The sequence below is a fragment of the Schistocerca piceifrons genome, chromosome 2 (assembly GCF_021461385.2).
Source record: "Schistocerca piceifrons isolate TAMUIC-IGC-003096 chromosome 2, iqSchPice1.1, whole genome shotgun sequence".
Lineage (NCBI taxonomy): Eukaryota > Metazoa > Arthropoda > Insecta > Orthoptera > Acrididae > Schistocerca > Schistocerca piceifrons.
The window spans coordinates 366,195,135-367,348,567 of NC_060139.1; the positions used below are offsets into that span (position 1 = coordinate 366,195,135).

General features: G+C 43.0%; 5 non-coding genes and 2 pseudogenes across 5 annotated transcripts; 3 read left to right on the forward strand and 4 right to left on the reverse strand.

The window, feature by feature from the left end:
• Nucleotides 1-128,597: 128,597 nt before the first annotated feature.
• Nucleotides 128,598-128,715, reverse strand: LOC124778801 (annotated as a pseudogene).
• A 219,200-nt stretch (nt 128,716-347,915) lies between these two features.
• On the reverse strand, nt 347,916-347,989 carry Trnat-ugu. Its single transcript has one exon. It is a non-coding gene; the product is annotated as a tRNA-Thr (tRNA).
• Nucleotides 347,990-431,751: 83,762 nt separating this feature from the next.
• LOC124778379 lies at nt 431,752-431,869 on the reverse strand (annotated as a pseudogene).
• Nucleotides 431,870-731,646: 299,777 nt separating this feature from the next.
• Trnat-ugu lies at nt 731,647-731,720 on the forward strand. Its single transcript has one exon. It is a non-coding gene; the product is annotated as a tRNA-Thr (tRNA).
• A 328-nt stretch (nt 731,721-732,048) lies between these two features.
• Nucleotides 732,049-732,122, forward strand: Trnat-ugu. Its single transcript has one exon. It is a non-coding gene; the product is annotated as a tRNA-Thr (tRNA).
• A 327-nt stretch (nt 732,123-732,449) lies between these two features.
• Nucleotides 732,450-732,524, forward strand: Trnat-ugu. The gene has a single exon. It is a non-coding gene; the product is annotated as a tRNA-Thr (tRNA).
• A 362,781-nt stretch (nt 732,525-1,095,305) lies between these two features.
• Trnat-ugu lies at nt 1,095,306-1,095,379 on the reverse strand. The gene has a single exon. It is a non-coding gene; the product is annotated as a tRNA-Thr (tRNA).
• Nucleotides 1,095,380-1,153,433: the final 58,054 nt, after the last annotated feature.

The following is a 1,153,433-nucleotide window of genomic DNA, read 5'->3' on the forward strand; positions in this document are numbered from 1 at the left end:
ATATTCGTTTGACCTATGGCAGCGCCATCTAGCGGGCCAACCATAGCGCCATCTGGTTTCCCTCTTCAAGCTAGACAAGTTTCGTTCTTTCTAGTATTTTTTTCGTTTGACGCTTATTTTGTGAGATATTTGGTCAGGTCACGATCAATGGACCACCCTGTATACATTGTTAATGAAAAGCATGTTCCAAACAGAACTGCATGCAAACAAATTTTTACTCATAAGCATTGTACTATTCAAACTATTACCGTACCATTTTAAAAAATGTTCATGATTGAAGTCGTATTTTCAATCTTCTCATGTAACTTTACTCTTGTATGGACACACTAAATTAATTTTGCATACACGCGCTAGTTTTTCCACTTGGTGGTTGTCGCTTTATTCTCAGTCGCAGAATCTTATGAAGGCAGTGGCCGAAACGTGTCAGATCGGATAAAAATCTGAAAGTATTCCGGGCGGGAATAATTTAATTAAAGTGAGAAAATATCGTAAAATCATACCAGGAAATTTTTCCGTCATCAATAAGTACACTGGCGGCTATCAAAATTACAAACCGCGAAGATAACATGCGCATATGTGGTATGGACATGAAATCTACAACTCTCTTGAGTACGCAGATAATTTGCATATCACCGTAAGCACTCGAATTAAGTAGGAGTGTCGCTATTTACAGCCTCTCTGTAAGCAGAGACTTACATAGATGGTCTCTCATTTAGAAACCCTATTCGAATTACGGTTCTTTTGTAAGAAGATAGTATAACCATCGTGTAAGAAGGAGAAGTATTTTCCAGCAACTGCTAGAATTCGCTAGCAGCATGACTGCTCATGCGAATAAGAAATCGATGGGTTTGTGATAGACCTTACTCCATGCCATGCAGGATTTGAGTAGTCCCCTGCGCTTGGCGCCCGAGAGAATAGTCATATTACTTACTGGCCGGATACCCAGACGTGCTGATGCGACCGCTTCCACAACGGAGAGCGAATCCGCACGGCGGATTAACGACGATGCGTCGTTGTGCCTACTAGCCTTGATGTCGCTTTTAGGCAGTTTCCCACACCCCAATAGTTGAATACCAGGCTGGTTTCCCCGTTCCACCTCGGCTATGCGCTACGCAAGCATTTAGAACACTTTCACACACTTGCACACAGAATTGGCCGGATACCCAGACGTGCTGATGCGACCGCTTCCACAACGGAGAGATATCGAACCCGCATTGCGGGTTAACGACGATGCGTCGTTGTGCCTACTAGCTTTGATGTGGCTTTTAGGCAGTTTCCCACACCTCAATAGTTGAATACCAGGCTGGTTTCCACGTTCCACCTCGGCTATACGCTACGCAAACATTTAGAACACTTTCACACCCTTGCACACAGAATTTGCTCTACACGCAGACAGACTGGGTACACTAGTTTTGTTCAGGGGTTTGAATAGGAGAATGCTGCTTTCGTTGTTTGGTCTTCTTAGGGTACCAGAGGTTTCTGCCTGAAACCATTTTTTTAAGTACCAGTGCCTTTGCATGAAACCACCGATGCTTTCGCAAGACAGAGACGTCTAGTGGTAGAGTGAAGTACTACTACGAATATAGTCACAGTGTTCGAATCAACATTCGGCGCGGAGGTTGTGCTACGTGATTCTAGGGTATAATGATTTGTGATTTTTTTTAGTGATCGTATTAAGGAGGTCATTTACAGTGGAATAAGTACATATAAGGCTACTGTAATGTGAATTTGGGGTTGTACTACTGCTTTTATGAGCGTTGTGCAACGTGTGCTTATTATATCAATTAATTAAATTTTAGGCCCACTTTTGCTTGTTATTTAGAACTATAATTTGTTTTAGGCATTATGAATTCATGAAAGTTTCGAGATGAGGGATTGTGTTTAGTAAAAATGCGAAATTTCTTCCAAATACCTCTCATGATATGACTGGTGGTTGAAAATTGAATGTCCAGAGGTCCTGAAGTGAAACTATCTCCTTAAAAAATTGGTTCTTAACTTTTTGCCACTCTCTTATCGTATTCGTTGCTTATTATGATAATAAAGATTAATTTGGGGAAAAATTTTAAATGATATTCCAAACTTAAACCACTTCCATAAAATAATTGATTGTTTACTGTTTGCCAATGTCTTCCTGTATTTGTTACTTACTATGATGATAAAAGTCAATTTTGTGAAAAATTTTAATTTTTTAAAAATAATATTGGTTCACAAAGGATTAAACTCTCATACAGAATCAGGACATATATTTGCTTCGTGGTGCAGGATCGTCCACCGACATCACTTACCTTGAGTCAGGAAACGAATTTGTTTGCAGGAAGACAAGTATCCACACGGAGGATGGAACATCATGTAGAGCAAAAATTGGTTCTAATGGCTCTAAGCACTATGGGACTTAACATCTGAGGTCATCAGTCCCCTAGACTTAGAACTACTTAAACGTAACTAACCTAAGGACATCACACACATCCATGCCCGAGGCAAGATTCTAACCTACGGCCGTAGCAGTAGCACGGTTCCAGACTGAAGTGTCTAGAACCGTTCGGCCACAGCGGCCGGCTCATGTAGAGCACTATAGATCCTTTGCACAGCAATGATAATTACTGCTGAGGAAAACGAACATTGGCACATTGCCATTCTGAAAATGGCAGTTACAAAGCTACGTTTCGAAACAGAGTGAACATGAAAAATACTGCAAGCTTTCAACCAGCTTTTCACGTGAGAGAAAGCATTTTGGCTTACAAATAGCCGGGCATGTGGCCGAGCGGTTCTGGGCGCTTCAGTCTGGAACCGCGCGACCACTACGTCGCAGGTTAGAATCCTGCCTCGGGCACGGATGTGTGTGATGTCCTTAGATTAGTTAGGTTTAAGTAGTTCTATGTTCTAGGGGACTGATGGCGTCAGCTGTTATGTCCCATAGTGCTCAGAGCCATTTGAACCATCTGAGCTTACAAATAATGAATGAGACGCATATCTGACGCCAACTTGAAGATGCCTTGTAGGTAAGACGAAACGCGTCTTGGGTGCAAAAGTAAAATAAATAAAAAATATGTGCAACGTGCAAAATGCGTCTTTCTTTTAAACTACAGCAATTTATATACAGCTGCTGCAAAAATGGCCACCACAAGAGATATGTTAAAATTTCTTTCTGGAGTTACTGTGTTAATAAACAGCAGTTTAATTTTACAGACAGAAGAGAATTGGTGGAAGTAGAAGGAACGAAGTAATGCATTAGTCTCCCACCAACAAATGGGTTACGTTATCACTTTTAAGAAAACGAATCGCTTAGTATTTCTGCTTTCCCATCTGTTTCCTAGTAAGCCTTCATAATTTCATTTGAGACATCTTATCCCACAAATGAATTAAAAACAGTTCTTGAGGATATTTTTGTTCTGTCATTTCAACTACAAAAATGTGTGATTATTTTCACCAGATGCATTTCGACTTATTGAGGTGAAGCATCATCAGTGGTCTATAATTATGTTTTTTACATTTGATTTGCTTTAAGATCGAAAAACAATTCATTAAGAATTTGTTGATTTGTACTTAAGGTGATTTTCGCTTGATTTCTCGTTTACGTCGGGAACTGTGGTCTGCTAGCACGTTGTTGATGGTTTCCTGCATCAGAGACTGCTGATTTTGGTTCAATTTTTAGTTTTTCTGCAGCACTATGCATTTCTTATGTTTTTCACGGCACACTTTTACATACACAACTATTTTCTGTTTGTTTTTGTACTTCTAAGTGTGTGTTGAGGTTTGTGCTTTGTCGTATTGCCAACATAACCTTTCCACTACTTTGTCTTTGACCTAGAACCTTGTTTCCCTTTCCTTTTGTATTAGATTATTGTATGGTGTAATTCTATTTAATTATGTTCCAGTGTATTTTTATATTGTGTAAGAGCAGGGAAGGAGTAGTGATGGAGGGTTTTTTGGGTTGGGGGAGGGAGAAACCATGATGAGTGGACGTAAGTGTATAGTAGTGTGATGGAGTGAGTTAGAGGAGAAGGGTGAGGTAAAAGACAAACTAGTGTGTGAATAACATATAATAAAAGAAGGAAATTTTAGATTTTAACATTGTCTTCTTTCGTGGAATGAAACAATTTTGGTGTCACAATATTATTTCAAGAGATAGATCAATAATATTTTACTTTGTAATGGCGATATAGGGTAATATACGGGAGGGCGCGCTAATCGCCGTCTCCTGACATTATACGTTATATTATGATGCTAGATTGTTTTTTATAAAAAAACTGTTAACATTTCTCATAAAGTAAAATTATTATTTCCTAGTTATAAAAATGTTATCAATAAATGACAGTGGGTGAGGTAGCATCATAGCAAACTAACAGCTAGCCTACTAAAGTGTCCTATTGACCACTAAATATTATATTAGTTAGTTTGATTGAGTCGTTCAAGTGAAACAGTACACACATAGGCTGCCATATCAATGAGCCTATTTGTTCCTAACTGTTTAACTTTCCTGTAAGAAGTAGTTCGTTCCTTTTGACACAATACTGTATGACAATAACAGTTGCGTTTAATGACAAGGTAAATCTATAATCATGTACGTACGTGAAATACGAACATGCATAATGTACATAAACATTTTCTGTACGATACGTACTTCATAATTTTTGGCGTATGGAACGGGTGAATCAGTTCTAAAACGGTAACCATAGCAACTGAGACGAACAAAATAAAAATTTATCCAATTTTCTCATTGTGGTTAGTGTTAAATACGTACTTGGCCAAGTCGTAACACGAAAACTAGAGAATACCTTATCTGTAAGTTTAACAGGAAATTCACAAATTTAGAATGCAGACCGTGCCGGCTGACCTCTTTATTTGCACCAAACAAAGTTTTTATTTCATTTAAGTGTCCATCCCCGGTAGCTGAGTGGTCAGCGTGGCAGGATGTCAATCCTAAGGGCCCGTATTCGATTCCCGGCTGGGCCGGAGATTTTCTCCGCTGTCCTAATCATCATCATTTCATCCCCATCGACGCGCAAATCGCCGAAGTGGCGTCAAATCGAAAGACTTGCACCCGGCGATCGGTCTACCAGACGGGAGGACCTGATCACACGACATTTCATTTAAGTGCACACTTTTACGAATGTGCTCATCACTTGACATTTTTGACCAAACAGTCACTGAATTCTGAGCTAAGGATCTAAAGAGAATCCTCAGAATCAAACGGCCTGAGCTGCCTAACACTGCACTTTCTTACGTAAATCTGCCGAAAATTTCTCTTACGAATTCTAACAACAGGTTGACCCTGGATAAACTACATAGAATACAACATCCTTGATTGTGACAGTTTCATCAACATCGATAAATTAGACAAGTATGACAATCTGAGATTAAGTCACACACACAGAATGTGACACTCGCCAAGAAAATTCTGAAGTAGGAAGCAAAATTCGTCCCTTTGACGACGAGGCCATGAAAGATGGAGCAAATCAATGGTGTCCTTTCCAAAACAAGCATCCAGACATTTGAATTAAGAGAAAAAAACCTTAATCCGGTTTTTGGGACGGGCATTTCAGTCTCTGCGCTTTTGAACAGGAGTGCAATGTTTTAACACACCGTCATTTCATTCGAAAAGAAAATGCTGTGTTTCAGAGCAGCTTTTATGAAAAACTACTACAGACCTCAATGAGTAGTAATTATTGCGGGAATTTATTATCTACTGGCAAGTAATAAAGTCATTAATCATTAAGTGACAGCATGACGTCACAGATCAATTACACTACTGGCCATTAAAATTGCTACACCAAGAAGAAATGCAGATGATAAACGGGTATTCATTGGACAAACATATTATACCAGAACTGACATGCGATTACATTTTCGCGCAATTTTGGTGCATACATCCTGAGAAATCAGTACCCACAACAACCACTTCTGGCCGTAATAACGGTCTTGATACGCCTGGGCTTTGAGTCAAACAGAGCTTGGATGGCGTGTACAGGTACAGCTGCTCATGCAGCTTCAACACGATACCACAGTTCTTCAAGAGTAGTGACTGGCGTATTGTGACGAGCCAGTTGCTCGGCCACCATTGACCAGACGTTTTCAATTGGTGAGAGATCTGGAGAATGTGCTGGCCAGGGCAGCAGTCGAATATTTTCTGTATCCAGAAAGGCCCGTACAGGACCTGCAACATGCGGTCGTGCATTATCCTGCTGAAATGTAGGATTTCGCAGGGATCGAATGAAGGGTAAAGTCACGGGTCGTAACACATCTGAAATGTAGCGTCTACTGTTCAAACTGCTGTCAATGTGAACAACAGGTGACCGAGACGTGTAACCAATGGCACCCCATACCATCACGCTAGGTGATACGCCAGTATGGGGATGACGAATACACTTCCAATGTGCGTTCACCGCGATGTCGCCAAACACGGATACAATCAATCATGATGCTGTAAACAGAACCTTAGTTCATCCGAAAAAATGACGTTTTGCCATTCGTGCACCCAGGTTCGTCGTTGACTACACCATCGCAGCGCTCCTGTCTGCTATGCAGCGTCAAGGGTAACCGCAGCCATGGCCTCCGAGCTAATAATCCATGCTGCTGCAAACGTCGTCGAACTGTTCGTGCAGATGGTTGTTGTTTTGCAAACATCCCCATCTGTTGACTCAGGAATCGAGACGTGGCTGGTCGATCCGTTACAGCTATGCGGATAAGATGCCTGTCATCTCGACGGCTAGTGATACGAGGCCGTTGGGATCCAGCACGGCGTTCCGTATTACCCTCCTGAACCCACCGATTCCATATTCTGCTAACAGTCATTGGATCCCGTCAACGCGAGCAGCAATGTCGCGATACGATAAACCGCAATCGCGATAGGCTACAATCCGACCTTTATCAAAGTCGGAAACGTGATGGTACGCATTGCTCCTCCTTACACGAGGCATCACAACAACGTTTCACCAGGCAACGCCGGTCAACTGCTGTTTGTGTATGAGAAATGGGTTGGAAACTTTCCTCATGTCAGCACGTTGTAGGTGTCGTCACCGGCGCCACCCTTGTATGAATGATCTGAAAAGCTAATCATTTGCACATCACAGCATCTTCTTCCTGTCAGTTAAATTTGGCGTCTGTCACACGTCATCTTCGTGGTGTAGCAATTTTAATGGCCAGTAGTGTATTAGGTCTACAACTTTGCTTCCGCCGTTTGGCAGTAGACGGCAGTAGCGGCAAGTGTGGTTCAGGTGGTTGGACATAGGTGTAATACAATAAGCTTAGGACCTGTAAACGCAGTACCATAAAAATATTAGTCAATTTGTGATTGCATCATAAGGTTATTCTCAATTAAGTACGTCAACTTACGTACCCATTTCTCGCCATTTGCGGGAAGTTTTAATTTTCCGCTTTAACATGAAGAAATCTGCCGCTGTGTCTCTTAAAATTCTATGTAAGACCAATGGTGAGGGAACTATTATTGGAAGAACGTGCAGATGATGTTTTCAACGCCGGGCCGGCCGGTGTGGCCGTGCGGTTCTAGGCGCTTCAGTTTGGAACCGCGTGACCGCTACGGTCGCAGGTTCGAATCCTGCCACGGGCATGGATGTGTGTGATGTCCTTAGTTAGGTTTAAGTAGTTCTAAGTTCTAGGGGACTGATGACCTCAGATGTTGAGTCCCATAGTGCTCAGAGCCATTTGAACCATTTTTTCAACGCCTTAAGAAAGGTGATTTTGATGTCGAAGACCGACATGTCGGTGGAACATAGAACGTTTTCGTAGCTACTGAAACAGACGAAGACAGTCACAGGTCATGCGTTCGAGCCCAGCACTGAAACACAAACGGCCACAATACAGCGATGGACACGTAAAGGTAATTTTGCAACAGGTCAGTGCTCGACCGCATGTCTCAAAACCTGTCAAAATATGCATGGAATCGTTGAAATGAGAAGTCGTATCCCTACCGACGTATTCTCCATACGTTGCTCTCTCCGACTACCACCTTTTTCGTTCAGTGGCACACAGTCTGGCTGACCAGCACTTCCGATCACATGAACAAGTGAAAAATTGAATCGATTCATGGATCCCCACAAAAGACGCCCAGTTCTTGCACCATGGAATTCATATGCTACCGAAACATGGGAGAATGTAGTGGCCAGCGATGGTAAATACTATGAATCATAATTTTTGTGTAAGTTTTTCACAATAAAGCCCCGAACTTCGAAAAAAACGTCGGAAGCAAAGTTGTAGACCTAGTATTAATTTACTATGGCGAGATTACTTTTTATTTTCGCCAATTCTGATGAAGTGGACGTGCACAACCTCAAACTGCCCATGATACCGAAACTAGGGTAGTGGATCGGTCTTTATTTGATCGACAGCGAAATTAATGACAAAACAATCGTTATTAAGCCCTGCACCCTAGTGAAAGAGTGTAGGCTGTTTTCAATAACTTGCCAGCAACCATAAAAAGCTTGATAACCAATGAAATTCAGTTTAAGAGAAGCCTAAAGGATTTATTGGTGCCCAAGTCCTTCTACTCCATTGATGAATTTCTCAGTAGAACCATATTATATATAGTTCTTACCATTTCTGTGCAGTGATGTGTTCATTGTAAATAAGTATTTTTTTAATTTTAAATTCAGTGCATTAATGTGATCTTAGCAAATGAGTGTTTGTAAAATGATTCTTTCATATAATGTTCATTAAAAAAATAACGATCATTCCACTTAGGACCTGTGGAATGTACATAAGCTTATTTGTTTCAGTTGTAAATATTTGTCATGTATTATTGTTTTTCTAACATGTTCTACATCCTAGAGGACCCCCTCACTACAGATCAATTGGAATGAAAGTAAATCTAATCTAATCTAATAGCCGCAACCATTGAGTTCGTCTTCGAACTAACGCATTCGGCTCTTCCTTCGTACTGGCCGCTACTGATATTGTCCTCACTTCACGCTTTACGTTGCCTGCTTGGTGGCTTCTGGTTGTGTAGAGTTAAATTGCGCTGTAACTTGCTCATATAAAGGCATATATTAGAAAGTGGAAAGTACAGTTTTGAAAAGTATTACTCCTAATGAAAGACCCTTCATTATTCTGTGTTCTCTATTGTGGGATTCATTCCCCAAATGGATAGTTGAAGCCACACTGCTGTTGTTCAGGTGAGGGTTATAAAAAAATAGACACGTGTTTTGAAGATTTTTAATCGAATAAAACGGAGAACTTAAAACAATAAAAGGTGACTATTCTACACTGAACAGCCAAAGAAACGGGCACACTTGCCTAATATCGTGTAGGGCCCCGGCGAGCACGAAGAAGTGCCGCAACGGGACGTGGCATAGATTCGACGAATGTCTGAAGTAGTGCTGGAGGGAACTGACACCATGAATCCCGCAGGACTGTCCATAAATCCGTAAATCAGAACAGCACATTGCAAGGCTTTACAGATGTGACCAATAATGTTCATGTCTGGAGAGTTTGGTGGCCAGCAGAAGTGTTTAAACTTAGAAGAGTGTTCGTGGTGCCACTCAATAGCAATTCTGGGTGTCGTATTGTCCTGCTGCAATTGCCCAAGTCCGCCGGAATGCACGATGGACATAAATGGATGCAGGTGATCAGACAGGATGTTTACGTACGTGTGACCTGTCAGAATCGTATCTACACATATCAGGAGTCCCATATCACTCAAACTACACACGCCCCACACCACTACAGACCCTCCAGCAGCTTGAACAGACCCCTGCTGACATGCAGGGTCCATGGAGTCATGAGCTTGTCTCCATACCCGTACACGTCCATTGGCTCGATACAATTTGAAACGAGACTCGTCCTACCAGTCCAATCGTCAACAGTCCTATGTCGGTGTTGACGGGCCCATATGAGGCGTAAAGCTTTGTTTCGTGCTGTCATCAAGGGTACACGAGTGGGCCTTCGGCTCCGAAAGTCGATATCGATGATGTTTCGTTGAATGGTTCGCACGCTGACAGTTGTTGATGGTCCAGCATTGAAATCTGCAGCAATTTGCGGAAGGTTTGTATATCTGTCATGCTGAACGATTCTCTTTAGTCGTCGTTGGTCCCGTTCTTGAAAGATATTTTTAGGCCGCAGCGATGTCGGCGATTTGATGTTTCACCGGATTCTTGATAATCACGGTACACTTGTGAAATGGTCGTACGGAAAAAAAACCCACTTCACCGCTATCTTGGAGATGCTGTGTCCCATGGCTCGTAAGCCGTCTATAACATCACGTTCAAACTCACGTAAATCTTGATAACCCGCCATTGTGGCAGCAGTAACCGATCTAACAACTGCGCCCAACACTTGTTGCCTTATATACGCGTTGCCAACCGCAGCGCCGTATTCTTATTTATTTATTTATTGATTTATTTAACCTGCCTGTTTACATATCTCTGCACTTGAATACGCATACCTATTCCAGTTTCTTCGGCGTTTCAGTGTACATGGTGCTACTACTAAAAAAACACAGAAGGCGATGAGGCGGCTCGTGCTATGGTGTAAGATGACAATGCTGATTCCGAGAACTCCTTGGATTTGAGCTACAGCAGTTGTCGTAAGGATAGGAAGGGAGGATGGAGATGAGTGGCAACACGGAACGATTGATAAGGCTGGGAGCACGGGAGACGATGCTGTGGAGCCGGGAAGTGTCTGATGAGTGTGGAAAGGCACTGGGAAAGGCGAAGGTGGAGCTTATCGCGATTAGGTGGAGGTTATCGCGATTAGCAGGCTGCTGGGGTACTAGAACCTTGATCTCACGAGAAGACTTGGTTAGTAAACATGGAGGCTAGGCTAGTTTGTGGTCAAGGATTTCAGTCTTGGAACAGTTCCACGGGTTTCAGTGGGTGAGTCCGCCTGTTAGTGTCAGCTTTAGCCTCGAAACGAGTGTGTTATTTGTCTGACTGCTCGCTGGTGTGTGGCAGGTATCTGCCGCGCGGTCGCCTGCCGACATGGGAAAGCACATAAATTCGAGAAGCAGGGCGGCGGCAGTGCGTGCGACCGGATGCAGCAGCGCCGTACAATGCAAGGATAGCAACCTGATCGCGCCGCAGGCTTGCGGTCTGTGCTCTTCTCTCCTCCGGACGGCCGCAGCACCGTGAGACAGCCGGGACGCCTGCTTTCGCACCTCGCCAGCTTCTTCGCCGATTACCGATCTTACCTCTGCGAGCACGTATCGGATACCGTACAACTAGTACCCGTCGGGGCACAGTGGTTTGAAGCTACATCCTCCACGTATTTGGTTGGTGCATAAGTTCGTAGCGGTTTTGTTCTGCATGTTGCTATTCTAGTTGCTACTTGTTTATTTACTGACTGTCATTTTTTATTTGTAGTTCACTGTTGCTGTAAGTGTTCATATATTGTCATTCTGTCATTTGGAGATAGAGAGTGGAGCTTTGGTGGCTCGTAAATGTGTAAGTAGGCTGTTGAGGTTTTTATGTTGGTAACGTCACGTAGCGCTCTGTATGAAAATCACTGGCTGTGCTGTGTGCAGTCTGTGGCTCGTTGGCATTGTTGGAATATTCGCTATTGTAGTGTTGGGCAGTTGGATGTGAACAGCGCGTAGCGTTGCACAGTTGGAGGTGAGCCGCTAGTAGTGGTGAATGTGGGGCGAGAGATGGCGGAGTTTTGAGAGCGGATGATCTGGGCGTGTGTCCATCAGAGAGAGTAAATTTGTGAGACTGGATTTCTTTTGAACACTATTAAGGTAAATACACTGTTTGTTCCCTATCAAAATCTTTCATTTGCTAACTATGCCTATCAGTAGTTAGTGCCTTCAGTAGATTCTTTTATTTAGGTGGCAGAATTGGCGTTGCTATATTGCAGTAGTTCGAGCAACGAAGATTTTTGTGAAGTAAGTGATTCATGAAAGGTATAGGTCATTGTTAGTCAGGACCATTGTTTTGTAGGGATTATTAAAAATCAGATTGCGTTGGACTAAAAATATTGCGTTTCAGTTTAATGATGATCAGAATAAGTAAAGAGAGAAATGTCTGAGTACGTTCAGTTTTGCTCAGCTGTTTGAAAATAAAATAACGTAAGGGGTTTACCAGCACAGTAATTCATAAATTTTTCCAAGGGGACGTTTCTAATGGAGTGAAAAGTGGAGAAATCGGAACATTTTCCACACGTTTTTCTGTTTGAGTTCAATAAGGGGGTAACAGCAGCGGACGCAACCAGAAACATTTGCGCCGTGTATGGGGATAATGCCACTGGACAATGCACGATAAGAAAATTGTTTTGTTAGTGACTCTCCACGCTCAGGAAGACCTTCGACGTTTAATGAAGTCACTAATCGATAATGATCCCCTACAGTGTACTCCAGAACTGGCAAATATGGTGAACTGTGATCGCCGGCCGCGGTGACCTAGAGGTTCTAGGCGCTTCAGTCCGGAACTTGCGCGACTGCTACGGTCGCAGGTTCGAATCCTCCCTAGGGCATGGATGTGTGTGATGTCCTTAGGTTAGTTAGGTTTAAGTAGTTCCAAGTTCTATGGGACAGATGACCTCAGATGTTAAATCCCATAGTACTCAGAGCCTTTTGAACCATTTTTGAACGGTGATCATTACACCATCGCGCGACATCTGCGTGCAATGGGGAATGTTAAAAAATCGGGTGTATGGGTACGCATGCTCAAGCCAAAATCACAAAATTCAGTGCGTAGCTGCTTATATGTGTATTTCTGCTTTCTCGTCAACAATTGGCTCGTGAGCAACTCCGACCATTTCTATCCTGTATCGATATTGGTGACGAGGAATGGTGTCTTTATACTAACGTAAGCAGAATAGTGGACTGGTTGAGTAAAGGAATGGCTGAGTACAAAAAAAGCAGCAACTCGCCGTGCAAAGACCTGCGCGCATCCAAAACAGATACTGTAATGCATTTGGTGGAACAGCGACGGTGTGGTGTACTAAAATTTCTTCTCCGAGGTGTAACCATCACTGCTGACATTTACTGTAAACAACTGAGACGTCTTGCAGACGCAGTCCCAGAACAACAACCAGGAACACTACATGACGTATGATACTCCGCAATAACGCTCTCCCGCGTTCTGCTAGACTGACAAAAAGAGCTGTACAGAACTTGGGTTGGTAATTCATTCTGCACCCACGTTATTCACCTCATCATGCGCCCTCAGATTTTCTCCTTTTCCGCTCTCTATCGAGAAACCTTCAAAGGAACCCCCTTTCCTGATGAAAATGCGCTCCGAAGACGGTTCGCCTTTAAGCCGCCTGATTCCTACAGTTGTGGAATCGAAAAGTTACTCCTGTTGTAAATACTGAAGGCAATATATTATTGATGACTAATGTTTCTGTTGTGTGTATCTGCTGTCTTTATTAAACTTACGCAAAAACACTACCAACTTACGTAGCAACCCAATTTTACATGGTTAATGTCAGTAGCTCAAGTGCAAGTACATAAACTCACCATCTGGACTCAACGAAGACATACTTCACACTTGTGCTTTTTTACAGATCACCTATTAAGGGACATGACTCAAATGGAAAATTATAGTACAAAGAGAGAGAACAGGGCTGGCACAAGCGTGTCTGATGTTTACAAAACGTGACTACTGTTACACATGAGCAGCAGTTTTAAGAAGGGAACATTTTAAGAGTTTAATTAGGTAATGCAATTGTGCAATTCAGGGCCGAATACCTTTTTGAAACCCGAGGATGGTCACATTCATTATTAAAATAACGAAGTACAGCTGTGCATTATACGATTCATACACATCTACATGAATACCCTTGTAATCACGCTTAAGTACCGGCGGAAGGTTCATTGAACCACGTTCATAATAATACCCTATTATTCCACAGCGCTTGGAAAAAGCGAACACCTACTGCATATCTTTCCGTGTGATCTCTGATCTCTCTTATTTTGTTATGATGATCTTTTCTTCCTACATATGTCGCTGTCAACAAAATATTTTCGCATTCAGAACAGAATATCGGGAGAACATCTCGCTGCAACAACAAAGGCCTCTGTTTCAATGATGTCCACCCCAAATTGCGTATCATGTCCGTGACACTCTCTCCTCTATTTCTCTGTAATACAAAACGTGCCGCTTTTTTTAACTTTCTCGATGTACTCCGTCAACCATATCTGGTAAGGATCCGACGCCGCGCAGCAGTACTCCAAAAGAGGACGGACAAGCGTAGTGTAGGCAGTCTGTTTAGTAGATCTGCCAGTCTTTGGTTCGCCTTCTCCACAACATTTTCTACGCGTTCTTTTCAAATTTAAGTCGTCTGTAATTGTAATTCTTGCGTATTTAGTTGAATTTACGGCCTTTAGATTTGATCGAATCATCGTGCAATCGTAGTTTAACAGATTCCTTTTCACACTCATATGGATGTCCTCACACTTTTCATTATTTAGGATCAACTGCCAATTTTCGCACCATACAGATATCTATTCTAAATCGTTTCGCAATTTGTTTTGATCTTCTGATGACTGTACTAGAAGATACACGACGGCATCATCTGCATACAACCTAAGACGGCTGTCCAGATTGTCTCCTTAATCATTTTATAGATAATGAACAAAAGAGGGCCAATAACACTACCCTGGGCAACGCCAGAAATCACTTCTGTTTTACTCGATGACTTTCCGTCAGTTACTACGAACTGTGACGTCTCTGAAAGAAAATCACTAATCCAGTCGCATAATTTGCTCGATATTCCATAAGCAAGCAATCTGATTACAAGCAGCTTGTGAGGTATACTGTCAAAAGCCTTCTGGGAATCTAGAAACACGGAATCAATTTGAAATCCCTTGTCAATTCCACTCAACACTTCGTGTGAGTAAATAACGATATTTTCTAAACCCGTGTTGACTGTGTGTCAATAGACCGTTCTCTTCGAGATAATTCATAATGATCGATCACAATATATGTTCCTAAATCCTGCCGCATATCGATGTTAGTGATATGGGTCTGCCTTTTATGAATATTGGTGTGACCTGTGAAAGTTAAACATTGCATCGTCATACTCTGAAGGGAACCTAACCGGTATACAGTCAGAACCGGAAGACCTGCTTTTATTAAGCTGCTTCTAGTACGGGGATATACATTTCTAAGTTACTCAGTTTGGCAGCTGTTCTTGACTCGGATTCTGGAATTTTTACTTCGTCTTCTTCGATGATGGGATTTCGGAAGGATGCGTTTAATTACTCAGCTTTAACAGCACATAGTATTTTCACTGCTATCGCGCAGAGAAGGCATTGATTGGGTCTTGCCGCTAGCATACTTTACATATAACCAGAATCTCTTTGGATTTTCTGCCAAGTCTCGAGGAAAAGTTTCGTTGTGGTAACTACTATAGAACATATCGCATTGAATTCTGCGCTAAATTTCCAGCTACTGTAAAAGATGGCCAGTCTAAGGGAGTTTGCGTTTGTTTCAATTTTACATGCTTTTTCCGTTGTTTCTGCAAGGGTGTCCTGACTTGGTTTCTGCATCAAGGGGGATTAGCTCCGTCGTTTATTGATTTATTTGGTATGAAACTCTCAATTGCTACCGATACTACTCCTTCGAATTCAAGTCATATGTGGTCTACACTTGCTTTGTTGATTCGGAGGGAGTGGAGATCGTTCTCAGGACGGCGTCAAACTAAATTTTATCTGCTTTTTTGAATAGGTATATTTTTCGTTTAGTTTTAGAGGATTTGGGAGTTACGGTATTCAGTATCACTACAACAACGCTGCGTTTACTAATCCCTGTATCCGTTTTATTGCTTGTTATTAGCTCAAGATTATTTGGCGCAAAGGGGTGTTCTCAAAACCGTTTACTATTCGAGTGGGCTCATTAACTAATTGCTCGAAACAATTTTCAGAGAATGCTTTTAGCACAATGTCGGATGATATTTTATGCATACCTCCAGATTTAAATATGTATTTTCGCCAACATATCGAGGGTAAATTAACATCACCATCAACTATGAGTCGGCTACGTGACTGAAATTAGACTCAAGTTTCGTTTTGAACCTTTCAGCAATTGTACATCTGAGTTGGGAGGTAGCTAAAAGGATCCAATTATTATTTTATTCCGGTTGCCAAGAATGACTTCTACCCTTACTATCTCCAAGGAACTATGTACTTCAATGTCGCTACAAGATAAACTACTTCTAGCAGCAATGAACAAGCCTCTGTCAATTGTATTTAGCCTATCCTTTCTGAACACCGTTATGTCCTTCGCAAAAATTTCGGCTGAACTTATCTCCAGCTTTAGCCGCCTATAACGATTTGAGCATCATTGCTTTGTATTAGCACTTGGAGATAGGGTACTTTCCCACCAAAGCTACGACAATTTTCAACTGTTACACCGATGATTCCTAGATCTGAGTTCTTCCTGCGTTCGACCTGCGCCCTATGAGACTGAAGCTCTTTTTGTGTTTCTTCGAGACCCTCTAAACTAAAAAACCGCACAGTCCACAACACACAGCCTCTGCTACCTGCGTAGCCACCTCCTGCATGTAATGGACTTCTGACCTATTTAGCATAACCCGAAACCCCACTACCCTATGGCGCAGATCGAGGAATCTGCAGTCTACAAGGTCGCAGAGCCACCTGAGCGTCTGATTCAGACCCTCCACTCGGGTCTGTACTACAGATCCTTAGTCGGTCCAGTCCACTATGCAGCAATGCAGCAAATGGTGAGGTCTGCTTTCATCTCACATGCAAGACTGACTGCATTTACCATTTATGATAGCCGTTCGAAACCTGAGAGTATCTCTTCCGATCCAAAGCGACACTCATCATTGGTACTGACATGAGCCACCACCGGCAGTTCGCTACACCCTCTGTTCTTCATGGCATCCGGAAGGACCCATTCCACGTCTGGAATGGCTCCACACAGTATGACAACGGAGTGAATATTTGGTTTCTTCCCTTCCTTGGCACTTCCCTAAGGGGACCAATAACGCATATAACATTGGAGCTCCCTACTGTCAATAATCCCACCTACTGTGTCTGCCCGGATCTTGCAGGCTGAGAGGTTTCCTCTAAAACAGGACAAGCGACTGCATCTGGCACAGAGACATTGTCAGTCACAGGCAGCACCTGGAACCTCCTAGGGAATTCTTTCGCAGCCTGCAATGCCCCGAGTCGTCTTCCCACCTCCACCAAGGATGAAGGGTCAATTACAGTGCGAGCAGTAACTGGGCTGGCCACTGGAGCGGATCGATCGGGGGACTCGTGCATCATGCTTTTTCCGTTGGACACCACGGCCGACCCATATCAGTGCCGCCCATCCACTGCAGCCTGAGGCTGTGAAACTGAATCCAACACAGCGTGAAGCTGGAACTGATGGATAGAGGTGGGTTGCAGGGTAGTGACTTTTCATGCCACATTACACTCTCGGGAATAATTGAATGTGCCATCAATGTGGCAGCATTCCAAGTCACAAGTCACATGCACTGGGGACTTTTATATTTGTTCATGTGCAAAACATGGCTGCGAGTGCGTTTTTGTTATCAAATGCAAACAGGATCAAAAATCTTTATCAAACTATAGGTGTTGCTCTGAACTAGCGACACCTGTAAATCGGCCTTAGGTCGAAGGTATGAGGTGAGAGAGGGGAGGAAACTGTCCTAATACCGTTTCAGGTGAATGCCGGACTGCTTTCTCTTACAGATCAAATAGACTTGGTTCCACAACATGGATGAACTAGGGTACGTCCATAACAAGATCTGTGTCGACTAGCTATTATACTCTATTTTTGATTCCTTCTTGACTTTCCGAACACGGCCCCTCACCTTACAGTCTGGTCATCCAGATACGAGTGCTCCTTGATTTCAGACGAAACTAGTACGGTTTCTCCAACAAGCCGTCTATCGGATTCCATATATGTGCCAGTTAGAGGTTCGGGCTCTCTATATAGCTTAGTCGACAGATGAAAAAATCAGAAAAACTTAGGCCTCGTCACAACAGCTATTATCCTTCAGGTCAGAGCCTATCTATCAAGCCCAGAACTGGAAATCACAAGCACCGTGAATAGGACACATTTTGAGTATTCAGGATTCATATCGAATGGAAACTTCATTAATTCAGCATGCTATCAGGTGGTGCAGCCGGTGCTTTTATTTAAGTTTTTTTCGTTTTCTACTTCAAGGAGCGGAAAAGAACGTCCAAGATCCGGACAACTAATGAGTGGCGGTCCTGTTTAGGGAATAATCACACTAGCTTATAGTGGAGCACATGGGGGGTCCCAATTGGGGATAAATGGGAGAGGCATACCAGCTCTGGCATTCACTTTGCAACCAAGAGAAACAGTACAAGAGTCTTGGTCGGAATGCGGAATCTGAACCACATTAATTTATTTCTGGGACATTGTCTTTCGTTGAGAACGTTGTTCCAGCCAAAAATTAAAAGGTTTTGTACGTGAAAACTGTATGTATGTTGTAGGGGAGACCAGGGCAGAATGGACTACCGAGGCAGAAGGGTCCAAGCCGTCTAATTTTGTCTAGAGGGGCTAGGTTGCGCTCAGACTGACAGGTGTTTAACACACCAGTGTCTGTTACGGTTTAGTAAGCTTGCAACTGTTGCCGCCCGCGAGTTGTGTCGTCTGCCTATAAAAATGAGCGAATTCACTGTTGTATTATAATTTTCTGGATCATTTCCAACTAAGGTAAGTCTTTCATATTTTTTCTTCACAGTTGTGGTGTGCGTACTGTAAGACCTTCGGTACACACACCATCAGATTATTTGACTTGTCGCTCTAACGAAGTAGGCGAGTGTCAGCAATATGTCTCGTGGTCTTATCGTGGCGTGTTTATCTTCTGCCGTTAGGTTCAAAATGGTTCAAATGGCTCTGAGCACTATGGGACTCAACTGCTGAGGTCATTAGTCCCCTAGAACTTAGAACTAGTTAAACCTAACTAACCTAAGGACATCACAAACATCCATGCCCGAGGCAGGATTCGAACCTGCGACCATAGCGGTCTTGCGGTTCCAGACAGCAGCGCCTTTAACCGCACGGCCACTTCGGCCGGCTGCCATTAGTCAGACGATAGAAACGCCACTTGCACGCTTAGAGTAGCAGATTGACGGTGACCAGCTTTAAACAGAACTTGATTAATTTTCACAAATATTTATTAAAATAATAAAAAGCATAGAAATTACTTATCTTGGTTCTGGATGCTGTTTACAATTGACAATCTGAAGTTCCTTTGGTCTTGGTACGTTAACAATATTCTCACATATCTCTGATACTTGACAAAGTGTCTATTCATTTATCTTCATAGCTATGTACAGGAATATGATAATCTTATTAGGCGCAGACTGAAACTTGACTATCGACTGGTACAGACTAATGCAGACTTACTAACCGGAGGTCCGTACACTTGTTATAATACCTCGCGCGTTCAGGTATCACTGCACGAGTGTGATCCGCGAGGAGAAAAGGTTCTACGTTAGCAGCAATCTCATTGGCTGCGTTACATATTAATACGCGGATCGGCGGAAGCAGAATTTGGTCTGTCTCTAAGACAGCGCCATCTCGTAGTGCGGAGACGGACGAGCGCTGCGCCTGCGCTGTTGTGTTTAGCGGGGCGCGCTCTATTGGGAACGTTGTGTACGCGGAGACTACGCGGAACTATGCACACAACAACAGTCAACATTTAGGAACTTAAATCAGCTAACTTCGTATAGAACGCAGTTGTAAAAAATGTTTGAAGTGGTAACCGAATACACTGATAAATCAAAACTTTACGACCACTGCCCCCCGCGACGTTGGATCCCGGCTTATGGCGTTGCGGGCACATGACGCGCTAACAAAAGTATGTAACCGGAGCAGATACAGACGGAGGATCACTCTAGCGAAGATATGGGCTGCAAATCGGGAGATGCGTTGAGATAAGCGACTCTGACAAAAGGCATGTTATTATTACGCAAAGCCTGTGAACGAGTACCTCGCAAACGGCGAAGATGGTGGAATGTTCACGTGCTGCTGTCGTGACCATCTGCGGAAAGAGGTAGAAGGACAGTGAAACTACCACTAGGCGCTTAATTGTTGGACGTCTATCACCCTTCACAGGACTTCAGATTAGGAGGCTTGCCTGCTCTGAAAAGTAGGATAAATGGTGATCTGTCGTATCTCTGCCGAAAGAGCACAATGCTGGTGCACTTGCAAGTATTTCGAACCACACCTGTTGTCGTACATTTTTGAACATGGAGCTCCGCAGCAGACCACCCCAACGTGTTCACGTGTTGATTCAACGACGTCGTCAATTACGATTGCAGTGGGCGCGGAACCATCGGGAGCAGGCCGCTGTGGCCGAGCGGTTCTAGGCGCTTCAGTCTTGAACCACGCGACCGCTGCGGTCGCAGGTGCGAATGGATGTGTGTGATGTACTTAGGTTAGTTCTGTTTAAGTAGTTCTAAGTTCTAGGGGACTGATGACCTCAGATGTTAAGTCCCATAGTGCTCAAAGCCAGTTGAACCATTTGACCATCGGGATTCGACGGTCTATCAATGGAAACGTGTCGGCTCTTCAGGTGAATCACGTTTTTGATGCACTAAGTCGATGGTTGTCTCCACAAACGGCGTCACCGAGGTGAACAGCGGCTCGAAACGTGGAGCGCGCAACGGACGCAGGCTGGTGGGAGCAGTATTATGCTTTGGGAAACATTCTCCTGCGCTCGCGTGGGACCTGTGGTAATAATCGAAGGCACGCGGGCAGCTGCGAACCACTTTCATCGCCTTCTTGCTTGATGTCTTCCCTGACGGCAATGTCATTTTTCAGCGGTATTATTGTCCGTGTCTCGGAATCAGAACCGTGCTACGGTGGTTTGAGCAGCATTATACTGAACTCACGTTGATGTCTCGACGACCAGATTCGCCTGATGTAAATGTTATGGAAACCATCTGGATCACTATACGGCGCCATCGCCGCGTATGTAAATCAGCAGCCCGTTATTTACGCTTATTACGTAACCTGTGCGTAGACATCTAATGCTACATACTTCCAGAAATATACCAACAAACTTTCGGGTCCCTGATATGTAGAATCAGTACTGTATTTCGGACGAAAGACAGACAAACAAGTTATTAAGCAGGAGGTCATGATGTTTTAACTCATCAGTGCATTTTTTTTTCAGTAGATCTGCCTTTGGGGCGAAATGGTCTACTGGTATAACCCGTTCGTCCCTTATTGCCTTTTATTCTTCATTTGACGAATTCTACCGCTTGGCTTTTCTTTCACGTTTGCAGATAATACGGCATTACGTAAAGAAAACTGAGAGACAGAGCAGGTCCACGAAAAGCATGGAACAAGCTGTTGAATCGCTAATTAATAAAACGGTGATCCACAAAGATACATGGAAACCATTTTTCGTGCATTTTACTGATTCAAAATGATACGTAAAAATGAAAAAGGACAATTCCCTGTCAACGACCGACAAAACCTGCGAAATATTTCAGTGTGTTTTCAATTAGGAGCAAGAGTTAGAACGTGTCAAATAAGTAAAGGATCTGCAACGGTGACGTTTTGGCATGACTATGAAAGAATTGCGTAGATTAGAGTATCAACTGGTAGAAGGAAACGGATATCCGCACCCATTCCACAACGAAACGAAAATGGCTAGAGAAATTTTGTGTTGGGATGTTTGGCTCACCATCCTGACTTAACATTCAGAAAGCAGTTCAAGCAGTGGGCTCATAATTCGTGTACTGACATTGGTATGGGGGCGAGGAAACGCTCGTTACTTTTAAGAAGTGTAATCGAAGGAAATAAAATAAATAAATAAAAAATAGAGTCCATTCCATCGCCTGTAAGGGGTGGAACGGATTTAAAGACCCTTATTTAGTTTACTGATGTAACTAACGAAATATATTATTTTATGTTATCTTCATTTGCAAATTTTATTCCAAAAATATTTGAACAAACGTTTCCTAATTTTTCTGAAATTTTTTGCATATCTGACACCTCCAAAATTTGCTACAAACGTTAGATGGGACGTTCCGTCTCGGTCTCCCCTATGTGTGTGTGTGTGTGTGTGTGTGTGTGTGTGTGTGTGTATTACCGCACGACTGCACGGAGTGAAATGTTGTGCTTGATAAAATATGTGCTGAAGTATATCATCAGAAAAACTATGACGGCAAGAAGACATGAATCCATGAACAAAGTCCCATCTCCGCTTATGAATGGTCGTTAGACCGTTCCTCTGAAAGTTTCTGTAATAGGAACAGAAAGTATGAAATGCTGCTAATTTAAGACACTCTTAAATAAAGTTTTTTCACAAGTTTTCGGCGGTAAAATGTACCTTTATGCGAAACAGTGAAGACGACGTACTCGTAAAACAAAAATATTAAATAAAAAATGAAGCAGGAAGATGAATCTACGTCGTAACAGAATGTTTTCAAGACGGTTGCCTCCCAGGGGCTTGCACGAGTAACCTGTAGCTTAATGCGGAATATTTATGACTTTTGCTCCCTTCAAACAAGAGAGACCATGCAACTGAAAAACAAACTGTTTCACCGACTCACTAGTTATAGCTGGCATAAACAATAAAACAGACTGAGTTAGGAGAAGGTGATGCAGCGGGCTCTCAAATTCCGTACGACTCTGATGTGTGTAAGCTAACTAATCAAAAAGTCGCTTCGGAATACTTCTAACTATAATGAATGATTACGAAAGCGCTGATAGTCGAAACTAATATCTAATGATAAAGATATTGGATCTGTTTATGGAATTGTAGTAAAATGTAATATAATACGCATATGCCTCAGGTACTGAGGCAGATTTAAAACTTGTTGTTGTTGTGGTCTTCAGTCCTGAGACTGGTTTGATGCAGCTCTCCATGCTACTCTATCCTGTGCAAGCTTTTTCATCTCCCAGTACCTACTGCAACCTACATCCTTCTGAATCTGCTTAGTGTATTCATCTCTTGGTCTCCCTCTACGATTTTTACCCTCCACGCTGCCCTCCAATACTAAATTGGTGATCCCTTGATGCCTCAGAACATGTCCTACCAACCGATCCCTTCTTCTGGTCAAGTTGTGCCACAAACTTCTCTTCTCCCCAATCCTATTCAATACTTCCTCATTAGTTATGTGATCTACCCATCTAATCTTCAGCATTCTTCTGTAGCACCACATTTCGAAAGCTTCTATTCTCTTCTTGTCCAAACTATTTATCGTCCATGTTTCACTTCCATACATGGCTACACTCCATACGAATACTTTCAGAAATGACTTCCTGACACTTAAATCTATACTGGATGTTAACAAATTTCTCTTCTTCAGAAACGCTTTCCTTGCCATTGCCAGCCTACATTTTATATCCTCTCTACTTCGACCATCATCAGTTATTTTGCTCCCCAAATAGCAAAACTCCTTTACTACTTTAAGTGCCTCATTTCCTAATCTAATTCCCTCAGCATCACCCGACTTAATTAGACTACATTCCATTATCCTTGTTTTGCTTTTGTTGATGTTCATCTTATATCCTCCTTTCAAGACACTGTCCATTCCATTCAACTGCTCTTCCAAGTCCTTTGCTGTCTCTGACAGAATTACAATGTCATCGGCGAACCTCAAAGTTTTTATTTCTTCTCCATGAATTTTAATACCTACTCCAAATTTTTCTTTTGTTTCCTTTACTGCTTGCTCAATATACAGATTGAACAACATCGGGGAGAGGCTACAACCCTGTCTCACTCCCTTCCCAACCACTGCTTCCCTTTCATGTCCCTCGACTCTTATAACTGCCATCTGGTTTCTGTACAAATTGTAAATAGCCTTTCGCTCCCTGTATTTTACCCCTGACACCTTTAGAATTTGAAAGAGAGTATTCCAGTCAACATTGTCAAAAGCTTTCTCTAAGTCTACAAATGCTAGAAACGTAGGTTTGCCTTTCCTTAATCTTTCTTCTAAGATAAGTCGTAAGGTCAGTATTGCCTCACGTGTTCCAGTGTTTCTACGGAATCCAAACTGATCTTCCCCGAGGTTGGCTTCTACTAGTTTTTCCATTCGTCTGTAAAGAATTCGTGTTAGTATTTTGCAGCTGTGACTTATTAAGCTGATAGTTCGGTAATTTTCACATCTGTCAACACCTGCTTTCTTTGGGATTGGAATTATTATATTCTTCTTGAAGTCTGTGGGTATTTCGCCTGTTTCATACATCTTGCTCACCAGATGGTAGAGTTTTGTCAGGACTGGCTCTCCCACGGCCGTCAGTAGTTCCAATGGAATATTGTCTACTCCGGGGGCCTTGTTTCGACTCAGGTCTTTCAGTGCTCTGTCAAACTCTTCACGCAGTATCATATCTCCCATTTCATCTTCATCTACATCCTCTTCCATTTCCATAATATTGTCCTCAAGTACATCGCCCTTGTATAGACCCTCTATATACTCCTTCCACCTTTCTGCTTTCCCTTCTTTGCTTAGAACTGGGTTTCCATCTGAGGTCTTGATATTCATACAAGTCGTTCTCTTATCTCCAAAGGTCTCTTTAATTTTCCTGTAGGCGGTATCTATCTTACCCCTAGTGAGATAGGCCTCTACATCCTTACATTTGTCCTCTAGCCATCCCTGCTTAGCCATTTTGCACTTCCTGTCGATCTCATTTTTGAGACGTTTGTATTCCTTTTTGCCTGTTTCACTTACTGCATTTTTATATTTTCTCCTTTCATCAATTAAATTCAATATTTCTTCTGTTACCCAAGGATTTCTACTAGCCCTCGTCTTTTTACCTACTTAATCCTCTGCTGCCTTCACTACTTCATCCCTCAAAGCTACCCATTCTTCTTCTACTGTATTTATTTCCCCCATTCCTGTCAATTGCTCCCTTATGCTCTCCCTGAATCTCTGTACAACCTCTGGTTCTTTTAGTTTATCCAGGTCCCATCTCCTTAAATTCCCACCTTTTTGCAGTTTCTTCAGTTTTAATCTACAGGTCATAACCAATAGATTGTGGTCAGAGTCCACATCTGCCCCTGGAAATGCCTTACAATTTAAAACCTGGTTCCTAAATCTCTGTCTTACCATTATATAATCTATCTGATACCTTTTAGTATCGCCAGGGTTCTTCCATGTATACAACCTTCTTTCATGATTCTTAAACCAAGTGTTAGTTATGATTATGTTGTGCTCTGTGCAAAATTCGACCAGGCGGCTTCCTCTTTCATTTCTGTCCCCCAATCCATATTCACCTACTATGTTTCCTTCTCTCCCTTTTCCTACACTCGAATTCCAGTCACCCATGACTATTAAATTTTCATCTCCCTTCACAATCTGAATAATTTCTTTTATTTCATCATACATTTCTTCAATTTCTTCGTCATCTGCAGAGCTAGTTGGCAAATAAACTTGTACTACTGTAGTAGGCGTGGGCTTCGTATCTATCTTGGCCACAATAATGCGTTCACTATGCTGTTTGTAGTAGCTTACCCGCATTCCTATTTTCCTATTCATTATTAAACCTACTCCTGCATTACCCCTATTTGATTTTGTGTTTATAACCCTGTAGTCACCTGACCAGAAGTCTTGTTCCTCCTGCCACCGAACTTCACTAATTCCCACTATATCTAACTTCAACCTATCCATTTCCCTTTTTAAATTTTCTAACCTACCTGCCCGATTAAGGGATCTGACATTCCACGCTCCGATCCGTAGAACGCCAGTTTTCTTTCTCCTGATAACGACATCCTCTTGAGTGGTCCCCGCCCGGAGATCCGAATGGGGGACTATTTTACCTCCGGAATATTTTACCCAAGAGGACGCCATCATCATGTAATCATACAGTAAAGCTGCATGCCCTCGGGAAGAATTACGGCTGTAGTTTCCCCTTGCTTTCAGCCGTTCGCAGTACCAGCACAGCAAGGCCGTTTTGGTTATTGTTACAAGGCCAGATCAGTCAATCATCCAGACTGTTGCCCTTGCAACTACTGAAAAGGCTGCTGCCCCTCTTCAGGAACCACACGTTTGTCTGGCCTCTCAACAGATACTCCTCCGTTGTGGTTGCACCTACGGTACGGCTATCTGTATCGCTGAGGCACGCAAGCCTCCCCACCAACGGCAAGGTCCATGGTTCATGGACTAGTTTTTCTCCATCCCTTAAAAAAACTTCACAGTGGGTGTCTTGTTAGGGGGGATGACTAGCACCTCCGGTAGAAAATACACATCGAAGAATGTGACTTTACCACAGCCTTAGGTGTGTTATTCGGATGATATATTCTTACTTTTCAGTGTATTACACGCTTCAAGTTTAGTTTCGAAGATGTGGATAGGTGCTTGTCGCTAGTTGATGGGCGCGACTGGACTGCCTACGAAAGACATGGTTCATAGATTCGAGTCCCGCCCGGCGGAAAACCTCAGCTTATGTCAAATGTTTTATCTAAGTGCAGGAAGACATGAAGAGAACTGATGATTGGTACAGAGACTGACAGTCAACGTAAAAAAATGTAACATATTACGTATACATAGGGGAAGTTACACCAAAAGTAACAAATTGTCGGAAACAGTTAAGTACCGTATTAAGGAATACCATCGGGAACGGCCTTAAGTGGAATGACCACATAAAACAATTACGAGTAGAAGGAAAAGCCTCTTGCTGCTCCTTATCTATATAAACGATCACTGCACCCGAGTGTTACGACGTGCGATCCGTGGAATTGTTGGATCACTTCACAATAAGCAGTTTTAATTTATACAATTCTGAGAAATCAATGAATTATTGATCTAGAACCGTTGCAGATATTTTTAAATGGGAAAGGTCTTACAAAATGGTTCAAATGGCTCTGAGCACTATGCGACTTAACTTCTGAGGTCATCAGTCGCTAGAACTTAGAACTAATTAAACCTAACTAACCTAAGGACATCACACACATCCATGCCCGAGGCAGGATTCGAACCTGCGACCGTAGCGATCACGCGGTTCCAGACTGAAGCGCCTTTAACCGCACGGCCACACCGGCCGGCAAAGGTCTTACACACTGGGGTCGTGGTCAAGAGGTAAAGTTAATGTACTGGACGCCCTCACGTACAGATTTGTATGGATGCACAAAATCAATTGCAGATATGGGTCAAAGAGTGTCTAGCTTTATTAACAGAACTACGTCCAGTATGGCTCACGTCACCGTTGCAGATATTTTTAAATGGGAAAGGTCTTACACACTGGGGTCGTGGTCAAGAGGTAAAGTTAATGTACTGGACGCCCTCACGTACAGATTTGTATGGATGCACAAAATCGATTGCAGATATGGGTCGAAGAGTGTCTAGCTTTATTAACAGAACTACGTCCAGTGTGGCTCACGTAACTGAAGTACTGAGACCAGACCGGTGCATGATGAAGCAGCATAGTTATTCTTCGATATTTTCACACTTCGTATATTTTTTACTGTCAACAATATTGCTAGAATTGGAAACATATTTGGTCCTACAAAATGCAACATTCGATAGTGGGACGAAAGTCGGTCTCTAAAGATCACAGAATTTTCAAAAACATTAACTTAAATATATCGTAAGCTCTAAAGCACTGTACAAGAAACCTCGTTTACGGAAAATAATCAAAAACGTTTAAAAATGGATTGAATGTAAGAGCGGCAAAGGTGATTTAATGCGATAGTTAACTGAGAAAAGAGTTTTGTGGCAGAAACCAATTCTAAAAAGAGTACTTTCTTAGCTTAGTTTTTTAGTCTTTCTTGAAGAAGCAAGATTTTACTTTTTTTCCCGAGAAGCAAGATTTAACCAAGTTTTTAAGAAGCAAAACAGATTGAAGAGACGTTCCAAGAATAAATAAAACTTCTTATATATTTGTCAAAATCAAGAAAATTAGTTTCTGGGGAAAGCAATGTCGTACAAAGTCCACCCTCAGGTCATTGTCAACTTCCCTGAAACTGAATTTCAATCGCACTTCTTTCGAGATGTTTTGATCTCTGGCAAGAGTATGATAGCTGTCGTTGTATATGTGTTTGATCTAGGGAGAAGACTATTTTTCTCCTGTGTTTTTATCTCGTGAAGTGTGTTAGAATATTACTCTCATCTGGAGAATGTGACGATATAAAAGCTAGAAACATGTATACCCGCACTCTAACGACGAAGTTTCGGGGGTTGTTCAGCTATATCTTCCAAGTATTTTGTTATAAGGGACTCGTCTTCATTTATTTATTACAGAATAATTGTACTTCGTTTCATTTCTCATCCTTATTTACATTTGTGTCAGTACTGCACTGAAAATATCTGCACATCAGTGCGAATGTTGACGGTATGTGTTGCATGTTTTGTTTGGGAACACACTTAGTTCTTCACGTTTACATACAGTTTACATTCCAAGAAATGCGATTAACCGCTCCTATCGTTACCCCGTCACATTCACAAAAAGGATTATTTCGGATACATGTTCGGTGAAGATGACTGGGGAATGATTCGTCATAAAATCTCATGCGAATTGTGGTGTTTACAAACGTTTTATTTGCCTTAGTTGTGTGGAACCAGGGCTTCGAGGAAATGTTTGACTGTATTTGTCCGTAATGTTTTCTCTTACTGCGTATCGATGACTGATTTTCGTCTTCCCATTGGAGCCTTGTTCTTCTACGAGGGGACTTCAAAAGTAAGTTGCATATTATTATGACTAAGTAACTTTTACTAAATGCTGCACTACACTTCGGAGCGACACAGATACATGATGCTATTTTTCAACATAGTCACCAAGTCTCTGCAAACGACGGTTGGGACGCTCTACCAGTCTATTAGTTCCACGACGATAGATCTCCAGTCCTTGGCCATGGAGTCGTGCGAGAACTACTGCGTGAACGTCGTCATCGTTCGAAAATCTATTTCCTACCAAATGTTTTTTCTTCTTGTCGAAAAGATGGAAATCGCAGAGTATGAGTTCTGGACTACCCGATCAGCATCGCCCACGTCTATGCGGCCCTCGTCAAGTTGTTGGCATCGTTTCAGTACTGCTGTACACGACATTTCTTTTGGTCAATGCACCGCGAGAATTTGACGGTGAATCTGTGTAAAACTTAGACGTTTTTTCCCACAGAAATCCTTGCGTCCCACGTAATTCAACTTTTTGGAGGACATTTCCAGTTGCCGCGCCATTTAAATCGCACACTATGCTGCCTGTGCTGTCCGTAACGCTGTAGAGCTATGTCTGCAGGAAACCCGTAACATGTACGCTCCCCTGACAATCCGCCGCTCTTGTCGCGCAGTGGTATTAGCGTGGGACGACACGTGTAATCACTCTCTGAAATCCCTACGTATACAAGTTAGACTTGAGGTCTGTGGCGATAGTAAAATGTTTTCAAATGTGCAGCTTTGGGCGGCCATCTTCGCTGACTCATCGACTATTTCATTATATATTTAACATTTGCGTGACACTTGATCCACATAAATTTTACTTTATTTCAGAGATTTTCATGTTCCTTTGTGGCTTTCATGACAGTCATTACAAGCAAATTAGTTTTATTGAAACGCAATTAATAGTGGTATATTGAAAAACAAACATCTTCCTTCCCATAGCGGATCAGAGGGAGTTCTTACAGCATTTAGACTAGCCGAGGAGACAAAAGAACGCCCTAGTTTTTGTAGAATATCATATCTGGGTGCAATATCCGAAAACATTGGCAGACTTATGACCTCTAAAAATATTATTCCGGATATTTTACATTTTCGGATCTAGGCAGAAAACTCAGGCACAAGGAAAAAGCTGTGGTAAATAAATATAATGAAGTGGATATATACTGCATTACATGCAATGATTGTCCTAAGCAATATATAGTACAGACCTGTAGATCATTTCGAATAAGATTTCAGGAACACCTTAACTTAAATAACGCACGAGCAGCATTAGCAGCGCACTTACACGAAGAGGTGCACAGCATCACAAGACCTTTAGAAAATTTAAAAATACTTCATAAAAAAGCTATATTTTGAATATAGTAGATGAAGTAGAAACTTTCAGATTTAAAAACGAAAACGCACAGTTCACGTTGAGTAACCAATTTGAATTAAAGCACCATAGCATTCTTGCTAATTTTGATTTTTTGTATGATCAGGCATTAGCACGTAATAAAATTCTGTATTATTCTTGTTTGTAAAGGTAGCGACCCAGCGCTCCTAATCATGAATGTATGACGCCACACTGCCCAATGAATAGCTTCCGTTCCACCAACCAGCTAGTCTCTCCTTGTCGTTCGTGACTGCCTCTTTTACTTGCCCTGCATCGAGCTGCCCTCGTCATAGCGGTAAGAGACTGCCACCTGATACTTTCCACACAGTATTTTGCATAATGCCGCGACTAATCATGTTATCAGTGCCTTTTTTTGTCACCAATCATGCCCCAGTGTACATAAAGTCTGAGAACGCTTTCAATTATTTATTGCACAAGGATCAAACATTGTACAGATATCATGAATGTGTCATTTTGAAGAGAAACCATGAAAGTTTATTTCATGTATATCGCCACAGCGTAGTTTGGTAATTTGCCGATAGTCGGCGCTAGTCGCAAACATGGCGAGTTCAATTGCGGAGCGAGCTTTCTGTGTGTTGGGTTCGGCAAAAAAAAGTTCGCTGCTGCTGTTCAACGGGTGTTTAGAACCAAGTACGGTAGGAAGCCACCAACAAGGAAGGCCATTTACCACTGGCACAACAAAATCGTTACGACGAATCTCTTGTGCCCAGCAAACAGAAGCGGACGTCCCTGTGTGAGTCAAGTGAATGTGAAGCGAGACATTCATAAGGAGTCCAAAGAAATCGGGGCATCGTGCATCCCATTAACTCGAAATGGCTCCAATGACAGTGTGGAAAGACCTGCGACAGAAGCTGTCTATGAAACCATTCATATTGGAGCTAGTGCAGAAGCTCAATGACGACGCCGGCCGCGGTGGTCTCGCGGTTCTAGGCGCGCAGTCCGGAACCGTGCGACAGCTACGGTCGCAGGTTCGAATCCTGCCTCGGGCATGGATGTGTGTGATGTCCTTAGGTTAGTTAGGTTTAAGTAGTTCTAAGTTCTAGGGGACTGATGACCACAGCTGTTAAGTCCCATAGTGCTCAGAGCCATTTTTCAATGACGACGACAAAGACAAGCGTTTTGAGGTTTTTTCGCAGTTGCAACAATTGAATGTGTATGGGGATGGCATTGTTGATCGCTTAATTTTTAGTGACGAAGCCACTTTTCACATTAATAGACATAATTGTCGAATCTGGGGTACAAAGCATCCACACGAATGCAGTGATTTTGAGCGTGATTCTCCAAAGGTAAATGGTTTTTGCGCCTTGTCACGTCGAAAACTGTACGAGCCATACTTCTTCACCGAGAGCACTGTCACTGGATATTCCGGCTTGGACATGTTGCAGCAATAGTTGATGCCTCAAATGCAATCGAACTCTCCGTTCATCTTTCAGCAGGATGGGGCTCCACCCCAATTTCATCGTGAAGTTCGTGGGTACCTGAACACGGAGCTGTCGCATCGATGGTTCGGCCGCGCTACAGAAGGGGACAGCTGTTTCATGAAATGGCCTCCCCGATCACCAGATCTCACTCCTTGTGACTTTTTTATGTGGGGATACATTAAAGATCTGGTGTACGTACCGCCTCCACCACGTGATGTAGCAGAGCTCTGGGAGAGAATAAGGGAAGCAACTGCCACAGTTGACGATGCCATGCTAGGACGGGTATGGCAAGAATTAGACTACCGTATTGACATCAGTCAGATCACTCATGGTTCGCATATCGAATGTTTGTAAAAAAAACTTTCAGAGTTTCTCTTCAAAATACAATATGTATGACATCTGTACAATGTTTAGTTCTTGTGCAATAAATAATTGAAAGTGTTCCCGGACTTAATGTACACCCTGTATATGTGTTTCTTTTCAGAAGCAGGTAAATTTAAAGAATGGAGCACGTCTTATTTACCTTTCGTTAGCCATAGCATTGACGATATTCGCTCAAAAGCAAATTTTGACTAGAAGGCCATGATCTTTTAACGTTGTGAGTATATTTTAGACATTCCTTCATTCATTTTAATACCCATAAAATGTGGTGACAATGTACTTTACGTTTAACCATGCAAGTTGCACCTGATGATGCAGATTGATGCTGCAAAACCGGTTGTGTTTTAATAAACAACAATTTTACCAGCTGTTAGCGGAGTTCTTCCTAAAATCGTAGTTTTATTGAGAATAGCTGATGTCTACACATATTAGAGCAAGCTTCTACAATCCATTCAAATAATTTTTTCTCTGTGAGATTTTGCAAGTCATTTAAAGCTGCAAGTACAGCTGTGGCTTCTGCAGAAAAAAACCAGAAGTTCTACTGTAACAGGTCCTTGGCCTCAGGAACGTGCGATCTACTCCGCCACTAACCACGGTTTTCGAGATGGTAGTATATATAACAAAATATTTCAGGAAATTATCGGCAATCCAAGTTTTTACTAATTTCTCTACTCTGGCAAATGTATTTGAAAGTATCTAATTATACGGCTAGTCGGAACTAGGATATGTTGTCGTTTTTCGGAGATTAAGTAAAATATCCTTTACATCTATGAAACTAAACGTATCTCTTATTTTTGTGCAGTGTTTTTTCTCTATGTAATCGTTAATCACTGAGGCAATACGTTGCGTTTCTGTTTCAGAGGGTGGCCAACTGTAGAAAGTCATTTCAGGAAGAATGTGTCTGTAATTAATTTCCATCGTAAGTCATTCCTGCAGCTTCCCGTACCGCTACATTTGTTGGTGTGGGAGGCATAGTTCCTAGGCAAGTCCTGATGCAGCTATAACGGATTTTTTCTACTTTCGAAACAGATTTCCTGTTGGCTGTGCAGAACAGCATAGTCGATTTTAGATCTTGTGAGACTCCGATATATCAATTGCAGAATACCGTGGTCCGCTCCACACCATATTCTTGTGAGCGAGCGGAACGGGTTGAGGCAACGTTGGAACTTCTCTACAGAATATAGAATATTAGAGGTGTCAATCCATTATCACTCCTAGAAATTTAGTCTGCTCCTTCACTGAAAGAACGTGCTCGTTTAATCTCGTGCGAGTTAGTGCATGTGGGATCCTTCGCCTGCCAAAGTTAACGATAGTTGCCCTGAGAAATGAAAGTAGTAAGCTTTTAGATGACAGTCAGGTATTTGACCGGCACGTTGCTCAACTCATTACTATCCTCATTTCTTGGCGAAGAGTTGGTCGATATATGCCTCGTGTAAATGCTCACAGGATCTAATAGTAGAACGACACAACAACACTATTCTGGCCTGTTGCCGCAGCGAAGATAAGCACGTCGCAGTATATGTGCGTTTAAGGATTGTTGCATTACTCTATATTTTGTGTATACGTTTTAGTTATTGAATATTGCAAGCTTTCTCCATGATGGGAACGTGCGAGGACGTGCAGAAAAGTAATGCCTCCGAATCATGTGTCTGAAAACCTCGGAAGATTTTTAAATAAAACAACGTTATTAACACAATACATCTTTATTCTTCATGCCTATATATTTGTCAACATAGTCACCCTGGCGATGAACACATTTCTCCCAATGAGAGGCCAGTTTGTTCATATCGTCACTAGAGAATGTTTGACTATCTTGACGGGCCCAGACCTCATCTCTGCTTGCATCGCTTCATCACTATCAAAATGAAGTCTTCGAATGTGTTTTCAAGTTTTGGAAACACATGAAAATGGGGGCTAAGTTGGGCCTATATGGAGGGTGATCGATGGCGGTGAACGCAAGGCGCCGGTTTGTCGCAGATCCCGTAGTGCTCGTGTGTGGTCTGGCGCCGGCCAGAGTGGCCGAGTGGTTCTAGGCGCTACAGTCTGGAACGGCACGACCGCTACGGTCGCAGATTCGGATCCTCCCTCGGGCATGGATTTATGTGATGTCCTTAGGTTAGGTAGGTTTAAGTAGTTCTAAGTACTAGGGAACTGATGACCTCAGAAGTTAAGTCCCATAGTGCTCAGAGCCATTTTTTTGTTGTTGTCTGGCATTATCATGGGAATGGTTTCTCCATGTGCGAACGATCTCTTCAGATTCGTAACTCTGTTACAGCAAGGTGTTTCTGACACAGCGACGTAGTTACTTACACTCCGCCATGTTACACGCTACAATTCGGAGCTCTCTAGCCGCAGAGGACTGCAACCACGTAGACATGAAGAATAAAGATGTGGAATGTTAATAATGTTCGTTTTATACGTAAAACTTTAAGAATTTTCACATTAATATTTTGGAGGAATAATTTTTCAGTATGCCCTTGTATTTTCACAGAAATGACGGCAACTGGGATAAAGCACCGAATAACTCATAATCAGGTCTTTAGCCTGTAGGTAAGCTATCAGAGATCACGAGTCCCTTATACATACCGTCTTAGAAAATATCACTGAACAATCTGCGAAACTTTATCGATAGAGTTCTGGTTCTTTACTAGCAACAATTTACGTTACACGTCCAGTAGCTTCTTCATCTTTACATTATCTAAAAAATATATTTGATGAGTAAAACGAAACAAAAATATAGATGCATCAGCTCAAAATCTGTCTTCTGTTACTCTGTAGATCTTCTGCTTCTTGACAGTCCCTTTATACACAAGTAGATGCAACCATTTGTAACATCGGTTGCATTTCAGGTACTAATCCATTCACCGAATCACTTAGACCAACTGTGCACACATCCCAGTCTTGGACAGCTTCAGTAATATCGTTCAGACTATGTCGTAGTGGTAGGAAGTTTACAATCTCAATGATATCAGGTGTTATCTGTGTTAAGCTGAGTCGACTAGAACGGAGGACGAGGTCATCCATGGCCTTTTTGGTCTATTTACCTCGCAATTGAGCCGACATACTTCAGACCAACATCGTAAGATTGAAACACAAAGGCAGAGCTAGAATTTTAACCCCGTAAGTACCAGTTACAAGTGCAGCGCGATAACTCCTACTACACCAACGCGATCTAGTGACTGTTGTACCGCAACGATGGGCTCACGAAGTCGCCGCATAGCGGTCTTGAGTTGCTTTCTTTTACAGTCAGGGAGATGCCCGAGGTGGATGCCTCACACTCAGGTCAACGGCAGGTGGTCTCGTTGCCCCTCCACGATCTTAGACAGACGTCTTAATACGATGTAGGAATATCGGAGTCAGAGGGTTAACACACACTAAGTGCGCCGTCAGCATCCCGCTGGCGTGTCTCTTCGCACAGCACGGCACAATCTGCACCCCTTCTCCCCTCCCTAACCCCCCCCCCTCACCCACTTAACGACTGCCTTGTCATGACCCACTCTGCGGCAGCGGGCTCCGCAAACGACCCATGAACGCCAAAAGCCAGCTCGTTTCCAAGATGTCAGCTGGTCCTTGGGGTTCTGCCTACCTCTCAGTACCACATCACCCTCTCTCTTATCTCGGTATTGCTGCTCGCATAGTTTATGCAAAGACAGTACTGGTCATTCGGGGTCATCTTCTCAGGGTGAACTTTTTATTTCCATTTCTTTTAATAACACTTCACACTTACTCAATTGGTACAATATTTTTAGCACGTTACTGAGTTCGTTATTTCTATGTTCTGTGGATCATACAAGGGCGTGCTGAAAAATAATGCCTCCGAATTTTTTGTTCTGTTCTCCATATCGGCTGAAGTATCACATACCATGCATATTTTACCCTGTCGACTTTCCTGCCTCGTTGACGCAAGTTGCAACCTTCTGTCGCTAAAGGGCTCCAAATTGTAGCGTGTAACATGGCGTTGTGTAACGTAACAATGACGGTGCGTAAGAAAGAGCGAGCTGTCATCGAGTTTCTGGCCGTCCACATAAGGAACACCCTCTCGTTCCGCGCGGCAGTGCCGAAGCACACACGAGCACTACGACTTCTGCAACAGTCCGACTCTTTGACCTCACTGTCATCGATCATCCTCCATACCGACCAGGCCCCATCCGATTTTCATCTGTTTTCATAACTTAAACGACACCTTCGAGGGTTTCGCTTTTGCGAAATTAGTATTTAATTTAGGGGTGACTAAACTCTTCAACAAGAACAACAAACAAGAGGATTAGCGTTGCCACAACTTTACAAATAGCCTCTAGTCCCCTAATGTTACATCAATGCCCATTCCCAACTGGCTGTGGTTGATTGGCTACTGGAGATGGGTGTCTTCCATAACGGCTTACACTACATTACTGATTTATGTAATTTATTAATATCAATTCACTGAAAAACAAGTCTTAAAGCACTTCATAGAGAGGCTGGTTAAGTAACTGTTCCTTTGATTAGTCGGGTAATAAATTCTCAAAATGGTTCAAATGGCTCTGAGCACTATGGGACTTAACTACTGAGGTCATCAGTCCCCTAGAACTTAGAACTACTTAAACCTAACTAACCTAAGGACATCACACACATCCATGCCCGGGGCAGGATTCGAACCTGCGATCGTAGCGGTCACGCGGTTCCAAACTGACGCGCTTAGAACCGCACGGCCACACCGGCCGGCAATAAATTCTCACGCCGGCCAATGTGGCCGAGTGGTTCTAAGCGCGTCAGTTTGGAACCGCGCGAACGCTACGGTCGCAAGTTCGAATCCTGCCTCGGGCATGGATCTGTGTGATGTCCTTAGGTTAGTTAGATTTAAGTAGTTCTAAGTTCTAGGGGACTGATGACCTCAGATGTTAAGTCCAATAGTGCTCAGAGCCATTTGAACCAATAAATTCTCAACCAATAACAGTAGCAAACAACATCACTTCCAAATAAAAACTTACAGAATCGTAATGGTGGAAAAGTACCTTACAAACTTCAAAACTCACTTTCACTTAACACGCAGATATAAAAACATATCCAAAACTCACAGTTAGCATATTTGTCAAATTCCAGTATTTATAACCCGCTGATCTACAGCGCAGAACTGATAATTTCAAATCTGTCCAATGAGTAATCGTGGCAACAGAAAATTATCTTCACAAATAAGAAATATAATAACTTTATGATAACGTCCATCCGACATTGGCCACACTTTTGCACAATCGTAAATTTAGTTGGAAAGTGAAAGTTACTGCTCAATCTCCACACAGTGTTGTAAACTAACACCGCAGAAGTCACTGAAGGCTAATACACGTACCGTATTCCACTGCTTTCTTCTCCAATATCATGACCTCCTTATTGTGGACGAACATGCTATAGCACGGCGTGTTCAGATTGGGCCCACGTAGTCTTGTTTATCTGCCGTGGCAAAACACCCACAGCCTCGGGCATGGATGTGTGTGATGTTCTTAGGTTAGTTAGGTTTAATTAGTTCTAAGTTCTAGGCGACTGATGAGCTCAGAAGTGAAGTCGCATAGTGCTCAGAGCCATTTGAACCATTTTGAATCACAGCAGCGTTGAATTCCCAAGCGTGTCGATTTCACCATCAGTTCATTACCATAGAGTGCCAAAATTATTAATGCACAATTCGGACCATCCGCACCCCAACACTCTGCCGTTCTGTCCTCCTCGCTCGGTACTCTCCAACTCTCCTCTCCTCGTCGCCAGAGGGCCTCTCCCCGCCAACTCGGCGCCCCAGTATCTCTGGCGAGGCCAATATCGACCTTAACACTCGCGGCCGGAACACAATCGTGTCGAAAATCGGCACACAGTTTGAAAGTAATGAAGTGGTGCAGGCAGAAGTGAGGTTGTGGCTCCGTCAACAAAGTCAGACATTTTACAGTGGCGGTATCGACAAATTGATCTCTCGATGGGAGAAATGTGTTCGTCGCCAGAGTTACTACATTAAGAAATAAATATGTAGACATTGTAATGGGACACCTTCCTCTAACATTAACTTTTTTTTAAATAGAAATAACGGATACCATGTATACTCTCGAATCTGTTACAGGTCAACATTCTCAATTGTTTAACTGAATTAACTTCATATGATTTTGTATACGATGTGTTGCTAAGAGCTAAAATATGTAAATAGAAATTAATGTGTTACAATCGTTATGAACTAACAGTTAAAATTACTCTTCTTTTAAAAATATTTGAAATTTCCATTTTTTTTGGCACGTTTAAAATTCATATTATTAACTGTACAATCTAACGCTAATCATTAAATTTATTTCTTGAATCATTCATAAAATAATGTGTCTTAGTAATGGTTCTTAATTTGTCAAGAATGCTTGTAAACTCTTTGGAATATTGTGAATACCGCAGAATGTAAGTAGTTGTGGGCATACCTCAGATGGAAGTAGACGTTTTTCTAAGTTTGTCAACCACAATGTAATTTGTGGTACGATAGAAGTGAAAATTGTAAAGTCGGTGTGATTTAGAAGAATGGTATAAAATAAAAAGATATTCATAGCAACAGGCAGTTATTCAATTATCAGGAACCCGTAAAATCAAAATTTTCAGCCGCAAGAAAGCACCTATTGGAGCCAACAACAACAAGAGAAAATGAAGATAAGTGAAAAGTTCTTCTTGTGTATATCTTACGCCTCCTGAAGCTTTTGAAACTTTTATAGACAGAGAATTTCAATAGTGATGTGTGGGTGGGTAAGACTGCAACATGAAGAATAAAGATCTAGCGTCTTAATAACATTTGTTTTATTCAAAAAGCTTTACGAGTTTTCATGTGCATAATTCGAAGGCATTACTTTTCAGCACGCCCTCGTGCTTACGGCAAACACAATGATGTGGATGCCGAACAAATAAGATTTTTTCCGCCAAAATACGGCTACATGCCCGCCAGTTAAAAAATTGGACTTTCACTTACATCTTCAGTTTTAATATAATTTAATAAACAGTACTTCTTTATTTAGTTTGTGGCGAAACTATGGAAAACTGACACATGGGAAACAGAAAAACTTATAGATATTATAACTTACAGTACGTCCAGGCTATCTCAGGAACTAGTGTAGGGATTTTGATACTACTTTCACTAATATATAGAATGATTCACGATGAAGGTTTGTGTATAAAAACTATTATCGCTAAGTAATGATGAGTATGTAATAGATGTAGTGTTATCTGCCCCGCTTAGAATGACATCTCGTGGCAATGATGGGAGATACGTGCTGGTCAGCTACAGAGGAGACGGTATCTGGCGGTAGAAGCAGTAAACAGCCGCCCCAACGCCAGAGAGCAGTGAAGCTTGACTAGTATCTATGTTGGGGTTGGGTTGTTTTGGGGAAGAAGACCAGACAGCGAGGTCATCGGTCTCAACGGATTAGGGAAGGAGGAAGTCGGCCGTGCCCTTTGAAAGGAACCATCCCGGCATTTGCCTGGAGCGATTTAGGGAAATCACGGAAAACCTAAATCAGGATGGCCGGACGCGGGATTGAACCGTCGTCCTCCCGAATGCGAGTCCAGTGTCTAACAACTGCGCCATCTCGCTCGGTGCTAGTATCTATGTCTCAGCTGGTGGTCTAGTAGTTAACTGGCTGGAGTCCCAAATGACGTGGGATCGAATCCTGGTTGGATCACGGATCTTTCACTCTGCATTTCAACTTAGCATTCAGTTCACAATGATGTGGAGGTTCTCCAGAAACGGCACATGGTTCTGATTCCACGTTAAACGGTAGGTCGCCTTTTCACAGTTGGATAATTAGTGGTTAGGGACACACAAGTTGCAGAAAAACGTACTCCAGCCCACTCACCCACACGAAATTTTTATTACGAGAACCTGTACACCATCTTCTTCTCCTGCACGTATTGTAAATTAATGTCCCCCGCCGCATTTTTCTGTCTGAATGCAAAGCATGTTGTAGGGATTTTGATACCGTTTGCACTTGTGTATACAATTTATTACCGCTATGTCAGACAAGAGGTCCGGCAGCAGGAACTTATTGCTACCCTTGCGAAGCCGGGGCTGGTTGCCAATGGGTTACAAAGCAAACATTAACAAAATAACATAAAACTATAGCAAGTGCACTTTTAGAGATGTTATTAATTTCACAGTTCCACCAAATTCTATGTCCAGGGAGCTTAATCAAGCAATAGCTTTAGCAGCGGCCTTCAAGATGTTGTTCCAGTCTCCTTCATCTGCTCTTACTTACTATTCACGAATGCTTTTGTGAACTGCTTGGTCCATAACACTACAGTCATATTCAGCGCTGTGTGCGATCCCCCACTTGTAAAGGGACGCTTTGCATTTTGCAGGCCTCCAACTGACGCCGCTGATATGGTTTCAGGTTTCTCTTGATATCTCCGTGCCTCTAGGGGGTACTACTGTGTTAAGCTGGCTCGCCAGATCTTGTCCTGTTAAAACTCCAGCGATCTTCCACGTGGCAGGGAGCACGCTAGTAGAAACTGCTGCTATCCCAAACAGGTTTTGTTGACGGAAACGAAGCATGTGGAAAGTTAGAGAGAACGTCGTTGATAGAGAGTCGCTAGGAAATGCTCTTCTGTATACCTTATACTATTCTCGGTCCACTGCCTGTTGTCTGAGATCTGGTCGTGCTAAATTGTGGTATAACTGTGCTCAGCAGAAGCTTGTATTAAGTTTTAAGTCACCGAACATGCTAAATAAGGCAAGTGCACACAGATCTTATTTATTTAGAGATTAATCTATGGAGTACTAGGAACTATCAAACAAAATTATTTAAATTTGTTGCTAATATTAATTTCATTGTGTTAGATGGGATTGTGAAAAATCATTATGTTTTCTTATTGACTAAGAGAAATGTTATGAGTAATATTTGTGAATGCTACTATTATTATCGAATTGTCATATCCTTATGGAATTTGTGGGTCTCCGTTGCTGCGACCACTTGGTTTGTTATTCTCAAAGGTAGTATCAGCAAAAAATCACAATCATCAATTTTTTTAAAATTCTAAAGTATATGATATGTAGATTGTAACAAAGGAAGATTAAAATAGTTTTAAACTGATACTGCGATAAGCTTCATGCTTATACTCAAGACAATACCTTTCTTGGATTATTTACTTTCGAACTTAGTTAACTTGTACATCAAGAATCTAAGAATGTACGACTGAGATGTGGTGTCTAGGCGGCGTTAAAGAGAGATAATGTATGTTACTCACCTGTAGGCCTTGAACAACCGAGCGTTTGTTTTGAAAATTTCGTCTTTGTGCGTAAAAACGCAGTAAATCAGCGCACTGTGCAAGTCATACCATTACGTTACGTTCGAGTGGAGTTACATGTGTAAAACAGGGTAGTAATGTATTTTCTGTGAGAAAAGAGAAGAAGAGAGAGAGAGTGACGGGGTAGCGTGATTGTTCTTATATTGATAAACAGTGTGTTATTTTTTTTGGGGGGGGGGGGGGGGGGGAGTGTTCATTCATTACATTTTCGCCTGAAGTTAGCGTAGCGCCTTTTGTATATAGTAGTGTTCTTTAACATTGGCTATTACTGTGTTTCGGAATGTGTAGATATATTTCTTTTTTTATGTTCTTTTCCTGGCGGACTTCTAGTAAATATTCCGCGAAGGCAGAGTGTGAGCTGTCACTTTGAAGAGCTTTCATACGTTACGTGTACGTGGTTCTAAAATTCATGCAACTTTGGCCTGCATATCACGACTGGCAAGTGTGGGAGAGTTGGTATATTTCCGCACTGCCGATTATGTGCCTGGGTGATCGTTGTTGTCAAAGGTAGTATCAGCGAAAACCACCATCATGAAAGTTTTTTTAAATTCTAAAAGATATGGAATGTAAGTTGCAACAAAAGCAAATTAAGTTTGTTCTAAAATGGTATTGCCATAAATTTCATGCTTAAACTCAAGACAGTACCTTTCTTCTATTGCTCACTTGTTACAGCGTTAATGACACGTCGTCTTTCCCTAAATAGCATGTCATTCGTAACACGATCGCTTGTTGTTATTAAAATTTACTTTCGAACTCAGTTAACTTGTATATTAAGAATCTAAGAATTTACGAGTGAAATGTGTTGTCCTGGCGAGGCTAAAGAGAGACAACATATGTCACTGCCTGACAGCTTTGATACCTTTCACTATTACGTCATGGTTAAGTTTTTCTTGTTATGTCTGTTTTTTATTCTTTATAATTATTAATGTGTTCAATTATTAATGTGCGTACTTCTGAAGTTTGGTAGATGTTCTGTTCAGATTGTGCAGTACTTGTGTGAAACTAGCATATTTAGATGTTTTACGTGACTGCTGCATGTTTTTTTGTAGGTAGGAATTCTAGTATTATTTGTTATTTGTTATAACTATGAGGGGTATGAAATACAGTTTCATGTTTCCTTCAGTTTCCATGGTAAAGCACACGAGTGGGTGAAAGTGTGTTGATGTTGCGTAGCTTTTCTATCCTGATATATGTTTAATCCACGAGAGCAATTAAGTCATTTACATATCTGTACCTGTGTGTGATGCCGCCTGACAAAAAAGAAAAAAAACATGAAGCAGCACCAAGTGGAGAAGATATGTGACGTTATTTTAGTGATTACTATATCGAGTCAAATTTAGAAACAATCTGGCAGATGAACCTACTTATCGAGACAATTTTGCAACACCTCTGCCGTAGATTCATATACTGAATCGGTTAGGAAGAGAATCAAAAACCGTCGTGACGTCTTCTATAGACAAGCTAGCCGACAAGTGTTGTAACTGGTTCCTGATACCCTAGTTACTGGCAGTGGGACACAGTTGACGTCCGAGTGGATCCCGCACATTCTATCGTGAGCAGATCTTGGAATCGTACTGGCTACGGGAGTACCTCAACATCACCCAGTGTCACGTGTGAATGAGCACTGTCGTGTTGAAGAATGACACTACGATGTCACATGAAGACGCAGGATATCGGTGACATACCGTTGTGCTGTCAGTGGTCCCTCAGTCATTACCAACCATGATCAGAAGTCATATCCGATGGCTCCCTAAACCACTACGCCAGGAAGTAACACCGCTGAGCCGGCCGGGGTGGTCTAGCGTTTCTATGCGCTCAGTCCGGAACTGCGCAACTGCTACGGCCGAAGGTTCGAATCCTGCCTCGGGCATGGATGTGTGTGATGTCCTTAGGTTAGTTAGGTTTAAGTAGTTCTAAGTTCTAGGGGACTGATGACCACAGATGTTAAGTCCCATAGTGCTCAGAGCCATTTGAACCATTTGAACACCGCTGAGCCTCTCCAAAATATATGGAGAATTGGACCTCTCCCACGGTTGCCGTCATACTCGTCGACGACAGTCATCAGAGGCAGTGCAGAACCACGAACCGTCACTGAACACAATACAACGCCATTCATCAGAAGTCAATGCTTCCCTGTCATGGCTCCACTCCCAAACGTGGAGATAACGGCAGCCTATACATTCTTTGTTGTTGGTCTCCAACCAATGGTGGAGCATGACACACAATATTGCGGGAGTCAGTTACTTGTTCTTGAATGGCAGTTTGAAAATGTTGAGTGGCTACGATGTGCTTGGTGCACAATACGGCGATCCTTCTCTGTAGTAGTCAAAGGTGTTCGACCGAAATCTTGATGACGAGTATGCGTGACGTCACGTTCCCATGTAGTTCAATACGCGGGCACTGTCACACCCAGGAGCCCAACTAATCTGGATGTCTCAGGAGCGGACCAACCAATAAAATGAAGACCCGCTTTCAAAGTATATCAGGTGCTGACAGCATGATCCCACAGAAGTCTGTGGCATCTCTGTATGCTTCTCGATGCTCACGCCTCTTATACAGGATGTTCAGTTTAATGGAAGACCTTGAATTATCTCGAAAACTACACATCGGATCAAAAAAAGTTATAGTTCCAATTTGTTTGCCTCGAAGGAAAACATCCAACGATGCCACACTCGACTTCCTACCCCACCCTATGCGTCGGTGGCTGGAGGGAACTTTGAAATCTTCAATGGGAACCTCCGCTTTTCATTACAGATTACGATTCTACAGCAAAAATATACGAAGCGTTTTACTATTTTCCGATGAGTCTACATTGTATGTTAACCGGCATAACGTGCATCGCTGGAGTCTAGACAATCCCCACGGGTTACGGCAAGTTGAGCATGAACGTCCTTGATCGTTTATCGCGGAGTGTGGCATCATGGAGAACAAACCCATTGGTCCGGTTACGCAACTGAAGCATGGGAGGTACTAGACCGTGTTTACACTGGTAGGTGGATCGGCATAGGCGGTCCTATTAATTGGCCTGCTAGGTCGCCGTATTTGACTTCGCCACATTTCTTTCTGTGTGGACATTTAAAAGATAAGGTGTTCCAGCAAGAGCCAACAGGCAGTGAAGACACCAGAAACGCCTGTGCTGACATTCTCACGGATATGCTTTTGTACAGTGTCCTCTTACTTTAAAAGCGGATCACAAAGTGTACTGAAGTTTGTGGTACTACTTTTGAACACTTATTCTAATTGGAAAAGTAGGGTAGTATTTGCCTCGAGCCACAGCCACAGTGGCGAGTCGAGTTCAAAAATGGCTCTGAGCACTATGGGACTCAACATCTTAGGTCATAAGTCCCCTAGAACTTAGAACTACTTAAACCTAACTAACCTAAGGACATGACACACACCCATGCCCGAGGCAGGATTCGAACCTGCGACCGTAGCAGTCCCGCGATTCCGGACTGCAGCGCCAGAACCGCTAGACCACCGCGGCCGGCGCGAGTCGAGTAGTCCACTATTCGAATAGTCGGAGGAATACTACGCTGAGAATGGAGTTTCCAATTTGAAGTTATGAAAAACTGGCCTGTACTACCCTCGCAGCATGGAGGTGGGGTCACACGTGCCATTCAAGGGTCATTGAGTAGTATATGGTAAATCACGATTGTGTACCTACTTCAGCGCCATCTCCGGCGGAACGAAGAAAATGCTTCAGACTAAACGTATGTAGATTTTGCCGTAGAATCGTAATGTGCAATAAAAAACGAGGGTTCTCACTGACGATTTCAAAGTTGTCCCCCACCACCCACCGCGGGTTGGGATGGGCGGTCGAGTGTGGTACCTTGGATGTTACCCTCCGCGATAGACCAACTGGAATTATAACGTTCTTTGATCCAATGTGTAGTCTTCGAGATATATCAATGTCTTCAGTTAAAATGAAGACCTTGTATACCCTAACAGGTCCGGTAACAATATTAAACACTAATGGAATCTAGTGGCCATTCCAGCTGTCACAGAGACTTACACCTCTAATCACTTACGTACCCGCTGATGGAGTGTACCTGTATGAAGCTACTTTGATTTCCGACCTTGTCTTCCGGGTGCTTCTTTATTTTTGTCAGGCATTTTTTGTAACTGCATTCAATAGCTCTTGAGAAGACAGTTACAGTGATATAGCGTTTGTTAATGTTTCCGTTGAAAACTGTCGTAAAAGAATTCGAAAAATATCCTAGAATTTGACGGCACAGTGGCCGGAATCGGCATTAGTGGTACAAACACCATCAAGCAGAGCTCTCGTGCTGCGTCAGAATGTCAACACATTTGCCTGTTTACTTGTCTACACTGCAAACCGCTCGTTTCTGCTTCAACATTCGATGCGTTCAGATATGTACACGAATGAGGAGAAGTTAGATGTACTACTTTGATATGGTGAATTAAAGAAAAAAAGAAATACCATAAAAACACTACAGTGGTACAAGGCTATCCATCTGGATCGCCAATGACCGATGCGCCAGGCGGTTGAACGAATTATTAAGACGCTAGTGCTGACAGGCTGATTGAACGTCAAAAAGAGGAAAAGACAGAAGACTGCAACTGACAGAGAACACGAAGAAGTTCTTCTGGTTACGACGCTAATGAATCTGCACAGTGGTACGAACCACATTGCCAAGGAATGTGGAATCAGCCAGACGAGTGCCATCCGCATCCTGCATCGACAGAATTTCTATTTCTATCATATGTCACTACATCAGGCACTCGACGACTTTGACTTCAAACGTTGTACAGCATTTTGTCGGTTTGCTTCTCAGCAGCTGAGCGATGACCCTACTTTTTCCAACGTGTGTTTTTTACCGATGAAGCAACTTTCACTAACCACGCTAAAGTAAATTTGAGTAACATGCACTTCGGGGCGGCCGAAAACCTGTACTAGCTTTGACAGGTGCAACATTCAGCGGCCGTGGAGCGTAAACTTATGGTGTGGCATCATTGAAAGTTGCATCGTGGGACCTTATTTCATCCCAGGCGTTCTAAATGGATATTCGTACACACACTTTGACGAACATTCTGCCGGTTCTTCTAGAGGTGATAGGCCAGTACTGGATATTCGAGAGTGTACGTGGTTGTAACACGAGAGTTGTCCCGGTCATTCATCCCATGTTGCAACGCAAATACTGAATGAGAACTTTCCTGGACGTTGGATAGGACAAATGGCCTCCGAGGTCCCCGGTTTGACTCCTCTCGATTTCTTTCTCTGGGGAGCACTCAAAGATGCAGTCTATGAAGAAGCCGCATCTACGCCAGACAGTATATGTTGTCGAATCGCCAGTTCATGCTCTACTGTATCATCCACTGCAGTTATATTTGTTCATCGTTCTCTCGAACGGCGATTGCAAATGTGTCTTTCGCTTCAAAGTCAACAGTTTGAACACATGCTTAAATAAAGGACAAAGTAATTGTTTTAAGACACGAAATAGAGTGAATGATACATACAGGGTTATTACAAATGATTGAAGCGATTTCACAGCTCTACAATAACTTTATTATTTGAGATATTTTCACAATGCTTTGCAAACACATACAAAAACTCAAAAAGTGTTTTTAGGCATTCACAAATGTTCGATATGTGCCCCTTTAGTGATTCGGCAGACATCAAGCCGATAATCAAGTTCCTCCACACTCGGCGCAGCATGTCCCCATCAATGAGTTCGAAAGCATTGTTGATGCGAGCTCGCAGTTCTGGCACGTTTCTTGGTAGAGGGGGTTTAAACACTGAATCTTTCACATCACTATGCGTGAAACTTGCCCGCACGCGTTCAACCGTTTCTTCGCTCACTGCAGGCCGACCCGTTGATTTCCCCTTACAGAGGCATCCAGAAGCTTTAAACTGCGCATACCATCGCCGAATGGAGTTAGCAGTTGGTGGATCTTTGTTGAACTTCGTCCTGAAGTGTCGTTGCACTGTTATGACTGCTTGATGTGAGTGCATTTCAAGCACGACATACGCTTTCTCGGCTCCTTGTCGCCATTTTGTCTCACTGCGCTCTCGAGCGCTCTGGCGGCAGAAACCTGAAGTGCGGCTTCAGCCGAACAAAACTTTATGAGTTTTTCTACGTATCTGTAGTGTGTCGTGACCATATGTCAACGAATGGAGCGCAAGTGAATTTATGAAATCGCTTCAATCATTTGTAATAGCCCTGTATATTTGTATATAAGTTATATGTTTCTCGGTTGAGTAGTAGCTCCAAGCACATATTTAAAGAGCAAGCCATTAATGCTTATTTTCACTTGAGCAGCAGGCTCTCAGGTGTGCGGACTCGTGTAAGCAAAATGGTTATTCTATACCTACGGGTGACGTTCACTAGCAGCCCAGGTACGGCCATGCAGAAATCATTAGTTCATAAAGTTTGTGGCGTGTTTGTGTGCGACACAGAGAAAAAACAGTAACACGTTGGTGTTTGTACATATTAAGAGACCACATATAAAAATATCTTCATTTATACCCATTACACCCTGAATAAAGGTATGGAAGGATACAAATACAGCCGGCCGTGGCGGCCGAACGGTTCTAGGCGCTACAGTCTGGAACCGCGCGACCGCTACGGTCGCAGGTTCGAATCCTCCTCGGGCATGGGTGTGTGTGATGTCCAAAGGTTAGTTAGGTTTAAGTAATTCTAAGTTCTAGAGGACTGATGACCTCAGAAGTTAAGTCCCATAGTGCTCAGAGTCATTTGCACCATACAAATACAGCTGATATTTTTACGTCCTTGAAATTACTAATTTAAGAGTAACGAAATCATCCTAATGAAAAAAGGCGCCCTTTTCGTGGTTAGTTAACGTGGATTACAGATCATCGAGAAAGCTGGATTAATGCTTTTAAAGTTTAAAGCTTAGGAAAACTGCACTTTATTACTGCTGATCTTCATTACTGTCTAATCACAGTCGTTCAGGTGCTTTGCTTAAAATTTGTGCGACACAATTTGGGTACAATGCAATATTCACTACTTCAACGTTCTTTTGATTTATCGCCTCGGAGTACAGAGGAGGCGCTGGGGTGAGGTAATGAAATTTCGTTACGTACCACAGGGAACATTCATCCAGATGACAGAGCGGATCAATGGAGCCGAATTTGGCCGCCTGCGGTCGATTCACTGCACTGCGCGCCGTTTTAATTTCCCTCTGTGTAATGAAATCGTCGTCTACTGCTGCGAGAAACGTGCGTCATTTTATTCTGTTACACAGATGATCTGGTGAGGACAAAGGGCCATTCACGTTAGTCGTTATCGTCACCACAAATTTTCGATTTCTACCCATTCCATCCCCTCGTTTCATTAGACCTACCGCTATGTTCAAAAATACCGTTGACTTTTCTCTCATATTTTCCCCATTATTGATCTCGGTGAACTTCGATGCTGTCATCCAATTTAAGTCTGTTTCAGGAGACCGCATTCGCCCGCAAGTATCTTTACGAAAGTAGATAGTGGTTTCTGAGCTCTTTCGAAATAGAATAAATTAAATTTTACAATTGTACAAGGAGACACACATATCGCAAGCATACGTGATGTAAGGATCGAAAATCATAGTTAACTGGAGTGATGCAGTCAATGTTATAAACATTTTGCCACATTTTAATCTCTGCAGAAGAATATACCGCGAAATACACATACTACTAAAAAGCTGCTTCGGATGAAACATGTCGTTAAAGAATTTTCATTCTACACTGAAACGCCAAAGAAATCGGTATAGGCATGCATATTCAAATACAGAGACCTCTAAACTGGCAGAATACGGCGCTGCTGTAGGTAACGCCTACATAAGACAACAAGTGTCTGGCGCAGTTTTAGATCGGTTACTGCTGCAGTGGCTGGTTATCAGATTTAAGTGAGTTTGAACGTGGTGTTATAGTCGGAGAACGAGCGATGCGACACAGCACCTCAGAGGTAGCGATGAAGTGGGTGTTTTCCCGAACGACCATTTCACGCGTGTACCGCGAATGAGGAATACGGTAAAACATTAAATCTCCGACATTACTGCGGCCGGAAAAAGATTCTGCCAGAAAGGGACCAACGACGACTGAAGAGAATCGTTCAACGTGACAGAAGTGCAACCCTTCCGCAAATTGCCGTAGATTTCAATGCTGGGTTCATCAACAGCGTGTGAACCATTCAACGAAACATCATCGATATGGGCTTTCAGAGCCGAAGTCCTGCTCGTGTACCCTTGATGACTGCACTACACAAAGCTTTAGGCCTCGCCTGGACCCATCAATACCGACATTCCAATGTTGATGTCTGGAAACATGTTGCCTGGTCGGACGAGTCTCGTTTTAAATTATATCGAGCGGATGGGCGCGTATGGGTATGGAGACAACCTCATGAATCCGTGGACCCTGCATGTCAGCGACTGCTCAAGGTAATGGAGGCTCTGTAATGGTGTGGACTGTGAGCAGTTAGCGTAATATGGGACCCCTGATACAGAATTGCTACAGAGATGCTCCAGAAACACTCTTCTGAGCTTAAACACTTCCACTGGCCACAAAACTCTGCAGACATGAACATTGTTGAGCATATCTGGGATGCCTTGCAACGTGCTGTTCAGAAGAGATCTCCACCCCCTCGTACTCTTATGGATTTATGGACAGCCCTGCAGGATTCATGGTATCAATTCCCTCCATCACTACTTCAGATATTAGTCGAGTCCATGCCACGTCATGTTGCGGCACTTCTGCGTACACAATATTAGGCAGCTATACTAGTTTCTTTGGCTCTTCCGTGTAGAAGGGTGTGCAGTCGGTGAAAATCGGATCAATTTATTTTCAGCAATAATGATAGTCCTCCACTTTTTATTTCGTATCTGGTTCAGCGCTAAAACCTTTCGACTGAAAGTCGTTTCCTCTGCTATACACACTACAATGCCTGGTCAAAGCAAAGAACTGTGATGAAGTTCATACAAGGGTTCTCTTATGTCCCCAGAAAAATCGAAATTTTGAACAATCTTGAAACATTTAATATGCAGACGAAGCTTAACAAACCCAAGAAAAATCCACCTTCATCATGGGCACATGAGGTGCAACGTCTGCTAGCCGAACCTTAACAAAGTGCACGTCGCATAACGGTGATACCAACGGCGAGAGCATTGAAATATTGTAACTCCATAAAAGTCAGTTTCTGTGGATTCCTGTTGTATGTAAAATTAATGCTTGCAATTAAAACTACAATTCCCAGTTAATAATTACTGTATTATTTTATGGCTAGAGAAGATGATAATCAGACGAAAATATCAACGGAGGCAAAGATAAGACACTACAAATAGATAGCAAAGAATGTGTTATTATTTGTGGCTGAGACTTAAGGCGAGAGATACATTCTTAAGCTGAACTGGGTGCAAAAGTGAAAGGTGAGATTTTGAATACAATATTGTGGCGTTTATGCCATATCCCTGCCCTCGTTGATTATATTTCTGTTGTTATGTTTTAATGCACACTATAGGAAGATTTTGCTACGGAAGGCTAGCAGCCGGCCGCGGTGGCCGAGCGGTTCTAGGCGCTTCAGTCCCGAACCGCGCGACTGCTACGGTCGCAGGTTCGAATCCTGCCTCGGGCATGGATGTGTGTGATCTCCTTACGTTAGTTAGGTTTAAGTAGTTCTAAGTTCTAGGGGACTGATGGCCGCAGATGTTAAGTCCCACAGTTGTCAGAGCCATTTGAACTATTTTTTTGAAGGCTAGCGAGTGGGTAGGTGTATAAAATCTGATCTCGCGTAGAAAACAGAACAGTTTGTTGAAAAATTGCCTCGGGTGAAGTACTTGTGCAATGTTGTGTTAATCCAAGGCAGTCTACGGTCGGTTTTCGAGGTGGAAAAACGCAATGTAGGGTGTGAATTGCAACTACACGTAATGAGGGAATCAGTTGTTAAAGTTGCCTCGGAAACGTATTTGTGCGATCTCATGTTAATGCTAAGATTGTGTGAAGAACTGTTGTGATGCGGTGCTTGGGAACTAATGATTAATGAACCGGAACCTTGTTATGAATATTAACGATAGACTGGCTCTAGAAACCGTGTTACTAATTTTGCGATTGGTGAAATGAAAAGTAAAATTAGTTGGCCACCTGAAATTTTGCAATTCTTATTATTCTTAGCGTTTAAACCTATCCGCTTGTCACATTATTACGCGCAGTTGATGGCACAAGCTTTACAGCTCGCGACCGACGGAGAAGAAATCAATTGGGGCAACATCTACGAGACGCCAGGTAAGCAACTTGGCTTCAATTCAGTTACGAGAAGTAGTGGTTGGACGCACTAGACTTTCATCTGTAAATCAAACGTAGCATCGCTGTGCGTTCCCGTGTACATATTGCGGCATACGACATATTGAACACTCATTCCTCTGTCTCCTGTCATAGTGTTACACTTGGCATTGCTTGTGTGGGAAAAATGATTTTAAACAGCGGCTAATTTAAATAGGATGCATTTAAACGCCCACTATTGTGTTACACTTGGCATCCCTGTGCGTGGATACGCGATTAAAGTGGTTAACTACATTTCGAACAAGTGTTCCTGTAGGTCTCACATTATAGTGTTACACTGTCTGTAATGATCAGAATAGAGATTGTGTTCAAGGCGAAAGGAAACTCAGGAATCATAGAGGTCAGGAAAACTGGTACGAGATGAACTTGATGCGGTTGAGGAGGACAACCAACGAATACTCCGGAAATTAATATGCGAGACTATTATGCAGAAAAAGATTAAAGCTTTTTTTGTTGCTACTGGAAGCCGTTGATAAGCAACCTTCAATTGGAACCGTGTCCTACGTTATCTGTTTGATTATGCTGAGTGTATCTCCCATTTTCTGTGGTGCTTTGACAAATAGCCTCTTTGCAATCTTATTTTCACAAAGTGTTGCTGGAGTCAGTCCAAACAAATACTGCTCACCAAGTCTTTCATGCGACACCGAGCGTCGGTTTGTTTTCCGTTACTTACAAAATGATTTTACAGTGAAATTCTACGTTCCCTTTCGACAAATCGGTCCCAAATTAGTGCAGTGTGGTATTGGCCTTTAACAGTTACACAGAAATGGAGAATCTATAAGAAAATAGTGTAAGAGGTCCATGACTAAGAAATTTATTGCTAGCGCACTCGAGCAGATGTAACTTCGATGGATTGTTCACGCGGTGCCTGCGATATGTAAGCTACAACAGAATCGCAGAACAGAGGAGCAGTGTCGGCAGCAGCAGTAGTAGTAGGTCGCAATCAGGCGGTTGGGTCAGGTCGCTCGTAGATGGTTCAAATGGCTCTGAGCACTATGGGACTTAACATCTGTGGTCATCAGTCCCCTAGAACTTAGAACTAACCTAAGGACATCACACACATCCATGCCCGAGGCAGGATTCGAAACTGCGACCGTAGCAGTCGCGCGGTTCCGGACTGAGCGCCTAGAACCGCTAGACCACCGCGGCCGGCTCGCTCTTAGAGAGCAGTTGTCTAGTTGTATAGCTCACAGAGAGCACTTATGTCCTGTATGGAATTACCAAGGCCGGTCGTGGAGAACGATGGCGGTGCCTGAGCGATGTAGTGTAAGGTAAAAGCAAAAATTACTATTATTTACTGCCGCGCGCATATGCAATTTGCAACAACTCATTTTGTACTATTGTTATATCAAAGTCACATGTAAATATTTTTCAATAATTTTTCAATAATAATCTTTCTTATAAAGATAACTTTTGACAGCCATTCATCTGAATTTAAAGTTTTTACTAATTTCTTCCCTCGATCTAGAAGTTTCATATCAGTGTACACTGCACTGCAGAGTGAAAATCTCATTCTGGAAACATCCCCCAGGTTGTGGCTAAGCCATGCCTCCGCAATATCCTTTCTTTCAGGAGTGCTAGTTCTGCAAGGTTCGCAGGAGAGCTTCTGCAAAGTTTGGAAGGTAGGAGACGAGGTACTGGCAGAAGTAAAGCTGTGAGGACAGGGCGTGAGTTGTGCTTGAGTAGCTCAATTGCCCGCTAAAGGCAAAGGTCCCGAGTTCGAGTCTCGATCCGGCACACAGTTTTAATCTGCCAGGAAGTTTCTCCTATCCATGTCATGCCAATTACCGTAAATAAAACCAGTTGTTTTTCATACATAACAAAACCTAGTGGCCAGCATTACACTGGGATGTGCCAGAAAAATTTCTTTTAAGAGCAGATATATACGCGTTATCCGGCGACTTCACTGAGGTATGAATCTTCAGTTTATTCAGAACGACTTTTCAGGGCCATGACGCAGCATTGCTTGTTCAAATTGTTCAAATGTGTGTTAAATCTTATGGGACTTAACTGCTAAGGTCATCAGTCCCTAAGCTTACACACTACTTAACCTAAATTATCCTAAGGACAAAGACACACACACCCATGCCCGAGGGAGGACTCGAACCTCCGCCGGGACCAGCCGCGCGGTAGCGTTGCTTGAAGTCTAGATTTATCAAAATGGTTCAAATGGCTCTGAATACTATGGGACCTAATTTCTGAGGCCATCAGTCCCCTAGAACTTAGAACTACTTAAACCTAACTAACCTAAGGACATCACACACATCCATGCCCGAGGCAGGATTCGAACCTGTGACCGTAGCGGTCACATGGATCCAGACAGTAGCGCCTAGAACCGCTCGGCCATTCTGGCCGGCCTAGATTTGTCAGTTCGGATTCACAGTCAGTTACTTATTGAAAGGTTATATATGAGTCACATTTTTATCGAGAGGCTAGTCACATTTTTATTGCGAGGTTACGGAAATAATCTGTTGGGAGGTTACAATAGCACAGGGTAGACCAGCGTGGGGAGAGCTACGTGAGACCCGTCTCATACTGAAGAGCACCTCAACAGCGTCAACAACGGAGGAATACAACAGAAATTTATCCCTCTCTCCACCCGTAAACGGAATTAAACTGGTTAACGTTGGCTGGGGTTTATGGAGCGTATTAAGTAGAGGTAGACGGCAGATAACCGTTCCACGCCGCGTCTACCATGAGAGATACCTAGATCACACTTAAAGAAACGAAATGACGGCAGACAGGCGGCAATCTGGAACATACTCTCCCGATGAGACGTATAGCGCTTCATCACGATGCCATCTCACCAGGCCGTATGTCGACGAGAGCGGCTCAAAACATGCTGCCAAACATGATGTTCTAAGAACTGACGGTTACTGTCAGGCGGCTGTTGAAACCGTCCTTGCCTTGCACTCCTACCTAAGATCCCCGCCTCCCTTTGGATAATGGGCTACACACAAGCGCCCGGCCGCCTCCTTCGCATTACCAGCCGGACGTAAAAAGGCGAGCGAGGCACGGGGCACGGGGCACGTGATGTCCCTCGTGCGTTCGTGGCCGCCTCGTTGGCACACAATCACGCGCCCACCCGGCCTGCGCAGCAACGTGACCGGCGGCTGCAGCGGCCGCTGCAGAGCTCGTTCACAATGAGCCGCTCACCTGAAGACAGAGCGTCGTTGCCGAAACGTCCTTCTTCCATAATCAGAGTATTTATAATATCTCTGGACAAGATTCAGAACGCAAGTTATCGCCTTACTTTCACTTATAGTACCTCCTTTTAATTGCTAATATCGGAAGACGTTTACTTTCTCTGCGATTTATACACTACTGGTCATTGAAATTGCTATACCAACAAGAAATGCAGATGATAAACGGGTATTCATTGGGCAAATATATTATACCAGAACTGACATGTGATTACATTTTCGCGCAATTTGGGTGCATAGATCCTGAGAAACCAGTACCCAGAACAACCACCTCTGGCCGTAATAACGGCCTTGATACGCCTGGGCATTGAGTCAAACAGAGCTTGCATGGCGTGCATAGGTAAAGCTGCCCATACAGCTTCAACACGATACCACAGTTCATCAAGAGCAGTGACTGGTGTTTTGTGACGAGCCAGTTGCTCGGCCACCATTGACCAGACGTTTTCAATTGGTGAGAGATCTGGAGAATGTGCTGGCCAGGGAAGCAGTCTAACATTTTCTGTATCCAGGAAGGCCTGTACAGGACCTGCAAAGTGCGGTCGTGCATTATCCAGCTGAAATGTAGGGTTTCGCAGGGATCGAATGCAGGGTAGAGATAAGGGTCGTAACACATGTGAAATGTAACGTCCACTGTTCAAAGTGCCGTCAATTCCAAGAGGTGACCGAGACGTGTAACCAATGGCACCCCATACCATCACGCTGGGTGATACGCCAGTATGGCGATGACGAATACACGCTTCCAATGTGCATTCACCGCGATGTCGCCGAACACGGATGCGAACTTAATGATGCTGTGAACAGAACCTGGATTCATCCGAAAAAATGAAGTTTTGCCATTCGTGCACCCAGGTTCGTCGTTGAGTACACCATCGCAGGCGCTCCTCTCTGTGATGCAGCGTCAAGGGTAACCGCAGCCATGGTCTCCGAGCTGATGGTCCATGCTGCTGCAAACGTCGTCGAACTGCTCATGCAGGTGGTTGTTGTCTTGCAAACGTCCCCATCTGTTGACTCAGGGATCGACACGTGGCTGCACGATCCGTTACAGCCATGCGGATAAGATGCCTGTCATGTCGACTGCTAGTGATACGAGGCCGTTGGGATCCAACACGGCGTTCCGTATTACCCTCCTGAACCCATCGATTCCATATTCTGCTAACAGTCATTGGATCTCGCCCAACGCGAGCAGCAATGTCGCGATACGATAAACCGCAATCGCGATAGGCTACAATCCGACCTTTATCAAAGTCGGAATCGTGAGGGTACGCATTTCTCCTCCTTACACGAGGCATCACAACAACGTTTCACCAGGCAACGCCGGTCAACTGCTGTTTGTGTATGAGAAATCGGTTGGAAACTTTTCCTCATGTCAGCACGTTGTAGGTGTCGCCACCGGTGCCAACTTTGTGTGAATGCTCTGGAAAGCTAATCATTTGCATATTACAGCATCTTCTTTCTGTCGGTTAAATTTCGCGTCTGTAGCACATAATCTTCGTGGTGTAGCAATTTCAATGGCCAGTAGTGTATATGCAGAATGAAGCGACGAATGAAGGTTTGTGCCAAGGCCGGAATTCGAACCCGAATCTTCTGCTAACGAGGCAGAAGTGCTGACCACTACGCCACCCTGACCATAGCGGCTTTGCACACCTGCACGACTACCCTAGCACGCCTCGCACCTCAATCCTAATTCGCATTCACAATTTTTGATACAAACTTTCATTCGTCGCTTCAGCCTGTGTACATACATCATAAATAGACGTTTGACACTTGAAAACGTCTCTGGAACCATACAGTCTCATATGATCATTTTTTCTGCCTTCGTTGGTATGACTGATACAATATTGATTTAAGTATCCGGACACCTGTTAGCGGACGTTAATGTGGGGTGTGCCCACCTTTTGCCTTCGTGACTCCGTTTGTAATGACATCTAAGTCGACCGACATTATATCCGCTAACCCTTCCTTTTTCGTTTTGCCTGTATGATGACTTGAACTCTGAAAGGGTCACTTTCAATGAAGTGTCTCAATCCGGAATGAAACTTTCACCATGGAGTGGAGTGTGTGCTGGTATGTAACACAGTTTTAATCTGCCAGGAAGTTTCATATCAGCGCTGCAGAGTGAAAGTTCCATTCTGGAACCATCCCCCAGGTCGTGGCTAAGCCACGTCTCCGCAATATTCTTTCTTCCAGAAGTGCTAGTTTTGCAGGGTTCGCAGGGGAGCTTCTGCAAAGTTTGTAAGGCAAGAGCCGAGGTACAGCTGTGAGGAGGTGTCGCGAGTCGTGCTTGGGTAGCTCAGTTGGTAGAACACTTGCCAGCGAAAGGCCAAGTTCCCGCGTTCGAGTCTCGGTCCGGCACACAGCTTTTAATCTGCCAGGTAGTTTCAAGTGTCTCAATATCGGTAGAAAGATAGCACGCCATTCTTCCTAAAGACCCTAAAGTTAGAGACTGGGGTCTGGATAGCAGTCTACTTCCTAACTCACCACAAAAGGGTTCCATTGGGTTCAGGTCGGGACTCTGGGCAGGCCAGTCTATTTCAGCAATATTATTGTTTCCAAACCATTGCCTCATAGATGCGAGTTTATGAGATAGTGCACTGTCACGCTGATACAACAGTCATCGTCCTCGAACTGTTTCTCTGCTGTGCACAGTACACGGTGTGTTCATATCCTTCTGACTTTTTATGGAATCTTAGGGTAAGAAAAGTAGATGGAGAACTCAGAAAAATGGGCTACCACAAGGCAGCGTGCTTGCGCGCTATTATTCAACATCTATATCAACGATGAACCTATCCCTGAAGGAACTCGAAGCTTTATTTATGCTGATGATTGCGATATCACTACTCAGCCTGATTGTTTTGAGACAGTAGAAGATACGCTATCAAAATCTTTGGAAGAATTCACTGTTTACTATCATCGGAATTACTTGAAACCTATCTTGCGAAGACTCAGACCAGCGCTTTCCACCTGAAGAATAAACAGGCAAATAGATCCTTAAATATATCATGGGGAGGCATCGCACTAGAACATAATCCTACTCCCAAATTTCTTGGATGAACTCTCGATCGCGCGCTAACATATAAAAAGCATTGCCTAAACATCAAACAGAAAGTGGCAGCCAGAAATAACACAGTGCGAAAACTGACAGGTACATCATGGGGTGCTAATTCATGCACTGTGAGCTCAAACGCGCTTGCTCTATGTTATTCCACTGCTGAATATGCATGCTCGGTATGGTACAAGTCCAGTCTTGTCAGGAACGTATATGTGGCTCTAAACGAGTCTTGCCGAATTATCACGGGTTGCTGAAGACCCACTACTGTGGACAAGCTCCACTGCCTCGCTGGCATAGCTCCTCCTGAAATCAGACGTGAGGTAGCTGCGAGGTATGAGAAAAGTAAGGCCACAACGAAGGAAGCCCATCCACTATATGGACATCAGCCCGCACATCCTAAGCTGAAATCAAGAAAGAGCTTCTCGACAACTACCGAGAATCCACATGCGGCAAGGATCTCACGATGGCGAGAGAAAAGTCGGTATTTGGGAGAATGGATGGCTCCAAAGGAAGAACTTACCCCTGGACATTGGGAGAAGTGGTCAATATGGAGGTCTCTCGATAGATTATGATCAAACACAACGAGATGCAAGACCAATCTGGGGTTTCTCTGTGGACTCAGTTCTTTGCCAGTGTGACTAACAGCCATTTCCTTCAGTGTTCCTCATCATCAACCACCCGCACCATGCAAGACCTTATGAGAGCTACCTGAAGTGTCCAATTTTTGGTCGTCTTCTGTGTGAAATTATGTCAACACTTTATAAATCCTTGCGATCGAGCGCTTTCTTAAGTGCAATTATGGAACTACATCTTAAACACGGAAAACACCTCCATACTATATCACTATCTCCTCTGCTCTTCAGTTTGGACACTACACAAGATGGCAGGTAACTTTCTCCAGACATTCGCCAAACCAAAATACTTCTGTATGACTGCCACGGGGTACAGCGTGATTCATGATTCAGAGTCAGTCGTTTCCAGCCACCCACTGGCCAGTGGCCTTGTTCCTACACACCCTCAAGTGTCGCTTAACACTGATTACGCAAATGGTTCAAATGGCTCTGAGCACTATGGGACTTAACTTCTGAGATCATTGGTCCCCTAGAACTTAGAACTACTTAAACCTAACTAACCTAAGGACAGGACACACATCCATGCCCGAGGCAGGACTCGAACCTGCGACCGTAGCGGTCGCGCGGTTCCAGACTGAAGCGCCTAGAACCGCTCGGCCACCCTGGCCGGCGATTGCGCAGATGTGTAGCTTGTGAGATGTTTGACGACTGTTTCCCATTCTTCTTCACTCGTCAATCAAAGTCGTGGTGCCATCTGGACTGCTGGCAATACTTTGGAACTCACGAGCTATTCTCCCCGCAACCTTCAGTTTTTTACCACCCTGCACGATGCTTGACTACCCCAGTCAGTCAGTATAAGAGGTTTGCCTGGTCTTGATTATTCCTTCTCGTTTGCACTTCACAATCAAATCAACACCAGTCGGCGTGGGCAGTTTAGAATGGTTTAAATGTCCCTAACGGATTGGTTTCTTAGGAGACATCCAATGACTAGTCCACGTTCGAAGTCACTGACGGCCTCCCAAACAACCTATCCTGCTTTTGCAACACAATAGCCCCCGCTTCCTTTTATACTGGTGGCTCGCCTCTCGTAACATCCGCATTACAAGGGATTGTCCGGATACTTTTCATCAGAAAGTACAAATTTTCGATACTGAAAATTTCACCATTGCAAAAAGAAGTTACTACGTCGGCATTGTCGTGGCGAAAGCAGCTTCAGCTCTTTCTCGTTGTGTCCTTAACAAACTATAGTGTGTATCAAAAAGAATCATCCGATTTCGCACGTCTACATGTCTGACACTATGACTTTTATTTTTTGATGAACGGGAAACTCAAAAAGTTTTTTTTTCATACTTTTTCATAGGTGTTCAATAAGCCCTCCTTGAGATGTACGGCATATGTCAGTATCGTATTCAGATTGTTCCCACATTGCAGCCAGCATGTCTTGATTCCCAGCTTCCACAGCTGCTCTTATGCGATGTCTCACTTCATTCATTGTTGTTGGTAACTGAGGCACATAAACTGGGTCTTTTGTAAACCCCCACAAGAAATAATCACGTTCAGTCACGTACGGTAACCTTGGAGGCTAGTAACGGTAATGCTGAATCATTTGTTCCAGTCCGACCGATCCATCGTTCAGTAATCCTTTGATTTAAAAATTTCCGCACTTCCAGATTCCAATGTGGCGGTGCCCCATCCTGTTGGTAAATGAAGCCATTCGAATCTGTGTCCAGCTGTGGAAAAAGTTCTAAGTACATCGAGATATGTGCTTCCTGTAACAGAGTTCTCGACAAAGAAAAATGGACCATACACCTTTTCCCGTGAGACTGCACAAAACACATTAAATTTTGGAGACTCTCTCTCAAGTTGTACAACTGCATGTGGTTGTTCCGTATCCCATATTCTCACATAATGACGGCTCACCTTTCCGTTTAAATGGAATGTTGCCTTGCCACCAACCACTAAGCGTGGAAGAAAACTATCATCCTCGATCTTGCCAAGAACGAAATTACAGAACTCCACACATTGTTTATCATCTTCACGAAGAGCTTGCAGTAGCTGAATTTAGTATGGTTTCATGTGTAAACGTCGACGCAATACACGCCAGACGGACAACTGTCTAGCTCCACGGCAAACGAATTTCTACGGCCTCCTTGTGAAACTATGGTGGATGCGTTTGACGTGTGTGTCAGGCACTCGGGGACGTTCCGGCAATTTGCCTTTACACAAACAACCTGTTTCTCGGAATTGTTCATGCCATCATCTAATGCTCCGTGCTGTAGGAAGATCCACACCATACCTAGTGCGAAAGTCACGCTGAACAGTTATTACTAACTCCCACTGCGCAAAACGTTTAACACAAAACGCTTTCTGTTGTCGCGACACCGTTTTTACTAGAACTAAAGTGGGCGCACACTGCTCCAAGCTAGTGGGGACCACGTAAGACTCGAGAGTTCGCTCTTTCCAACAATACGTTGTTCACGCACATTGCTCAAATAAAATAATAGTTATGCTTTTTAAAAAACAAAGATGATTCTTAACAGCGTGGAAAAACGTTACAGCATGGTAAAATACAAATGTGTAACTGCCACGTTACTGCATGGTAAAATACAAATGTGCAACTGCCAGCTTAAAGCAAGTGACGTCATTACGCCAGCTGGCGTCACAGTTTCATTGACTTCTAACCTAAGCAGCTCAACATGTGGCCTAGTTTTCTTTATCTTTTTTTTCTTCTTTGTCTTGAGTCATCAGTCTTCTGACTGGTTTGATGCGGCCTGCCAGAACTCTTCTCCTGTGCCAACCTCTTCATCTCAGAGTACCACTTGCAACCCACGTCCTCAGTTATTTACTGGATGTATTCCAATCTCTCTCTTCCTCCACAATTTTTCCCTTCTACAACTCCCTCTAGTGCCATGGGAGCCATTCCCTGATGTCTTAACATATGTCCTATCATCCTGTCCCTTCTTCTTGTCAGTGTTTCCCAGATATTCATTTCCTTTCCGATTCTGCACAGAACCTCCTCATTCCTCATCTTATCAATCCACGTAATTTTCAGCATTCATCTTTAGCGCCACATCTCAAATGCTTCGATTTTTTTCTATTCCGGTTTTCCCACAGTCGGTGTTTCACTACCATACAATGCTGTGCTCCAAACGTACATCCTCAGAAATTTCTTCCTCGAATTAAGGTATACATTTGATACTAGTAGACTTCTGTTGGCCAGGAGTGCCCTTTTTGCCATTGCTAGTCTGCTTTTGATGTCCTCCTTGCCCCGTCCGTCACTGGTTATTTTGCTGCCTAGGTAGTAGAGTTCCTCAACTTCGTCTACTTCATGACCATCAATCCTGATGTTAAGTTCCTCGCTGTTCTCGTTTCTGCAACTTCTCATTACCTTCATCTTTATTCGATTAACTCTCAATCCATATTCTGCAGTCATTAGACAGTTCATTCCATTCAGCAGATAATGCAGTTCTTCTTCACTTAGGATAGTAACGTCACAAGCGAATCGTATCTTTGATATCTTTTCACAATGAATTTTGATTCCACTCCAGAACCTTTCTATTATTTCCATCATTGCTTCTTCGATGCACAGAATGAACAGTAGAGGCGAAAGACTGCACACCTGTCTTACATCATTTTTAATCCGACCTGTAAAAAGCGTTTGACAATGTAAAATGGTGCAAAATGTTCGAAATTCTGAGAAAAATACAAGTAAGCTATAAGGAGGGACGGGTAACACACTATGTGATCAAGAGTATCCGGACACCTGGCTGAAAATGACTTACAGGTTCGTGGCGCCATCCATCGGTATTGCTGGCATTCAATGTGGTGTTGGCCCACCCTTACCCTCGATGACAGCTTCCACTCTCGCAGGCATACGTTCAATCAGGTGCTGCAAGGTTTCTTGGGGAACGGCAGCCCATTCTTCACGGAGTGCTGCACTGAGGAGAGGTATCGATGTTGGTCGGTGAGGCCTGGCACGAAGCCGGCGTTCCAAAATATCCCAAAGTTGTTCTATAGGATTCAGGCCAGGAATCTATGCAGGTCAGTCCATTACAGGGAAGTTAGTGTCGTGTAACCACTTCGCCACAGGCCGTGCATTATGAACAGATCCTCAATCGTGTTGAAAGATGCAATCGCCATCCCCGAATTGCTCTTCAAGGGTGGGAAGCAAGAAGGTACTTAAAACATCAATGTAGGCCTGTGCTGTGATAGTGCCACGCAGAACAGCAAGGGGTGCAAGCTCCCTCCATGAAAAACACGACCACATCATAACACCACCGCCTCCGATTTTTACTGTTACCACTAACACGCTGGCAAATGACGTTCACCGATCATTCACCATACTCACACCCTGCCATCGGATCGCCACATTGTGTGCCGTGATTCGTCACTCCACACAACGTTTTTCCACTGTCCAATCGTCCGACTTTTACGCTCCTTACACCAAGCGAGGCGTCGTTTGGCATTTACCGACGTGATGTGTGGCTTATGAGCAGCCACTCGACCATGAAATCAAAGTTTCCTCACCCTCTGCCTAACTGTCATAGCACTTGCAGGGGATCCTGATGCAGTTTGGAATTCCTGTGTGATGGTCTACAGATATCTGCCTATTACACATTACGACCCTCTTCAACTGTCGCCGGTTTCTATCAGTCAACAGACGAGGTCGGCCCGTACGCTTTTGTGCTGTACGTGTCCCTTCAAGATTCCACTTCACTATCACATCGGAAACAGTGGACCTAGTGATGTTTAGGAGTGTGGAAATCTCGCGTACAGACGTATGAGACAAGTGACACCCAGTCACCTGACCACGTTCGAAGCCCGTGAGTTCCGCGGAGCGCCCCATTCTGCTCTCTGACCATGTCTAATGACTACTGAGGTCGCTGATATGGAGTACCTGGCAGTAGGTAGCAGTACAATGCACCTAATATGAAAACCGTATGTTTTTGGGGTTGTCCGGCTACTTTTGATCACATAGTGTATTACCCGTCCCTCCTTATAGCTTACTTGTATTTTTCTCAGAATTTCGAACATCTTGCAGCATTTTACATTGTCAAACGCTTTTTACAAGTCGACAAATCCTATGAACGCGTGTTCATTTTTCTTTAGTCTTGCTTCCATTATCAACAGCAACGTCAGACTTGCCTCTCGGTGTCTTTACCTTTATTAAAGCCAAACTGATGGCCATCTAACACACCCTCAATTTTCTTTTCTAGTCTTCTGTATGTTACTCCTGTAACCAACTTGGATGAATGAGCTGTTACGCTAATTGTGCGATAATTCTCGCACTTGTCGGCTCTTCCAGCCTTCGGAATTGTGTGGATGATATTTTTACGAAAGTGAGATGGCATGTCGCTAAACCCACACATTGTACACGTTAATGTGAATAGTCGTTCTCTCAACACTTCCCCCAATGATTTTAGAAATTCTGATGGAATATTATCTGTCCCTTCTGCCTTATTTAATTTTAAGTTCTCCAAAGCTATCTTAAATTCCGACTCTAATACTGGATTCCCTATCTCTCCTATATCGACTCCTGTTTCTTCTTCCATTTCATCAGACAAATCTTCCCCCTCATAGTGGCCTTCAGTGTACTCTTTCCACCTATCCGCTCTCTCCTCTGCATTTAACAACGCAATTCCCGATGCACTCTTAATGTTACCACCTTTGCTTTTAACTTCAGCCCAGGTTGTTTTGACTTTCCTACTGCTCAGTGACTCCTTCCGACAGTCAGTTCCTTTTTGATTTCTTCACATTTTTAATGTATCTATTTCGTCTTAGCTTCCCTGCGCTTGCTGTTTATTTCATTACTGAGCCACTTGTACTTCAGTGTTCCTGAATTTCCTTGAACGTTTGTGTGCTGTCTTCTTCCATCGATCAACTGAAGTATTTCCGCTGTTACCAATGGCTTTTTCGCAGTTAACTTCTTTGCCATACGTTTTTCTTTCCATCTTATGTGATTGCCCTTTTTAGGCACGTCCATTCCTCTTTAACTGTACTGCCTACGGGGCTATTCTTTATTGCTGTATCTACAGCCTTAGAGGACTTCAAGTGTATCTCGCCATTCCTCAGTACTTTCGTATCCCACTTCTATGGGTATTGATTCTTCCCGACTAATCTCTTAAACTTCATCACTACTACATTGTGATATGAGTCTATATCTGCTCCTGGATATACTTACATTAAAATCCAGAATCTGATATCGGAGTCTCTGCCTGACCATGATGTAATCGAACTGAAATCTTCCCGTGTCAGTTAAACATAGTATTCGCTATTACTAGCTGAAATTCTCCTGTAACCCTTTCTTCTACTCCTTCCCCTACAACTTCATTCCAGTCCCCATGAGTATTAGATTTTCGTATCCCTTTAAGTACTGTATTACTCTTTCAGTATCTTCATATATTTCTCTCTCTCTTCGTCTTCAGCTTGCAATGTCGGCACATGTACAGATGTGCTGGTTTGCTGAACAACCGTATCACTAAAATTTCTCAGTAACACACTCTCTGCCCTACCTTCCTATTCATAACGAATCCTACTCCCGTTATATCATCTTTAGCTGTTGTTGATATTACTCTATACTCATCTGACCAGAAATCCTTGTCTTCTTTCCATTAAACTTCACTGACCCCACTATATACATAGACTGTGCCTTCGCTTTTCATTTTCAGATTTTCTAGCTTCCCTACCACCTCCAAGCTTCTGACACTCCACGGCGCGACTCGTACAACGTTATCCTTTCGTTGGTTATTCATGCCTTTTTTCATGGTCACTTCCCCCTTGGCAGTTCCCTCCCGGAGATAATAATGGGGAACTGTTCCGAAATCTTTTACCAATAGAGAGATCATCATGATACTTTTTCAATTACACGCTACATGTCTTGTGCATATGCGATATGTTGTTTTAATGCAGTGGTTTCCATTGCCTTCTTCATCCTCATGCCGGTGATCATTGCTGATTCTTCCGCCATTGGGGACAATGACCCACCGCAAGGAAAAGAGAGTGCCTTGAACCTCTGTGCACTCCTCCGCCCTCTTTGACGACGCTGTTGGCAGAATGAGGGTGACCTCTTATGCCGGAAGTCTTCGGCCGCCAATGCTGCTTATTAATCAAAATTTAAGCGTGGCGGATTTCGAACCGTGCACGTTTTGATTGCTGATCGAAGACGCTACCCCTGCAATGTGGCCTCAGCAGATTTAGTAAACCATGTTCCAAACCCTGCCACAGCTGAACAATGCGAATTGCTCGTCAGGAAACGAACTCGGTACCTTGTATCAGCAGTCAGTAGTCACGATCTGGAGAAAAATCGAATTCCAGGCTGAGGTTGGAATAGTGGCTTCGATATTATTTTGTTGTTTTCGACAGTCTAAATTCTTTGCAGGGAATCTTAAATTCACATACAGTACCGACTCCACTTCAAAAGACGCTGGTCGCTGCCAGGAGTAGCTTTCATACTGTCTGCGGCAAAGAAAAACTGTTGCCATCTACGTGAAATCGAGTAATAACAATAAAGTAGAAGAGGACGCTGAAAGATCGTGACATAAGAGGGTAGTGAGGCGGGGGGGGGGGGGGGGAGGGGGGGAGATGGAACTGGGAAACAACCAACAAACAAGCATAAAGTACTTAACTAAGGAAAAAGTTCTCAGTTCACCGCAAATAAATTAGACACTGGGCTACGATTTTCACGTTCAGCAACAAAAGTATGTTCTAGATAGTAAAACGGAAGACAGAGGGCTGAAAGTAAAAAGAAAAATATCTGAACCAGACCATAAAAACGTTCATCGAAGCAGCAAAGGAAAAAATTCGGCAACAGACTACAATAAAATATACTAGTACAGATATTAATGTCGCATGCGTATGGAGTGACCATGAAATCCCTCACCGAACATACCTGTTTTCTTCTCTGTGGTTCTTCTAAATCACTTCACGAAATACCGACAAGACCACGACCTATTACAAACCGCACTCAACCCTAGCCGATTTCGAGTTTCTTCTCCAATGATCTCGATGTTGACGGTATGGTAGACCTTCCCTTGCCTCCATAAGAGTGTTGAAACTCAGAACAAATAATAACAGTCTGTGATTATATCGTTTCATCCCTTGTATCTACCACTGATTCGAAGAACTGCCTGTTACCTGTGGTTCATGTTTCCCAGGCCCTCAATACAAACCTTCAAGTTAACAACTACCTGTAAACGAAGCTAGTTGCAGTCATATGAAAAAAGGGATGCTCAGGTTACGGCACGGAGAAAGTGGGACGGCAGAAAGTCTGCACTCGCAGACGCTTCATAAAGCATTCATTGGCGTCTTGCAGCCCTCTCATATGCTGGCACTCTTCGTTGCCTCGTAACACTCACGAAATTTCACACGGCTGTACACGATTACATGCTGGTAATGGACAGACGCAATAAAGCAGTCGACAATTTGTTTCGACGGAGCGTAATTGTTCGATCGTCTGGTAATAGCTGATCGCAAATGGTTACCTTTCACCACAAGGGTAGCACACAATTCAAACGACAGATGTTCTAACAAGATACAACTTACGTTACATGGTAAATTACTTCCAATTCGGACTTATCTTTAGTATGTAATTTTCTCAAAGATACAAACAAGACATGCGTGAAACGTATGACGCGCCATGGTGCAATCGTTAACTCACTGGATTCGTCTCGGAAAGAATGAAGCTGAATTCCTGACAGGCCACACTGATTTAGCTTTGGCGTTGATTTCTTAAATTATTGTAGCGCGGGGTAGCCGCGCGCACTGAGCCGTCTTGTCACGGTCCGCGCGGCTCTCCATGTCGGTGGTTCGTGTCCTCCCTCCGGCATGGCTAGGTGTGTTGTCTTTAGTGTAAGTTAGTTTAAGTTAGATTATGTAGTGCGTAAGCTTAGGGACCGTTGGTCTAAGCAGTTTGGCCCCGTAAGACCTTACCACAAATTTCCAAACTTTTTCTTAAATTACACTACTGGCCATTAAAATTGCTACACCACGAAGATGATGTGCTACAGACGCGAAATTTAACCGACAGGAAGAAGATGCTGTGATATGCAAATGATTAGCATTTCAGAGCATTCACACAAGGTTGTCGCTGGTGGCTACATTTACAACGTGCTGACATGAGGAAAGCTTCCAATCGATTTCTTATACACAAACAGTAGTTGACCGGCGTTGACTGGTGAAACGTTGTTGTGATGCCTTGTGTAAGGAGGAGAAATGCGTACCATCGCGTTTCCGACTTTGATAAAGGTCGGACTGTAGCCTATCGCGATTGCGGTTTATCGTATCGCGACATTGCTACTCGCGTTGGTCGAGATCCAATGACTGTTAGCAGAATATGGAATCGGTGGGTTCAGGAGGGTATTACGGAACGCCGTGCTGGATCCCAACGGCCTCGTATCACTAGCAATCGAGATGACAGGCATCTTATCCGCATGGCTGTAACGGATCGTGTAGCCACGTCTCGATCCCTGAGTCAACAGATGTGGACGTTTGCAAGACAAAAACGATCTGCACGAACCATGGCTGCGGTTACCCTTGACGCTGCATCACAGACAGCAGCGCCTGCGATTGTGTTCTCAACGACGAACCTGGGTGCACGAATGGCAAAACGTCATTTTTCGGATGAATCCAGGTTCTGTTTACAGAATCATGATGGTCGCATCCGTGTTTGGCGACATCGCGGTGAACGCACATTGGAAGCATGTATTCGTCATCGCCATACTGGCGTTATCACCCGGCGTGATGGTATGGGGAGCCATTGGTTACACGTCTCGGTCACCTCTTGTTCGCACTGACGGCACTTTGAACAGTTGACGTTGCATTTCAGATGTTTTACGACCCGTGGCTCCACCCTTCATTCGATCCCTGCGAAACCCTACATTTCAGCAGGATAATGCACGACCGCATGTTGCAGGCCTTTCTGGATACAGAAAATGTTCGACTGCTGCCCTGGCCAGCACATTCTCCAGATCTCTCACCTATTGAAAACGTCTGGTCAGTGGTGGCCGAGCAACTGGCTTGTCACAATACGCCAGTCACTACCCTTGATGAACTGTGGTATCGTGTTGAAGCCGCATGGGCAGCTGCACCTGTACACGCCATCCAAGCTCTGTTTGACTCAATGCTCAGGCGTTTCAAGGCCGCTATTAAGGCCAGAAGTGGTTGTTCTGGGTACTGATTTCTCAGAATCTATGCACTCAAATTACGTCAGTTCTAGTATAATACATTTGTCCAATCAATACCCGTTTATCATCTGCATTTCTTTGTGGTGTAGCAATTTTGATGGCCAGTAGAATATTTAAAGTAAATAATAAAAAGGTTCCTTTTCGGAATATTACGGCAGCTTGTCTTTCACGTTATTGTCTTTCTGTGCTAACGCTAAATCTCTGACATCTTTGCTGTCAATGTGTCGTTAAACTTCAAAGACCTTTAGCCGTTTAAAATGACATATATACTCTTAGAGAATGAATAATGAGTACGTACAATGCATATGTGCTGATTGAACTTTGTGACATGTTCGAAAGAACAGACACCATTTTGATCCTGGAGCCACTATGAATCAAGACACAAAGGAATTAAAGACAATGGCCGGTAGTGGACTTTGATTTATATCAATGAGGAAAGCTGAAAATTTGTGCCAGACTGGGATTCGAATCTGGGTCGCCTGCTTACTGGACAGGTGTACCGACTGCTGCGCTGTCCAGACACAATGGTCGCCACAAAACCTGCACGGTTTATCCTAGAATGCCTCCTATCAGAATCAAATTGTCAACTTAAACCACGCAATACTGATATAGTGTCTCTGCCTTATTTCTCGTGGCATCTCGTCGGTTCTCGTAGGTGTTCGAGCTTGGTGTGTATCTGCATTAAAGAGATCATTGGCTGGCATCGCCGTAGTTATATGCGTGGTGTCCGTTCTTTCGAACATGTCCAAAGCAAATTGAAAACTTTTGCTAACAGGGATTCGAACCCAGGTCTCTTGCTCACCAGGCAGATGAGCTGCCCACCACGCTAACTGGACACAGTGGTCACCATAACCTAACGGACTACCTTAGCACGCCTCCCGTCAGGACCAAATACTCCCCTTAAACCACACACTACTAATGTGGAGCCACTGCTCATTACACTCGTGTCCGAGGCTGAGCGTGAGAACAATGAGGAGATACAAACACTGTAATTGCAGACAGAACTTCTTTTATTGTATTAGTTTAGTCAGCATCGTGGATGGGAACTCAGGCACAATTCGCGAAACTATCGTTCTGTGAGGGCGTGGATAACCCAAATATTGGACATGAGGTGTCTACTGTGCAAGAGTGTTGGCTCAGGAGCGCCAAGGAAGATTTCCATACTAGCCAGCATTGTGCCGTACAGTAGTTATATACAAAATCACATCTGCATTTACGTATCAGATGAACAATCAGTACTTATCGCACAGCGAATGCAGAGCAAATCAGGACCAATGTTCCAACCTGGGCCTCACCTAAAACTGTGTGTTGAAGGTGGTTTTCGTTCGTTAGATATCCTCTCACGTTTCCCACAGTATAGAGCACCGGGACACACAAACAGGGGTTGGGAGAGGAGGGGAGGCGAATGTCGCTAATTTAGTACATACAACTCAGTGGATATTCTCCCATGCTGTCACGGATGGGTGCGTGCGAGAGCAGTCTCGACCAATGTGCAGCAACGACAGGAGTGTAGAAGGCAGCAATATACGGGGCATTTTTCGAGCATCACGGCGTGGGGAACCTTCCGCTACAATGACTACACACCTGTGGTGTTTATTGAGTGAACAATGGACAGGGCAGTATAAAAGAAATGTTCAAATGTGTGTGAAATCTTATGGGACTTAACTGCTAAGGTCATCAGTCCTAAGCTTACACACTACTTAACCTAAAGTATCCTACGGACAAAGACACACACCCATGCCCGAGGGAGGACTCGAACCTCCGCCGGGACCAGCCGCACAGTCCATGACGACAGGACAGTATACATCAAGCACCAGGTCATTCTGTAGCTGTTCTTCCAATAGAATAATACCTGTGGAAGTAGGCTACTTCTCCCATTGTCCAACGCGCTGTCCAGAATGTTCAGATCCCACAGCGAGCACGATAAACGCAACTATATCTTATTAAGCATATGTGGGGCGTGACAAGATGATGTCCTGTCTAGTCTACATTTACGAGACTCTGCAACCACGTCGTATAAATCGGATACGTTATATTCCTCCATCTCTCCTTTCTAGTTCCATTCTACATCTACATCCATTACTATATCCACACCCACATCTAAACTCTGCAAAACATCTTGCAGTGTGTGACAGAGGGTACTTGCGGTAGCTGATACCTTACCCTTCTATCCTTGCTTTATTTTCGACTGCCCTACTGAGGTAGTCAACATGACTCTGTGCGAGGTAGAACTTCTCACATATTCACGTCATGGTCATTTCGTAAGATGTATATGGAAGAACATACATGTAGTCTAACTCTTCTCAGAACTTTTAGTCTCCAAATTTTAATACTAAATTGCTCCATGACACACAACGCCTGTGTTGTAGAGTCTACCAGTGGAGTTTGATGAAACTCCCCTTAACGTGCTTGCACTTACTGAACGAAGTCCAACAAAACGATCCCAGTTCTTTGGAGTTCCTCTAGCTATTCCTTTAATCACGTCTGGCAACGGTCTAAAACAAGCGAGCAATGCTGAAGAATCAGTCAAACGACGATTTTGGAAGCTTCATATTTCGAAAGTGAACTGCATTTCACTAGGATCCTTCCAATGTATTAAGCCTAAAATATATCTCTTTTACAATCAGTTTTACATGATGGTTCAACTTCAACCCACTCGCGGCTGATCCTTCAACATATTTTGCTGTTATTGCTGTTTCTACTGATTTATACTCAATAGTGCAATCAAACATTAATGGGCACTTCGGCCCATTTATGCCCAGTATCTTACATTTCACTGCATTATCTCTTCAAGAACATCTGTGCTTTTGTTAGAGGTCATTAATATGGGCGTGTCCATCCTTCACCTTTGTTGTTGTTGTTGTGGTCTTCAGTCCTGAGACTGGTTTGATGCAGCTCTCCATGCTACCCTATCCTGTGCAAGCTTCTTCACCTCCCAGTACCTACTGCAACCCACCTCCTTCTGAATCTGCTTAGTGTATTCATCTCTTGGTCTCCCTCTACGATTTTTACCCTCCACGCTGCCCTCCAATGCTAAATTTGTGATCCCTTGATGCCTCAGAACATGTCCTACTGACCGGTCCCTTCTTTTTTTCAAGTTGTGCCACATACTCCTCTTCTCCCCAGTTCTATTCAATACTTCATCATTAGTTATGTGATCTACCCATCTAATCTTCAGCATTCTTCTGTAGCACCACATTTCGAAAGCTTCTATTCTCTTCTTGTCCAAACTATTCATTGTCCATGTTCCACTTCCATACATGGCTACACTCCATACAAATACTTTCAGAAACGACTTCCTGACACTTAAATCTATACTCGATGTTAACAAATTTCTCTTCTTCAGAAACGCTTTCCTTTCCATTGACAGTCTACATTTTATATCTTCTCTACTTCGACCATCATCAGTTATTTTGCTCCCCAAATAGCAAAACTCCTTTACTACTTTAAGTGTCTCATTTGCTAATCTAATTCCCTCAGCATCACCCGACTTAATTCGACCTTCGACCACATTCCATTATCCTCGTTTTGCTTTTGTTGATGTTCATCTTATATCCTCCTTTCAAGACACTGTCCATTCCGTTCAACTGCTCTTCCAAGTCCTTTGCTGTCTCTGATAGAATTACAATGTCATCGGCGAACCTCAAAGTTTTTATTTCTTCTCCATGGATTTTAATACCTACTCCGAATTTTTCTTTTGTTTCCTTTACTGCTTGCTCAATATACAGATTGAATAACATCGGGGAGAGGCTACAACCCTGTCTCACTCCTTTCCCAACCACTGCTTCCCTTTTATGCCCCTCGACTCTTATAACTGCCATCTGGTTTCTGTACAAATTGTAAATAGCCTTTCGCTCCCTGTATTTTACCCCTGCCGCCTTTAGAATTTGAAAGAGAGTATTCCAGTCAACATTGTCAAAAGCTTTCTCTAAGTCTACAAATGCTAGAAATGTAGGTTTGCCTTTCCTTAATCTTTCTTCTAAGATAAGTCGTAAGGTCAGTATTGCCTCACGTGTTCCAACATTTCTACGGAAACGTATTTTGCAGCTGTGACTTATTAAACTGATAATGACGGCTTGAACTGTGATGGAGAGACTTTTGTTGAACAGTATGAATGTCTGTGGAGGAATGACAGACCATTCTTGCTGAAGAGCGGAAACCACTGAAGGTAGTGATGTCGGACGCCAGGGTCTGGTGCGAAGGTGTTCCAATGGATTCGACTCTCGACAGGCCTGTCCATTTCAGAAATTTTACTGTCCAGAAACAACTGACTCACAGCTGCTGCTTTACGATAGGCTACATTATCATGCTGTTACAATCATCGTCACCGAGACGTTCTTGCTCTGTACACAACGTTGTAAAATGCTTTCTTATCCATCTGCATTTATCTTTTTCTTAAGCGCAACAACGGGACATACGATATCCATGAAAAACACCCCCTTACCGTAACACTACCTATTCGTTGCTTCACTGTTGGTACTAATCTGATGGCAGGTAACGTTTTCTATGCAATCGCCAGACCAAATCTTTCCATCGGATTGTTGCAGGGTGTAAGGTGATTTATTGTACCAAATCACTTATTTCCAGTCATCCACTGTCCACAGTATAGCTAGCACCATGAATGAGCGTAGGGAGTTAAAAAGAATGGGGTGCGATGGTCGACGAACTCCTCAAAAGCCACACTTTCCTGCAGGAAATTCTAAGCGACGAATTTACAGCACCTCAATCGTCGCTTAGAATTTCCTGCAGAAAAGCTCATCGACCATCCGACCCCATTCGTTTTCACTCCCTACTCACACACATGGTCCTAGCGGGACAGGTCGTAGCACTTCGAACTCACGAGTATTTCCTTCCGCTGAACGCGATTTTTAACGAACAGCCTCCGAAATGCTCAACGATCTCTGTCCCTTGGCTTAGCTGTAGCTGTTACTTCGTGTTTCCACTTTACAATCACTTCACCAACAGTCGACTTCCGAGGGTTATGAGGATTGAAATGTCAATAATGCATTTGTTAATCAGATGACGTCCAATCACTAGTCCAGATTTGAACTCACAGAGCTGTCCTGACTGAACATTCTGCTGCCGGTGCAGCTCTACTGACAACACAGTTATAGCCGGTCCCTGTGACCGAGCGGTTCTAGGCGCTTCAGTCCGGAACCGCGCTGTTGCTACAGTCGAAGGTTAGAATCCTGCCTCGGACGTGGTGTGTGTGATGTCCTTAGGTTAGTTAGGTTTAAGTAGTTCTAAGTCTAGGGGACTGATGACATCAGATGTTAAGTCCCATAGTGCTTAGAGCCGTTTAAACCATTTGAACAAAGTTATATTGGCGAGTCCAGCCCTCGTGATATCTAGTGGTAAATTCCGTATTACGTAGGGGCGTCTGGATACTTTTGCTCACATAGTGTATCTTGAGTGTTAACTGCCAGTCTTTGCACGAATTATTGATCCCCTTTTGCTCGTCTGACATTTCGCTATTGTCTTCTGGCGTCGTAATCTTCTACACATATTACAATTTTAGTTCCCACTGTTTGTTTGTACTTATATATAATGGCCCATCTCAGGAACTTTTGATTCGATTTTCACTAACAGGTAACCGATTCACTGGGTATATTTGTATATATCACTACATATTACAAACAAGTCGTCCGACTATCGATACTTAGCGCTCCCCTTCGAAGTCAGGACGTATCGCTAGTCCTATATACAAAAGTATCGTCTGCAGACGGGTTCACTGAGGGCCATTATCTAACAGATACATGTCGTGCAGAGTAACGGCCTTATAGACATTCTATTGGAGTACTCCTGAAGACGCATTTATATCTAATGATTCCGTTCAGTAAAGAGAGACGTGTTGCATTCTAACTTCTAGAAATTGATGAATCCAGTCATAAAGCTGGTCCTATATTCCGTGATACGTTGCCAGCAGCATCTCTTAGCCAGCTGCCTTGATAAGAGAATTAGCACGGAAAACCGACCTCGAAGAAGACACTCGTTGCTTCTATGATCACCTCTTTGTACGGATCTATTGCAGCTAGTCTACACTTCCAAGGCTCATGAAATTTTTATTCAAGTCCATACCCCATAGGTGAATTAACATAAGACAGTGATTACATATTGTGTTTAATCACAGTAATATATGCATAAAACTTTATTAGCATAGAACCATTACTTCATTTCTCTATAGTATTTAAATATGTTCATGGCACATAGGCTATTTTTCTAAAACCGATGCTTCAGTAAGGGCTGTTTTCGGTTATTGGTTAGATATTGTGTCGAGGGTGGAGGAGGCGCCCGACCAATACTGCAGATCATGCGAGAATTGTTCATTGTGGTTACGTTTTAAACTGATAATATGTGTGTTCGTGTGGTGGAATCTGGGAAGTAGTCTTCAATTGGAAACTTCCTGGCAGATCAAAGCTGCGTGCCGGGCCGCACACGAACCTGGGACCTTTGCCTTTCGTGGACAAATGTTTCAACGACTCAGGTATTCAAACCTGACTCACGACCCTCCCTCACAGCTTTACTTCCACTGGTATCTCATCTCCTACCGTCCAGTCACTCGATCACCTGCCAGCTAAATGCAAATGTCCCAGGTTCGAAATCCGATCCGGCACACAGTCTTAATCCGCCAGGAAGTTTCAAGTCAGAGCGCACTCCACTGCATAGTGCAAATTCATTCTGGAAATCTTCCCTTTGTATCCATGGATGTCGAAAACGACTCTCGGATTGACCAGTGTACCATACCAACTTCCATCGCTGAAAATATAACTGTATACTGAAGTTTTTAATATATCTCACAAATACGTGTTCTGCGCATTATTTTGTACGAGCACGACGTTCGTCTTACATTCATCTCATTTATTAGCCACACTTTTGTCAACCTGGTGTTGGCCATAGTTCGTACTCAATCACATCTATGTTAGTCTTCAAAAATATAATCATATGTCACAAATATGGAGGAACGAAGCAGATGTAGTCGTATATCAACTACGTCTGTGAATAGCTGCGAGACAGCAAGATCGAAAGAAAGCTGTAGTAGCAGCAACGCGTTATGCCAGACACAACATATTAAAAATGAAAAGAAATTTCAGGTAAGCACTCATTTGGAATAGAGAGTGCTGATGAATTCGGAAGGATTTATGGTGAATTTGAATGTTCTTCTGCTACGGACAGTGAAGAACAACCGAAGCCGAAAAGCTGTAAGCATATATCACGGCTAGACATTAAATATAATTCCCGTCTAGTAGAACTGCGAGTAAGCGCAACAAAAGAAAGTGTTTAATACAATTAGGGTTTTATTACCAGTCATTATTCAAAGGCGATACATACTTGTTGCAATTAACAGTGACATAATCTCTTTCCATGTGAGAAAGTGTGTTTTATCTACAATCGTCAATTATACCCACGGATCTGGATCTTAAGTAACAAATGATTCCAAGAAAAAAATTCAGTTAGTCTGCGTCACGGTTCCGGTATTGATTTCCCGCCCAAGACTCGGAACGAACAAAGGGTCACGAACTTGCTCTAACAGAAGGAAACCGTGAACACGCAAAGTGGACCGTAACTCGAAATCCCAGCTGCTTAGAGTTCTCATCAGTTCTTTTTAAATCGGCATCAACATTACTCATTTATGAAAGATACGAATTCGATACGACGTGTATCATGTGTCGCAGTATACGTTAATGTTCAACAACTTGTCTTCTAGTGTCTACACTGAATCTGTAGTTTATTCTGTTATTTTCTTTATTGTGACCAACCACAGCTTATTTACTGCAGATAAACAGTGGCATGTTCACAATGATTCCACTGACTGCAAAATGGTTCACATGGCTCTGAGCACTATGCGACTTAACTTCTAAGGTCATCAGTCGCCTAGAACTTAGAACTAATTAAACCTGACTAACCTAAGGACATCACACACATCCATGCCCGAGGTAGGATTCGAACCTGCGACCGTAGCGGTCGCTCGGTTCCAGACTGTAGCGCCTAGAACCGCACGGCCACTCCGGCCGGCCCACTGACTGCAAAAAATACGTGTACAGCAAAAGGGAAACGTAACACCGCCTGAGAGTGTGAGCTAAACTCTCAAGAGTAAACACATCAGTAGCCGTAATTACTTACTACCAGTTTATTTTATTTCTCACGATACGTCCTGGTGGCTCCCCTTCGTCTCAGGTGAAAAGTACGAGATTCAGTCAATCAGCGTCAGTAGAAAAACTTGAAGTTCTACAGGATAATCACACAGCAGGTAGCGGACAAACCTAGACTTACCAACGGCGCAGTGTACATCAGGGTTGAGAAGGTGACCTGAAATCCAAGACTGCCACTTAACAGTGGATGATACGAGAGGAATCACAATCCAATGCACTGCAGTCACAGTGTTCAAAATTCACTGGATGGTATCTACTTTGGCAGATGTCACAGGTAACAGCCAAAGGCCAACTCTACGGTGTACGGTGTGCTAATTCCATCCCCCCCCCCCCCCCCTCCGAGCACGAGCACTGAGTTATAACTGTGGGACCACGTAAAACAATTAGTTTACCCAACAGACATTCTGATTACCGGAAATCTGTACCGACTTGTCATGAAAGCATGCGGGACCATTTGGCAGCGACTGGGGTTGCGTCAGATGGTCCGGTAGTCCATGTATGGACGAATGTATGCGTCTGCAGAACGAAACAGGTTGTTGACATGAGTACTGTGTAGAATGTTTTTCACTTACAACTAAAAACGATGGATTTTAGATCATACGTTTATATGGACTTCTATTTTGATATTTTGGTTATGAGCAATCTCTCTCTCTGTCTGTCTCTCTCTCTCTCACATCGCCACATTGACACCCCCCCTCCCCCGTCCCCCTAGGGCATCCGGGCATCCCTTGTTTCCAAAAATATCTGTGATACGTTCCTTCCTGTTTCTTCGCCGTCGTTAATATTATAATCAGAGCAGTAAATTTTTTATACGGCACTATTTTGGTACATGTGTTATACTACTGTCGTGTATTGAGAGATGTAACATCGTACAAACAGGAAAGTTAAAATAGTGATGAAACGAACACACAAACTTAAAATGAAAAAACATAGAAAATAAATCCAACTTCGCACTCATCTCATACAAGAGCGTCTCATGGTACACAATATTGAAAACAACCTATGCATCGTTCCTACAATGATGGAAGGGTACCATATGGACATACAGGGTTTTCGGATATTCCCGTTACAAACGTCTAGGACTTGTAGAGGAGAGTGAGTACATAATATTCTGAATAGGAATCCATGTCTCGAAATGTACCGTTTTCGTGCTATAGCCGTTTGAAAACACTTTTGCTAGCTAGATTTGTAACAGGGTAGTCATGGTGGGAGATGCTTTTGTCGGACTAGTTGATGTCGTTTGACATCTACCCTGCCACTCTCACTTGGTTGGAGCCTTATTCACGTGTCTTTGAGTGTGAGAGGTGGTTTGGAGTAATGGCGGTAGTTCAAAAATGATTCTGAGCACAATGGGACTTAACTGCTGAGTTCATGAGTCCCCTAGGACTTGGAACTACTTAAACCTAACTAATCTAAAGACATCACACACATCCATGCCCGAGGCAGGATTCGAACCTGCGACCGTATCGGTCGCGCGGTTCCACACTGTAGCGCCTAGAACCGCTCGGCTAGCCCGGCCGGCAATGGAGGTGGTATGGATGTAGTTGTTGGTCATCCAGACCATACCAAACGGTGCGCAAATGCTTGTGTACTCGTTCACGGATTCTCTTCAACATGATGCAGTGCGGCCTCTTCCATTTCGGTTGAGCGGGGTCTCCATGGAGCACCACGGTCGCGCCTGCTGATGATAAAGTTACCCGTTTCTCGAAGCCATTGCGTAACTGTGGCGAAAAGGGTACGCTGTGGAGCTGAACGCGTGCATAACGATTTTGATAATGACGACGTGAAGCTCTTTTATTACCGTGAGCTTAGCCATACGGAAGGATTATGTCGGTGTATTCTCCAATTGTGTACTCAGTCATGGTGCTCTAACGCTCACAGACAAGTGAATGAGGCTCGAACAAGGCCAGAGAGGTAGGGTAGACGTCAAATGACGCCAGCTGATCCGACGGAAGCACCTCACACCATGACTACCCTGCTGCAAACCTTCCTATCAAATATGTTTCCAAACGACTGTAGCACGGAAACAGTACGTTTCTGGACAGAGGTTCCTATTCAATATTATGTACTCATTACCCTCTACAAGTCCTAGAAGTTTGTAATGGGAATTTCAGAACACTTTGCGTAAACAGAAATTTAGTCCCACCAGAAAAATGCAAATATTAGACGGTCAGTGAGCAATGCACACTTAAACCCACCAGTTTCTTGGACATCTGTCGCCCGATATTGATAACTCCTTTAAAGTTACTCAGAAAATTCGTAACTGTACTCACATGTTCTTAAACAAGCTCTGTAAGCTGTCCACGATGCGTCCAAGCTACACTAATGACACTAACCACTAACGACCTCTGCTGTTCCCTGTGGTTCAACATGCCAAGGGACGTAATTCTAAACTCGACTTGGATGCCGAGAGCTTAGCTTTTTATTTGCAAAAGACAAATTGGGGTCTCGAATATGTCAAAACGCAAATCGTCTTAAACGCAAAGACTACTACTCTTCTATGTATTCCATATTTTCATTTATCAATACTCTATACTAACAAGAAAACGGTAAAACCATCGTGTCTGTCTGTTTCCCTGTTTGAAGACGCTAATCTCCAAGAGTACTGACGAATTTTCACGGGGCTTTCAGAGACAACTTGAGCGCAGCTTGGAGCAACGAGGCTTTGTTCCATCAAAATCGGATGACGGAAAAAAATTGTGATTTAAAGTTTTATCTAAAACCGTCGTGCATCTCTGTCTGTTTGAAACGCTAATCTCCAAAAGTGCTAGACCAACTTTCGTGGTGTTTTCACAGATAACTTGAGCTTAGATTGGGGCAACAAACAGGCTCCATTTAATTAAAATCAGAGATATTGTAAATGGGAACTTTAACGCGACATATTGGAAACACAATTATTCCTTGACGTTTGAAATGTGTCATATTTGTGAAAATGCACTTATTGATTGGTACGTTCTACATAATATGACTGAACATAATGAATACAATGCTTACACAATCCTTAACGTGTTTAATCCATGCTTCCAATGTAATACTGTTAAATGCCGATGTAAATCTGTCTCTTACGTTTTCACGACTAAACTGCTGAACCGATTTCGATGAATTTGATGTGAAGATCGCCTGAACACCGAGTATATTAAAAAATTAATTAAAGAAATAAATCGATCCGTAAGAGAGTGAAGTGGGGGTCATAATAGCTTTTTTGCATCATTTAACATAAACGATTTAAACAGTTATTAAATTTGTTACATAACGCCCACTTTGTATGAGGTATAGTTACTGCCATAGCACGATGCGTAGATGCGCGCTATTGCCTCTGCCGCTCCGCACGCACGCTCCGCTCGGCGTGCTTTGGGGGAAGTGGAGTGGACGGCGGGGTAAGAAAGGGGGGGGGGGGGCGGGGGCGAGGATGCCAATTCCACAGGCAGACACGTGAAGGCAGCTTATATTATTGCACGTAGAACAACTTATTGACTCAACCTCACCCATCATAACGTCCGCCCCCGGTAGCTGAGTGGTCAGCGCGACAGAATGTCACTCTTAAGGGCTCGGGTTCGATTCCCTGCTGAGTCGGAGATTTTCTCCGCTCAAGGACTGGGTGTTGTGTTATCCTAATCAGCATCATTTCATCCCCATCGACGCGGAAGTCGCCAAAGTGGCGTCAAATTGAAAGACTTGCACCCGGCGAACGGTCTACCCGACGAGAGACCCTAGTCACACGGCAATATATTTATACCTATCATAACAAAACTATTACATCTACACTTACAAACATAGTCCGCAAGCTACCCCACGTGCGCTGTGGAGGGTAAACTGTACCACTACGTTTCCCTTACTGTTCCACTTGCGCAGAGAGCGAGAGAAAAACGACCATCTATATGCCTCCGTATGAGCTCTAGTTTCTCGCATCTTATCTTCGTAGTCCCTACACGAAATGTATGTTGGCGGCAGTAGGAGCGTTCTGCAATCAGCTTCAAATGCAGGTTCTCGGAACTTACTCAGTAGTGCACTTCGAAATGTATGTCTTCTTCCCTTCAGGGATTCCCACTTGAGTTCCCGAAGCATGTCTATAAGACTTGCAGGCTGATCGAACTTACGAGTAACAAATCTAGCAGCTGCTTCGATGTCTTATTTCGATCCGACCTGGTGAAGATCCCACACACTCGAGCAGTACTCAAAAATAGGTCACATTAGCGTCCTATAGCCAGTATCCTTTACAGAGGAACCATGAAACTTCTTAATTAAATTTTTACTTCAGCTGAAATAACTGGGAAGGTGAAATTTCTAAATTTAATTTTGAAACTGCTGAGTGAAATTGAATGCAAGTGAACCTGCTTAAACTGCTGAGTGAAACTGAACGTACTGTCACTTTGCTTATCTTTATCATTTCATATCTGACCTACAGAATTACTCCTGACAAATACAACTCAGATGCAGTCTGACTGCTCAAATAATTAACACAAAAGAATTGCTCTGAATTTGAAGAAATTCTAACAGTAACCCATACATTTCATGAGACACTTACCTCAAAAAAAAAATCTTCACTACACCAACTACAGCGATACAGCAAGCACCAGTACAGCCAAGTAAATAAAAGATTCTGACTACTGTAGGCTCTAACTACTAATAGGTATCTAGTTAGCAAAGGAAAGATTTTGTTGCAAAGCAAACAACGTATTTAGGAAATTTTACCTTAATAATGTGACATCCAGTCCGAAAAATTATATAATCGTCCGTGACATCCAGTTCCAATAATCATGAACAAAATTAAATTTCCATGACGGACACACGTCCAGATCGTCCGCTTGCGCTAACACTTGAGACCTCTAACCCCCATCACTGCTAACTGTGAACTTCCAACCTCCAACACTGCTGGCTGTTCACTCCCAAATTCCATCACTGCTGACTATTCACCTCCAGAACCTGCTAGTCCGACCAGCCACACAGAGTCTCTTACAGAGGACGCACAGCGCTGTCAGAGTTGTTAATGCAGTCCATCTCGCTGCCAACATATAAACGGGCTACTTACAACCACACCTCCCTAAAATTCTCCAAATAAACAGAAATCAGCCATTCGCCTTCCCTTCCAAAATCCCTACATGCATGTTCCACTTCATATCGCTCGCAACATTAGACCCAGATATTTAAACGACGTGACTGTGTCAATCAGGACATTACTAATACAGTATCTGAACATTACGGGTTTGTTTTTCCTATTCATCCGCATTAACTCACATTTTTCTACATTTAGAGTCAGCTGCCATTCATCACACCGACTAGAAATTTTGTCTGCGTCATCTTGTATCATCCTACTGTCACTGATGTTGGACACATTCCTGTACACCACAGAACCATCAGCGAACAACCACAGATTGCTGCCCTCTCTGTCCTACCACACCCCTGATATTACCCTGTCTCCATGAACGCTCGCCGTCGAGGACAAAGTACTGTGTTCTATTACTTAAGAAGTCTTTGAGCCAGTCACATATCTGGAAGCCTATTCCATATGCTCGTACCTTCGTTAACAGTCCGCAATGGGGTACCGAGTCGAATGCTTTTCGGAAATCTAGAAACATGGACTCTGCCTGTTGTCCTTCATCCATAATTCACAGTATATCATGTGAAATAAATAGCAAGCTGGGTTTCGTACGAGCGATACTTTCTAAAGCATTCGTGGATTAATGTGCGATTATAGCTAGTAGTGTAACAAATCATATAGCTTGAGAAGCCCTTATTTCTCACTATATCATTGCGCATGTAATATTTTAAATCCACCTGACTTCTACTTTTATTTGATCGTTGCTTCTCTGCGGCATAATGTAATATGTATACTCTGCCTGTAATAGGCTGAAACTGGTAGTCGACTAAATAAATTTCTACACAGCAAATGGAACGGTTTTCATTAATTCCTGAACTGTGTATTACCATCCCTCTAGCACTCAAAATCAGATCCACACTTTCTCAAAACAGTTTTAGTCTGATTTTTGGAATATATGTCGTCACATGGTTAAAAAAAAAGATCGACAAGTCAGATCATATAAGTGTTTGTAATACATTACAGACATAGCCAAAAGTTTCCAGTGGCAGCCTATTTAGTGATACCAGCTAGCAAACAGGTGGAGAAATAAATTATCATTGCCAGTATTTGATAGAAGAGATGATTTTGCAAAATTTCTAATCAACAGGTTTTGCGTCAGTTACCATGGCTAAATCTAGATCAGTGACAATATTGATAGCTATCTGTGCGCGGTCCCTATAGAGAGGAACAAACTATACTCCGACACTGTGTTTTTTCTTTTCTCCTAATTATCATTATCACCATCATGACAACCTCACTACATTCTACACTCATCTACCATTCACTCGCACCTATTAGTTCACATGTAAGAAACTTTACGCACAATCCTTCGAAATAACTTCTGCTAGAAAGGTGAGAATCACGTCATAAGACTCAAGAAGAAACAACAATAAAAAAGTTGCCAAGATAAATCAAATACTTTGGGTTAGTTAGAGGTATTTTAGAGGTAATAAATTCTGAAAACTGTAAAACAGTAATGTTCGCGTTTAAAAAACCTAATTCATTAAAAGCAATTTAAGCGTTCTGATTATTAGTAACTGAAAAAAAAGCTGCTGGAAATACATTTTCCACAATATGCCAAGCTGTGCATTCATGCACATTTATGATCAATAATTACATATGTGATGGAACCTGCGGCTATGAAAAATCAGAGAGAACAGACAAAAAAGCAATATTAAACCGTGCTGGACATTTTTGGAAACATTACACGTGGTACACCTTAAATTATATAATGCTTAAAGCTCTGTCAATTGTCACTTTTGGTTTCATTATTATTTATCAAAAATGTATGTGTGTGTATACCATCATTAGGAAACATATTTTTCGTTAGGTAGCTTGTGAAATCATGTTACTAAGCGAGATGGAGCAGCGGTTAGCACACTGGAATCGCATTCGGGAGGACGACGGTTCAAACCCGCGTCGGGCGATCCAAATTTAGGTTTTCCGTGTTTCCCCCAATTGCTCCAGGCAAATGCTTTGAAAGGGGATGATCGATTTCCTTCCTCATCCTTGACACCATCCGAGCTTCTGCTCCCTCTCTGATGGTCTCTATGTTGATGCGACGTTAAACCCAATTTTCCTTCCTTTTCGAAAGCATATTTACGCGTATATAACAGGCAAATCGTATTTTACGCTGTTGTTCTAACAGCGCACTGAAAAAAACGCGAGTATGTTTAAAAACTCCAGCGCTAACAGAAAAGTGGAAAAAGAAAAATGTTTTCTACTTCGTGTGAACAGTGCCGAAAATTTTGAGAGGTGGTGAGAAATACGTGGCCAATTAATGTGGGTTCGGAAAAGCATACTCACTGGGATTCAAACACTTGATTATAGAAGGGGCTGAGATTTTCGTTGTTGTGGATATGCACACATTCGTTGCACTGATGACTTGTCAACAGAGTGTTCTAATGTCTATCTCTATCACAGTAGTTTATGTGCACGTTTGTCTGAGAATTAGGTGATCTGCAGTCAGTCATGTGATTCGATTTGAGTTGTACTATTATTTCATACGTGTTACTGTGTGTTATTACATGGCAAATTACACGCATGTCTGGGTATGTTTCGTTACGTCTTACCTGCTTACACAGATTACTACAATTTTGTGTTTGCTGTTATTGTGTTGCCTGTACGTAAGAATAGTTCAGTGCATACTCTTCTTCTTTTCGCCATTTGTTAGCAATGGAAGATTACTACTTCACAAGTCATATGGTGGATATCGTCTAATGTCGTTTAACAAATGGAAAAACCTGATAGGGCCTGCGCTCTACGTTTAAAATATCCACAATGCAGAGAACCTCCTGCCGTGCTGTCAGGCTGACTTTTCCAGCGTGTTACGGGGACAGATTCTGTAGCACTCCGAAAGGTAAACAATGGAAGGCCTCGCTTTTACTGAACACCTGAGACGGGGGAACGAACGCTGCACTCAGTGGATGGAAATCTTGGAATGACGACATTTCACAGCAGCGCAATTCTCGTGTCAAAATGCGCGGCTCCTTATGCCGAACAGCAGAAGAATGTATTGGCATGAATGGTCGTTAGGTTGAGTACCCAATACAAACGAGTGTTCAGATCTAAGATAGTATGCGTTTTCGAATAAATGAATACTGGACCTGTTTTTCTTGTTTAAATGAGTAAGACCACATCCCAAAATTTTCGACGCTTTTTTAATATGCATGCAGAACAAACTGTAATAATTACAGCCGAAGTAATTGTCAGCTTTTGAGCCTGTCCCGCTATAGTAGTGGTTGCCAACGACCGGTAGTCAACCATATTTGCTAACTATTTTTATTTTTATTCTGTGGTCTGATGTCGTTACTGCAACGTCAGTCTGTTAATAGTGTAAAGATTGTCTTGCACGAAGGTATATTTTAACTATTTGTGTAACGTGTTTTCGTGTCGAATACGACCAACAAACTTGACATTTGTCTAAACAAGAGTGCAAACAGCAAAAAATCGTACTTATACAGGCTGGTATATGTCACCAACACTGTCTAGAGCTGGCTACCTATTTCACAATCTAGCGCGCTCCTTGTTACGCAGTAGGGGCAGGTAAATGTGTTTGTGAACATATTTGCATTTGGGATGTAATTCCTTGTCGTGTTAACAGTATGACAGACATTTTTCCTATTTTAAATGACCCTCGACGAATAGAACAGCTTCGATCAACGGAATAAGAAACGACGACTGTCTCATTTTGGAAGACAGCCTCCGAAAGCGCCGTCACAGATGCAAGCGAAACGAACAATGATTTTGTTTATGGCAGGAATTTTATATCAGTGTTACAGCGATCAGACTGCATAAATACTATCATTTTTCGTCGTAAATCCTATTTGCAAATCATAAAGGCTGATTCTGTAAGGGTACTTTCTGATAATGTTGAACAGAGTAACAACTAGAGAATAATATTTATGTAGCAACAACAGGTTGAAGTATTTTTATTTTAGTACATAATAACTCTAATGAGAAATGGTCATGTGTATAGTGTTGTGCGTTAGGATTTGACACGTTGAAAAGCGAGTACGCCAGGTGTGAACAAGGTTAGTGAGGGTGAAACAGCAAACAAAATCTTCTCCTTGTACCAGAGGACAATGAAGTCCATTAGGACACTCAATGTGGTACTGAGCGAAATTCTAAGCAGACGATGACTTGCACTGTTGCAATTGTAAAGGTAGCGGAAAGCACAAGTTTCTGTTCAGAGCCGCTGAGAAGCATATGTATTTGATTCGAATTGACAGGAGGTCACAAATATGTCGTTTCTTTAGTAATTACTCACCACGGAAACCAGAAAGCGGTCTTCTACTGCCAGAATATTACAATAATTTTGCTGATCTGAATGACAGTTTGCAAGTAGATTGGTCAGAGCCAATGCCAGAAGTAAGAGTCTTTTCCTTTATTCAGAAAAGGAAATATTATTTGAGAGTGATGGCAAAATAGCCGATGAGATGTGCATTTTATTTTTGTGTTTACTATTTGTCGCAGGTAGAACTATGACATGGGCGTTTGGTCGTCTTCAACAGGTAAGACAAACGCTCAGTAGAAAATCTTGGTGCCTACTGTAATTGAAAGAGCGAAATAAATATTCATCTATTTTTTCAAAGAGAATAAGATGTGTTTTATGCGCTATTCGTAGCACAAGAATAGGCGAATATCTGGGCGGAGTCAAGTATCGAAACGAAGGGAAATAGCTTTTGGAGTTATCTGGCAGTGTCAAATACATTTAAATCAAAACATCTTGACATATTCGTGCTTTTAATTCACCCCCAGGAAGCGAAACTTTTGTAGCCATTACATGTATGCTCTTCAGCCAAATGATATTATATGTTGTTTGCTGTGGCAGACGAATCTTCTGGATTTCAGGCACAGGATCAAAGATTTCAGCCTATACGTTCCGAGATGCAGGAGTGCCAACGCCTTGCACCTAAGAGAGCTCACTGCGCTGGGTAGTAGGGTTAGCTCGAAAAATAAGGACGAATGTGTCAAGGTGCCAGGTAAGTCTAAAGCTATTCTATTCTTTTAAATATTCGACTTTTTGCGCTATGATAGGAGTATTTTTCACTCTCATTCCCAACTTTTACTCCTCCACAATTTTGACGTTAGAGCACCATAGCTCACAACCGATGGAGAGTTTTGTTGACTAGAGCAACGACTAATAGGGTCTAGGTTTCTTTAAATTGTTTTTGCAATCATATTGAATATACCATTGCAACAAATAAAGCTTTCATGAAACAATACGATGAGCATTAATTACATATATGTATTTAAACCGATCCACACAAGTTTGAAACATAGAAACGGTGTGCGTGAAAGAAACTCACGAAAAACGTTTTTTTTCGCGTAAAATCCGAATGAAGGTAGATTTATGAAAGTGAATTTTCAATATTATCGTAAGAACGTTTTTTTTATTTATTTGATTCACTTAAACTGTTCCCGTGCACACAATTCACATAACAATGAATTGTGCTACGTTTAGCTCAATTTTAAACCATCGTATCTCGGCAAGGGATAAAGATTATTTGATAAAAGAATTTCGTTTTGACCTTATCCATTTATTTCTCTTCGCGCAAAGTTTGGATCAATTCGTACAAGTTTAATGTTTAGGACTGGCGCGCTTCAAAAACCAAACAGACAAACGTGTTTCCTGCACTTACTTGCACGTAAAATCCAAACGCTGTGCTTACAAATTTCAGCCCAGTTAAAATCTTTTGCAAAAGGAATTAATCGATTCGCACAATTTGCCTGTATGCCAGCTCCGGTTCGTCGATCAAATCTTGCTAATATACTGTAACATAGTTACCCTAAGACAGATGTTCGAATCGCATACAAATGGCCGCTGGTCCGGGCTAAACCGAAAACCTTTTATCCCATGCTTTTTAGCTCAAATAGGAACCGAGCTCTAATAATCCCCCCCCCCCTTCTTTCCAGAACCGCGATTCTGCGTTTTTCACGCATATTTGTTAGCGTTTCCGTGCAAATGCTGGACTGGAAATCTCCTTTTAAAAGCTCACAGCTGGGACTCCGTCTGCCACATTAAGAGCTCGCTTGGTGTTTGACTGAAAGGTTCCAGTCTTTTCAGTGGGTCATTACTCGATATGCGCGTCCTCCCTTTAGATGTTGGGAGTAAAAAATATTAAAGAATTGGATCATTATTAGAACAGTCCGCTCTAGCAGGGGCGGGTAGTGAAAAGCATTAAAAATTATGTCTCTTGATGAAATACTGAAATTATACAGTATGTTACGTCCTGGGTAAATGTTCTGTCTTAAGCAGGTATTAAGCAGATATTAATTAAATTTGTGATCCCAAGCAATCAATATTTTAATTAGTGGAGCTGTATCTGTCACAGCCCGGCCGACTTTAGCAACTCGCTGAAATCAGATTGTCAGCTTCCTAATCAGATTCTCTCCACACGAAACGATAACTATATACTCGATTCAACGGCAACCCTTCTAGTTACGATTAAAACCCATAGCGGCGAAATTTAATGTAGTCCAACTTACGTAAATACCCCATTAGACTGAGTGACGTCACACAACTTCGCAGTAATGTTGGATCTGAGCACACCATACATTCAAAAACCGTAACAACTTAAATCACACACAACAGCCTTACAGGTTCGTCAGCTGACCCACAAAACGAAGAATTAAAATTTGCTTTGTGAGGATTGCACCTACCTCCCATAAAGATATCTTGTATGTGCCTTTTTCAAGTCTCAAGAGTTAGTGATGATGATGATGATGTTTGGTTTGCGCTGTCATCAGCGCCGGTACAAACACCCAGTTTTTGACACCAACTTTTTTACACAGTCCAATGTAGCCACTGTCACAAATGATAATGATGATGAAAAAATGATGAGGACAACACAAACACCCAGTCTCCGGGCAGAGAAAATCCAGAGCACGGCCGGGAACTGATCCAGGGACCATGTGATCCAGACACAGCAACGCTAGCCAGTAGACCAGGAGCTGCGAGCTCAAGAGTTAGTCTTGGCTAAGACATTACTAATTAAAAAAAAGTTCTTAGTTCATCCGTAGCAGTTTCGTGTCTTCATTGCAATCTAGCACACAGAGAAACAGACGTACGATACTTCATTCATGCTGACGATTGTTTACATATGGTTGCTCCGTCACAAACGCACAGAACAAAAACAATAAGGACAAGAAACGTTACTGCTCCCCACTTAGCTTCAAAATTTACAAATTTTGCTTGTCTGTTTGTGTGTGTGTGTGTGTGTGTGTGTGTGTGTGTGTGTGTGTGTGTGTGTGTGTCTATGTGTGTGTGAGGGAGAAGAGGAGTCCTAGCGACAAAAAATTACTGGGACGGGCAAAAATATGGACACACCAAAAACACAAGACTTTTTCAGGAGAGCTTCTGTAAAGTTTGGAAGGTAGGAGACGAGGTACTGGCAGATGTAAAGCTGTGAGGACGGGGTGTGAGCCGTGCTTGGGTAGCTCAGTTGGTAGCCGGCACGGTAGCTCAGCGTGTTCGGTCAGAGAGCCGGTTGGCCTCTGTAATAAAAAACTGAGTGGAACGATCAACCACCGAACTTGAACAGGCTGCCTTGCGACGTCCGCAACGACCGAACACAACGATCAATAACGAACAAAATGAAAAAAAAAAGTAGTTGGTAGAGCACTTGCCCGCGAAAGGCAAAGGTCCCGAGTTCGAGTCTCGGTCCGGCACACAGTTTTAATCCGCCAGGAAGTTTCACAACATATTTTCATGCCTAATTTGGAGTAGGAAAGCTGTCAGTATACAGAAAAGCTGCCAGGTCTTGTATGTTTTCAAGAGGATCTTATACCACACTTTCTGCAAAATAGTGGCAAGTTCAGATAACGATGATAGACGTGGACAGCGATCACTGGCCCTTCTCTGCAAAGCAGACTACAAACGCCCAATGATATAGAGATCTGGTGGCTGTATTGCCCAGGGTACATGCCGAAATTCATCCTAGTCCTCACGAGAACAAGATGAACAAGGGTACTGTCGTCTTGGAACACAGCATCATTACTAGGGAACAAACACTGTACCACGGGATGGACCTGATCATCCAAAATGGTCATATAATCCTTTGCAGTAATGTGATCTTGCACAACAACCGTGGAGTTCATTAAATGCCATGATATAGCTATCCAAATGATCAACGTTTCATTCTTGGGACGTAAACTCGGCCAGAAGTTGGAAACAGTGTGAAACAAGACTCATCCGATCAAACGAAAATCTTCTATTGTTCCATTGTCCAAGTTTTATGGCTTTGGTCTAACATTTTCCTGTTACGGGCATTTGCATCACTGATGTATGATTTTTGAATTTCAGCTCACCTTACAGTTCCCAGCTTATGGAGCCCCCTGCGTGCTGTTTTGCTGCTGACTGATTTCGCGAGTGGGATATTCAGTTCCTGGGTGACTTTTGCAGCTATCGTCCTCTTATTTTTCATAACAGTCCTCTTCAATGACCGTTTGTCATGACCACTAAACACACACTTTCGTCAGCATTGTGACTTAGCGGATGATGTACACAGACAGCAAAAAATCTCAACACCATGAAGGAGTTGTACTACATTAAAGAAAGTTGGTAGGCGTGTTTCTACAACTGAAAGATGAAGCCTATTCAAATTTCGCGCCAGTTGCATAAAATCGGCGGTAGTAGCGCCACTGCTAGGATGCGCTATAACGGTTGTGATCGTTAGTTACCTTTGAGATTCGACGTGGTGAGTTGATGTCATTCAAAAATTCCTTTAAGGCGACAAAAACGCCATTATCAATACCTCACTCAGTTTGAACGACGTCGTGCTCTAGGGCTAGCTGTATACTCCTTCTACGATACTGCAAAAAGACTGGGCAGGAATGCAACCAGGTACATGATTGCTGACAGCGATGGTCACGAGAACGTACAAATGGCTCTGAGCACTGTGTGACTTAACATCTGAGGTCATCAGTCCCCTAGAACTTAGAACTACTTAAACCTAACTAACCTAGGGACATCACACACATCCATGCCCGAGGCAGAATTCGAACCTGAGACCGCAGCAGTCGAGCGGTTGCGGACTGAAATGCCTAGAACCGCTCGGCTACAGCGGCCGGCCGAGAACGTGCAGTCTCGGGCTCCAGACGGACACGTGGCACTACGGAGAGACCCGGCCGTTGCGTTCGGCGTATGGCTCTGGCGTATCGTACTGCATCTGCGGCAGAAATCTGATCAATAATTGGTTCCACGGCGGCGCAATGAACTGTTGCAAATCGGTTACTTCAAGGACAGCCCCGAGCCAGATGCCCAGTAGCGTGCATTTCACTTATCGCAAACCATCGCTATTTGTGACTTTACTGGTGTCAAGTGGCAGCTGAATGGACGGCAGGGTGCAAGTCTGTTGTTTTTTCTGATGAACGCTGTTTCTGCTTTGTGCCAGTGATCACCGTATGTTGGCTAGGAAGCCAGTTGAGAGCCTGTAACCAACCTGTCTGCTTGCTAGAACCACTGGACCTACACCTGGAGTTATGGTCTGAGGCGCGATTTGGTACGATCTGATTGCTAGAAACGCTGGACTTACACCTGGAGTTTGTAAGTAGGCTGATTAGGTTATTGTGTTGGTAACGCCATGTAGCGCTCTATATGAAAATCACTGACTGTGCTGTGTGCAGTCTGTGGCTGGTTTCCATTGTTGGAATAGTCGCTATTGTAGTGATGGGCAGTTGGCTGTTAACAGCGCGTAGCGTTGCGCAGTTGGAGGTGAGCCGCCAGCAGTGGTGGATGTGGGGAGAGAGATGGCGGAGTTTTGAGAGCGGATGATCTGGACGTGTGTCCATCAGAGAGAGTAAATTTGTAATACTGGATATCATGAACAGTGGCGCTCGCTGTATTGCAGCAGTTCGAGTAACGAACATTTTTGTGAGGTAAGTGATTCATGAAAGGTATAGGTAATTGTTAGTCAGGGCCGTTCTTTTGTAGGGATTTTTCAAAGTCAGATTCCGTGGCGCTAAAAATATTGTGTGTCAGTTTAAGCACAGTCATTTATAATTTTTCTAAGGGAACGTTTCAAGTTACGGTCTCAGAGGCGATTTGGTATGACAGCAGGAGCACTCCAGTGGTTATCCCACTGCAAATTTGTACGTCAATCTGGTGATTCGAGCTGTTGTGCTGCCATACATGAACAGTGTTCCAGGTGATGTTTTCCAGCAGGATAACGCTCGTCCACATACCGCTGTTCCCAACCCAACACGCTCTACACAGTGACGACATATTCCCTTGGCGTGCTCGACCACCAGATTTTTCTCCAGTGGAGCAGATGTGCAGCATCATCGGACGACAACTCCAGCGTCATCCAAAAACAGCTTAACCGTCCCAGTATTGACAGACCAAGTGCAACAGGCATGGAACTCCAACCCGCAAACTGAGATGCGGCACATGTACCTGCAACACAAAGCATGCACGTTTGCATGCTTGCATTCAGCGTTCTGGCGGTTACACAGTTATTAACGTAAGAGCATTTCACACGTACAATGGCTTATCTCGCGATTGCATTAAGCTGTAATCTTGCAACGTTAATCACTTAAATATATTTCCTAGACAAATGCATTCTCAAAATTTCGTTACTCTACAATAATTATTTTTTGGTGGCGCGATCCTGTGGGTATGCTATGAACCTTCGACACGGTGCTTCTTTAAACACCAAACACTGTGCCTCTCTTGGTCACGGAAGCAGCCACTAGACGAGCGCCAACAATTTACCCACTTTTGAATTCGCTTAGGGCCTGCCGCTGTGGCCAAGCGGTTCTAGTAACTACAGTCTGGAACCGCGCGACCCCTACGGTCGCAGGTTCGAATCTTGCCTCGGGCATGGATGTGTGTGATGTCCTTAGGTTCGTTAGGTTTAATTAGTTCTCAGTTAGGGGACTGATGACCTCAGATGTTAAGTCCCATAGTGTTCAGGGCCATTTGAACAATTTTTTTTTAATTCACTTTGCTCCAACGTAATGCACTCGCAACTTTACAGAACACGGAAGACACTTGCAACGTGCCGAGAACACTCTTCAGGCGCCGTTCTTGGTCAAATACAGCAATTCAACATGCCGGTTTGGCTAGCATCTGCATTTATGCTCAAGCACACGTTTCTCGCGTTTTTCCATGTTTTTATCCAACCCCTGTACATATGTACAAAATGTATCAAAGCTATCAGACGTAACAGATGTAGCTGCTGTGAGAAGTGCGTTATGAGTGGCGCCAATTCCTCGATGTGACGTGACGTCGCCGCTGGCGGCGAGCACACCACGCACGCCAGTTGCTACACGCCTCACTCTGTACGGTGTGCAGGTCGACTCCGTAAGTAGGTGACCCACTGACAGAGTTGCGTAACGGTCCCTCACTTCCCACAAGCGCTGTCTGCGCTGTCATTACGGATATCAGAGCGAGAAAATAAATCTGTAATGATAGCTCAAGAGGCGACCCTACAGCCAGAATAACCTTGCGCGAAACAAACGCTCACTGTGAACGTAATTTTCAATTAGTGTAAGGAGCTTTAGGACTTACTCAACCACGCAACTCCGTTCTGTTCCCACCGCAGACGTGGGTAGAGTCTCAGAGTCTCTGATGAAATAGTGGCACTGATTTTTATCACGTATCGAGAGGTATCATGCTCAGTTAAAGTGACCTAACACATTAACATTGTGTACTGTTTAAGAGAAACAAATAGCACCTAGACGCACAGCCGCACGGGACACACAGATACTCCACGACCACATTACGACTCCACTGGTTTCTATACTGTGTTCTCAACACTAACGCTGACCAGTACTGTTATTAATCGCTTCTGTAGCCGAGGTTTCCCCCACACACTAAGTACGGTGGCTCTCGTTCCAAAAGCCTCCCGTTCAAATCTCGTTCGTAGAAGAAAACTAAGGGTATGTGGGTGATGTGAACAGCTACTGATCAGAAAACGCCGCTGCTCTATTTTAAATCCCAAACTTCCGGCAGTTTCTGACGATTTCAGATCACGTTAAAGAGTAATCTGTTCGCCGGATTGTTTAATGATATTTGAAGATACTACGCAATACAGTGGGGCTATCTTTCCCGACTTCCATGCATTACTTTCATAATCATCCACAATAACACCAACACAGCATTTCACTGTACAATCATTCAACTTAGTTACAGAAACGATACAGCCAACCATTTCACATTTCACTTTCCGGGGAATGCTCAGGCCGACCACCATAATTAGGGGTTTACGAGGAAATCAATTCGGCATTCCCATCCTGCTTACGTATTTCACCTTTAATAATTATACAAAGAACAATATTTTCTCTAAAAGGAAAGACGTCGCAGAAATTTCTATTATATGAGTGGAAAAATATAACATTAGAAAGTGCGACCATGATAACTTTGTAAATAACTGAAGAAACCCACAGTTTCTCTTGTTTGTGTAAACATGTAACTTGTTGGGTGTTAACTTAATATTTGTAAGGAAAAACTGAGCCACTTGCTTAGTTCTAGTATCAAGCAATAGAAACACTATTAAGGTCAGCAGTAGTTTATTCAGGTGGAAAATACTCCGATATTGAAACTGTTGCCCTTCTACAAAGGAGACTGTGTACTAAATAAATCACGCGATATATCCGAGGAAACTGAATCAGCAGAAACTGTATCTTATAGAGTAAATGGGAGATACCTGTGCTGAAAATCACTACGGAATGACAGCTATTTTCTTCTTGCATTAAACTGTTCATTAACATAAACTGGATGAGGGCAGAGTGAACACTTGTTTTCTCTTAGAGAGATTGACCCAAGAACTGAAGTGTTTCGCAAGCAAGCAAGATCAGAGCTTGAGGAAGTCCGTAACCTGTCATTTACAGCGAAAAGCAATATGTGGTAGTAATAAGACAAAGTAGGTATCACCTGCAGTGCCTTCAGATGACTGTCAAAATAAAGCTGTAGAACTCTGTAGAGTTACCCGAGTCGTCACTCAGATCTGCCTCCCTCTTCAGACTAAAATGAGGTAAAAAAGAGCACAAAAAAGAAAGCATATTCATAACGTGTAGGACTAGTCATGCAAAAACGAGAAATACCTTGTATGATGAACAGAGCTGTAGCAGTACTTTTCTCTGCGAAAGATGAGTCCCACTGGTAACCTGGTGGTGTCATATGCCAGATGGTGGTGGTGGTAAGGTCCTATGGAAGCAAACTGCTGAGGTCATCGGTCCCTAGGCTTACACACTTCTTAATGTAACCTAAACTAACTTACGCTAAGGACAACACACAAACCATGCCCAAGGAAGGACTCGAACCTTCGACGGGGTGAGCCGCGCAAACCGTGGCAAAGCACCCCGAGACCGCGTGGCTACCCCGCGTGGCTCATACCGCAGAAAAACAATGTGTAACCACTTATAAGGTACTTTAACTTTACAATAGATTTCTTACGTCAGCTATCGCGTGTCTTGTTGCGTTCTAATACATAGTTTATACCGATAAATTTCGTAACTAATAATACTGCAGAGTAAAAATGTGTCCCTGAAATGTAAAACACCTCTAGAACGTCCGGTAAACGAACCGACGCATAAATGGCAATGTCGAGAAGCGCCACGTGGTGTCGAATGGACATGGTGAAGCAGACTTTTCCGGTGTAGCTAGTCAAACTCAACTCATGTTAAGACTGTTCCATAGTTCAATGAAATCGCACATGAACATAAAACTTTCTTGTACATTTTCATTTCATGAATTTCTCGCCGGCCGCGGTGGTCGTGCGGTTCTAGGCGCTCCAGTCCGGAGCCGCGCTGCTGCTACGGTCGCAGGTTCGAATCCTGCCTCAGGCATGGATGTGTGTGATGTCCTTAGGTTAGTTAGGTTTAAGTAGTTCTAAGTCCTAGGGGACTGATGACCACAGCAGTTGAGTCCTATAGTGCTCAGAGCCATTTGAATTTCTCCTGGGTGTGTAATTTGCTCGTAATAAGGTAAAAACTCGATGTCTCGGCTACCACTGCAGGCAGCTATCGTAAGAAGTACATGAAACGTTGGTAGTTTTATCGTATAATGATGCCGCCAGACAACACGAAGAATCTTATAGAAATCGACTTCGACAGTGAAAACCTTGGGTCATAGGTATGTTATTGACTTGTGTCGCACAATCTGATTGACGAGTATGAATACAACATGTCAGATGTATGTGATTAAAAGCTTGCAGGGAGATGGTGTAAACGTACACGCAGCAGGGATCTATCTTGTGTAACAGGAAACGCTAGTGATTCCCCAAGCACTGTCCATGAGGAACGGTCAGACGAAATGGAAACGTGCCAGCAGTCGGCGAAATTTTAACATGTGACCGAGTTAGGAGGAGCTCAGTCTCCAGGAAATGCGTCAGCCATACCGGAACATTGCGATTCCTACAATGATGTTCGTGTGGAACCAATCCATGGAGCATCGTGTGCAGCAGTGAACCGGTAGCAGGCTAGCGATAAAACTACAGTGCGGGATGACCACCAACTTGTCCACATGGCCATAACGGGTTACCGAACGAGGTGACAGTGGTTAGCACGTTGGACTAGCATTCAGGAGGACGACGGTTCAAAGCCGCGTCCGGCCATCCTGATTTAGTTTTTCCGTGATTTTTCTAAATCGCTTCAGGCAAACGCCGGGGACGTTTCTCTGAAAGGGTACTGCCGATTTTCTTCACCATACTTTTCTAATCCAAGCTTGTTCTCTGTCTATAATGACATCATCGTCGATGGGACATTAAAGACTTATCTCTTCCGTAACGGGCTGTGTACTGATTCGTTCAAAAAAGTCGATGGTTGGATGCTGTATGCAGCTGGCTTGATTGGTGGCGTACATGTCATTAAGCAGGCATCCATGGTTCCGAAACCACAACAGGCATGCCATCGATGCCGCCCTGAATGGTAAAATGTTGTGTCCTCTGACGGTTCCTGTTTCAACTTGCCCCGCCGTCCTTGGTATCTACATATCAGACACTAACGTAGAGACCGCAAACTATCAGACTTCGTTGTGTTTCAAACTGCATGTGGGTAGCAAAAGTTTAAGCTTTATGTTTCTTGTGTTAATGATAGCAGCTATTGTCTCCATCACTATAAAATGTAACACTACACTGCAAGGATATCCTTACTTATAGCTTGTATCTGAACTGTGACATGGCTTCGACAGTTGAGTAACGCCGAAACTGCAATTGTAGAATAAAAACTTCTACAGCCGTATGTGGAAAATCACGTTGTTTAAAAGCTTCACAGAAAAAGGTACACCCACTCACTAAGGAGAATCATTTCCGGAAACACTCTCCGCGTTCAGACCACGAGTCGTCTACCGGGACCATCCGACCGCCGTGTCGTCCTCAGGGAGTATGCGGATAGGAGGGGCGAGGGGTCAGCACACCGCTCTCCCGGTCGTTATGATGGTATTCTCGACCGAAGCCGCTACTATTCTGTCGAGTAGCTCCTCAATTGGCATCACGAGGCTGAGTGCACCCCGAAAAATGGCAACAGCGCATGGCGGCCTGGATGGTCACCCATCTAACTGCCGACCACGCCCGACAGCACTTAACGTCGGTGATCTCACGGAAACCGGTGTAACCACTGCGACAAGGCCATTGCCCATTTCCGGAAACACGACTTGCGAAAAAACTTTAAATCCGGTCTGTCAGCGGAAATACTGTTGTCTAATAAACAAAATTATTGTTTCCATAGTAAAATGTATAAATTTCGCTCAGCTATATAAAACTCGTGATGAAATCACAAGTCCCACAACGCGTTTCGAGAACAGTCCCTCACCTTTAGATAACATATACAGGAAATCTTTTTAAACGAGATACACAGCAGTAAAACAGTTAGAGTGAACAGTGTCTGCTTTCTCGAAGCTTTCATGGCAAACCGAACATTCCATCTTATTTCGGACGTGCTTCCGGGACAGCAGTATCGGAAGCAGTAATATTGTTGTCCCGTCCCGAGCGCATGCTCAAAATATAAGTCTAGGGGACTGATGACCTCAGCTGTTAAGTTCCATAGTGCTCAGAGCCATTTTGCATACCTTAGGAGCTATGAGCACTTGTTCACCATAGCAATTGCGAAACGGATGTCTTCTACTAAAGAAATGCTTATAGCTTTTAAGTTAAGCATATTAGAACCCATGTTCGCTGGATATTTTTCTCTTGTGTTTTTCCATATTACCCGCTCTCAAAAAACGAGAAGCAAAGAACTTGGTGCAGGCGAGATGTCTTTCACAGTTTCGAAGGTGAACGAATCTTCGTAGCTCTTATGTATTTTAGAGCAAATGTGTACTAGACTTTTTTTCTTGTTTTGGTCCATTTTTACCACCTCTGAAAGTTAGTATGTGGAGTTCTGGTGCAACCTGTATTTCTCCGACACCACTGAACCCACAAACTTATTTCTATCCCCACATCGTCTTCTTCCATCTGTGACACAACCAACGTCAATCTCGCTTTCTGCTGCCTGTTTACTGGGAAACGTTGGTCTGCGCCCGTAAGTATTAGTGTGTGTGTGTGTGTGTGTGTGTGTGTGTGTGTGTGTGTGTGAAATCTTATGGGACTTAACTGCTAGGGTCATCAGTCCCTAAGCTTACACACTAATTAACCTAAATGATCCTAAGGCCAAACACACACACACCCATGCCCGAGGGAGGACTCGAACCTCCGCCGGGACCAGTCGCACAGTCCATGACTGCAGCGCCCTTGACCGCTCGGCTAATCCCGCGAGGCTAAGTATTTGTGAGGCTAGTGAATAGTTCACTGAGCTTGGCCGCGAATTAACAAAGTGTCACCGATATTCACGTGCGTTTTACACAACTGTAGAGTTGTGGTACATCGATTCTTTCGCAAATCTACATCTACATCCATACTCCGCAAGCCACCTGACGGTGTGTGGCGGAGGGTACCTTGAGTACCTCTATCGGTTCTACCTTCTATTCCAGTCTCGTATTGTTCGTGGAAAGAAGGATTGTCGGTATGCCTCTGTGTGGGCTCTAATTTCTCTGATTTTATCCTCATGGTCTCTTCGCGAGATATACGTAGGAGGGAGCAATATACCGCTTGACTCTTCGGTGAAGGTATGTTCTCGAAACTTCAACAAAAGCCCGTACCGAGCTACTGAGCGTCTCTCCTGCAGAGTCTTCCACTGGAGTTTATCTATCATCTCCGTAAGGCTTTCGCGATTACTAAATGATCCTGTAACGAAGCCCGCTGGTCTCCGTTGGATCTTCTCTATCTCTTCTATCAACCATATCTGGTACGGATCCCACACTGCTGAGCAGTATTCAAGCAGTGGGCGAACAAGTGTACTGTAACCTACTTCCTTTGTTTTCGGATTGCATTTCCTTAGGATTCTTCCAATGAATCTCAGTCTGGCATCTGCTTTACCAACGATCAACTTTATATGATCATTCCATTTCAAATCACTCCTAATGCCTACTCCCAGATAATTTATGGAATTAACTGCTTCCAGTTGCTGACCTGCTATATTGTAGCTAAATGATAAGGGATCTATCTTTCTATGTATTCGCAGCACATTACACTTGTCTACATTGAGATTCAGTTGCCATTCCCTGTACCATGCGTCAATTCGCTGCAGGTCCTCCTGCATTTCAGTCAATTTTCCATTGTTACAACCTCTCGATATACCACAGCATCATCCGCAAAAAGCCTCAGTGAAGTTCCGATGTCATCCACAAGGTCATTTATGTATATTGCGAATAGCTACGGTCCTACGACACTCCCCTGCGGCACACCTGAAATCACTCTTACTTCTGAAGACTTCTCTCCATTGAGAATGACATGCTGCGTTCTGTTATCTAGGAACTCTTCAATCCAATCACACAATTAGTCTGATAGTCCATATGCTCTTACTTTGTTCATTAAACGACTGTGGGGAACTGTATCGAACGCCTTGCGAAAGTCAAGAAACACGGCATCTACCTGGGAACCCGTGTCTATGGCCCTCTGAGTCTCGTGGACGAATAGCGCGAGCTGGGTTTCACACGACCGTCTTTTTCGAAACCCATACTGATTCCTACAGAGTAGATTTCTAGTCTCCAGAAAAATCATTATACTCGAACATAATACGTGTTCCAAAATTCTACAACTGATCGACGTTAGAGATATAGCTCTATAGTTCTGCACATCTGTTCGATAGAGCTACCAGTTTACATAACAGACATCTTAATCTCTTCCTTAGTATTGTGTAGAAATACTTTCAGCTCTTCAAGCGATACGAATTTCTTCCCTTTCTAAAGTGTATGTAATATCTGGTTATTTGGATCTAGTTTGGTTAGTGGACGTCCAATTCATGAACATGGGTGGCTGCCCCAGACCCATTGAAAGTGTATGGGCTGAAGATACCTCAGTGTTCATTATACAATGAGGGGAGAAAAGTCATGAGATGGCGATACGCACTTATACAGATGGCGGTAGTATCGCGTACACGAGGTATAAAAGGACAGTGCGTTGGCGGAGCTCTCATTTATACTCAAGTGATTCGTGTGAAAAGGTTTCCCCCGTGATTATGAAGCACGATGGGAATTAACAGACTGTGAACACGAAATTTTAGTTGGAGATAGGCATATGTGACCTTCCTTTTCGGAAATAATAAGCGAATTTAATTTTCGCAGATCCACAGCGTCAAGAATATACCTACAACACCAAATTTAGGGTATTACCTCTCACCAGAGGCAACGCTGTGGCCGATGGCCTTTAATTAATGACCGAGGGCAGCGGCGTTTGCGTATAGTTGTCAGTGCTAACACACAAGCAACACTGCGTGAAATAAGAGCAGAAATACACTCCTGGAAATTGAAATAAGAACACCGTGAATTCATTGTCCCAGGAAGGGGAAACTTTATTGACACATTCCTGGGGGTCAGATACATCACATGATCACACTGACAGAACCACAGGCACATAGACACAGGCAACAGAGCATGCACAATGTCGGCACTAGTACAGTGTATATCCACGTTTCGCAGCAATGCAGGCTGCTATTCTCCCATGGAGACGATCGTAGAGATGCTGGATGTAGTCCTGTGGTACGGCTTGCCATGACATTTCCACCTGGCGCCTCAGTTGGGCCAGCGTTCGTGCTGGACGTGCAGACCGCGTGAGACGACGCTTCATCCAGTCCCAAACATGCTCAATGGGGGACAGATCCGGAGATCTTGCTGGCCAGGGTAGTTGACTTACACCTTCTAGAGCACGTTGGGTGGCACGGGATACATGCGGACGTGCATTGTCCTGTTGGAACAGCAAGTTGCCTTGCCGGTCTAGGAATGGTAGAACGATGGGTTCGATGACGGTTTGGATGTACCGTGCACTATTCAGTGTCCCCTCGACGATCACCAGTGGTGTACGGCCAGTGTAGGAGATCGCTCCCCACACCATGATGCCGGGTGTTGGCCCTGTGTGCCTCGGTCGTATGCAGTACTGATTGTGGCGCTCACCTGCACGGCGCCAAACACGCATACGACCATCATTGGCACCACGGCAGAAGCGACTCTCATCGCTGAAGACGACACGTCTCCATTCGTCCCTCCATTCACGCCTGTCGCGACACCACTGGAGGCGGGCTGCACGATGTTGGGGCGTGAGCGGAAGACGGCCTAACGGTGTGCGGGACCGTAGCCCAGCTTCATAGAGACGGTTGCGAATGGTCCTCGCCGATACCCCAGGAGCAACAGTGTCCCTAATTTGCTGGAAGTGGCGGTGCGGTCCCCTACGGCACTGCGTAGGATCCTACGGTCTTGGCGTGCATCCGTGCGTCGCTGCGGTGCGGTCCCAGGTCGACGGGCACGTGCACCTTCCGCCGACCACTGGCGACAACATCGATGTACTGTGGAGACCTCACGCCCCACGTGTTGAGCAATTCGGCGGTACGTCCACCCAGCCTCCCGCATGCCCACTATACGCCCTCGCTCAAAGTCCGTCAACTGCACATACGGTTCACGTCCACGCTGTCACGGCATGCTACCAGTGTTAAAGACTGCGATGGAGCTCCGTATGCCACGGCAAACTGGCTGACACTGACGGCGGCGGTGCACAAATGCTGCGCAGCTATCGCCATTCGACGGCCAACACCGCGGTTCCTGGTGTGTCCGCTGTGCCGTACGTGTGATCATTGCTTGTACAGCCCTCTCGCAGTGTCCGGAGCAAGTATGGTGGGTCTGACACACCGGTGTCAATGTGTTCTTTTTTCCATTTCCAGGAGTGTAGATGTAACACGCACGACGAACGTATCGGTTAGAATAGTGCGGCGAAATTTGGCGTTAATGGGCTCTGGCAGCAAACCACCGGCTTCATTGCCTTTGCTAACAACACATCATCGCCTGCATCGCCTCTCCTGGGCTCGTGACCATATCGCTTGGACACTAGATGACTCGGCTCCCCCCCGTCGGTGGTTCGAGTCCTCCCTCGGGCATGTGTGTGTGTGTGTGTGTGTGTGTGTGTGTGTGTGTTGTCCATAGTGTAACTTAGTTTAAGTTAGATTAAGTAGTGTGTAGGCTTAGGAACCGATGACATCTACAGTTTGGTCCCATAAGACCTTACCACACACACACACACACACACACACACACACACACACACACACACACGCTAGCAGACTGGAAACCCGTAGCCTGGGAAGGTGAATTCCAATTTCATTCGGTAATAGCTGATGGTAGGGTTACAGTGTGGCACAGACCCCAGAAAGCCTTGGACCCAAGTTGTCAACAAGGCACTGCATAAGTTGGTGCAGGCTCTGTAATGGTATGGGCTGTGTATTTACATGGAATGGACTCGGTCGTCTGGTCTAATTGAATCTGTCAATGACTAGCAATGGTTTTGTTCGGCTACATGTACTTCATCTTCCCAAACGACAATGGAATTTTTATGGAAGACAGTGCGCCATGTCATCGGGTCACAATGTTACATCTACATCTACATTTATACTCCACAAGCCACCCAACGGTGTGTGGCGGAGGGCACTTTACGTGCCACTGTCATTACCTCCCTTTCCTGTTCCAGTCACGTATGGTTGCGGGAAGAACGACTACCAGAAAGCCTCCGTGCGCGCTCGAATCTCTCTAATTTTACATTCGTGATCTCCTCTGGAGGTATAAGTAGGGGGAAGCAATATATTACATACTTCATCCAGAAACGCACCCTCTCGAAACCTGGACAGCAAGCTACACCGCGATGCAGAGCGCCTCTCTTGCAGAGTCTGCCACTTGAGTTTGTTAAACATTTCCGTAACGCTATCACGCTTACCAAATAACCCTGTGACGAAATGCGCCGCTCTTCTTTGGATCTTCTCTATCTCCTCTGTCAGCCCGACCTGGTACGGATCCCATACTGATGAGCAATACTCGAACGAGTGTTTTGTAAGCCACCTCCTTTATTGACGGACTATATTTTCTAAGGACTCTCCCAATGCCTGCAGAATGTGTGATAGCGATAGGTTTGAAGTACATTTTGGACAATTCCAAGGAATTAATTGGCTTCCTAGATTATCCGACACGAATCCCATCGAATATTTATGGGACATAATCGAGAGGTCAATTCGTGCACAAAACCTGCACCGGCAACACTTCCGTCGTTGTCGACGGCTATAGAGACTGCATGACTCAATATTTCTACAGGAGACTTCTAAAGATTTACTGATTCCATGCGACGCCGGGCAAAAAGAGGTCCGGCACGATATTAGGAGGTATCCCACGACATCACCACAGTGCGTAGTAATTTACTCACCTGCACAGTGCATTGGTGGCTCGTGTGTGTCACAACGCGGATCAAAATTTGCCAATAAAATCGTAACAGACACACGGTATGCTAGCCAATGGACGAAGACAATATGCACAAGGGAACAAGCGTGTGGTGCACAAGGAAACAAGTCTGTGGTTTCATCGATGCCTGCAGAATGTGAAGATGACTGAACGGAAAGTAAAATGGAGACTGTTTAGTCCGACGGTTTCACTTTTTTACGTTTTTAAAATGCTGTTCGTTTCCACAGATTCTTGCTTATTTCAGGTAAAGATTCAATTTTGTTCTCGAAACCCGTCGTGTTATTTGTGTTTTCATTACTAATTGTGTATGGCTGGGCAATATTTTAAGATTTCACTAATATTTATGACTACTACCTTGCCTCCAACTAAAATGGAAAATATTAGGGGTGTTCAAAAGAAAAGGTACGGAACAACATCATGAGAATAATCGAAGTTTTTTAACAAGTAATCACCAGAGGCCCGAGGAAAACTATTCCACTGTCTCACGAGCAAGATTCTTCTGCCAGAATTCATGTGGCTGAGACAGGAGCCAGTCCTCCATTGTTTCCTTCAATTCGTCGTCAGTGCTTCCCTTTGAGATGTTTCTTTACCGACTCAAACGCATGGAAGTCGCAGGACGACATGCCTGGGCTGTAGAGCGGGTGACCAAGTGACTCTGACTTGAATTTAGCCATTAGACTTTGTGTGACTTGGACACGTGTGAACGCGCGTTATCATGGATCAGAATCTCCCCCTCCATTAGCAGCCCAGGGATTTGCTCTTGATGGACATGAATAGGCTGCGGAGTGTCTCATAGTACATGTAGTGGTTTGTCCGTTACGGGGAATTCGATGAGTGATGGACTTCAGACGTCATAAACGGCGGTAGCATCATCTTGCCTGCTGAGGGTAAAGCTTCGAATTTTGAACGGGCACTACGTTATCACAAAGCGGAATATGCAGATTTCAGTGGTTTGGTTGTTACGACGTTTCGTACCTTTCCATTTGAACACACCTTACAGAAACACCACAGGAGAAACGATTGACAGAAAACAAATCTTCACAACTTGTCCCTACTTAGGCACAGCATCAGAAAAAGTACTTGCTTGTTTAGGAATATCCCACAACAACGTAAATTTCCCAGCCGTTAACAAACTTCGCCACTACCTGCCTTACACAGAAGATATCAACACTGCCATAACAAAAACGTAGAGGAATATACACTGAAGAGCCAAAGAAAGTGGTACACCTGGCTAATATCGTGTAGGGCCCCCGCGAGCACGCAAAAGTGCCGCAACACGACGTGGAATGGACTCGAATAATGTATGAAGTAGTGCTGGAAGCAACTGACACCGTGAATGCTGCAGGGCTGTCCATAAATCTGTAAGAGTACAAGGCGGTGCAGATCTCTTCTGATTAGCACGTAGCAAGGTATCCCAGATACGCTCAATAATGTTTATGTCTGGGGAGTTTGGTGGCCAGCAGACGTGTTTAAACTCAGAGGAGTGTTCCTGGAGCCACTCTGTAGCAATTGTGGACGTGTAGGAGGTCGCATTGTCCTGCTGGGAATGCCCGTCGGAATGCACAGTGGACATGAACAGAAGCAGGTGATCAGACAAAATGCTTACGTATGTGTCACCTGTCAGAGTCGTATCTACCCGTATCAGGAGTCCCATATCACTCCAACTACAGACGCCCCACACCATTATAGAGCGTCCACCAGTTTGAACAGCCCCCTGCTGACATACACGATCCACGGATTCATGAGGTTGTCTCCGTGACCGAACACGTTCATCCACTCGATACAATTTGAAACGAGACTCGTCCGACCAGGCAACATGTTTCCAGCTATCAACAGTCCAATGTCGGTGCTGACGTGCCCAGGCGAGACGTAAAGCTGCAGTCGTCAAGATTCCATGAGTTGGGCTTCGGCTCGGAAAGCCCATATCGATGTTTCGTTGAATGGTTCACACGATGACACTTGCTGATGGCCCAGCGTTTAAATCTGCAGCAATGTGCGGAAGGTCTGCACTTCTGTCACATTGAACGATTCTCTTCAGTCGTCTTTGGCCCCATTCTTGCAGGATCTTTTTCCGGCTGCAGCGATGTCGGAGATTTGATGTTTTACGGATTCCTGATATTCACGGTAGACTCGTGGAATGGTCGTATAGGAAAATCCCCACTTCATCGCTACCTTGGAGATGCTCTGTCCCATCGCTCGTGCGCCGCCTATAACACCACGTTCAAATTCACTTAAATCTGGATAACAAATGGTTCAAATGGCTCTAAGCACTAAAGGACTTAACCTGTGAGGTCATCAGTCCCCTAGAATTAGAAGTCCTTAAACCTAACTAACCTAAGGACACCACACACATCCATGCCGGAGGCAGGCTAAATGGCTCTGAGCACTATGGGAGTTAACTTCCGAGGTCATCAGTCCCCTAGAACTTAGGACTACTTAAACCTAACTAACCTAAGGATATCACACACACCCATGCCCGAGACAGGATACGAAACCTACGACCGTAGCGGTCGCGCGGTTCCAGACTGTAGCGCCTAGAGCCGCTCGGCCACCCCGGCCGGCCCGGAGGCAGGATTCGAACCTGCGACCCTCCTTTCTTTACAGGTGAAACAAGAAGAACTTTCTATACACGTGACAAAGAGCACACTGATGCTTTCAGTCTCAACCATTGCAACAAATTCACAGTAGCTAACCATATGTACATGAAAGGGCACAAAGTAAATGACATCCACGACAGTCTAATTGTATTTCGCGCAGAACATAACGGAAGAAAATTTATTTGATTAGAACAACAGAAACACCGTTACAGGATGAAACATTTCGTGGAAATACGTTAATGAACAACCTAATTATAACAGCCACAATTTTATCAGCAGTTTATAAAATTTATTTTTTCATAATGAAAATATAATGAACAGTTATAACCATTCTACGACATACAGTTACAACTGTTATCTGCAAAAAAATTCGTTTTGGAAATAACGCTTCTGTATAGACAAAAACATAACATTTTCGTATCATCTTAGAAACAACAATATACGAATATAAATAAAAATGTAACATCTTTGGACTTATATACTCTTTGACTGGTTTAAATTATATGCGAATCAACTGTGAAACTAGAAGTGTTTTTATGTACATAAATACGCCGATATACGCTGTACCTCAGAATTATAAAACAATAAGTAATTCTCTTTTTTGCCTTAGTTTTGTAGAACTTGTAGTTGAAATACTAGACATTGTATAACCTTCTATTAAGAGGATCAGTAGTAGCATGTTTTAAAAAAAAATTGTGTAAACTGATGAAGCAACTCAAGATGTCGTGTATTGATATTTAAATAACGATAAGTGACTGAAGGCACTTTTGTTTCTTATTTACGAAAGTAATATAGTCACGGCAACAATACAAAAGCAATGGCTAAAATTAAAATGGATAATTCTAAACTATTTCTACTGTCGTAGACTGTGAACAACCATTTCATTTTCTGTGTCAATATATATTCTAGGTTCTTTTCCTTTATTGTTGTGTCATCCCCGTCGTCCTATATGGGTAGGGATACAAATCGCCACTCTTCAGCCACAAAACAGTAAAAAATTTAAAACGGGCATGAAACTGGGCCTGGAGGTTGTAAAAAATGAACGTTTAACACACTATAAAGACAGATAGTCAATTGCATAAGTTGAAACAGAAAATGCTCATTTGTTGATTAATTAAAATATAGACGTAGGTGAAGGGGAAATGAATGTTTCACATAGTATAGAAGACAGCTGGACAAATGCATAAGTTAAAACATAAAAAGCCGATATGTTGACTGATTAAAATAGATGAGTGAAGTGGTGAGTTTGTGTAGACTGGCAGGGTTAGGGGTATCATGGGACGTAGCATTCAGGGTACAATGTACAAGGGTGAGTGTGTGTGTGTGTGTGTGTGTGTGTGTGTGTGTGTGTGTGTGTGTGGGCGAATGTTTGGAAGAGAGATCTGGAAGAGTAAAGAAGGGTGTACTTCCGGTACAAGCCTTAGGATGTGGGTAGAGAGGAGTGGAAAGGAAGGGAGCCCGGACAAGGAGAGAAGGGTATCTGTTAATATATACATTTAAAAAAATTGAAGTCATCCACCGCGATTTCTGTCTGTGAGTTAAGATTAACCTCAGGACCTTATGTTTTCACTAAAAGAGAGATAGCTTTGACGAGGAAGGTCTGTTTATGCGATTTACAACCGCTAAGTAATGGCAGCAGTGAAATACATGTATTGTTATGTGTCTCATTTTTAACTGGCGTTTGGAGTGCCATTTCGTTGCAATGATGGGAGCTGCGAGCTGGTCAGCAATAGAGCAAACGTTATCATTCGGGAAACGCAGTAAACAACCGCCAAAACTCCACAGAGCAGCGAAGCATTTTGATCTATGGGAAAGAGCGTGCATGGAAACCAAAAGGTCACGGAATTGAACACTAGGCAGACGACGGATGTTTAAGTCTGCCTTTTAACCTAACATTTACGTCTCCAAGATGTGAAGGTCCGATAGAAGAGACACGTGGTTCGTCCCCTTTTTCCATTTGGATAACTGGAGTAAATTACGAACAAGAAAGTAACATTTAACTTGAAAATTCATCTATCAGAAGTAGTTTCAATATGCTATAACGCTGTAAACAATACTGTTGCAACTAATGAAAAATTAAACCTTATTGGGTTCAGTCATACTGACAGGTGCCTCAAATGTGGGTGAGACACAGGTGTAGATGTTGCAGGCAGTTCATGAACTGAAAATGGGTCACGAAAAGATCAGCGATACTCATAAACAGCTCGGAAACCAGTTACAATACCGACACACTCCTCTGACCTGACTCGAAGGACTAGCCAAAAACGAAAACCCACACTATGATGTGGTTGCTTGGACATTGTGTGAAATTAATCATTAACAGAAATGAGGACTACAACAACTACATATTACATGGAAACAGTGTATTTGCAAAGGAAACTGTTCCCAATCGTAAAAAAAGGACAAATATTACCAATATTATTTGAAAAACATGGAACTGAATGATTTATAAAAGGAACTCCACCATTATTGTTGAAATTCATGTGAAGGCTTTTTAAAGAAAAAATATTTTACTTGTATATTTCAACTTCATTTTTTGTGAAGAAAGTAAATGTGGAAAAATTGTTACAAATTCACAAAGTATTTAGGTTGTTTTATGCAAGAAAGAAGAGAAAAGCACTTTCTTTTACAGCAACTATTGGTTCTGGCGCTGCAGTCTGGAACCGCGAGCCCGCTACGGTCGCAGGTTCGAATCCTGCCTCGGGCATGGTTGTGTGTGATGTCCTTAGGTTAGTTAGGTTTAACTAGTTCTAAGTTATAGGGGACTACTGACCTCAGCAGTTGAGTCCCATAGTGCTCAGAGCCATTTTTTGAACAGCAACTATTAATGTGGATAAAAACAAATTTTCGTTCAGTACAGGCAGAGAAAACTACTGTTTTACAGTTGCAGAGACCTTCAGTGCTAGTTAATCTAGGGAACAGTAATTTATTTTACGCCAAGAGGTAAGTCTGCTCTTTTGTGTTCGTATGATAATTAACCAAGTTGACTGACCTTGTCATTCCTTTAATGCAGCTTAATAATCTCGCCAGAGAAGGCATTAAGTGAAGAGCACAAGCAAGGGCTGAAAGGGAGGTATGAGACCCAAAGTGACAATAAAATAAAATAGAAACTGCAAAGCACGTGCCTGAGAACTTAACAGTCGCGGGATTGAATCCCAAGTGAACCACGGATGTTTCACTCTGCCTTTTAGTGTAACATGCATAGCTCAATGAAGTGGAGATCCGCCAGAAACGATACTGTTTCGGATTCCACGTTAATCTGTAGGGCATGGAGACGCAAGTTACCGAAGTGGCGTCAAATTGGAAGAACTCCACCAGAGCACTGAGCCACAGGAAATTTTATTACCAGAATTCACACATCTATTTATATCTTTACTTATTTTTTGCTTGTGCCGTTTTTCCCGCGGATACGCAGGGTCGGCATGGTTAATCGGATGCGGCCGTACCTGTTATCCACACTACCAAGAGAAATTGCGTAATTTATGAAGGGCGATCAAAAAGTTTCGGTTTGAGGGTGTTGCTGTAACGTATGGCCGGCCTGAGTGGCTGAGCGGTTCTAGGCGCTTCAGTATGGAACCGCGCGGCCGCTACGGTCGCAGGTTCGAATCCTGCCTCGGGCAAGGATATGTGTGATGTCCTTAGGTATCGTATCGCGACATTGCTGCTCGCGTTGGTGGAGATCCAATGCCTGTTAGCAGAATATGGAATCGGTGGGTTCAGGAGGGTAATACGGAACGCCGTGCTGGATCCAAACGGCCTCGTATCACTAGCGGTCGAGATAACAGGCATCTTATCCGCATGGCTGTAACGGATCGTGCAGCCACGTCTCGATCCCTGAGTCAACAGATGGGGACGTTTGCAAGACAACAACCATCTGCACGAACAGTTCGACGACGTTTGCAGCAGCATGGACTATCAGCTCGGAGACCATGGCTGCGGTTACCCTTGACGCTGCATCACAGACAGGAGCGCCTGCGATGGTGTACTCAACGACGAACCTGGGTGCACGAATGGCAAAACGTCATTTTTTCGGGTGAATCCAGGTTCTGTTTACAGCATAATGATGGTCGTATCCGTGTTTGGCGACATCGTGGTAAACGCACATTGGAAGCGTGTATTCGTCATCGCCATACTGGCGTATCACCCGACGTGATGGTATGGGGTGCCATTGGTTACACGTCTCGGTCAGCTCTTGTTCGCATTGACGGCACTTTGAACACTGGACGCTACATTTCAGATGTGTTACGACCCGTGGCCCTACCCTTCATTCGATCCCTGCGAAACCCCACATTTCAGCAGGATAATGTACGACCGCATGTTGCAGGTCCTGTACGGGCCTTTCTGGATACAGAAAATGTTCGACTTCTGTCCTGGCCAGCACATTCTCCAGATCTCTCACCAATTGAAAACGTCTGGTCAATGGTGGCCGAGCAACAATACGACAGTCACTACTCTTGATGAATTGTGGTATCGTGTTGAAGCTGCATGGGCAGCTGTACCTGTACAAGCCATCCAAGCTCTGTTTGACTCAATGACCAGGCGTATCAAGGCCGTTATTACGGCCAGGGGTGGTTGTTCAGGATACTGATTTCTCAGGGTATATGCACCCAAATTGCGTGAAAATGTAATCACATGTCAGTTCTAGTATAATATATTTGTCCAATGAATACCCGTTTATCATCTGCATTTCTTCTCGGCGTAGCAGTTTTAATTTGCCAGTAGTGCAGTTAGGCCAAGACGCGTCTCTGGTGTAGTAATCGATGAAATAAAACTACAGACGCCTCAGATCCTCGTGAGTAGTACAAGGACGGTGTAATTATACAGAGACCGTGAGATGAGGGGGAGGCGAGGACGGGCTGGCGTTCTGCCTACAGCTTTTTCGAGACGGCCGAGAGTCAACGTCCGGCGCCGCCAGCTGCCACCGGAAGCGCTGGCAGAGTCACGCGAGCCGCACGTGACGGCGGCGGTCACGCTGCGGCTGCACAGACCTCAGGCCTAGGCCACGCTCTGCCCTGGGATCGGCCGCCACGATCGGCCTTCTGGTATTTGACTTTGAGATGCGGCGGAGCCGGCGCACATGCAAATGCACCCGGCGAGAGATAGAAAGAGAGGGAGAGAGAGAGAGAGAGACAAGCAGCGCCGCGCTAGCGACGACCAACGCGACGCGACGCGACGGCCAAGACTAATCGCCGGGTCAGGACGACGGCCCCGGCGCCCTGCAGCCCATCCATCCCTGTCGCCGAGTGTGCTCACCACCAGGGGCCACGGGGCGTGCGCCACCTTCCACTGCAGCCAGCCACTGTCACAGCGCTGACAAGTGTCAACCTGTTATCCACACTACCAAGAGAAACTGCGTAATTTATGAAGGGCGATCAAAAAGTTTCGTTTGGACGGCGTTGCTGCAGCGTGTGTGCGACGTAGCGCCACTACGGCGCGCTTATATAAGGACCCACATGTAGGCAAGGGACGAGTGCGGCATTCGTATCTTTCCTAAGTGCGTGCGGTAAATGCGGAAACGTGAACTGTGACGCCGTTATTACGAAATGTGTCCAAACAGGACCAACGTGCTCTTATTCTTTTCCTGGCTGCCGAAGGAAAAACAATCGGAGAATGAAGAGTGTGTATGGGGCAGCAAGTCTGTTGAAGAACGGCGTGGTGGAATGGTGCGCTGTTGATTCATGATAGTGCACCTCTCCATATCGTAAATGTCGCGTTATGACATCTCAAGCGAGATACACTCGAGCACACACCCTATACTACTGATCGATACCCATGCGATTATTTCGCCTTTGGTTCATTAAGAAAGGTCTTCAAGGTTCAAAGACCCCTCTCGGAGAAGGATGTCCAGCACGCAATGAGAGACTTCTTCACGCAGGAGGACACGGTGTTTTACCAAACGGCTATCTTCAACTTGTTTTTTGTCTTTTCTTTTGAAACCTCCCTATATCTACATCATACCCCGCAAGCTACCTAATGGTGTGTGGCGGAGGGTACTTTCTGAACCACTATCTGATCCCTCCAACCCAGTTCCACTAGTGAATAGTGCGCGGGAAGAATGATTGTCGGTAAGCCTCTGTATTTACTGTAATTTCTCGAATTTTCTCCTCGTGGTCAGTACGCGAGATGTATGTGGGGGGAAGTAATATGTTGGCTGACTTCTCCTGAGAAGTGCTGTCCCGAAATTTCAATAGTAACTTCCTCTGTGATGCGCAACGCCTCTCTTGTAACGTCTGCTAGTGGAGTTTGTTCAGCATCTCCGTAACGCTCTCTCGCCAGCTAAACTATCCCGTGACGCAGCTCTTCGTTGGATCTTCTCTATTTCCTTTATGTCCTGCCTGGCCGGCCGCGGTGGTCCAGCGGTTCTAGGCGCGCAGTCCGGAACCGCGCGACTGCTACGGTCGCAGGTTCGAATCCTGCCTCGGGCATGGATGTGTGTGATGTCCTTAGGTTAGTTAGGTTTAAGTAGTTCTATGTTCTAGGGGACTGATGACCATAGATGTTAAGTCCCATAGTGCTCAGAGCCAGCCAGTCCTGCCTGATAGGGATCCCAGATAGATGAACAATACTCAAGAATCGGGCGAACAAGCGCCTTATAAGCCACTTCTTTCGTGGATGAGTTGCATTTCCTTAAGATTCTCCCGATGAATCTGAGTCTGGTGTCTGCTATTCCCACTATCAGTTTTATATGGTCATTCCACTCAAGGTCGCTCTGGATAGTTACGCCCGGATATTTTACGGCAGACGCTGTCTACAGCTGTTTGTCATCTATAGTGTAACTGTACAGTAGTGGGTTTATTTTCCTATGAATGCACAATATGTTACATTTATTTACGTTCATGGTCAACTGCCAGAGTCTGCACCTTTAATCAGTTCTCTGCAGGTTATTCCGCAAATTCTTACTATCTTCTGGCGTTGTTACTTTGGCGTAGACAACTGCATCATCTGCGAATAGCCTTAAAGAGCATCCCGCACTTTCTTCTAGACCATTTATATACACTGTAAACGGAAGCGGTCCTATCACACTGTCCTGTGGTACTCCGGATATTGACAAACTGCCTATTGGCTTCTGTCTCAGGTTGTTCGGCCGACGTTCATCTAATGATTTTTCTGACGTTTCGTCAGCACGAGTGGCTGGCATTGTCAAAGCTTCACCCTCCATTGCCGGTGGTGAACTGGAGGCGAGCTCGCGGCCGCAGACTATATGTACCTGGCGCGCCAACGTCCGAGGGCTTCTCCGCGGTCATGTCCGGTGCGGTTCTCCTCTTGCTACCTGCGATGGTCGTTCGCTGCAGCACGGGCAGCCAGGATCCGTTTACCTTAAGGCTTTCCTCTTTCTTGTTGAAACTGTTCGCGTGTTTTTGGATTTCTACAGCTTCTCTGAACAAGCGCGTGTGATAGTGCTTCTCTACAGCCAGAACTTCCGTGTCGGCGAATTTTATTACGTGGTCGGTCTCATTCAGTGCGTGCTCTGCCACGGCCGATTTCTCCACCTGCCCCAACCTGCAATGTCGCTTATGCTCTTTGATCCTGGTGTTAATTGATCGTCCAGTCATTCCGACATAAACTTTTCCGCATGTGCATGGTATACGGTATATTCCCGACATTGCAAGTGGGTCTCTTTTCTCCTTCGCCGATCTAAGACACTCTTTGATCTTCCTTGTCAGTTTGAAAATCGTCTTTACGCCGTGTTTGCGCAATATACGGCCGATTCTGTCCGTCACTCTGGGAATGTATGGCAGAAAGGCCGTGCCAGACATTTCTTTTTCTGGTTCCTTACTTCGCCGAGTGTTTGGCTCTGCTACACTTCTAATGTAACAATTTTGTACTCCGGATATTACATTTGCAACTGTCGGTTTAGTTCCGTTAAGATCGACATGTTGAGCTCTATCTGCAAAAAAGTCTTGAATCCAGTCGCAAGTCTGCTCCGATACTCCGTAAGCTCATGTTTTTTTCATTAAACGGAAATGCGGGACGGTGTAAAATGTCTTACTGAGATCAAGGAACACAGCACCAAACTGAGTGCCGTTGTCTACTGTGGTGTGGATCTCGCTGAGGAACAGAGCGAGCTGAGTTTCGCAGGATCTCTGTTTGCGGAATCCATGTAGATTTTTATAGAGGAGATGTTCATTTTCCAGAAACGTCATAAAATGTTCAGATGTGTGTGAATTCCTAAGGGACCAAACTGCTGAGGTCATCGGTCCCTAGACTTACACACTACTTAATCTAACTTGAACTAACTTATGCTAAGAACAACACACACACCCATGTCCGATAGAGGACTCGAACCTCTGGCGGGAGGGGCCGCACAATCCGTAACATGGCGCCTTAAACCGCGCGACCACTCCGCGCGGCCCAGAAACGTCATAATTGTTGAGCATAAAACGTGTCCCATAAATCTACAACAGACAGACGTCAACGATATAGTTCTATAATTGTGTGGCTGTGTCTTACGGCCTTCCTTAAAAACGGGAATGATCTGCGCTTTTTCCAGACGTTAGCTACTTTTCGTTGCTCAAGCGATCTACGATAAACTACTGCTAGAAGGGGAGCAAGTTCTTCCGCATTATCTTTATTGAATCTTAAAGGTATCTCATCTAGTCGTGACGCCTTTCCACTACTAAACGATTGTAGCTGCTTTTCAGTTCCACGCTCGGTTATCTCGGTATCTGCCATTTCGACGTTCGTACGACGATTTAAACGAGGGACAGTGTTACGATCTTCCGTGGCGAAAGAACTTCGGGAAACCGAATTCAGTATTTCGGCCCTCTCTCTGTTATCTTCCGTTTCGGTGCCGGTGTGGTCGCTGAGAGAATGAATAGATGATTTTGAGCCACTTACTGATTTTACATACGACCAAAATCTCTTGGGGTTTTTACTCAGGTCGTTTGACAACGTCGTACGTTCAAAACCATTGAACGTTTCTCTCATTGCTCTCCTTACGCTCATTTTCGTTTCGTTCAGCTTTTGCTTGTCAGCTACGTTTTTACCTCTCTTGAATCTGAGATGAAGTGCTCTTTGCTTACGTAGTGCTTTTCTAACACGGCTATTAAACCATGGTGGATCTTTCTCATCCCTTAAAACATACTTGTCTAGTGCATATTGAACGACGCCTTTGAATTTTTACATTTGTTCTCCACATCTTCGTCCTCATCACCGAATATTTGATGCTGACTGTAGAGATATTCTGAAATTTGTGTCCTGTCACCCTTGCTGAGCAAATACATCTTCCTACCTTTCTTAATATTCCTTGTCTTTTTGTGCCTTTTATGTCTGTTTTCTCTGTCTTTGCCTGTCTGTTGTTCCCACCTCCTCTACATCCTTCTTAACTTCTACAAGAGCTCCTGAGGAATTTTGTGAATGGTCTCAGAAAATAAAGAATGGATCTAAATCTTGGTGTGGAAAAAGACGATCTATATCGTCTTAATCTTAGATTTTGTAAGCCGACTTCCTTTTGGGAGTCTGTGTAAACAACGGACACCGTGCCGCTGCCTGTTACTTGGTGTCAGGATTGTACTTGTAGCACCAGGTCTCATCTCGTGTAATGATGCTGACAACCAACCACGGATCTTGGATCGCCTCCACAAGAAGCGTTTGCTGACAGTTTCCAACAGCTTTACAACCGAAGTCAGAAATACGTTGTACCTAATGGTGACTACTTTGAAAGCCATTAAAAGTATTTTGTTTCTGATTCTTCTTTCCTTTATTATCTGAAGCTATTCACTGAACTTTTCAGACTCACCTTGTATAAATCATGACCTATGACTTCGAATTTTTGTCAAAGAAGTTGATTTCTCTTTGGTCAGTCTCTTGCAGTCCTTCGCTTTCTCATTGTATCTATTATATTCTCGGTTTATTCATACTCTTTCTTGTTGCTTCTCAATTTCCAAATCACATTTTGGTACTTCCGGCCCAAAATTTTTCAAATTATTCTTCTTTATTTCTGCTCCCAGCTATTTAACTGTGTTTATGGGGGGGCATTCTTAGGCCTATGACCCTCGGCTTTAATCACCACGCAGGAATGCCCCAATTTTGTATTGTAAATGTCGTGTGACTAGTGACTCGAGTCGGGTAGACCGTTCGCCGGGTGCAAGTCTTTCAATGTGACGCCACTTCGGCGACTTGCGCGTCGATGGGGATGAAATGATGATGATTAGGACAACACAACACCCAGTCCCTGAACGGAGAAAAATCTCCGACCCAGTCGGGAATCGAACCCGTGCCCTTACTATGAACATTCTGTCACGCTGACCACTCAGCTGCCGGGGAGGACAATTTTGTATTAATAGATAAAGAGCGTCTTATTTTATGTGGTCTTTATTAAATGGAATGCCATTTACATTTTCCTGGATCTGTTTATCTTACCTGCTTTGTTCAGAGCATTTGGCTCAATTATATCTCCCAAGTGTTTAAATTCTGAAACTTTGTTTATAGTCTCATATTTTGATTCCATATATTTTGGTGCATCACTAGCCCCCACGAAGCTAAGCAGTCAGTATCAACGTTCTACCTCCTTCATCCAAGCTGGACTTTATTGATTCCTTGCTCTTCAGTTCTTTTTCTCCATTCTTGTAATGCTTTCTACGAAATGAAGTTTCATAATAATGGGCCATACTTTCCCTCTGTCTCAAGCCTGTTTTAATTTCGATAGCTTTTGATATTTCACCTAAAAATTACACTTTCGAAATTGTATTAGTCAAGTTTGCTTATTGTTTTATCGTCAGATCCAAGTTCTTCTAGGAAGCTGAATAGTATATATCCATCGAAGGAATCATAGACATTTTTAAAATCAGCAAACTACACATAAATATTTTGCGCTAGAAGTTTGTTATTACATTTTTTTCATGGTTTCCTGGGCCACATGGGAGGCAGAACTACTCAAACGTGAGGCGAGTCACTACACAGATCACGGAAACTGTAATTTAAGAAACATTAAATACAAGCATTTTAGTTTAGGATTTGCCGTGAATGTTATTTATTACAATTGAAACTACAAGTGTACTGCTACCAGTGAGAGTTTATTTCATTTCCGACAAGCATTTCACAGGTATAAACCTGCACGACCAGGGTGTCAATTACTAAGCTCTGTATGTGTTGTGTGTACGATTTTGAGGTAACCCGTGGAGCTTTCTAGTAGGAGAGGAAAAAAACAAAACACTAATTTAGTATAAGTGTCAAAATGTTGTGGAGGGCTTTAACTACAAAGATGAACAAATATAAAAACAACTATCTCCAGTGGCCATAGACTGTTTCATGTCGTGTTTACATCATACACACATTGTATACAGTGAAGTGAGTAAAGCTGGCGTATTATATGGTAATAACTGGAGAAAACGGGTAAAACAACAATGTTACCAACAGTGGTGCAGCTTTAAACCTCTAGAGTAACTAGTTTTGTTAAAGTAAATTGTGACTGGTTGTAGTAAATCAATAAATAAAATAAAAACAACACAACATAACATTATATATACATTACGTCTACATCTACATCCATACTCTAAAAACCAATGTAAAGTTCATGGTAGCAGGTCTTTCCCTACTGCACCACATACTCGTAATGGATTTCCTTCCCAAATGAAGGCAACAATTTTCCAAATACGCTATATTTATTTAGATTTATTCTTCGTACCACCATCTATTTCGGCTTTCTAAGGTGCGCAGTGAATTTGTAAATCGTGATACGTCTTCCTTCCTTCCGCGTCCCCCAGCCTCGTCGAACACTGCTATCGTGCTAGTGCTTGGCTAGGGGGTATGGTCGGCGGTATATGTAACGCATTTAGCGCCACTCTGAGGTTTGACGGGGCCGTACGAGACGGAGAACATAGTCTCAATCAGCGTAGCATTCCGCTCTTTCTCTTTGGCATTGCAAAGTGGAAGTCAGCTGACGCACAGACAATACTGGGAACCCTTCTCCAAGCTGCTACACCAAGGAGCTGCCTACGGGAATGCCCAACGGTCAGTGCGGGGCTTGACCACTTTGTGGAGAGGCTGGTGTCTTTTGCCGGGTATGAGAACTGTGATTACAGTGGAGCTGTGAAAAGGGAGTTTTGCAGTACCTACGTCCTATAGCAGCCGACGGCTGCAGGTTGGTGATTAATTGACCCCTTATAGTATACAGTGCAAACTACAATTGGTGCTCTGAGTGTACTAGTTAACAAGTAGTAATACGCACCGACAGTCTGTTATTGTAGTATTATGGTTGTTGCGTGACGGCACGTTGGGCATTCGAATGCGTTCTCAAAAGGCGAGAGCCATTTTTATTTCGTGAACTGCATACCGTGAGCATTAGTGATTTCTACGTTTTATTTTAAAGAAGGTTATATTACTTTTATTACGCTGTGAGCGTGACTGATTGGGTTTATTTCATTTGCACAAAGAAAGTTACCTTGTTACTTTCCTCTATGCGTGTGTTTCATTTACATGTTTCACTGTACTGAATATTGAACTGAGATACACACGTGGGTAATCCTGAGGATATTTGACAGTAGACGGTGGTAGTGAGTGGTTGGTGATGGGAGTAGTTCTAGAACAATGTTTAGGTGCATGGTATGATACTCATCTTAATTAAAGCAGAGGGTTCTCTTAGTGTCCTGTGCTTCCTGCAGAAGCCATGGGCGACGTATTCTGACAATAATGTTTGTTGGAGATCTAACATTTGACGCTCTGGTCCATAGAACGCTAGTTTTGTTTCTCCTGATAAAGACGTCTTACTGAGTAGTTCCCCGCTGTAGATCAGATGGGGGACTATTTTATTTCAGGAATATTTTACCCTAAAGGATGCTACTCATCATTTAACCATACAGTATAGCTGCATGACCTCGGCAAAAATTAAAGCTATATTTTCTCTTGCTTTCAACCTTCGCAGTACCAGCTCAGCAAAGCCGTTTTGGTTGATGTTACAAGGCCAGATCAGTCAATCATCCATTGCAGCTACTGAAAAAGCTTCTACCCTCTTCAGGAACCACATGTTTGTCTGGTCTCAACAGATATCCCTCCGTTGTGGTTGCATCTACGTTACGGCTATCTGTATAGCTGAGGCACGCAAGCCATCCCACCAACGGCAAGATCCGTGGTTCATGGGGAAATAGGAATGTGGTTAAGCTACCATGAACAGCCTGGTGAACGCATTATCATAGCCAAAATGGACACCAACCCCACACCTCAGAAGTACAAGTTTATATGCCAACTAGCTCCGCAGATGATGAAGAGATCAAAGAAATGTATGATGGGATAAAAGAAATTATTCAGATAGTCTACGGAGACGAATATTTAATTCTGATGGGGGACTGGAAATCGATAGTAGGAAAAGGAAGATAAGGAAAAGCAGTAGGTGAATATGGACTGGGAACGGAGTGAAAAAGGAAGCCGCCTGGTACAAATTTCAACAGAACATAATTTAACCATCGCTAACACTTGGTTTAAGGGTAATGAAAGAAGGTTGTGTACGTCGAAGAGACCTGGAGACACTAGAAGGTTGCTGGCTAATTACATGGTAGTAAGACAGAGATTTCGGAACTAGATTTTACACTGTAAGAGCAAGATGTATGAGACAGGTGAAACACTTTCAGAGTTCATCCCAAAGAAAGCAGGTGTTGACGGGGGTGAAAACTGCAGAAATATTAGTTTAATAAGTCATGGTTCCAAAATACTAACATGAATTCTTTAGAAAGAAATGGAAAAACGTAGAAGCCGATCTCGGGAAGATCAGTTTGGATTCCATAGAATTGTAAGAACACGCGAGGCAATACTGAAGATAGGTCAAAGAAAGGTAAACCTACGTTTCTAACATTTGTAGGCTTAGAAGAAGCTTTTGTTAATGTTGGCTGGAATACTCTCTTTCAAATTCCGACGGCGGCAGGGGTAAAATACATTGAGCGAAAGGTTATTTACAATTTGTACAGAAACCAGATGACAGTTACAAGAGTCGTGGGACATCAAAGGGAAGCAGTGGCTGAAAAGAGAGTGACACATAGTTGTAACCTATCCCGGATGTTATTCAATCTGTATACTAAGAAAGCAGTAAAGGAAATAAAAAAAATATTTGGAGTAGGAATTTAAATCCACGGAGAGGAAATAAAAGCTTTGAGGTTTGCCAACGAGATTGTAATTCTGTCATAGACAGGAAAGGACCTGGAGGCACAGCTGAACCGAATGGACAGTGTCTTGAGAGGAGGATATTAAATGAAAAGCAACGAAATCAAAACGAGGAAAATAGAATGTAGTCGAATTAAATCAGGCGATGCAGAGGGAATTAGATTACTTAAAGTAGTAAATGAGTTTTCCTAATTGGCGAGTAAAATAACTGATGGTGGTCAAAGTACAGAGGATATAAAATATAGACCGGTTATTGCAAGGAAAACGTCTCTGAAGAAGAGAAATTTGTTAACATCGAGTATAGATTTAAGTGTCAGGAAGTCGTTTCTGAAAGTATTTGTATGGAGTGTAGTCATGTATGGAAGTGAAACATGGACGATAAATAGTTTGGACAAGAAGAGAATAGAAGCTTTCGAAATGTGGTGCTACAGAAAAATGCTGAAGATTAGATGGGTAGATCATATAACTAATGAGAAGGTACTGAATAGAATCGGGGAGAAGCGGACACGTTCTGAAACATGAAGGGATCACCAATTTAGTATTGCAGCGAAGCGTGGAGGGTAAAAATCGTAGAGGGAGACCAAGGGATGAATAACTTAGCAGATTTAGAAGGATGTAGGTTGCAGTAGTTGTTCGGAGATGAAGAGGAGTGTTGCACAGGATAGTGTAGCATGGAGAGCTGCATCAAACCAGCTCTGGACTGAACCACAACAACAAGAGATTTCCGGAGGCATATGTGGATCCTGACCACGTTTTGTTGGTTATGAGGTGAAGATTAAAACTAAAAAAATTTGCAAAAATGTAGGATATTTAGCTGAAAGCACCAGAGGTTTCCCAGAGTTTCAGAGGAGCACTAGAAACGACTGACTGAATCAGGGGAAAGGAATACACTGCAAGCCGAATGGATAGCTTTGAGACATGAAATAATGAAGGCAGCAGAGCATCATATTGGTAGACAGACAAAACCTAGTAAAATTACATGGGTATAACAGGAGATACTGAATTTAATTCATAAAGGGAGAAGTCCGCCCCGATAGCTGAGTGGTCAGCGTGACGGATTGCCGTCCTAAGGGCCCGAGTTCGATTCCCGGCTGGGTCGGGGATTTTCTCCGCTCAGGGACTGGGTGTTGTGTTGTCTTTATCATCATTTCATCTCCATCCGGAGCGCAGGTTGCCCAATGTGGCGTCGAATGTAATGAGACCTGCACCAAGGCGGCCGGGCCTGCCCCGCAAGGGTCGTCCCGGCCAATGACGCCAAACGCTCATTTTCAAAAAGGGAGAACATATAAAAATGCCGCAAACGAAGCAGGTAAAATGGAAAACAGACATCTACAATATGGTTAAGCAGGAATGACTAGCGGCCAAATTCAAGGCTATACAACCATGGATTATTACGGAAAAGGCAGAGAGATGCTGCCTCTAGGACAATTAAAGAGACATTTGGAGAAAAGAGAAGCAGCTGTATGAATATCAAGAGGTCAGATGGAAAATCAGTCTTAAGCAATGAAGGGAAAGCTGGGAGATGGAAGGAGTGTATAGAGGGTTTACGCAAAGGAGATTAACTGAAGGTAATATTATAGAAATTGAAGAGGAAGTAGATCAAGATGAGATGAGAGGTATACTGCGAGAAGAATTTGACAGAGCAATGAAAGACACCAGACGAAACGAAGCCCCAGGGCTAGACTATAGTCCGACTTCTGATAGCCTTGAGAGAGGCATGAAGCACAAAATTCTTTCACATGGTGGACACGATGTATGAGACAGACGAAATACCCTCAGACTTCAAGAAGAATACAATAATTTTAAACCCAAAGAAAGCAAGCGCTGACAAATGTGAATTCTACCGACCTATCATTTTCATCAGTCATGGTTGCAAAATACTAACACGAATTTTGTACAGAAGAACGGAAAACTGATAGAAGCCAACCTTGGAGAAGACTACTTTGGATTACGGAGAAATGGAAGAATACGTAAGGCAATACTGACCCTAGGACTTACGTATCTTAGAAGATAAGTCATGGAAAGGCAGATCTACGTTTCTAGCACTTGCAGACTTAGAGAAATCTTTTGACAAGGTTGCCTAAAATTCTCTTCTTGAAATTCTGAAGGTAGCAGGGGTAAAATACAGGGAGCGAAAGACTATTTGCAACTCATACAGAAACCAGGAGGCAGATAAAAGAGTCGAAAGCCATGAAAGGGAAGCAGTGGTTGAGAAGGGAGTGAGGCAGGGTTGTAGCCTATCCCCGAGGTTGTTCAATCTGTACGAGGTGCGACAATAAAGTAATGAGACTGATTTTCTTTGTAAGATGTGGCAACCCTGCAGGCTCGCGTAGGCATAATGTCTTTGACCTTGGTCTATCAGCTGCTTCTAGTGCAAGCGGCACATCGATGCAACTGCTCAGTATTTAGTTAGCTTGCTTGCAATAGTAACATTGTCACTACGAGATCGTCCCTTTCAAAAGCCATTTTGGTCTTCTATCAGGAGGGCGTCGGCTGCCTTTCTCTTTGTGCCGTTAATAATGCTTGAACAGAGTTAGTAGGTTAATTCTTCTATTTTTCTCGCAAACATTTCTTCTTCCTATTTTGTGGAGCGATATCACCTCCTCTGTCTCTCCTCATTCAGGTACCAGCCACGTCTTACAGAATCATTTAAGAGGTGTACACGCGTTAGCTGTAACTTCAGTCGTCCATATTTAAGGAGTTATAATCTATTGCATCAGACCCTGCAGCTTTGCTGTTTTTCATCTGCTTCGCAACCCCATGTATCTCATCTGATGTGATGTCATCTGCGTGATATACAAACTAGTTCCTTTCATCCTCTGAAATTCCTATTTCTTCCTCTTTGTACCTTATTTTCAACTCTTCCGTATGTTATTCTTATCAGCACGTCGGACGCATGAGACGTTAAGCTGGTTGGCTAAATGTTTGATCAGTACATAAACACAAGGTCCAACCTTTTACATAATGGAACTGCATTTTTGTTAATTATTATAGCGAACATCACTAACGAATTTCTGACAGTAAAATTGCTAACAAAACGAGTAGAAAAGGAGAACTACCATCTACAAATCCCTACAAACACACAAGCGGTTACGGGGATAGTCTACGGAGGGGAACGCAGGGTTTTCAGGTTATGCGACCAGTACCACGACTAGACCCTCTAGAATGGTGATACTTTCTTTTATTATACTATCTATCCTCTACATCAGTCTATTTGGGTGCTGCTGTGTAATATATTACGGAAAGTGCTTGTTACCGCCAATTCCACAATAAGCTCATACTTTACGTAGATATCGGAAAAGAGTGGTGTGGCCAACAAGTACTGTATGCTAGTGTTACAAAGTTTTCGACGGCACTCACTGTGTGTCTTTGGCAAAACTGCGAGGCCACAGATGCAATACAGTCGAAAATTGCATGACAACCACTGGCCTGGTACTTCAAAACACACGCGCAGCAACAAATACCAGAGCTCCTAACTGAACAAGTTACCAATCAGAGGGTTCATCGCAGTATTTTCATCAGCTCGGGTTTAATAAACCATGCCCGATACGAACGTTTCAGAATATGGTGGGAACGACCAGCAATATTCGTGACATAAAACGCAACAGGACTGCTCAGAGTATTTGCCGTTCTATTGGGAACTGAAAATATACAGGACCCTTGTCAATACTGAGAAAATGTCAGACTGTGTGCAGTGCCGCACTGCGATGCGCTCTATATCCTTTCAGGAATGCGAGTGAGCCGTGATGCGAAATTTGTGGAAAGCTCTTTATTGATCAGCCGCCAGCCAGGAGTAAAATCTGAAGTATTCGGGTTTCAGTCTAGGCGTCCGTATTCTCTGGCAGGTGAACGTTAGCACAGTCCCCGATGTAATGAACTATCGATGTTACCGACTTCATACACTTTATTAATTACGTCAGCCCTGCGGTAAACTGCAGTCGTGCGCTTCGCTATTAAACGTTCTTTGCTGTCGTCGAGCTCACAGAAAGATCACGAACTTCTAAGAGTGACATCTGTCAGCTTACAAACTTTTTACCATGTTTCGTAAGGCGCCCTTTGAAGCCTGGTGTAGGAGAAGAATCCTAAGAATTCCATGGACTGATAGAATGACCAGCGAATAAGTATTCAACAACATAGGAGAGAAAAACTGCCGCAGAACGGAGAGACCGACTGTCTGGAAACCTATACAGAATTGACCACTTATTGTGAAAATAATGGAAGGAAAAATGCATTCGAACAATGCACGAACAAGAACATGACACCGGGCAGACAAAGCAAGATGTGGGATTAACAACGTAATCTGAACGGAAGAGACTTGCGGAAGATAAGGTAAATGGAATAAAATGGATGAGGAACAAAAAAAATCAGTCTGAAATCAACAAATAATTCATTTTGTAATCGAAACAAATATCTCTTAACAGCAAAATGACCCAGACTTGCTACATTGGCGAAACTATTGTAAATGAGCATTGTTCTTCAGTTATAGAGCTGACGGCAAAGGTCCATTATTTTGTCCACACTCATTCTGTAAAGGTTACAAAAATCCAAATTCTGTGCCTACTATGACAAATATACTGTAATAGCGTAGTTTCGTATTCAAGTAGGGATGAGAGACGTTTGCCAATTCTGAAAGCAGTTCGTCGTCATTAATCGACAGGCTAATTCCAATCAGCGCAGCCCTTGATTTTTCAGTTTATTAAACGTGTAACTTTTACTATTGTATTAACAACAGCTTCCGGAGAGCAGATACTAATTTTGTACTGAACAACAAACTGAACTTGACAGTACCGACAATTGCTGTTTATTGAGCGGATACTATAATTACGATTATTTAATTTGTGAGGATCCTATATCCTTATACATCCAAGTTGTGGATTTTTGATACCACATTTTTATTTTATCTTTTCAGTTTGCATCTCTGGTGAGTGGGCCGACATTTCTCGCAGATCTCTGACTGACACTAATGTTGTGTGGGTCGACAGTGTTGCGTGCGGCTGGTGAGGGAGTTGCGGCAATGTAACAGTTTAGAACAGTACGAGTCTGTAATCGGAGTGTCGAATGAAATAACAATGATTACTCGCATGTCAACTGAATTTTATAAATATGTTCTAATTTGCAACAATCTTTACTGTGAGGGGATGTTCGAGTGCATCACTCACTCAAAAAATGGTCCACTCATGTCCGATCCTAAATAAAAAGGGTCACAATAATTAATGGCATGTTGAGTCACGATCGTTCGCTGTGATGGGGAAAGAATAAACACGACGCTATTCAGCTTCTAATAGAGACGGATTGTATCATAAACTTCTCCACATTTTTCTTTTGTACTTCACATTGCCGGCCGTTGTGGCCGAGCGGTTCTAAGCGCTACAGTCTGGAGCCGTGCGACCGCTACGGTCGCAGGTTCGAATCCTGCCTCGGGCATGGATGTGTGTGATGTCCTTAGGTTAGTTAGGTTTAAGTAGTTCTAAGTTCTAGGGGACTGATGACCTCAGAAGTTAAGTCCCATAGTGCTCAGAGCCATTTTTGAACTTCACATTATTCTGCAAACACTTCCAAATGAACTGCTTTCTTCTCTAGTATAGCTTCTTAACGAAATTATAAACCAGAGATGCATATACCATATTGCAGGAGAGAAACACAGTCAACTTGTTTTAGTTGTTTTTAGCTGTTTACAGGTAGAAGGTTTCCTTTTCTGCGTGATTCTTCTTTTTTCAGATATTGTCAAATAAAATTTACAGTGCAAATAACAAGCAAGATATGAACGAGACTGCACGACAGATCACACTACGACTTCAATATCTCTGTTTTTAGCTTCAAACAGAAAATATTTATCTAACCTTCAAAGTCAGCAAGACGTTCTGTGTTTATTAATTCTTTTGGGAATTGGAAATCTCCGTGACAGTAAGAAGGAAAAAGTAATGCCCTCCGCGATATTCCTGTCGATTTCTGTCATTGGTATGTTTCTTTGTGAGAAAAAATGGATATTTCTTTGGCTACTTGCGGTTACCATTGTGCCGCCTGAAGCGGTGATCCGTTGTTCGCTACATAGTACCATATGAGTTTTTTCTGTGGTCGAAAAGTCTCGAACGCATCCACTCACACCCCTGACGCTAAATGACAAGCTGCTCGCATAAATACAAACCTGACACGGGAGACGACCAAGTGGCGTTATATCAAAAGACTATACCAGGCTGGGTGCCTCGGTAACGTCTTCATCTCCTTCGAGAAGGAAAAATAAAAAATAAAAAATAAAAATAAAAATAAAAAAGATATACAACGTTCGTCCGCAACTTAAAATCTATGGAAAAATATTTAAATTTTATCTCTAATAAATGTAATTATGATTTAATAAAGCAACTTGTGATTTAATTAAACGTCGTAGTTGGATGACATTACTTGGCACCAAGTACTAAACAGTTTATTGACTGCATTTCGTGAGACGATCGTAGTCTACAGGTACTTTGGTATTGTTAACATCCAGATTTCACCGAGTTGTATCTTCAACATGACAAATTGTCCTTTGAAAATCTTCTTTAATAAAAAGTCATTGATGCTAGCACATTATACAACGTAAAATATGCCACAATCACTAATAATTTTATATTGCTAATAACTTCACATTGCTGTAACATTACAGCATAAAACTACGATACAGACATTAAGCGCTTTATTTACTTCGTAAGTTTGTTGACTTTTGCGGTTTAGCAAACATTACTTCGAAAGTGTCAAACGGCTCTGCAACCAGAGAGTAAGGAATGTTGAAACCCTTCAGCCCACTATCAAAATATTCTGATACTGACGTCATCATCACGCTTCGAAAAAAAGTCTATTGTTTCTTTGCAGTAAATAACATGTAGTGGTAATCGTAACAGGCTGGTTTTGTATCGGAGGAGGCTTGTCTTGGACGAGAATAACTGATATTTCGCACTTGGTCTGTGAACTCAAATGAAAATCAGCTTCTTGGAACAGAATTCAAATATCACAAGAGTTCGAGTTGTTTTCTGTCAAACGTTCTACTAGTAAATCTAGATCTACATCGATATGCTGCAACCCACTGTCAGACGCATGGCAGAAGCTACTTTCCAAGGTACCAGTCACTGGGGCTTCTTCACGTTCCATTCACGTATGGAACACGGCAGAATAACTGCTTAAACCCCTCTGTGCGCACTGTAATTTTTTTGATCTTGTTTTAGCGATCGCTACGGAAGAAATACTTAGAGGGTTTTAGCATATTCCTAGATCCGTCAACTGAAGTCCGTCCTTGAAACTTTGTAAGTAGGCTTTCACTACATTGTTTGCTTCTATCTTCAACCATTTGTCATTTATTTTTATTTTTATCTTTATTTTATTTTATTTCATTTTATTTTTCACTGTCTCCGTGACTCTCGGCCACGGTTCAAACAAACGTGTGACCATTCGTGCTGCCATTTCTTGTATACGTTCAGTAGTCCTCGTTAGCCCTCTTTTGTGCGGGTGTCAGAGATTTTCACAATATTATAGGATGAGAAGCACTTTTATAAACTGAACGACTCCAGTCGTGACGCATTGATACTGTAGTCATAGGGTAATACGTTTCCTCGCTTTCTAAAGTGCAAAAATATACATTCCTGAACATTTAAACCAAGTTGAAAATCTATGCACCACTGAAACCTTAGCAACGCCTGACTAAATATTTCCGCAGCTTTCGCCACAGATTACAGGCAACTGCAATATCTGTGAAAATTCTAAGTTTACTATTAATTATGTTTGCAAGGTCGTTCCGTGCTACGTGGCTTAAGTGTACATTTCAGCATGCTTGTCGGTTACGATACAGTGTTATGTGAATTACTGGCGTGCGACGTGAAAAGCTTCCACACGATAACTCAGTATAAGATACAAAGTGTGACTGGCTTAACACTATGGCGTTGTCTTTCGACCAACGCTGGGTGCTTGAACACGTTCTGACGCCTTGTACCACCTAATATAACTCTATAACAATCCGACGGCATCAACATTTGGTCAGTAGATACGGTATCTCAGAAAAAAAGTGTATCCGCCAACACGATGCTCAGAGGTGTGAAATTGTATCCATCCCGATACGTCTCCGCTAGTTTATTCGGCCACTGTTTTCACCTTATGCAAGATTTCAAGAAAAATTGTATAAAGACACAGAGGATGTGGCACCTTCAATCGAGTAGCCCTCTATTACCCTCTCCGTGGCTTTCAACTGTCGTGATGCGACATGCCACGTAACTGGGAGGGCCTGTATGCCTGCATGATTCCACTCTACTGGCAGGCGTTGGGTCCAATGTCTTGCTGCATCAGTAACCTGCCGATCATCCACTTAACTGCTTCCAGCAGAGTGCATCGTACATTGGGCCAAACAGTTGCTCTTTACAGTCTTCCGTTAGGAGGCGAGGAACCCAGCATGCATACACCTTTGGGTACCCCAACTGGTTGACGAGTATGTCAAGCACTCCGTCTTCAGACCACAAGTGGCCCATCGGGACCATCCGACCGTCGTGTCATCCTCAGGTGAGGATGCGGATAGGAGGGACGTGTGGTCAGCACACCGCTCTCCCGGTCGTTATGATGGTTTTATTTGACCGGAGCCGCAACTGTTCAGTCAAGTAGCTCCTCAATTGGATTCGCGAGGCTGAGTGCACCCCGAAAAATGGCAACAGCGCATGGCGGCCTGGATGGTCACCCATCCAGGTGCCAGCCACACCCGACAGCGCTTAACTTCGGTGATCTCACGGGAACCGGTGTATCCACTGCGGCAAGGCCGTTGCCCGACGAGTATGTCAGCATTACCTAATAAAGACGTCCAGGTGAGCAGCTTGTGTTCGATTGTGATCCGTCGGTCTCCTCGAATGAATGTGTCCGCGCTTTCCGACACTGCACTAGTCACAGTTGTGTGCACCGGCCAGTACGCGGGTCACTGGACAGGTCTGCGCGACCTTGATGCATGATTGCGGCGCCTCGCCCAACGACTCACCGTGCTTTTGTTCACTGCCAAGTCACCGTACACATTCAGCAAGCACATATGAAAATCTGCGATATTCTGATTTTCCTCTAAAGAAACGTAATGACAGGTCTCTGCTTGCAACGCATTTCCATTACAGACGTTATTTTGGAGATTCGGTATAGCGCCATCATCTATCGGAACTTCATGAAATTATAGGGGTTGAAGCGGGAAAATTCCATGATATCTTACAGCAAACTCCGCCTTGTTTCAACTGAAGATAGCCGAGAAAAAAAATTGTTGCTTTACTTATTGAAACACAGTCTCAATTTTCAGAAATTCTGTTCTTTCTATTGCCTATCTTCATATTATATTTTCTCCATGTCGGTTATTGTGTTATTTCGCTGCCCAAATAGCAGAACTAATTTATTACCTTCAGTGTCTCACTTCTATATCCAATTCCCTCTGCAGGGCCTCATTGAATTAGGTTGTATTTCATTACCCTAGTTTTAATATTGTTGATTTTCATTTAATAATTTCATTCGAAGACACTATCCAATCCGTATCACTGCTATTCCAAGTCCTTTGCCTTTCCTAACAGAATTAAAATATTTTGTACAATGCCCTTTCCAGAGCTATGTGTGGGTGCGAAAAGTTAACAATGAAGGTGACATGAATGAAAAAGTTATAAGCTTTTGAAATGAAGCCCTACAGGATATTGTTGAAGATCGGAAGGGTCGAGAAGGGAATGAGGACATTCTGCAAAGAGTCAACCAGAGAAATTCCTGACAAAGACCATAATGAATCAAAGATATAGAGTGATTGTGTAAATATTGCATCATTTGTTTCTCGGGACATTAGAAAGATAGAATTGCAGGGGTAAACCTAGATTGGAGAATATAAGACAGATGTTTGATAATGTAAGATACAGCAGGTGTTAAAAGAAAGCAATCCAAAACTGCAAAAATGCATCAACCCCATTTAACGGACTGTGGCCAGGGATGGAACAACAACAACAACATCAAGAACAACAACAACAGCAAGTGTCTAGGTATGAATTTTACGAAGCGCACTTCATATAGTCTTGTACGAGAATGGGATGGCACTGCAAATAAAAGCGATTACTTTTTACATTTTACAGAGATCGGTAATCAAGAAAGTCCACCTAATTTATAAAGCATTTGCTGACAGTCTTACATTCGACTTTTAGAGAGTTGTAAAACAATAGCTACGTCTGAAAGAAATCTGTGCACGTAGCAGAGTGATCACTGTATCTGCTGCATAGCATAGCTAGCACCTTAGTAAAGGCAGAAATATGTTCCATTACCTATAGCTCCTCTTGTAACGAGTTTAGTTGATTTTACATAGCTACGTGATCCACAGGTGACATTCACAATAATCATTACGATATGGAACGTACAACTGAACAAAACTCGAATCTTTAATGGAGATTAAAACGGTGTGGCGGATTGTGACTTGAATCTGATGTGTTCACGCAACAAATTTAAGTGACTATATTCATGTCATTTACAGGTTTTTAGTTGACGACTCATTTCTATTCAAGAATTCAGTTGCCGAATACAGGAAACAGTCGAAGAGAAACAACGTTAATCTATATTTGAAATTACTATTGTTTCCTGTTAAACGCCTTATGTCGGTAGAGAACGAAAGAGTGTTACAGAAGGCTGTTTCACTGTTGTGCGTGCCCAAATTATATTTATTAGATTAGTGCAGATTTTTTCTAATATTTGTTAGCGAATATCTCTATTACTCTCAAACTGAAATGCAATTTTGACAACGAATCTGCCGGCCGCGGTGGCCGAGCGGTTCTAAGCGCTTCAGTCCGGAACCACGCTGCTGCCACGGTCGCAGGTTAGAATCCTGCCTCGGGCATGGATGTGTGTGATGTCCTTAGGTTAGTTAGGTTTAAGTAGTTCTAAGTTCTAGGGGACTGATGACCTCAGATGTAAAGTCCCATAGAGCTCAGAGCCATTTGAACAACGAATCTCATAAGGGAATAAATGTACACGCAGCATAGAGCTAATATTTCTCTGCTGCTTACGTAGGCTCTTTCGAGGATACAGTTATAATGAGGAATCAAAATTTTGGCATAAACTGTTCTTATTTATTTTACAATTTCTTATGTTTGCATTGTTTTGTACCGTTGCTGTACGGCAGCACGATGTAACTACTGCGTGTCACTTTTTTCAATCATTTCCTAAAATAAGAAGTTTCAGAGCACATGTGGTTAATCGAAAGAAATAAAATTATTCTAATAGTTGACTCTAAAATTTCGTCGAAGATTCTTGTGAGGATGTTCTGATTATTCTAGCAACATGTGTAGTGACAGCTTACCTCGATTGTTCTCACCATTGGAAGAAGTGCGTAAATCACAATAACGTGGAACAGCCACCGTGAGAACCTTACCTGAAAACGTAAAGAAATATGCATTTTAGTCAGAAAAAAACCCGTACTTTTTAGAAAAATTATTATAGGCTACAAATAAATAAAGCAGTCCATACAGAGAATAAGTAATACAAAAGTAAAAGTTTTACAGATACAGTAAAATCATATTATTTGTTTTCATCGGTAATTTGCGACCACCTAATTATTCTTATCTCCCGAACAAAAATTTTTTAGTATTTACGTGCGCATAGCAAACTACAGCGCATACAAGCCTTCACGTGTGAACACTGAACACAGTGCCTCAAATTATGTGAGCCACCCTCTTTTGGTTCCCACGATTTCTTTCTGAAAGAAAAATAGCACATAGCTAATGTCAACCAAATGAAACTAGGTCTAGGAGCAAGTATATCTGAGAATTCAAATTAACACGAAGATATTTTTAAATAACACAATTATTGATTTAGTGTACAGAAATAACAAATAAGAATAAATCTGACTGAGCGCAGGTGAAAGAAATAAAATGGTCATATGTAGAAAAGACGAAGCTTTTTTCAAAAATAGGAAACCCAAAAACTAGATTACAAAGTTGGAACCTGGTCTTAGCTGAAGAACACGGAAATATGGAAACGTATAAACAGACGCAATTACACAAAGGTAGTGACTCTGGAGATTTTGTTTTTTGTTTTCGCTCCACTTATGATAAACAGTCACAAGTTTCAGAGGGTCTACTACGTTCTGTGTTGAACAATCGTTTTTTTTCTTCAAATTTTTTTGTAAAATTTAAGGTTAGTTCCGCCAGAGGAAAAACATGTATCTTTTTTTTAATGAGGAAATGATGCGTGTTTTGCATGCTAAATCCTGCATCTTTTGTGACTGTCTCGAAGGAACATGTCACATTTCGGAGCACTACAATGGCCTACTATTTCCAAAGGTACCACGCTTAATAAAGGATTGTGGTGTCAAGCGATCCTTTGGAATGATAAGTAGTTTACTTGCGTATCTTTGAGTTTTTACGTCGTAATGAGTACTGCATGAGGTCTGGAGATTACAACCAGAAGATGATGACACATCGTCACGATATTTCGGCTGATAAGCAAACATCCATTTTCAAGAGAGCTCTACAACTAGAAACTGCTTGTGCACGTCGATAAACTTATGCCAAATATTTGTCGCGGTGGAGCATGCACGTAAGTCATGGGCGTCGGATTTAGTGCTATCTGTCGAATGTCGCTCCGGCTGAGGCGCTCTGGTGCACGCGTAATGGCTGTATTGCATGGATGCTCTCTGTTGAATTGCGGGACTGCAGAGACAGAATTTTGTGGTCAAACAGGTGAAATTAACTTCACATTGAGCGTGAAATTGTGTCTCTTCGGAGAAACTGTAAAAAAAGTTGAAAGCTGCCATCATGAATAACAAAATCTTTGGCTTAATGTAAATCCGCAAATTCCTTAATAATGTGTTTTTTGCAACTAGGGAGCAGAGGAACAGCAACACAGCCTTGACAACATTTTTAATCATCCTTCATTACTAGATAGGCATTCTGTTAGTAAAAGGGTGAATGGTCTTTCAGACCATGATGCACAAACTATAACACTAAAAGGCTTTTGTATTCAAATAAATGTCACATATAATTACCAACTATGTAGGAAATTAATCCAACAGCAATAGAGAGATTTTTAAACCTCGCCAAGGAACAAGAGTGGCAGGATGTTTATAGTGCCAGTAACATAGATGACGAATATAATGCTTTCCTTAACACATTTCTCATGCTCTTTGAGAGTTGCTTTCCATTAGAACGTTCTAAACGGGGTACTATCAGTAAAAGGCAGCCTGGGTGGCTGACTAGTGGGATAAGGATATCATGTAGAACAAAGTGGGAATTATATCAAAATGTTAGAAGGAGCCACAATCAAGCTACAATAGCCCATTACAAACAATACTGTAAGGTGCATAAAAATGTTATTAGGAAGGCAAAGAGTATGTAATATGCAAATAGAATAGCTAATTCACAGGATAAAATTAAAACCATATGGTCAATTGTGAAGGAAATATCTGGTCAGCAGCACAAAGTTGACTATATAAAGTCAGTTCGTAGTAAAAATATTCCTGTTACTCATAAATCAGATATATGTACAGTGTTTAACAATCATTTTCTGACCATTACTGGTGAATTAAATAAAAATTTAGTTTCTACAGGGAATTATACAACTCTCTTGGCAAATGCCTTTCCGAAATTTATGTCTGAAATACTTCTCTGTGATACAGACAAGGGGGAGATTGAGTCAATAATTAATCACTGAAGACTAAGGACTCTCGTGTATATGATGGAGTGCCTAGCAGAATATTAAAGTACTGTGCTGCACATGCTAGCCCTGTATTTAGCCACATTTGTATTTTTTCCTTTAGGAATGGTCAGTTTCCTGAACGTTTAAAGTGCTCAGTAGTAAGGCCGATTTATAAAAAGGGGGAAAGGGATACTGTAGACAATTTTAGGCCTATTTCTATGCCATCAGTGTTTGCTAAAGTTATTGAAAAGGCTGTGCATGTAAGGATAATTGATCATTTTATATCACACAATTTGCTATCAGATGTACAGTTCTGCCTTAGAAGTCGTTTAACAACTGAAAATGCTATATTCTCTTTTCTCTGTGAGGTACTGGATGGGTTAATCAAAACGTTTCGATCGCTAAGCATATTTTTTGATTTAACTAAACCGTTTGATTGAGTTGATTACAAAATATTGCTCCAGAAGTTGGACCATTATGGAATAGTGGGAGTAGCTCACAATTTGTTCACCTCTTACTTTAGCAACAGCCATCAAAAGGTCATTATTCACAGTGTTGAGAATGGCTGTGATGTGGGGTCTGAGTGGGGTACAGTCAAGTGGGAGGTGTCCAAGGGATCAGTCTTGGGGCCACTCCTGTTCCTTATTTATATAAATGATATGCCTTCTAGTATTACTCGTAACTAGAAAATATTTCTGTTTGCTGATGACACTAGCTTGGTAGTAAAGGATGTTGTGTGTTAGATTGTCTCGATTTCAAATAGTGCAGTTCATACATAAGTTAATGGCGGGTAGAGAATAAACTAACGCTAAATCACAGTCAGACTCAGTTTTTTACAGTTTCTAACACACAATTCAAAGAAACCTGACGTTTTAATTTTACAGAATGGGCATATGATTAGTGAAACTGAACAGTTCAAATTTCTAAGTGTTCCGATTGACAGTAAACTGTCGTGGAAAGCCCACGTTCAGGATCTTGTTCAAAGACATAATGCTGGCATTTTTATTATTCGAACGGTATCTGAAGTGAGTGATCGTTCGACACGAAAATTAGGTTACTTGGTTTACTTTCATTCTGTTATGTCGTATGACATTATATTTTGGGGTAACTCTTCTCATTCTAAAAGGATACAAACAAATGCTTTCAGGTAAAACTTCCTAATTCTTTGCTTTACGTACGATTTCAGCAAATCTCTGTTTTTCAGAAACGCTTTTCCTTTTACTGACAGTGTACATTCTACATCCTCTCTGCGCTGGTCATTGTCTGTCTTTGATGCCCAAATAGCAAAACTCGTCTACCACTTTCAGTACCTCATTTCATATTTCAATTCTCTTTGTCTTTTTTGGTTTAGTTGTACCACCCTTCTTTTACTTTTATTGACACTTACCTTAGAACCTCGCTGCTAGACATTGCCTGTTCTGTTCAGCTGATCTTCGAAGTGTCTTACCGTCTCTGACTCAACGTACTATCTAAGAACAGTGAAGTGTGGAGACATGAAACGAGAACGGTCATAGAGGTTTAATTGTGGATAAATGACAACTGTCTCGTACGGAACTGCATAAGAAATTGCATCTTTCTTACGAAAGAGATTTCTTAAAGTTTTCACCTCCCATATTGAAATATCGTTGAAGTGCCTGGGGTCCATAATTACATATATGATCGAAATAACACAGGATATCGAGAGTATAAGTATGAGGCGTGTTTTTTTAAGTAAGTGCCGTTTTGAAATTAAAAAAGACGTGCTAAGATATCTCAATAATTTTATTTTTATATGAAAGCCTGTACCATAATCTACTTTTGCACATAATTTCCGTCAATATTGAGGCACTTGTCATAACGTTGAACCAGTTTTTGAATACCCTCCTCATAGAAGTCTGCCGCCTGACTTGTTAACCACTGCATCACCACTGTTTTGACTTCGTCATCGTCTTGAAGACGCTAGCCGCCCAGGCGTTTGTTCAAGGTAGCAACTGATGGGAGTCACTGGGCGCAAGAGCAGGGCTGTACGGAGGATGATCTAGAGTTTCCCATCGAAAAGATGTGATGAGATCTTTGGTCTGATTCGCCACATGCGGACGGGCACTGTCTTGCAGCAAAACGATGCCCTTGCTCAACTTGTCACGTCTTTTGTTCTGAATTGAACGGCGCAGATTGTGCAATGTATTACAGAAAGCTGTTGCATTGATTGTGTCATTACGAGGCAGACATTCCACAAGCAATACTCCTTTTCTGTCCCAAAAAACTGTGCACACGATTTTCCGGGCAGAAATTGTTTGCTTAAACTTCACTTTTCAGGGTGAATCTGAATGTCGCCATTCCATGGAGTGTTGCTTTTATTATGGAGTGACGTAGGCTACCCTTGTTTCATCGCCCGTAACAATTTGGCTTAAGAAATCATCACCGTCGTTGTGGTACCGCTCAAGGGAAGCCAATGCACTGTCTAAACGTTTGGTTTTGTGCACATCCGTCAACGTGCGCACAATTTTCGGTAATTCAAGTGCTCGGTCACAATGCCATACAAAACACTACGAGAAACATTAGGAAAGTCATCCCGCAAGGAGGAAATCGTAAAGCGTCTGTTTTCTCTCACGTTATTGTCCACTTCCTGCACCAAACTTTCATTAACGACCGAAGGACGCCAACTCCGTTGTTCATCATGCACATTTGTGCGGCCATCTTTAAATGCTCTCACCCACTTTCTTACCATTACGTCACATAATGTTTTCTCCGTAAGCTGCACAGATCTTACGATGAATATCGATCGATTTTAGGCCTTCAGCACTATGAAATCTTATAACAGCCCGTACTTCACAGTCGGCGGGACTCACGATTATCGGAGACATCTTAAACGCTCAGTACACAACGTAAACAAGGAATAATCATACTGTAATGGCATCAGTGCGTAGACAAAAGATGTTGGTACCAAGTTCGGATGCGCAGAACGCCGACCGCAGCCGCGGTGTAGCAAAACGGTACTTACTTAAAAAACACGCCTCGTAAAAGAAAATTTGCGTAGTCACCCACTTCTTCGAATCGAGGAAGAGACTAATAAAACACTGAATAATGTTAAATGACAGACGTCCGCAGAAAGATGATTAATATCTCGCGAACAGTTCCATTAAAAAAAATCAGGGATACATTCTGAGGTCGGAAATCTATGAGCATTATTCAGAGAGCTGCATATCGCCCCCGGAGGGATGGCTAACGTAACATTACAGTAATAAGCGCACTCACAGACATGAAAGCAGCCATTATTCCAATAGGAAGAATTCTCAATACAGAGTGATAAAAAGTATCTTCTCCCCCGCAGATTGCAGAGATTGTCTCGAAGCATATCATTTAGATTCTGAGCACAGGAGTAACTACAAGGATTCCGTCCTTGAGTTGAAGTGAATTAACGGAACCACTCCACTAGTCATCCGCATAAGCGCCTGCATAGCGGGCGGAACGTGAGACGGCAGAGGTTCGATCTTTGGTGTGGGGTTGGCAGTTGACCCTCAACACAAACATACGTAAAATATTAATCGAAAATAGGCGGAAATACACGGCTGCCGAACAATCACTGCAAGTAGTGATGTACAGGGTGGTTATAATTAAACTTTCACTACATGAGCCAGTGTGGACAGAGAATTTTTTACCGTACGGATACCAAACTTTATTGGAATCATGTTAAGACTGGGACTTGTGTTGTTAGTAGTAGTAGTAGTGTCATGACTTGCCGTTAGACGCCGGTACTGAAACGGCGGCGTAAGTTTGAAACCGAGAATCGGTGTGCGTTAGAGCTGCAGGCAGTCAAGAGGAATCTGGAGGAGGTGGGCGTAGGGCTTTACTCGTAAAGCTGTTTTGCCGAAACAGTAGCAATAGTGCTACTGCTCTTCGCGAGTATAGACATATTAATGGAATACCGAGAGGTCCTCCTACCACACCTGGGTTGAAGAACACGTGTAGGAAGTCCGACTTAAGAGGTGATTTGGGAATTGCTCATGGAAAAGTCCGACGGGCAATTGCGCCGCAAATTGTTGAAAAAGTTACTGTTTCCATGGCTGAGAATGTTGAAGGCAATGTGTGATCTTCAAGCAGCACACAAGCTGTGTAACGAAAGCCGAGCTATCCATGGTACACCTTTCGAAAAACTGCAAACAATATTTATTGTGGAATGGCATCTTTAGAGCGGGTTCAGGGTGTCGCGAATGCCGATGATCGTCACACGAACAACGTTTGTAACATGGAACCTAAACATAGTATACAATTAACAAATGTTAACCTCTCATTTGGAAATTAAAATGTGTTTCTTTCAATGGTTTATTCGATATTTCTCTTTCGTATGTCCTTACAAACGTTTCCACAAAGGTACACTGTCCTACTATCATTCGTTTTTCGTAAGGGCCCTGTCAATTGCGGAAAGTGTAATTATAGCCACTCCGAACATTACATGGCTGACGATATGCGTACGGATGGACTTGAAATAAAATGACCACATAAAACCCACTGCAGGAAAAGCAGACGCCAGACAGATTCACTGGAAGAATCGACAGCAACTGTAGTCCCTCCACGAAGGAGGTAGCTTACAAAAGCTACGATCACCCTCGTCAGTCTGGGACCCGTGCCAGATGAGAGTGAAAGTTGAAAAAGATAATATCCAAAGATGAGCAGTTCGTTTGTTCACATGTTCGTTTAGCAAGAAAGCGTCACGGAGACATGCAGTTCCAGAAAATTGTTCAAATGCCTCTGAGCACTATGGGACATAACTTCTGAGGTCATCAGTCCCCTAGAACTTAGAACTACTTAAACCTAACTAACCTAAGGACATCACACACAGCCATGTCCGAGGTAGGATTTGAATCTGCGACCGTAGCGGTCGCGCGGTTCCCGACTGTAGCGCCTAGAACCGCTCAGCCAACCCGGCCGGCCGTGCAGTTCCAGTGGCAATCGTTATAAGAGAGACGTTGTGTGTCACAGTCTGGTTTAATGTTAAAATTCGGAGCTCGTACGTTGCTAGAAGAGTGAAACGATGTAATGCTTCCTCCTACGTGTATCTCGCGAGAAGACCATGAAAGTAAATTTAAGGGGCTCCGGAAAGGCTCAAAATCATGAAAAGTTCAGTTTTTACTTTTTGCGTTTTCTGAATCTGCAGACTATTACCTTTTAATAGATATATAATTTATTCAATTCCGAAGACTACAACTATTTTTAAATTTTTTTTGAAATGTGTTCTACATGGGCGTGACCCACTGTGGCGCTGTTAAACTGCTGTCAAATGGTGTTATTATTAACGTCCGTGTTCATCAGGTACATTTTAGTGATGTGAGATAAAGTATGTGTTGTGGCTAACCTGTGATGGTTCAATATATATCGCTGGTGTGATTGTCGATTGTTTCATGTTTATTTACTCTGTCGTTATCTCGAAAATATTCGTAATTAATTCTGTTTCTTGAGTCTCTGTTTTGTTGAAGTATAATAATGAGTAAAAGTAAAGTTATTAGAAATCCTCTGAAGGCTTTTAAGAAAAGGAGAAATGTTGGAAAGCCAAAGGTATGTGTTATTACTGTAAACAATAAAGACGATAACCAAGTGAGTGAACCTAACCTCTCAAGTACACCTGCCCATAGCAGTCAAAGTGGGAAAGAAAATACTTCACAGAAGAAGCTTGGTTCAATGAGTGAAAACTATGAATGTTTTATGGGCGAATCGGATGTGAATGAAATATTTGATATGTCGGTTCTCAAAGGAATTTTTTCAAACTGTGTAAGATGTATTCATTGTAGTGAAGTTGGTCTGGAACTGTCCATAATAAAGCACGTAGGACTTGCTAGTGAAATACAACTGAAATGTGATAAGTGTTCATACATGACCACCTTTTGGAACAGTGTTGCAGTAACTGCAACTGAAGGAAATGGTAGCAAAATCTACGAACACAACAACGAGCGATGCTTGCTTTAGACAAGGAACGCCTTCGGGCTGCAGACAGGTCTGTAAAGAGTCTAGAAATACAAGCAAGAGTAAACAGGAGGAGGAACAAGAGGAAGCTGGAGGAGGAGTTTGCAGAGGATGAAGATAATCCATCCTATGGACCTGGAATGCACTACAAAGTTAATCCAATCTTTGTCGCTCGATTCCCAAAACTTTTACTTTCTCATACTAATTACACGTTTTCTAAGGATCTTCCAAACATATTTGTTTCAAACTTTCAGTAAATGTTACACAGTACCTTCTGCACAATTTAACACAGCCTTTTTCCAAAAAACTGTATATTCTTGAATATATAAATAAAAAATTGCAAAAAAATGTTGTGAATTTTCATTACAATTGAAAAAAAATCATCTTTAATAACTGAACTAAAATTTTGTAAAATCCTTGTGTTAAGTTGTAGCCCATATTCCAATAAATAATCTGTAAAAAGTTCAACTTCCTACCTCAAATACTTTGTGAGGAAAGATGTAATTTATAAGCGTTATTTTAACATTGCAAGTATAGGGCGTTCCGGAGCCCCTTAAGACGTTCGAGCTCATGCAGTCGCTTATCACCAGTCGTTGTTCTCTCGCATAATTCGCGGCTGAAACATGAAAGAGAGGAAGTGACAGAGTGGTGGACAAAGTACTCTACGCCACACATACGGGGTATAAAGGTAGTTGTAGATGTACATGTAGAACATAAACTTCATTTACTAATTTGAAAACGAAGGCTTTCCGGACATGAAGAACTCGGCTGTAAACAGTGGCAAGGGACAGTTGATGAGAAACAGAGTTACTGCACGTAAAACATGGGAAATTATGTGCTTAAATAATATAAGTTAATAGTCCCAGCTACCTGGCAGCTGTATTTCAAATTTCTGATTCGCTCTAATGGCAGCTTTGGCAGGATGTGTGCTTGTAAACAGTGGTGAGTGCCAGAAAGCATGATAACCAGCAGTAGTTAGGCATGCACTGGTCGTGTCACGAAAGTACTTTTCAGGGACGATTTGTACGAATCTGAGAAATTTGTGGATAACTACGAGTCAGATAAAGATCCTGCAATCATATTAAAGTGAAATTTATCCAAGCCAGTAAACGATGTTAATTCGCATCTCGCACCATTGTTCACGTGATTTTACGACACAGGGTGACGATACAAATATTAAGGGCCATCCTTAACATAATTTACGTGATATAGTAGGGTGCTTTGTAAAATTAATTTTATATTCTGCCTAATCACAAATTAATCTTTGAGGTTATTCACTTTATTATCGTAAAAATTGTTAATGCAAATCTTAGTACCAAACACAGAAACAATTCGAACCTTTTAAATTTACATTCTTGGGATGTTTAGCAATAAAGCTTTGCTGGGAACTAAACTGTGATAAGTCCATGCTAACTCTTATTAAGTGCACTCAGTTTGCAAATAATTAATGTTAAAGACTCGCTGACGAATTTTTAAGAGAAAAATTTTGGGGAGAATTTATCATTTTAAAAATATGTTGTTACTATAGACATCAGATTGGCGCGTAAGTTCGTAGCGTTTTTCCATAAGTTTAATAAACACAACGGATACACATAACAGAGATTTTAGTCATCAGTAATATATTCTCTTTCACTATTTACAACAGTCTGCCAACACTGCGGTAATTTTTCGATTCGCCGATTGTAGAAAGCACGTGGTTTCAAGGTGAAGAACTCTTCGACCATGTTCAGAGCGCATTTTCATTCGGTAGGGAAGTTCCTTGAAGGTCGTTCGATAGAGAGCGGAGAAGGTGAAAATCTGAGGGCGCAGGACCAGGTGAATGAGGTCGGTGCGAAATGACTTCCCAACCAGTATCCTGTATTTTTGTTAATATCACAAAACGTGGGCGGGTGTTGTCATGGTGTAGCATCACTTCACGCGTTCTTCCTAATCGTTGTTCTTGAATTTGCGTCTGCAAGAAGTATCAGTTGTTGACAGTGTATGTTAGCACTGATTGTTACACGTAGGGGGAGCAACTTGTAACATTACCTTTTGCGGTCGCGCGCACGTCTATGTACGTGGAATTGCTGCTTTGTTTGGGCTCGACTATTCTTTTCTCTTCTTTATGTTAGCATAAAGATACCATTCCTCATCCACAGTAACAATACAGGATACGAATTCTCGACGCTGTTCGCTAGCCAATTGATGACAAGGAAGCAGAGATGCACATATGAACACCTACTGATATTTGTGATTTTGGCTCAGAGCATACGGTACACAAACACCCAATTTTTGAACCTTCCCCATTGTATGCAAATGTTGCATGATGATGGAATGATTTCAGTTGATCACATTTGCCAGTTCTCCACTACAATTGCGTGGATCGTTGTGAATTAATACAAACGTCAAAAAAAAAGTTTAGCATCACCCCAGTTGCCAGAAGTCCTGAAGATAGGCGTTGACTGTGGATATTGTATCACATACACAGCCCCTTTGATTGCTGAGAGATGTCACTGAACCCGCCCAAAGGTGCAAACAACCATGCATGAGCAGCGCCTATTAGACGGAGGTAGTCCGACAGCCGATCAGTTCCAGTCATTCCACCAGTAAGTAGGCACATGGCTCTTGTTGTCTGTAGTTCAACCTCACCTAGACGGTCAATAGCGCGTTTCGATCGCGTTCGCATTGTTACTTTGTGGCAGTAAGGGGTCTCAACAAGGTAAGTGTCCGGGCGCCTCAGAGTGAACCAAAGCGATGTTGTTCCGACAGAGAGACACGAATTGTCGATGAAATGCCTCGCTAAGGCCGCCAAAGAGCTACTGCGGCAGTGGATGATCGCTACCTACGGATTATGGCTCGGAGGAACCCTGACAGCACGTCACCAGGTTGAATAATGCTTTTCGTGCAGCTACAGGATATCGTATTACGACTCAAACTGTGCGCTATAGGCTGCATGATGCGCAACTTCACTCCCGACATCCATGGCGGGTCCATCTTTGCAACCACGACACCACGCAGCGCGGTACAGATGGGCCCGACAACATGCCGAATGGAACGCTCAGGATTGGCATAACGTTCTCTTCACCTATGAATGTCGCATATGCCTTTAATCAGACAATCGTCGAAGACGTGTTTGAAGTCAACCCGAACAGTCTCCACGCCTTAGACACACTGTCCAGTGAGTGCAGCAAGGTGGAGGTTCCCTGCTGTTTTGGGGTGGCATTGTGTGGGGCCGACGTACGCCGCTGGTGGTCATGGAAGTCGCCGTAACGGCTGTACGATACGTGAACGCCATCCTCCGACCAATAGTGCAACCATATCGGCAGCATACTGGAGAGGCATTCATCTTCATGGACGACAATTCGCACCTCCATCGTGCACATCTTGTGAATGATTTCCTTCAGGATAACGACGTCGCTCGACTAGAGTGGCCAGCATGTTCTCCACACATGAATCCTATCGAACATGCCTGGGATGGATTGAAAAGAGCTGTTTATGGATGACGTCACCAACCAACCACTCTGAGAGATCTACGCCGAATCGCCGTTGAGGAGTGGGACAGTCTGGACCAACAGTGCCTTGATGAACTTGTGGATAGTATGCCACGACGAATACAGGCATGTATCAATGCAAGAGGACGCTCTACTGGGTATTAGAGGCACCGGTGTGTACAGCAATCTGGACCACTACCTCTTAAGGTCTCGCTGTATAGTGGTACAATATGCAATGTGTGGTTCTCATGACCCAATAAAAAGGGCAGAAATGACATTTATGTTGACCTATACTCCAATTTTCTTTAAGGGTTCCGGAACTCTCGGAACCGGGGTAATGCAAAACTTTTTTTGATGTGTGCATGTTTAAACGATATTCATCAAACCCCAGAAACCCTCGTGAACGTGAGAGTCATTAATGTCAAAACGATCCTCCTTAAAACAAGAAAATCATTTTCTTGCCGTGCTCTATCCAGTGGCATTATCCCCATACATGGCTCAGATGTTTCTTGCTGCCTCCGCTGCTGTAACCCCTCTATTGAACTCAAACAGAAAAATATATCATAAATATTCCGCTTTCTCCATTTGGCACTTCATTTCTAGCGTCCACACCTCCACTCACTAACTTCAAGTGACAAAATGACAACATGTAAACTCAAACAGTAACATTTAATTACAAATAAATACGACACTTAATTAATAAACCCGTAATAACCGGAAGACCAACATGCAAAACAAAAGCGCTACGAACTTATACACCAAGCTAATATACGTATGAAAACAGTGACTTATCCGAATAAAAAAAATCACACTGCATGTATCTGAAGTATCTTATTAATGAGATTTTATCGAAACTTCACAATTTCTCGAGACAGCGAACATGTCCCTTACCATTGTTACTGCAAGGTCTTGAAGGAAGATTTCTGGTACTAATGTGAGGTGCTCCACACCTGTGTAAAACTCTGCACTGCAAGCAGTATTTTCTTTTGTCCAACATACAATCGCGCCACAGGGCATCGCAAAAGTTAGCCTCAGTTTCTGTAATGACATATTGCGAGTTCTCTTTAGCAGGAAGTCTCACACTGTGCACGAGTAATAGACGGCAATGTCAATGGGTTTTTCTGTCTCGCATCTCGCAGCTTCCTACAGTCTCATTACTTTCACTGCGCCGCCTTGAGGGCAGCTGCCGGGAGAGAAAGACGTCTGCTCCAGTTACAGCGGTTGTAAAAGGAAGCAGCCTTACTTTCTTTGGTGCTAGGCCTAATAATAGGTTGGTATTCACGTTCGAGACCGTACTCAATATTCTGAGTGCTCTTTAAAAATTTTGCTAGATACTTTCACACTGTCTTTGACTGACGTTAATCGGCGAGTAAATAATATTCCACTGCTGCATAAAGAGCAAATAATATTGTACCGTAGTCTATTTCTCGGGTTCGTTGCGTCTTATTCCGTAGCTTAACGATATTTCTATGGCCTATCTACTACATTGTATGAGCCGACGTAGCGCCTTGCGGGGACTTAATTCAGCTTTTAATCACAGGAGCATGCAGCAGCGCAGTCCTTTGCCACTGCGCATGCGCGGATGACGTTTCAGTTCCTGGCAGCGGAGACTTTGAGCGTCGCCTGTACCCAACGCTGCCGCCTGCCGCGCATGCGTAATTCCTGGTCATTGCCTGAAAAATTTCGACGTCACCGCGAGGTTATCACGAGTCGCACCTTGTAGCAGAGGCGACTAGGGATGTTGACAAAATATTAATATTTTTTGCACTGGGGATTGGTGGCAATATGAATAGAACAACAAGATCTCCAATGTGATGAAATAGCACACGAGTTGCGTTAAAAAACTATTCTTTACGCAACTAGTGTGTTATTTCTTCACATCGGCGCTCTTTAAAAACAGTTGCTTAAAATGGTGAACAAAAATCTAAATAACAAGCAAGATTGATCTCTGTGGTGGGCGGAGATGTGTGAGGGAAATGCTGACGCAATCGGCGCTCGGCGCTACTAACAGAAACTGCAGTGTTTTAACTTCATCGCTCAGTTTTGATACTACAACTTCCAGGTCGCTGGCGTTTGCAGAAATTAAAAAATAGGGCAGCCGAAGCGAAGAGTTCCGGATAATTCCGATATGGGACGAAACCGAACGACGGACCCATCTGACAACTTTTATTATACCACTTACAAGCAGTTATCATTGTGGTTATCGCCAAGTGTTAACAAGCATCGCTTTCCTTTCAGTTCTTGACCGAAGGGGGCTTCTTGAAGTAGAGAATATCTATCTAATAGTAAAATCAATTATAGAACATACAGCTCTAAAGCCGGCAGTATATTTACAATGTGCAGCCGATATTTTTATAAGCCGGTACTTCGATATCCTTCACGTCGTTACCGATGTACCATTAAACCTAAACATAGTTCAATATATCGAGGGCAGTTATGATCATTTTTAAATATCGATATATCGGATGCGTGATATTTTTAAAAATATCAACATTCATAGCGATGACAGCAACTACCACCACCTGAAGATATCCAACATATGTTTCGACGAAATATTTCGAGATTTGCACAATATTATCCGACAGTGAACCCCGGAAGTTTGGTTGCAACAGATTCGCCATGAAAGCCTGAAAAGTCACACACATAAAACTATGTTGACGCATCTCTGTATAACAGCAAGACTGACTGGCTCTGTCCGCTACAACTGGAACAGCCAAAGAACCGGTTACCTCATGGAAGTTGGCAACAAAAGACTCATAAACAAATCCAACAATACAGGGCGAGTCACTAACTATTGGCACCAAGAATAACTACGAAAGTATGACAGGAGCTGAAAAGTTTGTGGGACGAAAGTTGCATGGGACAACGGAGGCCATAATATGACGCTGGTTATTTGATTCTGGGTGGGGTCGCGTCAGAGATATGAAGGTCAACTTCGTTTTTTTAATTGGGATGCTATAGTTTGGTGCTTATTTTCTGATAGCGGCTATCCAGACAAATCGAATGATGTGCGACAGAAAGGTCTTTGAAGGTCAACGAAGGTCACAAAAGTGGCGTGAACGTCCATTTACAGATGGTGTTCGAAGTGATGACCATTGGTATCAATCCATTGATGCCATCCTCTTATCATGGATTGAGTGGTATTCCTTATCTCATCGGCACTTATCGAAACACATGCTCTGACAATTTCTAAGAAGAGTGGAAGGATTTACAAGGGAATATCATTAATGAAATGAGAATATAAGAAAAGATTTACGAATATATAACCTAGACGAAGAAGTAAAGGAAAATGGCAGAAAATCGAAGGCCGGCCGCGGTGGCCGTGCGGTTCTAGCGCTGCAGTCCAGAACCGCGGGGCTGCTACGGTCGCAGGTTCGAATCCTGCCTCGGGCATGAATGTGTGTGATGTCCTTAGGTTAGTTAGGTTTAAGTAGTTCTAAGTTCTAGGGGACTGATGACCTAAGATGTTAAGTCCCATAGTGCTCAGAGCCAGAAAATCGAAGGACCAAGTAGGCCGTATTGGCGGAGAAACATTCTCGGCGAAGGCTTTCAGTTACAGACGCACTAAAGGAAGAAATGTCAGAAACCAAACCAGGCTATAGCAGGTAATTTGCCTCACACATGAAATGAAGAAGAAGAAGAAGACGTTATCCACATATCTATCATATGTTCATGGTTTGGTGAAGGAATAGGCATTCAGTAATAATCTATTATAATCGACTGTAATATTCAGCTGCAATAGTGACATCGAATAATAGTATATGGGTTGGTCAGTCGATGAAATACCGTTATTTTGTAAGGATTCAGGCTGAGTCCCCGAGCGAGGTGGTTAGCACACTGGACTCGCATTCGGGAAGACGACGGTTCAATCCCAAGTCCGGCCATCCTGATTTGGGTTTTCCGTGATTTCCCTAAATCTCTCCAGGCAAATGCCGGGATGGTTCCTTCGAAAGGGACGGCCGACTTCCTTCCCCGTCCTACCCTAATTCGATGAGACCGATGACCTCGCTGTTTGGTCTCCTTCCTCAAACAACCAAATCCACATCAGGCTGAGTCTATGAGCAGATGATACTGATACATTAATCTGAAATGGTAAATCATGCAAAGATTTTCTCATAGTTCTTTTCAACACTGCTTCTCACACGTGCGGTTTAATTCTCGGATTGCCGGCCGATGTGGCTGAGCGGTTCTAGGCGCTTCAGTCTGGAACCGCGCGACAGCTACGGTGGCAGGTTCGAATCCTGACTCGGGCATGGATGTGTATGATGTCCTTAGGTTAGTTAGGTTTAAGTAGTTCTAAGTTCTAGGGGACTGATGAAATCAGATGTTAAGTCCCATAGTGCTCAGAGCTATTTAATTCTCGGTTAAAACCCGTACGCCATCTGTCATGCTGTTCGACCAACGGAACGCTGCCTATCTAGAGAGGGAATGGGTTGTAAATCGAGGTACTGTCTCTTTATTTTTCCTTTTTTTTAAAAAGAAAGAAAAAAACTTGGCCTCTGCAACATTTCCATCTTCGGCACAGGAGTTGTATGTGTGGCTGGCGCTGTTTGGTGACTATATTATTTATGATGCCAGCAGACTCTAATCCGCAATGCAGGTTTTAGTCACATGATTTGGGTATCAGCGTACAAATAGGCACGCTTCGAGGTTCGGACAAAGGCATAGACTCTTCCTCAAGATAGCTGAAAAACTCGCAGCAAGAGCAAATGTTGGTGTCCCGGATGCACTTAAAAATGATGCAACATCATAATTACTGATTCGAATCAGCAGCCACTGTCCATTTACCAACTGAAGAGGCTCAAATGGCTCTGAGCGCTATGGGACTTAACTTCTGAGGTCATCAGTCCCCTAGAACTTAGAACTACTTAAACCTAACTAACCTAAGGACATCACACACATCCATGCCCGAGGCAGGATTCGAACCTGCAACTGTAGCGGTCGCGCGGTTCCAGACTGAAGCGCTTAGAACCGCTCGGCCACTCCGGCCGGCAACTCAAGAGGCAATTTACACAGATGCACTACCTACGACAAACGTCTGAACACTGTGGTGCAACACAATATGGCAAAGCGAGAGAGCTACGACTATGGTCCAAGTATGCGGGTTGACAGGCGACTCGGAACTGAGCCGGCCGTCCCTTCGGAACAACGAGGTGGACTCGCCCTGCTTTCACAGCGAGAATGCGTTTCTGTGACGGTGCCGCGTTATTTTGCACAAGCTGCATAGGTGAAGTATCTGGAGTGGTACAGCCGAGTGAGGTAGCGCAGCGGGAAGACAGTGGACTTCTTTGAAAAGGAAAATCTTGACATCTTTTCCCATCATCATCCAATTCGAACTTGGTTTCCATCTCTAATGACTCGTCGTCGATTGGATGTTAAACCCTAATTTTCCTTCCTTCTCTTTTTGGGGATGGGGGTGGGGAGGGGTAGGTATGAGTGCTGACCTTCGTAAGTTTGCGTCTTATTAAGTCATGATTCCAAGAGCACGTTTGCTGCCTGCAGACCGAGTAACTTCCCCCTTAGCACGAAATAAGCTGCTATAGTGATTAACCCCAAATGCAAACATGGGCGGGAGAATCTCGATGTGTAGTATTCGTGGGAGCGCAGTCGGACTCTCTGCGGTGCAGATCTCGCGCACCGTTGTCGTGCGTAGCGCGGAGTAGGAAAGGAAAAGCGGAAAGGCGAGAGGCGTCCCGTGTTCCGCAGAGCAGCGCCGGCAGGCAATTTGAGGCCACGCGGATTTCATTATTCGGAAGCAGCGAGCAGCTAGCTGCCTGCGGTCCCGTGCAGTTCCTGGCCGCTGTTCCACTTTCTCCCCCTGCACCGCACCACCGCTTTCTCCGCGCCCGCCCAGACACCGCCGGCCGTATTAAAATCAACTTCTTACACAGTGGCGTAATTAAGGCGCATCCATTAGGGCAAAGAGGCAAGTCACTGAGGGGGACGCTCTGTAGCGCCGGCAACTTAGGTGTGGTACGAACGCTGAGACACGCATTTGTGTCATTTAGAAAGTAAGTTTGCACGGGACTGTGACCAGAAGGGAAAGGTAGATTTTCATTCCGGTTAGCGCTCCTGTCGCACCGCATTTATGAAATTACTACTATTTCCACGGGCGACTATGATCAGTTGGGAGGAAAATGAACTTCAATCTCAACCAACCACGCCTGAAATATTTACTTATTTTCACAAAGAACGTTATGAGTTTTCTCAGGCTCACCTTCAGCTAGGCCACGCAGATTTTGAATACACTAATCCGCAAAAAATAAGGACGATCCTGATAAAGTAACGTAATTCACTGAAGCACCAAAGGAACTGGTATACGCATGCGTATTCAAATACAGATAAATGTAAAGAGGCAGAATACGGCGCCGCGGTCGGTAACGCCGGTTTAAGACAACACGAGTCTGGCGCAGTTGTTGAATCGGTTACTGCTGCTACAATGGCAGATTATCAAGATTTAAGTGAGTTTCAACGTTGTGTTACAGTCGGTGCACCAGCGATGGGACACAGCATCTCCAAGGTAGCGATGAGTGGGGATTTTTCCGTACGACCATATCACAAGTGTACCGTGAATATCAGGAATCCGGTAAAAAATCAAATCTCCGATATGGTGCGGCCAGAAAAAGAAAATCAAAATGGTTAAAATGGCTCTAAGCACTATGGGACTCAACATCTGAGATCATCAGTCCCCTAGAACTACTTAAACCTAATTAGCATAAGGACATCACACACATCCATGCCCGAGGCAGGATTCGAACCTGCGACCGTAGCGGTCGCGCGGTTCCAGACTGAAGCGGCTAGAACCGCTCGGCCATACCGGCCGGCGCCAGAAAAAGATCCTTCAACAACGGGACAAAAGACGACTGTAGACTATCGTTCAACGTGCTCAGAAATGCAACACTTCCGCAAATTAGTGCATATTTCAAAGCTGGGCCATCAACAAGTGTCAGACGCTTCGCCTGGGCCCGTCAACACCGAAAATGGTCTGTTGATGACTGGAAACATGTTGCCTGTTCGGATGAGTTTCGAATTGCATGGAACGGATGGAAGTTTACGGGTATGGAGACAACGACATGAATACATGGACCCGTGCATGTCAGTAGGCTCTGAGCACTGTGGGACTTAACTTCTTTGGCCATCAGTCCCCTAGGACTTAGAACTACTTAAACCTAACTAACGTAAGGACATCACACACATCCATGCCCGAGGCAGGATTCGAACCTGCGACCGTAGCGGTCGCGCGGTTCCAGACTGTAGCGCCTAGAACCGCTCGACGACTCAGGCCGGCGCATGTCAGTAGGGGACTGATCAAGCTGGTGGTGGATCTGTAATGGTGGGGACCGTGTGCAGTTGGAGTGATACTTCTAGGTACGACTGTGACAGGTGACACGTGCGTAAGCATCCTGTCTGATCACCTGCATCGATTCATGTCTATTATGCATTCCGACGGACTTGGGCAGTTTCCAGGAGTACAATGCGACACCCCATAAGTTCAGAATTGCTACAGAGTGGCTCCAGGAACACTCTTCTGATTTTAAACACTTCCGCTGGCCGCCAAACTCCCCAGACATGAACATTATTGAGCTTATGTGGGATGCCTTGCAACATGCTGATCACAATAGATCTCCACCTCCTGGTACTCTTACGGATTTATGGACAGCCCTGCAGGATTCACGGTGTCAGTTATCTCCAGCACTACTTCAGACATTAGTCGAGTCCATGCCACATCGTGTTGCGGCACTCCTGCGTGCTCGCGGTCTTGGGTCGGGTTGTTTGGGAGAAGAGAGCAAACAGCGAGGTCATCGGTCTCATTGGATTAGGGAGGGATGGGGAAGGAAGTCGGCCGTGTCCTATCGAAGGAACCATCCCGGCATTTTCCTGGAGTGATTTAGGGAAATCACGGAAAAGCTAAATCAGGATGGCCGGACGCGGGATTGAACCGTCGTCCTCTCGAATGCGAGTCCAGTGTGATCGCTGGGGCCCTACAGGATATTAGGTAGATGTACCATTTTCTTTGGCTCTTCAGTGTATATTAATTACCTGGTGAAAATGAATGAAAGTGTGGGAGCACGCAGCTAGATGTCCCCCAGTCGTGCACAGAAAGTTGGATAGCGCCAGAATGGGGCTGGTCCAGAACGCGGAACGGCAAACGACGACGTGTGTCAATCAGCGGGCAGCTACGGTACAACATGGCCCGGTGACAACATTTAGATGACTTCACACGGGTGTGAATCGACGGGAAACTGAAAGAAGGACGAAGTGTGACGAGTGTAACCCAGATGTTTGGTATTGTTGACAGCACTTTTTCACGTGCAAGGGGAGCGCTCAGAAACCACAGGTACTGCTGCTTATAGGAGAGGACGTGGTCGACCACGCTGAACTACAGCAGCAGATGACTGCTACATCCTCCAACAAGCAAGAAGGCACTCACGTCAAACAGCGGGTGTAATTTCAACAACATTTGACAGGACTGCAAGGCATGCAGTTTTACGCTCCACAGTGGCATGGCGACAGCTTGGCTATCAGCACGTTCTGTTCCGTTGACACCCGCACATCGGCGGCGGGGATAGCAGTGGTGCCAAGGACATAGGGTCTCGACCAACAAGGAGTGCGGTCGTGTGCTCCTCTCGAATGAGAGCACGTGCAGTCTAAGCAGCGATTCTGGACGTATGCCGATATGGTGAGAGATGGGAACATGTAACGCACCAAGGAACATTGTCGAACATGATCGTTTTGGTGGACTGGTGTTATGGCGTAGGGAGGCGTAATGGTGGATGGCCATTCTGACCTCTGAATACACTACAGGCCATTAAAATTGCTACACTAAGAAGAAATGCAGATGATAAACGGGTATTCATTGGACAAATGTATTATACTAGAACTGACATGTGATTACATTTTCACGCAATTTAGGTGCATAGATCCGGAGAAATCAGTACCCAGAACAACCACCTCTGGTCGTAATAACGGCCTTGATACGCCTGGGCATTGAGTCTAACAGAGCTTGAATTGCGTGTTCAGGTACAGCTGCCCATGCAGCTTCAGCACGATACCACAGTTCATCAACAGTAGTGACTGGTGTATTGTGTCGAGCCATTTGCTCGGCCACCATTGACCAGACGTTTTCAGTTGGTGAGAGATCTAGACAATGCGCTGGCCAGGACAGCAGTCGAACATTTTCTGTATCCAGAAAGGCCCGTACAGGACTTGCAACATGCGGTTGTGCATTATCCTGCTGAAATGTAGGGTTTCGAAGGGATCGAATGAAGGGTAGAGCCACGGGTCGTAACACATCTGAAATGTAACGTCCACTGTTCAAAGTGCCGTCAATGCGAACAAGAGGTGACCGAGACCTGTAACCAACGGCCAATGGCACCCCATACCATCACGCCGGGTCATACGCCAGTATGGCTATGACGAATACGCGCTTCCAATGTGCGTCCACCGCGACGTCGCCAAACACTTATGCGACCATCATGATGCTGTAAACAGAACCTGGATTCATCCGTAAAAATGAAGTTTTGCCAGTCCTGAACCCAAGTTCGCCGTTTGGTACATCATCGCGCTGCTGTCTGTGATGCAGCGTCAAGGGTAACCGCAGCCACGGTCTCCGAGCTGATAGTCCATGCTGCTGCAAACGTCGTCTAACTGTTCGTGCAGATGGTTGTTGTCTTGCAAACGTCCCCATCTGTTAACTCAGGGATCGAGACGTGGCTGCACGATCTGTTACAGCAATGCGGATAAGATGCCCGTCATATCGACTGCTAGTGATACGAGGCCTTTGGGATTCAGCACGGCGTTCCGTATTTCCCTGAACGCACCGATTCCATATTCTGCTAACAGTCATTGCATCTCGACCAACGTGAGCAGCAATGTCGCGATACGATAAACCGCAATCGCGATAGGCTGCAATCGGACCTTTATCAAAGTCGGAAACGTGATGGTACGCATTGCTCCTCCTTACACGAGGCATCACAACAACGTTTCACCAGGTAACGCCGGTCAACTGCTGTTTGTGTATGAGAAATCTGTTGGATACTTTCCTCACGTCAGCACGTTGTAGGTGTCGCCACCGGCGCCAACCTTGTGTGAATGCTCTGAAAAGCTAATCATTTGCATATCACAGCATCTTCTTACTCTCGGTTAAATTTCGCGTCTGTAGCACGCCATCTTCGTGGTGTAGCCATTTTTAATGGCCAGTAGTGTATGTGGAAACGGTGTACTCACCAGTCAGCGTATTATGAAACTGTGCTCCTTCGCCACGTGCGTCTTTTCAGGCGAGCATTCGTCCCTGATTTCATTCTCGCGGATGATGATACGGTCACGCATTATCATTCATAAAAATAAAGTCAGGGCAGAATGAACGCCTGGAAAGGCATGAAGGAGTACAGAACAAGTGGAGACACTTTTGTAACGAGAAGATATTCGGCAAATGGTTGAAATGGTTCACATGGCTCTGAGCGCTATGGGTCTTAACGTCTGAGGTCATCAGTCCCCTAGTACTTAGTACTTAAACCTAACTAACCTAAGAACAGCACACACACCCATGCCCGAGGCAGGATTCGAACCTGCGGCCGCAGCAGTCGCGCAGTACCGGATTGAAGCGCCTAAAACCGCTCGGCCACCACGGCCTTCCGGCAAATGGACTGGCCTGCCCGTTTCCCTGACTTAAATCCCAACGAGCAAGTGTGGGATGCTTGGGGAAACGTACTGCGGCACGTCCACATGATCCAACATTGTCAGCCCCGCTGGTGGAAGACTGGAACGTCTTGCCACAAGAACGTCTTACCGATCTCGTGGCCAGCGTGGAAGCGCGTTGTACGAGGGGCGTTTGAAAAGTCCGTGCAAAGTCCGAGACGTGCACCACCGCCGCGTATTGAGGTCATGTTTCCTTAGTAGCATCTTTGTAAAGGACGCGCACCAAGTTTCAGCCATATTGGTCTATTTCTTTGTGTTTGGCACTCTTGTGAATAAGGGAAGTCGAGTGACTGTCAAAAAATGAACGAACAAGGTTTTCGTGTGGTGATTAAATATTACTTTATCAAAGGCAAAACGTCTCAGAAGACGAAAGAGAAGCTTTATAAACATTACGGTGACTCTGCACCTTCGATTAGAACCGTTTATAAGTGGTTTAAAAATTTTCAGAGTGCCCATATGGGCAACAAGTGAGGCTGAACGTTCTGGTCGCCCTGTGGAGGTTACGACTCCAAAAATCATTGATAAAATCCATGATATGGTGATGGATGACAGAAGAGTTAAGGTGCGTGAAATTGCTAGTGCTGTAGGCATCTCGAATGAACGGGTACATAATATTTTGCATAAACATGAGAAAGCTATCCACAAGATGGGTTCCGCGATTGCTCACGCTTGACCAAAAACGGAATCGTGTGAAGTGTTGCTAGGATGGTTTGCAGCTGTTCAGGAAGAATCTGCAGGACTTTAAGCGTCGTTTCTACACTGTGAATGAAACATGGATACATTACTGTAATCCTGTGACCAAACAACAATCTAAACAATGGGTCACCAAGGGGAGAATCTGCACCAAAAGAAGGCGAAGACCAGTGCTTCGGCCGGAAAGGTTATGGCGACTGTCTTTTGAGATTCGCAAGGGATAATCCACATTGACTATCTGGAAAAGGGTAAAACTATTACGGGCACATGTTATTCATCGTTATTGGACCGTTTGAAAACCGAGCTGCAAGAAAAACGCCGGCGACTGGACCGCAAAAAAGCCCTTTTCCACCACGACAATGCACCAGCACACACCTCAGCAGTTGTGGTAGCAAAATTATTGGAAATAGGATTCCAGCTCGTTTCACATCCGCCTATTCGCCAGATTTGGCTCCCGCGAACTGCTATTTGTTTGGCAATTTGTAGAAATGGCGGGACAAAGATTTTTTTCAAACGAGGAGGTGATCGCAGCAACTAATAGCTATTTTGCAAACTAGGACAATTCCTATTATTCGGAAGGGATATATAAATTAGAGCAGCGTTGGAAGAAGTGTATAAGTCTAAAAGGAGACCATGTCGAAAAATAAAAATGGTTTACTCCAAACTCGTAAGTAGTTTTTATTTTTGCACGGACTTTTCAAACGCCCCTCGTAGAGCATGCATTGCCACACGTGGTGATCACACGCCCTATTAGAAACCATGTCTCGCCTTTTGTAAAGTCCAGGGGACTATGATAAACAGCGGTTGCTTCAGCGTAATTATAGTCTTTGATTAAAACTGTAATTTCCTGTTCATTCCAACGCGCAGTTCTTTCAGTTACCTTCTGCACTATACTGTAGCAATACTTCCTATGTATGGACCTAGTTTCATCGAGCTATGTTTCTTGGCCGTGACGCATCATGCGAAAGTACTTTGGCTCTGAGCACTATGGGACTTAACTTCTAAGGTCATCAGTCCCCTAGAACTTAGAATTACTTAAACCTAACCTAAGGACATCACACACATCCATGCCCGAGACAGGATTCGAACCTGCGACCGTAGCGGTCGCGCGCTGCCAGACTGTAGCGCCTATAACCGCTCGACCACCCAGGCCGGCGAAAGTACTTTTGTCCTTAAGTTTTGCAGAGCGGTGTAACTTTGCCAGGGACTCTGAACAGAAAGAAAAGGTACATTTCACTCTGGCTGGCGCCACAGATGCAACATATTTACGAAATTACAACTCTTTTGAAGCGACTGTAACAGTATGACAGACCTGGAGGAAAAAAACATTCATCTGCAAAAAGACAGTTTCAAAACAGTTATTTATTTTCAGAAACTAGTTTTCGAGATTTTTCACGCTTAAAAACCAGTTTCATTAAATAAAAAAATACTTCAAAAGTGACTGGTCATGGTTGTCCATATTTTACTTAATATACAGACAAGATTAAAATATATTCTCCATCGATATCAGCATATATGGCGAAAACGTCGATCATGAGAAATTGCTTCTTCCTGCTTCTCACATGATGTGCTAAGTCCCATAGACAAAGGTTTATCTTCATTCCGAGTTTCTGGAGCTTTAGAGAAGATGGTCAGAGACTTTAGTGAAACTAATGCGCAAGGGATTCCAGTGCAGCAGGTTGACATTATTAAACATGCCTATGCAGATGATGTAGCATTAATCAGTAGTTCCAGAACGGAACTAATCATAATGAGAAAAAGTTATCAAAAATCGCTGAGAAAACAAGATTAAGTGTGTGTGAAGAAAAGACAGAATATCTAATAATAAGTGAGAAAATCCAAAGAGATGCACCTGTGGCTGTAGATGGATTCACTTTAAAGAATGTTGACCACTTCATGTACCTAGGGAGTCTTTTTAAAAGCAACAACAGAACGGATATGGAAACAGATGCCCGTCAAGCAATAGCATACAAAACACTTTTTAGTTTTATTAAAATCTTAAAGAAAAGATCCGTTAGTACCATCCTGAAAATCCGTTTATATCATTCGACTATTGTACCCGTAACATACGATTTTGAAGCACTAATATTTAGAAAGAAAGATGAAGAAAAATAGTTAATATTCGAAAGAGAAATGCTAAGAAAATTTTTGGATAGATATATGATGAAAACAACATGGAATGGGGAATAAGAAAAAATGAGAAGTAAGAGAGCTGTAGAAACACTGTACATCGCCGAAGTGCTAAAGAAGAGAAGGTTGAACTAGGCGGGCCTTACAGCAAAAAGATGGGAAAATAAACAACCTAAAATAGCATTCGGCAGGACAATATATGGAATGAAAGTGAGAGGTAGCGCAGAATTAGGTGGCTAGATAACATCAGGGAGGGCACAACTAAGATGAACATCAACACCGAATGGACAAACACTGCACTCGACAGAAAGATATGGAGGACGCTCTTAGAGCAGGCCTATGTTCGATGAGGCTCTTGCCACATGTAAAGTAAAACTGGTATAACAGAAAAGAAACAAAGATGGAAGGCTAACCAGACTCAATTATGATTTAACTCGGGGGTCAATAAAAGTGGACAGTTCTCGTTTTCAGAGCGTCGCTTTAACTGTACACAGTCGAAGAGTGTCGGGCTGACGCAGAGGGCAATGTACGCACATCATCATCACAACGTCTGAAACTTGCAGCGCTCAGCTATATTTTGCGTCGTACTCACACAGGGATGACACAGCAAGTGCGGGTTGCTCTTCGGTCTTCACTACTGCTAATGACGAAAAGGAAAGCTGCTATATTCCTCCATTAGTTGAAACATGAGTACGCTATCAGACAGCATGTTCAGCAAAAAATGCAAATCAAGAAGACCTTGCTATACGACATACTAAAATCAGTTTTTCATCAAATGCCTTAAGAATAACACTCTTAAAGGACTGTATTTGAAGCATGATTCCTTATACTATACAGTTCACCAAAAGCGAAGTTTTGGTGCAGTAACAATAAAGAAGGAAGATTACGACAGTTAAGCTGCATCTGCATACATATTCCACTAGCGATCATATGGTGCATGGCAGAGAGTATCTCATACCCATGCTAGTTATTCCCTTTGCTGTCCCAACAGAAAATGGAGCGACGGTCTCATACTCTCGTGCGATCCCTGATTTCTGTTACCCTGTCTTCGCTGCACTGCGCGACATGTACGCTGGTGGCGTTAGAATTGTGTTGCAGTCTGTCACAAATGACGGTTGGCTAAATTTTCTCAATAGCGATTCGTGAAGAGAACATATTCTCCCCTACAGGAATTTCCATTTAAGATCACGGACATTTCTGGAATATTCTTTTACTGATCGAACCTACCAATAACAAATGTAGCAACCTGTCTCTGAATTGCTTCGATGTCTTCCTTTAATATACTAGGTGGGCAGTTCTCAAGAATAAGTCGAACAAGTGTTCTGAACGTGGTCGCCTTTATTCATGAGCTACACTTTCCTAGAGCTCTCTTATTAAACAATAGTCGACCATTCACCTTCCCTACTAGCGTCCTAACGTGTTGGTGCGACCTAGATAGTTAATCTATGTGATTGCGTCAAGTAGCATGTCCCTAATGTTGTTGTCAAAAATCGCAAAATTGTTTGTTTTTTTTTCTACTCGTCTGCGTTAACTTCCATTTTTATGCACATGGAGCAAGCTGCCATTCATCACACCAAACTTTTCCTCGTCGTTTATCTATAAAGCGGAATTACTGAGAAGAAAAAAAAAATTATTAGGAAAATTGTAAACTTCATTTGAAATTTATTCATATACAAAATATTGAAAATTCTCTTTCAAAACTTGTACTTCTTGTAACGAGTCCTTGTTTGTTGTTGTGGTCTTCAGTCCGATGACTGGTTTGATGCAGCTCTCCAAGGTACTATATCCTGTGCAAACCTCTTCATCTCCGAGTAACTCCTGCAACCTACATCCTTCTGAATCTGCTTACCGTATTCATCTCTTGCTCTCCTTATATGATTTTTACCCCCCATACTTCCTTCCAGTACTAAATTGATGATCCCTTGATGTCTCAGAAAGTGTCCTATCAACAGATCCCTCCTTCTAGTCAGGTTATGCCGCACATTTATTTTCTCTCTTATTGTTCAGAACCTCCTCTTTAGTTACGTCATCTACTTATCTGATCTTCATCATTTTTCTGTAGGACATTATTTCAAAAGCTTCTATTCTCTTCTTGAGTAACGTGTTTATTGTCCATGTTTCACTTCCATACATGACTACACTCCATACAAATACTTTCAGAAATGGCTTCCTGACACTTCACTCTATTTTCGATGTTAACAAACTTCTCTTCTTCAGATAAGCTTTTCTGGCCATTGCTGGTCTACATTTTATATCCTCTTTTTCGCCATCGTCAGTTATTTTCCTACCCAAATAGTGAAACTCATATACTGTTTTAAGTGTCTCGTTCCCTAATCTAATTCCTCAGTATCACCATATTTAATTCGACTAAATTCCATTCACTTTGTTTTGCTTTTGTTGCTGTTAATCTTATATCCTCCTTAAAAGGAGGTCCATTCTATTCAACTGCTCTTCCAAGCCCTTTGCTGTCTCTGACAGAATTATGTCATCGGCAAACCTCAGAGCTTTTATTTCTTCTCCCTGGACTTTAATTCCTACACCAGATTTTCCTTTGGTTCTCATTTCTGCTTTCTCAGTGTGCATATTGAATAACATCGATGATGGGCTACAACCCTGTCTCACTCCCTTCTCAACCCCTGCTTCCCTTTCATGGTCTTCTACTCTTGTAACTACCATGTGGTTTCCGTAAAAGTTGTAAATAGGCTTTCGCTCCCTGTATTTTACCACTGATACTTAACAGAATTTCAAACACAGTGTAGTGTTGGCAGAAGAGCCAATACTGTTTTTCTAGAGGAGGCCGAAATGCACGCGTTTAATTACACGCTGACTGGCGTGAGGTCTGGAACAGGACAATATCTTGAGAACTGCAAATAAAGTACGTAGATGAGGTAATACTTAACGTTAATCCACAATTGTAGACCATCTCTCGTTACGGTACATGCTTCATAATATTAATTATCAATTGAATACGGCGCCTTGCTAGGTCGTAGCAAATGTAGCTGAAAGCTATGCTAACTATCGTCTCGGCAAATGAGAGCGTATTTGTCAGTGAACCATTGCTATGAACGTCGGCTGTACAACTGAGGCGAGTGCTAGAACGTCTCTCTAGACCTGCCGTGTGGTGGCGCTCGGTCTGCGATCACTGACAGTGGCGACACGCGGGTCCGACGTATACTAATGGACCGCGGCCGATTTAAAGGCTACCACCTAGCAAGTGTGGTGTCTGGCGGTGACACCACACACAGTATTCCAGTCAACATTTTCAAAAGCTTTTTCTAAGTCTACAAGTGCTATAAACGTAGGTTGGCCTTCCCTTATCCTGTCTTCGAAAAGAAGAAGTAGGGCCAGTACTGCCTCACGTCTTCCTACATTTCTCCGGAATCTAAACTGATCTTACACGAGATCGTCTTCTACCCGTTTTTCCATTCATCTGTAAAAAATTCATGTTAGTGTTTTGCAACCATGACTTATGAAATTGATAGTTCGGTAATATTCACACCTGTCACCAGCTGCTTTCTTTGGAACTGGAATTATTACATTCTTCTTGAAGTCTGAGGATATTTCGCCTGTATCACACATCTTGCACGCCAGGTGAATTAGTTTGTCATGGCTGGCTCTCCCATGGCTGTCGTCTATGACGGAATGACGTAATATCGTCTACTCCTTCCGTCTTGTTTCGACTTAGATCTTTGAATGCTACGTCAAATTCTTCTCGCAGTATCACATGTCCTACGTCATCTTCATCCTCTTCCATTTTCATAATACTACCCTGAAGTACTGTATATGTCCCTTGTATAGACCCTCTATACACTCCTGCCAGCTATCAAGTTCCCCTTGTTTGCTTAGGACTCGTTTTCCAACTGAGATTTTAATATTCATGAGGCTGCTTCGCTTTTCTCCAAAGGTCTCTTTTATTTTTCTGTAAGTAGTATCTGTCTTTCCCATAGTGAAATGTGCTTCTAAATCCTTAACATGTCTTTTCTGTCCATTCTTGTTTCACGGCTACTACGCCTTTAATAAGAATGCCTTGACGCTGCACAACTGACTGGCGAACAGTCGCACCACAGATTCAAACATTGATGTTGTCCACTTAGAGAGCCGCTATACAGAAAGAGGGTGGCCAATGCTCTTTAGACCATAGATAATATACAGAGGTGGTCGTCCTTTTTTCCCAGAATTAGCACGGGAAATATTGTCGCCTGTTGACTATCGTAAGGCAAGCATTTGAAACACGTTACCAAAGCAGAAATTTCTGGGTTGTTGTTAGTATCTGGCTACTATACATTTAATTTGGAGTAAGTTAAGTGTGGCGTTATGCAGTGTATTAGCAATTTATTATAACGTTCTGGAAGAAATACGAATCGATGAGGGAAAAAAAAGAGTTTCATTATATTATTTTATAACCTCTGTAATAATTTCAGTTTCCTGCTCGAATATTCATTGTTGAAGGCATTAGCCTCTAAGCTTTACATAGTATTCTGCTTCCCAGTTAATGTTTTAAATGATATCATTGTGGATCTGCAAACTAAGTCTTATACGGGAAAGATGGAGAAGACATTATTCTGTAATGATGTTGGGAAACTGTAAAGAATGAAAGCATGATAAAACAGTTTCACGTTAGCTGATTTTCGAGAACTAAAGTTTAGTTACTACAGACATTCGCAGTTTCATGAGATTGCTAACTTGTCATTTCAACTCGCAAAAGGCAATTCAAATAAAAGTAGAAAAAAAGATGGTGATAGCGAGAGTCGTACTGCCGACAACAAGATTTATGATTATGGTCGGGATTCCATGTAGAACTTATTAAAGGACATCATACTCGCCGTAGCGTTTAGTTATTTCGCAATTGCAATTTCGGGCTTTGGGTCATTTTCAAGTGGTACTGCAATAGATTTTACTCCAGAACATAGCAGACTATAAAATGCTCCAACTTGTATACATGTCATCGTCAAAAACAAGCCTTTTTACTGTAGAAGTACAGTAACATTAGATGAGTGCGAAGCTCTGTACGTCATGTTAGAACTCTGATTTATAGTGAATTACGAGAATGATGTCAACAGTGCTGACATTTCTCGTAATTCACATAATTTCACGGCACGTAGAGCTTCGCATTCATCTGATATTACTGTGTTTTCACTATGGTAAGACTTATTTTTGACGATGAAATGTGTACATGAAGGAGGATTTTACAGTCTGACATGTGCTGAAGAGCAACTTGAAAATGGACCAAAGGCTGAAACTGTAATTTTGAAATAAATAGTTTCTACAGTCGACGACGAATGTGAAGTCCTTTAAGAAACACGATTTATATTGTTGAATTCTATTTACTGAATTACAAGCGACATTGCGACAGACGGGCAGAATGTTTTGTGTATAATAATGATTAGAAATTTTCGACGACGGTTATTCTTCCCTCTCTGGAGGTGATAAGCTACAGACTGAATTTGTAGTTTTTCAACAGTCTCCAAAACAATCATCCAACTCCAAAAAGCACTGCGAACATAGGAATGGAGAGAGTTGCGGAAAAAAAAGGCGTAGAAATCGATCAGCGGATCACATGCTATTTCACCTGTGTCCTCTCTCTGTCTGTCTCTCTACCTCTCTCTCTCTCTCTCTCTCTCTCTCTCTCTGTGTGTGTGTGTGTATACGTATACAGGCGCTCTATCATCCACTACTCGTGCAGCGCGCTCGTGCGTCTTTGTCCCAGTACAGTGAAGGTGAAATATTTACAATGGCAGAAAACGTATGAAGACTTTACAAAATATCTGATTGGTTCTTATAAATAACTTTACTTAATCATGAGGAAAATGTCTGTTCATAAATTTCTGTGCAAACCTGTATCCTGTTTCAACAGTAAGCGTGGAAAAGGTGAAAGCGTACCGTATGAAACAAGCATTCAAGATGTCTGAGTGCGCTTATTCAAAGAGGTTGAAATGGAAATGCCATATTACTGACTCGAGGAACTTTTGCTCCAAGTGTGGTATCTGTTGTTGGTGATCAAAGCGTTACGTCACTTCGGTTTCAATCATTAATGTCGAAACGGTATTCCAAAGCAGAGATAAAAAAGTTACTTGATATGCCGTATATGTACTGGACATGATGATTCCCGTTACTAAACGCTCTCTTTCGGTTTTTAAAATAAAAAAGGCTCAACGGTATAAATTGTATACATATAGCATGACACACGATGTCCAAAAAATCCATGCGTACCTCTAATGATCCGCCATTGACATTTTTACGTATTCTATCATTTTTTACACATGTAGCCACAATCTGAAACTCTTGGAGACTGTGGTGTATTTGTTTATTTAAGAACTCTTACTGTAATAATAAAAACTGTGTTGTCCTAGAACTGAAGAAATTATAAATTTAAGATCCGCAGCACACATGCAACTGTATGTCAGCGCTCAGGTCCACATCGTTAAGTGTACGTTTTTCAATAGCGTTTTCCCTTTATTTTATTTCGTGACCAGCGAACCCTGCAATTCTTGGCACCTTAAATATGTATGGGCGGCTAGTGTAAGTTCTAACCTGGGGTATCTCTGGGAAGTGTGTCAGGACGCAAATTTCAGCTCCTCGTTGCGACTTCGCCCACTTTGAAGATATGAAACTCGAAATCATAATAAATTACATAGAATATGAATGAAAAGACTCCTTTGTTTTCATTTTTTGTTTTTTTTGTTTTTTAGGTTTTATGAAATTATTTGCACATAATATAATCACAAAACTTGAGAATGTACAACATTTTTCGTTTTTTAGGCTCAGTGTAGTAAGAGTATGAATTAGTTTTCTGAACTACCAGTTCCTCAGAGGGCAACATGCACACTACTTAAAAAAATTCTCTGATCGTTAATCTGTTCCACAGAATTTGAATAAATGACCATGAGCCTTGTTTATTGACACGTGCATTCATCCCAAATAATCAGTTTTACATCTTGTTGTACATACAGTCGCTGTTTAAAAATTATACAGCCTATGTCCTATTTCCTATGTACACGAATTTCACTATTTGCGAGCAAGGTGCCAGCACTCTGATCCTAAATGATGACCCTTCTGTATTGTTACTGCAAATAAAACCTTGATTCGTTTAAAGTGAATGGGTAAACAGGTTGGGATCCTTCGCATACGGGGTATAAGAGAGATATCTCCACCTGCTGGACCTGTGAGGATAGTAGTTTCAATGACATTATTTCGCACAGGTTTGGAACATTACAAAATTTCGGACGCTTCGGACTGTGTTGTACTATACTAATCATAAGCCGATAAGCCATAAATACAAATTTTCTAGTATACTAGTTTTCAGTTAAAACTGATTGCGAAGATGAAAGCACAACAGCATATTGTTGTGTATACAATTTTCTTTAATCATATATACGAAAAAATAATATCTTATAGCCGGCCGCGGTGGTCTAGCGGTTCTAGGCGCTCAATCCGGAACCGCGGGACTGCTACGATCGCAGGTTCGAATCCTGCCTCGGGCATGGATGTGTGTGATGTTCTTAGGTTAGTTAGGTTTAACTAGTTCTAAGTTCTAGGGGACTCATGACCACAGATGTTAAGTCCCATAGTGCTCAGAGCCAATATCTTATATCGGAGAAACAATTTGTACACACTAACACAAAAAAGAAAAAGAATGGGACGGAAATCAGAAGATGTGATTTATATGTACAGGTAAACAAATTATTACAGTTTTAGAAAAATTGGATTATTTATTCAATACAAAGAGCTTCACGAGTTGGGGAAGTCAGTAACGCGGTGGTCCACCTTTGGTCCTTAAGCAAGCAGTCATTCAACTTCACACTGACAGGGTTGTTGGATGTCCACCAGGGGAACATTGTGTCATATTATGTCCCATTGACACGTCAGATGGTCAAAACCCCGAATTGGTAGAGGGCCCTGTTCTAAGTTGTGGACAGATTCAACGACCTTACTGGCCGAGGTACGGTTAGACAAGCACGAAGACAAACAGTAGAAACTCTCGCCTTGTGCGGGCATTATCTTGCTGAAATGTAATCCCAGGATGGGTTGCCGTGAAAGGTAGCAAAATGGGGCGTAGAATATCATCGACGTACCACTGCGCTGCAAGGGTGCCACAAATGACAACCAAAAGGATCCTTCTACGAAAAGAAATGGCAACACAGACCATCACCCTTGGTTGTCGGGTCTTTAGGTTGGTATCCCATCACTGTCTGAGGAATCTACAGACACGTCTGGGGCCTGGAATCACATTGACTGGAGTAAAATTATCTTCAGTGATGCGTCCCGCTTCGAGCAGCCCCGATGACCAGTGAAGTAATCATTTTCCAGTGTCTACAAAAATCACATCTGCCGATTTCCCTCCCATTTGGATGATTCTTTCGTGGTTTTTCCTTTTTTTTTCATCGTTGTTTGGAAAAATGTCCATGCATTCGTCTATTAGAGTATCGTGTAAAATCTGAAGTTAAGCGGTCAAGAAGTTTTCGAGATGTTTGCTAATAATTTTCCTCTTTAGATAGTAATATAGATGTCCGTTGTTAACACCGAAAATGCAGATAAAATACCTTCTTCACTATCCAAAATTTTTCACCTTTTAATATCTGTTGATAACTTGTACTGTACTTCTAATTCTGAATCTGTAAGCTTTATTACAGAAATTATATTTAATACGTAATGGATGTAATAGTGTATTTATTTGTGAATGTACGAGGGCAGTTCAATAAGTAATGCAACACATTTTTTTTCTGAGACAGGGTTGTTTTATTCAGCATTGAAATACACCAGGTTATTCCCCAATCTTTTAGCTACACAACACTATTTTTCAACGTAATCTCCATTCAATGCTATGGCCTTACACCACCTTGAAATGAGGGCCTGTATGCCTGCACAGTACCATTCCACTGGTCGATGTCGAAGCCAACGTCGTACTGCATCAATAACTTCTTCATCATCCGCGTAGTGCCTCCCACGGATTGCGTCTTTCATTGGGCCAAACATATGGAAATCCGACGGTGCGAGATCGGGGCTGTAGGGTGCATGAGGAAGAACAGTCCACTGAAGTTTCATGAGCTCCTCTCGGGTGCGAAGACTTGTGTGAGGTCTTGCGTTGTCATGAAGAAGGACAAGTTCGTTCAGATTTTTGTGCCTACGAACACGCTGAAGTCGTTTCTTCAATTTCTGAAGAGTAGCACAATACACTTCAGAGTTGATCGTTTAACCATGGGGAAGAACATCGAACAGAATAACCCCTTCAGCGTCCCAGAAGACTGTAACCATGACTTTACCGGCTGAGGGTATGGCTTTAAACTTTTTCTTGGTAGGGGAGTGGGTGTGGCGCCACTCCATTGATTGCCGTTTTGTTTCAGGTTCGAAGTGATGAACCCATGTTTCATCGCCTGTAACAATCTTTGACAAGAAATTGTCACCCTCAGCCACATGATGAGCAAGCAATTCCGCACAGATGGTTCTCCTTTGCTCTTTATGGTGTTCGGTTAGACAACGAGGGACCCAGCGGGAATAAACCTTTGAATATCCCAACTGGTGAACAATTGTGACAGCACTACCAACAGAGATGTCAAGTTGAGCACTGAGTTGTTTGATGGTGATCCGTCGATCATCTCGAACGAGTGTGTTCGCACGCTCCGCCATTGCAGGAGTCACAGCTGTGCACGGCCGGCCCGCACGCGGGAGATCAGACAGTCTTGCTTGACCTTGCGGCGATGATGACACACGCTTTGCCCAACGACTCACCGTGCTTTTGTCCACTGCCAGATCACCCTAGACATTCTGCAAGCGCCTATGAATATCTGAGATGCCCTGGTTTTCCGCCAAAAGAATCTCGATCACTGCCCGTTGTTTGCAACGCACATCCGTTACAGACGCCATTTCAACAGCTCCGTACAGCACTGCCACCTGTCGGAAGTCAATGAAACTATACGAAACGAAGCGGGAATGTTTGAAAATATTCCACAAGAAATTTCCGGTTTTTTCAACCAAAATTGGCCGAGAAAAAAAAAAGTGTTACATTACTTATTGAACTGCCCTCGTATATAACTGATTTAATTATAATGTAAATGTAGTAAATTGCTAGAGTAATAGCCAATGGAACTTCATGTTAATGTATCGATAGCAACGACGAAATGGCCGTAGCTGTGCCGTTGTTTATGTTTGCGTATGGAGAGTCTCTGTCGCGCTGCGAGCAGAGAGGAAGCAGAGCAGCTTGAATCATGAAAGAGTGCAGAAGTGTTTGTTGGGCGCTCCCGCTGACGCGGTGTGCAGCTATAATCGCGCCATTGTAGGCTCACCTACTTCGTTAATCCACGAGTATTGAGAGCACGATAGAAGTGAACAGGCGGAGGAAGCTGCAATTCCAACTATTGCCTGTCCCATAACTATCGGTGGCTCTGGAAACGACTAGTGGTTCTCAACCAGCAGCAGTAAAAGCAGCAGTTCAGCATTATCGTCGGCTACATTCTTCGTCGTCCGCGCAGCTACAGCATCGTAAGACTGTTAACTGAGGAGTGTAACTGATATTGCATAGGCATTACCCAGTGGCATTCCTTTCATAGACTCTGACTAACTTTCTTGAATAATACCCTGCAGTAGTTAACACTTTTACGGCCCCTGTGTTGTCATTGTCCTCAGACATTGTTACCAAGCGCACTCCCTTTTCTTTCCATTCAGTCACCAAGTGTCGTAAAAATATGCAAATTGATTAACTATTTAGTGCCAGTTTTGTTTGTTTGCTAATGACGGGTTTCAGTCTAAATTTTGCTGCCTCAGTAACTGTTCATTCTTGTACTGCACAATAGAGGCTTAACGGATTTGCAGTTTTGACTATTAACTTCACTCACTTAAAGTGATGTAAAACCTCACTGGCAAAACTAATAATTGCACGGTTTACGAGGGTGCAATTCCTTTTATTCTGTATTTAACTTAGCTTACGTATTTTGTTGATCTTATGTTAAAAGTAAAATCAGTTGCTCATTTGCTTAAAGCAAATTCAATTCAATCTTCCAATAATTAAACTGCTTGCCTTTTTCCAAATTTATCATTACGTTACACTGAGGTTACTAAAAAATCATTTTTTTATCTAACAGAGTTTCAGTTACCATTAGTCACTTATTTAACCTGAAACGTCATTTAAATTTGCCTTCAAAATTTCGTATTTCAGATTAAGTAAGTGCAAACTCAGTATTTTCTGATGCATTTATTTCCTCATGGACTGCTGTGTTGTGGGAAAGCATGACAGTCTTCTGTTGCCACACCAGTGATTATTTGCTTAATTTTCTTTTCCATTACCTTTCTTAAGATTCTGGATATTCATTGCGCTAGTGGGCTGTCAACCGCTTAATTATCCTTTTTTTTTTGCTAATCAGTATTTTTTTGTATTAAATTTTACGTCTTACCCTTTTCCCCCTGTGTGGTTCGCCAGCGACAGGACTAAATTCACCCATTTCAAAATTATTATCAGTATTTAGATTAGGTTTAGAACAGATTCTTCCTTCAGAAGGATCTGTTGTATACTTTCCTCCTACTAACCAGTATTACTTTCCTTTGGTAGCGATAGCCTTACTGATTGCAAAATTTCATTAGGCATGCGCGATCACGGTCATTTACATCGCAGTCCAGTACGCCAATTGGGAAAGGGGAGGTTACACCGTCTGAATGTTTATTATCGAGTCAAATTTTAAATGAAATCGGCCAAGAAGTTTTAGAGGTTTTTGCTAGTAACTTTTCCCCTAGTAAATAGTAAATACTGGAAGATAGCATACCGCAGTTGTGTTGTAGAAAGAGCACAAGAAACAATGGCAGTGTGATAGAAAGGAAGGGACACAGTGGCAGTGGAACATAGTTGGCAGTAATAGAATAGTGGTAGGGAAACAGTGAAGGAGACCCTGCCAGGAGATGAGAAATAAAGAGAAAGTGGAAGTGAGTGAGAATCAGTGATAATGAGAGAGTATGTCAGTGACAACGAGGTAGAGAGAAATAGTGATGATGAGAGGAGACAACAGTAACAGGAGGGAACGAAAGAGATATTAGCAGTAAGGGAGAGCAAGAGAGAGCCAATGACAGTGAGTGGAGACTGTAGTAGTAGGACAAAACTAATAGACTCTGGCTGTGACACCGGAGACAATGAGACACAACGAGATAATGACACTGAGCTGGGCTGTATGAGTGAGTGAGAAAGGGCAGTTGGGAGTGGATGGTATAAGCGACTTACAAGCGTGGACTACTGAGTGTGAGTAAGTAGCAGTTAGGGGAGTTTGGTCGGGAAAATTTTTAAGGGTGCTGAGCATGGTAAAATGAGGCAGTTGGTACCCTACTTTTCAGTCAGTCTTTTACGTAAACAAGAAGAGATTCCCATTTTTAGTTGCCTATCGGGGCATTTTTCCGCTGGTATATTAGTATAGATTTAGCGCTGGAGGACACGTGGAGTACACCCCGTTGCTTCATCTTCAACTACATTTAATCGATTGTTATTTCACAGATATCACAATGAAAAAGGTAAAACAGCGATCATTTTCAAAATTGTTGTCAATATTTCTTTACACGAGGAGTGCTTTAGAAAGAATTGGTCAAAATTTTAAAGGGAGTTTTCCACACCAGACTTACATGTACATGTGAAGTCTGGGAATGATTCGATTTTCGTTGCTTTTAGTAGCAAAATTTTAGTAGAACATTTTAAGTTATGCTTGTGTCAAAGCGAGAGGACAGACATGAGCAACTATTGTAATTTCGCAAACGTGAGTAATGGCGTGCCGCTGCAAAACAATAGCTCAATATTAATCGCAGAATAAGGAGTGGCCTTACATTAAAGATTCCTGACAATTTGGACTGGTTTGGTTGGCAGAGTAAGGAGTGGCCTTACATTGGAGTTTTCTGACACTTTGGACAGGTTTGATTCCGCGAGAGAGAACTGTATGTTATAACTAGCTCGATTTCCACTAACGAGTGGCCCTACATTAGAGATAACTAGCTCGATTTTCAAAACTGAACACTGAGACCTGAGTAATTAATACTTAACCACATATTATACGATAAGGCTAACAATACTCTCAAGAATATCTCTGTCGGTCCATTGTGGCCAGGGGACATCGGCTGGTACGTACTTTTCAGTAGAATAAACTTTACCAACAGCCGTACACTTTAAGATATTTTATTTTGTTTCGAACGCAACAAATTTCGGCAATTCATTTGGTCATCTTCAGGCCCCATACGCTTTTTTTTAATCAATGAGCTTATTGTATAGCACCATAAAGCTGAATATCGTGAATCCCTATCGTTGTGCAGCTGACTCATACAAAAGCTCATTGATTAAAAAAAACGTATGGGGCTTGAAGATGACCAAACGAATTGCCGAAATTGGTTGCGTTCGAAACAAAATAAAATATCTTAAAGTGTACGGCTGTTGGTAAAGTTTATTGTACTGAAAAATACTCTCAAGAGGTTAACATCGCATAAAAATGGATAGAGGCAGTTTGATACGTTTTGTAATCTGGTGTGGAAGTGCAATTAGCAAAGGTTAACGTTGCATAAAAGCTATTAAGGACATTTATAACTCACTTAGTTAAAATACATACAACGTTTGGAAAGTTGGATTGTTTTGAAAATTAGCCTTATGCAAACACAATTTATTTGTATATTTACCCAGATATGTTTCGACACCTATGTGTCATCTTGTGTGAGTCAAATTTTTATTTGTTAAGATCGCATCGCTAAATGAACTGCATTATTATACATCGGTTATTTGTACCATTTTTCGTGTGAGTATGGAGTCAGAAGTGTTTGTTCAGATCACGTTTCGTCAAATTTTGCGAAAGCCCATGTGAGGTGACTAGCGAGCGAAAATTTTTGAAAAACTGTGTGGAAACAGTACACTGAGTAGCAGTTGATCGAAGCATCAACCAGAGACACGTAACAGGACAAGAGAAAAAAGTTACATTCTGTCAAAGAAGCGACGGAAAAGGGCACAAAAACGATGTATAATAATGCAGTTCACTTAGCGATGTAGTTTTAAGAAATAAAAATTTGACCCAAAGAAGATGACACATAGGTGTCAAAATATGTCTGGGTCCATATAAAAATAAATTGTGTTTACTGAAGGCTGATTTTCAAAATAACCAATTTTTGAATTGCAAACACGGAAAAACATCAAGACGAGCTTCAAATCTTAGTAAAATGAGTCTCTTTTGGAAAGTTGTAATTTTTTATCAGTAGATTTTAATACTAGTAGTTTCACTTAGCCATCTCATCGAAATCCATGAAAAAAAGAAAAAAAGTAACAAAAATAAGGAAAGCTTAGGCGTTCTAGTATTACGATTCACAGGGAAAGTACAGCGTTCACGTGTCGCACAACAGGCCAAGTGTTCCTTCCTCCACACGTGAGCCTCACCAAATTACGTAACTACAAAGGAACTTGGCATTTAATACGCACATTTAAAACTTGAAAAAAAAATAACAAAATGCAAATCTTTCATATAGACTCTTCCTAGGGGCCCCGGTTCGATTCCCGGCTGGGTCGGGGATTTTCTCCGCTCAGGGACTAGGTGTTGTGTTGTCTTCATCATCATTTTATGCCCATCCGGCGCGCAGGTCACCCAATGTGGCATCGAACGTAATAAGACCTGCACCAACCCCGTAAGAGGCCTCCCGGCCAATGATGCCAAACGCTCATTTCCATTTCCATATACAGGGTGTTACAAAAAGGGACGGCCAAACTTTCAGGAAACATTCCTCACACACAAATAAAGAAAAGATGTTATGTGGACATGTGTCCGGAAACGCTTAATTTCCATGTTAGAGGTCATTTTAGTTTCGTCAGTATGTACTGTACTTCCTCGATTCACCGCCAGTTGGCCCAATTGAAGAAAAGTAATGTTGACTTCGGTGCTTGTGTCGGCATGCAACTCATTGCTCTACAGTACTAGCATCAAGCACATCAGTACGTAGCATCAATAGGTTAGTGTTCATCACGAACGTGGTTTTGCAGTCAGTGCAATGTTTACGAATGCGGAGTTGGCAGATGCCCATTTGATGTATGGATTAGCACGGGGCAATAACCGTGGCGCGGTACGATTGTATCGAGACAGATTTCCAGAACGAAGGTGTCCCGACAGGAAGACTTTCGAAGCAATTGATCGGCGTCTTACGGAGCACGGTACATTCCAGCCTATGACTCGCGACTGGGGAAGACCTAGAACGACGAGGACACCTGCAATGGACGAGGCAATGCTTCGTGCAGTTGACGATAACCCTAATGTCAGCGTCAGAGAAGTTGCTGCTGTACAAGGTAACGTTCGTTGACCACGTCACTGTATGGAGAGTGCTACGGGAGAACCAGTTGTTTCCGTACCATGTACAGCGTGTGCAGGCAGTATCAGCAGCTGATTGGCCTCCACGGGTACACTTTTGCGAATGGTTCATCCAACAACGTGTCAATCCTCATTTCAGTGCAAATGTTCTCTTTACGCATGAGGCTTAATTTCAACGTGATCACATTGTAAATTTTCACAATCAACATGTGTAGGCTGACGAGAATCCGCACGCAATTGTGCAATCACGTCATCAACACAGATTTTCTGTGAACGTTTGGGCAGGCATTGTTGATGATGTCTTGATTGGGCCCCATGTTCTTCCACCTACGCTCAATAGAGCACGTTATCATGATTTCATACGGGATACTCTACCTGTGCTGCTAGAACATGTGCCTTTACAAGAACGACACAACATATGGTTCATGCACGATGGAGCTCCTCCACATTTCAATCGAAGTGTTCGTACGCTTCTCAACAACAGATTCGGATGGATTGGTAGAGGCGGACCAATTCCATGGCCTCCACGCTCTCCTGACCTCAACCCGCTTGACATTCATTTATGGGGGCTTTTGAAAGCTCTTGTCTACGCAACCCCGGTACCAAATGTAGAGACTCTTCGTGCTCGTATTGTGGACGGCTGTGATACAATACGCCATTCTCCAGGGCTGCATCAGCGCATCAGGGATTCCATGCGACGGAGGGTGGATGCATGTATCCTCGCTAACGGAGGACATTGTGAACATTTTCTATAACAAAGTGTTTGAAGTCACGCTGGTACGTTCTGTTGCTGTGTGTTTACATTCCATGATTAATGTGATTTGAAGAGAAGTAATAAAATGAGCTCCAACATGGAAAGTAAGCGTTTCCGGACACATGTCCACATAACAGCTTTCCTTTCTTTGTGTGTGAGGACTGTTTCCTGAAAGTTTGGCCGTACCTTTTTGTAACACCCTGTAGACTCTACAAGGAACAATCTAATGTCTATGTCTAATGGAGGTATAATTAAGAGTACGGAGCTAAGGAACCGGGTCAATACATGCTACATCTTTTATCGTATTCTGTTTATACACCAAACAGTGGTTTATGCTCCTACATATTAATAATTTCAAAAAAATAAATACATTTTTTCTTGTAAGGCAGACAAGAGTTTACAAAAGCATTAAATGGGTACTCTTTGCCACGCAAGAGTACTCGTCCGTTCTGTCAAGACTTCATGTAAGAAACTCATCAGCAGTGGTCACAAAGATTACGTTTCATACCTTTACAACCCGCCGCACAGTCTTCGAGCCACCATTATCTACATTAGTCACACTGTATCAAGTCATTATCAAAATTATATTCGCACACTGACAAATGCTTTTCTTCTGCTTCTTCTTCTCTGTTGCATAGTCTGTTTTCTAAGAAGCGGCTCCTCCGTTGCTTGCGTCTGCTGGCAATTCTTTGTCGTTGGTGCTAGCCAGTCGGGTCATGGGCAGTGAGAATTGTTGAATGTAATAATTTCTTTTGGCGGAAAATATAAACTGATTAATTTTGTTTCTGATATGTCGAGCGCAGGATTAACTATTATTTGCCAATGGTCACCGTCATGTTTTACCCGCATATGTCGCGACCTAATAGCTGTCTGTGAATGAAACAAAATAGTAACTAACTTCACTTAATAAGTGTAGGAAATCACAGACGAGCAATCTCATTGGCTGCCCGCATCTGACTCAGCATTCGTCGTGTTCACGTCCAGTCATTCATCACGCGAAGAGCGTTACGTAACTGCAGAGTAGCAGACGCCGGAAGTGCTCTTTTACTGACCCTGTTTTCTTTCTCTCTATTACCTTCGGTTTTCCTTCTCCACCTTGCCCTACTGTTTCTGTACGAGAACATTCTTAACCGGCGATGAGCAGAGTATTTGCAATTTTTTTTTCCCTCCGCTTCTTTCTGTCAACTGAAGCAGTTTTTACAGAGCAAATGTCAGAAACAGACGTCTGTGCAACGCTTGCACAACTTAATTCTAGGGTTTCCATATAAAGTCAAGGCCAGACCATCGTCACCACTCGTGTTACTATCTTCGAGGATCTGAACTGCAATTTCGTGTCCTGCGAGAAGAGTAAAATCCTCTGTTGGATAAAAATTACGACTGTGTGGGCATGTTCCGGTTATGATTTGGATAAGCTGAACAAACCAGAGGTTGCTGAGAATCTGAGAGAGTATTAGGCGTCGACTGACTGAAACATGTATAAGGAGCACAATGGGAGACAAATGGGTAGCGTTGAGAGATGAAACACTGAAGGTTGCAGAGGATCTAATACGCAAAACAACAAATCCAGTAGGTCTTGGATAGCGCAGGAAATATTTATTCTAACTAATAAAAGGAGAAAATATATAAATGCTGCAAATGTAGCAGGCAGTATTATTGCACTTTGTGGGCAAGAGACAGGCGAAATTCCCTGAGAGTTCCATTATAATGTAATAATTCCAATTCCAAATAACGGGGTTGTTGACAAGGGTAAATAACACCCTACCATCATTTTAATAAGTAATTATTGCAAAATACTGTCACGAATTATTTGCAGAAGAGTAGGAAAGCTGGTGAACCGACCTCAGGGGAGATTAGCTTTGGTTCTAGAGAAGTGAAGGAAGAAACGAAGCAATATTGACCCTTCTACTTATCCTGGAAGATACGTTACACAGAGGCAAACTCCCGGTTAGAGGATCTGTAGATTTACGGGAAGTCTTTGACAGTGTTGACTGGAAGAAGCGTACTGAAATTCTGAAGATAGTAGGGATAAGAAATCGGGAGCGAAAGGTACAGGTACCATTTGTAGTGAAACTAGATTGCATTTATAAGAGTCAAAGAACTTGAAAGAGAAACACTGGTTGAGGAGAGAGTGAAACAAGGTTGTAGCCCATCTCGAATGTTACTCAGTCTGTACAATGAGCAAGCAGAAAAGCAAACCAAGCAGAGGTTTGGAGAGGGAATTAAAGTTCAGGTAGAAGAAATGAAATTTTGAGTATTGCCGATGACACTATAACGTCAGAGACAGCGAGGGAGTTAGAAGAGTAGTTGAACGGAAGTGCCTTGAATGTGTCTTTTAAGACGAACAACAAAAAAAGTAAAACAAAGGGGATGGAATGTAGTAGAGTTAAATCAAAGCGGTGCTGCACGAATTAGATTCTAAAATGAGATACTAAATGTAGTAATTAGTTTTCTTGTGAAAGGGCAGCAAAATAACTGATGGTGGCCAAAACAGAGACGATATAAAACGTGCATTGACTATAGCGCGGAAAATATTTCTGAAAACAAGGAATTTGCGAACATCTAGAATAAAATTACATGTTAGGATGTATTTTCTGTATGTAGTTCTTTGGAGTATAGCCGTTTACGGAAGTGAAACGAGGGCTAATGGCAGTTCAGAGAGGAAGAGAACAAAGAAATTTTGAAATGATTTGCTATGGAAAACTGCTGAAGATTAGGTGAGCTGATCGACTAACTAATTAAAAGGTACAGAATTGAAACGGGGAAGAAATAAATTTATAGCCCAATTTGACTAAAAGGAGCAATAGGTTGACAGGTCACTTCCACAGTAATGAAGTAATCGTCATTTTGGTAATGGAGGGAGACGTGGAGGGCTGCGGCTACAAATTGGGTAGGGAGACGAAGAGATGAATACATAAGCGGATTCAAACGGATGTATGTTGCAGCAGCTATTCTGAGATGAAATGGCTTACTTACGTTACAGCAACAAGGAGAGCTGCATGAAACCGGTCTTCAGAAGGAAGGCCACAACAGCAACCTTCTGGTCATTTGAAATGTTTTGGTTGCCTACTCTACTCTTGCTGTCCGGCAGTGGACACTTCTGAATAAACCTCCACTGTGCTGAGTACTAATGCCCGGAAGTTTGTTTACTGATAACTGTATTCATGGGTGTCCGCAGAAATTTATGCAAGAGAGGGCAAGACTCTGAAATTACCGTTTCTGATATAAAAAAACTTGAGAAATCCCTGTCGATTACTAACAAAAATAATGAGAAAATATGCCACCCATCAATCCTCCTAAAAAAGGAGAAACAGAAAACAGTCTCTATTAAAAACGCTCATTCAACTTATGCCACCTATAACACTGTCTGCTTACAAAAGAAATCTCATCATGTTAATGGATTTATTGCATTATTTTCGTATCTTTTATTTTTTAATGTTGACTAGCATAATTATAGTTTAATAAAATGGCAACTCCACAATAACTGTGTTCGTACAGTGTTTGTGTACTACACTGTAATGTCACATGCACGCATGTCTGAAAGAACAGACACTGTTTGACGATTCTCAGTTGTTGTAAGTATTACGAAAAGGATTCGAAATTTGCGAATACGTTTTGATGTCAGCTGTACATTTTATTAGTGAGACATGAAGATTTGTGCTGGACCAGCACTCGAATCCGAATTTATCGTTTATAGCGAGCGGGATAAAATGACGACAATGAAAATTTGTCTCTACCTGTGCGAGAATCACAAGTGTGAGCTTAGGGAATATGGACAACATGACATACGGACGTTTGGGTCGGTCCGGGAGGCGAGCTTGCATAGCAAAAATGATTAATTTGATCACTCGCGCTGAGCGGGAAATCCGGTTTCGAATTCCAGTCTGGCACAAATTTTCACATATCACTAAGAAAATGTACAGCTGAAGTCAAAACGTATTTGTAGTTTGAGAATCCATTGACTAGTAATTAATAGAATGTGTTTGGAAGATACATATTTGAGATATAATATAAGGAACGAAAGTGCGGGAGCATGTTGCCAGAAACTGAGCGTCACATGGAGCGAGGTCATCATGACTATTGCGTCAAATGTGGCCCGCTCGGCAAAGCGTGGCGCTTGAAGGAACGGGAAAGACAACGTGTGTCTGACAGCGAGCAGTTAACGGTGCACTTGGTTAGTGTTCTTAAGTTCAACGTAGTTCACCCCGGCAGCTGAGTGGCGCCAGCATGGTAGCTCAGCGTGTTCGGTCAGAGGGTTAGCTGCCCTCTGTAATAAAAAAACTCAGTTAACCGATCAACGACGAACTTAAACGGGTGTCTTTCGACGTCCGCTCCGAGCAGATGCAACGAAAAGAAAAAAAGTAGTCGTCAGCGCGACAGAATGTCATGCCAAAGGGCCCAGGTTCGATTCTTCGATTCCAATTTGGGTCGGAGATTTTCTGCGCTCAAGCACTGGGTGTTGTGTTGTCCTAATCATCATCATCTCATCCTCATCGATTCGCAAGTCGCCGAAGTGGTGTCAACTCAAAAGACTTGCGCCAGGCTAACGGTCTACCCACCGGGAGGCCCTAGCCACACGGCATTTCATTTCAGTACAACGTAGACCGGAGACTACATTCGGATGACTACACACGGGGAAGAGTCATCTGGAAACTGGAAGAAATGTGACGAGTGTAGCCCAGGTGAGTGGTATTGGTCACACCATTGCTTCACGTGTATGAGCAGCTTTCCGAACCACTGGACGTGCTCGACCACGGTCAGCTACATCAGCAGATGACGTTACATTGTGGAACAGGCAATGACGGACCCATCTCCAACGGCGGATGCAACTGACAACAAATTTAACAGGACTGCAAGGCACGCAGTGTCACGCTCCACGGTGGACGATAGGTGCATGGAGGGGGGAGGGGGGGGGATGATCGGCACCGTTTGCGATGGTGCTAGGGCTAAGGCACAGGGACTGGGTTCTGGAAGTACCCTGATATGGCGAGAGGTAGTAATACGTAAGGCACCCAGGAACGTTGTCGAACACGATCGTTTTTGTGGTTCAGGTGTTATGGTGTGGAGGGGCATAATGTTGCACGGGCGTACTGACCTCCAAATCTTTGAGCGTGGCACATTCTCCAGTCAAAGTTATTGTCATACTGTATTCCTTCCCCATGTGTGTCTCATGAGAGGTGCAGTCGGCCCTGAGTTCATTGTTACGGATAGTTGGCGAATGAATTGGAACATGTGTGAGCTGCGTTTGGGAGACATAATGTACACTCATGCTCATAAATTAAGGATAATACTGATACTTAGTGAAACAACGCTTTGTTGGGCGGTTTGCGAGTTTAAATCACCTCGTGGTATGACTATGTGGTGCATTTGACCTACGGTCGTCGCACGGTGGCGCTGGCAGCAGTCCACATACGCAGAGGTGTGTTGGTGCATGTCAGAGTACGATGCACCGAGTAAGTGTGCAGACGTTTTCAGACGTGCTAATGGTGACTGTGCTGAAAATGGCTCAAAGAACACATATTGATGACGTTGTAAGGGGTAGAATACTAGGGCGACTGGAGGCTGGTCAAACACATCAGGTTGTAGCACAGGTCCTCCGTGTGCCACAAATTGTGATCTCTCGATTATAGCAACGATTCCAGTAGACAGGAAACGTGTCCAGGCGCTACAGTATGGGACGTCCACAGTGTACAACACCACAAGAAGACCGATATGTCACCATCAGTGACCGCAGACTGCAACGGCGTACTGCAGGCAGCCTTGCTCGGGACCTTACCGCAGCCACTGGAACAGCTGTCTGCAGACACACAGTCTACAGATGACCGAACTGGCGTGAACCAGGAACCGGATACCAACCCCTTAATGTCCTTGAAAGGGACCTGTATGGAGGTCGTGGTTTGATGGTGTGGGGTGGGATTATGATTGGTGCACGTACACCCCTGCATGTGGTTGACAGAGGAACTGCAACAGGTCAGGTGTATCGGGACGTCATTTTGCACAGGTATGTCCGCATTTTCAGGGCTGCAGTGGGTCGCACCTTCCTCCTGATGGATGATAACGCACGGCCCCACTGAGCTGCCATCGTGGAGGAGTACGTTGAAAGAGAAGATGTCAGGCGAATGGAGTCGCCTGCCTGTTCTCTACACCTAAACCCCATTGAGCACGTCTAGGATGCTCTCGGTCGACGTATCGCTCCACGTCTTCAAAGCCCTATGACACTTCAGGAGCTCCGACAGGGACTGGTGCAAGAATGGGAGGCTGTACCCCAGCAGCTGCTCGAACACCTGATCCAGAGTATGCCAACCCGTTGTGCGGCCTGTGTACGTGTGCATGGTGATCATATCCTATATGGATGTCGGGGTACATGCGCAGGATACAGCGTCGTTTTGTGGCACATGTGTTTCGGGACAGTTTTCTCAACTTTTCCCCAAAACTGTGAACTTACGGACCTATGTCGTGTGTGTTCCCTATGTACCTATGCTACTAGCGCCAGTTTTGTGCAGTGCCCCGTTGTGTAGCACAACATTCTGCAATTATCCTTAATTTCCGAGCATGAGTGTAGTACGTCCACATGGACCAATCACCATCCAGCAGCTGTGAACCACGTTAGTGTGAAACGTCCCCTTTGAAAAATTTATGAATTACTGTGCTGATAAACCTCTATGTTAATTGATTTTCAAACAGCTGAGCAGAACTAAACGTATTCAGACATTACTCTCTTTACTTATTCTGATCAACACTAAACTGACACACAATATTTGTAACGTAACCCAATCTGACTTTCAAAAATCCCTACAAAAGAATGGCCCTGACTAACAATAACCTACACCTTTCATGAATCACTTACCTCACAAAAACCTTCGACATCCAGTCTTACAAATTTACTGTCTCTGATGGACACACGTCCAGATTATCCGCTCTCAAAACTCCGCCATCTCTCTCCTCACATCCACCACTGCTGGCGGCTCACCTCCAACTGCGCAACGCTACGCGCTGTTCACATCCAGCTGCCCAACACTACAATGGCGAATATTCCAACAATGCCAAACAGCCACAGACTGCCCACAGCACAGCCAGTGATTTTCATACAGAGCGCTACGTGGCGTTACCAATATAGAAACCTAAACAGCCTACTTACAAGTGCAGGAATGGAGCGCCCCACCACAAGAAATCCTTACCAACCTTGTGGCGAATATGGCAGCACGTAGCAGAGCATGCGTGGCCGTACGTGGGATCATATTCCCTGTAATGTCCAGGGGACCATCATAAACCACTGTGGCGTCATTGTAATTATTGGCTTTCAAGAAAAGTGTCATTTCGGTTCTCTAAATGCGTATTGCTTTCAGTTACCTTCCGTACTATGCACAGCAGTGTATTAAGGCTATATCAGGTTTTCTTCCGTTCCACTGACGGACGGAGAATGGGAGAATGACTCTTTGTACTGCTTGGTATGATGCGTTGTCTGCCTAATTTTATCTGCGCGATCGGTACGTAAGGGCGAAAGAATATACGTGCATTCTCTGATTAAAAGTGTCCGAGCAGCCCTACGTAATGCGGTTCTGGCCACTAGATGTGCGACAGACGGACGAGCCAGTATAAAAGGAGGCGGGGAATACTGAGTTGTCAGCACAATGCTGCAGCGACCACGTCGGACGACTACAACGGCTACAGAACCGGATCCTGCGGCTGGCACTTCACCTGTCTCGGGAATTCCCGTCAGCCGACCTCAACCGGGTCTCAAACGTACCTACTGTCCGTGATAGGTTCCGCCAGGCTGCACGGATCTTCTATGAGAAGTCCGCTCAGTCCACAAATCCGCTCCTCCGAGCACTGGGTCACCGGGTGCAGCGACTTAACGCAACCAGATGGCCCCATCTGCTTCGCGACCAGTAAGTCGCAAATGCGTCCAGAAGACACCGTCCCAGCCGATTGCTAGGACATCATCATGCAGTCAGGACAACGTACGAACACTCGCCGCCTTGGAGGAATAGCTCTCCCGCTTGGAGTCCATCGAACAAGAGGATCCCACATGTCCCTGTCATGAAACGTAGAGCGAGAGTGAGTTGTCAGCAGAGACTGCACTAAGTTCCCTCTCTAGATTGTCGCACAGATGACAAAATGGTAGATATCGAAATAGACGACAAAAGGATAGAGAAACAATTCAAATCGCTCAAAAGAGGAAAGGCCGCTGGATCTGATGGGATACCAGTTCGATTTTACACAGAGTACGCGAAGGAACTTGCCCCCCTTCTTGCAGCTGTGTACTGTAGGTCTCTAGAAAAGCGTAGCGTTCCAAAGGATTGGAAAAGGGCACAGGTCATCCCCGTTTTTAAGAAGGGACGTCGAACAGATGTGCAGAACTATAGACCTATATCTCTGTCGATCAGTTGCAGAATTTTGGAACACGTATTATGTTCGAGTACAATGACTTTTCCGGAGACCAGAAATCTACTCTGTAGGAATCAGCATGGGTTTCGAAAAATAAGATCGTGTGAAACCCAGCTCGCGCTATTCGTCCACGAGACTCAGAGGGCCATAGATGGCGTGTTTCTTGACTTCCGCAAGGCGTTCGATACAGTTCCCCACAGTCGTCTAATGAACAAAGTAACAGCATATGGACTATCAGACCAATTGTGTGATTGGATTGAAGAGTTCCTAGATAACAGAACGCAGCATGTCATTCTCAATGGAGAGCAGTCTTCCGAAGTAAGAGTAATTTCAGGTGTGCCGCAGGGGAGTGTCGTAGGACCGTTGCTATTCGCATTATATATAAATTACCTTGTGGATAACATCGGAAGATCACTGAGGCTTTTTGCGGATGATGCTGTGGTATATCGAGAGGTTGTAACAATGGAAAATTGTACTGAAATGCAGGAGGAACTGCAACGAATTGGCACATGGTGCAGGGAATGGCAATTGAATCTCAATGTAGACAAGTGTAATGTGCTGCGAATACATAGAAAGATAGATCCCTTATCATTTAGCTACAATATAGCAGGTCAGCAACTGGAAGCAGTTAATTCCATAAATTATCTTGGAGTAGGCATCAGGAGTGATTTAAAATGGAATGATCATATAAAGTTGATCGTCGGTAAAGCAGATGCCAGACTGAGATTCATTGGAAGAGTCCTAAGGAAATGCAATCCGAAAACAAAGGAAGTAGGTTACAGTACACTTGTTCGCCCACTGCTTGAATATTGCTCACCAGTGTGGGATCCGTACCAGATAGGGTTGATAGAGGAGATAGAGAAGATCCAACAGAGAGCAGCGCGCTTCGTTACAGGATTATTTGGTAATCGCGAAAGCGTTACGGAGATGATAGATAAACTCCAGTGCAAGACTTTGCAGGAGAGACGCTCAGTAGCTCGGTACGGGCTTTTGTTGAAGTTTCGAGAACATACCTTCACCGAGGAGTCAAGCAGTATATTCCTCCCTCCTACGTATATCTCGCGAAGAGACCATGAGGATAAAATTAGAGATATTAGAGCCCACACAGAAGCATACCGACAATCTTTCGTTCGACGAACAATACGAGACTGGAATAGAAGGGAGAACCGATAGAGGTACTCAAAGTACCCTCCGCCACACACCGCCAGGTGGCTTGCGGAGTATGGATGTAGATGTAGATGTAGAGGCAGTAACAGCAGAATGGGTCAATCAAGAGAGCTCTTTGAGTGTCAACGTGGACTAGTCGTAAGAGATCACCTGACCAACAAATCTCTACCAGGTGCGTTTGAACCTTCCTAAAGCTACCCGTGTCGACTGTTTGTGATATGACTGTGAAGTGGGAACGCGAAAGAGCAAGCACAGCTAAAACAAGACCAGGCACAGCTGATGTGCTGACGTCAGGGACCGTCCAGCATTGCGAACGGTGGTTGTAACAGATCGTATGAAGTCATCGGAAGACATCACTCGTTAATTTCAAAGTGCTACCAGCAGTCCGGCTGTGCGTAGGGAGTGACAAAGAATGGGGTACAACGGTAGAGCAGCTCCTCGCAAATCACACATTTCTGTAGTGGGGGTGTGAGGGGGTGGGGGGAGGGTTGTTTGGGGTAAGGGACAAAACAGCGAGGTCATCGGTCTCTTCGGATTAGGGAAGGACGGGGAACGAAGTCGACCGTGCCCTTTCGAAGGAACCATCCCGGCAGTTCCCTGGAGCGATGTAGGAAAATCACGGAAAGCCTAAATCAGGATGACCCGACGCGGGACTGAACCGTCGTCCTCCCGAATGCGAGTTCAATGTGCTAACCACTGCGCCATTTCGCTCTGTCATTTATGTAGTCAAGTGCTAAATTGCCTGGAGAACGTTAACTGCCAGCATGTTTAGAGCCATCAGCGAAGTACGGAGGAGGTGGTGTTACGTATAGGCGCACTTTTCATGGTAAAAGGGAGTGGTCCAGTTTCTGCGATTAAAATAACACTAAATGCAGAAGGATATGAACACATTTTACTGTACAGAAACAGTTCCGAGGCAATGATTGGATCAGCACGACAATGCACCCTTTCATAAAGCAACATCTGTGAGGTAATGGTTTGTGGGCAGTAACATTCCTCAAATGGCCCTGCACTGAGTCAAGTCCTTAACCATATGGACGACTTTTAGGATGAGTTAGAACGTCGATTTCGCTCCAGACATCAGCGTACAACATGAATTCTTCTCTGGATCAGGCTCTTCTACATCTACATCTACATGGATACTCTGCAAATCACATTTAAGTGCCTGGCAGAGGGTTCATCGAACCACCTTCACAATTCTCTATTATTCCAATCTCGTATAGCGCGCGAACAGAATGAACACCAATATCTTTCCGTACGAGCTCTGATTTCCCTTATTTTATCGTGGTGATCGTTTCTTTCTATGTAGGTCGGTGTCAACAAAATATTTTCGCATTCGGAGGAGAAAGTTGGTGATTGGAATTTCGTGAGAAGATTCCGTCGCAACGAAAATCGCCTTTCTTTTAATGATTCCCAGCTCAAATCCTGTATCATTTCTGTGACACTCTTTCCCATATTTCACGATAATACAAAACGTGCTGCCTTTCTTTGAACTTTTTCGATGTACTCTGTCAGTCGTATCTGGTAAGGATCCCACACCGCGCAGCAGTATTCTAAAAGAGGACGGACAAGCGTAGTGTAGTCAGTCTCTTGAGGAACAGTGGGCTGTCATTCTCCACGGACATTCCGACACCTCACTGAAAGTGTTCCCAGTAGAGTTCAGGTCGTGATAAACACGAAAGGTGGACGCCCCTTTCTAATGTCCCCTAACAGGTATCCGGATATTTTTGATCAGATAGTGTAGATTTCGAAGCGAGAGACGGTTCTCGAACTTTCTTGAGCAGCCTCTCGCGAGATACATGGCATCTTTTTTCGAGTGTCTCTTACGAGTATTCAAAATTTCTGCTACACTCAGTCATAGAAAAAATTCCCCTTCTGCACTTATATCACTTCACCAATCAGAGTTTCTCTTGCCCTCTGTGCTTTCTTCAGCGTTATCCGGGCGACTCGGTTCTCACCGATTCGCCAGTGCGCGGGTACGGTATCTCATTAACGCTCATTAAAATTCTTTTCACAGCGCGCGATCGGTTTGCAGCGCTACTACTGCCAGCGACGCAGTCGCGATCGGCGGTACTTTTCTCGAATCGTTCAGCTGGATTAAGTACAGGCAGCGTCTGCAAAAGATGGAGCAGCTGTAGAAAGCCACGCAACAGGAAGTGTCTGAGAAAGCGGGGAGCTAGAGACTTTAATGTCAAATAACTCTCCCCTCTATTTAACAAATCACAGTTTAGTTCGACGCCTGTACAGCCTGCATCGTATGTGATTTAAATCCGTGCTGCAAAACCAGCGGCCTCCGATGCTGCCAGATACTGTCTGTGGAGAGAAATCGTTCGTTAGTCATTCATAATGGACGGAATATTACGCTCATTTGGACATGATTTGTAAATGGGGATACTGGACAACTACGTCTCGCACATGTCGAGTCCTTTCTTCGGATAATCTCCATCGTTAATAACTCTGTGGTATAAACACCTTATTTCCGAAGCCCGTTGTCTGAGTCGTTTGTAAAGGAGTTATGTCGCCTGTTGAAGTGTAACACTGAAAATCTACCCCGTACTTTTCATACGATTACATCAATTATGGAAGTTTATAAGAGGCTATCACACCGATTTTTATGCCCTTAAATGTTAACACTTTATATTAAATGCGAAGCTTATGCTAATAAACGTAATCTGGTTGAGATTATTTCAAGTTTGGGAGTCGCAAGTACTTTCGTAAACCGTAACGGAATAATAAAAAGAGGGGCTAACGAGATATAGCCAAGACAAAACTGAAGCTCTTGCAGTTACTACTAAGCGCGTAAAAGGAACAGATGGAAAGCATTTTTTTATTTTCTTTATTCATTTTATATTTCTTTCGCAATCTGTTCCGTATATCAACTAATAAGACGAAAGGCCTGAACTTGTGCTGCAGCAGAATATATTGCTATGTCTCCGTCTTCACTGGGACATGTCTCGAAGTTCACCAGTAGCACGAGCATAGCTCTTTAGCCGAAAATTTTATTTAATAAATCTCCACTATCTGGATAAGGACAGTAATTTCCCCGCAGGTTTTCAATGCAGTTGAAATTGAGGCCGTACATTTCGAGAACGCGGTTCTTAAACGAACTCGTGTAGAGACGTGGATGGTTAAATCGAACAAGTACCATTTGGGTGATAATAAACTACCAAAACACAAATTATGTCCAAACGTACTATAATGACCAGTATTTGAGCACACGGTATTTCACCTGTAAATACGATTCAGCCGACCATGTGTGTTTATATTACCGTCCGATACGATGTTGTTGTTGTTGTGGTCTTCAGTCCTGAGACTGGTTTGATGCAGCTCTCCATGCTACTGTATTCTTTGCAAGCTTCTTCATCTCCCAGTACCTACTGCAACCTACATCCTTCTGAATCTGCTTAGTGTACTCATCTCTTGGTCTCCCTCTACGATTTTTACCCTCCACACTACCCTCCAATACTAAATTGGTGATCCCTTGATGCCTCAGAACATGTCCTACCGACCGATCCCTTCTTCTGGTCAAGTTGTGCCACAGACTTCTCTTCTCCCCAATCCTATTCAATACTTCCTCATTAGTTATTTGATCTACCCATCTAATCTTCAGCATTCTTCTGTAGCACCACATTTCGGAGGCTTCTATTCTCTTCTTGTCCAAACTATTTATTGTCCATGTTTCACTTCCTTACATGGCTACACTCCATACAAATACTTTCAGAAATGACTTCCTGACACTTAAATCTATACTCGATGTTAACAAATTTCTCTTCTTCATAAACGCTTTCCTTGCCATTGCCAATCTACATTTTATATCCTCTCTACTTGGACCATCAACAGTTATTTTGCTCCCCAAATAGCAAAACTCCTTTACTACTTTAAGTGTCTCATTTCCTAATCTAATTCCCTCAGCATCACCCGACTTAATTCGACTACATTTCATTTTATCCTCGTTTTGCTTTTGTTGATGTTCATCTTACATCCTCCTTTCAAGACACTGTCCATTCCATTCAACTGCTCTTCCAAGTCCTTTGCTGTCTCTGACAGAATTACAATGTCATCGGCGAACCTCAAAGTTTTTATTTCTTCTCCATGGATTTTAATACCTACTCCGAACTTTTCTTTTGTTTCCTTCACTGCTTGCTCAATATACAGATTGAATAACATCAGGGAGAGGCCACAACCCTGTCTGACTCCATTCCCAACCACTGCTTCTCTTTCATGTCCCTCGACTCTTATAACTGCCATCTGGTTGCTGTACAAATTGTAAATAGCCATTCGCTCCCTGTATTTTACCCCTGCCACCTTTAGAATTTGAAAGAGAGTATTCCAGTCAACATTGTCAAAAGCTTTCTCTAAGTCTACAAATGCTAGAAACGTAGGTTTGCCTTTCCTTAATCTTTCTTCTATGATAAGTCGTAAGGTCAGTATTGCCTCACGTGTTCCAGTATTTCTACGGAATCCAAACTGATATTCCCCGAGGTCGGCTTCTACTAGTTTTTCCATTCGTCTGTAAAGAATTCGTGTTAGTATTTTGCAGCTGTGGCTTATTAAACTGATTGTTCGTCCGATACGATAGGCAACAGCAATACGCCACGTATTAGCGTAAATACCTGAGACGTTATTTTACGAGTCTAAGAGCCATAAGAAAAGCCACTTGAAACTTTGGAAGACTGAATAAAAATGGGACATTCATCCACTCGTGATAAAAAAAAAATCGTCTAGATGAAACCGAGCTAATTGTTGGATGTTTTTACCGGCCATCCGACTGTGCTGCGACAGTTCTGGAGTCATTAAAAGAATGTCTACGGTCAGTAGCGCGTAAATGCCCAGATCATCCATTACTAGTTGGAGGCGCAATTAATCTACCGAGTATAGACTGGGATGTCTGTGAATTCGTTGTAGGGGGCAGAGACAATCATGTGAAGTACTTTTGAAAGCGTTTTCTGAAAACTGCCTCAAGTAATTACTTCGCTAGGCCCACACGCAATGGGAATATCTTAGACCTTGTAGCTACAAATAGGCCGGACCTTATCGATAGCATCACGGGGATTAGCCATCATTATAGCAACTATGGTTATGAAAGTTAATAAATCAGTTAAGAAGTCTAGCAGAGTTTTTCAGCTAGAGAGAGCAGATAAGCAGTTGTTAGCATCGCTCGTAGACAGTGAAATGACATAGCTTAGTTCCAGTAAGAAGGATGTAGAGGAATTATGGATAAAGTTTAAGCAAATTGTAAATCGTATTCTATAGAATTATGCGCCTAATAAGTGGGTTAAGGACGGAAGAGACCAAACATTGTTTAATAGCGAGGTTTGGAAAATGCTGATGAAGCCGAGGCTGTTGCACTCTAGGTCAACGAGAAAGGTTAGTAGAGATTTGTATCTATTTGAAAAGATCTATGAGCGAAGCATACAACTACTACCACCGTCGTACCTTACCAAACGATCTAGCAAAGAAATCGAGAAAATTCTAGCCCTCTGCAAAATCGGTAAGTGCGTCTAGGGCTACCACCTGGTCACTTGTTGATTACTCTGGTGTAGTAGTAGAAGAAAGCAAATCGAAAGCCAATATTTTAAATTTCACGTTGAAGAAACAGTTCACGCAGGAGAACTGTACAACCATAAAGTCGTTTGACCATCCAGCGGACTCCCGTATGGACGACACAATAATAAACACCCCTGGCGTAGAGAAACAACTGAAGGTGGTGAAAACAAATAAATCACCAGGTCCGGATGGAATCCCAGTTCAATTTTTTGAAGAGTACTTCACGGCAGTAGCCCCTTAATTAGCTTGCATTTAACGTGAATCTCTCGCCCAACGTTAAATCCCAAGCGACTGGGAAAAAAGCGCAGGTGACTCATGTGAACAGGAAGAGCAAATGAAGGGATCCGCAAAATTACAGACCACTATCCGTAGCACCGGTTTGCTGCAGAATCTTTGAACACACACTCACTTCGAGTATAATGTATTTTCTTGAAACCAGCAGCTTATGTCTACGAATCAGCATGGTTTTAGAAAGCATCGCTCTTGCAAAACTCAGCTTGCACTTTTCCCACAGATTGTGCTGAGAACTACGTACGATGGGCAACTATCAGGTTCCATATTTCTACATTCGCGGAAAGCTATTGACACGGTGCCCCATTGAAAACCGTTAAAGAAGGTATGGGCATATGGAACAGGTTCACAGATATGTGAGTGACTCGAAGACTTCTTAACTTATAGAATCCAGTACGTTGTCCTCGACGGCGGGTGTTCATCAGAGACCAGAGTATCGCCAGGAGTGTCCCAGGGAAGTGTGGCAGCCCTCTATTATTCTCTATATACGAGTACATAAATAATTTGGTTAGTAGTACAAGTTTATATGCCAACTAGCTCTGTAGATGATGAAGAAATTGATGAAATGTATGATGAAATAAAATAAATTACTCGGATAGTGAAGGGAGACGAAAATTTAATAGTCATGGGTGACTGGAATTCAACAGTAGGAAAAGGAAGAGAAGGAAACGTTGTAGGTGAATATGGATTAGGGCTAAGAAATGAAAGAGGAAGCCGCCTGGTAGAATTTTGCACAGAGCATAACTTAGTCATAGCTAACACTTGGTTCAAGAATCATGATAGAGGGTTGTATACATGGAAGAACCCTGGAGATACTAGAAGGGTCAGATAGATTATATTATGGTAAGACAGAGATTTAGGAACCAGGTTTTAAATTGTAAGACATTTCCAGGGGCAGATGTGGACTCTGACCACAATCTATCGCTTATGAACTGTAGATTAAAACTGAAGAAACTGCAAAAAGGTGGGAATTTAAGGAGATGGGACCTGGATAAACTGAAAGAACCAGAGGTTGTGCAGAGTTTCAGGGAGAGCATATGGGAACAATTGACAGGAATGGGGGAAAGAAATACAGTAGAAGAAGAATGGGTAGCTTTGAGGGATGAAATAGTGAAGGCAGCAGAAGATCATGTAGGTAAAAAGACGAGGGCTAGTAGAAACCCTTGGGTAACAGAAGAGATACTGAATTTAATTGATGAAATGAGAAAATACAAAAATGCAGTAAGTGAAGCAGGCAAAAAGGAATACAAACGTCTCAAAAATGAGATCGACAGGAAGTACTAAATGGCTAAGCAGGGATGGCTAGAGGACAAATGTAAGGATGTAGAGGTTTATCTCACGAGGGTAAGATAGATACTGCCTACAGGAAAATTAGAGAGACCTTTGGAGAAAAGAGCACCACTTGCATGAATATCAAGAGCTCAGATGGAAACCCAGTTCTAAGCAAAGAAGAGAAAGCAGAAAGGTGGAAGGAGTGTATAGAGGGTCTATACTGGGGCGATGTTCTTGACGACAATATTATGGAAATGGAAGAGGAGGTAGATGAAGATGAAATGGGAGATATGATACTGCGTGAAGAGTTTGATAGAACACTGAAAGACCTAAGTCGAAACAAGGGCCTGGGAGTAGACAACATTCCATTAGAACTACTGACAGCCTTAGGAGAGCCAGTCCTGACAAAACTCTACCATCACGTGAGCAAGATGTATGAGACAGGTAAAATTCCCTCAGACTTCAAGAAGAATATAATAATTCCAATCCCAAAGAAAGCAGGTGTTGACAGATGTGAAAATTACCGAACTATCAGTTTAATAACTCACAGCTGCAAAATACTAACGCGAATTCTGTACAGACGAATGGAGAAACTGGTAGAAGCCGACCTCGGGGAAGATCAGTTTGCATTCCGTAGAAATACTGGAACACGTGAGGCAATACTGACCTTACGACTTATCTTAGAAGAAAGATTAAGGAAAGGCAAACCTACGTTTCTAGCATTTGTAGACATAGAGAAAGCTTTTGACAATGTTGACTGGAATACTCTCTTTCAAATTCTAAAGGTGGCAGGGGTAAAATACAGGGAGCAAAAGGCTATTTACAATTTGTACAGAAACCAGATGGCAGTTATAAGAGTCGAGGGACATGAAAGGGAAGCAGTGCTTGGGAAGGGAGTGAGACAGGTTTGTAGCCTCTCCTCGATGCTATTCAATCTGTATATTGAGCAAGCAGTAAAGGAAACAAAAGAAAAGTTTGGAGTCGGTATTAAAATCAATGGAGAAGAAATAAAAACTTTAAGGTTCGCCGATGACATTGTAATTCTGTCAGAGGCAGCAAAGGACTTGGAAGAGCAATTGAACGGAATGGACAGTGTCTTGAAAGGAGGGTATAAGATGAACATCAACAAAAGCAAAACGAGGATAATGGAATGTAGTCGAATTAAGTCGTGTGATGCCTTGGGAATTAGATTAGGAAATGAGACACTTAAAGTAGTAAAGGAGTTTTGCTATTTGGGGAGCAAAATAACTGATGATGGTCGAAGTAGAGAGGATATAAAATGTAGACTGGCAATGGCAAGGAAAGCGTTTATGAAGAAGAGAAATTTGTTAATATCGAGTATAGATTTAAGTGTCAGGAAGTCGTTTCTGAAAATATTTGTATGGAGTGTAGCAGTGTATGGAAGTGAAACAATGACGATAAACAGTTTAGACATGACGAGAATAGCTTTCGAAATGTGGTGCTACAAAAGAATGCTGAAAATTAGATGGGTAGATCACGTAACTAATGAGGAGGCATTAAAAAGAATTGGGGAGAAGAGGAGTTTGTGGCACAACTTGACTAGAAGAAGGGATCGGGTGGTAGGACATGTTCTGAGGCATCAAGGGATCACCAATTTAGTACTGGAGGGCAACGTGGAGGGTAAAAATCGTAGAGGGAGACCAAGAGATGAATACACTAAACAGATTCAGAAGGATGTAGGTTGCAGTAGGTACTGGGAGATGAAGAAGCTTGCACAAGATAGAGTAGCACGGAGAGCTGCATCAAACCTGTCTCAGGACTGAAGACCACAACAACAACAACAACAAATAATTTGGCGTACATTGTGGACAGCAATCTGCTGTTGTTTGCTGGTGATGCTGTGATGTATGGTAAGGTGTCGAAGTTGAGTAACTGTAGGAGGATGCAAGATAACTTTAACAAAATTTCTAGTTGATGTGATGGATGGGAGCTAGCTCCAAATGTTGAAAAATGTAAGTTAATGCGGACGAGCAGGAAAAGGAAACGGGTAACGTTCGTATATAGCAATAGTATTGTCCTCCTTGGCACAGTCACATCGTTTAAATATCTTTAAAGCGATATGAAATAGAACGAGCTTGTGAGGATTATGGTAGGAAAGGTGAATGGTCAACTTCGGTTTATTGGCAGAGTTTCAGGAAACTGTGGTTCATTTGTAAAGCAGACCGCGTATAGGACGCTATGGCAACCCATTCTTGAGTACTGTTCGAGTGTTTGGTATCCGTACCAGGTCCGATTAAAGGAAGACATCGAAACAATTCAGAGACTGGCTGCTAGATTTCTTATTGGTATGTTCGAACAACATGCAAGTGTTACGGAGATTCTTTGGGAGTCTCTGGGGGCAAGGCAACATTCTATTCGAGGAACACTATTGAGAAAATTTAGAGCACCGGCATTTCAAGCTGACTGCAGAATGATTCTGATGCGTCCAACATACATTTCGATTAAGGAACACGAAAATAAGATGAGAGAAATTAGGGCTAGTACGGAGGCATACATACGGTCGTTTTTCCCTCGTTCTGTTTGTAAGCGGAACAGGAAAGGATATGACCAGTAGTGCAACGGGGTGTCCTCCACCACGCGCCGTAAGGCGGATTGCGGAGTATCGATGTAGATGCAGATACAGTTGTGGAAGACGTTGATTCCGACGCCCACCAGAAGAGTGGTATCCTGTGGGCCCACAGGCCCTTCCAGTAAGGTAGATAAGGTATTTGCATTGAACGGAGATTAAGTTGAAAAATACCGTGTGGTAGCCACAAGTCTGGGGAATTATATGATGTACTGAAATCCTGAAAAAAAACAACCTGCTTACAAAAAAAATGTGTTGAGTTACTCATTGAATGTCCCTCGTAGAGAAATGATCTGGCAGACAGTGTGAGCAACGGTCTGCAGCTGTTTGCTGATGATGCTGCTGTGTACGTGAAGGTATCGTCGTTGAGTGACTGTAGGAGTATAGAAAATGACGTAGACAAAATTTCTAGTTGATGTGATGATGTACATGAGTAGGAAAAACAAACCCGCAATGTTCGAATATTGGTGTAGTATTTGTTGTGTCCTCCTCGACACAATGACATCGATTAAATACACTACTGGCCATTAAAATTGCTACACCAAGAAGAAATGCAGATGATAAACGGGTATTCATTGGACAAATATATTTTACTAGAACTGACGGTTCTTAAACGAACTCGTGTGGAGACGTGGAAGGTTAAATCGAACAAGTACCATTTGGGTGATAATAAACTACCAAAACACAAATTATGCGCAAACGTACTATAACGACCAGTATTTGAGCACACGGTATTTCACCTGTAAATACGATTCAGCCGACCATGTGTGTTTATATAACCATCCGATACGATGGCAACAGCAATACGCCACGTATTAGCGTAAATACCTGAGACGTTATTTTACGAGTATAAGAGCTATTAAGAAAAGCCACTTGAAACTTTGGAAGACGGAATAAAAATGGGATATTCATCCACTCGTGATAAAAAAAATGGTTCAAATGGCTCTGAGCGCTATGGGACTTAACATCTGAGGGCATCAGTCCCCTAGAACGTAGAACTACTTAACCCTAACTAGCCTAAGGAGATCACACACATCCATGCCTGAGGCAGGATTCGAACCTGTGACCGTAGCAGTCGCGCGGTTCTGGACTGAAGCGCCTAGAAGCACTCGGCCACCGCGGCGAACTCTCGTGATCACAAGACAGGGTATCTGTTCTACTAAGAAGAGCAGCACATTATCATCAAGGCAGAAGTCGGAAGAGAAGAGCATCTTTTTGTCTGCCGTCCACGAAGCCTCGCGAACCAAATCTGCCGTCAAGACAAAACTTAAGTATCTACCCAGATGTGTACTACACTAGCAGATAGATAGGTGACTACTGTGACCTTCGAAACAAAAAAGGGTCAAACGCTGAGGGCACGAAAAGGCGCAATGGCTGGTGCCTTTCAACATCTCCGAAATTATTCCGAGTTTTAAGCGCCCCAGAACCGAGCGACGGATCGCAGCGATCTGTCGCATGCGTTATCGCTGAAACTGATCGCTCGACTCGACCGCGACACACACGGGCGATCTGCCAAGCAGTCTCGATTAGTGTCACGAACTCCACTGTGTCGAGAAGTTCTGCTGTCGATAATGAATAGCAATGTTTAGCAGCAGTGGCAGTTGATTTCTCGTATCCCCATGAGTACTTGTAAAACATCATTCTTTTTTTTTTAAAAAAAAAGGAATTGCGATTTATTAAACTTGTTTTCAAACACTTTTATCGGGAACTGTGGATTTCTCTCCAGTATATATTACATTTTTACTGACGTCAAGCAGATAGTGTACGTCTTTCCAGTGTGCTAATACAATTCATTTTTCATTTATTACTTCTCAATTCCTTCTTCATTTATTGGTCTTATTGCTTAACTGCAAGTATTTTCAAAATTTGTTTTGCAATCTTAGTGTTTAAAAATTCTGTCCATAGCAACAGTGCTGATTACCATAGCTCTTGTTATGAACTATATGACGGGAATTATATAATATAAAACGACAAGGGGCTCAATATTTAATTTAAGTGAACATTTAGATTAAGATTTCCACGTTACATTACGGTACGCGATCCTGTTTAGAAGTTAAAAACTTCAATAACAAGTGTCATTGTTTCATAAATAATTCAAAATCAGATGGAGCCCTGTTTATTGTGACTATTACTTCCCATCAACTCTAATTTCACAGTATATGCTTCGAATAGACAACCACTACAGAATCGGGGAGTGAATTTTATGCCATGCGTCCCTCGTGTGTTCGGCCATTTACGCTGAATGGGCACCTCTGATGTCGAAGCACAGAACAGTCGTTTATCTGCTGATTCCTGTCACCTGTGTGGCCCGACATATTGCAGTTAGACAAAATGATTTCCACTTATTTCTGCTTGTAAGCATTAACTATAATTGTATCTGAAGCTGAAGCAGAACACTTTCCGAACAGCACAAGACTGCAATTTTTCATTAGCTGACTCCCACATAAATATTTCCTTTTTGTCACATGAACTAAGAATTTTATAATCTCTCTTGTTGTCTTAATGCTTCAGATGGTAACAGAAAATTATAACAAACCTATTATTTTAAACTTGAGACGCATTGGCTGTGTATATGCCCATGGAAATGACAGTAATTTTGCCACACAGTTCCCGAAATCAATTATCTATCACCTTGTATGTGAATATCTGTTCTCAAAATATCCCCCACACACTCAGAAGCGATTATCTGCCTGAAAGTATGATGTTTAATATACTGTCGATAGAAATACATTCTGATATACACCGTATGTGCCTCTACGACACAGAGTGGCAACGTAAATGCTTTTACACAACTCATAATTTCAGGTATCACTTTACACTGAGAATTGGGTGGCCTTTGATATGTTAATATCATTTTCTTCTTTTCATAGTTCATTCGTAATTTTTTACATCAGTATAGGCATGGCTGAGCAAACAATTTCAACTTCGTTCAAGAGGCGGCTACATTGTTTGGGGCACTTGAGTTTACAAATTACACAGACTTACCACGGATTTTGCAAATATCTATAGCTATACATATTAGTAAATTGAATCCCCCGACGTGTTTTTCTGTCTGTGAGTGAAATTATTTTAATACGGTTTTCACTAATAGGTAGACTTATTCGTGAGAAAGGTTTGTGTGTGTAAATTATTACCGCTATGCCAGACAAGTCATCCGGCCGTAGATAATTGGTACTATCCGTGCCAAGCCGGCACGCGCCACTAGTAGTATCTAATTTATCGATTTCTTCCGCATATCATGCTAATCTTTTGCCTGACAATGGGATTAAATAGCGTAGTATAACTGAAAATAAAGCAAGCTAAATTTTGTGAACAGCCTAGGATTATCCGCATAGTACTCTAGGTTTGAAATCATATTGCGAAACTGTCACAATTATTGGTGCTAGTTTCAAAAAGTTCATTTTGTCTTTCCTCCAGAAATCTGTAACATCCAATGTAATACATTCATGTGGGTACAGGAAGGAAAAGTATTTGGTTTTAATTTCTTGTGATGTTGCGCTCCTTGCCTGACTCCAGGATAGTGGCCATAAGATACGGGACGTTTTGTCCAGCAAGCTCAGACAGCTGCAGATCGGCACCGAGTTTAGGTATAAATCACTAGAGCTTTAGCACTATTGTGTCATGTTGTTCTACTGTCGTGTCAGGTATTACGTACCTCCAGAGACGGACAGTGTTGTACCCTTGACGACGTTCTGGTAGTGAAATGATTAGTAGTGGTACAGGGTATCCTCCGCCATGCACCATACGGTGGCTTGCGGAATATGTATGTACATGTGGCAGTCGCCACGTGCATGGAGGCTTAATTAAAATGCAATAATTTTAGTAGCTGTATGTCCGGTTACGAAGTCTCGTAACCGGTTGGCCCTGAGTAGTATTAGTACACAATCCGACTGCATAGAATAACAATAAAGAATGAAAGGAAATTTCCGTTAACACAATTGATTAATTAAGTCCCCAGCAACTATAAAAGCTACGAAACAACAAAGCACAAGTGTAACTGTTCTGTGTGTGGAAGTGTAATTCAACGTACACGTATCTGGCACGGTTCTTCCTCAATACGACAAGATATTTTAAACACCATTTACAATGAAGTAATTAAAAAACCAGAAATACTATAATTGCACATAGAAACCAGAATTACAGTCTAATAAATGAACACAAACCAGATGCTTTGTTGACTGAACCTGTGACCAAGAGGCATTATTATTTAGGAAATTTGAAATAAAAAATTTTTTGTTACCTTCATATAATATTTGACGAAAAATACACTGTGATCATTGCAACATCCCCAATCGAACAGCATCTGCTGTCTCGCCCAACAGAACAACAGCACACGACATGCCCTCAACTAGTACTGCTATCGACATCCTCTCAGCACTGCCCACGGCAACCTCTGAACTACTACTGCCCCAGTGGAGGCGGCGGAATAATACTCTTTGGCGCAATCTCTGGCGCTGTAACTCAGTGTAGCCACCTTTCAACTCTGGACAGATCAGATCATTTCAGGAATTTTGCTTTCCAAAAACCATTGTCACAGATCCTTTATGACAGAGTACACTGCAGTTACAGTCATTGCCGCAATCTGTTCCTCTACTGTACGAAGTACACAACTGGGCAAAATGTGTTCATATGCTTCATCATTAAGCGTTATCTAAGAGGAATAAGGGGACCACACCATAACAATGAAGAACATCCCCCCCCCCGCCGTAACACCACTTTCTCCATCCATACTTCACTTGATGGAAAGCAATCTTCTCCAGCATTTGCCGAACCCAAACTCTTCCACCGGATTACCACAGTGTATACCATAAGTCATCAAACCACTTCTTGCTTCCAGTCATCAACTGTCAACTGGATTCGCTCTTAGGCTACACCATTGTAGCAGCACCACCGTTTAGCATACAGAAAGATAGTTTTGTGTGATATTCTGAGCACAAGTTACAGCCCGGTGTGGGCCGGATTGCAGTGAGTTACACATACCAACAGTTGCGAAGTAGAATAGAGGCCACAGGGCCATCAAATTGCTGAAAGAGTATAAGTGGCTGGTTTGCATGTCGCAAGTTGCAGGCAGAAGGGGCCCACTGGCCAACCTAACGTGTTATGGATACGTGACGTGAAGTGGCGTGCTTGGCAAAACAGAGGCACACAGCCGAGTATAAATAGGTGCCATTTTCTAATGAGATTCATTCAAATGTGGCAGCTCTGCTGGATGGCGGGGTGTGACACACAACCGGCTACACACAGCAGCAGATGGGGCGCCAGCATTCCAGTCCACGGCAGGTCGTTGGTTCGACCCCATGAGGCCAAAACGGGGTCCGTAGCCAGCCAGCCAGTGGTGGCCCACTCCGAGGCTCACTACTGCGAGCAGTCGGCCTGGCTTCCTACACACACTAGAGGCATCCCGAGGCGAGGGACGCAAATTCAGACTTTGGATCACAGGCGCTTGTCGTCCCACGGTCTCAGCCATGCCGGCGAGAAGAAGCAGTGGCTGGTCGCCTGCAGCTCACACCAGGCAGTGCTGAGGTGGCAAGGATGCAGACCACTGAGCCAACTGTAGGCGCATCCTGACGCCATCACTATTCCATGGCTGTCCAAGGCCGGCACGACACAGTATTGTGTTGCACAGGCTGCTGGGGTGCTTCCTCAACATTGTGGGGCCCCATGATGCAGACCAAGAGGAGCGAGGGCACTGTAGCTAGAAACAATAAACCACTTAGAAAATTCTCACTGAGTTTTAATACAGTGCCTTCTACCTCTTCCCACTGCACCACATTAACCATCGCTTAGCGTTCACTACAGAAATGTGTGGCTTATGAGCAGCCGCTCAATCACTGTACCCCATTATTTTTAACTCCCTATGCACAGTTATTGTGATAGCTGTACTGCTGGTAGCACTTTGGAACTAACTCGTGATTCCTTCCGCTGATTTCATGTGATTTTTAACACCACCTCCCCCTTTCCCCGTCACTGCAGTGCTCGATGGCTCCGGACTGTCAGGACGTGAGATGTGCCTGGTCGTGTTTAAGCTGTGGTTATTTCATCTCGTTTCCACTTTACAACCATGTCAACAACAGTCGACTTGACAGCTTTAGAAGGCTGCAATGTCTGTGATGGATTTGTTACTCAGGTGACATCCAATGACTAGCCGACGCTCGAAGTTAGTGAACTCTCCTGACCGACCTGTTCTGCTGATACTCTTCTCTACTGACAACACAGTAATCCCAACCTCCTTTTATACTGGCGGGACCTCCTCTCGTGTTCTAGTTGTCAGTTCCACATTACGTAAGAGGGTCTGGATACTTTCGATCAGTTATTGTATCTTCCAAGACGATGATTCTTCATGTGATACGGTTGGGCAGCATCCATTTCAAACGAATAAGTATGAAGTGATACGTCTTCCATGGGCTTCGCAAACGCCGGATGCTATCGAGACATTGTGATCTGAAATGGGAAAACAGCTGCGGTTCTGTTACTCTCCTCCAGGAGGCACACAGGGAAATGAAACTCCTTACAAGAACTGGCATAAAATCCTACTCTGCACCATTTCGGATTTATATGCATCGATCACCAGGGTGATTCTAGCAGCCTCTTGGTGCCAAAGTTGTACCTAGTCTGTTTTATGGGACATATAGATTAGTTCGTCCAATCTCTGTACAACCGCAGACATTAAAACCTCTTCAAATTGTGATCCACAGCTTCGATATGTTGTATAAAGGATGATCTTCATACCATACAAAGCTGCTATTAAATGAGAATTTATTCTGGATAGGAGGCTTACGAACTCGAACGGGTACCGTGGCTACGTGGGCTGTACCACCTTAAACTCTAAATTTAGCCCGTCGACGGTGTTATGTCCAAATTGGTCAGCAAAATAAAATATATTTTAGGGGTATAAAAAATGTTTTTCGTGTAAAACGTAGTTACGACACATTTTGGACGACACCCAAGAACTGCAGATGAGGAGAATAATGTTGCGTCAGCGAAGAGCTCATGACCAATGAATCTACGGTACCAGAATAACACACTTTGGGTGTGTTTGGGGGGGGGGGGGAGGGAGAGAGGGGGGGGGGAGGAGGATTGACAACATAATCTACTGCGATGAAAATTTACATGCACTTCCAAAACATAATGCCAGAGAACCAGAGAAACATTATGAGAAACAGTCGCTGCAAAGTTCTTGGACAGTCAATTTTAGAACGCATTTTTATTTAAATTTCGAATTTTTAAATGTTTACATCCCGTACCCTCATCTTGTTATGTCACTAGTGAAAGACAAACTGCCTATTGGCTTCTGTCTCGGGTTCTTCGGCCGAAGGACCCGAGATAGAAGCCAGTAGGCAGTTTGTCAACAAGTGGGCCACGAAAGCCTTAACAATTTTGTATCACTGGTGCATAACCGACAAGCGAATATCAAATATGAATATCTCATCACCAAGTCCTCTCTCTCGCCCTCAGAGATTCCCCACTCAGTGGCTTTCGTTTTGCTCTCAGAGGCCTCTGGTAGCAGGCGAGGCAACTTTCTTAAATCTTCTTACATTAACTTTCACTGCCGCTGTCCCTGTCGGTAGCGAGTAATTGGATTCGTGACTACGTGCAGGCAGATGCAGGCCAATCGCTATTGACGGCAATTGGTTGTGTCAAATTTACGCAATACTGTCTCCACTATCGAATGGAATTGTTTGCATAATGCAATTCAAATATGGTAGCAGCGACTTTCGCTGAAGTTTTGTAAGCAGGTCAAGCCTATGTCAGGACGGTCTATCTTCTGAAATCAGATAGTCTCGTTAAGCAGAAAGGGCACTTGAGTCAGACGCAGAAGAATACTTATCGTATTCACACAACTAGTGCAAAAAATGTAACCGAGCGGGTTATATAAATCGCAAGTATCGAAGCAACACATCAACATACGTGTCAAATGTTATGCATCATTACATAATGAACCTGTCATCACTTGCATATCTTTTCTTTCCTTTTGCTAGGGCCACATAAGGATCAAGCGTCAGTTTCATTTTCTTCTAATATGAGGTTTTCTTTGCCCCTAATGCGCTTTCGTCTCTTCACTGTGGCTTTTTTTCTTACATTTGTTCAGTTCACATCTGCCTGTTACAGCTTATACCTTGGAATCTCTCTAATTTTAATACATTCCTTCCGAAAATTTTTATTTCCGCTGCTTATTTTTTGTGTTTTATATTCCTAAGTCTTCTGAAATCTCTTTTTTAAATCTTTTTTATTCAGTTTGGGTCTACATTCTAGTTCCAGAGACATTCTAGGAGGGGCATTCAATAAATAATGCAACACATTCTTTCAGGACCAATTTCGAATTAAAAAGTCCGCAATTTGTTGTGGTACATCGTGCAATATTCCTGATTCAACCACTGTGGATTCATGGCGTTCCGATAGGTGGCGACGTCATACGCAGCCTTCAAAGTGGCATCTGTTACGGAGGTGCGTCCCAGCAGAGAGCTGTCATTGACTTTCTTTGAGCGGAAAACCAGAGCATCGCAGACATTCATAGGGGCTAGCAGAATGGCTACGGAGGCCTGGCAGTCAACAATAGTACGGTGAGTCACTGGCGGAGGCGTCTGTCACATCGCAACAACGTTCCCGTACACCTGTCCGACTGCGGCCGGCCGCAAACAGTTGTGCCTCTTGACTCTTGCAGTGTTGGAACGTGCGGACACTCTCATTCGAGGTAATCAACGGGTCACAATCGAACACCTTACTACTCAACTGGACGTCTCTGTCTGTAGCGGTGACACACTCGTCCACAAGATGGGTTCTTCGCCGCCTAACAAAAGACCACAAGGAACAACGAAGGGACCGTCTGTGCGGAATTGCTTGCGCGTTATGAGGCTGGTCGTGACAATTTTTTGTCGAACATCCTCACATTCGATGAAGGGTTATCACTTCGAACGGAAAACCAAACGGCAATCCATGGAGTGGCGCCCTCTCAACTGTTAAAATCATAGCGATGTTCGTCTGGGGCTCTAAAGGGCTTATGCTATTTTATGTGCTACCCCATGGTGCAACAATAAACTGTGAAGATAGTAACTGTTCTCAAAAGAATAGATACCACTGATGACCGTGCAGCTTCTCTAGAATAAATGATAATTGATTGAAACCCTCAGCAGCCGACGGTGTTGTTGATATACCTCGATGGGGACATAAAAATGGTTCAAATGGCTCTGAGCACTATGGGACTTAACATCTGAGGTCATCAGTCCCCTGGAACTTAGAACTACTTAAACCTAACTAGCCTAAGGACGTCACACACATCCATGCCCGAGGCAGGATTCGAACCTGCGATCGTAGCGGTAGCGCGGTTCCAGACTGAAGCGCCTAGAACCTCTCGGCCACATCGACTTGCTCGATGGGAACAACTGAAAATGTGTGCCCCGACCGGGACTCGAACCCGGGATCTCCTGCTTACATGGCAGACGGTCTATTCATCTAAGCCACCGAGGACACAGATGAATAGCTGCACAGTCATCAATGGTATCTGTTCTTTAGATAATAGTTACTATCTTCATACAGGGTGTTTCAAAAATGACCGGTATATTTGAAACGGCAATAAAAACTAAACGAGCAGCGATAGAAATACACCGTTTGTTGCAATATGCTTGGGACAACAGTACATTTTCAGGCAGACAAACTTTCGAAATTACAGTAGTTACAATTTTCAACAACAGATGGCGCTGCGGTCTGGGAAACTCTATAGTACGATATTTTCCACATATCCACCATACGTAGCAATAATATGGCGTAGTCTCTGAATGAAATTACCCGAAACCTTTGACAACGTGTCTGGCGGAATGGCTTCACATGCAGATGAGATGTACTGCTTCAGCTGTTCAATTGTTTCTGGATTCTGGCGGTACACCTGGTCTTTCAACTGTCCCCACAGAAAGAAGTGACAGGGGTTCATGTCTGGCGAATAGGGAGGCCAATCCACGCCGCCTCCTGTATGTTTCGGATAGCCCAAAGCAATCACACGATCATCGAAATATTCATTCGGGAAATTAAAGACGTCGGCCGTGCGATGTGGCCGGGCACCATCTAGGTGTTCGCAGTATCGTCTAAGGCAGTTTGTACCGCCACAAATTCACGAAGAATGTCCAGATAGCGTGATGCAGTAATCGTTTCGGATCTGAAAAATGGGCCAATGATTCCTTTGGAAGAAATGGCGGCCCAGACCAGTACTTTTTGAGGATGCAGGGACGATGGGACTGCAACATGGGGCTTTTCGGTTCCCCATATGCGCCAGTTCTGTTTATTGACGAAGCCGTCCAGGTAAAAATAAGCTTCGTCAGTAAACCAAATGCTGCCCACATGCATATCGCCGTCATCAATCCTGTGCACTATATCGTTAGCGAATGTCTCTCGTGCAGCAACGGTAGCGGCGCTGAGGGGTTGCCGCGTTTGAATTTTGTATGGATAGAGGTGTAAACTCTGGCGCATGAGACGATACGTGGACGTTGGCGTCATTTGGACCGCAGCTGCAACACGGCGAACGGAAACCCGAGGCCGCTGTTGGATCACCTGCTGCACTAGCTGCGCGTTGCCCTCTGTGGTTGCCGTACGCGGTCGCTCTACCTTTCCAGCACGTTCATCCGTCACGTTCCCAGTCCGTTGAAATTTTTCAAACAGATCCTTTATTGTATCGCTTTTCGGTCCTTTGGTTACATTAAACCTCCGTTGAAAACTTCGTCTTGTTGCAACAACACTGTGTTCTAGGCGGTGGATTTCCAACACCAAAAAAATCCTCTGTTCTAAGGAATAAACCATGTTGTCTACAGCACACTTGCACGTTGTGAACAGCACACGCTTACAGCAGAAAGACGACGTACAGAATGGCGCACCCACAGACTGCGTTGTCTTCTATATCTTTCACATCACTTGCAGCGCCATCTGTTGTTGAAAATCGTAACTACTGTAATTTCGAAAGTTTGTCCGCCTGAAAATGTACTGTTGTCCCAAGCATATTGCAACAAACGGTGTATTTCTATCGCTGCTCGTTTAGTTTTTATTGCCGTTTCAAATATACCGGTCATTTTTGAAACACCTTGTATATAGTAAATGGCTACCCGGCCATTGACTTTCGTCTGTAAGAATGCGCACAGGTTGTCCGAACTCTTACGGGAATCGTCACCTTAGTTGGCGCGATGTGGATGGGCAAATATCTATCAGGAACATCACGTATGTAATTGTGAACAGTCGGGAATGTGGGTCTCACGGGAAGCGTGCAAGGGATAAGTTCCTGCAGTCGCACTATTCGTCTGAATCCTCTGTGGCTCATGCTGGCACGGTAACTCAGTCTGTTCGGTCAGAGGGTTAGCTGCCCTCTGTAATAAAAAAAACTGAGTTCATCGATCAACAACGAACTTAAACGGATGTCTTACGACGTCCGCCCCGAGCAAATGGAACGAACGAAACCGAACAAAATGAGATTTAAAAGAAAAAAAAAGGATGGATAGAGTGTCTGCCATGTAAGCAGGGGATCCCGGGTTCGAGTCCCGGTCGGGGCACATATTTTCAGCTGTCCCCATCGAGGTACATCAGCAACACCTGTTGGCAGCTGAGGGTATCAATCAATTATCATTTAAACTGTGAAGTGTATTGTGCTACCCTGGGTAAACGTAAGAAATGACTTCAGCGTGTTCGTCACCAAAACGTTGCAAACTAACTGCTCCTTCCCCGTGGCAACACAAGAACTCACATAACTCTGCGCACACGAGAAGAGCTCACAAAACTCCACGGACTGTTCTTCCACATCCTCGCTGTTTGGCCCAATGAAGGATGCATTACCCGGAACGCGGTATTTGGATGATGGGGAGGTTATTGTTGAAACAAGACGTTGGCTCCGACGACGACCAGAAGAGTTATATCAAGCGCGCATACAGGCTCTCCTGGCAAGGAGGCGTAAAGCCATCGAATTGAACGGAGATTATATTGAGAAATAAGGTTTTGTACCCAAAGGAGTTGGGAATAATATCGTGTATCCTGGATAAAAGAAACCTGCTTTCAGAAAAAAAGTGTTTCATTACTTACTGAACGCCACTCGTATGTACGCGGGTGAGTCAAATGAAAACTTTAAATATTTTTTAAAATATTTTTATTGCGCAGAATTGGTACAAAGCTGTATCACTTTTCAACATAATCTCCCTCACACTCAATGCAAGTCCTCCAGCGCTTAGAAAGTGCATAGAAGTGCATACATTTCTTTAGAAAAAAAATCTTTTGCTAGTCTGCACAACCACTCACGAACCGCGCGGCGTACCTCTTCATCAGAACGGAACTTCTCTCCTCCAACTGCGTCTTTCGGTGGTCCAAAAATATGGAAATCACTTGGTGATGAAGAATGGCGCCATTCCTTGCTCGCTCTCTTCGTTTCCGGTTGGTGGAAGTGAAGCCAGGTTTCGTCCCCAGTAACGATTCTTGCAAGGAAGCCATCAGCTTCTCGTTCAAAGCACCGAAGAAGTTCTTCACAAGCATCAACACGTCGTTCTCTCATTTCAGGAGTCAGCTGCCGTGGCACCCATCTTGCAGACACTTTGTGAAACTGTAGTACATCATGCACAATGTGGTGTACTGACCCATGACTAGTCTGTAAACATACTGCAATGTCATTCAGTGTCACTCGGCGATTTTCCTCTACTATGGCTTCAACTGCTGCAATGCTCTGTGGAGTCACAACTCATTGTGCCTGACCTGGACGAGGAGCATCTTCCACTGAAGTCACACCATTTGCGAACTTCCTACTCCATTTGTAGACTTGCTGCTGTGACAAACACGCATCACCGTACTGAACCTTAATTCGTCGATACATTTCAATAGGTTTCACACATTCACTACGCAAAAACCGAGTAACAGAACGCTGTTCTTCCCTGGTGCAAGTCGCAAGTGGGGCGGCCATCTTTATATTGATACTGCGATGGTATGTGTGCATCTGCACTATGCTGCCACCTATAGGCCATTCTGCACGTTGTTTGTAGCACGCTTACCAACTTACAGGATAACGGCGCGAAATTTCGAGTTGTTATTACAAATTTAAGGTTTTCGTTTGACTCACCCTCGTAAATTTTTATTTCCACCATTGCAATTTCGGCCTTAGGCCATTATCAAGTGCAGATGTTTTGGCTTTAAGCCATGTCAACTTTATACTCGCTGACACATTTATATATCGTTGTCATTTGCTGTTATATAGATTCGTAACGATGCTAACAGCCAATGATAACGACATATAAATGTGTCAGCGTGTATAAAGTTGACGTGGCTTAAAGCCAAAACATCTGCACTTGATAATGGCCTAACGCCGAAATTGCAATAGTGTAAATAAAAATTTTAAGTCACTACCGTAAACATGATGTCGTTCAAAAAAATTTACATGACTATGAATCCCAATTATGAAAAGTTAATGCCGTCTATCTGTTCAAGACATTGGCAGTACTTCAGAGTTTGTTGGATTTCCAGGCATTTCCAGTCATCCGCGAATGGCAGATAGTTAACATTGTTTTCTTCTTCCTAGCATTATTCGTGATACTTGATATTCCTCTAATTTTCAGGTCCAACTTCGTACTGTTTATTCCAATATACAGTTGAAGAGGATTTGAGATGGCGTGATATTCCGTTGTGATCGTTGTGTTTGGACAGGATCTTTCTGAATGAAAGTTCCTGTACCTCAGAATGTATTATGGAAACTATAGTGTACAAGGTGCACATATCACCCAAAAATCGCACTGTTATCATTCGATGACGCAATCATAGTTGGATGATGTTTTACGATTTTCGTAAAGACTTAAGAAGAATGGCGTGAATCCTTTCGTTCAATTACTGGTAATCAACCTTCTTCATAAATGACTACTTACGTTTAGTTTTGGAAATTCGGAAATTTGTGGTAAGGACTATGAGACCAAACTGCTGAGGTCATCGGTCTCTAGGCTTACACACTACTTAACCTAATTTAAACTAACTTACGCTGAGGACAACACACACACCGATGCCCGAGGGAGGACTCGAACCTCCGACGGGGGAAGCCGCGCGAACCGTGGCAAGGCGTCCTAGTCCGCACGGCTAACCCGCGCAGCTTTAGTTTCCCAAGTTTAGTCGCAATCGTATTTACGTCAGAGATGAATTTCGCAAACGCTGACCACATCGATTGTTGTACCAAGAATACTTCGACACTGTTTGCGTCATGACTGAAGAATATCGGTAAGTGATTTACAGTGAAACAGAGGCATTCTGAGGCATGTCGAAGACTACAGTACATTCGATTTTGGGTGAACATTTAATTGTGAGAAAGATCCGTCGAGATGAACCCCGCACAGTTTGGAGGAAGCTTGGGGATAGGATCGTGTTAACTGGTGGAACGAAATACTCAAAAAAATCGACCAGGGAAATTTAGATTCGTTGTACAGCGTCGTAATAGGAGACGAAACTTGAAATATATTTGTACGAGCCGGAAGTGGGGCAGCACTCTGCTGCTTGTGTGTTCCAAGACGAGCCAAAATCAACAAAAGTAGTTGCCGCCGCGACCTTAATTGGCACCTTCCAGCTGGGGCCTGCTGCAGGCTAACATCAGTCGAACCTGGGCTCCTTCGAGGCGGTCTTGGTTTCGCGGCACGCGCTGGGATGCCTCCTGCATCCAACACACTGCGGTCTGCTTGCTGCTACTCTAGGGAATTCGACTCGCCATTCTCTGCCGTTGTCCGTTTGACTGAAAACTCCAGTCTGTTGTTCGGAGAAGTAGCCTATACTAGCTTAGAAAGGAAGGCAAGCACACAAGTTCGCATTTATAATCGAGGACTCCCGGCATTGCCGACTACATAAGCAACTGTTGGGCATGACGATGTTATATATCAATACTATGACGAAACAGTTACCTGTGAATATTGTTCAGTTTATACATTCTTTTATGTTGATGAATATGTATATATGTGTATATGTATGTATGTATGCATGAATGTATGTAAATGTATGTATGAATGTGTATGTATGTAGATGCGTGAATGTAAACTGACGGAGAAAGTCACAACATCAACAAAGAGTTGTACGACATAAACAGAACTTGGTAGGCGTGTTGCTACGAGGCGTGTTTTTTAAGTAAGGTCCGCTTGGACATAAGTACACAACGAAAGGTTATTTCAAAAAACTAAATTTATTTTCAGAAAGTACATTCTTCATTCTATTTTTCGACATAGTTGCCAAGTTTGTTCAAACACGTATCATACCGCTCAACCAATTTTAAAATACCCTCTTCATAAAAACTTTCAGCCTGCTCCGATAGCCAAGAGTTCACGGCCGTTTTCACGTCGTCGTCATCACTGTAACAGCTGCCACTGAGGTGTTGTTTTAGGTGGAGGAACAGATGGTAATCGCTCGGCGCAAGATCAGGACTGTAGGTGGGCGGTCTAGAACATCCCAGCCAAAACTGTCCAATAAATGGCAGGTCTGACCTGCAGTGTGAGGTCTTTCATTGTCATGGAGAAGGACAATTCCCTTTGTCTGCATGCCGCGTCTTTTGTTTTGAATTGCTCTGCGTAGCTTTCTCAGGGTTTGGCAGTATGCTTCTGCATCGATAGTGGTTCCTCGTATCATGAAGTCGACCAACAAAACATCATGCCTATCCCAAAACACCGAGCCTTGATTTTGCTCTGGGACAGAGTATGTTTGGCCTTCACCTTTACAGGCGAGTGTGTGTGTCTCCATTCCATGCTCTGTTGCTTCGATTCGGGCGTGATATGCGAAACCCATGTTTCGTCTCCAGTTACGATGTGACTCAAGAAGCCACCACCTTCTTTGTGATAACGAGTCAAGAACTTCATCGCACACTCAAATTTTTGGTTTTTGTGGTCCTCTGTTAGGAGTTTCGGGACCCAATGGGAGCACAGTTTCTTTAACTGTAGGTGTTCAGAAACAATCTTCTAAAGCACTGATCTCGACACTTCAGGAAATACGGTTGAGACACCTGTTGTTGTGAAGCGCCTGTTCTCACGAATCCTCGCTTCAACTGAAGCCACCAAATCGACTGTAATCAAAGAAGGGCGACCGGAGTGGTCCTCATCATGGACTTTGTCACGGGCATCTTTGAATTCTCGTACCCACTTACTCACTTTGCTTTCACTCATAGCAGTATCACCGTACACTTTACAAACCTGTCCATGAATTTCTGCAGCGGACAGGCTCCATGCTGACAAAAACCGTAACACTGAGCGAACCTCACACGCGGCGGGAGAGTTGATAGTCTTAAACATTTTGAAAGCACAGAACAGAACCGTACAGGTTAGCTACAGAGCTGAAACTGAGCACAGTTGTTCCCGAGGCATGCTGGTACACGACGCACGCGCTCGTTGCGATATGCGCGCAAACTACTTACAAAACACGCCTCGTACATCAGAAAGATGATGCCTACAGAAATTTCGGGCTAGTTGCTTTAGATGAAGGCTTTCAGAGTCATGACTGTCAGTTGCCTTTGAAATTGGACCTGGTGAATTGATGTTAATCAAGAATGCCTTTAAGACAACAAAGACGCCATTATCAACACCTCACTGAGCTTGAACTAGGGAGTACGGGAAGCTGGATATTCCTTCTGCAAAATTGCAGAAAGGCTTGGCAGGAATGTAGCCGCTAAACATGATTATTGGCAGTGGTGGTCACAGGAACGTATGCTCGCAAGAGACCGGGCTGCGAATGGGCACTCAGCTTCTGTGCTCACTCAAGACCAGTCTCACACCCCTGCACGCACCAGTGGGATGGAACGAGTCGGCGATTCGGAAGCGACCGCAACTCCACAGTTCTCAGACTCGTCATACTCGAGCGATTGTAGCGGGAAGGAAGGAAGGAAGGAAGCCCGTACAGCACTGACGTGACAGCGACGCCTTGAGTCCTGAGGTATGCAACCCTCAACATCAGACTCATACTTGCTCCGTTCCTGAATCTCCACTGCACTCGCACCTTAGACTGCCTGCAAGACTCCTACCCCAGCAGTCTCATGTATCCATGCAGACTCTGAGGCTCTGACACCGCTCCTTTGCAGTGGCGTCTCTCAGTCCTGTCGTCCTTGCACTAACGGTAATTTCATGCTGGGTGCTCGAAGCTTGAAATAACCCTTCCAGACATGCTGACAGACTGAAAAGTGCCCACAAACCACTTGGTACCATTCACGACTGGTGAGTGAATTCTTATGTTTGTTTGCTTTTGTCTATATTAAACATGTGGTTCTATGTAACTATTTCTTGTGGCACAAAGGTTTTTGATAAATGTGTCTCTGCTCGAAATAAACGTAAACAATGTTAGGTGGTGCAAAAATGCTTTGAGGAGTTTACAATCAAGTTATCTCTAAAGACACCGTAAAAGAATACAAGACAGTATTGCAAAATTCGAGATTGTATCTCTCATGGTGGAACAGATTTCCACAGGCTGCATGCAGTGTGGCTTCAAAGCCCAAAAATACATTTATTATATTCATCCTATAGTTTATACTACTCAGGCAAATTCTTGTTTACAGAAAATATTACTCATCAACATCTCATGCCAAACGCTCTTCTGTATGTTGAACATGTTCCATCGTTTTCCGAGAATAGATTAGTAACATTATATTTTATTCCGACATTTCCATTGAAATCTTATAGCCTCGACAATGTAAAACTGATGGAACATTTTCACCCGCAAAGCTCCAAGAAAATCAGATAACAAACGTGAGTAAATTCACCAGCATCAGATTATCTAGTCGTTGCTTAGAATTCCGTATCACAAATAGTAATGTACGGCAATGGTCCCTTACTTAGCTTGTATTTATCGCAAATCTCTCGCTCGTTACAACGTCCCAAACGAATTGAAAAAAGCGCTGATGACTCCTGTATATAAGAAGGGTAAAAGAATGGACCTGCAAAATTGCACATCAATATCCTTAATATTGGTTTGATGCAGAATTCTTGAACATATTCTCAGTTCGAATACAATAAATTTCCTTGAGACGGGAAAGCTTCTATCCACGAATCAGCACTGTTTTAGGAAGCGTCGCTTATACGAAATACAGCTAGCCCTTTTCTCACACGTTACACTGTGTCTGACACGCTGCCCCACTGCAGATTGTTACGACGGTACGAGCAAACGGAATACATTCCCAGCTATGTGAGTGGCTCGAAGACTTCTTAAGTAACAGAACCCAGTATGTTGTCCTCGACGGCGATCTTTCATCAGGGACAAGGATATCATCACGAGTGCCCCAGAGAAGTGTGATAGGACCGCTGTTATTGCAATGCAACACATTTTCTCTCTCCCAGTTTCGGTTGAAAAATGCGGAATTAGTTGTACGACATCGTGGAATATTCCCGCTTCAACCCCTATAGTTTCATGAAATTCTGATAGGTGGCGGCGCTGCAGGTAGCCTCCAAAATGGCGTTTGTAACGAAGGTGCGCCCCAAGCAGAGGGCTGTCACTGAGTTTCTTTTGGCGGAAAACCAGAACATCGCAGATATCCACAGGCACTTGCAGAATGTCTACGGAGACTTGGCAGTGAACAAAAGCACGATGAGTTGTTGGGATAGGCGTCTGTCACCATCAGAACAAGTTCGCACAAAGCTCTCTGATATTCCGCGCGCTAGTCGACCGCACACAGCTGCGACTCCTGCAATGTTGGAACTGCGGACACTCTCATTCGAGGTGATCGATGTACCACAGTCAGACACCTCGCTGTTGAACTGGGCGTCTTTGTGTTTATTGCTGACACACCTGCCCACCGGTTGGGGTACTCACAGGTGTGTGCCTGCTGTGTTCCTCGCCGGCTAATAGAAGAGCATGAAGAGCAACGAAAGACCATCTGTGCGGAATTGCTTGCGCGTTACAAAATTGACCGTGACAATTTTTTTGTCTAACATCGTCACAGGTGATGAAACATGGTTTTATCACTTTGAACCGGAAACAAAACGACAATCCATCCATCCTCCGAAGAAAAAGTTTAAAGCTGCACCGTCAGCCGGTACAGTCACGGCGACCGTCTTCTGGGAGTCTACAGAGGTTATTCTGCTTGATCTCCTCCCTCGAGGTGCAACGATTAACACTGAGGCGTACCTCAGGAAATTGAAGAAACGACTTCAGCGTATTCGTCGCCAAAAAAATGCAAACGAACTTCTCCTTCTCCATGACAATTCGAGGCCCCACACAAGTACGAGCATTCGAAAGGAGCTCACAAAACTTGATTGGACTCTTCTTCCTCATCCACACTGAAGCCCGGATCTCGTATTTTCAGACTTCCCTCTGTTTCGTCAAATGAAGGACTGATGCACCCCGCTGGAAACAGTGCACGGATGATGGGGAGGTTATTGACGCAGCATGTATATTTACCATATTTCGTGTGTGTTTTTCTGTTTAACAGGTTTAATCTCGCATTTTTGTAAGTGTAAATTCATTCAGTCTGTAGCATAGCAGTTGTTCTTTTTTTGTTTTGAAGACAAACGTCCGTTCGTTTAGTAAGCCAGCCAGTGATGTTCCAGCTCCTCCTGTCTTTTCTTCGTAGTATATTTATTAAATTTCGTGCATGTTTCCGTTTAAGAGAGGTACGCCTGTATTTTGTTTTGTTATAGTTAGGGGTACGGTACCATACATTCGAATAATTGTCCTACTTCCATCTGTTACGTGCGTTATCACGCTCCCATTATCATTTGTCGATTTGAGTGGGAGAATTATATGCAGATGCATAGAGATCGGTTTCACCAACGTTAAGCTATAGACATTATTTATTTGGGAGTCCTTTTTGCTCAAGAAAAAACATGAGCTACCTTACCACCAATGTTACAATACCAACGATTAACTCATAAGATGAATGTCCAGATCTGAAAGCCAGAAAAGTTCTACAGTTATTAAAAGTACAAACTAATAATTGATTCCAGTTGACGGCGTGTCTCGAAAGTCGCTGGACATAGAAAAGACGGAACATAGATGGGATGTCGTCGTAGGTCACAGGAGTACAGAAACTGGTTTCCGGTAACGAACAGCAGTAGCGTGACTTGTACAAAGACACCCCTCGCCCTCATAGGAACGACGTACATTATCAATGACATGACGAATGACTCCCGTTTTGCGTGCCAAACGGGAACAGACACGCTATGTTGTGTCTAGTTCTAATTATCCTGACTGATCGATGTAATTATGTAGGGAGTCAACCAACTTTCCTGTGCCTCCTACTGTAGACATCTCGACCTCTCCTTGCAATATATGCCTTCGAGTTATCGCTTTACTTACTTCAGCTATTCAGTCTTATGTTTATAGGGCTATTTTTGTGAAGGTTCTTCGAGTTTTGGCGAATGAAGGAAATTAGACTCATTTTGCAAATGCTGTTGCTCCTAACACATTTGATCTTTATTGCATTCAGAATTATAGTCAATACACGAATGCCGCGGTATGGTAAGAGCACTGAAATTCGCGGGAGGAGAACACGACATACTAACTCATTTTTTACACTTTCTTCTACAGCAACATCTATCTCTTCATGTAAAAATGGCTTATTTAAGTGAGTGACCGATTTTTAAATTTTGTTGGATTCGTAGGTGTCTAAGGTAACGGTCACGCACCTGTCGCGCTAGCCTGTTACTGTTCTGTTAACCTCCAACAACTTGACTCAATTACAGGCATCATTATAGGTGACGAAATGAATAAATGTCCTTAACACAAGCTGGGTACTTTTCACTAATTAAAATACTTATTCAACACCTAATCGCTACTGTGAGTGCAACGACAGATGGATTCGCGAGCTCGATCGAGAATGCACTAACTCGGGCTCACCACCATTCTGTTAACAGTTAAATTCGAAAAGTCGTTTGTAAATGTCTTTTGAGATTCCACGAACCTATGTAGACATGTTATAAGTCCAAACACGAAGCTGCTTTTAAGGTTTAAAGTCCACGATCCTATGTAGAAGCTGGAATTCCAAAACCAGTGATCAGTGTTGTAAATGTACATCAGTCGAAATGTGGTGCCGAATATATAAAATATGGGCTGTTGAACAGCGGAAGCACGTTATTTGGTCAGATGAGTCTTGTTTCACACTGCTTCCAACTCCTGGTCGAGTGTACGATCCAAGAGCGATACATGTCATGTCGTGGTATTCAGTGGGCCGCATGGTTACTCTGCAAGATCACATAGCTGCCAAAGATTAAACAATCGTTTTAGCTGACCAGGTCCATGCTGTGGTACAACGTATCTTCCCAGATGGTGATGCTGTATTCCTGGGAAACAGGGTCCTATTTACACAGCTCGTGTCGTCCAGGAGTAGAATTTTGAGCACGAGGATGAAGTGTCGCATCTCCCTTGGCACCGCACTCACGTGATCGGTATACATCTCAATCATTGTTGCTTGAAATTGCCACTATTTTGCAGGAAGAATGGTATGACACTCAACTGAAAACCATATATGACACACATTTATCCATTCTGAGAAGACTGGAAGCTGTTCTGAGTGCCAATGGTTTCCCTACAGAGTTTTGGGCATGGTAACGTATTAAGTTTTCGATGTTACCGTATTTGTGTTCCCTCTCTACACCTGTGGCATAGGTTTGCTGTTGAGATACTTTATAGTTATTTGAGTTGCCGCGTCAGTTGTTCGTGATATTTAGAGCCGAAATTTTAATAGGCAGCTGAATGTGCTGAGGGTTATCTCGTTTAGGGCTTAGATTATTGTGTTTGTGAAACATAAATGGGATGTGGACAGCCACTAGAAATCACACCCTGGACAGCCGATGGGCCACACCGCTAGCCAACAAATCCGGTTAGCATATCCGATTCGAGTGGGACTTACGCTCCGTTTCTAAAGCTCATTACACTATCCGAGATAGCAAAATTAGCAGTAACTACGCTGAAACGATTCTGTATAGCGTTCTGTTTACTACGAGTACATCGTCTGTGGCAGAGGTTTTAAAGAATAGACGAAACTTTAGAGAGTGGCAATGTTTCGAAATGTGAAGGGGGACAATCACACAAGCTAACTTGCAGGTATGCAAGACTGACTTGTTGATAAGATACTGAGATACTGTAATCGGTCCACTAAACACAGGTAAGACTCATCTGGAGTATTACTCCAACGCGTGACTTTCCTATGTCAGATTAACAGAGGAAATAGAGCGTATACCAAGAAGGAAGCCGCGAATGGTAATAGTTTCCTTGAATGAAAATTGAAAAACGTCAGACTCTTTACAAAAGATGTGTCGTGGCAATGCATGCCGCAGATATCTGCTAAGAATATTGCCGGAGCCAGATTTCAGAGCGGAAACGGCGATTGTTATTTAGCTCCAATGAAACGGTTCCGAAGAGAAAATTATGTTAACGGCAGGCAACCCACACTGTGGCGTACAAGCAACCATTGTTCCCTCATTGCAGCCAAGAGGGAGGCACCTTATAAATATAATACAATAAAAGCATTGTATATTCAACAGTAGCAAAGAACATAAAAATACAGTACGGTAATCGACAGTACTGCGTGGGAGCAACAACAGCCACTAACTGTTTCAAAAATGAGTCAAAATTTCTTTTATACCTGCATTTTTATTTCTCCTTAGTGTAGAAACAGTTGCTTGTGTTAAACGTTTCTGCAACTGTACCTTTTGTTTACGTCTTTCTTCATTTCCTCCCCTTAATCTCATTTGTGGATGGGTTATATTATTTCTAGGGTTCGGTACCTCAATTGGTAAAAACATGATCCTCATACTGTCGCTTTGTTGTCCGTCTGTCTCTCCGTCTGTTAGTATCTCTGTTTTTCAGAAACAGGTAGAGGTATCTAATTGAAACTTGTGTCAAATACTAAGGTGTACCCCGTCACGAAAACTGACAACGGCCGTGAGAGCTGAGTGCTGACCACCTGCCCCTCATTATCCGCGGTCGGTATCGTTGGGCCTCCGAGGTCTGTTCGGAAGGAGTTTAGTATTAGTACTAAGGTGTACGGTCCCTTGTTGGTGTAAAAACTCTAAGCTTCTGATTCAATGCAATAAAAAAAACGGCCGTTGATGTCACATATTTTGCTACTCGCAAACTCACTTACCAAAATATGTAGATGATCTATGTTATGTGAAGATAAATTAATACGTCATTAAGTTTGTACGGAATTCTCGGAGCCTTATCCTACTCGCACTTGTCCGGTTTTGTTAGTATTATTTCCTTTTTCTTGCAACTTTCTTGTTCACATAGCGTGGACTATTTGCTGGTACAGTCTTAACTTAAGAAAGAGACTGTTCAAGTACACTATGTGATTAAAAGTATCCGCACACCTGGCTGAAAATGACTAACAAGTACGTGGTGCCCTCCATCGGTAATGCTAGAATTAGCCTTGATGACAGCTTCCACTCTCGCAAACATACTTTCAGTCAGGTGCTGCAAGGTTTTTTGGGGAATGGTAGCCCATTCTTCACGGAGTGCTGCACTGAGGAGAGGTATCAATGGCGGTTGGTTAAGCCTGGCACGAAGTCGGCCTTTCAAAACACCCCAAATGTGTCGTATAGGATTCAGGTCAGGACTCTGCGCAGGTCAGTCCAGTACAGCGATGTTATTGTCGTGTAACAACTCCGCCACATGCCGTGCATTGTGAACAGGTGCTCGATCGTGTTGAAAGATTCTATCGCCATCCCCGAATTGCTCTTCAACAGTGGGAAGCAAGAAGGTTCTTAAAACATGAATGGAGGCCTATTCTGTGATAGTGTCACGCAAAACAACAAGGGGTTGGAGCCCCCTCCATGAAAAACACGACCACACCATAACACCACCGCCTCTGAATTTTACTGAAGGCACTACACATGCTAGGAGATGACGTTCACCGGAAATAAGCCATACCCACACCCTGCCATCGGATCGCCACATTCCGTACCGTGATTCGTCACTCCACACAACGTGTTTCGACTGTTCAATAGTCCAATGTTTACGCTCCTTACACCAAGTGAGGTGTCGTTTGGCATTTATCGGCGCGATGTGTGGCTTATGAGCAGCCGATCGACCATGAAATCGAAATTTTCTCACCTCCCGCCTAACTGTTATAGTACTTGCAGTGGATCCTGATGCAGTTTGGAATTCCTGTGTGATGGACTGGTTAGATGTCTGCCGTCTTCAATTGTCGGCGGTCTCTGTCAGTCAACAGACGAGGTCGGCCTGTACGGTTTTTTTGCTGTACGTGTCCCTTCACGTTTCCACTTCACTGTCACATCGGAAACAGTTGACCAAGGGCTGTTTAGGACTGTGGAAATCACGCGTAAATACTTTTGACACAAGTGACACCCAATCACATGACCGCGTTCAAAGTCCGTGAGTTCCGCGGAGCGCCCCATTCTGCTCTCTGACGATATCTAATGACTACTTACGTCGTTGATATGGAGTACCGGCAGTATGTGGCAGCACACTGCACCTAATATGACAAACGTATGATTTTGGGGGTATCCGGATACATTTGATCACATAGTGTATGTTCGTCGGTCAATGATGTTTAGTCAATGATTTTGTTTCTCGTGTGCATTTATGTATAAATTGTGTCCGTGTGGTAAACGAATACATACATACACCACAAATAGTGATATAACAACGCTTTCATTTATCGTCATAGATGTACTTAGTTTTATTTCGAGTTCTATGTCTTACTCATCGCCGCGCGGGGTTAGCCTAGCGGTCTCAGGCGCTGCAGTCATGGACTGTGCGGCTGGTCCCGGCGGAAGTTCAAGTCCTCACTCGGGCATGGGTGCGTGTGTTTGTCCTTAGGATAATTTAAGTTAAGTAGCGTGTACGCTTAGGGACTGATGACCTTAGCAGTTAAGTCCTATAAGATTTAACACACATTTGAACATTTTTTGAATCTTACTCATCTCCGCACTATTCTTGGACAACACACCGTCGTGACTCGCCTTTCCATTGACCACCTTTTCTTCTCACAAAAATTATCTCCTCTACTTCTTGTTGCTGTGGGAAGTTAACTATACTCGGATGCCATAGCACATAATATGCCAGTCCCTCCTCTCTTCCCCGAATGTGAAATAATATGACTGCAGGGACCTACATTCCAAGAAGACACTTGGTCAGTGGGCAGCTCCTCAGCACTGACAATAAAATTCTAAGAAGTGAGTATTCGAGTGCTCAGAACGACAGTTCTGTCCGCAACATCTGCTGCATCTCAAGTCACATGATTCTGGGAAGGCGAGTTTAGGCCGTATGGAGCTTAGCGTATTATGAGTGTTATTACTTCGCTGCTATAGACAGATTACCTTCAGAAGTACCGTGAAACTTTGTATATATGTTTTACTGATATTTTAACAGTTTGATATCGGGAACTGAAGTGGGCTTAAATATGTGAAGAGCAATGGTTTTGTGGTTTTTCGGCACAATATCGTAGATCAAATCCCATTTTATTTTCGTTTTTTTCAAGTGGATAAGAAGTGATAGCCAACAATATTTTTTTACGTTTTTGTTGCTCTTATTCATATTGTCGAGTCTCTGTTCCAATTAAATATATCACAATGAGATTGTAGAAGGCGCCGAAGTGTCACAAAAAACAACACATTTGGAACTATGAAATTGTAACAGTAAATACGCTAAGCGATTTGCACCACCTGCTTGTCCATTATTACTTTCAATTTTTCATTATTTACTCTTCTGCTTTTTATAGACAAGTAAAATATCTATAACATTTTTTAGCCTTCTCATTAGAAAAGTAAAACCATACACTAGGTGCGAAAAACTAAAAATACGATAAATGCTAGAATTATGGAATTTAAGTGAGAGGTTTTCTATTGCACCTGATTCATTTTGTCGAATCTGTTCTGATCAATTACTTTAGAATGTGATTGTGTAGGAAGCTGTCTCACGCAGAAATACTTAGATACCCACAAGGACTTGAGGACCTGCATATGTTGGAGGAAATTAATAATACTATAATGCATAAACTGTATCTGCGTATGAACATAGCACCAGTAGGTATATACTGACGACACTTTACTCAAACTTGCAAATTTATCTGCGGTCGCGGTGGTCTAGCGGTTCTAGGCGCTCAGTCGGGAACCGCGCGTCTACTACGGTCGCAGGTTCGAATCCTGCCTCGGGCATGGATGTGTGTGATGTCCTTAGGTTAGTTAGGTTTAAGTAGTTCTAAGTTCTAGGGGACTGATGACCACAGATGTTTAGTCCCATAGGGCTCAGAGCCATTTGAACCATTTTTTTGCAAATTTATCTGTTTTGTAAACACACGATCACAAAATCGTAGAAATTATTTCTACAATTCAAGACTTTATAATAACGTATCTCGATATTTTTCATACACATAAAGTGTCTCATATCAATACGACGTTTACAGTTTTCCATTTGTTGTACATACCTGTGAAAAGTAACTGGTCCTTCTTTCACGTACTTGTATTTACAGTCGTAAGAACGACAATACCGCACCGTATCTGTTACTAAAACTCAAACTCCAGAAACGTACACAAAACAAGGCGAATACATTTAATATTAAATTCGCCCGTTTCCGTAAATTGTAGACAAACAACGTCTTTCCAAAATCACTTGACTAGCTCGGTATGATGTTGAGAAGATGTTCACTCCATATATATGCATATTCTACTGTCCCCAGTCGATCCCGAAGATTGTGCTTCCACCTCGTGGATGCATGGTATCGCTGCCCGATAGTAGGCGGGCGAGTGGTGCCAGCGGAAGCTAACGTACGTACGTGGGCGGGCTCGAGAGTGTCTGCCTTGTGCTTCAGCTGAAGTGGTAACCAGTTTTGAACGCTTTTGTTTTGAGTGGATCAAGTCGTACTAGACCCGATGTGGTGGGAGGTCTGTACTGGGGCACAGTGTCCTGTGTGTCCATTAACATTTTGAACTTTAGATGGCGCCGGCTGGCATAGGCGCGGTGTGGCGTTTCGTTCACGGTTCAAAGTTAAAGGAGGTTGGTGGACTGAATTTGGATAAATGGAGGCGTCTGCTAAATCCTGTCAACACGGTTGTGGGTTACTCACAGTAGTTGAATAATTGGCTCATGGAACCTATTAGTGGAGGATCTACAGCGATGCATTAAGAAAACGAAATTCGTGTCCATACTGTTGCAAACTGTTGTGTAACTCTGATCTTAGGCGGCTAGTGTTGGCGTCCAGGGAGGGCAGGTAGTTGGTTGCTTCCGCAGCCAGAATCATTTGTTGAATGCAGTGTCGTAGCGATTTAATTTTATTTCTGTGGTCCTTTCCTGATTAACTAAATGTTTCTTTTTGTGTGTTTCCTCTTTACTTTAAGTATTTGGTTGTACTTGTGATTAACTGAAGTTAGTAAGTAATCTCAGTAGAGTAATGTAATCAATATACAACGTAAGGTGATTCTAAAGCTTAAAGGCCGGCCGAAGTGGCCGTGCGGTTAAAGGCGCTGCAGTCTGGAACCGCAAGACCGCTACGGTCGCTGGTTCGAATCCTGCCTCGGGCATGGATGTTTGTGATGTCCTTAGGTTAGTTAGGTTTAACTAGTTCTAAGATCTAGGGGACTAATGACCTCAGCAGTTGAGTCCCATAGTGCTCAGAGCCATTTTAAAGCTTAAAGTAATTGGACCACAGACCAGGCAGAAGCTGTTACTACACATCGATAGTCCACATTCACTCTTCACGAGTACTCTGTCGATGTCGTTAGGTGAACATGAGAAAACGTACGGGTCTGCTGCGGAGCCCCGTGTTCCACTGTCTGCACTGGATGGACTGGCCCGAACCACTTCTGCCTGCACCACCATTTTACTGTGGCGTTGGATCTGCCACAGATATGTCAACATCCTTCTTTACTGAAAGGGCAAGCCTCCTCCACGTTCTGTGATGAAACTTCCATGTCCACCGCCTTGTGGCCTACTTGGGCTTTCACCATCCATCATCCACTTTGTATAGATGCTTGAGATAGTAGCACGCGAACAGCGGATCGTCTTCGGCGAATACGAGGCGCTCCCAAGCGCCGAGCCGGCCGGTGTGGCCGAGCGGTTCTAGGCACTTCAGTCTGGAACCGCGCGACCGCTACGGTCGCAGGTTCGAATCCTGTCTCGGGCATGGCTGTGTGTGATGTCCTTAGGTTAGTTAGGTTTAAGTAGTTCTAAGTTCTAGGGGACTGATGACCTTAGCAGTTAAGTCCCATAGTGCTCAGAGCCATTTGAACCATTTCAACCCAAGCGCCGAGCCATAAGAATCTGCCCTTTGCCAAATATTATGTCAGTCAAGTTCGACATTTGCGTTCCCTACCGTTGCTGGAACGATTCCCCATTCGTCACTGCTCCGGTTGAGAACTTTCGTAGCCGCGTGACGTGCCTAGTGTCGCCGGGGTCATTCAGTCTCGCGCTGGGCCGTGTTCATTTTGTTTTGCCTCATCTGTGTATCTGTACAACAGAACAAACGTCGATGGTACGTTCTGTTTGCATCGTATGGAAGCTATTTTATTCCACCCACTCACAGTAATTGCTGTTGACAGCAGTTACACCTTTTACACTCTTCGTTCAAATAGCTCTGAGCACTATGGGACTTAACATCTGATGTTATCAGTCCCCTAGAACTTAGAACTACTTAAACCTAGCTAACCTAAGGCAGGATTCGAACCTGCGACCGCAGAGGTCACGCGGTTCCAGACTCAAGCGCCTAGAACCGCACGGCCACACTGGCCGGCTCTTAATTATACCCAGAACAAGAACATGTCCTCCCTTCTGAGACGCATCCAGTTTGTGTACCAATTAATAATTGAGTTTTGGCAACGACTTCCAGACAACTATGAAATTTTGAGGAGAATTTCACTTCTTTCAGTGTCCAAAGCTCTTCGTGTCGTTAAAGAGTCATTGATTCCTCTCCTTGAATCGTGTAATATCGATCCTGGCACATTAACAAAAACTGATTTTCAACGACGAAATTCAGCTCTTGTCAAATGGCTCATAACAGACGCTGTTAATTTCTGGTGTGAAGTGCTTCAACACAGAGATGCAGTTGACGTAAACCCACTTCACGAATTGGCAACTTTTGTGCTGTCACGACTAAACGAAAGTGGAAAGAGTTCTTAACCAGATGAACATTGTTAAAACTAAAGCGAGGAATGAAATGAAATCCGAAATGATGAATTCGCGAAGGAAGAAACGATGTTGACACAATAATGAACTGCCAATGGAAGTGCTGACGCAGGTAGGGACTCTCGACTTTGTAACATAGGCAGTCACAGCCGTTGAAATTCATGGTGACTTGAAAGTGAATGAAACCGCAGACAGCTGTTAACTGATCGTTTACTGGCCCGACCGGTTTCGCTGCGTTAAAGCAGCGTATTCGGCTGTAAAGTGGTGTCACATAAATTAGCACATGGAGATGCCCCCAACGTTCTTAGTCAGAGAATCCACTAATGCTTTACCCTTACTACTACTCATTACAGTTGCCGCAACCCCTGCACTATTCCGCCCAATGTTTCGCTGATTTTTATTCGTTGAGCACTCCCCCTCTTCATGGGGTTGGATTCTCTGACTACGAACGTTGGGGTGTCTGCATGTGCTAATTTACGGACACCACTTACACCTGAAGATGTTGCTTCAATGCAGCGAAACCCATCGTGCCTTTGCATTGCTTCATTAAATAACTAAGCTGGCCCTTGAGGAGCCTTAAACTTTCATGGTTTAAAGAACAATGCTCATTAACAAAACTACATCAGTGTGTATGAGAAAAAGTAAGTATTCTTATCATTAACTGTTAGTTAAGTGAAGCACATCAAACTATAACTCTTTAAATAACAAATGTGCTTTCATAAGCAGTCTTTTGACTTACTCAATTGGCTGTGCAAATGACAACACAACGCTTAATTCAAGTTCAGTCACTTTCTCATAATAAATTAGGACATTCACCTGGTCCATTTACAGAGTGCTAAATATAAACAATTTAGTGAAAGGCTGGTTGCACTGGTGGCGCAATTTGCAGTGGCTATTAACCTGACGGCGATGCATTCATGGCAGTACTGTTGACCTCGCCCTCTTATTGATCTTCTTGACATCGAAATTATATTTTTATAGGGCCAAAAACCATGCCATTGTAATAGTATCACCAAATTCGGCGTTCAAGTCCCGTAAATGCTGCCCTTAAGCTCTTCTGGCCTTAAAACACCATGAATATGAGCCACTATGATCCTCTGCTGCTAGCGAGGCGTTAACCACAGCACTGTTCAGCCCAGATTTCTTACTCGTCACGAAGGACGACATGCCACTTGAGCGCCAACCACACCTTTTCCACTCCGCCAGGCTACTTCCGTAGCTACTTCCTTAAATCTTTTACACTCAACCCTACATTCCCTAATTATGGACCAAGTCATTTATAGTACATTTCATAACAATCATTCTAGTAGTTATTTAAATTAACAAGCATGACTTAAACAACACCGTTCAAAAATTCACGTAACTGGAACTTGTACACATAATCAAAGAATTTACATGACAGATGCAATATTATGTGAATGGAAGGAAATAGCCCAAGACAGGGACAGATGGCGAAAATACGTTGCTGCGGTAATGGACTCTCGAGTCCGGTACGACCAGTGAGTAAGTAAGTAAGATACAATATTATATATAAACAATACTACAAATTGAGACAGAAATATCGATGCAGATACAAAATAGGGCAAAAGTATGTGATACAAACAGAACGGTGTATATTGTTTGCCTTTGCAAATACAAAAAAGCACTAGAAATCTTCAGAAACCAGTCTCCTGCAGATTATCACAAAATGGCAGTTTCAAGAAGCACACATTTCAAAATTTCATATGAAAATCCTGAAAAAGCTGTAAATAATTTAATCGAAATTGAGAAACTGAAAATGACTGACTCAAACAGAGAGCGGCTGATTCCTGTAGTAAAGACGGTCATATTATGTGGTCGAGAAAACATACCGTTAAGAGGCCACCGAGATGATGGTACACAGAGTGATGAAATCAGCCAAGGAAAATTTCGAGCACTTTTAAAATTTCCCATGGACTCAGGTAATTCGTCTCTACAAAAGCGTTACAGACAGCACCAAAAATGCTACATATCTGAGCAAAACAAGTCAGAATCAGGTGATTGATTGTTGACATTCTGTCATTATGAAAAAGGTACTAGACAAAGTCAAAGAAGCAAAATATTATGCTGTCCTTGGCGACGAAACAACGGAGGCCAGTGGCAGAGAACAACTCAGTGTATGTATCAGGTATCTGAATTTACAAGAAAGCACAATAGTTGAAGACTTCATATGCTTTCTGTCTGCAACTGACATGACTGGTGCTGCATTAAGCGATCAGATCGTTCAAGAATTAAATCAAGTCCGCTTACAGGTTAAGAATTTGAGAGGTCAAGGTTATGATGGAGGCGCCAACATGTTTAGAAAGTTCAGTGGCGTACAAACCCGAATAAAGCAGTTCCAACCGCTAGCGACGCATATGCACTGTGCAGCACGTAATCTAAACCTAGCTATCGCGAGGGGCTGCAGCTTGCTTACTATTCGCAGTATTATGGAGTTGTAAGTCGTGTTACCAATTTTGTGCGCGATTCAGCAAAAAAATTGGAACTTATCAAGTGAGCTATCATTGAAAAACAGCCAGAGGCGAAAACAAATTCTTAGTGATGCACGCTGGCTGATGCAGTCCTTCAGTTCAAAGAGCTCTTTGACTTTACCGTACAGTTCCTTGAAGAAATGCACAGAACTTCTCCGTCATCGGAAAGTGGAAGTTTTCTGGCTTCTATTGAACGATATGACTTTGTCCTAACTTTGACGATAATCGCCACTGCTTTGAAATTACTATTTGGCTTTCACAGCAACTTCAGGCTGTTGCATTATATCTCAACCTTTGCTATGAGACGGTCAACAGTATAATAAGAACTCTGGAACGATACAGAGAAACGAAATATGAAGAAATTTTCCAAGAGGCGTGTCATATTGTAGAACCTTTGGACATCCCAGTGCAGGCACCCAGAATCGTCAAACGTTCTGCTAATCGCTCAAATATAGAAGCACCTGATGCTGGAGAATGCTATGAAATAGACCTTTAATACATACACACACTTTTTGCTTGATGCAGCTTTTCTTTCTTCTTTGTTCTTTCTAGTTCGAGAATAATGTCACGTCGTGTTTTGTTCCAGATTGAATGTATTCCTTCCTTTCATCGGTTTTGTATTGGGACAGTTAAGGAGTCGCTTTTCGAAAGCAGAACACTCTTCAATTCTCGATTTGTTCACCCTTATACCAAGTGCCATCCTAAAAACAGAAAATCTGAACTCTTTAGTGCAAGCTGTACGTATTTGCAGTAGCGACTTGCCTCATCCTATCTCGTTATCGGGAGAAATAACTCTTTGGCAGGAGCTCTGGAGAGACGGAGAACCGACCCCCCCCCCCCCCACACACACACACAAACAGCAGCAGAGGCACACCATCAAGAGACAAATGAATTTTTCCCTAATTTTTACAAATTCGCGCCACAGTACCGGTATCTGCTTGTAATGTGGAGCGTAGCATCTCTTCGCTTAAACTGATAAAATCGTACCTTCATACGACAATGGCGGATAACAGGTTGAATGATTTGGGTGCCTACAACCTGTCGAAGTCATTGAAGAATTTGCAAAGCGTTATCCGAGGAGACTTGCTATGCGTTAAACGAGAAAAATAAAATTATGTGCGCTTTTTAGTATATTAATGTTTACCTTGAGAAAAGCCTACGCTCAGTTGGGTCAAGCCCCTCCCAAAACAAAATCCTGGTTCAGCCAATGAGTGTAGCCATGTATGGAAGTGAAACATGGGCGATAAACAGTTTAGATAAAAAGAGAATAGTAGATTTAGACATGTGGTGCTACAGAAGAATGCTGAACATTAGATGGGTCGATCACATAAGTAATAAAGAAGTACTGAATAGAATTGGGGTGACAGGATATATATGACAGAATTTTTACCCAAAGGAAGGGATCAGTTGATATGATACATTCTGAGACATTAAGGGTTCACAAATTTAGTACTGGAGGGAAGAGGGTGGGTGGGGGGGGGGGGGGTAAAAAATCATAGAGGGAGACCAACAGATGGACGCAGCAAGCGTATTCAGAAATATGTGGGTTGCAGTTGTTCAGTTGTTATTCTGAGACGAATAAGCTCACACAGGATAGAGTAACATGGAGAGCTGCATCAAACCCTTTCGTATTGAAAACAACAACAACATACTTTACAAAGCATGGAAATCATTGTTGAAGAGGACTGTGAGAAATTGAGAACATTGAGCCGTGTTACCCAAATCAAGGATCGTGATATCTAGATTGTCGGTTTCAAGTTTTTTGCACTGCACGTTGTTTAACCTTTTCACGTTTGACGATTACAAAGCCTGGAATTGTTTCCAAGTGGTTTACGCTTAATCAGGCACATGGGAAGATGGCTAGACTTCCAGTGCTTTGACTACGACGATCAACTTCCATAGAATATTACAATCGGCTCCGATCTCTTGAAGGCATAATTTCATACAGAGGAAATCGTTAAGCTATATCATAAATTAATAGAAATAGATCTGGAGTGAGAAGAAAAATATTTACGATTTTTCTGGCGTATTTTACACAGACTGTTGTCTCTCTCAGCCAGAAGAGCCGTTGAAGTTGCAACGGTACTAACTAACCCATAGGGTTAGGGAAGGATGGGAAAGGAAGTCGGCCTTCTCTTTCAGAGGAAGAATCCCGGCATTTGCCTGAAGCAATTTAGGGAAATCACGGTTAACCTAAATCAGGATGGCCAGACGGTGTTTGAACCGCCGTCCTGAATGCAAGTCCAATGTGCTAACCACTGCGCCACATCGCTCGGTTCTCACCTGACGGGCGTAGATTTAAGTAACGTGCCCACTGCAGGGTTAGAGGCTGTGAGAGGGGGAAATTTATCATTATTTGTTTCCAGTACTGACAACTCACGGTCGTGCGCGACTCGTACCGATCAGCTGCTACTGTATAAATTTTGACACGGGAGCAACACTGATTCGTGAAAGCGAATTACAGAGTCGGTCATCTTCAGTGCAGTAAATTTTTGTAGCAGGGAACGTAACATTAAAGTAAGACACTGAGTAGGTGAGAAATGACTAGCCGGCCGCAGTGGCCGTGCGGTTCTAGGCGCTACAGTCTGGAGCCGCGTGACCGCTACAGTCGCAGGTTCGAATCCTGCCTCGGGCATGGCTGTGTGTGATGTCCTTAGGTTAGTTAGGTTTAAGTAGTTCTAAGTTCTAGGGGACTGATGACCACAGCAGTTAAGTCCCATAGTGCTCAGAGCCATTTGAACCATTTGAAGAAATGACTTTCAGGACATTTGGCAAACATTTTTGATGGTTTCTTATATTGCATATATATAATGCATATAATTACTGTTATTAATCAATTAATCATCCGTTCACACAGACAACGCAAGACCATTTCGTCAGGCAATTACCGTGCCGCAACTTTGCGGTTGCTGAGGATGGCGGCACTCTGAAACACGGAACAGTCGGCAAGAAGGGTTCCGACTGGTGGGTGACCCCTTTTAACGATCTGTGCTTCAGGGACAGCGGCCAACTTCTCGCGCCCTTGCTGTAGCCAGTCTGATCAATAAGATCAGTATGTATACAGCACGAGGTGCCACCTCGCAATGTCGGTTTTAGCTCTTGAGCAGAAACGTTTGACGATCACTGCCCTAGGGCGATTAACCGATGCTCAGTATGATCAATTAACGGATCAGAATCAAAAGCAGCCTCACTAAAAGGCTCCCAAGTTCTACACATACAGGTACAACGTCTCTCTGTTCGTCATGCAGCATTCAAATGTCGCGTCTTCAAATATGTTCAAATGTGTGTGAAATCTTATGGGACTTAACTGCTAAGGTCGTCAGTCCCTAAGCTTACAGACTACTTAACCAAAATTATCCTAAGGACAAATACACACACCCATGCCCGAGGGAGGACTCGAGCCTCCCCCGGGACCAGACGCACAGTCCATGACTGCAGCGCATCAGACCGCTCGGCTAAACAAGCGCGCCTGTCTTCCAACATCTCAGCTGAAGACACGCATGATGCTCAGAGAGTAAGAAGCGACGGGATTGTGACTGTTCTAATTAGGACTGTTGATATTTTTAAAAATGTCAAGAAATCGTATATCGATATACAGAAAGTATCATTAACGGGAATCGATAAATCGAGAAAAATATTCGAAGTATAGATACATCGACGGAAAAAATAGCGACGCACAGGCCTATAAAACTACTGGTTGCATATTGTAAATACACTGCCTGTTTTAGATATAGATATTTAAGAATTGATTTATTACTAGACATTCTGTACATCAACAAACAAGCAGCATGCTTTTTTCCCTTAGAGCAAGAATTGAAAGGAAAATGATGCACGTTCTCGCTTGGCGACAACAACTTTGCAAGCAGTGGTAACTGCATGTAAGTGGCACAACGAAAGGTGTCTGATGGGTCCGTCGTTCGGTTTCGTCACGTACAGTATTTTTCCGGAACACTTCATTTCGACTTTCCTGGTTTTTGATTTCTGCAAATGCGCCTATTGCGTCAGAATTTACCGTCCCAGTACCCCCCCCCCCCCCCCCCAACTTCCCAACCGCCCCTCCCCAACCCTCCTCCAACCCCAACCCACCACCTTCGTGTAGACCAGTCTTGTCATTTAGACTTTTGCTCATCATTTTCACCAACTGTTTTTGAAGGATGCCGATGTGAAGAAATAGCACATTACTTGCGTTGAAAATTGCACCACCTATACTTGATGCACCCAGTCAGAGAGAATGACTGGACGTGTTGAAAATTCAAAACCTGGTAAGACACCTTAACACAGTGAAATTGAAGTTATTTTCTACCACAATTTCAAAAGAACAATTTCAAATATTTACCGGAAATTGCGGAAGAAGTATAATATAAAATAAACATATTGGCGCTCGATATTGGCCTTTCAGTATAGTTTATCGGTATATGGGAGAAAAAGTATGTGGCATACGTATATCGATACTTTTTTGGACAAATGTCAATATATTGATATTTTATCAACAGCCCTACTTCTAATGTACAGTCATGCTCAGAAGTATCCGAACGACCTGAATGGCATTTCGCATGATTCGAATGCAACCGGCATAACGCAGCTGTCTAGCATGTCCTCTAATCGCTCCTTGGTACAGTCGTATGACTATTGAAAATGGTTCCAACAAGTCACCACTAAAAAACACTGCTCTGAATCGCAGTACTCAAGATGTAAAGTAATACCACGATGCTACAAATATCAGGGACCACCTTATCACAGATAAGACTGACCTTAAGGCTTGTAAGTTCACATTTATTACAATAAATGACATACCTGAAATGTTACCACTCTCATTATTACGTCAGTTAGGTAATGCACGTAGTAAGTTCGTTGTATTAATGATTTCCTCTTCAAAGCAACATACCATACTTATTATTTAACACAAAATAACATTAAAAATTTAAGTTATTCACAAGCAGCTAGTTGAAAATATGTATGAACTTCAAATGACACGACGAACCGTCTCGTTCTGCATATGGATTCAAACCCAGGTCATGCAGACTAAGCAAAGATTTCGTAACTGACGGAAACTAACGGTCATTCCTGATTAGGCATACAGAGAGTGATATATCTCGATTTTAGACAGTATCAGTTAGCAAATATCAACTCTAAATTACATAACGCAAACGTATTTAACAGACGCGAATTCCTGCCCAGCATCTATTATCCCTACTAACGAACTACGAGAGATGTTACGTACTGCTTCTTCACAAGTAACTTACTTCAAATGCCGTGAGGTAAAGCTTTGTGTTGGACAGGTATTCGAACCTAGAACCTAATAGGATTGATATCGAAGCACAGTCAACTGTGACATATCGGATTTCGCGGCAGTAGCTAGATGTTTTAACTGAAGTGACGAGACGAAACATTAATTTTTTTCCTTCACAGGACCTCAACCCGGCACCTACCGCAGTTATATTCTAGAGAAAACGAACGTTAAATATGGGTTTGTTGCACCAGCAGGGACATGTGAGCATGTTTGAACTAGAAATAATATGACGAAGAGTTTAGTGCTCGCTGGGAATAGGGCCCCACACATATCGTTGTTGACTACACACAAAGAGACGTCAGCTACCGAATTTTTCACCAGCGACTGCTCGGAATAACATCTTCAACTTATAGTCATCTCGCAAATAGTTCTGTGCCTCAATGGGAATTAAAATCGTCGATTATCGTTAGTGTTGACAACGAATGAAAATACATTAAAAATCAAAATTATTATCCTCCAGCAGATAGGTGTTCTCATGCTAGAGCTTAATAATACATAATGAAATCTTTAGTGCCAGGCCAGGATTCGAACCCATTCAAGTGTAATATGTTGAGATGTTGAGGAATCTGCAGTTTTGAACAAACAACAAATTGTAACCGAGCTGTATTGTCACGAAGGAATCAAATTCCGCGTTAAGGGCGGTCTGAGTTGCATTCTCAGTTCAGAATCAATTTTATCGACATACAGAAGCTCAGATAAAAGATGGAATAAGTGTCCTGTGACCATACATAGCGTTTGTTTCTTCACTAGAAATAAATAACTAGTATAAGAAAGGTTTCTACATGTCGCCACTTCAGACTTTATTGTAGTTCAACCTAACGTCTACTTAGTAGAGAAGGAATTACATCTTTTTCACTTGGTGTAGCTTGAAGAGAATGGAATCTGTCCCTCCCTATCTAAAATCCTTGAGAGGAGTGGGAATCGAACCCAGACCATAGGTATAAGAACCTACCATCAGTCCAACAAACCACCAAATCCTCTTCTCGCTGACTCATTTTTCTATCGTAACGCCGCTGCGCCACACTGGATGAGAATTCTGACACACAGGCTCCCTGTAGTAATTTGCAGTATGTTCAGTAAATTCATTTACTTGGTTGACCGAATCACCATGAACTAGCTACCTCGGCTACCCAGTGCATACATTCGACTCTATTTTGTAACCACCGAAATAAAATCACGTAACTGCCACCTACACAGAACTGCCAACAGTTTAGGATGCAGAAATTTAAATAGGAAGAGTTCCTTTCCACTTGAGCTATTCTACTGCGCTATCTGTTTGTAGAAAACGTCGTTCAGTGCAAAAGAAAAGCTGTAACTGTTTGTCTCTCAGAAGTCAAGACCCGGCCATATGCATTATCTCACAGCGCTGTGGAATGCAGAAGTTCTGGAAGAATTGTCGTTCAGCTCTGGAGTTGTGGTAGCTACGTGTCAGCTAGTAGTCTAATGGGAAGTGTCGCGCAATGTAGCTAAGATGTCGCGAGTTCGAATACATTCACTGCTACATTTTTTAAAACGCAATTCTGCTGTCTGCCTAAGTTACCAATCTAATGCAACTTTGAACACAATTCCCTTCACTTCTCAACCCAAAGTAGTCGCATGTGGAAAAAGGGCTAACTTCTGCGACATTGCATTCTTCTCAGGTTTAATAGACAGCCAGGCAGCAGATGCATCTCCAAGATGTGTAGGGAGAGCGCATCGTGCCATAACATGTCAGAAAAGTATTTTCTACAATTGCTGTCGTGTGGTAGTGGCATTTTATTCTCCTTCAAACCTTGTTTGACAGCTTTAACTCAGAACAAGTTTTCTACATGCATGTAATCAATGAACTTCATGTGCATTGTCAGACTGTTACAAATAACATCAGAGAATTCGCATATATCGTTGATGATTAATTTCTCTCTCATGTTTACTATTGTTTTAACAACACTAAAGGAAACTTTACGAAAATCGTGCACTGTCTTATAAGAAATGAAATAAAACTACCCACGATAACCTTACGACGAAAGTCTGGTTTAATAAAACTGAGTATCTGTACACAAACGTGTCTCTATCGACATAAATTAGTAAAATACTACTCAGATTTTGATTGGGTCTGTGTTTAATTGGTATGCTGCGTCATACTTAAGAGGTATGCAAATGTGGCATTTCATAAGTGTAGTTATGTATTCCGAGAAACCAAAAATTTGCTTGTCGGCAGCGGAAAGAGGCGTTACCTGTTGTGCAGCATTGTAAGTTTTTCACCATTGCACTATGAGTGGAAAGTATTTTATTGTGATTTCCTTATTGATGTTTGATCTGACTGCTTATAGCTCTTTCACAGAAGTGATTAAAATGTTACAGTCAGTAAAACTGGAACTGCGAACTATAATAGACGCTTTTTCATAGGTCAGGACGTTACCCCAGTGCTGACGAAGAGGCAGGTGTCTCAGCGTCCTCACACGAGGCCAGTAATGGCTATGACTCGTAAACCGCTAGTTAAAGGACGAGATTAGTTGCCATTTCCACCTGCAACGACTTTCCTGGGCTGAAAACCGTAAATTTACAATCTTTTGTTACACCTCAAGCGCTAATAATGCAGATTATTCAATGGACGCCTGTGAATGAATTTCTTAGTATTGAGTACACTTACGAAAGAAATATAAATCCAACTGAGAGTTACTGATTTATGATGCTTAGTGTGCAGCCAGTTCTGAGTATTATTAGTTACTACGCTCCAATCCCTAAACCTAGTTACAGAAATGGGAATCAGACGCATTAGGTATTCCAGGCCGTAGCAGCCGCGACTTGCAGACACCAGTTATGGTCACTTCCCAGCCCGCTGTAGGATCACATCGGTTCGTCTTCTTCCTGCTGGTACTGTAACTGAGATTTGGCAACAAGGCAACGTATGTTTGGCAACTCTGTGATCGACAAGTTACTTCCTGGTGTGCACGGAATTAAGCCTCAAAGTTCACTTGATTTTACCTGTCATTTCCATTGAATAATTTGAGTTATTATCGCTTGAGGTGTAACAAAAGATTGTAAATTTATAGTTTTCAGCCCAGGAAAGTCGTTGCAGATGGAAATGGCAACTAATCTCGTCCTTTAAATAGAGGTTTACGAGCTATAGCCACTACTGGCCTTGTATGAGGAAGCTGAGACACCTCCATCTTCGCCAGCACTGGGTAACGTCCTGACCTGTGAAAAAGAATCTGTTATGGTTCGCGCTTCCAGTCTTACAGATTGTAACATTATAATCACTTCTGTGAAGGAGCTAAAGCAGTCAGATCAAATATCAATAAGGAAATCACAATAAAATACTTTCCACTCATAGTGCAATTGTGAAAAACTTACAATGCTGCACAACAGGTAACGCCTCTTTCCGCTGCCGACAAGCAAATTTTTGGTTTCTCGGAATACATAACTACACTTATGAAATGCCACATTTGCATACCTCTTAAGTATGACGCAGCATACCAATTAAACACAGACCCAATCAAAATCTGAGTAGTATTTTACTAATTTATGTCGATAGAGACACGTTTGTGTACAGATACTCAGTTTTATTAAAACAGACTTTCGTCGTAAGGTTATCGTGGGTAGTTTTATTTCATTTCTTATAAGACAGTGCACGATTTTCGTAAAGTTTCCTTTAGTGTTGTTAAAACAATAGTAAACATGAGAGAGAAATTAATCATCAACGATATATGCGAATTCTCTGATGTTATTTGTAACAGTCTGACAATGCACATGAAGTTTACTGATTACATGCATGTAGAAAACTTGTTCTGAGTTAAAGCTGTCAAACAAGGTTTGAAGGAGAATAAAATGCCACTACCACACGACAGCAATTGTAGAAAATACTTTTCTGACATATTATGGCACGATGCGCTCTCCCTACACATCTTGGAGTTGCATCTGCTGCCTGGCTGTCTATTAAACCTGAGAAGAATGCATTGTCGCAGAAGTTAGCCCTTTTTCCACATGCGACTACTTTGGGTTGAGAAGTGAAGGGAATTGTGTTCAAAGTTGCATTAGATTGGTAACTTAGGCAGACAGCAGAATTGCGTTTTAAAAAATGTAGCAGTGAATGTATTCGAACTCGCGACATCTTAGCTACATTGCGCGACACTTCCCATTAGACTACTAGCTGACACGTAGCTACCACAACTCCAGAGCTGAACGACAATTCTTCCAGAACTTCTGCGTTCCACAGCGCTGTGAGATAATGCATATGGCCGGGTCTTGACATCTGAGAGACAAACAGTTACAGCTTTTCTTTTGCACTGAACGACGTTTTCTACAAACAGATAGCGCAGTAGAATAGCTCAAGTGGAAAGGAACTCTTCCTATTTAAATTTCTGCATCCTAAACTGTTGGCAGTTCTGTGTAGGTGGCAGTTACGTGATTTTATTTCGGTGGTTTCAAAATAGAGTCGAATGTATGCACTGGGTAGCCGAGGTAGCTAGTTCATGGTGATTCGGTCAACCAAGTAAATGAATTTACTGAACATACTGCAAATTACTACAGGGAGCCTGTGTGTCAGAATTCTCATCCAGTGTGGCGCAGCGGCGTTACGATAGAAAAATGAGTCAGCGAGAAGAGGATTTGGTGGTCTGTTGGACTGATGGTAGGTTCTTATACCTATGGTCTGGGTTCGATTCCCACTCCTCTCAATGATTTTAGATAGGGAGGGACAGATTCCATTCTCTTCAAGCTACACCAAGTGAAAAAGATGTAATTCCTTCTCTACTAAGTAGACGTTAGGTTGAACTACAATAAAGTCTGGAGTTGCGACATGTAGAAACCTTTCTTATACTAGTTATTTATTTCTAGTGAAGAAACAAACGCTATGTATGGTCACAGGACACTTATTCCATCTTTTATCTGAGCTTCTGTATGTCGATAAAATTAATTCTGAACTGGGAATGCAACTCAGACCGCCCTTAACGCGGAATTTGATCCCTTCGTGACAATACAGCTCGGCTACAATTTGTTGCTTGTTCAAAACTGCAGATTCCTCAACATCTCCACATATTACGCTTGAATGGTTTCGAATCCTGGCCTGGCACTAAAGATTTCATTATGTATTATTAAGCTCTAGCATGAGAACACCTATCTGCTGGAGGATAATAATCTTGATTTTTAATGTATTTTCATTCGTTGTCAACACTAACGATAATCGACGATTTTAATTCCCATTGAGGCACAGAACTATTTGCGAGATGACTATAAGTTGAAGATGTTATTCCGAGCAGTCGCTGGTGAAAAATTCGGTAGCTGACGTCTCTTTGTGTGTAGTCAACAACGATATGTGTGGGGCCCTATTCCCAGCGAGCACTAAACTCTTCGTCATATTATTTCTAGTTCAAACATGCTCACATGTCCCTGCTGGTGCAACAAACCCATATTTAACGTTCGTTTTCTCTAGAATATAACTGCGGTAGGTGCCGGGTTGAGGTCCTGTGAAGGAAAAAAATTAATGTTTCGTCTCGTCACTTCAGTTAAAACATCTAGCTACTGCCGCGAAATCCGATATGTCACAGTTGACTGTGCTTCGATATCAATCCTATTAGGTTCTGGGTTCGAATCCCTGTCCAACACAAAGCTTTACCTCACGGCATTTGAAGTAAGTTACTTGTGAAGAAGCAGTATGTAACATCTCTCGTAGTTCGTTAGTAGGGACAATAGATGCTGGGCAGGAATTCGCGTCTGTTAAATACGTTTGCGTTATGTAATTTAGAGTTGATATTTGCTAACTGATACTGTCTAAAATCGAGGTATATCACTCTCTGTATGCCTAATCAGGAATGACCGTTAGTTTCCGTCAGTCACGAAATCTTTGCTTAGTCTGCATGACCTGGGTTTGAATCCATATGCAGAACGAGACGGTTCGTCGTGTCATTTGAAGTTCATACATATTTTCAACTAGCTGCTTGTGAATAACTTAAATTTTTAATGTTATTTTGTGTTAAATAATAAGTATGGTATGTTACTTTGAAGAGGAAATCATTAATACGACGAACTTACTACGTGCATTACCTAACTGACGTAATAATGAGAGTGGTAACATTTCAGGTATGTCATTTATTGTAATAAATGTGAACTTACAAGCCTTAAGGTCAGTCTTATCTGTGATAAGGTGGTCCCTGATATTTGTAGCATCGTGGTATTACTTTACATCTTGAGTACTGCGATTCAGAGCAGTGTTTTTTAGTGGTGACTTGTTGGAACCATTTTCAATAGTCATACGACTGTACCAAGGAGCGATTAGAGGACATGCTAGACAGCTGCGTTATGCCGGTTGCATGCGAATCAGGCGAAATGCCATTCAGGTCGTTCGGATACTTTTGAGCACGACTGTACCTCTGGCTCGGAAGGCCGCTTCACGTTCTGTATCTAAGTTCCGGTAGATCTGATATTGCAGAGAGGTTTTCTGGGGTGGGAAACTCTAGCTCCCTTAGAACTAACGCGCTAAATCAGATTTAAGTTTGCGAGGCACACTCTAATATTTTCAAATACGGTTGTCGGACGTACCGAGGAATTTATTGCCGTTACTGCACAATATTCTGTTGTAAAAACTTTCCAACTTTCCCAGATGGTTTGGTAGTTCTTTTTAAAACCGCGGACATGACTGAACATTGGATTCGCAGTGTCACCGATTAATGTAAAAAACGATACTTTGTGATTTCGGCGCAAGAGTCTCGTATGTCTCGCATATTCCGTATTGGACTTGTTTCGCTTTATATTTTCTAATGTAACATGTGTTCTTCCTCAGTGTTCAAGCTGTCTTTCTATCAAATTACATAAAAAAGATTCAGCGGTTTGGTGGTCAAAACGTAACAGGCAAAGTTACTTTTCCATTTAAAATATTAGTATGTATCTTTTATTAGGGACATACGGATTATGAGCAAGCAGTATAGGAAACAAAAGAAAAATCAGGAGCAGGAATTAAAATCCATGGAGGAGAAATAAAAACTTTGAGGTTCGCCGATGACATTGTAATTCTGTCAGAGACAGAAAAGGACCTGTAAGAGCAGCTGAACGGAATGGATAGTGTCTTGAAAGGAGAATATAAGATGAACATCAACAAAAGCAAAACGAGGATAATGGAATGTAGTCGAATTAAATCGGGTGATGCTGCGGGAATTAGGTTAGGAAATGAGACGCTTAAAGTAGTAAATGAGTTTTGCTATTTGGGTAGAAAAATAACTGATGATGGTCGAAGTAGAGAGGATATAAAATATAGACTGGCAATGGCAAGGAAAGCGTTTCTGAAGAAGAGAAATTTGTTAACATCGGATATAGATTTAAGTGTCAGGAAGTCGTTTCTGAAAGTATTTGTATGGAGTGTAGCCATGTATGGAAGTGAAACGTGGACGATAAATAGTTTAGACAAGAAGAGGATACAAGCTTTCGAATTGTGGTGCTACAGAATAATGCTGAGGATTAGATGGGTAGATCACGTAACTAATGAGGAGGTATTGAGTAGAATTGGAGAGAAGAGAAATTCGTGGCACAGCTTGACTAGAAGAAGGGATCGGTTGGTAGGGCATATTCTTAGGCATCAAGGGATCACCAATTTAGTATTGGAGGGCAGCGTGGAGGGTAAAAATCGTAGAGGGAGACCAACAGATGAATACACTAAACAGATTCAGAAGGATGTAGATTGCAGTAGGTACTGGGAGATGAAGCTTGCACAGGATAGAGTAGCATGGAGAGCTGCATCAAACCAGTCTCTGGAGTGAAGACCACAACAACATCATGGCTGCGAATTGTACAAACGTCGTATTGATCAAGTGGACTCGTAGTTTGTAGAACACATCAGTCATTAAAAGCATTTTCATAGATATGATGAAGTTCCAAAGTCAAAGAGTAAATAGCTGTATCAAAGAATAAATATTATTCCTAATACGCTACATATTCTTCAAATCGATAACTATCTTGTGCTACACACTTTCTAAAGAATCCTATATTCTACTTCTCCTCAAGACACATCGTTCATCTCGTTCCTAACGTACCTGGCAATCTTTTAAAAAGAGTACTTGTACACTTGGCACAGAGGACATATAAGAACTTTTTATCGAGATTTGAATAAAGCAATCATGCTTACCAAAACCGATAATCTACAGTAAAAGTTGTTTACAAGCGATCTTGGCTAAGAAGGTCACCTTTTCTCAAGTAAATGGAGTTTATTTTGACGAAAAGTGTAGATACCAATAGAGTCTATGTTCGGAAATAAATAATTATCATGCGAAAATAGATCATGTACATAAATCGATAAGCGCTTATCATTACTTTTTTACCGAAAAAATTGTGAATCAGTCTCCGTAGGCTTGTGATAAATTTAGTCACCACTATACTTGAATTATTGCAATGACTGCCAGCTCATGCTGCCGAGAGGATACAGCAGTGCTTTTAAAGGCGCAAAGGGTAGAGTTTAATGTCTCATGAATATCGAGGTCCTAAGAGATTAAAAGTATATCAAATGGGTAAGGATGGAGAAGGGAATAGGGTCTGACCTTATTGAAAGAACTGAAGCGGTTTAAGGTAACCATGAAATTCAGATCTGGCTGCACGGACGTCACTTAGACTCCCGCTGCTTCCCTAATGAAAGTACAGTTTCCCACCACTGCTCCTTCAGTTTCTATAATAAGCTACTACGGCATTAGCATTAGTGAAAGTACTTGGTCCGAAAGCAAATTTCAGGGACGTTGCTTTATATTACAGAGATGTAATAGTCAGACGCACGGGTGTGGCTGAAACCATATCCTGCGGTTTACTCAATTCGCGACGCGGCGGCTCGCGTTTTACGTCGCATTCAAAGCAATTTCGCGACGGAGCGACGCGGGCGGCGTGCGCGCTCGGCCACTCAGGAGCGCTTTCGCCCCCTCCCCCTGCTCCCTTTCCCACCAACGGGTCGGGGCTTCCCCTGCCGCCGGTATCGACTTCGGCGGCGGCGGCGGCGGCGGCGGCGCCGGTCGCGGAAGCCGTATCGCTGTGCGTGCGACGGACTTGGCGCGTACTTTGCGTGACTCCGTCCCATTCCGAGTGTTTGTTATTCCTGCCGTTACACACCACGCCAGGGTTAAGTTGCCAGTGGAATGAAATACTTTGTTACTTATTGTATTACTGTTGCGACTTCGAGTCCAACTTCTTCACAATTACCGTCGTACATTTCCAGAAAGAGGGAGTGGGGATCTGGTTTATGCTCTATTTCATACTTTCGGGCTTCGCAGCGGTTCGGGTTCTAGTATCCCTTTTCTTTTATTCTCCTCATTATATCTTCCCATCGTCTTTTTCTCTGATGTCTCGAAGGAACTTCGTTATCTGAGTCAGCCAGCTTTTTTATTTCACCCTCTTTCGGCATTATCAAGCATCATCATAAAATGATAGCGTTCACTTGTCATCATTTCACGACTCAAACAGCAGTGTACTATGTATCACTCAAAGCGTCCCGTTTCTCCGTCTGATGGTGTAATATCCCACATTCAGAAATACCGTGTTCTATAAGTAGAGGAAAAAAGTGCAGTGCATTATATGTTCTCGATGTAGAACCTCGTATCTGTGAGTGTATGACATTACACCATTCTATGGTAATGTGAGACTCTGTTACATGCTGATACCCCGTCATTGCTATAAGTTTCGAGACTGTACTGAAAAAATTAGAGAAAAGCTAAGATAGTGGTTTTGTTGCTTCCATTTCTTACATATATGCCTGCCCCCCCCCCCCCCCTCCCCATTTTAGTACAACGTACAGAATGTTGCTACAACCATGTTAAACTATCAGAAAAGTCCTTTTTTGGGATACTGTTTAACTTGCGCGTCATATTCGCACTTTGTTCCTGGCGAACCGTTAGAGACCAATTACGCAGTCTGCTGTCTCGTGGTAGGTTCATACTGACATCACCAACTCTCGTCAGCTGTGATAATTTTTACCAGAAAAGAGTAGTCCACGTTTTGCATTTCAGTCAGTTCGTGGCAGGCATCCTTGAGGTCTTTTTTTTCCCCCCACTGCTAACAACTGACTGGAGGAATGCAGTTGTTAGCTCAAGCTGCCACCGTAGTTACTGCGCTGACGTCGCTTATACGCAAGGAATAAAATTAGTCTCCGAACTTTTTGGGGGCATGATGCACATTCCACAGAGCTCAGTGGAACATAATATGCGAACAAACAGACGCTTATAACATAATTTTTGTGGGCTGTTGCCTGATAGTGGCCAAGCTGATTAAATCAGTTAGTTGTGAATGATATAAAGCGCCTGTTCCAAACGTTGGAAGATACTTTATTTCAAGAAATTTAATACACTTGTGGACCAGAGCAAAAAAGATTATTCTTCAGTACCTGTCCAGTGTTTTCTTCGTCTCAAAAATGAAGCAGAGCGTTAGCAAGTACAGAGGGAAGCTTGTCATGTACTTTATTTAGTATGAATATAGATGATATTATACAGGCAGTCGAAGCTTCCCTCAATTTTAGGTGATAATGAGCTGAATGTGACACCGTGTTTTACGATTTTGTGTTTTATCTTACCTTCTGCCTAAGCACTTTGGCCGAAACTTTCAGTATGTTAGAGGTAGATTGGTTCATCTAGTTTTTCTTTTCGTGATCCGCCAATCTTCTTTTCTGGACTTGTCTCTCAGTGGCTGTCCAGATCTGATATCATTGTTTTTAATGATCCGCCTTGACTGACTTGCTCCATTGTACCATTCGAAGGAGTCGTGTGTGTTCATGTAAGAAAGAGTACAAGGGAGCGAACGTGGTCTTATGTTGTATTTTAGGCTGTCCTCATTTTGTGTGCTGTAGGCCCATTTGTCTCATACAGTCAACACAGGGGCGTTGATGACTGCCATGTTGAGCGCCCTAAAGATGCAACAATAACAACAATAACAGCAACGAAGCAAGAAATCAACATGGATTAATATTAACCATAGAGAAAAATAGTATGGACATAATGTTTCTTGCATAGGACCTAATTACTGTGCTACAAATGGCGGTAGATGACGCTCAATTCATAGTCATGCGGTTAAATGAAATAATCAAACGTAAATACAGCTCAGCGATTAGGCTGGTTCCGACTGGCCGACTGTCCCTACAAGACAGCAAGAGGAGCGATCTATGATCGTGGTACATGTGATCAGCATGTCGCCTGTTCCTCCAGCCGTTATTGTCAATAGATGAATCTTGATGGCGCCCCTGCTTCTCTAATCAAGCAGCTCCTCAGTTAGCCACACGAGGCTGAATGGACCGCACCCAGACATCCTTTCCTCAGAAAAAACTAGGAGGTAATGGGAATCGGACCCGGATCTTTCCGCACCCAAGGTAGCAACGCTACCAATCCGGCTTTTGAAGCGGGTCTTATATGAAATACGTCGAAACTGCAATTAAAAAATAAAGAAATTTAATTGTGTTTGTGATCTATGTTGCTGATCAGTGTGAAGTACAAAACCAAGTAGTACGCAGTGTGACTGCAGTGCCATTTAAATGCGGCGAGGTTGCAGGTTCCACTTCCTCGCTCTCATTCAGTGTGTCATGGTGGTGGGAGAAATGCGTAGCTAGGCTGAGCGCTATGGCGCTCATGCCATGAGATACATACATACATACATACATTACTCCTTGCTCCATAGATCATGAATACGACATTTCGTAATGATGTTGAATGTGTCACTTTAACGTAAGTTTTCTTTACACAAAATAATTAAGTAATTAATTAATTTTTTATTACAGTTACTGCTTCGTATCTAAGAATTCATCTATTGAGTAAAAGGAGTTGTCATTCAGAAATTCTTTTAATTTTCTTTTAAATGTTGGTTGGTTATCTGTCAGACTTTTAATACTATTTGGCAAATGACCAAAGATTTTTGTGGCAGCATAATTCACCCAAAGTGACATTTAATCCAGAATAGTGAATCTCGTCCTTTCTTCTAGTGTTGTAGCTATGCACTTCGCTGTTATTTTTTAATTGGGATGGGTTATAAATGAAAAATTTCATAAGTGAATATATGTATTGCTAAGTTACTGTGAATATCCAGAGTTCCTTAAATAAATGTCTGCAAGGTGATCTTGGGTGGGCTCCAGTTATTATTCTGACTACACGCTTTTGTGCAATTAATACTTTCTCTCTTAATGACGAATTGCCGCAAAATATGACGCCATATCAAAGAAATGAATGAAAATAGGCATAGTAGGCTAATTTACTGATATGTTTATCACCAAAATTTGCAATAACCCTAATAGTATAAGTAGCTGAACCTAACCGTTTCAGCAGCTCATCGATGTGTTTCTTCCAATTCAATTTCTCATCAATGCGCACACCCAGAAATTTTGAGTATTCTACCTTAGCAACAGACTTCAGGTCATACCCTATATTTATCAATGGCGTTACGCCATTTACTGTACAGAATGGTATAAACTGTTTTTCCTCAAACTTTAGTGAGAGCCCATTTGCAGAGAAACACTAAATAATTTTCTGAAAGACATGATTTGCAATTTCCTCAGCTGATTCTTGATTCTTGAGTGTGATTACTACACTTTTATCATCAGCAAAAAGAACTAACTTTGCATCTTCATGAATATAGAGTGGCAAGTCGTTAATGTATATTAAGAACAATAAGGGCCCCAAGACTGAACCCTGTGGGACACCATTCTTGATACCTCACCAGTTAGAGGACTCTGCTGGTTTTTGTAGACTATCTGTACTGTTAATTTCAACCTTCTGCATTCTTCCAGTTAAGTATGAATTAAACCATTTGTGCACTGTCCCACTCATACCACAATACTTAACCTTATCTAGAAGAATTTCATGATTCACACAATCAAAAGCCTTTGAGAGATCACGAAATATCCCAATAGGTGATGTTCGGTTATTCATTGCATTTAATATTTGATCAGTGGGAGAATGTATAGCATTTTCTGTTGAAAAGCCTTTCTGAAAACCAAACTAACATTTTGTTAGTACTTCATTTTTACAAACATATGATGTTACTCTTGAATACATTACCTTTTCAAGAATTTTGGATGAAGTTTCGGTTCATTCAGAACCATCTTCAGATCTGATATTTCAGTTACAGGAGTAACCCATCCAAATCCAGCAACTTCCACATTTGACATAGCATGTGAAAGTTGCTGGATTTGGACGAGTTACTCCTGTAACTGAAATATTAGATCTGAAGATGGTTCTGAATGAACCGAAACCGGTCATACGAATAAAAAAAAATCGCAATCAAGACGGATTTTAAGTAACATTATAAAATCACTGATTGCTGTTATCCCATAAGACATTATGTCTGTTTTTGCAAAGTTGTCAGAAGTGAGATTGGCTACAGGCCGTTTTCTGCACCACCCATGTACTACACTATGTTGATATACTCAACTGCAGAGTACTGTGTATCTGTCTGGCTTAATAGTCCGCATGTGGAAAATTCGATTTAATGAATTCATCTCATTGTTAGTGGATTAATAGGATCCACTCTCACATACTGGCTAGCTACGTTGAGTCACATTCCCCTCCTGATATCAGACGCGAGAGTGTGCTACTACTTTGTTACACTCCTTTACGCCCACGATGCTGGTACAGATGTGTGGAAGATATGTTGCCCATATGGTCTCATGGTGAAACGGAGCTACTGTACTTAAGCTTCACAAATATTTGAATAAAATGCAAAGGAAGATACAGCTCACATTCGAGGAGGAGAAGAATGGTGCAATTACATTCCCGGATGTGGAAGTCTCAGGACAACGGATGGCACACTAGGACCCGGACTATACCAGAAGCCTACACGTAATACGAATAGGTATTTGCACAGACAATCCAACCAGCACCCAGCGCAGAGGAAGTCGAGTTATCTATTTCTTGCCAATACATGCGCAGTGCCTAACGATGCTCGAACGTAACACAAGAACTCAAAAGGCTGCGAAAAGCGTTTGTGGCCAGTGGCTACAACCACAAATCGATCCAGACAGCAATTGCAACAAATAAAAGGAAGCGTGATAGGCAAGAATGTCCATACGGCACGTTCACTTTACCGCTAACAAATGTGACAAACATATAGCGTCGCCAGTGTATTCTCGCAGAGCGTTGCTGAAAATATTTTCCTTTCATCACCAACCAGAAGAGCTTTCACTAATTATAGTCTGTATCTTTATAGCCTTGACAGAAACTCCTATGAGGAACTGCAACTTCGGTGCTTGAGCGGCGATTAGAAATTCATAGTCCCTCACAAACAATTGTAGCATTCTTTCCACCCTCTCGTCAGAAATGCAGGATCATCCTGGACTGTTACCGTTGCATAAACTTCCTTTCTCTTCAAATAGATAATACCAATTGAAAATGTTTTCGGCAACGGCGGGTCAACCTCAAGACGCGGTCAATAGACATGCTATGCCATACAAATACACAAGGTATGCCATAACTGCTTTTTTCCACAAAATTTATCCTATTCTAGACAGCAACTAAATTGATTTCAGTTTCCCTTTACAAAACATTTTTAAATCATTTACTAAGACAAAAAAATGAGTAACGTTCCCATTGCATTAATAATTACTTCTGAGCTGCTTTCCTGGATATTATTTCGAGACAAACAGGACAATGACAGGTGGATTTTCATTGTAGTACCTTAATCCTTGTCATTAACAGGCGGGGTCTTACGATTATTCGCCAGTGTGCGGTGTCCATAATGCGGCCCTTAGGGCAGCTTAAAAGCCTGGCACTCCTTTTGAGACTGAACCCGAGAATAGACGTGTAGGTTATGAACCTGGTTTCCGCCGCGCCATAAACTGAACATGATCAATTAATTACGCAATCTGACTACTAGTATAAAATTCAGGAGATGGTAAAACTTTAGCAAAGCTCAACAAAAGCGGGTATTTCTCGAAAGTAACACACACAAAATTTACATTTGATCATTGACTGCAAACATCTTACTACGCTACCTCAAATTGTCATGAATTGTGTCTTATAGGCTCAATTTGAGCAAGACAAGTGTGTTTGTCATTTGTGACCTGTACTGCCTAATAATCTGAAATGCTGTGCGCTTGTCTGATAGAACGAATAATTTCTGAAGACGCCGTGTCAGCTGCCGACTGTCTCGGAGTACTGCATTTACATCGTTTTCCCTGCAATACTGTAAAGTTCTTACGGAAGATAATTTCAAGTGCTGATTATTTATACATCGTAGCGCCTAAACACAAAGTAGCGTAAATGAACAGATCACGTGTTTACTGAAGCCTATCTTAAGTATTCACATATGGAGGTATCGTACACGTGGTGGAATTCGTGAACGAAGGAAGAGATTCAAGATAATAAGTTCTCAAAGACCAAATGCATGATACCTGCAGTATACCTTTGGAAGGAGCAATATACATCAGGTCAATAGTCACGGACAGGCACAAGTATCAGATCAAATCGTTCAGTGCCCTCATCGAAGCATCACAGCGCAAGAATATTCAAAAATAATATTACAGACTTTCGAAAGATGAACTTTCGAGGAGAGAAGCTGTCATTTGAATTTATGGTTGGTTACCTAAGAAACGGATACCGATCACCACGTGTTCTGATGAGATCAAAACCGAGAAAAAAAGACGTAACATTTTCCACGGCAAGTTCGGAGCCAAAATGCAAAAAGGACAGAACTCTCCATAATGCCAACGCACACGTGATTTACAATAGCGTGAATACCACCAGAATGTTCACCGCTTGGTGTAATCTCATCTTACAATTAGTGCTGAAAGTTGTCGATGGAATGTACCCATCTCGAAAGCACAAAACAAGTGGCTAAATCACGTATGTTCGATGTGCTGGCAGGAATCACAGTGCTCTTAATTAAACCGCACGAGACGCCCCACTGAAAAGTTCGTGTCCAGCGCTCCTACTGGCCAGCGCCGCTCAAAGCTTTTGCGTCTCCACAAGAATACCTGCCGAATCCTATTGCAAAGACGCACCGCTCCAGCAGATACTGTTCGCTAGTGGAAGATCGTCTTTGACGTGTCAAGTGATTTCAGCGTGGCATTCGAGTGCCAAGGTCTTACCTTGTGAACCTAGTCTTCTGCACTAAGTACTTTAATTTTACTTGTAATTTCTAACTTTTTTTCAGAGATATTTTGTGAAAGATTTGCATTCAAACCTTCTAATGTTGCTTGAAATTTGTGACATGTTAAAAGGAATTAGTACGTCGAAACCCTAATGATAAGTTGAATTTGCTGTTAAATGCTTCCCGTCGTGTTTCATACGCGGCTAGAAACAGTGCGCAACACATCTGTGCAGAGCTCCCTCGGATTTTCCCTGTGGTTTTAATTTCGCGACCGATTGGAGGTTGGAATAAAACCAGCTTTCGTACGTCCAGTGGCTCTGCTTCGTAGTCACTCACTGTCCTTCAGTTGAGTGATTTCCCTACGGACGATGAAGTGCCTCACAGCACGATTTATAGTAAAATTTTCAAAAGTGAGCGTTACGATCCACCTCCCTTCTGCCCTGGCATTCTGCAAAATTCGCTGCGGCTGTTGTCGTATGTTTGATTGGTCAATTGAGATCTGTTGTCCCATCAACTGAATTATTTATACGAGCAAACATAGTAGTCCTTTGTAACATCTTCTTCTGACATGCTAAAAGAAGTACACCCTCATCAAAAATGTTCATTCTACAAGCATTCCATTTCTGAGCAATGCTTAATTGTTGGCTTTCCCGAAATATGTGTCTTCTTGGAGCCCAAATCTTCATATCTTCGTCCTCAGGCCCGTGTATTGTGCATTAGCATTCACCCCGCAGGTCAACATGGCGCTGTCCAGAATGCCACTTCGGGCCCTCCTGGAACGTCATAGTCTGACAATCAGCTTCTTACTTTTCTTCGAGATAAACATAAAAGACTATAGACATGCAAATAATGTGTTTATCATAAAGTGTATGGCGTACAAGAAAAATTGAAACACCGCGAGAAAGGCATGCTTGAACGTAAATGCCGATGCTGGGCAAGCCTACAGGTTGCGATGCTGCATTTAACCACGAATAGCAACTGTGCAGTGTCCTCAGTAAGTTGCAAGTGTCAGTCGTGTTGTGAGCAAAGGGAATTCGAACGTGAGCATATTGTTGATGTTCATATGGAAGCAGAAGTGATAAGTGTTTCAAGACCCACCGTATCGAAAATTTATACGCATTCAGGGGATGCGGAAAAGCATCATCCGCAAAAATCAAAACGCGGATGGAAGAGCGTGTTGACTGATCATGACAGACGGTCATTGAAGAGGGTTGTCAAGAAAAATAAGAGGACGACAGCTGCTAAAGCCACTGAAGGACTGCGCCGCACACGCGAACTTGACAGCACTAAAAGAATACGAAGGTAACTCCATAACCAGTGAGCAGAAATACCAAAACCACTCATGAGTGATGAAAATGCCAGTAACAGGTAAACGTGGTGCCAAAACCATTACACATCGACTGTGGTGCAATGGAAGTATGTCATATGGTCGGATAAGTCTTGTCTCACACCGTTGCCATTTTCCTGCCGAGAATTACTCCGACCAGTGAAACATGGCGAGGGTTATATGATGATTTGGGCAGCCATATAGCGGTATTCCATGGGCCTCATGTTTACTCTGCAAGACTGTATTACTTGCAAGAATATGTGACCATTTTGGCATATCGAGTCCATCCCATGATATAATTCTCTGTGTGCCAAGACATCAGAGCTCCTGTTCACACAGCTCGCATCATCGAGTACAGGTTTCGCCAGCACGAGGGGTGCGCTACACAAAGCAAGCGGCTACTCGGGTAGCTGAGTACTTGGGGGAAGGTTTTTCAGGTTAGGCAGCGAGGGAAGTCAAACGGCGTACAGAATAAAGACACCGCGACTGTCATAACTTTAGCAGTAAACTATCGAAATATTCGTAATAAAATTCCCGAATTTATTGCCCTCGAGGAAAGGTCTCGCTCTCAAATTATTCTTGGAACCGAGAGCTGGCTTGAAACCTGAAGTGGAAAGCTCAGATATTTAGCGAGTCGTGGAATGTATATCGGCTTTACAGCTCAAAGACCAAAGGAGAGGGAGTGCTCATAACAGTTGACAAAAATACTGTCTCCAGTAAGGTGTAAGTTGAGTATGACAGTGAAATTATCTGGTAGCGTGTAACAGGTGTAGATGAGACCAAGTTAATTGTTGGATGTTTCTACCGGTCACCCTGCTTTACTGTGACAGTTCTAGAGTCATTCAAACAAAGTCTACGGTCAGTGGCGGGTAAATACCCAGAAGATGCAATACTAGTTGGAGGCGACTTTAACCTGCCGAATATAGACTCGGATGTCTATGGAGTCATTGCAGGGGGTACAGACGGACAGTCACGCGAAATACTTTTGAACACGGTTTCTGAAAATTGTCTTGAGCAGCTAGCTCGGCAGCCTACACGCAATGGAAACACTTTAGACCTTGTAGCTACAAATGGGCAGGACCTCATCGACAATGTCAGAATAGAAACGGAGATTAGCGATCATGATGTCATTGTAGCAACTATGATTATGAAATTTAATAAGTCAGTCAACAAGGCTAGGAGAGTGTTTCTGCTAGATAGAGCACATAATCAGTTATTAACATCTCACTTAGACACTGTATTGGCATCATTTAGTTTCAGTAAGATGGATCTAGAGGAATTATGGGCAAAGTTTAAGCAGATTTTAGACAGTGATCTGGAGAGTTATGTGCCTAGTAAGTGGATAAAGAATGGAAAAAACGCCGCGTTGGGTAGCCGCGCGGTCTAGGGCGTCTTGCGTGGCTCTCTACCCGTCGGAGGTTCGAGTCCTCCCTCGGTCATGGGTACGTGTATTGTCCTTAGCGTAAGGTAGTTTGAGTTATATTAAATAATGTATAAGCTTAGGGACCGATGATCTCAGCAGTTTGGTGCCATAAGACCTTACCACAAATTTCCAATGGAAAAGAGCCACAATGGTTTAATGACGAAATTCAGCGCATGCTGAGGAAGCAGAGTCTGTTACACTCTCGGTTCAAAAGGGAACGCATAAATGACGACAGACGAAGGTTAGCAGAGATTCGTGGGTCCGTAAAAAGAGCTATGCGCGAAGCATACCGCAACTACCATCGTCACAACTTAGCAACAGGTCTGGCAGAGAACTCGAGAAAATTCTGGTCGTATGTAGAATCGCTAAGGGGATCTAAGGCTTCCATTCAGTCCCTTGATGACCAATCTGGTGTGGCAGTTGAAGATAGCAAAACGAAAGCCGAAGTTTTAAATTTCCCGTTCAAAAAATCATTCAAACAGGAGAATCGTACAAATTTACCGTCCTTTGACCACTGGACAGACTCCCGTATGGACGACATAGTAATAAGCATACCTGGCATAGAGAAACTAATAAGAGATCTGAAAGTAAATAAATCACCATGTCCGGATGGAATCCCAAGTCGATTTTGCAGAGTTCTCTACGTCACTGGCCCCTTACCTAGTTCGCATTTATCGTGAATCGCTCGCCCAGCACAGAGTCGTGAGCGACTGGAAGAAAGCGCAGGTGACTCCGATATATCAGAAGGGTAAAAGAACCGACCCGGAAAATTACAGACCAATATCCCTAACTTCTGTATGCTGCAGAATCCTTGAATATTTTCTCAGTTCGAATATAACAAACTTTCTCGAGACTGAGAAGGTTCGCAGGAGAGCTTCTGTAAAGTTTAGAAGGTAAGAGACGAGGTACTGGCAGAAGTAAAGCTGTGAGGACGAGGCGTGAGTCGTGCTTGGGTAGCGCAGACGGTGCAGCACCTGCCCGCGAAAGGCAAAGGCCCCGAGTTCGAGTCTCGGTCTGGCACACACTTTTAATCTCCCAGGAAGTTTCGATGGTACGATACTTAGAAGATTCCCGTTCCAAGATATAATTTTCAAGCATTAACAGTCTCCTTTAAGGCATAATATAATAGCAATTCTGCCAATAGAATGTTGTGGTACCACTTCTTATGGATCTATATAGGGTTCTAAAATGTTTCGACTTTTTCTTGTTATCCTGAACGACTGCTCTCATGCCTTTTAATTCTAGGATGACGCATAAAATTTGTGTAAGAAATGTAGCTAAAACGACAGTACTTCTCTACGGCGTGAGGAAACGTAAAATACATAATAATTAAAGACGAGTGAAAAAAAGCATTAAATAGATTTACTCAGCAATGCGAAACATAGAGAAAAACGAAAATATCTGACGCTAATGACGATTTCATTTCTTTTGAAGCTTATCTGACAGTGTAATTGAGTGTTATTTCGTTATTTACAATTAATTCGAAAACCTCTGCCAGACTGAAATGTGTTTACGCAAACCACATCACTATTTCAAACGTGCTGTAATGCCTCACGCAGTTTGTTTGGACACGCACTACTCTCACGAAGAACAAGCTTGGAGCCAGCAAATAGCACAGAATTCAGTTGCATTTTTTGTGGCGTGATATCAACAAACAACAAATATGAATGGTGGGCTCCATGTGGTTCCCAAGTCGTGCAGCGACCGTAAACCATAAAATTACCAAATATGCAGCAACCAGTCGCAAAATCATGTTTTATTTATTCACTTTTGCAAATCGATTTCAACTGATTAACAGCCATCATCGGTGCTTTCAACCAATATGTGTCCTGAGTAGTAATACTGTCTTAAGCAGAGGTCAAACATGAAGTCATGTTAAGCAGAAGTCAAACATAAAGTCATGTTTGACCACTGCTTAAGACACTATTACTACTCAGGGCACATACTGGTTGAAAGCACCGATGATGGCTGTTAATCAGTTGAAATCGAATTGCAAAAGTGAATAAATAAAACATGATTTTGCGACTGGTTGCTGCATATTTCGTAACAACAAATATGTTTGTTTTCCATGTAAATATCAATATCGAAAAAAAGACTATGTGGGCGCTATTTGTAACAAAGAATTTACTGTAAATGGAGTAGATTAGTGTGACAATGAGAATATATTCAGTTTCGAAACCCAAACTACGGTACTTGTTCCAAGGAAACAACAGCTTATTCTGTTACCATGCTCTTTCTACACTGAAGAGCAAAGAAACTCGTACACCTGCCTAATATCGTGTAGGATCCCCGCGAGCACGCAGAAATGCCGCAATACGACGTGACATGGACTCTACTAGATATGCTCAATAATGTTCGTATCTGGGGAGTTTGGTGCCTATCGGAAGTGTTTAAACTCAGAAGAGCGTTCCTGTAGCAATTCTGTAGCAATTCTGGACATGTGGGGCGTCCTGCTGGAATTGCTCAAGTTGGTCGTAATGGACAATGGACATGAATGGATGCAGGTGATCAAACATGGTGCTTACGTACGAGTCACCTATCACAGTCGTATCTAGACGTATCATGGGTCCCATATCAATCCAACTGCACAGGTCCCACACTATTACAGAGCCTCCACCAGCTTCAACGGTCCCCTGCTGACATGCAGGGTCCATGGATTCATGAAGCTGTCTCCATACGCGTACACGTCCATCCGCTCGATACAATTTCAAACAAGACTCGGCTGACCAGGCAACATGTTTCCAGACATCAACAGTCCAATGTCGGTGTTGACGGGCGCAGGCGAGACATAAAGCTTTGTGTCGTTGAGTCATGAAGGGTACACGAGTGGGCCTTCTGCCCCGAAAGCCAATATCGATGATGTTTCGTTGAGTGGTTCGGACGCTGACACTTGTTGATGGCCCAGCATTGATATCTGCAGCAATTTGCGGAAGGGTTGCACTTCTGTCTCGCTCAACGATTCTCTTCAGTCGTCGTTGGTCCCGTTCTTGCAGGATCATTTTCCGGCCGCAGAGATGTCGGAGATTTGATGTTTTGCCGGATTCCTGATATTCACGGTACACTCTTGAAATGGTCGTACGGGAAAATTTCCACTTCTTCGCTACCTCGGAGATGCTGCGTCCTATTGCTTATGCGCCGACTGTAACACCACGTTCAAATTCACTTTAATCTTGATAACCTGCCTTTGTAGCAGCAGTAGTCGATCTAAGAACTGCGCCAGACACTTGTTGTCTTATATAGCCTGAGAATAAGGTAGATTGGAAAAAAATAAATAACTGCTATGAACCGTGGCACTACTCAATTATTTAGAAAATAAAGAATTACAGTCTCACCACCAACAGCTATTTAAAGGAAATAGAAAGCCCGGGATCACTAGTGATGGACAAACTTGTAATTTGACTCAAAACAGATTTTATTATAAACTTCAATTCGGACATTTGCCCTCTTACTGATGCGATATACAAATCGTCACTTTAACTGAATTACACAATGACGAATAAGAATCATATTTTGCGTCCGCAACCAAAATTATATATAGTAGGCACGGTCAAATAATCAATCATAAATAATCGTTCTTGTTTAACCATATCTCAAAAGACTAGTAACACTATACACTTCCAATCCAAAGTTACACAGCCACATAATACCACAACTTCATTAAAAAACCAAGATCTTAAAGCTTAATAAAACTGAACTGCCCACATAAAAGGTCCACCGTGAAACATGCTTATACTAAAAATTCAAAGTGTGCCAACCAAGGTCGCAAAACTGGCACACATGAAAAATAACAAGTTGCACATTAAAGATACACAAATGATTAAGATAAGTGTTAAATAAGAATGGGTAGTAATAACTCAACCAGTAAAATGACTTACAGAAACGCTAATATTAACAAAGTGACCTCACTTAATTAACGGACATAATGACTCAGAATGATTCCCAAATTGCACTCAACTTTAGAGAACAGCGTTAAGGCCCACAGCAGTATTTGGAGACAATAACGGTACGGCCGGCAGGCAACACGAGCGTTCACTCCCCACGGCTTGTGCGCAGGCTCACTAGCAGGCGGTATATATTTATATATAGTCTGACCGGCCTCACAATCAGCGGACCTGACCAGAATCCATAACCGCACCGACCCAAGGAAACGAGCAGACTTAACAAATAGCCGGCAGCACAAATAGTTTGCAATGAAAACAAGGTCAAATCACAACCACACTGGAATATAATAAGCATGCCCCCAAATCCTTATGGAGCAATACTCTAACATTACCCGTCTCCCAGTAAATTAGCAGGAAACTTCCAGATCACTTCCAGTTGCCTTACGGCACTTTCAATATTAAATAAACATTCCAAATCCTGCTGTGATAAGTGATTAAACCATTAACCCTGCGGCTGCCGGGCGCGTACGCAACCGCAACCAGTCCCAAAGCGGTCAATATGTCCTAAAACAAGTCAAAATTTGCATGAAAACCACTTAAAATACACACTCCACAGATTTCCTTAAAATAGCCACTGTGGAACCAAGTTCAGAACCATCTCCGGCAGCTACCAATGCCACAATAAGTTTCAACAATCTTCTTAGCTAAACACAGAATACAAGTCATACGTAACTTGGAGCTTGCAGATTATGAGCTGGGAAGCTGTTCAGCGTGAGACGACGAACCCACCACAATTCTGCACGTCAAGGCGCCCAATGATCGGCACCGTACATCGGGCGCGACAAGAGACAGGGGCGGTGAGCACGGCGAGGCCCACGCACCACGGTTAGGGACGCAGGCTTGTTTTCAACACAAGGTGGCTCGTCACACGTTCACCCGGAAAACCGCCGGGGGGAACGGTCAGAGATAGCAAGACAGCCGAATATCGATATCAGCGATGCAAGTAGAACACCCTACAGCCAGTTGCCACGGCTCATGCTAATTACTTCGACTCTAATCGCCATAACTGTCAACACACTTATCCCACTGTGAGACAAGACGGTCAGTGCTTTCGGGTAAAATCTTTGCGGTTGCCTACGACGAGGTGCACGCTTGGGTACAGCCAATTTCCACAAGCAACAGCAAACATTTTTCCCTGTAAAAATTTACCACCATGTCTCACAATGGGATAAATGTATTAACAGTTACGGCGATTAATTTTGAAATAATAGACAGTTTGCTTAATTTTTTCTCATCTGTCTCGTTTTCATTTAACCGCCCCGTTTATTAGGAAAGCACTGGGTAACGATGGCAGCGAAGAAGAATCTGAGGAGCGAACACTCCAGTCTGGATTTATCTGATACTATTTCTCTTTGAAAAGAGTCAGCTACATACCAAAACCGGAATTACTTCTTTCTCTTCCTTACGTTTGACACTCACCCATAGCAACAGACACGTGAGTACACTGTATTACTCATGCTCTCTTCACAGTCATCGCTTGACACGATCAAGAAACGCATGATACACTTTGTAACAAGTAGGAGAAAGGTACAGTTAAACCATTGCAACCTACATCTTGCTTAGGACAGAAATACTGAGTCATCAATGCTCCCAGTGTTCGGTTCTGAGTATAAGCTTTTGATTCACTCCCTGTAGCGTGGCTTTCTTTCATCTTACCCATCTCACAAATGTATTTACAACTGTACCTAATATACCTCATTTTTAATCTCTTACTTTTGCGTTGCCCTCTGTGCCTGATCGTAAGTTTTCAGTTTTTTTTTCAAAATTCTGTCATTTGAAATCTAGTTTTACTCACATCTACACTACGTATGTCGGATGACTATAGTTCCATCATCATAGAAGTTTGTGGGCAAAAAAGTAACAGTTTGGTTTAGCCGAGCGGTCTAACGCAAGGCCTTCCGGAGCGGGTAGAAGCGCCTGGTCCCCGGCTCGAATCAGCCCGGCGGACTTGTGTCGAGGTCCGGTGAGCCGGCCAGTCTGTGGATGATTTTTAGGCGGTTTTCCATCTGCCTCGGCGAATGGGGGCTGATTCCCCTTATTCCGCCTCAGCTACACTATGTCGGCGATTGCTGCGCAAACAAGTTCTCCACGTACGCGTATGGCACCATTACTCTACCACGCAAACATAGGGGTTACACTCGTCTGGTGTGAGATGTTCTCTGGGGGGTCTACCGGGGGCTGAACCGCGCAATAACCCTGGGTTCGGTGTGGGGTGGCGGACGGGTGAAGTGACAATGCGGCTGCGGCGGGGTCGGAGCCTCTCCGTCGTTTCTAGGTCCACGGTTCACATTCAACAGTTTGGTTTTGAAGATAAGTTTTATCTACAGGGTGGCGCACGAAATGTGTTACCATTTTGTTTTTGAATATAAAATTTATTGTCAATAAAATCTGAAAGGAAGATATACTAAAATGAAGAGTCGTCCATGGAGATTTGTTCTACCTCAGCACATGCTCAATATGTCCACCATTTCGTTTCCTAACTTCCTTCAAACGAACACTGAAGTTAGTAATTACCGTACGGCACATGTCTTCCGTAATTTCACTGCAAGCTTGAAGAATAAGTCTTCTGAGCTCCATTAAACCACGTGGACGTTTCGGGAAATTTTTTTCCTTTAGGTACCCCCAAAGAAAAAAGTCACATGGACTGAGGTCTGGATTATTGGGGGGCCAATGTTCTCCGTCATTGAAGCGACCAGGAAACCTGAGTGAAATGATCCGCATGTCGAAATGCTCGTGTAAAAACTCCAACACAGTGTTTGCAGTATGTTGCCTTGCTCCATCTTGCATGAACCACTGCGTGTTGAAGGGCAAGGCAGTAGCAAGAAGCTGTGGAATGAAGCTATTGCGAAGCATGCTGAAATAAGGCTCGCTGTTCACAGTTTCTTCAAAGAAAAAGGGTCCAATAGGTCCGTGACTGGAAATTGCTGCCCACGCTGTAATCCTCGGAGAATAATGTTGTCGTTCATGAAACACTTGTGGGTTTTCAGTGGCCCAAAAGCGTACATTTTGTTTGTTAACCACACCGTCTAAATGAAAATGCGCCTCGTCTGAAAACCAAACGTTGTTAAGAGTTTCTTCCCTATCCTCCGCCCACTGAACAAACAGTAGTCTCTGCTGCTTGTGTTCTTCAGTGAGCTTTTGTGCACAGGTCATCTTGTATGGGTACATATGGAGGAAACTTTTAAGAAAGCGTTTAACGGAGCGTCTGGATATTCCCAGTTGCACTGCTGCCTTTCTACACGATTTCCCGGGACTTCTCTGTACAGTAACTCGTACCGCTTCAATATTCTCCGGCGAACAAACAGGCTTACGCCGAGGTCTCTTCGCTTCCAATACTGTTCCTTCCTGTACAAATTTATCGTACAACCTGAGGATGGTCATCTTGCAAGGGACCCATCGTGTGTTAAACTGTTGTCGAAAACGCCTCTGAGTCACAACAAGGCTTTTCGTTTCATGAAAAAGTAACAAAATTGCCGATCGTTGCTCTGTCGTCAATCTTCCATTGTCTTCCATTGCTGCTTACTAGTCTCCTAGCGGCAGTATCGTGAATTACACGTCATTTCGTAACTCATTTGTTTTTCCGAGCTCTGCTGGTACTGCTGTAGAGATCCCAGCGGGATATCTAATGTGCGTCGTAAATTGTGAAAGAAACAATTGGTAACACACTTCATGCGCCACCCTGTATATACTGACGAAAGCTGCATCAACGATTCACTCGTAAGTCGCACAATTCCCATAAATTACGGTGGTTTGTAGCCACGGAGCGGGTGACTGGAAACGTCGTGGTTGTGATACATCCGATGCAGATCAGACGTATTTGGTGGCTAAGATATCAACGTGAGTGTTCTGTTACGTTCTACAATTCACTGTAGCACGATTATGACCTTGTGACAGCACAGGTATCCTGCTGGGGGACGCCATCAGCGTCGGGGAAGCTATCAAGCAAGGAGAGATCAAGACGGTCTGCAATGTAGTGCCGCTTCACAGTCATGCAGTAAGAGTTAGAAGTCTTTAGCAAAAGTAATAACAAATAATGGGAAAGCCACTGTAGAGCATTCTGTTAGTAGCCGCGAGCTGTTAGTCGACAGTGTGGTAATATGGGGACCACAATGACAGACGTGCAGAGGATTGCGAGGCAAGGGCAACCGAGCTTAGCAGTAAACTGCACTGCGCAGAAGTAACCATGTAACAGGCGGGAGGATAGCACCACACCAGTGCTAGTCTCTCGTTACGGGTGACATGACTAGATGCCTCGTGTCAGTGAAAAAAATGCGTGCCAGATGCACATCAGTAAATATGCATTTTGAGGCAAGGGGTAACTTCTTGTAGCTGAAAACCAGTTGCACGACCGTGACACCAGAGCTACACCTCACAGGACAAATGGCCACTGCCAGCGATGGGTCCGAGACCGGACTGTGCCAGCCGCCAGCACTAAGTCCTTCACGACTTGACGTCACAGACCTGCCGACTATTGTCCGTGCCTACTGCCGCCGACGCTGTGTTCCTTGTGTTCCTAGTGGGACTTGGCGCCACAGTACCATCTGCCGTACGACTCTTGCCACAGGGTAGCGTCTTGTAGCCCACATACAGCCATCTTCAGACGCCATCCATATGACGTGGGTGAAGCGAGGGGCCGCGAGGGCTCCACGACACCGAAGAAAGCAGCATGCAGCAGATGTCAACAGTCGTGACCTCTGAAGGCTGACGACCTACCGTGGGCCTTCCGTCACCATCGCAAGATACCGACTCAGCAGCCAGGCTGGAAACCACCGCCGATATGTCAGCGCCGGCCAAGGACAACAGAGAGAGGCGTGTTTGCCTCACTACATTATCTGCTGCAGGTGAAAAAGCCTTTCTTAACTGTGAACAGTTTTTACACTGGCACCACCGGCACACCACTCACCCTACGACCTCTTCAGCAATAATGCTCATGAAGTCCGCAGCTGTCATGTGCCTTCGATTATTACACAGGTCCCAAAGAAGCTCAAGATTAGATTAGATTAATTATTCATTCCATAGATCCACAAAAGAGGGGACCCTCCTGGGTGTGGAACATGTCAGATAAACACATTACAAAAATGTAATTAGAAAAACTTGAGTTTCATTAATTTCAATGATCCTCAGTCAATAAACAGTAAAATTATGTACATGAATTAAAATTAAACTTATAATATTTACAGGTTTAATACTTACATCTGCTTTCATTAAATCCATCATTCACACAGTAGCTAGTTACCTGGGTATTACAACCAAGTACTGTAAAAAATTAAAGTAAATTATTCATTTCAATGATCCTCAGTTAAGAACAGTCAAATTATGTACAAGGTTTAAAATTAAACTTCCACTATTTTCAGACTTAAGACTTACATCTGCTTCCCATATATCCATCATTCAAACAGTAGGTAGTTACTTGGCTGTTACAACTAAGTATTGTCAAAAATTAAAGTGTAACAAATTTTCATTAAAACGGTCTGGTGCACTTGTTGAGAAATTCATGGATGGAATAGAAGGAGTTCGCCACCAAAAATTCTTTTAAATCATGTTTAAATTGTGCCTTGTCTGAAACTGAACTCTTAATGGTTGCTGGTATGTTATTGAAAATACGCGTTGCTGAATACTGGACTCTTTTCTGGGCAAGAGTAAGTGATTTTAAATCTTTGTGTATATTTTTCTTATTCCTAGCATTGATACTGTGTACTAAGCAGTTAGTTGGGAAAAAAGATGTATTATTTACAACAAACTTCATTAAGGAATAAATATACTGAGAAGCTGTGGTTAGTATGCCCAATTCTTTGAATAGATTTCGACGTGATGTTCTTGGATTTGCACTACACATTACTCTTATTACGCGCTACTGTACTCTAAACATTTTTCCTCGGCTTGTGGAGTTACCCCAAAATATGATACCATATGACATAATGGAGTGAAAATAAACAAAATATACCAGTTTTTTATCTTTATATCTCCTATATCTGACGTCATTCGCATTGCAAACACAGACTTGTTTAGGCACTTTAGCAGTTCGTTAGTATGTCGCTCTCAACTGAATTTATTATCAAGTTGTAATCCCAAGAATTTTACGCTCTGAACTTCTCCTATTTCCATGTCATCATATTTTATACACACGCTAGAAGGAAATCTCTTCGAAGTTCTGAACTGCATATAGTGGGTCATTTCAAAGTTTAATGGCAGTGAATTCGGCTATGAACCACTTAATGTCAGTAAAAATTTGATTACCTGCCCTTTTAAATTTATATTTGATTTACTAATATCCCACACTAGCCAGCTTCCGTGGAGCAGTATTTCTTTCCAGCAGCCGTTTGTTCGGACGTCGCCGTTTCGGACACGTTCACCTACGTATTCTAACAAGAAACGCAATTCATCTGACTAGGCGTCACGTTCCCACTGATTCAAAATCCGATCTCGATGATGCCCCGCACACTGCAATCGTAATTGGCAATGTCGTTATGTCAACATACGAACATGTAAGAGTCGTCGGTTGCAAGCCCTTACACTGAACAATATGCGCTTAATGGTGAGCTCTGGAAGACATGTGCCTGCACCAGGACTGATGTCTGTCGTCAGATCTGCCACAGATCGCTGCCTACCGTAGCACTCGAACAGTTGACCAGCTTCGCATTTTCCGAGATCCTCGTTATCAAGTGCGGGATAACAACAGTCTGCACTTCGTCAAAGTAGCTTGCACCAATGGATATCCCCATTTGCGGACAGTATTGTCGCTAGAACGATTCCCCATACGTGACTACCCTACTTACGTATTTTGATCACAGCATCACGAGCCTGTAACGCTGTCGGACTGCATTGAATCTTGCACCTGCAGTGGTCATAATGTTTGGCTCATCATTGTATCACAACTGAACTTCTCTTATACACAGTCCAGTGACATTAATGTGATCACTGCCTATAATCGTCGTCAACGTACAGTAACCACTCACAAACGGCAGGTAGAGGGCATATATAGTGCCCTCATTGTCATAATGCGGAAACTGGATCATTTGTCTGACGTCCAAACGGGCATGACCATCGGCTTTCGGGCTGAAGGTATTACCGAAACGGCAAACTTTTCACATGCCGCCGTGGTTAAAGCATACCGCACATGGCAAAATGGCGCCCTCCAATACCGGCTTCAAGACAACTGTGGTGCACCATGGGCCATAGATGACTGTGGTGAACAACGGCTGTGAAGCTGTGTACGAGTGTACAAATATGCTACTGTTGGGCAACTGACCTCTCAGACGAACCAAGGGGCTACCAACAGTATCTCCTCAACGACCATTCAGCGGAAGTTGCTGTGTGTAGGACTCTGCAGACGATGCCTGGTTCATGCACTCATGCTGCTGTTTATTGGTGAAGAATACCGAAATTTGCACGCCAGTATCGTAACTGGACGTGAAATAAGTGCCCTTTTCAGATGACAAATTCCCACTGGCGTACACGGCGTGAAACGTCTGAAAGCAAAAACCCTGCAACAATCGTCAGAAGGGTCCAGGCTGGAGAAGAGAGCATTAGAGTTTGGGGAATGTTTTGGGGCATTCCCTGGATGATCTCGTCATTCTGGAAGGCGCAGTGAATCAACACAAGTATGCATCTATCTTTACGGGCCATGTTCACCCCTACATGCTGTTTGTTTTTCCTCGACACAGTGGCATCTACCAGTAGAACAATGCAACGTGTCACCCAGCTCGCAGTGTACGTGCGCGATTCGCAGAGCACCAGGTTAGGTTTAGTGCTCAAGCCCCGGCCACCGAGCTCACCCGGATTTAAAACCAGTTTAGAATCTGTGGGACCACGTTGATCGGCCTGTTTATCAATGAAACCTAGCGCAACTAGCCATGGACTGGAGTAGGCTCTCCTTCACACCCCTGTCGGTACGTTTCAGAAATCAGTGATACTCTTTCTGCATGTCACGAAGCCGTCCGTGCTGCAGATTGTGGTCGATCAGGCTTGTGACAGGTGGCTGGGTAGTTTATATGTCTAACTGTTAGTAGTAATTAGTGGCGTCGTGTTACTTGGATCTAATATCCATAAGCCTAAAGCTGCATTTGATCTCCGAATTTGGCTGCTTAAACGGATGCATCAGCCAATCACAGCTGCGTGCAGTTGGGTCGTGTTAGTTCCACGTCCTCTGCTGGCGTGTGTACGAGGTGCGACAGTAAAGTAATGAGACTGATTTTCTTTGCAAGATGTGGCAACCCTGCAGGCTTGGATAGGCACAATATCTTTGACCTTGGTCTATAAGCTGCTTCTGGTCCAAGCGGCACATCGATGCAACTGCTCAGTCGCGAGCTGTGCTGTAATAAGTTAACATGTGTTTGTCTCTCTCGTCACAGAAATGGAACCGCGTAATATTACGCAACGGTATGCCATTTCCTTTTGCATTAAATTGGGTGAAAATGCGACGACAACTTACGGTAAGCTTCAGAAGGCTTTTGGAGAGGAGGTTATGTCAAGAGCTCAAGTTTTTCGTTGACATAAAATGTTTAGTGAAGGCAGAACGAATGTTGAAGATGAAGACCGCATTGGACGACCATCAACCTCACGGACGGATGTCAACTTTGCCAGGGTGCGTAAACTCGTACGATCTGATCGAAGATTATTCGTGAAAATGATTACAGAAGAACTGAACATCAATCGAGAAACGATTCGTCTAATAATAACTGAAGATCTCGGTATGAGAAAGATTCGTGCAAAATGGTCCCCAAAAATCTCACACCACAACAACGAGAAACACGGAAAAATGTGGCAGCCAATCTGATAGAGCAAAAGGAAATCAATTCAGAATTGTTGAGCCGTGTTATCACTGGTGATGAAAGTTGTTTTTTTTTTCAGTACGATCCAGAGACAAAACGCCAAAGTTCGCAATTGTGCTCAAAGGGATCACCCATACCAAAAAAAGCTCGCATGTCGAAGTCAAAAGTGAAATGCATGCTTGTGTGCTTCTTTGAGTACAAGGGAATTGTTCATAAAGAGTAGGTGCCTCCTGGACAAACAGTTAACCAAAATTAGCACAAAAAAAGTTTAGAGAGACTTCTTAAGAGAGTTCTTCGTGTCCGTGCCAACATTGCTGATAACTGGATTTTGCATTACGATAATGCGCCATCCCATAGTGCTCTGTCAGTACAGCAATTTTTAAACTCAAAACAAATTTCAGTACTAACACAGCCACCTTATTCACCAGATATCGCTCCGTGAAACTTTTTTCTATTTCCAAGAGTCAAAACGGCGGTCAAGGGACACCATTTTCAAACAACACAAAATGTCCAAAAAGCTGTGACGAGGATCTTGGAGGATATTACAGAAGATGAGTTCCAGAAATGTTACCATCAATGGTAGAGGCGCTGGAAAATTGTGTGCTATCAGAAGGGAACTACTTTGAAGGAGACAACACTAAACTTGACTAAAACGATAAGCAACATTTTTTTCACGTAAGTTTCATTACTTTATTGTCCCACCTCGTATGTAGCGCTCCTCATGGGAGAAAGAGAGCGACGGAACGGCGGCGTCGCATGGCTGCGCGCTAGCGGGAGACTTAACAGCGGCGTCCGTCGAACAACTGTGAGCTGCTCACGGCACGCCGACATCGGTAGACGGGGATACTGGCGATACCGCAGCATCACCAGCATCAAAGCTGTAGTACTCGTTTACGAAAGATCAACAGGTTCCAGTCTCTCACACGCAATGCTCGTTCAGTACTTCGTACTGCAGGTAAAATTCATATTACGCCATTAACTGCTAATCTCAAGGTACTCGGTATAAGGTCTTGTATCTTTCTCCTTTCTATATCTATACATATTCTAAATTAAAATCCCCCACCGTGGTTTCTGTCTGTATGTTTAGGATATTCTCATTAACCACTGAAAGGATTTTGATATGGCTTTCAATAATAGATAGACTGATTCACAAGGATGGTTTGTGTGTATAATTTATAAATATGTTGTGAAAACTGGCTGAACTACGATGAATTGCGACCCCCTGCCATTGTTTTCTGTCTGTATGTGAAGGCTAAACTCAGGAACTACTCAAGCGATGAAATTTCCTAGAAAATTATAACTATGTACGGGACCGGGACTCGAACTCGGGGCCCCCCAGGGGCTCAGCATTCATTTGCTGAGTACGGGCTTGGCGACCCCGGGGTCCTGAGCTGGGGACTGGTCAGCGCCGCCAGTCTCCTGTCACCGTAACCCCCAGACATGCTTCAGCGACCACCGTATGGCGCTGCGGTGGAATGTTGTGTGCTACGGGGAATGGTAATCTTGGCTTGACCGCCTGGATTGCGAGGAAGGCCAACCTCTATAAAAACCCCTCAATCTTACGGTGTGCTCCGCGCCTATGAGATGCATGGCTGTTGGGGTGGAACAGTCGCAAGCGGGCAACCTCTGGGGCACCTGCCGCACCCCAGTTGTATAAGGCTTACTCAGGCACGCGGGGCTCTGTCTGAGCGGATCTTTAGTTCCCTAGCTGCTCGTGGAACCGCAATGGACCCTTCGACCTCTACGTTTCCTCCTACCAGTGGATTGGATGGGCCACTGGTAGGAAAACACACCCCATCGAAAAAGCGACTTCGTGCTGCGAGTCCTCCAGCTCCTGGTGTTGCTAGAGATTTATCAGACTGTCGTAACAGAGCACATGCTGCTACTCAGAATGTGTTTTTGATTATTAAACGGAAGGAGGGTAGCTTTGAGAGGGTTTCTCCCTTTTACATGCACAAGGGTCTTGAGGGTATTGCAGGAACACTGAAATCTGTGAAGCGACTGCGCAATGGGACTCTGTTAGTTCTAGTTCCCGTCAAGTCGCTTCTCTTCAGAAAGCAACCTGTCTCGGAGAGTACGTTGTCGAGACCGAGCTCCACTCCACTTTGAATTATAGTAAGGGTGTTGTGACATGTAGGGACTTGGTGGATATCTCCACAGAAGAGTTAAAATCTGAGTGGGCTGACGAAGGTATTGTTGACGTGCAGCATATTATGAAACGAGTCGCTGGGGACCTCGTCAAATCCGACTCGTTTATTCTCACGTTCAGTTGCCCGAGACTCCCAGAGCATGTTAAAGCAGGGTTCTTACGTTTGCCAGTACGACCATATTTCCCCAACCCAATGCGCTGTTTTACATGTCAGCGCTTTGGGCATACTACGTTGGGGTGCACTGGGATAGCCACTTGCGGTAAATGTGGTCAGCCTGCCCATGAACGAGCCGATTGTTCATCGCCTGTGAAGTGCGTGAATTGCTCTGGGGGTCACCCTGTCTGGAGCCGGGTCTGCCCCATCTATCTTGAAGAACGGAAGATACAGGAGATCAAAACATCTAAGCGTATCCCCTATGGTGAGGCCAAGAAGCTCTTTAAGGCCATGCAACCCCTGTGTTTACGACATCTTTCGCTTCCGCTCTGAAAAAACCGGTACAAATGGCCACTGTTGCTACGCAAACGGAGGTTGCTAGTGTTAGCACTAATACCTGCGTTTGCCAGTGCACTTGTGCTGCTGCGGTTGTTTTGAAACCTGCGGCTCTCTCCGCAACGTCGGACAAGGCCGTGGTTGCTGACATTGGGGTACTTCCTGCCTCTTCCCATATGGCGCCTTCTGCCCAGGCGAGTAAAGCTCCAACTGCTGACAAGGCTCTACATTCTAAGCCCCCCAAGACAAAGACGCCGAAGGTGAAGGTTTTGCCACCTGAGGAGACTGGTCAGGGTCGGTCCGATGACGAGGCCATCGTACTGTCTGACATCTCCCGTGGGTCGTCATCGGAGCTGATGGACATTGATGTCGACCGGGGGCGATCTTCTCGCCCCAGGAATAAATCTCCGGCCAGTACGGGCTCTCCTCCAAAACACAGAGGCAGGGTGAAAGTTCAGCCACCCTGATCACTGGCTCCCATATTACAGTGGAACCTGAATGGGTTCAGGGCGCATGTGGCCGAATTACAACTACTTGTACGAGAGTACCCTTTGTGCTTATGTCTCCAGGAGACACATTTTCGGGCCACTGATGCTCCTTCTTTACGGGGCTATACCGTATATCGGAAAGATGATCTGACAGGGGAAAGGGCAAAGGGTGGTGTTGCGGTTTTTGTCCGAGACATGCACCCGTCATCTGAGCTCCCTCTCGTTACAGACTTGCAAGCAGTTGCAGTTGACATTCTTGTGGGTCGGAGGCTCACAGTCTGTTCACTTTACTTACTACCTCAGAATGCGATAGACTCTGAGGCTCTCGCAGACCTTATTAGCCAACTCCCCCGCCCATTTCTTCTTCTGGGGGACTTCAATTCTCATAATGTCTTATGGGGCTCTTCGACTACTTGCCCCAGGGGTCGCATTCTGGAAAGCCTCATGATGTCTGAAGAACTGTGCATCCTCAACTCTGGTGCTCCCACTCATTTATGTGCTGCTTCTGGGTCGTCCATCAGCTATTGACCTTTCCTTTTGCTCTCCAGCACTCGTGGATTCTGCTCTGTGGGAGGTTGCTGCTGACCTCCATTCTAGTGACCACTTCCCCCTTTGGATTCGCCTCCTGCCGCCCCGGTGGCACCTCTGCCGAGCTGACTGGTCACTTTTCAGCCAACTGGCTGTTTTGGAACACCGTGCCAGCGTCCACGAATGGGTAGACCATGTTACAGCCGTGATCTCCCATGCTGCTGAATTGCCAATCCCACGGTCATCCGGTCATCCCAAGAGGCGTCCTGTCCCTTGGTGGACTACTGAGTGCCGCTCAGCCATCCGAGCCCGCCGTGCAGCTCTGCGCCGCTTCAAGTGCCGTCCCTCGGCTGACAATCTTGCGGCCTTTCGGGTGGCAAGGGCCAAAGCGCGGCGAGTGATTAAAGAGAGCAAACGACGGTCATGGCAATCGTTCTTGAACTCCATCTCCCGCTTCACTAGTTCTACGAAAGTATGGGAAGCCATCAGGAGGATTTCCGGGAAACTCGGCCAGCTGCCTGTCACGGCATTGCTGCATCAGGGAAGTCTTCTCACGGCGCCGAGAGACATTGCCCAGACACTGGCCATGCATTTTGCGGCATCTACCGCCACTATTAACTGTGATCCAGATTTCTGCCGCTACCGCACTGCCATCGAGAGGGGTCACTTGGACTTCCGGTATCCAAATTCTGAACCCTACAACTGCCCCTTCACAATGTGGGAACTGGATTCGGCGCTGTCTGTGGCTCATGATACTGCGCCTGGTCATGATCAAATCCGGTACAGCATGCTGCAGCACTTGTTACTGCCTTCCAAGGAAGTTCTCCTGAATTGTTTTAATATGATATTGTTATCTGGCACGTACCCTGACTCGTGGAGGGAGGCGATTTTGATTCCCCTCCTCAAACCGGGGAAGGACCGAACGCATCCCAGTAGTTATCGGAGTATTGCTTTGACGAGCTGTGTCGGGAAGACATTGGAACGCATGGTCAACCGTCGCCTGGTTTGGCTGCTCGAGACCAGGCAGCTCCTTAGCCCCTCTCAGTGTGGCTTTCGGAGATGTCGTTCCACTATCGACAACTTGACCCTGCTTGAGGCAGCCATCCAGCAGGCCTTCCTACGTAACCAGCATTGTTTAGGTGTATTCTTTGATATTAATAAGGCGTATGACACTACTTGGCGCCGCCTTATCCTCAGTCAACTCCATTAGTGGGGCTTTCGTGGCCGTCTCCCCATCTTCATTCGGTCCTTTCTTTCCCACCGCCTCTTTCGATATCGGGTTGGTACTGTGCTTTCTGATTTGTACGTGCAGGAGAATGGTGTTCCTCAGGGAAGCGTTTTAAGTGTCACCCTCTTTGCCATCGCCAATAACAGTATCGCGTCCACTATCCGGAGTCCTGCCCAATGCTCCTTGTTTGAGGACGATTTTGCTGTTTTCTGTTCTTCCTCTAGTCTTGTCACTGCTAGTCGGCAGTTGCAGCTTACGATAAAGCGATTAGAGGCATGGACTGCGAAGACGGGTTTTACCTTTTCTGCAGACAAATGTGTGTGTGTTCATTTTAATCGTTCTCGACGTCTTTTTACCTCCCCTAAATTGCGTCTGAGGGACACCATTCTTCCTTTTAACGACACTGTGAGGTTCCTGGGCCTCACTTTTGATTCCAAGTTGTCGTTGTTGCCTCACCTTAAAGACCTCAAGGTGCGGGCCCTGAAGGCACTGAATATTTTGAAGTGTCTGAGCCATCGGTCCTGGGGAGCAGATCGGGCACGTCTGCTGCAATTTTATAGGGCTTTCGTCCGATCGCGTCTTGACTATGGTTGCACCGTGTATGGGTCAGCAAGGCCTTCATATCTGAAGATTCTTGACGCAGTACACCATGAGGGTATCAGGCTGGCCACTGGTGCCTTCCGTACTAGGCCCATCCCCAGCCTGTGTGCTGAGGCAGGGGAACCGCCGCTCGCCATCCGGCGGAAACTCCTCATGGTGCGACGGGTATGTCAATTCCTTGCCTGTCCTACCTCCCCTGCGTACCCTACCGTTGCCCGACCGCCTATGGAACGTCTCTTTTCCAGTCGTCCCAGGGCAACGAGACCATTTGGGATTCGTGCCAAGCATTTGCTTGCGTCCCTTGGTGTGGAGCGTGTGGCCCCCCAACGACTGGGTTTTACCCGTCTCCCTCCCTGGTTGTTCCAAAGGCCCAGCGTCCTTTTACACTTGTCGGAGTACCGGAGGAGCTGCACTCCTGTGTTTGTTTTTACCTCCTTATTTTCCGATATTTTACACCAGCATCCGGACCATGTACCAATATTTACGGATGGCTCTAAACAGTGGGACTCTGTTGGTTGTGCTGTTGTTTTCCCTGATCGAGTAGTCAAGTTACGGCTTCCTGCGGCGTTTACCATCTTTGATGCCGAATTGTTTGCGATCCTGCGGGCATTGGAGCAGATGAGATGTGTTCCCAGTCGTAAGTTCTGTTCTGACTCCCTGAGTGCCCTTCAGACCATTCAACACTTGTACCCAGCGGATACGGTCGTCCAGAACATCCATGATGCCCTACTCCACCTGCAACGGCAGGGGAAGGAGGTTTCTTTATGCTGGGTGCCGGGGCACGTGGGTATTAGGGGAAACGAACTGGCGGATGTGGCTGCCAAAGATGCATGTTCCTTCCCTCACGTTGTTGAATGTGCCGTCCCCCTCCATGCTGTTACCTCCCTCCTGCGTTTTCGTGTTATGCGTCAATGGGAAGAGGAGTGGCTGGCAGTCGGTGAAAATAAGCTGCGTCTGGTCAAGGCCACCACGCGGCCATGGCGTACGTCCTACCAGTCATGTAGGCTGGCTGAGGATCTCCTCACTCGCCTCCGCATCGGGCACAGTCCCTTCACACATGGTTTTTTACTCCGACGGGAAGATCCTCCAATCTGCAGTGCTTGTGGCGTCCAGATTACCGTCCGCCACATTTTACTTGACTTTTATTCTCTGACCAGAGGGCGGTGGTTTCTTTGCCACCGGATTTGCCTTCTATTTTGCAAGACGACGCAACGTCTGTGGTTAAGGTTTTATGATTTTGTGTCCTGTCCAATTTGTTGCCTCGGATTTTAGGGAGAGGGTTTTAATGTGCTGCTGGATGACTGGCTCACCGTGATTTTAGGTAAGAGGTCCGCCAGTCACGAATACCTCCTTGTTTCCCTTCGGTTTCTGTCCTCCTTCCTTGTGTTTCCTTTTCTTTTTTAGTGCATTCCTTCTCCTCTTGTTTTGCCTCTGTCTGTGAGGATTTGGAACTGCGTCAGGTCTGTGTCTTTTAGCTGTTCCCCTTGTTCGCTATCCGTCTTAGTCCCTTCACTGCATGTGTTCCTGTTTTTATGCGTTTGGGCGCTGATGACTCCGCTGTTTAGCGCCCGTAAACCTCAAACACACACACACACACACACACACACACACACACACACGAACTCGGGAGCTTTGCCTTTCGCGGGCAAGGGCTCTACCGACTGAGCTACCCAAGCACTACTGACGACCCCTCCTCACAGCTTTACTTCCGCCAGTACCTCATCTCCTATCTTCCAAACTTCACAGAAGCTCTCCTGCGAAACTTCCTTCCAGGTGTCCTGCAAGTTACGCAGGAAAGCTTCTGCAGATGAAGCACTGGCGGAAGTTAAGCGGTGAAAATGGGTCATGAGTCGTGCTTGGGTAGCTCAGTCAGTAGAGCACTTGCCCGCGAAAGGCAAAGCTCCCGAGTTCGAGTCTCGCTCCGGCACACAGCTGTAATTGGCAAGGAAGTTACATATCAGCGAACAATCCGCCGCGGAGTGAAATTTTCATTCTGCTCTAAAGTGATTTTGATGCGGTTTTCACCAATAGATGTACTGATTCACAAGGAAGGTTTGCGTGTTTTATTTACTACCGATATGCCAGACAAGTCACCCCTTGTGAAACGAGGGCGGATTGCTAGTAGTCTGTACAATTTTGGGATATCCTGTCGATCGATACCTAACCGACTGCTACGGTTCTTCTTCATTCAGGTTACCATAGCCAAAAACCTACTGAATGAATGCATCATTTTTTCCACTCAGGCTGTTTTCCGTTTAAACTTTTCTTTCTTTTCACAACCAGTTCCGACCTTTTACGCCTTTCAGGGCATTGTGTTTCCATTCTGTAGCGGCCCTGTAGTGTGCTTCACACACAAATAATTGCTGGGGCAATGGCTTAAAAAGCCAAAACGGGTTTAGAAGAGAAAAAAACTAAATATGTAACAGCTTGAGTGGAAAGATGCCGCACTTGTTTACAATAGTGTTGAGTTAACAGTAAAATCCATCTTTCCCTTTAGATTTTTATATTTTCCTTAGCTACGAATCTGGGTGTCGCACCATAGGCTCTTCTGGTTGGATTTCTAACAAATGAAATAGTGCATCAACCAAGTTTCACATATTTTCTCGAAAAGTTGCTGCTGGTTCTCTCAGCGTTTATATTGAAAAAGCAAGTGTTTTTCATACGTCTGACGCAGTCTACCTTTTAGTGGTGCACTTGTAAATGGGATCTTAAGAAATGTGGAAAGGTACCAAAAATACCTTTTGCAAAGTGCCAGTGAAGACGTAAACGAAATATTCTGTTAGGGTCTGTGACATGTTGAGGTTACCGGCCTCCGTAGCCGGCGTATCTAAAACCGTCGGCACGCGGGACGAGTTAGCTAACGTTGACGTGGTGCTCTGCCAGTTTTGTGACGTCAGTTCCTGCTATTTTTCGTTGAAGAGCCATTTCGTCACGCGAAACATAAAAGGAGTTCTACGATATTCCGGGAACGAGCCACGTAATGTAGAACCACTGGGAATCAAGAACGCTTCCTGCATCACAAGCAGAAATCAAGACGCCGTACTGTATTTCTAGTGCTCAGTAGAAGCCCATATTCGGTGGGTTTTGTGTTATACGTTACAACCTACGAATATACGCTGTTTCTAAGCAGCAGCACATTGAATGTCACGAGAACGAACCGTTATTGATACGATTTGTTTTAATAAAATGAAGGGAAACGTCACATAGTTGGTTAAAGAACTTAGGTTTCCAGTTATTTTCGCGTTATAATTCGCGTGTTATGAGGGTAAGTCGTTTTGTGGCAACGACCCATTGAAGATTCATGGGAACGTTTCTTTCTTCTTAGGACTTGATATCATTAAATTTCGATAACGCTTCGGCGATTAAAGCCTTTAGAAAATCATAACATTAAAATACGCGTCCGATAAAAAAGGGGATTCATTATAGCGTAGTTGGGTGAGGCGACACTAGAGTTTCATGCGAAATTACTAGAAATAATTTCTGAAATATTTAATTTTATGTACATAAAAGTGCATTCTATGTCAGAAGTGGCAACGGCCTTGCCGCAGTGAATACACCGGTTCCCGTCAGATCACCGCAGTTAAGCGCTGTCGGGCGTGGCCGGCACTAGGAGGGGTGAACATCCGGGCCGCCATTAGCTGTTGCCATTTTTCGGGATGCACTCAGCCTCGTGATGCCAATTGAGGAGCTACTCTGCCGAATAGTATCGGCTCCGGTCAAAGAAAACCATCATAACGACCGGGAGAGCGGTGTGCTGACCACACGCCACTCCTATCCGTATCCTCATCTGAGGATGACACGGCTGTCGGATGGTCCCGATGGGCCACTTGTGGTGTGAAGGCGGAGTGCTATGTCTGGAATGAGTTTGTTCGATTTGGTAAACTTTTGTAAGCTGATCTCTTTTCTGAGTGGACGTATAACTTTCGTTTTTGTCTTATTATACTTTCACGGGTATTGAAGTTTTTATTTAAGCATACCACAGTCTGAACAACATGACTAGCACATGGTCACGACAGGAGATATGCCTTTTAATAGAATTAACGTAGCAGCTCCACGCGCGTCTGTTTCGTGTATAAATTGTATGGTTTTCGAGTCAAATAAAGCCGGCAACTGCCGACAACCAACTCGTCCTGTGTGTAGTCAGCGCTGTGTCTTGAGTCGTTGGATATCTCGCCTGCATGCACATCGATGTTAGCTGTTTCGTCCCGTCTGGTGACGGCTTAAGGCACGCCTGTGCGGTGGAACTTGACTCGGAGGTACGCTGGTTCGTATCTTGGTGGTGGACGAAATTTTCACTGTCATTATTTGGTCGGCTATTGGAGGACGGATGACGGCGTAAGGTTCCTGATTATCAGTGTCCATCATTAAACTTGAAACCTCTCTGCAGTGTCTCACGAAGACAGGCCGTGTGCTGCTGTTTTTCAAATGGCTCTGAGCACTATGGTCATCAGTCCCCTAGAACTTAGAACTACTTAAACCTAACTAACCTAAGGACATCACACACAGCCATGCCCGAGGCAGGATTCGAACCTGCGGCCGTAGTGGTCGCGCGGTTCCAGACTGAAGCGCCTAGAACCGCTCGGTCACACCGGCCGGCTGTGCTGCTGTTGATGGCGATCCGTTCGTGGGCGGGAATGTTAAGCTCAGCGCTCTCCTTGATGCTACTGAAGAGGAGTAAGCTATGTTTCATCCTCTCCTTTCCCCATCATCATACAACACAAGCATAAAACTACATTACACATTCATCCATTACACCCACCTACACTGCACAAATACCCCTACGAGGCAACTCACTTGTGTCCGCAACGGAAGAAGCCTATGTGCAAACTTTCCGACAGGCAGCTGTCCCGTGGGCTATCACGCCCACAATACAAAACGACTTTTACATTTTTACATTTCACGGATGTGGCTTGGTTCAAATGGCTCTGAGCACTATGGGACTTAACATCTGAGGTCATCAGTCCCCTAGAACTTAGCACTACTTAAACCTAACTAACCTAAGGACATCACACACATCCATGCCCGAAGCAGGATGCGAACCTGCGACCGTAGCGGTCGCACGGTTCCGGACTGTAGCGCCTAGAACCGCTGAGGCCATTCCTGCCGGCTTTCACGGATGTCTCACCACTCAACTTCGACCCACTTAACGAGGCCTGTCCTAGAACCGGCAGACCAACCTGTTGATTCGAGGTAGCATATTAGTCACGCAATTACAACACTAGAAGTGTCAAAATTACGACTGTAACACAGAAGTGAATAGTTCAAGTTGGCGGAGGGGTTACTTTAAATTCGTCGTGGAAACGCATTTGAGGCGAGGTGGATGCTAATTCTCCCAGGATCGGGCCAAGAAAGACGAAGGAGTGCCGATATTTCAGGGACGAGGAGCTGCGGCCTAGATGGACTCAAGTGGGGGTAAAGAAGCCGTCGCGGTGCGGGCGAGCTGGCGGTGATCTGTGCCAGGTCCGATCCGAAGACAGCGAGCGTGATTAAATCCCTCTCCCCTTCCCCTCACCCACAACCCTCGAAGCGGCTGCCGCTGCCACAGCTCCGCACAGCGCCGAGTGGCGAGGATCGGGCGGCCCTCAGATCGATGAGGTACGGTACACACAAAGGACGTCGCAACCGCAGTCAGTTTGCCGGCAGCGGAGATCCAGCCAGCCTCCGGCGGAGGCGGGAGCGGCACGCGGGGGTGGGCAAACGCGAGGGCCGGCTGATTGGCAGCGAGGCGCGCCGCCGCTGCAGGGAGCTCATATTTTCCTCGCTGCCGACGGCAGATATGAGACATGTCGTACCTCTAAATCTCTACAAATCGTATCTGTCAACCAGCTCTCCATATCTAAAGCCTGAAGAACTCTTCAAAGAAACAGCCTTTTTTCAGTCTATTGTTTCCGTCCCAAAGGTCCGTGGATATTGTGCTTTATTACATCTACAGCTACAGAGTGACGCAAATGAAAGTGTCACGGGCGGGTCGATACGACTGCACGTGAATTGTCGTAGCATTAACGCAGGAGGAAAAGACCTACAGTTGCTTCCACAAGGATGAGGCAACTGCTCATACAGCCGGCCGAACCTTGGAGCACATTTACATAATCTTCACGCCTGAAAAGAGTTGTTAGCAGAGATCGGTATGGTCGCGACCCTAGTGGGCGACACAGGTCACCTGATCTGTCAGCGTGCGTTTGATTTGTGTGGGGAGCCCTCATGTCTAAGGAGTATCGCAACAACACTCAAGGCTTACAAGAACTGAAGTTGGACATTTCGAACGAGACTGTAGCAATTCCAGCAGTCAAGCCTCGATCCGCCTGCAGCAGCTTGCTGATTAGGGCCCAAAAGTGGCTGGCTCTGAGCACTATGCGACTTAACTTCTGGGGTCATCAGTCGCCTAGAACTTAGAACTAATTAAACCTAAGTAACCTAAGGACATCACACACATACATGCCCGAGGCAGGATTCGAACCTCCGACCGTAGCGGTCGCTCGGCTCCAGTCTGTAGCGCCTAGAACCGCACGGCCACTCCGGCCGGCACCCAAAATTGCCAAGAGGTGAACGGTGGTCACGTTTAACATCTGCTATAGTCATGTTACTACTGTATTACCTTTCCTCTGCCGTACCCTGTACATCTGTACTCTGCAAGCCTACTAAAATATAATACAGGGGGACACTTTATGTGCGATACCAGCAGAACCACTGCCCGTTTCCTCAGGGCTTTCTGAGACTGGCAGTCTAATGAAGCAACATTTGGATTAGGGTGACTACGGCTGAGGTTCTCAGAGATATCCTTATACTATAAAAGCGGATGATGGCATAGCTGTTTGAAATTAACAGAGTTCGACAACTACTCACCCTTAAAATTGCTACACCACGAAGATGACGTGCTACAGACGCGAAATTTAACCGACAGGAAGAAGATGCTGTGATATGCAAATGATTAGCTTTTCAGAGCATTCACACAAGGTTGGCGCCGGTGCCGACACCTTCAACGTGATGACATGAGGAAAGTTTCCAACCGATTTCTCATACACAAACAGCAGTTGACCGGGGATGCCTGGTGAAACGTTGTTGTGATGCCTCGTGTAAGGAGGAGCAATGCGTATCATCACGTTTCCGACTTTGATAAAGGTCGGATTGTAGCCTATCGCGATTACGGCTTATCGTATCGCGACATTGCTGCTCGCGTTGGTCGACATCCAGTGACTGTTAGCAGAATATGGAATCGATGGGTTCAGGACGGTAATACGGAACGCCGTGCTGGATCCCAACGGTCTCGTATCACTAGCAGTCGAGATGACAGGCATCTTATCCGCATGGCTGTAACGGATCGTGCAGCGACGTCTCGATCCCTGAGTCAACAGATGGGGACGTTTGCAAGACAACCACCATCTTCACGAACAGTTCGACGACGCTTGCAGCAGCATGGACTATCAGCTCGGAGACCATGGCTGCGGTTACCCTTGCGCTGCATCACAGACAGGAGTGCCTGCCATGATGTACTCGACGACGAACCTGGGTGCACGAATGGCATAACGTAATTTTTTCCGATGAATCCAGGTTCTGTTTACAGCATCATGATGGTCGTATCTGTGTTTGGCGACATTGTGGTGAACGCACATTGGAAGCGTGTATTCGTCATCGCCATAGTGGCGTATCACCCGGCGGATAGTATGGAGTGCCACTGGTTACACGTCTCGGTCACCTCTTGTTCGCATTGACGGCGCTTTGAACAGTGGACGTTACATTTCGGATGTGTTACGATCCGTGGCTCTACCCTTCATTCGATCTCCACGAAACCCTACATTTCAGCACGATAATGCACGACCGCATGTTGTAGGTCCTATACGGGCCTTTCTGCATACAGAAAACGTTCGACTGCTGCCCTGGCCAGCATATTCTCCAGATCTCTCACCAATTGAAAACGTCTGGTCAATGATGCCGAGCAACTGGCTCATCACAATACGCCAGTCACTACTCTTGATGAACTGTGGTATCGTGTTGAAGATGCATGGGCAGCTGTACGTGTACACGCCATCCAAGCTCTGTTTGACTCAATGCCCAGGCGTATCAAGGCTGTTATTACGGCCAGAGGTGGTTGTTCTGGGTACTGATTTCTCAGTATCTATGCACCCAAATTACGTGAAAATGTAATCACATGTCAGTTCTAGTATAATATATTTGTCCAATGAATACCGGTTTATCATCTGCATTTCTTGGTGTAGCAATTTTAATGGCCAGTATATATATATATATATATATGGAGAAGGTTTTTATGCTATCCCCTTTACTGTAAGTTGCCATTAGAAGGGGCTGCAGCACATCAACTTCTATACCGTTTAACTGTTCGCCATGAATATTGGCACCTTCTTAACAGAAAGACAGAAAGAATTATGCACCACGAAGGAATTACCCGAATGGGACGCAAATCGGTAGGTGTGATCTACATGTACATACAATCAACTGATTTCAGTTTCAGACAGATTGGTTGGTTTATTGAAGAGAAAGAGGTTCACAAAAATGGTTCAAATGGCTCTGAGCACTATGGGACTTAACTGCTGTGGTCATCAGTCCCCTAGAACTTAGAACTACTTAAACCTAACTAACCTAAGGACATCACACACATCCATGCCCGAGGCAGGATTCGAACCGGCGACCGTAGCAGCCGCGCGGTTCCGGACTGCGCGCCTAGAACCGCTAGACCACCGCGGCCGGCAAAGAGGTTCACAAATTGAACAAGTAAGTAACGTACTGCTTCACATGTGGCCTTTACGCCAGCAGTTAGTCGGCTTGGTATTGATTGATAGAGCTGTTGAATGTTCCCCTGAGCCACAAAGTGCCAATTTATGTCCAATTTGCGGGTCAGATCGCCAAAATCCCGAGCTCGTTGGAAGGCCCTGTCCATACTATTCCAAACGTCCTCAATTGGGGAAAGATCCGGCGACCTTGCTGGCCAAGGTAGGGTTTGGCAGGCACGAAGACAAGCAATAGAAACTCTCGCTGTGTGCGGGCGGGTATCGTCTTCCTGAAAAGGAAGCGTATGGTGGCTTGACACGAGGAGCACAAAAATGGGCGTAGAATATCGTATGATTGCCACAGGGGCTTTCCTGCGAAATGAAATGACACCCTAGAATATAACTCCTGATTGTTGGGCCGTATGGCGGGCGACACTGTGGTTGGTATTCCACAGCTGTCTGGGGTGCCTCCAGACACATCTCTTGGTTAGAATCTCATTCACTGGGGTATAACTATCTTCAGTGATGAATTCCGCTTCAAATGGTTCAAACGCCTCTAAGCACTATGGGACACCTGAGGTCATCAGTCCCCTAGAACTTAGAACCACTTAAACCTAACTAACCTAAGGACATCACACACATCCATGCCCGAGGCAGGATTCGAACCGGCGACATTAGTAGCAGCGCTGTTCTGGACTGGAGCGCCTGGAACCGCTCGGCCACAGCAGCTGGCTAATTCCGCTTCGAAATGAGCCCTGATGACCAGCGAAGTAATGCCTGGAGAAATCAGTTGGTTACCAAACTGACTGTCGCCCGCCATACGTCCCGACAAACAGGAGTAATGGTCTCGGGTGCCATTGTTTTTCGTAGCAGAGCTCCTTCGGTTGTCTGTTGAATCTGTCGCCTTTGTATTCTTTGATCTTAGTTTGTCTTTGTATGGCACTTGCTAGATGCTCCGAAAGAGATACACTTAAGATAAAAAAGGAAGCGATGAGCTGTAGCAGTGGTGCTGTTAGATGAGTGAGATGTGACTGTCATTTTTTTTTAAGTCAATGGAAAGAGAGAAGTCTGCAGCGTGTCTTGAGAAAGACAGAACGGGAACGCTTTTATCGCTCTTCCTATTGTAACAGTATTATTAATAAGACTGGATTTTGGGTTAATATAAAGAGCTGTAAATGAATTACAGTGCTTGTCTATTTATTTCACAGAAAATTCATCTCACCGCATCAAAATATAAATATCTTTCAGTAGACGACACGGTCAACAATTAGCAATTTCTACGCCGAATCTATTTAAGACGACCAAGTCAGCAGAAAGGAGAGGAAAAATTTCCCAGTGAGATGAAAACAGAACTAAGAAAATTTACTATTAAATTTCATAGAAACTCTCATATACGTTTGATTGCGTCTGTTCGGCAGCCAGCGTAAAGGTATTTCATTAACTTCCATTTATGACTTCACATTTAAAAATCATAAATCATTTCCATTTCTAAAACTCTAATTCATTTTCTAGACAGCAAATAGTAAAAGAAGTAGAATATAATATGTCGTCTGATATTAAAATGAAAGTGGCCAGTGCATTGAATCATGAGGCAGAAGCCGGCCGCGGTGGCCGTGCGGTTCTAGGCGCTGCAGTCCGGAACCGCGGGACTGCTACGGTCGCAGGTTCGAATCCTGCCTCGGGCATGGATGTGTGTGATGTCCTTAGGTTAGTTAGGTTTAAGTGGTTCTAAGTTCTAGGGGACTGATGACTTAAGATGTTAAGTCCCATAGTGCTCAGAGCCATTTGAACCATTTGAACCATGAGACAGAATCATCAGATAGAAATATTAAAAGAGCTCAAGTATGAACCGACGAAATCCTTGAATTATCAATAATGGAATCGACCGGTCTGTTTCTAATAAAGCAAGTCTATTTTTTACCAGCTTTGATTTGAGTGACGAGTTCTTTAAGACAGATCTTCGCAGTGACAAAAATTGAGGAGTTCACCGCAGCTTGCAAAATAACGATACTAAACACCCCAACACATAGCACATGCAGTACTTTCTCGTACGTCTATTTATTAATTTTTTTGCTAAACCCATCTAAAGTATTTCTCAAGCTATGTAAGTATTGTAGGGCAACGGCCTTGCCGCAGTCGATACACCGGTTCCCGTGAGATCACCGAAGTTAAGCGCTGTCGGGCTTGGTCGGCACTTGGATGGGTGGCCATTTTTCGGGGTTCACTCAGCCTCGTGATGTCAGTGAGGAACTACTCGACCGAATACTAGCGGCTGCGGTCAAGAATACCATCTTACGACCGGGAGAGCGGTGTGCTGACCCCACGCCCCTCCTATCTGCATCCTCCACCGAGGATGACACGGCGGTCGGATGGTCCCGGTAGGCCACTCGTGGCCTGAAGACGGAGTGCTTTTTTATGTAAGTATTGTAGAGTCATTTCTTGTTATGCCTTTTTTTCACTTACATTTGTTGTAATAGTGTCGTGTAGAATTACGTCAAAGAAGTTGTAAAATATTATGTAGAATCGCACCCTGGTTAAGACTGAATCATGGATGACGTGGAAGGCCGGCAGGTTAGCGTCCGCGTCAGAAGCTCAGTATTCAAATGGCTCTGAGCACTATGGGACTCAACTGCTGAGGTCATTAGTCCCCTAGAACTTAGAACTAGTTAAACCTAACTAACCTAAGGACATCACAAACATCCATGCCCGAGGCAGGATTCGAACCTGCGACCGTAGCGGTCTTGCGGTTCCAGACTGCAGCGCCTTTAACCGCACGGCCACTTCGGCCGGCCGCTCAGTATTCAGTGTGCGCACGCGGAAAGTGGTCGAACCGACAGTGCAGCGTGCTCTAAGAAAACGATGGCTATTCTGCGCTGTAAGGTGAGAAGAATATTGCAGCAGATAAAATGCGGATGCTTTCTGCTTTCATCGGCAACTATACGCCTCAAAAGCAGGTTTTATATCACGTAGAGTGCTAGAGCCGTGCATAACGGTGTGCACAGAGAAAAAGAAAATGCAAAAGGTTTGTGTTTGTGTAATATGAAGCCATACATCTGAGCGACTTTGAATTTAGCACAAAATTCATCAACCTCGAACACTGAAAGTTCTAAACACTGTATATGTTACTTTTGTAACATGATGTAGATTCATGGTTGCGCCAAAATTGAATAATATAGAGAATGAAACGGTAAATGTTCCTTGGTAATTAAAGACTACCCTGATATTTAAATCCCAATGAGTAATTTCGTGTGTGTGATTAACGTTCTTCAAATATTTGTGTCGTTGATGTTACTGAATCAATTTGATTACCAGAGCTGCTTCAAAGTTACGAAAGCAAATGTGCATTGTTAAAGGGGCTACGTTGTAACGTGCTGTTAGGATAGACTTAAGTTTTAAACAACCATAAGTTATACACATCATTAAAATTATTGAATTGCGAAGTTTCTGTGCCAACACGATTATGACATATATTGATAGCAAGTAAAGTAACTTTTACTTAATTAAATTTCAGTTAAATGAAACTGTGGTTAAGTACGTATAACGTTGCTGTTTACGAGAGTAACAAAATGTAGTAGTTTCATTTTATTTCGAAGTTCTTGCAACCTGAAAAATACACACACCTTTGAGATTGACAGTAAATGCAGTAGGTTACTTTCCTTTGAAGTCATGTAACTAAACAAGTAAACACTGCACACATTCCTAATCTTAGTAGTAATGGAAATGTTGTTCGTTGCTTTCTTAAAGTTCATACAACGCTACAGTACTAAAGCGACCACAGATTTACTGTTAAAAGCTATAATAAATCAAATTTTACGTTAAATTCAGTACCATGAAGAGAGATATGTATATTTTTGACCACGATTTACTAGAATCGATGTATTAATTTTGTTCTTGTTTTATACGAAACAAAGAAAGTTCTTAGAGTCCTACTTACTTCACACTATGTCTTCTGTCTAGATGCATGTAAGACCGCCGTTTTTGTAGCCTAAGTTAATTATGAATAATAACCTTGCTGTTGAGTTACAATGACTTCCTGTTTATGGAATATGAATCTTAAATATTACTCGTGGTCTGCAGAACTTTCTTACGTGTTTCAGCAACTTAATTCCGCTGGAAAACGTAATTTCAGAGACGTGACGATTACTCGCCATCAGCGTGCTATTACCTGCATACCTGCACCCTTTCTCTTAGAACCTGCAGTCTGAATTGTTTGTTAGACGAGCTCCGATTATTGTTGCTGTGGACTGCATTTTAACACGGTCAACCATCATCCAACTGAACACTCCCCTACAGCGGTATCTGTGCCTGGTTTCATCATAACGGGAAAAATAATGGCAACAACGCACAGGATCAGCTTCAGTGTGGAGTTTTTCAATTCTTATTTTAACTGTAAACTAAACATCATAGTTTTCGCTCCCATTATAGATTTTGCGATTCATCCGATCTCAGAACAATTAGTAAACTGTAAATTTGTGGTAAGGTCTTATGGGACCAAATTGCTGAGATCGTCGGACCCTAAACTTACACACTAACTTAAGCTGACTTACGCTAGGGAGGACACACACACCCATGCCCGAGGGAGGACTCGAACGTCCGACGGGGGCAGCCACGCGGACCGTGACAAGACGTCCTAGGCCGCGCGGCTACCTCGCGAGGCAACAGTTAGTATTCTGACGCATAATGTAATCTAGTATTCCATATTTATTTTCATTTGATTTGCGGAATTAAAAAAGTAACAAAGCAAATGAACTGTTTATAACTTTATTTCTCAGTTAACTTCATATAGTTTTTTTGAAGCACTTGTAAGTTTATTTTTATTAATAACAAAATTGTTTTGACTTACATCACGAAGTTCAAATAGTTTGAACACTACATATACACGTAGTTTTCAAGTGTTGAGTACAGAATAGATCTACAGCTTTAAAGTCAATGCATACAAACAGTACTCTGATTCCAATAGAGTTAAATTTTCAACAAGAAGCTTTCATGGTTTATAAACTTTTAGGTGGCTTCTATAATGTTAAGTTCTAGAATCTGTCCTAGCGCCATGTACTGCACTCCCGCAAACTGTGCTGATGGAGAATAATAAGCAGGTAGGAAGTGACGTTGCCCCGCGGAATTAGCCGAGCGGTCTCATGCGTTGCAGTCATGGACTGTGCGGCTGGTCCCGGCGGAGGTTCGAGTCCTCCATCGGGCATGGGTGTGTGTGTTTGTCCATAGGATAATTTAGGTTAAGTAGTGTTTAAGCTTAGGGACTGATGACCTTAGCAGTTAAGTCCCATAAGATTTCACATATATTTTTTGAAGTGACGTTCTTCAGTAACGGCCATAGTTCTGTGTATTGCCATTATGTCTTCGAATACCGATTGCCTTTTATGTTAACTTATGTGACTGTGTAGAAACACTAGAATTGTTTAAGTGAGTAAAAGATTAGCTAGTGCGCTAAAACTAAAGTAGATGACTAGTGTTACTTTCTTAAGTAAAGTTACTTCATTAAAGCAAATTTATAAGTCGACCATTTATCTGCTTAAATGGAAGTAATTAATCAGTTCAATCAACTGCACTGTACTAATAACCTTGGTTGCTATTGTCACTAAAAGTGCAAAGAACAGTCAGAAGTGAGTCTAGTGTAGATATTGTCATTGGAAGCTAAGTAGTTAAAAGCAGTTAGAAGTGAGGTCGTTAGACTAGTCGTTGTGGTAATAGGACGACGTTAAACGAAGAGAGGTCGTTGCACTTGATTCTGAGTGACAATACTAAGTCATACAATTTCGAATATCTTAAATACTTAGGAAAGAGGGCGTGTAGGGCCATCAGCCACTTTACACGTAGTCAGTAAACTGGAAGTTGGAAAAGATCCAGCAGAAAAAGGGGTCAAGCTGAGGGGAGACTACAACAAATCATTCACAAAAAACTAGAAAGAGAAGCAGTATTTGTTTCAAATTGTATCCGAGTACCGCCGAAAATTTTCTGGGCGTAAAAAGGAGACTTCATCAAAGAAAAAGGATTAATAAAATCATTTGATTTCATGGTCATACTTTTTCCAGTAACATTGTTCGTCGTAGTATTACACAGGGTGTTTCCGTAAGATCGTGCTAAAATTTAATAGGACATAGAGGATACTCCACAGAACAATTTGAGGTGAGGAACCTACCGTCGGAGAAGCCAGGTTATGGAGATAACAGGAATAAAAGCAAATCACTGTGCACTTTTTTATTTATGTTAGTTAACTGCAAATACCATCATTGACACAATGAACATACGATTTGTATTATACCTTACAAAATGTGCCGTGAAACTGACGGTCATCAACGTCGATGCAAGCACGACATCAGCGAACAAGATTCTGTCGCACCCTGTCAAACAAATGGTTCAAATGGCTCTGAGCACTATGGGACTTAACATCTGAGGTCATCAGTCCCCTAGAACATAGAATTACTTAAACTTTACTAACCTAAGGACATCACACACATCCATGCCCGAGGTAGGATTCGAACCTGCGACCGTAGCGGTCGCGCGGTTCCAGACTGAAGCGCCTAGAACCGCTCGGCCACACTGGCTGGCCCTGTCAAACATCACTTGTGTGTTTCGAATCACATCACAGGCAGCTACAATTCTCGTTACCAATTACATCTCCGTATCCACTGGGGTGTCATACACAAGTGACTTTAGATATTCCTATAGGAAATGATCAAGTGGACTCCGGTCAGGTGACCGCGTAGGTCATGGAAAAGGACTTCCCTTCCAAACCAATCACCGGTATTGGTTCACCGTGTTGCGCTGTATCTCTCTGAACAACACTGATCATGAATGGGTCCGTCGTTGATTCATAGCACTTTCTGTCACTGGGCAGTATAAATACAATACAACGGAGCCACCTTTTGAACGACTACAGTAAACAAAACCTGCATCATGAATTCCTGGTAATCAGGCGCGAGCCGGCCAGAGTGGCCGACCGATTCTAGGCGCTAAAGTCTGGAACCGCGCCACCACTACGGTCACAGGTTCGAATCCAACCTCGGGCATGGATGTATGTCATGTCCTTAGGTTACTTAGGTTTAAGTAGTACCAAGTTCTAGGGGACTGAAGACCTCAGAAGTTAAGTCCCATAGTGCTCAGAGCCATTTTTGAATCAGGCGCGACCTCCTTATTTCCTTGCAGGAAATAAAGAATGTAGATGTAAATAAACTTCACAGTACGTGTGAAGTTGTACGCACGCTAGAAGCGGTAGACAAGTTTACTTCCATATCTCCCACTCCAGGTTACATATCTCAAATTGTTCAATGGAACTTTCTCTCTGTCCTGTTACGTTTTTTCACACTCTTACGGGAGTTGAAATAAACTACTTCAGTGTAATAGTTTTTACTGAGATAAAAAAATAAATCAGACTTTTGGGACATTAGAATGTGACAGTGACAAGATGTTGAACTTAATGGGGACGTGAGGGCACGCATACTCGCCGCCAGGGTTCTGGTGGGCCGCGGCTGTCTACCACAACCACTTCGTAGTATCTTCACATCTGCGCCTGCCATTCGAGAACAAGGAGTGATGCACTACCTACAACGTGCTGTATCATCCCGCATCCCTGATCGAAGACTAGCAGCAGACGTATTATACAATTACCGTATTGTGCGTTGACTGCTGTTAACACCAGAATAGAAACGGCTGTTGACTGCCGATGAATGGCGTTGAATTGTGTTCAGCGATGAATCGTTATCCTGAGCTACCCTGGATGACCACGGTTCGTGAATATGGCGGTGATATGGGCGTGGTCACGTTGTGCCAGTGTTTCGGAGAACCACAGCTGTGCTGCTCCTGGTAACACGATGAGGGGAACAGTCGGGTATGACATAAGGTCACGGTTGGTAGCGACTAAATGAACTGTGACAGCACAATGGTACCTCACGGTCCTCCTGCTTCCTCTCATGCAACAGAATCGTTGGTCAATTTTTCAACTGGGCAATGTTCTTCCACACATGGTAGGTGTGTCTATTAACTGTCTACTTGATGTTGAGGTAGTCCCACGACCAGTGAGATCGCCAGACATGTCCACAATAGAGAATGTGTGGGACCAGCTCGGCTGTCAACTCCGTCCCACTGCCAGCATCGATGATATCAAGGACCGGTTAAAAACGTTGTAGGTCAGTTTGATACAATTTGTTTATGACACGGCAAGTGGTCAGCTATGGCCTTACAATAGGAACCATCCCAGCATTTGTCTGAAGTGATTTAGCGAAACCATGGAAAACCTAAACCATGATGAATTGATGAAGATTGGAGCCTGCACCCTCCCAAATACAGGGCCACTCTGTTTAAAACAGTGATATCTAATTCTATTTGTCCCTAATGTAGAACACTGTTTTATAAGTAAGTTATTTAATAATGAAAGAAGCTAATGCTACACTGTTAATTTCTCATTCCTAGTCACTGCATTTTAGTGGCGTCACTGTCATTGTGCTTGCGAGTGCAAACGTCATCGCTGTCTCAGGCACAGTGTCGGTCGACCCCTTCCAGATGTAACACGTGCAGTGACTACTAGAGCATAATGAGACATTGCAGAATTTTCGTACAGTTACTTGAAAGTAGTCTAAGATTGAAAATGTATAGCAGTACACAAATAAAGAAAAAATGACAGCTGCACGCAGTATCAAATCATTCAAACAATTTGTCGCAGTCCTAAGCTCAATGTAGATCAAAAATTGAATATAGGTAACTTATTACTTATATAAAAATACTTTAGGAGTAAGGGACTCCTATTAACTACAGGGGCGGTGGTGAGAAGGGGAAGGGATGACATGTAAAATTATTCTAAAAGTAACGATTGCTGTTTTTGTCTAGCATTTAATTGACTAGGATTTTTGTAAAAATAAGAAGGTCAATCTCTTATTTATATTGTTCATTATATCAACTAGTTTACGAGAACGAGCTCTGCAGCGATCCAGTAATTTCATCAGCGTATTTATGATGGTTCAAATGGCTCTGAGCACTATGGGACTTAACATCTGAGGTCATCAGTCCCCTAGAACTTAGAACTACTTAAACCTAACTAACCTAAGGACACCACACACACCCGAGGCAGGATTCGAACCTGCGACCGTAGCGGTCGCGCGGTTCCAGACTGTAGCGCCTAGAACCGCTCGGACACTCCTGCCGGCCCGTATCTATGAGACAAAGAACATGAGCGCTTTCTTCAGCATATTTCGCAGCCAAAGATCATGCACACTACACAGCTGAATACCATAGATGCATTTAATGTCCTCTCTGGAAACTATAGTCAGTTACAGATAGAAACACATGTTTCATGTATACCAACATGTTATATATAGGGAGTTCCATTTATCTGATGACCGCCTGCCCGGGGTTTTGCAGGCCTGCCACGGAAGCTGCGTCTGTCGGTCAATGGGTCTCACGGGACAGCACTATGGTTCCCTGTTTTTGAGGGTTTTAGCCTGAAGGCCTTACAGATATACGCGCCTTGTCCGCTAGTGTCATTCGAGCACTGAAACAGGCATCAGATGTAACAGTGAAGTTTGCGAATGCAATGGCGAGAGCGAACTATTCAAAGCAGAAACGAATGTTTATTTACGATACGTATGTGTGTACAAAGTCCGCCCCTACTGTTCGGAGATCGTTTGAAAGAAGTTTCCAGATGTTCGACTTCCGAGACGTGATGCAGTTCACAAATTAGTGAATAAATTTCGTTAAACCGGAAGAGTTCAAGAGAAGAAGCTAAACGACGACGTATAGTGCTCACAGAAGCTCGTCTCGATGACATTGCATACCGCCTGAAAAATTCCCCTAAAAAATCTCTTCGACGTCTTTCGCAGCAAACACAAATATCGTGTACCTCTGTACAAAGAGGTGCTAAGCTGCTTGGACTAAGTCCCTATAAAGTATCAGTGGTACAAGAACATCGAACTGGTGATCATGTGCATAAGGTTACGTTTTGTGAATGAGTTTAAAAACAAGTGCACGACGGTAAGATGGATCCTTACCTCATTCTGTTTTCAGACGGGGCTTGGTTCCATTTACGCAAGTATGTTAATTCCCAAAACAGTCCACATTCCCATCCGCTGTGGCCGAGGGTTCCAGGCACTTCAGTCGGGAATTGCGCTGCTGCTACGGTCGCAGATTCGAATCCTGCCTCGGGCATGGATGTGTGTGATTCCCTTAGGTTAGTTAGGTTTAAGTCGTTCCAAGTCTAGGGGACTGATGACCTCAGATGTTAAGTCCCGTAGTGCTTAGAGCCATCTGAACAAGTTGAGCTGTCCACATTGGAGCGCAGATACACCTGTTGAGCTTCATGAACAACCTCTTCATGATAAGAAAATAGGGGTGTGGTGCGCAGTTAGTGGTGACAGAATAATACGCCCAATTTTTTTAATGACACATTTACAAATGAAAAATATGTCCAAAACTTTTGCGATCTGGCCCGCCAGAAGTCCTGTTTTCAGTCCGTGCGGTTTTAATTTCTGGGGTGCACTGAAGGATAAAATGTACACAACAAATCCTCACACGACAGAAGAACTCAAGGGTAATATCCTGGAATCAAAATTCAATATCTCAGAGAGAATTACATCGTGCGAATAATAATTTCTTGAGTAGATGGCAGAAACGAGTGAAAAATAATGGCAGTGAGTTGCAGAATCTCCTTGCGTGACATGGGTGAGCACAAAATTTATTTGCTTATATTTTAAGTGCAATCACGTCGTACCGCAGCCGTACACGGGCGATACAGATCTAATCGCCGGACAACGGAGCGCTCGGTAGCCGGTCTCAACTGCGCCGCCCAGATGGTCGTCAGATAAACACCCGGCGTTTACAGGGTGGTCCATTGATCGTGACCGGGCTAAATATCTCACCAAATAAGGGTCAAACGAAAAAACTACAACGAACGAAACTTGTCTAGCTTGAAGGGGGAAATCAGATGGCGCTATAGTTGGACCGCTAGATGGCGCTGCCACAGTTCAAACGGATATCAACTGCGATTTTTTAAAATAGGAACCCCCATTTTTTTTACATATTCGTATAGTACGTAAAGAAATATGAATGTTTTAGTTGGAGCACTTTTTTCGCTTTGTGATAGATGGCGCTGTAATAGTCACAAACGGCGGACAACGGAGCGCTCGGTAGCCGGTCTCAACTGCGCCGCCCAGTTGGTCGTCAGATAAACACCCGGCGTTTACAGGGTGGTCCATTGATCGTGACCGGGCTAAATATCTCACCAAATAAGGGTCAAACGAAAAAACTACAACGAACGAAACTTGTCTAGCTTGAAGGGGGAAATCAGATGGCGCTATAGTTGGACCGCTAGATGGCGCTGCCATAGTTCAAACGGATATCAACTGCAATTTTTTAAAATAGGAACCCCCATTTTTTTACATATTCGTGTAGTACGTAAAGAAATATGAATGTTTTAGTTGGAGCACTTTTTTCGCTTTGTGATAGATGGCGCTGTAATAGTCACAAACGTATAAGTACATGGTATCCCGTAACATTCCGCCAGTGTGGACGGTATTTGCTTCGTGATGCATTACCCGTGTTAAAATGGACCGTTTACCAATTTCGGAGACGGTCGATATCGTGTTGATGCATGGCTATTGTGATCAAAATGCCCAACGGGCGTCTGCTATGTATGTTGCTCGGTATCCTGGACGACATCATCCAAGTGTCCAGACCGTTCGCCGGATACTTACGTTATTTAAGGAAAAAGGAAGTGTTCAGCCACATGGGAAACGTCAACCACGACCTGCAGCAAATGATGATGCCCAAGTAGGTGTTTTAGCTGCTGTTGTGGCTGATCCGCACATCAGTAGCAGACAAATTGGACGAGAATCGGGAATTTCAAAAACGTCGGTATTGAGATGTTGAGAACGCTACATCAACATCGATTGCACCCGTGCCATATTTCTATGCAGCAGGAATTGCATGGCAACGACTTTGAACGTCGTTTACGGTTCTGCCACTGGGCACAAGAGAAATTACGGGACCATGACAGATGTTTTGCACGCGTTCTATTTAGCGACGAAGCGTCTTTCACCAACAGCGGTAACGTAAACAGGCATAATATGCACTACTGGGCAACGGAAAATCCAAGACGGCTGCGACAAGTGGACCATCAGCGACCTTGGCGGGTTAATGTATGGTGCGGCATTTTGGGAGGAAGGCTAATTGCCCCCATTTTATCGATGGCAATCTAAATGGTGCAATGTATGCTGATTTCCTACGTAATGTTCTACCGATGTTACTACAAGATGTTTCACTGCATGACAGAATGGCGATGTATTCCAACATGATGGATACCCGGCACATAGCTCGCGTGCGGTTGAAGCGGTAATGAATAGCATATTTCATGACAGATGGATTAGTCGTCGAAGCACCATACCATGGCCCGTACGTTCAACGGATCTGACGTCCCGGATTTACTTTTCTGGGGAAAGTTGAAGGATATTTGCTATCGTGATCCACCGACAACGCCTGACAACATGCGTCAAAGCATTGTCAATGCATGTGCGAACATTACAGAAGGCGAACTACTCGCTGTTGAGAGGAATGTCATTACATGTATTGCCCAATGCATTGAGGTTGACGGACACCATTTTGAGCATTTATTGCGTTAATGTGGTGTTTATAGGTAATCACGCTGTAACAGAATGCGTTGTCAGAAATGATAAGTTCACAAAGGTACATGTATCACACTGGAACAACCGAAATAAAATGTTCAAACGTTCTGTATTTTAATTTAAAAAAGCTACCTCTTACCAACTGTTCGTCTAAAATTGTGAGCCATATGTTTGTGACTATTACGGCGCCATGTATCACAAAGCGAAAAAAGTGGTCCAACTACAAGATTCATATTTCTTTCCGCAGCCTACTACACGAATATGTAATAAAAATGGGCGTTCCTATTAGAAAAACCCAGTTAATATCCGTTTGACCTATGGCAGCGCCATCTAGCGGGCCAACCATAGCGCCATCTGGTTTCCCCCTTCAAGCTAGACAAGTTTCGTTCTTTGTAGTTTTTTCGTTTGACGCTTGTTTCGTGAGATATTTGGCACGGTCACGGTCAATGGACCCCCCATATATATATATATATATATATATATATATATATATATATATATATATATATATATATATATATATATTGTGTGTGTGTGTGTGTGTGAGTGTGTGTGTGTGTGTGTGTGTGTGTGTGTGAGATGTGCCATATCTGTTCGTGGAAGAATCTGGGTGAAAATCTGGTACTGGATCGTTAAGTCCCTTATCCGGCCTCTGCTAGAATAAGAAACGGTTTACCGCGTAATGTCACGGACACACACGCGACACATTTTGTAGGAGCTAGAGAGAGGCTGAGCGAGTCCAGAGCAGGGTCCCCTAACGCTGTACCTCCGTCTGAATTCGCAGTCGTCGCGCATCACCAGGTCGCCGCCGTCTCTCTCTTGCGGGACTGTTTCCGGGGAACGGCGGACGACTGTAGAGCGAACGCGCTGGCGCCAATAAACTACAAAATTCAGGCGCCTGATCGTGAATTCGCCGCCTTAGATCCACAAACTCACCACATCCACTCTCAGCCGGCGAATCGCTTCATAGAAGTAAGCTTATTTTTAGGATTCAGCAGAATCTGATTTGTGAACCTCAAGAACTCGAGATGCCGTACACATACACATAGTTATAAATTATGTTCTTACGTATAAGAGGCCGTCAAAAAGACGGAAAGCAGTAAGTAAATTGCTTATTATTTTAAAAGTAATAGCCATAACTGTTAACACATTTATCCCACTGAGAGACACGACGGTCAATGCCTTTAAGGAAAAACGTTTGCATTTGCCTACGGTACCATGATTGTATCTCAACATGCAGTTCTTCGTCCGAAGCAAATAACGCTTACGAAGGTCTTTCTTCAGGCCTCATAAAATATGGATATTGCATGGGGAGAGATCTGGCCTGTATGGAGGATGTGTAAGGACTCCCGAGTGAAATTTCTGTAGCGTACTCGAAACAAACTTGGCAACATGTGCATTATCATACAACAGAAAGATACCATCTGTTAATATTCCCGGACGTTTGGATTTGATGGCACGCTTTTTGCAAAGAGTCCACGTACGGCTGTTCGTTAACTGTGGCACTTAGTTCTAGAAAGAGAATGAGCATTGGGCTCTTGTAGTAAAAAAAAAAAAAAAAAAAAAAAAAATCATCATGATTTTGCCGGAGCAGGTGCGCCTGTCTCGCTGGCGTTCCTCTCTCATTTTCATTGGACTGCCCCTTTTATGTCAGTGACAAAAATAGAACTGGCCTGGAAAAAAATTTTATGCACCTTAAGATAGGCAACCCAAGTTACATTATACGCTCTGCCCTCTTATATTGCGACACACTGACATGCACATTTCACAGAGTCCTAAATGGTTTCGACTAGCCAGTGGTCATCTTCAGACTGTGAATAAAAAATGATCGGCCCTTTCTTCTTGCTTCTCTGCTGACAACACAACTTTCCCCGCGCCCTTTAATACTGGTTGGTCCATCTGTCGTGGCATGTTGTGTTCCTGAGGCCAGCATTGCTAGCTCGCTAAGTAAAAGCATTGCCCGCAAAAGGTAGGTTCCGGGTTCGAATCTCAGTGCAGCACGCATTGTGGAATTTTCAGAACAGTTCACATTCCGCTGTAGAGTGAAATATTCACTGTGGAAACAACAGGCATATCCCTCGTGACGTTCTTAAAAACATTTCAGGGCAAGTAAAGAATATCGCAGCATATTCTCAATGCAAACGACACTGCAACAGCCGCTACATGACGCCTAGCGTTTTGGCGATTTTAGCTGGTAACGCCGGCGCAGCGCGGAGAGTACTGCAGGAAGGATTATTTCCCAGCGGGTGAAGTCTGCTGCGCGCCGTTAATACTTGATGCGGCCGCTGCAGACTCCGCCGTCCGTCGCTGCCAGGCCGGTTCAGCGCCCGACAGCCCAAGGCGAACCAAGTCTGCCAGGGCTCGCCACACTGCGGCGCTGCAGCCAGGCCGCCGAAATGTCCGCAGCACGGCAGAGCCTGGCTGTCCCCGGGGATAAAACAAGGTACTGGACATGCTTGTCTGCAGATATTACCCACTCATGAATAACAAGAAACGTAGAAAAGCTTTCGCCAATAGTTTCCGAGAGATATTTACAGATACGAAAGCTGTCCAAACGTGATAACTCCTTCGGCTGTACTTATACAGATTTCTCATAGGACTACTAACCGGCGTTCTCATCAAATGGTTCAAATGGCTAAGCACTATGGGGCTTAACATCTGAGGTCATCAGTCCCCTAGACCTTAGAACTACTTTAACCTAACTAACCTAAGAACATAACACACATCCATGCCCGAGGAAGGATTCTAACATGCGACCGTAGCGGTCGCGCGGTTCCAGACTGGAGCGCCTAGAACCGCTCCACCATCTTCCATACCTACAACGCCTTCACCCGATTTATCCTATCTCGTGCCTACATCATCTGGATATTTGCCCTACAAAAAGTCGAACACATCTTCCAAATACTAGAACTTCATGCGTTCCTCCTGACTTCTCACATCCGACTATCCCCCCTCCCCGGCATTAGACACTCAAATTTAGTTTATTTTCTTCTCTGTACTTAAACACGAAACACGAGATCCTACAATTTTTGAAATACTGACACCAACTATCCAGTAACAGTGCATTTACAATGAACAGCTAAAGCATCGCGACCACTTCCCTGAGAGAGACGCAATGCCGCGTGGAAGCGGTATTGTCGCGTGACGCCGTAAGCCAAAAATGGTTCAAATGGCTCTGAGCACTATGGGACTTAACACTGAGGTCATCAGTCCCCTTGACCTTAGAACTACTTTAACCTAACTAACCTAAGGACATCACACACATCCATGCCCGAGGCAGGATTCGAACCTGCGACCGTAGCAGACGTGCGGTTCCCTACTGAAACGCCTAGAACCGCTCAGCCACCTCGGCCGGCGACATCGTAAGCCAACTATGTAAGCAGCGTAGAATTTTGAAATTTGTGGTACGGTCTTATGGGACCAAACTGCTGAGGTCATCGGTCTCTAAGCTTACGCACTTCTTAATCTAACCTAAACTAACTTACTCTAAGAACAACGCACACACCCATGTTCAAGGGAGGAATCGAACCTCCTACGGGGGAGCCGCGCGGAACGTGACAAGACGCCATAGACCGCGCGGCTAACCCGCGCGGCAAGCAGCGTAGACACAAATGGAGGAGAAACTTTCTAGCGGCGATTCTGGCCGCAGATGGGGAAATCTGACATAAGCAATTTTGACGAAGGGCAGGTGTTTAAGGTACCGGCGTCTGGGAAAAGGGATCTCGCAAACGGCGGAGGTGGTCGGCTGCCCGCGCACTGTTCCCATGAGAATCTATTGAAAGTGACTGAAGGCCTGTAAAACCGAACGTAAGCGGAACATCTCATCACAGAACATGGAGGTCTCAGGATTGTCAAGTCCGTAAAGCAGGATAGAGGGCGATCTGTATCAGGTCTGACGGCAGAGTACAATGCTGGTGCAGAAACAAGTGTTTTGGAGCATACCATAGACCGAACTTTTTCGACGTGGACATCCGCTGCAGACGGCCCGTATATTTTCGCGCGTTGTCCAAACGACAAAGTCAATTACGACTGCAGTGGGGCAGGAAACATTTATATTCGACCCTGGATCAATGGAAACTTGTGGCCTCATGGATCGGATGATTCACAGTTCTTGTTACACCAGGTTGATCGTCGTTCCCGTATGCGGCATACTCCAGGCGAATGGCTACTCGAAACATGCTCCGCGTCACGATCACAGGCCGATGGGGGCAATATTATGATGTGAGGTACAGCTAGTTAGGCTTTCGTGAGACCTGTGGGTTCGATTATTGCTGCTACCATTTTTTTTATTTTTTTTTCATTTTGTTTTATTCCTCGCAGTGTTACATGATTGATTATAAAATTGCAATATATTTAAACAGTTCATTGTATATATGAAAAATTAATACTCAATTTAGTTATGATTACTTCCCTTGTACGTCAAAAGGCTAAGGCCACCAGACTGTAGAAACATGGGTAGAAGTTTGAATGAGTTGCCACTGTATACTACGAACATATAACAGCTATTCTACGACACAAGACCTGAAAATGTGCGTTCCATGGCCAACAACAATAGCTAGTGAACACAACCTCTTGTACCATGATTTAGTGGCACACAACACAGTTAAAGTCGCACTCCGCTAAGTAGTTCGTGCCGGTGCTGGTGATGCGTTCCCGCCATGGCGGAAGGCTTATGCAAGATCAAAGCAGCCGAGTGTAGAGTCACGGCGAGACGTCGAGAGCCCTTGAGTGACAGCCGAAGGGGGTCTGGTGGGTGAGAGCAAAGCGACCACAACTTGGAGCCAGCGGCGGAAACTGAAGGCAGCAGCTGCAGGACAACACTTAAGAGTGCAACATCGGACCATGGAGCGCGCGGTACCTGGTGTGTCTTCGTCCTGAAGTGGCTGATTCCTAGATTTGGTCAGCAAGCAGCAGGACCACCTGGTCACGGAGCCTATGCCTTCGGAGATTGGTCACGGTGGGCAAGTTGACACAACAAGGGAGTGGTCCTGTATGAAAGGAACATGGGCTGGACAGTGTTGTGCCGCAGCTTGGCAGTTGGTCAGACTGCAGCGGAGACGTGGAGTTTGGTAGCGTGCGCCTGGGAAGACGAGTGGCAGTTGGCTGCGGGCAGCCTGTGAAAGCTGCACCGTATGTTTGGAGCTCGGGGCAGTGCTGTCATCTTTGGAAGAGTCAGTCAGTTTGTGGATAGCCACCGAGAAAGATTAAATAAGGAAGCAACAGAAACAGTAGTGTTGACTGTACAGGTAGAGCTACAAGTTTGCATGACTGACAGTGGAACAGCCTGGTGTTGAGGCCAGGCCTGAGCTAACGGGCTAGTTGGAACTTGCTATAAACACGCATATATTGTTTCCTGGTCCGAGTGCGTAGATTGTGCCTGTCGTCTTGGCGCCAGTGAGGATGATGATGGCTGTACATAAGCGAATATTAACCCGTAGAGTGTTCGCTTTGAACGGCGGTGCACAAGAAGAATGCGGTGCTGGTGGTGCTCTACAGGAACATCAGTTGTGCAGTCCCCTGTGGTCCGGCTGTGAATTACATTTAAGATAATGTAGCAGCTGTAGGGTTGAGTGTTTTCCTGTTTGATACTGTCTTGATGGCAGTGCCACTGCAAAGTCAAGTTGTGTTTGCCTGAAATATGTTGCATTTATGCAAGGTTTTACGTTCAATTAGATTCAATGTACGTGCTCTTGTGTCATTCTCAAGCCATGTTTAACAGGTTAACTTTTCTTATATTTAGTCTGTTGGCTAGTGTTTTTGCATTTAATGAAGCAGTTTATCCTTCCCCATATATCAGCATCATGTACGCCTTTTCCTGTGCCGTTTGAATTTATTCTTTCTTATTATGTTCAGTTCTGATTTGTAGAATTAGCCTCAGCTTTTGGATGCGTTCTATCATCTCTCATTATAGTGTATTTAGAAAATAGTGCCTTGAGCTTATGACCATCAGCCTTGTTTCATTATTGTTCTTCTCCAATTTGTTAATTTACATTGTGCTCTCCTACTATTCTTATAGCAACTTTTATTTAAAATATCAAGATTTTTGCCAAGTTGATCTATAATGTAAGACACGCTTTTCGTATTTCGTTTCTTGGCAAGGAGTGCAAGTAATGTTTCCTCATTTTGCTCAAGATGGTTCAAATGGCTCTGAGTACTATGGGACTTAACATCTGAAGTCATCAGTCCCATAGAACTTAGAACTAATTAAACCTAACTAACCTAAGGACATCACACACATCCATGCCCGAGTCAGGATTCGAATCTGCGACCGTAGCAGTCGCGCGGTTCCGGACTTAAGCGCCTAGAACCGGTGGGCCACATCGGCCCGCCCTCATTTTGTTATTTAAGCTGATACGATCTGAATAGCTGAGCTATGTTAATAATAAATAATATGTAATTTAATGAGCATTTATGCCACAACAATCTCCAGTCATTTTACCACTCCGAAAATTTCCTGCGGTATACAACTTAGGTATCCTGAGGAGCATGCAACAACTACATGATAATCGGCAGGGGCAACGAGAGGGATGTGTCAACACAGATAGTATGCAGCCATCTCCACGTATTCAGTTTGGTTGCTAAGCACCCATTACAAAGAACAGTACAAACCCCTAACACACGAAGAAGACTGGTATAGGAATGCTTGCAGTGGAACCTGGATCAACGGTGACGGGTTCTCTTCGCCGACGAATGCAGCATATACGTCTGACGCTGGATGAATGTGGTACCAGAGTGTAAAGGCAGCCTGGTGCCAATGCACATCCCAAGCATGCAGTCCCTCGGGTTCAGCAGAGCAGAGGGCTAGCTACATCAACATACCAGTGTCGGACATCTCTCATTGCTATCAAGGGTAGTTTGAGGTATGTGCTGTACTGGGACAGGATTTTTTCAGCTGGAATTACCGGAGCTATTTTGTGTAAATTTTCACGTATCTCGGTGTTTGCAAGGGAGTTGGATGTATCCATATTCTTTCCAGTTATTAACCTTCCTTTCTCCTACCTGAAGTTTCGTTGAACATTTTGCACATGATCAGAAGAAATAATTAGATAATTCCCAAACAGTTAGTCATCAAGGATTCTTATGTTCAATTAAAAATAATGTATGAATATCTAAGGCGTCTTGTCAAGTTCCGTGCGGCTCCTCCCGTCGGTGGTTCGAGTCTTCCCTCGAGCAAAGGTGTGTGTGTGTGTGTGTGTGTGTGTGTGTGTGTGTGTGTGTTGTCTTTACCGTAAGTTAGTTTAAGTTAGATTAAGTAGTGCTTAAGCTTAGGGACCGATGACCTCAGCAGTTTGGCCCCATTAGACCTTACCGCAAATTTGCAAAAAAATTTCTACTTTTTAATGTACCAAAAATGATTATTACAGTTTTCATTTTAATATCAATGTAATATCTTTCAACGTTATCTTTGATACGTCATTGTCTTTGATAGTAGATTGAAGCCAAATTTGGCAGAGAGAGATGTTCTCAGTTGTGGTTAAATCACTGCCTGTGTTGACAACGGAACGGACTTGTAACAAACAGTTCGTGCTGTTAATGTATCTGTTTCAAGATTCTGCCAAGTTATATGCGAAGATTTGTTTTATGGGTATGACAGCAAAGTTCGTAATAAAAAATGTAGAATTTTGGGAAAAATATTTCAATGATTTCATTGCAATCCCGAAGCTCATTATTAAAATACCTCAATGGAATTTCGTTGCCTATAGATACTGACGCAGCAAAAAAGATAAATAATTTTTCATTTCTTTGCTTCCTGGCACGTCGACTACGGTATTATGTATTTCATTCCAATAAATGTGTTCATCACTTATAAGTGATGTAATTTTTCATTCTTCAGATGACGTCTGTAATTATTATCCAACGGCAGGCGGGTGTTTAGAGTGTCCACCGATGTAAGGAGGCACGAATCAACTCAGTCTAATAGCCTGCCGTATCTGATCTGCTGACATGAACCCAACTGAGTAGTTCTCGGGTCCAGTTGAAACTTGCAGAGTTTCCTCGTATGAGTCCCATTTACACGCTGGATGACCTCACAACGGCAGCTTTCACATACATGCAGACGAATCAAAAGTTCTCTTAGCGGTTTATACTGCGTTGTTACCTAGTGATGTAACACAATTGTGTTCCCAGCGGTACTGGAAGGAAAGTATGCTGGCACCAAAGGAGAATTTTATACATTACTACCTAGCGCCTGCTGCTTCGCTGGCGTAGATTGTACAGTCTGCATAGATACCTTGGTTTTTGTTTTTCTTTAATCGAATTTTTGTGTTGCAGCACCTTCTAAACTTTTCCAGCTAATTAAGTCCATAGAAGCAAGGTCTTTTCCGAATGTACTTCTGACCAAAAAGCGATTCTGGTAGTTGGAGATGGAGATTTTTGTTACTCCTGCCTTTCCAGTTCTTGTGGTGATATTACCATAGCAACTTTCATCCCCTAACACATGCTTCTTTAGTTCTAACCGACAAGTGAAATACCAGTTTTTATATATTTACTTAAAAATGTTTCAGTACAACGAAATATTTTCTTAACAGTTTTCAACCGCTATTTCACCCTCTTAGAAGTTGACTATCTAAAAACACTCAAACACGTATGTTTTTATTTCTAACCGAAAAGTGAAATACCAATTTTCATAGATGTAGTTCTAAAATGCTTTAGTAGTTCTATCTTCAAAATAGAAAAAAGCACTCCTACTATTTTACTCCCTTCGCTGTCACATTTCCAAAAATACTGATAGACACATTTTTTATTTCTGACTGATATACAAAATACCAATTTTCGTAGTTTTAGCTTCAAAATTGCCTTAAAAGACACATATTTTTAAAACGCCGTTCATCTCCTACTTCACCTTATTAGGAGAAGAGTTTCGAACAATCTCCTCTTAAACAATGCCTGCAGTATGAGATCAGAATCCCCTCGAAATGTCAAGGCCCTATGCTCAGCGGTCAGGGCTGGGCGATGATGAGTCAGTGGATCACCCTCTCAGGTGCTGAATTGCCAGAAACACTGTAACACGTATTTCCTTATTTGTGATCGAGAAGCCAAAAATAAATGTTCATATATTTAGCTGTAAAACTGCTTTCATAATGAAATATTTCCATAAATACTTTCTCCTCTATTTCATCCCTTAAGGGGTCCAACGTCCAAAAACACTCAAACACTCGTCTTTTTATTTCTAACCGAGAAGTCAAATAAAAAAATTTCAAAGATGTAGCTTTCAAGTGCTTTTGTAGCTGGTTAATAATGATTTATTTTCAATAAGTCTTACTCCCACTATTTTATCCCCTCAGTGATTTAACTTCCAGAAATGCTGAAACATGTATTTCTTTATTTCCGACCGAGGAACCAAACACCAGTTTTCAGAATTCTATCCTGAAAACATCCTCAATAGCGACATATTTCAAGAAAATTTTCGTCTACTATTTCACCACCTGGTTGCGAAAAATTGCGAAAAATCTGTTCTTAAACAAAGCCTACATTATATGAACAACACTCTCTCCAAATTTCAATTTTCTGTCCTTAGTTAGTCAGGACATTTCCTTTTATATACGGAGATTACAACATTGTAAGGTAAAAAAAATCACAGGCACCTGTTTCTGACAACAGTCGTAGATGACGAGGCCGACGTAACCACCGCAATTGCAAGTATAAACCTCACATTCAGAAGGTCAATTAATTTTCTTGGCAAGAGGGAATGGAGGTAACTTGATTCCTCATGAGGAGTGCATAATGTCCTACTCCTCTTACATGCTTTTCTACAGTATATTGCAAGGGGTGACCATTACCGACGGCAGACAGTACATTTTCTGCGTCCCGAGAAGTGACTCGTCCGTGAGAAGAAACTGCCGACGTGTTGCTCGCCGTGACCCGGCAAAGTCATGGACAACTTGTCTGAACAGCTACAGCAGAATGTCATTGTTAACCGTCGTTATGTGAGCCGCGTTAGCTTTATAAGCGATTAAGAGAAACGGCAACGCATGTGACTTTTTGCAAACAGCAATCTTTTAGTCCTTGGTTCGTTAGATTTTTACTTCTCTCTAAGTGTGAGACATATTTCTGTCGTACCTTACACGTGAACTACAATACGCTAATATTTCCATCGTCACTGTGAGCCCACTCGCTTCTGCCCATCATCCTCTGCATTTCGCTACAAATAACAGACTTCTTACTCTTCTAAGATTCGCTGCAGCCGTTCCCGCGTTTGTGACGATTCACTGAATACGAATCTAGGGTGGTAGTTGTAATTCCGGTCCCGCCGTTTAGATTTAGTTCTCCGGATTTCAAATGGTTCAAATGGCTCTGAGCACTATGCGACTTAACTTTTGAGGTCATCAGTCGCCTAGAACTACTTAAACCTAACTAACCTAAGGACATCACACACGTCCATGCCCGGGGCAGGATTCGAACCTGCGACTGTAGCGGTCGCGCGGTTTCAGACTGTAGCGCCTAGAACCGCTCGGCCACTACGGCCGGCTTTCCGGATTTCCCCACATCACTCGACGTGAATATCAGGCTGGCACCTTGGAAAAGTCCATGGGGGTTCTCCCACCCTCCCATGTGAAATAAGAGGCTGTGTTTTATCTTTAATGACCTCGCCGCTGCAAGAATGAAAAACCTTGATATTGTGTCTTGAACATGTCCGTTCTGGGCTGTACTCATATTCCGAAGGCGTAGGTGTTCCGCACTGGAAGTTACATTCTGTACACAACACAATATAATGACTTCGTAATGACGGAGGCCCGGTATAGACCTTTGACTAGACACCGTCAGATACTGTTGTGGTTAACGGAATCAGAGATGAAAGATGAATCTTATAAAGGACAAGACAAACGAGGATATTGAGTAATTCTAGGAAAAAGGGATCGCCACGGACTGCAGCTCCTAATAGAAATATTGTTACTATTTACAGCCTTTTTCCTTAGTTGCTACTTCAATTATTACCAGGCACGGCAATGTGTAAACAAACGTTTGGATTGATATAAATAGTTTCCTATATATTTAAAACGATGCAGGCCCCAGGAAGAGGAATGCTAGCCACAGTCTTTCATCCACTTTCTCGCAAGATGCTTCCTTTCAAACCATATAGTAGAGCTGACACATCCGTTGCGAACTATTATTGGTTGATACACTCTCCTACACTTTCGACTAATGTAGCCTGGCACATGAATTCACAGCCCCATATGAGACTGATGCGTCTGGGAAAAACACATTTCGACAGCGGTGGAAAACATATCTTGAAATTGTTTCTTTTTCAGTTACACAGTTAATTTACTTTTATTTCTGATAGATATTATATACTCCAATAGAATTCTGTAATTAAATCAATGAAAGAAAGTGAAGATATAATAACTTATTCAAAACTGACCATTCAGCGTTATATGGGACAGAAATTTGAACTAATGCGTGTGCAGCCATCTTCTCTGCTTTGTTGTGGAGAACTTTATTTATTTATTTGTGATTGCCACACAGAGGTGGATAAACTGCATATCAGATGCTTCAAACTGAGCATTTTTTTCTGTTACTCGCAGCAATGCGTAAGATCTGTCGGCATAAATGGATGCTTAATAAACCAATCAATTAATTCCAGCGAGTTGCACCTGACCAACAATAAGTACACTATAGTACACTACTGGCCCTTAAAATTGCTACACCACGAAGATGACGTGCTACAGACGCGAAATTTGACCGACAGGAAGAAGATGCTGTGATATGCAAATGATTAGCTTTTCAGAGCATTCACACAAGGTTGGTGCTGGTGGCGACAGCTACAACTTGCTGACATGAGGAAAAGTTTCCAACCGATTTCTCATACACAAACAGCAGTTGACCGGCGTTGCCTGGTGAAACGTTATTGTGATGCCTCGTGTAAGGAGGAGAAATGCGTACCATCACGTTTACGACTTTGATAAAGGTCGGATGTAGCCTATCGCGATTGCGGTTTATCGTACCGCGACATTGCTGCTCGCGTTGGTCGGGATCCAATGACACTTAGCAGAATATGGAATTGGTGGGTTCAGGAGAGAAATACGAAACGCCGTGCTGGATCCCAACGGCCTCGTATCACTAGCAATCGAGATGACAGGCATCTTATCCGTATGGCTGTAACGGATCGTGCAGCCACGTCTCGGTCCCTGAGTCAACAGATTGGGACGTTTGCAAGACAACAACCATCTGCACGAACAGTTCGTCGACGTTTGGAGCAGCATGGACTATCAGCTCGGATACCATGGCTGCGGTTACCCTTGACGCTGTATCACAGACAGGAGCGTCTGCCATGGTGTACTCAACGACGGACCTGGGTGCACGAATGCCAAAACGTCATTTTTTCGAATGAATCCAGGGCCTGTTCACAGCATCATGATGGTCGCATCCGTGTTTGCCAACATCGCGGTGAACGCACATTGGAAGCGTGTATACGTCATCGCCATACTGGCGTATCACCAGGCGTGATGGTATGGGGTGCCATTGGTTACACGTCTCGGTCACCTCTTGTTAGCTTTGACGGCACTTTGAACAGTGGACGTTACATTTCAGATGTGTTTACGGCCCGTGACTCTACCCTTCATTCGATCCCTGCGAAACCCTACATTTCAGCAGGATAATGCACGACCGCATATTGCAGGTCTTGTACGGGCCTTTCTGGATACAGAAAATGTTCAACTCCTGCCCTGGCCAGCACATTCTCCAGATATCGCACCAATTGAAAACGTCTGGTCAATGGTGGCCGAGCAACTGGCTCGTCACAATACGCCAGTCACTACTCTTGATGAACTGTAGTATCGTGTTGAAGCTGCATGGGCAGCTGTACATGTACACACCATCCTGCTCTGTCTGACTCAATGCCCAGGCGTATCAAGGCCGTTATTACGGCCAGAAGTGGTTGTTCTGGGTACTGATTTCTCAGGATCTATGCATCTAAATTTCGTGAAAATGTAATCACATATCAGTTCTAGTATAATATATTTGTCCACTGAATACCTGTTCATCATCTGCATTTCTTCTTGGTGCAGCAATTTTAATGTCCCGTGGTGTATGTGTAACGAAAGACGCAGCAGACCCTCTTGAATCTCACCAAACAGTAAAAAAGAAATACTGTATCAGTACTGGTCAGTGAGTAGAAATGCACCACTAAGTAATGGTTTGAAACTTATAAAGATCGTAAAATTAGAGAGCACAGCAGAAATATGTAGAAGACGGAATTGTCCACAGGTGTAAGCAGAGTGCAGCGTGCTCCTGGGGTATATTTCTGGACCCTAATGACTACAGCCCGCGTCACTGTGTGTGGTCTAAACGGCGCTAACGACGCAGGGATGAGCGGGCCGAGATAAGGGTGCTCCCCCCACAACCGGGTAAGGTAAGGTAAGGTAAGCGCTTTGGCGCGATACACGCCCGCTCCCTGCCTCTGTCGAAAGTACGCTTCTGGCTGAGGACGTCTGCAGAAGAGGCTCCCACGCGAGTTATTCAAAGACTGGTTACGTTCGTTTTTTGCGGATCAGTTTCGAGGACTGCTTTCAATTTAGTGAGAACTGCCATCAGGTTTAAATCATTTCCGAGTGACAATCTCTTTTTTTTTCTTTTTTTTCCCTCTGTAGATCAGCGGTTACCAAACTTTTCTGTGCAAGAGCCAATACTGACATCGTTGAGCGGCACTTAGGGCAGCATATGTATCGATGTTGTTGTTATTTGATAATCTACGTAAATTATCATGTTATGAGCCTGTAATAGGCTGGCTATAGCAATGGCGCGATACGCTGGCTGCCGACCGCCAACTACTGATCGTTAAAAGTCAGCACGTTCGGTACATGATTTTGTTCTCAGCTGTAGTTTTGCAGCTGCAGAATATTTCGGTAAAGACAAAAAGTCAGTCGTCAGCAGAACAAGGAAACGTTTATTTAGTTCACTTTAACGATTTCTGCATTTTAAACTGTCATCTTCAGAAATAAAATAGGTTCAAATCGTTACTAAGCTAACGTCAAAATAACAACTGTACGGTTGTGACCTTTGTAGCAGAATCAATAAAACAGTGTAATATCGCTAAAAATATGTCGAGTGCAATGACTGGCAAACTATTACCTATTGCAGTCTGGTGGTTGACTTTTGCCACACATACTATGCACGATGTGGAACTTGACAGTTAACTGTTTGAGCCTATTTTGCTTCTGAAGATGACAGTTTAAACTGTAGAAATCGGCAAAATGAACCAAATAAAGGTTTTCTTGTACTGCTGACGACTGACTTTTCACCTTGTAACCTCCCAACAATAAAAATAAGTGTAACCTCCCAACAGAAAAATTCCGTGACCTACCAATAATGCAAGTGACTAACCTCGTAATAAAAAAATGTGATTACATATATATATATATATATATATATATATAAATATATAATCACATTTTTTATATATATATATATATATATATATATATATAACCTTTCAATAATTGACTGTGAATTTAAACTGGTAAATTTGGACGTCAGCAGTGCTGCGTCATGGCCCTGAAAGATCATACTGAATAAACTAAAAATTCTTACCTCAATAAGGTCGCCGGATAACGCATATATAAGCCTATCTGCTCCTATAAGAAATTTTTCTGGCGCAGCCCAGTGCAGTGCTGGCCGATAGAGTTGTAATGTATAAAAGGAAACAACAGATTTTTCTTTACAATAATCGGGATGACCATGGATTGGAGAAATTAGTAAATTCTTAAACTTGAGATGATTGATTGTCAAAAGTTAATTTTTATAAGAAAGTTTATTATTAAGAGATTTTTTTAAAAAAAAATTTCATGCGACTTGATATAACAATAGTACATATGCGCGAGGCTGCTTTTACCTCATACTACATCGCTCAGGCACCGCCATCGTTCCCCACGACAGGCCCAGCCAACTCCATACACACGACTGCTAACTACAACTCACTACTACAGCTACTGATACTGCTCTCTGGCCTGAGTTCTCTCATAGCTTACATATCGCAGGCAGCTCGTGAGCAATCCATCAAAATTACATTTGCTCGAGTGTGCTACCAATAAATTCCCTTGTCATGGACCTCGTACAACCTTTATTGAAACCTTCGAAGCACTTCATGTCCACTGTTGTCGCTGCAAATTGCTGCCAGTATCAGCGACCCCAAAGTTGTGGTTAGAACTAGGACGGCTGATATTTTTAAAAATATCGGGTATCCGATATATCGATATTTAAAAAGGTGCTATTTTAGGCCCTCGACATATCGAACAATTGTTTTGACATACGATATATGGACCTAAATAATAAAGACGTACTTGCCAAAAACATATCGTCTGCGCATTTCAGGATACTGCCAGTATTAGAGCTGTATATTTAAGTAATGATTTATTATTAGATATTCTGCACATCAACAAGGTAGCAGCTTGCCTATCCCTCTTAGAGCAAGAATTGAAAAGAAAGCGATGCACGTTCACGCTTGACGATAACCACTTTGTTAACAATGATAACTGCATGTACCTATAGGTAGCATAATAAAAGGTATCCGATGGGCCCATCGTTCGGTTTCGTCACATATGAGATTTATTCGGAACACTTCATGTCAACTTCCCTATTTTTTTTTTCATTTCTGGCAACACCAGTGACCTACAGTTGTAGTGACAGAACTGCATGGTGAAGCTAAACGTTGCATTTTCTGTTGGCAGCGCCGAGAGCCATTACGTCAGCATTTCCCCCCACACGTCTCCGCCCACCGCAGAGACCAATCTTGTCATTTAGATTTTTGTTCATTGTTTTCAGCAACTGTTTCTGAAGAATGCCGATGTGAACAAACAGCACGCTAGTTGCGATAAAAATTGTTTTTTAACGCCACAGGTGTGCTATTTCTTCACATCGCAAATCTCGCTATTCCATTCTCACCGCCACCCCCAAGTGCAATCTGACTTCTTTTGTGCGACATATACCTGCTTCACACAGTCAAAATGGAAGACTGGACGTGATGAAAACTCAGTAAGCAGTAAGACTCGTTCACACAGTGAAAGTAAAATTGTGTTCTACTACAGTTTTGAACAACAACTTCAGATATTTACCGAAAATTGTGAAAAAATATAATGTGAAATAAAAATATCGGCTCTCGATATGGTCATTTTGATATCGATACATCAGGGAAAAATGCCGTAGACGTAAGTCGACACACTTTGGAGAAAGCATCGATACATCGAAATTACGCTATTTTATCTATAGCCCTAGCAGAACACTGAATTCGCATTCGGGAGGACGGCGTTTCAAATCCCCGCCCAGCAATTCATATTTATGTTTCTCGTGATTGCCCTAAATCACATAAGGCAAACTGCAGGGATGGTTCCTTCAAAAAGGGCAGCGCCGAAACCTTACCCTTCCTTCCTTCGTCCGAGCTTGTGCTCCAGCCTTGGGACGTTAAAATCTAATCTTCCTTCCTTTAATTTAAGGCACGATCACGTAAATGTTTACTAAATGTTTTGAATGCCATTTTTCTTTTATTTATTTAATTTAATATTCCTTGCTATAAATATGTACCGCATCTGAAAGTGAAGCGCTCTATAATATGCATTCACGAATCCACTTTACTTCGGTATGAAAATTTATACCATAGTAGCTGATAAGTACAAGTCGCGCACGCTGAAAGATAAACAGTAGCACACACCCTTCTCACATCGTCTAACCCCAGAGTGGCAGCGCTACTTAACCCTCCGCCTCTATGGTAAGCAGCTAAGTTTACTTTGCTCATGACCAAATTCACCAAAGTCAATTAAAATTAAGGACACCTTAAAGTATTACTGTCTCTGTAAGTGGTTTAGTTTATCACTCACCAGGGAAGCTACGCTCTTAAAAACCTCTTAACTTTAGTTGACTTTTTGGATTCGGTTCTTAATTTTTAGATGTATGTTGTTATAAATATACGGCTGAGAACCGCAGATCCCATAAATACTTGGTTCGGGCCGCACGCTGCCCGCGGCCCACAGTTTGACGACCACCACTCTAGGTGAACGGGACTACGGAAAAAGATGCATAAACTACTGAAGAGATTCTATACATACATGCTTGAGCGTGCTGTAGCATCACAGTGACAAAGAGACCAGTGTAATCGCCTCACCTGACATTGGATGTTGACATATCTCTCATCACGGAACGGTACATCGAAGAAATTATACTGTAAGATGTAATGCACTAAACCACCGGTACGGGTACATTCTTCTATTCCCCCTCGCATGGACTAAAACAACCTCCAATGTAATCTTGAGGAATTTCATGCCATGACTCAAACAAGTGCTTGTAACTCAAGAAGATCGCTGGTATGAAATTATACGTCAGGGATCTGTACATTCATCAAGGCACCTGCAATGCAAAATCCGGTGAGGTCTGCGTTAACTTGCTGGAATATTCCATTGGTACCCTGGTTATCAGGGATATGACAATAGGGTTTACCATTCTTGCTACATTTTGACGAGAATTCTGTCTTCCTTAGACAACTACCAAGTTTTACTGTCTCCACTCGCTCTCAACACCAAGGTACCAGGAGTGGGAGAGATACTCGATCCGAGAATTGCTGCTTCCATTGACTTTTCAGCAGCACGTCCACGGACAGTTTGGCTTCCATCTGACAGTCACTAACACTCAATGTCCCAGCTCACTCTCTCGCTACACCATGCAAGTCTCCGTTGGCTATGGTGCAGTCTCGACGGTAAAAGACGCTTGGCAACTCGAGATCTCTACCTAGCAATCGGTTCCCAACTGTCCTTGTCGACACTCTAGTTATATCCTCTACCAGGATTTCAGGCTGTTATCCGTCTGTTCGTCAGAGGCAGTTGAACAATCCTACTAACTTCTAGTAGTGTAGTCGGTCTAGGAGGACTCGTCTCTATTCCCCTCTCCACACTGTTTTCCTGAGTTCATCTCGTCACCATTCCTTCTAAAGACTTTGCACTAAGAGTAACTAACTGTCTGTGTGATCTGTCGATGTGATATTCCTTTATGTCAGTGATATATCGTTTCACATGCACGTCCTGCGGGTACGCTGTGTTGAATAGTTCCATTAATGTTAGGTACACTAGGAAGGAATATGATGTGAGTAGCATTTTTGGGGTGTAATGTTGTAACCCGTATGCTGTGTTGAATAGTTCCATTAGTGTTAGGTGCACTATGAAGGAATATGATGTGAGTAGCATTTTTCGGGTGTAATGTTATAACCTAGTTGTGTTAGTTTGTACGGAATTCTGTCACCTTTGGAATCCAGCACGACGAGTTCTGCTTTGCAGTGCCTTAGACAACTATTCCGGACTCAAGGCTCTCACCTCTTTGCCCTGTCGCACAATGTAAACACTCAGCATTCTTCATATAGTTGGAGAAAGAAATCAGCAGGCATTATCAAAACGCCAAGGTCGTCACCGGATGCCAACCAGCAAATAAGTGAACCATGATCAAGAAAACACTAAATTTTATTACTATAACCAGACCCCGCTTTCAATCGTGTTCTTGTTGTTGTTGTTGTTGTTGTGGTCTTCAACCCGAAGACTCTTTTGATGCAACTCTCCTCTGCAAACGTTTACATCCCCGAATAACTACTGCAACCTACATCCTTTTGGATCTGCTTACTGTATTTATCTCTCCTTCTCAAAAATGTTCAAATGGCTCTGAGCACTATGGGACTCAACTGCTGAGGTCATTAGTCCCCTAGAACTTAGAACTAGTTAAACCTAACTAACCTAAGGACATCACAAACATCCATGCCCGAGGCAGGATTGGAACCTGCGACCGTAGCGGTCTTGCGGTTCCAGACTGCAGCGTCTTTAACCGCACGGCCACTTCAGCCGGCTATCTCTCCTTCTCCCTCTATTATTTTTACCCTACACAGTTCTCCAGTCAGTTGTAAACTGGTGATCCCTTGTTGTCTTAGAATGTGTCCTATTAAAGGATACCTTCTTCTAGGTAGGCTGTGCAACAATTCTTTTTCTTCCCAATGCTATTCAGTACCTTCTGATTAGTTACGTGATTACCGATCTAATCTCCAGCATTGACTGTAGCACCAAATTTCAAAAGCTTCTATTCTCTCCTTGTCTGAACTGTTTACCGTCCATGTTTCACTTTCATACATGGCTACACTTAGTGCAAATATAGCCAGAAAAAACTTCCCGACACTTAAATTTATGTTTAATGTTAACAAGTTTGTCTTTTTCAGTAACTCTTTCCATTGTCAGTCTGCATTTCATATCCTCTCTACTTCGGCTAAATATCAAATTTCTGTCCAAATAACAAAACTCATCTACCACTTTAAGCGTCTCGTTTCCTAATCTGATTCCTTCAGACTCCTGATTTATTTCGACTACATTCCATTATCCATGTTTTGCTGTTCTTGACGTTCGTCTTATATTATCCTTCCAAGACACTGTCCGTTCCAGTCAGCTGCTGTTCTAAGTCCTTTGCTGTCTCTGAAAAATTTGCAACGTCATCGGCAAACTTCAGAGTGCTTATTTCTTCTCCCTGGACTTTAATTCCTACTCCAAATTTTCCCTTGGTTTCCTTCACTGCTCTCAATGTACAGGTTGAATAACATCGGGGATAGGCTTCAAACACTGACTCACCCCATTTTCAACCATTGCTTCCCTTCCTTGCCCCCCAACTCTTCTTTTTGCCTTCTGGTTCCTGTACAAGCTGTAAATAGTCTTTCGCTTCCTGTATTTTGTCCCTGCTACCTTCAGAATTTCGAAGAGAATATTCCAATTAACACTATCAAGAGCTTTATCAAAGTCCTCAAATGTTATAAACATAGGTTTATTTTTCTTTAACCTATCTTCTACGATAAGTCGCCTTCTACCGGTTTTTCCGTTCTTCGGCAAAGAATTCGTGTTAGTATTTTGCAGCCATGATTTAATAAACTGGTAGTTCGATGATATTCACATCTGTCACCACCTGCTTTCTTTGGAATTGGAATTATTACATTCTTCTTGAAGCCTGAGGATATTTCGCCTGTCTCACACTTCTTGCACACCAGATGGATTAGTGCTGTCATGGTTGGCTCTCCCAAGGCAGTCAGTAACTCTGACGGAATGATGGAATACCGTCTACTCCCACGGTCTTGTTTCGATTTCGGTCTTTCAACGCTACGTCTTCTCGCGGTATTATATCTCCCATCCCATATTCATCTACGTCCTCTTCCATCTCTATAATATTCCGCTGAAGTTCATCTCCCAGGGATGGGTCCACTGTATACTCCTTCCACCTTCCAACTTTCTCTTCTTTGCTTGGTACTGGTTTTCCATCTGAGCTCTTGATATTCATACAGTTGCTTCTCCTTTCTCCGAAGGCCTCTTTAATTTTCCTGTACGCGGTATCTATCTGTCCCCTAGTGAAATATGCTTCTAAACCCTTACATTTGTCCTCTGCCTATTCCTGCTTAGCCATTGTGCACTTGCTGTTAATCTCATTTTTTAGATGTGTATATTGGCTTACGATTGCTTCATTTGCTGCATTTTTATATTTTTTTTTCATTTCATCAATTAAATTCACTATCTCCTGTGTTATACAAAGATTTCTCCCCGTTTCACTAAGTCGTTCCTTATACTTCCTCACAAACTCTCAACAACGTCTGATTCTGGCTTATCCAGGTCCCATCTAATTAATTTCCTACATTTTTGCAATTTCTTTAGTTTTAATCTACAGTTAATACCAATAAATTGTGGTCAGAGTCCATTTCCGGACCTGCAAATGTCTTATGTGTAAAATATGGTTCCGAAATCTCTGTCTGTGAAGTATATGATCACCCTGAAACCTTCCGGAATCTCCATCTCTTCTACATATAAAACCTTCTTTGGTGATTCTTAAACCAATTGTTAACGATGATTCAATTATGGTCTTTGCAAAATTCCACAAGGCGGGTTCCCCTTTCACTTCTTCCCCCCAGTCCGTATTCACCTACTATTTTTGCTTGTCTTCCTTTGCCTAACATCCACTTCCTATCCTCCATCACAGCTCACTTTTCGTCTTCCTTAACTATCTGAATAATGTACTATCCGTAGTACATTTTTTCAATCTCTTCACCATTTGCCGAAGCAGTTGGCATATAAACTGGTACTACTGTGGTTAGCATGCGTTCAGTACCCTGCTCCTAGTAGCTTACCCATATTTCTATTTTCTTATTCATTATTAACCATAATCCTGCATTACACCTATTTGACTTTGTATTTACAACCTTGTGTTCATTAGGCCAGAAGTCTTGTTCTTCCCACCACTGTACTTCCTATCTAACTTCAACCTGTTCATTTCCATTTTTAAGTTTTCTGACCTACCTGCGCAATTAAAGTCTCTAATAGCCCCCGCTCCGATCCGTATAACACCAGTTTTGTTTCTTCTGATGACGAAAATCTCCTGAGTAATCCCCGCCCGGAGAACTAAGTGGGTCTATTTTACCACCGGAATGGTTCAAATGGCTCTGAGCACTATGGGACTTAACATCTGAGGTCATCAGTCCCCTAGAACTTAGAACTACTTAAGCCTAACTAACCCAAGGACATCACACACATCCATGCCCGAGGCAGGATTCGGATCTGCGACCGTAGCGGTCGCGCGGTTCCAGACTGAAGCGCCTAGGACCGCTCGGCCACACTGGCCGGCACCACCGGAATGTTTTATCAATTTAACCATATAGTAGAGCTGCATTCCCTCGGGCAAAACTTTGGCTGTAGTTTCCCCTTGCTTTCAACTGTTCATAGTACCAGCACAACAAGGGCGTTTTGGTTGATTTTACGAGGCCAGCTCAGTGAATCACCCAGACTGTTGCCTCTGCAACTACTGAAAATGCTGCTGCCCCTCTTCAGGAACCACACGCTTGTCTGGCCTCTTAACAGATACCCCGACGTTGTGGTTGCACCTGCGGTACGGCCATGTATGTCGATGAGGCACGCAAGCCACCCCACCAAGAACAAGGTCTATGGTTCATGGAGGGGAAACAATTAAAATGCTACACTAGCCATTCAAGAGGCATGACCACTATGTTGATAATTTAAAACAGCTATGTCATTGAATGGATGTCAAGAAGCGCAAGTTCAGTCCTACACTAATCCATTGCTCCAAAATAACTATGTCAGGCTGGATGCTTGAGAGGGAGACACAACGCCAGACGATCCAAGTAATGCATATGCAACATCTGACCAATGTCGCAAATCACTACCTCGGAACTGTCGCTGATATAGTCTGCTCCCAAGAGCCCAATAGCATGTGTTTCTCGAACTCGCTCCCCTTTATGCAGGTTAACATAGCCCTACTGACTTGACGTGGGACAGACCCCCTTTGCGTAAATATACTGAATGTAATACCCCTTTTTATAGAAAAGTGAACACACACAATTCAAATACCAGGCCACTATTTGGCCATTTTGTATTTGGGAAGTTACTAGTTTATTTTCTGGCGTACAAGGAGAGAGCATTGGCCGACGGACGCTATTCTCAAGCAATGCGAGGCGTCTTTGCTAGCAAGAGCGTCAACAAGTCGCCTGCTTACACCGTCATACAAAGCCCTACTGTCTCTCTCACCACCCAGGTCCAGACTGGCCATTTGAATTTTTGCACAGCGACCGTCATTGAACTATCTCTTTACCCTGCTGGTTCGTTATATTGCAACACCCTATAGTCATCAATGTACTCACATCATGTCCTCTCTCTCTCTCTCTCTCTCTTTCTCTCTCTCCGTTGTGTGGCGGCTCGCCATAGGGCGCAAGTCCTTTTAGTCGTCACTATTTAGGCGACATCTGTCTCGGGGATGGTGAAACGAAAATGAGAACAACGTAACGCCCAGTTCCCAAGCGGTGAAATCTTCGACCCGGCCGCAAATCGAACCTGTGCCCCTCTGTGGGCATCCAGCCACGCTGACACCGAAACTACCTAGATGGACTCACACCATGCTGCAGCTGTAGAGGCGGCTTTTTTCTGCACTGAAAATTCGCTCACAAAAAGATGGAATTTTAATCAACGTATCCCATCGGTATGGAAATACTGGTGTAACACTTTGCTAGCGTACGGGCAAGGTGTTCATGACACAGCACATTCCATTTTCGTCAGTGTACCTTAGTTATCTTTATTTTCATTTCGTTTGAAACAAATGTACAAGGCTACTGAAAATGACTCATTCATTTTCGAAGTTCTATGTTTTTCAAAGTATTACACAGCGAAGTTGCAGCATTAGAAAACTGTAGCGAAATGCAGGAAGATCTGCAGCGGATAGGCACTTGGTGCAGGGAGTGGCAACTGTCCCTTAACATAGACAAATGTAATGTATTGCGAATACATAGAAAGAAAGATCCTTTATTGTATGATTATATGATAGCGGAACAAACACTGGTAGCAGTTACTTCTGTAAAATATCTGGGAGTATGCGTGCGGAACGATTTGAAGTGGAATGATCATATAAAATTAATTGTTGGTAAGGCGGGTACCAGGTTGAGATTCATTGGGAGAGTGCTTAGAAAATGTAGTCCATCAACAAAGGAGGTAGCTTACAAAACACTCGTTCGACCTATACTGGAATATTGCTCATCAGTGTGGGATCCATACCAGATCGGTTTGACGGAGGAGATAGAGAAGATCCAAAGAAGAGCGGCGCGTTTCGTCACAGGGTTATTTGGTAGCCGTGATAGCGTTACGGAGATGTTCAATAAACTCAAGTGGCAGACTCTGCAAGAGAGGCGCTCTGCATCGCGGTGTAGCTTGCTCGCCAGGTTTCGAGAGGGTGCGTTTCTAGATGAGGTATCGAATATATTGCTTCCCCCTACCTATACCTCCCGAGGAGATCACGAATGTAAAATTAAAGAGATTAGAGGGCGCACGGAGGCTTTCAGACAGTCGTTCTTCCCGCGAACCATACGCGACTGGAACAGGAAAGGGAGGTACTGACAGTGGCACGTAAAGTGCCCTCCGCCACACACCGTTGGGTGGCTTGCGGAGTATAAATGTAGATGTAGATTTAGAACGCATGACTAGATGTGCCAAGTCACCGACTTTGCATTGTAACCATCAGCTAGCATTACTAGAGCAGGGCCTTGATAAAATGGCGATAAAGCAAGAAAAGACTTTGTAGGGAATCTTTTACACTGATATTTTGTAGTTGTGATCGTTTCCTCAGCTGACTGCTAGTTACGAGGATTTCGTCTCCCAAAAATCCATTCCCACCCTGACATCACTAGGGAGCATCGAGGTTCGTCGCTAACTAGTGAAGTATAGTGGTGAAGATGATGTGGGCTTGTTCCCTCGACCAGCCTGAGTATCGCCTTGTGATTTTTGCCTTTGAGGATACATTAAGCACCGTGTTTACACATTCCCACTGCAAAGAGCCCAGGAACAGTTGAGAGAACGCACCAAAGCTGCTGGGATGACCACTGGCAGGATGTTCCTACATAAAGTGTGGAACGAACTAGGCTACAGCACGGAAGTGCGTTGTGTGACCAGAGGGGCAATCATAGAACTTTTGTAGAGTGAAACTTGCAAACTTGTTGAAGTACGATTTCATATACTTGTACACGCAATGCGCTGTGTCGTCCGAACAAGACACAGCCAGGGAAAAAGCACCACAGGCGCAAAGAAGCGAGCTGGTGCCAGTGCCGTAGAGATTCGCCACTTGTGCGAGTTCCACCAGCGCCACGATCGACGCTGAGGATGAAGATATCGACTTCGCCTCAGCCAATTGCCGGTCGAGTACAATCCGACAATTACCGGACGACAACGGACAGAAGCCTACTCGGGAGATAGAAGAGGAGCTCCCGCGCACTTGGATATAGATCATCGTCCAATGCTGACTTGGATAGGGAACGTCGTTCAGTGAACTCTTATAAGAGAACAAAAATTTTTCGTAAATTGCATTTTCTATGTACTGTGAAGTTTAACTACGATTCTTTGCCCTTAGCCATTGAGGCCCTCTTTTGTGCTATACGAGTATTACAAGCAGTGTTGCACACTTCATTATTCAACTAGTCACAGATATCAGTAAACCTTTTCAACAGCCGGCAGGGGTGCCCGTGCGGTTCTAGGCGCTACAGTCCGGAACCGCGCTGCTGTTACGGTCGCAGGTTCAAGTCCTGCCTTGGGCATGGATATGTGTGATGCCCTTAGGTTAGTTAGGTGTAAGTAGTTCCAAGTTCTAGGGAACTGATGACTTCAGAAGTTAAGTCCCATAGTGCTCAGAGCCATTTCAACACATTTGTGTGCCTTTGTTACTAATTTGTTGTAGAACCTTCGTTCTCCTATCCTGTTACCTGACCCTGCGGCACAGCTGTATAATAGTGGCAGGCAGAAATTGTCTTAGCGATGTACTGCACCAGAGGCCATTTCACGAACTCACAAACTCGGCCTACCTAACAATAGTGGCAACTCGGCCTTCACAGTAGTAGCAACTCGGCCTTTACAAAACTGGCGACAAGGCTTTACAAAACAATACTCTGGAAAATACAGAGTTTTTAAAACGTTTATAGTAGCCCTTTATTACCAGATAAGTTTTAGAAAAAATCCTGTCAGCTAGACTGACGTCTACTCATACTCAGACAAATACACATCGCGTCGGAGTCATGACTGGACCCTCTGTTACATCACGAGTTTGCTCCGCAGGGTCATCGCGGTCAACTACCTCATAACCCGTCCACCTTCCCGTTCTCTCCTTTTAAACCCTCCGACTCTGTCTCGGCGAGTCTTCCAGTTCTCCTATTTTCAGCACCGGTTCAGCACGCCCATACTGTATTCTGGCAACGAGCTATTCGTTTGATGGCATAACCGTTATGCGGTGCGGCCGCACGCTGCTCTGCCCCCTTCGGTTCGTGCCGACATGATCAGTCTTCGTTTTGTTCGTGGAGTGCGCTCGCATCTGGGAGTGCACTTTGCGATATAAAGGGGAGGCAGGAGTGTACGGAGGGTCAGAGGACCGCGCTGTGAGAGGAGCGCGAGAATTCCCGCAACGGACGGACGGCGCCGGCCGTCGCACACAGATAAAAGCGGCCAGGCTCGACTCGGCTCGCCTCCGTTACTTTGCAGGGTCGCGCGCTCAGCGTTCCGAGACGGCGGCCGTCTGTCCACCGCTGCAGGGCACGGAGCGGCGAGGCGCAAGCCGGCCGGCGCCGGACACAGACTGGTGTCTCTTTGTAGGAACTGTATACAGGCAATGAAGCCCTCCCACAAACAAATTATTCCCATGTGCTTTACAGATATGCCACTGGTAAGCTCAAGATTCAGGGCAGTGGAATACGAGGGACGTTCAATAACCAATGCAACAAATTTCTTCTCGGCCAGTTTTGGTCGAAAAAATGCGGAATTCGCTGTGGGAAATCGTGCAATACACCCACTGCAGCCCCTGTAATTTCAAGAAGTTCCGATAAGTGGCGGCGCTATAGGTATCTCTAACGGAGCTGTGTTCCAAGCAGAGAACTGTCATTGAATTTCTTTTGATGCAAAACCAGAGCATCGCAGATTTTCATAGGCGCTTGCAGAATGTCTAGGGAGATTCGGCAGTGAACAAAAGCACGGCGAGTCGTTGGGCGAAGGCCTCGCATCATGGAAAGAAGTTCGTGCAAACGTGTCCGATCTCCCACCTGCCAGCACGCTACATACAGCTGTGACTCCTGCTTGTTGTAACGTGTGGACACTCTCATTTGACGTGATCGACGGATCACAACCGAACACCTCGCTGCACAACTGGACGTCTCTGTTGTTAGCGCTGACACACTCGTCTGAAAAACTTCATTCCTCTTCCACACTACAGACCGGATTTCGCACCTTCCGAATTCCATCTGTTTAGCCCAATGAAGGATACACTCTGCGGTAAGTAGTACATGGATGATGGGAAGGTTATTGATGCAGCAAAACATTGGCTCCTATATCAACCAGTAGTCTGGTATAAACCAGGTATACGAGGTGCGACAATAAAGTGATGAGACTGATTTTCTTTGCAAGATGTGGCAACTCTGCAGGCCTGCGTAGGCACAATATCTTTGACTTTGGTCTATAAGCTGCTTCTAGTCCAAGCAGCACATCGATGCAATTGCTCAGTCGTGAGTTGTGCTGTGATAAGTTAACACGTGTTTGTGTCTCTCGTCATGGAAATGGAACCGCATAATATTGCGCAACAGTATGTCATTTCTTTTTGCGTTAAATTGGGTGAAAACGCAACGACAACTTACGGTAAACTTCAGAAGGCTTTTGGAGAGGAGTTTATGTCAAGAGCTCAAGTTTTTCGTCGACATAAAATGTCTAGTGAAGGCAGAACGAATGTTGAGGATGAAGACCGCATTGGACGACCATCAACCTCACGGACTGAAGTCAACTTGGCCAGGACGCGTGAACTCGTACGATCTGAACGATGATTATCCGTGAAAATGACTGCAGAAGAACTGAACATCAATCAAGAAACGGTTTGTCTAGTAATAACTGAAGGTCTTGGTATGAGAAAGATTTGTGCAAAAATGGTCCCCAAAAACTTCGCACCACAACAGCGACCAACACGGAAAAATATGGCAGCTGATCTGTTAGAGCAAACGGAAATCAATCCAGAATTGTTGATCAGTGTTATCACTGGTGACGAAAGTGGGTTTTTTCAGTACGATCCAGAGACAAAACGCCAAAGTTCGCAATGGTGCTCAAAGGGATCACCCAGACCAAAAAAAGCTCGCATGTCAAAGTCAAAAGTGAAATGCATGCTTGTGTGCTTCTTTGAGTCCAAGGGAATTGTTCATAAAGAGTGGGTGCCTCCAGGACAGACAGTTAACAAATATTACAACAAAGAAGTTTTAGAAATACTTCGTAATTTCTTCGTGTCCGTGCCAACATTGCTGATGATTGGATTCTGCATCACGATAATGCGCTATCCCATACTGCTCTGTCAGTAGAGCAATTTTTAACCTCAAAACAAACTTCAGTACTACCACAGCCACCTTATTCGCCAGATATCGCTCTGTGTGACTTTTTTCTATTTCCAAGAGTCAAAACAGCGGTCAAGGGACACCATTCTCAAACAACGCAAGATGACCAAAAAGCTGTGATGAGGGTCTTGGAGGATATTACAGAAGATGAGTTCCAGAAATGTTACCATCAATGGCAGAAGCGCTGGAAAAAGTGTGTACAATCAGAAGGGAACTAATTTGAATGAGACAACACTAAACATGACTAAAACGGTAAGCAAAAGTTTGTTTTCACATCAGTCTCAATACTTTATTGTCGCACCTCTTACACCCCTCCCAGCAACGTTGCGTAAGGCCGTCGCATTGAAAGGAGATTATACTGAACAACAGGCTTTGTAACCAAAAGATTGGGGAATAATATGGAGCATGTAATCCTGAATAAAAGTAACCTGCTTTCAGAAAAAAATGTGTTGCATTACTTATAGAACGCCCCTCGCATTGCTTTGAAATAAGATAAATAAACTGTTCAAAAGAATTTAGGGGAAACGCTATAAATGTCTGGTATGTTAAATCTATTTTGGTCCAGGTGGTACCAGTGGTCTTATTACAACCCAACGTGAAGACTGATATCTGGCCGACTTTGCGCTGAGGCGTCGTACGGATATCACCAGAACACTGAGAGATGATCTCAGAAGGGCCACTGGAGCCGCTGTGTCCGATCAGACTGTAATGAACAGGTTACGAGAAAGGACCTTACGAACCAGACGTCCTGTCCGAGTACCCCGTTTGGTACTACCACTTCTTGCAGTTCGCCTTCAGTTCTGCCGTTCCCATGTCAAATGGCAACTTCGTCGTTGTTGTTCACAGACCAGTTCAGATATCCTCTGACACAAGGTTATCGCGATGATCGTGTGTGGAGCCCGTGTTGAGCGGTACCTGCCAAATGTTGTCCAGGAAATCGACAGATTTACAAGACAATATCGCGTTTGGGGAGGCTTCATTGCTGACAGCCATACAGGTCTTGTCCTTGTCTATGTTCTCCTCACCACCAGCTAGAATGTCGAACAGATCTTGTTGGACCATGTGGCGTCTGCTGCATACGGTGGTGGCCCTCGGTTCCTTCTAATGCTAGGGCTTACGTGGCAGGCGTCACTAGGGATGTCTAGCTAAGTTTGGACGTTGACCGTGCGTTTGGGGGACACGCTTGACAGACGTCCTGCTTCACCACAGACTCTCCAAGACCGCTCATAGTCTCTCAATAAAGACTGGAACAGATATTACAGGGTGAACTCCATAGACTCACACAGAGCATGTCATGTAGGTGTGAGGCCGATAAACGCTCACGGAGGACGTAAACGTTATAGAAGCCCTCAAAGTCCAATGAAAAGCACAGGATGAATGATTGATTCCACTTTTTTTTCGACACCTCTTAGACACATCAGTTCTTTTTATGTAAACAATCCAGGATGCAATGATGTTTTCTCGTGTACTTAGTTTATGAAAGATAAAGGTATAATTTGGTAACGTACCCAGCTCCCAATTGTGGCCCAATGTAGAAGGGCAGACGCCCAAACTCATGTTACCCCAATTTTTTTGAGCAACATATTCAAAGATAATCCCATTTTTATCGTTCGAAATGTAATTTGTTTCTGACATTGATTAATCCTCTTTGAAATTCTGAAGGTAAGAGACATACACTATTTGATCAAAAGTGTCCGAAACCCAATTAGTGGACATTGATATAGAACAGGTACACCCTTCGCATTTATGATGGCTTGAGCTCTAAACGGGACACTTTCAGTGAGGTGTGTGGATGGCTGTGGGCGAATGGCAGCCCATTATTCCTCATGATACGAAGCCAGAGAAGGTATGGTTACAGATTTCTGGAGCTGTGTTATAGGTGAAGAGTTGTTATGGGGTGAAGAGTTGTATGGATTCCTTTGATAGGTCAGCACAGCACTACACAAAGGAAGCAGCTAATCGGGTAGCAGAGTACTTGTGGAGTACACAAATCAAATCGTGTACGAAGTAAAGACACTTCGACTGTCACTATTTTGCAGTACGTTGTCGAAGTATTTGTAATAAATTTCCTGAACTTATTGCTCTCCGGGAAAGCTGTCGCGCTCAAATTATTCTCGGAATCGAGACCTTGCTGAAACCCGAAGTAGAAAGCACCAAGGTCGAAATTGAGTATGACCGTAAGCTTATCTGGACGCGAGTAGCAGACCAAGGTAAAATCAAGTTAATTGTTACTTTTTTTTTTATCGACCACCCGATTCTGCTGCATCAGTTTTAGAGTCATTCAAAGAAAGCCTACGCTCGGTAACGCGGAAATACCCAGAGCATGCAGTATTACTTAGAGGCGATTTGAATCTGCCATGTATATCGTGGTACGTCTATGGATTCGCTGCAGGTAGTACGGACAGACAGTCTTGCGAAGCAGTTTTGAACATATACTGTCACATTATACAAGTGATGTGTTACGACAGTAAAAGGAACCTGTGACCACTGGAGGCAGTGCCACAAGGTCCTTCAAAAAATCGTGACACAACACACACACACAAATGTCGTACTAACTAATCTAAATCCACCCAATTATGGAGGTTTAAACCTTTGAAACGCGCCGTGGAAATAAATAAAACAGTGACTGGTAATAATAAACTTGTTGTTTCATTTAATGTCAATAATAGTCACGGTAAAGCCTAACCAAAATTTTTCGCATTTAAAGTGATTGATGTACTTTCAAAAAAGAACGTACACATGTCGACAGGCCAAAGTTAGCAGAAATTCTTTCGTCCATAAGAAGCATACAACTTCCATAGTCGTACGTTAGCGAAAATTATTACCGAGAACTTGAGAAAATTCTGGCCATAATTAACATCACTAAGTGGGTCGAAGGCTTCTATCCAGTCACTCGTCGACCAGACTGGGGTCGCAACGGAAGACAGCAAAAGGAGGACTGATGTTTTAAATTTTACATTTAAGAAATCATCCGCAAAGGAGAATCATACAAATAAACCGTCGTTAGACGTCGCACAGACTCCCGTATGCACGACATTGTAATAGGCATCCCTGGGGTAGAGAAGCAACTGAATGAGTTGGATACAAATAAGCTGCCAGGTCTAGAATTCGGTTTTATAGATAGTGGTCTGCGGCCATGGCCCCTTACTTAGCTTGCATTTACCGCAAATCCGTCGTCCAGCGCAAATGCCAAGCGACTGGAAAAAGGGTGCAGGTGACATCTGTACGTAAGAAAGGTAAAAGAACGGACCTACGTAAGGACAGACCAATATTCTGAACATTGGTTTGCTGCAGAATTCTTGAGCACATTCTGCATTCGAACGTGGAAAATATCCTTGAGGTGGAAAAACTTTTGTCCCCAAATCAACACGGATTAGAAAACATCGCTCGTGCGAAACCTAGCTTCCCCTTTTCTCATATCATATTCTACAAAAAAAAAAGGATGGAAAGCAGCAGGCAGATTAAATGTTCTTAGATTTCCGGAAAGCGTTTGACACGGTATCCCACTGCAGCCTGTTAACGGATGTCCGAACAATCGGATTAGGACCACAGATATTTGAGCGACCCTAGTACGTTGTCCTCGACGGCAAGTGTTCATCAGAGACAAGGATTTTGACAGGAGTGCCCCAGGGAGTTATGGTAGGACCGCTATTACTCTGTTTGTACACAAATGATCTGATGGGCTGAGTGAGGAGCAACTTGCGGCTGTGTGCTGATGGCGTTGTGGTGTACGGAAAGGTGTCGCCATTGAGTGATTGTAGCTGTAGGAGGATGCAAGATGACAGACATAACTTCTAGTTGGTGTGATAAATGGCAGCTAGCTCTAAATGTAGAAAAATATAAATTAATGCGGATGAGTAGGAAAAACATACGCATAATATTCGAATACAGCGTTGGTAGAGTGCTGCTTGACACAGTAACACCGATTGTAGAGATAAGCGTAACGATGCAGCGCGATATGAAATGGGCCGTACCGGTTCGTTATAATTAAACTGATTGTGTTCTGAGTGTATACGTCGCGAGAGGCTGAAACATCATAGGCATGTTCATTAGTGAATAGTTCCACTTCCTGCCACCAGTTTAAAATATGGCGCTGTAATTAGTCAGAATGTGAAATGCTTCCTGTTTAGACGTGATTATACTGTTTGTCGCTTGGTGACCTGTGTTTATTTCTTCTGTGAAGTGGCTGTTGGTGTAAAGCATTAAGAAGATTGAAGTTTTCCGTACGAAATGGAATGGCTGTTGAGAAGAAATACCGTGCATGTTGATAAAGTTGTTTAATGAGAATGGCACGATAGTAGCGCTGCAATACTGGAATATCGCTGACAGAAACAGCTGCGAGGAGTCCCCATGTCAATATAAATGGGCTAAACAATACGATCAAGAAATTTGAAGAAACAGGCGAATTAGTTGGTGCAGCAGGAAGAGGGTGGCGACCAGTCCCATGTCAATTGTTGTTAAAGTTTCTATAGCTATAGCCGACAGTGCATTAAATTCTGCACCCAGTGCTCGAGCTGGGTCACGGCATTTGTTTCTCCCATGGTCGTTTAAAACAATATGCGGCGCATTTTGCACTTGTATCCTTACAAGATTCAAAATGAGCACCAAATGAAGCCCCAAGATAGACTACAACGCCATGATTTTGCCCTTCGTTTTTTGACACACATGTAAATAGATGACATGTAGCTGGGGAATACCTTTTGGACGGGAAAGGCACATTTTACTCTGCACGATGACGTGAATGATGATGATGGTTTGAGGGGCGCTCCACTGCGCGATCATCAGCTCCCGTACAAAGTCCCAATTTTTAGGCAGTCCAATCTAGCCACCATCACGAATGATGATGATGATGATGACGATCAAATGATGAGGACAACACAAACACCCAGTCCCCGGGCAGAGAAAGTCCCCAACCCAGCCAGGAATCGAACCTGGGACCCCGTGATCCAGAGGCAGCAACTCTAGCCACTAGAACACGAGCTGTGATTGATGACGTGAACGCACAGTACTGTATCATATGGGGTCTATTTAGCCAAATGTTGTTCAGGAATATCCACGGTACTTAGTTTAGTTGACTGTGTGGTGTGGTTTCACAAGCGCCTTCATTCTCGGTCCGTCTTTCTTCAAGTATATGAACCCTACTTGCCTATTAAGTGTACACTGACTTCTGCGCATTATAAAGATCTCTTTGTGCAACACTTGATTCCAACTTTACAGGACCGCAACTGTGTCCACACCACCATTTTCATGCAAGATGGGCGACACTACGTGTTGTTACCAGGCGAAAAATTCCCTTTGAGAATCCTTCGGTAACGACAGCATCATCTCTAGGCAGTTTCAAGATGTGTGACCTTCCAGATCCCCCGATGTAAATACATGTGACTTCTGGTTGTGGGGATACCTGAAATATCATCTCAATTAGGGATATGCCGTGACTGTTACTGACGTGAAGGGTAGCATACGACAACATATCACTCTAATTACACCGGACATGCTGGGAGCAACTGTTAACCATATCATGTTACGGGTGAAGCATGTTGCTGAGTCAGGAAACAATACTGAACACACGTAACTTGTGAGCATATCCCAACAAATGTGCCAGAGCCACCGTTATAATGTGTTTGTCTATTCGTCCCCTTTTCTTGCGTCCACACAACATTCTGACTGCTTACAGCGCCATATTTTCACCTTATGGCAGAACGTGGAACTATTATTTTTTCAGCATACTCCGTGCGCTCTATTATTTCTATCAGCATACTTCGCGATCGCACCTTGTAATGAACACAGCTACGATGTTTCAGCATCCTGCGATTTATACAGCCCGCACGGCAGTACTCGAAACACTGTCAGTTTTATTAAAACCATCCGGTATGTAAGCGTTGCAGATACGAATCGTGAATCATTCTAGCGACGATGTGAGCCGAAAATGAGAAAATACGCTTGCGTCAACGACGTTTACGAAGGGAAAATCGTTATAGCTCGGCGGTTGGGGAAGAGCGTCGGCAAAACTGGTCGGACGTTCGCTTATTACTGTCGTAAGCATATATGTGAAGTGGCTGTAAGCTGCGAAACCACGAGTGGACGGCAAGGTATTAAACGTCCGCGCCTTATTACACACTGCAGAGGTCACAGATTTCACCGTTCAGTAAAACAGGGGCAGCCAGTCATGTGTGTCAGGTCTCACGACAGAGTACAACCATGGTGAACACACAAGCGTCTTGGAACACGCTGCACATTCTTGAACATGAAGCGCCACAGTAGATTACTTGTATGTTCCCATGTTGCCCCCATCAATTATGATTGCAGTGGGCATAGGACTGGACTGCCAGTTAATAGAGACGAGTCGCCTGGTCAGATTAATCACGTTTCTTGCTACACCAGATGGTCGATGGTCAGATACGCTGCCATCCAAGCGAAAGGTTCCTCGAAATATGCACCAAGCCACGCAGGCAGGCCGGTGGGGACAATATTAGATTTTGGAGAAGGTTCACCTCGCTTCACTGAAATCTGTAACACTAATTTAAGGCGCCACGAGAGCTGTGGACATTACTGCGGCCACCTGCAGCAGTTCCAGCTTGATATCTTCCCTGCTGGCGATGGCATCTTAAAGCATGGTAACCGTCAGTGTCACAAGGTCAGAATCGTGCTACAGTTGTTTGGAGAACATGATACTGAACTCACGTTGATGTCGTCATCACTAAATTCGCGTCTTAATCCGATGGAACACAGCTGGGACGACATCGCGCACTTGCTCCACATCCACAAACCAACGACTCGTAACTTACGGGGATTGCATGACACGTCAATTGACATCTGGTATCAGATGCGTCCGAAAAACTACCAAGGACTTGTCGAATCAATACCACGCAGAATCGCTGTTGCACTGCGTTGCAAAGGTGGCCAACACGCTATGAATCATGTGGTCATAATGTTTTCATTCATCAGTGTGTGTGTGTGTGTGTGTGTGTGTGTGTGTGTGTGCGTGTGTGGTCAAAGGAATGGCTCGTCATCGCGCAACGCTCCATTGATCAGCTCAGCTCGACACGACAGCGTCTTGCAAAACGAAGCCTTCCTCCTCGGTATTGCCTTTGGCCTGACATTAAATCGACGGATTCGTCTGCACCTCATCTCAAAACATTCTGCTTTGGCGCCTTCAGTGTTTCTATCTGGACACTGAACTCTGCTCTGCACTTCTCAGTGAGAATGATGTCAAATGTAGGATATGTAAATATAAAAAAAGTTGCATAATTTGCTTACTTTCATTTTATTATGTAATACGGGATCTGGGGTAACTCATCAAACCGATCAAAAGTTTTTAGGGTGCAAAAGCGTGTGATAAGAATCATTTGTGGTGTAAATTCAACAACATCATGTAGAAACCTGTTCAACGAACTTGCTGTTCTAACCACTGCTTCTCAGTATATTTATTCCTTAATAAAATTTGTCGCAAGTAATATATCTCTATTTCCAACAAATACCTCAGTGCATAGTATCAATACTAGGAATAAGCAATAATGTACACAAAGACCTAAAGTCACTTATCTTGGTCCAAAAATGGGGCCAATATTTAGGAACACACATATTAAATAAATTTCCAGCAATCAGTAAAAACTTGGTTTCAGATAAAGCACGATTTAAACAGAGTTTGAAAGACTTTTCATAAGCAATTCCTTCTACTCTATAAATGAATATCTTAACAGAAACTGTCAAGCCAGTTTAAGTAAAAATGTCTGTTGGATTTCAGTTTTAACAGCACTTTGTCACAACAGTCAAGATTAGGTTTTTTTTGTATGATAATTTTATTAATAGTGCATATCAACGTTTCATTCTGACAGCGTGTTAATTCTGTAAATATTAGCTGTTCCAGTTTACCGCATTGTATTCACCCATTTCGATAATCTCCTGACAAATTATCAGGATAGTAAGTACTATATTGCATTACACAGTCTATTCCCATTAATGTGGCTAATGCCTGTGTTAGACGTCAGCGTGCAATTATAATTATTATTCTCGTGTCAGAAACATACAAGTACATATACAGACATTTTACACAGTTATGATTAAATTACTTCTGACAAAAAACTTGGCCACTTCCAGTGCATTTTCTGTTGCTTGTTGAAGATCATCTTCTGTACAAGGGACTGGAAACAATCGACACCGAAGCATGTGCCGAACTGTCTGCTCTTCTCCACAGTCACACCTAATATCATTTGGATCAGTGTATTCCTTTCTTGCCAGGTTAACTTCTGATCTACCAATTCCGGATCTCAGTCTATTCAGGGACTTCCAAGTTGTCCATTCCCCATTATTGCCTGGAAGTAAAGCTTTAACAACTCTTATCCAACCTGGGGGAAGGTAGGTCGTAGCCCTCCATAGTTGTAACCTAGGTTTCTTAGCAGTGCTTCTAAATTCCTTTGATGTCCTAAGGAAACTCTTCGTTGACTTCAGTCGTGCGGATGCAGTTCATGCCCATACAGAGGATGGGTAATTTCCTGTTCCACTGCCATTGTTTCCTTGTTCGCAGCTATCTCTCTTCGAACAGGTGGTGGTGCTATTCCTGTGAGGTGGTAAAGCCATTCGACTGGAGTGGATTTCAAGCAACCTGTTATAATCCTGCAGGCTTCGTTAAGAGCTAAATCCAGCTGTATGAGATGAACTATACCAAACAGGACAGGCATACCCTGCCGCAGAATAGCATAGTGCCATTGCAGATGTTAGGGTTGTTTCAGGTTGACTACCCCACTGTGAACCGGCCAGTTCCCGTAGGAGATTGTTCCTGCTGAAAACTTTCGACTTGCATTTCACGCAGTGCTTCTTGAAAGTGAGAGATCAGTCACTCCTAGGTATTTAGGAGTCTCATAGTTTTCCAGTTTCACCCCCGACCACACTATTTTCAACTTGCGAATAGCTGCCTTATTTCTCAAATGAAAAGCACACACTTGGGTCTCTGAAGGGTTTGGTTTAAGCTGGTTTGTGTTGTAGTTTAACCACTGTGTGCAATAACCACTCACAGACGGCAGGTGGCAGCACTATAATTGGAGGGTACATAAAGCGTGTGGGAGGGGAGAGGGACGTGGAAACAGTGCAGTCGCTGTCGTAATGCGGAAACGGAGTGATTTATCTGACGTCCGAAACGGAAATATCATTGGTTTTCGTGCCAAGGGTGGAAGTTTCAGTAAGCTGTTCGCGTGCCCCGTAGCTAAAGTATACCGTGCATGGCAAAATGGTGCTAACCAAACCCTGCACTGAGATAACTGTGATGACAGGGGAGAACCACAGTAGCGGAGATGGGTACGGGCGAACAGATGTGCAACTATTGAGCAACTGATCGCCAGATGAACCAAGGATACCAACAGTATCTCTTCAACGACAATTCAGCGAACACTACTGCGTTTGGGGCCCTGCAGCAGGCGCATAGTTCACTGACCATGCTTGCTGCTGTTCATCGATGTCAAAGGTCTGAAACTGCACCCGTATACCAAAACTGGACGTCCACTGAGTAAAGACAGGTGGCGTTTTCTGATGAATCATGTTTCATGCTCAGTCGGCATGAAATGTCTGAAAGCAAACATCGAACAACAATCGTCGGAAGGGTGCAGCCCGGAGGAGGAAGCGTTATGGTCTGGCGAATGTTTTCGTGATGTCGTCATGCTAGAAGGCACAATGGGTCAACACAAGTATGCATCTAGCCCTCGGGACCATGTCCACCCTTACATGCAGTTTGTTTTTCCTCGGCACGATAGCATCTACCAGGAGGGCAATGCAACGTCTCACACAGCTCGCGGCGTACGTGAGTGGTTCTAAGAACATCAGGATGAGTTTACCGTACTTCCCTGGCCACCAGACACCCCGGATTTAAACACAATTGAGAATCTGTGAGACCATCTCGGTCGGACTGTTCGGGACGTGGATACCCAGTCGAGAAACGTAGCGCAGCACTGCAGTCAGCATGGCTCCACATCCGTGTCGGTACCTTCCATATCTTCACTGACACTCATCCTGCACATTTGGTAGCGGTGCGCGCTGCAAAAGGTGGTTATTCAGGCTTTTGACGGGTGGTCACATTAGTGGAGCTGGACAGTGTAATATTTTCCTTCAAGTATATATCTACTACCAGATGTTGAATGTTTCCATAATGTGCCCAGATTTAAGCCATTGTAACGTTTGCTTCACGTCCATAGTTTCACGTTACCACTGGTTATGTTTATCTTTAGCGTAAAGTCAAAATATTTGTGCAAATGCTGGAACCAGTATCGTAGAGGGCCTATTCTGCAGAATGCAGACAATAACGGAGGTGAAAGTGGTAGGTATCAATGGCAAGTGAAGAATTTTAAGGCTGGCCGGTGTGGCCGTGCGTTTCTAGGCGCTACAGTCTGGAACCGCGCGACCGCTACGGTCGCAGGTTCGAATCCTGCCTCGGGCATGGATGCGTGTGATGTCCTTAGGTTAGTTAGGTTTAAGTAGTTCTAAGTTCTAGGGGACTGATGACCTCAGAGTGCTCAGAGCCATTTGAACCATTTTTCTTTTTTGAAGAATTTTATTTCTGTTAACGGTAAATGGAGATCACATTCTTTAACGAGATCAACAAAACCTGTGCCGTGCACGTAGACAGCGATACGCCAACAGACGCTGCTAGGATGTCCCTAGAGCGTACCAGAGTTCACACCAGTCTGAACAGTCAATTCGGCGAGAATCCAAATGTACCGACAGTGGTTCGTCCAAGCAAGTAATCACATACACAGGAGTAACAAAGAAACCACTTACACAGGAAGCGATAGGACACTTAAAAAGCCTCCAGGAAGTTTCCAAAGGACTAGTATCAGAAAGCTCAGTCACTGAATACAAGGGAAGTGGACTACTTCATAAATGCACTAGAGAAAGTCATCGACCCCTAAACTAGTAATGAAGAATGGCACTACAACCTATGCTACACAGTAAAGTTTTTTAAACTGTTTGCAATTCTAGGGCCTGCCGATGTGGCCGTGCGGTTCTAGGCGCTTCAGTCTGGAACCTCGTGACCGCTACGGTCGCAGGTTCGAATTCTGCCTCAGGCATGGATGTGTGTGTTGTCCTTAGGTTAGTTAGGTTTAAGTAGTTCTAAGTTCTAGGGGACTGATGACCACAGATGTTAAGTGATCGGAGCCATTTGAACCATTTTTTGCAATTCTAGCCAATAGTAAAATAGACGTTTCCATCTCTTTCTGTCCCGCCAGAGGTTCGAATGGCGTCAGAAATCAGGAGGAACAGAGCACCGCGCCTTAAGCGGAGCAGTTGGAAGAGCATTTTTGAGGGGCAATATAAGTTTAACTAGCTCAGCTGTTAACGTCAGTTACAGATGTCTACACAATACTGTGTCTATATACTCACACCGAAACAAAGGCAAAATATCCATGTAAATGTAGGTCAAAAATACTTCGTGTTCTATTTGTTACTGAAATTATGAATTTCTAAAATCAGAAACTCAAACATTTGTTCAAAATATCTTCTGTATACTCCTACAAACACACGCATTTCCACACCTATGAAACCCGTTACATAAATTGCACAGCAACAACAGTTTCATGTGTTGGTTGGAGTCGGAGGAAGAAATTTATTCAGAACATTCTTCTACAGTTGCTACATGACATACCCTGCAGTTAGGATGACGTATATGGGACCCCAGTACAGCCATGTGACATTGTTCGAGATGTCCTGAACTGCATGCTCCTGAAGCAATAGGATTACGTTGCGGAGATGCTTCAAGAAAATTAATGGAAGCCTGTGAAACCATTCGACACCGAACAGGGGTGTCTAGAAGTGTGCGGCAATCCATAATTCAACCAGTGCTTCCATGTGCAGAAGCAATCGTAAAGCACTTTGTTTGTTTGTTACTTCTCCAATAACAAATTTGTTTCAGACCTAGGTTAGTAAGAAATCTTTTGTGTGTTTTGTTCCGAGAAATCCGCACGTAAATTGTACAAAAGCATGTCAGATACACCTTGTAATTACAGGGCCTTTAATGATATAGAAATATTGTTTTGGGCGCGTGACAGTACAAAAAGCAGGCGACTATTCTGTTGTGTCGTCAAAGCTCGTAACGCTTTTTGGTGCTGAAATATTAGAGCAACTACCATTTCTTTTCAGTAGAACTATCCACAATTTTAACAATACGACGAACTATCGAAAAGAGCAGTAGAGTAATATGATGCTTGTTATGGTCCACAGTGAAACGTTTCACAAAGAGGTGGACAATGTGTTAAAAATGAAGATCACAACTGACGGCACAAAACCTGCTTTGTAATGTAAACTAAACAGTAGGACTTCATTTTCAAATTAACCGCGTTGTGTGTCTTTTTCTTTTTTTTGCAAATTATCAATTCAAACTTTAAATGGTTTCCTGTCACTACACTCCTCTCCCAAGAACACTCGAATCCCATTAAGAAAGTAAGCAGGTGCAACAAATTTGAGACCAGTATTATTAAAGCATTAATTTATTAAGACATGTAAAATAACAACAGCTACTTGCGGAAATAAGAGCGTTTGAAAGTAACCTCATCAGTCCTGAGCATAGTTTCTACTAACTAAAAGTTTATATCAATCGTCACCGCATTGTTCTGAGCCAACTCTATCGTGTGCAAGTCCCTTCATCTCCGAATAATTAAACAGCCTATATCCTTGTGAATCTGCTTACGGTATTCCTCTCTTGGTCTCCCTCTACTATTTTTACCCCTGACACTTCCGTTCAGTACTAAGTTGGTGATCCCTTGATGCCTCAGAAGGTGTCCTATCAATCGATCCTTTCTTCTAGTCAGGTTGTACCACAAACTCCTGTTGTTGTTGTTGTTGTTGTTGTTGTTGTTGTTGTGGTCTTCAGTCCTGAGCCTAGTCTGATGCACCTCTCCACGCTGCCCTATCCTGTGCAAGCTTCTTCATCTCCCAATACGTACTGCAGCCTACATCCATCTGAATCTGCTTAGTGTATTCATCTCTTGGTCTCCCTCTACGATTTTTACCCTCCACGCTGCCCTCCAGTACCAAATTTGTGATCCTTTGATGCCTCAGAACATGTCCTACCAACCGATCCCTTCTTATAGTCAAGTTGTGCCACAAACTCCTCTTCTCCCCAATCCTGCTCAGTACCTCCTCATTAGTTTTGTGATCTACCTATCAAATCGTCAGCATTCTTCTATAGCATCACATTTCGAAAGCGTCTATTCTATTCTTGTCCAAACTAGTTATAGTCCATGTTTCACTTCCATACATGGCTACACTCCATACATATACTTTCAGAAACGACTTCCTGACACTTAAATCTATACTCGACGTTAACAAATTTCTCTTCTTCAGGAACGCTTTTATTGCCAGTGCCAATCTACATTTTATATCCTCTCTACTTCGACCATCATCAGTTATTTTGCACCCCAGATAGCAAAAGTAGTTTAGTACTTTAAGTGTCTCATTTCCTAATATAATCCGCTCAAAATCACCCGACTTAGTTCAACAACATTCCATTATCCTTGTTTTGCTTTTGTTGATGTTCATCTTATATCCTCCTTTTAAGACATTGTCCATTCCGTTCAACTGCTCTTCCAAGTCCTTTGCTGTCTCTGACAGAATTGCAATGTCATCGGCGAACGGTAAAGTTTTTATTTCTTCTACATGGATTTTAATACCTACTCCGAATTTTTCTTTTGTTTCCTTTACTGCTTGCTCAATATACAGATTGAACAACATCTGGGAGAGGCTACAACCCTGTCTCACTCCCTTCCCAACCACTGCTTCCCTTTCATGTCCCTCGACTCTTATAAATGCCATCTGGTTTCTGTACAAATTGTAAATAGCCTTTCGCTCCCTGTATTTTACTCGTGCCACCGTCAGAATTTGAAAGAGAGTATTCCAGTCAACATTGTCAAAAGCTTTCTCTAAGTCTACAAATGCTAGAAATGTAGGTTTGCCTTTTCTTAATCTAACTTCTAAAAGAAGTCGTAGGGTCAGTATTGCCTCACGTGTTCCAACATTTCTACGGAATCCAAACTGATCTTCCCCGAGGTCGGCTTCTACCAGTTTTTCCATTCGTCTGTAAAGAATTCTCGTTAGTACTTGGCATCCATGACTTATTAAACTGATTGTTCGGTAATTTTCACGTCTGTCAGCCCCTGCTTTCTTTGGGATTGGAATTATTATATTCTTCTTGAAGTCTGAGGGTATTTCGCCTGTCTCATACATTTTGCTCACCAGATGGTAGAGTTTTGTCAGGACTGGCTCTCCCGGCTGTCAGTAGTTCTAATGGAATGTTGTCTACTCCCGGGGCCTTGTTTCGACTCAGTTCTTTCAGTGCTCTGTCAAACTCTTCAAGCAGTATCATATCTCCCATTTCATCTTCATCTTCATCCTCTTCCATTTCCATAATATTATCCTCAAGTACATCGCCCTTGTATAGACCCTCTATATACTCCTTCCACCTTTCTGCTTTCCCTTCTTTGCTTAGAACTGGGTTTCCATCTGAGCTCTTGATATTCATGCAAGTGGCTCTCTTTTCTCCAAAGGTCTCTTTAATTTTCCTGTAGGCAGTATCTATCTTACCCCTAGTAAGATAAGCCTCTACATCCTTGCATTTGTCCTCTAACCATCCCTGCTTAGCCATTTTGCACTTCCTGTCGATCTCATTTTTGAGATGTTTTTATTCCTTTTTGCCTGCTTCATTTACTGCATTTTTCTCCTTCCATCAATTAAATTCAATATTTCTTCTGTTACCCAAGGATTTCTACTAGCCCTCGTCTTTTTACCTACTTGATCCTCTGCTGCCTTCACTTCTTCATCCCTCAAAGCTACCCATTCGTCTTCTACTGCATTTCTTTCCCCCATTCTTGTCAATTGCTCCATTATGCTCTCCCTGAAACTCTGTACAACCTCTGATTTAGTCAGTTTATCCAGGTCCCATCTCCTTAAATTCCCACCTTTTTGCAGTTTCTTCAGTTTTAATCTACAGTTCATAACCAATAGATTGTGGTCAGAGTCCACATTTGCCCCTGGAAATGTCTTACAATTTAAAACCTGGTTCCTAAATCTCTGTCTTACCATTATATAATCTCTCTGATACCTTTTAGTATCTCCAGGATTCTTCCATGTATACAACCTTCTTTTATGATTCTTGAACCAAGTGTTAGCTATGATTAAGTTATGCTCTGTGCAAAATTCCACCAGGCGGCTTCCTCTTTCATTTCTTACCCCCAATCCATATTCACCTACTGCGTTTCCTTCTCTCCCTTTTTCTACTACCGAATTCCAGTCACCCATGACTATTAAATTTTCGTCTCCCTTCACTATCTGAATAATTTCTTTTATTTCATCATACATTTCTTCAATTTCTTCGTCATCTGCAGAGCTAGTTGGCATATAGACTTGTACTACTGTCGTAGACGTGGGCTTCGTGTCTATCTTGGCCACAACAATGCGTTCCTTTTCTTGCAAATTCTGTTCAGTACCTCCTTATAAGTTACATGATCCTCCCGTATAATATTCAGCATTCTTCTATAGCACCACATTTCAAAAGCTTCTATTTCTTTTAGTCTAATCTATTTATCGTCCATGTTTCAATTCCATACATGTCTACACTCCATATAGATACTTTCAAAACAGGCTTCGTAAAACTTGAATCTATAATCGTTTTTAACAAATTTCTCTTCTTCAGAAACGCTTTTGTTGCCATTGCCAGCCTACATTTTATATCTTCTCTACTTCGGCTTTCGTCAATTATTTTGCTTCCCAAATAGCAAAATTCATCTACTACCTTGGTGTTTCGTTTGCTAATCTAATTCCCTCAGCCTCGCCTGCTTTAACTCGACTGCATTCCAGTATCATTGTTTTGTTTCTGTTGATGTTAATTTAATATCATCCTTTTAAGTCACTGTCCATTACGTTCAACGAATAGTCGTTGTGCATCACGAAGAAGTTTACTATTGAAATTTCGAGTGAGTACTTTCCGGGAAGAGTCGAACAACATATTATTTCCTCCCAAATACATCTCGCCAAATTACTACGACAAGAAAATTCGAGAAATTAGAACTCTAGTGGAACAAGGAAGGAGCTATCTGTTAGTAATACAAAAAGTACTCTTTGCCACACACCGTTAGGTGCCTTGCGGAGTGTTGATGTAAATATAGAACGTCTTACTTCAGGGCTCCAAAAATATGGAAACTGAATCGGGAGGTGAGTGGACTATATGGAGGATGCGAAGGGCTTTCCAGCAAAACTATCACTGCGTCGTCGAAACAAGCTTGAGTACTTGCGGCGGGTTAGTAAGGAAGTTTTTGTTTCCATTGTCGTTAGTAGAGTAAGGCACTAAGTTTTATTTGCGATAATACAAGTAGAGATATACAAGGTGGTCCACTGATCGTGACCGGGCCAAATATGTCACGAAATAAGCGTCAAAAGAAAAAACTACAAAGAACGAAATTTGTATAGCTTGAAGGGGGAAACCAGATGGCCCGCTAGATGGCGCTCCCATAGGTCAAACGGATATCAACTGCGGTTTTTTAAATAGGAACGCCCATTTTTTATTACATATCGTGTAGTACGTAAGGAAATATGAATGATTTAGTTGGACCACTTTTTTCGCTTTGTGATAGACGGCACTGTAATAGTCACAAACGTATAAGTACGTAGTATCACGTAACGGTATTTGCTTCGTGATACATTACCCCTGTTAAAATCGACCGTTTACCAATTGCGGAAAAGGTCGACATCCTGTTGATGTATGGCTGTTGTAATCAAAATGCCCAACGGGCGTGTGCTATGTATGCTGCTCGGTATCCTGGACGACATCATCCAAGTGTCCGGACCGTTCGCCGGATAGTTACGTTATTTACGGAAACAAGAAGTGTTCAGCCACATGTGAAACGTCAACCACGACTTGCAACAAATGATGATGCCCAAGTAGGTGTTTTAGCTGCTGTCGCGGCTAATCCGCACATCACTAGCAGATAAATTGCGCGAGAATCGGGAATCTCAAAAACGTCGGTGTTGAGAATGCTACATCAACATCGATTGCACCCGTACCATATTCCTATGCACCAGGAATTGCATGGCGACGACTCTGAGCGTCGTGTACAGCTCTGCCAATGGGCACAAGAGAAATTATGGGACGATGACAGATTTTTTGCACGCGTTCTATTTAGCAACGAAGCGTCATTCACCAACAGTGGTAACGTAAACCGGCATAATATGCACTATTGGGCAACAGAAAATCCACGATGGTTGCGACAAGTGGAACATGATCGACCTTGGCGGGTTAATGTATGGTGCGGCATTATGCATGACTCCTATTTCATCGATGGCAATCTAAATGGTGCAATGTATGCTGATTTCCTACGTAATGTTCTAGCGGTGTTACTACAAGATGTTTCACTGCATGACAGAATGGCGATGCACTTCCAATACGATGGATGTCCGGCACATAGCTCGCGTGCGGTTGAAGCGGTATTGAATAGCATATTTCGTGACAGGTGGATTGGTCGTCAAAGCACCATGGCCCGCACGTTCACCGGATCTGACGTCCCCAGATTTCTTTCTGTGGGGAAAGTTGAAGGATATTTGTTATCGTGATCCACCGACGACGCCTGACAACATACGTCTGCGCATTGTCAGTGCATGTGCGAATATTACGGAGGGCGAACTACTCGCTGTTGAGAGGAATGTCGTTACACGTATTGCCAAATGCATTGAGGTTGACGGACATAATTTTGAGCATTTATTGCATTAATGTGGTATTTACAGGTAATCACAAAGGTACATGTATGACACTGGAACAACCGAAATAAAATGTTCAAACGTAAATACGTTCTGTATTTTAATTTAAAAAACCTACCTGTTACCAACTGTTCGTCTAAAATTGTGAGGCCGGCCGCGGTGGTCTAGCGGTTCTAGGCGCTCAGTCCGGAACCGCGCGACTGCTACGGTCGCAGGTTCGAATCCTGCCTTGGGCATGGATGTGTGTGATGTCCTTAGGTTAGTTAGGTTTAAGTAGTTCTAAGTTCTAGGGGACTGATGACCACAGATGTTAAGTTCCACAGTGCTCAGAGCCATTTGAACCATTTTAAAATTGTGAGCCATATGTTTGTGTGACTATTACAGCGCCATCTGTCACAAAGTGAAAAAAGTGGTCCAACTAAAACCTTCATATTTCTTTATGTACTACACGAATATGTAATAAAAATGGGGGTTCCTATTTTAAAAACCGCAGTTGATATCCGTTCGACCTATGGCAGCGGCATCTAGCGGGCCAACGATACCGCTATCTGGTTTCCCCCTTCAAGCTAGACGAGTTTCGTTCTTTGTGGTTTTTTTCGTTTGATGCTTATTTCGTGACATATTTGGCCCGGTCACGATCAATGGACCACCCTGTACAGCGGTAATTAATATCGCTGTAGTAAAAAAAAAAGTTTCCCATTTCTTTCAAATTCTTTTGCAAGAGAATAACAAAATTAAATTTAAGAAAAAACATCTCTCAGTATTGATTTCCTTTTCTTACAATACTCCATTTCTGGGATCAGCTGTTGAAAGGTTTACTGTAGAATGCCGTGCCTCGTTGATGGAGGAACGGCAACTTCGTTAATGGATTTTTCTGTTTTGCATCTGGTGTACATCGCTGATATTTCAGATGAAGTACGAAGTGGCGTATATGAGGCAACAGTTACCTGTAAATTACCTGTAAATACCACATTAATGCAATAAATGCTCAAAATGATGTTCGTCAACCTCAATGAATTTGGCAATATGTGTAAGGAGAGGTGTTGAATACGATGACATTTTTCCAATCTTCTATTCCAACTTAGGAAATTTTAATAACTATTTGAGATGAATGAGTGTGAGACATTATGCTCGTAATACATATGGAGATCTTGCACGTCTACATTGACAACAATGTTTTGTCTGTTCATTTCTCCAACTTTTTTTCCTATTTTTGAAACCCAAAAGATCTCCTTCCATTACAAAGTTGTTTTATTGATAAAAACAAAAGCTTTCGTGAGCTCTACTTACTACACGAACTGTGCATCAACTAAATGTAGGAGATCCTGATGAAAGGCGCTTGGGATGGCAGATGGAAGGACTTCTTGGTACAAAGGCCATGCTCCATCTTATCCGTGTATGGATATTTGATGAAATTTTTCCATGATTTGGCACTTGGGACAAGTCTAGGGACGTCAAATAGAGTAGCTAGAACACAATACAAATGAAACCATACTTTATTAAAGAAATGATATTTCCCCTCTTCATGTATGCGGGTGGCAAAAAAACCGTTGTTTGACAGTTTATTTGTTGTTTCACACGAGAGATGCAGAACAAGGGTGCACTGTATTCGTAGTTTGTTCGTCATCATGCACTTTCGCTAACGCCTGCCCAAAGCATAGTTCGTATATTGGAAAAAGTACCATCTGACGATACAAATCAGCTGTTCTGTAGCTATCAACGCAGAAACATGTAAGCATCAAAAGCGCCCGCTCTATGAATTAGGTCAATCTGTTGGTTTGTTTGGAACGCATAGGTCGTCATTATAGAGGCTATCCTCAACGTCGTTTTAGCTCTGTGGTTTTTAGAAGCTGGGTTATATTTCCGATCTACGAGTTTGTGGTGAAGAACGCAGGGCAGCTTTGGTGACGACGTCGGTGTGACAGAACGCAAAGCCGCGGAAGTCGCAGCGCTGCACAGTGATTAAACTGCACTCCTTTGTGCCGCCAGCGCTGGGCCCCATTTACGGTTAGGTTCTCGGCGGGCGCTCTCATACCGGACATGAATATTGCAGCGGCGCGAGGCGCGCTATCGATTATGTCCGACAGTCCGATGGTCGCCGACTAGGTCGATCGCTCTGTCGAACGTAGCTAGCCGCTGAAGCGCTACAGTCTCGAACATGAATTTTTTTTCTTGAGCTGTCCATTCTGTGTATCGTTTAGCCCTTGTTTAAAGTCTAGCGACTCTGCCACAGAACAAGCAGATTCTGTGTTGCATCAGTCACCCCTGCGTTTTCACAGCAGCGCCAGCTTTATCTCAGACCACTTAACTGACATTATCCAGGCTGGAAAGGCATTAGTCAAATGGTTCAAATGGTTCTGAGCACTATGGGACTTAACATCGGAGGTCATCAGTCCCCTAGAACTTAGAACTACTTAAACCTAACTAACCTAAGAACATCACACACATCCATGCCCGAGGCAGGATTCGAACCTGCGACCGTAGCGGTCGCGCGGTTCCGGACTGAAGCGCCTAGTACCGCTCGGCCACCGCGGCCGGCAAAGGCATTAGTCCTACATGTCGTGCCTCCATTAAATCTTCCACCCCGAAAGTTTTTAGCCACTGTTCTCACCTAGACATATAGTGCTGTGACATTCCTTGTCCAAAAATAACTAATTCATAACTCGTTTCTACGTCTCATCGCATCCATGTCATTTTCGTACGTTTTGCTATGTCCTCAGTCCAGCTTCCATTACGTCCTATCTCTTGGAATCCAGCAAAGAACTTTCTTAGTCCCATTCCCCTGGCTACATGTGCTGTCCATTTAATTTTCCTGTACCCTAAACTGTTTTGCGTTTCCTATCTCTCCCAGTAATATCCCACATGCATCGGTATTGATCTTTGAAAAAACCTACGTCTTTGAATGGTTTTCGCACTGAAAATCCATGTGTCAGCAACGGTTATACACACTGACTGTAAATTTTGAGTTACAAAGACATTGGAAGTATCGTTTTAAAAACCCTACTTAGTTTACTACAACAACTACAGGCTATTTTTACTCTTATGTTTATTTATTCTTGTCCATTCAGTCATTGTCTTCAACTGACAAACGTAAAACAACTCATCCACTGCTTCTTAGACAGCACTGTTAAATCGTACTATTTTCTTTTGTATATTCTGGCAAAACATTATTTTCATCTTATCCTAATTGATATTGAACTTGCTCCATTAAGGTATTCCGTTCGTCGTTGCTTATCTGCACTAGAAGCAAAGAGGGCATTGATTTATATCGACTGAAAATTGCTTGATATATGTATTAAAATTAAGGAAAACCTCGCCAAACTCATCAAGAAAAAATCTGAAAGCAGAACAGTATGAAGTTGGACTGTATGCTAGCTCGTTCTACTGTAAGTAGCCTGTTTGCATGTTGGCAGCGAACAGACTGCGTTAATATTGGATAGAGAAGTGTATGGACACGTTTTTCTTACAAGGGAACCTCCCCATCGCACCCCCCTCAGATTTAGTTATAAGTTGGCACAGTGGATAGGCCTTGAAAAACTGGACACAGATCAATCGAGAAAACAGGAAGAAGCTGTGTGGAACTATGAAAAAAAGAAGCAAAATATACGAACTGAGTAGTCCATGCGCAACATAAGCAACATTAAGGATATTGTGAGTTCAGGAGCGCCGTGGTCCCGTGGTTAGCGTGAGCAGCTCGTAAGGGAGAAGTCCTTGGTTCAAGTCTTCCATCGGGTGAAAATTTTACTTTCTTTATTCTCGCAAAGTTATGATCCGTCCGTTCGTTCATTGACGTCTCTGTTCACTGTAATAAGTTTAGTGTCTGTGTTTTGCCACCGCACCGCAAAACCGTGCGATTAGTAGAAGAAAGGACGTGCCTCTCCAGTGGGCACCGAAAACATTTGCTCGCAAGGTCGTACGTCAACCGATTCCTCCACAGGACAACACGTCTGATATATTCTATACGACACTGGTGACGGCATGTGCGTCACCAGACAGGAATATGTTGTCGACCCATCTAACTTGTACACTTGGCGAATGGGTAAAAAGATTCTTCTACCTTGCCGATTTAGGTTTTCTTGTGGATGTGATAATCACTCCCAAAAAAGTGATGAAAACATAGGAGTTTGTCACATGAACTGCAACAAATGACTGCAACAGTTTCACAGTCGCACAGTTTTCCCTGTGCTCTGTCAAAACATATGTTTCTAACGTTTTCAAATTTTTCCGTGTGTGGACCGTCAAATCCTGCATGTGTCCAAGCAAATCGGAACATGTCCTGGAATTTTGGAGAGCGAAGTTGATTATGTTTGAGTGCCTTAACTTTGATAATAGTCTGAAAATAAAAAGTTTTTCACACGAGGGAGGCTTGAACCAGAGACCTTTCGTTTCGCAGCTGCTCACGCTAACCACGGGACCACGGCGCTTGAGAGTTTACAGAGCCCTTGATGCTCCCTATCTTGCTCATGGACTACTCAGTTTGTATATTTTGCTTATTTTTTTCATAGTTCCACACAACTTCTTCCTTTTTTCTCGATTGACCTGTGTTCAGTTTTTCAAGGCCTATCCACTGTGCCAACTTGTAATTAAATCTGAGGGGGGTGCGATGGGGAGGTTCCCTTGTTAGTGTAGACGGTGTGTTGGTAGAACATGCATTGTAAAGTGACACGCAAGGAAATGTAAAATGAGGATGGATGTTGTTGGTAATGTTTGGGTTGTGGAATTATTGACAACTATATAATTTTTAGAACTAGATATCATATGAATAAGGAAAAATTTTCTAAATACATTGTTTGCTCTTCAACAAAGTCTTTCTTTTGCTATCCATATGCCTCCTAGCAGTTAGAGTCTATAGTAGTTAGAATCTTTTTATTTAGCTGGCTGTAGTGGGGTACAAATTGACGATTGGTCGCTCACAGTTCGCCACAAGAATGCGAAATAACAGAACAAAATCTTGCAAATACAGTAGATTCAGGTTTTGCATCAGTACACTTTTCTCAATTAAGTCAAGACACACTCTCTGCTCTTCAAAATACGAATACTACCGGTGCAAACGCACTGACGAAAAACACAACTGAACGTGTTTCAGTCACTAACGCATTATTATTGCAATTAATGCAAAAAATTGATCAAACAGACCAAAAGTTAGACACAATGAAACAAAATCAGAAACAAACACAGCAACAACTTCAAAAGTTAGACACGCTTGAAAAAGAACGCGTAAAGACTTAACCACTGAGACACACAAAATCGAATCGAAATATCGAAACATATCTGAAGAAGGAAAAACCCAAATTTGTGAGCATTTTCAGCCTATTTTTTCGCGACATGAAGACACGTTACAGAACCATGAAGGAGCAATATAAGAACAGCAGACCGTTGTACACGAAAATCACGACACCTTGCTGGCTAAAATTGGCTCTGTTGCATCTATCGATACGGTTGCGCAACTTGTAAAAAATCAAGAAAACTTAAAGGACACAGTAGATACGATTACGACACAAATGTAGCCTCTAAAACTCGGCTCAGAAAAACTCACGGAGGAAATCAACACATTATCGGAAAAAGTAGCCGAACTTTCGAATAGGTTAACAAATTAATCTACAAAGGTAGATGATAATTTGAATGATACAAGACCGGTAGCCTTTATTGACACAGAGGAGTACGAGAAAATTAGGAAATTTAAACATAGTAAGAAACAAATTAATACGCAACACAAAAGAGAAATACGGGAAGTACAAGATCAGTTGGTACAGGTCAAACTATGTCTTTACATTTTTTCATTTAAACATTGACCTACAGAATTTTCCCTGACAGAGACAACTCAAGCTTAACCTATTCATTTATTACCCACAATATACAAGCCCAAAGCAATCTGGCTGCTATACAGCGACAACATGACTTCCAATAATTAACACAAAAGAATGGCCCTGAATTGCAAGAAATCCTAACAATAATAAAAAATCCAAAAAATATGAAACTATTTCCAACTCTGTTAATTGCCTAAACTCGTTTCAATCACGAACTACATTTTTTTTTCTAAGTCGCTTACCTCACAGAAAATCTTCATAACACGAACAACAGCAAGCAGCAAAAACAGCCAGCTAAATAAAAATATTCTAACTACTATAGGCTCGAACTACTAGGAGGCATATGGTTAGCAAAATAAAGATTTTGTTGGAGAGCAAACAATGTGTTTAAAAAAATTTACCTTATTCATGTGACATCCAGTTCTAAAAATTAAATAGTTGTCAATAATTCCATAACCCAAACATTACCAACAACATCTATCCACATTTTACATTTCCTTGTGTCTCACTTAATAATGCATGTCCTATTAACACAGAGTCTCCATTAAGAAAAACATGTCCACACACTTCTCTATCCACTCGCTAACTGCTAGTCCGTCCAACCATAGAATCTCTTGCCGAGGGCGCAGAGAGCTGTCAGCGATATTAACACAGTCTACGAGTATAGCGCTGCCAACATACAAACAGGCTAGTTACACTACATCCACTAACACTGCTAAAAGGGTTTATGAGTCTCGAAATATAGTCCCCATAAAATATATTATAGTTCTTCGAGCAGCTACTTAAATCCGTGTGCTACCTGTCGTCGAATGTACATGTAATAAATGCGAGTTAAATCACACTTACACCTTATTTATTAGGCACAATGCGTTTTGACGTCATCATCAGATTCTCTTAGCTCGCACTTCACGGTTGTTCTGCGAAACAATAACCCGGATGGTTCACAATACAGTGTTACAGGAGGCTAGACACCAAATCTGAGGCACTTCCACAGACAGATCACATTACAAGATCTACTTATAAAACCTCAGTGATTCGGAAATCTGCAATTGCCCGCAACGTATACACCAAGAACTGCGGTATGAAAGAGATTGTCGGCCGTTTCACTGTTTCACACATAGAAATTAATGGAAGAAGTTTTGGCTTTCCCTTTGATGATCACCTTACAAAACAGACTTCCACAGTCCCAGATAACTTAAAAATTTGTGTGAAATACTTTTGCCAGTCTGTGTAATAATCAGTTGCAGCAGCCAGCTTCTCTGAAATTTCATAAAATAGGAACTTTTTCTTTTGCCTGTCAGTGAAGAATGAAAATGCTTCCGTGTGTGTAGTGTACCTAACAAAAGATGAAACTGTTTCCAAGCTGAAGAATGGTAGAGCGCTACAATGCTTTACTAGGCATGATTCTGCTGGTACGCTTTTGAGTTCCTCCGAATTCGGCGCCAGTAATAAGCAGAACTACGGTTCAACGTGGATTTCAAACCATAGCGCAGCTTGCCATTTTTCACTTACGCAAAGCATTGATAGAGATGAAAAGACCGACAAGTGACCTTGGACCGATAGAAAACTGAACTCTGAAGATTTCAATTCGGAGTGTGAAACTTAGCCAGCGAACAACTTTCTAAGTTTGTATGCGATGCTTACAAGTCATGCCTTTTACGTTAGTGGAGTACACATGAAATGTATTTTATGGTACTTGGTAGGTTGAATAAGCCAACGTTTCCACCTTTGGATTTATGTCGTACCCTATGTGCTCTAAACGTTGTGCTATGTTATCAAAAATTTCCCTGCACACTTGTTATCCTCTTCCGTGCCCCTCGTCCCCCCTCCCCCCCAAATAAATGTGATAATCACTTGTTTAAATATTCTCACAGTCTGTTGAATTTTACCTTCTATATCCATTTCATTTCTATCATTTTTCTGCAGGCCTACAGCGGATTTCAGTTTCATCTAATATATATTATTCCATGTCTCTCACTGAACATTCCTAGTCTGTATAGCTCTGAATGTAATTAGACGATATTTTGTTCGCATTTTATCTGAATAAGCATTGTAAACTTTTTCATTTATTTTACATTCTGTTTCAACATACTCGTAGTTCATCACAGAGTGTCTACCACAGGCAACAGTAATTCTCTATTACTCTCTAAAACTACTGCCTTTTATTTTCATGCTCATATTTTCACTTTAATCCTTACACATCACCATATTCTGGGCCACCACAACAGGCTAGTATTTAGTGTTACATAACTAACTTTAAACGATACGCAGCACGACGCTGTGCAGGATACATTAGTAGAATAATTTAATTTGACTCATTAACAAAATTAAACTAATTTTAAAAGTTACATAAAATTAGCACATGTTTACACCGAATAAGAAATGTAGAATATCTGCCACCTGCTTTTTCCATTGGCACTCTGTGTTTCTGTACAACCCTTTTTTTATAACGAAACTTGCCATAAGTTCTGTAAACCTATATCATCAAAATATTTAGTATTCCCTGTTCTACTCCGTTACTAGCCATGTCATATACACAAAGCGTCTACAACAGCTTACCATTGCGAAGACAAGACACTCGAATTATATGTTCTTTGAAGACATATTTCGGCACAATATTGACACCCTGATGACGCTATTTCCCCTGTTTTGAATAAATCTGTAGATTGTGGTCTTTGAGCCAATTTAAATAACTCACTCTCCCAGTATATCTCCTGCAGTAGTAAACTTCGGTATCCTCAACTAATAATCTGTAGCTTATTACAAAATGTAAAAGATAAAATCCAGCAATCATCAATCTGAAAATCATTAGCGGTCTTCTAAAGGCACCTGTGCTACTAGATAAAACGTCTTCTGTGCTTTTCTGACGTCTATGGTGGGTATTAGCACGGTGGAGAACTGAATGAATAATGTGAAAAGATTGTAGACAAGAATCTATCGAGGCTAGTAAGCTATTACGATGCAGCCTTGTGAATTAGGACGTATACTAAAATATTGTCTGCCTATTGCGACTGGTCCACTCACATGTTTTAACGCAGATGTGCTTATGACCGGGATGTGCGTCACGAAGCTTAAACGCTCATCGAGATACATGCTGTCAATGTCTGACTTGTTTCTGCCTTCGCTCTTGCAAGGCCTTGCAGATAGAGTGTAAAAAAGAGATCCGTCAGCACCAGCTGACACAGACTGCCACATACACGACATAATATGGATTTAACTGATAAAACAACTCACTGTACCTTAACGGAATACATTTAAGTGAAAGTAAAAAAGCAGTCATATTGTTTTCCTCGAGGGGTATGAGTTGGGCAAAAAGTTGTGGCAACACGGTTGTAATTCACACAAGACTATCTCGGTCAAATCTCCCACAGAGGTGGAAGGCGGCGCACATCGTCTGCGGATGCATTTCTGTCGATGTCTCGCAAGAACCGCCTTATTGCACGGATGATTTCGTCTCTTGTGTTGTAGTGTGTGACACGAAGAGGTGCCTCCATTTTGACCTACAGTACGTAATCGCATGGACCCATATCGGGTGAATACGGTGGATGTTCTGTTATCTCCCACCCCCATGTACGAAGTAGCTTCTGTACAGAGTTCACCATGGGGCAGCGTGCATTGTCATGGAGGATGATGAGATGCAGTGCCATAAGGAAACATTGTTGTGAGCTCTGACATGTACCGCTTCAGTCTTGATCCATGCACGTTGTTCGTGTTTCGTAAACATACTGTTAGGGCGCCTCAACTGATTTCCCGCACTTTCAGACCGTACATCCAGCAACCGACCCAAACGCAGCCGTCGCCGCTCACCGCACTAGGAGAGGTCCATTAATTATGTGAGCTCAAAATGGGCCGGGGGCGGGGGGGGGGGGGGGGGGGGGGAGGACTTCCGGCAAAATCTCACCAAATCACGTTTGAAATGGGAGGGGGACGTCAATGAGGAGCTCACGTCAACATTTTGATTCAGAGAATATACATTCCTATAAACGATAACATTTTGTTTTATAAAATTAATCCCGAGCATAGACAGTATTAAAGTCCCCACCAGCCTTTATGGCCTCTCTGAATTGAAACGAATGCTTCACAGATGTGCATGCTAGGGGGTCCCCAATTTGAAACAAGTGTCGCACAAGTGTCAGATTTTACTCGAGGAGTTCACTGCCGGGCCGGTCGAAATCGCAGCGTGATATTCTGCAACGCATATAAAGCCGCTGTTATTGTGTTCAGTATCAATTTGTATCAGAAGTTTTATAATGTGTATGTTAAGCGGCAGACCGACAAGTCGAAACACACGTCCGAGGAAGAAGTTAATCGTTTGTAGATGGAATCTAAGCTGATATTTACCGACAAGTTGCACAACACGGATCATTTGAGGCCAGTGAAGACATCTTGTGCTCCGATCTAAAGTCACTGAGTGGCTACTTTCGCAAATGGAGACTGCAGCAAAACCCGAACAAGACGGAATCATCATGCATCCACCTTTTCAACCACTCAGCAGGAAGAGACCTCCATGCTATCTTTGAAGGGAAACACCTTAAGCACCTTAAGCATAACAAAAACTCCAAATAAGTAGGAGCTGCAATGGACACGACACTCTCTTACAAGGAGCACCTGGCAAGGACTGCAGGCAAAATGAGGACAAGAAACGACATCAACCATAAATCGTGCGCTACTTGGGGCTCCACAGCAGACACACTCCGCACATCAGCAATTGGCCTTGTCTATTTATGGCAGAATACTGGGCTCCAGTATGTATTAATACCCCTTACACAAACAGAATTGATATGGTATTACAGGACACCGTGCGCATCACAAGCGGCACAATGAAATCTACCCTTACCATATAGCTGCCAACCCTGAGCCATATACCACCATCAGAGATACGGCGAAAAAAATGCTCTCCTCGGAGAATGCAGCAAGTTAATTAATAACTCTCAGCTGACCTGGATAGCAGGAGACTTAAATCGAGAAAACCATCGCTACTCTCTGCGAAAGAGATGACAACCTCGAACTTAGACATCTACACTCGCTGGAAACAACACTGGCGAAAATTCTGCCCAACAAAATGCCAATGCTTCATAATAAATTAGAAGCTGCTCAGCTTCAGTCAGTCACGCAAAGTGTGGTTCAAAAATGGCTCTGAGCACTATGGGACTTAACATCTGTGGTCATCAGTCCCCTAGAACTTAGAACTACTTAAACCTAACTAACCTAAGGACATGACACACATCCATGCTCGAGGCAGGATTCGAACCTGCGACCGTAGCAGTCGCGCGGTTCCGGACTGTGCGCCTAGAACCGCTAGACCACCGCGGCCGGCACGCAAAGTGTGGACAACTGTAAATTGCATACGTACTGGCCACGGAAGAAGTGCTGACACCCTCTACAAATGGGGAAAGATACCAACTTGTGACTAGGGTACTGAAAAAGAAACAACCCAGCACGTAGTAGAAGAATGCTACTGTGTTTGTGTGAAATCTTATGGGACTTAACTGCTAAGGTCATCAGTCCCTAAGCTTACACACTACTTAACCTAAAGTATCCTAAGGACAAACACACACATCCACGCGCGAGGGAGGATTCGAATCTCCGCCGGGACCAGTAGAAGAATGCCCCGTTCGAGTTTACAAGGGATCCTTCATCGGCTTCCTAGCTGCAACAGAGGAGGCTATCGATTACATGCAGTGTCTGGATGTGAGCTTGTAATTAAATTGTATACAAAGCGCATAAGTATAGGGATGTACGCCATGCGATGAATGAATAAATCTTACTATTAGTGGGTTCCTTAACTTCTTTTCTTGTACGTTACTGTTTATTTTTCAAGAAGTCCACTTGAGGCCAATAATGACTCTTTAATGTTCATGGAGTTTTAACTAGACGAAACAGAAAGTACGTTGAATTCAATTACAAATAGTTCCCTTTCCATACACAGCCATGTGCTGCTCCCGCTCGTGTCAGGAACTCTCTGCAGCTCCCCCTTCATTTTCAGCCTTGAATTGCTCCTCAAATCCTTTCCCCATTTCCACTCCACTCTCACCCCCTGCGACGATGTCGTTCCGCCTTCTGACAGTCCTGTCGTGCCGAATATTCATAATGTTCATTTACATGATAATAGGAAACGCAAGGACGCAGGAGGTGAAATCCACGCTGATTTTTTAATGGTATAATGGCGCCAAAGAGCAGCGTAAATTCGAGGACACTCGACGAGTTGGACTCTGAAAGGAAAAAGACATCCATGTATTATGATTCAGCAGCAGTAGGAGCAAGTTTCGAAGCGAGAAAAGGCGCTCGGACGATATCAATCAATGCTTCCAGCATATCTAGTGTAAAAACGATAATGTATTTAACAATGAGATGAAAACATAAAAGAAACTGTGAATAAATCTTAAAATTTGATAAATAAGTAATATAAAGACGAAATAATATAGGAAAGAACATCACAGAAGCGCACAACAGTGGATGAAAGGACAACACTGAAAGAATTGTCATTACAGATTTTCCCTTTAAAAACAATTAATTCCGTGGTAGCCCAAACACAAAGTGTCTTTGTTGCAAATTGAGAAACCTGGCAGTGCTATGACATTACACATAAGTAAAGCTAAAGCTCAAATAACTTACGGGAATGCAGCAGTGTGATATCATCGACAATCGGCGACATTTCGACAGGTGCACACTCTGTTATTTTCAATGCAGTTTCTATGGTCAATAACAACACGGAGTTCCTGAAATGCACTTAAAGCTACTGGAATAGTTTTATTAAGGAAACTGTTTAGATTATTAAAAATGGAGACTGAGGTTTTTGCTTAAATTCTGTGTGGGATCCTACTCTCTGCCTGGTCTAACAACAGAGGGACGGAGTTAATGGCCGCGCGGGATTAGCCGAGCGGTCTGGGGCGCTGCAGTCATGGACTGTGCGGCTGGTCACGACGTAGGTTCGACTCTTCCCTCAGGCATGGGTGTGTGTGTTTGTCCTTAGGATAATTTAGGTTCAGTAGTGTGTAAGCTTAGGGACTGATGACCTTGGCAGTTAAGTCCCATAAGATTTCACTCACTCACTCACTCACACACACACACACACACACACACACACACGCGGAGTTAATGGTACCTCATCCGTTGGTTATTAATATTCACTATCGATAACTTGAGACGTTGGTCATCTTTGATTCCATAATGGCGCTAGTATTGTGTGTGTGTGTGTGTGTGTGTGTGTGTGTGTGTGTGTGTGTGTGTGTGTGTGCGCGCGCGCGTGTTATCTTTCCGCGTGTGCTCTGCATACTGAGGTTTCAAAATTCCTTGCCTAGCTCACTGTTGTTGCACTTGTGCCTTGAAAATGACAGGTTGTGCACCGGTCGAAATATCGAAGATTATAGAAGATGTCACCTGGTTGCTTTCCCGTAAGTTATTCGAACATTTTATACGCCGAGAGAAACTAAAGTTTCACAGATGTAGAGCTGTCATCAGATCCTGTAGGTTGATCTGAAATTTGGAAATTTGTGGTAAGGTCTTATAGGATCAAACTGCTGAGGTCATCGGTACCTAAACTTATACACTACTTGCTCTAACTTAAACTAACTTACGCTATAGGCAACACACACACACCCATGCCCGAGGAAGGACTCGAACCTCCGACGGGGTGAGCCGCGCGAACCGTGACGTGACGCCCCAGACTGAGCGGCTAACTCGCGAGGCTAGGTTGATTTGAACACCACGGTTCTTTGACTGGCACACCGTTGTCGTCTCCGACTTTTGAGCTGATGTACCCAGGCAGTTTTAGAGTTTTTGTCGGACGTACAGTTTAATATGGACACCTAACTACGATGAAAACCGATCGAGGTGGAGCAGTCGTTAGCACGCTGGACTCGCATTGGGGAGGACGACGTTCAAACTCACGTAAGGCCATCCTGATTTAGGTTTTCCGTGATTTCCCTAAATCGCTTCAGGCAAATGCCGGGATTGTTCCTTTGAAAGGGCACAGTCAATTTCCTTCGCCATTCTTCTCTAATCCGATGGGACTGATGACTTCGCTGTTTGGTCCTCTCCCGCAAATCAACCAACCAACCAATCACGATGAAATAAGGCATTTTAACATTAGTAAAAAACTGCTAGAAGTGAAAGAACTGATAGGTGACATGTAAAGAATGTAGCCATGACAGAGGCTCGAACCCGACACTCTTGTATCCGTAAATTTGCATCTTACCAGTGAGTCAAATAAAACTGTACATTGTTTATCCGAAAGAACAGACGCCACAGATGTATGTAGTAATATCTATGAGCACAGACGGCTCATGGTAATTTCAGTGCGCACGGACACGACAAGTGAACTCATGCGGCATTAAGCCAAAAGCTATGAGCGGAAGGGTTAATAGACAGTAGGCGCTAGTAGTGTGTGCCAAGTTGAGAGTTAGTGTTGGAATGGAAGCGTGTCTGGACAGCAGAGGCAATTAAGACGACCGCTCGTGCAGAGCGGGAAATCAGAGCTCGAGTCCCGACCAGGCACAACTTTTCAACTGTCACCGTTGAATTTATTTCAGTGCCCAATTGCGGCCGATGTCTTCCTTTCTCTTAAAATCATAGGATTTGTCGAAGGCGCTAGGTAGAATACGGTCTGAATTGGAAAAGACATTCCGTGTGTTAGAACTGAAAATGTTAAGAGTGTGAGTTCCACTCTCCTGCGCTGGCTGGGCTAAGGAGGGATAGTAATTCGCTATGAATCTGATAAATAATATAAACAGAGAATGTGGTAACAATGTCCAGTTTCAAGATATTCACTTGTCATGGAGTTTCTTCTACCACTAATGGGGTTGTTAAACAATACTGACAGATATTGTCATTGGGCACCAGAATGAGATTTTCACTCTGCAGCGGAGGGTGCTCTGATATGAAACTTCCTGGTAGATTAAAACTGTGTGCCGGACCGAGACTCGAACTCGGGACCTTTGCCTTTCGCGGGCAAGTGCTCTACCAACTGAGCTACCCAAGCACGACTCACGCCCCATCCTCACAGCTTGCCCGCGAAAGGCAAAGGTCCCGAGTTCGGGTCTCGGTCCGGCACACAGTTTTAATCTGCCAGGAAGTTTCATTGTCATTGGGCAGTTGTAGCACAGTAACTAGTTGTTTACGACTGTAGTAATTATTGCTGCTTTGAACCTTCTGGTGTTCGTACCCTTAGCTGAGTGGTCAGCGCGTCTAAGTGCCATGCAGCGGGCCAGGGTTCGGTTCCCTACCGGGTCGGAGTTTTTCCCCGTTCTGAGACTGGGATGTACTGTGCTCATCATCATGATCGTAGACACGCAAGTCGCCCAGAGTGGCGTCCACTGAGAAGACTTTTAACTCGGCAGCCGAACTTCTCCACATGGGGACTCTCGGGCATCAATACCATACGTTCGCTTCATTTCACACCCTCGGGTTCAACAATTCTAACAGTTCGTCTGAATTTGCGCTGTGAGAGACAATCAGAGAAGGTGGAAATATTATATTCGAAACAGATACATTTTAGATTCCACATTTTTTTTTAGTTGACCATCTTCTGCGTATTTACAATGAAATGAACACCGTTAGCTGCTTACAGGCGTTGACATACGTCAACGGGGACAGATGGAAATGTGTGCCCCGACCGGGACTCGATCCCGGGATCTCCTGCTTACATGGCAGACGCTCTATCCATCTGAGCCACCGAGGACACAGAGGATAGCGCGAATACAGGGATTTTTCTCTGGCACGCCTCCTGCGAAACCCACATTCTCAACGTATTGTCCCGCACTACATTCGTAGTGCCCCCGCCCATTACACACATTACTCGCTCGCGTTGCCGATTCCCGTAAGAGTTTGGGCACTGTTTCTGCATTCGCACAGAAGAAGAAGATGGTCAAGTGGCCGGTGAGCATTAACTATATATATACTAAGATGGTATCTGTTCTTTCGGACATGGATGTGTGTGGTGTCCTTAGGTTAGGTAGCTTTAACTTGTTCGAAGTTATAGGGGACTGATGACCTCAGAAGTTAAGTCCCATAGCGCTCAGAGCCATTTGAACCATTTTGACCAGTTAAGGCTCACCGGCCACTTAGCCATCTTCTTCTTCTGTGCGAATGCATAAACAGTGCCCAAACTCTTACGGGAATCGGCAACGTGCGGCGAGTAATGAGTGTAATGGGCGGGGGCACTACGAATGTAGTGCGGGACCATGCATTGAGAATGTGGGTTTCGCAGGAGGCGTGTCAGAGATAAATACCTGCAGTCGCGCTACCCTCTGTGTCATCGGTGGCTCAGATGGATAGGGCGTCTGCCATGCAAGCAGGAGATCCCGGGTTCGAGTCACGGTCGGGGCACACATTTTCATCTCTCCCCGTTGACGTATGTCAACGCCTGTAAGCAGCTAAGAATGTTCATTTCATTGTAATTTCATTCTAACGAGCTGCATGGTAATCGTATTCCTCAAGTTTTGACAAACTGAATTTTTTCATAACGCGAGATCTCAATACTGCCGCTTCTTCACTGAATGTGCGTCCGTAAATGGGTAACTAGTACACTTGCCGGAAAACGATAGATTCTTGCGTCTTTTCCCAGTGAGAACTTGGATTTTCAAGTAATTATATCGGGAGATTCACATCTCTCCTGTTTTGCATAATTTAAGAATGGAAAATTATGTTGCTGCGATTTTGGACCGAAATCTGAGGGGAGAGATCTGTTAAGCGGTAATCGTAATACCACCCATTTAAATAACGCCCAACATTTTGGCTCACGTCGGTAATTGTTACTTTACAGTCGTTTATTCAGAGACGTAGTTGATAGACACTTATGACCCAAAACATTAAGACGATTTGATTAATAGCGTGTTGATACACATACGGAAAGTAATAGCAGCCAATCTGCATGGCATGGATTGCCTAAGTCCTACGTTGGTTTCCGGAGGTATGTGGCAACAGATGTCTACGCACAGGCCAAGTAACTGCCGTAAATTACGAGCCGGTGGCTGGTGAGCGTGCAGCTGGCGTCCTACGTGTGTTCCATTAGTTTCAGATCAGGCGAATTTGTTGACTAACACATCAAGGTGAGTTCACGATCATGCTCCTCAATACACTGTAGCATGATTCCGGCATTCTGCAAAGTCGTGAGAAGCTACACGTCTCGTAATAACGCTCACGTAGTCCATAGCTATTACGGTGCGTTAGATTACTACCACAGATCGCATGACAGTCCAGGCTGATGTCCCCCGTAGCATAATACCGAGTCCACCGACCTGTATCCGAGGCGCGGTGCAAATCTCGAGCATCTCTTCACCTGGATGATGGCGTACCAGGACAAATAACATGATTAATCTGACAAGGTGACATGTTTACATTGATCTGCGGTCCAATCTCGATGACTCCGTGCTCACCGCAGTCATAAATGACGTGACATTGGATCGACACGGAAGGACGTAGGGGGTCGTCTGCTGCGGAAACCCATGTTCAACAATGTGCCTGCTCCAGCATTATACTCTGCCATCAGATCTACCATAGATCGCAGCCTACCCTGCTTTGCAGCGAACAGCCGACCAGATTCGTCTTTTCCGAGATGGTCGTTCGCAGGCGACGGGCCGTAACGAGCTGCCCTTTGTCAGAGTCGCTTTTGTCAGTGGATCTCCCCATCTGCGGGCCGTATAGTCGCTAGAATAATCCCCGATTCCTCTTCGTTCCTTTTATATATTTCTCTCACCGCGTCGCGTGCCTGCAACATGAACCCAGTCTCGCAGTACCAGTGGTCAAAATGGTTTGGCTCATCCGTGTATATAAACATGTTATCATTACCAGAAACAGAAACGCCTAAAAATCAATGGTAAATGCTTAAAAAGCACAATTAAAGGTCATAAATAGTCGTCCATTAACACCAATTGGTTATAATTAAAGCGCAGCCACACACGCAGGTTCAGGGAGGACTGTAATTATCGTATGTCAGCGAAACTTGCTAAATATTCTAATGGCTTAATGCGGAACCGATTTACGCAGGAAAAAAATTAGTTCCAGGTTTGGCCACTGGGTGCAATCTGGGCTGTGAATGCAAGAAAGACGCTTAGAGATTTTCCATGTGTCATGGATTAGGAAAGATAGGTAGGCAGGAACGGTCAAACAAGCGAGAAAGGCATAATGCTGATTTTATAATTAACCGCAGCCTATACAGTTTGTTCAGCACGAGCACCAGAGACATCGATGACACGCTGCATCCGTAAAACGATAAGATCAACTGTTGCTCGCAGCAGTTCCAGTAAAACCTGAACAATGTGTTCCTGTATACTGGCCTTCAGATCAGGTAGAGACCGGAAGTGCCTCTGGTAAACGTGTTCTTTTAGATATCCCCAGAGCCAAATGTCCCATGTAGTCAAATGGTTCAAATGGCTCTGAGCACTATGGCACTTAACATCTGAGGTCATCAGTCCCCTAGAACTTAGAACTACTTAATCCTAACTAACCGAAGGACATCACACACAGCCATGCCCGAGGCAGGATTCGAACCTGTCACCTTAGCGGTCACGCGGTTCCAGACTGAATCGCCTAGAACCGCTCGGCCACTCCGGCCGCCCACATGGAGTCAGATCAAGTAATCTTGCAGGCCATGCATCTGGGAAACGTCTGGAGGTAACACGTTTGTGTGATGTCGCATTAAGCATGTCTTTCACTAGGTGACGCATATTAGGTGTTGCTTCACGTTTCATGAAAACAATAGTTGTCACACGGGTACACTCTTGCGAAGCAGGAATCACATGCTGCACAAGGAAGTATCGATGACGTGCAGAGAACGTGGTACGCTAGACATGCCCTCTGGCTATATTCTCTTCAAAGAATAACGGACCGAGAATCAAAGTGCTTATGAATCTGCACCACACACTCGCATATGGCGAGTATAACGGCTTTTCATGCACAACATGCGCTTTAACAATGCCCTAAATTCGTTAGTTCCATGTACTCACTGCACCCTTCAGCGTAAAATGTACCTAGTCACGCCATAGAATATTGCCCAGCCGCATGTCATCAACATGGAACTGTGTCAGAAACCGAAGAGCAAATTCAGAGCCGGTTGATGTGGTCGAACTGTTCTAGGGGCTTCAGTCTGGAACCGCGCGACCGCTACGGTCGCAGGTTCGAATCCTGCCTCGGGCATGAATGTGTGTGATGTCCTTAGGTTAGTTAGGTTTAAGTAGTTTTAAGTTCTAGGGGACTCATGACCTCAGATGCTAAGTCCCATAGTGCTCAGAGCCATTTGAACCATTTTCTAACACTACCCAGGGCATTTGTTGCATGGTCACTCCAGAGCCGTTTCTAGGTGTTTTGCAGTCCCAGACGACGATTGAAAAACGATGCCCCTTCTTTTTTTACTATCCTCTAAAAACCAAAGCTAAACTCCTCCCGAACAGGCCATGGAGGCCCAACGGTACCGACCGGCCGCCGTGTCATCCTCAGCCCATAGGCGTCACTGGATGCGGATATGGTGTGACATATGGTCAGCACACCGCTCTCCCGGCCATATGTCAGTTTCCGAGACCGCAGCCGCTACTTCTCAATCAAGTAACTCCTCTGTTTCCCTCACAAGGGCTGAGTGCACCCCGCTTGCCAACAGCGCTCGGCAGACCGGATGCTCACCCATCCAAGTGCTAGCACAGCCCGACAGCGCGTAACTTCGGTGATCTGACGGGAACCGGTGTCACCACTGCGGCAAGGCCGTTGGCCTTTTTACTATCCTCCGTCTCCCGAATATCTCTCCCTCCCTCTCCCTACCACCACCAGCATTCAATGGCACAGCAATGCGAATCTCCTATATTTTTAACCATTAAACTACGATGAGCAAATGTCCTTGTTGTCTTAATTTTCGTGTTTGACCTCAATTCCTTTAAAACTGAATGATGACAACAAATTTCCGCAATTTCTTTTTTTTTTCCTCAATTTTGAAATTTTGAAAATAACTGAAATAGGAAGAATGAGCGGAACACTTTAAACCAGAGTTCAACTGAATTTATTAGTGCAGCCATATTTGGCATCAATTACTTATTTAATTTAATTGAAAGAAAATGGACTAATAAAGGTGTGGAACTGTCTTCCGGTGAGAATGAATTTTTCCTTGAATTTAGAAATTACGCTCTACCGATGGGACACATGCCGACGCATCGAACTAGGTCGTTTCTACAATGTTATAACAGACGGTGAATTTTATTGAAAGGTGACTAATCAATCGACAACTTCCTCAAATTTTTGGATGACACGGCAAACTCATTTGCAACTTCATCATGAAACACAACATTAATGTTATTAATAACATCTTTTTCGGTGTTAAAGACTTCGAATGCTTCTAAGAGTCCTTGTGCTAATAGCGTACGAGGCCTGTATTTGTACGCTGTAAAGCATAAAATTTCCTTTCGCGCGTTTCTTTTGTAGATGCAACAATCAGAAAACCGCAGTATGTTACATAGAGATCCCAGTATGCACTAATATGTAAATTACACAGACACAACAGCTTGCAAGCACAAAGAACACATTTTCTACAATTATATCCCACCGATAAACAAGTCATCACAGTCTCTTACTGATTATTACTTGCGTGTACGTCAAAATGGTTCAAATGGCTCTGAACACTATGGGACTCAACGGCTGTGGTCATAAGTCCCCTAGAACTTAGAACTACTTAAACCTAACTAACCTAAGGACATCACACACATCCATGCCCGAGGCAGGATTCGAATCTGCTACCGTAGCGGTCGTGCGGTTCCAGACTGTAGCGCCTTTAACCGCTCGGCCACTCCGGCCGGCTGCGTGTACGTTACATTTGAAGAAAACGACACCTAATTTGTTTGAGAAAGACCAATGTATTTCTTTTCTCGTGATGAGGGTTTCAGACACTCAGCGAGAGACTTACAGACACCAACTGATTTTTATGTTTGAGTGTGATGAACTGACCTTCTTTTACTCCTTTTAGATACGTCGAAAGAGAAGTTGAGGGTATGTGATGGATTACCCACAGGAATTAAAGTAGAACTGAAAACATCAGCAGAACCACTCAAAGCAACTGACGCTTGTCTGATGATCTGCAGAGACAAAAACAAATAGAGGGACTGAGGGAGGTATGGTATTAAGTCGCAACATGGCCACAAGACAGCGCACTTGAACCGCTCCAGTGCTCGACAGTGATGAATCAATCACATCAAATGAATTCGCAATTGCGAATAGGGAGTACCATCAGCTGTAGAATGAAATGACGACACTGAAAATTTGTGCCTGACTGGGACTCGAACACAGATTCGCCGTATATCGCAAACGGTCGCGTTATCATTTGGCTATCCGTGCACGACTCACGACCACACCCAAACTTCCATATGTCGTCAACCACGCGTCTACGACATGTACTCCTGCATCCATTGTGTATATTCCCGTACATATCAGACGTTGTACATGGAAGCCCTTTGCCCGATATCGGCAGATAAATACGATATTGCAGTTCCTGTGTTATTTTGATGCATAGTTGACGACATATGAAAGTTTTAGTCTGGACGTGCTCGTTCACGGATGGTCAAATGGCAAGGCGCCCGAATGCAATAAGCGGGAAATCCGCGTTCGAGTACCGGTCCGGCAGAAGTTTTCACTGTCGTCGTCCCATTCCACAGCTGAAGGTAGTCATTCGCAGTTGTGAATTCATTTGATGTGTTTCTTAACGGCTGTGGTCGCCGCAGTGTCTGTTCCTTTGGACTCTCCATCGTAATCAGAATAAGAGAGGCACTGCAATATCGTACTCGTATCGAGATGGTTCAAATGGCTCTGAGCACTATGGCACTTAACATCTATGGTCATCAGTCCCCTAGAACTTAGAACAACTTAAACCTAACTAACCTAAGGACATCATACAACACCCAGTCATCACGAGGCAGAGAAAATCCCTGACCCCGCCTGGAATCGAACCCGGGAACCCGGGCGCGGGAAGCGAGAACGCTACCGCACGACCACGATCTGCGGACGTATCGAGATGAATCTACGTCATGTTTGTTTCAGTTCCGTACTCAGTAGCGACTGTTTTAGTTTTGAGGTAGGTAGAAGCAGTGTGTTTACTTTCGTCAAAGTAAGTAAATACTTATTAAGTACCTGTTCCGCATCCTTTGGAAAAAATTGCGATGTTTTAATTTATACTCTTTTTCGTCTTTTCTCCTCATTCGCTGATTTTTTTCGCTGTTTGATTTAAAATCAATTTCTTCCGCCCTTTGCCGCCCCTAAAATGTTGCCGCCCTAGGCGGCCGCCTAGTCTTGCCTAATGGTAGAAACGGCATTGGTTGAGTTACAGCAACAATCAGTATCTTCCACCGAGATCGGACATCTTTCTCTTCCAGGTGCGTCACCAAGCTCACCCGTGTTTCCGAATTTCATTATTTTCTTCTTTATACCATTTAATGACATCGAGCGTCTCCTGAGACATTTCAGTCGGCAACACTCTCTCAGTGCAGCACTGTAATTACTGCCGTTCTCATAAAAGAGTTTCACCAACAATGGACGGTCTCTCTTCGCAACAGCCATACTGTTCACTCATGTTATGGCTTGTCAATTGATAGCATGGATCTCATATTGTCATACAGAGAGTGTACAGCGCCAGATTTGCATCTGGTGGCCCCAATTGAAACTAATTTTTCCCAGCGTAAATCGGTTGCGCATTAAGGCATTTGCATGTCTACGAAGTTTCGCTGCCATACGATAACTGCAGCCCATACTGGACCTCCTTTAGAAGCTGCACTCTAATAATAGCCACCCCGTTCGACACAGCAAATAGTTTCATAGATTTAATTTTATCCATGTTTTGCAGCTTAAAACGTGACTCTATTCAAAACATTGGAGGTATGAATTAAACAACGCCTTCAGTCAAAACGTTTTCGTGTTTTATCAACTACACGATGCATTTCGGACCGAGGGCCTAACGGCAGGTGTAATTTGTCTTAATACATGTTTTATTTCTTCTCCTGAATGAGGTGAAATGCATATTCCTGTCACGAAAATGTTTAATGTTAGGTTATGAATTTCGTAAGTCGACTGCGGAAAATACGTGCAAAAAAAAAAAAATGCAAATGTGTGTGAAATCTTATGGGACTTAACTGCTAAGGTTATCAGACCATAATTTTACACACTACTTAACCTAAATTATCCTAAGCACAAACACACACACCGATGCCCGAGGGAGGACTCGAACCTCCGCCGGGACGAACCGCACAGTCCATGACTGCAGCGCCTCGACCGTTCGGCTAATCCCGCGCGGCAAATACGTGTAAAATAGTGGAAAATGAACAGCGTAGACTTACCACATAATCCAAGGAAAGCATTTTTAACGTTTTAGTACCGGCAAACATTCTACTCTCCGTCGTTTTAGTTCATGTGACTTCATTCAAGCTGTACATTGGCACACACATGTTTATAAACACTTCACAGACGCTTTGTACATGGTGTTGTCAAAGATGAGTTTATTCGTAGTGCTAAAGATATAACTATTAAACAATTGACATATGCAAGAAATAACTTTAGAATAGGTCTTTAAAATTACTGAAATAACTATGGCTTTCGAAATCTGTTTGCTCATTTAACATAGATTCTAGTTTTTTGATTTTGTGGAGGTATATCTCCAGTTGTTCTAACACATATAGGGTCTCACCATTGGCTTCATTGCATAGTATTACCAAATTGTTTTCTAGACTGTTGATGACATGTTTGGTTTCCAACATATGTTGTGCATTGACTGATGTTTCGAAATTCTTGAGCCTGAAAGCATTTACAAATGGTTCAAATGGCTCTGAGCACTATCGGACTTAAAATCTGAGGTCATCAGTCCCCTAGAACTTAGAACTACTTAAACCTAACTGACCTACGGACATCACACACATCCATACCCGAGGCAGGATTCGAACCTGCGACCGTAGCGTTCGCGCGGTTCCAGACTGATGCGCTCGGCCACACCGGCCGGCAAAAGCATTTACATTTTCTTGAAAACGGGTCTTGAAGTTTCTGCCTGTTTTCCGGCCGGCTGGGGTGGCCGAGCGGTTCTAGGTGCTACGGTCTGGAACCGCGCGACCGCTACGGTCGCAGGTTCGAATCCTGCCTCGGGCATGGATATGTGTGATTCCTTAGGATAGTTAGGTTTAAGTAGTTCTAAGTTCTAAGGGACTGATGACCTCAGAAGTTACGTCCCATAGTGCTCAGAGCCATTTGAACCATTTTGAACCTGTTTTCGCCGCGCGGGATTAGCCGTGCGGTTTAGGGCGCTGCAGTCACTGATTGTGCGGCTTGTCCCGGCGGAGGTTCGAGTCCTCCCTCGGGCATGGGTGTGTGTTAGGTTAAGTAGTGTGTAAGCTTAGGGACTGATGACCTTAGCAGTTAAGTCCCATAAGACTTCACACACATTTGAACATTTGAACCTGTTTCTCGAACATAGTAGGCAGGACAACTGGGGCATGATACTTTGTACACTCCGCTGTTGTTGTATGTTTGTGTATTAGACTTTACGTTATGGATGAGCAGGTTTCCTAACTTATTATTGGCTGAGAATGCAGCTGTCACATTTGTTTTTCTGAGACTGGAATTTCACCTCATTCAGGAGAAGAAATAAAACATTTATTAAGACAAATTACACCTTACGATGGACCCACAGGGTCCGAAATGCATCGTGTAGTTAATAAAACACGAACAAGTTGTGACTGAAGGCGTTGTTTAATTCATACCTCAAAAGTTTCATAGATGTTTGAGCACGCTTCATTTTGCGTCGAAGTAATGTAGGTGTCCTTTTGAAATCGCAATAGTGACGTTAACTCGACGAGGAATGATACGTCCATGTGGACGACCAGCGGACGGTGTGAGTTCGAAGTGCTGTCCGGCCACACGTGCGGCGCTGCGTGCGCTGCAGGTGGGATGTCTGGCGCACCCGCATGGTGGCAGCCAGACACGCGCACCTGTCGCTCACCTTGCCCCATTCCGGTCGCGGTCCCTGCAAGCCTCGCAGCCCGCAGCCACGCTGAGGTGGCGCCTGTCTGCAGCATGTGGAGTACACTGCCCGCCACTGAAACTACAGCGACACCAAGGAGGCGCGCAACGTTTGTCACACTGACAGGAAGTGTACTACGTGGTTGGATATGCAAATGGTTAGCATTTCAGGATAACCCTATAAACTAAGAAAGAGTAACGACGTCCACATTCCATGTGTAAGGTAAGATTTCAAAGGGGGTTTCTCGTTCATGAATCGCATACGAATGATGTTTTGCTTGTGGCGAAGATTCTGTTGTGGTGCATGTAAAAGGTATAAAAGCTTTCCAGCGCATATCGGAACTCGACAGCAACAGATTCGCGGTCTATCGAGACTGCGATTTATTGTGTCACGCTTTTGCTGCTCGCGATGCTCGGGATACCACAACTCTCATACGAATATAGGATTTGTGACATGAAAGGGAAGCAGTGGTTGGGAAGGGAGTGAGACAGGGTTGCAGCCCCTTCCAGATGCTATTCAATCTGTATATTGAGCAAGCAGTAAAGGAAACAAAAGAAAAATTCGGAGTAGGAATTAAAATCCGTGGAGAAGAAATAAAAACTTTGAGGTTCGCCGATGACATTGTAATTCTGTCAGAGACAGCAAAGGACTTGGAAGAGCAGTTGAACGGAATGGACAGTGTCTTGAAAGGAGGGTATAAGATGAACATCAACAAAAGCAAAACGAGGATAATGGAATGTAGTCGAATTAAGTCGGGTAATGCTGAGGGAATTAGATTAGGTAATGAGACACTTAAAGTAGTAGATGAGTTTTGCTATTTGGCGAGCAAAATAACTGATGATGGTCGAAGTAGAGAGGATATAAAATGTAGACTGGCGATGGCAAGGAAAGCGTTCCTGAAGAACAGAAATTTGTTAACATCGAGTATAGATTTAAGTGTCAGGAAGTCGTTTCTGAAAGTATTTGTATGGAGTGTAGCCATTTATGGAAGTGAATCATGGACGATAAATAGTTTAGACAAGAAGAGAATAGAAGCTTTCGAAATGTGGTGCTACAGAAGAATGCTGAAGATTAGATGGGTAGATCACATAACTAATGAGGAGGTATTGAATAGAATTGGGGAGAAGAGGAGTTTGTGGCACAACTTGACTAGAAGAAGGGATCGGTTGGTAGGACATGTTCTGAGGCATCAAGGGATCACCAATTTAGTACTGGAGGGCAGCGTTGGGAGTAAAAATCGTAGAGAGAGACCAAGAGATAAACACACTAAGCAGATTCAGAAGGATGTAGGTTGCACTACGTACTGGGAGATGAAGAAGCCTGCACAGGATAGATTAGCATGGAGAGCTGCATCAAACCAGTCTCAGGACTAAAGACCACAACAACAACAATAGGGTAGCACCCAGTTAAGGAATATTTTAGGGAATTTGTTTAAAAAATTTATTTCAAAGGCTTAGTGAAATCTTTACAAGTTAGGCAGTTCTGTCCAGTTAAAGCTGCTGACAAGAGACGCCCTGAGACCTCTGCTGAAACTGCTGGCGAATTCACGCCATTGGTTTTAGCCAATAGCGTGCGTGGGATACAGGTCACGTGTGTGGTCGCTGGAGTGTTCTGCGCTGCGGAACACAGTTGCCTCTCTCGCTTGTAATCCAGACCTCGAGCAGAACAGTCGTCTTTTCGGAAGGCACAGCCTCTGGCTTCACCGGCCACCAACATAAGTTAACGTGAACCGCTTGCCCTTCCGTTGCCCATTTCAATTAATTGTTCGACGTCCCAGACTGGCCTAAACCTGGTAACTTCTGACCCTAGGCTCGCCCCTTGTACACCGTATATTGAAATATATCCTCTTTATTGTACCTAATTTTCTGTTTTGTCATTTAACGGCAGCCCTGGATGCCCACTCTAAAATCCTGACATACTGTCGTCACGAGGCATGTATAACAACCTTCTCCCCCCTTCCCTGCCCTTATACATTACCATTGGTGGCCAGAAGTGGGATCATATACATTAACAGTACTATGTATTCAGGAGGGCTATATATCGCGTGGTTATAATTAAACTTTCCCTATTTAGCAAATTATAACACAGAAACTAATTACCGTACGAGAACCAAACTTGGTATCATTAATGTCGAGAGTATCGGGTACATGATTTCCATGCGTCACAGCGCAACTGTCCAGTTCCAGCTGTGGCCACCAGGTGCTGTGATCAGACATCGTGATTCGTAGTCTCACACACCTGACCAGTTGCACTGCACTTATTGACGTGTCACCAACAGCTTGACAAAAAAAAAAAAAAAAAAAAAGAAAAGAAAAGGTAGCAGGGCGTTATTGGTGAAGCTCTGTTATCAAAACAACAGTAATTCTGCAGCTGCACTTCGAGAATATCGCCTGCTGAAAGGATTACGGAAGGGTCCTCTTTCTCCACCTGCTGTGCGGAGCATGATGAAGAACTTCGAATCAACAGGACAACAGGGCATCGCTCCGGGGAGAGGCCGACGACCGATTGCACCAGGTGGTTGATGAAATCGCTGTGGCTGTGGCAGACAACGCTGCGCGCAATTCCCGATCGTCAGGCAGTGCGCATGCTGTGTCACGACAGTTGAACATCCCGTGGCCCACTGTAAGGAACGTGCTTCGAACCATCCTCGAAAGATATCCGTACGAGATCCGTAGCATACAACAGCTTGCACCACAGGACATACAAGGACGTGTTGACTTCGCTCTCCACTTTCTCGCAAGGATTGAAGTTGACGAGGGCTGGCCCGGATCATCCTATGGACAGACGATGCTCATTTTTCTCTGACCGGTGAGGAGAACACACAGAATTGCCGAGTGTGGAGATCTTCACCACCAGCCACAGTGCATGGAGTTCCTCTGTATGGTGAACGTGTCACCGTATGGTGTGGCTTCAAGGCTATATTCATCACTGGCCCATTCTTTTTTTGAACATGTTGGCTCTCAAGAACCAAAGACGAGCAGTGTGACTGGCCAGCGTTACTGCGATATGCTCCGCCAGCACGTCATACCCGCGCTGCAGGAGAGAGACGCATTGAACTCAAAAGTCTTCATGCGAGATGGGGCCCCACCGCACACCGCTCGTGAAGTTCATTTGCTTCTCCGAAACGCATTTGGAAACGATCAAATTACCAGCCGATCGTTTCCAAGTGCTTGGCCGGTACGATCATCTGATCTCACTCCCTCTTATTTTTGGTTGTGGGGCTGCCTGAAGGACAGGGTTTAGCAGGGTAACATTCACACATGTGCTGATCTCGAGCGCAGAATATAAAGAGAAGTAGCCTGCATACGTACGGACATGCTTCGTTCTGCTGTATAGAACGCAATCCTGCACTTCGTCTCTTCTGGACACTGATAGGCGCCATATTGAGCCCATTTTGTAACAGTAATGTTACCCGTAGGTAATGGTATGATGTACCGTAGCAGCACATTAGAAGTGTTTCAATTGAATTGATTCTCCATTATTTCTCTTCTCCATGTCCTTGACATTAATTCTACCAAGTCTGGTACTCGTATGACAGTTAGTTTCCGTGCTACAACGTGTTAAAAAGGGAAAGGTTAATTATAACCACCCGGTACAACGCGATAGAGGATCTCAACGACCCCACGTGACTAGCACCAAGGCGATAGACATATCGGTCACTCTGCTTTTGTCAAGCCTTACACCGTACACGAAGCTGGCAGCAGTCAGTACGGCAAGCACTAGGATGAGGTCAGCTCAGCGCTATATTTACAAAACACAACTTCCGCACTGGAACCTCGGCGCTGGAGACTTCTTTTATTGCTTGTGTCACCAGAACGTATTCGACTGAGTGGCTTTCTGGTAGTCACCTCTCTTATGTGGCCATAAGGGAGTACTGCTTCATACATAATCTGTCTTCCCAGATACAATATTCTAAAAAGCTACGTCTATAGTCTCCTGCTGGTGTTGAGAATGTCTCTGTTCTTTTAAGGAAACCGTTTCTGGCCAATACCAGCAGGAGGATTTCCAGCCATAGATGAAACTTAATGCTCTTTCAAATGGACATAGATCACTTGCGTTGATACTAATTTCGTACATATGACGATAGTGGTCCCCCGCAAATTGTCGCTTCCGTTCGCACGATATCGTCCTTATAATATATTGACTGAACCTGTTTGAAAGACGGTGGAAGGGCTACAAACACACAAAAACAAAAATCGCTAGAAGAAAGTCAAAATAAGAATTAGTCAGACTGTTACCGTGATGCATATAAAACGATTCCGTTTGATCACAGGATTGCAAAAGTGAAACTGTATTTTATCCAAACAAACTCTTACAAGAGTTATCGATGTTTTAAGTAATTAATAGTAATTATGAGATTGCTTTTTAAGGGGAGACTCCACACTAAAACTTCAGTTGCTTTCTTTTTTTTTAAAAAAAAAATTATGACTATTTCACATCTTTGAAATGTTTACTCTCGTGTTCAAAACTATTTGCTTTTATTCGAATTACAAGTACGTCTGAGAAATATTTGAAATACAGACTGATGGAGGGGCCGTGACATACAGACAGCTGCCAAAGTTGTCAAGACGGTACCTGTCTATCAGATACCTGCACCTGATGCACTGCTTGCAAGATGCACTGATGACAAGATACAAATTGCAAATGAAAGTTCGCACAATCTTATTTCGTTCAAGAATGCCAAAAAAGGATACTTAGGGTCTTGTAAAAGTTGTTTTTCAGATCGGTATGATGTCTGAAGACTGAAGAAAGCAGGAGGCCCAGCAGTCCTTGATCATCCTTCCAGAAGATCTGCTTATCTAGAAAGCAGTGACTGATCAAATAGTCCACAAGTTCCTGAGTGGAGAAAGATAATTTGAAGAGAAACTGCTAGTCTGGTCTTGAAATTACAACAAAAAGTCTTACAGGAGGAAGAAGGAAAAGAATATGGTGCTGGTGAATTTTAGTGGGTGTATGTATTGTACTAGCATTCATTATTTAAAAAAAAATTAAATTCCATTTTCCCGTAAGTTTGTTTTACTAAGTTTAGGTCACAATTTTTTATCCTAAATATTAACCAGCCTCAATGAAACTTGGGTAAGAAGTAGTCATGAGATATTTGCATACTTCTATGCATTAATATTACTGAAAATATAGTTTTTCTATTTCGTTATCTCATTTACGAATTGACAATTAAATAAAATTTAAGTTTGAAACTTGAAACAAATACTAAAAGCAAGTTAATAACATCTCTCATTAAATTATGCAAAGAACTGTTGAACTATGTCTTGTGAACGCACCTAAAGAACATAGAATGAGAAAATTGAGTTAGCAGTAGCAAAAGTTGACTTTCAAAAGAACCATTAAAATCATATTAAAAATGCAAAACTCAAAAACCAATGAGGTTCTGGCTTTCAAAGCTTGGGTGTTACTAATCTTCGCGTGACGGACATAATTTTAAAATTCTTTCAAATCGGAAAAGTAGAAGAGAAGTCAAGTTATTTTGTTTCCCCTTAAGGGAAACGAGATACCAAAATGAAGGTATTTCGATCCTGCGATTCTAAAAGCTTCTTTAAAAAAATGTATGAAAAATATTATGATAGTGCCTAAGTTTGTAGCGTTTTTCCATAAGTTTCATAAACACAACATATACATAAAATAGAAAATTAAGTCATCAATAATACATTCTCCTTCCCTATTTACAACGGTCTGACAACGCTAGGGTAACTTTTCGATTCCGCAGCTGTAGAAATCACTCGGTGATGATGTGAAGAGCTCATCGAGCCATTTCGGAGCGCATTTTCATCCCCAAAGAGTTTCATGAAGGTCGTTCTGTAGAGATCGGAAAAGGTGCAAATATGAGGGCACAAGATCAGGTTAATAAGGTGGGTGCAGAATGACTTCCCAAGTCAATTCCTGTATAGTGTTTTTTGTCAGTCTATCAGAATACAGGCAGGGTTTATCGTGAAAGCATCATATAACGCAGTCTCCCTGGTCGTTATTCCTGAGTCGTGTCCTTAAGATGTCTCAGTTGTTGACAATACATGTCAGCAGTGATGGTTACACCTCAAGGAAGCAATTCGTAGTACATCACACCGTCGCTGTTCCACCAGATGCGTAACGTTATCTTTTGTGAAGGTCTCTGTATGGGAAATTGCTGCTTTGTTTGGGCTAAACCATTTCTTTCTTTTCCTCATGTTAGCATAAAGACACCATTTCTCGTAACCAGTAACGATACAGGATAGAAATGGTCGGTGTTGTTTGCGAGCCAATTGATGACGAGCAAGCAGAGATGCCCGTGTGGCCACCTGCTGATTTTTGTGATTTTGGCTGAGAGCGTGCTGTATCCACACAGCCGATTTTTGAGCCTTCAACAGCTGCCAGGGGTGTCGCACGATATGGTAATGATCACAGTTCATCACATCTGCCAGTTATCGGGTACACTGGCGTGGATCACCATGGATTAAGACGCTTCAAAGATCTTCATCAGACTCCGGAAGTCTTCCTGAACTTGGAGTGTCAATAATGTCAAAACGATCCTCCTCAAAAAGAAAAAACCAGTTTCTTTCCGTGCTTGTCCAGCGGTATTACCCACATACACGGCGCAAATGTTTCTGGCTGTGTCCGATGCTGTCACCCCTCTGCTAAACTCAAACAGAAGAGTAAGTCGCAAATCTTCCTATTTCTCGACTTGACACTACATTTTGTAGCGCCCATAGCTCCATCCCCTAGCTGTGATAGACAAAATGACAATACGTAAACACAAATAGCGACACTGTGTCGGTCGATGAATAAATCCTTAGCAACCGGAATACCAATATGCAAGACAAAAACGCTACGAACTTATGCACCAACCTAACAGTATGAGCAGTGTTCTCATACGAGGCTTTGCAAGATTAGTTGATGGGAGCCACCCCTCTCAAAACCTGTTACGTCACAGCGTATAAGAAGTGGTTTCGACTTCTCGTACATATTAGTGAAACTGGGGATAATTTCTAACAAAGAAACTTATACGAAAAATTCAACCACACAAAGAAAGTTGACGAACTAAATACATAAAAAATGATCGATACGGAAAGGGTCGGATAATTTAAAAGCATTTTATGTAGTGGCCGAAAATGTCCGTTGTATTACATCAGAACCAACTTTTATAACGCAGAACTTCAGGTTAGAGCTTCAAAACACACATCTGAGGCAATCGATTGGGAATATATCGAAAGGTCGCAATCGATCTCGATTTTATGAAAAGAGTGTCGAGATCAATAGAATTAAATAAAGCTCTTTCCAATCAGTGTTGCTGCAGTCTTTACTCCGAAGACAGGTGTGATGTATGTCTCCGCACTGTCTTCATCTCTACGTAACTGTTGTACCCTAACTTACATTCTCGTAAATTTGCTTGCTGAAGTCAATCTTCTGTCCCTTTCTACAATTTTATCACCCGTCACTCCCTCGCGGGCTTCGCTCCATTACGAAATTAACTGTTCCTCAATCCTCAGCAAGTCTTTCACAAATCGATTCGTTCTTTTGGTTAAGTTGTGCTATACATTTCGTTTCTGTCACATACGATTCGGTACCTCTTAAGTAGTTATCTGATATACAGTACTTAATTTAATATTCAGCATTCTCTTGAATCTTCGATTTTCACATGATTCTATTCTCGTGTTGTCTGAAGTCCGTATTCTCCACTTTTCACTGTCGTGTAAGCACGAAGAGGACCAGAATATGAACTGAACATAAACCGAAGGAAGGCAAAAGTGATGAGCAGTAGCTGAAATAAAATTAACGATAAACTTAATATCAAAATTTGGAACCATGAAGTAGATGAAGTGAAGGAATTCTGCTACCCTGGAAGGAAAATAACACATCATAGACGAAGCAAGGGAGACATAAAAAGCAGATTACCACAAGCAATTAGCGCATTCTTGTTTAAGAGAACTCTGCCATTGTTAAACTTTGGACTCACGAATAAATTTCTAAAAATACACACATCAAAAAAAGTTTTGCATCATCTCGGTTCCGAGAGTTCCGGAACCTGTACGGAAAATTGAAATAGAGATCAACATAAACATCATTTCCGCCCTTTTTATTGCTCATGAAAACCACACATTACATGTTGTACCACCATTCAGCGAGACCTTCAGAAGTGGTGATCCAGATTGCTGTACACACCGGTACCCCTAATACCCAGTAGCACGTACTGTTGCATTGATGCATGCCTGTAATCGTCGTGGCATACTATCCACAAGTTCATCAAAGCACTGTTGGTCCAGATTGCCCCACTCGTCAACGGCGATTCGGCGTAGATCTCTCAAAGTTGTTGGTGGGTCATGTCGTCCATAAACATCAATTCCAGGCATGTTCGATAGGGTTCACGTCTGGAGAACATGCTGGACACTCTTGTCGAGCGATGTCGTTGTCCTGAAGGAAGTCATTCACAAGATGTGCACTATGGGAGCGCGAATTGTCTTTCTTGAACACGAATGCCTCGCCAATATGCTGCCTATATGGTTGCACAATCGGTCGGAGGATGGCATTCACGTATCGTACAGCCGTTACGGCACCTTCCATGACCACCAGCGGCGTACGTCGGCCCCACGTAATGCCGCTCCAAAACATCAGGGAATCTCCACCTTGGTGCACTCGTTGGGCAGTGTGTCTAAGGTGTTCAGCCTGACCGGATTGCCTCCAGACACGTCTCTGACGATTGTCTGGTTGAAGGCATATGCTACACTCATCGGTAAAGAGAACGTGATGCCAATGCTGAACGGCCCAGGCGGCATATTTCTGGGTTCATCTGTACCGCGCTGCATGGTGTCGTGATTGCAAAGATGGACCTCGCCATGGACGCCGGTGTGAAGTTGCGTATCATGCAGCCTAATGCGCACAGTCTGAGTTGTAGAACGAAAAACATTATTCAACATGGTGGCGTTGCTGTCAGGGTTCCTCTGAGCCATAACCCGTAGGTAACGGTCATCCAACGGTCATCCACTGCAGTGGTAGCCTTTGGGCGGCCTGAGCGAGGCTTTTCATCGACAGTTCCTGTCTCTCTGTATCTCCTCCATGTCCGAACAACATCGTTTTGTTTCACTCCGAGACGCCTGGACACTTCCCTTGTTGAGAGCCCTTCCTGGCACAAAGTAACAATGCGGACGTGATCGAACGGCGGTTCTGATCGTCTAGGCATGGTTGAACTACAGACAACACGAGCTGTGTACCTCCTTCTTGGTGGAATGACTGGAACTGATCGGCTGTCGGACCCCCTTCGTCTAGTAGGCGCTGCTCATGCATGGTTGTTTACATCTTTGGGCGGGTTTAGTGACATATCTGAACAGTCAAACGGACTGTGTCTCTGATGCAATATCCACGGTCAACTTCTATCTTCAGGAGTTCTGGGAACCGGCGCGATGAAAAACTTTTTTTTATGTGTGTATAAGTTTCGAGCACCGCACTGTATGATAGTGAATCCTGGACTGTGGGACAACCAGAAAGGAAGACAATCGAAGCGTTTCAGATGTGGTGCTACGGAATAATGTTTAAAATTACGTAGACTAACAAGGTGAGGAAAAAGAAGGTTCTCATCAGAACAGCGGAATGGGCGAAGAAAGGAACATATCTTTTGAAAGCAGTGGCAAGAAGAAGGGATGTATGATAGGACATGTGGTAAGAGATCAGGAATAACTTCCACGGTATTAGGGGGAGCTGAAGAAGGCAAAAACTGTAGGATGCAAGTGCTACTCTGAGATGAACAAGATGGTACAAGATTGGTGGCGAGCAGTATCAAAATAGTCAGAAGGAAAAGACGCTCTAACTCTTAAATTTAAATGCAGTGTTAAACATTTTTATTTTTTCTGAAATACTTTCCTTGCTGAAACTAACTGGCAGATTAGAACTATGTGCTGGACCGACACTAAGACCTAAAACCTTTGCCTTTCAAGGGCAAATGCTCTACCTACCATCCAAACTTCACAGAAGCTTTCTTGCTATCTTGTGGTACTAGCATTCCTGGCAGAAACGATACTGAGGAGAAATGGCTTAGCCACAGCCTAGAGTATTGTTTCCAGTATGAATTCACTCTGCGACGGAGCGTGCGCTGGTATGAAACTTTCTGATTAGTCGCGTAAGGTGCGCGGGAGAATTCCTGTGAAATTTGGAAGGTATTAGATGAGATACTAGTGGGTGGTCAAGCTGTGAGGGGTGGTCGTGAATCGCGCTTGGATAGCTCAGTCGGTAGAGCACTTGCCCGCGAAAGGCAAAGGTCCCACGTTCGACTCCCGGTCCAACACACAATTTCAATCTACCAGGAAGTTTCAAATTTCACACTCCGCGGCAGAGTGGAAATTCATTCTGGAAACTTTTCTTGTTATGGACAGTCTGTATTTTATATCTTTCCTACTTCGGCCATCGTCAGTTACATACGTACCAGATCTTACTGACAGACTTTTACCGTATTACATATCCTCAATAAACAGACTCGCAACTCGATCGCCTTCCCACACAAAGGTGGAAGGCTTAGTACACCTTCAGGTCGTTCATCGCTATTGATGTATCGAAATGACCGCCCTATGGCACGAATGATGTCTTCTCTTGTGTTGTAGAGCGACCCACGAAGAGGTTCCTCCATTTTGACGATAATGTCGTACCGAGAGAGGCGGCACGGTAGTTAGTACATTGGACTCGCATTCGGGAGGACGGCGGTTCAAACCCGCATCCGGCCATACTGATTTAGGTTCTCTGTGATTTCCCCAAATCGCTTCAGGCACATGCTGGGGACGTTCCTTTGAAAGGGCACGGCCTATTTCCTTCCCAATCCTTCCCTAATCTGAGTTCGTCATTCGTCTCTAATGACATTGTTGACGGCACTTTAAACACTTATACAATACTGGCCACGGTTCTAGGAGCTACAGTTTGGAATCGCGAGACCGCTAAGGTCGCAGGTTCGAATGCTGCCTCGGGCATGGATATGTGTGATGTCCTTAGGTTAGTTACGTTTAAGTAGTTATAAGTTCTAGGGGACTGATGACCACAGCAGTTAAGTCCCATAGTGCTCAGAGCCATTTTTGAACTACTGGTCATTAAAAGTGCTACACCACGAATATGAAGTGCTACAGAAGCGAAATTTAACCGACAGAAAGAAGATACTGTGATATGCAAATGATTAACTTTTCTGAGCATTCACACAAGGTTGGCGCCGGTGGCGACACCTACAACGTGCAGACATCAGGAAAGTTTCCAACCGATTTCTCATACACAAACAGCAGTGGACCGGCATTGCCAGGTGTGGTGCCTCTTGTAAGAAGGAGAAATGCGTACCATCACGTTTCCGACATTGATAAAGGTCGGATTGTAGCCTATCGCGATTGCGGTTTATCGTATCGCGACATTGCTGCTCGCGTTGGTCGAGATCCAATGACTGTTAGCAGAATATGGAATCGGTGGATTCAGGATGGTAATACGGAACGCCGTGCTGGATCCCAACGGCCTCGTATCACTAGCTGTCGAGATGACAGGCATCTTATCCGCATGGCTGTAACAGATCGTGCAGCCACGCCTCGATACCTGAGTCAACAGATGGGGACGTTTGCAAGACAACACCATCTGCACGAACAGTTCGACGACGTTTGCAAGAGCATGTACTATCAGCTCGGAGACCATGGCAGCGGTTACCCTTGACGCTGCATCACACACAGGAGTGCCTGCGATGGTGTACTCAACGACGAATCTGGGTGCACGAATGGCAAAACGTCATTTTTTAGGATGAATCAAGGTTCTGTTTACAGGATCATGATGGTCGCATCCGTGTTTGGCGACATCGCGTTGAACGCACACTGGAAGCGTGTATTCGTCATCGCCATACTGGCGTATCACGCGGCGTAATGGTATGGGGTGCCACTGGTTACACGTCTCGGTCACCTCTTGTTCGCACTGACGGCACTTTGAACAGTGGACGTTACATTTCAGATGTTTTACGACCCGTGGCTCTACCCTTCATTCGATCCGTGCGAATCCCTACATTTCAGCAGGACAATGCACGACCGCGTGTTGCAGGTCCTGTACGGGCCTTTCTGGATACAGAAAATGTTCGACTGCTCCCCTGGCCAGCACATTCTCCAGATCTCTCACCAACTGAAAACGTCTGGTCAATGGTGGCCGAGCAACTGGCTCGTCACAATACGCCAGTCACTACTCTTGATAAACTGTGGTGTCATGTTGAAGCTGCTTGGGTAGCTGTACCTGTACACTCCATCCAAGCTCTGTTTGACTCAATGTCCAGGCATATCAAGACCGTTATTACGGCCAGAGGTACTGATTTCTCAGGATCTATGCACCCAAAATGCGTAAAAATGTAATCACATGTCAGTTCTAGTATAATATATTTGTCCAATGAATATCCGTTTATCATCTGCATTTCTTCTTGGTGCAGCAATTTTAATGGCCAGTAATGTATCCTCCTCCTCCTCCTTCTTAGGGTGCTTGAGCTGGCCTCCTGCACTTCCAGACAGTGCACATTGCAGCTGACTAAAACACAGCCGTCACCGCTCACTGCACTTCTTCACTTACCTGCTGCTATCAGCTACAGACTGCTCGCGCGTCGTTTGACGCACATCCTTAATGATGCGACATTGTTGACCCTACTTTTTTATCCAACACAAGTATTTTTCTGTCCAAATAGCAAAATTTATTTTCTACACTTAGTGTCCCATTTCCTAACCTAATTCCCGCAGCAGCACTCTTCTTTTACTGTTGTTCCATTATAATATGCAAATAGGATTCTCCAGTGCTGAATGCCTTTGACCCAGAAGGGCACAGAGGTAACATAATCACAGCAAGCAGACGCAGTGTCATCTGTTGCTTGCTGACTCCCCGTCCCCCTAGGACCCGGGCTGTGATCTGTGTACCTCCAGCGCCTCCTCCCCACTGCCCAAGGGACGCTTTCCCCAGCACGGCGGAGCGTGCAGGGCCAGGCGCCGCCACCATTAGGGACCAGAGCGACGTGCGGTGCCCAGATTACCTATCTGTTGCCCTACTCCTGCCTCTGCTCCGGCTTTCAGTGCTATCGCGTCGTCAGCCGCGCCTGCAACACGCATGCGCTGGCCCGCCCGGGTAGTCGCTTTTGTTGTAGTTGCTGCCGAAATCGTTAATCACCCCTCCGGATACTCCGTGCAGGAATTACCTTCTGCTCTCAACGTGCTGTTGCAACGCTCTTCCTTCTTTTGTGATTGAAGTTGTTCAGAAATGTGTGTGAAATGTTATGGGACTTAACTGCTAAGGTCATCAGTCCCTAAGCTTACACACTACTTAACCTAAATTATCCTAAGGACAACACACACAGCCATGCCCGAGGGAGGACTCGAACCTCCGCCGGTACCAGCCGCACAGTCCATGACTGCAGGTAACTGAAGTATTCCAAGTAGTTTCTACTTTGCCAACAATTGTGTGCGTTTAGACGATCGGTGATTCCAAAGTACTCTCAGCGAACAATATTCAACTATAGCTACACGACTACTCTGCAGTTCACACGTAAGTGCGTAGCAGAGGTTTCTTCGAACCACCTTTAGTCCATATCTCTACTGTTCCATTCTCTAACAGCCCGTGGCGAAAATAATCAGTTAAATCTTTCTGTACCAGCTTTGATTTATCTTACTTTATTATGGTGATCATTTCCTCGTATATAGATTGGCGACAGTAAAATATTTTCACGTTCACATGAGAAAGTTGATGACCGAAATTTAGTCAGGAGATGTCGTCGCAACGAAAAACACCTTTCTACATCTAATTTATACTCCGCAAGCCACACAACGATGTGTGTCGGAGGGCACTTTACGTGCCACTGTCATTACCTCCCTTTCCTGTTCCAGTCGCGTATGGTTCCCGGGAAGAACGACTGCCGGAATGCCTCCGTGCGCGCTCGAATCTCTCTAATTTTACTTTCGTGCTCTCCTCGGGTGGTATAAGTAGGGGGAAGCAATATATTCGATACCTCATCCAGAAACGCACCCTCTCGAAACCTAGACAGCAAGCTACACCGCGATGCAGAGCGCCTCTCTTGCAGAGTCTGCCACTTGAGTTTGCTAAACATCTCCGTAACGCTATCACGCATACCATATGACCTTGTGACAAAACGCGCCGCTCATCATTGGATCTTCTCTATCTCCTCTGTCAACCCGACCTGGTACGGATCCCACACTGATGAGCAATACTCAAGTATAGGTCGAACGAGTGTTTTGTAAGCCACCTCCTTTGTTGATGGATTACATTTTCTAAGGACTCTCCCAATGAATCTCAACCTGGCACCCGCCTTACCAACAATTAATTTTATATGATCATTCCACTTCAAATCGTTCCGTATGCATACTCCCAGATATTTTACAGAAGTAACTGCTACCAGTGTTTGTTCCGCTATCATATAATCATACAATAAAGGATCCTTCGTTCTATGTATTCGCAATACATTACATTTGTCTATGTTAAGGGTCAGTTACCACTCTCTGCACCAAGTGCCTATACGCTGCAGATATTGGTGTCAATGATTGCTATCCAAACTCGCTTATCATATCCGTATCACTCTATCCCACATTTTGCGATAATATAAAACGAGCTGCCCTTCTCTGAACTTTTTCAAAGTCCTTCGGAAATCATGTCTGGTAAGCATCCCATACAGCACAGCAGTACTCTAGCAGAAGACGGACAAACGTAGTGTAGGCAGTCTCTTTGGCAGACCCACTACATCTTCTAAGTGTTCCAGCCGGCCGGGATGGCCGAGCGGTTCTAGGCGCTACAGTCTGGCACCGCGAGACCGCTACGGTCGCAGGTTCGAATCTTGCCTCGGGCATGGATGTGGGTGATGTCCTTAGGTTAGTTAGATTTAAGTAGCTCTAAGTTCTAGGGGACTGATGACCTCATAAGTTAAGTCCCATAGTGCTCAGAGCCATTTTCTAAGTGTTCTGTCAATAAAATGTAGTCCATGGTTTTCCTTCCATACAATATTATCTGTGAGATCGTCCCAGCTTAAGTTGTTCGTAATTGTAATTCTTAGGTATTTAGTTCAACTGACAGCCTTTTATATTTGTGTGGTTTATCGTGTAATCGAAATTTAACGGATTTCTGTTTGTACTCATGTGGATGACATCGCACTTTTCCTTATTGAGAGAGAAATGCCAGTTTTCTCACCTTTCAAGCATCGTGTCTAAGTCATTTTGCAATTCATTTTGATCTTTTGATGACTTAACTAGATGGTAAGTGACAGCATTATCTGCAAGCAATCTAAGAGGGCTGCTCAGATTATCTCCTAAATCATATATGTAGATTAGGAATAGCAAGAGGCTACAGCACTTCCTTGGAAAACGTGAGTTATCTCTGCTGTTTTACTCGATGATTTGCAATCAGTTACTACGTACTGTGACGTCTCTGAGAGGAAGTCATTAGGGAGGTAGAGGAGCAGGAGATTAGTGTTTAACGTCCCGTCGACAACGAGGGCATTAGAGACGGAGCAGAAGCTCAGATGAGGGTAGGGGAGGGATGATCAAAATGGTTCAAATGGCTCTGAGCACTATGGGACTCAACTGCTGTGGTCATCAGTCCCCTAGAACTTGGAACTAATTAAACCTAACTAACCTAAGGACATCACACACATCCATGTCCGAAGCAGGATTCGAACCTGCGACCGTAGCAGCAGCGCGGCTCCGGACTGGAGCGCCTAGAACCGCACGACCACCGCGGCCGGCGGGAGGGAAGAAATCGGCTGTGCCCTTTTCAAAGAAATCGTCCGAGCAGGGAATCACGGATCCATTTGCACAACTGAAGCGATGCTCCAGAGGCACGCAGTTTGATTAGAAGTCTCTTGTGAGGAACGATATCAAAAGCCTTCTGGAAATCTAGAATTGTGGACACCACTTATTACTTCGTACAAATAAAAAGCTAGTCATGTTTCACAAGATTGATATTTTCTGAATCCGTGTTGACTTCGTGTCAATAGGCCGTTACCTTCGAGGTAACTTATGGTGTTTGAACATAGTATATGTTCAAAAACCTTACTGCTGGCCGACGTTATCCATATAGGTCTGTAGTTCAACGGATTACACCTATTTCCTTTCTTGAATATTGGTGTGACCTGCGCAACTTCCCTGTCTTTTGGGACGGATCACGCGTCGAGTGTATACGAGCATTTGTCTTACGGGATTTGAACCTCCATCATCACGATTGCATATCTAGCGTTATAACCACTCCCCCAGTTCGCTCGTGAGAAACCCCGTCAGTCCAAAAAGTTTCGAAACGGGATTAAGAGAAAACAGATAAAAATTAAGATCCTGTTTTTAATGCTCCATCTGTTCTGCACAGTCTTCCCGTACTTGAGTACAACTCACAGAACATTCGAACGGCCATGTAAAATTGTTATAAAAGTCCTTCTTCGGGACGTTGTTCAACTCGGTAGTGAAATTCGCACCGTATTCGGTCTTTCAGTCTTTTGTATTAAGTCGTACTGATAATACCAAGTCTCGTCATCCGTGACGATCTTTTTTTTTTTCAGGAAAGAACCATCCGCGTTTTTCAATCACGCTGCGGTAGGCGTCAACAAGTAATTGTTATTGTGCGGTTGTCAATGTGCGCGGGACAATCTTTGTACAAACTTTTCTCTTCTTCGAAACATTCAGGAAATGTCTTGAATACCTAATTTAGAGGTGTGTAGGTATTTGCTTCATCACGATTTGTGACATAATAACTCTGGCACACTACGGTCGCACGTCCTCTACATAACACTGCCTGCTCGCAACTGACTGGCCGAACGCACATTTGTTGTTTACAGTTCTTACTGTCAGCTGCTACCATTGCCACTGCGATGACGTCGCTTACATGCCAGGAATAAAATCAGTTCAGGAACTTTTTGGACGGACTGTGTAACACGTAGAAAAGGACCCTTGAGTATGTATTGTACCTGTTCTTTGTTTCTCTTATGTTACATGATGCTAAGAGCGGGCTCTTCAGTTACAATTAATGCGGTAACTTTGAAGGTGTAGAAATAAATAGGTTAATATTATGCACAGAAAAAGGAGAACTGATAGAAGATGACTCTAAGGTTTTTGTCTGATACTTTGGTTGTTACTGGGATGAGGTACCATTTAACGTTGCACTTCGGAGTCGCACTACCTGGAGAAATGTCCATATCATTATAGCGACTCGTACAAACGAAGACGAAAAGTAGGTATTAATGCCAAGATTCATTGGCGACTTTAGTTGCGTCAAACAGATATGAGGTGTTAGGCAAATGCGTTTGTGAAGCGATGGGAGAAAAGCAATCTGCGAATTGTATCACAGATATTACGAAAAAAAAATTGTGACTGAAGACAAATTCAGATTAGGGCTGCTGTGTAATTTTAAGAAGGAAGATATTTTATTTGAGCTTTATAAGTGACCAGGACAAGACAGCATTTGTGGGTGGCTGCATATCGTTCGCTAATGGCACACACTTAGCCTACAGAAAGGAAACTTTATGACAAAGCGTAAATGTTCACCAGCTTCACAAAGGTTTCAGAATTACCAGTGGAGTAGCAACATGGTTGGCATACTAGAAAACAGCCGTGTGAACTCCCAATGATTGCGATTTCGTATCGCTAACGGAGCAGTACACAGTCCGAACTAAGCACCCGGCGCCGCGAGAGACTCTCGTATTATTCAGAGGCATCGCTTCTCGGTGGTAACAGTGATTCTTATCAACCACCCACGCCCCCCCCCCCCCCAGCCACCCAAAAAATTGCTCTTCTCCCCGCCTCATATTTCTTTTAAAAATAGTAAGTTTTACACTTCTTCCACATACTTCTTACTTATGTCTGCTGCCAAGACATTAACTTTATCGGACACAGACAACGTCATGACCAGATGGAAACTGTTGAAGGACGATTACGATGTCAGATGACGCACATAAAGATTCTACAGAATTCAAGACATGGAAAGATGTAAAATGAATGTTAGTTTTTGTTTCTATTCACCCTCTTTTTACTGCTAGTAGTAATTTCTTTTAATTCATCAGTCTCTTCGAGTGATTCACAGCCGAATTCTCTAAAGAGCTGTCGTTGTTGTCGTGGTCTTGAGTCCAGTGACTGATTTGATGCAGCTCTCCGTGCTACTCTATCCTGTGTAAGCTTCATCTCCCAGTACCTACTGCAACCTACATTCTTCTGAATCTGCTTAGTGTATTCATCTCTTGGTCTCCCTCTACGATTTTTACCCTCCACGCTGCCCTCCAATACTAAATTGGTGATCCCTTAATGCCTCAGAACATGTCCTACGAACCTATCCCTTCTTCTAGTCAAGTTGTGCCACAAACTCCTCTTCTCCCCAATTCTATTCAATACCTCCTCATTAGTTATGTGATCTACCCACCTAATCTTCAACATTCTTCTATAGCACCATATTTCGAAAGAGCTGTCAATCAGTTTATAATTATTCTTACGTCTACATTTATATTCTGCAAGGGCAATGTTGATCCTACGAGCTTCTCCTTCCCTTCCCTGTTTCCTTCGCGAATGGAACCTGGGAAGAATGTCAACAAATCCCCGCATGACACCTAATTTCCCTGATTTTCTCATCATAGTCATTCAGAGAGACGTTTTTGGGAGTTGCCCGCCTCTTTTGAAACATAATTAGTGCTCTTAAAATTTGAGATGGAAACTTTTACGTGATTTACAACGCCTCTTTGTAGCGGCTGCCACTGCACTTCATCCAGCATCTCTGAAACGCTTTGACGCCGACTAAACGATCCCTCGACAAAACGTGCCGCTCTTCGTTGGATCCCCTCAGTCTCTTCTATGAATCCAACTTGGTAAAGGTGCTATACAGATGATCAATACTTTACAATCGGTCTTATAGATGTTTTGTAAGCCACTTCTTTCGTGAATAGATGACATTTCCTAAAGAGTCTTGCTACGAATTTCAGCGAGGCATCTCCCTTTCCTACAATTATCATTCCACGTTAGGTGGCTCCGGGTGGTTACATTGTGAGTTTTGTGGTAGCCACTGTTTCCAGTGATTATTCGCCGATAACATAATCTAACAACAGCGGATTTCTTCGCCTTTTTATGCGGTTTACGTTAAGATCAATAGCCAGTCCGTCCGCCAGTTGTCAATCCTCTCTGCTGGCCCCCTTGCCTTTCGTCAGACTCCTGGCGTTGCTACTTCTATAAATCTGAAGGCTGTAAATTCAGCTAAATGCTTAGGGATTACAATTGCAAAGAACCTAAATTGGAACGATCACGTAGATAATATTGTCGGTAGAACAAACCAAAGACTGCGATTCATTGGCAGAACACTTAGAAGGTGCAACAGGTCTGTCAAAGAGACTGCTTATACTACGCTTGTCCGCCTTATTCTGGAGTATTGCTGTGAGGTGTGGGATCCGCGGCAGGTGGGACTGACGAATGACATCGGAAAAGTACAAAGAAGGGCAGCTCGTTTTGCATTAACGCGAAATAGGGGAGATAGTGTCACAGACATGATACGTGAAATGGAGTGGCAATCATTAAAACAAAGGCGTTTTTCGTTGCGACGGGATCTTACCATGAAATTTCAATCACCAGTTTTCTCCTCCGATTACGAAAACATTCTGCTGGCACCCACCTACCTAGGGAGAAACGATCATCACGATAAAATAAGAGAAATCAGGGCTCGCACAGAAAAATTTAAGTGATCGTTTCTCCCGCGTGCCGTTCGAGAGTGGAACGGTAGAGAGACAGCTTGAAGGTGGTTCATTGAACCTTCTGCCAGGCACTTTATTGTGAATAGCAGAGTAATCACGTAGATGTAGATGTAGATTACAGCTTCGTCCGCGAATAGCTTCACTAGATCATTTACATAAATATTAAACGGTGACAGTCCTATAACTCGCTCGTCTCTATAACTCGCTACACCAGAAACTACTTGTACACCTTTCAGTTTTCTTCCGTTAAGTACGACGTACTGCGTTCTGTTTGGAAGGATGTCCGAATCCAAACACAAATCTTGTCAGATGCTTGGTCAACTCGGATGCTGTTCACTAAACCACGGAGCGGAAATGTATCGAAAACTTTCAGGAAGTCGAGGAGCACCGCATCAACATGAACGCCTTTCAACACGGCGCTCTGGATCTGATACAAGAACAGAGCGTGCTTTCACAAGGTCCGAGCTTGCGGAAAAAAAGTTGTTTTATAGAGAAGATTCAGTCTCCAAAATGGTCACAATGCCTGACCATAAAACATGTACCAATATTCTGCAACATTCCGATGTTATATCTTTGTTAACTAAGGAAAAAAGAAAGAAAAAGAAAATGATTTAGAATGGTCTTGTTCAGATAACGAGACGGTTTTCCCAATATAAAGTACAAACGTAATTGGGTATTACTTCCTGGAGCTTCATAGTCTTTCCCCCTGTATATTTCATCTTTTGCGTCACACAAAAACTAAGGCAATTACTGTGACTTACAGGCGACAAGCAAGGAGCCGACACAGCGGTCAAAAAATTGAAACATTAAGGCCGTGAGCTGATTCAGAAGCGCGGGCGCTGTCTGCTGCGCTGCATCGCAAATCCACTGCGCGTCCCCCAAACAACTCGGCGACCCCCGCGAGAGGGGTCCTCACCCTCAGACTGCCGGCCGCCGTCTTTCATGTAAGTGCGAGACTCTGCGAGGGGCGCGGCCGTGTTGGGGGGAGGCTGGCGAATCACCCAGTCCGCAGTCGATACGTCGCTCGACCTGACCAGGAGAAGATCAAGCACGCCAAAAAACTGTGTTGGATGTAGAAATGGTGCAGCACACTGTGAAGCAAAGCGGGCGTTGTACGCCACTGGTGCAGTGCGGTGACAACTAACAGACAGCGTGCAGTACAGGGTGATTCAAAAAGAATACCACAACTTTAAAAATGTGTATTTAATGAAAGAAACATAATATAACCTTCTGTTATACATCATTACAAAGAGTATTTAAAAAGGTTTTTTTCACTCAAAAACAAGTTCAGAGATGTTCAATATGGCCCCCTCCAGACACTCGAGCAATATCAACCCGATACTCCAACTCGTTCCACACTCTCTGTAGCATATCAGGCGTAACAGTTTGGATAGCTGCTGTTATTTCTCGTTTCATATCATCAATGGTGGCTGGGAGAGGTGGCCGAAACACCATATCCTTAACATACCCCCATAAGAAAAAATCGCAGGGGGTAAGATCAGGGCTTCTTGGAGGCCAGTGATGAAGTGCTCTGTCACGGGCTGCCTGGCGGCCGATCCATCGCCTCGGGTAGTTGACGTTCAGGTAGTTACGGACAGATAAGTGCCAATGTGGTGGCGCTCCATCCTGCTGAAATATGAATTGTTGTGCTTCTTGTTCGAGCTGAGGGAACAGCCAATTCTCTAACATCTCCAGATACTGTAGCCCAGTTACCTTCGAAGAAAAAGGGACCAAAAACTTTATTGGCTGAAATGGCACAGAAAACGTTCACCTTAGGCGAGTCACGTTCATACTGAGTCGTTTCCCGCGGATTCTCAGTGCCCCATATACAGACATTGTGACGGTTGACTTTCCCGTTAGTGTGGAAAGTTGCTTCATCACTAAACACAATCTTTGAAACGAAAGATTCATCTGTTTTCATTTGAGCAAGGATAAAATCACAGAAATCGATTCTTTTAATCTTATCAGCTGCAGACAGTGCTTGAACCAATTACAGACGATAAGGTTTCATAACTAACCTTTTTCGTAGGACTCTCCATACAGTTGATTGTGGAATTTGCAGCTCTCTGCTAGCTCTGCGAGTCGATTTTCCTTGGCTGCGAACAAATGCTTGCTGGATGCGTGCTACATTTTCATCACTCGTTCTCTGCCGTCCAGAACTTTTCCCTTTGCACAAACACCCATCCTCTGTAAACTGTTTATACCAACGTTTAATACACCACCTATCAGGAGGTTTAACACCATACTTCGTTCGAAATGCACGCTGAACAACTGTCGTCGATTCACTTCTGCCGTACTCAATAACACAAAAAGCTTTCTGTTGAGCGGTCGCCATCTTAGCATCAACTGACGCTGATGCCTAATCAACAGCGCCTCAAGCGAACAAATGTACAACTAAATGAAACTTTATAGCTCCCTTAATTCGCCGACAGATAGTGCTTAGCTCTGCCTTTTGTCGTTGCAGAGTTTTAAATTCCTACAGTTGTGGTATTCTTTTTGAATCACCCTGTATATTCTGAAAATGACTTCACAAGACAGACAGAAAAATTACGCCTCCAGCCATTACAATTGCAGCAGCGTGAAGCCGGTACGTAACAAACATCAAACTGGCGAATCTCGGATACGCAAACGATTAGGATTTCGGCGCAAACGTACAAAATGGGCACGAGTATCACTATTTAGATTCTGTATACAAAGAAAGATTACGCAGCGGTTCTCATTCAGAAAAGGCATTTTAATGTTAGTTGTTGCTGAGAACATCGTGTTATGCTTCGTGTAAGAAGGGAAAGAAATAAGTGAGGAAGATTAGAGTTTGACATCCCATCGACATTAGAGAAAGAGAACAAGCTCGGTTTATTTCAAGGACAGGGAAGGAAATCTGCAGCGCCCTTTCATACTGTAGAAACCACCCCGGCGTTTGCCTGGAGCGATTTAGGGAAATCACGGAAAACCTAACCAAGATGTTAGGATGCGGATCTGAGCACAAGTCCTCCAGAATGCGACTTGAGTGTGCTAACAACTGCACCACCTCGCTCGGTGTGTAAGGCACAACTCTCTCTGAGGCAACACGTTGCAATAAATATAGCGCGACGTGACGTTTATAGTGCGACACTCGTGTTACCAATGATTGAGACAGTGCGTGACAAGAAACGCTTTGCGACTCGCGATACAAGAAACAAGACAGCGCGAATCACGTTTCTCGTATACGAGGGTCACTCCAAAAGAAATGCATACAATTTAAAAAAAAAAAAAGTTTTCATTCTGCATGTGAGAAAGTTTTACAGTGTGTAGATATATCTCACTTGTTTTCAAACTTAGTTCAACCTGTTCCCGTGAGTGGCGCCGTCACAGCATGTCTTCTAGATGGCTGCTACACTTGACGTTCGTCAGAAGCAAGATGCTGTCATAGAATTCCTGTGCCGTGAAAACGAGGCAGTGGGAAACATGCGCCAGAGGTTGAAAAAGGTGTTAGAGATGTTGCTGTCGATAACAGTACAGTTAGTCGGTGGGCAAGCGGGTTACGTGATGAAAGCGGGCACGGCAATATTGAGGATTGTCCTCGCAGCGGCAGGCCTCGTACTGCACACACTCCAGACAATGTGCAGACGGTTAACGAATTGGTGACTGCTGACAGACGCATCACACTGAACGAATTGTCACGCTACGTTGGGATAAGGAAAGGAAGTGTTTGCAGAATACTGAAAGTGTTGACGTTAAAAAAGGTTTGCGCCAGGTGGGTTCCCAGGATGTTGACAGTGGCTCACAAAGAAACAAGAAAAACTGTATGCAGCGAACTTTTGGAACAGTACGAGAATGGTGGAGATAAATTTCTTGGAAGAATTGTGACAGTTGATGAAACATGGCTACATCATTTTTCACCAGAGACGAAGAGACAATCAATGGAGTGGAATCATGCAAATTCATCCAAGGAAAAAAAATTCAAAACCACACCTTCTGCTGGAAACGTTACTGGTACGGTGTTTTTCGATTCCGAAGGACTCTTACTTGTGGACATCATGCCAAATTGAACCACCATAACTTCTGATGCATACGTGACGACACTGAAGAAACTTCAAGCTCGATTGAGTGGTGTTCGACCACATCGGTAAAAGCAGGATGTTTTGCTGTTGCACGGCCACTTGTCATTCAATAAACAATGGAAGCGATCAAAAAAACACGGATGGACAACACTGAAACACCCGCCTTACAGTCCTGACCTGGCTCCATGTGACTATCATCTCTTTGGGAAACTGAAAGACTCTCTTCGTGGAACAATGTTTGAAGATGATGACTCCTTTGTGCACGCTGCCAAACAGTGGCTCCAACAGGTTTGTCCAGAATTTTACCGTGCGGGTATACAGGCGCTGGTTCCAAGATGGCGTAAGGCAGTTGAGAGGGATGGAAATTATGTGGAGAAATGAAAATATTGTTGCCAAAGGATGTATCTACCCACTGTAAAACTTTCAAACACGTAGAATAAAAGATGGATTTTTTAAAAAATAGTGTGCATTTATTTTGGAGTGACCCTCGTAGTTTCAGTTGGAATCCTGAGATCTTATGAAGAGTACGTTATTATTTGAACCTTGAAAAAGAGAAAAAAAACAATAAGGAGTACTGGGTGCACGCGTACAATCGTACGTCTTCGGCTTGAAATCTCACTGACTGGAGCACAGCTGTCTTCAGTGATGGCTCTCGCTTCGAACTGAACCCCGATGACCAGCGAAGACAAGTCTGAAGACGTCCCGGACAACAGTGGGATGTTGTTGTTGTCTTCAGTCCTGAGACTGGTTTGATGCAGTTCTCCATGCTACTCTATCCTATGCAAGCTTCTTCATCTCCCAGTACTTACTGCAACCTACATCCTCCTTAATCTGCTTAGTGTATTCATCTCTTGGTCTCCCTCTACGATTTTTACACTCCACGCTACCCTCAAATGCTAAATTTGTGATCCCTTGATGCCTCAGAACATGTCCTACCAACCGGTCCCTTCTTCTTGTCAAGTTGTGCCACAAACTCCTCTCCTCCCCAATTCTATTCAATATCTCCTCATTACTTATGTGATAGACCCATCTAATCTTCAGAATTCTTCTGTAGCACCACATTTCGAAAGCTTCTATTCTCTTCTTGTCCAAACTATTTATCGTCCATGTTTCACTTCCATACATGACTACACTCCATACAAATACTTTCAGAAACGACTTCCTGACACTTAAATCAATACTCGATGTTAACAAATTTCTATTCTTCAGAAAGGCTTTCCTTGCCATTGCCAGTCTACATTTTATATCCTCTCTGCTTCGACCATCATCAGTTATTTTGCTCCCCAAATAGCAAAACTCCTTTACTACTTTAAGTGTCTCATTTCCTAATCTAATTCCCTCAGCATTACCTGACTTAATTCGCCTACATTCCATTATCCTCGTTTTGCTTTTGTTGATGTTAATCTTATATCCTCCTTTAAAGACACTATCCATTCCATTCAACTGCTCTTCCAAGTCCTTTGCTGTCTCTGACAGAATTACAATGTCATCAGCGAACCTCAAAGTTTTTATTTCTTCTCCATGGATTTTAATACCTAGTCCGAATTTTTCTTTTGTTTCCTTTACTGCTTGCTAAATATACAGATTGAATAACATCGAGGACGGGCTACAACCCTGTCTCACTCCCTTCCCAACCGCTGCTTCTCTTTCATGCCCCTCGACTCTTATAACTGCCATCTGGTTTCTGTACAAATTGTAAATAGCCTTTCGCTCCCTGTATTTTACCCCTGCCATCTTTAGAATTTGAAAGAGAGTATTCCAGTCAACATTGTCGAAAGCTTTCTTTAAGTCTACAAATCCTAGAAACGTAGGTTTGCCTTCCCTTAATCTATTTTCTAAGATGAGTCGTAGGGTCAGTATTGCCTCACGTGTTCCAACATTTCTACGGAATCCAAACTGATCTTCCCCGAGGTCGGCTTCTACCAGTTTTTCCATTCGTCTGTAAAGAATTCGCGTTAGTATTTTGCAGCAGTGGGACACCAACCTGATTATCGCCAGCCATACGGCCAGACAACCAGGTGTGAAGACCTGGGGTGCCATTTCATTTCGTAGCAGCAACCCATTGGTTGTCAACAGCAGCACTCTTACAGCACAGCGGTACCTCGACGATATTGTACGCCCTATTGCCGCCGTTCATAGGAAGCCATTCTGGGCTTACATTTCAGCAACATAATGCCTGTCCAACATTGCGAGAGTGTTTGGTGCTTTTCTTCATACTTGCCAAATCATACCTTCACCAGCAAGATCGCCAACTGAGAGTGTTTGAATCACTATGGGCAGGATCCTCCAGCCAGCTCGAGTTTTCAGTCTGGAACAGCGTGACCGCTACTGTCGCAGGTTCGAATCCTGCCTCGGGCAGGGATGTGTGTGATGTCCTTAGGTTAGTTAGATTTAAGTAGTTCTAAGTTCTAGGGAACTGATGACCTCAAATGTTTAGTCCCCTAGTGCTCAGAGCCATTTGAACCATTTTTTAAACCAACTCGAGTTTTGATGATCTAACTTGCCAGCACAATATCCGTCAGGACGACACTCATCAACTCTAACAATCAACGTCACGCCGAATAACTGCTTGCATAAAGGTCAGAGGTTGACCAACACGTTACTGACTTGCCCAATTTGGGAAGCTGTTTCTCTTGAATGATTTTTCTGAAATTGTAAGCATTTGTTTGTCTGCATATTTGTACCACATGTACCGATTGCAGTCCCATTTGGATAATTTATTAGTGATTCGTCGCTTTTTTTCTTTTAGATTGCATTTCGGCTGTGGTTCCTGGTGAGGTATCCAAAACGAACACAAATTCCACGAATTTTACAGAATGAGTCTAGACAGTTGGCACTATTTGGAGCAACTAACATTTGTCACACAAATTTTGGAATTAGTATTTTTCCTGCTGAGAAGTTGGTGAAAGTGAGCGAATGATGTTAAAAATCCAGCATGAAAAGTTTATTCCTTGTAAGACTACATAGCATCGTATTTTATTCAATGTGGTACATATGGTTACAAATTAATAAAGCTATGATAGTATTTCCACAACTTTTCAGTTTCAAAAAAGTCGTATGTGATTCATCTTGCGGAGTATTCAGAAAAAATGCTGGATTTGAAGTGAAATCAGTCACCGTAGATGGCGCAGCAGTGGCTGGTGAACGCTACGAATTGGCAGAAAATGTGAAGAAATGAAAGCTCATGGTGTTAAACTAGAAAATGGAAATTTGTGGTCATCGGTCCCTAATCTTACACACTATTTAATCTAACTTACGCTAAGGACGACACAAAAACCCATGCCCGAGGAAGGACTCGAACCTAGGACGGGGACAGCCGCGCGGACCATGACAAGACGCCCTAGACCGCGCGGCTGTTAAACAAGAACCTGACATGTCTTTGTCTGTTTCGTCCAGCTACTCTTTCTCTTTCGGAAGTAGCAGTAATTTAGCTTTCAGATCTCTTTTACGCCTATGACACAGTTTCCCGAAATCACGGACCACAGACTGGAAAAAAATCCAATCAGTATCATTAGTTCATGATTCCTGGTGTGTTTTCAATTCGCTAAGTTTCTCACTTCCATCTTTGGCTTTTATCGGCAGCATACCAAAAAGACACACTTGAAGCAGCTCCATACTACACATCGCCGGCCATAGAACACGGCAGCAGCCTCGCACGTGGTGCCTAGTTGCTACCTTCGTCGTGGACAACTTTCAATATATCTCACGTATTTTCTCAAGAATGGAAAGAGCTATCTCTCTCCTTCCAATGCTGAAAACAATTTCGATTCGTTAGCTCTATTTTGTACATAGCAATGTGTGACCCAAAGCCCATCAAATGTAATTGGCCATCACCTACATTCTTCAATCAAAACTTCTCAAAACAGGCCTGGAGGTTTATTTATTTGCGAAGAATCACTTTACCTTTGCTCAATAGCGGAAAGAAAAGCAGTTGATCATCGAACTCTGATGTGGGACTATAAGACCCAATTTTTTTTTTCGCCGAATGTTTTCCCTAGAATCAAATGAGAATGCCTGCATATTGGAGAACGCATGTGGATCTAAACACCGTGGTTTTTAATTTTTTACGCAAAAAGTACAAATTTCACTGAGAAACTAAATGGAGAGACGGATATAGCTTTGCTAAGTTTTCATATAACAATTATTTTTGAGGTACTTCTGATGACTCAAAATTTGTACCTTACGATACAGTTACGTGCAGCACCCAGTACTCCCTGTTGCACTGGACGATAGAATAGAGCAGAGTTTTCAAATCTGTGTTCTGTGGAACACTGATTTTCCACAGGGAGTGAATGAAAAATTGCTGCTAACATGGCGGCTTTCCCATATATTTTTCTTATATATTTAAATTTTATTATGATTTCTGTGTTGTTAGTTATGACTTCAAACAGAATTATCACCGAATAAAACGTGTTTTTCTGATTTTTTTTTTTTGAAATTTCATTAATTTAATTAATCTTCAAAATAAATAGGTACCAGCATTTTCCAGGTAAAAGTTTGGAAACTCTTGCAGTAGAGATACGTGACGATGTGGTGTCACGGTCGTCCCAGTGTAAGTTAAATTGCTCCACCAATGTAGGTTGCTTCTGCGTCGTTGCGCAGGGCGCATAGCCTATGGTCTCGCATATTGTATGACCTCAGTGAGAACTGCGCCTAAGAAGGAGGACTCGTTGGAATTCGACAGCTGCAGGATGGTTGGTGGTTTATCGAGATTGAAGTTTACCGCACCACGATACTGACGCTCGCATTGGTCAGTATTCTGCGAATTCCATGCGAACATGCAATCAGTGGATTCAGAAGGACCACACTCAACGTCATGCAGGTAAGACATAATGACCGCACAGCCGTGCAGGATCACACAGCCACATCACGTACGCTGACTTAGGAAACTTAGGAAATGGGCTTGTTTGCAACAACACAAGTATCCACACGGACAGCGCGATGACGTCTAAACTTCCAAGCATGTCACTCTCTGTTGTGGCTTCCCTAGAGCTGACAGCAGAGAGAGAAAAAAATGGTTCAAATGGCTCTGAGAACTATGGGACTTAACATCTGTGGCCATCAGTCCCCTAGAACTTAGAACTACTTAAACCTAACTAACATAAGGACATCACACATATCCATGCCCGAGGCAGGATTCGAACCTGCGACCGTAGCGTTCACGCGGTTCCAGACTGAAGCGCCTAGAACTGCTCGGCCGCAGCGGCTGGCCCTCTTAGTTCTGATTATAAATAATTAACCATACCTTCGTAAACTTGAGCTATGTTATATGATTTCATTGAATTATTTTATTTCATAAATACACTCGTGAAGGTACGGTACTAGTACTACGTGCTCTCGTACTATGTATTTTGTTGTAATATGACGGTAGATGTCCGATTATCCTACGGCCAACGGATTCTCTTAGTTGAGGCAGGTGTTTACACAAACGCGGCGGCTCCGTTACACCCCACTAGCAATCATATCTCATCTGAATGTTCAAATGAACTGAGCTGAATGAAGTACGAGGATGAGTCAGAAAGTAATGCCTCCTATGTTTTTTTTTCTTTTTTTTTTTTTTCTATCTCTCGAGAATTTCAAATACGACTACGTAGATTGAAAACCACAACATTGACGATTATTCACGACTTTTCAGTATAATCTCCCTCCGTTACCACATCTTTGGTCCATCTTTTACCAGGGGCGTGCATTCCAGTGACAAACGGTCCTGCATCCAAAGAAATTGACACACGGACGTTTTCGCGGCCTCATTTTCAAACTGAATACCACGATGACCTTCTTTTAGCCACCCGAACAGATGAAAGTCTGATGTGCCATGTCAGGACTGTACGGGGGATGAGACAAGAGTTCCCATCCAATTTTCACAATCTCTTTAGTGATGTGACGACTGATGTGTGGTCTTGCACTGCCATGCAAAAGAGGAAGATACGCCAAAGCTTTTATTGGGCGTACTCTCTGAAGACGTGCTCTAAGCTTTTTGAGGGTTCTGATGTATTGGACAGAATTTATTGTTCATCCCTGCTCCAAAAACATGTCATAGACTTGCTGAATGTTGTGTGAAGTCAGTGCAGTCACCGAACTACCGCTCTGAGTTTCGTCAGCCAACGGTATTTGCCGTTCACCTTCGTTACAGCGACGAACACATTGTCCAACATTGCTGATACGCACTATTGCATCAGCGTACACGTTTTCCTGTCTTTCATGAGTGTGAACGGGCGTTTCATCCGCTGCATTTAAGAATTCTGTCACAGAATGCTGTCTTATACAAACATACATCTCGACCGTTTTGCAAGCGACTGCAGTACCGGCATGTGTTGACGCAGGAAGTTACTACTGCAGAAGGATTGGAAAAGAAACTTTGTGGAATAGCACCAAAGTCAAAATTTTCAATTATCAAACTTTATTTAAGTATGAAAAATAGGAGGCATTACTTTTTGACTGACCCTCGTAGAATACATTCTCTCAACAGACACGAAGAATTTCTCCTTTGTCGGTGTTCCACATACAAGAATGTGGCAGACATTGTGCATGCATGGCCTCTATTCTCGCCGTTTACGATGGATTTGGCACCTTCGAGGAGGTCGTGAAGATAAATGGTTGGAATTTTTTTGTTGGCTAATTGCAAATCGCCGAGAAATAGCATTGATACTATTTAGGTGATGAAGCCACTTCCGGTATCAGTAACACTCGTAACTTACACCCTACACGAAGGTGCTTTTGTTGAGTCACATTTTCAAGAACGCCTTTCTGTAAATGTGTGGTGTGCTATGACAGATAATCAGCTGATGGGCCCGTTATGTTACCACATCGTTTCACAGGGCCAGGTTACGTAAAATTTCTCAAAAACTAGCTCGCAACATTATTGGAACGCGTTCATTTGGCTACAAGGATTGTTATTTTCTTCCAGCATGTTGGAGCCCCTATAGTTTCCAGCCGTCAGGTGACATCGTCTAAAATGAACGGTCTGCGAAAGGCGGATGGGCAGAATTGGTCACGTTTCTTGGGCACCAGGATCCCTGGACGTTTACATTTTTGCCCGTTTCGATGGTTGAAAGGAAAGGCTACAAAGAAAAGGCAGACACAAGACACGAATTGACCGTTCGGATTATGAATAGTGCTATCCTCATAAAAGAACGCCAAGACGATCTCAAAAGAGCTACACGTAGCGTTGTCAGGATATTTCGAAAGTGCTCTGAAGGTGAGTTGGAATATTTGAAAATCTTAACACCCTCTGGGAGTATTTGTTTGGTTTTCCAACAGCTGTATAACCACTAAAAATTTGGACACATGTTATATGTAATGTCTTATTGGAAATTACTCTATACTGTCACCTCCAAAATATTTACTATTTCTCCTAAAACACCCTATATACTAGTATTTATACACGAAAATAAATCTCAAATCGAAACGCAGTCTGAAAATGTACACCACTAGACGAGAGAAGGATGTTCCATAGTTAAAAATCTAAGTATTATGTCCACGAAAGGAAAGGATATTTCGATTTACATGTTTAAATTTATGGTAGCTTGACAAACAACTTAAACCATTGATAATGGTGATTACAACAATGCTAACCTCATTTGTCTAGAAAAGTTGATCCATTCGTCTGGCTGTCATTCTTCAGAGAAATCAGAGACAATCTAAATCCAAACTGAATGATAGGGTTTCCGCTTTCGTATGTCCAAGGTTGTGACTGTCTCTAGTTTGGAAACAGAATTACGTTTCCGCTACAGCGATTAAAATGACTTTGCTATGTTCTCCTTGTACAATTAATTTGTAATTGAAGACACAACTAGCGAACCCTTGGCCTTGGGGAACAGGCAACATCTGAGTGATGGATTACCTTTCTGCTCGACTCGTTCATCTATGTCAGAAAGTTATATTAATCTAATAATGATGGTAACCTAACATCAACGTGATAGGCTGCCGCTGACTTTGCAGCAGTTGCTAACAACAGTTTTTTTCAAACAAATACAGATGGTGTTTCGACCGATTTGATGCTCTACTCCATCTTTTCCTGTTTTATGCTAATCTTTTAGTCCGTATGTAACTACTACACCCAACACCCAATATCATTTATTTTGGTTATTCTAGCCTTTAACTGCTCTCCTATTTTTCCCTCCATTACTCCTTCCAGGTCGGCCGATGTGGCCGAGCGGTTCTAGGCGCTTCCGGAACCGCGCTGCTGCCACGGTCGCAGGTTCGAATCCTGCCTCGGGTATGGATGTGTGTGATGTCCTTGGGTTAGTTAGGTTTAAGTAGTTCTAAGTCTAGGGGACTGATGACCTCAGATGTTAAGTCGCATACTGCTTAGAGCCATTTGAACCATTTTTGAACTCCTTCCAGTCAAGTTAACTATACCTGGTTACCATAGTAGATACCCCATTAACAAGTCCCTTCTTCTCGTAACGATTTTCCTCAGACTTATTTCCTCACATATTCTCTTTAGTACTTCTTCAATTCTTATTTGACCTGTCCAGTTAATTTACGACATTCTTCGACAGGACCACGTTTCGTGCTTCGAGATTGTTCTTCCTGGCATTTTCAACGTCCAAACGATGTTCGATAGCCGCTTGAGTGGCATCAGTATCGTATTGTCAGTGGGACTGGGAAAAATTATACCTTACGAGAATTCTTTAGGGAGTTCCGCAGACTTACCCTCAGGCCTGTTATTGTTCTTCCCTGTACGTGGGCAGTATTTCGTCAGTTCTGAAATCCAACAAATACGTTTCTAACGTTGATGATCGGCTGTATCCAACTGAAGGATATAAAGTTCGCTCTTATGCGCACTTTACTCACATCAGTATCCAGTTGGGCAAGTGATTAAAGGTGGAACAACAGCATTTATGTCGTTATCGGGAAGGCTGATGCCACACTTAGATTCCCCGAAATAATTTTAAGCAAGGTACTTACACAATATCTTCTCCTGACTCATCGTATGGTGACTTCTTAGGCTAATTAAACGCTGCTCTGTACGCACAGTTTTGACGTAAGAGGCAGTATCACAGTGTTTCAAAGCCAAACTTTAAGACTGTGTTCAATTATATATTTTTACACTTACGGATGTATTCAGACTCGATACCTCCGCCTAGGGAAACTCAGCCTCCAGAATTTAGTGTGTAAAAACTAGAATCTAGACTCTGCCAAAGACTCGCTGATGGTTTCGTTTAATAGGAGGGGTTTAAGTTTCACTAGGAAGGTGCTTTGTAGAAAAAAATCAAGATTGATGTAGAGTAGGAACGATCATAAAATGTTACGACCATAGAAATATATCTGGGCTACACACTAAAGTGCCCCCTAAGTTCATCTTCCCTCATTTCCGCAAGGTTTAGCTCCTATCTTCCGAGCAGGCAGCGCAAACCACAAAAGAATTAATGCCCAATCTCGATGTTATCACTGGTAAGCAAGTCGAGAAACTCCTCTCCCCACACAATTCTAAATGCCATTTATCTTTCCATTGTACTTGGAACAGATACTTCCGCCAACTCTTGTATTGCTAAAGTACGTTAGGCACGGGTACTGAATATTGTTGACAAAAAAAATGGTTCAAATAGCTCTGAGCACTATGGGACTTAACATCTGAGGTCATCAGTCCCCTAGAACTGAGAACTACCTAAATCTAACTAACCTAAGGATATCACACACATCCATGCCCGAGGCAGGATTCGAACATGCGACCGTAGCGGTCGCCCAGTTCCAGACTGTAGCGCCTAGAACCGCTCGGCCACTTCGGCCGGCTATTGCTGACAGAATAACATGAACAGCTCTTTGCAATAAGTCCGTTAAATCGGTCTATCATCCATATTTTACGTTGAACGCTGTTTGAGTAACACACATTGCGTCTTCTTAACTTACTCAACGGCCTGTAACTTCCTCACAACTTATTTTCATACGCCTAACACGTAGATATCAATACAATATCTGTCTGACCTGCCATATGTGCTGCCTGCAAATGTTCATAGGACCAAAATGTTTCGGAACTACTTGACTACTGCTGGAAACAGTAACCACTGTAAATTATTTAGGAGTAACTAGCCGGTACGACCGTCAGTGGAATGACCACATAAGACAAATAGTAGGAAATATCCAAGACAGGTTCATTGGAGTAATCATAAGGCAATTTAATTCTTCCACTAAAAAATTTGCTTACAAGGCGCTTGTTCGACAAATTGGTGAGTACCGTTCAGCACCAGAGGACCGTTACCAGGTAGGACTGATCGAAAGAATAGATTAGATCCAACGAAGAGCTGCCATTTCGTCACCGGATCATTTAGTAGGCGCGAGAGCGTCACTGAGATGCCCAAGAAACTCCACTGGCACTGGTTGAAGCGAATGAACCACCATTAAAGTTTCGACGATTGTTCCTCTGCAGGCAAGACCTCCTGCGACTATTTCGACGAATATGAGCCCTTTTACGAAAAAAATCCTGGGATTAACATCCTGCGGACTGACATGAGAGAACATTTTGCTGAAGAAAATATTTATCATACTTTTGCCCTCACAACTACTGTACTTATGATCTGGCACATAAATGGAATCAGTGCTTAACTGAACTACCGTTCTTTGAAGAAGAATCACTCATTGTGATTAAAAAAACACTAATGAGAGAGATTCTTCAATACAAGCAAACGAGCATAAACGCCCTTAATGATCTTGATTCTGTTTTGCAAGCGTTGTCTATTTGTCCTAGATTTGACTATCCTACTTTGCACACGTTGTAAAAAGTATTTGTTTATCTGCATCTATTGCTACAGTAGAAAGAAGTTTTTCAACATTGCGGCGTACAAGGACATGGCTGAGGTTGACAATGAAAGAGGATCGACTTAATGGTTTAACTTTGGTGAACGCTCACCCTGACATCGATTTTCCTATTGACGATGCAATTAACAAATTTGCCAGGAAGGATAAGCGCATAGAATTCATCATTTAAGGAAGGGAACCACAACTGTAACTTTTTTATACCATTAAATGGCATTGTACTGTATATGTGTAGAATGAGTTTAAATAAAACTTTCTTAAACTTTGCATGTGTCTTGATTATTTTTTATTACGGTAAAAGTGAAAGTAGCTCAAGACGTATTTAGCGTCCACTTCATGAAGTTTTTCTGTATCTGCCACTGACTCGACTGCAGTAGTGTTTTGTAGTAAAGAATAAATGTATTAAAACTTCATGCATAATGTGGCGTTTTTTTACCCATCTCTGTATTTATGACGTCATATCACTTGTACAGTGTGTTGTACAGTGACATGCTTTTATCGGTACACTCAGCAGCATATGTAGATATTGTCTGCGAAATATGTTGCGAACAGGGTTATTAGCGAAGATGTACTGAATTTAAACGTCATGCATGATGTGGCAGATTTTAACGCATTTCATTGTTTATAACGTCACATCTTCTCAACTATGGTAGGTAGGTGGTTCTTGACCCCAGAGCGATTGTCACCTGATAGTAAGAGCTATGTGTACCAAGCAGTGTTGGAATAGGTCAAATAGTTTAGGAGGAGATGTGGAACATAGACACATCCATTTTTATAATATGTATTGATGTCATTAGATTCATGTATTAAAAATACAGTACATTTATCTGAACATTAATGTTTCAATAATGGGCCTTACTGCCCGGGAGGGGGGGGGGGGGGGGGAGGGGGGGGAGGGGGAGCGTGTGTGCCCTAATAATTTTTGAGATGCTGTTTTAATTTGCTCATTCTTGGATGACCAAAAAAAACACTGTTGGGCAAATACATCCAAACTTAACAAACTGCACATACTAAAAGCTCTTTTGCAGTAAGAATTAATGGTATGTTGGATTTACTAACATGCCAGCAAATCAAGTCTAGTTATGTTTTCACTAAGTATGTAGTATGCCAGTTTTAATGAACTGTGTTGGTATGACTACGAATGATAAAGGAGCGGCCTAGACAAGAGCGACTCTGATTTTGCCGGACGTTTGTAGGAGGGCTGGCCGGGAAGCAGACGGCTGACAACTGAACGTCACGCGACAAATCACTTACAGTCCGCTGTTGGTATAATAATATTTTTTTTAAGGAAAAGGAATGATGCTAAGTAAATGTTTATTACAAAATGTAAAATGTATTCCAGTTTACTCAGTTTTACCACTAAAATGCAGTATAACATAGATTATAGTACTTTACTAATTGTCTTTTAAACTGATCTAAATATAGCAAATAGCCTATTATGTTCTATGCATATTATTTTTCCTTGATTTTTCCCTACAAAAATGTTTAGGGTGTAATACATAATAATCATACAAACACTGTCGATTAATTTAAACGTTAAAATCATATAACTTTTTGTACTCAGTAATCCCAAATTACACTTTAATCAAGGCTTTAATTGGGAGACGTTAAGAGTTTCAAGTGCCATTGAAATGTATGGTCTGAGAGATCCAAGATGCTGCAGAAAGTGGTTTTAGATCTTGATTTTTGTAACTTTTTTCGAAGGGATCTTCCGTTTAGATACCCTAGTGATCTCTACCCTGACTATTGAGCTGTCGCTCCCACCCTCCTTCCCCCCACCCCACTTCCTCAGTAGTTTAGTTTTGCCATAAGAGAGACTGTTTTCGACTACTGAGGCTGAACATCGAGTATTAGATCGGTGACGAATAAGAAATGCTGATTGTTGTCGTGACAGCATGGGTGGTGGATTGACGTTCGTGTGTGAGGCCACGGTTAAAACATTTAAAGTAATATGTGCACCGCATCGATGTGAACTGCAGACAGACAATGATTACTACTGAATAATCTGTGGACTACGCTTTGTGCTTTTATTCGTGGATGACCTAACACAGTTTTCGCGTGAGCAATGGATGCAAACAGGTAAAACAATGCGTGTACACGATATCGGATTTGAAATTACGAGGGCGGTGCTTCGACGTGACCAAGCTTTGAACTGTGTCGTGTCTCTCAAAGAACAGATCAGTTTCGTTCGTGCCACGGAGCATGACAACCACAGACAAATATAGCTACTCTGTAAATACACGTGCTACAATTACATTATCCATGGAGTATGATAACGAACAGACAAATAAACTCTGGAAATACGTCAGTGCCACGTGCCACAAAGTGTGCACTTTGTGGAAATGGAATCCCACATCAAGCTCCAGGCGACACATGCGACAGAACAGGAGACCTATCATTAGCAACAACAGATGTATAACGGATCTTTAAACGTTATTTTCGGAGCAGAATCATCAAATACCAACTTCGAGCCATAAATTTAGTATTTGCCCCGCATGCCTCTGTAATCTGAAATCCTAGTCACACATGCACTCACTCTTGTGAAGAGGACACATCTGTGAACCACCCTTCTACGGCCTGCGCGCGACTATATAATAAGTGTGTTATTTGTGGATTGTTTCGTCGCTTCTTGGTAGAAAACTTCCATATTTAAGGTTGAATAACGCGTACACTTGTTTTGCTCTACTGATTTTTGTTTATTTCAAACTAGTTTTAGGCTTACTGCACCATCTTCCGGAAACAACTGACAAGCGTTTGAAAGGGACACTAGTTGCTGGGTAACCAAACATTATAACCAAAGATACAATCGACTTACATAGTATGTTATGGATGAAACTCGTTTCTTAACGTTGAAATTATACTTCACCCAATGGACGATATTAAGCACAACAAATAATTAAACTACGCAATATTATAGGTTAAATGGTTATAATGCTAAAGTTTGTGAGGTCTTGACGCTGGCTGAGGAACTGTTAAACTGAGCATGCTTCTTTCATGTTGTGCAACAAACATGTTTAATATTTTAAATAACATTTTATGCGAGGGGCAACATTAAAAGCTGTACGTGGTTAAAATACACAATATTACAGTATTACGAGTCATGTTGTTGAAGTTTGTGGAGTAAGCAAGGCAAGAAATAGGATATTCTACTGTGTTTTAATTTCGTGTAGCAAAAAACTAAATCTGTCAGAAGCACTTAAGGTAAACAAACATTTAGCTCAAACTGCCCAGCTGGTTCTAAGTGATCAATTATGGCTGAGCACATTCCCACTTTTAAGCTTCACGTAATGCTCTCAACTAGCTACATATCCACCACAAATTAAAGCACAATAAAATGTTCTATTCCTTACTTTGCTTACCACACAAGCTTCAACAACGTAAGTTGAAATAATGTAATATTGCGTGTCTTAATCATGAACTGCGTTTAATATTGCCCATTGTATAAAATGTAATTTACAATTTAAAACATGTTTGTTGCACAACAAAAGCTACTATTGCTCAAGAGACAGTTCTCAAAAACTATGGCATCATAGCTCTATTACCTGTAATACTGTAGGACTGTGGTTTTTAATTATTGTGTATAACATTGTCCATTGCCGGAAGTCTAATTTACAGTTTCTCAGTCAATGTCAGAACCCCACAAACTTTAGTATTATAAGGATTTAACCTGTAATATTGTGCAGTTTAATTATTTATTGTGCTTAATATTGTCCATTGTGTAAAATATAGTTTCAACGTTAAGAAACCAGTCTGACGCACAACACTCCACGCAGGTCGCTAGTATCTTTGTTTATAATGTTTGGTTATCTAAGAGCTGGTGTCCCTTTCAGCCGCTAGCCAGTTGTTTCATAGAGATGATCCAATAAGACGAGAACCAGTTTGAAATGAACAAAAATCAGTAGAACAAAAACAGTGTGCTTGTTATTTAACCATAAAAATAATAAATGTGCTTCGTTCTGAATCGCTGAGAACTGCAGCAGACGCTTCATCGGAATCTGACTGCACGTGTACACGTGTTTTGCCTCTTTGTTAATAATATTACGTGAATTGCATGTATTGGGAACGTCAGTGTATTTATAGTGACTAGGTGCATTTCTGGATGGGTGCATACCTGTTATTCAACATCACTGCTACTATGTGCTTGTGACAACTGCATTTAATTTAAGATGATTAATTTTTTTTTTTTTGTCTTGCGCTCCATGCTTGAGTAAAGGCACTGGGTGAATATATGAGTACCGTTCTATTGATTTAGAGTGATATTAATTTCATTTTTTGACCCTATTATTTGTTTGTTTCGCAGTCGATGTGTTTTAAAGAGACAGTCAAGGTGCCATTAATGGTTTTATAAGCACTTGCCAATTAGGACACTGTACAGGGTAAGATATCTGAATTCCAGTTACTCACCTGGAGCAGTCGTGTTAACAATGGAGTAGAATCACTATGGAAAGGAACTTATGTCTGGAAATTTAGCGATTGCGTGCTTCGGGAACGAACATCCATTTTCCCTTATCTGTTAGGTGAAGGAGCGGTGACAGATCACTCTGATTCTAATAAGTACGAATTTGTAACAAGTAATTTAATGTGGCTGGGAAGTCTTTCACGACGGAGTTCTTGCACAAAATGTTTTCGGATTCTTATACGGTGTCCGACATCAGTACTTAGAAAGGAGACAAGGGAGCTACTGAAGAACACTGACCTCTCTGACGAACTTCTAAAGAACTTAAGGCCAAGAGCACCTAAGTGACCTGGTTTGTATAGTCTGCCTAAAATACACAAGGATGGCGTTGCACTGAGGCCGACTGTTAGTGCTGTTGGTTCTCCTACACACATACCAGGTGGCAAAGTACATAACTAAATTAGTGGCACCCATAGTCGGCCAATGTACATATCACACTAAGAACTCACAATGTTTGTTGGTGTCATGAAGCAGTTGAGGACAGGCCTGAGTGAAGCCATGCTCAGCATTGACGTGCTCTCCCTGTTTACCAAGGTACCAGTGGAAGGCACTGCCGTGTAAATTTGAAATTATTTCGGCACACTTTGACGATCGTTTACTTTTTGTACAGTCTATATTATTATGAAATGACTGAAGGAACAGCCATGGGTTCATCGCTGTTACTATGCATAGCTAAGTTTTTCATGAAATATTTTGAACAAAAGCATTCAACCGTCCATCCTGCTTCTTCTAATATGCTCAGAATACATTTCTAATCTGGCCCCATGGCAGTGAGGTACCGCACCAATTTGTTGACCATTTGAGCTGTATACATCCTAACATAAGATTCACAGTGGAGGTAGAGGAGGTCAGGAAGTTACCTTTCCTAGATGTGATGGTCGATTTGGCCTTTCTGTGCACAGAAAACCGCCACATAGTGACTGTACCTCGATGGGCATAGCTTTCACCACCCACCTCAGAGCAGAGTAATGCTGAACACTTTAGTACACAGAGCCAGGATTATTTTGAACAAGGACTAACAATCTGACAGTGGTGTTTAGAAGGAACAGAATTCTGTCCGTGACATCACGTCAACGCTCTTAAGGAAACCAAGTAAAGACGCCGCTCAAAGAGGCCAAAAGGGCCAACAAAGAACGTGGCTTCCATTCTGCTGTATAACAACTGGTAAGATGGACAGAGACCTAATCAGGCAAGGAATCAGATCATCTTCTGGCCATCCGGGAAAATTACAGAAATGTTACGATCTGTTAAAGAGAATTTCGGCTTGAGAGTACAGGCGATTTATAATGTTCCTTCCGAGTGCGGAAAAAGTTATGTTAGCCTGTCCGTAGAGACTGCTGCTGATCGCTGCGCAGAGCATCACCGTCAAGGTAATTACACGCATTTAGAACAAATCAGCAATGGCCGAGCACAGAGTATTAAATAACCAGAAGAATTTGAATAAACGACAATACTTGCTCAAACATCGACCTATTAGGATTCGAAGCAGTTGAAGTTACACTGTGTAAAAACAACTTCGATAGAGACACCGGCTACGCATTTAGCAATGCATGGAAACGTGCACTTGATAAAGAAAGAGTACAGAGAAAGATTCTCTCAGTTTACCGCCTTCTGCGAGGAACGGCGCTGCTAGCAACGCTGGATAGAGAGCGCAAACAAAATATATGGACGCACAGGGCGCAACCTCAGTACGAGCCTTTTCCGTTATGTGATCACGACGTAATCCAGCCAGTCAGGTGCCATCTTCTAAGTACAAAAGTAGGACCTTGCCAGTTTCACGACACTCAGACTTAGCCCTCGACGACAATCTACATCTACATAGAGGGTTCATGAAACCACCTTAGCAACAATCCTTTATTATTCCAAACTCGAAGAGCGCGCGGGAGAAGACGAACAGCTATATCTTTACGTACGAGCTCTGATTTCCTTTATTTTATATGATGATAGTTTCTGCCTTTGTGCGTCGACGTCAACAAAATATTTTCGCATTCGGAGGAGAAATTTAGCGACTGAAACGTCGTGAGAAGCTTCCGCCGGGACGAAACACATCTTTGTTTTAATGGTGTCCACCGCAAATCCTGTATCACGTCAGTGACACTCTCTCCCTTATTTCACGTTAATACAAAATGTTTCTGCTATTCTCTGAACCCTCTCGATGTACCCCGTTAATTCTATCTGCTAAAGACCCCACATGGCACAGCAGTACTCCAGAAGTTGACGGACAGGCGTAGTGTAGGCAGTCTCTTTTGTAGAACTGTTACATTTTTTAAGTGTTCTGCCAATAAAATGCAGACTTTGGTTTGCCTTCTCCACATCATTTTCTGTTCTTTCCAATTTAAATTGTTCGTAATTGTAATTCCTAGGTATTTAGTTGAATTTACGGCCTTTAGATTTGACTGATTTATCGTGTAACCAAAGTTTCACGAATTCATTTAAGCACTCACATGGATGACCTCACATTTTTCATTATTTAGGGTCAATTGCCAATTTCTGCATTATTCTGCTGTCTTTTCTAAATTGTTTTGAAGTTTGGTTTGATCTTCTGATGAGTGTACTAGACAATAAGCGACAGCACCATTTGCTAACAACCTAAGCGGGCTGCTCAGATGGTCTCCTAAATCGTTTCTATAGATAAGGAACATAAGACGATCTGTAAGACCACCTTGGGGAACGCCAGAAATCACTTCTGTTTTACTCGCTGTCTTCGTCAGTTACAACGAACTGTGGCCTCTCTGAAAGAAAATCACGAATGCACTCACATGACTGAGGCGATATTCCATGAGAACGCAATTTCACTACAAGGCGCTTGTGTGGTACAGTGTCAAAATAAATTTGAAATCTCTTTCTCAATGACACTCGACAATTCGTTTGTGTAAAGAGCTAGTAGTGTTTCACAAGAACGATTTTTTCTAAATCTGTGTTGACTATGTGTCAATAGACCGTTCTCCTTGAGATAATTCATAACATTCGAGCACAATATATGTTCTAAAATCCGGCTGCATATTGACGTTAAAGTCATGTGCCTGTAATTAAGTGGATTACCCCTACTACCTTTCTTGAAAACTGATGTGACCTATGCAACTTTCCAGTCTTTGGTACGGATCATTCGTGGAGCGAGCGGTTGTATATAATCATTGAGGAAGTCTTCAAAAGCTTGGGATTTTATACGAGTTTGACGCGGCAAGTAAACGAAGAACTTTTTATGCAGTAAAGTAGTACGCCAAAAAGACACAGTACTACGGGACAGATCCAATGTGTAACACTCTCTCGTTACATTCTACACTTAGCGTCTCTCCTTTCAATGGTAGTCCGTATGCTGCCATCACATGAATTATACGTTTAAAAATGTAATAGCTGCAAGAGTCACAGCGAATTACCATCGCTCTTCCACCCAACAAGCAGCTTAAAAGTGGACTACGTTATTTTACACACTTGTTCCTAAAATATGGAATCTGGACGTTTCCGTCAATGAAATCCTATTCAAAATAATGTCTGAGGTCCGCTCTACAGTTTCCGAAAGTGTGTAATGGGTGATAAGAAACAGCCAGTGCAATTGTTATCTTAGAAAATTTGTATAACGCAAAACAAATTGGTCAACTGCATATCGATACCTGACTTTGTTTTTACAGGAAAATCGTGACAACAAGTACTGAAATGGAACCATCTCCACGCAGACTGTTTTCACACAGTACTGCATTCGTATGCCGCACCTGCAAGGTTTTGCGACATTTATCAAGACGCAGTCCCACACTTTCAGAGTTTAGTTCCCCATGGTACTTCAGTCGGTTTTCTGGAGTAATTCACGTATTGTTTTTCTCTGTGATCCGTCGTTTTAGACACGACAACGATAAAGGGTGTCCATTCGATCCGTACTGAATTAATCGTGGTAATTCCAGTGATAAAAGAAGGAAAATCACATGAAGATAGATTTAGTATTTAGAGACAATGGACTAGCTTGATTGGGAGAGGATGGAAGTGCACTTCAGACGTGGCTATTCACGTGAAGTGATAATATGGAAATCGTGAAAACTCTACAGGGTGTTACAAAAAGGCACGGCCATACTTTCAGGAAACATTCCTCACACACTAATAAAGAAAAGATGTTATGTGGACATGTGTCCGGAAACGCTTAATTTCCATGTTAGATCTCATTTTAGTTTCGTCCACCTACGCTCAATGGAGCACGTTATTATGATTTCATGCGGGATACTCTGCCTGTGCTGCTAGAACATGTGCCTTTACAAGTACGACACAACATGTGGTTCATGCACGATGGAACTCCTGCACATTTCAGTCGAAGTGTTCGTACGCTTTTCAACAACAGATTCGGTGACCGATGGATTGGTAGAGGCGGACCAATTCCATGGCCTCCACGCTTTCCTGACCTCAACCCTCTTGACTTTCATTTATTGGGGCATTTGAAAGCTCTTGTCTACGCAACCCCGGTACCAAATGTAGAGACTCTTCGTGCTCGTATTGTGGACGGCTGTGATACAATACGCCATTCTCCAGGGCTGCATCAGCGCATCAGGGGTTCCATGCGACGGAGGGTGGGTGCATGTATCCCCGCTAACGGAGGACATTTTGAACATTTCCTGTAACAAAGTGTTTGAAGTCACGCTGGCACGTTCTGTTGCTGTGTGTTCGCTAACGGAGGACATTTTGAACATTTCCTGTAACAAAGTGTTTGAAGTCACGCTGGTACGTTCTGTTGCTGTGTGTTTCCATTCTATGATTAATGTGATTTGAAGAGAAGTAATAAAATGAGCTCTAACATGGAAAGTAAGCGTTTCCGGACACATGTTCACATAACATATTTTCTTTCTTTGTGTGTGAGGAATGTTTCCTGAAAGTTTGGCCGTACCTTTTTGTAACACCCTGTATATTCGGAGGGTCAGAAAGGGTTTGGTATTTTACTGATCCAACGACTTACAATTACCCATTGTTCCATCCGCTTTGACTCAGCGTCATGAGGACCGGATTTTAAACTACCCTTCCATGAAATGATAGCTCAACATTACTTCACGGCACGACTCCTATAAAACCAGGGCAGTTCGTTCTGCGCCAATGGACAACATCTACAGCTACATCAATACTCCCCAAGCCACTTGGCGATATGCGGGAGGGTATGTCTGGTACCACTAACTGACCTCCTCTTCCCTGTTCCATTCGCGCCTGGCGTCTGGGAAGAATGATTGTCGGGTAGCCTTTGTATTAGCTCTAATTTCTCGAATTTTCTAGTCGTGGTCACTACGCGATATGTATGTGGGAGGAACTAATGTTGTCCGACTCTTCCCGGAAAGTACTCTTTCGAAATCTCAGTGGTAAATCTCTCTGCAGTGCACAACGCCTCTCTCCTAGAGCCTGCCATTGGTGTTTGTTGAACATCTATGTAGCGCTCTGGCGCCGACCAAACGAACCCGTAACGAAATGCACCGCCCTTCGTAGGATCTTCTATCAGTGGTGCCCGGTAAGGGTCCAGATGTATGTACGATACTCAAGAATTGGTCGAACAAGTAGCACATAAGTCACTTCTTTGGTGGATGGGTTACATCAAAGCGTAGAGGCACAGGGATACTTTCAATGTATCTCAGTATGGCGTCTGCTTTTCCTACTGTTTGTTTTATAAGGTTATAACGCTTAAGATACCACTGGATTCTCAATCTTAGGCACTTTACGGTAGATGCCGTTTCGAGAAATTTATCATCCATAGTGTAGTTGATCGGTAGTGTAATTCTTTTTCTACACAAGCACAATGTGTTACATTTATTAACGATCAGGCACAACTGCCAGAGCATGCTCCATTCATCAATCCTCTGTGGGTCATTCAGCAAATCGATTCTGTTTTCCGGCGTTATTACTTTCATGTAGAGAAACACATCACCTGCAAAAGTTTTAAATAGCTTCCGAAGCTTTCTACTAGCTCATTTACATAAATTCACATGGAGTGTTGAGTGCTATTGACAAGGGATTTCAGATCGATTCTGTATTTCTGGATTTCCGGAAGGCTTTTGACACTGTACCACACAAGCGGCTCGTAGTGAAATTGCATGCTTATGGAATATCGTCTCAGTTATGTGACTGGATCTGGGATTTCCTGTCAGAGAGGTCACAGTTCGTAGTAAGTGACGGAAAGTCATCGAGTAAAACAGAAGTGATTTCTGGCGTTCCCCAAGGTAGTGTTATAGGCCTTTTGCTGTTCCTTATCTATACAAACGATTTGGGGGACAATCTGAGCAGCCGTCTTCGGTTGTTTGCAGATGACGCTGTCGTTTATCGACTAATAAAGTCATCAGAAGATCAAAACAAACTGCAAAACGATTTAGAAAAGATACCTGAATCGTGCGAAAAGTGGCAGTTGATCCTAAATAACGAAAATTGTGAGGTCATCCACATGAGTGCCAAAAGGAACTCGTTAAACGTCGGTTACACTATAAATCAGTCTAATCTAAAAGCCTTAAATTCAACTAAATACCTAGGCAATACAATTACGAACAACTTAAATTGGAAGGAACACATAGAAAATGTTGTGGGGAAGGCTAACAAAAGACTGCGTTTTATTGGCAGGACACTTAGAAAACGTAACAGACCTACTAAGGAGACTGCCTACACTACGCTTGTTCGTCCTATTTTAGAATACTGCTGCGCGGTGTGGGATCCTTACCAGATAGTAATGACAGAGTACATCGAAAAAGTTCAAAGAAAGGCAGCACGTTTTGTATTATCGCGAAATATGGGAGAGAGCGTCACAGAAATGATACAGGATTTGGGCTGGAAATCATTAAAAGAAAGGCGTTTTTCGTTGCGACGGAATCTTCTTATCAAATTCCAATCGCCAACTTTCTCCTCCGACCTACATAGAGAGGAACGATCACCACAATAAAATAAGGGAAATGAGAGCTAGTACGGAAAGATGTAGGGGTTCATTCTTTCCGCATGCTACACGAGATTGGAATAATAGAGAACTGTGATGGTGGTTCGATGAACCCCCTGCCAGGCACTTAAATGTGATTTCCAGAGTATCCATGTAGATGTAGATTGTAAACAGTAGCGGTCCTATCACAGTGCTTCGGCGTACTCCGGAAATTGTCTTTTAAATCTACAGGTTTTGTTTCATTCAAAGTGTTGAGTTCTATCTGCAAGTAAGTCTTGAGTCCAGTCGCAAATCTGATACAATACTCGGTGAGCTCACATTTTTTTCACTAACAGAGAGTGCGGGACTGTGTCAAATGCATTTCTGAAGTCAAAATGTCCAAATGTGGGTGAAACCTTATGGGAATTAACTGCTAAGGTCATCAGTCCCTAAGCTTACACATTACTTAACCTAAATTATCCTAAGGATAAACACACACACCCATGCCCGAGGGAGGACTCGAACCTCCGCCGGGACCAATTTCTGAAGTCAAGGAACACGGCATCAACCTGAGTACCGTTGTCTAGAGCGCTACGAATATGAAGGAGAGACAGAGCGAGCTGCGTTTCGTAGGATCTCTGTTTGCGGAATACGCTGTTTTGGAACGGCAAATCAATTGCATCTTCGTATAACAATTCCTCAAATGATATGTCTCTAATCCTACTTCTGCACTCAAGTGTCTCAACAGGTACAAATCTCGGTGTTTGGGTATCTTCCAAAACTAGACACTCTGAGATTAAAAAGCCGTTGCCGAGCGTATGCAGAACTTCAGGAGTGGGCCAGACGCTGCGTAGTCTGTGTTGCGTAGCAGATGTGGGAATTTGAGATCAGGAGCCCGACACTCTGGAACATTGTCTCAGACGGGACGCTAGTGAATTGCCGTGCATTTCGTGCGGAGCTGGCACCGTCCGGCAGAAACAGAGCGGCACAGCGCCGTGGAACCGGGCCAGGCCCACATCTGCGGCCGGCGCCCGTTACTCGGCACGGTTAGCAGGCGCGCGGGGGCGGGCCGGGGGGCGGCGCACAGCCTCCAGAAGCGTCCGCGGAATGCGGGGCAGCGCGGAAGCACTGTGCGGAGCAACTCGGGACACACCGGGCCTCAAGTGTTTACACGTGTAACTGAGGATTTTTCATGCACAGTCCCCCGCTTTTGGTCTCGCGGTAGCGTTCTAGCTTCCCGAACACAGGGTCCCAGGTTCGATTCCCGGCGGGGTTAGGGATTTTCCCCTGTCTCGAGATGAGTGGGTGGTGTTGTGTCGTCTTCGTCATCATCATTCATCCCCATTACGCTCGGAAGAAGGCAACGGCAAACAACCTCCACTAGGACCTTGCCTAGTACGGTGGTGTGGGTGTCCGGCAACGTTCCCCTAAGCTCTGTGAAGGAGTATGGGACTTCATCATCATCATTTCATGTACACCTTTTTTTCTCTGTCAGTCTCTTGACTAGTTTCAAGCTGCCCGCCCCGAATTACAAGGTGACTTGGACAGGATTTGTGATTGGTGTAAAGAATGGCAGCTAACTTTAAATATAGATAAATGTAAATTAATGAAGATGAATAGGAAAAATAATCCTGTAATGTTTGAATACTCCATTAGTAGTGCAGCGCTTGACACAGTCACGTCGATTAAATGTTTGAGCGTAACATTGCAGAGCGATATGAAGTGGGACAAGCGTGTAATGGGAGTTGTGGGGAAGGCGGATAGTCGTCTTCGGTTCATTGGCAGAATCTTAGGAAGATGTGGTTCATCTGTAAAGGAGACCGCTTATAAAACGACCTATTCTTGAGTACTGCTCGAGCGTTTGGGATCCCTATCAGGTCGGATTGAGGGAGGACATAGAAGCAATTCAGAGGCGGGCTGCTAGATTTGTTACTGGTAGGTTTGATCATCGCGCGAGTGTTACGGAAATGCTTCAGGAACTCGGGTGGGAGTCTCTAGAGGAAAGGAGGCGTTCTTTTTGTGAATCGCTATTGACGAAATTTAGAGAACCAGCATTTGAGGCTGACTACAGTACAATTTTACTGCCGCCAACTTACATTTCGAGGAAAGACCACAAAGATAAGATAAGAGAGATTAGGGCTCGTACAGAGGCACATAGGCAGTCATTTTTCCCTCGTTCTGTTTCGGAGTGGAACAGGGAGAGAAGATGCTAGTTGTGGTACGAGGTACCCTCCGCCACGCACCGTATGGTGGATTGCGGAGTATGTATGTAGATGTAGATGCAGAATTTCTCTCCTGTCGCAACCTCTTCATTTCAGAGCAGCGCTTGAAACGTACGTCTTCAATCATCTGCCGGATGTATTTCAATCTCTGTCTTGCTCTATCGTTTTTACGCTCTACAGTTCCCTCTAGAACCATGGAAGTTACTCCCTCATGTCTTAACGTGTGCCCCACCATCCTGTACCTTCTTCTTGTCACTGTTTTCCATATATTACGTTCCTCGCAAATTCCCCGGAGAACCCCCTCATTCCTTCCCTTATCAGTCAACCTAATTTTCAACATTCTGCTGTAACAATACATCTCAAGTGCTTCGATTCTCTTCTTTTATGGTTTTCCCACAATAAATGTTTCACTAACAAACAATACTGCGCTCTAAATGTACATTCTCAGAAATTTATTCCTCCAGTAAGGCCTATGATATTGGTAGACTTCTCTTGGGCAGGAATGCCGTTTTTGCAACAGCTATTCTGCTTTTTACGTCCTCCTTGCTCTGTTCGTCATGGGTTATTTTGATGCCTAAGTAGGAGAATTCCTTAACTTCATCTGCTTCGTGATCACCAACTCTGATGTTAAGTGTGTTGCTATTCTCGTTTCTGCAACTTCTCATTGCTGTTGTCTTTCTTCGATTTACTCTCAGTCCATATTTTGTACTCACTAGTCGATTCATCCATTCAGCAGATCCTGTAATTCTTCTTTACTTCCACTGAGGATAGCAATGTCATCAGTGAATCTTATCATTGCCATGCTTTCACCCTGAATTTTAATTCCACTTTTGAACCTTTCTTTTATTTCGTGATTGCTTCTTCAATGTATAGATCGAATAGTATGGGCGAAAGACTACATCCCTGACTCACGCCTTTTTTAATCCGAGCACTTCTTCCGTGGTCTTCCACTCTTACTGTTGCCTCTTGCCTCTTGTACATATTGCATACCACACTTCTGTCCCTACAACTTATCGCTATTTTGTCTCAGTATTGCGTGTTGTATACATTTGTCCAGGAAGTGGAAAAAATATGGGGACACCGAAAACACGAGACATTACCATATCTAACACGGTGTATGAAAACAGTTGCAACTCAAAGCAGCTTCCAATCGTCTTAATGGATAGATGCAGGCCCTCTATGGTTTTCAAGGGAGTCTTACACTATTCTCCCTGCAAAATAGTCGCAATTTCACTTAACGACGATAGAGCTGGATAGCGATCACGCACCCTTCTCTCCAAAGTAGACTGCAAAGTTTCGATAACACTGCGATCTCGTGACTGTGGTGCTCAGGGGAGGCGCGATAGCTCATCCTCGTATTCACAAAACCAGTCCTCGGTGATGCAGGCAGTGTCAACAAGGCTCCTCTCGCCTTGCAATACACCATCACTATTGGGAAACAAATATTGTACCATGGGAGTTAGTTAGTTCTGATTTGATCCATTATAAATGATTTCTGAAAGCCTGCGACTCTGAAAAAAAAAAATAGGATTGTTTATAAATAAATCTTCTGCTACCAGTCACAATTTTTCTTTATTTTACTTTCGCACGACGCGTTTCAGGAAATGATTCCCATTTTCAAGTGCGTTTTATGTGTGTATTAAGCCATTTCTATTGATGTTGTCAATGTGTGAGAGTCTGCTTCATTTCGTTGACTTTTATTGTAATATATAAGAACCACGCGATTTTTTAGTTGATTATTGATTCTTTTGGTGAAGTTAGTGGCGAAATTTAGAAGAATTTGTACCCACAGTTTTCTAATGGTCCATTTGTACGGAGTCTCACACACACTTAACATCACACACAACTTGTTGCACACTTTACACATCGAAAATATAGAAACAAAATAGTTACAAAGATCTTCTAACAGGTAGTCCACAGAGATAACATTATAGGTCTTCCATAGATTATGTTACTCTTTTGTACCGAAGTTATATATCCTAACAATTTGGCCCATAAATTACTTATGTCGATTTTACAGTTGTGCTTATTTCTATGTTTTACCATTTTTATTTAAGTATACTATCGAAAAATCTGAAGAAATTCACAGATTCACTTTTTCGTTAAATATTTTATCTTCATATTTTCTGTAAAGTGAATATATATCCAGTTCTTGTAGCAAACCCATTTTATGTCGTTTATTTAGTCGGCGGAGTACTTTGACATTTTGCTCTGTTTTTCCAAATGGATGTCCTGTATTATGTATGTGTGTTGCTTTTGCTGACGATGTGTGTTTGTTGTGTGTGTAGACTTTAATGTGCTCTGTGAACCTGGTGTTGAAATTTCGGCCTGTCTGTTCTAGGTAGAACATGGAGAATGTTACCTTGTATGTTCCACAGTCTGAATATGGATCATGATTACACGTTATGTTATGTATTAGTTTTTGCTGTAGTTTATTAGATGTAGAAAATCCAATTTTTACTCTGTGATTTTTGAAAATATTTGCAATCCTCAGTGCTTATAAACAAATCTATAGTTAGTTAGTTAGTTAGTTAGTCCGTTAGTTACGTGTTCCACTGATCACTCTCACGGTAACGGTTACGATGTGTCACGTGTCAAGTGCATAAGAAGTGCAACATGAATCTAGGTTATTCTTTTTCTCCTGATCAGCTAAAATGGTCACATAATCCTTGATAGTAATTCGATCTTGCAGACTAATCAGGTTGTCCATGGAATAACACGATGTGGCTCCCCAAATCAGCAGCAACCCTCCGTTACGTTTCACTCTTACTACGTAAACTCGGCTGTAAGTTGGAAAAATGTGCGACAAGACTCATCCGACCAAGTGACTTTCTACCATAGCTCCATAATCCAGGTTTTATGCTTCGGTATCACGTTTTCCTGTTACGGACATTTGCGTTGCTGATGAGTGGTTTTGGAATTCCAAGTCGTCCTGCAATTCCATACCTATGGAACTCTCTTCGTGTTGTTTTGGTGTGACAAGATTCGTGAGTGCGAAATTCAGTTCTGCAATCACTTTTGCAGCTGTCGTCCTCTTATTTTTCTCTGCAATTGTCTTCAACGTCGGTCCTCCACTATCACGCAATACACATTTTCGTCCGCGGATTCGCTCCAGGCAAATGCCGGGATGGTTCCTTTGAAAGGGCACGTCCGACTTCCTTCCCCGTCCTTCCCTAATCCGATGAGACCGATGACTTCGCTGTTTGGTCTCTTCCCCCAAACAATCCAATCCAATCCGTCCGTGGATGATGTTTTTTCCACTTTCCCCGTATGCGGTATAAATCTTCGATACGATAGATCTTGAAACACCGAAGACCTCGGCTGCCTTGAGTATGAGAGGGTCCTCCACGCGAGCACCAACCATTTGACAACGTTCGAATTCATTACCTTCGACATAATGTGCTCACAACTACCCAGAACACTGTTATGACACTAGCGACGTACTGAGGACACTGCGCAGGTACCGTTGGCGGGCGAATGCAACAGTGCAACATGGAGACGTGGCTAGCACCTGCATTTATGTTAAAAAATGGTTCAAATGGCTCTCAGCACTATGGGACTTAACATCTATGGTCATCAGTCCCCTAGAACTTAGAACTACTTAAACCTAACTAACCTAAGGACATCACACAACAACCAGTCATCACGAGACAGAGAAAATACCTGACCCCGCCGGGAATCGAACCCGGGAACCCGGACGTGGGAAGCGAGAACGCTACCGCACGACCACCAGCTGCGGACTGCAATTATGGTCAATCAAGCACTTCTTGCGGTGATTCCTTATTTTTGCCTAATCCAGATGTACCTGTAGGTATGACGAGAAAAAGATAGAAGAGATTAAGGCGCATATAGAGGTGTTTCGACAGAGATTTTTCGTATCTCAGTACACGAAAGGAACATGAAAGAATGCTGCTAATAATGGCATGATGTACACTCCGACGAGCATTGTACAGCGGCCTGCATAACATGTAGACTGATGAGCCATATCATTGTGACCACCTGTATAATACACTATTGGCCATTAAATTGCTACACAACGAAGATGACGTGCTACAGACGCGAAATTTAACCTACAGGAAGAAGATGCTGTGATATGCGAATGATTAGCTTTTCAGAGCATTCACACAAGGTTGGCGCCGGTGGCGACACCTACAACGTGCTGACATCAGGAAAGTTTCCAACCGATTCAAATGGTTCAAATGGATTTCATCACTATGGGACTTAACTTCTGAGGTCATCAGTCCCAGAGAACTTAGAAGTACTTAAATTTAACTAACCTAAAGACATCACACACATCCATGCCCGAGGCAGGATTCGAACCTGCGACCGTAGCGGTCGCGCGGTTCGGAGCTGTAGCGCCTAGAATTCCTCGGCCACACCGGCCGGCTCCAACCAATTTCTCATACACAAACAGCAGTTGACCGGCGTTCCCTGGTGAAACGTTCTTGTGGTGCCTCGTGTAAGGAGGAGAAATGCGTACCATCACGTTTCCGACTTCCATAAAGCTCGGACTGTAGCCTATCGCGATTGCGGTTTATCGTATCGCGAAATTGCTGCTCGCGTTGGTCTAGATTCAATCACTGTTAGCAGAATATGGAATCAGTGGGTTCAGGAGAGTAATACGGAACCCCGTGCTGGATCCCAACGGCCTCATATCACTAGCAGTCGAGATTACAGGCATGTTATCCGCCTGGCTGTAACGGATCGTGCAGCCACATCTCGATCCCTGAGTCAACAGATGTGGACGTTTGCAACAAAACAACCATCTGCACGAACAGTTCGACGACGTTTGCAGCAACATGGACTATCAGCTCGGAGACCATGGTTGCGGTTACCCTTGACGCTGCATCATAGACAGGAGCGCCTGCGATGGTGTACTCAACGACGAACCTGGGTGCACGAATGGCAAAACGTAATTTTTTCGGATGAATCCAGGTTCTGTTTACATCATCATGATGGTCGCATCCGTGTTTGGCGACATCGCGGTGAACGCACACAGGAAGCGTGTATTCGTCACCGCCATACTGGCGTATCACCTTGCCTGATGGTATGGAGTGCCATTGGTTACACGTCTCGGTCACCTCTTGTTCATATTGACGGCACTTTGAACAGTGGACGTTACATTTCAGATGTTTTACGTCCCATGGCTCTACCCTTCATTCGATCCCTGCGAAACCCTACATTTCAGCAGGATAATGCACGACCGCATGTTGCAAGTCCTGTACAGGCCTTTCTGGATACAGAAAATGTTCGACTTCTGCCCTGGCCGGCACATTCTCCAGATCTCTCAACAACTGAAAGCGTCTGGTCAATGGTGGCCGAGCAACTGGCTCGTCACAATACGCCAGTCACTACTCTTGATGAACTGTGGTATCTTGTTGGAGCTGCATGGGCAACTGTACCCGTACACCATATCCAAACTCTGTTTGACTCAATGCCCAGGCGTATCAAGACCGTTATTACGGCCAGAGGTGGTTGTTCTGGGTAGTGATTTCTCAGGATCTATGCACCCAAAGTGCGTGAAAATGTAATCACATGTCAGTTCTAGTATAATATATTTGTCCAATGAATACTCGTTTATCATCTACATTTCTTGTTGGTGTAGCAATTTTAATGGGCAGTAGTGTAGCTTGTTTCTCCGTCTTTGGAATCAAGTTTATAGGTAAGTTTGTGGTATGTGGTATTAAATGTCTACGCACATGTGACGTAATTGGCGTAGGCCGCCGATTTGCATAAGTGGTGATGGCACCCAAAGCGATCTCATGAGACTTACATCAGGGGAGTTTGGTCGCCTGAGTTCACAATAATGCCCCTCAAACTACCGTAGCACAATTGTCTACAAGACATGGATAATTATCCTTCTGAAAGATGACATCACCGCTGGCCGGAGTGGCCGAGCGGTTCTAGGCGCTACAGTCTGGAACCGCGCGACCGCTACGGTTGCAAGTTCGAATCCTGCCTCGGGAATGGACGTATGTGATGCACTTAGGTTAGTTAGGTTTAAGTAGTTCTAAGTTCTAGGGGACTGATGGCCTCAGTAGTTGATCCCCTTAGTGCTCAGAGCCATTTGAACCATTTTTGATGACATTGCCGTTGGGGAAGACATCTAGCATGAAGGGATGCAAGTGGTTCCAGCTGTCACTGTGTCTTCAATTAATACCACAGGTCTCATGCAAGCACAGGAGAAAGTTCCTCATAGCGTAATACTGCTCCCACCAGCCTGTGTCCGTGGCGCGCTCCACCTTTCGGGCCGCCGTTCACCTCGATGACGGCTTTAGTGGAGAGACCATCGACCTAGTGTAGCAAAAACGTGATGCACTCGAAGAGCCGACACGTTTACACTGATCAACCGTCGAATCCTGATGGTGCCGTGCCCACTGCAGTCGTAATTGGCGATGTCGTTGGATCAATATGTGAACACATAGGCGTGGTCTGCTGCGGAGATCGATGTTCAACAATGTATGGTGGACGGTTTAAACATCCCCTTTGAAGAATTAATGAATTACTGTGCTGATAAACCTCTTACGTTATTTGATTTTCAAACAGCTGAGCAAAACTGAACGTACTCAGACATTACTCTCTTTACTTATCGTGATCAACACTAAACTGACACACAATATTTTTAGCGCAACGCAATCTGACTTTCAAAAATCCCTACAAAATAATGGCCCTGACTAACAATAACCTATACCTTTCATGAATCACTTACCTCATAAAAATCTTCGTTACTCGAACTACTGCAATACAGCGAGCGCCAGTCCCGCAGGTAAATAAAAGATTCTAACTACTGAAGGCACTAACTACTGATAGGCATAGTTAGCAAATGAAAGATTTTGATAGAGAACAAACAATGTATTTACCTTAATAGTGTTGAAAAATCATAGTATACATAGCAGTTCATGACATCCAGTCTTACAAATTTACTCTTTGTGGCGTACAAACGTCCAGGTCGTCCGCTCTTAAAATTCTGCCATCTGTCTCCTCACATCCACCACTGCTGGCGGCTCACCTCCAACTGCGCAACGCTACGCGCTGTTCACATCCAACTGCCCAACACTACAATAGCGAATATTCCAACAATGCAAATCAGCCACAGAATGCACACAGCACAGTCAGTGATTCTCATACAGAGCGCTACGTGGCGTTACCAACATAAAAACCTAAACAGCCTACTTACACGGTGTGCTGCGAAACTGTTGTGTGTGCATCACATTGTGCTCTTTCGACAGAGATGCCACAGATCACCATCTCTCCTACTTTAGAGAGCAGCCAAGGCTTCGAACCCTACGTTCTGTGAAGAGTCGTGGACGTCCAACCATTCAGCGGTTTTTGGTAGTTTTACTGTCCTTCTACCTCTATCCGTAGTTGCTCACGACAGTAGTACGTGAACCTTCGACCAGCTTCGGGGTTTCCGAGATACTCTTTCACAGGTCTGTGTAATAATAATCTACCCTTTCTCAAAGTCGCTTATCTCAATGGATTTCCTAATTTCCAGCCAGTATTTTCGCTAAGGTGATCCCTGTCCGTGTCTGCTACGCTTGAATACTTCCGTTACGTCACGTGCCCGCAACACCACCAGTTGGCGTCTAGCGTAGCGGTGGGTAGTGGCCATAATGCTTTGGCTTATTAGTGTATGTAGATGTAGATTTATCTATGAAAGTACCGTGGACGATTGTAAAGAAAGTTTTCAATAGACCATCAGAAATTTTCTTCTTGGGTTGCATCTTTTCCTTCTCCAACAGCAGCACAAATTCTTTTGTATTCTGATCGTCTGATCAGCAGTTATACAAATTCACTACTCTGTTATCAATGATTTGTCTCAGAATGCACCTGTCATTATGGATGAATATAAAGTGTAATTGTTGACGACCTACCTACACATGGTTCGTCCTCGATGCTGCAAACGCTTTGCTAACTTATGAATCCACAGAAATTTATTACTTCATAAACTAAGAAATACTTACTATGAATCAGTGCAGAGGTTTGTAGACGAATTCTATCAATGCGCGTTGGCAGTGTAGAGTGTCACGTTGGTCATCCATGCTGGCTTACCTGAAACAACAAGAAATAAAAGTTAGTTACGTATCAGATAACAAAGAGCCAGAGCCCGTATCTAACATATTTAATTTTTATAGTGACGCCATTACTGAGCCACAGTGATTTGTCGATAGTCGAGAAAATTGTCGTCATCGCGTAACAAAATGTTGTGATGCGCTAGTTAAATTACTCGAAAAAAAATAGCGTCAGTATATAAATTATTACAAAGAAATGTATCTGAAGTTTACATATTTCAGTTAATATTTCTATTGATGCTCATCGGTTTGAAGACAGAACTAAATACAGTTTCTAGAAAACAATAAGTTACTATAACACTGAGTCAACAAAAGAATTGTGTATAAAGTGTATGTGTATCGCTGAACATAAATACGAAGTACTTATCAAATAATTGAACCATATATTTATAAAAAGAATGTTTTTATATCGTCATCTGTATTAGTGCCTTTGCATCAGATTTACTGTTTAAGATTTCAGTACAAGCAGAATAGCCAATTGTTCTAAATCCAACAAGCGTGGAAAAGAGCGTAAAACTTTCATGTGTCTCTGTCATTAGATCCGTTGAACATATGTCTAACTGTGATATATGTGTGATCCATAATCTCTCACATGATGCATCTACCTTTATGGATCAGTGTGATGATTGATGTGTCTTCGGTGAGTATGCATACAGGATGGTTTAAATCGGGACAGTCTCATACAGGGTGTTCGGAAATTCCGGTCACAAATTTCTAAGTCTTGTCAAGGGGAGTGAGTAGATAATATTTTGAAATGGATCCCGTGAGTAGTGTGGCTATCTCCATATGAGGACAGTCTGCATTGTTGCCATATTTAGTCAAGATGGCGGTGGTAGATGTGGCAATATCGCACTGATGACGTTACCAGATGACACCATGGGTTTTCCCTGCATCCCCTCCCCCTCGCCTCTCCCCACCCTCCTCCCCTCTACCACATCCACTCCTTCCCCATCTGAGAATTGACAGGAAATGCTCAGTCCATGCTGAGCTGTTGCTGTGACAGGATCGCTTTATTTCATAACTTTTTTGGGATTTGTAAGTGTTATTCTGTTGGAAGAAATTTCCAATACCACTCGAAATTTGCAGGAGAAGCTCAAGGAGGTGCGAGTACTGCACTGTACAACAACTACATGTCTTAATCATGTAAATTCACAGCTACAGAACATGTCTAAAAATAATAATAGCCACAGATACAGACACAATAATATATTGTAAAAAAATGGTAACAAAAACCTCACCTACAAAGATCCAAACAAACTGTAAAAATTGGTAGCAAAAACATCATACTGTGAAAAACAATACGAGAAACATCGCCTAAGCTCCACCAACAAAGACCTTGATAACAGTATGCCAACACTGCGAACATGTTCCACAAATGGAAATACTTGCACCATCTGTTAACAGTTTTGATCAGACGTATGGTGCTAGAAAACACTGTTACTGCACTATACTGAGCGCTGGGACCCTGATAGCTCTGCAAATGTGTAAGCTTCAGCACTGAGTGCTTCATGAGCATATCCACCTACATCCATTCACAGCTGTGTGTCATTCCGTGGAAGTAACTCGCCCTGCACTCACCACCTGAGACTGCACACTTGCTTTATCTGGCAGTGACACGAAGAACTAATGCATTCAACTACACTTGTTATTAATAAAATTTTCTCGGATTTCCAGCTGCGTCAGGTAGTTAAAATCCCACGAGGAAGGTCGTGGGATGTTAACCACCTGACGCGGCTGGAAACCCGAGAAAATTTTATTAATTCATATCGCCGCGAAACCATGCATTCATACATACACTTGCTATGTTTAGAACAATTCACCACTGATGAGTACATAGAATTACAAAAGTATTCCATGGTATACCTGTTACAAATTTTGCTCTTAGCACAGAATAAACCCTTCGTTTTTGTGATACGTCCTTCCGAGAGGCACAGAATACCAGCACGAATTTCTTGCATTTCAACGTAGACGTTTCTCCTTCTCGTGCTGACGTCCTTGAGCGCAAGTGTGTTTAATATTAACGTCTGAGCAGCTTCCTTAAATTGCATTTCGCTTGAAATTTTATCTCGAGGCCGTCCGCCGCAATCTGTGCAGAGTGGGGGCGGCGCGCTGACACCGGATTAAAACGGATTTGAGCCCAGACGGCGTCCGCCCCCGATCTCCGCGCTGTGTACTCGCGCTGCGGCCGGGGGCGGCAAGACATGGGCAGCGTGGAGGCGTGGCTGCTCCTGCTACAAGAGATGTGGTTGTCAACACCAGTGTCCAGGGTTGGCTTCTGGTTGGTATTTCAGTTTATTACTGCCCCCCGGCCACGTCCAAAGTAATTTGCTGTAATAGTCACACTAACGTACCACAGAGGTCTAGGATTTTAACAATAATAACAATTTATTTATTTATTCGGATCAAAATCAAACAGTATAAATAAAAATTTTGTTACCTAGCAGTACTGCAAAACTTACATTTCCCCAAAATAAGCAAACTGTGTGCCCAACAGCAAAATGGCTGGCGGTAGATTACTGACCCTCATGGTAGCACCGACTGAATGACGATCAAAAAATATTCTCGATCACGACTCTACTGTTTTTTTTTTTTGTTTTTTTTTTTATTAGAAAAAAGGCTCAATGCTGTTGCCAATGCGATGGACCAGAACACCGCTTATTTCAAGAACAAATGGGGGAACACTACAGGAATTTCAATCTTGGGATACAAAACGCACCCTAAAAAAAAGATTAGGTTGGTTAATGGTATGGAACAGTGTTCCACTGATTGGTCTTTTTCTTCCCGTCATGCACGGTGGCGGGGCAATTCGGTTCGGTTGGTTACACTAAATTTTACAGCGAAAGCAGCGGATCTTTCTACTCTTGTCGGATGGCATCTCAGGGTCTCATCCTTTCATGTCCAAACATAATAGGCAAAAATGTCGTGCTCAGTTATTCTCGGAGGATGGCAGTGGTGGCATGGTGTCTTCCTTTCAGGACAGGTTCTGCCAACAAAAGCACAAAGCAGGCCTCAGCCTTAGTTCCACAAAACTTATTGGCAGTTGGAACCAGCATATACATGTACAGAAAAAGAGAACAGCAATTTTCCCAATTTTCTCGACAAGAAGGTGATTTAGTGTACTGCTCAGACATTTCCGGTCTGATGAATGAATTTGGTATTGAACATAAAAAGGAAGACTGGAGGTAGTTTATCGATTCATCCAAAACTAGTTTAAAAGCTGTTTTATTACACAATGGTAACATGCGTGCATCTATACTTGTTGGACATTCCGTACATATGAAGGAAAGCTATGAAAACCTAGAAATAGTGTTAAATAAAATAGGCTATTCTGCTCATGGTTGGATGATATGTGGCGGTCTGAAAGTAACATGCATGCTGCTTGGTCGGCAAGGTGGCTTTACCAAATTTCAATGTTTCTTGTGTGAACGCGACAGTAGGGCTAGGGATCAACACTGGTGCAGAAAGAACTGGCCTGTGAGAGATTCTTTGAAACCTGTTGATAAGAACATTCTACTCAAAAACCTTGTAGATTAAAAAAAAAACGACTCCTACCATCTTTACATATGAAGTTAGGCCTAATGAAACAGTTTATAAAGGCTTTGCCTAAAGAAGGACCATGTTTTAAGTATCTCTGCCAAAAGTTCCCACACCTTTCCGAAGTTAAACTAAAAGCAGGTGTCTTTGTCAGACCTGACATAAGAAAATTGATGTTAACTTTGAATCTACATGACCTTAAATGAGAAAGAAGCATGGGTACCATTCAAGCAAGTCGTTACAATATTCTTAGGACATGAAAAAGACCCAGAATATGTTTCTATTATATTAAAGAAGTTTAAAACTTTAGGATGTTTAATGAGCCTGAACGTTCACTTTATGAACTGTCACCTTGATTACTACCAGGACAATATGGGAGATCTTAGTGAGGAGTAAGGAGAGCGTTTTCAACATGACATTAAAGTGATTGAAAAACGCTACCAAGGCCGCTGGAACACCAACATCATGGGGGACTACTGTTGGTCACTTCACCGACAAGTTCAGCAAGCGACTCATCGTAGAAAAAGCTACACAAGAAGCTTCAAAGAAAAAAAGAGAAAGAAAATACAAACCAATTCCAGCTGACAAGTGAAACCTCTATTAACACGTATCATTGTTTTAAGTAGCTTACTGTAAATACAAACCATGCTTATGTTGTAACAAAGTATTTCATTAATTTACCCGTTTACCGTACAGGATAGAATTTTTATACTATATAGTAAAAACCATATTGCTCAAAAACTATGGGTGATACAGAAAAACTAATGCTACATTTGGATTCAGCTCATAAAAATCTATAAACATCAGCTATCAAAGTAAAAAACAATTCAAAAAAAATTTTCGTTAGCCTGTGTAATTTAGTTTGTTGGAAGCTATATGCACCTGCTTACTGCCGATGTGCTTGTCTGTAAGAACGTAGCTGTAGCGAACTGCCGGAAACCTGTGGAGCATTGATAAATGGAACAGGGACTGCAGTTGACGTTTAACGTCAATAAATGCAATATACTGTGCGTAAATAGGCGAATAAAGCTACTACTGTACAATTACTCCAGTGGTGACAAATCGCTGAACACAATAACTACAATAAATTACTTAGGATTAACCATCTAGTGCGACCTAAAGTGGAATGGCCCCATAAAATAAATTTTAGGTAAGGCATATGTAAGGCTTAGATGCACAGAAAAAAGTTTGAGGAAAAGTAATTTATCGACGAAAGACGTGCCTTATAAAACAATTGTTCGGCCAATTCTTGAATATTACTAGTCAGTACTGAATCAGTACCAGGTTGAATTTATAAGAGAGACAGAAGATCCAACGAAGAGCGGCACGTTTCGTTACGGGATCGGTTAGTCAGCACGAGAGCCTTACGGAGACGCTCAAGAGCTCTATTGGCTGACGCTAAAAATGAGGAGCTATGCATCACAGAATTGTTTAGTTTTGAAATTCTGAGAGAGTGCAGTTGTTGCTTGTTACCTAATCTTCAATATTGAGAGTTGTGATCCAGAATTATGTTTGAAATCAATACACTGGTTCGTTTGTCATGTGATTCTAGCTGGGACAGTCCGTATTCCTACCATGAGGGGGCAGTATGTGCAGTCCATAGCAGTTTTATCACCTGTAAACAATGCAGTACTTGTAATTTGTGTCATTACGAGAAATGTCTTACTTCAAGATGGATCTGACAACAATAATGTACAACTAGAGTCTCCGTATAGTCACTCTATTGGAGCAAGGAATGAGACAGGTGGAACGTGGGAGCGAATGTCGGTGTGACAGAAAGTTGTTTTTCTATAATCTGGAACAAGCACGTAGCGACAACACCAGTTGAGGCTCGTCACAGAAATACACGGAAGAAAACAGAAGGTGTTGAGGACCGATAACTGCGTACAACAACAAGGAAAAATCCTCAGTGCAGTGCTACACGTCTATGGTGGCAATTCCAAACAGTCACAGGAGTGCAGGCGACAACACAGACGATGTGAAATAGGCTCCACTAGGCTCCTCCTCTAAATAGGTTCTGACAGGAGGCTCATTTTGTATGGGTACGAAATCACTGTTTTTGGACTAGGCACAAAAGGGACACAACGCTCTTTTCTGATGAGACCCGCATCAGTCTCCACCCTAACTGAATTTTAGACTAGTACCCTTATCAAGGCGGTTCAGTCATGTTCTCTGAAGAAGTCATGTGTGGCCGAAGGACACTCCTTACAGCAATAGAAGTGAGAGTGACTGATGTGAAGTATCGGGACGACATCGTCGTACGCATTGCGGCTCTGTTTGGTGAAAACGTTGGAGCGGGATTCACGTTGATGGACGACAGTCCACGCTCTCATCATCACAATCTTTTGAACACTTTCCAAGTCGAGCGGAGAACCCGTCGGACGGAATAGCCTCCATATTCTCCAGATCTCAGCTGAACTGATGACGACTGGGCCATGCTACAACGAGCGATTTGCAATCGTCCTGTCCCACCAGAGATGTTAACGGGCATAGTAGAGGCTGCTGTGGAGCAATGGGACAATATCCAACGGGCTTATCTGGACAACCTGCTAAGGAGTAGGTCTAACCTCCTTCAAAAGTGTCTCCAATTAAGAGGATGTCCTACTGGTTCATAAGCAATGTGTTATGCATGATGACAGTGAGAAGAAACTGTAGTGTTTGTAGTGGAATATTTTTTATGTTTATCTACTGGAAATCTGTTTGACTTCATTGTTTTTTTATGACTTTACCTGTCGCAACACAATCAGTTTAGGTTTCTATTATATCAAGTATTGAAAATGAAACAATATGCGGCATTTATTTTGACCACTGTATTACTTCCTGCTGGAATCTCTCGTGAAAACGATAAAATCCGAGATATTAAGAGGTAACACGGAGGTATATCGACACCCATTGTTCACTCGCTCCATTCGCGAATGGAACAGTGAAGGGGGGATCAGTCAGTGATGTAAGCTTTCTATAAAATTTTGTCTATAAATGAAAGTAGTGATTTTTAAAAATTTTCCCCTCGTGTCGTGTGTGCTTTAGATACCGTATTCAACTGCTGACTAATACTGACTATGGTTGGCCCTATGCCACACGTGTGAACAGTGTTGTGGGGCCAGACTTTAAACTTAGTGAAATACATAATCAGAAATAATGAAAACTAACTAATTAAACGCCAGAAGTAACTGATTGTGCAGTCAATGAAAACCATTGCCGGCGTTGCGGCCGAGCGATTCTAGGTGTTTCAGTCCTAAACCGCGCTGCTGCTACGGTCGCAGGTTCGAATCCTGCATCGGGTATGGATGTGTGTGATGTCTTTAGATTAGTTAGGTTTCAGTAGTTGTTAGGGGACTGATGACCTCAGATGTTAAGTCCCATAGTGCTTAGAGCCATTGAACCATTTGAAAACTATTTAAATTAAACTCAGTACCGAAGTACTTTATGAAAGTCGTCTGACATGATGCACTATTTCTCACTTGAAATGTGCACAAAAATAAAATACTGCTCTACTGTTTGAAATTACCTACATTTTTCACTGTAAATTAAACTGCTTGACTAGCACAACACTTGATAATTCTGACTATGAACTAGAACGTTAAAAATGCTTTCCTTGGATAATGTGGTAAGTTTACACTGTTCATTTTCCACAGTTTTGCACCAATTTTCCGCGTTCGACTTACAAAATTCATAACCTAACATTAAACCTTTTCCTGACCGGAATATGCACTTCACCTCATTCAGGAGAAGAAATAAAACATGTATTAAGACAAATTACACCTGACGAAGGACCCACATCATGTAGCTAATAAAACACGAAAAAATTGTGACTGAAGGCGTTGTTTAATTCATACCTCCAATGACTATGCCCTGTTTCCTCATTAGAGTGCAAAACGATATCTGCCCTGAAATAAAAGTAAATTACCTCATGAGCAGCAAGCCGTTTAGTGTCTGGTGTTCTGACGTTCTCGAAAGCAAATAGAAAAAAAACACTAAGGCCGCTCACTACAAAATTTTTTGTTTGTTTGTCAGGAACAGTCTTTGGCTACGTGTAGCGTAAGGTGCAATGCATACACGAAATCCAAACTGTATCTGCATTAACAATGATGGAGGAGGGTTTTACTTTAAAGAATGTCGTTCTTGTAAAATTAAGCTCTGATTATCGTCAAAAAGGACTGTACAACATAAGAAGATCCTAACAGCTACGAAATTCTCTCAATACAAAAATTGCAGACATTACAATCAATTGGGTTACTTGTGGTATAAAGAAAACAAAGAGATCAAATTGACACTAACCATGAATGTTATTATAGTTACCTGAGAGACGAAGATTTCCTTCAATTTACAGTTCTGGCAGACAAACATTTCGTTCTTGCGCATACATTAGTTACCTTGAAAAATTTCTCCAAAAATTTTTTTCGTCAATAGAGTCAATAACACACATTTCCAAACAATTTTTCATCTCCACAATAAAGTATTCCAGATAATTTCTTTCAGATTCACAAATATCGAAACTCCTTCTCGAAAACCTCAATAGCTCGTTACTACGCCTCAAATAAGAACGCCCAGCGTTACACAACTGCCAGCAGAGCAAGCGAACCATAGATTACATTAAACACAGTCAGGGATCTTATTTACTACTCGTGCAGCGCGATCAATCGCCTTTGTCTCAATACAGTAAAGATGAATTATTTGCAATGGCAAAAAACGTATGAAAACCTTACAGTGGTACCAGACGTTCCCTCTGACACACACTGTAATGTGGCTCTCGGAGTATAGATGTAGATGTAGAACAACCTGTGATATTTTGTTGGTTTAGTTTGAGATCACCCCTTATGTTCACAATCGATTTTACTGTCTTATTAGACAGATACGCAATTAGAAGAACCTCAATTTAAAACACCGCTAAGTTATTCCTTAACGTCGGATTGACAGAAACGACAATCTTGAAAGATTCGTAGCTGAAAAACGCAGTCTGTTGCTTGACGCGGTGCTATAACGAAAGCTCCCTAGGAGCATCATAATCTTGAGAAATATGCGCACATTCTTCCGGCGCCAAAGTTTCCCCCGGGCTCTAAGGAGCAGCCCGGCAGCGGCCGCGGAGTACGGATCAAGAGGGCAAGGAAAGAGTTTTAGAGTCCCATCTCCATTTCTGCGGACGGCGTGGGCGGACGTGGCGGTGTGTGCAGATGAGATCGGCCGCTCGGCTCCGCAGCCCCCAGACCCGCACCGGCCGGAAGGAATAAGGAAGCGCCCGCAACAATGGCCGCCGCCCAATATGGCGGGCTTAGGGGCGCGCGCCGCGCCGTCCGGCAAGTAATAAAAGTTTTACTCCGGCCGCGCGCCGCTTCCATAACACTCAAAATTCCCGGCAGGCGCTGCGCGGCGCGTGGGGCGTGTAAGATACGGCGTAAACCATTGCGCCGGCCCGAGGTTTACGTCGTCGGTTGGACGACAGCCGAGCCGTCCAGTTGCCTCCATCACCTGGACCACGAGGACGGGCACTGGCCAGCCACACTTAGCTCGCTCCAATACTTTTCAACTGCCGTTCTAACACTATTGCAATAATCTATATTAATTCATGGCTCCGTCATCCATCCTCAGTTGCTGACTGCCGATATAACAGATTCCAAGGCAACAAAAATTTCATTTTCAGTATTTCATGTAATTATCGACCGAATTTAAAAATATAGAATGGTGTCGCAATCAACTCGTTAAGAGAATGAGATTTCCACTCTGCAGCGGAGTGTGCGTTGATATGAAACTTCCTGGCAGATTAAAACTGTGTGCCGGACCGAGACTCGAACTCGTTTGGTCTAGGCGGACGTCATAAGACATCCGTTCAAGTTGATCGTTGATTCCTTTACTAAGTTTTTTTTTTTATTACAGAGGGCGAGCTACCGTGTCGGCGACCATCTGAGCTATCCAAGCATGACTCATGCCCTGTCCTCACAGCTTTACTTCCGCCAGTACCTCGTCACCCACCTTTCAAACTTTACAGACGCTCTCTTGCGAACCTTGTAGAAATAGTAAAGCTGTGAGGACGGAGCCTGAGTCGTGCCTGGATAGCTCAAATGGTAGAGCACTTGCCCGCGGAAGGCAAACGTCCCGAGTCTCGGTCCGGCATACAGTTTTAATCTGCCAGGAAGTTTCAACTCGTTAACAGGTACACACTGAGGTGACGAAAGTCATAGCATACCTTTTAATTTTGTGTCGGACGTCCTTTTTCCCGGTGTAGTGGAGCATGCCGACGTGTAATGGACTGAACAAGTCGCTCGAAATCCCCTGCAGAAATATTGAGCCATGCTGCCTCTATAGCTGACCATAACTGCCAAAATGTGGCCGGCACAGGTTTTTGTGCGCGAAATGACCTCTCGATTATGTCCCATAAACGTTCGATGCTATTCATGTGGGCCACGTGGGTAGCCAACTCATTCGCTCGAGGTGTCTAGAATGTTCTTCAAACCAACGGCGAAAAATTGTGGCCCAGTGACTTGGCGCATTGTCATCAATAAATATTCCATAGTTGTTTGGGAACATAAAGTCCATGAATAGCTGCGAATGGTCTTGGATGGTTCAAATGGCTCTGGGCACTATGGGACTTAACTGCTGTGGTCATCAGTCCCTTAGAACTTAGAACCATAGCGGTCGCGCGGTTCCAGACAGTAGCGCCTAGAACCACTCGACCACTCCGGCCGGCGCGAATGGTCTCCAAGTAGCCTAACACACTAACTGTTTCCAGTCAATTATTGGTTCAGTTTGAGGAGAGGACCCAGTCCATTCCAAGTAAACACAGACCACACCATTATGGAGACACCACCACCCTGTACTGTACTTCGTCGATAACTTGGTTCCATGGTTTCCTAGTTTCTGCGGCATACTCGAACCCTACCATCAGCTCTTACCAACTGAAATCGGGAATCATCTGACCAGAGCACGGTTTTCCAGGTGTCTAGGGTCCAACTGATATGGTCACGAGCCCTAGAGAAGCACTGCAGGTGAAGTCGTGCTGTTAGCAAAGCTATTCTCACTGGTCATCTGTCGCCATAACCCACCGACGTCAGATTTCTCTGCACTGTCCTAACCGATTCGTCTCACGTTGATTTCTGCGGCTATTTCAAGCGTTGTTGCTTGTCTGTTAGCACTGACAACTCTACGCAAACGCCACTGCTCTCGGTCGTTAAATGGAGGCCGGCCATTGTGTAGTCTGTGGCCAGAGGTTATGCCTGAAATTTGGTATTCTCAGCACGTTCTTGTCACTCTGGATCTCGGAATATTGAATTCCTAACGATATCCGAAATGAAATGCTCCATGCTTCTAGCTCCAACTACAATTCCGCGTTCAAAGTCTGGCCGTAATCACCAATCAACCTAATCACATGAGTATCCTGAGTGCAAATGACAGCTCGGCCACTGCACTACCCTTTTATATCTTGTGTATGCTATACTACCGCCACCTGCATACGTGCATAAAGCTACCACACCACTCTGTCACCTCACTGTAATCGTAAGTTAAACGTTTAATTGTAATAAGACAAGTACGAGGGGAGTTCAGTAAGTGATGCAACACTTTTCTTCTGTGTGAAAGTTGGTTTTATTCAGGATTCCAACAAACGATATTATTCCCCAATCTTTTGTCTACAAAATCCTTTTTTTTTTCGACATCATTTTTGTGATGATGAACACGCTGTAGCCGTTTCTTCAATTTCCTGAGGGTAACACAATACACTTTGGAGTTGATCGTTGCACCACAATGACGAACATCAAACAGAATAATCCCTTCAGAGACCCAGATGATAGTCGTCATGACTTTACTGGCTGAAAGTGCGGCTTTGAACTTTTTCTTTGGAGGAGGGGTGGCGTAGCGCCACTCAGTGGATTTCCGTTTTGTTTCTGGTTCGAAGTGATGAGGCCATGTTTCATCACCTGTGACGATGTTCGACAAGAGAAGGTCACTGTCAGCCTCGTAAAGTGCAAGTAGTTCCGCACAGATGGTCTTTTGTTGTTCTTTATGGTCCTCTGGGAGCCGGCGAGAAACGCAGTGGGCATACAACTCTGAGTATTCCATGTGGTGGACAACAGAGACGTCCAGATGTGCAGCGAGGTTTTTGACTGATCCGTTGATCACCTCGAATGAAAGAGCTCGCAGGTTCCAACATTGCAAGAATCACAGCTGTGTGCTTCTGTCCAGCACACGGGAGATTGGACAGGTCTCCGCGACATTGTTGCTGTAATGACAGACGCCTTGCCCAACGACTCATCGTGCTTTTGTTTACTGCCAGAACTTTGTCGACATTCTGCAAGCACCTATGAATATCTGCGACGCTCTGGTTTTACGCGGAAAGAAACTCAATGACAGCTCTGTGGTTGGATTGCATCTCTGCGCAAACCACGGTGAGTTGCGCAGCAGAGAGAAGTTAGCATAGTACCACGTGTTACGCTTTCTTGCCATTGCACTCACCCAGTCGACGATAATTCTGTCTGGTGTAAAAGGTTGGCGAGATCGAGCGAACAGCACTAATTCGGCCCTGTTCGGTTCGCATACGCTGGTGCTCGCTGGTGTTCCGCTGGTTGTCTGTATTTCGCTTTTGTTGCTGATGCGACTTGCGTGGCGGTGACGTGGTGCGAAGAGAATGTAATGTATGTGATGGACGAATTTGAGACACCATCGGTCCTTGTGGGATTCAAACAATCAACAGTACGACTGCTGTAGTAAAAGAAATATAAACGTAAGCTCCGTCCGTAGCATCTGGCAGGCCGATCACTACAGACCGACCGCCGCGTCATCCTCTGGTAAAGGCGTCATTGTATGCGGTATGGAGGGCGTATGGTCAGCACATCGGTCTCCCCGCCACTGCCAATTTTCGTGACCTGGAGCCGCTACTACATAGTCACGTAGCTCCTCAGTTTGTACCCCGATGCTGTGTGAACGCCAATACAGCCCTCCAGCCAAGGGAAAACCCCCCAGCAGTGCCAGGAATCGAACCCGGTGCAGTAAGTAGTCGGTCGCACTAGCCATTCTGTTACGGAGGCAATGTATGACTAGTAGAAAATTCTCAAAGTTCTCAAAGGTGGGGATACGTGAAAAACGATAACTTTATTACGTGTCTCCATCAGGCGGGATCGAAGTGAATAAGAAAAAGCTTTGTATTTATTTTCATTAAAAAGGAACAGAACAATAGATTTACTTGAAAGAAAGCATGTACGATTTTTTATCTGTTATGCTGATTAATAATAAACATACAGGGTGGTCAGAAGAGTCTGAAAACGTTGTAAGGGTATTGGAGGGGAGGTTGCACTGAGAAAAAAACTGTTAAGAAAAACTATTCGATACGTTCGAGCCAAGTGTTGGCTGATCAGCTCCACACCGTGTTAACGTTTCCTCCGCAGCGATGATGCTGTGCTCCAAGACGACAGGGCTCCCTATTCACACAGCTCACATTACCCAAGACTGCTTCTATGAGCCCTGGCCCCTCACTGATCCTCTGTGCTCTCCTTTGAGAGAAGGGCGCGCGATCGCTATCCAACTCCATCGTCGTTACCTGAAATTACCACTATTAGCACGCAGAATGGCACAGGAGTCCCTTGAAGACCATGCAGGACATGTGTTTATCCATTTCGATCTGACTGGAAGCAGTTTAGAATGCCAACGGGTTTTTAAACGCCGTGTTAGGCATAGTGACGTGTATTTGGTGTTTTCATACTTTTGTCCAACCCTACAGATTGTTACACCCAGTCTGAGGTTACAATTAATATATTCTACCAGGACATAAAAAAATGTTAGAAATATGGAACAATGTATTGTAACATGTAAAACTGTAAAATGTAGGACCTGCTTTTTAAAAAGGCAACAAGTCTTTCATTATAAAATAAATGAAATGAAATGTCAACCAGAAAGGGTAGCGGGCTGTTTGAGTAACGATCCACTGCAGATTCAGGGACTTTGCAGCAAATACCGGGAGAGTGGCTATGGGACAAAGGGCGTCCCAATTAGCAATACCGGGGAGGGTATTGGCACTTTCAGGATTTGTCTTACAATCAAGGGAAGCCTCCCGAAAACGTTAGTTAGAGCCATGGGATAGGAACTTTTATTGTTTCTACTGTAATCAGCAGGCAGGAGCAACCTTTCGTGACCCGCGGGCCTGATTCACATACAGGATGCGGCGTTTAGATCCGGACAAATTTTGATTTTAATTTCCGCAACATCGTATTTCCGCCGGAGGTCGCGACTGGCGTTCTTGAAAGCCATCGGCATCTTTTAAACAGTCAGAACCTGAAAATGGTCGAGATGTTACGGACAAATGCGAAGTACAATCGAAGAGCCGCGATTATCGAAGATCTTCACGCTGGCCGTTCGTCCACTGAAATAGTTCGATTCCTCGGGTACCCGAGATCAACTGTTTACAATATTTTGGCCCAGTATAATGCTTCGGAGAAGTCTGGGGTTCACGTCCTAGGTGTTGTGTCCAGTGAGGGTATATCATGCCGCCACATTTCTTTGAAAATGGAAAAACTGTCACAAAAGAACATTATATGCAAGTTTTGATGAATGAAGTGAAACGGTGGATGGTAACTGTGGCCTGGGGTAGACAACATGTCTTTCAACAGGACCGTGCACCAGCTTATACGAGCCATTTAGTCCAAAACTGGCCCTCGGATAACGTTGACATGTTCTGGTCACAAGAGTTCCGGCCCCCGAATAACCCTAATTTGAAACCCGTCGACTTTTATGTTTGGACCGTACTCGAAAGAGTTATCAATAAGACGAGACACCCCAATGTCACATATGTACGAACCGATATGGACAGCGCTGTTTTACAGAGTGCCTGCCATCGCTTCAGGACAACATTGGAGGCGAACATTGGGGCTGAAGGGTGTTACATCGAGTAATGTTACTCTTGAAAGATATGAGGCTACCACTAATGCACCATCAGCAGCCTGTGAACGACCCGTTATAAGCCGGTCAGGACGACATGTCCGTTTCAACAGAAAGTACCGTTGTCACTAAGGGTGGTGAAGTGCAGTGTTACGTGCAGTGTAATGCTGTGTGCGAGTGATTGCCATTTGTAATTATCATCTCTGGCGCAGTCTCTGACTTATATTTTCCCTCATTTGCTTTTATGCTGTTCTGTTGTTTAATTTTCTGGTAAAGGAGTCGTATGAGTTACGGTGTGTTTTTATGTTGCAATTAAGTAAATACAACTAGTCCCGCAGCAGATACCAGCGCTTATGTGTCAAAGGACTTTCATTTTCATTTTGTTTTAATAAATTTGCTTTTTTAAAAAAAGTTTCATTTATCCGGATTTAAGCGCCTCACACTTCTCACCTGACGCGACTGCAGCGCTCCTACCGCTTAAAGCTATAACCATGGAATATAGCGTTTCTTACGTTAATGTTAAATATGGTAACACACTGACATGACTGGTAGCCCTTTTCCACATACCACACTATCGAAGTATGCCTCAAAAAACGTGTTTTTAGCAGTACATTCGTTTTGTGTTCACCTGGAAAGCAGTAGATCTGATACCACTCGAAGAAAGAGAAAAACTGAAATACGCCGACATCGCACGAATCTAAAGTCCAATCCACACAGAAATGTTGTGGCGCGGACCCCTGGCGGCGGCGAGTGAGAGACCTGCGCGGACGGGACATCAGTACTTTACAATGAAGTGGCGCAGTCCGAGAGACAAGGGAGGGTCGTACTAAAAGGAGATCAGAATTTGTCGTCTCCATCATACAAAGATATTGATGCACTGGATCTTTTGTAACTCGAACATGCCGTGCAACGATGGAGATACTGGGTACAGCCGTTATGGTTGAAAAAATGGAAAAAAGTGGCATACTCGACGTAATGAAAGAGCTGATTATGTTTCCCAAACGTTCCCACCATTTTTACAGAATGTCTCAAAAGTGTTTCTATATTGCTTTATACAAACTGAAGGATAGCATTCAAAGGACAGCAATGAAACTGCAATGTACTGATTATAATTTCTAATATATAAGAAACTATCAGCCCCGATTGCGGTAATGAAACCAACCTTTACCTAGGCTTCAGACCAAGTAATTGAGCCTTCTTCAGAAGATAAACCTGATTCTATAATATGTCTACGAGGGCATGGTCCAGAAATAAGACTTAACTTAAAACCTATGTACCGCATCTTTAAAATGTGACTACGCCTATTCAGGCTGTTTTAGCTTTATTTCTAGACCATGCCCTCTTAGACATGTTACAGAATCAGGTTTATCTTCTGAAGAAGCCTCAATTACTTGGTCTGAAACCTAGGTAAAGGTTGGTTTCATTATCGCAATCGAGGCTGGTAGTTTTTTTATATATTAGATTATCACGATTGCTGACTGGGCTGCAATGCTGAAAGTACTATAATTTCGAAGCTTCATACGATTTTCGTTTGAACGTAAGACTTAACGTTGCATATTTTATGAGAGACGTCCAAAATACCGGAACACTTTTCCAAAATCTGATCATTCGTAAGTATTTCACTGCTGTAGACTAGAAATTGCTCGTTACAGGGCATCGTTTCCCACCATGTGATAGAGACTTTATCCTTCTAGACTATCCTTTCAGCCAGAAATCTGGATTCCAATTATTGCCAACGCCAAGACAACGGATTCCTTCTGTGCAACATGGAACCAGAGTATTTCAAGGATCTTAGAGCGCTAGATCACAGGTTGCACAGAGGATCATTCAAAATATCTGAGTATGTCTGGCTACTCATTTCATCTGACAAGCCTACCGCACTAAGAGGAAAAGAAGGTCGTTGCGGAATCCTGCCCACCCGTGTATTATAGGGTCCCTAGGAAGCTGCTTTCTTGGCTAGCTAGACAACATACAAGCAAATCATATTAATGGAGTTTATTACAGTAATTGAATTGACAATACTTAACTTAGCGGAGTTACAACGGTGTCGCAAGCAATTGGCGACATGCAAACAGTGTCCTTCGCTACATACAATTTCCATGGAAGCTAACCAAACAAGTTCATAAGTCACTGCTATGGTTAGTATCACTGCTCATCTTCTAGTCCGGCTCTTCTAGTGCCTCTCTTCTAGTGCGGCCGAGACTAGGCGTCGCGTCGCTTTTATTCTCTTCGTGTAGAGGCCGCTCCTGTCGTGGTGACGTCCTAGTCAGCGTGCTGTTGGCTGACGTCAGTCCACAGCCCTCTCTACTCTATCGTTCTTGATCTTCATGCCGGCGTGTGTCGTTACGCCGGAACAGTCATCACATCGAGCAACCGTGGATTTGTCAAAGCATTGCAGAGAAGGCGAGAACTGCTAGGAAAAGAAATACGATTACAGTTTTCTGGGATGAGAAGTTCCGCCTGAGTTCTTAACAAGCACGGAGACAACAACAAGAACTGCACCACAAGATGATTATTACAGTTTTCCCCATACTGTGTGATACAATTCTGCCATTTAAAATGATAAGATGAAAGCTGTACTTGACTTATCACATTATATCCCAACTGAGAAACGAAATTTGTATGAGCAATACCAAGTAAATAGAGGATTGGCGAAACCCATTGACTGAGGACAGAAAACGTAATGTTGACTGTACAATGTAATTGCAACAGGAATCGTGTTAACTTTTCCCGTATCTCCTGCTGCTGGCTGTCCAGATTTACATTCCAGTAAACAGTTTTTGACCTATGTTGGTGCATTTTCTGGAAATAAGGTTTCTATATCTGTAATAAAGAACCAGAGTGTTTAGTAGCAAAACGTTCGCCACTGAACAGAGTCAACGTTGTTCGTCCAAGAAAATAAAGAAAATGATGCTATTTTTTTCGAAGATAAATAATTGAGTAATAACTGTTGCAAAAATCTGCAAATTGGTGTTTTACTCCACTGTCTGCATCAAGAAAGCCCAAACATGTATGTACGAATTAGGTGAGCGAATAGATAACAATGAAATATCCAGAACACCGAATGCTTTAGTTACATCGATAGCAAAATTCCATTTCTCATCCGTTGCTTGCTGGAAAACACGCCATTTGTTTGACAATACAAACACGAAAATAGTTACTGAATGTTTCGTGAATGAAACTGTTAGAGTAGACACAAAAAATTTACGTGTGCAGAATATATCGAAATCTGCCGCTGGATTTGCGGTTGTCTACCTCGAGGTTTAAAATTTAAATAGCTCTTAATGCAATCTTAACTTAAAATGTGATTGTAACCGACTTCCTAAACCACATACGAAAGGAAAACACGAATCACAAATCCGCTTAGCGAGCGGCCATCACGTTGAGTGTTACGCGTCGTTGCCCTCGGGGCCTAACGTCAAAATATATCTCTTATTTACTCGGGACTGGAAAGAGGTATCGCTCTCCTTCTACCGTCAAAAACAATTTCGGTATGTTAGCCATATTTCGTACGCAGCAACCATGAACTTGTCAGCCACTATATTCTTCACTGCAAACTTTCCAAAATATGCCCAGTGGTTTACTTGTTTCCTAAGTAGCACGGTAACTATACGCAATAAAGAGAATAAAACAAGCTGTAATGTCAGACTACAAGCTTTAAATTTTTTTTGCCAAATAGTTTCCTCAAAATCGAATGAGAAAGACTGTATAACGGAGAATACGCGTGACTCCCAAAACAATGGTTTTTAATTATTTACGCGTAAAAGTTTCACTGAGAAACTATCCGTAGAGATGGATGTAGCTTTGCATCTTCTCTATAAAAAAAAAAAAAAAAAAAAGCACCGGTACCATCCGACCGCCGTGTCATCCTCAGTGGAGGATGCGGAGATGCGGAGAGGAGGGGCGTGGGGTCAGGACATCGCTCTCCCAGATGATGGTATTCTTGACCGAAGCCGCTACTAATCAGTCAAGTAGCTCCTCGATTGGCATCACGAGGTTGAGTGCACCCCGAAAAATGGCAACAGCGCATGGCGGCCTGAATGGTCACCCATCCAAGTGCCGACCACGCCCGACAGCGCTTAACTTTGGTGATCTCACGGGAACCGGCGTATCCACTGCGGCAAGGCCATTGCCCTTACTTCTTCTACATAAAGAATTTTTCTTTTTTCGCGCATCGGATGACTTCAAATTAATGAAAACAGTAGCGCGCCACTTGGAAGTCTCCGCCACCAGTCCCTTCGGTGCGCCACCCGTCGCGCCAAAAGGACGTGGCGCGGACCATCAAGCGGCTTGATCCCGCTACGTTATCTCTGTGTGAATTGCTCCATTTGTTGGCGTGGAGGTGTGTCCGCCTTGGTAGCTGCGCGGTCAGTGTGGCACATTGCTAACCGAAGGTGCCCGGATTCGACTCTCGGCCACATTCGATTATTTTGTCTGCTCGGGGACTGTGTTTTGTGTTGTCCTTGCGTTCGTATCGTCCTAACTAGCACTCCACCATTGAGATTGCCGTATGGACACGTCCCGAAAGCCAGTTTAAAATGCATGGAAGTGGCGCGAAACAGCTCCATGTCTGCTTCAGACGTCCGCGCCATACTATTTCCGTGTGCACTGGGCCTAACAATGCGGACGTTATGAACTCACCGAAAAGCCAACACGAACGAATATTATCATACACAAGAATTTACGCGTTAATCGACAATAGATAATTAGTTTGTACACCAAGTTACGGCCCCTGCTGCCGCTGTCGAAGTCTGCACATTTCACGATCAGTCGGTAATCTTCGTGCCATTGTCGCCTACTAGCAACGTTTGAGATCTATCTGTGTGTAGTACAGACGTAGGCAGTAAACAGTAAACAGCACGACTGTATCGTCGGCACAGATCCAGAGGCGAAAATACTTGTCCCCACAGCATTTCAAGGTAGTGGTCTGTTTGCCCCACTGCCTCGCCGCGCGATCTAGGGGGGGGGGGGGGGGTCTTGTCACAGTCCGCGCGGCTTCCCCCCCCCCCCCCCTCGGAAGTTCGAGTGTGTGTGTGTGTGTGTGTGTGTGTGTGTGTGTGTGTGTCGTCCTTAGCATAAGTTATTTTGAGATTAAATAGTGTGTAAGCTTAGGGACCGATGACATCAGCAGTTTGGTCCCATAAGACCTTGCCACAAATTTTCAATTTTTTTTTATTCCCCCACTCTCTGCACGAAAATTAGCACATGGGCCGTAACTTCGTGCTCAGAATAGAAACTTGTTTCTCTTTGTCACGGGACGGAGCCTTGTGTATATGTACGTATGGGGCCAGAGTAGGTGTGGGTGTATACTTTCATATGTACACCGTGTAAAGTCGATATGCTCGAAATGTGAGATGTAGGTACCTATCACTCTTGCGTGGTTTTTCCTTTTTTTTTCTTTTTTTTTCAAGTATGTAGTTACTTCCAAGGTCAGGCACTCTAGTGCTCTGCCAGGACTTTTTTCGGTTGTGGATTGTGGATTTTAAGGTTAACATTATTTGTTACTTTCGCTTTCAAGGAGAGCGGTTGATTTGGTGACGTGTTTCAACTTTTGGTCTCGTCTCTTCCAGTTAAACTTAAATTTTTATAATTATAAACAGTAAACAGAATAATACGAAACTTACTTTGCGAGAACCAAAAAATTCTTCCTTACCGTTCCTGAACGTGTGAGATTTTTGCACTATAATCAGTTACCTGCAATGGGGTACAATGAGGTTTTGAAGCGGTCTCTCTTGGAACTGGCATCTGTCTGCACAACTATTGCGAGATGGGTAATGAACGTCATATAATGTAACCCTGTTAAATAATTTCGTCGCCTTGCTTTGAAAGACTGTCTTATTTTGCTACAATGTGTTGCGTCATTTGTTGCTTTATTGTTTTCCCATTGTGTGGCACGCAATACTCTTTTGAGGATTTGTATAGCCTGCAGTACATGAAGTTGTATTGGTCTCTGGCTGTGCAACGTATAACATTGCTGGGAGAACTGTGACCTTATAAAGAATTAATTCCGTGGTCACTTGTAAGTCAGAGCTAAGAAAGAACAGCACCAGGCCTTCGGACGTGTATGAGCACTTCTATCGTTTTTCTGTGATATGATGGTTGAAGAAAAGTTCTTTGTCGGGCGTTAAAAAAGGTATTTAACTTACTCCGACCATTCAGTGTTTCTATTAAACGACCAGAGTTGGTGAAGTAGGGTGCGAGTTTGTTTGAAAATTAAACTGCTTGCGTCTTTTAAGGGTTTATTTTTTCAACAATACTGAACTGTGGCCTGTAGTTGCCACTGCAATCTTGTGATGTTCGTCTTGTGTTGTCTGGAACTTGTTAAGGAGGATATGTCGTCCGCATATTGAATGATATGAGCATTTAAATGAAATATATTCGTAGCTGCGAGTACGGACAGCTATCAGCGGTGTCAGGGAACGACAACGAAAATTTGTGCTGGACCGAGACTCGAACTCGGATTTCTCGCTTTACGCCAGCAGTCCCCTTGAAAGCTTTGGTTATCCGCGCACGACTCACACCCACACACAAACTTATATATGTAGTCGTTCGTACGTCGTAACCTTTACTCGTACACATGTTATGTAATTCCCGTACAGGGGATGATGAAATCCCATACTCCTTGACAGAACGTAGGGGACGATGCGGGCGACCCGCACCGCTGTACTAGACAAGGTCCTAGCATAGGTGGTTTGCCATTGCCTTCCTCCGACCGTAATGGGGATGAATGATGATGAAGATGACACAACAACACCCAGTCATCTCGAGGCAGGTGAAAATCCCTGTCCCAGCCGGGAATCGAACCCGGGACCCCGTGCTCGGGAAGCGAGAACGCTACCGCGGGAACACGAGCTGCGGACCGTACAGGGGAGGACATTCTAATTGAAAGCAGGTGCCAGGTGTCGGCGCATAAATTTGCTATTGCAGTGCCTGTCCTGTTAAGAATAACGATGCCTTTGGACATTCTTGTATCTCGGAACTCTTTCCATATCCGTACCTGAGAAATACATGTCAGTACTGAAATTGTCGTCTGCTACACTGATATCCAACAAATCAACGAAATCCACGAGGCTATCCAAGGGTCACATTTTCTCCCCCTTTTATGACGTTCTGTATCTCTCCAGCATTCGGCCGTGACGTGTGACAAAGCTTCGTGCATTAGTTCCAGTACATCTGGCAACTGAAATCCCTTGTTATTTCTCACGACAAATCCCTTAATTTGACTCGAGGTCATTCCTTTCGGGTTCATGTTGCAGTGATACAGTGGCGTCAGAAAAATGCAGCATTTGTATGGTGCGCTCGATGGTGTGAAAATTATTGTTTTCCATGTTTCCACAACGCTTAAAAGAACCACTCTCGCTCGTATGATTCCATATCTGTGGCGTAAAACAGTGGACATAGTCCAAATAAAAAGTATTTGACACTTCATTTTTGTCCGAAAAATTTGATTCGTTATGTTCTCTCAATTTAGACAACACCTTCGCCGTTTAGATACTCCCCCTTCGTCAAAGTCACTTTTCTCAATGGATTTCACCATTTGCTGCCAACATTTTCGCTAGGGCGATCCCCCGTCCGTGTCTGCTCCGCTTACGTAGTTTTGTCGCCGCACCAGGAGCCCGCAACGCCATTAGGCAGCATCTAACGTCGTGGTGGGCAGTGGTCATAATGTGTATGCTCTCTCTCTCTCTCTCTCTTTCACACACACACACACACACACACACACACACATCTTTTTCACTTACTCATTTCATGACTCACATCCTGATACACATATTCAAGTGATTTCCTGTTCCACTTGCATCTGCATCTCATTTTCTTGAAAAGAAAGTAAATTATTTTTATATTTTTCTAACGTTGTACTGTACTGACTGTTTGTGGAGTATATAACTAAACTATGTTTTGTAAAAACAGGTTAATCTCCTTTGTTACTGGTGATATTCTTCATTTTATTTGTTTTATATTTGGCTTTTGCAGCTAGATCAGTCCCACTCATATTACCTATTTGCACCTTCTATTTAACATTATTAACGTCTTTACTTTCGAGATGCCACGATTAAATACTTTGCGTTCTGATGTGGGCTCTGGCGAAAGTAAACCGACGCTCCACACAAAATTCCTTGCCTCATCGCAACTCATGTTACAGACACCTCCAATTGTCGGTCTAAGGCAGCGAAAATGCCATAATCTACATCTACATCTTCTAACAACCCTACCACAACGAAAGTCAAAAATTAATTATGATTGTAGCGTTGCTCACGCTGCTAAATATTGAATTTTCGGGCAACAACAAAGTTATATTATGTGGCAGGTGTCATTAGAGCACAGTTAATAAAGTCATTTCTTGAAATAATGGATAAACTAGGCACTCATTTTTTCGTGTTTCCCACGCTGGTCTCGTTGTGAACTCATGGCTCAATCGTCGAAAATCTAGGCAGTGATGATTCCAAGCTCGGATGCAAAGAGGCCTAGGTGTTATTCTACGATATTCAAAAGTTTTATAGATGTGTTTCATAAACCATTCTTGAAGATTAAACTTTTGAAAGTTAGGACAATGGTGATGTAAAAAAGTAATCAGCACTCCGAATTTGAGTTACACATCTTATTTATTACTTTTGTTGCAATAACACGTAACTCGTTCCAAAACATCACTTCACAATATAAAACATACTTGAAAATATCTTCCTCGCTGTTAAAGTTCACATTTCATAAACTGACTACAATTTGCGTCTTTTTAACATGACGACCAAAGCTTGTCTCTCTAATAACCGCTTACGCGCCCGAAAATCAGAGTTACAAGTACGTCAAAGATCATATGGACAAAAGAAAGAATACACATAAGAATAATATCATTGCAATATACACATATCGATGTATCGAAGTACCTCTACATTAATGAAATCAAAACTGAATGTTGTCACAGAAATATGTTAACTATTTTACAGAAACACAGTAGAATATTGCTGGTATCGAGAGGTTGAGGTGAGGTGCCGTAATGGTTATGTAATTCAAGTACCATTACAATCTGTAATCAGAAAGCCACATTACTGTGTGTGGCGGAGGGTCCTTTATATACCACTGCCATTTCCACCCTTACCTGTTCCAGTCGCGAATGGTTAGTGGGTAAAACGATTGTTGGTAAGGCTCCGTGTTAAATCGACTTTCTCTAATTTTACCTTTGTCGTCTTTTCGTGACATATAATTCGGAGAAGGTAATATATTGGTTGACTATTCAAGGAACGACGCTCCCCGAACTTAAACACTAACTCACACCGTAATGCAGAATGCCTCTCTCCCAGCGTCTGCCACTGGCGTTGGCTAATCATCTCCGTGAAGTTGTCGCTCTTAGTAAATGAATTTGTGACGAAACGGATTGCTATTCTTTGGAACATCACTATCCAATCTATCAATCCTGTATTGTACGGGTCCCAGATTGACGAGCAATAATTATGTATTGGCCGAGCGAGTGTCCCGTAAGCTACCCCCTTTGTCGGTGCATTACACATCCTAGAAGTCTTCAAATAAATCTCAGTATGTCATTTGCCTTACCCACGATTAGTTTTGTGTTGTCCTTCCACTGTAAAACGCTCCGTACACACATTCCAAGATATTTAACTGTTATTACTGCTTCCGCTGTGATCGTACAATAATGCCTGTTTATGCACAATGAGTCAACTGACAATTCCTGCATCAAGTGCCGATCCTCTGCAGGTCTTCCGGGATATAAAAAAAATGGCTCTGAGCACTATGGGACTTAACATCTGAGGTCATCAGTCCCCTAGAACTTAGAACTACTTAAACCTAACTAACCTAAGGACATCACACACATCCATGCCCGAGGCAGGATTCGAACCTGTGACCGTAGCAGTAGCGCGGTTCCAGACTGAAGCCGGCTCCGGGATATCGCTACAGTTTTCTAGCGTTGAGACTTTAAGGCATACGACAGCATCACCTACAAAAAGTCTCGTCGAACTTCCGATGTTATCTACTAGGTCATTTATATCTGTCGTGAAACATAACGGTCCTGTAACAATCCGTTGTGGTACGCCTGAAATTACTTTTACGTCTGAAGAATTATCTCCGTTGAGAATGACATTCTATGAACTGTTTGCTAGAAGCTCTTCAATCCAATCACACAGCTGTTCTGGTATACCGTACGCTCGTATTTTGTTCATTAAGCGGATTTGCAGAACTATATCGAACGCCTTCCGGAAGTCAAGAATACAGCAACAACAGCGGCACCGGTGTCTACTGCTTTCTGTGTCTCGTGGACGAACAGAGTGAGCTGTTTTTCACAGGATCGTTGTTTTCCGATCCCATGTTGATTCCTGCAGAGAAGATTTTCGCTCTCCAGACGGCCTATGTCGTAATACGCGAGAGTATAGCCCTGTCCTCATTTCTCGACGTCAGAGTACAAGCTTATTGTGCGTCTGCTTGACGACTCGCCTTGAAAATAGGAATGACCTGTGATTTATTCCAATCACTGAGAACATATCGCTCCTCCAGGGATCTACGGTACACTACTGCTAGAAGAGGAGCAAGTTCTTTTTGTGATCTTTACAGAATTATATCGGTATCCCGTAAGAACGAGTGGTCTTTCTCCTGTCGAGTGATTTAAGTAGCTTTTCTACCATCACCCCTTCCGCCCGTCATTTATTTCGATATCTAATATTTCGGCTAACGTGCGGCGAATCACAGTGCGAGCTTCCTCTGTGAAACAGTTTTGAAGAAAGACGGATAGTATTTTGGTCTTCTCTGTATTATCCTCCGTTTCGACGTCATTATCGTCGCAGAGTCTTTGGACAGATGCTTCGATCCGTTTACTAATTTAGCGTAAAACGATAGCTTGTGAGAATTTTCTGTCAAGGCGGCAGATAGAATTTTACTTCCGAATTCGCTGAACGCTTCACTCGTGGCTCTCTTTACGCAAATTTCGGCTTCGTTTATTTTTTGTTTATCTGTGAGGGTTTTGCAGCATTTTAATTTGCAATGAATTTCTCTTTGCCTTCGCAGCAGCCTTCTAAAGCGACTGTCGAATCACTGGGGGTCCTTCCCATCCCTCACAACTGCGAACGACACATATCTGTCTTAACCATGTCGTACGATAGTACTGTACTCCGTTCACTGATACTCAACATCGTCAGTGCTGGAGTCTTGTCGCTCCTACTGAGCAGGAATAGCTTCCTACCTTTCTCTATATTTCTATCTATAGCCGTATTCAGTAGAGCTGTAAACATCTTATGGTCAATGATTCCCTGACCAACGCTGAGTTGACAGATTCGGAGCTTTTGGTGACCAGGATTCTCTACTGGCCCTCTGTTTATCCGCACAAGGTAATTTTCCGGCAAGATAAGAACAACTCCACATTACTCCCTGCCTATATTACACGCCTTTGTCAGCTAAGTCTCCTACTCTACAGTTTGAAGGTTGAAATCTCCATATAATACTATAATATGACCAGCAAATTCTACAAAGTTCCCCTGAAATGTTCAACTAATGCTTCTGAGATAGAAGGTTTAGTAAAGCTTCCGACGGCCGTGTTTGATACACCTAAAGCACTTACCTTCACCCAACTCATTTCGCATTCGGAGCGTTCAGTCTATCTTAGCGATACACACTTCAATTGGAGTTTAAAATTTCATTGCGATTAATATCTGGTTTCAGGCTACTTTCTGTCCCTAGAACTATGTGAGTATTGTTTGTTTGTTGTTGTTGTGGTCTTCAGTCCTGAGACTGGTATGATGCAGCTCTCCATGCTACTCTATCCTGTGCAAGCTTCTTCATCTACCAGTACTTACTGCAACCTACATCCTTCTGAATCTGCTAAGTGTATTCATCTCTTGGTCTGCCCTATACGATTTTTACCCTCCACGCTGCCCTCCAATACTAAATGTCTGATCCCTTGATGCCTCAGAACATGTCCTACCAACGAGTCCCTTGTTCTTGTCAAGTTGTGCCACAAACTCCTCTTCCCCCAATTCTATTCAATACCTCCTCATTAGTTATGTGATCTACCCATCTAATCTTCAGCATTCTTCTGTAGCACCACATTTCGAAAGCTTCTACTCTCTTCTCTTCCAAACTATTTACCATCCACGTTTCACTTCCATACATGGCTATACTCCATACAAATACTTTCAGAAACGACTTTCTGACACCTAAATCTATACTCGATGTTAACAAATTTCTCTTCTTCAGACACTCTTTCCTTGTCATTGCCAGTCTACATTTTATATCCTCTCTACTTCAACCATCATCAGTTATTTTGCTCCCCAAATAGCAAAACTCCTTTACTACTTTAAGTGTCTCTTTCCTAATCTAATTCCCTCAGCATCACCCGTCTTAGTTCGACTACTTCCATTATCCTCGTTTTGCTTTTGTTGATGCTTATTTTATATCCTCCTTTCAAGACACTGTCCATTCCGTTCAATTGCTCTTCCAAGTCCTTTGCTGTCAATGACAATACAATGTCATCGACGAACCTCAAGGTTTTTATTTCTTCTCTATGGATTTTAATTCCAACTCCGAGTTTTTCTTTTGTTTCCTTTATTGCTTGCTTAATATACAGATTGAATAACATCGGGGAGAAGATACAACCCCATCGCACTCCCTTCCAAACCACTGCTTCCCTTTCATGCCCATCGACTCTTGTAACTGCCATCTGGTTTCTGTACAAATTGTAAATAGCCTTTCGCTCCCTGTATTTCACCCCTGACACCTTTAGAATTTGAAAGAGAGTATTCCAGTCAACATTGTCAAAAGCTTTCTCGAAGTCTACAAATGCTAGAAACGTAGGCTTGCCTTTCCTTAATCTTTCTTCTAACATAAGTCGTAAGGTCAGTATTGCCTCACGTGTTCCAACATTTCTACGAATCCAAATTGATCTTCCACGAGGTTGGTTTCTACCTGTTTCTCCATTCGTCTGTAAAGAATTCGTGTTGGTATTTTGCAGCTGTGACTTATTAAACTGATAGTTCGGTAATTTTCACATCTGTCAACACCTGCTTTCTTTGGGATTGGAATTATTACATTCTTCTTGAAGTCTGAGGGTATTTCGTCTGTCTCATACATCTTGCTCGCCAGATGGTAGAGCTTTGTCAGGACTGGCTCTCCCAAGGCCGTCAGTAGTTCTAATTAAATGTTTACTCCCGGGTGCTTGTTTCGACTTATGTCTTTCAGTGCTCTGTCAAACTATTCACGCAGTATCGTATCTCCCATTCATCTTCATCTACATCCTCTTCCATTTCCATAATATTGTTCTCAAGTACATCGCCCTTGTATAGACCCTCTATATACTCCTTCCACCGTTCTGCTTTCCCTTCTTTGCTTAGAACTGTGATTCCATCTGAGCTCTTGATATTCATACAAGTGGCTCTTTTTTCTCCAAAGGTCTCTTTAATTTTCCTGTAGGCAGTATCTATCTTACCCCTAGTGAGATAAGCCTATACATCCTTACATTTGTCCTCTAGCCATCCCTGCTTAACCATTTTGTACTTCCTGTCAATCTCATTTTTGAGACGTTTGTATTCCTTTTTGCCTGCTTCATTTACTGCATTTTTATATTTTCTCCTTTCATCAATTAAATTCAATATTTCTTCTGTTACCCAAGGATTTCTACTAGCCCTCGTCTTTATGCCTACTTGATTCTCTGCTGCCTTCACTACTTCATCCCTCAGAGCTACCCATTCTTCTTCTACTGTATTTCTTTCCCCCATTCCCGTCAATTGTTCCCTTATGCTCTCCCTGAAACTCTGTACAACCTCTGGTTTAGTCAAATTATCCAAGTCCCATCTCTTTAAATTCCCACCTTTTTGCCGTTTCTTCAGTTTTAATGTACAGTTCATAACCAATAGATTGTGGTCAGAGTCCACATCTGCCCCTGGAAATGTCTTACAATTTAAAACCTGGTTCCTAATCTTTGTCTTAACATTATTTAATCTATCTGATACCTTCTAGTATATCCAGGATTCTTCCATGTATAAAACCTTCTTTTATGCGGTCAGGCAGGTTAGAAAATTTATAAAGGGAAATGGATAGGTTAAACTTAGATGTAGTGGGAATTAATGAAGTCAGGTGGCAGGAGGAACAAGACTTTTGGTCAGGTGAATACAGGGTTATAAATACAAAATGAAATAGGGGTAATGCAGCAGTAGGTTTAATAATGAATAAAAAATAGGAGTGCGGGTAAGCTACTACAAACAGCACAGTGAACGCATTGTTGTGGCCAAGATAGAAATTGATGAATATTGTTACTGTTTATAATCGAGACTAATTCTGAGACATTGCCATAGACGCTCTAGAAGTTAATTAATACTGCATTAACATTTTCTTCCTCCGATCTGCCACTACAAATGCTACTATCTTAAATTAATTTTGATAATATTCTTCCGTGGCTGAAACCAGAACGTATATTATTTGGCTGGTGGAGCGATTTCTGTATCGTAAACAACACACATTTACACATTACATGTTCTCTGCAACCCTAGTAGCATTTTCCTGTGTGTTGTAGCCGCTTGATCTATCCAGGGTACCTAAAATTCGCTACCCACTAGCGGAGGTCGAGAAATCCGCATTGGGGATCGTGCCTGAATCGTCTGAGCCTCTGGTTTAAGCACAACACTCGGCTCAAAACCAGAGAGGCTCGACTGGTTCTGAGAACGATACTGTTAAACGCTGGCTCTGTTTCTACCCTGTGAGCGAGGCTAACTGTCTTCACCGAAGCAGGCAACAGCCTTTAGAAAAAACCCCGATTTGCAGCCTGATGTATCCAGTGTGCTCATTCGTGCCGGCACATCTCGGTTGTCAACCCCTTTCGACCTGCCCGTAACTCCACCAGAGCTCCATCACCAGCCTAACTTTAGAGTTCCCAATGACAAGCAATCCCACCCTATGCGCTTGTTTTGATCTTCCAGGAAGATAGGCCCCAGTCCCAAAAGGCGACCCGAGCGGGCTCTGATTTACTTTCAGCAGTAGACAGTCTGTAGCTCTTTGCTGATGATGCTGTGGTGTACGGGAAGGTCACTTCGTTGAGTGATGGTAGGAGGATACGAGATCAATTAAAACAAATTCCCAATAAGTCTGATGATTGGTAGCTAACTCTAAACATAGAAAAGTGCATGTTAATCTAGATACAACCCCTTAGTAGTCGAGTACAGTATTAGTGGTGTGCTGCTTGACACAGTCATGTTGATTAAATATCCATGCGTAACGCAGAAAAAAATGGTTCAAATGGCTCTAAGATCTATCGGACTTAACATCTGAGATCATAAAAAAAATGGTTCACATAGCTCTGAGCACTATAGGACTTAACTTCTTTCGTCATCAGTCCCCTAAAACTTAGAACTACTTAAACCTAACTAACCTAAGGACATCGCACACATCCATGCCCAAGGCAGGATTCGAATCAGCTACCCTAACGGTCGCGCGGTTCCAGATTGTAGCTCCTAGAACCGCTCGGCCACTCCAGCCGGCTGAGGTCATCAGACCCCTAGACTTAGAACTGCTTACACTTAACTAACCTAAGGACATCACATATATCCATGCCCGAGGCAGGATTCGAACCAGCGACCGTAGCAGCAGCGCGGTTCCAGACTGAAGCCCCTAGAACTGTTCGGCCACAGTGTCCGGCTCCGGGATATCGCTACAGTTTTCTAGCGTTTTGGTCTGTGCACCAGGTCGAATTAAAGGAAGGCATTGAAGCAGTTCAGCAATGTGCTGCTAGATTTGTTAACAGTAGATTCGATCATCACGCGAGTGCTACAGAGATGCACTGCGAAATCAAATGGGAACACCTGGGGGGGGGGGGACAATGTGCTTTTCGAGCAATACTGCGGTGAAATGTTAGAGAACCGGCATTTGAAGCTGACTGCTGAACGACTCAACTGCTGCCAAACGTACATTTCGCGTTAGGCCCTCGAATATAAGAGAAATTAAGACTCTTATGGAAGCATATAGACAGTCGATTTTCCCTCGCTCTGTTTGCGAAAGGGACAGGAAAAGAAATGACTAGTAGTGGTACAAGGTCCGCTCCGACATGCACCATGCGGAGTATGTATGTGATGTACTGTAGATACCTCGAAGCTGTTTATGCGGTCGTGCGGCCAGTACACACTATGGCCTTCCGCCCAGAGATTCGGGGTCCCGTCACTTGTTCGCCATTCACCGTCAGGTAAGCGTTGACGGGCCGTGACGTGCGAATCGGAAGACTCCGCGACATTAGGGTTCCCAGGCGGCGCTCTAGACTCCAGAGGAGCCAGAGCATTCGCCTCAGGTGCCCCAACGGCACCACGCCAAGGACAGCGGCCTAAAACTTGCACATCCTGGCCCACATAGCTTACGTATGTATATGGAACGTGCTCAGTTCTCTCTACATCCGTACTCAACAGAGGCAGTTACCGTCTGTAGCACCTGTTCTGGTATACCGTACGCTCGTATTTTGTTCATTAAGCGAATTTGCAGAACTATATCGAACACCTTCTCGGAAGTCAAGAATACAGCAACAACAGCGGCACCGGTGTCTACTGCTTTCTGTGTCTCGTGGACGAACAGAGTGAGCTGTTTTTCACACGATCGTTGTTTTCCGATCCCATGTTGATTCCTGCAGAGAAGATTTTCGCTCTCCAGACGGCCTATGTCGTAATACGCGAGAGTATAGCCCTGTCCTCATTTCTCGACGTCAGAGTACAAGCTTATTGTGCGTCTGCTTGACGACTCGCCTTGAAAATAGGAATGACCTGTGATTTATTCCAATCACTGAGAACATATCGCTCCTCCAAGGATCTACGGTACACTACTGCTAGACGAGGAGCAAGTTCTTTTTGTAATCTTTACAGAATTATATCGGTATCCCGTAAGAACGAGTGGTCTTTCCCCTGTCGAGTGATTTAAGTTGCTTTTCTACCACCACCCCTTCCCCCCGTCATTTATTTCGATATCTAATATTTCGGCGTTCGTGCGGCGAATCACAGTGCGAGCTTCCTCTGTGAAACAGTTTTGAAGAAAGACGGATAGTATTTTGGTCTTCTCTGTATTATCCTCCGTTTCGACGTCATTATCGTCGCAAAGTCTTTGGACAGATGCTTCGATCCGTTTACTAATTTAGCGTAAAATGATAGCTTGTGAGAATTTTCTGTCAAGGCGGCAGATAGAATTTTACTTCCGAATTCGCTGAACGCTTCACTCGTGGCTCTCTTTACGCAAATTTCGGCTTCGTTTATTTTTTGTTTATCTGTGAGGGTTTTGCAGCATTTTAATTTGCAATGAATTTCTCTTTGCCTTCGCAGCAGCCTTCTAAATGACTGTCGAATCACTGGGGGTCCTTCCCATCCCTCACAACTGCGAACGACACATATCTGTCTTAACCATGTCGTACGATAGTACTGTACTCCGTTCACTGATACTCAACATCGTCAGTGCTGGAGTCTTGTCGCTCCTACTGAGCAGGAATAGCTTCCTACCTTTCTCTATATTTCTATCTATAGCCGTATTCAGTAGAGCTGTAAACATCTTATGGTCAATGATTCCCTGACCTACGCTGAGTTGACAGATTCGGAGCTTTTGGTGACCAGGATTCTCTACTGGCCCTCTGTTTATCCGCACAAGGTAATTTTCCGGCAAGATAAGAACAACTCCACATTACTCCCTGCCTATATTACACGCCTTTGTCAGCTAAGTCTCCTACTCTACAGTTTGAAGGTTGAAATCTCCATATAATACTATAATATGACCAGCAAATTCTACAAAGTTCCCCTGAAATGTTCAACTAATGCTTCTGAGATAGAAGGTTTAGTAAAGCTTCCGACGGCCGTGTTTGATACACCTAAAGCACTTACCTTCACCCAACTCATTTCGCATTCGGAGCGTTCAGTCTATCTTAGCGATACACACTTCAATTGGAGTTTAAAATTTCATTGCGATTAATATCTGGTTTCAGGCTACTTTCTGTCCCTAGAACTATGTGAGCATTGTTTGTTTGTTGTTGTTGTGGTCTTCAGTCTTGAGACTGGTATGATGCAGCTCTCCATGCTACTCTATCCTGTGCAAGCTTCTTCATCTACCAGTACTTACTGCAACCTACATCCTTCTGAATCTGCTAAGTGTATTCATCTCTTGGTCTGCCCTATACGATTTTTACCCTCCACGCTGCCCTCCAATACTAAATGTCTGATCCCTTGATGCCTCAGAATATGTCCTACCAACGAGTCCCTTGTTCTTGTCAAGTTGTGCCACAAACTCCTCTTCCCCCAATTCTATTCAATACCTCCTCATTAGTTATGTGATCTACTCATCTAATCTTCAGCATTCTTCTGTAGCACCACATTTCGAAAGCTTCTACTCTCTTCTCTTCCAAACTATTTACCATCCACGTTTCACTTCCATACATGGCTATACTCCATACAAATACTTTCAGAAACGACTTCCGGACACCTAAATCTATACTCGATGTTAACAAATTTCTCTTCTTCAGACACTCTTTCCTTGCCATTGCCAGTCTACATTTTATATCCTCTCTACTTCAACCATCATCAGTTATTTTGCTCCCCAAATAGCAAAACTCCTTTACTACTTTAAGTGTCTCTTTCCTAATCTAATTCCCTCAGCATCACCCGTCTTAGTTCGACTACATTCCATTATCCTCGTTTTGCTTTTGTTGATGCTTATTTTATATCCTCCTTTCAAGACACTGTCCATTCCGTTCAATTGCTCTTCCAAGTCCTTTGCTGTCAATGACAATACAATGTCATCGACGAACCTCAAGGTTTTTATTTCTTCTCTATGGATTTTAATTCCAACTCCGAGTTTTTCTTTTGTTTCCTTTACTGCTTGCTTAATATACAGATTGAATAACATCGGGGAGAAGCTACAACCCCATCGCACTCCCTTCCAAACCACTGCTTCCCTTTCATGCCCATCGACTCTTGTAACTGCCATCTGGTTTCTGTACAAATTGTAAATAGCCTTTCGCTCCCTGTATTTCACCCCTGACACCTTTAGAATTTGAAAGAGAGTATTCCAGTCAACATTGTCAAAAGCTTTCTCTAAGTCTACAAATGCTAGAAACGTAGGTTTGCCTTTCCTTAATCTTTCTTCTAACATAAGTCGTAAGGTCAGTATTGCCTCACGTGTTCCAACATTTCTACGAATCTAAACTGATCATCCCCGTGGTCGGCTTCTACCAATTTTTCCGTTCCTCTGTAAAGAATTCGCGTTAGTATTTTGCATCCGTGACTGATTAAACTGATTGTCAACACCTGAAGTCTGAGGGTACTTCGCCTGTCTCATACATCTTGCTCACCAGATGGTAGATTTTTGTCAGGACTGGCTCTCCCAAGGCCGTCAGTAGTTCTAATGGAATGTTGTCTACTCCCGGGGCCTTGTTTCGATTGAGGTCTTTCAGCTCTCTGTCAAAGTCTTCACGCAGTATCATATCTCCAATTTCATCTTCATCTACATTCTCTTCCATTTCCATAATATTGTCCTCAAGTACGTCGCCCTTGTATAGACCCTCTATATACTCCTTTCACCTTTCTGTTTTCCCTTCTTTGCTTAGAACTGGGTTTCCATCTGAGCTCTTGATATTCATACAAGTGGTTCTCTTTTCTCCAAAGGTCTCTTTAATTTTCCTGTAGGCAGTATCTATCTTACCCCTAGTGAGATAAGCCTATACATACTTACATTTGTCCTCTAGCCATCCCTGCTTAGCCATTTTGCACATCCTGTCGATCTCATTTCTGAGACGTTTGTACACCTTTTTGCCTGCTTCATTTACTGCATTTTTATATTTTCTCCTTTCATCAATTAAATTCAATATTTCTTCTGTTACCGAAGGATTTCTACTAGCCCTCGTCTTTTTACCAACTTGGTCCTCTGCACCTTCACTACTTCATCTCTCAAAGCTACCCATTCTTCTTCTACTGTATTTCTTTCCCCCATTCGTGTCAGTTGTTCCCTTATGCTCTCCCTGAAACCTTGTACAACCTCTGTTTTAGTTAGTTTATCCAAGTCCCATCTCCTTAAATCCCCACCTTTTTGCAGTTTCTTCAGTTTTAATGTACAGTTCATAACCAACGGATTGTGGTCAGAGTCCACATCTGCCCCTGGAAATGTCTTACAATTTAAAACCTGATTCTTAAATCTCTGTCTTATCAGTATGTAATATATCTGAAACCTGTTAGTATCTCCAGGCTTCTTCCATGTATACAATCTTCTTTTATCATTCTTGAACCAAGTGTTAGCTATGATTAAGTTGTGCTCTGTGAAAAATTCTACCAGGCGGCTTCCTCTTTCATTTCTTAGCCCCAACCCATATTCACTTACTACGTTTCCTTCTCTCCCTTTTCCTACTACCGAATTCCAATCACCCATGACTATTAAATTTTCGTCTCCCTTCACTATCTGAATAATTTCTTTTATTTCATCATACATTTCTTCAATTTCTTCGTCATCTGCAGAGCTAGTTGGCATATAAACTTGTACTACTGTAGTAGGCGTGGGCTTCGTGTCTATCTTGGCCACAATAATGCTTCACTATGCCGTTTGTAGTAGCTTACCCGCACTCCTATTTTATTATTGATTATTAAACCGACAACCGCATTACCCCTATTTGATTTTGTATTTATAGCCCTTTATTCGCCTGACCAAAAGTCTTGTTCCTCCTGCCAGCGAACTTCACTGATTCCTACTATATCTAACTTTAACCTATCCCTTTCCCTTTTTAAATTTTCAAGCCTACCTTCTCGATTAAGGGATCTGACATTCCACGCTCCGATCCGTAGAACGCCAGTTTTTTCTCCTGATAACGACGTCCTCCTGAGTAGTCCCCGCCCGAAGATCCGAATGGGGGACTATTTTACCTCCGGAATGTTTTACCCAAGAGGACGCCATCATCATTTAACCATACAGTAAAGCTGCATGCCCTCGGGAAAAATTACGGCTGTAGTTTCCCCTTGCTTTCAGCCGTTCGCAGTACCAGCACAGAAAGGCCGTTTTGGTTAGTGTTACAAGGCCAGATCAGTCAATCATCCAGACTGTTGCCCCTGCAACTACTGAAAAAGCTGCTGCCCCTCTTCAGGAACCACACGTCTGTCTGGCCTCTCAACAGATATCTGTATCGCTGAGGCACGCAAGCCTCCCCATCAATGGCAATGTCCATGATTCATGGGTGTGGGGGCGTGGGGGGGACAAACTTAATTACTATTAATTTATGTGACCTAACTCTTGAGGTCATCGGTTCCTAGACTTACACACCACTTAATCTAACTTAAACTAAATTACGCGAAGGACAACACAGACACACCCATGCTCGATGGAGGACTCGAACCTCCGAAGGGGGAAGCCGCGCCAACCGTGGCAAGGCGCCCCAATCCGCGCAGCTACCTCGTGCGGCATCTGTCTTCAGTATGACATCAAATTCCACCAGGTCAGTCTGTGGCCGAGGGTGCTTCTGGTATCACTATCTAGCTTTCCCGCCGGCCGCTGTGGCCGAGCGGTTCTAGGCGCTTCAGTCCGGAACCGCACTGCTGCTACCGTCGCAGGTTCGAATCCTCCCTCGGGCATGGATGTGTGTGATGCCCTTGGGTTAGTTCGGTTTAAGTAGTTAAGTCTAGGGGACTGATGACCTCAAACGTAAAGACCCATAGTGATTAGAGCCATTTGAACCATCTGGCTTTCCCCTCCTATTCCCCTTTCCCCCCTCCCTTTATTTATTCGCGATTGGCACGCGGCAAGATTGGCGGATTCGTGATTTCCTGTCAGAAAGGTGACAGTTCGTAATAATTGACGGAAAGTCATCGAATAAAACAGAAGTAGTATATGGCGTTCCCCAAGGAGTTGTAGGCGCTCTGCTGTTCCTGATCTGTATAAACGATTTAGGAGACCATCTGAACACCTCTCTTACATTGTTTGCAGATGTTGTCATTTACAGTCCTGTAAAATCATCAGATGATCAAAACGAATTGCAAAATGATTTAGACAGAATATCCTGTGGTGCAGAAAGGGGCAATTGAATCTAATAATGAAAAGCGTGAAGTCATCCACATGAGTACCAAAACGAATCCGCTAAATTTCTGTTACAAGAAGATAAATCACACAAATCTAAAATATGTAAATGCAGCTGCGTACTTATGGTTTACCATTATGAATAACGTAGATTAGAACTACCACACAGATAATGTCGTGGGGAAGGCAAGCGGAAGACTGCGATTTATTAGCAGAACACTTAGAAAATGTAACAGGTCTACCAAAGAGACTGCTTACACTGCGCTTGTCCGTCCTCTTCTGGAGTAATATTGTGCAGTCTGGGATCCGCATCAGATAGGATTGACGAAGAACATCGAAAAAGTTCAGAGAAGAGCAGCTCGTTTTGTGTTATCACGAAATAAGGGACAGATTACCACGGATATGAAACACGAACTGGGGAGCCAGTCATTAAAACATAGGCATTTTTCGCTGCGGCAGGACCTTCTCATGAAATGTCAATCACAACTTTCTCCTCAGTGTGTGGAAATGTTTTGTTGGCGTCCACCTGCATAGGAAGAAATGACCATCATGATAAAATAAGCGAGATCAGAGTTCGCGCGGGAAGATTTAAGTCTTCGTTTTTCCCCTGAGCAGTTCGACTGAGGAATGTTAAAGAAGTAGCTTCAAGGTGATTCGATGAAACTTCTGCCAGGTACTTAATTGTGAATTGCAGAGTAATCATGTAGCTAGGTGTAGAAACCTACGCAAGCGGTCACTTCACGAAACCATGTGAGAGGAGGTAATCTTGCCTAGTACTTCCTGGAACGTACGCTTTGGGAATTTCAACAGCAAACTTCTCAGTGAAGCACAAGGTCCCCTGACGTAGCGTCTGTCACTACAGTTTGTTGAGCATCTTTGCAGCGCTCTCACACAGACAAACCGACGCCATGACGAAACGTGTCGCTTTTCATTGAATCTTCTCTAACTCGATTGTTAATCCAACCATGTAAGGTTCCAGACTGACATTGCAGTCTTCCTATAGCCAACTGCATCGTCAACGAATAACCTCAAGGAGTCTCCAGCGTTTTCCCTTTGAATATTAATGTATTATATTGTAAAAATCAGCGGTACATTCACATTCCGTAATGGTAGTTCCGTCATTACTTTTACTTCTGTCCATTCTGTTCCGATAAGAGTGACAAGTTGATTGCCATCTGCAAGATACCCTCAATCCAGTACAAGTCTGGTACAAGACCCGGTAGGGTCATAGTTTGCTCACTAGACGACACTGTGGAAATGTATCGAATGCCTTAATGAAGGCAAGAAACACAGCATGAATCGCTTTGTCATCGTAGGCAAGAAAACAAAGAGGGATCAAAATTCCAAGTAAAGAGGTGGAAAATGTTTGGATGATAACTTGATATAAAGAATATGCAAAGTAATTGATGATTTAGCAGTCTTTCGTGTTAAGGCAGAAAGAAAGAAGTGAAATATCACACTGAGACACAATGAGCGGTGAAAATTCAGAAAGAGATATAAAGATACTATAAAAAGTACTCAGTAAAACATCAGATAAGCCTCTTTGGTAGGGATGTAAAGCATTAACAGAGCTCACTGGCGCAGAAGACAAAAAGGTAATGAGCGAAGGAAGGAAATAATTGCACTGAAACTGAAGTAAATATAACAAAAATTTGTTGCTCTTTCGTGATCTCTTTAGCAAGAAAGTTTGCACAACATCTTTTGTGCAGTTCCAACCGACGTTTCATTAAGTTTTATTAAGCCTACAGAAAACTTGCGTTTTTAATTAAGAAACCTTTAGCGAAAATAACTTGTTCAAAGAAAACTACACAGAACGTTCACCAAGCAGATTTACCTTGTCTTCAGTATAATAACGTAGCAGGGCCTGCTTCGTTTACACTTCTGTGGCAGTGAGAGAGGCAATCTACTCGTGGCAATTAAAATGAAGAAACGAGAGCGTGTTGAAATAAAAGAGCTAAAAATTTCCAAACTCTTATGGATCCATTTTCAAATAATTTTCCTCGAAATTTTGCTTGTTGCACTCGCTAGTACCAGATTAATGAAATAAGTGTGGAATAATAAGTGTTTTTTACTCAGTACACTTCCGCGAGAAGTTCTAGGACAAGGAGGAAAACACAAAGAAGCTTGGGAAGAGCACACGTTAGAAAAGCAAGTAAAGTGTGAGAATGTTACAGAGAGAAACCACTTAAGGGTTTAAAAAGAAAGAAATGTGCTAGCACACCCAGTGGGCGAAACGCGCATCAAGAATTCCTTCCCCTCCCTGCCCTTTGTATTTTTCCTCACATCAGAATACCTAACTGCCATTTATTTAAATGAAAAATTCTTCGGGGTAGTGGACAAACAGAGCACCATGATAATAGAGCAGCGCCGGTAGGAAGTCGAGAGGTGTTGACAGCAATAGTGTCGTTAGACGTATACGAGACTCTTACGGTACTGTCGTACAAGAAGGAAAGAAAATTAAGTCCGTCTACAGGTAAGTATGGTGGGTGACCAAGCCATCGAGTGGCTCTTTTACGGGCATAAGCGATGCGAAAAGAAAAAATCGTCTTAAACCCGTTCTACACGAGCCACTTTCTGGTCAAAATCTACATCTACATACACTACTGGCCATTAAATTGCTACACCACGAAGATGACGTGCTAAAGACGCGAAATTTAACCTACAGGAAAAACATGCTGTAACATACAAATGATTAACTTCTCAGAGCATTCACACAAGGTTGCCGCCGGTGGCGACACCTACAATGTGCTGGCCTGAGGAAAGTTTCCAACCGATTTCTCATACACAAACAGCAGTTGACCGGCGTTCCCTGGTGAAACGTTGTTGTGATGCCTCGTGTAAGGAGGAGAAATGCGTACCATCACGTTTCCGACTTTGATAAAGGTCGGATTGTAGCCTATCCCGATTGCGGTTTATCGTATCGTGACATTACTGCTCGCGCTGGTCGAGATTAAATGACTGTTAGCAGAATATGGAATCGGTGGGTTCAGGAGGGTAATACGCAACGCCATGCTGGATCCCAACGGCCTCGTATCTTACCTGCATGGCTGTAACGGATCCCTGAGTCAAGAGATGGGGACGTTTGCAAGACAACAAGCATCTGCACGAACAATTCGACGACGTTTGCAGCAGCATTGACTATCAGCTCGGAGACCATGGCTACGGTAATTCTTGACGCTGCATCACAGACGGGAGCGCCTGCGATGGTGTACTCAATGACGAACCCGGGTGCACGAATGGCAAAATGTCATTTTTTCGGATGAATCCAGGTTCTGTTTACAGCATCATGATGGTAGCATCCTTGTTTGGCGACATCGCGGCGAACGCACACTGGTAGCGTCTATTCGTCATCGCCATACTGGCGTACCACCCGGCGTGATGGTACGGGGTGCCATTGGCTACGCGTCTCGGTCACCTCTTGTTGGCGCTGACGGCACTTTGAACAGTGGCCGTTACATTTCAGATGTGTTCCGACCCGTGGCTCTACCCTTCATTCGATCCCTGCGAAACCCTACATTTCGGCAGGATAATGCGCGACCGCATGTTGTAGGTCCTGTAGGGGCCTTTCTGGATACAGAAAATGTTCGACTGCTGCCCTGGCCAGCACATTCTCCAGATGTCTCACCAACTGAAAAGTCTGGTTAATGGTGGCCGAGAAACTGGCTCGTCACAATACGCCAGTCACTAATCTTGATGAACTGTGGTATCGTGTTGAAGCTGCATGCGCAGCTGTACCTGTACACGCCATCCAAGGTCCGTTTGTCTCAGTGCCCAGGCGTATCAAGGTCGTTATTACGGCCAGAGGTGGTTGTTCTGGGTACTGATTTCTCAGGATCTATGCACCAAAATTGCGCGAAAATGTAATCACATGTCAGTTCTAGTATAATATATTTGTCCAATGAATGCCCGTTTATCATCTGCATTTCTTCTTGGTATAGCAATGTTAATGGCCAGTACTGTAGATACTCGCAAGCCAGTGTAAGGTGCGTGGCGGGGGATACAGTGTACCATTACTTATCATTTCCCCTCCTGTTCCACTCGCTAATAGAGCGGGGGGAAAACGACTGCCTGGGCTGTCTGTACGCCTCTATACGAGTCCTAATTTCTCCTATCTTCGTGGTCCTTACGCGCGATGTATTTTGGTGGGAACAGAAGCGTTGGGCAGTCAGCTTCAAATGCCGGTTCTCAGAATTTTCTTAATTGTGGTTCCCGTAAAGGACGCCGCCCTCCCTCCAAGGATTCACATTTCAGTTCCCGAAATATCTCCATAACACTTCCGCTTCGTTCGAAGCTACCGGTAACAAACCTAGCAGCCCTCCTCTGAATTCCTTCGATGTCTTCTTCAATCCGGCCTGGTGTGGATCACAAACACTCGAGCAGTACTCAAAAATAGGTCGTACCAGCATCCTATATGCGGTCTCTTTTACAGATGAACCACTCTTTCCTAAAATTCTCCCAATAAACCGACGTCGACAATTTGCCTTCCCTACCAGTTTTTACATGCTCTTCCCATTTCATATCGCTTTGCAACGTTACGCACAGATAGTTAAATGATTTGACTGTGTCAAGCAGGACACTAGTAATACTATATCCCAATATTACAGGTTTGTTCTTCCTACTCATCCGCATTAACTTACATTTTTCCTTATGTAAGGGTAGCTGCCATTCATCACACCACCGGTAAATTTTGTCTCAGTCGTCTTGTATCTTCCTATAGTCACTCAACTTCGGCACCTTACCGTATACCACGGCATCATTAGCAAACACCCGCAGACTGCTGCCCATCCCGTCCGCCAGGTCATTTTTGTATACAGAGAACAGCAGCGGCCGTATTACACTTTCATGGGGCACTCCTGACGACACTCTTGTCTCTGATGAACGCTCGCCGTCGACGATAGCATATTGGGTTCCGTTATTTAAGAAGTCTTACAGCCACTCACATGTCTGAACTTATTCCGCAAGCTCGTACCTTCGTTAACAGCCTGTAATGGGGCACTATGTCCAATGCTTTCCTGAATGCTAGAAACATGGAATCTGCCTGCTGCACTTCATCCATAGTTCGCATTCGTGGACATAAGCTTCCCACTCTCAAGGATATTTATTATATTCGAACTGAGAATATGTTCAAGGTTTCTGCAGCAAACAGAAGTTTGGGATATTGCTCTGTAATTTTGCGGGTCCGTTCTTCTACCCGTCTTATATACTGGAGTCACCTGCGCTTTCTTCCAGTCGCTAGGGACTTTGTTCTGGGCGACAGCTTCACAATAAATGCAAGCTAGTTAAGGGACCGATACCGTAGGGTACTCTTTGCAAAATCGAACTGGATTCCTTCGGAACCTGCTGATTTACTTGTTTCAAAATCTTTAAGTCGTTTCTCAACGCCTAGTATGCTTATTTCTATGTCGTCCATACGGGAGTCTGTCCGGTGGTCAAATGACGGTATGTTTGTACGATTCTCCTGCGTGAACGATTTCTTGAACGTGAAATCTAAAACTTCGGCTTTCGTTTTGCAATCTTCAACTGTCGCACCACACTGGTCAACAAGGGACTGAATGGAAACCTTAGACGCGCTTAGCGATTTTACATACGACCAGAATTTTTTCGGGTTCTCTTCTAGATCCTTTGCTAAGGTGTGACGTATGCTTCGCGCATAGCTCTTTTTACAGACGCAGGAATCTCTATTAACCTTCATTTGTCGTCGTTTATGCGTCCTCTTTTGAACCCAAGGTGCAACAGCCTCTGCTTCCTCAGCATCTTTCCAATTTCGTTATTAAACCATGGTGTGTCTTTTCCATCCTTTATCCACTTACTATGCACGTAACTCTCCAGACCACGATTTACAATTCACTTAAATATTTGTCATAATTTCTCTACATCTATCTCACTGGTACTAAGTGGTGCCAAATCACTCTCTAAGTAAGATGTTGATAACTGATTATCTGTTCTATCTAGCAGAAACGCTCTCCTAGCCTTCTTGACTGATTTATCGACTACTTTGGTGGGTGTGCGTCACATGCTAGCGCGTAAATTAGCTGTCATCCACATCAAGAGTGCATAATGCCGAATCAAAACACCCTTCAGCCGTCTAAATCTCAAAATTGTTATTTTAATGTGCAACCAGTTTCGGCGATAAATTACGCCGTCTTCAGGCCACCTGACCGACATGCAGGAAGATTCTCACCTCTGGTGCAATCAAAATAGGGACCAGCATTCAATGACGGGTATCTGTAGATTTTTGCTTGACATACCGATTCCTTGCAAGTGATGTTCGGAGGGACCGCTGTGTCAGGTAGATATCTACAGATACCAGTCGTTGAACTGGCCCCTATTTTGACTGGACCACATGTGCTAATCTTCCACCACTTCGGTGAGGAGGCTTGAAGATGGCATATATCGCCGAAACTGGTTGCTCAATAAAATGACAATTTGGAAATTTAGACGGCTGGAAGGTGTTTTGATTCGACGTTCTCCACGGAACAGCCGAGGTCCCGCAAACATCTGTATAAAGATCGACATACGGAGACATCACGTGTGTGTCGGTGAAGTCAATAAACGAATTGACTGTTCGAGTTCTAACATGTGTTCCTGTTTTTATGCGTTTGGGCGCTGATGACCACGCTGTTTAGCGCCCGTAAACCTCAAACACACACACACACACACACACACACACACACACACACACACACACACTCGAGTTCTAAAATCTCGAGTATGCTAAGAGCTATACATGCCCAGAAACATCGGAAACTAACAAATTTCTCCCACTCTAGGGGACACCGCTATATCGTAATACTGATAGTTCGGGTGGAGAGATTTGCTTGAAGCTGAGGGCAATACCAGCTGTAGCGCAGCTACTCACATAGTCTCCCACGCCAGGCAGGTGTCAGAGGATGAACCAGAAGAAGCATGTCCCACGAAGACCAGCATCTTCCCGCATACATTCGTGTAGCCCTTCCCCAATTTCCTAGGTACCCAGCAAAAGAAGTAATGCGATCAGTGTCGAGAAGTGCGTTTGATATGGGAAGACGTGTCGTGAACGGAGCCTCAAGAATATCTGACCACCTCCCTGAGCAATTAGCTTTGCACCACGTGGGGCTCCGCTGTTGTCGACGTGTTGCATCCCCAATTTTCGAGGGAGCAAAATGGAAAACACAGAAAACAATACAAAAACTGAAGGACTAGATGAGATTTCAAAAGACTCAAACTAAGCAAGCACCCCATTTGTGTGACTTCTCGACAAACAGGAGTGATTACTCCGAATCTAATAAAAAATTAGGTTCATGACTCAGTTAGTTTTTTAGTTAATGAGTTCACTCGTTAGTAAGTAGGATGTTTGGTTAGTTAGTTAGCTAGTCAGATGATCTGTTTGATAATTAAAGGTTGTGTGGCCTCATTACCACGAAACAAACATAGCTTATCCGAATCTGCGGAAAAAGTTAATATTTGGGTCAAAATTTGTAAAACTCTAATTCCTCTCTCTCATACCCCACCATATGGGGAGAGAGGGAAAGTTTTAGTTTTAGAGAATCAAAATTTACGAAGTAAATAAGTATCTTCTGTTTATCCACGCAAAAAAGAAAACATAGATTTCCTTGAATTACAGCGTCAACTACCAAGAATCAAAACAAATGTTTAAGACAAAATGTACGTAGTTTTTTATGTAGAATCTGATTCTGCAATAAAAAATGGGGGTAACCAGTAAAAATTTTAAAGTTACCTCCTACCGACGCACAGAGGGCTGGGGTGGCGGACTAATTTTAGCACCAGCAGATGTCCCCCTCGAAAATAATCAACTTTGGATTCTACACATTTTTTGTGTGAAGCTTATTTTCCGTGTCATTCTGGTTTGTCAACGTAAAATTTATAACAGTCGCCAAATACATATGTATTTTATCTGATAACTAGTGAGTTGTCGGCATGGGTCCTCCAAAACATTTGTGCAGCTCCATAACGTCGAGACTAAATATTAGATTACTCACCCAATACGTAAATATTTTACCTGCTGTCATTTGAGTAGTCAACACTGGACAGCAAAAAGGTTTATATAACTCCGCAACATCTGTCGACGGCAGCCGCATTTTAAATACGGGTCGTAACGTGGATTTACGCTGCGACGTATCGACTGGATAATATGAAACCTCTCTGTGCAGAGCTTAATAGAAAGAGTACGTTCGTCACAATTCGGCGACTCGAAGACTAACTGGTGATCGATACACGTTGTCGAGTCATCACACTATAGCTGTATATTCTCTGTGTAATTATGTAAGTAAATCCAAGATATAGTAAAATCTGGAGCTTTTTTTTTAATTCTTAAAACTTTTTGAGTATTGACTGCATAATATATCTTTTATTGTTTTTTAATTCGTATGTTCTCTGGTGTAGCTTTAAAACTATATTTCTACGTTTTGAAGGACATTCGGCTTAAGACCCGCAATATGGTTCCTGTGAGATGGTTTTTCAAAAGAAGGTTATGAAATGATTAATAAAGAATAACAGAACAATCACCAGTTACCACTTAAGTTGCGAGCAGAGAAAACTGAGTGTGTTTTGAGCCCTCTGAGGTAGCTTCTGTTATACTGCATTACTTCGTACGGTGTTGCTTGCTGTTGTGGTCTTCAGTCTGAAGCCTGGTCCGATGCACCTCTCCATGCTACTTGCTCCTAAGCAAGCCTCTGCATCTCTGAATAATTACTGCAGCCCACATCCTTTTGAATCTACTTGCTGTATTTATCTGTTGGTGTCCCTCCACATTTTACGCCCCGCATTCTCCTCCAGTATTAAATTGATGATCCCTTGATGTCTCAGAATGTTTTCCATCAACCGATCCCCTCTTGTACTCAAGTTGTGCCAAAAATTTCTTTTCTCTCCAATTCTACTCACTACTTCCTCATTAATTACGTGATCTACCCACCTAACTTTCAGCATGCTTCTGTAGCACTACATTTCAAAAGCTTCCAGTCTCTTATTGTCTGAACTCTTAATGTACATGTTTCACTTCCATGCATGGCTACACTCTCTACAAATACTTTTACAAAAAGACTTCCAGACACTGAAAATCTATATCCGATGTTAACCAATTTATTTTCTTCAGAAGCGATTTTCTGGCCATTCCAGTCTACATTTTATATTCTCTGCGCTTTGAATATTATCAGTCATTTTGCTGCCCAAATACCACATTCATCTACTACTTCCAGTGTCTTTTTTCCTAATCTAATTCCCTGCGTATCACTTGATTTTATTCGACTACATTCCATCATCCTTGTTTCGCTTTTGTTGATGTTCATCTTGTATCCTCCTTTCAAGACCCTGTGCGTTCTGTTCAACTGCTCTTCCAAGTTGTTTGCTGTGTCTGAGAATTACATGTCATTTGAAAACTTCAAAGTTTTTGTTTCTTGTCCCTGGACTTCAATTCTTACTCCAAATTTTTCTTTGATTTCCTTTACTGCTTGTTCAACGTACAGATTGAACAACATCGGCGATAGACTACAATCCCTTCTCACTACCCTCTCAACCACTGTTTCCCTTTCGTGCCCTTCGGCGCTTGTAACTGGTATCTGGTTTCTGTACAAGTTGTAAATAGCCTTTCACTCCCTGTATTTTACTCCTGCTACCTTCAGAATTTGAAAAAGAGTGTTCCATTCAGCATTGTTAAAAACTTTCTCTAAGTCTACAAATGCTAGGTTTGCCGTTCCTTAACCTGTCTTTTAAATGAAGTCGTGGGTCAGTATTGCCTAGGTGTTCCTACATTTCTCCGGAATCCAAACTGAGCCTCCTTGAGATCGGCTGCTATCAGTTTTTCCATTCTTCAATAAAGAATTCGCGTTAGTATCTTGCAACCATGGCTTATTAAACTGACAGTTCGGTAATATTCATACCTGTCAGCACCTGCTCCTTTGGAGTTGGAATTACTATAGTCTCCTTCAATTCACCTGTCTCAGACATCTTACACACCACATGGAAGAGATTTGTCTTGGCTGGCTCTCCCAAGGCTATATGTAGTTACGATGGAATGTCGTCTACTCCTGGGGCCTCGTTTCGACTTACAGTTTTTCAGTGGTGTGTCAAATTACATTCGCAGTATCATATCTCCTATCTCCTCTTCATCTTCGCCCTCTTACATTTCTGTAATACTGCCTGTACGTTCATATCCCTTGTATAGACCCTCTATATACTTCATCCTTCAGCTTTCCCTTCTTTGCTTAGGTCTGGTTGTCCACCTGAGCCCTTGGTATTCTTCAGCTGCTTCTCTTTTCTCTATAGGTCTCTTTAACTTTTTGTAGGCTTTATCTATCTTTGCCCTTGCGATATATGCTTCTAAATCCTTACATTTGTCCTCTAGCCAGTCCTGATTAGCCATTTTGCACTTCCTGTCAATCTCATGTTTCAGACGTTTGTATTCCATTTCGCCATTTACTGAATTTTTTATATTTTCTCCTTTCATCAGTTAAATTTAATATCTCTTGTGTTTTCCAAGGATTTCTACCAAGCTTTGCCTTTTTACCTATTTGATCCTCTGCTGACTTCAGTATTTCATCTCTTATAGCTGTCCATCTTCTAATGTATTCCTGTCCCTTCTCTAGGCAACCGTGTCTAATGATCCCTCTGGAACTCTTAATAACCTTTGCTTCTTTCAACTTATGCATTCTTTTCCTACCTTTCTGAAATTTCTTCAGTTTTAATTTACTGTTCGTAACGAATAAATTGTGGTCGGAGTCCACATCTGCCCCTGGAGACGTCTGACAATTTTAAAATCTGTTTTCTAAATCTCTGTCTTACCATTATATAATCTATCTGAAACCTTCCAGTGACTCCAGGCCTCTGCCAGTGTGCAAGATTTTCATGATTCCTAAACCAAGTGTTAGCTGTGATTGAATTACGCTCTATGCAAGAATCTACCAGGTGGCTTCCTCTTTCATTCCTTTCTCCCAGTCCATATTCACCTACTATTTTCATACTCTTCCTTTACCTAATGTCAAATTCCAGCCCCCATCACTATTACATTTTCGTCTTCGTTAACTACGCAAATAATTTCTTTTATCTCCTCATACATTTCTTCAATCTCTCCTTCATTTGCGGAGCTAGTTGGCATATAAAATTGTACTCCTGGGATGGGTGTGGGCTCGTGTCTATCTTGGCTCCAATAATGCGTCCACTACGCCGTTCATAGTAGCATATCGTTGACGATATCCTCCTGAATAGTCTGCGTCCGGAGATCCAAATGAGGAACTATTTTACGTCCGGAACATTTTAACCAATAGTGTGTCATTTAACCATAAAGTAGAGCTACATGCCATCGTGAAAAATTACGGCTGTAGTTTCCCCTTGGTTTCACACATTCGCAGTATTAGTACAGCAAGGCTGCTTTGGCTGATGTTACAACGCCAGATCAGTCAATCACCCAGGCTGTTGTCCCTGCAATTACTAAAAAGACTACTGCCCCTCTCCAGCAACCACATGTTTATCTGACCTGTCAACAGATATCCATTCCTTGTGGTTGCATCTGCAGTACGGCTATCTGTATCGCTGAGGCACGCAAGGCTCCCCACCAACGGCAAAGTCAATGGTTCACGGTCAACGATCGTACGATATCCAGTATGATCTTAGGTCCTCTGAAACACACTTCGTTTATTTCTCTTTGAAGAATTATCTCCTCCCTCAGATGGAAAATCTCTGATAGGACATTTCTGCAAATGCTTCGCTGCATCGTACTAATACTGTTCTTTTTTTATATTTTTAGTTGATCAGTCTGCACTTAGTTGAACAGAGAGTGTCTTATTTTACATGCCTGTCATAAGCTTAAATTATACCCTCAGTTTAATTGTGTTTTAGTTATTTTAGGAGAAATGTGGTTGCTAGTGCAGTGTGAGTGTTGGTAAGTTTCGGGAACCAGTGGTAGATTTTCCTTTCATATCATTGTTCAGGCAAGATCCTGGTGGACTAAAGTTTATCCCAGAATGACATCACATGATAGGGTTTTTAAAAGAGTCTCAGGGTGCAAGGTAAGCCTTGCAGCTGCAACGCGACGTGTTTTGACAACATGCAGTCACCAGAGGTGTCAAAGATACTTTAAACCTTTAATATTTTTACATCGCCGAAGATTTGTACAAACCGTTACCTCATGAGTAATGTATTACTACTTTAAAAATATCAAGTAATGTAATATTAAGAGAAATTCAAGAAGCAAGAAAGTGAATTTCTTTCATGTCTTTGTAAATGTTTAATACCCCAGAATAATCAAAGTGTGCGTTTGTACACATCATTTGGTATTATCGTGTTATCGTTTTTGCCCCCTGAGTGGGTTCAATTGACAGTAGGTTCATTGAGTATCTTTTAATGATTATAAAAATGTTAGTGTAACAACCATAAGGTCTAATTTTACTCCAATAAGTGTGTAATACTAAAAACAAAGGGAGATTTCAGGAACAAACTATTTGTGTATAAATTATTGTGTTTCATTTTTTGAAATTGCTGTCCTGTAAAATTTATTCACATGGACTTCAACCCCTTTTCCCCCTGTGGTATGCATTTCTAAGGTTATCTTCAAATTTGCCTTCGAGGGGTTCTGCGATTCCATCCACAAATTTGAGTTACGTGTGGTACATTACAAGTTAACACGTTTACCGCGAATCACCAGCACGCAAATATGAGAGGGACATTAAATAAGGTGATAATGTAGGAGTTTATAGACCGTCTACATCTGTATCACTAAAGACGGTGGAGTTACTCCGCCGAATCTGTGAAGAAGGGAGCATGTGGAAAAAACTGATTAGAAGAAGAGACAGGAAGATAGGACAAACGTTAAGACGTCGTGGAATGGATAGCACGACAGTAGAGGGGACTTTAGAGGGTAAACACTGTGGGAGAAAATGTTTCATGAAATAAAAATAAAATTTAAAAAAGGTCAATTGTTAATAAAATTTTTCTGGAATTGTGACCGCATTGTTAATATACATAAAACTACCGACTACTGTTGCAAGCGACCTTCTTCAGGGTGTTTCTGTTTACTGCTGTCACAAACCCAGAAAAATTTTATTGAATGTGACAATGACCGCAGAAGCCTACGTTTATAAGATGGCCAATTGTTATGTGAAATGGTTAGTATGAAAGTGAGAAATAAAATACACCTTTGAAAGATGTTCGAAATCATATACAGCTGACGTAAGAAGTACATCGAGTTAATTTCCACCAGAAAAATATCCTTAATACACTTTAAAATTCCGTGATTCAGAGTTAAACACTAAACTTTAAACTCTCAATCAGCACCTCGCTTACCGTACATAACTTCGAGCAGCATTCTAAGTTACGAAACTATTTTGTTTTTTGCTTGCAGACAAATCATTTCGTAAGACCTCGACGATTTTCTCCAATTTTTTTTATTTTCAAGTTTTTCTCAGAGTCTGTAAAATATGACAGATTTAAACATATATTATTATTACGAGTACACAGAACAAGAAAAAGCAGGGAAGTAACTCCATTTACATAGCTGTCAGCAGCAGTTCGTGAACTGTTTCAGTTTTCTCTCAAATCACTAACACAGTTTTTCTTAAATAATTTTATTACTTTTAAGCAATAAAATAATGTTTTGCAAAACTAGGCCTCAGGCTACTTAATTTGATACAACATTTGTCCATTTCCCACTTTTTGCTTGGTTATGAAAATTTGTACAAAAATTAGTTGTATAATTTTCTCTCAAATCAATAAATAAGTTTTTGTTAATTACTCGCATTATTTTCAAGCAAATAAACATTTATTGCAAACCTTGACCACTCACTCTTTGATTGCCTACAAAAATTCTGACACAAGCTCTTTGTATAATTTCTGGGGAGCCTTGTTTTCACTCCACTCAAGCATTTGAGCAGAAACAGAAATTGGGGTGCAAAATATACCAGTTATCCGCATTAATACCTACTTCAGATTGCACGGCTACCAGAAAAAGACGAGCAATTCAAAATACGCATGTTTTTACGAGAAACTGCTTTTTCCTGCATTTATGAAACGTACTACACATCAAATTTTAAAGTCCACTACATTATTTAGTTGTTATTCGTCGGAAACTAACAACGAATTTACAAAATTACGCTTCAGATACAGCGTATTTCGTATGTTGATTTCCGTTAACTTTTGGGAAATAGTCCTTCAGTTTATTCTGTTTCAGTTTTCCAGTCACTTTTTCCTCACGACGGTTCTATTTTTCCGGAGACTCAAGAATTTCGGCACTGTCAAATGAATCTTGACGCACATATTCTTAATAACGACTCGGTTTGCGGTATAATGGGTTCCACGAAATACGTTTTGTTCACTATATTTTCTTCACTCAACTGCACAACTCCCGATTCATAAGCATCGCTAGTTAAACACCAGCCGAAAGCATGAAGGCAATCATCCCACCGCCGCACCAGGCTGAAGATATCCGTTAGGTTAAACACCGTGTCTTGCTGCGTGAAGAAGCCCGTAATTGCCTGCAGCATATCCCTGTGCACGTGAATCATCGCCCCTTCAAGCCCTTTTTAAGGAACCAGAGGCGTGATAATTGCATGCTGACTATAGGGCGAGTGCTTCGAGTATCTCTCACTTGAGTTGGCGCTGCCCCCCCCCCCCCCCCCAACCCATATCCCCCCCCCCCCTCCGCAGATCAGTCGGCGTTTTTTGTCGAGTCGCGACCAACACAGAACTTGACGCTCCATTCCACAACGGTGGCTTTCGACGTGCTGGTCCACACACATTCTTCCTTCTATGATGGATGTGTACCAGTGTACGTCCTTCGGCAGCCAAGAAAAGAATGACAGCATTTTGGTATAGTTTGGACGCATTTGGTAATTACTTCCCCGTATTCATATCGTTGCATTTACAACGCGCACGTCGAAAATACAAGAATGCCACGCCAATCCCTTGCGTACATGCTTATATACCCGCATCGGAGTCGCATAACGTTGGATATACCTTGCACCAACGCCGCACCCTCAGATGGAAACTTTTTGATCGCCCCTTATTCGTTCACAACAGTCATCTTTACCTTCACAGGTTCGAGTCCTGCCTCGGGCATGGATGTGTGTGACGTCCTTAGGTTAGTTAGGTTTAAGTAATTCTAAGTTCTAGGCGACTGATGACCTCGGATCTTAAGTCCTATAGTGCTCAGAGCTATTTTTTTACCTTCACAACAAGAAATCTGTTTTCTAAACGAAACTGACGTTGTAATTATAACAAAAGAGTTCATGCTTTTTTTAAATTCTTTTCCAAAACCGCAGAACTGTGCATGAATAGATTAAACTGTGCAGCATCCGGATTCGAGGCCTTGCCTTTCGCGGGAATATGCTCTCTCGAGTGAGCTTTCGAAGCACGACTCACGACCCGCCCTCACAACTGTACTTCCGGCAGTCTCTCATCCCCTACCTTCCAAACTTCACACATGTTCTTCTGTACACATTACGAGACTATCACTCCTGTAAGAAACGAGAAGGTGTGGTACTGGCGGAAGTAACACTTTAAGGGTGATCGCAAGTCGTCTTTGGATACCTCACTAGGTAGAACACTTGCACGAGAAATACGAAGGTCTCAGGTTAAAGTCCAGGCCCGCCCACCTGTTGTAGGTCGCCAGAAAATTTCAAATCATCACACAATCCGCTGCAGAGTGAAAATTAATTGTGTGTGTTCGGATAATCCACAAACCGCATAACCGCACCTGAATAATACGGTTTTTATTCTAGAAATAATCAACCTTTCCACTCAGCCCCCACCACCAATACAGGAGGGAAAAAACGGAATTCTATATCAGCACCACAAGTTTGGTAGGATATTAGCTGGAACAACCACTTGACAGTCCCATAAATTGATCAAGGGAGGACGTTTATAACAATGACCAAAAATATCAAGCAAACGTAAATGGATACATGTAGAGGGCTGTGATATATATTCATTGGTTTTACATATGATCTGTGACTCTGTTCCGTATTTTAGAAGCAGTAACAAATCAGCTGTTTGGTTTATGAGGGCCGGCCGTAGTGGCCGAGCGGTTCTAGGCACTACGGGCCGGAACCGCGCTACCGCTACGGTCGCAGATTCGAATCCTGCCTTGGGCATGGATGTGTGTGATGCCCTTAGGTTAGTTAGGTTTACGTAGTTCTAAGTTCTAGGGGACTGATGACCACAGAAGTTAAGTCCTATAGTGCTCAGAGCCATTTGAACCATTTTTTTGTTTATGAGGAGCAAATTTTTGTTGTGCCTTGTGCTACTGATAGAGATTTACGCAAGTGTTCGATTCTTTCATCATTCAATAATTGTACTGTCACAAAGAGTGAATAGAAAACTGAATAAACTGCCTTTGGAGAAGTTAGTGAACGCAAGACGTGAGAAACAGCAACAAACCAGCAATGAGATCCAGTCCGCAGTAACGTCTGCTGAAAATGTGAACTCGACTCCTAGCAGCTCCAGGCGAAAAGTTGTATACTTGACTAGAGGATACTACAGTGGTGAATTTCAGTACACTGGATTTAAATTAATTGACCTTAAGTTATTAACTGCAGCAGTGAACTTTTTTGCGTTTTCAAGATATGTAGTAGTGATATCAGTTTGTTGATGATAGTAAGCGAGCGGGCTTGGTGGCCAATCTGCATATTGTATGCAAGGACTGTGATGCTGATAGTCCGTAAATGACATTAAAAGTGCAGCATTGGCTACGTACTTCCAATCATCTACGCCATATTAGCTGTTGTAAAAATCTACAGGCTCAGAGGGCTAACAACCCATAAATTCATAATGAAAGGTTTGCAGATTGTATCCTGCATGTTGTAAACCCCATTTACAGGTTTCTGAACAGTGCTGAACTTCTAAAAAAGTGTGTTCATGGCACAACACAGAGTCCAAATTTCATCTGCTACAGTTGTCAGAACTGCAACTCATGACGCAGTCCTTGTATTTAATGTTGAGAACGTAGGAAGGATGAAGGTATCACAGAGAATGAGTTTTAAGATAGTTAATTTCACTCGAGACATGTTTTGTTGTACCGATCTACGGCGCCTCTCTGCCGCTGAAAAGTCAGTTGAAGACCAGGTAAAGAAATGAAGGCACAAAACCAGAAGAGCTGCCTAGAAGGGAAAGAGGAGCCTGAGTACAAATATCGGGCCTTCTGAAGAGACATCAGAAAAAAGTTAGTTTGGACGCTAAACTGCATTTCCTGAATTTTTTTAATTTCATGTACCTTTTTCTCAAGATCTATGAAGGCTAGAATTATGAAATTTTGTGAACTTATTTCTATAAACCCAATAAATGTTGTCTGAAGAGTAAATTTGTCTGAGTGTAAAGTGAGATATAGGGCGAAGCGCTTGGAATTATCCATGAATTTTATATTATAGTTACAAAATTAGAATTAAAAATTATTGAAATTCTCCTACTCGATATACTCAGAAACCTCATGAGAGAAGCTTTTTATAGGCAAAGAGATTAAACAGGGAAAGCTTTGTAGAAGTCTCCTGAATTAGTTTCTGAGAAAAACTTACATTTATAATTTTTTACAAAGAAATGTTAAATGTAGATAATCCAAGGAACGTAACAGTAAACATGTTAATTTCACGTAAATCGTGGTACAAAATTTCAATGCCGTACCTTTAAAATTGTGGATTTGGTGCATCTTTCAAATAGTGCGTGTTTCTCACTAACGTCCCCCCCCCCCCCCCCCTCCTCACCCATAATGGAAACAGCAGGAAACCTAAACAAGGATGGCCGGCAAGTATTGGAAACCCACTTTTGCACAGAAACGAGACCGCAGTCTCACCGGTGGCCGTATCTTTCCGTTACGATGAGGAGAGGAGGACAGCACAGTGCCTGTACCACGGAGTGTGATAAACAAAGAAGTTGGACAGATACGAGGAGATGAGCTACCATCGGCGCTCACGTTTGTCACCGTCTGGTACGACAGCTGAGCTCTTAATCTGTGGACAGAGTAGTGGAATAGTGTGGCAAGCTCGGGGGAGGGGGGGCACGGCTCTGTGCGTCGTGTTATTCTTGGGCCTACTCCGAAGGCCGTCACGCCTGAGTGATTGGCCCTACGACCGGCCCGCAGTATAAATGTGTTGTTGGGCGCTCTGCCGCCCACTGGATCAATGCCGCGTTGTACGCCGCCTCTCGCCCTCTCCTTTCTCCCACAATCTCCGTCACTCTTTCTCTGTCCCGCTCCCCTTTTTTCTCGCACTCTACTCCCCTCGTCTCTAATCTCTCCCCTCTCCCCCCCCACCCTCGCTCTCTCTCTTTAGGCTATCGCCCTTCCATTTCTCGCCGCTATTCGTCGAGTAAAACGCGAAAGGCGTGAGCGCTGCGAGCCGTTAATTCTGAAGTGACGAAGAGCGGCCAGCAGTAACGGCGTGCAACAGGAACGAGAGAAAGCGGGTTCGGCGGTTTGATGGTCAGATGACGGGAAGCGATGCGGAACAAAGAGTGAATCGACAATTACAGTCCACTTTAGTAGGAACTGATTCGTTAGCAAGGAAGCAAAACTCAGTTTGCGAAGCATACGGGAAAAAACTTACTACTTAATTGTAATAAATAACTATCGAACGTAAAGATAAAATGTCATATAGGAGACATCTGATACCCGTGGTCTAGGCGTAGCGTCTTTGATTCATAATCAAAACGTCTTCGGTCCCGGCTTCAATCCACGCCACTGCCTAAATTTTGATAAATAATCAGCATTGGCGGCCGAAGACTTCCGGCATAAGAAGTCAGCCTCATTCTGCCAACGGCCTTGTCAAAGAGGGCGGAGGAGCGGATAGAGGTTCAGGGCACTCTCTTGTCCTAGGGGTGGGAAATTGCCCCTAAAGGCGGAAGAATCAGCAATGATCAACGACCTGAGGATGCAGAAGGCAATGGAAACCACTGCATTAAAGACACGTAACGTATATCCACAGGACATGTGGCCTGTATTTGAAGAAGTGTCATGATGATCTCTCTATAGGCAAAAGATTCCGGAATAGTCCCCCATTCGGATCTCCGGGAGGGGACTGCCAAGGGGGAGGTTACCATGAGAAAAAGATCGAATAATCTACGAAAGGATGACGTTCTACGAGTCGAGGCGTGGAATGTCAGAAGCTTGAACGTGGTAGGGAAACTAGAAAATCTGAAAAGGGAAATGCAAAGGCTCAATCTAAATATAGTAGGAGTCAGTGAAGTGAAGTGGAAGGAAGACAAGGATTTCTGTTCAGATGAGTATCGGGTAATATCAGCAGCAGCAGGAAATGGTATAAGAGGTGTAGGATTCGTTATGAATAGGAAGGTAGGGCAGAGGGTGTGTTACTGTGAACAGTTCAGTGACTGGGTTGTTCTAATCAGAATCGACAGCAGACCAACACCGACAACGATAGTTCAGGTGTACATGCCGACGTCGCAAGCTGAAGTAGAACAGATAGAGAAAGTGTATGAGGATATTGACAGGGTAATGCAGTATGTAAAGGGGGACGAAAATCTAATAGTCATGGGCGACTGGAATGCAGTTGTAGGGGAAGGAGTAGAAGAAAAGGTTACAGGAGAATATGGGCTTGGGACAAGGAATGAAAGAGGAGAAAGACTAATTGAGTTCTGTAACAAGTTTCAGCTAGTAATAGCGAATACCCTGTTCAAGAATCACAAGAGGATGAGGTATACTTGGAAAAGGCCGGGAGACACGGGAAGATTTCAATTAGATTACATCATGGTCAAACAGAGATTCCGAAATCAGATACTGGATTGTAAGGCGTACCCAGGAGCAGATATAGACTCAGATCACAATATAGTAGTGATGAAGAGTAGGCTGAAGTTCAAGACATTAGTCAGGAAGAATCAATACGCAAAGAAGTGGGATACGGAAGTACTAAGGAATGACGACATACGTTTTAAGTTCTCTAACGCTATAGATACAGCAATAAGGAATAGCGCAGTAGGCAGTACAGTTGAAGAGGAATGGACATCTCTAAAAAGCGACATCACAGAAGTTGGGAAGGAAAACACAGGTACAAAGAAGGTAGCTGCGAAGAAACCATGGGTAACAGAAGAAATACTTCAGTTGATCGATGAAAGGAGGAAGTACAAACATGTTCCGGGAAAATCAGGAATACAGAAATACAAGTCGCTGAGGAATGAAATAAATAGGAAGTGCAGGGAAGCTAAGACGAAATGGCTGCAGGAAAAATGTGAAGACATCGAAAAAGATATGATTGTCGGAAGGACAGACTCAGCATACAGGAAAGTCAAAACAACCTTTGGTGACATTAAAAGCAACGGTGGTAACATTAAGAGTGCAACGGGAATTCCACTGTTAAATGCAGAGGAGAGAGCAGATAGGTGGAAAGAATACACTGAAAGCCTCTATGAGGGTGAAGATTTGGCTGATGTGATAGAAGAAGAAACAGGAGTCGATTTAGAAGAGATAGGGGATCCAGTTTTGAATCGGAATTTAAAAGAGCTTTGGAGGACTTACGGTCAAATAAGGCAGAAGGAATAGATAACATTCCATCAGAATTTCTAAAATCACTGGGGGAAGTGGCAACAAAACGACTATTCACGTTGGTGTGTAGAATATATGAGTCTGGCGATATACCATCTGACTTTCGGAAAAGCATCATCCACATAATTCCGAAGACGGCAAGAGCTGACAAGTGCGAGAATTATCGCACAATCAGCTTAACAGCTCATGCATCGAAGCTGCTTACAAGAATAATATACAGAAGAATGGAAAAGAAAATTGAGAATGCGCTAGGTGACGATCAGTTTGGCTTTAGGAAAAGTAAAGACACGAGAGAGGCAATTCTGACGTTACGGCTAATAATGGAAGCAAGGCTAAAGAAAAATCAAGACACTTGCATAGGATTTGTCGACCTGGAAAAAGCATTCGACAATATAAAATGGTGCAAGCTGTTCGAGATTCTGAAAAGAAGTAGGGGTAAGCTATAGGGAGAGACGGGTCATATACAATATGCACAACAACCAAGAGGGAATAATAAGAGTGGACGATCAAGAACGAAGTGCTCGTATTAAGAAGGGTGTAAGACAAGGCTGTAGCCTTTCGCCCCTACTCTTCGATCTGTACATCGAGGAAGCAATGATGGAAATAAAAGAAAGGTTCAGGAGTGGAATTAAAATACAAGGTGAAAGGATATCAATGATACGATTCGCTGATGACATTGCTATCCTGAGTGAAAGTGAAGAAGAATTAAATGATCTGCTGAACGGAATGAACAGTCTTATGAGTACACAGTATGGTTTGAGAGTAAATCGGAAAAGACGAAGGTAATGCGAAGTAGTAGAAATGAGAACAGCGAGAAAATTAACATCAGGATTGATGGTCACGAAGTCAATGAAGTTAAGCAATTCTGCTACCTAGGCAGTAAAATAACCAATGGCGGACGGAGCAAGGAGGACATCAAAAGCAGACTCGCTATGGCAAAAAAGGCATTTCTGGCCAAGAGAAGTCTACTAATATCAAATACCGGCCTTAATTTGAGGAAGACATTTCTGAGGATGTGCGTCTGGAGTACAGCATTGTATGGTAGTGAAACATGGACTGTGGGAAAACCGGAACAGAAGAGAATCGAAGCATTTGAGATGTGGTGCTATAGACAAATGTTGAAAATTAGGTGGACTGATAAAGTAAGGAATGAGGAGGTTCTACGCAGAATCGAAGAGGAAAGGAATATCTGGAAAACACTGATAAGGAGAAGGGACAGGATGATAGGACATCTGCTAAGACATGAGGGAATGACTTCCATGGTACTAGAGGGAGCTGTTGAGGGCTAAAACTGTAGAGGAAGACAGAGATTGGAATACGTCAAGCAAATAATTGAGGACGTAGGTTGCAAGTGCTACTCTGAGAAGGAATTCATGGCGGGCCGCATTAAACCAGTCAGTAGACTGATGACAAAAAAAAAAAAAAAAAAAAAGTGGAGAGAAGACGGGGGCCGGCCGCTGTGGCCGAGTGGTTCTAGGCGTTTCAGTCTGGAGCCGGGCTGCTGCTACTGTCGCAGGTTCGGATCCTGCCTCGGGCATGGATGTGTGTGATGTCCTTAGGTTAAGTTAGGTTTAAGTACCGGGTGATCAAAAAGTCAGTATAAATTTGAAAACTGAATAAATCACGGAATAATGTAGATAGAGAGGTAGAAATTGACACACATGCTTGGAATGACATGGGGTTTAATTAGAACCAAAAAAATACAAACGTTCAAAAAATGTCCGACAGATGGCGCTTCATCTCATCAGAATAGCAATAATTAGCATAACAAAGGAAGATAAAGCAAAGATGGTGTTCTTTACAGGAAATGCTCAATATGTCCACCATCATTCCTCAACAATAGCTGTAGGCGAGGAATAATGTTGTGAACAGCACTGTAAAGCATGTCCGGAGCTACGGTGAGGCATTGTCTTTCAGCATCCCTAGAGATGTCGGTCGATTACGATACACTTGAGACTTCAGGTAACCCCAAAGCCAATAATAGCACGGACTGAGGTCTGGGAACCTAGGAGGCCAAGCATGACGAAAGTGGCGGCTGAGCACACGATCATCACCAAACGAGGCGCGCGAAAGATCTTTCACGCGTTTAGCAATACTGTGTTTTTTTTTGTTCTAATAAAAACCCATGTCATTCCAAGCATGTATGTCTATCTACATTATTCCGTGGTTTATTAAGTTTTCAAATTTATACTGACTTTTTGATCACCCGGTACTTCTAAGTCTAGGGGACTGATGACGTCAGATGTTAAATCCGATAGTGCTTAGAGCCATTTGAAGAAGATGAGGTGTCTTTCCCTCAGGGTCAAACGATTTACACAAAGCATTCCCGATTGTACACAGTCCATTCATATTAACATGACCACCGCCTAAGTTGGACGTCAACGTGCAATAACCACTCGCAGATAGCAATCGGCAGCACTTGCAGTGAAGGCTATTGGGGGGGGGGGGGGCAGTGCAGTTGTCATATTGTGGAAATGGGGCGATTGATCTGAAGTCCTAAAGGTAACGATCACTGGCACTCGGGCCAACAGTGGAAGCATTTCAGAAAGGGCTAAGCTTCTAAACTGTTTGCGCGCCGTCGTGGTTGAAGTATACCGTGCATGGCAAAATGGCGCTATACAGAACAGACACCGACGCAACCGTGAACCGTGGTGCATCACGGGCCATCGATGACAGGGGTGAACGACGGCTGTGGAACTGTATAAGGGCCGAAAGGCGTTCAACTGTTTAGAAACTAGCCGCCCAGATGAAACAAGGCCCTCCAACGGTGTCTCCTCAACGACTGTTCAGCCAACGTTGCTGCGTATGGGCCTACGCTGCAGGCGCCTCATTCATGCACCCATGCTGATTGCTGTCCGTCTGCGACGAAGGCTGGAACTCTCATCCTGTTAGCGCAGCTGGACGTCTACTGAGTGGCGACAGGTGGCCTCTTCAGATGAATCGCGCTTTATGCTCCATCAGACAGATGGCAGTCGGCATGTACGGCGTGAAATATCTGAAAGCATACACTACGCATGCGTTATGATCTGGGGAATGTTTTCGTGGCACTCCCAGGGTGATCTCGTTATTCTGGAAGACACAATGTATCAACACACGTATACTCTATCCTTGGGGTCCATTTTGGTTTTCCTTGGCACAATGGTATCTACCAGCAGGACAATGCATAGTGTCACATAGCTAGCAGTGTACGTGAGTAGTTCTAAGAGCACCAGGATGAATTCCCCGTTCTTTCTGAGCCGTGGTAAGAAATTGCTCTTTTGAAGAGCGCTCCGCAGCGCGTAGAGTGAAGCAGTGGCCCTCCGTTTCTGGCGGTGGCGCCGCTGTGGCAATCGCAGCTTTGGTGTCTCCCTCTGGTGGGAAATGGGAAAGGTTGCCTGTTCACGTGCATTTAAGGGGCGCTATGAGCTCGCCAGTCGGTCAGTCTTGGTCAGTCTCTCGTCCCCAGCTTGCTAGTGTGTCTCTCGTCCGCATTAGTTAGGCAGTTAGTGTCTGTCTGTCGTTCGGAGTGCTCGTATGTCTGTCGTTCGGATCAACCTTTAAAGCCAGCAAAGTGAGAGTCTTTCCACTCCGCCAGTAAGGAACTCAACGAGTGGTCGCCCGGTCGGACCTTAGTTCCTGCATCTGAATCTGCGCGTTAGGCCGCCAGCTTGCTCGAGTTTGCTCAAGCAATGGTCATTGGCGGTTGGATCGATCGGTTGGTCGGTCGCGCACTTAGACACAAGATGACTTGTCCGTCTTGAGCGTCGGTGCATGTGAGGTTCCCACGTGAGTCCAGTGGGCCGCGCCGTATAGAAAGGGGTAGTGGCTTCGCGGTCGACACGAGAGCAACAGGAGTCAACCCACGACATCAGTCTGGCCGGTGCGAGCTATGACGCCGTGAGACGGGAGATCAGCGCGCTTTCCTGCGTCCGTTAAAGCGGCTGGCAGCGGACGGTTCGGGAGAGGGATTTGGGGGTGCTGCGCCATGTCTTCTCCATAAATCGCAGTTCATTAGAAGTTAAGTGATTGGTGATATGTTGTTTGATTTACTCTTGTTAAATTCTACTTGCTTTCTTGGCGAGGTCACCAGCCGTTTTGCTTTGGGGTGGTCCCACCATTCTTCTCCATTTGCCCACCCATCGGAAGGTGGTTGTTTATAAATTGGGTGGTCCGTTTTTCCCTTGTGGAGCAGGGGCGGGTTAGAGCAACATTCGGTTCGGGTTGTTCGGTAATCTCCTTATCAATCTACCGCACGTTAGTAGTTGCCTCTGTCATGTTTATCGGATTTGGTGTGTTAACGAATTTATTGCTTGGAGTGTAACGGCCTAATACCTGAAACATGTTTTGATCCTTGGAAAGTTTGATATTATTGCCCATGATCCTGAGAGGCGGTATCTGTGTACTGTTGAGCTTCTTAACTATTGTTTGGCCAACCTTGTAGAATTTTATATACGATTGCATTTCATGGGCTTTTATTTAAATGATCATTTTAGTATATAAAGTTGCCACCCTTTTACCGTAAGACTTTTCTTAGAAGTTAAAATCAAGTTGCACCTTCGGTGGCAAGGTTAATATTTTAATTGTTAGTGTTTTGTACCATTTCCATCCCTCCTACGGGGGGTGCACAGTTGTGTATTTGTGTAAGATGTTAAAACTCTAAGTTTAAAGTAATCTGGTGTGTTGCATATTTGCACCAGTCTAGTCTCTCAGAGGCTGTTGTGAGCGGTCGTAACTACGGCCGTGTCAAAAGGGAGCGGCAAGGTTCTCTGCCCGAAAGCTCATACAGTCAAAACTTGTTTCTTTCTGCCTCTGAATAAATTGTAACTTTGTTATTTAGAGGGTGCTTTCTGATTACAATTTTAAATCTGTTTCTTTTAAAAAATGCTTTTAGGCACTATTAAAGTGAATAAAATTCCCATTTGTTGAAAGGAATTTGGTTATGATTTCATCAGTTTACTCCCTGGCAACTACTTCCATGCTTACATAGTGTGATTAAATGTGTTAATGTTCTTGATGAATCGCTAGTAAATAAAATAAATTCTTAAGAATATCCTTTGAAAATAAATTACGGTTCACTTTCCTGGTTAGAAAACTCTCTGGATTTAAACCCAATTGAGAATCTGTACGACCACCACGATCAGGCTGTTCGCACGGTGGATACTGAACCGAGAAACCTGGTGCAGCTGACCACAACACTGGAGTCGGCATGGATCTACATTCCTGTCAGTGCCTACCAGAGGCTCACTGACTCTCTTCCAGCACGTCCGCGCTCCAAAAGGTAGGTATTGAGGCTTTCCAAAGGTTGTCACATTGATGTAACTGGCCGTGTGAATCTAAATTAAACTTGCACACTAATATAAACATCATCGACAGCACCACTTAGTACATTAAATACAGCCATTTTTAAACTCATCTCATCTAAAATAAATGAAAATAATACACACTGAAGTGCATAATCTCATATTAATGTTCACAGTTGAAATATTTGGATTGTTGCTACACAGAAGAGACTTGATGGCAGTAGGGACGTTTTTGTCCTTCCGTTTGAGTAGAAACATTATTTTTCAGTTCCTTCGCTACCTGCAACCGAGAGGTAGCATGGTTAACATCTCCCAGCAAATTATTACCATAGCCGTTCTTAGAGGAATATAACAAATGAGTTCTGTGAGGATGGTCTGGGTGCCTGCCATGGTTGAATCTCATAACAACAATGGGCATCCCATTCCTTTGGAAATTATAGGGAGAAAACCCTTGCTGTGAAGGGTAATAGAGACTGAATAGCTATATATGCCTTTCCTTGAAGCAAGATACGAGCTTCCGTTCTTCCACATACTGAGAGACCGCAACAACAACTACAAAGGGCTACTACTGCAGTGGATGACCGCTACCTACGGAACATGGCTCGGAGGAACCCTGACAGCAACGCCACCATGTTGAATAATGCTTTTAGTGCAGCCACAGGAAGTCGTGTTACGACTCAAACTGTGCGCAATAGGCTGCTTGATGCGCAGCTTTACTCCCGACGTCCTTGGCGACGTCCATCTATGCAACCACGACACCATGCAGCGCGATGCAGATGGGCTCAACAACATGCCGAATGGATCGCTCAGGACTGGTATCACGTTCTTTCCACCGATGAGTGTCGCATATGCCTTCAACGAGACAATCGTCGGAGACGTGTTTGGAGGCAACCCGGTCAGGCTGAACGCCTTAGACCCGCTGTCCAGCGAGTGCAAAAAGGTCGAGGTTACCTGCTGTTTCGGGGTGGCATTATGTGGGGTCGACGTACGCCGCTGTTGGTCATGGAAGGCGCCGTAACAGTTGCACGATATGTGAATGCCATCCTCCGACCGAAACTGCAACCATATCAGTAGCATAATGGCGAAGCATTCATCTTCATGGACGACTGTTCGCGCCCCCATCGTGCGTATCTTGTGAATGACTTCCTTCAGGATAACCGCATCGCTCGACTAGAGTGGCCAGCATGTTCTACAGACATGAACCCTATCGAACATGCCTGGTATAGACTGAAAAGGACTGTTTATGAGCGACGTGACCCACCAAATACTCTGCGGGAACTACGCCGAATCGCCGTTGAGAAGTGGAACAATCTGGACAAACAGTGCCTTGGTGAACTTGCGGATAGTATGCCACGATGAATACAGGCGTGTAACAATGGAAGAAGACGTGCTACGAGATATTAGAGGTACCGGTGTGTACGGCAATTTGGACGACCACCTCTGAAGGTCTCGCTGTATGGCGGTACAACACGCAATGTGTGGTTTTCATGAGCAATAAAAAGGGCGGACATGATGTTTATGTTGATCTCTATTCCAATTATCTGTACAGGCTCCGGAACTCTCAGAACCGAGGTGACGCTAAACTTTTTTTAATGTGTGTAGAACGAGACACGGAGTATTGTGTTGTCAGTGGAGAAGCGGAATGGGTGACTTCAAACTTGGACCTGTCACTAGATGTCACCTGAGAAACCAATCTACGTCGGACATTTGAACCTTCTACAGCTGCCCAAGTTGACTGTCGGTGATGTAATTATGAAGTGAAAAAGGCAGGAATGTGTAGCCACATCTTAAACCAAGGCCAGGCTGGCCTTATGTATAATTGGACAGGGGCAGTCGAGCACTAAGAAGGGTGACTGTAAAAAATCGAGAGAAATCAGTGGGAAGAATCACTCGTGAATTCCAAAGTCCTATCAGTAGACCAACTAGCACAACGAATCGGCGTAGGGAGTAAATACCAATGGGGTACGATGGTCGAACAGCTAGCTCCTCATGAGCCTGTAGTGAATGCTAAGCTACGCTTGAGGTGGGTCAAAGACCAATGTTACTGGACAGTGTACGACTTGGAGTCAAGAAGCGATTACGCCCTGTGCCAATGATATCTGACCTTGGTGAATGCCTGGAAACGTTACTTTCCAACATGTGTAATGCTAACAGTGAACTGCGCAGGTGGTGATGTTACAGATCAGAGTGATTTTCATGGTTAGGCTGTGGTCTCCTTATTACGTTTAGGAAATGGCTAAATGGGAAAGGATATGAACCCATTTTACAGCATTATGTACTGAGCACTATAAAGGATGAGTTCTGAGACTATGATTGCATCAGCATGGCAATTCACCCTGTCATAAGGAAGTGTCTGTGAGATAATGGTCTGTGGGCAGTAACATTCCTGAAACGGAGGGGTCTGTCCAGAGCCCCAACCTGAACACAGAACACCTTTGGCATGAGTTAGAAAACCGACATCACTCCAGACCTCGGCGTCCAATAACATTACATTTCCAGGTTTATCCCGTTGAGAGGCAAAAGGCGTTATTCATCTATAGACATTCAGCCACTCCATTGAAAGTGTCCCCAGTATAGTTCAAGTCGCTTTAAAGGCGGAGAGTGGACACACTGCATATTAATGTCCACTAATAGGCGTCTGTATACACTTGATCATATGGGGAATGTACATCATAGCTCGTTTTGAACCGTAATGGGTTGTTTCCAACAGATCAGTAGTAAAGCTGCTTAACAACCGAAACAAGAGGTTTCTGCTTAATGACAATTTTCTTAAAGATGACTCCCCCAGAACATTATTCCATGCTATGTAAGTAAATGAAAATACGGAGATTATCTTAATGTACAGGTTTTTCACTCCCTAAGAAGCGAGTGAATAAGATTATTTTAGGAGTTCAAAAATATGTTTTTTCTTTTAATTTAAATTTTCATCACTATGGACACATAAAAAGCTTGAAGTTTCTATCCTACTTCTAAATTTACAATCATGTGCTACATTTGTTATTGGTGCAGAATGTTTACTTTTGCAGAAGTAAATACATTGTGAGAGAATCTGAAGAAAACCACCCAATAATAGTTTTAAGAAATTTATTAACCATTTCATCTGTTGCTATATGCACGTTTGGATTGATCGAAAGAATAGTGTGACCTGAAAATAGAACTAATTCTGCTTGTTGAACGTTACAGGGAAGGTCCTTTACATGAAAGGTAAGTGTTGCCATTACATCCTTCGCCCAGTCCCTAGATGAGCTGTCAATGTACCAAACTGAGCCAATTACGGTGCGGGTGGAGTCGGAGGTACCAACAAAGAATTCTGCTTCGAGGTGAGATCTAAGGAAATCCGTTGAGCTTCTTTTTAATAACATCAGAGCAGTTGCTGGCTGTGGTTTTGAAGGCCGGGCTTACGGAGTGTCGAACGCGTGCCGGTTTATACTGCCAGCCAGTGTCACCTTAGGCAGAAGGCGATGGGCGGGGTAAGGCTGTGCGGGCGACGCAGTCAGCGAACCCGGCTGCGGGGCTCTGCCCCGCCCTGTCCTCCGCAGACGTCAGCGTCAGCCGAGGAGACAGCGGGGCCGCGCCGGTCTCCGGCCAATATGGCGCTGCCCGAAACACAGCGTCTCGACTCTCCAAAAATCCAATTTCCTGCTCATAAGCAGTGTCGCCTGGGACTACTGACGAATAAAATTCCTCCTCCTCGACGAGAAATTCCCTGCCTCCGTCTCGGAGAAATCCATGGGCCCTTCCACGGACTCTTTCCCAGTTTAATGAACATCGAAATGATCTCCTAACCCGTCGGAAAAAATTGTGCTATTTAACTGTGCCAAGTTTAAACACGCAAACTACTTTGGGAAATGCTTTTTTTAGTCACAATCGAAGATGTCAAACGTTCTAGGTGCCACTTTGTCACAAAACGCGTTTTCGGTGCTATTATCTTCTCGATACTTTGTTGCAGACTTGTTCCAAGTGGCATACTGTGGAGAAAACATTCGCTACTAGATGACGTACTGTAGAAGAAAGGTAAGCAAGGCCTCTGATTTACACAGAAGACTGTCTAGTCAGCTAAAGCTATGAACCCATTCCATGTAATTCCAGTGCTTACAGCTGCAATCTTTGATTTTAAAAATGCTATTGAAATATTGTTGTCGACGGATGCAAGGGTGTAAGATCTCCAAATGTAGTGTGACCAAAGTGTCTCGTACACGTCCTTCTCAAATAACCACAAAAAGTTCTTGCTCTGAAACAGAAGAATGGAAAAATGTCAAAGCCTTCGAAAGAGGACCGTGGCTGATTTATGCCATTCCGTACTTCACCTGAAAGATCGGTTATGTTTGTCGGTTGTAAAACAGCAACATCCGTTCACAATGTTCTCGTCTCTTGCTCAACAACAGACGAATTTCTGTAACAAATTTTCCAACATCTGATCCCAAAACGTCGGTTTTGCAAGAAACAGACGTCAATCCCGAGACACTCATTCCTGAAGTTAAATTAGCAGTTTTATTGAAAAATATTAAAAAGTCACGAGACTTCTCTTTTTTTTTTTTTTTTTTTTTTTTTACTGCGGTTCTACTAGTTAGAACATTATTGTTCTGTCTCTGTACTTCTACGTGGAATGAAATGTGTAATGTAGACCTTCAGCATTAATGACATATGAAAGAAAAATTTTGTTATTAGCATTAAGAAGCAATCAGTTCCCTCACACAACACTGAGAACGTACTTGATACACTGATCAGCTCCCTCCAGAGACCTTCCTAGGCCTCACTGCTTCCATAACACGACCCGTCGTCGCAGTTATCCGTGCCGAAGTTGGACATACTGGCTATTAGGTAGGTTGTTGTAATGTTCTGGCTGATCAGTGTAAATTATTTATTTTCTAATTTGTCTTACTGTTTTTGCAGTGGTGGGGTCAGGTCATTTCGTCCATTATTAGGCCATTATTAGGCTTAGAAAAATGAATTAGTTTACCAATTATTATTATGTTCAAATGTTTGTGAAATCTTATGGGACTTAACTGCTAAGGTCATCAGTCCCTAAGCTTACACACTACTTAACCTAAATTATACTAGGGACAAACACACACACCCATGCCCTAGAGAGGACTCGAACCTCCGCCGGGACCAGCCGCACAGTCCATGACTGCAGCGCCTAGACCGCTCGGCTGATCCAGCGCGGCAATTATTATTATTAGTAGTAGTATTATAGTGATATAATAATTATCACTTCAGTATTTTATAATTGAATACTTCATTATTTCAAGTGTCATCAGTTATGCTTTCTACATATACGTTACTTTATACTCAGACGAAATCAAAACAGTAGTTAACTTCTTCACACTCATGTTCAGTGTGTTTCAGTCCATTGAATTTATCATTGTTCTAATAATGACCACATGCAACTCTGAGAATAACGGTGAAACTGAAACACTTTGTCCATATTGCCGACATCATGTTACCGAAATTCATGTCTGGATTGTAATGTTCGTGAGTGTGAAATTCCTGACGAGCTGCCCAATACAGATTCAATGTGCCACTTAGGCAATAGTTAAGAACTGTAATCACCGGAGCCTTCGTTTGGATATGCAGAAAGCTAGTTTTCCACAAAGTTCCACCGTAACAACAATTCTCACTAAAAAGTCACAACCACAATCGTTTTTATGACATATTCTTCATAATAATAATAATTCAGAATCCTATATCATGACTATCACTGCATACGGATTTGTTTATTGTGATGATTAACATTACATTACACACCAATAATTGCTACGATGCTAAAACTGAAACGCGGTAAGAATTACAATTTTCTGAATCCTCTAGTATCCCATCATCAGCTTCTAAACGTTATCATAAGATGCGTGCATGAAGAGCTCGCACCACTTGCCATAGATGCGTTCACATATCTACAGGTCACCTGCCTGTTAGACAACAGTGTGAGGCATCGCAAGTTCTTTGCAGATATACACTATGTGATCAAAAGTTTCCAGACACCGGCTGAAAATGACTTATAAGTTCCATCGGTAGTGCTGGAATTCAACATGGTGTTGGCCCACCCTTAGCCTTGATGACAGCTTCCACTTTCACAGGCATACGTTAAATCAGGTACTGGAAGATTTCTTGGGGAGTAGCAGCCCATTCCTCACGGAGTGCCGCGCTGAGGAGAGGTACCGAAGTGGGTCGGCGAGGCCTGGCACGGAGTCGACGTTCCAAAACATCCCAGAAGTGTTCTACAGGATTCAGGTTAGGACTCTGTCGAGGTCAGTCCATTACAGGGATGTCATTGTCGTGTAACCACTCCGCCACAGACCGAACATTATGAACAAGTGCTTGACCGTGTTGAAAGATACAATCGCCATCCCATAATTGCTCTTCAACAGTGGGAAGCAATAAGGTGCTTAAAACATCATTGTAGGCTCGTACTGTGAGACAAATGTTCCTTACTACTGATGCATTAATCAAAACGCACTTACTAAATGCACGTTGAGCCTTAGCCATACACCCTGTATTCGAAGCTTAAAGTATAGAAGATGTTATCCATTTCTTTGATGCCTTGTTGAGAATAATTAGTAAGCATTTGTTGTAATAACAGTGGTTTATATTTAAAATAGTACTTTTGCAAACGTTAGTGTTTCTGCTGCATTGTTGTTGTCGTCTTCTAATTAAATCAGTCCTTTCGAAATCTTTTCATTCCTACCTGCACACTATCTCTACGTTCTGGATCATCGGTGATACGAATTCCGGTCATTATTCGTTCTCTCAAACTCCACATGTACACTGGTTACTCCAGTGCGAAAACACGCATACACACGATCCAAAATATTATGACCACTTGCTTAATGCAGTGTTGGTCCACCTTTGAAACTCAGTACAGCAGCGACATTGTATAACATGGATTCGTGAAGTGGGTCGTAAGTTGACGGAGGTATGAGGCACTAGATGTCTACACAGGGATCACTAAATTCCTGTATATCACTGGCCGGTGGTTGTGGGTACGAAGATAGCATCCGATAGCGTCCTAGATGTTCTCCATCCGGTTCAGATCAGGTAAATCTGGTGCCCAGGATATCAGCGTGAATTCACTATTAGTCTTCTCGAGTCATGGTACCACAATTCTGGCTTTGTGAGATGGCCTTGGTTTGTTGGAAGAATTTTCGGGAAGTGTGGCTCACCTGTAAAGGAGACCGCATATAGGACGATGGTGCGACCTATTTTTTTGAGTACTGTTCCAATATTTTTTATCGGTACCAGGTCGGATTGAAGGAAGACATCGGAGCAACTCAGAGGCGGGCTGCCAGATTTGTTACCGGTAGGTTTGGACAACACGTAAGTGTTTTGGAGATGCTTCGGGACTCATATGGGAATCCCTGGAGGGAAGGCGACGTTCTTTTCGAGGAAAACTATTGAAGTAATTTAGAGACCGGCATTTGACGCTGACTGCCGAAAAAATCTACTGCTGCTCTTAAGGACAACGAAGATAAGATATGAGAAATTACGGCTCATACGAAGGCATATAGACAGTCGTTTTAACCCTGTATCTGCGAGTGGAACAGGAAAGGAAATGACAAGCAGTGGTACAGGGTACACTCCGCCACGCACCGTACGGTGGTTTGCGGAGTGTCTATGTAGATGTAGATGTATATAGTTATTCTACAGAAAGGTGCCACCGCCATCGGCGAAGACATGAAGCTTGAAGGGATGCAGGTGTTCCGCAATAACTATCACATACTCCAAAGCTGTTATAGTGGCTTCAATTGCCGCCACATGTCTCATGGAAGCCCATGTGAACCGCCCCTATAGCATAATACTGCCCACACCGTCCCGCGTCCGTGTTGCAGTGCGTGTTTCGAGCCGCCGACCGCCTGGATGATAAAAATGGCTCTGAGCACTATGGGACTTTACTTCTAAGGTCATCAGTCCCCTAGAACTTATAACTATTTAAACCTAAGTAGCTGAACGACATCACACACATCCATGTCCGAGGCAGGATTCGAACCTGAGACCGTAGCGGTCGCGCAGTTCCAGACTGTAGCGCATAGAACCGCTCGGTCACCCCGGCCGGCCCGCCTGGATGACTGCAAGTCAGGAACACAACAATCGATCTAGTGTAAGGAGGAACGTGAATCATCCAACCAGCTGACACTTTTACACTGATCCACGATCCAATTTCGATAGTCACCGCCCACTGCAACCGTAACTGACAATGAAGTTTTCTTAATACGGAATCACGTAGGGGTTTTCTACATAACACTCTGCATTTTATCAAAGTTGCTTGTGTCAGAGGGTTTCCTCTTTTGCGGCCCCTATCACGCCTAGAATGCTTCCCCATTCGTCCCTGCTACTCGTGAGTACTTTACTGACTGCGTCACGTGACCGCAGTGGTACTAGGCGGCCTTCGTCTTGCTGTGGACAATGGTCATAATGTTGTGACTCATCAATGTGCCTCACAATATCAATGTTGTGAGTTTCAGTTCCTTCTCATCCGACAGTTGTCCACAGTTCCGATCTGGATAGTTTTATGAATTTTTCAATCTCAGCAATTGTTTGATGTCAGTTAATTGGTTTTGTGGAAGATAGCTGCCGTTACTATCTGTGTCAAACTGTAACTAACGTGTTCCTTCTGTGATCTTTCTTCCAGTCAGGTCTCTCGTGTGTTTTCCCGCCGTTTCTGTTTTTCAACAACTCCTTAATTTTAACTCTGAAACTTGTATTTTCTACATTTTGTCTTTTGTTCGGGATAGACTTGTGTCCTATGCTATGAACAGCGTTTCTTCCATAACAGATAAGGTGAAAACTTCAAAATTCTTGGGTGTCCATACCGATTAGAATTCAAACTGGGAAAAGCACATGTGGAAACTCCTAATACAACTTAGTTTAGCCACACATGTGGAAACTCCTAATACAACTTAGTTTAGCCACATTTGCACTTACAGTCATTGTAGCCGGCCGAAGTGGCCGTGCGGTTAAAGGCGCTGCAGTCTGGAACCGCAAGACCGCTACGGTCGCAGGTTCGAATCCTGCCTCGGGCATGGATGTTTGTGATGTCCTTAGGTTAGTTAGGTTTAAGTAGTTCTAAGTTCTAGGGGACTAATGACCTCAGCAGTTGAGTCCCATAGTGCTCAGAGCCATTTGAACCATTTGAACAGTCATTGTAGACCTTGTGGAGTGACAAATCAGTAAGATGATATATTTTGCATATTTTCATTCAATAATGTCAAATGGGATAATGTCTTGGATTAACTCATCTTTAAGAAAGAACGTCTTCATAGCTGAAAAACGTGCTGTAAGAACAATACGTCGTGGTGAGCCATGATCATCTTGCGGACATCTGTTTAAGAAGTTGGGCATTCTGTCTACTGTTTAGGAGTTCATCTATTCCATCATGAAGTTTGTTGTAAATAAGCCACTGTAATTCAAATGGAGCAATACTGAACATAATTACCATACCAGAAGGAAAAATGACATTCATTACTCCGCGTTAAGATTCGTTTTAGTTCAATAAGGGGTGCACAATGCTGCAAATAAAATTTTTTATAACTTACCCTGTGATATGAAATGTTTGACAGACAGCAAAGTAAAGTTTGAAAACAAACTGAAACGGTTTCTCCTTGATAACTCATTCTATTCCGTAAAAGAATTTCTGTTACTGAAAACTGTAAAAGACAGTGGACAGGAATTACTAATTCACATCTTTACAACTTTTTTAAAGAAAAAATGAAAAAAGAGCTTATAAATGTTCAGCATGTAGCGATATTTACGAATTAATTTGGAATGTGAATGTTCTACATCATTGCGATTTATTGTGCAAGTGACCCATGGAGCATGAAACTAACTAACAAAGTGCCATTCTAAGTATTTATTACTTTTATGGAGAAGCGTAAGTGTACTGTTAGCACTTCTACCCCTAGTCCTAAATTTTCCTTTGAATGTGGAGTAAAGTTGTCCAATGGTTAAAGCATCTGATCTTTAATGTAGAGAAATGAGATTCAAATATCCAGCCAGACTGATACTTTTAGTCTTCTCTGAATTGCTTTTAAGCGAATGTCGGGGTCGCGTATCTTATCCAGCTAAATCAGTTCTCTGTCCCTCAATGCTTGGATAGCGTTTTGCTTCCTATGCACTTTCATCGAAGAAACAAGACGAAACAAGAGTAGTACGAACGAACAAACGGTGAGCAAACATCAGCACTGAAGACGTTAACACGACGCAAGTGTGATTACAAGCACTAATGTTCAGAAAGTGTAACTTTTATTAATTAGACGTGCGCGTTATATTTCATAATTGTGATATACTGTGCCACTTGTATATGAATTCTACACTGATAATATCCACAAAACCGTTAATACAGTTTCAAATACCATCAACATTCAAAAACTTGTGTCATAGAATAAAAGGGATAGTGTTCGGAATTGGACAATATACTCGTGTTAGACTCATGAAGCTTATTGCATTTCGCAGAAAGACATGGCAGAGGGGTAATTAAGACATCAAATAACGGAAGAAGGAAACTCATTACACAGTCTTCGGGAGTGCCAACAGGGCGCAGAGCGTCTACCGACTACTATTTACAGAAAATGCTCCATATGCATGCGCCTCCTTCGGTAACATACGTCACAGTAAGCGTAAACTTTGTAGGACACAGAAGCTTCGATCTGGTCGAACCAAACAGAACAATGTCTTGCTCTCTGGTGAGTGGCAATATCCGACATCCACCGTGCCTAGGTCTGAGCTGCGCGTGGAATGCGAACCATTCCAATATCGGTCTAACAGTCTGTGGTGTGGACAGGAATCAATATTTGCTGACGATGACGTGTTGTCACGGCAGCCAGAACGAAACTTTATCGACTCGTCATGAACGATGTCCATCAACGTCTCATTTATCCGTATGCTTAGCAGCGTAGCAGGATACGGGTAAATGAGACGTTGAAGGACGTCGAGTTCGTTTCGTTCTGGCTGCGGCGACATGGCAGATTCTACACCTGTTGTGGACAACGCTTCTCATTACACGCATCACGTCGTAGACTATATATACTATGTGATCGAAAACATCCGGATACGTAGCTGAAAATGACTTATAAGTTAGTGGAGCACTCCATCGAAAATGCTGCAATTCAGCACGGTGCTGGCCCACCATTAACCTTGATGACAGCTTCCACTCTCGCAGGAATACGTTCAATCAGGGGTTGGAAGGTTTCTTGGGGAATGGCACCCCATTCTTCACGGAGAGCTGCACTGAGGAGAGGTATCGATGTCGGTCGGTGAGGCCTGGCACGAAACCGACGTTCCAAAATATCCCAAAAGTCTTCTATAGGATTCAGATCAGGACTGTGTGCAGGCCTGTCCATTACACGGATGTTATTGTTCAAATGGTTCAAATGGCTCTGAGCACTACGGGACTTAACATCTGTGGTCATCAGTCCCCTAGAACTTAGAACTACTTAAACCTAACTAACCTAAGGACATCACACACATCCATGCCCGAGGCAGGATTCGAACCTGCGACCGTAGCGGTCGCATGGTTCCAGACTGCAGCGCCCAGAACCGGTCGGCCACACAGGCCGGCGATGTTATTGTCTTGCAATCACTCCGCCAAAGGCCGTGCATTATGAACAGGTGCGCGATAGTGTTGAAACATGCAATAGCCATCCCCGAATTGCTCTTCAACAGTGGGAAGTGATGCTTAAAACATCCATGTAGCCCCGTGCTGTGAGAATGCCATGAAAAACAATAAGGCGTATGGAAATGCCGTGTGGCTAAGGGTAGACAGTTCGCCTGGTCCAAGTCTTTCGAGTTGACGCAACTTCGGTGACGTGCGTGTCGATGGGGATGAAATGATGATGATAAGGACAACACAATATCCAGTCCTTGAGCGGAGAAAATCTCCGACCTAGCCGGGAATTGAACCCGGGCTGTTAGGTATGACATTCCGTCTCGCTGACCTCTCAGCTACCAGGGGCGGACACAACAAGGAGTGCAAGCCCCCTTCATGATAAACACGACCACACCATAACACCACCGCCTCCGAATTTTACTGTTGGCACTATACACGCTGGCAGATGACGTTCACCGGGCATTCGCCATACCCACATCCTGCCAACGGATCGCCACATTGCGTACCGTGATTCGTCACCTCACACAATGTTTTCCATTGTTCAATTGTCCAATGTTTATGCTCCTTACACCAAGCGAGGCGTCGTTTGTCATTTACCGGCGTGATGTGTGGCTTATGAGCAGCTGCTCGATCATGATATCCAAGTTTTCTCACTTCCAGCCTAACTGTCATAGTACTTGCAGTGAATCCTGATGCGGTTTGGAATTCCTGTATGATGGTCTGGATAGATGCCTGCCTATTAAACAGTACGACCCTCTTCAAACTCGGCGGTCTCTGTCAGTCAACAGACGAGATCGGCGTGTACGGTTTTGTGTTGTGCGTATCCCTTCACGTTTCTACTTCACTAACACATCGGAAACAGTGGACCGAGGGATGTTTAGGAGTGTGGAAACCTCGCGTACAGACGTATGATGCAAGTGACACCCAATCACCAGACCACGTTCGAAGTCCGTGAGTTCCGCGGAGCGCCCATTCTGCTCTCTCACGATCTCTAATGGCTACTAAGGTCGCTGATATAGAGTACCTGGCAATAGGTGCCAGCACAATGCACCTTATATGAAGAACGTATGTTTTTGGGGGTGTCCGGATACTTTTGATCACACAGTGTTGGTTGGTTGGTTTTTGGGGAAGAAGACCAGACAGCGTGGTCATCGGTCTCATCGGATTAGGGAAGGATGGGGAAGGAAGTCGGCCGTGCCCTTTCAGAGGAACCATCCCGGCATTTGCCTGGACTGATTTAGGGAAATCACGGAAAACCTAAATCAGGATGGCCGGACGCGGGATTGAACCGTCGTCCTTCCGAATGCGAGTCCAGTGTCTAACCGATCACATAGTGTACTTCGATGTGTCTGTATCACTAATATCGTATCCATTGTGTTCCCGTGGTTTGAAACGCATTGAAGATGACTAGTATTTGGTTCCTAGACGTATTATAGAAAAACTGACAGCTGCCACGATCCTCTCAGAGTTGGTCGATTGTTCTTGACGATTGAAAAACGTCCGTCTTCTGATCGTCACTACTCTCACTGAACTCATAACATATCTACGAAACAGCATTGCCCATTCACCACAATTACAACCAGCATAACGTGGCAGAAATTATGGCAGTATGAGGCATCTCCTACATTTTTCGCAGTTGCAAACACTGTTCTCTGACGTGTTGCGTCACTCGTGAAAATTAATAGTGAAAATCTTCTACTGAGGTACCCAAACTACATCGACCAGATTTCGGAGTTGTTCAAGGATATCTTCTGAGTATTGTGACACAAGACTTCCGCTCGCCAGCGGCTCGTGGCAAAATAACTGTATTTATTTTGTTTTCTTACCCCATTTGTCTTTGTCCTGAGATGGTCGTTCTTGCAGTGTTGATTTCATGGTCATAGTGGTACACAAAGTGATTTACCTGCCCCTACTGATATCGGTTTATGCAATGCGGAATGTTATACCTGGTCTTCAGGACCAATACGCTTGATTTTCATATTCTCTCCCTTGCTACGTGCAAACTACTAGTCCTATAGAAAAAAGATGAGCAGGACATTTTTTGTAAGAAATTCAATGTAGCTTCATTTTGTTCTGGGATACGTTTTCGCTAGAGGTCGTAGTTTTCAAGTTATTCAAGAAAAACGTACAAAAGTGAGCTTCAAACAGACCCCCACACCCACAGTCATCCCCCACCGGCCAGGATTTTTAGTATGTTGTTCATGGCACTCCCACCTACGAGTCTACGAAAAGTTGCGACTACACGAATTATTTTCCACATCTGAACTTTCTGGTCTTCATCGACTGGCCTTATTACGCCACCGGCTTTGTCGAGGACTTACGAATTGTAAAACTGCCGTTCGCGTAAAATTTACCTAAGAATTTTGTGAATTTCAAGAGCATAAAATGAATAATTACATCACTGTATTTGTCAAGCCTTCTGACTACTAAACTACTGTACTTGTAGGGGTTAAGCTTGCATCGAATAGTCAACATAATTAGTTCTAGCTACCGTAGTTTCCATTCACTACCATTATGGGAACGTTTAAATGAATAATGTTAACGAACAGCCGATTATGCTGGTGGCGTAATAGCCCAATCAATAGAAACCTAAAGATGTCGAATATCGGAAATATTTCATGTAATAAGATGTTTTTGTACAGTAGTAGGAGGGAGTGCCACGACGCTGATTGGTGAGCGATGAGTGTGGGGCTGGAGTAGCGTTTGAAGGTCACTTTTGTACATATTTCTTGAATAACTCGAAAACCGTGGCTTCCAGCGAAAACGTATTTCAGTAAATAATTTAACTACATTAAATTTCTTACAAAAAGGTCCCTTTCATATTTCCTGTAGTACTAACAGTTCGTGGGTAGTGAGCGAGAGAATATGAAAATAACGCGCATAGGTTCTGAAGGACGGATATAACACTGCGGTTTGCAATGACTTCCGTGGGGGTAGCTGAATCACGCTGCAGTTTCGGTGATTACGTTTTACAGGCCTTTTCACTGTTGTGGAAGTATTCTCACTGAAACGATGACATTTACGATATCAAGTCTCATAAATGATAAGTACACTATTACTCTGTAACGAACCACGAGACACTATAGGTTCGTTATTGCAAAGCATTCAGAAAATATCTTTGAGCAACTTCAGAAGTTTTGTCGGCAGAGTTCAGGATCACTCTGTATTATGTGTGTCTGTAGATACATCCTGTTATTAATGATATAAGAATGAAATGAATTGTGCTTAATTCCGTCTAATTACCTAACTGTTTATGCTAGTTTCAAATACATGTCCAGGAGTCACGTACTCTTCTTCTTCTTCCTTTTCACCTTATACGTGTCTGCACGTGGTCGGCATGTTATTTTTGTTTTGGCAGCGCTAGTGGGAACGGGTTGTCGGACTCCCTTCGTGGTGTCCCTCAGAATGAGGCGTACATTGCTTCCTAGGTCACATAGTTCTTAGGCAATTCTTGGTAGGTTTTCTGCTAGTAGGAACATTCTGTCTGTTTAATCACTTTCCGGTTAACAAATTTGGTACTTTGTGGATGTGTTAATCGTATCGCTAGCCTCTGGGTGGTCTCGAAGTCCTCTTTGTTTTCTAATCTGTATAGCCGAAAGTCTTCTTCTAACGTGTCACGGACTACAGGGGACAGTTAAAATTGGCTGTTTTCTCCTGTATTTCTGAATTTGTGGTTGTGTCTTGCGCTAGCAGTCTGATGTTTCTGTGTTGGAGACAATACATGTCAGTTTTGAAGTTGGCAGTATTTTAGTACGGGTAGATTCGGTCATTCGTCGTCGTGTCATACGTCGTAGTGAAACAATGTGACACTTCGACATAAAAGTTTTCTGGGTTTGGTACCGCTTCATAATGTAAAAACTACTGCTGCTATAGAAAAGCCAACGTTTCGGCCACGATTGCAGCGGCCTTCTTCTGGGTCTGGTTCTATAGCAGCAGTAGTTTTTACATTATGACGCGGTACCAAACCCAGAAAACTTTTATGTCGACTGACTCTGGCCGCGGGAGCCTACACAATTATAAATGTGACACTTATTCAGCAGGAGTGATGTAATTTCAGCATTTTGTGGAGCCATATTCTGACTCATACTCTATTTTAGATGATACTATTCTTATGTTTTGAGCTATAATCACATTAATTCTTAACAATGCTGTTCACTCTTGGGGACTCGTCAGTTCTCTGTGTTTTCATACGCACATTCAATGTTTAGCATCTCCACTTCAACCTCTTCCCTCTATTCATTAGGTCCGTTTCGAGCGCGGCCCACTCTAAAAATTGAAGTTTTAGTTTATGGGCTGCTAGATAGTCTACTGCGCTTTGTGCTGGCATAACATCCAAAATAATCTGATGCTTCGAAGTAAGTGTTTTGTATTGCGAGAACGGATGATACAGATGGTATTCTTCTCCTGTTCTTTTCCCATTGTAAGACGCGTTTACTGACGGCACTGTATGGCTCTGCGTCACATTCGTGTCTTGGTCGATGGGGACCAATTATTTTTATTTGTTGTTGGTGGAGTCTTGGTTAGTGGCTTTCACTTTGTGAGGTATTTGATCTGATTGTTTTCTAGTCTTCGTCAGAATACATTATAATTACTTCTATCTGTTTTGCTGAGCGAGGCAGCATGATGATACAAAACCCGTCCATTCATACAGGAATGGATTTTTCTTGCTTGCCTACAGAGATTAAGGCAAACATCGCGACAGATCGCTTGAAAAGCAAACAACCGTTTCCGTTCACCATTTATTTCGATCCGAGCTCTAATGACACCGTCGTTGATGGGGCGTTAATCTCTAATTTTGCTTCCTTTACTTTTAGTTTTGTACGATATAATTTACTGTTTTCGAGGCGGCTGTTTATGTAGTACTTCACAGTACTACGACTCCCCTCGGGGTTACCGTACCTGTAAATACGGGGAGATTCACAAGTTATATTTCAGGAGCAGTAAATATTGACGAGAAACAGCTAAACAGAGTGTACATCAAAGACTAACATTTTAAAATTTAATCATCTACTCTGGCACGCCATGTTCTTAAATATTTGAAATGTTGTTACTGCTTGTCATGAAATTACTAGCAGTATAAAAATAAATGAAATGTGGGCACAGAATAAACGTTTTTGACACGCGAATAGCTTGTAAGCATTTTTGCGAAGTTAACAGTTGGTCACAAATGTAGTAATTACCAGTATCACTGTAGGTTACATCAGTTCTTTCAATCAATATACACGCGAAGCTACATTATCGAACTTGTTTGTTCTCTTAGCACAAAAACGATTGTCTGTGGACGTAGGTTCTCATTTCAAATAGTTTCTATGCGAGCCTTGAACATGGTGCGTCTGATGACAAACGTCAGCTGTACACATTTTTGGCGCCTTGTGCATAATGGTAGCGAACTCCTACGAGAAGATACATTTCCACTGTATACACCGCACGATGCGGCTTCTTTTTATGAAATGACATTCAGAATATGTTATGCAAATGAAGGAATCGTTCTTCAACTGAAAATATTATAGGCAGAAAAATTTTCGATTTGTATCCAATTGCCAATTCATTCAATGCATTCCTTTACGCACACATGCTTATAGTCAAGCAACATTAAATCACAATCTCAACTATATTGCGTTGGAAAAGCTCTCAACAACTTCGTCACACGTTATCTTAAATTTAAAAGCAAACGGAGTACGCAGTATATTGGAAAGGAGTCAGTGTGCAACTGACAGGCGAATCGGACTCACACGCCGTTACTCAGACGTAGAGGGTGAAATTCAAATTCAAATGTGTGTGAAAACCTATGGGACTTAACTGCTAAGGTCATCAGTCCCTAAGCTTACACACTACTTAACCTAAATTATCCTAAGGACAAACACAGACACCCATGCCCGAGGGAGGAACCTCCGCCGGGACCAGCCGCACAGTCCATGACTGCAGCGCCAAGACCGCTCGGCTAATCCCGCGCGGCAGAGGTGGTGAGCCTAGTACATATCCTGCCCGCTATTACAACGCAAAGGAGTAGCATTGGTTAACCTTGACACCCGAAAACAAAGTGGAGAAACTATACTTTATGAAGTTAAGTTTTTTTATTTCCAGTGAAACTGAACTTTCTAAAAATAACTAACACTGGCCACAAGAATTGCGAAAACGTGGTGCAATATACTGCCTGGCAAAACAAGCCTAGCACCCAGAAGACATGGCCGGAAACCATTGTAATTTTGTACACGCACAAACCAAAGACGGGCATGTAAATGATAAGAGCTGACAATTCCTGACACAGATGGAACAGCCACGAGAGTGAGATAGTGTTGCTTGCCGCGGGGCGCGTTAGGATTTATAACGATATGTTTACGTAATGTGTATACATAAACATACAGTTACAAATGTCCCCGTTCGTAGTCGCTAATTATAACAATATGTTTACTTTTGTGCTGTAACATATAGCTATAATCAGCGGTGGAAATATATTTGCGAACGCCAACCGTGTGCGGCTGTTTCTTGTTGGATCGTCTGATCAGTTGGAAGTTGCATTGCAGAGGAGAGTAAATGCCTATTCAAAATATAATTATTTTTGGATAGCTCAACATGAATTTCCTAATGCATTTACCAGTAGAATATGGCGCGGAGAAAATATTTCACCGCATGCAACTTCCGTCCGATTTCGACGAAAGAATTCGTGACTGTGAACTCTCTGTTTGGGAGAAACATAAAGAAAATTAAATAACTTCATGGAGGAGTGAGACATAGATTCTATACTAAATAAATAGTCCATACACCAGTTCCATTTGACTCTGAATTTATGGCAATTAATAGATGAACTTACACTGCACTGAAGGATTTAACATGGATGCCGTTTTGACTGGCACTTCTCTTTTCGTAATGAAAATAATTCCTTTGGCGTTTTCACATACACGTCGCACAATAAATCTACTGCTATGCAGCATTGCACTTTTAGTATTGCACTTTTACTTTACACTAAAATAATATTATTTTTAACAATAACAATACCGCGGCAAGACATGCACGTCCGACACAAGTTAGAAGAGACAAGAGAAAAAAATGAGTAACTGAGTAACTGTTCTTCGAGAATATCTCGTACATCAAAAGAATGTGTAAAAGTTTTCTTCTTCTGTCCGATTTTCAAAGGCAGTAACTCACTGCATCTCTGACGGCGCTTAGACAATAAACACGTTACGTCACAGGACGTTCACCTTTTACATTCTCTTAACATTATTTGCTAAATGTAGCTGTTGCCGAGCGACTGCTCGATTAGTGAATGATTTAAAATGATAAGGCAACGTCATAATGTTACAGATTGTGGCGTAGTTGTTTGATCGCTGTCTCTAGTCGTACTGTGCACTACACAAGTTCCACCTACCTTAGTACGGCGTCTGATCACCAGACCGTTTCTCTGCATACGTAGATACTGTTCAGTCGGCGTTAAAAGCAGCGCTGAAGGAAAACACTGTCAATACTTACGTTTGCAAAGTCCGTGTAAACTCTGATAGCAAACTATCCTGTAACATCTTACAACAATTTTCGGGTGGAGGGCGATTACTTCGTTTTTTTAGAAAAATGTCAAAATTCTGAAACAAGTTCTTTTATTTATTTAGGTTCTAAATAAAACTTACCATCTGCCCGTATTTAATTAACGAATAACATCACTGTCCTCAGCTCACAGTTCAGACATCCCAGAACACACACAAGGCAGTCGGGAATGTACTTAAGTCCAAATCGAATTAATACGCGATTTACACTCATTACTCTGCTACAATATACGAGTTTCACATTCGGTCCTTTTTCAGTGGATATCTAATAAAGAAATTGCTCTCCAAATATTCCGTAGACGAATATGAAACATGCCACGCGGAATTTTAGAAAGGCCTAAAGTTCACACGAAGCTCTCTTTCCAACAAAACAAAACTTCCAAACTTTACAAAACTCTTCGTAAATGCAACTGCTTTTGTCAGCAGTGTAATATCCCTCGAAATCCCAGAGATTTATAATCCTGACATTTGGACTGCCACTTACCCACGGAGCCACACAATTGAGCCAACATCAGTATGGAATTCTTAGATGCGCCTTAATGATAAGGTACCAGTGAAGGTGATTTCCATCTCTTTTGAACGACGACTAGACGACGTGTCAGATGCTGTTCTTGTCTATGACTGTGGTCAGTGTTTGCGAAATGTAGTAGTGTTTCTGTGTTGTTATGTATTGTTAAGGAAACAGGAAAGTCAAACCCCATCCCACAGCCCCTGTGACAGACTGATCACCGACAACAGTGTTACATGCCTGCGCTCCAAGAGACAACGCAGATGTTTCTGTTGTTTAACCGACGCCACCTAAAACAAATCGCCGATCTTCATAATTTCGGGATGTCATTACTGCCACGTGAAGTTCAAGTCAAGATTTCGAGCCCCGCCATCAACCATAAATGTAGGTTTTAAATACGACGGTACTACGTGTGTACTCCATAGTTCAAAAAGCGAATGCATGTGGAATGAATAAGAATGCGTTAAAGCATGATATGGAAGCACAGAAAGAACACAGAGTTCAAAATGAATGAGCTGAATGTGTGGGCCAGTAATCATCTAACTTTTTCTTTCAAAAAGGGCAGTGTTAATTCCGTGGTACTGAGAAAATAAGAATGCCAAATTCTGTCTCTGTGCCATGTCCAACTGTAACTTGCAACTAAGATTAACTCGTCAGATCTTGTGATACGACTCACGAAATTTCTATCACACCGTGTATCAAACGGCAATTAAGAGTGGAAAGCCGGTGCTAATAACGAAGAAATGTACACAATAGTTTCACATTACTAGTATTAACCAACGTAAAATCAGCAACGCTCTGATATCTACACGTGTAAGCTATCCTTAACGAGAACCGGACGATAATTAGCCAGATTTATTTTGAAAAAGAGTATTCCTTACCCCTATTATAAATTGGGATTTAGCACTGCGTCTTTCATAATGCGGCGACAGACAGTGACTGTGTAACAGAAAACGAGCATGCCTCTACAAAATCAGAAAGAGAACATCGATCGTAATGTGTAGCTACAAAATAATTTGCTGCTAATTGTATCGTTTCAAGTTACGTTTTACACTGGACGCTAATTAATGGATATCGCATTCACATTTTATGATGTGACGCCACTAGACAAACAAAGAGGGGAATTGATGCTTATCATTAATTCTACCAGAATGATCTATTACAGAAAAACATATGAAAACCACGCAGCTAAAGCACGAGAGTGCTACAAATTAAATGTCTCGAATTCTCGTGTTTACAGCGTATTCACCCAGTATCAGCTCAAACATTATACTTTCCACCTTTCTGTGTTGCGTTTCAAATTGTTTATAACTTGTTCCTAGGATGCCCTCATCATGACATGAGCACGTTATATATTTTATTGTCAGTAATGACAAACTATTTTTTTCACGCACAATGTTTAGACTACTGAGTTGATTACGTTATGTCAAACAATAGTCTTGCGCAAATTTTGATTACTTTTTTCTGGCGGTTCGCTTTCTCTATTTGGAAACATCAGCTACAATCCGGTCAGTAGATAAAGTGCACTGGGAAACGTTACTTTAAACTGAAGAATCACCGTATATTCAGAACTTGTCCTACGAACTGTGTAAGACTCAGCAACCGTACACGAACATTTGCTAGCCTGACGATAAGAAAGCACACATACTTTTATTGCCTGGTCACGATCTACATAATGCTACTATATCAAGACAAGTCTTGCAGTTCCGAGTTGAAGTCACGCATGTGGCATGCGATCATCGCGATTAATCCAATAAACATATACAATGCTGACTGGTCGGCAGTAACAGATCTTACGTGTTCCACAGAAATTTTGTATTGAATCCAAACTCTTTACCACACGTTTCGGGTGCGGCCCATCATCAGACAATTTGTTGAAAATATATGCATCATGAGCATAAATATACTTTTGTGTATTTTTGTGCTCATGATGTATATATTTATTTAACAGACTGTCTATGGATGGGCCACGCCCGGAAAGCGTAATGAAGAGTTTACACTCAATACAACATTTCCGTGGGAGACACAAGAGCTGTTATTAGTGACCAATCAGCATTGTATATGTTTACTGGATTGAAGATGTTGTTCAACATTGTTAACTGAAATCTCGAAAACTGCTTAACCAATTTACTGCAAATTTTTACGCGATACTCTAAGAAACGTTCGGGTGGACACAGGCTACAAATTTTTTAGATATATGTGCTATATAAGTGTATCTATTCTACATCAAGGGTCAACGTTATTAGCAATGGTCTCCAAAAGTGTTATACGATAGTCTAATAAAGTTCCGGGTGACCGTAGGCTAATTTTTTAAAATATGTATGGTACAAGAATATATACTTAAAATCTATTTTCTAATATAAAGACAAGTCTCTGTTTGACGTTGCTACCAAAGCTCTCGAAAAGTTCTTGTCGATTTGCTTCCAGTTTTTACGCGGTACTCAAATAAACCTCTGCACCGAGCTAGGTTTTTTTTATATATGTGGTATATAAGTATATAATACTACCTAAAGGTGCAAAATCGCGAAAGTTGTTGACGGATTTACTTCCAATTTTTACACGATACTCTAATAAACATTGATTCGGCCGTAGGTGACATTTAAAAAATATCGCCTATTTTTAAACAACAATGTACAAGTTTTCTGTTAAAAGTGACTGCGAGGAAGAAAATTTTGTGCTATGCTCTGCGGATAATTATGATAGCACGGCGTTTAAACCGTTAGACAACTTGTTATCCCATATACACACATCAAAAAAAGTTTTGCATCACCTCGGTTCCGAGAGTTCCAGAACCTATACAGAAAATTGGAATAGAGATCAATATAAACATCATTTCCGCCCTTTTTATTGCTCATGAAAACCACACATTGCATGTTGTACCAACATACAGCGAGTCCTTCAGTGGTGGTGGTCCAGATTGCTGTATACACCGGTACTTCTAATACCCAGTAGCACGTCCTCTTGCATTGATGTATGCCTGTATTGGTCGTGGCATACTATCCACAAGTTCATCAAGGCACTGTTGGTCCATATTGTCCCACTCCTCAACTGCGATTCGGCGTTGATCCCTCAGAGTGGTTGGTGCGTCACGATGTCCATAAACAGCCCTTTTCAATCTATCCCAGGCATGTTCGATAGGGTTCATGGCTGGAGAACACGCTGGCCACTCTAGTCGAGCGATGTCGTTATCCTGAAGAAAGTCATTCACAAGTTGTGCACGATGAGGGCGCGAATTGTCTTCCATGAAGACGAATGCCTCGCCAATATGCTGCCGACATGGTTGCACTATCTGTTGGAGGATGGCATTCACGTATCGTACAGCCACCTGCGGCGTGCGTCGGCCCCTCATAATGCTATCCCAAAACAGCAGGGAACCTCCACCTTGCTGGACTCCTGGACAGTGTATCTAAGGCGTTCAGCCTGACCGGGTTGCCTCCAAACACGTCTCCGACAAATGTCTGGTTGAAGGCATATGCGACACTCATCGGTGAAGAGAACGTGACGCCAATCCTGAGCGGTCCATTCGGCATGTTGCTGGACCCATCTGTACCGCGCTGCATTCTGTCGTGATTGCAAAGATGGACCTCGCCATGGACGTCGGGAGTGAAATTGCGCATCATGCAGCCTATTGCGCACAGTTTGAGTCGTAACACGACTTCCTGTGGCTGTATGAAAAGCATTATTCAACATGGTGGCGTTGGTGTCTGGGTTCCTCCGAGCCATAATCCGTGGGTAGCGGTCATCCACTGCAGTAGTAGCCTTTGGGCGGCCTGAGCGACGCATATCATCGACAGTTCCTGTCTCTCTGTATCTCCTCCATGTCCGAACAACATCGCGTTGGTTCACTCCGAGACGTCTGGACACTTCCATTGTTGAGAGCCCTTCCTGGTACAAAGTAACAATGCGGACGCGATCGAACCGCTGTGTTGACCGTTTAGGCATGGCTGAACTACAGACAACACGAGCCGTGCACCTCCTTCCTGGTGGAATGACTGGAAATGATTGGCTGTCGGACCCCCTCTCCATCTAATAGGCGCTGCTCGTGCATGGTCGTTTACATCTTGGGGCAGGTTTAGTGACATCTCTGAACAGTCAAAGGGACTGTGTCTGTGATACAATATCACAGTTAACATCTATCTTCAGGAGTTCTGGGAACTGAGGTGATGCAAAACTTTTTTTTATGTGTGTATATTCCTTCTTCTTATATATAATTTTTTTTTCGAAAGTTGTATACACAAATATGAGCTGTTTTGTTTCCTTCCTCGCAATCTGTTTTATAGGAAACAGGAAAGTTGTCTTCATGGTCTCAGGATTGTTATTGGAATACTGCTACGGATTAAAACTATGCGAAATACTGTCATTGAAGCCATTGTCCTCTCAGATCCAGCTGCTGGAGAGGTCTCTTATACCTTATATACCAATGATCCCAATCGATTTATTCTTATATTTGAAGCGACTTCAGTTCCCAGTCAATGATTCGTTGGCTATAACATTAAATGAGGCTCAAGGTCAGGAAGTGGGAAGGAGGAAATTGACAGAGAGCGCGGAGGGGGGGGGGGGGAAGGGTAGATGTTGGTAAACAGACATAGAGAGGGGTAACGAGGAGATGAGCAGAGAGAGGAGGGAAGAAAAGATGTAGCAAGACAGGGGGAGGAGGAAATGGACAGAGCGTGGCGGAGGAGTTGATGGACAGGGAGAGGGGAGAAGGATGAGATAAAGAAAGAAAAGGGAGTGGAGGAGATGGACATGGAGAGGGGGCAGAAGGAGATCAGGACGTACATCCAGTTCCAATACATATGTAGAAATTGCGAAGCATTGCCAGGGTCGCTAGTCGTGTTGTGAATACAGTTGTTGCATCAACACTCTATGGAGGACTTCCAACAAAATACTTTTATTTAATATGGTGATATTAGGTTTCCTTTGTGCTACAGACGCAGCGGGAAGTAGACTATGCTCCACAAACTGTAATTAAAAGCCATTTAGGAAATTTAATACCTTTTCTGCCAAAAATTGTAATATAACATTTACGTATATTCGAAAGAAGGTAGTAAGATTAACGTTCCGTGGAAAGGAATATCATTAGCGACTAAAATCTGGCTCGGATTGTACAAGACTTAGGGAGGAAGTCGATCGTCTTGTTTTCAAAAGAATCATCACGGCATTCGCACATGTTATTTAGGAAACTCAAGGAAAGCTTTAATGTGGACGACCGGGCGGGGGTTTGAGCACCGTTCCTCCCGACCAAGAATCTAGTACGTTTGCCATTGTAACACCTATTTCGATTTAAATCCAACGTATACAGGGTGATTTTGCTGAATGGGGACAATCTGGAGAAGTCAATCCTTGAGATGATAAGGAGAAAAAAAATATAACTTGGTCGGATGTGCATGGTATCATATAACAGCAGGGCATTTGACGGACCACCTTCCGGACATCGTGTACGTGCATATCCCAAAGATGTCGCCTCCCAGGACTTAGGCCGCCAGCGAGTGTCATACGCAACCGACAGACGGCGTAAAAATGCCACTAGATGTCCTCCTCGCTGGGCAACTACTTCCCTCCACCAAGTCACGTGGGTGGAAATAGAGCCACAACTATACCTCCGCACACCGCCTACTTATAGCGGCGCAGCTCCGCTCACCGGCCGTTCTCCGCCGGCGCCATGTGTCAACACACGTATCGGCTAATCCCAGACCTTCAACCAGAGCCCAGTTGGACCCACCGCCGCTGGACTTAGGACCTCCCAAAAGTCTCCTCCGAGAAGTATTTTCAGTCAGGTGGCACCGATTACTGTCTCCTTCCTTCCAGTGGGAAATTTGTTGCTTTAGTCACTACGTCCCATCGTATTACACTGCTGGCCACCGTAAATGCAACACCCTGAAGGAAACATCCGAATCAAGTGAAGTTTACACCATGGGTTTGCAGCGATGAGATATGCAACTGATTAGAATTTCAGTGCAGACGCACATCACGCACGCCTGTGGCGCCACCTCATAGCGCCATTTAAGGCTTGGCGATTTCGACGAGTATACGTTCGGCACGTGTGTTTACCTTGTGGTTGTTTCACAAGACGATCAGTTTTGCCTCGTAGACAACAGCGAACATCTTTTGATCAAGTATCCGAGTTCGACAGAGGAAGGATAGTGGCTTACCGAGATTGTGGGTTATCATACAGAGAAATCGCTAGTCGTGTTGGACGAAACCAAACAACTGTAATGCGGATATGTGACCGTTGGATGCAGGAGGGTACGACGGACCGACGTCGTCGATCGAATTCACCTCGGTGCACCACTGCACGTGCTGATAGGCAAATTGTGCGCATGGCAGTGACGGATCGCTCAGTGACATCCCGAACCATAGCACAGCACATTGCGTCTGTAACGCATCATCCAGTGTCTGCGCGTACCATTCGACGCCGTTTACAGCAGAGTGGTCTGTCCACAAGACGTCCATTGCTTCGTCTACCATTGACGCAGAACCACAGACGTCTCCGTCGCCAATGGTGAGATGACAGACGGATGTGGACGGCAGAATGGAATGACGTTGTCTTTACTGACGAGGCACGCTTCTGTCTGCAGCACCACGATGGTCGGATTCGACTGTGGAGACACCGTGGAGAGAGGATGCTGGACAGCTGCATTATGCACCGCCACACTGGTTTTGCACCGGGTATTATGGTATGGGGCGGTATTGGATATTACTCTCGCACGCCTCTAGTACGCATTGCCGGTACTTTAAATAGCCGGCGCTACATATCCGAGGTGCTGGAGCCAGTTGTCCTCCCTTACCTTCAGGGCTCGGCCACAGCCATATTTCAACAGGATAATGCGCGACCACACGTGGCACGCATTGTCCAAAGGTTCTTCGTCAACAACCAGATTGAACTGCTTCCCTAACCGGCTCGCTCTCCGGATCTTTCGCCGATAGAAAACATGTGGTCCATGGTTGCTCAACGAGTGACCCAGATTACATCCCCAGCTGCCACACCAGATGATCTTTGGCAACGTGTGGAAGCTGCTTGGGCTGCTGTACCCGAGGAACACATCCAACGTCTCTTTGACTAAATGCCGAGACGTGTGGCAGCGGTGATCTCCAACAATGGCGGCTACTCTGGCTACTGATTCTGGCAGGAACCACATGTCACAGACGTCTGTAAACGTAATCATTTGATACTTGGTCAACATGTTATCTACAAAATAAATCTTGTTGTGCTATCTCTTGTCTTTCTTGGTGTTGCATTTACGGTGGCCAGCAGTGTAATTCACTTTGTTGTTTTACAGGCGAACGCCTAATAGGAAACTGAGAGAACTTGGCATCAACTTTTGTAAGAAGTATTTGTTTGTCAGGGTTCTGTTGTGTTGTAATAAACTTTTATCTTGTTGATATGGAATGTGTTGTTTCTAAGGCATCTCGGAGTGTGAGATACAGCACTTGATGCCTGTGCTATACGGTATCTAGATATTCATCGTGTCTCACAATACAACGCAGCTCCTGACATGCTGTGGTGAGACCACTGTTAGACGAGGTGGTCGACGGGGCCGGCACAGTTCTCTAAGCACGCCCGAGCACGACACAGCAGCGTCTGACGCATAACTTCCGATGTGCCTCCTGCAATCAAATGACGTCACAGGCAGCACGAATGTGTTGCTTCAGTGTCTGAACGTCTGAAACGGGCTGTGCAAACACGACGTCTTTCAGGTACGAACACAATTATAAATCTGAAGGGTGAGGTACAACAACTGGTTCGACCATGTGAGTCGACCACCTCGTCCGATTCGTAGATGCTACCGAGATGCTTCCGCGTGGAAATTAGACAGAGCGAAATCCACACTGGACTCGCATTCGGGAGGACAACGGTTCAAACCCGCTCCGGCCACCATGATTTACGTTTTCCGTGGTTTCCCTAAATCGCTTCAGGCAAATGCTGAATTGGTTCCCTTGAAAGGGCACGGCCGACTTCCTTTCCTATTCTTTCCAAGTCCGATGGGACCGATGACCTCGCTGCTTGGTCCCCTTCCCCAAATCAACCAACCAACCAATGAAAATTAGAAAGAGTGTCTGGAGCAACATCATGTAGTAGCCACTTTATTCTTCGCACCACCAATGGCACGCCTTCCAACAAGGGAGGCAGTGTCACCTGTCGGAAGCGCAGTGGGTACAGTTGCGCTCCACCAAAACTACGCCTCGGTAGAGAGAAACTGGGAGCCGTCGATTTTTCTTCGTGCTTTTTTTTCGTTGATTATTTTGCACATAATTATAGCATCATGTCATTCAGTGTTAGTCTATTATATATTTTATATACAGAATATTACAGAATACAAACTGTATTTTGTAAGTAATACAAATTAGTTGGTCGCGTAACTTCTGCGCTTTTATGTAACCAAAGCAATTACTTTTGAGGCAAGTGTTGTTTACACGCAGAAACATAAAAAATGTGTACAATTATTGTTATTTTGAATTCAGTAGAATGTTCTTCATAATGATGAAAGACAAGAGTTTCCTGTTATTATTAACAAATGCGAAAGCTGTTTATGAATAACATAAATACGTTTTATATAACTTCAACGAAATATTCGAACGATATTTGAGATTTTCGTTTTGTATGCTTTTTTTTGTTTTACCTATTTGTAGAGGAAATTGCGTTTTGTAGCGCTTTATAATAAATCTGTATTGTTTTCTTTATTTTTACTACAACACCCCTTTACACGTTACAAATCAAATTTTTTAATAAAACCTGAATTATGTAAACATTGATAAGGTCATTAATATTATAAATACTATTTATACATTACACAGCCTTTTAAGCATCCTCATTCAGTTTGTAGACAGTTTATGGTTTCCTGTTTTTAGGGGTATCCTGTAAGATTCTGATGGTTTGCTGCCACCATAGCGCGAGGATTCTCTGCAGCCCACAAGTGGGTGTTGTGTAAGTTGGCAGCGCTGCCGCTCGTAAAGGTAGCCTCATCTGAAAACAGTAGAATGACAGAAGTGCTACCACCACAGTGCCCTGTGCGACGAACCAGAGACAAAAACGCAGCCGCAGTAGCAAGTCCGCGAGTAGTATGGCCTGTACTCACTGTACTTGAAATGAATAGTGCCAGTTATCGTGGAGAACGTCCCACACGGTCGTCTGGTGTACCCCATGGTGGCGGACCACCTGCCTGGTGCTGATACCGGGATCATATTCTATAGCGTTCAGCACCTGTTCCTCCAAGGCCTGTGTGGCTGCCTGGTGTACCCACCTTCCATGGGTACCCCCTCTCACATACGACACTGTCTCACACAAACGGCGAAACACTGTTGCAAACAATTTACTGGTGCATTTACCGCCTGCAAGGACTTTTTCCTGGTACACTCGTGATGCCACCCAAGTACTGCCGTTTTCCTGTTGGTATGTAAAGACCATGTAGGCTTGTTCCTGGTTAGAATACAGAGTCAATGTCTCCCGGCGCGCTGCACTGTACGACGCGCGTCCACACCAAAGTTAGTCGTGAGTAGCAGCGAAGGGAATGCACCTTAGTAGCGATGTGCGAGAGCGCCGCCGTAACGGGCAACTTTACTGCTCTCTTTCGTGTGGAGCTAAAACACTAATGCAGGCAGAACAGTCCCACTTGTCTGGTATGTTCTCATGTGTGCTTTAACCACTGAAACCTACACTATCCGAGATTTCTTATCTGCACCATCAAGTGAGTGTACGTGCCTTGGAACGCGTTCCCGCCCATGTGTCCACATGACCTTTCTTGCTCATACTCTCGGACGGGGACGGGGTCCTGCAATTTGACCGCATTTAGAAACATCACAGCGTATAAGGAACTGCAACAGACAGGAGTTTCAAGTAATAATCTGGCGACTTCTTTATGAGATTCAACAACAACAATAGAAAAGTAATATGTGAAAAACGTACAAATATTGGAATGGAGATGCATGGTGCATTGATTGACGTAGAGAATTCATGTGATAATGTACCCTCCAACAAAGTGTAAGAAAATTCTGAAAGATACAGAATTAGATCAAAGGTTGCTAAAAGCCAATATGGAATTATATGAAAATAACACAGCGAGACTAAGGATTGGAAATAGTTGGACAGAAGAAAGGAGCAATCCTGGAGACTTGGCATAGAAAATGACAGGTTATGGGGGTGACAGCAGAGGGCAGCAAGATATTTAGCGTGCACTTTGTCAGATGACCAGAATGCACTAGCAGAAGATGAAGATGATCTTTTATATGATAAGGAAGCTTAAATAGGAATACAATAAGGTTGGCCTGAAGATGAACTTGGAGAAGTGTGAGTACTATGCTGTCAGAACGGAAAAATCAAACAAAAAAAATGGCTCTGAGCACTATGGGACTCAACTGCTGAGGTCATTAGTCCCCTAGAACTTAGAAATAGTTAAACCTAACTAACCTAAGGACATCACAAACATCCATGCCCGAGGCAGGATTCGAACCTGCGACCGCAGCGGTCTTGCGGTTCTAGACTGCAGCGCCTTTAACCGCACGGCCACTTCGGCCGGCAAAAATCAAACAGTTTGGAGGTAGATGGAGAAGTAATTGTAGGTGTGGAGTAGGCAAAACAGGTTGGAACATTAGCAAAAGAAATAAGAATAAACTGCTTGCCACTGTATGCATTACTTAAGACGAAGCTCATGCTGTTGTAGGATGGAAAGCGTAATAAATGACGTAGACCGACAAAGGATGAAAATGGATAGGGATATCTGTGACGACGTCCACCAAAAACAGTTGATGTAGTTTGATCATGTGAATTGTATGAATCAAGACAGGATACCAAATAAGATAGTACGATGGATGTCATCCCAGCGTACGAAAAGCAGTTGTCCACTACGCAACAAGCAAACAGATGTGGAGGAGCGAATGGAAGCAAGGTATATGAAAGTAGAGGAAAGTCAGGACAGAAGAAGATGGTGACTGGGGGCGGAGAAGCGGCGGCAGCCATATATAATCCGCAGGGAGAATAAGAGGGTGGAAACAGGTAGTGCTCGAAGTAGAATTTCCGTGATTAATTTCATAATGCCGAAAGATTCCTCACAAAGGATTCTGAATGACACAGTGATCCATCATGCCCGTTGAATTTACTGGCAGACAACGAATGGCGTAGAACAGGGCATTAACTGTGTACTCAAATAGGCTAACGCATTTCGTAATTTTTGTTATTCTATGTTCTGTAACTAATACGTTTATCTTTTATATTTATATTAGATGATCATGAGCATGACAAATAACAGTAGCGAAGTTAGAAAGTGTTAAAGGTTTTATGCGTGTGACACTGAATCTAGTGTATTCACAGCCGTAGTTAAAGCTGTTGCACCAGACGAAGGACACTATCGTAACGAAAGGCGACGACTGGTTCAGGACTCGAGAGCCATTCCCACGATGACGGATATCGACAACTAGGGAAGAAACTAAAGACACATTTCTTCAGTTCTTACGCGTCGTGTAATCATTCTCTCTCAGTATCAGAACGGTCAGCATGATTCCAACTTCTGCTATGGAGTATAATCTAATCGTTTGATTTTAGATATCCTTAATCGTTCAATTGGAAAATATAAGGGGCAGTCAAATGAAAACGAGACAGATGGAAAAAATGTAAGTAAACTGTTTATAATTTCAAAAGTGATCACAGTAACTGTTCATACATTTATCACACTCTGAGGGTAGATGGTCAGCGTCTTCATGAAAAAATCATTGCCTTTGCCTATGGAACCATGATTGTATCGAGGCGTGCTCATCCGAAGCAATTTGGCGGCCACGAATTCCTTTCTTCAGGGGTCCAAAAGTATGGAAATAACATGATGAGACGTTGGGACTGTATAGAGGATGTGTAAGGGCTTCCCACCGAAACTTCCGCAGCGCAGTCGAAACAACCTTGCAACATGTGGGATTGCACTGTCCTGCACCACAATGATGCCGCCCGTCAACGTTCCTGGTAGTTTGGACTTAATGGTACGCTTCAGTTTTTGCAGCGGGCCCTTGCAGTCAAAGAAAAAGATATCATAACTTCCCAGGGGCTTTTGCACCTCCGAAGGAAGCGGAAAGATAATCTCTATCACAATGTGAAAGTCGCATGATCCCTCTACAACAGTGAAGACGACAATAAATACACTATGTGGTCAAAAGTATCCGGACACCTGGCTGAAAATCACTTACAAGTTAGTGGCACCCTCCTTCGCTAATGCTGGAAAAATGGCTCTGAGCACTATGGGACTCAACTGCTGAGGTCATTAGTCCCCTAGAACTTAGAACTAGTTAAACCTAACTAACCTAAGGACATCACAAACATCCATGCCCGAGGCAGGATTCGAACCTGCGACCGTAGCGGTCTTGCGGTTCCAGACTGCAGCGCCTTTAACCGCACGGCCACTTCGGCCGGCACTAATGCTGGAATTCAATATGTTGTTGGCCTACCCTTAGCCTTGATGACAGCTTCGACTCTCGCAGGCATACGTTCAATCTAGTGTTGGAAGGTTTCTTGGGGAATGGCAGCCCATTCTTCACCGAGTGGTGCAATGAGGAGAGGTATCGACGTGGGTCGGTGAGGTCTGGCGCGAAGTCAGCGTTCCAAAACATCCCAAAGATGTTCTATAGGATTCAGGTCAGGACTCTGTGCAGGACAGTCCATTACAGGGGTGTTATTGTCTAGTAACCACTCCGCCACAGGCCATTTATTATGAACAGCTGCTCGATCATGTTGAAAGACGCAATCGCCGTCCACGAATTGCTCTTCAACAGTAGGAAGCAAGAAGATTCTTAAAACATCAGTGTAGCCCTGTGCTGTGATAGTGCCATGCAAAACAACAAGGGATGCAAGCCCCCTTCATGAAAATCACGACCACATCATAACACCACCGTCTCCGAATTTTACTGTTGGCACTACACACGCTGGCAGATGACGTTCACCGGGAATTCGCCATACACACACCCTGCCACTTTGTGCACCATGGTTCGTCATTCCACACAACGTTTTTCCACTATCCAATCGTCCAATGTTTACGCTCGCAAGCGAGGCATCATTTGGCATTTACCGGCGTGATGTCTGGCGTATGAGCAGCTGCTCGACCATGAAATCCAAATGTTCCCACTTCCCATCTAACTGTCATAGTACTTGCAGTGGATCCTGTGTGATGGTCTGGATACATGTCTGCCTATTACACATTACGATGCTCCTCAAATTCAACAGACGAGGTCGGCCTGTACGCTTTGTGCTGTACGTGTCCCTTCACTTTTCCACTTCTCCATCACATCGGGAACAGTGGACCTGGGGATGTTTAGGAGTGTGGAAATCTCGCGTACAGGCGTATAACGCAAGTGACACCCAATCATCTGGCCACGTTTGAAGTCCGTGAGTACCGCGGAGCGCCCCATTCTGCTCTTTCACGATGTCTAATGACTACTGAGGTCACTGATATGGGGTACCTGGCAGTAGGTGGCAGCACAATGCACCTAATATGAAAAACGTATCTTTTGGGGGAGTCCGGATACTTTTGATCACATAGTGTAGTTCCCAGTCCGTCTGACGACATACCACAGTAGCTGCCACTTACAAAATCCCATACACGCTTGTGTACTTGAGGAACTATGGAAAGTCAGCATGTTACATGTAGAGCAATATTTGAAACTAATTTTACCTTACTTGAACTCTGAACTTTCGCTACACTTGGTAAATGTTAAATATTAAAAGCAAATATATTGGTCATGATAACCAGTTCACGCCAAGGCTAATGACCGAGTATCACTCATATCAAAAAGCTTCAGCCACGACTTACAGTATTCAAGCAATCAATGTGATTCATAAGGGAACAAGATTAAAATATGTACGCAAATAGAAACAAAAAAGTTAGTTTACAGCGCAAGACGGTGTTTTATTTGGAAATAACTTTTCCGTATGGTATATTTTCGGAGGTGAATTTATGTTGAGTTTACTATTCCATTTCTGTGCTCTATATTTCGACGAATAACCTAGTGATGTTAGTCTGGCGCTGAGTGATGGTGTGAGCTAACAGCCTTCTCAGTCCTCAGTCCTGTACATTCAAATGTGCCAGGCGTTCGACTATGTCTATTAATACGTACAGAAGACTATTAACTATAAGCATAAGTAAAATTCATGTTCTGCGGCAGAAAAGAATTTACTGACCAGTCATCTTTGGCGTTATTGAGCTGCTAGTTTGCCTGGTCGCGTCGTAAAATATTGGTTTTGCGCGAATCTTGTTTTGACCTTCTCATAGACACTTTATCAAACTTGTAGGCATTTAGTCAAATGAAACACTAGTGCGCCATTTTCAGCTTCAGCAACATATTTTCTGTAATAAAAAGCATGCACAATATACAGCTTCTGCCACGAATTAAAATACAAAGACCGAGGATCCAGAGTCCTAACAAACTCCTTTAATATTAGTTTCCTTCTCAGAGTGTCGGACATCTGTAATGTCTTGTAACAAAATGACATATGCAGGTAAAAAAAAAAAACAAAAAAACAAAAAAAAAAAAAAAAAAAAAAAACGTGTCGCATGCGTGGGCGAACGCTGCAGCACAGCCGTCATTAAGCCCGCTATTACACAATGGTGTTACATTTAACCTGCGTTGGACCATCAAGCGTTATTACCAAATCACACTCACGTACAATGAGGTGCCAAATTAATATAGTCACCATGTAGTTCAGAAAGTTTTGAAGTTCATGAGTCGCATTGCTTTGACAGCATTGCAGAATAGTAAAGAAGCATACTTTGTTTGAGGACAATGTATGCACATTCAGTAATGTACTCGGACAGTTACTTCAATACTGAGAATTAACTGTGTTAAGTGAAGTATACTGTATCATATTTAGAAGCTCGCCGAGTTTTCCAGTTATTATGAAAATTTACGTAATTAATTACATTTTTATGCAGTGCATTCCGTGTTTTAACCCTTAATGAGTACCTTAATTCTGAAAATGATTTCATTTTGATTGTTTTCAGATATGGGTAAAGGTATTGACCTCACTCCTCGGAAAAGGCCTGAATATCAACTGTTTTGCAAAACTGTCAATATATTAAGCGAGGTATTGCTCTTACGGAAGGAATTTCACAGTTCACAGTTCGAATATAACCAATGAACTAAAAAATAATTGAAGTCCTGAAACGCAACGGATAGGTAAATGCCGTCGAAAACGCATTACATCCCCCAGAACAGGTAGAGAAATAAGACTAATGGTGGTGAAAAATCGAAGAAAACCGGTACCGGGTGGATTTCCTGTACCTACACGTACCCTGGAGAGAAGTTTCAATTAAATGAGGCTGATATGCCGTCGTCCTGCCAAAAGAAGGAAAACAGAAAATTAACCACCGATTAACAAAAACGATTAGTATGGGGCAAAAAGTACAAAAACTGTATCTTGGATTATTCGAACAAGGTAAATAAACTATATCTCCCTTCACCTTAATTTATGATAACAGAGACTTCCAAATGTGATTTCATTTCAAGTTTGTTTCTCTGACGAAACAAGTATCGATATTCTGCAAGGCAAAATGGAATTTGTGAGACGCAAGAGCTACGAAAAACTTCGCGAAGATTGAATACTTCAACGCGTGAAACATCCTCTATCAGCAGTGGTTTGGTCTGTAATAAGTGACAAAGGAAATGGAAATGTGAAGGGGATGATGCACCAAGATCAGTACACGTCAGTACTGGATATTCGACCCCTTACCCAGGTGAAATAATAGTTTACAAACAGCAATTACATCTTTATGCACAATTCTGCACCGCGACACAGGGCAAAATGTATGACTAAATATTTAAAGAAGACTGGATTTCATGTTTTGGACTGGCCAGGGAGCTTACCAGACATGAACCCAATCGAAATTGCCTGGCGGGGACTGAATAGAGAAATTGCAAAGGGAGCTATATCGACAAACAAGATCAGGCTGCTGGAAAAACTTGTCACAGCAGGGCGCAGGACACTCGAATTATTGAATACATTGAAGAAATGCTTTATGAGTATGCCAAGGTGAATTAAAGATTTGATCGGTTCTTTGGAAGACATACCAAATACAGAACAGCAAATCTTTTTTACTTTAAAATTGTTTAGTAAGTTCACAGAAATGGAATATTACTGGTACGTAAAACTAAAGTTCATAAAAAATGACAGAATATAGTTGCAAATTGAAACCTCCGTGTCCATTCCGAGAATATAATAATTTGGCACCCCAATACGTAGCGTTCTCCAGGAAAGTACCATGTACACACATACCATATCATGTGCAAAGATGTTTAGCGCGTCATATAACTCCCTAAAAACTTCCTTTAACACTTTCGTGGACAAGTTGTTTGCTCCACACCACATGATAAGGTGCGCTCGCTATGATCATTGGCTTCTGCAACATCATGACCGTGAAAACAGAGCTACAACACCATTTGTGAACCGATTTGTCTCTGACTTTCTCATCTGTAGGTACACGAGCGCGTAAATGTCATAGCCGTGTTTTTTTATCAGAGTGAATCAACACAGATAACTGAGTTAGTACAAATGCGAAACAACTGAAAGGCAGGCCCACAATCTGCAAAAACATGAGACGAAGAAGTCCATGATCAGCGATGCAGTTGCGAATTGGAAGCGTCAGCAAACATTACAACCAATCTTTTCTCTGGCAGATATCAGACTTTATCTGACAGAGACCATTGAATTCTAAAATAGAAAGAACCTAAAATTAGTAAGAACTCCTTTCCGGTGGACACAGGTGTGTCTACTACACGTTGTTTTGGGTCAGTAGACCAGCCAACTTCCGTAAAGAAGCGGTAGATTGTTCGAACCACTTATTTGATAGGCTCTCCTTCACGTATTCAACTATTTTCTAATTACGTACATTTAAAGATCGAAGTGCTAACATATAACTTTGTTTCCTTTTACGGAAATCAGCAGCAGAAACTGTCAACGTATAACCCAATCCAATAGTAAATGGCTCGGTTGAAGATTGCTTCTGATTGCTGATTAAACGATGAGTGAAAATATTTATGACTGAAGTGCCGAATAACTGCGATGGAGTATAATTAAAAAAAATGGTATTGAAGTAGACATCGTTAATATTTTACTACCGTTCATCTACACTGCACTAGTGAATTAACCCTAGATTACTAAATCCTCTTAAAATTTACGATTGTAGTGGGGTATAAGACAGGCCAAGTGGACCTAATTTGATATGTAACATATCATTGGAGAATTAATAATTGTAATTAACTATTACGTAGCTTATAATTTATGACTTCCTTTGAATAAAATTGGAGTAGTAAACTTTGCGATGTTTTAATAGCAATGTAGCACTCAAGGGTTCAGTGCTTGGAGCTACATTGACGTCAATAATGTCAATAAAATTATTAAAAACACACATATCACTGTTATTATTATTTACAGAGTAGATCATTTCATCTAAAGACATTCACCTGAACTTAAAGGTGCATCAGTATTTACCGCTATAGGAGACACACAACATCCTTAGCATAAAAAAAGGACCACAGTTGGATGTCTTGGTGACGACGCGGTCATAATAGATAATAGACAGAGTAGACGCCGCAAGGGGGCAGGAAATCGGTCGTGTCTTTTTGGAAAGGAACCATCCTCAAGTGATTTAGGGAGACCACGGAAAATAATAAAGCGAGAAACCAGGTCGAGTGCATTAAACACTTTTTTCCATCCAAAAATTCCCCATGAATTTAGAAAATTCATGAGTTGTGATAAAATTTCCTGGAGTAGTTAATCTGAATATCCGATATACGAAGTAGATGCTTCAACGATGATAAAGATTAAACAAAGCTATGTTCGTAATGTTGCACGTGTAAATCAGTTTTCTTTGTTTTAATATAAATGCAGTAATTAAATTAAAAGCCACTGAGTCACTCCGCTCAGTAATAATTTTGCAGTACAAGACATATTTATGTAGCTCTTGGTACACCCTTCAAGTTCTGATTATACAATAAGCAAAGAGCTATCTCTGAAATCCTCGTACAAAGTTCTCACTTTTTTTCGAAATAGGAAAATGGAGCTTCAATTACAGTACTAACGTTTTTCTATCAGGGACGGACTAAATTCTATGGTGACGTACTTGTAACGACGACGAATTCTCTCTGACTTGTACGTTAAATCGCAAATTACCAGATGGAATTGCAGCACGATATACTACATCAAACTGAAATTCTGTTTAAGTGGTGAACAGAAGACATCTAACTTATCGGCGCTCCTTTCGAAGTTGACCGAGCGACACCTGACTCACATACCGGAAGACGACGATCCATATCCGCGTCCGGCCATCCAGATTTACATTTTCGGTGACTTCCCTAAATCGCTCCAGCGAAATGCCGACATGGTTCCTTTGACAGACATGGTTCCGTTGAAGCGGCGCTGTCGATTTATTTCCTCATCCTTGAATCAATCCGAGCTTTTGCTCCGTCTCTGATAACCTCGATGTCGACGGGACATTAAACCCTAATCTTTCTTCTAAAAGTTGTTTGTCACACGCCGTAGCGCTCGAGGTGAGAATTAACCCTCAAGAGTACCAGTGGTTTCTGCCTGAAACCATTAGCATTATTATTATTTTTTTAAGTAACAGTGACTTAAGCATGAAACCACCGATGCTACTGTAAGACAGACACATCTAGTCGTTCATTGAGGTATTAAAAATACAGTGCACTGTAGCACTCACTTACAAGTTTCTTGCAGTCGGCGCGGAGATTGTGCTGCGTGATTGTAGAAGGTTGAGACACTTTTTTTTTTTTTTGATAGTAATCGTATTGTGGAGGTCATTGACAGGGCAAGTTAGCATTTCTAAAGATATTGGTACCGTTTTTTTAGTGGTTTCGAAATGAAACTATTGGGGGAGTATCCACTTTTGATGTAAATTTGTTAAATTTTGGGCTCATTTTTGCTTGTTATCTAGGACTATAACTTGTTTTGGGCTTTATGAATTCATGGAAATTTCGAGATTGGGAGTGAGTCTCGAAAAAATGCGAAACTGCTTTCAAATATATCTCACGAAATGATGATTGGTTGAAACTGCATGTCTCAGGGGTTTCAAAGTGAAGCCACCTCCTTAAAACAATTGATTGTTCAATTTTTGCCAATCTGTAGTTATGTTAGGTGTTGTGGTCTTCAGTCCAGAGACTAGTTTGATGCTCTTCTATCCTGTGCAAGTTTCTTCATCTCCCAGTACCTACTGCAACCTACGTCCTTCTGAATCTGCTTAGTGTATTCATCTCTTGGTCTCCCTCTACGATTTTTACCCTCCACGTTGCCCTCCAATACTAAATTGGTGATCCCTTGATGCCTCAGAACATGTCCTATCAACCGATCCCTTCTACTCGTCAAGGTGTGCCACAAATTCCTCTTCTCCCCAATTCTATTCAGTACCTCCTCATTAGTTATGTGATCCACCCATCTAATCTTCAGCCTTCTTCTGTAGCACCACATTTCAAAAGCTTCTATTCTCTTCTTGTCCAAACTATTTATTGTCCACGTTTCACTTCCATACATGGCCACACTCCGTACAAATACTTTCAGAAAAGACTACCTGGCACTTAAATCTATACTCGATGTTAACAAATTTCTCTTCTTCAGAAACGCTTTTCTTACCACTGCCAGTCTACATTTCATATCCTTACTTCGACCATCATCAGTTATTTTGCTCCCCAAATAGCAAAACTCCTTTACTACTTTAACCGTCTCATTTCCTAGTCTAATTCCCGCAGCATCACCCGATTTAATTCGACTACATTCCATTATCCTTGTTTTGCTTTTGTTGATGTTCATCTTATATCCTTCTTGAAGACACTGTCCATTCCGTTCAGGTCCTTTGCTGTCTCTGACAGAGTTACAATGTCATCGGCGAACCTCAAAGTTTTTATTTCTTCTCCATGGATTTTAATTCCTACTCGGAATTCCTTTACTGCTTGCTCAATATACAGATTGAATAACATCGGGGATAGACTACAACCCTGTCTCATTCCCTTCCCAATCACTGCTTCCCTTTCATGCCCCTCGATCTCTTATAACTGCCATCTGGTTTCCGTACAAATTGTAAATAGCCTTTCACTCCCTGTATTTTACCCCTGTCACCTTCAGAATTTGAAAGAGAATATTCCAGTTATATTCGTTGCTTATTATGATGATAGAGGTCAATTTTGTTCAAATTTTTAAATTAATTTTTTATGTTATTGGTGTGGGGCAGTAGGTTTATAAGTTGAAATGTTCGGTAGTCTTGCGTGACTTTTGGATACTACAGCCTTTTACAAGGACCTGAAATCTATTAGTGGGAAGAGCCAGAAAGAGATGGATAAAGTGGGATCTTCAATCCTCGGGTGCATTACTCATCTCGCCAAAATTGCAATAAAATACTCTATCTTTCTAAAATGTATGCAGAGGAGTCCGGACCCATGATGTTAAAAGTCTATGGATCAGCATATGAAAATCTTTTTTTTTTTTTTCCTGTTGTTCTCAGCACTCCAAATAGCTCAGAAACTATTTCCACTCTTTGTCCTTAATTGTGCAGAGTTAATTACTCGACTTAAAAGTGGATGGTAATCTCGGATACATGCAAAGCAATTTTCTATTATACAACGGGCAGGACATAAAACGGATTACCGAGAACGAAACACGGACTTTACAGATAATTTATTGATGCAATTAAGTACACTTTTACAAAGTTTCACAAGACATAAGCAATGTATCATTCGACCGAAACACAATAATGCCAGACCTCTTTAACACCATCCGAGGCTTAAGCGATCACTGTCACGGACGAAACCATGGCTCATCCTGTAGCGGAGCGGAGCCCGTTTCCGTATGATGACCACGACTGAGTAACCTCTCAGGTGCAGACACCTCGTTGTCTGTATATGCTCGGTGCGGACAGTAAAGGAAACATTTGCTCCGAAATCTCTACCAGCTTAGACAGCAGCGCCCAGCCAGCACCTTTTACGAGAACAATCATTTCTATCGTTGTTAGTTGAAGACCTACAACGATCCCAATTTTTCTCTACGAAAATCTGTACTCTGCTTATATTATAAAAAATTCTCAGCCCAATAATTGTTTAAGTTCGAACTCTAGAATTTTTCAAACGGAACTTAGGGTAGAAAGTGGCCTCTCAGCTGTTTCTGTTTTAATATTTGTACCTTTACCTTTGTAAAATACAATGTTGTCTTGAAACTTGGTAGATTTTCATTATCACATGTAATAAATATAGTGCTCTCATGTTATCTTTGTAGCTTAATACAAAAGATTGCTCAATCTAAATTGTTTTTCTTAATAATTAAAAAATCAAGATGAGGTATCTTCATGAAAACTTCCACCAAGTGCTTTTATAATAAAATTAATCTAATTCCAGACATAGAACTCTGTAACTTTCATATTACCTGCTCCTAAAATTTCGAAAGAAGTGAAATAATTCAAAAAGTTGCTGGAAACATCTACAATGTGTTTTTATAACAAACTGCATCTCATTCAAAAAGTAGAACTTTCTAGCTTCAGTATTATGCGCCTCTTAGTATTTTACAAAAATAAGACTTCTGAAAGAACTAATTAGTGAACCGTGTTGAGATTCACAGTATTTAACGTTTTCGTTTACATATTCTGACCAAGTTTTGAAATAATAATTAAAAATTTAATTTTACATAAGTATATGGTGCAATCCGTTTGTTGGCGACTCAAAACATACGCTAGGCTCTGTTACTACGACCTTGGCCGAGCAACGAGAAAAAATGAATACATCATGCACCTCACAGCACTTGCTTGCTCCCCCGCATTGGGACTCAGAGGATTGATAGAAAGTGGAGGTAATGAAAATGCTGTGACGAAGGACGCATGCGTTTTCGTTATTAGTCTCTGCAAGAAGGAAGTGTCGTCTGGTATTGTAGGAAGGCTGTTTTACCCCGGTCACATTGGTCGCTTTCCATGCAGTGGAATGAGAGTGTACGCCCGTACAACATGAGGCACAGCGAAGAGGTTTAGAATTTAATACGGGAAACTGACGTCAACTGTTTCGACTTCGAACTTTACGACTCCGCCCCTTCTCCACTTATCGACCAAATAGTTGAAAATTTCTTCCACCACTAGTCTACATCCGAAATGCGGTTCAACCGCATTTGCATGAGTTAGCGACAACCACTATCACTCTTCGGTTGTTGCTCTGGACTGACCCAGATAATCTGTCAAAAGCAGGATAGCTATGTAAGGATGTACTGACGTCAGCCTCACCACATCAATAAGATCTGGTGGCATTACTGTGCAGGGAAAGACACAAACGGATGTAGTTTCTCACTCTCTTTCTTCGATGCATTTACGAAGTAATTATGTGCAGTTGACTTGATAGGTGTTTGTGCAAAGTAGTTCCGTGTTGCTATGATTGAGCGTGGACGGAAACAAGGGGAAGATGTAACCGGTATATAGCCCACTTCTTACACTTATAACAGCAACAAGGGGGGTGCCTAGCTTAACACTTCGAGTGCCATGCCCTTGGTAATAAGGGGCGAATATTCTAGGCCAACGAATTTAACGAAGCGGGTGACCTTGGTTGCGGTTCTGTCAACCTGCGGTAACATAAAAACGTTGCGGTAGGTTGGTGTTAGGGCCCCTCTCCTAGTGTGGAACGCTCGTTGGTTCAGTAGAGATTGGTTTTGCCTCTAGAACGAGTATGTATTTAAGTTTTTCAGAAGAGCCAAAAGTCGCACTTAGTATGTTTCATTGACCGGTTTCACTCCTTAGTTTAGCCGCTCGGAGTGGCCGCGCGGTTAGAGGCGCCATGTCACGGATTGCGCGGCCCCTCCCGATGGAAGTTCGAGTCCTCCCTCGGGCATGGGTGAGTGTGTGTGTTGCTCTTTGTATAAATAAGTTTAAGTTAGTTTAAGTTAGTTTAAGTAGTGGGTAAGTAGGGACCGATGACCTCAGCAATTTGATACCCTAGAAATTCACACACACACTCTTCAGTTTAACAAGAGCATCATCAAAAACTCTGGCATTTACAGCTTAAAGTACAGTAGTTTCCTGGTAAATTAAAGAACGAAACCAGTCAAAGGAGCATACTGTGTGCGACATGTGGCAGATCTGAAAAACTCAACCTGAACACTCGTTTCCCCTGCAGACAATACCTGCTCTTGCTAAGGAAGTGTATTTATTGACTTTGAAAATACTGGAATTTAGGAAGAATGAGGAGTGAGAGCACTGAAGATGACAGTTTTATTGTGAACTGGCATGTTTATGGCCCCTATGAACTGCGGCTAAAGAAACAAACTCGATAGACTAGACGTCTGGAGGAAATAAATCAACTATTAGAAAGTGATATGCACGATGTGGATTAATTAATGGTGTCTTTAGACATATTTTCGCCGTGAATGACAAGGAGAACTGTTGCTGTAAAGTAAATACTGCACACATGACGGCTGTTAAATCATTTTATTCCCTCGTAATATCGCCCGCTGAAATTATAATTAAAACGCTACTTTATAACAATAAGAAAATGTGAGCAACATCGAAAAGTTGTCAGAGCCAACTCCGATTCCACAAGGCTGAATCCCGTGGCACCAAACCCTTCTATTGGTGTGGCTGAAAAGCCGAACACCAATGCATTCGCGACCAACGTTCGGCCGAATCCAGCCTCCTGCACGCGCCTTTATGGGCAGCGTTCTTCATTCAACAGCTAGGTCTCGTGAGTAATATTAGTTGTGCAGCGGATAAGAGACGGTACATAAATGCTCCAAGTATACATTCATGCCTGTTTGGTTCACAGCCATGCAATCCAATAATTGAGACCATCATACTAGTCAGTTGAGTGTGAGATGCCTCTTTTAGCGCAATATGTACCCCAGGGAATATGTCTGGAAACCCCACTCATTGACGCATACTCGAAGAATCTGGTCGTAGCGGTTGTCACGGATGAAGATCCTATTTAACGATTTACCTGATACAGCTAAGGAAACAGTCACCCTGGATGGCATCCGAAAATTTATTGCAGTCATTTTGTACATGAGTGTCAGCGAGCGGCAGTGAATTGCACATCACTGTAGCACAAAATGCAGATTCGTTGATTTAGTTTGGTGTATGCAAGCTGGGGTTTTGTGAGAAACCTTGTTCCGAACTCTGCCACACAAAAATTAACCATTTGAACAGTGAATCATTGTCATAATGCATTCTTTGTCTTCACTGTACTCGTATATAGAGAATTAAACATATAGATTTTACTAGTAAAGTATGAACGTAATACTTTTTTTCCCGAAGAAAGCATCTTTTTCAGCTCTGTTACGCTGAGAGATTTTACGGAAGAAGAATATAACTCACATTTATTTAATAAGCAATTAATAAGTTTTGTTTGAAGTTGTTCCTTGAGTTTCTACGAGAGAGTCAATTATAATGAAAATGCCCGGAGCTGGATGAAGGAAACGGAGACAACAGGCTGACCATGGGATAAGTAGGTCTACCCTAAGCGACTTGCACTCAGAGTGTTGAAAGTTGGCGGCCGACACTCGAGTCACAATCAACAGAGCATACTCCTTCACTTTACAGTTAATGTTTCAGAGCGATGATATTAAAACAGGGCATTTGCACACAGTCTGGTGATCAAGAGCTGTACGGCACCACCTCTTCTTCCTCTACGCCAGTGCGTAGAAATTACAATCTTCTGTATATTATATCATGTAGTACACTTTGGAATATACCTGCGTCCTTCTGCATAAGCTACTTCTGCCCTTCTCGGCAGCTGTGCTGGCTCCAAGACTAGCTGAAAGGTATTAGTTCCACTAAAAGTCTATAGCAATGCTGTGGTCGACACTAGAGGTACACTTATAACACTTTAATTACACTCTTGGTGGAAAGCATATGGATAGTTTCGGGTCTCGTACACAGTCCGAATTAAAGGAAATCACAGTGTTGCCTATCACACTAATTCATAGAGTGTTAAATTCTCCTAGTTCGGTAATCACAAACACAGCCCAGCGGTTCAAAACGATTCACATGTGGAATAAAATTATCGTATCAGTTCACCATATCACTGTCCTCATACGCAATTAAGGAACTCCAATCACTTAGGACAGTGCACAAAAACCATGGTCTGTCAACACTGCCCTGCTAAACAGTCATTGTTCATAGGAGTCAATAATCACTGAGTTCCTCAAATAAGTTCTCACTCGAAATTCATTAGTAATTACTGTCACAGAAGTCGTGAATTAAACCCACGAGTGAAGAAAACAAGGTGTATGCAATTACTGTATATGAATATTTCAGTACATTGCTCACGACAAGCGACATAAGTGTAGCTTCCATTTCTCTCAGTCGCTGACTGCCTGATCTCAGATGTACCAGGTCTCTTTATAGTTTTGCCTCATTATTGATGACGGCCATCTTAAATAAAATATTTTATGAGACTCAAAATATTGAACTTTCTAACTCATAAGTTAATTAACGACTGCTGCACGTCAAAGGAACATAAAAAATATATCAACAAAATTATAATGCCAAAGTACAGAGGCTAACAGTAATTTTGGCATAATTTGTAATTGAAAGTAACAATGGTCTAAGGCCTTACTCTTTTAATAATTTGGAAGACAATTGGTTTCAGACAGTTTTGGGTACCTTACGGAAAAGCTGTAAATACATACTTTAAAATGATGGGCGCTAATACGCCGAAATATGTTTCCTATCGCTCACTAAATATGTAAGATCGTACTGTATTAACCTTTTCAGTTAACAATGTTTCATAACTAACCAAGTTTATGAGTTACTAGAACACTGCAGCTACACTGAAGAGCCAAAGAAACTGGTACACCTGCCAAATATCGTGTAGGGCTGTCGCGAGCACGCAGAAGTGCCGCAACACGACGCGGCATGGACTCGACTAGTGTCTGCAGCAGTGCTGGAGGGAGTTGACACCATGAATCCTGCAGGGATGTCCATAGATCCGTAAGAATACTAGGGATCGTGATCTCATCTAAACAGTACGTTGCAAGGCATCCCAGATATGCTCAATAATTTTCATGTCTGAGGAGTTTGGTGGCCAGTGGAAGTGTTTAAACTCAGAAGAGTCTTCCTGGAGTCATTCTATAGCAATTCTGGACATGTGTGGTGTCGCGTTGTCCTGCTGGAATTGCCCAAGTCCATCGGAATGCACAATGGACATCAACGGATGCAAGTGATCAGACAGAATGCTTACGTACGCGTCACCTGTCAGAGACGTATCTAGAAGTATCAGTGGCTCCATATCATTCCAGCTGCACACGCCCAACACCATTATAGAGCCTTCACCAGCTTTAACAGTCCTGACATGCAGGGTCCACAGATTCATGGGGTTGTCTCCATACCCGTACACGTCCATCCACTCGATACATTTTGAAACGAGACTCGTCCGACCAGGAAACATGTTTCCAGTCATCAACAGTCCGATGTCGATGTTGACGGGCCCAGGCGAGGCAAAAAGCTTTATGTCGTGCAGCCATAAAGGGTACACGAGTGGGCCTTAGACTCCGAAAGCTCATATCGATGATGTTTCATTGAATGGTTCGCACGCTGACACTTGTCGATGGACCAGCATTGAAATCTGCAGAAATTTGCGAAAGGGCTGCACTTCAGTCACGTTAAAGGATTCTCTTCAGTCGTCGTAGGTCCCGTTGTTGCAGGGTCTTTTTCCGGCCGCAGCGATGTCAGAGATCTGATGTTTTAGCGGATTCCTAATATTCACGGCACACTCGTGAATGTGGTCGTACGGGAAAATTCCTACTTCATCGCTACCTCGGAGTTGTTGTGACCCATCGCTCGTGCGCCGACTATAAACCACGTTCAAACTCATTTAAATCTTGATAATCTGCCATTGTAGCAGCAGTAACCGATCTAACAACTGCGCCAGACACTTGACTTATATAGGCGTTGCCGACCGCAGCGCCGTTTGTGCACTGGCCAGTTCTACAGCCAACTTGAAAGGAATAGTTCACTTGTTATAGCTTCAGATATCTCATTTGCAGAGACGCTAGTTAGCATAGCCTTGAGCTAAGTTAGTAGCTACGACCTAGTCAGGCGCCACATGCAGTTTATGCTTTGCCAGTTGATCTATATGTGTGAAGCAATCAGAATTGTAAAGAAGTATTCGCAGTTCGGTCTATAACTGCACTTATAAATATAATTGTACAAAGTCAAGGTCGACCTTCACCGCCGATGCTGAATTAAAGCTAAGTATTTAATTGTATTCCTGTCTAGGTGGTGGTGGTGGTGGTTACTGTTTAACGTCCCGTCGACAACGAGGTCATTAGAGGTTAGGGAAGGGTTAGGGAAGGATTGGGAAGGAAACCGGCAGTGGCCTTTCAAAGGAACCATCCCGGCATTTGCCTGAAACGATTTGGGGAAATCACGGAAAACCTAAATCAGGATGACCGGAGACGGGATTGAACCGTCGTCCTCCCGAATGCGAGTCCAGTGTGCTTATTCCTGTCTACTAACTTTCTAATCACCTAAGCTGTTCCAGATACACTCCGTCAAGTATAATTCACTGATCCTCATGTCAGCCTACGTGATCAACGCGTGCAATTAATGGCCACACCTCGTGATCAGACTAAGAGTCAAACTGCGTGACTCAGCTAGGGCACCCTTTTTCCATGAGGCCCATAGTTCCGCCTCATACATAACAGAAAGAACGTCCGCAACTGAGCATTTTAGCTGAGTTTGAAAATCGAGCTTCAGTTGTTCTTTTTATTTAAAACTCGACTGGTTTCGGGCTCTTGTATGCCCATCATCAGGTGTTATAACTTCGTGCTTTGAGCCCGAGCGCTGCAGTCCTCTGCGCTCGTTGGTGGTACACCGATTCCTGCACTCGTCCACCGCAGCGCTCGGGGTGACAGCACAAAGTTATAACACCTGATGATGGGCATATAGGCGACCGAAACTGATCGTGTTTTGAATAAGGAGAACCTTACAAATGAAGGGGGGTTTTCAACCTCGCAATTTTAATGATCTGTAGTGCACAGGGTTTCACTAACTTCCTAAAAATAAGTACGAGGCACTCCCAATGCTAGTTATCAGACCACGGATGCGCTAGAGTGTGGGCGCGCAGTGAGCTTACTTGGCTCACGACAGCTCCCCCGCGACGCACAGTGGGGAGCCCCAGCGTCGGCTGCGGCGCCGGCGGAGGCTGACGCGGCAGCTCCGGCGTGGCACGCGCGTTATTGATGGCCGCGCAGCCTGCAGCCGCCGATGGCCATATCTCAACACCAACATATCACTCCGGTCAGCTTGTTCCTTCACCATACAGGGTGGCTCGGCGGCGTGTCCACTGCTGGCGGGTAAGAGATCAGCAGATACCGCGAGCACAGCTTCTAGAGATCGACTAGATATTCTTAACGAGATGAAATCGATATATATATAAGTTACTGCGAGAATACCCCAGGGGAGTCTAATAGGGCACTTACTACTTAAATAAATGACATATTTCACAACACTGAAAGCTTCGTGAAACTGTTCGTGGAAGATGCTATTGCCTAAAATGAAGGTTGCGTCTTCAAAAGGTTGTAGCGAAATGGAGGAGAAAACTTTTTAGTTTTGGCAGCCACAGTCACGATAACTCATGCTGAGAAACAAAAGCGCTTCAGCTGTAAAAAACTTTAATTCTCAGCCACTACTGCAGGCTCATCCAAGAATTGCGCTCCGTGGGCGCAAGGCAGTGCAATTCAGCGCCCCGTACGCGACCGTGTGTCGCTAGTGTCGACATAGGAGCGAGAGAGGTAGCTGCGGAGAGAGTGCGACTGCACGGCACTGCTCTGCGCTAGACTGCCCCGCGGTCAGATCCAACGTAAGCAAAGTAACAGAGGAAGCTTTCTGGGCGGGAAGGAGCGCCTGGTCCCCGGCACGAATCCGCCTGGCGGATTTGTGTCTCGGTCCGGTGAACCGGCCAGTCTGTGGATGGTTTTTAGGTGGTTTTCCATCTGCCTCTGCGAATGCGGGCTGGTTTCCCTCATTCCGCCTCAGTTACACTATGTTGGCGATTGCTGCGCAAACAAGTTCTCCACATACGCATACACCACCATTACTCTACCACGCAAACATAGGGGTTACACTAGTCTGGTGTGAGACGTTCCCTGGGAGGTCCACCGGGGGCCGAACCGCACAATAACCCTGGGTTCGGTGTGGAGGGGTGAAGTGGACTGCGGTAGTCGTGGGGTTGTGGACCACTGCAACTGCGGCGGGGACGGAGCCTCTCCGTCGTTTCTAGGTCCCCGGTTAACACACAATACAATACAGTACAACAGAGGAAGCGCAGCTCTTTAAAAGTGGTCGATGAGCGGTAAAAAACCAAACTGTTTACGTAACAGTTTGTGTTCGTGTGGCAGAATTGCTATGGAAAGCTTTAGAAAACAATACCCAAAACATGAATCAAACAACGACTTACTAGTTTTCTGACCCACAAGTTGATTCTATTACTACTGCACGTACACAGTCGTCATGTGTATAGTTGGCATCTTCTGAAAGATATATCAATTTCTTAAATGAACTAGTGTCATAAATATTCTGTTTAAGAAATGATTTTGCGTCAGGGATATAGAGTCTCATTCTTACTGTTAGTAGTTACAAGTAAAAATTTTTTGTTGTACTGTGTGCTCCAGCTTTTTGTATCCCTTTACAGAGGTTAGACATCGGATCCTTAGTTCGCTGTTTTGTACCCAATAATATCGTTCTTGTGTAAGACAGCTAGCTCTTTATTCCAATGAAGTAATGAGTGCTGTCGACAAGGGATCTCGGATCGATTCCATATTCCTAGACTTCCAGTAGGCTTTTGATACCGTTCCTCACAAGCGAATATTAATCAAATTGCGTGCATATCGAGTACCGTCACAGTTGTATGACTGGATTCGTGATTTCCTCTCAGAGAGGTCACACTTCGTAGTGATAGACGGTAAATCATCGAGGAGAACAGAAGTGACATCTGGCGTTCCGCAAGGTAGTGTCATAGGCCCTCTTCTGTTCCTGATTTATATAAATGATCTAGGTGATAATCTGAGCAGCCCCCTTAGATTGTTTCCAGATGACGCTGTAATTTACCGACTAGTAAAATCATCAAATGATCAATCCCAATCACAAAATGATCTAGAGAGAATTTCTGTATGGTGCGAAAAGTGGCAATTAGCACTAAACAAAGAAAAGTCCGCGGTCATCCACTTGGGTACTAAAAGAAATCCGATAAATTTTGGGTATTCGATAAATCACATAGACGTAAGGGCTGTCAATTCGACTAAACACCTAGGAATTACAATTACGAGCAACTTAAATTGGAAAGACCACATGGATAAATTTGTGGGGAAGGCGAAACAAAGACTGCGCTTTGTTGGCAGAACACTTAGAAGATGCGACAAACCCACTAAAGAGACAGCCTACATTGCACTTGTCCGTTCTCTGCTGGAATATTGCTGCGCGGTGTGGGATCTTTACCAGATAGGATTGACGGAGGACATCGAAAAAGTGCAAAGGAGGGCAGCTCACTGTGTGTTGTCGCGCAATAAGGGTGAGCGTGTGCATGGGGGCTTAATTAAATTTATAGATTCAAAATGATATTTTTTGTTTTTGTTAGCTGTAAGTCCGATTACGCAGTGTCTCGTAATCGGTTGGCCCTGACTAGAATTGTTACGCTATCTGACTGCAACAAACAATGTAAGAAAATTTTCGTAAACACAGTTAATTAATTAAGACCCCAGCAACTATAAAAATCTGCGAAACCAATGAGCACAAGAGTAACTGTTCTGTATGTGAGAGTGTGACTCAACGTCCACATCTGGCACGGTTCTTTTCCAACAAGACAAGAATTTTGATACCAATTATACTGACGTGACAAAAGAAATTTAGAAAAACTATAATTACGCAAGAAAACCAGAATTACACTCTAATGCAAGAACACGAGCCAGATGCTTTGTTGACTGAACCTGTAGTGACGCATTATTTCATACACACAATTAATAAAAAAAAAAAACATTGTAATTTTTACCTTCATATATATTGACGAAATGCACTCATTACAATAACATCTGCTATCTCTCCCATCAAATAACTGCATAAACATGGAACAACACTCTTTACTACAACATCTTACTCCGACTTCACGACAAGCAGTGCCCACTAGTACATCTCAGTACGAACTCTTAACACACACTGTCCTCTACGAGCTCTCTGGTAGCACTGACTGCTACGAACTCTCAACAACCACTGACTTCTACAATCTCATAACAAGCACTGACTGCTTCGATCTCTTAACACGCACTGTGGAGGCGGCTTAATAGTACTCTTTGGCGCAATCTCTGGCGCAGTGGCACAGTGTAGCCACCTTTCATATGCCCCTCCTCCACAGGCCAGAATTTGATGGTATTTTTGCCAGCATTGGTGGTGAAAATACCACCAAATTCGTCCAGAAAAATACAGACAAAAATAAAACATAATATTATTACCTAAACATCACATAATTAGTTAAAAATTTTGGCTTTGCACTGACCTTTCACTAACCTAACATATGAAATACAGCAAGCAATACAACTTCTTTTCATGCATGTGGCTTTACATAATAGTTTACACAATATACAAAAAATCAGTTTATACAAATGTTCACATAAAATGCTTTCAATGATTAGTTTATACAAAAAAAAGGACACCAACAGGTAACATCTTTTCAGTAAAAATAGTCCATCAGTGGCACCAGTAAAGTTTAGCCAACAAGTCACATTAATTCAGTAAAAGCAGTTCATCAGTTGCACCCAGCAAAGTTTAGCAGGTACACACAGCAACAAGTCACATTAGTTCAGTAGAAGCAGACCATCAGTGGTACCCAGCAATGTTGAGCAGGTGCAGACACCAACAAGTGACATCATTTCAGTAGAAGCAGTCCATCAGAGGCACCCAGCAATGTTGAGTAGGTGCAGACAGCAACAAGTGACTTCATTTCAGTAGAAGCAGTCCATCAGTTGCACCCAGTAATGTTGAGCAGGTGCAGACACCAACAAGTGACATCATTTCAGTAGAAACAGTTCCATCTGTGGCACCAGTAAAGTTCCAGAGGTACACACAGCAACAAGTCACATTAGTTCAGTAGAAGCAGTTCATCAGAGGCACCCAGCAATGTTGAGTTGGTGCAGACAGCAACAAGTGACTTCATTTCAGTAAAAACAGTTCATCAGTTGCCCCCAGCAATGTTGAGAGCAGGTGCAGACACCAACAAGTGACATCATTTCAGTAGAAGCAGTCCATCTGTGGCACCCAGCAATACTGAGTAGGTGCAGACAGCAACAAGTGACTTCATTTCAGTAAAAACAGTTCATCAGTTGCACCCAGCAATGTTGAGCAGGTGCAGACAGCAACAAGTGACTTCATTTCAGTAAAAACAGTTCATCAGTTGCACCCAGCAATGTTGAGTAGGTGCAGACAGCAACGAGTGACATTATTTCAGTAGAAGCAGTCCATTAGTGGCATCAGCAATGTTGATCAGATGCAGACAGCAACCAGTGACACCATTTCAGTAGGAGTAGTCCATCAGTTGCACCCAGCAATGTTGAGCAGGTGCAGACAGCAACAAGTGACATTATTTCAGTAGAAGCAGCCCATCTGTGGCACCCAGTAAAGTTCAAGAGGTACACACAGCAACAAGTCACATTAGTTCAGTAGAAGCAGTCCATCAGAGGCACCCAGCAATGTTGAGTAGGTGCAGACAGCAACAAGTGACTTCATTTCAGTAAAAACAGTTCATCAGTTGCATCCAGCAAAGTTGAGTAGGTGCAGACAGCAACAAGTGACTTCATTTCAGTAAAAAACAGTCCATTAGTGGCATCAGCAATGTTGATCAGGTGCACACAGCAACAGGGGACATCTTTTCAGTAGAAGCAGTTCATCAGTTGCACCCAGCAATATTGAGTAGGTGCAGACAGCAAAAAGTCACATCTCTCAACAGAAGCAGTTCCATCAACCAAATGTCACACATCATGTTGAAAAGTGCAGGTAACAGTTCAGAATATTTATCTTCACTAATCAGACAGTTCAGGCATGAACAATAGTTTGAATGCACATACAAATGCTTTTACAGTAAGATACAAATCATAACAAACACACAAATGATATCAGATAATTGTCCTATTAACTATTACAATACACAAATACCAGTAAACCTATAATATTCATGGGTGTCAGTGCAAGCCACTACCAACAAACAAATAAAATAATATCTAGGAGATAGGTGGTTAGGATTAGTAAAGGAAAACACACAGAACACACTCACTCATCTCTCATCCACATTAAGTACTACTGTGTAACTGAATAGTGTTAATTGTGTAAATGAAATTCTGTCTAAATCTGATGTTCATCATGTGTGTCAAGTAGTACTGGCAGCAATGTATAACAGTCAATAATAGTTAGTCAACGTCATAGTCATCATGTCAAGACCAATGTTTGCCAAGCCAGATCAAAATGTACTGTTGTTGAACAACTGTCAGTGAGCCAAGATATGCAATTACTTCCTCTCTCCAAAAAAAAGTATATACTGCTTAGTGATTTAACAAAGTGTGTGTATAGACTATCTTCCTTCTATTTTAGTGTTCTAGTCTGCTATCTTCATCCTCCTTGTTCCATAAGACCAACAAAAAAAAATATGCTCCTCACTTACTTTACCTCTTATACACCAAAACTCCAATAATCATCAACTTAGTCTCAATACGTCACTAATTCTTCTTCAATACGTCGATACATATAACTCTTATCATCAATATCATTTATCTTACCTCTTGTCCACAAAAACTCCAATAATCATCAACTTCATATACTCTCAATACCTATAATAATACGTCGATAAATATAAACCTCAGCACCGATATCATTTCACTTCCATAACAACTCCTTCCTCTAGTCAGTCTCCTCGAACAAGTACAGATAAAATCCTAATGCAACTTCAATTCAGCATCCCATACAATCCTAAAAGTGTAATCCATCTGACCCAAATTTTCTACTCATTATAAATTATATGATACATTTTGGTTCCTTGTCCATCATTAAATAAAAGAAATGCATACCTGACCTCTAACAGACTTAGTTCGAATAACTCTCAGTAATTAAGTACGATTACGGAGTGTGAATGATCATAATATTTCACAGTGTGTACACCACTTCAAGAATTACGGCAAACAGAAGCAAACATGTGGAGTATTTCTTGTGTCAAGTGTCACTTCCTATTTCAATTGCTCACGAAAATGCAGTGTAATAACTATTAATGGTCTAAACCTAGTATTGGTATGTCATGTCGTTAGCTTCCTTCCTATTAGCATAAAGTTATACAGCTTCCATAAAACCTCGGCTCATGTCACTTCTATGAAGTTTCTTGTACCAATGTCGTTCGTCGAATTATAGCAGTTCATTTTCTTATCTTAAAATATAAGGCACTGAGCGTAAGCAAAACTTGCAATAGCGAGTAAATATACCAGTAGAGAACAAATGTCAGCAAGTGGATGCAGCACAATTCCTACAACGAGGCTCTGCCAAGCGAACAATCTATAATTAATACAGTAGTGTGACCTAAACTCTATGTTTATACACTGTACATCAGCATTTCTATACACCAAATTAAAGATTAGTTATGGCAACAAAACAGAAATGTGTAAACATGTAATCCATGCAAAAAGCAGCAAACATATATCTTACGTAATAAACAAGTCATTAGCATCATATCAGCCTGAGCAAATAAATGTTCATATGTCATCTTAATAAGTAAACATGAAGGCACAAGCAGATAAATCCAAAAAGTATAACTTACATACATAAACTCATCAGCACAATAAATCAGGTTACCATTACAATTTAAATAAGTAAGCACAGCAGGCACATAATAAAAAAATATGACATCAGTGAAAAAGCAGTGCAGCCAAGCGATGCATAATATATACAAATAACAACCCTGTTCATTAATCAATAATTGTCAAAATCAGTAAATGTACGCAAGCGCGTCGCTTCACACGTAAATTCATAGAACATGAAATTAGCACAAAGTATGAATCACGTAATCGCGAGCAGCAAATTACGCCTAAAGTACGTACCTAAGTGGAAATTTGTTACCTGAAAAATAAACTCAATTAATAGTTACCTTTTTTAGTTAATTACTTTCTTCTTCGAAATTACATTCTTCCTGAAAATTTCTCGATAGCAAGTCGTCTTAACGTCAGAGACACACAGAATTTACCTGAAGGTCTTAAATATTTTATACAACCGTATCCTGAAAAATACTGAATGTTAATAACAAAATTCATTAAGTCACTATAGCTTTATACTGAATTTAATAGGAAAAATTAAACTGTGTATTTGTTTACGGCTGTCAGTGCATTCGCACTGAGCGCTCGATCAGCTGTAGGCGCGTGGCGTAGGAAGTCATTGTTTTCGGTCAACGACTGCCTCGTGCGGCGCGCAGACTTGACTGTTGCTTTGAGTATGTGCCGCCGCCAAAACACAGCGCGCTATCCTTGAACTCTCTGCGTGTTTACATGTAGCTGTTATTTTCTCTCAAGTATGTTATTCCCCAAAAATTTTAACGTTTGATATATGATGTATTCCTTTAGAGCGTTGAGATTTAAGAGTTTCTACTTCGACAGTGTTATCATGTATAATTTTGCGAATTCTATATGGACCGTTATAAAGCAGAAAAAATTTGCGACACAAGCCTTTTCCTTTGTGCGACAAACGATGAGACTTAATTAATACCTTTTGACCAACTGAAAAAGTTTTTAAACGACCAGGACGTTTCGCTGATTTCTTTCTTCTAGCAGCCGCAGATGTAATATTTCGTAGTGCCATGTTCACAACTTCAGAATGCCGTAGTTTCCGTGAAGGCGGAAAAGGAACGATTTCAGAAATGCGATTTGTTGGTACTTTATTTTTTAATATCAATAGAGGCGGTAAAGAAGTTGAGTCATTAGGAAGTTCATTCAGAATGTTTTGAAAAATATGAAGGTACTGATCCCAAGTTCTGTGATTCTGATGACAATAAAGACGGCACAATTTATTGATTTCCTTCATCCATCTCTCTGAAGCGTTAGATTGAGGGTGAAAAAGTGAAATGAAGATTGGTTTAATTTTACGACGCTGTAGAGTACGAAGCCAAATTTTAGAACGAAACTGTGATCCATTATCTGATATAACCTTGTCAACATGACCAACTTCTTTAAGAAAATGTTTGATGAAAGCGTTAGATACTGAACGAGCTGTTGCTTTGCGTAAAGGTGTAAAACACACATATTTTGACGTCAGTTCCACTGCTACGAAAATGTACGCAAAACCATTAGTAGAACGAACCACTGGACCAAACAAATCGACTGCAGCCATCTCCTTTAATTTCGCTGGAATGATGGGAAACAACGGTGCTCTGTGAGAAATCGTTGGAGGCTTAGCCATTTGACATAATTTGCATTTGGCAAGAACAGATCGAATACGTTTTTCCATATTACTGAAGTAACAATTTTCTCGTAATTTATAAAAACATTTTCTGGGACCAAAGTGTGCATAACTGAGATGCGTATACCAAATCAATTTATTGACCCACTCATCAGGAATACAAACTAACCAAACGGAGTTGTCGACCGATTTTCGTTTAAAAAGAATGTCATTGCGAACTAAATAATGCTGTCTAATCGCCACGCTCTCCTTTCTCCTCCACTTCTCCTTAATGTCCTTCCAGATTGGATCCTTATTTTGCTCCTTAGCGATGTCCTGGAGCGAAGACGAAATAAAGTTCTCAAACGCAACACCTTGAATATACATCAAACAAAAATTGTTTTCCTTGCAGTCCTCTTCAGCACTTTGTTTCAAACCCATAGGTGCACGTGATAAAGCATCGGCAACAATATTTGAAGAACCCTGTATGTAAACAATACTAAAGTCAAATTCCTGTAGGTACAACGCCCATCGTGACAATCTGCCATGAGTTAATTTTGTTGACATAAGAAATTCCAGAGCTCGATGATCGGTGTAAACCTTAGTATGTCTGCCAAACAAAAATGTGCGAAATTTTGTGAAAGCCCAAACAACAGCCAAAGCTTCAAGTTCCGTAATCGAATAATTCTTTTCTGATTTAGAAAGAACGCGACTTCCAAATGCAATAGTTTTCTGTACTACAACGCCGTTTTCTTCTATCTCTTGAAATAAATGTGCCCCTAGGCCCTTGTATGATGAGTCCGTCGCCAAACAAAATTCTTTAGATAAATCCGGATGTGAAAGAAGTGGAGCAGCAACTAAAGCATCACGAAGCTGTTCAAATTCTGACTGAGTTTCCTCATCCCAACACCAATTAGATTTCTTTCCGGATAGTTCACATAAACGAGGTGTGGCCAAATCGTCCAATTTAACAAAGCGTCGAAGAAAATTACAGACACCAAGGCAACTACGAACATCACGTTTTGTAGTAGGAACAGCATAATTACGAATAGCATCTAATTTTTCTGGATCAGGAAGAATACCTTCTGTAGAAATAATGTGACCGAGAAATTTCACCTGAGAACGACCAAATTCAGATTTTTCTAAATTCACTGTCATGCCAACTTTTGCAAAGATACGTAATAATGAGTCCAAAATTTTGTTGTGTTCACTCCAAGAACGTTTAGCAATAAGAATGTCGTCAACATAAGAAGTAATATTGTCACGAAGATAAACAGGTAAAATTTCATTTAAGCTACGAATGAATGCTGCTGAAGATACAGTAAGTCCAAACGGTAATTTCCGAAATTGGTAACAGTTACCAAAGGCTAAAAAGGCGGTGTATTTTCTACAATCAGGGTGGAGTTCTATTTGCCAAAAACTTGCGCGCATATCAATCGTGGATAAAACTTTAATTCCATGAAAATGTTGAAGAAGTTCATCTAAATTTTGTGGGCGGTCAGTTTCAGGAATGATGATGTTATTTATCTGTCTGGAATCCAGAACCAGACGAATTGATCCATCCTTTTTAAGAACAACGTGTAATGGGCTAGTATAAGGACTGACTGCAGGCTCAATAATGCCCTGATCTAACATGTACTGAAGTTCATTCTTAACCTTGTCTCTATAAGCCAAAGGAATAGCGTACGTTTTTCCGCGAAATGGTGTGTGTTCTTTTACTTTAAATAAATATTGTAAGCCTTGTATAGTTCCTGTGTGATGACTAAACACTGTAGCATGTGAAGTCAAAATGTGGTGCAGCTCTTCTCTTGCAACGTCATCTGGCACTTCAGCTTTCTTAACCTTCTCTTTAATTAACTCTTCGCTATTAATTATCTCATCCATCGCGTCTCTGTATCTATTGTCATTATCATGAATAAACACATTGTCGTCATAATGCTCAACGAAAACATCAGAAGTAAGAAACCTTAAACATTTTGTATCTGACTCAGATCTTGTTAAACACTCGAAGAATTTTAGACATTTCGGCATTCCAGCAACAGTCAAATTTACACTTCCTTCTTTAAAGTTCAAAATTGCCTTATGTGCGTTAAGAAACTCCATACCTAATATAATTTGTGTACTGAGTAATGGAACAATAATAAAATTAGCAGAAAATTCGTATCCTTGACAAATGAAATTTAAATTGGTCTGTTGTCTGACCTCCACACTTTTTCCAGAAATCGCACCTCGAATTGTAGTTTTAGAAATAGGTAATACAGGACAGGCAATAGTTTTTCACATATACGAAAAACTGATTCACTAATGACATTCAGTGGGCTCCCAGAATCTAATACTGCAGTGAACTTATTCTTACCCACACATACTTCAATAACAGGGTGTAAAAATGCGTCTACATTATTTTCCTTTTCGTCTAATAAAATGTCTCTCATGTCTTCCAGGCGTACGTAGTGTAAAGTCGTAGTGTCATTACTTTCTGAACCGTCTATATTGCTGCCAGAAGCCGAAGCTGCAAGTCATTGTCGATTGTTTGCGTCACGTCTTTGAGTATTCGCGTCATTTCGCGGATCCATTTCTACGATTTGCACTTGTCTCTCAGAAGTTCTGTCACGTGAAGAATGCCAATTAGGTCCTTCCTGTCTGTTAGATGCAAATTCTTGGCTGTGTCTGTTATTAAAATTTCTGTTTTCCTGTCTGTCTGCATAACTACTTCTTGTGTAATTTCGACTGTCATTTCTGAAATTATTGTTGTACCTACTACCCTGGTTATTTCTGTAGTAAGAATTTCTATTACTGTATGAATAATTTCTGTCTTGATAATACCGATTACTGTTTCCGTATGATTGATCATTCCGATACGAATTACCGTTGTTGTCTGTGTAATTTCTGTTAGAACGTCTGTTATTGTCATAGGGCTGGTATCTATTGTCCTGTCTGTTACGTCTATCGTTCTCAAAATTACCGCTATAACGTCCGTTCCGACCACTATCAATTTTCTCTGAAAATCTATTATAATTACTGTTACAGAAAAAGTTACAAGAGGTCCCGTCATCGTTGTCATACTCAAGTTCTTGCAACAAAGTCTTAAAAGTCTCGATGTCGTCCTTACATCTTCCAGCTAAAGCAATTTGTCTTATTGATTGTGGCAGCTTAGTTAAACAAATGCGAATTAATTCAGTCGGGCTATACGGGTTGGACAGGAACTGATTCTTTCGAATCATATCTTCAAAGTACTCTGCCGGCGTGCAGAACTCAGACTGTTTAAAATTACGCTGCATAATCAGACTATGTTTGACTCTGTCTTGTGTGTTTTCGGACCAATATGCCGATAGAAATGCATGATAAAAATCATTTAAATTATTGCAATCTCTAATGAGTGCGCGCATCCGCGTCGCCGGTTCGTTTTCTAAATATCCACACATGAATTCTAGTTTGTGACTTAGTGGCCAATTTGGTGGAAGTGCGTACATAAATTGATCTAGCCATGCACATGGATGTATGTCATTCTTAGAATTGCGGAAGATCTTAAATTTCCGGACAGTCAAAAAGTGTTTATAATCAAAGTTTTCGCCTCGTGGCGACAAAGACCTACCGCGTCTGTCCCAGTCCGAATGTCGATTATTGTAAAGTTCGCGCGCCTGGCGCTCTCTTGTTGCATCCCGTAAATGAAACAAATTATTTTCTTCAAACCCCTCTGCTGTCTGTGATTCGAAATTTCTTCTGCTGTCTTTTCCTACAATTTCGCCTTCGATCTGTTTGACTTGCTTTCGTAATGCCTCAACTTCCCTTTTAACGCGTTCATTAAATTTTCCCTGATTTTCAACATGCTTATTTATGTTCTGATACTCTTCGGTTTCTGAGAATGGTAATGGAGCTGTATCATCCGAATCTCTGTCCCCATGTAAACTAAGATTTGTCAGTTTATCTGAAATTTCCTCAACTCTTTCCGATAAGTCACCTAATTGTTCTTTCTGTTTATTTACGTCTTCCGTAAGTGTCGCGACTCGAGTTTCAGTATTGACACATTTGGTAGTTAACTGTTCATATTGTTGTGTTAGGTTATTTAATCTGTCATTTGGTACGGATCCTTCGATTCTCTCAAATATTTCTTCCTTATCCTTTGCACGTTGTAAATTTAACTCTGAAAAATTCTGTACTATTACGCGATCTCTTTCTTCCTGTTCTCTATCCTGTTCCCTTTGTCTGATTTCTACTGCAATTAATCTATTATTGTGAGAATTCAGAATCGGTTGTACTTCTTCCCTGATTTCTTTCTTTAATTCATCTTTCATATTTTTTAAACATGTCCCCATTCGTGAATCTATCCGTGTTTCCAAAGTTCCCATCTCTGTTTTAAATTCAGATCCTAACCGAGTTTCCATTGATCCCATCTCTGTTTTAATCGTTCCCATCTCAGTTTTAATTGTTCCTATCTCTGTTTTAAATTCAGATCGTAACTGTGATCCCACATTTAATATAGCACTCATCAACTGCTCCATAGTAACTGTTTCAAAATTCTTTTCACCCCTCACATTTCCCACAAAACCAGCTTCCTTCTGCATGGCTGTAAAGCTATCTGTGTTCGATACTATTCCAAAATCTTCTATCGTTACTCTCGTATTCTGTGAATTTTCTGATTGAGAAAAATTTCGAAATGGTTCTGGACTATTTTCCCGACTTATTAAATTGTTTTCAACTCCATTATTCATCACACTGTTTTCCTCTGTTGGCGAGTTCGCCATGTTAACAATTTCGCCATTCTCACTATCCATCATTTTTGCCCTTTTCATAGACCGCGTAATCATTTACAAAACATAAAAAAAATTCGTCACTGTTTGAAAATCCCAGACAATGACTCCTTATCTCCAACAATACTATTTACATGCAATGTCTCCCTCAAACACGATCAATCGAACAATTGAAATAATTGCACTAATTTGTCAAACGCGTATACAAGGCAATAAAAATTAAATTTTGAAAAATACCATTAGAAGAATGCTAATTACCAAATCTACACACGCAATATAACCTACAATTACTAACTACAAATTACTACAACAATACTACAGTCTACAATTTTCAATCAGAACAATTCCAAGGGACGATCCGAAGCAGCGGTCGCCACGTGCATGGGGGCTTATTTTAATATATATAATTGAAAATGATTTTAGTAGCTGTCTGTCCGATTACGTAAGTCTCGTAATCGGTTGGCCCTGACTAGAATTGTTACGCTATCTGACTGCAACAAACAATGTAAGAAAATTTTCGTAAACACAGTTAATTAATTAAGACCCCAGCAACTATAAAAATCTGCGAAACCAATGAGCACAAGAGTAACTGTTCTGTATGTGAGAGTGTGACTCAACGTCCACATCTGGCACGGTTCTTTTCCAACAAGACAAGAATTTTGATACCAATTATACTGACGTGACAAAAGAAATTTAGAAAAACTATAATTACGCAAGAAAACCAGAATTACACTCTAATGCAAGAACACGAGCCAGATGCTTTGTTGACTGAACCTGTAGTGACGCATTATTTCATACACACAATTAATAAAAAAAAAAAAACATTGTAATTTTTACCTTCATATATATTGACGAAATGCACTCATTACAATAACATCTGCTATCTCTCCCATCAAATAACTGCATAAACATGGAACAACACTCTTTACTACAACATCTTACTCCGACTTCACGACAAGCAGTGCCCACTAGTACATCTCAGTACGAACTCTTAACACACACTGTCCTCTACGAGCTCTCTGGTAGCACTGACTGCTACGAACTCTCAACAACCACTGACTTCTACAATCTCATAACAAGCACTGACTGCTTCGATCTCTTAACACGCACTGTGGAGGCGGCTTAATAGTACTCTTTGGCGCAATCTCTGGCGCAGTGGCACAGTGTAGCCACCTTTCACGTGTCACAGATATGATACACGAGTTGCGGTGGCAGTCACTGAAACAAAGTCGGTTTTCTTTGCGGCGAGATCTATTTACGATATTTCAATAACCAACTTTCTCTTCCGAATGCGTATATATTTTGTTGACACCCACCTACGTAGGGAGAAATGATCATCATAATAAAATAAGAGAAATCAAGGCTCGAACGAAAAGATTTAGGTGTTCCTTTTTTCCCACGCGCCATTCGAGAGTGGAATGGTAGAGAAGTAGTATGAAAATGGTTCGATGAACCCTCTGCCAGGCACTTAAGTGTGAATTGCAGAATAACCATGTAGATGTAGATGTGCATTTTGCGTGAACAAGTTTGAAAACTTTTCTACACTTATTAAAAAATAGAACTAAGGTTATAAAGACAAGTTTGGTGGTTGACTTTTCTCACACGAACTTTGAACGATGTTAGATTTGGCAGTTAATCATTTACCACTCATTGCACGTATCACATATTTTTAGAGATGTCTCTCTCTTTTATTGACTCTTTTTTAAATTTATCTATGTTATATGGGTGTTTTTTGAGGTCTGCGACTGTATTATAAAATTATGTGAAATAATTTATACTGCTGAAGTCACTTTTATTATTAGCACAATGCATTTCGGCAGCATACTGCCATTATCAGATGCATTATACACTTACTTTTACATCAGCTGATAGATTATGTACATTAACTGTGTGTGCCAGTGGGGTTAAGAACCGAAAATTAAACATTTCTGTTAGCGATTTCATTTTCTGGTACACAGAGCACAGTAACAGGTAAATGACAACTTAGCATTTTCACAGACAGATGGGGCACCACCTCCTGAATACATATGTGGCATGTTGAAAGTGGGTGTGACGGCAAGCTATATTTGGTGACGAACGTGGACGAGAGTCAGTAAGAAGCTGTGACCCCTTCGTCCCAGAAGCGAAACCTGGATAGACCTGTATCCACGCCTGGGCCATCATGAATCCACATCTTCCTTCATGCGCAGGAATGTTTCATTTTCTACTGAAAATCTGAAAATAAGCTCGCATAAGGATGAAATTTTAATCAACACATGGTGTAGGCAATAGGAATAGAGATTTTTTGGAGCGTGGCAGCAACGTGTTCGTGGTTCAACACTACCCACTTCCGTGAGTGTCCCTATAATGAGATATGGAAGAGGAAAGCGGTAACAAACCTTTCTGTACCAACTCCCTGAATACGCTCTGGTCATCAGCAGCAGGCCCACCAACGCAGGAAGCATTCTTTCCACCCAAACGGCCGAACGATGTGACGAAAGGTCGTTTCAAAAAGTTTTTGGGGTATTTACAGAAAGAGCGACTTCTGAGTTAGTGGTTAGGCAGGAACATAGAAATTCAACTTTTATACGGAACATTTCCGCTTTATATGACGAAGTTCTGCACAACTATATTTTGACACGGCTGCGTAATTTTGACGTCACTTCTTTAGGGCGTTCGGCCTGGAACAGTCTCTGCCCATTAATGTGAGGCTCGCCTGCCGGAGTGGCCGTGCAGTTCTGGGCACTACAGTCTGGAACCGCGTGACCGCTACGGTCGCAGGTTCGAATCCTGCCTCGGGCATGGATGTGTGTGATGTCCTTAGGTTAGTTAGGTTTAATTAGTTCTAAGTTCTAGGCGACTGATGACCTCAGAAGTTAAGTCGCATAGTGCTCAGAGCCATTTGAACCAATGTGAGGCTCGTTCCGACGTGAGGATTTTCCTTCGGAGCTGCTGTTATCCGATGAGCGGCGCCAGGCGTTAGTCTGAACTGTGCGACTTTCCCGGCACTTTCTCCGCCCGCCGGAGCCGGCCCACTTAACGCTGCGACTGCTAGGCCAGCCAGCCAGCTCACCGCCATGAAACGCGAGTGTGAAGGTCGCGGAAAACGATGCTGTCTCTGCTTTCACTCCTCTCCGCGGCCGCCATTGGTGACGAGGCTGGCGACAAACGACCTTGAACAAAGAAGGTGCCAAGGCGCAGTTCTCTAAGACACTTCAAGTCTTTTACATCATCGCCTTCCCTTTACTTTGGTGCTGCTAGATCAACATGCAGGATGTATGGTACTAAATGGCACAAACGCATACATTTGAAAGTACACAATACTAGAAACAAAGAACTGTTAGTGAACATAGGCTCTAAAATGCACACCTTAAGAGCTATGAACAGTTCTTAATTTTCGAAATGTGAAATAAATATCTTCTAGTGGAAGCTCTCTGCTTTCTATATTTCAAGATGTTGTGACTTAGCAAGACAGCCAAGTCACAACGAGAGGAAGCCGAAAGGCACGCGTTAAGCTCACGCAGATTGGCGTGAGGTCTGGAACATTTAAAAGGAAATGAGAACTTAGAAAATGGACGCAGTTGCTGTAATACTTAACTTTAATCCACATTTGTAGAACATCGCTCTTGATGATACATGCTTCACAATATTAAATATCAATTGAATACGGCGCCTTGCTAGGTCGTAGCAAATGTAACTGAAGGCTATGCTAACTATTGTCTCGGCAAATGAGAGCGTAGTTGTCAGTGAACCTTTGCTATGAACGTCGGCTGTACAACTGGGGCGAGTGCTAGTAAGTCTCTCTAGACCTGCCGTGTGGTGGCGCTCGGTCTGAAATTACTGACAGTGGCGACACGCGGGTCCGGCGTATATTAATGGACCGCGGCCGATTTAAAGGCTACCACCTAGCAAGTGTGGTGTCTGGCGGTGACACCACACAAGAGATGCTAGTATGGACCAAAACCAGAAAAATGCGTCCAGCAAAGATGGCCTGTTAAGTGTATACCTTAAAAGTTGTGAGTACTTGTTGATCTTCCCCACTTAGAAACACGTATCTTCTTCCAAACAAGTGCTCATACCTCCTAAAATATGCATTTTTAGAGCCAATGTTCACCGATATTTTTTTCCTCTTCTTGTTTGTACTTATCCCCCAGAAATACGGAAGCAAATAGCTTGCAGTAGAAGAGATGTGTCCTACAGTATCGAAGATGAGAAGGTGCTAATAGTTATTAAAAGGTAACGTTATTTTTTTGGAAGACAAAATTTACGTTATGTGATTTTGTTGGTTACCGAACCATTGCTAGTAAATTGTTCATTTTATTTACGTGTGTACGAAATTGAACTGCAGTGTCAATTAAGTCCGTAGCGTGTGTTGTACGTAGCTGGTAACACTGTTATTACGTTCATCATGAAACGACGCTTCCTTACGGAGAATATTTATTTTGTGATGTACAGATGGTCACCAAGGTATTTTTAATAAAATGTTTAGTTCAACGAATGTGTCACATATGATAGAAAATAGAGCAGTGTTGGTGGAGACAGTTCTCCGACAGCTTGAATTTTACCTCTAAGAAGGAGGACGTTAAACTCATTTTTTCTTTCCTTCCTTCTAGGTGAGTAGATTTGTTATCTATCTAATTACATTATATTTGAAAAAATTCAATATTGTCGTTGAGAGAGAGAGAGAGAGAGAGAGAGAGAGAGAGAGAGAGAGAGAGAGAGAGTAGCCAATGCGACTATCGCGGCCATGTTTCATCCATAATGCGGCGGGAAGTGTGAAAGGACGGAAGTAGAATGCGAAGTCTAATGAAATACCTCTCTCACTGAGGAATATAAACACAGGATGGAACTGCATTAAATAAGTTAGCTAACATTTTAAAACTATTGAGTCGTTAATAGATTAATACTATATATGCGTTGTACTGTTTATGCATACGTTAAATAGAGCTCAAACTGTCAATGTAAAAACTAGATATTTCTACCTCGAACTTCTTTGAAGAAACAAATCACTATTCTAACATGAATGTATAGTAGAAACTTAAGTGCAAGAAGTTAAGAATCAAATAAAACCCTAAGTACTTGTCCATTTCTGATGCGCAACAAGTGTGCGTACATAAAACAGAAACTATTCATACGATGTTCCTGCAGACCAATTCATTCACGGATGCAACTTGAATGTAATTCGTGTGTAACTTCACGAATAAGAAACACTTCTCACATTCCTTAAGAACTAAAAAAATGAGCACATATAAGAAGGAAACTGTCTCTACATCACAATAAATATTGTCTTAATTTACACAATAAATCTACATATGTGTGATTTCAAGAGACTGTAAGAATTGCCAAGGCGGTTTATGCAGCAAAAGATTTTCAGTGGCCGCTTATCTAGAGTGACCAGTGCTTCAACAGCCAACTACAAATATGAGAGAATGTTTAAAATTTATCTGTCCAACATACATACGCCAATACCGTAACAAAATAAAGCCCTGTGTTCTGGGTCGTAATAACGCAGATTATTGTAAAATATTCGGATAATCACTGCAAAGAAGTATCCAAAACTTTCTATTATCCGCAATGACTGAACTGAGAGAAAGATACAGGCTTCACATAACGTTATGGTCGTATGTACTGAATCGTGAAAAGAAAGAAAAAAGAAGAGAGTGGGTAATATTCAGATTTTAAGACGGGCTACAAAACTTTACGGGGTGAATGAGGTTTACAAGAACGAACTGAAACAGTTACCTGGAGCTGTGAAAGTTGCTGCAAGAAAAGTAACGAAGTAGAAAATTATCGTGACGTGCACACCTCAAAGGGATAACCTAGCTGTTCTTTTTGTGTAAAAGAAATCCAGAAAACTGGACGGTATTTATAGAATGATCTATTAGTCCACTCTGAATGCATTTTTTTCACAACCGTCGACACTAAAAGCAATAATCTTACGAAAAATGGGATACACCTACGCAAAAACGGCAAATCTCATCTATGTCAAAACTCAACAAATGTCTAACAACTGGGAAAACAAATAGTCAAATAGTAGATACAATTCTGCTCTAGACAAAAAGATCAGCTGTTGAACCTGCATGAATAAACGCCAATTTTGTTCCACCATATGACCCAGAAACAGTAGCAAAGGGAGCAACAAAATAAACACCTGCTGTAGAAGAATTTACACATCTTACATATAACTAAAAATTAAAATAGTAGTGGTAGAAACTAGGACAACAGTAGCAGCAACCTCAACAGTAGTAGCGTTACCAGCAAAAGAAGGGGAAGCAGATGTAGCAGAAGAAACGCTTCCACGCACGTGTACGTTCAGAGTCAACTGTAAGCTCTACACAGAACACGTGTAGCAGGATGTCTGGAATTGCGAAGAATAAAGAGTTACCATGGTAGAATGAGCAAGTGAAATAAGCAATAAAAGAGAAGAAACAAGCGTGACAGGAATATAACAGAGACAAATAGGAAGCAAGTAAAAGGAAATACCAGGAAAGCAAAAAAGAATGTTAGAAAGTGGTAGTGGAGATTAAAATGATGCTGTTTGGAATTACAATGAGTTAGACTAAGGAAAGCACTTGTCTAAAGGTTGTGAAAAGGGACAGTGGAGAGTTAATAACGCAACCATAGGTGATAAGTAAAAGATGGAAAGAGCAAATTGAAAAACTGCTAACTGTGAAAAAAGCAATGAAAAGGGAATAGAAGTACGATTGGGGATGTGGACGTTGAAGAAGAGAAAGATATTACAATGTTAGAAGTGGAGCTAGCGATCCGTGTGAAAACAGGAAAGACAGCTGTGATAACAGAAATAAGTGTGAACATAAGAAACTAGCTGGCCCTACTGGTCTACGTTGGCTGTATAAATCGTTAAGATGCTTATGTACTCAGAAACGTCAGCTTGAAGAATGGAAAAAGGGATAATAACTCCAATGTTCGTGAAGGGAGCCGGTCATACAACAGGTGGCAAAAATAATAGAGACGATACTGGAAAGAATATTGAGAGAGAAAGTGGACGATCAGTTAGAATAAGAGCAGTACGGCTTTCAACATGGCAGATCAACAGTGGACCAGAACTTTAGTATGAGACAGTTGATGGAAGGGCATTCAGGTATGGGAAAGATCTGCTGATGAAATTTCTTAACTTAGTAAGGCATACAACAGTATTTCCAGAGAAAAGGTATGGGAATCAGAAAGAAGGTAATTAAAAAAACACAACAGAAATTTTTCAAAAGCTTCAGCGGTGTTCAGACCCAGACTGGAAGAGGTGATTGGTTTAGGAATGTTATGGCGTCGAGACAAGGAACAACATTTATAATGTTGGCGGATGAAATTTTGAAAGAGACAAAATAAGCTCATAGAGGAAGGAAAATTAATTTACTGCTATTTGACGATGATATTGCGTTGTTCGGAATCAAGGGTAAGGATGTACAAGAACAGCTACAGATTTTAAATGAAAAAATCGAGAAATATGGCATGAAATGCACCGTGGAGAAAAGCACGATTATGTTTGTACCAAAAGGGATAGAGAAGGAAACGGATAAATTAGTATTAAAGAACAGGATATAGAAATATTGGACAACTTTATATATCTAGGAAGTGTGATAATGCAGAATGCAAGGACGCAGGCTGAAATTAACAAATGGTTACAACAGAGTGGAACGTTTAACCATTGTATAGGCGCTTTGTCTGAAGAAGAGAAGTTTCAATGAAGTGCAAGGAAGTGCTGTACGAGACGTACTTTGTACCAGTACTGACATGTGCATCGGAGACCTGGACAATGACAATAAGGGAGGAGAGTAGACTCCAAGCCAGTGAAATGGTATTTCTAGGAATTATGTTAGGGAAATAGAGGAGAGACAGGGTGCGAATGAAGACATTAGTAAGGAAATTGGAGTAGAAAAGTTTATTGATAGAACTGAGATGAGTAGGTTAAAATGATTTGGACATTTAAAGAGAATGGAAGATGGAAGAATACCAAAACGAATAACGGAGGGCAAGCTGAGGGCAAAAGGGAGAGCCAGAGCAAGATGTGTTGACTCAATCAAGACCGGTTTAAGAAGAAGAAATCTGGACGGGAACAAAACAGCTGTATGGTGGAAACATTGAAGAAAGTTGAGAAGTATCATACATAACCCATCTCAGCCTGATGCTAGATAAAGAGGAAACGAAGACGATTAAGCCCACTGGCGTAAAATCTACACAACAACCTGTCTGACTAAACATCAACGTACCAACGCTGGAACGCACTGCGAACGTAAGAATCGAAAGCGACCCGCGGACGAAACACGGCGTCGCAGTTGATCAGCCAACCGAGGCCACATTATCTCCCTGTACATACGCTACTTGAATAGTCTGAAATGGTTTAAAATTCGTTCAGATACGTAAATAGGGTTTCCGCATGCCTTAGCGTGAAGCAAATAATGAGGGCGTCTATTTTCGTAATCAAAAAGGAATAAAAGACACGAATGGAAGAGAGAGAGAGAGAGAGAGAGAGAGAGAGAGAGAGAGAGAGAGGGAGGGATGGGTGGTCTGGGAGGGGGGGATGGGGAATGGGGACTGCACACGGGCAACTGTTACAGAGCGCCGTAGACAGGTGCTGATGTCCTTCCGTGACTACTGAACGGTTTATGTGGTAGAAGCGATTCCCACTCACTAATTACCATCGCTCGTTCACTCGCTTCTGCATCCTTTCCTTCAAAGGAAAATTGTTGATACATGAAGTAGTGCTAAAGCCGTAGATATCCAGAAATAATTACTTTCCGTTTCACTGCATGGTAAGTGATACCCCCTCCACTGTCATTCTCAGTTTCGTGTTGAAGCAAGACTACATACAGTATGTGCTTATGGAACCTGACGGACATAAATAGCTATTCAGTTAGACTGGTAGTGTTATCGCTTTGTTTTTAAGTGATCGACGATATTAGGAAACTCAGTTTTGTGCAAGTATTTAAAACTCAGACATGATCGATACAGTACTGAACAGTTCAGTCGCTGCTAGAATGTTTAGTTCGTTCGTTATGCATTCTGTAAAATAATTTCACTAGTTGCCATCCATCAAAAACAGAAAAAATCAGAATCGACGATAAATCAATGAACGACGTGAAATTCAAACAACGGGTAACATCACTGTAGTTTACCTTTTGCCATAGTACCGACAGTTCCTCTTCGCCTCCCCCCCCCCCCTTTCCAATTCATTCAAAATAGCGTATAGCGATCACATTGACAGCATTCATCAGGTTACACTTCATGACACTTTCTGTATATGTTTTGAGGAGATCTTCTGTGTGTAGTATGATCCTTGCAAGTTAATCTTTCTTATCAACCGTGGATTTGAAGGTTGTAGAAACAATGACATTCGATATCTGCATACAACATATGGCAAACAGTTAAGGTGCGACATTAAAACTCTAATGTTTTCTCGATATTCATGGGGACTTTTGTCACCTCTTGGAAGAAGACTAGTGTCGTATCCAGGCATGAAATGGTTTTTATTTTCCTTGTAATCAACCAAAAAACAATCCATGGCAAACAGTAGAAAAAACTGTAGCCATTAGAAACCTTTAAAATTAATAAAGTTCAGCCTATTATTTCTCTCCTCCCTAGCATCAAAGAGCCCCTCAACAACTTCTTCGAATATCTCGGCCTGCGATTCCACTATGCGTTGAAATTTCATTACCATGTACACTATGTTCATAAATATTCTGTGGTTTTAGTGTGCACATATTTCTTCTACAGTTATTAAAGTAGTCTGACCTTTGTGACCTACAGCTATAGATAATTCCTGATGTATAAACTCCAATTAAATTTTAACACAGTTTGCAGCCTAGCGTTTGATTTTTCTCATACATGCTATATCTTAATCACTATCATGTATCTGTGGTTTCTGATATTTTTGCATCGAATCTTTGGAAAGCATCTATTCATTTTACTAATTATTATCCAAAGTTCTTCAGCAGTATGTTATCCTTAACTTCTCTAGCCAATTGTTATTGGTTGATAATTTCGTAATTCAGAAGTGTATCCGAACGTCAGTGGTACATTAACTGCATCTACATTAATTTCATGTATAGAGGTGGTAATAAGTTACAAAGTTTAAATTTTCATTCTGAATGAAATGCACCATATGCTATTAAACGAACAAGAGCCTCTCGTATAAGGTATAGCTGTTTCTCTGCGTATGTAATTTAGTGGGTGTGTTTTGCTGGCAGATAAAATGAACTTCCTGACAAAAGCCGGCACTTCTTTATAGAGCTAATCAAAGAGGGATGCTACCAGTGACAAAAGCTTTGTCGTCCTGCGTAAGAGGAACTCCATATTCATAATTGCACTTCCAAGTTTTTTTAATGGTTATAGCAGCTGCGTCGTAGAAAATTTGTTTTTCTGTCTCAAACATATTTTGTCTTTACATTGATCGGAAGTTTTGTCTAATAAATACTCATCTCCTTCAAATTCCTTCCGTCCTCAACACAGGGTATTTCAGCATCTCAGTGACAGAATTTCTGAAACGATAAAAACACAAACTTTTTAAACTATAGTTTATGAATTATACGCATGAGACATTTGTGTTGCTCTGAGAATGATAACAACAAATGTTGCATAATTAAATTTTATCAAATGCAGTTTGAAATAAATTTAAACCAGCATCATGCGATATCTCATGCCATCGCGTCAACGACTCTCCTACTTTGTGAAACAGAATAATATTTTGTATCATCCGGTGGTTTGCGTAGATTCTGGTGTTAACTGGAGTAAAGTACACCACATTATTGACATGATTCTCTTGAAAACGTAAAACAGTACACAGAAGGTAAATCAAAGCCAGTTTAATCTGGCAAACGCAATATGTCCTGCTCGACCAATCCCACGTTTTCCGAAAACAATTACTGCCTTTGCTCACGAACGCACAATGGAGTGTCCTGGGGCTCCATTATGTTGAAAACAAAGGTTGTTACGCACAAAAAGTACTGTGTCCGGTAGTTTCTGTGTACCACACAGAAACTGATGGTACGTTAAAATATTACGGTTTCGGCCAGACAATTCCAATTCATGGACAATATTTCGAGTACTGACATTTTTTTCTTAAGATACTTCGAACGGCGGTCTTATGGATCACACTGTCTGGGCTCTAATCAGAATTGTTGCTGTAGTCTTCAGTGTGAAGACTGGTTTGACGCAACCCTCTATGCTGTCTGTCCTGTGCAAGTTTCTTCATCTCTGCATAACTTCTGCAACCTACATCCACTTGAATCTGCCTTCTGTGGTCAAGCTTTGTCCTCTTGCTACAATTTTATACCACGCATTTCTATCCCCACATTACCAAATTAACTTCTCCTCGAAGCCTCACAGTGTGTCCTACCAACCGACAGATACTTTTCGTCACACTGCGCCATAAAGATCTTTTCTCTCCAATTCGATGTCGTACCTTTTGATTAATTGCTCTATCTACCCATCTAATTTTCAGTATTCTTGTGTTACATCACGTTTGAAAAACTTCTATTCTCCTCATGTCTTTTTCGATTATCGTCCATATTTCACTTCCATACAAGGCAACTCTCGAGAAAATACTTTCAGAAAAGACTTTCTCTCACTTAAAATTACATTGATGAGCCAAAGAAACTGGAAAACTTGCCTAATATCGTGTAGGCCCCATGGTGAGCACGCAAAAATGCCGCAACACGACGTGGTATGCACTCGACTAATGTCTGAAGTAGAGCTGGAGGGAAATAACACCATGAATCCTGCAGGGCTGTCCATAAATCCGTAAGAGTACGAGGGGGTGGAGATCTCTTCTGAACAGCACATTGCAAGGCATCCCAGTTATTCTCAATAATGTTCCTGTCGGGGGAGTTTGGTGGCCAGCGGAAGTGTTTAAACTCAGAACAGTGTTCCTGGAGCTACTCTATAGCAATTCTGAATGTGTGGGGTGTTGCATTGTCCTGCAGGAATTTCCCAAGTCAGTCGGAATGCACAATGGACATGAATTGATGCAGGAGATCAGACAGGATGCTGACGTACTTGTCACTTGTCAGAGTCGTAGCTAGACGTATCACGGATCCCATATGACTCCAACTGCACACGACCCACACCATTACAGAACCTCCGCCAGCTTCAACGGTCCACTGCTGACATGGATTCATGAGGTTGTTTCCATACCCGTACACGTCTATCCACTCGATACAATTTGAAACGAGACTCGTTCGACAAGGCACCTTGTCTCCAATCATAGTCCACTGGTGACATACAGGGTCAATGGATTCATGAGGTTGTCTCAATGACCGTACACGTTTATCCAATCGATATAACATGAAACAAGACTTGTCCGACCAGCAACATGTTTCCAGTCATGAACAGTCCAATGTAGCGAGGCGTAAATCTTCGTATTGTGCAGTCATCAAGGGTACACGAGTGTGCCTTCGGCTCCGAAAGCCCATATCGATGATGTTTCGTTGAATGGTTCGCACGCTGACTCTCGCTGATGGGTCAGCACAGAAAACTGCTGCAATTTGCGGGAGTGTTGAACATCTGTCATGTTGAACTATGCTCTTCAGTCGTCGGCGGTTCCGTTCTTACAAGATCTTTTTCCGGGCCGGCCGGAGTGGCCGTGCGGTTCTAGGCGCTGCAGCCTGGAGCCGAGCGACCGCTACGGTCGCAGGTTCGAATCCTGCCTCGGGCATGGATGTGTATCATGTCCTTCGGTTAGTTAGGTTTAATTAGTTCTAAGTTAAAGGCGACTGATGACCTCAGAAGTTAAGTCGCATAGTGCTCAGAGCCATTTGAACCATTTTTCCGGCCGCAGTGAGGTCGGAGATTTGATGTTTTACCGTATTCCTGATATTCACGGTATACTCGTGAAATGGTAGTACGGGAAAATCCCCATTTCATCGCTGACTCGGATATGCTGTGTCCCCAATAACCGATAAGACACTTGTCTTATATAGGCGTTGCCGACCACAGTGCCGTATTCTGCTTTTTTACGTATCTCGGTATTTGAATACGCATTTCTGTACCGGTTTCTTTGGCGCTTCAGTGTGTATTTGATGTTAACAAATTTCTCTTCTTTAAGAAACTTTTCTTCCTACTGCCAGTCTGCACGTTTTATCCTCTTCGGATTGGTCACCGTCACTGATTTTGCTGCCCAAATAACAAAATTCATATAGTGGTTTTACCGAGTCATTTCCTAGTCTAATTCCTTTAGGAACTTTTGATTTAGTCGACTACGTTACATCACCCTTGTTTTCTTTTGATATTCGTCTCACAATCTCTTTTCAAGAGTCCATCCATTCCGTTCAACTGCTCATCCAAGTCCTTTGCCGTCCATGACAGAATTACAACCTCGATGTTTTGTTTCTTTCTCCCTGAACGTTCAATCATGTTAAAATTTTCTTCTTTGCCTCTTTCGCAACTTGCTCAGTGCACAGACTGAATAACATGCCACCTCAGTTACTGCTCCGATTTTATGCCATTCGACTCCCGTAACGGCGGTTTTTTCTCTGTGCAGTTTGTAGGTAACCTTTCGTTTCCTGTTTATATTTCTACTATCTTCAAAATTCCAGTGAACATTTTTATAAATGCCAACGTATCTCCTAAGATAAGTCTTAGGGTATGTATTGCCTCGCGTGTTCCTAAATTTCAAAGAGCCCCAAACCGATCTAGCCCCTTGTCGGTTTCTACCAGTAGTTTTATTAGACTTACCGGAAAGAAAGTTCCTCAATAAAAAGTGACCCTCCTTCTATGACTTACCCCTCAAATACTGTTCGAATTCTTTACTTTGACTGGTTTTCTACTGTACCTCTCATGGACGATTTTTAAAAAGAAACATTTCCATTGTAGAAAAATTACCAGAACTTGTAGCAAGCGTGGTTGTAATGGAGATGGCAATATCTTCAGTTATTTCGTCCAGTGTTCCTTCTCACCCAGCTTGCTAAGGATGGTGGTGATTGTGGAGATGATGGTAGTACTAGGGATGTGCTAAGAGTCTTTACTTCAAATTTATTTATTTAAAATAATGAATTGAGGAAAACAAGAAACCTAGGTATTTGTATGCAAGATGATTTTGGAGTGAAATTTCGGGCAAGCCACAGAGATCTCGCACAGCGAATACTTGATTAATGTGGTTCAACGAAATTAATGGAAGTTTCTATATGAAACTTCCTGGCAGATTAAAAACGTGTGCCCGACCGAGACTCGAACTCCCGAGTTCGAGTCTCGGTCGGGCACACAGTTTTAATCTGCCAGGAAGTTTCATATCAGCGCACACCCCGCTGCAGAGTGAAAATCTCATTCTGGAAACATCCCCCGGGCTGTGGCTAAGCCATGTCTCAGCAATATCCTTTCTTTCAGGAGTGCTAGTTCTGCAAGGTTCGCAGGAGAGCTTCTGTAAAGTTTGGAAGGTAGGAGACGAGGTACTGGCAGAAGTAAGGCTGTGGGTACCGGGCGTGAGTCGTGCTTCGGTAGCTCAGTTGGTAGAGCACTTGCCCGCGAAAGGCAAAGGTCCCGGGTTCGAGTCTCGGTCGGGCACACAGTTTTAATCTGCCAGGAAGTTTCATATCAGCGCACACTCCGCTGCAGAGTGAAAATCTCATTCTGAAGTTTCTATAGTTTCTTTAAATCACTTTCCACGACTATCGAAATGATTTCTGAAAAGGCGCTCTACGTATAATGAGATCGATATCGAAAAGACGTTGCTTCCTCCATTCCTGATGTTCTTCTAGAGCTAGGCTGTATAGAAGTCTGTGTGTCGTTCACGAGTATAGTGGACTGACACAGTGATTTCCTAATCCATGAAAATTTAAGTTAAACAATACCTGATTAGGAAACATTTCTTTGTATTCAAAATGCCCTCTCATCTGAGTTGACGAAGTGTTGGGGAAGAGTTGGAAGCAGTAGTTTGTAGAACAAGGCGGTGATGAAACTAGGGTGACCAGGTAATCTTCGACTTTACACCCCTCCTCCTCCATCTGCTGACATCTCCTCACTCCTTATGTCTGATTTACTTCTCATCGCTATGGTCGCGCGGCTCTTTTTCTTTTTATTTCATTACCGATCAATGAAAACCTGTAACCAACAATGCAATAAACACAGAAATACTTACACTTACATTGCAATGGTTCACTCAACAGAATGCGAGAGGCTCCACCTACTAACTGAAAACCCGACACAAGCGCCGGCCGGATTGGCCGTGCGGTTCTGGGCGCTACAGTCTGGAGCCGAGCGACCGCTACGGTCGCAGGTTCGAATCCTGTCTCGGGCATGGATGTGTGTGATGTCCTTAGGTTAGTTAGGTTTAATTAGTTCTAAGTTCTAGGCGACTGATGACCTCAGCAGTTAAGTCGCATAATGCTCAGAGCCATTTGAACCATTTGAGCCACAAGCACCTCTGTACTAGAGGTATGTAGGTCTTTTGGAACTGTTGGTCAATACAGACCAATTCAAATCTCCTGATGACTCCTTTTCATACATTTCCGCTTCCTTCTCATATCAGAGCCCTCCAGTCCACTCCCTTCTTCTGCTGTGCCCTCCCTCTTCCACTGTTTCTTCCCCCCTTCTTATAAGGCACTGGACTTGTATTCGGGGGTACGACACATCAGATCGCCGTCTAGCCCCCAGATTGAGGTTTAGCGCAGTTTCCCTGAATAGCTCAAGGCGAATGCCGGAATTTATCCTCTGAAATAATATGTTCGGTTTACCTCCCAATAGTTCCCGAATCTGAGCTTGTGGTCCGTTTCCAATTAACGGTGCGTTAAATCCTAATATTACTTCTTTCCCTTCTTCAGTTTTTTGTCCACCACAAAAAATCACATGCATGGAAACGCCGCCCGGGGCACACACCCAGGCTGCCATACCCTAGTTACACCACTGCTAGTGGCATCCGAAGTGATTTATGGAACACACAGAAATCCTAAATTATGATCGTCGAAAGCGCGTCCATTACTGTTTCACTTGTGGATTCAGCTGCTGAATAGCGTGTCTCTGCATACGAAAACAGCAACTAACAGGGAACCGTGCCTACTCGCCATCACCGATTTCAGAGGAAAGAGTACGGAGCAGTAATCTGACGATCGTGGGGTCGTGTATGTAGCCGGAAACTTTTGTTTATTTTCAAATTTTACCGTATTACACTGAAAATAAACCGAAATACAGTTCAGAATATTGACTTTATTAATATTTGCACAAAAGGCATGAAAAGGAAAGGCAATGGAAAAATTGGGATTGGAAAGAAATTTCCAGCACAGGATTATAAGTGGTACACGAGAATTTCGTATACAAAATTAAATACTTTTATTACTTTACAACTGAGGATTTACATGTGCTGCCGTCATAGTCATGGTATTAAAAGAGGTAGCAATACTTTTCTCGGCACCTTGCACACGTTATAAATGCCAAAATTTTAAAGTTTCTGTAGAAAAACAAACTTGGTTTACTTTTATAAGAGATTGGCTCTCATCGCACAGTTTGGCAGCAAACCATGCGTAACGCATCATTTCGTCAAATATTGACGTGGATAACTCGTCAAATACAGCGGAATGTGTTTTCATGTAGTGTTCTATGGATGTGATTTCTTATTTTCTCTTTCGATGAGATAAGAGCAGTTTAGAAGCTTTTTGGGCAAGTTCTTTACATGGTGGTAAAAACAGATATCGTACGGTTGGACCAGCGGAGTGCATTTGATGGAGGGGGGATTACTATAGTACTGGACGATGGCATTCCATCTTCACCTTGGAAAATCTCGACGTAGAACTGTGCATATGTTTGTCTTTTCCACGAGACACTTAACGGAAGAAATTTGTTCTACTGCACGTAGGACTTCATAACATCAGCCAAGAAAATTTTTATATAAGTCCGTTGTAAGTTTCCGAGATTCTGACGAAGTAATGACGACATTCCTATATTTTTCCGCATACTCATCCACCGGTTCTCGAACACTGGTTGCAAAAGGGCCAGTATTCTCTTTTGGACATACGTAGATTGTTGGCAATAGCTTTCCAGAAAGGGGTATAGCCTACTGCTCTGTATACGGGTGGGTTACTCTGTTAATTTCTCGGTTTATTTTCAGTGTAAGTAAAGTAAAAATTTAAAGTAAAAGGATGTTTCCGGATATGGACTCGACCTCACGACCGTCTGGTTACCGTTCTGTAGTCTTTCCGCTTCTCCAACCGATTTCTGGAAACTAGGCTGCCATAAATGGCTGATGACTCGCCCGACCGCACCAAAAACGCTATTTATTTCAAATGCTTGGCCACCTGGAGCTCTCACTTCTGCCACTCTCATTTCTGGCTAAACCCCGCATATGTCATCAATATGCACGAAATCGGTGATGACGACTAGGCCCGGTCCCCTTGTAAGCTAGATGTACCTCTGATTGAGGCCGTGAGGACCGTTAGTGATCTGCTCCAGGAGTTGTATGTAGCGAAAAGCTGGAAAGGCGCACAATCTTAAGAAAAATCTGTCCGCCCGGAATCCGGAAAGTCACTTTGGGCCGATCTTCGGTTCACAGACGTTTTCGATTTCAACGAGAAGCGGTCAGAACGCGGGATTGAACACCCACGCCAGAACGCCCAAATAATTCAAAACCAACGACGAAGTTTGCAATGTTTCATCGTACACGTCGCATCCGAACAGACAAGGAAAATGTGCCCACATCTTTAACTAGTGAGGCAGACACTTCAAGAAAGGCGTTCTGCCCCACGCTGTGGTTTGCTGTTAAAATCCAGAGAGTGTACGTTCCTTTAAGAGTCAACCAACACATTTCTTCGTCCTGCGTACATCTCGCGAAAACACCATGGAGGAAAATGAGAGAGATTCGAGCTCACGCGGAGATGTAGCAATAATCGTTGTTTCCGTGTACCATTCGCAACTACTGGAACGGGAAAGAGAGCAAGCGTCAGCGGTACATGAAGTATCCTCCGTCACATGCCGTAGGTGGTTTGCAGAGTAGAGACTTGGATGCGCATTGTGAAGGTCCTGCGTGGTGTGAAGCAACAGAATGTACTGTGGAGAAGAGCCCACCCCATACTTTGAAAGAGGTCTCAAAGGCTTGCATGAAGCGATAACGTGTGCGCTATCTCTTTGTCAGTATCTAACATCAACGTGTCAGTTCATTGTGTATGTGGTAATATAAATTCTTAGATATACGGAAACTAGTTTAATTTCTTTATACTGTTTTCGTTCTTGTACTCTTCTCCAATATTTAGTTTGTTAATTGCACTACAATTTTATGAGCTCCTAATTTGAAAGCTGACAGTGCAGCGTCCACATGAAAAATAATCTGGGTGGGTGGCTGTGGGAGTACTGTGCGCAGTCGTTCGTCGAGCCGGCAGAAATATTGGAAGATACCTTCATTCCATAGGTATATTTTAACAGCTTTGTGACAGAGCAATCTCTATTGTTTGTACTATACGACGGTCTTTATTGTGGTTTTGCTGGCTTTTTGCTACCCACGCACGTAAAACAAACTTGTAAACTACTCATCTTCCCTCTTATCATGTCTCCACGAAAATTATATTTCGCTTATGGGATTCTCTGTAAAACTTTTAGACTAAGTACATGTAGTAACGTCTTTAATCAAGTGAGCATTTATTTTTGTTTTAGGTTTTCTTAATGTCTTTGACGACACTGTTGACATTCACTCCCTTTCATTTTAAATGTAACACTAACCTATTCTAATGTGTTGTGCGCTGGCTGTGTTACAAAATCAGCACAAGGATCGCATGTTTTGTTTTTGCATACAGGCTTCATGTCTGACACAGTAAGTTGTAAGGTCATTTGATGGTAATACCACATAAAATTTATACTTTTTACTTTTTTAATGTGAATTACGCCAAGTAGTGATGTATATACAGGCTGTGCCCATACTGTCATGCCACTACGAAAACGGTATTAATGACGCCATCAGATGTTGCTTCCTCTACGCATGTGCGTAGAATATAAGAGGCTATATTTACTGTGATAGACGTAAGTGTGTAAATGTTAACACAGGGTGAACCAGAATTCCAGCAACAAACTTTCAGAGATGGCAGTAGACGGTAAAACTAAAAAAAAAAATGTTTCATATTCATGGACTGTAAAATGCATACCCTTAAGAGCTATGACCATTTGTTCAGTAGAAGATATGTGTGTCACAGTAGCAAAGATGAAAAAATGCTCATCGCTCTTAAGGTATGCATTTTAGAGCCCAGTTTACCCGACCTTTTTTTTTGTTTTGGTCCATGCTACCCCATCTGAAACTTTGTCGGTGGAGTTCTGGTTCAGCCTGTATACGTATATTCCTAACTTTATTTCTCGTCTGCTCTTAAAGCTGCTGTAACTTTTTATATTATTTTTACTGCCACATGATTTCTAAACGTCCAAGCGGGAAAATAAGCCATGAGCTAAATCATGAAACAAAGTGATTATTTTGAAATAAAAACAGCCTACGCAAGGAAAAGGACTTCGCTCAAAAACAAGAGCCATCCAGAAAGTACAGAACGTTTCACCATACACAGATATTCTTTAACGGTATACAGAAACTGAATATACACACATAGTTTGTCTCCTTTTCTACATATTAAGGCACTTGTACCTTGCCACCAATTTATGTATACTCTCCATATACCATATGGCCGCCTGGCTATTCAACCAGGTCACGATGGCGTCTTTCTTGTGTTCATTATTTGCGAGGCATTTACCGGCAGGGTCATCCTTCAGTTTGGGAAACAGGCCCTCTGCTGTTCCTTATCTATATAAATGGTTTGGGAGACAATCTGAGCAGCCGTCTTAGGTTGTTTGCAGATGACGCTGTCGTTTATCGACTAATAAAGTCGTCAGAAGGTCAAAACAAATTGCAAAACGATTTAGAAAAGATATGTGAATGGTGCGAAAATTGGCAGTTGACACTAAATAACGAAAAGTATGAGTTCATCCACATGAGTACTAAAAGGAATTCGTTAAACTTCGCTTACACGATAAATCAGTCTAATCTAAAAGCCGTAAATTCAACTAAATACCTAGGTATTACAATTACTAACAACTTAAATTGGAAAGAACACACAGAAAATGTTGTGGGGAAGGCTAACCAAAGAGTGGGTTTTATTGGCAGGACACTTAGAAAATGTAACAGATCTACTAAGGACACTGCCGGCACTACGCTTGTCCGTTCTCTTTTAGAATACTGCTGTGCGGTGTGGGATCCTTACCAGATAGGACTGACGGAGTACATCGAAAAAGTTCATAGAAGGGCAGCACGTTTTGTATCATCGCGAAATATGGGAGAGAGTGTCACAGAAATGATACAGGATTCTGGCTGGACATCATTAAAAGAAAGCAGTTTTTCGTTGCGACGGAATCTTCTCACTGAATTCCATTCCCCAACTTTCTCCTCTGAATGCGAAAATATTTTGTTGACACCGACCTACATAAGGAGAAACGATCACCACGACATAGTGAGGGAAATCACAGCTCGTACGGAAAGATATAGGTGTTCGTTCGTTCCGCGCGCTATACGAGGTTGGAACAATACAGAATTGTGAAGGTGGTTCAATGAACTCTCTGCCAGGCACTTAAATGTGATATGCATATGCAGAGTATCCATGTACATACAGATGTAGATGTAGAGGAGAAAGTCCGAAGATGCCTGGTCCGGACTGTAAAGAGGATGCTCGAAGACGTCGCACGGGAATATCTCACGTAGCAAGGCTTGTGTCTCCCGGGCATTGTGCGGACGTGCATTGTCGTGCAAATAACAGTCCCACCCACTTCGGCGGTTCTGGACAGCCCGAAAGAGACGTTCAAGGGTAGCACAGTGTGAATCACTCTAGACTGCTGTGTTGCGTGGTGCAACGAGTAGGACCCCAGCCATCAGTTTTTGAGTTGATGCAGCTTTTTGAAGTTGTGTAGCTTGTGTGGCGATTGAGAATGACACTGCATTGACTGTCGCTCCATTGTGGGGGTGTTATGTGAAACCAATGTTTCATCTCCTGTATCTGCTCAATGAAAGTGTCGGCATCCCTTTTCTAACGCTAATGGAGCACCCATTCTCGCAACTTTCTGGTTGTCCGCGAGCATTCATGGCACCAAGCGAGCACAGATTTTGTGGTACCCTAAGTGCTGAATGACAGTTTCGTGCGCAACAAAACAAGACACTTCCTGACATCTCTGTAAGTCCATTTATACATACGGTTGCGGAACCTCGGCTGTTCAGTATAAAGCGTCGAAACAGAACACCTTCAGGTGTCTAAATTTCCATTTGTCATTTTATTTGAGCAACCAGTTTCGGCGCTACATTACACCATCTTCAGACCCCCTGACCGACGTCTGGGAAAAATCCCACGTCTGTTCCAATCAAAATAGGGGCCAGCATTCAGCGACTGGTATACTTATATTTCTGACACGGTGATCCCTTGGATCACTGAATTTTTGCCCCTATTTCAACAAGACCGGAGGTGGGATTCTTCCAACAAGTCCGTCAGGGGACCTGAAGATGGCGCAATGTAGCGCCTAACTGGTTGATGAACTAAAATAAAAAATGGAAATTTATAGGGCTTGAAACGCCCCCTTTGGGAATTTATGAATGATTGTGCTGGCAAACTTCTACGTTATTTGATACAAAGACAGCTGAGTAAAACTGAACGTGCTCAGACAGTTCTCTCTTTACTTATTCTGATCATCACTAAACTGGCACACAACGTTTTTTTTTTTTTTTTTTTTTTTTTTTTTTTTTTTTTTTTTTTTTTTTTTTTTTTTTGCGCTGCGTAGTCTGACTTTCAACATTCCCTACAAAAGAATGGCACTGACTAAGAATAACCTGTACCTTTCATGAATCACTCTACTCACAAAAATCTTCGTTACTCGAACTACTCTAATACAGCGAGCGCCAATACTGCCAGCCAAATAAATTCTAACTACGGAAGGCACTAACTACTGATAGGCATACTTAGCAAATGAAAGATTTTGATAGAGAACAAACAATGTATTTACCTTAATAATGTTCAAAAGTCATATATATATATAAGTTCATGATATCCAGTCTTACAAATTTCCTCTTTCTGTCGGACACACGTCCATATCGACCGCTCTCAAAACTCTGACATCTCTGTCCCCACATCCACCACCGCTGGCGGCTCACCTCCAACTGCGCAACGCTAACCGCTTTTCACATCCAACTGCCCAACACTACACAAGCGAATATTCCAACAATGAGTCCAACCAGCCACAGACTGCACACAACACAGTCAGTGATTTTCATACAGAGCGCTACGTGGCGTTACCAACATAAAAGCATAAACAGCCAACTTACAGGCTTAAGGTGTTCTGATTCGACATTTTGCTTCCTGACACTGTTCAAGCACGTCGTTAAACGTGACTCGTCGGTTGTCCACAATGATGCGTTCAATCTTTCGTTTCAGCGCAGCCCTGATGACGGAGGATCGTCCTGATCTCTCTTCATCATTATCAGCTGCTCTCCAGTTCTTAAACATTAGGACACTGTCTGCATTCATTACACCTACGCCATTGATGGTAATAAGTACTTGGTGAATGTCACAGGGTATCATATTTTCCGCCTGCAAAAAACGAATAACATTTCGCATTTAGCTGTCGGCGGGATTCGCAGTCGACGCAGCAATGGTAACAGCTATCTGTGCACTTACTTGACTTCGACTTACAACCGCATGCAGCAACTGTCTGCATCACACTCATCACCACTAACGAATGAGTGGCTACTACAATGAAGATGCGTGGACTGTATCTGCAAACGTTCTTTTAGTTCCTGGATGGTCCTAATATATACGAATGTTCTGCGAAGCGATACAATAGTATCATCCAGACATGCATCACTCCATGCATCACTCCAGACATGGGGCTGGCCACGCGTTCGCCCTGTTACTGGGCGCTCCGGCTCGCTGGAGCAGCCGCCTGCGCAGCCACCCAACCCGCATGCCGCGGCCGGCTCGGGTCACGCCTTGGTTGGCGCGGCAGCTGCCGCTGCGGCCCGCTGTGCTGTGCTTTTTTCTGGAGGTCGGTCTCCGGCAGGTGTTCGGCATCAGGCGTCCGTGCCTCCGTCCGGCCAATGCAGCGAGCAGAGCGAGGTATGCCATACAGGCCAGGGCAGCCGGGGTACCTGGCCAGCCTCCCACATCGCACCTGCTGCACGGTCTCGGAGCCTACGCGGCAGATCCGCTGCCGCCGGTGGTGACTACTGTCGCTTCGCGCCACTGCTTAAATACACTACTGGCCATTAAAATTGCTACACCAAGAAGAAATGCAGATGATTAATGGTTATTCATTGGACAAGTATATTATAATAGAAATGACATCTGATTACATTTTCGCGCAATTTGGGTTCATAGATCCTGAGAAATCAGTATCCAGAACAACCACCTCTCGCCGTAATAATGGTCTTGATACGCCTGGGCATTGAGTCAAACAGAGATTGGATGGCGTGTACAGGTACAGCTGCTCATGCGGCTTCAACACGGTACCACAGTTCATCAAGAGTAGTGACTGGCGTATTGTGACGAGCCAGTTGCTCGGCCACCATTGACCAGACGTTTTCAGTTGGTGAGAGATGTGGAGAATGTGCCGGCCAGGGCAGCAGTCGAACATTTCTGTATCCAGAAAGACCCGTACAGGACCTGCAACATGTGATCGTGCATTATCCTGCTGAAATGTAGGGTTTCGCAGGGATCGAATGAAGGGTAGAGCCACGGTTCGTAACACAACTGAAATGTAACGTCCACTGTTCAAAGTGCCGTCAATGCGAACAAGAGGTGACCGAGACGTGTAACCAATTGCAGCACATACCATCACGCCGGGTGATACGCAAGTATGGCGATGACGAATACACACTTTCAATGTGCGTTCAAAAATGGTTCAAATGGCTCTGAAAAGTATGGGACTTAACATCTGTGGTCATCAGTCCCCTAGAACGTAGAACTACTTAAACCTAACTAACCTAAGAACATCACAAACATCCATGCAGGAGGCAGGATTCGAACCTACGAACGTACCGGTCACGCAGTTCCAGACTGAAGCGCCTAGAACTGCACGGCCACAGCAGCCGGCAATGTGCGTTGACCGCGATGTCGCCAAACACGGATGCGACCATCATGATGCTGTATACAGAACCTGGATTCATCCGAAAAAATGACGTTTTGCCATTCGTGCACCCAGGTTCGTCGTTGAGTACACCATCGCAGTCGCTCCTGTCTGTGATGCAGCGTCATGGGTAACCGCAGCCATGTTCTCCTAGCTGATAGTCCATGTTGCTGCAAACGTCGTCGATCTGTTCGCGCAGATAGTTGTTTTGCAAACGTCCGCATCTGTTGACTCAGGGATCGAGACGTGGCTGCACGATCCGTTACAGCCATGCGGATAAGATGCCTGTCATCTCGACTGCTAGTAATACGAGGCCGTTGGGATCCAGCACGGTGTTCCGTATTACCCTCCTGAACCCACCGATTCCATATTCTGCTAACAGTAATTGGATCTCGACCAACACGAGCAGCAATGTCGCGATACGATAAACCGCAATCGCGATAGGCTACAATCCGACCTTTATCAAAGTCGGAAACGTGATGGTAAGCATTTCTCCTCCTTACAAGAGGTATCACAACAACATTTCACCAGCAACGCCGGTCAACCGCTGTTTGTGTATGAGAAATCGGTTGGAAACTTTCTTCATGTCAGCACGTTGTAGGTGTCGTCACCGGCGCCATCCTTGTGTGAATGCTCAGAAAAGCTAATCATTTGCATATCACAGCATCTTTTTCCTGTCGGTTAAATTTCGCGTCTGTAGCACGTCATCTTCGTGGTGTAGCAATTTTAATGGCCAGTGTAGCCATGTATGGAAGTGAAACATGGACGATAAACAGTTTGGACAAGAAGAGAATAGAAGCTTTCGAAATGTGGTGCTACAGAAGAATGCTGAAGATAAGGTGGGTAGATCACGTAACTAATGAGAAGGTATTGAATAGGATTGGGGAGAAGAGAAGTTTGTGGCACAACTTGACTAGAAGAAGGGATCGGTTGGTAGGACATGTTTTGAGGCATCAAGGGATCACACATTTAGCATTGGAGGGCAGCGTGGAGGGTAAAAATCGTAGAGGGAGACCAAGAGATGAATACACTAAGCAGATTCAGAAGGATGTAGGTTGCAGTAAGTACTGGGAGATGAAGAAGCTTCCACAGGATAGAGTAGCATGGAGAGCTGCATCAAACCAGTCTCAGGACTGAAGACCACAACAAGAACAACAACAGTGTAAAATTTTACTAACCCCCCTTTACACGACTTTGATTGTCCTTTTTTTTAAATCACAAACCTCTATCTTAATGTAGTGTGAAAATTTCTTAATTTATACAGTATGGTAAAATAATAGATAAGACATTAAAAACAAGAGTGGAAGCACGTTTGTTCGACGTAAAACATGGTTTCAGAAAAGACAGATCACGGTATGATTTTCTTTTCTCATCGGCACAAGTAAGTGAGTATATAATTTAGATTACCAACTTACGTTTTCTATCCATTATGACGGCAGTTATCTGAGGCGAGCGACATGAAAGGGAAGCAGCGATTGGGAAGCGATCTATCCAATTTGTATATTGCGCAAGCAGTAAAGGAAACCAAAGAAAAATTTGGAGTAGGAATTAAAGTTCAGAGAGAAGAAATAAAAACTTTGAAGTTTGCCGATGATATAGTAACACTGTCAGAATCAGCAGTTGAACGGAATGGACAGCGTCATGAAAGGAGGATAGAAGATGAACATCAACAAAAATAAAACATAGACAACGCAACGTAGCCGAATGAAATCATATGATGTTGAGGGAATTAGATTAGGAAAAGAGACGCTTAAAGCAGTAAAAGAGTTTTGCTATTTGGGGAACAACTGATGATGCCAAAGTGGAAAGGATATAAAAGGTAGACTGGCCATGGCAAGAAAAACTTTTCTGAAGAAGAGAAATTTGTCAACATCGAATACAGGAAGTATTTCCTGAAGGTACTTGCCTGGAGTGCAGCCATGTATGGAAGTGAAACACGGACAATGAACAGTTTCGACAAGAGGACAACAGAAGCCTTCTAAATGTGGTGCTGCAGAAGGATGCTGAAGATTAGGTGGGTAGATCACGTAACTAATGACGAACTGAGGAAACAAAAAATTTGTGGCACAACTTGACTAAAAAAGGGGTCGGTTGATAAGACACATTCTGAGACATCAAGGAATCACTAATTTAGTATTGGAGGTAAGTGTGTGTTTGTGTGTGTGGGGGGGGGGGGGGGGGGGATAAAAACCGTAGAGGGAGACCAAGAGATGAATACAGTAAGCAGATTCAGAAAGATGTAGGCTGCAGTAGTTATTCGGAGATGTAGAGGCTTGCACAGGATAGAATAGCGTGGAGAGCTGCATCAAACAAGTCTTACGACTGAAGGCTACAACAACATTCGTTATGAAAAGGCGTTTGAGAAGATATAACGGAAAATATGGGAATCAGTAAGGGAAATGGGAATTCCAGCACATCTGATTACGGCAACTGAGTCATTACACAAAAATGGTAGATTATGTTAAACGACACATTAATGCGTGATATTTTTAATTTGTTGACGCTGTTATTTGCTGATGATCAACAAATAAAAAAAAGTGACGGCACTTCAGAGCCAAACGGTTCAAATGGCTCTAAGCACTTTCATTTCTTTTCTTTCATTTTTTTATGTATTGATACATACATAACCCACTTTCTAACACTTTTGAGTGGGCGTATTAACACTAAACTTTGCTATTAGTTTTACAAAAGTGGTTTATTAATATGACCACACTTCCAAGAAAATAAACTAAATAATAGTATGTATCAATGAACGGCCTCTTAGCCTCTCTGGAATCCTCCCAGAGAGTTGCCCGTCCCTAGCCACGGGGAGGCGGGCCGCGACTACCAGAAAAACCACTCCATTTATATCATTCTTTTATTCTCTCCACCACCATATTGAACTAACTACAACTACAACCTACTGTAAGTCAAAGACTTAAACAAACAATATATATTAACATGTTTACATTTGCGCAGTATATCTTGTGCGCGCATACGCTATTTAACCTCTCCCAAGGTAGACTCGCTGAGCCTCCTTTGAGATTTTATCAGTTTTGCGAAATTGTCAAACAATTCGCCAATCCTCAATATTTCCTGAATATTTCTTGTTTTTGGAAGCTGCCTCTCAACTGAGACGGCCTGTTCGTATATTTTACAGTCAAACACTACATGTTCAGGCGATCCCTCGTGTGCACCACAGTCACACTCTGGTGTTGGCCTTTTCGCTATTCGATGTAGGTAAGTGGGATGGGGGGCTCTAAGCACTGTGGGACCTAACATCTGAGGTCATCAGTCCTCTAGGCTTAGATTTACTTAAATCTAATTAACCTAAGGACATCACACACATCCATGCCCGAGGCAGGATTCGAACCTGCGACCGTAGCAGCGGCGCAGTTCCGGACTGAAGCGCCTAGAACCGCTCGGCCACAGCGGCCGGCACTCATAAGAGTCAAAATTGTTATAAACTCAAAACTCATCTCCTTCCGAAAAGGCCGCGAAAGCCCTAACGGTACCGGCCGACCACCGCGTCGTCTTCAGTTGATAGGCGTCTCTGGATGCGGATGTGGAGGAGCGTGTGATTAGCCTACCGCTCTCTTCCCAACAGCACTCGGCAGGTCCGACGACCACCCTCTAAGTGCTAGACAAGCCCGATAGCGCTTAACTTCGGTGATCTGACGGCAAAACCGTTGGCCAGAATTGTTATACATGGACAAATACTTGAGCAAGTAAGGAAGTTTAAATACCTAGGCTGAAGTTTTAAATTTCCCAAGTTAGACGATGTAGAGCTAAAATTGACTAAATTAAAACATTTATGTGGAACCACATACCGTACATTAAAACAGAAACTACGGAAAGGACTATTAATTAAACTTTACAAGCTAATAGCCTTGCATTTCCTGCTATCCCCGAGGAAAGGTTGGATCCTAACATGATTGCATAAGGGCCAGAAGTGGCGCAATGCATTATTGCCTTGTTCAATTTGGGAAGCCCTTTCTCTTGAATAAGCATCCAATTTTTTCTGAAATTATAATCATTTGCGTGTCTGTACATGTACATCACATCTACCAATTTCCGTCTCGTTCGGATAATTCCTTCATGGTGCAGCGTTTCTTTTTTTTCCACTAGAGTGTATTTCTGTGGTTGATGGTAAGCGACGCTTAAGGTGGTGTAGCGAGCAACAACACTGCAGAGTGGATAACTGGAAACTAATGACATGGAGTTATTACAGGGTTTGGGTCTGGCGGATGCCTGGAGAACGTTACCTGCCATCTTGTGTAGTGCTACAGCATTGTTTGCTGTGTACAGTAGATGAATATTTCTGAAGCGATGGTTTTTTTCTTATCACCGTGACAATGCATTCTGTCATAAAGCAGCATCTGTATGGCAATGGTTTGTGGACAATAATATTCCTTAAATGGACTGGCCTGCCCAGAGTCTCTACTGAACACAATGACATACTTTTGGGATGATTTAGAAAGTCGACTTCCCTCCAGACCCCAGCGTTCAGTATCACTACCTTCTCAAATTTCGGCTTTTGAGGAAGATGTGGAAGAATGAGAAATAAAAACTTTGAGGTTCGCCTATGACATTGTAATTCTGTCAGGGACAGCAAAGGACCTGGAAGAGCAGCTGAACGGAATGGACAGTATCTTGAAAGGAGGATGTAAGATGAACATCAACAAAATCAAATCGAGGATAATGGAATGTAGTCTAATTAAGCTGGTTGATGCTGAGGGAATTAGATTAGGAAATGAGACACAAAGTAGTAAATGAGTTTTGCTATCTGGGGAGCAAAATAACTCATGATGGTCGAAGTAGAGAGGATATAAAATGTAGACTGGCAATGGGAAGGAAAGCGTTTCTGAAGAAGAGAAATTTGTTAACATCGAGTATAGATTTAAGTGTCACGAAGCCGTTTCTGAAAGTATTTGTATGGAGTGTAGCCATGTATGGAAGTGAAACGTGAACGATAAATAGTTTAGACAAGAAGAGAATAGAAGCTTTTGAAATGTGGTGCTACAGAAGAATGTTGAATATTAGGTGGGTAGATCACGTAACTAATGAGGAGGTATTGAATAGGATTGGGGAGAAGAGACGTTTGTGGCACAACTTGACCAGAAGAAGAGATCGGTTGGTAGGACATATTCTGAGGCATCAAGGGATCACCGATTTAGTATTGGAAGGCAGCGTGGAGGGTAAAAATCGTAGAGGGAGATCAAGAGATGAATACACTAAACAGATTCAGAACGATGTAGGTTGCAGTAGGTACTGGGAGATGGAGAAGCTCGCACGGGATAGAGTAGCATGGAGAGCTGCATCAAACAAGTCTCTGGACTGAAGACCACAACAACAACGAGGAAGAATGGGCTGCCATTCCTCGACAGGCATTCAGACACTTCACTGAAAGTGTATGCAGCAGACTTCAGACCGTCATATAGGGATGAGGTTCAAATGGCTCTGAGCACTATGGGACTCAAATTCGGAGGTCATTAGTCCCCTAGAACTTAGAACTAGTTAAACCTAGCTAACCTAAGGACATCACACACATCCATGCCAGAGGCAGGATTCGAACTTGCGACCGTAGCGGTCTCGCGGTTCCAGACTGCAGCGCCTAGAACCTCACGGCCATTTCGGCCGGCCATATAGGGATGAGTTCAGATTATAAACTTACTTATATTTTCTGACCAAGCACTTTTCACAAAACGAATCCGTGAATCTGTATTAACTTCAACTTACCTGCCTGTCTGCGTGACACATACAGCCTATTAGAACTCACGCTGACAATGTCATTCCGTTATCTTCCGTTTTCTCAGCGCCTCCTACGATAGCAGTGTAGATAACAGCAAGCAGAGAACTAATGGAAAACATTGATTTATTGTCCTGTTAACCTACTTAGGTAAACACCAGTAAAAAGGTCTCCCTCTCTGTGCGCTTATGCTCCATTTACTCGGCCCCTCCTACGGTATTACCGGAGGTAACTGGAGGTAGAAAACTGCTCGGAACTACGACTTACTCGCTGTTACGGTTTCAGTGATTAGATTCGTTTATTCGTTTCACTGTGCAACATAGAGATGTACAAGCATAGAGTTCTATGTCTATGAAAGTGTGTGGAGCAGAGCCTGTGGGGAGGAAATGTGGTTTGGACTGGTTCAAAAAGATTGTTAGGGTTGAGAGGAATCTGATACTGCTACCACAGATCGACTGTCGCCAAGTACAGCGACGGAACATTTCAATCAATTGCGATAGGTATTAACACACAATCCACAGCTGTCTTTTGAGACTGATATCGAAGGAACTGGGGTACTAAAGATAGTGTCAACCCCATTATTCTCAAAAATTCGTGTAAGTGGAGGATATGGACCAGGAAAATTCACAAACGAACAGATGATGAAGTTCCCGGAGTATTTTATTGACATGTATGAGCAAGATTCATCTTGCCACGTCCTAAAGCCCGTGCATTTACTGAAGAACTGACACTCAGATCATTAATTTAGTAAGCAGATTAGCGAAATAATTTATGAATATATTAACTACTAAGGTAAATCCTGTGGCATTAATAATGTTTTCGAAACAGGATAATATCGTTTAAATCAAATAATGTTCATTGAAAACAATTCATCTATTTCCAAATGGTGGCCTTAGACAACTGCGGATTGAAACGTAAACAAAGATTAATAATTACAGCAGTACAGCAGAGAAACGAAATAGAAACATTGATGTAAAGTTTGTTTAAAAGGTCATTAATCGCCAAATTCTAAAGCAAACATTCGAAGTCCTACAGCACTGTTTTTAACTCTACTAGAAAGTTAAATTGTGGATGAAGAGAAAATCTTCAATTTGCACGAAATATTAGTTTCGGGAATAACTGGCTTGGTTTCTAATTTTCGTGACCGTGTCAGCTTCAAATATTTCTTAAGTGCGTCAGTAGCGCTCGCTCTAGAAAATCGGACTCCACAAATTAAATTGTAAGCAGATCCTGAATAATTACTATAGTGAGCAGGGATCTCACAATCAGTGAAACAGCCGAAATGGCGGCTAAGAAAACTTCGGCCAAGTCGGTTACTACCGTTCATGCAGTAAGACTCACCCGCATTTCATTACAAAAACTGTCAATAACGTATAAAAAGGATGTTAATAGTATGAAATAATGAAGTATTACACAATGTGGAAAATAAATTTAGTGCTTATCATTGTTCATACGCATTTAAATACGCATGTACATTTTAACTGTACAAGGCCAAAAGGAAAAAAGGTAAAGAAAGGAAAGACAAGTGAAGTATGTCAGACAAAAGACGGATAATGTTTTACAAAGGTAACTTAGCTACTCGACTGATTATTCCAGACTTTACGCATTAGGACTATATGTTTCATATACATGAGTCTTTTCTTCATCGCAAAAATACATTTTATAGTCAGAGCGCAATATTCGGTCTAAAAATATAGTTTTACTAAAACGAGAAAAAAAGAGAAAACTACTAATATGTTGCTATACTGTCCCCTTTGGTTTACGAGTGGATATAATGATGTTTACACGACAAAATCAAACTCGAAAATCTTTCACTAATTCCAGACGTTTAGAAATGATAAATGTTTATTATCTTAAACAGACCAAAAGATCAGATAAATGTTTATCTGTGGTCAGAAATAAAATCTTTCATTATTTTCTTTATCAGACGCACACATTGCTCAAATACATACAGATAAAAATAATACTGTTCTTGATTATGTTCAGTTGTCAGTTGGATCAATAGTTCTTAAATTTACACAATTATCACAATTTACACAATTAATTCTTCTGATTATTCAATGTTTATCACAAAAACACAAGTGCCTTGGTCACTGTCTTATTCTTTTTTTAAAAAAAGTATGAGATAAAATCTGATTACTCATCATATTCAAGTGCACTTTAAATGGCAGGTTCAACTGGATAAAGCCAGTGATGTGTGCGTTGCAGACGAAGGAGCAGGTGCATAGGACTGCAGACACGATGCTGTGATGTCTCAGGACTCACCATCGGAAATACGTTGTTATATGTTCCTCTTCATTTCCTTTGATAATAAAACAAATAATCACTGTAAGAGCAAGACCAACACATGCTAGACTCAGTGTTAAGTTTTGCAGAAAAGGTAAAGTTCTGTGCTGCTTCAAGTCCTACAAAAAAATAAGATCGTATGAGGTCTCAAACTCTGTCGCCGAAACCACCCACAAATTTCCTAACTGCATTGAAAGCAAAAATACGAATCTGTTTTCAGCCAAAGCTACTCTGCAAACGAGCAGTTAAAGTATGAGCCCGCGCTCTGCAAAACTATTCTAACGATCGGCATTCAAACAAAGTTAAAGCGCAGAACTATCTAGCTGCTTCGTCGGTCCGACCCTCTCGATTGCCGCTACTGAAACAGCCTCCAGCGGCGAAAAACTATTCATCAGAGACCAAAAAGTAAAACACCAAAAACCGAGTGCATGCTGCTGCAAGCATTTAAATACTACCCGTGACGTAACACACTACTAAATCCATCTTAAATAATGAAACAAATACCTCTATTCAGAACTAAGACCATTAGCATTTATACAGGGTGTTACAAAAAGGTACGGCCAAACTTTCAGGAAACATTCCTCACACACAAAGAAAGAAAATATGTTATGTGGACATGTGTCTGGAAACGCTTACTTTCCATGTTAGAGCTCATTTTATTACTTCTCTTCAAATCACATTAATCATGGAATGGAAACACACAGCAACAGAACGTACCAGCGTGACTTCAGACACTTTGTTACAGGAAATGTTCAAAATGTCCTCCGTTAGCGAGGATACATGAATCCACCCTCAGTCGCATGCAATCCCCGACGCGCTGATGCAGCCCCGGAGAATGGTGTATTGTATCACAGCCGTCCACAATACGAGCACGAAGAGTCTCTACATTTGGTACCGGGGTTGCGTAGACAAGATCTTTCAAATGCCCCAATAAATGAAAGTCAAGAGGGTTGAGGTCAGGTGAGCGTGGAGGCCATGGAATTGGTTCGCCTCTACCAATCCATCGGTCACCGAATCTGTTGTTGAGAAGCGTACGAACACTTCGACTGAAATGTGCAGGAGCTCCATCGTGCATGAACCACATGTTGTGTCGTACTTGTAAAGGCACATGTTCTAGCAGCACAGGTAGAGTAACCCGTATGAAATCATGATAACGTGCTCCATTGAGCGTAGGTGGAAGAACATGGGGCCCAATCAAGACATCACCAACAATGCGTGCCCAAACGTTCACAGAAAATCTGTGTTGATGTGATTGCACAATTGCGTGCGGATTCTCGTCAGCCCACACATGTTGATTGTGAAAATTTACAATTTGATCACGTTGGAATGAAGCCTCATCCGTAAAGAGAACATTTGCACTGAAATGACGATTTACACATTGTTGGATGAACCATTCGCAGAAGTGTACCCATGGAGGCCAATCAGCTGCTGATAGTGCCTGCACACGTTGTACATGGCACGGAAACAACTGGTTCTCCCGCAGCACTCTCCATACAGCGATGTGGTCAACGTTACCTTGTACAGCAGCAACTTCTCTGACGCTGACATTAGGGTTATCGTCAACTGCACGAAGAATTGCCTCGTCCATTGCAGGTGCCCTCGTCGTTCTAGGTCTTCCCCAGTCGCAAGTCATAGGCTGGAATGTTCCGTGCTCCCTAAGACGCCGATCAATTGCTTCGAACGTCTTCCTGTCGGGTCACTTTCGTTCTGGAAATCTGTCTTGATACAAACATACGGCGCCACGGCTATTGCCCCGTGCTAATCCATGCATCAAATGGACATCTGCCAACTCCGCATTTGTAAACATTGCACTGACTGCAAACCACGTTCGTGATGGACACTAACCTGTTGATGCTACGTACTGATGTGCTTGATGCTAGTATTGTAGAGCAATGAGTCGCATGTCAACACAAGCACCGAAGTCAACATTACCTTCCTTCAATTGGGCCAACTGGCGGTGAATCAAGGAAGTACAGTACATACTGACGAAACTAAAATGAGCTCTAACGTGGAAATTAAGCGTTTCCGGACACATGTCCACATAACATCTTTTCTTTATTTGTGTGTGAGGAATGTTTCCTGAAAGTTTGGCCGTACCTTTTTGTAACACCCTGTATACACATTGTTAGAATAACCCCACGATTATTACGCTCATTTCATAACACCCTGTATACACATTGTTAGAATAACCCCACGATTATTACGCTCATTTCACAACGCCCCATCACAAAAATCATGGAAGATGCTACTAGCAAAATTCATAAGCATAGTTACATACGGTTTTACAACATGAAAGAGTTATCTTAAAACAGCAAAATGCATTTGACGCCCGCCCTTTGGATTCATGTCGTTTTATTCTTGTGTTGTATCGTTTAATACATGCATCAGCTTGGTTATTTTATAAAAAAATTATAAATGAGCTTTTATATGAATAGTCACTTAGAGTATATCTAATTGTTTACTGAGGATGGCAATTACCTTGTGATGATTAGATGAAGAACCAGATGATTCACGCTGCCTTCATTGCCTACTATGTGTGGTTGTCAAAGATTTATGGCTGGGGCACATACCTCTATCTTTTACAATGCTCTGTTGGTATGCTAGTTAGACTGGGGTTAATTCTATCAGACCGGATCAAGTAAAATGCTACTTTATCCTATAAGGGTAATAGGCTACGTGAAAAACCAACTGTTGCGCACACTAGAAACGTCATTTGATAAAATGGTGAACTCCTCTGGGGCTTAGCCTATTGCCATGGTTGGAGGACTTCAGCATTTCAATTGAATAATTTATTTTAATGGTTACTGTATGACAGTTTAATCTGGTAAACATATGATTTACCGACACAGTATGCAATTTACTGAAACATATTAACGTCGAGTTTACAAACAAGTTGAGAGTGAATTTTACATAAAATAAAACAATTATCAGAAAAATGAATGATTATTATGGTCGCCCTAAGCATGATGTTGGACAATTACGGCTGGGATGGTGCCCAGACACATAAGGTACACGAAATAACTATTCAGCCCTGGTTGTAAAACTTTATGATTGTATAAACAAGAAAAGTATGAATCCGCACACAGCACACAATGGATCAGTAAAAGAAGGAGGAACAGAAAGAATCATCACCAGATGGATGAAGTCCAATAAAAATGAACCAGTACACAAACGAAAGATGGCTGGTTACGGAAAAAGATTCCGTTTTACACTAGATTTAAATTGCAGAAAACATGCACAGCACTGCGTGAAGTGTGTAGATCAAATTATGGTAACTGAAAATAGAAAACAGGAATCAACTCCTCTGGCCTCACTTTATCACTACACTACTGGCCATTGAAATTAATACACTACGAAGAGAAATTCAACCGACAGGAAGAAGATGCTGTGATATGAAAATGATTAGCTTTTCAGACACCTACAACGTGCTGACGTGAGGAAAGTTTCCAACCGGTTTCTCATACACAAACAGCAGTTGACCGGCGTTGCCTGGTGAAACGTTGTTGTGATGTCTCGTCTAAGGAGGAGAAATGCGTACCATCACGTTTCCCACTTTGATAAAGGTCAGATTGTAGCCTATCGCGATTGCGGTTTATCGTATCGCGACATTGCTCAAATGGTTCAAATGGCTCTGAGCACTATGGGACTTAACTGCTGTGGTCATCAGTCCCCTAGAACTTAGAACTATTTAAACCTAACTAACCTAAGTACATCACACACATCCATGCCCGAGGCAGGATTCGAACCTGCGACCATAGCGGCCGTGCGGTTCCAGACTGTAGCGCCTAGAACCGCTCGGCCACTCTGGCCGGCGCGACATTGCTGCTCGCGTTTGTCGAGATCCACTGACTTTTAGCAGAATATGGAATCGGTGGGTCCCGGAGCGTAATATAGAACGCCGTGCTGAATCCCAACGGCCTCGTATCACTAGCAGTCGAGATGACAGGCATCTTATCCGCATGGCTGTAACGGATCGTGCAGCCACGTCTCGATTCCTGAGTCAACCATCTGCACGAACAGTTCGACGACGTTTGGAGCAGCATGGACTATCAGCTCGGAGACCATGATTGCGGTTACCCTTGACACTGCATCACAGATAGGAGCGCCTGCGATAGTGTACTCAACGACGAACCTGGGTGCACGAATGGCAAAACGTCATTTTTTCGGTTGAATCCAGATTCTGTTTACAGCATCTTGATGGTCGCATCCGTGTTTGGCGACATCGCGGTGAACGCACATTGGAAGCGTGTATTCGTCATCGCCATACTGGCGTATCACCTGGCATGATGGTATGGGGTGCCAGTGGTCACACGTCTCGGTCACCTCTTGTTCGCACTGACGGCACTTTGGACAGTGGACGTTTTATTTCAGATGTGTTACGATCCGTGGCTCTCCCCTTCATTCGATCCCTGCGAAACCTTACATTTCAGCAGGATAATGCACCACCGCATGTTGCAGGTCCTGTACGGGCCTTTTTGGATACAGAAAATGTTCGACTGCTCCCCCGCCCAGCACAATCTCCAGATGTCTCACCAACTAAAAACGTCTGGTCGATGGTGGGCGAGCAACTGGCTCGTCACAATACTCCAGTCACTACTCTTGATGAACTGTGGTATCGCGTTGAAGCTGCATGGGCAGCTGTACCTGTACACGCCATCCAAGCTCTGTTTGACTCAATGCACAGGCGAATCAAGGCCGTTATTACGGCCAGAGGTGGTTGTTCTGGGTACTGATGTCTCAGGATCTATGCACCCAAATTGAGTGAAAATGCAGTCGAATGTTAGTTCTAGCATATTATATTTGTCCAATGAATACCCGTTTATTATCTGCATTTCTTCTTGGTGTAGCAATTTTAATGGGCAGTAGCGTATTTCCGAAGCTGGGAATGCGTATTGTAGGTGCGGCATTGCCGTGGCTGCAGTTGAGGTCGCACCCCGCCTTACTGCGGTGGTGAGGGCCGATGAGATGTGATTGCGAATCACGCACCTCATTATCTTCCTGATTACCGATGTCACGCCCGAGTAAGTATAAAGTAAAACTTCGAAGACTCGACAGAAGGCTGAAGTCGAGAGAAGCACGGTGGAGCGCAGAGTTCGAAACAGAACGAGCATACTAACGAGACTAGCGAATACAGTATCATAGAACCATGACTCGAACGAGAGTGCTGCTCTTGATAGCTTTCCTTCACATCTCGGAAACGCAAACGGTAAAATATTTCTAGCCAATCCCACAAAGGCCTAAGTGCTCCCCCAATACGCCACGTGGAACTCCTTTAACTAGGTTCCATGATCGAGCAAGAGACGTATCTGCCAATGATGTTCCCGTTTTTATGGAACCGATAACCAAGTGTCGCCCTCGTTCCCATGACCATACTTGTTTGTCGAAAATTCTTGATATTTTCTAGAGCTCCGCAGAATACTCCCACGGAAAGGACAGAGTTCGGAAAATTCACAGACCCACATGCGACCGTACATTTAGCTTCTGGAAACAGTTCTGGAGATTAAAACATAGCGGGATAGCAGCAAGTGGGCAGCTGAGGACCCCACCGAAAGTCTGCTGGCAAGCGGAATTCTCATCCCTACGATTACTGATTTCCCGTTCTGCTACTGAGGACGCCAGTCGATCGTTCTACCGCACATTGTTCGACGTACTTGCAGGATAGTCCCTGAAAGGTTTGCTCGGCGGCCCGTGGGGTCTGCTAATGTGAAACCTGCCCTTTGAGTGACAGGCAGCTCCTCAGGTGTGTGCGAAGTTTTCTACCTGTATCTGTCACCAGCGAAGAGCAGTTTCCACGATCCAGACCAGATACAGTAAAGGGAAAAGCTACTAAAAGAATTAAATGTTAGATTAGGTACAAACAGATGAGTTATCTACACTGCTACAAGCTACGTCCTGACCACACATGCAATAAACGCACATTACAAGTGAAAAGTCAACAAATAAAAATTGAATTGGAAAATGAGTGAAGCAAGAGACTTGCAAGCAAATTCGGCGTACTAATAGGGTAAAATGTAAGGAGAACCGCCTGAAAGAGGCTGCCGCCTCACAACTTATTGCAGAATCGTGCTTGAGATTGAGGTTCTTGGCTTTATTGTGCAGTGTTTGTATAGTCTAACGTAGTTTCGATGAAAATGAAATATCCATCTCATATTTTGTTCACTGTCGTTTCACTTGTGTCTCGCGTCGCCAGTTAATGGCACCTCCTCCAGCTCTCTCTCCACGAGCTGACTACTCGTATTGTGACAAATGTGACCCAGAGATTGTTTTATACACACTTCGTACTTATCTGATGGTCAAATTTAACATTATCTCATCTGTCGTACAGGATTATGAAACTATTTTAATTTCTGCAAAGCTATTCTGGTCTTGCATAGTAGCAGCAGGCACGTGTGCTACCACCAGTGAATGGTAACGAAGTGTTAAACAGTTGGCACACAAAGACTGAGATCTACTGAAATTGCATTTAGGCACATAACACAACAACAACGCAATAATTCAAGAACGTATGTTCACTATAAGCAGCGATACCGTGATGATGTTACAAACTTTCAGGGCTGACAGAGACACGTAAATGCATCAATCTGAGATAATGGACCCTATCCCAGAAACAAGCGAGTTGAAAGGTGTAAACGAAATGCGACTCAGATTCCGCCTTACGCTCGCGCAGCGCTCGAACTATGGATCCATCTTCCGAACACTGATCATGATGACGTACAGAATTCCCGCTGAATACTCCCCAGTAACATCAGATAATTTCCACTGACAATGGATTAGAAACGGCTCAGAATGGCGTCCCTCAGCGTCAGTGTAGGCGTGGCATTATCGCACAGAGTTTTGTCGTATCCGTTCTAACACCCCTGGTGTCTACTGAACAGTCTCGTAGGCGGCGAGAATTCATGCCAGGAGATGATCTTCAGTCTCGACAGGTGCCTCGTATACTGGACATTTCTTATAGCCCCACAAGAAGAAATCAAGTGAGGTGAGGTCAGGTGAACGTGCTGGCCACGAAACAGGACCTCCTCTGCCTATCCACATTTCAGGGTATGTCTGATCCACGTGCTCACGAACCTTCAGTCCAACGTGAGGTCTGGTTCCACCTTGTTAGAACCACATCCGTTGCGAATAACAAGTGATAGCATGATAACCTGGATAGTATGTCTCAGATAAATACTGTCTATACTGACACATTTAAGCGGGGAGGAAGAAGAAGCGTGTCTACTACGTAATCATTGACTATGGCTGCCCACACGTTGAATGATAATGTGTGTTGATGGCTCCTCACAACTATGAACCATTGGCTGAACACGACACGAGGTCCGAAGACAGCAGAAGACAAAGCATACCTTTTCTGTGGACGGCAGTGGAGTAGCCGCATTTCCCGTAATATTCGCCACTCAATACACTGAGAAACATCATTTCAAGTGCAACTGATCGAATGCTGATTACAGGTGCAGGTGCCTCATCCACTTGAGCAAGTGCTGCATCTGCTAACTCGGGAATCGATGTTGTTCGTCGTCCTATTCGCTCGTTGTATCGTGGTCCAAAGCGCCCTTTTTCAATTTATTGTTAGAACAGTTTTGGAAACATGTGGAGAGCCTGATGTCTTCTACGCGCATATTTGGTGCTGTACAGTCTTTACGATTATCTACTGCTTCAGTTTGCTTGCCCATACACGAAAACCATGCATGCAAGTTCCGTCACTGGGTACAACTGTGTCTGGATAGAGCAGATCGACGTTAGTGCTTCAACTTGTACACTACTGGCCATTAAAATTGCTACACCAAGAAGAAATGCAGATAATAAACGGGTATTCATTGGACAAATATAATATGCTAGAACTAACATCCGACTGCATTTTCACTCAATTTGGGTGCATAGATCCAGAGACATCAGTACCCAGAACAACCACCTCTGGCCGTAATAACGGCCTTGATTCGCCTGTGCAATGAGTCAAACAGAGCTTGGATGGCGTGTACAGGTACAGCTGCCCATGCAGCTTCAACGCGATATCACAGTTCATCAAGAGTAGTGACTGGTGTATTGTGACGAGCTAGTTGCTCGGCACCATTGACCATACATTTTCAATTGGTGAGAGATCTGGAGAATGTGCTGGCCAGGGCAGCAGTCGAACATTTTCTGTGTCCAGAAAGGGCCGTACAGGACCTGCAACATGCGGTGGTGCATTATCCTGCTGAAATGTGGGGTTTCGCAGGGATCGAATGAAGGGTAGAGCCACGGGTCGTAACACATCTGAAATGTAACGTCCACTGTTCAAAGTGCCATCAATGCGAACAAGAGGTGACCGAGACGTGTAACTGATGGCACCCCATACCATCCGCCGGGTGATACGCTAGTATGGCGATGACGAATACACGCTTCCAATGTGCGTTCACTGCGATGTCGCCAAACACGGATGCGACCATCATGATGCTGTAAACAGAACCTGGATTCATCCGAAAAAATGACGTTTTGCCATTCGTGCACACAGGTTCGTCGTTGAGTACACCATCACAGGCGCTCCTGTCTGTGATGCAGCGTCAAGGGTAACCGCAGCCGTTGTCTCCGAGATGATAGTCCATGCTGCTGCAAACATCGTCGAACTGTTCGTGCAGATGGTTGTTGTCTTGCAAACGTCCCCACCTGTTGACTCAGGGATCGAGACGTGGCTGCACGATCCGTTACAGCCGTGCGGATAAGATGCCTGTCATCTCGACTGCTAGTGATACGAGGCTGTTGGGATCCAGCACGGCGTTCCGTATTACCCTCCTGAACCCACCGATTCCATATTCTGCTAACAGTCATTGGATCTCGACCAACGCGAGCAGCAATGTCGCGATACGATGAACCGCAATCGCGATAGGCTACAATCCGACCTTTATCAAAGTCGGAAACGTGATGGTGGATACTTCTCCTCCTTAGACGTGTCATCACAACAACGTTTCACCAGGCAACGCTGGTCAACTGCTGTTTGTGTATGAGAAATCGGTTGGAACCTTTCCTCATGTCAGCTTGTGTGAATGATCTGGAAAGCTAATCATTTGCATATCACAGCACCTTCTTCCTGTCGGTTAAATTTCGCGTCTGTAGCACGTCATCTTCGTGATGTAGCAATTTTAATGACCAGTAGTGTAAATACGGACTGCAGTCTACTACCACATTACAGACGTTATATACCAAGATTGCGCATGTCACTACACACTACGCTGTCTGCATTGGATTAGCTGAGTTATTACGCAAACCTCTATACCTAAGTACTCATCTGGATTGCCTACCCTACACTCTTAGAAACAACAGTACCGGTACACGTATTCACTATAAGACGTTTCAGAGCGGTTTTCCTCATAAAATTCGATTCTGTCGTTTCCGGACCAGCGTCCTATACCTCAAATCGATACGTTTACCCTGCTCCATCATCTCTAGAAGTTTGTAACATCATCACGGAGTTGTTCTGTATGTCGATACCGATCCCATTAGAAATGGAGCACCGAAAATAAAGTGAGCATAAAAAGCAGGCATTGTAGGCGCTATGGGCGTGGGCACATACACTCAGAACATGTGTTAGGTAACTCTTCAGTGTTTATAACAGGAACGATATATGATCAGACACATATTCAACAAGCGTTCTGTATGAATATGGTCATCACCATAACTGAAACAAGTACAGTCTTGATACAGGCAATTTCTGTGAGTCCGTTAACATTAATTATTCTTGGCCTGTGAATGTTAAGAAAGCCCTACAGTATGTAGTATCTGTCGCTGGAGATGGCCAATTGTTAGGGAGGTAAATTGAAATCTCTTTCTGCCTTTCGGTGGTGATAATTATAAAAGGGCTAGATAGGGGGACCATGCTCATCAATAGTGATCAATCACTAAGATCTGATGCAGGGAACTTTGCGGTACGGACAGAAGTGTGTAAGAAGTACAGGTAATACGTAAATGAAAATTTCTATTTCAGTTTTTTCTTTGGATAACATATTTCCTACAATTAACGTCAGTTATTTGTGTATAGCGGCCACCCTCGGACACTGCCACAGGCCGGAAAAAACAGCCGTGTGCAAGGAAAAGTATGTGACACTCGATAGATTCTCACCAAGCAGGGCAGCCGACCAAGACTGGAGGAAATACCGTGTTCCCAAACGTAAGACCCAGTATAGCGTATTTTACGATCGACGTGCTTCATCTAAAGGATAAAGTGATAATTTTGTGTATGAATTATTTAGTTTTATGTTCTTACGAGTTGTTGTTTGTGAGCTGCAGGAAAGTAGAAATATATCCGTAAATATTGGCTACTGTGAAAAATGGTACATAACGTTTAGATTGCTTTCAGCATTAACAGAACGTGATTTGATTTTCCATACTTCAAGAAGACGCCTCGTATAGTGCCATGAAATATACCAACAAAACTGACTGTGAACAAAACTCAGTGTTCAATAATCTCTACTGCTTAACATCGCAGAGGATTATGAAGAGACCTCCACAGCTTAAATGACACAACCGAAGTCGAACTCTCATCTTTCAAACCGAAAATTTGCTACACACGGCAATTTATAAAGTTCTGATCTCATAGGGAATACACCTACAAGCACGATTCATGTTGAAAAGATGAAACATGGGTCAACAATGATTTGAAGAGAGGGATGTAGTCAGCTTAATCATCCCTCATCTGTTTGCAACCATGGCCACTCGAGAAGAAACTCAGTAAAGCAGATAGAGATTCCTTCACCCACGCACCGTCATCTGACTCTCCAAAGCACTCGTGTAGCCCTGAGAAATCTGAGACGCATAGAAAATGTCTAGCCAACTCGATACGTCTTGAAACAGCAACCAGTCACAAATGTTTTGAGATAATTTATTATATCCAGTTAGGCAGTCCAAAAGCCATTATAAGATTGTCTTCAGATGATAATGTACTACAGTAACTTTCTTGCGGAGAACGTGGCCCCAGTCGCAGGAGTTACTAGAAAATGTGTTGTGAGAGTGTCCACTCTTCCCAGAGAAGGGAACAGTATTTAGACGCATGAGCTTTTACTAAAACTGCACAGGCAAGTTAACAGCTCCATGTAATGTAAAAAAAAAGTATATACTTATGTCTACCATCTGATGATAAGACAGAAGTGGTACGAAAGCTAATTGATTGGACAGCAAATAATTTCGAAGGATTGTTTTGTGACGTAGAAGTTTCTACGCAAACCAACCTCTGTAATAGACCAAAGCCATTTGAGTTTTGTTGCTTTACATACGCAAAGAGTACAGGGTGCACATAAAGTCCGGGAACACTTTCAATTTTTTGTTGCACAAGAACTAAACATTGTACAGATGTCATACATACTGCATTTAGAAGAGAAACTCTTAAAGTTTTTTTACAAACATTTGATATGCGAACCATGAGTGACCCGGCAGTTGTCAATACGGCAATCGCATTCTTGCCATACCCGTCCCAGCATGGCATCGTCGACTGTGGCAGTCGCTTCCCGTATTCTCTCCCGGAGCTCTGCTACATCACGTGGTAGAGGCGGTACATACACTAGATCTTTAATGTGTCCCCACAGAAAAAAGTCACACGGAGTGAGATCTGGTGATCGGGGAGGCCATTTCATTAAATAGCTGTCCCCTTCTGTAGCACGACCGATCCATGGATGCGGCAGGTCCGTGTTCAGGTACCCACGAACTTCACGATGAAAATGGGGTGGAACTCCATCCTGCTGAAAGATGAATGGAGAGTCCGATTGCATTTGAGACATCAGCCATTGCTGCAACATGTCCAAGCAGGAATATCCAGTGACGGTGCTATCGGCGAAGAAGAATGGCCCGTACCGCTTTCGACGTGACAAGGCACAAAAACATTTACCTTTGGGGAATCATGCTGAAATTCAGTGCAATCGTGTTGATGCTTTGTACCCCTGATTCGACAATTATACCTTTTCACTTTCCCATTAATGTGAAAAGTGGCTTCGCCGCTAAAAATTAAGTAATCAACAATGCCATCCCCATCCTCATTCAGTTGTTGCAACTGCGAACAAAACTCCAAACGCTTGTCTTTGTCCTCGTCATTGAGCTTCTGCACTAGCTCCAATTTGAATGGTTTCATAAACAGCTTCTGTCGCAGGACTTCCGATACTGTCATTGGAGCCATTTCGAGTTCAGGGGATGCACCGATTTCTTTGGTCTCCTTATGAATGTCTCTCGTACGCGCTCCACATTTACTTCACTCACACTGGGACTTCCGCTTCTCTTTGCCTCGCACAAGCAACCCGTAGTAACGAATTCGTTGTGCCAGTGGTAAATGGCCTTCCTTGTTGGTGGCTTCCCACCGTACTTGGTTCAATCTAAACATTCATTGACAGCTGTAGCACACTTGTTTCGTCGAACTCCAACACACAAAAAGCTCGCTCCGCACCTGAACTCGCCATCTTTGCGACTGGTCCTGACTATTGGCAAATTGCCAAACTACGCTGTGGAGGTACCCATGAAAAAACCTTTCATGGTTTCTCTTTAAAGTGATATATGTATGATATCTGTAAAATGTTGGGTTCTTGTGCAATAAATAATTGAAAGTGTTCCCGGACCCTGTACATTATTGCAGCCCTCTTATTCTCTGCCAACGGCGTCATATGGATGCAATACAGAGGGACATGGGATCAGCACACTGCTCTCCGAGCCGTTGTCGATTTTGTAGATCTTGAAGCTGGTACTTCTCGTTCAGGTGGCATCACGAGAGTGACTGGTCCTGAACCAAACTTCTCACCGAGGAAAAATCCCTAGCAGTATCGGGAATTAAACCCGGGTTTTCCGCAGAAATGATGGCCACACAGATATGGAGGGTTAGACGACAAGAATACCCAACACTCAGTACACAGCATGCACAACAACATTAACATGAACTAATAAAAACGCCAAGGTAGCTACGAGCCCCTCCTCCCCCCCCCCCCCCCCCCCCAACATCGGATAAACCAAGCTACGTCGGATAACACTGCTTTTTGTTAAAATTGTCACAGTCTCACCGACAATAAATTCGATTAACTTTTTGAAAGCGCTAGTTATATCTTACATTAAACATTTGCACTAAAACAGCTAGGCCAAGAATTATTTCCAGATAGGGAAACCAACACCAATGCTGCGAGGCAATTTATAGACACGATATAAGCAAATGTTGTGCACCACTATGATCAGACCTATCAGCCAGCTTGCGAGTGTTACGGCAGAAGTCTTTCACGTCCGCCACCCACGACTACCCAGGTCTTCTGAACAGCTAGCAAAAAATGGTTCAAATGGCTCTGAGCACTATGGGACTCAACTGCTGAGGTCATTAGTCCCCTAGAACTTAGAACTAGTTAAACCTAACTAACCTAAGGACATCACAAACATCCATGCCCGAGGTAGGATTCGAACCTGCGACCGTAGCGGTCTTGCGGTTCCAGACTGCAGCGCCTTTAACCGCACGGCCACTTCGGCCGGCGAACAGCTAGCACCATCAGTCAATCAGGAGACAGTACCTCCTTCCACGCCGGTTTAAATTTAATGTGATTTTATATTAAACAGTCAATTACAAAAGTAATTAATTTTTCCAGATGACTCTGATTAAATATGAATCAGTTTTTATTTAAATGGGGCATAAATAATTGACATGGAGACCCGTGATTCGTTGCCTCAGTGTTTGGTGGACTCCGACGTTTTTTAGACGTGCAAGGGTGCGCATCCCCATGCGATCAACGAGTGGGCATGGTAGTGCTTCGTCGGAAACATCCGTCGGGCCGTATTCCATCTGTTCATTCACGAAGAGCTATTGTGTCTCTTGCCTTGGTCAGCCTTTCTGGCCAACTTTGCAGTCCTGCATTCGCCTTCACGTCAGTTTTAAGCGTAGTCACCGTAGCATATCACCGTTGCATGTCAAGCTCCAAGCTATAATTCGATGAACTGCAGATATCATCGAATAGTCGAGCAATATACAATATTATATTTTCTCATCCGTGATTCTTCAAGCAAGAGATGCAAGAACTACTTCAAAAAGTTCCCGTGATGCTCTCCTAGCGATTCCAGTTAGTCACCAGAAATTACGTGAGTTATAGCGCAGAAAAGTTGTTTTCATAATTTTACAAAAGTTTTGTTGTTAAATTTTCAAAAATATGAAATAATTACTGAACATGTACACTAACGATTGAAACTATGCAATTTAATAAGTAAATGAGTATAAGATCGTTTTGTATTGGTTGATTTTCGGCTATGATTATTGTTGGTTCTGTTGTCATGTTGCGGATTCCAAGACGGCGTGTCGGGCAGTATAGAGTACTTGGTATTCCTTGACTACACAGATGCTGAGAGAGGAGATTACATTAGTGACTGCTGAAAATAGACGAAGAGAAAACGGTTCATTTCTACTATACAAATAAATAATTTTTTAGGACTTTGTTTTGACGTTAATAAACTAACACATTTGTTACCGAATCAAATAACTGTTTTGATGATATACAGCTATTTCAAGAATCTAAGTTAAGAGCAATCTGGGAATGGTATTAAACAAACCGCCCTATTCCATATTTCCCGACTATACCAAATTTTTAGACGTGCAAGGGTGCGCATCCCCATGCGATCAACGAGTGGGCATGGTAGTGCTTCGTCGGAAACATCCGTCAGGCGAAGAAACGTTGCTGGAGAACAACACATTGACTCGGCTGTCAACCCGAGAAGATTTTATCAACGAGACTCACCGAGAAAGCCTGCATTCTCATAATAAAAACACTTATTGCCATCGAGTTGCAGTTTATGATAAACTGCGTTCGAGAGCTAAGATTGAGTTCATTTTGGAAATACAGCAACAAAAGTTAATGGTATTCCATAAGAGGAGAACTTAATCCATTTGTATACGAAATCGAGTATAACTTTAGCACGGAGATTCTGCATACCTATGAGTCCAGGCTGCCAGATCGTGTCCCTGTGAAAATTTTGGCTCAATATTGCCTGAAACCAGTTAACAGTATTACCGAACAACTATCTGAAGATTTGATTCTTTCCAAAGCGGAAAAATGGTCAAAATTCACAACAATTTTGAGGTTTACTTCTAGCTAAAAGGCACTCAGAGCCCTGTTCTCACATTTCCCAACGTAAAACCATAAGATTTATTATACATATCAATATTTTTGCCATTGCTTGGGGTGGTGTGATCATTTCGGAATAATTTACTCACCAGGAACAACAACGCTGACAGCAGCAACAAAAACAGCAAAATCATCGCAAGAACGTGGCTGCGCGCAACACGATACTGAAAGTTTACCGTCTAACCTGCTTGGGGAGGGGAGCTTGAGAGCGCTAGCTAGAGAGCGTGCCCTTTCTGTACGATACTAGGCAAGGGGCTGGAGGGCTCACACGCTGATGTGTGGGTCCCTGCATTCTATATCTTTTATTTTAAATGAATTCCTTGACTTCCTTGTGATTTTTAAGGTATGTTAAAGATTGATGACAATTGATTACGTATTTATGTTAAATATTATCACTCGATTTTACAGCGATTGCAGCAATTGTTCCAGTTTACAGATATTACAATTTTACAACTTATAGCTCGGGTATATTACATAGGAATCTGCACGCACTTTTCTACGGGCAAGACGGAATTGCGTTGGCCAAATGTATACCACCAAAGCCTCCCAATATTTTACATAGGACATCCACTACGTGAGGAGGATAACAGGCAAACTGGGGACCAGATACATTAACACAGGGGGTCAAATTTCCGAAATTAAACGAGACCCTTCATTTCCTTACACAATCCGAAGCTGGAAATAAAAGAATTAGTACAAACATTCAAATACCTCTCTTCCATGCGTGGACATTGAGACAGACGCACTGAGGGCACGTCTGCTCACTTACCCGTCTTCTGTAACACTCCACGAATATGGTGGGCACGCGGAGGTCTTCCTGGGCCCCAGTGGAGGGGGTGGTCGAACCACTTGGCCGTGACCAACCTCTCCACCCCAAATCTTGTGACACTGGACAGTCTTTGACTTTTACCTGCCTGTGCTGTCTCTCTGATCCCCTACCCAGGAGTAAGGTTGGCACTACTATACTACAGAACTACTTCCCAACAAAGATTTGGCCACGCTTTACGGAAAGGTGTGAGGAGGATTAGGAAAGTTCATGTGCAGCTTCACATTCACGTACAAGAAATGTATAATACACGACACATATAAATACGCATTATGAAGCCTGACACATTTCTTTCCACCCGTCCACATGGGTTCTGTTGCACCCGCGGCCGGCCGCGTCGTGTAATAAAATTGGCTGCGGAGCCGCCTCTGCTTCTATTTCCCGGTGCGAGCGAGCAGCGAAACCTGCTGCTTATAGAGCGGAAACTACTGTACCGTTTCAATACCAGTGCTCTGGGGTAGTAAAGCTCAAACCTAGCCATGGCAGTAGAGTTCTACCTTCGCTCCCCAATAATACTGACGGCGAATACTTGGATGGTTCCTTCTACGAGGCCACAGCCGGCTGCTTTCCACATCCTCATGCAGTTGAATTTCCCCCATGTCTCCAGTTAGCTCAGTTTCGTTAAGACGTACAACAGTAGTAGCATTTACCGCTCAGTACAAATCTCAAATGCGAAAACCCCTGCTCTAGAGCCGCTGCATCTGCTAGGGCAGGTTGACGCGTCGCTTTACACGGGCGAGCGGCGAAGCTTTGGGCTACAAGCGGCCGTGTCATTACACGGGACGACTATTTTTCATGGGGGCTCGCCGTAAAAAAATTGGCCGTAAAGTGAGCGGGCGGGAAAAGCGAATACGTGGAGGAGCAGCGCTTATCGAGCTGACAGCGAGGCTGCCATAACGAGGACGTGGTAATACTTTAACCTTTAGAGCGGCCGGCGGAGTCGCCGGATCCTGCCCGTAAGCCTCCTTAGTGGCTCTAACCTCAAGTAGATAGCATCTTATTTCTTACGCGCCCATCAACACACTAATTCCGTCATATTTCCAACGTGCTTGGAAAAGTGTCTACAAGATGAACACAGAGCACGGCACGTATTATGCAAACAAGTGGTCAGTGAGGACAATGTCACCATTCTCGATGCTTTTATTTCAAGGCAGGACTGCTACGTACAACTAGAGTCCCACATAATGGTAATATCGCTTCCTTAGTAAACACGGCCACATTTGCATTAATCGTCGTCATTCGTCCAGAACACTATCTTAAGAAAAGTACCCACACACCTATTAGTGAACATTAATATGCTGTGTGTCCATCCTTCGTGTTCGTGACGCCTTAAACTCTGCTGGCGGCACTTTAAATGGGGTGTCTGAATGTCTATGGGGGAATGTCAGCCCATTCTTCCTCAAGAGCCGAAATCACAGAAGGCAGTGATGCTGGACGCTGGGGGTCTGGAGCGAGATCGACGTTTTAAGTTACCTCACAGGTGATCTATTGGGTTATGGTCAGGACTGTGGACAGACCACCCCATTTTAGGAGTGCAGTTGTCCACAGATCATTGTCTCACAGATACTGATTTATGACTGGGTGTACTGGCATGCTGATACCAATAATCATCGTCCCCGAACTGGTTCCCTACTGTACACAGTACACATTGCTATAAATGTGTTCCTATCCTTAAGTCCCACAAGGGGAGGACACCCTAAACAAAAATGGTTCAAATGGTTCTGAGCACTATGGGACTTAACTTCTGAGGTCATCAGTCCCCTAGAACGTAGAACTACTTAAACCTAACTAACCTAAGGACTTCACACACATCCATGCCCGAGGCAGGATGCGAACTGCGACCGTAGTGGTCGCGCGGTTCCAGACTGTAGCGCCTAGAACGGCTCGGGCACCCCGGCCGGCCCCTAAGCAACCACCGTAGATATCTTCACAACAGACGTGTGCAGTGTCCCCCTCCGATACGATGATATCTAAGGAAACTAATTTGATATAGTGGTTCCTTTAGTAACCACAAACGACTGGTTGGCTTATCTACGAGGGTTGGAACTTTAATAGTGGCAACTTTAATAGTGGCAACTATTTATTTACAGCTCGTACGAAGTATATACGTGTTTCAAAGTTTTACTGAACTTCACAGTAGTTACCGGTATTGTGTATAACCCGTTGCCAGCGATGTGGAAATCGTAGGATACTCTTAGCAGTGCCAGTTGTGTTGACAGTTCGAGCGGCGCGGTCTATAGCCCAACGAATTTGCAGCAGTTCTGAAGCGAATGTCGTGAAGTGTTTCCTTCAGTTAAAAAATCGAGCAGTACTCAGAAGGGCTTAAGACAGGGGAGCGCAGTAGGTGGTGTAGCACGTAGCAGCCCCATCAATCAAACAAATCAGTAACAGCTTGCACTGTACGTTCTTGAACATTGTCCTGCAAAATGATAGTCAGGTCCTGCAGAAAGTGTCATCACTTCTGTCTCTATGCTGTTCATTTTTGGAACACAATCTACGACCAGCTTAGAAGTGATGACACTTTCTGCAGGACCTGACCATCATTTTGCATGACAATGCTCAAGCACGTACAGTGCAAGCTATTACTGATTTGTTTGATTGATGGGGCTGCTAAGTGCTATACCACCTACTGCACTCCCATGACTTAAGCCCTCGTTGAGTTCAACTCGATTTCTAAACTGAGGGAAACACTGCACGGCGTTCCTTTCAGAACTGCTACAAATTCGTCGGGAAATAGACCGCGCCGCTCGATGTGCCAACACAGCTGGCACCGCTAAGAGTATCCTACGACTTCCACATCGCTGGCAACGGGTTATACACAATGCTGGTGACTACTTTGAAGGTCAGTAAAACTTTGAAACACGTTTCTATTTTGTACGAGCTGTAAATAAATAGTTGCCACTATTAAAGTTCCAGCCCCCGTAATTTCGTGTACAGGGGACTGAAGAGGGTGTCAATGATGCAATGAATCTTGTAGCATAATAAAAGTATTCCATAAATTTACGGCTACTCGATATCTGTTTTCTGCAAGTCATCGATCAGCCGCAGTCCCAGACTTCCATTTATGGGACATGGAATTTCACAAACTTAACACAAATGGATTAGACGATATTATGTCACAACTACTAATAGCCTTGGGAGAGCCAGCCATGAAAAAACTCTTCCATCTGTCGTGCAAGATGTACGAGACAGGTGAAACACCCTCAGACTTCGAGAATGTGATAATTTCAATTCCAAAGAAAGCAGATGCTGACAGATGTAAAAATTATCGAACTATCAGTTAATAAATAAGTCACGGTTGCGAAGTCCTAACACGAATTCTTAACAGAAGAATGGAAAAACTAGTAGAAGCCGACTACGGGAAAGATCAATTGGATTCCCGAGAAAGGTAAGAACACGCGAGGCAATACCGACCTACGACTTCTTTTGAAAGAGAGGTTAAGGAAAGGCAAACTTACATATGAAGGGCTTATTTCAGTAGTGGTACAAGTCCATTACCTCCACTTTTCTGCCTATAATGCATCTGAAATGAATGATCCAAATAAACAGAAAGAAAGGTTCACCTCTAGCAAGAAGCCATATGCTTGAATATTTCTGGTATCTCAACTGCAGATTTTTCAGTGCTCATTTAACTTTAGAACTCTGTATCTCAAAATGAACAAAAATGGACTTGTACCACTATTGAAATAAGCCCTTCATATATAGCGTTTGCAGACTTAGAGAAAGCTTTTGACAACGTTGAATGGAAAACTTTCTTTCAAATTCGAAAGGTGGCAGGGGTAAAATACAGGGAGCGAAAGGCTATTTACAATTTTTACAGAAACCAGATGAGAGATAAGAGTCGAGGAACACGAAAGGGAAGCATTGGTTGAGAAGAGAGTGAGATAGGGTTGTAGCCTATCGACGATGTTATTCGATCTGTACATTGAACAAGCAGTAAAGAAAACCAAAGAAAAATTTGGAGTCGGAATTATAAAGTACAGGGAGAAGAAATAAAAACTTTCGGGTTTGCCGATGACATTGTAATTCTGTCGGAGACAGCAAAGGACTTGGAAGAGGAGCTGAACGGAATGGACAGTGTCTTGAAAAAGAAATATAAGACGAATATCAACAAAGGCAAAACGAAAATAATGGAATGTAGCAAAATTAAATCAGGTGAAACAGGGGGAATTAGATTAGGAAACGAAACACTTAAAGTAGTAGATGAGTTGGGCAGCAAAATAACTGATGATAGCCGAAGTAGAGAGAATATGAAATGTTGGCTATCTACGGCAAAAACACATTTCTGAAAAATATAAATTTATTAATATTAAGTACATATTTAAATGTCATGAAGTCTTTCAGAAAATAATTGTATGTGAGTGAAACATCGACGATAAACAGTTTAGACAAAAAGCGAACAGGAGCTTTCGAAATGTTATGCTCCAGTAGAATGTTGAAGATTATATGGGTAGATGAGGAGGTACTAAACAGAATTGGGGAGACAAAACGTCTGTGGCACAACTTGACTATAAGAAGAGACTGATTAATAGGACACATTCTGAGACATCAAGGGATCACCAGTTTAGTACTGGAGGGAACTGCGAGTGGCAAAAATCGTAGATGGAGACCAAGAGATGAACACAGTAAGCACATTCAGAAGCGGAAGGATAGTTATTCGGAGATGAAGAACTTAGCACAGGACACTATAACATGGAGTGCTGCATCAAACCAGCCTTCGGACTGAAGACTACAACACCACCACCACCACCACCACCACCACCAAAAACAACAACAACAGGAAATGGCCAATCTAAATGCTTACATTCTGCTAAGGAGGCTCATGACACTAAAGCTTTTACCTTGAAATAATGACGTGGAGCGGTTTGGAGATTGCGAAATGGAATAGGCAGCCGACCGACCTCTGGGTGGTGCATGAAGCAAGTTTTCTACCCACTGGAATGACGGTGGTGTGGTGATATCTATTTCTGGAGTTTGTAGTCAGTGACCAATAAAACTGTTCTCTCGGAGTGGAAAGTTTAGGAAGTTTTCGGAAGTGCGTAGCCATGCTCGGTCGCGGTGAGCGTCTTCATAGGAATCGTCCAAATTTAGGGCTTGGCCAGAAATGAAAGTGATATAAGTGGTAAAGCTTTTGGAAAATACAATATTTTTGCGCGGATCGGACAGTTCGTGGGCGTGTTGTGTTAGCGTAGTCTCAGGCAGAGGTTGGTGCAGCAGAAAGAGTACAGTTTAGTAATCTGAGGATCGTGGGATTGAATTACTATGAAGAAACCTTTCTCTTTATTTTTTCCAATTTTTTCGTTACTAACATTGCAAAGAAACTGAAATAATGCTCAACATGCTGTATTTATTAATATTTTCACAAAAATACGTTTTTCATGTTAGGTGCATTGTGCTGCCACCTACTGCCAGGTACTCCATAGCAGTGACCTCAGTAGACATCGTGAGGCAACAGAATGGGGCGCTCTGCGGAACTCACGGACTTCGAACATGGTCAGGTGATTGGGTGTCACTTGTGTCATACGTCTGTACGCGAGATTTCCACACTCCTAAACATCCCTAGGTCCACTGTTTCCGATGTGATAGTGAAGTGGAAACGTGAAGGGACACAAGCGTACGGGCCGACCTCGTTTGTTGACTGACAGAGACCACAGACAGTTGAAGAGGGTCGTAATGTGTAATAGGCAGACATCTATCCATACCATCACACAGGAATTCCAAACTGCATCAGGATCCACTGCAAGTAGAATGACAGTTAGGTGGGAGGAGAGAAAACTTGGATTTCATGGTCGAGCGACTGCTCATAAGCCACACAACACGTGCCACTATCACAGCACAGGCCTACATTGATGTTTTAAACACCTCCTTGCTTCGCACTGTTGAAGAGCAATTGGGGATGGTGATTGCATCTTTCAACACGATTCAACACCTGTTGATAATGTACGGCCTTTGGCGGAGTGGTTACTAGACAATAACATCCCTATAATGGACTGGCCTGCACAGAGTCCTGACCTGAATCCTAAAGAACACCTTTGGGCTGTTTTGGAAGGCCGACTTCGTGCCAGACCTCACCGATCTACATCGATACCTCTCCTCAGTGCAGCACTCCGTGAAAAATGGGATACCATTCCCCAAGAAACCTTCCAGCACCTGACTGAACGTATACCTGCGAGAGTGGAAGCTGTCATCATGGCTAAGGGTGGGCCAACACCATATTGAATTCCAGCATTACCGATGGAGGGCGCCACGAATTTGTAAGTGGTTTTCAGCCAGGTATCCGGATACTTTTTATCACATAGTGTATATACGAATGCATGTTTACGTAACTAATTACGGTGAAATAATATATGTTTCGCGTAAGTTCAATGAGCATTGTTGTTCGGTAAGTAGCCATGTGATATTTTGCGTACCTTCGTCGATGTATGCAACAACGTGCGGAGACAGGGGACAAAGATTCGATTAACCAGAGTGGGAGGCATGGAAACGAAGACACTCCTGCCAATGTTGTTAACAATTCCTTACGCAGAAACAATCGAGAACTGAAAAACCGCCTGCTGAACAGTGTTTCTATCATTCAGTCGCTTTCGATCAGCCATGGAGAACAGGAAAAAGAAAAGTTACACGCTATATCAGAAAGCAAATTCATACGAGAGGTTGATGCTAATACACACAAAACAAAATCTGAACTTGCTTCAGAACTGCCTATACCATACTATGTACATCAAGAGGAACAGTATTTTGAACAGGTTTTTAAAGTTGGGTGCAAAATCAGTGAAACACAGCAGTCAGCAAGAAGGGAGATACGTAGATTTGGAAACGGCACAGTTTACATAGTTACAGCAAAAACAGGATGAAGCTTTACCGATCAGCAGCAAAATACTGAAAAAAAAGGTGACAGATTTAACTAGAAGCAGGAACATCACTGCTGATTTCAATGCTTCATCAGGATGGTCACAAATTTAAAGAATGTCATAGAGTCACAGGGAGAACAATTTCCGGCGAAACGAAAGCTGTGGTCGACGTCACGGTGCAGGACTGGATTGGTGAGATTCTGCCGGATATGTTAAAGGATTACAGTATCAACCCAAAAACATCTGCAGCTGTGACGAGAGTAGTCTATTCTACAGCTCCTTCCGAGTAAAACATTAGTTGAAAAGGGCGACGCATACCATGGTGGGAAGAAAAGTAAAATTCGCGTGACAGTTCTTGTCGCCACGAATGAAGATGGATCTGACAATCTTACCCCACTTGTTACAGAAAAATCTGAGAATCGGAGGTGTTTCGAAGGTGTAAAGTTGAAACCAACTGGATACGAATCCAATAAAAGTTCTTGGATGACTATGATTTTAATGGAACAGTACTTAAAACTGGACATTAGAATGAAAAATTTTGGTTTATGGAGTTATCTAAGCAGAGCGTGCCTTTTCTCTTGCGGGGGTATTGTCTCGCTATTTAATGTCTACTGTGCCCAAGCGCACCTAGTCAGGTGAAATGTAGCTAAGTGGGAAGTCGATTTTCGTGTTACATAGGAAGTAGTCACGTGCAACAGCGTCCATCACAAACAGTCCGAAGAATTTGCTAAAGAATCGACTGTGAGTTTAAAAGTATTACATCGGTTCGTAGGCTAACAGTAGCTTGTGACTTATAAACGCCTTCTCACATATCTGATACCAATTCTCAGAAAAAGGTTGTCATCGCACCGGCAAGAGGAATGGTCGAGGACATCTGGAATCGAAGACAGTCACTACGTTCTAATTCATCCCATGAGTCCAAGACTACCATGGTAGGAGGAATTTCGCGAAAATTATAGCATGGCTGAAACTTAATCATCGGAAGTTAAACGGAAACTCCTATAGGCTCAACTGAAGCACCACCCCGCTATGTGTTTCGTATCACTTGAACACACTTGCATGTAATCTTCGGGCTCTTGTTTATCAGATCCCAAGCAGCCTCCAAAGGTTCTTAGCATCCAACGACATAGCAACGCATGAAATACTCGATTTTGTCAACAGTGCCAACATTCCGCTACACGTCCTGGCGCTACTAATCTAATGCTCTTCGTAACTAGAACGCCAGAGGACGACCGAAGCACAACTAACTGTACTCCGCACGATATTGTATGCTCAGCCTTTGAATGTCTGACACTAGTATCTCATATGTGTATGTGCCTGAATACTGGTGTATCGATACATATGGCTGCAGTGCTGAAATCTGGTTATTGTATACTGTTCTCATGTTCTGTCTAGAGTTATTTATAGACATGCATAAATATTCAATTCTCTATTCGCAGCCTTTGAAACAATTCTTATATAACCTACAAAATAACTTCTTATTGCTACTTTAGATACATATTCATTAATATGGATTGACTTGAGAATATACTAAGTGTGTACCAAGGGTGATTTATCATTTCTTATTGTATTATCATTAGCATTTTTTTACCGTACTACGTCTCTGTACTCTGTGTTACACTTTCATCTTGTTTACTCGTTTCAGCATACTGTGGATGTAAAATTTGTTTTGAGTCAGAAACTATCTTTTGTTAAGCCTACGAAACTTCGTGTTAGGGTATGCATTAAACTAATGTATACTCTGAATTGTCAAAACAAACTGCAGTATAACATTTCCGGGGTTGAAAGGGCTGTATGGACGTTCCGAAAGCCAATAAATTAAAAAAAAATATGATTCTGTTAATGAGCAGAAAGGTGTGCGAAATAATCTACCATATTTGTGGAAGAAACAGCATCGTGGTTGTTGTCAGTAACTTGTCAGTGGCTCATATTGCTATCACCGGAAAAATGCTCCTATCGGAACAAAAAAAAAGTCAAATATACTCCTGTTTGCAAGACAGACTGAAAAGTGGGATAACAGGTGCTTCATTCTACATTTCTCAGCAACTTTAAAATTGCTTCCAAAATTTTTGGCATGCGAACGTACTCCTGCTCTTTTTAACATGCAACTCGCCTCTCTCTTCCACAAGTTGCCCTACCTGTACCTCGCTCACACCCCCTACTCCATCGCTGTAATCGCTCTTGCCCATCCACTCCCACTTGACCATTCTCACTCACTCAATCACCTTATTCACTCCCATTACCTCCTTGTGTCTCTCTAAATGCCACAGTCTGCTGAGTCACTGCCACAGCTCCCTTCGTTATGTCCTACTGCTGCTGTCTCCTCTTAATGCCACTGTCTCCAAAAATGGTTCAAACGGCTCTGAGCACTATGAGACTTAACATCTGAGGTCATCAGTTCCCTAGAACTTAGAACTACTTAAATCTAACTAACCTCAGGACTTCACACACATCCATGCCCGAGACAGGATTCGAACCTGCGACCGTAGCAGTCGCGCGGTTCCGGACTGAGCGCCTAGAACCGCTCGGCCACCACGGCCGGCTGCCACTGTCTCCCTCTTGCTCCCACTTACTGCTATTATCTCATTCATTCATTCCTACTGCTATGTCTCTTCTCATTGTCACTATCTCTCGTGCTCGTTGTCATTATCATAGACTCTGCCTCTCATTATCTCTGGCCTTCTCCTATTTACATATTCTCTTTATTCCTCTCCACTAGCACTGTCTCTTTCACTCTTTTTCCTAACACTGTTCTGTCACTGTCAACTATGTGCCAATGCCACTGTGTCCCTCTCTTTCTCTCACTCTGCCATTGTCTCCTTCGCCCTTTCCACATCACAACCACTGTCTACTATCTTGCAACACTTATTATTTTTCTGTCTCTTTCCCACTGCTGCTGTCTCCTCCTCTCTCAGCATAAAAAAGCGTGATATATTCGCTTGACAAAATGTTTGGGAAAATTCTTAAAGATTCTGAGGATATTAGAATGAGGCAGCTAGTACACACAGTTTTTCAGAGTCTTTAAAACAGGAGCACGTTAGCGTTTTTGTGCTCCGATAGTAGCATTTTTCCGCTGGTTCTCTTTTTTTCCCTACTACAGCAGCATATGTAACTCATATGTAAAGAACATTATGGTTCAGTTAAATTTAGATAGTTTACTTTCGTGAAATTGAAATAATGCAAAACTAATTTTGCATCTCAGACCGGATTTTAAGTGCATAAAGATTTTCTACATTCTTCGGTACTACACCATGGGATTCCCAGAACCCTTCTGATAATAATGGAGACACTTAACAACATATTTCTCCGTATTACGTCATTTTCTAAACTATTCTTTCGCCTCACGCCGGATTTTACATTACAATTACGGTAAACGGATAAAGATATGAAAAAAATTTTCAAGTTTGTTCGAGAACAGGATATTACGAATATATGAAAAAATATCCCTCTCCTGTGAATAGCTGTCTTGGAATCCGCGGCTAGGTTGTGGTACCCAAAAATCATGTTTTTGAGGTGTTTCTCGATAACGGATAAAAAGTTGTGAGAACGGGAAGACGGCACTTCTAGATAAATGTCTAGTCAATATACCGTTAGAATTTGATAAAGTGCTGCTGACGTCAAAAAAGTAGTGAAAAGTGTTTTTCTCGGGTTTGCTCAGGAACCGCTCATGAACTAAATGGTGCCTCCATAAACCTACTTAAGGCCCACCTTAGACCATATCTAATGCAAGAAGAACGATATCTCATGCCTACCGACTTGAACAGATACGAAAAAGCTTCTGTGAACAATAATAACCTGTTAAATTTATGTGCAAATGCAATGCAGTAATGGTTACTCCAGCATGAATGTGATATGAGCTTAACCGTTAATATAAGAGTGGATAAACCTAGGCATTGTTTGGGAGTGTGCTACGTGCCCAAAGGACCATAAAACCATATAGTATTGATTAGTACCGTTATTATTTCAAAGTAACACTTTTCCATTTTCTAACTGAGAAACGTTTGGCGCTCTAATAAAGAGAACCGTGCCATGAACCAATCATCAGAATGGGACGGAAATCAGAGACGTGATGTACGTGTACAGACAAGCGAATAATCGCCGCCCCACCACGCTCTAAGTGTGCCGCATATGACAACCAGAGGGTTCCTGCTATGAAAGGAAATGGCGCCCAAGACCATCATTCCTGGTTGTCCGGCTGCATCCGTTTAGTTATCATCTGCGGCAGCCTCACAGCGCAGCGGTATTTCGGCGATATTCTACGGCCAGTTTTGTTTCTCTTCACGGCAAGCCATCCTGAGCTTACATTCAGCAAAATAATGCCCACCAGCTCACGGCTGGTTGTCTTCGTGCTTGTCAAACCCTGTCTTGGCCGGCAAGGTCGTCGGATCTCTTCCCAATGAGAACGTTTGGAGCATTTTGGGCAAGACCCTCCAACCAGCTCGGGATCTTGACGATAAACTCGCCAATTGGATAGCATCTGGCACGACGTCCCTCAGGAGGACATCCAACAAGTCTGTAAATGAATGCCAAGCCGGAGAACCTCTTGCGTAGGGGCCAGAGGTGGACCATTACGTTACTGACTTGCTCAATTTGTGAAGCACTTTCTCTTAAATATCAATCTTTCTGAAAAGGCAATAATTTGTCTGTACATGTACCTCTCATCTACTGATTTCCGTCGCTTTTGAACAATTCCTTCGTGGTGCGACGATTTTCTTCTTTTTTTCCTTTCCTTTTTAAGTTTAAGAGACACGTGTCCATATTAGGCTACATGGTCAGGTGTTCTCTCCTCAAAATTAATAAGTGAAACAAGATACAGAAGCTTTACCGTAGTTGGATTGCTGCAGGGTGCTGATTAGTGGTGTAGAAGACGTGGTTACTTTAACCCTGTCTCGCGGGTCGAAGTGAGGAGGGCAACCTTTATTTAGCAGGATTAATTCGGGTCCGCCAACAAACGTTTCGGGGGAACTGTGAGGACCAACACGTCGCGTGATTTTTCTCGCACACTGCACGGCACTAAGAGATCTGGCACTATGGACGCTGCGCGTGTAGTACTTCACAAGACGCTGCGGAAGCACATACACTCCGCTTTTATGATGATTCCTTCACACTGAAACGTATTTTTGTCATCAGGCAGATCAACGCAGTAACGGTATTCATTACGTGGGCATGTTTCTTCATAGGTGTTGCAAATACTCTAAGAACAACGTGTAATAAAATGAATATCCAATTATGAAGCATATTATCCAGTGTAATGGTTCTATCTGAAAGATAAAAACTTTGCAGATTTGTGCCTGCGTTCTGGCATTACTCGATGACGTAAATTATTTCAGGCCCTCTTAAACCATCATAGTCATTGTCTGCTGTCGCGTCTGCTTTTTCAAACTCCACTACTACTTTCACACAGTGCCCGTAGGGATCGACGTATCAGACCGAATATGTTTGTCGACGGGCGAGGCTCAGTCACATAGTTCGATTTATAGACAGGCTGAAGCATTCATTGTATTTTTTCTTTTTTTGCCCTGTGCGCTGCGCTGGATCTGTGAAACGTGCATGTCAAAAGCAATCTATTAACTCGGACTCTCTGACAGATTACAGCAGTTTAGCAGGCTGCTATTCGAAACAGAAGCTTGCCTTCAACTGCGAACGACTGTATGAGGTATTAGAGGAATCTTTGAAGTTTCATGACCAGGCCGCCTCACTTTTACAACAGCGCGAACTACGAGGTGCGACAATAAAGTAATGAGACTGATTTTCTTTGCAAGATGTAGCAACCATGCAGGCTTGCGTAGGCACAATATTTTTCACCTTGATCTATAAGCTGCTGCTAGTCCAAGTGGCACATCGATGCAACAGGTCAGTCCGGAGTTATGCTGTAATAAGTTAACACGTATTTGTGTCTCTCGTCACGGAAATGGCCGGCCGCTGGTGGCCGAGCGGTTCTAGGCGCTTCAGCCTGGAACCGCGCGACCGCTACGGTTCGAATCCTGCCTCGGGCATGATGTGTGCGATGTTCTTAGATTAGTTAGGTTTAAGTAGTTCTAAGTTCTAGAGGACTGATGACTTGAGATGTTAAGTCCCATAGTGCTCAGAGCCATTTGAACCATTTTCTCACGGAAATGGAACCGCATAATATTGCGCAACGGTATGCCATTTCTTTTTGCGTTGAATTGGGTGAAAACGCGACGACAACTTACAGTAAGCTTCAGAGGGCTTTTGGAGAGGAGGTTATGTCAAGGGCTCAAGTTTTTCGTTGGCAGAAAATGTTTAGTGAAGGCAGAACGAATGGACTAAACTAAGGACAGCACACACATCCATGTCCGAGGCAAGATTCGAACCTGCGACCGTAGCGGTCGTGCAGTTCCAAACTGTAGCGCCTAGAACCGCTCAGCCACCCCGGCCGGCGATGAAAGTTGGTTTTTTCAATACGATCCAGAGACAAAACGCCAAAGTTCGCAATGGTGCTCAAAGGGATCACCCAGACCAAAAAAAACGTAGGATTTATCTATAACGAGTATGTCACTATGCAGTGGTTTGCCTTATTTTGAAACTTTGGGGGAGATTAATAACCCGTGCCAGACCGGAGCTCGAAAGTGGAACTTGACATTGGTGGAAATTGCTCTTACCATTTATGTTTTCGATTGAACTGCCTAGGGACGACAGACAAACCGCTCCCATACATTCATATCCGCCAGAACCTACATTTCAAATTTTACAAATCATCTCATGCATACTTTGATCGGCTGACAGCTCAGGAAGAAAGGATATCTGTGAGAAATAGTAATAAGCATCCCTGGGATAGTGAAACAACTGAAAGATTTGAAAGCAAATAAATCACCAGGTACTCTTTTACAAAGGGTATTCTACGGCATACGGCACTGGTTCCTTACCTAGCTTGCATTTATCATGAATCTCCGGCCAGCACATAAAGTCGCAAGTGACTGGAGGAAAGTGCAGGTGACCCTAACATATAAGAGGGTATCCCTAACTTCGGTTTGCTGCAGAATCCTTTAACACATTCTCAGTTCGAATATAATAAACTTTCTTGAGGCTGAGAAGTTTTGTCCACGAAACAGCATGGTTTCCGAAAGCATTGCTCTTGCGAAACTCAGCTTTCCTTTTCTCCTTTCTCACATGGTGTACTGTGAACCATGGATAAAAACCTACACGCAGATTCCGTATTTCTAGATTACCAGAAATCATTTGATACGGTGCCCCACTGAAGGCTGTTAACGAAGATACGAACAAACGGAATAAGTTGACAGATATGTGTGTACCTCGAAGACGTCCTAAGTAATAGAACCCAGTACGTTATCCTCAGCAAATGTTCATCAGAGACACGGATATCGTCAGGACTTCCCTAGGAAAGAGTGTTAGGACAGCTGTTGTTCTCCACACACATAAATGATTTGTGGGAAAGGGTGGGCAACAATCTGCGGTTGTTTGCTGATGACTCTGTGGTGTACGGTAGGACGTTGAAGTTGAGTGACAGTAGGAAGATACAGGACGACTTAGACAACATTTGTGTGTGGTGTAATGAATGGCAGCTAGCTCTCTATGTAGATAAATAGAAGTTAATGCGGATACGTAGGAAGAACAAACCTATAATGTTTGCATACAGTATTAGAAGAATCGTGCTTGATACAGTCAAGTCGTTTAAATATCTGGGCGTAACGTTGCAAAGCGATATGAAATGGGTACTAGCATGTGAGAACTGTGATAGGGAAAACTGTTAGGCTTGAGCCAAGGTATCCCCTAAGGGCCGGCAACCAATATTACGCCCCAGAGAATGGGATTGTCTATGTCCAAGGCGTACCAAAAGCACCATGGTAAACACCGTACATACAAGATAATGGAAACAGACGTTCCGAGGACTACTTCCTGCAGAGGAGCTTTAGCTACGGCCTACAGGAAGGATCACTACGCCAAAACCTGATTGGCTGGAGACAGCTATTTAGGGGCTAGAAATAGCCCCGAAGTTCAGTTCACTTCGGATGTCGACCTCGTGGACTTCGACCTCTTCGTCTCTGAATTTGATTTTTACTAGGGTGAGTGTGTTAGCACGAACCGTTGTGAAAAATTAGAAGTGAACTTTTGTTTGCCTCCATTAGGAGACATTTACTGGCATTGTTATTGTTACCTTTCTTTTGTTGTTCAGCCATCAACCTTGTAAACTTACATAAATAAAAGCAAAGACGAATGGTCGACTTCGGTTTATTTGGAGAATTTTCGGAAAGAGTGGCTCTCCTATAAAGGAGACCACATATAGTAAGCTGATGCAATCTATTTTTGAGTATTGCCCGAGTGTTTGGGATCCTACCGGGTCGGACTGAAGGAAGACATCGAAACAATTCAGAGGCGGGCTGCCAGATTTGTTACCGGTAGCTCCGAACAACACGTAAGTATTACGAAGATGCTTCGGGAACTCAAATAGGATTCCCATGAGGGAAGGCGGCGTTCTTTTCGAGAAACGCTATAGAGAAAACTTCCAGAGAACCGTCAATTGAAGCTGACTGCCGAATGATTCTACTGCCGCCAACATACATTGCGCGTAAGGATCACGAAGAAATTAGGACCCATACGGAGGCAAATAGATAGTCGTTTTCCCCTCGCTCTCTCTGCGAGTAAAACAGGAAAGGAAATGACTAGTAGGGGTACAGGGTGCCCTCCGCCACGGACCGTACGGTGTCTTCCGGATTATTTGTGTAGATGTATATGTAGATGTACATGTAGATGTAGACATTGCCGAAGTGTTGTTTCCAGAATACATCCTCCAGTTTGCAGCAGTGTCTGAAGTGTTTTGCAATTTCAGAAACTAGGCGAGAGATTATATACAGCATTGGACCTGTGAGGACAGGTTGTGATACACTGATAGGTCAGTCCATATGTGCATGAACCGCCAAAGGCTGGTTCCAGGTTCGAAGGAAGGAAGGAGGAAAGATTAGGGTTAAGGTCCCATCGGCCGGGTTGGAGTCCTGTTTCGTCGCACGCTTTTAATGTGTCGGAAAGATTAAACAATACTGTCTTGCAGAGTATGTTGCATTCTGTGACCCAGGCACAACAAAGTGATAACGACAAGTCTGTTATTGTTTTTTTAACCGTTTTCATATACTTGTTGTCCCAGGAGGAATGTTCAGTATACAGGGACGTGACAGGAACTAGCAACTGAAGCAAAAATCTTCATACGAACCTGCGCCCTATTCCGAATGGTTTTCGAGACAGACCACACTTAATGTACATCGCTATTTATTTTCTGTATTCTATACATTGTCAGGTTCACACACGTCCACATGTACAGCAGTAAATATTGCTATTTGCGTTCTACAAAGTTTCAGTTCAAAAATACGTATTTGTAACGCATTCAGCTCTGAGCATTATCGTGTACGTGAGGGAAGTCGCAGTGTGCTTCTAGTAGAACAACTTTGCACCATTTCAACAATAAGCTGCTGCTCCTGCTCAGGTTGTTGAACTACACGTTCAGAAAAAAAATTAGGAACTTAGAAGAATGCTTGTTCCACACAGTGTGCTGAAAACTAGTAAAGGCTCTACGATAAGAAATGCGACGTGTCGGACAGCGGCTACGGTATTCTTCGACAGCAACAGGAGCACCACTATAGCAGAAGCTGTAAACATACAACGTAACTATACATCCTTCGTTAGTGTACATGTGTGACATTTTAGCTAAGACGTGTACAAACACTATTAACGGATGCTTTTTTTGGTGCACTTCCAATCCCTCGCACTGCATCATTCACAACACACCATAGACAAATGGGCGTTCAACGGGCTAGTTTAATGGCAGACAGACATCACGGAAGTTGAAAGCGCGGGGTACGCTAGGCTAGAATAAAACGTCGAAGAGCTTCGATGGGCGTGACACATACGAGAATACCACTGGCCCAATAACAAATGTACATTAAATGTTCTATCTCAGAAGCTATTCGGAACAGGGGATATGGCCATATGAAGTTTTTTTGCTCCAGGGTGTTTCTGTTATATCCTTGAACACCATACCATTCTAGTTACACTCGGGCTCTGACTGTGTCGAAGTTACTAGGTCATTAGATTAGTCACCAAATTTGACGGTACGTTGTCATACAAAAACAAGAGCGTCATAAACTAACGGTACTGACGTACGAATTAAAAGAAAAAGGGGGCTATTGTGAAATTCGCAAAACTATGAAATTTTATTTTTGCGTTTCTGTTCGAAACCTGATGGAGAGTGGTCCTTTCACAATAGAGAACACCTTTGTGTTGAATGGTTAAGGACTCCTATTATTATCAATAAATCTCATGAAGGAGCTTATTTACAAAGGCCGTTGAGTTAAAATTACTAAGGGAGCAAAGAACAAAAGGTCTGAGTTCATCGCCAGGATGATGTCGAGGTATTTAGAGACAGCATAAGTACAGATAGGTGAAGATGGCAAATTAAAACATACGTGTCATTGAGTAACTACCCCTTCCTTCATCTTGCATGGCTTCAAAGTCCGGATACGTGCAACAAGGGTCTGCATTAAGTTCCCAAACTGGCAACTGAAGTTATACTTATCTTCCTTCCCTGGATTATGAACATGATGAGAGAGAGAGATAGAGTAAAACTTCTGCGTATGTCCGTTCTTAGAAGTTGATTAATTGAAAATGAAGACGTAACCAACAAAATACTGATTAAAAGATTATGGCAGGTATATGGGGCTCGTCAGTAGAAAGAAAAAGACTGAGCCAACCACATTGAATCCTCCTACCCAAGAGACTTTAAACTGGAGTCCTCAAGATGCATAAAATTCTAAATACCCTGTAACACTCGTCTCATCAATAGCTAAAACTGAAAGAGGTCCCCACTCAAGTTAGACGCTGCACTCTGATCCGAATATAAAATGCTCTCTATTAAAACATGGCTTTGATGAGTCGTACGTAGAGATATCACATACTGGGGGATCTTCTCGCTGGAGAAGGGAACTAGGAATATCTTTAGTGAACGTATGCAGTTTACCGAAATATTATGCCGCAAGATGCAATAGTGAAAATAACCGAAGACAAACAGCCCTTCAATTTCATGTCCGTGGCAGTATGATGGTGGCGAAGACAACAGTATTCTGACACAGACCAAGACGCTGAATGTGATACTACCAAGAAATATTTTCGTCTACTTTCTATCCTATCCAGTATTGTAATTCATTAATTTTTATGAGTTGCCGTAATAAAATAAATATTTTGCAAGAACTCTCTCTCACAAAATGTATACGCTGCGTTTTTGTTTTAGCCGATCAACAGTCTTATTTAAAATCATGAGTTGATGCAAACTACAACCCTAATGCTAAATCTTTCCATTGAATTCCAGCCTTGCCCACTGGCCCCTGTGTCTCCTGTAAATACAAGGATCAATCGCAACAAAACGTGAGCAGTAACTAAATATATACGCAAAACATTTTGCCACACCAAAATCGCGGTTCTTAAAAATCAAGGTATGGGTTAACTCGCTGACAAAATTCACATTTACATTGTTCCGTTTGCAGACGACAAGCTATCAACGCGAGACGCCATACAGATGGTCCTACAAAACAATATAATGTTAAAACAAAGGTGAGAACAAAAACGAACAAAAACTGTCTTTAGACCTCATTTACCAGCTGCGACAAAATCGCTAATATGAACAGTGATCCAATACTGTGAAATGCTTTTTTATTCCAGTGATTGATCATAATATAAATTCCTTTCAAAAAGGAATTTATATTGCGATCAAAGACTGGAATAAAAAAAACATTAGATCTCATTTAGAAAGATCAGTTTCAGCCTAAAATACGAGTATGTTCACTTTTTACAGTTGTTCAATAAACAAAACCCACTGATGATGGCACAGAGGTGCCGAAACATGTTTGGATAGCAAGGAAAAAACAGTGTTTTGCACAACAGGCGGAATCTGGGTCCAATAATTTGTACTGTAATAATACGCGGGATACTATGCATTAATTACATGATGTACGGCTTTAAACCGTTACGCAGCTCAACTGGGTAATCCAGAAAGAAAGATCTACTTCCAGGCCTTTCCTCTGAACTTCACTTTACAGCTCCCGCGGAAGCTGGTCGATGGGTACGCACGAATACATCGTCAGGGGTACGACGGAATGGAGACAAACGGGTGGGATTCTCTGAACAAGCAGAACCTGAGTAGCACTCTTCTCGCAGTCGATCGATACGTCGGCAGTTGCAGTCGTAAGTAAGGCAGGAGGCAGACTTAACGTTCATTGGTGGGATAACCGGAAAATGCAGCCAGTCTGCAAAGGAGAGTGCAGTCGTGTGACCCGTCCTAGAGTATTGCATTAGTGTGTGGAACCCATACCAAGTAGGATTAACAGGGGATATTAAATGTATAGGTTACAAAGAAAGCTGACACACAGATCTAAGGATTTGTCTGATTAACGAGAGACTGCCACGGAAATGTTGATAAAGTTTATTAGTTAATTTATGCATTAAAATGAGTTTCCCCTGGCCAACTGAAACCATCGATGGTTCGCCTGAGTAGAGGACCATCGAACAGTGGGGATGCAGAAGTTTTCATATTCACCGATCAATTAACTTAGAAAATTCATGAGATGGTTGAAATCTGTGGAAGTTCAGAGCCGTTACTTTCAAAGTCAAGCTGCAGCCGCACCAGAAAGCAAACGGACACCAGTTTCGCACACGTTCGGAAAGCTGGCGCCACCACAGGTTTCCCTACCTGAACGCCAGGAGGCCGACCTGCCCCATTGGCTGAAAGCAGCAGGAACCGTTTTCACTGCCACCCCCAGTCAAGTTGGCTACAGGAACCTTTTTCTGTCGAAGGACGCACGCTGCTATTTTGCATTTGAGTTTACAAAAATACAGAGAGACGCTTGTAAGCTTTCAAGTGCGTTTTTAGTATTAAGTGGAAGTGATGTGAGATCTATTTTCATTCGATATGTCATACTTCATATTTGTACACTAGATATTTTTCAAACTGAAGTCTTCGATAGTTGATATGCTACACACAGAGGTGCTGAGTACAAGCAATGTTATCTTTGGTCGTCAGAAGCGTTGTCATTTCCTGTAGCATTCTGTGAGAAGCGAGGAAGTCGGGTAAACAGTTAGCAGTGCACAGCGATACAAACGCAGGGACTTTTGAGAACTCTGAAGATTTTCAGGCAATGGGGAGCTGTAATGCTTGCTCGCGTACAGTTTAAGAGGAGTTTGTGAAAGGCAAATTTTCGGTGATTTCCTCTCAATTACTTCTGGTCACATAGGTCTATTGTCCAGACGAGTTCAAATAAAAATATGTGCTCTAATGGTTTGCACTGAAAGTTACAGAGGCACTACTTGTATACAATTCTATTAACTAATTTTTAATTTTTTAAATTTTTAATGAAAAGTAATTTTTTTAAAGATGGCTGTAACTATCAAGAAACGAGTATCATTACTTGTAATGCAGTTTTGAATGCTAGTTTTCTTTCCAAACACTTAGTAAGTCGAATTTCAATCACTGTCTCCTAAAGCAAGTTTTATCTTTTAATTGTGTGTCGCCACATTACACTGAGCGGAACCCAGTCATTCTAAGTAAGGCATAATCTTCGTAGCATAGCTCCCAGTCGTTGCATTGCACTTGCTCAAGGCTTTCTTTTCTTTAGCTGGTTCGCTGCTGTCCTGCATTGTAATGTACATCACTTTCGAGCAGTACCGAGTTTCCGTCACCAAAGGTAAGTCATAGAATTTGTTAGGGTCAGTTTAACCCTAGTCAGGACACAATAAGATCATTTACAATTAAGCTTTGCATTTCAAAATTATTATCATCATCTTCTGTTTAGTAAAGCTCATTTCAGGTTTCACTTCTTACGCAGGCATTCTTATTCTTAAAGTGCAGTACTACATTCGTGCGTGCATCATTTAATGTTTGGAATTTTATTTACGAGGGCCATTGGGAAAGTTAAGTCCGATCGATCACGGAATCGAAACGAGAGTTAAAATCTGATGAAACTTTATACAGATATGTTGGGCAGTATCTCTAGTATGCTCCTAGATGGCGTCATGTCGCCCTTTTGAGTTTTGAGCGCACAGTGAGAACGTAAAGATGACTCGAAAACACTGTCTCCCGCGAAGTGCGAGGGTCTGGTTAAAGATTTCGCCGGAAACTATTCAGCCCACGTAACATGACTCCACGCGTTTCCTTATCATGACAATTCTCGCCTGCACTCTGCAGGGGCAATGAAGATGCTCCTGCAGAGTTTTCGATGGGAAGTGTTTTATTATTCACAGTACAGCCCGTAACTGGGTACTACTGCGTTTTGTTTCTGTTCGCATGAACCGCTGGCTGTGAAGACAACATTCTGGCACTGACAACGAGCACATAGATGTCTCGGGAAAGCACAGGCGGCTACATTCTATGACGAGGACGCTGGAAAGTTGCTACAACGCCACGAAAAATGTCTAAGTTGAAGCGGCGACTACGTAGAGAAGCAGCTAAAAGGTCTAGCTAACTGTTGCAAATAAAACATTTTTGATTTTCACAGCGGTTTCCATTTCGCAACCGACCGGACGCTACTTTCCGAATAGCCCTCGTAGTTAGTTTGTGAACGTAAAATTGTAGATCACTGCTATAGAAGCGCTTTGGACATTTATTCTTTCAAAATTCTACTTGTGAGCTTACGCAGAATTTTTATTCTGTTAGTCTTGCGTGTTGGAACTGCAACTCACGAACTGTGACGCAACGCACTGTAGCGCTGCGCACTGCATAGCACGACGCAGGATTTCACACAACAGCTCCTATTGGATACAGTTTTACGTTTTTTAACAGTCAGTTTCAATGCAGTTATACGGGTTCAGTTGGATTTGGTGACACTTTTTATCAGATAGCGTTTACATGATCAAACCACTTTCATTTTTCAGGCTCACATTCAACACAGACATATACGAAAGTTTAAGCATACGGAACCAATCAAGTTAACAACACCACACATATAAAATATAAAAATGTTACCCGGTCTCTGGGCTCCATAAGTTCCAATACTTGATTGGTTTCATAGCGTTATTAGTAGTAGCGCAGAAGTTGCCGTCATTTTGATTGTAACATGTGTTGCCTTTTGTCACCTTGGGAGCAACCATGTTTAGGTTCAGTCAGTTATAGTTACGATGTTCCTCGACACATCGCTCGTGGCAACTTCAGTCGTGTTGTTAATGCAGTTATGCTGTTTGCACCTCAAGCAACAGACATTACGATTTCATCAGTTCGAATGCAGCAACCTCCGTCGTGCTGATCCTGTCTACGAGGTGCGGCTAGAAAAAAACCGGACTGATGCTGGAAAAAACATTTATTTACAATTATTTACAATTTCATGTTATCTCCTTCAATGTACTCTCCTCCTCGGTCTCTACACCGCTCCATACGAATTTTCCACTGTTCATAGCAATGCTGCAGATCATTTTCGGTAAGTCCATACATTACTTCCGTCGCTTTTTCTTTTACTGCTTCAACAGTCTCAAATCTAGTTCCTTTCAAAGCTGACTTGACTTTAGGGAAAAGAAAAAAGTCACAGGGGGCTAAATCAGGTGAGTAGGGTGGATGATCTAAGATGGGAATGTTGTGTTTTGCCAAAAGCGTCTTCACTGACAACGCACTGTGAGCTGGGGCATTGTCTTGGTGAAGGATCCATGACTTTTTTCTCCACAAATCGTTCCGTTTTCTCCGTACTCGCTCACGTAGGGTAGCCAGGACGCTAATGTAGTAATGCTGATTCACTGTTTGTCCCTCTGGTACCCAATCAATGTGCACAATCCCTTTGATGTCAAAAAAAACAATCATCATTGCCTTGAATTTCGATTTTGACATTCGTGCTTTTTTTTGTCGTGGAGAACCAGGAGTTTTCCAATGCATCGATTGGCGTTTAGTTTCGGGATCGTAAGTAAAAAATCACGATTCATCGCAAGTAATAACATTTTGTAAGAAGGTGGGATCACTTTCAATGTTTTCCAGGATGTCAGAACAAATCATTCTTCGGCGTTCCTTCTGTTCAATTGTGAGACACTTTGGAACCATTTTTGAACACACTTTGTTCATGTTGAAACTTTCATGAAGAATCTGCCTAACACTTTCCTTGTCAACTCCTGTTAACTCAGACACTGCTCTGATTGTTAAACGGCGATCTTGTCGAACAAGTTTACCGATTTTTTCAATGTTTGCATCAGTTTTTGCTGACAATGGTCTGCCAGTGCGAGTGTCATCACTGGTGTCTTCGCGGCCATCTTTAAATCGTTTAAACTACTCAAACACTTGTGTTCGCGATAAACAATCATCGCCGTACACTTGTTGTAACATTACAAACGTTTCACTTGCAGATTTTCCTAGTTTGAAACAAAATTTGATGTTAACACGCTGTTCTTTCTGTACACTCAACATTTTCCGACGCACAGACAAAACGTCAACTACTTAAAACAGACGCCACGGGCAGACTGAGTGCAGGAGGCAGATGAGACTCGAGCAGTAGGCGGAGCGAGAGTCACGTGACAGGCCACGCGACTTTCAGCTTTATTGCATTTGTTTTATTGTTTCACCAGTACTAGTCCGGTTTTTTTTCTAGCCACACCTCGTATGTGTTCTTATTGCATGATTTCTCATGACTAAAAGATTTCTTTCACGAGTTTCAGTTCCCAGAATTTATATCTGATTTCCGATTATCACTTTCTCTGGGGACTGAGCGAGCTATAATTTGTTTCTCATTTGTTTCTCAATGGTTTTCCATGCATTTCTCTTGTCCTACAGCAAGACGGCAGCTAGACAAGTAACCCATAATTGCGGGATGATTGCAATCCAATTTATGTGTCAAGACTACCTCGCAGTTACCGTGTTTTTACTGTCAACGCATTTCCTTTGTTTTTAATTTACTGTCTTTACTCCGCTCTAGTTTTTCCCCCTGTTCCCTTCATTAACTACATTATTAATCCAGACGATAGAAACACCTGCTGTAGCGGAAGGAGGCTGACATCTCCGTGGTCAGGGTATAGAGGATTGAGAGATGAGGGTACTTTTAACTGATGAAAGGTAAACAGTGACTGGCAGCACATCTCGCATCCACCCAGTCAGTAAAGACATCAACAATGCAACTGGTCGCTGTCGAAGTAAGTGAGGCACTAGTAAGCAGGAATGAGATCCTGCGAAAGTATTGCCTAGTGATTTACTGATAGAGCTGATTCTTCTCTTCCCTTCCTTTTGTTTTCCACAACTCGTTAAACGTCTGGTTGTGACATAACAGCGGATTTTCCCATCTTGGGCCTACCTCAGACACACAGTAGCGGTCCCTTTAATTCGTTTCATAATTATCAGCAACTGATAACCACAACTGGATGAAAGCTGGTTACACTTTTCCACATACTACAGTCTCCAGCGATAGACATTGATGCTGTTCCTAGATGTTTTCTAATATCATCTACCCATTTTCGCCAAGAAGTTTTCTTATTCTTGAAATCCAGGAAATTACATAATTGGCTCATCTACCATAAACTCGCCTTATTACATCTTCATCCAACCTCCATTTCACATTCATTAGGTTGCAGTAATTTTAAGAAGACTACGTACATTAGGGTTATAATTAGTTGGGCCCTGTATTTTCCCCGCCGGCTGCGGTGGTCTCGCGGTTCTAGGCGCTCAATCCGGAACCGCGTGACTGCTACGGTCGCAGGTTCGAATCCTGCCTCGGGCATGAATGTGTGTGATGTCCTTAGGTTAGTTAAGTTTAAGTAGTTCTAAGTTCTAAGGGACTGATGACCACTGATGTTAAGTCCCATAGTGCTCAGAGCCATTTGAACCAATTTTTGTATTTTTCCTGATCAGTTTCTTCCTTTTGTGTTTCTTCCACTAACTCCCATCACGTGCATTTCGACTGTTCTCGGGGAAACCCTAAGTGTTAAAGGATTTCTGCAATTTGTGCGGCGGCAGATTATATTTAGTGAATTAGGTGCGGCTGACACTACCAGACAGTCAACATGAAAGAAGTTGGATATCACATTTGCTCAGCATGCTCTGAATGAATGTCGTTCTTACGACATTAAATTTGGTGTTCTCCATAGATCAAACACAGGCATAAAGTAACGTTACTTGAAACCCTGACTTAATCCTTAATGATCAAACACAGTATCACTCTGCACCTTGTTAAAGTAGCAGCAGCCAGTTAATGGCCCATTTCCTGACCGTGACGTCATGTGGTTGTCTTAATACATCTACATAATATTCCGCAAGCCTCTTTACGGCGTGTGCCGGATAGGATTTTGTATACCACTGTCATTTTCCCAATCGTGGATGGTTCACTGGAAAAACGATCGCAAGTAAACCTGGGTTATGCTTAACGACAATTTACCACTTTCTGTAATACTAAGAAATCTTAGCCAGTACCTTACATCTTGTTTAATACGATAGATTTACGCTACTCCGTCAGTAGGTTAGGGATTTATACTCGTATCTGTAGAGTTTAAAAATGGCTCTGAGCACTATGCGACTTAACTTCTGAGGTTATCAGTCGCCTAGAACTTAGAACTAATTAAACCTAACTAACCTAAGGACATCACACACATCCATGCCCGAGGCAGGATTCGAACCTGCGACCGTAGCGGTCGCTCGGTTCCAGACTGTAGTGCCTAGAACCGCACGGCCACTCCGGCGGGCTGTAGAGCTTAAAACATTCAATACATCATTAGGGTACATTTCTTGTTCTGCACTCATAAAGCAGCGAAATTTGCGTTTTTCGTATATACAGTGTAAAATCGTCGCATGTCTTTGGAAATAAGTCTCTGTACGGATATAAGCTGTCTATGATGATTTGTGGAATGTCTGTTCACTCTTAAGTTGTCTGATGAAGACCTAGAAGGTGGAAAGCCAATACATAACGAAATTTAAAATAAATATTGGCCGGCCGCGGTGGCCGTGCGGTTCTAGACGCTTCAGTATGGAATCGCGAGACTGCTACGGTCGCAGGTTCGAATCCTGCCTCGGGCATGGATGTGTGTGATGTTCTTAGGTTAGTTAGGTTTAAGCAGTTCTAAGTTCTAGGGGACTGATGACCTCAGATGTTAAGTCCCGTAGTGCTCAGAGCCATTTGAACCATTATAATAAATATTGTAGAACATTAGTATTTGTATTTCAGTTTTTAATATGCCCTTGTGCCTTCGGTGTCGATGAAAATTTCCATTAATATGTTAGCATTAATTAAAATAAGTGATTATCGTCATAAAATCAGGAGCGTTCCATTTGGATTTCTTTCCGAACTATGGATTTCTCACTTTTTCTGTTACGTTTGGATTATACGGTAGATTATTACCAGGACGAGACGTCTATCCTGCCTATTTCATCGCCGTTTCCAAATTCCCTATGAGATGATTCTATGGTTTCGTGGGTCGCTGGCGTCTGTTGCGCTTGCCTCCAGTTCCATTGAAATGGAAACCTGAATGTTGTCACATGACCGGCCTCTGAGGACAGACAAAAAAACGTTCTCAGCAATGAAGACACAATATTCGACTATAGTAAAAGAATTCATTTTGTATATTATTTAAAGGATTTCTCAATTTTAGGTCCGTGTTACTGATCCATAGGAATGGGCGAGAAGCAAAAGTAATTAGAAGGCTGAAGTACAATTTCTACTCAGCGAGTAACGAGGCATACACTGCAAGATTTAATAACTGAAGTTCAGCTCATTCATCAGTAAATAATGGCACCTAAATGGCGACAAAGGATGCATAGTAACATTGCAGCATGTTAAAAGTAATGAATAGGCATGGTATCAGTATTTAAACAGATGTGCCGAAACATTGTGAGTACTGCACACCACGGGGTAGAAAGTTACCTGGTGGTGCTGCACCACCTAGCGTGGTAAGGGAATTATGTACGTGGAGTCGAACAGGGAATCATTCTAGTGATGATACGGAGCGCTGGTGGGGAAATCCACTGACGGAAGCGACGTTGGGGCAGATCGTTATAGGTCGCGGTCTGGGTACGAGCATCTCGGAAATCACAATGCTGTTTGTGTGCTGTCGTCGTGAGCATCTATGGAAAGTGGCCGAATGGCGAAGAATCCGGTAGCAGCCGCAAGGTTCTGGACGTCCACGCTTCATCACACAGCGATAAGTCACAAGCTTGTCCGCTGTGTAAAGCAAGATAGGCAGCAGTCTGTGAGAGATCTGATGGCATTGTACACTGGCGTACAGTGGGCACAGGGTTATCGAGATTGGACCGTGGATCAATAGAAACGTGTCGCGTGGTCGGATAATCGCGTTTCTTGTTACACCAGGTCGATGGTCGTGTGTGTACGTGACGTCAACGAGGCGAACGACCGCTCGAAACATGCACCGCACCGCGAATACAAATAGGTGAATGCATTATTATGTTAAGGGGACATTTCCTGGGCTTCCATGGGATCTGTGGTAGTAACCAAAGGCAGCATGACAATTGTGGACCACGTGGACATTATTGCGGACCACGTGCATCCCTTCACGGTTGATGTCTTCCCCACGGTGGTGGCACATTTCAGCAGCATAAACGTACAAGCCACATTGGCTTAATCGTACAACAGCTGATTTGGGAGCATGATAGTGGGCTCACGTTGAATGTCTTGACAAACAAATTCGCCTAATCTGAACACGATGGAGCTCACCTGGAACGCTGTCCGACGACAGCTCTGCAGCCACAAACCACCGTCCCGTAATTTACGGCAACTCCGTTCTCTTGCATTCCAAATGTGGACCAACATGCTGTTGAGGAGATAGAAATTACATTTTGGCTCGTCAGGATATACTGAACAAAATCATTACGAGTCACATCACTAATCCCTGAGAGTGGAAGCAGATAAGAATACAAAAGGAGCTTCTACATAAAAAGGAATAGGGATATGCTCTACCCTGGAGTGCGCCCAGAAGCTACGAGTACCGTCAGTAGAACTGTAACTAAATAATTGAGCTAGCAGATCTGGTCTCTTGGCATAGACATCAGTAAATCTCCGGGATCTCAGTTCCCCTATCTCCGAATTAAGGAAACGTTTATCGCGGCGCTCGAATTCTGTCAGTGACAACTAGCTCAAGGGCAAATTACTTCCTCTTTACCATTACTGAATGATCAAGTCCTCAGAAAAACCTGCAGCCAAGACGGTACCTAGCTATAACTCTATTGTAAGTGGCCTCTGAGAAGATTAACTAGGAATATTCGTTCGTGGGCTACAAATAGAAAAACACCGTGTGTGTGTGTGTGTGTGTGTGTGTGTGTGTGTGTGTGTGTGCGCACGCGCGTTCTCTTACTGGGTCTTCTCAACACCATCTGGGAGGATGGGAAGAAGAAAACTTGAGAGAAGTTGTTACACAGCGAACAGCTTACTCAGTTGATATGCCGGAAAGAATTCAGGGAACCATAACGGCCTAAAGCAAATGGTCATCGATTTTGAGATTTTAGCGTGTATGAATGCTCCTGGCATTGTTGATCTAATGGTGAGCCAGCTTTCTGTAGGGTCACACTGTTTATGTAAACATTCATGAAAAACTTTCTCACCGATTTCTAGCAGATGCATTTCCGTATGGGCCTAAAATACAAAGCATTATTTGGTTGCTCTGCGCTGCTCAATTGTTATCTAGGGCTGGCAACATAATTTCGTGCCTACATCATGTTCGTGATAGTAGTACTTCGTAATCGGATGTACGAGTATATCGGGAGATTTATCTGATCCACAAACCACAAAATGTGCTTAATAAAAATTATGACGTGGACTATGAAGTAAGCCTTGTACGTTTAGTATCTTTTTTGATGTTCTGATCTTAGTTTCACATTAATTACAAACTTTACAGCAATCAAGATGCTATTTCACTAGCCTATGTACGGAAATTTTGTTAATTAACATTAGTGATAAATACAATCCTAAATATTAATTAATATTTCATAACATTAAGTGGGTACATTATTGTTTCATGGAAAATATAGAATGCTGAGACTTGGCTAAACAAAAGTCATACTTGAGAGACTGGTGGTGTGTCTACAAATATGATTTTCAGAAAAATCTATTTTTCTAGAAACTCTGTGCCTGTGCTTTGTGCCCTTACGGTTTTCAGTGTTTCAATTTATCTGAGAAAAAAAGCATGTCGAATCCGTTTTGAGTTCATTGTGTCACCACCCCCCTTGCTTTTCCACCGAAACACATTCCTGCTGACATATCCACGCGCACAAGTAAGTATTCCATCTTATAAAAGCATGTTTCTAACTGTCATTCGTCATATTAGAGAAAATTAGTTGTTCGTCGTTGCAAAATAGTACCGCGTGACTGAAATTGGAGAAATTACTTCGTCATTTATATAATGCAATGAGATATTTGTCGTCTGCCACTTACTTCGCGAACACAAGGAAGTACTCGTTTCTCTGAGAAATATGAAGTTCTTTTAATTAAGGACTTATCGTTAAAATTTATGCGTCACAAATCATCATCGTATGCTGCTCATATTTTAGTCAAAGAGCGTTTCCTCTCTGTCTATTCTCCTTCAGGAGTAACACTACAGTTATACTAAACACTTCGTTCTGATGCAGCAGTAGCGTGCAAAATACTTTATAGTTTAAGCCACTGAAGCTATTCTGGCGTGGTGCTAAAGGTAAGGTTAGAAAATTGCAGAACTGCAGTTTCTAGGCATATTCCTTGCAGAAGCTAAAATGTTGTCGCAGAAGAGACGTATAGGCTCACAAAGACACATCAGCTCGACGTGCGGTTACATCTGTTGTCTCTGAAAGTTCAACAAATGCCATGCCTCTAAATACCAATTTGTGAGTCTCGGCAAATCAAACAAATTAAGCTGCAATTTAACAAGCGGAATTACTGAATTGCCGTCCAGTCCGGAGAGAAATAGCAGAACCCAATACTTTTATCCAGAGCGTGAGTTACACTTTATTCAAGTTCAGTAGTGTGAGCGCGGTATCTCATCCGCTTCTCAGTGTCAGAACAGAAGCGTTTGAGAACTCTCTTGCACAGTCGGAGCAAGGGCGAATATGACGGCCCGTACATTGATGATATCCCCTCCGCGTGAAATCACACTGAAGTGCCTGGCAGAGGGTTCATCAAACGACCTTCACAATAATTCTCTATTATTCCAATCTCGAACAGCGTGAGGAAAAATAGAACACCAATATCTTTTAGCGCCAGCTCTGATTTCCCTTATTTTATGATGACGATCGTTTCTTCGTATGTAGATCGGCGTCAACAAAATATTTTTGCATTCGGAGGAGAAAGTTGGTGATTGAAACTTCGCCAGAATATTCCACCGCAACAAAAAAGCCTCTATTTTAAAGATGCCCACCTCAAGTCGTGTATCATGTCACTGATATTATCTCCCCTATATTGGATGATACAAAATGTGTTGCTCTTCTCTGAACTTCTTCGATGTACTCCGTTAGTAAGAGGACGGACAAGAGTAGTGTAGGCAAACTCTTTAACACATTTGTTACATCTTCTAAGTGTTCTGCCATACAACGCAGTCTTTGTTTCGCCTTCGCTACAACATTTTCTATGTATTCTTTCCAATTTAAGTTTTTCGTAATTGTAATTCATAGGTATTTAGTTGAATTTACGGCCTTTAGATTTGACTTATTTATCGTGCAAACGTTTCCAGTCACATAACTGAGACGAAATTGCAGAAGCACGCAGTTTCACCACAAGCCGCTTGTGAGCTACGGTGTCTACAGCCTTCCGAAAACCTTGAAATACGGGATCAATTTGAAACCCCTTGTCAAAAGCACTAGAGCTAGTAAAGAGCTAGTTGTGTTTCACAAGAACGAAGTCAACTGTATCTCAGGAGACCGTTCTCTTCGAGGTATTTCATAATGTTCGAACACAATATAGGGTCTTGCTGCAAATTGACGTCAATGATAAGGGCCTGTAATTTAGTGGATTACTCGTACTGCATTTCTTGACTCTATTGGTGTGGCCTGTGCAACTTTCCAGTCTTTTGGTACGGATCTTTCGTCGAGCGAGTGGTAGTATGTGATTGTTAAGTATGTAGCTATTGCATCAGCATACTCTGAATGGAATCTAATTGGTATACAGTCTGGACCGGAAGACTTGCTTGTATTAAGCGATTTAAGTTGCTTCACTACTCCGAGGATATCTACTTCTAAGTTACTCATGTTGGCAGTTGTTCTTGATTCGAATTCTGGAATATTTACTTCGTCTTCATTTGTGAAGCCATGTCGGAAGGCTGTGTTCAGTAATGATGCTTTAGCAGCACTTTCGTCGATAGTACTTCCATTGCTATCGCGCAGAGAAGGCATGGTGTTTTGCCGCTAGCATACTTTACATACGACCAGAAAATCTTAGGGTTTTCTGCCAGGTTTCGTTGTGGAAATTATTATACGCATCTCGCTCTCAGTTCGCGCAAAATTGCGAGCTTCTGTAGAAGGTCGCCAATCTTGGAGATTTTGCGTTCGTTTAAATTTAGCATGCTTTTTTCGTTGTTTCTGCAACAGTGTTCTGATTCGTTTTGTGTACCAGGGCGGGATCAGATCCGTCGTTTGTTAATATATTTGGTATAAATCTCACAGTCGTTGTCGATACTACTTCTTTGAATTCTAGCCACTTCTAGTCTACTCTTTTGGTACATTCGTAAAATGGAAGAAATGGAGATTGTCTCACATGACGGCGTCAAGTGAATTTTTATCTGCTTTTTTGAATAGGAATATTTTTAGTTTTTTTTTAGGGATTTGGGAGTTGCCATATTCATTCTCGTTAGGACAACATTGTGTTCACCTATCCCAGTATCTGTTTTGATGCTCGTTATATATAAAGCCGAGTTTCAGAGCCAAACAACGTAATTGGAGAGGGAAAGAAGAAACTGTCTCTATTTCAGTTAGTAAATCTTCCATTCTTTCGGCTCTAAAATCAGTTATTTACTCAGACATCTTTTTTTTCTTTTTCTTTTTTTTTTTCATTGACAATGTCATGTAACAGCAGACGAACCACAGTGTTGTATACAGAAGAAACTGGATAACTGGGTAAAGTATACGATTCGTAAATGTACTTGAGCCGATTACAGCTTTACAATTTTTGCTTACAACTAATAAAAGTGTCTGAGCATTAGTTTGTAAGCGTTTAAAGGCATAAATGATTCAGCTTCACGATAACATTTATCTGTTTCCTCGGGTATTTCCCCTGTTATCATTGGACATTCGAGACTCTCTTAAACCGGACTAGGGAAAAAAGGGAAAGGTGGTGGTGGTGGTGGTGGTGGTGGTGGTGGTGGTGGTGGTGTGTTGGAGCCCTGCAGGCCACGAGATAGTCGACCGACCGCAGTGTCATCCTCAGTAATTCATCATTGGATGTTATACGGAGGAACATGGGGTTAGAACACAGCACTCCCGCTGCCGCTGTCGACGTTCCGACCATGGAACCGCCATCTCTTAATCAGGCAGCTGCTCAATTGGCGCCACGAGGCTGATCCACTCAGGGACAATCCTCCCACCAAGGAAAAATTCTAGGCAGTTATGGGAATCGAGCCCCGGTCGCCCACCTCATGGTCTGTTAAGTTGACCACTCGACCCCGGAGACGGCTACGTGGAACCAGACAATTTCTGTTTTATAAATTAAGTACGTATATTTTACTGAACAATTAATTTATAATTAATGCACAAAATCAAGTCAGGTTATAAGAACTACGATGAACTGTTACACATTCTAAAATTATCAAGGATAAAATACAGGCAGCGAAAGGATCTACAATTTGTACCCAACGCAGATGATAGCGTTTATTAATTAGAGTTGTAAAACATGAAAAAGGGGCAGTAGCCAACCCTCACGTTGTTCAGTAAGTACTCACAGCAGACAGAAAAGGAAATCAGAGAAAAAAAGAACTGGAAAGGTAATTAAAGTTCAGGCAGAAGAAATAAAGACTTCAAGGTTTCCTAGTAATACTGGTTTTCAGCCAGAGACGCAAATCATACAGAAGATGATTTCAAGGAAATACACTCCTGGAAATGGAAAAAAGAACACATTGACACCGGTGTGTCAGACCCACCAGACTTGCTCCGGACACTGCGAGAGGGCTGTACAAGCAATGATTACACGCACGGCACAGCGGACACACCAGGAACCGTGGTGTTGGCCGTCGAATGGCGCTAGCTGCGCAGCATTTGTGCACCGCCGCCGTCAGTGTCAGCCAGTTTGCCGTGGCATACGGAGCTCCATCGCAGTCTTTAACACTGGTAGCATGCCGCGACAGCGTGGACGTGAACCGTATGTGCAGTTGACGGACTTTGAGCGAGGGCGTATAGTGGGCATGCGGGAGGCCGGGTGGACGTACCGCCGAATTGCTCAACACGTGGGGCGTGAGGTCTCCACAGTACATCGATGTTGTCGCCAGTGGTCGGCGGAAGGTGCACGTGCCCGTCGACCTGGGACCGGACCGCAGCGACGCACGGATGCACGCCAAGACCGTAGGATCCTACGCAGTGCCGTAGGGGACCGCACCGCCACTTCCCAGCAAATTAGGGACACCGTTGCTCCTGGGGTATCGGCGAGGACCATTCGCAACCGTCTCCATGAAGCTGGGCTACGGTCCCGCACACCGTTAGGCCGTCTTCCGCTCACGCCCCAACATCGTGCAGCCCGCCTCCAGTGGTGTCGCGACAGGCGTGAATGGAGGGACGAATGGAGACGTGTCGTCTTCAGCGATGAGAGTCGCTTCTGCCTTGGTGCCAATGATGGTCGTATGCGTGTTTGGCGCCGTGCAGGTGAGCGCCACAATCAGGACTGCATATGACCGAGGCACACGGGGCCAACACCCGGCATCATGGTGTGGGGAGCGATCTCCTACACTGGCCGTACACCACTGGTGATCGTCGAGGGGACACTGAATAGTGCACGGTACATCCAAACCGTCATCGAACCCATCGTTCTACCATTCCTAGACCGGCAAGGGAACTTGCTGTTCCAACAGGACAATGCACGTCCGCATGTATCCCGTGCCACCCAACGTGCTCTAGAAGGTGTAAGTCAACTACCCTGGCCAGCAAGATCTCCGGATCTGTCCCCCATTGAGCATGTTTGGGACTGGATGAAGCGTCGTCTCACGCGGTCTGCACGTCCAGCACGAACGCTGGTCCAACTGAGGCGCCAGGTGGAAATGGCATGGCAAGCCGTTCCACAGGACTACATCCAGCATCTCTACGATCGTCTCCATGGGAGAATAGCAGCCTGCATTGCTGCGAAAGGTGGATATACACTGTACTAGTGCCGACATTGTGCATGCTCTGTTGCCTGTGTCTATGTGCCTGTGGTTCTGTCAGTGTGATCATGTGATGTATCTGACCCCAGGAATGTGTCAATAAAGTTTCCCCTTCCTGGGACAATGAATTCACGGTGTTCTTATTTCAATTTCCAGGAGTGTAATTTCGTGATAGGAATTATGAGATGAACCTCAAAAAAAGTATAACAAGAGTAACTGAGTGCAGTCGAATTAAAACAGGTGACGCTAAACGAATTAAATCAAGAAATGAGACATTGACAGTAACAGACGACTTTCGCTAAGTGGACATGAAGTTGAGTGATGGAAATGGAAATTTGTGGTAAGTTCCTATGGGAGCAAACTGCTGAGGTCATCGGTCCCTAGGCTTACACATTACGTAATCTAACTTAAAATAACTTACGCTAAGGACAACACACACACCTATGCCCGAGGGAGGACTCTAACCTCCGACGGGGCGAAGCGCTCGAACCGTGGCAAGGCGTCTGATACCGCACGGCTACCCCGCGCGGCAGATAAGTAAGTGATGATGGCCGAAGCAAAGAAGATATAAAATATAGATTAGTGATAGCAAGGAAATCTTTTCCAAAAAAGAGACGTCTGTTAACATCGAATATAAATTTAACTGTTAAGATGCCTTTTCTGAAAGTATTTGTATCGACTATAATCTTACATGGACGCGATGCTAAGTCAATAAACGTTACACAGAGAAACAAAATAGAAGCTGTTCAAATGTGGTGCTACAGAGAAATGCTGCAGAAAAACCAGCCGGTGATGTAACCAATGGAGACGAACTGAATTTTGTAAAGGATGTAAGTATAGTGAGTTAAAACTGTAGAGGGAGACAAATGCTTGGTTCAAGTACCCGTCTTAAAAGAGAATGTAGGGTGCATGATTTCTGCAGAGACGAATAGACTTACGTAGGTAAGATTAGCCTTGAGAGCTACACGAAATCATTTTTCGGGCTGAAGACCACAAAAAATATGGTTCAAATGACTCTATGCACTATGGGACTTAACAGCTGAGGTCATCAGTCCCCTAAACTTAGAACTACTTAAACCGAACGACATCACACACATCCATGCCCGAGGCAGGATTCGAACCTGCGACAGTAGCAGCGTGGTTCCGGACTGAAGCGCCTAAAACCGCAGCGTCACCGCGGCCGGCTGAAGACAACAATTAGAACAACAAACAATAGATAAAGAGAGAAGATGAAGGACTTTAACAGCTCAAAATCAAAAATTCACCTCAGCCTACATACATACATCGCAAATCACTATAAAGTGCACGGCGGACTGTTCCTTTTACCACTGCTAGGCATTTCCTACGCAGTTCCAACTGCAAAGGGAGACTGGAAAATAATTGCTCGTATACCTTTGCGCGAACACTAATCTCCACTACCCTTAATACCTACCATTATCAACTGAAGCAGGATTCATCCGTGTGGAGGACATTTCACCACATATTCACGTTCCAGTCTACATGTTGCTGACTCCACAATAAATGAGCCTCACTCTGTACTCTTCTGAGTGCGACTCGGATTAATGGACGGCTCGCATAGACACCAACCTGTAACTTCTGTGGCAGATGGGCGTGAACAACACCAACAGATTGGTCGCTGGTGACGCTGTTGTGAACAGCAAATTATCACCGTTGGATGATAACACGGCATTCAAAAAGAGGGATAAAATATGCACTTGGTGTCGTGAACTGCAGTCCTCTTCAAATGTCGATAAATGCGAAATAATGGTCAGAACAAAGAGAAAAATACAGATAGTATCCAGTTACAAATTTAAGAGTGAATACCCATAGGACAACCAAAATGACCTTGCTGTTCTGGTACTGCGAACGGCTGAAAGCAAGGGGAAACTACAGCCGTAATTTTTCCCGAGGGCATCCAGCTTTACTGTATGATCAAATGATGATGGCGTCCTCTTGGGTAAAATATTCCGGAGGTAAAATAGTCCCCCATTCGGATCTCCGGGCGGGGACTACTCAAGAGGATGCCGTTATCAGGAGAAAGAAAACTGGCGTTCTACGGATCGGAGCGTGGAATGTCAGATCCCTTAATCGGGCAGGTAGGTTAGAAAATTTAAAAAGAGAAATGGATAGGTTAAAGTTAGATATAGTGGGATTTAGTGGAGTTCGGTGGCAGGAGGAACAAGACTTTTGGTCAGGTGAATACAGGGTTATAAATACAAAATCAAATAGGGGTAATGCAGGAGTAGGTTTAATAATGAATAAAAAAATAGGAGTACGGGTAAGCTACTACAAACAGCATAGTGAACGCATTATTGTGGCCAAGATAGACACGAAGCCCATGCCTACTACAGTAGTACAAGTTTATATGCCAACTAGCTCTGCAGATGAAGAAGAACCTGATGAAATGTATGATGAGATAAAAGAAATTATTCAGGTAGTGAAGGGAGACGAAAATTTAATAGCCATGGGTGACTGGAATTCGAGAGTAAGAAAAGGGAGAGAAGGAAACATAGTAGGTGAATATGGATTGGGGCTAAGAAATGAAAGAGGAAGCCGCCTGGTAGAATTTTGCGCAGAGCTAACACTTGGTTCAAGAATCATGAAAGAAGGTTGTATACATGGAAGAACCCTGGTGATACTAAAAGGTATCAGATAGATCATATAATGGTGAGACAGAGATTTAGGAACCAGGTTTTAAATTGTAAGACATTTCCAGGGGCAGATGTGGACTCTGACCACAATCTATTGGTTATGAACTGTAGAGTAAAACTGAAGGAACTGCGAAAAGGTGGGAATTTAAGGAGATGGGATAAACTGAAACAACCAGAGTTGTACAGGGTTTCAGGGAGAGCATTAGGGAACAATTGACAGGAATGAGGGAAAGAAATACAGTAGAAGAATGGGTAGCTTTGAGGGATGAAATAGTGAAGGCAGTAGAGGATCAAATAGGTAAAACGACGAGGGCTAGTAAAAACCCTTGCGTAACAGAATAAATATTGAATTTAATTGATGAAAGGAGAAAATATAAAAATGCAGTAAATGAAGCAGGCAAAAAAGAATACAAACGTCTCAAAAATGAGATTGACCGGAAGTGCAAAATGGCTAAGCAGGGATGGCTAGAGGACAAATGTAAGAATGTAGAGGTTTATCTCACTATGGGTAAGATAGTTACTGCCTACAGGAAAATCAAAGAGACCTTTGGAGAAAGGAGAACCACCTGCATGAATATCAAGAACTTTGATGGAAACCCAGTTCTAAGCAAAGAAGGGAAAGCAGCACGGTGGAAGGAGTATATAGAGGGTCTATACAAGGGTGATGTACTTAAGGACAATATTATGGAAATGGAACAGGATGTAGATGAAGATGAAATGGGAGATATGATATTGCGTGAAGAGTTTGACAGTGCACTGAAAGACCTGAGTCGAAACAAGGCCCCCGGAGTAGACAACATTCCATTAGAATTACTGACGGCCTTGGGAGAGCCAGTCCTGACATAACTCTACCATTTGGTGAGCAAGATGTATGAGATAGGCGAATTACCCTCAGACTTCAAGAATAATATAATAATTCCAAACCCATAAGAAAGAAAGTGTTGACAGATGTGAAAATTACCGAACTATCAGTTTAATAAGTCACAGCTGCAAAGTACTAACGCGAATTCTTTATAAACGATTGGAAAAACTGATAGAAGCCGACCTCGGGGAAGATCAGTTTGGATTCCGTAGAAATGTGGGAACACGTGAGGCAATACTGACCCTACGACTTATCTTAGAAGAGAGATTAAGGAAAGGCAAACCTACGTTTCTAGCATTTGTAGACTTAGAGAAAGATTTTGACAATGTTGATTGGAATACTCTCTTTCAAGTTCTGAAGGTGGCAGGGGTAAAATACAGGGAGCGAAAGGCTATTTACAATTTGTACAGAAACCAGATGGCAGTTATAAGAGTCGAAGGATATGAAAGGGAAGCAGTGGTTGGGAAGGGAGTGAGACAGGGTTGTAGCCTATCCCCGATGTTATTCAATTTGTATATTGAGCAAGTAATAAAGGAAACAAAGGAAAAGTTCGGAGTAAGAATTAAAATCCATGGACAAGAAATAAAAACTTTGAGGTTCGCCGATGGCATTGTAATTCTGTCAGAGACAGCAAAGGACTTGGAAGAGCAGTTGAACGGAATGGACAGTGTCTTGAAAGAAGGATATAAGATGAACATCAACAAAAGCAAAACGAGGATAATGGAATGTAGTCGAATTAAGTCGGGTGATGCTGAGGGAATTAGATTAGGAAATGAGACATTTAAAGTAGTAAAGGAGTTTTGCTATTTGGGGAGCAAAATAACTGATGATGGTCGAAGTAGAGAGGATATAAAATGTAGACTGGCAATGGCAAGGAAAGCGTTTCTGAAGAAGAAAAATTTGTTAACATCGAGTATAGATTTAAATGTCAGGAAGTCATTTCTGAAAGTATTTGTATGGAGTGTAGCCTTGTATGGAAGTGAAACGTGGACGATAAATAGTTTTGACTAGAAGAGAATAGAAGCTTTCGAAATGTGGTGCTACAGAATAATGCTGAAGATTAGATGGGTAGATCACATAACTAATGAGGAGGTATTGAATAGAATTGGGGAGAAGAGGAGCTTGTGGCACAACTTGACTAGAAGATGGGATCGGTTGGTAGGACATGTTCTGAGACATCGAGGGATCACCAATTTAGTATTGTCGGGCAGCGTGGAGGGTAAAAATTGTAGAAGGAGACCAAGAGATGAATACACTAAGCAGATTCAGAAGGATGTAGGCTGCAGTAGGTACTGGGAGATGAAGAAGCTTGCACAGGATAGAGTAGCATGGAGAGCTGCATCAAACCAGTCTCAGGACTGAAGACCACCACAACAACAACACAGACAAAGTGTCTGTTGTGGTCTGGAGGATAGAGCACTGGACTCCAAACTTGAAGGTTCCGGGTTCAACCCGCGTGGAAGAGGGGAATTTTCCTCGATCAAGTCTCTCCAGAACGGCCCCGTGTTCGTCTGGCCTGCTATCACATTCAGTACTGGGGTCATACCACAGGGTAAAAGGCAAACGGGGTGATGAGCCCGCCACCCTCCCCCTCCTAGGGGCGAGGCGAACGAAAGGCTGCAGTCTACCTGCAGTCAGCCTAGAAGCCCATTCACGACAGCCACAGACTTTATCTTTGAAATACTGACAAAAGTGTGAGAGAGGATGATCATGAGAAATCACGATTAGGAAAGACGAATGGAAAATTTACATTTGTTGTAAGGCTTCTGGGCAACCACAGTGCATCTATAAAGAATATCACAAACAAGATGTTAATTCGACCAGTTCCAGAGACTGCTTCAGCGTTTGAAGTACTTATCAAGTTGACGTATAAGCTAATGGCTCCCGTCTCGAGTTCTTCGGTCGACGTTCGGTTAACGACTTTCCTGACGTTTCACCAGCACGAGTGGTGGCATCGACAAAGGCTCACCTTCGATTGCTGCTAGCGGGCTGGATTCGAGTTCGCGGCCGCAGATTATGTGTACCTCTTGCACCAAAGTCTGAAGGCTTTTCCCTGGCCAATACCGCTGTGGTTCTCCCCTTACTACCTGCAAAAGGTCGTTGACTGCAAAGTGGGAATCCATATCCATTTGCCTTGAAGTTTTCTTCTTTCTGATGGAAGTTATTGTCCTGTTGGTGCATTTGCATGGCTTCGTTGCACAAGCAACTGTGGTAGCTCTTCTCCATAGTGAGAACATTCATTTCGGCAAACACAACGCATTTTCCGCCACGACCTATTTCTCCACCGTCCGCAACCAGCATTACCGTTTATATCCAGTCATTCGGTCATCCTCATATGGGTGGTCTATCCAGTCACTCCAACATTGACTTTTTGACATGTACAGGGTATACGGTATATTTCCGACATTGCAGGTGGGACCCTTTCGTCCTTTAACGAACTGATACGCTCTTTGATGTTCTCGATCGGTTTGTAAGTTGTCTTCACGCCGCGTGTGCATAGAATACGTCCGATTCTGTCCGTCACCCTGCGGCTGTGTGAAAGGCAGGACGTTTACGACATTCGTTCTTCCGACGTGTCATTTCGTCGAGCGTTAGATTTCGCGACATTTATGCAAGTGGAGGAGTACCAATTGCTCCTCAAGAACCCGTCTAACGCACGTTACGGACATATTAATCATTCCTCTTATCCAGCTGGCCTGATGATCTGACAGCTTGTGCAGGCATCGGTCCCTGCGTGTCAGTTTCCGATTCACGCTGTTTTCCAGGTTCTCGCCGTTACTGGAGACCAGCACATCCAGAAATACTGCCTATTAGTCCTTTTCCACATCCTTAGTAAATTTTATGTTGGCATTCATACTGTTCAGATGTTTTAGGTAATCACAGAGCTGTTCCTCACCTAGGCTCCACACGACGAAGGTGTCGTCGACATACCTATAGCAACGTTGGGTTTACGTGCTGCCAAGTTCAGCACCCCTCTTTCCAAATATTCCGTGACAAAACTGGCAAACACTGGACTAAGTCGATTACAAATGGTGACACCTTCAAGCTGTTCATAGAGATCACCATTCAACCAAGTATGGTCCAGAGAGCCATTGAGTGACACTATGGTAAAGATAGAAAGAATATCAAAACTGACCGGCACGTCGTCTAATAGAATTTTTAGTTGATCAACTTCTCAGTGAAATGTCCCGAGTCCTCTATGTACACTATATGATCAAAAATATTCGGACATCTGGCTGAAAATAACTAGTAAGTTCGTGATACCCTCCATTGGTAATTCTGGAATTCAATATGGCGTTGGCCTTGATGACACCTTCCACTCTCGCAGGCATACGTTCTGTGGTGTCACCGCCAGACACCACACTTGCTATGTGGTAGCCTTTAAATCGGCCGCGGTCCGTTAGTATACGTCGGACCCGCGTGTCGCCACTGTCAGTGATTGCAGACCGAGCGCCGCCACACGGCAGGTCTAGAGAGTCGTCCTAGCACTCGCCACAGTTGTACAGCCGACTTTGCTAGCGATGCTACACTGACAAATACGCTCTCATTTGCCGAGACGATAGTTAGCATAGCCTTCAGCTACGTCATTTGCTACGACCTAGCAAGGCGCCATTACCAGTTTATATTGAGATTGTTATTAATGTATCAACAAGAGCGATGTTCTCCAATTATGGATTAAAGTTAAGTATTACATCAACTACGTACTTTATTTGCTACTATAAATTCCCTTAACTGTTCCAGACCTCACGCCAGTCTGCGTGAGCTTAACGCGTGCCTTTCGGCATCCTCGCATAGTGACTTGGCTGTCTTGCCAAGTCACAACACGTTCAATCAGGTGCTGGAAGGTTTCTTGGGGAATGGCAGGCAATTCTTAACGCAGTGCTGCATTGAGGAGAGGTATCGATGTCGGTCGGTGAGGCCTGGCATGAAGTCGGCTTTTCAAAACATCGCAAGGGTGTACTATAGGATTCGGGTCAGGACTCTGTGTAGGCCAGTCCATTACAGGGATGTTTTGTCATGTAACCACTGCGCCACAGGCCGTGCACTATCAACAGGTGCTCGATCATATTGAAAGATGCAATCGCCATCCCCGAATTGCTCTTCAACAGTGGGAAGCAAAAAGGTGCTTGAAACATCAATGTAAGCCTGCGCCGGCCGGAGTGGCCGTGCGGTTCTAGGCGGTGCAGTCTGGAACCGAGCGACCGCTACGGTCGCAGGTTCGAATCTTGCCTCGCGCATGGATGTGTGTGATGTCCTTAGATTAGTTAGATTTAATTAGTCGTAAGTTCTAGGCGACTGATGACCTCAGAAGTTAAGTCACATAGCGCTCAGAGCCATTTGAACCATTTTTTGTAGGCCTGCGCTGTGATAGTGCCATGCAAAACAACAAGGGGTGCAAGCCCCCTCCATGAAAAACACGACCACACCAGAACACGACCGCCTTCGAATTTTACTGTTGGCACTACACACACTGGCAGATGACGTTCACCTGGTATTCGCCATACCCACATCCTGCCATCGGATCGCCACATTGTGTACCGTGTCTCACCTGCCACCTAAATTTCATAGTACATGCAGTGGATCCTGATGCGGTTTGGAAATCCTGGGTGATGATCTGGATAGATGACTGCCTATTACACATTACGACCCTCTTCAATAGTCCGCGGTCTTTGTCAGCCAACAGACGAGGTCAGCCTGTATGCTTTTGTGCTGTACGTGTCCCTTCACGTTTCCACTTCACTATCACATCGGAAACAGTGGACCTAGGAATGTTTAGGAGTGTGGAAATCTCGCGTTCAGAGGTATGACACAAGTGACACCCAATCACCTGACCACGTTCGAAGTCCATGAGTTCCGCGGAGCCGCCAATTCTGCTCTCTCACGATGTCTAATGACTACTAAGGTCACTGATATAGAGAACCTGGCAGTAGGTGGCAGCACAATGCACCTAATATGAAAAACGTATGTTTTTGGGGGATGTCCGGACACTTTTGATCACATAGTGTATGTGTCGCTCTTTCCCATGTGCGGCTGAACAAAACCATGTAAACTTGACAAACTGCACTGTTGGTCAATAAAACTGCAACACCAGGCGAATAACGAGGTTTTACTTATTGTGCGTATAAAGTAAAGTACAAAGAACCAAACATCAATTTTTTTTATTGTTTTGGGTTATAGTGGGTGCGAAATTTAGTACACCTCTTGCAGCAATAGTGAATAAGCCAGTTGAGCATCTAATCGAACTGAACTTGGGTGACTGATGCGGGCACGTCATTGCATACTGTTTCTGTACTGTAGAGTTCATCAGTCGCAGCGGCTGGCGAGTGGTCACATGTCAGATCCTCGGAAATTATTGACAAAATATATACAGTGGGTGAGAGACATGGAGAACGTGCTGCCTAAGACAACAGCCGAAAAACTTTTGCATCGACGTAGGTCCGAACAGCCTGGATATCACGCAGTCTTGCGTTATCGCGTTGAAAGACAACATCAAGAAGACTTCGAATGTTTTAGTACGTCATAGACGTAACGGCTACTGTCCAAATTTCCGGGAATGAGAGTCAGAGGTGGTCATATTGTCTACCCAACGGCGTCCAATAATATCACCACAGGTGCTGGTTCTATATGGTACCAGATGATTCCTCGGACACTCCACACACCGATATGTCCATTGTGATGCTGTAGAAAGACCCAGGAATCGTCTGGAAAGACTCCTGCGTCTAGTGTTGTTGAGAGCACCACTGCCGGCCCTCTTCTCTATACTGTCGTAAAAACGGAAGCCGCAGCAGTGATCGCTGTTCAGACAGTCTGTGGTTCTCCAGATATCTTGAAACTGTCAATGTAGACACTTGTTTTTCCTGACTCAATGAATGTGACGTACGATCCTGAACGGCCAAGCGAACAACGTTTGTGTCCTTTCTGGCGCTAGTCGCGTGGAGCCGTTGAGATCCTGCATGGTGTTGACTATGACCCTTCTGAGCCCCTCGCTTCCATATTCGCATGACAGTCGTGCGGTCCCGACCAACGTGTGCAGCAATCGCGAATTGATAAACCAGTTTTTAAAGGACACAATCCTGCAGCTTTCGAATTCCAACACTTGCTGCTACACGATTTTCGCCTGACGCAAGTCATAAAACGTACTTCTCGCAAACAATGAACAATCAAACGCTATTACTGAATGAGACACTAGATGCGTAATATATCATTATACAGAGAACGCAGAAGGCGTCACTCGTGCCTCATTTATGTGGGTGCGATAAGTGCTAATCATTTATACGTCGAATCACTATACGCCAATATGACGTTTGGTGCCTGCTGCTTTTATGATGTAGCAATTGTAGCGACCAGCAGTACACATGCTGGTTACAACGAAAGCAAGGCTGAGAAATTTTACACTATTGGCCATTAAAATTGCTACATCACGAAGATGACGTGCTACAGACGCGAAATTTAACCGACAGAAAGAAGATGCAGTGATATGCAAATGATTAGCTTTTCAGAGCATTCACACAAATTTGGCGCCGGTGGCGATACCTACAACGTGCTGACATGCGCAAAGTTTCCAACGGATTTCACATACACAAACAGCAGTTGACCGGCGTTGCCTGGTGAAACGTTGTTATGATGCCTCGTGTGAGGAGGAGAAATGCGTACCATCGCATTTCCGACTTTGATAAAGGTCGGATTGTAGCCTATCGCGATTGCGGTTTATCGTATCGCGACACTGCTGCTCGCGTTGGTCGAGATCCAATGACTGTTAGCAGAATATGGAATCGGTGGGTTCAGGACAGTAACGCGGATCGCCGTGTTGGATCCCAACGGCCACGTATCACTAGCAGTCGAGATGACAGCCATCTTATCCGCATGGCTGTAACGGATCGTGCAGCCACGTCTCGATCCCTGAGTCAACAGATGGGGACGTTTGCAAGACAACAACCATCTGCACGAACAGTTCGACGACGTTTGCAGCAGCATGGACTATCAGCTCGGAGACTAAGGCTGCGGCTACCCTTGACGCTGCATCACAGACAGGAGCGCCTGCGATGGTGTACTCAACGACGAACCTGGGTGCACAAATGGCAAAACGTCATTTTTTTCGGGTCAATACAGTTTCTGATTACAGCATCATGATGATCGCATCCGTCTCTCGCGACATCGCGGTGAACGCACATCGGAAGCGTGTTTTCGTCCTCGCCATACTGGCGTATCACCCGGCGTGATGGTATGGGGTGCCATTGGTTACACGTCTCGGTCACCTCTTGTTCGCATTGGCGGTACTTTGAACAGTGGACGTTACATTTCAGATGTGTTACGACCCGTGGCTCTACCCTTCATTCGATCCCTGCGAAACCCTACATTTGTGCAGGATAATGCACGACCGCATATTGTAGGTCCTGTACGGGCCTTTCTGGATACAAAAAATGTTCGACTGCTGCCCTGGCCAGCACGTTCTACAGATCTCTCACCAAATGAAAACGTTTGGTCCATGGCGGCCGAGCAACGGGCTCGTCACAAGACGCCAGTCGCTATTCTTGATGAACTGTAGTATCGTGTTGAAGCTGCATGTTCAGCTGTACCTGTACACGCCATCCAAGTTCTGTTTGACTCAACGCCCATGCGTATCAAGGCCGTTATTACGGCCAGAAGTGGTTGTTCTGGGTACTGAATTCTCAGGATCTAAGCACCCAAATCGCGTGAAAATGTAATCACATGTGGAACCGCGTGACCGCTACGGTCGCAGGTTCGAATCCTGCCTCGGGCATGGATGTGTGTGATGTCCTTAGGTTAGTTAGGTTTAATTAGTTCTACGTTCTAGGCGACTGATGACCTCAGCAGTTAAGTCGCATAATGCTCAGAGCCATTTGAACCATTTTTTGTAATCACATGTCAGTTCTAGTGTAATGTATTTGTCCAATGAATACCCGTTTATCTTCTGCATTTCTTCTTGGTGTAGCAATTTTAAAGGCCAGTATTGTAGGTGCAAAGTACTAATGGTTGTTTCCTTGAAATTAGTTTTATATTCGAATCAGGGTACTCCAGGCCATGCAGATAACTGAGTTCTGCTTTATGGGGAAATCTCGACTATCACTTATTGTGGCTGTTCATATTTTTGCTTCCCACTTCCGTCCGTTCCAGATTATGCTTTTAATGTGTGTTCAGGAGTGTGTGCTCCACATCTCGTATGTATTTGAAAATGTAATATTACCGTCTTGAGTTCCTGAAGGAGTACTTAATTTAAACAACACGTTTCGGTCGACTGATCATCATCAGGTTCCTGTATACATATGTATACAAGAAATAAAAGATACGTAAGTAATATTACTGGATTAAACCGTCACGAACGTGTTGACTGATGTAAATGTAACGACAAGTCAGACGTAATAAAATGTCACACATTCAAAGAAAAGGATACACAACTTTGTGTCAAGTAAAGTATAAAATCATTATGAAACTACGAATTAGACACTGACAATGAATGTATACCATAACCATACCATTACTCAGGCAGTGTACCCATTCATTTTCTAAATGTAATTGGCCTTAACACTGGGATCAGGTTCATACCACAGAGACTCCCGCTGAACAGGTCATCACTGTTTACTGGTAGAACCAAGTATGGACATAAAGCCCTTGATCCATCGACAGTATCTTACTATTAATAAGGTATGTGTCGTCTGCTACGATAAATTCATACGACAGTCTTCTGTTTTCCGTAACCGCAAATGTGACTTTAAAATGAGTAAGTTGCTAGTAGATGCAACGTTTACAACATCTGTTAAGATTGTCACACGTACGCATCGTAGCGGACGAAACACGGATGTTAATAGTAGGATACCAGTCACTATCGATATATGAGGATCTCCATGATCATCTTTGGTTCTACCCATAAACAATGATCAGCTACCAGTCGCCTCTAAGTGATATGAATCTGTTCATATCGTTAACGCAAATTACAGTTCTAACATTAAGGACTACGCCACCTAGCACATTTTATACTGATTGACGATGTAATTTATATTACTACAAGATAATAAGTAACTCTGTACAAATGTGGACCATTTATGTTTTTATGATATGTGGTCTCCGTGTTGAGTCACATCACTCTGTTATGGTATACTTTCATTCTCGGTGTGTAATTCATGGTTTTATGATCTGACGAAAGTGATTTCATATTTCGCCTAAGATGAAACTGTGAATATTTTTATGTGAGTGCGTGACATTTTATTGCGTCTGTGTTGTCATCGACATTTACAGCAATTAACAGACTTGTGACTGTTTAAGCCTGCAATGTTACTTAAGAATCATTTTGTTTGATGTATAGGAACCTGATAATGGTCATTCGACCGAAACTGATTCTATAAATAAATAATGGTACCAACTGCTCAAGGCAGTAATATGACATTTATTCAATTATGCTTTTATCTTTATGTCACTGGCATAAATTTTCAAACCCAGATCAGGAAATATGGCCTCACACCATAACACCACCTTCTAATGTTCCTCTCCTGTTCCTTATCGCGGAACTGCGAAAGAAACTTCTGCTACCGCAGTCTGCGTGCTGTAAGCGAAGTGCAGCGTACGCGAGTTCACTACGCGACGTAATTACACCACCGTCGCTGGCGGAAACATTGATCGGCGGACCCGGATCAACTTCCGTACTTGTGGAACAGTTTTGATAAGGTTCGCCAGCCTCGTTTAATCTCGCAAGGTAAGGTTAAGCAGTAATAACTCTTACACAACGATTAGAGCCCTGTAAGAGTCTGATAGCGCTGAAACAGATTCCAAGATCGGATCACTTAACTGGAAACAATACACTGCGCACCGTCTCCACTTAATCTCCAAAGCGAATTTATTGCAGCGTGCTCAGGGCAGCAGCAAGAAGCACGTCCCATTTATTAGCCAGAACTGAAAGAGGTAGATTACATACGTATAGCCAAATCACAATTCTCAGAGTGTAATCCAGGTACGATCGACGATAGTGAGCACGTCCGGCTAGAACGTAAACAAAAAAAATGGTTCAAATGGCTCTGAGCACTATGGGACTCAACTTCTGAGGTCATTAGTCCCCTAGAACTTAGAACTAGTTAAACATAACTAACCTAAGGACATCACAAACATCCATGCCCGAGGCAGGATTCGAACCTGCGACCGTAGCGGTCTCGCGGTTCCAGACTGCAGCGCCTTTAACCGCACGGCCACTTCGGCCGGCAGAACGTAAACAACATTCATACCAAGCGCATAACCTAAAATTCTGCATCATCTACATCGACATGACCACCTTGCAATTCACAATTAAGTGCCTGGCAGAGGGTTCATCTAATCACCTTCAAGATATTTCACTACCATTCTCTCGAACAGCGCGCGGGAAAAACGGTTACTTCAATCTTTCTCTTATTTTATTACGATGATCATTCCTCTCTACGCCAGCACCATATTTTCACATTCTGAGGAGAAAATTGATTATTGTAATTTCGTGAAAAGATCTCGCGGAAAGGAAAAAGTATTTTGATTGTTGGTATCAAGCTCACATATCATATCCATCACGCTCTCCCCCCTACTTCATGATAAAAAGAAACGAGCAACCGTTATATCTGAAATTTTTCTGTGTTCTCTGTTAATCCTACCTGGTAAGAATTCCATAATGCACAACAATATTCAAGAATAGGTCGGACAGACATAGTACAGGCGGTCTCTCTTGTAGATTTCTTGAATCTTCGAAGTGTTCTGTCAATAAACCGCAGTCTTTGCTTCGCTCTCCCCGCAGAATTCTCTATGTAATCGTTCCAGGAGATGTTATTTGTCACTGTAATCCCTAAGAATTTAGTTTAATTTACAATCGTTACATTTTTGTGATTTATCGTGTAACCGAAATTTGGCGTATTCTCTTTAGTATTCATGTGGATGACTTCACATTTTTCATTATTTAGACTCAATGAACAGTCTTCGTACCATGCAGATATATTGTCTGAATCATTCTGCAATTGGTATTGATCATCTGACGACTCTACGAAACTCTAGGTGTCAGCATTATCTGCCAACAATCTAAGAGCGGTGCTGAGCTTGTCTCATAAATCGTTTGTATAGATCGGAAACAGCATAGGGCCTATAAAAACTCCTGGGGAACGCCAAACATCACTTCGGCTTTATTCGATGACTTTCCATCAATTACTACAAATTGTGACCTTTTTTATATAGGAAATCACGAATCCAGTTTCACAACTGGTACGATATTCCACAGGCACGCAATTAGATTAGAAGTCGCTTGTGAGGAAAGATGTCAAAAGCCCCAGAAATCTTGAAATGTGGAGTCAATTTGAGATCCCCTGTCGTGAGTACATATTACTTCATGTGAATAAGGAGCCGGTTGTCTTTCACAAGCACGATATTTTCTGAATCCGTGGTGACTGTGTGTCAGTAGACAACTTTATTTGAGGAAATGCATGATGTTCGAACACAGGGTATGTTCCAAAATCTTACCGGCGTTAGTTATATATTTCCGTAAGGCAGCGGATTACTCCTGTTTCCTTTCTTGAGTATTGGTGTGACTTGTGCAACTTTCAAGTCTTTACGTAAGGATCTTTTGTCAAGGAAGCGATTGTAAACGAGTTATAAGTATGGAGTTATTGTATCAGCATACTCTGAAAGGAACCTAATTGATATAGAACTTGGACCGGAGAACTTGCCATTATTAAGGTCTGAGGTTGGCCGTAGTGTCAAATCGACATGTCAACACTTGTTAACAACAGTGCTGTCCTCTGCGCTTGTCTTTGTGTTTTTACATGCACTTTTTATTCTTTAACCTTGAAGGTAGAACGTGCTGTTCGATTTCTGACGCACTGGAGAATCAGCTGCTTGCGGAGAAATACAAGACGGGCAGCTAATGGGGTAGAGGGAGTTACCATTGAAGATATTTGTGAAAGGATTTCCCGTTCCAGCATTCGCCTTACAACCAAGGCAAAATCTCCTTAAAGCGTTGCTCAAAATCGGGGTATGACAAGTACGTTCTACGGAATTCTGGGAATATCTATCACAGACAAAAAATTTTATATCGTTTTGTGTGTGTATGTGTAAATAAGAATAATACTGTAAAGTCACCGACTTGCTCGGCATGTGCCACGTGCCTATGCCACTGTCAGTGACAGGCAGTGCGATCGTTGACTTTTTATTGTAAGACCCACTCTCTCAAACTGTGCAGGAGGTCACGGATTCTGTCCATATGAAGTTATAAGAAAATTTAGTTGTAGGGCACGACTATTGGAATTGGTGCTGGTATCACCCAAATACCCATTCTAATTCCCTTGCGAGATCAAAGCTGCTACACATCCCAGAGTAAGAACAGCATATAAAACTTACACTGGTGAGCTAAATATTAAAACTTCTGTCCACCGCGAGAATCGGCGTCACCTGGTGGCGTAGCGGGAATGTGACACAACGCGGAAAGTATATAAGTGGATTAGAGACAAAGGGGAAATCATTCTTGGGACGATATGAGCCGAAAATGGGGAAATCCACACACGTAAGATAAATTTGACAACTGAAGATTGTCATGATCGGATTCCTGAGAACGACACGACGCCTGAGAACTACACTACTGGCCATTAAAATTGCTGCACCAAGAAGAAAAGCAGATGATAAACGGGTATTCATTGGACAAATATATTATACTAGAACTGACATGTGATTTCATGTTCACGCAATTTGGGTGCATAGATCCTGAGAAATCACTGCCCAGAACAACCACCTCTGGTAGTAATAACGGCCTTGATACGCCTGGGCATTGAGTCAAACAGAGCTTGGATGGTGTGTACAGGTACAGCTGAACATGCAGCTTCAACACGATACCACAGTTCATCAAGAGTAGTGACTGGCGTATTGTGACGAGCCAGTTGCTCGGCTATCATTGGCGAGACGTTTTCAATTGGTGAGAGATCTGGAGAATGTGCTGACCAGGGCAGCAGTCGAACATTTCCTGTATCCAGAAAGGCCCGTATAGGACCAGCAACATGCGGTCGTCCATTATCCTGCTGAAGTGTAGGGTTTCGCAGGGATCGAATGAAGGGTAGAGCCACAGGTCGTAACACTTCTGAAATGTCACGTCCACTATTCAAAGTGCCGTCAATGCGAGCAAGAGGTGACCGAGACGTGTAACCAATGGCACCCCATACCTTCACGGCGGGTGATACGCCAGTACGGCGATGACGAATACACGCTTCCAATGTGCGTTCACCGGGATGTCGCCAAACACGGATGCGACCATCATGATGCTGTAAACAGAACCTGGATTCATCCGAAAAAATGACGTTTTGCAATTCGTGCGCTTAGGTTCGTCGTCGAGTACACCATCGCAGGCGCTCCTGCCGGTGATGCAGCGTCAAGGGTAACCGCAGCGATGATCTCCGAACTGATAGTCCATGTTGCTGCAAACGTCGTTGAACTGTTCGCGCAGATAGTTGTTTTGAAAACGTCCGCATCTGTTGACTCAGCGATCGAGACGTGGCTGCACGATCCGTTACAGTCATGCTGATAAGATGCCTGTCATATCGACTGCTAGTGATACGAGGCCGTTGGGATCCAGCACGGCGTTCCGTATTACCCTCCTGAACCCACCGATTCCATATTCTGCTTACAGTCATTGGATCTCGACCAACGCGAGCAGCAATGTCACGATACGATAAACCGCAATCGTGATAGGCTACAATCCGACCTTTATCAAAGTCGGAAACGTGATGGTACGCATTTCTCGTCCTTACACGAGGTGTCACAACAACGTTTCACCAGGCAACGCCGGTCAACTGCTGTTTGTCTGTGAGAAATCGGTTGGAAACTTTCCTCATGTCAGCACGTTGTAGGTGGTTGTAGGTGTCGTCACCGGCGCCGACCTTGTGTGAATGCTCTGAAAAGCTAATCATTTGCATATCACAGCATCTTCTTCCTGTCGGTTAAATTTCGCGTCTGTAGCACGTCATCTTCGTGGTGTAGCAATTTTAATAGCCAGTAGTGTAGCATCTCGGAAATGGCGGGGCTGGTCGACTGTTCACGAGCCACAGTCGTTAGCATTTATGGAAGGGGTTGAAGGACTTAGAAACCACAAAGAGGCGACAAGGTTTTGAAGGTCCACCCCTTATTATAGAAACGGGGAGGTTAGGGGCTTTCCCGCAATGTAAATCCGGATAAATGGAGATCAGTGAGAGATCTGACGACAGAGAACAGTGCTAGGACAGGTACAGTTTTACGAAGCACGCTGCACTGTGCACATTGTTAAACATGGCTTTCCACGGTAGACGACTCCTACGTGTACCCCCCTTGACCCAAAGGTATCGTCAATTACGATTACAGTGGGCACAGGATCATCAAGATTGCACCGTGGATCAATCGAAATGTGTCGATAGGACGGAAGAACCCCGTATTTTGATACACTGGGTCGATGTTCGTGCCCGGATACGCAGACATCCTGGAGAACGGCTGTTCGAAAGACGCACAGCACCGCCAATGAAATAAACGGTCATGCGTAGAGCAGAAAATGTATTTCCACTGAATGAGTGATGTATTCGATAATTTTAAAGTCTGAAGTATTAGCGAAATGTGTTAAGTATATCAGCGAAACTACAAGTCTGATGTGCAGACCTAACACTTTTGATTCCCAACATGACCAATTCAGAGCCTGTACTTCATGCTTCGGCTTTTAATATGAAACTCATCCTGCTTCCTAGTCAGATTGTCGTTCCTGCCTTTCGAAACTTTTCTTCTCTGTCTCTCAAGAAAGGCGGTGCAAACCTGCTAATCTGCAGGCTTCACTTCCCTACTAACAAGGGAACCTCCCCATCGCACTCCCCTCAGATTTAGTTATAAGTCGGCACAGTGGCTAGGCCTTGAAAAACTGAACACAGATCAATCGAGAAAATAGGAAGAAGTTGTATGGAACTATGAAAAAAAAGCAAAATATACAAACTGAGTAGTCCATGTGGAAGATAGGCAACACCAAGGTTAATCTGACCTCAGGAGCGCCGTGGTCACGTGGTTAGCATGAGCAGCTGTGGAACGAGAGGTCCATGGTTCAAGTCATCCTTCGAGTGAAAAATTTTTTATTTTCAGACAGTTATCAAAGTTCAGGCACTCACACATAATCAACTTCGCTCTCCAAAATTCCAGGACATGTTCAGATTTGCTTGGACATATGCAGGATTTGACGGTCTACACAAGGAAAAATTTGAAAACTTTAAAAACATATGTTTTGACAGAGCACAGGGAAAACTGTGCGACTGTGAAACTGTTGCATTCATTTTTTGCAGTTTATGTGACAAACTCTTATTTTTTTGGGAGTAATTATCACATCCACAAGAAAACCTAAATCGGGCAAGGTAGAAGAATCTTTTTACCCATTTGCCAAGTGTACAAGTTAGGTGGGTCGACAACATATTCCTGTCATGTGACGCACATGCCCGTCACCAGTGTCGTACAGAACATATCAGACGTGTTTTCCTGTGGAGGAATCGGTTGACCTATGATCTTGCGATGAAATGTTTTCGGTTCACACTGGAGAGGCACGTCCTTTCGTCTACTAATCGCGCGGTTTTGCGGTGCGGTCGCAAAACACAGACACTAAACTTATTACAATGAACAGAGACGTCAATGAACGAACGGACATATCATAACTTGCGAAAATAAAGAAAGTAAACTTTTCAGTTAAGGGAAGATTTGAACCATGGACCTCTTACTCCGCAGCTGCTCACGCTAGCCACGGGACCACGACGCTCCTGAGCTTATCTTGCGCATGGACTATTCAGTTTCTATATTTTGCCTTTCACACAACTTCTTCCTGTTTGCTCGATTGATCTGTGTTCAGTTTTTCAAGGCCTATCCACTGTGCCAACTTATAACTAAATCTGAGGGGGGTGCGATGGGGAGGTTCCCTTGTAAGCTATCCTTTGTAAGACGTATGCGTTGCCGGCGATGGGCGAGGCATGGCAGAGTCTCTGACCAGAGAGTAGTATGTAGTTAGTTGTTGCTTGTCGCTAGTCGGCAGTAGTCTGCAGTAGTAATCCGTAGTCTTCTGTAGTCTGCGTGAGTCTGCAGTTGTGGACAGGAGTCGGCGCGTGCCTGCGCGTGTCGGCAGTCTGCTCTGGTCGGGACTTTGGAGGATGAGTATTATTGTAGAAGGTAAAGAAGCAGCCTTGCGCATATCTAGTAATGTATATTAACTGTCATTAATTTCTTTTTTAGAAAATGCCCCAATAATAATTTTTTTAAGAAAAGCATTCACTTCAATTTAAAGAATATTTCCAATGCATGATCATTCCTTCCAAGAATCAGAAAAAATATAGGCCAGCATTGCACGAAGCTGTGCAGAAAATTTTTTACATAAGAGCAGTTTTTATTGAGGTAAGAATTTTTCCTTTTTTTATTCAGAATACAGGGCCGAGGCGCAGCGCTGCTGTCGTCATAAAATTTACCAGGTTACTGATTTTTTTTTGTCATTTCCGGGTTTAGGAATTGAATTTTGTGGTTACATTAAATGTGAATGCCTTTCTGCACGGAGACTATAAATGGGAACCAATTTTGTTCAGAGGTTACAATATTGGTTGAAATGGCTCTGAGCACTATGGGACTCAACTGCTGAGGTCATTAGTCCCCTAGAACTTAGAACTAGTTAAACCTAACTAACCTAAGGACATCACAAACATCCATGCCCGAGGCAGGATTCGAACCTGCGACCGTAGCGGTCTTGCGGTTCCAGACTGCAGCGCCTTTAACCGCACGGCCACTTCGGCCGGCCGGTTACAATATTCAAAATTCATTTAATTATTATTTTTTTGGGGAGGTTACACTTGGCGACATCCGGCCAGGATCATATTTCTTTGTGAATCTTCTGAGAAGTAGTCATATATCTGCTCTTATTCATTTAAATGTAGTTTGCATCTGGCGCAACGCATTTACTAATTTGTCACTCTTTCTTTCACAGATCATCGGCAATTTGTTGCTCTTTCTTGTAATTGTGTTTGTTGCATTTTTGCATTGTACTTGTTTCATTTGTGCTTAGTTTTGATTTGTGAAAAATGCCGCGAAAAACTGTTAACAGTACATCGCGATGTGCAATGAACGAAATAGCCAACTCTAATAATTTGACCGATAATACTTGCGACACTCAGTGTAATGATGATAATCCGCCAATTGTAGACAGTCAGTGCGTACCGACCACTAGTAATGATTTTGATCCTAATGATGAGCAAATAAATTCAATTGTGTCGTCTGTTAATTTAACGACAATGGATGACGCGGCACGTTCTGTTACAATGAACGCTACCCAGTTTAACACACCCGATTTGCAAAATTTACGTAATGAACAGATAAATTTTTCTAACGAAAATGAACAATGTACTCAAAGTACGTCAAATTTATTTTAATCCGATTTAGTGACTAACAGTGCACATCTGATGGGCAAACCTTTTTGTGAATTACAGAATGACCAAATGCTTACAGAAAACGTGACAAATGCAGATACACCAACACATAGCATAGAAACTAGAGTCGCTAATTTTGGCTTGGATCAAATTATGGCAGTATTGCTACAGTTTAATGAAAAACAAGACAATAATCACAAACAACTTAGTGAAAATCTCAAACAACAAATTGATGAAATTAATGAAAAACAAGACAGCAATCACAAACAACTTAATGAAAAACAAGACAACCTTAATGAAAATTTCAAACAACTTAGTGAACAGAATAAACAGCTTAGTGAACAGATTACAGCCGTTGCTGCGCAATGTCATGATACTAAAGAACAATTACGTGAGGAAATTAAGGCTTGTGCTAGGAAAAGTAGTGAAGAAATTAGATCTGTTGCTCAAGAATTAAGGAATACGCAAACAGCTACAACAGAATCACTTAGAGACGAAATTAGTGTAGTCGCTAAACAATGCTCTGAAAACGCAACACAGTTACGCGACGAGTTTAAATTAATGTCAGCAGAACTTTCGCGCACACTGGATGCAAAAGTAGACGCGAAATTTGACCAACAGAACAGCCAAATTGACGAACGTTTCAATCACCACCTACAAAACAGTGAAACGCGTTACCGTAAATTCATACAGGAACAAAATAAAGTAAAACGACAAGTCATGGAAACAATTACCGCACAGAGACAGGAAGATAAACGTAAATTGTTTACGAAAGCAAAAACATACGTAGACAACAATATTGCTACAGTATCAGACGAAATTAATACTATAAAACAATTGAACACCAAATTGTGTGATGAAATTTCCGATCTTAAATCAAAAACAGATACACACATAGTAGACTTTAAGACAGTGACCGACAGACTTGAACAATTAGAACTATACAGGATTCCGATGTCATCAAAGCAGACGTTAAAAAATTGAACGAAACCACACGTAAAATACAAAAACAAATTAATGGTTGTGACACTAAAAACGATGATCAGGTAAAAATACTGACTGAAAGATATGATGAATTGGCCAGTCGTATTGACGTTATTGAAAGTAATAATGACAGCAAATCAGACGATACTTCACTGATTTCGTTTAATCAAACACCTGAATTCCAAAATTTACAGCAGACAATCAGTGAGATAGATTCGTCCAATAATACATTACGTAGAAAATCGTCAACTTTACAGCAAGAAGTGGCACAGATGAAAAATGTTTCAGTCAATAACACGTCACAGCATACGGCACATTCCGAACATTTGTCACACTCACACAGCCAGTATAATTTAGGTAATTTACAGAGAGTACATGACTTAGATTCCGAACAATCACAGACAAATAGATTCTCATACAATCCTGAACCTATTCAGACATACAGAGACGATAATTTTGATTACAAGCATTTTCTATCCGTGAAAAAATTTAAAGTACTTAATAATGATGGAACACAGATTCACGCTTTGGACAGGATACGACAATTTGCTTTTGTATTTTTATCAGCTTGGGCTGTAATGCAGAAACTAGCATTGAACTGGATACAACAATTTATTTTTGTACTTTCACCAGCTTCACCTGTAACGCAGAAGCTAAAATTTATTTGCAGCGCGTAATTGACCTCAGGGGATTCATTACGCTTTAATGAATATGTGCCGTAGCGTGCACAGGGCTCCGAGGCGTAGTAGTGCTATTTCATCTTTAGTTTTCTGCACTGCTGCCTTCTCTTCTACCATCCTTTACATCTATTAAAACAGCTCTTCAACTATCGATCTATCTATAATTAAGAATGTGTAAAGAAAACCTGATACGACAAGTTTTTACCGAAAGTGACAATTTTTCATTAGACACTCCAGAAATGACAACCACGAGAACTTTAATACCTGACAAAAATTTAATCATCAGTATGTGTAAAATTATCAGCAACAGCGAACGCATTTTGGTAACAATAGACGTTTTTCACCGCAACAGTATGAAAGCCAACCGGTTAGCATACCTAACCAACAATTTAATGTACAAGGTCAACCAAGCTTTAATGTTTCGCCGCCCACACGTATGGCGTCAGCTCCAACAAATACACTCCTGGAAATGGAAAAAAGAACACATTGACACCGGTGTGTCAGACCCACCATACTTGCTCCGGACACTGCGAGAGGGCTGTACAAGCAATGATCACACGCACGGAACAGCGGACACACCAGGAACCGCGGTGTTGGCCGTCGAATGGCGCTAGCTGCGCAGCATTTGTGCACCGCCGCCGTCAGTGTCAGCCAGTTTGACGTGGCATACGGAGCTCCATCGCAGTCTTTAACACTGGTAGCATGCCGCGACAGCGTGGACGTGAACCGTATGTGCAGTTGACGGACTTTGAGCGAGGGCGTATAGTGGGCATGCGGGAGGCCGGGTGGACGTACCGCCGAATTGCTCAACACGTGGGGCGTGAAGTCTCCACAGTACATCGATGTTGTCGCCAGTGGTCGGCGGAAGGTGCACGTGCCCGTCGACCTGGGACCGGACCGCAGCGACGCACGGATGCACGCCAAGACCGTAGGATTCTACGCAGTGCCGTAGGGGACCGCACCGCCACTTCCCAGCAAATTAGGGACACTGTTGCTCCTGGGGTATCGGCGAGGACCATTCGCAACCGTCTCCATGAAGCTGGGCTACGGTCCCGCACACCGTTAGGCCGTCTTCCGCTCACGCCCCAACATCGTGCAGCCCGCCTCCAGTGGTGTCGCGACAGGCGTGAATGGAGGGACGAATGGAGACGTGTCGTCTTCAGCGATGAGAGTCGCTTCTGCCTTGGTGCCAATGATGGTCGTATGCGTGTTTGGCGCCGTGCAGGTGAGCGCCACAATCAGGACTGCATACGACCGAGGCACACAGGGCCAACACTTGGCATCATGGTGTGGGGAGCGATCTCCTACACTGGCCGTACACCACTGGTGATCGTCGAGGGGACACTGAATAGTGCACGGTACATCCAAACCGTCATCGAACCCATCGTTCTACCATTCCTAGACCGGCAAGGGAACTTGCTGTTCCAACAGGACAATGCACGTCCGCATGTATCCCGTGCCACCCAACGTGCTCTAGAAGGTGTAAGTCAACAACTACCCTGGCAAGCAAGATCTCCGGATCTGTCCCCCATTGAGCATGTTTGGGACTGGATGAAGCGTCGTCTCACGCGGTCTGCACGTCCAGCACGAACGCTGGTCCAACTGAGGCGCCAGGTGGAAATGGCATGGCAAGCCGTTCCACAGGACAACATCCAGCATCTCTACGATCGTCTCCATGGGAGAATAGCAGCCTGCATTGCTGCGAAAGGTGGATATACACTGTACTAGTGCCGACATTGTGCATGCTCTGTTGCCTGTGTCTATGTGCCTGTGGTTCTGTCAGTGTGATCATGTGATGTATCTGACCCCAGGAATGTGTCAATTAAGTTTCCCCTTCCTGGGACAATGAATTCACGGTGTTCTTATTTCAATTTCCAGGAGTGTAGTAACGCACAGCAACAAGGAAAGCAGTACGTCCAGAAAACACACCATTTCAATTCATATCGCAATGCACCGTATAGAAATGACTATCATGACAGACGTAAAAGTAATGAGCACAATTTTCAGCGTACATTTAATAACAGTCGGTCTTATCAGCAGCAAAATCATCCGCAGCAGCATATTATCATGAATGAACCAGACAGTAGATATCGTCCCGAACGTAATACGTCAGGAAGAAATTACTGAACAGTACAAATAGTTGAAATGCCACAGCATCCTCCCGAAAATAATAGCACGTCAGATAGAATTTTAATAGATACAGTACAGGTTGCATCTTACAGTAACGCAAGCAATGCTTTTGACACGCAGAATCATGTTCACGAAAATGTTATTACTTTTGAGGACATCCGAGACACTCTTTTGCAGGAAAGACCAGTTATTCAAAAAACCATTTCACACCCTGTCATTGAAGTAAAAATTGGATCATCGAAATTTTCAGCATTAATCGATTCTGGATCTCCTATTTCAGTCATAAATGAGGAAACTTTTAACGAGTGTAACAACGAGAATACTTATCCTACGTTACCATTAGGCAAAACGAAAGTAAAAGGAGCAGTGTCTGGTACAGGAGTAGATGTTAAATTACAGACACATTTATCATTTTGTATTGCAGGACATACATTTCACTCAAATTTTTGGATTGTTCCCTTATTGAGACAGACGTTATTTTAGGTACAAATTTTCTGGTACAACACGACGCAATTATTGACTTTCAGAATTCCTATCTAATGTTATAAGATGAACATGTACAACTGGCTTTAGAATTTCAGCACTCTTTATCTGCAGAAGAACAAACAATTAATCGTACAGAGGTCATTTCCGCATCACGTAACATAGACTGTCATTCCACATTGTTCACAGATACGTACGTACACAACTATAATATTCCAGACGAAGCCGACTATGATGTTATACAGACGATTTCTGATTAAGTTAAACAGAGCAGTGCAAATACAGACGACGAACGCACACAACTACGCAAAATTCTTTTACAGCAAGCTCCAGTTTTTGACAACGTTCCTGGTACTACGTCCGGTTTTATGTATGAATTTCAAGTTAAACAGCACGATACATTTAAAGCCAAACATTATCCCATTCCGTATATTCACAGAGAACAAGTTAAGAAAGAATTGCAAGCTATGCTTGACCAAGGAATTATTGAACCGGCAGTTAGTCCGTACATAAACCGCTCCATATTGTTAAGAAAAAAGATGGTTCACGTCGCCTCGTACTTGATTCGCGGCACATCAATGATATTATTATTAATGAAACGGATCGCCCTCAAACACTAGAAGAAACTTCTACAGAAATTTCATGGTACTGCTATTTATTCCACATTAGATTTGAAATCGGGATTTTGGCATCAACTCCATCCGAACTGCAGAAATTACACGGCTTTTCTCTGTTTTGGTGACTGTTATCAATTTTGTAAATTACCGTTCTTCAGCACCATTTATTCGCGGTTTGAATACAATACTTCCGACAGAACTTAAAGACAGAATCACAACGTATGTAGACGACATTCTTATTGCAGAAGCTAACTGGTCTGAACACAATCTGATTCTTGAATAACTGTTACGAACTTTTCGTGCACAAGGACTCACAGTTAATCTCAGTAAATCGCACTTTGGTAAAACTTCTATAAAATTTCTTGGACATGTAATTTCAGCAGAGGGCATTACGCCTGACCCGGAAAAACTTCAAGCTTTACGTGACATTAGTGTTCCTACGACGAAGAAACAACTACGCAGCTTTTTGGGTTTAATGAACTTTTTTCGTAAATTTATTCATCACTCTGCTTTAGACACCCCTAGATTATGTCAATTGACAGGTAAAAACACTGTTTGGTCCTGGGATAAGCAAGCACATTCTGAATTTATGAACCTGAAACATGCTTTGTTGAATGCACCACTTTTATCACATCCAGATCTTACCAGAAATTTTTCCATTGCCACCGACTGTTCTAACACCGCTTTAGGCGTACATGTTTTTCAGGAAATTGAAGAAGATGGCACTACAGTAATTAAAAACATAGCCTTTGCGAGTCGCATTCTGTCACCTGCAGAACGCAATTATTCTGTTACAGAACATGAAACATTATGTGTTGTATGGGCATTTACGAGATTTTGGCATTTTCTTTTTGGAAGACATACCACCGTTTATACAGACCATAGAGCGATACAGTTTTTACTTTCCGCTAAATTTACACACGACAGATTAAATAGATGGAAACTTTATTTGCAGGAATTTAATTTTACAATTGTTCACATTCCCGGTACTCAAAATATTGTAGCAGACGCCCTATCCCGTTCTCTCAGCAACGATCAGCAAGACATCGCAACCAACTCCTGCAAAGCAAATTTCAGCGTCATGTACATTCAACAAGTTGCATTTGAAAATTTCATTTCGTCGTCATTACAAGACATAGCACAAGAGCAGAGTAAAGACAACGTATGGAAAGAGATTAAACACCTTTGGCAGGATAGGAATAATGTTACCATTAGAAAGCATTACACTGTACGCAATAATATTCTGTTTCGCCGCTCTGACCCTTACAGCAACAATTGGTTATTATGCATTCCTGACGAACTTGTTAACAAATTAATCTGGTATACTCATTTAAGTTACGCACATTACGGAGCCAGAAAATGTTTTCTTATACTGAGACAGAACTGTTATTTTACCAACATGGAGAAATGTATTCGACGAGTTTTAGCGTCATGCAAAATCTGCCAGAAAGCTAAGTCAGATACGACTTCACATATTCCTCCATTACATCCCATTGTACCTGTTAAATTGAGACACATGGCCGCTGTAGACGTTTTTGGTCCGATTCCCAGAACTAATAGAGGTTTTTGCTACATCTTTGTCGCTGTTGAACTCACTTCAAAATTTGTTACCTTCACTCCGTTACGCAAAGCTACTGCTAAAACTGTTTCGAAAGCATTTGTAAAACATTTTCTATTTCATGTAGGGCATGTGTTGAAAGTAATTTCCGACAATGGATCACAGTTTCGATCTGCTATATGGACACATATGTTACGAGCTAGAAACATTTCTCCGATCTGTATATCCAGGTACCATGCTTCTTCGAACCCTTGTGAACGATTAATGAAAGAAATTGGAAAAACTGTGTAGAATATACTGCCATAAAAGACATAATGATTGGGACACACACATACTCTCATTCCAGGACGTAATTAATTCCATACCAAATGAATCTACTATGCTATCTCCGTCTGTTATACTGAAAAATGTTGAACCACCTAACAAAATTAAAGAATTAGTATCCTTTCCTACATCGCGTCGACCACGCCACCATGAAATAATTGACATTGCACTCAACAACATCAAACGTGCCGCAGAGCGCCGGAGAAGACGGCAAAAACAGGTTTGTACACGCCGTGACTTTCACATTGGGCAGAAGATATTAGTACGTACACACTATTTATCCAACAGAGGAAAGAATAGATGCAGTAAATTTGAGCTTCTATATGCAGGTCCATATCGAATTCGCAGCATTCCTCACCCCAATGTAGTACACGTCGAAACTTTGAGAACCAGAAAAAGCAAGGGCAATCACCATGTCTCCAACATCAAACCCTTTATTGAATGAACATACTTTATGATTTATCACACTGTAATGCCATTTCCTAATTTTTGTATGACCACTTATGCAATTATATTCACATGAACACTTACCGATGATTATCGTATTTTTTCTTGGCAAGTGCCCGGCATGGTATGGTTAGCAGGTCGCTCTTCTTGTCGTTACACATCAGACCATGCGCATTTTTCCTGATGAACTTACACATTTTATGACAACTTATGCAATTATATTTATGTGATTACTTACTGATGATTATCGTATTTTTTCTTGGCAAGTGCCCGGCAAGGTAAGGTTAGCAGGTCGCTTTTCTTGTCGTTACACATCAGACTGTGCACATTTTCCATTTTTTATGTATGTATGATTGTTTTCCTGTTTTGTTTCTATGCACTATGAAATATTTAAGATATAACAAACACCAGTTGACTTTAACATTTTTGCCTTATGATATCTCAACATCGTGACTATTTTTCATTTTTTTTTTTTTTTTTTTTTTTTTTTTTTTTTTTTTTTTTTTTTTTGCTGCTACATTGTGATACTCTGGGTACATTTTTGCCTCTGAACACTGTCTATGTTTTTGACATATTACGTTTTCCGTCATGCTATGCTGTATGCTTTTTATATCACTAGAAACCAGTTTTTATTTAATGGGTATATGATTTAAATGCAAGACAGTAATCTTTGCTCATCATTTTCAGAAAGAAATGGTCTGTAAAAGAAATAAATTAAACAGCAATGGGAATTTCACCTTCGGGATGAACGAAAGAAGATTCAATACCTCGTCACGAAGCATAAATGGATCAGAATTAACAAGCATTAACGAGAATATACTATACACATCGTATGATAGCAGTCTTAACTAATTTTTTCTTTCAGAATACGAGGCGATTGATGCAGGCTGTCAGACAGAACTACACATCTTAGTTTTAGTGATGAAATATGCTAGAAATAAGGAATAGTTGTATAAAGAATAATGAAGTGACTTTTTTGCAGATGATAATGAATGGTGATGAATAATGATGAAGTATATGTTAATATGGATAATGAAGTTTTTCTTTACAGATGGTGATAATAATGGAGTTATGATGATATGGATAATGAAGTTTCTCTTTGCAGGTGATGATAGTAATGATAATGAAGTTTTTCTTTGCAGATGAAAATAATGATGAAGTTCATATATTTCCTGTTAGTTAAGAAATGCTATGTAGTTATTTAGGTATTTGTTGCAGTTCGTTTTGACAGTATGTCTTATGTCGCATGGTATGATGACTGAAGGTTTTGGAAAGAACAGCTAGAGAACATATATATTTAATACACATTTCATTACCTGTTAATTCGAAGTTCACTACTTTTCAGCATAATATGCGTTTCTTCTTTCAGCTTAATAATCCATTTTGTATTTTTTCTAGGAGAAGCTATTCACAAAATTAATACGCTATAAGCAGTTAATCATTAAACCTGTTCTAGTACTTGCATTTTTTCTTACCCATTTGTGTGTGTCATTTATGAATGTGATCACATATACTCTACTTGTTTCATAACCTTGCTACAGCTGACTCACGACGAATGACGTTACACATCTTCATTTGCAGCAATAAGTCAAATGCAAATATTGTTATGCCCCAGTAATTAATTATCGATCCCAACGCAATGCATTGCTAGCACAAAAAAAAGTATTACCAGTCCCAAATAATGGTACCAGTTTAAGAGAGTTCTGAGTAATACTGAGTAATGTTTTCTAACCACAGACCTTGAATAATACTTACAGTGTGTTACATTTTAAATATGTCCTATGTCACTTGAATGATGAATTCTGAGTAATACTGAATGATGTTTTCTAGTCACAGACGTTGAATAATAGTTACAGTATGTTACATTTTCAATATGTTCTATGTCACTGGAATGATCAGTTCTGAGTAATACTAAATGATGCTTTGTAATAATGCATAAATACTATGCCAATAATTTCTGTAAATAATATTTTGTTATACTCTATAAATGCTATGCCAATAATTGACTCTCATTTTGAATGATAACTTCTGAATAATACTGAATAAGGTTTTATAAAAATATAAGAATACTTTGTAACTGGCCAATGAGTGCCAATAATTATTTGATATATGTCGTATGTCACTTGAATGATGAAAAATGTTTTGTACTATTCAATACTTGCTATATGTTTTGTAACTGGCCAATGAGTGCCAATAATTATTTTAAATATGTCGTATGTCACTTGAATGATGAAAAATGTTTTGTACTATTCAATACTTGCTATATGTTTTGTAACTGGCCAGTGAGTGCCAATGATTACTATAACTAAGTGAATTATGTTAATACTATGCCATTCATTAGCTCCTGTTTTCAATGATAACTTCTAATGGTTTGTAACTGGCCAATGAGTGCCAATGTTCACTGTAATCAGATGATTTATGAAAATTATTCTGTAATACTACATACATGGTACAGAAATGTTCAGTAACTGGGCGATGAGTGCCACCAATTACTCAAATCAGTTGTTAGACTAGTGTAATTCTCAATGAAGACTAGTATATGACTTAATGTCTTTCACCTTCTGACCTAATTACCAGAAATTACTGCAATATCCGTTTGTCCTGTCTATCCTTATGATCATGGAGCACTATATTTGGTTTTTGCACTAATTCTACGTTGGTGTACCTTACAAGAGCGTGGTGTTGACACGACATGCTGTCCACCACCTTGAGCGATGGAGATGTTATTATGGTCCCACTGTTTGGTGTACCTAATGTACTACCAAAATGATAACATGGAATATTACTACGACATTTCAGTGTCTTGGCTGCACTGATTAATACTTCAAGGAAAAGAACTTCAGATTGTTTCACTTGGTGTTGTGCTTCTGTACAAAGTTATGGACTTTCAGTGCAGCTGCGTGCAACCTAATGTGCTACAACCATGATGCAATCCTTCCCTTTCCTATCCTAGTTCATGTAAAATAGTAAAAAAAAAACTACAGTGCGTGTGCACTTTATGTCATTTGTTAATATGATTTGTATTCATTACGTATGTACTACAGTGCGTGTGCACTTTTGTCATTTGTTAATATGATTTGTACTCATTGCGTATATATTTTGTGATTTGCTGATATGTTCTGAACTAAGTGCGTGTGCACTTTTTGTCAGTTTTTAATACGATTTGTACTCATTGCGTATACATTTTGTGATTTGCTGATATTTTCAGTACTGCAGTGCGTGTGCACTTTTGCCATTTGTTATTTTGTACTCATTGTGTACACATTTTGTCATTGCTTGATATGTACTCAGTGCATGTGCACCATATTTCATTTCATGTTCTGCACTTATATATATATGTATATATTCTGTGATTTTAAACTTTATTTCATGTTCTGCACTTATATATATGTATATATTCTGTGATTGTAAACTTAGTTAATTAAGAAAAAATTGTTGCTCATGGTAAGTCCAATTGACTCACCATCGCTGCCAAATTTTTGCTCCCCCAGTGGAGGCTTATGTAAGACGTATGCGTTGCCGGCGATGGGCGAGGCATGGCAGAGTCTCTGACCAGAGAGTAGTATGTAGTTAGTTGTTGCTTGTCGGCAGTAGTCGGCAGTAGTCTGCAGTAGTAATCCGTAGTCTTCTGTAGTCTGCGTGAGTCTGCAGTTGTGGACAGGAGTCGGCGCGTGCCTGCGCGTGTCGGCAGTCTGCTCTGGTCGGGACTTTGGAGGATGAGTATTATTGTAGAAGGTAAAGAAGCAGCCTTGCGCATATCTAGTAATGTATATTAACTGTCATTAATTTCTTTTTTAAAAAATGCCCCAATAATAATTTTTTTAAGAAAAGCATTCACTTCAATTTAAAGAATATTTCCAATACATGATCATTCCTTCCAAGAATCAGAAAAAATATAGGCCAGCATTGCACGAAGCTGTGCCGAAAAATTTTTACATAAGAGCAGTTTTTATGGAGGTAAGAATTTTTCCTTTTTTTATTCAGAATACAGGGCCGAGGCGCAGCGCTGCTGTCGTCATAAAATTTACCAGGTTACTGATTTTTTTTTTATCATTTCCGGGTTTAGGAATTGAATTTTGTGGTTACATTAAATGTGAATGCCTTTCTGCACGGAGACTATAAATGGGAACCAATTTCGTTCAGAGGTTACAATATTCAAAATTCATTTAATTATTATTTTTGTGGGGATGTTACACCTTCTATGGTTACTTCGTTAATTATGACAATTTTCGGTAGCACATTTAGTTGCGTTGAATTCTGTATATAACGCTTTAGAAGTGAACTGCGGTTGCCCTCTATCGTCTTCCATCGATTTCATCTATCACGACATTACTTTTGTTTGCCGCTACGTCCTTAATGACAGGCCTGTAAGGTCACTGGCATCCTCCGTTCCCCGCGCGCGTGGAGATATAGTCTGGTGCCAGCAAACCTGACGCTCGTTTTGTACGGAAGGGAACGCTCAAGCGGCTGCTGATCTCACCACTGCTCATGACCAATGGTCCTCACTTCCTCTCTGAAAATCTCCGAATGCCTTATCCACCTCCACACAATGAAATCTCCAGTACTGTAAATGTCCTTTGTTTTACCCTTGTATACATCACAACATGCTGTAGAGGGTTTTGGGTGCCGAATAGTGAGTAGCTCCTGCTGAAAGTCGTTGTTAGTAAGTGGCGACGTAAACTGGCACATAACGTTCGCTTTCTTCTTTGATATCACAGTCGAGAATTATCGCAAAATCATCTTAACAGCTCATGCATCGAAGCTGCTTACAAGAATAATATACAGAAGAATGGAAAAGAAAATTGAGAATGCGCTAGGTGACGATCAGTTTGGCTTTAGGAAACGTAAAGGGACGAGAGAGGCAATAATGGAAGCAAGGCTAAAGAAAAATCAAGACACTTTCATAGGATTTGTCGACCTGGAAAAAGCGTTCGACAATAGAAAATGGTGCAAGCTGTTCGAGATTCTGAAAAAAGTAGGGGTAAGCTATAGGGAGAGACGGGTCATATACAATATGTACAACAACCAAGAGGGAATAATAAGAGTGGACGATCAAGAACGAAGGGCTCGTATTAAGAAGGGTGTAAGACAAGGCTGTAGCCTTTCGCCCCTACTCTTCAATCTGTACATCGAGGAAGCAATGATGGAAATAATACGATAGAAAGGTTCAGGAGTGAAATTAAAATACAAGGTGAAAGGATATCAATGATACGATTCGCTGATGACATTGCTATCCTGAGTGAAAGTGAAGAAGAATTAAATGATCTGCTGAACGGAATGAACAGTCTTATGAGTACACAGTATGGTTTGAGAGTAAATCGGAGAAAGACGAAAGAAATGAGAAGTAGCAGAAAAGAGAACAGCGAGAAACTTAACATCAGGATTGATGGTCACGAAGTCAATGAAGTTACGGAATTCTTCTACCTAGGCAGTAAAATAACCAATGACGGACGGAGCAAGGAGGACATCAAAAGCAGACTCGCTATGGCAAAAAAGGCATTTCTGGCCAACAGAAGTCTACTAATATCAAATATCGGCCTTAATTTGAGGAAGAAATTTCTGAGGATGTAAGTCTGGAGTACAGCATTGTATGGTAGTGAAACATGGACTGTGGGAAAACCGGAAAAGAAGAGAATCGAAGCATTTGAGATGTGGTGCTATAGACGAATGTTGAAAATTAGGTGGACTGATAAGGTAAGGAATGAGGAGGTTCTACGCAGAATCGGAGAGGAAAGGAATATGTGGAAAACACTGATAAGGAGAAGGGACAGGATGATAGGACATCTGCTAAGATATGAGGGAATGACTTCCACGGTACTAGAGGGAGCTGTAGTGGGCAAAAACTGTAGAGGAAGACAGAGATTGGAATACGTCAAGCAAATAATTGAGGACTTAGGTTGCAAGTGCTACTCTGAGATGAAGAGGTTAGCACAGGAAAGGAATTCGTGGCGGGCCGCATCAAACCAGTCAGTAGACTGATGATAAAAAAAAAAATAAATAAATAAAATAAAAAAAATAAAAAAAATCACAGTCGACGCCGGAGACAGCACTCACAATCTCAGGGATGTTAAGCCTCAGGCTCATAGGCCAAAACTACCGGACTGAAAAAGCCAAGAGGAAAGAAACCAGTCAGTTTGCAGAAACAATATGGTTTATTTCTAATTTAACGAAAATTTATAGGTTCCATGCTTCAGGCACTACCACCTACAGATAGCGTGTAGCTCCACAAAATGTCACTGAATCATAATACGAATCTGGGCTAAATCACAACACTTTGCGTCTCAAATTAAAACTGTCATAAAATTACGCGGCCGCGTAGAGGAAATTTAATTGCTGGTTCATAGTAAGACGCTGCCCTTCAAGAAACTTCCGAAATTTCGTTCTTCCTGCCAATGAATGCAGTTGATGCTGTTTGATTAGCTTTTGCTTCGATACTGGTAGTCCCTACGCATACTGTGTCTTCTTTCCCAACTTGTAATTTACCGTAGGGATGGTGGATCCTGATGATGAACGGGTGATGCTCAAACAGAAAACGTACACAGTCTGATCAAAAGTATGCGGACACCATTTCAAATGCAAAATTGACCACTGAATGTCACGAGAGGCTAGTATAAAAGGAGGCGGGAAGTACCGTGTTGTCTTATTTACCGGTCCTTCCGTTACTTCTTGATAGAACAGTCCATACTTATGGTTGAATAACAAGTTCACGGGTTTTGTTCTATTGATTTTTGTTTATTTCAAACCAGTTTTCGGCTTATTAGGCCATCACAGTTCTGAAGATGACCTAATAAGCCGAAAACTAGTCTGAAACAAACAAAATCAGTAGTATAAAAACAGTGTACTTATTATTAAACCTTAAGTATTCTGTTGTCAGTAGAAAAGCAGTAACATCAGAATGAGTTGGCCAGGAGAGATCAGTAGGTTCGAAACAGAGTATCCATTGCACATCACCCGTGTAACAAATCCATTCAGTGCTTCTGAACCTGCTCATGTCGACTGTTGGACATGTGATTGTAAGGCAGAAATGCGGAGGAACGACCACAGTTAAGCCAAGACCAGCTAGACCTCAAAGTCTGATGGATAGGGACCGTTCAGCATTGCGGAAGGTGGTTGTAAGAAATCGCATGAAATCAGGGGAGGGTATCACTCGTGAGTTCCAAAGTGCCACCAGCAGTGCAGCTAACACAATGAGAGTGCGTAAGGAGTTAAAAGAACAGGGTACAATAGGAGAGCGGCTCCTCATAATCTACACATTTCTGTAGGCAGTGCTGCTTCAGGTACTGTAAAGAACACTTTTTTTTTTTTTTTTTTTTTTTTTTTCACTTGCCGCCCTGATTTTACGACCCACCACCTAAGTGCTTAAGGTGGGTCTATTTTGACCACTTGGCCGCTATGACCGGTGTGCGGACTCTGATGTAGTTGATGAAACTCACACCAGTTCCCGCATCCGGTCGCACCGTTGCCCGTGTCCCGCCACGTGGAGGCGGGTCTGTGCTTTTTTTTTTTTTTTTTTTTTTTCTTTTTTCTTTACTTTGGCAGCTTTCCCAAAACCGATTTAACAAAAATTTACAAAAATTAATTTTGAATTGGAAGAAGGAAATACAAGGAATAGTTTAGTCTGAAGAGGAGAAAAGACGATAGGAAAGGAAGAGATGATAGTCCCACCACCGTAGGGGACTGAGGATGAGCGTCTTGGGATTTATATTCAAGCCTCTGATCCTCAGTCCCCTAACCTTAGCCTAGGAAGTTCTATTCTATTCTAGTTGTGGCATTTGATATCTCTATTTATGTTCTATCTGGTTACTTGTATACAGGTTTAGAGTGCCGTGGTAGCTGATGGCAATTGCGACGGTGCGCCGACACTGTTTATGTCCAATTTTATACATTAATCTATTGTCAGTTTTAGGTCTACTTATGTAAGTCTATTGCATGTCAGTTGTTTTATATTGAGACTTAGTTTAGTTCTTCCACACTATGGTGTCTGTCTGGGTGCTGCATATAGGTTTATTGTCTGTGTGGTCTTCTGTTCCTCTATTCTTTGTGGCATTCGTCAGAAATTTTGTCTGTTGTGCGTTCAGTATGTCCCAAAGTTCAGGTGTTCTGATCGCGTCGTATATGTGTTCCTCTGTCTGTAAGTGTTGTATCCCAGGTGCGTTCCTGTGCTGTCTGTATTTCCCGCAGAATAGGATTGTGTGTTCGGGGGTTCCCATACCTCCACATGTACACGTTGATGTGTCTCTAAGACTCACGCGATTTAAGTGCGTGGGATAAGGTCCGTGGCCAGTCAAGAAATGCACCATGCCGCGGCTAGGATCGGCATGTTTCATTCTTAATCGTTCCGTTATGTTCGGAAAAAATGTATAGACTCTCCGTCCCTTATCACTTGTGCCCCATTCCTGTTGCCATGTGTCGATTTTCCATTTTTTGAGGTCCCGCTTATTGTTCAGCGGGGAACCAGTCAATATGTTGACCTGGTCTAGTCTACCCATCTTTAACCAGTACAGAGCGGCCCGATATTTGATTGTGATATCTATCGGGAAAATTCCTAGCACGGCACACAGTGCTTCAACTGATGTAGTGCCGAAGGCTCCCGATAGTCGCAGAAGGACGCTTCTCTGCCCTCGCCTAACCGCTGTTCTGTTTGTGACGAGGTTGAGTCTGTGCGCCCATGTACTGGCCGCAAAGCTTAGCACTGATTCAAGAGTGCGCAGTGGTAAGTTCGTGTGACTGACAGAGGAAGTCTGTATTGTCCTGAATTAATCCTTGCCAGTTTATGTAGTAATTTTTCTGCCTTGTTTGTTGTTATTCTGATATGTTCATGGAAGTTCAGCTTCTCATCTATGTATACGCCCAAGTAGCGGGTTACCGTCATTCTCTTTATGTTGTTGTTCTGTATTTTAATAGATGGATTGCGTCTGAGTTGCCCTTTGAGCAGTGTGTATGTTGTTTTGTTGCCCGCTATCTTGAGTTTGTTTGTGTTGCACCATTGTGTTATTGTCTGCAGTGTGCCACTGTAAAGAACAACGCTGCTGGACAGTGGATGACTGGAAACAAGTAATTTGGAGTGATGAATCAAACACTGATTGGAAAAAAAATCGCAACAGCCGGCCGCAGTGGCCGAGCGGTTCTAGGCGCTTCAGTCTGGAACCGCGCGACCGCTACGGTCGCGGGTTCGAATACTGCCTCGGGCATGGATGTGTGTGATGTCCTTAGGTTAGTTAGGTTTAAGTAGTTCTAAGTTCTAGGGGACTGATGACCTCAGATGTTAAGTCCCAAAGTGCTCTGAGCCGTTTGAACCATTTTGAAAATCGCAACATCTACGAGAGAAGTTGTGCGACATAAACAAAAGCTGGTAGGATAGCTTCTACATGTGAAACGTGTTGTCCATCCAAATTTCGCGCCAGTCGTGGATGCAAATCAGGTTTGCCTTAAATACTCGCTGTAGCGGCCGTCAGAGTTTGTTGCCCTTGAGATTGGACGTGGTGAGTTGATGGTAGTCAAGAACGCCTTTAAGGCGGCGGAGACGCCGTTATGAACAGCTCGCTGAGTCTGAACGAGGTCGTGAAATAGTGCTACGAGAAACTGGGTGTTCCTTCTGTGATACTGCAGAAAGACTTGCCAGGAATGTACATCTACATCTACGTGATTACTCTTTCACAATTAAGTGCCTGTCAGAGGGTTCAAAGAACCACCTTCAAGCTGCCTCTCTACCGTCCACTCTCGAACGGCGAGCGGGTAAAACGAGCACTTAAATTTTTCTGTGCGAGACCTGATTACTCTTATTTTATCGTGATGATCATTTCTCCCTATGTAGATGGGTGTCAACAGAATGTTTTCACAATCGGAGGGGATAACTGGTGATTGAAATTTCATAAGAAGATCCTGTCGCAACGAAAAACACATTTGGCATCAGTTAGAACGTCCCCTTCACTACAGACCCCAACGTTCGGCTGCACTCCCTTCTCTGGTTTGGATCTTGGAAAAGAATGGACTGTCATTTGCGATGCCACTACCCGAATTTACTGTGTTATTATTAGACCATGCGGCATCGGACTTCCGGAAAGCGGCTCTCGCGTGTAATATGTTTGAATAGAAACCTTATGGTGATTGAACTACTACACGTAATTTTTGGAATAAATCATGATAATGGCGCGTAACAAACTTATTTTTACGTCTACATTTGATTATTATTAGCACACTGATAATCTCTTTGAAGTGACTGAACAGGGAGTACTTAATTCTGTATGTTTGATATTGCCTAGCATTCACTAGACGGCACGTTGTCACATTACACATTCCACCACGAACATTCAGAAACCTCACTGAAAGTGGCACTAACAGGAGTCCGGACAGTTTTGATCAGATTATGGATTTCGTAAACCTACAGCACACCCACTAACGCAATGAATGTGTAAAATTATTCGTTTTGAAATCAGTTCTGAAGCAAAGATACTTCGATGAAAAGAAGCTCTACGATATCCCTCGGGTAATGTGTCAAAATATCTAGCTCTTCATACATCACTACGAGAAGACCAAAAGGATGGTATACGGAGTCAGCAGATGAAGCCAATTTTCTTGCGTTAATAAGGAGTGTTTTACGAAAAAATTAAATTAATTTAATGTCTATTTTGCGGCTGCAGACGCTTCTGTTTCGCTTTCTTCCTCACTCTGCTTTTCTCGAGTTAAGAGAATTCCTGAAACTTCCTCCAGAAGCGGCATAAAATATACTTTACCAAACAAACTTAACGTAAACTGGCAAACAAAGAAGAAACTGACGTTTACAATCTTATTGAGGAAAAGCAGTTTTCTTTTAAGTCAAACATGAAGATCAAAGGAATTTATTGAGGCCTTCTGTAAATGTTTGCGAGGTAGTGATAAAGTTCCGTGAGATTGGTCGACTTTGCGAAGAGGCTTGAACCTTGTCCTTCGGTAGCCTGCAGGTCGTACAATGTATTTCATTCGGCGTAAAACGCCTCTCGTTGTTGCAATGACATTGCTTTATGTTTACTGTTTCGATTACTTTCAATTAACTAGCACTATAACGTACAACAGAATCAATGACGGCGAATGATGGTAACAATGGTTCTTTGGAAACACACTGCAGAAAATTGCGTGCTATGCTTTCCTCTTTGCTGAATGAGGGCCAATGGGAGAAGCTAATAAACGGCTCTGAGCACTATGGGACTCAACTGCTGAGGTCATTAGTCCCCGAGAACTTAGAACTAGTTAAACCTAACTAACCTAAGGACATCACAAACATCCATGCCCGAGGCAGGATTCGAACCTGCGACCGTAGCGGTCTTGCGGTTCCAGACTGCAGCGCCTTTAACCACACGGCCACTTCGGCCGGCCACGCTAATACAAATTTGTTGTGCCTCAGGTGAAAAACTATTGCAATATTTTCCAGAGGTTGTAAGGTTCCTGTTAGGTTTTGCAAAGCGTAATACCTACGAAAGTGAATATCTGACTTAAACCCCTGATTTATGAAAAAATGCTTCTAATATAAAAGTCTTTGACCCATGAATCGAATCAATGACGGGATCTGACTGCACAGAATTCGTAGAAAATTAACTATATAGTGAACATTACAATTTTTTGGCGATACGATTTGAAGTGGGCATGGCAAGAGGAAAATTGAATTCAAGTGAATAGCATCACACATCTCAACAATCATAAAAGTGGTTAAACAACGTGGCTTATAGCTATCTGAGGTACAAATGGGGAAGTGGATCCAATCTGTTATAGTAACACACAGATATAAAGCACTGAATAAATACAATTTCTCTTGTACAAAGCACAGAGTCTTCGAGACTTGCGTCAGGACCAAAACCTACCCTCTCCGTTAAAAACCATGGAAATAAATGTGAAGTATAATATTCGCACTGATTACTACCGTTGCTGACGTAAATTGCGGGAAAAAATCATCAAGATTGTACAAACTGCTTACGGCAAATGGCACTTTTCCACCATGCGGACGTTTGTTGACAGCCGAGTATTTCTACATCTACATTTACACCTACATGGGTACTCTGCAAATCACACTTAATTGCCAGGCAGAGAGTTCATCGAACCACCTTCTCAATAATTCTCTATTATTCCAATCAGGAACAGTGCGCGGAAAAAACGAACACTTACATCTTTCTCTGATTTCGCTTATTTTATTATGATGGTCGTTTCTCCCCGCGTAGGTCGGCGACTACAAAATACATTCGCATTCGGAGGAAAAAGTTAGTGATTGAAATTTCGTGAGAAGATTCCGCTGCAGCGAAAAACACCTTTGTTTTAATGGTGTCCACCCGAAATCCCGCATCACGTCAGTGACACTCTCTCCCCAATTATCGACAATACAAAACGTGCTGCTCTTCTTTGAACTTTTTCCATGTACTCCATCAATCCTATCTGATAAGGATCCCAGACTGCGCAGCAGTACTCCAAAAGAGGACAAACAAGCGCAGTATAGGCAGTCTCTTTAGTAGGTCTGTTACATTTTATACGTGTTCTGCCAATAAAACGTAGTCTTTGGTTTGCCTTTCCCACAACATTTTCTATGCCTTCTTTCCAATTTAAATTGTCCGTAATTGTAATTCCTTGGTATTTAGCTGAATTTACTAGACGATAAATGACAGCATCATGTACAAAGAACCTAAGACGGCTGCTCAGATTGTCTTCTAAATCGTTTGTATAGATGAGCAACAGCAGAGGACCTATGACACTACGTTGGGGAACGCCAGAAATCAATTCTGCTTCACTCGTTGACTTTGCGTCAATTGCTACGTATTGCGATCTCTCTCACAGGAAATCACGAACAACGAGACGATTTTACATTAGCATAAAATTTCATTAATAGCCACTCGTGCTGTACAGTGTCAAAAGCATTCTGAAAATCTAGACATACGGAATCAATTTGAAATCCCTCGTAAATAGCACTCAACACTCCGTATGAGTAAAGAGCTAGTTGTGTTTCACAGGAACGATGTTTTCTTAACCCATATTGACTGTGTGTCAATAGACCGTTCTCTCGAGGTAATTCATAATGTTCGAACACAATGTGTGTTCCTAAATCCTGTTGTACATCGACTTAATGATATGGGCCTGTAATTTAGTGGTTTACTCGTACTGCCTTTCTTGAATATTTGTGTGATGGCGTCCTCTTGGGTAAAATATTCCGGAGGTAAAATAGTCCCCCATTCGGATCTCCGGGCGGGGACTACTCAAGAGGATGTCGTTATCAGGAGAAAGAAAACTGGCGTTCTACGGATCGGAGCGAGGAATATCAGATCCCTTAATCGGGCAGGTAGGTTAGAAAATTTAAAAAGGGAAATGGATAGGTTGAAGTTAGATATAGTGGGAATTAGTGAAGTTCGGTGGCAGGAGGAACAAGACTTCTGGTCAGGTGACTACAGGGTTATAACACAAAATCAAATAGGGGTAATGCAGGAGTACGTTTAATAATGAATAGGAAAATAGGAATGCGGGTAAGCTACTACAAACAGCATAGTGAACGCATTATTGTGGCCAAGATAGATACGAAGCCCACACCTACTACAGTAGTACAAGTTTATATGCCAACTAGCTCTGCAGATGACGAAGAAATTGAAGAAATGTATAATGAAATAAAAGAAATTATTGAGATTGTGAAGGGAGACGAAAATTTAATAGTCATGGGTGACTGGAATTCGAGTGTAGGAAAAGGGAGAGAAGGAAACATAGTAGGTGAATATGGATTGGGGGACAGAAATGAAAGAGGAAGCCGCCTGGTAGGATTTTGCACAGAGCACAACATAATCATAACTAACACTTGGTTTAAGAATCATGAAAGAAGGTTGTATACATGGAAGAACCCTGGAGATACTAAAAGGTATCAGATAGATTATATAATGGTAAGACAGAGATTTAGGAACCAGGTTTTAAATTGTAAGACATTTCCAGGGGCAGATGTGGACTCTGACCACAATCTATTGGTTATGACCTGTAGATTAAAACTGAAGAAACTGCAAAAAGGTGGGAATTTAAGGAGATGGGACCTGGATAAACTAAAAGAACCAGAGGTTGTACAGAGATTCAGGGAGAGCATAAGGGAGCAATTGACAGGAATGGGGGAAATAAATACAGTAGAAGAAGAATGGGTAGCTTTGAGGGATGAAGTAGTGAAGGCAGCAGAGGATCAAGTAGGTAAAAAGACGAGGGCTAGTAGAAATCCTTGGGTAACAGAAGGAATATTGAATTTAATTGATGAAAGGAGAAAATATAAAAATGCAGTAAGTGAAACAGGCAAAAAGGAATACAAACGTCTCAAAAATGAGATCGACAGGAAGTGCAAAATGGCTAAGCAGGGATGGCTGGAGGACAAATGTAAGGATGTAGAGGCCTATCTCACTAGTGGTATGATAGATACCGCCTACAGGAAAATTAAAGAGACCTTTGGAGATAAGAGAACGACTTGTATGAATATCAAGAGCTCAGATGGAAACCCAGTTCTAAGCAAAGAAGGGAAAGCAGAAAGGTGGAAGGAGTATATAGAGGGTCTATACAAGGGCGATGTACTTGAGGACAATATTATGGAAATGGAAGAGGATGTAGATGAAGATGAAATGGGAGATATGATACTGCGTGAAGAGTTTGACAGAGCACTGAAAGACCTGAGTCGAAACAAGGCCCCCGGAGTAGACAATATTCCACTGGAACTACTGACGGCCGTGGGAGAGCCAGTCCTGACAAAAATCTACCATCTGGTGAGCAAGATGTATGAGACAGGCAAAATACCCTCAGACTTCAAGAAGAATATAATAATTCCAATCCCAAAGAAAGCAGGTGTTGACAGATGTGAAAATTACCGAACAATCAGTATAATAAGCCACAGCTGCAAAATACTAACACGAATTCTTTACAGACGAATGGAAAAACTAGTAGAAGCCGACCTCGGGGAAGATCAGTTTGGATTCCGTAGAAATACTGGAACACGTGAGGCAATACTGACCCTACGACGTATCTTAGAAGAAAGATTAAGGAAAGGCAAACCTACGTTTCTAGCATTTGTAGACTTAGAGAAAGCTTTTGATAATGTTGACTGGAATACTCTCTTTCAAATTGTGAAGGTGGCAGGGGTAAAATACAGGGAGCGAAAGGCTATTTACAAATTGTACAGAAACCAGATGGCAGTTAGAAGAGTCGAGGGACATGAAAGGGAAGCAGTGGTTGGGAAGGGAGTAAGACAAGGTTGTAGCCTCTCCCCGATGCTATTCAATCTGTATATTGAGCAAGCAATAAAGGAAACAAAAGAAAAATTCGGAGTAGGTATTAAAATCCATGGAGAAGATATAAAAACTTTGAGGTTCGCCGATGACATTGTAATTCTGTCTGAGACAGCAAAGGACTTGGAAGAGCAGTTGAACGGAATGGACAGTGTCTTGAAAGGAGGGTATAAGATGACCATCAACAAAAGCAAAACGAGGATAATGGAATGTAGTCGAATTACGTCGGGTGATGCTGAGGGAATTAGATTAGGAAATGAGACACTTAAAGTAGTAAAGGAGTTTTGCTATTTGGGGAGCAAAATAACTGATGATGGTCGAAGTAGAGATGAGATAAAATGTAGACTGGCAATAGCAAGGAAAGCGTTTCTGAAGAAGAGAAATTTGTTAACATCGAGTAAAAGATTTAAGTGTCAGGTAGTCATTTCTGAAAGTATTTGTACGGAGTTAAGCCATGTATGGAAGTGAAACATGGACGATAAATAGTTTGGACAAGAAGAGAATAGAAGCTTTCGAAATGTGGTGCAACAGAAGAATGCTGAAGATTAGATGGGTAGATCACATAACTAATGAGGAAGCATTGAATATGATTTGGGAGAAGTTTGTAGCACAACTTGACCAGAAGAAGGGATCGGTTGGCAGGACATGTTCTGAGGCATCAAGGGATCACCAGTTTAGTATTGGAGGGCAGCGTGGAGGGTAAAAATCGTAGAGGGAGACCAAGGGATGAATACACTAAGCAGATTCAGAAGGATGTAGATTGCAATAGGTACTGGGACATGAAGAAGCTGGCACAGGGTAGAGTAGCATGGAGAGCTGCATCAAACCAGTCTCAGGACTGAAGACCACAACAACAACAACAACAACTGTACAATTTTCCAGTCTTTTGGTACGGCTCTTCCGTCGGGAGAACAGTTTTATATTATTCCTAAGTACGGAGCTATTGTATCAGTCTAGTGTGTCGGAACCTAATTGGTATACAGTCCGGACCAGATGACATGCTTTCATTAAGTGATTTAAGTTGAATCACTACTCCGAGGGAATCTACTTCTAAGCTACCCATGAGGGCAGGTGTTCTTGATTCGAATTTTCGTATGTTTACTTCGTCTTCTTTTGTGAAGTAATTTCGAAAGGCTGTGTTGAGTAACTCTGCTTTATTGTCGTCGATAATATTTCCATTGTTATCGCGCAGGGAAGACATTAACAATGTCTTGCCACTAGGATACTTTACATACAACCAGAATCTCTATTTGGTAGAAATCTCTCAATTGCTGTCAATACTGTTTCTTTGAATTAAAACCACAACTGGTCTACACTTAACATTGTTAATTTGGAAGGAATGGAGATTGTCTCTCAGGAAGGCGCCAAGTGATTCTTTAACAGCTTTTTTTGAATAGGTGTAATTTTTTTTATTTTTGGAGGATTTGGGGGTTAGAATATCCGTTTTGATGCTCGTTATTAGCTCATGATTGTTTGTTGCTAAGAAATCACGAGTGTTTTCACAACCGTTTACTATTCAAGTGGGCTCATGAACTAATTGCTCGAAATAATTTTCATAGAATGCGCTTAGCACAATTTCGGATGATGTTTTATGCGTACATACGGATTTAAATATTCGCCAATATATCGAGGCTAAATTAAAGTCACCACCAACTACAATTATATCGGTCAGATACGTGTTCGAAATAAATTCAAGTTTTCTTTCAGCCTTTCAGCAGTTGTGTCACCTGAGCTGGGATGTTGCAGTGGGTGTAACAAGAGGAAAATTGAATTCCAGTGAATAGTACAACACATCTCATCAAGCATAAAAGTGATCAAACTGCTATCTGCAGTGCAAATGGGGAAGTGGACCCAGTCTGTTGTAATAATACACAAATAGTAAGCATTGAATAAACGCAATTTCTCCAGCAAAAAGCACTGTGTTTCCGAGACCTGCGTCAAGACTAAAACCTATCTTCGCTGCTGAAAAACATGAAAATAAATGTGAAGTATAATATTCGTAGCGATTACTACAGTTGTTTACGTAGATTGCAACAATAAAGTCATAAATATTCTGCAAACTGCTCCGGGAAATGGCACGTTTCGCCCCATGAGAACGTGTATGTTGACAGTCGAGTACAAGTCGGCCTCATTCGTTCAAATGCGAAAACTACCGGCAAGGAAAAACGAATCGAAAGAATTTTTGAATTTAAATTAAAGTAATTGACTTCATAAAAATGATTCAATCACAATGAAATATGTATTACTGGGGTGCACGAAACAAAGTCCCGAACATGAAAAAATCGAAATGCAATCCACACAAGTCGCGAAGTATAATGGGAAGTGTGACTAAATTGACTATATTATTATTCGGATGGTATGATATCAACTAGCGCCTGTACGGATTTCTCGAACATAGTCGCGTCGCAAAGACCCGATAACCACATGCGAGATGCGTGACCAGAGCGTGAAACTTACAGCAGTTTTACGATGCGAATGAAGAGAGTTGTTAAGAGTGAACCACAAGTTCTGCGTGTACGATAAACAAATTCTTATTGCAAATGTGCACTTCTTGTACGGACTCAACCTACATTTCACTATATCAGCGTCCAACAACCAGAAACTCGCGACGATCGACCGCAATCACGCCACTTCTCACAATAGCAGCACACAAAGGCGCTTGCTTTAAATTCACGCCTCATGATTCTCAGCAAAGTGGGCAGCGACCTCCAGGTATTCGAAGTCCACAGTGCAAGCAAAACAAACTTATGAGCGGAAATCCACGAAAGCAGCAATATGCACATAGGAGGTAATGATCAGTTAAATACTTTGCGTTATCGAAATTCAGATCGATATATACGTGGGTTGAATGAAAATTAGTGCCGATACAGTTATAATTCATGCCAGACTTCACTGACAGACATTCACCATATTACATGCCCTCAATGTAATCGCCCCACATCTCGATCACTTTCCCTCACAGAAATGGAAGGCGTCATACACCGTCAGCACATTTATCTCTGATGGCAGCCCTGTGACACGGATGATGTCTTCTCTTGTGTTGTAGGTTGTGCCACGAGGAGGTTCCTTTCTTTTGGTGAACAGTTCGTAATCGCACGGACTCATATCAGGTGAATACGGTGGATCTTCGCCACGGGGCATCGTGCATTGTCATGAATGATGATCGCATAAAGTGGCAGAACGAAACATTGTTGTACGTTCCAACAACGTGCCACGCTCGCTGTTCATGTTTCCTAAACATGCTGTTAGGGCGCTTGAACGGACCACCAACACTTTTAGACAGTACACACAGCAGCTGGCCCAAACACAGCCGTCCTGCTCACTGCACTACTGCAACTGACCTTCTGCTATCAACTACAGACAGTGGAAATGCCATGCGTCACATATCCTTCATGTTACGGCTGTGTTGCCACGACTTTTTACCCCACCCATGTATGCTGGCATGTTAAATAAATACACTAATTGCCACAGATTACTTATCACTTATCAAAATCAGTACGAAATTAGATATAGTCGTAAGTACAGCTCATGACAGAAACAACGGAAGGATGTTCCTGGTTTTTTATATTTGCTGTATGTCATACATTTTAACAAAACTGCAATAGAGCAAAAGACTGAACAAATAAGCCAAGAATAAAACACTTCAGTTATCTGAAGCTTCGGCTGCACTAACAGTATGTTCCCAAATTCATCACAAGTATCTGAAGTGCCCATGTCAACAATGGGATTATGACTGGATATTTCCTCTACACCGTCGTGGCTCCAATATTCGTCCTTAATCTGTTGTACCTCTTTGACGTACTCTTCCCGGTCTTCTACAGTAACAGCATGAATGGAATCATCTACAAGATTCAAGAGATTTTGATGTATAATGTATCCTGTAATGATTCGCTCCCTAAAGGATATTTTTATTTTTGCTCTGAGCACTATGGAACTTAACATCTGTGGTCATCAGTCCCCTAGAACTTAGAACTAATTAAACCTAACTAACCTAAGGACATCACACACATCCATGCCCGAGGCAGGATTCGAACCTGCGACCGTAGCGGCCACGCGGTTCCAGACTGAAGCGCCTTTAACCGCACGGCCACACCGGCCGGCTGCCCGCACTGGCTCTACGAAATTTGTCACAATTGTACGGCGGCAAGCGAATTAGTTGGTACTCTTCACTTGTCAATGCCATTATTATTTTATTATTATTATCATTATTATTACTGTTGTTGTTATCATTATTTCATTAACTTACGATACGACTTCGCAGCTGACCTGTTCTCCTGATTCGAAAGGGTACAGAGCCTCCTTCGACATGCTCTCCTCGTATCGGATTTTTTTCTTCTGCAACCGTTCTATCATAGTTAGTTCCCTATCACAGTTCGTGGTCAGTTTTTTGGCTTTCCTCTTATGAGAAAGCACTTTGCCCCTATTTATTACAGACCTGGGAGGATTACTTGAGTGCACAAGTCTTCGAAACATTTTTCGAAATTAACGGAATTCATCTGTCCTTGGTAATCTCAATGGGTTTATTTGGCCCAGAACTTTTCTTGTTCTTGCCTAAAGAACCACTCTTTAGAACCCAATTTTCCATCTATTAGTCTTCTGAAGACACTTCCCCCCCCCCCGCAGTAAAAGTCATAACATCTTTCTTTTGCCAGCATTTGTCATATAAGTTACTGTTCATTCAGGGTTCGTCCTAATAAAATTATTTAGCAAAAAATCGCAGTAAAAATAGCTAAACAAGAGACAGCACAGCGACAAAGCAGAAAATGCAGCAACACCGGCTAGTATGACGCTGTACAACTGGCAACGTACGTCTGTTGTGTCCCTAACGATTTATATCGATCGGAATAAGAGAAAACGAGTTGTAGTCTTGATTTTGAAATGACAGAAATACAGGAAAAGAAATATAATGCGACAGCTGAATAAAATGCACTCGCTCCCTCTTAGATGTAGACGACTGGTCTAACGTGAACACTAAAGACGTTAATTTGGGATGCAATGATGTTAATTATAATTGTGAAGATCAGACCTACACAGCGAATAGCAAAACTTCGTGGCAAGTGTACTGTATTCCGTAACTCAAAGCAATGCTGTCTGAGTGTTTGTATAATACTAGACAAATGTAATTACTGTTCTTTACTGATTGCTTGTCAAATGATACCGTAAAAATTTCATTCCTGGCAACAACTGTTTTTCAGTACTTATATTATGCAGGCATATGCACATAATATCATTTGCAGAACACAACATAAATTCATAAGATTACTTTGACTTAAGAGAGCCAGCATTCTTTGTCTTGAAATGACTGTTTGCAGTAGTAGTGCACCATTACATGAACAACTATAGTTACCACTGCCTATTATTACGATAATTACTTAACTGAAGATCAGTTTTAAATTTAACTTAATCTATTTTCTCTTAACTCTTTCCGTGATTCATGACTTTCTCGGACGTTAAGGTGAGAAGGATAGAACCCTGCTGACGTCTAACGACTTGGGTCGATAAAGTTCCACTCGTGGAGTTCATGCTATAACTAAACACACTCCAATGCTCCGAAAAAGTTACTATACGCGGGTATGCCCGTCACCTTACTTTGCGGTGAGTTGCTTGTGGTGCCATGTAATGCTTATTATGAAATTCATTATTGACAATACGCTCTTTCTCATTAGTGTGCAGCTTGAATAACAGGGGCCACACAGTACTCTTCATTAATTCCAAATTCCTCTTGTGACCATGTACTGTGCCCATACATGTGCTCGACCATTTATATTTAGCCTTGCCACATATTACAACACTATTTCCAGCACAATTTCCATTTGCCATTTGCGCGTCAGCTCACTCGTCTGTACCACACCACAAATGCTTAGCAACTCTACTCTGCCGTCAGCTCTACTACAGCGCTTCCTCGCACCAACGATGTTATTGTTACATGAAAATGGTTTAAATGGCTCTGAGCACTATGGGACTTAACATCTTAGGTCATCAGTCCCCTAGAACTTAGAACTACTTAAACCTAACCAACGTAAGGGCATTACACACATCCATGCCCGAGGCAGGATTCGAACCTGCGACCGTAGCAGCCGCGTGGTTCCGGACTGAAGCGCCTAGAACCGCACGCGCACCGCGGCCGGCTGTTACATGAAAGATATTGCGTTTCGTACAATGCAAATTTCACTGGCATTGCCAACGTGCTCACTACAACGATTTGACATAAATATTTCTTGCTTATTCTTTCAGAAAACATCTTTTCATAAAATTAATAACTGATAAAATTAAAAAATCATGTAGTTACAAAAAATTGTTTTTAACTGACGAAATCAAGCAGTTGCAAAAAAAATGGTTCAAATGGTTCTGAGCACTATGGGACTTATCATCTGAGGTCATTAGTCCCCTAGACTTAGAACTACTTAAACTTAACTAACCTAAGAACATCACACGCATCCATGCCCGAGGCAGGATTCTAACCTGCGACCGTAGCAGCAGCGCGGTTCCGGACTGGGCGCCTAGAGCCGCTAGACCACCGCGGCCGGCTCAAGCAGTTGAAACATACGTGAGGCACTGATTTGTAGTGTTACACGTAACGACATGGCGAAAGGTCACAGGAAGCAGCCGTTCTCGAGGCTCATACTTCACCAACTCCTGCAATCATAGGGTGGGGAGCCACTGGATATGATAACGACACTGATTTCGTAATTATTAAAGGGAACACTCGCCAGTATGTGGCAGAAAGGTGAACCTCATAGTCACACCCGTCTTTATTATGGTACCAAAAGGCATATTTCATCACAGTAATACAAGCGCCCCCCACGGCCCTCCCCCCCCCCCCTGTAGTTCTCACCACAAACTTCTTGAGCAATCTACGTATAGTCCACTAGGCTGTCCACTTCTACATTTGTCGCCTTAGAGCATATCTGGGATGCAATAGCAAGACGGATACTTTCATTCCAGCCTCCAGCCAGCAATTGGTGAAGTGACACAACGTGTTTCAGGTAGGGCAAAAAATTGCTCACGATGGTGTTCGGAGGCTGTTTATCTCCAAGCCACAATGATACAATGTATTTGTGCGCGTGGGATCTGCATCTATATCTACATCTATGCACATATTCCGCACCACTAATAGCTCTTTCCTTTTCTGTTCCACTCGCAAACAGAGCGAAGGAAAAACCACTTTCTCTATGCCTTCATACAATTCCTAATCTCTGTAATCTTATCTTCATAGTCCTTACGCGAAATGTACGTTTGAAGCAGTAGAAACATTCCGCAGTCAGTCTCAAATTCCAGTTCTCTAAATTTTCTCAATAGTGCTCCTCGAAAAGAACGTCGCCATTCCTCCAGTGATTCCCATCTGAGTTCCTGGAACATTCCCGTAATTCTTGTTCGAAACTACCAATAGCAAAACTAGCAACCCGCCTCTGAACTGCTTCAGTGTTTTCCTTTAATGAGACCTGGTGCGCATCCCAAACACACGAACAGTACTCAGCAATGGGTCGCACGAGTGTCCTACATGCGGTCTCCTTTACAGATGAACCACATTTTCCTAAAATTCTCCCAATAAACCGTAGTCGACAATTTGCCTTCACTAAAACTGTCTTTACATGCTAATTACATTTCATATTGCTTTGAGACGTTACCCCTCCTAACACATTATAGGTTTGTTTTTCCTACTCATTTACATTAACTCACATAGTTTTTATTTACATTTAGAGCTAGCTGCCATTCATCACACGAGCCACAAATTTCGTCTAAGTCATCTTGTATCCTTCCGTCACTGCGGGACGACACCTTCCCATACACCGCAGCATCATCAGCAGACAGCACAGACTGCTGTTTACCTCGTCCGCCGTATCATATAGAGAAAGCGTTCTGTCAAAGCTCAGTTCTCGAGCAACTGCAACTCTGCCTTATCTACGCTTCTTTAGTCTTCCATTCGTCATAAATAATCAGTAAAATGCATGGAAAAACCTTATCGAGTAGGTACTCAAAGAAAGCCCCCCCCCCATGAACCATGGACCTTGCCGTTGGTGGGGAGGCTTGCGTGCCTCAGCGATACAGATAGCCGTACCGTACGTGTAACCACAACGGAGGGGTATCTGTTGAGAGGCCAGACAAACGTGTGGTTCCTGAAGAGGGGCAGCAGCCTTTTCAGTAGTTGCAAGGGCAAAAGTCTGGATGATTGACTGATCTGGCCTTGTAACAATAACCAAAACGGCCTTGCTGTGCTGGTGCTGCGAACGGCTGAAAGCAAGGGGAAACTACAGCCGTAATTTTTCCCGAGGGCATGCAGCTTTACTGTATGATTACATGATGATGGCGTCCTCTTGGGTAAAATATTCCGGAGGTAAAATAGTCCCCCATTCGGATCTCCGGGCGGGGACTACTCAAGAGGATGTCGTTATCAGGAGAAAGAAAACTGGCGTTCTACGGATCGGAGCGAGGAATATCAGATCCCTTAATCGGGCAGGTAGGTTAGAAAATTTAAAAAGGGAAATGGATAGGTTGAAGTTAGATATAGTGGGAATTAGTGAAGTTCGGTGGCAGGAGGAACAAGACTTCTGGTCAGGTGACTACAGGGTTATAACACAAAATCAAATAGGGGTAATGCAGGAGTACGTTTAATAATGAATAGGAAAATAGGAATGCGGGTAAGCTACTACAAACAGCATAGTGAACGCATTATTGTGGCCAAGATAGATACGAAGCCCACACCTACTACAGTAGTACAAGTTTATATGCCAACTAGCTCTGCAGATGACGAAGAAATTGAAGAAATGTATAGTGAAATAAAAGAAATTATTGAGATTGTGAAGGGAGACGAAAATTTAATAGTCATGGGTGACTGGAATTCGAGTGTAGGAAAAGGGAGAGAAGGAAACATAGTAGGTGAATATGGATTGGGGGACAGAAATGAAAGAGGAAGCCGCCTGGTAGGATTTTGCACAGAGCACAACATAATCATAACTAACACTTGGTTTAAGAATCATGAAAGAAGGTTGTATACATGGAAGAACCCTGGAGATACTAAAAGGTATCAGATAGATTATATAATGGTAAGACAGAGATTTAGGAACCAGGTTTTAAATTGTAAGACATTTCCAGGGGCAGATGTGGACTCTGACCACAATCTATTGGTTATGACCTGTAGATTAAAACTGAAGAAACTGCAAAAAGGTGGGAATTTAAGGAGATGGGACCTGGATAAACTAAAAGAACCAGAGGTTGTACAGAGATTCAGGGAGAGCATAAGGGAGCAATTGACAGGGATGGGGGAAATAAATACAGTAGAAGAAGAATGGGTAGCTTTGAGGGATGAAGTAGTGAAGGCAGCAGAGGATCAAGTAGGTAAAAAGACGAGGGCTAGTAGAAATCCTTGGGTAACAGAAGGAATATTGAATTTAATTGATGAAAGGAGAAAATATAAAAATGCAGTAAGTGAAACAGGCAAAAAGGAATACAAACGTCTCAAAAATGAGATCGACAGGAAGTGCAAAATGGCTAAGCAGGGATGGCTGGAGGACAAATGTAAGGATGTAGAGGCCTATCTCACTAGTGGTAAGATAGATACCGCCTACAGGAAAATTAAAGAGACCTTTGGAGATAAGAGAACGACTTGTATGAATATCAAGAGCTCAGATGGAAACCCAGTTCTAAGCAAAGAAGGGAAAGCAGAAAGGTGGAAGGAGTATATAGAGGGTCTATACAAGGGCGATGTACTTGAGGACAATATTATGGAAATGGAAGAGGATGTAGATGAAGATGAAATGGGAGATATGATACTGCGTGAAGAGTTTGACAGAGCACTGAAAGACCTGAGTCGAAACAAGGCCCCCGGAGTAGACAATATTCCACTGGAACTACTGACGGCCGTGGGAGAGCCAGTCCTGACAAAAATCTACCATCTGGTGAGCAAGATGTATGAGACAGGCAAAATACCCTCAGACTTCAAGAAGAATATAATAATTCCAATCCCAAAGAAAGCAGGTGTTGACAGATGTGAAAATTACCGAACAATCAGTATAATAAGCCACAGCTGCAAAATACTAACACGAATTCTTTACAGACGAATGGAAAAACTAGTAGAAGCCGACCTCGGGGAAGATCAGTTTGGATTCCGTAGAAATACTGGAACACGTGAGGCAATACTGACCCTACGACGTATCTTAGAAGAAAGATTAAGGAAAGGCAAACCTACGTTTCTAGCATTTGTAGACTTAGAGAAAGCTTTTGATAATGTTGACTGGAATACTCTCTTTCAAATTGTGAAGGTGGCAGGGGTAAAATACAGGGAGCGAAAGGCTATTTACAAATTGTACAGAAACCAGATGGCAGTTAGAAGAGTCGAGGGACATGAAAGGGAAGCAGTGGTTGGGAAGGGAGTAAGACAAGGTTGTAGCCTCTCCCCGATGCTATTCAATCTGTATATTGAGCAAGCAATAAAGGAAACAAAAGAAAAATTCGGAGTAGGTATTAAAATCCATGGAGAAGATATAAAAACTTTGAGGTTCGCCGATGACATTGTAATTCTGTCTGAGACAGCAAAGGACTTGGAAGAGCAGTTGAACGGAATGGACAGTGTCTTGAAAGGAGGGTATAAGATGACCATCAACAAAAGCAAAACGAGGATAATGGAATGTAGTCGAATTACGTCGGGTGATGCTGAGGGAATTAGATTAGGAAATGAGACACTTAAAGTAGTAAAGGAGTTTTGCTATTTGGGGAGCAAAATAACTGATGATGGTCGAAGTAGAGATGAGATAAAATGTAGACTGGCAATAGCAAGGAAAGCGTTTCTGAAGAAGAGAAATTTGTTAACATCGAGTAAAAGATTTAAGTGTCAGGTAGTCATTTCTGAAAGTATTTGTACGGAGTTAAGCCATGTATGGAAGTGAAACATGGACGATAAATAGTTTGGACAAGAAGAGAATAGAAGCTTTCGAAATGTGGTGCAACAGAAGAATGCTGAAGATTAGATGGGTAGATCACATAACTAATGAGGAAGCATTGAATATGATTTGGGAGAAGTTTGTAGCACAACTTGACCAGAAGAAGGGATCGGTTGGCAGGACATGTTCTGAGGCATCAAGGGATCACCAGTTTAGTATTGGAGGGCAGCGTGGAGGGTAAAAATCGTAGAGGGAGACCAAGGGATGAATACACTAAGCAGATTCAGAAGGATGTAGATTGCAATAGGTACTGGGACATGAAGAAGCTGGCACAGGGTAGAGTAGCATGGAGAGCTGCATCAAACCAGTCTCAGGACTGAAGACCACAACAACAACAACAACAACTGTACAATTTTCCAGTCTTTTGGTACGGCTCTTCCGTCGGGAGAACGGTTTTATATTATTCCTAAGTACGGAGCTATTGTATCAGTCTAGTGTGTCGGAACCTAATTGGTATACAGTCCGGACCAGATGACATGCTTTCATTAAGTGATTTAAGTTGAATCACTACTCCGAGGGAATCTACTTCTAAGCTACCCATGAGGGCAGGTGTTCTTGATTCGAATTTTCGTATGTTTACTTCGTCTTCTTTTGTGAAGTAATTTCGAAAGGCTGTGTTGAGTAACTCTGCTTTATTGTCGTCGATAATATTTCCATTGTTATCGCGCAGGGAAGACATTAACAATGTCTTGCCACTAGGATACTTTACATACAACCAGAATCTCTATTTGGTAGAAATCTCTCAATTGCTGTCAATACTGTTTCTTTGAATTAAAACCACAACTGGTCTACACTTAACATTGTTAATTTGGAAGGAATGGAGATTGTCTCTCAGGAAGGCGCCAAGTGATTCTTTAACAGCTTTTTTTGAATAGGTGTAATTTTTTTTATTTTTGGAGGATTTGGGGGTTAGAATATCCGTTTTGATGCTCGTTATTAGCTCATGATTGTTTGTTGCTAAGAAATCACGAGTGTTTTCACAACCGTTTACTATTCAAGTGGGCTCATGAACTAATTGCTCGAAATAATTTTCATAGAATGCGCTTAGCACAATTTCGGATGATGTTTTATGCGTACATACGGATTTAAATATTCGCCAATATATCGAGGCTAAATTAAAGTCACCACCAACTACAATTATATCGGTCAGATACGTGTTCGAAATAAATTCAAGTTTTCTTTCAGCCTTTCAGCAGTTGTGTCACCTGAGCTGGGATGTTGCAGTGGGTGTAACAAGAGGAAAATTGAATTCCAGTGAATAGTACAACACATCTCATCAAGCATAAAAGTGATCAAACTGCTATCTGCAGTGCAAATGGGGAAGTGGACCCAGTCTGTTGTAATAATACACAAATAGTAAGCATTGAATAAACGCAATTTCTCCAGCAAAAAGCACTGTGTTTCCGAGACCTGCGTCAAAACTAAAACCTATCTTCGCTGCTGAAAAACATGAAAATAAATGTGAAGTATAATATTCGTAGCGATTACTACAGTTGTTTACGTAGATTGCAACAATAAAGTCATAAATATTCTGCAAACTGCTCCGGGAAATGGCACGTTTCGCCCCATGAGAACGTGTATGTTGACAGTCGAGTACAAGTCGGCCTCATTCGTTCAAATGCGAAAACTACCGGCAAGGAAAAACGAATCGAAAGAATTTTTGAATTTAAATTAAAGTAATTGACTTCATAAAAATGATTCAATCACAATGAAATATGTATTACTGGGGTGCACGAAACAAAGTCCCGAACATGAAAAAATCGAAATGCAATCCACACAAGTCGCGAAGTATAATGGGAAGTGTGACTAAATTGACTATATTATTATTCGGATGGTATGATATCAACTAGCGCCTGTACGGATTTCTCGAACATAGTCGCGTCGCAAAGACCCGATAACCACATGCGAGATGCGTGACCAGAGCGTGAAACTTACAGCAGTTTTACGGTGCGAATGAAGAGAGTTGTTAAGAGTGAACCACAAGTTCTGCGTGTACGATAAACAAATTCTTATTGCAAATGTGCACTTCTTGTACGGACTCAACCTACATTTCACTATATCAGCGTCCAACAACCAGAAACTCGCGACGATCGACCGCAATCACGCCACTTCTCACAATAGCAGCACACAAAGGCGCTTGCTTTAAATTCACGCCTCATGATTCTCAGCAAAGTGGGCAGCGACCTCCAGGTATTCGAAGTCCGCAGTGCAAGCAAAACAAACTTATGAGCGGAAATCCACGAAAGCAGCAATATGCACATAGGAGGTAATGATCAGTTAAATACTTTGCGTTATCGAAATACAGATCGATATATACGTGGGTTGAATGAAAATTAGTGCCGATACAGTTATAATTCATGCCAGACTTCACTGACAGACATTCACCATATTACATGCCCTCAATGTAATCGCCCCACATCTCGATCACTTTCCCTCACAGAAATGGAAGGCGTCATACACCGTCAGCACATTTATCTCTGATGGCAGCCCTGTGACACGGATGATGTCTTCTCTTGTGTTGTAGGTTGTGCCACGAGGAGGTTCCTTTCTTTTGGTGAACAGTTCGTAATCGCACGGACTCATATCAGGTGAATACGGTGGATCTTCGCCACGGGGCATCGTGCATTGTCATGAATGATGATCGCATAAAGTGGCAGAACGAAACATTGTTGTACGTTCCAACAACGTGCCACGCTCGCTGTTCATGTTTCCTAAACATGCTGTTAGGGCGCTTGAACGGACCACCAACACTTTTAGACAGTACACACAGCAGCTGGCCCAAACACAGCCGTCCTGCTCACTGCACTACTGCAACTGACCTTCTGCTATCAACTACAGACAGTGGAAATGCCATGCGTCACATATCCTTCATGTTACGGCTGTGTTGCCACGACTTTTTACCCCACCCATGTATGCTGGCATGTTAAATAAATACACTAATTGCCACAGATTACTTATCACTTATCAAAATCAGTACGAAATTAGATATAGTCGTAAGTACAGCTCATGACAGAAACAACGGAAGGATGTTCCTGGTTTTTTATATTTGCTGTATGTCATACATTTTAACAAAACTGCAATAGAGCAAAAGACTGAACAAATAAGCCAAGAATAAAACACTTCAGTTATCTGAAGCTTCGGCTGCACTAACAGTATGTTCCCAAATTCATCACAAGTATCTGAAGTGCCCATGTCAACAATGAGATTATGACTGGATATTTCCTCTACACCGTCGTGGCTCCAATATTCGTCCTTAATCTGTTGTACCTCTTTGACGTACTCTTCCCGGTCTTCTACAGTAACAGCATGAATGGAATCATCTACAAGATTCAAGAGATTTTGATGTATAATGTATCCTGTAATGATTCGCTCCCTAAAGGATATTTTTATTTTTGCCCGCACTGGGTTCAAAATGGCTCTGAGCACTATGGGACTTAACATCTGTGGTCATCAGTCCCCTAGAACTTAGAACTAATTAAACCTAACTAACCTAAGGACATCACACACATCCATGCCCGAGGCAGGATTCGAACCTGCGACCGTAGCGGCCACGCGGTTCCAGACTGAAGCGCCTTTAACCGCACGGCCACACCGGCCGGCTGCCCGCACTGGCTCTACGAAATTTGTCACAATTGTACGGCGGCAAGCGAATTAGTTGGTACTCTTCACTTGTCAATGCCATTATTATTTTATTATTATTATCATTATTATTACTGTTGTTGTTATCATTATTTCATTAACTTACGATACGACTTCGCAGCTGACCTGTTCTCCTGATTCGAAAGGGTACAGAGCCTCCTTCGACATGCTCTCCTCGTATCGGATTTTTTTCTTCTGCAACCGTTCTATCATAGTTAGTTCCCTATCACAGTTCGTGGTCAGTTTTTTGGCTTTCCTCTTATGAGAAAGCACTTTGCCCCTATTTATTACAGACCTGGGAGGATTACTTGAGTGCACAAGTCTTCGAAACATTTTTCGAAATTAACGGAATTCATCTGTCCTTGGTAATCTCAATGGGTTTATTTGGCCCAGAACTTTTCTTGTTCTTGCCTAAAGAACCACTCTTTAGAACCCAATTTTCCATCTATTAGTCTTCTGAAGACACTTCCCCCCCCCCCGCAGTAAAAGTCATAACATCTTTCTTTTGCCAGCATTTGTCATATAAGTTACTGTTCATTCAGGGTTCGTCCTAATAAAATTATTTAGCAAAAAATCGCAGTAAAAATAGCTAAACAAGAGACAGCACAGCGACAAAGCAGAAAATGCAGCAACACCGGCTAGTATGACGCTGTACAACTGGCAACGTACGTCTGTTGTGTCCCTAACGATTTATATCGATCGGAATAAGAGAAAACGAGTTGTAGTCTTGATTTTGAAATGACAGAAATACAGGAAAAGAAATATAATGCGACAGCTGAATAAAATGCACTCGCTCCCTCTTAGATGTAGACGACTGGTCTAACGTGAACACTAAAGACGTTAATTTGGGATGCAATGATGTTAATTATAATTGTGAAGATCAGACTTACACAGCGAATAGCAAAACTTCGTGGCAAGTGTACTGTATTCCGTAACTCAAAGTAATGCTGTCTGAGTGTTTGTATAATACTAGACAAATGTAATTACTGTTCTTTACTGATTGCTTGTCAAATGATACCGTAAAAATTTCATTCCTGGCAACAACTGTTTTTCAGTACTTATATTATGCAGGCATATGCACATAATATCATTTGCAGAACACAACATAAATTCATAAGATTACTTTGACTTAAGAGAGCCAGCATTCTTTGTCTTGAAATGACTGTTTGCAGTAGTAGTGCACCATTACATGAACAACTATAGTTACCACTGCCTATTATTACGATAATTACTTAACTGAAGATCAGTTGTAAATTTAACTTAATCTATTTTCTCTTAACTCTTTCCGTGATTCATGACTTTCTCGGACGTTAAGGTGAGAAGGATAGAACCCTGCTGACGTCTAACGACTTGGGTCGATAAAGTTCCACTCGTGGAGTTCATGCTATAACTAAACACACTCCAATGCTCCGAAAAGTTACTATACGCGGATATGCACGTCACCTTACTTTGCGGCGAGTTGCTTGTGGTGCCATGTAATGCTTATTATGAAATTCATTATTGACAATACGCTCTTTCTCATTAGCGTGCAGCTTGAATAACAGGGGCCACACAGTACTCTTCATTAATTCCAAATTCCTCTTGTGACCATGTACTGTGCCCATACATGTGCTCGACCATTTATATTTAGCCTTGCCACATATTACAACACTATTTCCAGCACAATTTCCATTTGCCATTTGCGCGTCAGCTCACTTGTCTGTACCACACCACAAATGCTTAGCAACTCTACTCTGCCGTCAGCTCTACTACAGCGCTTCCTCGCACCAACGATGTTATTGTTACATGAAAATGGTTTAAATGGCTCTGAGCACTATGGGACTTAACATCATAGGTCATCAGTCCCCTAGAACTTAGAACTACTTAAACCTAACCAACGTAAGGGCATTACACACATCCATGCCCGAGGCAGGATTCGAACCTGCGACCGTAGCAGCCGCGTGGTTCCGGACTGAAGCGCCTAGAACCGCACGCGCACCGCGGCCGGCTGTTACATGAAAGATATTGCGTTTCGTACAATGCAAATTTCACTGGCATTGCCAACGTGCTCACTACAACGATTTGACATAAATATTTCTTGCTTATTCTTTCAGAAAACATCTTTTCATAAAATTAATAACTGATAAAATTAAAAAATCATGTAGTTACAAAAAATTGTTTTTAACTGACGAAATCAAGCAGTTGCAAAAAAAATGGTTCAAATGGTTCTGAGCACTATGGGACTTATCATCTGAGGTCATTAGTCCCCTAGACTTAGAACTACTTAAACTTAACTAACCTAAGAACATCACACGCATCCATGCCCGAGGCAGGATTCTAACCTGCGACCGTAGCAGCAGCGCGGTTCCGGACTGGGCGCCTAGAGCCGCTAGACCACCGCGGCCGGCTCAAGCAGTTGAAACATACGTGAGGCACTGATTTGTAGTGTTACACGTAACGACATGGCGAAAGGTCACAGGAAGCAGCCATTCTCGAGGCTCATACTTCACCAACTCCTGCAATCATAGGGTGGGGAGCCACTGGATATGATAACGACACTGATTTCGTAATTATTAAAGGGAACACTCGCCAGTATGTGGCAGAAAGGTGAACCTTATAGTCACACCCGTCTTTATTATGGTACCAAAAGGCATATTTCATCACAGTAATACAAGCGCCCCCCACGGCCCCCCCCCCCCCCCCTGTAGTTCTCACCACAAACTTCTTGAGCAATCTACGTATAGTCCACTAGGCTGTCCACTTCTACATTTGTCGCCTTAGAGCATATCTGGGATGCAATAGCAAGACGGATACTTTCATTCCAGCCTCCAGCCAGCAATTGGTGAAGTGACACAACGTGTTTCAGGTAGGGCAAAAAATTGCTCACGATGGTGTTCGGAGGCTGTTTATCTCCAAGCCACAATGATACAATGTATTTGTGGGCGTGAGATCTGCATCTATATCTACATCTATGCACATATTCCGCACCACTAATAGCTCTTTCCTTTTCTGTTCCACTCGCAAACAGAGCGAAGGAAAAACCACTTTCTCTATGCCTTCATACAATTCCTAATCTCTGTAATCTTATCTTCATAGTCCTTACGCGAAATGTACGTTTGCAGCAGTAGAAACATTCCGCAGTCAGTCTCAAATTCCAGTTCTCTAAATTTTCTCAATAGTGCTCCTCGAAAAGAACGTCGCCATTCCTCCAGTGATTCCCATCTGAGTTCCTGGAACATTCCCATAATTCTTGTTCGAAACTACCAATAGCAAAACTAGCAACCCGCCTCTGAACTGCTTCAGTGTTTTCCTTTAATGAGACCTGGTGCGCATCCCAAACACACGAACAGTACTCAGCAATGGGTCGCACGAGTGTCCTACATGCGGTCTCCTTTACAGATGAACCACATTTTCCTAAAATTCTCCCAATAAACCGTAGTCGACAAATTGCCTTCACTAAAACTGTCTTTACATGCTAATTACATTTCATATTGCTTTGAGACGTTACCCCTCCTAACACATTATAGGTTTGTTTTTCCTACTCATTTACATTAACTCACATAGTTTTTATTTACATTTAGAGCTAGCTGCCATTCATCACACGAGCCACAAATTTCGTCTAAGTCATCTTGTATCCTTCCGTCACTGCGGGACGACACCTTCCCATACACCACAGCATCATCAGCAGACAGCACAGACTGCTGTTTACCTCGTCCGCCGTATCATATAGAGAAAGCGTTCTGTCAAAGCTCAGTTCTCGAGCAACTGCAACTCTGCCTTATCTACGCTTCTTTAGTCTTCCATTCGTCATAAATAATCAGTAAAATGCATGGAAAAACCTTATCGAGTAGGTACTCAAAGAAAGGCCCCCCCCCCCCCATGAACCATGGACCTTGCCGTTGGTGGGGAGGCTTGCGTGCCTCAGCGATACAGATAGCCGTACCGTACGTGTAACCACAACGGAGGGGTATCTGTTGAGAGGCCAGACAAACGTGTGGTTCCTGAAGAGGGGCAGCAGCCTTTTCAGTAGTTGCAAGGGCAAAAGTCTGGATGATTGACTGATCTGGCCTTGTAACAATAACCAAAACGGCCTTGCTGTGCTGGTGCTGCGAACGGCTGAAAGCAAGGGGAAACTACAGCCGTAATTTTTCCCGAGGGCATGCAGCTTTACTGTATGATTACATGATGATGGCGTCCTCTTGGGTAAAATATTCCGGAGGTAAAATAGTCCCCCATTCGGATCTCCGGGCGGGGACTACTCAAGAGGATGTCGTTATCAGGAGAAAGAAAACTGGCGTTCTACGGATCGGAGCGAGGAATATCAGATCCCTTAATCGGGCAGGTAGGTTAGAAAATTTAAAAAGGGAAATGGATAGGTTGAAGTTAGATATAGTGGGAATTAGTGAAGTTCGGTGGCAGGAGGAACAAGACTTCTGGTCAGGTGACTACAGGGTTATAACACAAAATCAAATAGGGGTAATGCAGGAGTACGTTTAATAATGAATAGGAAAATAGGAATGCGGGTAAGCTACTACAAACAGCATAGTGAACGCATTATTGTGGCCAAGATAGATACGAAGCCCACACCTACTACAGTAGTACAAGTTTATATGCCAACTAGCTCTGCAGATGACGAAGAAATTGAAGAAATGTATAGTGAAATAAAAGAAATTATTGAGATTGTGAAGGGAGACGAAAATTTAATAGTCATGGGTGACTGGAATTCGAGTGTAGGAAAAGGGAGAGAAGGAAACATAGTAGGTGAATATGGATTGGGGGACAGAAATGAAAGAGGAAGCCGCCTGGTAGGATTTTGCACAGAGCACAACATAATCATAACTAACACTTGGTTTAAGAATCATGAAAGAAGGTTGTATACATGGAAGAACCCTGGAGATACTAAAAGGTATCAGATAGATTATATGATGGTAAGACAGAGATTTAGGAACCAGGTTTTAAATTGTAAGACATTTCCAGGGGCAGATGTGGACTCTGACCACAATCTATTGGTTATGACCTGTAGATTAAAACTGAAGAAACTGCAGAAAGGTGGGAATTTAAGGAGATGGGACCTGGATAAACTAGTAGAAGAAGAATGGGTAGCTTTGAGGGATGAAGTAGTGAAGGCAGCAGACGATCAAGTAGGTAAAAAGACGAGGGCTAGTAGAAATCCTTGGGTAACAGAAGAAATATTGAATTTAATTGATGAAAGGAGAAAATATAAAAATGCAGTAAGTGAAACAGGCAAAAAGGAATACAAACGTCTCAAAAATGAGATCGACAGGAAGTGCAAAATGGCTAAGCAGGGATGGCTAGAGAACAAATGTAAGGATGTAGAGGCCTATCTCACTAGGGGTAAGATAGATACCGCCTACAGGAAAATTAAAGAGACCTTTGGAGATAAGAGAACGACTTGCATGAATATCAAGAGCTCAGATGGAAACCCAGTTCTAAGCAAAGAAGGGAAAGCAGAAAGGTGGAAGGAGTATATAGAGAGTCTATACAAGGGCGATGTACTTGAGGACAATATTATGGAAATGGAAGAGGATGTAGATGAAGATGAAATGGGAGATATGATACTGCGTGAAGAGTTTGACAGAGCACTGAAAGACCTGAGTCGAAACAAGGCCCCCGGAGTAGACAATATTCCATTGGAACTACTGACGGCCGTGGGAGAGCCAGTCCTGACAAAACTCTACCATCTGGTGAGCAAGATGTATGAAACAGGCGAAATACCCTCAGACTTCAAGAAGAATATAATAATTCCAATCCCAAAGAAAGCAGGTGTTGACAGATGTGAAAATTACCGAACTATCAGCTTAATAAGTCACAGCTGCAAAATACTAACACGAATTCTTTACAGACGAATGGAAAAACTAGTAGAAGCCAACCTCGGGGAAGATCAGTTTGGATTCCGTAGAAACACTGGACCACGTGAGGCAATACTGACCTTACGACTTACACTCCTGGAAATTGAAATAAGAACACCGTGAATTCATTGTCCCAGGAAGGGGAAACTTTATTGACACATTCCTGGGGTCAGATACATCACATGATCACACTGACAGAACCACAGGCACATAGACACAGGCAACAGAGCATGCACAATGTCGGCACTAGTACAGTGTATATCCACCTTTCGCAGCAATGCAGGCTGCTATTCTCCCATGGAGACGATCGTAGAGATGCTGGATGTAGTCCTGTGGAACGACTTGCCATGCCATTTCCACCTGGCGCCTCAGTTGGACCAGCGTTCGTGCTGGACGTGCAGACCGCGTGAGACGACGCTTCATCCAGTCCCAAACATGCTCAATGGGGGACAGATCCGGAGATCTTGCTGGCCAGGGTAGTTGACTTACACCTTCTAGAGCACGTTGGGTGGCACGGGATACATGCGGACGTGCATTGTCCTGTTGGAACATTAAGTTCCCTTGCCGGTCTAGGAATGGTAGAACGATGGGTTCGATGACGGTTTGGATGTACCGTGCACTATTCAGTGTCCCCTCGACGATCACCAGTGGTGTACGGCCAGTGTAGGAGATCGCTCCTCACACCATGATGCCGGGTGTTGGCCCTGTGTGCCTCGGTCGTATGCAGTCCTGATTGTGGCGCTCACCTGCACGGCGCCAAACACGCATACGACCATCATTGGCACCAAGGCAGAAGCGACTCTCATCGCTGAAGACGACACGTCTCCATTCGTCCCTCCATTCACGCCTGTCGCGACACCACTGGAGGCGGGCTGCACGATGTTGGGGCGTGAGCGGAAGACGGCCTAACGGTGTGCGGGACCGTAGCCCAGCTTCATGGAGACGGTTGCGAATGGTCCTCGCCGATACCCCAGGAGCAACAGTGTCCCTAATTTGCTGGGAAGTGGCGGTGCGGTCCCCTACGGCACTGCGTAGGATCCTACGGTCTTGGCGTGCATCCGTGCGTCGCTGCGGTCCGGTCCCAGGTCGACGGGCACGTGCACCTTCCGCCGACCACTGGCGACAACATCGATGTACTGTGGAGACCTCACGCCCCACGTGTTGAGCAATTCGGCGGTACGTCCACCCGGCCTCCCGCATGCCCACTATGCGCCCTCGCTCAAAGTCCGTCAACTGCACATACGGTTCACGTCCACGCTGTCGCGGTATGCTACCAGTGTTAAAGACTGCGATGGAGCTCCGTATGCCACGTCAAACTGGCTGACACTGACGGCGGCGGTGCACAAATGCTGCGCAGCTAGCGCCATTCGACGGCCAACACCGCAGGTCCTGGTGTGTCCGCTGTGCCGTGCGTGTGATCATTGCTTGTACAGCCCTCTCGCAGTGTCCGGAGCAAGTATGGTGGGTCTGACACACCGGTGTCAATGTGTTCTTTTTTCCATTTCCAGGAGTGTATCTTAGAAGGAAGATTAAGGAAAGGCAAACCTACGTTTCTAGCATTTGTAGACTTAGAGAAAGCTTTTGACAATGTTGACTGGAATACTCTCTTTCAAATTCTAAAGGTGGCAGGGGTAAAATACAGGGAGCGAAAGGCTATTTACAATTTGTACAGAAACCAGATGGCAGTTATAAGAGTCGAGGGACATGAAAGGGAAGCAGTGGTTGGGAAGGGAGTAAGACAGGGTTGTAGCCTCTCACCGATGTTGTTCAATCTGTATATTGAGCAAGCAGTAAAGGAAACAAAAGAAAAATTCGGAGTAGGTATTAAAATTCATGGAGAAGAAGTAAAAACTTTGAGGTTCGCCGATGACATTGTAATTCTGTCAGAGACAGCAAAGGACTTGGAAGAGCAGTTGAACGGAATGGACAGTGTCTTGAAAGGAGGATATAAGCTGAAAATCAACAAAAGAAAAACGAAAATAATGGAATGTAGTCAAATTAAATCGGGTGATGCTGAGGGGATTAGATTAGGAAATGAGACACTGAAAGTAGTAAAGGAGTTTTGCTATTTGGGGAGCAAAATAACTGATGATGGTCGAAGTAGAGAGGATATAAAATGTAGACTGGCAATGGCAAGGAAAGCGTTTCTGAAGAAGAGAAATTTGTTACCATCGAGTATAGATGTGTCGGGAAGTCGTTTCTGAAAGTATTTGTATGGAGTGTAGCCATGTATGGAAGTGAAACATGGACGGTGTTTGGACAAGAAGAGAATAGAAGCTTTCAAAATGTGGTGCTACAGACGAATGCTGAAGATTAGATGGGTAGATCACATAACTAATGAGGAAGTATTGAATAGGATTGGGGAGAAGAGAAGTTTGTGGCACAACTTGACCAGAAGAAGGGATCGGTTGGTAGGACATGTTCTGAGGGCCGGCCGAAGTGGCCGTGCGGTTAAAGGCGCTGCAGTCTGGAACCGCAAGACCGCTACGGTCGCAGGTTCGAATCCTGCCTCGGGCATGGATGTTTGTGATGTCCTTAGGTTAGTTAGGTTTAACTCGTTCTAAGTTCTAGGGGACTAATGACCTCAGCAGTTGAGTCCCATAGTGCTCAGAGCCATTTGAACCATTTTTTGTTCTGAGGCATCAAGGGATCACCAATTTAGTATTGGTGGGCAGCGTGGAGGGTAAAAATCGTAGAGGGAGACCAAGAGATGAATACACTAAGCAGATTCAGAAGGATGTAGGTTGCAGTAGGTACTGGGATATGAAAAAGCTTGCACAGGATAGAGTAGCATGGAGAGCTGCATCAAACCAGTCTCAGGACTGAAGACCACAACAACACAACTCAAAGAAAGACGACTTAAGTCAAGTGAAAACCTATTGGAACACGGCTAGAACCAGTTTTAAATAAATAAACTACGAATTCTCTTCCAGCCCCTATCATGAACACGCTGGTAAGATAAAACTTGCAAAAAAAAAAAAAAAAAAAAAAAAAAAAGCCCTTACAGAGCAGGCGGTTTCTCAACAATCGTGAACAGAACGACAACAAACACGATAGTAAGATTAAATCTCTGAAGGACAAAAACAACAGGTAAAAATTTCCAGAAAAAACACCGAAGGTCTCTGTTACTTGGATCTTAAATCATCATAAGCAATTAAATTTCCCTCCACTATTGGGAACCCATTAAAATACAACAATACAAACCAGTTTAACATTCCAAAATCAAATTATTTTTATTAGTATGTTAGTGATGATTCTTGTACTGCTGTAAACTGTGCAGTATGAACATTAGACTGAGTGTCTGCTTTTGGTGCTGACTCCTTTTATTCATACGAACCAGAGTGATAAGCCAATAAATTTCGATGGTTTATAAAATGGGTTACTTGTCCTTAAGTTAGGGCGCACGGAAATAAAAGTCTCTTGGTTCATAGGCTAAGTTAACACGAGCTATGGTATTCCATCTTTCTGATGAACTGCCGAGTATAGTTGCTTTCGTACGTGTGACAAAGTTATTCGAGTGTGAATAGAGTAAACTGCCTTAATGAGGAAGGGAAGAGATAATAATTGTTTGTACGAATACCAATGGTACAATAAATACACCAAACAGGATTTAGCTTCTGACTTTTCTGAACTCTTTTCATAGACAGTTGGCCAGTATTTTCTAGATACTTACTTATCAAGAAATGGACTTGCTTCCTAATTGCGGAGAGTACTTACAATGACAAAATCAGGTTTGCGTCAAATTGTAAAAGACTGTCCTAAGGAAGAAGCTGCACAGTTGTTTGTTGTACAAAAACAAGTAAAAGAATAGCAGTGCATCCAGAATACTGAGCGTCCTGTATATCGGCACATTCTCCTTTGAAAGATGCTGACTACTCTTACTTACGAGGGAACCATATTTTTATTTTTACAGGTACAAATTCTGTATGGATGTTATTGTCAGCTGGAGAGTTATGAATTAACGGTTCTATTAAGAAATCGGGAACCAGTACAAATACTGTTCAAAGTGGGTGTTAGGTAACTGTCCATAAAGCCTCTATCTGCATATGTAACCCTGCAACAAAGTACTGTTTCACTGAATCGCGTAAGACACTGCAGCGCAGATATTGCCTCGTAACAAGGTCTGAATGGTTCATTTCTTCAGCTGCGAGTTCCTTTCTCTACTGCCTCGAGCCTTCCTCATTTTTCTGTTGCCTGCCCAGCAGATCGTGTACCGGCAAATTTTACTATCGGCGGAGCGTGAATGGGAGAGGCAGCTCACGCTGCTGTATCTGTAACCCCGTGACCTCACGTCCTGGTTGCAGCACTACGAGAAAGCGCCACAATGGCATGTATTACCGTTTCCTTCCAGCATCACTTACATGCTGCCATGTGTCAAGTGCTTTTGTTCCAGTGATTCTGCGGAACCCCTAGAGCATCCTCTCCTATCTGATCAAAAATATCCGGGCACTTAGTTACTGCGGTGTTGACCACTAGATGTCACAACAGACGGACCCGCCTGTATAAAAGGGAGCCAATAGCCCAAATTAACAGAGCCATAGATAAAATTTCCACAGTCATTAAAGATTGCGGCAAAAAATCCACAACAACGATGACTCACATCACAGGAAGAGACACACTACCCCCACACATCCGCAACCTAATAGCTGAAAAAAGGAACAACAGAAAGAGGTGGCAAAGTTACAGAGACCCAGCCGACCGCCGAAAAACTGAGCAACTGGCCAGGAGGATCAAAAGAGAACAACAAAAACACCTTATTGAGGCCTGGGAGGCAACCTTACAAGAATCTGAAAGAAACAAAGAAAAATTCTGTAAAATCCTCAAAACTAGAAAAATGAACGAAAAATCTATACAGCCGCTCCATGAGGAACGTGGAATAGTCTATGACCCCACAGATCGAGCCGAAACACTGGCGGATTCGCCGGAAAGGAAATTCCAAGCACCAGAAGCTGTGGACGATGAAAGTGATGATCACCAGGAAATGGTACTCAGGAGGGTGAAACGTATCCTAGGCGCCCCGATCAGAACATCCTTCAGTCCAGTAAATCCAGACATCATATGTCTCCATATCAAAAACATACACCCGAAGAAGGCAGCAGGCCCAGACTTAATCCAACCGCAACTTCTACATCACTTACCTCCAGTAACAATCAATTTCTTAACGTCCATATATATTGCCTGCTTAAGACTCAACTACTTTCCCAAATCTTGGAAGCAGGCCCCCATTATCACTCTACCAAAGCCAAACAAGGACCTACTATTTCCACAAAATTACAGGCCAACTTCACTGTTAAATTTTTAGGAAAGATCCTAGAAAAACTCATTCAAGCTGAACTGAAAAAATTCCTCAAGGCAATAGTATAATAATTCCAGAACAATTCGGATTCCGACAAGAACACAGCAAAATCCACCAGGTGACCAGACTCGTCGAGCACGTATGTCAAGTTAGGTACTGGAACAGTCCCGCTTGACATTGAAGAAGCATTCGATATGGTGTGGCATTACGGCCTCATCTTCAAGCTGCATCAGTACAACTGCCCAATGATCTCATCCATGCCATAGCTTCAATTCTCCGCAACAGGATGTTCTATGTTCATACCCTAGGAGCGACTTGCAACACCAGATCAATAGAGGCTGGAGTCCCACAAGGGTCAGTGCTGGGACCTATTCTCTATTCGATTTATACAAATGATATCCCCAAACAACTAGGAGGTCACTTGTCCCTATTTGTTGATGACACTGCGGTGTACTGCAGTAGTTCAAACCTGCAATACATAGTCAGAAAGATAGAGCAATACCTTCAGACCATCCAGCAATGGACAACCAGTGGAAAATAATCATTATCTCGGAGAAGACACAGGCCATACATTTTACTTATAAAAGGATACCTCCTAACCTCCACATCCGGTTCAGCGACAAAAAATCTCCCATGGTGAAACACAGTAAAGTATCTTGGCATCAAGCTAGATAAGAGGATGACATCTCGAGACCACGTCACAGACATCTGCATCAAGGCTACAGGAAAGATATTCAGTCTCTACCCCATCGTTAAAGGCAGTATAATAAACATGCAAGCCAAAAAGAAGATTTTTCAAACCATCATCGAACCAGCCATCACCTACGGTTCTGAAATCTGGTCAATGGCCACAGACACCAATATAGCAAAAGTACAAAGAGTACAAAAGAAAGACTTCAGAGTTGCTGCTGATGCCAGCCGCTATCAAACAGAGACTTCTATACAACTCATAGCATACCTAAAATTCCTGAAATCATCCAAAAGACGTCCATTAAATTTTTTCACCCAACCTCCGACTCCAACCACCTGCTCATCAGGAATTCGGGACAAAATCCATCCGACCCCAGAACTAAATTCCCCATCACGACCAATACCAGAAACTTTAACACACCATTACAATTACTACACATTAAATACACCCACCAAAATACTCACACTCCAATACTAAATTTACACGCAGAATTACGACATTCTGATCCCATCATTTCGATACCATCATCATCAAACAGAAGGCAAAGATCACATCAGAACCGATCCTTTGAACACAAGGGTTCAATACCCATCAGACCATCTCCCTGTGTTGTCAGGGAAGCAGTGACTGCAGAATCAGTCGGTCTAGAGAGCTCAGTGACTTCGAACGTGAACTAGTCACTGGATTTCGCCTGAGTTAGAAATTCATCAGTAGCATTTCATCATTTCTAAAGCTGTCCAAGTTGACTGTTGGCGACGTGACTGTGTAGTGAAAACGCGAAGGAACAACTAAGACCAGGCAGATCTCATGTAGTGAAGAACAGGGAGCGTCGAGCATTGTGGAGGATGTTTGTAAGAAATCAGTGGAAGGAAGCACTCATGAATTCCAAAGTACTACCAGCAGTCCAGCTAGATCCATGACTGTGCGTAGGGTGTTCAAAAGAATGGAGCACAACGGTCGAGCAGGTCCTTGTGAGCCACACATTTCTGTAGCCAATGCTAAGCGATGCTTGAGGTGGTGTGAAGAGCAACGCCACTGGACGGCGGAGCGAGTGATTTGCAGCGATGAATCAGGCCATACCCTGTAGCAGTTTTATGGAAAAGTTAGAGTTTGTCAAATGCCTGGAGAACGTCAAGTGACAGCAGTGAAATATGGAGGAGGTGATGTTACCGTACGGGGGTGTTTTTCGTGATTAGGGTGTGCTCTTCTAATTGCTTAAGAAAACGCAAAATGTGGAGGTATATGAACACATGTTATGGCACTGTGTACTGCTTACAGTAGAGGAAAACGTCTGACAATATGTTTGTATCAGCGTGACAGTGCACCCCGTCACAAAGCAGCGTCTGTGACACAATGGTCTCTGGACAACAACGTTCCTGAAATGGACTCGCCTGCCCAGGGTCCACAGCAACAGTCTTGGATGAGTTAGTACGTCTACTGCGATTCAGACACCAGTGTCCAACATCACTGATCATATGTTCCGTCATAGCGGAGGCGCAGCGGGAAATAAAGTAGAAAAAGTTTGTTAAAAAGGACATAAACAAAAGCTGTGTCTTGGAGTAAGTTATTTACAAGAATAGTTTGTGGTAGTTCGTGGTGATCACTGATTTCACGTAAGTTCGTAAGTGAGCAGATAGCCCCAAAGCCAAATTCCGAATTTACTCTGAAGTGGAACAGTTACAATGCAAGGTAATGACGACGGCCAGTACCGAAGTCCTCTGTAGTCGCTGGTGTAGAGGCCATTTCCTGGCGATGTCTGACGTTGTCACGCCGACTCCACGTTCAGAGGTGAATGGCACCGGTACGGAGTCGACTGTTCCGATGGTCTCTTTAGCGAGAACTGTGGTTGATGGACAACTACAGAGTTTGACTCTCGGCCCAGACGACTCTAAGGACTGGCTCGATGGCTGACACCAATTGCCGTTCCGTTGACATCGACGCTGTTCCTCAGGCCACCTTGGTCCGTTTATTAGCAGGCTAGACACTGAAGTGTCATTACTGCGGGCCATCACTGTGTGGTATCATTTGGCCTCTCTTGGTGAACTGGCCTCTGATGAATCTGAAAATAAATGATAAATACATATTTGCTAGGAAAGGTCGCAGATTAGTTATGATGTGATGGGAGGTCTTGGCAGAGTAGTTTTCAGTACCTAACGTCGATCCACCGCTTCTTATTCTTAGATGGCTTTCCAAGAGGCTACTCGCATTCCAGTAAGACTCTGAACAGTCAAAGGAACTATGTCTGTGATACAATATCCATAGTCAACGTCTATCTTCAGGAGTTGTGAGAACTGGGGTGATGCAAAACTTTTTTTGATGTGTGTATTATCATACAGTATAAAATGGTTTACGCTGCTAAGCTCCAGCAAGCAATTAGTATCGGTAGCAATATCCTTCCCATAAAACGACAGTGGTCATGAAGCGTGAGAAAGGAGACGTCAGCAAGAGTTGGCTCAAATAGCTCTGAGCACTATGGGAATTAACATCTGTGGTCATCAGTCCCCTAGAACTTAGAACTACTTAAACCTAACTAACCTAAGGACATCACACACATCCATGCCTGAGGCAGGATTCGAACCTGCGACCGTAGAAGTCGCACGGTTCCGGACTGAGCACCTAGAACCGCGAGACGTCAGCGAGAGTCTTGTCTTACTGGAAAAGAGAGAGATCGCGGTGATTCGGAATGCGAAGCATGAGGCCAGGCTCGTAACATTGTTTATTAATATTAGCTGTGTAAATGTTTATATGCACCTCCAACTACACTCTTGACAATATCCACACTAACAGATTCCTTAACACGGTTTCAGTAACTTCAGAATCAAGTAAACATTTAATTAGAATTTTATTTAAGATTGTCAATCACTGGACAACTAAACCGACTAGTCATACACGTGCCTAGTTCAGGCAGGCGCAAAACGCTGAAACTAATTTAGGAAGCCGTTTAGAAGGAACTTTCAAGCGGTCCATACAGAGTTTTCGACCAGTGTTCAGGCTGACAACACGTACTCATTGCGAGGAAGTATTCTACATTGTTCAGAGTAAGTTAAAATATTTGTCAACCTAGTGTAACATTTGCTAAACAGTCTCGGAATAGTTTCTGGAGAGGCACCACATATGCGCTGTGAACCGAATATGTTTTGGTGTAAAAGGGATTTAGTGACTCCAAAGTTCCTCAAAAAACGTTTATATGCGAATTCGTGAGTGTGACTTCGAACTGTCATTAAATTCGTGTGAGAGTAATTGTATAATCTTGAAATGGTACTCCATATGTGATGATTAAATCCGCGAACTTAGATTTAAGTATTACCGTTAGACTGGTTTTAAAGACTGTTTTTTGTTGATTTTTCTATTAAAAAACAAGGTAGCACCTTATTATTTTGAGACTTTCATTATGGTAGCCTTGAGATCTTCCCACTTGCCACTCCATTATTTACAGTCGATTTTATGCTTGTGTAGAGCATCGACTTTTGGATTAGAAGAAGATCAGTTGGGCTGTTGAGATAACATTACAAACGTTAGATAAGCAAACCTCTTTATGGTGAATTAGGGAACTTGCAGGTTTGCTGGACTTTCTCTTTACGAGTTACCCAACAAGCCCTTCACATGCAACAGTTCGCGATGAACAATGTGCACTGTTAGCATGTCCGACAAAGTAATGTGTCACGGCAAAAACATCCCTTGTCTAAAGATAATTGATTAATTAGTTAGAAATGGAAAGGATGCGTTATAAAGTCCCTCTATGGTATTTAGGCAAAAGAGTACGACAGGAAACGGAGGTATGCGCGCCAATTGAGTACATTCGAGACATCTTACAGCAAGCGCCGAGCCGTGGTCACCTCTTGACAGATGGAGGCATCATGGTGCTATAAGTTGTGCAAAATGACTTGGATAGCGGGTGGTTCCATGCCTTAGAAGATGGAAAAGACAGCGTAAGCTCCATGACATGTTGCAGATATTGAGAACAGCCATGTGTGAGCTGTCTGGGTTCAGTAATTATGAGCATGGCACGATCGACGGCGTCGTCGAAGCGTCTCTTCACTTCATCGCCTCCACAGAAAGTACTGATTTAGCACTGTAGTGCATGGTCTAAACAATAAGGGAGTTCATTTTTATTCAGTATACTTTGTTACTTAAATGTTTTGTGGGCAGTGAATTACCTAGCGCATAGTATCTGGGAAAGGTGCCCTTTCCGGTTCCTTTCTTGAATTTTACTGTAATATTTTTGGATATTGTTGTCATTTCCAAAATGCAGTTGAATCATTAAAACGGTTATTCCGTAATCTTTAGATCCAGACAGTCCGTTTTATTATGAGATGATGATTCATTAAGTTTCTTTTTACTGCTAAAACAAAAACAAAATGTCCGTGTGTGCCAAAGTCTCTTATAAATTTTCTGTGAGTGTTTATTATAAACTGAAAGATAAGAAGTTTATACAGAGTTCACATTTACACAGTAATCTTACTTTTCAAAACAGTCACTTTGTAAGTAGGCTGTTTAGGTTTTTATGTTGGTAGCGCCACGTAGCGCTCTGCACAAAAATCACTGATTGTGCTGTGTGCAGTCTGTGGCTGGTTTGCATTGTTGGAATATTTGCTATTGTAGTGTTGGGCAGTTGAATGTGAACAGCGCGTAGCGTTGCGCAGTTGGAGGTGAGCCGCCAGCAGTGGTGGATGTGGGGAGAGAGATAGCGGAGTTTTGAGAGCGGATGATCTGGACGTGTGTCCATCAGAAAGAGTAAATTTGTAAAACTGGATGTCATGAACTGATATATATATATATATATATATATATATATATATATATATATATATATATATATATATAGCCCTAACAAACCAGGAAAACTGTCAAGTATTGGTTCAATATTTTTCTAACCTACTAAATTGCCCAGAACCTATTTTAAGGTTTCCCAAAGAAATCAGTGCCAACGCTCAACCGGATTCATTACCACCAACACAGGAAGAAATCAAATGTCACATTAAAAACTTAAAAAATAATAGAACATCTGGCGAAGATGGCATTGTTGCAGAGCTATTAAAAAACCTAGGACCAAAGACGTTGCAAGAGCTCACAAAAACAATAACAAAAATATGGGAAACAGAAAAATTACCAGATGATTGGAAATGTGCCCTTATTCACCCGTTACATAAAAAAGGAGACAGAACAAATGTCAATAACTACAGGGGAATCTCACTTTTACAAGTCACCTACAAAATTCTCTCAACATGCCTGCTGAAATGAACACAAGAGCAGCTGGAACGCCAAATTGGTGATTATCAAGCAGGCTTCCGCCCCGGTCGCTCATGCATAGAACAAATATTTAATTTAAAGACAATATTAAAACACAAAGCAATTAGAAATGCCCCCATAATTTGTACATTTGTAGATTTTAAGAAAGCCTATGACTCAATTGACCGGCAATCTTTGTTTAACATTTTAGAGGAACTTGGACTTGACTCCAAAACACTAAGGCTTATCAAAGAATCACTGACAGACACTGTATCTAAAGTTAAATTCAGGGGAGAAATCTCTGAACCTTTTCTCATAAAAACTGGAGTACGTCAAGGTGACGGGCTATCTCCACTTCTGTTTAATATAGTCCTGGATAAAGTCATTAAGGAATGGGAAAAAGAATTAAAAAATCAATCCTACTGGAAACCAATCCATCTTGGTAGAACCAAAGACAACGTGGAGATATCTTGTTTAGCATTCGCGGACGACTTGGCCATACTTGCAGATGATGAAGAAATCGCCACCAAACAAATAGAGATCCTTAAGGAATGCGCGGATAAAGTAGGTTTACAAATTTCGTTTCAAAAGACAGAATTTTTCTGTACGAAATTCCATATACACAGTTTGAACACAAAATATGGAAAAATAAATAGAGTAAAACATTTTAAATACCTAGGTGAAATTTTGGAGCCAACCGGAGGAGAGAAAGTTGCACAGAAGATCAGACAACAGAAAATGATGAGAGCATATGGTATGACACATGAAATATACAATAAAAAATGCATCTCCTCGAACACAAAAATCAGACACTACTGCGCAGTAATTAAGCCAGCAGCACTATATGCTAGTGAAACGCTCACACTCCACACAAAATGTGATTTAGAAAAAATACTAAAAGAAGAACGCAAAATTATGAGAAAGATTTTAGGTCCAAAATTAACAGAAGAAGGATACCGGATACAATCAAGAAGAACCACAGAAACTATATCAAACCTGGCAGCAGACATAAGAAGGCGAAGATTAAAATTTTATGGACATGTCACTAGACTTCCCCCCACACGACTCACCAACAGAATTCTCACTTACATAGAAAAAGTCAAATCAACAACACCATGGATTAGCCAAGTAAAATTAGATTTACAAAAAGCAAATATTGAACTTAAAGATGTCAAAGATAGAAAAACTTTTAGAAATAAGGTGGAAAAGTGGATTGTATTGTCGGAGAAGGAAGCACTAAAGAGACCAGGAACAAAATGGACAGAAGAAAGAAAAAGAAAACATGGAGAACGAATGAAAGAAGTATGGAAGAAACGACGTCAGAAAGCTTTGCGTGATCCTTCTGGGTCCATTCGCGATAAATAAATAATATATATATATATATAAAATGACTTTTGAACACTATTAAGGTAAATACATTGTTTGTTCTCTATCAAAATCTTTCATTTGCTAAGTATGCCTATCAGTAGTTAGTGCCTTCAGTAGTTAGAATCTTTTATTTAGCTGGCAATATTGGCGCTCGCTGAATTGCAGTAATTCGAGTAACGAAGATTTTTATGAGGTAGGTGATTCATGAAAGGTATAGGTTATTGTTCGTCAGGGCCATTCTTTTGTAGGGATTATTGAAAGTCAGACTGCGTTGCGCTAAAAATATTGTGCGTCAGTTTAGTGTTGATTAGAATAAGTAAAGAGAGAAATGTCTGAGTACGTCCAGCTGTTTGAAAAGCAAATAACGTAAGATGTTTATCAGCACAGGAATTCATAAATTTTTCTAAGTGGAGGTTTCAACTTTGTCAAGTGACCATAATTTTACCAACCATTTGTACCACTCCTCCTGCTACTCACAAAAGGGTCATTCCATGGTTACGGACGTAACATTTGTACAACTCACATGTAAGTACCATCATGAAAATAAAAATCTGGCAGACATGAATATGGACAACATTCAACGAAGGACTGACGACGCGAACTCTGTTGATTTGTCACTAAACAAAAGAACAGGAAGTGTTCCATATGTAACAAAATCTACACACTGTGTGGAATGACCCAAATGGATTTAATTTTGCAATCAGTTCCTCATATTACCTTAGCTGTAATACATACAAACAGTTATAGTGGAGTGTTACATCCCCAACTGGAAAAATTATACCGTCAGTGTTTTGGGCCACATATGGTTTATAAGTGTTGATATTTTTGAAACGGAACAAGAATACTTTCAGACCTTTACATCACAAAACTGCCGAGGTCGATATAGGGTCACAAACGAGAAGGTAAATGCTTTCCTAAAGCACGCAACTGTCATACAACGCGCTGCACTTGCAACCACATTAGAACTTTAGAGACTGATGCTTACCACCGTTGAGCATCTTCCAGACAGCCCAATGGCACCGATTGGCATTCATCTACTGTCGATAATGAAAGAAGACCTGCGGGGACATCAATCCGCCTCTGCTGATGAAACTGAGAAGACTGTGAGAGGCTGGATGTGAAAAAGTGTCGACTTCATAAGCGACGGTTTTAGAAAACTTGTCCCGGTTGGCAGAACTCCAACCAGTTACCTTGTGTATATGTACAAAAGAGAATATCGTCAATTAAAGAGCAGATTCTAAGAAGCACTTATGCGTTTCAATAATTAAAATATTCTCATCGAAACCCATGTTATGGAGACTGAAACATTGCTTTCCATTCATCCCTAGATTATTATCATAAGTAATAGAATACTTTATATTTGTAGGACTGAAGACAGATGGGAAGCTTTCATGGAGTTGTTACACTCAGGACCTTATGCAGAAAGAGAGTGCCACTACCTTCACTAGAAGATAAATCTCAGTTGCCTATGATATGGAAAAAGGAAAGACCTATGTAATTTGCTCATTTTCGTTTTATTATGAATTATGTTGTTATATATATTGTCGCATCGGAACAAATATCTTGTCCAAATCAGTAGGCAGCACTTAGCACTGGAAGCACGTTTATTAGTCACACTAACGTACAGCCCTAACACAAATGAATATCGAACATCCCAAAGTGCTCACATTTATACAGACATCGAATATTCCAGAACATACAAACACTGCAAACATAAGATATTTCAAGAATCTACCAGAAATTATAATACTTAGTAACAGACAACTGCTGGCAGGTGAGTTTGAACCGCCAGCCCCTCAGTTCGCCAGGCGGAGATGCTAAACAGTACACTACACTAATGCGCGGGAACTCACGGCAATGTATACTCTAAGACGGAAATCGGTAGACGTGATTTACATGTAGAGACAATCAAATGATTACAATTTCAGAAAAAATAGCTGATATATTCAAATGTCAGTAACGAGTTGGTCACTCCCTGGCACTGATGCAAGCAGTTATCCGACTTGGCATTGATTGACAGAATTTTTGGATGTCCTCCTGTTGGATACTGTGTCGAATTCTGTCCGATTCACACGTTAGATGCCAAAATCCCGAGCTTGCTGGAGGGCTCTGTCCATAATGTTCCAAATTTGCTCCCTTGCTAGTCTAGGTACGGTTTGGTAAACAGCAAGACAAGCAGTAGAAACTCAGGTTGTGTGCAGCCGAGTATTACCTTACTGAAATATAATACCAGGATGGCTTGTCATGAAGGGCAATAAAACAGGGCGTAGAATATCACAGACGCGATCATATGCTGTAAGTACGTCCCAGATGACCACCAAAGGGGTCCTACGATGAGAAGATATGGCACCGCAGACCATTGAATACTTCTGGTTGCCGGGCTGTATGGTGGGTATAATGCTCTCCCGCACACGGTGAGAGTTTTTACTTCTTGTCTGCTTCCTTTTCAAACTCTGCCTTGACCAGTAAAGTCGCCAAATCTCTCCCCATTTTACTACGTTTAGAGCATTACGGGCAGGGCCCCCGACCAGCTCGGGATTTGATGGTCTAATTGGACAGAATTTGTCACGACATCCATCAGGAGAACATCCAACAACCCCGCCAATCAATGCCTAGCCGAAGAACTAGCGTAAGGGCCAGAAGTGGACAAAGCGTTATTAGTTTGCTGAATTTGTGAAGCTGTTTCTCTTGAATAAATTATCCACTTTTATCTGAAACTGCAATCACTTTTTTGTCTGTACATGTACATCATATTTATCGATTTTCGTCGCATTCGGATAATTCCTTAGTGGTGCGCTTTTTTTTTTAGAAGGTATGTTGTTACTTTAGAAAAAGGGTGTTAGAAAGAAATCGCAAACTTCGTGTAGGCCCGCAGTTCAAAAGTTTATGATTTCTAACGCCATCATATTGTACACATACTCACTCGTGCGATATTTTAGATTGATGAAACAGACACATTGAAAAGGAATTACATCATTTACTCCATGATAATTTGACGGAAAAACCGTTTGCACGGCCGTAAAGTCTTCTCAGAACAGTTTCCACTACTCCACGTCTGCCATTTTACAATAGGCTCGCAAGAGCAAACATGTGAACGATAAACTACAGATTTGAGATCTAAGTTGACAGATTGTCCAGCGGCAGCCGCCATTTATTTACAGAAATTCCTCACAAAATTTTAGAATGTGTCACTATGAAATTGTTTTGCGCAAGATGTATCGACATTACACGAGAAAATAAGAGAAATTTATCGACTGTGGTAACTACAAGGGGAAGCAAGAAATATGTTACACTGTATTATGACAAGTTACGTTAACTTTTACTGTATGCTGCACTACACTTCAAAGTGACACTGCTACAGGACACAAGTCTTGTGCCTCTGCAAACAACGGCCGGAACATTCTATAAATCGCTCACTCCCTTGACGATAGAAATCCGCTCCTGAAAAATCATGCGAGAACCGCTGTGTGAACGTACTCGTCGTCGGAAATCCGCGATTTCTGCGAATCAACCGCTCAGTTACCTAGATGTCGTTGGCCTTTCTTCTTGATGCACGTCGTCTTGGTCAAACTGTTGGCACCGTTTCACTACAAGAGGACGTGACATTTCATTTGGTCCACATACCACCGAAATTTCACGGTGAATCTATGTGTAATTTAGACTCTTTGCGCGTAAGAATCTTAATGTCTCGCGTACTTCAACAGTGGAGTACGTTCCCAGATGCCGCGCCATTTCATTTACACTCTGAGGCGCACATGTTATTCGTACCGAAACAATATAGTATCTGCAGGAAACCCACAACATACTTCTTTCTGATAATGCGCCATTCTTGCTACTCAATGGTCTTAGTGCGGATGACATGTGTAATAACTTACTTTGCAAAGTTCCTCGTAACATGGATTTTTTAAATAATTGTCGGGATTCAATGGCTAAGATGACATTAATTCAAGGACTGGTAGATAGTATGGGGATACGTTCACATTTATTTCTAGCTGTGTTCTGTGAACTCTAGATAAAGGATGGTAAACTCCGTGATAAAACAGCTTTGGTCCGGTTGCTCCCAGGGAATACGTGAGAATAAATAAAATAACGAAGTTGTAATTTGCTTAGGACTTCCTTTCATCGCATTAGTCTTCATAAAAAGGAAACAGTCATTATTTTACAACAGTATTCTCGTTGTGTTTACCCCATAGTTCAGTAAAATACCGCGAAATTCGACAAAAGGGATTCCCATACAGATTTTATAAGCAGGATATTATATTCCCATGATATTACAGTTTTGGGACAACTACGATAAACAGTTTGCAATCTAGATACTGCCTTACAGAAACTCTAGACATATTTTTAAGGAACGTAAAATAAGTGTTTCATGCTACTTTGCGTAGAATTTAGTAAGCTCATTCACATTATTAACAAATTTTCGAAATTGTTTTTTCGTTTACGAACAATATAGTGGTGCAAAATAATTGCCTTAATTTGAAGTGAACAAGATATTTTACCGCTGTGGAACGGGCAGGGTTGCAAAAGAAACATTGGTGCTGCAGACAGCTCGACCCATTTCAACATGTCTTGGCATTTTTATTTCAGAGTATAAGCTAAGTGGATATACAGCGGTAGGAGGAGATGTAGAGACAGAGAGAAAGAGACAGAGAAAGAGACGGGCTTGAGAGAAATAAAAGTCGGGCGGCGCTTGTAAAACGAGCGACTCAGTTGGCAGCAATCATATATACTCCTTCATTACGGAGCGAGACTAGAGCTCTCTAGCGGTCAGCGTTATAACGAGCATCGCCCGTCTGCATAGCGGAGCAGATGCATCCAGACGATACCAAGAGACCTCTGGCTTGATATCGACCGTAATTCGCTGCACTGTACAGCTCCCCTCGCTATTTAAGTGACAAAAAATGACTTATTACAACTTTACTGCAAATAGCCGCATAGAACGGCTAGTGTCTCGTAGTAGAAGATGCAGCTCACAGTGGAGGTTAGAGTAAATTATCAAACATGAACGGGACGGAAATATTTGTTATCCCCTCCTGTCACTCAGCTCCCTCGAGTGGTTGAAACAAGCATATTATTGTTTCCCTTTAAACTTCGACACATTTACACAGCACCATCCTTACAGCGTCACACCGACGTACTTTTCACATCGTATTCCGGCGAAACTATGAACAACTCCCATAAAAAGTCCATGACAACTGTATTGGCTTAACGCGTGCTACCAGAGGAAAAATGGTCATTCCTTTCATTCCAAATACCACGGTAATTCTCCTCTCCATCCCGGTCCTAAGCCTCGACACCAGTACCACACTGAATTACCCTATTCTAACTCCTTCGACTGAACCCGTCACAGAACAATCACACCCTCAGCCGAGGCTGCTCACTTCGCTACAGGTCGTAGTCTACCCTCGAAAACACCCGCACTGTTCCTCACTTATCAAGAAAACTTCGTCCTGTAGTACGGTTCAAGTACATGAAAAAACGCTTTAACCAGCCCGTACACCTCGAAATGTTTTATTATTTATTTATTTAGCGTCCATAATTTCACTGTCGTGGGTTAAAAAATTTGTAATAACAGAGGTAGTACAACTCATACAGTTCCATCAGGAACTCATTGCAAATATAAAATTAGAATATATCACGATTATAAAATTTCCTGAAATATAACATGTTTAATGTATAAGCCTTTACCGTGAGTTGGCCTTCTACAAGTAATATACACTGACGAGTCAAAGAAACTGGTACACCTGCCTAATATCGTGCAGGGCCCCCGCGAGCACGCAGAAGTGCCGCAACACGACGTGGGATGGACTCGACTAATGTCTGAAGTAGTGCTGGAGGGAAGTGACACTATGAACCCTGCAGGGCTGCCCATAAAGTCGTAAGAGTACGAGCGGGTGGAGCTCTCAGTTGAACAGCGCATTGCAAGGCATCCCAAATATGGTCAATGATGTTCATATCTGCGGAGTATGGTGGTCAGTAGAAGTGTTTAAACTCAGAATAGTGTTCCTGGGGGCCACTCTGTAGCAATTCTGGACGTGTAGGATGTCGCACTGTCCTGCTGGAATTACCCCTCGGAATGGCAACGGACATGAATGGATGTAGGTGATCAGTCAGGATGCTTACGTACATTTCACCTGCCAGAGTCGTATCAGGACGCATCAGGGGTCCCATATCAATCCACCTCCACACTGTCCACATCATTACAGAGCCTTCAAGAGCTTGAAAAGTTCCCTGCGGACATGGAGGGTCCATGGATTAATGAGGCTGCCTCCATACCCTTACAACTCCATCCGTTCTATACAATTAGAAACCAGACTCATCCGACCTGGCAACATGTTTCCAGTCATCAACAGTCCAATATGTCGAAGTATAAAGTTTTGTGTAGTGCAGTCCTCGATGGTACACGAGTGGGCCTTCGGCTCCGAAAGCCCATATCGATGATGTTTTGTTGAACGGTTCGCACTTGTTGATGGTCCAGAATTGAAATCTGCAGCAGTTTGTGGAAGGGTTGCACTTCTGTCACACTGAACAATTCTCTTCAGTCGTCGTTGGTCTCGTTCTTGCAGGATATTTTTCCGGCCGCAGCGATGTCGAAGATTTGATGTTTTACCGGATTCCTGACATTCACAGTACACTCGTGAACATCGAAAATCCACACTTCGTCGCTACTTCGGAGATGCTCTACCCCCATCGTTCGTGCGCCGACTACAACACCACGTTCAAACTCAAATATTGATAACCTGCCATTGTAGCAGCAGACACTTGTTATCTTACATAGGCATTGCCGACCGCAGCGTCGTACTGCCTGTTTACATGTCTCTGTATTTGAATACGCATGCCTACTCCAGTTTCTATGGCGCTTCAGTGTAGATCCAAGTTTTTGAGGGTATGTGTGAAGTTCTAGTTTAGCTTTTTTTCATGATTCTTAATTCGGGTATCGACCAATCAACTGACGGGCTTTCAGGCTCAGATTGCAGTCTATTTATTTATTCATTCATTTATTTATTTTAATGGTCTTTGTCTATTTCCTTACCACCAACTGCTCACTGTCAGTTCAGTAACCTGGCCAGGGGAGAGATATCATTCTGTGATGGTTTGGAAAGGCACAGCAGGCATCATGGTGTGGGAGTCAACGTATTTGACTTATGATCACGGTAGTTAGTGACTGAAGGATTTCTTACGGCACAACGATACGTCACAGGCATCCTACGGCCTCATGTGTCACCTTTCCTACGACAATAACGTATCGCCATTTTTCAACAGGTCAATTCTCATTCACATGGGAACGTATGTGTATGAAATGTCTGAGTAATGGAGTACTTATATCTCTTTTTATGTCCCCATACAAACCGGCTGCATGAAATTTTCAAGATCCATTGGAGATCTCTAGGACCATCGCGTCTTCATTTTAAAGTTGTTGTAGCATTACAGCACCTATTAATTTGTTGGTTACGATCGCTGCTTCACTTTTCTTCGTATATTCTGCACTAAATACATTTTCTTAATATTCTAATTGTTGAAACCATACGATTCTTGGAAAAATATTTGTTCGTGACAAGTCACACGACATTGTTCGTAACTGTTCTAGAATGCTGCAGATTCACTCGCATGCATTAATGTGTTGTGGGTACCACGTACAACTACTCGACGAAAATGTATTAGTGGATGGCAAGTTAATCTTTTACGTTTGCATCCTGTTTTCTTTTCTAATGCTAGTGATAATCTTTGTAATGCGTTGCGTGGATTTATATCACTTTGTCATGACAAGGTTTTTCTCAGTTAATTGTCTCAAGGTTTCATAACTCTTCGTATATTTTTTGACAATAGATAATACTTTTCTACATTTTCTGATCCCTCTTGCAAACTATTTGAATTCTGCCGTTGATAAAGGATCTTCGTCAAATTGTTCAGCACAGTGTGACACGTCGCCAATGGATATATAAGAAATTACTGAAGCACATTCGGAATTTTTATCATCGCAGTGGTCTCGATTTTCTATATTTGTTATCTAGAGAGGAATAGAGTTTGACTCTGTGGAAGGGCAGGCAGTGGCTACCTCGGACAAGTTTGTTTCAAACTGAGAGTGATCACGAAATGCTGCAAGGAAATTGAGACAAATGACGAATCACTGATAAAAGTTGTCTAACAGTACAAGTGTTATATCCATTGTAATGTAAGAATTTTGATTTATTTTTTGTGCTGCATCCATCCGATCAATAACTAATGTTTAAGGGTTATTGGAAATTTCTGAAATCTTCGTATTATACGCTGATGGTTCCGTGAAGACATCGCTTCAAATACTCAATAGAGAATTTTAAAACTGTCGGAGGAGAGATGTCTACGTCTTGTTCCGCTCTGTTTAACGTTTATATAGTAGAGAGTGCTTCTAGCACCGACTGATTTACAGGTGTTGTCGCTTTAAGTGCTGGGAAGTCACTGGCGATACCTACATCACTGACACTATTTGGGTAATTATTCTTTATGTGGCCTGTAGCGCCACCGTTATAGAAAACAACATTGTCCATTGACATACAGACTGTGAAAATATTTCCTTTCAATTGAATCTGCTACTGTCATCGCACTTTACTAAAATCTTCATTGATAAATTGTGCAAAATATCAAAAATACTTCACCTGATCTCACTTGTAAAGAACTCATAAAAAAAAGTCGTTCTTTAAAATTAAATCATGCACTAATAGTTGTTTTTATTCAAAAACCTTTACCCATTCTAACAACCCTACCACAACAAAGGTCAAAATTTAATAATGGTTGTAGTGTTGCTCACGCTGCTAAATACTGCATTTTCGGGCAACAACAGTCATATTATGTGGCAGGTGTCATTAGAGCACAGTTAATAAAGTCATTTCATCTAATAATGAATAAACTAGGCACTCATTTTTTTTCGTGTTTCCCACGCTGGTCTCGTTGTAAACGGCTCAATCGTCGAAAATGTAGGTGTTGATGATTCCAAGCTCGGATGCAAAGAGGCCTAGGTTTTATTGCGCTATATTCAAAAGTTTTGTAGATGCGCTTCACAGACCATTATTAAAGATTAAACCTTTCAAAGTTAGCACAATGGTGATATAAAAAAATAATCAGCACTCCGAATTCAAGTCACTCTTCTTTTTCATTGCTTTTGTTGTAATGGCACGTAACACACAAAACCTCACTTCACAATACAAAGCATACTTGAAAACATCTTCCTCACTGCTAAAGTTCACATTTTATAAACTGGCTACAATATGCGTCTTTCCAGAATGACGATCAAGACTTGACTTTCTCAAGGTCCGATTCTCTAACTAACTAATAATCGCTTACGCGCCAAAAAATCGAATTACAAGTACGTCAAAGATCATAGTGACAAAAGAAAGAACACACATAAGAATAATATCATTGCAATACAAACATATCGATGCATCAAAGTACCTCTACATTAATGAAATCAAATCTGAATGTTGTCTCAGAAACATGTTAACTACTTTACAGAAACACAGTAGAATATTGCTGGTATCGAGAGGTTCAGGTGAGCTGCCGTAATGGTTACGTAATTCAAGTACCATTACACCATGTATGTCAGAAAGCGAATGTACTTCGCTATTCTTCGAATTAATGTCAGCCTGGCATTCTCTTTCAATACAATTTGCGGTCATTTCACTTTCCGTCACTCTGTGTGGTTATTTGTAGGTATTTTTAGACAGTTTCTGTCTCCAGTGATTTGTTGCCAATAGTATAAACATACAATAATGTATTTCTGGAACTACTATGAGTAATACATTCCACGACAAAAAAAGAGACGCGTCACATAGAAAATATCCGAATGGGGCGTACATCGCTAGATGTAATGTAAATTTACAGACAAACAAATGATTAAATTTCAGAAAATTTGGACGATTTATTCAAGAGAAACAGCTTCACAAACTGAGAAAGTTAGTAACGGGTTCGTCCTTTTGCAAGCAGTTATTCGTGTTGGCGTCTACTGACAGAATTGTTAGAAGTCTTCTTGAGGGATACTGTGTCAAATTCTGTCCAGCTGGAGCGTTAGATCGTCAAAATCTCCAAGTGGCTGGAGGGCCCTGCCCATAATGCTCCAAACGATCTCAACTGGGGAGATGTCCGGAGACCTTTCTCGCGCCCCAGTAGCGTTGGGCAAGCACTAAGTCAAGCAGCTGATACTCTCGCCGTGGGCGGGCGGACATTATTTTGCTGAAGTGTACGCCAGGGATGGCTTGCCATGAACGGTAACAAAACAGGGCGTAGAATATCTTCGATGTACTACTGTGCTCTATGGGCACGGCACATGACAACCAAAGAGGTCCTGCTATGAAAAGAAATGGCACCTCAAAGAGTCACACTTGGTATTCGGGTTGTATGGTGGTGGACAGTCAGGCTGCTATCCCACCACTGTCCAGACCGCCTCGAATCACGTCTTCGCTGGTCGTGGCCACTCAGTTTGGGAAGCGGGACTCATCAGTGAAGACAATTCTACTTCACTCAGTGAGATTCCAGGAACAAGATGTGGCTGGAGACGTCCCGGACAACGGTGGGATGCCAACCTGACTGTCGGCCACCATACAGCGCTATAACCAAGAGTGCCATTTCCTTTCGCAGCAGGACAGCGGTTCGTCGACAATATTCTACATTCGTTTTGTTGACATCCTGGGCATCCTTCCCAGCAAGATAATCTTGCTAAACCCCACCTCGGTCAGAAAAGTCGCTGGATCTCCCCCCCCCCCCCCCCCCCCCCCCTTGTTGAGAATGTTTGGGCAGTATGAGTAGGTCCCTCCAACCAGCTCGAGATTCTGATGATCTAAGGCGCCAATTGGACGCAGTTTGGTACCATATCCCTCAAGAGGACATCCAACAACTCTGTCAATCAGTGCCACGCCGAATAACTGTTTCCATAAGGGCCATAGCTGAACCAACGCATTACTGAATTTCTCAATTTGCGAAGCTGTTGCTCTTAAGCAGATCATGCAGTTTCTCTGTTTATCAGTAGGTGTACGTCACATCTACCCATTCTGTACCATTCGGATAATTTCTTCGAGGTGCGTCTTTTTTTTCCTTTAGAGTATACTTTACATATGTTTACGTTTACGGTAAAATCCTAGTCACTGCACAAGTTACCGATCTCCTGCAGGTCTCCCCGCAATTAGCTGCAATGTTCTGTCGTTGCTGCCTTCTTATAGACACCTGCATCATCTGGGCGAATAGCCTCATGGAGTTTCCGACGTTATCCACCAGGTCATGTCCAAATATTTTAAACAGTAACGGTCCTTCCATATTTCCGAAGTCCAAAAATCAGTGACAAATCTGGTCCGAATACAGAGTACGCTCTTATTGTGTTCACTAAATGACGGTGCGGAAATGCATCAAATGCCTTCCTGAAGTCAAGGAAGACGGCATCAACCTGGGTGCCCATGTGTACAGCGCTATGGATCTCATAGAGGAACAGAGCGAGCTGACTTTCACAAGTTCTCTGTTCGTGGAACCGATGTTGGTTTTTATAGGGGAGATTTTCGTCCTCCAGATCTATCATAACACGTGAGCATAAAACATTCTATACGATCCCGCAACAGACTGACGTAAGCGATGTACACCTGGCTTATGACTCTTCTTGAAAACGGGAATGACCTGCGCTTTATTCCAGTAACTTGGTACCATTTGTTGCTCCAGTGATCTACGATAAACTTCTGCTACAAGGGGATTAAGTTCATTCGCATAAGATTTGTAGAAGCTCTAATATATATCTGACAAATAGAACTGTCTTTACACTATTAAGGGACTGTAGTTGCTTTTCCATTCGTCGATCGCTTACTTCAAGCGACTGTTGGGTGATGGAATCCTATTACGTTCTTTCGCGGTTAAAGCATTTCGGAGGACCGAATTCATTATTTCGCTCTCTTCTTTGTCATCTTCCGTTTGTGTCAGTATGATCACTGAGAAACTGAAGAGATGCTTTCAAAGCGCTTACTGTCTTCATGTAAGACTTCTTGTGGTTTTTAATCAGAGAGGTTAGCAAAATCTTATTTTCAAACTCACTGGACGTTTCTCGCGTTGTTCTCCTTAAAGCTCAATTTCGTTTCGTTTGAAACATCCCCTTAGAAATATTTATGAATGACAGTGCTGATAAACCTCTTCGTTACTTGATTTTCAAACAGCTGAGCAAAACTAAACGTACGCAGACATTTCTCTCTTTACTTATTCTGATCAACACTGAACTGACACACAATATTTTTTTTAGCGCAGCGCAATCTGACTTTCAATAAACCCTACAAAAGAATGGCCCTGACGAACAATAACCCATACCTTTCATGAATCGCTTACCTCACAAAAATCTTCGTTAATCAAACTACTGCAATAGAGTGAGCGCCAATACTGCCAGCTAAATAAAAGATTCTAACTACTGAAGGCACTAACTACTGATAGGCATAGTTAGCAGATGAAAGATTTTGATGGAGAACAAACAATGAATTTACCTCAATAGTGTTGAAAAGTCATAATACATTATATATATATTCATGACATCCAGTCTTACAAATTTCCTTTTTCTGAGGGACACACTTCCAGATCGTCCGCTCTCAAAACTCTGCCATATCTCTCCCCACATCCACCACTGCTGGCGGCTCCCCTCCAACTGCGCAACACTACGCGCTGTTAACAGCCAACTGCCCAACTCTACAATAGCAAATTCCAACAATGCTAACCAGCCACAGACTGCACAGCACAGTCAGTGATTTTCATACAGAGCGCTACATGGTGTTACCAACATAAAAACCTAAACAGCCCACTTACACATTCAGTTTTTTTTAATTTATTTGTTTATTTTGTAACATCGTTGAAATCTGTGATGAATCTCCCTTTGCTTTAGTAGCTGCTTTCCAACACGGGTATTGAACCACGGTGGGTCTTTTGCACCCCTTAAAATATTGTTCAGCACTTATTGGTGTATACACATCTCAGCATAGCCAATATGGGAAAACCATCAAGCATTTCTCCATTCACCACTATTATTAGAATGAAGTAAACCATTCATTAGTCTCTACTCCGTCTTACAGAGATCATATAGATGATTCTGGCTGTAGCTGACCTATTTCACTCAACAATACAACCAATGCTTAATGCACCCAAAACCGGGCAACGCTTACAGATTATAAAATTTTCTGTTTCCACCTCACAAATTTCACCTCGATATTCAAAGTAAGCATAACAAATGTCTGCACTTAACCTGTATAACAAACGACAATGTAGTGTAGCGCTACATCTGAGCGTACCAAGCTGAGAAAGATGTATCAGACGCTATACACCCAAGCATTCACAACTCGTTCATATCGACACCGAAGAATCATATCATGGCTTTGTTGCGCTTAATTAAACTATAGTTAATACAGGCTTCTCCATCGGTTAACACTTACCACCAATCGGCAGTTGAGACGAACAGGCAAGCACGTCGCAATTCTTACCTACGGAAAATAAATCTTTGTTACTGACAAGCTGGAAAGAAATATGTTAGACACACACACACACACACACACACACACACACACACACACACAAATTATTCGCCCGGGATGCGACAGTCCGCTTTCCACGCACGATACTGATCTCCATGGCAACCTGCACGATAACACGCCAATAAATACAACGGTTATTGCAGATATAACTCGCACCATTAGACATGGTGTTGTAAGAACAACAAAGAGAGATAATCAGATGAATTCCGTGTTTCTAGACGCAAAAAACTTTCAATCCAGTTCTGCGCTGAAGCAAACTGATGAAATTACTTTGACAATGCACATTCTATCACGTTTTTGTTTGGACTGAAAACTTCTTCACAGAGAGAATACAATAAATTATCCTCAGTGAAAAGCTGTTCGCAGAGGTAGTACAAGCAATATCTAAAGTGCGCCAAAGAAGCATGACAGGGCAGTTATTGCTCTCATTATTTGTTACCGGTTTAGTGGTTAGTGTTAGTTACTACCTTAGAATTTTCAAAGATGGACAGGTTAACTGTGAGCAAGCATTATATGTAATTTGTACTAGATTCTTCTCTTATCTTTACAAAATATCAGCCTGACGGAAAGCTTGTCAGCTTGTTATTTCTCAGGAACTGGAAGCTAATAATGGTAGTAGCCTTTAACTACGCGGTCAGTGAGACAGTTTCGCCCTAAAAATACCTGGGAGAAACTGCATGTCCTTACATGATCACAAAAATTCTGTTGTGTTTAAAACAAGTGGAAACCATCAATGGACTGGTAAGATAATGGGAAACTGATGCTTGTTTACGAAGGATGTAGCTTACAACACATTTCGTACGGCCTCGTACTGCAACACTGTCGAAGTTGTCCGCCCCCGGTAGCTGAGTGGTCAGCGCGACAGAATGTCAATCCTAAGGGTCCGCGTTCCATTCCCGCCTGGGTCGGAGATTTTCTCCGCTCGGGGACTGGGTGTTATGTTGTCCTAATCATCATCGTTTCATCCCCATCGACGCGCAAGTTGCCGAAGTGGCGTCAAATCGAAAGACTTGCACCAGGCGAACAGTCTACCCGACGGGAGGCCCTTGACACACGACATTTACATTTACTGTCGAAGTTTGTGGATTCGGTATTACGTTAAGCAATGAGAGTGTACAAAGAACAGTGGTGTGAATGGACACAGGCTAGTCAGACAGAATAGTGTAATGATTGTGCCGTGAAATCCGGCCTAGCAGACACTAGACGGAAAGTCGGCTGATTGCTTACAATTTAATAATTTAGAAAAGCCACACTAAATTACTAACGTTGTATCAACCAGCAGATGTGCGGAAGTAAAACATACTGCCGTATATGTTTGTTGCTGCAGCACGGAAATTGTTCGTCGGTGGACATAATTTTCTATTCAAGACACAGTCGTTCTTCCAGTTGACCATTCAGGAATGCGACAGGAGGTTGAAAGTGGTAGTGGTACACAATGAGTCCGCCGCCAGACACCACGAGGAGAATTTCGGAGTGTAAACTCACAATGATGAGTGAAAACATTATGACAGTTGCCAATCACGTGACGGGATGCCACCTGGTGTCTTGCAAGCAAGTGAAGCGGTAACTTTGCGCGAAGCAGCGAGCAAAGGGAAATCGTTCTAGCCAAGATACGGGCCGTAAATTGTCTACATACTTATTTCCCAACTAGTCAACCTGGCGACGAACCATTTCTCCCACAAAGAGACCAGTTTCTTGATATTGTCGTTGTAGAATGTTTCACTTCGTTGATATAGCCACAATCTCCCTGCCGCTTGTAACGCTTCTTCACCTTCAAAGTGAAGCCCTCGACGGCGTTCTTTAAGTTTTGGAAGCAGATGAAAATCGGATAGGGTCCACTAGTGGCTGTATAGAGGATGGTCAATGACAGTGAACTTACGGCATCGGATTGTTACAGATGTCTCAGCGCTCGTGTGTGGTGTGGCATTGTCATGCTGAAGGAGAGGGTACTCCATGTGTAGACGATCTCTTCTGCAGTTAGAAACTCTAATGTGGCACGCTGTTTCTCATGCATAATGTCATGTTACGCGTTACAATTCGAAGTCCTCTAGCAGCAGAGAGTTGCGACATGTGTTAGCGAATTGGGAAAGTCGACAGAATAATACGCATGCCATGTAATACTTCAACAGATATTGAGAACAGAATACAAATTAGGAGGAACTACTTTTCATTAAGCCCTCGTACAGTTCTGATGCAAGCATCAACCGAAGTAACAAAAGTCGTGGGATACATCCTAATATCGTGTCGGACCTCCTTTTGCCCGGTGTTGGGCAGCATCTCGACGTGGCATGGACTAAACAAGTCTTTGGAAGCTGCCGCGCGGGTTAGCCGCGTGCTCTAGGGTGACTTGTCACGGTCCGCGAGGCTCCCCCCGTAGGAGGTTCGATCCCTCGGGCATGGGTGTGTGTCTCACCCTTAGCGTAAGTTAGATTAAGTAGTGTGTAAGCTTAGGGACCGATGACCTCAGCAGTTTGGTCCCGTAAAGCCTTACCACAAATTTCCAATTTTTTTCCTTCGGAAGCCCCCTGCAGAGACAATGAACCACCCCACTCTGCCTCTAAGCTGCCCATCACTGCGAAAGTGTTGTCGATGGAGGATTTTGTGCACTAACTGTCCTCTCCATTATGTGCCATAAGTGTCTGATTGACTTATGTCGGGTGATATGGGCGGCCAAATCATTCGCTCGAACTGTCCAGAATGTTTTTCAAACCTATTGCGACCGGTTGTGGCCCAGTGACATAGTGCATTGTCATCCATAAAAATTACATCGTTGTTTGGCAACATGAAGTCCACAAATGCCTGTAAATGGTCTCCAAGTAGCCGAACACAATCATTTCCAGTCAATGATCGTTTCAGCTGGACCAGAGGACCCAGTCCATTTCATGTGAACACAGCCCACGCCATTATGAAACCGCCACCACTAGCACAGCGCCTTGTTGACAACCTTGGTCCATGGCTTCGTGGGGTCGAGCCCGAACATCAGTTCTTACCAACTGAAATCCGTACTCATGTGACCAGGCCACCGTTTTGCAGTAGTCTAGGAGTCCAACCGATGTGGTCACGAGCCCAGGAGAGACATTACAGCGATGTCGTGCTGTCAGCAAAAGCACTCGCGTCGGTCGGTCACTGCCACAGCCCATTAACGTCAAATTTCGCCGCTCTGTCATAGCGGATACGTTCGTCGTACGACAAACATTGATTTATGCGGTTATTTCAAGCAGCCTTGCTTGTCTATTAGCACTTACAACTCTACTGCGTTGTCAGTGGGGAGAGGTGAAACCTGTCATTTGGTGTTCTCGGCACACTCTCGACACTGTGGAACCCGGAATATTGAAGTCCCAACGATTGTTAAATGGACTGTCCCATGCGTGTAGCTCCAACTATAGTTCCTCATTCATAGTCTGTTAATTGCTGTCTTGCGGCCATAATCAGGTCAGGCATCTTTTCACGTGAATCACCTGAGTACCAATAACAACTCCGCCAATGCACTGTCTTGTGTACGCGAACCAGCGCTATCTGTATATGTGCATATTGCTACCCAGTGACTTTTGCTATCTCAGTATAAATGTTTGGGAGCACACCGTTCAGTGCATAGTGTTGAACATGGGATACGGATCCTGTCTATTCCTATGTCGATCGAACGACTTCATAAATTGCTACTGGACTGGGCACAGAATTATCGGCATTGGACCGTAAATCAATGGAAACGTGTTGCATGATCAGAAGATTCTCTTTTCTTGTTGATGGTCGTTTGCGGATACCCTGTCATTCAGACGAACGGCTGCTCGAAATATGAACCGCGTCCCCGGTATTGGTCGGTAGGGGCAGTGTTACACTGTGGAAGACAATCACCTGAGCATCCATGTGACATGTGGTAGTAATCGAAGGTATCAGGACAGCTGTGGACAATACGACCGTTATTAGGGACCTCCTGCATCTCTTCATGTTTGATGTCTTCCTCGACGGCAATGGCTACTTCGAGCCGTGTCGTGTCACAATTTCAGAATCGTACTACAACAAACATTGTATTGTACTGCATTGTATTGAACTGGGGACCTAGAAACGATGGAGAGCCTTCGTCCCAGCCGTGGCCTCAGTGGTACACAACCCTACAACAGGCTACAGCAGTCCACCCACCCCACCGCCACCCCATACCGAACCCAGGGTTATTGTGCGGTTCGGTCCCCAGTAGACCTCCCCCCACGAACGTCTCACACCAGACGAATGTAACCCCAATGTTTGCGTGGTAATCATCGAGTACGTGTAAGTGGAGAAAGTTTTTGCGAAGCAATCGCTGACATAGTGTAACTGAGACGAAATAAGGGGAACCAGCCCGCATTCGCCGAGGCCGATGGAAAACCGCCTTAGAAACCATCGACGTGCGTTAGACCGCACGGCTAACCGGGCGGTGGGCCGGCCGAAGTGGCCGTGCGGTTAAAGGCGCTGCAGTCTGGAACCGCAAGACCGCTACGGTCGCAGGTTCGAATCCTGCCTCGGGCATGGATGTGTGTGATGTCCTTAGGTTAGTTAGGTTTAACTAGTTCTAAGTTCTAGGGGACTAATGACCTCAGCAGTTGAGTCCCATAGTGCTCAGAGCCATTTGAACCATTTTTTAGCTAACCGGGCGGTCACAGTAAACTTTACTATACGGTCTCGGCCGCCAGCCTGCAAAGCACCGGCCCATATTTCACGGGAATGGCGTGACCTTTGAAATATCTAGTGCCACTTACCCCCAGACACCTATTAAGTACTTGTCGATGCAATGCTATGCAGAATCGCATATGTATTACACTTCAGACGTGGACCAACACGTTAAAAGGTGGTTATAATGTTTTCGATCATCAGCGAAAATTACATTTCTACTCAAAGTCGTTCATAAGTGCTATTATTTTGTAAGGGGAATTCAGAAACACTATGTATAAAATACATTAAAAAAGTATGTATATTCTTAACACTAATGAAACGCGCGAAGACTGGAGATTACATTTCGTCCTGTTGACAACGAGTTTTAGATACGTTGCGCAAATTCAGATGTTCATTTAAGAGGAAATAAATCAGCTACTTCAATTATGAGCCACCTCTCTGGTTATGCAAGGCATGTAGTTTTTCCATAATTTTCCATTTGAAACCTGAAATAGTATGAATGACTGATAATAAACATTTGTTTGTGTTAGTAAGTACGACTGAAAAGATTCATGGCACGTATGTAAAGAGAATAATTGCAACGATACACAGCACTAATAACTGCAGCAGCACTGAATCATGAGACACCACAGACTACGAAGTTATGTGTTGTAACGACACACATTATCGCATTTAGAGAACATTAGAAGTACCGTATTGTTCGAGATCAACTTCCTGGAGCACATCTATAGTTGCAGCTGGTGCAGTTGAGTTGAAGTAGAGCTACTGTGTAAAAAGTTGGTTCTGCCTATACGCAGGCTGAAGAGAAATCCGCGCACTCGGACTTAGTAGTGCGATTCAAATGGTTCAAATGGTTCAAATGGCTCTGAGCACTATGGGACTTTACATCTGTGGTCATCAGTCCCCTACAACTTAGAACTACTTAAACCTAACTAACCTAAGGACATCACACACATCCATGCCCGAGGCAGGATTCGAACCTGCGACCGTAGCAGCCGCGCGGTTCCGGACTGCGCGCCTAGAACCGCGAGACCACAGTAGTGCGATTCCTCGCATACTAGCGATACAAAAACGTCTCTCGCAAAACTTCTTCCTGCACGTATTTCCGGCAATAAATGGACGTTAAAGATTGGTAACCTGGGAATACTGTAAACACGTGTACGGTAACTACTTCTGTCAACATATACCAGCAGTGCTGTGCAGTTGGTGCACTGGATAGCGTTTTCGGTTAGCATACAGGAGGTCGAGGGTTCGATTTAGGTTCGAGACGTATTTGGATTTATTTGCTAAATGTAGGCTGCGTGGAAGGTATCCGGCGTCTTAATCATCATACAGAGTGGGTCTTCTACAAAACATTTGCATTTACGTAACACGAACACAGAAGTAGAAGTACAATCGTTTTATTGACCAGCTTTGAAGAAGCCTTTTGTACGTCGAGGAGGCGAATTGTTTCCCACCACTGCATCTACTAGATTTCAGACTTGTTTTTTGTGTACCCCCGCCAAAGGTCCCATCTATTAGTACCAATTATTATTCTTCCCACGTTCAGGTCCATTACATTTCTTTACATTAAGTCAGCAATAGGGCTAGCAAAGTGCTTTGCAAATAATTCTAAACTCGGTTACCATTCGTATGTATTATCACTGTGGAACCACTAACTATGCCTTTCAACACTAAAATTGACTAATGCATGTTGTTTATTAAGTATTCCCATGCTTTATTATTATTATTATTGGTATATTAGCGTTAGGGAAACAGTTTAATTCAAAAATAGTTCAAATGGCTCTGAGCACTATGGGGCTTAACTTCTGAGGTCATCAGTCCCCTAGAACTTAGAACTACTTAAACCTAACTAACCTAAGGACATCACAGACATCCATGCCCGAGGTAGGATTCGAACCTGCGACCGTAGCGGTCGCTCGGCTCCAGACTGTAGCGCCTAAAACCGCACGGCCACTCCGGCCAGCCCAAAAATGGTTCAAATGGCTCTGAGCACTATGGGACGTAACAGGTGTCATCAGTCCCCTAGAACTGAGAACTACTTATGCCTAACTAACCTAAGGACATCACACACATCCATGCCCGAGGCAGGATTCGAAACTGCGACCGTAGCAGTCGCGTGGTTCCAGACTGTAGCGCCTAGAACCGCTCGGCCACTCCGGCCGGCCAGTGTAATTCGAAAACGAACATTTCAGAAGTAGCAAAATCGCTATCAATCATGCAGAACAAAAGCTGTAAGAGTGGTGATGTGCGTTGGGTGAAACAGTCCGCTGCGACTAATGGCGTGTTTATATTGTATGCGTTTTTTACCAGCCAGAGACTAGTTGCTAGCTGAGTAACGCGCCCGTGTCAGACCAATGTACATCCGTACACTTATCCATTTTGTACTTGTGCTATTCTAAAACAGTGTGGCAGACGTATGATATACTCAAACGATGAACATGTAAATATGCTTCTGGTCCTTGGTGCGGGCTGGTGTTTCCGTTGCGACATATCCTGGTCGACGTCATCCAGATAAACATGTGTTTCCTCGTCTGGAGCTTCACCTTCGGGATACAGGTTCTCTCCTTCCCACCATCGCATAACAGAGGTCGTCCACGGACTCACCGTACTCCAGCTGCAGGGGAAGTTATTCTGGAGATCAAACACCAAGAACCTCAGCGAAGTACACGTAGTGTAGAAAGGCAGCTGCGCCTCTCGCAACGCACGGTCGTTGACGTGCTGCACGAACATGCGCTGCAGCCCTATCATTACTCTTTAACGCAACACCTGCATCCTGCAGACCACCGTCTGTGGATGCAATTCTGTGAATGATTCTAACAACAACAGGGAGCAAAGACGGCGTCATAAACACTGTACTATGATCGGATGAAGCAGCGTTCATTCGTGAGGTTGTCTTCAGTTTGCACAATGCCGACCATTGGTGTGACATTAGCTCGCATGTCACCCGCGACCGTGGATATCAAGCTCGCTTTGGCATCAACGTCTGGGCCAGAATATTGGGAGACAGGTGTTTGGGTCCCTACTTGTTGACTGAGTGGTTGACTGCATGAAGATGTCACGCATTCCTCTCAAACTATTTGCCTGACGCACTGAAAGGTCCCACTTCACGTTCGGCACGCTGTGGTTCGAACATGATGATGCACCTCCAAAAGACAGAACATATCCAGGGAATCTGCTCATACTGGCAAGTCCAGCTGTATGGTCTAAGTTCCCTGGATTTCTTCCTGTGGGGACACTTGACGGATCATGTGTGTTCCTCTCCGCCGAAACATGTGGGAGAACTGATAGCGCGTCTTCATGCTGCTCTTGTATCTGTGAATGCAGCCATGTTGCGAAGAGTCCAGAGCAGTATGTTCAAAAAATGGTTCAAATGGCTCTAAGCACGATGGGATTTAACATCTGACGTCATCAGTCCCCTGGACTTAGAACTACGTAAACCTAATTTAACCTAAGGACATCACACACGTCCATGCCCAAGGCAGTGTTCGAACCTGCGACCGTAGCAGCAGCGCGGCTCCGGACTGAGGTGCCTAGAACCGCTCGGCCACAGCGGCCGGCAGCTATATGTTACAGCGGGTCGCGCTATGATTGGGCATGCGGGGGGTCGCTTTGAGCATCTGCTCTGATGACAGTGTATTCTTTTGTAAACGCTATGCCATCATTAATTGGGAAATTATTATTGTCACTGGTTGCTAATGTAATACATCTGGCCGAATGTACTGCATGTAGTATAAGTGACTAGTAGATTTTGAGTTAGTTAACTGTGCAATCATCTTTAACATCTCGATTTTGTAGTTATTCAGTCTGTCGTTTGTTTCAGCTATATGTTTCTGACTTGTCTGACGACGTTTTTGTTACGTTCAGTGTTACAAAACACTGTACTATGTAAATGTCAGTTTCGTGTGATTTAAGAAACGCTTTAGAGGACAGTACTATATGGCAGAATGAAATTGGCAACTAAAAACAAATACGCCTCTACCCAGAAGCGAACACTCGACCTCCTGCCATGCTAACCCAAAACGCTATGCACTTCACCAACTCTACAGCACCACTGCTAAATGCTGAGGAAGGTAGTTACCCTACACGTGAGCACAGTGTTGCCAGCTTACCAATCTTCAACTTCCATTTATTACGGGAAATCTCCGCAGGAAGAAATTATGTGAGAGACATTTTTGTACTGCTGTTACGTGAGGAACCGCGCTAGGACGCACGAGTGTGCGAATTTCTCTTCACCCTGTGTATACCGACTGGCCAAAGCATTACGATCTGCTTAATAGAGCGTTGGTCCTCCTTCGCAATGCAACGCAGCATAGATTCTGCGTGGCATGGGTTTGACAAGCACGTGGTGGGTTTCCGAAGGCATGTGGCGCCTCATGTCTTCGCATTGATCACGCCGTTTCAGTAAATTTTCAGTCCGATAGTTAGTGAGCTGGCACACGGTACCGTCTCAATGTGTTCTAGCGCGTTCAGGCGAATTTGGTGTCCAAGATATCAAGGTCAGTTCACTGTCACGCTCGTCAAACTGCTACACCACATTCGTGGCCTTAAGACACGAACAGTTACCCTGCTGGAAGATTTCAGTGCCGTTGGAGACAACATCAAGCGTGAAGGGATACACGAGGCTCGCAATAATATTCACTTACTAGTAGTCTATAGCTGTCTTGGTGTCTTCGATTACTATCAGAAGTCCAATGGAAGCTCAGCTGAATGTCTTCAACCGCTTAGTACAGCCTCAAAAGGTTTGCATCTGTGGCGTCATGCAGCCGTTCGCTTGGATGACAACGCATCCGCAAAGGCCCACCAAGCTGGTGTAACAAGAAACGTTATTCATCCGACCAGGTGAAACATTTCCACTGATCCACAGTCCAATCTTGACGCCTCGTGCCCGCAGAAACCGTAACTGATAACGTCGTTAGATCGACACTGAAACATGTAGGGATCGTCTGCTGTAGAAAAACATGTTCAACAACGTATAGTCAACGGTGCTCTTTGAAACACTGCACAGCACGAGCATTGTACTGTGTCGTCAGATCTGCCACAGATCGCCGACTACTCAGCTTTACAGAATGGGCAACCCTCCGATGTCCACGTCCTATGATGACGCGCGGATGTTGAATGCCTTGACGCTGCGTGCTCACGGTTTCACCATCCTCGATCATTTTCCGGTAATGCCCACGAAAGGAGCACGCGAACAGCTAACCGGCTTTGCTGTTCCCGAGGTGCCCGTTCAGACACACCGGGCCTTAATGACCTGCCTTTGGGCCAAGTGGTAAAGTGCGAGACTGGAAATTGAAATATCGGTTAGGAAAAAGCAAGTCGCAGATGTGGGGTCTGTTTGAAAGACTTGTACCAGGCCACTGATCCACACGAAATTACACTACTGGCCATTAAAATTGCTACACCAAGAAGAAATGCAGATGATAAACGGGTATTCATTGGACAAATATATTACACTAGACCTGACATGTGGTTACATTTTCACGCAATTTGGGTGCATAGATCTTGAGAAATCAGTACCCAGAACTACCACCTCTGTCCGTAATAACGGCCTTGATACGCCTAGGCATTGAGTCAAACAGAGCTTGGATGGCGTGTACAGGTACAGCTGCCCATGCAGCTTCAACACGATACCACAGTTCATCAAGGGTAGTGACTGGCGTATTGTGACGAGCCAGTTGTTCGGCCACTATTGACCAGACGTTTTCAATTGGTGAGAGATCTCGAAAATGTGCTGGCCAGGGCAGCAGTCGAATGTATTCTGTATCCAGAAAGGTCCGTACAGGACCTGAAACATGCGGTCGTGCATTATCCTGCTGCATTGTAGGGTTTCGCAGGGATCGAATGAAGGGTAGAGCCACGGGTCGTAACACATCTGAAATGTAACGTCCACTGTTCAAACTGCCGTCAATGCGAACAAGAGGTGACCGAGACGTGTAACCAATGACACTCCATACCTTCACGCCGGGCGATACGCCAGTATGCCGAAGACGAGTACACGCTTCCAATGTGCGTTCACCGCGATATCGCCAAACACGGATGCGATCATCATGATGCTGTAAACAGAACCTGGATTCATCCGAAAAAATTACGTTTTGCCATTCGTGCACCCAGGTTCGTCGTTGAGTACACCATCGCAGTTGCTCCTGTCTGTGATGCAGCGTCAAGGGTAACCGCAGGCATGGTCTCCGAGCTGATAGTCCATGCTGCTGCAAACGTCGTCGAACTGTTCGTGCAGATGGTTGTTGTCTTGCAAACGTCCCCTTCTGTTAACTCACGGCTCGAGACGTGGCTGCACGATCCGTTACAGCCATGCGGATAAGATGCCTGTCATCTCGACTGCTAGTGATACAAGGCTGTTGGGATCCAGCACGGCGTTCCGTATTACCATCGTGAACCCACCGATTCCATATTCTGCTAACAGTCATTGGATCTCGACCAACGCGAGCAACATTGTCGCGATACGATAAACCGCAATCGCGATAGGCTACAATCCGACCTTTATCAAAGTCGGAAACGTGATGGTACGCATTTCTCCTCCTTACACGAGGCATCACAACAACGTTTTACCAGGTTACGCCGGTCAAATGCTGTTTGTGTGTGAGAAATCGGTTGGAAACTTTCCTCATGTCAGCACGTTGTAGGTGTCGCCACCGGGGCCAACCTTGTGTGAATGCTCTGAAAAGCTAATCGTTTGCATATCACAGAATCTACTTCCTGTCGGTTAAATTTCGCGTCTGTAGCATGCCATCTTCGTGACGTAGCAATTTTAATAGCCAGTAGTGTATTATTGCACCCTCTACCTCGCGGATGCCAGTGTATTTTCCAATTCGTAGCCCATATCGTCGATAGAACGATTCCATATTCGTCTCCGCTCCACTCCTACACTTTCCATAGTGCTTTGAATGCCCACAATGCCACGGGGCGGATTGCAGTCTCGTTTTGTACAGTGATAAAACGTTTTGGCTCACCAGTATACATGAAGAGAAACGAATCATTGCATTTCTCTCACTTTCATTCACCTATCATTTGGCCACTTTGCATATCGAAGTCTTATTAGTAAAATATTTGCCAAGATATGAACAGAGCCATTCAGTCACTGTCTCTGTATCTTCCCGTTATGTATCTTATAAATCTCCTGTTGCTGTCGACAGCTTTAAAAAAGACACAGTAGCTCAATTAGTCAGTCAAGTAGAAGAAACCATGGAAGAGTTAAATCAGCCGGCCGTTGCGGTCGAGCGGTTCTAGGCACTTCAGTCTGGAACGGCACTGCCGCTACGGTCGCAGGTTCGAATCCTGCCTCGGGCATGCATGTGTGTGCTGTCCTTAGGTTAGTTAGGTTTAAATAGTTCTCAGTCTAGGGGACTGATGACCTCAGATGTTAAGTCCCATAGTGCTCAGAGCCATTTTAGTTAAATCAAATCGTTAAACCCAAGATTTCGACCCAGGTTCAACCGAATACTATTCATTGTATCATCTCCGTCCACTTGATACCGATTACCGGTTTTTTCAATGAATAAACCTCGTTTTAGTTTCAATTACAACTAGCATTGTGCTGAGGAAGACCCATCTGCACATCGTTGAACTCAATCACAGCGGTATCTCCAGACTACTCCTTTACAAACCTACAACTGGTTTAAATCTAAAAGCTGAGCAGTGCTCCTTGCAGGCCCTCCAATGTTTTATGTATGAACAGTCAGGCTCCAGGACACAAGAGGAGTTTAACTGACTGGAGAGGAGGGATTTTACTTTTAAAGCGTGTGGCGGTCCGCCGCTGGAGGACAGATAGCGAGCCGAGTGTCCAGGAGCGTGCTGGCTGGTCAGTGCTCTGGTCGCTAGAATGGGGCCCTCTTTCCATGCCGAGATGTTTTATTGATTGAACAGCGCAAGGCGGGCCAGTGCCCCACGCTGCAGCTAATGTTTTCGCTGCTACCAGACTGCACCAGGCGCCGCACAGCTGCAGCAAGTCAGTGGGGCTAGGACGGCGGCAGCAGTTAAGACAAAACCACGTCAGCCCCGTTCTGTCTAAATTACTGTTTACATCAAAACCCATACTCTGTAAATCAATGCGAAGTGCACTGGACGGGGGAACTTCCCATTGCTCTAGTTATTAGGACTAATTCCGGTTCCGACGAGTGGAGTGCGGGCAGATTGAACTATTGAAACACCGCTGAACTTGTCGTAATTAATGTAATTTTCCGATACGATACCTACAGGGGCGATGGGTATGGGGTTGTAATACACTTCTAGATACATCATTCAGAGCTGGTACTTGAAACTTCATAAAATGCCTTTCTCGGGATAGTTTGCGTCTATTGTCAAGTGTCGGCTAGTTCAGTGTGTTCAGCGTCTCTCCCAAGGGTTAAACGAACCTGTGACCAATCGTGCTGCCCTGTTATGTATACGTTCACCATCCCCCTGTTAGTCCTGTGTGCTAAGGGTCCCACAAACTTGAGCACTTTATAGGATGGGTTGGACGAGTTTTTTGCATGCAGTCTCCTTCGTAGACTAACTGCATTTCCGAGTATTATACCAATGAAACGATGTCGACCACCTGCTTTACCCGCGACTGCAAACAGTTACACTCAGGAATTTATTTGTGTTGACCGATGCCGTCTGTGATTCTTTGATACTGTAGTCACACAAACGAAGTTTCCTCGTTTTGAGAAGTGCACAATTTTACGTTTAAGGACATTTACAGCAAGTTCCCAATATTTTAACCACTTTGAAGTCTTGTGAAGAGCCGAATGACTATTTGCGGAGCTTTTCTCAGACAATACTTCTTTACAGATAACCACAACATTCGCGAAATTCTGAAGATACTATTAATATTGTCTGCTAGGTCATTGGCCGGCCGGAGTGGCCGTGCGGTTCTAGGCGCTACAGTCTGGAACCGAGCGACCTCTACGGTCGCAGGTCCGAATCCTGCCTCGAGCATGGATGTGTGTGATGTCCTTAGGTTAGTTAGGTTTAATTAGTTCTAAGTTCTAGGCGACTGATGACCTCAGAAGTTAAGTCGCATAGTGCTCAGAGCCATTTGAACCATTTTTTTGCTAGGTCATTAGTATACAACATGAATGGAAACGGTCCCAAGACACGTACCTGGGGCACACCTGTAGTTACTTTTACATCTGTTGATTAGTCTCCATCCCAGATTACATGCTGTGTTCTCCCAACCAAGGAACCTTCAGTGCCATCACAAATTTTGCTCGATACTTCATACGATCGTACCTTCGATAATAAACGTAGGTCTAGCACTGAGTCCGATGCTTTTCGGAAATTAAGAAATGCTGCAGCTACCTGACCGCCTTGATCCATGACTTCCAGGGTGTCATGGGAGAAAAGTGCGAGTTGGGTTCCACATAATCGGTGTTTAGGAAATCTATGCTGACTGTCATGGAGGACGTCATTCTATCATTATGTTTAAGCTCAGAATATGTTCTAATATAACTAACTCCTTCCGAACAGGCCTTGGAAAGCCCAACGATACCGACCGGCCGCCGTGTCATCTTCAGCACACACGGGTCACTGTATGCGGATATGGAGGGGCATGTTGTCAGCACGCCGCTCTCCCGGCCTTATACCAGTTTACGAGACCGGAGCCGCCATTTCTCAATGAAGTAGCTCCTCAGTTTGCCTCACGAGGGCTGAGTGTACCCTGCTTGTCAACAGCGCTCAGCAGTCAGGATGGTCACCCATCCAAATGCTAGCCCAGCCCAACAGCGCTTAACGTCGGTAGTGCGACGGGAACTGGTGTTACCACTACGGCAAGGCCGTTGGCATGTTCTAATATACTACCAAAAATTGATATAATGGATATCGGACAATATTTGAGTTCATTACTTCTGGTGCCCTTCCTGTAGACGACTGTATCAAGTGCTGTCTCCCAACTGCTTCGGTTTTCTCTTCTACGGGTCTTCAGCAGTTTATGACTAACTCAGCCGCAAATTCATCACAGAATCCGATAGGGATTTCATCTGGCCCGGGAACGTTATTCAATTTTATCGGTTTCAGCTGTTTCTCACCATCCCTGACGCTTATTTATATCATTACGAGAATTAAATTGGAGCAATATCCTGGATTTTCGTTTGTAAAGGAACATTTTAAAGTAGAGTTCAGCACTTCTGCTTTTGCTTTGCTACACTCAGTTGCTGTCTCGCCCATGAGTGGCTGAACACTAACATTGCCGCCATCAACGTACAATGATCAGAATTTCTTTGGGGTTTGTGAGAGATCCTTCGGTAATATCCCGCTGCAGTAATCACTGAAGTTTTCACGCATGGCCTTTTGACAGGCAAATGTGTTTCATTCAGAGTCGCCCTCTCTATAGTCCTATGTTTTACACATATTATGCATTAGGCTCTGTCTATTTAGGAAGTTTATTTACAGTGAGTTTATACCATGAAAGGTCCTTTCGTCCTATTATGAACTGTTCTACTAGGCACATATCTCTCAAGTGCATGGTCAACTATTCTTCTGCACCTGAGTCACAGCTGTCTATGCTCCTCACCGAGATCCTTATTCAGACAGTACTGCCTCTTTATCTAATTTGCTGAACATATAAATCCTTCTACGTGTTTCAGTTACTCTTTGTACTTTGGTAATCAGGGTTGCTACAGTTTTTCCACGGTCACTGATACCAGTTTTAACGCCGGCCGTTGTGACCGAGTGGTTCTAGGAGCTTCAGTCCGGAACCCCGCGACTGCTACGGTCGAAGGTTCGAATCCTGCCTCGGGCATGGATGTGTGTGATGTCCTTAGGTTAGTTAGGTTTAAGTAGTTCTAAGTTCTAGGGACTGATGACCTCAGATGTTAAATCCCATAATGCTAAGAATCATTTGAACCAGTTTTTACGTTTCCATTGTGAATGGACTTTCGTCCAAACTGTTGTAGGTTGTTCTTAGACAATGCTTTTATTAGAAAGTGCTTCGCCTTGGTATTTTCGCAAAAAGGGCTGATATTTTTTAACCCGGGAAACAGCTTCATCTCGAAAGCTACTGAACTCATTGAAATACTTTTTGTTCATTGGTTTCAAAAATACCTCGTTCAGTAACGAATCTTTTTAGAGTCGCGTATCGCATTGATTCTATTGCTGTAATTATGCTGTATTTAGTTTACTCAGTTACTTAAACGATCATGCAATACGGGAAACTTGGTTTAATGGTTCGCGTTTTCGCTATAGCCCTCCCAGACCGCTGGTCAGTCAGCTCAATCCTAACGGCTGGATCAGAACGCCGCCGCCCACACGACTGGCCGTTAGTTTCACGAGGTCAGCATATTGATGTTATGGGACAGCAGTCACGTTTCTATCAATTAAGAAAGTATGACTGGCTCTCACTACTGTACGGGCAACAATAAGTTGTAAATGGTTCAAATGGCTGTGAGCACTATGGGACTTAACAGCTGAGGTCATCAGTCCCCTAGAAGTTAGATCTACTTAAACCTAACTAACCTAAGGACATCACACACATCCATGCCCGAGACAGGATTCGAACCTGCAACCTTAGCGGTCGCGTGGTTCCAGACTGAAACACCTAGAACCTCTCGGCTTCACCGGCCAGCCAATAAGTTCAGTTCTGTATGTTTATTCTGGTTGCGATAGTAATCTTGTGCCAAGTCTCCTACAGCACATTATCCGTTATAGTGACCCTCTTACAACAGAAGTTTTATTATGAAGCCACTCACGTTATCCGATGAAACATTTACAAGTTACAATACTAACGCTCTTGTTTGCACAGGACATCCGTCCACTTGACATTCGACGATATTGGTTTTGAGGTTAATTTAACTAATTTTTGGGTGAATAAGCCGTATATTTTCACCTCAAAGTAAGTCAATTTCATCACCTTTGTAGGGATTCCTGTCGTACGACACACACAGAATGTGGTCACGAAAGTTTTAATTTTCACCGCTGCTGAGGGTACAGCGAATCGACCAGAGCCAAGGAAACTGGTACACCTGCCGAATATCGTGTGGAGCCCCCGCGTGCAAGCAGAAGTGCCGCAACACGACATGGCGTGGACTCCACTATTGTCTGAAATAGTGCTGGAGGCAACTGACACCGTGAATTCTGCCCATAAATCCGTAAGAGTACAAGGGCGTGCAGATCTTTTCTGAATAGCACGTTGCAAGGCATCCCAGATATGCTCAATAATGGTCATGTCTGGAGAGTTTGGTGGCCAGCGGAAGCGTTTAAACTGAAAATAATGTTCCTGGAGCCACACTGTAGCAATTCTGGACGTGTGGGGGTGTCGCATTGTCCTGCTGGAATTGCCCACGTTCTCCGGAATGCACAATCGACATGAATCGATGCAGGTGATGAGACAGGATGCCTACGCACGTGTCACCAGTCAGAGTCGTATCTAAACGTATCAGGGGTCCCATATCACTACAACTGCACACACCCACAACATTACAGAGCCTTCACCAGCTTGAACAGTCCCGTGTTGACATGCAGGTTTCATGGATTCATGAAGTTGTCTCCATACCTGTACACGTCCGTCCGCTCAATACAATTTGAAACGAGACTCGACCGACCAGGCAATATGTTTCCAGTCATCAACAGTCCAATGTCGGTGTTGACGGACGCAGGCGAGGCGTACAGCTTTGTGTCGTGCAATCATCAAGTGTACATGAGTGAGCCTTCGGCTTTGATGATGTTTCGTTGAATGGTTCGTACGCTGACACTTGTTGATGGCCCAGCACTGAAATCTGCAAAAATTTGCAGAAGGGTTAGACTTCTGTCACACTGAACGATTGCCTCCAGTCGTCGTTCGTCCCGTTGTTGCAGGATCTTTTTCCTGCCGTAGTGAAGTCGAGGATTTGATGTTTTACCGGATTTCTGATATTCGCGGAACACTCTTGAAATGACTGTACGGGAAAAAAACCCATTTCATCGCTACCTTGTAAAAGCTGTGTCACATCGCTCGTGCGCCGACTATAACATCACGTTCAAACTCACTTAAATCTTGATAACCTGCAATTGTAGCAGCAGTAACCGATCTAACAACTGCGCGGTTCATTTGTTGTGTTCTATAGGCGTTGCCGACCGCAGCGCCGTGTACCGCCTGTTCACGTACCTCTTAATACGCCTGTCTATACGAGTTTCTTTGCCGCTTCAGTGTACATGTAACAGAAATGTAAGTCCGCAACACACCAATAAATTTTAAAAATCAGTAAGCAAAACTACCTTATAGAAGCTCATAAAGCAACCAATTGGCGTTTAACATTAGACAGATTGGTACTCTAGTTAATCAATGTTGAATTTCATTTGTCTTTTACTCTGGTTAATCAATGCCGAATTTCATATGTTTTTTTTTTTAAATTAGTCCCTCCAGAAATAATTTATCGTATCTGTGTAATTGCTTATTTCCTGTTGTAATAATATTGGTAATTTTTATACAGAGGCGCACCGGAAGATGCAACTAAAAATGTTGCGAAACTGGTAGTGCGAGTCTATAAGGGCTTTGATAAATACAGATATAGTGGATTAAAGAGCTTTCATTCAGCGATATCAGTTTTATCCACTTTAACATCTGAATTTTACTTCTTTAAATTTATGTAAACTATGTGCCAGAAAATGTTTTTCTTTTCGCTTTTTCCGTTGTTTAGATCGTATCAAATATTAAAGCCTCTCCTACTCTCTTATAAAACTCCCATAAGAACTCTGAAATTCACTTATTGTATAGATTTCTGTAGTGTCCTCTCTACGATCTTCTGTTGATTAGTTTCATCGCACGCTGTACGGCGCACATAACTAAATGTTTCACGGATATCCTAGCGCAACGACTCACGGAGTTTGTCGGGCACATTTTGCGCAGCAGAATTGGCAGCACAGTGGGAGCCGACAATGCCAGGATGTTTTTGTCGGGTCATTGCTGGTGGGAGCATTCCAGCCATCTACCTGTCAAATGCCAACTTTTTTAAATCAGACATCAGTAACCATGCAAGTCAGCGTTGAATGATACTGCATTCGACATCAGTCTATTGTGTCAATTTACAATTATTATGTTCTCACCTTTTTCCTATGCATATGATTCTCGGTGCTTTGCATTTACGTTTATTTGAATATTTTTAGTCCGAGCATAGTCTTGTACAAGATAGCAGCTATCCTGGATTCGTGTGGCCCTGTCGTCCTTCCACACCCATAGCGCAGCATAAAACCTCACCTTGTCGCGATACCAGTTGAACGACACACCCCCTCCCTCCCCTCCCCCCTCGCCGCTGGCGGAAGAACATCGCCACAAATTTCACTTCGATGGCGCTCATAGCGACAAACGGCAGCCTGACGCCCCGCCGCCGGGGAAGTCCCGCGCCGAGCAGGGTGCCGCTTGCCGCACAGTGGAGTGGCGAGAGCGGCAGCGTCGGAGGGACAGAGGGGAACCCCCGGTGCGACGCAGTCGATGGCAGCGCGCATGCGCGGTGGCAGCTGCGCGCCGCTCTCCACCTGTGATCAGTGGCCGGCGAACTACGCTCGCTCTCCCCCGCTCACCTGCTCTCGCTTACCCCTCGTAACCCCCCCCCCCCCCCAACCCTTCCCTCCGCAACCACTACAGTCGATAAATAAATATTAGCTTCTTTCAGCTGCAGAACGCATTTGCCCTGCCGTGCTTTTTCCCTCTTCTGCCGAGAGAAATGTGCAGATTTCATTACAGCCCTGGCTTTGACAAGCTGTATTTCTCACGAGTGCTTTCCGCACGCACAATATATATAGCCTGTATAATACTCAGTAGAAGGTGAGCATCAAGCTAATTCGTTGCTCTCACAACCTTTTTCGCTCGGAACAGTGACAACAGATATATCGTATTAACGGTCTACTGTATTTCGTTTGTGGATGTGAATGCTGATTAAAAAATAGAGCCTCTGCAGAAACTCAGTATAAAGATGCACGTTTTTTTTTTCTTCTGTCACAACTGGACGCTAGTCAAACAGCTAGACTCAAAAACCGATGCACTGGTCAAATAATATGCTTTTGACGTTTTCATTTGATTGTGTGTAATTTCCATTTTTCAACTCTCTATGAGCTGCCTGTTAACAGTGTTCCTTTCAATGTATAGATTATTTTCACTCGACAGTTCCCAGCTCTTTTTGTATGTCTACTGACCATCGGTAGATACTTTATTCTGATTTTTCGAAAGACACGCCATCCGTCTTCTGTGTTCTAGGCACATTTTAAAACTTTGGTGACGTTACACGAAATTGTCAACAACCTCTGCTTCTTTCAATTCATACAGTTGTCATCTCCTTAATTTATGACCTTCTGTAATTTCTGCAATTTTGTTCTACAGTAAACAACCAATAAATTATACACTCAGTTCACAAATGCCCCTCGAAATGTTTAGCCGTTTAAAATCTAGGCCAGCCGGTGTGGCCGTGCGGTTCTAGGCGCTTCAGTCTGGAACCGCGTGACCGCTACGGTCGCAGGTTTGAATCCTGCCTGGGGCATGGATGCATGTGATGTCCATAGGTTAGTTAGGTTTAAGTAGTTCTAAATTCTAGAGGACTGATGACCACAGATGTTAAGTCCGATAGTGCTCAGAGCCATTTGAACCATTTTTTAAAATCTGGTTTCGAAATCACTGTCTTACAATTGTATAATCTAACTGAATGCTTCCGGTGTCTCCAAGTCTCCCCCACTCCCCCACCGGTCGGCTAATACCACGCGGCAGCCAGGTGCATGTAAAGGAATTGTACGCACGGAAATGGAAGGAAAGGGTTGGCTCTAACATGTGGAGTGTAGTTGTGTGCAATTATTAAACATTAATAATTACTAAGTAATGATGGGAACTATCAGCTACTGTGATGAAACAAGGTTCACAAATAACGTACATTTATTGTTAAGACTTCAATGACTGCTCAGAACAAACTACGGTCAAATACTCATCGTGGGAGAATGAGTGCGTATATTCACTGAATCACAAAAGAAACTAGTATAGGCACGCATATTCAAATACAGAGATATGTAAACAGGCAGAATACGGCGCTGCGGTCGGCAACGCCTATATAAGATAACAAGTGTCCGGCGCAGTTGTTACATCGGTTTCTGCTCCTACAGTGTCAGCTTATCAGGATTTAAGTGAGTTCGAGCGTGGTGCCATAGTCGGCGCACAAGCGACGGGACTCAGCATCTCCGAGGTAGCAATGAAGTGGGGATTTTCCCGTACAACAATTTCATGAGTGTACCGGGAATATCAGGAGTCCGGTAAAACATCAAATCGAAATCGCTCCGGCCGGAAGAAGATCATGCAAGAACGGGACAAACGACTACTGAAGAGAATCGTTCAATGTGACAGAAGCGCAATCCTTCCGCAAATTGCTGCAGATTTTAGTGCTGGGCCATCAAGGAGTGTCAGTGTGCGAACCATTGAACGAAACATCATCGATATGGGCTTTCGGAGCCGAAGGCCCACTCGTGCTACATTGATGAATGCACGACACAAAGCTTTACGCCTCGCCTGGGCCTGCCAACACTGTCATTGGACTATTGATGACCTCGTCGGACAAGTCTCGTTTCTGATTGTATCGAGCAGATGGACTTACACGGGTATGGAGACAACCTCATGAACAAAATTTAAATTTGTAGTAAGGTCTTAGGGGCCAAACAGTAAGGTCATCGGTCCCTAAGCTTACACACTACTTAATGTAACTTAAACCAACTTACGCCAAGGACAACACACACACACACACACACACACACACACACACACACACATGCCCAGGGAGGACTCGAAGCTCCGACGGGGGAAGCCGCGCGAACCGTCACAAGACGCCTCAGACCGCTCGGCTACAATCTCATGAATCCATGGACCCTGCATGTCAGCAGGGGACTGTTCACGCTGGTGAAGGCTCTGTAGTGGTGTGGGGCGTGTGCATTTGGAGTGATATGGGACCCCTGATAAATCTAGATACGACTCTGACAGGTAACTTTCATTCATGTCCATTGTGCATTCCGACAGACTTGGGCAATTCCAGCAGGACAGTGCGATACCCCACACGTCCAGAATTGCCACAGAGTAGTTCCAGGAGCACTCTTCTAAGTTTAAAGACTTCCGCTGGCCACCAAGATCCCCAGAAATGAACATTACTGAACATTTCTGGGATGCCTTGCAACGTGCTGTTCAGAAGAGATGTCCACCCCTCGTACTCTTACGGATTTATGGGCAGCCCTCTAGGATTCATGGTGTCATTTCCCCCAGCACTACTTCAGGCATTAGTCGAGTCCATTCCAAGTCGTGTTGCCGCACTTCTGCGTGCTCGCGGGGGCCCTGCACGATATTAGGCAGCTGAACTAGTTTCTTTGGATCTCCAGTGTGGTAATTGCGGATCTTCCGAGGGATGTGTGTGAAATCTTATGGGTCATCAGTCTCTAACCTTACACTCTACTTAACCTAAATGACCCTAAGGACAAACACACACACCTATGCCCGAGGGAGGACTCGAACCTCCGCCGGGACCAGCCGTCTTCCGAGGGAAACGACTGGAACATTTCTCATAAAACAGACCGAACAAACAACAAATCGTGTTAACTGACTGCTAATCGTGGCACTGAAGTGTTGGTGATGACTGCATCGGAAGATTAGTGAGTACAGAGAAGTAGAATCACAAAGAGTAACATCTTGGCGGAAAGGTCACTGTACAGTGGCTGATTGATCACTCTGAACCAACGTGCCTGTCAGCCCGTACAAGTTTCGTACTCCATGTCTGCGACAGTTACGTCATTTGCGCGAGTTGAGGCGCGATGGAATGGCAAACACGATCGGACGCTAGTCTGTCACGGGCCCGTCTGCTTGTTAATCGCCTTCTCCTCTCGCGGTGAAGAAGACCGTTCTCTGCTCCTCTCAACGACTAAGTCCGCAAAGTTCTTCCCATGGCTCTCAGCGAGGAAGTGCCTGATGCTTTACTCTCCTACTACTTCTCGGTGTCAGGCCGCCAAGCCTGCCATTTTGGCCAGTTTGAGACCACGTACTTTATTTGGCCAATCTGAAACCTCCTAAAAGTTTTGTTCTGGAAGGTTTGGCGTCGATTCTTTTGGAAGATTCCGAACGCCGACCTGTCCGATCTCCTCTTCCTAGCAACTTGCCAGTGACGCTCTGTGACACATCGCCGTTTCCAAGCATTCCGAATTCCGACCTCTCAAACTAAGTACTACCAAAAACTTTCACTAACTTCGTCTTCCCAGTGTTTACGCCCGAGACGTAAGTGGCCCATCGCCACTAGATCAAGGACCCGCCTCTGGAGACACCCCGTGACTATTGCACAATATTGCGATGTTATCGCACGGGACGCGCCTTTTGTGTGGGTGGTAAGTCGCTCTGAAATACCTCAGTATTCATATTCGCCAGCTGGCGAGGACAGGGCGTGTTTGTTGAACTCTGCATGTAAAGGCGTTCTTTCCCGAGCTATTTCTGAGAAAGAACGCCCGCGGCCCTCTGGTACGGTAAATGCGACAGCGGGCGGCCGCTCACGGGAATTACGTGGCCAGTGCCACCCTTCAGTCAGCCGCCTCGTCTGCTGAAGGTGGGCCAAGGCGAGCAGAAGTTGTAATGGCCATGTTTTCACTCTCTGCTAACAACCAGAATGAATTAAACATGCACTTTAGAACAAAGAAAAATTAAAAGAACCCCTTTACAATCCTCACACACTCTCACGAATAATACCCCTCTCTTTTTTAACTATATATGACCATGCAGCTTTGCTAGAAATGAAATGTTAATTAAATGGACACCCTAGCTGCAAGCAGGCGTTGATACACTTCGTTGGGGACATGTTACAAGGGATAAGTCCCTGCAGACGCACTATCCTCTGTGCCCTCGGTGGCTCAGATGGATAGAGCGTCTGCCATGTAAGCAGGAGATCCCGGGTTCGAGTCCCGGTCGGGGGACACATTTTCAACATGTCCCCAACGAAGTGTATCAACGCCTGCTTGCAGCTAGGGTGTCCATTTAATTATCATTTCATTTCTAGCAAAGCTGCATGGTCATATACAGTTAAAAAATATGGGTTCCCGGCCTTTGACCTTCTTGTGCGAACGCACACGCTATGCCCGAACTCGTACGGGACTTGGTAGATTAATCTGCCACGAGTAATGAGTATGATGGGCAAACATCTATTAGGCGCACTACGAATGTAGTGTTGTGGACATGTTGGGAATGTGGATCTCACGGGGAGCGTGCAAGGGATAAGTCCCTGCAGACGCACTGTCCTCTGTGCCCGCGGTGGCTCAGATGGATAGAGCGTCTGCCATGTAAGCAGGAGATCCCGGGTTCGAGTCCCGGTCGGGGGACACATTTTCAACATGTCCCCAACGAAGTGTATCAACGCCTGCTTGCAGCTAGGGTGTCCATTTAATTATCATTTCATTTCTAGCAAAGCTGCATGGTCATATATAGTTAAAAAATATGGATTCCCGGCCTTTGACCTTCTTGTGCGAACGCACACGCTATGCCCGAACTCGTACGGGACTTGGTAGATTAATCTGCCACGAGTAATGAGTATGATGGGCAAACATCTATTAGGCGCACTACGAATGTAGTGTTGTGGACATGTTGGGAATGTGGATCTCACGGGGAGCGTGTAAGGGATAAGTCCCTGCAGACGCACTGTCCTCTGTGCCCGCGGTGGCTCAGATGGATAGAGCGTCTGCCATGTAAGCAGGAGATTCCGGGTTCGAGTCCCGGTCGGGGCACACATTTTCAACATGTCCCCAACGAAGTGCATCAACGCCTGCTTGCAGCTAGGGTGTCCATTTAATTATCATTTCACCCCTCTCTTTCATATATATCGGAATTTATTGATTAATTAGACCTATCTTAACGATCGTATAAATGTGCCGAGTGAAAAGGAGAATGAAACATGCCTGACTTGTGTCATCTCATATAGAACCTCCTTTTAAAATTCTAAAATGAAGTGTTTGCTATGATTAAATTATATTCTGTGCAAAATTCTACTACATGGCTTCCCCTTTCATCCCTTTTCCCCAGTTTATGTTCTCCCATCATTTTTCTTTCCCTTTATTCTACTATCGAATTCCAGTCTCCTATCTTAATTACATTTTCGTCTCTCTTAAATACCTGCATAATTTCTTTATCTCATCATACATTCCTTCATCTTTGTTTCTGTCTTGCCTACTCTGATGCATTGACTATGCTGCTCATAGTAGATTATCCGCATTCCTGTTTTCTCATTCCTTATTTGATTCATTCCTGAACAATCCCTGTCTGATTTTGTATCCGTAACACTGTACTCACGTGACCAGAAATTCTGTTCTTCCTGACACTGAGCTTCACTGATTCCCATGATGTCTAACATCAAACTGTTCATTTCCCGCTTTGAATTCTCTACCCTACCTACCCTAAAAAGTGATCCAACGTTCTACGCTCCAACCCGTAGAAGACCAGGATTTTTTTTTTTCTGATGACAAATTCTTCTGATTACTCCTCGCCAGGGCTACCTAATGGGGGATAATTTTGTCTCCGGAATACTTTATCCAAAGGGGTGCCATCATCGTTTAACCATCGCTCGCAATAGAGCTTCATGGCCTCTGGAGAAATAACGACTGTAGTTTCCCTTTACTTTCAGCCGTTCACACTCACAACATAGAAAGGCCGCGTTGCTTAATGTTTCAAGACCAGATCAGTCATTCACCCAGGCTGCTGTCCCTGCAACTACTCAGAAGCCTGCTGCCTGTCTTTCGGGAACCACATCTTTGTCTGGCTTCTCCATAAATATGCCTGCGCTGTGGTTGCACCCAAAATACGGCTACATGTATCGTTGTGGTACGCGAGCCACTCCATCTTGGCAATGTCCGTAGATCATGGGAGAAAACGTAACAATCGGTATTAAGAGTTTTTTCTTAAATTAATATGATCGTACTTGTGCGGGACGAATAAATCGGAAATCGGCTACAATATTTAAAGAGCCAGAGAACAAAATTCATAACTACATTTCACATTCAGCTCCTACAACGCCCTACAAAAATATCGCAAAAAATGAACTCCGTAAATTCCCTTTACCTCACTCGAACTCCGAAAACGAGTAGCTTAATAGCTAAAATTATTTTCTACTTGAAAGAATTATTATGAGGAAAATTACACAGACATGAGTGAGTCACGTAAGTTATTTTATTTTATGCTGGTGTAAACCCCATACACAGATGAAAAGTGAAGAGAATTTGGGTTTGTAGGATTCAAAAATTCAGGCGATATATGTGACTTGCTTAAAAGTTACGCAATGCAGCCGTCTTGTTTTAATACTGTGATAGGAATGCAAATCGTTGAACAGTAAATATATGTGTTAGTTTTGATCTGGAAGAATAAATACAAGCTGCATCTTAATACACGCCTGTGTGGAATAAATAAAGTAAGGCGAAGGTTCACTATTAAGTAATATATATATATATATATATATATATAGAGGCGCCCACCCGGCTAGCCGTGCGGTCTAACGCACTGCTTCCCGAGCGGGAAGGCGTGCCGGTCCCCGGCACGGATCCGCCCGGCGGATTAGTGTCGGGGTCTGGTGTGCCAGCCAGCCTGCGGATGGTTTTTAAGGCGGTTTTTCATCTGCCTCGGCGAATGCGGGCTGGTTCCCCTTATTCCGCCTCAATTACATTATGTCGGCGACTGCTGCGCAAACACTTTCTCCACGTACGCGTACACCATAATTACTCTACCACGCAAACATTGGGGTTACACTCGTCTGGTGTGAGACGTTCCGTGGGGGGTCCACCGGGGGCCGAACCGCACAATAACCCTGGGTTCGGCGTGGGGCGGCGGTGGAGTGAGTGGACTGCTGTAGCCTGTTGTGGGGTTGAGTACAACGGAGGGCTACGGCGGGGACGATGCCCCCTCGTCGTTTCTAGGTCCCCAGTTCAATACATACAAACATACAATATATATATATAGAGACAAACGTAATGTTCTTTCATTAATTTAATAATATACACTACTGCCCATTAAAATTGCTACACCAGAAAGATGACGTGCTACAGGCGCGAAATTTGACCGACAGGAAGACGATGCTGTGATATGCTAATGATTAGCTTTTCAGAGCATTCACACAAGTTGGCGCCGGTGGCGACACCTACAACGTGCTGACATGAGGAAAGTTTCCAACCGATTTCTCACACAAAAACAGCATTTGACCGGCGTTGCCTGGTGAAACGTAGTTGTGATGTCTCATGTAAGGAGGAGAAATGCGTACCATCACGTTTCCGACTTTGATAAAGGTCGGATTGTAGCCTATCGCGATTGCGGTTTATCGTATCGCGACATTGCTGCTCGCGTTGGTCGAGATCCAATAACAGTTAGCAGAATATGGAATCGGTGGGTTCAGGAGGGTAATACGGAACGCGGTGCTGGATCCCAACGGCCTCATATCACCAGCAGTCGAGATGACAGGCATCTTATCCGCATGGCTGTAACGGATCGTGCAGCCACGTCTCGAGCCCTGAGTTAACAGATGGGGACGCTTGCAAGACAACAACCATCTGCACGAACAGTTCGGCGACGTTTGCAGAAGCATGGACTATCAGCTCGGAGATCATCGCTGCGGTTACCCTCGACGCTGCATCACAGACAGGAGCGCCTGCGATGGTGTACTCAACGACGAACCTGGGTGCACGAATGGCAAAACGTCAGTTTTTCGGATGAATCGAGGTTCAGTATACAGCATCATGATGATCGCATCCGTGTTTGGCGACATCGCGGTGAACGCACTTTGGAAGCGTGTATTCGTCATCGCCATCGCCATACTAGCGTATCACCCGGCGTGATGGTATGGGGTGGCATTGGTTACACGTCTCCGTTACCTCTTGTTCGCATTGACGGCACTTTGAACAGTGGACGTTACATTTCAGATGTGTTACTACCCGTGGCTCTACCCGTCATTCGATCTCTGTGAAACCCTACATTTGAGCAGGATAATGCACGACCGCATGTTGAAGGTCCTGTACAGGCCTTCCTGGATACAGAAAATGTTCGACTGCTGCCCTGGCCAGCACATTCTCCAGATCTCTCACCAATTGAAAACGTCTGGTTAATGGTGGCCGAGCAACTGGTTCTTCACAATTCGCCAGTCACTACTCTTGATGAACTGTGGTATCGTGTTGAAGCTGCATGGGCAGCTGTACCTGTACACGCCATCCAAGCTCTGTTTGACTCAATGCCCAGGCGTATCAAGGCCGTTATTACGGCCAGAGGTGGTTGTTCTAGGTACTGATTTCTCAGGATCTATGCACCCAAATTGCGTGAAAATGTAATGATAGTTCTAGTATAATATGTTTGTCCAATGAAAACGCGTTTATCATCTGCATTTCTTCTTGGTGCAGCAATTTTAATGGCCGGTAGTGTATTTGAATGAGGAGGTTCTTCGCAGAATCGGCGATGAAAGGAACACACGGAAAGCACTGATTTCAAGAAGGGATGGGACGATAGGACATGTATTAAGACGTCAGGGAATAACTTCCATGGTTCTAGATGAGCTGCAGAGTATAAAAACTGTAGGGGAAGATGGAGTTGGACTACAACCAGCAAATAATCGAGGATGTAGTAGGGTGCAAGTGCTACTCCGAGATGAAGAGGTTGGCACAATAGAGGAATTCGTGGCGAGTCGCATCGAACATGATAGAAGACTGATGACACAAAAACATCCACGTTTAAATTTTTTTCTCCTTAATTTTGGCGATATCTCTCATAGTTTTCTGCTTTCTTTCGCGAAGCATAGTCTTCAGAGATATGAATTACCAGAAAAGCAGAAGTAACAGCTTTTTCGAGATACTGCCCTCACTCTAATGTTCAAATTTGCTCAACTCTTTCTTCTTCAAGAATAATTTTTATTTCAACCATTTTTCGCCATTCCTTAATACCATTTATTACGTTGAGGTGTCTATAATGACAGATTACGTTTGGCATAAGAGTTTTTCCCAGTATCCAGTGCGTCAGGATATTTTTAGTTCTTTTAATAGTTTCATAGTGATTTGTTCTCTTGCATTTTTATTTGAATTAACTGCACTCTCAATAGTAATGCAGAGAGAAACTGTTTTGAACCGTTAGTCGAACGAAACATATATTGTACGCATTGTAAATTCATGAACTTCATGAATGCTGAATTGGTAACTACGGGGCCAATCAACCACACGTCGTATTTCACTATTACATTATTAACATCGGCAAAACTCGGTTAACGCTTTCGCTCGCAACAGTCAGCAATATCCGTTCACTATAGAAGCGCTAGTGCTACGTCCCATGCAGCAAATTCAAAGCACAGCATTCGACGGAAAAGCTGTTTACATATTAACGAGTATTGGTATCCCCTTCCTACACAACCCGAGTTTCTATACCTCTCTACCCACCAAAATGCATCACGAATAAACGCGTGAATGATTTGGAATATCACTGTTTGACAAAGAATTAAGGAGTGAACGCAATGAAGTATTAGTCGCCAAAAGTTAAGCGAGTTGATCAACGCTTATCGCTGATCTGTCAGTATGAAAGTATTGATTCCTTTCCAAATCGCTTGTGCGTTAGTTCTAAGGAGCTTCGCCAGTTCTATTTGCAGTTCTGTTAATCCAGATACGGGAAAACTTCCGCGTCTAAGTGTTCGGCATATGGAAGGGAACATCGGGAGTGAGAGAGAACTGGACCAGGGTGGGTGATATTGCCATTTTTGACGTACCTGTGGCGCGATAAAGCCTGATCTTTGAGTACTTGGGAGTACTTTGGTACGTATCACAGTAATACACTGACGGAAAGTGCTCCACTATGAGCACCAGTCCAGTACGTAGCAATGTGTCAAGCTTTGTCAAGATGTTGTATTGTATTGTATTGTATGTTAACCAGGGACCTAGAAACGAGGGAGAGGCTCTGTCTCCGTCGCAGCCGCAGTGGTCCACAACCCCACGACGACTACCGCAGTCCACTTCAAAAAAATTGGTTCAAATGGCTCTGAGCACTATGGGACTTAACATCTGTGGTCATCAGTCCCCTAGAACTTAGAACTACTTAAACCTAACTAACCTAAGGACATCACACACATCCATGTCCGAGGCAGGATTCGAACCTGCGACCGTAGCGGTCACGCGGTTCCAGACTATAGCGCCTAGAACCGCACGGCCATACCGGCCGGTGCATCCACTTCACCCCTCCGCCGCCCCACACCGAACCCAGGGTTAGTGTGCGGTTCGGCCCCCGGTGGACCCCCCAGGGAACGTCTCACACCAGACGAGTGTAACCCCCATGTTTGCGTGGTAGAGTAATGGTGGTGTACGCGTACGTGGAGAAGTTGTTTGCGCAGCAATCGCCGACATAGAGTAACTGAGACGGAATAAGGGGAACCAACCCGCATTCGCCGAGGCAGATGGAAAACCGCCTGAAAACCATCTACAGACTGGCCGGTTCACCGGACCTCGACAGAAATCCGCCGGGCGGATTCGTGCAGGGGACCAGGCGCTCCTTCCCGTCCAGAAAGCCGTGCTTGAGACCGCACGGCCAAACGGGCGGGCTGTCAAGATGTTAATCACATAACGTTTATTATACGATTAATCTTTCGTTACTGATCATCGACGTTCATTGCGAACACGAATACACTGTCGAATTTGTTGTGGCATGGAAGAAACAGCCCCCGAACGCCGTCTTAAGCAGTTTCCTACCATTCTTGAAACTCATACCGTGTCACCTCATGAAGATTTCAGGCTGGTATGGAAGAAGGGTAAGTTAAGGTAATTTCGCAGTGAAGGTATTTATGCTGTATTTTGTTATAAGCTTGCTGTGATGAACCAATCCAACGTAGTGTTTCCTAGTTTTGACAACAGATGGCATGACAATGTTCTCACGAGTCGTGCTGCAGCGGCGCTCTCCAGCAGTCTTAGTATGCACTGGCAAAGTCACCGTTGTGTGACGTATCTCATAGTGGCAGCAGGCTCGTTTGTTTGTTCGTAGCTCGTAGTAGTTTTGTAGCTGCGGGAAGCAAGTAATATATATTTTATTTATACACAGTACATGAGACCTATAGTGTTACTCAAATAATTTAGTTTATTTATCTTGTGTAATGAGTGTAGACACACACTTTAAGAATTCAGAACTTGCTTTTTGATAATCGTACTTCATCTTGGATCACTCAGTTGGAAGACTGCTGAATAGTGCTCTTAGATCATTTCTAAGTGTTTCTGCAAAATGTCTGTTTCAAAAATTACTGGATGCGAGTATGTCACACACATAACTTCATATAAACAAATATGAATTTCAGACTACTGCCAAATCAACTAACCTATTGTTCAAATAACCTACGGGAAATGCGCCTGGAGAAATTTAGATCCTACCTAACCAGCTGTCGCTAACTTACCTTCCCTTTCAACAGAACAACTATTTATTAAATACACAGTCATTTAAAACATATTTTCAGCTTTTGCTAATATACTGGGTGTTTCGGAAGTGGTGGCCAATATTCAGGGATATGACAGAAATCACCGTTCGAAAACACGTAAGTCAGTTAAACAAGAGCTCTAAAACCCATGCCTTAAGAGCTATGAGCAATTCTTGATCTTCGATGCTGTGCTACAAATCTTTTCTACTGCAAGTTCTTTGATTTCCATATTTTGGGAAGTGATGGTATGGACAAAAACAAGCAAAAACAAACATGTACTCCAAATTGCTATCTGAAAGGTTATGAGCACTTGTTCATTAGAAAGTTGTGTTTCAAAGTACCGAAGATGAACAAGTGCTCTTAGATCTTTAGGTATGAATTTTAGAGCACATTTTTACTGGACACTTTTTTCTTGTTTTGGTCCATACTACCACTTCCCAAAACATGGAAAGCAAAGAGCTTGCAGTTGAACAGATTTGTTCCACACTATCGAAGATATAGATTTGCTCATAGCCCTTAAGGTATGTGTTTTAGAGCGCATGTTTACTTGACTTCTTTGTTTCTAATGATTATTCCTGGCCGGCCGGGGTGGCCGAGCGGTTCTAGGCGCTACAGCCTGGAACCGCGCGACTGCTACGGTCGCAGGTTCGAATCCTGCCTCGGGCATGGATGTGTGTGATGTCCTTAGGTTAGTTAGGTTTAAGTAGTTCTAAGCTCTAGGGGACTGATGACCTCAGAAGTTAAATCCCATAGTACTCAGAGCCATTTGAACCATTTGATTATTCCTGTCATATCCCTGAATATTTACCATCGCTTCTGAAACAGCCTGTATTTCATTTCTAACTTTACAGGATTTGATTCAACGTGGACCCTAAGAAGGAAGCTACTGACAGTTATGTAAAGCGAGTGAAATTAAAACCTAAAGAAACGAATTATGAAAATGTGAAGAAGTGTACAGAAAATATGTAATTTACTATCTCGTGGCTGCAGCTAGACGAGTGAAACATGAAAATATGAGAATATATATAAAATATCAAAACTACATGACGTCCCCTATAACATTATCAAAAGGTTTCCTTGTACAATGAAGGCACTGAACATCCACGGATGCATAGACTTGACAAGCCATTTGCATTACCAGCTGAAACAGAGGATCGTGCATTGTTTTGTCTACATGTGTGACAATTATTGTGAAAATTCCACTTCTGAATATGAGGGCTGAGGCAATGGGGTGAATGAAACTTTGTACTGGGAAGTTACCATACCGTTACTGGAGAATTGCCTTACCTATTGTAAAATTACCTTACTGTGTATGCTTCAGTTTTGCCTACAACAATTGCAGATAAACAATGCCAATGATAAAATAGACCGTAATACGTTTGTAAATTGTGTCTCACGTGTATAGTTACTTAATAAAATTAATTACAATCTTTTTTATTTTTCTCTAATAAAACAATAAATACTAAATTGTTAAGGCTTTCGTGGCCACTTGTTGAGAAACTGCCAATTGGCTTCTGTCTTGGGTTCTACGGCCGACGTTCATCTAATGATTTTACTGACGTTTCGCCAGCACGCGTGGCTGGCATTGTCAAAGCTTCACCCTCCATTGCCGGTGGTGAACTGGAGCCGACAAGGAAGATCAAAGAGTGTCTTAGATCGGCAAAGGAGAAAAGGGACCCACTTGCAATGTCGGGAATATACCGTGTACCATGCACATGCAGAAATGTTTATGTCGGAATGACTGGACGATCAATCAACACCAGGATCAAAGAACATAAGCGACATTGCAGGTTGGGGCAGGTGGAGAAATCGGCCGTGGCAGAGCACGCACTGAATGAGACCGACCACGTAAGAAAATTCGCCGACACGGAGGTTCTCGCTGTAGAGAAGCACTACCACACGCGCTTGTTCAGAGAAGCTATAGAAATACAAAAATACGCGAACAGCTTCAACAAGAAAGAGGAAAGCCTTAAGGTAAACGCATCCTGGCTTCCCATACTGCAGCGAACGACCGTCGCAGGTAGCAAGAGGAGAACCGCACCGGAAATGACCGCGGAGAAGCCCTCGGACGTTGGCGCGCCAGGTACATATAGTCCCTGGCCGCGAGCTCGGCTCCAGTTCACCACAGGCAATGGAGGGCGAAGCTTTGACAATGCCAGCCACTCGTGCTGGCGAAACGTCAGTAAAATCGTTAGATGACCGTCGGCCGAAGAACCTGAGACAGAAGCCAATAGGCAGTTTGAAAACGATGAATGTTGTTGAAAATACTGCCAAATTATCTTACCTCCACGTTTACATCCGCCCATTGCATTCCATGTATGCTTAGGCCAGCCAAGGATTCGTACAGTCCCCAGTGCGCTTTTAGTGTGAACTGCAGCGTGAAGTCTTGCGTTATCCTTCTGTAATATCATATTTGATATCCTAGTTATTAAGGGTTGGATAACAGGGTCAACCGCTCTTGCCATATACTGGAGAGCATTCATGCTCCATTAAACAGTTAGCAAATCTGTCTCGTTGACATTTACAGTAGCTCGCCGCACCATGATTCCATCGGTTGGAGAATTGTGGGGCTCTAGAATCGCTGCTTCCTGAGACTTTTCGCGGGGTCGTTTACGGAACCGCTCTTACCGACCTATCCACCACAAGCCAAAGTGAGTCTTGAGGCTGAACGCCACAGACTGCCACTCAGTGTCCCATTTGACTCTGGCTCTACAGTATGTAGGTTTCTATTGTCTGCACTATAGTATTAGCACAGCTACAAAAAATAATTACGAAACTTTATGGGGCAAAAAAAGCAACCTTTCGACAACTGAAGCGATGCTAGTGCTCCAAGCGGCTAGCATATGGTAACAGAACAATGGCGTGATGTCCTATTTTTAACGCTCCTACTTCCATTACTTCCCACTCACTAAATGTGGCAACGTTTTTTTGCAGTACAAATAGGAAAATGTTATTGAACTAAATATCTCCCGTAAATGCCAGCGCATAATAATAAAATCTAGTTCAACGCCCTATCCGCGCCCGTGTGTCGCTAGTGTCGCCATAGGAGCGAGAGAGAGAGAGAGAGAGAGAGCTGCAGAGCGAGTGAGACCGGACAGCACTGCTCTGCGCTGGACATTCCCGCGGTCAGATCTAACGTAAACAAAATATTCTATTTTAGAATTAATTTTATGTAAGGGATATAGAATCTCATTCTTACTTTTAGTAGTTACAAGTAAATATTTTTTGTTATACTTCGGGCTACAATTTTTTGTATCCCTTTTGAGAGTTTAGAAATCGGATCCTTAGTTTGCTGTTTTGTACGTAATAATTTTAACTGACCAAGTTTGAAAATTTATTAAAATAGAATTAAGGTTATAAAGCTCTTTAATTCGTACAGTCAATATTGTTAAAGAAGACAGTTAACATTTTACACGTTTTTGTTTTCCGAGAAAACGATTTTGTCTAGGCTTGGTACAATATTCCGTGAGACTGCTAACCTCAAAGAATTGGTCATATTTTTATCGCCAAGGAATGAACGGTTCTTAGTTTTAGCAAGCTTTAAAAGAGAGAAAAGGCGCTCACAAATATACGTGGAACCAAACATTGAGAGAACTTTGGCCCCGTGCTTGAACAAATGAGGATATTTCTCTCATGGAAGACAGCTGTAAAAGTCATCCAAAGTTTTACACATAAGAAAGCGGTCCTTCAGACGGATATGGCACTGTAGGTCAATCAGCTCTAGTTGAAGAACTTGTGAAACGTCCTCTGTCCGAATGGAAAACGGGCGAACCAACATATCTGCCGGCTGGCGTTCGGGCGGTCCGCACGGCCAGCTAAGCGGCGCGGCACGGCCACTGCAGCAACATAACGAATTCGCCCGGGGCGCTGGCAGCGGGCGATCGCGGGCGCTAGCGCCCCAGGGCCACAGTTTGGACGAGCCTGCTTGAAGGCGAGAAATGAATTGTAGCCTGATGTGTAAACGTAGGCCGGCCGTGGTGGTCTTGCGGTTCTAGGCGCTGCAGTCCGGAACCGCGGGACTGCTACGGTCGCAGGTTCGAATCCTGCCTCGGGCATGGATGTGTGTGATGTCCTTAAGTTAGTTAGGTTTATGTAGTTCTAAGTTCTAGGGGACTGATGACCTAAGATGTTAAGTCCCATAGTGCTCAGAGCCATTTTGTAAACGTAGGCTTCTACGGCCGTTGTCACAGTCAATAAAATTCTTCTGGGATTGGGACCGCATTGTCAACTATAAAACTCCGTCTTTTGGGCGACTACTGCAAGACGCCTTTCTCAGGGTGTACTGCTAATTGCTGAATGGGCGCCAGTTTGATTACTTATATACTATGGAGGAGTGGTTCAAAAATGGTTCAAATGGCTCTGAGCACTATGGGACTCAACTTCTAAGGTCATCAGTCCCCCAGAACTTAGAACTACTTAAACCTAACTAACCTAAGGACATCACACACATCCATTCCCGAGGCAGGATTCGAACCTGCGACCGTACCAGATTGTAGCGCCTAGAACCGCTCGTCCACCCCGGCCGGCTATGGAGGAGTGCTGTCATCGGATATGAGGGTGAGGAGGTAGGGTATTAGGTGTTCTTTTATTGGTCTTTGCATTGCGTGTTGTCATTGGCGGAAATAGGCGTTTTCCATTTGAGTTTCCTTTATTGCTTCCCATTGGTGGAAATCGGCGAATAGGAAATTGAGCGGCGACTGCAGCGCAGCGTTGATTACTAACTGCCTAGTGTCGACTAGGGCGCGCCAGCACTCTGTGTACCCTCCGCCGGCTGTGGCTCACCGCGCGCCTGCTGCTCTGCGAGAGCTGTCCTTCCACAAAGCTGTCACTGCTGGCAGCCAAGACGCTGGGAGCCGGTACCCGTCTTCCCTGTTCATGTTGTCGGGTCGCTTGATTATTTCTGTAGCCTCTTTGCTCTTCGTCCTCAAGCTAAACGGCTGTTTCGCCAGTACGCGGCCCTCTCGAAATTAGATCTTCATCCTGCACTGTTCCTGGTGTTATGCCACCGCTGATGTGTTGTACTGTTTGAGACGGATATATCTCTCGTGTTCAAATAACATTGTGGTTATTGGATGCCCAGTCTCACCTACATACACCAGTCCACATTCGCAACTGATTTTATAAACTCCGGCGGCATTAAACTTCACAATTGCATCTTTCGTCGAACCCAGAACGTCTTTGATTTTGTTGTTGCTACGAAAAATCGACTTGATACCTGCCCGACGGAGAATTTTGCTACGAAGAATCGGCTTAATACGTGCCCGACGAAGAATTTCGGGCCAACAGCGAAATGCAGAACGAAGCACGTAACACCGTCCTGCTACCATACGCACAAGGGGTTACTGAACGTCTGGACACGAACTTTCTGATGCTTTGCGCCGATTGTAGCTTGTTTCACCAGCTTCTTAGCGGATTTCGGACTCATTTTATTACATTCAAAGTAGGCATCTGCAGGTTAGCTATTACTTATTACAATATAAACATCCTTTTGGCCTGGTCCTTGCTTCTGCGCCTTGCATATACCTATCTGTTGGTCTATCCTGCAGAGTGATTTAAAAAAAAAAAAAAAAAAAAAGACCTTGCGAACTGACATGGCACATTGAGCATACAACAATGATCAGTCTTTACGTAGAACTGTGGAAGCGTTGGGAGTAACTTGGTTAGCTACACGTACCGCGACATGGTTGACGTGCATTTCATCTATGGCGCGGCCAATTGCAATGGACGAGAAGCTGTGCAATTTGTTGTGCGAAGTATTCCGATACGAAGGTGCCATGCCGCACATTATTCGCTACACTGCATCGCCAATTGTGCGAAACCGGCTCGTTCCACGTGCATAACCCGGAAGCTGGTCGCCAACGAGTGACACGGACAGTGTACGCTGTCAATAAATACACGAGATGTATCCTGCGCCACTGATATCTACCAACCTTCCGTATTGAGCATTGTGCACTACGAAGGACTGGATCTGTTTCATTTCCGAGTCGTCCAGGCCTTCCAACCGAGGGACTATACAAAGCGCATGGGATTTGCACGCTGGTTTCTGCAGGAATCCTCTGCAGACAGGGCGTAGCGGCTGTCCTCGTCACTGATGGTGCTGCATTCTCACTCGAGGGTACAATGAACGTTCACAACCTGCATAAGGTGGCGGATGTGAATCCACATGCTACACGTACGCAAGCGTCACAACGCAAATATACCGTTAACGTGTGCGCAGGCATCGTCGGAGATTGTGTAATTGGGCCATACATTATGCTGGAACGACTTGATGGTCGTGCGTGTCTCGTATTGCTGCAAGCGGTTCTGCCGCACACACTGAATGATATTCCCATGCCTATTCGCCGCCGCAATCGATTTCAGCGCGACGGAGCCCCTGCGCATTTCAGCGGTGGGCCAGTCGCATAGCCATCACTATCAACAGATCTGCCCCCAATCGATTTTTTTTTCCCTCTGGGGGTAACTGAAGGGGGCCTTGTGTATGATATACCTGTTACATTCTCCTTTCCTACCGCACTTCTCACAAGCTCGCTCCATTTCCCCATTTCATATCGCTTTGCAACGTTACGTCCAGACATTTTAACGACTTGACTACGTCAAGCGGGACACTACTAATACTGTGTCCGAAGATTACAGGTTTGTTTCTCCTATTCACCTGCATTAACTAACATTTCTCCACATTTAGAGCTAGCTGCCATTCGTCACACCAACTATAAATTTTATCTAAGTCGTCTTGTACCTTCGTCCATTCACTCGGATTCGAAATCCTACCGTGAAGCACAGCACCGCCAGCAGCAACCTCCCCACCCTGTCCTCCACTGGCCAGCAGTGGCCCTAACACGCTTTCCTGGGGCACTCATCTACATCTACATTGATACTCTGCAAATCACATTTAAGTGCCTGGCAGAGGGTTAATCGAACCACCTTCACAATTTTCTAATATTCCAATCGCGTATAGCGCGCGGAAAGAATGAACATCTATATCTTTACGTACGAGCTATGATTTCCCGTATTTTATCGTGGTGATCGTTCCTTCCTATGCAGGACGGTGTCAACAAAATATTTTCACATTCGGAGGAGAAAGTTGGTGATTGGAATTTCGTGAGAAGATTCCGTCGCAACGAAAAACGCCTTTCTTTTAATGATGTCCAGTCCAAATCCTGTATTAATTCTATGACACTCTGCCCCATAATTCGTCATTCCTATCTGGTAAGGATCCCACACTCTAAAACAGGACGGACAAGCGCAATGTAGGCAGTCTCCTTAGTAGGCCTATTGCATTTTCTAAGTGTCCTTTCAATAAAACGCAGTCTTTGGTTAGCCTTCCCCACAACATTATATATGTGCTCCTTCCAATTTAAGTTGTTCCTGAATGAGATTTTCACTCAGCAGCGGAGTCTGCGCTGATATGAAACTTCCTGGCAGATTAAAACTGTGTGCCCGACCGAGACTCGAACTCGGGACCTTTGCCTCTCGCGGGCAAGTGCTCTACCATCTGAGCTACCGAAGCACGACTCACGCCCGGTACTCACAGCTTTACTTCTGCCAGTACCTCGTCTCCTACCTTCCAAACTTTGCAGAAGCTCTCCTGCGAACCTCGCAGAACTAGCACTCCTGAAAGAAAGGATATTGCGGAGACATGGCTTAGCCACAGCCTTGGGGATGTTTCCAGAATGAGATTTTCACTCTGCAGCGGAGTGTGCGCTGATATGAAACTTCCTGGCAGTTGTTCCTAATTGTAAAACCTAGGTATTTAGTTGAATTTACGGCTTTTAGATTAGACTGATTTATCTTGTAACCGAAGATTAACGAGTTCCTTTTAGCAGTCACTTGGATGACCTCACACATTTCGTTATTTACGGTTCTAGGCGCTCAGTCCGGAACCGTGCGACTGGTACGGCCGCAGGTTCGAATCCATTTTTTTTTTTTTTCGTTACTTAGGATCAACTGCCACTTTTCGCACCATTCAGATATCTTTTCTAAATCGCTTTCAAATTTGTTATGATCTTCTGATGACTTTATTAGTCGATAAACGATGGCGTCATCTGCAAACAACCGAAGACGGCTGCTCAGATTGTCTCCCAAATCGTTTATGTAGATAAGGAACAGCAAAGGGCCTATAACACTAACCTGGGGAACGCCAGAATTCACTTCTGTTTTACTCGATGACTTTCCGTCAATTACTGTGACCTCTCTGAGAGGAAATCACAAATCCAGTCACACAACATGAGACGATATTCCATAAGCACGCAATTTCACTACAAGCCGCTTGTGTGGTACAGTGTCAAAAGCCTTCCGGAAATCCAGAAATACGCAATAGATCTGAAATCCCTTGTCAATAGCACTCAGCACTTCATGTGAATAAAGAGCTAGTTGTGTTTCACAGGAACGATGTTTTCTAAACTCATGTTGACTGTCTGTGAATGGACCGATTTCTCCGAGGTAATTCATAATGTGCGAACACAACATACGTTCCAGAATCCTGCTGCATATCGACGTTAACGATATGGGCCTGTAATTTAGTGGATTACTCCTACTACCTATCTTGAATATAAGTTGACCTGTGCAACTTTCCAGTCTTTGGGTATCATTACGATATCTTTGATTCTTATGAACACTCGCCGTCGGGGACAACATACTATGTTCTATTACTCACTAAGCCATCGAGTCATTATATATCTGTGAACGTATCCCATATGCTCGTGCCTTCGTTAACAGCCTACAATGTGATATTGTGTCAAATGCTTTCCGGAAATATAGGAATAGGGAATCTGCCTATTCCCTTCATCCATAGTTCTCAGTACATCGTGTGAGAAAAATCCAAGTTGAGTTGCGCACGAGCGATGCTTTCCAAAACCATGCTGATTCATGGATATAAGCTTCTTAGTCTGAAGAAAGTTTATTATATTCGAACTCATAATATGTTTAAGGGTTCTGTAGCAAACCGAAGTTAGGGATATTGGTCTGTAATTTTGCTGGTCCGTTCTTTTAACCTTCTTATACACTGGAGTCATCTGGGCTTTTTCGCTGTTTGTTGGGATTTTGTGCTGGGCGAGAGTTTCTCGATAAATGCAAGCTAGGTAAGAGGCCAATAGCGTAGAGTACTATTTGTAGTGGGATTCCATATGGACCCGCTGATTTATTTGCTTTCAAACCTGTCAGATGTTTCTCTACGTCAGGGATGCTTATTACTACGTCGTCCATACGGGAGTCTTTCTGAAGGTCAAACGACGATATATTTGTACGAGTCTTCTATGTGAATGATTTGGAAAATTGGAAATTTGTGGTAATTTCTATGGGACCAAACTGCTGAGGTCATCGGTCCCTAGGCTTACACACTACTTAATCTAGCCTAAATTAACACTAAGGAGAACCTACACACCCATGCCACAGGGAGGACTCGAACGTTTGACGGAGGCAGCTGCGCGAACCGTGGCAAGGCGCCTTAAGAGTGCACGGCTACCCCACGCGGCATGAATGATTTCTTGAAAGTGAAATTTATAACATTGACGTTCGTTTCGCTGTCTTTAACTGCCACACCAGACAAAGGAGTGAATGGAAGCCTTAGAACCACTTAGCGATTTTACATAGACTCAGAACTTTCTCGGGTTCTCTGTGAGATCTTTTGCTAAGGTGTAACGGTGGTAGTTGTCGTATGCTTCGCGCAAAGATCTCTTCACAGGCGGAAGAATCCCTACTAAACTTTTCTTGTCGTCATTTGTGTATTCGCTTTTGAACCGAGAGTGCAAGAGCCTCTGCTTCTTCAGCATCCTCCGAATTTCGTTATTAATCCATGACTAGTGTTTTCCCCCTTTTATCTGCTTACCTGGCACATAATTCTTCAGACAACGATTTACATCTGAGTGAACTGACGTCAGTTATTCTGGTAAGCTAGAAGTAGGGGAGTTATGGGCAAAGTTTAAACTTCTACTTCCAGCTTACCAGAATAAGTGACGTCAGTTCAGTGTGCAAGTGAGATGTAAACAACTGCTTACCTGCTCTACCTAGCAAAAACATCCTGCTAGCCTTCTTAACTGACTTATTAACTTTGTAACCGTAGTTGCTATAATGACATTATGTTCGCTAACCCCCGTTTTATACTGACAATGTCAATAAGGTCCGTCCTATTTATAGTTAAAAGGTCTAAGATATTTCCACTGCTTGTGAGCTGCCGAGACAGCTGCTCAAGACAGTTCTCAGAAAACATGTTCAAAAGTATTTCGGATAACTGTCTATCTGTACACCCCAAAGTGAATCCATAGACAGCCAAGACTGAACTCGTTAGGTTAAAGCCGCCTCCTATTTGTATTCTGTGATATGGGTGTTTACGCGCTACTAACCGTCGAAATCCTCGGTACAAAAATAAACTTGTACTGTCTTCGCTTATTTCGTTTCACAACTCGCAGTATTTCTCGTTTCAATAGTTATAACGGCCCTTAAAAATTACATTCTTTCACCGAAAAAGTCTGTATTTAGTGGAATAACATTGCAGAAAATGAAGTTTGGCATAATAACCATATGGCAAAATACTCTCCTCTTTATGTGCTATCATTTGCCAAAATCTCATTTCGATAGCTCAAACCGTTTATGAAACGTGAAGAATGTTATGGATATCTCATTCTGACCCTATCGCTTTGTTGCTCGATCGCAGATGCATGTACAACGTCAGATGAATTTCTCGAGATTGGTGACAGATATAGACCTCCACCCAAGTCTACAGAAAAATTCAATATGCCAGTTAAACTTCATAAGCAGCAACATATTATGTAGTATGCACCAAACGCAAAATCATAGCGACACCTGCATTTCATTGCAAACTTTTTCTGATTTCGACTAGTGTCTTAATTAAATGCAAATGTGAGAAGAACTATGGCCATTAACGATAAGCTGCACATGTCATCATTAAGCTGACATATAAAGCTATACGTGACGCAAAAATGAAATTTTTACTGAGTAGTTTTCGAAAAGTCGATTGGGTAAGACTGCAGAACGTGCACTTCAATTCTGTCGTCGCCGACCGACCGAAAGCACTTAGACCATGTCGGCAACCGTATTCTGCGTGGATTCGAGACCCGGGTGGTCTTTGTGACCCCCGTTTCCTATGTGAATACTTATCCTTGTCGTATGCCCGATGTGCCATGTCAGATGCAAACGTTTTCTTTTTAATCATCTTAAATTCTTTTCCCCGGTTCTAACATTTAGCGCATTTGTGACACTTTTTCCTTGTTTACTGCCGTATTTTAAACTACATGTAACACCTGTTCTATGACGTTTAGCACAAAGTGCAATTTCTGTTCACTTTCGGCTGCCACTGCTACATCATCAGTTAATCGCATTTTGATAATATGATAAAGAATAACAATGCTCCGCGAATGCCAAAGCCAATTGAAGATGCTACAACCTATAGCGCCACAACAAAGTCCGAAGTACGACCTCATTTGTATTTTGAATGTGTTTCTCCACTCCGTTTGCAGAACACACAGTCGTTCCACAGTGTTCTTATACATGCCAGTCGGTTCGCAGCGCTGCAGTAACGGAGTTTCAGAAAAACTGTGGTTGTTTCGTGACTCATTACCCAGGCCCCTGGCATTGGCGATAAACTAAACGTCGCAGCTCGAGACCTCAAGCTAGCTTCCAGTAATCCGTTCCCGACGGTTCGTGGTGACACACCGCCAGCGACCACTGGTTGACTTCAGTTGTTGTCAATCGTCAATTCGATGGAGCCAGTCGAACAGCGCTACGGTCTTCTCGTGGAGTAATCATTCCAGAAAGAGCTGTGCCTGCTCTTCTTGCTGCAATGTTGCCGTGTGTCTATCTTGGTACCTTCCGTTCTGCAGTCGATTCACCTCTGACAACTGTCTGCGCGATCCATCGACATGCTTCTCGTATGCCCCTCATGTCAAATATTCGACCTTCATGAAAATTCGAAAAACAGTGATAAGAACCATGTTTCATGTGCTCGCAGCATGCCGTGTTGCAGTTTCCACCTGAAAAGTTCCAGTAACTTTAGACACATCCTATAGCCAGCACGTGCTCACACGATTCCTAATTTGAAAGAATGGCTTTCTTCTTGCTGAAAATATGCTAAAATAAAGACATGGTTTAGTCACCTTATTCCACAGTTATGGGAACACTGGAGTATTAGTTTGGAAGTATTCAGTGATCGTGAAGCATTTTTTATTTCCGCCTGTGTAGAAGTCAATAACACATCCAGTAAGTGGAAAGCATGTTTGTTGAAATAACTTCTTCCGGTCGGTAGAACCCACATACTCGCATCTTCCGTGTCTGAAAAGTATAATTACCCTGCACTTTGTGTACACGACGATTATAATGAATCTGTCCTCTGAGTGAGTTGTGCAATGAGCATGAGTTCAAGGGCATGTGACATTCTACAGACTAGGCATAGGAATGAATCACTTTTTGTTTGGTTTTGATGAAAGTTCAATCTCATCATGTGTAAGCGAGAGTTTTACATGGGATGAGTTTCATTTTCATTGAATTAGAGCTATTGTTCTTTGCCCAAAATATGTTTGTAAAATGTGAGTCTACTCTCATTCTCGAGAATAGTGATGTGAAGATCCAAATGTAACTAGAATGAATCGATAGACTAATAATACTAAGTACAGAAAACCATTTTGGTTTCAGATTTCCATGAATTTTCACCACTCTAGGTAAGCAAGAAATGAAGAAACGTGTGTAAAAACAGTAAATGGTAAATTATTACAAAGCTCTAGATGAATGACATAACTGAAGAAAGCATGCACTTAATCGTCAAGTAACTGCTATTCTGTGAACGCGATTTTCATTGATAGTAGCGAGGTTTTTTATTTACAATTATTCATTTTCTCCTGTTCATTTGCTAACTCTTACAACCAACGAAACAGTATACGTTTGTAAGATTATGTTTTACTGAAAAACAAAATGTAGAGCAGGAAAACAAAATAGAGAGACTGCTTGAAGAAAATAGCAAATAAGGTTCGCATCCTGAACCTAACGAAAATTTTGGATGGTCACTTCTGACGAAAATGCTGTTCAGTCGAGGAGCTGAGGTACAGCTCAGATTTTATCACCCAGAAATTCTTAAAACACTCCTTTTATGGTCAGTTGGTAAAGGTACATGACAAAAATGTTCAAGAAAGCATGCGTCGAAATTAATACCACTAGTTCTACATCGTAGTCTATTGGGCGAGTGGACTTACTTTACCCATCGTAATGGTGATTGAACTTCGTGTCTGTGGACTGAGTAGCTTCAAGAAATAAAGGGATTTGCCACTTTTTTACAGCTTCATTTATGTCTAAATGAGCTCCGGGCAATCAGACGACTTCAGCTACTATAGTTCATTCATACCTTCGTCAGAATAACGTTCTTATCGACTGCTTTTCGAAGGCTTCAACTACCCCTTGCAGTGGCTGGTTGCAGTGTTTTACACTGAAGAGCCAAAGAAACTGGCACGCCTGCCTAATATCGTGTAGGGCCCCCGCGAGCATGCAGAAGTGCCTCAACACAACGTAGCATGGACTCGACTAATGTCTGAAGTAGTGCTGGAGGGAACTGACACCGTGAGAATACGAGGAGGGGGAGGGGGGGGGGGGGCGCGTGGTATCTTCTGAACAGCACGTTGCAAGGCATCCCAGATATGCTCAATAATGTTCATGTCTGGGGAGTTTGGTGGCCAGTGGAAGTGTTTAAACTCAGAAGGGTGTTCCTGGAGCCACTCTGTAGCAGTTCTGAACGTGTGGGGTGTCGCACTGTCCTGCTGGGATTGCCCAAGTCCGTCAGAATGTGCAATAGACATGAAGTGATGCTCACGTACGTGTCACCTGTCAGAGTCGCAGCGATGTCGGAGATTTGATGTTTTACCGGTCTCCCGATATTCGCAGTACACTCGTGAAACGGTCGTAAGGGAAAATCCCCACTTCATCGCTACCTCGGAGATGCTGTGTCCCATCGCTCGTGCGCTGACTGTAACACCACGTTCAAATTCACTTATATCTTTATAACCTGCCATTGTAGCAGCAGTAACCGATCTAACAACTGCGCCGGATATTTGTCTTCTATAGACTGCACTCTGCCTGTTTACATATCTCTGTATTTGAATACGCATGCCTATACCAGTTTCTTTGCCGCTTCAGTCTAGTAAAGGAATTTAAGATGTTGTCCTGTTACTGATAAAGGGAGACAGTTACAAGAGTTAGTGACAGAGGTCACGAACGCGAAAGTGAAAGCTGCGGTGCGCCTGCCGCGGCGTAAATATTTGTACTGGAGACGCGAGGCCCCTGTGGAGCTTACGGACGCACAGCTCCGCTTTAACTTTGAGCGAGGCTTCGCTTGCGCGCCGCCGCGAATGCGTAATGACCGGCAGAACGGCGCGTTCAAGGGGGTCACGCAACGGACGGCGGCGGCAGGGCACATTCATAATCGTTGCGTTGTCGGCCCAATTTCACTACGATGTATTGGCGTAGCGGAAGACGGTTTATTGTTCTGTCTCCGAAACGCTGCAGTATGGGTATATCCTGCACACATCCGTTCGCGAGTGGTCTTTTTAACCTTCCTACTACCACTACTGTCAATATAAGCCCGTAAGTACAATGCAAACTTACATCTCCCTTGATTTCAAAACTATTATTTTCGAAATACACTCCTGGAAATTGAAATAAGAACACCGTGAATTCATTGTCCCAGGAAGGGGAAACTTTATTGACACATTCCTGGGGTCAGATACATCACATGATCACACTGACAGAACCACAGGCACATAGACACAGGCAACAGAGCATGCACAATGTCGGCACTAGTACAGTGTATATCCACCTTTCGCAGCAATGCAGGCTGCTATTCTCCCATGGAGACGATCGTAGAGATGCTGGATGTAGTCCTGTGGAACGGCTTGCCATGCCATTTCCACCTGGCGCCTCAGTTGGACCAGCGTTCGTGCTGGACGTGCAGACCGCGTGAGACGACGCTTCATCCAGTCCCAAACATGCTCAATGGGGGACAGATCCGGAGATCTTGCTGGCCAGGGTAGTTGACTTACACCTTCTAGAGCACGTTGGGTGGCACGGGATACATGCGGACGTACATTGTCCTGTTGGAACAGCAAGTTCCCTTGCCGGTCTAGGAATGGTAGAACGATGGGTTCGATGACGGTTTGCATGTACCGTGCACTATTCAGTGTCCCCTCGACGATCACCAGTGGTGTACGGGCAGTGTAGGAGATCGCTCCCCACACCATGATGCCGGGTGTTGGCCCTGTGTGCCTCGGTCGTATGCAGTCCTGATTGTGGCGCTCAGCTGCACGGCGCCAAACACGCATACGACCATCATTGGCACCAAGGCAGAAGCGACTCTCATCGCTGAAGACGACACGTCTCCATTCGTCCCTCCATTCTCGCCTGTCGCGACACCACTGGAGGCGGGCTGCACGATGTTGGGGCGTGAGCGGAAGACGGCCTAACGGTGTGCGGGACCGTAGCCCAGCTTCATGGAGACGGTTGCGAATGGTCCTCGCCGATACCCCAGGAGCAACAGTGTCCCTAATTTGCTGGGAAGTGGCGGTGCGGTCCCCTACGGCACTGCGTAGGATCCTACGGTCTTGGCGTGCATCCGTGCGTCGCTGCGGTCCGGTCCCAGGTCGACGGGCACGTGCACCTTCCGCCGACCACTGGCGACAACATCGATGTACTGTGGAGACCTCACGCCCCACGTGTTGAGCAATTCGGCGGTACGTCCACCCGGCCTCCCGCATGCCCACTATACGCCCTCGCTCAAAGTCCGTCAACTGCACATACGGTTCACGTCCACGCTGTCGCGGCATGCTACCAGTGTTAAAGACTGCGATGGAGCTCCGTATGCCACGGCAAACTGGCTGACACTGACGGCGGCGGTGCACAAATGCTGCGCAGCTAGCGCCATTCGACGGCCAACACCGCGGTTCCTGGTGTGTCCGCTGTGCCGTGCGTGTGATCATTGCTTGTACAGCCCTCTCGCAGTGTCCGGAGCAAGTACGGTGGGTCTGACACACCGGTGTCAATGTGTTCTTTTTTCCATTTCCAGGAGTGTACATTACGTTTGTCCGTCTTAATCAATAGTAGCAAATGAGGTTTTATTCATTTTTATATTTACAAGACATTAAAATTTATTCCTGTCTTTTTCAGTGACATCTAAACCTCCAGATGACAGGTCGGTACCAAACGTTGTGCACTGACAGAATATCAACCAGAACTGCTATATAGCTTGTGCCATGTGTTGTCGTCCTAGAGGAAGTGCCTGACACTAGTAAGTAATACCTGACCTACGGAGTACAGGAAGACAGTGCCTGTGAGCGTCTGTCGTATAGAGCTCTCGTGGGGAAGTTAATAGAAGCTTTACTTTGTCGTACCAAGCGTGCCGGCTTCGAGACCCGGTCAAGTCAGTTTTTATACTGTAGTACGTGCGGAAATGTTATATAGGATATGTTCCTGACATGTAAATGGACTGTTTGGAGTTTATACCTGTGTTGTACTGGCTTTCTGGTTCATTTTTATTTGTTTCGAAATGAGCGGTTTTTTCTGCAACTTCACTTTCTTTCGACTAGCAGACTTATTGGCTACTCTCAGTTTGACCATCATCGGGTCGCCTCCATTACATGTTTTGTGTAGTAAGCAGAACCATCTCTGAAAATTGTGATCCTTTCTTCTTAAAGACCTGAGGATGTCTATTACATTAGAACATCAACTAAAATAAGGTTTTTGAAATCTAATTTCTGTAGCCTTTGCATGTTTTAGACAAATATGACCACATTTATACCAAATTTAGTCACTTTTCTAGGATGTGTATTGCGGGTTCGCTGAATTCGTTCTAAGTTACCTTAGTTCAATCTAAATTTCCCGAATTCATTTTAGCAAACACGAGGTTTGTTTTTGATATTATGTTAACCTAAAAAGTAAATATCTCAAAGATGAAGCTTTTCTTTCGCACTGAGCTCCCTTCGCACTACGTTGCACACCGCCGGAATGTGGTTTTTAATATCCACAGAGCCATATTTTTTTCCCTATTTCAGTCAATATTTGTCTTAAATTTAGAAAGTCTATACCTTGCTAAATGGGCTCATGTTCTTAGTACACGTCTGTCAATCAATAAGTTGGAAATTTGTAGTAAGTTCCTGTGGGTCTAAATTTCTGAGCTCTCGGTCCCTAAGCTTACACAATACTTAATCTAACTTAAGCTAACTTACGCTAGGGACCACACACATACCCATGTCCGAGGGAGGAATCGAAACTCCGACGGCGGGAGCTGCGCAAACCGTGGCAAGGCGCCTGAGACCGCTCGGCTACCCCGCGCGGCAATCAATAAGTGTCTTTCTTCTTTCAAAATATTTATCGAGTGAGGTAACAACCGATCATATTCACAAATATGTCGTGACACCCTTTTCCCGTATAGCGTGTTGAGGGTCTCCTGGATAGTGTATTGAGGGTTACTAAAACTTTTTACAAAATTTGCGCCGGCCGCTGTGGCCGAGCGGTTCTAGGCGCTTCAGTCCGGAGCCGCGCTGCTGCCTCGGGCATGGATGTGTGTGATGTCCTTAGGTTAGTTACGTTTAAGTAGTTCTAAGGCTAGTGAACTGATGACCTCAGACGTTAAGTCCATAGTGCTTAGAGCCATTTGAACAAAATTTGCATTAGTAGACACCTACTGATTTATTTGAAACTGGCTCATAAATGCATGGAAACTTTGTCCCCGGTGGGCTTCCGTTCTGTTTCGTGAATGATATTCGCTGGTGCCGAAAATTAAAGCAACAAACGGAAATTTTGCAAGGTTGCGTTTATTTTGCCACAAAACAGTATAAACATGTGATAGTAATGTAGAAACAATGTAAAGGATGCAGAACTTAATCAATTGCGGCTTGCGTAACGGTAGACAAAAATGTTCTTTGTTTCTTTCCAGCTTAACGGATTTGCTCACACATTGTGACAACTGGTTAATGTGCTCGGTATGGGGTGTGACCACCTCTGGCATCAACACAGGCCTGACAACGACGGGGCATGCTGCGACTGGCGTCATCAATCTAATGTTGAAGTAATAACGCCCATTCCTGCTGCAGAGCTGCTCACAAGTCTTGGAGAGTGGTTAATGGATGCTGACGTGATGCAGTCCGTCCCCCTAGTGCATCCCAGACGTATTCTATGGCATTCAAATCGGGAGAGTGAGCAGACCGTGCTATGCGTACAGTATCTTCCGTTTCCAAACTATTAGAAAAAATTAATCTTGATAATATTCTGCATTCAGTGAGTGTCAGTAATATGAAGTATATCTACATCAACTGATAAAAACACCTACTTGACCATCTGTGTACTGGTAAACCGAGATTATTGCATTATGACATTTACATACTATAGTTTCGCTGTTTTATGTCCTCTTTCATTAATAACGATGGGTGCGTTATGCAGCATTTGTTGTGAAAGGGCAGATATATTCTAATAGTCTAAGTCGGGGTAGTGTGTTCGAACCATGCACAGTTTGTTACATTTTAGTCAAACCTGGTGCAGAGGCTTTATGTTTAAGATTTTCAGCATTTCTATACGTTATTTGTTTTAAGATATAACTACGTTGGTCTTTTATCTTTGGCAGTCATGGTCTCAATTAGACATGCGCAATGTTCCCCGCCATGTTGATTTGCAGCGCGTTATCTAGTCCTACTTAGTTTCACGTGAGCTCCCGAGGCCCACCGCACGGCGGTCATGGAGACGAGACGCACGCCAGAGCTTAAGGCTTGGTGTTGACTTGAAACGACCCCTTAGAAAAATTTTTGAATTATTGTGCTGATAAACCCCTTACGTTATTTGATTTTCAAACAGCTGAGGAGAACTGAGCGTACTCAGACATTTCGCTCTTTACTTATTCTGATCAACACTAAACTGACACACAATATTTTTAGCGCAACGCAATCTGACTTTCAAAAATCCCTACAAAACAATGGCCCTGACTAACAATAACCTATACCTTTCATGAATCACTTACCTCACAAAAATCTTCGTTACTCGAACTACTGCAATACAGCGAGCGCCACTACTGCCAGCTAAATAAAAGATTCTAACTACTGAAGGCACTAACTCCTGATAGGCATAGTTAGCTAATGAAAGGTTTTGATAGAGAACAAACAATGTATTTACCTTAATAGTGTTCAAAAGTCATAATATATATATTAGTTCATGACATCCAGTCTTACAAATTTACTGTCTCTGATGGACACACGGCCAGATCATCCGCTCTCAAGACTCCGCCATCTCTCTCCCCACATCCACCACTGCTGACGGCTAACCTCCAACTGCGCAACGCTACGCGCTGTTAACAGACAACTGCCCAACACTACAATGGCAAATTCCAACAATGCAAACCAGCCACAGACTGCACACAGCACAGCCAGTGATTTTCATACAGAGCGCTACGTGACGTTACCAATAAAAAAACCTAAACAGCCTACTTACAGACTTAGTACTTATGTACCGCATTTTTGAAATGTGACTACGCCTATTCAGGGTGTTTTAGTTTTATTTCTAGACCATGCCCTCTTAGACAAATTATAAATTCAGATATATCGTCTGAAGAAGGCTCAACTACTTGGGCTAAAACCTAGGTAAAGGTTGGTTTCATTACCGCAATCGAGGCTGATTGTTTCTTATACATTAGATTATCACGATTGCTGACTGTGCTGCAATGTTGAAAGTACAAAAATATACCTTGTTTGTCACGTTGGATTGATAGCACAACCTGTTGTCTGGTGCAGCAGGCTGAACGGGTCCCGTGAAGCTTGACAGGCTTAGGGAAACCCGAGCTGGTCTGCTTTAACCACTGAGCTTAAGTACACATGCACTCTTGTGTCTCCGGTGCGGCAGGTTGAGCTGCTTTAATGGTTGCGGCAGAGATCTGGGCAGGCAGGCTGGAAGGGGAATTTGTACACCTCTGATCCAGGAGTCCATCCAGTGCAGTGGCTGTCGAGTGGTGGCGTGCCAGTCACTGCGTATCCCATGGTCTGATGTTTTGAGTGGGCGTGACATCTCGAGGACATGCTGGCCAGGGCTATAGTCGAACACCCTCTGCACCGGAGTAGCTCAGGTTACCACGGCCAACATGCGGTGTTGCGTTATCTTGCTGAAAGGTAATGTGACACAGAACTGGAAGACAGAACACCACCACCGGCCTTAATACGTCCTCAATGTAACAGCTAGTGTCCAGATTATGGTTATGCAAATCAGAGGTGTTGTACAAGCATCGACACGCCGTACCATCACTGGGTCCTCATGACAGTAACGAATGGAATCTGGTAGCAATCTCAGAGGCTCCACATCTGGATGCTTCCATTGTGATGCAGTAAGCAAAACCAAGACTTGGTGTGGCGATAAGAGGACCATCGGCCTCCCTCTACTACTAATATTGCCAAATACAATAATTAAATTGCCGACCCCATGAAGATGCAGGATAAAGGATAGGAAGAATATAAAGAGTTATTATTTGTACACAAATAGAATACTGAAAAACGGCACGCTTTCTTTGGATCCAAGCGGGTTTAGACAGTGCAAAGGATTTTAAACAGCCCACGTGCTCTGCGTCAGGATAGGTTTCTCATCTGGATAGCGATTTTCGCGAGAAGTGCATTTGTTTCAAATGATCAACACAGAATATACCAACTCAAACTGAAAAGCATTTTGTCTCGAATTTAAATAAACCCTAAATATAAACTGGCTATGACATTTCCTTTTCAACGCCAATATCCAAGCTGTGAACTTCATTTGCAATATCCGTTACATGACAATTTACCGCATTCAGGACGGTTCCTGTGAATTAAACCCCTCATCAACTTCACGTTAATCGAATAGAAATTGCTTAGGAGTATTTGGAACAGTGAGTGAATTGTAGCAACCAGCACACACTTAACTTGGTGGCTCTACAGGATGTAATCGTCGAGTGGCTTCAGGTGGCCCTGCCCCACCTGAGAAACCTTGCTAGCTGTCTCCCTCGGAAAACTGAGGTCACTGTCAGGGATACAGGCAGTGTTACAGGATGACAGAGTCATGTCTGCTGCGGATGACAAATATTTTGTGAGTGAGCTTACAGTGTGAGGCTCTTACGTTTATATATTCATTTTTTGGTAACTCGTTATGAAAACACAAACTAATACTGTAAACAACAGTTTTTTTCCGAAAGAGATCGTGTGAATTGTCTGTGTTGGCCTGGCTAAAACTCCCACCCAGATCTTCAGAATGAGCTACAATGTCGGATGCCTACCAGGTGCATTCTCAGTGCATCGGGAGAATGAAACCAATTTCTGATTTCAGATCATCTGAACGTAACAGAATACTTTTTCTGGAGATCGAGTTCAATAACTTTAGAAAAAAGATGGATCCAGGGGGACTCTTCAATCAATAAACTAGTTTCAGTCTAGGACACAAATTTATTCGAGATGGGAGTACTGACAATCCGTGCTCGTGGTCAATAGTTAGGGTAATGGAGGTGGTTGCGGCCTTCAGTTCTTTCACGACGATTAGCACGGGTCGAGAGTAGAGGGTTGGCGTCACCTCTAAACCAACAGTCCATGCTCCAATCCTGTTTACTGACCCGAATGAATCCCAGCGTTAACTTTTGTAGAAGTACAACGTTTGTGTCTGACCAGGACTCGACCACGGACACATTATTTCGTGAGCAGTGCACTTGTTATCGACCATCAAGACAGAGGACACCAAAGCGAAAATAGATGTACTGTATAGGGTGGTAGCCAGTCAAGGAATATTTTAGGGAATTGATTTAAAAAAAAAAAATTATTTCAAAGGCCCCAGTCAGATCTTTACAAGTTTTCTCCCAGAGAAACTTCAGCCGTGGGCACGTGACACAAATAGCCTGCCTTTCAGAACCAAGGCAGTTCCGTCCAGTTAAAGTTGCTGACAAGAGACGCCTTGAGCCCTATTCTGAAACTGCTAGCGAAATCACGCCATCGGTTTTAGCCAAAAGTGTGCGTGGGATAGAGGTCACGAATGTGGACAGTGGAGGATTCTGCAGTGCAGCACAAAGTTTCTTCTCTAACTTGTGATCCAGACCTCGAGCAGAATAGACGTCTTTTTGGAAAGAGGAGCCCCCGGCTCTGCGTTCCATGAGCGGCTACTGCCATCAATTAACACGAACCGCCTCCCCTTCCGTCGTCCATTTCAATTAGTTGTTCGACCTCCTAAACTGGCCTGAACCTGGTAACATCCAACCCTAGGCGCGCCCTTTGTATACCATACACTGAAATATGTTCTCTTTATTTTACCTAATTTCCTGTTCTGCCATTTAAGGAGGGGAACCATATTCGGAGGTTGTTTGACACTGATTTTTTGGGATTGTTTTGGGTGGGAAGAATTAATTAGAATTCAATCAAATTTTGACCATTTAATTAATATTTCGAAGAGTTTTTGTGAATTTGTTTGAATAATTTCAGATACGCTGTGATGTCCGCTGGAGGTTGTGAGTATAGATCTCCAATTGCGTGCACTGTAGCCATTCCGATTTTCATGCGAAATCAAAGAGGTTTTGGTTTTATATTAATAGCCTACTTCCTAAGAACATGAACCTTAATACAAGTGAAAATAACGAAAATTAGAAATGTTGCAGGAGTTGGAACAATTTACTTCGATTTTCACGATTTTTACTCTAATTATGCAAAAAAAACTTAAAATCGTAATATCATGTCACAAGTTGGTTAATATAATTCGTGATTTTATAAAGAATCATACTATCAGTTTTCATAATGATCGGTTTTATACTCTTTGTGTTAGACTACACGCCAATGTGAAAAAAACCCATAACGAGATAAACGCGTTTGTAAAATAAACTCTCGGAAACCAGAAATTCAAGGAAGTTAAAAATAATGTAAAATGCTTACCGATTAAGCTGCGATTCCAGCACCATATAGTAATCCTTCTGCCTCATAGGCTTCGTTTTGCGCTTGCAGCAGTGCTTTCCGAGCTTTCCGACCTTCCTTCGATTCTGCCGGCTCCCGCGCTGGTTATCCATTTGTTCGCCATAATTGAAGCTTTGCGTGCCTACTACTATTCCTGCCTCGTCCATGACCATCAGAAGGGATGAATTTCCTTCACTGAATAAGCCCGCTGCTAAATACGATACTAATTCAATGACTTTTAGTCCAGAGTGCAAGTGTTTAGGAACTAATCGCCAAATAGTGGAATTAAAACTTTCATTCGCGTTTTGTGTGTGGCCACCTAAACATCTCTCCAGTAATTCATCCATCGATAAATTTTCGTGCCTGTACCCGATGTGCACGCGTTCTATGCTCATAAAATCCCAACGAATGTGAATTTCGCTTTGAAATTTTGTCATCGTATTCTTGAATAGTTAAGCTAACGATTTATGCAATAAAAAAATCGGGGTTCTTGAAGCTCCTAATATGATTGCCTCCCTCCCCCCCCCCTTTATGGGGCGACGTTGATGAAAAACACACACTATTTCAAAAATGCACCAAATCCACAGTTTTGGAGATATGACAATGAAATTTTGTACCACGCTTTACATGAAAGTAACACAATTACATATAAAATCCTTTGATTATATATATTCAACTTTTTTTGAATGAAATTTGAAGTTTTATTTTCAAAAAATAATGTATGTTCCTTTTTCTCAGAAAGTATTCAAGAGATTTCTACAAAAATTTCTCTGTTTCATCTCTTTATATGTCGTAAGCTTCTCTCATGAGGTTTTTGGAATAGGTCAAATAGGAGAATTTTCATAATTTTTTAAGTATAATTCCACAAGTAAAATTTTAATTCATGCAAAATTCCAGGCACTTTGTCCCATATCTCAGCTTGCCATCAGAATTTCAAAATTTGCTCTTGAGACAACGTTTATTAGGTTTACAGAAATATGTGTACAAAATTTAATAATTCTAGAATCTGAGGAAAAGGTACATAAACTTTAAAACACAAACTTTTCAGGAAACGCAATTTAAAGTTCAACCTAACTTTTTTCCTTATTTCACTTTTTCAGAAGGCACCACATTTGTACTATGGATCGTCTTTCCCTTCAGGGCTTATTCTCTGGTTTCTTATTGTCCGTCTCCTTTCCTTTACCAGGTCTTCAACCGACTTTTCAGCTGCAGAGGCGCACTGTAAATCTATTTTTCTCAGGATGTCTTGAGTAAAATTCCCTATCTTGAAGCCCATTCTTTCTAATACCTTCATCCTCCCGACGTTCCTATCAGTAAATACAATAACTGCATCACAAGTTGCAATTCTAACAACTGTAGCAGATGCAAATGAGTAATACACAGAATCGTTGTTCACTGAGCTGATAGTGAAGTGCTGCTTCAAAACGTGGGCGTGACAGGGAGGCTGCGTCAGACTTTTCTTTAATTTTCAGGCACTTCGGATGCGATTTCAACATTGAAACTTTGGGAACGTATTGTCCGTGAGTCGTACTAACAAATAAAAAGTAAATCGAAAGATGACGTTTTTGGGCAATTTCATCAACGTTTCCCCGTAACAGCAGCCCTGGATGCCGACTTACAAGTCGTGACCGCTCGACCTCCGGTACGTCATCGTCGTAAGCAAAATCCATCAGCCTTCTTCCCTCTCCCTGCCTATGTACAGTGTTTAATGTAAAATATAAATGAGGTCCACAAAGTGTGTAATTTTTTTTTTTTTTTTAATGTGAAGCAGTGAGTGTTCCGAGCGTTCCTTGTAGCGGTACGCCTGTTCCGCACAGCCGTTACGGCCCGCGGGGTTAGCTCTCGCAGCCGCTGGCCTCCTGACGCGGAGGATTGTCGCTTCCGCAATTACCGCCGCGGTTGTGGATTTCCGACGAGCCATTAAACGCTACAGGCGACAGAGATGAAGCGATCTGGAAGGCTTCCGGAGCACTTGTAGAGACGCTGCCGGCAATTTGTCAGCGAGGCAGATAAGTGAGTGGAGGGGGCAGTGGAGGGGGGGGGGGGGGGGGGGAGCCGTGGGAGGCGCCGACATATCGAGCGCGACGACCAGAGGCTGCCGCGCGGTCGCGGGCAACAGGCTGCGCTTCCGGCAGGCTCTGGTTTCTGCGTACCAGGGGAGCGTCATCCTAGCGATAGGCAATCCGTCGTTCCAAGAACGGCACGTATATCGGTGTTTCAAAAGACTGCTGCTCCCAGTAACAATGACCGGACTACAGCCAAACACAAAGTATGTGTACGAAGGAGTATTCGTAACATTTTAATTATCATCTGGATTGTGTGAACCATGACATTACGCTACAGAAATTACAATTCTTTGGTATAAATAGAACAGCATATGAGTGGTTTAAGTCGTATCTACAGAACAAGAAGCAAAAAGTTTATTTATATGTTTAAGTGATTTAAGGAAGTTTGACACTTCATCTAACTGAGGTAAAATTACATAAGGTGTTCCACAGGGTTTCTGCTCTTGATGTATGTGAATGACCTCCCTTTTGTGTGGTTGTGAAACCTGGGCAGCTTCAGCTACAACGGAAGAACAAAAGTTCTCCCTTCCCACTCTGCTGGGAGACGCCCAAAAGGGACGACCGAGGACGCGATGGAAGGACTGGGTACTGGCAATACTCAGACTAGTGGAACTGACACAGGTAGAAGATAAGGCTGGGGACCGATAGTGACGGACCGCCACCTGCAATAAATGTCTCCTGTACTTGACTCTGACTGACTGGTGTTCTTTTTTTTTTTTTTTTGATGTATACCTTTGCAAATTTTAAAATGTGCAGTTTGTTGTATTGTTTTTATATTGTGGTTTGTACCGCTTTTTATTCTGCTGTAGGCCTTAAAGGCCCAGGGATGTAAGTGCAGGTACTGTGATCATTGGTAGTTTAGTATGCGTTCCATTCAGTGTGTAGGAGTTTTTTCTCTACATCTAACGGTCTTCCCGTAAACACGTCACATAATTTATTATCTGATGTTTTCTGCACAGCCGTAACTGCACCACCAAGTGGTTTACACCCGTCGTTATAGACTTACCTATTTGAATCCACGCACCAACACTTCAACACCTCCCAGGCTGAACAGGGGAAGATACGCATTATGAAATGCTTTTGCCAAATGCACGTGGGGGTACTAAATAACCTAAGAACATGTTACTCCTAATACTTACAATTATTACTCTGCAAATGAAGTAAATACTTTTACAATGCCGTTTAGTGCCCTATAGTCAGTGAGTGACGATTCTGTCCGTGCAGTTTGTCGGTTTTATTCATTTTGGCCCTGGAGGATAACAAGGAAAACTCCGTGAGGCTACTCCCCAATGATGTTGTATAGTCGAAATTCCAGAATCAGGAAACTGAAGGGAAATCCAGAAACATATGCAGAAAACCGACGGTGGATTTCAGAACTGGCAACGAACATTTTTAACGTATTCATCTTCACATAAAATCTAAATTTATGTTCAAATAACGGAAGAAATGTGTCAGAGTTACAGTCCTCATTATTTGAACACAAGTTCAGATTATATGTAAAGAGTAATCAATTAACGTATTCACTACAATTACGTTATGTGCATCAGTAAGGATTGGGCAGTGAAATAGTGCCCTCAACAAAACCATGAACGCAAGGCAGTAGCATACCTTGCAAGACACTTAAACGAGCTGCATTTTTCACGGCTGTCAGGCTTGGATAATAGGCCCCCAGCGTAAAGAGGAGAACTCGTGGCCTGTTGTGGCCTGCCGCTGGCGAATGCAAAGTGCTTACCTTCACAGTTCTTGTCAGCAATGGCGTGCACTGTCCAACCGCAAGGTCTCTCGAAGAAAACAACATATCTCTGAAATGCTGTGAGGCGTGAGCACCAGACAACAAGACGAAACATTCAGTTACCACAGACAGCATTCGTTAGTCCCGGAACATTTCGCGTGACCTTACAAAACAATAACTCCACCCGCCCGCGGTGTCTGGTCTTTTGACTTGTGTTTACAAATATATACAGCATGTTTTCTCAGAGCTTCCTGTGCATGGTGTCATAATGCTCTTCCTTGTGTCACGGGCCACATAACTGGAGGCTGGTAACAGCCGAAACCGGTAGTCTTTAATAAATAACGTTGTGGTAGAAACGCCGGCCGTTGTGGCCGAGCGGTTCTAGGCGCTTCAGTCCGGAACCACGCGACCACTACGGTCGCAGGTTTGAATCCTGCCTCGGGCATGGATGTGTGTGATGTCCTTAGGTTAGTTAGGTTTAAGTAGTTCTAAGTTCTAGTGGACTGATGACCTCAGATGTTAAGTCCCATAGTGCTCAGAGCCATTTGTATCAAATTTTTGTTGTGGTAGAAACGAATTTTATTTAATGCAATTGTTAATAAATGCCACGCACTGGTCAGAATGGATGAGCTTAAATAGAGAATGTTACTTAATCCTTACATAGTTAAATCTCATTTTACACATACATAAAAAATTAGGCATATTGCACTTTCAGTGACAATTTTTTTAAGCTGATTTATTTTGAAAATTGGTCTTGTTGGAAACAACTGTCCCACAAACCTAACGGATTTCATGTTTTCTTCTTAAACTAGGAGTGCTAAAATTAATTAGTACCGAAACACATTTATTCTTATGACCATCAGAAACATGCAATATCGCATAAAAATTGTCATTATATAATTAAAATACGGCTTTGACATATCACATAGTTTTTTTACATGCTATAAAGTTTACTGGGGCATATACATCGCGCTGCAAGTAACTGATGAACAAACCAAGATTACTTTTTACTGTAGAACTGTTTGAAAACAACGTCTTTAATTAAATGACGTACAGTTACATACATCATGTCATGGCTGTCAAATTGTATGGACGTAAGATGTGTCATTATGTACAACAGCGCACATGCATATAAATCAGAATAGAGCGAGCGTAATTGTCAACACACAGAGACCAATGTATTCCAACGAAGGAAGGACGTTCCAAGAATTAGGGAAGATACAGGAGAAAATGACGCTACCAGAGAAACTTGTCCAAGAGCACTGAAAAATAGGTAAAATCTATATAAGCAGCTGGTGTAGAGTACCATGGGAGGCATCACCACGAAGTAGTCGAGGAAGAAGGAGTTACGGGAAGTGTTTGACATTGTGCCCTAATGGTTACATTGCCGATGATACCGCCGCTAAGGCGGAGTTATTAAATTTTTCTTTTCTAAATCCCGAAGGGAAACTTTTTTCTGGACTTCCATGGAACATAATGTGCACTGTGTGATCATTAATGGACATCTCCTGCATCTTTCATGCTGTTCTCCGACGGCGATGACATCTCCCAGTACTAAAATTGTCAGTGTAAAAACCCCATAATTGTGCTACAGTGGTTCGAGGAACTTGGTAGTGAGCTCACATTGATGTCTAGGCCACCAAGTTCACCTTATCTGAACCACATGGAACACATATGATATGCTATCGGGTAGAAAGTCCACGCCCACAATGCACCGGCCCGTAATTTAGGGGAGTGGCATGATCTGTGCATTGACATCTGGTGCCACATATCTCTGTATACCTTTTCGAATTCAGGCTATGTAGAATCGCTGCTGTAGTGAGATCCAATCATTGACCAACACGCTACTGTGCACGTTGTCATTGTGTCTTGATTCATCAGTGGATGTCGTACAGTGGGAAGTATCCACCGACATACCCTTCACAGTTGTTTGACCTCGGGCATGGATGTGTGTGATGTCCTTAGGTTAGTTAGGTTTAAGTAGTTCTAAGTTCTAGGGGACTGATGACCATAGATGTTAAGTCCCATAGTGCTCAGAGCCATTTGAACCATTTGAACAGTTGTTTGAGGTTTGGAGACGTACTCCATCAGAAAGACAGATGACGACTAACGGGATCACTACGATAAGTACGAGGGTGAGTCAAACGAAAACCTTAAATTTGTAATAACAAATCGAAATTTCAAGCCGTTATCCTGTAAGTTGGTAAGTGTGCTACAAACAGCGTGCAGAATGGCCTGTAGGTGGCAGCATAGTGCAGATTCACACATACCGTCGCAGTATCAGTATAAAGATGGCCGTCCCACTTGCGACTTGCACCAAGGAAGAACAGCGCTCTGTTATCGACGAATGAAGGTTCAGTACGGTGATGCATGTTTGTCACAGCAGCAAGTCTACGAATGGAGTAGGAAGTTCGCAAATGGTGTGACTTCAGTGGAAGATGCTTCTCTTCCAGGTCAGGCACAATGAGTTGTGACTGCACAGAACATTGCAGCAGTTGAAGCCATAGTGAACGAAAACCGCCGAGTGACACTGAATGACATTCCAGCACGTTTACAGATTAGTCATGGGTCAGCACACCAAATTGTGCATGATGTGTTCCAGTTACACAAAGTGTCTGCAAGATGGGTGACACGCCAGCTAATTCCTGAAATGAGAGAACTTCTTCGGCTCTTTGAACGAGAAGGTGATGGCTTTCTTGCAAGAATCGTTACTGGGGACGAAATCTGGGTTCACTTCCACCAACCGGAAACGAAGAGAGCGAGCAAGGAATGGCGCCATTCCTCATCACCAAAAGCAAAGAAGTTTCGAACAGAACCATCAGCAGGGGAAGTTATGCTGACTCTCTTCTGGGACGAAAAAGGCGTCATTTTGGAGCATTACATGCCTAGAGGAACCACTGTCACCAGTGCATCATACACAGATCTCCTACAAAATCATCTGCGGCCTGCAATCAAATCAGTGCGACGTGGATTGCTGTCAGGAGGTGTCCTTTTGTGACATGACAATGCAAGGCCCCACACTGCCCGTACAACAGTTTCAACAATCACAGACCTGCATTTTGAGTGTCTTCCTCATCCACCATACTCACCAGACTTTGGCCCAAGTGATTTCCATATGTTTGGACCACTCAAAGACGCAATGGGAGGAAAGAAGTTCCGTTCTGATGAGATGTACGCCACGGGGTGCATGAGTGGTTGCGCGGACTATCAAAAGAATTTTTTTTCTAAAGGAATTTATGCACTTTGTAAGTGCTGGAGGACTTGCATTGAGCGTGGGGGAGATTATGTTGAAAAGTGATACAGCTTTGTACCACTTCTGCACAATAAATAATATTTTAAAAAATATTTAAAGTTTTCGTCTGACTCACCCTCGTATAATATGAAGTTCTCGGCTATAAACAATGATGAGGGGCCACTGGTTGTTTTGAGAAATTGCGCAATAAAGTTTCAATAAAATCTCAGAATCTAAGACGAAAAAAATGACATCATGAAGGAATTATCAGAATGGGGCGGAAATCGGTATATGCGATGTATAGATAGAGGAAAGCAGGTGATTGCAATTTCAGAAAAATTGAATGATTTTTTCAAGAGAACGAACTTCACAAATTCGGCAAGTCAGTAAAGTGTTGGTCCATCTCTGGCCCTTATACAACCTATTCGGCTTGGCATTTTTTGACAGGGTTGTTGGATGTCCTCTTGATGAATATCGAGCCACATTGGGTCCACTGGCACGTTAGATCGTCAAAATCCTGAGCTGGTTGGAGGACTCTGCCAATAACGCTCCAAAAGGAAGGTACGGCTTGACAAGCACAAAGACAAGCAGAAACTACTGTCGTTAGCCGGCAGACATCATCTTGCTGAAATGTAAGCCCAGGCTGGCTTGCCATGAATGGCAACAAAACGGGACTTAGAATATCGTCCACGTATCTCTGTGCTGCAGATGACAACCAAAGGAGTCCTGTTATGAAAAGAAATGGCACTTCTGGTTGTCAGGCAGTAAGAGTGGAGGCAGTCAGGTTGGTATCGCACCGCTGTAGAGGGCGTCTCTGGATACGTCTTCACTGCTCATCGGGTTCAGTTCGAAAAGGGACTCATCACTGAAGACAATTCTACTCCCGTCATTGAAATTCCAGGCCGAAGACTTGTCTCGAGACGCCATGAACGTGGTGGGATATCAGTGAGACTGTGGCCCACCAGATGGCCCAACAACCAGGAGCGATGATCTTTGGTGCCATTTCTTTTCATAATAGCATCTCTTCATCCTCAGAACCATTACGTAACAGAGGTACGTCGAGATAATATAGGCCCCGTTCTGTTGCCCTTGATGGCAAGCTATCAAATGGTTCAAATGGCTCTGAGCACTATGGGACTTAACATCTGAGGTCAGAAGTCCCCTAGACTTAGAACTACTTAAACCTAACTAACCTAAGGACATCACACACACCCATGCCCGAAGCATAATTCGAACCTGCGACCATAGCGGTCGCGCGGTTCCGGACTGAAGCGCCTAGAACCGCTCGGCCACCGTGGCCGGCGGCAAGCTATCCTGGGCTTTTATTTCAGCATATACAGAGAACGTGTGGAGTATTATGGGTAGGCCGGCCGCGGTGGTCTCGCGGTTGTAGGCGCGCAGTCCGGAACCGCGCGACTGCTACGGTCGCAAGTTCGAATCCTGCCTCGGGCTTGGATGTATGTGATGTCCTTAGGTTAGTTAGGTTTAAGTAGTTCTAAGTTCTAGGGGACTGATGACCACAGCTGTTAAGTCCCATAGTATTCAGAGCTACACTCCTGGAAATTGAAATAAAAACACCGTGAATTCATTGTCCCAGGAAGGGGAAACTTTATTGACACATTCCTGGGGTCAGATACATCACATGATCACACTGACAGAACCACAGGCACATAGACACAGGCAACAGAGCATGCACAATGTCGGCACTAGTACAGTGTATATCCACCTTTCGCAGCAATGCAGGCTGCTATTCTCCCATGGAGACGATCGTAGAGATGCTGGATGTAGTCCTGTGGAACGGCTTGCCATGCCATTCCCACCTGGCGCCTCAGTTGGACCAGCGTTCGTGCTGGACGTGCAGACCGCGTGAGGCGACGCTTCATCCAGTCCCAAACATGCTCAATGGGGGACAGATCCGGAGATCTTGCTGGCCAGGGTAGTTGACTTACACCTTCTAGAGCACGTTGGGTGGCACGGGATACATGCGGACGTACATTGTCCTGTTGGAACAGCAAGTTCCCTTGCCGGTCTAGGAATGGTAGAACGATGGGTTCGATGACGGTTTGGATGTACCGTGCACTATTCAGTGTCCCCTCGACGATCACCAGTTGTGTACGGCCAGTGTAGGAGATCGCTCCCCACACCATGATGCCGGGTGTTGGCCCTGTGTGCCTCGGTCGTATGCAGTCCTGATTGTGGCGCTCACCTGCACGGCGCCAAACACGCATACGACCATCATTGGCACCAAGGCAGAAGCGACTCTCATCGCTGAAGACGACACGTCTCCATTCGTCCCTCCATTCACGCCTGTCGCGACACCACTGGAGGCGGGCTGCACGATGTTGGGGCGTGAGCGGAAGACGGCCTAACGGTGTGCGGGACCGTAGCCCAGCTTCAAGGAGACGGTTGCGAATGGTCCTCGCCGATACCCCAGGAGCAACAGTGTCCCTAATTTGCTGGGAAGTGGCGGTGCGGTCCCCTACGGCACTGCGTAGGATCCTACGGTCTTGGCGTGCATCCGTGCGTCGCTGCGGTCCGGTCCCAGGTCGACGGGCACGTGCACCTTCCGCCGACCACTGGCGACAACATCGATGTACTGTGGAGACCTCACGCCCCACGTGTTGAGCAATTCGGCGGTACGTCCACCCGGCCTCCCGCATGCCCACTATACGCCCTCGCTCAAAGTCCGTCAACTGCACATACGGTTCACGTCCACGCTGTCGCGGCATGCTACCAGTGTTAAAGACTGCGATGGAGCTCCGTATGCCACGGCAAACTAGCTGACACTGACGGCGGCGGTGCACAAATGCTGCGCAGCTAGCGCCATTCGACGGCCAACACCGCGGTTCCTGGTGTGTCCGCTGTGCCGTGCGTGTGATCATTGCTTGTACAGCCCTCTCGCAGTGTCCGGAGCAAGTATGGTGGGTCTGACACACCGGTGTCAATGTGTTCTTTTTTCCATTTCCAGGAGTGTATTTGCACCATATTATGGGTAGGGCCCTCCAATCGGTTCGGAATTTTGACGATCTAACGCGACAATTTGACAGAATTAAGTCCGATTTTCCTCAAGAGTACATCCAACAACTCGTCCAGTCAGTACTAAGGCGAACAGCTGCTTGCATAAGGGCCAGAGGTGGACGAACTCGTTGTTTTTTGCTCACTTTATGAAGCTCTTTTTCTTAAATAAAGCATACAGTTTTTCTGAATCTGTAATGATTTGTTTGTCTATACATGTATATCACATCTATCGATTCCCGTCCCATTCGGATAATTCCTTCCTTGTGCGTAGTTTTTTTTGTCTTAAAATATATTTCAAGTACAGGCATTGTGATTCCTTTATTTAGGTAAATCGCTGTTCCCAAATATTTCAATACTAATAAGACGTTTTTAAAATCATAAATTCCATCCAATATTTTATTCTTAAAAGTATGTCAGCCCGAATGTAGCATTGTTTATTTGCAAAATAAGCATTGATATCCCACTGTTTACTTGCTGGGTGAGTTAACGACAGATTACTTTGAAACTCTTCAAAAATACAATTTTAAAAAGGCCTATTTGTTTCATTTTATGATATTAAAATGTGCATTACTAATTTTTACAATGATTAAGTATAACAACTTTATAAACCGCTCTATGATTCAGTCAGAATATAAAATTAATTACATAGTCGTCTTACTACAGCACGTAACAATGTTACCGATAGCCCTTAACATTTCTAGCAACACACTGTCAAGTAAATTCACGTAAACAATGGGATGGGACACAAACATCGTTTACTTATTTAAATAATTATTCATATTTATCTCATTAGCGACCACTTTTAATGCTGCTTTGCCTTCGGAAACATATTCAGGATCTCTATCTGAATGATACTAATCCACATCATTCTCGATTGGTACAAATTGTCCCTGAAATGCACATGTTGCTATAACTGGCAGCCGTCTTCTTGGCACTTACCACTGTTAACATCGAAGCCTCATGCCAAAGTCGCCATTAGTGAGAATATGAAATTAACAAGGGAAGAAAGGACGATTAGAGGTTAACGTTCCATCGAGAAACCGGTCATTAGAGACGGAGCACAAGCTCGGATTATGAAAAGATGCAGATGGAAATCGCTCTTGAATCATCTCGACATTTACCTGTAGCGATTTGGCGAAATCACAAAAAACTTAAATCTGGGTTGCCGGACTTGGATTTGAAACGTCGTCCTCCCGCACGCGAACCCAGCTTGCTAACCATTGCCGGTCGGGGTGGCCGAGCGGTTCTAGGCGCTACAGTCTAGAACCGCGAGACCGCTACGGTCGCAGGTTCGAATCCTGCCTCGGGCATGGATGTGTGTGATGTCCTTAGGTTAGTTTAAGTAGTTCTACGTTATAGGGGACTGATGACCTCAGAACTTCAGTCCCATAGTGCTCAGAGCCATTTTGAAGCGGAAGGACATATCAGTCTCATCTAATATCATCTTAATGTGATCACACACATTCTCACTTGCCAGTCGGCTATAACATATACTTCCCGCCGGCCACTGTGCCCAAGCGGTTCTAGGCGCTTCAGTCCGGAACCGAGCTGCTGCTACGGTCGCAGGTTCGAATCCTGCCTCGGGCATGGATGAGTGTGATGTCCTTAGCTTAGTTAGGTTTAATTAGTTCTAAGTCTAGGGGACTGATGACCTAAGATGTTAAGTTCCATGGTGCTTAGAGCCATTTGAACCATATACTTCCTCACTGTTCGATGTGCAGGTCTTTTACTTGGTTTGAGTCTCCATTTGTTACTTCAACAGGCACATAGTCTTTAGTGGCGAGACCAAGCTTGTGGGCGTCTTTGATAGAAAGGCGCCGCTGAGTTAGATGTTTGCATAACATTTCAATGTCTGGCAATTTGTTTTCAGCCTCATTCAGTACTACTTGCTGTGGTGGGAGAGCTGTACGCAAAATGAACTGATGTTTTCTCGCCACACGTGAACACGTGATTATGAATCTAGTTCGGCTTTTGATACTGTATGGGCTGTATCGATCAAATATCAAGTATATGTCTGAGTCTTTGTGTTATATCCTAGCCAGTAATGCCACCCGAGCCCGCTGCCAAAAAGTTGGCAGCATCAAAGTCCGGACGCCGTCCGCATAAGCAGCGCCAGCGAGACAGGAAATCGCCGCAAGTCTGCGCGCGCCACCGCTGGCTTCTGGTTTCTTAAGCGCTGGAGTCGCGAGCGCTAGGACAGTTCTGTATTCGTCGCTCAGTTGTACACTCGCCACCGAATTGTGTACTTGCTAGTCAGTTGTGTGTTCATCGCAGCAGAGTTGTTGTTTGTCGTCAGCCGACGCTGACCTAGCCGCTCCGACTCGAACTAGACAGATCTGTGTAGACACGGAGTTCACTATTGTGTTTCTGTATCTTCGTCAATAAAGATAAGTACCGACTTTTATTTAATCAGAGTGTTTGGGTTTTCATCTTTCTGTTCACTGTTCCAGCGGACCGGTCGGCCCGCTATTAAAAGTGTGGCGGTGACTTCGTAAGCCGTTTCTACAGCGAATTGTTTGTCGCTACGAACGCCGACACAAAACTTTGAGCTTGCTTTCTACAGAATGAGTAACCCTTTGAACAAGATTGTCCCATTTGTAGCGACTGTCCAGCGTACAGCACATCCATCAATGACAACTGTGTTCGGGGATGGCTGGAGTCTCTTGCGTGGTTGAATTGCCAGTAGTTAATTTTGCGGTGAATCTCATCAGACCATCATATCTGAAGTGGGAAGTCTGGAAGGGTGCAGCTGATCTAGAAGACATCAAGTTAGTCAGCTTTGAGTAAATCATGACATATCGAATAAGAACTCTGTACCGACCTTCACTTTTTTATTCATGACAGATTGCGGTAAGAACTTTCTCGGGATGGCGTTGTGGAACACTTCTGGTTATATTCCTTCGAATATCTGCATCTCCTTGCCTCCGATGGAAACTGCTTGGTCCACGTTAATTTTAGAAAATGCGTCACTGCCTCTCATAATGTTCATTATCCCAACAGGATGTTGATGACGATCTAGGGGAATCAATGCACCGAGATAATGCCTTACAGTTTTTCCATCGTCAGCATGGTCAAATTCCTTCCTAGCTGCAGTCTCTCCCCGGTGATTTGTGACCTAACATTTGACACCCCTTTTGTTGCGTGTATCAAGCATAATCTGCTTAAAAGTTTTTTTGTGTTGATCACGATCAACTGCCCCGCATAATTTAACTGCTTTCCACCGATCAGGATGCTTGTCGTCTCTTTCCGTTAAGCATTGTATGCCACAAAATACATGCTGAGGAAAATCGAAAGCCGGAAGTTCGGAACGGCGACATTTTTCCAGTGTTTCACTCCCATATTCTCCAACAGTTTTATGTTTCTTTAATTATTATTATTTTTTTTTTTTGCAAACTTTGTGATATACTATTTTGAAGTATACGTTGACACACAATCTTTATGAGAAATAATTGTCATATCTGAATCAGTCTGCAACTGCTCGTGGATGTCATAGTGCACAGCGTCCCCTCCCTTCTTATTCGCAGTAATAATCGATTGGTTTCTCTTGGCGCTTGCAGTAACCAAAAATTCTGATTCTGACTGGCATGGGAAATCTGGAGCATTTTTAAATAGCTCTGAGACATCTTTCCAATTCTTCACAATATCCTGTCTGTAAAAGAAAAAGGTATCATTTAAGAAACATGAGCAAATAACGAGAGTTCTACTGTAAACGAAGGGAAACTCTTAAAGAAATACGTTAGCTGTATTCTACTGTCTACCTAAAATTTCCCAGCTGTGGCAAAGTTGCACCACCCCAGATTTTGTTTACTTGCACACTTCTTGAATGGATCCGGTGATAAAACTTTGTGTGTATCTCATTACCACGTTCTAGGCTTCTGCCAAAGGACTAAAGGGCGGAATAGCTGTTGTGTACGTTCAGTCCGTCTGTTGTTGTATCTAGCCTCAACTGGCTAAAACCAGTCAAAGTCCGTACTGGCGAGTTCAAGATGAAAAGACGTTATGGCCTCTTGTGAAACAAAGACGACAGACTCATTTGAAAGAGAATTACTTCCCCTTCGCGCCTCACCTTCATATGAAAATGTTCAAAAGTATGCCCAACGACAAAAGTTCTTGTTTTTAGTAATGATTTGAGGAAGTACTGCGTGCTCTGTGACCGATAACTGATCATGAAATCTGACCTAAGCAATACAGCGGAACACTGACAATATTTTTTTATGAAAGAAATGAAGAGCATTGAAAATTTACTTCTGTCCTTGCAGGCCCGATTTAGTACTGTCAGCGTGGTGCACCTGCGTCTGAGACAAAAACATGCGCACATCCCAGGGACGAAAAATCATGAAATTCTGCTCAGTGGACGTAAATATTACCAAGAATTAGATTTAGATCACGAACTACTTTAACAACGTTAGGTGAATATGATGCGGTGCGGAAGATGTTGCTAAAAGAAATGTATGTTTGAAGAAAGAGAGAGACAAAATGTATAAAAGCAAACAAGACGTTTTTATGCAGATTCTTTTTGCATACGGGAAGGAGAGGAAATCACGTAGCATAAACAATACGGATACATCGTTCTCAAACCTGTAAATGAAAAAAATTTGATGGACTTCCCCTGACTGAATGTCACGTGTAAACACTGTTTATGGATGAGTAAATGTCAAGCAGCAGGTAAAAACCTAGATGAAATACAATATGTAGTTACTTTTGTGGAATTGGTCAGATCAAACAACACAACGGCAAGGAGTTTAAAGATGTGGATTAGGTACACGCTTCTGGAAATCTCTTTCTTCTGAAAACCGTAATTCGTTATAGAATGTATACAGAGACATGCAAGGAAAGTAACGACTGGAGAACGTTCCTGGAATACTGGATGGCTAATACTCCGATTTGTGGAAGGAAAGAGGATAAGGTGAGAATACTTCAAAAGCTTCAACGAGAAACCGTGATTCAGAGTTATTGGTTGGGACTTTTTCGTGAAGTACCCTTGTGTCAGCCGTATTCTTTTCCTTTTGTTGCGTAATATGTGGATATAATTTCAATTTTTGGGCGACTGCCGTTGGCGTCTGCTACAGTAACTAGCATCTGAATAGAAAATCTCCAGCTTTCAGTGACTGTTACACGTGTAGAATTATAGATGGCTATTGTGATGTAACTCTATTGAATTCTACGCTCTTACTGTGACAAAGATAAGTGGAGAGTTCTTTGAAAGCTGAAGCGAGAAACCATGATACAGCGTCTTTTGTTGGGACTTTTTCACTAAGTTTCTTTCTGTCAACCGCATTCTTTTTATTATGTCGCGGAAAATGTGGATATGTTTTCGGTTTTTGGGGTACTACCTTTGCATCTCCGACAGTAACTAGCAAATGAATGGAAAATTTCAAGCTTTCAATGACTGTGATATGTATAGAATTCTGGATGGCTTTTTTGATGTAATTCTATTGAATTGTACGCTCTTACTGTAAATCAGAGATGGAATGCTATCGCTCATTCGATATCAAACCGACTGCCTCAGAGGTTCATCACAATATAAATTTTCACGTCGCAAGAGTTGGTTTTGATGTAACGTAACACACACTTCCAGCTACACTCTAATATCGCTCGAAAGTATCCTTCCTTTTTCACTTCAATCTTTTATCTTACATTCTCTGTATCAATTTTCTTCGTGTAACTCGAATTTTCCCACATCGAATCCCTTACAGAAATTATCCCCCATATCACTATCATTCATTGGAGATCAGAACAGCCTGTTATTCACAGTGACTTAATGGATTTTATGAGTGATAGCTACCATGAACTAATCCTGCAAATCCCAAAATGAGGACACTGCTCAACTTAATTTTCGACACTTTCTTTAAAAAGAATTCCCAGGCAACTGAGGTATCACAGACGATGTACGAGGAGTAAATACCGCGATACACTTAGTTTGTTTAACCTAAAATCTGATGTTTTAATTAAAACGTAGATATAAGTTCAATGGTAACTTTGTAAAAACTTTGCCTGGGGCAAAATCTAGTTTGCGACACGTAAACTATGAATGACATGTATGAAATGCAAGCTTTCTAGGTTTTTTTTTGTATATGACATTGTTGAGTGTCTCATTTTTGTATGATTCTATCCCTCCAATCCCAATGTGAACGAAGTGAAAACTGATAATTCACAAGTTGCCAGTACTTTTAAAAATCAATTTCTAAACGTAGCCACAAACACAGGATTAAATGGTTTAGTTGAAGAAGCAACAAAATATATTACAAATGTCATTACACATGACTTTGAACAATTAGAAATACCACCAACATCTTTACTGAAATTAATCAATTATACAAATTCTAAAAAACACAAGATCATGTGAGAGTGATGGAATTTCAGACAGAATTCTGAAAAGTTGTAATGTCCTGATGTACGCAGGGTATCATTGGCACAGGGAATTTTACCCTGACAAGCTAAAATGTGCAATTACAAACCACTTCATAAGGAAGGTGACAAGACGGACTTTAACATTTATCGTCCACTTTCTGTACTGACATCTTCTTTCAAAATATTCGAAAAAGTATTGTACTCAATAGCAGACTCACACTCAAGTGGAAACAATTCAATTAGCATATCGCGGATTGGATTAAAGAAGAGTTGTTCGACTCAAAATGATATTCATACATTCACTCATCAAACAGCACAGGTCTTAAATAATAGTATATCGCCAGTTGGTAATTTGTATGACCTCTCCAAGGCCTCAGATTATGTAGATCGTGATACTCTCTTAGAAAAACTCAAGTTTTATGGAATCGTTAGTTTTACAAACAGCTGGTTTGAACCACACTTATCAAACAGAATGCAAAAAAATTGAGCTGAATATTGAGACTATGTCACAAAGGTATAAAACTTTAGTGACAGGGGAAAAATCACAAAAGAAGAAGCATAGAGTTCAATTTTGGGTCATCTCCTATTACTTACATATGTGAATGACCTTCCACTTAACATTCAACATGCGAAATTGGTACTTTTTGCAAACGAGTATTATAAGAAATTCCATTAGAGACAAAGAAACATAAGAGTTGGTAAATGATATTTTCCAAAGAATTATTAATGGGTTCTCTAAAAATGGACTCGCCTAAATTTTGAGGAAACAGATTACATTTGATTTTGTACAACAAACAGAATCGTGTCAACAATTTATGTAGCACATGAAGAGGAGTCAGTAAGTAGGGTAGAATGCACTAAATTTTTGGATGTACATAATGATGAAAACTTGAACTGGAAGACGCATATTACTGAGCTTCTCAAACATTTAAGTTCAGATGCTATTGCTCTTCGTACAAATGCAAATCTCCGCAACAAAGTGTCAACCTACTGATACATTTTGCATATTTCCACTCAATGCTGTCGTACGGAATAATTTTCTGGGGTAACTCATCGCTGGGAAAGAAAATACCGATAGCACAAAAGCGAAAAGTAAGAATGTGGTGTTCACCCACGGACTTCATATTGGTAACTCTCCAAGGGGCTAGGTATTTTAACTTCTCTATCACAATACATATACTCGCTAATGAAATTCGTCATAAATAGTCCCCCACAATTTAAGACGAACAGTGATCTTCACACCTACAACACACCTTCATTACCCATTGCTAGACCGTCAGTAGCTCAGAAAGAAGTTCAATACGCAGCAACAAAAAGTTTCGACCGTATGCCCAGCAACACAAAATGTCTGACAGGTAATGAAGAAAATTTTAAACGTAATTTAAAATCATTTCTCCTGGACAACTTCCAATTTAAAACTGATATCCAGTAAAAAAAAGTGTAGTTAGAGGAGTAGGACTAGAAATAATATGTTCATTGATGTTATCGCTAATCAAGTATACATATCCTGTACACTGACTCGTTCCACATCATTTCGATAAAAGAACCGTTCAAATGATCTACGGAAAATATAAGTAACAAACTAAGTCAATATATTACAAACATGATTTACAAGAGAACAGAACCGGTAATCTGTGAGAGTCCCCAAATTTTATTCCAATGCACTGAATCGTGCTGTAAATTGGCGCTCACTTTTATCTTAAAATGTACGAATGAAAACTCGAGTCATTAGACACTTTGTAACGCTGACTTTGCGTTTGGCTGACGCTTCACAAAAGACGTCATAAGCCACATAATAAAAGGAAATGCCTTAGGCTGAAGCGGGGGGTGGGGGTTCAGTACTGTACAGTTATTCAGTGAGATAAGGGAAGTGCAGTATGACGATGGCAACAAATAGATGGTGTTATCGATTGAGAGCTTCAGGTAGTACTTTGTATTTTAAATTCGGATAAGCAGTACTGTGACAATATCGACGACGGCCATATTGAAGTAGAGCGATGTTTGAATAACAGTAAAAAAATATTTCACAAGGTTTCTGACATAAGAAACTCTATCTGCATGCCCAGAAAGAAGGACTACATAAGATATAGTACGGAGGTCGCCAGGAAAGTAGTGCATCACTTTTTATTCTCAGCTGACAATAAATTTGCGAATGCGAAACGTTACGTATGAATTCTTTGAAGTTTCCTGAGTGCGCGAGTAAAATTTCCGTTTCCTAAGACAGATAATTAGGCTGACTAATGTTTCAATATGACATCCGCAAGCGTTGTACGTTACAAGCACTGTATCGTCGTTGAATTTCCCGATGCGGAGAAAGAAACTGTGGGGAATGTTTACAAACGTTCTTCTGAAGTCTACGGAGGGTCTGCAGTAGACTCGTGTTCAGCTCGTCGTTAGGCACAGAGGGCGCAACCATCAGAAGGCGCTTCAGCGGAGCTCCATTTGCAGCGAGCGGAGAGACCGTCCACGGCTGTCACACCTGACGCGTTGCAGCGCTCATTCGGCAGGATCGCATCACAACGACTCAGCAATTCAGTAAAGAAAGTGTGGCTAAAATTATGTTTCTACCGAAAAGTGTGAGCAAGATGTCTTGGGATGGAACGCAAATCCTACAGAAGAAACATTTGTTCTGAGTTGTTCCAACCTTTTGGAAAATGACGACAAGGCTTTCTTGTCCCGGATTGAGACAGGTGATGAAACCTGAGTTCACCATTTTCAGTCCGAAGCAGAAAAGACAGTCGATGGAACTGCGTCAGCCTCACTCTTCACAAAAGAAAGTATTCGAAGCAAATGCTTGCGCCAGTAAGTTCACGACGAATGTGTGTTGGGACTGTGAGGGTGTGATTCTGATCGATGTGATGCCAAGAAGCAGTGATATTAATTCGGAGCCATACGTGAACACATTAACCACACTCGAGAAGCGCTTCCAGTTGCGTCGGTGTCATAACAACCCACAGAGTAAAGGATGGCAGCCAAAAACAGTTGCAGGATAGAATTTTTTTTATTAAAATTCTTGACCAAGGTTTCGGTACATATAAATATACCTTCATCAGAAGTACATTTCCTGAATAGAAAGACACATTCATTAGAAAAGCCATATCAACGAAAGTGAGAAACAGAAGCTTAAATAACGGTGAAATTGCTAAAGTAATACAGGCACACAATCTTTAGTACTTACTAAAATTACATCATGCACTGGAGAATAATGAAACAATTATGCCAAAAGGCGTAGTCAGTAATTAAAATATCATCTCCATTTGTACAACATGTGTAATGGGTACAGGATCAAAGCGAACAGTTTAACAATGTTACTTCGCCTATGAACTGTTGAGACACGAGTGTGAAGGCACTAAGGTAGATTGTTTCGCCGAGAGAGGGCACTTGCATGTGCCAGACTCGCGCGTATTACAATCCATAAATACATACATAAGCGCATCAAAATTATTAAAGGTTGTGTTAATTCAAACTTTGTCTTAATAAATAAAGCGTATCACGCCAATTAAAGACATTTATGTAAACTAGAAATATAGAACCAAATTTACCTGTGTCCTAGTGTCAAACGGATAAAGCTTGCGCTTGGAACATCTAACGAGAGAGGGCACTAATGTAATGCGCGAGAGTCTCGCGTAACGTAGGCAGTGAAATACATACTAGCGAAACACCCAAAATGTTATAATAAAACGAAACCATCTGTCTGTATGAATAAAACATAGTAGTCATTTAACCACACATATACTGCCATCCTTTATTGTGAAGAATTTTAACAGTTGCTGCTGCAGCCATGTTTAAAATCTTGAAACCCACAGAGTGCTTTGTTTCAGTGCGATATGGCTCGGCCTCATCAAAGTTGATGACTTCTCAACGCATCACGAAAGGTGGTCGGAGCTGGTACCCCATCCGCCCTAAAGTTCCGTTCTTTATCTTGTTTGGGCCATTAAAAGACAACGCACGTGGGAGATATTTTTGAGAACGACGTGGAGATAATTCGCGTAGGGGAGAAATAAGTTCGTGGCTAGAACAAGGACGGGTACCGACGCGGCATTTATGTCCTCGTTTCTCACTGTAGGTAGCTGGAAGGAGATTGCATGAATAAATAGCATCATCCAAAAGTGGTTCAAATGGCTCTGAGCGCTATGGGACTTAATATCCGAGGTCATCAGTCCCCTAGAACTTAGAACTACTTAAACCTAACTAATCTCAGGACATCACACAAATCAATGCCCGAGGCAGGAGTCGAACCTGCGACCGTAACGGTCGCGCGGTTGTGGACTGAATCGCCTAGAACTGCTCGGCCATAACGGCCGGCCATCATCCAAGTGTATGTAAGTTTCATTGTGTAGTGCAAATAACTGTTGGAGATAAAAATGCGGAACATTAATTTATGAGCTAACCTTTAAGTAGGATTTACTTTTTATTCCAATAGATGCACTCTGAGGAGATGCTTCAGGATGTAGTACATGTCAGAAAAACTAGAATACACAATAAAAATTCACAAAGATACACTAATGTACCCTCCCACAAATCGCACGTAAAATGGTCCTCATGGATGTGGAGTAAGTGAAAATAAAATTTTAAACATATTTCACTTAAAAGGTATCAGTAACTTTTCACAAAACATGTAAATGTTTAATACACTGATCATTCTTAAGCTATTGCAGAAATGCGTCATCAAACAGAAAAATCATTTTACAACTTTTAGTTGCAATGATCGCATTACTGCTCTGAATCTGAACAGAAGTCAGCTTCTAGTACTACCCACATTATTTGACATTATTAGTAACATATGCGCATCAGTTGGTTCTACGAAGAAGTTTATCAACAGACTGAGGTGATTACCAATACATGCTATGGGCTGTTCTTAAAGTGAATTCTGTTGGTAGTTCAACCTTTTGTTGTTCCTAGCAAGTTATTGAAAATGTGCTTCTGAATAATAGACACCTGTCTGTGCCAAAGTAACTGATTTGAAATCTTTGTGAAGATTATTCTAATTTCTGCTACTGATTCCATGAAATGAGTCTTTGGTGTGAATAAGAGACATGTTTTTCGTAACAAATTTCACCAAACAATAAATGTGTTGAGGAACAGTAGTCAGTACCGCTAGTTTCTTAAACAGGCTCCAGCAAGATGTTCTTTGAGTTCACATCACGAATAATTCTTCTTGCACGTTTTTGGACTAGGAAAACTTTAGCTTGTCTCAATGAGTTACCCCAAAAGTAACGACTTATGATATTATGGAATGAAAGTACGCATAGTACGCCCATTTTTTTAAATTTTTGTATCACCTATGTCTGCAACGTTCGCATTGTAAATAGAGATTTATTGAGGCGCTTCTGCAATTCTGAGGTATGCTCCTCCCAGTTGAATTTATTATCAAGCTGCAATGGCAAGAGGTAATTACTGTCAGCTTGTTCCACCTGTATGTCGCTATTTTAGCTGCGATAAAATCTCACTGTTTCATGGCAACCTGCATCCTCATCATGAGAACTGAAAGTTGGGCATGTCATTTTGATTTTTGTAAGTTACAGATGTGCACGTCAGAGAGAGAGTTACAATCTTTGGTCTTGTTGTGGCACAGTCTTTGCCTCTGCGCAGTCTGACACGTTCTTAGTTGAAATGTTGTAGATGATGGACATATTCAGTAGCGGTGTGTTGACTTCTGTTTGTATCTGTTGAGTGAAGCAAGATTTATTGTAAAGGAGAACGAGGACGAATATGATGTATACATTGGAAGGCGAAAAGAACATAAATTTTGAATAATATTAATTTTTTTCACGAGAAGAAGTCTGGGGTAAGTCTGCAGCAATGCACACCTAATTTGACAGCATTATTATTGCCAGTTAGTTAACCAGCACAGAGATGAGGGAAAGGCCACCCTACTTCCCTGAGTCATATCTTAAGATATCATCTGATTAAGCTGTATGGTTTTCATAGAAATTCTCTGTTAACACTATACCTTTTTAATCACTGTTCACTTTGTTACGCATGGTACTGTTCAGACCAATGTTACGTGTGAAAGTCACGCGAACTTTCAGTCTGTCTTTTTGAATAGGTCCTACATTCTTCATCCTAAAATCGTTGTCTTGGAATACCATTTCAAAGAAACAGACACTCTCCCCATCCCACAGTTTAAAAAGTGTTTATTAAGCATCACCACATTGCACCATATGGTATGAAACAGTTTGAATATTGTTTGGAAATTTTATTTAAAAGTAGAAATCTAGCTTGGCCGCCGCCTGCTTGCTGTTTTTCTTTCGAGAAATCTGCAACAATGTTATCAAGACACGAGGTAAGTGGAGATTTCGATTAGTACCAGATATCTGTTTTTACTTCAGTTCATTTAATATTTTCCCAGAAGAAGCTGTGTAGTACCATCACTGTGGTGTAGCCGTTAGGATACTAGACTATTGCATGGAGGGTCGGGAGTTCAAAACTCACCTGACGTTTAAATTTTAATTTCTATATTCGGTTCGAGGACATTCTAGAAGTATCCACAGATATCAAGAATCATTGTACTGTAATGTTATGTAACTGTATACAGGGTGTTATAAAAAGGTACGGCCAAACTTTCAGGAAACATTCTTCACACACAATGAAAGAAAATATGTTACGTCGACATGTGTCCGGAAACGCTTACTTTCCATGTTAGAGCTCATTTTATTACTTCTCTTCAAATCACATTAATCATGGAATGGAAACACACAGCAACAGAACGTACCAGCGTGACTTCAAACACTTTGTTACAGGAAATGTTCAAAATGTCCTCCGTTAGCGAGGATACATGCATCCACCCTCCGTCGCATGGAATCCCTGATGCGCTGATGCAGCCCTGGAGAATGGCGTATTGTATCACAGCCGTCCACAATACGAGCACGAAGAGCCTCTACATTTGGTACCGGGGTTGCGTAGACAAGAGCTTTCAAATGCCCCCATAAATGAAAGTCAAGAGGGTTGAGGTCAGGAGAGCGTGGAGGCCATGGAATTGGTCCGCCTCTACCAATCCATCGGTCACCGAATCTGTTGTTGAGAAGCGTACGAACACTTCGACTGAAATGTTCAGGAGTTCCATCGTGCATGAACCACACGTTGTGTCGTAAAGGCACATGTTCTAGCAGCACAGGTAGAGTGTCCCGTATGAAATCATGATAACGTGATCCATTAAGCGTAGGTGGAAGAACATACTGACGAAACTAAAATGAGCTCTAACATGGAAATTAAGCTTTTGAATGCATTACGGGAACAGCAGTGATCAATGTCTTATAATAAATAATTACTATTAAAAACAGTCTTGATCACGATTTATTTAACAAAGTGACCGGTTTCGACCACTACTGTGGTCATCTTCAGACCGTTGAGTAGGAACCTCTTTCTGTTGGATTATGGAAATTAAGCGTTTCCGGACACATGTCCACATAACATCTTTTCTTTATTGGTGTGTGAGGAATGTTTCCTGAAAGTTTGGCCGTACCTTTTTGTAACACCCTGTATATACCGTATGTGTTCTGACCGGAGGCAGTTCGCTCCGCGCTCTTGTATGTGCAAGTGCTGAATAAACTTTCGTTAAGTGAAGTTAGTGTTCGTCATTCATGTAATGAAACCTTCTTCTACGTGACAATATAACGACAAGTTGTATTGAGACCCGTTACCGTTCCATTCAAATTAGATTCTGTTTAGTCAAAGGTTAGCATACGAATTTACGTTAATAACAATTTTTGGGCACATAGTTTTGCTTATACGTAAACTTTTTATAGAGTGAGAGATAAATCTGAGCTAAATTTCACACAGAAACACATAGTGGTGAGCTTGCAGAATGAAGAAAGAAAAAAAGTTTTATTTCTTTCGAATACTATCCACGTTTCTAAGTCATTCGGTGACTGGTCGTCTGGCTTGGGGCTTAGAAGGTGGTAGGAGAAAAATTTGTCGCTTTTCACACACGTCATCAGTGAGTGACCATGGCCTCGGTTACAAACAAACGATGCTGGTGCTTCATACGTACCATTAACAAAGAAGCACAATCGTTACGTTTGTGATGGTTTCCTCGTTTTCTGCAGCAGCATAGTAGCTCTGGTGCTGCTGACTGTGGCAACATAATTACCATTGTTAGGCAATTCGAAATGCTGTGTAGCGTGTATTACTTGCTTTGCAATTTTAAACCTGTTAAATAACTGTGTGGCAGCAATGTTGGTTTACAGTGCGTGGCAGTGATGAAACGCAAAATGCTCCCTGTAGGGGATTTAATCTCCATGAATGATGCTACAAACAACGTGTCGCTGCCTTCGGATACATGATATACGTCAAACACAGATACATCAACATTAAACAGCAGATTCACAATAAATTATCGTGTCTCGAAAATACTATGAATAATAAATTACCTCTGAAAGCAAAATTTAGGAGAATAGATATCTCAAAGGAGATCGGAATTTATTTCTACATCAAAGGAAAATGAGGTGAAAACAGCTGCACCTTGTTTTATGTGTAATTTACTTTCATTTTAAATCAAGGCACACGATCATTAAACATGCCTGCGGAACCAGCGACGTGTTTCTATCACTGTAACGTATGAAAGCCATATGGTATTTTATAACGGGTGGCGCCTGGATTCCAGGAATGCTACAGATAGAGACGGATGGGCAGCAGTATTGATGTGGCAACCATCATTGTAAATCATATCGTCACACGCCTGCTACTTTCTGCGTATCAATACTGTGGGTTCGACGTACTCATAACACAAATGGCCGGTGACAACAAGTATGTCGAGCTGTTTTACTGCGTACCGCTGATGTTAAAACTATTTACTTTCTCAGTAACTCTGTATTAATAGCTTAAATGAAGTGCTAATAGACGTAATTACGGTTATAACAAACATAAAGGAAAGAGCAACATCGCAATAACATGTGAAATGCTGAATAATTAAAAACATTATTAAAAATTGGATGCTAGGGGAGACATAAGTACAGGTAATTTTAGCGCTAACGTTTCTTCCGTCAAAATACACTATCAGCTCTTACATTTAAAAAGTGTGAATGAAGAACTATGTGATTTTCTTTCCTTAAGCAAACCTAGTGCATATGGCAACATATTACCAAACTGGCCAGAGTATTTAAGAGAAAAGAAATACTAATCCCTATTATTACGAGGATCGGAATGATACGATTTTCGGGCATCAGAGCCGGTAAATGATAAAAATTCTGTCAGTAAAACTGATCAGCTACTGTGCTCTCGGCAATATTACTTCAATGTTTAGCTGAACCTATGGAATTCTTATATATAAAATTCTTTTGTCACAATGTTAGTTGCTCGATCTATTCTGATGAAATTTTACATGTATATTCGGTAGGTCTGAGAATCGGCCGTAATCTATTTTTCATACCCCTAAGTGATAAGGGCGGTCCACCCCAAAAAAAATTTTCTTGTTTTGGACCTTTTTATTTTTTTATGATGTGGCATTAAAAAATACACGCAACCCTAAATTTTCACCCTTCTACCACCAACTCCTATTTTTAATATCGATGTTAGTAATTTAATAATTTTCAACCCCAGTCGATAACTGATCAATTATCACTTGATCAGTTATCCCCGCCAGGTGTCTATCGCTGATAGTCTTTCACTATTCGATAGATAGGTAATTGAAGAAAACGTACCAAAAGCAACGACTCGAATATCCCTCTTTGAATCGACGTAACTAGACCGAGAAGTTTAACTACTCGTAGCTAGTATGCGACATACGCCAAACCGACATTTAGGCCAAGCGCGTACTCATCGATTTTTGTCGTACGGAAATATACGTACGATAAAATTCTTTTAATGGAGCAAATAAGTTCCTATGCTCTCCTTTGTTCCTCTAAAAGAATTTAATCGTATAATATATAAAAATCGATGCGTGTGCGCTTGGAGTTATCCATAATGCTGGCGAACATGTTTCGACACGAAATTGACGCTAAGTTTGTATGTTCATGGATGAGCCGTGTGTGGGCTGCAATTGTTAAATCCGCGAGGTCTACCGTAGAAACGCTAGAACTAATAGTGTCCGATACTGCCGGACTTCCCCCTAAGCCTTTTCTCACTCCCTACACAGTTTTCGGCCATTATTATTGTTTGTCAAACTTCCTGGCAGATTAAAACTGTGTGCCCGACCGAGACTCGGGACCTTTGCCTTTCGCGGGCAAGTGCTCTACCATCTGAGCTACCGAAGCACGACTCACGCCCGGTACTCACAGCTTTACTTCTGCCAGTATCTCGTCTCCTACCTTCCAAACTTTACAGAAGCTCCCCTGCGAACCTTGCAGAACTAGCACTCCTGAAAGAAAGGATATGGCGGAGACATGGCTTGGCCATATCAGCGCACACTTCGCTGCAGAGTGAAAATCTCATTCTGGAAACATCCCCTAGGCTGTGGCTAAGCCATGTCTCCGCAATATCCTTTCTTTCAGGAGTGCTAGTTCTACAAGGTTCGCAGGAGAGCTTCTGTAAAGTTTGGAAGGTAGGAGACGAGATACTGGCAGAAGTAAAGCTGTGAGTACTGGGCGTGAGTCGTGCTTCGGTAGCTCAGATGGTAGAGCACTTGCCCGCGAGAGGCAAAGGTCCCGAGTTCGAGTCTCGGTCGGGCACACAGTTTTAATCTGCCAGGAAGTTTCGTATCAGCGCACACTCCGCTGCAGAGTGAAAATCTCATTCTATTATTGTTTGTGTCACGAGCTCCTGCCAACAACGGCTTATTGAGACACGTATACATTGTGTTACACGTATACATTATTCTTATAGACTAGAGATATGACAAAACAACGTTTGCCGGGTCAGCTAAAACATATAAAGATTTTCAGAGGCGGAACTAAGTTCACCGGGTATACATTGTGTTACACGTATACATTATTCTTATAGACCAGAGATAATTTATACGGCAAAACAACGTTTGCCGGGTCAGCTGTAACATATTAAGATTTTCAGAGGCGGAACGAAGTTCGCCGAGTATAGCTAGTGGTAGTATGAAAAGGACGAACGACATTCATGATGCAGCAGAAAAGGTTAGGGACGAGAATAATGAGTTAAAGAAGTGATTCGCATCTTTCTTAGAACACTCTACTGTGCTTGGATCGTTTGTAGCTGCAAACTGCAAAAATAAGGAGAGTAGAACTGTGTTTCATAAATCATTGTCCTTTTACGTGAAAATTAAACCTAAAACAGTAGAAGCGAATTCCAGGAAAATGCACTGTCCAGTCACGCTAATGCGACAACCTGTCAAAAGCCTGAATAACCGCTTTTGGAGCTCGCAACGCTGCAAAATGTGCAAGAAGAGTGTCATTGAGGTTCTGGAAGGCAGCATCAGGGTCGACTCCAGTACCGTCGCCAGATGCGCTAGGTTTCACGGTTGAGGCTCCATGGTGCGATCAGCACGATAGAGATGGTCGCACAGATTCTTGGTTGGGCGGTCTGGGCTCAGTCCGGTGCTCGTCGAACCACTCAGGTACACTGCGAGCTGTGTGACACGTTGCATTGTCCTGCTGGTAGATGCCATGGTGAACACAATCCCCAAGAGTGGTGGCATACCAGCATTGAGCCACTGTGCCTTCCAAAATGACAAGGTCGCCCAGGAGATGCCACAGGAATATTGCCCAAACAGAAACTCTCCCCCCTTCGGCTTGGACCCATCCGATGATTGTTGCAGGGTGTTTGCTTTCGGATGTCTCGCGTCTGTTGAGTGTAAAATATGATTCATCTGAAAAGGGCCACCTGTCGCCGTTCAGTGGATGTCCAGTTTCGGTATTAGCGTGCAAATTCCAGCCTTCGTCGCCGATGAGCAGCAGTCAGTATTGGTGCATGAACCAGGGGACTGCTGCGGAAGCCCATAAGCAGTGACGTTCGCCAATGTCATCTATGGCTTGTGGTGCCCGCATCTCGTGGTCGTGCGGTAGCGTTCTCCCTTCCCACGCCCGGGTTCCCGGGTTCGATTCCCGGCGGGGTCAGGGATTTTCTCTGCCTCGTGATGGCTGGGTGTTGTGTGCTGTCCTTAGGTTAGTTAGGTTTAATTAGTTCTAAGTTCTAGGGGACTGATGACCATAGATGTTAAGTCCCATAGTGCTCAGAGATATTTCTATGGCTTGTGGTGCGCCGCAGTTGCCTTGGGGCCTGTTGTGGATAGCGCCATTTCGACATGCACAGTACATTTTAACTACGGCGGCACGTGAACCCTTTACTAACTTATCCGTTTTGCAAATGCTCCCACCTTTGACCCGAAAGCCAATGATCATGCCCTTTTGGACATCAAATAAATCGCTCCGTTTCCTCATTACGATAACGGCTACACTCTTTTCCGCGCCTATATCTACATCCACATCAACATGGTTACTCTGCAATTCACACTTAAGCGCCTGGCAGAGGGTTCATCGGACTTCTCTACCATTCCACTCTCGAAAGGCGCGTGGGGAAAAGGAACTCCTAAATCTTTCCGTTCGAGCTCTGATTTCTCTTATTTTATTATGATTATCATTTCTCTCTGCGTAGGCGTGTGTCAGCAAAATATTTACGCATTCGGAAGAGAAAGTTGGTGATTGAAGTTTCGTAAATAGATGTCACCGCAAAGAAAACCGCCTTTGTTTCAGTGACTGCCACCGCAACTCGCGTATCATATCAGTGACACTCTCACCCCTATTGCGCGATAACACGAAACGAGCTGCCCTTCTTTGCACTTTTTCGATGTCCTGCGTCAATCCTACCTGGTAAGCATCCCACACCGCGCAGCAATATTCCAGCAGAGGACGGACAAGTGCAATGTAGGCTGTCTCTTTAGTGGGTTTGTCGCATCTTGTAAGTGTTCTGCCAACAAAGCGCAGTCTTTGTTTCGCCTTCCCCACAATATTATCTATGTGGTCTTTCCAATTTCAGTTGCTCGTAATTGTAATTCTTAGGTATTTAGTCGAATTGACAGCGCTTAGATTTGTGTGATTTATCGTATACCCAAAATTTATCAGATTTCCTTTAGTACCCAAGTGGATGACCTCGCACTTTTGTTTGTTTAGTGCTAATTGCCACTTTTCGCACCATACAGAAATACTCTCTAGGTCATTTTGTAATTGGAATTGATCGTCTGATGATTTTACTAGACGGTAAATTACAGCGTCATCTCCAAACAATCTAAGGAGGCTGCTCAGATTATCACTTAGATCATTTATATAAATCAGGAACAGCAGAGGGTCTATGGCACTACCTTGCGGAACGCCAGATATCACTTCTGTTCTCCTCGATGATTTACCGTCTATCACTACGAAGTGTGACCTCTCTGAGAGGAAATCACGAATCCAGTCACAGAACTGAGACGATACCCCATAGGCCCGCATTTTGATTAATAGTCGCTTGTGGGGAACGGTATCAAAAGCCTTCTGGAAATCTACTGGGTGTTGTGTTATGTCCCTAAGTTAGTTAGGTTTAAGTAGTTCTAAGTTCTGGGGGACTGATGACCATAGATGTTAAGTCCCATAGTGCTCAGAGCCATTTGAACCATTTTCTGGAAATCTAGGAATGTGGAATCGATCTGAGATCCATTGTCGACAGCACTGATTACTTCATGGGAATAAAGAGCTAACTGTGTTGCACATGCTACATGCTACATTAAATATATTCTCCACTGCTAGTGCACTGCTGTTGCACTTTGATGCCGAACATAGGTGGTGGGCACATTAATATGACTGGACCGCGTAGTAGCACTGTTCCTCCAATCTTGCTAATTCGAGCCTCGATATATCGAATTTCTCAGTAGATCGAAACAGTTTTCCGTTTTCTTCAAAAGCCTTTCATAAATCGAAAGAATCAGATGTATTTCTGTATACTCAATAAATCGAAGCCACTGTGCTGACAGATCGCAAACATTCTTTAATTCGAAGTTAGCGGCTGTATAAAACTCGGTAATTAGAATTGTTTCATAAGTGATTTATGCATTAGTTTCTACATCCACACATACATCTACATCTATCCTCTGTAAATAATTTTGGTTCGTGGCAGAGGATACTTCACGCTGTACCAGTCATTATGGATTTCTTCCGTTCCAGGTTGGCTGGCTCCTTTGGAGGAGGGGACCAAACAGCAAGGTCTTCGGTCCCATCGGATTAGGCAAGGATGGGGAGGAAGTCGGCCGTGCCCTTCCAAAGGAACCATCCCAACATTCGCCTGAAGCGATTTAGGGAAATCACGGGAAACCTAAATCAGGATAGCCAGACGCGGCTTTCAACCGTCGTCTTCCCGAACGCGAGTCCAGCGTGCTAACCACTGCGCCACCTCCCTCGGTCTCCCGTTCCATCCACGTGTGGAACTAGAGAAGAGTGACTATATAAATGCCTCTATGCGCGCTGCACTTAATCTAATCTTGTCTTCGTGAGCATTGCAGCTGTAATAGCAGGGGTTTGCAATATGTTCATAGATCCTTAACTTAAAGATGGTTCTTTACACTTTGTAAGTAGAATTTTTCAATGAAATTTTCTCCATTTGACTGTACATAATTATTCATTTAATTCACACAATCGCGATTTCGACATTATGGCCATTATCAAGTGCAAAGTTAAATATAACAAAGAGGCCGACATGGTTAAACGACATGGCACTGTTGAGATAAGATATACGATGTCGAGCCAAAATATTATGACCATTTGATTAATAGTCTGTTTGTCCATCTTTGGAACGAAATACATCGCTGATGCTACACATCGTGGATCCGACAGTTTGTTGATACGTTTGTGGAGATATGTGGCATTAGATGTCCAAGCACAGGTCATGTAATTCGCGTAGGTAACGGACAGCTGACTTGCATACGCTGTGATTCCGCCCGATAGCAACCCAGATGGGTTCCATACGATTAACTCAGGCGAATTTAATCGCCGAGACATTAACGTGAGTTAACTATAATACTCCTTGAACCACTGTAGCACAGTTCTGACTCCGAGACACGGACTGTTACACAGCTGAAAGATGACATCGCGTGCGTATATGATGGCTGAAATAGTGTTGTGACATGGATGCGTCATGTCCATGAAATGAAATGAAATGCCGTGTGGCTAGGGCCTCCCGCCGGGTAGACCGTTCGCCTGGTGCAGGTCTTTCAAGTTGACGCCATCACGAGAGTTTTATAAACAATCTCCTTTGTAGATTTATTGCATTTCCCTAGAATTCATCAATAAACCAAAGTCTACCTCATGCTTTATTTACAACTGAAACTACGTGATCGTCCTAATTGGTGTCCCTGAAAATTGTTACAACCGGGTATTTGTGTGAGTTAACCGATTCCAGTTGTAACTCGTTGATATTGTAGGCATAGAATTACAATTAAGTTTTCTCATTTAGTGAAGCGCACAATTTCACATTTCTGAACGTCTAAATCGAGTTGCCACTCTCTGCACCACTTTGAAATCTTATCCACTTGTGCAGTTTTTTTTTCAAACCATACTTCACAGCTACAGCACCTGCGCGTCGATGGAGATGAAATGATGATGATTAGGACAACACAACACCCAGTCCCTGAGCGGAGAAAATCTCCGACCCAGCCGGGAATCGAACCCGGGACCTTAGGATCGACATCCCATCACGCTGACCACTCAGCTACCGGGGCCGGACGTCATGTCCATAATCGCCTAGGGGGAAAAAGAATTGTAAGTAGGCTTTTCGGGATAATTTGCGTCGATTTTCAAGCGTGTACTACTTCAGTTTCTTCAGCATTTCCAATGCGTCAAACAAACCTGTGACCATTAATGCTACCCTTCTCTGTATACCTTCAATACTGATTGCTACTCCAATTTGTTATGAGTCCCATACATGGGAACAATATTCTAGAATGGATCACACGAGAGTTTTATAAACAATGTCCTTTGTAGATTTATTGCATTTCCCTAGAATTCATCAATAAACCAAAGTCTACCTCATGCTTTATTTACAACTGAAACTACGTGATCGTCCTAATTGGTGTCCCTGAAAATTGTTACAACCGGGTATTTGTGTGAGTTAACCGATTCCAGTTGTAACTCGTTGATATTGTAGGCATAGAATTACAATTAAGTTTTCTCATTTAGTGAAGCGCACAATTTCACATTTCTGAACGTCTAAATCGAGTTGCCACTCTCTGCACCACTTTGAAATCTTATCCACTTGTGCAGTTTTTTTTTTTCAGACCATACTTCACAGCTACAGCATATGTGAAAACAGTGAGCTTACTATTAATAGTGCTTGCAAAGTCGTGAATATACAACATGTGCAGCAAAAGTCCCAACACACTTCCCTAGGAAACATCTGAAGCTATTCTGCACATATCAATGATTGTGCACCCAAGATAATATATTGTGTCCTCTGTAACAATAAATCCTCAGTCTGGTCACAAATTTCGCTTGATACCCCACATGATCGTACTTTCGATGATAATCGTAAGTGTGGTACTGACTCAAATGTTTTTACATGTCAAAAAATACTGTAACTACCTGTCCGCCTTGATGTCATGTGAGGTCACGTGAGTACTTTAATCTGCTATTCCCATACGTTTCCAGACCATCAGATAGTTTTATGCGTTTTACCACTTCAAGATCATGCGGTTCTAGGCGCTGCAGTCCGGAACCGCGGGACTGCTACGGTCGCAGGTTCGAATCCTGCCTCGGGCATGGATGTGTGTGATGTCCTTAGGTTAGTTAGGTTTAAGTAGTTCTAAGTTCTAGGGGACTGATGACCTAAGATGTTAAGTCCCACTGTGCTCAGAGCCATTTCAACCATCTGAACCACTTCAAGAAATAGGCTTGAATGACGATAGAACTGAATGAGTGGCTGTTGAGCGTGGACAGAGACATGGAAAAACAGCAGTAAAAGAAATCCTGTAAATTCTAGAAAACTGCGTTCACAATAGCCCACCAGTTCTGGATAGTGTAAAACTTCATTTTTTACCGACCAATATTACTTCGAAATCAGCGAATAATTTTGAACTCTTAAACCTTGTATCGCGAAGAAGTCTTGACCATGGCGTTGGAGTGCATTGAACATTATCGGAGACCAAATATAACAGTTCTGCCAGCGATAACCAGGGATTAATAAAGCATGAGAGAATATTAACCCGGTGAGGGCTTCTAACTGTTTCAAGAATTTTCGATTCAACAAAGAGCCACAGAACCAGTTGCAACAGAAAAGCGAAGAAATGGACTTGGGTTTCCGCGGTATGGGATACCTTCCTCCCGACGTACGAGAATATTTGACATTTGATGTTTTCATGCATTTTGAAGAGCTTGTGGAAGTTCATGGTGTCTTGGATTATTTTGAAATGTTGGTTATTCCGGATGATATGAAACAAAAAAAAAAAAACTATGAGGAAGCAGAAGAAGGAAAAGACGGAGTATCAGAGTCGATTCCATTTGTGATTCCACAGAAGACAAACTCGTCGTTTCAAACAGTGGATATGTACATCATTAGAACCTATTTGGATGGTGCACCCTCGGCAACAGAAAATAGCATGCTGAGGTCAATGCCGAGATCACAGTGTGAAAAAAGAATGTTGTCTGGGAATGGTGGTTTCTCGTCTGGGCAATGCCATGTATATCCAATTGGCGGCAAATGGATTAGTTACAACTGCCAGCAACGCATCTGCCCCTGAAGAGAAAGGGCAAGCTTCGGTACCACAGCAGCCTACCAACGCTGACGCCCTACCACCACCTGAGCCGATGGCCACAATACCAGCTGAAGAGGAAGAGGCTTCGCCTCCCTCCGTATGGAGGAGGGATGTTGTATCCCATGTCGCTAATCCTTCTGGGTAGTCCAACCTTCTGACATATTGCCGTATCAGCACGCCAACATCGAGTCAAGGCTAAAACTGCTGAGGACTTCAGCAGCTGCCCCACATGACACATTATTTTGCCTCACTTTATCACGTACGCCAGTCGGCACAACACTCCACTTGCTAAATCCGTCAGTGCGCACAGCAGTTTCACCGATTCAGTGTAGTAATCCTACGGCTTTATAATTCGTGGTCCAGCAAATTAGCAAAAGTTCGTTGGCAGTGTTCCTCGGGAGTTCAGCAGTGTTCGTCATCGATGAAGCCAAGTGTTCAGAATTCTTCAACAACTAGCAGTTTATCATCGGCAACCATAAGGCTGTCACCAGTTCTCGCTCACGGGTGGACTTAACTTTAGCAACAGTCGGAAGAAAATGCCAACTGCCTGGAATCTGCCGCCCACATGTAAATCACCCTCAAGGATCACCACAGCCTGGGTAACGATTTGGTGACTGACTTTATCACTGGACATTTGTTTGCTCCTGTAAGTCACTGCTCGGTTATGGAAATCAGTTCTCTGCCTGGATAGATTCATGGGGTGTTTCATCTGAAGTGCATGTGAATACGAATTTTGCAATAACCAAATGAACCTCTTATGGCAGGTAGGCAATGTGTCCACATTTTCTACTTTTACAGTAGAGACAAAAAACTGATTAACATCGGTTTAGTGCTATTTATCTCCTGACATGTATTTCTGATTCCTCTATGTAGATATATTTGCTGATTATATACATGTAAATGTCAATTATGGCCCGCATCTCGTGGTCGTGCGGTAGCGTTCTCGCTTCCCACGCCCGGGTTCCCGGGTTCGATTCCCGGCGGGGTCAGGGATTTTCTCTGCCTCGTGATGGCTGGGTGTTGTGTGCTGTCCTTAGGTTAGTTAGGTTTAATTAGTTCTAAGTTCTAGGCGACTGATGACCTCAGCAGTTGAGTCGCATAGTGCTCAGAGCCATTTGAGCCATTTGTCAATTATGACGCAAGCGGAACGAGGAGATGGCTTTGTTGGTGCTGGACATGTTCCCTTTCTGCAGAACATTTGATTTGTTAGGGTTAAATTACTTGTTTTAATGTAGAACTGTACATATAAAAGTCTTTTGTTCTAATGAAGATTGTTTGCTACACATTTCTGTATATTATTTGACATTCTGCATGGTTGCATTACTGAGTTACCTTCATCTACATCACGTACGCCCTTGTTCTTGGCCTTGATGTGACTGAATTCCAAAAGTGTTTGTTCTCTTGAGGAATACACACCAAATGTTTTTTTATGTCATCCATGCTGTTGTTATTTATAAGCAGTACAGATATGTAGGATTTCTTTAAATGGAGTTAAAGAGATTGCACAACTTTTCTTAGCCTAAAATTGTATATCGTGAAACAAACAATATTCATGCTGCACGGAACGCTGTGTGGATTTTCGGCTGAAAATGTCATCTTATGATATTTTGAAGTAGAAAGACTCCTTTTCAAGTGTCTAGGAACGACTTCACCATACAGATCGTGGTTCAGACAGGAACTTTTATAGAATGTAGGTCACCAGGAATTGCAGACGATAAAAAAAGACTCCACTTTCATTTGAACAATGAAAAAATGATCATCGTTTTTCAGGAATGTTACATGAGTTCAACAACCTCATCATCGGTACAGAATCTTGCCTCCTTCCACCAACACATTCCGGACTAGTTCCCCAGCTACAGTGAACGGAAAATTGACATTATTGCCAAACCCTTGTTATGGTGCAAACAACTTCTCTTTTCGCGGTAAACAATTCATTGATCCACTCAGGACTATAAACGTCAAAACATGGAAAATTATAAATCTTTGAACAAGTTACCTTTTAGCAGTAAGATATTGAAATGTTCATGCAGCCACTCTAATTACTTACGGATATCGGTGTTATAGATCGTATACAACATTTAGTCCAAAAAGAAGACGCATAACTGTATGGGTGAATCACCTAAAGCGTATACCCTTCCTACTTTGTGAACTGTTCAAGTTATCGGAATGACGTTTTCGGTAATTGTGTTCTTAATCATAGTCTTTAAGCATTATGCTGTCAGTTGAGAATGGTTTAATACGCCTAAGTAGCGTTGCGAATAAACACACTTAGTAACAGCCCAGTTAGTTCTAAAGTCATAGAAGTTTTAAATCCCGAGGACATGACATTCCTTCAGGCAACCTCGTCTGTCTTGTTTCAACAGGACAACGCATGATCATATGTGGCGAGGAATGTGCAAGCATTTTTCGATTAACGGCATTAATGGCCTAGCAATGGCGTCATGTATATCAGGTACCATTGCTGATATATGCATAAATCACTTGAAACAGAAGTTATTTAGCAGCAAAGAACACTGCCTAAAGGAAATCGAATTTTATAGGAGATACGTAGATGACAAACTACCGTTAGTCGTAGGGAACCCGAAAGACATAACAGACATTCTAAAGTGCTTCAGTAATCTACTTGAGAAAATTACATTTATGGTGGAATAGGAACAAGACAAAAGCGTCAATTACCTGAACCTAAATATTACAAGAAATAACAACACCTGTACATTCAAAATTTATTGGAAAAATACAATGACAGACATCACAATCCCTGCAACATCATGTCACCCAGACATCCACAAGCAGGTAGTGTGCACGTCAGTGCTACGTAGTGCAACTAAAATATCTTTGAATCATGAAAGCATCTAACAAGAAATAAATATAGTGATTGCAGTTGACAATGATTATATTGCTTCCATGGTTGACAGAGTGAAGGAAGCCTCAAAGGCAAAGTGCACCACAGAAGAAATATATATATAGCATCACATACATTGGCAACGTATCACAGAAGATTGTAAATATTTTCAAAAATTACAAAATAAACTACGACAAAAACTAGTACATAATTTAAAGTGTAATTATGACCCACACTCTGGACTGTACAAAATAACATGCCAGGAATGCTCCAAGTTCTATCTAGGACAAACAGGCCGAAATTTCAACACCATGTATACACAGATCATTAAAGCCTACACAACAGAAACACAGCATCACCAATAACCACATTCGTAAATAATAAAGAACACCCATTTGGAAAAGCAGAGCAAAATGTCAAAGTACTCCATTGACTAAATAAAGGGTATAAAACGGATTTGTTAGAAGATCTGGAGATATATTCACATTACAGAAAATATGAAGACAAAGTGTTTAACGAATATCTTGAAAGTGAATCAGTAGGTACCTTCAGATGTTTTGACATTATATTTAAATAGAAATAGTAACCTATAGAAATAAGCAGCATTGTAAAACAGATGTAAGCAAATTATGATCCATATTGTTGAGCTAAGTACCCTGTGTATAAAACCATATCGCACTCTGTGATGACGTATAACATTATCTATGGCAGCTGTATCAAAAAATATCTTTGTAACTGTTTGTTTATGTAAGTTATTCTCCATAAATACTGTGCGTTGAAAGTTGTGTGTGATGTATAACATGTGTGAAACTCTGCACAAATGGACCAAAAGGAAAATGTAAATTCAAGTTCTTACAAATTTCGCCACTAACTACATATAAAATTCTATAACTAAATAAAATTGCACGTTTTTCATGTATTGTAGTCAAGTCACCAAAACAAAGCAGGACGCTACACATGGAAAACATTACGTAAAAATGGCATAGTACAATGAGAAAACACATTTGAAAATGGGAATCATTTCCCGAAACGCGTGGTGTACAATATGAATAAAAGAAAATCGTGGCTAGTAGCAGAAAAGTTGTTTATAAACAAATCCATTAAATATCTCGTTCTTAATCTTCAACCTGTTCTTTTTAGTTCGAACTGTGCCGTCTATCAACCTTCCTCAAATTCCTTACTAATCAGGGAGCTGCTGCAAGTACGTTCGAGTACGAAGCTATCCGTGACCGGGACTGAATAGGAAGTTAATTTTAAATCCCAAGGACTTGGTAATCTTATCTCATCTGGAGACTGGGACAAACCCTTTTCTAACGTTTGCCTGGGGTGTGGCTGCTCCAAGCAACATCTTTCGGAAATTCAAAGCGAAAGGTTTATGACGTAAATAAATACACTAGCCCAATATCGCAAATTATGGTTACGCAACAAATCTTACAATGAATCATAATTTATTTGAATTTGTATCACCGATGTGGTTTTTATTGTTATCTAAGATACGTTGAGTTATACACCGGAACTATCCCACATAATGTGTGTAACGCCGCCGGAAACCGCTAGCGCAGATCCGGCTCTAGCAACCCACTAATTATCTCCCCCAGGCAGGCACGCCTGTACCGCAAACCGTTGCACTGGTGTGGAACAACCGTTCCACCGTCGCAGCTACAAATTTCGAAATATCCATATACAGACTGGCAGGTGGTCTCAGGAAGCACATAAATTACAACAAATTGTATGTCTGTTGTGCTCTTCGCATGAAATATATTGGCTCTGACATCAGTGGATTAATGGACATTCGACACTTCGAGTGGTTTCGCGTGCTAACTGCGGAGTTTGAAGCAGATGTCAGTAATGACTTAGTGATGCGTGGTTATTTCTGCAGCCCTTTGTCAACAAGTTACAGCAGTAGACTGGCACCAGCAGCACGTAAAAGTTATGCAATGCACAGTATTCGGTTTTATAGAAATTAGAGATATTATTGTATTTGTCTTCTTTCAGATGCTGATACAAGGCGATCTTAGTTCTGCCATATTTCAATAACCAAGAAATAGTTATTGTTGCTTACTACGTCATTGATCAATTTTACACATTAATGTGACCACCAACTACTTTCGACATCAATGTGCAAAGTCACCCACAGACAGCAGGTGGCAGTACTGGCACAAGAAGGTATGTAAAGCGTGTTGGGCGGACATGGGAAACAATGCAGTCGTTGTCATAATGCGAAAACTGAGCCATTTATCTTACACAAAAATACCATACACATTGGCTTTCGGGCCAAGGGTGGAAGCATTTCCGAAACAACTAAGTCTGTAAACAGTTCGCATGCTGACGTGGTTAGAGTATAGCGTGCATGGCAGAATGGGGCTACCCACACTGCCGCCGAACAAGCTGTGGTGCATCACAGGCCATAGATGACAGGGGTGAACAACGGCTGTGGAGATGTGTACGGGTGAATAGACGTGCAACTGTTGAGCAACTGATCACACAGATGAACTTAGGGCTACCCACAGTGGCTCCTCAACGAACGTTATCGTGTATGAGTTTTCGCAGCAGGCGCCTGGCTTATAAACCCTGCTGACCGCTGTTCGCTGGCGACTATAATCCGTTCACCATAAGGATAAACCTAATGTGAACAAACACAAACGCGATGATTGGTCAGAAGCCGTAGCACACGTACACTGGTGTTGTTACGCCCTTGGAACTAGGTACTACTTATGTATTAGATATCTCATTACTAAGTTATGTTAAATGGAAGTTTTAAGTTATTCCAATGTATTAACAGCCATCAAAGTTTTTCTTATTCACGCTTTAGCTACGTAGTTTTTATTTCAAAAATCGTGTAGAGTCACAGTCTCTGCAGCGTTGTGCTCTGATTATTGTGCTGTTAATGCGCAATATGAAAATGGCTGAGGCTGTTTCTTGCTCCATAGTGACACACGCGCGTGCAACACGGTTAAAAAAGGCCGAGAAATAGGCTATTGTTAATGTTTTTCATAAATTTACGGAGATAATCGGCTTTGAAGTTTTTCCAGCTTTGCATACACTGCAGTTGATTCAAAAGGCTCAGTCACTAAAGCATAGATTCAACGAGCAGCGCAATCGGTAGCGTATAGGCGAGTGAATGAACTATGATTATATGGGCGATGGTTCCAATCTTTTCCTCGTTAAGTCTGAAATACCTACGTCTCGTAACTATAAAACTCATCATCATTTTTTATAAATAATGCACGTCTTTTGTTTCTAATTACATATTGGACGCGAAATTCCTGTTTCCATTTCAAATTCTTAATTATCGATGTTTTATGAAAGACTGTACAAAAAAGTTGTTTAAATCAAGAAAACATAATAATTAAATTTTTAAGACAAAATTGAAAAACCAAATACTCTTTACTTGACCATGTCCATCGTTTTATACAACAGAGGTAGATAAGTATCGTAGAAACATGAAAAACAATCATTTTCACAGCATCCAGCACATAATGCAAACGCTGAATTTTTACATTTGCTGCTGTATCATTACTATATGAACCCAACAGAACTGGTCTGGAGCCAAGCTGCGTGATTTGGTCCGAGAAGTAACAAGACTGTTAAGCTGCCAGACATGCTGTAACTAACGCACGCTGCTTTTTCACTCGTCACTGCCGAACGCTGGCGATATAGAACGGCTTGTCATAAGAGGAGAAGAGAAACTGCTGCGCCTGATTGGCTTTGTGGATTCTGTTGTTGATAGGCCCACTATCAACGTAGCACATGACACTTCCAGAACTGAAATGTATTTCTCGGATTCGGATAAGGAAGGAGCTAAGAGATTACCAGACGACTGACTGTAATTAATACCTTCAGTTGCTTCAATATTTAACTATACGGTGAAACCCTACAGCACTCTCATACGTTACAGACAGCTTATGCAGAAAAATTACTCTGTGGTTAAGTCAGGAATTTTCATCATTCTTGTTTTTAATTACAATAGTACGTTAGCTAAAAATGATAACGTGTTGTGGTTATCGTCTAGTCGTCTAAAGAGCGTATTATTGGAGATTTGCGGTGTATTATTTCATTCTACTTAAAAATTAAATGACATTCGAAGCTGTATTGCTCCTCTGCTCGCCTCTTTTTACGTATGAACTAGATCTGGCCACGTCACTGCAGGCTAGCTGTACCAGCTGACCGGACAGTGTTGTACAAGTTAAAAGCGCCGGAAAAGCTGTCGTCCCGTATTATCGCTAAGTCGATGTGCGCCTAACGCACAGCACAAGTAGTACCCTTTTATCGTCCTTGACATTCCTCGAGACAGCTTGGCTGCAGTACCACGTGAAACGGAAATCCAATCAGGTTACAGTAAACGCGGAAGAATACGTATTGCACTGTTTACATCAAGTTAATTCTTTTGATGAACGGATAATAGGGCTGGGATTTGCACGCCAGTACCCTAACTGAACAGTCACTCAGTGGCGACAGGTGGCCTTGTCAGATGAATCGCGCTTTATACTCCCTCAGACAGACAGCAAAACCCTGGAACGATCGCCGGCCGGGGTGGCCGAGCGGTTCTAGGCGCTACAGTCTGGAACCGCGCGACCGCTACGGTCGCAGGTTCGAATCCTGTCTGGGGCATGGATGTGTGTGATGTCCTTAGGTTAGTTAGGTTTAAGTAGCTCCAAGTTCTAGGGGACTGATGACCTCAGAAGCAAAACGAAAGGTAAAATAAAAGAAAAAGAAAGAACGATAGAATAAATAACACAATTAAACAACGCAATATAGCAAAGAAAAACATGGAGATTGTAGAAAGAGATCAGAACCAAGGGCTGGTGCCGGAAGATGAGCACAAGGTGTCAACACTGAAGCAGAAATACTTACAGAAGAAACGCCAAGCAAAGAGTGTAGTCACAGAAGAAAAAGAGAAGAGTTGGGAAACATTCACTTAGAAATTAGAGGAAGACTGCTATGGGGGCCAAAAACTGTTACGTGGGTTGCTCCAAAGTAAAAGATCCGACAGAGAAGATACAAAAGTGATTGCAACAGAAGAGGGGGATATTATCAGGGACATGAATGGCATTAGGGAAGTGATGAAGAATTATTTTGAAATCTTCCCGAATGGAGAACGAGAAAGTGGTATCGAATTCATTGAAGCAGAGGAAGAATAGCATCCAATCTCTTGGACTGAAACAGACGAAAGATGGGAAAGCGGCAACTGTAGATGGTCTAAACGATTAACGCAGCTGTAATCCAAGGAATACGATGGTTACATCGGATGCTGCGGATGATATGGAAATAGAACAAAGTGTCGGATGATTGAGAAAGGGAATTATAATGCTATTGTCTAAGAAATGAAGTAAAATGAAGTGCCGCCAACTACCGAGGAAGCACACAGCTATCATATTCCCTTTCGATAGTGGAATTGCCCATAGAAAAGAGACTGAGGAAAATACTAGAACACCAATTTGAGGAACAACAGTCATGGTTCAAAAGAAGCAGGGGAACGATAGATCTCATTTTTTCCCTCCGTCAATTAATTGAGAAGTATTGGCCAAAAGGAAAGGACCTGATAGAAGTGTTCCCGGATTGGGAAAAAAGCATATGTACCAGCTATGGTAGAAAGTCTGTGACAGCAGTGTGCAAGTAGGAGGTGGAAGATCAAAATGGTTTACGACAAAGAGAGGTGTTGAGCAAGGCAGTTCACTTTCCCGTTAATATTCATTATACTTCTGCTCATAATCGTGAAAGAAATTAAGGAAGTAGGATACTAAGACCACAGTGACTATGCTTTTTCTGACGACATCACCATTTGGGGAGAGACAGAAAAGGAGGTACAGAGGATACTCGATTACTGGAATAAAGAACTTGAAGAAGTCAAGTTACTGTGCGTATGAGCAAGATACTGGCAACGAATACGTGTAGGATATCGACATCTTGAAACATTATACTGTAAAGACAGAAGGTTGTATCAGTAGAGTGTTTCAGTGGTCTTGGTAGTGTCATATCAAGTGATGGAAGTGACAAAGTAGAAGTTTTAAACAGACTAGCTAAAGGATGCGCGTTACTTCACAAAGTTCGAAACCTACTGTGGGACAATATGGAGCCGGCCGGTATGGCCGAGCGGTTCTTGGCGATTCAGTCTGGAACCGCGCGACCGCTACGGTCGCAGGTTCGTATCCTGCCTCGAGCATGGATGTGTGTGATGTCCTTAGGTTAGTTAGGTTTAAGCAATTCTAAATTCTAGGGGACTGATGACCTCAGATGTTAAGTCCCATAGTGCACAGAGCCATTTAAACCATTTTTGACAATATGGAGCTAAACAGACCATATATAAAACCTATCTCCTGCAAATCGTAACGTATTGTCTGGAGACCTGCATCATAAATAAGAGAAGAGAGACTCAAATACAAGCACCTGAAATGAAGTTCCTCAGGTCAGTTCTACAGAAAACATGGGAGGCAGAGTCAGGAACGAATATGTAAGGAGAGACCTGCAGATGTGACCTTGATCATGAAGCACATAATGAGTGCCGCGAGACTGAAGTGATTAGGTCAAGTGAAGTGAATGCACCCGACTCGAACTCCACGTCAGTGTTTGGAGATGAAGATACCAGGAAAAATATTGACTGGGCGGGCAGACAAGATTTATGAAGATCTCAAGAGGAGAGGAGCAGGTGCAGTGGAGAGAGAGGAAAGCTATAACCGGACAGAAATCAATGGAGGAGTGTTTTTCACAAAGTTGCTACCAGGCTCACTGGAAAGAAATTCTGATGATGGTGATGACTGATGGTAAATGAAAATGTCACAAAGTAATGCTATACATCGAAGTGAACGCGCGGATCTGGCTCAGAGTTTAAAAACTAAGTCGACACTAGGCTGAAAGGTCTCCATAATGCAAAGCCAGAACACTTTGTGCAAAACCTCACTCAGTTGCGTGATGTCTGATTGATCCAACTGACGAAAAACATGCTGCTTGGTCCTCACTGTTCTCTAATTAACTGCTTTCACTGAGGCCTCACTCCTCGCCCACTGATCACCTGAAGGCGGCCGCAGTGACCGAGCGGTTCTAGGCGCTTCAGTCCAGAACCGCGCTGCTGCTATGGTCGCAGGTTGGAATCCTGCCTCGCATGGATGTGTGTGGTGTCCTTAGGTTAGTTAGGTTTAAGTAGTTCTAAGTCTAGGGGACTGATGGCCTCAGATGTTAAGTCCCATAGTGCTCAGAGCCATTTGAACCACTTGATCATCTCACTCAATTCTCGAGCCTTCCTTTAACAGTCTAAATCATCATTCATTATCCTTACTCAGTGACTGTCCCTGCTTTGCAGTTTTGTCTATTTTCCTCCATTTTCCTCCGATATGCTGAAATTCCCGTCGTATCGTCTTTTTCACTGGTGGGATCGATTTTCAGTCTCATCCAATTAATGATCTAAACTGGGTGATCACATCTAGCACTCTTTGTGTACCCAATGGTTCCAAAATTTTCGATCTTGCGACTCGAAAAGTCGCTGGGTGGCGGCTGGCGTTAAGTATGGGAACTTTCTTTTACACAGGTTCCCTGTTATGGCACACACCAATCTGTCTGCATATTTCCTACAATATAGCATGCCAGATTTTCTTATGAAAACTGATAAGAATTCCTGCAAGTGTTTACAGGATTCCTGAGTTCTCAAGAAGGCTACGATATGAAACAATACTGCTTCTTTGTAATGAGAGTGCCTAGAATCCTTAATTCTACGTCACCCAGGCGCTCGAAGCTAAGAAGCATCACTCTGCTGTCACTCAGTTTTTAAACAGGACAACCCTTTCAGAGCGAAGCAGACACTTCTGGTTTTCGGTAATGTCCAGCTGCAGCTTTTGTCTTGAGCATGTGGCGGCGAAGTTATACAACCAGGAACGCTGAACAATGTGAACAGTGCCCGAATTGTTTTCACTCTACTCCTGAATCTATTTGACGGTTTTAAATGAATGGGGCCCAGTAGGTGACGGGTATAGATGAAGGTTCAAGCTGAATCCACGGAAGTAGAAAACAAACGTATGAGCCTTGACCCAGTACACACTGTTAATGTTTCTGTAAAGTTTATGAAGTAAAGTATTTGATTATAGAAAATCGTGAGAAAATAGAATCAACAAGGGCAAAAGGTATTGGTGACAGTCAGATCAACAAAGACATAACACTTGTTGGGAAATATTAGATGGAGGATGAGAGGGAGGTCATCAGCCGTTGTCTTGATTAAGCGACCAATCCGGTAAACAGAAGAAATTTTGCAGAACCTGTGAACAATGTAAATTGATGCCTATGCAGCAGTTTGAATCAAACTAATATCGCTTACGAGCTCACCGTCTTACAACGGCAATATACTAGTACCACTCTGTGTGACTAGACGAGCAACAGAGGTCAGCGTCACATGTTGCTCGAAAGCTTTGGCTTCACCCTCCATCTTTCGGTTTCTTATCGAGCAATAAGGCAGTATGCAGTTGGCGAAGCTTCTTTGCTGTTATAGTGAATAGGTCGGATGTTCGTATTTTAATTTTTTGAAACTTGTAGCCGATGTGTCATTTATTCACTTCCATTCTCTCGTAAAGCCGTCCTCATTCCGCCGTTGTATTAGAAACAAACCCAGTCAGCTGAAGCAGGTTTCAGGTCCCTACCCGGTGATCTACAATTTTTTTTTTCCTGGGTTTCCCCAAATGGATAGAGTGAATGTCGAGAAAGTTTGTTAGAGAAAGAAACGGCCGATTCTCTTTCCTTGTTATTTTCGTCTTCAGTGGGAAGACTAGTCTGATGCAGCTCTCCACACTAGTACGTCGTGTTAAAAACTCTTCATCTCTGAATAACTACTGCAACTAACATCCAGTTAAATCTGTTTACATATTCATACCTTGATCTCTGTCTACCAGTTTTGCCCACCACACTTCCCTGCATTATCATATTGATGATTCTTGATGCTGCAAGGTGTTTCCCATCTCCCGATCGCTTCTTTTAGTCAACTTGTGCCATGAATTTCTTTTTTCCCAAGTCAGTTCTGTATCTCTTCATTAATAATCCGATCTACCCATATAACCTTCGGAATACTTCTGTAGCACCGCATTTCAACAGCTTTTATTCTCTTTTTATATATTGATTGTTCACTCTTCACTTACTTAAACCGTTATTCCAAATATCTTCAGGAAAATTTTTCTGTCACGAATATTATACTTGACATAAACAAATTCTCTTTTTCAGAAATTCTTTTTTTGCTATTGACAGTCTGCATTTTGTATCATCTGTATTTCGACCATCGTCACATTTGCGGTGCTCAAGCAACAAAATCCCCTTACTACTTTCATTGTCTCACTTCCTCATATGATCACCTAAGCACCGCCTGATTTTATTTGATTACACTCCATCACGTTTGTTTTACTTTTGTTGATGTTCACCTTACATCTCGTTCCGAGACATTATCCATTCCGTTCAACTGCACTTCTAAGTCTTTTGCCGTCTCGGACGCAGTTAAAACCTCGTCGCTAAATCTCAACATTTTTATTTCTCCTCTTTGAACAGTAAGTCCCTTTCAAAATTTCTGCTTGGTTCCCTTAACTGTTGACTCAATGTACAGACTGAATAACATCGGAGAAAGGCTACAAACCTGTCTCATCCCTGAATAAACTAGTACTACCCTGTCATGTGGAATGGCTCTTATAATTGTAGTATGGTTGCCGTACATTTTGTAAATAACCGTTCGCTGGCTTCGTTTTATTCCAGGTCTCTTCAGAATTTCGAAAAGTGTATTCCAGTCAACATTGTCAAACCATTTCTCTCAATCTACAAACGCTGTAAACATGGGATTGCCTTTCTTTAACTTATCTTGCATGATATGTTCCAGAACCGATACTGCCTCAAATGTTCCTTCGTTTCCCTGTTACCTAAACTGTTCTTCCGCTAGTTCGGCTTCACCAGTTTCTCTAGTATTCTGTAAATAATCCATGTCAGTATTTTGCAACTAAGATTTATTAAACTGGTGGTTCGGTAGCATTCACACCTGTCTCCTTTGAAATAGGAATTAATAAATTCTACTTGTCTATGTTCGTCCAATCCGAGCTTGGGCTCTTGCTCTAATGACACCGTTAAAACCTAATCTTCTTTCTTCCTGCACGAAAACTCTGGAATGTAAAAACATGTTCCACGGCTGAGTATCGTCGCTGCTGATATCCAAAGGCATAAAAGAAAAAAAATGCAGTGCCATCAGCGGTACTGTAAATGTTCTACGTAATAATTACGTTCTCTCGTACAGACACGTCATCCAGACGATAGACAAATTCGCTAAAGAAGCATCCTAGCGTTTCCCATCCAGAAAACGTTATCACTGTAGCCTCAGTGAGCTCATGTTACTTTTAACGTAATGGAGAAACTGAAACACGTTGTTATACGTCTTACTGGAAATATGTCCTAGGACTAGGTTTGGAAACTGAAAGGTTATGAGGGTAACACCTAGTCTGGGGATCCTCTATGAACCATCCAATACTGAAACAATAAGTCACTTACGAAGATGCTAACACTTGAAGTCCTATGAATTTTCGTTCCGTTGCAAAGGAAGTTATTCTTGCAGATCACTTTTTCGATCGTCAGCATGAAATTATGTGTAAGCGACTTTAATTACAGAGATGTACACTGGAGAAATTAATCCTCTGTGTTTGTTACATGAAAGAACTGATTTCTAAAAAACGGCGTAATAGTACATTAGTGTCGCATTTGCGCAACTGTCGCGTGTAGTTTTTGTCAACTTATTGCTGTTGGAAGTGAACGTGCGGTAGCTTTCTCGCTTCCCGCGCCCGGGTTCCCGGGTTCGATTCCCGGCGGGGTCAGGGATTTTCCCTGCCTCGTGATGACTGGGTGTTGTGTGATGTCCTTAGGTTAGTTAGGTTTAAGTAGTTCTAAGTTCTAGGGGACTGATGACCATAGATGTTGTCCCATAGTGCTCAGAGCCATTTGAACCATTTTTTTGGAAGTGAACAATTTCCTTTCACCACAGTAATTTCGAGCATAAAGTAACCAATTTCCTTTCAATACAAATAAATACGCGTCCACATAAACGAAAGCAGTACTTGACAAGTATTCTGCGATGCTGAGACAAAATTTCGTAAGGCGTTTATGTAAAAACGAAATTTCTGAGTGGCCAACAACGAGCAGCCAATCACTTCCGACCACAAGGTGGCTTTCCGACTAATGTGTTACGAAATATTTAGCTATTTCAGTCGTTCATTTCATTTCTTGAGAATGTGTAAAGTTTCAAAGATATGGAAAAAATACAACTTAATTGTTATCTATTACAGCGACAAAGTGTCTTCGGGACAAATGCAAATACACTTTTGAAGTCTTATTCAAATAATATTCTCAAGAGTTTTAAGTTATTTTAAACATAAAAAACGGGACAATGTTATATGATAGAAAAAGTGGCGTTAAGAACTAGTTAATTGCATTTTTGCATTATTTGAAGATAAAGCATAGGCTCGAAACGCATAGTTTGAACTAAAACGGGGTTTTCTTTTAATCGTAACAAAAGTACTTCCCATTTCACGACGATTTATCATTACAACCTGTTACAACTAGTGACGAACTATCAGGCTTCCATGAGGTATTGTTCGAGTTATAAATGTCTCTGAAATAGTGTCCTTTTACAGTAGATATTTTTGAGGTGTACAAGGTAGGACATGTTCTGAGGCATCAAGGGATCACTAGTTTAGTATTGGAGGGCAGCGTGGAGGGTAAAAATCGTAGAGGGAGACCAAGAGATGAATACACTAAGCAGATTCAGAAGGATGTAGGTTGCAGTAGGTACTGGGAGATGAAGAAGCTTTCACAGGATAGAGTAGCATGGAGAGCTGCATCAAACCAGTCTCATGACTGAAGACCACAACAGCAACAATGACATACGGACGTGCTTGTACTTGATGTAGAATCAACAACGTGCTCGAATCCATGCTTCAGGGATTCCCTAGTGTCTACCGCTGATGCAGTAAAAAAAATGTTCAAGTGTGTGTGAAATCTTATGGGCCTTAACTGCTAAGGTCATCAGTCCCTAAGCTTACACACTACTTAACCTAAATTATCCTAAGGACAAACACACACACCCATGCCCGAGGCAGGACTCGAACGTCCGCTGGGACCAGCCGCACAATCCATGGCTGCAGCTGATGCAGTATCACCTACTAGCTAGTCTGTGCGTCATTACGGAAGGTGTCGCCGGATGAATAGTAAACTTCTGAGGGAATGGTGGTATACACTAATTCCGACAAAATATTCCATACTACATGGATCCAGTTTCTATTGGTTACAGAGATACAGCTGTTAGAATGTAACCGAAACAAATACTCACAGAAGCTGTTATGCAAAGGGAAGTGGTTAAATTCGGAGTTGATTTTCATAAACTTCATCCACAACTTCAATGTACTTACGAATTATTACTTGAAGTTTCAGGAATCCAGCAGGATGACATCGACTTCTTACCAAGATATTTCGGCTGACAACCATTCAGGTGAGTGTTTTGCACTGGGTTGCTAGTTCACATCGCTCATTTCAAACAAAAATTGGCGAGGAGAAGCACGTGCAATAGCACCTGCTACATGAGGGACTTCTGTCGAGTTTCACGCTCTCTTCGAATATTTCTCCACCTATGGACGGCGCATATGTAATGGTGATACTGTATGCGCTCTCTCTTGGTGGAATGTGGACTCGCGGAGTTAAAATTCAGATGTCAGATTAGTAAAATTAACTGCCGTTTGTCTTGTCCTTAGTCATAAAATATTTTCTTTATCAAGATATTAAACAAAGTAACCAGGTCCCACGCCTTATCCAGTCGAAAGCAGCCATTACGGGTAATTACATCTTCCGCAAACGTTTTTCCACTGATTTCTCAATAATGAAATTCTAGAAGGTTCTGGTTAAGGCTAGGATTTCCGTGACAGAATAATTCAGGGGACGTCCAGTGGAGATACAACGCTCGGCTATGGCTGACTTAGTGGCCCGCGAAATCGAGTGTGATTGTCGTATAGCATGACCATTACACATACGCCCGCACGTCGTAGGTGGACAAATATTGTATGTTGCTCTTCAGAGGTGATGTAGAATTTCTTTTGTGAGGGCTGCACCATTCATAATCCGAACGAACAGTGCGTATCTTGTAGTTGCTTGTACTTTGTACACTTCACCTTTAAATCGTTTCAACAGGCAATAATCCAAATGTGTTAAACCACTGGGACCATTGTGGCCAAGATCATTTTTGCTGATCCTTCTTCCGATGAATATTAGATTTTGATGCTGTGTCGTCTGAGGACTAGAATGTGTAGGTGCCCCGTCATCTACATCTACATGGCTACTCTGCAAATCACAGAGGCAGAGGGTTCATCGAACCACTTTCACACTAATTCTCTATTATTCCACTCTTGAATAACGCGCGAGAAAAAGAACACCTATACCTTTCCGTGCGAGCTCTGATTTCACTTATTTTATTGTGATGATCGTTTCTCCCTATGTAAGTCGGCGTCAAAAAATATTTTTGCATTTAGAGGAGAAAGTTGGTGCTTGAAATTTTGTGAAAAGATCCTGCTGCAACGCAAAATACCTTTGTTTTAATTATTTCCACCTAAATCCTGTATCATGTCTGTGACACTCTCTGCCCTATTTCGCGATAGTACAAAACGTGCTGCCATTCATTGAACTTTCTCGATGTACTCCGTTGATCCTATTCGCTAAGGATCCCAGACCGCGCAACAGTACTCCAAGAGAGGAAAGACTGGCAAAGTGTAGGTAGTCTATTTAGTAGATCTCTAGCATCTTCTAAGTATTCTACAAATGAAACGCAGTCCTTCATTCGTCTTCTTGATACCATTTTCTACGTGCTCTTTCCAATTTGAATTGCTTGTAATTGTAATTTCTAGGTATTTGGATGAAATTACGGCCTTTAGATTTGATTGATTAATGTGTAACCGAAGTTCAACTGATTCCTTTTAGCATTCATGTTGGCCACCTCACTCTTTGCATTATTTGCTGTTAATTGCCAAGTTTGGCACCATACAGATATCTAAATCGTTTTACAGTCGCTTTTGATCTTCTGATGTCTTTTCTGGACGATAAATGGCAGCATTGTCTGCAGAAAACCTAAGACGGCTGCTCAGATTGTATCCTAAACCGTGAATAAAGATAAGGAACAGCAGAGGGCATATAACACTACCCTGGGGAACACCAGACATCTCTTCTGTTTTACTCGATGACTTCGGTTCACCTACTACGAGCTGTGGTCTCTTCGGCAAGAAATCACGAATTCAGTCACACGATACTCCATAGACACGAACGCAGTCTGGAGTGTGTAAGTACTCACCCATTTGTGTAATAAAATATTCTTGTCTCAGTACCACAGTCTACACCACGAGCCTGGGACACCCTGAGTGACATCCTAGAATGCAGTAAGGGGTCCACTGTTCGACAATGGGACGGGGCAGCCTGCTCTGAGTTACGGGAGCAGCAGTCGTCAGATCAGAGAGCTGCCCGCTTGCTGGACGGTGCTCATGGCCGCCTCCATGGTAACTTCAACTGCGCTTTCACGCTGTGATCACAGTCGTATCTGGACACATTACTGAACTGGCATTCGAGTGAGGCCACGCTCGACCCCGTTACCTGCACTATCAACAATGTTTCGCATGAGAGGTAACTGGATGCCTCCATAAAGCTGTTCCAAATATAGTATGGCCGAGAGTCGGAATAAAAAAGTTAATTTAAAAAATCCACTGTCGTCCTGAATCTCATTTCACTCTCCACAGGTGACAATCGATATGTCATCTAACACAGTGATCGCATAGGCAAACGGAGGGATAGAACTGAAGTAACATCCGATAGGTATGCAACACACATGATGTAGAGTTAATGAGGTTATCATCTTACATATGATAGTCTATGGTAGTCAACGATAGTTCTACATTTCCAGTCATGAGTCAAAGTTACTTCATCAGTAAACAGTATCAATGGGATTATTAGGCAATTTGCAATTAGCCAACAAAAAAATTACGTCCATATACCTTCATTTCCTTCTCGAATGTGCTGAATTCGCTGTAAATGATACGGATTGAGGCCGTACATACATAATATGAGCATATTTTTGTCTGTGGAACACAGATCATGTACAAGTTCTTCATAGGCTTTTTGGATGACTGCGTCCTACCAAGTTAATAACGCCATCTACTTCACCCACACTCTGTTCATTTGCACGTTTACATGACGAGCAGACTGAGGCATCTTTTCACGGTTCGCACAACCCAACCCCCCCCTCCCCCCACCCACACCCCCACCCCGCCGTCGGAGGTATGGGTGTGTCTGTTGTCCTTAGCGTAAGTTAGTTTAAATTAGATTAAGTAGTGTGTAAGCTTAGAGACCGATGACCTCAGCAGTTTGGTCCTATAGGATCTTACCACAAATTTCCAAATTTAGATAAGATATGACTGTTGGGCACTGCTCTAGTCTCACGCAGCTTAGTGAAAATACGAGTAAACACTCTTGTATCTGGTACTCCGTGATCAGGAAATCGTCACCATATTATCAAAATTAGCAAGGTGTCCGCTACAAAAACTTACTCAATATTGTAAATGCGTGCAGCTTACTTATACTGCAGAGTAGAATCAGCTAACAAAACACTATCACAAGCAGTGCCGAAAATTTCAGTTGTGTAAACTCAAGCACAACTTCACAGCTGCAACTTCAAAACAAAAATGACAGTCGATACATAAACCTGTAGCAAATTCAAGTATACCAGATTTCAGAAAGATATTATTGAAAACAATTAGTTAATGAAGGCATTTTATAGCAGAGAGCTTGTTTTTGCATTTGGAAGTAATTTGAAGAGGAGTGCGTTCGGTTAATGATTACAAGTACTTAACTTTGACAGCGTTGTCTCGAAGATGATTTCTTCTGTTGACCTGGTGTTATTAATGGTCCGGGTTTATATCAGTTGCTTGAATAAAACACAAGTTCCCTTTCTTGGCTGTTCATTCAACCCAAGGGAAACTCTTCGCGTATTTTAACATAAACGATACATTGTGTTTGCATCATAATAATAGTGAAATCAAACTGAGGGAAATATAACTCTTCTGTGTAATCCAAATAGCACACAACAGTCCACAGCCGATAATCAAATAGTTCCGAGTTACAAGTACACTAAAGCAGTTCCCTCTTCACGTATCGTTGCATACACCGACTCGCCCATGCTTCCAAAACCAAAGATACACATATGTTTAAGACAGGCTTCTAAGAAGATGCGATGGCACGAAAATATAAACTGTGACATCAGCTTTTGCACATCAGTGGGTATGAATTTATGCGCTATTCAAAGTACAATTTTCGTTAACACATGTCCAGCCAAATTAATGTGATCATCGTCTATGTTAGACGTCAACGTGCAATAACCTTTGACAGATGGCAGGTGGCACCACTAGCAGTGAAGGGTATACAGGGTGTTACAAAAAGGTACGGCCAAACTTTCAGGAAACATTCCTCACACACAAAGAAAGAAAATATGTTATGTGGACATGTGTCCAGAAACGCTTACTTTCCATGTTAGAGCTCATTTTATTACTTCTCTTCAAATCACATTAATCATGGAATGGAAACACAAAGCAACAGAACGTACCAGCGTGACTTCAAACACTTTGTTACAGGAAATGTTCAAAATGTCCTCCGTTAGCGAGGATACATGCATCCACCCTCCGTCGCATAGAACCCCTGATGCGCTGATGCAGCCCTGGAGAATGGCGTATTGTATCACAGCCGTCCACAATACGAGCACGAAGAGTCTCTACATTTGGTACCGGGGTTGCGTAGACAAGAGCTTTCAAATGTCCCCATAAATGGAAGTCAAGAGGGTTGAGGTCAGGAGAGCGTGGAGGCAATGGAATTGGTCCGCCTCTAGCAATACATCGGTCACCGAATTTGTTGCTGAGAAGCGTACGAACACTTCGACTGAAATGTGCAGGAGCTCCATCGCGCATGAACCACATGTTGTGTCGTACTTGTAAAGGCACATGTTCTAGCAGCAGAGGTAGAGTATCTCGCATGAAATCATGATAACGTGCTCCATTGAGCGTAGGTGGACGAAACGAAAATGAGCTCTAACATGGAAATTATGCGTTTCCGGACACATGTCCACATAACATCTTTTCTTTATTTGTGTGTGAGGAATGTTTCCTGAAAGTTTGGCCGTACCTTTTTGTAACACCCTGTATAAAGCGTGTCGGAGGACGCGGATAACAGTATAGTCGTTGTCATAATGTGAAAACAGAGCGATTTATATTTCGGGCCAAGGGTGGAAGCATTTCCGACACGGCAAACTTTGTAAACTGTTCGCGTGCGGCCGTGGTGAAGCTATACCGTGCCTGGCAGAATGGCGCCATCCAAAGTTGACGCGGAGGCAAATACGGTGCACCACAGCCGTAGATGACAGGGGTGAAAGACGGCTGCGGAGATGTGAATGAGCGAACAGACGTGCAACTGTTGAGCAACTGACCGCCCAGATGAAATAAGGGGCTACCAGCAGTGTGTACCCTAAGACCGTTCAGCGAAAGTTGCTGCGTATGGGCCTCCACAGCAGGCTCCTGGTTCATGCACCCATGCTGACTGCAGTTCATCGGCGACGAAGGCTGGAATTTGCACTCCAATATCGCGACTGGACGTCTACTGAGCGGCGACAGGTGATCTTTTCATATGAATCACATTTTATGCTTCATCGAACAGATGGCCGTTGGTAGTGTACGGCGTGAAACGTCTGAAAGCATCCTGGCAACCAGCAGAGAGCGTTATCGTCTGGGGAATGTTTCCATGTCACTTCCCCGGCGACCTCATTATTCTGGAAGGCACAGTGGACCAACGAATTTGTGTTTCTATAATTCGGGATCATGTCCATGCAGTTCGGTTTTCCTTGGCAAGATGGCCTCTCCGTGTAGGACAATGACATGTGTCATACGGCTCACAGTGTACGTGAGTAGTCCGCAGAGCACCAGGAGTAATTTGCCGTACTCTCCTGGCCACCAATATCATCGGTCTGAAATCCAATCTATAATCTTTGGGACCACCTTGATCAGGCTGTTCTCGCCTTGAATCCTCAATCGAAAAACGTAGCGCAGCTGGCCAAGCCACTGGAGTCAACATGGCTCTACATCTCTGTAGATACCTTCCGGAGACTGACTGACAGTCTTCCTCCACGTCTCGCAAGCGGTCCGCGCTGCAGAACGCGTTCATTCAGGTTTTTGACAGGTGGTCACATTACTGCGACTGGACAGTGTATATTCAGTTATTGTTTCCATTCAGTTTCATTTTAAATCAAATGTAAACTACCTGGATGACCATTCCTCTCGTAGCTACTGTGTTTACAGCTTTAAATAAGATGATTCAAATGGCTCTGAGCACTAACTTCTGAGGTCATCAGTCACCTAGAACTTAGAACTAATTAAACCTAACTAACCTAAGGACATCACACACATCCATGCCCGAGGCAGGATTCGAACCTGCGACCGTAGCGGTCGCTCGGCTCCAGACTGTAGCGCCTAGAACCGCACGGCTACTCCGGCTGGCTTTAAATAAGAAACGAGCCTGCAAGTAAGCGAAGGGCAAGCGCCCTAGAACCGCACGGCTACTCCGGCCGGCTTTAAATAAGAAACGAGCCTGCAAGTAAGCGAAGGTCAAGCGGAAATAATGGATTTCCCTACCAGAACCGACAGAGTGGGAAACTTTGGTTTATAAACCAGACATCGATAGGTTCAGTACTAATCACAGAGCATCAGCCTAGAATCGCCATAAACTGGAGTACCAACATGTGAAATGAAATGTCTCTCTGTAACAAATAAAACATGGGCATATGTTATATGGTATGATTTATTCGAATTAGTCTATACTACCACATCGTAAAACATTTTCTATTCCTGCTGAAACACGCCCTGTACCTTAGAAACAACTATTCTAGAAGGATACCATCTCTGCAGTCCCTAATTAAAGGCACATGGAAAAATGATGATAGTTAATATCGAGTCGGAACTGATCGTGGCAATAAATAATCAGGAAACTGGAGCAGTTGATTAATTGCTGCAAATCCAAGATGTTGTGAACATCCTTCTGTGTTGTAGTAGTCGTAAATAAGAGAACCTTTTCATTATTTTTGCTTTTTTCGATAAAAGAGACGACAAACCGAAAAATATTTGTATTTAATTTAAGAATACGTACTGTCCAGTCACATTAAGGTGACCAACTGTCAAAAACCTGAATAACCACCTTCTGCAGCGCGAACGGCTTGCGAGACGCGCAGGAAGAGAGTTAGTAAGGTTCTGGAAGGTACTGACAAAGATATGGAACCGTGTCACCCCCGGTGCCACGGCCAGCTGCAGTACGTTTCTCGGTTGAGGATCCCTGGTGCGAACAGCCTGATCGAGGTGGTCCCACAGATTCTGAACTGGGTTTTAATTCAGGGAGTCTGGTGGCCAGGAGAGTACGATAAACGTTCCTGGCGGTCTTCGAACCACGCACTTACACTGCGAGATGTATGACACGTTGCAATGTCATGCTGGTAGATACCATCCTGCCGAGGAAAAAGAAACTGAATTTAGGGGTGCACATGCTCCCCAAGAATATATGCGTGCTTACGTTGATGCGTTGTGGCTTCCGGAATGGTGAGATCATCCAGGGAATGCTACGAAAATATTCCCCAGACCATAACGCTCCTCAGGATGTTTGCTTTCAAACTTTCAAAGCCATACGCGCCAATGGCCATCAGTCCGATTGAGCAAAGGACGTGATTCATCTGAAAAGACCATCTATCACCAATCAGCGAAGTCCAGCCTTTCTCGTCGTTGAACAGCAGTCAGCATGAGTGTATGAACCTGGCACCTGCTGCGGACGTCCATACGCAACAACCTCCGCGTTCCGGTCGTTGAGGAGATACTGTTGGTAGCACCTTGGTTCATCTGGGCGGTTAGCTTCTCAACAGCATCATTTTTTCATGCACGGTATACTTTAACCACGGCGGCACGTGAACATTTACAAATGGTTCGAATGGCGCTGAGCATCATGATACTTAACATCTGAGGTCATCAGTCCCCTGGAACTTAGAACTACTTAAACCTAACGAACCTAAGGACACCACACACGTCCATGTCCGAGGCAGGATTCGAACCTCCGACCGTAGCGGTCGCGCGGTTCCAAACTGAAGCGCCTAGAACCGCTCGGCCATAACGGCCGGCGAACATTTACAACCTTACCCGTTTCGGAAATGCTGCCACCTTTGGCCCGAAAGCCAATGACCATGCCCTTTTGAACGTCAGGTGAACCGCGCCATTTTCGCATTACGAGAGCGACTGCACTGTTTTCCGCGTCCCTCCAACACTATATATCCTCTACTGTCAGGGCTGCCACCTGCCGTCTGTGAGTGACTATTGATTGTTGACGTTGGACATAGGCAGTGGTCACATTAGTGTAACTGGACTGTGTGTGTATGTCGTCGTAATAAGAGTATTAGTTGGCCAACTGTTGGCCAGACGCAAACCCAATTTCCTAAAGAAAGCAAGATCAGTCGAAATAGCAGTCCGTGTGCCGTCCGGTAGTCGCGCAGTTTTGCCGTCAGCGCCGCGATGACGCCGGGCTGGTGCAGAAGGCGGCCCAGCTGAGAGGACCCTCTTGCCACGATGTGCTGGCACCGGGCCAGCCCTGGCCGGGGCGGCCAGGACACTGCCGCCGCGGTCCCGACGCACTGCCGCGCTGTGCCCTTGCCGAACCAGGACGTGCCTCTCCGCGCTGACCCATACCGCTTCAAACCAGAGAGTTGCGTCAATGCACCATCGAAAACACGCGTCCTAGCACAGAAGCACTTAGCAGCTCCACGTGATGAGGGCAAACGTGAGGTTTCCGATTCAGTGGGATTCCAATAAGCAGCCAGGTTAGGCACCAGGCAGAATAGTGTAGTGAATTAAACCCATATCGACATTCGAATTTTTTTTTTAAATAGCAGTACGCTTATTTCGACGCCAGTTTAGACAATTCAGTAGCCCAGAGATCTGTAACTGAACAGAAGCTCCGCCACTAATGACAGCTGGCGCGGAAGGGCGTCCGTTCTCCTCGTTTTTCCCTTTCTCTGCTTCTTCAAGATAAACTGCGCAATAAAATTAAAGGATTACTTTTTCTAAACCGCGCAGTTTTCTCCCATTGCGATGCATAAGTTTCAAATTTGGCTCCTTCCTCTAAAGTGGTGCCAAAGCGGGGCTGTCTGCTTTTTCAGTCTCAGGTTCGGCTATGCTTCAAACAACAATGCGTCCACTCATCTACAGCTACATCTATATATACACGCCGTTAGCCACCAAGCGGTGTGTGGCGGAGGGCACAATTCGCGCGAAAGTCATATTCCCCGGATCGCTAGAGGGAAAAACGACTGCCTGAACGCCTCAGCACGAACTCTAATTTCCCTTATCTTTGAATGGTGATCGCTGCGCGATTTGAAAGTTGGTGGTAATAAAATACGCTCTACATCCTCGGTGAAGATCGGATTTCGGAATTTAGTGAACAGCCCCTTCCGTTTAGGGCGCCGTCTATCTGCAAATGTGTCCCACTTCAAACTTTGTATGAGATTTGTAACGCTCTCGCGATGGCTCTTCTTTGGACCTTCTCGATCTCTTGAATCAGACCCAACTGGTAAGGGTCCCATACAGACGAACAGTACTCTAAAACTGGACGAACTAACGTATTGTAAGCTATTTCCTTTGTTGAAGGACTGCATCGCTTCAGGACTTTACCAGTAAACCGCAATCTAGAATTCGCCTTACCCATTACTTGTGTAATCTGATCATTCCATTTGAGATCATTTCGAATAGTCACACCCAGATACTTGACGGATGATACCGCTCCCAAAGATGGGGCATTTATTTTGTACTCGTACATTAATGGGGATTTTCGCCTTGTTATACACAGTAGGTTACACTTGCTAATATTGAGAGATAGCTGTCAGTCATTACACCACGCATTTATTTTCTGCACATCCTCATTGATTTGTTCACAATTTTCGTGTGACACTACTTTCCTTTAGACTACAGCATCATCTGCAAACAGTCTAACGCCGCTGTCAATACCATCAACCAGATAGTTTACGTAAATCGTAAAAAGCAGCGGACCTATTACGCTGCCCTGGAGCACACTTGAGGTTACGCTTATTTCTGTTGAAGTCACCCCGTTCAGGACGACATACTGCTCCCTGTCTGTTAGAAAACTTTCTATCCATCCGCATATGTCATCGGATAGACCGTAAGCGCGCACTTTTTGGAGCAAGCGACAGTGCGGAACTGACTCTAACGCCTTTCGAAAGTCGAGAAATATGTCATCAACCTGGAAGCCGGTATCTAGAGCCTGTTGTATATCATGCACAAAGAGGGCCAGCTGTGTCTCCCATAACCGCTGTTTCCTAAAACCGTGCTGGTTTCTGCAGATGAGCTTCTCAGAGTCTAGAAACGTCATTATGTCTGAACACAAAATATGTTCCATGATGCTACAACAAATCGATGTCAGTGAAATTGGGCGGTAATTATGTGCATCCGATTTTCTACCCTTTTTATAGATTGCTATGACCTGGGCCTTCTTCCAGTCCCGTGGAACGTTCCGCTCTTCCAATGATCTGCGAAAATAGCCGACAGTTCAGAAGTTCACATGAGGTGTAAGCTGAGTCAGTGATGTCACATTGGCAATAAATTTCACCACAGTTCTGCCCAACACAACCGTAGACATGTCATACAATGAAAAGGTCGACAGAGCTCCTCTTACCCATGTTTCATTCTTCAAGAACTTCGACACCAATTCAGACTCGCGATTGCTCTGGCGCCTAAAGGTAGGCAAACCCACTTAAGGGGTCTCAAAATGGTTGCCTAATCCTCAGGCGCTGGAGCAGGCTCAAGGCTGAATTGGTAGTGAAGTTCCAGATAGGCATATTTTTAAAGTGCTCAGCAAAGATGTGGGGGTAGCACCGAGGGTGTTGCCGAACTGTAAGGACTGCCCGACGTTTTATTCACGCACCCGTTAATGTTGCGTCCCGCATGATCGCTCCACAGAAGCGTTCGAAACAGGAGAGCTGCAAAATATATAAACACCTTTTGCTGCTTCGGATCACGTTCAGCTTTCTTCGAATGGTTTTAGACGGTGCCTACTCGTTCCATCCTGTATACCAGAGCAAAAATTGTGGTCGCACTGCACTCCAAAGGCTTCAGATCGCGTTCGGTGGGGTTGCAGCCTGACGATGTACTTAGAGCAGGATTGAAACGCCCAAGGGTGGCAGGGCAGTGTCGAATGTTATTAAGAACGTCTTCGTCCTGCTCATCGCACTGCGAACTCTCGAAATGTGTGGGAATGAACGCTGCAAGTGAAGGGGTGGTTTCACAGACGTCCTTTATACCACCACCTGACGTCTTTTCGTGGCTATTCTGTGCGGCGGTGTGTCTGCGATGTCTTTTAGGACACCCACAAGAAAGCTGCGTGATTCGCTAGATGTCGTGATTCACGCCTTCATCGCAGAGGCGTCAAGAGAAGGGGGCGAAATATGGGTAAGAGGGGGCACGGCCCTCTTCGCATCGTGTGACTGGAAATGCGGCGTTGGGCAGAATTGTGATGAAATTTGGTGGCAATGTAACATCATTAACCCACCTTACAACTCACCTGAACTTGTGAGCTGTGGCTTCTTTCTCGCACGTGTCGACAACTTACTCTTTCAAGCGTCGGTGAGCCTGAGGGTGAGATCGCGGGACGCCACTCTTTTGGATCGTTACAGAGGAAGTTTGGAGGCACCGTCGAATCAAATTCCAAATTTGCGCTTCGCAGTAGGAGATAATTACGTGGTTTCGAAAGAGTGATCCTTTAATTTTGTGTTGCGCAGTGTAGGTATCTTCTTTCTGTTCTGTTATTCTAGAATAGAACAACTGTTTAACGTGCAATTTAAGCCTTGGAATTTGTGTAACTGTTTCATGAAAGTGGATGATATTTATCGACAGTAAAGATGTTACTTCATTTCAACTTCAAGCTCAATACGAATAAGCCGCGTAACTCCTTTGATTTATAGAAAATCTATATTATTAGAATAATGTGAAAGAAACACTATAAACTTCAAACGTTTTTCTTAGGAGTCAGTTATGTTATAGCCGTTACCTTATCTAACACACTGCCTTGCAAGATAAGGGAACCACGCAGAAGACATGGTCAGAAGTCAATCTAACTTCATACACGTACACACCATCGGAGGGTAAGTATATTATTAGAGTTGCAATTCTTTGTGACCGATAGAATAGCCACCAAATCGCATTAGTGTTGTTCTGTGTTTAGTGTTGTTACAGGACTGGTAGAATACATAAGTGACATGAACAACAGCAGACAGTGAGTGGACGAAATAGATCACGTATGCCCATAGGACACTTATTTATTTATTTAATCGTATGGCTAGGGCCCCCCGTCGGGCAGACCGTTCGCCGGGTGCCGGTCTTTCAATTTGACGCCACTTCGGCGACCTGCAGTCGATGAGGATGATAGGATGATGATGAGGACAGCACAACACCCAGTCCCTGGGAGGAGAAAATTCCCCGACGCAACCGGGAATCGAACCAGGAGAAAGTTAAGGAACCACACGTACTGAGTTGTCACTCTGAAGGACGCAGAGAATCTGCTTACTCCTGTGAGACAGCGTTATCAGCACCTGACTGAGTTTCAAAGAGGCCTCGTCGTGGGTCTCCAAGAAGGCCGGCTGGTCAAATCGCGCTATAATAAGATTTTCTGGGCACTCGGGTGTGAATGTCACCCGATGTCGGATTGCATGGGAACGTGAGGGCAGACATAATCGTCCTCAAGGTTCCAATAGACCATATCTGACCGCCACAAGGAAGGATCACCGTGTTGTGCACCAAGCACATCTTAGTTCCTTCACCTCTGCGCCTACCTTCCGAAAACAAATAATGGACTTCCTGTAACATTCTGTGTCACCATCGGTCGGAGACTAGCGACAGCCAAGTTGCCGTGACCGGGAAGCGTGAACTGCTGATGAATGGCATCGCATTGTGTTAAGTGATGAATCGCGGCCTGCACTAACCTGTATGCCCATCGCCGACGAGTATGGAGGCGATCTGGGGAGAGGTCCCAACCTTTCAGAGTTTTGGAGCTGCAATGCTGCGTTACTGCTGGCATCATGCTGTGGTTAGTGATCAGGTATGGTTTCAGCTCTCAATCGATAGAATTCAAGGGTCTCCGAGGGCACAGCGGTACGTCATGTATTACCTCTCATACGACAGTACCGCGGCGCCACTTTTCAACAGGGAAATGTTCGTTCACATACGGCACGTGTCTGTGTGAACTGTCTGCGTGATGTTAAGATACTCCCGTGGCCAGCAAGATCCCCAAACTGTCACCAGTGGAACATACAGTGGTGATCCAAAACATTATCTGCTTAACAGCTTGTTTGTACGTCTTTGGAACGGAATACATCTCTGATCCTGCTCATCAGGAATCTGACACTTTGTTGGTAGGCTTGTAGAAGTATGTGGAATCAGATGTCTTCGCACAGGTCATGTAAATCGCGCAAATAACGGGCTGCTGATCTGAAAAAGCGGTGAGGAGTCCTATAGTGACCCAGATGGGTTCCATAAGATTTACATCAGACGAATCTGGTCTCCGAGACATCAACGCGAGTTCACTACAATGCTCCTCAAACTACTGTAGCACGGTTCTGGCTGCGAGACACGGACAGTTATACTGCTGAAAGGTGACATCGCTGTCGGGGAAGACATCAAGCATGAAGGGATAAAGGTGTTTTACAGATGTCAGTGGGTCTTCAGTTACTACCACAGGTCCCATGCCAGCGCAGGAGAATGTCTCCCATAGCACAATACTGCTCCCACCAGCCTAAGTCCGTGGTGCGCTGCACGTTTGGAGCCGCGGCTCACATCGAAGACGGCGTTTGTGGAGACCGCCAGAGACCTATTGTAGTAAAAGTGTGATTCACCCGAAGACCCGACGCGTTTTCATTCATCGATGGTCGAATATCGATACTCCCCTGCCCATTGCAGTCGTAACTGACGATGTCGTTGAGTCAGCATGTGAATACGTAGGGTTGGTTCTCCATGTTCAACAGACGATAGACGGTGTGCTCCAAAGCACTTGTAGGTGCATCAGCATTAGAGATGCCTAAATGCTACAAATCATCATCTATCCTAGTTTACAGAAAGGACAAGTCTCAGCATCCTATGTTCTGTGAAGAGTCGTGGAGTCCAACCATTTAGAGCCTAGTGGTAGTTTCGCTGTCCTTCTACCTCTTTTCGTAGATGCTCACGACAGTAGCACGGGATCATTCGACCATCTTCGCTGTTTTCGCGATACTCGTTCACAGGCTCTGCGTAATAATAATAATCTGATCTTTGTCAAAGTCTCTTATCTCAATGAACTTCCCCATTTCCAGCCCATATCTTCGCTAGGGTGATCCCCCGTCCGTTTCTGATCCGCTCACATACTTTTGTTACCGCGTCACGTGCCTGCAACGCCACCGGACGGCATCCAACTTCGCGGTGGGCAGTGGTCATAATGTTTTGGCTTATCGGTGTATGTGTCACTCCGTTCGAGGATCAGTATCCTAGTTATCAGTTACAACATCTGTCAGCCAGCCTGACTCAGGAAAAGATAGGACATCTTGACGCCCTTCCCAGCCAAATCAGTGCTTACACCCTTTGAACCTGTAAAAATTCATTTCGTTTCCTCTTGTTCTTCTACGTGCTTTACTTTTTTCCGAGAGTGTGATTTACCAGTTTCAGAAGTAACGTTATTAATTAATATTTTACGTATATAAAGCTAGTAGGAATATTTTCAATAATGATATAATACGCTCAGGAAATATGAGCCGTGCTGCATCTCGCATTGGTGCTGTTTGTAGGTTTCTGTCCTCTGTTGGAGGCCAGACCGTATCCTTTAGTTGACATGGTTGCAGTCGTCTGTCTTCTTCTCGTGTTGACTGGCGCCTCTTAGTTTCGCAAGCGTTGCCTGTCCGCTGGTGGCAGCAGCGGCAGTTATCGATATGTAGTAACTGTGGCCCTATCTTTGAGGCGACGTCGTGGTTCTTCCGGGTTGTGTCAGTGTGTAGTTCTGTTGGGGTCTCAGGAGGAGCCAGGTCCACACAGGGCAAGAACACACCAGGACCGCTGGCGGCGCGCATGGACTGCCGGATCGAAGGCCTGTGGTCACGAGGGTGCACGACCTCGTCCTAAACCGGATCCTGCAAGTTTTAAGTTGAGTGCATTTGGATTCAAGTAGAGTAACCTTCACCACTGTGAGATCTTGCGATTCTCCAGTGACTTGGGTTCGTGTTGCTGCTCGTAGTGTTTCCGAGGTGTAGAACAGTGAGTGGAGTGCTTGTGGAAGGCGGATCTGATTAGCTTACCTGGTCTTCTAATTACTATTTGTTGCGTTCAGTTTGTTACTATTTGTTAAGTTCAATCAGCGTATTTTTCCTGCCACGTGGCCGCTAACGCCACAGTTACCTGCCCTGGGGGTTAGTGTATGTAGTGGCAATGGACGTTCCCTCGCCTTGCCGCTGCTGTCCGATGAGGCGTGTAGTTTTGACAGCCTTCTTGATTGTAGGTTGGTTGGCGATTCTTATGCTCTGGTGGTAGTGATTCCTTTCTCGTTCAGGGCGCTCTAAGCACATTATTCTGTGGTCGGAGTCCAGACCGTCAGTTCCGGCTTTGTCGTATTTTTACATCTTTGCATTTGGTTTATTGGACTTCAGGTAGCCTCGGCGAGATTATCGCTTTTGATCTTTTAATGTCTTTTCTTGACGATAAATGGCAGAATTATCTGCAGACAACCTAAGACGGTTACTCAGATTGTATCCTAAACCGTGAATAAAGATAAGGAACAGCAGAGGGCATATAACACTACCTTGGGGAACACCATACATCACTTCTGTTTTACTCGATTACTTTGGGTCACCACAAACTGTCATCCCTTCGACAGGAAATCACGAATCCAGTCACACGATACTCCATAGACACGAACGCAGTCTGGAGTGTGTAAGTACTCACCATTTTGTGTAATAATACCACAGCCTATACCACGAGCCTGGGACACCCTGAGTGACATCCTAGAATGCAGTACGGGGTCAACTGCTCGACCATGGGACGGGGCAGCCTGCTCTGAGTTACGGGAGCAGCAGTCGTCAAACCAGAGAGCGCCCGCTTGCTGGACAGAGGTCACGGCCGCCTCCATGGTTACTTCAGCTGCGCTCTCGCGCTGTTATCACGGTCGCAGCTGAAGACATTGCTGAACTGGCATTCGAGTGAGGCCATGTTCGGTCCCGTTCCCTGCACTATCAACAATGTTTCGTATGAGAGGTAACTGGATGCCTCCATAAAGCTGTTCCAAATATAGTATGGCAGAAAGCCGGAATAAAGAAGTTAAACAAATCCAATGTCGTCCTGAATCTCATTTCACTCTCCACAGGTGACAATCGATAGGCCAGGCCATCTCACACAGTGATCGCATAGGCAAAAGGAGGAATAGAATTAAGGTAACATCCGCTAGGTATCCAACACACCTAATGTACAGGTAATGTGCTTATCATCTTACATATGATAGTCTGTGGTAGTCAATGATAGTTTTGCATTTCCAGTCATGAGTCAAAGTTACTTCGTCCGTAAACAGTTTGGGATTATTAGGCAATTTACAATTAGCCAACGACAAAATTGCCTCCATCTACCTTCATTTCCTTTTCGAAGGTGCTGAATTCGCTGTAAATGATACGGATTGAGGCGGTGCATACATAATATGAGCATATTTTTGTCTGTGGAACACAGATCATGTAGAAGTTCTTCATAGGCTTTTTGGATGACTGCGTCCTACCAAGTTAATAACGCCATCTACTTCACCCACACTGTTCATTTGCACGTATAGTTGAGATATGCGTGCAGACTCAACATCTAGACACGGTTCGCACAAGTCCCCCCGTCGAAGGTTCGAGTCCCCCTTCGGGCATGGGTGTGTGTGTTGTCCTTAGCGCAAGTTAGTTTAGGTTAGATTAAGTAGTGTGTAAGCTTAGGGACTGATGAGTTGAGCAAGTTGGACCCATAGGATCTTACCACAAATTTCCAAATTTAGATGAGATATGACTGTTGGGCACTGCTCTACTCTCACGCAGATTAGTGAAAATACGAGTAAACACTCTTGAATCTGGAAATCGTCACCATATTCCCAAAGGCAGCAGTGTGTGCGCTACAAAAACTTACTCAATATGTGTGAATGCGTGCAGCTTACTTATACTACACAGTAGAATCAGCTAACGAAACACTATCACAAGCGGTGCCGATAATTTCGGTTATGTAAACTCAAGCACAACTTCACAGCTGCAACTTCATGACAAAAATGACAATCGATACATAAACCTGTAACAAATTAAAGTGTACCAGATCTCAGAAAGATATTATTGAAAACAGTTAGTTAATGAAGGCATTTTGTAGCAGACAGCTTGTTTTTGCATTTGGATGTAATTTGAAGAGGAGTGCATTCAGTTAATGATTACAGGTACTTAACTTTGACAGCGTTGTCTCGAAGATGATTTCTTCTGTTGACTCAGCGAGATTATCATTAGTCCTTCGTTAGACTGCCACTAGTCTGAGTTACCATCTTGTGAAGAGAATGCAACTCTTGGCTGCCTATCTCATCGCTCCCGAAAGTGTTTCTTTTGCCAGACCTACTCAGAGGTCGATTCCTCGTGCACCATCTATGACTGACCCTTGTGTTTTATTAATGTATTTGCTGTTTCATTGTATGTTCGTAAATTTTTTTATATAATTGCCATTCTTGGCGTTACAGCAGTTTAAATGATTGTGATACCATGTTTAGCATCATTTTGTCTCACGTGTTTGGTGATCAGTTGCCTGTCTTTTTAAATTAACCTTGCTATTGCGTTGTTGTTTTACAGTATGTCTGTTAATTTTTTTATAATTGTCGTTATTGGCGTTAAAGGCCTTCAGCCGTGACTGTGGTTACTTGCCGTAAAATTCTAATTGGGATCACATTGGCTTGTTTTTAAAACATTATTTGCTGTGTATGTATTTTATGCTCATTTGGTAAGCACTATTAATTACGCAGTTGTTTATTCCTTCATTAATAACGTGTGATATCTTTATTTATCGCTGAGTCTGGAAATACCGTTTTAAAATAAATGTAATTGCAATAGGGAACCAACAGTAACTGATTACGGCCCCGTACACAATCGTAACCCAGGTGGAGAGGGAGAGAGTTGAGCTAGCTGAATATGTGCGGAAAACGTACAATGTATTCACGTATTTACATATTGTACTCTCAGAGCAGAGTTCCTTAATTAACGTAGATCACCCAATTCTGCGAGTGCACGCGTGGTTGGTAATGCGTAAAAACTCAGTTTTCTTCATTATGGGCAACGATTGAAAAACGCTGTATGATATCACGGCATACATTTATTTATTGTCTATTTAGCGTGACCAGATTAGAGCCTTCAGACCCTCTCTTATATTTGACCAGGAACAACTCACCCAAAAATATTACAAAAGCATGCAAAGAATGATAATATTAATAATATTAAAAATAGTAAACGGCATTAAGAATGATATAAATTAATTAACACATCTGAAGCCATATTTAGTGTCATCAGAAGCTTAAGAGATAAAGAAAGAGGAGAAGTTCGAAACGACAGTGGCAGTGGCTGTCAGGAAAGAACAGAATTTAAATAAAGATCTCTGCCGAAAATGGCTCTGAGCACTATGAGACTTAACATCTGAGGTCATCAGCACCCTAGAACTTAGAACTACTTAAACCTAACTAACCTAAGGACATCACACACATCCATGCCCGAGGTAGGATTCGAACCTGCGACCGTAGCAGTCGCGCGGTTCCGGACTGCGCGCCTAGAACCGCGAGACCACCGCGGCCGGCGATCTCTGCCGACATTGGAGGATTGGAGGGGGGGGGGGGTGGATGGAGGGAATAGTTATAGGGTGGGGGAGATTGACGGGAGTGGGCTCCAGACTAGTATGTGGGAGATATGGCTATTGTGGGGTGGTAGAAAGCGAGCCATTTGCTATCTTTTGAAGTTTGGAAGAAATTAAGTAACAGATAAATTAAATTTGTTCCAAAGTCGAGTTCTGCATGCAAAAAATGATTTAGAGAGCATGGCAGCTTTATGCGATGGCTCACAGAGGATTTTACTCTGCTGCGAACAGGTATTACCGCTGTCATGTTCAGAAAGTAGTGGAAATGTTGAAGATAAACAAAATGGAGTGCAATGTCTGACAAGACGATAGAGTACGATGGGCTCTACGCTTAATGGCTTGTAGTCATGAAAATTATTCGCACGGAGAAGTGATGCGGTGGTAATACGGTATGTCACAAATGCATCGCACTCAAGTTATCATCGCCATTTCTGGCCTGTGTGAGCTCTCGAACGAAAGTACATTCAAATATGGAGAGTATTAGTGACTTTACGAGTTTCTTTTCACGCTCTGAAGGAAATAATTTTTTGCATCTGTATAGTGAATACTTAATTCTACGAGGTAGTGGCGTAAACTATACACAAGTCATGAAGGGAAGATTTATTGGTAATCTGTGTGAAGAGATCAGAAAAATCTCGATCGGTTACCAGCACTGTGCGAGACTCCAGTCTTCCTATCAAGCCAGGTGGAAGCGCGCATACGACGAAATCCAGCTGCGAGGTATGAAACAACCAGTTTGCCAGTGCCTCAAAAGACATCCACTCTGTCACTCGCGACTATTCTGCAAATATGGCTCGCCAAAATTAATAATTGTGAACCGCGTTCTTTCCGTGACGCGCTGACTGCAATGAACTGATTGTTGCCCAGTTCAATAACTTTTTATTCCGATTTTTAAAGAAGGCGCTGAAAATAGTAATTTCAGAAACACGTCAGATTATTTCCTAAGAGTGTAAACACAAATCCGATATTACCTGTCTGATTATTACACTGCAGTCCGTATTGTTACTACTCAAATAACGTTGAGTTGTACTCGTACGATATATTACACTGAAGAGCCAAAGAAAGTGGTACACCTGCCTAACATCGTGTACGGCCCCCGCGAACACGCCTACGTGGCGCAACACGACGTGCCATGGACTCGACTAATGTCTGAAGCAGCGCTGGAGAGAATTGACACCATGAATCCTGCAGGGCTGTCCATAAATCCATAAGAGTATGAGGGGGTGGAGATTTATCTGAACAGCACGTTGCAAGGCATCCTAGATAGGCTAAATAATGTTCATGTGTGGGGAGTTTGATGGCCAGCGGAAGCGTTTAATCTTAGAAGAGTGTTCTTGGAGCCACTCTTTTGCAGTTCTGGACGTGTGGGGTGTCCCACTGTCCTGCTGTAATTGCCGTAAAGTCCGTCGAAATGCACAAAGTACATGAATGAATGCAGGTGATCGGACCGGATGTTTGCGTACGTGTCACCCGTCAGAGTCGCATCTAGATGTATCAGGGGTCCCATATTACTCCAACTGCACATCATTACAGAGCCTCCAGCAGCTTGAACAGTCCCTTGCTGACGTGCAGGGTCCATGGATTAATGAGGTTGTCTCCATAGCCGTACACGTCCTTCCGCTCGATACAAATTGAAACGAGACTCGTCCGACCAGGCAACATGTTTCCAATCATCAAAAGTCCAATGTCGGTGTTTACGGACCCAGGCGAGGCATAAAGCTTAGTGTCGTGCAGTCATCAAGGGTACATGAGTGGGCCTTCGGCTCCGAAAGCCCATATCGATGATATTTCGTTGAATGGTTCGCACGCTGACACTTGTTGATGGCCAAGCATTGAAATCTACAGCAATTTGCGGAAGGGTTGCACTTCTGTCGCCTTGAACGATTTTCTTCAGTCGTCGTTGGTTCCGTTTCGGCCGCTGCGATGCTGCAATTTGATATTTTACCGGATTCCTGATATTCCCGGTACACTCATGAAATGCTTGTACGGGAAAATCCCCACTTCATCGCTACCTCGGAGATAATGTGTCTATAAAACCACGTCCAAACACATAAATCTTGATAACGTGTCATTGTAGCAGCAGTAATCGATCTAACAACTGCGCCAGACACTTGTCTTATGTAGGCGTTGCCGACCGAAGCGGCTTATTTTGGCAGTTTACATATATCTGTATTTGAATTCGCATGCCTGTACCAGTTTCTTTACGCTTCGATGAATTCTCCGCTCCTGCAAAGTCTTCCTTTAGTTTTCGCAGTATGCTCTTAATAACAAACATTTCCGCGCAATTTCAATAATTCATACATTGGAACTTAGGTACATAAATGTAGAGATCGACTTTGACAGTGTTGAGATTAACTATTTGTCGCCGAATAAACTAATCAGTGTTGATGTCTGACATGTTCTGCCAACTCGTTTACTAGTACTCACTGTGTTCTCTGTGCTTTGCTGTTGAGATTTATGTCAACTGGATGTATCCGTGCGTCACGGTGTGTAGCGCAAGAGGAATTCTCTGTAGGAATTCTTGGCTAATTTATTTTGTCTCAGTCTTTCTTATTTTGTTAACCGTGTAAGCCAACATCTATTGCCAGTTTGACTGATAATATTGAGTAATTGATGAACAGAATCAGACAACATTTACGTACTCTACTGGGACATTGTTTCGAAATCACGGTCGTTAGAAAAACGATAAAATAAGAGAAATCAGGGCTCTCCCAGAAAAATTTAAGTTGTTGTCGTAATGCCACATTTTAGTACTGAATGATCCCATTTGTAGTCTAACGGATATACTCTGTGTGCTGTATAGTGTGTTAAACTTTTTTCAACTGAAGCTTCTCCAACTGCATGTGGATTGTTTACTGATCTCATTCTTTTCTCAAATGTTTTCTTTGTGGAAATTTGTTGTCTCAGTCTCACGGGCACAGAACTGAGTATCCTTAGCATTGGTTTTGTGCAGCAACATTGTCCAATTTTGTGGTCTTCTTTATCTGAATCTGTTCAAGTGCATCCCACAAACAACAATCATGATTATTTTTTTCCAGTTGGTTGGGGGTCAGTTTTCAGTCTTTCCAGTGGTAATTTATTCTTTCACTCTGTTGCTCCCCGTGTTCCTCAGCGTCTGTTCTGTGTCTGGTTCTTGCTCTTTTCTTGCAAAACCTCTAAAGTTACATTACAGATGTTTCTTATTTTTATTGTCTTCATCTCCTCACAGCCTATTTGATTTCTGTTTCTTTTATTTCCTTTCATGGTTCACATACTGTAAAATTTAGTTCACTTGTAGAAAACATGTACACATTTTTTCTCTAATGGCGCTGAGAGGTTTGGATGTTTGTGTAACATATCGAACACGACTTTTTTTATATTTAAGTTTTATGTGTTTTACATACATTACAGAGTAACGTGTAACATTTTAATATGGATGCCTCCACGCAGTTTGCCATCTACAGAAGAGGTAACAGTTGCAACTTTCTAAGCTTTTTATGTATTGCAGATTTTCACTCTGCAGGAGTGCATGCGCTGGTTTCAGACTCCCTGACAGAACGTTCAAATATTTGTGAATTTGTGGCCGAGCGGTTCTAGGCGCTTTAGTCCTGAACCGCGCTGGTGCTACGGTCGCAGGTCCGAATCGTGCCTCGGGCATGGATGTGTGATATCCTTGTGTTAGTTAGGTTTACGCAGTTCTAAGTCTACGGGACTGATGACCTCAGATGTTAAGTCCCATAGTGCTTAGAGCCATTTGAACCGTTTTTGTGTGTGAATATCTAAGGGACTAAATTGCTTAGGTGATCGGTCCCTAGTTTTACACACTACTTTAACTAACTTAAAGTAACTTATACTAAGAACAACACACACACCCATGCCCGAGGGAGGACTCGAACCTCCGGCGAGGGGGGCTGCGCAGTCCGTGACATGGCACCTCTAACAGCGCCGCCACTTCATGCGGCTCCCTGATAGAGCAACGCTGTGTGACAGACCGAGACTCGAACGGGAGAGCCGGCCGGTGTGGCCGTGCGGTTCTAGGCGCGTCAGTCTGGAACCGCGTGACCGCTACGGTCGCAGGTTCGAATCCTGCCTCGGGCATGGATGTGTGTGATGTCCTTAGGTTCGTTAGGTTTAAGTAGTTCTAAGTTCTAGGGAACTGATGACCACAGAAGTTAAGCCCCATAGTGCTCACAGCCTTCGAACGGGAGACCATTCCCTTGCCTTTCGCGGGCAAGTTCTCTGCCGAATGAACTCTCAAATCATGATCGACAGCTTCACTTCGGCCACTACCTCTTCTCTTACCTTCCTAGCTTCAAGGAAGTTCTTCTGTCATTTTCCGTGTCGTCGTTTGGTATAACTGCCACATAATTTCTTCTTCTTCTTTCTTCTTGGCTTTTTTTACGTTTCTGTACCAATTTGCCACTGTTATATGGATTTCGGCAATGTTAGTGGCAGTGGGGGTCGCTTCCTGACGCCACCACTCCCAATCCGTGACGGAATCTGTCTAACCCATCTGTCTGCATGTAGTGGAAATCTCATGTTCAACAAGGAAGAACATTTTTTGTGTCAGGACGTGGGTACTAGCTAGGGATGCCACCCGTACTTTATTATGAAGGTTTTACGTTACCAGCGGAAAAATGCTGCTAGAGAAGTACAAAAGGTGGATATGATAGTGTTCAAAAGCTCCCCTAACTGCAACTCACTCATGCCCATTAGTCAAATGGCTCTGAGCACTATGGGACTTAACATCTATGTCATCAGTCCCCTAGAACTTAGAACTACTTAAACCTAACTAACCTAAAGACAGCACACAACACCCAGTCATCACGAGGCAGAGAAAATCCCTGACCCCGACGGGAATCGAACCCGGGAACCCAGGCGCGGGAAGCGAGGACGCTACCGCACGACCACGAGCTGCGGACGCCCATTAGTCTACCGTTGTAAGTCGCTCATACTCATTCAGTCGCACTTGCCCCTCCTCAATCACTCATTTAACTCAACTCATTGTCATTATTTATTTGTGTCTCTCTAACTGTAACTGTCCCATGTCTCACACCCGTAGTCTCCTTTGTTCTGGGCTATTACTACTGCCTCCTCTCTCTGCCACTCTCTCCTCTTGCTGTCTCTTGCGTTCACTATCTCGTTCGTCCCTTCCCACAGCTGCCATTTCTTCTTACTGACACCATCTCTCTCTCTCTCTCTCTCTCTCTCTCTCTCTCTCTCTCTCTCTCTCTCTCCCCTCACTGTCGTCCTCATAGCCTCCGCCTGTCGTTATCATTCCCTCTCACTCACTTTCACTTTCTCCTTCTCTTTATTCCTCTCACACTGGCCCTGTCTCCTTCAGTCTTTTCCTAGCACTGTTCTGTCACAGTCAACTACACTCCTGGAAATGGAAAAAAGAACACATTGACACCGGTGTGTCAGACCCACCATACTTGCTCCGGACACTGCGAGAGGGCTGTACAAGCAATGATCACACGCACGGCACAGCGGACACACCAGGAACCGCGGTGTTGGCCGTCGAATGGCGCTAGCTGCGCAGCATTTGTGCACCGCCGCCGTCAGTGTCAGCCAGTTTGCCGTGGCATACGGAGCTCCATCGCAGTCTTTAACACTGGTAGCATGCCGCGACAGCGTGGACGCGAACCGTATGTGCAGTTGACGGACTTTGAGCGAGGGCGTATAGTGGGCATGCGGGAGGCCGGGTGAACGTACCGCCGAATTGCTCAACACGTGGGGCGTGAGGTCTCCACAGTACATCGATGTTGTCGCCAGTGGTCGGCGGAAGGTGCACGTGCCCGTCGACCTGGGACCGGACCGCAGCGACGCACGATGCACGCCAAGACCGTAGGATCCTACGCAGTGCCGTAGGGGACCGCACCGCCACTTCCCAGCGAATTAGGGACACTGTTGCTCCTGGGGTATCGGCGAGCACCATTCGCAACCGTCTCCATGAAGCTGGGCTACGGTCCCGCACACCGTTAGGCCGTCTTCCGCTCACGCCCCAACATCGTGCAGCCCGCCTCCAGTGGTGTCGCGACAGGCGTGAATGGAGGGACGAATGGAGACGTGTCGTCTTCAGCGATGAGAGTCGCTGCTGCCTTGGTGCCAATGATGGTCGTATGCGTGTTTGGCGCCGTGCAGGTGAGCGCCACAATCAGGACTGCATACGACCGAGGCACACAGGGCCAACACCCGGCATCATGGTGTGGGGAGCGATCTCCTACACTGGCCGTACACCACTAGTGATCGTCGAGGGGACACTGAATAGTGCACGGTACATCCAAACCGTCATCGAACCCATCGTTCTACCATTCCTAGACCGGCAAGGGAACTTGCTGTTCCAACAGGACAATGCACGTCCGCATGTATCCCGTGCCACCCAACGTGCTCTAGAAGGTGTAAGTCAACTACCCTGGCCAGCAAGATCTCCGGATCTGTCCCCCATTGAGCATGTTTGGGACTGGATGAAGCGTCGTCTCACGCGGTCTGCACGTCCAGCACGAACGCTGGTCCAACTGAGGCGCCAGGTGGAAATGGCATGGCAAGCCGTTCCACAGGACTACATCCAGCATCTCTACGACCGTCTCCATGGGAGAATAGCAGCCTGCATTGCTGCGAAAGGTGGATATACACTGTACTAGTGCCGACATTGTGCATGCTCTGTTGCCTGTGTCTATGTGCCTGTGGTTCTGTCAGTGTGATCATGTGATGTATCTGACCCCAGGAATGTGTCAATAAAGTTTCCCCTTCCTGGGACAATGAATTCACGGTGTTCTTATTTCAATTTCCAGGAGTGTATATTCCACTGCCACTGTGTCTCTTTTCTCTGACACTGGCATTGTCTTCTTCACCCTTTCTACGCTACAACCACTGTCTATTATTGTCCAGTAATTATTGCTTTTCTGTTCGATTTCGGGCAGTTGTTCTCTATACTTTACGAGAACAATGAAGTACATGAAATCAGTTTATTTCGCATAATTTGACTTTTATAAGGTTCTTTTTACGTAGTTCATTAGAAGACCACAGACGCTCATGGTAATTTTGCGTACTGCTGACCGGCTGAGTAACTGAACCATGAATTGAGCTCTCGTTTTTTTAACGCGACGTAACCGCAGATGTCAGTATTATCATTGTGAAGGTATCAGTTGAGACAGAGTGAGAACCCGTTAATTTCATATTCTTTGCATCTAGTAATTACTGCATATAAGTCTGCTAAGCCGTGTGAAGTTAACGAAGAGCTTTCTGTGGATTATTTGCTTCACGGTAAATTAGCCGACGGCCTCCGAAGTAGTGCTAGTTACATAACGGCACTAGCGGCGCCATTCCGTGTCCTTACGAGACAACTGTTTCTAACCTCAGCGACCTAGTAGTTGTGACACTTTTGTAGTGTGGCATAGCCTTGTGTTGTTGTTTTACTTTGTTTTGTGCGACGAGGGTTGCGTGCAGTGAAGTTGGATTATTCGGTTACACACACTAAAGAGCCAAAGGAACTGGTACACCTGCCTAATACCGTGTAGGGCTCCCACGAGCACGCCTAAGTGCCGCAACACGACGTGGCATGGAGTCGACTAACATCTGAAGTAGTGCTGGAGGGAACTGACACCATGAATCCTGTAGAGCTGTCCATCAATCCGTAAGAGTACGAGAGGATGCGGATATATCTGAACAGCAGGTTGCATGGCAGCCCCGATATGCACAATAATGTTCATGTCTGGTGAGTTCGGTGGCCACGGAAATGTTTAATCTCAGAAGAGTGTTCATGGAGCCACTCTGTAGCAATTCTGGACGTGTGGGGCGTCGCAATGTTCTCCTGGAATTGGCCAAGTCTGTCGGAATGCACAATGGACATGAATGGGTGCAGGCGGTCAGACACGATGCTTAAGTACGTGTCACCTGTCAGAGTCGTATCTAGACGTACCAGGGGTCCAGTATCACTCCAACTGCACACGCCCCACATTACAGAGCGTCCACCAGCTTGAACAGTTCCATGCTGACATGCAGGGTCCATGGATTCATGAAGTTCTCTCTATACTCGAACACTTCCATCCGCTCGATACAATTTGAAACAAGACTCGTCCGACCAGGCAATATGTTTCCAATCATCGACAGTCTAGTGTCGATGATGGCGGGCTCAATTGAGGCGTAAAGCTTCTCGTCGTGTAGTCATCAACGGTACACGAGCGGGCCTTTGGCTCAGAAAGCCCATATCTATGATGTTTAGTTGAGTCGTTCGCTCGCTGACGCTTGTTGGTGCCCAGCATTGAAATCTGCAGAAATTTGAGAAAGGATTGCATTTCTCACGTTGAATGATTCTCTTCAGTCGTCGTTGGTACCGTTCTTGCAGGATCTTTTTCCGGCCGCAGTAATGTCGGAATTTGATGTTTTATCGGATTACTGATATTCACGGTACACTCGTGAAATGGTCGTATGGGTGCATCCCCACTTCATCGCTACCTTGCAGATGCTGTGTCCCATCGCTCGTGCGCCGACTATAACATCACGCTTCAGTCCGGCACCGCGCTGCTGCTACGGTCGCAGGTTCGAATCCTGCCTTGGGCATGGATGTGTGTCCTTAGGTTAGTTAGGTTTAAGTAGTTCTAAGTCTAGGAGACTGATGACCTCCGATGTTTAGTCTCATAGTGGTTTGGGCCGTTTGAACCGTTTTATAACATCACGTTTAAACTCAGTTAAATCTTGATAACCTGTCATTATAGCAGCAGTACCTGAACTAACAATGCAACTTGTCTTATATAGGCGTTGCCGACCGCAGCGCCGATTCTGCCTATTTACATATCTCTGTATTTGAATACACATATCTATACCAGTTTCTTTGGCGCTTCAGTGTACCTTTATGTAATAAATGAAGACAAATTTAGTAAACCGAGTATTCTCTGTCCAACTGCAAGACGTAGTATTAACCGTGAAAAGACAAAACAGGCAGTGAACATCGACAGAGTGAGCCTGAGGACGGTACAGCAGAAAAAACTAAAAAACAATCACCAAACACGTTAAGACGTTTATCCTACTGAGAAACGAGAGGATTAATTCCTGTTTCGCAGAAAGCGGTCGGTCGCTGTGGGATCCACAACCGCACCCACTCTTTCACTTCGTCGTCTTGCTGAAACCGATGTCCGCGCATGTCTTTGTTCAGATCGCCAAAGATGTGACAACAACACTGCGAAAGATCCGGGCTGTACGGAAGATGTTACTGAGTTTCCCATCTAAATCTCTGCGGCGTATCCTTCGTCCAGTTGGCAGTGTGTGGACGAACGTTATCGTACAACTTACCGGAACTTGTGTGAACAGCTTTGGATTTCTTTGACGGATATTGGATGTTTCCATTGTTGGATTTACCGTTTGCCCTCGGTCGCTAAATGATGGTACCACATAAGGTCATGGCGGCAGGGGTGCTCTCCTCTTCGAGTTCCTCGATTATAGAACCACAATCAGCTCAGCGCTGTGAAGACGTTTTGCAGCGACTACAATGCGCCATAAAGTCAAAACGCCCCGGAACGCTGTCAAGCGCAATCATTCCGTAGCACGATAACACCCGCCCCCACACTGCCAATGGGACGAGGCCTACACTTCAGCGCTTTGTTTGGGATACACTACATCTTGTACAGCCCGGATCTTACACCGTGTGATTTTCCCATTTTAGGCGACTTAAAGAAAGATATCCGTGGACGTCGGTTTCAGACGGACGAGGAAGTGCAAGAATGGCTGCGGTTGATGAGTCGTCTGCAACCGACCAGTTTCTACGAATGAGGAATGATCATCTCGTTTCCCTTTCGGACAAATGTCTTAACGCGTGTGGTGATTGCTTTTGAATGAAACCATTCCATGGTTCTGTTGTGTCAGGTGTTCGGTTTTCTTTTGACTGCCCCTCATATTTGTTAAATATTGCTAAAAACAACAAAATGTATTAAACGAAATAATTAAGCAAAATAAACAATATTTTGATACAACGTACTTTTCTTCTCACCTTTACAACATAGATCTGTTGTAGAATTTTAGAACACGTTTTTTGCTCGCGTATCATGTCATTTCTGGAAACCCAGAATCTACTCTGTACGAATCAACATCGATTCCGGAAACAGCGATCGTGTGAGACCCAGAGACCCAGCTCGCTTTATTTGTTCATGAGACCCAGAAAATATTAGATACAGGCTTCCAGGTAGATGCCATTTTCCTTGACTTCCGGAAGGCGTTCGAAACAGTTCCGCACTGTCGCCTGATAAACAAAGTAAGAGCCTACGGAATATCAGACCAGATGTGTGGCTGGATTGAAGAGTTTTTAGCAAACAGAACACAGCATGTTGTTCTCAATGGAGAGTGGTCTACAGACGTTAAAGTAACCTCTGGCGTGCCACAGGGGAGTGTTATAGGACCATTGCTTTTCACGATATATGTAAATGACATTGTAGATAGTGTCGGAAGTTCCATGCGGCTTTTCGCGGATGATGCTGTAGTATACAGAGAAGTTGCAGCTTTAGAAAATTGCAGCGAAATGCAGGAAGATCTGCAGCGGATAGGCACTTGGTGCAGGGAGTGGCAACTGACCCGTAACATAGACAAATGTAATGTATTGCGAATACATAGAAAAAAGGATCCTTTATTGTATGATTATATGATAGCGGAACAAACACTGGTAGCAGTTACTTCTGTAAAATATCTGGGAGTATGCGTACGGAACGACTTGAAGTGGAATGATCACATAAAATTAATTGTTGGTAAGGCGGGTGCCAGGTTGAGATTCGTTAGGAGAGTCCTTAGAAAATGTAGTCCATCCACAAAGGAGGTGGCTTACAAAGCACTCGTTCGACCTATACTTGAGTATTGCTCATCAGTGTGGGATCCGTACCAGTTCGGGTTGACAGAGGAGATAGGGAAGATCCAAAGAAGAGCGGCGCGTTTCGTCACAGGCTTAATTGGTAAGCGTGATAGCGTTACGGAGATGTTTAGGAAACTCAAGTGGCAGACTCTGCAAGAGAGGCGCTCTGCATCGCGGTGTAGCTTGCTGTCCAGTTTTCGAGAGGGTGCGTTTCTGGATGAGGTATCGAATATATTGCTTCCCCCTACTTATACCTCCCGAGGAGATCACGAATGTAAAATTAGAGAGATTCAAGCGCGCACGGAGGTTTTCCGGCAGTCGTTTTTCCTGCAAACCATACGTGACTGGAACAGGAAATGGAGGTAATGACAGTGGCACGTAAAAAAATGGTTCAAATGGCTCAGAGCACTATGGGACTGAACATCGGAGGTCATCAATCCCCTAGAACTTAGAACTACTTAGACGTAACTAGCCTAAGGACATCACACACATCTATGTCCGAGGCAGGATTCGAACCTGTGACCGTAGCAGTCACGCGGTTCCGGACTAAAGCGCCTAGAACCGCACGGCCACCGCGGTCGGCGGCACGTAAAGTACTAGTATCGTTCCTACGTACACTTTGGTGCTAATCACACTATGCGCCTTATCCGGTAAAACAGACCATGCAAATGTAAGGAAATAAGGCACAAAACTAACAGCTGGACTCTAGTTGGGTGTGACAGCAGATTAACGGACGGGAGGTCGTTGTAACGTAGTGTGTGGCCTCCAGTGATGGCAGGAAGTGATCGCCAAGTAGCTTTGCGACGGGGTGTGGACGGAAGTCGTCTGGGGCCCGTCTGGGTGCCGCGTGCATTCTCGCCACACGCACTTGGGCAGCTTCCCTGCGCAGCCGCACAGCACCTGTCATGGTGCACCCGCGCTCCTTCGGAGAGGCACAAAAAAAAATGTGTAGCTCACAGCCTGGTACAAGCCTCCCTAGCTGATGCCACTTCGGCGACTGGCGTGGGGCAAAAACCCCTGCAGCTGCCCGCAACAGATTCCACAGTGCGCTACGCACATGTCCTGCTCACTCACGCAGGTAAGAGGGACACGGGTCGGGTGTCGCACTCAAAACCGTGCACGACATCCGTACACTGGGCTGGCTGCCGGAAAATGCTCATGTAATAACATATTGGGGCAGTGAAGCGTTACGTTGTCACAGGGCGATGGCACTGCCGTAACTCTAACCTCTGGAGCAAAATTGTTTAGTTTAGCTAAATATATTAAATATATATTGAAAAGTAGACCCATCTTTGAAGATGATGAAGCTGCTGTATGGGATAAGACGACTGCCTTATAGCACCACATAGAGTCGAAAGATTAGACTATGATCACTGAAAGACGAATACTACATTTTTTCCTCGAAGAAAAGCGAGAAATCGACGGTCATCTTGGTCGAAGACGCACGTACCCCAAATTTCAAGCCGGCTGCTGTGGCCGAGCGGTTCTAGGCGTTTCAGTCTGGAACCGCGCGACCCCTAAGGCGCAGGTTTGAATCCTGCCTCGGGCATGCATTTGTGTGTAATGTCCTTTGGTTAGTTAGGTTTAATCAGTTCTAAGTTCTAGGTGACTGATGACCTCAGATGTTAAGTCCCATAGTACTTAGAGACATTTGAACCCAAATTTCAAGTATTTTGTGCTAGCCGGTGTGGCCGAGTGGTTCTAGGCGCTTCAGTCTGGAACCGCGCGACCGCTATGGTCGCAGATTCGAATCCTACCTCGGGCGTGGATGTGTGTGATGTCCTTAGGTTAGTTAGGTTTAAGTAGTTCTAGGAGACTGATGACCTCAGTTGTTAAGTCCCATAGTGCTCAGAGCCATTTAAACCAAGTATTTAGTTCTGTCTACTGCAGATACACTGATGAGCAAAACAGGCGTTGGATGACTGTCTTCCGCTTGCTTAGCAAGATGCTGATTCTGACGATTTTGTGTCTATCCTAGGTTCTCTAAATTGTGTTACTGATTGCACTGCTGAAGAAATAATATTTAGTAAAGAAGAGTAAAGATTTTGTGCAAGTTACACGGAAAAATAGTCGGTGAGAGCATTATCTGCGAAGGGCAGTGTTCCGGGTTCGAGTCCCGGTTCGGCATACACTTTTAATCTGCCAGAGAATGGTATATTCATTCTGCAAACAATCCACTAGGCAGTGGCTAAGTCCATTCTCCGCATATCCTTCCTCTCAGGAGTATTAGTCCCGTAACGTATGGAATTAACTTGTGAAATTTGGAAACTACGAGGATGGTACTTGCAAGAGATTGCTAGTTGGCGGTGTTTGCGCGCCTTAATTAGTTAGTTAATTACTTGTTCCAATTATCATTTGTACGGTTTCTGTCGATATGATGTGGAAAGTTTACAGGCTATGTATACATGATTTGTTTGCGCGTATGGCTGCATGCTGCCTATTTACAGATTAACAAAAAAATAAGATAATATTTCGCTTTAATAAGATATATTAATTATCATTACTAGTCATGGTACACGTGAAACGCACATTTAACCACACGAACATATTTGTCTGTTATATCGCATATTAACTAAAACTAAGTGATCGTCCACAGGACAATAGAAATTGCCCAGATGATATGATCTCAGATACTAAGCAAGTTACCTAACGCGTTCCCTGTTCGTTTCGCGAATGGTACGAGGGAAAATGGACCTGTGTCTAAGCCTCCATATGAACTAAACTTTCTCTCATCCCCTCGTCGTGGTCATTTCGCCAGACGTAGCAACAAAGGACTTGCAAAAGCAGTTGAACAGAATGGGTAGTTCTCGAAAATAGGTTGTAAGGTGAATATCAACTCAAATAATACAAGTGTAATTAAATGCAGTCGACTTAAATCAGGCGATAATGAAGGAATTAGATTATGAAATGAGACATTAAAATAGGTAGTCAAGTTTTGCTATTTGAGCTGCAAAATAACCAATAATGGCCGAAGCAGAGAGAATATAAAACGCGCAATGGTTGTAGCTCAAATACGGTTTCTGCAAAAGAGGAATCTGTTAACATATAATATTAATTTAAGTCTTAGGAACTCTGTTTTCAAGGTATTTAAATGGTTCAAATGGTTCTGAGCACTATGCGACGTAACTTCTGAGGTCATCAGTCGCCTAGAACTTAGAACTAAATAAACCTAACTAACCTAAGGACATCACACACATCCATGCCCGAGTCAGGATTCGAACCTGCAACCGTAGCGGTCGCTCGGCTCCAGACTGTAGTGCCTAGAACCGCACGGCCACTCAGGCCGGCCAAGGTATTTATCTTGAATGTAGTCTTGTACGGAAATGAAACGTAGACGTTGAGCAGTTCAGGCAAGAAGAGAATAGTAGCTTTTGAAACGTGGTGCGACTGAAGAATACTGAAGACTGGAAGACTGGATGGGTAGATAAACTAACTAATGGGGAGGTACTGAAAAGAACCGAAGCAAAATAAATTTATGGTACAATTTGACTATAAGAAGATACCAATTGATAGGATACTTGTTTAGGGATGAAGGAATCGTCAATTTAGTAATGGGAGGAAGTGTGGGGAATAAAAATTGTAGATTGAGACAAAGGGATGAATACAGTAAGCATGTTCAAATAGATGTAGGGTGCAGTAGTTATTCGGACATGAAAAGGCTTGTGCAGAATAGAGGAGCGAGGAATGATGCACCAAACCAGTCTTCAGGCTGAAGGGCAGAAAACAACAACAACAAAAACAACAACACGGGGGCGGAAGTAATATGTTTCCCGAGTCTTCTTCCAAAGCATGCTCTCGGAATATGAACAGTAAACTTCTCCGTGTTGCACAGCACCTGTCTCGTCTGTCAATGGAGTTCGCTAAGTATCTCCGTGGTGCTCTCGCGTCAAGCAAACGATCTCGTGGCGAAACCAGTCGCTCTTCATTGGATCTACTCTTCGGTTCTATTAAAACAACTTGACAAGGGTTCTAACCTGATGAGCAAGATTTGGTCGAACGTTTGTTTTGTGAGCCCATTTCTTGCATAGATGACTTCACAGTTCCTTGAATATCTTCCAATGAATCCCAATCTACCTTTCCCTTTCTCTAAATTTAGTTTTGTGTGTTTATTCCACTTCAGGTCGCTCCATATGGTTACTCCTATGTATTTAAGGTTGTTATTGTTTACAGTGATTTGTCGCTAGTAATATAATCGTACAGTAAAGGACCTCTTTGCTTGTTTACGCGCATTGCGTTACACTTTTCCTGTTCATAGTCCAACTGCTGGTCACAATACCAGCTTCACAGCTAGCACGTAGACACACAGACTGAACCTGGTCACCAACAAAGCATCGGTTAGACGAGGACAGAGAAGTCTCCTACTTAGACTATCTGGAGCCTTCGGCACCACCTCAATGGATGCACTGTGTATGGTGCTCGGGACATACCCCATAGATATCCCGATCAAATACAGAGCAGGAGGATACTGGTTACAGATGGGGAGTCTAGATAAGGTACACACAATAACTGTGTACCAGTACAGAGGACACGTGACCTTAAAAGTTGGCCTTTGGATATGTGGCAAGGGGAATGGGATGTAAGTGATAAGGAACGTAGACTGTACGACTTCCTATGTGACATAAGGGAGCGGTTGAGAATGAAACATATCAATCCCAGCGGCAGTATGGTACATCTCTTAACCGGACACGGACCTTATCCCACGCACTTAAACCATGAGCCTAAGACAGACATCTCCTTCACATGAGAGGAAGAAGGTTCCCCAGAATACACTGTCTTTTTCTGCGGGCAATATGTGAACAATAGATATAAATAAAAAATGTGTGTGTGAATTTCTATGGGACCAAACAGTTGAGGTCATCGGTCCATAGACTTACACACTATTTAAACTAACTTATGCCAAGAACAACACACACACCCATGCCCGAGGGAGGAGTCGAACCTCTGGAGGCAGGGGCCGTGCAACTCATGACATGGCGCCTCAAACCGCGTGGCCATTACACGCGGCGAACAATAGATATAATCTACACTTAGACTACACAGATACAGACGTAGATGTATATACACAGGAATAAGAGAGGAAGAACAATGGGCACAACAAAACGCATTGACGTACAGTATTTCAAAAATAACACATGAAGAGCACCTGCGGACACGACGTAACAGACTTCCTATACGCGATGTAACAACAATGTCCAGAGTTTGGACAGCGACACTCACAGTGACTGCCAAAACAGTGACACTGAAGAGGAACAGGGGGAGGAAGACGAGATGATACAGTAAACAAGCATAAGGTGCTGGCGATCTATCCACGAAAGCACCAAATGCTGTGCACGGATGATCGCCTGAATTTAATACATAGGATTACCAGTACATAGGATTAGCAAATAAGTAGGATTATCAATACTATTTCTCCACTACTAACCAAACTTTTTTGTTGTGACTGACGGTCAACAACTCGAAGAAACTATTCCGAAGTGTTCACCGCCAGTCACAATCGGTGAAGGCACTAAAAAGTCTCTCCTCTGTCCTATCATCTTTTTATATCCTTCTCAAAAAAAAACATCAAAATTTTATTTATATTTCAACCTGTAATTATTATTACTTTAAAAAGTATTATTCTTTGTAAAATGGCCGCGCGGCATTAGCCGAGCGGTCTCAGGCGCTGCAGTCATGGACTGTGCCGCTGATCCCGGCGGAGGTTCGAGTCCTCCCTCGGGCATGAGTGTGTGTGTTTGTCCTTAGGATAATTTAGGTTAAGTAGTGTGTAAGCTTAGGGACTGATGACCTTAGCAGTTAAGTCCCATAACATTCCACACACATTCGAACATTTTTGTAAAATGTTGTAGATAAAAAAAAGAAAACTACAAGAAAGATGAAAAACGAAAACTGTAAGATGTACGACCTGTTTTAAAAAATCAGCTAACAGGTCTATAATTTGGCAATAGATAAACGAAGAAATAAATAAACCACCTTACCAATAGTCGATCCACTGCCGGTCTTCCTGCACTTCGCTCCAGCCTTTTCTCGTTGCATCTTAATTATACATAACACCATCGTCAACGAATAGCCTCACGGATATTACGGCGTCGTCTACTAGATCATTTCTGTATCCAGTAACAAGCATAAAACAGAGTCCATAACACTTCCTTTGGATACTCTCGTAATTACTTATAATTCTGTTGATTGCGTTCCGTTAAGAGTGAGTTTACTTCCATAATGGACAGTGAAATGAAAACGAGACAGATGGAAAAAAGTAAATAAACTGTTTATTAATCCAAAAGTAACCGGCATAACTTTTTATACATTTATCCCACTGTGACACAACACGGCCAATCCCTTCATGGAAAAATATTTACGGTTGCCGACAAAAAATGGTTCAAATGTCTGTGACCACTATGGGACTTCACATCTGAGTCCCCTAGAACTTAGAACTACTTAAACCTAACTAACCTATGGACATCACACAAAACCATGCCCGAAGCTGGATTCGAACCTGCGACCGTAGCAGCAGCGCGGTTCCGGACTGAAGCGCCTAGAACCGCTCGGCCACAGCGGCGGGCACGGTTGCCTACGAAACCATGCTTGTACCGTGGTGTGCACTTCTTCGTCCGAACTGACTGCAAGGGCCCGCTGTCTATTGACTGTCTGGAGCGCAACGCCACAATTAACGCACAGTGGTACGTGGACACTTCGCCAAAAACTGAAGCGCGCCATCAAGTCCAGACGCCAGGAAATATGGGCGGTCTGGATCGTTTTGTTGCAGGAAAACGCCCGCCCATGTGTTGCCAACGTTGTTTTGTGTACGCTGCAGAAGTTTCTATGGTAAGCCCTAGCACATCTTTAATATAATCCTGATCTCTCTCCGTGCAGTTTCCAGTTGAAGCCCTGAAGATTTGCTTCGGACGAAGAGATGCGTGCTTGGGCACATTCATGTGTCTGTACGCAACCGAAAACATGATAAAAGTATTACTGCAAAGCACTCGAACAGATAATTTTCAAAGTAGGGGGAATTTAATGAAGCTAATTTGCCACATCTATGTTACTCGTTCCGTATAAAGCTCTGTCTTTCTTAGTGTTTATCCCGCGTACGGGTTACGGCCTTTGCATGATCTGACGAATATTATTGTATTGTGACCGGATGCTCTCCTTGTGGTTACAGTCGTCAGGTAGACGACGGTTGGGAATTCTTGTGTGCTATCTGTCTGTGACTCCTGTAAACTTTGTTATAAACGTCATCCTGTCTTCACTGTTGTGTATCGTATTTTCTGAGGCAGAGACCGCGGACCAGCCGAGCGTTTGCTTGAAAGAATGTGAAAACAGCACTCTGGATAACCGATGTACCACACCAACAGTCGATGACCCGCTGCGTAGATTCGATTCTAGTCTTGATCACCTCCCTCTCTCGCAAGTTAGCGCAGTGCGTATTGAGCTCTAATAGCAGGTCACGTTGCATACAAAGATACGAAGGACATTAACTGTCTTCAGTGAATTAACAACGTACAGGAAAGAGCTTGTACGCGTTCCACATCGAGATGTTAGAGACGAATCGCTGAATCGGAACGAATTGGATAGGAGTCCAGTGTCTTATCCACCACAGTGAGAACTATTCACTGTGCAAAACGTTTTGGAACGAAAAAGGAAAGTTAGAATTTGATGTCACACTATCGTCGAAGTTGTCAGCGACGTACACTATGTGTTGAAAAATATCCGGACACCCCCAAAAACATACTTCATTCATATTAGGTGCAATATGCTGCCACCTACTGCCGGGTGCTCCATATCAGCGACCTCAATAGGCATTAGACTTCGTGAGAGTGCAGAATGGGGCGCTCCGCGGAACTCACGGACTTCGAACGTGGTCAGGTGATAGGGTGTCACTTTTGTCATAAGTCTGTAAGCGAGATTTTCACACTCCTAAACATCCCCAGGTTCACTGTTTCCGATATGATAGTGAACTGGAAACGTGAAGGGACACGTACAGCACAAAAGCGTACGGGCCGACCTCGTCTGTTGGCAGACAGAGACCGCCGACAGTTGAAGAGGGCCGTGATGTGTAATAGGCAGACATCTATCCATGTCATCACACAGGAATTCCAAACTGTATCAGGATCCACTGCAAGTATTGTGACAGTTAGGCGGGAGGTCAGAAAAATTGGATTTCATGGTCGAGCGGCTGTTCATAAGCCACACATCACGCCGGTAAATACCAAACGACGCCTTGCTTGGAGTAAGGGGCATAAACACAGGACGATTGAACAGTGGGAAAACGTTGTGTGGAGTGACGAATCACGGTACACAATGTGGCGATCCGATGGCAGGGTGTCAGTATGGTGAACGCCCGTTGAACGTCATCTGGCAGCGTGTGTAGTGCCAACAGTAAAATTCGGAGGCGGTGGTGTTATGGTGCGGTCGTGTTTCTCATGGAGGGGGCTTGCATCCCTTGTTGTTTTGCGTGGCACTATCACAGCACAGGCCTACATTGATGTTTTAAGCACCTTCTTGCTTCCCACTGTTGAAGAGCAATTCGGGGACGGCGACTGCATCTTTCAACACGATCGAGCACCTATTCATAATGCACGGTCTGTGGCGGGGTGGTTACATGCAATAACATCCCTGCAACAGACTGGCCTGCACAAAGTCGTGACCTGAATCCTATAGAACACCTCTGGGATGCTTTGGAACGCCGGCTTCGTGCCAGGCCTCACCGACCGACATCGATACCTCTCCTCAGTGCAGCACTCCGTGAAGAATAGTCTGCCTTTCCCGAAGAAACCAGCCAGCACCTAATTGAACGTATGCCTGCGAGAGTGGAAGGTGTCATCAAAGCTAAGGGTCGGCCAACACCATATTGAATTCCAGCATTACCGATGGAGGGCGCCACGAACTTATAAGTCATTTTCAGCCAAGTGTCCGGATACTTTTGATCACATAGTATACCAGTGACTCACGATATCTGATTTACTATGACATTTTCACGAATGATCTAGAAAGTCACGGAAAAGCTGATTATGACTGAACAGGGGGCATTACGTTACAATGTGTTGGTAACACCAGTCACGTTCCTAACCATAGTGCCACTGGCTACGTCCATATAAACGCTGAGATTTTCATATACTCCATTTTGTGGGTCGGCGGGTTACAAGTTTTCTTATTGCTTCATGAAATGTTGTTTCTTTTTGGTGCATTTCGTATGCGTTTGTGCGATTTTAAGTACCACTGCCTTTTACTGGGGCCAAAAAATTATTTGAGTGGGCAGCCATAAAGTAATCGAGAAATCTGCTGTCGGTAATCTCTAGCCGCAAGTTCACAATCCAGCCCACCGAACTCGAAGAAAATGTTCTGACTCACTATTTGTAATCAAAAGAAGTCGAGAACTGCGGCAACAAATGAAACTTCACAGTTTTAACAAATCATTCTGTTTGAGGAAAGTTAACACGCACAAATTAATATTTTTTAAATCATTAAAGTTTCCTGTCGCAATCAGCACTCGATACAGTTCAGAGACGACCTATACTCGAAGTTCCAAGTATTGTCAATTATCGCTCTGTCTGTTAATTAAGTACAGTTAATCGCTCGTCTTCAGAGCAGTGAATAATTTATGCCGTTTTCCATCCGTTTTTCTACAACACTACGGGTGGTACACAAAAAAAAAACATCGAAACTAAAACAGAAGGTTTTCCAGTAAGTTATCAGTCCACGGAAGTTCACCTCTACACACTTGCAAAAAGCGTCATAATCGATTCAGTCAATAAACACCGAAGCCAGTCGTCTTCAACGCCATATGAGGCTTAGTGTACGCGATCGCAGACAGGACAGCACATCCTGGAGTGTTAGCGAAATGCATCACAGACGACTGACAACTATCGTATGAATCTTTATATACCGCTACGGTAGTCCTTTTATACTGTCGGTGCAGATCGGCACCGCATGGGAAACAGAACACGTGTAGTTAGAATACATTACGTGCCGGCAGCAATGCTCAAATAGTACCCTTTCTGTCTATAATATCTTACATACCGTTGTTAGATGAAGACTAACAAAATGGCTCAAATGGCTCTGAGCACTATGGGACTTAACCTCTGAGGTCATCAGTCCCCTAGAACTTAGAACTACTTAAACCTAACTAACCTAAGGACATCACACACATCCATGCCCGAGGCAGGATTCGAACCTGCGACCGTAGCGGTCGCACGGTTCCAGACTGTAGCGCCTAGAACCGCTCGGTCACTACGGCCGGCGAAGACTAACAACTTTCTTAATTTTTCTATGAGTGAGACTGTACTCTATGTTCCATAACAATACCAATTAGACAACTCTTGAAATTCCTATTTCTAGAATTTTGCGAAACGAACCGAAGGGAGATGGCGATCATTGAACTATCTCTATTCTACCGTCTGTATCTCTGTAAATTTACGTGATTATCTTGCAGTTTGGTACAGCTCCATCGTTACTTCTAATGAATCATTGTAACTTACTTCTAATGGCTAGTTAGTCGCTTACCATTTTACAAATTTTAGTACAAAGTCAGTTTTTACTTAACAGCTTAAAAACTAAAAGAGCTAACTTGAAATAAACCTCTACTGTATGTGTTTACATAAAACGGAAACTAAATACAAAATTATAGTTTCCTTTTAGTATTATCTCGCACTTCTGAATTTTCATAAAACATGGGTTTTTGTGGCAAAATATCAGTGGATCATGGTGCAACTCGAAGTATGTAACAGTGGTATGGTTTTACATCATTTGGCAAAGTATTCTGACATCATTTAAATATTTTATTTTGCTTTACATCGTTCTGCATTGATTTGCCTGAATGGTCGAGCACATGTTAAGCGTGGTCGGCATGGCCTTGGCTGCCTGACGTTAACCGATCTCACCCGCTCGCCACCATTGCCATGTAGCCACAGCTCTTGCTTCCTCACAATATGCTTTACTATCTGTTCAATCCACATAGTCCCTCATATTTCCCTTTACCTTAATACTCTTCATTGAACAGCACTGCAAAAATAATCGTCCTCAACAGCACTAATTGATTTCTGTCCCGCTCCATTACACAATCACGATCTCTAAATCATTCTCCGTAGCAAAATCCTGCTGTAGGAATGATTTCTCTCACAATACGAATGAACATATTTATAGTTCAGCTTCAAAAACAGCTAATGACATACTTTATCATCAGACTCTTCTCGTTTTCCTAAGTACCTAGCTGTGGCAGTCTATCTGAATTTCTCTCTCTGAAGTTGGTAACTTATAATGTGTATTTTCTACCGCTACTATAATAATATCCAATCCCAATGAAAGCCGGTGTTCAATGATGTGAAAATTACCGAACTATCAGTTTAATAAGTCACAGCTGCAAAATACTAACGCGAATTCTTTACAGACGAATGGAAAAACTGATAGAAGCCGACCTCGGGGAGTATCAGTTTGGATTACGTAGAAATGTTGGAACACGTAAGGCAATACTGACCCTACGATTTATCTTAGAAGAAAGATTAAGAAAAGGCAAGCCTACGTTTCTAGCATTTGTAGACTTAGAGAAAGCTTTTGACAATGTTGATTGGAACACTCTCTTTCAAATTCTGAAGGTGACAGGGGTAAAATACAGGGAGCGAAAGGCTATTTACAATTTGTACGGAAACCAGATGGCAGTTACAAGAGTCGAGGGACATGAAAGGAAAGCAGTGGTCAGGAAGGGAGTGAGACAGGGTTGTAGCCTATACCCGATGTTATTCAATCTGTATATTGAGCAAGCAGTAAAGGAAACAAAAGAAAAGTTCGGAGTAGGTATTAAAATCCATTGAGAAGAAATAAAAACTTTGAGGTTCACCGATGACATTGTAATTCTGTCAGAGACAGCAAAGGACTTGGAAGAGCAGTTGAACGGAATGGACGGTGTCTTGAAAGGGGGGTATAAGATGACCATCAACAAAAGCAAAACGAGGATAATGGAATGTAGTCGAACTAAGTCGGGTGATGCTGAGGGAATTAGATTAGGAAATGAGACACTTAAAGTAGTAAAGGAGTTTTGCTATTTGGGGAGCAAAATAACTGATGATGGTCGAAGAAGGGAGGATATAAAATGTAGACTGGCAATGGCAAAGAAAGCGTTTCTGAAGAAGAAAAATTTGTTAACATCGAGTATAGATTTAAATGTTAAGAAGTCGTTTCTGTAAGTATTTGTATGGAATGTAGCCATGTATGGAAGTGAAACGTGGACGATAAATAGTTTGGACAGGAAGAGAATAGAAGCTTTCGAAATGTGGTGCTACAGAAGAATGCTGAAGATTCGATGGGTAGATCACATAACTAATGAGGAGGTATTGAATAGAATGGGTAGAAGAGGAGCTTGTGACACAACTTGACTAGAAGAAGGGATCTGTTGGTAGGACATGTTCTGAGACATCGAGGGATAACCAATTTAGTATTGGAGGGCAGCGTGGAGGGTAAAAATCGAAGAGGGAGACCAAGAGATGAATACACTAAACAGATTCAGAAGGATGTAGGCTGCAGTAGGTACTGGGAGATGAAGAACCTTGCACAGGATAGAGTAGCATGGAGAGTTGCATCAAACCTGTCTCAGGACTGAAGACCACAACAACAACAACAACAACAACAACACTTTTAGCAGCAGTGGTGGTGGTGGTGGCGGTAGTAGTAGTAGTAGTAGTAGTAGTAGGAACAGAACTATTGTTCTTATTATTAGGTCCTAGGTAACACTGTTATCCAAATCACCTTTGATACACACAAATCTTGTTCAAATCATCTTTTCACTCCAGTTACCACAATTGTTATTATTATCCATAATATTACAGTTATTACCATTATTTTAGTAAACTATGGTGTAGAAAATGTTTTATTTGTGAAATCCTGGACCTAGAGAGGGTATAAACATCCTAATCTGATAGCTTAAATAAACGAACATCACATAGTGCACGCTTTAGAAATGAGTTAAATTTCTGTTTTATCGCCACGAAGCCACACAGATATTAGTACATCAGCTGCGCTGCATATTCCACACGAACGTGTAAATTTGTTTCTAGTGTAAAAGGATTATCGGAAGTTCAATTTCGATATAAACCAGATTTACACTGCGTTAAAATGCAGAAGATAACATTTTGACTGTCTGCCCAAGCTTTATCATTTCTCTATCCTGTTGAGTATTACAACAAGTGCATTCGACGTTTTGAATCCTTTAAAGCTCACTCGGTTGATATTTCCGCATTGTAACTTTTTCGGAATTAAACACGTAAACGAATGCAGTGCTGCCTAATAGGGTTACCAGCAGTGAAATGTCAGCGTTTGAGCCGTTAATTTTTAATTGGATAATTAATTAACCAAAAACATGCGTCACGAATCGCTTCATCATAATAGAATAAACGTATCAACAGTATATAACAAGCAGCTGTCTTGAAGTCGTTTGAATTAACAGGGCATGTTTATAATGTGTTTCACATTGCCATCCACCATTTCTATAAACATTCACATGACTGAAATTGTCTTGGAAGTGTTAATTATCTATAGACACTTAGGTTCAAGATGGTTCAAATGGCTCTGAGCACTATGGAACTTAACATCTAAGGTCATCAGTCCCCTAGAACGTAGAACTACTTAAACCTAACTAATCTAAGGACATCAAACACATCCATGCCCGAGGCAGGATTCGAACCGGCGACCGAGACACTTACGGTAATGCAAACACCTTGAGATCCTTTATCTTTGAAATGAGACAGATAAGTCTAAACGTAGCCATATCCTGTCATCTGCTGATAACGTATACGTTATACTTAAAATCCATTGAAAGACAAGGCACTTGAACTATTTAAAACAAAAATGTTATAATTTATCGCTGTTTTGTTCATGCTGAAATTCCCAAAGTACTTACGTAGTAAGAGTATTTGTGCCCACCAGCTGGACTATCGAACATTCTAATACAAACGATAAAATGATTTGTAAAATGGAAGATGAACCGACATCAACCACAAAATATGATGCTGTTCGTTTTGCTGTGCTGTGGGGATATGATGATGAGGATGATGTTTGATTTGTGGGGTGCTCAACTGGTGCGGTTATCAGCGCCCGTACAAACTCTCAACTCTTGTTCAGTCCAATCTCGCCACTTTCAAGAAAGATGGTGAAATGATGAGGACAACACAAACACCCATTAATCTCGAGGCAGGTGAAAATCCCTGACCCCGCCGGAAATCGAACCCGGGTCTTGTTATCTCATTTTGTTCTATACTGTTCGTTGAATTTGTTCGTGGCGGGCGTCCGATGACACCCGTTCGGATTGTTCTTTGATCCGTTCACTCAGGTTTTTTTTTTACTTTATTTTATTTTATTACAGAGTGTAGCTAAACTCTCTGACCAAACACGCTGAACTACCGTGCCGGCGAATAAATGGCACAAGAGAGCTCGCTCGCCTGGCCTGTCGACACGATGACTTCCACGACACCGTTGTGCTCGGGACGCGAGAACGAGACCGCGACACCACGAACTGCGGGCTGTGGTGATATCCCTTCAGCTAGCTAGTGGCGTGAGTTTCCGGCGCTTGCAGAGAAGGCGAGGAGGAAGCTAGCCTGCGAGATCAGCTGATGGAGTGAACAAGGCCGAGTTGGGGCGTGATCTTCATTACGCTGGGAGGGTCTCGACGTGTTTGTTGTATGGATAATTTGGCAACTTCAGTGAAAATGTGACTAGTGTGAGATTTCATGTATTCTAAAAGCTAGATAGTTAGTTAGCTACATGTTCCATAGGTCGTTCGACCGATTCCTTTTATGGAAACGATGTGGGATAAACCAGTTCACAGCACATATATGGATGATTAGTATTAACAAAGAAGAGCGGCGCGTTTCGTCACAGGGTTATTTGGTAACCGTGATAGCGTTACGGAGATGTTTAATAAACTCAAGTGGCAGACTCTGCAAGAGAGGCGCTTTGCATCGCGGTGTAGCTTGCTCGCCAGGTTTCGAGAGGGTGCGTTTCTGGATGAGGTATCGAATATATTGCTTCCCCCTACTTATACCTCCCGAGGAGATCACGAATGTAAAATTAGAGAGATTAGAGCGCGCACGGAGGCTTTCAGACAGTCGTTCTTCCCGCGAACCATACGCGACTGGAACAGGAAAGGGAGGTAATGACAGTGGCACGTAAAGTGCCCTCCGCCACACACCGTTGGGTGGCTTGCGGAGTATCAATGTAGATGTAGATGTAGATGTAGAACATTAATGATCGAGTTATTATTTTTGGTCAACATTAATGATCGAGTTATTATTTTTGGTCCTTATATTTTTAACTTGAGTTTTAATGGATTTACGTTCCAAGTAGAGACATTGTCATGAAAGTTATGATATAATAAACCCAGGATGACTGGTGTGTGCTGCAGCGGGCCGGCACGTGCTGACTGCCGTATGTATTAAAAAGAAAAAAAAACCTGAGTGAAATATTTAACGGTGACCTTGAAGAGGTGTCATATGACATCTGCCCAGACCAAACGGCGAAAAAAATATCGAATCCCAGTCAGACCTTGGATTTTTCGGTCTGCGTTTTAACCCGGCCTTCTCTCGATGACTGGAGGAGTCACCAGAAAAAAAACATGTGCTTGGGATTTCATGTTAAACTGTAGGTATTCTTTGCCCGGTTGGATAAATGAGGTTAGTAAGCCACAGGCATGTCGCTGAAGTGGCGTCCAATTGAAAGACTTGCACTACGCCAGTGAACCCTATGAAATTGTTATCGTTATTCTTATTGATCCAGGACCAATCAAACTGTTTAATTTCAAGATGCTTTTTTCAACATTGTATGCTTATTGAGTTACTTATAGTGAAGATTGACGGTAGTAGTTTGTGAGGACACGTCCCACCTAAGCACATGCTTACAGAAGTTATTGTTGTGAAACGCGTACATCGGTATTACCAGTGTACCAGTAAATTGTCTGCTAATGATGACTACAAATAGTGATAGGCTGAACCATAAGACAAAAAACAACACTTTAGGCAAATTAACGTTTCATAAATTCATCAGTAAGACAGGACTACTTGCAATATACAAATGACAGCATCTGATAGATGTCTGGCAAGTTTAGCCACTTTTATGGTACCTCCCGGCTCGCCAGAACAATATTCTCTCCTTTTGTATTTTTAATCAGCACATTTCCTCATTGTGTCCACTTGCAATTAACCGGCACCTGTTCTTAACGTCGGCATGTTTTGTTAACTTTGTGTTGATCAAAGTGTGTCATTACCACGGTAACGAGATCATGGTAGACATTTGTGTACAAAGTCGGTCAATATGTAACGCAGAGTCTAATGTAGACGCATAGAAGCATACGTCTTTTCGCTTTCGGAAGAGTCACGCAATACAGAATCCATATTACTCACTACTTTGCAACCATATATGTTAAGACAAATGTACATTCTTAAAAGTCTTGAGGTTCGTCATTCCACTGTCATTTCAAACACATAATGATCTCGTTTTTAACAGGACACTCGTTACGATTATTCAATCGCTAGGATACATAGGAATCCCATGGCGTGTCTCTGTGGGAGTTGAAAACCTTCTACCTATTCGAGGTAATCAACTTCAGAACTGGGAAGTATGCTGTAAATGGTCTTACATAAGTATATAGTAACTCGCGTCCCTCTCTGTTGTTCCTCTAAACAGGAACATTACATTCTGTATTGACTGTTCCACTTTCCAGGAAGTCTATGCAAATCGCCGCCCTTCCAACCCAAAAGAATGACGCCAATAAGCCGTTGCGGGACCTGCATCGTCGCGGATGGCTTCTTTCGTTGTGGAGGTCCTGAATGTCTCGATTTCATCAACAGTCTTTTTATCTCAGAGTAGAAACAGGTTTCATGACAAATAATAGAGCCATGATAGGGTAGCAAACAGTCTCTAAAAGATGTTGCGAAAATTCGTTACACACGTTTTTCGTGACCAGCATTACCTCCCTAATCAAAAGCAACGACATCTTACATCTTCACTGTTCGGCTGATGTTAACCCACATTCATTTGACATAGCTTTGTGCTCCATAATCTGTATCGTGTCATGCATCCATTATTTGGCTGAGTTGAACAACGACTGGTGTGTTGCGGTCAGTCGTAAAGTTTGCCGGTATACCTGAAAGAGGCTCGTTCTGGATGCAGCAGTCACCATATTGAAGACCCTGGCACCATCGAATCACGCTACGTCAGTTAGTTTTGTTGCGGCATAGACCGGTAACGCCTTTCGGTGAAGCGGTGCTGCTGAGATATCTTCGGACTTCTGGAGGAAGCTGGTCACTGCAACTTGCCGTAGACGGGTAGCAGATTGATCATCAATGTTCGCTTACCTGAAACAACAAAAAACAAAAAAAAAAAATCAGGCTGAGGTAATAAAGGACCAGTACTCAACTCTACAAAATTTATTTTACCTGGTGCTGATCATAACCTAATAACGGTGAATTATGTGTTCCTTTTTGTTCGAACTCTGAAGTTTCCAGAAAGGGGATAGAAAGTAAGACGAACGCCAACTAAAAATGAGTTCTTCACATAAGCATGAAAATAATGATGAATTTATGCTTAAATGGATCTAGTCAAGTTGCATAAAGTAGGCATGGACTGAAGCGCCAAAGAAGCTGGAACTGGCATGCGTATACAAATACTGCAATACGTAAAGAGCCATAATACGGCGCTGCGGTCGGCAACGCCTACATGAGACAAGTGTCTGGCGCAGTTGTTAGATCGGTTACTGCTGCTACAACGGCAGGTTATCCAGATTTAAGGGAGTTTGAACACGTCGTTGTAGTCGTCGCACGAGCGATGGGACACACCACCTCCGAGGAAGTGATGAAGTGGGAATTCTCCCGTACGATCATTTCACGAGTGTACCGTCAATATCAGGAATCCGGTAAAACATCAAATCTCCGACTTCGCTGCGACCGGAAAAAGATCCTGCAATAACGGGACCAACGACGACTGAAATGAATCATTCAACGTGAGAAGTACAACCCCTCCGCAAATTGGTGCAGATTTCAATGCTGGGCCACGGAACATCATCGATATGGGCTTTCGGAACTGTACGACACAAAGCTTTACGCCTCGCCTGGTCCCGTCAACACCATCATTGGACTGTTGATGACTGGAAACATGTTGCCTGGTCGGACGAGTCTCGTTCCAAATTGTATCGAGTGGATGGACGTGTACAGGTATGGAGGCAACCTCATGAATCCATGGAACATGCATGTCAGCAGAGCACTGTTCAAGCTAGTGGAGGCTCTGTAAGGGTGTGGGGCGTGTGCAGATGGAGTGATATGGGGCGTCTGATACGTCTAGATACGACCCGGACAGTTGACACGTACGTAAGCATCCTGTCTGATCACCTGCTTCCATTCATGTCCATTGTGCATTCCGACGGACTTGGGCAATTCCAGCAGGACAATGCAAGTTGCAGTGAGTTGAAAGTGAGTAATCAGTAGCAAACCGATATAATTTTAGCATCAAAATCCAACTGACACATATTCCTAACAAAGAAACCATTCTACTCGCTACGAAGCATTGACCAACAGTTTCTTCCTCATGTCAGATCACTTGGTACATATCTCTGAAAAATCACTGATCTATCAGGTACCCACTGTTCGTGAGCATCTGTCTTTTGAAAAGGGTAGAAACGTTAATTAAAGAATGCATAGGAGATAAATGTGTCAAATGTTGTTATTGAAATAAGTACAAGGCCATTCAAAAAGAAGGGACAGATTTTAAACACTTATTGCTTCCAAACTACAAAAAATAGAAACACAATTCCAACGTTCATGGAAAGAGAAAAGTTCAAATTTTTATGCATGCAATGTGAGCACCATGTGTTACATGACAAATATCAAAAAGGTGGCTCATTTCCAGTGACACATACGCCGGCCGTTGTGGCCGAGCGGTTCTAGGCGCTTCAGTCTGGAACCGCACGACCGCTACGGTCAGGTTCGAATCCTGCCTCGGGCATTGATGTGTGTGGTGTCCTTAGGTTGGTTAGGTTTAAGTAGTTCTAAGTTCTAGGGGACTCATGACCTCAGATGTTAAGTCCCACAGCGCTCAGAGGCATTTGAACCATTTGAACCAGCGACACACGAAGCAGCTGCTCTCTCGCTATCGAATTCACAGCTTTTACAATACGACGTCGCGGACTTTCAAGAGCGTCAGGCGTAGAGAGGATAAAACAGCGTCCTTTTACGTAAGCCCGCTGATGAAAGTCACAAGATGTGAGGTCTGGAGACCTGGGAGGCCTCCTCTTCCAACCCATGTCCTGGAATGGTGTCATTCAGGTAACGTCGGACGTGCTTAGAGAAATTCTCTTAGATCACATTGAATGCATAAAAACTTGAATTTTTCTCTTTCCAGGAATGGTGGAATTATATTTCTATCTTTTGTAGTTTGGAAGCAATTAATGTTTGAAATCTGTTCCTTCTTTTTGAATAGCCCCGTATTTTCAGTAAAATTGAATGGGATACGTATATCTGAAAGAGTGAGGTTTGGAATTTGATTTGAACCAATATACAGGCCGAGCAAAGTTGTACTAAGCTCGCACTCAAGATATCTGTGTTCACTCGGTTTCATTTTTTTCCATGGCTACCCTAAATCGATCACGGCAAATACTGGAATTGGTCGTTTATTAAGGATACGATCAAGTTCCTTACTGAATCTGAGCTCGTCCTTAGTCTACAATAATCCCGTCGTCTTCGCGACGCTGAACGGTAGTCTTCTTTCCTTTCTGGAGTTTCCTCTGAGTGACACATCACATTTCCTGACCATAGTTTCGGCATTCTAACTACAAATCTCGTCCTTTCCTTAGAGAATTTCTTCAGTTGTTCTCACTAAGTTCGATGGACACGGTTCCAGTCCTTCGTCTTATTACAATGCCCTCGCTGTACTACGTAGATCTCCTACTCGGATTAGCCGGCCGCTGTGACGGAGCGGTTTTAGGCGCTTCAGTCTGGAACCGCGCGACCGCTACGGCAGCAGGTTCGAATTCTGCCTCGGGCATGGGTGTGTGTGATGTCCTTAGGTTAGTTAGGTTTAAGTAGTTCTAAGTTCTCATTTTTCCAACTCCGATTAACGACGAGAAAGCCAGTCACCGATCGCAAGACCAACAATACTAGATTGAGAAATAGCAATTCACTCAAACAGAACAGACCTACCGGAAGAAATAACACGCGGGACTCCTATAGAACATCCAAGACGAATATAAGTTAATACGGCGTGTTCAAAAGTCTGTCTGCAGTGCCGTATGATTGTTAGCCGCGCGTGCCATATTATTGTTCGCCTGCATGGGTTACTTCCCTTCAAGTGGACTCTCGCAACATTTTTCGTTAATCTCAGCCAGCGTCAGTAGTATCGTTGGTGTGTGTCGTTACGTGTTGACGCGAACGTTTAAGTTTAGTTCCTTTGTTTGTTTTTGTCACTGTTAAAATGCTAACCGTTGAAGAACGCGTGTTTTTAGTCGAACAAGTGTTCAAAGCAGGCGGTAATTACACAGCTTCAGTTCGTCAAACATTTGATTCAGTTTTCTCGGAGATGACACTCCCACTCGCGATATTGTGCGAGATTTGATTAACAAATTTCGAAGTACGGGTTCAGTGACAGATGCATCGAGAAGTGGTCGTCCTAGCGTTTTGTCTGAGGATAAACTACTCGATATTTCCGATAAAATATCTATGAGTCCGAACAAGTCAGTAAAAAAACTCGCCCAGGAAATCGATGTTAGTGTCGGAACGGCCCACACAGCTGTAAGGAAAAAATTTCCCATACGAAGTGACAGTCACGCAAGAACTGAAAAATACTGATCATGGCAAAAGACTGCATTATGGTCACTCGTTCAAAAATTTCGTTCAACAAAATGGATTCGATATTCTTAATGAAACGTTTTTCTCTGATGAGGTGTGGTTTCATTTATCCGGGTACATGAACTCACAAAATTCTCGTATGTGGAGTACTGCAAATCCATTGTGTATTCATGAGGAACCACTACATTCTGTGAAAACAGGAGTTTGGATTGCAATTTTTGGACGTCAGATTGTGGGTCCCATACTGTTCAACGAAACAATAAATGCACAAAGATACTGCAGTGATATTCTGTATCCATTCATAGGAGAACTTGTATTAAGTGGAATACTGAACGGTTATTTTCAACAAGATGGTGCAACCGCGCATACAGCTCGCGTTTCAATGTCACTGCTTGCTGATGTTTTTGGTGATCGCACAATTTCACAGGGACTTTGACCTAACACCATCTGACTTTTTCTTCTGGGGTGCAGCGAAAGCGACTGTCTATAAAAACCGTCCAAAATCCATCGATGAATTGAAAACTGTAGTATCCACTTTCACTGCTTCTGTTACAGAAGAAATGTTACAGCTTGTGTTTGAAAACATGAATAGACGAATTGAATTGTGTATTCAACAACAGGGGGGACGCTTTCAACATTTAATGTGAATATTTGTAAGTAACAATGAATATTCAATAAATTAATAACTTATATTTCACTGAGTTTCATTTCGGTATATTCACTGCGGCATACGGCACGCGCGACTAACCATCATACGGCACTGCGGTGAGACTTTTTAAACACCCCGTAGATAACTGAAATGACACCTTTAAAAAATGCAGAATTGTTAAGGGTATACTCGTGTATAGGCATCTGCTGATTATGTTTTACAACTGTGTTAAGATGAATTCCACCAGTATCTTTTGAGAAAAAAAAGGACTGAAACAGGAAGATAAAACTGCTTCCTTGTTATTTAGACGTACCTTCATTAGGGAGTCAGATAATAGTCCCGGCAGGTAATGAACGGGATACAAATGCGATGAAAGACTAATGTATCGTGCATAGACTATCTGGTTTCACAGCCGACGTTGTGATCTCATTAAAATGATTATGAGAGAACAGCTTTTTCACAGATCTCTTTCGAAAAGACACTGTATGTAGGAACAATGGAAAAATCTTCCAAACGTATGTTTATGCAAGATGAAAAAATTCAGATGCAGGCAAATTAAAGTTTATTAGCAATCTGTTGAGGAAAGAATGATGGATTTCTGATACTAAAAGACACTGGTTGATACTGAAATCCTATACCTACGCGAAAACTTTGAGAAAGATGTAGGAACCTCGAAGAACAGAAGCTGGATACTATAAAATCAAAGAGTGGCTTGAGGTATGAACTGAAATGCAAAAGATGTCTCACGATCTAAATGACTGGTGAGACAGACTTTTCAATTAAATATTGAAATTCTTTGATGATAACGAAGTCAAGAGAAGCCGGATATAAAAAGTACAAAGAAACTGACGGGAGCACAGGGAAAAGAAATATACAACACAGAAATAATTCAGTGTGTATTTTAGACTTTCATCTGCTTGCTTGACAACATCAGAGACCTAAACGCTATGGAAAGGGAACAAGAAGAGTACATAAAGCACAATAATGGAACAGTGATGGGCAAGACTCAAGGATGCAAAATGCCGATAGAACTAACGAAGCCCAAGGGAAGAACCTGGTAAGCCTGTAGGGTCTTCGATGACGTCGACAGCGAGCACTACACAGTGAAGATTTACACGACAGATGACAATGTACGAACTTGTGGAGCGCTTGTCAAGAATCGTGGTACTGCGCCGTCTCGGGTAAGTCAACGACCGAGCAATCTATGCAGACGAATCCAGCGCCTCGAGCCACGGAGGTGCATTTGGCTGACAGGACCTGACAAAGGAAAAGAGCGGGTGGAGAGGGACATTGTGACGGGCGGCTACGGGACGCATGAAGTGAAAATCAAGCGCGATTGGCGCTGCCTGTGTTTCGAGCGGTGGAGGGAAGTGTGCGGGTTGCAGACATCGTGAACACGCGCGTGTGTGTGTGTGTGTGTGTGTGTGTGTGTGTGTGCGGGCGCGTGTGTGTGGAGAGAGAGAGAGAGAGAGAGAGAGAGGATAATGTGTGGGCATGCCGCGGCCAGTCAATTATGCGGGGTGTGTACGCACTGTCTGGCATGAACGGCGAAACTGTAACACCTCTCCAGCAAAGCACCCTCCCACCCACCCACCTACCCACACACGCACACACACACACACACACACACACACACACAAAACGTGCGTATGCGTACATTTACCGCAACGGCTCTGCGTGCTTTCACAGCTGCACCGCACGACGCAAAAGAATACAGGAACGAATACCCCTTTACGTAGTGGCATTTCCTGATGCAACGCAGCTAAACGGAATGCGTCTGTTGTTTGTCCGAAAAGCTTTCATGCATGAATGTCGCATCTAGCAACAGCACGCCGTCGACGTCGGATATCTTGTGTAACTGTAAGAATTTGGCTGTGTGCAAATTGCGGAAACGTTCGCTCGAGAATGAAAACACACCACCGCTCTTCTGTAACTTCAGAAAGCTGCATATATCGATTAAAAACACACGAATTTTCACATAAGTCCAAATTTTATAACTTTACTCATTAAACCATATACAGCGAGAAACATGTGTTAATCAAACCCTGCATTTCATTGCTACAATTAGTTATAAGTTAAGATTATTTGATAAAACGCCTCTGCTGGCTTCTATCAGATCGGCAGCTGATGTCAAAATCCTTTCTGCCGCAACATTCCGTAAGAGTTCCATGAATGATCATCCTGAATGAGCTTCTGTACGCTGATATAGTTTTTCTAATGATTATTTCTTCATAATCTTTCTGGTGGAATGTTGTCGTTCTGTAACTCCTACCTTGTATAGCTCCTTCCCTCTCTGCACAATTACTGCAACCAACGTTCTAAATAAGCTGATTTGTGTCTTCTATTCATTGTGTGTCACTAACATTCGTTCCCTCTACTCTGCCTACCAGTATCACATTCCCTACTCATAAACACTTTCGGGTGTAAGACTTTTTCCAAGATTTCTTTTTCCTCCTTACTCCAATTCTTGACTCCCTATTTCGTTTTTTTCCTCTGCATGAGATTTTTAATATCGTCCTGCAGCATTTAACTCCAAATATTTCCTGTATCGTCTTCTATTTTTCCGGGTTGCATATGGTGTGTTAACTGTACACTGACCGATTGCCTGATGGGATTGCGGGGGTCGGAAGAAGAAGTCCCGGTCCTCACAATGATAGACATGAGGTGAGGATCCGTGCAGAACAACGATCACCGCCTGCCTCCTGCTTTCCCAGCACCTTAAGCTGTGCTTCACACTTCTATCAAAGCATAAGCCACGCAGGGTGGTAAACAACGCTGAAGTGTCGTTCCTAATTGGAGCTGAAATCGGTAATAAAGGTACTAACTGCAACAGTTACTATAGTGCAAAGTATATGGGGCGATCAAAAAGTTTCCTTTCGAAGGCCGTACATCTAGAATCGATATGCCGGTCAGCAAAATCGCAGTGAGCGTAGAGGCGATCATCTCAACGATGCACCAAGTTGAGGATACCCGTCTGGTAAAACACGGTGTCCTGCCGCGTGAAGAAGTCCGTAAGCGCTTGCTGCACGTCCTCATCCGACATAAATCGGCGACCCTTCAAGACCTTTTTTAAGGGACCGAAGGCGTGGTAATCGCATGCGGAGGGATCAGGACTGTAGGACGGGTGCTCGAGAGTCTCACACCGGAGTTGGCGAAACTTCTGCGTTACGCCATCTGCGAAACGGGAACGTGCGTTACCGTGAAACACCCTTCCACAACGGTGGTTTCCGACAAATACGCTGCCCCATACAGCTTCTGCATTTTCCGATGGATGTCTACCGATGTTTGTCCTTCGGCATCCAAGAAGAGAATAACAGCACGTTGGTCCTGTTTGGGTGCATTTCGTAATAATATCGCCACAGCTCGTTTCAGAATTTGCCGAACGCATCTCGGAAAGACACGAATGCTATACTAATCACTTGCCTATATGTCGGTGCTCGTATATCCGTATTGGAGTTCCGCCACGTTGCGTATATGCTGCAGCAGCGCCCTCGTACAGAAAATTTTTGACCACCCTTTAGCTTATACAGAGCAGCGAAATACAAAACAGTAACACAGAAGACCTCACACAGTATGGTCACCTACACTACGTGATCAAAAGTATCTGGACACCTGGCTGAAAATGACTTACAAGTTCGTGGCGCCCTCCATCGGTAATGCTGGCATTCAATATGGTGTTGGCCCACCCTTAGCCTTGATGACACCTTCCACTCTCGCGGGCATACGTTCAATTAGATGCTATAAGATTTCTTGGGGAACGGCAGCCCATTCTTCACGGAGTACTCCACTGAGAAGAGGTAATGATGTCGGTCGGTGAGGCCTGGCACGGTGTCCGCGTTCCAAAACATCCCAAAGGTGTTCTATAGGATTCAGGTCAGGACCCTGTGCAGGCCAGTCCATTATAAGAATGTTTTCGTCGTGTAACCGCTCCGCCACAGGCCATGCATTATGAAGAGATGCTCGATCGTGTTGAAAGATGCAATCGCCATCTCCGAATAGTTCTTCAACAGTGGGAAGCAAGAAGGTGCTTAAAACATCAATGTAGGACTGTGCTTTGACAGTGCCACGCGAAACAACAAGGGGTGCAAGCCCCCTCCATGAAAAACTCCACCACATTATAACAGCACCGCCTCTGAATTTTACTGTTGGCACTACACTCGCCGGCAGATGACGTTCACCGTGCATTCACCATACCCACACCCCGCCATTGGATCATCACATTGTGTGATTCATCACTCCATACAACGGTTTTCCACTGTTCAGTCTTCCAGTGTTTACACCCCTTACACCAAGCGAGGCGTCGTTTGGCATTCACGGGCGTGAAGTGTGGCTTATGAGCAGCTGGTTGATAATGAAATCCAAGTTTTCTCACCTTCTACCTAACTGTCATAGTACTTGCAGTAGATCCTGATGCAGTTTGGAATTCCTGTGTAATCATCTGGATAGATGTCTGCCTATTACACATTACGAACCTTTTCAACTGTCGGCGGTCTCTGTCTGTCAACAGACGAGGTCGGCCTGTACGTTTTTGTGTGTGTGCGTATCCCTTCAAGTTTCCACTTCACTATCGCATTGGAAGCAGTGGACCTAGGGATGTTTAGGAATGTGAAAATCTCGCGTACAGACGTGTGTTACAAGAGACACCCAATCACCTGACCACGTTAGAAGTCCGTGAGGTCCGCGGAGCCCTCCATTCTGCTCTCTCATAATGTATAATGACTACTGAGGTCGCTGACATGGAGTACCCGGCAGTAGGTGGCAGCACAATGCACCTAATGTGAAAGACGTATGTTTTTGGGGGTATTCGGATACTATTGATCACATAGTATAGGCAAAATTTGCTGCGCCCAAAAAGAAATGACCACCGGCCGATGCTTTCTGATTTCCGTCAACTTTTACCGATAAGTCTAAGGAACGGATCAATCAGCTAAATTAACACACTGTATACAACTCCGTATATTCCTTACTTATCTTAAAGATAGGTTAAAAACAGGCTAATCTACGCTTACAGCAATTTTATATTTAGACATACAAAGTTTTTGACAATTTCGACTGCAATACACTCTTTAATGAAGATAACAGAGGTAAAATACAGGGGTCAAATGTTAATTCAAGTTGCACAAAAACGACGGAAACCACATAGCAATTATAAAGGCCAAAGGGCAAGAAAGGGGAAGTAAATAGTTGAAGTAAATAGTTGAGAAGGAAATGAGACAAGATTGTAGACTACACCCGATATGATTCAATGTGTACACTGAGCAAGTAGTACAGGACGCCAACGTAAAATTTGGAGACGGAATCAAATTTCTGGAAGTTGAAATAAAATCTTTGAAATTTGTCGATGGCACTGTAATTCTGTCAAATGCAGAAAAGGACATGTAAGGATAGCTGAACGGAGTGGACAGTATCTGGAAAGAAGGATATAATATGAACATCGACGAGAGCAAAACAAGGCTAATGAAATGCAGTCGAATTAAATCAGGCGATCATGAGTGAATAAGGTTACGAACGGAAACACTGAAAGCACTAGATGAGCTTTTCTATTTGGCCAGCATTATAACTGACGATGGTCGAAGTAGAGGCAATGTAAAACGCAGACTGATTGTAGCCCGAAAATCCTTTCTGAAAAATAAGAATTTGTTAACATTTCATACAAATTTAAGTGCTAAGAAGCCATTTGTGAAGGTGTTTGTCTGGAGCGTAGCCTTGTACGGAAGTGAAACGTGGACGATAAAAAGTTCAGAAAAGAAGAGAAAACAAGCTTTTGAAATGTGTTGCTATAGAAGAATGCTGAAGATCTGAGGAGTAGATCGCCTAACTAATAAGGAGGTACTGAAAAGAATTTGGGAGAAAAGAAATCTGTGGCACAACATGACTAAAACAAGGGATCGGTTGATATGACACATTCTGAGACATCAAGGAATCATCAGTTTAGTACTGGAGTGACGTGTGGGGGGATAAAATTTATAGAGGGAGACCACACGATGACTACAGTAAGTAGTTTCAAAAAGATGTAGATTGCAGTGTATATTTGGAGATGACGAGGCTGATACAGGATAGACTAGCATGGAGATCTGCACTGAACCAGTCTTTGAACTGAAGTCCACAACAACAACAAAACAACCACGCAATTACCAAAATTTCACCAGTTTCAAAGCACGCCCGCAAGGAGTCGCTAGAGCAGCAGTGTAGCGGTACTCAGATAAACGGTGTGAAGGGGTTGTCTGCATGGAGGAGCCTAGCAATCGGTCAAGGGTTGCCTCTGTACAGGTACGTTTTCAAAGTGGTCAACAATGGTGCGTGGGTAGCGCCGAAGGTGTTGCAAACTGTGTGCACCAAGCGAGATGGCGCACTGGTTAGCACACTGGACTCGTATTCGAAAGGACGATGGTTCAAACCCGCGTCCTGCCATCTATGTTTAGGTTCAAAATGGGTCAAATGGCTCTGAGCACTATGGGACTTAACATCGATGGTCATCAGTCCCCTAGAACTTAGAACTACTTAAACCGAACTAACCTAAGGACAGCACACAACACCCAGCCATCACGGGGCAGAGAAAATCCCTGACCCCGCCGGGAATCGAACCCGGGAACCCGGGCGTGGGAAGCGAGAACGCTACCGCACGACCACGAGATGCGGGCTCTATGTTTAGGTTTTCTACGCTTTCCCTAAATCACTCGAGGGAAAAAAGGATGGTTCCTTTCAAAGGGGACGGTCGCTTTTCTTCTCAATCCTTGACACAATCCGAGCTTTCGCTCCGTCTTTAGTGATCTCGATGTCGATGGGACGTCAAATCCAGTCTTCCTTCGAACTGCTTCACGCCGCAGGATGGCGCGTAAGAGTAGAGCTGAAAAACCGCAAACACTCTTTTCTGCTTTGAATCACGCTCAGATTTTGTCCAACGGTTTTTATCAGTTCCTAACAGTTCCGCCCCGTACACTAGCGAAAAAATTGCTGTCGCTCAGCGCCCCAGAGGGGCCAGATCACGTTCAGAGGGGTTGCAACCCCATGAAGTTCTGAGAGACAGGGTGAACAGTTTGTGTCAACAGTGTCAAAGGACGTCCTCCTGCACATCGCACTGCAACCTGTCGTTGTCGACAGCGAAATGTGTATAAATGAACGAGCCAATGCCATGGTTTCTTTGACGCCCTGTATGCCGTTTGCTGGGGTATTTTCTTATCACTCTTGACCGCCGATGTGTTTTAAATGTTTTTCTCGGCCATCCATAACAGACGGCGTGATTTCAGTATCTGGCGTCGCGTTTGTAACCTCTGACGCAAAGGCTTCAAGAGAGGGATTAGGATGCGATTAGGGGCAAGGGATGAGACGATCTTCCATCGTGTGAGACCTCCACGGTGGTGATGGGCAGAACTGTGATGAAAGTAGATGGCGATGTGACCTCATTAACCCACTTTACACGTGTCATGAACTTCTGAGCTCTGGCTTTACTTTCGCTCGTGTCGACACTTTGCCGATCCCAACGGTGACGTCGCAGAACGTCACGCTTTTTCACCATTGCAAAGGAATTTTGTAGGCAGATGTCAAACTTCTGCATCGCAATGGAGGAAAATGATGGAGTTTCAAAGAAGCGACCCTTTAATTCTTTTGCACAGCGTAGTGTCATGCCCCACCAGCACCTCTGAGTCCGAAAGTTTTACCAGAAGTAAGTCTACAGTATTTGGTCAATGGTCTTGTTAAAGGAGCCATTCGAAGTGATTCACAGAAATCCTCTAAATCTTACGTTGCTTATCCATTCCACCACCTTGTTCGGATTTGCTCAACAAGTTCCCGTGTTCTCTGTATACACTTTCGTTTCTACGTTTTCTTGCAGGTAGCAAATGTATTTAATAATCGTTTCTTAAACGTTGTAGAAAGCATAGGGACCAACAGTTCAAGAGAAATATCAGAGTAATATGTTGAAGAAGTAACTCTCATAAAATTACGTCATATGAATGTACCACCAACTTCTAGTTCTGAAATTAAGAGGATCATATATTCTCTCAAGAATAAACGCTCTTCTGGTTTCGATGTTGTTTCCAATAGAGTACTAAAGATTTGTTCCCATATAGTAAGTCCGGTATAGTCCGAAAGGTGTAATGCATCACCAATGCAAGGCATTTTTCCACGCCGCTGTTAAACCCCTATGTAAGAAAGATGGTACGGGAGATGTCAGTAACTACCGAACTATTTCACTGCTGACATCATTTTCCAAAACTTTTTAGATGGTGATGTATTCTAGAGTAGTATCTCACCTTGGCAACAATAATATCCTCAGCAAATCACAGTTTGGGTTTCAGAAGGGTTGCTCGACTGAGAATGCCATTTACATGTTCACACACAAGATATTACAAGAATCAAATAACAAATTACCACCGGTAGGTATTTTTTTGTGACATATCCTAGGCATTTGACTATGTGTATCATAGTATACACCTAGATAAATTGAAGTTTTATGGGATTGATGGTCTAGCCAACCGATGGATCATGTCAAAACTAACCAAAAGAATGCAGAAAGTTGTACTTAGTAGTAATTAAACCAACAGAATCCAGCAACATAATTCTGAATGGGGAGAAATAACATATGGATTTCCCCAAGGCTCAATCTTGTGCCCACTACTGTTTCTCATATAGGTAAATAATCTACTGTCTAATGTACAACAAGCAGAATTAGTTCTTTTTGCAGATGACACCAGTATTGTAATCACTCCCGGTATACGTACAGAAATTGAATAAATGCTGAACAAAGTTCTCAAAAGTATCATTGACTGGTTTTCTGCGAATGCTCTCACCCTGAGCTTCAAAGACACATCATATTCAGTTCTGCATCTCTAGGGTTACTGCACTAGTGATAAGTGTAACACATGGTGATGAAATAATACAATACATAGGGTAAACTTTTACATTCGTAGGTGTCCATAGTGATGAGAATTTAAATTGGAGAAAACATAACTTATTTCAGTCATACTTTCACTTAGAATGACAGCAAATTTTGGGGAGAGAGAAATCAGTAGATTAACATATTATGCTTATTTCCTTTCAGTAATGTCATATGGAATAGTGTTCTGGGGTAACTATCTTCAAGAAAGAAGGTCTTCATTGCCCAAAAACGTGCTAAAAGAATAATATGTGGTGCTCATCCGCAATCGTCTTATAGAATTCTGTTTAAGAAGTTGGGCGTTCTGACTATTGAACCATAGTATATTTACTCCTTCATGAAGTTTGTTGTAAATAATCCATTATAGTCCAAAAGGAACAGTGAGGTATATAACTGCAATACTAGAAGAAAAAATGACATTCATTACTCAACATTACGGTTGTCTTTAGCACAGAAAGGGGTGCACAACGCTGCAACAAAAATTTTTGACCACCTACCCAGCGATATAAAACGTGTAACAGCAAGGTAACATTTGAAAAATAAATTGAAAAAGTTTCTCCTTGACAGCTCTTTCTATTCCGTAAAAGAATTGCTTTGTTTGTAATGTGTAAAAGGTGGTGGGCAGAAATTGCTAATTCAATCTGTAAATCTTATTTTCATTTCGAGGGGGGGGGAATAATTATATGGTGATGTTTAGAGTACAACTAGATGTACAAATTAATTTTCAATATAAATGTAAAATGACTCGTTCCACATCTTCCAGATCATGACGATATATCATGTAAAATGATCCATGGAACATGAAAGTAAACAACTAACAATGTGGCGTACTACACCAATCCATCGGAATGCAGTTTAGTCCGAAACATATTTAGATATTACAAGACGCGTTCTTTAACCGTTAAAAATTCATTCTCCTATCTGTTGACCTATAAAGCTATGCGAGTCCACTAAACGTCCATCAAAGTCAGCTGTTTTTAGTTCACGAGGAGTGGAGCTCGATAAGCGAGGTGAATTCCCAGAGAGACCTGCAGCCGTGCAACGGAAGTAAAATCAGAATCCGAGGCATCGGGGAACGACTTCTCTCCTGTATGTGTCACCTCTCTGCTGGAAGCTGTGAAGCTTATCGCAACACGCTGCCTCCATGGCTTTTTATGGTTGTGGAACGTCGGAGCTGGGCCCACTGAGCCCGTAAGGGAGACTGAGGACTTATATGAGTAAAGAAGCAACGCCATCGCCGTTCTTCTACCAGCTATAACATCTGAAAGAGTTAACGTATTTATCTCTTTTCATACCTGAACTGTCAAACACTACAGGAAGAGAATACTAGCAGCGACTAGTGGGCAGAGAAAGGTAAACTGTTCAATAAGTTACGAAGGTGTGCACAGAAAACAGTACTTTAAGGGTTACCTGTTTGTTTTTACCTTAACGATCTTTCTGTAGCCTATTAGCAAGTATACACTGTGGGCTGTCTTATTTCCGCTATCCTGTCTTGTATGAATGTGTCTATTCATCACACTTAAAAAGACATAAAAAAGTAACTGCTTAATTATAACTAAAAAGAGAGAATGTGGCAACAACTGCTGCCAACACTATTAATTAATAACCATTTACAACAAAAGCAACTACAACAACTACACTTACTGTAATTACTACAACTAATACTTCAGTGTCGGTCAGACCGTCAGTGAAAGAGCACCTCGAGTTCCTGCTGCAAATAAGGCGAGTACATTGTTCGTTTGTTACATATTTTTACGAGTTTCACACAGGAGCGACTTATTTTCAGTTATCTGTGTAGTTACTAGTTTATTTTTGTCATTCCTTGTGTGTTTGAGTGCTTACTAGGCACCAACTTTTATATTAATAAAAGTTACAGTACTACCGTTGTTATCGAGCTTGTATCGACGCCCGTAACGTATAGGCTTTTGTTTGTTTTGGTTAGCATAGCTCAGTGTCGGTTAGACCATCAGTGAGAGAGCACCTCGAGTTCCTGCTGCTAATAAGCTGAGTACACTGTTCGTTTGTTACAAATTTTTACGAGCTTCAAACAGGAGTGGCTTCAGTAATGGATGGGAACCGTGATTGCTGTGTACAGATGCGAGATGAGTTGGTGACCCTTCACTCTCAGCTCCAGGCAGTGTTGGCTTCCGTCACACAACTTGTGGCTGCTGCCAAGGGGCATAGCTGTCAGGGGACTTCGAGCACATCCCACGTGTCCCCCAATCGTTCCACTGCCTGCACTGAGTTGGACCCCTTACCTGTGATCGAGTGGGAGATCTTTCCAGAGTATGGCAGGCAGCGACAGACTTTCCGAGGGGTCGATCATAGGGCCTTCTTGGTTCGTGTGACAGGCAGGTTTCGGGCGTTATTTGTGGCTGATGAAGTCTCTAAGCCAGATGCAGTCATCCACCCTATTCCACAGGAAGCTTCTGCGCCCGCAGGGTATGGGCATTCACAGAGGTTTGGTTTCCTGGTAGTTGGGAGCTCCAACGTTAGGTGCGTAATGGGGCCCCTTAGGAACATGGCTGCCAAGGAGGGGAAGGAAGCCAGTGTGCGTGTGCATACCGGAGAGGGGTGTAATATCAGATGTGGAAAGGGTGCTTCTCGATGCCATGAAAAGTATGGGGTGCAGCCAACTGAAGGTGGTGGTCCATGTCGGTACCACTGACGTGTATCGCTTTTGATTGGAGGAGATTCTCTCTGGTTTTGGGCGGCTAGTGGAAATGGTGATGACTCCCGGTCTTGCTTGAGAGATTAAGGCGGTGCTCACCATCTGCAGCATCATCGACAGAACCAGCTGTGGTCTTTTGGTGCAGAGCCGAGAGGAGGGTCTGAATCAGAGGCTCAGGTGGTTCTGTTACCGTGTAGGCTGCAAATTCCTTGACTTGGCGCCGTCGGGTGGTGAGTTTCCAGGATCCCTTCAATAGGTCAGAAGTCCACTAGACACAGGAAACGGCTACACGGGTAGCGGGGGCAGTGTGGAAACGACTGGGCGGTTTTTTAGGTTAGAGAGCCTCAGGACACCACAGAAAGGACATCTGACTAAAAGGGGGCAGGTAAAACACAGTAAGCTAGTTGTAGCAACAATCGGTATTGTAGTTTTAAATTGTCGTAGCTGTGTTGGGAAAGAACCAGAGCTCCAAGCCCTAATAGAAAGCACTGAAGCTCAATTAGTTATAGGTACGGAAAACTGGCTAAAGTCGGAAATAACTTCAGCTGAAATTTTTTCAAACGACCAAACAGTGTTCAGAAAGGACAGATTAAATACAGTTGATCGTGGAGTATTTATTGCTGTCAGTCGTAGTTTACCTTGTGGTGAAACTGAAGTAGATAGTTCCTGTGAAACAGTACGGTTAGAGGTTATACTTGACAATCGGACTAAACTATTAATTGGATCATTTTACCGACCCCCGACTCAAAACGTATAGTTGCTGAACAGTTCAAATAAAACTTGAATCTCATTTCAAATAGGTAACCCACTCATACAATTATAGTCGGTGGTGACTTCAATCTACCCTCGATATGCTGGAAAAATTATACGTTTAAAGCCAGCGGCCGACATAAACGTCATTTGAAACTGCACTGAATGCTTTCTCAGAAAATTATTTCGAACAATTAGTTCATGAGCCCACTCGAAGCGTAAATAGTTTCGAAAGCATACTTGACCTCTTAGCAACAAATAATCCCGGACACAGGGAATATCACGACGGATACAAGGATTAGTGACCACAAAGCAGTTGCTGCTAGGCTGAATACCGTAACACCCACAACCATAAAAAAGAAACGCAAAGCTCATCTATTTAGAAACACTGATAAAAATGTTCTTAACGCCTTTTTAAGAGACTGTCTCCACTCCTTCCTATCTGATCATGTAAACGTAGAAAAGATGTGGGATGATTTCAAAGAGATAGTATCGACGGCAATAGAGATATATATTCTACATAAATTAATAAGTGATGGTACTGATCCCCCATGGTACACAAAACGGGTCACATCACTGTTGGAGAAGCAACGAGAAAAGCATGCCAAATTTAAAAGAACGCAGAATCCCCAAAACTGGCAAAATTTGGCAGAAGTTCGAAATACAGCGCTTGCTACAATGCGAGATGTTTTTAATAACTTACGCAACGAAACTCTGTCTCGGAATCTGGCAGAAAACCCAAAGAGAGATTCAGGTCATTCATAGAGCACACCAGTCGCAAGATGCAATCAGTACCTTCACTGCGCGATAACAACGGTGAAGTCACTAATGACAGTGCCACCAAAGCAGAGCTATTAAACACGGTTTTCCGAAACTCCTTCACCAAAGAAGACGAAGTAAATATTCCTGAATTCCAATCAAGAACAACTGCCAAGATGAGAAACACAGAAGTAGATATCCTCGATGTAGCAAAGCAGCTTAAGTCACTTAATAAAGGCAAGGCCTCCGGTCCAGATTGTATACCTGTCGGTTCCTTTCAAAGTATGCTGAACAAAAGCTCCATGTTTAGCAATTATATACAACCGCTCGCTCATAGAAAGATCCGTACCTAAATACTGGGAAATTGGTCAATTCACATCGATACCCAATATCACTAATGTCGATTTGCAGTAGGGTTTTGGAAGATATACTGTGATCGAATATTATAAAGTACCTCGAAGAAAACGATTTAGCCAGCACGGATACAGAAAATATCGTTATTGTGAAATACAACTAGCTCATTGTACTTATGAAATAATGAGTTCTATCGACAGGTGATGTAAATTGATTCAATATTTTTAGATTTTCAGAAGGCTCTCGATACCGTTACTCACAAGCATCTAATAACCAAACTGCGTGGTGCCTATGGAATATCGCCTCAACTGTGTGACTGGATTCGTGATTTCCTGTCAGAAAGGCCACAGTTCATAGTAATAGACGGAAAGTCATCGAGTAAAACAGAAGTAATATCCGGGGTTCCCCAAGGAAGTGTTACATGCCCTCTACTGTTCCTTATCTATATTAACGACACAGGAGACAATCTGAGTAGCCGTCTTAGATTGTTTGCAGATGATGCTGTCAATACCATCTTGTAAAGTCATCAGATGACCAAAACGAATTGCAAAATGATTTAGATAAGATATCTGTATGGTGTGAAAAGTACAAATTGACCCTGAATAAAGAAAAGTGTGAAGTTATTGACTTGAGTACTAAAAGAAATCCGCTAAATTTCGATTTCGCGAGATGTCACACAAATTTGAAGGCTGTAAATTCAACTAAATACTTAGAGATTACGATTATAAACAACCTAAATTGGAAAGATCACATAGATAATTATGTGGGTAGAGTAAACCAAAGACTGCCATTCATTGGCAGAACACTGAGAAGGTTCAACAGGTCTACAAGGAGACTGCTTACACCATGCTTGCCCGCCCTATTCTGGAGTATTGTTGTGCGGTATGGGATCCGTATCAGGTGGGACTGACGGATGACATCGAAAAAGTTCACTGAAGGGCAGCTCGTTCTGTGTTATCGCGAAATAGGGGCGATAGTGACACAGACATGAAGGTGACTTAGAGTGGCAATCATTATAACAAAGGCGTTTTTCGTTAGGACGGGAGCTTCTGATGAAATTTCAATCACCAGTTTTCTCCTTCGAATGCGAAAACATTCTGTTGGAACCCACCTACATAGTGGGAAATGATCATCACGATACAAGAAGAGGAATCAGGGCTCGCAGAGAAAAAATTAAGTGCTCGTTTTCCTGCGCGCCGTTCGAGAGTGTAACGGTAGAGAGACAGCTTGAAGGTGGTTCCTTGAAACCTCTGCCAGGCACTTTATCGTGAATAGCAGAGTATTCACGTAGATGTAGGTGTACTACTACTACTACTACTACTACTACTATCACTACTATATACAAATTTCTGTCTATTAATCTAAAATGCTCAAAACAGTTCTGAACCACCTGCATATTTATAAACGAGTGCGAACTTAAATTCAAGGAGAGCAGGAAACGAAAGAATAAACTTTATGAAACGAAAAATGAAACATGAACAGAACAATAACCAAAATTAAATCATGCTGTTTGCAAGTGTCCACCTTTGCACAGCTGTGAAATCCAATTGTGCTATTTCCTAACATTCAGTGTCGCGTTTTTCTTGCTCTGTGCACTGAAACGCGCTCGCATCCTCAGTGTCATGTAGTACCACAGGCTAGCCAAGAGGATCTTGCTCAAACCTGTCGCACTCTCGCTCACACTTTACAGGCCTGAAAAAAAAATGCTCATTACCTGTAAGTGCAATGAGAATTGAAAACCAACAGTGTCTCATCACAGCTGTTACCCGTACAACAGTCTCAGAAACAATTTCTTGTACATTTTAAATGCAATTTTGAGGATTCTCACTGATGTGCTGACATTACTTCATCACTGCAATCTCCAACACTCTGCGTAGCACTCGATAAGTTCTTATAAAAACTGTGACGAACAGGGAGAATGAAGCACTGATTCTAAGTTTTCCGTCTTTACGCTTGTAAGTGGTTTTTCTCTGTGCTACTAGGGGTTCAGGGCGATGCTGTGAAACTCAGCTCGCCGATCGCTTATTCGTTTAGTGAAACTCACTTCTTTGTATTTCACATGATCATTGTGTCTGCACTTAAACTGCATTACATTCGGCTTATTTTCGCTTTTGATGGATCCCGTGTTCATCCAGTCTGCAGTTTGTCCTTTAACCAATTACTCGGCGTGTTTTGATTATTTTCTGAATTTCATCTGGGTGGTTAATGTGTTGATAGCACTTTAGCTTGAGCTCCGTGTGACTGAAATCAGTTTAATTGGGCAGATAACTGTGGCCTACAATCAAAAATCATTGAGAGTTCTCCATATGAATGGTTAAAATTTTGATATTACTACTTGTTTGACGTCTACGCAAGGTTTTTTCTATAATTGGTATTTAAGTGCATCAGAAGACACAGTCTTAATTGCAGGAAGGATGTTGATGTTTGTGGGACACAGTAGCAGTGGAAACTTCACGGAGTGGAATTGTTTTTGCCGGCTGCTGTGGCCGAGCGGTTCTAGGCGCTTCAGTCCGGAACCACGCTGTTGCTACTGTCGCATGTTCGAATCCTGCCTCGGGCGTGGATGTGTTTGGCTCAAATGGCTCTGAGCACTATGGGACTCAACTGCTGAGGTCATTAGTCCCCTAGAACTTAGAACTAGTTAAACCTAACTAACCTAAGGACATCACAAACATCGATGCCCGAGGCAGGATTCGAACCTGCGACCGTAGCGGTCTTGCGGTTCCAGACTGCAGCGCCTTTAACCGCACGGCCACTTCGGCTGGCGTGGATGTGTTTGATGTCATTAGGTTAGTTAGGTTTAAGTAGTTCTACGTCTAGGGAACTGATGACCTCAGATGTTAAGTCCCATAGTGCTTAGATCCATTTGGACCATTTTGAATTTGGAATTGTTTTTCGCAGATCAAACGTCATTACAGTGCATTCTTCTTTTATTGCTTTCTATTTATCTTTTCCCATCGTAGCCCTTGAAAATCAACCTATTGCTTTACATTATCAGGAGTCTTCTTAAATGCACATAGATACTTAGTTTTTATCTCAAATATGTCACAGTTTTTGCTTTTGTCTTGACAGCAGATATTCTTTAAAAATGATGATCTTTCGCAATACTCGTATACAAAACGAACCAAGTACGTTCCTGATGCCCACAATGTTTTCAGTTCTCAGTGCCTGTATCAGTCATTTAGGAATGTATTTCCATGGATGGTTCTGAGTATTCCACTACGTAGTTCTCATTTCACTCGTTAGATGGTACCATAGCACGCCTTCATATAGTGAGGTCACTTCGGCATATGATCTTAAATTTATACAAGTGTAGACAACCAAAGAACTTTTTACGCATTTTTAACCGAGTTTGCGCAGTTTTTGTGGTATCATAGAGCGACACCACCCTCACCGGTCCCCCACAATTGACAACGGAAACGCACGTTTCCAACATACTCTGGTAGTGGTCGCGCAGGGACCCGGCGGATCCAATAATGCGCGCCTTCAGTGGCTCCGAGTACGGGCGCAGCCGCGATATAGGATGGTCGGCAGCAGCTAAACGGCCCAGTCCCAGATGCAGTTTTAGACAGTCTTAGGTCTTGGTCAGCCCTCGACAGTTCGCTCAAGCATTAGTAGCGGGAGCCTCATACTGCACGATGCTCTTTAATTTGGTTCCTGTAATAGCTGGACTTTATTACTCTTTGTTCTTTTGCAAAGTTTCTTCTCAACGCTTGGAGAAAGATATACGTTAAGTAAAACTTCGGTTTAATGTCTTTACGTGTCACTAATCATTTCTACTCTAGCCCACCTCTCATTACTGTTGTATACGAAGTAGTACTCAACGGTAGTGAGAGGCATCAAGTGCACCCTTAACCAAATAATTGACTATAGGATGGCTCAAATTCATCGCTAGAACAGTACTCTATATCGACGTCATTATCATTTGCGACATGCAGCCTTTTGATTACAATATATTCTGTCATCTTGATATGGGATTTGGTTCACCTTCGCACCAGAAGTAGCTGTAGATCTGACATATGTCACAAGTGCAAATATTAACAGTATCCCTCACTGTCCAGTATTGTTTCTGTTTGTCACATGAATATTTATGATATTCAATGTTAGTTGCAATGAAAAATTCGAAATGCAAAATTTTTTTAGTTGATTCAGTTTGACATAAGACCCTCCAATTATAATACTGGACGACAAATAAACTTTTGACCATTAACAGAAGAACCATAATTACAAAAGCGTTCAGGTGTTGTTGTACTTGTCAGTACAATGGTTAATATTTACTTTACTGCGGGGGAGACCAAGCGGATACTGCAACTCATAAAACATTGTTTCACTTTATTAAAACATAGCAAAGAAGATGTGCTTAACTTTGTACATCCCATTACCACAGGAGCAGTATAAGTATTTCCAAATGTCTCTGAACATTAACGTATCACATGATATAGATAAAATACATGTCCATTACACAGAGTACATTCTACATCTACATCTACGTGACTACTCTGCAATTCACATTTAGGTGCTTGGCAGAGGGTTCATCGAACCACAATCATACTATCTCTCTACCATTCCACTACAGAACAGCGAGCGGGAAAAACGAACACCTAAACCTTTCTGTTCGAGCTCTGATTTCTCTAATTTTATTTTGATGATCATTCCTACCGATGTAGGTTGGGCTCAACAAAATATTTTCGCATTCGGAAGAGAAAGTTGGTGACTGAAATTTCGTAAATAGATCTCGCCGCGACGAAAAACGTCTTTGCTTTAATGACTTCCATCCCAACTTGCGTATCATATCTGCCACACTCTCTCCCCTATTACGTGATAATACAAAACGAGCTGCGCTTTTTTGCACCCTTTCGATGTCCTCCGTCAATCCCACCTGGTAAGGATCCCACACCGCGCAGCAATATTCTAACAGAGGACGAACGAGTGTAGTGTAAGCTGTCTCTTTAATGGACTTGTTGCATCTTCTAAGTGTCCTGCCAATGAAACGCAACCTTTGGGTCGCCTTCCACACAATATTATCTATGTGGTCTTTCCAACTGAAGTTGTTCGTAATTTTAACACCCAGGTACTTAGTTGAGTGGACAGCCTTGAGAATTGTACTATTTATCGAGTAATCGAATTCCAACGGATTTCTTTTGGAACTCAAGTGGATCACCTCACACTTTTCGTTATTTGGCGTCAACTGCCACCTGCCACACCATACAGCAGTCTTTTCTAAATCCCTTTGCAACTGATACTGGTCTTCGGATGACCTTACTAGACGGTAAATTACAACATCATCTGCGAAGAACCTAAGAGAACTGCTCAGATTGTCACCCAGGTCATTTATATAGATCAGGAACAGCAGAGGTCCCAGGACGCTTCCCTGGGGAACACCTGATATCACTTCAGTTTTAGTCGATGATTTGCCGTCTATTACTACGAACTGCGACCTTCCTGACAGGAAATCACGAATCCAGACGCACAATGAGACGATACCCTATAGGCCCGCAGCTTGATTAGAAGGCGCTTGTGAGGAACGGTGTCAAAAGCTTTCCGGAAATCTAGAAATACGGAGTCAACCTGAGATCCCCTGTCGATAGCGGCCATTACTTCGTACGAATAAAGAGCTAGCTGCGTTGCACAAGAACGATGTTTTCTGAAACCATGCTGATTACGTATCAATAGATCGTTCCCTTCGAGGTGTTTCATAATGTTTGAATACAGTATATGCTCCAAAACCCTACTGCAAACCGACGTCAATGATATAGGTCTGTAGTTCGATGGATTACTCCTACTACCCTTCTTAAACACTGGTGCGACCTGCGCAATTTTCCAATCTGTAGGTACAGATCTATCGGTGAGCGAGCGGTTGTATATGATTCCTAAGTAGGGAGCTATTGTATCAGCGTAATCTGAAAGAAACCTAATCGGTATACAATCTGGACCTGAAGACTTGCTCGTATCAAGCGATTTGAGTTGGTTCGCAACCCCTAAGGTATCTACTTCTAAGAAACTCATGCTAGCAGCTGTTCGTGTTTCAAATTCTGGAATATTCCATTCGTCTTCCCTGGTGAAGGAATTTCGGAAAACTGCGTTCAATAACTCCGCTTTAGCGGCACAGTCGTCGGTAACAGTACCATCGGCACTGCACAGCGAAGGTATTGACTGCGTCTTGCCACTTGTGTACTTTACATACGACCAGAACTTCTTCGGATTTTCTACCAAATTTCGAGACAACGTTTCGTTGTGGAACCTATTAAAGGCATCTCGCACTGAAGTCCGTGCCAAATTTCGCGCGCCTGTAAATTTTAGCCAATCTTCGGGATTTGGCGTTCTTATGAACTTTGCATGCTTTTTCCGTTGCCTCTGCAACAGCATTCGGACCTGTTTTGTGTACCATGGGGGATCATTTCCATCTCTTACCAATTTATGAGGTATGAATCTCTCAATTGCTGTTGCTACTATATCTTTGAATTTGAGCCACATCTCGTCTACATTTGCATAGTCAGTTCGGAAGGAATGGAGATTGTCTCTTAGGAAGGCTTCTAGCGACACTTTATCCGCTTTTTTAAATAAAATTCAACAGTAACTTTCACATAGAGTTCTGATCAGACAGCTGTTCTACTAGAAGACTATGTTGTCGTCTTAGTCGATGATTGCGGACTGGACTGAGCGGTACAGTGCTCGGCCGTAAGTAGAATAGCCGTGGCGGCGGCGTAGAAAAACTCCTATGGCTGTGGCTACGCCGGCGTCGCTCACGCGTCTCTCTTGTGGTGGTGTTGCGAGGTACCAGTCTTCCTTTGGGACATCGCTCTTCGGACGACACCGCAGGTACGTCACTCATGCAATACGTCGTTTATTCTTTGTGGCGAAATAAAATATATACGTATGGATTCTTGGAGATATTTTATATTTTGTACTCTCGAAAATAATTGTCACGATTGCAGAATATGTCCAGTTTATTCCACAGAAACATCATACTTTACAGGCTAAAAAACTTGTAGAAATCGCTTCCAGAATTTCTTACATAACACACTGCCTTAGTGACTAGTTTGTCGGTCATAATCCCCGAGTTTAATTATCCATAGAGATGAGAAACGGATTGATTACATTCCCATGGAAGGACAGTTGCCTTGAGGACGCCATGCCCAAATGAGGAAATTGTAGGTGGAATCACCAGTGACGATGAAGGTTTGAGTTTGGCCGTGACGTGTTCTCAGACTGTCTGATGGTTGCAGCTCGCGATTTCTTATCCAGTGCTGCTACAGAACACAACTTAAAAATAAAAATTGTGTAAAATGCAGTCACTGTGTAGGGCTGAGTTCCCTTTTCCTACTCTACACACCCCATCCGCTCAGTGCTCCTGTGCTGTGGTTAGCACAATGGACTCGCATTCAGGACGAGTGTTGTACAAATCCCCATCCGATAAATCAGATTTAGGTTTCCGTAAATCATTTGAGGAAAGTGCTAGGATGGTTCCTTTGCAAAGCATTCGAATGGTGAAGACGCGTCAGACCGTGGACTACGTTCTGTCCTACCATAATGTTGCAGAGTTTGACTGAAGATGGTGGCAGCAAAAGAAAAGTGTTCTGGAAAACGAATACAGTTTATGGAATCGTCGTTGTTTGAAAAACTGATAAAAAATAAGAGTTTTTTTGTTATCTTTAAGAAATACAAAAATTAGTATACTTGTTAACAAGTATCAGCCTTTCACATTGAAACTAGAAGTAACAGAAATACTTAATTAAATCAACATTTCTGAAACTAAGAAACGACATGCATTTTTCCATAAAGCGTTAAATTAAATAAGATGGTAAAATAATAGCGAGCTTTCGCGATGTGGCATCTGTAATCGTCCTCTCTCTTCTGAAGACAGCAACGAAACGAGATGTTAATTAAGAAACACTTTGCCGCGAGGGATAGCCGCGTGGTCTAGGGCGTCTTGTCACGGCCCGCGCGGCTGCTCTATCAGATGTTCGAGTCCTTCCTCGGGCATGGGTGTGTGTGTTGTTCTTAGCGTAAGTTGGATTAAGTAGTTTGTAAGCTTAGGGACCGATGTGCACAGCAGTTTGGTCCCATAAGAACTTACCACAAATATCCAACACCCAAGAAGCACTTCCAGCTACTCATTTTGTTTGCACGTATTACATTCTCACATACATACAGACTACGAAGTAGCTACGGATGCCAGCATAAGATATTGTGTAATATTTGGTTGTTTTGCCATATCAGTCATTCTTGTGATCAGTTAGCCTGGATGCACCCGGATAAGCGGCGTCATGTTCACACGTTTTGTTGTCTTCATCAGTTTGTTAGTCATTGGTATTCTCAGTGCCACTCCTTATATGTCAGATATGTGCATCATAATTGCGTAGCTGTAGTACAAGAGTTGACTCCACCTTTACATAAGTAAGGAATTTATTAATGTGTTACCTTCGTCCTATCCAAAACTACTCTCCATTCAATCATCGGCTTAGCTCCACCCTCTAAATGACCCAGATTTTTTTCTTCCTGACTAACAGGGAGCCAGAAACTGTGTCAAATTGTAAACTCTATCATTTTCTCATCACTTTCTATTTCTGCTTTCTTCCTTACATTTAATTTAAATCTACATCTATACTCCACACGCCACCTTGTGGTGTGTGGTGGAGGGTACTGTGTGTACCACTGTCACTTTCCCTTTCCTCTTCCAGTAGCGAATGATTGCCGGGAAGAACGATTGCGGGTAAGCCTCCGTGAGGGCTTCTCGCTCTTGCTCTGATCAGTCAACTTCTTGTAATGTTAATTATTCTTTTTTATTGTTATTTTATTATTATTATTATTATTATTATTGCGGTTTTCAGTCCGAAGACTGCCGGCCTATGTAGCTAACTGCTCAGCGGGATTGACTGCCATACGGAGGAGTCGGGTTCGATTCCCGGTACTGCCACGGATTATTCCACGGTAGGAGGGGGACTAGTATTGCGAGTGCATCCAGCCTCGCGAGGACAACTGAGTACCAGTCGATCGATTAGTGGCGCTTCGAACGCCGAAACACCTGATAGCGACCAGGAGAGCTATGTGCTGACGTCATTAGCAGAGGATGACACGACGGTCGGACGGGCGCGATTCGCCCATCTAGGACGAGAGCGCGGAACAGTGCGAAGACTGGTCTGATAAGCTCTTCACGTTACTGTCCTTTTGCAAGCCTCTTCATGTGCGAATATTTACTGCAACCTACATCTATTTGAACGTAGTTACTGCATTCACCTCTTGGTCTCCCTATATAATTTTACCTCTCACACTTGTCTCCCGTATTCAACTGATGATTCCTAGATGCCTCAGAATGTGTCGTAAAAAATTGATCCCTTCTGTTAATCAAATGCCGGCCCTTGTGGCCGAGCGGTTCTAGGCGCTTCAGTCTGGAACCGCGCGACCGCTACGTCGCAGGTTCGAATCCTGCCTCGGGCATGGATGTGTGTGATGTCCTTAGGTTAGTTAGGTTTAAGAAGTTCTAAGTTCTAGGGGACTGATGACCACAGATGTTATGCCCCATAGTGCTCAGAGCCATTTGAACCATTTGTTAATCAGATGGTGCCACTTACCTCCTTAATTACATTTAGTACATTCCCATTAATTACACAGTACATCTATATAGTTTTCAGCAGTCATACATCGCACCACATTTCAAAAGCTTCTATTCTCTTCTTGTCTGATCGGCATAACGTCCACGTCCCGCTACAGTCCAGAAAAATACCTCCAAAAAAGAGTTCTTGACACTTAATTTTGTATTAGACGTTAACAAATTCCTCTTTTTCATAAATACTTCCCCTGCTATAACCAGTCTGCATTTTATATCCCCTCTACTTCGGCCATCATCAGTTATTTTACCGCCCAAATAGCAAACTCATCTAGAACTTTCAGTGTCTCATTTTCTTATCCAGTTTCCTCACCATCGTCCTATTGGATTGGAATGCATTCCAATACTCTTGTTGATATTCAGCTTATATCCTCGTGTTAAGACTCTGTCCACTTTGTTCAACTGCTCTTCCAAGTTCTTTGCTGTCTCCGACGGAATTGGGATGCAACCGGTGAATCTCGAAGTTTCAATTTCTTTCTCTGACCTTTAACTCCGTTTCCAAATTTTTCTTATGTTTGTTTCACCAACGTTTCCATTTAAAATATTATTATTATTCTCCGTGATGTATATAATTTTCTATGTTTGTTCACAAAAGACTTCTGATTCGATGAGAGATCAAAAGCTGTGCAGAATGAAAAAGGACGCTCTTGTATGTTACGCTGCTACGAAGGAGAGCAGCAAAGCAAAGCTCGCGGGTGAGACCACTGACCGACATTGTGCAGCTCGCACGACTACACGGCGGCCGTGTAAACAGCGTCCTGAATATGGGCCCCTGATCTCCATGCATTAGGCAAATGACGGACCAGATAGTCAACGGGCGCCCAAGGTGAATTAATACGGGGACCCGTCTGGCAACAAGTACACGCGGAGCAGAGTTGCCGAAACGATAGCTTCAAAGGCGGCACAGGAAGGAGGCGCGCTGCATCGGCCACAGTCTCCTCTCTGTTGACGTCACCCCTTACCCTCCCTCCCACTGTTCTGTCTCTAATGACCTAAATGTCGACGTGAAGTTAAGCCCTAACCTTTCCTCTTTGCTTCATTTCCTTCTCTTTATCCTTTTACGACGGCGTGCTGAAAAGTGCAGTCTCCGAAATTTTTATGTGAAAACTCTTAAAACTTGTTAAATAAAGCAAACGTTATTAACATTCTATATCTTTATTCTTCATGTCTACACATTTATTTCTCTATAGTCAACTACGCGACGAGGACATTTCCCCAGCGAGAGACTAGTTTGTTGATAGCACCATCATAGAATGTTTAGCTTCGTTGGCGGAACCACCACCTCACCTCTGTTTGCACCGCTTCATCTCTTTGAAAGTGAAATTCTTAAAGATATTCTTTAAGTTTTGGAATCAGATGAAAATCGGATGGGGTGAAGTCGGCACCGTATGGAGGATGTCGATGACCAAGAACCCAAGGCGCCGGATTGCTGCAAATGTCGCATTGCTCGTGTGTGATCTAGCATTGTCATAGTCAAAGAGAGGGTGATCACGTGAGGACGAACTCGAATTCAAAATTCGATTACAGCACGCTGTTTCTGATACGACGACATAGTTACATTATAGACAGCCAAGTTACACGCTACAATTCGGAGCGCCGTGTTACAAGGTACAATTCGGAGGCCTCTACCGGCAGAGGGCTGCAAATATGTAGACATGAAGAATAAAAATGTAGAATGTTACTAACGTTTGTTATGAAACTTCCTGGAAGATTAAAACTGTGTGCCGGACCGAGACTCGACCAGGGACCTTTACATTTTGCGGGCAAGTGCTCTACCATCTGAACTATCCAAGCACGACCCACGCCCCGTCCTCACTGCTTTACTTCCGCCAGTACTTCGTCGCCTACCTTCAAAACTTCACAGAAGATCTCCGAACACTTGCCCGTGAAAGGCAAAGGTTCCGAGTTCGAGTCTCGGTCCGGCACACAGTTTTAATCTACCAGGAAGTTTCATATCAGCGCACACTCCGCTGCAGAGTGAAAATCTCATTCTGCAAACAACCCCCAGGCTGTGGCTGAGCAATGTCTCCGCAATATCCTTTCTTCCAGGAGTGCTAGTTACTCTAGGCTCGCGGGAGAGCTTCTGTGAAGTTTGAAAGGTAGGAGACGCGGTACTGGCGGAAGTAAAGCATTGAAGACGGGGCGTGAGTCGTGCTTGGGTAGCTCAGTCGGTAGAGCACTTGCCCACGAAAGGCAAAGGTCTCGAGTTCGAGGGTCGGTCCGGCACACAATTTTAATTTGCCAGGAAGTTTCATATCAACGCACACTCCGCTTCAGAATGAAAATCTCATTCTGCGAACGTTTGTTATATTTTAAAAGTGTAAGAGTTTTCACACAAAAAATTTGGAGGCATTACTTTTCAGCACGCCCACACATTCTACTGCGCTAACACTAATATTCTACGTTGCTAACAGAGGTGATAGCAGTTCCAGGGTTTTGTTACAGGGAGGCTGCAGACTAGTCCAGCCCTTACTGTTCACGGTTGATACTAAGACTGATTCAACAATTTTCATATATTATCCCTGTATTCTGTCGCGCTACTCCGAATACCCCACGTTGTAAACAGAAATTATAGTAGTTCCCAAGTTTTTTTAAAGAGAGGTCTCGGGCTATTTCAGCACCTGCTGCACACGGGTGAGGCCAAAATGAACAGAAAATCTTTCCACCTGTGATGTCAGTATTGGAGTTCGCACGCTAATCCAGCAACAGGTGTTCAATGTGAGTGGCAAAATCGACTGATCTTTTTCTTGCTATGTTCTTTCAGAGTCGTTCTGCAACAGTTGCGTGTGCTTTCTGGCAATCAGCAACTTCTTGTTGGCCTAACTTAGTGGAATAATCGCAAGAGAATAATTTTCTTCAGATCTATTTTTTCCCTCTTTGGACATCATCCATGCAAACAGCCTCTGATACATGAAGTTTGATATCAGTGTGCTATACTAATTACCAGTAACCTCCCGCCACCCCCAACACTTTAAAGAAACTAACTACCATACGTGAAACAGCTTCAAACATATGATCCATTTTACAACTGTGGCTGAAGCAAGAAAAAGTTTCGTAAAGGTTTAAAATTATACTTAAAATTTGTTGGAAGTCGCTAAGTGCTCCCATTGTCAAACCCTGGATGATTATATTCCGCAAAATTTTCGCTCTATTTTAAATAAAGCGAGTTTTCCACTCATTTCAATGTTTATGACGTCGTATTTCGTGAACTATTTGTCGCATAGGCGTGATAATATAATTTTGCAGATATATTCAATGGTGTATCTGGATACTGTCTGAAAATGCAAATAGATTTAATAGTCAAAATGTAATTAATTAAAGCGTCATACGCGATGCTTAAGTTTTATTGCACGAACAGCGAAAGTGTAACGGCCAATACACTTGTTTCCTTTCATTACACCAAACGCTCATTTCCATTTCCATTATTTTGTATGCATATCAGTGAAAAAAGTTGTCAAAGATTTTAAATTAGGCGCAAAGATTATCGGAAGTGGCTTAGTGGCCTCATTCTCAAATACTGCATGAATAAAGTCCGGATAATTTATGCGCCGTGAGTTAATGCTGCTCAAGCCATGATCGCAGTTTCTAACTTAAATACTTGATTTATTGTGTTAAGCCTTTAACGTAAGATTACACCCCATAATAAGTAGATGGTAACATCATTTGAAATTCTTAAATTTTTAAATAATACTGCAAATCGATTTTTTTTTTTGTGGGCTTAAAAGACGAAGGGCACCTCTTTCACAAGACCGGCAGAAGACACTGAGTGAAGTCCTCAACAGATACTGGCAGGACATCAAAGCTGACATGCGAACAAGATCTAAGATGACGTTGACTGTTAACTTGTAGTCCATAGACTCAGTTCGAAGAGCATTAAAATAAAGTAAAAATAAAAGTTGCTAGGTAACCACAACCGTCACCTGGTGATGGGGCAACTATTTTAGCCGTTCAGTAATATATATCTACTAATATATGTATCATATCTGCTCGCACATAACAGGGTTTTATTAGCCGCGATGATTAGCGAAAATGCCTGCATAGCTGACACATCATCTGGACACGGTATCTCACAGTTTAGAGGCATTTTTGATCCAATTTCAGTTTAAGTGTCTCCACTGATGTTATTACGCTTTTCTGAGTTCCCTAACCCTTCATAGGGGCTGGCTCTATTATTAGGATAGTAATTTTACACAAAAAGAAATTTTCTGATATTATCGAGTAAAGTTTGTTGCATGCAATTAGCAAACCCTTGAGTTATGTACACCGAGAAGACAGTTGAACAGGCTGATATGCACAGGAAAGCAGGCAAAGCAATTTTTTTACTTTGATTTTAGGAAATGATATCTAGTACTGTTTAAAACCAATACATGAAAGAGGTTACTACACAGGAAGTGTTATCTGTAGCGCTTTCGAGGAATTGGCAGCGAAGTGGAACAAGTAATTAGCTTCCTTCAGGCGCAATAGGAGAAGCAATACAATACACACTTCCCCTAGAGTCTTGTTTTTAGGGAAGATTCAATCATCATTCTGTTTAATGACGTCTCAAAAGAGACAGACAGCTTAATGTTCAGTATGTAGTTCGTTGTCGCTAATGAATAAATGACACTTAACTTATTTCCCAGTGACGAAGCAGGCCGCCGTGGCCGAAAGGTTCTAGGCGCTTCAGTCCGGAACCGCGCTGCTGCTACGGTCGCAAGTTCGAATCCTGCCTCGGGCATGGATGTGAGTGATGTCCTTAGGTTAGTTAAGTTTCAGTAGTTCCAAGTCTAGGGGACTGATGACCTTAGATGTTAAGTCCCATAGTGCTTAGAGCCATTTGAACCCAGTGAGGATATTATTACAACATCCAATTTCTTTGATATGCTCGACATAACTGTTCCAAGAATTTTAGGGAGATGTTGTTTTGCAATTGGATTAAATGGTTTCACACTTGGGCTGAATATTGGTAGTTTGTTACTAAAGATTCTCCTGGTTGTGTGGTTGATGTGCGCATATTAAAAAACAATACATCAGCTAAACAATTGATCACAATATCTGTGTATCATCTGAACGATAAAAAGGTTTGGCCGCTGTACTGCAACGGAGCACCGCCACAATAAGAAATGAAGCTAAACAAGCTATATCTATTTTTAGAGGGTCACCTAACTACGGTCAGTTGTAGGGCGAAAGTTTGGTTCTGAGATTCAAATCAGGTCTGACCTTAATAAATCATTTATTTGCTCTAAGATCTCGAACATACCTCGACAAAATGACAGACAATAAGTTTCCAAAGGAATCAACATAAACTCTCGTAAAATTGGCTGGGAAACCGCTCCCACACAAGGAGCTCACCTAAAATACTGAATCCCAAAACTCCCTAGAAGCACAGGTTGATCAAGAATGTCCCACTAACACTGTGGGGAGGCTCCTCATTTGCGTGAGAGTGCTACAAGCTTCCCTAAGCTGAGCAGCTCAGACATGCACAGTAAAAGAGTCCACGACCCACGAAACAATACAGTAAATCAGCTAACGCAAGTTGCGTAGCAAATTCTGCAAATTGAGAGCTGCTCAGAAAGCGGTTATCGCTAACGCAAAATGCAACATTTACTCCAAGCTCAGAAAACAATAAAAGTCGCCCAATCAGCATCAGCAAACGTGCGCCCCACTCTGCGCCAGGACCAGAACCCTCCACCATTCTGCAGCAGGATTGCAAGTATCCAAAATTATCATCCTCTAAAACTAAATCCCAGCTTTGTGGAAAATTCCACGTGGAAAGGGTAATTCAAAGCTGCAGCCAATATGACTACCGAAATGTTGCTTTACTTACGGGAATACAGGGTAACCTGCAGAAATTTCCCGTTCTTGACTTACAGAACGCATCTTAATATGCAAAATGCTGATATCGGTTACTAGCTATGTCCCACTCATTGGTCGACCCCTTCGCGCTGAGGCAGTGTAGCAGACAAAACGCATTTCGTTGGATACCGAAATCTGGAGTATAGGACTAAGAATTTTCTCAAGGCGGACGCGCAGAGTTGTGGCGGCCTTTTGTTAGATCTGCGCACAGGGAAGTGAATTCATCACATTCAGTGCTATACCAGGGACATGCAGTGGATGAGTGGCAGACTGCTTTCAAAGGTGAAAGCCACGTTTGCCGACAAAGCGAGGAGCCAGAGTTTACCGCGACCGCAACCGACTTCTGCCAGCTGCAGTGCCCTCAAGACCCAAGTATCTTCTCTAAAGCCTCTGTGACTGACTTCCTGTGGTCAAACCAGACCACGGGACGAACAACAGACTCCTCTCGTTCCTAATCAGCCTTCTTCCCGAGTTAGCAAGCTCCCTACTTAAAAACAGCCAAGGAATAAGAAGATACATAATTAAATACCGCAGAGTGACTATCATGTCACATTTTTTTTCAGAAATGCTGAATTTTGAGTTTAATGATTATGATGGCTTGAGCGACTAAGGTACCTGCTCATGGTATAAGGGTTCCTGGTTTGAAGACTAGTCTCGCACAATGTTTTACATGTCACTAGTCCTTTTTTTTTTACATGAACGTTGTCAAAAACACCGGCAACCACCGTATGACTGAGAGAGGACATTGGCAGAACGTATTTAGAATCTTACTAACAGTTAAATTGCCAACTATTATGCCTTGCACTCCTTTTTCAGATTTATGGAAAACTGACTTATGCCTTTGCTGTTGTTATATTAAGTAAATGGAAAAAAATGGCGAATTATGTTGTAATAGTGTGTGGTAATTAGTAGATGGCACACGCTTGATGGACGACGAAGTTGAAAACACAGTAATATGCGACTTGACGAACACAAGCGAAGAGTCGTCAGTATTGTCAGGTACTGAATTAGGAGATGCAGTGGATTTTGCTTTGATGTCTGAGAGGTCTTTGTATAGAAGGTGACCCCTTTATCTTCAGTACCCCAAGTAATATTTTGCTCAAAAGGAACATAAATAATGTATCAATTAAATGTGGTTTAGTTACCAGAATATGTTAAACAGCATGATGACGTCTTATTTAAACAGCATTATTTATTTTTATCCGCTAATTCTCTTCCTGTGCACTAGACCCACATCAAAACGTAAAAAAGTGGCGTTTTTAAATACGTGGCGTAAAACTGACCTTGAATCTCCTCATCTACTTTATAGAATTGACAGTAAAGAGACAGAAATGAGATGTACTCTGATTTCAGGAATGCCAGTCTCCTATTCAAGCTGTCATATGCTCATTTGGGTATTCATTGCAATAGAAACGAGAACAGTAAGTTGGACTGTTTCATCTCTGCTAGTTCTACGACGACTGCTTTGCTTTGGGTTGGAATTTCTCGTATCCTGAAAAGTCACGACAAGGCGCGCAAACATCCGCCAGGAAAGCGGACTCTAGTCAGAATATCACACTCACCAGTGTCCCTCTACGTGGGTAGCACTACGCCTATCTTCAGCCGCAATAAAGGTAAAGTAATGACGATGCCGTTTTTAATAAGTGCCTACCTTTAGCATTGACAACATACCGTTTAAAAGTACTGCATATACCGGTATTGTAAATAAGAAAATATTATTACAGTTACTGTTGTATGTTATATTCTCAATAGATGATTGACATCTCTATCTTCTCTTCCCTGGTGTCCACTGCACTCATACAAATCATCATCGCCGGCCGCTGTGGCCGAGCGGTTCTAGGCGCAGCTCCTACGGTCGCAGGTTCGAATCCTGCCTCGAGCATGGATGTGTGTGTGATGTCCTTAGGTTAGTTAGGTTTACGTAGTTCTAAGTCTAGGGGCCTGATGACTTCAGATGTTAAGTCCCATGGTGCTTAGAGCCATTTTTGAAATCTTCATGTGAGGACCGTTGATTGAATAAGAATTGTGCATTTTTCTTGTGTTTCCATACAACGTCATTCTTAAATGAATGGCACACAGTAAGGCTTCGGGAGAGGAAACAGATTAGGAAATAAATAACATAAAGTGCCATTTAAAAAAGATGTACAGCTCTTCATATTTTCGTAATGAGCGAAATTACAAGAAAGGCAGTAGTTCAAAAATGGTTCAAATGGTTCTGAGCACTATGGAACTTAACATCTGAGGTCATCAGTCCTCTAGAACTTAGAACTACTTAAACCTAACTAACCTACTTCACGATAACGCCCGTCCCCACGTCGCAAATGTCGTAACGCAGAAATTCCGTCGCATCACGTGGGATACAGTCGAACACCTGCCTTATATTTCTGATCTCACCCCATGTGCTTATCATGGCATCGGTTCCTAAAAAAAGACCTTGAAGGAGCGACGCTCCCTGTCTGACGAGACTGTATGTGTTTGCAGGCAGTTACGAAATTCTTCACGCAGCAGGACGCGGTGTTTTACGAAATGAGTATCTTCGTAAAACGGGTATCTTCAACCTGGTGCGCCGGTGGGATGATTGCCTCAACTCTTTCGGAGATTTTGCCTGATGAGCATACCTATTCAGGACTGTACGACCTTCTAACGGAAAATGTTTGCTAGCCCTACTAAATGGTACACCCTGTATAAGAAGTTGTACACTACTGGCCATTAAAATTGCTACACCACGAAGATGACGTGCTACAGACGCCAAGTTTAACCGTCAGGAAGAAGATGCTGTGATATGCAAACGATTAGCTTTTCAGAGCATTCACACAAAGTTGGTGCCCGTGGCGACACCTACAACGTACTGACTTGAGGAAAGTTTCCAACCGATTTTTCATACACAAACAGCAGTGGACCGGCGTTGCCTGGTGAAACGCTGTTGTGATGCCTCGTGTAAGGAGAAGAAATGCGTACCATCAAGTTTTCGACTTTGATAAAGGTCGGATTGTAGCCTATCGCGATTGCGGTTTATCGTATCGCGACATTGCTGCTCGCGTTGTTCGAGATCCAACGACTGGTAGCAGAATATGGAATCGGTGGGTTCAGGAGGGTAGTACGGAACGCCGTGCTGGATCCCAACGGCTTCGTATCACTAGCAGTCGAGATGACAGGGATCTTATCCGCATGACTGTAACGGATCGTGCAGCCACGTCTCGATCCCTGAGTCAACAGATGGGGACGTTTTGCAAGACAACAACCATCTGCACGAACAGTTCGACGACGTTTGCAGCAGCATGGCCCATCAGCTCGGAGACCATGGCTGCGGTTACCCTTGACGCTGCATCACAGACAGGAGCGCCTGCGATGGTGCACTCAACGACGAATCTGGGTGCACGAATGGCAAAACGTCATTTTTTCGGATGAATCAGGTTCTGTTTACAGCATCATGATGGTCGCATCCGTGTTTGGCGACATCGCGGCGAACGCACATTATAAGCGTGTATTCGTCATCGCTATACTGGCATATCACCCGGCGTGATGGTATGGGGTGCCATTGATTACACGTCTCGGTCACCTCTTGTTCGCATTGACGGCACTTTGAACAGTGGACGTTACATTTCAGATGTGTTACGACCCGTGGCCCTACCCTTCATTCGATTCCTGCGAAACCCTACATTTCCGTAGGATAATGCACGACCGCATGTTCCAGGTCCTGTACGGGCCTTTCTGGATACAGAAAATGTTCGACTGCTCCCCTGGCCAGTACATTCTCCAGGTCTCTCACCAATTGAAAATTTCTGGTCAATGGTGGCCGAGCAACTGGCTCGTCACAATACGTCAGTCAGCACTCTTGATGAACTGTGGTATCGTGTTCAAACTGCATGGGCAGCTGTACCTGTACACGCCATCCAAGCAGTGTTTGACTTAATGCCCAGGCGTATCAAGGCCGTTATTACGGCCAGAGGTGGTTGTTCTGGGTACTGATTTCTCAGGATCTATGCACCCCAATTGCGTGAAAATGTAATTACATGTCAGTTCTAGTATAATATATCTGTCCAATGAATACCCGTTTATCATCTGCATTTCTTCTTGGTGTAGCAATTTTAATGGCCAGTAGTGTAATAGTCTCACCACACGTCTTTCTGGGACACTCGACGCTGATTTCACTTTTCACATTATTTCCCCATCGAGAATGAGAGGAAGTCTTAGAGTCCAGTGGGTCGCTTCAGCGCCTGGCGCACTTGGCAACAACACGAACAGGGCCAGGTGCTGTCTAGCCGCATTCCAATGCTGGCCGCGTCTTCCGCAGCGCAGCTCAGACCAGCCAGTGGCGCCGCACAGTTGCGTCACAGAAGTGCCGGTGGTATACGTAAGTGTGTCACTGGATTTGAGTCACCGTGTGGGTGTGGGGCAAGGTAGCTGGCACAAGGACGCAGCCGCCGATGCAGCAGGCAATGCGCTGCGCGGCGGAACCTTCCGGAAGTGCCCCTCTTCACGCGGCGTCACCACCCCGGTTTAAGTCTGATAGGAGGGACAGACGTTAGGCGGGTTTCGCTCTCAGTGTGTATGAGTTTGTCAAAATTGTCTTGGGAGAGCATACGATGAGTGTGTTAGTGTAGATTGGGTGGGTTGTGTTGATATATGGCAGCAGCACACAAGGATTTACGATTAGGAGGGAAACAATGGGGTCGTTGGAATCGGGTTTGTAGACAATACAGGATAAATGGACGTGTTCAGTTTGGCAGGGGAGACTGGGAAAATGATGAGCTGGTTTGGATTCTTACGAGGGAAGGTAAGCGGATTTGGAAAGCTAGGCGAATAGCGGCATTGAAGGATTTGGATGAATTTCTCGAATTTTGAGTGAGCAGATATCCAGGAGACATTTGCGTAGGAGAGGATACGTCGGACCAAGGCTTTGTACGTGTGGAGGGTGGTGGAATCATGCAGCAATCATTATGTTCAGGCGGTTGTTAGTCTTAGTAGTTTAAGTATATTGTGGGTGTTTTGTTGGATGAGTAGCAGGTGGGATGAAATATCCTCTCTATCGGCAGTTTTAGGGGGATAGGTGGTTTGCCCTAACCCCGAGTATAGTGTAGTAGTGTAACCTGAATATTCGGCTGGAGCCTGGTCCCAGAGCTTGAAATACCAAAGCTTCACACTTTATTTTTTTTATTATTTGCGGTGTATGCATCTGATATGTACACTGCATATCCGATAACTGAGAAGTCTGTTGTGCCATCTATTGGCTGCTCTTGTAACGATGTATTTTTTGGAGACAGTTGTCGATCGGACATTGTCGTTCTTCAAAATTACTACTGCGATGTGAGGCAGGACGCATCCCCTACGACGGAAGAGGTTCTGCACCAGCCTTGAATGTCAGTGCACTTGTTACTGACTGATGAGCATTAATTAATTAGTAATATCAAGAGAATAATCTGTATGTAGAAGAAGCTTATCCATGACGACTAAGTGAGTGAGATTTCACATTCTGACGAAACCGGAGGCGCTCGCAGCTTTTCCCACGATACAACAGGTACTGTGATATGTCGGCGGAATCTTGTAGCTCATTTAGGGCCTGCTCAGTTCCTAAATTGACTGCTCAGGAACTTCACAGACGCTTAATCTCAGAAAACAGAGATAGCAGTTAACATTAATTTTGTGTATCGGTGTGAATTATTTTGCCCGTACCTGAAATCTTTTCCTCTGTGCTGGATGGTAGTAAAAACATGAGCTAATATTGTTCTCATATGTGCTTATCTAATTAATCACATGCTACAAGCTTGCTTGCACGGTTAATGGCCCAAAAGCATTAGTTGTAATCATCGTTAATTGCACCCAACGACTTGCGTTTGATATTAAGATTTTATTTTAGAGCACTACATTGCACTTTTAGTTGGCGTTGTTCGTTCTGATTGCCATTTTCTGTGTTCATCCTGTATGATTGCGATCATCAGCGTCAATAGTATCTCTGCTGATGTGAATACATGAATGAATGTTTCTATCTTTTGTTTTGATTGTTGGTTTTTCTTCCCCTCACATACTGCTGCGTTGTTAACCAACCGGCGTTGTGAACCAGTGTCGTAAATACATCTCTTTACTGAACATTGTTTATAAGAATGTGCTTCAGTAAGCTTTTGGCACACGAACGGTGGCAACAGCTCCTGATGTTTTCCGTCTAAGGAAGATAATGTGCCATTAACCTAGCCACTCTAAAGATACTTACGGAGCTGTTTCGCTCCATGCTAACCAATATTCAGTGGGGGGGTCCCACGCCGTCTCAAGAACTATGCTGGTCATTAGCTGGCAATATCAAGTTAGAGATTGTTCCGCTAGCGGCTAGACGATCGCTCTATGTAGAAGGTAATTGTTAGTTTTATAGATGTGACTAGACCAATGAGAGTAGAAGTGAAGATAAACCTCTCCAGTCATTTTCCAGCCCCATGCTATTTATGATATTGTAGTGCTTGTGCTGTTAAGAAGAACGATGCTCATTCTTTAGGGTTTGCATGCATACCCGAAGGAACAGGCACTGAGTCGACTAAGGCTGTTGTGAAATACAAACAACCATCAGCTGTATAAGGGAACGATGACAATGAAAATTTGTTGGATCTGGATTCGAACTCGCATTTCCCACTTTATGCGAGCTCTCGCCTGAACCGTTTGTGTATCAGTGCACGACTCACGGTCGGACGCAAACTTCCCTTTGTCGTCGATCCTGCGTCACAACCTGTACTCGTACGCACTTCACGTCGTTCACGTACAGGGGAGGGCATTTGAATTGAAGGTCGGTTGTCCAAGATCGGCGGATAAATACGGTATTGCATTCATTGTATTTATTCCCTTATACAGCTGATGGTTTTCCTTTTTTGCAACTGCTAATACGTTTCATGTATTTCATAATGGCTGTAGTCTCCGCAGTGCAAGTCTGAAGGAATATTACATCGTTCTTCTTAGCAATACAAGCACTGCAGTATCGTATTCATCCGCCAATACCACGCAGCAACTTTCAATTAGAATGTTCTCCCCTGTACGGGAATTACGTAATGTGTGTACGAGTACAGGTTGTGACACAGAAACGCCGACATATGGAAGTATGGGTACGCCCGTGCGTCGTGCCGAATAGCCAAAGCAGTGAAAGCGAGGCCGGCCGCTGTGGTCGAGCGGTTCTAGGCGCTTCAGTCCGGAACCATGCGGCTGCTACGGCCGCAGGTTCGAATCCTGCCTCGGGCATGGATGTGTGTGATGTCCTTAAGTTAGTTAGGTTTAAGTAGTTCTAAGTTCTAGGGGACTAATGACCTCAGATGTAAGTCACATAGTGCTTACAGCCATTTGAACCATTTTTGAAGTTAAAGCGACCACTCGCATAGAGTGAGAAATCCGGGTACGAGTTCCGACTCGGCGTAAATTTCCATTGTCGCAATTCCTTTAAACAACTGATTTCATAACGGTTGTATCTCCACGGTGACTGTTCCTTCGGACATGCATGCATACATTACCAGGACTGGTAACATCATTAAACATGAACAACACTGCACTTTGTTGATCATTCTACCTTTCATTGAGAATTGCAACTCAAATCATTTACATACCTACTGATGGCGCGGTACGAAGTTTCGTTGACATCCGACCGTGACTTCCAAGTGCTTAACTTTTTTTTTTTGTCAAGCAATGTATATACGACAACTGCATGCTCACCAGCATACAGCACAGAAGGTGTGTAGCATATCGGTCTGGTTTCGACATAGGTACTTGACCCAATATGTGTACCCAGAACGGTTTCGAGATATTATTCAAATATGATCAAATAATGCAAAATAACAAGGCGGGGTCTTACTGCTGGAAGGTGTTATTTCATGATGTGTCCAAGTGATTCAAACTGGGAACAAAGGGAGTCTCGTCATTAAGTCTCCAGTATTACGCCACAATTTCCATATAATTTTCACTTCGTTTCTCAACTAAACACGAGAAATGATTTTTTCATCGTAGGGAATCACGCCACTAAATGATCACGAAATGTAACAAAAAAAAACTGTATCATCCATTCAAAAATGAATTTTTAAATACGAATCTGGTTGTCGTAACATTATTCAACAAAATCCTCATGTCTTACTCGTAGCTGACTGGTCTTCCTAAGTGTAATCGTTACAACTGTACTACACACATATTTATCAATGTCTGTTATTGACAAGTTAGCGACACGAATACTATTTCGGATTTGGGAAACTCAGATCATCGTCTACATAAGCTGATCCTGATTTAACCTTGTGATTTCCTCAAACGCATTCAGGCAAACGATATGATGTCTCTTTCGGCAAGACCACGGCGCACTCTTAGTTTCATCCTCCCGGCAGGAATGGTGGAACATATTCCATTTTTATTCTCGTATCAGAAACAAAAGCATTATTCACAGTTATGACCATATTACATCTGCCCAAACTTGCCCACTTCAAATGCATTGTCTGTTCCTTCATTAAGCCCATCTTTAGTATGGGAAGCTGAACGCAATCAGCATGGAAGCATATGATGAACAATCTGGTCTTCACCACAAAAAAATGGCTCTGAGCACTATGGGACTTAACATCTATGGTCATCAGTCCCCTAGAACTTAGAACTAATTAAACCTATCTAAACTAAGGACATCACACAACACCCAGTCATCACGAGGCGGTCTTCACCACAGTCACTCTGAATATCATCTTGGTCAGCGTAGTCTCATCTTACCACGTTGACCACTGATCTGCCAACTCCAGATCTCAATTTAGTGACTTCCAAGACGTCCATTTCTCATCCTAGCCAGGAGGTACAGCATCGGAACTCTGTTGCAGCCAGGGGCAAGGTAGGTCTTAAACCGCCACAGTTGCAACCTAGCTTACTGAGCAGTAATTCTAAGTACAGTCGATGTTCTAAGGAAACTCCTCCTAGACTTCAGTCGTTGCGAATATGTTCGCGCACAAACAGAGAACACGTTCTCTCCTGCTCCACTTCCTTTCTTTCTTTATCTGCGGCTGTTTCTCTTCGAATAGTAGGTGATGCTATTCTTGCGGGATGGTAAAGCCATTCGACAGAAGTGGATTACAAGCAGCCTGACTCTGCAGCTGTCATTGATAATTATGTCCACCTGTTTGGAATGTACTGCATTGTACCAAACGGGACATGCATACTCTGCTGTAGAAAAGCGTAGTGCCAATGCAGAGGTTCGTAGAGTTTCAGGTTGAATATACCACTGTGATCAGCCCAGTTTCCGTAGAAGGTTGGCCGGCCGATATGGCCGTGCGGTTCTAGGCGCTTCAGTCTGGAACCGCGTGATCGCTACGGTCGCAGGTTCGAATCCTGCCTCGGACATGGATGTGTGTAATGTCCTTAGGTTAGTTAGGTTTAAGTAGTTCTAAGTTCTAGGGGACTGATGACCACAGATGTTAAGTCCCATAGTGCTCAGAGCCATTTGAACCATTTGAACGTAGAAGGTTGTTCCTCTTGGAAACTTCTGATCTGCAGTTCATACAGTGGATCTTGAAAGTAACAAATCTATCAAGTGCCACTCCTAGATGTTTTGGGACCTTTCTGTGTTCCAGTTTGACACCTGATCGTGACGTTGATGTTAATACTGCCTCGGACCCGAAAACCACACAAATTGATATCTGTTACACTCTCTCTCAGTTCCAGTGTCATCTTGTAACAATCTGCTTCCCCTCTTTGCCGCATCGTAAGGTCGCGCAGAGACGCCCGTGTCTCTGTCTTTGTGCTACCACTCTTCACGATATGTGCGAATCCTACAAGTGACTAACTGTGCGATTGTCCACGAAAGGACTGTTAATTGGTCGACGTCGACAACCTCTCATTAGTGTAATAGTCCTGATAAGGATCGCCAAGCTCTGTTTGTCCTGAGAATCAAGGTTAAAAAGTCACAATTCTTATTTTTTGACTTATGACAATCTGATTGTTGTCAGAGAAATTCCAAGATCCAGCCACTGGACTGACAACACATGCCTCTCATATTTAACGTCCAATTAGCTTCAAATAACGTCTCCAGCAATCTCAGAAAAATAAAAAGTATCGAAGCGAGAAATTAGTGACATTAAGAATAGAAAGATTCCAAAATAACATCTCCTTCTTCTAAGGAAAACATTGAATTTTATACCTACCCTGATAAAACTATCCCATTCCATTTCTTTGACGATTACCTGTCCAGCTAACTCTTAGTTCTCTGCTGCAACACTAGGTATCACTGAATAATGACAACCGTTTTGGCTAAATAATAGTACACTGCCTCTCACCACCAGTATTGCTACGTCAAAGATGTATCTTGTTACTTAAAATCCGTCTTGATTGCAAATTTTTTTATTATTCATATGACCGGTTTCGGTTCATTCAGAACCATCTTCAGATCTGATATTTAAGTTACTCCTGTAACTTAAATATCAGATCTGAAGATGGTTCTGAATGAACCGAAATCGGTCATATGAATAATAAAAAAATTTGCAATCAAGACGGATTTTAAGTAACATTATAAAATCACTGATTGCGGTTGTCCCATAAGACATTATGTCTGTTTTTGCAAAGATGTATCTGTAAAATCATGCCTTTCGTTCGTCTACGATATCAATCGGCGTTTTGATTCCATCAGAGCTGCCTACCCAATCCACGAGAGCTAAGCACCCACTCTTAGATTTCTCGTGTTTGCATCTACCCTCAAAACGTATTGAACACTCCAGGTGCTTTAACCAAATAGCACTGTGTCTGGAAAATAAATGGGTGATTCTTCACATTGAGCCTCACTGGTGTAGCCACCTATACAAAACTAACAACCACATTCCACTCGCACAGGAACCTCCCCATCGCAACCCCCCTCAGATTTAGTTACAAGTTGGCACAGTGGATAGGCCTTGAAAAACTGAACACAGATAAATCGAGAAAATAGAAAGAAGTTGTGTGGAACTATGAAAAAAATAAGCAAAATATACAAACTGAGTAGTCCATGCGCAATATCAAGGATAGTGTGAGCTCAAGAACGCCGTGGTCCCGTAGTTAGGGTGAGCAGCTGCGGAACGAGAGGTCCTTGGTTCAAGTCTTGCCACGAGTGAAAAGTTTACTTTATTTACGCAAAGCTATGATCTGTCCGTTCGTTCATTGACGTCTCTGTTCACGGACAAATTTGAAAACGTTAAAAACATATGTTTTGACTGAGCACAGGGAGAACTGTGCGACTCTGAAACTGTTGCATTCATTTGTTGCAGTTTATGTGACAAACTCTTATATTTTCATCACTTTTTTGGGAGTGATTATCACATCCACAAGAAAATCTAAATCGGGAAAGGTAGAAGAATCTTTTTACCCATTCGCCAAGTTTACAAGTTAGGTGGGTCGACAACATATTCCTGTCATGTGACGCACATGCCGTCACCAGTGTCGTATAGAATATATCAGACGTGTTTTCCTGTGGAGGAATCGGTTGACCTATGACCTTGCGACCAAATGTTTTCGGTTCCCATTGGAGAGGCACGTCCTTTCGTCTACTAATCGCACGGTTTTGCGGTGCGGTCGCAAAACACAGACACTAAACTTATTACAGTGAACAGGGACGTCAATGAACGAACGGACAGATCACAACTTTGCGAAGATAAAGAATGTAAACTTGAACCGAGGACCTCTCGTTTCGCAGCTGCTCACGCTATCCACGGGACCACGGCGCTCCTGAGCTCACATTGTCCTTGATGTTGCCTATCTTGCGCATGGACTACTCAGTTTGTACATTTTGCTTATTTTTTCATAGTTCCACGCAACTTCTTCCTGTTTTCTCGATTGATCTGTGTCCACTTTTTCAAGGCCTATCCACTGTGTCAACTTATAGCTAAATCTGAGGTTCCCTTGTCAGTGCTATCACCTAATGGAACAATCTCTAACCTAATTTTGCCATCTAATGACCAGCACTGTTTTTGCGACGACAGGGAGAACCCTCTGAATATTGATTAGCAAGTAGCTAAACAGATCCGTATTATCTTTAAGAACTGCCCAATATCATTGCGACGCTTTTACTAAAAATGACGTTTACTAGAAGTTCGCGTCACGGAAGAATAACTAGGTTGATGTCACATTAAGCTTCCTTAGACGGAAAATATCAGGAGCTGTTGCCACCATTTGTGCGTCGAAAATTTACTGAAGCAATTTCTTATAAATAATATTCAATAAGCAGACGTATTTTGAAAAAAATTGTTCAAATGGCTCTGAGCACTATGGGACTTAAATTTTGAGGTCATCAGTCCCCTAGAACGTAGAACTGCTTTAACCCAACTAACCTAAGGACATCACACACATCCATGCCCGAGGCAGGATTCGAACCTGCGACCGTAGAGTCACGCGGTTCCAGACTGCAGCGCCTAGAACCGCTCGGCCACCCTGGCCGGCATGTAGTTTCAACACTAGGTCACAACGCCGATTCGAAAAAACATCGCAGCAGTATCTCAGGAAAAGGAACTAACAATCAAAACAAAAGACAGAAACACATTCATTCATGCATTCGCCTCAGCAAAAATACTCTTCATTTACATGCTCGCTATCATACAGTGCTGACCTAATACACTGAAGTGACAAAAGTCATTGGATACCTACTAATACCGTGTCGAACCAGCTTTTGCTCGGCTTAGTGCAGCAACTCGACGTGGCAGGCATTCAACAAGTCGTTGGAAGTCCCCTCCAGAAATACTGAGCCATGCTACCTCTATAGCCGTCCATGATAGCAGAAGTGTTGCCAGTGCAGGATGTTGTGCACGAAATGACCTCTCGATTATGTCCCATAAATGTTCGACAGTATCCATGTCGGGCCATCTGCGTGGCCATATCATTCGTTCGAATTATGCAGAACGTTCTTCAAACTAGTTCCGAACATCTGTGGCCCGGTGATAGGAAATCGTTTTTTGAGAACATAAATTCCATGAATGGCTGGAAATAGTCTCCAAGTAGCTGGACAAAACCATTTTCAGTCAGTTATTGGTTCAATTGGACCAGAGGACTCAGTCCATTCCATGTAAACACAGACCACATCATTATGGGGCCACCAAAAACTTCCACAGTTCCTTGTTGACAATTTTGGTCCATGGCTTCGTGGGGTGTGCACCACACTCAGACCCTACCATCAGCTCTTACCAACTGAAATCGGGACTCTTCTGACTATGTCATGGTTTTCCAGTCTTCTAGGGTCGAACCGATATGGTCACGAGGCCACAGGAGAGGGGCTGCAGGCGATATCGTGCTGTTAGCAAAGGCGCGCTGTTCAAATGTGTGTGAAATCTTATGGGATTTAACTGCTAAGGTCATCAGTCCCTAAGCTTACACACTACTTTACGTAAATTATCCTAAGGACAAACACACACACCCATGCCCGAGGGAGGACTCGAACCTCCGCCGGGACCAGCCGCACAGTCCATGACTGCAACACCCTAGACCGCTCGGCTAATCCCGCGCGCCAAAGGCGCTGTCGTTGGTCGTCTGCTTCCGTAGCCCTTTAACGCCAAATGTCACTGCGCTGTCGTACTTTGGTCGTACGTCCCATATTGATATCTGAGGCTATTTCATGCAGTGCTGGTTGTCTGTTAGGACTGACAACTCTACGCAACCTCCGTTGCCCTTGGTCGTAAAGTAAAGGTCGTCGGCCACTATGTTGACCATGGTGAAACTTCTTAACAAAATTTTTACTTAAACTACTGAGTGAAATTGAATGCAAGTAAACCTGCTTAAACTGCTCAGCGAAACTGAACGTACTGTCTCTATGCTTGTCTTTATCGTTTCATTTCTGACCTACAGAATTTGCCCTGACAAACAGAACTCAAACTTTTCCTATTCCTTAATTACTCACAATATTCAAGGATAACGCGATCTGACTGCTTTAAAATTGATAACCTGACTTCAAATAATTAACACAAAGGAATGACCCTAGCTTAGAAGAAATCCTGACAATAACCTATACATCTCATAAGTCACTTACCTCACAAAAATCTTCATTACACTAATTACAGCAAAACAGCAAGCGCCAATACAGCCAGCTAAATAAAAGACTGTAACTACCGAAGGCTCTAACTACTATTAAGCATGTGGTTAGCAAAGGAAAGATTTTGTTGTAGAGCAAACGATGAATTTACGAAATTTTACCTTAATCAAGTGATAATCAGTTCAAAAATTATATAACCATCAGTAATAAATCTCAGTGATGGATATGCATTCAGACCGTCCGCTCGCGCTAATGCTGCAAACCTCCAACACTGCTAATTATGGACCTCTAACCGCCATCACTGCTGACTACTCACTCCCAACTTCCATCACTGCTGGCAGTTCACCTCCAACTTCCATCACCGCTGACTGTTAACTTCCGACTGCTCGTCCGACCAGCCACAGAGTCTCTTACAGAGAGCGCACAGCGCTGTCAAGAGTTATTAATGCAGTCTATCGCGCTGCCCACATACAGACACATAAACAGGCGTGAGTTAATATCTGAAACTTGGTATTCTTGGCACAGTCTTGACGTTGTGGATCTCGGCATTTCGAATTCCCTAATGATTTCCGAAATGGTATGTCCTATGCGTCTAGCTCTTAGTACCATTCCGCGTTCAGTCAGTTAATCCCCGTCATGCGTCCATAATCACTTCGGGAACCTTTTCACATAAATCATCTGAGTGCAAGTGACAGCTCCGCCAATCACTGTCCTTTTATACCTTGTGTACGCGATACTACCGCCATCTGCACGTGTGCATATCGCTATCCCATGACTCCTGTCACCTTATAATACACACGGACCATTTTAATCCGCAATGGGAATAACTCGGGATAAGGATGTGATACAGCAAAATGTTGTAGATTAAAGTTGTAGTCAGCAAAGAGGGCCACGCATTGCTGCTAATAGTCGTTGTCTTGAACGTGATTTTCAAGATGATTTGAAGATTAAAGTGATTTTTTTAAAACGGGGACCCCAGTATTTAAGATTTGAAAAGAGCGCCAAATTTTACATATCAACTGTGACATCAGTTAAGGTTGTGGCAAGGTCTGAATGGAAAATAAGCAAATATGTCTTAAGTTTTAGTACGGATTACTCGGAATAGAGGAGGAATACAGGAAAATACAATGTTAGATACAAACTGGAAGGAGTATCCCGAAGCATGAAAGGCGAGTGAACTCACTCAGCGATAATCAATGATCTACGTTTTACTTATGTTTCTTTTGCCTTGCAAACGTGAAAATAATGGCTCAAATGGCTCTGAGCACCTTGGGACTCGACATCTGAGGTCATCAGTCCCCTAGAACTTAGAACTATTTAAGCCTAGCTAACCTAAGGACATCACACACATCCATGCCCGAGGCAGGGTTCCAACCTGCGACCGTAGCGGTCGCGCGGTCCCAGACTGAAGCGCCTAGAACTGCTCGGCCACCAAGGCCGGCTCGCTGCCAGTTCCTCGAAAGCCGTTTCAGATAACATTTTCTGTGTAGTAACGTCTTTCATGTATTGGTTTTAAACAGTACCAGATTTCCTAAAAGCAAAGTAAAAAAAGAAACAATAACAAGTTTTAGGCCGCACGGGATTATCCGAGCGGTCTCAGGCGCTGCAGTCATGGACTGTGCAGCTGGTCCCGGCGGAGGTTCGCGTCCTCCCTCGGGCATGGGTGTGTGTGTTTAGGTTAAGTAGTGTGTAAGCTTAGGGACTAATGACCTTAGTAGTTAAGTCCCATAGGATTTCACACACATTTGAACAAGTTATAACTCGGCTTGAAATCTGACGGTTTCGTGAAACACGGGTATAAATTGTAATGAATGCTATCAGCGTACAAACTCCTACTGTATCTGAATTAAATTACAATAAGAATTCTAATGCAAAAACATCATATATATACACACACACACACACACACACACACACATATATATATATATATATATATATATATATATATATATATATATATATATATATATATATATATATAACGGTAATTTACGTAATATTACTGGACTCTGGTACACCCGATGCAATGTTTTATTTGGTTACTAGAGACTAAAATAATTTGCCTACTGAGATATAAATGAACATCTCGATTCCTGTTCACACATCAGAAATTATGTGCAAAAAGATAACCAGTTTTTAATCAGCTTTAAAACTGATGGTAACGTTCAGACGAAACAAGGGAGAACATTATTGGCTATTGAATGCCTAACAAGCGAAATAAATCGTATAAACTGTGGTTGCGGTCACGAGAATAAATTAGTGGCAAGACCCGTTATGGAGATACTATCACTACATCGAAGGACGAGCTAAGGCTCGAGAATCAGACTGAATCGTACCTGTGATCATTAATTTATTTATTAGTGAATGTGTTTATATATGGCTGCGTGCGCTCGGGGTTTCACGTTTATTTTTATGATTAAAATCCATAATAATAAAGTTATGATACGTCATGGAAACAGTACGGAAGTCGCTAGGTTGTGCGACAGTCGAAAGTTCTTGCAAGCCCGAGATTTCCCGATATGTGACGACAGTTCCAGACATGTGCAAACACACCACTACGTAGATTTAACTCAAATCAATGCTTAAATCCTGTTCTCTTTGCCAAGACCATTTGGTTTGTTCCACTTTATTCTCTGTGTACACCGATGAACCGAAACATTATTAGCAACTGCTTAATGGCTTGTTTGTACGTCTTTGGAACTAAAGACATAACTGATTCTGCATATGAGTGATCCGACAATTTGTGGGTGGTTTTTTGGAGATACGTGGCGTTAGATGTCTATGCATAGGCCATGTAATTCGCGTAAATAACAGGCCGCTGATAATGCCTACGCGGTGATTGCTCCCTATAGCGACAAAGATGAGTTCCAAAGGATTTGTATCTTGCGAATTTGGTCGCCGAGACATCAACGTGAATGCAATATAATGCTCCTCAAACTACTATAGCGGTTGTGGCTCTAAGACACGGACAATTATTCTGCTGAAAGATGACATTTCCGTCAGGGAAGACATCAAGCATGATGGGATACAGCCGGCCGCGGTGGCCGAGTGGTTCCAGGCAGTTCAGTCCGGAACCGCGCGACTGCTACGGTCGCAGGTTCGAATCCTACCTCGGGCATGGATGTGTGTGATATCCTCCAGCCACACGTGGGGAAGACCGACACATATATTAAGGACTCAGGACATTTCATTTAGAAGCTGAAGAAACTGAAACTTGCACCAAACGACGTCTTGGTCAGCTTTGATGTTGTTTCGTTATTTACGAAAGTGCCACTCAGTGACGCTCTGGAGCACATCGGTTCCATTTTCCCGCAGGACATCAGAAAGCTCTTCCAAGCATGTCTCACCACGAGCTATTTCACGTGGAATGGAGATTTCTACGAACAGCTGGAAGGCGTGGCCATGGGTAGTCCTCTCAGTCCAATGGTGGCCAACTTCTTCATGGAACAATTCGAAGCACAGGCACTGGACTCGGCGACTTGCAAACCTAAGGTGTGGTACAGGTACGTCGATGATACTTTCGTGGTGTGGAGCCATGGTGAAGAACAGCTCGGTGACTTCCTAAGACACTTGAACAGCCTCCATGTCAACATAACATTTACCATGGAAGCAGAAAAGGACAAGAAACTGCCATTTCTAGATGTGCTGGTCACAAGGGACGGTGAAAACCTGGGACACTGCGTGTATCGAAAACCGACACACACGGACCGATACCTGCACAAACTGTCAAACCACCACCCGAGCCAGAAAAGAGGCATGAATAGTACGCTCGTAACGAGAGCAGGACGAATATGTGAGCCGCAACACCTCAAACGAGAAATGCAACACCTGGAAACTGTCCTGAGGAGCAATGGGTACTCCAAAAATTATATTAGAAGTGTAGCAGAGCCAAACACTCGGCGAAGTAAGGAACCAGAAAAAGAAATGTCGGGTACGGCCTTTCTGCCATACATTCCCAGAGTGACGGACAGAATCGGCCTTATATTGCGCAAACATGGCGTAAAGACGATTTTCAAACCGACTAGGAAGATCAAAGAGTGTCTTAGATCGGCGAAGGAGAAAAGAGACCCACTTGCAATGTCGGGAATATACCGTATACCATGCACATGCGGAAAAGTTTATCTCGGAATAACTGGACGATCCATCAACACCAGGATCAACGAGCATAAGCGACATTGTAGGTTGGGGCAGGTGGAGAAATCGGCCGTAGCAGAGCACGCACTCAATGAGACCGACCACGTAATAAAATTCGCCGACACGGAAGTTCTGGCTGTAGAGAAGCACTATCACACGCGCTTGTTCAGAGAAGCTGTAGAAATACAAAAACACGCGAACAGTTTGAACAAGAAAGAGGAAAGCCTTAAGGTCAACGGATCCTGGCTTCCAGTACTGCAGCGAACGACCGTCGCAGGTAGCAAGAGGAGAACCGCACCGGAAATGACCGCGGAGAAGCCCTCGGACGTTGGCGCGCCAGGTACATATAGTCTGCGCCCGCGAGCTCGGCTCCAGTTTACCACCGGCAATGGAGGGTGAAGCTTTGACAATGCCAGCCACTCGTGCTGGCGAAACGTCAGAAAAATCATTAGATGAACATCGGCCGAAGAACCCGAGACAGAAGCCAATAGGCAGTTTGTCATCCTTAGGTTAGTTAGGTTCAAGCAGTTCTAAGCTCTGGAGGACTGATAACCTCAGATGTTTAGTCAGTGCTCAGAGCCATTTGATGGGATACAGGTGGTTCGCAGCTGTCAGCGCATCTTCGATTACTACCACAGGTCAGACACAAACGCAGGAGAATGTCTCCCATAGCTTAATACTGCTCCCACCAGTGTGCGTTCGTGGCGCACTGCACGTTTCGAGCCGCCGTTCACCTCGATGACGGCGTTTGTGGAGACGACCGTCGACCTAGTGTACCGAAAATGTGATTCACCCGAAGAGCCGACACATTTACATTGATCGACCGTCGAACCCCGATGGTCCAGTGCCCACTGCAGCCGTAATTGACGATGTCGTTGGGTCAACATGTGAACACATAGGACTGGTCTACAGCGGAGCTGTACGTTCAGTAATGTATGATAGACGGTGTGCTCTGAAACACTTGTGTGTACACCACCATTACGCTCTTTCGGCAGAGATCACGGATCACCATTTATTCTTCTTCACAGAGCAGACAAGCAAGATCGTGGACGTCCAACCACTTAGCGCCTAATGGTAGCTTCAGCGTCCTTCTACCTGTTTCCGCAGATGCTCACGACATACGTGAACATTCGAGCTTCGCCGTTTTCGAATTCAAATGGTTCAAATGGCTTTAAGCATCATGGGACTTAACATCTGAGGTCATCAGTCCCCTAAGACTTAGAACTACTTAATCCTAACTAACCTAAGGACATCACACACATCCATGCCCGAGGCAGGATTCGGACCTGCGACCGTAGCGGTCGCTCGGTTCCAGACTGTAGCGCCTAGAACCGCTCGGCCACACCGGCCGGCTGAAATAAGTTAGACGACAGTCAGTTTGAGATGAATAACGGTTGTGTTTCACGTCGCGAAACTTATAAATTGCATTCACAAAATTCTACAGCTATGGCTACATTGACGATGAAAAGTTGCTGCCTTTTATAAAAGGATGAGTAATATATATTTTTTTCAAACACTAATACTGATACAACAATCCTTATCCATGTTATATTTCCCATGTTTCCGGGGAGATTGACATCCGCGTGGTAAATGTAATGTTTACTGTAGTACTGACAAGCTGCAACATACGGTCTTCTGTGCCACCACACTATTTAATCCATTAACTGAAAAATCAACACAGAGTATATATTGTAAAGTATCTTTTCAAAACCTATAGGGATGGATTGTTGGAAGAGTAATCATTCGATTCGGAATACCACTCAGAGAATAATTTTAAAGACGGGGTGCTTATAATTAAGTGCAGCTACTGCCGAAGATCCGGCGTGGGCTGTAATTATCGTGCGGAAGCGAAAGTTAGTAGATATGCTAATGCGTTAATGCAGAACGGGTTTACTATGGAAAAAATAGTTCCAATTTTGGCCATCTGGTGAAAAAGGGTGCTGTACACCGTTTGAATGTATTCAGGGCTGTATTTATATGACGGTATGACTTCCACGCTCTCATTTGAAAAGTCAAGACGTGAGTGAACAGAATGTCTTTCGAAAAGAGAGACCGTGCGCTGTTCCTGAAACTGCTTTATGTGAACGGCAGTAACCACAGTGCTGCATTGAGTGAACGTCGCCGACTGTCAGGTCTGAGGAGAAGCCTGATGTCATTAAATGGTTTAGAGAACATATAATGAAATTGGAAAACAAGTGTGAGCTTGACTTGGGACGTACATGAGGAGGGCGTCCTATCCTGGTGGAAATTATTGACGAGGTTGCTGTTGGTGTAACTGACAGTGCAGCATACGGCGCGGCTAGTGCTAGTGGTCGTGCCCTATGACGAGAATTGTCCATCCCGTGGTCAACGGTACGGAAAGTTTTGGGGTCTATTTTACATTGGTACCCGTACAAGATCCAGACTGTGCTGCAACGGAAACCTCATGATCCGCATCAACGTTCTGAATTTGCTCTTTGGTTTTAGGCACGGATCGCAGTTGGTTACATGTGGCCGGGCAGTATTCTGTGGAGAGACGAGGCACATCTTACACCACAGGGTGCAGTGAATACACAGAACTGCCGAATTTGGGATACTTCTAAAGTGAGTGTTGTGCACGAAGAGCCACTTCGCTCCCCGTATACGACTGCGTGATGTGGATTCACAAGCATCTTTATTCTCGGTCAATTCTTCTTTGACGAAGATACTCCCAGCTTTGGCGTATACTTTAATGTCCAGTGCTTCTGTAATCGTAGTAGCACTACAATATTTTCATTCAGTTTATGAACATCTTATTGCATGCAACTAAGAAACACCTTATTGGATGAAACGAATCTGAACTTCACTATTGGATCCAGAAATCTATGAGTTGCTGGCCGATCAATGTGTCGCCCTCTGCCACTGGTGTCACTGGACATTACTGGTTAGCACACCGCTCTCCACGCTGATAACATTTGCTTTTTCAAACTGGAGTCACTATCTTCCTAAATTAACTCCGTTCGAACACGTCTCGGAATGACCAATGGCACCGACCGACCGCCTCATCCTCAACCGTTAGGCGTCACTGGACGTGGATGTGGAGGGATATGTGGTCAGCACACCGCTCTCCCGGCCGTTGTCAGTTTTCGTGACCGGAGCCGCTACTTCACAGTCGAGTAGCTCCTCAATTGACCTCACAAGGACTGAATGCATCCCGCTTGCCGACAGCGTTCGGCAGACCCGCACAGTCACCCATCCAAGTGCCGGCCAAGCCCGACAGCGCTTAACTTCGGTGATCTAATGGGAACCGGTGTTACCACTGTGGCACGTTGGTAGCGTAACTACCATCCAGAAACATTAAAATTCGACGTTATACAATGCTGATCAAACAACAAGTTCTGAACACATCAGAGAGGCATACGCAACACCTGAAAAAGAGCAAATAAAAGAACGCAAAATTATGTGAAAAGTATTAGGGTCAAGAAAATAACATGAAATATGTCGCCCAAAATCCCACTGTGGAAGTCTATAGGCAAATCCCTAAAATCACAGCTATAGCCCGTATGCGAAGAACCCAACTCGTGGGGCACACGGAAATAATGCACCTAAACACATTAACCCATTGGATTCACATATTCTTGAAAAGTAAAATTGCTAGACACAACTGATACAAAGAAACGGAAAAAGACCTTATGAATTAGTATCAACAAATGTACAGGACGAGATGCAGTCAGGAAAGTTACGCAAACACAACGATCCGAAGTAAAAGAGAGGTCAAAACAACAATCAGTGACGGAGCAGATGAAACATATTCCTTATGCATTTCACACCAAGCCAAACAAGTGTTAATTCCACGTGGTACTAAGCGGCCCATCCGTAAAGGAAGAAGAATGTAAAGTAATGAGATGTGAAAAAAAAGCCAAAGGGAGCATGGAATTTTAATAGCTAGAGTGCTCCAAGCACTGAAAGGCATGCGTTAAAAGAACGATCATCCAAAGGAGAGACTTGGCTAATGTTTTGGTACCACATCTCTTCTAGGAACATTAAATCCTCTCATGCGCGATTAAAGCGTCAAACGAATGTTTCTTCGATTGAATTTTTATGTAGTGGCATAAATCTCTCTTGCAAAGCTCCGCAAGTGTTCTCGGCGAAGTTGCGTTCACGTTCTTCTTTCTCCACCTCTTTTCCACCAGCGATAGCCTTCTCTCCTATCTGTTTTAATCAAGGAGAGAAATTGTTAGGGAGGCGGTATCTGTTAGAATTTCACTTCATTAACGGCCCCAGCCCACCAAATTTGTAAGCGGACTCCCCCGTGTCAGGCCGTCGCCATAACGCGCTCGCCGCGCCATCTGCTAGGAACGAGTAGAACTGGCAGCGCCGCTCACGCCGCGTGGGCGACCTAGCAACCTCTTGCTTAATGTAAGCCCAGATTCTCATAAGCCGATAATGGAACTTCTCGCTGTTTGTTTATTGTGTTGCTCTCGGGTAAATTATGCCCCTGGGTGCAAAAGCGGCTAAAGTGGGAAGCGTTTTGTGTAGAAGATACAGTGACTTTGTAATCCGCTCACCTCTCAACGTCGATAGCGTCAAGACTTCTGATGTCAAAAGGGATAAAAATAACTCTACTTTCACTGCAATTAAATGCAATTGAAACAGACGTTTCCATTTACCCGGATTTCATAAAATAATTGTAAAAATGAAACGTCAGCACCATCCAATTTCCTACAAAAAATTGTCTTTGCAATGTAAGTGAGGCTGATAGATAGGAACAAAAAAATGTCGTTTGTAAATTCTGGTCTGATGTTTAGAAAATTACCGCACTGTGTGGGGAGGGGGGGGGGGGGAGTTCAATTCTACTTTAGAACGAATAAAGTGTCCCGTTTTAGTTTAATTTGCAGTTTGCGTTTTTACAACTGCAGGTGGTTCAGAATGATGGAATTAGTTTATTCTGCGTAGTTTCTTTATAATTGAATCACAGAATCATTATTGAGGGTATTTCTACTTACAGATACAACCTTTCAGAATACAAAAGCGTGATATAAGCATTATATTTTATAACATTCCTGCAGGAAGTCTCACAAATAACCTTGTGTTTAGAGAACTGTTCCGAAATATACGTGATGATTCAAAAACAAGGACCCAGTTTCATACCTTTGTATTTCATTAACTATACATGGTATAACAATGATGTAACTTACATTCGATAATACTTACATGTTGGGCAACAGAAGGTGAAGAATTTCTCGCGTCCTTGTGCTCAACACAATTGTGTCATAGTTTCTTTATTGCCCGATGTTATCAGCGAACGTTGTGATCAAACAACTGCGTATTTATTTTTTTCTGTCTGCTGTACACTACTTGTAGAACAACGAGACTGGAATGAATATAGTTTTTCTGGAATGACTGCAAACAGTCACTTGATTACGGTCACTATTGGAAGCTAAAGTCTTTGGCCGTTCAATTCTACTTTAGAACGAATAAAGTATCCCGTTTTAGTTTAATTTGCAGTTTGCATTTTTACAACTGCAGGTGGTTCAGAATGATGGAATTAGTTTATTCTGCGTAGTTTCTATATAATTGAATCACAAAATCATTATTGAGGATATTTCTACTTACAGATACAACCTTTCAGAATACAAAAGCGTGATATAAGCATCATATTTTATAACATTCCTGCAGGAAGTCTCACAAATAACCTTGTGTTTAGAGAACTGTTCCGAAATATACGTGCTGATTCAAAAACAAGGACCCAGTTTCATACCTTTGTATTTCATTAACTATACATGGTATAAGAATGATGAAACTTTCATTCGATAACAATTACATGTTGGGCCACAGAAGATGAAGAATTTCTCGCGTCCATGAGCTCAACACAATTGTGTTATAGATTTTTTATTGCCCAATGTTATCAGCGAACGTGGTGATCAAACAACTGCGTATCTATTTATTTTCTGTCTGCCGTATACTAATTTTTTTTTAATTCCATCTAGGATGGATGTAGAACAATGAGACTGGAATGAATATAGTTTTTCTGGAATGACTGCAACCAGTCACTTGATTACAGTCGCTATTGAAAAACTAAATTCTTTGGCCGTTACTAATAAGAACGCAGTAGTTTTCCCAATAGCAATACATTTGTAGTCAAGGTTTAACACCATCGCATGTTCAACAACAAAAATTTATGTGTCGCAACTGTTCGTCAAAAGAAAATAAAAAAAATTATGTTGAAAAGTTATGTAGATTAAAATACTACGAAATTCGAAGAGATTGGCAAGCTAGAGAATTCCTACGCTAGGGCGAAATGCTGGCTGCTAAGCATTGTGAAGAAATAATTGCCCGAGTCTGTGTATCTCCTCAAGGGATACAGAACGATGAAAGGAGGGCGTCATTTCAAGTACAGACAATGAAGAATTTGCAATTTCTAGGCTGGAGACATTAACTGGTGCTGCGCCAACGCCATGAATCCAGTAGCGATGGATCACGCTCTGCCAGCCAAATTAGATTTTAATTTTCTGTCGGAAATTAGAACTACTAACTTAAAACTTTTTAAAAGATTAATACAATTAATTTACAATGTAGAACTGTATTAGCATTGTGATTTTGGCTCCGACAGGTGTTCCCTTATCTCTTTTATGTTGATAGTTGCTAATTGAAATCACTGTGAGAGACTATCAGTTAATTAACTGAACAGCACTAATCTTTATTATTTATGAGAAGGTGAATTACACAATGAAACAGACTTTATATAACATAGGGGAGCGTGTTGTATCTTGGAACACTATTCAGATTTTTACATAATGGCACACACCTTTTGCTTGCTGCAGTCTTTTTCTGAAATTACAAAAACTGCTACAGAGAAGTAAGGTTTTTCCCAAATGTATAAAAATGTTGTAAGGTAGAACGTGGTCTTGTAACTAGAAACAAATATTAAATTGAAATTTAAAAGCGTCGCAATAGCAAAAATCTTGTCGTACCCGTATTTAATTGTGTGTCTGGTACATTATTAATTTACTAAACACCAACAACCGGTAAGTGACTACAAATTAAGTAGAAGTATTATCAAAAGCCAATTACAAGTCAAATACTTTCTACATAGAAGTTATTTGGAACTAATACAAAATTTAATTTTCAATAGAGATAAACTTGTTAAGAAATTGTTAAGAAATTAAAGAAATTCAGTTCATTTGCAAATATCACACGTTCCACTTAAAACGTCAAACGCAGGGAACTGCGCTTTCTAGCGCTATTTCATAAATCTGTATTTTTTTTTTTATTTTCACTACAAAACCCCTCTCTGTTTCATGTTACAGATCAACAGTTTTCGAACAAAACCTGAATTAAACATTTGCAATTTCAATTTTGCTATAAATATTGTTTATTTTAAGTAACAGACATGAGCATAACTATGTAGAACAAAAATTTTGCGTAAGTTACTTGGCATTTTATACATCCCTACGCAGTTTCTACACAGTTCGCCGCTTCCGGTATTTGAGGGAATCTAGTAAGACGTTGATTGCACATGTAAAGAAAGTAGTCGTTATAACGCCCGATAGATATGCAACAAACCTAATTTACAGGTAACACGGGAACGACCGTAACTAACCAGGGCTACTAGGAAAACCACCGTAATCTACGCTTACTTAGGATAGTCTATGGTAGAATACAGTAGTTACACAACTATAACAGTGGCATATATTTGACTCACAGTCTTCACGTATTCTCTCTACCGCTCAGCCCCATTGTCCGCAGCTCGTGGTCGTGCGGTAGCGTTCTCGCTTCCCGCGCCCGTGTTCCCGGGTTCGATTCCCGGCGGGGTCAGGGATTTTCTCGGCCCCGTGATGACTGGATGTTGTGTGATGTCCTTAGGTTAGTTAGGTTTAAGTAGTTCTAAGTTCTAGGGGACTGATGACCATAGATGTTAAGTCCCATAGCGCTCAGAGCCATTTGAACCCAGCCTAATTATAACAGCAGCAGGGACGGGGCCCTATTGCTATGGCAGACATTCGTGCACTAAGTGTCCGTATAGAGAGACGCACTGCGAGCAGTGTAGTAAACAATGACAAGTGGCATAGTGTCGCACAGATAATGCCACAGCAGTGTGAACACGTTGCAGTCACAGGTGATCCCTATTACAGAGCGACAGAAAAAGTTGATACCGATTCGCCAAACGTCAAATTATGACACAAACGGGGAAACCTATGCTCAGACTGGTCCTTCGTCCCTTAAGTCGGCATCACAAAGGTTACAATCATAAAGCAAGCGCTGCACACTTTTGCGTGGTAAATGTATAGGCCCTAGTAACGGCACTATTCAAAAAAGTCAGCCATCCAGTTAATTTCTTAGTTATTCCATCAAATCAGACACAATTTTTTTTTTTTTTTTTTTTTGGGGATGGACGCTTTTTCATCTTTTGGTTTTAACCAGTAGATGCCATCATCACTGTATCAGACTTTGTTCCATTTGATGATCTTGATTCACTACGAACCGAATGTCAGACCTATTTTCACGTGGATTAGGGTGCGATAATAATTAGGCAGCTCACACTCAGGTAAAGACTTCTGCAGGCCTCGCTACATTATCGCCAGACCAGTGGCAGTCAGTCCGAATTAGCCCATCTGGTGCAAGAAGACATCATCCCACGACACACATCCAGTCAATGGGCGGCACATCTGGTAGTGTTAAGAAATCTCAAGCTTTGTTACAAATGTCACTAGACGAACAGTTCCCCCAATTCACGGCCATTAATATTCCATTTGGATTAGACAGGTACGACAGGTTGCGTTTCGGTATTGATAGTGCGCCAGCAACTTTCCAACGTTTCTTGGAGCAGGTGATTCAAAACATTCGGAACACAGTCAGTTATCTGGGCGATATTTTAGTAAGTGGTGCCGTAACAGAATTTCTTGCGAACTTACGTCTATTGTTCAGGAGACTACAACAAAACGGACTAAAGTGCAGCCTACAAAAGAGTGGATTCTTGCATAAATACGTGAAGTACTTAGGCCACATATTGAACCATAAATGACGGCAGCCGACTCATCACCATGTGGTAGCTATAGAAAAAAATTTAAGTGCCTACAAACTTAAAAGAGCTTCAGCAGTTTCTTGTCAAAGTGAATTATTTTGCAAAATTTACACCAAATGTTTCCCATATCGCCTGTTCCCTTAATAATCACCGCAATATAGTTGCAAAATCTGAATGGTCACAGTGGTGTCAGGAGACTTATCAAAAGTTAAAAAATGATCTGTAATTCGCTCCCTGTTTGGTGACCTATGAAACATGAAAACATCTTATTTTGGCAACCATCGCGTCTCGACATCATGCTCATTCTTTCTCAGAATAGAGATGATTGGCGTGAACTTCCTACTGCATACGCGTCTAAAACGCTCAGTTCAGCCCAGATCAATTACTCGCAAATCGAAAATAAAGCACTGGCTGTAATATTTGTTACCTACGAATTCCATGTATTTCTTTTTCCCTCATAATGGAACAGTAACCATAAAGGTCCTTGTCATGTTCTAAGAACTGCCTTGCAGATAAAATGGCGCACCACCTACAACGCAGGGCCCTCTTCATCAGCTATTACAATTATCAAACTCAGCGTCGGCCGATAGCACAACATGCCAACGTTGATGCCCATCCCGAATACCTAAGTAACTAGACCCCGCATTTGAGTGTCAGAAAACACTATGCTTCCTAACAGACGACCATACAGAACCACCTATGAGGGTTTACTATCATTGCATCCGTAACTCCGTCCGACCCCGGTAGCTGAGTGATAGCCGGCACGGTAGCTCAGCGTGTTCGGTCAGAGGGTTAGCTGCCCTCTGTAATAACAGTCTGGAACCGCGCGACCGCTACGGTCGCAGGTTCGAATCCTTCCCCGGGCATGGATGTGTGTGATGTTCTTGGGTTAGTTAGGTTTAAGTAGTTCTAAGTTCCAGGGGACTGATGACCATAGATGTTAAGTCCCATAGCGCTCAGAGCGATTTGAACCAGCCTCCGAATAAAAAAAAAAAAAAAAAAAAAAAAAAACTGAGTGAATCGATCAATGACGAACTTCAATGAGAGTCAAGGGACGTCCGCCACGAACAATTACAAGGAACAAAATGAGATTACAAAACAAAAAAAGTGGTCAGCGCGACAGACTGTCAATCCTAAAGGCCCGGGTTCGATTCCCGACTGGGTTGGAAATTTTCTCCGCTCAGAGACTGGGTGTTGTGTTGTCCTACTCTTCATCATTTCATCCCCATCGAAACGCAAGTCGCCGAAGTGGCGTCAAATCGAAAGACTTGCACCCGGCGAATGGTTTACCCAACCGGAGGTCCTACACACTCTGACCACTGTAGGACAAAACCGATAAAGGCAACCGCAAAGTAGCACGCCTGCTGGCCTGTCATCGTGCAGGACATCGAGTGGATACCTCACTCCTGCGACACCTCCATTTCAATCCAGTCAGCACAGCCTCAACGGTTCCACGCCTGGTCAACGCAGCAGCACTCGTGAGAGGACGTGCAAGTGGACTTCGTTGGCTACTTCCTCAAGGAGATATGGCTCATCGTCACCCTTTTTCTAAGTTTCCTTATGTCGTTCGAATGTCTCATACCACAAAAAGGGAGTCAATAAGCGCCTTGCCGAAAATATTCGTCTTTGGAAGGGATCTAGAAACAATCGAGGACGACATAACTCACCTGACAGCGAGCCGTTCCATCCAGCCTCCAAGCGTGAAGCTGACCGATTCGTTCGCAGATGTGGAAAATGCTATCAGCCACATGCTAGGCCGATGTCCTGACCCACATCCTGGTCTCCTAAAGGGCCACACTGATAGAGGGGCGCACTTTGGCGGAATTGGTGCAAGAGCGCCGACAGCGGACCCTGTGCGACATCCTGGGGCCTACAACACGCCCACACCAGCCCCACTGTTACTTGCTGTGCACAAAGATTTGTACTCGCACCTTCAGAAAGGTCCAAGGATGAATACCATACGTCTTCAGAGCAGCCAGCGGGCGACAAATGTTCACAGTGGTGGATCCTGAAGCCGCCATGCCGGAATTATACACCAACCAACTGCACCCACACTTGGTGGTGTCCTTCTCGAGATAACCACCGCTTTCTCTAGAGCCACATTAGTACTACGAGGGCTATCCACAAAGCACATTACGTTTTCGTTTGTGTCCATTAGGGGCGAGGCTAGCACGACCATCTTGGTGTCATGGCATTCCGCCGCTCAGTCGGCATCCTGCCGTGCTAGTGAGAGGTTCGTGCTGTACTCCGTTGAGTTACTGTGACAGTCTGAAATGTCAGCGTTAATTGAAAATGCCGCGAAGTGTGAAGTAAGTGCTGTAATAAGGTTTCTGACTGCAAAAAACTGTACACCGATAGAAATCTATCGGCAGCTTTGTGAAGTGTATGGGGACAACATAATCACTGAAGGTGGAGTGCGTCAATGGGTCATAAAATTTAAAAATGGCCGAACTAACGTTCACGACGAAGAGCGAAGTGGAAGACCCAGCATAGTGACTGCCGAACTTGTCGAAAAAGTCGATGCCGCGGTCCGTGAAAACCGTAATTTCACAATAACGGAACTCTCTATGAGTTTTCCACAAATTTCAGGAAGTTTGTTGCACGAAATCATTACCGAAAAGCTTGGTTACCACAAGTTTTGTGCAAGATGGATACCAAAAATCTTGACAGAGATTCACAAAAATCAGCGAATGACTGCAGCGTTAACGTTTTTGGACGCTTACGAGAAAGATGACGACTCATTACTCGATCGCATCGTTACTGGTGACGAAACATGGGTTAAGCATGTGAACTGCGAGACAAAATTGCAGTCAATGCAGTGGGGGCACGCAAATTCCCCCCAAAAACCCAAGAAATGCATGCAGACAATGTCGGCAAGGAAGGTGATGGCAATTGTCTTTTGGGACAGAAAAGGTGTGATTTTTGTGGATTTCCTGGAAAGAGGCACTACAATAAACTCTCAAAGGTATTGCCAAACTCTGCACAACCTCAGAAGAGCAATACAAAACAAGCACAGGGGAAAGTTGGGCTCAAAGGTCTTGCTGATTCACGACAACGCCCGGGCCCACACGGCAAATGCCACTCGTGAAGTTCTCGAATCTTTTAAGTGGGAGTTGTTTCCTCATCCGCCGTACAGTCCCGACCTGGCACCGAGCGACTTCCACTTATTCCCAGCAATGAAGAAGTGGTTGGCTATGCAGCGTTTTGATTACGACGCACAGCTTCAAGAAGAGGTAACCACGAGGTTGAAGACGCAGACGGCCGAATTTTACGACGAAGGAATTTCCAAGCTCGCCCATCGCTACGATAAGTGCCTTAATTTAAATGGCAACTATGTAGAAAAGTAGCATTTAAGTGTGGCTTTCATCTGTATATAATAAAAAAATTTCCAGTACTTTATTTATTTTTAATTCCAAAACGTAATATACTTTGTGGATAGCCCTCGTACTTGGGATGTCCAGCTGACCCACATCCTCAGACTGGAACTCCACTTCCAGCCGTCGCCAGCGGTACTATACCAACCCGCAAAGGACATGAAACTAGCTGGCTTTACCACCCTTACCTCCCCTCTACCTGAACTGAATCACGATATCGAAAGGGACATTTCCGCTTCTATTTGTCAGTTAAAGGGGAGGGGTATGCTATATCTCTGTCATCCTTCAACGAAGAACCCTGTGATGTCCGCTGTCAACGACTCTTCTGGCGCCTGGTAAAGGCGCAAGGGGACCCCAGCCCAGAGATAAGACACAGCCCCGGGGCCGTTGCAAGATATTTCTAATCGTGCTGTGCGAATGTCTCTAAGTCGACTACACAGTAATTTCATGGTTTGACTGAACACTGGATTTCAACTGAACTACGTATTGGATTGCTATTATATTTATTTATTTATTTATTTATTTAACCTGATCAGATTAGGGCCATCAGGCCCTCTCTTACATCGGACCAGTGTTTCACACATGCAGCATTTCACACATCTGAGTTACATCATGAACATAGCTTAAATGAGAAAATTAGCTTACTCTAGTGACAATATGAATAAAGAGTAGTGACTAAGACCTAATAAAGTAAATGCGGAAGTATTTTTACAACAGTTGCTATACATACAGATTATGATAAAAGCAATAATAATAACAGTAAAACAAAAAATCAAATAATAATGATGAACATGACTAAGACCTAATAAAGTAAATGCTGGCAGTATTTTTACATCAGGTGCTATACATACAGATTATGGTGAAAGCAATAATAATTGATCGATTCTCATGACGCTGGACTACATGGATTATTCTTTTGGTGTGTTCTACAATTTGCTACGACGTGGCATGCACTAGAATTGTGAACTATAGACTAATTACAGTGATTCAAAATTTTCTGTGTAAGTGTGTTGCACCGAAGCAGGTGTAATAATATTTTGAAGATGCTACCCATGCCTTTACACAGCCAACTAAATCCAAGTCTTTTGCAGTCTCTCGCAGAATGAAAATATCATCAGTAAACATCAGAGACGTTATTTCTTCTCCCGGTACTTTACTTTCCTTTCCAAATTTCTCGTTAGTTTCATTTATACTGACTGAACAGAACAGTGGATATGATAACACATTGTCTCGCTCCCTTATCAACCAGTGTTCCCCTTCACGCCCTCCCATTCTTATAATAGTAATTTTGTTTATATTTTGCTTCTTATATTTTTTCCCTGTACCGTCAAAATTACAGATAGCCCTGTCAACATTGTAAAAACCTTTCTCATAATCTATCAGTGCTATTAAACGATTCTTTGTCTTTCTTTAGCCTATTTTCCAAGAGAAGTCGCGGGGCAGTATTGCGTCGCATGTTCCTACATTTCTCCTGTCAGCATAGCTATGTTTACATCTGTATTTACACACATGCTCCGCAAGCCAATCTTTGGAGTATCGCGGAGGGTACCTTGTACCACTACCAGTCCTTTTCTCTCACGTTGACTCGCTATTAGAGCTAGGGAAAACCGACTATCTATATACCTCCATACGATACCTAATTTACCTTATCTTCGTATTCCTTAAGCGAAATGTACGTTGCTGCCAGTAGAATCGACCTGTGGTCAGCTGCAAATGCCGATTCCCTAAGTTTTCTCAATAACGTTTCGCGAAAAGAACGTCGGCATCCCTCCAGTTCACGAAGCATCTCCGTTATACTCGCGTGTTGATCGAACCTCCCTGCAACAAATGCACCAGCATACCTCTGAAATTGCTTCGATGTCATCCTTTAATCCGACCTAGCGAGGACCCAAAACACTGGAGCAGTGCTCAAGAATGGGTAGCACTAGTGTTCTATACGCGAGCCATTCGCCTTCCCTACTACCGGTCTTATCGTGCTCGTTCCATTTCATATCGCTTTGCAACGTTATGCCTAAATATTTAATAGATGTGACTGCGTCAAGCAGCACACTACTAATGCTGTATTCGAACATTACGCGACTATTTTTCCTACTCATCAGCATTAATTTACATTTTTCTACATGTAGAACAGGCTGCAGTTGATCATACCAAGTGGTAATTTTGTCTAAGTCATCTGGTATCCTCCCACAATCACTCAGCGACGAACATCATCAGGAAACAACCGCAGATTGCTGCTCCACGATCGTACCACCACATTTCAAATGGTTCAAATGGCTCTAAGTACTATGGGACTTAACTTCTGAGGTCATCAGTCCCCTAGAACTTAGAACTACTTAAACCTAACTTAACATAAGGACATCACACACATCCATGCCCGAGGCAGGATTCGAACCTGCGACCGAAGCGGTCGCGCGGTTCCAGACTATAGCGCCTAGAACCGCTCGGCCACACCGGCCGGCGCACCACCACATTTCTCTGGGGCACTCCTGACGATACCTTTGCCTCTGATGAACACTCGCCGTCGGGGACAACTTACTGTGTTCTGTCAGTTACGAAGTCTTCGAGCCACTCACATGTTTGAGTGTTTTCCTTGATTTTATATGAGGATCTGATCACGAAAGTTTTTGCAGATATTTTTGATGCAAATCATTCAATTTTCTTACATTTCTTTCTACAGTACAGCGCACTACTTAGACCATTACCTATTTATTGACACTTACCTCGGTCAACCGCTGTTTTGCAAGCAGCCGAAGCGTTTCAATATCGTTGAGAAATACATTCCGTTACATATTGCCGACACAATTTCAACTGACAAACGACCGCAACAGATAATTAGCTGTTCCTGCTTTCTCTTAGATCGTGTCGTAACGTCCGAATGGGGGATCACACTCCCAAACACGTGACAACGCCGGTTAGCACACTCACGTAGTTGATTATGTGTTCTGTACACGGCGCATGCAACGCGCCCGTATGAATAGCGACACACAAGACAAAACACTGCTGTCTTCTTGTTGGCTGAGGTCGGGAATTTTTCCGGCATCAGTGAAGCCATGTAAGGACAGTGTCTTTGCCTATTTCTGGAAATTTCTTTCTGAGCTGAACTCTGAGGCTCGGCTCGCAGGTAGTTACTGAACAGAAAATTTCTTTATCGTGATGATAATTTAATTTAAATTCTGATAGTACAGTTGCGAATGTATTTAGTCAGTTAATCATATACGTCAAGTTTTACATAATCAAATATTAACTATTGAAATTAAATGCAAATGATGATTTAATCTGCTACACTGATGAGACGTAATTAATACTTGCGATATATGTGAGTCTGAATTCGTAACATAACCAATGTGTTTTCGCTCTTCCATGCGAATTTCATTAAAAATAATCATTAGCATAATTATGTAATTGCAAAAAGTACTGAAAGTATTACATCTGTATATAATAAAGCGCTAAATACATTTTCGGTACATGAACTGAAAAATTATACGAGAGGTGTTCCATAAGTAAAGCAACATTTTTTTCTGAAAGCAGTTTGTTTTTATTCAGGATTCCAAGATACCATATTATTCCCCACTCGTCTGGATACAAACTCTTATTTTTCAACTTAATCTCCGTTCAGTGCCAACTTATTGGTAGAGTTTGTATGCCAGCATGATACCACTCTATTGGTCGTCGTCGAGCCAACGTCTTGGTGCATCAACAGTCCCCCTATCCCGTCATCCTCGTACTCCTTCCCGCGGAGGCATGCTTCATTAGGCCAAACATATGGGAGTCGGAAGGTGCGAGATCCTGGCTGTGGGGTGGATAAGGAGTAAAAGTCAAATGAAGTTTTGTGAGCTCTTTGTAGGTGCCCAGACTTCTGTGAGGCCTTCTGTTGTTATGGAGAAGGGAAACTTCGTTTGCACTGTTTGATTGTGATCTGTCAGTCACCTCGAATGAGAGTGTCCGCACGTTCCAACACTACAGGAGTCACAGCTGTATGCGGCCGGCCGGCGAGCAGAAGATAAGACAGGTTTGGGCAACCTCGTTGCGATTATGACAGACGCCAAGCCCAACGACTCACCGTGCTTTTGTTCACTGCTGGGTCTCCGCAGACGTTCTGCAAGCGCATACGAATATCTCCGATGATCTGATTTTCCACCAAAAGGAATTCAATGACAGCTCTCTGCTTTGGATGCACCTCCGTTACAGACGCCATTTTGAACAGTACGTATAACGCTGCCAACTATCGTAACTTCAGGAAACTATAGGGGCTGAAGCGAGACTTTTTCAGAGGAAATTGACCTAGGAAAAATTGTGTTGCATTTGTTACTGAAGCCTTTATAGCAAACATCCTTCGTATCAATAAAAAATGGATATATTTTGAAGTGATATAGGCTACAAAACACTAAATTAAGCGAGGACGAAAAAAATACACTTTGTGGGCAGAAGTCTGCGAATATTACCCGTTTTGGTTCTAAGAATGCTATCGATACGACTGATAGTAAAAAGTCTCTCTTGGAAATTTATTACCACTCTTCTTGAGGGACAGGCAACTATTAAGGCTTCGTTTTTCTGACGTAACAGGCAACCAGCACTGTATTTCATCCCAAAGATATTTAATGGAGACAGATTCGTGGGTTTTCGACAGACTATTTATTTTCTTCTAACCACAACGCAACGGTCGTTATTCTGTGGTCTGGACGCATTATAAAACTGAAATAGGAAAGCCCAATTCCAAGTTATGGCTCAAATACAGTTTACGTGATATTTTTGCTGAACGCTTTCAGTAATACGAAGACGTGCTGAGAAGTAACGCCTCTGAACTTCTTATATGGAAGCCATTAAAGCCTCTGAAAAAAAAACACGTTATTGTTTTACATCTTTATTCTTCATGTCTACATATTTATTTCTGAACACAGTCTCCCTGGCGACCAATACATTTCTGCCGTAGAGTGACTAGTTTGTTGATACTGTCGCTATAGAATGCTTGACTTTGTTGATAGAGCTACAGCCTTACCTCTGCTTGCACCGCCTCATGACTATCAAAGAGAAGCCCTCGAAAGTGTTCTTTAAGTTTTGGAAACAGATGATAATCTGATGGGGCCAAGTCGGAACTGTGTGGAGGACGATCGATGACAGTGGAGGCAACGCGTTTGATTGTTGCAGTTGTCGCAGCACTCGTGTATTGTTTGGCATCGTCATATTAGAGGAGAGGGTGCTCCACGTATGGACGAACTCTTCGAATCCGCAACTCGATAACAGCATGCAGTTTCTCACGCAATGGCCAGAGTTACGTTACATACAGCCTTCTTATGCACCACAATTCGGAGGCTTCGAGCGACAAAGGATTACCAATATGTAGACATGAAGAATAAAGATGTATAATGTTAATAACATTTGTTTAATTTAAAAAGATTTAAGAGTTTTCACATAAAATATTCGGAAGCATTAACTTTCAATAGCCCCCGTTGGCACATTTCTTATGCCATCGGTTATAGCTAATGTATTAATCTTATATCAGGGGGAACTGCTCTACATACACTACTGACAATTAAAATTGCTACATCACGAAGATGACGTGCTACAGACGCGAAATTTAACCGAGAGGAAGAAGATGCTCTCATATGCAAATGATTAGCTTTTCAGGGCATTCACACAAGGTTGGCGCCGATGGCGACACCTACAACGTGCTGACATGAGGAAAGTTTCTAACCGATATCTCATACGCAAACAGCAATTGACCGGCGTTGCCTGGTGAAAAGTTGTTGTGGTGCCTCGTGTATGGAGGAGAAATGCGTACCATCACGTTTCCGACTTTGATAAAGGTGGGATTGAAGCCTATCGCGATTGCGGTTTATCGTATCGCGACATTGCTGCTCGTGTTGGTCGAGATCAAATGACTGTTAGCAGAATATGGAATCGGTGGGTTCAGGAGGGTAATACGGAACCCCGTGCTGGATCCCAACGGCCTCGTATCACTAGCAGTCGAGATGACAGGTATCTTATCCGAATGGCTGTAATGGATCGTGCAGCCACGTCTCGATCCCTGAGTCTACAGATGAGGACGTTTGCAAGACAATAACCCTCTGCGCCTGCGATGGTGTACTCAACGACGAACGTGGGTGAACGAATGGCAAAACGTCATTTTTTCGGATGAATCCAGGTTCTGTTTACAGCATCATGATGGTCGCATCCGCGTTTGGCGACATCGCGGTGAACCCACATTGGAAGCGTGTATTCGTCATCGCCATACTGGCGTATCACCCGGCGTGATGGTATGGGGTGCCATTGGTTACACGTCTCGGTTCCCTCTTGTTCGCATTGACGGCACTTTGAACAGTGGACGTTACATTTCAGATGTGTTACGACCAGTGGCTCAACCCTTCATTCGATCCCTGCGAAACCCTACATTTCAGCAGGATAATGCACGACCGCATGTTATAGGTCCTGTACGGGCCTTTCTGGATACAGAAAATGTTCGACTGCTGCCCTGGCCAGCACATTCACCAGATCTCTCACGAATTGAAAACGTCTGGTCGATGGTGGTCGAGCAACTGGCTCGTCACAATACGCCAGTCACTACTCTTGATGAACTGTGGCATCGTGTTGAAGCTGCATGGGCAGCTGTACCTGTACACGCCATCCAAGCTCTGTTTGACTCAATGCCCAGACGTATCAAGGCCGTTATTACGGCCAGAGGTGGTTGTTCTGGGTACTGATTTCTCAGGATCTATGCAGCCAAATTGCGTGAAAATGTAATCACATGTCAGTTCTAGTATAATATATTTGTCCAATGAATACCCGTTTATCACCTGCACTTCTTCTTGGTGTAGCAATTTTAATGGCCAGTAGTGTATATTGCGCTTGAAGTTTTTGCGAACATCATAGCTGGCGCTGTACTTTCAGTTAGTTCCGCGTTCTGGCCCTAGACGGGCCAGTCGGGATCCACCAACCGTCTTGTCATCTTGTGACAATGGCGTCAGTGGATGCAGTAAGGAGCGGCGTGTGGTCAGTACAACGCTCTCGCGATCATTGTCGCCTTTCTTGAGCTTGGAACCGCTACTATTAGTCGTGTAGCTCCTCAGTTGGCGCCACGAGGCTGAGTGTAGGTCGTTCCAGCCCTCCCACCAAGGAAAAGTTCCTGGCAGTACCGGAAATCAAACCCGTGTCCCCCGCATGGTAGCTACGGAAGTAGACTGTTGGTGCTGTGGAGATGTTGGAACATCAAGCGTCACGAGCCTTCTCAAGACGGCCGCGTGCCGATACGAGGCGCATGAGCCCGTAAGAGGGAGAAGTCGAGTAGGAATTCATAAACAATCAATCAGATGACAATTCAGAATCCTCTGGCAATGAACTTCCCACCGGTGTACCCATCATTTCACTACAGTTTATATGTCTAGCCACTTGAAAATTCAGTCGCGATTTAAGCCATTAGCGAAATTTTTGAGAGAAAATAAACTTCATTACAATGAGTCCAATCAACCTGAGGAACCGAAACCTGTAAAAAGATTCGGCTATTGCCATTTGGAGACGAATTAATGAATCACCCAAAATGGCGGCAACAAAATGTTCAAATGTGTGTGAAATCTTATCAGACTTAACTGCTAAGGTCATCAGTCCCCAAGCTTACACACTACTTAACCCAAATTATCCTAAGGACAAACACACACACCAATCCCCGAAGGAGGACTCGAACGTACGCCGGGACCAGCCGCACAGTCCATGACTGCAGCACCTGAGACCGCCCGGCTAATCCCGTGTGGCTGGTGGCAACAGAAACTGCTCAAGTTTTAAAGAGACTTCTTTCTCCTCAAGTCAGACATAGTGATGCAGAGAGACCTGCCGTTTCGGACGTGTGGGACTGTACCAGTACAGGAAACACCTGCCTGAAGAATGATGTGGTCAGTTACTAAATCTCAGCAGGCAGGCTCGGACCCTCGCCCTTCTCCGTAGATGGCAGCGGCTCTATTTTTTGAGGTCCGAAGACTACCGTATTGTGTCGCTAGTCAGTCCATGAAAGGTCTGGCCACGTCCGGCGCCATTCAGTTTTGGCTTGGAAGCGGACCAGCAGCTGTAGCCATCATCACCGTTTGCGACCGCGTCTGGCTGTAGGCATTTACCGCCATTCAGCAGTAGCAGTTTAGCTGCTCATTACTCTGGACAGAACACAGCAATATCGTTCGAGCTCTCTCGCCGTTTCGTTCGCTCGCCGGTGCGACTATCTCGAGCGCTACGACCGTAGCTTACTGGTGCAAACCATATGGTAAAATTCCGCCAAATCTCCATCTTTGTCACTTTGATGTGCTTCTTATGGTTCAGCATTCTCTCTCCGACCTGATCGTAGTCCTATGTGTCTGGCTATGATTCAATACATGCTCTCTGTGTCATTTGTTCACTGTGTATCGTGAGCGAAGACTGCCTTCAGCTTAATATTACGTTTGCTCGATTGCGATTTCAGAATACAGTATATCTCTCTTCTTATTACTCCTTAATTTCTTTTTTACCAGTGTTGTGATATCCTCCCACCACCCCAGTATTCCAAGTAAGCACATTGTCGGCACCTTGTGCACTAGGTTACTGGATAGGAAATTAATTTTAAATCCTGTTACTACTTACGATGACGGCAAACTTGGGCAAGCTCTTTTTATTCTGAGACTGCAAGGTGTGCATAAGACACCCGGGTGAGGTAGCACAATGTATCATTACTAGTGAAACTTCCTGGCAGATTACAACTTTGTGCGTTTCGGGGGCAAGTGTTCTGCCGAGTGTGCTATCCAAGCACCACTCACGACAATTAAAAGAGACGATGAGAATTATCTCAGGCACACTCGGGGCTACCCCATGTGACTGGCTCCCAGTCCTTGCCAACATAGAACCCCCTGATATAAGGCGCTCCATGGCGACCTCAAGAATATATAGGAAGATCGTACACAATCCAGAACTCCCTATACACCAAGACTTATCACCCATCAACAGGCTAAAATCTAGGTCCCCCTTTTGGAAGATTGGCAGGGAATTACAGGACTTCGACCCAAAGCTAGCCTGGGGGGAATCATGGCGCAAAGGGACACACAAGAACCAAAAGCTTATCGATGACCGCAGCAAGAAGATAAACGGTTTTGATCTCCCTCGGAAGCCCTGGGTTGCCTTAAATCGCCTTAGAACAAGCGTGGGAAGATGCAAACATCTAATGAATAAGTGGGAACTTGCGGAGAGTCCCGTGTGTGAATGTGGAGAAATCCAGACAATGGACCACCTACTGATGTGTGAAGTGGTAGGATATAGTGGTGAACTGAAGGACATACATTACTTGCCTGACCTAGCCACAGATTGGCTCAAAACTATAAGTAGCATTGTGTAGTGTTGTAATTTCCTGGTGGATTGTAATGACACTGTAATATTTGCCTTGTATATGCCGAACGAATAAATAAAAAAACTACTCACGAGCCGTCTTCGCAACTTTACTTCCACCTGTACTTCATCTTCTACCTTACAAACTTCACAAAAGCTCTCTTATGTCACTAGCAGGACTTGCATTCCTGAAGAAAAGGCACTGCAAAGTGATGTCTGGAGCACATGTAAGGTACCCTTAATTGCAGATAAGAGCGCATTTTACTTTATTTCCAGTTTTGGTGTTTCACATACGTGAAGTGAATGTATCAACGCGACAGTACGTATGCAGTAAGAAGCAAGCGGTAGGTTTCCATACTTGTTAGCATAGGCCATTTGGCGCTTTCGGAGCCAGTGGGATCAGGTGCCGATGCAGAAATTGTTCATGACGTCAGCAAAGAGACACGTAGGGAAAGCACATTTATTCCGACGCGAATCAAGAAACTGTTATAAAAAAATATTTGCTAAAGTAAGTTGCCTTTTGCACACTCAGATATTAGGTGTGTGTCTATAGATCATAAATACTGTCTTTCAGTAATTTTACAGTGCCAGAAAGCGTAGATGTAAATAAATAAATGACTACTTCGGCGTAATCGAAGATGTACGGTTTTATACGAAATATACTATTTGCACCCTCAACTTACAGACTGTGCGCCATAGTTGGTAGTCGTCGATAGGATACCTCTCGATCTAGCAATGCGGTAGATCATGCTCTCATACCGTTAACACTTAGCTTATAATCAGTTCATTTGACGGTTCATCTGATGGTGTTTCTCAAGTAAATACACCATAATGGCATCCCAAGTAAAAATTATTTGCACAAAAAACTTCCCGCTTCATTATGTACAACAAATACAGTAGTGTTGCACTTTGAAAGGTGGCTACACTGAGCCACAGCGCCAGAGATTGCGCCAAAGACTTTTAGTCCGCTGCCTCCACTGTCAGTGCTTGTCGAGAACTCGTGGTGGAGAGTGCTTGCTGAGATGTCGTAGTGAAAAGTTCTTGTCGAGAAGTCGTAGTGGAGAGTGCTTGTTCCATGCAGTTGTTTGATGGGCTAGACAGCAGATGTTGTTCGAATGGAGATTTGTAATGATCAGAGTGCTTTTCGTCAATATATATGAAGGTAAAATATTCCCTGTTTTTTCATTATTTCAGTGTCTTAAATAATGCGTCATTACAGGCTCAGTCAACAAAGCATCTGGTTCGTGTTCTTGTATTAGAGTGTAATTCTGGTTTCCTTACGCAATTATAGTATTTATATTTTTTTAATTACTTCAGTATAAATGATATTTAAAATTTCTTGTCTTATTGAAGAAGAACCGTGCCAGATGTGTACGTTGAATCACACTTCCACACACAGAACAGTTACACTTGTGCTTTGTTGTTGCGTTGGTTTTATAGCTGCTGGGGACTTAATTAATTAATTGTGTTAACGGAAAATTTCATTCCATTCTTTGTTGTTATTCTATGCAGTCAGATTGCGCACTAATACTAGTCAGGGCCAACCGTTTACGAGACTTTGTAATCGGACATACAGCTACTAAAAATTTAAAAAGAATTTGCATTCATAATATTTAATTAATCCCCCATGCAACTTTAAGAATCCGACAACGCTGCTACTACTCTGCAAGGTGACATGAAACTACGAGAGCATCTCCACATAACACGTAGGAAGAATTCCTACGCGGCGGCTCAAAATGGTTCAAATGGCTCTAAGCACTTGGGACTTATCATCTGAGGTCATTAGTCCCCTAGACTTAGAACTACTTAAACTTAACTAACCTAAGAACATGACACGCATCCATGCCCGAGGCAGGATTCTAACCTGCGACCGTAGCAGCAGCGCGGTTCCAGACTGAACCCCCTAGAAGCGCTCGGTCACAGCGGCCGGCGCGGCGGCTCATTAACGAGGGAAGGCCACTACGTTGGTATCACGGATTTACTTGAAACTTCGTTCAACTTTAGTAGGCTATTAAAACAACATATTATGGACGTAGTAACGTGCACTATTACGTCAGTTCCGAGAAAATTGCAAAAGAAGTTTTACTCGTCTATTATGTAACTGATGTATCTGTGAGAAGATGCTGCCGTAAGGAGTAATTGTCGTCAAATATTCAATAGAAAAAAAAAAAAGTACATGGAGGTCGCGAGAGGCCTTCTCCGCCTGACAGTGATCCCCTTCCAGAAGGTTCCCTCACTGAAAGCACTAGTGGTGCATTTCTCCAGTACAGTTCGCCGAACTGCAACAGCCAAATATCGCCGGTATTACAACGGATACGTGCGCTGCTCCGTGACAGCAGATTCCGCAAAATGGATATGATTCTACGGATGTGTTACGTCAACACTTACCTAGCGCCCAAATCTATTTTGTACACATTCTTCCCCTAACGGTCACCATGGACCACAGTTTCCAGGCGGCGTACGGACATTTTGTGATCATAGGGCCCATAACACGTATAGAAGTATGAAACCGGAATTTGGTTGTAATATTTTTTTTTTTCGTGAAATCTTATGGGACTTAACTGCTAACGTCATCAGTCCCTAAGCTTACACACTACTTAACCTAAATTATCCTAAGGACAGACACACACAGCCATGCCCGAGGGAGGACTCGAGCCTCCGCCGGGACCAGCCGCACAGTCCATGAATGCAATAATTACACGTCTTTCGTTTGTAACTGACAAATAATATTTTATTCAAATGGAGAATAAGCCGCATGCCCCAGTATTTTCCAGCAGAACGGCTCGATATAGGTTATCATGGAGCAATGTGACTATGTTGCCTCTTTACATATTCCGGTCGTTTTTCACGTAATGTTCTATTTAAATCGATCATTTGCTGTTGGTAGCGATCAGTGTTAACGGTTTCCCCAGGTTTTCGCATGTCATAACAGATGACACCCTTCTGATCCCACAAAAACCAGTGCATCGTCTTATTTGCAAAGCGATTTGGTCTTCCAGTGTATGTACATGGTTTTCCTGGATTCACTGATGATTTACGACGCTTCGGATCAATTTTTCATCACCTGTCACTGTTCTATGGAGAAACGAGTTTCATTTGTATCTGGCGAACAGCATTTCACAAGTGGTCTTTCAATTTGCTTGCTGTCCTTCATTTAGTTCATGTGGAACCCATTTTCCCATTTCTACAGCTTTCTCACAGCTTTCAACCGTCACATTCAATTGTTCCGCGAGTTCCTGTTGAGCCTGAGTATCATCTTCATCCAATAAGGCCTGCAATTAGTTGTCCTCGAACTTTTTCCGTGGTTTCCCCCGCTCGTCGTTTCTCACTTCAAAATCACAACTTTTGAATTTTTTGAACCACTCGAAACACTGTGTTTTCCCGAGAGTACGTTCGCCGAAAGCTTCGACAAGCATTCGATGCGATTCTGCAGCAGTTTTCTTCAAATTATAACAGAAAACCAATGCTGTGCACAAATCTTAGTTCGTAGGCACAAAACTCGACATGTTTACGGGTTTGAAACACATACCGAATTATGGAACTTTGGTTACTGTGTGTTGAAATTCGTCGTCAGCCATTGCAGGAAGGAGATGTTGCTGCAGACGCGGTCACACGGGTCCTACACTGACGGCTAGCACCATCTGTAGGGAAATTCCTGTTTCATACTTCTACACCTGGTATTCAGAGTCCGCTACACTACTTTAACGAGGCGTGGGGTTGACTCATGTCCACAACCGTGCGCGGGCGTTATACCTACGGACGGCGCGATTTGCATGGACGTCGACCAGCATCAGCTTGACGGAGACGGTGCTTCAGATCGTCGTACCTTGACACCTTCGACCGCCACTCGCCGTGAGATACCTAGGTCCTTCTGTCGCCCACATCCGAGATTTCTCCTTCGAACTGAGCAACATGACCGGGGATCTACCGGCGATGAGGGCGCTGAGTACGAGAGAGTATTACCACATCTACTAAGCACGACTACCCCGAAACAACGTCGAACAGCAACATCCGACAATCCGCTAGACCAGGGTATGGCGCGCCGGCCACGCCCCATTCCTGCCCACGTACGCTCGTTTCTTGTGGTGCGTGGTGGTGAGCGGCAAATTAGCCACACGCCAGCGCCTCCATTCCATCCATCTTAGAGACGACCCTTTGTGCTCGCACTGCACAGTTGTCGATCCGGACGCGCACCGCTTGACGTGTGCTTCGACGGACAGCTGCTGCAATACTATACAATGTATGCTGGTGCTCCTGTTGTGACGACAGCCAAAGTCTGTCACTCAGGACGAACTCCTACGCCCAGATACTGTTTGCTTTCCAACTGCCAGAATAAACGCCGTCAACTGACTGAAGGGCATGGTGCTGTACTATGTTTTGCAAGCCGCGCCCGGAGGCACTCTTGACTTTTGGTTCCATATGACGACGAAATATGAGGCGTTCCGGAGCCATGCATTGTATCGCACACGACTCTCGAATTAAATAGGCGCATTACTGACGATCCTCCCGCTCATTGGGGCGTATCGTGTACCAGAAAGCACACTTGAAGACGATTCACGGCACATGATTGGTCCTCTGACGAAACTTTTCGGGAGGACGACGGTTCAATCCCGCGTCCGGTCAACCTGATTTAGGTTTTCCGTGATTTCCCTAAATCACTCCAGGCAAATGCCGGGATGGTTCCTCTGAAAGGGCACGGCCGACTTCCTTCCCAATCCTTCCCTAATCCGATGAGACCGATGACCACGCTGTCTGGTCTCCTTCCCCAAACCAACCAACCAACCAACGAAACTGTTTAGAGGGAGTCCCGTCTTCATTAATTTGGGCGAAGACAAATCGCAAGCTTCTGGTGCGGTGGTAACATCCTGTTTAAAATAAATAAATAAATAAATACTTATAAATAAATAAATTTTTTCAAATAAATATCTCTTAATCCTGTAAGACCCATTTCCTTCCTTGGCTCTGGGAGGGCGGGAATGAGACACTGTGGCCAGGCCTCGGAAGTCTGCAGCTCGTGCGTGGTCTAATGCTGCCTCTGGACCATGGGGTCCTGGGATCGATTCCCGGCCGGGTAACGTCCGGTTCCTACACATATGTATATAAGATACATAATACACGCGTAAAATTTGTCTTGCGATTTTCTCGGAATTACCAGAGTAGTACACCTTACTACTTGCACATGTTTTAATGGCCTACAAAAGGTATGCAAAGTGAGAAGTAAATCTAAGATCCCCACGTCGTGCCTCCCCTTGTAAGTCACTTCATGGATCGACTGGCCTAATTATCACATAACTGGGGTGGGAAAGCATGACCGTAAGCCTCTTACACCACCATTTACGGACTCACCGGCTACGCTGAGACATTTCTGGAGGTTTGGTACGAGTGGGAGGCTCTTGTGCACAGTATGGGACACGTTTCCAGATTGGAGTTTGGAGGGAAGGAAGTGAGACATACATCAGTGAGAACGGGTCGTGCTTCAGTAGTTTAGTTGGTGGAGCACTTGCGCGCGAAAGGCAAATGTCCCCAGTTCCAATCCCCGTTTAGTATATAGTTTTAATGGGCCAGGAAGTTTCAAATCTGATCACACTCCATTGAAGAGTGAAAAACTCATTCTAAAATTATTTGTGTTTTAATATTTGAACCGCGAGGGATTAGCCAAGTGGTCTAGGCGCAGCAGTCGTGGACTCTGCGGCTGGTCCCAGCGGAGGTTCGAGTCCCCCCTCGGGCATGGGTGTGTGTGTGTATGTCCTCAGGATAATTTACGTTAAGTAATGTGTAAGATTAGGGACTGATGACCTTAGCAATTAAGTCCCATAAGATTTCACACACATTTGAACATTTTTAATATCTGACATCAGTTAACATTACAATTCGGGCAGCTAACAAATTTTGTAAGTAATTTCTTTACAGTGAACACTTAAAGGAACTATGTTATAAAACAACTGACATTTCGCATGAAAGTTTCGATGAAGCTCAAAGGCAGGCTCGTCTCAGCTAGTGTCAGCAAGTCCCCAAAACTTTCGGCAGACAGTCGTGCAAAATCCATACACAACGTCGTAATAGCAGACGAAATCCGAATGTATTTTTATACACCGGAAACTAAGCAGCACCCAAATGTTTCGGTATTCCAAGACGAAAGAAAACCAACAAAAGTGTATCATTAGTGAAGAACTTCCAAAAAAGAAATTTTCGCTTGTTCCATTAGCTACAATGGACATTGCTTTACAGGATCGAAGAACAACTAATTCTGAATGATGTCCAACAATTTTTTGCCACAAGTCACCGACGAAGTCCTTAAAAATAACGGAAATCGACTTCTTTTTGTTCCTTTATATAAAAAATAAATGCCATACTTGATGGTTTCTTTGCTTGTTGGTACAATATTTTATGCATTGTGAATGAGAAACATAAAACACTGGTGTAATATTCTACAACATTTATTATTTGACGTAGTGGGCCAAAAGTCACTAACTATCGTTTCTGAGAGGCGGTTGAACCAGCCTGGTGTTACCGTTTGGGGTGGTATCTCAAGTCGTTGAGTAATTGAGTCTTGGTCGTTTGATGAAACAATAACTGGAGAGAACTGCCTGGAAATGTTGAAAACCTATGCCATTCCAGCACTAAAAATAACCTACTACGACTTGAACTTGCTTTACTTGCGACATGATGGAGCATCACCGCATTACGCAACAGCTATGCGAAACTACGTGGATGAGTTATTTCGTGGGAAAGTTATTGGAGAGGCAACAGAAGTGTCACCCAGAAGTCCCGAATTTACAGCAGTAGATTTCTTCTTTTGTGGTTACGTGAAAGTGTATGCTACAAAATCGCAAACTATTGAGAATTTAAAGGAATCTATTTACAACGCTTTTGAAGACATCGATTCTAATAAACGACTGCATAGTAAGTATGCTTGAGTGCCCTAGGTCATCTGACGAAATGTGTCAACAAAGATGTAAAACAATTCGAGAACATATGTTATAAATAATCGTGTAGTTTCAATAAAGTGTTCAGATATTTCAGAATGCTTTGACTAGGTTGCGATTGGCCCACCCTGTATGTGTGCCAATGAAATTTTTGTAAATCAAGAGTATTTCAGTTTTTTCCAAAGATGACAATTATTATTGTTTGGTTTAGGCCTAAAACCAGAGGAATTATTTCAGTAAAAATGCAATGTAAAAGTTATTTAGCGTAGAAAAAATATATTACACATATAGTATTATTCTCTAAGCTTAATAGTTTCACGTACAATTTTTACTGACACAATTCCTTTTGTTTTAGTTCTAAATCAAATATGTTTGGAAACGAACACAAATACTCTATAGATGCACTTCTTTATAACCTTTCGATCCCTCAAAAATTTCATTGACGGAATACAGGATGGACCAAAATCGATACCCATCGTAGAACTTTACGAATTTGGAGAGTATGTCATACATTACCAAAACACACTGACCGCCTCCAGTAGTTTTCGGAAGGGAGCCGAATAAATTTGCACAAACTAATTCAAAAACATCCTGAGCTAGGATATTACACATGGAACCTTGTGGTATTTTATTCTGAACCTTAACTTTCTGATGTCGATCACACGTTTGATCCTTTGTTTAGTTCTTCTGCTCGAAGCAAACCATCTGTCTAAGCATTTTTGGGGCACAAAGTGACCATGGATAAGGTGTACATAGTCTGTCAAATTTTCCACTAACTTATCAGGCCAATGGATTCTCCAATCCAAATTCTCCTCCCTCCTCCTTTGAAATAAAACTTGACCATAAATAAGATAATCCTTAGACAATTTTTCTCCATCATGTCGAACTTGGTTCCGAATCATCCTTAGATGAGAGTCTTCCTCTTGCAGCCAGGTAATCTCTCACAAATTCTTCTGATTGCGGCTTCTTGTGGAGTTCCTTTGATGAATATGATTTTAAACTTCCCATGTTCTTTTGCCGTGTTGCCTTCTTGTTCATTAGAAAAGGGCAACCTAGAGAGAGAATCTGGTAACACGTTATGCTCCACTTTGACATATTTTATTTGGAAATCAGACTATTGTAGGAATGAGGACCAAACATCAACCTCCCATGTAGTAATATGTATGCCTTTAGGCACGCTAAAGCTTTGTGATCCTTCACTACTATATCGTTATGCCCCCAAATATAACATATTTCTTCAGGCCTTGCATAATGGCTAAAACTTCCTTTTCACTGATACTGTGATTCCTGTCACAACTAGTTAGGAGACGGCTGCCAAATGCTACAGTTTTCTGCTGCTTCACTCCCTTCTCTCTGGTTTCTTGAAAAAGGTGACACCCGATTCCATAAACACTGGCATCCGTTGTGAGGCAAAACGGTAATTGTCTTATCAAATGCTAGTTGTCATTCTGGGATCCAAAACCAAATACTATTCTCCTTACTCAGCCTCGCTAAGTGTGGATCACTCAAAGCTTCCTCTGGAAGAAATTTTCGATAGAATTCCCATAAGCCATACAGTGATTTTGATTGCGTCTAATTCTTCAGAGGTCGCTTCTCTATTATTGCTCTTATTTTCTCTGGCTCTGGCTCTATTTCTGTCCCTGAAATGTAAGGCCCTAAAAATTTAATTCCTTGTTTTAGAAATTCAGACTTAGCGATTTCAACTTCATTCCGCCCTATTTAAGTGCCTTTAATAATTCTTCTAGGATTTGGTTACACGCCTCCCATTGTTCTGTAGCTATCAGAAGGTCATCAACATAGACGATTAATCTGTAACTCAACTCAGCCCCCAAAACAGCATCTAGAACTCTGATAAACACTTATAGAGATACGTCAGTACCAAAGAGCCCACTTTGTACTGGTAGGATCCTCCAAAGACAAAAAGGCTGTGTATTTTCTACTATCTTCTGCCAACGATACATTTCAGTACCCACACAATAGGTCTCAGCTTGACAAGTACCTCTCTCCTCTGAACTTTTGCAAAATTTCTGAGATGTTTTCTCGCCTATCTGTTTCCGCCCCAGGCATCATATTAATGTGTCTGGCATCCAGAACCGCACGTAGAGAGCAATTGTGTTTGCTTACTATGGACAATAGATTGCTGTAAGGTGAATTTGCTCGTTCAATCACTCCCCCTGCTTCATCTTTCTAAGCTCTTCTTTCACGGCAGTTCTCTTAATTAGTGGTACAGAGTAAGGTGTTGCGGCAAAAGGATGAAAAGCTTTGATTCTTAACTGATATTCATAATTATGCATCGCCCTTGGTTATACTTTAGTAGCAACTCCCTAACAGCATTGTGCTGGTCCAGAGTGATGTTTACCTAGTGATTTACTTTTTCCAATATTTTCACTTCTTCTGTCTTGATGCCAGCAGTATCCTGATTGTTGTGCCTCTCTTCTTACCTCTCTACGTCAAGTCGTTTACACTCCTTAAGGTGTAACCAACATACTAGTGCTTCTTCTCTTGACATTATACCTTGTAGTGGCGTATTTTCTGTCTGATTATCCTTTGTGACCTCCACACATTGCCATTCGCAATCCATCTTAGCCTTGTATTTACACAGCACGTCCACTCCTAAGACAAAATCAACATTCATCTTTGATACCACTAAAAAGTCTTGGCCCATCTCAGAGTTCCCTAAATTGATAGTTGTGTATACCGATTTGGTAACAGGCTTGGTTAACATGCATGTGGCACTCTCGATTCTGACCTTGGTCTCTGGGATTGTTACAGTCTGATGACTCCTCAGCAGATGTTGAAAAACTCTATCGCAGATAGCCGTGACAGTATTGCCGTTGTCAACCGGTGCTCCTCTGTGTGTATTACTGTCCTCATTTCTACCAAGGACTGAAATTTGTATTCAGCTTTCCTATTGTTCACTTCATTTTCTAATAAACAGTTTTCTGCTTCTTCACCCAAGTACATCATCGAAATTCTTTCCAACCAATGACACTCTCCTTGTCTGGCACTTTTTTGATAGGCTGTTTGGATATATATGCTGGCGCTTTGTCTAGTATGTATCTGTCCCCATAACCAGTTGCTTCATTGACTTCAAAAGTGTTTTCTATCCGCCCTGTCAAGTCTTCATTTCCCATCAGTTTGGTTTGTGGCGTTTTAAAAATTCCTCCTTCCTTCCAATTAGTATAAATAGCCATTAATTCTACGGCAGCTTCAAATTCGTTTTCATTTATACCTGTCAAATCACCATGCCTCCCTACTTTCTGCTGTTGTCCCTGTCGATCTGGAACTTGTTAGTCGTTATTTCCTCCATTTTTCTCCCTTCATCGTCTCTCTCTAGCTCCTCTTCGTCTGCTATACCAAGAACTTCTTCTCCCTTACCCATGACATTTTGTTCTCCTCCATTCCAATGATGTTCTTCAAAACCTGTAAAGTCCACCTTGTCTCTTAGAACGTCCTTCTCGTATTTCCAAAATACATCCTCATATCTCTCTAGTCGATTGTTACCCTCACTTTTTTCTCTTTCTTACTTAACAATACTCTCCTACCCCACACTCTCCTCATATCTAATCTAGGAATTAATTAGCATCATCCATGCTCCTTCTACGGCTATGATTTCGTCTATCTCTTCCTCATCCCCTTTTTTATCTTCGCTTTCCTGTTCCTGTACTACGCCTCCTCTCCCTTTTCCATTGCTGGCTGCACCAACTAGTTCCCCTGGCCGCTGTCTCGACTATGTGCGTACCTCCACATACGCGTTCCTTAGTTTTCCTGCCGTCTCTGGTTCTGATTTCTCCCTGTTTTTTCTCCTCCGCCTGTTCTGCCCTCGTTTCTTCCGTTTCTGAATCTTCCTCGATCATTTCTACCTATTATTAATGTCTCGCATCGATCCACGCACGTAGTTCAAATGCTGCTCAGGTTGATTGTGATTATTGAATTGCGATTCTGCCCGCTGCACCATCCTCAGAAAACTTTCTGCATCCGTCCAAGAACCTCTTCCCATTACTTCGTGTACCGCCTTCGGCAACTTGTTCCACAATACCGTATATTTGAGTGTATCATCCCCAAACTGATTTGTATAGTGTAGTTTTCCGATTATCTTTTCCCAGTATGAGTACACATTTCCTCCGCTATATTTTGGTCCACATAGAAGATCCACCACTACATTGTTCTGAATCGCTGACGATCAAATTTTTTCTCTAATCTTCTGAAGAAATTCTTCCAAGCTTTGATACTGAATGCTGGTGCTATCCCTCATTGAACTACTATTTTGTTATCATCTACTATTTTGTTATCATCGTTCCAGTGATTTGGTATATTTTCCCTCAATCCATCTACAAATTCTTTTGGATGTATTATTCATCCTCTTTTAAATTCTAAGTTGCTGAATTTCGCCTTCTCTACCTCTCGTTCGAAGCACTCTTCTGGTACACAATACACGAAAAAATTTCTCAGCTCTCCTCGCCATTGGTGATTTATCTCGGTTACTTTACGTTTCATGACATTAGCCTGTACCTGTACCGTTTCTACTCAGTCTTTGGTTTCTCCATATTTTACAGAAACCTCATGCACGATGGCCTCTATACGCTTCACTTGTTTAGCAGCCTTAGCTTGCATTCCATTCGGTGACCTCAGTCCCTACCTGATCAGCCATACTGACAAAGCTCTCCTCGATTATCTCACCCATATGTTCCCTTATGCTCTTGATCCTTTCATCGACTTCTGATCGTATTGTTTTGAGTTCTGTTGTTAATCTCGATTCTGTACCGGCAATAGCTCCTTCCAGCTTGATGTACCTTGCTCTTATTTCTTTTTGTCCTGTGTGAACATCTATTCCATTTTTTAACGTGCCTAGTCTCTGTCTGATGAATTTATCCATTACGGTTATCTGCCAGTGGGTTTGCTTCTCACGAAGAGCCTGCTTCTGCTGTAGTGTTGTCAGCTGGTGGTCGAACCTCCAGTTCTGTTGTTCCTACTGCCTTCTCCTCTTCCTGTATAGCACTAGATCAATAGCTTCTTCAGCAGATACCATCTTAATACACTTTAATACACCTTGGGCACGGTTAAGCATAAACAATCATCTAAACTCTGCTGAAATCAGTATTTCTCGTCCGAAGACTGTTGAACTGGTCAGTCAGCTGCTGTTAAGTATGACACTCCCAGCAGTCTGCCCTACGGTCACCCCATAAAACGGTCCTAACTTCCTTAGTACTGCTGTTCGGATAAGAATGTTTTCGAAATGCTACTGGCACTGTCACTTGGCTATGTCTTCCTTTAATGATACCCCACAGTAACCTACAGATAAATACTCAACCGATATCTCCCCCCCACCTTGTAGTTAGCGTGTAGAATTTGAAAGTGCGCGTAAAGGTCCCGTAGCAAGACATTAAGGGAAACAGATTGTGAGCTTTGAAAAGGATAGAAGTTGAAGCGAAACATTCAAATTTGTGCCACGATCAGCACTTGAACCCTGGTCTCCCGCTTATTAGGCAGTACACCACCGTAGCCTTGTGGACTACCCAAGTCCAACGCTCTCCATAATATAAACTTCAGTTCAACATTCAGCCCGTTTCCCCCTTTTGAAATCGTCAACACTACCGAGGCTTTCAGGCATTGGAATAGCAACCCAGCTTTGTGTGTAATGGGGAAACGCGGTATTACGAAAGCAGCCCCTTTATATCGTAGACTTTTCTTCTTTGTTATTCGAAACAAAAAGAAAGTTACACTATCGAGGCGAAAAATTAGATGAAATATGCAATTAAGAGCAAAAAATTTCTGAAAATGCCGTCCTGGGGCTGTGTTATTCACCAAAGCATTTGCTGTTTAAAGCAAGTGTGTGCACACGACAGAAATTAAGAACAAAAATCAATCGTAAACAATAGTTTGCTAATTTTTCAGGTCTCTAACATGGCGGTGCCAGCTTCAGAGCAATGTAAAAGGTGTGTGTGTGCATCGCAAACCTTCACAATAATACGATTTTCACAAAAAAATATTTTCTCTGACTGTTTTTGTAAAACTATAAAGGTGGCCCTCATATACCATGAAACAAGCCACACCGAAAGTCTCTGTAGCCACTGACAACTAAATACCATTCATTAGCCGTCTGCCACGCGGGATTAGCCGAGCGGTCTAGGGCGCTGCAGTCATGGACTGTGCGGCTGGTCCCGGCGGAGGTTCGAGTCCTCCCTCGGGCATCGGTGTGTGTGTGTGTGTTTGTCCTTAGGATAATTTAGGTTAGGTAGTGTGTAAGCTTAGGGACTGATGACCTTAGCAGTTAAATCCCATAAGATTTCACACACATTTGAACATTAGCCGTCTAACAGGCCTATGAAATCTCAGCTGCACTTCATTTCATGTACCGCGATTCGCGAAACTATGAGCTACACTACTCCAGAGGACAGTGTCGACCTTGTTTGTATCACGAGAAACGTCATGCCATGGCCTTGTCATCAGTGGCCCCTGCGCAGGGGGACCACCGTGGGAATCGTTATGTCGCCTCCTGCTAGTTCAATATGCAACTGAACTTTGTGTAGGAGCTGCAACGGAAGTCGTTTACAATACGTTATAGGTATTTCTAACACTTATTGGATTGTATGCACCGTACAGCAATAATTTATTACACCCACGAGAGAGTTCACTAGGTCTAATTCTTCGTTGACATTTAGTTTATACTCCACAATCCCAATTTTACCAGTTTATCTCATGTGGAATCTCTCTTTCCGTGTACCCGAAATTGTAGAGCACAACATTTATGTTCCACTCAGATCAGTTAAAGTATCTTCTTTGATCCACTCCGGTGAGTAACACTTCCATGTAGCTAACTAAACCTTTGCATCTGTTCTTACATAAATATCCTCGGTTTCAGATGAACTCAGGTAGAACGAGTACAGTGGGGTGTTCGCAGAGTCTAACTACATAGTCAAAAGCTCTATTAAAATAGAGCAACAACACCTATGAAAGTGCACGATAAAGCGCAGAATTTATGGGTTGTTACTGATTAGAATATTGTTGACAAGAGTAGAATTGATAATATCTGTCAATTCAGATTTAATAAACGGGAACGTACATCTGTTACCGTATTTAACTAAGAAAGTAATTTCAACAATTTCTCGGATACTGCTACCAAGAGCACGAGAAACGTCAAAAAATTATCCTGTATGATACCTATCTACCAGTTCGAAGCATTTATACCGTCTCAACCACAAGAAAACAAAAACCGAAATAATGATGAATAAGGTTACATGGTGTTACGAAAATCTCCTTTCTAATACAAATGGGAAATATTTCTGGTACCCTGCGGCCTTTAATATAGGTAGAATACATATTTGTCTTAAGAAATGGATTGTAACTCTGATAACAACTAGCTTATCTAACTGCTCCGCCTACCGTTTGTATAACGCAGTACGGAATGCAATTTGCTCTGCCTGGTTTAGAGCACGCGCTACCGCAACAGCTGCCATCTATGGGCGGATGGTGTAATCATGTAAAGAAAGCGGGCTGGCATCGCCAGCGCCGAGCCAGAACGCGATGATTTCCTGCACGAACATTCTCGCGGGAAATACAGACGTTATTGTTTAGGCGTTGACTTGTTGAAGACGAGAATACTCACCTTCCCATTAATTGTCACTTCGTGCTATGTTTTCAAATTTTCTTCAACGCTGAGCTAATATTATTCCGAAGTTTTACGCACAGTTAGCAGAAACACACAAACTGATGACGAACAGCTGAAGCAAACGACATAGTTTAATGACTTGATGTGATTGCTAGCGGGAGCAGAGGGTTGAAACAAACACGTTAATATGGTAGAGGGAGACGTAAGCGCCAGTTAACTGTTCAGGCGAAGGAACATGGGGAGTTTCAGCTTCTTTACGGAAACAAAATACCTAAAGATAATTATTGTGCCCATCTCATGTCTATCATTCCCTTGTGTACAGTACGTGTCAGAGTGCTATGGCTGGCGAAATTAATTGTTTATAGATAATTGGGGTGCTGATTGGTCTGTTGGGTTGAAAGTACTCAAGGAAGTCGTAAGTCATCGCCTTACAAGAATCTCTCTTGACAACGGAGCTCTCTTCAACCCACCATGCACACACACACACACACACACACACACACACACACAAGACGACACCCGTATGCGTAGTTCCCTATATTCTTTCTACCCTTTACGGTATTGAAGGAATCAAGGTTTCCTTACTCTCTGGATCTCCCATTGGCTTTACTTCCCTTATGATATCTATTAATGTATTAGCTCCTCAGCGGGTATCATACGTACAATATTTTGGCTTTGGATACGGTTTAGCCACTGGAAAACATTGTTTTTAGTACTCTAAATATCGACTGGTACTTTAATCTATACGGTAACGGATTTTCCGATACTGGAAAAGACACACAGCAATTATTCTAAGAATCTCCGCCTTTAATCATGCAACTCAGAGTTAAAATATGCATCAAAGTAAGAAATCCCAAAGCTTTTAAGCATACATATATTTTTTTCTCCTTCTTCGTAACCTCATTTACCATCAATAACACAAGAAAGTAACTACCTCTTGGAAACGTCTCGTTTGGAATCTGCATGTACTCCAATTACTTTTTCTCTGAACGTTAAGATCTCTTGTTTTATGCCTGCAGTGTAGATACGTTTTTACGCGGGAAATGCACTCACGGAGCACGTAGATTTTTTGATTGTTACATTTAAGCAATTAAACAATTATTGTTTTGCTTCCATAGCAGAGATCATTAAATCGCAACATATTTTCGTTACTCGAAACAAGACTTACTTCGCCCTATTGAAGCGTTTTCTTTTATTTTTTGTTTGAAATGACCCAGTGCGAGAAAAAGACAAAGTATTCCTAAATACTTTTGATAAAACATGTACTTGTCAATAAACCAGCGAACACTTTTGTAAACCCAACGATCATTTATGATCAAAGAAACCTCTAGATCTGAGAAAGAAATGACAGGTACTACTTCATTTGCCTTCTGCCTACTATTTTGTCTTTCTCTAAGGGGAGCTAATACTGATAACATGTGAGTCGATTCGGTTTAATTTGATAGCTTAATAATTATCTATTTACTACAATTAATCGAGTTCGTTGTTTAAGAAGAATTATCATCTTGTCTTCTTATCATATACATAATCTGTATTGTATTTCGAATGTGTTTCAGCAGCAAAATAGGAGAGCATGGAGGCCAATTGTTCGGAGGTGAACGACCGTACATTGTTCGTGTTCTTTCCTTAACTGCTTTCCAATCGAAAGCTAGAACCCCCCGAGATATTTTCTCCAATCACTTCTCTTGCAGTACGTAACATTTTATACTCGGAGTTATATGGGTTTGATAGGTTACCGTTGTCGAACAATGACGGCTATCAGCCTACTCATTGGCTTGATGCGGTTCCGCTTATGAGAAAAGTAATTATATGATGGATCAGAAAAAGTAAACGTTTTTGTCAGAATTTCAGAAATTCCTGTGACCTTCACCGTACGGTGCTCCTAGGGAAATTATTGTTCATCATCAACGTGGCTTGCCTCCATGCCGTGACAGTTGATTTGTGTAAAGTCATTTGTCTTATTAACGGCTGTTTAATGTCGACATTTTGAGAAACGTTCTATTCAACGTCTCATTCCGAGACGGAAGGTAACGCCACACTATGCAAACTGATCCAGATGAAATTCGGGTCACTGTCCGTACTCCGATTTATTTACAAAACATTTCGAGTGTACACCAAAAAAACTACAGTACAGTTCATCAGTTGCATGAATGGGAGGAAAAACGAGTAATAAACCCCTGTTTTGAGAAGTTCACGCGTTTTACAATTAATTATCAGTCCCGTGTTTTCTCAAAACACTGGCGTGGGCTTTATTATGCAGGAAGGCGTAACGTATACGCGCTGTTTGTCGAGCCGTTGATTTACATTTACGTACATTATCTGTTTAAAAGCATTTATCAACAAAACAGATTGCTGTAACACGACACCCGGTTTATACTAGTTACTGCTTCTTACCAGTGTAGGCAGCTTGTTGCTTTTGACGAATATCGTTCAGTCTTTGTGTATCGTTTTGGTATATGCAACGCTTGTTACTTATTTGCTTTGTCGATGAATGATTTGCCTGTATGTCTCATTTGGTTATTTTGTAGAAATTCACGGTGTCTCACTGTTAATGATACTTAAATGTAGTGAGTATTTTTGTCGGATAACGTGCCATTTCAATTAGTGAGGTAACGGTATGTGATCCCACATTAACTAATTATACCGAGTAAACATGCATAGTATGTGATCAAAAAGAAGCTACAAAATTTACAGTATACTGCATGTATTGAAATAAAGAAAGGCTACAAATAGAACGATCAGCGTAACGCTGCGACAAGGCATGATCTCCTGAACGATTTATTTGGCACTCTGCCTTACGAATGAACATGATGCGCAGAAGGCATTGTGTATTTTATGTTATCTTAGAGAACTTGAAACCAGGTTCTCTTCATATGAACACTATTAATTTAAGTAATTCATTAGATACAAAGATGAGTGATTGTGGTGTTTTATTCTTTTATTACTATTATTATTATTATTTCTTTCTTTTCTCAGACGTTATGTCTGGTCAAAAATGGAAAGTGACGCGAACCTTGATAAAGCGTTACTTCCTTTTAACTGTACGGTATATGTTAAATTGCATTTAGGAACTTTCGGTTAATTGGACATGTATCAATAATTGCGGATTTCTGTAGTTGTATATATAAATTTGGATGTAGCTGTATTGCATTGATGTACTGGTGGATATTGTGTGGTATGACTCCTGTAGTTGATAGTATAATTGGTATAATGTCAACTTTATCCTGATGCCACATGTCCTTGACTTCCTCAGCCAGTTGGATGTATTTTTCAATTTTTTCTCCTGTTTTCTTTTGTATATTTGTTGTATTGGGTATGGATATTTCGATTAGTTGCGTTAATTTCTTCTTTTTATTGGTGAGTATGATGTCAGGTTTGTTATGTGGTGTTGTTTTATCTGTTATAATGGTTCTGTTCCAGTATAGTTTGTATTCATCATTCTCCAGTACATTTTGTGGTGCATACTTGTATGTGGGAACGTGTTGTTTTATAAAGTTATGTTGTAAGGCAAGCTGTTGATGTATTATTTTGGCTACATTGCTAGTATTGTACATCCGCTTGTGATGTGATCTGCTGTTTCTATTTGTTGTTTGCAAAGTCTGCATTTATCTGTTGTGGTATTGGGATCTTTAATAATATGCTTGCTGTAATATCTGGTGTTTATTGTTTGATCCTGTATTGCAATCATGAATCCTTCCGTATATATTGCCTTTTCTTAGCCATGTGTTGGATGCGTCTTGATCGATGTGTGGCTGTGTTAGATGATACGGGTGCTTGCCATGTAGTGTTTTCTTTTTCCAATTTACTTTCGTCGTATCTGTTGATGTTATGTGATCTAAAGGGTTGTAGAAGTGGTTATGAAATTGCAGTGGTGTAGCCGATGTATTTATATGAGTGATTGCTTTGGGTATTTTGCTAGTTTCTGCTCGTTCTAGAAAGAATTTTCTTAAATTGCCTACCTGTCCATAATGTAGGTTTTTTATATCGATAAATCCCCTTCCTCCTTCCTTTCTGCTTACTGTGAATCTTTCTGTTGCTGAATGTATGTGATGTATTCTATATTTGTGGCATTGTGATCGTGTAAGTGTATTGAGTGCTTCTAGGTCTGTGTTACTCCATTTCACTACTCCAAATGAGTAGGTCAATACTGGTATAGCATAAGTATTTATAGCTTTTGTCTTGTTTCTTGCTGTCAATTCTGTTTTCAGTATTTCTGTTAGTCTTTGTCTATATTTTTCTTTTAGTTCTTCTTTAATATTTGTATTATCTATTCCTATTTTTTGTCTGTATCCTAGGTATTTATTATTATTATTATTATTATTATTATTTTGAACAGTTGTGTTTTCCACACATTATTTATAAAAGGTCAGAACATGTGGAACCATTCGAGATGGAGCACAATTTCAAGCGGAGAAGGATGACGGAAAGGAACCTTTAGCACGCATCGCAGAGTATCTTGCGGTATATGCAAGTAATCGTACGGAAATCAGTCGCTGTGTTTCTTAGGAACTTTTATAACGCTCGCATGATGTGATTCATGGCGACATCACAATATCCAGACAGGAATTAAGCTTCTCATCTCCCACACAGCAGTAAATTCTGCATGGTCGATCGGCGATTCCAGTTTGCTACCCACTAACCCAACGTGAAAGCGAAGGTGACCCGGTGATGAAACATGGGATACATATTCATAAGGTATTTTCAGGGTTAAATTTTTCTTTCGATTTCATATAACACCCCAAGTGAGTTATGGAATGTTTAGTTACCTAACACTGCGACTGAATCATTTCACAAGTGTACGTTTCAAATACACTCCTGGAAATTGAAATAAGAACACCGTGAATTCATTGTCCCAGGAAGGGGAAACTTTATTGACACGTTCCTGGGGTCAGATACATCACATGATCACACTGACAGAACCACAGGCACATAGACACAGGCAACAGAGCATGCACAATGTCGGCACTAGTACAATGTATATCCACCTTTCGCAGCAATGCAGGCTGCTATTCTCCCTTGGAGACGATCGTAGAGATGCTGCATGTAGTCCTGTGGAACGGCTTGCCATGCCATTTCCACCTGGCGCCTCAGTTGGACCAGCGTTCGTGCTGGACATGCAGACCGCGTGAGACGACGCTTCATCCAGTCCCAAACATGCTCAATGGGGGACAGATCCGGAGATCTTGCTGGCCAGGGTAGTTGACTTACACTTTCTAGAGCACGTTGGGTGGCACGGGATACATGCGGACGTGCATTGTCCTGTTGGAACAGCAAGTTCCCTTGCCGGTCTAGGAATGGTAGAACGATGGGTTCGATGACGGTTTGGATGTACCGTGCACTATTCAGTGTCCCCTCGACGATCACCAGTGGTGTACGGCCAGTGTAGGAGATCGCTCCCCACACCATGATGCCGGGTGTTGGCCCTGTGTGCCTCGGTCGTATGCAGTCCTGATTGTGGCGCTCACCTGCACGGCGCCAAACACGCATACGACCATCATTGGCACCAAGGCAGAAGCGACTCTCATCGCTGAAGACGACACGTCTCCATTCGTCCCTCCATTCACGCCTGTCGCGACACCACTGGAGGCGGGCTGCACGATGTTGGGGCGTGAGCGGAAGACGGCCTAACGGTGTGCGGGACCGTAGCCCAGCTTCATGGAGACGGTTGCGAATGGTCATCGCCGATACCCCAGGAGCAACAGTGTCCCAAATTTGCTGGGAAGTGGCGGTGCGGTCCCCTACGGCACTGCGTAGGATCCTACGGTCTTGGCGTGCATCCGTGCGTCGCTGCGGTCCGGTCCCAGGTCGACGGGCACGTGCACCTTCCGCCGACCGCTGGCGACAACATCGATGTACTGTGGAGACCTCACGCCCCACGTGTTGAGCAATTCGGCGGTACGTCCACCCGGCCTCCCGCATGCCCACTATACGCCCTCGCTCAAAGTCCGTCAACTGCACATACGGTTCACGTCCACGCTGTCGCGGCATGCTACCAGTGTTAAAGACTGCGATGGAGCTCCGTATGCCACGGCAAACTGGCTGACACTGACGGCGGCGGTGCACAAATGCTGCGCAGCTAGCGCCATTCGACGGCCAACACAGCGGTTCCTGGTGTGTCCGCTGTGCCGTGCGTGTGATCATTGCTTGTACAGCCCTCTCGCAGTGTCCGGAGCAAGTATGGTGGGTCTGACACACCGGTGTCAATGTGTTCTTTTTTCCATTTCCAGGAGTGTATATAGGGTCAAAAAACTTTACATTATCGGGTAAAGATGAGGAGAAGGGATAATGTAAGAATTCTAAAGGCTGAAGCTCCAGCAGATTGTTTCTTAAGAGAGTGACTTTTGGGTCTTATGGAGTCATCACCGAACCAGCCCCGGCAGCATACACCACAGTAAATCTGACATTAATTGAATTTGCCATAGTTTTAATTTTTATGATGGTAGCATAATTAGAAACTAGCGAGACTATTCCCCAAATCAGTATATCAGTTTGCGAGAGTGAACGGTAGAATGTCAGAAGCGAACAACAGCACTCACGCATCCACACAATAGGAAGCAATATGGCACCGGAGAGAGGCATTTCTGAGTAGGCAGTGATCGAAGAGGTGAGGAAATTTATCTCTGGCAGTTACCCATCTGGGTGTCACGAGAAGTTACCCTCTGGCAGCTGGCTGATACACCCCAAGGCTCGTCCTATCCAGCAATTTTTTTTTTTTATTCCCATATCGGTATCCTTCCGACACGAAGACGAGCTGCTGTTTCATCCAGGTGACACTCGTCCAAATAAGAGAGCACCTGTGTCGAAACGTTTCTTTGTGGTGTATAGCTATTCTTCACAGCAAGATCTCAGAACTCTCACCTACTGAGCACCAACGGAACAAAGTAGAACAAAAATTGCCTCGTTCCTTACCGGCAACCACACCTCTGCCGAACGTTTACAACAGGTACAAGATATTTGAAATAATTGGTCACAGCCTGCTTGTGAGATCATCTGCATGCAAGAGGTATGATCGTTTGGATGCTAGAAGCTAGCCTACGTTGCTGCCTTTGGGGAATAAACAGTTTATTAACGTTCCCATTGTGACATGTTCTGCTATGAAAACATCCGCTTTGCCATCACGTGATACTACTGTCGGAGATCACCTATCACTCCGCTGTACATGAAGTTGAAACAGTTCTTGAGGTTTCTGCACCTTTTTTTGAAATGGGATGATAAGCATTTAACGTCGTGGCGACAATCAGGCTGGAGAAAACTTGGCACAAGATGGAACTGGAGTAAAATGAGGGAGGCAGTAGGCCGTGCTCTTTTCAAACGAACTTCCCAGCGGATGCGTTCCTCAATTTAGGGACATCCTGAAAGCACTAAAGGTGTTATGCCTCTAGAGGATTTTAAGCGCGCTCCTTTCGAATGTGAAGGAAGGAAGAAAATGTAGGGTTAAAAGTTCCGTGGATGTAGAGATCATTAGGAACAGAAGGGCACGCGGTTATGGGGGAGTAAAGGAGATCAGCCATAGTCTTTTCAAAGGACCCGTCCCAGAATTTGAGTTAAGGGGAAATATTTTGAAACCAAACTCTGGATGATCGATCAGGGGTTTGAATCCTCGTCCCCCCGAATGTGAGACCAGGGCCTAAGCTTTTGGACCACATCACTAGATGCTTTTCTTCTCCGGTAGCTTATGATGCTTACCCGGGAAACACATTAACATTTTACGACTGTTTCGAGACATCATAGAAAGAAAACGATATCATATAAAGGATAGCTATTTTTGTGTGTAGGAACTATTCTTAACCCTTGTATCAACCAAAATACTGTAGCAAGAATGATATTTTTAGTTGTACCTTTTTTACGGCATTGGAATAATCGTGATGTATGGAGTGGTAAAATGAATTTTAATGCTTTCAAAGAAAAATTTCGCAAAAATAATTGGAAATGTAGTAATAAAGGGGATAAACGCTGTCAATAAAACGCAGTTTCCCTTCATAGCCATACAAACGAAAGGGGGAACTGAAGCCTTACATTCAGATTAGATACCTTTTTATCGATATTTTAGCGAAGAGCTCCATTTAAATAATTACCAAGCACTAAGCGTCGCATCTTTCTTTACATTTGTTGAATGTCATAAAAAAAGGACATCGCTCCATTAAGTGTTTCAATGGAGTGTTGGGGAATGTTGCGAATGTTAATCACACACAAAATAATCCGCCGTTTTCAATGCTGTCACTTTCTGTAAGCTTGTTCCGACGTCTTTAAACGAGAACATTTCCCGGCACTCCCGAGTCACACAGTCGGGCACATCACACTACCGTTTCGAACGTCCACTTGATACTGGTTTAACGTCGAAATTGGCCAACCATGGAAATAAAGTTATTCGGTCGTATTTAGCTTACATATAATCTTTCAAACTGTTCATACGACTCCGTCACTACATGTAAGTAAGTTAATGTTGCCTTGATCCGTTTAGCGCATTTCAAGGGTCTATGTGAGACACACCATTAAACTAATCCATTAGATTTCGGGCGTCCAATAACAGAAATCCTACTTTTGGTTGTACAGTATTCTTTTCGACCACATTCGAGTGAAATGACAACTCTCACTCCGTTATTTGAAACTCACGTCCAATAAGCAAGAATCAGGGATGCTGTGGTATCGATGTATCCATAGGGGCTGCACTGTAGCGATGTCTTTGAGAATTTATTAAAGAAAGCGCCGGATTCCGGACCTCTGTTAATTAAATTCTTCATCAAAAGGATTTCAACTGCTTCCTTCATCACTGAGTCCCAAAACGATGAAGACTACGCTCAGAATAACCGGTGTCGATGCAGTGCTCCGCCACAGCTGATTCATTGGGCGGTAAAAATGTACCGTTGGTGTTTCCTGAATCTTTCATGGACAGGCTGCTATCTCCTTTACAGGTCTAAAACTCATTCTAACGCTACACTTCGTGAGGATCCCATCTGTTTCTGATGACAGGCTTCCTACGTATGGCAAGAACGCCATGAATTTGAATCTCTGTTATGGCCACTCTGGCCGACCGGAAAGAATCAACTGATGACGTTAGACACAGATCAAGGCCGAATCACAGGTGAGAAAGAAATACCCGAGTATATTAAAAGTTTTTATAGCAACGTGTACAGTAAAGTCAATGATGATACCTAAATCCTAGATAAACTGGGTGCTTCTGTTTCCCAAATCCCAGAAATACCCCCGTCATGAGAGAAGCATCCTACAGGCAATTTGAAAAGAGGAATTGCTCCAGGTATTGATGATCTCTCAGTCGATATTCTAAAGCTGACGGATGAGAAATATATAAAGCATTTAGCTATAATATTTTCCAGTTGTCTGCACAGTGGGAATTTATCAAGAGATTAGAATAAAGCCAGAATAATCCAAATACATAAGAAAAGCGGTACTAAAGACATATAGAGCTGTCATCCTATCAGGATTCTGCCCATTACGTACAAAGTTTTTGCATAAAACATTCTTGGGCTTCTTGCCGCGTCAATTCAGGGAAAACCTCGAGCTTTCGAAGATTACCGTCATCGTCTTCGTCAGGAGCAACTGACTCAAAAAATTGCTACTGTGGTGGCCCAGTCACGACTTCTGATTGGTTGGGAATTACGTCAAGCTGCCACAGATGGTGTCAACGCCTGCAATGATCGTGCCAACGCTCCCGCCGTAACGTAAACATTGCGTGGATTACGACGAATATCTCTGGTTCTCCTCTGCATCGAGAGCTCGCTTCACTGTCCCGGCAAGATTATATCCGCTGTCACGGTTGAGGATTTTCTCACACACACCTATTTCTACAGCCTCCTTAATTACAGAATTCCAGTATTTAGGAATTTGGCATAAAACTTTGGTCTCATCAAACAGTATTTTATGTTTTTTTGTGAGGCTGTGCTCAGCAACTGAAAATTTCTCCAGTTCTCGATTTTTAATATGTCGTTGATATTCTGCACAGCGGTCGGAAACGGTGCGGTTGAACTGACCGATGTTAATTGCTATCGGACTCGGCCTCAGGATCCCTGGGATTTTCAGCAACCCCTGTGAGTGCAATAACCTTTCATTGGTCAGTGCATTCGCACCGTTTCCGACCTGTGTGCAGAATATCAACGACATACTGAAAATCGAGAACTGGAGAAATTTGCAGTTGCTGAGCACAGCCTCACAAACAAACATAAAATACTCTTTGATGAAGCAAAAGCTTTCTCTCAGGTTCCTACATACTGGGATTCTATAATTAATGAGGCTGCAGAAACAAGAGTGTGTGACAAATTCTTCAACCGTGGCAGCGGATATAACCTTAGCGGGGCTTGGAAGCAAGCTCTCGATACAGGAGAAGAGTCAGAGATATTCGTCGCCACGTTTACGCTACGGCGGGAGCGGTGGCGCTATCATTGCAGAAGTTGACACCATCTACGACAGCATGACGTAATTCCCGACTAATCAAAGCCGTCTTTGGGCTACGTAAGACTACGACTGTGAGTTGTTCCAGACAAAGATGATGAAGGTAATCGTCGAAAGCTCACGGTGTTATCCCGAATCGACGCGGCAAGAAGTTCGAGAATGTTCTGTACAACAGTGCCGTCGCGAAAAACTTCGTTCCCGTACGAAGTTTTTACTAGAATTTTGAGTACTAGATTGAGCACTACACTTGACCTGGCTCAACCCACTGAGCAGCGTGGGTTCCGCTCTGGATTTAATACAACTGATTATATTCTCACTCTAGGAGAAACAGTTTGCAAAATAAATGTTTAACATCTCCCTCCTTACCTTGCCTTTATACACTTTGGAACGACATTCGATTCGGTCAGTCATCCAGCTGTGCTTGAGGCTCTAACAGAACAAAATATAGACAGGGCTATACTAAAGTCTTATATAACACATACGAAATCTCCACAGCATTTGTGATTGTTGTTGAAGAAAGCTATGAAATTGGAAAACAAAGAGAATCAAAATTCTGTGTAACAGATTAAATAAACTGAGGTATGCTGATGATACAGTTGTATTTGCACATAGTATAGAAGAGCTTCAAATGCTGGTTAACGAATTTGCCTTAGTCTGCTCTAAAGCTGGTCTAAAATGAACTATGATAAAACCAAGATAATGATAAATGAATGGACACCGGATGGAAACAGCTGTTGGAAGTACGCATCTGAAAAGGGTCATTCAGAAATGGAAGAAACTGCAGGGTTCCTATGTTGCACGCTGGCTCAAAAAACCGCATCATCAAATGATCGAAGTGGCTGATGAGAATCATGATGATGATGCTGATATCATCTTCCTTATTTCTCGAGTCCACCTTCCGTGTAGGCCGCAGCTTCTGAAGTATCTGTTATGGAGGATAGCCATTTGCTCCAAAAACTGGAAGTGTGAAAGCTTGTGCTGATTTACGAGGGAAGTAACGTAATACATTTTGTTCTCGATTAGCTTCGGATGAAAAAATGTGGAATTTGTTTTGGGACGTCGTGAAATATTCCCGCTTGAGCGTCTATAGTTCCATTAAGTTCGCTAGTTGGCGGCGCTATACGTACCCTTCAAAATGGCATCTATAACTGAAGTGCGTTACGAGCAGGGAGCTGTCACTGAATTTCTTTTGGCGGAGGACCTGAGCAACGCAGATATTAATAGGCGCTTTCAGAATGCCTACAGAGATCTGGCAGTGAGCAAAAATACGGCGAGTATTTGGGCGAAGAGACTGTTTACATCGCCGGCCGGGTTCTAGGCGCCACAGTCTGGAACCGCGCGACCGCTAAGGTCGCAGGTTCGAATCCTGCCTCGGGCATGGATGTGTGTGATGTCCTTAGGTTAGTTAGGTTCAAGTAGTTCTACGTTATAGGGGACTGATGACCTCAGATAGTGCTCAGAGGCATTTGAACAATTTTTGTTTTCATCGCAACAAGGTCGCGCAAACCCGTACAACCTCCCGCGAACCGGCTGCATACAGCTGTGATTCCTGTAATTTTGGAACGTGCGGATGCTCTTGTTCGAGGTGATCGACGGATCACAATCAAACGCTTCGCTGCACAACTGGACGTCTCTGTTGGCAGTGCTAACTCACTCGTCCACCAGTTGCGCTACTCAAAGATGTGTGCCCGCTATGTTCCTCGCTGCCATAGAAGACCACAAAGAGCAACAAAGGACCATCTGTGTGGAGTTGCTTGCTCGTTACGAGGCTGATCGTAACAGTTCTTTGCGTAACATCGTAACAGGCGATGAAACATGGCTTCATCACTTCGAACCGAAAACAAAACGACAATCCACAGAGTGGCACCACACCACCTCTTCTCCCACGAAAAAGTTGAAAGCCGCACCCTCAGGCGTTAGTCACGGCAAATTTCTTCTGTGATTCTGAAGGGGTTATTCTGTTTGATGTCCTCCCTCACGGTGCAACGATCAACCCGGAAGTGTACAGGTGCTACCCTCAGGAAATTGAAGAAACGACTGCAGCATGTTCGTCGCCACAAAAATGCAAACGAACTTCTCCTTCTCCATGACAACGCAAGGTCTCACACAGGTCTGTGCACCCGAGAGAAGTTCAGAAAACTTCATTGGACTGTTCTTCCTCGTCCATTCCGGATTTCACGCTTTCCGGCTTCCATCTGTTTGGCCCAACGAAGGATGCACTAAGCGGGAAGCAGTACATGAATGATGGGGAGGTTAGCTGCTGCAGCAAAAAGCTGGCTCCGACGTCGACGAGTAGAATAGTACTACGCGGGTATACAGGCCCGCCCAGTAAGGTGGCGTAATGCCGTCGCAATGAACGGACATTATGCTGTAAAATAGTATTTTTTAGCCAAAAGAGCGAGGAAGAGCACGGTGTGTTGGAATCCTGAATAAAACCAACCTGCTATAAGAAAAAAAAAAATGTTGCCTTTACGTACTGAACGCTCCTCTACATCCATCATCTACACATATACTTCACAAGTCACCATAAGCTGCATGGTGGAGTGTACGTTGTTTCACTATTAGTCATCCATTTCCAGTTCTACTCGCAGATGGTGCCCCGTAAGATCTGTAATTCGTGTTTTGTTGTCTTCGCGATCCTTACGCTAAATGTACGTCGGCTGCAGCAAGCAGAGCCCCTCTGCAGTCAGTCGCAAATGCCAGTTCTCTCATTTTCTCAAGAGTGTTTCGCGACAAGTACGGCGTTCTCCCTCCAGGAATTTCCATTTGCGTTCACAAAGGATCTACGTAATGTTCGCGTGTTGATCACACCTGTCGGTAAGCTGCACGCCACTGAATTGCTTCATTGCCTTAATCCGAATTGGTAGAGGTCCCAATAATCAAGCAGTGGTCTAGAATGGGTCGCACTAGTCTTCTACACGCGATCTCCTCTGCTGTTTTCGTTCCCTACTGTCGACCTTATGAGCTCTTCCATTTCATATCTCTTTGCAACCTTACGCCTATATATTTAATCGTAATGAGTGTGTCGAGCAACACCAGTACTATATTAGAGGACTGCAAGATTTTTCTCGAATTGATCTGCATTAACTTAAATTTTTCTGTATTTAGAGCAAGCTGCCGTTCATCACATCAATGGAAATTGTGTCTGCGTCCTCGTGCCGTCACAGTTACACTCCAGCGTCATCCTATTCCTTACGTATTTGAATGATCTTCCACTTGAAATTCAACAAGCAGAAATGGTGCATTATTTTATAATGAATCTCATTATACAGAACGCAACTAAAGAGACTGTTAATGATGTTCTTCAGAGATATGTAGGAATATGAAATTTTGAGAACACACATTATGTTCAGTTCTGTGTAACAAATATAATCATGCCACATCTGATGTAGCACACGAACAAGAGTGAGTAAATAGGGTAGAATGGTCCACATCTTTGGGTAGCATTTTTATGAAAACTATAACTGGAATAAGCATACGAGGCCTGTTCAAAAACTTCCGGGATTTTCGTAATTTCCCGCTAATGGTGTGTTGGAGCGATATGCAGTTGGCACCCCTGCACACGTCTCTGTTTGATGTGTAACTGCCGGAAGTTTCATTGTTGTATTTCTGTTAGTTATTGTTCAGTGCTGTATTGAGTAGAACGTCGTGTCGCATAGTTTACGAATTTCAAAATGGCAGAGTTAGAGGAGCAACGCGTGCACGTTAAATTTTGCATGAAACTCAAATGGTTCAAATGGCTCTGAGCACTATGGGACTTAACATCTGAGGTCATCAGTCCCCTAGACTTAGAACTACTTAAACCTAACTAACCTAAGGACATCACACACATCCATGCCCGAGGCAGGATTCGAACCTGCAACCGCAGCAGTCGCGCGGTTCCGGACCGAAGCGCCTAGAACCGCTTGGCCACCCCGGCCGGCATGAAACTCAAGTAAACGTTTACAGAGACACAGAAAATGATGCAGGAGGCCTGGAGTGATGAATGATGAAGCGGTACTCGGTGTTACGAATGGTTCACACGGTTTAAAGAGGGCAGGACGGAAGTTAAAGATGGCACTCGTTCAGGACGCCCTACGACGTCTACCTTCGCCTCGCAATTTGTGAAGAGCCTTTGGATCGCGCAAATGAGAGACCTGGCCCCTGCGGATTTTTTTATTTCTAGAGTTGAAAACCCCGTTGAAATGACGAAGAATTGCAACGATATACGTGATAAAAGAATATTCGCAATCCAACAAGAGCCATGCCAAGATTGCTTCCGGAAGTGGAAACGGCGTTGGGAGCGGTGTATCAGTTGTGGAGGGGAGTATTTCGAAAGATACCATGCACAATAACTGAAAGGTAAGGGTAGAAAAATTTTGTGGACGAAGTTCCGGAAGTTTCTGAACAGACCTCATATTACCGAGCTTCTCAAACAATTAAGTCCAGCTACTTTTGCTCTCCACATAGTTTCTAGTCTTGTAAACAAAGGAATCAATGTACGACATACTCTGCATAATTTCACTCAATAATCTCTTAGGGAATAAGCTTCTGGAATAACTCATCGCCGGCCGAAGTGGCCGTGCGGTTCTAGGTGCTGCAGTCTGGAACCGCGAGACCGCTACGGTCGCAGGTTCCAATCCTGCCTTAGGCATGGATGTGTGTGATGTCCTTAGGTTAGTTAGGTTTAAGTAGTTCTAAGTTCTAGGGGACTAATGACCTCAGAAGTTGAGTCCCATAGTGCTCAGAGCCATTTGAACCATTTGAATAACTCATCACTTACAAAAGTACTGACATCCCAAAAGCGAGAAATACGAATAGTATGTGGTGTTCATCCGCGTCCTCTTCGAGGAGTTCGGCATTTTAACTACACCATCACAATAAATATGTGTATTCGCCAATGAAAGTGCTGACAAATAGAGCATCACAATTCGAGGAAAACAGTTATGCCCATAATTACAACACTAAATGAGAAAAACGATGTTTATTATCCGTTATTAAAGCTGCCAGATGGTCCATAAAGGAGTTAAATATGCAGCAACAAAAATTCTTGATCATTTGACAAATAACGCAAAATGTCTGACAGGCAGCATAGCAAGTTTTCGGTCTGACCTAAAATCATTTCTCCTGTGCAACTCCTATGACTGATTGGACGAATTTCTATTCAAATACTGGTGGCCTGTACAAAAATGTGAAATAAAGCTAGTTTTTAAGTGTAGTTGCATCAGTGAGGTCATAGGGGGCTATAGATAATTTCATGGGCATATCTCCAGCGTTTGGATGTCACGAACGCGTAAGCTCCTTTGTACTGTCCCTGCTTTGCAAGACGCGCGAGATGATGCGCACTGTCAATCGTGAGATGAGGAGAGACAGTAGTTAGCAGTGGTGCGCCATGAGTAATAGTACGAGATAGTCCGAATGATAAGGTTGTTGTTATATGCTGAGGAAGTGAAACATGTTGATTTACTGATTAATTATTTGAGATGAGGAAAGAGATTTTATTATAACTATTTTGATGAGTAATTTAATATAAGGTAACTGATTTCAAATTTTTTATTATATTGCGGCAGCTCATTACGGATTCTTGGTATAGACATCCATAGACTTGACTATAGGGAAAGATGAACAGCCATGGATAATCCAAAATTGAATTTGAGGGTAAGAATAACTGTTGAACATTTAATGTCTTTTTTACGACTTACATTTCTGAGATAGCATTTTACGTTCGTCCATTCAAGAACTGCCGTTTTTTGTATGTTAATGTTTTTGGATCGAAGAAAGAGCTAATTTTTCAGTACAGAACTTTTCTAATTAGAAAAATAATTAAATTGGATGTTATAATTTATGATAAGTCGTTGTCTGTGTCCAAAGCTTATGCCAAAATATGAGTTATCACTTTTTATTCAGATTTTTTTATGGAGCAAGTATACTTTGTCTATTTTTTTAAAAAACAGAGAGCGCATTGCAGCAGGTGCATCTCAGTAGTTAATTGTAGCTCAGCAAATGTGACGCGCTTTCAAGACAAGAGCAATGTCACTGTGTTTGAATTGTGCAACAGATCAGCCAAAAAAGGGATAATATATTTTTTCCAGAGCCAGTTTAAAAGTTTAATGATACGCATTGTTGAAGTCAGACAGTACTCCTCCTATTACGAATGTTTAAACAGATAGGGAACCGGATAGGCACTCTCAAGTTAGTTTTCACAGTCAGATTTTGCAACACATTCTCGCAGACGAATTCTTATGTGGAAAGTTTAGTTTACATAAATTTACCCAAAATTTAACGAATGACATTATTTTCATTATCATAACTTCCAGGGGCTACAAGTTAATATGTTCCTAAAATGAAATTTTCGCTCTACAGCGGAGTGTGCGCTGATATGAAACTTCCTGGCAGATTAAAACTGTGTGCCGGACCGAGACTCGAACTCGGGACCTTTGCCTTTCGAGGGCAAGTGCTCTACCAACTGACGTACACAAGCACGACTCACAACCCGTCCTCACAGCTTTAATTCCGCCAGTACCTCGTCTCCTACCTTCCAAACCTCACAAAAACTCTCCTCCAAACCTTGGAGAACTAGCATTCCTGGAAGAAATGATATGTTCATTTGTGTTAAATTAATCACGTCGTGCAAACTGACTCGTTCCGCATCGTTTCGATGAAGGAATCGTTCAAATGATGTACGAAACGTGTAACTAAGAAATTATAAGTTGCAGACTGCTGCCCTCCCCATCTGCCAGATTCCTTACGTGGACAGAGAACAAAAGCTGTCCCATCCTTCTTACTTGGAGCAATCCTGACAATAACGTTGTCCCTGATGGGCACCCGCCGTTAGGAAGTTTTCGAGACACTCATACATCTGAAAACCTGTTCCGTATGTTAGGACCTTCGTTATTAGTCTGCGGTGGGGAACTGTGTCAAACACTTTCCGGAAGCGTAGGAATATGGATTTCACCTGTTCCCCTTCACATACTTCCGAAGTTTACGACATCACACAAAACGGACCCTTCCAGCGATGACAGTTTTCTGTGGTGTTGTAGACACACGGTTGTTAACGTGTTGCGCGGGTTTAGCCGAGCGGTCTAGGGGCTGCAGTCATGGACTGTGCGGCTGGTCCCGGCGGAGGTATGAGTCCTCCGTCGCGCATGGATGTGTGTGATATCCTTAGGTTAAATAGGTTTAAGTTGCTCTCAGTTCTAGGGGACTGATGACCTCGGAAGTTAAGTCCCATAGTGCTCAGAGCCATTTGAACCATTTGAATATCAGGTGAAGAAAGAGAGTTTCAGCGGTTGCACGCTCGAAAGCCTATGGATGATACATTGCGCCGTGAAAATCTGAAGATGTAATAACGCTTCTGATATTACTGAAGCTATGACCATTTCCGTACGGAATGGCGTTCATAAACGATGCAAGGGGGTTTAATTAAATAGAAAGGACCAATATTTATGAATAAATGCAATAATTTTACTAGCTGTGTGACCGGTTCCGAAGTCTCGTAACCGGTTGGCCCAGACTAGTATTAGGACGCAATCTGACTACATAAAATAAAAATAAAGAATGACAAGGAATTTCCATTAACACAATTGCTTAATTAAGTCCCCTGCAACTATAAAAGCTACGAAACAACAAAGCACAAGTGTAACTGTTCTGTGTGTGGTAGTGTGGCTCAACGTACAGGTATCTGGCTCGGTTCTTTCTCAGTACGACAAAATATTTTAAACACCATTTACAATGAACTAATTGAAAAACCAGAATTACAAATCTGATAAATGAACACGATCCAGATGCTTTGTTGACTGTACCTGTGAGCAAGAGGGATTGTTATTAAAGAAAACTGTAATACCTTTTTACCTCATTATATATTGACGAAAATATTCCGTTACACCAGCATCATAAATCAAAAGCCCATCTACTTTCTCAAATATGTTCTGACAATTGCATCTTCTTCCATCTATACATTACCGAACAGTACAACATTTCAGTCAACACTCAGATCGTCTACTCTCTCGCCCAACAGAACAACGACTGCTCTCGACATCCTCTGAACTACTACTGCGCCCAGTGGAGGCGGCGGAATAATAATCTTTGGCTCAATCTCTGGCGCTGTGACTCAGTGCAGCCAGCTTTCAACGACTTACGATAATTTGATGCAGACATTCACGGCTTGTAATGAGGTTACCTCGGCCGCCAGCTCTGTCTCCCAACCTGACACTCCTTTTCCAAAGGCACCATTACCCAAGTTAAGAGCAGCCGAGCAGCTACAGGCAGCAGTCGGTAACTGACTTCCGAGAGGATGCGGTCGTGCGGGCGCAATCGGCCGCGCTCGCTATCTGTAGCGCTACACTCACTCCGTCTATAAAGGCCAATCTAATTTCCGCCGGTCCTCGCCGGCCTCGGTGTTCCAGCAGGTGCGTCCCTTGGGGATCGAGGAGTGGGGAGGCGAAGTGAGCGACGATGCCGCTAGCCTTCCCGGTAGGTCTCTCCCTTTAAGGGCACCCTGTCCAAATCGAGGCCAGAGTCGCTTTTCTCAGAAGCCTGGCGAAACCTCGCAAAGAAGGGCTGAGGGCCGTTATCGACGAATCGATTACTCGCCCACCGCTGACAGCGTGGTGAAGAGGCTAATAACACGGTGTCTTCTCGGTAGAGGCGACAGGATCACAACGCCACCGGTGGCATATCGGAGTCGTTGAGATTAGTTGAGTAAGCTGTTTGAATTTTAGAGTACGTATTAATCACGGTGATAGAGATATGTTCGTTTATAAAAACAAAACTTTCGAAGTCAGCCAGATCTACAAATAAACTGTTAAAAATGAATTTGTACCACACACATGACTTTTTTTTTATTTTACGGAAACCAATTTCTCAATGCTCTTTTGACCGCAAGAATTAGCATGCACAACCACCTGTATAACTGAGGTAAAAGTAAACCACTGTTGGTGCATCTTTCTACAGCGTGCTGTATCTCCAGTTGTGATGTTTCCGTCAGAAACCACTCTTTCTTTCGCGGGTATATTTGTTAAAAGTTATTGCACCGAGTGAAGTAGCTTTTAGCGCGGCCGGCTACGGTAGCCGAGCGGTTCTAGGTGCTTCAGTCCGGAGTCGCGCGACTGCTACGGTAGGAGGTTCGAATCCTGCCTCGGGCATTGATGTGTGTGATGTTCTTAGGTTAGTTAGGTTTAAGTAGTTCTAAGTTCTAGGGAACTGATGACCTCAGATGTTAAGTCCCATAGTGCTCAAAAACATTTGAACCATTTGAACCTTTAGCACGAGACAGCGAGTCGTTTAAAAGCAGGACACAAAACTATCTACCGATGCCTGGGCAGCAGTATGTAAGAGTTTAAAATTTTCAGCAACAATTTTATGTTCGAATTGGTCGCCTCAACTGCACTGGTGGTCAACTGTAAGTGAATTAAAGCCTAATATGTGTGTTTCATGAAGATGTGTGTGTTTCCTATATGTGTTCGTTTTAATGTCGTAGCAGTCGATGCAAAGTAATACAGTCGTACAGCGGCGAGAAGGCGATTTGCGGCAAAGCAGAAACCAGGGCAGCACGGAGAAAACAAAAAATGGCTCTGAGCACTATGGGACTTAACATCTATGGTCATCAGTCCCCAGAACTTAGAACTACTTAAACCTAACTAACCTAAGGACATCACACACATCCCTGCCCGAGGCAGGATTCGAACCTGCGACAGCAGCGGTCACGCGGTTCCAGACTGAAGCGCCTAGAACCGCACGGCCACACCGGCCGGCCCGGAGGAAACAACCGTGCAACTGTCCACATCAGCATCGACAGTCGGCTGCAAATAATAATAACTGGTAAGCATTCTAGGTTATGTGAAATGGTGAATACTCTTTTTCAAAAACTTTCTCCTCGTGTTACGTGTCCTTAAGATATCGCATTCAGTTGCTGAGAAGTGCTGATTGCTGGTTGCCCCTGTATTGTACTTGTGAATTCTGTTCTGAAACGAAACTTAAATCTTAGTGAAATGCTGAGTTTTAATAATGAAAATGAATGTAAGTAAATTCCAAAAGAAACTGTGTACTCAGTGATAACTGTTTGACTGAAACTCAATAATGAAGTACGTTATGAATGTTACGAACATGAATTGCAATATCTGACTTGAAATATCCACAAAACAAAATACTGCTCAACACAGAAGAAAATAACTGCTTAAGATTACCTACTCTGTTCACTGCAAATTAAGCTGCTTACTTAGCACAACACCGAACATTCTGAATACGTACTGTTTGCTCATAAGAATGCAAAGTGAAATCTGCCCTAAAAGAAAAGTAATTTACCTCATGCTCAGGATGCTGTTTTGTGTCTGCTGTACTGAAATTCTCGAAAGCAAATTGAAATCAGCAAATTCAGCAGCTAAAGGAAAATAAGCTACTACCTACTAAATTTTTCTTTGCTTGTCCGAAACAAACTGTGGCAGCGTGTGGCGCAATGCGCAATGCACAGACGACAAAAATATTTAAAACTTTACTAAGAATGAGAGAGGAGGTGGGTTTTACTTAAAAAAAGCGTTCTTGAAACACTGAATTCTAATTACTGTCAAAAAAGACTGTTCAATATAAGATTACTCTAACAATTACAAAATTCTCTCATTACAAAAAATTACAAATATCTAAACCAATTGCTTTATTTGGGACACAAAGAAAACAAAGAAATCAAATTAATACTAAACATGAATAATATAAGTTATCTAAGGGAGAAGGATTTCCCTGCACTGGTTACCTTGAAATATTCTTCCAAAAATCTTCTCCGTCATAAATTCAAGAAAATATCCTTACAGATAAGTTTTCGCCTCTATAATAAAGCATTCCAGATAACTCCTCCCAGATACACAAATATCAGATCTCCTTCTCTAAAATTCAATTTATCGCTACTAAGGCTCTAATGAGAATGCCCTAACGCTGCACAACTGGCTGGCGAACCAAGAGATTCAAGGATCTCATTCACTAGTCGTGCAGCGCACTCATGAATTTTTGTCCCAGTACAGTACGAAATATTTACAATGGCAGAAAACATATGAAAACGTTACGAACTTGATTGTTAAAGACTGAAGGGAACGCTGTCCATTTGCTTGGAAAACGGTTCCGAATGAAATTAACACAGGTCTTATGGTCAGTACCTGCTTGGGAGATGGGCAGCTCCGTTTTGGCTTGAGAGTCAACCGTTCAAAAGTGGTAGTGGGCAGTCGGGAGCTGGCTGCAATGGTATGTTGAATTCATTATTATTCATCCGGTAACTCAGGTGCGACGCGTGACTTAATGATTAGCAAAGAGTCTATCAGTATGTGGCCAATGTTAAGGATTTGCTATGAGAGAGATTATTTACGCGAATAAGTATCGGAGATTTGAGTGTCGAGATCTGAATATATTACAAGTTAATTCGAGGGTAATTTATTGCGATTTAATTCACCAGTACTGGAAGAACTGCAAGTGCTGTTGGCCTTGGCCTTTTGAGTGTTGGAGGAGGTTTGAATACATTTCTTTGATGTCACTGGTTTAGATCGGAAATACAGTGTTCGGAAGTAATAAAAGTAATGTCTCTGTCTAGCTCGCTCGAAGTTAGTTAATTTTGCGACTCATTTTGAAGGTTTAATTTCGTCTTCTCTGGAACTGAACAGATAGCCACGGAACCATTTGACTGAGAAAACCTGACCCGTCCACTGTGTGAACGGAAAGCTACGAGTGGCTAGACGTAACGTCTTTAGTTTTCGCGGATTATTGGTCCAACGCCTTAAGTAATTCTGTAGCCTAACCTGATAAACGTCAGCGTTTAAGCGGCAGTGGTCCTTATTGGTTTACTTTTGATATTTAGTCCGCTTGTCAGGCTGATACTAGCCCTCGTAACATATCATCGTATGACAGTACTGAGAAAGAGAAATAAAATATTGTTGTTCGAAGTGAAAGAAAAGTATATCTTGACTTATCAATACGTTGAAACCCACGTACTATCATTTGATGCTAAGGAAGAAAAAAAGATGAAATAAAGTAATTATTTTAATAAAGAATAACGACGAAATCAGAGACGTTTGACAAAAGAGATACAAGCTTTAAAGCTTGTGGAAAAATCAAAGGTATTAAAACGTGGTTACTAGTTGTGAAAACAATAAAGTTGCCTAAACTAGTATAAAAAGAAGCATAATATCACTCGGATGGAAGGAACAGAAATAATTTGCACATTATGAAAACAAAATAAGATATTGAATAGTTAATATTACCAACTATTTTGTAATTGTAACAAAGAAAGAGATTATCGATAGTCAGTCTGGCAAAGATTATATTGTTTGCGTGTAATTACGTTCATCGCTGACTTTAGAGCAAAGATTTTTCCTCTTTAAACGACAATTTTTAGCATTGATGTGCTGTAGGAAAATTGGAATAAAAATAATTTTGAAGAGCATTACTTTAATGGTACATGATTATGTGAGTACTCATTCCACGAGTCGGAAAGTTACATGAAATGAGACACAAGGAAACTAAAGACAAGTGCTACTAGTGGTCATTGTTTTATATCAATGGGAAAAGCTGAACATTTGCGCCGAAGCGGAATTCCAATGCCGGAACTGGAATCGCGGTTCACCACAAATTTTCAACTTGCCCCATTGATATAAATCAGTACCCACTGGCAGCTAATGGCTTTAATTCCTTTGTGCCTTGATTCATAGCAGCTGTAGGATCAAAGTGGTGTCTGTTCTTTAGGACATGTCGGAAACATAGTATTCCTTATTAAGTTGTTTAGTCCCAAGAAGGATTTTGTGTAGGAAACTAATATTTAGACGAATGAATGTTATCGTACCGATAAGTTTTATTAACAAATTAACGTTGTCGTCAAGTTCGTATTTTGTTTTTATTTGTTTGGAAGATATGATTCTATGAGAGGTATTCCGCACGGCATTCTGGTTACAAGTAACAAGAATATTAGCGAGCCGATTACGTTATCATGTGAATGCTAATATCATTAAAAACTATTACGAAATTATTATTAGATAAACTATGTATGTGTTGAAACAATACATGCGTAACTTACCTGGGAGTTAAACATAGAAGAGGCTAAAGTCAAAGTAACCACGTTTTTCGAAATAGTTGAACTGTAGGAGCGATCGCATGGCAATGCTCTGCGATCTTCTATCATAAAAGAAGTCAACATAGGGTTAGCGTTTCGCTCTTAGAGAAATAATATGAGCATTCGTTAAATCTGAAGTTGGTGCGATTAATAGCGATAACATTGTAAGATTGCAGCTGCCTCAGTTAACACAAGCCGCGCGGGATTACCCGAGCGGTCTTAGGCGCTGCAGTCATGGCCTGTGCGGATGATCCCGGCGAAGGTTCGAGTCCTCCCTCGGGCATGCGTTTCTGTGTTTGTCCTTAGGATAAGTTAGGTTAAGTAGTGTGTAAGCTTAGGGACTGATGACCTTAGCAGTTAAGTCCCATAAGATTTCACACACATTTGAACATTTTTGAGTCAACACAATCTTGAAGTCGAATGATTTTATTTTAACACGACGTCTTGTAAAGCTCTATTTACTGTGATTAACATTGGTTTACTCGCGTGAGTGAAACGGCGTGACGTGAGTAATCCAAGACAACAGTGATGATGTGTGCCGAAGTGTCACATCCGACGTAGGCGATTTGCTGATTAGACTGTGCATCGTAAATGTGGAAGTCCTTTCTTAAAATAGTGTCGGTTCTAGGCGCTCAGTCCGGAACCGCGTGGCTGCTACGGTCGTAGGTTCGAATCCTGCCTCGGCTATGGATGTGTGTGATGTCCTTAGGTTAGTTAGGTTTAAGTAGTTCTAAGTTCTAGGGGACTGATGACCACAGATGTTAAGTCCCATAGTGCGCAAAGCCATTTTTTTTTTAAAAACAGTGTTTGTGATGCAGTTAGTGAATACAGTTTCGTGTTTCGCTCGGTCGAAGTGTTGCCTGAGAAAAACGGATGCCCACCATAATACGATACACTGTTCATGGTTGCGTATTAAAGTACTGATCCTATAACAAATAAAACAAAGAATAGCAGGTGTTTAGTATGACTCATCAACAAGGCCAGTGACCAAAAGACGTACAGTAATATTTACCAGACGTCCGAGTACAGTGTTGTTCACACGGCTAGCGATACACTCGCTTATCCAAAAGTGGCTCAGTGGAATAGGCAGCAGGGGTTGCCGTAACAGGTGATCCACGTGGGAACCCAAGTTGAGAGAAAAAAGCTCTGGTCATAACGTATGTAGTAGCCTCAGGCTCCGAACAGCTAACGACATGAATATAACCATGTTAAAAATATTAACAATTCAATAACCCAAAACGTCTTAGTAATCATTGGAGGACTTCACAGTGGTATGTAAATCAATAATAAATACAATTTATTAATAAATGGGGTATATTTGCGAATATGACCACCTATGAGAATTTACGACGACGCGCGTAGTTTAGTCGCCTGCACGGTAGCTCAGTGTGTTCGGTCAGAGGGCTGCTCGCTCTCTGTAATAAAAAAACTCAGTAAAGAAATCAACGATCAACTTGAACGGATGTCTTGTGACGTCCGCCCAGACCAAATGCAACGAACAATACCGAACAAAATGAAACAAAAAAAAGTTCAGAGTTACAGCGATATCCACCTTACATTCAGAGAAGAGGTGGTCTCCAAAGATATCTGACGTACGACGCAATGCTGTCGTTCTTGGGCCTTCACAGTCGGTAGAATTATTAATTAAATTGTTCAACTTTAGACAGTTCGATCTTTAAATACGTAGGAATAAAGGGTGATATTTTAATTATATTACGACGCCGGTTCCGTATATTTCGTGATTATTCTATAAGACTGAGCTACCTTCAGCTAGAAACACGGCTAAATAAAAGCGTGTTATATTCAAAAGTGGCTGGGAAAAATTAGCAAAGAAATTGAAGATGATTTTAAATAGTATTACTGTAAGATTAAACTGGTGTAACACAAGCAGAGAATTAAGATTAACACAGTGAGGGATAGAAACAAGAAACTGCTATTTGATATACGTAAGTGACAGATGCAAGTAATGTATTAAAATTTTGTACAATGGCCCTGAATTTGAAAGTTTTGATGACTATGTTAAAGAGGAAAAACTCATTGATGGAAACAATGAGAGACCACTGATAAAAAAAACGGAAGAGTTGCTCCTTGCAGTAAATAGGTTAAAGTGAAATAAAGCATCGGTTACAGATGATATCCCTGCAGAGCTCCTACGAGACCGTGATGTCGACATGAGAGAGTAATTTGTTTATTGCGGTATCTAATTGCTATCGTTAGTCTATCATACATCGTGACTTGTAAAAAACTAGAACTATTGCATTGGCCAAGAGAATTTCACAATTTATATAACACTAGTCCATCTCTTAATGCATATGCAGCACACATGTAAGTGTTAGTAGTTAAAGAGAGGAAAAAAAAATTACACTCGAACTTAGCCAATGATCAGTTTGGCTTCTGATCAGGGAAAGGAACGAGAGAAGCAATATTTGGAAAGAAGATTAGAAGTAAACAGAATAAACATAGTTAGCGTTTACTGGCTTCGAAAAAGCATTTGATATTGTAGATTATTATTTAAAGCAATGCACAAAATAGGACTTGGCGATTAACTTCGACCACATACAAATGTCAAAGTACTGAAATGGATAGCAATAGTAGTAAGAAAGAAGCATAAATCAGAATAGGAGTAGCCGGCCGAAGTGGCCGAGCGGTTCTAGGCGCTACAGTCTGGACCTGTCCCCGCTACGGTCGCAGGTTCGAATCCTGCCTCGGGCATGGATGTGTGTGACGTCCTTAGGTTAGTTAGGTTTAAGTAGTTCTAAGTTCTAGGGGACTGATGACCTCACGAGTTACGTCCCATAGTTCTCAGAGCCATTTGAACCATTTAAAATGCGAGTAAACCAAAGGTGCCTCTATTATGTTACTTATTCAATGTGTTCGTCGAGGAGCCAATAAGAACAACGAAAGGAAATACTAATGGCAGCAAAATTAATGGTATTCATGTTCACTACATCAGATTTGCCGATGACATTACAGTTGTGGCATACCCACAGAGAGAACTAATTAACGTGCTTAAGGTCTTAAATCAAGACACAACAAAATTAAAAACGTATACCAAGAAAACAAAAGTCATGGTGATACAGAAGGAAGGAGGTGGAGATAAAGACACACACAAAAATAGGCGGTGAGCAACTCGAGGAAGCAACCAAATTTCGCTATCCCGGTAGCACTGTGAAGGGAAACCATAGATTTCTCAAAAAAATCAAGGGAAGAATGATATCAGCTAATGGTGGCTTCCAAAATAAGAAGAGCCTTCTACTGAACAAGCACATCAACTTCATTACTAAGAAAATATTTGTAAAGACCTTTGTATGGAGAGTCGCAACATATGGATGTGGAGCCTGGGTATTAGCAAAGCTGGAGAAAGTTAGCCTAGAAGCTACGGAAATGAGATTTTGGAGAAGAATTACAACAACTGGATGGACTGACAGAGAAAAATAGGCCAGGTGCGCAGGTGCGAGTGGGACTCGCACTATGAACTTTCCGTAGAAACTTAGATATGTAGTCTGGTCATACATTGCGACAATCGAGAATCTTGTCGATTTTTGCTTGTTTCCGACATTGATATTGGCAAGATATCGATCCCGGGAATTCCAAGACTTCCGAGAAGGTTTTAAGTCTGAAGTCAGTTAACAAATGGCAAAAGGAATGTTTTTTCGTGTGATATAATTACAAATTAACGATTTTCGGATTTTTTCCTTTAGATATGCTGTGAAACTTTGCTTCTTGCCAAATTTCATGATTCTAGGTCAACGGGATGATGAGTAATTTTCCAAGTACTAAAATTTGTGACGTAAATGGCCATATATTTTGACTGCATTGACTTAGAAGCGTGCATTTATTACTCCACATAGGGACTGTGGACCTTAGTATGTGACACAAATTTCAAGTTGATACCTCAGCCCGTTCCTGAGAAAAATGGTTTTTAACATTGGGACAGACAGAAAGAAGGACAACGAAGTGATCCTACAAGCGTTCCGTTTTTACCGATTGAGGTACGGAACCCTAAAAACGAATGAGATAGTTCTATAAGAAACAGGAGAGAAGAAAGACTTACTGAAAAATTGTAGGCCAACACAAAGCAATACTCACCCGAAAATTCGCTGGACATCATATTCTTTTAAAAACATTTTAGAAGGCAAGAACAAGGATCAAAACGAAGGGACGACCGGAGCATCCTATTTGAAATATATGATCAGTGAGATTGGATGTTCGTCATATATGAACATGGAGAACACGGCTCAATGGAGGAGGTTGTGGCCGCAAGGAGGAGGCTAAGCCTTTTGAAAGGTAAAAAGAATTATATAAAAGTTTTCTTTTAACTATGGTAGAATAACCGCTTATGCAAATGGAATCACTCTCCTAAAAAGTTTGAGAGTCGTAACAGGTCACGAAGCCACGAGACAGAGGCCGCGCGATAGGTCACGAGCAACAGAGCACCGCTACAGACTCAGCCAAAAGTGGGGACGGGTACATGAAATAATATAAACTACCCGTCGGCAGAGAGTAAGTAACAGTATCACCGATGGAGGGTGTACTAGGGAATGATAAAAACAAAATGTAAAGTCGCTAGGTACAAAGTGCTTTATGTAAATGTGGCATCCACCAAACAGGGACAGGACAGTAGCTGTAATGTTGCAGAATCCTGAACGGGATAATGCGTCTTGTGTACACAGCTTCGCCAGTGAAAATGTTTCGAAAGATCGGTTCAATAATAGATCATCCTCGCACTGGCACTTCATAGAAAGACGGGTTGTCAGCACTCAAAGCTGGCCGCCGAATTGGCGTACACAACAGAGACGTCATTCGAACTCCCATCCGTTACCGTGAGACGTCAAACCTTGAAGAGATGGATCTTACTGGGCGCCCGCGTTCGACACTACCAACTTACGAGATGTGGCTCGTAGGTACCCCGTGTGCACCCAGCAAAACTTTTCGGTGAGAACTTGAAGAGCTGTGTCGACGCAGACAGCACATAACCTTCTCCATGTGATATCTTGGACGTCCAGGCATCCATTACGAACAACAGTACAACACCACGCCCAGACCTCACCGGCATCGTAGTGCGCAAGAAAATGTACTGGGGATCGCTTCGAATGAAACATAGATCAGTGGCATCGGTTCTCTTCCTCGTGGGATGCCGGATATGTCTGACTCACGCTGATTGGCCGTCGGAAGAGTGGAGGCGGCCAGGTACCATATCATATCTCAGGCTTGCAGTCCCAAGGATTCACCATGCAGGGCAGTCATGATTTGATCCTGTATAACGCATGAATATCGAACGCCTCTCTTCGCTGCTCGAGGGTAATGTGTGGGCTGTGTGGTATCGGAACTAAAGCATCCAGTCCTGCAGTCATTATTTCGGCGATACGTTCGCCCTAATCGTGAACACCTTCCTCCAGAAAGCAGAAATTAACTGATTGTTATTGCCTGTGGTATCTGCTGTCATAAACCTGATTGAGCATAATCGGTGTCAGCCGAATCTTGCAGAGAGTAGTCGCAGAAAAACTACTCACGAACCTTGTACTGCACAGGCGTTTTATAATTCACGGATTGGAGCAAAATGAATTTAATGTTACCCCACAAAAAACGTAGATTTCATAGATATGCACTTGCAATCAGACTACCTTCTTTTTAGTTACTGCTTTGATGCTGTGATATTCAAATGATTAGTTTTTCAGAGCATTCAACAAAGCTGGCGCTGGTGGCGACACATACAACGTGCTGACATGAGGAAAGTTTCCAACCGATTTCTCATACACAAACAGCAGTTGACCGGCGTTGCTTGGTGAAACGTTGTTGTGATGCCTCGTGTAAGGAGGAGAAATGCGCACCATCACGTTTCCGACTTTGATAAAGGTCGGATTGTGGCCTATCGCGATTGCGGTTTATCGTATCGCGACATTGCTGTTCGTGTTGGTCGAGATCCAATGACTGTTAGCAGAATATGGGTTCAGGAGGGTAATACGGAAAGCCATGCTGGATGCCAACGACCTCGTATCACTAGCAGTCGAGATAACAGGCATCTTATCCGCATGGCTGTAACGGATCGTGCAGCCACGTCTCGATCCCTGAGTCAACAGATGGGGACGTTTGCAAGACAACAACCATCTGCACGAACAGTTCGACGACGTTTGCAGCAGCATGGACTATCAGCTCGGAGACCATGGCTGCGGTTATCCTTGACGCTGCATCACAGACAGGAGCGCATCCGATGATGTACTCAACGGCGAACCTGTGTGCACGAATGACAAAACGTCATTTTTTCGGATGAATCCAGGTTCTGTTTACAGCATCATGATGGTTGCATCCGTGTTTGGTGACATCGCTGTGAACGCACATTGGAAGCGTGTATTCGTCCTGTACGGGCCTTTCTGGATACAGAAAATGTTCGACTGCTGCCCTGGCCAGCACATTCTCCAGATCTCTCACCAATTGAAAACGTCTGGTCAATAGTGGCCGAGCAACTGGCTCGTCACAATACGCCAGTCACTACTCACTACTCTTGATGAACTGTGTTATCGTGTTGAAGCTGCATGGACAGCTGTACCTGTACACGCAATCCAAGTTCTGTTTGACTCAATGCCCAGACGTATCAAGGCCGTTATTACGGCCAGAGGCGGTTGTCCTGGGTATTGATTTCTCAGGATCTATGCACCCAAATTGCGTGAAAATGTAATCAAATGTCAGTTCTAGTATAATATATTTGTCCAATGAATACCCGGTTATCATCTGCATTTCTTCTTGGTGTAGCAACTTTAATGGCGAGTAAGTGCGTAGTAACCAAAAATGAGGCGAGAAGCAGCATAATAAATCTACAATAATGTTACGTTCAAAAACTACAAAAACCACTGAGCAGGTATGTGGCAACTTAATACACGTCAATACACGAGCATGCAGCAGCCGTGCTAATACTGCCCCCCCCCCCCCCTCCCTCTCTCTCACACACACACGGTGAACACTGCACTACGCTTTCTCCATCTCTCCCTCTCTCACCCACAAATACCTGAAACCACCGCAAAGGATTTCATAGCTTCGCTATCTAAGCTTCACCGCTTCGCTATCTATGCTTCACCGCCTGTATAAACTCACACCGCAGTGCACAGAGTACAATTCCTACTAGAGTTTGCGTGCAGTGCGCAGTCCAGTGTGGCGTGCCGAATCCGTACACCGCTCTCGGACTGCCTATTCAATTCGTGTCTTCTAATTGACTGCACCCCCCCCATGAACCATGGACCTTGCCGTTGGTGGGGAGGCTTGCGTGCCTCAGCGATACAGATAGCCGTACAGTAGGTGCAACCACAACGGAGGGGTATCTGTTGGGAGGCCAGACAAACGTGTGGTTCCTGAAGAGGGGCAGCAGCCTTTTCAGTAGTTGCAAGGGCAACAGTCTGGATGATTGACTGATCTGGCCTTGTAACAATAACCAAAACGGCCTTGCTGTGCTGGTACTGCGAACGGCTGAAAGCAAGGGGAAACTACAGCCGTAATTTTTCCCGAGGGCATGCAGCTTTACTGTATGATTACATGATGATGGCGTCCTCTTGGGTAAAATATTCCGGAGGTAAAATAGTCCCCCATTCGGATCTCCGGGCGGGGACTACTCAAGAGGATGTCGTTATCAGGAGAAAGAAAACTGGCGTTCTACGGATCGGAGCGTGGAATGTCAGATCCCTTAATCGGGCAGGTAGGTTAGAAAATTTAAAAAGGGAAATGGATAGGTTGAAGTTAGATATAGTGGGAATTAGTGAAGTTCGGTGGCAGGAGGAACAAGACTTCTGGTCAGGTGACTACAGGGTTATAAACACAAAATCAAATAGGGGTAATGCAGGAGTAGGTTTAATAATGAATAGGAAAATAGGAATGCGGGTAAGCTACTACAAACAGCATAGTGAACGCATTATTGTGGCCAAGATAGATACGAAGCCCACGCCTACTACAGTAGTACAAGTTTATATGCCAACTAGCTCTGCAGATGACGAAGAAATTGAAGAAATGTATGATGAAATAAAAGAAATTATTCAGATTGTGAAGGGAGACGAAAATTTAATAGTCATGGGTGACTGGAATTCGAGTGTAGGAAAAGGGAGAGAAGGAAACATAGTAGGTGAATATGGATTGGGGGACAGAAATGAAAGAGGAAGCCGCCTGGTCGAATTTTGCACAGAGCACAACATAATCATAACTAACACTTGGTTTAAGAATCATGAAAGAAGGTTGTATACATGGAAGAACCCTGGAGATACTAAAAGGTATCAGATAGATTATATAATGGTAAGACAGAGATTTAGGAACCAGGTTTTAAATTGTAAGACATTTCCAGGGGCAGATGTGGACTCTGACCACAATCTATTGGTTATGACCTGTAGATTAAAACTGAAGAAACTGCAAAAAGGTGGGAATTTAAGGAGATGGGACATGGATAAACTAAAAGAACCAGAGGTTGTACAGAGATTCAGGGAGAGCATAAGGGAGCAATTGACAGGAATGGGGGAAATAAATACAGTAGAAGAAGAATGGGTAGCTTTGAGGGATGAAGTAGTGAAGGCAGCAGAGGATCAAGTAGGTAAAAAGACGAGGGCTAGTAGAAATCCTTGGGTAACAGAAGAAATGTTGAATTTAATTGATGAAAGGAGAAAATATAAAAATGCAGTAAGTGAAACAGGCAAAAAGGAATACAAACGTCTCAAAAATGAGATCGACAGGAAGTGCAAAATGGCTAAGCAGGGATGGCTAGAGGACAAATGTAAGGATGTAGAGGCCTATCTCACTAGGGGTAAGATAGATACCGCCTACAGGAAAATTAAAGAGACCTTTGGAGATAAGAGAACGACTTGTATGAATATCAAGAGCTCAGATGGAAACCCAGTTCTAAGCAAAGAAGGGAAAGCAGAAAGGTGGAAGGAGTATATAGAGGGTCTATACAAGGGCGATGTACTTAAGGACAATATTATGGAAATGGAAGAGGATGTAGATGAAGATGAAATGGGAGATATGATACTGCGTGAAGAGTTTGACAGAGCACTGAAAGACCTGAGTCGAAACAAGGCCCCCGGAGTAGACAATATTCCATTGGAACTACTGACGGCCGTGGGAGAGCCAGTCCTGACAAAACTCTATCATCTGGTGAGCAAGATGTATGAAACAGGCGAAATACCCTCAGATTTCAAGAAGAATATAATAATTCCAATCCCAAAGAAAGCAGGTGTTGACAGATGTGAAAATTACCGAACTATCAGCTTAATAAGTCACAGCTGCAAAATACTAACACGAATTCTTTACAGACGAATGGAAAAACTAGTAGAAGCCAACCTCGGGGAAGATCAGTTTGGATTCCGTAGAAACACTGGAACACGTGAGGCAATACTGACCCTACGACTTATCTTAGAAGAAAGATTAAGGAAAGGCAAACCTACGTTTCTAGCATTTGTAGACTTAGAGAAAGCTTTTGACAATGTTGACTGGAATACTCTCTTTCAAATTCTAAAGGTGGCAGGGGTAAAATACAGGGAGCGAAAGGCTATTTACAATTTGTACAGAAACCAGATGGCAGTTATAAGAGTCGAGGGACATGAAAGGGAAGCAGTGGTTGGGAAGGGAGTAAGACAAGGTTGTAGCCTCTCCCCGATGTTGTTCAATCTGTATATTGAGCAAGCAGTAAAGGAAACAAAAGAAAAATTCGGAGTAGGTATTAAAATTCATGGAGAAGAAATAAAAACTTTGAGGTTCGCCGATGACATTGTAATTCTGTCGGAGACAGCAAAGGACTTGGAAGAGCAGTTGAATGGAATGGACAGTGTCTTGAAAGGAGGATATAAGATGAACATCAACAAAAGCAAAACAAGGATAATGGAATGTAGTCTAATTAAGTCGGGTGATGCTGAGGGAATTAGATTAGGAAATGAGGCACTTAAAGTAGTAAAGGAGTTTTGCTATTTGGGGAGCAAAATAACTGATGATGGTCGAAGTAGAGAGGATATAAAATGTAGGCTGGCAATGGCAAGGAAAGCGTTTCTGAAGAAGAGAAATTTGTTAACATCCAGTATAGATTTAAGTGTCAGGAAGTCATTTCTGAAAGTATTCGTATGGAGTGTAGCCATGTATGGATGTGAAACATGGATGATAAATAATTTGGACAAGAAGAGAATAGAAGGTTTCGAAATGTGGTGCTACAGAAGAATGCTGAAGATTGGATGGGTAGATCACATAACTAATGAGGAAGTATTGAATAGGATTGGGGAGAAGAGAAGTTTGTGGCACAACTTGACCAGAAGAAGGGATCGGTTGGTAGGACATGTTCTGAGGCATCAAGGGATCACCAATTTAGTATTGGAGGGCAGCGTGGAGGGTAAAAATCGTAGAGGGAGACCAAGAGATGAATACACTAAGCAGATTCAGAAGGATGTAGGTTGCAGTAGGTACTGGGAGATGAAAAAGCTTGCACAGGATAGAGTAGCATGGAGAGCTGCATCAAACCAGTCTCAGGACTGAAGACCACAACAACAACAACAATTGACTGCAGTTGTAAATTTTAATATCTTGTGGTCATATTATTGTATGTATGTCATATTACAAAATTTAACTGTTGATTTTCAAAGATAGAATGGACCGTTGTCTGTAAGGTGTTCCAAAATACCTTGCATCAAAAGTTAAACGTGATGTACTGGAAGGTGCAGCATTGAGGTTTTTTGTTCAAGACTATGAGATCCAAGAAGGTGACGTAAAGACGTCAAGAGCCATGGTTTGCAGTAGGGTATTTAACGACTCACTAAAGGTGAAAAAAAGGCAAATTGACGAATCTTACACCAATCTCGAATTTTTTTTATTCTAATGGCTCACTGCTCTCCATGTTATACAGCAGACTTGTTCTGATTAGTTACTTGGTACCTGCTAACATCTTCTGACATTACAAAGATACGAATGGTGAATTTTTATACGTAAGAAATGTACCGATAAATGTGCAAAATATCAAAACGTGCGACGAAAAGTCAGACACAAAACAAAGTAAAATCAAAATAGTAAAAAACTCTGAAATTGCGCGTGCAATTAGCTCTCATAATGGTAATTTACAATAAAATGAAATAATAATGGTACAAACAGACTCTATAGGATAATTGTATAGAATCCCTATGCTAATGGATTCTTCTTCTACTCGCTGACGAAAGAAACTAACAACATCGGCGTTATTACTCACTCTCTGTTCTAGTCTCGAAGCTAACACCCGCTACGGCGGGCATTACGCATTGTAATTTGTAAATTTTAAATAATATATAATTTATGCTGACTGTGTATTTTTTCCTTCATATGCCGAGTGACCTTCATGCAGAAATAAAAATATTATTTGTGAGGTTTTCAGCACGCTGGATAAACGACAAGAACGAACGGTCTACCAATCGACCATTCTTGGCACACACCTTGCGTAGGAAAAACTTCATTATAAATTTCATTGCGTTCCGTCATCAACGGACCCTTTAAAAGACTTGCACCATAATTATTGAGGAAAAGAAAGTGAATATACCATTTTATGTTGTACGATAGTGAAAACTAAGAAGATTCCATTAAGTTCAGATATTGGCCGCTTCTTGGCAAGACGAAGATTATTACGTTAAGAAAAAAAGGGAAACACTTTCTTTCAGTACAAGGTTTGTTTTAATTAAATTTCACAACAGTAAAGATATACTGCAGCAATATTTTAATGTGATAACACGAAATACAATCCCTGAGACAAGGCTTATGTTTTTTTGTCAGTATGAAAGCTCCACGTAGACCTGCGTTTTAACAAATGCTAAAAGCGCATCACGCAAGGCGGTGAGTCGCGCGCTGTTGAATAATCAAGAGTTCAGAGAACTATTTTACAAAAGTATAGATTCAGGTCCCACATATTTTCGAGATTCTTTCTTGTGTCCGCTCCGCCAAATAAGTGCTCTGTTCACGCTCTTGCCGGGCGTGAATATCAGTAAAGTTAGGCGGTAGGATCTTAAACTCTTTTCGTCACATTCATTGAGTACACGGTAAGTATCCTTGAGACGGTGTTCAGACTGAGTGGTAGCGGCACAGGAAGATTATTGAGAAATCACACAAACTATGAAGAATGCAACCCCAATGTAAATGAAAATCCGCGGAGGCATTGTATTTGGCCAGGCAACGCACTGTACCAGCGGGCGAAACACACACTATCGCTGAGAATTTAATAAAACCTTGTGTCGTAGACATAACACAATGAATGCTCGATAAAAAGCCTACAATGCATCTTTGTACAGTGCCGCTTTCGAACGACACTGTTTCGCATCGAATTAACGATTTTTCAGGTTATGTTAGACAGGAATTAGTTGGTCGCCCTCAACGCAACTAATTCTTCGTGCGGATGGATGCGTGTACCAATGTTTCTAGACCGGCTATCTTGCTGATAACTGTAGAATATGCATAGAAACATGCACTGCTTATGTGTGCATTTTTACAAACTACTATACTAGTAAAGAAATTTTTAACACGATTAACAATTTTTTTAAAATAAACCATCTTGACTGAAATATTTAGAGCGATATTTGCGCAAATGGAACCAACGTAATTAATGGTAAAACAGGAGGAGCGGTAGCACTAGTAAAAAGTAAAGAACCAAAATGCAATTTCAGCTATTATATCAGGTATAGACAAGCATTCGCGATGAAGAAGATATCGCCAAGTGTTAAAACGGTCTCGGGGAAGCAGTAAAAATAATCAATTACGTTAAATCACGTGCTTTTGAATACTGATTGTTTTCAATATCGTGTGAATATTATTTGCGCAGACATAAAACACTACTGCTCCACACCGAGGTTATACGGTTATGTTAGCGTAAAACCTTGACATGATTATGCGAACTATTAGCTGAATTACGAAATTTAAGACTGACTGCTTTTTTAAATTCAAAGACTGTTGGAGCGACGTGACTTGGTTCTCCACACTACCTCTTTGGCAAATATATTTGGAAAAATGAATGAAATAAATCTATCTTTATAAGGAAAATGAGAGGACAGCTTTAAGTACTAGTAACAACTTAATTGCCTTAAAAAGTTAGATTTTTGGATTGTGTTCGCAGGAGAGAACTAAAAAGGATTTTCAAAAAACAAAAAAAAATAAAAAAATGGTTCAAATGGCTCTGAGCACTATGGGACTTAATTTCTGAGGTGATCAGTCCCCTAGAACTTAGAAATACTTAAAAATAAGTAACGTAAGGACATCACACACATCCATGCCCCAGGCAGGATTCGAACCTGTGACCCTAGTGGTCGCGCGGTTCCAGACTGAAGCGCCTAGAACCGCTCGGCCACACCGGTCGGCTAAAAAGCTTTTTAACATTGAATGTTTTCGTTGGTGAGACATTAGAATTACCAAATGAATATTTGAAGAACTGGACCATTGTCTTCTCATACGCACACGTCTTTTGGGGCGATTTCCCGAACACAATACAGAACCGAAATTGAATTCATGGGTTCCAAATCCTTTTGTAGCGAACTTGCAGAAGCCAAAAAATATGTCAAACGAAATCTATGAATTGTTTTTAGAAATGACATCCGAGTTAAGCATGGAATAATTGTTCGGAAGAATGTCACTTGATCATTTTTGGTACAGGATTCGTGACGAATATCCAGAGCTTGCCACACAGGCTCCGAGGTTCTCCCGTTCGCAGTAACGTATTTGTATGAAACGGGATTCTCAGCATGTGCAACTACAAAGACATAATAAAGCAACAGATTGAAAGCTGAACCTGACAGCTCTCTCCTGCCAAGCCATCAAACACTTGGACAAAAATTTAAAAACATAACTTCATTATCTCCCATTAAACGGAATCAATTTTATCAATTTGCAGTGAAATCAGTACAGTGTCATTTTCTGTATTGTATTATTGTGTGTTGTTTTGTATATGACTGTAGAAGTCTGTAGTATACAATGTACTTAATTCTGTATGATTTTCATTAAATGATGATAACTAAAGAATGAACATAAAACCAGGGGTAGCTACTTATTTAGAGGCTCCGTAAAATATTTAGTATTTCAAAGATTGAGAACACCTGCTCTATACTGTTAGGACATTGGATGTATGTTTCTTTAATCAGCAAATGTATACACGCACGTTACGTATGAAGAGGCCGCGCCCAGAATTGGGGGAGGGGTTGGTGTTTGGTTTCTATTTGAACTAGGAACATGAGGTAAAAAGTTTTTAGTTTAGCCCGAACCAGCGGCCGTCTGTGTAGCCATTCGAATATGCGTCTTGCTATAGCTATGCTACCATACATTAAGCAATGTTCGAACGATGAACCGGAGCTGGCGCTCAGGCAAATTGGCGAATCGATTATTTCCTTATGCAAAAGATTTAATTAGGCTGAAATTAATGTTCAGCTGATGACATCATTTGTATGTGCACCTTTCGAGGTTTACGTGCAAAAACAGAATATTGATTCATTTGGATTTTACATGCAAAAAACACGTTTTCCTTGGGGGCTTTTGAACAGCGCCATTTCTGTACCTTCAACTTGTGCGGAACGGTTCAGACTTTGCACGAAATCAGGTAAATCCAATGATCTTCATCCGTTGTCGAGATACGATCATTTAAAGGTGAACTGAACAAAACACGTACAATTCGTCTTATCTGAGTTGATGCGAGGGAACTGTTTAAAGTGAATCAGATAAATAAAAAATGCTTTGTAAGCCTACTTTTAAAAATCTAGCTACATCCGGATTTTTAGGAGAAACACGATTTTTGTAAGCTTTTTACGCGCACCATTTCTATGTTTCAAACTGGTGCGAATCGGTTCAATTTATGTAAGAAGGTAGACAAATACACGTAATTAGTGGTCGTCCTGTTGTTAGTAATAGAGGCTCAGACGATTCTGCGGAGATCTAGGGTGCAAATTTCTCGACCTCCGCTATCGGGTGGAGAAATGTAGGGTCCCCCTGAATAGGTCAGGCGTGCACTACACGCAGGAAGCGGCTACAAGGGTAGCGCAGTACGTGTGGAGTGCACATGTGGGTTTTTTAGGTTAGAGAATTCTCTCCCTAGGCCCGACAAGACGCCTCCTGAGACGCAGCAAGGTAGGAGTAGGCAAAATGCAACAGGGAATAACAATATTAATGTGCTAATAGTAAACTGCAGGAGCGTCTATAGAAATGTCCCAGAACTGCTCTCATTAATAAACGGTCAGACTTTGCACGAAATCAGGCTGAAACCAGACGTAAACAGTAATGAAATCCTAAACTCAGATTGGAATGTATACCGCAGAGACAGGCTGGACAGTGAAGGGGGAGGCGTGTTTATAGCGATAAGAAGTGCAATAGTATCGAAGGAAATTGACGGAGATCCGAAATGTGAAATAATTTGGGTGAAGGTTGCATGGGGGCTTAATTAAATAAAATGCAATTATTTTTAATTTTAGTTTTAGTAGCTGTCTGTCCAGTTACGCAGTCTCGTAACCGGTTGGCCCTGACTAGTATTACTCCGCAATCTGACTGCATAGAATAACAACAAAGAATGAAAGGAAATTTCCGTTAACACAATTAATTAATTAAGTCCCCAGCAACTATAAAAGCTACGAAACAAAAACTCCGAAACAACAAGCACAAGTGTAACTGTTCTGTGTGTGGAAGTGTGATTCAACGAATACATCTGACACAGTTCTTCCTCAATAAGACAAGGTATTTTAAGCACCATTCACACTGAAGTAATTAAAAAAAAACAGAAATACTATAATTGCACATAGAAACCAGAATTACACTCTAATACTTGAACACAAGCCAGATGCTTTGTTGACTGAACCTGTGACCAAGAGACAATGTTAGTTAGGAAATTTGAAATAAAAAAAAATGTTTTTTTACCTTAATATATATTGACGAAAAATACACTCTGATCATTACAACATCCCCATTCGAACAGCATCGGCTGTCTAGCCCATCAGAACAACTGCACACGACATGCTCACAACTAGTACTGCTATCGACATCCTCTCAACAAGCACTGACTACGGCAACCTCGGAACTACTACTGCCCACAGCAACTTCTGAACAAGCACTGCCAGTGGAGGCGGCGGAATAAAACTCTTAGGCGCAATCTCTAGCGCTGTGACCTTTCAAGGTCACGGTTAAAGCAGGCTCAGACATGGTAATTGGATGTCTCTATAGGCCCCCTGGCTCAGCAGCTGTTGTGGCTGAGCACCTGAAGGATAATTTGGAAAATATTTCGAGTAGATTTCCCCACCTTGTTATAGTTCTGGGTGGAGATTTTAATTTGCCGGATATAGACTGGGAGACTCAAACGTTCATAACGGGTGGCAGGGACAAAGAATCCAGTGAAATTTTTTTAAGTGCTTTATCTGAAAACTACCTTCAGCAGTTAAACAGAGAACCGACTCGTGGCGATAACATATTAGACCTTCTGGTGACAAACAGACCCGAACTACTTGAAACACTTAACGCAGAACAGGGAATCAGCGATTATAAAGCGGTTACTGCATCGATGATTTCAGCCGTAAATAGAAATATTAAAAAAGGTAGGAAGATTTTTTCTGTTTAGTAAAATTGACAAAAAGCAGATTACAGAGTACCTGACGGCTCAACACAAAAGTTTTGTCTCAAGTACAGATAGTGTTGAGGATCAGTGGACAATGTTCAAAACCATCGTACAATATGTGTCAGATGAGTATGTGCCAAGCAAGATCGTAAGAGATGGAAAAGAGCCACCGTGGTACAACAACCGAGTTAGGAAACTGCTCCGGAAGCAAAGGGAACTTCACAGCAAACATAAACTTAGCCAAAGCCTTGCAGACAAACAAAAATTACGCGAAGCCGAATGTAGTGTGAGGAGGGCTATGCGAGAGGCGTTCGATGAATTCGAAAGTAAGTTCTATGTACTGCAGAAAATCGTAAGAAATTTTGGTCTTATGTCAATGCAGTAGGTGGATCAAAACAAAATGTCCAGACACTCTGTGACCAAAATGGTACTGAAACAGAGGATGACAGACTAAAGGCCGAAATACTAAATGTCTTTTTCCAAAGCTGTTTCACAGAGGAAGACTGCACTGTAGTTCCTTCTCTAGTCTCTAGATTGTCGCACAGATGACAAAATGGTAGATATCGAAATAGACGACAGAGGGATAGAGAAACAGTTAAAATCGCTCAAAAGAGGAAAGGCCGCTGGACCTGATGGATACCAGTTCGATTTTACACAGAGTACGCGAAGGAACTTTCCCCCCTTCTTGCAGCGGTGTACCGTAGGTCTCTAGAAGAGCGTAGCGTTCCAAAGGATTGGAAAAGGGCACACGTCATCCCCATTGTCAAGAAGGGACGTCGAACAGATGTGCAGAACTATAGACCTATATCCCTAACGTCGATCAGTTGTAGAATTTTGGAACACGTATTATGTTCGAGTAATGATTTTTCTGGACACTAGAAATCTACTCTGTAGGAATCAGCATGGTTTTCGAAAAAGACGGTCGTATGAAACCCAACTCGCGCTATTCGTCCACGAGACTCAGAGGGCCATAGACACGGGTTTACAGGTAGATGCCGTGTTTCTTGACTTCCGCAAGGCGTTCGATACAGTTCCCCACAGTCGTTTAATGAACAAAGGAAGAGCATATGGACTATCAGACCAATTGTGTGATTGGATGAAAGAGTTCCTAGATAACAGAACGCAGCATGTCATTCTCAATGGAGAGAAGTCTTCCGAAGTAAGAGTGATTTCAGGTGTGCCGCAGGGGAGTATCGTAGGACCGTTGCTATTCCCAATATACATAAATGACCTTGTGGATGACATCGGAAGTTCACTGAGGCTTTTTGCGGATGATGCTGTGGTATATCGAGAGGTTGTAACATTGGAAAATTGTACTGAAATGCAGGAGGATCTGCAGCGAATTGACGCATGGAGCAGGGAATGGCAATTGAATCTCAATGTAGACAAGTGTAATGTGCTGCCAATACATAGAAAGAAAGATCCCCTATCATTTAGCTACTATATAGCAGGTCAGCAACTGGAAACAGTTAATTCCATAAATTATCTGGGAGTACGCATTAGGAGTGATTTAAAATGGAATGATCATATAAAGTTGATCGTTGGTAAAGCAGATGCCAGACTGAGATTCATTGGAAGAATCCTAAGGAAATGCAATCCGAAAACAAAGGAAGTAGGTTACAGTACGCTTGTTCACCCACTGCTTGAATACTGCTCAGCAGTGTGGGATTCGTACCAGACAGGGTTGATAGAAGAGATAGAGAAGATCCAACGGAGAGCAGCGCACTTCGTTACAGGATCATTTAGTAATCGCGAAAGCGTTACGGAGATGATAGATAAACTCCAGTGGAAGACTCTGCAGGAGAGACGCTCAGTAGCTCGGTACGGGCTTTTGTTGAAGTTTCGAGAACATACTTTCACCGAAGAGTCAAGCAGTATATTGCTCCCTCCTACGTATATCTCGCGAAGAGACCATGAGGATAAAATCAGAGAGATTAGAGCCCACACAGAAGCATACCGACAATCCTTCTTTCCACGAACAATACGAGACTGGAATAGAGGGGAGAACCGATAGAGGTACTCAAGGTACCCTCCGCCACACACCGTGAGGTGGCTTGCGGAGTATGGATGTAGATGTAGACGTAGATCCGTTGCCACGATACGACGATGTGAAGTTACACATAAATGCACGTAAAATCCGACTTTACGCGAATCACACGTACTAAGATGTTTTAAAGTGATACTGACAATAATAGAAAATGTATTCTTACTGTAACTATAAGAAAAGTTTGCAAAACTTTTTCTAGCAGCGCTTTCATAATTTGTATTTTTTGCTATTATATGCTTTGAACAAACGATGACAAGAATTTTAAGGTAAGAGATAATAACAAGATGTATGCTTTTCAGTAACTTGTTATCTGTTTCGAGAACCGTTCAGCTTGAGATATACTAAACCCTGAAGTAAGTTTATCTATGTAATATGGCTGTATCGTATGTTTATCTACGTAATATAAACTATTTACATATATTATTATCAAAAACATCGCACAGTATTTACTATCACATTCGGTGTAGCATTTATGTTTGCTGTTATTTTGTGCACTTTATTAAATATTTGCGGCTATTCTGCATATGTCTGCGTATACAGTGTCATGCGTTCATGAATAAAACGTGTTTAACTACAAAATGAAAGATTTAAAAAAGTAATAAGACGATTAAACAAAATTAAAAAACGTAAAGCGAAGCAATAAAAAATAAAATTTATGAAAAAATAAAAAACAGGAAACCTCCTACGCACCTGCGGTGCTGATGCGGTGGTGAGGCTTGCGTGTTCTGACAGTGAGGACACAGAGGCTGTACTGGACAGATTCAACCAAACCAGGCAAGTAACAGTAGAGGAGCCATACTAACGATGCCTAACCCAAGCAACGGGGTTCGAAAGACAATTTAAATACCTACAGCGGATCAGTCGGCGCCCAAATCAAAAAAATCTCTATACGTTACCAGATTATGGACGTCTAATGTCAAAATTATGGTACAGTAAAAGCTAGGAAGCTAGGAACCAGAATGAAAAATGCTCCTGTCATAGCACAAAAATGGTGAATGTAATACCAATAACACAGAAGATCTGTCTTATCACGAGAACGCACCTTCCTCAGCCGAGTGTTCTGTTAGCTCTGATATCGAGAGTATTATAACGTTTTGCAAATGACAAGCTGAGCTCCAAAATGTGTGAAATAGTAACCGCAGAATACAAATATTTTGACAGTAACTATGATTGTTTTGAGAGGCTGCCTAAGCAATATTTTCAGTTGAATTGCTTTTCGGAGAAGCACACAGACTCTGCTAGGTCATGTTTCACTACATTTCATGTGTACTGAAGTAACCTTACCTACTTTTTCATGTTCCCTCTGAAGGGAAGAGGAAAATTAAATGCAAGATGGCTCGTCATGTCCTTGTACCTCTTCAACAGACAAGTGAAGCCAGCTGAGAATTAAATGCAAAATTTCCAGAATATCAGCGTATTCATGGTTGTACGATTACACATTTTGTTCCGTAGCCGTTGATCAATATGAGTGCGGCGTAATAACCAAACATACTGAAAAGAACAGCCAAACATGTAGCTGTAAGTTTGAAGAAGATACCACGAGAAAGGAACAGTGTGATCATGTCCAGAGGAGCGCGCGATTCCGACCATCCGCCGTGTCACCCTCTGCCAGTGATATCACTTGCATGTGGTATGGAGGCCATGGGATCGGCAGAACGCTCTCCCAGCCATTGTCGGCTTTCCAGACCTTGGATCCGCTGCTTCCCTTTCACATAACTTTTTAGTTGGCCTCGCAAGTGATCGAAACAAGTCACCTTTTAATAAACTTGCCTTTGCGATCAAGATTGTTTTATAATTAATTTCAATTATTGCATTGTGATCTCTGAGTTATATTCTATTCTCCAGCAACGTTTTTAAAAATAATTAATTCGTAGGTAAAGTTCAAGACAGGAATCCATACACTTATTTTTAATTACTTACTTAACTTGCAAATGGCGTCAGTGTCCAGTGGCGGCGATATCTGCGTAGTTTTAATACAGCCCATCAGGACCAGGGTTGTGAAAATGACAAAGCAGATTATTATGTTTAATTTCCATTTAACGTTAATCAGTCCACAGTCACAAACACTGTCCAAAACACAACGCAAATGTAAACTCGGAATGCACATAAAAATTATGAACAGATCCTTTGTCTACCGAACTAAAACCAGTCAAAGAACTTTACATCGTGTTCACTATCTCTGATGTGGAACGAATCTGATTCAACTGGCGCCAAGCAAGAATATTATATAGCTCGCAGGTTCGTCCGGAGGCTCCCATGAAGTTCTATAGATCGAATTACTGCCCCGGTTTAAATTACTGTAACATCTTCACTTTAAAGTTTATGTTTCCCAAATGTAAATTCCTTTAGCGATTTGTGATTTATGGAATTAGCGTAAATATTTCTAAAGTTATACGCTTTATGTCAAAATTGATACCTTCGTGGGATATCGATTGTAAATCAGTAAAAATATAAATACATACATTTGTTTCGGATGACTTAAAATCACTTTACAAAGTAAGAATAAGTGATAATATAGAATAGCTCGGCCACAGCGGCCGACTGGTTTGAATTGCTCAGTAGATTGTAAAGGTCCGCCGAGAAAGTGACACTTTGAAGCTTTTACTTCGTAAATGGAAACTTCGTCTGACAAAACCTCTCACTAATAATGTAAAAGCAAGTACTTTCTAATATTCCGATTACAATGTTTGTTATAGAATCGGTGTAGCTAACCTGATTTTGAATACGAACATATTTGTGCAAATAACTTTTTAGGTATGCGATTTTAATTAATCGAAAAGCATCTGAATGTCTGTAAATGAAACAGAAAATAAAGGATGGTTATCAGTAAGACTCATAACGGCTCTGTCGTGAGACTGTCACACACAGCGTCCAACTACTACGTAACGAAAATGTGCCCTGCTATAAAACGCATGTATTGAATTTACATGAAATTTTGGTAATCAAAACTGTTCTTAATTCTCCCTGAACAAGTTTATTTAGGCCCTACAATAGATTGTTACCTTGCAACGGAAAACTCTGCTCTGCTCTGTTTGCACTAAAAAAAGGAAGAGCTGAACGATGAGCCATAATAAATCACTGCGCGGCAGTTCGCCTTCTTTCCTTATCAATCTATTTAAACTTCCGTTTCTTTATGAGTGTAAGTTTTATGACATATTTATGGATGAATAGGAAAGTATTTTGAAATTATACTGAATGCCTTAATGACACAGAAATGATTTGTATTAACATGATACAATTAACCTTTCTTATCATTGTCATGTACGTAAAATTACCCTTTGTACACAATCTTTAAATTAAATAATGTTCACTCTTTGAGTTTCTTAATGAAATAAGTACCAGAGAAGTGAGGAATCTCATTAGAATACTAAACATATGACTGATAATTGTCCTTAGGTACCAACATGTAGACATCGTTAGTCACAGTGTAATCTTAACTTTTCAGTACTTACGATATTGTAGTGCCTTTGTTATTAAGAAGTGGACCGCTCGCGTAAAGCGGGAAATTCTAATTTGAGCGCCAATATGGCACAAATTTTAACTGCCGTAATTCCAGTGTACAGCTGACGGTTTCCGTATTCCCAACTGCGAACACATTTAATGTACTACAGTACTGAGTAATTATCGATTGCACCAAAATAAATTTAGTGCAAATCACCTTTTTTTTCTACGAATGAGCCGTCTGTCGACAAAATCTTTTCTAAATTCATCCTTTATCCTCAACCGTCACTTATAAATCAGGGAGCATCTCAATTCTCTGTGCAGTACTTCCGTTATCCAAGCTCGTTACTCTGCCACGCAAACACATTCTCTCCCTCTCTGGCTAACAAATGCTTCTGTCTCCTGCGCTCACCTGAGACCTACTCAGTAATAATAAAACCACTGGTAGCCACAGAATACGTGTCACTCATGTGTTGGGAACGAAAAAAAACTCAAACTGGTCAACATTCCAAATCAACTGTCAAATATACCGAACAAACTGGCATTTCTCATGAGATTTACTCTTTTGTAAGCATTTATTCTAATACGTACTACTTTAAAACTTATCATGTCGTGAACTGAACATTCGCATCGACGCATCAACCATCTAATTTCTCAATACCTCGTATTCGTAAATCTTGCATACTTCATTGTGAATTTTATCAGTTATGGCTGCTTAGTATATGTATCATCCAACACAAAGGCATATAGAGAAATATGTTCTTTAAACACGTTAATATATCTCTACATCTGGATCTGCCGGTAGGCTACGCACGTGTGCTATTTCTCTGACGTTATTACATTCATCGAATATATTTTTTATTATTCATAATGGCAATGCTACGTAGAAATGAAAGGTTTTAAGTATCGTTTTCCTCAAAAATTATATAGATTTTGGGGTATCGTGAGCTGCTAAAGGAAGAAAGCAAAATTTTTGTTCAACACCATTGTACACCGACAAGCAAAAGCATTACTATCACCTGATGAACAGCACGTTGGTCCAACGCTGGAATGCAATACAGTGGCGTTTCTGCGCCATATGGATCCGGATCCGACATGTTGTTGAAGGTTCTTCGGAGGTACAGGTATGTGGCACCAAATGTCTCGCAAATCCCGTAAATTACTCGTCTGTGGTCTGTGGGATGGCGCCATTAGCATCCCAGATGTGTTGTATCGGTTTCAGAAGCGGCTACTGTGGTTGCCGAGACACGAACATGGCTTCACTATCGTTCTCTTCAAACCACCGTAGAATGTTTCTGGTTTCCTGGTGCGAACAGTTGTCCTCCTGCAAGATGCCATCACCATAGGGAAAGACTCCAAGCATGAAGGGATGCAGGTGGTCCGCAATAAAGTTCACGAGGTTCACAGCTGTCTTTATACCTTCGATTAGTATCACAGGCCCTACGGGAGGCTAGTTGAACGGCCCCCATGTCATAATACTGTTATAAACGGCCTTCGTACTTGGTGCTGTGTGTGTCACAAGCATGCGGTCACATTGGTGTGGGGGCGTTTCCGGACACAGCCATCAACCTGACGTAACGAGAAACGTGATTCATACTACCAAGCGACATCTTCTCACTGACCCACGATCCAGTCTTGGTGTTACCGTGCCCACTGAAGTCATAAGTGATTATGTCGTTGCATCAACAAGGGAGTGGGTAGGGGTCGTCTGGTGGGGGTTCCCATGTTCAACAGTCTAGAGTGAACGGTGTGACTGGCCGCTGTGGCCGAGCTGCTCTAGGCGCTTCAGTCCGGAACCGCGTTGCTGCTACGGTCGCAGGTTGAATCCTGCCTCGTGCATGGATGTGTGTGATGTCCTTAGGCTAGTTAGGTTTAAGTAGTTTCTAAGTCTAGGAGACTGATGACCTGAGATGTTAAGTCCCATAGTGCTTAGAACCATTTGAACGGTGTGCTCTGAATCACTTCTGTCTGCGCCTGCACTGTACTCTGATATCGGATCTGTCACAGATCGACCACCTATCCTGCTTCACAGACTGGGCAAGCCTCGACCTCCACGTTCTCTGTTGAGGCGTAGACGTCAAACACCTTGTCCCCTACTCGTGATTTTATCATCTTTCAACCACTTTCCATAGATATCACTAAAATAGCACCCAGATAATCGACCAGGGCCGCCGTTTTCGAGATGTTCGTTCCCAGGCGCCATGTCATAACTATCTGACCTTTATCAAAATCGTTTATGTAAATGGATTTCCCCATTTGCGATCTATATTGTCGCTAGAATCATTTCACATTCATCTCTGCTTCGCTTATTTGCTTTCCTTACCGTGTCAAGCAATCACAACGCCACCAAGAGGCATTTATTATAATTGCGAACGGCGGTCAGGTTTTGGCTCGTCTGTGAAGACGGCGTAGAAGCTCAAACTAGACACGAAAGCAGGAGGAAATATTTGCTATCTTTTCCTGCAGAACCGTATCAGAATTTCCTTTAAGCGATTAAGGAAAAACCGTGAAAAACCTAAATGTCGGCGACTAGTCGAGTATTTTAATATTCGCATTCGCTCCTCTTGAATGCGAACATAATGCTTTAGCTACCTCCCCCCCCCCCCCCCCCCCCCCCCTCCGGACTTCGTTCGAATATGTGCTGTTAATTACATGTCTATAAGTAGTTACAACCGTGTCGAGGAGCGTTACACTTCTGTTTTCAGACGAAAATCAAAACTGATGTCGGTATTTACTAATCGAGTATTTCCCCACACATCCAATCTTTAAAGGATCAAAATCCTACGTATAAAACGTCGTATCTCCTGTAGAATGTGTCCTACAATAACTTTATTTCCCAGGTACTTTCAGTGGTGTGTGTAGCGCGAAGTGTTAGTAGTAAAGAAGGAATAAATTTAACATCATGCCTGATGCGGCAGTTATGTTGCACGAACAGCGAAAACATAGCAATCGATAAACTTCTTTCCTTTCATCTCGTGGAGAGTGTCAGCGACATAAAGTTTCGAAAATGTTTAAAATTATGTGTAAGGTTTGTTGGAAGTTACTAAGTGCTCCCATTCTCAAATACTGGATGATTATAGTCTGGGTAATTTGTGTGCTACGTTTCACGGTAGCGAAGCTGAACAAAAGCTCATAGCTGTTAAGGTATGCGTTTTAGAGCGCACGTTTACTAGACTTTTTTGCTTGGAATGATCGTTCCTATTACATTCATCAATATGAACCATTCCTCTTGGGGCAATCTGAACAGTTTTAGCTTTCATTCCTTGACTTACTATGCGAAACCTTTAACGTAAGATTATACGTCTTAATAAGTACGACAGCATTTTAAATTATTCAGTTCAGTCTATAATTGAATCGCAAATTGTTGAAACTAAATAAGTCAGAATTTTCCATTTTCGTTTTTTTACTGAATAGTACATTTAAGAGTATAGCCTATCGTTTGGTGTTGAAATTAAACACGTCATGCTCCTACAAATGGTAGAAAAGATGGTGCTCTTTACGCTGTTTGTTGTTGAAACCAAATGAGTCACTGACTTATTTCATTTCAACAGATGCTGCTCTTTCCCGCGCGGCATCTTTCTTCTAACACTATACATTGTTCGGCTGTTGATAAAATTATCCATTTCCTTTTTTGTGGCACTGACAGTCTCGGTTAATGTTGGTTGAGCGGTAGTTCGTTGTATTACTATGGCTCCGAAAAGGAAGAATAGTAGTGCATATTGTGATAGAAATAAGGTAAACACAGCTCGTACCAAAGGACTGCCTTGTCGAAATTACAGAGGAGATTATGCTCCAGGAAAAGCAGTTAGAGAATCTTGGAACAACCGTAGGAAATTGTATAGATGTAAATAATATCAACATTACCAGCAATACCAATCTTATCATAACACGTAAGCTTTCACGGCCGGCGTCTTCATTAATTAAAACTTCCGGGCTGAATTGCCGTGGTCCATACATAAAACTTCTTCTCCTTCCTGACGTTTCGTTGCCTACTGCGGGCAGTAGGCAACGAAACGTCAGGAAGGAGAAGAAGTTTTATGTATGGACCAGGGCAATTCGGCCCGGAAGTTTTAATTAATGATACCGATCTTATATTATTAATTTACTTTGAGCTGCAGAATGAAGTGTTATGACTCCATTGACGTAATTCAACGTGATAATATTTTGGTAAAATTTCTTGATCTTTCTACCAAAGATGCCCAGGACACACATCTGCAGCGCCTTACTGAAGCAATGGGAGTAAAGCAGAGGTGTCCTCGGAAATCTGATCCAGAATGCTGTGGAAACTGTAGGGATGCAACGTTTCTTTACCATATAATGCTTGGAAGCGAAAGGAAACTGGTTTGCAAGGAAACTTTCCTCATTATACATGCAGTGACGAATTCGCCCGTGTTTTGAATCTGTAAATTGTTACTTAAGAGGATCACACCAGTTAACAAACGCGGGAAAAACCCGAACACCAAGAAGACATCAGACAATACCCTTGCACTGATTCACGAGCGTATAAAGTCTTTCCCCACAAAAACCTCACATCATTCACAAAACCTCTGAACTAAATGTGTGGATAATGCACAGTATGTCCAATGACAAATATGCAGATTGTAAAGTAAAATATTATGTTTATCGTAATTATTATCGGGACAACGTTAATTATTCCTTTGGCAGATCCCAAGTGGATGTCTGCTGTAAATGTGAAGAGCTTGAACTCAAACTGAAAAGCCCACATTTAAATGAAAAAGCCAAGCTTGTCGCCAGAGCTGAATTAAATGTTCATAAGCGTCGTAGTTCTAAATTTTACATCTCACTTCGGGATGCCAGGAGAAGAGCCCAATCTATTGATACTGTGGGAGCCATAGTTTCTGATTAAATGCGAAACTTGCCTCTTCTACATATCCCGATCCAACAGATATTCTGTCTGCGCCAGCTGTAGGTGTAGTGTTTCAGCATGCATGATTTGAAAACTGAACACTCCACTGTATACTTGTAGCATGAAGGCTTAGGAAAGAAAGGTGCAAACGAAGTAGCATCTTTCATTTCTGATTACATAAAAAAACGATCTCAGTAACAATGTGACTGAGCCGGCCGGTGTGGCCGTGCGGTTCTAGGCGATTCAATTTGGAACCGCGTGATCGCTACGGTCGCAGGTTCGAATCCTGCCTCGGGCATGGATGTGTGTGTTGTCCTTAGGTTAGTTAGGTTTAAGTATTTCTAAGTTCTAGGGGACTGATGACCACAGATGTTAAGTCCCATAGTGCTCAGAGCCATTGGAACCATTTTTGAACAATGTGACTGATCTTCTTTTGTTTTCTGACGGCTGTGTCGGTTAGAACAAAAATCACACCTTTAAGCGCATGTGTAAGGGCGTGGTTCAAGCAGGAATACTCAAGAGCATAATACACAAATTTCCAGAGAGAGGTCACTCATTCCTCCCCTGTGATAGCGGCTGTGGACAATATAACAGGAAAATAAAAACTCATGACCGCATTTCCACCCACGGAAATGATGGTCAGCAATAAAAGGAATGTGACAGTAACATTAGTTAATGGAGAGGAAGTACTAGATTTCGACAACTGGTGGCCAAAGTATTTTAGAAAAAAGTGTTTTGTGTGAGACAGTGGCAGAACAACGCAATGAAAAAATCTTCTTCGTCCCGAGGAGTTTCAAAGAAATACAATACCTTCAGACAGGAGAGGTGGTTGGCCTTGCATATTTCGATGGATTAGCAATACGTTTCACTTAAGAAAAAGACGTGAGCCCATCATCCCAGGATTAATGGACAGGATTCCAATGGCCTACCCAATATACCAAGTACCTGTTTCTAGAATGAAGATGGAAGATGTGAAGAAAGACATCGAATATGTGCCTGCTGCAAAGAGATCATTCTATAAAGAAGTGCTTTCTTGGCCAGTGACTGGCTAAAATTATAGCTAATATACAGTTAATCATTATTGCTGTTAAAATAAGAGTTTGTTCTATTTTTTCAGACCATGGTAATGTATTATGAACTGCTCATACTACTAAATCCTCAAAATCAAAAAATATGTTTGTAAATTGTTGAAACCAAATGACTCAAAAAACTCTGAAATCATTAAATATCGAAATTATGTACTATAAGTTTGTTATTTCGCTCTCAATAAAAGCAGAATGAAGTCACTTTCAATTCTGAAAAAGTCGACAAATGTAGCAATAATGCACATGGCAGTATTCAGTTTTTTGTTTCTGCTGAAAAGTGTCAAAAATCGACTTATTTGGTTTTAACAATTGCCGATTCAGTTATCTGAAATCCTGAAACAAAACTTTGTTACGCACGGAAACCGTTAGATAGGCAACCTGCAACTGACACATGCACCGTTTTAAGCGGTTAGTAATATACAGTAATGGAACTCATGCAGAATTGAGATTTATCTTAGTGGAAGCAGATCAAGAACGGCTTCAACAGATCGAAAGCAACTGGTGACTTCCCGTTATCTGACACGTCCCATAAGGAACGCACGTTCTTGTCATTTCGAAAACCGACTCACGTTTAGAAGGAGAAGGTAACTAAACATTTTTCAGGCATTTATGTATTTCCGCGCGCCTCAGATAACATTTCATATCCATTCATCGTGTTAGCAGACTGTCTTACTGTCTCCACTTAAAAAAAGATTGCTTGACAGGCTCTTCATACTGGAGGGAAGTTCAAGATTAAACCAAGAAAATTTAACGAGAATGTCCATGTATTTCTCTACAAAAGGGGTCCTTATTCGACTGTGAGCAGAAAAGTGTACCTTTTCGGCTTAAGATGATGATAAACTCTATGAGTAAAGAGAAATTTGGGGTTTAGGATTTGATAAAGTGGCTGAAAATCTATGGTTCAATGGTAGCATTCAGGTATAGCTTATTTAAAGCCGGCCGTGGTGGCCGATCGGTTCTAGGCTCTACAGTCTCGAACCGCGCGACTGCTACGGTCGCAGGTTCGAATCCTGCCTCGATCATGGATGTGTGTGATAGGTTAGTTAGGTTTAAGTAGTTCTATGTTCTAGGGGACTGATAACCTCAGATGTTAAGTCCAATAGTGCTCAGAGCCATTTGAACTTATTTAAAGTACTGAGTGCATTCCACCTCAATATAACTCCGTTTCTTGCTGTTTTATTGTTTACTTTTTCGGTTCAGAGCTATTTCATTGTCGCAGCACCAATTAGTTTCTTTAGAGCCCATGCTAAGCGTATTTTTTTTATCCATACTAGCACCTATGATTCGATGCTTATATGGAACGAACATATTTTCTGAACAGCGTGTCGACTTATTTCCAGACATGCGCTTGAGACTTGTTTCCCACGAGTGCTTTTGACTCCTTGATGTTTCTGGTAGTCGGTCACAGTAAACGCAGCGTTATGAGTTTTTCGGGTTGTGAAGAGCTCAATGTGATGTCCTCAAAGTTTTTTGTTATTAAAACCAGACTAAGAAGTGAGCTTTAAAAGATTCCTAAATAAAGCACAACTTATTTACTTACATTTCCGCATTTTAATGAGGTAACAGCTTCATGAGTCTAAGTTAGGTTTTAAGCGTTTACAACTAGCTGCAGCATCAACGGAATTTATGTGTCAAAACACATGGGAGAGAATTCCTCAGTTTTGCCTTGGAGGGAATGACATAAAAATTCGAAGAAAGCCCACAAATCGAGTTATCAGAAGTTAACCACAGAAGTATGGAGTTAAGCGCAGCAATCAAGGCACCCCCTGTCAGGTCATGCAGATTGTAAACTGACACAACTGGAGTCTTACGTCCGTTAGTAAGACAAAAGGCAAAAAGGCCTGAAAAAGAAACTTTCGTGTTATCCACTCTCTTCCCCCTCGAAAAACGATCAGAATGAAAGTCTGATACATGCACCAAGGATTCTCGCGCAAAAAACCATTAGCCTTAATCTGTCATGCTTCTCAACAGGGTTGCCACCATTAATTACACCACGCAACAGCGTGACCTAGAAACAAGAGTTCTGGGCGGCGAGACGTCTGATATTCGAGGGAACTGCTCAGAAGAAGGGGCGTTCGTCCGACCAGTTAATGTTACTCGTACCGCAGAAAATATGAGTCACTGTTCCAACTGAGACTGACCTCTTTCGAGATTCCTAAATGGAAAACAGAAACAGAAACTTTGCTCGCGATGAGGAGGAAATCCTTGCTCGTGTCCATTTCCAGGCGCAGATTTCCCAGTTGTTACTCTATATAGGTATTTTATAGATGTAATTGCTAGACGGTTAATTGATCGTCCGTAAGTTTTACATAGCTCCTACAATTCAGTCAGTTCAATAGTTTTTGATGGTGTTTCTATGTCTCGTGAATGCGTGTTCCTCCTGTTTTGCGTAAATACCATACAATGTATGCCAGTGGAAAGGTTCCCATTCGAGACGATAGTTATAATTATCAAGGAAATTAGAGTAATCACTTTGAATTCTATAGTGCACATATTAAACACAAGAATCAGTCACGGCTGTCTTGCTTTAATTATACGTGACTGCTCCCGGAGAGTAATAAGCAAGCCGGCCGCGGTGGTCTCGCGGTTTTAGGCGCTCAGTCCGGAGCCATGCGACTGCTACGGTCGCAGGTTCGAATCCTGCCTCGGGCATGGATGTGTGTGATGTCCTTAGGTTAGTTAGGTTTAAGTAGTTCTAAGTTCTAGGGGACTGATGACCACAGCTGTTAAGTCTCATAGTGCTCAGAGCCATTTTGAGTAATAAGCAGTGTCGAGTGGAATATCGCGATTACTCCATTTGCGTTGCATCAGGTTCACATAAATCTTACCATTACGTTTTTCACTCACTGTGAAACACCTGGACTGTAGCAAATAACACACTTTGTTGAGCAGTCATCATAAGAGTTATGATGCCGGTGGAACCACAAAGTAAGTGATACCAGTGCACCTCAGAAACATAGCGGTCATTTTTCGAAGAGTATCGTACTTAAGAAAAGAAACACAACATTTGTGGAATGAGAACCATAAGGACTCTAAGCACAGAAACAAAGCTTTGAGAAATACAGATGTTTGTGAAAATTAAATTTGTAGGCAAACTATCAGTCGCCTATGTTTGATTTGTTTTGCAGCCAAGTCTAAACATCCTCTATTTCCTATAAGAAAAATCATGCACCCGTTTTATATTATGAAAATTTGGTTTAAATTTAGGATTATTGTTATCAATGTTAATCCGAAAAATTTTCATATACTGGCTAGTGGCAGTAGGGTGTATTTGGCAGTTGTGTAGTTTGTAATTAACATGAAATTAGAATCAGAACGTAAAGAACAGGTATTAAATGCACCACTCACACAACTGCGATCAATCCCAACACTTCATGGTCCTCGTTATCATCATTTTCACGAAGCGCATACTCTGGCTTGAAGTTCAGATAAAACTGTCTGTTTAGTTTGGATATGAAATCTAATAGTTCTGTTAAGTCTACGTATTTCATGTTTAATCTAAACGTTTGGTCAAGTCTTTGTGTTTCAAGGTTGATATTTGCCTTCCACCTAAGTATTTTGGCACTAGATTTTCCAAGGCATCTTCAAACTTCGGGAAAATGACAAATTGTCGTCTTCCTCGACGTGTGTTGAAGAAAATGGTGGCCTCTCACGACTCCAGAGAAGTGTGTTACTTTAAACAATAGTGCATGGTAACCTGTTCAAAACTTCATCTTTGTAAAATTTTTAAAATGTATATTCTTACCACCAACATCAGCTTCTGGTTTAGTAATAACTTCGGCATCAGTCTTAAAGGTTCTGAAACCCTCGGCATACATTTTACAGACACTAATGCTGAAACCATGGAATGTGAGACTATGATGGGGCATTCCTTCAAGATCTTCCAGCTAGTATGAAGAAATGGGCGTCAGCGTAACCAGTTAGCGTACCTACAGCAAAGAAAATTTGCGCTTTGGGCCCTTATGATAGCGAATACCAGAAAAATTGTTGATACAGCTTTTCGCAAATTTTCGTGTATGGAGTGTAGGGGTACAGTACTATAAGATCAACAGATGTCAAGAGCATGCGTACATGCTACAATTTAAAAATCGATGACAGTATGCATTAGGTCCTTATACTTCTCAACACCTTATTCATTAGTTACGGTGTTTATAGTTGTATTGAAAACGTTATATGTATCTCCAGTTACTGGCTTAGCCTATCCTTAGTGGAGGTGTGGCTCATCTGCGTTTGAAAAAAACGGTAAACTAATTGAAAATAGATAAATTTACTTATGTTTTACGTGATATTGTTTGCGAGTTTACGGTTGTTCAAACAGGTTGACATGCAGCGGATGAGGATGGGGAAGTAAACTGGCTGTATTCTGTTCGAAGAAATGGGCGTCAGTGTAACCATTGAGCGTTCCTACAGCAAAGAAAATTTATGCTTTGGGCCCTTACGGTAGCGAATACCAGAAGAGCAGAATACCTGAAGAGCTTGAGTGTAACCATGGAATTCTAAATGTGAATACCGACGGTCAAAATCGGTAGTGCAGAGGGTACCACAGGCAGGAAGTCGCAAACAAAATCGCATGCACCTTACTTGAATTACTCCCACAGAAAAGAAGCAGGGTCAGTGTCACATTAGGACTATCTTCCAAGTTAAACACGACATACACCTGTAGCCCAAGCACCCGAAGACTACTTAGTTTACTTCAACATTTACTTACGCTTGAGTGCCATAGTCTGTAATCATAGTATCAGATGTTCATGTTCGGTAAAATACTATAACTCTGTAAAAACTGTGATATTTTTAATTTCTACCAGCTTGGCTAGCAGTATTTGATAGGCATTTAGGCAAATCAATCTCGGATATCAGCGAGCAACTAATGTTGCACATCACTATGGCAAATAACACCAGAAACTGAGGATACCAACATTAAGGTCTCTGAAAAAAAATCATTGGTATGATTCTGATTCTGTTCCTAGTAGCATGGTAATCTGACTGAACTTTGTATCTTACTTCAGTAACGGCATCGCCTGAAAGCAACTGAGGTACACGTGTCAGTAATCGAACGAATAAAATACGAGTGAGATCCCCCACCCCACTTGAGTGTTCTCCTCTTTCCAACACTTTAGATAGGCTCAAGACACATTACGGTAGGTGTCATCGGCGAAATGCGCACTGTTTTCAGTAGCACCATACTCCGCCGAAATCTGTCACCCATAACCTTGTATCCGGAGGTTGTTCGCCTGCTTCAGCTCTCAGGCGACACTGGTCATGTGTATTGGTCTGTGGCGTCGAGAGGCGGTACACAGAGAGAGGCGGTAACGCTGATTGCCGGGCCGTCCCCAGCCTCCGCCCAGTAGAAGCTCTCTCCACGAAAGATATCGCCGGCACACACAGCCGGCTATGCGTGCCCCGCACTAACAGCAGCCGTCGAGCCCCTTTGTGCACAAAGCGACTATTCGCTTTCAGGCTCCTTTTAGCAGTGCTCCAGCAGGGATTATAAGATTGATACCTCCAACGTTTCTAGTCCCCGCAAAGCAGGCTTGCCCTTAGCCACCAATCTGCTTCCAATTCCCTGTATTCTCGCACCGACTGCATACCAAACCAATGCCGCTTGTACACTTATTCAAGAACGACAGCTCTTTCTTAGACTACACCAATACTTTTCAGAAATCGAAATGGTTCATCAAGTTCTGTCTCTGCCTATTAACTCATAGACCAATCAGTAACACATCCTCAGCAAAAAATTCAATACAGCACCGCATCTCACACTGAATATAGTCAGTGATAACATTGCAACAGCATAGCAAGCTGAATACTTTATTGAGTTTATAAGACGATGTAATACAAAGACTTTGTATCAACGTCTCCCAAAACTGCGATAACTCCTACGAAAGTAAGTCAGCGTGACCCACAGTGAACTCCAACAGGTTCGCAAACTCACACATCAGAACCTACAGACGAACTGTCTATGTAATTAAGTTTGTACGGAAGCCTCAGAGGGCGAGTCCTGCTCGCATTTGTCCATTTCTTTAAGTCTTAAAGTGTCTACTCCGATGCAAGAGAGCGCATGACACAGGCGTAAACGTCCTAATTTGACTGTTAAACACACACAAAAGCACGGTAGTCTGGGGCGTCCAGGAACGTTCACGACGCATCTAAATCGCGACGCAGCGTCGGTGTCTGCCTTAGGCTACTTGTGCTACGTCAGAGTTTGGGGGACATGTTTGGCCAGCATCAAGTAGGACGGATATTTGCGTTTAGTTCCTTATTCTCAAAAGTGCACAATTGTTTCCTAATAAATATTCAGCCTCTCCATAGTATTTTGGTTAAAGCATTTGTTGGATTCATGACTGTAAGTGTTCAACAACAATATTAATAAGGAAAGACAGTACAATGTTCTATAGGAGTTCATAAATATAACTTACTTCGATAACGTAATAAATGATAATCATTATTATTTCTGTCATAGTTTAAGTAGAAATATTTGTAGGAAATTTTGCTGTATACAATTATGGTACGAGAAATAGTAATAATATCAGCAGTTGTTCCTCAAAATACCGTTGGAGAAGTACGTTGAAATGGTAGTATATAATAATTAGCAACGTAGTAGAACTAGACGTAACATTAGATAATAGTAGTGTATGATCAAGGTTCAAATGGCCCTGAGCACTATGGGACTTAACATCTGTGGTCATCAGTCCCCTAGAACTTAGAACTACTTAAACCTAACTAACCTAAGGACATCACACACATCCATGCCCGAGGCAGGTTTCGAACCTGCGACCGTAGCGGTCGCGCGGTTCCGGACTGAGCGGCTAGAACCGCTAGACCACCGCGGCCGGCTATGATCAAGGAAGAGATGACAGCGAACGGAAACCAACGCCATGAGTAGTACTGCAATAGTTGTGGCTACAGTAACTTTAGAATGAATGCTCTTGAAATAGAAAAATAATTTCAAACTAACAACTGGCGAGCAGCTGTAAACTCTAAAAGCAGACTTCAATGGTCCTTTCTGGAGATCAAGCTCTAATGGTAATATGGAAATATAAAAGTAATAACAATACAAAGTGTCTGTAGTGTCAGAGCGTGAAACACTGCTGATGAAAACCCGTTTGCCCGATAGGTATTATACGTCAAAGCAGTCGACGGCCTTGCAAATTTTTAAAATTTTTAGTGAGTGTAACGTAGAGAGAGAGAGAGAGAGAGAGAGAGAGAGAGAGAGAGAGACAGAGGGGGGGGGGGGGGTAGGGGGGTAGCTACTCCCGCTGGCTGATTCCACACTTCCCCTTTTCCCGTGCCCATCAACAACACAAAACCCTTAATGTTCACGAGGGGGTGCTGAAAAGTAATGCCTCCGAATTTTCACTGTGAAAATTCTTATAACTTTTTAAATAAAACAAACATTATTAACATTCTTCTTCTCTGCTGGTAAACCTTTCGGGGTGTGAAGTCGTGGTCCAAGACACTCTTCTGTTCCTGACGTTTCGCCCAGGACTGCGCTGGACATCCTCAGAGGCGCTCCTCCGCTGAGTCTTGCCGACTGACCGGTCGGACGTCCGAGAGCGACATAACTACTGTAGGAAAGGGGGCGTGGTCAAAGTAACACGTGATGAGCAGAGATAAAACTTAACTATCGATTGTCCTCTTGTCAGAGAGAAAGCTGTCTAGCAATTCTGCAGAGCTATTGTCCATATGTCGCTAAGTTTCATTGCCTCCTCTTTCCTATTAAAATTATCCTGATGCTTATAAATTTCAATGGCTTCTCTACATAGTCGAGGATAGCAATTTGGCGTTGTAGATAAAGTTTCTGTTTCAGAAAACGTCACTTCGTGGTTTCCTGACTGAAGAGCATGCTCTGCTACAGCTGGTAATAGTCGGCAGAGGCTTTCTTGCTCTTTTAGCTGTGTATTTACGTTCCTCTTGGTAGTTCCAATATAAACTTCACCACACGTACACGGAATTTTGTATACACCACATGTCGACAGATGAGGGCGTTTATCCTTCACAGATCGAAGTACTTGACTTACTTTCTTTGTTGGTCTAAAGACCGGTCAGATGTCATGTTTCTGAAAAATCTTACCCATCTGATACGTTACTATTTTAATAAAAGAAGAGAAACTGTATTTTTCCGTCGTTGTGGTTCATACTTGTCCTTCGGTCTTCTGTTCTTTGGTCGCAAAATTCTCTTTACCTCTTTCCTTGAGTAGCCATTGTTCTCGAAGGACCCTACAGCCAGTCTACCGAGGAAAACAAATAATCTGATTAAGTCATCTACATCTATTCAAAAAGAAGATAAAAGAGAGAAGCTATGTGTCGTAGATTGTATGGTGTACCCAAAATTCATAAAATAGATTTTCCTTTGAGACCCGTAATTAGCGCCATCAATTCTCCCACGTATGCAATAGCAAGACATCTGGCAACTCGTTTACAACAACATATTGGGAAAACTGACTCATATATAAAAGACTCGTGTTTTTTATTAAGGAACTTGAAGGGCTAGTTCTGGCTCCTGAAGATATTCTTGTAAGATTTGACATAGTGTCTTTATCCACTACGATACCAGTTAATGAAGTTATGATTTTTATAGCAGATGTTTTCCCAGGACATTTGTCTGATGTTTTTAGACGTTACGTTACTACGAGTCAGTTCCAGCAGGACGATGAATTTTATGAGCAACTTGATTGTGTAGCAGTGGGTAACCCATTAGGTCCTGCGGTCGCTAATTTCTATATGGAGACATTCGAACAATCGGCTCTGGACAAAGCAAATAAGAAACAATCTCTATGGTACCAGTTTGTAGATGACACATTTGTACTCCGACCTGTGGAGGACAAACGCCCTCTCTGTCGACATGCGGTGTATAGAAAATTCCGTGTACGTGTGGTAAAGTTGATGTTGGAACTGCCAAGAGGAGCGTAAGTACACGGCTAAAAGAGCACAAAAGTCTTTGCCGACTAGGAAAAATAGAGAAATTAGCTGCAGGAGAGCATGCTCTTCAGTCAAGAAACCACGAAGTGAAGTTTTCTGAAACAGGAACTTTATCTACAACGACAAATTATTATTCACGACTATGTATAGAAGCCATTGAAATTTGTAAGCATCAGGATAATTTTAATAGGATAGAGGAGGCAATGAAACTTAGGGACATGTGGACAAAGCTCTGCAAAATCGCTAGACAGTTTTATCTCTGAAAATACGACAATCGATAGTTAGGTTTTGTCTCTGCCAAAGATTATGTGGGCTCATCACGTGTTTATGTTGCTCTCGGGCGTCCGACCAGTCAGTCTGAAAGACTCAGCAGAGGAGCGCCTCTGAGTATGTCCAGCGCAGTCCTGGACGAAACGTCATGAACGTAAGAGTTTCTTAGACCACGACGTCACATCCCGAAAGGTTTACCAGCAGCTTTATCATCCAGCCGTGAAAGCCTTCATTATATGATTCTTCATCTCTGTTCTTCATGTCTACATATTTATTTCTCAACGCAGTCGCCCTGGCGACGAACACGTTTCTCCCAACAGGCATCACAGTAGAATGTTTGTTGACGCAGCCAAAACCTCACTTCTACTTGCATCGCGTCATCACTATCAAAGTGAAGTCATCGAATATGTTTAAGTTTTAGAAATAGATGGAAATCGTATGGCCCAGGGTGATCGCTGACAGTGAACCCAAGACATCGCACTATTGCAGAGGGGACGAACTTTTCGAATTAGAAATTCGATTACAGCATACTTTTCCTCTAATCGACATAGTTACCTTGCACACAGCTATGTCGTACGATACAATCGAAGCCCTCTATCGACAGAAGGCTCCAAGTATGTAGATGCAAAGAATAAAGATGTACAATGTTATCTTTCGTTTTATTTAAAAAGCTGTAAGAGTTTACACATAAAAAAACGTAGGCATTACTTTCCAGCAAGACCTCGTGTATCTCACAAACTAAGAATTACAACTAGTGGGTGAATAGTCTCAGAGCTACTATAATCTGTGTTGGAATATGAATCTTCCTTTTATCTTAAACCATTATTGGGAAATGACTAAAGCAGATCATATTTGTTCGTCTATGTGATGAACAAGACCTATAGATGCTTAATCTACTGTTATAGGCTTACCTGGGACGACAGTTATATACTTCCAATTCTGTATCCTTCATGCGCCATACACTTACCTGCAAAAGAAACAGGAAAAAAGAACATTAGAGGTTTTGGTAATTAAGAGTCGCCGTAAATACACTATTTAGAAGTCTTTTCTTTGGAAATATTTATGCGTGAAAATAAGGCTGTGGTACATGGTATACAAACAAAAGATTAAGACGTAATATAGTTCTTTCGGCCTTGAAATAGCAATAGCAAAAGAACAGGCTTAATACTGTTGTTTCCATGGTTATCTTTCGCAGCAGCTCTTACAATCAGTTATTACTGGTTTTTCGTCTTGAGCTTACTGCAATTAAACATCAGCATGAGTAATCAAGAACCTAAAATACTGAAATGCTTTGTCAATTAGTGAATAAATGAAATCAGCAGCAGAACCGGATTCGTATCTATGTAACAAGAACATAACTGCCAGAAATTTCCTCTAACATAATCAAAGGAAATACGCTGTTACCATAAATTTAGCAAAACGTAGATGAAGAAACATAAATCCAAAGATTAGTTCATAAACCTTGAGTCTTTCCTTATGAAGGAAAACCATTTATATAGTAAATATCTTAAGACACTGTAGTGAGAGTTTGTTTCCTGATGAGATCGCCATTAGCGAACACAACTTTGCTTTCTATTTTTCGGTAATGTTTCGCTGAAGTTACAGCATCATCAGTGTTTCTTTTTATTTTCTTTCTATTAGACAACAAGAATAATACCCTTTATGGTACTGTCTGTACATAGATATAAATTTGTTTTTAAGACAGTATTCACAAATTTGAAAACAGACGAGATTTTTTTGTATATACGCCTTGAAACCATATTCTGTTGCTTTTTTGTGTTCTATGCCTTGCTCTACAGTTGTTTCCCTGCCCGTTTGTCATCTGCAGCCATAGAGCACGTAAAGTAGAAAATTATTTGCCTGGATATTTACGACTGGGAATGCAATGGTACACATTATTTTAGTGTGTGTGTGTGTGTTTTATGGAGAACTGTGAATTAATTTATTATTTCTGTTCCTTCAACTATGCCTTTCTACATTTGGCTGATTTCCCCAGTTATTAGTTTTTGTGAGGGGACATTGCTGTACCTGAGATTGTTAAGTCAGCGTTGATGTCTGTTGCTCTGTGTTTCATACCCATAAGGCGATCGACAGTGTCAAATGGTGCAAGATGTTCGAAATTCTGAGAAAATTAGGGGTAAACTATAGGGAGAGCTGGTAATATACAACGTGTACAAGAGCCAAGAGGGAATAATAACAGTGGAAGACCAAGAATAAAGCGCTCGGAGCCGGCCAGTGTGGCCACGCGGTTAAAGGCGCTTCAGTCTGGAACCGCGCGACCGCTACGGTCGCAGGTTCGAAACCTGCCTCGGGAATGGATGTGTGTGACGTCCTTAGGTTAGTTAGGTTTAAGTAGTTGTAAGTTCTAGGGAACTGATGACCTCAGATGTTAAGTCCCATAGTGCTCAGAGCCATTTGAACCATTTGAAAGCGCTCGGATTAAAAGGAGTGTAAGAGAGTGATGTAGTCTTTCACCCCTAGTGTTCTGTCTGTATGTGGAAGAAGCAACGAGGGAATTAAAAGAAAGGTTCGGGAGTGTAACTTAAATTAAACGTGAAACGATATTGAAAGGGTCTTGTAGCCACCTTTCATTAGTCCGGTAGCCCATTTTCATTACCATTTCTCTTTCTTTTCCTTGTTTCTCTTTTCTCTTTACTCTCATAGTGGCGTGATTGAATGAATGTGGTTGTGTGTCACGTTGCTAGACGGTGGCGTAGTCTGCTGCAGAAAGTCTGCGATAGTCGTACAGATTCAGCAGCACTGATACAGAATAGCCAACTTGTAACACCATACCTCTTCTGCTGTACAGATTTATTTTACTTTTGTTTTATTTAATGTTATAACATTGAGTACCTGTAAATGTGTTTGATTGAACAGATAACACAAAATTGTATACTCTTTTCTTTGTCAAACCTTTGATGTCGTGGTTTGTTTCAGTGCAAAGTAGTGTATCTGTACTGTAAATGCTTTGTCGCATTTGGAGGGAACAAAACTTACTGTATATAATTGTAATTTTGTGTGAATAATTTTTTGTAGAAGTGTCAATATGTGAAAATGTTCTGTTTTATTTAATGTGTTTGTTTGCTGTTATGTAAACTGCTGACCTTCACTTAGGGCTCTTAGTTATTCTGTATGTAAAAGGTGTAGTGGTTCCCCTCGGGAACGGAACTGTGTAGCGCGCGCAAATTGTGGTTGGCCTAGGTGGAAAAGGTGGAACTGATAGTCAGTCGGAGACGAGCCAGCAGTCGGGGACGAGCCAGCAGTCGGAGACGAGCTACGAGTCGGACACGAGCTACGAGTCCGTGCTCTGCCATGTAAAAGATGCATATTGCGCTGATTCCGAGAGAGGCTTTTCCTGCTTCTTTCCAATGCCTCGGATGGATGGATAAATAGCAGGAACTATTCTGGAATTTGTATCTATCATCGCCACCAAGAAATGACAGTCCAGCAATTCTGCCTGCAATTCCACCTACCAACATGCAGTTACCTCCACATTGCGCAATCATTGCATCGGAATGCTATAATGATGTACAGTGAAGGATCAGCTTAATGGATGTGTTATTGTGCTCAAATATAAGGTAATTTATATCTGAATTTATGTACCAACCTTGATTTTTCTCCTCATCATAACACCTCTCAGGTTCCTTTCCGTTTGAACTAAGGTAATTACCGAGTGTCCCTATTGAAAGAACTTTTATGACCAATGTTATGCTAATTAATGTCTCTTGAACTTAGTAAAAAGAAAGTCAAAGTTAATGTGGCAAGGAAGTGGGTTAAAGTAAATGTTCGATGAAAATAATTTTCCTATTAATACTGCTTATTAAAGTGCTGTTGCCAACTGCAAAATTAAAAGTTCTTAAGACTGAGGTTTCTAAAGTTTTGCTTAGCTAATGATCACTTTGAAATCTGCAGTAAATTCTAAAAGGTGAGCCAGTTTCTTGCAATTTTGTTAGCATTGTGTTTCGATGTAGTAAAAGTGAGAAAGCTGCAGTGGTGAAACGTTGTACACTCTTGTTTGCTAAGTGTTTGTCTCTCTTGTGTATTAGAAGGGCATATTAATAGTAATGTTATAAAGACCATTCACTTTGTGTTGTCCGCCCCAGTAGCTGAGTGGTCAGCGTGACGGATTGCCGTCCTCTGGGCCCGGGTTCGATTCCCGGCTGGGTCGGAGATTTTCTCCGCTCAGGGACTGGGTGTTGTGTTGTGTTCATCATCATTTCATCCCCATCCGGCGTGCAGGTCGCCCAATGTGGCGCCGAATGTAATAAGACCTGCGATATGGCGGCCGGACCTGCCCCGCGTGGGGCCTCCCGGCCAATGACGCCAAACGCTCATTTCCACTTTGTGTAGGCCCTGAAAGTAAAAGTGTGTTTCGCTATCTCTTATAATTTTGCAAATAGTTTCTGCTGCTCTAACTGTTAGCTTCAATCTTAAAACGTGTGTGTGAGAGTTCATTGCACTCGCGTGTGGCTAAGTCTAGGTTGTGTTTGTCCGTTACACTTACTTATACCTACTTTCTTAAACGAGAACGTTAATCTTTCTCTTGCCTAATTAGGCTGGCGACCGTTTCCCTTATTCTATAAACAGTATAGCTAGGCAAAATTTTGTTTGTTACTATTCAAATATTTACGTAATTCTGACTTTCATTTCCGATAAGCCACCTCCGTTAGGAACAACACGGTCAACATAACAAAATTCCTCTCAGAGGGTAACACTGCTCTGTTGCTTTATACCATTATTAATCCAACAAAATAATTCTGTTTTGCAAATTGCCTCCAGTTTTGAGGTTATGGTACAGTAGTAACAGACAGAAGTGTTATACGTGGCTTTTCCGTGACAGGGCTATTTGTTCTGTTGGGGCATAATAAGTAATAAACCAAACTTGGTATAAGCTACGTAAAAACGCTGTTGTAGTGTTATACGTGACGACCGTGACAGGACACATTGTGGTCAAGTAGGCAAAGAGTTTTGCGCTACTTGTGAGAAATCCACCTGCGTTAGGTTGGTGGCGGAAATGGCATCTTTGGGCTTTCCGGTCCACGCGGAGCGTGGAGGAGGCTGGAGAGGAAAAAGGGCAGTCGGCAGTCTGCCGCCGGTACGGGAAGCGTCCACAGCTGTGCTCCAGTCGAAGTAGGGTTAGTTAGACTGACCGCGTGGCGCGTTGTTACTTGGCGAGGGGAGAGCTGTTAGCTTTTGTTCTCGCTTTTTAAATCTGGAAGATTGCTTTGCCTTATCGCAGCAAGGAATGCAAAACTTTGGAAGATTTTTCTTTTAGCAAATTTCTGTAGCAGACTTGGATCCGCCGGAAGAGCGCCACACAAAGTTGTCGATAAGAAGTGAGCACTCGCTTCTGTATGAATGTCTGTTTGCCTTCAGCTGTGCCTGCATAAGCTTTCACCTTTTGTAAATATTTAGAGCTTTGACTTCTCGTAAATTTTCCTTGCTTTATGTGTCTTTCGTCCGTGGGGAGCCAACCACGTGGTAGAACATTATAGTTGTTGGGCTACCGGCATCCCTAACTGTCCGATCGCATGTTTGTTTTAGATAATGTTAACATGATTGTGTGATGTGATATTGTTGGAATTTGGCACTATACCTAGAAATTGTGTCTCCACGAACCACGTGTTATCAGGAACCGTGTACATGCCTCACATCCTTATCTTACGAATAAATGATTTTATCTACAATTTTTCTCTTGTGTTCCGAGATTACGTTTTTGCGCCTAGGCCACTCACCTCGTAGCTTTCCCGTTAGCACATCCAATGCGTTTCCTTATGCACAGGTCCAGTGATTAGTCTCCCCTTGTATTTCATAACAAATTCTTTAGGTTAAGTCTTATTTTCAGGTGTGTTGCTGGGAGCTGATCTTATGCAGTGTTCATGCATTTTCTATTTTATTTTAAATGTTTGATTGTCGTGAACAGTGCACGGGCAATACTATTAATTACATCGTATCCGCTATGAGCGACCCCACAACGTATGCATTTTTGTGAGTTTTTGGTCTGTGATCAAATTAATTTATTTTCCGACTCGACCAAACCTTCGATTAGTTGTATGGTTAGAGTCGGTGGCGACCCTAATCTTCTCAAGTTAACTTCACAAGCAATAAGCATTTACATTCCCAATAATAACGTAATAACCCGTAGTAACCGGTTAGTTACAATATCAATGATACGATTCGCTTATGACATTGCTATATTCAGTGAAAGTGAAGAAGAATTACATGATATGCTGAATGGAATGAACAGTCTAATGAGCTAATGTGTAGAGAATACGGATTGAGTGTAAATCGAAGAATGGCGAAGATAATGAGACATAACAGAAACGAGAATAGCGAGAAACTTAACATTAGGATTGATAGTCACGAAGTAAATGAAGATAAGGAATTTTGCTACCTAGGCAGCAAAATAACCAATGACAGACGTAGCAAGGAATTCATCGAAAGCAGATTAGGACTGGCAAAAAGGGCGTTCCTCACCAAGAGAAGTCTACCAGTATCCAACATAGGCCTTAATTTGAGGAAGAAATTTCTGAGAATGTACGTTTGCAGCACAGCGGTGTATGGCAGTGATACATGGACTGTGGGAAACTCGATACAGAAGAGAATGAAGGCTTTTCGGATTTCATTCTACAGTGGAATGTTGAAAATTAGGTGGACTGCTAAGGTAAGGAATGAGGAGGTTCTGCGAAAAATCGGCGAGGAAAGGAATATGTGGAAAACACTGACAAGAAGAAGGGACAAGATAGTAGGACATCTGTTAAGACTTCAGGGAATAACTTCCATGGTACTAGAGGGAGCTATAGAGGATAAAAATTGTAGTGGAAGAGTGAGATTGGAATATATCCAGCAAATAATTAATTGAGGACGTACGTTGCAAGTGCTGCACTGAGATGAAGAGGCTGGCACAGCAGAAGAATTCGTTGCGGGGCACATTAAACCAGTCAGAAGACTGATAACTCAGAAAAAATGTGTTTTGCGAATATAGGATAACAGCTGTTACTTTTTAGTGAGCTTCTGTTCTGTCTACCTAATACTGAAATTTCTACTTGTCTCTCCAGTATATCAACCACAAACTGTAACGACGTTTATAGAAGCTCTGCGATTTGATGCACATCATGAATAGTTCAGGCACCACGTCAGCATAATTTACTGTGAATAACAGTGTATGACACGATGCATTATCTTTGTCCCCCATAATATGGAGCTTGAGAACTATTTTCACGAGGAAATATTTAATTTGAGGGTATATCGTAAATTATATCAAGAGAAGGTGTAGTTGATTACATGCTTCCAGTAAATCAGACATACTGTTTCTTTGTGCACTTTCCTGATTAGTATAGTATTTTAGCTAACTTGTATTTTCTAAAGTTAAAAGCCGTGTCAGGCAAGTTTTATAGCATCGATCTGTTAGACGAACCTTCTAACGTCAATTATGAGTTTATAACCGTATTTGTAACTATCTAGGCATGGAAGCAGCATTGGAGTACATACTTCAGAAACGACAATCATCTTTTAGGCACTAAGTTTACGAAATGTGTTTACGTAGAAAACAACATTGCAATATTTGAAGTAAACTGCAATATACGAGCGATAGTCATTGAAAGTTTTATTTACCACCTGGGAAAAATAAATTTAAATAACTAATTTTTGTTTGTTTGAAGTTATTTGTCTGCAGTCCTGAAACACATTGAAATCCCAATGCCACAGAACCACAGGACGCCGAGAGAGAAGCTACAACAAAATGGCGCAATCCACTGATAATGCGGAACGTCGGGCGATAACTTGTTTTCTGTGTCGATGAAGGCGGCCAAAGAAGTCATATGGATTGCCCAGACATGGTGAGAGCTATAAACTGTAAAGTGGTACGGATTTACTCAGAATGAAGGATAATTTTACCGTTCGTATTCTCTACATTAATTGTGCCTGTTGATTGGAATCAAACAATACATTTGCGATACAAAGAGTAAATGTCAAAAAAGGGTATGACATGGCAGCAGGGTGTTAGACTGTTATCTTTCACCTTCTCTGTTGAATATCTGTTCAGTCGATTTAGTTAAAAATTGCTTCCTACAAAAGGTTGTTGTGTACTAGTAACAAGGATACTCAGCTTATAAAATTTCTGAAGACTTAGAATAACTAAGTGAAAGTGAAAGCCAGTTAAAAATACTTTAAAAGAACTTAACACCATCTAAGACATGGCCGGCCACGGCGTGTGCTGCTTAAGGTCGGGTCGAGGCCTGGCCTGTTAATCGACATTGCTCGGCCCTTCTAGGTTCAAAAACGGCTCTTAGCACTATGTGACTTAACATCTGTGGTCATCAGTCCCCTAGAACTTAGAACTACTTAAACCTAACTAACCTAAGGACATCACACAACACCCTGTCATCACGAGGCAGAGAAAAATCCCTGACCCCGCCGGGAATCGAACCCGGAAACCCGGGCGTGGGAAGCGAGAACGCTACCGCACGACCACGAGCTGCTGACGCCCTTCTAGGAAGTACCCGGAATAGCGCGACGTTTTATTTAGCATTGCAGTGCGGCATTTTGCGGGCGGCATAACTCTGTGAATTCTGCAGAATGCCGGTGTCAGGGGCTGTTTACCCTTTACTATTTGTTCATAGTATGAAGGACGTTCACAGGACCAGTACTGTACAAAAAGAGGTGATCTAGCTGTCTGTCACCACAATCCTTTAAAATGAATGGGAATCACAGAAGAGAGGGACGAGAATTCTCAGTTTGTATAAGCGACGGCTACTGCTTATTTGCTAGGAAAAGACATTATAGGTACATGCAGAAAGAATTTAAACTTTTAGATCAAAAAATTACAACGATCAACAGACAGGAACCATTGGTCTGTACATCAAGATTTGCAGGCACTGAGCACCTGAACAAATTGGTGGTACAAATAGTAAAATTTCTGGAGTCGTACCTATTTTCAGTTGCAACACTATTCAATAGAAATGATCGTTGGGCTGGTTCAAATGGCTCTGGGCACTATGGGACTCAACTGCTGAGGTCATTAGTCCCCTAGAACTTAGAACTAGTTAAACCTAACTAACCTAAGGACATCACAAACATCCATGCCCGAGGCAGGATTCGAACCTGCGACCGTAGCGGTCTTGCGGTTCCAGACTGCAGCGCCTTTAACCGCACGGCCACTTCGGCCGGCGAACGTTGGGTATGGAGACTTCATATATTACGGAAAAGTGCGGTGGTTAAGTCAAAGGGCGTGCCTCGAACGATTTTTCGATTTAAATCTCGCTATCGTTGGATTTATGAAGAAGAAAAGTAGTGCAGCAACGAAAATTAGAACATCCGGAACGGATCACAGACTTCGCATTTTAAGTGGACTTGACTGCACACTGCCCACCGTAAGACACTGTAAGGTAACTTCTTTCTGATTTGATGGGGATGCATTTAAAAGAAAATCGCATTGTAGAAGTTACACATTCTGACAAAGACAATTCAGTTTCCTAGGCTCACTAGCGTTTAAGAAAGTACGAGGCCCGAAGAATTCATTGTGGCCTTGCAAGAATTACAACGATTGTTTTGTAAAGATTTCGAGGACACTGTCAATCTTACATCTGTTTTCGATCTGTTTTCGAAACCTACGCCTTTTCAGTTGAAAGCTCCCGTGTGCATGTGCATATGTAACTGACTGATCTGCAAAATATTTCCAGTTTTAATTACAATTCTTTTTACATTAAAACTGTCCATAACATCTACATTGTTCGTCTCAGGTAGATTTTCCATATGTCCGTAATGAGATTGCAAAAATGCTACAACATTTCGATTGACACATTTGTTTGAAAGACCTTTTTTCGATTATGAAGCTAAATAAGTCACGATTACGTTGCAACCCGAGTGAGAAACTCTGTGAAATTATGTGCTGACAGTTTGTGCCACAGAAAAATTACGTTGGAGACGTGCGGCAAAAATAATTAACTAACGCTGAAAACTTGTTTGTTTGTGATCTACGTGTATTGTAGAGAAAGGTGAAATATACAACCAACTCATATGCAGTGCGACTGTACTCCCATTTAAATGCAGCGCTTTCGCTGTTTCCCCTCTTCCCCCTCCTCGCGCTCAGACAGTGCGACGTGACATTGGCGGAAATGTGAAGCGAGGCTGAGCGCTAAGGCAGCCGGGCCCGAGCATGGCCAGTGAGCCGAAATCTTGGCTACCTCTGATCTAAGAGGAATACTGAATGAGGATGAACGTGAAGAATGCTAATGTAATGAAAGGTTTTTACAAGGCAATAAAGGAAAATAGAAGTGAAAATCTGTTATGAGCCAGTGGAACAAGTTGATAAATTCTGGTACCTAGGATGCAAAAATAACCAGTAACATGATTAGAAATAAAAAAACAAGGATAGCTATTGCAAAACAAATGTTTTACAGACAGAGGAGCCAGCCGCAGTGGCCGAGCGGTTCTAGGCGCTTCAGTCTGGACCCGCGCGATCGCTACGGTCGCAGGTTCGAATCTTGCTTCGGGCATGCATGTGTGTGAAGTCCTTATGTTAGTTCGTTTTAAGTAGTTCTAAGTTCTAGGGGACTGATGACCTCAGATGTTAAGTCCTGTAGTGCTCAGAGCCATTTGAACCATTTGAACAGACAGAGTGTAACATCCCCTTAGAAAAATTAGTGAATTACTGTGCTGGTAAACCCCTTACGTTATTTGACTTTCAAACAGCTGAGCAGAACTGAACGTACTCACACATTTCTCACTTTACTTATTCTGGTCAACACTAAACTGACACAATATATTTCGCGCAACGCAATCTGACTTTCAATAATCCCTACAAAAGAATGGACCTGACTAACAATAACCTTACCTCACAAAATCTTCGTTACTCAAACTACTGCAATACAGCGAGCGCCAATACTGCCAGCTAAATAAAAGATTCTACCTACTGAAGGCACTAACTACTATATATATATATATATATATATATATATACTCCTGGAAATGGAAAAAAGAACACATTGACACCGGTGTGTCAGACCCACCATACTTGCTCCGGACACTGCGAGAGAGCTGTACAAGCAATGATCACACGCACGGCACAGCGGACACACCAGGAACCGCGGTGTTGGCCGTCGAATGGCGCTAGCTTCGCAGCATTTGTGCACCGCCGCCGTCAGTGTCAGCCAGTTTGCCGTGGCATACGGAGCTCCATCGCAGTCTTTAACACTGGTAGCATGCCGCGACAGCGTGGACGTGAACCGTATGTGCAGTTGACGGACTTTGAGCGAGGGTGTATAGTGGGCATGCGGGAGGCCGGGTGGACGTACCGCCGAATTGCTCAACACGTGGGGCGTGAGGTCTCCACAGTACATCGATGTTGTCGCCAGTGGTCGGCGGAAGTTGCACGTGCCCGTCGACCTGGGACCGGACCGCAGCGACGCACGGATGCACGCCAAGACCGTAGGATCCTACGCAGTGCCGTAGGGGACCGCACCGCCACTTCCCAGCAAATTAGGGACACTGTTGCTCCTGGGGTATCGGCGAGGACCATTCGCAACCGTCTCCATGAAGCTGGGCTACGGTCCCGCACACCGTTAGGCCGTCTTCCGCTCACGCCCCAACATCGTGCAGCCCGCCTCCAGTGATGTCGCGACAGGCGTGAATGGAGGGACGAATGGAGACGTGTCGTCTTCAGCGATGAGAGTCGCTTCTGCCTTGGTGCCAATGATGGTCGTATGCGTGTTTGGGGCCGTGCAGGTGAGCGCCACAATCAGGACTGCATACGACCGAGCCACACAGGGCCAACACCCGGCATCATGGTGTGGGGAGCGATCTCCTACACTGGCCGTACACCACTGGTGATCGTCGAGGGGACACTGAATAGTGCACGGTACATCCAAACCGTCATTGAACCCATCGTTCTACCATTCCTAGACCGGCAAGGGAACTTGCTGTTCCAACAGGACAATGCACGTCCGCATGTATCCCGTGCCACCCAACGTGCTCTAGAAGGTGTAAGTCAACTACCCTGGCCAGCAAGATCTCCGGATCTGTCCCCCATTGAGCATGTTTGGGACTGGATGAAGCGTCGTCTCACGCGGTCTGCACGTCCAGCACGAACGCTGGTCCAACTGAGGCGCCAGGTGGAAATGGCATGGCAAGCCGTTCCACAGGACTACATCCAGCATCTCTACGATCGTCTCCATAGGAGAATAGCAGCCTGCATTGCTGCGAAAGGTGGATATACACTGTACTAGTGCCGACATTGTGCATGCTCTGTTGCCTGTATCTATGTGCCCGTGGTTCTGTCAGTGTGATCATGTGATGTATCTGACCCCAGGAATGTGTCAATAAAGTTTCCCCTTCCTGGGACAATGAATTCACGGTGTTCTTATTTCAATTTCCAGGAGTGTATATATAAGTTCATGATATACAGTATTACAAATTTACTCTTTCTGATGGACACACGTCCAGATCGTCCGCTCTCAAAATTCTGCCATCTCTCTCTCCACATCCATCATTGCTGGCGGCTCACCTCCAACTACGCAACGCTACGCGCTGTTCACATCCAACTGCCCACCACTAAAATTGCGAATATTCCAACAATGCCAACCAGCCACAGACTGCACACAACACAGTCAGTGATTTTCATACAGAGCAATACGTGACGTTACCAGCACAAAAACCTAAACAGCATACTTACAAGAGGAGTGTGGTGACTAAGAAGAGAACCAGGGAACAAAAAGATACCAGGTAATGGACGATATCAGGACAGATACATCATACACAGCTAAGGAAAGCACAGTGAAAAACAGTGGGACATCATTTTCTCATACGTTCTATTCAGCAAATACCGTATTAACCGTTTAGTTGGATGTTTCGTGGTCGTCTATCTGCCTCAAGGGGTAGTTCTCCTAGAACTGGCTGCGCGGTCGCATCACGTGCCTTGCTCACTCATAAAACATTTCTTTGTTGATTTTAGTTAATGGATTAAAACTAAACTACATTATTATCGAATGTAACATTCTAAAGCAGAGAGCGAATTTTTTTTTTTTTTCATAGAAGTACAGGTCATTTTCTGTATGAAATATTTTAAAACAAGATGACTGACACAGATGAGCTTCACCTTCTGCACACAGATAAGGTGCCTCTTTACGAAGGCCGCTTCTCGTGTATACCCCACGCCAGGTTGTTAGTCTTATCTTGACATTGCTTGCCAGAATTCTGAAAAGTCCCTGATTTTAAGACGAGTCGCTGTTGATGTCCGACGTGGACGTCCAACTGATAATCCTTGTTCTAGAGGAGATACAGCCAACTGTTCCCTGGGACTAATCATGAAATCCGATTTATCTTTTTCGGCGCCATACCTTCTGAGATCGACAGGAAGTGCAAAATGGCTAAGCAGGGATGGCTAGAGGACAAATGTAAGGATGTAGAGGCTTATCTCACTAGGGGTAAGATAGATACTGCCTACAGGAAAATTAAAGAGACCTTTGGAGATAAGAGAACCACTTGTATGAACATCAAGAGCTCAGATGGAAACCCAGTTCTAAGCAAAGAAGGGAAAGCAGAAAGGTGGAAGGAGTATATAGAGGGTCTATACAAGGGCGATGTACTTGAGGACACTATTATGGAAATGGGAGAGGATGTAGATGAAGATGAAATGGGAGATATGATACTGCGTGAAGAGTTTAACAGAGCACTGAAAGACCTGAGTCGGAACAAGGCCCCCGGAGTACACAACATTCCATTGGAACTACTGACGGCCTTCGGAGAGCCAGTCCGGTCTAAACTCTACCATCTGGTGAGCAAGATGTATGAAACAGGCGAAATACCCTCAGAATTCAAGAAGAATATAGTAATTCCAATCCCCAAGAAAGCAGGTGTTGACAGATGTGAAAATTACCGAACAATCAGTTTAATAAGCCACAGCTGCAAAATACTAACACGAATTCTTTACAGACGAATGGAAAAAGTAGTAGAAGCCGACCTCGGGGAAGATCAGTTTGGATTCCGTAGAACGACTGGAGCACGTGAGGCAATACTGACCTTACGACTTATCTTAGAAGAAAGAATAAGGAAAGGCAAACCTACGTTTCTAGCATTTGTAGACTTAGAGAAAGCTTTTGACAATGTTGACTGGAATACTCTCTTTCAAATTGTAAATGTGGCAGGGGTAAAATACAGGGAACGAAAGGCTATTTGCAATTTGTACAGAAACCAGACGGCAGTTATAAGAGTCGAGGGACATGAAAGGGAAGCAGTGGTTGGGAAGGGAGTGAGACAGGGTTGTAGCCTCTCCCCGATGTTATTCAATCTGTATATTGAGCAAGCAGTAAAGGAAACAAAAGAAAAATTCGGAGTAGGTATTAAAATCCATGGAGAAGAAATAAAAACTTTGAGGTTCGCCGATGACATTCTAATTCCGTCAGAGACAGCAAAGGACTTGGAAGAGCAGTTGAGTGGAATGGACAGTGTCTTGAAAGGAGGATATAAGATGAACATCAACAAAAGCAAAACGATGATAATGGAATGTAGTCGAATGAAGTCGGGTGATGCTAAGGAAATTAGATTAGGAAATGAGACACTTAAAGTAGTAAAGGAGTTTTGCTATTTGGGGAGCAAAATAACTGATGATGATCGAAGTAGAGAGGATATAAAATGTAGACTGGCAATGGCAAGGAAAGCGTTTCTGAAGAAGAGAAATTTGTTAACATCGAGTATAGATTTAAGTGTCAGGAAGTCATTTCTGAAAGTATTTGTATGGAGTGTAGCCATGTATGGAAGTGAAACATGGACGATAAATAGTTTGGACAAGAAGAGAATAGAAGCTTTCGAAATGTGGTGCTACAGAAGAATGCTGAAGATTAGATGGGTAGGTCACATAACTAATGAGGAAGTACTGAATAGTATTGGGGAGAAGTTTGTGCCACAACTTGACCAGAAGAAGGGATCGGTTGGTAGGACATGTTCTGAGGCATCAAGGGATCACCAATTTAGTATTGGAGGGCAGCGTGGTGGGTAAAAATCGTAGAGGGAGACTAAGAGATGAATACACTAAGCAGATTCAGAAGGATGTAGGTTGCAGTAGGTACTGGGAGATGAAGAAGCTTGCACAGGATAGAGTGGCATAGAGAGCTGCATCAAACCAGTCTCAGGACTGAAGACCACAACAACAACAACCTTCTGCACGGAACATATTAATGTTCCAATAAACAGCAACAAATCTTGTGACAGCGGTTTTCAGTCTGCTCCTGGCCATTTGGTGACCTTGAACTGGAAATCATTCCGATCCATCCTCTCATATTCTTGTTGTCATATTGTTCGTTGAACTTTCCTCTTGAACGATGTCGTCACTGAATGTGCTGAATATCATGATGTCCGTCTTCCCCTTCCATCAGCATCTGCTTACTCCTGTACGCTGTTACGCAGTCGCCGTTGTTCAGTGTTTCATTTTTCGTAGTCGGGGAACTCAGTTCTGTTTTGCTGCATAGTTCTGACTGCATCGGCGTTCTTACTCGTTAGTTTGTCAACCATATTGGGACTAGTGTTCCAGTTGACGAGCTAAATATAAGAACAAATGGCTCTGAGCACTATGCGACTTAACTTCTATGGTCATCAGTCGCCTAGAACTTAAAACTAATTAAACCTAACTAAGCTAAGGACATCACACACATCCCTGCCCGAGGCAGGATTCGAACCTGCGACCGAAGCGGTCGTTCGGTTCCAGACTGCAGCTCCTAGAACCGCCACTGTGGCTAAATACAATAACAACCTGTAACCTCCCCCTCACTTATCGACCTTAATGGCAGTGAAAAATTAAAAGGCGTGTACCTAATGGGAATTTGGGAAAAGCAATCGTCACCGAAGTTAATCTGTCGTTAAAGAGGGAGGAAAGGGTTAGATCTAAATGAAAGGAAAAATGCAAATGAAATTGGTGGAAATTAATTTTGAGAAAAGGGTAAAATTAATATAGAAAGTAAATGTGCGGTCGTCACGTTAACAATTAATCGGCGTTAATTAGATATATGAGTTTTGGGGAAAATTACGGTCGCCAGTCCTATGGACAACTACTATAATAACTGAAAAAGAAAGGTTATTGCACATATAATTAGCACTAAAAGCGTGGCAACTGAAGGTTGACACGTGTTGTGTGAAAACTGAAAGTTCGTCAGAAGTAATAAATTTGGCTATACTCTGACTTAATTTAGCGAAAGAATTAATAAAACCGGAAAATTGAAAGTTAATTTAGTGACTGAAATTAATAGTGAGATGTGTTTCTGAAGCACTACGAAATTCAGTAAAATAAGGTTAGTCTTGGGCTACCTCAACAATCATTTCAAAAGCTACTTGAATCTACGCAATTTAGAAATAAGAGATTTAACTTTGAACCTGAATTAAATGATTCTCAACAATTAGCAATAGTAAAATTTAGTATGTACCAAGCTGAGCTGCAGTCACGGGTAAGCTAAAATATGGTAACAAAACTCGCACTCTTAATTTGTGCTTGTGTAATCTAAACATTGTAGCTATGAATACTTTAACTGAACTTTGAAATTAAAGCAGTGAAATGGAATGATATTACTTTAATGCTGGCGTTTGAATTTCAACGACACTCGGGTTCATTCCGGAAAAGGAAGGGACCCTGCTTGGTAATGCAATTGGGACGATGAGCAACGAAGGTTCATGCTACGTTGCTGTAATTTAGTGAGGAAAATTTAACAGTTTGAAAAGCTGAGGTCTGCCATACAGTTCTAAGACTTTACGTGCTTCCAGTCTTCCTTGTTGGTTGATTGAAGGTCTGCAGTCGCCGTACGAGGAGGTGGCGACACTCACTCATTGTCGGCCGTCGCTGTTGCAGAAGCTGGATGTTGGCGCGCCTTCTTCTCGATACGGTAACCAGGCGAAACGGGCTCTTGATGTGCGCCAGCTAAGGCTTCCCGTCCGCGACACCGTGTCAGAAACTAACATAGCAATTCGAGCGCAATTACACGCTGCCAAACCCCGAAAGCGCGGCAATTCGCGGGAACGTCACACAACACACCTGCTCCACTGCCCTGCCCCAGCCAGACTCTGCTCTGTCCGCTCTGCCCGCGCTCCACACAGCAGAGTTAACCCTACCAAAGATCCTAAACACTTTGGTTCTCCACACGACCTATCAATGTATTCGTTCGATAACATAGTTTTCACTAGGCAAGACCCAGCGTAAAAATACAAATAATGTTTACAAAACAAACCAATTATACATAGACATAAATGCATAAATATATATATACAAATAGTAAACCAATTACAATATATAAAGACACAGAAATGTCATATCTTCAGGTAACAAAATAAGAAAAAAATTTATAGTACAATAGATGAAAATAGAAGGATATGCATTTCCGACATTACAAACCCATTCCGATGAAGCCATAATGAAGAGTCGGAAAAATTTGAAAAGTTATTTTTTCTTCGCTGGCCGGAGTGGCCGTGCAGTTCTCGTCGCATAGTGCTCAGAGCCATTTGAACCATTTTTTACTTTTTCTTCAAGACAATAACTATCATAAATTGAGAAATGCTACAACCAAAGAAAGAAACTTTATCTTGACTGACGGGAGGTGCCATCTAGTGGAGGAAGCATTAACTAATAACATTATAAGAAATGCCAGTCTGAAACCATCATTACCATTAGCTACAATCTACATAATGCTGCGAACATATGTTTCTGTCGAACCCACTGAGAAGGAGCAGGCCATGGACTTCTCTATCCGTCATGTCCACATTACGGATTAATTTTTTCAGACATCATTGATATGGACAACCTGTGACTACATTTTCGTATTTTTCTCATTTTACCTCAAGAGACAGCATATTATGAGGCGAAAAAAGACTCCACGTAAATGGAAAGTACCTGTATCTTAACCCAGCTATTGGCTCATTCCATTGTTTGGGCGCCCTCCTATACTGTCCGATCAAAGTATCCCGAGACCTTTATATAATGTGGAATTGACCGCTAGATGGCAAGAGGGGCGGACCCGCTAGTATAAAAGGAGGCGGACAGAATTTTGTAGTCAGTACCTCCTGAAAACTCGATCCTCCTCACCCGCTTGTCTCGCCCATCCTCTCCCACCCCTGTCCGCTGCCGCGCCTGTGTTCCCACGTCCCACCTGGTCTCCATCTCTCCGCCCTCCTTACCCTCTCCCAAGGTGGCTTCCGCCAGCTCCCCCTCCCTGATGATGTCCTCCTCCCATCCATCTACCCCTCCTACCAACTTTGATCCTCCCCTCCCACATCCTGTGTCTTTTCCTTTGGGCACCCTCCCTCCCTTCTCTCTCCTTTTCCCCCCATCCCCCTTCCTCCACCTCTCTTCCCCCGGGCTTTCCCTCCCCCTTCCTCCCTCCCCCTATCTCCCCTGCCCGTGGCATGTCTGCTCTCCCCGCTCCCTCTCCCCCCCCCCCTCCTCCTCTCTTGGCAGGTCCCCGGACTCGTACACGCTTAGTGAACATTCGCGCACCGGAGATCAACGCCTCGTGTTTCTGTGTGTGCCGTCGTTTATGCTGAAGTGGTTCAGTGTTCTTCGTTTTGTGCACCTACGTTCGCGTGTGACAATTTTCGTCTATGTATGTGTCCAAGTGTCTGAACAAATTTTATCTTGGACTCTACGCCCGTAAATGGCTCCATGTATTTTAAAAAATGTTTGTCTCCGTTTATATGTCCACCATCTTTTTCTCTAATTGTTTTCGTGTGTCTCTTTTGTGTTTCTCTATGGCCAAAGAGCGGCGTAGTATGCTGCTGCTGGCCTGCCTGTAAACAGGTTTAAAAATAACATCATCATCATCATCATCATCATCATTTAAGAACTGATTATGCCTTTCAGCGTTCAGTCTGGAGCATAGCCCCCCTTATACAGTTCCTCCATGATCCCCTATTCAGTGCTAACATTGGTGCCTCTTCTGATGTTAAACCTATTACTTCAAAATCATTCTTAACCGAATCCAGGTACCTTCTCCTCGGTCTGCCCTGACTCCTCCTACCCTCTACTGCTGAATCCATGAGTATCTTGGGTAACCTTGCTTCTCCCATGCGTGTAACATGACCCCACCATCTAAGCCTGTTCGCCCTGACTGCTACATCTATAGAGTTCATTCCCAGTTTTTCTTTGATTTCCTCATTGTGGACACTCTCCTGCCATTGTTCCCATCTACTAGTACCTGCAATCATCCTAGCTACTTTCATACCCGTAACCTCAACCTTGTTGATAAGGTAACCTGAATCCACCCAGCTTTCGCTCCCGTACAACAAAGTTGGTCGAAAGATTGAACGGTGCACAGATAACTTAGTCTTGGTACTGACTTCCTTCTTGCAGAAGAGAGTAGATCGTAGCTGAGCGCTCACTGCATTAGCTTTGCTACACCTCGCTTCCGGTTCTTTCACTATGTTGCCATCCTGTGAGAATATGCGTCCTAAGTACTAGAAACCGTCCACCTGTTCTAACTTTGTTCCTCCTATTTGGCACTCAATCCGTTTATATTTCTTTCCCACTGACATTACTTTCGTTTTGGAGATGCTAATCTTCATACCATAGTCCTTACATTTCTGATCTAGCTCTGAAATATTACTTTGCAAACTTTCAATCGAATCTGCCATCACAACTAAGTCATCCGCATATGCAAGACTGCTTATTTTGTGTTCACATATCTTAATCTCACCCACCAGTCTATTGTTTTCAACATATGATCCATAAATTATATGAACAACAGTGGAGACGGGTTGCAGCCTTGTCTTACCCCTGAAACTACTCTGAACCATGAACTCAACTTACCGTCAACTCTAACTGCTGCCTGACTATCCATGTAAAGACCTTTAATTGATTGCAAAAGTTTGCCTCCTATTCCATAATCTTGTAGAACAGACAATAACTTCCTCCTAGGAACCCGGTCATATGCGTTTTCTAGATCTATAAAGCATAGATACAATTCCCTGTTCCACTCATAACACTTCTCCATTATTTGCCGTAAGCTAAAGATCTGGTCCTGACAACCTCTAAGAGGCCTAAACCCACACTGATTTTCATCCAATTGGTCCTCAACTAATACTCGCACTTTCCTTTCAACAATACCTGAGAAGATTTTACCCACAACGCTGATTAAAGAGATAACAATAAAGCAAAAAAAAAAAATTGTGTAGTCAGTCACGCGACGCACTCCGCTGCTCGACTCGCTGCGGCTCACTTCGTTAACGTCGCTCGCGCACGCCAACGCCCCTAGCCCAACGCCATGGTTGGACGCAAGGGAAAGCAGCTCGCAGCCGCACTGGAGCTTCTCATCGCCGCGATGGGGAGCAACAACGGCCGCCGACGACAGCCAAAGCGCTCTCAGTGGAAACGCAAGGACGTGCAATGCTACAGGTGCCAGCAAGTGCGGCACACTGCGAATGTATGCAAGAACGCCGTCGCGTGCTTGAAGTGCGCGGCAGCACACGATACTCGCAGTTGCACCAAGTCCCGAGGGGTGGCCAGCAGATGTGCGAACTGCGGCGGTTCCCACGCGGCCAACTCGCGTAGCTGCGGCTATCTTAAGGAGTTTCACCGCCTGCCCGCCGCGACATGCTCCGTGGCGGTGTCTGGTACCAGGACGGCCGTCCCGTCCCCCTCGCTGGCGATGGGTGCGAGCCGCGCCGACTGGAAGCCGCCACTGACGACGCCATGGCAGCCTTCCAAGCCGCCTTTGCGTCCAAAGGGGCCGCACTTAAAGAAGATCTCGTAAGTGATCATCGTCAGCTCCAGCAGCTGCGTGAGGAGTTTGCTAGTTCTCAAGAGCTGTGGCGGCGGTCCCACGAACCAGGAAACAGGCGCCGCCAGTTACCTCCCACGTCGAGGAAGGGACTTTCGAGGAGGAGGAGCTGCCCCTGTACTTGGCCGCTTCCAGATAAGCGCAGCGTGCAGCCCTTCCTTAAGAAGATCGCAGCGTCAGTCAAGGATGGGTCATATCCTCACGTGGACAACCCATATCCATTTACGCCGCCTGACGTACCCAAGCCTCCCCTTCACCACCGCCCGTGCGACCTCCGCCAAACACGTGGTCTGTTGCACGAGGTTGTGTCTCGGAAGGAGCTACGAGCAATCAACGCCCGCCCCATCTTCACCTTCGACGACTGGGAGGAAGTCTACCAGGTCGCCGAGAAGTGGCTGAAGGAGGAGTGGCGCTCCGGCAGAAGACAACCTGCCCCAGAGGAAGCAGCCGCCATTGTCTACTTCGAAAGTCTTCGAAAGTAGCCTGAGAACCATCCACACGAGAGGCCATCGTTACCACCATTGCCTACCATGGAGGAAAAGCAGCTTCGCTGCTTAGACTCCCGCCCCAGTGGACTCGAGGTTCAGTCTGTGCTTTAAGTGTGAGTGAGTGTGTAGTGAGTAGAGAAATGGTAACAGTACAAAGTGTCGGTCGCGAGAGCTCAGCGGCTTCGAAGGTGGACTAGTCATTGGATGCCACTTGAGTAAGAAATCCATCAGGGACATTTCAGCTCTTCTGATGGTGAAAGAAGTCGGCTGTTGGTGATGTGACTTAGGCGAAAAAGTGAAGCTAAACTAAGACTGGGCTGATCTCATGTACTAACGGGCAGGGATCGTCGGGGATTGCGGAAGGTGGGTGTAAAAATAGCATGGAATCAGCTGAAGGAATCACTCTTCAATTACACAGTGTTACCACCAGTCCAGCTAATACAACGACTGTGCGTAGGGAGTTAAAAAGAATGGGGAGCAATGGTCGAACAGCTCCTGATAGGTCACACATTTATGTCGTCAGTGCTAAGCGACAATTGAGGTGGCGTAAAGAGTGACACCATTGGACACTGGATGATACTAAACTACTGATTCTGAGTGGTGAATTACGCTTTGCCCTGTGCCGATCCAATGGAAGGGTTTGGCTTTGGCAAATGCCCGGAGAACGTTACCTGCCGTCATGCGTAAGACCAACAGTGAATTATGGAGGAGGTGGTCTTATGGTAAGGGAGAATTTTTCGTTGTTAGGGTGTAGTGTCCCTATTGTGCTTAATAAAACGCTAATTGCGGAAGGATACGAACATATTTTACAGCATTGTGCGCCGCTTACGGCAGAGCAGCAGTTCGGAGATGATGACTGATTGTACTAGCATGACAGTACCCCTGTCAAAGCAGCATCTCTGAGGCAATGGATTGTAAACAATAACATTCCTGAAATGGACTGTCCTGCCCAGCCTGAAATGGACTGTCCTGCATAGAGTCCTGACCTGAACGCAACGGAACATCTTTGGGATGAGTTAGAACATTTAGCCTACTTCACACTCCAGAGTCGAAATTACTGGCTGCTTTGTTTTCGGTTCTTGATGAAGAATGGGCTGCTGTGCCTCTACAGATATGTAAATGAAATGAGCGAATGGCATCGTTGGCCGGGAGGCCGCATCTGGGGACGTTCGGCCGCCAAATGCAAGTCTTATTTCAGTCGACGCCAGAATGGGCAACTCGCGCGCCGGCGATGAGGATGAAATGATGATCAGGACAACGCAACACCTAGTCCTCGAGCGGAGAAAATCTCCAACCCGGCCGGGAATCGAGCTCATGCCCGCATGCTTGGGAGGCGAGCACGTTACCACCCAGCTAAGCGGGCGGACTTCTACAGACATTCAGGCATCTGACTGAAAGGGTACTCAGTCACGCTGTTATAAAGGCGCAGGATGGACTTACAAGTGGCGCCTGAATAAAAGAAAAAAAAATGTTGCAAGGTTGTTTTGTCTCCAGTGTGTCCCAGTATCTCTGCGCCGCCGCATGTGGTTGTAGTAAGGATGTTTTCTGTTACTTTATTGTCAGAAGACACGAACAAGCTCTAGAAGTAAGCAAACTGTGATGGATTATTGCCATAGGTTATTCCCAATAACGTGAAATCGTAAACTCTTATTGCTACTTGTATAGAAACACAGGTTGTGCAGTGCGTATATCAACAAACATTGCTGGCTTTTTTCCACAACGGACTGAATTGCCACGTATTTCAAAATGTCTGCACATGGGGCTATTCCCGGTTGGTCCAGTTGTTAGTCTAACTGGTGTTTTCTGTAAGTTCTAGTGAACATGTTTTCTTGCTTTCTTTTCAGATGGTTCGTACTTACAAAAGGAAATAAAAGAAGTGCTTCATGGTCCCAGGAAGATATAAAACAAGCAGTAACAAGTGCTATAGGCAGCTCCCCTGGATAAAGTGCGAGCATTGTGCTGCATGGTTTCACGAAAAGTGTGTGGGCACAAGAGGACGAAAAATATTTACTTGTGGTAAATGCTTCTGGTTTTGACACTCAAATACATTGTTCGGAACAGCCTCTTGACTGGTTGGAATAGCTCCATCATTTTTATATATTGTGGTTTCTGCCTTCTTTAGATGTTTGTTTATACTTTGTTCGTGCACAGGAATTTCGACTTTTTACGCAGGCTTGACGTTAATAAAATCGACAAACTGCAGAAATGAATTCCTGATTGGAAATGGAGGAAAAAAGGTCCTACGAACTTGTGTCCGTAAATGCGTCGCTGCCACGTTGGATGGTGCTGAAGAATGACGATTCCTCTGACCACGTGACGGGTGTGCCTTGTGTGTTGCAGGCTGTGTGATTGGCACAGGGTACTGAAGTAGCAGTACAATCCGATAGTCATGTCGGGAACAAGCCATTAGGCTGCTTGTGTACGACCAAGCAGATGAAAACAGTCGAGAGGCAGCACGGCTATACCAAACAGTTACACCCTCATAGGCACCAACTACATCACACAAAATTTCAAACCCTTCTTGGGCGTCTGTGAGGTCATGGTTCCCTTGAGGCAGACAAAATCGCAGGGAGGCGAAGGACTGTGCGTGCCCCAAAATTGGACTACCATGTTCTACAGGATACTGAGATGAACCCACGATCACACAAACGCCCAGAAAAGGCTTGAGATGTTGTGTGATGTGGTTGGTGTCTGAGAGGGAACTTGTTTTAGTATAGCGGGGCTGCCTCTCGGCCGTTTCCATTTGCGCAAACACCATTTCGGCTTCTTCCCAATATGAATTCGGCTTCTTACAGTAAACTGCGTCAACCACACAGTCTGCAACACACAAGGAACACATGGCACGTGGCCAGAGGAATTCGTCAGCGCCGTCTACTGTGACAACGATGCATTTCCAGACACATGCTTATAGAACCGTTTAACCTCCATTTTCAGTCAGGAATTCGTTCTTGCAGTTAGTCGGTTTATTAATGTCCGCCCTTTATAGCCCCTACTGGAATGTACACTACTGGCCATTAAAATTGCTACACCAAGAAGAACTGCAGATGATAAACGGGTATTCATTGAACAAATATATTATACTAGAACTGACATGTGAATACATTATCAAGCAATTTGAGTGCATGGATCCTGAGAAATCAGTACCCAGAACACCCACCTCTGGCCGTAATAGCGGCCTTGATACGCCTGCGTCAAACAGAGCTTGGATGGCGTGTACAGGTACAGCTGACCATGCAGCTTCAACACGATATCACAGTTCATCAAGAGTAGTGACTGGCGTATTGTGACGAGCCAGTTGCTCGTCCACCATTGACCAGACGTTTTCAACTGGTGAGAGATCTGGAGAATGTGCTGGCCAATGCAGCAGTCGAACATTTTCTGTATCCAGAAAGGCCCGTACAGGACCTGCAACATGCGGTCGTGCGTTATCCTGCTGAAATTTAGAGTTTTGCAGGGATCGAATGAGGGGTAGAGCCACGGGTCGTAACACATCTGAAATGTAACGTCCACTGTTCAAAGTGTGGTCAATGCAAACAAGAGGTGACCGAGATGTGTAACCAATGGCACCCCATACCATCACGCCGAGTGATACGCCAGTATGGCGATGACGAATACACGCTTCCAATGTGTGTTTACCGCGATGTCGCCAAACACGGATGCCACCATCATGATGCTGTAAACAGAACCTGAATTCATCTGCAAAATTACGTTTTGCCGTCGTCGAGTACACCATCGCAGGCGCTCCTGTCTGTAATGCAGCGTAAAGGGTAACCACAGCCATGGTCTCCGAGCTGATAGTCCATGCTGTTGCAAACGTCGTCGAACTGTTCGTGCAGATGGTTGTTGTCTTGCAAACGTCCCCATCTGTTGACTCAGGGATCGAGACGTGGCTGCAAGATCTGTTACAGCCATGCAGATAAGATGCCTGGGATCTCGACTGCTAGTGATACGAGGCCATTGGTATCCAGCACGGCGTTCTGTATTACCCTCCTGAACCCAACCAGTTTCATATTCTGCTAACAGTCATTGGGTCTTGTGGTGTGCGTACTGTAAGACCTTCGGTACACACACCATCAGATTATTTGACGTGTTGCTCTAACGAAATAGGTGAGTGTCAGCAATATGTCTCGTGGTCTTATCGTGGTGTGTTTATCTTCTGCCGTTAGGTCAGACGATAGAAATGCCACTTGCACGCTTACAGTAGCAGATTGACGGTGACCAACTTTAAACAGAACTTGATTAATTTTTACACACATTTATTAAAATAATAAAAAGCATAGACATTATGTAACTTGATTCTGGATGCTGTTTACAATTGACAATCTGAAGTTCCTTTGGTCTTGGTACGTTAATGTTATTTTCACATATCTCTGATACTTGACAAAGTGTCTATTCATTTATCTTCATGGCTATGTACAGGAATATGGTGATCTTATTAGGCGCAGACTGAAACTTGACTATAGACTGGTAAGACTAATGCAGACTGTTACAGACTGGTGCAGACAAATGCAGACTGGTGCAGACAAATGCAGATTGACTAATCGGAGGTCTGTACACTCATTATAATACCTCGCGCGTTCATGTATCATTGAGCGAGTGTGATCCACGAGGAGAAAAGGTTCTACGTTAGCAGCAATCTCATTGGCTGCGTTACATATTAATATGCGGATCGGCGGATGCAGAATTTGGTCCGTCTCTTAGGCAGCGCCATCTCGTAGTGCGGAGACAGACGAGCGCTGCGCCTGCGCTGTTGTGCTTAGCGGGGCGCACTCTAGTGGGAAAGTTGTGTACGCGCTGACTACGCAGAACTATGTACACAACAGATCTAGACCAACGTAAGCAGCAATGTCGCGATACGATAAACCGCAATTGCGATAGGCTACAATCCGACCTTAATCAAAGTCGGAAACGTGCTGTTGATGTATGAGCAGCACGTTGTAGGTGTGGCCACTGGCGCCAACCTTGTGTGAATGCTCTGAAAAGCTAATAATTTGCATATCACAGCATCTTCTTCCTGTCGGTTAAATTTCGCGTCTGTAGCACGTCATCTTCGAGGTGTAGCAATTTTAATGACCAGTAGCGTATTCACAATTCCATAATTGTATGACATTGATAGATTTTTTTCCAGAGTTTAAGGTCATATTATGTAGGCTTACAGTTGGAATGAGCGGAATAGCCCCGCTGTACGCTGTGAGTGTGTTAACGTGTATCGGATTCTGCCTATAACAGTGCGCGACGGTGCACATTAAGTTTTGTCCTCAGTCGGTGACCGTGCCAGGACTGCAGCTGCTGTGCGTATGAAGAGACATCGGCATGCACAGTGCGGAGCGCTGCGCCGCGCTGCAGTATCGATTCGTGACGCCTCGATACGGCGCCGGCCGAACTGGCGTGCGCCGGCCACGCCTTCCCGTCCCGGAACGCGGCCGCCACTCCGCGTGTCCCGCGCGTGCGCACGCACCAGCGTAACCTCGACCCTGACCTGGGCGCGCGTCGCCCGCTTCGCCGGGTCGGAGGCTCGCCGTACGCCCATCGAGCGGCGCCGAGTGCCCGCCTCCGTAGTGGTCGCCGCCGCGACAGGCTAGAGAGTGGCAGCCGCGCCACCTGCCGCTGCGACGTTCGCCGCTACGACTATGGCGCAGCGGGTGACAAGCGCTGACAAAAGCACCCGCATTCTGTGCGGTGCAAATAATAGTCATAATGGAACAGTTACACTGCTCAGGAACGCACTTAATTACTTTATCCATTTTTATTTTTTTACGTCTTCAGTCTTTTGTCTGGTTATATACGGCCCGTCACGAATTCCTCTACTCAACTCTACTCTTACTCTTCATCCTAAAGTAGCATTTCCTCAGTTATTTGTTGGATATATTTCAGTATCTGTCTCCAGGCGATCATCATAGGCCGCACCATCCGCTACTTCCGCCTCCATGATTTCTACCTCACTATTTACGGCTGTCCTATCCACCTCACTCCTACCCTCAAATACCTTGGCCTCATCCTCGACCGCCACCTCACCTGGACTCCCCATCTCCTTACCATCCAAAACAAAGCTCACAACCGCCTCCGCCTCCTGAAACTCCTGTCCGGCCGGACGTGAGGTCTGCATCCTTCCATCATACTTCACACCTACAAATTCTTGATCCGCCCCATCCTCTGTTATGCCAGCGTAGCTTGGATTTCCGCCCCTCCCCGGTTCTATAAAGCTCTCCAAATCCTCGAACGCCATGCACTCCGCCTCGCCTTCCGCATCCGCCTTCCGTCCCCCACGTGCATCCTCTACGACCTCATCCCCTTCCCCCACCTTCTCCTTTTCCTTGAACACATCTGCACACTATATATTGTCCGCCGCCTTGATCCCCCTCACCCCCTAGTGTCTCACTTCCTCTCCACCCCCTACCAGCTGCCGCGCCTTTACCATTGTGTCCCACCCTCTCTCCATCTCCACACCCTCCATCTCCTTTCCCAACACAACTTCCACCATCTACCCCTCCCGAATGATGAGCTTCGCCCTGATATCTACCCTTCCCACCAACTCTTACCCCATCTTCCTGCCTCCTCATCAGGGCTCCCTCTCCTCCCCCTCTCTCCTCCTGAGCGGCTTCCCCCTCCTCCTCCCCCTCCCTCTCTTCTGCCCCCTTTCAGTGTCTCTGCACTCCCTCCTGCCTTGTCTTTCCTCTTCATCTCCCACCCCATGTGTCTCCTGTACCCACTGACGCCCCTACTCTCTACATCCCGCCGCTTCCCCTGTTGCCCCTTGCTCTCCTCTCCTTTTCCATCCTCTCTGACGTTTCCCTCGGCAGGTCCCACCTGGCAGTTTTATTCTTCGTCGTGTGTGCTACAAGTGGGTTTCAAGTAAGTTGTTCTGGAGTGTTTTTAATATTGTGGCTGACTTTTAACCAGTGCATGTCCATTCAGTGTGTTCTCTGTGTTTTAAGAATCGCCAACTGTTTTTTTTTAACTTTCTGGTGACTTTTTTAACTGTCCCCCATGAACGTCTCCATGTCAGTCTATTTTTACCTCCATTTTCTCCCTTTACTCTGTTTTATGTTCCCCTTTTTTATCGCCTTCTGTATGTAGCATTTTATTCTTATTTTAATTGCCATGTCACCCAGCTAAAGAGCAGCGGATTGTGCCGCTGACAGCCCTCCCCTGCCTATATGGGGCAGGGGAATGAAATCACAATAAAGAAAAAAAAAAGAGTATCTGTCTCCCCTACGGTTTCTACCCTCTACACCTCCATCAAGTACCATTCAAGTTATTTATTTGTGTCTTACACAAGTCCTATCATCCTGTCCTTTCTTCTCATTAATTTTCCTTTTCCTCACGTTTTCTGCAGAGAAACTCATTTCTTGTCAGTCCATCTACCAGGTGTATCGGTATGAAATGAGCATTTTTTGGTGAAAACGACACACTAATTTTGAATTGAAAAATAAAAACATTTTATTCAAAGTACTGACCATTGCTTTCTATACATTTTGACCACCTTGCTGGCAATTTGTGGACACCACGCTAATAGAAATGTTCGTCTTTTGAAGCAAACCAATCAGACACCCAATTATCGACTTCTTCGTAGGAATCGAAGTGTTCCTCATCCAATGCGTGTCCCATTGATGAAACAAATGGTAGTCGGAAGGGGCCAAGTCTGGTGAATACGGCGGTTTGGGTAGCAGCTCCCAGCTAAGTGTTTTGATTGTATCCTGAACCAGTTTTGCTTTGTGTGCAGGTGCACTGTCGTGTAGAAAAATTACTTTGCCATGTCTTCTGGCCCATTCTGGTCTTTTTTCGATCAATGGATGGTACAAATTGATCATTTGTTGTCTGTAGCGATTAGTATTCACAGTTTCACCTGGTTTTAGAAGCTCTTCATACACCACAGCTTTCTGATCCCACCAAACACAGAGCATTGTCTTCTTGCCGAATCGTTTTGGTTTTGCAATCGATGTTGATGGTTGTCCCGGATTAACCCATGATTTTTCCCGTTTAGGATTCTTAAAATAAATCCATTTTTCATCGCCAGCAACAATTCGATGCAAAATTGATTTTCTTTCATGTCTTTGAAGCAAAATTTGACAAATAGTTTTTCGGTTTTCCATCTGTCTTTCATTCAATTCATGTGGCACCCATTTTTCACACTTTTGGATCTTTGCCATAGCTTTCAAACGGTCAGAAATTGTTTGTTGTGCAACATTTAGCATTTCTCCATTTGCTTCTAACTCAAAGTATCATCTTCATCCACATTGCTTGCAATTCGGCGTCTTCGAACTTTTTTGGTGGTCTTCCACGTTCTTCATTTCTTACATCAAAATCATTATTTCTGAACCATTGAAACCATCTTTTGCATGTTGCTTCTGATAGAGCATGATCACCATATGCCTCGACAAGCATTCGATGCGACTCTGCAGCACTTTTTTTTCAAATGAAAACAAAAACTTAATGATTTCCGCAAATCATCACTTTCTGGTACAAAATTCGACATTGTTAACACGATGAAAACATATGACGTTGTTTGTTCCATGACTTGATGTATACTAAATATCTTTGACAGATGTCATACCAACCAAACAAAAAAATAAAACATTAAGGCTCGTTCACAAAATATGTTCCCTATCGACACATTTGTATCTTAACGCTCATTTCATACCGGTACACCTGGTAATTTTCAACATCCTCTGAGGTAACAGGCGAGTTGTAGCGCCCTGAAAATATTCTAAGTTCGGAGTTGGCGTGGCTGCACGGGCCGCTCGGTGGGTGCGGGCCACGACCTAGCAGCAACCACTTGGTGCCCAACGTTAGCTCAGCAAAAGGGGTAGCCCCAGCGCGTGGTCCAGCCACGTGGCTGGGAATTACATGGTGATGCTGTGTCGATGACACGCCGAGAGTGCCAAAGATGGCGGACTTCGTAAAATCATCACGGCAGACATTTCACAGATCATATAGAAATTAATAGTAGCCAGAGGAATCATGATAGCTCAAAAAGAAACATGTACCGGGTGATCAAAATGTCAGTATAAATTTGAAAACTTAATAAATCACGGAATAATGTAGATAGAGAGGTACAAATTGACACACATGCTTGGAATGACATGGGGTTTTTTTAGAACCGAAAATATACAAACGTTCAAAAAATGTCCGACAGATGGCGCTTCATCTTATCAGAATAGCATTAATTAGCATAACAAAGTAAGACAAAGCAAAGATGATGTTCTTTACAGGAAATGCTCATTATGTCCACCATCATTCCTCAACAATAGCTGTAGTCGAGAAATAATGTTGTGAACAGCACTGTTAAGCATGTCTGGAGTTATGATGAGGCATTGGCGTCGGATGTTGTCTTTCAGCATCCCTACAGATGTCGGTCGATCACGATACACTTGCGACTTCAGGTAACCCCATAGCCAATAATCGCACGGACTTAGGTCTGGGGACCAGGGATGCCAAGCATGACGAAAGTGGCGGCTGAGCACACGATCATCACCAAACGACGCGCGCAAGACATCTTTCACGCGTCTAGCAATATGTGGAGTTTTCTTTTTTTTTTTTTTGTTCTAATAAAACCCCATGTCATTCCAAGCATGTGTGTCAATTTTTACCTCTCTATCTACATTATTCCGTGGTTTATAAAGTTTTCAAATTTATACTGACTTTTGGATCACCCGGTACATTACCATTATTTGCACGACGATTCTGACGGTGTAATCAGATTTTCAGTATCTTTATTAGTTTAAAGTTTAGTATCTGACGGAAATTATACAAGTAACACCCAGCAACGAATTTCCAAAATCTAAAAGCTTCATCCGATTTCGTCGATCGATGTATATTTAGAAAGCTATTAGCGTAAACCTAAATTGGTATAAATTACAGGCATGTAACTTGAATAGTGCATGAGTTATCGGAGGTCAAAGTGGCCTATTACTATCGATTGCGTCAGGCCATAAGTACTCCACAGTGACACGAAGAAATGGTAGCAACATGCTTATAAATATATTTATTCGTCTGTGTCTTTGTTTATATTCGATATATACTATTCATGAAGAGACTTTAGACTACCGGCCTACTTTTTGTTCTGTTCCTTTGATGTACGTTTATTTAATTTGTTTATGTATCTAATAATGTGTGATACAGCGTGTTTATGGTCCAGCCGTAGGAATATTTATTTAATTTCAAATTATTTAAATGTAACTTCAGTATTTCGAATGTGTTTCACTATGTTTGTGTGGGTGCATTGGCTTGAAGACATGGCGCAAGCGCTCTAGCCAATCACAGTGCTCGTGAATGGGGAGACTGGATGGAAGAGGAAGAAGAGTTCTGGGCAGGACGGCACAGGGCACGGGACACTACGGGACAGGACACAGAAAGTGCTGGACGTGAAGGCGCGACGTACAGTCGCGGGAAAGCCTTCGAGTGGAGCAGTTTGCGCGTGATCGCGAGAGATAGAAATGCTTCGGAGTGCCGGCTTGTGTACTTGTGTGGTTTCCGTGGCTTCTGCAGTGAAGACGTAGTACGTGTTTGGAAGTGAATATCTCGCGAGCTATGTTGTCGTTCATAATTAATTACGTAAAGTAGGAATCGATTGTCTCCCTGTTATTCAACTTATATCTTATTTAATTGCTGGACCATCGACACCAGTAAGTGTTTTGCAGATATACACCGCATTCTCTAAAGTACTTCGACTATCGTACTCATCTTTTAAAGTCGTTAAGATAGTACCTGCAGATTTTATTTAATCGCAATCTTTCGTTTATAAATTTCTACGTTACATTCGCAATTGCCAAGTGATAGGAACCTTTGACCTTTCGATTCATGTGTATAATCATATTGTATACTGTAGACTCAGCAGTATTTGGCTTGTAATGCAGCAACTACGTATCCCAGTCCCTAGACAACGAAACCAGCCAAAACTTTTAATATTTCAACTTTGAGTCACGGGGTACGTAGTTGTGGGCCACAAGTCACACTTAATTTAATTTGAAATCCCGCAATCCTTCTACAGTAGGCTTTTTCCCACATTCTGTGATTCACTTCCATACACTCTCCTCAGTTTAAGTTAGATGTCTAATATCAGTAGACTTATTTTAACGGTTGTAGAACTACCATAGCCTACTGTAGACTACCATATATAAATGTAGACTACGATAATTCTCCTAGTAGCTCTGGTCACTTACAATCGTAACCGCATTACGACTACCTGTAAGTTAGGTGCGTTGCATATCTGTCGGGCTTACGTAATAACGATCACTTTCTTTAGGTATGCAATGTGTCTTACTAAATTCCTCTAAAAACTCGAAGCAGTGAACCGTCTAGAAACTGTGTAAAGATAAATAAAGTGGCGAGCACATTTTTGTTCTGCATAATTATCCTCCCGTCTGTTACTTAAAAGTAGTCAGTGTTTATAGCAAAATTGAATCTGTCAATGTTTAATTCAGTCTTTATTCGAAAATTGTTGATTTGTAATATAAAACCGAGGGATGTTGTAGTAAAAATAAAGAACACAACAGAAATTTATCATGTAGCGCTAGGAAACACAATTTCCTCAACAAGAAGATAAAATAAAAAAGCCGCAAAACAAAAAATACATCGAATATCGCTGCAAAAGTTCGTCGAAATTACATAAAAAATGTTTCTGTTATTCATAACCAACTTTCGCATTTATCAATAATAACAGGAAACGTTTGCCATTGACAATAATGAAGAACGTACAAAATAACAACAATTTTATACATACATAATGTTTGTGCATGTAAGCTGTAGTTACTACGAAAGTAATTGTTTTGATTGAGTAAAAGTTCAGTAGTTACGTGGTCAACCAAGTTTTGCTATTTATAAAATGCAATTTGTATTTCCCCCCCCCCCCCCCCCCGCCCCCCATGAACCATGGACCTTGCCGTTGGTGGGAAGGCTTGCGTGCCTCAGCGATACTGATAGCTGTACCGTAGGTGCAACCACAACGGAGGGGTATCTGTTGAGAGGCCAGACAGACGTGTGGCTCCTCAAGAGGGACAGCAGCCTTTTCAGTAGTTGCAAGGGCAACAGTCTGGATGATTGACTGATATGGCCTTGTAACACTAACCAAAACGGCCCTGCTGTACTGGTACTGCGAACGGCTGAAAACAAGGGGAAACTACAGCCGTAATTTTTCCCGAGGGCATGCAGCTTTACTGTATGATTAAATGATGATGGCGTTCTCTTGGGTAAAATATTCCGGAGGTAAAATAGTCTCTCATTCGGATCTCCGGGCGGGGACTACTCAAGAGGACGTCGTTATCAGGAGAAAGAAAACTGGTGCTCTACGGATCGGAGCGTGGAATCCCTTAATCGGGTAGGTAGGTTAGAAAATTTAAAAAGGGAAATGGATAGGTTAAAGTTAGATATAGTGGGAATTAGTGAAGTTCGGTGGCAGGAGGAACAAGACTTTTGGTCAGACAAATACAGGGTTATAAATATAGAATCAAACAGGGGTAATGCAGGAGTAGGTGTAATAATGAATAAAGAAATAGGAGTGCGAGTAAGATACTACAAACAGCATAGTGAACGCATTATTGAGACCAAGATAGACACGAAGCTCACGCCAACTACAGTAGTACAAGTTTATATGCCAACTAGCTATACAGATGACGAAGAAATTGATGAAATGTATGATGAGATAAAAGAAATTATTCAGATAGTGAAGGGAGACGGAAATTTAGTAGTCATGATTGACTAGAATTCGATAGTAGGAAAAGGGAGAGAAGGAAACATAGTAAGTTAATATGGATTGGGGGTAAAAAATTAAAGAGGAAGCCGTCTAGTAGAAATTCGCAGAGAGCATTACTTAATCATAGCCAACACTTGGTTCAAGAATCATGAAAGACGGTTGTATACATGGAAGATACTTGAAGGTATCAGATAGATTATATAATGGTAAGACAGAGATTTAGGAACCAGGTTTTAAATTGTAATACGTTTCCAGGGGCAGAAGTGGACTCTGACCACACTCTGTTGGTTATGAACTGTAGCTTAAAACTGAAGAAACTTTAAAAAGGTAGGAATTTAAGGCGATTAGACCTGGATAAACTGACTAAACCAGAGGTTGCACAGAGTTTCAGGGAGAGCGTAAGGGAACAATTGACAGGAATGGGGGAAAGAAATACAGTAGAAGAAGAATGGGTAGCTTTGAGAGATGAAGTAGTGAAGGCAGTGAAGGCAGCAGAGGATGAAGTAGGTAAAAAGACGAGGGCTAGTAGAAATCCTTGGGTAACAGAAGAAATACTGAATTTAATTGATGAAAGGAGAAAATATAAAAACGCAGTAAATGAAACAGGCAAAAAGGAATACAAACGTCTCAAAAATGAGATCGACAGGAAGTGCAAAATGGCTAAGCACGGATGGCTGGAGGACAAATGTAAGGATGTAGAGGCTTATCTCACTAGGGGTAAGATAGATACTGCCTACAGGAAAATTAAAGAGACCTTTGGAGAAAAGAGAGCCACTTGTATGAATATCAAGAGCTCAGATGGAAACCCAGTTCTAAGCAAAGAAGGGAAAGCAGAAAGGTGGAAGGAGTATATAGAGGGTCTATACAAGGGCAATATACTTGAGGACAATTTTATGGGAGGAAAAAAGAATGTGGATGAAGATGAAATGGGAGATATGATACCGCGTGAAGAGTTTGACAGAGCACTGAAAGACCTGAGTCGAAACAAGGCTCTGGGAGTAGAGAAGATTCCATTAGAACTACTGATGGCCTTGGCAAAGCTAGTCCTTACAAAGCTCTACTATCTGGTGAGCAAGATGTATGACAGGTGAAATACCATCAGATTTCAAGAGGAATATAATAATTCCAATCCCAAAGAAAGTAGGTGTTGACAGATGTGAAAATTACTTAACTATCAGTTTAATAAGTAACGGCTGCAAAATACTAACGCGAATTCTATACAAACGAATGGAAAAACTAGTAGGAGCCGACCTCGGGAAGATCAGTTTGGATTCCGTAGAAATGTTGGAACACATGAGGCAATACTGACCCTACGACTTATCTTAGAAAATAGATTAAGGAAAGTGAAACCTATGTTACTAGCATTTGTAGACTTAGAGAAAGCTTTTGACAATGTTGACTGGAATACTCTATTTACAATTTGTACAGAAACCAGATGGCAGTTATAAGAGTCGATGGACATGAAAGGGAAGCAGTGGTTGGGAAGGGAGTGAGACAGGGTTGTAGCTTCTCCCCGATGTTATTCAATCTCTATATTGAGCAAGCAGTAAAGGAAACAAAATAAAAATTCGGAGTAGGTATTAAAATCCATGGAGAAGAAATAAAAACTTTGAGGTTCGCCGATGACATTGTAATTCTGACAGAGACAGCAAAGGACTTGGAAGAGCAGTTGAACAACGAGGATAATGGAATGTAGTCAAATTAAATTGGGTGATGCTGAGGGAATTAGATTAGCAAATGAGACACTTAAAGTAGTAAAGGAGTTTTGCTATTTGTGGAGCAAAATAACTGATGACGGTCGAAGTAGAGAGGATATAAAATGTAGACTGGCAATGGCATGGAAAGCTTTCCTGAAGAAGAGAAATTTGTTAACATCGAGTATAGAGTTAAATGTCAGGAAGTCGTTCCTGAAAGTATTTGTATGGAGTGTAGCCATCTATGCAAATGAAATATGGACGATAAACAGTTTAGACAAGAAGAGACTAGAAGCTTCCGAAATGTGGTTCTACAGAAGAATGCTGGAGATTAGATGGGTAGATCACATAACTAATGAGGAGGTATTGTATTGGGGAGAAGAGGAGTTTGTGGCGCAACTTGACTAGAAGAAGGGATCGGTTGGTAGGACATGTTCTGAGGCATAAAGGGATCACCAATTTAGTATTGAAGGGCAGCGTAGAGGGAGACCAAGAGATGAATACACTAAGCAGATTCAGAAGGATGTAGGTGTCAGTAGGTACTGGGAGATGAAGAAGCTTGTACAGGATATAGTAGCATGGAGAGCTGCATCAAACCAGTCTCAAGACTGAAGGCCACAACAACAACAACAAGGATATAAAATTCACAATGGACTAAAATGAATGATGTGCGGTTCTGATTATGTGCAAAATAAACAACCAAACTTGCAACAAACCAAAGAGAAGTCCTCGGGTCATAGTTCCTCTCTTACTCATTCATTTATTTATCTTTCGCTACAAATGGTACCAATACTACCAGTAATACTACCATTCACTACATCATTTTACCAAAACTACCGAACTGTAGTTTTGGTAGAGCACAACCTTACTTCTTTTGACCAGGAATGCCCCGTTTCCGCTTCGTAGTCTGATTTTTATGTCCTCTGTGCTTCGCCCGCCATGTAAAATTTTGCTTCCATCGTAGCAGCATTCCTTACTTAAGTCGTGGTCGGCAATTTTGACGTTAAATCTATCGCTAATCTCATTTGTGCTACTCCTCATTACTTTCGTCTTTTTTCAGTTTATTCTTACTCCATAGTGTGCCATCATTTAACTGTTCACTGCGTTCAACAAGTTTTGCAATTCTTCCTCACTTTCACTGAGCATAGTAATGTCATCATCCATTCTGATCCCTGAACATCCTTTCTCCGTTAATTATGTCACTTCTCAAACTTGCTTTTATTTCCTTTAGTGCTTCTTCATTATACAAAACGAACTGTAGGAGGCAAAGACGGCATTTTTTTCTTATATCCCTTTTAATCCTACAAAGCCGTTCATGGCCTTCTAGTCTCATCGTATCTTACTTTTCCATCTTTGTTATTGTACATATTGGTTCAAATGGCTCTGAGCACTATGCGACTCAACTTCTGAGGTCATCAGTCGCCTAGCACTTAGAACTAATTAAACCTAACTAACCTAAGGACATCACACACATCCATGCCCGAGGCAGGATTCGAACCTGCGACCGTAGCGGTCACGCGGTTCCAGACAGAAGCGCCTTTAACCGCACGGCCACACCGGCCGGCGTACATATTGTGTATTACCGCTTTCTCCCTATACCTCGCTGCTACTTTTCTAGAGATTTCGAGCATTTGTCACCATTTTTCACTGGCGAACACTGTTTCTTGGTCGACGAATCCTGTGAAACTTGTTTTCATTATCAAGTGCAATGTCGGTTCTTTTTATCTGGTGCCTTTACCTTACCTAAAGCGAAACTGATCGTCATGTAACAGATCCTGATTTTTCTTTTGGCCATATGGGCACTAGAAAATGTTGCACTCCATTACAAATTGTGCAAGCGTTCGTCTATGAAACAAAGAATAATATTGTGAAGGACATGATTAACAAATTGTCATTTGTGTTGACAGTAAACTCTCTGTAAATTTAAAACACCATCTATTTCTCTTTTGTTTCTGCAGAGAGTATGCCTAAACCACATTGACCCTCCTGATTGCTCATAATGGCCTTTTTTAACAGCAGGCAGTCGCTGTAGTATAAACTACGCAGTGTCCTGGATCTAGCAGACTCAAGTGTATACACATCTGTGCAGCCCAGAAGACTGCCTGCGACACTTGAGAGGGGAGCGGGTAAAACCTCTTTGCCCTTACTCGTTTACAACCCGTGGCAGCCTAAGCTCTGTGTTACTGCTTGTCCGAAAAATATTGACTTGACAATTGGATTCACTCTCAGCTTTATTGTGTTGTGATGTCTTTCGTCATCCGCGGCTATTGTCTTAATTTTTATCTGACTTATTTACACCACCGATGTCATGAGTTAAAGTCCGAGTGAAACGTGATGGAAGACGTTACATCTCCACTGCAAGCAATGACTTGATGAGACAACCTTAACATTTGTGGTGTTTTAACTTCATAAAATGAAACATGTATCGTCGCGAAGAAACGCATTTCGCAATTTATAGACTATTCAAGTATTAATAAACTATTTCTACAGCCGCTTCTGATACCATGTACAGGGAGGTCGAGCGTAGACACCTGCGTGAGGTCAGGATGGCTGCTGGAAACCTATGAGGCGTCTTCGACGTTGTTGTTGTTGTTGTGGTCTTCAGTCCTGAGACTGGTTTGATGCAGCTCTCCATGCTACTCTATCCTGTGCAAGCTACTTCATCTCCCAGTACGTACTGCAACCTACATCCTTCTGAATCTGCTGAGTGTATTCATCTCTTGGTCTCCCCCTACGATTTTTACCCTCCACGCTGCCCTCCAATACTAAATTGGTGATCCCATGATGCCTCAGAACACGTCCTACCAACCGATCCCTTCTTCTCGCCAAGTTGTGCCACAAACATCTCTTCTCCCCAATCCTATTCAATACTTCCTCATTAGTTATGTGATCTACCCATCTAATCTTCAGCATTCTTCTGTAGCACCACATTCCGAATGCTTCTATTTCTTCTTGCCCAAACAATTTATTGTCCACGTTTCACTTCCATACATGGCTACACATCATACAAATACTTTCAGAAACGACTTCCTGACACGTAAATCTATACTCGATGTTAACAAATTTCTCTTCTTCAGAAACGCTTTCCTTGCCATTGCCAGTCCACATTTTATATCCTCTCTACTCCGATCATCATCAGTTATTTTGCTCCCCAAATAGCAAATCTCCTTTACTACTTTAAGTGTCTCATTTCCTAATCTAATTCCATCAGCATCCCCCGACTTCATTCGACTACTTTTCATTATCCTCGTTTTTCTTTTGTTGATGCCTTCGACGTCAGTAAAACATTATTACAGTTCAGTAATTTATTTATTGTTTTTTCAATCCATTGTTATTCCGTACAAGCCTCGGCTGATAGGAGGCTTGTACTTCGTACGTCGTTCAGTTGCGTGTTGGATTCTAGTAGGCGTCTGTTAGCCATTTCAGCGTCTGCACGCCCAGGCGATAGAATTAGCGACCCTCAAGTCGTGGCGGGTTGCCGCTTGGCAGGCGACGGCCGTGCCCAGCACGTTAAGTTCGTTCTCAGACACTTAATGATCCATTAGCGTTGTACCTGTTGCCGGTAGTCGTGTAGTCTCCTCCCTATGGCCTGGTAAGTTTCAGCACCCGAAGTCAATTGGGAGTTGAACCGGGACGTTGATTTCAAGAGGTCCTATTGCTCGCGTCTGTGTTGAAGTTCAGTGCTGGCAGCAACTTGCGATGCCGTGTTATCGGAAGATAGTCAACTCTTTCATCAGTAGGTTGTAGGCGACGAGCAGCGCGAAGATTATCAGGTGAAGACCATCACCTCGAGTACATCTTCGGCCAGTTCATAGACTGTGCTGAAGCATCTAGGACATAGATTTACTAGAGTATCGTAATCATAGAGTCGAGTACTATCATTGTGAATGCCATCGATACAAATGATCAGCTGATGAGAACAGAAAAACTGGAGTATTTGAAGGGAGCTATGACGTGTTGGTCAGTTAGTAATGACCACACGCGTCCTCCATATTCTGCCCTGTTGGCATTAAAAGGTGGTTAACTGCTGTGTAAGGTCCTCGCTACGTGTCCTTGAATAAGAGATACAGATTTTTGCACCATGACTTACGAGATAATGAATATGCTCGTCTCTCTTCCCCTGTTTTGTTGTTGCTCTCTTCCTTCTGCTGGATGTCTTTTTCCTCACTCGGCGGACGGTATCGTAATATGTCGAGGGCCTAACGCATTTACGATATACTGGTACGCTCCCAGATTCAAGCCTCTGTCTCTCGCGTGACTTGATATTTCCTGTGGCAATGAGAATGAGTTTTGATAAAAAAAATTCTAATTTCCCGCTCGTTACTATTCTGTGCCGTAACACACGGATGCAGAAATGAAGAAATTTGCTTTGGAAGTATCGACATCCTGCGCGAATCAAAGGCAAGGGTCATGGGGTCAAAGAATAGTTTAAAAAATTATATATTTATATGAGTCAGTTTTCTAACTTTGCAGTGAAATTACTGAGAATAATATATCATGAAATCTAAGCACTTTGTCTTCAGGTCACAAGTGGCCCGTCAGGACCGTCCGACCGTCGTGGTATCCTCAGATAAGGATGTGGATAGGAGGGGCGTGTGGTCAGCACACCGCTCTCACGGTCGTTATGACGGTTTTCTTTGACCGGAGCTGCTACTATCCGATCGAGTATCTCCTCAGATGGCATCACGAGGCTGAGTACACCCCGAAAAATGGCAACAGCGCATGGCGGCAAGAATGGCCACCCATCAAAGTGCCGGCCACACCCGACAGGGCTTAGCGTCGGTGGTCTGACCGGGACCGGTGTATCCACTGCGGCAAAGCCACTACCACCCATGATATCTGAGAGTCTGCAAAATGGCAAGGAAACCTAGTTTTTAGTTACTAGCCTGCCGCTAGCCCCCGTAGACGGTTTTAAGCCTGAGCGGTTGCGGAAAACGCTCTAGTCAGCTAGTGATGTCCATTCACAGGTTGGCTATATCTGCTGCTCACGCCAAATCCTACATGGTCCTGAGTCCAACAAAGTTGTGGAACGCAAGACAGAAAGAACGAACTTTCGCTCAGACAAAATATCATAACGATCTAACTACGTAGGCAGAAGCCAACGAAACAAACAGCACTCTCCAAGTTTTAGAAGCTTGCATCGCCATCGTCTGCACACTTGGTGTCACCTTCATAATTGTAAGTCACATGCGGAGCGCATGTTGAGTGCACATTTGGGTTTTATACCGCGTAATTTATGAAGTCGTCATTGTTCTGGAAGTGTGTTATTATTAGGGTTTGTAAATCATCGCATTACACAATTATTTCTCCATTTTTCAAACGAAAATATTTCTCAGAAATACAAAATCTTTGAAGGTATGCTATGCGATCACTGATGTAAATTATTGTTACTATTGTTATTATTTGTGACAGGGGGCGGAGAGGTGGAGGTCACAGTGAACGTGGATAATTTACAGGGATAGTAGCTTACATATAGAGGAACAACAATAAACTCCGAGCTGTGTGTAGGCTCTTTCTTATTTCGCGCGGTTCCAGACTGAAGCGCCTAGAACCGCTCAGTCACACCGGCCGGCCTTACGTAGTTCTAAGTTCTAGGGAACTGATGACCTCAGATGTTAAGTCCCATAGTGCTCAGAGCCATTTGAACCATTTGAACAGCGCATGGGAAAAACGAACACTTAAATCTCCCTCTGCGAGTTCTGATTTCTTTGATTTTATTGTGATGATGATCATTCCTCTCTATGCAGGTCGGCGCCAACAAAATATTTTCACACTCTGAGGAGAAAGTTTGTGATTGAAATTTCATGAGAAGATTCTGCCGCATCGAAAAACGCCTTTGTTTTCATGACTGCCATCCCAATTCACGTATCATATCTGTGACGCTCTCGCCCCTACTTCGCTATAGTACAAAATGAGTTGCCCTTCTTTAATCGTTTTCGATGTCCTCCGCTCATCCCACACCGCAAAGCAAAACTCCAGAAGAGTAGTTACAAGCCTAGTGTAGACATGCGGTTTAGTAGACATGTCATTTTTCCATTGTTCTTCCAATAAATTGTTGTATTTGGTTTGGTTTACTCACAACATTATCTAGGTGATCGTTTCAACTTAAATTTTCCGTAACTGTAAACCCTAAGTATTTACTAGAATTTACAGCCTTTCGATTAGTGTGATTTATCGTGTACCCAAAATTCAGCGGATTCCTTTTGGTACTAACATGAATAACTTCACACTTTTCATCATTTAGAGTCAATTTTCACTTTTCACACCACACAGATGTTTTGTATAATCGTTTTGCAATTTGTTTGGATCATCTGATGACTTTATAAGACGGTAAATGACAGCATCATCTACAGACAGTGTAAGAGTGCTACTTAGATTGTCTCCTAAACCGTTCATGTAGATTAGAAACAGCAGAACGCCTACAACACTGCCTTGTGGAACGCCGGGTATTACTTCTACTTTACTCGATGACTTTCAATCAGTTACTATGAACTGTAAAATCACGAATCCAGTTGAACAATTGAGATAATAGTTTATAGGCATGCAATTTGATTAGAAGTCACTTGTGACGTACGGTGTCAAAAGCTTTCTGGAAATCTAAAAATATGGACACAATCTGACGTCCCCTGTAGATAGCACAAGTTACTTTGTGAGAATAAAGAGCTAATTGTGTTTGAAAAGGAAGATGGTTTCTGAATCCATGTTGGTTGTTTGTCAATAAATCGTTTTCTTCGAGATAACTCATAATGTTGGAACACAGTACATGGTATAGAATCCTACAGCAAATCGACGTAAGCTACTTTCCAGTCTTCAGGTACAGACTATGACTGCTAAATATGGAGCTGTCGTATCAGTATAATATCAAGGGAACCTGGCTGGCATACAATCAGGATAGGAGGCCTTGCCTTTATTATTTGATTTAATCTGGGTTGCTACACCGAGGATATCGGCTTCTAAGTTACTCATGTTAGCAGGTGTTCTTGCTTAGAAATGTGGAAATATACTTCGTCTTCTCTAGTGAAGGAATTGCGGAAAGCCGTAATTAGTACTACTGCTTTAGTGGCACTGTCATCACTAACAACAGCATTGTTATCGCACAGTGAAGGTACTGGTTGTGTCTTTCCGCTGGTGTACTTTACATACGACCAGATCATCTTTGAATTTTTGCTAGACTTCGAGAGAGAGTTTCGTTGTGCAAAATTTTAAAAGCACCTCACGTTGTAGTTCGCTCTAGATTTCGAGCTTCTGTAAAACTTCGCCAAGGTTGAAGGTTTTGCGTTCTTTTAAATTTGGCATGATTTTTTCCTTGCTTTTGCAATACTGTTCTGACCCGTTTAGTGTATGATGGCAGATCAGTACCATCTGTTACTAATTTATGTGATACATGTCTCTCAGTATTCGTCGATACTATTGCTTTGAATTTAAGCCATCGATGTCAAGTGGAGAAACTGAAGTAAACAGCACTGAATGAATTGCGCTTAACGTGTCTTTCGCTGCTCTGTGTTAGAATATAATTTTGTGGTCTGTTATTCAGATAATGTATGTTATTTGGATAATTTTAGTTCCGTTGATATATCATTAAGGCTTGGCGTGCTCCTCACATGATCTTCCAGATATACAGGCTTAATGATTCCCTTCTCCTGAAACCTTCGTGATATGTGACTGTAACATACTGCAATGAAAAGTTAAATCTCATCACAGATGGTACTGTAACTAACAACTGGGACTAAATAGTCGAACCACTAGAAAATTTCTGAAAAGTCGTATAGTTCAAAGTTAAATCACAGACACAGATAGTGAATAACTAAAGTAGTGACACTTTTATAGATATGGAAGATAAGGTGTACATGGCTGTTGGACGAATAAAGAGAGGGTAATTACCTGCCAATAATGAGAAATTATTAATACTGGTGTAAAAGTACTGCAAAAGGAAACTTCAAAATTGTTTACAGATTATTTGGTACTGAGGACAAAGCCTCAAAAGCGAAAGAGTGTTGTAAATATTCTTCTTCACAAGAAAGGAGACAGGCAAGACATAAAAGAAAATCCGGACAGGTGCGAGTTTGATCGCCGACGGTTCCGTACAAATTTAATTATGTATATAGATAGTTCATCCATAACGAGAATCGAGAATTTAGACAGTTTTTGCCTGTTATCGATATCAATACAGGCTAAACATCAAAATATGTGACGTTAATTGCCGTAGCCTTTGATTGCATTGACTTAAGATGCTAAATGTTTTTTTCATCATAAAGGGACCTTAGAGTTTAGAATGTGACATAAATTTCAACTTCATACGTCTACCCATACCTGAGAACAAGTGTTTTTAACAGTCGGATTGACAGAGGGCCAGAAGGACAGGCAGACAGACATCCTATAAGGGTTCAGACTTTATCGATTGAGGTACGGAACTGTGGACTTAGCAGTCTTCTTTCAATAATGTATAAAATGTATATGGACACCAACAAAAGGAAAAACGCTGGGTTTTAATCAGACGAGGCAACAAGCTAGCTCTGCAGATTGATGTAACATAGGGTGGGCAAAATGAAACTGACTGTGGATAACATTTCACACTCCTTGTAGACAGGTAACCCAACTTACATCATCCCAAACTGGGCCAGATTTTGTAAGCTGGACTGCCTACCTTAAGGAGCATGGAATATTTTCTGGGGCCAGTTTCATGTTCCCCACCCTGTGGAATGTACCGCTTTCAAGTTTGAAACTGAAGAATATATACATGAATGCTACAGGTTCCATTTGACTTGATCAGGAATGTAGGACATTCAGAAGTGAAACAAAGGAAGAGAGTGGCGAAAGGAATAGAGGAGGGGGGGAGGGGGAGGGGGAGTAAAGCGGTCAGTCCGTTTTTTACCCGGAACAGTGCTGCTGCCTGCTCCTAACATACGCCATCTTTGTCATTAGTCTGACAGAGGTATTTTAGTAAAAGCTTTTCTAATTTTCGATTTGCCGATGTAAGATAACTTATTAATATTCGCTTTGTTACCTCAATTAGAAGCAAATACCTTTTGCACATCAATGGCTAGATAATCTTTCTTTCGGTTTCATAGTTTCGTCAGTGAACCACTAATGACGACGTGGTGTCCGATCGGGAAAAGTGGCCACACAACTCGTCGAGAGAAGTAGCGAAGGTGTTCACCCATATAAGAGTTAGTTACTTCCATATATCACGCATAATGGTACAGATCAGACTAACTTCGAAACATTTTTATATAGAAAGTTGTCATCTACCATTCTATTCCTTTGTGACTATTTTGAATTAATTCGTTTATATAATTTAAAACGATCTCTGTTCTGTTTAAGCCGGCCGAAGTGGCCGTGCGGTTAAAGGCGCTGCAGTCTGGAACCGCAAGACCGCTACGGTCGCAGGTTCGAATCCTGCCTCGGGCATGGATGTTTGTGATGTCCTTAGGTTAGTTAGGTTTAACTAGTTCTAAGTTCTAGGGGACTAATGACCTCAGCAGTTGAGTCCCATAGTGCTCAGAGCCATTTGAACCATTTTTTTGTTCTGTTTATTTGGTCTATCACAGAAGTACGACTGAAAACCGTCTACTTTAGTCGCTTGGTATTGTTTCAGGTACTAGGCCATCAAGATGCTTAGAATATGTGGCCAGAAATGAGAACAACAAACAGCGGATGGCGTTGCGATGGCACTAGTCACATTACACCTCTAGGAAGGAAAAGTGGCCACTATGTAATCCTTCAGAAAATGTATTTAGTTCCAATATATAATTATTTTTCCTCTAAAATATTTATATACCTTATAATGCGAATACTCAAAATGTCTAACCGGCAAGCTTCTACTTATACGCAGGGTTTGGTAAAAATTAAATTTCTCTTATAGTGGGCACTTTACCTCATCCTACTCTACGTATGAATCGAACATATCTGAACTTTATAACTCGGATGACACAGTGCTGCTTGCCTCAGATTCTGATGTAAACTTTAAAGACAAATGTCAGTATTTAATAGAATAGGTTTGAAAGCAGGTCTGACATCAATTACTATTTGACTAAAATACTATGTAATCGACAAACTTAACAAAAACTAAAAAAAATAGCAATGGAGTATTGCAAATAGTGAATGCCTTTTCACATTTTGGCACAGCTGAAGATACTGAAGGATAGACAGCAGAAAAATTAAAAATAAGTGTAAAAATTGTTCTCAACTCTTTAGGAATACTGAATAGGGAGTTACAAATTAAGCTTCCTGCTTGTCTGAAAAGTAATCTTACATTGTGCATGTGGTACTAATTTTCATTTACGTAAGTGAGGGATGGTCTTCTAATGAGAAAATCATTCAAAATATCTGGATTACTGAGGCACAAATGGAGATATAAGTGTTGGAAATTACTGGCAGAGAAAGGAAGGTACACTAACAGATTAGGGAACAGACTTGTGTGACAGAAGTAATTACGATCGATAAACATGAATTGGAGGTGGACAGGACATCAAGCCCGGACAATGGAAGGTCTCTGATGTACTCCAAGAGAATGGGAAAGGTAGAGACAATGACGTTACGGTAGAACGGTAGAGGCCATTACAAAACATGCAGAAGTTGCATGGGTCCGCATCACTAAATATCGGGAAGGATGGGTCATATTACGATGAACTGTGTGTATATTTGAGGAGCAATCGTGAGTCCTGGTAGTTTTTTGAACTAAGAAAACATAATTCTCGACGTAATTAATGAACTGATAATGCCTGTGAAGTCTAGACTAAAAGCAGCTGTAGGAATAAAGTCGCAGGCGGCCTCAGACAAGAGAAAATACAACATCCAGTGAAGAAGAAAACTAATAGCTGCAGCGTTATAGGATGAAGTGAGCTACTCTAAGGCTACAAGAAGATAGCGTCGAAGACCAACTACCCGCTCTTCCATAGGGCAAAGCCTTTATTACGTGACCCTTCTGTGAAGGCGCTCAGTTGTTAAGAGTCAGGCAAACAATGCAGTTGGAAATGATCAGCAGCTAAGAAGCCTTTAGAGCTTACAAAGTCTGTTAATCGTAATAATAACGAGAATGATTGAAATAAAATGAACATGTTATTACTAAACACCGCAACACAGTACGAAAATGTGATTCTTGAATTCGCTTAACATATCTATTCAACTGTGAATTTTCTAATGGTGTATTGTGTATTACTGAATTGGGGTCAAAGAAACGACGGAGAGGCTTCGCCCCGTCGTAGCCCTCAGTGGTTCACAACCCCACAACAGACCACAACAGTCCACCCACCCCACCATCGCCCCACACCGAACCCAGGGTTATTGCGCAGTTCGGCCTCCAGTGGACCCTCCCCCCCTTCCTCCCCTCCGCAAAACGTCTCATACCGTCATACCAGACGATTGTAACCCCAAATGTTTGCGTAGTAAAGTAATTACGGTGCACACGTACGTGGAGACAGTGTTTGCGCAGCAATCGCTGACGTAGTGTAACTGAGGCGGAATAAGGGGAACCAGCCCGCATTCGCCGAAGAAGATGGAAAACCGCCTTAAATACCGTCCACAGGCTGGCCGGCACACCGGACGTCGACACTAACCCACCGGGTGGATTCGTGCTGGGGACCGGCACGGTTTCCCGCTCGGTAAGCAGCGCGCTAGACCGCGCAGCCAGCTGGCTGGGCACGCTTCTAATGGTACATGCGGTATGCTGTACTGCTAATTGTGTAGCCAGAAGCTTCTATTGTGTGATCAACACTTGTTAGAATAATTTGGTATAGGGTTATTTGTAACTACCTCCAGGGTTTTAAAAAACTGTGCTAAAATTACAAGACATAGAGACAAGTGATACATTTTAGTGGACAGAGTACCCATAGGATTTCCATTTGTAATATGCGCACCATTAGGACCCGCCAGGTTAGTCGAGAGCGCCAATGCACTGCTTCCTGTACTCGGGTAGCGCGTCGGCCCCGAATCCGCCAGGCGGGGCGGATTAATGACGTGGGCTGGTGTGCTGGCCAACCTGGATGTGGCTTTTAGGCGGTTTTCCACATACCACTAGGTGAATACCGGGCTGGTCCCCACATCCCGCCCAGTTACATGACTCGCAGACATATGAAGCACTCTTTCATGGTTTACACTAGATGCCGACAGCTGGGGTACACTGATTCCGTCCTGGGGGGTATGGGGTGGCAGCAGGAATGGGATCCGGCCACCCCTTTAACTTAACCATGTCAAATCTGATGGCAACGATGCCGCCCTGCGGAAACTGCGGGACAAGGCACAAGTAAAAGAAGAAGAAGAATATGCGCACCATTATGGGACAAGCATGTCAGAACATGTGGAGACTTTGTATTGGCGTTTTTAATTTATTCAGGCCTGGAGATAGGCAATCCGATAAACAGATATCCAAAGCGGGTTTCTGTTGTACTGTTTTGATGGGTAGCAGCGGCAGCAACAGCGGCATCAATGAGTAGCACGCACGTACTGACGTTTGTCGCGCTACAATCGGTGTCACATGTTGAGCACCTATAATGTGAGTTAAAACTTGGAGAGAGGTCTCTGTCTGTTTTCTATATGTCTCGTAGTTTTTGTGCAAACGCCTTCTGAAACCCCAGAGGCACTTATGAATAACCCTATATTTGAAAGCAATTTGGGATCTGTTAAATGATCTACTCGGGCTAAAAACATACAATGCATACGAGTTCCTGATTATTGCAGTATGCATTGCATTATAGTTATTATATTTCTTATTTAATTAATCATTATCACATTTGAAAAACCTGTATTGCCTAAGCAGATTACATGAATAATAAGCAATATATTGGAAGCGTTTCCTGAACACTATGGTATCTTCTGTAATGGTAAAATAATATTTTAATTAACAAACTTTTCTCCAAATGGGTAGGTTGCGTTCGAGGGTTTCCGTGGTATTGTTTTAGAGAAGTAGGGTTTATGTCAGCACCGTTTTTCACCATTTCCATTCCTTTTGATACCACTGATCTAAAACAACACATAATTAGATGACATTAGTACTCTTCATAATATTTCAGTAATTTCTGACGACACATTTCACATTTGTTTTACGAATTTAAACGCCTGCATCTTGCTGCAATGTATTTTGTTTCCTGTAGACGCGTGTCGTCTAGTTTACGTTAAGGCTTCTTCAGTGAAATTTATAGTTATTCGTTTTTATGGCCGAAATTGCGTTTCTTCTCATCTGGTCGTAGGGTGGAATTGGCACTGTCACTTCACTTGTGAAACAACGACGCGTTTTCTCTTTACGATCTTTGTGCTTCGTAGTTTTTATAATTTGAAACTAACTGCTGTGGAACACAAACAATAGTCTAGCACTGACTGCAGGTTTTCTTAGAAGAACTGTCACTATTGTCTAGAATTTTCTGAACACTCCTTAATGTAAAAGCCCAAACGCATCTAAAGCATATGACGTTGTATAGCACACATTTTTGTGAAATTCCTCGTTAATGCACACAGGGATTGAGACACCGACAAGGAACCCCTTGAGTGCGAGATCGTACGTTCAGTTTTTAGAAAGGGTCATTTGAAAGTGTTGAGTTAACAATGATGAGAGGAAAACTATTGGTTGCGAACGACTCACCATGCGCATCAGGAGGGCGACGGAAAATGGGCGTCGGGAGGTGCAGATATCAACGTTCCATAGGATGTGTTAGTACACTTCACAAAATGGACATTATTGACATTCAAGAAAAGTTACAAAAAAACAAAGGAAAACACTAACATGCACCATGAACACCAAGTGTAAGATGGTTCGCCACAGTAATCCCAAAGGTCCGCACCATGAAAGTCGAAGGCGAACTGCTTGTGAGTTACAAGCCGTGCAGGACGTACAGTTAGCTACCCACCGTTAAAGAATGCAAACAGAATCATATTGATGTAATGAGATGGTGAGGAGTGATGAAATGTGATGGTATGCAACCGAAAGCGGAACAGTCTGTCGTGGAACTTGTCGTGAAACTGGCTATCCTTTAAGGCGTAGCTGCAGACAGTGCGATACTGTATGATTTTTACACGCAGGTCAGGAATCGAACAAAGACAAGTTATTTTGATCAGCTACTGCCAAAAGCAGTGCTCATACCGGAGCTGTAGTTGTCTTACGCCCAATTTTCTACTCTGGCTTGCTGTGACATAATCATTTCATACTCTCGTTGCAAGATCACACACACGAGAAAGAATCGTAGGTGGTACGGAGAAAGAAAAACTGGCGTTCTACGGATCGGAGCGTGGAATGTCAGATCCCTTAATCGGGCAGGTAGTTAGAAAATTTGAAAAGGGAAATGGATAGGATGAAGTTAGATATAGTGGGAATTACTGAAGTTCGGTGGCAGGAGGAACAAGACTTTTGGTCAGACAAATAGAGGGTTATAAATACAGAATCAAATAGGGGTAATGCAGGAGTAGGTTTAATAATGAATAAAAAATAGGAGTGCGATTAAGCTACTACAAACAGCATAGTGAACGCATTATTGAGACCAAGATAGACGCGAAGCCCACGCCTACTACAGTAGTACAAGTTTATATGCCAACTAGCTGTACAGATGACGAAGAAATTGATAAAATGTATGATGAGATAAAAGAAATTATTCAGATAGTGAAGGGAGACGGAAATTTAGTAGTCATGGTTGACTAGAATTCGATAGTAGGAAAAGGGAGAGAAGGAAACATAGTAAGTGAATATGGATTGGGGGTAAAAAATTAAAGAGGAAGCCGTCTAGTAGAATTTCGCACAGAGCATAACTTAATCATAGCTAACACTTGGTTCAAGAATAATGAAAGACGGTTGTACACATGGAAGAATCCTGGAGATACTACAAGGTATCAGATAGATTATATAATGGTAAGACATAGATTTAGAAACCAGGTTTTAAATTATAAGATATTTCCAGGGGCACATGTGGACTCTGACCACAATCTATTGGTTATGAACTGTAGATTAAAACTGAAGAAACTTTAAAAAGGTAGGAATTTAAGGAGATGGGACCTGGATAAACTGACTAAACCAGAGGTTGTACAGAGTTTCAGGGAGAGCATAAGTGAACAATTGACAGGAATGGGGGAAAGAAATACAGTAGAAGAAGAATGGGCAGCTCTGAGGGATGAAGTAGTGAAGGCAGCAGAGGATCAAGTAAGTAAAAAGACGAGGGCTAGTAGGAATCCTTGGGTAACAGAAGAAATATTGAATTTAATTGGTGAAAGGAGAAAATATAAAAACGCAGTAAATGAAGCAGGCAAAAAGGAATACAAACGTCTCAATAATGAGATCGACAGGAAGTGCAAAATGGCTAAGCAGGGATGGCTAGAGGACAAATGTAAGATTGTAGAGGCTTATCTCACTAGGGGTAAGATAGATACTGCCTACAGGAAAATTAAAGAGACATTTGGAGAAAAGAGAGCCACTTGTATGAATATCAAGAGCTCAGATGGAAACCCAGTTCTAAGCAAAGAAGGGAAAGCAGAAAGGTGGAAGGAGTATATAGAGGGTCTATATAAGGGCGATGTACTTGAGGACAATATTATGGAAATGGAAGAGGATATAGATGTAGATGAAATGGGAGATACGATACTGCGTGAAGAGTTTGACGGAGCACTGAAAGACCTGAGTCGAAACAAGGCCCTGGGGATAGACAACATTCCATTAGAACTACTGACGGCCTTGGGAGAGCCAGTCCTGACAAAACTCTACCATCTGGTGAGCAAGATGTATGAGACAGGCGAAATACCCTCAGACTTCAAGAAGAATATAATAATTCCAATCCCAAAGAAAGCAGGTGTAGACACATGTGAAAATTACCGAACTATCAGTTTAATAAGTCACAGCTGCAAAATACTAACGCGAATTTCTTACAGACGAATGGAAAAACTGGTAGAATCCGACCTTGGCGAAGATCAGTTTGGATTCCGCGGAAATGTTGGAACATGTGAGGCAATACTGACCCTACAACTTATCTTAGAAAATAGATTAAGGAAAGGCAAACCTACATTTCTAGCATTTGTAGACTTAGAGAAAGCTTTTGACAATGTTGACTGGAATACTCTCTTTCAAATTCTAAAGGTGGCAGGGGTAAAATACAGGGAGCGAAAGGCTATTTACAATTTTTACAGAAACCAGATGGCAGTTATAAGAGTCGAGGGGCATGAAAGGGAAGCAGCGGTTGGGAAGGGAGTGAGACAGGGTTGTAGCCTGTCCCCGATGTTAGTCAATCTGTATATTGAGCAAACAGTAAAGGAAACAAAAGAAAAATTCGGAGTAGGTATTAAAGAAGAGAAATTTGTTAACATCGAGTATAGATTTAAGTGTCAGGAAGTCTTTTCTGAAAGTATTTGTATGGAGTGTAGCCATGTATGGAAGTGAAACATGAACGATAAGTAGTTTGGACAGGAAGAGAATAAAAGCTTTCGAAATGTGGTGCTACAGAAGAATGCTGAAGATTAGATGGGTGGATCATATAACTAATCAGGAGGTATTGAATAGAATTGGGGAGGAGAGGAGTATGTGGCACAACTTGACAAGATGAAGGGACCGGTTGGTAGGACATGTTCTGAGTCATCAAGGGGTCACAAATTTAGCATTGGAGGGCAGCATGGAGGGTAAAAATCATAGAGGGAGACCAAGAGATGAATACACTAAGCAGATTCAGAAGGATGTAGGTTGCAGTAAGTACTGGGAGATGAAGAAGCTTGCATAGGATAGAGTAGCATGGAGTTCTGCATCAAACCAGTCTCAGGACTGAAGACAACAACAACAACAACAACAACAACAACAGGGACCTCCAACTTCTCGCAGCCCAATAAATAACTGTCCAGCAAATGTACCACCATCCAGATTAAAAGTCGGTATAATTGTATACAAATGCGTCATCGAACTGATGATACTTGACCTTGATACAAGTCTCTTGGTTCATTTAATTTACAGGGTTGCTTTCATACGCGTCTCCTGATTGGTTCACAATAAATTCATTTTAGGACGATGAGATAAGTTTGTTTATCTCGTAAAAAATGGCTCTGAGCACTATGGGACTCAACTGCTGAGGTCATTAGTCCCCTAGAACTTAGAACTAGTTAAACCTAACTAACCCAAGGACATCACAAACATCCATGCCCGAGGCAGGATTCGAACCTGCGACCGTAGCGGTCTTGCGGTTCCAGACTGCAGCGCCTTTAACCGCACGGCCACTTCGGCCGGCTATAAATTTTCAGACCGATACCGCAGTTTACTGTGCATCGTGAAGTTGACGCTTTGTCTGAAATTTCGTTATTTATGTCTTCCAATTCTGTACACTATTTGCAATTATGCAAGCATCCACTACTTCTCTTAAAATAACTGTAGCGCAGAAATTTGATGTGCATGACGTAGTAGGGCGCAATCATGTACATACTGTAAATTGTATCGAGCATCCTTGAAACGCGCAATCACCATTTTTAGTAACAATTACGCCCTGTCCTCCCATGAATATCCTCATTTTGCTTATGCACAATACCGTCATATTGCTGCGGACTTATTTGAAATGTGTTCCTAACCGTGCATTTTCAACTTTTCGCAGAATAATGAATAGACCATTGAATTTCGGGCTTACAACCGAGCAAATAAAATTTCTTCCACTGATATTTCGGCCGCGTATCATTCGGCCATCTTCAGAATGAGTCGCATATCAGTGGAAGAAATTTCATTTGCGCGGTTGCATGTGTTCATAATTTTTTGTCTATGCTACGGATTATCTTCCGCGTACGTAATTATGTTTAGTACCCGCTCCTTCGACAATAACTGTCCTTTAGTACGTTTCGCTGGAGACGGGATTTATGGCGACCTGTCAGATAAGTTTGAAGAACTACTCGTACATGGCTCGACATCTGTTTCAGTATCACTTCCACTTGTTAAGCGCGTATCGTCATCATTGTACTCCTCATATACATCATCCGCACAGTTGAGTGAATACGACATCACACACTCCACTGGCACATCGTGCTGAAACGTTAATATTTCATCTGCCTCTTCTCACTCTATGAAATTCCTTGGGTTACTTTCTGACTACGGTAACTGTTGCTGTAGATATGAAAGGGCACAGTACCGACCGACATTGAAAATAGATACAACATTCTTCGTTAGTCTTGTCAGAACAACATATTTTTTGTAATAATAACTCAATTTCACTGAAGCCGGAGACCAGTGTGGGAAAGAATGACAATTTATTTATTTAATTGATCACATGTGCACTCCCACAAAATAAATCCCTATATCCAATTTGGTGAGATCTGCGAAATGAATGAATGTATGGTCATCTGCTAACTGTAGATAGTGAATGTGCAATATATGATCATCTTTGAGACGGTCCTTTGGTCGCCTTTGGTGGAACCAAAGAGATGAAATTTACCTGAGCTTTGAGCGCCTGAAATGTGGCTGGCCAATACGGTAACACAGTGCTCCCCCACCTAGGCGGAGGTGCGAGATGACCTGAAGAACGGCCATGTTTCAGCACTCTGGCGCTGGGTCTTGTGTTGGTAAGACCTGTCTTAGGTGCGCTCCGTAAAGACAAAAGAGTGGAGACAATGGTACGCATGTGAAATACTTAAGAGTAGTTTGTTGAAATAATTATTTCTCTATTTCAGGAACTTTTGGGGGGAGAATTAAATGTCAGGCAGATAATGTTAAGGGGATCGTAGTAATCTTCGGAAGTGACCAACGGTCACAATGAAACCACGTGTAGTTATAAGTTGAAATACTTGCGAGTGCTAGTACTAAGTTGTAATACTTGCGAGTGCTAGTACTAAGTTGAAATATTTCCGAGTGCTAAAGTTAAGCTGAATTACAGGCGTTTGTACTATAAGTTGGAAATATTTAAGAAATGACGTGTGCAGGACTCGAAATTAGAGACGAGTACTTCCACGTGGTGAGTACCGTGTGAGTCTCAATCTGTGTATGAGACAATGGATAAAGAGAAGTACTCGTCCATGGTATCAGTTGAGGGCTCGCGTGTGTGACGAATATGATCTTAATACTACTTTGCGTGTTATGTTTCTGTGTGACGCTAGATCCAAACTCTAATACTCTGAGAGAGAAGCAAGGTGAGTCAGCCGTCTATCCAGCAACGCCATTTGGCTTGCATTGCACAGGAAGACGTGCATGTATCCTCCAGAGTTCGTAGTGGGAACGAAAAAGTACGAAGTAGGGCAGTGTCGTGTGAAACTGGGATGAATGCTAATTGAAGTAGGAAAGCTGAAAGTGATGTGATTCTAACGTTGTGACTATTCTTTGTGTTGTATTCTATGTTGCCAGTGTGATGTATTTCATCTAATTTAAGTATGTGTGGTTTGCATGGGAGAGTAGCAAGATAGGTTCAGAGGTTGTGGGTTATGCATGCTCTTTTTTGTACCGCTCGATCTGGAGTAAATTTTCGTGATGATGGGTGTGAGAGTCGAAGTGTGAGATACAGCAAAAGATCCACCATCCTATCCAGAAAGTGCACTGTAGCGTTAGATAATTACGAGACCATAAGATACAGAATCACCAATGTAAAGCCATGCCCACTGGGCGGAGTTTCTCATGAGTAATTGAATAAAATGTAATGGTGTGTTCAGGTTATCTTTGAATCATAATAGAATTTATTGGAATAAAAAAGATAGTGAAAAGAAAAAGATTGGTGGCCTTGTTCTTCGAATAATGTGTAGTCATGATATCCAGAATTTATAATGTGTGCGCCATTCACATGCAGTGCGATGGGCACGTGTTGATCAAAGCCGTTGAATAAGAAAGAAAATGTGGTGTTGCCAGAGCGTAGTGAACAATCAGAATGGTGTAAATTACTAACAGTCAGGTGTGCGTTATCCGTTTCCGTTAGGTAATATTCAAACAGGAGAATAATTTGTAGCTTACCTGTGGGCACTAGAGCTCACAATGAGTCATTGATGATTTGCGATAAATAAGAATAAATCCACTCGCTTGGCAGACCACTCATCATGCAGGCCTCACTGCTTGATGCCACAGTATGAGCAAGGCATGCGGGTGCCTCTCAGATATAATGCAGTGTTTGCTTTGTTTATCATTGCCATTGCTCTGCTTTGTATCAATACTACTACCACTGTAACAATTTTGTGAGATACTCGTCGACGACGCAGTTCAACCGTGCACCGTAGTCTCACGCTGTGAGCACCATTGGATACCTCTAGGCCCGACCTCTGTTGCCATTAGCAGCCAATATTGTGGTTGCGTTGTAGACAATATGTGGAGCGTCGAATGCCGTAAATATCATCGAACTTTCACGACTTCACACTCAAGGGATTCCTTGTCACTTAGATCGCAATAGGCTCTAGCGTCAGGGCTCAGGTGATCCTGATATCACTCATGGTCAACAGCGGACGACAACTAACAAGTTACACACAAAAACGCCCACGTCTACAATAGACAACTGTTCCTTTTGGGTACCAAAAACTTTCACATAGGATACGGATGATAAAAAGAATAACTCGTTAGGGCAACTGCAAAACTTACAATAAAAGTTGAGGAAATACCAACCACTACAAGCACGTGGAGGTTTGCAAGCAACAGAACTGTGTACACGACTGCGCTAACTCGCCCATTCAAATTCGAATCAGTGCGACGGGAAGGTCCGTGACAAATGGCCGTCTAAAGGTTACGCCGTCTGCCGCAGCTGGCAAAGGTACCGCGGGACATCACACCGCGCCACTACAAAGCGACCGTGATTAATAGTGGCAGGGAGGTAACTTTCGCAATGGTGGCAGGTCGCACCAAGCAGCTGAGACGGTGATGGATGTGCTGCCGCTTCGTTGCCTGCTTAACCAAGTCACGACAAGTGGAACCTCCTCTCGCGCTTTCTGCTCGCACAACTCGCTGTAGCCTTCTGCCGTTGAATTACCGCCGGGTAACAGGGAATCGTGGTAATTTGCCTCTCGCCCACAGCACTTCCTGAGACGGACTCAAGAGCACATACTCGTTTTTATGCTACCATTATGATGATTGTAACTTTTTTAAGTATCAGTCATTAGACTGGTTGTCTTCTGCTAATCTTTCCATTCACCGCATCTTCCACGTTCGAAATTCTCAATAATCTAGTTCATCTAGTTCACGTGTTTTAAACTCTGGCTGCCCTTAGTAGTTTTTTCTTCCACTGCAACCTTCAGTGTGAGGTTCCTCGAAGCCTCTTCTTATGTTAAGTGATTTGCGTATACTTCTTTTCTGTTTAGAATGTTCCCATTTCCATTTGCCTATTTGCTTAATTTCGATGACCTCGACTATACAGAAATTACGGGAAAACACAAAGAAATTACGGGGACAAGTGAAAAAATAATCTGCATAACTCAACTTCTTCTTTTTTCTAGGGTTATCCCATATCTTCGCGGAGGCGGTATGTTGTTATAGATTTGGCAGTGTTAGTGATATAGAGTGGCCGCGAGCCCTTCCTGCCACTACCACCTCCCCCCGGGTTGGAATCTGCGTAACCCCTTACTGTCTGCATCTACGTGAAAGTACGAGAAGTTTTCCTTCATGTTTGGGAATCGTGTAACTGAGGCAGGACGTGGTATCAGCCTGTTATTTACCTAGTCGGACGTGGGAAACCGACTAAAAACCACACCCTGGATGTCTGGCACACCGGCCATCGTCGTTAACCCGCTGGCTGGATTCGATCCGCAGCCACAGCGCCTCCCCGTATCCCGGAAGCAGTGTGCTACCGTGCGGCTATACGGACGGGTCAAAAAAATATCTGCTCAACATTTTTTTTCTCATTTATCACTGCAGCAGTGCAATATATACAATGACATCACTTTCCAGCAGTCACCCTGTTTTTCTATGCACTTGATCCACCGTATCACAAGCATTCCAGTATCCTCAGGAAAAAGTGTTCCGATAGCACAGCAAACCACGTATCCACAGCTTCCTTCATCTCTTCATAAAAGCTGAATATATGAGCCTTAAACCGTATTTAAGAGGACCAAACAAACAGAAATGCAACAAAGGCGAGATCAGGACTGTAGGCAGCACGCTTGAGCAACTCGAAATGCATTTTATGAAGAAAATGTGCAGTTTGGGCAACGATATGTGGACGCGCATCTCATGTAAGAAAAGAATGTCATTTGTCAATAGACCACAATGGCTGTATTGAATTGCAGGCCCCAATTCCTTGCGAAATATATCAATGTAACATTAACTGTTTGCAGTTGATCCGTTTCCAGGCAGTGTTCCAGAACTAGCCTTTGCGCGTCCCACAAAGCTGTGAGCATCATTTTTCCTGGAGAAATTTCACTTTGTAACACCACAACTCTGTCAATGATCATACATTTCCTACGCGTTTTGCGATGTTTGCTTTATTAGTTGTGCCGGATATTATTCTTGTATATATTTTGTGAAGTTACAAATGCTATTTCTTATTTAAGAAAGAGAATATGCATGGACTGTTAACATTTTGTAAGTAGACACGTTGGCCTATTCAGGAAAAAGCTACTGTCAAAGAGTGTAATAAATTGTAAATGCGTTATCGCTGGGCGTGGGATCGCGCCAAAAAAGTAGAAGTTGAAAGTCGCGAGGGGACAATTGGTATCGTTGACTGTGTGTATTCGCCGTGTGGTAACGCAAAAGTGCGGAGACAAAAAATATGTTTCCGAAGTGCGGAGCAGTGAAAAATGAAATGGTTGTTTTGGCGGATGTTTAATATGGGCAAGCTGTGGCATTTATTGGGCTCTGTACAAATGCACCAGGAGTGGTAATTCACATAACATCAAGAGTACTGTGGGGCCTTGTTATTGGCTATGGTATGGCAAGAAGATCTACTTGCGCCCTATTTATCTCTAAATGAAGCCACTCGACAAACCAACGGCATCATGAAGTGAAGTAAGAACTAGACTTTTATAGCTAGAAGTGTAATAGACTGACCAGCGTAGTTGGAATTTTATTGCTTGAATAACGATGTTTTAGTGCATATTGTCACGTAAATAATTTTCCTAAGTCATTATTCAAGTACTATCCAGCCCATTCCTTTCTATGAACCGAGATTATCAGAAAATGAAATGAAAATGAAGTGAACATTAATTTTTTAGATGATCAAAACATAAATTTTCCAACTTTTAGACATTACGGGGTCAACAGAAACCTTCGATCTTACTCGTCGGCTTTGACCCGTGACGTAAGCGTGTTGTGGTGTGTGACGTCATTACGGCGCGGAGTTTGTTTTGCGATTGTGGCGTGTTTGTAGATGTCTTGTTTTTGTTTGTGGTGCTCTCTGGTGGTGTGTTCATGGTTTTCGTTTGTTTTAATTTAATGCTCATTGCTGTACGTCGGGTGAGTTTGTTATTGAGTGTATTTGGTTGTGGTTTTTTGTTCAGGAATGGATATGAAAGACACCGTTAGAAGTTATCAAGTTCTTACAACTATTCGGTTTAATCGCCGAAGTTGTTGATCGGACGCTTCTGTATTTCCCGCGTGCGTGCGTGCGTGTGTGCATTTGTGTGTGATTGTGGTGGCCAATCTAGTTTGTGGGGCTGGAACTTTTTTGAGGTAAGTTCCTTTTTTTTTTGTTTTTGATGTATGTTTTGTGTCAACAGAAACATCCGATCTCACGCGTCGGCTTTGACCCGTGACGTTAGGGACCTACACATTGATCTGTAGCGTAGCCCTGAATACGAGGTTAGGTTGGGAGGTTTTTTTTTGGCGGGGGGGGGGGGGGGTCAGGGGGGGGGGCGCAGCCCCCCCCCCCTGCCTGGCCTCGAGTACCACTTGTTTATTATTATCTTTGTTCGATCGTAATTTATGTGATTGGGAGCTGTTGTAGATGTATGTAGGTGTAAGGGAAGTGTTGGTTTTTTAGGTTGGTGTTGGGGGATGTGATCGGTAGGTTCTGTTGAGCTATATAGGTCAAGGGAAGTGTCCGATTCTGGATTGGAATGTGTTTTTTGGTATTTGGTCAGTTTTGTGATGTTGATTTATTTCGTTGTTTTGCGTGGTTTTGTATGGCGGTCGGTGGCTACATTTGTGTATATTTAGTTTGTCCCCACCCAAAAACCCCCAATTTCCCACGCTTGTCCCGTTAGAGTCATTAAGCTTTTTGTGAAACTTGTGTATTTCAGTGTTTATAATACGTATGCGATGTTTTTATATCCGCCATATTGGATAATACGTATGCGATGTTTTTATATCCGCCATATTGGAATTGTCGTTTATAGTCGTTTCCGCTACATTTGTGACGTCATGGGTCAAAGCCGACGGGTAAGACCGGACGCTTCTGTATTTCCACATTACGTAATAATGAACTCTTTGGTTGTAGTATGAATAACGTATGCGATGTTTTTATATCCGCCATATTGGAATTGTCGTTTATAGTCGTTTCCGCTACATTTGTGACGTCATGGGTCAAAGCCGACGGGTAAGACCGGACGCTTCTGTATTTCCACATTACGTAATAATGAACTCTTTGGTTGTAGTATGAATAACGTCAGAAATAGAATGATTCAAAAGCCAGTGTTAATTAATTTGCTAAAAATAGAGTAAGTGTCATAATAAAAAAATTGGTAGTGAAAGTTTACGTAACTTGGACACTGAATTTCATTGTCGAAGCACAGTTCTAATTTATAGCTTTTGGCATAATTTCTAACTTTTATTATAAAGAAATATGAAAGTAACTGCTAAATTCAATCAGTCTTTCTGCTTGCTACAATTACGACAGACAGTATTACGGTGAGTAACGTAACAAAAAGTTTCTGTCCACAGCCAGTAAACAATCTTACTTTAATTGATCTTTGAAAGATAATATTATATGTTGTATGTGTTTGCTATTTGATTATTGTCTGACTACTGTGACATGTCTGGTGTGAAGTACTTGAAAGTGTGCGTTAGGTACTGTTCCTACGTCATGACGTCAATAACTATTCTTACGTAAGATTGCTAACAAGTATTAAAGTTCAGTTTCAATTTAATTATTCTCGTTCCGGCGTGGAACTGGTGACCGTTAGTTACTTAATGACATAATTTTGGAAATCTTTTTCTAAATTTTTCACTAACTGCTGTTAATTAAAATTTAGTTTACGTAATAAAAATGTCTAAATGTAACCGAACTTTGTTTCTAATTGTCATTGATATGATACTGAGCAGTGTCGATTCGGTTATAACTTCATCTACTTATCTCGGTATTGTATTATTCTTCGGAGTAGATGCATTCTCCCCACAGATTAGAGACTTTAGATACACTGTCATATAGAAAAATCTAATTAACCGGAGAGGTAGGAGGTTTACAACTTCTAAATTTCATTTTGGCTGGAGATTGGGGTATTGGTTGTTTGGTTCAAAGTGATGAATCAGTGTTTTATCTTCTGTGACGATTCGTTTCAAAATCATTCTATCGTCATTAGCATGGGCGCCATTATGTATTAACACACTCTTACATGGTTCAGATGGCGCTCGTCATTGAGTTATTTTGGGACCCATCTTGCACAGACTTTAACGGAACCGGAGCCTGTTACTGATGACTCGGTATGCAGAACCAGGACTAACGCACATTTGATTTGCCATTTCATCAACAGTCATTCGTCTGTTTTTCAAAATCAGACCACAGATTTGCTCAGTGTTGACATCAGTAATGGATATGACCGGACGTCCTGTTCTTTCATTGTCCTTCACGCTTGTTTCGCCGGTTTTGCATGGTTCAATCCAATTCACCATGGTAAAACAACTCCCCTAAATTGTGATGCAAATCTTCAGTAGCTTTCAACTCATGGTACACCTTCAGACCTCAAAAATGGATTACAGGGCGCTATTCTTTACTGATGGAAACGGAGTGTAATGTAGCTATGTTGACTTCGCAAGAGAGCAAAGTGAAATGATGTGATAGCACCGAACGCTGCCACAAGCTAAAATGACGGCTTGATCTAGCAACGAGCAAGCTCAGTAAGTCTTACTGCCGATACAAAGAACATTACAACAAAAGTGTGGATACCGACTGAGGTATTGACACACCCTTGTATGTCATTTTTAAACTTGCTCGGCGTGTCTGATAATACGGTTTCATGCGTCTTGCCCGATTTACAAAACTGTATTATATAACATATTTCAGCAAGTGACTTAGTTGTCATCGATGCTGCATGAGGTGGTCTTAGCTCTACCTATTACCCGGCCGCTAATCACTTTTTGTGGTATTGTCAGGGCTGCACTGACGTTTATAACCGAGTCAGATGCCCGGCACCTGCAAACAAATGCACACCGTAGTCGTAGAGGGTTCTTTTCCAAATTCTCAATTACTGTTGGCCCGCCCTTGTTGTCGCACAGAACGAAAAGAACTTTAAAACATGGAATTATATCATATAAAATACTGCGGAAACCGAAGTCACGGCGTAAATATTTTGGGTGAAGCTCTAGCATGTTCTCCAAAAGTGAGCAGATTAGATTAAGTTAATACTTGTTCCATATATCATAAATGCGACACTTCTTAATTATGTCGAACGTGTCAGTTTAATAAATGTTTCTTTACATGTTATAATCCAACTTTTATTCAACTTTTTTATGCTATAAATCTGTGATCACTAATTTATATGTAAGAATTGATCTACCGAGTAGAAGGAGCTGTGGTTCAGAAATTCTTTTAATTTGTTCTTCAATGCTCGTTCGCTATCTGTCAGACTTCTGGTGCTATATGGTAAGTGAACAAAGAATTTTGTGGTAGCATAATTTATTCTTTTATGTTCGAAAGTTAGATTTAATCCAGAAAACTAAAGATCAGCCTTTCTCCTAGTGTTGTACCTAAGTTGAATATGAATTAAAGCATTTCTACAACGCCCCGCTCATGACAGAGTACTTACGTTTAACTAGAAGAATTCTGTGGTTTACACCTTCAAAAGCTTTCGAGAAATCACAAAAAAATCCTAATTGGCGATGTTCGATTATTCAGAGTATTTAATATTTGATCGGTGAACGCATGCAAAGCAATATCTGTTGAAAAGACATTCTGGTAACCAAACTGACACTTTGTTAATACTTTATTTTTAGAAATACGTAAACATACTCTTGAATACTTCACTACTTCAAGAAGTTTCGATACAGCTGACAGAAGTGAGATTAGGCTTTACTTGTTGGCATCAGACCTATCCCCCTCTTTATACAATGGTTTAATAATAGCATATTTCAGTTTATTTAATTTTTGAGTGAGTTTAATATTTTCCTACTTTCGGAAGGAGAGGTGGTAGAATTTCAATCTTATCAAGTTTGATAGGTACTGCCTCTTCCATACACAGTATTGCCTTAACTAAAGAACATCTGGATCCTATTTTCTCCACAACTTTTAAAAAGTTATTGTTGAATATTTTCAACTTCTGACTTTTGTTAATAAACATTTCATTTAGTTTGATGGCAATACAGTTTCCTTGAGCTCGTGGTTGCACTGCTTCCCTTTCAGCAATATTCCAAATTATTTTAATTTTGTCATCAGAGGCACTAATCTCATACATAACTCACATACTTCTGGACTGTTTAATAACATTTCTTAATATAGTACAGGAGTTTTAATAACATTTGATTGTTTCTGGGTCGTTACTATTTCTTGGTATTAGGTACATTTACCCTTTCCGGTTACGAGATATTTTTATCCCTTTAGTAAGTATTTTAATCCCTCTATATTTCACTGTTTTCTTACGGAAACTGTTTTCAAATATGCTTACAAACGTATCATGTAGTAAGCTATATTTCAAATTAGCATCAGGTACTCGGGTGCACCTCATCCCACTCTAACTGTTACAAGCTTTCCCTAAATTTTGCAATTGTTAAGTCGTTAACTGAACGCAGTACTTTGGAGGACTGTTTTGCTTTATCAAAAAATGGATCTGAGCACTATGGGACTCAACTGCTGTGGTCGTAAGTCCCCTAGAACTTAGAACTACTTAAACCTAACTAACCTAAGGACATCACACACATCCATGCCCGAGGCAGGATTCGAACCTGTGACCGTAGCGGTCGTGCGGTTCCAGACTGTAGCGCCTTTAACCGCTCGGCCACTCCGGCCGGCTTTTGCTTTATCGTATGAAGCTATGTCATATACGGTAACTAGCTGTGCATCATAATCAGAAAGACCACTCTTTAACAAGATAAACGTTTATTTGCTTAAATTTATCTTAGTCTATGAAAATATTATCATCAGGGGTCCTTTTCACCTGTACCACCAGAGTCGGAAAACCGATAGCAGATGTCGAACTTAAAGAACCGAGTAACACTTCAAAGTCATTCTTACTTTCGGAAAGTCTACGTTAAAATAATTTCCAGCCCTCTGTCTGACCGATAGTACAACAAAGAATCCAAAGCTTTCGGAAACAGCTGAAAACTTCCCTGTTGGAACCCATACACAATTAAAATGATAAACGTACCATTAAGTAGTTTAATCTTACAGGCACATGCTTGAGTACGTTGCTCTTCATAAAATTCTTTAGTTTCTTAATTTTTCAAATTATGATAACTTTTACATATATGGCAGTTATTTCTATTTCTATATTGTCTATGTTTGTAGGCCTATGTGCTGAAAGCTTTTATCCACTTACATTTACCTTTTCTATGTCTGTAACTATATGATGTTCTGACAGGCACAGTAAATCTATTACATCCTCAGTTAGCCGGCCGGGTTGGCCGAGTGGTTCTAGCCGCTACAGTCTGGAACCGCGCGACCGCTACGGTCGCAGGTTCGAATCCTGCCTCGGGCATGGATGTGTGTGGTGTCCTTAGGTTGGTTAGGTTTAAGTAGTGCTAAGTTCTAGGGGACTGATGACCTCAGAAGTTAAGTCCCATAGTGCTCAGAGCCATTTGAACCATTTAGTAAATGTGCAGTTGTGATGTGTGCTTAGAGACTGTGTTTGTGATGTTGATGATGAGATGGAAGGGTGAACCCCGATGCCTGTTTCTCCATAGAAGCGACTATTCTCCGGTTCAGCTGTTGTTGTTGAAAGGAAAGGGATAAAAAAAGATGCTGCCAGCTAGTTTACTTCTCTTCAGTAGTTACAGAAGTGCCGCCGAACTCAAGTTACCATTTCATGAACAGACCAACGTTAGCAATGTCCTATGAACTCATTTCATGAGATACTGCAGAAAAGTTTAGGATTTAGCTCAGAACATACAGACAACATAGGAACTCTTCTCTACCACAACTACTTTTTCATTTCTTCATAGCTCTCTTGTTCTGTAGCCACTTACAGATGAATATGAAATAATTGTTCATCACCGGCTGGATTACTGATTCTTATTCTACATCTACACACATCAAAAAAAGTTTTGCATGGCCACGGTTCCGTGGGTTCCGAAACATGTACAGAAAATTGGAATAAAGATCAACATAAACATCATTTCCGCCCTTTTTACTGCTCATGAAAAACACAAATTACGTGTTGTACCACCATACAGCGAGACCTTCAGAGGTGGTGGTCCAGATTGCTGCACACACCGGTATCTCTAATACCCCGTAGCACGTCCTCTTGCATTGATGAATGCATGTATTCGTCGTGGCATACTATCCACAAGTTCGTCAAGGCACTGGTGCTGCAGATTATCCCACTCCTCAATGGCGATTCGGCGTAGATCCTCAGAGTGGTTGCTGGGTCACGTCATCCATAAACAGCCCTTTTCAATCTATCCCAGGCATGTTCGATATGGTTCATGTCTCAAGAACATGCTGGCCATTCTAGTCGGGTGATGTCGTTATCCTGAAGGAAGTCATTCACAAGATGTGCACGATGGGAGCGCAAATTGTCGTGCATGAAGTCGAATGCCTCGCCATTATGCTGCCGATATGGCTCCACTATCAGTCGGAGGATGGCATTCACGTGTCGCACAGCCGTTACGGCGCCTTTCATGGCCACAAGCGGTGTACGTAGGCCCCACATAATGCCACCCCAAAACAACAGGGAACCTCCACCTTGCTGGACTCGCTGGACAGTGTGTCTAAGTCTAAGGCGTTCAGCCTTACGGGTTGTATCCAACACATCTCCAACGATTGTCTGGTTGAAGGCATATGCGAACTCATCAGTGAAGAGAACGTGATGCAAATCCTGAGCGGTCCATTCGGTATGTTGCTGGGCCCCTCTGTACCGCGCTGTATGGTGTCGTGGTTGCAAAGTTGGACCTCGCCATGGACGTCGGAGGTGAAGAAGCCTATTGCGCATACTTTGAGTCATAACACGACATCCTGTAGCTGCACGAAAAGTATTATTCAACATGGTGGCGTTACTGTCAGGATTCCTTCGAGCCATAATCCGTAGGTAGTGGTCATCCACTGCAGTAGCAGCCCTTGGGCAGCCGGAGTGAGGCATGTCATCGACAGTTCCTGTCTCTCTGTATATCCTCCATGGCTTTGGTTCACTCCGAGACGCCTGGACACTTCCTTTGTTGAGAGCCCTTCCTTGCACAAAGTAACTATGCGGACGCGATCGAACCGCGGTAGTGACCGTCTAGGCATGGTTGAACTACAGACACCATGAGCCATGTAGCTCATTCCTGGTGGACTGACTGGAACTGATCGGCTGTCGGAGCCCCTCCGTCTAATAGACGCTGCTCATGCATGGTTGTTTACATCTTTGGGTGAGTTTGGTGACATCTCTGAACCGTCAAAGGAATTGTGTCTGTGATACAATATCCACAGTCAACGTCTATAATCAGGAGTTCTGGGAACCGGGGTGATGCAAAACTTTTTTTGATTATGTCTATACTCCGCACGCTATCTAATGGTGTGTGGTGGGGGTATACTTAGATACTTTATTACGAGTTTCACTTCGCCCTTTTCCTGTTACAGCCACGTATGGTTCACGGGATGAACGAGTGCTGGTAAGCTTCCGTGTGAGCTCGAATCTCTCTAACTTTATCTTCATGGTCTTTTCGCGAGGATAGGAATAAATAGGAATAAGCGACGCACTGGTTCTCTCTTCTAGGAATGTACATTCTCGGAACTTCGGCACGTGACCATAACATGATGCAGAGCGCCTGTGCCGAGCGAGCTGGTGCAGTGGTTAGCACACTGGACTCGCATAAGCGAGGACTACGGTTCAACCCCGCGTCCGGCCATCTTGATTTAGGTATTCCGTGATTTCGCTAAATCGCTTCAGGAAAATTCCGGGATGGTTCCTTTGCCAGGGAACGGACTACTTCTTTCCCCATCCTTCCCTAATCCAATGAGAGCGGTGACCTCACTGTTTGCCGGCCGCGGTGGCCGAGCGGTTGTAGGCGCTTCAGTCCGGAACCGCGCGACTGCTACAGTGGCAGGTTCGAATCCTGCATCGGGCATGGATGTGTGTGACGTCGTTAGGTTAGTTAGGTTTAAGTAGTTCTAAGTTCTAGGGGACTGATGACCTAAGGTGTTAAGTCCCATAGTGCTCAGAGCCATTTGAACCTCGCTGTTTGGTATCTTCCGCAGATCAACCCAACCAGAACGCCTCTCTTGCAGCATCTGCCGTTGGATTTGGTTGAGAATCTCCATGACGCTTTCGTGCTTACTAAATTAGATTGTAACGAAAGTTGCTCCTCGTCTTTGGATCTTCTCTACTTCCTCTATCACTCCCATCTGGTATGGATCGCAGGTTGACGAGCCGAGTGTTTTTTCAGTTAGTTCCTTTGTTGACGGACTACGTCTCCTGGGGATTATTTCAATGGAACTCAGTCAGGCATCTGCCACACTCACGATGAATTTTATGTCGGCGTTCCTCTTCATATCGCTCTGTAGGCACACTCGTAGTTACTGTATGGAAGTAACTGCTTCCAGTGACTGTTCTGTGATTTTGTAATCGTTCACTTAAGGGTTTTTCTGTCTATTTATTTGCAATACATTACATTCATTTGTGTTGAGGATCAATTTCCAGATCTTACAACGTGAATCGATCCTCCGCAGGTCTTCCAGCGTTTCGCTGCTATTTTCAAGCGTCGCTATTTCTCTGTATACAAGAGCATCATCCGTGAAAATCCTCATGGAACTTCAGACGTTATCTACTAGGTCATTTTTATACATTGTGAAAAGTAATGGTCCTATAACACTCACCCTGGTTATGCCCGAAGCCAATTTTTCTTTTGAACGCTTCTCTCCATTCACTGTTCAACGACCCATCTTGAAAACGGGAATTACCTGCTTTTGTTTTTTCTTTGTTTTTCAGTCATTAGCAGCGCTTCTTTCCTGCTTAGGGTACACAGCTTCAAGATGAGGGGCAAGTTCTTTCGCATAGTCTGTGTAGAAGGGAATTTGTGCCCCGTCAGGTCCAGCAGCCTTTTCTCCGTTGAGCGATTTCATAACTAGTGTCATGAACATGTACTAAGACAAGAAGGAAAGATACATGTCCTGACAGTAGGAACAACAGTTTAAAAAGTTCACAAAATCGAACAATCTCACACGCGACAGAGAGTGCACTTATATTTACTTAACATCAGCTATTACACAAATTATTTATATTAATTTAACAAGAAAGACCAGCCTTTTAGAAGACACAAAGGTGAAGAAAAGATGTGAACATAGCGGGACGCGAACCTGCGACCCACTGTTTCGTATTGTGACACCACTAACAACTTCACTACGCTGAAGTTGTGCAATGAGCGACATTGCATCTTACGATACACCCTTCTGAAGGCTTTAATCGCAGATGTGTTAGTAACTGACATTTAATTACAACAAATACTACCAAGAACGACTTGTTTTTGATGGATGTTCATTGTGTTTTTGCCTTAAAACTACGTACTTCCATAACACGCGAGTTATAATATGTAAGTAACATCTAAATACTAAAATTTTTTGAATATTAATACGACCTGTCTCATCATTTTATTGCTACAAATCGTAGCAATAACGCCGGACGCGGTGGCCGAGCGGTTCTAGGCGCTTCATCCCCGAACCGCGCGACTGCTACGGTCGCAGGTTCGAATCCTGCCTCGGGCATGGATATGTGTGATGTCCTTAGGTTAGTTAGGTTTAAGTAGTTCTAAGTTCTAGGGGACTGATAATCTCAGATGTTAAGTCCCATACTGCTGAGAGCCATTCGTAGCAATAACGACTCGTTCTCGAGAGATCTTCAATGTGTTGTTGCTTAGAAACGGCATATATTAATAGGGTGTAAGTTTGAACATAAAAACCCACAAAATATGGGCTTCTGATGAACTCGGAAACTACAATACTGCGTTTCTCAAGTTCTGCTTCTGACATAGGAGCGTTGTCGCTTCTTATTGATTCTGTTGTACGTGGCACGTTGCCGAAATATCTAATAACTTATTTTGTCTTTGAAATGGCGACATAGCTCTTCAAAATGAAACAGTAGAAAATGACGTCACCCAAATCGTAGAGCGCCACGTCAAATTTAGCTAACTCATCCCGTGTGACGACGGCTTTATGCAGCAGCTGCGGCGATGGCGCCCCGCCGGCCCTATTATCAACACACTAGGACGCTAGCAGCCAGAAAGTCCACTAATTTTAAAGAAACAGGAAGAAAAAGTTCTTGTATATACGAACTGTCTTCGCCTGCTAGACCTAGTCGCATCTTCTGCAGAGAACTATCGCGTGCATCCAGCCATCCTGCAATCGCGTTATACTAATTTCAAGACGATCAATCTCGTCTCAAACGTTCTTAGTCATAAATTCAGCGGTGAAATGGCTGCATGTTGTCAGAAATTGCATTGTGAAACGTATAATTATGAAATTTATGTTATGATGTAACGCTAAATATGTACAAAAAACAGTGCAAACATGACGAGAATAGACACAGTACAGCGGAAAGTCAGCCAAAGTTGCAAATTTCAGGTTTTTTTTCAGTTGATAACTATTTTCGGGCTGGGAACCATTTAAAAATCATCGTAACAGATAATCAAAATGATATTTCCGAAAATACAAAAGCCATGTCTGTAATATATACGTATTATGAAGTGCAAATGGACAGTTGCAGCTCATATAGATATCTGCATGCGCTGTAACTGCTCATCTGCTCTTCATAATGCATATTTATTATTGACATGGTTTTTGTATTTTTGTAAATACCGTTTTCACTATCTATTACGATGATTTGAAAGTCGGTTGCGGCCCGAAACTAGTCACCGAATAAATAAAAATACTGAAATTTGCAACTTTGGCTGGTTTTTCGTTTTACTGATTAATAGATGTTGCTGACCTGCAATTATTCCAGCATGCACGAAGTTCGAAAGTAGATGCTTTTGAAATATGGTGCTACAGGATAGTGCTGTAGGTAGGTAATTAGACCAGAGAATGAGGTAGGCGAAATACCCTCAGGCTTCAAGAAGAATGTAGTAATTCCAGTTCTAAAGAAACCAGGTGTTGACAGGAATGAAAACTACCGAACTATCAGTTCAATAAGTCACGGTTGCAAAACACTAACACCAATTCTTTACAGACGAATGGAAAAACTAGTAGAAGCCGACCTCGGGGAAGATAAGTTTGGATTCCGTAGAAATGTAGGAACACGTGAGGCAATACTGGCACTACTACATGTCTTAGAAGATAGGTTAAGGGAAGGCAACTCTACATTTACAGCATTTGTAGACTTACAGAAAGTCTTTGTCAATGTCGATTGTAATGCTCTCTTTCCAATTCTGAAGGTGGAAGGGGTAAAATACAGGGAGCGAAAGGCTATTTTCAGCTTTTAGAGAAACCAGGTGGCAGTTAGAAGAGTCGAGGGGCATGAAAGACGAGCAATGGTTGGGAAGGGAGTGAGACAGGATAGTAGCTCATTCCCAGTATTATTCAATCTGTGTATTGATAAAGCTGTAAAGGAAATAAAAGAAAAATTTAGAGTATGAATTAATATACAGGGAGAAGGACAACAAAGAACTTGGAAGAGCAGCCGAACGGAATGCACGGTGTCTTCACAGGAGGTTATGGATGAACATGAACAAAAGCAAAATGAGGATAATGGAATGTAGTCGAATTAAATCAGTGGATGCTGAGGGAATTAGGTTAGGAAATGAGACACCGAAAGTGTTTGATGAGTTTTGCTATTTGGGCAGTAAAATAACTGATGATGGGCGAAGTAGAGAGGATATAAAATGTAGTCTGGCGATGGCAAGGAAAACGTTTCTGAAGAAGAGAAATTTGTTAACATCGCTTACAGATTTAAGTGTCAGGTAGTCTTTCCTGGAAGTATTTGGATGGAGCATAGCCGTGTATGGAAGTGAAACATGGACAATAAACAATTTAGACAAGAAGAGAATAGAGGCTTTTGAAGTGTGGTGCTACAGAAGAATACTGAAGATTAGATGGGTAGATCACGTAACTAATGAGGAGGCAATGAATAGAACTGAGGAGAAGAGGAATTTGTGGCACAACTTGACTACAAGAAGGCATCGGTTGATAGGACATGTTCTGAGGCATCAAGTGATCACCAATTTAGTATTGGAAGGAAGCGTGGGTGGTGAAAATCGTAGAGGGAGACCAAGAGATTAATACAGTAAGCACATTCAGATAGATGTAGGCTGCAGTAGTTACTCGGAGATGAAGAGGCTTGCACAGGACAGAGTAGTATCGAGAGCTGCATCAGACCAGTCTTTGGACTGAAGACCACAACAACAACAACTACTACTACTACTACTACTGAAGAGACACTCAATCAAATTGATGAAAAAATGATTTTAAGGGACAATTTGACTAAAAGAAGAGAGAGGCTGATAAGCTACAGGCTGCGAGTTTGCGGAATAATTTGTTAATTGAGGAAATTTTGGGGGAGGGGAGAGGGACAGGTGCTAAAATATATGGAGGGAGAGTAAGACTTTACTGCAATAAACATGTTAAAGTGGGTGCAGATTGCAGCAGTTAGACAGATCTGAAGAGTCTTCCTCGGGGTAGACTAGGTTGGAAAGTTGCACCAGTCCAGTCTTGAGACTGAAGAGCACAGGAACAAAAACAATAGACGGTAGCCTCAGCAGATGACGAAGAACTATTTCTAATCCGCATATACTTTACATGTGCAGGGAAGAAGATGATGATTAAAAACTGGTTTACCACTGTTTTCGACCTTGGGTATAACACCTTTACCGACTGTGAATAATAATATTATTATAACTAAAATCCCGGAAATATGAAGTAATGAGAATATTATTGCATAGAAAATTCAAAAATCAAAAGTTTAATACAGATAGTCTTGGATGTGAAACACTGTATGAAAATATGTCTGCCGTAGAACCTAGACTGGGCAATTAACGTGTCTGATGGTCACACAGGATCGGAGTCTAAAATTTTTCTCAGAACGGTTAAAGAGACGGCGTCTGTTGAGTCTAGTGATGGCAAATTAAGAGTTGTGCGAACGACAAATAGCTGCTTCAGTGTCGAAAACTAACATTACCCGCGTATCAAATGGCATAATTAGGTTTAACAGCGTTTCCCCGTTACAACTTAGGCAAAATGCGAATGAAGCCAGTATCCTATAGGATGATTGCGCCAAAGAGTCTGAATTCCAGTTCTTGTTCCTTTGTGTCACACGATGGATTGCTGATACAGAAGGCTTTCTGATTTTCGAGAGTACTGTCATCTTTTGCTTGACCTTGATGCGGAGTATTACTGGTTTCATTTAATTTTCTATACAAATATCTGTTTGGTAGTGTAAGTAGGCTGTTTAGGTTTTCATGTTGGTGACGTCATGTAGCGCTCTGTATGAGAATCACTGGCTGTGCTGTGTGCAGTCTGTGGCTGGTTGGCATTGTTGGAATATTCGCTATTGTAGTGTTGGGCAGTTGGATGTGAACAGCGCGTAGCGTTGCGCAGTTGTTGGTGAGCCGTCAGCAGTGATAGATGTGGGGAGAGAGATGGCAGAATTTTGAGAGCGGACGGTCTGGACGTGTGTCCATCAGAAAGAGTAAATTTGTAATATTGGATATCATGAACTGATATATATATATATGATGACTTTTGAACATTATTAAGGTAAATACATTGTTTGTTCTCTATCAAAATCTGTCATTTGCTAATTACGCCTATCAATAGTTATTGGCTTAAGTACTTAGAATCTTTTATTCAGCTGGCAGTATTGGTGCACGCTGTATTGCAGTAGTTTGAGTAACGAAGATTTTTGTGAGGTAAGTGATTCATGAAAGGTATAGGTTATTGTTAGTCAGGGCCATTCTTTTGTAGAGATTATTGAAAGATTGCGTTGCGCTAAAAAGATATTGTGTGTCAATTAAGTGATGATCAGAATAAGGAAATAGAGAAATGTCCGAGTACGCTCAGTTTTTCTCAGCTGTTTGAAAATCAAATAACGTAGCTTTTGACATTTGCAGTCGTCTTTTTATGATAACTCCAACAGTCTACGTTGTGTGACTCTGTGTTGTTAGTCACTGATATGCTGTTGTGCCCTTGTTGTCGTGAAGTGAAATGGGCGGTGAAACGGAGGTTAGCACGCATCACAGCGTAGTGGGCGTTGCCCAGAGTCGCGCAGCAAGGTGTGTGTGTGCGTGTGTGTGTGTGTGTGTGTGTGTGTGTGTAGGACAGACTGTGTGTTGTCGTCGTCGCTATTGCTGTGCGTGCAGATACAGATATTCCTGACGAGGTCGACATCGCCGTACAGCGCTGCGAGGCGTGGCCATGTGACGTGCCGTGCAAAACACGAGTCGTGCGGTACACCGGAATGTCCTCTATTTACGTGTCCAGTTATTTGAAAGTGCTTTTACTAAACGGATAGCATCCCTATCGTAATGTAGCAAATAAACAGTAGCTTATGTGATGTATTAGGTTGATGCTTATGTTCGTAGCGTTTTTCCATACACACAAAAGAGATTTTAGTCATCAATAGCATGCTCTCCTTCAACATTTACCAAAGTTTGCCAACGCTGGGGTAGTTTTTCGATTCCGTGGTTGTAGAAATCACATGGATTTGAGGCTAAGAACTCCTCGAGCCACGTTCGTAGCGCATATTCATTTGGAAAGAAATTTCTTTGAAGGCTGTGCGATTGAGAGCGGAGGGCTTCAGATTCACGTGAATAACGTGGGTGCGGAATGACTTCCCAACCTAGTACCTGTATAGTGTGTTTTGGCAGTCTATCAGAATGCGGGCGGACTTTATCTTGGAGTGGTATTACTTCACACAGCCTCCCTGGTCGTTGTTCTTGGATTGCGGCTTCAAGACCCCTCAGTTGTTGACAATAAATGTCAGCAGTGATGGTTACTCACCAGGTAAGCAGTTCGTTGTACACCACACAGTCGCTGTTCCACCAGATCTTTTGTGGAGGCGCGCAGGCGTTTGTACGGGGAATGGCCGCTTTGTTGGGGTTCAACCATTACTTTCTTTTCCTTATTATAACATAAAATAGCATTTCTCGTTACCAGTAACGATACAGGACAGGAATTGCCGGTGTTGTTCACGAGCCAACTGATGACGAGCAAGCTGGGGTGCACGTATCATCTCCCGCTGTTTTTTTGTGATTTTTGTCTTGGAGCAAACGGTACCCATACACCCGATTTTTGAACCTTTCCCAAGTGCAAATGTCGCACGATTGTGGAATGATCACAATTCATCAAATTTCCCTGTTCTCGAGAACAGTGACGTAGAGTATTGTGGACTAATGCTTTTAAACGATCTTCATCAAATACCGTAGGTCTTCCTGAAAGTGGAGTCACTAACGTCAAAACGAGAAAACTATTTTCTTGTCATGTTCTGTCCAGTGGTATTATTCTCATTCACGGCACGAATGTCCCTCGCTGCCGGCCGGTGTGGCCAAGCGGTTCTAGGCGCTTCAGTTTGGAACCGCGCGACCGCTACGGTCGCAGGTTCGAATCCTGCCTCGGGCATGGATGTGTGTGATGCCCTTAGGTTAGTTAGGTTTAAGTAGTTCTAAGTTCTAGGGGACTGATGACCTCAGATGTTAAGTCCCATAGTGCTCAGAGCCATTTGAACCATTTATTCCTGGCTGTTTCCGCTGCTGTCAGCCCTCTACTGAACTCAAACAGAAGAATATGCCGGAAATGTTCCGATTTCGCCACTTGGCGTTCCATTTTCTAGCGTCCATAGCTCAATTGACTATCCCCAAATGACAAAATGGTAATGTGTAAACTCAAATAGCAACAGTGAGCTGCAAATAAAAATTGACGATCGACAAATAGACCAATAGCAAACGGAATACCAACATGCACAACAAAAACGCTACGACCTTATGCACCTGCTTTGTATTTTCTTTAACAGTTTTCGACTGGTCACTAACCTTCATCAGATTTTAATAAAATGACGTATCTTCAATAGAAAAGCAACTGATTCGAAGCTGATAACCAGATGCAGTTTCTTGCATCAGTTACTATCAAGTTTGTTCGTCATAACTCAGAGGTCGAAACACACAATAATTATATGCTTACCATTCGCGGGCACATTCGAAGGTTCTTTCCATATTCATAGTTTTCCAAACCTACCGAACATCATCTTTATTTTTACGTTTATTTGATTAGTTATGCATCCAGTCACAATAATTAGTTCTTGTCGTCAGCAATTAATCCTATGTAGGTCTGTTCTCCGGATTTGCAAAATGGAAAATGGAAATGAGCGTTTGGCGTCAGTGGCCGGGAGGCCCCTCGCGGGGCAGGTCCGGCCGCCATATCGCAGGTCTTATTACAGCCGGCGCCACATTGGGCGACCTGCACGCCGGATGGGGATGAAATGATGATGAACACAACACAACACCCAGTCCCTGAGCGGAGAAAATCTCCGACCCAGCCGGGAATCGAACCCGGGCCCAGAGGACGGCAATCCGTCACGCTGACCACTCAGCTACTGGGGCGGACATTTGCAAAATCAACAGCTTTAGTTCTATTTTCAGTGAATGAAGCAATAATTTCAGGTAATGAAAATTAAGTCAAAGAGAAATCTCTCGGAATCCTCAAGCAAATCACAATAGAAACGACTTTAACAGCACATAGATGGAAAAGTTTTGGTAAAAGATTGCTGACGAGTACCCATAATTACGGGAAAAACTTGAAGATTATTGATTCAGTTAGCTCAAGGTGTGAGAGTTGATTATCGACTTTTGTAGAAATGACAACAAGAGCGAGGAACTGTATTAACTTCGAACATGACTTACGAAGTGTATTGACACTAAAGGAAACACAAAAAAGTTATAAATACGCACTACAAATTGTCTCACTGAATCATTCTTTCATGGTTTTATTAAACACTCGGAAAAACCATGATTGTTATTACTTCGAGTATTAACGATGTACTATTTACCTTTCGTTACATTAAAAATGAGATTTATCATTTTTTAATCTTTTCTTTAGTTATGTTCTAATGTATGTGGTGTTCAGTTGCTTATTTCCGATATTGTTCACGGGTATGGATGTCAGAAATACTGGAAACCACTGATACTGTCTAACAGGCTGTGGGTACGGTTGTTATCTATGAAATGAGGTGCTAAAATTGAATGACTTTTACCTAAGAACCTCGCTAATAAGGCGGCGTTAATGTTTAGGCCTAATGGTAAAAGTAGTTTTCCAGAGCCCTTCAGATCAGTGTTTTGGCTCTGTCGCATGTTGTGGAAATTGAAGTGGCAATAAAAATGTAACCCACGTCCTCGGATGTCTGTGCAGGCGGGTGAGTGCACGTGTGAGTCCAGCTCACAACACGTGCAACGAACCGGTGCCAGCTGACTCGCCGCCGTCGCCCTGCCAACACAAATATGCCAACGGGACTGCCAGACGAGAATATAGCAAAACGTGACAGCGACTTTCCCGTAAAAACATGTCATGTCTCGTTCTATGTTATTGATGCAGATGCAGAACAGTTTCCCGGACTAACTCGACTGGAAATCTGCCACATTTGTGTTACTGTTCGATGTGGTTTCTCGTCCGGTAGATAACACTTTTCACTCTGAACTTCTTTTTAAGAAAATGCTGAATTAAGCTTAATCCCCTGAATAATTTGACGTATGAGATGATGAAAAAATTTCACCAGAAGTTTAATGGGAAAAGTAATAGCATGAATGTGGGGGTCATGTTTTATTTCAGCTTAGTTGTCCTCTTACTGCAACATGCACTGTCTGACCATGTTCGTGTTTAGTGTCGTTCCCATGCATGGTGGGGTATCGAAGTGCCGTAAACAGCGTCAGATGTTGAGCGTCGACTGTGGAGGACACGGAAATGTCGCCTGCTCATGTGAGACAGCGCTATCAGCCTTAGCATACTTTGAAAGGGGCCTCATTGAACATCTCCGTTTGGAGGCTGGGCGATACGTGCAACATCCAAGTTTGTGCGACAATCAAGTGCTACAGTGGCCTGATGCTGGACTGCAAGGGTGCGTGAGAGCAGGTTTCCGGTCGACAACGTCTGATCACCACAACGGAGTGTCGTCGTATTGTGCACCGAAGCCCATCGTAAACCCTTAACATTTGCACTTGCCATCCAAGAAGAAGTAATGACCTCCCTGAAAAATTCTCCGTCATCCCCCACCATTGGTCGGAAAGTTGCAGCAGCCAGACTAGACAATTATCGTTCCATACATAGCCTGCCGTTAATTCCACAATTCATACGGCAGCGTTTGAGTGGTGCTGTGACCTGGAAGCATTTACTGCTGATGAATAAGATCGTATTGTGCCCAGCGGAGATTCTCTGTTCTGCACACCACGAATGACCACTGTCAGCAGGTATGCTGGCGTCCTGATGAGAGCTCTCACACTTCCGAGTGTGACGGAACTGCGGCTAGTAGTCCTCGTGTGTTGCCTGCAGTATGAAGGTATCTGGTGCCAATCTTCAGCAAGACAATGCTCTTCTACACATGGCACGTGTCTCTATGAACTGCCTGCATCATGCTGAGATGTTCCCGCAGTCAGCAAGAACCCCAGAGCTGTCCCTGGTAGAACGCGTGTGGGACCAGCTCGTATGTCAACTCAGCCCCAGCACCAGTATCCAGGATATCAGGGACCAGTTGCAAGAGAAATGGGCCAGAAAGAGTACAATGGCCGAATGAGACCTTCAAACCGAATCAGTGCATGCATGCATCTAGGCCAAAGGGGGTGCAACGTCGTACTTTCAAGTCACCGAGCGAAGTGGCGCATTGGTTAGCACACTGAACTTGCATTCGGGAGAACGACGGTTCACACCCGCGTTCTGCCATCCTGATTTCCGTGATTTTCCTAAATTGTTTCAGGCAATTGCCGGGATCGTTCCTCTGAAAGGGTGTGGCCGTTTTCCTTCCCTAGCCCGATGGGACCGATGACCTCGCTATTTGGTCCCCTCCCCCCAAATCAACTAACGATCCAAACAACCAATTTCCAATTTCGTTAACATTTGACTCGATTATGTAATCGCATCTCAAAAATGAGATCGACAGGAAGGGCAAAATGGCTAAGCAGGGATGGCTAGAGGACAAATGCAAGGATGTAGAGACGCATATCACTAGGGGTAAGACAGATACTGTCTACAGAAAAATTAAAGAGACCTTTGGAGGAAACAGAATCACTTGCACGAATATCAAGAGCTCAGATGAAAACCCACTTCTAAGCAAAGAAGGGAAAGCAGGGAGGTGGAAGGAGTATATAGAGGGTCTATACAAGGGCGATGTTCTTGAGGACAATATTATGAAAATGGAAGAGGATGAAACAAATGATATGATACTGTGTGAAGAGTTTCACAGAGCACTGAAAGAACTAAATCGAAACAAGGCCCCGGGAGTAGACAACATTCTATTAGAACTACTGACGGCCTTGGGAGAGCCAGGCCTAACAAAACTCTACCATCTAGTGAGTAAGCTGTATGAGACAGGCGAAATACCCTCAGACTTCTAGAAGAATATAATAATTCGAATCCCAAAGAAAGCAGGTGTTGGCAGATGTGAAAATTACCGAACTATCAGTTTAATAAGCCACGGCCACAAAATACTAACACGAATTCTTTACAGACGAATGGAAAAACTGGTAGAGGGCGACCTCGGGGAAGATCAGTTTGGATTCCGTAGAAATATTGGAACACGTGAGGCAATACTGACCCTAGGACTTATCTTAGAAGAAAGATTAAGGAAAGGCAAACCTACGTTTCTAACATCTGTAGGCTTACAGAAGTCTTTTGACAATGTTGACTGGAATACTCCGTTTCAAGTTCTAAAGGTGGCAGGGTTAAAATACAGGGAGCGAAAGGCTATTTACAATTTGTACAGACACCAGGTGGCAGTTATAAGAGTCGAGGGGCATGAAAGGGAAGCAGTGGTTGGGAAGGGAGTGAGACAGGGTTGTAGCCTATCCCCGATGTTATTCAATCTGTATATTGAGCAAACAGTAAAGGAAACAAAAGAAAAATTCGGAGTAGGACTTAAAATCCATGGAGAAGAAGTAAAAACTTTGAGGTTCGCCGATGACATTGTAATTCTGTCAGAGACAGCAAAGGACCTAGAAGAGCAGTTGTACGGAATGGACAGTGTCTTGAAAGGAGGATATAAGATGAACATCAACAAAAGGAAAACGAGGATAATTGAATGTAGTCGAATTAAATCGGATGATGCTGCGGGAATTAGATTAGGAAATGAGACGCTTAAAGTAGTAAATGAGTTTTGCTATTTGGGGGAGCAAAATAAGTGATGATGGTCGAAGTAGAGAGGATATAAAATGTAGACTGACAATGGCAAGGAAAGCGTTTCTGAAGAAGAGAAATTTGTTAACTTCGAGTATAGATTTAAGTGTCAGGAAGACGTTTGTGAAAGTATTTGTATGGAAGTGAAACGTGAACGATAAATAGTTTGGACAAGAAGAGAATAGAAGCTTTCGAAATGTGGTGCTACAGAAGAATGCTGAAGATTAGATGGGTAGATCACATAAATAATGAGGAGGTATTGAATAGAATTGGAGAGAAGAGAAATTTTTGGCACAACTTGACTAGAAGAAGGGATCAGTTGGTAGGACATGTTCTGAGGCATCAAGGGATCACCAATTTAGTATTGGCGGGCAGCGTGGAGGGTAAAAATCGTAGAGGGAGACCAAAAGATGAATACACTAAACAGATTCAGAAGGATGTAGGTTGCAGTAGGTACTGGGAGATGAAGAAGCTTGCACAGGATAGAGTAGCATGGAGAATTGCATCAAACCAGTCTCTGGACTGAAGACCACAACAACAACAACATGTAATCACCGAAATAGTATTTCCATTACGCGATAAGTCTCACAAATCTAAAGACTGTAAGTTAAACTAAATACTGAGGGATTACAATTAAATATAACCTAAACTGGAACGACCACATAGAGGCTCTGCTGTGGGCAGAGCAAACCAAAGACTGCGATTCATTGGCAGAACACTCAGAAGGTGCAACAGGTCTGCTAAAGAGACCGCTTATACCACGCTTGTCCGCCCTATTCTGGAGTATTGCTATGCGGTATGGGATCCGCATCCGGTGGGACTGACGGATGACACCGAAAAAGTTCAAAGAAGTGTAGCTCGTTCTGTATTATTGCGAAATAGGGGAGATATTGCCACAGACGTGATACGTGAATTGGAGTGGCAAGCGTTAAAACAAAGGCGTTATTCGTTACGACGGGAGCTTCTCATGAAATTTCCAATCACCAGTTTTTTACTCAGATTGCGAAAACATTCTGTTGGCACCCACCTACATAGGGAGAAATGATCGTCACGATAAAATAAGAGAAATCAGGGATCGCACAGAAAAATTTAAGTGCTCGTTTTTCCCCCGCGCCGTTCGAGAGTGGAACGATAGAGAAACCGCTTGAAGGTGGTTCTTTGAACCCTCTGCCAGGCACTATTTTGTGAATAGCGGAGTAAGCACGTAGATGCAAATGTAGAACATCACATACACTCTCTACCCATGAAGTTTCATTTCGTTTCCTCTTCTCGTTGAGGGTGCTTCACTCTTTTTGGAATGCTGTGTATTTGTTACTATGAGGGAGAGCAATGAATAAAATCTTGTTCTTATCTACTGTTATTTCATAGAAATATTATAAATCCGTTGCACAGTTTACAACTCATATTTTACTGGATAAAATGTAACAATCGCAGCAAGTTTATAGCTTTGTAATACAAGGTAGGTAAATTGGCCCAGAAAACATCTACTCAACTGACCTGGATCAAACCCTTGTTAATGAACAGGGTCATCACCGAAAATGCTGGAAACCGTGATTTCGATGCACCAGTCTGTTGCTGTCACAAATCAGCGCATGTGCGTCGCTCACATGCCTTGTCTCGAGTCCTTCGCTACGTCATTACGTTTGAGTGAGTGAATGGAGAAGACGTGTTTAGTGACCAACTGAATGCAACACCACATGGTATTAGGGACAGAACTGTGCGTTTTCATTGTCAAGAGTTAAGCAAATCATAATTCGTGGAAAATGTGGGTTGAGCTGTCTGAGACTGGGAATGTTTAGGCGAATCCTCCACACACTTTAACAAATTGACGGCATCGAATTCAGCGATGACCATTTCCAGCATCTTCTGCGATGTTCGTTAGCAAGGTTCACTCCCACTTTAGTCTTATTGTAAATATTTTCCGGTATAGTTTTACTTTATCCTCCCTGTACAAAGACATGGTATAGGCTGCTTCACTTTCTGTGGAAGAGTTTGTGACCATCTTCCCCATTTGCTAGACAGAGGTGCTGTTTGCATTTTATGCACTTCGTTTCAGTTATGCTATTGCTGTGCTCATATTGGCATGTTCATAGTGGCAAAATGTCAGCCACTGTGATCAGCTAGCGATCATACACAACGTGTCGCACGTTCGGACCTGGTTTTGGATGAAGTTATCATATATTTGGATTTTTTGAGGTGCCTAAGTCATCTTCTGACAGTGTATCATACACTTAAGTCCTCCTCTTTCAACCTGGACAAGCTGAAAGAGCCTATGGCATATACGTTTTAAATTTAAGAAGTTCCTTAATGTTCTTTTCAGTCTCGTTTTTACGGTAGTACTCTCTGTACAGAAACCAGCAGTTGACAAGTGTAAGATCTGCCAAGTTCAGTAAAAGCCACTTAAATCAGAATCCTGTAACAGATAACGAATCTCATTTTCTATTGGACCTGTACATAACAAAGCTAATGTGTACCAAAGGTTTCTCAAAAAATGTAAAAAAGAAAGCAGTGATTTAGCGACACATACAACTGTGTCCATTCCAGACTAAGGTTACGCGGTAAACGCCAAACTCACACAGTCGTGCTAGTACAATTTTAACACAGAAGACTATGCATTAGCATGACGTTACTAATACTTAGATACTATTACTAGTACATTGTATTACGAATATCCTAAATCCTCCTTTCCAAGCAACCATGACCAATAGATCGCAGAATGAACTCAGTTTAACGTTATTACGAGCTTCTGGTCTGTCGATGATTTAGATAAGATATCTGTATGGTGAGAAAAGTGGAAATTGACCACAAATAAAGAAAAGTGCCAAGTTATTCACTTGAGTACTAAAAGAAATCAGCTGAATTTCGATTACGCGATAACTCACACAAATCTGAGAGCTGTAAATTCAACTAAATACTTACGGATTACAAATACAAAAACCTAAATTGGAACGATCACATAGATAATATTGTGGGTAGATCAAACCAAAGACTGCGATTCACTGGCAGAACACTTAGAAGGTGCAACAGGTCTACCAAAGAGACTGCTTACACTACGCTTGTCCGCCCTATTCTGGAGTACTGCTGTGCGGTGTGGGACCCGCTTCGGGTGGGGCTGACGGATGACATCGAAAAAGTACAAAGAAGGGCAGCTCGTTTTGTATTATCACGAAATAGGGGAGATAGTGTCAGACGCATGATACGTGAACTGGAGTGGCAATCACTAAAACAAAGGCGTTTTTCGTTACGACGGGATCTTCTCATGAAATTTCAATCACCAGTTTTCTCCTCCGATTGCGGAAACATTCTGTTGGCACCCACCTACATAGGGAGAAGTGATCATCACGATAAAATAAGAGAAATCAGGTTTCGCACGGAAAAATTTAAGTGCTCGTTTTTCCCGCGTGCCGTTCGAGAGTGGAGCGGTGGAGAGACAGCATGAAGGTGCTTCATTGAACCCTCTGCCAGGCACTTTATTGTGAATAGCAGAGTAATCACGTAGATGTAGATGTAGATGAGATGGCATGGAGGTTTCGTCTTAACAAAATTCGGTTACACGTGCCACGATCTACTGGCGCCGAGTGGCAGTATAATCGAGAAAAATACGTAGTGGACAAGCATACGTGCACACTCGTTGCAGGTCAGTTGGAAGCAAAGTACAACTATAATTTCATAAAGACTGGATGATTTATTCAATAGCGGCAGCTTCACAAATTGAGCAAGTCAGTAACGCTTTGGTCCATCTCTGACCCTTATGCTAGCTGTTATTCGGCTTGATATTGATTGATAGAGTTGTTCGATGTCCTCCTGAGGGATGTTGTGCCAGATTCTGTCCAATTGGCGCGGTAGATCGTCAAAATCCCGAGCTGGCTGGAGGACCCTGCCATAATGCTCAAGAGGTTCTCAATTAGGGAAAGATTCGGAGACCTTGCTGGCTAAGGTAGTTTCGGCAAGCACGAAGACACGTAACAGAAATTTTCGCCGTATGTAGCCGGGCATTATCTTGCTGAAATGTAGGTCCAAACTGGCTTGGCATGAAGGGCACCAAAACGTGGCGCAGAATATCGTCGACGTACCGCTATGCTGTAAGGGTGCAGCGGATGACAACCAAAATGGTCCTGTCACGAATGAAATCATTTCTGGTATCAGGCCGTATGCTGGGTAGCAGTTTGTCCGGGGTGTGGACAGATACGTCTTCACTGGTCATCTGGGCTCAATTCGAAGCGGGACTCATCGCTGAAAACAATTATTCTACTCCAGTCGACCAGATTCCAGGTCGCAGACGTATCTGGAGACAAAATTTCCGCCGGCCGGTGTAACCGAGCGGTGCCAGGCGCTTCAGTCTCGAACCGCGCGACCGCTACGTCGCAGGTTCGAATCCTGCCTCGGGCATGGGTGTGTGTAATGTCCTTAGATTAGTTAGGTTTAAGTACTTCTAAGTTACAGGGGACTTATGGCGTCAGATGTTAAGTCCCACAGTGCTTAGAGCCATTTGAACCATTTTGAACACAATTTCCACTGTCGAGATAAAATTAATGTAGAGTGTGCTCTCTCACAGGAACGTACTTGTTATATGGTACGAAGAAATTTATAACTATGAAGTTTTGTAAATGATATACTGTTTCGTCACACCAATGCACCCAAAGTGCGTAGTGGATGAGAGTTATCCATTGGATATCGATCCTCCAGATATTATGAATTTTTTAGACGTCTTACTCCGCTGCACACTTTCTAAAACTGTTTCTGCTATCGTTTAGGAACTTGCGGCGAAAGAGATGCTCTACATGACATAACCAGAAGAACGGCTCCGTAGAACATGTAAACACTCTTGCCATTGCCAATGTTTTACATGCACACTTCAAAAAATGTACTGTAATGATGCAATAGCTAACGTGAATGCTGAAGCAAAATTCAAAGATTTGATGTAGACTGGTTTAAGTGGAAACCAAGGTATAGCTAATGTCAGTGCTGAAGCAAAATTTAAAGATTTGATATAGACCCCCGACAAAGAAGGTAAAAATTAAAAGATCTCTTATTTATCTGTGAACATATTAATTGGAAGAGTAATGAATCTGAAGTTAGTTTTTCTGTTGAATTTTCGACATATCGGAGAGCTCCTGTAGGTAACCTAAACAAAAATCCGTATTCAGTTACAAAAAGAGAAAAAAAGAGAAATCTATTGGAAATGTCGATATGTTTTTCGATATATAGTAATAATATCGACAGTAGTATAGCTATAAGCTTCCTACTGCGTGGTTACAACTTCTGCTGCTAGGTGGCACCACAGTCGCTTTTGGCGGGAAAATTAAAAATCCAAGATAGAGGAGTGTGGGAAATTCAAAATAAACCCTTTGCCATATGTATAAAATTGCGGGAAATTTTAAAAAGTTTGCGGGAAATTGAAAATAACGCAGGATGCCAGATGATGGGAAACTCAAAAAATAGGAAATTAGAAAAAGTCGAAGTTGACGTTTGTGAGATATTTAACAATTGGTCGAAAAAATAGAACTTTCTCAGTTTTGATTTGTAACCCTCCCCGTGCCTCCGCCTCCCCCTCCCCCCAATTTCTCCTTTCTTCCTTCCCTCCCTCTGCCTCCAGGCAGTCACACCGAAGTATTACAAATGAAACAACCAATCAAAATTTCAACATTGTGGAACAAACTGTTTGTGTTTGTGGGATATTACAAACCTCTGTCCCTCTCGTCTCTCTACCCAATCAAATAATGCAAGATCGGGACCAACCAATCACCTCAGCTGTACGTTAGGCTCAGCTCCAATTTCTTCTCTCTACAACCAATCACAGCTAAGTATTAAAAATGAAAGAGCCAATTACTCTTTATGCCACACTCCGTTCTCCTCTTTACAACCAAACACAGTTAAGTATTGATATAGTACATCCAATCAGAATGTAATTTCAATAAAAAATTTTAGAAAAGAGATCTAACTAGCTCCTGGGATGATGAATTCAGGTTCATCAACTGATCAAAAGTATCTGGACACTTGTTGGTGGAGGTTATTATTGAGGGTGTCCACCTTTCGCCTTTACGACGGCTTAAACTCTGCTGGGGGACAGTTTCATGTGGGGTCTGAATGTCTATGGACGAAAGGCAGCCTATTCTTCCTCAAGGGCCAAAACCAGAGAATGTAGTGATGGAGCGCAGTCGACGTTCTGACTCATCCCAAAGGTATTCTTGTGGGTACAGGTCTGGACTTTCGGTAGGGCAGTCCTTTTCAGGAATGCCACTATCCACTAACCACTGCATCGGTGATGCTGGTTTATGACAGGGTGCGTTCTCATGCTGACACGAACACCGTCTCCGAACCATTCCTCTGTTGTACGTTATACACAGTGCCGTAAAATGTGTACCTATCTTCCGCATTTAGTGTTTTCTTAAGAGCAATAAGAGGACCATACCCTAACCACGAAAAACACTCCCAACCATAAAACCACCTGCTCATTACATCATGATGGCGGATAACATTCTCCAAGCGCTGGTCAAGTCCAAATCACTGCATCGGATTGCCATAGGGTATAGCGTGATTCATGGAGCGGATAGGAGCTTTTTCACAACCCCGGTGAAGGATAGTCCTGTTTCAGGGGTTTTGCGACCTTGACTACGAGAACTCTTGGCTTGGTCTACCGCCTTACCAAGCAGGAATCATGAACTTACCACATCTACTCAGTATTTTGTATTTTTGTCTTCATTCACTGTCTAATGTGGAAGGCAATGGAAAACCAGCCCAGTGTTATGTTTTCGAGAAAACTCATCATGGATTTGCCTGCTGATAAACAGTCTATTGATATGAACAGTCCCCCAAATTGTGGGAAGGAAATACCAGCTAATTAAAATAGGAATACGAGGGCTAAAAGAGATTCTTTGGCAAGGCAGCGGTCATTTCAGAAGAGCTAATGGCAATTTAGTATATTATTCTGGTAGATAAGCTAATTCCGTCAGTGGTTTGTTAGTACACCAAGAATGCAATTCCACAGTGATTAAATAAAAGCCCGCCACTGAGCGAATAGTGCTAGTGAAATTCAGTACTAGTTTATCTTGCGAGTTAAATGTTACATAGCTATATGCACTGTGACATAGGAACAGTGAAGATATGTGGGTTGATTTTCTAGTCACACTCCCTGACGAAAAACCATTTTTGTGACGTTCCAAAATAAGCGATTCGTGGTCGGTTGGTATTTGAGATATGCACGGCTGTGTTCACAACATGTAGGTGGATGTTGTCATGGGGTTGAGACGTGCACGCCCGCTTAAATGTCGATTACCTAAGACACCTGAAGTAAGTTACAGATTATAATCCTCTGGTCAAATAACTAAAGCACTGGCAAGTTAAGCGAAATTGTAAATAATCTCAAACTGCAATAATGTAAATAATAATAAATGGCGATTAAAGGTAACTGACTGCCGATGATAAACTGATGTAGACAACACTGCAATTGTATGTTGAGTAAAGTGACAATTTATTCAACCAATTACATCAAAAAATATCTATAATGGTGGTGCTACAATAATTCAGTTTAAAAGATACAAATTGGTTTTATTCAACTACAGTTAAGATTGCGTAAATCTGTGTAATCAGAATGGTAGTAGACTTTCGAGAAATCAATAAATCATTACTAGCTCGCCAGAAAAATTAAAGTCCCATGGCTTGTATTAGGCACAGATAATGCCAGAAGACCAAGAACTCACGTCAAAATTATCTGAAGCACACCTTATGATGATGATTCACCCTTAAAGTTCATACTAACTCCCTGAGTCAAAGTCTTACTTGCCTCGGAATGTCACTGAGTACGAGCAAATTTTAAATTATTCGCGACCTCTAGTACATCGAAATTTGTGGTAAGTTCTATGGGACCAAATTGCTGAGGTCATCGGTCCCTAGGGTTACACACTACTTCACCTTACTTAAACTAACTTACGCTAAGGACAACACACACACACACACACACACACACACACACACACACACACACACGCACACCCATGCCCAAGGGAGCACTCGAACCTCCGACGGGGGGAGCCGCGCGAACCGTGGCAAGGCGCCCAAGACCACACGGCTACCCCGTGCGGCCGCGAGCGCTAGCCTCTCAGATTCTGTGACTTCACCCCACTGACTGCTTTTCAACATCAAGTCTCTCCTTTATCACGTCTCGACAAGAAGTTCACTGTATCACCCTTCCACGCCAAGTATTCCCTATCACATCTCTACCGTAGTGTTTCAACACTCTACCTCTCCCAACAATTCCCACCTTGCTCCCTGGAGTCATTCCACCAATCCAAACGTTCGAGAGCCCACCATCCGTGCCAATGAGAAACAGTTGCTCCCTCAACAAATAGCTTGATTTGCTAAAATCTATTAAACGGACTACCATTTGCGTAGTAATAAAGTTACAGGTTAGATAAATGGTTTAAATTAAAGAAAATTTTGTTCCGCTTCTCTAGGTACCAAAGGCAATAATTTACATCGATATAATTAATCAAACATGATCTAGCGGATACGCGCTCATAACAGATAACAAAGAGTACAAGTTAAAACGTATGAAATATGAGTTTGACATGCTCCGCTGATGCACCTTTCCACGCTCAGTTTATTTATGGTATTAAATCTTATGGATCATTTACCGTTTTTAAGTTACAAAGATGTTAATACTTTTAGTTATCATACAGAAACAGTTAATATTAGAGATGGCTAGACTTGAGAAGTACTATACTGCTTTCATCTGTTGTGTAAATGTAGAAGTTACTACGACCTGACGCATTTACAAAATAGAAAGATATAAAACGTAATAATTCAATAAACAAAACGTGTATCAATCTGTGACTTTCAGAGATGGTAAAAGGAGTTCTGTGCTATCAACAAATACTTACTTTATAAAGATCGCACGAAGTTTTCAGCAGTTATTAATTTGCAGTTACTGTTGTAAGTATATTTGTTAACTGTGTTCAGGTAACTTGTACAGTTATAATATTTACAATATGCAAGTCTCAATAAATGCGCATGAGTGCCGCAAGCATGCTGATATGTTTGCATTTGTCGTACTGTGAAAAATCGAATTATTATAGAGTTATGAAATATTTCAATATGGCCTTCTTTCATACTGTAGAAGAAGGCGCCATTGTCCTGGAAACATTTTGCAGAGCAGGTAGGAGGTCCACTGCTTGTTACCTAGTAACTGGGGAAAACACTGTTATTGTCCGCTGCTAACCAGTCCTTTATCAACGTACGTGGCCGGTCCAGAAAGTTTATGCAGCCAGACCCCACTCTCATGACACATTTAAACACTTTTCTCTGGCTGATTTCTCGAGCATATGCGTTACGTTTCAGAACCAACTTCAGTAGCTGTTGGTGAAGAATTAGGAGAATTTCGTGAGATTTTTGCCAACTGGCTTGAATCAGTAACCAAAACGGAAGTCACCACAGTTCATTGAGATTTTAATGATAAAGTAGGGGACGATTGACCCATCAAATGAAGTATTTGGCTTTCATGGTTTAGGTAAAAGAAATAATCGACGAAATGAACTGATACATTTCTGTCAGGAAAATAATTTCGTTGTTACCATCACCTGCTTTCAACACAATTCATGAAGGCTATACTACTGGACCTGATCAGGTCGAACTTTTCGTAATTAGATATATTATTCTTTGATTGCCGGTGACAGGGATTTTCCGTTGCAGACATTAGTACTCTTCCAGGCGCCGACTGTAGTTCCGACCATCAACTTCTATGTCTTGAACTGAGAATGAAACTGTCGAAATGTAAAGGGACAGCCCCAAAAAACAAGAAGACTAGAGCAAGAGGCTGAATGTTTGGGAATCGAATCCAAGAAAAGTTTCGACCGATCCGCCACGTAATAGCCCTATAGCATTTGTAGAGAAATGGAACTTCCTGAGGGATACTTAATCTTAGAGGGCTTGCTAAAAAGTAATTGCTTCAAATTTTTTATGTGAAAACTGTTAGAGCTTCTTAAATAAAACAAACGTTATTAACATTCTACTCTATATTTTCCCTGTCAACATATTTACAACCCTCTGCCGCTAGAGAGCTCCGAATTGTGGCGTGTAATATGGTTGTGTGTAACATAAATATAATAAATGATAATTAATTGAAACCCTCAGTTTCCGACAGGTGTTGTTGATATAACTCAAGGGGACAGCTGAAAATGTGTGCCCCGACCGGGACTCGAACCCGGGATCTCCTGCTTACAGGGCAGACGCTCTATCCATCTGAACCACCGAGGACACAGATGAGTAGCGCGACTGCAGGGACTTATCGCTTGCACGCTTCCCGCGAGACCCACATTCCCAACTGTCCACAATTCTACATATTGTAATGTACCTAATAGATATTTGCCCATCCACTGTAGAAAGCTGCACGGTCATCAATAGTATCTGTTCTTTCGAGAACAGTTACTGTCTTCATATATAACATGTCAACGCGTGCTAAATAGCGTGTTGTAATCGCGTTCCAAATTCGAAGAGTTCGTCCATACACGGAGTATCCTGCCCTTCGGCATGACAATGTCAGACAACACACGAGCGCTGCGACATCTGTAACGATCCGATGTTCTGGGTTCACTGTCATAGACCATTCTGCACACAATCCCAGCTTGATTCCACCCGGTTTTCATCTATTTCCAGAACTTAAAGAACGCGTTCGAAGATTTAACATTGAGAGTGATGAAGCAGTGAAGGCAGAGCTGAGGTTGTGGCTTGGTTAACAAAGTCAAACATTCTACAGTGACGATATCAACAAACTGGTCTCTCGTCAGGAGAAATGTATTTGTCACCTGGGTGACTATGTTGAGAAATAAATATGTAGACGTGAAGAATAAGGATGCAGGATGTTAATAATGTTTGTATTACTTAAAAAGTTTTAAGAGATGTCCTTCAGTAGTGTGCCTTCTATTTATTGTCGCGAACAAGACAAGCCGGCCGTGGAGTCCGATCGGTTCTAGGCGCTTCAGTCCGGAACCGCGCGACTGCTACGATCGCAGGTTCGAATCCTGCCTCGGGGATGGATGTGTGTGATGTCCTTAGGTTAGTTAGGTTTAAGTAGTTCTACGTTCTAGGGGACTGATGACCTCAGATTTTAAGTCCCATAGCACTCAGAGCCATTTGAACCATTTTTGAACAAGACAACGCGGCCTCTGGATAACTATCCATGTATGAACTTGTCTCTAAGGGTCAGTTCCGGCGTTGACCGTATGCGCATATTTATTTTACGGTAAGAAATGTTGACTCATAATTTGCCGTTTGGTACAGAGGTTTTGAGTCATTTCATCACCTGTGGCAACGACTATGGAACATCTCACCCCTGTCGCTGGTGTCACTAGAAGTAATAACGACGGTGCTCACATTACATGTTTCAGATAATCCACAGAGGAAATTACCCGGAAAAAAGATAGAACTCCAGCTGCTGAAACAACATGCTGAGAAAATAAACAACCACTCATACGCATCCCTTTATATCCAAAACACGTGTTAATAATTGACAGATCTGATCATTATGGCAAGTAAAGCGTTTCCAAAACACGAAGACCAAATTGGTGGCAATATCAGTCATTGTACCAAGACAGAGCGACGAGGGTTCAATTTGGAAATTTCACTGTCGAGGCGCTGTTACAGATGTATAAATTAGCCAACAGCAGTTGTTACTCTGGCGATGCAACTTAAAAGACTTTATTCTATGTTGTAAATAAAATGTTCTGAAGACCCTCAGTAGCCTGAAAAATACGCAGTAATTTAAATGATACCCTTATTTTTGGTACAATCATAACACACATTACGCTGAAGCGCAAATAAACTAGTATAGGCATGCGTATTCAAATACAGAGATACTGTATGTACAACCGCGCGGGGCAGCCACGCGGTCTTAGGCGCCTTACCACTGTTCGCGCGGCTCCACCCGTCGGAGGTTCGAGTGGGCTTGGATGTTTGTGTTGTCCTTAGTGTAAGTTAGTTTGACTCAGATTAACTAGTGACCGATGACCTGAGCAGTTTGGTCCCACAGGACCTTACCACAAGTTTCCAAGATATGTAAACAGGCAGAGTAAGGGGCAGCGGTCGGCAGCGCCATATAAGACAAGAGGCACTTGTTAGATCGGTTACTGCTGCTATAACAACAGGTAATCAAGATTTCTGAGAGTATTAACGTGGTATTATAAGCGGCACACGAGCGATGGGACACAGCAAATTTCTGTGGTTAGTTGTATGGGACTAAACTGCTGAGGTCATCGGACCCTAGGTTTACACACTACTTAATCTAACTTAAACTAACTTGCGCTTAGGACAACACACACACCCATGCCCAAGGGAGGACTTGAACCTCCGTCGGGTGGGAGGGGGGGAGGGGGGGGGGGAGGGAGCCGCCCGAACCGTGGCAAGGCACCTGAGCCCGCAAGCTACACCGCGCGGCTGGGACACAGCATCTCCGAGGTAGCGATGAAGTGGGGATTTTCCCGTATGACCATTTCACGAATGTACCGTGAATATCAGAAATCCGATAAAACATCAAATCCCCAACATCGCTGCTGCCGGAAAATCCTGCTAGAACGGGATCAACGACGACTGAAGAGAATCGTTCAACGTGACGGAAGTGCAACCCTTCCCGCAAATTGCTGCAGATTTCAATGCTGGGCCATCAACAAGCGTCAGAGTGCGAATCATTGAACGAAACATCATCGATATGGACTTTCGGAGCCGGAGGCCTACTCATGTACCCTTTATGACTGCATGACACGAAACTTTACGTCTTGTCCGGACCAGGCAACACCGACATTGGTGTGTTGATGACTGGAAACACGTCGCTTGTTTAGACGAGTCTCTTACAAATTGTATCGAGCGGATGGACGCGTGTGGTTACAGAGACAGCCTCATGAATCCATGGATCCCGCATGTCAGCAGGGGACTGTTCAAGCTGGTTGATGCTCTGTAATGATGTGAGGCGTGTGCAGTTGGTGTGATATGGAACCCTTGACACGTCTAGATAGACTCTCACAGGTGACACGTACGTAAGCATCCTGTCTCATCACCTGCGTCCATTCATGTCCATTGTGCATTCAGAAGGACTTGAGCAATCCCAGCAGGACAATGCGACACGCCACACGTCCAGAATAGCTACAAAGTGGCTCCAGGAACACTCTTATGAGTTTAAACACTTCCGCTGGCCACCAAACTCCCCAGACAAGATCATTAGTGAGCATATCTGGATTGCTTTGCAACCTGCTGTTCAGAAGATATCTCCACTCCTTCGTACTTTTACGGATTTATAGACAGCCCTAAAGGATTCATAGTGTCAAATCCCTCCATTTCTACTTCAGATATTAGTCGAAACGATGCCACGTCGTGTTGCGGCACTTCTGCGTGCTCGCGGGGCCCTCCTACACTATATTAAGGCAGATGCACCAGTTTCTTTGGCTCTTCAGAGTATATACAAGAAAGAAGAGAAGCACATCCTAAAATAAAAATGCAAATTATATCAGTATTTTTTCTTGGTTATCCAGGACATCCTAAGTCATCAACCAGTTCCATTCGAAATATCCCGACTGATACGAAATACATATAACCTTTTCGCCTTACAGTTGTTGTTCTAGCCGAACGCGCTGCGAACTGTTCACGTGTTCTGCTATTGGTTGTTTCGAATAACTGACGAGCGCTGTAACTAATCAGTGAAAGTGTAACACGGTTTCCGAACTGTACTTGGTATAGAAGCAGCAGATGACAGAAATATACATTCTGCTCACAAATTCTCGTACAGAAAATCAATCGAGATGAAAAAGAGGAAAGTAAAGCTGTTGTTTTAGTGTCGAACAATGCAGGTGTTCGTGTAGAAGGCAACGGTACATTCGATTTTAGTATACTCTTCTGCAGGACAGGGTAAGAAATGAAACAAAAAATGGAGCCGTTGTGTTACGAGCTAATAACGGAGGTAAACATGTGACACATTTGCTATTAATAAATTCTTCAACAGAGAAGCGTACGAAATTTAAAAAAAAACTGTTGTTTTACTATCAAATACCTTGAGTTGGGCGTGTAGAAGATACAAATACATTCTTTATCGATACATTATTCTACAGGAAAGCGTAAGAAGTGAAAATAAAATAGAAATTTTGGTGAGCGAGATAGTGACTACGAAAGGTGAACAAATATAAAACTGCATTTGCCTTTTAACATATCATTTTACGGTCACGTGTGGGAAAATAAAATTTCATTTACAGTCTAAGAATTAATATGTAAAGAATTATGTGGCGAGATGTTGCGTTATAAGCGTGCACGACTGTAATCCATACGTAAGGGCTGAACACCTCCTACACATAATTCTGCCACACCTGCCGAAGCGGTAGAGCTGTTGCTGATATCTAAAGTAGTTGTCTCTGTCGAGTATGAATCTGCCTCTTTACATACATCCTCAGGACACACAGCGAAATTTCACTTTCACTGTCTCATTCAATAGCTTCGTCCATCAGTGCGTCTCTACGCCAGTATTCGTCCAGAATAGTTCTCACTTTATCACACGCCTTCTTCCAATCGTCTTTACAACGCTCTGTACTGCAGCCGTACTCATTTGCTTAAGCTGGGAAAGGATAACTCTGCTGAGATTGTTCGATGAAATTTTCTGTTTCATTAAATTCCAGATTAGTTCGATGGCGTTCAGATCACAATTTCAGGTGGAAGGTGTTACGCAGTAAATACTTTCCCGGTTTCTTTCGGTGTCCAATATAGTACATTCTGGCTCGGATTTCTAACGTTTCACAAATTTCTTATTAAATCCGCGCCGAACGAAACTCTATGCTTAGCCAGCCATAACTTACGAGAAGATGCGTTAGGCGCTTTATTTTCACGTACACCATGGTAGGGCGCATTGTCCAGTACCACAACGCTTCCAGCTGGAATATTTGCTGTTGGGCGCTCTTACAACCATTTTACATATAATTTTTACTGTTAATCTCTTTATGGTAATGTTCCGATGCAGATCTCTAATCGAAGATGATTTCTGCACCCTCAACTAGCCCCACTTCTCCTCCCGCACGAACCACTATTGCTCTTTGTCAAGAATTTTCATTTTTCCGCACACTACTATCAGTACAGTGGGTAGTAAATGTTGGCAGCATAGTGACGTACAAGGTGTGCGGAAAAATGAAAATTCTTGACAAAGAGCAATAGTGGTTCGTGCGGGAGGAGAAGTGGGGCTAGTTGAGGGTGCAGAAATCATCTTCGATTCGAGATCTGCATTCGCGATCAGCATAGTGGGCGACAGAAGCCTCCACGAAGGGTCTGCACCGTATATTAATCTCTACATATCCAGACGTCCCCTGGCCGTTTACTTGGTACCTAGACGGCTAATTCTCTCACACCAGAAGTAAACATGCGAGCAAATAAACGGTCCTTATCAGAGCCAACTTTAACTGTGATTTCCATAAATATTGAATGTGCATCATCAGCCAAAGAACATCTGTAATCCAGCGTATGTCGTGATAAAAAATACGACGTCCTGGTATACAAGAGACCCATAGATAAGAGCGATTGTGAGCGACAGAGACGACCAAAAATACCGGGCATGAAATTAGCTGCAGTAATACCGCGCTCTCAGTACGGAAGCGCCATATTTGTAAGACCAGGGTTTCAGATGAACAGTGCCCATTGCAGAGTAGAAAATAAAAATTAAAACTCCTCCCGAACAGGCCATGAAGGCCCAACGGCACTGGCCGGCCGCCGTGTCATCCTCAGCTCATAAGCGTCACTGGATGCGGATATGGAGAGGCATGTGGTCAGCACACCGCTCTCCCGGCCGTATGTCACTGTACGAGATCGGAGCCGCTACTTCTCAGTCAAGTAGATCCTCAGTTTGCCTCACAAGGGCTTAGTGCACCCCGCTTGCCATTAGCGCTCGGCGGACTGGATGGTCACCCATTCAAGTGCTAGCCCAGCCCGACAACGCTTAACTTCGGTGATTGGACGTGAACCGGTGTTATCGCTGCGGCAAGGGCGTTGGCGTAGAAAATAACATAGAATTTATTTCAGTGGAGCTGAGTAACTGTGTGGTTACCTCTGTATATAAGCTCCTTTCTGCTGCATTTTCATATACCCAACAATAAGGCCACAGAAGGTGAGTTTGAAACAGACATACAACTTCAAGAAAACTGATTGGACGAAATTTTTGACAGGCTGGACGAGGAGATTACGTCTGTGCCACCCAAACCTGAAGAGTATGAGAGCTGTGTTCAAACTGTAAAGTACTGCTCCCGGGCTTCAATTCCGAGTGGGTGTAGGCCAATGTATCTGCAGTGCATGATACCTGCAACAGATACTCTGCTGGACGAATATTACCGGCTATAGCGAGGAAACTTATCTGGCCGCACAGAATACTCTCTCCTCAATCTCTGAGGAGAAGAGAGAACATTGAATTAGACTGATGACAGAATGTGAGATGAGTAGAAGGAGCCAAAAGGTCAGGAGATTGTTACGACGTCTCTTCGACGATTTTAAAGGCACATACAAATGTGAAGGTAGATCAGATTGCATACCAGATCTTGAAAAATGGTAAACCTGACCGTGCCAGTAAAATCGGGAGATGAACCCTGGAAACGGAACCCGAGCAAGAGGGCAATTTTCTGTCTCGGAACGATATCGACTCCGTTCTAAACAAGTGAAAAGTCGGAAAATCAGCGGGGGTAGATGATGTAAGAACTGAACAGATCAAGAACGTTGGTCCAGGCGCAAAGTTGTGGCTACTGGAACTAATGAATAGTTGAATCAAGAGCTGCAAGATACCTAATTCCTGGAGGAAAGCAAAAATCATAGCTATACATAAGCCAGGAAAAGGGCGGGATGATCCCAAAAGCTATAGGTCTATCTCCCTTTTATGCCACCCACTGTATAGTTAAATTAATCAATCTTTGTTCTTTCACTGGTTTAATTTGTAAACCATAATGTATGTAGTAAAGTCATGCAGTAATGTTTGCAATAATATTGTAGTTTGCTTCTGACACGAAATAATAATAGAAGTATAGTGGGGATGCATCCATATTTCATCAGTATACACGACGGGTTTCTTCGCACCTTTCTCCTTTTGTCTCACTGCTCTTACGCGTGCACGCTATGCCACAATGCCCTACCTTTCAACCGGAAACAGTCTGTTTTTACCTTTTTGAAAACGAAACCCCATTTCACTGAAAATTTTCCACAAAGTAATTCGTTTTCCTGTGAAAACAATGTTTGTCTCTCCTTTACCCAATCATAAATCTTTGACAGGATGGGTATTTCTCTTTCAACGTCGTAATATTCTAAGACTTCACTCAATACCTATCAAAGTCGTCGAGACCTTTCGTTTTCTTCCTCAATGTCTTCTTCCTTGGTGTCACAGTTTCCTGATCACTTTGTCTGGCTTTTTCTCATCGTTCACAACATCACACACTCTCCCTACGGCCTTTCCCACTGCGTCTGCTGCTATCTCCACAGCACTTTCTACCACTATTAGCAAATATTTCCAGTTTCCTTCTCGACAGAACTGAACTAGGTTACTTATAAACATTTTTCCATCTGAGCGAACTCTTCGATAACGTGTATTAGCCCGATGACTATTCATTTCAGCATCCGCTAAGAATACGTAACAGTAGTAACGTACTACGACCATAAGTGACCATACAGAAACGAGCCACATGGGGCGATGGTGTACTGTCGACTGTTGTCGGCACCTTCGGCCCCGTCTCTACGTAAACAGCATTACTTCCCTGTTCTGCCGTCCGCAGCAGTACAATGAGCAGGTTACAGACGCCACCCATCCAAAACCATTAGATTTCCTGATATTGAGATTATAAATGGATGGGGTTATCAACTCAGCTGCGAGAGAGCTTACATCACTTTTCTTACGTAATTCCCTCTTTACTCGTCGATGTCTGATACATGGCGTTTGACACTATCTACAAATCAAGAACTCGCATTTCATCAGCTGTTCAATAACTCACATCTTTTGTACTTATTCTTTTCTAGAGGCAAGTACAGTGGTCAACAATAACATAATGACCACGTGTTGTCCAACCTTTGAAACGTTAGTCCATCAGTGATTGTGCGTATTATAGATTCGAGAAGTCCTTGGCAGGTTTCTGGAAATGTGAGGCATGAAATGGCTATGCAGAGATCACGCAGGTTCCATAAATTTGGGGCCGATGGATTTTGAGCACGGAGCTGGCGTTCGGTAACTTTCCAGATGTGTTCTCTCAGGTTCGGATCAGGTGAATTTGACTGCAAAGACATCACAGTGATCTCACTGCTACACTCCCACCTCAAATCACTGCAGTACGATTCTGGTCAGACCCCAAGTTCAACAGTGTACGCTGAACAGTGTGCTCCGAAACACATGTGTGTGCACCACCGTGGTACTCTGTCGCAAGACCTGTCACAGACTGCCGTCCGTGCTGCTTCACAGTGCGAGTCACCCCCCGAGCTCCAAGTTCCACGATGAGGCGTGGACGTCCTTCTCGTGGTTTCACCTTCCTGCCACGCTGGCAAACTGCAGGGACGACTGTCGGCAGGTATACATTTTCACTTATATGTGCACTGGGGTGCCAAAAGTCATAGGGGTCATAGAATACCGCCTAATACTCAACAAGTCGTTAGTAGTCCCCTGCAGAAATATTGAGCCGTTCATAATTACGAAAGTGTGGCCGGTGCAGGATTTGGTACACAAACTGACTTCTCGACTACGTCCCATAAATGATCGACGGGATTCACGTCTGCGATCTGACTGGCCGAATCAGTCGCTCGAATTGTTCAGAACATTCTTCAAAGCAATCGCGAACAATTGTGGCACGGTGACATGATTCATTGTCATCCATAAAAAATTCATCTTTGAAAGGCTGAGAATGGCCTCCAAGTAGCCGAACATAACCATTTACAGTTAGTGATCGGTTCAGGTGGACCAGAGGACCCAGCCCATACCATATAAACACTCCCCCCCACCCCATCATTATGGAGCCACCACCAGCTTGTACAGTGCCGTGTTGACAACTTGTGTCCACGGCTTCGTCAGATCTGCGCCAAGCTAGAACACTTTCATCAGTTCTTACCAACTTACCAATTGAATTCGGGACTCCAGTCGGCCGCTGTGACCGAGCGGTTCTAGGCGCTTCAGTCCGGAACCGCGCGCCTGCTACGTCGCAGGTTCGAATCCTGCCTCGGGCATGGATGTGTGATGTCCTTAGGTTAGTTAGGTTTAAGTAGTTTCTAAGTCTAGGTGACTGATGACCTCACATGTTAAGTCCCATAGTGCTTAGAGCCATTTGAACCGTTTTTGAGCTTGCACGGGACAGTAAAGCATGGAGAGCTGCATCAAACTAGTCTTCAGACTGAAGGCCACAATAGCAACAGTTCTGTACAGCTTCAATGTATTAAAAACAACAGCGTCGTGGAAACAGCGGAGGTGTTGTGATGAATATTAACTGACAGACAACTCGTGTCGGTTAAGCGACCACCTTCAAGTCACGGATTAATACTACATGAAGTATAACGAAGATTCCTTAGCCTCAAACATAGTTACAGCGTTTGTTAAATACACGCATATAGATGGGAAGACCGGAGTTGTATGTACTCGGCTCTGTGTAAACAGTGGAAGAGCTACTTGAAGAAGAACTAGTGGTCTCATTTGACACATAATAAAAGATTTGTGAAAGTCTGTGACTGTGAAAACAATGGGTTGTTTATAAATAACTTTCCTGCTACCAGTCATGGTTTTCTTGTACTTATATTTTACACGACGCGTTTCGCGAAATGATTCCCATTTTCAAGTGCATTTTTCCCTGTGTACTTTGCCATTTTTACATAATGTGTTTAATGTGTGAGGTTCCGCTCTGTTTGTTGACTTCATTGCAATGTTTAAAAAACGCACAACTAAAAATCGCACGTTTATCCCCTCTGTCAGGAACACTACACAGAACTAGCGCCTGGGAAACAGCCATTACTAATACCGCCATGCCTCGCGGGTTGCCATTACTCCGATCCAATAACGAAACTATCTCTGAAGATCGAACGAAAACAGTCCTACATATCACTTAACACTCCAGGCTGGTTTTAACCGAGCCTGCAGCAGCTGCCACGGTACCAGGGGGAGGGGGGGGGGGGCAGTCTCGTTAGTAGAGGGTTAGACATCGCCGCCAACAGCGCTGCCATCGAGGCACTAACTCGTTTCCGTGAGTGATGTTCCCCTGTAGCGACGAGCCATTATTCTTCTCTTACACTGGAATAGGCATGCGTATTATAATACAGAGACGCCTATATCAGACAAAAAGTGTCTGGCGCATTTGTTAGATCGGCTACTGCTGCTACAACGGCAGCTTATCAAGGTTTAAGTGAGTTTGAATGTGGTGTTATAGTCGGCGTAGGAGTGATGGGACACAGCATCTCCGAGGTAACGAAGTGGGGATTATCCTGTACGACTATTTCACGAGTGTACAGTGAATATCAGGAATCCGATAAAACATCAAATCTCCGACATCACTGTTGCCGGAAAACAATCCTGCAAGAAAGGGATTAACGACGACTGAAGAGATTCGTTCTACGTGACAGAAGTGCAACCCTTCCGCAAATTGCTGCGGATTTCAATGCTGGGCCATCAGCAAGTGTTAGCGTGCGAACCATTCAACGAAACATAATAGATGTGAGCTCTTGTACCCGTGATGACTGCACGACACAAAGTTTTACGCCCCGCCTGGGCCTGTCAACTGGAAACATGTTGCCTGGTCGGACGAGTCACGGTTCAGATTGTATCGAACGGGTGGACGTGTAGGGGTATGGAGGCAATCTCATGAATCCATGGGGACACTGCATGTCAGCAGGGAACTGTTCAAACTGGTGGAGGCTCTGTAATTGCGTGGGACGTGTGCAGTTAGAGTGGCATGAGACCTCTGATACGTCTAGATACGATTCTGAAGTGTGAACATACCTAAACATCCTGTCTGATCACCTGCATCCATTCATGTTCATTGCGCATTCCGACGGACTAGGGCAATTCCAACAGGACTGTGTGACATCCCAAATGTCGAGAATTTCTACAGAATGGCTCCAGGAACACCCTTCTGAGTTTAAACACTTCCGCTGGCCACCAAACTCCCCAGACATGAACATCATTGAGCAATTCTGGGATACCTTGCAATGTGCTGGTCAGAAGAGATCCCCACCCCATCGTGCTCTAGCGGATTTATGGACAGCGCTGTAGTATCCATGATGTCAGTTCCCTCCAGCACTACTCCAGGCATTAGTCGAGTCCATGTCACGTCGTATTGCGGCAATTCTGCTTGCTCACGGAGGCCCTACATGATATTAGGCAGGTGTACCAGTTTCTTTGGCTCTTCAGTGTAGAAGTGTATATAGATCGCAGCCTGACAACTGTGCAACCAGCTCACACTCCGGGCTTAAAGAAGCTTCGCCTAGCAGCTCATCAATGAGGTTGACACTGCCGAGCCAGAGGGGAGTTTCTCATAGCAGCATTCAACGGATTTCCTTCATCCTCGAGCACCCTCTCACTCACCGTCAACCTTGGCCTCAGACTTTGGACTTCGTCTATCATAGAGCACCCTGTCATTCACTGCTGACCATTGCCTCATAGACTTCATCCATCCTCGAGCATCCTGTCACTCATCGCCGACCCCAGTCTCATAGACTTCATCAGTGTAAGAACATGGCAATGCAATCTTGGGTGACTGACTCTTGCAGCCTGGGCCAAGTTGTGCGACTCGCGTCCCAGGTAACTGCGTTTTTGTATTCTCTTCATTAGACGAATTTAACATACAACTGTTTTTTGCTACCTGGGCAACTGAACCATAGCGTTGTTCCCCCTCTGTCACGAACGCTACCCAGAGCCGTAGCTATACGATCAGTTATTTTACAAAAAAATGGTTCAAATGGCTCTGAGCACTATGGGACTTAACTGCTGTGGGCATCAGTCCCCTAGAACTTAGAACTGCTTAAACCTAACTAACCTAAGGACATCACACACATCCATGCCCGAGGCAGGATTCGAACCTGCGACCGTAGCGGTCGCGCGGTTCCAGACTGTAGCGCCTAGAACCGCTCGGCCACTCCGGCCGGCAGTTATTTTACAGGAATATTATTACATGTGATAAGGCTTCTACTAGTGGACCACTTGGGCTGACGTAATTAAGGACTGAATACTGGTATGCGTTTTATTAATTACAGTAGTATCCACCCAAACCACATTAGACTGACGAGATTTTCAGACGAAGTCTTGTGGCGATGCATTAATGTAGCCATGATTTTTCAGATTACCTAAGTACGAACTGTGCGCTCAGCAGAAGTCTAAAATCAGATGCAGGCAATCAGCAGAGAAGAGTGAGGGTGGCATGTCTGGGGTGACAGTAACAACCCACATCATATAAAATACTTTGCGCTATGCAGTTCTCAGCTGTACGATGGCCAGTGAGTGGCTCGTCTGCGCTGACTTCCACGCCTCTAGTGCCGGCCAATTAGCAACGTTTCTCACACGATTCACTAGAGAAAGGAAAACTTCACGCGTGCGACTAAATATGCCAGGTGTTTTGGTAAGCGCTACCCCGCCGTTGTTGCCGTTCTCAGATCCTGTGCCAAGCACGAGCTGTGTTTTTCAGCAGGCAGACAACTGCCTCGTTAACTGAAAACGCCTCTGGGTTTTACGGCTCGATGAGTCTCAACAGGTGTGGTCCGCCGACTTGCTTTTGTGCTGCAATCGTGGGGTAACAGCTCAACAATCCGAAGGCGCTACTGTCACGCAACAGGTAGACAGCAAAATAATAAAAGAGACTAAAACTTCTTCGAAATTGATAAACTGTTGTGTAACTACTAGGTAACAGTTTGTGCAGTGTCTCGACTAAATCGACAGACTCTTTCTAAACCTGGATAAGAATGCAGAAAGCCTTCTTTTTCCCTTTTTTTTTGCATCTTTCTCGGAAGAGATAAGCCGGTCATACGGTGAAACTTGTTCTTTTCTGCCTTGACATAACGTATGTTATTCAGGTTTGACTCAATTTATTGACAGATTTGCGAGGGCACAAAGATATAGCTCTTGTATGGCAGAGATGAATGGAACGAGAGAAGTAATACTATGTTAGCTTACGTAAGCATCATTATCCCTCTCGTTAGCGGGTTACGCGTCAGAGGCAGTACAGTCATTTAATAACAAGTCTTGAATGTTGTTATTCTAACGCAACCGTCGGCATATCGCGTGTAGATTCGTCCAGAGCTCCCTCTATAGTATTAGTGATCGTTAATGGAACATTAAGTGAACTGGCCGGCAATAACTCGATCATTCTGTCGAGGTTCTCTTTATCCTGATCCTCTGGACGAGGTGGTGGAATGACAGACTGTGAGCTCTCCTTTAGGAATTATGCCTAAATTACTGTGTTCGTAATGTCTGCCGATCACGCCTTTTAAGGGCGACGCCTTAGAACAGACCACGTCCGACATAGAAAATAAACAGTGTATCTAATTATTCGTGACGTCTTTATAATAGCTGCCACACAAATTTAATAACAAATGGTGACAAGGACAGTTTACAATAACAGACGATGTTCATTTACTTAGTTTATTGACCTTCAAAAGAGAAAGCACGCCATATTATACTTTATCTTTTTCGTTCACACTGATAATTCACAAACTTAATCCATTTACTTCCGAGCAAATACAGTCCATTTGTATTGTTATACACACATCAAAAAAAAGTTTTACATCACCCCGGTTCCGAGAGTTCCAGAACCTGCCCAGAAAATTGCAACAGAGATCAACATAAACATCATTTCCGCCCTTTTTATTGCTCATTCAAACCACATATTGCATGTTGTACCACCATACAGCCGGCCAGTGCGGCCGAGCGGTTATAGGCGCTACAGTCTGGAACCGCGCGACCGCTACGGTCGCAGGTTCGAATCCTGCCTCGGGCATAGATGAGTGTGATGTCCATAGGTTAGTTAGGTTTAAGTAGTTCTAAGTTCTAGGGCACCGATGACCTCAGCAGTTAAGTCCCATAGTGTTCAGAGCCATTTGAACCACCATACAGCGAGACCTTCAGAGCTGGTGGTCCAGACTGCTGTACACACCAGTACCCCTAATACCCAGTATCACGTCCTCTTGCATTGATGCATATGCCACAAACAAGTAGAAATTAGATGAGAATATAAAATTTAAGAACGAATATTTCCAAAATTTTGAAAAATTCGAAGATAAGAAATATGATGCCTACATCTTAATTCTGACACTCGCAAATAATGCGATTATTGTAAGTACGAGCCATTTTTATCTTTAAAATTTAAAATTTTTTTAAACTATTCGTTCTTAACTTTTAATTTCTTATCTAACTTCTACTTATTTGTGTTCTATTTTTCTGTACAGCCTTCTGAAGAAGAATACTAGGTGCCTTAACCCGGTGCAAGAAAGAAAATTTCTTTTGTACAACTTATTGATGATTATGTCAACAATTTATCTGTCTGTAGTGAACAGGGCTGTAAAAGTAACTACTAAGCTTTGCACCGTATGTGTTCGGTATCGTCGAGACATGTACCCGCTACAAAAGTTTCGTTCCTTTAGTTACTGAACATCATTACTGATGTAGCATTTATACATAAATAGGTTTTCGCTGAGAGTATGGTGTGAGTTTTCTTTCAACAGTGAATCCACGTTTCTTTCAAGAATCCAACTCCCATGTATAAAACAGCTTCGAACGTCTGATTACTTTGCAAGTTAGTTAATGTGTTAAATATTGGACATTAAGCACGTAAGCGAGAAAAAGTTCAGAAAAGGTTTGAAATTATGTCCAAAGCTTGTTGTAAGGTGCCAAGTGCTTCTGTTCTCAACTACTGGAAAATGAATTAAGTTCGGGAGTTTGAACGCCGTCAGTTACGGAACCTCAAGACGAAAACATGGTTTCGAACTGTAATACTTGGTTACTGTACTAAACGTTTTACATGAGATTATACCTCCTAATGAGAGGAACAGAGCAGCATTTAAAATTTTTAAGGTCAGTCAATAACTAAGCGGAAATGCTGAAAATAATTTTTTATGGCCCTGGTAACGGTTAGACAGGCAGCCTACCACTGGTACCGGATTCCAGGATTGTCGTTTAATAATAGAGATATGAAAAGAAGGAATTTGGAGGTTGCGAATACCGCTGCCACCGTCCGAATCGGACACGAATTCCATGTGGAAGAAAACATGCAGACTGACGATATAAATTCTACAGTCTGTGTCAATAACGACTTGCCTCGCTGAGAATAAGAAATCAGAGAAGAATTTGAAAACGACGGAGGCGGCATGAACGGGTGGGAGGGTAAATACAATCGTTACGAAATTGTCTGTAATTGCCAGTGCACTGGCGCTAAAGAAAAATGGTTCAAATGGCTCTGAGCACTATGGGACTTAACATCTATGGTCATCAGTCCCCTAGAACTTAGAACTATTTAAACCTAACTAACCTACGGACATCACACACATCCATGCCCGAGGCAGGATTCGAACCTGCGACCGTAGCGGTCGCGCGGTTCCAGACTGAAGCACCTGAACCGCTCGGCCACTCCGGCCAGCGACGCTAAAGAATTGGAGGCCTAGGAAAACTACAGAGTCGGGTACCAACTGCTTACGAAGATCAAAATATACAAATAATGAAACTATTCAAGTACTGAAGTAACTGTATTTTGAGTGTCATGGAATACTCGTTACTCGGTAACGAAAACAGACGATATGTTGCAGTCCTAGTAATAAACTCGCTGTTGAGGAGACGTTAAGCTTTCGTCTTAGTATAAGTCGGCTGCAATTTTCGCTGACAACTGATGCATCATCATATCTCTCCTACATTTCTAATAGAAAGAGTTTTCCTCAACCTTATTTTTTCGGTTTCCAAGTTGTGTCTCTTTCTGTAATAAGTCCACTGACTTAGTTCAGAACTTCGTTCAGTACGAATTAGTTTCAAAAAAATGGTTCAAATGGCTCTGAGCACCATGTGACTTAACGTCTGAGGTCATCAGTCCCCTAGAACTTAGAACTCTGGCTCTGATCACTATGGGACTTAACATCTATGGTCATCAGTCCCCTAGTACTTAGAACTGCTTAAACCTAACTAACCTAAGGACATCACACACATGCATGCCCGAGGCAGGATTCGAACCTGCGACCGTAGCGGTCGCGCGGTTCCAGACTTAAGCGCCTAGAGCCGCTCGGCCACAACGGCCGACCGACTTACTTTGTAACAGCCATTTTGGAAGTACAACGCAATCGATAGTTGAGTTCTCTCACAATAAAAATGTACAGGGTGATTCAAAAAACGTTTGTAAACTGACGTGGCACATCGCTTATACAACAAGGATAAGTAATCTAATAGGAGTCCGCAGCTCGTGGTCGTGCGGTAGCGTTCTCGCTTCCCACGCCCGGGTTCCCGGGTTCGATTCCCGGCGGGGTCAGGGATTTTCTCTGCCTCGTGATGACTGGGTGTTGTGTGATGTCCTTAGGTTAGTTAGGTTTACGTAGTTCTAAGTTCTAGGGGACTGATGACCATAGATGTTAGGTCCCATAGCGCTCAGAGCCATTTGAACCATTTTAATCTAATAGGAACCAGGGGTGGCAAACGCTACGAGAAGGCGCTACGGTTACAAGAGAGCGTTGCTATACAAACACCGAGTGAAGTGGCGCAGTGGTTAGACACTGGACTCGCATTCGGGAGGACGACGGTTCAATCCCGCGTCCGGCCATCCTGATTTAGGTTTTCCGTGATTTCCCTAGATCACTTCAGGCAAATGCCAGGATGGTTCCTTTCAAAGGGCACGGCCGCTTCCTTCCCCGTCCTTCCCTAATGCGATGAGACCGATGACCTCGCTGTCTGGTCTCTTTCCCCAAAACAACCCAATTGCTATATAAACACGGGTGGAGCCCACAGAGACCGTCACTATTCATGTCGTGGAAAAGCTAGGAGTAACATGTGGCTAGCTACATATAACGAGAAATGGCTGAGACGCATTTGATTTACGGCTCGCAAACTGCAATGGACGAGAAGCCGTGCGATTGTATCGTGCGAAATATCCCGATAGAACGGTGCCGAGCCGCACATTATTCGCCACCCTGCATCGCCGAACGTGCGAAACTGGTTGGTTCCATGTGCACAAATTGAACGCTTGTCGGCAAAGAATAACACGACAGGTGCGGCGGAAAAAGCGTTCTCGAAAGGATGCGGCGTACATTGTCAACAAGTACACGAGGTGTATCCCGCACCACTATTCCCCAACCCTCTGTCTGACGCATTTTACACGACGAAGTACTGCATCCGTTTCATTTCCAACGGGTCCAGGTATTGCAACTGGGGGACAACAAGAAGCCCAGGGGATTTGCGCGGTGGTTTTTGCAGGAATCCGCTGCAGGCCGAAACTTCATAGCGGGTGTCCACTTCTCCGATGAGGCTGCTTTCTCACTCGAGGGTGTGAGAAATGCTCACAGCCTGCATACGTGGGTGGATGTGAACCCACATGCTACACGTACGCATGCCTCACAACACAAATACACAGTTGATGTGTTGGCTGGCATCGTTGGAAACTGCTTAATTGGGCCGTACATTCTCCCGGACCGATTTGATGGTCGTAAGAGTCTCGTATCCTGCGAGAGGCTCTGCAGGACATGCCAAATGGTGTTTCCATGCCTTTTCGTCGCCGTATTAGACGTCAGCATGACGGAGTCCCCGCGCATTTCTCTGACAAATGAGGGCACATTTGCAGGCAACTTTTCTCGACCGCTGGATTTTTACGGTTGGCGAGTCGCGTGGTCATCACTATCATTCGATATGTTCCCAACCGATTTTTTCCTGTGGGGATATCTGAAGTGCCTTGTGTATGAAACACCTGTTACATCGCCGGAGGCCCTAGTGAGGATGATTGTTGCGGCAACAGGGTGTATACGAGATACACCAGGTATCTTTGAGAGGTGCGCCGTTCAACACAGCGTAGATGTCAGGGGTGTCTCGATCCATCTGAACAAAACTTTGAGCGACTCCTGTAGGGTGTGTCCATATGTAGCATTTGACTAAATAACTGCAACGCCATTTAATAGCCCTGGATGACCTTTGCAACCCCGGTTCCTATGTCATTACTGATCTTCGTTGTATGCCCGATGTGGCTTGTCAGTTTGTAAACTTTCTTTTTTTTAATTACCCTATAGTAAGAAATTGAAACTACTCTCATAAAGCTTTCATCTGGGTTAGCATTCGCTGATAACTATGACACGCTCTGCAAATTGTCGCAATTTCTTCAACCGACTAACACTGGCAGATTACATTACGTTCAGACCTTCTCTAGCTAAAGAGTGTCAAGCATCACTCTGCAGTGGAATAAACATTGTTCCCCTCCACGACGCTGATCACATCATTTCCATCACATTACTTTCATTTCCTAGAGACATCATTCTGTATTATAATTCAAAGGCCGATGTATTTCTTTGGCCTTAATAGCTAAATTTTTTGGCGGTATTGATGCGCGTAATGTGAAGTAAAGTGACAAAAGTGTCACATTCAAGCCTGGTCCGTGTAACTCTTAGTGCTGTCTATTCTTGCTTCAGAAAATGGCTTTAGACTTTGAAAGGTGGCTACACTGAGCCACTGCGCCAGAGATTGCGCCAAAGAGTACTATTAAGCCGCCTCCACAGTGCGTGTTTAGAGTTCGTAGCAGTCAGTGCTTGTTATGAGATCGTAGAGGTCAGTGGTTGTTGAGAGTTCGTAGCAGTCAGTGCTAGTAGAGAGCTCGTGGAAGTCAGAGTGTGTTATGAGATCGGAGAGGACAGTGCTAGTAGAGAGCTCGTAGAGGACAGAGTATGTGTTAAGAGTTCGTACCGAGATGTGCTAGTGGGCACTGCTTGTCGTGAAGTTGGAGTAAGATGTTGTAGTAAAGAGTGTTGTTCCATGTCTTATGCAGTTATTTGATGGGAGAGATAGCAGATGTTATTGTGTGCATTTCGTCAATATATATGAAGGTAAAAATTACAATGTACTTTTATTAATTGTGTGTGTGAAATAATGCGTCACTACAGGTTCAGTCAACAAAGCATCTGGCTCGTGTTCTTGCATTAGAGTGTAATTCTGGTTTTCTTGCGTAATTATAGTTTTTCTAAATTTCTTTTGTCACGTCAGTATAGTTGGTATTTAAAAATTCTTGTCTTGTTGGAAAAGAACCGTGCCAGATGTGGACGTTGAGTCACACTCCCACATACAGAACAGTGACTCTTGTGCTTATTGGTTTTGTAGGTTTTATAGTTGCTGGGGACTTAATTAATTAACTGTGTTTACGAAAATTTTCTTACATTGTTTGTTGCAGTCAGATAGCGTAATAGTACTAGTCAGGGCCAGCCGATTACGAGACACTGCGTAATCGGACATACAGTTACTAAAACTAAAAATATTTTCAATCCTATATTTAATTAAGCCCCCATGCACGTGGCGACCGCTGCTTCGGATCGTCCCTTGGATTCTTCTGATTGTGAAAATTGTAGACTGTAGTATTGTTGTAGTAATTTTGAGTTTAGTGATTGTAGTCTGTATTGAGTGTGTAGATTTGGTAATTGTCATTCTTCTAATGGTATTTTTCAAAATTTAATTTTTTTTATTGCCTTGTATACGCGTTTGACAATTTTGTGCAATTATTTCAATTGTTCGATTGATCGTGTTTGAGGGAGACATTGCGTGTGAATAGTATTGTTGGAGATAAGGGGTCATTGTGTGTGATTTTCGTACAGTGACGAATCTTTCGTATATTTTGTAAATGATTACGCGATCAATGAAAAAGGCAAAAATGATGAATAGAGAGAATGACGAAATTGTTGACATGGCGAACTCGCCAACAGAGGAAAACAGCATGATGGATAATGAAGTGGAAAACAATTTAATAAGTCGGGAAGACAGTCCGGAACCAGTTCAAGGTTTTTCTCAATCAGAAAATTTGCAGAATACGAGATTAATGACAGAAGATTCTGGAATAGTATCGAACACAGATAGCCTTATGGCTATGCAGAAGGAAGTTAGTTTTGTGGGAAATGTTAGGGGCGAAAAGAATTGCGAACCGGCTACTATGGAGCAGTTGATGGGTGCAATATTAAATCTGGGATCACAAATGGGAGCAATGGTAACACGAATGGAAACAATGGAAACACGAATGGAAACAATTAAAACAGAGATAGGAACACGGTTAGAGTCACAAGGATCTGAATTAAAAACTGAGATGGGAACAATTAAAACAGAGATGGGAACAATGGAAACTCGGTTAGGATCTGAATTTAAAACAGAGATGGGAACTTTGGAAACACGGATAGATTCACGAATAGGGACATGTTTCAAAAATATGAAAGATGAATTAAAGAAAGAAATCAGGGAAGAAGTACAACCGATTCTGAATTCTCACAATAATAGATTAATTGCAGTAGAAATCAGACAAAGGGAACAGGATAGAGAACAGGAAGAAAGAGATCGCGTGATAGTACAAAAATTTTCAGAGTTAAATTTACAACGTGCAAACGATAAGAAAGCAATATTTGAAAGAATCGAGGAATCCGTACCAAATGACAGATTAAATAATCTAACACAACAATATGAACAGTTAACTACCAAATGTGTCAATACTGAAACCCGAGTCGCGACACTTACGGAAGACGTAAATAAACAGAAAGAACAATTAGGTGACTTATCGGAAAGAGTTGAGGAAATTTCAGATAAACTGACAAATCTTAGTTTACATGGGGACAGAGATTCGGATGATACAGCACCATTGCCATTTGCAGAAACCGAAGAATACCAGAACATAAATAAGCATGTTGAAAATCAGGGAAAATTTAATGAACGCGTGAAAAGGGAATTTGAGGCATTACGAAAGCAAGTCAAGCAGATCGAAGGCGAAATTGTAGGAAAAGATAGCAGAAAAAATTTAGAATCACAGGTAGCAGAGGGGTTTGAAGAAAATAATTTGTTTCATTTACGGGATGCAACAAGAGAGCGCCAGGCGCGCGAACTTTACAATAATCGACATTCGGACTGGGACAAACGCGGTAGGTCTTTGTCGCCACGAGGCGAAAACTTTGACTATAAACACTTTTTGACTGTCCGGAAATTTAAGATCTTCCGCAATTCTAAGAATGACATACATCCATGTGCATGGTTAGATCAATTTATGTACGCACTTCCACCAAATTGGCCACTAAGTCACAAACTGGAATTTATGTGTGGATATTTAGAAAACGAACCGGCGACGCAGATGCGTGCACTCATTAGAGATTGTAATAATCTAAATGATTTTTATCATGCATTTCTATCGGCATATTGGTCCGAAAACACGCAAGACAGAGTCAAACACAGTCTTATTATGCAGCGTAATTTCTAACAGTCTGAGTTCCGCACGCCGGCAGAGTACTTTGAAGACATGATTCGAAAAAATCAGTTCCTGTCCAACCCTTATAGCCCGACTGAATTAATTCGCGTTTGTTTAACTAAGCTGCCACAATCCATAAGACAAATTGCTTTGGCCGGAAGATGTAAAGACGACATTGAGACTTTTAAGACTTTGTTGCAAGAACTTGAGTATGACAACGACGACGGGACCTCTAGTAACTTTTTCAGTAACAGTAATTACAATAGATTTTCAGAGAAAAGTGATAGTGGTCGGAACGGACGTTATAGCGGTAATTTTGAGAATGACAGACGTAACAGACAGGACAACAGATACCAGCCTTATGATAATAACAGACGTTCTAACAGAAATTACACAGACAATAGCGGTAATTCGTACCGGAATGATCAATCATACGGAAACAGTAATCGGTATCATCAGGACAGAAATTATTCATACAGTAATAGAAATTCTTACTACAGAAATAACCGGGGTAGTAGATACAACAATAATTTCAGAAGTGACAGTCGAAATTATACAAGAAGTAGTTATGCAGACAGACAGGAAAATAGAAATTTTAATAACAGACACAACCCAGAATTTGCATCTAACAGACAGGAGGGACCTAATTGGCATCCTCCACGTGACAGAACTTCTGAGAGACAAGTGCAAATCGTTGAAATTGATCCGCGAAATGACGCGAATAATCAAAGACGTGACGCAAACAATCGACAATGACTTGTAGCTTCGGCTTCTGGCAGCAATATAGACGGCTCAGAAAGTAATGATACTACGACTTTACACTACGTACGCCTGGAAGACGTGAGAGACATTTTATTAGACGAAAAGGAAAATAATGTAGACGCATTTTTACATCCTGTTATTGAAGTATGTGTGGGTAAGAATAAGTTCACTGCAGTGTTAGATTCTGGGAGCCCATTGAATGTCATTAGTGAATCAGTTTTTCGTATATGTGTAAGAACTATTGCTTGTCCTGTGTTACCTATTTCTAAAACTACAATTCGAGGTGCGATTTCTGGAAAAAGTGTGGAGGTCAGACAACAGACCAATTTAAATTTCGTTTGTCAAGGATACGAATTTTCTGCTAATTTTATTATTGTTCCATTACTCAGTACACAAATTATATTAGGTATGGAGTTTCTTAACGCACATAAGGCAATTTTGAACTTTAAAGAAGGAAGTGTAAATTTGACTGTTGCTGGAATGCCGAAATGTCTAAAATTTTTCGAGTGTTTAACAAGATCTGAGTCAGATACAAAATGTTTAAGGTTTCTTACTTCTGATGTTTTCGTTGAGCATTATGACGACAATGTGTTTATTCATGACAATGACAATAGATACAGGGACGCGATGGATGATATAATTAATAGCGAAGAATTAATTAATGAAAAGGTTAAGAAAGCTGAAGTAGTAGTAGTAGTAGTAGAGGGGTTTTGGGGGCGCACGACAGCAAGGTCTTCAGCGCCCGTGCAGTATCACAGTGAGACGGGTGTCAAGGAAAAAAAAAACCCTCAGAACATTGACATAAAATGGAACATAAAACACGGGGAACAATCATGGAAAAAATGTGCTCACCCACACCGAAGCGTGGGATGAAGCAGGGCGTCAGCAGTAAAACATGGACAACACAGGAAGAAAATGGTAGAGGGAGCTAAAACAATGTAGCACATGGAAGTGGCTGGCTGACCGCAAGGAAAAAAGGGGAGGAGTCAGCCACTCTGCAACACACTAAAACCTCCAGCCTAAAAGCTTAGGCCAGAGTCCAGATACATCACAGAACTTAAAAACCCTAGACACACACGTCTCATCGTCAGCTAAAACACAAGGCAGAGCCCCATCAACTTGTGCTTCTGCCCTTGCATCACGGTATAAAATGCAGTCCGTTAAAATGTGCCGGACAGAGATGTGCACACCACAAGCGTCACAAAAGGGAGGATCCTCCCGCCGTAATAAATAGCTATGCGTCACAGGACAGTGCCCAATCCGCAGACGTGTGAGGGCCACCTCTTCCCGCCTGAGCAACCGGCAGGAGGAACGCCACGGCCGAGTGGTTGACTTTACCGACCGCAGTTTATTGGCCGACACCGCCAGCCATTCGTCCTCCCACAACTCCATGCACTTCCTGTGGAGTGCAGCGATGACTGACTGCAAGGGGATAGGACACTGGACCACATCATGCTCTCTGCAGGCCTCCTTGGCAGCCCGGTCAGCCTGTACATTGCCCCATATGCCGACATGACCAGGCACCCAGCAGAAGGATACCTCTTTACCCCGCTGTTGGAGCAAGTACAGTTGGTCATGTATCAACTGGACCATCTCCTCAGTCGGGTATAGGCTCTGCAGCGATTGTAAGGCACTAAGAGAATCGGAGCAGAGAAGAAATCGATCGCCCCGAACACGATGCATCTGCTCCAGTGCCTTCAGGATCGCGTGGAGCTCCGCTGCGAAAACGGTATATTCAGCAGGGAGGCGAATCCGGGTGACACGATCAGGGAACACCACAGAACAGCCTACGGAAGTCTCCTGTTTCGAGCCATCAGTATAAACGACAGTGAAACCGTGATGCAGGTCTAAAATGCTAAAAAACAGAGATTGGAACGTAAAATCTGGTGTGCCATCTTTCTTAAAACGAGTCAAATCCAAAATAAATTTGGGACGCCGGAGGAGCCAAGGTGGAGATCTGCTCCAACCGCGACGTAAAACACGAAGACCAGCCACAGACATTGCAGCGAGGCAATCCTGTGCGCGAATCCCATAGGGCTGCGTCGCACGTTGCCGGTTATGAAATAACCGTGCCAGAGGAGGCTGAGCAATGGTATGGTATGCAGGTGTGTATGGTGTGGACAAAGTTTTATACGCCTGGCGTACCGTAAGTAGCCGTCGTCGCATATGAAGTGGCGGTTCACCAGCCTCTGCACAGAGGCTTGGTATGGGGCTAGTTCGGAATGCCCCAGTGGCCAACCGCAGCCCTTCATGGTGGACAACGTCCAAAATCTTTAAGTACGAAGGCCTCGCAGACCCATACAACGTGCACCCATAATCGAGCCGAGATCGCACAAACGCCCTGTAAAACTGGAGCAGACAAGTCCTGTCAGCTCCCCACGTACTGTGGCTAAGACATTTTAAAATGCTCAAAGCCTGAAGCGACCGCCGTTTCAGGTCTTTAAGATGAGGTAACCACGTGAGCCTCGAGTCAAAAATGAGACCCAGAAATCTCACCGTGCCTTTAAAAGAAAGAATAGTGTCCCTCAAGCGCAACTCAGGAAAGGTTAAAATCGAACGAGAACGGTTAAAAGGAACACATACAGACTTCTCGGTGGAAAACTTAAATCCACTCTTCAGCGCCCAGTCATCCAAACGCCTAATCGTAAGTTGCAACTGACGAGTTGTCGTTGCAAGGCTTGAAGAAGAGCAGAACAAAGAGAAATCATCCACAAACAAAGAACACTGGACAGGACTTTTCACCATGGACGTAATGCTATTAATAGCGATGGCAAACAGAGTCACACTTAAAACGCTACCCTGAGGGACACCATTCTCCTGCTCAAAACGATCAGACAGGACGTCACCAATTCGGTATCTAAAATATCGTGGCGAGAGGAAAGACTGAATAAAAAGAGGAAGACAACCACGAAAACCCCATTCGTGAAGCTGCTCCAGGATGAGACGCCGCCAAGTGGTATCGTAGGCCTTCTCGATGTCGAAAAATACACCTATAAGGTGATGACGGCGTAGGAAAGCTTGTTGGATAGCCGCTTCCAGGAGGGCAAGGTTATCGAAGGTGGAACGAAACCTCCTGAACCCACACTGAAAGCGACTAAGTAGTTGCCGGGATTCTAACATCCAGACAAGGCGGCGGTTGACCATCCGCTCCAAGGTCTTCCCTACGCAACTAGTGAGGGCAATACTACGGTAGCTACTTGGGCTCGAGCGGTCTTTCCCAGGTTTTAAAAAAGGGATTAAAACTGCCTCACGCCACGCGTCAGGAAAGTGACCCGACGCCCAAATGGCATTAAAAAGTGCGAGGAGGATTTCTTTGTTGCGCATTGTGAGGTGCCATAGCATACTGTAATGGATCCTGTCGTGACCAGGGGAAGTGTCACGAGCTCCAGACAATGCAGAATCCAGCTCCCACATAGAAAAAGGGCAGTTGTAAACTTCATGAGAGGTGGGCTGGAAGTGCAGACTACACCTCTCAGCAACCGCTCTATGGCGCTGGAAACCTGGATCCTGACTGGTTGTGGCAGTAACTGTCGCAAAATATGCTGCCATAGTCTGGGCAATGTCTCGCGGATCTGTGTGGAGAGTGCCGTTATTCATTACAGCAGCTATGGGGCACCTCCCTCCTCTGCCAGAAATTCTCCTAATGGTCTCCCACACAATGGAACTTTTGGTGGATCGATTAATGGTGTTCAGAAACTTTTGCCATGACCTCTTCTTGCTCTCACGAATAATGCGGCGACATCTCGCCCTCGCCACCCGAAAGGCTGCAAGATTGTCAGCAGTCGGCCGACACTTGAACCGCCGCAGAGCCGCACGCCTGGTCCTGATTGCAGAGCGGCATTCGTCACTCCACCAAGGCACAGGTGGCCGTTTGCGGTGGCCTGTGGACTGTGGAATGGATGCCGCAGCGGCATGGTGGACCGTTTTGGTAATATGATCCACCCACACCTCAACATTCACACAGTGTTCGAATTGGGCCAACTGGCCATAAAGTGTCCAGTCAGCTCCACTGATTACCCATCGTGGTGGTCTCCTTCCGGGGCCCACGCCATCTGGCAGGTGAATCCAGATTGGGAAATGATCACTGCCGTGCAAGTCAGCGACCACTTCCCAGTGAGCACTAGCGGCAAGAGCTGGAGAGCAAAGCGAGAGATCAATGGCAGAGAACGACCCAGTCGCCGTGCAGAAATGAGTACTCTGTTCTCCATTGAGCAAGTAGGCACAGGATGACAGGAGAAGCCTCTCAATTGCTCTACCCCTGGGACAGGTAATTGCAGAGCCCCAAAGCACATTGTGGGCATTAAAATCACCACAAATAATGAATGGCTGGGGGAGCTGTGTAAGAAGGTCGGTGAGGGCCGCTTCATCAAGAGCATCATGTGGGGGCAAGTAAAGTGAACAGACAGTCAATGGATGACGCACGTGCACGGACACAGCGACGGCCTGTAGAGTCGTCGTAAGTGAGAGAGGCGAGGAATGGTAGTCCGTCCTGGCGAAAATACCTACGCCTCCTCTAGCTCTCTCTCCACGTAGGTCGTCCTTTTTGTGGAGTGTATAGCCTCGTATCTCAGGGGAGTATGAGGGATGGAAATACGTCGCCTGGAGACAGAGACACAATGGTCGACCCTGAGAAAGTAGACGAAGTTCCTCCACATGCGTCCTGAACCCTTGCAAGTTCCACTGGAGTATGGGAGCCATCTATGTTGGGGGTAGCACCTTCATCCTGTCTCTCCGACGGGGTGGGGAGACCGCAGCAGGTGGAGGGGCAGGCGTGGGACGAGACGATTGCCCCACACATACATCGTACTCCATCACCTCTGGGGAAGAGTCAGATGAAGCCTCGCGTAAAACAACATCCGCATGGTCAGATGGTTTACCACGGGATTTGACCCGCTGTTGCTGCTGCACAGTAGCTTTCTGCGGCTTGGTGGACTTTGGGGGAGCGGACGTGGGAGTGGTAATTGGCGCACTGGGCTTGGGGACAACCGCAGCCGTTGGAGGCGCGGGGGGCTGGACCAAATCCGCCAATGTACTTTTGTCTGCCGTTCGAGTAGGGGCTACTGGCTCTGGAACACTGGCTGCGTTGCAAGTGCACTGACAGCTACAGGTGTTAATGCCAACACTCACCACCTCAGTCTGCGTTGACGCATCGACTTTTGGAGTAGGCTTCTGTACCAGGGATGCAAAAGATGTAGCAAATGTGGGAGGTTGCATCGACTTATAAATCTTCTTGGCCTCACCATAGGGGATACGCTTGGTTGTTTTTATTTCCTGGACCTTGCGTTCCTCTAAAAATATGCGGCAGTCCCTACTCCAAACAGGGTGGTTCCCAGAGCAATTAATACATTTAGCCGGAGACGAGCAACCAATTCCTTCATGAGCAGCCTGACCACAGTTTCCACAAGTCGCTTCGCCTTTACAGCCTAAGGTGGTATGCCCAAAACGCTGGCATTTGAAACAGCGCATTGGGGCCGGGAAATAAGGCCTCACACTAAGGCGAAGGAAGCCAGCTTTAATATGTTCAGGAAGTGTTGTGCTACTGAAGGTCAGAATAAAGGAGTCGGATTTGACAAGAGCGCCATCAACCCTCTTCATGATGTGTTGGACATCAACGATACCTTCCGGAGCCCACTCACGTTGCAGTTCTTCCTTGGGAATATCAGCTAGATCCCGGCATGTCACAACACCTTTGCTATAGTTCAAGGTGCTGTGCAGTTCGGTGTCTATGGCATACTCTCCAAGGCATTTAGCAGATTGGAGGTTAGTTGCTTGCTGGGAAGTGGAAGTTTCCACTAGCAAGGTCCCATTACGCAAGCGCTTCACCGATTTTAAGGAGCCACAGATTCCCTCCAATCCCTTTTGTATATAGAAGGGCGAAACCTTGTCGAAACTACCCTCCTTCCGTTTCACAATGAGAAACACATTCGGATTACCGGAATGCATTCTGTTACCTAAGACTGGACTTTTCAAAGAAGCGCCGGAGTCAGGGGGACTGACTGCACGGGCCCTCTTAAGAGACTGGGTGGTAGAACCTTCCAGCGGCCCACCCTTTCCGCTGGGAGGAAGAAAAGAGAATTTCGAAGGATCCATCTCGGTCCCACGAGCAGCTAGGGAACTAGAAGTCCACCTAGACAGAGCCCCGCGTGCCTAGGTAAGCCTTATACAACTGAGGTGCGGCAGGTTCCCCAGAGGTTGCCCGCTATCGACTGTTCCACCTCAACAGCCATGCATCTCATCAGCGCGCAGCACACCTTGAGATTGAGGGTTTTTTTATAGAGGTTGATTCCATCCTCGCGATCCGGGCGGTCAAGCCAAGATCCCCATTCCCTGAGACACACAACATTCCACCGCCGCGCCGCACGGTGGTCGTTGAAGTGTGCTCAGAGCTTACGGTGACAGGGGACTGGCGGCGCTTACCAGTCCCCAGCTCAGGAACCCCGGGGTCGCCAAGCCCGTACCCAGCAAACGAATGCTGAGCCCCTGGGGGCAAGAAAGCTGAAGTGCCAGATGACGTTGCAAGAGAAGAGCTGCACCACATTTTGACTTCACATGCTACAGTGTTTAGTCATCACACAGGAACTATACAAGGCTTACAATATCTATTTAAAGTAAAAGAACACACACCATTTCGCGGGAAAACGTACGCTATTCCTTTGGCTTACAGAGACAAGGTTAAGAATGAACTTCAGTACATGTTAGATCAGGGCATTATTGAGCCTGCAGTCAGTCCTTATACTAGCCCATTACACGTTGTTCTTAAAAAGGATGGATCAATTCGTCTGGTTCTGGATTCCAGACAGATAAATAACATCATCATTCCTGAAACTGACCGCCCACAAAATTTAGATGAACTTCTTCAACATTTCCATGGAATTAAAGTTTTATCCACGATTGATATGCGCGCAAGTTTTTGGCAAATAGAACTCCACCCTGACTGTAGAAAATACACCGCCTTTTTAGCCTTTGGTAACTGTTACCAATTTCGGAAATTACCGTTTGGACTTACTGTATCTTCAGCAGCATTCATTCGTAGTTTAAATGAAATTTTACCTGTTTATCTTCGTGACAACATTACTTCTTATGTTGACGACATTCTTATTGCTAAACGTTCTTGGAGTGAGCACAACAAAATTTTGGATTCATTATTACGTATTTTTGCACGAGTTGGCATGACAGTGAACTTGGAAAAATCTGAATTTGGTCGTTCTCAGGTGAAATTTCTCGGCCACATTATTTCTACAGAAGGTATTCTTCCTGATCCAGAAAAATTAGATGCTATTCGTAATTATGCTGTTCCTACTACAAAACGTGATGTTCGTAGTTTCCTTGGTGTCTGTAATTTTCTTCGACGCTTTGTTAAATTGGACGATTTGGCCACACCTCGTTTATGTGAACTATCCGGAAAGAAATCTAATTGGTGTTGGGATGAGGAAGCTCAGTCAGAATTTGAACAGCTTCGTGATGCTTTAGTTGCTGCTCCACTTCTTTCACATCCGGATTTATCAAAAGAATTTTGTTTGGCAACGGACTCATCATACAAAGGTCTAGGTGCACATTTATTTCAAGAAATAGAAAAAGACGGCGTTGTAGTCCAGAAAACTATTGCATTTGGAAGTCGCGTTCTCTCTAAATCAGAAAAGAATTATTCGATTACGGAACTTGAAGCTTTGGCTGTTGTTTGGGCTTTCACAAAATTTCGCACATTTTTGTTTGGCAGACATACTAAGGTTTACACCGATCATCGAGCTCTCGAATTTCTTATGTCAACAAAATTAACTCATGGCAGATTGTCACGATGGGCGTTGTACCTACAGGAATTTGACTTTAGTATTGTTTACATACAGGGTTCTTCTAATATTGTTGCCGATGCTTTATCACGTGCACCTATGGGTTTGAAACAAAGTGCTGAAGAGGACTGCAAAGAAAACAATTATTGTTTGATGTATATTCAAGGTGTTGCGTTTGAGAACTTTATTTCGTCTTCGCTCCAGGACATCGCTAAGGAGCAAAATAAGGATCCTATCTGGAAGGACATTAAGGAGAAGTGGAGGAGAAAGGAAAGCGTAACGATTAGACAGCATTATTTAGTTCGCAATGACATTCTTTTTAAACGAAAATCGGTCGACAACTCCGTTTGGTTAGTTTGTATTCCTGATGAGTGGGTTAATAAGCTGATTTGGTATACGCATTTCAGTTATGCACACTTTGGTCCCCGAAAATGCTTTCATAAATTACGAGAAAATTGCTATTTCAGTAATATGGAAAAACGTATTCGATCTGTTCTTGCCAAATGCAAATTATGTCAAATGGCTAAGCCTCCAACGATTTCTCACAGAGCACCGTTGTTTCCTGTCATTCCAGCGAAATTAAAGGAGATGGCTGCAGTCGATTTGTTTGGTCCAGTGGTTCGTTCTACTAATGGTTTTGCGTACATTTTCGTAGCAGTGGAGTTGACGTCAAAATATGTGTGTTTTACACCTTTACGCAAAGCAACAGCTCGTTCAGTATCTAACGCTTTCATCAAACATTTTCTTAAAGAAGTTGGTCATGCTGACAAGGTTATATCAGATAATGGATCACAGTTTCGTTCTAAAATTTGGCTTCGTACTCTACACCGTCGTAAAATTAAACCAATCTTCATCTCACTTTTTCACCCTCAATCTAACGCTTCAGAGAGATGGATGAAGGAAATCAATAAATTGTGCCGTCTTTATTGTCATCAGAATCACAGAACTTGGGATCAGTATCTTCATATTTTTCAAAACATTCTGAATGAACTCCCTAATGATTCAACTTCTTTACCGCCTACACTGGTATTAAAAAATAAAGCACCGACAAATCGCATTTCTGAAATCGTTCCTTTTCCGCCTTCACGGAAACTGCGACATTCTGAAGTTGTCAACCTGGCTCTACAAAATATTGCATCTGCGGCGGCTAGAAGAGAGAAATCAGCTAGACGTCCTGGTCGTTCAAAAATCTTGTCAGTTGGTCAGAAGGTGTTAATTAAGTCCCACCGTTTGTCTCACAAAGGAAAAGGCTTGTGTCGCAAATTTTTTCTGCTTTATAACGGTCCATATAGAATTCGCAAAATTATTCATGATAACACTGTTGAAGTAGAAACTCTTAAATCACGACGCTCTAAAGGAATACATCATATATCTAACGTAAAAATTTTTGTGGAATGACATACTTTAGAGAACTAACAGCTACATGTAAACATGCGGAGAGTACAAGGATACCGCGCTGTGTTTTGGCGGCGGCACATACTCAAAGCAACAGTCAAGTCTGCGCGCCGCACAAGGCAGTCGTTGACCGCAAACAATTGCTTCCTACGTCACGCGCCTACAGCTGATCGAGCGCTCAGTGCGAATGCTCTGACAGCCGTAAACAAACACACAGTCTAATTTCTCCGACTAAATTCTGTATAAAGCTATAAGGACTTGTTGAATTGTGTTATTAACATTCAGTATTTTGCAGGATACGGTTGTATAAAGTATTTAAGACCTTCAGGTAAATTCTGTGCGTGTCCGACGTTAAGACGACTTGCTATCGAGAAAATTTCAGGAAGAATGTAATTTCGAAGAAGAAAGTAATAAACTAAAAAAAAAAAGGTAACTATTAATTGAGTTCATTTTACAGGTAACCTCTTTCCACTTAGGTACGTACTTTAGACGTAATTTGCTGCTCGCGATTACGTGATTCATACTTTGTGCTAATTTCATGTTCTATGAATTTACTTGTGAAGCGACATGCTTGTATACATTTACTGATTTTGACAATTATTGATTAATGAACTGGGTTGTAACTTGTATATATTATGCATCGCTTGGCTGCACTGCTTTTTCACTGATGTCATATTTTTCTATTATGTGCCTGCTGTGCTTATTTATTTAAATTATAATTGTTATCTGATTAATTGTGCTGACTGTGATTATGTATGTATGTTATACTTTGTGATTTATCTGCTTGCGCCTTCATGTTTACTTATTAAGATTACATATGAACATTTATTTGCGTATGCTGATATGATGATAATGACCTGTTTATTACGTAAGATATATGTTTGCTGCTTTTTGTATGGATTACATATTTACACATTTCTGTTTTGTTGCCATAACTGCTCTTCAATTTAGAATATAGAAATGCTGATATACTGTGTATAAACATAGAGTTTAGGTCACACTATTGGATTAATTATAGATTGTTCGCTTGGCAGAGCCTCGTTGTAGGAATTGTGCTGCATCCACTTGTTGACATTTTGTTCTCTACTGGTATATTTACTTGCTATTGCTTGTTTTGCTTACGCTCAGTGCCTTACATTTTTAAGATAAAAAAATTAACTGCTATAATTCGACGAACGACATTAGTACAAGAACTTCGTTGAAGTCACATGAGCTGAGGTTTTATGGAAGCTGTATAAATTTATGCTAATAGGAAGGAAGCTAACGACATGACATACCGAAACTGGGTTTAGACCATTGACAGTTATTACACTGCATTTTTCGTGAACAATTGAAATAGGAAGTGACACTTGACACAAAAAATACTCCACATGTTTGCTTCTGCTATGATTCTTGAAGTGGTGTACACACTGTGAAATATTATGATCATTCACACTCCGTAATCGTACTTAATTACTGAGAGTTATTCGAACTAAGTCTGTTAGAGGTCAGGTATGCATTTCTTTTATTTAATGATGGACAAGGAACCAAAATGTATCTTATAATTTATAATGAGTAGAAAATTTGGGTCGGATGGATTACACAGAGGTTGTGTGTGGACACTGTGTCTTCGGATTGTATGGGATGCTGAATTGAAGTTGCATTAGGATTTTATCTGTACTTGTTCAAGGAGACTGACTAGAGGAAAGAGTTGTTATGGAAGTGTAATGATATTGGTGCTGAGGTTTATATGTAGCAACGTATTATTGAGGTATTGAGAGTATATGAAGTTGATGATTATTGGAGTTTTTGTGGACAAGAGGTAAGGTAAATGATATTGATGATAAGAGTTATATGTATCGACGTATTGAAGAAGTATTAGTGACGTATTGAGATTGTGTGAAGCTGATGATTATTGGAGGTTTGGTGTATAAGAGGTAAAGTAAGTGAGGAGCATATTTTTTTTTTTTTGTTGGTCTTATGGAACAAGGAGGATGAAGAGAGCAGACTAGAACACTAAAATAGAAGGAAGATAGTCTATACACACACTTTGTTAAATCACTAAGCAGTATATACTTTTTTTTTGAAGAGAGGAAGTAATTGCATATCTTGGCACACTGACAGTTGTTCAACAACAGTACATTTTGATCTGGCTTGGCAAACATTGGTCTTGACATGATGACTATGACGTTGACTTAACTATTATTGACTGTTATACATTGCTGCCACTACTACTTGATACACATGATGAACATCAGATTTTGACAGAATTACATTTACACAATTAACACTATTCAGTTACACAGTAGTACTTAATGTGGATGAAAGTTGAGTGAGTGTGTTTTGTGTGTTTTCCTTTACTAATCCTACCCACCTATCTCCTAAATATTATTTTATTTGTTTGTAGTGGCTTGCACTGACACCCATAAATATTATAGGTACTGGTATTTGAGTATTTGTAATGTTTAATAGGACAATTATCTGACATCATTTGTGTGTTTGTTATGATTTGTATGTTACTGTAAAAGCATTTGTATGTGTATTCAAACTATTATTCATGCCTGAACTGACTGATTAGTGAAGATAAATATTCTGAACTGTTACCTGCACTTTTCAACATGATGTGTGACATTTGGTCGTGTTTAATTTCTGCTGATGAACTGTGTGATCAGTGATTGTAAAAAAAATTATGGACTGTTACTTGTACCTTTCCTTCATGATTGGTGCCACTAGGACATGTTTAATTTCTGCTCATAAACTCTGATGAACAGTGTGATCAGTGTTAGTGAATTTTGTGGAACTGCTTCTGCTGAGAGATGTGACTTTTTGGTGTCTGCACCTGCTCAACATTGCTGGGTGCAACTGATGGACTGCTTCTACTGATATGATGTCACTTGTTGCTGTCTGCACCTGCTCAACATTGCTGGGTGCAACTGATGAACTGTTTCTACTGAAATGAAGTCACTTGTTGCTGTTTGCACCTACTCAAAATTGCTGGGTGCAACTGATGAACAGTTTTTACTGAAATGAAGTCACTGGTTGCTGTCTGCACCAACTCAACATTACTGGGTGCCACAGATGGAACTGCTTCTACTGAAATAATGTCACTTGTTGCTGTCTGCACCTGCTCAACATTGCTGGGTGCAACTGATAAACTGTTTCTACTGAAATGAAGTCACTTGTTGCTGTTTGCACCTACTCAACATTGCTGGGTGCAACTGATGAACTGTTTTTACTGAAATGAAGACACTTGTTGCTGTCTGCACCTACTCAACATTGCTGGGTGCAACTGATGAACTGTTTTTACTGAAATGAAGTCACTGGTTGCTGTCTGCACCAACTCAACATTGCTGGGTGCCACTGATGGACTGCTTCTACTGAAAAGATGTCCCCTATTGCTGTGAGCACCTACTCAACATTGCTGGGTGCCACTGGTGGACTGCTTCTACTGAAATGATGGTCACTTGTTGGTGTCTGCACCTGCTTAACATTGCTGGTTGCATCTAATGAACTGTTTCTACTGAAATGGTGTCACTTGTTGGTGTCTGCACCTACTTAACATTGCTGGGTGCATCTGTTGGACTGCTTCTACTGAAATGATGTCACTTGTTGGTGTCTGCACCTGCTCTCAACATTGCTGGGTGCCACTGATGGACTGCTTCTACTGAAATGATGTTACTTATGAACTGTTTCTACTGAAATGATGTCACTTGTTGCTGTCTGCACCAACTCAACATTGCTGGGTGCCACTGATGAACTGCTTCTACTGAACTAATGTGACTTGTTGCTGTGTGTACCTCTGCAACTTTACTGGGTGCCACAGATGGAACTGCTTCTACTGAAATAATGTCACTTGTTGCTGGGTGTACCTGCTAAACATTGCTGGGTGCAACTGATGGACTGCTTCTACTGAAATAATGTCACTTGTTGCTGTCTTCACCTGCTCAATATTGCTGGGTGCAACTGATGGACTGCTTCTACTGAAATGATGTCACTTGTTGGTGTCTGCACCCGCTCTCAACATTGCTGGGTGCAACTGATGAACTGTTTCTACTGAAATGAAGACTTGTTGCTGTCTGCACCTACTCAACATTGCTGGGTGCAACTGATGAACTGTTTTTACTGAAATGAAGTCACTTGTTGCTGTCTGCACCTACTCAACATTGCTGGGTGCCACTGATGGACTGCTTCTACTGAAAAGATGTCCCTTGTTGGTGTTTGCACCTACTCAACATTGCTGGGTGCAACTGATGAACTGTTTCTACTGAAATGGTGTCACTTGTTGCTGTCTGCACCTACTCAACTTTGCTGGGTGCAACTGATGAACTGTTTTTACTGAAAGGAAGTCACTGGTTGCTGTCGGCACCAACTCAACATTGCTGGGTGCCATTGATGGACTGCTTCTACTGAAATAATGTCACTTGTTGCTGTCTGCACCTGCTCAACGTTGCTGGGCGCAACTGATGGACTGTTTTTACTGAAATTGTGTCACTTGTTGGTGTCTGCACCTGCTCTCAATATTGCTGGGTGCCACTAATGGACTGGTTCTACTGAAATGATGTCACTTGTTGGTGTCTGCACCTACTCAACATTGCTGGGTGCAACTGATGAACTGTTTTTACTGAAATGAAGTCACCTGTTGCTGTCTACACCTGCTCAACATTGCTAGGTGCAACAGATGGAACTGTTTCTACTGAAGTAATGTCACTTGTTGGTGTCTGCACCTGCTTAACATTGCTGGGTGCATCTGATGGATTGCTTCTACTGAACTAAAGTGACTTGTTGCTGGGTGTACCTGCTAAACACTACTGGGTGCAACTGATGAACTGTTTCTACTGAAAAGATGTGACCTGTTAGTATCTTTTTGTTTGTATAAACTAATCATTGAAAGCATTTTATGTGAACATTTGTATAAACTGATTTTTTGTATATTGTGTAAACTATTATGTAAAGCCACGTGTATGAAAAGAATTTGTATTGCCTACTGTATTTTATATATTAGGTTAGTGAAAAGTCAGTGCAAAGCCAAAATTTTTAACTAATTATGTGATATTTTGGTATTAATATTATCTTTTATTTTTGTCTGTATTTTTGTGGACGAATTTCGTGGTATTTTCACCACCAATGCTGGCAAAAATACCATCAAATTCTGGCCTGTGGAGGAGGGGCATATGAAAGGTGGCTACACTGAGCCACTGCGCCAGAGATTGCGCCAAAGAGTACTATTAAGCCGCCTCCACAGTGCGTGTTTAGAGTTCGTAGCAGTCAGTGCTTGTTATGAGATCGTAGAGGTCAGTGGTTGTTGAGAGTTCGTAGCAGTCAGTGCTAGTAGAGAGCTCGTGGAAGTCAGAGTGTGTTATGAGATCGGAGAGGACAGTGCTAGTAGAGAGCTCGTAGAGGACAGAGTATGTGTTAAGAGTTCGTACCGAGATGTGCTAGTGGGCACTGCTTGTCGTGAAGTTGGAGTAAGATGTTGTAGTAAAGAGTGTTGTTCCATGTCTTATGCAGTTATTTGATGGGAGAGATAGCAGATGTTATTGTGTGCATTTCGTCAATATATATGAAGGTAAAAATTACAATGTACTTTTATTAATTGTGTGTGTGAAATAATGCGTCACTACAGGTTCAGTCAACAAAGCATCTGGCTCGTGTTCTTGCATTAGAGTGTAATTCTGGTTTTCTTGCGTAATTATAGTTTTTCTAAATTTCTTTTGTCACGTCAGTATAGTTGGTATTTAAAAATTCTTGTCTTGTTGGAAAAGAACCGTGCCAGATGTGGACGTTGAGTCACACTCCCACATACAGAACAGTGACTCTTGTGCTTATTGGTTTTGTAGGTTTTATAGTTGCTGGGGACTTAATTAATTAACTGTGTTTACGAAAATTTTCTTACATTGTTTGTTGCAGTCAGATAGCGTAATAGTACTAGTCAGGGCCAGCCGATTACGAGACACTGCGTAATCGGACATACAGTTACTAAAACTAAAAATATTTTCAATCCTATATTTAATTAAGCCCCCATGCAACTTTTTCATCCAGTTTGTCAACAGAAATACTGTTCTCTGTATATTCTCTCATATTACATAATAAAATGTGCGTCTAGCTCCAAGCATCCTTTCGTCCGACATTTTGAGCAAGATTAGCTGCACAAGAACTATGCCACTTGTTCTCAAAATATCACTATGTTTGGTCATTAATAATATGTCATTCGAATCTGTAGCCAAGGCAGCAGCGTGAGCCTATGCGCTGGCGCCGCACTGAGAAGTAAGCCGGTTTGACTTCTGGTGGTGGATAAAATTTTCACTGTCAGTATTTTGATGGGAAGGAGAGCAGAGGTGGCGGCGTAAAGCTGCTGATCACAAGTCTTTGCGCCAATGTCGTGGATTAAATTCCAGACCTCTCCGCAGTGTCCCATGAAGCGAAGGTATGTGACGCTCTTGACGGTGATCTTTCTGTCAAATGGGGGTGTTAAGCTTGACGGGTTCTGTGGTGTTAATCGACAGGAGTAGCCTATATGCCGACACCGCGTTTCACTTTCTCCCCTCTCTGACCATCATCATCATCATCATCATCATCATCATCATCATCATCATCACCATAATCATTATTATTATCATCACACAACATAAACATAGCACTACCTTATACATGCTTCCATTACACTCACCATTACTGTACAAATACACACATCACAAAACTCTCAAATATCTGTACGGAAAAGGGGCCAATAGGCGCTGAGGATAAACACTCTTTACGATAGGTGGCTGAACCTATCCTGTGGGATGTTCCAGCCTATATTGCCATACGATATTTACATATAAAATATTATATTTGTGCCCCTGGGAACTGTGATAGGACCGCTGCTGTTCTATTTATACATAGATGGTTTGACGGACAGAGTGAGCAGCAACCTGCGGTTGTTTGCTGATGATGCTGTGGTGTACGGTAAGCTGTCGAAGCTGAGTTACACTAGGAAGATACAAGACGACTTAGACAAAATTTCCAGTTGGTGCGATGAATGGCAGCTAGTCCTAAACGTGGAAAAATGTAAGTTAATGCGGATGAGTAGGAGGACCAAACATGTAATGGTCGGATACAGTGTCCTGCTTGACACAGTCAAGTCGTTTAAATACTTGGGCGTAGCGTTGCAAAGCGGTATGACTTGGAACGAGCATGTGGGAACTGTGAGAAGGAAGGCAAATGGTCGATTTCGGTTTTCTGGGAGAATTTGAGGACAGTGTTTCATCTGTAAAGGTGGCCGCATATAGGATATTAGTCCACCCTATTCTTGAGTAATGTTCGAATGTTTGGGATCCGTACCAGCTCGGATTAAAGGAAGACATCGAAGCAATTCAGAGGCGGGCTGCCAGATTTCTTACCAGTAGGTTCGAACACAAATGGGAATCCCTGGAGGGAAGGCGACGTTCTTTTCGAGAAACACTATTGAGAAAATTTAGAGAATTGGCATTTGAAACAGACTGCCATCGATTCTGCTGCCACCAGCATACACTGTGCGTAAGGACCACGAAGATATGAGAAATTAGGGCTCATACGGAGTCACAGAGACAGTCGTTCTTCCCTCGCTCTATTTGCGAGTGGAACAGGAAAGGAAATGACAAGTAGTGGTACGAGGTACCCTCCGCCACGCACCGTACAGTGACTTGTAGAGTATGTAGGTAGCTGTAGATGTGCGTCAGTAATAAAATATTGTTCGATCAGGGAAAGCTATCAAACAAATGATTTGTATTTAACTTTTTTCATTTTATTAAGTTTTAACTTTTGCTTATGTGTTCAGTACTTTCGTTCAGGGACGTAAAGTGCCAACACTGAAAGGTTTCGGACACTCGCTACATTTGTCGTAAATTTACTGGAAGTTTTCAGATATAAACAGGGCGCAAGAAAAATTCCAGTTTCGTTAGTTATTTTCTTCCTGAAGGACAATAAAAATTAAATAAACGATGACCAAGGAATATAAAACGTACCTCCTTTTAAAAAAGCATAATTTTTATAAAAATATATTTATTTTAAATCGCGTTTAAAAGTAATGAACAAAACTGTAAACGGATTAGCTGAACATCGCGGACAGTGTACGGGGAACTTCTTTGCTCTTTGTTAATAGTAATACGGGCATGTTTCGTAGTTTTGCAGTTACCGTGGAAAAAGTACTAAAAGAGGTAAAATTGTGAGTGAAAGGATCTGTAGTGATGTTTCTTGAAACCGTTGTTGGCATACGTGCCTTTCACTTCTATTTTGAGGTACCAGCGTTTGATAGTTAATGAGTGCTTTGCATCGATGAACAGCTACTGTTGTTATTTATTGCTACTTCGATTTGTGTAAAGTGTCGCTTTTTATTGTTGGTGATGTCTGAAAAAAGTAACTGATAAGAATCAACATTAAAGACTGACAAGTTAGTTTGAAATAAACTATCTCATCCGATTAGCAGAGCGTCCAGTATCTTCCTCTGAGGCGTAATATATCTCCTCTTGTAGTTCCAGTCTTGCAGTTGCCAGGCAACGTCAACCGCAAATAATGCTGAGAGCCGATTTTTCTTCTCGTCTTTTTACTGGTTGCCTGAGGTTTCAAGCTCTTAAAAAGTCTTAATTAAACTTCAGATGCAATTTTTAATTTGTTCCCGTCAAGGAGTAATTCACATAGCTATCTTCGCTGCATATTTTATCAATTTAGTCAGTTCAAGAGCCTTAGGATTGTCATAAATATCGAGGCTATTCGTTATTTAGCAAGAGCCCTTTTTAAAATTTGTAACGTGTCACATATTCCCGGTCTAACGGCTCCGCTTCTACATTTCCGATTTAAAAACTGAGAAAGATGATGGGATCTGGTGTAATCAAATATTGTTCGAACATCGTGACACATGTATTTCATGGTTGCCCTAGAGTCTAGGGCTTAACAACTGGCCGGTTTTGAGCGCGAATACTCGCGTCTGCTCAGGCACGTGCTCGCGAGCAGGTGCAAGGTCGCGGAGTAGGGAGGGAGGGGAAATGCGCGCGTACGTATGAATAGGACCGCAGCGTGCCTATTGAATTCGCGCCGACTGTGTAACGTTAAAAGTACTACGATCAGCTCTAACAGTCACTTCGCTGGTTAAGAATCATGTCAAGTCGCCGTCGTGTAACCCCAACCATGCTTTCGTAGTTCAACCCCCATTGGGAGGAATAGTATCTGTTCACAGAAAAGATGGGTGTTGCAAAAGGTTTAGTATGTCACAAAACGCTGAATTCTTTTAGGAAATTTAATTTGCAGCGACATTATATGTCGTACCACGCGAAAGACTACGGAAGTGGAAAGTGTGATGGACCAGATCGTGCACAGGAAGTTATTAAACTTAAAAGGAAGCTATCCGAAGATGATTTGGATGACGAAGAAGAATCAACTGAGGCAGCTCTCAGAGTGAGCTACAAAATTGCTTTGTTTTTAGCAAAATCCCTGCGCCCCTTCACTGATGGCGATTTAGTAAAAGATGTTTGGTAGTTGCAGCGGAACATTTGTGTCCATCTCAAGTTGAACAGTTTCGGATTGTGCCATTATCTGACATGACCATTATGCGTCGCATGCAGGACATGGCAGACGACGTCCAGAGCCAGATTGCAAATATCTATAAAGATTTTATGGCGTATTCTCTAGCTCTGGACGAAAGTGTTGATATCACTGGAACAGCGCAGCTTTCCATATTTATTAGAGGTGTTAATAGAGATCTTCAGGTGAGGAAGGAGCTCCTCGATGTAGTAGCCATGAAGAACACTACAACCGGAGGTGATATTTTAAGTAGTGTTGAAGAAAGAGTTGAAAGTATAGGATTGTCGTTGAATTCTTTAGTTTCAGTGTCTACAGACGGTGTACCAGCGATGACAGGGAAAAAATTAGGTTTCGTTGCGCTGTTGAAGGAGAAAATGCAAAAACTGACCGTGCCGAATGAAATAAGGGGCGTTCACTGTGTGATCCACCAGGAAAACTTATGTGCAAGAGCATCACTCTAAAAAACGTGATGAGTGTTGTTGTTTGTACAACCAATTATATAAGGAAGCATGGGCTACAACAAACTATCTTGAGGTTGTAGAAAGCCAGTATGGTAGCCTGCCTTATTACAGCGAGGTCTGCTGGCTTAGTGGTGGCGAATTATTAAATCGAATTTTTGCCTATTAGATGAGATAAATATGTTCATGGAAATAAATAACATGTGTGTTCCTGAATTGAAACAGCCTTCATGGAAATGTGATCTCGCGTTCTTAGCAGATTTAACTAGCCATCTGAATGCTTTGAACATTTCATTACAAGGTAAAGATCTGCTATTTACTCATTTCATAGATCGAATACGAGCTTTTAAAATGAAATTGGCACTTTGGGTGTGTCCGCTGGAAACAGGAAATCTAGCTCATTTTCCTAAATTATCATCCATGCAAGATGTTCACAAAGACTGTGAACGTTATTCACATAGTTTAGTTGCCCTTAAGGAAGAATTTGATCAACGCTTTCAAGATCTGACAGCACTAGACAGTGATTCTGATCTGCTCTCCTCTCCATATTCAGCAAATATTGAAGAGATTCGTCCTGAGCTGCAACTAGAAATTATTGACCTGCAGTGTGACAGAGAATACAGAGACAAATTTCAGAACAAGAAAAATATTTTGGAATTTTACAGACACTTCCCTCAGAATAGATTTCCTCATTTGCACAAACTGGCGGCTACAATAATATCAATGTTCAGTTCCATGTATGTTTGTGAATAACTGTTCTCTGTAATGAAATGTAACAAGACGCGCCTGAGAAACGCATTGTCTGATCGAAATTTAAACTGCACGCTGCGCCTACGATGCACAAGAACAATTACTCCGAACATAGATGCAATTGTAAAGAGCAAAAAGTACAAGATAACAGAGAATTCCACACTTCAGTGACACCTTATATTGTGTAACAGTTCACAAATTAATACGAATGTAGAGGCACACACTAATAAAATTATGTGGCACGTGTACATTCTCCTTTATTTGTTTCATTTTTCACAGTAATAATTCGTGAGTGATATCCCTGCAGGTGGCCGCGGATTTACATTGACTGGCGGCAGCTGTTGTGTGGCCCACGTGACTCTCCCCACTCTCCGCTCTGGTCCGGTAGTGGGGGTAGCGTGCTCGCGCTGCTCCGTGCTCGCGCCTTGCTGATCACAGCTTGCTCCGCGAGCACGTATGTTGCGAAGCCCTGCCCTAGACGGAAGTGTGTGAATCAGCCTTTGAACCAGGGGGTGATCATTTTCTTTTATTTCCTTTGTATAAGTGATCAATCACTTCGTCACCGCTCATACTGTTAGTTACTGGCTGTCAACGTCCCAGGCAAGATCACCTGATAAAAAAAAAATTGTTTACATACGTGTCTGAGATAGGGAACGCAACGGGAAATACTATTGCGTGATAACGATTGCTGATTGTAACACGAACTTCACTGGTGTTACGTGCTCCACTCCTTTTCATAACAGAAAGATAGTTCTCTGACATTGTTTCGCACCTTGCCAGACTAAGTTACCTGCGCAACGCAATTTATTTTTCTTTTGGTTTGTTTGTAACTTAACAGATCATATAATTACACGGTATTTTTACAGTTCTTATTTTATCAGATTCCACATACTGTGATTCATATTTACAACGCCAAGTGGCCAAGCGGTTCTAGGCGCTACAGTCTGGAACCGCGCGACCGCTACGGTCGCAGGTTCGAATCCTGCCTCGGACATGGATGTGTGAGATGTCCTTAGGTTAGTTAGGTTTAAGTAGTTTTAAGTTCTAGGGGACTGATGACCATAGATGTTAAGTCCCATAGTGCTCAGAGCCTTTTGAACCATTTTTTTTTTTACATTGCCAAAAGTGTTATAGTTACTACTCTATTAGCTGCATTTATCCATTCTCAGTAGTTTGTGTATCTGAAAGCACTGTCTCACAAAATTATTAATTTCAGAAAGCGCTGGATATAACACAGCCAGCCGAAGTGGCCGAGCGGTTCTAGGCGCTTCAGTCTGGAACCGCGGGACCGCTGCGGTCGCAGGTTAGAATCCTGCCTGGGCATGGATGTGTGTGATGTCCTTAGGTTAGTTATGTTTAAGTAGTTCTAAGTCTAGGGGACTGATGACCTCAGATGTTAAATCCCATAGTACTCAGAGCCATTTGAACCATTTGAACCGAAATCGAGTTGCTGGGTTATGCTTGCTGCTGTCCTTTGTTCAGTTGCGTACTGCGGCCATCAGCGGCGGCGGCTTAGAAGCGGGAGATCAAAGCGGCTCGCCGCGGGCAGCGTGCCACGCACACCGGCCCAATCTACGCACTACACCTGAACGCTGCGCACATTTGTCTAGTTTAACAAGCCACCGAGAAACGGGTTTGCTCCGCGGTTGCTATCTCACCTGCTCCAAATGATCCAGGTGACAAATTAAATGGCTCATGACAGTCTTCACCTCTAAGATCAAATATCACCTGCAAGATAAAATATGGTATGCCAGAAATGATTGGTAGCGGACCAAATTTACAAGTAGATACAAGACCACTGCATTTCACGCCGCCTATTATAATGCGTCACGTACTTTGTTTCTATGACGACTATTCGGAAAGTAAGGTCCGATCGGAAACGCAATGGAAACCACAGTGAATATCCGAAGAATCCCTGCACAGTTGTGTTGAGCAGTGTCTCTAGCATGGCCGTCGATCGCGTCAAATCGCTCTTTTAAGTTCTGAGCGCACAGTGAGCACATCAAGATGCCTAGAAAATAGTGTCTTCCGTAAGTACGAAGTCCTGGTGAGAGATTTCGCCTGAGTCGTGCAGTCCACATAGCTTAAGTCTTACAGGTGTCCTTCGTTTTGACAAAGTCGGACGCACTGTCCACGATCAATGAAGATGATCCTGTAGCGTTTTCATTGGGAAGTGTTTGATCACCCACAGTACAGTCCGTAATTGGGCCCCACTGGGTTTCATCTCTGCTCACATAAACCGCTGGCTATGAAGACAACATTTTGGCACAGACAACGAGATGTAGACCAGCGCAGAGAATTACCACAAAGGACGGGTGGCTACCTTCTATGACGGGGTACTGGAAAGCTGACACAACGCTACGGCAAATGTCTAAGCCGGAGCGGCGACTACATAAAGGTGTAGCAGCAAGGTGTAGCTAATTGTTAAAAACAAAATATTTTTGATCTTCACAGTGGCTTCCATTTCGCAAAAGGTCGGACCCTACTTTCCGAACAGCCCTGGTACGTACTTGCGGCACGTCCGGCTCTGTAGCTGAGGGCTGCCAGCACGGTAGCTCGGCGTGTTCACGGTAGCTCGGCGTGTTCGGTCTGGGGAATGGCCACCCGTATTAATAACAAAACTGAGTGAAGTTCCCATCGATGGAATCTGTGAGGTGTCTTGCGACGTCCGCACAGAGCTGATGAAGATAAACGACGAAGACACAGATACAAGGAAAGAAACAAGAAGAAAAAAAGAGAAAATGCTCCGCGTGGCTGACTGCCATGCCTTTGTCCTGGATTCAATTCCTGGTGGGAAGGCTCACTGCCAGTGATGTCAACTGAAGAGTTACTTGAACGAGAAGTAGCGGCCCCAAGATCTGCAATGGCGACATCATGCGACGTAGAAGGGCTTAAATTATTAAACAAAAGATGGCTCTCGTGTTCTCTGGGGACGATTATACTTCTATGCGCCTATTTAGTGCGCTTTTAACTTAAAATAAATTGGGCCCTGATGTAATTAATCAGTCTGACAACAGGTTACTGGCTGTACACTGATGCAATTTACGTAAAATAACGAGTCGCAACTATTCTACTGTGTTGAAAAACTGAAACACAAAGACCGCCATATTAGATCACAATGAAATTTATTCCACCGATTACGGACACGACCTACACAAACAATTAGCATCACAGATCTCTACATGTACTGTGACTGTAGAAATCCAGTACGGCGTAGCGCCACCACGTGCTGCAAACAGAACCCCTAGACATCTTGGAATGGAATCAAAGAGCACCTGAATATGCTGCTGGGGAATGTTCTGCCATGCATTTTGTAAGCGCGTTCACAAAGCGTCAACTGTGGCTGCAGAAGGACCTGAATGAACAAGTTACCGACCGACCATACCACAGACATGTTCGATGGGGGCACGTCAGGCGAACATGCAGACCAGGGTAGCTTCGGTGCCCGTAGTTCTTCGCAGAAGGATTGCACATTCTTCGCCGCATGTGGCCGGCGTTGTCTTGCTGAAATGAGGCGTGTGCAACGACTTGCAGGAGAGGCAGTGCCTCGGGCTGTAAAACCTCCCTGATGTAGCAGTAGCTGTTTATTTTGCCGTCAAGATCTAGGAGGCGATATCACGTGTTACAGGCAATGGCGCCCCAAACCCTCACACTTGGTGTTTGTGCGGAATGCTGTTTGACAATGCAGTTTGCCCGACTGAGTTCTCCACGACATGGTCGAACGTGTATGCAGCCATCACTGTAGGAGAAACTGAAGCGGGACCGTCCGGAGAACTCAATAGTTTTCCTCTCGGCACGGCAGTATCAGCGTTCAAGTGCCCATTGCAGTCTGCGGCATTGGTGGGTTTTGGTCAATAGAAGCCGACTCAATGGCACGTGTGCCATCAGTCCAGCCGCAGAAGACGGCATCGAACCGATGATGTGGAATGTCCACATCCATTGCAGTGCTCCAAAGTGGCACCAACACTGTCAACGAAGCTGTTCTGTCCGTTACGGGGAAGCGGACAACAAGGCACTCATCTCACGCAGTGTCGTTACTACCCTGTCGGCACTGTGTACGACCCTCCTCTCTCCATTGTTTCGGTATGCGCCTCACCCCAGTTGACCCGCGTTGCCAGGTGAAAAGTTTTGGGATGCCTCGTTTAAGAAGGAGAAGCAGCGTGCCCTGTGCGGGCCGCAGTGTCAGGGAACAACAGATCTGTCTCCCGGAGACAAATCATGTTGCCCTGTTCGAAAGCACTCGCATGCCAATATTCAACCTGTGATGTCGAATAATGGTTCAAATGGCTCTGAGCACTATGGTACTTAACACATGAGGTCATAAGTTCCCTGGAGCTTGGAACTACTTAAACCTAACTAACCTAAGGACATCACACACATCCATGCCCGAGGCAGGATTCGAATTTGCGATCGTAGCAGTCGCGCGGTTCCGACCTGGAGCGCCTAGAACCGCTCGGTCACGACGACCGGCACCTGTGATGTCGGTGAGGCATAGTGGCACTTGGTTACACGTTCCCACTTCGTATGAGGGCTCCACACTGACTGAGCGTTGCGTAACACAGACCTGTCCGCCCAGACAAAAGGGGGCGCTGTTGTGCCTACGAGCTAGCCACTTCTGCGATGTAATTCACTTATTATACACTACTACCCGACAGGAAGAAGATGCTGTGATATGCAAGTGATTAGCTTTTCGGAGCACTCACACAAGGTTGGCGCCGGTGGCGACACCTACAACGTGCTGACATGAGGAAAGTTTCCAACCGATTTCTCATACACAAATAGCAGTTCACCGGCGTTGCCTGGTGAAACGTTGTTGTGATGCCTCGTGTAAGGAGGAGATAGGTCGGATTGTAGCTTATCGCGATTGCGGTTTATCGTATCGCGACACTGCTGCTCGCGTTGGTGGAGATCCAATGATTGTTAGCAGAATATGGAATCGGTGGGTTCGGGAGGGAAATACGGAACGCCCTGCGGGATCCCAACGGCCTCGTATCACTAGCAGTCGCGATGACAGTCATCTTATCCGCATGGCTGTAACGGATCGTACAGCCACGTCTTGATCCCTGAGTCAACAGATGGGGACGCTTGCAAGACAATAACCATCTGCACGAACAGTTCGACGACTTTTGCAACAGCATGGACTATCAGCTCGGAGACCACGGCTGCGGTTACCTTTGACGCTGCATCACAGACAGGACCGCCTGCAATGGTGTACTCAACGACGAACCTGGGTGCACGAACGGCAAAACGTCATTTTTTCGGATGAATCCAGGTTCTGTTTACAGCATCATGATGGTCGCGTCCGTGTTTGGCGACATTGCGGTGTACGCACATTGGAAGCGTGTATTCGTCATCGCCTTACTGGCATATCACCCGGCGTGAGGGTATGGGGTGTCATTGGTTACACGTCTCGGTCACCTCTTTGTCGCATTGACGGCACTTTCAACAGTGGACGTCACATTTCGCATGTGTTACGACCCGTGGGTCTACCCTTCATTCGATCCCTGCGAAACCCTACATTTCAGCAGGATAATGCACGACCGCATGTTCAGGTCCTGTACGGGCCTTTCTGGATACAGAAAATGTTCGACTGGTGCCCTGGCCAGCACATTCTCCAGATCTCTCACCAATTGAAAATGTCTGGTCCATGGTGGCCGAGCAACTGGCTCGTCACAATACGCCAGTCACTACTCTTGATAAACTATGGTATCGTGTTGAAGCTGCATGGGTAGCTGTACCTGTACACGCCATCCATGCTGTGTCTGACTCAATGCCCAGGCGTATCAAGGCGTTACTATGGCCAGAGGTGGTTGTTCTGGGTACTGATTTCTCAGGATCTGTGCACCCAAATTGCGTTAAAATGTAATGATATGTCAGTTCTAGTATAATATATCCGTCCAATGAATACCCGTTTATCATCTGCATTTCTTCTTGATGTAGCAATTTTAATAGCCAGTAGTGTACTTCCGCTACTCTTAACGTTTTCTTACCGTGGCGCGTTGCAGGCCGCTGCTTCTGAGTGTTTCGCTTTTTACAAACGGTAGGGTACCATTTTTAAATTGTAACTATTAAAATGTGTTGTCCTTAGAAGTTCACACGTTAATTCGTAGGCTGGTGTAACCAGCTACACGATTTATAATCAACTTGACCACCATGTGTTACGTGACAGATATCAGAAGGGTGGCTTATTTCCTGCCACAAATGAGGCAGCTTGTCTTAGAAATTCTCTAAGTACGTCCGACGTTACTTAAATGACACCATTCCAGGACACTGGATTGTAAGAGGTGGAGCAGAAGATGAACTTCATCGCCGGTGGCCTCTCGGGTTTCCGGACCTCACACCTTGTGACTTATCTGTGGGGTTGCATAAAAGGTCGCGTTTTTATCTCCCTTATACGTGTCACTCTTGCAGGTCTGTGACATCGCATTGTTAAAGCTGTGAATTCGATTACGAGAGACCAGCTGCTTCATGTATAGCACGAAACAAGCCATCATTTTTATATTTATCGCGTAACATATGGTGGTCACGTTGAATGCATAAAAATTTGAACTTTTCTCTTTTCAGGAACGTTGGAATTATGTTTCTATCTTTGTAGCTTGGAAGCAATAAATGTTTGAAATCTGTTTCTTCTTTCTGAACAGCCCTCTGTGTCACGTCTACATGTTTGCAGCCGTCTGCCGCTATAGGGTTCCGAATTGTAGCATGTGACTTGGCGGTGTGTAACGCAACTATTACGTTACGTGAGAAACAGCGTGCTTTAATCAAGTTTCGAATTCGAAGAGTTCATCCACACATGGTGCACACTCTCCCTCAGCATGACAATTCCAGACCATACACGAGTTATGAGATATGAGCAGCAATCCGACGGTTTGGGTTCACTGTCGTTGATCATCCTCCATACAGTCCCAATCGATTTTCATCTATTTCCAAAACTTAAAGAACACCTTCGAGGGCTTCACTTTGAAAGTGATGAAGCGGTGCAAGCAGAGATGAGTTTACGACTCCATCAAGAATGTCAAACATTCTACAGTGACGGTATCAACAAACTGGTCTCTAGGTGGGAGAAATGTGTTCGTTGCCAGGGGGAGTATGTTGAGAAATAAATATGTAGACATAAAGAATAAAGACGTAGAATGTTAATGTTGTTGTTGTGGTCTTCAGTCCTGAGACTGGTTTGATGCAGCTCTCCATGCTACTCTATCCCGTGCAAGCTTCTTCATCTCCCAGCACGTGCTGTAGCCTACATCCTTCTGAATCTGCTCGATGTTTCATCTCTTGGTCTCCCTCTACGAATTTTACCCTCCACGCTGCCCTCCAATACTAAATTGGTGATCCCTTGACGTCTCAGAACATGTCCTACCAACCGGGCTCTACTTCTAATCAAGTTGTGCCACAAACTTCTCTTCTCCGCAATCCTATTCAGTACCTCTTCATTAGTTATGTGATCTACCGACCCAATCTTCAGCATTCTTCTGTAGCACCACATTTCGAAAGCTTCTATTCTCTTCTTGTCTAAACTATTTATCGTCCACGTTTCACTTCCATACCTACACTCCGTACAAATACTTTCAGAAACGACTTCCTGACATTTAAATCTATACTCAATGTTAACGAATTTCTCTTCTTCAGAAACGCTTCCCATGCCACTGCCAGTCTACATTTTATATCCGCTCTACTTCGACCATCATCAATTATTTTGCTCCCCAAATAGCAAAATAGTTTAAGTGTCTCGTTTCCTAATCTAATTCCCTCAGCATCACCCGATTTAATTCGACTACATTCCATTACCCTTGTTTTGCTTTTGTTGATGTTCATCTTATATCCTCCTTTCAAGACACTGCCCATTCCGTTCAACTGTTCTTCCAAGTCCTTTGCCGTCTCTGACAGAATTACAATGTCATCGGCAATCCTCGAAGTTTTTATTTCTTCTCCATGGATTTTAATACCTACTCAGAACTTTTCCTTTGTTTCCTTTACTGCTTGCTCAATACAGAGATTGAATAGCTTCGGGGAGAGGCTACAACCCTGTCTCACTCCCTTCCCAATCACTGCTTCCCTTTCACATCCCTCAACTCTTATAACTGCCATCTGGTTTCTGTACAAATTGTAAATAGCCTTTCGCTCCCTGTATTTAACCCCTGCCACCTTCAGAATTTGAAAGAGAGTATTCCAGTCAACATTATCAAGTCTACAGATGCTAGAAACGTAGGTTTGCCTTTTCTTAATCTAGCTTCTGAAATAAGTCGTAGGGTCAGTATTGCCTCACGTGTTCCCATATTTCTACGAAATCCAAACTGATCTTCCCCGAGGTCGGCTTCTACCAGTTTTTCATTCGTCTGTAAGGAATTCGCGTTAGTATTTTGCAGCTGTGACTTATTAAACTGATAGTTCGGTAATTTTCACATCTGTCAACGCCTGCTTTCTTTGGTATTGGAATTATTAAATTCTTCTTGAAGTCTGAGGGTATTTCGCCTGTCTCATACATCTTGCTCACCAGATGGTAGAGGTTTGTCAGGACTGGCTCTCCCAAGGCTGTCAGTAGTTCTCTGGGCCTTGTTTCGACTTAGGTCTTTCAGCGCTCTATCAAACTCTTCACGCAGTATCATATCTCCCATTTCATCTTCATCTACATCCTCTTTCACTTCTATAATATTGCCCTGAAGTACATCGCCCTCGTATAGACCCTCTATATACTCTTTCCACCTTTCTGCTTTTCCTTCTTTGCTTAGAACTGGGTTTCCATCTGAGCTATTGATATTCATACAAGTGGTTCTCTTTTCTCCAAAGATCTCTTTAATTTTCCTGTAGACAGTATCTATCTTACCCCTAGTGAGATAAGCCTCTACATCCTCACATTTGTCCTCTAGCCATCCCTGCTTAGCCATTTTGCACTTCCTGTCGATCTCATTTTTGAGACGTTTGTATTCCTTTTTGCCTGCTTCATTTACCGCATTTTTATATTTTCTCCTTTCGTCAATTAAATTCAATATTTCTTCTGTTACGCAAGGATTTCTACTAGCCCTCGTGTTTTTACCTACTTGATCCTCTGCTGCCTTCACTATTTCATCCCTCAAAGCTACCCATTCTTCTTCTACTGTATTTCTTTCCCCCATTCCTGTCAATTTTTCCCTTATGCTCTCCCTGAAACTTTGTACAACCTCTGGTTCTTTCAGTTTATCCATGTCCCATCTCCTTAAATTCCCACCTTTTTGCAGTTTCTTCAGTTTTAATCTACAGTTCATAACCAATAGATTGTGGTCAGAGTCCACATCTGCCCCTGGAAATGTCTTACAATTTTAAACCTGGTTCCTAAATCTGTGTCTTACCATTATATAATCTATCTGAAACCTGTCAGTATCTCCAGGCTTCTTCCATGTATACAATAATAACGTTTGTTTTATTTAAAAAGCTTTAAGAATTTTCACATAAAAAAGTTGGAGGCATTGCTTTTCAGCAGACTCTCGTACATTTTTCTGTATATAATGCTGTAGAAATTAGCTGTAGCTGTTTCATGTTACATAGTCATTGTCATACTGCAAGAAATATAAAACGTGTATAACGCAACGATCACAAGACGGTGGAGTCAGTGGCAACAACCATAAATAAATTCCACACCGCTCGAATTGTAGTCAATGCCACTGTATTCAGCATCGGTATCCTCAAGTGCGACTGCAGACACAGTACGGAGTCTCTTACTGCACGTTTCTTTGTCATCCCAATACACTGTAGTTGTAAGCCAATGTTGGTTTCGAGTATACTGCATAATTGTTAACCTAAACGGGGACTAACTGACTGCGAGCACATAGGCTGCGTGCGGCACTGCAGTGAATTGTGTGTTGCCTTCTCACAGGCGACGCACCACCTGCCCCGTAACAGCATCTGTAACAAGACTTCAAAAAGTAATTATACATCATTAAGGCACACCAACTAATTTTTACTGAATGCTGCACTACACTTCCAAATGGCACAGATACATGACACTATTTTTCAACATAGTAACCAAGTCTGTACAAACATCGGTGGTAATGTCCTACGTTTCGTTTAATTTCTCGAAGATATAAATCTGCTCATTGGTCACGGAGCCCTTACAGAACCACTGTTTGAACGTCCTCATCGTTGGAAAATCTCTTTCCGACAGATGTTCTTCTTAGATTACCTGAATATTATGGTCTGCAAATAAACTTAACAAAAAATAAAACTGAGTGGAAAATTAGTACGAAAACAACCTGCAAAACTAAATAATTTACTGGTGAATTGCCCATTGTCCATCACTACGGAACCAACAAGATTAACTTACATTTTACATTTATATTTGAAAATTATTGTATCATTGACAATAGTGCATGCAGAAAACAGAATATGTGTGGCAGAACCGAGATGTTTACGACTCTCGCTGTAGAGGTTTTAACTCTACTGTGAGCATGTAATAATTACTAGGTACATTTATAAACAAAGACACTAACAAGTGCACTGAAATTTGCCACTGCGTATTTCTACCCTAATAATGTCATCACTCGGAGACAAACATATTTCATTGAATTTTATTCTTTTTTTACATGTCATACATGATCTGCAGTAAAATGCAGAAATGTGCAGTCATCTCCCATCATGGCTTAAAAAATGGCTCTGAGCACTATGGGACTTAACTGCTGAGGTCATCAGTCCCCTAGACTTAGAACTACTTAAACATAACTAACCTAAGGACATCACACACATCCATGCCCGAGGCAGGATTCGAACCTGCGACCGTAGCGGTCGCGCGGTTCCAGACTGAAGCGCTTAGAACCGCTCGGCCACTCAGGCCGGCATCATGGCTTACTTCACTATGTTTAGCAGATATTGATCTCAAGAACTTTCGCACATTTGAAATTCAGGGCTTAAGTTCATTATTTGAAAGCAGTAACACACCGTAACAGATGAAACTTCCATGCATATTACAACCGTATGCTAGACCGAGACTTAAAACTATACGCTTTCCTTTCACGGGAAGTGTTCTTAGCTACTGACGTATGTAGACACGACTCATGGCTCCCCCCTGCCTCCAACAGCTTATAGTTTTGACCTGCCTCTCTACTACTTACCAAACTTTTCGGAGGTTGCTCTCCCGCTTTCTTTGTTGAACTAATACTCTTCTGTGAAAGGTTATTACCTAGAAAATTGTTTGAAGACCAAATATTTTCCTCGGCAGCGGAGTGTGTGCTGTTTCGAAGCTTTCCGGAAGACAAAACTGTCTGCTGGATCGCGACTCGAACCAGAGACTCGGGACCCCACTTCGTAGCTAAAATAGTATTGGAGTAAGAGAACTACATTATAATTCACTCAGACATGTCGATGTTATTCTGCCACAGAGATTTTGCCTTTTATATATAGCTTAAAGCTAAATTTTTAGTAATACCAGGGTGTCCACAAGAACTCCCATATCGACGTCACTCCAATAAACAATGTATGAAACCTTGACCAACTAACTGCACTTACATATGATTGACAAGGGATTTCAGATCGATTTCGTATTTCTGGATTTCCAGAAGGCTTTTGACACTGTACCAAACAAGCGGCTTGTAGTGAACTTGCGTGCTTATGGAATATCGTCTCATTTATGTGACTGGATTTGTGACTTCCTTTCAGAGAGGTCACAGTTCGTAGTAATTGACGGAAAGTCATCGAGTAAAACACAAGTGATTTCTGGGGTTCCCCAAGGTAGTGTTATAGGCCCTTTGCTGTTCCTTATCGATATAAACGATTTGAGAGGCAATATGAACAGCGGTCTTAGGTTGTTTGCAGATGACGCTGTTGTTTATCGACTAATAAAGTCATCAGAAGATCAAAACAAAACGATTTAGAAAAGATATCTGAATGGTGCGAAAATTGGCAGTTGACCCTAAATAACGAAAAATGTGAGGTCATCCACATGAGTGCTAAAAGGAATTCGTTAAACTTCGGTTATACGATAAATCAGTCTAATTTAAAGACCGTAAATTCAACTAAATACCTAGGTATTACAATTAAGAACACCTTAATCTGGAAGGAACGCATAGAAAATGTTGTGGGGAAGGCTAACCAAAGACTGCGTCTTATTGGCAGTAACAGCTTTACTGAGGAGACTGCTTACTCCTCTTTTAGAATACTGCTGCGTGGTATGAGATCCTTACCAGATAGGACTGACAGAGTACACCGAAAAAGTTCAAAGAAGGGCAGCACGTTTTGTATTACCCCGAAATATGGGAGAGAGTGTCACTGAAATTATAGAGGATTTAGGCTGGACCTCATTAAAAGAAAGGCGTTTTTCGTTGCGACATTATCTTCGCACGAAATTGCAATCACCAATCTCTCCTCCGTTTGCGAAAAGATTGTGTTGACACAGACTCAAATAGGGAGAAACGATCACCACGATAAAATAAGGGAAATCAGAGCTCGTACGGAAAGTTATAGGTGTTCATTCTTTCCACGCGCTATAAGAGATTGGAATAATAGAGAATTGTGAAGGTGGTTCGACGAACCATCTGCCAGGCACTTAAATCTGATTTGCAGAGTATCAAAAATGGTTCAAATGGCTCTGAGCACTATGGCACTTAACTTCTGAGGTCATCAGTCCCCTAGAACGTAGAACTACTTAAATCTAACTAACCTAAGGACATCCCACACATCCATGCCCGAGGCAGGATTCGAACCTGCGACCGAAGCGGTCGCGCAGTTTCAGACTGTAGCGCCTAGAAGCGCTCGGCCACTCCGGCCGGCTGCAGAGTATCCATGTAGATGTAGGTGCTATTGTGTGAATTCTTGGCGGACGTCGAAATGCACTGCTGTGCGATTAATACTTCCAACACAACGTGGCACAGATATCAAACTAGCACGAAGTGGATGTGCAAATGATCAACCTTTCAATGTAACAACATAAGAGACTCAAAACGGATCAGAGTAATGCCATCTAAGTTATATATATTTATATACGTTATTCGCTATCCCTCCTATTGTTACAATTTCAATGGCCTACAATGTATTTCGTTCGCCGGTTTCCCATTAAATACCTCCAGGGAATATGAGCAGATTGATCTTTCATCAATCAGTCTCTTAGGTTTCTTCTGGTAATAGGGCGTCGTCTTCCAGAGGCCGCAGAAGCCGATTGATTGCCGTTAGGATTTCGCTAAGTATGGGGACATCGGCTGCTTCAACTGAGTTTGAATTGTTTCACAGTCGCATCTAATTTCATTCAATTACTCCGTTCACGAATGAAAACAATAATTTTTAAGATTTAACAAATCCAAGTCATCTTCCCGATCTAATGTTCATTAAGAATTCTTTCCATCAGCTCCCACGCTGTCTTTTAACGACGTCGATATGTAAGTAAGAAATATTATTAAAAAATCTGCATGTACTTCACTTAAAGGCAGCAAAAATTAAGTTATAACTGAAGTGAAGTAGTACCGTTTTTCCAGAATGATAAAAGATTCATGTTAGTAGTAACTTTAAAGAAGGGAATTATAATGAAGATAAGACATTACATTTAGTCATAACACGTTTACTCCACTTACAATATCTTCTATCTTTTGTTATTAGAAGGTGTATGAAGTCAGTATGACTATTTCAGTCCTTATTCTAGACACTTCAAAGTGTTTGTAGTTCGCATTGCCCATTCACCTCATTGTAAATCTCTTTTGCAATTTTTTGTGTTGGAAGTGTTATGTTGTACTGAAACAATGTATATAAAAATGCTGAAAAATGACAACCCATCTGGGACGTAGTGATTGGTGTTCTACACTTCGTTGCACCCTACTAGATTTTTTTAAATTTGTTGTATTAAGATAGAAAATACCAAAAGTGGTAATGTAATACTGCATTTGCTATACGACAAAAATTTAAAAAAAACTAATTTTACGACATGCCGTACGGTAGGCATTAAGGGAACAGATCATATAATGCTTGTTTCATAGGTGCTGCATAAAGGGAAGCGCCTGTGCGCACTGCGGAGACTGGTTCATCCTGCGTCAGTTTGTCACCAAGCGGGGACACTCTAGTGTTTGTCGCTGTGTGGAGTGGACAGGAAACGAAGCGCTGTGCTTGGGAGGAAAGGGCAGATATGCACTATACGTACGGGGCGGCAGATGGAAATGCTCACGCAGCAGAACGTTTGCATGTTCGGCGGTGTCCGAATCGTCAAGCGCCAGATCAACGTACATTTACTACCATCCACAAGTCCCTACGAGAGATAGGTTCACTTGAGGTACGTTTTCCAAGCGCACTTTCTCGTCATAGCACATGTGCATTTAAGGACTACTTTGAAACCCAGTGTATTCATTGTGAGTTACAGGTGCGAAGGCCTGACAGACGCATTCGTCAAAGCACAATGTGTACACCAGGGCTTCAAGAGGAGGCGTTTGCACTGCTGGAAAAACAACCTCTACAAGCTCGCAACCTGTTGCACGGGAAATTGGTGTATGCCATTCCACAATTTGGCGTGTGTGGCATGAAGATGATTTACAACCCTACCGCCTTCAAAAACTTAACGCGTTTAACCCAGACGATTTTCTATGTCATATTGAAAACTTCCAGCGGTTTCTGCAAAGGTATGTCATTTAACCGGACTTTCCGAACCGTGTACTTTTTATGGATGAGACATCTTTTGCAGAAAAGGGTATGTTCAACAGCCACAATCAACACATATGGGAATGGGAAAATCAGCACGGCGCCTTTGCTGGTGGTCACCAAGATAGCTTCGCCGTCAACATCCCAAATCTAATAGACAAACATAACATGAAGATTTACTAAATGAACTACAATATATGACTGAGCAATTGACAATACACAAAGCAAGAGCGAAGTAAACTATAAGGGACAGTCAAATGAAAACGAGACAGATGGATAAGAAAATTACTAAACTGTTCAGTATTTCAAAAGCAGTCGCCATAACCGTTGATACATTTATCCCATTGTGAGACAAGACAGTCAATAGCGTCATAGAAATAAGTTTGTGATTGCCATTGGAACCATTATTGTACCCAGGAGTGGACCTCTTCGTAGGAAGCAAACCGACGGCCACAAATGATATTCTGCAGGGATCCAAAATTTGGGAAATCGCATGGAGAGAGTTCGGCACCATATGGAGGGTGTATAAGGGCTTCCCAGGAAAACTTCTGCAGCGTACCCGAAACATTCCTGGGAATATGTAGACTGGCCCAAATTGCAGAAGTTTCGCTGGGAAGCCCTGATACATCCTTCATATAGCCTCGATCTCTCTCCAAGTAATGCCCATACTTTTGGAGTCCTGAAGAAAGACATTCGTAATATGCTTCAGACGAAGAGGTGCACGCCTGGGTACAACCGTGGTTCCGTGAAAGCATTGACCATTTGCCTCACATTGGTATAAATGTATTACTTTTGAAATAATAAACAAGTTGACCGAGCGAGGTGGCGCAGTGATTACCACACTGGACTCGGATTTGGGAGCACTAAGGCTCAAACCCGCGTCCAGCCATCCTGATTTATGTTTCTGTGATTTCCTTAAACCGCTTCAGACAAATGCCGGAATGGTTCTCTTGAAAGGGTGAAAGGGCACGGCCGACATCCTTCCCCATCCTTCCCTGATCCGACCTCACTGCTTGGTCCCTTCCCTCAAATCAATAAACCAACCAATAACGAGTTTACTTACTTTTTATTCACTTGTCTGCCTCTTACATGACTAAAATCTTATTCGATACGAACCCGGCACTGTAAATCAAAGAGCCTTTGGAATAAAAACAAGTAAGTCACAAAAGGAGACTGCTGCATTTTTTCAGTTCACCTTGTCGATGCGCTCAAAAGTTTCGGTAGCGTACGTCTCAAAAAGTGTGTGAAACCTTATGGGACTTAATTGCTAAGGTCATCAGTCCCTAAGCTTACACACTACTTAACCTAAATTATCCTAAGGACAAACACACACACTCTTGCCCGAGGGAGGACTCGAACCTCTGCCGGGACCAGCCGCACAGTCCATGACTGCAGCGCCCAAGACCACTCGGCTAAACCCGCGCGGCAGCGTACGTCTCACGACAGTTGATTGAGCATGTTATGAAAGAGACGATAATTCAACATCGAAAGCACAGTACAAGGATAATTAGTTCTATCTACGTATCAGTTTATTTAGGTCCTTCCACGAATGCTGGAACACAAATAATATTTCAGATCAAAAAGGTACTTTACCCAATAGCTACGTTGGTATGTAACAATAATTTTTCAGTGTATTAGTAACCTCTTATGCAGAAAGCGAAGTCACATTTGGGAAGAGCTTTTGCGC